This window comes from Leptinotarsa decemlineata, unplaced genomic scaffold, assembly GCF_025532065.1.
Source record: "Leptinotarsa decemlineata unplaced genomic scaffold, Ldec_3_MD MMD2_P_RNA_scaffold_11, whole genome shotgun sequence".
NCBI lineage: Eukaryota > Metazoa > Arthropoda > Insecta > Coleoptera > Chrysomelidae > Leptinotarsa > Leptinotarsa decemlineata.
This window is the reverse complement of record NW_027412525.1, coordinates 6,989,427-7,977,876: the sequence shown is the minus strand read 5'-3', so window position 1 is coordinate 7,977,876 and position 988,450 is coordinate 6,989,427. Positions and strand designations below refer to the sequence as shown.

Here is a 988,450-nt window from a genome sequence, read left to right as displayed (position 1 = left end):
TTAATGGATATTTCTGTTTTCTGATTTATGAATTATGGGAAGAATTGAAGAATTCCTGTGAATTATGTGAGGAATGTGTGTTATATTTATAGTTTCTACAATTAATGAAATGAATTCGAGATTAGTATCTGAGAATTGAAAAAGAATTTGGGAAATTTTGTTTTCCTTTGGGTTTGTGTTATTCGGTGAATGAGTTTTGTTAATCTTGTGAGAAATGCACAATTTCACTCTTGTTAAGCGTTTCTACATTATTTGTGAGGATTTGAGATGATTATCTCAAATCTGAAGGAAGTTAATGGATATTTCTGTTTTCTGATTTATGAATTATGGGGAAGATTTGAAGAATTCTGTGAATTATGAGAGGAATGTGTGTTATATTTATGAGTTTCTACAATTGTTAAGTGAATTCGAGACGAGTAACAGAGAATTGAAAAAAATTTGGGAAATTTTGTTTTATTGAGTTGTGTTATACAGTGAATGAATTTTGCTAATCTTGTGAAGAAATGCAAAATTTCACTCTTGTTAAACGTTTTACATTATTAGTGAGGATTTGAGATGATTATCTCAAAACTGAAGGAAAGTTTAGGTTATTTCTGTTTTCTGATTTATGAATTATGGGAAGAATTGAAGAATTCCTGTGAATTATGAGAGGAATGTGTGTTATATCTATGAGTTTCTACAATTAATGAGATGAATTCGAAACGAGTAACTGAGAATTGAAAAAGAATTTGGGAAATTTTGTTTTATTTATGTTAGTGATATTCGGTGAATGATTTGTTAATCTTGTGAGAAATGCACAATTTCACTCTTGTTAAACGTTTCTACATTATTTGTAAGGATTCGAGATGATTATTCAAAACTGAAGGAAGTTAATGGATATTTCTGTTTTCTGATTTATGAATCATGGGAAGAAATGAAGAATTCCAGTGAATTATGTGAGGAATGTGTGTTATATTTATGAGTTTCTACAATTAATGGAATGAATTCGAGACGAGTAACTGAAAATTGAAAAAGAATTTGGGAAATTTTGTTTTGTTTGGGTTTGTGTTATTCGATGGATGAGTTTTTTAATCTTGTGAGAAATGCCCAATTTCACTCTTGTTAAGCGTTTCTACATTATTTGTGAGGATTTGAGATGATTATCTCAAAACTGAAGGAAGTTAATGATTTTTCTGTTTTCTGATTTATGAATTATGGGAAGGATTGAAGAATTCCTGTGAATTATGTGAGGAATGTGTGTTATATTCATGAGTTCCACAATAAATGAATGAATTCGAGACGAGTAACTGAAAATTGAAAAAGAATTTGGGAAATTTTGTTTTATTCCGGTTAGTGATATTCGGTGAATGATTTTTTTTAATCTTGTGAGAAATGCCAATTTCACTCTTGTTAAACGTTTCTACATTATTTGTGAAGATTTGAGATGATTATCTCAAAAGTGAAGGAAGTTAATGGATTTTTCTGTTTTCTGATTTATGAATTATGGGAAGAATTGAAGAATTCTTGTGAATTATGTGAGGAATGTGTGTTATATTTATGAGTTTCTACAATTGTTGAAGTGAATTCGAGACGAGAAACAGAGAATTGATGAAAAATTTGGGAAATTTTGTTTTGTTTGGTTTGTGTTATTCGGTGAATGAGTTTGTTAATCTTGTGAGAAATGCACAATTTCACTCTTGTTAACATTCTACATTATTTGTAAGGATTCGAGATGATTATCTCGAACTGTAGGTAGTTAATGGGTATTTCTGTTTTCTGATTTATGAATTATGGAAGAATTGAAGAATTCCTGTGAATTATGTGAGGTATGTGTGTTATATTTCATGAGTTTCTACAATAAATGAATGAATTCGAGACGAGTAACTGAGAATTGAAAAGAATTTGGGAAATTTTGTTTCCTTTGGGTTTGTGTTATTCGGTGAATGAGTTTGTTAATCTTGTGAGAAATGCACAATTTCACTCTTGTTAAACGTTTCTACATTATTTGTAAGGATTCGAGTTGATTATCTCGAAACTGAAGGAAGTTAATGGGTATTTCTGTTTTCTGATTCATGAATTTATGGGAAGGATTGAAGAATTCCTGTGAATTATGTGAGGAATGTGTGTTATATTCATGAGTTTCTACAATAAATGAAATGAATTCACAACGAGTAACTGAGAATTGAAAAAGAATTTGGGAAAATTTTGTTTCCTTTGGGTTTGTGTTATTTGGTGAATGAGTTTGTTAATCTTGTGAGAAATGCACAATTTCACTCTTGTTAAGCGTTTCTACATTATTTGTGAGGATTTGAGATGATTATCTCAAAACTGAAGGAAGTTAGTTAATGGATATTTCTCTTTTCTGATTCATGAATTATAGGAAGAATTGAAGAATTCCTGTGAATTATATGGTGAATGTGTGTTATATTTATGAGTTTCTACAATTGTTGAAGTGAATTCGAGACGAGTAACAGAGAATTGAAAAAAATTTGGGAAATTTTGTTTCCTTTGGGTTTGTGTTATTCGGTGAATGAGTTTGTTAACCTTGTGTGAAATGCACAATTTCACTCTTGTTAAGCGTTTTCTACATTATTTGTGAGGATTTGAGATAATTATCTCAAAACTGAAGGAAGTTAGTGGATATTTCTGTTTTCTGATTTATGAATTATGGGAAGGATTGAAGAATTTCTGTGAATTATGTAAGGAATGTGTGTTTATATTCATGAGTTTCTACAATAAATGAAATGAATTCGAGACGAGTAACTGAGAATTGAAAAAGAATTTGGGAAATTTTGTTTTATTCGGGTTAGTGATATTCGGTGAATGAATATGTTAATCTTGTGAGAAATGCACAATTCCACTCTTGTTAAACGTTTCTACATTATTTGTGAGGATTTGAGATGATTATCTCAAAACTGAAGGAAGTTAATGGATATTTCTGTTTTCTGATTTATGAATTATTGGAAGGATTGAAGAATTCCTGTGAATTATGTGAGGAATGTGTGTTATATTTAATGAAATGAATTCGAGACTAGTAACTGAGAATTGAAAAAGAATTTGGGAAATTTTGTTTTATTTGGGTTAGTGATATTCGGTGAATGAATTTGTTAATCTTGTGAGAAATGCACAATTTCACTCTTGTTAAACGTTTCTACATTATTTGTAAGGATTCGAAATGATTATCTCAAAACTGAAGGAAGTTAATTGACACCAGCATTATATCCTGCAAATGGTAGTGTCCGAAGTTACGTCATATCCACATTTTTCCAATGTTTCAGATGTCACAAGTATGGATTTTCCGGTTAAAGTTAATAATAAGAGTATTGAAAGATTTGAAGATAGGAATGATATTTCAAATAATGTTTACGGTTTAGAAAGTAAACTTGATAAGGGTGAAGTGAAGTATGATGTGATTGGTCCATTGCGATACTTACAGAGAAGACTCCGGATACATGTCATTTGTTACTTATAACTGATGACTCCGGTAATTGTCACTATTGTTGGATCAAAGATTTTTCAAGATTAGTTTATATTCAACTATCAGCTCATGATCACAAAAAATATTTTTGTGATGGATGTTTGATATATTTTTCTAGCGAGAGATTGCTTTGACGTCATAAGATGAATGATTGTAATCTCGTTAATACAACAACACCAACCACCAATTTTAAGATCAATAAATATGGTCGGATGGTTGCTGAAAATAAATTATTGTTTCAAAATTTTGAGAGACAAAGGAGGGTACCATTTGCAGTATATGCTGATTTTGAATCAGTACTTGAACCGATTCACGTAAATGAGCCAAATCCAGAGAGTTCATACACGATTGAAACATTCAAACATGCTCCATATTCATTTGCTTATCTGATAAAATGTTCATATAATGATGATTTGTCAAAATTTGTTACATATAGGGGTGTAGATGCAGCTCAGAAATTTGTGAGTAGAATTGAAGATGATTTGAAAAAGATATATGAAAATCATCTCAGATACCCTATACCAATGGATGCAAAAACCCTCGAAGAAGAGGAACAATTTGCTGCAGCCGGAACTTGTGGTTTATGTAATAAACCATTTATTGATGGTGAAGTCAAAGTTAGAGATCATTGTCATGTTACAGGAAAGAAAAGATCACATGCCGCTCATTCCAAATGTTATTTGAATTTCAAAATCCCTAACTTTGTACCTATTATTTTCCACAATTTAAGCGGCTATGATTACCATTCATTCATAAAAGAAATGTGTAGGAATAAAGAGAAAGTTGATGTCATCCCACAAAGAAAAGAGAAATACATATATTTCACTAAGCATCTCTTCACACAAACCTATATCGATAAAGATGGTAAGGTTAAGAAGAAATATCTCAAACTGAGATTTATCGATAGTTATGAATTTATGACTAATTCGTTGGAGAAGTTGGGTGCTAACTTGATCGAAGACGTTTTTTATTCTGAAGGTGAATCACTTTGGCATGCTGCAACTAATATTGCTCCTCCTACAAATAAAAAGAAAATACAATGTGTATGGGACCGACCTCTTCTGAACATTATAACTGATAAACTTCTGAAATATACAAGTATATACGATAAGGCTCGTCTGAAAGTAGCAATGATCAAGGAATCGGGTGCTTGTGAATCCTTTACCTGTTGCCTTTTTTGGAACACTATTAGACGATGAATCTTTGAATAGCACTAGGGTTCATCTATTTGTGTTTCTCATACTTGTGTTTGCGGTAGTATAGTAGATGAGAAAGGTACACATGGTTTGAGTTGCAGGAGAAGTGCAGGGCGTACATCTGGACATCACCAAGTGAACGACATATTGAAACGAGCTATGTTGTAAGCAGATGTTCCTGCAATTCTGGAACCCTTAGGTACCAGTCGAGATGATGGTAAACGACCAGGTGATATGTCTCATACCATGGAAATACGGTAAACCTGTGGTATGGGACTTCACTTGCGTTGACACGGTCGCGGCTTCCCATCTAGCTGAAAGTTCCAAGTCTTCTGGAACTGCAGCATTGTCTGGCGAGAAATTGAAAAGAAAAAAATACCAAAATCTGGGAAACAACTATCTGTTTTATCCAGTAGCGGTTGAAACTTTTGGTGTTTATGGCCCGAAGTCTCTGTTATTCGTTCATGAACTCGGAAGGAGAATAGGCCAAGCAACGAAAGAACACCGTTCTACCTCTTTTTTGATAGAAAGAATTAGTATTGCTATTCAACGTGGCAATGCTGCTTCAATACTTGGAACTATTCCTCCTTCACATAATTTTGATGAGATCATGCATTGCCCCAACTTCAGTACGGAACTGAAACCTCTTCGAAACAAGCCGAGATATGTGGATATCTCCCCCCAAATATGAGTTGCAGTCCTCGTAGAACTGGTTCCCTTTCAGTGGAAGAACTTCATGAAGCAAGAGCCGAATCGATCCCTCTACGAAACCCTTCTTCACTTGGAAGGATCGATCGCAGCTTGAGAAATGGTTCTTATGGAGATTCTGTGAAACATGTTCTTCCTTACGAATCAGTTGATAGTTGTCCTGAAAATCTAGAGAATAAAATTGGATTGGATAATTTAGGAAACACTTGCTACATAATAGCATTTTACAAGTGTTGTTCATGACGAAGAATTTCAAGAACGAAGTTTTATGATGAACGAGAACGGGAATGTTTCTTACTTATTCATCAAACTCAAACATCTGTTCAGGCACCTGCAGTTTCGTAAGAAGGTATCATCTTTCTCTCCAACCGATTTCCTGGAATCTTTGGGTTATTTTGCCGAATAATCATTTCTATGGAATCCGTGTAAATTGTTACAGCTGCAACTCTCCAAAATTGAACGCAGTCTACGGTTTCAGGGAATATGGATTATGAAAAAGAGCAGCAACCAGATTCGGTCCCCCAGCGGGGCAATCACAAAGTATGTAACGCTGTTTCGTCATTTTTTCCAAAAGTAGAGACTGACACACCCTGATGTTTCTCTACTCCACACTGACATCATCACCTTCTTCCTCATATACACACACACATATTGCATCGTATAACTCTTACACATCACATCTACCTCAAGTTGGGTATTCCACAAGATTCCGCTACGAGGTCTGAAAATGACTAAACTCAAGCTCCATAAGAAAAAGCATTGGATTTTGTGCCGTAATTATGTTTTTTTATTAAAGGGCGTATTTTGAGACACCCTGTATATCACAATGGAAGTCATGTTTTTTCCTTTAACGCTGCCCATACCCTGTACACATTGAACAATCACACGTTGAAACGATGAAATCGTATGATAAACCGCCTTGTTACTTAAATGACGTATTTTGAGACACCCTGTACACACATTGGGGAATCGCACGCGAAACGGTCGACAATGCACGAAAAACGGTCAAAACGCACGAAAAACGGTCGAAAACGCACGCAAAATGGTCGTACGTAAAAACGATAGAGCCCTGTCGAATTGTCATTTTTTTGACGTATTTTCAGACACCCTATATACATTGAAGTCATGCTTTTTTTTCTTAAATGACAAGACACCCTGTATATCTCGATGGCAGCCATGTTTTTTCTTTAACGCTGGACGAGGAAGTCAAGAACATTCTTCACCTGTTTTAGTGCATTACAACCCAGAACTGTTATTTATTATGATGGTTTCTTTATAAATGAATTAGAACTCGTTCAACACTTTTACTTTATATATATACCGGTAAACGCCATGTGTGTTTCTGAATGCACATGGCGTTTACCGGTATTCCCATAATTTTAAAACAAATAACGATTTTTATTAAAAGTTTTAATTCGTTATTCTTCTTTGTATCCAGTGAGGTGTCTACCTCTTTTAACTTGATGACTATTTTATTGTATTGACATGTTTCAATTGTTTAGAAATAACATTCTTTTCGACACGGCCAACCTCAGTAACAGTAAGTTGTTAAAAAAAATTTTTTATATCATTATTAAAATAAAAAAAAAAAACTTTTTCATATTGTATTATCACCATAAAACATTTGTAGCTTTTCCCTGAAGATGATAATAAATTTTATCGAAATATTGGAATAACTTGTGTTATAAGAGTACACTTCCGTTCTGCTGTTCACCCAAAGAAATTCCCAAGTTTTGTTATATATATATATATATATATATATATATATATATATATATATATATATATATATATATATATATATATTCACTACAATACATATATCGGATAACACTACTATATCTGATAACAACATGGAGAAGAGAAGGATACATCCTTCTTTTCTTTTATTTGTATCTAACCTATAATACTTCTTCTTCCTTTTTATCTTCTTTATGGATACCACCTGTTAAACACAAAACATTCGACGTCTACCATATCATATGCATATAATAGAATACGAGAAAATCATTGCAATCAAGTAATTTATCTCAACAAGAACTACCGTTAAGGTTAGTTAGAGACGCTAGTGAATACGGGGTAGGTGCGTAGCTAACACATATAACTCCGGACGGTAAAGAAAAAGTGATATGTTATGCTTTACGAATTTTATCAGAACGAGAACGTAAATTCTGTACTCTTGAGAAAGAAGGGCTAGCAGTAATTTTTGGATTTATGAAGTTTCATACTTTTTTATTTGGTAGACATTTTACATTGGTGACGAACAACAAGCCTCTTTCGTATATTTTTCATCCTAATAAAAGTATTCCGCAATTTTATCAATATGATGTTGAAATAGTCAAATCGGAAAATAGTCCCGCTGACATGTTGTCACGTTTACCTCAAACATTAGAGAAAACATAGATCTAAATTATGTCCATTATTTTTCAAATAATGAACATTTTCCTATAGATTTTGAGGTGATCCGGAAAGCCACGGTCAAGGATGATTTATTGAAAAGCATTATTTCGAATGTTTTTAAGTTTGGTTGGCCTTCAGGATCGCACAAGAGGGGCAAGATGAAAATATTAGCAGTTTTTATAAAATAAGGAATGAGTTAACCATTGAGTCAGAATGTTTAATGTGGAATAATAGAATTGTAATCCCTCATGAATTGCGTGGAAAAAAACTGGAAAGTTTTTGAGAGAAAGAAAGAAATTGAAGTGATTTGCAAAACTTGCGAAAATTGTTCAGTAAATAAGAAATCGTCTGAAAAATCAATTTTGAACCGGTGGCCATGGCCAAATCAACCATGGAGCAGGTTACACTTAGATTTTCAGGACCTTTTATGAATAAGAATTTTTCGATAATTTTATGTGCTCATAGTAAGTGGATAGAAGGATTCCCAATGACTTCCATCACTTCGACGTTAACATTGAAGTTCTCAGAACATGTTTTGTATCGGATCAAGTAGTAACAGATAACGAAAGCTCTTTTCGTTCAGTAGAATTTGAGAACTTTTTATCAAAAAATAATATCAGACACATAACAACACCGCCATTTCATCCGGCATCTAACGGTGCGGCGGACAATTCAGTAGGCATAATTAAAAATGCATTTAAAAATGCACTGGGGAAGTACAATAATGTAACGATAAATATGGCATTAAACAATTTTTTATTTGACTATCGTTCAACTCCACACTGTACTAAAAAAATTAACACCAGCAACATTATTTCTGGGGAGAGAGTACGCGCATGTTTTAATTTGTTATTACGGCATGATCAATCAGATTTGAAAAGTTCTATCTCAGAAGCTCAAAGTAGGCAGAAATACAGTTATAAAGGTAACAGATTTGTTTATTTCAAAACGGGTGAATCAGTGACAGTGCGTGATTTTAGAAAACCAAATGCGATTGAGTGGATTGAGGCAGTTATTTTTAAACGCATAGGAAAAGCGGTATATATTGTAACTGTACCTGCTTTAGGAAATATTCAATGGAAACGTCACTTGAATCAAATATGAAAATTTCATATTGTGGAATCAAAATTGTTTGACCGATGTGAATTAGTTGATATATCACAAAATGGGGCAAATGATGTGTTATCTCCAGATTCGTTTCAACCATCTGATATTGTAACAAATGATGAAACATCGGAAATAATTGTTGAAGTAAAAAATACTAGACCTAAGCGGGAACGTTTAGGGATGAGTGAAGATTTTTTTAGGGAGGAGATGAAATATATGTTCTTTTATTTTATTACAGCGTACTTGTAAAAGGTAATTTTTTATATTTCAAACTGTTTTTGTGTTTAAGAGTTAGTTGAAAATAAGGGCTTGTGTTAGACACTTCCAGTATCATTTTTGTTGTTGTGATATCCTTCAAATTGAGGACAATATATCACACATACCATGTTATCGAAAACTCAGTAACTATTTTTTGGGAAAAAAAAAATTTTGGCTTTCTACTACTCCATCTGATACTTTTTTTCCCAAAAAATTAATCACTCCTAAAAATATAACCCCTTCAACTCAGTAACTACTATTGAACTCTTTAACAATATGGGACATATGAAAAATCCATCAATCTTGAATGAAATAGTTACTAAATTACCCCCATTCCTGAAACTCAAATGGGGCTGAGAAATCTTCTTTACAAAATGAAATTACCTTGGATGAGAAAAACCGCAATAGCTGCATTAAGTTGTGCTGACTTCAGTAGTTACCACTTCTCTGAAAGAAAAGTGAGCTAAAATGATAAATTCGACTACAGAAAAAACGCTAATATATTTTCGACCGAAAAATATGGAAAATGCCCCAAATGTCAAATAAATCATAATTAGACTGACTGCCAAATTTTCAAAAAACCAAATATCGACGAAAAATGGAAAATTGTGAATTTGTAGAAACCCTGTTTTCACCAAAGAGGAAAACGAAGCTTCAAGTTCTTGTTCAAACCCAAGTTGAAAAAAATACATTTTTTTAACAAGATAACTCCACAATCCTTCTTTGAATAATTCCGGTGAAACTTCGAGGACCTAAAAAGAAATTTCTACCCCATGAATTAGGACTGGATGGACCGGTTGAATCACTCTGTTACTAGTGGCTTAACAATATTACCAGAAATGAAGAAAACTCCAAAAGAGTGACAGTAGAGGAAGGTATCTTCAATGGAAGAGTACTCAAAAACATACATAATGAATGAAGTTTGAACTGTAAGTGGACTCTCACTTCCAAGACAAACCATTGATGTCGAATACCTGTGTAGAATCTATACATACATCAAAGAAGTACCTGTACTTTCCTTTCATGATGCACAACCAACAATTTTTATTGGTCAGATTCAATGTGCTTTGACTATTGCAAGGAAAATTTATCAAAGAGAATGGAATGCACCATTTGTATCAAAAACTTTTCTGGGATGGGCAATACATGGCAGATACCCCCAGGGAAAAGTTGCTGATAAATCATTTGTTGTAAGTCTCAAGAACAAATTGATGAAGATATTCACAATTTAGTGAAATACTCGTTCAACATTGACCATTTTGGGATAAGAAACCCAGAAGAAAATAAAATATCTAAAGAAGATGATAGGGAGTTGAAAATAATGAAAAATATAATTGAACGAGTTGGAAATCATTTTAAAATAGGTCTCCTGTAAAAGAATAATGATGTAACACTACCTGATGGTAAAAAAATATCTAAAATGTATGGAGAGGAAAATGGACAGAAATACAGGTTTTGCGAAAGATTATGGCGAGAAAATTAAGAATATTTGAAGAAAAGTTGAATTTAGAAGCTTGATATTACTAAAGCAGAGAAAGGTGGTCCTAGAACCTGGTATTTTTCCCACTTTGGGGTAACTAAACCCTCTAAACCGAACAAATTGACACTGGTCTTCGATGAAGCAGCAAAAATCGAATGGGGTCAGTTTAACGATCATGTTCTACACACGGAAAAAAATGGTCCAAGTAAAACGTTTTCCTGACTTTTTTATATCGTGCCAAGAAAATTATTACCTATATTCAATAAAAAGGCATTTTGTCTCCAGAAAAATTAGTATTCTGAACGCATGAAGTTGTAGCTATAATATTGTTTACCTACAGCTAGTAGTTTGAACACTAGATAATTCACTTTGTATAATGCCAGGTCAACATTTTACTAGCCCTTGAAAATGAATTTTCATATTTATTAACTTTGGGTATCTGAAAAGTATATCTTTACTACAGAAACTCATGTTACATGCATAATACAACAATTAATTTGTAACAGAACTTGGTTTCCCTACGGAAAAATAACGTGTTCACTTGCTTGCTGATTTTTGACCAATTCGGGATAAATCGGGAATAATCGCATTAAACTCAGCGTTTTTCCCAGACCAAAGCCAAACCGGCGTCATTCCAAAATTTGCGTTATAGGGTAGTATGGACTGCGGTTGTGATTTATTGTGCAGAAATTATAAAATATAGTTTAAGCGCCGGTGTTTTATTGATGTATTTTGCTACTGTTGTCGTAGTTGATATTAAACAGTGCCAAAGAGAGGTATGGCACATTTTCACGCTTTATTGACCAATTGGGGATTGTCGGATTATATTCAAGAGTTTGAAGGTATAATATTCAATTGGTGTGTTAAAGATGATGATAGCACTGGGCATAATTCTTTTCATATTTCATATCCATTACATTCAATGGTAATCTTACTTAACCTAACAGAGAAGCCTCAAGTAAAGGCGACCCTTTGATCTTTTGGAGTCAACTTTTCTTTACCTTCATTTGACATATGGCTCCATTATTGACTTTTATGTGTGGAAAATTCAAACTAGTTGAAATATATGTTTATTAATCTGCTTCTGTGTATGTTAGGCGTTCAAAAAATAATATAGTTTTCAAAAGTAGTTAGGTAAAACGCTTAATGGGTTTATAACTACATTGTTTTCTACTGGCACAGTCATCATGAAAAAAGAACGATAAGCCCAAATATTGATATATTTTTCCACTTTTCTTAAGCAAAAAAAAGGTTTCCTTGTTTGGTATAGTCTGTCTGTATATACGAAGTGTAGTGTTCTAGGTTAGCCTTATGTAGTTGAAAACTATAGTCATTTCTCATATTTTTGAATTTGAAACCTGTACAATCTTCTATGAAAAGCATTCATATAATTTTAGAAACTTTGATGACCTTTTATTTGTTTGTTAATTTTCCTTATAAATAATAAGTCAATCTTCAACTGGCATAGTGCTAAATTGCATGAATTTGAAGTGTTGTTATTTGATTTTGAATTCCTTGTGCATTTTGTTTCAGCGGAAGGGATCAATGATGGAAGTTTTTATCTTCTGGACGACCAAACGATTGAATTAATATTCAAAGAGAGTGGTCCTCACCTCATTTTCAGAAATAAAATCAAATTGCACCAAAATGAACACTGTAGCAGTCTGAGCAGCCAGGTAATCAATCAATCAATCACACATATAGTCTCTTTTATACCAAACTTTACACTACAGACAATGATACAATTTCTCTTGAATCATGCAATGAAAATTTTGAGAAATCTTCCATTTGAGACTCTTTAGTAGTATTGAAAATTCCAGAGGTGTCAACAATAGTTACTAAATGTTATTGGACACAGCATTTTGTCAGCCACCCTCCAAAAAAGTCAAGACATCAAATTTATTTACAGAAGTGAATAATGAACATTGCGTTTAGCCGTCATATATAATGTTTTCCATGATATTTTTGCACTATCTATAGTTTTTTTTTTCTTGATTACATATGGTATCTGTTGTCAAAACGGTAAGTCTTGTTAGGCTTATGGACGCCTAAATCACTTACCAATTTCTTCATTATATGTGTTGAATTCAACAACTGATTATGTTTGTCAGTAAATCCAAATGATGTCATGGAAAGGTATCCGAGAGTATCCTTGATTTTTGATAACAAATGCAATTTGGTGAGTGAAAATGATGGCACGACTATATAAATGTCACATTTGACTGCATCGGGCGGAAATTGATTTATTTGAATCAAGGGAAAAAATTCTAGGATCGTGCGAAACACATTAACCATCGCAATATCAGACAATAATTGGAGTAGTCGCTAAGCTCTCCCCCAAACAATTGTCTTTGAAATGTGCTTATTGTTTTTGATTTGATACTTGATATACTATTGGTACTGATATTTAAAAATATGATAAAAAATGCTAAAGGAATATTGTGATGATTATTTTATATAGTTTTTAATAATGTATTTATGTTTGGGAATAATTAAATATTGATATTATAGCATGATTAACATTCATTAGGAAGTAATCCAGTTATGATTTCAGATGTTGGAAAACATTTTGGGTAAGTCCCCTGATGAAAAAATCGTTTTGTTAGGCAGAAGAAGATTGAACAATGATATGCGTCTAAAACTATCAAAAATTGTCATCAATGAATTATTGAAACCAAATCCAGTGATACAGTCAATTGAACTGTTTTTTATCTAGTTTATGGAGAATTTAAGTTTTGTTTCAATAAAATCATTAAAAATTCAAACATTTTTACTTTCAATTCAATTCATTCAATTTTCAGAATGTTGTAAAAGTACTTGGTGTCAAACATAAGTTGAATTTGTCATTTCACTAGTTCGGACTTCCATTGTGTACTATATAAAATGATTTGAAATCCCTGAAACAACTTTATTTTTATTTATTCAATTGTTCTATTTTTACTTGTATTTTATTTCACTATTATTTCATTTCAGGTTTATTTTGGTTAATATAATTATTATTTTCAGCTATCTCATTTTCAATTCTTTTTTTTTAGTAGTTTCAGGGATTTCATTTTATATAGTAGACAATGGAAGTCCGAACTAGTGAAATTCATCATGAAACATTGTCAATCACCTTCAAACAAACGTTGAATTTGTTATGATCCACCTGCATGTTCATTCATTCATTCATTCATACTGATTACAAACCGATTTAATAATGTTTTGAAAGTCATAATTTTTTAACAGATTGTAGTAGGTAATCCAGTAAGGGTGGCCAGCGGCGATGATTTTTTTAAGAAACCATCAAAATGGTTTATATATAATTGTGGTGCTGCAGGTTTTTCCGGGTTTTCCTGCAGCTGAAAAAGCAAATGCGCCACTGGAATCAATGAAGTCGCCCCGGAGCGCCAATTAATTTTTATTGTTGTATTTATTTTATTTTTATCGTTGTTTTAACACAATATTATAGTGTTAATAAAATTCTTTACATATCAACAAATAGTTAAAGAAATAAGATTTTCACAAAAAAATGCAATCTCCTAGTTTTTTTTTCTCGAGTGGTGATGTATTTTAATATATAGCCGCTGACACTCTGTATAAAGATATAACTGAATCATTGATTCCTTGTTGAAACCATTCATCTCATTGTGAACTTGAGACTGAAATGAATGTATTGAAAATGAGGCATTATAAAATACAAATAATTCTTTTTTTAATAACTATAATGAATTGAACTGAGGGCAGGTAAATATTTGATTGAGGCAGGTGAATCCTGATACCAAGATGGAATGAAAGCTACATTAAAGGTAAGACAATATAAACTACACAGAAGTGAATCATTTGATAAGGCCAAGTAAACCTATAATGATGGGAAAATATTGCTATAGTAGAATACTGTATGATAACTATTTTGTTTTGTAGATTTGAGTATATGAGTTATTTGAGAGTAAATAATTTTTCATCAATAGTAAATTCACTTGTTACTAGTGTTATCAAACTGAGCATCTACTGCAAATATCGTTAATATCGTTAGGTTACCTTATGTTCCTCAAAGTACATCAATAACAGCAAGTGATCGAATTTAGGAATCTAATGTTTCTTGTGGCTAATGAAGTGTGAACTTGTCCCATATAGTATGCGAATATTTACTTGGTGGTATGTAAATTTTACTTGCTACTATTAATTTTTTTTTCGTGCCAGGTCCAGACTTATTACAAAACTCCCAAATTGGAGTTACAAGCCGCAAATAAATTGCAAATAAAAGGGAGACTGGAACATGCTGAAGGTTTGAACTTTTTTCAAAAACATTCAGCGATTCTTGATCCAAAACACCGTTTCACGAAACTTCTAATTGAAAGCTATCACATTTGGACACCAGGGACAGGAAATTATTATGATTGAGCTGCGTCAGAAATTTTGGATTTTGATAATGAGAAATGCTGGCCGAAAATGGAAAAGTTCTTGTTTCTTCTGCAAGAAAAGGAAAATAGAATCCCACATAACTGAAATGGGAGTGTCGTTTTTAAGGTTTTGTCAGGCCATTTACTATCTCCGAAGCCGGTTTCCGTAACACTTGGCAGGAAACATGAAAAACGCTATATAGTACTATTTGCTTGTATGAGCGTACGAACAATTAATCTAAAAATGGCATATCATACATTTCAAATGATCTTCTGGAGCCGAAAAGCACTACGCCGAATAATTTTTTAATGCACTGTTTAAATGGAGCTACACCACCATTGGGAAAATTTGAGGAAGTCGAAGTAAACCTGAGAACACAGTGAACACAAGCCTTTGCGGATATATTTTGAAGAAGATGACGAAGAGAATATTCACTTACACTGAATAAACAAATGAAGTATTATGAGAAGGGGGACGAAGACGACGATGTGGTACTCCTCGTTAACGACACATTACAAAGGAATTTATGGCCACTCGGGAAAATTGTAAATGTTTATAGGGGAAAAGATGATAAGATTAGAATTGTGGACGTCAAACAAATTCAGGAACCTATAAACGGCCAGTTACAAACAGTTGTAAATTGATCAGTTATACAAATTCTTAATGAAAATGGATTGGAGAAATACGTCAAATGCAGTGATTTCATCATGAGGGGAAGAATGTTGTTGCCTAGAATTAATTTTGTTCACTTATACTAAAATAATTGATCAATGGTTTGTTTATAAAAAAGACGATTCTGATGACACAATGATTTTGAAAAGTTATAAAAATAAATATATTGACTTGAAACCTTTGACTACTGGTGTATTTTGGCTTTGAATCAAAGGAATACACAGTAGGACTGACTAGTCCGAACAATATCTGTTCAATAAAGATAGGGAGTTTTAGAAATATTCAATAAAAATTCAATTTTGACAATGATACCGATATTTTGAACAATTGAAAAACTGTATTGTTGTCGCAAATACTCCTTTTCAGAAAATAATAATAATACATATGAATGAACGCCATTTTGGCGATAATGCTGATATTTGGAAAAACTGTATTGTTGTATATAGTACTTCATATCGTCAACATTTCACAATATATCAAAATCCGTCACAAATACTCGTTTTCAGAAAATAATAATAATCCCTATGGATGAACGCCATTTTGGCAATGATGCCAGAATTTTGAAGAACTGAAAACTGGAACTGCATTTCACAATATATCGTAATTCGTCACAAATACTCGTTTTCAGAAAATAATAATATTCCATATGGATGAACGCCATTTTGGTAATAATGCTGATATTTTGAAAAACTGGATTATTGTAGTACTTTATATCGTCAATATTTCATAATATACCAAAATCCCTCACATATACTCGGTCACAAATACTCGTCATGAAAATGTTAATATAATATTAACATATTATAATATTATTATATTGTCTCTAATGTTTGGGATTTGACCTTGTCTGCTCAAGACATTATTGCTTCCACAGCAGGATTCGTTGTTGAAAAATTGAAAAAAAAATTAAATGTATTGTAAAAAATTAAAGAATTTACTATCTTAAACAAATTTATTTCTAACAATATTTCACTATCACAAACTAATCAGGACCCTGATCATCTCTTCGCTTCTTCCATGAAGCACCAGCTTTTCTCCGCGGACACGTAAGACGCCGTCTTGAAAATTCAGCTCGATCCTTTTGGAATTCATTATGTCCATTCCAATGATCGCATCGTCCTCAATGTCCGCCACCAATGCATGATGGGTCAATTTAGTGCTGCCCAACACCAATTCAATTGGTACTTCTCCAAGTACAGTGGCTGGCTCCCTTGTTGCGGCGCATAGCTTCCAACTTGACGGTTCAATTTTTGCCGGTGTTTTGGCAAAGGCTGGCCCAAGAATGGTTCTCGTCGTACCTGTATCTAGGTACGACATTGTTGATGAGGCCGTCTACGAAAACACCTTTGTCTTGTCGTTGGAGAATGGCAACGTATGCGTTTTTTACGGGGGCTTGCTGGGTACAGGCCGATGATTGCCCCTTCTCATCGACCCCCTCTAGTTTTCCTGATGTGGTGTTGATTCTTTGAATGCTGCCCAATACCCAATTTTCCCACAGTTCCAGCATTTTATATGTTTTCTCTGAGGCAACACTTCTTTCATTACCTTTTTAATGGTGTCCCCAATATCAGCAGGCATCTGTCCATGTTCCTCGATATTTCGAACCTTGCCCTGGCTCTTGCAGGATTGTTTTGCAGCCTCAAACTCCAGAGCGCTTGCCAGTGAATCTACGAGATGTTTGGGATGAGCTAGTGTCAAGACCTGACTCGTTTCTTGGTCGCAAAGTCCGCCCAAGAATGCCTGAACTGCTAACCGCTACATTACATTTTCCGGTGGATATGCCAGACGAACCAATCAAGCAATGTCGGTTTCAAATTCATATAGGGATTCTCCTGATTTCTGGCAGTGGTTCTTCAGCTGTGAATGGTAAACGTGCTCTACGTCTATACCGTAGCTCAAGATGCTTTATAAGTTGAGCATAGTTTTCTTGTTTCTGGGCCGTGAGGGTTTGCAGAATATTCGTTTCTTCTCTATGGAACGCCAATGTTAATGCTACCGCCTTTTCTCCTGCATTCCATCTGTTATGTTTCTTTATTTGGTTTTCTATCTCTCCTCGGGAGATAGGTATCTCATCGAACCCCAGGATCAGACTCGCAAGACCTTTTGTTCTCTGTCACTTCCGGACGTCGACCTCTAAAGCTCTGGTTCCATGTGGAGCCGGACCGCGTACTACATCTCCCTTTTTATTTTGGAAAAGCTACTAATGAACACAATCAATGTTTGTACTCTTAAACAATTGTTAAAGAAACTGTTTTCTTCCTGCAGTTGAATATTGATTACGATTTAATCTCTGTGTGCAAATAAATACAATTATTCGTTACACTTACTAGTTAACGTTATTCATATGGTTTTAATTTTGTTTTGTAATTTACTTTCACCTTTCCCTAATGCCAAAGGGCTTTTTGAAGATCTTGATGGCCGTCTCGAAAAATATTAAGTACCTGTGTACCATTTACAGTTAAGGACATACATTTGTTACGAAACTACATAAATAACTTGTCTTTGCTCCTGTTGCACAATTTTTTATTTTTATTTGTGACTTATTATAGATTTTGTTTAATGAGCTACATTCTTACCTCCTTTTAATAAAATGGAAATTATTCTTATACAATATGTATTGCTAAATAATAATTTTTTGAGAAGGCCTGCTTAGGCTATCAATGTCTTGTGAACTGATGTAATCTGAAAATCTACTAGGTTTTTTAATGATTCTACCCGCGCGAGTAACTTGAGTAAAGGAAGATGAGTTGGGTGATGCTATTCCCTTGTCGTTTGCAGTCTTGTCAGGAAACTGTTCCTGGTTTTCTTGACAATTTTCAAAATTATTACAATTTTTAAGGTTACTATTACCTGAGTTAGGTTGGTCAAAATTAATACTACTACTTACATTATCAGATTTTGAAATACATTCAGAAACATTGTCATTCCTTACTCTATTTTTTGTTTCCGGCAAGATGTCTAAAAGTTCCTCCGTTTCTTTGTTATCCCAAACTTCAACAAAGTTTTTACACTGTTCGAAATCTATGTTTTGTGCGGAAACAGGTGGAACTTTTTGCTCTTGGATTGAATTTTCCCTGTCCACTAGAAAACTACAGTCTTTAATGAATTTTCTATTCCTTACTAGAACTGAACCACTATCAAGTTGGATTTTATATGCTCTTATCCCGACTTTTTTTATTACTCTTCCGTCTTTCCAGATGTCACCTGGTTTAAGTTGAACTTTAATGCGAGTATCGTTTTTTAGCTTTGATAGTGATTTCGTTTTTCTGTCGTAAGTCTGTTTTTGGTTTTGCTGATAATGGTCTATATATTTGTTATAAGACTTTCTATCAAAATTGTTTTCAATAAATTTTTTATTGACGTTAGGTAATAAGTCTCTGAGCTGTCTATTATATAAAATGACTGCTGGAGAATGTTTTCCATCCACTGGTGTATTTCTCAAATTTAAAAAAGCTAAATAGGGATCTTGATTATCGAAAATTGCTTTTTTTTGAGTGTTTTTTTGATTGTTTGGACAAACCTCTTTATTTGCCCATTGCTCTGTGGATATCGCATGCTATTTTTGCCCACGGCAATTTTTCAACTTCATGGGGGATCATGGGCTCAGGTTGAAGTGAGTTTGAAAATGTTAAACAGGTGTTACAGGCCAAAATCATATCTTGAATTTGCCTATTCATACCTGGCCAATAAAATGATAAATTTGCTCTCTCTATAGTTCTTTTTATGCCCTGGTGACTGTTACAATGTAATTTACTAAGAATTTCCTTCCTTAAACTCAATGGAACTATTAATCTAGCGTCTCTGTATAGCAAGCCTTTTGCTTCCGTATTTTCATGTTTAAATTTATAAAATACTTTTATACAATCGGGTACCTTATCTATTTTATTGGGCCACCCTTTCAAAATTTGGTTTTTTAAGGTTTGCAAAACATAATCTCTCTCTGTCTGCCTTGATATTTCTTTTCTTTTTTCTTTAGTGGCATTCAGATTCATTTCAACTAAACATACTTGAGCCTCCATTTCAAAATCGATGTTTTCATCGAAAATCTTGTTCTCATACGCTCTTGAGAGTGCATCTGCAAGAACTAGGTTTTTCCCTGGTTTGTAAATCAAGTCGAAATCATACTTACGCAGTTGAACCATGATTCTCTGTAATCTAGGAGGACAAGAATTCATAGGTTTTTTTATGATACTTAGTAAAGGTCTATGATCTGTTTCTACCGTAAAACGTTTTGAGAACAGAACATACTGAGAGAAATGTGTGACACCAAACCAAACCGCTAGCAACTCCTTTTCTATTTGCGAATAACGTTTTTGTGTTTCTGTGAGTGCTCTGGACGCATGTGCACATGGGGTGCCTTCCTGCAAGAGTACCGCGCCCATACCACTTTTAGAGCTGTCCACTGATATCGTTACTTCTTTCTTAATGTCAAAATGTCTTAGACATGGACTTTTGCCTAGGATATTTTTCAGTTCTATGAAAGCTTTTTCCTGTGTTTCCCCCCACTGGAATACAGTTCCTTTTTTGATTACTTCCCTAAGGGGCGCTGTCTTTTCACTAAGATTAGGTATAAAGCGGCCCAGGTACGTTAGTACCCCTAGGAATCTTTGGATTCCTGTTATGTCTTCTGATCGAGGCATATTTTTTAAGGCTTCCATCTTTGACTCATCTGGTTTAAGCCCTTCTTTAGAAATTTTCACTCCCATGTATTTTACTTCGTTTAACCCAAATTTACATTTGTCAAAGTTAAATCGCAAATTGCATTTTTCTGCTCTTTGGAAAATTTCTTTAAGTTTGTTGTCATGATCCTTTTTATTTGCAGCTTCCACTATCAAATCATCGATAAAGACTTTGACTCCCCTCATATCACCAAAAATCTCCTCCATTCGCTCCTGAAAAACCTCTGGAGCACTTGTGAGTCCATAGGGTAATCTTTTGAAACAATATCGTCCAAAGATTGTGCCAAACGTACAAATTTTGGAGCTCTCTACATCTAAGGGTACCTGCAAGAACCCTTGTGTGCAGTCGAGCGTACTAAAATATTGACAACCTGCGAACTCTTCCGTCAGAGTCTCCAGGGTAGGAAGCTTTAAATAATGTCTTTTTACTTGGACGTTAAGGTCCTTCGGATCTGTACATAATCTAAGTTGTCCTGTTTTTTTTTCTAACTATTACCAATGGGTGAACCCACTCAGCCCCCTCAATAGTTTTTTCAATAATTCCTTCCTGCTCTAGGTTATCTAGTGCTTTTTTAAGATCCTTTTGAATGGCAAAAGGTACTGCTCTAGTGGCATGCACTACTGGCTTTGCATTTTCCTTCAGTTCTATTTTATAAGGTTTATTAAGACAACCGATACCCTTGAAGATATGTTCATATTTGTTTATCAGACAAGAAGTGCTATTAGCTGATTCGATGTCATTTACTCTTTGGATTAAATTGAGTTGTACACAAGAGTCCAAACCTAAAATTGGACTACTATCCGTTTTGACTACAAAAAATAACAAATTAAAATTCTCATTTTTGTACCTTACATTTAAGTAACATTCACCTAGGACTTTGAGCTCATTATTAGTATACGAATTGAGTTTTACCTCAGTTTTTTGTATTTTCCTAAAGTTGAACTTTATCTTTTTGAGAACGTTCTCAGGGATGACATTGACCATAGCCCCTGTATCCAGCTTCATAGTGACTGGTTTATTCTCAATCAATAATTCTGCTGCCCATGACTCCCCACAGTTGTTGCCCTGGCCATCTACTGCATTGATCTTATCTAGAAAAATAAAATTTGAGGCAACTGACATGTCTGAGTTGTTATCTATAGTATAAACCGGTTTTTTGAAATTTTTGTTTTTCGAACTTCGACAACATGAACTAAAATGGTTATAACCTTGGCATCTTGTACATACTTTACCGTATGCTGGACATTTACCCTTAATATGCCTATAAGAACATTTTTGACATTGTAACTTGTGCTTATTATTAGATTTAAAATTGTTAAAGTTAGAATAACTGGTTTTGGTATGTCCATTAATCCCATTTTTATTAGGGGTTGACCTTTTCACTTGATCCACTCCCTGTTCTGCTGAAGAATATCCCTTGCTGCTACCATTTGATATTATTTTGTTCTTCTCCCTCACGCTCTCGCTTGTTATGCAGATTTTGATTGCATCGTCCAGCTTCTCACAATCGGACTGGAGTAATTTTTCCCTCAGGTAGTCTGACTTAATCCCACAGATTAGGATGTCTTTAACTAGACTTTCTCTCAATTGTTCTAACTCACAAGAGAGAGACAAATTCTTTAAACTTGTGATGTATTGTTCTATAGTCTGTCCTTCCAGCTGTTTGGCTGTTAGGAATATGTCTTTCGTACGTGAGGTTACGCTTTGGGTTGAAGTATTCGTTAAATTTGGTAAGTAAAATGGTTATTTTATCTTTCTCGCCTTCGGCAAAATCGAAAGTATTGAAAATTCTCATACTTTCATCGCCTATCAGTGTTAAAAGTTGTGCACATTGCGTCTTCTCCTCTTTCTTATTGATTTCCGTGGCGGCCAAATATGTTTCGAATCGTTGTCGCCAAAATTTCCAGTTTTCCGATAGGTTGCCGTTCATTGCGATCGGAGGGACTCCTCTAAAATCCATTATTGACAGTTTCGGGGGCCAAACTCGTCTCGGTACTTGTGGAGGCGGCGTGCTTCCTTTCAATATTGAGGTTAAGAATTTTTCTTAATGATTCTTACCCCAACTTTATGTCTAAATCCTCAGACTTTTGTTTTTAGTCGTGGATTATCGTAGATACTACTTTTAGGAACGTTGATTACTTCGACTGCGCCATGTTATGTTTCTTTATTTGGTTTTCTATCTGACCTCGGGAGACAGGTATCTCATCGAACCCCAGGATCAGACTCGCAAGACCTTTTGTTCTCTGTCACTTCCGGACGTCGACCTCTAAAGCTCTGGTTCCATGTGGAGCCGGACCGCGTACTACACCATCCATTCGCTCTGGCCGCAGCTTCGAATTGTCGGCGGTAATTTGCCCGTCGAACTGGGGTGGCCATATGGAGAGCTTTTCTGGTTCAGAACTGACTTTAACATATTTCATTGCCTTTTGAAGTTCTGCCCCGATTTGAACTTTGATCTTCCCTTTGATTTCCTCTACTTCCGTGTTCATTTCCTTCCTGATTTTGTCTATCTCTGTCTTGATGGTTCCTATCCTTTCTTCGAGTAGACTAGCCACGCAACAAAGTTCTTTCTTTACGTCTTCCGCATTTTCTAGAAGTTTGTCTTCCAAACTCTTCGAATTTTCCAGAAGCTTCGCCTCCAGGCATTTCGAATTTTGTTGAAGTTCATCTTATAAACTCACCGAATTTTCGCGAAGCTTGCCATTTAAACTCTTCGAATTTTCCAGAAGATTGTCTTTCAAACTCTTCGAATTGCTTTTCGAATTTTTCAGAAGCTTCTCTCCAAGGCTTACCGAATTTTGTTGAAGTCCATCGAGTTTGCTCATTATTGAACTGAAATCACCCCAGAAACTTCGAATAAATATGTTTCGGGATCTCCTCCTGATTCAGTCAAGTTATCCCACAGTCTCTTCTGGAGTACTGATTTCTTTCCAGAACAATCTAGCTCTCTCTCCTTCAATTCTTGCTTCAATTCGGCAACTTTCAAGTCCATTAGGCGCACTTTCCTCGAACACATTTTGTCTCTTCCCGTCTATTTTCCACAAAACTGTATATGCCCACTTATTTTAATCGAGTTAGAAAGAAAACACTTATTTACTTTCACAAGTCTATTTCTCGCGAGAAAGGTCTATCAGTTTACATTACCATAGTCCGGTACTGTCCACTTCGCGAAACACAACGAATCACCAGTCTATCTGCGCGAACAAATAAAGGCTTATAGTCAATTTCACCGCAATACAAAGATTGTCCACCACGCGCTCACAGATTTATTTTACAAATCCACTTCTGATACTAACAAATTGAAGAATTTACTGTCTTGAACAAATTTATTTCTAACAATATTTCACTATCACAAACTAATTTATTTACAACACTTAGCACACTTTCCACTATTTGAATTCCTTTTTTAACCGCTCTATTCACTTTCTGGATTCAACTGCCCTCTCTGGACGAGTACACGGCTTTATACAATATCGGTAACGATCACTCTAGAATTCTCTTGTTGTTTCGGTACTCAACTGGAGTTTAACCTGCGGTTGCGGACTGCGTTCCTTTTGCGGTGATGTTTGCTCACTGGACGGCATATCGGTCAGGGGCGGCTTCAGATTCGTTACAGTATAGATTGCCTCAATGTTTTTACCATCAATGAACATTTATGTCAATTACAAATTAGAAAAACATATGGTGTAATGGTGCATCCCAATTTGTGCTGAGTGTGTATAAAAAGGGAGAAAAATGTTCACGCTCAGTTAAACATAACTCAAATCTTTTTTCAAATGACAATCTGAATGGTTTTCTCATCATTAAAACTATGAAAAAACTACCTACTAATATATACGACTATTTTGAGGGAGACTTTTTTATGAAGAGCCATTGAACAATTATGGATATCAATTAATTAAATTGATATTGAATAAATATTTCTCAATCAGAATTCACCATGAGACATCTCTGATAGAAAACGAGAGGAGCACGAGTATTAACAAAATCAATTTTGTTTAAAAAGCAATATGATATGTTTGTTAACTTTGAGCTGTTCATTTCTTTGTTATGGACATTTTATTAGTTCATTTGTGCCTGTTACTTATATTCGTATAATGATTTGTAAATTATTGTTATTCATAATAATTTTTTTTAATATTACTAAATATGATACCATTTGTATTGTTTGTTTAGGACATTCGAATAAAGTCTTGTTTTGAAAAGTGTTTTATTAATATTTTTTCAATTCTGGAACCCCCAGTCACTAATGTTCAATATATCTGGACTATCTATAGGTATATCACAAAATTCGTACGCACTTACAAATTCTTGACATTAGTCAAGAAAATAGTTATTTCTGGCATACCTTGAGTAGCATTACAATAATGGTCCTACATCTTTTATTTTTCCAATTTAGAAAATTTTTAATTGACCCCAAAAACCTCTATATATAATTTTACAGACATTTGATCAAAAAATTCGTCCTCGATCTTGAATTATTTAATTTTTACAAACAATTCATAATTTCCGGACCCAAAAAAACACCTTGATTTGGTATTTGACTATAATTGGATCATAAATCACAAAACTCATCTTGAATTTCAACCTAAAATTCATAATCTCCAAACTTACAAGTTTTTTAGATTCTAATTTTGAATAGAATCTGACCATAAATTACAAAACTAGTCCGCCATTTCGAATAAATAATTAATTATCTCCAAACACAGAAACTCCTAAATACCAATTTTGCATAGACTCTCGTACCATAAATCACAATCTCGTCCGCCAACAATCCCTATACATATTAATTTCAAATCTGATATTGATTTACATAACTCGTCCATCGTCTTGTATTTTTTTTTAAATACAGTACTCATTCATTTTATTTAAAGGCGACATAATTCACTTCATTTTAAAAATTAGTTGATACAGTCTAGTTTCTTGTATTTTTTAATTAAAAACTTAATGCGTTATCATCCAAATGATGAATACCTGTCAAATTTAAGTCGATGACTGGAAGTGGTTCAAAACTGACCCAAACAATTTGAGGATTATGTATACTATTCCCTCATCTCTATATATTTTTTTCACTCTGAGGTCGAAATCCGTCACAAATACGTGTTTTTAGATAATAATTATAATCCATAAAGATGAACACCAATTTGGCAATGATATCTATATTTTGAAAAACTGAAAAATTGGATTGTTGTAGTACGTTCACTCTATTTCTGAATCCGTTACAAAGACCCGTTTCAGATAATAATCCATATATATGAACGCCATTTTGGCAATGATGCCGATATTTTAAAGAACTGAAAAACTGGGTTGTTGCAGTACGTCATATTCTCAACATTTCACACTATGTCGAAATCTGCCACAAAGACTCGTTTTCAGAAAATAATAATAATATATAATAACGTCATTTTGGCAGTGATGCCGATATTTTGAAGAACTGAAACATTTGGATTACCTATTACGGTACTTCATAACCTCAATATTTTACACTGTGTCAAAATCAGTCACAAAGACCCTTCTTCAGAAAATCATAAGAGTAATCTCTAGGGTTTGACGTTATTTTGATGTACTAAAAAATTGGACTTTCACACTATCTTCAATAAATTCATCCCTTCCTCTTTCATTTCATGAAATCACGATATGACTATCATTAATGTGACTTGGCTCTCTTTTGTACGCCAACATTAAGATGTCTGTTAGATTTATTTTTCTCTACACCACGCAGACGTCATCAAATTCTCACTCAAACACACACAATGCTGTCTTCTTTTAGCGCCATCATTCCTGCCACAGACATAACCTATAACTAGACTGCTAATGGTCATATCCCAAATACTCGAAAAATGTATCCAAATTGAATTTATGAAAACGTGTCTGCGCTATGCGCAGAAGGCTCAATGTCATTTCAGACGTTGACACAAGGCTTCGACCATTTTGTTCATAGTCGTCGTCGGCTTCGTGAAAAAATGAGGTGTTTTGTACTTTGGTGTAGGAATTCTTCGTTGAATCGCCCAGAAGGTGTTATGTTACATTCCATAAGTTAGATACATAGATAGTAGTCACACAACTGTTTTTTGTTTAGGTACGTCACAAACTACAAAAAATATTCAATAATGAAAAATATGTTAGTACCTATATGAAAAATTCGATATTTACATATATAAAATCAATCACATTTATACATATATGAACAGATATCACAAAATATGTAGTCCACACTTTCGAAATGCAAAAATATAAGTATTTAGACCCATGAATGAAGAAAAATTTCATTTATATCATATAGTGGATTCAGCAGCATTGATTGTTTCAGTTGGTATTTAAATTTTTTAGTTGTGTGATACTTCCATTCCATTGTATTCCATTCCATTGTATGTTTGACTTCTATAGTGTTTGATGTCTTATTATTTAGTGATATACATATTGCTGTCTGTCTTTTAGGTCAGTTAGTCAGTTATAATTCTAAAAATATTAATATCCAATACAATTATTTCACAATTTATAGTTTAAAGTCCCTTGAGTTATTCACAATAGTTACAACAATAGTTATCAATATGTAAGAAAAACATTTGGGTTAGCTTTGCCTGCTCCCAGTAGCCTAAGAAGTTGGTTAACCAATATTCATTGTGAGCCTGGTTTTGCTCAGACAGCATTCGACACATTGAAAAAAAAACTCATTGAGAATAAAAAGAAAAATTTGCAAACTTTATGTTGCCTGATGTTGGATGAGATCAGCCTTAAAAAACAAGTTGAATTCCATTCCGATAAAATATGGGGATATATGGATTTGGGCACAGGTATTGAGGATGATGAAAGGAAGTATGCAACCAAGGCCTTACCTTCAATGGTTGTGTCTGTAACAGAGAATTGGAAAATTCCAATAGCATATTCTTTAATAAATGGTCTTGGAGGAAGAGAAAAGACCAACACTGTCAAATATGCCCTTCGAATGCTTTCAGAAATCAATGTGACTCTTGTTTCTATTAATTGTGATGGTTCAACAGCTTATTTCAATATGGCACAAGCATTAGGGGCAAAGCTCAACATCGGAAGTAAAACGGGTATCCGGCCATATTTCCCACATCTGGCTACAAATCAGAGAGTTTATATCATACTTGACGCATGTCATATGTTGAAGTTACTGATAAACAATTGGAATTGGGCGAGACTCAATGTATTCATGGACAAAGATGGAAATGAGATTCGGTTTGATTTCGTATGAAAATTATATGAAACACAAGAATCAATCTCATTGAGAGTTGCAACTAAACTTAGAACATCCCATATTGAGTGGACCAAGCAAAAGATGAAATTACAAAATAATACACCAGTTTAATAATTGTACTTATTATATTTTAGCTGCCCAAATTCTAAGTAGTAGTGTTGCAGATGCATTGGAGTTTTGTGAGGTATGTAATCATCATTATTTTTCATGGTTCAGAGCATTATAACAAACAAATATTCTCATAATTTCCATTTGAATATGAGATAGGAGTGAATGAGCACTATAGGAAGAAATTCTAATTGTCTTATTATTGTATATAAACTACATATAATTTCCTTTGTGATAAGTATATTTCTCTCTTCAATTACATAAAAATTGCTGCTTATTGATTATTTTAAATCATTAAAGATGGCACTCCAGCATTACCAACTGAGTAACTTTTTTTTTCAGATCTCGAAATGGTTTTAATAACAACCCTACGCCATATCAGTTTAATAATACGATATTAACACTCCAAAGTATATATAAACCAAAACAGAGAGAGGTGTCTATTGATGAGCTGGGTTCCATAAAGAAGTATGGGTTTAATCATGACGAAGTAATAGATGATCACGATTATGACCAAGAATTTGCATCCTTTTTTGATATAATCACTGAAAATGTTTTGGTTTACGTAGCTGGTTTTGTAATGAAGAAAAAATTGTCATTGAATATGCAAAATGTTTTTTAGCAGTAGAAGTTATTGTGAATACGACAAAAGATGATTGTATAGATTTTACACAGTTATTGATAAGTAGAAAAACCAGGGGCGGATTGATCAAACCGTCCGATGATGTTGTTTCAGTTATACGTTTTGTAGAATTACAGATCAAAATATTTGTATCAACAACAAGTAATAAATTAGGTACTAAATCACAAAAAATGTTTCCAGAAATTCAATCTTCAATGTTACTTGACATTTATCGCAACGTGGACCACATTACTGAGAATACCCAGCCTTTCCTCACCCTGCCACTCAACATTGAGAAAGTGAAGACCGTCAGAGAAGCGCTTAAGGTACTTGTCTCCAAGAACATTTTAGAGGGAGTGACTTCGTCGAAAACAAACGAGAAGGTCGAAGCGTGGGAACAAATTACGCTCTGCAAACTTCCCGTTATCCTTATTTTGCATCTGAAGTTTTTCAAATACATTAACTACCGTTGCACGAAGATTATCAAGGCTTTTGATTTTGAATTCGACTTGAAGTTTGATTCGACTTTGATATCGTCGGAAACACAGTCTCCAACAGAGAGACAATACAAGCTATTCGCCGTCGTTTACCATGAAGGCAAAAATGCCAACATTGGACACTACGTGACCGATGCCTTCCACGTCGGCTACAATTGCTGGATTAGGTACGACGATTCTTCGGTCAAGACCGTGCAAAATGAAGACGTATTGAAACCCCAGGGAACGCGAGTTCCTTATTTGCTGTTCTACAGGAAAAGCGATATTTTCCTATCTAAATAAGGTTGCGTCTGGAATCTTACGGAATTTCTCGTTTAAATTTTTATTAAAATTGATATTTTTTTTTTGGTTTTAACGAATTATTTTATTCTTTCATTAGTGATAGGTATTGTTCAATGTTTAATCAAATATAGATTGTAATGAAATAAATTTCATTAAATATAATAAATGAATATAGTTTAATAAAAAAAAAATTAAAAAGGATGTGTTTTCAGATCTGGATGATCACTATCAAGATTCTGTCACTTTTTTAAAAAACCATAAATCAATTCTTTCCAAGCTCATAATACAAGTTTTCACCAAATTGAGATTTCATGAAGTTTCAAAGAAACAAACAGAAATTGAAAGGGGTGCTGTGATCAGAAAACAATTTTCCAAACTAATTTTGTTTCGAAATCAATGAAAATTGGAACATGATGTTGTTTTTACACTGTCTGTCTAAAAAAAAAAATTCTTTTTCCGTTAATCAGCTGTCGCCCCCATACGAACGACAACTCTCAAAAGTTGAGAAACTTGTGCAAGCCAAGGACTAACGAGGTCTTACCTTTTAACGGGTGATTCCTAACTATATTGTGAATAATGGTGCAATTTCCTGACAAATTGCATTGAGTATTTTTCACTAAAAATAAGTAATAATATTTAGTTACATTCACCATGTGAATTGCTAAGAACTGTGCCTGTATGACTCATTGGAATATTATTATTGATATTACATTAAACAAAATCAAATTCATATTCAATATTTATATTTATACTAATTATATTATTTTATACTATAATGTATCATTATCATTGGTTTGCAATGGGCTCATTCAGGCTAATTTAGTTTTTTATTGAAAATTATATATTATAAAAGTAAATCATCTCCCAAGTATCCCACAAAATTTTTCGGTTTTTATGTCAATTAACAACTGAGCAAGAGCAATTGAAATGTGAGATCGCCCGCAGTACATTTTGACGTCACACCAGGCAACGAGCTTCAAGCGGTGGCAACCGGGCCTGTAGTTGGAGATTATGAAGCGCTCCCATCGTCGGATTTTGTTTTATTTGCTGGTTTGAAAACACCACGTGTTAAGTATTTTTGAATTATTTTGTTTTTAGAACAATTCAAAAGTTATAAGGACTATTATCTGTTCATTAGAAGACAGCTTTAGTAGAGCTGTTTCGGGTATATACCCGAAGTCGATATTTTCATGGTGATGGAATATTTTAATAACAGAGTAGGGACTAAATAAGCGCTGTAGCTTTTGATATTCGAAAAACCTGTTTATTAACTTGAATCTCAACATTGAAGGTCTTTTCCTGTGTACCTGCTTCATTAGACATGCTTTGATTTTCCGCGATATCTTCGGTCTATAATCTGGCAATCAAATATATGCCGAATTACGCCTGGTTTAAATATCATTTCTTCCACTTTCATAGTTTTCGATATACATGTAATTTTCCAAGTCTTTTTCAACCTAAAATTCAATGTAGTGTTCAGAGTAAACTATAATTTTTTTATTAATCATTATATATATCATTCATACTTACATCAAAATATTGATCGTCGCAACAAAAATGCGTCCCCTCGGCAGATACAAATTCGGCCCTCCGCATAGCGTGCTTGTCACAACTTTCGTGATTTTAAGTTACTTGGCAGTGAAATAAAAATTTTGCCTGGTGCAGTTACCGAAGAATTCTTGCATTTAGCAACGATGCAATACTTGTAATGTCCTTCTTTATCATTATTCATATTCACGCAGTTGACACCCTGCAGTAAACAACACACAACTTGCTTTCTACGACTATAGCACACGTATTCGCTTATCCGCCAGCACTTCCTTGTCTCCGAGTCGACTGATGTGACGTTACGCCCCGTTTCGGTGAAAGCCACACTATTAATTTGAGGGGGAACATGAAAAGTGAAAATTTAGATTTTTGCAGGTGTACTATCTTTCAAATAATGAAATAAAAAAAAATTTGTTAAATGAACCCATTATTATTTTAGTATTATTTCTACTGATGTTACATCACAATCTAATTTTATTTATGTAAGTTGCTATTATGTACACCAATATTTGCTGATTGCGTGAATAAATATCAACATGTAAAAATTGTATGCTTTTTACTTCCTTAGATTGCAGTTTGCAAAAAACAATGTATCTTTCTGGAAAAGAAAGTTTTTGACTTTCTACAACTCCATCTTGATTTTTTTAAAAAGTGGGAATCTTCCAAAGAAAGGAAGGAAGCAATCAATTTTGAAAGAAGTAACTCTATACATAGATGTGTAGATCATGCAAAGAAGTAACTTTCAGACACAAACTGGAAGAAAAAGCCCTCCTAAACATTGAATTACACGAAAGAAAAAATGATTTCGAAACAAATACTTCTATATTAGAATACAAACTGAGTAAAGAAAGGTGTTTTTTGTATAATTCAGTGTTCATATAGAATTATTTGTTTTGAAAGAATTTTTTCTTTCGTGTAATTCAATGTTTATATGAAAGTAGCTGTTTCAGGAGGGCTTTTTCTTCCAGTTTGTGTCTGAAAGTTACTTCTTTGCCTGATCTACGCATCTATGTATAGAGTTACTTTTTTCAAAATTTATTGCTTCCTTCCTTTCTTTGGAAGATTCCCACATTGTTTTGTATCAAGATGGAGAGGAAGCCAAAACCTTTCTTTCCCAAAAATTAATCACTCCTAATACTTATGTTATGAGTACCAGGGTGACCGAGCTTTGCTCGGTATTAATATTATTACTACTCGCCAATAGATGGAAGGATGTTTATTTTTGTTTCGCAGATTTCTCTATGACCATAAGTATGAAAACCAAGTATTTCACTTGATATCCTTAAAAAATACCCCTTTCCTGCGATACGCCCATGTGATTTGGAAACGTCATGAAACTTCATTGCGCATGCCCTGAGGGCTTACTGAAATTTCGTAAATGGATGAAGTTTTGCTATATGGGATTAGCAGTCTAGGTTAAGATTATGTTGATGATTCCTGCCAACATCGCCTGCCACTTTTTCCACTAACCATACTACTGTAAGCGAAAAATGGTGGAAGGTGGGTCCAAGATAGCTGCAGGCAGCTGACTAGTGGCAGTTGACAAGTGACATCACAAGTCACTCTCAAGTAGGCTATTTCCTACTGCGTATCCCTACCATCTCCTTTCTGCAGTTTTTCAATATTTCAAGTTCCCTCCCGTTCATTCTCTACCACAACCCTATCGGCTTTTATTTTGTTCTTGTTTATTTTATAAAATGAATTAATTCACAATTGGCGCCCTGAAAAAATTATTTTAGTTGTTTGACCTTGTAAATCCGAGTTGACTATTTATCCAAGGTGAACAGAAAAGTTATTATTAGATACACAATTGCGAAGTTTGCTACACCATCCTGATATAGTTCACAAATAGCTATACTGACAAGAACATTGAATTTTTTTCATGTTGTTGCATTTGCTTTTTCTTTCTTTTCCAGATGCTCATTCCCATTACATTTTCTGTAACAAGTGATTTTCTTTTATTTTTGACACTTTGACATCAACTTCTGTTGTTCAAGTTTTAATAATTGCGCTCGTGCCCGGTAGAAAAAATATTACCACCACTTTGCGCATGCGCTACGCTCTCCTCTGAACTAAGCGCAAGCGCATAATTCAAAATATCACTTATATGATGACTATAGTATCAGCATGGACACTTGGCCATGCCGCCTTTGATGTGGAAAAGTATGTAGACGCCATTTTGGGAAATGACGCGAAATGGTTCGCACTCAACTTTTTTATATCTAAAATGCTCATATAATTTTGATATACTTTACGGAATGGACCCAAATTCAATTGATATAATAATTTTTGTGCAGACATTCTATCTGGTTACATGATTTTTTAAAAAAATGTCAAAACAGCCGAATTATTTCTAAAATCACTAGTAGGAATACAACGTTTCAATAAACTGGAATATGAAGGAGAAATTGTCCAGCAATCAACTTTTTGATATAAACTTATTGCATTTTAGAATGAAATCTTTTTCAACAAAAATGTATTTTTTTATATGTACATAGGTAAGTTCTATCCAAACATCAACTTACTTTTATTACTCCAATCTTTTTATTCTTTTTTAGTAATACGTTCACAGAACGTTCTTTACCCTCCTGAAATGTCAATATCATGTAGGTGACCCACACTTAGTCCTTATTCTAGGTTTTCAGGGTAGCTGCTGGTGATTATTATATAAGGAAAATACTAGAAATACAAATTGTTCATTTTAAAACATTCATTCATGTCTCCAAATTATTATTTTATTCTTTTTCCTTTTTTTGGCAATATTTTTCTGAGATATGAAATTCCTATTTACATATTTCAATGTATAAAATAATCTCACTGTACTATATATATAACCTCAAAAGTTGAGATATTGGAAAATTTTCACATGGATGGTTATAATTAAATCGTTCAAACAATGATAGAAATCCTGCAATGACATTTGTTCCTACAATAAGTTTCTCAAACTTGCTTTGGAAGTTTACTTCCAAGGAGGAAATAAAATAAACAAATTCATTTTGGGCATCCTCAAGTTACCGAATGTGTCAAGAGTTCTGTTTTGAAATGCTCTGAAATAAGAGTACAGAGATTCATCATTTAATTCACAATTTATCCTAACAAGAGCAAAGCCAAAAGTAGAATGAGAAAGTCTGTCACTTCCCAAAATGGCGGACTCATCAACGCGACGGATATGCGCGAACTTCTCCCGCCAAGCGAAGTGACATTGCTGATTGTTACTATGCTGTGCTGTGATATAGTTATAGTGCACGCCAACCTAGAAAAGTACAGTATTTTAGTCAGCTCTCAACTCTAGAAAATCTTAACACAGGTGAAAGTGGTGAATAGTGTGAAATTTTGTGTGTGGAAGTTAGGTTGAGTCCTGGAATAACATTAATAATTGAAAAACATCAATTGAAAATGACTACTGTCACATCTCTTCCTCATTCTCTTTCTGAAAGCACCAGGGAATTGATTCCAAAATCCAAAGTTTTGGTGGTAGGAGCTGGAGGAATCGGATGTGAAGTTCTGAAAAACCTAGCTCTGTCAGGATTCGAAGATATTGAAATTGTAAGACTTATCTTCAATGAATAATTTATCAAATGATTTAAAATATTAATGTATCTTTTGAGCTTAATTAACCTTTCAGTAGTCGCATCCAGTTATACTCCTTTGTACTTTAGTGTCTACAACTCTAAAGCCTCAATAAGTTTTTGAGATCAGGATGACTTAGTGTTCATATTTTTCAATCAACAGAGAATTTATATAAGAAATATTTCTGAATGTTTTTCGGTATCCCAAAAAGAAGAATCTGAGGCTTTCTTCAGAAAAGTTGACAAGGTATGATGAAGAAGCCCTATATTATGAACTCTTTGTTTAAAATTCTGATCAATACGATGTGGACATGGAAAATATGAATTCGAAAAAACTATTTCTGATAGGAAAGTGATTTGTCTGATAGGAAATGTACATATTGAGATTGGAAGAATACAAAAACATAAATATTCAAAATATTACTTTAGGGTATAAGTTATCCAATTATTCATATAATCGTAAACTGAGTATTTCAATAATGAATATTCCTTTGAATATTACAGAAACATGAAGAACTGCTAAATAGCTAATCTGAATACTTCCAATATTCTGACAGGGAGTGAGGTTGTTCTTGACAAAAACTCAAAATAGTTTTTACTAGAATATATAATAAAACTTAATTTGAGAAGGAAATATTTTTGACTTTCTATTTCTCCATTATTATACAGTGCCTTCATTTCAAAACTTCCCACCCCTAGCACCCCCACTTAATAATTTTAAATGGCACTTTCTATCTTGTAACGCATCATTTTAAAGATCATAAAAATCCTCACTCAACTCCGTTCAGAAAACTGAAATTGGTTGATCCGTTCTCGTAAAATAGGGCAAAAAGAAAATTAATTAAAATAAAAAATAAAATAATAGCTATTGCAATTAAATAAATGTACCTTACTTTATTAGGTGTTCAAAATGTTCACCGTTGGTAGCTAAGCAAAAGTACAATCTATTCTCGAATTCCTGTCGGACTTTTGTAAATGTTTCGTTATTAATTTGTCTGCATGTGTCAGTAATCTTGTGTCTTAGATCCTAAATGTCCTGTGGGGGAGTTTTGTATACCAATGTCTTCAAATAACCCCAGAGAAAGAAATCCAATGGCGTTAAATCCGGAGATCTCGCCGGCCAATCCAGAGCGCCTCTTCTGCCAATCCATTTGTCAGGATACCATTGATTGAGCCACTGTCGGACATGCAATGCGTAGTGTGGCAGTGCGCCGTCCTATTGAAAATGTAAATTTTGTTTATCCAAGAGCGGGTAGTCTTCTTGGATGACTTGGCGTTCTAAGGACTGTGATATAATAATAATAATGATAATAATATCATTTATTGCCCAACAGGTAACACCTAATTACAGGACATACTTAAATACATCAGTACTGATAATAGATAAAATAAATTAACAAATCATGTTCATTCTTGACATGCTGTATGAATATAACATAACAATGATATATAACATCGAATAGAAAACAAAAGAAAGAAAACTGAAACAAAAGAAAAAACTGATAGTATAACTATTCATTGCGCTACTTGGTAAGAATGATTATAATAACTGATTCTCTCACAACACAAAAAATAAAAAACAGTTTTGATGTCACTTTAAGATTTCCATTGCAACTTTTTTTATATGATTCGCCGAGCAAGTATTAATATCGCAAAAGCTGCATATCGAGTTGTAGTTTTCACACATATATTTAATTGGAGAATGCGGTATTATGTTTGTTCGTGCTGCAGAGCAGTAAAATGAGTGGATCGATTACATTTTCCAATACGTTTAAATACAATTGACCAGTTACATTTACTTCAATAAAAATAGTGCCAATTATTTCGTTTCCCAGAATTCCAGCCCAGACGTTTATTTTTTGTGGATATTGCGTATGATCCTCTCGAAACAAGTGTGGATTTTCATTATCCTAGTATCTACAGTTAGGCTTATTTACAAAGCCATTGAGAAAAAAAGTTGATTCATCACTGAAGAAAATATTTTTTATAAAATTCGGGTCATTTTGAATTCTCGCAGTCATTATTTTACAAAATTCAATTCTCCTATCACAGTCATCCTGACTGAGTTGCTGAAGAATATTCATTTTGTTATGAAAGAACTTGTTTAATTTTAAAACTTTGTGTATAGAACCAACTGAAATATTTACTAACTTAGCGACTTTCAAAATTGAAGTAGTAGGCTCAACGGCGAATTGGCTTAAAATCTCAATCTGTGCGGCTTCCGTAAGAACTCTCGGCTGCTTTACTGCTTTGTTGCACACAGAACCGGTCTCTTCAAATTTTTGAACAAGGTCTAGAACATATCGGTGACTCACATTTTGGCCTGCATGCCTTTTATTAAAAACCCGGGCTGTCCTACGAGCACACCTATCTTCAGCACCATAAATGAAAATAATTTCTGTTCTTTCTTGTAAAGTGTACACCATTATGATTTGTATTACTGTCAGTGCAACTGACACCACTTGAAAAACAGTTTAAAATAGGAATAACTAATTCTGATAAATGTTTTCACCATTTAATTGTAACTGACGTCAAGAAGCAAAAGTGTGCCCTTATCTCACTTTCAGGTAAAGCAAAAAACTCTGAATAAAAAAGAGACATAAACAAACCGTTATTGAGTCAGTGGTACAGTGGTAGCGGTTCCATAAATTTTTGCATTTTGTTATAATTCATTTTCTGTTTGCCCTATTTTACGAGAACGGATCAACCAATTTCTGTTTTCTAAAAGCGGTTGAGTGAGGATTTTCAAGAGGATGTGTTGCAAGATAGGGGGTGCCATTTAAAATTATTAAGTGGGCGTAGCTAGGGGTAAGGGGGTTAAACCTAAAATACCACTGGCACTGGTTTTGAACTTCCCCTTCGATATCTAAATTGACGTGTTTTTTGCCTACGGTAAATTCTCCCTGCTAAACGAAGTACTAGGGGTGGGAAGTTTTGAAATGAAGGCACTGTATGACATTCATTTATATATGACCCAGCATTGACAAAAAATGATAGTCAAATAGAGGTATTGAAATTGCAAAAATTCAGTGTTTGCTCCTCTTACTGCTACATTAAAGTGTAGCAATTTATAAAATTTATAAAAATTGAAAAATTATGTATAAAGAGGGTGTTTGAATGTTGAATACAAAATATAACAACTTTAGTATGCATATATAGACAAACCGTCTGTTATTTCAACTTATTTTCAAATTTACTAAATGGTCCCTTATCACTCATCTGTAGGAGTAATGAATATATATATTCATAGGTAGGAACTTCAATATTGATTTCACTGCCAGCTGTTTGAAGCAACAGTTCAACAAGCAGCAAGTAGTTCAACATCAATTAGCATCCTTTGATCTAAAAAGTACCATATCTGTCCCAACTACAGTAACTCCTATTTCTAAAACATGCTGAGATAATTTCTTTATAAATGTTGGAGCTGAATATAATGTAACAGTTGTAAGTCACATATCTGATCATTATGCACAGATTAATAATACTTATTCCATTCACTAAAACTCTTCTAAACTGCCCAGATGCACTTCACTGCTTCATCAGTAGTAATAAATAGTGGTGAGTGGTAAATCTCAAGTCCTTCCTACATAAAGTTTTGGGTATGTTTCGTGTGTTAGTTTGTAGACACATAATCGGTTGTCCTTCTTTATGTATGACTTGTTCTTTATACCGGGTGTCAACGAATCTATTAGACAAGTCATAACTTCTAGACTATTAGGTGTATCAAAACGAGATTTGGTACAGATAAATGGTATGTGGAGAGGAGAGTTTTCACATATTTTTCACTTTCCGGTCACTTCCGGTTTCAGCGGAAATGGCTCCGGTTCTGAATTTTTAAATGGAACACCCTGTATATTGTAACATTTTTGGATTTCTTAGACAATTCTGGATCAGAAACTGACATTTCCGGAAGTTTTTCAGCCTACTTGATTTTTTCAGAGTCACTTTTAATATTGCATCTAGGTGGCCATGATCGGACGTAAACTAATCTATGGAAAATTGCAATAGCGGAGTTTTAGTGACTAGTGTGTTGAATATGAATGAGACAAGTTTACAAAATAACATTTTCGTGTCTAACTATTATTTTTCAAATGGCGACCATTTTTTGACAAGCACTTTCCGAAAAAAGGATTTTTTGACAAATCTAACGATACTAATTTATTTGCGATTGGATTACAAATAAGAACATAAATTAAATATTACTGAGGAAAATACTCGATACAAATTCATTTACTTTTGTCAAGGGTGCCATGGATAGGAATGATGCATAATATTTTGCGGTTATTTCCATCAAGTCCACTTTGGAGAACAAAACGCTCACCTAGGTTATGACAGTGACATAAGCTTTATGAGCAGAAAGTAGAAGTTTCTCTTGATTTTCGTTAATTTTAGTTTAATTTTTCGTCGAAATAATGTATACTCAAAGTGAAAAAGTGGATATGTTGTTATTGTTTGGAGAATGCCACAGAAATTCAAGGAAAGCTGCTGAGTTGTATGCTCAGAGATATCCCAATCGGCAACACCCATCTCATCAGTATTTTCCCTATGTTGAGAGTCGTTTTAGGCAAGAGGGAAATCGAGACGCAGAACAGAGGTTTGTCATAAATGAGGAGACTGAGATTAACGTTCTAGCTATGGTAGAAGTTGACAAAACGGTTTCTTTAAGAGAAATTAGTAGAGAAATGCAGATAAGTCACGAATCAGCAAGAAAAATACTGAAAAAGCACGGATATCGAGCATTTAAATATCAGTTACATCAACATTTGTATGCTGACGACGGCAATAGAAGAGTAGTATTTTGTGATTGGTTGCTTCAAAATCATAGAGTTAACCCAAATTTTATCAACTTCATTCTATTTTCCGACGAATCACGGTTTACAAATAATGGCATGTTTAATAAGCAGAATTGTCGGTACTGGGCCCAACAAAATCAACATGCAATGAGAGAGGGCAATTTTCAAGAAAGGTTTGGCGTCAATGTCTGGGCTGGTATCGTTGGAAACAGAATAATTGGTCCAATATTGTTTCAAGGTCAGTTAACAGGGGTTAGATACTTGGGTTTTCTTCAAAATGAAATCGAGGATCATCTTAATGATATGCCTTTAGAAGTTTTACGGCAAATTTACTTCCAGCAAGATGGAGCACCACCCCATAATAGCAGAGACGTACTTGATTTTTTAATAGAGCATTTTAATAATAGAGTTATTGCAACCAACGGTCCAGTACGGTGGCCTGCCCGCTCACCGGATCTGACTGTGTTAGATTTCTTCATTTGGGGATATGTAATAGAAAGGGTCTACTATGCAACAGCCCCAGCCACTCTCGAAATCTTAGAAGAAAGGATTCAACAGGCATTTAGAAGTATATCGCCTCAAAGGTTACAAAACGTGTTGAGAGAAACAATTGAACGAGCTGAAATGTGTCTTGAACAAGGAGGGATGCACTTTGAAAATTTACTATAGTGGAATTTTCAAGAACTTAGGATATTGCAAAAAATCTAAGTGCATCGCTGAAATTATTAGTTAAATTTGTTAAATTTGTTGATACAATCGCAAATAAATTAGTAACGTTAGATTCTTCAAAAAATCCTTTTTTCGGAAATTGCTTGTCAAAAAATGGTCGCCATTTGAAAAATAATAGTTAGACACGAAAATGTTATTTTGTAAACTTGTCTCATTCATATTCAACACACTAGTCACTAAAACTCCGCTATTGCAATTTTCTGATATCACCTGAGGTCCATAGATTAGTTTACGTCCGATCATGGCCACCTAGATGCAATTTTAAAAGTGACTCTGAAAAAATCAAGTAGGCTGAAAAACTTCCGGAAATGTCAGTTTCTGATCCAGAATTGTCTCAGAAATCCAAAAATGTTACAATATACAGGGTGTTCCATTTAAAAATTCAGAACCGGAGCCATTTCCGCTGAAACCGGAAGTGACCGGAAAGTGAAAAATATGTGAAAACATTCCTCTCCACATACCATTCAACTATACCAAATCTCATTTCAATTCTTCTAATAGTCTAGAAATTATGACTTGTCTAATAGATTCGTTGACACCCGGTATGTCTACTCTTTGGGTAGACTGCCATGACTATCCTTGTCATAAAATCCGATGGAATTATTGGAAGGTTAAAAAATGGGCCAATTTCTTGATATAATTTATGTGATATTACATAAGAATTAGATTCGACTTCTTTTATTTTAGATCGATTTGGACACAATAGATGTTAGCAATTTGAATCGACAATTTCTGTTTAGGAAAGAACATGTTGGGAAACCGAAGGCAGCGGTTGCACGTGAAAGTATATTGAGTTACAATCCTAATATCAAAATAAAAGCTTACCATGACAGTATTACAAGGTCAGATTACTGATTATTTTTTATATATTGATTGTCAAATACTCTTTTTTCAGTCAAGACTATGGTGTAAATTTTTTCAAGCGGTTCATCCTGGTATTAAATGCATTAGATAACAGAGGTGCACGCAACCACGTAAATCGAATGTGCTTGGCTGCTGATGTTCCTTTGATTGAATCTGGTACTTCTGGGTACTCCGGACAAGTGGAACTTATAAAGAAAGGTGTTACTCAATGCTATGAGTGTCAACCAAAGGCTCCCCAAAAGACGTTTCCTGGTTGCACCATAAGGAATACGCCATCTGAGCCTGTACATTGTATTGTGTGGGCGAAACATTTATTCAAGTAGGTCTATTTTATGTTGATCATTAAAATTTTTGTTTTCCCTGATTCCTTCTCCATAATGGGGGGCCTGTACTAACACCCTGTTACAGTGCAAATGACTGCTCCAGAAAGATGCATATAGATAAATTTTCAATGCAAAGTCTCCTTTTTATTCTGGTGAATCATTATTTGTATCCCTCAAAATACATATTGTAATTGTAACTTTTATTATTGAAATGGTTTACATCATCAGGTGTATCAGTATTTGTTGCACCTGACACAACTGTGGTATACTTACTCAGAATAATAAAAAAAACAAAATCTGGGCTGTGCAGCTCTGGTCGAATTAAACCTGGAGTACCTACCAAACATTTTTTCTTTAAGTCTTTGAGATATAACTTCCATTAATTAATAGATCTCTTGTAAATAGTAACAACCAGACCATTTCAGTAAGAGTAATCTGAATAGCAACCCAAATGATAACAGGGTGACTCATAAGAAAGGATGAATAATGGGCCCCTCCCTCTGCAGTGTGCTCAACAACCCGCGAAGAAACTCATCCACTCTTTCAGGAAAACGTGGGCCATCTGTCTGAAGAAGAACTATGAGAAGCCACCCGTTTCCTAGAGGAAAAAAATGACTTGTTTGTGGGGTTCAAAATGATTGGTCGAACGGATTTTAGTTCAACATCGGATTGATACTGGCAATGCCAAGCCCATATGCCAACCACAGGAGGCTTAATGATGTCACCAGAAAGGACAGTTGCCCTCTCTCCAGAATAGATGACACCCTGAACATCTTGGCTGAATCCAGATGATTCTCGAAATTATATCTTATTCTAGATACTGGTAGGTGACCGTTCACCTCGAGGATAAAGAGAATAATACTGCCTTTTCCACCGGCAATGGATTATATTAGTTCAAGTTTATGCGTCACAGAAACGCAGGTAGCATCTCAAGACATCTGACATCTGGATGGAAATTTTGTCAACGCCAGGGAGACAAGGATATCCAGTTACCAGGTGAACTTTTCACCAAACGTGACAAGGTAGGCAGAGACTCCTTTATGGACAGATTTGATAAGCTCTCCAACATTCCGCTTCTTCGGGTTCCCGCAGACCCGAGGGTAGCAATCTGCAAAAGTCGCTTTTCCAGAGATTGGGATAGAAGGTGTGAGGAATCACCTGACCATGGTACAGCATGGTCGTTAACAGCTTCCGAGGGTGACAATTGCCAGCGAGAAGTGCAGGAGTTCTGTAAGCACTGTGACCTGTGCTCTTCGAGAAATGGCTCGAAGTTAAGGCGAATAGGAAGGTTGAAGCAGTATGTGCCCTTTCGAGAGAATCACAGTTGGCATTCTGGGACCACTTCCTATGACCACATCGGGTAACAAGTATCTTATGGTTGTGATGGATTATTTCTATAAATGGCCTGAAGTTGTAGCTTTGTCCAATCATTAGGCTCAAACGGTGGAAGTTCTATTGCAGAACGTAATTGTCAGGCACGGAGTACCCCAGGAGTTACACTCGGATCAGGGTTGCAACTCTGTTTCGGATTGATAGAATAAAATAATGAATTTGTTGTTAACTAGTCGAGAACTGAAGCTTCAGATAGACGTAATGTATGTGAATGACCTGAAGAAGAGACTGGGAAATTGTTCACAAATTTGCCAGATCCAAGTTTCCCAGATCCAAATTTTCAGCGACGAGATGCAGATGAGATTTGACAAAAACTCAATTCCGGTGAGTTTTGAGCAGGACAATGTAGTACGGCTTTACTAACCCCAACTTAGGAAAGGTTTGTGTCCCAAATTGAAGTCACCATGGCAAGGACCTTGCTTGGTAATCAAGAAGATAAACAAACTGATGAACATAATACATTTGTCACCCAAAAGAAACTCTAAAGTTGTTCACATAGAGTGACTAAGTTCTTACATGGGTCGTGAAGTTGGTCTGGGTGAACAACCTCTGAAAAAAATAACGCTGGCAGCCGTTGGTCTTCGTCAATCGACTGTGACGTGGCCAAGGTCGCGCTCAATTCTACTTGTGATTCTCGATCGTTCTAGGTGTCGCGTCGCTTTGAAAATATTCCTATCAGCTTCAAAGACTTCTATTGGGATATATAAGCACTACCAACAGGCAGATGAGGCAGATTTCATAATTTTGATGAATACCAGACTTCAATGTCATATCTTGCCCAGAAAATACCTGTATTGGCCTATTACAGAAAAAGAAATAAGTACACCTCTAGAAATTCATCTTTGTTGTTGTAAAGTTTATCTAGTTTTTTCATTTCATTGTTAAACTGATTCGGATTTTCAATGTATGGACGTTAATATAAAAATAGCTCAAGAGTAAAGAAAGTTGTTAACAGTTAAAAGTTATGCCTAAATACCAAAACATGACCTCCTAAGATACTTTTTAGAGTTTCAATTTTTTTGCGTCAATTTTTACCAGTTTGTAATTTTTTTATAACCACCTTAAACACTTTCATAAGTTATTCATAACAAAATCAGTTGAGCATAACTTTTTTCAAATTTAGCTGTATTTTTGCAAATAACTTAGATTTTATTTTTTTTTCAGGGAATCACAAACTTCATGTTTGATGCAACTATATCTTACACAACTTTAAAATTTCACAAACCATTAATAATGGTAATACATATATTCAAAAACTCTAGTTTGAAGTGAACATTTTGTATTTAAAATGTTTATGAAAAAGCTATACAAATTAATTGACAAACATGAAATCCTTTTAAAATAATTGTGCATAACAGAAACAAAACAAATGAGGGTTGAAAGTAAACATTATTATTATTATGTGTAAATACATGTACATGTAATAAATAAATATTAATAAATAAACGAAAAGGAACAATACAATGTTTGAAAGTGGTGCCGATTTTTATCGGCTTATTTTTATTGTAACTCGACCAATATCAAATGTGTGACGAAAGAATTATTGACATGTCTCTGTGTGTCCACCTTCTCGTTCAATGCATCCAATTGTCCGATCACAAAATTGACAAAGAGTGGATTGCAACACACTTGCTGAAATATTTCTGCAATGAAATCGTATAGAATTTTCAAGCTGCTTTTGAATTGTCGACCCTTGTAAACCTTCTGCTTTAAATATCCCCATAAAAAATCTAATGGCGTAAGATATGGGAACGAGGGTGCCACCATTTATCATTAAATTTCCCATTCAACCATTCTGAAATAATTATAGTAGAATGAGCAGGACATCAATCATATATAAACCATAATTTATGTCGTTCTTGAAAGCAATACCACCAGTTAGATTGTGGCGAAAAAAACTCGCCTTATTAATTTGTCATTAACAGTACCGCACCATACATTTGTTTTTTGATAATATTGGCTTTTATTGTCAACGAAAAAATTTGGATTTTCGTCCGACCTCCACCTACAATTTTTGGGAAGAGGCAACGCCATTTATTGTGAACGTGAGTTCGTGTCCAAAAAGAATGTGTATAAATCATGTTGATCGTCTATTTGTTCTTGAATCCACATGCAGAAGTAATATCATAAGTCATAGTCTCATTCTCAAAACGTGCTTGTAGGCATGGACTTATAGGCATGATATTAATTTTTTAAGAATCTTCTTTACAGAGCTTTGTTTTACACCCGTATAACTAAAAAGTTCTTGTGTGGATCTTCTAGGGTTTTCAACAATTGCCTGAAGTACTTCTAATTGATTTTCTCAGTATGTACATACAGTTTTGGTATGTTCATTTTTATATTTATAGTCTCTAAACACCCAGTTTGTTTGAAATTACTCAAATTTCTGCTTACAGTGGAATAGTGCACTTGTTTGTCTGGATGACGTTCATTGAATATATCTGCTGATCCACGCACTGGTTTATCGTTATCTTCACATATCAAAACTAATTCTGCCTTCTTGGCTAACGTTAACTTTCTTGGAGGAGGAATTTGAAATCAAATAAACTCAATAAACGAACAATAATTATTCCAGAATGAGAAGTTAGATCACCAAACTGTCATGTTTTCTTTCAACCCTCATTTGTTTTATGGAGTGGATACCTGCAATAGTTTTAATAGGATTTCACGTTTATCGAATAATTTGTATAGCTTTTTCATAAACATTTCAAATACAAAATGTTCACATTAAATGAAAGTTTTTGAGTATGCAAATTATTGTTACCTTTCCTTGTTACAAATATGGTTTGCGAAATTTCAAACTTAAGCTGAATATCGTTACTATAAACATGAAGTTTGTGATTCTCTAAAAAATTAAAAATCAGAGTTGATTTGTAAACAACGTTTCTCTATAACATTTACTTGTGATGCACTGTTTGGAACCTTTGGTGTAGTAATGAATATTACTGGACTTTTTTTTTCCAACACCAAACCGTTATTTTAACACCTCGACACGTGTTTCGATCACCATCGATCTTCTTCTTGATGATTACTTGGTGACCGAAACACGTGTCAAGGTGTTAAAATAACATTTTGGTGTTGTAAAAAAACTCCAGTAATATTCTATAATATTTTGCTGAATTTACTGAAATAAGGGTACTTTACTCCTGTAAAATCTTTATATTTTTTGACCTACCCCTGGTTGACTCGCAAACATTTTAAGTATACCTAATATAATAATTATCAAATATGCACCAACTTATGGTAATATTTGTATTTTGGTTGTGCAGTCAACTGAATATATATATAGGTCATCCTGTTGTCTGTCTCTTTATACGGTCAGAGCGTCTTAACTCAGGTATTTCAGGTACTTTAGGTAAATTTGCCTGTATTTGTTCTGCATCAGGTACTCTTCTTCGTGTTAGATCTTCTCTAGGAATGTGTATGGTTTTGTTTAATATATTGTTGTGTTTTGATTTGTACTTGTTCCTCGATAAGTGATTTATGACTGTTAAATTTATGGATGTTCAAGTTTTCCCAAATGTCCATGTGGTTTCCCTTGTTGATTTGTTTTATTAGTTTTATGTTCTCTGGTGGTGAGAAATTATGTTTGTTTTGTATGGCGTGTGTTGCAAGGTTTGATTTATACCGGGTGTCCCACATTTTATGTGACAGGCAATATCTGGTTTGTTGAAGGAGATACACAAAAATGTTTCATACAAAAGTTTTAGGAGTTCATGAAAGCTATATTTTGATATAATTTTTAAATATACAGGGTGTTTGGTGTAGGTGCTACAGACCATAATTCCATTTTTTAAAATAGAACGCCCTGTATATCATTACATATTCAGATGCTACGTTAAATTCTGATATCATTTCAGGTTTGGTTTTTGAAATTCGGTTACGGCGTTGTTGAGTTATTGCACTTTTCCTTAAATATAAAGTTTCAAAAAAACTTATTTACTCGTACACGAATCCAGTCTATATCTTTTATTAAAGTGAACTAGACTACTACTGAATACAAACCATTATTCTCACCTCTACGATACGATATCGATATCAGTTGAATATAATATTGAAATTCTTGAGAATGTGACTAACTTGAGGGTGAATTGCTTTATATTGCACAATTTCATCAAGTAGCTTATGCTTGTTGATGCCATAGTAACAAATGTTGTTGAATTGTATCTACTTGTCAGTTCGATTCAGTGATTCTTTGCAAAACAGTTACTGTGTTCTTTGTGCGAAAACTCCAGTATGCCTTTCGCGTTTAGTCCAAGTGATTGCATTGATATGTTATTAATTTTTGGGGAATGTCAGAAAAACTGCCGTCAAGCACAACGTCTATACCAAGAACGTTTTCCAGACAGACCCATTCCGTCACGAATGACTTTTTCGAGAGTTGTAGAAAAATTGCGAACTGGGTCATTTCCTTCTACTATAAAGCATCGTCATCATACGAGATCTGTTAGAACTGAAGATTTAGAGATCAATGTTTTGGCTTATATTATTATTCATCCACATGTTTCTATCCGTACTCTTGCAGAAGAAGTCGGTGTGAGTAAATCTAATGTACAGAGAATTCTGAAAGAAAATAAATACCACCCATTCAAAATTCAGTTGGTACAAGGTTTGAAACCCACGGACTTCGAACGACGACTTGAATTCATTGCTTGTATTCAGGTAATATTACATGAAAGTCCTAACATATTCAGTCAAATTTTGTGGAGCGATGAATCGCAATTCCACAATAATGGAGTTGTGAATCGACATAACAGTCACTATTGGTCTCAAGAAAATCCCCACTGGGTCCGCGAAAGTAATTTTCAAACTACTTGGGGTATTAATGTATGGTGTGGATTGTTCAATGGCCGCATCATAGGACCTTACTTTTTCAATGAAAATCTCGATGGATTGCGATATTTACATTTTCTAGAAAATGATTTGATCCAGTTGATGGAAGATATTCTCATAGCAGAACGACAAGGAATTTGGTGGCAACAAGATGGTGCTCCTCCTCACAATTCACAGGTTGTTACTGAATATCTGGATAGAACGTACCCAAATAGATGGATTGGTAATAAGGGTCCAATTCGGTGGCCGGCTCGTTCCCCAGATTTATCATCGCTTGATTTTTTCCTATGGGGTTATTTAAAAGATATTGTTTTCACTACTCCCCCTTTGAATGTGGATGATCTGAAAATGAAAATTCGACTAGCGTGCAGTGATATTACGCCTGATATTATAAGAGCGACTTGTACGAGAGAAGTGATTCGACGTTTCGAAGCCTGTATAATATCTAATGGGCATCACTTTGAACAATTTTTATGACTTATTTCTAGGTACCTACCATTCTTATGAAATGATTTATCAAGTTATATTATTTACATTGTTATTAATTAAAGATTTGTTTTCGAATACACCTCTTTCAATTTCGCAATTGTTTCATATTCAAAATGATTCCTGACTGAATTCCACAACTCAAAATTGAAACCATTACTTCGAACACCCAAAATTTTGACTAATTTTCATGAGATCTGATGCAGAGAGAATAATTGTATGAGATATTTTTAAAAATAATAGTCGTTCTCAAGACTTTACATTTTAAGCAATAACTCAACAACGCCGTAACCGAATTTCAAAAACCAAACATGAAATGATATCAGAATTTAACGTAGCATCTGAATATGTAATGATATACAGGGCGTTCTATTTTAAAAAATGGAATTTTGGTCTGTAGCACCTACACCAAACACCCTGTATATTTAAAAATTATATCAAAATATAGCTCTCATGAACTCCTAAAACTTTTGTATGAAATATTTTTGTGTATCTCCTTCAACAAACCAGATATTGCCTGTCACATAAAATGTGGGACACCCGGTATACTGTTGGATTTATGTATGCCTTTTTGTGCTCATTGTACCTTTGGATCAGTTTTTTCTTGGTTTGGCCGATATAGAATTTGTTGCAGTCCGAGCATTGTATACTGTATATCCCGTTTTGGTCTTTGTCTTCTTCTTTTCCATAGTTGTTTATTTTTTGTGTTATCTTCGTGTTCGGCTTGTATGTGATGTCCATCATTGTGTTGTTTTGTCTTTTGGGGTAGCTTGATCCTTGTTCTGTATTTTTCGTTTGATTCTGTTTTCTAGTTTATCTATTGTCTTTTGGGTGTATCCGTTTTCGTTCGCTATTTGGTATATGATTTTCCGTTCTTTGTTTCGGGCTTCATTGCTGAGTGGTATCCTTAACATTCTATATATGAATGCGTTATAGGCAGCCATTTTGTGTGATGGTGGATGGTTTGAACTTGCGGGTATGGTGGAGCTTGTTTGTGTAGGTTTCCTGTATATTGCCATTTGAAATTGTGTTTTGTTGTGGTTATATCCTATAGTTATGTCCAGGTAGTTAAGTTTTGAGTGTGTTCTTCCTCAATGCTGAAACATAGTTTTTGGTTTATTTCGTTAATTTCTTTTGTTATTTGTTCTATTCTTATTCCATTGTTTTGTGATATGTACAGTCCATCGTCAACGTATCTGAACCATTCTCCTTTTTCATCATGTGTTCTTATTATTGTTAAGATTTTCTCATCTATGGTTTGCAGGTATATTTCGGATATAATGCTAGATAGTGGGGATCCCATCGCTAGTCCATCTGTTTGTTTATAAATTTTCCCTTCAGATTCGAAATAATTTTGATTAAGTATTGTATTTAGACTGTGTTCCATTTGGTTAATGTAGGTTTTGTCTATGTTTTGTTGTTTTAGGTTCTCAGATATGATGTTTATACTTTCGTTGACTGGTATGTTGGAGTACATGTTTTTTATGTCGAACGAGTACAGTTTAGTGTTCGGACTGACATTTGTCGTAGAGATTCTGTCTGTGAGTTCCATTGAATTTTTGATGCTGTGGTCGTTGTTCCTGTTGATTTTGTTTTTCAGTTCGTCGGCTATGATTTTAGAAATTTTGTATGAAGGTGCTCTGGTGAAATTGATAACCGGTCTTATAGGTTTATTTTCCTTATGTATCTTTATCTGTGCGTTGAGTTTTGGTGCTTTTGGGTTGTTGACTGTGTATCTGTTCAATGCTTTGTTGTTAAAGATCTGTTTGTTGGATTTTATTGGGCTATTAATTTGTCATTCATATTTTGTGGTTGGATCGTGATTCATCGTGCTAAAATCGTTTTCCGTTTTATATTTGTTCACTTTCATACTTAATTCCTATTTTTCAAAAATAACTGGCGTCACTTTTGTCGGCTTTAACTGCTGTGAGGTTGTTGGAGATCAAGTTCTTTTTTATAGATTTGATGGCTTTTGTGATTGCTGGTTTCTCCGGAGTTTTTTTCTGGTTTTTTGATTATTTGTTTCAGCGTGTTGATTGCTTCTGATCTGATTTCGTCTACTTTTGATGCTTCTACTTGGTTCAAAGCCATCTCTGTGTCTACAATTAGGTTCTCAATGGTTTGTGGTGTGATTTTCAAACCACTGAACATCAACATCACATACAAGCCGAACACGAAGATAACACAAAAAATAAACAACTATGGAAAAGAAGAAGACAAAGACCAAAACGGGATATACAGTATACAATGCTCGGACTGCAACAAATTCTATATCGGCCAAACCAAGAAAAAACTGATCCAAAGGTACAATGAGCACAAAAAGGCATACATAAATCCAACAGTATATAAATCAAACCTTGTAACACACGCCATACAAAACAAACATAATTTCCCACCACAAGAGAACATAAAACTAATAAAACAAATCAATAAGGGAAACCGCATGGACATTTGGGAAAACTTGAACATCCATAAATTCAACAGTCATAAATCACTTATCAAGGATCAAGTACAAATCAAAACACAACAAGATCTCACATTCAATATATTAAACAAAACCATACACATTCCTAGAGAAGATCTAACACGAAGAAGAGTACCTGATGCAGAACAAATACAGGCAAATTTACCTAAAGTACCTGAAATACCTGAGTTAAGACGCTCTGACCATATAAAGAGACAGACAACAGTATGACCAGTTCATTTTTAGGAGTGCCAGATGATGACAGTACTACCAACTGTGGAAAGCGCTCGCAGATAAATAGAAGATATAAAGCTTCAAATCCTTTTTGTAGAATTTAATATTGAAATACTCAAAATAAAGGAAAATTAGTTGCATCAATCAAAAAAAATATATATATATATATATATATATATATATATATATATATATATATATATATACACATCGGAAAAGTCTAGGGATATTTTTATAACATACTGAATATCATAAAAATAAATGCATGAGATCGTTTAATTTCGATTAAATTGGTACACCCTGTAGATTTCTATGGGTTGAACAAAGCCTGCAAAAACGGTAACTAATCTTTTATCAAGTTTATTACAAACTGTAGGTTTTCGGCTAAAATGAATAATCTGAAAGTGTCGAGTTTGTACATTCTATGCAGTTCTTGCTCAGCAATTAAACTGGAAATATTGTGCTTTAACATGGAACGCCATCACTTACCATTGGCTGAGATGAATAGAGCTGTAGGGCTTCTTCAAGGTGGCATGCGACAAAATGATGTAGCTCTTCGTTTCGGGGTCTCCCAAAGTGTTATCAGTCGATTGTGGCGGCGTTTCCGTGAAACTGGTAGTCCAGCCGAACAACATCCAGGGCGAGGACGCGCTACAACTGCAGTTCAAGACCGATTTTTGGTCTTAACCGCAAGAAGACAACCGACAATCACAGCACCTGAGTTGGTTAACGTGTTGCAGCAGACGCACCAGGTAACCATTGGTCGTGATACTGTGAGAAATCGACTGCATGAAGCAGATCTCTACAACAGAAGGCCACTTAGATGTCCACCTTTGTCGAGAGGTAATCGCGGTAGAAGATTAGAGTGGTGTCAAGAACAATCAAGACTGGGATGCAAATGATTGAGCCACAGTTTTGTTTACAGACGAATCCAGATTTGGATTTCATCCAGATTCTCGTCGAGTAAGACTGTGGAGACGACCTTGTAATAATTAACGTTTGAGATACGTCCAGGAAGTCCACACATACAGAGGTGGTACAGTAATGCTATTGGGCGGAATCATGATCGGCGGCAGAACCGATCTCGTTTTTCCAAATCGTTCCCTCACAGCTCGATAGTACCTCGACACCATTCTTCTACCTACCGTCCGTCCGTTTGCTGGTGCTGTTGGTGAAAACTTCCACCTAATGCATGATAATGCTCGTCCACATGTCGCGCGTCTAGTGACTGACTGGCTCACCAACGAAGGAGTTGATGTATTGCTATGGCCAGTACAATCACCGGACCTGAATCCCATCGAGCATGTGTGGGACATGCTTCAACGAAGAATTACTCCGCATATGGGGAACATTCACACAACGTTTCAATTGAGAGAGCTTTTAATCGCTGAATGGGCAAATGTACCTCAACAAGACATTGACAATCTCATTTTGTCGATGCACGATAGATGTAGGGCCGTAATAAACCAGCGTGGAGGCCATACTTTGTACTGATTCCAACTTTTTTTGTATTATGATTTTTTTTCGGGGTGCCAAAGAAGAGCCATATTTTTTTTTTAGTTTTGCTTATATGCGCACACAGTATCACAGTATCACGACCAATGATTACCTGGTGCGTCTGCTGCAACACGTTAACCAACTCAAGTGCTGTGATTGTCGGTTGTCTTCTTGCGGTTAAGACCAAAAATCGGTCTTGAACTGCAGTTGTAGCGCGTCCTCGCCCTGGATGTTGTTCGGCTGGACTACCAGTTTCACGGAAACGCCGCCACAATCGACTGATAACACTTTGGGAGACCCCGAAACGAAGAGCTACATCATTTTGTCGCATGCCACCTTGAAGAAGCCCTACAGCTCTATTCATCTCAGCCAATGGTAAGTGATGGCGTTCCATGTTAAAGCACAATATTTCCAGTTTAATTGCTGAGCAAGAACTGCATAGAATGTACAAACTCGACACTTTCAGATTATTCATTTTAGCCGAAAACCTACAGTTTGTCATAAACTTGATAAAAGATTAGTTACCGTTTTTGCAGGCTTTGTTCAACCCATAGAAATCTACAGGGTGTACCAATTTAATCGAAATTAAACGATCTCATGCATTTATTTTTATGATATTCAGTATGTTATAAAAATATCCCTAGACTTTTCCGATGTGTATATATATATATATATATATATATATATATATATATATATATATATATATACATACATATATATATACAAATATGAAAGTTATTGAGTGTCTTGATATAGAAACAGAAGTTAATATCGGACATAGCACTCATGAAAGTGGCAAACCATAGACACGTGTTTCGGGCTTTTGGCCCATCATCAGTATGGTGCAGCCAAGTGTAAGGATGGGCAACACTTGGTTACCAAAAGATAGAAATACAAATGCACGGAGCCACCAACAGGAGCCAACCGCACATTTGTGGTTTCAGTTGATAGATCTCGTGTTCAATATATATATATATATATATATATATATATATATATATATATATATATATATATATATATATATATATATATATTGCATTTGCATCCGCAAATGTATATTATTTGTACATAACAACTATTTTGCATTCGCGATGTTGCCAAAGAATCAAATCGTATTATACCAATTTAAATTTAGATTTCACCACTCTCATTCATGTTGTCTTTCCCGACATATATTAGGACGAAAATGACCAAGTTTTATGAAAATGTTGTGAAAAAGTTATGAACAGAGATGAAGAATAATTTTTAAAAAGCAATCCAACTTCCAAATTCAGCACAAAATTTTATTTGATTGAGTGAGCGAAATTCTTAATAGTCATGTCAATAGTTAAGTCATTTGGATCAATAAAGGAAGTGGTCCAAAATATTCAGTTGAGATAGTTACAGAGAAATAGTTATCAAAAATGGGAAGAGAAATGAAATCAAATGAACAATTAGAAGGAAATTGAAAAAATATTAGAACACTTGAATACGTATGCTTAAAATATTTTTTTCCGTTGACAAGCTGTCGCACTCCTACCAACGAAAACTCTCAGACATCGAAACTTGTGCTAAGGACTGAAAAGGTCTTACCTTTTAACGTGTGATTCCTAACACTGGTTGGACGATAGCAAGTGAAAATCGATCGTTCAGCATGCGCTGCGGCTTGAACCATCGGTCGATTGAGAGAGTGAACAAAGTACCCATGTCGAACCGCCCGGCAACCGACCTTATTTCTAAAGAAAACAAATTATTGCGGTCTGAAATGATTCTCATAAACTTCTGCATCTTGACCTGATTTCCTCTCTTATTAAAAGATTTTTTGAATATTATTTCTCATTTAAAATATTCAAACGACAATATACAAACTAAGAAAAAAAGTAATTTAAATCGTGGAATATCAATTACAGAACAGCTTCCTCTGAATCTATTTAAAAAAATCTGAATAGACGAGAATACCGGCAAAGTCTTTAATTTTCAAGAACTTAACTATTACTAATTTAATATTTATTTTCTACATTTAAAATAATAGGGTATCTAATCCTAGTTTATTCATTGAATTATCTAACTTCATTGTAACAAATAAATTTCAATAAAATTTAAAATTTCATCTTATAAATTTATTTTCAAAAAAATTTTTATACCAATTAATTAGTACTAATTAAATCATATTATTTGTATAACCGCAACTGCTGGCATACATTATGTTGATATTATTTTTATTATATAAATAAAAATTTCTTCAATATTCAATATTATTTATTGCAAATTATTTTTATTTAAATAATTCATTCACTTAAACTTACATTTGAATTTTAAAAAAAAACTTCATTTATAGGCTTGAATCAAATCTATTATAGTCTATTTCAAAAGAGGGTAGAGTAATAAAATCTCATTAAGTATTCAAAAGCGCTACAGGGTGATCCGTCAATAAATTCTGTCACTTCCCTAGTCCGCATTGCAAAATTATGTCGTTTCATAAAGAGCAGGTAGGTATCACCCTGTTTTAAGGGATTTGTCCATTGTTATCGACGGATAAATACTGAGCCAGAGGCGCGCTAGTGGGATAATTGCCAAAAGAATATGCATTCATAAAAATTATATTAAAGGAAATAAAAATTTAATACAGCAGAACAGTGTTATTAAAAAAATATAAAATGTAACAATAAAATATATACGAACCGAAATCGGGAAATACTCACAAACACACACGAACGAACTTTACATATTGAAAAACTTGTGGGGACTTTAAATCAATTTATTCACAAAAACGACAAGAACTTTACTGGATACGTTATTACAATTTGACACTTGAACAATACTAAAACTGTGAACTTCCCTTAACGTTTAACAACACTCTATTTATACCCTAATTGAATGTTCTAGAGATTACTAGGTACAATTTTCGAGAACCTTCCGAGAAAATAATTATTCAGACTACCCTTAATTCTAAACCCTAACCTAAGCAAAAGTGTCACTGTCACTGATACACTGGTCTCTGTCCAGATTGCTTATCCCGCTACAGTATATTTACAATTCAATTAAATTATTCTACATCAGTATAGTCTTCATCCGAAGAACTGTCATTATCCCCTGGTGTTATAATTATAGGGTCAACCACCTGATCGACCAAGTTGTCCAGTTCCCACATTTTATCTTCCTCTTTTAAAACATGCTGGATTGCTTTTTGCCAGTTTTCTGATGTGATTTCCATAATGGCTTGATCAAACAATACCTTGACATCTTTCATTTTAAATGTGGTATTGTGCCTTGCAACATATCCTTTAACTTGTGCCCATATAAGTTCTATAGGATTTAATTCGCAATGATTTTAATTCCTTTTCAAAGTAAAATTCAAATTATCCATTTGAGTATTCATTAAGTAATTTCACTAATAATTTATATTCTTATCTGTATGATAGTTCATCAAGTAGTTTCGCTGACGCTTTCAATTACCCTTTTTAAATAGAAATTTCTCCAAAATTCTATCTGTACAATAATCCTACTAGCACCGCTAACATTTTCAATTATCCCTTTTTAAATAGAAATTTCCCCAAAATTATATCTATACAATAATCTTACTAGCACCGCTAACATTTTCAATTGTCCCTTTTTAAATAGAAATGTTCCCAAAATTCTATCTATTCAACAATCCAGTTAGCTCCGCTAACGGTTTCAATCACCCTTTTTAAACAGAAATTTTCTCAAAATACTATCTATTCAACAGTCTCAAGTAGCTCCGTTAACATTTTCAATTATCCTTATTTTAAAGAGAAATTTTCCCAAAATGCTGTCTATTCAACAATCTCAAGTAGCTTCGCTAACACTTCCAATTCTCCCTTTTTTAAATACAAATTTCCCCAAAATTTTATCTATTCAACAGTCTTAAATAGCTCTGCTAACATTTTCAATTATCCTTATTTTAAATAGAAATTTCCCCAAAATTATATCTATTCAACAGTCAAGTAGTTTTGCTAACATGTTAAATTATCCTTATTTCAAATAAAAATTTCTTCAAAATTCTATCTATACAATAGTCTCAAGTAGTTCCGCTAACAATTTCAGTAATCCTTATTTTAAATAGAAATTTCCCCAAAATTTTATCTATTCAACAATCTCTACTAGCTCTGCCAACACTTTCAATTATCCCTATTTCATATAGACATTTCCCCAAATTTCTATCTATTCAACAGTCTCAAGTAGTTCTGCTAACACTTTCAATTATCCTTATTTCAAATAGAAATTTCCCCAAAATTTCATCTATTCAACAGTCTCTAGTAGTTCCGCTAACATTTTCAATCATCCTTATTTTAAATAGATGTTTTTGCAAAATTCCATCTATTCAACAGTCTCAAATAGCTCCGCTAACATTTTCAATTATCCTTATTTTAAATAGAACTTTCCTTAAAATTCTATCTATTCAATAATCCTACTAGCTCCGCTAACACTTTCAATTATCCATTTTCAAATAGAAATTTTCCCAAAATTTCATCTATTCAACAGTCTCAAGTAGCTCCACTAACATTTTCAATCATCCTAATTTCAAATAGAAGTTTCCGCAAAATTCCATCTATCCAGCAGTCTCAAGTAGCTCCCCTAACATTTTCAATTCTCCTTATTTTAAATAGAAATTATCCCAAAATTCTATCTATTCAACAGTCTCAAGTAGCACCGCTAACACTTTCGATTATCAGTATTTTAAATAGAAATTTTCCCAAAAGTCTATCTATTCAACAGTCTAAAGTAGCTCCGCTAATATTTTCAATTATCCCTATTTTAAATACAAATTTCCCCAAAATTTTATCTATTCAACAGTCTTAAATAGCTCTGCTAACATTTTCAATTATCCTTATTTTAAATAGAAATTTACCCAAAATTCTATCTATTCAACAGTCAAGTAGTTTTGCTAACATGTTAAATTATCCTTATTTCAAATAGAAATTTCTCCAAAATTCTATCTATTTAACATCTCGAATAGCTCGGCTTACACTTTCAATTATCCCTATTTCAAATGGAAATTTCCCAAAATTCTATCTATTCAACAGTCTCAGGTAGCTCCGCTAACATTTTCAATTATCCTTATTTTAAACAGAAATTTCTTCAAAATTCTATCTATTCAGGACATATTTCGGTGTATCCTTTCCGAGGTTCTTGTCTATCATATATATTTCTCACAGTCGTAGAATCTTTATTTAGAGTCGTAGGGGGCTGTAGAAAATCATTCCTCAGAGACGTAGGGGGCTGTGTGGCATGGTTAAGTTGTTAGAAACGCAAGTTTATAAAGGCACAAAATGGAAATCTCATATAACTTCGCTAATGCTTTCAATTATCCCAATTTTAAATAGAAATTTCCCAAAAAATTCCATCTATTCAACAATCAAATAGTCACTAACACTTTCATCTATCTTTTTTAATAGAATTTCCTCCCGAAATCCTATTTTATAACCATATTTTCATCTCGAGAATATTTTAAATAAAAAAATTGTAATAGATTAAAAATTTCTGATAATGTTTTTTAATTTAACATATTTTGCAAAAAACAAAAAATTTGCACAAGTTTTGAAAAAAATTCAGCCCGTTACAAAAATTCTATAAAACCTAGTAAAATTTTTGCAATTTTTTAAAGGCACCTTCCTCAAAATCGATCAAAATTGAGTCTTTTTTTGCGTACTTTTTGCTTTCAATTTTTTATTTTTATAACTTATATAATTTATTTTTGATACTTTTTTCCTGTAATTTTTTTTATTAAAAAAAATATTTTTCAACGCATTTTTTTATCACTCGTTTTCTAACAAATTTAGCACCTAAAACTTTCAAAATTGAATTTTTAATAATTTTACCAATAAATTATCATTCGCAATAATTCAATTTATATGATTTTTATTCTCTAATTATATAAAGATTTTTTGGTATATTAAGGATAAAAGAACCTTTTTTTTTTTCGAATAATTTTATGGTATTATATAAAAATTATTGTCGCAACTCAGTTCTCGCTTGGCTATTAACGAGAGGATTTTTATTTGCTGTTTCACCCATTCATTCATTCATCCCAAATAATGAAAGAACTCATTTAAAACTTAATAAAATATTTATTGTGAAAGAAACGGAAAAATACTTTAAATAAACTCACACTCAATGTTAATAAAAAAAATACATTAAAATAATCAAAAAACTTACATTACACTGCCACCCAGCAGGATTGAAGAAAAGGAGATGTGCTGCATTTCTGATGACCCAATCGATACGTAAATGAATACTGTCTGTTGACTGTTAACTGTTAACTTTGATCTATTAACTATGGTTCATGATCTTGACCTCCCTCAATATTTATAAAGAATTATACGCTGACATTGCGACTTTGATCCGGTCACTGTACTGAGGTAAAATGCACAGCATGCAATCTGTGCCAAGTTTGCATATTTGGAGATTGTTTTATATTCCATATCCTGTGATCGGATCAATTTCGATGTCTATGAACTTGAAATATCAAAAGATGGAATTCTGAATACTGAGTGTTCTTGTGTTAAAATATTGAAGTGAGGTTGGAATATCTTTCAATTCATATATTTACTCAAATGAATCTGAATCATTTCATGATTATTTTCTATATTTGACATTATATTTATTAATAATTTATTATATTTCGTTAATTATACATAATTATACATATTATATTTATATACTAATGATTATATTATTTTTAATTTTCAGTACCAACTTTAATATTGAATATAATTCCGATAACTTTGTGTAATGTAATTTTTTGCATTTTTTTGTATTTTTTTTCCTTAGGACTTTTTCTGATAAAAAAATTTTACTGGAAAATTCCTATGAAAATAAACATAAACTACCAGAAAAAATTATGCAGCAAAAGTTCATAAAAAATTACATAAGCGTTTTTTAATAAAGGCCTTGGTATGAGTTATAAGAAAAAGTATCAGAAAACATAGAGGAAAATCCCCCTCATAGAGTTTCTCTAATATAATAAATTAGCCAAAAATGCCCGATACCTGACAAAAGGATAATTTTTATAGAATCAATCATGTGTGAAATTGCCCACCACCACACTCTCGTAAATTACATTTAATGGCATTACCCATTTCTACAAATATCAAAAATTTGTGTACATTGAATACTAAAATGTATAAAGATGAGCTAATTAAGCTTCTGGATCCATACCTCATTTATAAAGGTTTTACCCCTTTTCTTTATAATTATAAATATATTTAAATTATTATTTTTTCCTTTTTAATTTTTGTGCTCTGATTGCTATTTCTTCATATTCTTGATTTGGAATATGGATTGGTTTGGAAATTAATTTTCTTCCAATTATTTCCTTATTGAAATCCCCGCAAAGATTATACCCCCCTGAATTAGCAATAAAATATTTTATCACACAAAGATTGGCATCTGTAGTTGTTTTGTTTTCAATTTTGATATTAAATACTTTAAATGAATTTATTTTCGGAAATTTCAATTTTTTCATGAATTTAATATTGAAATCAGCCCTTCTATTGAAAATTGAAATAGTAAAAATAGCATTTACTCTATTAACTTAGCAAAAATTAAGTCCTATATCTATTTTAACGTATAATCTTATTACAATTCAGATTTTTGTTTTTATTTCTGCTATAGTAAGAGGAATTTTAGGATTAAATCAAATTAGATTACGAAAAATTTTAACTTATTTCTCTATTAATCATATAGCTCGAATATTAGCAAGAATTTTATTTATAAAAATAATTTGATTTTGGTATTTCTGTAGTTACTCTCTAATTTTAATAGACATTATTTTTATATATTTGAAATTTTACAAATTTTTTATTTAAAACAATTAATTTATGCAATAAATCAGTATAAATGAAGAAAATTATTTTTTATTCTAATTTTTTTTAATTTGGGATGTTTACCCCCTTTTCTAGGATTTTTACCTAAATGACTGATCACTGATAGTTTAATTGAAAATAATTTTGTTTTAGTAACTTTCATTCTAATTACTTTTGCATTAATTCCTACGTTCTTATATATTCGAATAACTTCCTCAATGTTATTTTTTTTCAGGAATGAATCAATTTTGATTAGCCCCTCAAAATTTAATTTTTGAATTATTTTATTAAATAGGTTTACTTTAGTTGGGTGATTTGAGGTAGTACAAACTTTCAACCTTCAAAGTTGACAATAGATTTTTATCTAAGCCTTAAAAATTGATTTCACCTTCAAATTTGCAATTTAAAATCATTTTTGACTATAAGACTGGCATACATTTTTATTTCGTAAATAAATTTACAATTTATTGCTTATTCTCAGCCATTCCACCGAACAAATGGTTATCTTGACTTATCATAAAAATATTGAAACTATTTTATTTTATTTTTGGAGTATGAGCAGGAATATCAGGTACTTCATTGAGAATTTTAATTCGAGCAGAATTGAGAAACCTTGGAACTTCAATCGGTAATGATCAAATTTTAATGTTATCGTAACTGCTTATGCTTTTGTTATAACTTTTTTATAGTTTATAAACTTCAACTTTTCAGACTTCAATACAAATATATGGAAATTCTGATCTGGGAGTCCCGAAGTCACGTTTAATGGGTATTACAGGGTTGCCACGACTTTTGGTCAAATAGGAGTCAATTTAATGCGTGTAGTGAAATGAAAATATACATTATATATATAACGCTCGCGCTCCCAATCGGATTTATGATGAACTAAAAATGTATATTTACTTTCATTTTTGGCACTAACTTACTTCCATTGAATTGTCTATTACTGACATCTGGTAAGGAGAGAAGGAAAATTATCTGAAGCAGAAACAAGCCATGAATATATCCGTTGGGGATCTGCAATATGGTTGGTTTCAGTCGTTTATCTAGAGAGATATTTACGATGACTATTTTGCGTCCGATATACGGACGTAAAATAGTCACGGAAGCAAAATGTAATGTACCGAGCCTATTGATGGACGCAAAATGATGCTAAGGATATCCAAATATATATATATATATATATATATATATATATATATATATATATACAGGGTGTCCCTGGACTTCCTCTTTTCCTCTCGGGAATGTATAGATGGGGTCAAAATATCACCAGTACTTCATATAACTTTTTTTCCTAAAATCCTTCGTTACCAAGTAACGGGCCCTCGAAGTTACAAAATGAAAAATGTTTTTCTTTGATAACTTTTCAAGTGAATATTCAAAATCATCCAAATTTTGGTAATTGACTAAACAAATGAATTCCTTCGATGAGCTTTCATGCAGGAGTCAGTTGTTTTGCTACAAAGTCAGGAACGGACTACCCCCGATGGTCCACACCCCAAAACTTTGAAATGACAGATATTTTTCAATATTTTTCAACAAATTAAGGTTACTTGGACAATTTTATGAATAAAAGTACTCGTGTGGAAAGTCGATCGGAGCAACGAGTCTTGATAAAAATGTAGTTTCACTCGACGACATCAAAACCGCTCGTCCACCATTATTTGAAATGAATAATTATCAAAGCAGAAATAATAATGATAACGTTAATTCAACAACATTTATCCTGAGATGTCTACCATTATTCGAAAATATTAGTTTTTAAGGAAAATGGAAATGATAGGTAAAATGTTCATACGAATTTTTATAATGCAAACACGTTTAACTAACGAAACTCAAGAGCCTCAAGAGCAAACAGAAATGAAAAATCCGCTACAGAAACTGCTCGATATGACCACCTTCTCTCTCTATACAATGTAATGTTATTCTATTCAACAATGCATCTCTTGTGTGAATAGGTGTAGCGTAAACAAGGCTTTTTAGATGCCCCACAGAAAGAAATCCAATGGATTTAAATCCGGAGACTGCGATGGCCATGAATATGGCCCACCTCTACCAATCCATCTATTGTGGAAAATATGGTTCAGATGGTCACGCACAATCAAACTAAAATGAGGAGGAGCGCCATCATGCATAAACCACATATCTCTTCGGGTTTGCAATGGAACATGTTCCAAAAGTCCATTCAAATCGTTCTGAATGAACTCCAAATAACGTTCTCCATTCAATGGGTCCTGTAGAACGAATGGTCCTATAAGATGGTTTCCTATGATACCAGCCCAAACATTCACGTTGAATTTCCGTTGGTGTTTGGTTTGCAATATCCCATGGGGATTTTCTTCGGCCCATATATGGAGATTATGAGAGTTGATAACTCCATCTCTACTGAAACCTGCTTCATCAGTGAATAAAACTCGATTAATAAAAGTCATATCTTCTCTTTGCTTATCCATGAACCAATTGGCATATTCCAGTCGTGCTGGAAAATCTTGAGGTGTCATGGCATGTACCTTCTGGATGTGAAATGGGTGGACCAGTTGTTCCCTAATTATTCTATGAATAGTGGACTTGGATGTATGGAACTGTTCTGATAGATTTCTGATGCTCATTGAAGGATCATCAGCGACGGCTTCCAAAATATTTTTCTCCAATACAACGGTACGTACAGTCCTAGGAGCGCCCTCACCACCTCGTTTTGGCAAAACTGTACCCACAATAATATCGAAATAAAACAACGTGCTCAAATTAATTATCAATTATTACATACCTGTGTCCCTCAAGCAATGAATATGCAGATATGCAATACATGCATATCTGCATATTCATTGAATGTAAACTGTTCGGCCATATCAAAAAAATTCAAAATATCCTATAGAATATTGACAATACAATGATATTCATATGACAACGCACCACTCAACAAAACAAAATCGCATTCCAGTTTCTCATTTTTTATCAAAACTTTCTAAAAGGTTTTTTGTCAACATCTGTGAAAGAAATGGAACATAATTATTCCCTGGATATTTTTCACCTGATCATGTGCAGCCGTTTTTGTAGTTCATTCGTTTGCTTTTTATTAGTATAGTAAATATTTTTTCCGATGTGCGTTTTTTCAGCTAAATTTAGATTCGTGTTGGAGAATTTCTCCCATAAAATTATAATTATCAGTGAAACTCCTCAACAGTTTAGCTGTGAAGAAGAATTTGAAACATTCGAATGTTGAGTTTCATGAGATTCAGATGACTGATCAACACGAAACGTGATTATTCCACACGTATTATGTACATACAAAATATGGAATGAATTCGATATTTCATAGTAGAGTAGCTTGTTAGTTTAAAAACACCACGAATCTACAGAACTTGATATTTCTTTTGAAAAAATATCTGCTATCACAATTGTGACTTAAAACTTCCATATAGGTACTGTACTTTTTGTTTACGACTTCATTTTAGCATACTTTGTATGAATTTGGAAGTTGGATTGCTTTTTAAAAATTATTCTTCATCTCTGTTCATAACTTTTTCACAACATTTTCATAAAACTTGGTCATTTTCGTCCTAATATATGTCGGGAAAGACAACATGAATGAGAGTGGTGAAATCTAAATTTAAATTTAAATTCAAATAATATACATTTGCGGATGCAAATGCAATATATATATATATATATATATATATATATATATATATATATATATATATATATATATATATATATATATATATATATATATATATATATATATATATTTATATATATATATATATATATAGTGGATAATCTTAGCGACTGGAGAAATGTACAGCAAAATGGATTAACGGGGTCTCTCAATCAAAAATCAACTCTCTGTTCTACTTTGCCAAGCTTTCGCTTCTAATGGGAATCTTCTTCAGGACAGTAAAAATGAGTTAAAAACAATAAATTGAACATATAAACTGACGGAGAAGGTTGAACATTTTTTTTCTATTTTTTTTATAGCTTTTAATATAATTTGCCTTTGAAATTTGTCATTTTCATCCGCTTAAAAAGTATTACAGATATGACAATAATGCTTCAAGTCTTTTTTATTTATCATCAATTTATTAACAATTTCAGTTAGTTCTAACTCTATTATTTATTTTTATTGTTGTTTATAAAAAAAATTCCAAATCTTTTCAATGCACAACTTTTAATTTTCCTGATCGTAATTTATGGAGAATATATAAAATTTTTCATATTCTCAAAAAAAAAATGGTTCACGTGAACTAGACTATGAATAGAAAGTGGACATGTCGATTCCTCTTGTGAAGTTGCTATACTGGGTGACAACGAAATCATTGTACACGGCGCCATTCAATTGTTTATGTAATAAGAAATTTGAAATTCGAAGTTTTTCGAAGCTGATATTTTTTATAATAAAACTGTGAAAATCTTCAGAGGGTCAACCGGAAATAAAACCAAGTCAAGAGTTTCCAGTAGGACTCTGTATATTTTTTTTCAACCATTTAATCAGAAATAGAATTCTCTTTTCAACGATATAACACATGTGGCCACTTCTATTCGAATATGGGGTACTATGACGTCAAACAACCCGAAATAAAGAGAAACTAACGACGAAATTTTCTCAGTTTTTAAATAAAAGTCAACAATTGAAATTTTTCACTTATCAACGAAATCTTTACTGACTTTTATTATATGCCAATTTTCACTTCATTGATCTCAAAAATCTAAATAGGAAGTGGTATTTTCTGAACTTCGTCATCGAAGTGTACCTCTTTTACTACAAAAAATGATACTGTGCTGTCCATTTATCTGTATCGGTGAAAAGTGTCATTTTTATTAAGTTATTATCCCATAATGAGAGCTTTGACACTTTCACTTTTTCACTGGCAGAGAAAAAATAAACAGATTTCTATCTGCGACACCTCTTTGTAGTATAAGAGAGTCATTTCGAAGTCGAAGTTCAAAAAATACAAGTTTCTATTTAGATTTTCGAGATAAATGATGTAAACAATGGCGTTCAAGCAAAATTGATAAAAAGTACGTGGGTGAATCAAAAACTTCAATTTTTAAACTTTTATTCAAAAACTAAGTAAACTTCGACCTTAGCATCCTACATCGAGTTTGACAATATTTCTGTATGTGACGTCATGCTATATTCGATAGAAGTGGTCCCATATGATTTCGTCGGTTACCGTTATAAAGACAGATAATTCGAACCATGCTCTCAACAGCTAATTATCACGAAGTCAAACTTCGTTATTAATTATTAAATGAATAATTGCTTTCAAATTCTCCCTCCATTTATTAATTATCTAATTGAAGGTGGAATAATTTTCCTACGTAACATGGCTGGCGGAACTACAAATAGCCATGATGCTCCCAGGTGTGGCTCAGAGAGAGTTAGTAACACGCCCTACTCAGAAGAAGCTAATTACTATAGTAGTAATGCCAAACACATAAAAATGACAGCAAAATTTTTGTTATAATTTTAGAGGCATAAGGCTTATTTTATCAATTGAGAAACAGTTTTGTGAATGAAATTAATCATTTTCAAAAATCAATGTAAAAGTCGAAGGAGATTTTAATTGAGCTGAATTTTCCATTTAGCTCTTCATCAAAAGCGATAAAACCATTAAAAATATCTTCGATCACTTATTCAAAACTCAACTATTCTTTGAATGCATTCAACATACTCAACTGATGTAAAATATTATCAAAAATTACAGCTAATACAAGTGGTGAAACGGCACAGCAATAATGTGCCAGCAGGTCTTGAATTCGAATCTGCATATTTTTCTCGAACGTCGCTGATGCCAAAACAAAAACAACAAATGGAATAGAATGAGTTGAATCAGTAATTTCACATTCGAATACAAGACCATTTTGTTGTCTCTTTAATTTCACAACCATTGGTATCAACTGTAATCATTCAGTCTGGGCTTTAAGTTTTGATTCGTATTGAATGGACATACTTTTAGTAAAATTAAGTGGTTAGGCTCATTCGATCCGGAATAGTGTCTAGATCATTGTGAAAAAAAAGTAAATTAGTTCGTAAAAAATTCTAAAAGTTATAAACTATTGAAGACCCTAAAAAGCAGTGTTCGGTTTTATATTTCGTAAACTATAAATATTTTTGAATTTTGAAAAAAAGATCCTTGAATAGGAGGAAATTCACTGACAAGAAGTTTAATCTCCCGAAACGGTATCTTCATCATTTATAATTTTAATTTAACGCTGAAAGTAGCTGTCCGCGAGTCATTTTTAGGTTGCGCGCACGGCCTCTAAGCGAGTACGTAACTTGAAAATAATTTTTTTGAGGTATTTTTAAAAATTTATGATGTATTCTAAATACCATAGAGAACTGATTTCTGTTGGAATTTTTTATTAAAGTTAATTTTTCAATAATTTAGACCAGTGGTTGTCAACTTCTTCAATGTGTTAAGCTACTTTGTTAATTTGGGAATAAACAACGAGCTACCCACACGGAAGCCACGTAACACAACGTAAATGAAATAATCCACAGTTAATTTATCATTATATGTATTTATTTTACTATTTAACTGGTAATACATAATACATAGGTACTAATAATAAACTAATAACAAAATAACTAATATTACTAGTACGTACTTGTTCATAGCTACATTCCTACCTATCAAACGAAGGTGTTTGAAAAATAAACACAAACTTTTATCCAGCCACAATGGCATGCCACGTATGATTTAAAAATAGTTAATAATAACAACAAAAAAGTAACGCACTATCATGAACATAAACATTGAAAAATAAAAAAACACGTTCAGTGAGAAGGCTGACACTCAGACTCATCGATAATTTTTTTAATGTTTGCAGTATAATATGATGCAGCCATTCGAATACAATTATCCAAATGTTCATCTGTAAGTCGATTGCGATATTTGTTCTTAATAAACTTCATATTGGAAAAAGAAGATTCACACAAATAGGTTGAATGCTTTCACTTTCAAGGCAACACGGCATAAAACTGAATATTTGTCTTTACTTACAATAGGCCAGATACATTCAGTACTTGAGACTAACGATTTTAAGGCTAAATCATTTTGAAACTCAATGACTTCCATTTCTGTTGCAGCGATGTCTTCGCCAAAGTTCTGCATAACACAAGTTGCAAACTGTTGGATATCAATTTCCATAAAGGGTGAAACAACAAACTGCGCTACTAAAGCCACTTCATTGAAATCCTTAAAACGATTTTTGAAGTTATTCTTCAGGGTAGAAATTATTTCTACATGATATTTGTTGTCATATGGTTCTAATGGATTTTGAGATATTTTTTCTGAAAGAATAGGAAAATGCTTGGCATCGCTGTTAATTAGGTTTTGTTCCCAAAACTCCAGCTTTTTGATAAATGCTTTTATATCAGAAATCATTTCCGCTAGTTCTTTGTCTCTCACCTGAAGCTGCAAATTAAGTTCGTTTAATTTCTCTGTAATGTCCACGAGAAAACCAAAATCTCTAAGCCAGATTGAATTTTCTAGTTCCGGAGTCGGTTCATCGCGTTGTTTGAAAAATTGAACTATGCCAGATAGGACATCATTAAAACGTTTCAGCACCCGTCCTCTACTTAACCATCGGACTTCAGTGTGAAGGAGTAGGTCCCCGTATTGACAGTCAACTTCATCGGCCAAGGTTCTGAATAATCTTCTTTGTAACGCTTGAGTTCTAATGTTGTTCACAATTTTTACCTCCAGTTTCATAACGTTGTTTAGTTTCAGGAAATTTCCACATAATGTTTGCTGATGGATAATGCAGTGGTAACAGAGACATTGCGGAAAAGTTTCATCTTTACGACATAACGCCAACAGACCCTTATCACAACCCACCATAGCTGGAGCGCCATCGGTTGTCAAGCCTACCATTTTCGATATTGGAATTTTCTCGGAAGAAATAATATTTTTTAAATGAGAAAACAACTCATGTCCAGTAGTGTGTCCTTTCAGTGGAATGAACTTCAAAAGATCTTCTTTAATCGTAAAATCACTAAAAACCATCCTGACGAACACGGCCATCTGGGCAGTGTCAACGACATCTGTTGATTCATCCAGTTGAAGTGAAAACTAAACACAGTTATCTAAGTCAGTTCTTAACTGTAAAAAATATCATCGCCCATTACTTCTACACGTCTCATCACTGTATTAGTAGAAAGTTGCATAGATTTTATAGCTGAAACTATCTCGTCTTTATTTCTAAAGTTGGCAAATAACGAATCAGCGGCAGATCGCTCACCGCAACGTTGCCGCTGTTTATGTTTAATATTACGACAATTAGCTTTTTTTGTGGAATTTTCGGAAGCTTCTCTGATTTTTGCAGTTTGTACACGTCAGTCTTACTTCATTTCCCTTCCATCCCCTACTCTAGTCCTTACACAAAATTCTATTATTTTCAATAGCAAGAAGTTATTTAATCACCTTACCATTAATTTAAGGCGAATATATAATGAAAAGAAATTAAGAAAGAAAGTAAAAGACTTCCTTATTGAGGCATGTAGCTTTGGGTAAACAAAAGTTATTGAAATCAACACGAAATGGCTATTCAATGTTCATTACGTTAGCATTATATATTTACATTCACTCAATATGCATATGTTCATGTACTTATATTTGTATCTGTTCAGCTGGGCTTAATATTGTTCTGTCCATATGCTCTGCTCTTGTCTCTAAACATTATTTATATTTGTTAATTTAATGTCCCATATAACTATATTGTGTAGCAATCCTGTGAATGATATCTATTTTAATTCCATAAGGAATGTTTAGAGTACAAACTGAATAGGAAAAAGTGTTTTTTGTATAATTGAATGTTCATATACAAGTAGTTGTTTCGGAAAGTATTGTTTCTATGAAAGTAGTGGTTTCGAGAAGGCTTTTTCTTCCAGTTTGTGTCTGAAAGTTACTTCTTTGCATGATCTACACATCTTTTGTGAATAGTTCGTTTTTGGAACTAATTTCTTTTTTCCTTTATTTGAATGATTTTCACATTATTTTGTATAAAGAGGGAGAAGTAGAAAGCCAAAACCTTTCTTTCCTAAAAAATAATCTCTTATAAATTGATTGAGGCATTCGCAGCCAAAATTTTCAGTGTTATGTTCTTCGGTCGGGTTTGTAGGCCGTCGTGGTTTGGAACTGTATCCTAACGTTTCGCCAGCATGAGTGGTTGGCTTTTTCAGAGAAGCAGTGCAACGCAATGTAACAGGTAATAACACTTCGTCCAATAACAATGCACCAATTAGAAAGGCGGACCTTTCAACATAAATACAGCTTACGAACTAGAAATTACGAGTCATCGGTGAACCATCAGGATGAATAGACCTCTGAAGAAGTTAGCCACTCGTGCTGGCGAAACGTTAGGATACAGTTCCAAACCACGATGGCCTTCAAACTCGAACGAAGATCATAACACTGAAATGATCTCTCCTAAAAATAAACCCTTTTCAATTTAGTCTATTTATAAATCTGAGGTTTTAATATTGAATAATATGCATCTCTTCATAGAGAAATCAAATAATTTTTGAAATAAATTTTAGACTATACATTTGGACTATATACATTTGGACAAATACATTTTGACTAAATCAAAAAATAATTGAACCGAACGGGTATAAATGCAAATCGGAATTGAGTGAATAATTTGCTCATTCTAATATTTAGCACATGTAAAAATAATAACGGAAATGGATACTCAACTCTATCTACATAGAAAGAGATCAGAGTAAAAGACAATACTGTAAAGTAGTTGATACCATGAAATGTAAAGCTGATCCTCTGATCAATAGAAAGTATTCTGTATTGAATAATTTATTGATACAACTGAGTATTACTAATTCTAATATTTACTATATAAATTTATCATTTATAGTGTAAAGATAAAAACAATCTACAATCCTTACTGACACATGTTTCTAATCTCACTTGTTGTTTCAGTTCATCAGAGTTAATTTACTAATCTACCGATTATTTTAACTAAAAATAAATTATATATAATATTTACTATTATTATTCTAGTCAGTTATTTGGCGAAGAGGATCCGGATCAAGATGTTTCTCCTGACACTGAAGATCCTGAAGCCAAAGTCAACGGAGAACACAGTGTTACTGAAACAGGAAATATTAAGCGAACTTCAACTCGCCAGTGGGCTCAAGAAATCAAATATGACCCAGCACAACTATTCGATAAATTTTTCAAAACTGATATTGAATATTTGCTAAAAATGGGTAAGGTGGTGACTTTTTATCAGTAATATAATTTAAGCAGTATGGAACTTAGTCTGTACCAAAGGCTTTGTCACTACAATTTTTATAAAAACTAATTTATAACTTTTATAGAAAGTATCAGTACATAATAAACAGGGTGCAGAGTATTTTCCTACTGCCAAGATATTAATAAAAGTATTGGTAACATTTTGCAGCGTTATTGCATCAATAATACAGTTGACTTTTGGGAATAGGGAGGGTGAGTGTAGGCCCGCAGTACTTAAGCCACATGTGACCCATTGTAAATCCTTATGAGGAGTTGTCTTCCTAGGTCATCGTCCATCCTGTACTTTCCAGGAAGGTGGACAGGTCACAAGGAGACATTCCTTTATATAGGAAGGTGTAGGCCAAGACTCGCCGAACACACACTCTCTTATTGACGATAACTCCGGACACTTGTATATAGCATTCCTAACAGTTTCATCTTCCTGTTCACACATCCTGCATAGAGGTGTGTCCAATAGCCCCATATTATGGAGGTGTTTCCTTAGTTGACAGTGGCCAGTCAGAAATCCTACTGTTAAGCATAGATTTTTCCTGGTCATTGCCAGATATTTCATCGGCGTTAGCTTCCCAGGGTCGCCCAGGGTGATCCTGGCAAGATTGCATTCTTTGATTCCATCCCATCTCTTTAGGGATTGAGCATGGGTGTTACGTTTCGCTAGTTCCGCAATTATTAAGTCATCAGGCCGTAGATGACACTGGTTCCTAAAATTCTTAGAACAGCCGCTTCCTTGGCTAAAGAGTCGGCAATGCGATTACCTTTACTCCTGTCGTGCCCTTTAACCCACCTCAGGATAATGTTATTATCTACTGAGGCTTTGGCTAAATATTGGTGGCACTCTAGTACTATCCCTGAGGTAACACGTCTATTCAAGGCTAATAGGGCTGGTCTACTATCAGTGCAGATTGTTATGTTTTTGCCAATAATTCCTTTCCTGGTTATTTCTCCTTCGGCAATTGAGATACCAGCCAGTTCTGTTTGAACCACGCTGGTATTTTTTCCCATTCTACACTTAATCCTTAAGCTTAGTGATCTGGAGTGAACTCCACATCCTGAGCCTTCTTTGGTTTTAGTATATATGCGTATTGCATTTGTAGCATCTGACTCTGTGTTCTGTTTTATTTGTATTTTGTACGGTTAATTAAACACAAACCTGGGTTCAATTACATCACTGGCAGAGGTTGCACTAAAAGAGCTTCTCGCCATAGGCTTAGCCCCAATTGACCCATTCCTACTTCGAGGTTTACACCAGTCGTGCGCAATCGTAACATGGCCATTAAACGCAACCTCCTTAACGTACAGGTCCAGAGGGGCCAGACCAATAATTAATTCCATTGCCCCGGTTGGTGGCTCCTTTGAGGTTTAAACAAGCCAATCTCTGTATTTGATATACTTTTTGGATAGCCGTTGCTTGTAGAATTTTCAGTCCCATGCAATGGCTCTGTACGTTAACATAGGTTTTATTATTGCAATGTAGATCCAGGTGACCACAGGGGGTGAAAGCCACATATGCTCTTTTTGCTCTACTCTGTAGATGAGAGTTCCATGTTAACTTCTTGTCAAGGGTAGTACCAAGGTATTTCATCTCTTCAGAGAAGTTTAGTTCGCTTTTGAAGATTTCGGGAGGTTTTAAGCCCGATAAACTTATTTTCCTGGTGAAAAGGACCATCTCAGTCTTCTTGAGATTGATCGACAGTGAGTGTTCCTTACACCATGTTTTCATTAATTTGAGCCCATCCTGCGCTCTATCGCACAGTGTGTTCACAAATTTGCCAGTCTGCAAGATAACTATGTCATCTGCATATGCAATTGTGTAGAATGCATTATTGTTGAGGTGATTAATCAGGGTATCCATAACTATGTTCCAAAGAAGGGGTGATGAAACCCCTCCCTGTGGACATTCCCTTATGACCAGTCCTCTGTTATGTCTTCTACATTGATACTTATTGCTCTACTAGAGATCATCTCAAGTATCGATTCTCCTACTACCAGGGGTACACTCCTGGAGTTTAGTTGCTGGGTAGGTAATTGTTGGAAAGATTGTTTTATCAAACGCTCCCTCGATATCTATGAGTTTACCCAGGCTCGATTCTTTGTTGTCCAATAATTTTTCGATTCTGCCAACCACATCATGAAGAGCTGAATCAGTAGACCTTCCTGGAGTATATGCATGCTGATTTGGATGAAGTGGGTTGTGAACTAGTACTTCATCTCATATGTACCGCTCACATAGCCTCTCCATAGTTTTTAAAAAGAACGATGCCTTTTCGGGACCCATGGTGGCCTTGGGGTCAATATCCATTTTAGGTGGCTGACTTCCAAGGACCTAGGGTCTCCAGAGGTGCCCTCTACTCCTTTCCTTGTTGCACTTTAGTCAATGAGGTAAACGAGTAGCTTATAATCATCGATTTCTTCTTGAGGACAGCCATATCATCGTCTCCGATCCCGAAGACGAAGAGGTGTCCTTGTGGGTTCACCTTCACCTCATGGTGGAAAGTGCACCATCTTGCTACTGTCAGGTCAGGGTTCTGCGCCCTCAGCTGATCCAGCACCCTCTCCTTTTCACCGGGTGTCTTCTTGTGGACTTCCTCCGGGATCCAGAGCGAGTCTTTGGCAAGCTTTGGGAGCTTAACCAAACTGACGATCGCAATTGATGCCCCCTCCCACGGCTTACGGTTTATTGTGGCTGTTTTCAGCCACTCTAGCGTCACGTCGTCATCGCAGACCACTCTGATGATTTCACCGGAGTATGTCCACGACTTGAACGTGGGCGGTTTGCTGTTGCTGCTGGAGGCGGAAAAGATGATCTTGTTCAGCTATTCCAATAGTTGACTTTTGATGAGACTCTCCCGTTCTGCGGTAACCTTACCGTACGGGTTAGTCTCATTTATGATGGCAATGAGGTGTTTCACGGCGGCCTCCGTGAAGGTTTTGGAAGGTGCGGCGATATCACTGTCGTTGCATGGTTTCTTCAACCTTGGGGTTCCCTCCGTGGACGGAACCAGGCGCCGCAAATGCGCTTACGCCTTGGTCTTTGTATTACATCACAAGGTGACCTGCTATGTTCAGCCTCCTTTCGAGTGGTAGATTGGAGGTGGACATTTCTGTTCATCCCCAGCCACCGCCATAGATTGAGGTGAGCACTTCTGTCCAGTCTTGGGATTGGTTTTTGTTATGTTTGTTTCATTCATGTGTTTTCCCACGAGTAACAAGGAAAGAGTTGGTCACCTCTGGCAGAGCCTCGCATTACCAGAGGAAGGCTGGTTACAATGAGGTTTCGCCCTATTTCCCAAGGGGATTGTTAGTAACCGCACATCACCCTGCGGCCATTCAGCTGTCGGCACGATTCCTTACACCTTAGCTTGGGTAGGCTGGCCCAGCAAAGGCTTTTGGGGAATTTTAGTTCCCCTCACCCTACTTACGGAGTCCGGCGACCCAGTCTGTAAGGCTACATTGGCTTTCCGGACAGGGACCCCAGTCCCCTGGCCGTTCCCATATCCCACACCTGGTGACGCGCCCGATAGGTAGCCCAATACACGGTAACCCAATTAGTTAACTAGTTTAGTGATCCAATATTTTCTTAAAAAAAACAATTGTTTTGTTACCAATGTTTCGAATATAAATAAATTCTTCTTCAGGGCTCGAAAAGTAGTTTCTTCATGTTAAAAAACATTGCAACGACCAAATTTTCGGGTGATGACTGAGTCATCACTCGAAGACGATTGTGATACTAACAATCGAAACTTCATGACATAACTTGACTTGGAATCTCTTGATTTTTTATTTTATTTTTATTTTTTCTATTTTTTTACTTGTATTTTATTTCACTGTAATTTCATTTCAGGGTTTTTTGTTTTTTTGCTTAATATATTTGTTATTTTGAGTTATTATTTATAATTTTTCATTTATATTGGTTCTTTCAGGGATTTCAAATCATTTTATATAATATTAGACAATGGAAGTCGGAACTAATGAAATTCAAAAGAATTGTAGATATAATAACTGACAGAAGGCCGCGTAGTAATGAATTCAGTTTCATAATTTATCATTTGTTAGAATTGTCACTGATAACCAATTAGATAGATAGATCTTTATTTCAAAATAGGTAACCCTAATATACATATATATCCCAATGAAATCAACGGTGTATATATACAACATTAGACAAACACAAAAAAAAAGAAATACAATGCAGCAATAATATACAAAAATCACAATTTTAAAAATAGAATTAATAGAATTAGTAGAATTACAAAAATTACAAGAATTGCTTTCAATACGTTATCTATTTCATCTTAATAAGTTCTTTCAATTGTTTTTTAAACAAATTCAACGATGATGATGTTTTAATGAAGTCTGGTAGTTTATTAAATTCTTGGAAACCTTTGAAAAATAAAGAGTTCATAGTACTGCGATAAGCAGTGCTGCTAATGTGAATGTCATTTTTACCCCGAGTGTTATAAGTGTGAATGTCTCTATTCAATATTATAAATGTATGAAAGTAAACAGGAGCCAGGTTATTCAATATTTTATATACAAAAATCATTGTGAAATAATACAATCTTTTTTCGACTGAGAACCAATTAAGCGTTGCTAACATAGATCTTATGGGGGTGAGACGATTAGTTCTCAGAATTATTCTCATGCCACGATTTTGAAGTTTTTATATAGATACTACAACCAAAAGTAAACCCTGAAAAAAAAATTTGAACTAAGAAAATATTTCAAAATCCATTCACACCTGAACATTTTCTAAACTGTTTTGTTTACAGAAAACATGTAACTTTTCATCAAACTTTCTGAAATCAACAAAATTATCTGTATTTTGAGTAACTTCTTATATTTTCCTGACATTTTCTATTTTTGCAAATATTTTTTGAATTATTGTTGCAGGTAAAAAAACTTTTAAAAACTAATATGTATTTGGCTTATAATTTGATTTTTTCAATGGTTTCTATACATTTAAAGGAATTTTTTTTTTATTTTCGGTTTCTCTCAAATTTTTGAAAAATAAAAAAACAAAGTTTTTTTTTAGAACTCGTTGAAAGTACTACTATAATCATGAAAATGTATGTATTTTTCTCTAACTTTTCAAGATGAATAAAATCAAATCAATCAATTCTTGATAACTCTAGTAGATTTGACAATAACAGGTGGAGTTTGATTCTCATAAATATGAATATTTCACGTGTTATAGAGTTATTGGAAATATGTCATGAACTTTACTTGTACATAAAATTTTACAATATCTTCACGTGAATAAAATTCACGTGACAACAAAAGTGTAAAAGATCTTGCAACTAATGATATGAAACTAAATATAAAAATGTTCAAGGGCTGTCAAAACATGCAGAGTAAAGTAACAGTTTCCATAAAATATGCAAATGTATTAGAATCAGTTGTGTTTAATAAGCAAACTGAAGCTTATACAAATATGTGAAAGTAGGGTTATATGTTGTGAAACCAGAATGTGAACAATAATGATACAGACATGTGAAAATTACAAAGTGAAAATGAATTTATAATATAACTTCTGTAAGTGAATGATGATCAAAACAATATACTATCAGATAGCATAAGTTTACCTAAACAAACTACTTCGAAATGGAATTGAATCCCCAATTGAAAAAAAGAAAAACAAACTGTTCTAAATCATCCCCTGAAAAAAAATAACGCCGGCCACCGCTAATCATTGTGACTTGGCCAAGATCGTGCTTAACTTGACTTGTGCCTCGAGATTGTTCTAGATGTCGCGTTGCTTCGAGAAACTTCCCTATCGGATTCGAGTGACTTCCATTACCATACATAAACACTACCAACAGGCAAATCGAGAAAGTCTAATTGAAAGTGCAGTTCGAAGTTGTCTAATAAGGCGATATACATTTGAAGTTTAAGTTAAAGTGTATTGTCAGAATAGCAGCGAAATAAAGATACAGCTGACTTGTCTAACTAATCTTGATGAACTGAAGTCTATGGAATGGTTTTGTTGCAAAATATGATGGGCACTGCTGATTTTTCAGGTCTTCCATATTTTAAGTGTGCTGTGTTCCTTATATCTTACTTTAATAGATCTTTTTGTCTGTCCATAATATTTTGCATTGCAGTCCTTACATTCAATTTCGTAAATTCCAGACTTTTCCGAATTCTCGACTTTGTCTTTTGGACTTCCCAAAAGGCACTGTAGTGTATTACTTGTTTTAAAAACCACCTTCATACCTAGTTCCTTGAAAATCTTTCCAAAGTTCTTCGTGTATTGGTGGTATGGAACTGAGATGTATTTATCTTGGTTTTTGTCTTTTCTGAAAGTCGAGATTTCGTTCATTCTTAACCTAAACTTCTTCTTCCTTATTATGTCATCTACAATACCCCTCGAGAAACCGGTAGTGGCTGCTATTTCCTGTATTGTACGTTTTTCTTTTGTGACCTGTCATGTGTTAGAGGGAAAGTCAAAATACGATGCACTAAAAAATTCAACCCAGCACGTTTGTGCTGTTCACAGTGATGTGAACTGTCAGGAATATACCTGTACGTGCTTGTTTGTTTTCTAAATATATCGTATTCTAACCCTCTATATTGGCTCTTCATTACCAAAACGTCAACAAATGGTAGTTGTCCCTTATTTTCTAACTCATACGTGAATTTTATTGATGGACATCTATTATTTAAAAAGGAAACAAGTCCACAATATTCGATTTTTGGTATCGAATATCGCGAAAATATCATCCACATACCTTAGCCAAATCCTAGGAAAATACTTTGATTTTTCTTTGCTTTCCATTTCGAATCTGCTCATGAACAGGTTTGCCAGGTAGGGGAACAAGGAATTTCCATGGCCGTTCCTTCATGTTGTTCATAAAAGTTCAAAAAGCAAGTATGAAACCATAGTCATTGCAAATGTAATTTAACTGAAATAAATTGTAAAAGGCGCTCATACTAGAAACAACATCAACTGCTTCAATTTCTGACCTGCTTGAGCCAATAGGTGGTGTGGTTGAAGAGCATAAATCATCGTGGGACCATATAGCTTTGGGAAGATTGAAATAACTCATTATCAAAAATGGTATACCCACAGATCTTCCTGCTAGTCTATCCAAATCTTCGGCAAACAATGAATATTTGTCTGTTGCTGAGAGAGGTGGAAAATAGACCCTGCTCAAAATAAAACTATGTCTAGGAATTCCAACTAATACAAACATTTGTTCTATTTCATTAACAGAAGGTAACAATCTTTTGGACGTTTCTGGAAACAGCAATAAAGGAGCCGCCTCCTCTGTTTCAGTTCTGATCAGACTTTATGATTAATAACTTAATCCTCTAAAACAAATTCGGCGTCTTCAAAGCCATTGTTTAGCCACGTTTCAGTGAATGCAAGAATGTCAAACGAATTTATGGCTTCATTTGTATACAGTTGATTGAGCTTTTGTTTGAAGGTGGTATCAACCACCTGTTCTCGTGTCTCGTGGCGCATTTTATTAGTTCGGACTTCCATTGTCTAATATGATATAAACTGATTTGAAATACCTGAAAGAATCTGTAAAAAGATTAGCTGAAAAATAACAATTATATTATGTAAATAAACTGAAATTAAAATAAAATACAAGCAACAAACAGAAAATCAAAAAATTGAACTATTTATTAACACGAGTTGAAAATTAAAAAAATTATTAAGAAGAAATGAAAATTAAAAATTGAAAAATTCCAAGCCAAGTTACTTCACGACGTTTCGATTATTAGTATCCACAATCGTCTTCGGATGATAACTTTTATCACCCGAAGACGATTGTGGATACTAACAATCGAATCGTCGCGTCGTGAAGTAACTTGTCTTGAAATCTTATGATTTTTAATTTTCATTTCTTGTTAATATATATATATATATATAGCATTCTTGGATTGGATTTCAGCAAATACGATTTGATGTTTTGTTTAAAATTATTCACACTCATCGTTTTGATTTGATGAGGCAGTGCATTGTTGAGACTGAAATCTAAAGAATTTTTTTGTGAAATAGAAAGCTTATATCTAGGAAGTCTGATCTTGTCAGAGTTTCTAGTGTTATGATGGTGAATGTCAGCATTAGTCTAGTTCACATGTATTTTTTTTGTAACATTTTTCAGCCCTGTCCAAAAATTACGACCAAGGTGTAAATCGATTCGTATTTTTGCCTAGAAAGTTTAAGGAAAGGTCCGAAAACGCGCTGATAAAAATTACAAAAGTTATAAACAATTAAGTTAAAAAATGGGGCTTTTGTTTTTTCTTAATATCTCGGAAAATTTTCAAAATTTTGGAAATTTGAAAAAAGATTTGAAAAGATCAATGAATTTGCGTAAAAAAAGTTCCGGCTTCCGAAACTGTATCTCGATTATTTATAATTTTTACAGAGCCCTGAAAATAGAGCCAAAAGCGGGTAGTCTGGCTTCCGCGCGCCTTTCGTCACTCTGACATAAAAACAAAAAAAATATTTAAACATATTAAATGTAAATATTAAGCAATGAAAAAAATCATTTAACGTTGGGATACATCAATGAACAACGACCCGTCAGTGTGAACAACTAGACCAGAATGTGAAGCTACTTGGTGTAACTTCAGACTCTAAACTGAATTGGAATGCTCATATTAATCAATTAAAACATAAACTGTCGAGCATATTATTTCTTCTGTGACACCTCAGGCATATTTCAAAATACGAAACTTTGAGAAGAGTTTATTTCTCACTGTTTCAGTCTCATATGGATTACGCCATTTTACTGTGGGGAAAATCCTCGGCTGCCAATGTTATTTTCATTCAATAAAAAAAGACAATAAGAATATTAGGTAATCTAGGGTATAGAAATACGTGTGTAGATCTTTATTCATCAAACTCAGAATCATAACTCTTTCGTCCCTATACATTTACAATTCACTCCTTGAAATACACAAAACATCGTCCAACCTCACTACACATGTAGTCTGGTTCACATGTACTCGATTTAGCTCTTTTTGGTGACATTTTTCAGCCCTGTCCAAAAATTACGACCAAGGTGTCATTCGATTCGTATTTTTGCCTAGAAAGTTTAAGGAAAGGTCCGAACGCGCCGATAAAAATTACAAAAGTTATAAACAATTAAGTGAAAAAAAATGGGGCTTTAGTTTTTTCTTAATATCTCGGAAAATTTTCAAAATTTTGGAAATTTGAAAAAAGATTTGAAAAGATCAATGAATTTGCGTAAAAAAGTCCCGACTCTCGAAACTGTATCTCGATTATTTATAATTTTTACAGAACCCTGAAAATAGAGCCAAAAGCGGATAGTCTGGCTTCCGCGCGCCTTTCGTCACTCTGACATATAAACAAAAAAATTATTTAAACATATTAAATGTAAATATTAAGAAATGAAAAAATTCATGTAATGTTGGGATACATCAATAAACAATAATCCGCAGTCAAAAAATTTGTATCCCAATTTTAACGTTAATTATAAATTTGTTAATTAATAACTTTTTCTGAATTGAAAGTTAATATAAAAATCCCTATAATTATTAAACTAAATCCCTGGCATTTTTTCCTTTGGTGAAGTTATCCTCAATAGGCAAAAAAATAGATTACCGTTGCCAAAATAAAAAAATTGTTATTTTCTATTTTTTCATCAACAATTGAAAATTATAATTTCATTAAAAATCCATTACAATTTTTTTTTCATTGTTTCAATGTCTCATGGCTAAAAACTAATTGATAATATTTTTTCAATTTTTTACAGCCATTGTTAATAAATTTGTTATAAACAAATACATTTTTTATAAGCAATTCGAAAAATTTTTTTGCATCATGTTAATTGAAAAAAATCATGATTTTTAGAAAAAAAATGGTTTCTTAAAAAAATTTCTTTGTTGCTGAAAAATGCGTTTGTTAATTAACAATCGTTTTTTGCAACTAAATATTAAAATTAAGGGACCGTTTTTTTAAATCATAAATTATAATGTTTTTTGGTTTTGAAAAAACTTGTTTCTTTTTTTTTAATTGTTTATTTAAAAAAAAATGTTGTTATAAACTAATTTTTTTTAATTTTTTTTTCAATACTTTGTATAATAAAAGTAACTATGTGTTTTTTTTTATTTATTTTATTTTTCATAAAAATTTTAATATTGTTAATATTACTAAATAAAAAACATTCTGAAAGTTATTTTTAAAATTCATTAAATCATGTTTAGTACAGTTAAAAGTCACAAGGTATGGCGAATGATAAAAAAATGAAAGAGAAATGAATATTCCAGATTCAATGAAAAATACTTGTGTGATATCATGCCCCACCCAAAATTATGTGATTTTTAATATACTTCAATCAGATTTACTCTAGCTCCATTGGTTCTGGGGGATGCAGTATACCCGTAATTTGTAAAGACGCAATATTGATAGAGAGATGTATATATATATATATATATATACATCCCGATATCAATATGGCATCCATACATTGAATGCGCTGATAGGGCGTCCATCATAATTTGAAGAATTTACCGAATATATTTCATGGTAAGTACTAGAAAACTGATTTCTGTAGGCTGGCATGACATTTTTACCACCATAAAAAAATTGAGTTCACTATTGATTCGATAGTAGAGCGTCCGTCCGTCAAACATTCATAAGAACTCCTCAGTATACACCATCATCAGACATCTGATTGATAATAGGGAGTCCAATAAGTATATTTTCATACATGAAATAGATTATTGGGAATCCTTACAACGTTGCCAATATTTACCGCATTAAATGTAGGCAGCAAGTGGGTTTTAATTTCTTCACATCTGTTTTTCAACAAGCGTTGTGCCAACGACAAATTGCGTATGGATTTCAGGTAGCCGGTATGTATTTCATTTTTACATAGGTACCAAGTGATATTGACTGATCATGAAAAGTTTATTCCATAACGAAATTTTCAATATCATTCGATAATTTTTGTCTTGGTTGGCATATTTCCATTTTAACACTGTATGATATTTAAGCGAGCCGAATATAATGATAGGAGAAGTGAAACCGACACATGCATGGTGTGATTATTGAAAGTTCAACTTTAATTACAAAAAGTTCATTGTATATTTCCATTAGAAAACAGCAAGAATTCAAAGTATTCAAACTAGTTGAAGACGCCAAAATGACAGACGATAGGATAAATAATATGAATTACCAAAGAATGTAAATATTCACGGCCGTAGATGACAGTGTAAAATCTGTTTTCAGCGTTTGCGTGGTTTGCAGGTTTTTATGCCTGACGTTTCGTCTACTACTGCGGTATACATTATCAGAGGCGATGTGGTAACGGTTGCAAAGCCCGAGTTCGTGGTCGAGTTGTTGTTCCCGTTAACTGAGTTATTGAGCATTGAAAAATTTGGTTGTTGAAAATTGGACGTGCCTGAGTGTTTTGTTGAGCACAGTCATATTTACTCAGTGTCATATTTATTCCATTTGGCTGATACACACTACACAGGATAGCCATCTAGAAGGCATCAAGACCTGTCAAGATTCATTTCCGTGTATGGTATACGATTTTTCGAGTCATGCATTTTTCAATATTTCTTTAAGGACTGACCTAAATATTTTTTAATTTTTTCTAGAGTTTTTCGTTTTTAATACGCTTTTATTAGGTCGACCTGTATGTATGTATGTAACTATGTAGTCAAATCTAAGAAAACTAATTTAACCATCTTTTAGAGATCGTAGCGTTATGAAAATTGGCAGTTTTATGTGATTTTGATGACAATATGGTAGGTACTCTGGAGCTGATCTGATGATGGAGCCGGAAGATAGGCACTAGGATTCCATGATGAAATATCGTATCATAGTCGTGTTTGGTCTTGTAATGAACGTGAATCTCTTTTTATCAATGTGCTCCACAAGATCACATTATAAAAGTTCAAAAACATTATATTTTGTTCATTATGATTTTTTTTAGTAACATAACATATTGTTTTAATTTTTCTATATATTTATCATTATATCCTGTTTCTGTATCAAATAAAGACATTCGGTAAGTTGAACAAACTGTTTTAGCGCAATTTGTTTATAAATTGTGTATGACCGTATGGGAATTCAAAAAATTTTTATCTTCATAATATGATATTCAGAAAAAAATACGATTTTTAATTGTTTATGAACGTTTTTTTATATATCTCGAATGTTCAAATGATTATTCGGAGAATGTTTTCTATTTTGAAAATCATAATTGACATTTCTCTACAAATTGACAGAAACATTTTTCATAATTAATTTTATCATTTATTACCAAAACAATTTATTATTAACGCATTCTTAACCGTCAGAGTTAGTATCTGAGTTTGATACGTAGAATGCCTGAATCAGTTTTCGATATACTGGATGGTTAGTATTTTGTTGATCAACAATCATGCCGTACTCGAAGTTGAAATTGTCATCATCCCAACAACATCGGATGCACTCATCACTGTTTTTCTACTGCTTTAAGTTTTACTGCAGTTAGATACCTACTATGCAACTACAATGAACTAGTTTCAGTAATTCTAAACCTGCCAATGATTATGGTGTTTTCATGGGCAAAAACAGAGTCTCTGTTTTTTCTCATCCCCAATCTGTAGCTGTTGAAAGATTGTTAAGCTATGTTTGAACTTGACTAATCTGATCAAGAAGTGCTTTTTTCCGAACTTTCTTCAGCAGTCTCCGAAAATTATGGTTGAGGTGTCATTCGATTCGGAATAGCGTCTAGAAAGTTTTTGGGAACGGACAACTTTCGGAAATGAAAATAGCAAAAGTTATAAACAATTTAGTGAAAAATAAAAAACGGGTTTAGTTATTTCAAAACTAATTGAGATTTTCAAATTCGAAAATAGGAAGAAATTTTCTATAATAAAGTCTTAACTCCCGGAACTGTATGACCAATATTTATAATTTTCCCGAAGCCCTGAAAATGAGATCGTAATCGGATGTTTGGCCGCCGTGAACCGTGCCTGTTTGGGCCGTTTTTACAAAAAAAAAATTTGGCATATAAAATTTATAAATCAAGGAATGAAAGAATTCAGGCAAATACTCAAATGCTAAATTAACAATAATCTGTCGGTGAAAATGTTTATTGCAATTATTCGATTTATTACGCTATTGTTAATATTTTTATTTTCACCACTAGTTGACAATTTTTTTTTAAATGTTTTTAAATGTTTTCAATTATTTGGAACAAAAAAAAATTAAAATTTTTAAAATTTTTCATTGTTTTATAAATAAACAATTTGTAATAAACAAATGAATTTTTTCATTTCATTTTTGTTCTTGTTGCAATTAATGAATGAAAAACAACCCTGTATTTTTTTTTAATTTTTTTAATTTTTTATCGAATTTTATAAATTTTGGCGCTCTATAATCAATCTATTTTTTCATCATTTAAATTATTATATTCATTAAACTAATGGAGATACAATGAAAAATCGCTAGACTCATTTTTTCTCCATTAATAAAAGAATATATTCAGCTGAAGTTTGATTTTTTTTATAAAATTATTCATTCGAATTATTCTAATTTTTTACAAATTTTTTTTTTGAAATATTGACAATTAGTGGTAAAAAAATTGTAAATTAACAAATGCGGTTTTTTGCATTGCACACAATTTTTCAAGAAACGCTATTTTTTTTTAATCATAATTTTTATTAAAGATTAGGATCCAAAATAAATTCAAATATGTTATAAACGCATTTGTTTATAACAAATTTTTAAACAATAGGTGATGAAAAAAATATTTTTATGTAGCTTCTGATTTGAAAAAAAAATATACTAATAATAATAATCAAAAAAAAATTGTTCTTCGATTATTTAATAAACTTTTTAATTCAAAAATGCAGTAAATGGTTAATAAATAACTGAAAAATAATAATTTTTCAATATTTTGGAAGTAAATCAATTCCTTACCGTTATAATCATAACTCTATGGAAGGAAAAAAATTCCACACTTTTAGTTTGAAAAATATCACACTTGCAATAATGATAATCGAGTGATAAAAAATTGTTAATTAACAATAGCATAATAAATCTAATAATTGCATTAAAAATTTTTTACCGACAGATTACTGTTAATTTATCTTTTGAGTATATGACTGAATTTTTTCATTCCTCAATTTATATATTTTATATGCTATAAATTTTTTTTTGTAAAATTAACCTAAACACGCACGGCCTACACGCGGCTAAACACCCGATTTAGAGCTCTATTTCAGAGCTCCGGGAAAATTATAAATATTGGTCCTACAGTTCCGGTAGTCAGGACTTTTCGATAGGAAATTTCTTCCTCTTTTCGAATTTTTTTTTTCGATTTTGAAAATTCCAATTAGTTTTTGAGATATTTCCAAAAAACTGGACCCATTTTTTATTTTTCACTAAATTGTTTATAACTTTCGCAATTTTCATTTCCGAAAGTCATTCCGAAACATTGGCAAATGTTTCTCTGAAAATAGCTCAGCATTCTTGGATTATTCTTTCCTTCAGTGGCTTCATTGAATCAGATTGCGTCGTCTTTAAAACAACCTATTTTAAGTAAGTGGCCCAGAGGAAAAAATCTAGAGGAGATAGGTCCAGGGATGTGAGAGGCCATTCAGTAGAATCTCTTCTTCCAATACATTGATCAGCATAATTATTATCTAACCATTGAATAACTGGAACTACAAAATAATAAGGTTCCCCATTCTGTTGAAAATGTAATACATTTTCTTTCAAAGATAAATTGCCGTGTATGTCTCTGTGATTCTCTAATTCATGAACTATCCGAGGTTCGATAGATCTTTCTAGCATGTGATCATACATTTCGCCATTTACATTTTCTTCTATATACAGTGTGTAACAACGAAAACCTAACAGAGCCGTTTTTGAATATAAAAAGTAAGATTTTCAAAAAAGCTCGGACACGTCGATTTCTAATTGAAGGGGGACACCTTTCAGACTAATCAGATTTTTTGTAGTACGCACCCCCTCAGAGAGGTGCGTCCGACGACCTTTATTTAGATGGGGAAAGTAGGTCGAGTGGCACCTTGTTTTAAAGGTCTTTCGAATACCTTCACAACTCTGTTAAAAGAAAATTTTTGTAACGATTAGTTTTCGAGATAATTTGAAGTTAAAAATGCCATGTTGATAATACATTAGACAGACCACTCGGTAACTTGTATGCCTAAATAAAAAAAATTTTAAGCAGTTCTTCTTATCAATTTTTTGTTAAATAACAACGTTCGATTGTTTTGTTGAAACGGGTCGTGTATTGTTATTTGTTTAAACATTTCTTTCACTACTGCCGAAAGGGTTTCAGTTATTGCTTCATTTTTTGGCAACGACCAAAATGCTAATAAAACATCAATTTTATTTAACGAGCAAAAACCTGGTAAACACCTAAGCAGAAATCACGTTCTGGATTTGGTCACAAAATTCAGGGAGACAGGTTCGGTTTTAAATGAAAAAAGTGATGTTCAGAGAAGGGTAGTGAATGACGATAATGCGATTGTAGTGTTTGGTCAAGTCATCGCCAATCCCAGGTTAAGTACCAGAGGTTTATCCGCAATGGCAGGAATAAGCCATATGATCGCATGGAGAATCCTTAAAAACCACAAATACCATCCTTACAAAATTAAACTTGTTCGTGAACTCAATGAGGATGATTTTGACCGAAGACAGGAGTTTTGTGAGGGCATGAGTGAAATATTAATGCAAAATCCCGAACTGCTTTATAACATCTGTTATTCGGACGAAAGCTCATTTTATTCAAATGGTTGCGTGAACCGTTACAATTGCCGTTATTGGTCGGATGAAAACCCAAGACAATACGCAGAAATACATACCCAACATCCCCAAAAGTTGAATATCTGGGCCGGAATATTAGGCAATCATATTATAGGTTCATTTTTCATTGATGGAAATTCAACCGGTGATTCTTATTAACAACTTCTTGAAGAGGCAATTCAACCTTCATAAGTAGGTGCCACTCAATTTACCTAAAATGTAATGGTGGTAACCAACCCCATCCCCCGGAGAAATCTCCTCGTAATAAACAAATAATTCGACATCAAATGGACACGTATTAGCAGGTTGTCATAAAAAGCAAAAATTTATTTTTTTTATGAGAGTTCTGAACGTAACTTGCACCTTAAAAACAATTTGATTTATTTTAAAAAGAGTTGAACTCAATGCAAATACCTTTAAAACTTCAAATTATCTCGAAAACTAATCGTCACAAAAATTTTCTGTTGACAGAGTAGTAAAGGTATTCGAAAGACCTCTAAAACAAGGTGCCACTCTCCTTCCCTATCTATCCCTATCTATTATCGAGACGAATAAAAAAAAATAGAAGAGGCGTAAAATATTCAAGTCTTAATATTAATGCTACGATGGTAAAAATCATGTTTTTGAAAATTTACTAAATTAATAATAGAAAATAAAATTTATTCTGAATGAATTCTTTTATTTGATGAACCAAAACTTACTGCATCGAATGTAGCTTTGAAGAGTACCATTGAAGAGCATATCTTAAGAGCTTTCAGATAATGTATCACAAGTAGGTGGTTGCCTTTCAAAAATATGAAGTTGTGGTGGCTGGGGGCAAGGGTGTGAGAGAAAAAACAAGTTAGTCATCACATCATTTGTTTCTCCCTTTGTATTATGAAAGTTGTTTTCAGCGATTTCTTATATTTTATTTGGTTGCTCAGAGATAGACCTTGTAAGTTTTCAAATTGTCACCCTGTGTATGAAACCGGCGCCGACCTACAAACATACCAAATCAACGATATTTCTAACAAATCATTGAGACTTCCCTCTCGCAAAAACTATTGCATTGTTGTCAGTTATATGGACGCCTCATAATCGCTCACATGTATGAAAAATATACGGCACAAGTATACGCGTACCTCCCGAGCGCCACCAAAATAAAAAAGACTCAACTAGAATATACGCCAATACATATAATTTTGACAATGAAATTGATAAATAGGCGCCCATCTGAAATTTTGTCAGATGGAAGATAGGGAACCTCTGAACTGCCTGGCATGGTGAAACAATTCGGCGTCCATATATGGACGCCTCATTGAAACCGGACGCCCGATTGATAGAAAATTGTAAATGTACGGAAGCTCTATTGATAGTTGGATATATATATATATATATATATATATATATATATATATATATATATATATATATATATATGTATGTATATATATATATATATATATATATGTATGTATATATATATATATATATATATATATATATATATATGTATGTATATATGTATGTATATATATATGTATGTATGTATGTATATATATATATATATATATATATATATATATATATATATATATATATATATATATATATATATATATATATATATATATATACAGATAGAGATTTTATCGAGTGTGTATGATACAAATCAAGAATGAAATAATTCGTGGACACAACACTCAAAAAATAGGGGCAAACCGCGGACACGTGTTTCTGGCTATTGGCCTCATCAGCGCGGTGCAGCCAAGTGTGAAGATGGGCAACACTTGTTTGCCGAAAGCAGGAAACAACACATATATATATATATATATATATATATATATATATATATATATATATATATATATATATATATATATGTATGTATGTATATATATATATATGTATATATATATATGTATATATATATATATATATATATATATATATATATATATATATACATATAGCATATACATATAGCATATACATATAGCATATGTTCCGGTTGCGTTAGGCTCCGTTTTTTCCAGTTCGCCTCCGATTTCGGAGGTGAAAGCGTTTGGTCAGTTTTTCGACTCTATTATATTATTAATGGTATTTTTCATCATTTGGGAACTTTTTGTCTGGAGGTGAAAATGACCAGAAACATGTACATTTATATTCTATAGTTGAATCAACTATTGGTAGAGGGCGCTAATTTTTATACAGATGTATAATTATACCATGCACATGTTTCAGACGGCTCCTTGCATTACACGTACTTATCGACCTCACCACATTGGCACCATCGCCGGAGGCAGTTTTCATTCTTATATATACATATAAACAGTTTGTCCCATATCGAGCCTCCGTTGAAAGTTTGAGGTGGAATTGTAAAAAAATTGTTCATATAAAAGTTGCACTCGCAATGCACTAGACTTTTTTAATTATTTTTCAATAAACAGGATACCCGATAGAAGCATGACATATCAAAGTTAATTTTTTTTAAATGAAATGCTTTTCATATTCGGATTCCACCAGGAAAGTACTTTTGAAAAATATTGAATCATATGGGTATACACTGAATTGAGAAGTTATGCCAAAAATAATGTTAAAAAGTTTTTTTATTCAACCGTCACTATTTTCAGTGAAAACTCATTCGAGGACTGTATTGTCGTGAAGATTTTTGAAAAATATAGTTTTTCCATTATGGAAAAGTAATTTGACCACACTCTTTTTCTAATACTGGATAAATCAAAATGTGGAAACTTTTTTTTCTCTTGATTTTCCAAATGAATAATAAAAAAAATTATTCAAAATGTGATTTCTCCTTCAATAGCGCTTTTTCAAAATATAGGGTTATATTCGTAAATACCTAGTGGTTCGAACGTTGTAACAAGAATAGTTCAAAGTTCTAGGCATAAACTTAGAAATCTAAGGAAATGAACTTTAAACGTTCAAGCCAGTCTCGAATATACCTACACAGTAGGTTGAATGGACTGACGCCTATCGGAAAACAACTACTCCCCTGGCTAATACAACAAAAGTAGTTGGATTATATCCGACAGGCGTCAGTGCAGGAATCTTCACAGAAAATTTCCTGCATATGCAATTGGCATATGCAGAGTCGACCTTCAATTTTGGAACGGACACACTTGCAGACCGGTTTCGGGCTCATTAGCCACTCATCAGTGCAAGATAGTGGCTATCATCGACCTAAAGTCAATGATATTCCATAATTGAAAATCGGAATTCTTTCAGAGTAATTATTTCATTCCTCTTCCTGAGTTGGAGCGAACAACAAAATGTCAGTCCATCTAGTGAATAAGGTACTAGCCAACTGCATATTAAGCATATTGCCAGTTGCATATGCAGGAAATTTTCTGTGAAGGCACTGACGCCTGTCGGATATAATCCAACGCCCTTCGTGGTATTAGCCAGGGAAGTAGTTGGTTTCTGATAGACGTCAGTCCATTCAACCTACTGTGTAGGTATATCCGAGACTGGCTTGAACGTTTAAAGTTCATTTCTTTAGATTTGTTTACTGCCAGTCTTCAAGCATAGCCCACTGACTAATAAGAAAATAAAGTTAGAAAACGAAATTTCAGAGTGAAATAAATTATAGACATATTAATAGAAAAAAATTATCATTCGAATTCTTTGAGAGGGATAACTGTGTTAATAAAATTGTGTTTGGGATTTGTTTTGTCTGTTTTTGAAGAATGACTACCTTGGACCGCTAAGTGTGGACCCGTGCAACTCCAAATTTTCAGAAAGCACTTTTCAAAGGGAAAAAATGAAATCAAATGTAAAATAATGACTTTTTATTGAGAATGATGACGGATGAATAGATACATTTTTTGATATTTAACTTATAATAATATTTAATAATTTCTGTTCCACTGGGAATATACCCATATAGTCTTCTATTTTTTGAAAATACCTTTCTGACAGAATCTGAATATGGGAAGCAATAAAGTATATGTCCTTCCGTTTATAGAAACCTAACTCACCGTTTTTACTGGATACCTTGTACATTAAAGAATATTTCAGAAAAGCCAAATGCAGTGAAATTCAGAACTTTTATATGAAACACTTTTTGAGAGCGTTACTCCTTCGTCTCAAACTTCTGATGGAAACTCGATGTGACACACACTGTATATTTTTCCATGGGTATCTTTGAATTGCTGAAAATCAAAATTGTTTTCACAAATATGAGTATATATTATTCATTTCGGGTTGATCTGAAGAATTTTGAAAAAACTATATAAATTTGATTCTCATGGAATTTCCATTAGAGATAACTCAAATTTGACTCAAGCGGAGCAGTTCTTGACTGAAAAAAATCACTATTAGTATTAGTGATATTTGTTCATAACAGAAAAATTTGCAATAATAATGGAAAATGATTTCTTCGCTGTGTATGGCTTTTATGTCTTTACTGAACAGAAGAAGGTAGAAATAAATTGAGTAATTTGTTACCAACAGTTTAATCATTATAAACATAAAACTAGATTCATAGAAAATACTTGTGGAAACTTAGGACGTATAATTCATGATTCATTTCATTTTTGACTGTAAGAATTATAAATGAATGTTTTTATCCGAACCCAGTCAAGATTATGTAATACTTTTTTGTTTGTATTTATTAATTTTTCGCATTCTTTTTTTCTTGGAGCTCTTTTATTCGTAATGTTATTTTTAAAATATAACAAAACAATATTTTTTTGTTCCTGAGTCCATTTCACCCTATAACTTTTTTTGTTTTTTTTTTTGAAGGGTTTGAATCAGAAGGATCCTCGTCACTAGATGACGAATGGTGTTCTTCTTCAATGTGCTGTTCGACAGTTTGAAGTTTGGCGTTTCTTCTCGTTTCAAATGGATTTGCCTCTTTTTCATCTTCACATATTGCTAAAGTTTCATTTGGATCAATATCGATATTTTGTAGCTGTTTATTTTTGTACTCTGCTCCTTTTCCCTGATCGAATAAGTTTAGTAAGGTTGCTACTTTAGCTGTTTGATATGCATTTTGAGTTATTTCATAAAATTCTTGATGGGTTTTCACAGTGTGGCCCATAAATTTAGCGAACTGAGAGTACTCATTTTTATCCAGGTTCATGATTTGCATAAGTGTGGCGATTTGCTTTCTCAGTCGATTTGAACTCATGGCTTTAGGGTTGTCAATTCCAGAGCTCTTAGCTAACTTTTGTAGAACAACGTCCCCTCTTATCCATTTATCTGCTACCCCTGGGTAGGCGAACAAATGAGGGTTCTGAATTGGAACAATATTCGTTTGATTTCTTATTTTCAACAATAAATTTATATATTGTTGAACAACTGGTGGAAATAAGATTATTATAATAATAATAATAATCTTTCTTTATTTCAGAAATAGGTTTCCCTAATATACAATAAAAAAAAATAGGAAAAGATAGAACAGAAAAAGTAACTAATATATGCTATTCAGTAATTTTAAAACTATTACAAGTAACAATAAATAGTTCTATCGCTCCGTGCTATTATTTTACAAATAATATTTATTATTTCTACTTAGTAATGCTAGTTATATAGGTAACATTAGAAGATTTATACCGAAACAATTCAAATATTTCACAATCAAAACTAACATATAAAACATAGATTTACAACTTTATCCAAATGTAAGTTATGTTTCTTTTATATATTTTAACAAATGTCTTTTGAAGACATTTATTGATAAACAGTCTTTTACGTCAGTTGGTAGGTCATTAAATTTAATGAAGCCTTTAAAAAATACTGAATTCATACTACTTTTAAAATTTGTTCTGACAATATGTAGATTGCAGTTATTGCGAGTATAGTGTTCATGGATTTCATAATTGTAGTTGACCATATTCATGAAATAAGAAGGAGACAAATTATTTATTATCTTATAAATAAATATCATTGCGAAGTACAGTAACCTTTGTAATACGGGCAGCCACTGAAGGGTGGATAACATTGAATTTATTGGTGTGTATCTATTACATCTCAGAATAATTCTCATGCCTCTATTTTGCAATTTCTGCAGTTGATTAATTTTATTTAAGTTCATAGAGTATATGATTGATGCACAATAGTCAAAATGAGGCAGAATAATTGCTTTATAAACTGTTATTTTAGTGGCTGTTGATAAATTACTAGCAATTCTTGAAAAAAAGTATAATTTTTTTGAAATTTTTTTATGAATATAGTCGAAATGGCTATCAAAAGAAAGTGTATTGTCGAGTTGGACTCCTAAGTATTTTATATTTGTGACGATCTCAATTTTCTTGTTATCAATATTTATGTCTAAATTATTTATCCCAATTTTGTTGTATTTAAATTTATTAGTAATTATCATGGCTTTGGTTTTAGTTACATTTAATTTCAATTTATTGATATCGAGATATCTTTTAACACTGACTAAGATGGAATTCATTTTGTGAATAGCTCTATCCAAGTCTGTATCACTACATGCTAATAATGTATCATCTGCGAACAGATTTATGAATTCACAGTCCACAAATAAGTTAATATCATTAAGATATATTATGAAAAGCAGTGGACCTAAAACACTACCTTGAGGAACACCCTTATCATTTGTGATTTCATTTGAAAATGTATTGTTAATTCTTACCCTCTGCTTTCTATTAGACAAATAATCATAAAACCAATTGAAGGTCTGACCGCCTACACCATATCTCTTGAGCTTAGCAAGAAGAATATTTCTATCAATTGTCTCAAAAGCCCTTTTCAAATCGAGAAACACAGAAACAACATATTTGTTGTGCTCTAGTTCATTATTAAATTTACTTAATGACAACTGGAGTGCTGACTCACAGGAATGGTTTTTTCGAAACCCTGACTGTCTTTCGAATAAGATTTGATTGTCATTGATAAATTCCAACAATTGGTTATAAACAGTAATTTCTAAAATTTTTTATAGGGCTGGTAGTGTATTAATAGGTCTGAATTCATCAGCTTTTATAGTATTACTGATTTTTTGGATTGGAATAATAGTACTGGTTTTAAGTCCCTGTGGAATTTTTCCCGTTCGTAAAGAAGTATTAATAAAATTAAGTATAGCATGACCAGCCGTTTCAAATATTTGTTTATGGCTCTGCTCCCTTTACCACCTGCTACAACACGTTTGTAACTAGAGGTTAGACTTTTTTCTGATTCACTCAACTGGTCTAAAAATTCAGTCAAATCATCAACTTCACAATTTTTCAAATATTCACTTATAGCCACATATTGTACGTCGCCAATTCTTCTACGATTGAATAAAATAGTGAATGATAATGAAGCTTCTACTAATGTTTTGTAGGCCTTAACATCAGTTTTGTCTGTTTCCAATGCAACTGCACTTTTCGTAGCGAAATCCAAAATATGGTTTCTAAACTTTGTAATGTCTCTCGTTAACGGTAAAATCATAGGTTTATTCCACTTCTTTTCAGCCAAGTCTTTCAGTGCCAAAGATGACATTTCATTTTTCCATTGAGTTTGTACCAAAAATCGAAATCTTTTTATTTCTTTTAATCTTTCTTCAAGATTACTACATTTGATTTCCGGAGTATTTTTGAGTAAAAGCTGAGTGGTCAGCTCACATGTTTGTTGTAAGGTAGTTCCCAAATGTAAAGCTAAACTTGGAGACGTGAAATTTTTCTTTTCTTCATTATAACCGCTGATTGCTTTCGCAGATAAAACAACGTCATCAAATAGAACAGGATTGAGAATCTCGAAAAAAGAAAAGTTAGGCTTTCCAATTCGCCGACGTATATCAATAAGTAATCTGGCACATTCCCGCATTTTATTAAAACAAGCTGTTGCAATTTGAGCACGTTTATGTTTTTTTAAATAATATTCACCAAAGTTGCGAATTATTATATCTTTTCTCGCTAGAAAGCCAATTTCGTCTGAAGCCATCTTAGTGAAAACTTCATTTCTAACTCTCAAAGTCGCATTCATATTTGCATGTTGAGATGCACAAGCAACTAAGGTCTGGGAGGCTGCTTGATGACGTACGTTCTGTCCAGTATTATTAATGGGTTTAACTATACATTTTTTGAAATGCCTTCTCAAATATTTTGCCGAAATTATTTTCTTACAGTGTGAACATGGTAATCGCTCTAAGTTGATATTCTCATCCTGAACGTATTTTTCGAAATGTATTTCATATCGAAGCAGAGCTAAAATATTTCTTCTCATTTGTTTACCTTCCTTCGTATTTTTTGGAAAATTCAAATAATCTTGAACTTCTTTTTCTTCTACATGGTGTCTAACCAGATGACGTTCAAAATTGGTTATATTCATTTTACAGAATTTGCAAACTGTTTTGTTTTTTTCGGTTTTTTTAAGTTTTTTATCGAAATATTGGGAAACCAATGACTTGTTGTGGGTAATAATTTCTTCTGTATTTGTCGCCGGTTGAACGATTTCTTGAGTACAGGAAGTAGTACATGGCACTATTGTATCGGTAGTATTTGAATTCAAAGTGCTCAAGATTTCGGTTGTAACTAAGATTGGTTTAATAAATGGTGTAATCATTGAATTATCGCTTGATGATGTAGCGGGAGAGGAAACAACTTCCTTCTCGATGTCAGTTTGAAGAGGAAGTAGTTCATGTAGCATATTTTCCTCCATAGCTGTTTCTGTTTCCACATAATTTACTTTGTTTGCGATTTGTTCAGAATCTTCGTGAAGCAACCAGTCCCATTTTTGGTGATTTTTTGTGTTTTCAGATGTGTAGATTGGGTCATTAGAGTCTGAAAAACTACTCCATATGATGGACGGATCCTTTTCACAAGTATCATCTGTAAACAACAAGCAATGAACTGAATAGTTATTGGGAATAGTATATCAAACGTATGTCAAAATGAAATATCAGAAATATCAAATGTATATCAGAATTATTCAAATTACTATTCAATAATATTTCACTGAATTTTTTTATCGAAATTCATGTAAAAGTAGAAATGATTCGCAAAACATGGTCGTTTCTATAAATAACTGAGAATTCTCAATAAAAAACATTAACAAATTGTGAGTCCCAAACAGAAATAAAATATTTGTCTTGTTATTTTACCTTCATTTTTAGGATTAGGCTTTGAATCTAAGGCCATCTGCAATATTTTAGATGCACTGGAAATAAAAAATCAGGATCAGAGAATTTCAGCAACTAAATCAGGAACGTGATATGAACTCAAATTCGAGAACAAAACAGCGCCGTTATTAGGAATTGTGTTATTTCAGAAAAATGCAAGGTCCGGTCGATTTTTTGCCACTTTCACTCACATGAGAGGTTGACAACTACATACAATTTTTCAAATGTTATTGGACTGGCGTAATATATTGATATTAAAGGCATGGAAATTTCATTTGAAGTAGTTTTTGAATTTGTAAATTAGGAAAAATAGTTTATCAAATAGTTACGTTTTGAGATTTGAATTTGCTCAGCTACTTACTTACTAGGCACTTATTCAAACTGATGATCGCCCGTGTCCGTGAAATAATGTGGATTTATGTTCGAAACGTTCTCGTGCATTTGTGTGGTGATTCGATGGCACTCAACAATTATTCGAAGTAAAAATTTTAAAGCCGTTTGTAGTATTCCCTAGGTATTCAATCTACCTGTTTTCCCAATCAGATTAGGATCTTTTCGAATAAAATCGTCGTTTCAGTTCAAACATTCAATCATCCAAGTGATACGCAAAAGTAGCTGAACAGATACAAATTTTTGAGTGTATTTTTCTACAAAATTGATAAGCGGAATTTCGAAATTAAAAAATTACTTCAAATAGAATTTCAATGGCCTTGAAACAATATCTTACTCACCATCAATGCTCTTTAAAAATTTTTGTATTGATTGTCACCCTCGCTCAGGTCCTAACGTTTTTCCTAAATCGCGACTTAGTTCCTGATCATAGGTCGGTTTCATTTCAGTTTTGCCACATAAAATTCATTTCAATCATATTCATTCACCAGATTGAAGTGATTTTCCATTGATTTTTTATCAAAACTAGTCAATATGAATTTCGACGTGAATTGTGAAAATCATGTATTCCATCAAGAGTTTATACATGGAAGTTTTTCTTATATTATTTTCTTGGTATTTATGAATGTTACTGACATTTCCGAGTTCATATTTCGTATGTTGTAACTTTAAAAAAATACAAAACTATAAGATATAGATATATTACTGTGTTAATTTTCTTTATTATAGATAAAATAACTTTCTTCTTTTTTGATTTCTCAAATCCAAAATAGGAGTATGTATTAGTGTTATTATTCATCTCAACATTCAGAAAACCTAAATCAGTCACCATCATTAAACATAATATATATATATATATATTTATATATATATATATATATATATATATATATATATATATATATATATATATATATATATATTACAATGTAGGTTTTCACGGATGGTAGAATATGATGTGTTGTTTTTTCGGGTGTTCATCCATTGTGTACTATTCAATAGTCGACGTTTCGCCATCATCTCAGATGGCATTATCAAGACTAGTTACTGCTTCGCTTCGAGAGGTGTAACTCTCTCTCTCTCTATATATATATTTATATATATTTTAATTTTCATCTCGTGTTAATAGTCCAATTTTTTGATTTTTTGGTTGTTGCTTGTTATTTATTTCATTGTAATTTCAGTTTTTTTGCTTAATATAATTCGTATTTTTCAGCTAATCTTTTAAATTTTTTTACAGATTCTTTCAGGGATTTCAAAACAATTTATAGACAACGGAAGTTCGAACTAATGAAATGATTGAGCTTTGTTCAAAGATCTCGAACATTTTGGTAATACATTTGAATTTGGCTATATAGTAATCAGAGTGGCATGGAAAGTCCATTTAGTTTTTTGTTTTTTTGTACTTACTATTTTAGGACAGCCATGTAAAAATTTCATGCTAGTGTATGTTTGTCCATTGTCCAACCTTGTTTTCCATTCTTCTTTCAAAAGCTTTTCTTGCTCTCGCTCTTTTACTGTTACATCAAAGTTTAGAAAAATAATAAGTAGTATAAGTTTGCTGCGATCCCTCATAATGTTCTGAGCATCAAAAGTAGACTTGAATATTACTCTCAGTGCCCTAGTAGCACATTTGGAATTATCTTTCCCTATCCTCTGCATGTTGATGATGGTAGGAGATATCACAATTTTATTCAACACCTCTTTGAGTTTCATTGTTTCATCATCACTTTTTGGCAAATTGAAGATCATCAGGTTGCAGGAGCTTTTTGGCGTTTCTGAAACCCAGAAATCATAGTTTCCTCAGAAAATACAGCAGGTGGATTAGAGGTTGTGTTGTTTCCCAAATATCTGAAGTTTATCCGATTCTTCTAGAGCCTTCATAAACTTTGAATGGAACTTGTGAAAGACCTTCTTGAAAGTCTGCAGTAGAAGCGAAGTTGCCGCAAACCCCTGATATCCATTACTCTAATCTCAATTACATTGAGACCAGAGCATTTTTCATGTAAAAATCGTTTACAACTATCACAGGTTATAAAGTCCATAGATTCCTTGTTAGAAGTATGGCTAATAAAACAGTTAACAATAGAAGGCATGATTGAATATTGAAAGTCTGCAAAAAATTCTATTATATTTACAATCTGACATCTGTAATGTTCTGTGACATCAAGAAATTTGATGTTTGAAATAAAGAGTTAGTTTTATACTGAATGCTCAAAGGGAACAAACATGTTTCATTTTATTTCACGTTTTTCTACAGATTATGGGCCCAGTACATCCGATTCATTAAGTGTGTTAGTAAGTTTGTTGAGCATATAAAATTCAGAAAATTGTCGAGTGGTAGTTTTATCGCGAGTCTACCGAAGTTAAAGGTCGCAAAAATTATGAACACTGGGCTTTTGTTATCGAGAATTTTCTGTTACTAGAAGGTCGGCAGAAGTGCATAACAGAAGCAGAAACTGATGCCGACAAGGTTAGTCAAGCGGGAGCAAAGCCAATTTTAATAATAGACACCACGCTGTACACTCACATCAAGGAAATAACAACAATGAATAACAACAGGATTCACAACGAAGATTAGTCTATTGAGATTGCTGATTTCCACGCGACTGGAAGGTAGTGACGATGCGGCTTCTAATGTAAACAAAATGGTGGAGACGTCGCAAAGATTGTGAATCACCGGATTCAAAATGGACGATGAATGAACAGGCTTTTTGCTTTTGGCAGGTCTACTAGAAAAATAGTCGTCGATGATCATGGCTATTAAACATAGTGGCATAAAAATTACAGCAGACACCATTAAAACCAAACTGCTTGACATGGATTTTGACAGTTATAAAATAGAAAGCGCTTTTTTTTCAGCGAAGTTTTACAAACCTAAAAACAAAAGGTATAATTATGGTGGCAATACTTCGAACAGTGGTAAATCTGGTAACAACGATAAATTTGGTAAGAGTAGAGAACGTCAAGCAAAAATCAGAAATGACATAACCTGTTACCATTATGAAAAGATATTTCAAAAGTTAGTGTAGCAAAAAAACCCAAAGAAAAAGGTTCAAATTTCTTAAGTATGATATTTCTAAGCAGACAGTTTAGTAACCAGGATTTTTATATTGATTCTGGGGCAAGTATTCGTATGACACCAACAAAAGATTGGTTAATTAATCAGAGATAGAAGTTGCGAACAAATCTTAGGGTTTTATACATTGTTCTGGTGATTTAAATGCAGTGGCGGATTAACACATTTGCCGCCAGTAGGCTATTCAAATTTTGCCGCCTCTTCTGACCTCTTCATTTCGATACCCTACACGGATAAAAGACTGTGGACGAACATATTTTAGAATTGAAAGACTGAAAAATGAATCTTTGTTTTTAAAAAAATTCATATCTTATCAAAAATTAAGAACTGATTACAGTCATTCTAAACCTGTTCAGTAAATTTTCTAAACCAATAACATTTATTCTAAACCAGTTTAGTAAATTTTCTGAGCTTCTAAATAATGTAATCCATTAAATCAATAAATACTAACATACAGCAGCATATGAATCTCTAGTAAGCAAGATACTGATATTTAACATCATTGGATTCCAAAAATAACTGCACAGATTCTAAACAATTGTATACTCATCACAATTATTAAACTATTATAAGAATATTTGTACTAATTTTTGATAAATGATTGACAATAAAAAGGTGAATAGTTTGCAAATTTACTAAGCCGCTAATTTCCCATAAAGCTGGATCTTTATTTAGATTCACTGTTGTTTGCACTTGGCCATTACTTGTACTTTTGACGTGTAATTCTGAGACGCATCTTCAACTGTGATACATATTCATGATTCCTCTACCGTGACTACCGTCTCTTTGTCAGAAACATACATATTGGTTTTTTCAAAAGCAGATTGTTCAATAGGCTCCAGTTGTTGTTGGGCCGCAGAGTTGAAATCTGTTTCATCTTTTTCAGATTGTAGTGTATCACCGCATGTGGTTGAAATTCCTGGTCTTACAATACTGTTTCCCTTACACTTTTAAGAAGACTGTCAATTTTCATCGTTTTACTTATAACTTGTTCTTGTTCTTCTTTTCTCATTTTGGCGTTTTTTCTATACACAGCTTCACTGAGTCACTTTCTTCCATCACTCATTCTCATTTCAGATTCAGACTTTGAATAGTTACCTAATATAAGCAACAGAAGTTTATTGAAATATACTACAACAATAGATATAATAATATACTTAACAAAAAAATCTAAATTTGCAAACCTTCTAAAACAGTAATATAAGTTAAATTAATTACTGATTCGTTATGGATGATTTATACATTAGGATTACTTACCTGCAATAAGTTTGTATTGTGTTGTCTTCACTTAATCGGTGTCCGGTGTTATGTTATAAAAGTTTGTATTGTGTTGTCTTCACTTAATCGGTGTCCGGTGTTATGTTATAAAAGTTATGTATACAATCCACTAAACACTTTAAATAAGAAATTGCAAGACGAAGTTATCCGAGGTGACTTCTGTTTTGACAAAAATTAAATACGGGACGGGATTTCCCAGTTTGTATCGCCGCTCTATATCTTTCTCTCTTGCTCCCGAACTGAATGCTACCACACGTATCGTGACGTTCGGCTCCCTCGGCGACCCGTCCGCCCCCCGCGCTTTCATTTCGGCCAGGCACTCTTAGCGAATGATATGATCGTCATTCGTTCCCGCACCGCACTCTTAAATAAGACTACCAATACAAGTACATAGTATAAAAAAAGTATTAGCAGATTGACAAACGTCAAATTACCCACTTTTGACAGGTTCAGTTGAGTGGTGAAATCTAATAACATTTGGGTACTTATTTATTTTTTATTTCTGTAAGACAAAAAAATGTTGGGACAAATTTGCCGCCTCCTAAAGTCCGCCGCCCTAAGCTCAAGCCTACTCAGCCTGCTGGTAAATCCGCCACTGTTTAAATGTTAAAACAGAAGTGAAAAACAATATGTTTGATGTGACAATAAAAATATGTTTTGTGTGTTCCACAATTGTCAACAAACCTACGATCTATAAGTCAATTAATAAAAAAGGAAACAGGGTTGTATTCAATGAAAATATTTCTTAATTTTGGAAAATGACTTCAGTAAAGTGGCCTTTGTTTATTATCCGCGAAATAAAGATGAAGGTTAAACAGATTAATAGAGTTTAAAAACATGGTTGAAAACCAAAAATACACAAAAAAATCAATGTTTTAAGATCAGATGGAGGAGGAGAAAATGATTTTTGTAGGTTATAGTGACACAACTAATGGCTACAGTTTATATAACCCAGAAGTAAAAGATGTGGTTATAATTAGAGATGTCAACGTCATGGAAAGACAAGGAAAGAAATTAAAATTAACATTGAAACACAATTTTCAGTGCGGGATGAAAGTTATAGTGAATTACTTTGATTGGCTATCTAATGACCAAAAACCAGAAAGTGATACCGGTGATGATGACTTTGTTGGTAGACGCGATCAACAAGAATGTCAAGAAATTAGGCGGTCAAATAGAATACCAAAACCAAAAAGACTTGATGATTTTGTGACATTCAAGTGTATAAATACATGTGGCATTGACGAACTAACAAGCTTTAAAGAAGCATTGTCAGGAGATGACTCAGCGCTGTGGTGACGTGCCATTGAGGACGAACTTTCATCTTTTGAAGAAAATGATGCCTGGCAGCTAGATAATCCACCGTAGGGAGCTACATGTGCGCGTTGTAAGTGGGTGTTTGAGAAAAATTGAATAATAGTGGTGCAATGAGATACCGAGCGCGACTAGTTGCACAAGGTTTCACGCAGAGCCCTGGCATAGACGTAGGCCAGGTGGTCCCGTGGTAAGACCTTTACGCTTGCTGTTGGCATCATCGGTAAATTTAGATGTAAAGACAGCATTACTAAAGAAATAATTTATATGAAGCGGCCTGATGGCTTCATATGTTCAGATGTAGATAAAAATAAAATTTATGGTTAAAAGCAGGCATTTAAAGCTTGGAATGAAGGACAAAATTCAATATTGTTAGATTTAGTAGAAGATCCGAACCTAAATCGACCTTCACCGAGCTGATAATAGAATGAAATATATTTTATAATGAATTTACTATATTAGAAAATGTGTTGAAAATGGGTTCGCTAAAAAAATCCTGGACAGACTTTTTTAATTATTTTTTGAAAAATGATTTTTAATTAAATTTTGCAACATCAAGATAATAAGAAAATTTTTGTCCTTACTTGAAGTATAAAACGAATAGAATGTGCAGCCGTTGGGTTGTCTATTATTTACCTGGTCGAACTACTGGTTTGTCAGGTATAAACAGGTATATCGATGCCAGTTACTTTCACTGATTAGATAATAAAAAGAAAATTATATCATCATAAGCGCTGTTTCATTGCGAACACGTTGATATAGGGTTGTCTCCAGAAAATTCGGTCCTATTAGGGGTTTGCGAACTTTAAAGATTTGAATTTCAATGCGCGTGGAAATGTGTGACAAAGAGATCCGAGGTTAGTATACTGTGTAATAATAAAGGGCCCAACATCGTAGTCGCCTCAAATGGGACCTTGAATATTAGAAAGTGCGCATGCTCGGTATGTAAACTATAGAGGTACCTCAACCACCCTCCAAATAGTAAACAGTGCGCGTTATTTTGGAGCAACTGACATTTGAGTTGCAAAAAAAATAATTAATTACATAATAATCAAATATATATATATATATATATATATATATATATATATATATATATATATATATATATAAATATATATATATATAAATATATATATATATATATATATATATATATATATATATATAATACTGAAATATAAAACAATATAGCATTAATGAGAATCTTCGAGTTAGCATATATATATATATAAATCAAAAATGAAACAATTAGTGGACATAACATTCCAAAAAAGGGGGGCAAACCGCGGACACGTGTTTCTGGCTATTGGCCTCATCAGCGCGGATGTCACGCAGGTAGCTATAGCTGTCTACGTGGTCATGTTAGATGTAGCCTGGTAATTCTAGGTCTTCTAACTGGAACCACAAATGTGCGGTTGGCTCCTGTTGTTGACTCCGTGCATATGTGTTGTTTCCTGCTTTCGGCAAATAAGTGTTGCCCACTTTTACACTTGGTTGCACCGCGCTGATGAGGCCAATAGGCAAAAACACGTGTCCGCGGTTTGCCCTCCTTTTTTGAACTCTTTCTGGAAAAAATTCAAGAGAAACAAGGTGTACAGCCGAAAATTCAAATTAAAAAATAGTAAAAAAGATAGACTGAACATCTTGTATTAAGTTTAAAAAATTTTATTACAGAACAGCATAAATACAAAAATTATATCAATGAAAAATAAATATTCTTTATTCTATATCTGATTCGTCAGAAGTATCATTGTCGCACTCGAATTCTTCTGATTCATTAGATTCTTCCTCCTTCTCTTTCATTTCGACGATGTCCTGGATTTTCAAAGGAGTTTGATCTCCGATGAAACCTGTTGGTTTTAAAAAATTGTCTAAATGCCATTCGAGGTGACTACGATGTTGGGTCCTTTATTATTACACAGTATACTTACCTTGGATCTCTCTGTCACACATTTCCACGCGCATTGAAATTCAAATCTTTAAAGTTCGCAAATCCCTAATAGGACCGAATTTTGGAGACAACCCTATATCAACGTGTTCGCAATGAAACAGCGCTTATGATAGATGATATAATTTTTTTTTTATTATCTAATCAGTGAAAGTAACTGGCATCGATATACCTGTTTATACCTGACAAACCAGTAGTTCGCCCAGGTAAATAATAGACAACCCAACGGCTGCACATTCTATACGTTTCATACTTCAAGTAAGGACAAAAATTTTCTTATTATCTTGATGTTGCAAAATTTAATTAAAAATCATTTTTCAAAAATTAATTAAAAATAGTCTGTCCAGGATTTTTTTAACGAACCCATTTTCAACATATTTTCTAATATACTAAATTCATTATAAAATATATTTCATTCTATGATCAGCTCGGTGAAGGTCGATTTAGGTTCGGATCTTAGACTAATTAAGGATGTAAAAGGTCGAATTCAGAACCATGTGTGCTTATAAAAAGTAAGGATAAATCTTTGACAATTATAGCACTATACGTAGATGATTTTATTTTTTCAAATAATAAGCTAGAAACTATTTTTTTTTTTAAAGAAGAGTTAGGAACTAAATTTAGAATTGAAAATTAAGGTACTGCTAAATAATGTGAGGGGATGCAGATTAATATAGATAAGTCTAAAAATGTAATTAGTTTGAGTCAATACAAGTACATTGAACAGTTGCTTACAAAATTTAACATGGTTGATTGTTAACCAACAAAAACAACATTATAGAGTAAGCTAGACGTGTCAGAAGAAGGACTCAAAGTAAATATTCCTTATCAAGAATTAATAGGTAGTTAGGTATTTAGATGTACTTACTGGACCAGATTAAGTTACTAGTACTAGTCAATTACTAGTTAAAGTCAGTTCAATAACTGTTTTACTAGTACCCACTGAAGGTATGGCAAGAGAATTTTAGGTACTTGAATGGTAAAAAAATGTTAACTTTACATTTTTTAAAAGAAAATATAGATCCTCATCTTCAAAGCTTTGTAGAATTGTAGATGCTGAATGGGCTAGCAATCCATTGACAGGTGATCTTATACATGATTCGTTTTTTAATCAAATGGCTCTGTTATTTCTTATAAAAGTACTAAGCAAAAATGGGTCGTTTTATCCAGTATGGCAGCGGGATATATGACTATGACTGAGGCTTGACAGGTTTTCACCTGTCAAGGCACATAAAAGCTTTGCAGATTTGCATTATATTATATTAAAATCGATTCATTTGGACAAGAAGGGTTTCTTAAATATCAGATTCAGTGTATCAAACCAATTGAAGATTAATTTTAGTCAGCATCATTTTTAGTAATAGAAGTAAGTCTCTTTATTCTGTTTCAGAAAATTTATGGAAAAACCGTAAAGCCCCTGTACCTCTATCATGGAAGGAATATGCCTCTTATGAAGGAGATAACAATGAAGAAGAAAATAGTGTAAGAACAACTGACATGCAAGTTTGGACAATGAGTAAATGTGCAAAAGTGTTCTCAGACACGGTTTCTATTTTGAAAGAGGAGCTCTCTGGTAAAAGTTTTTTGGTATGGGATAAAGATGATAAACCTGCAATGGATTTTATTACAGCCTGTGCTAATATAAGAGCACACATATTTTCGATCCCCACTAAGTCAAGATTTGCTATAAAATGTAAGTTTTTGACATATTTCCATCCTCTATTTGCAAATTTTAAGGTGATCATAACAATTATGAATGCATAAATAGTACAGCAAGCTCCAAACTTGATGGCTAGCCCGTCCCCATTCGGCCAAACTCATTTTCAAAGTAACCCCCACTTCAGCCCTTGCAAGACATACAAATGCTCTGTACAGAGGCACATCATAACTTGTCCTTCAATGCTGTTTGCGTTTTGCATTGTCTGAATAATTTGTGTTGTTTCTGAAAAAATGTCATTGCCTAACAAAAAACCAGTCATCAAGAGTCAGGCACGTGAAATACTTTTAAATGTGTGTTTGAAGGTGGCTGACAATGTTTCGTGGTGTATTTCATCAGTTCGGACTTCCATTGTCTAATAAATAATAAATAAAAAATAATAAATAAATAAATTGATTTGAAATCCCTGAAAGAATCTGTAAAAAAATAAAAAAGATTAACCGAAAAAAATAACAATTTTAATAAACAAAAAAGATTCAAAACCAAGTTACGTCATGACATTTCAATTGTTAGTATCCACAATCGTCTTCGGGTGATAACTGGTTATCATCTGATGATTTAATTTTCAGCTTGTATTAATATTTAATTTTTTTTTTGGTTGTTGCTTGTATGCTATTTCTTTGTAATTTCAGTTTTTTGTTCAATAAAATTGTTATTTTTTTGGTTAAATCTTTTTAATTTATTTACAGATTCAGGGATTTCAAATCAATTTATATTATATTAGACAATGGAAGTCCGAACTGATGAAATAATTTCTAATGTGTTCAGTTATTTTCAAAGTGTTAAATGTTAGTCAGATACATTATCAAATGTGAAAAATAAAACATCTTTCGCTACAGGTAACATTAAATAAATTTAAAAAATAACTATGTCGAAACAAATCTTTATTTTGTATTAGGTATTTCAATAAAAACCATTGAAAGAGTGGTTAACCCAGATATGCCTGAATTATTATTTTTTGTTTTTTTTTTCAACATTACTGCTTTAATGTTAACAATTTACCTTCCTTAAGTCAAGAAAAACACATTTCGTTTATTTTTTAGTATTTACAATCTGTCTTTTAGGGTGTCCTTAAAAAAGAACAATCGGAATATAGGTAGAGTGTTATATAAGAAACCTAAATACTAGTTCTAAAGTAACTGATCAGCAAACTAATTTTCAAACCTATGATAGCTCACAAAACACTCCATATGCAAAGCCACGTCACATTTTTCACATCTTTTCTGAACTTTTTTGTGACATACACGACATCGAGTCTGTTTGGGTTGGGATACAAGCAAGTGATCTTGGTTACCTAATCTTGATTCAACGTTCTCAAACGTGCAAGGTCTTCCCCTTTTTTTCGCACATCGAATTGGTTTCCAAGAGCGTCAAAGTAATTTGTCGTCTAGTCGATAGATTGTCAAGTGAACCTCCTTGTAGTCTATAGAGTTGCCATGCGTTCTGTTCGCAAATGTCTAGACCATACGCAATTAGACAAAAATACCATTTTTAACCTCTTACTGACGTTCTGTAGAGGCTTACATTCTGGTCGCAACGATCTACTCCTCCCATGAACTTATTATAAATATATAACGGGTGTGGCTGATCTACAGTGATCCCTTTCTTATCTTTTTGGGAAAACCGTGATACTTGGTGTAATGGCTCCACCGATAAAGTATTGGAAGCAACATTTACTGCATTGTTATCATGCCATTTGACAATAACTACTTTGTTCTGAGTAGATCTAAAATCATATTCTCCTCTCTTCTTTTTCTTTATTTCGTTTTTTGATAATATTGGACACTTTGACATCCTGTTTTCCCGGATAGTTCCTGTAGTTCTTACATTGTCCTTTTGCAGTTGATCCAAGAGTGGGACCGTTGTAAAAAATTATCAGAAAATATATGGTAGGGAAAACTTCCAAGCATCTTGAGTATGTCGGCATATTCTAGAATAAAGGATGGACCTGAACCAAACGATTTGTATCGTTCTTTTAGCTTTGTTTTGGCTCCTTGATAAGGCTCAATCCGCACACAGTAGCAGCTACTTGTGGCACATATCCAAACCTTGTAACCATAGCGAATTGGTTTATTCTTGATGAATTGCTTACATCCATGTTTCCCAAAATAAGGAACCATGGATTCATCCACACTGTGAGTCTCAGAATAAGGCGCGAATCTTTGGAAATTTTGATTCAGTCTATCAAAAAATGGCCTAACTTTGGCATACCTGTCATTTATATCCAAATTGTCATTATCGCAGCAATGAAGATTTGACATGATAAACTCAAACCTATCTCTAGCTAATGCATTTGCTACTACTTCGTTCCTTGTATCGCCACTTTTTTCCCAAAACATACGCCTCCTTGGAAGAGGCACATATCCACTTAGCAACAATACTCCAAAAAATGCTTTCATTTCAGAGTGTGTTATATTTCCAGGTTTATTTTTCTTTGCAGCATACATATTGCTATAGGTTACAAACATATTTATCATATCTTCATCAAACATTTGAAAAAATATTTGTTTGAAGGTGATTGACAATGTTTCGTGATGAATTTCACTAGTTCGGACTTCCATTGTCTACTATATAAAATGATTTGAAATCCCTGAAACAAGTAAAAAAGAATAATTAAAGAAGAATAGTTGAAAATAACAATTATATTAAGCAACAATAAACCTGAAATGAAATGATAGTGAAATAACCTACAAGTAAAAATATAATAATTGAATAAATAAAAATTAAAGGAATGAAAAAAGAAAATAACAAAAAATAAAAAAGTGTAGAGATTCCAAGTCACGTTAGTTAACTAACGTCACTATCATTTCATTTCAGGTTTATTGTTGCTTAATATAATTGTTATTTTCAACTATTCTTCTTTAATTATTCTTTTTTACTTGTTTCAGGGATTTCAAATCATTTTATATAGTAGACAATGGAAGTCCGAACTAGTGAAATTTGAAAAAATAGTTCCGTTGGAGAAAAATTTGCATTTGCCTTTTGCATTGGTTGCCACTCTTGCAGATCCTTTTTTTCCCATACATATTTTTTTACTAGAAGATGTTTGTAAAAGGCTAAGCGGGATGTTGTCTTCTTCATCCCATAAGTCTGCATCTTCTTCATTTTCCTCATTTTGAACCAATTCAGCTTCCGCTCTTAGTTGGGTACCAGGTAAGTTACTTACAGTCATAAATTCCTCATCCCCCGAGTCTTCATCTGTTAAATCATTGCAACAGTTGGTAGGTGGCATAAGGGCAATTTGTATGTCATTTCTATTGGATGTATCGTCTTCCTCCACGCTTTCTAGTAACTCGTGTAGCGTCAAGCCGCTGAAACCAAAAATTCGTTATTTGCATGGTGATATGCCGATTGTCCTTAAAAAAAAACAGTGCTAGAAAAAGCATACTAGCCTCCTTGTACAAACATAACCTCAAATAAAAAGTATAGTACATGATATATATATATATATATATATATATATATATATATATATATATAGATATATATATATATATATATATATATATATATATATATATATATATATATATATATATATATATATATATATCCATTTTTTGATGACGATACTTTTTAAAACTACAACGCACAGCACAACACACGCGCAATTCTAATAACTTATAAACCTTCAATCACACCTTCTGCGATGCAATACTAAGCGCCATCTCATTTAAACAACCGAAACTATGAAAATAAAATGATTGTAGGTGGCTGTAACAGGTGTCCGTATTTAAGGACAGTCGGTATATCTGGGTTAAAGAAGGGTGTCGATCAGTTGATTTCTGCAAATAACGGAGAGTTAAATTTTTCACCACAAGAAAGAAGTGGCCTAAGCACCAGTAACTGATATTCCCGAGTATGAGTATTTCAATATTAGACGGATTATTTACGACTTTCATAAGACGGAAGGGTGTCATATTACGGTAAAAAAGTTCCATTAAAAAATTAATTGCGTTTTGGGAATTGTGGCTTTCGAAACAAATCTTCGTAGAATTTTAAAGAAAACACTAGAACAGCAAAGCCGGTTCTATTACACCAGCCAATGAGAGCGTAGCAATTTGTCACATGACCGGTTTGTTCGGTTGGTCACGCGTACGGCATATAATCGAGCAGCGTTATCGCGGTTTGAAAGATAACGTAAAGTCGAGCTCGCTTGGAATGAGAACAATAGTAAATGGGTATACAGGGCGTTGATGGAAAAGACATGAAATACAGAGTGTGTGCAGCGTTAAAGAAAAAAACATTGCGTCCAGCGTTAAAGAAAAAAAACATGGCTACCATCGTGATATACAGGGTGTGCAGCGTTTAAGGAAAAAAACATGGCGTCTAGCATTAAATAAAAAAAAGCTATCATCGTGATATACAGGGTGTGCAGCGTTCAATGAAAAAACATGACGGTGGACATTGAGCGGAATATACAGCGTGCCAACATGCAAGGAAAAAACATCCAAGTTGGCATCATCAGGAGATGACGGAGAAAAAAACATAGATGGCGCGTGCAACATAAAAGGTTAGGAGGGTCTAATATTTTTTCGTGGGATCCAACATGCCAGAGTGACAGCATTATTTGTCATTGATGAATGTGTCAAACATAAGAATTAACAAAGTTTCGGATCTGTACGATTCATGGAAAAATAAACACTTCCGGTTTATATAAATTGAGATAGAGGCAAAGTAATGGTGAATTCGAAATGGCCATATCGTGTAGAGTTCAAATCTACAATAAAATGGTCACTTCTGTTTTTCACTTCCGGTCGTTCGATTTCGATAATTTCGACACCAATGGATTCGTCTCGATGTCAAGAAACATAATTAAGCATTTATGGAATTGTTGAAAGCATAGGAGGCTAACTTTGTTATTATTGAAGATGGCAGGGTGTTGCGGGTACTCTAACGTCACAATTTTTACTGGAGAATACGAAAATGAAAATTATAAGAATGTAGCATGGATTTTCCATCATTTAGGTAGTTAATTATAAAGTCTGTTGTATCGAATACCTGCATTTCGGATGTTGTAATTATATTTGACTAAATGGGGGGGGGGAGTGGGGGGACGAAAACACGCGGCATTGGAGATTATGAAGGGATTTCGTGCAACGTTTCTGTTTTCACTATCATCATCATCAGGTGATGAAGTTTTCTAAAAGAAAGTAACGAAACATTTTAAATATTTATTATACATTTTCATTCTGGTAATATATTATAAAGCCATTTGTATAGAATATTTGCATTTCGGAGACTGCAATTATATTTGGTTCGGTTGTGAATGTAGTGCATACAGGGTGAGACACCTTCGTTGTTGTTGCCGAATGTGGGAACCATCTACGATGTATTGTTGTGCTCCTTTAAATTCACAACTCTTGTAGTCATATCCAACTCGTGAAATTTCAAAATTAGATAGTCACGTTTTTTATCTCCTTGCATATAAACGATATCGATATCGTATAGTCCGAAAAATTGAATGTCTTTCTCCACACGTTCACAAAACTCTTCGACTCTCCGTTTGTATTCTTCAGATGACATTTTATCACTGATTATTTCAACTGTTCCAAACAATGATATTACCCACCTTCCACAATGCCGCGTGTTTTCGTCCCTCCACTCCCCCCATTTATCACCTAACATTTGGTAATGTTGCACAACCGAGTCAAATATAATTACAACATCCGAAACAACAACAGACCTAATAATTAACTACCTAAATGATGGAAAATCTATGCTACATACTTATAATTTTCATTTTCGTGTCCTCCAGTGAAAAATGTGACGTTAGAGTACCCGCAACCCCCTGCCATCTTCAATAATAACAAAGTTAGCCTCCTATGCTTTCAAAACTTCTGCAAATGCTCAATTATGTTTCTTGACATCGAGATGAAGCCATTGATGTCGAAATTATCGAAATCGGACGACCGGAAGTGACCATTTTATTATAGATTTGAACTCTATACGATATGGCCATTCCGAATTCAACATTACTTTGCTTCTATCTTAATTTTTATAAACCGGAAGTGTTTATTTTTCGATGAATCGTGCAGATCCGAAACTTTGTTAATTCATATATTTGACACATAATGCTGTCCTTCTGGCATGTTGGATCCCACAAAAAAATATTAAACCCTCCTGCGCGCGTCATCTATGTTTTTTCTCCGCCATCTCCTGATGATGCCAACTTGGATGTTTTTTCTTGCATGTTGGCAGACATGGCACGCCGTATATTCCGCTCAATGTCCGCTGCCATGTTTTTTCTTTGAACGCTGAATAACGCTGCATAAACCTGCAATAGATTTTATTACGGTCTGTGCTAATATAAGAGCACATATTTTCGATCCTCACTAAGTTATGATTTCATAAATAGTAGGTAGGTTAGATGGAATTTCAAATCTAATTGAAAATAGAAATTTTACTTTGACTCACATTATATGTACATATAATCAAATTAGCGACAAAGGATTATTCTTTCATAATATATTAGGATATATTTGCCCTTTAAAAGTTTCTGCAAAGACATGAACTCTATACCTTTAACTCCTAAACTCTATAACCACATAAATGTAGTTTTGTACTCAGGCCTTCACGAAGACATTTTTGAGTATTTTCAAACTTTTTGAACTCGACGTTAAAAACCAATTTATGATACTTTTTCATGACAAATGAACTTGTCAAATCAGCTTGCCTTTATGAAAAATAAAAGTACAAAAAAGCTCTGTATGAATTCAAAAAACATGTTATAACTGCCCGTGGTAGCACATCGATAATTTTTGGTCTATTCATTGATTTTTCTCTCTCCCTTCCTCTCACTCTTGACTACAAACTCAGTTGGAGCCTTCATATACATAACGAAATAACATATACATGTTAAAATAACGGTTTGGTGTTGGGAAAATACTCCAGTAATATTCATTGCTACACCAAAGGTTCCAAACAGTGCATCATAAGTACAGGGCAGACACGTTAGAACTTCTCGTGATTGACATTACCAGTCCTTTCAAATCTTGTTTTTAGAGCCTGACATGCACTTCCATCTGGCTGTCTTTTTTCGGGGAACTTCTCTTTGTAAATCCTAGATGCAAGGAGGCAGTTTCCGCAAAGCATAGACCATTTGCACCATTTCTTCCAATACATTATTCATAATGAAAATGATTCAATCAACACGCGAGTTACGTGGTACCAGATATCAAGAAACGTGCCTTATCTACAGGAGCCCGGGACTTTGCAAACTCATATTTCAAATCTCTCAATAATTGTCTTAATAAATATTCATTCTTTGTACTGCTCTCGAAGAGAATAAACGCTTTTTTGAGTCTTATGTGAAATCGATTTTCTTTTTAAAAACTAAGTTTTCGATTTCCAATACATAATTGGTGCAGTCGTTAGGATTCTCGCGGTCGTGAAAAGGAACATTTGCATTGTGCTAGAAATCGTTTTCATGACTTTGAAGTTTCAACTTCTTCAGCGAGGATCGAAGGAATTCAAGGAGCTCTCAGCAGGAGAAGATCGAGAAAGGAACCAGGAGACTACAATTACCAAACTGTAAGTGCTAAATTCCTTTACGACTTTCCTAAACCCTCTTTTTGAGGACTTTGGGAAAGATAGGGTAGTGACGTTAATTCCAACTGAATATTGGATATTGACATTAGGTTTACTTGCGAAAATAATTAATTATAATACTAAATATACTGAATTTGAAAGTTGAATTGTTGTCGATCGACAAAGGATCGACTGGAAACTTATCTAAACTGATAATCTTTATTGCAGGGTGTACTGGTATCCTGAAAAATAATATGCATATTAAAAAACCAGCTTCACTGGAAGATGCAATGGCGTATGCGAATGAATTTGAAAACTTTGAAGGAATGTACGGAAGTTCAAACAAAATAAAGAATACCACTCCCAGGACTAATTTGGGTCTTAACCCACACTTTGGTAATAATTCAACAAGGGCATAATTTCAATAACCAACATTATGTCAATCATCAACCACACTTTCAGCAATACCAAAACCAGTTTGGCCAAATCAGCTTATACCAATTCAACCTATACAACAACAAACTAGGTTCGCTAAAATTACCAAACCCATGACTATGTCTAAAAAAGGACAATAAAGTCGAACATACCAAGGAATTCAGATAATGTTTTGAAACATGTGAAAATATTCTAATTTCAGAACCTTTGTAAGCTTACCCAGACTTCGAAAAAGATTTCGAACTCTCTACCAATGCCTCTAAATATGCATTGGGTAGCAATTCGTCTCAAAATAGTCATCTCATTTGCTATGCATGTAGAACATTGAACTCTGCTGAAATAAAACTCTACTATAGAGAAAGGACTGCTCGCGATAGTTTGGAGCTATAAATATTTTTGGTAGGAAATTTGGGATTTATACAGACCACAAACTTCTACAATGGCTTTTTTCCTCAAAAGAGCCAAACTCCAGACTTGTGAGATGGCGCCTAAAATTGGAAGAGTTTGATTACGTCATTAAATATAAAAATGGTAAAAATAATCAAGCAACAGACGCCATCTCCAGATACCCACCTAATTTTGGCATGAATGCTTTAGAAACAATGTCAACCGATGTTAATTTGGACGACATTGACGAAGAAATATAAAAAGAACTGGAAAACTTGAACAATCTTCCGAATCTAGACAACGATAATATCACTGATTACTATTGGCTCCGCCGTCAAATGCTGAAAAACCAAGAGTTAATATTATTTCTAACATATTAGTAAAACCGGCAACCAAAGTCAATCCCGTACCAGAGGTGGACTTGGAAACGGCACATACTTCTGCTGAAATAGTCCAATAAAATGAGGATTTAAATTACCATGCAAAAGGCAAGCCTGCATTTTTCAATATAAGTTGATTTTAGCATACATTCAAAGAATTTATAGTTAAAAAATGTTGAATTTCATTTAGGGGATAGTAAATGAATAAAAACTACCCCAAAAATCCCTTTTTTGAATATATTTCGAAAGCATAAAAATATATGAAAAAAAGGTCTGAACAAAAAATGTAGGCAATAACATTTTCTATAAAATCGTTTCTAATCACTTTTGATGTATTTGCAATAGAAACCGATATATTTGCAATAATCAATTAATACTTATAGTTCAGATGGGCTGCAGTAGAGCGGCTATATCTCTCCAGCACTACGAAATAGATCAAGTGTTGTCGGTGTTTCCCAGGTGCACATATGAATGAATGCGAGTTATATTTATTTTCATTCACGAAAGTGTTTGCATCCATTTCATTAGAGTGTTTTATTTTATTGTGTGTTTTATTTATTTTATTTTATTGAAGAACCTGTGAAAAGTGATAATGGAACGTGAATTGTGCTCAATTTGTGAATTGCCTCTTGAAAGTGATTGTGACACAATTGCAACTGTGAAAAAAATCGTTTAAAGACATTAATAGACAAAAGTAAAGTTAAAAATGACCTGAAATATAAAGTGTGGGAAAGCAAGGAGTCAATGTCGATTTTATGATGATTTGTATATACTGTATATTATTTTATGTTTTACTTTACGATGACAGAAAACATTAAAATGTTTTGGAGTAGCCATTCCGTTGAAGATCATTTTTGATGATGTCTAGTTCTTTTTCGAGACCTTCCTTCGTATTACAGAGCCCGAAACCACGGTCTAATAGAGTCTTGATGATTCCTCTTTTAGTCGATTGATGGTGGTTGGATTCGTGGTTCAGATACTGCCCCGTGTGAGTGGGTTTTCGGTATACAAATGTTTCCCACTTAGTGTCGGTCCTCTTCACCGATGGAAGGTCTCACGCTGTTGATGTATTTCAGGAAGGCGTCTAGATCAGTATTCCCATGGTTCCATATTATGAAGGTGTCGTCAAAATATCTCAACCAGACTCGAGGTTTCTTGTGGGCTTCTTCAATGGCCAGAGTTTCAAACCACTCCATATATATGTTGGCTATGACTGGTGAAAGTGGCGATCCTATTGGCAGCCCCTCATCTTGTGTAAAGAATTCGTCCTTCAGTTGGAAATAACAGTTTCGTGCACAGCATCCTAGTAATTCCATAATTGCTTCTATAGGTAGATTCGTTCTCTTTTTCAGGTTTTCGTCTTCAGGTAGCTTTCTCTGTATGATTTGGAGTTTTCTTTGACCGGAACGTTGGTGTAAAGGCTTTCGACGTCGAAGCTAATTAGTTGATCTTTCTGTGTGACTTCAATTGACTCTAGTAGTTCAAAAAAATGCCTTGAATTCTTCACGAAAGAGGATGTTTTTCCTTGTAATGGTTTTATTATGGGAAGTAAAAATCTAGACAAGTTTTGAGTAGCCGAATCTCTTGAGCTGATGATCGGTATAGACCAGAGTCAATTGAAGTCACACAAGAAGATCAACTAATTAGTTTCAACGTGAAAAGCCTTTACACCAACGTTCCGGTCGAAGAAGCACCCCAGATTATACAGAGAAAGCTATTCGAAGACAGGAACCTGAAAGAAAGAACGAATCTACCTAGAGAAGTAATTATAGAATTACTAGGATGCTGTGCACGAAACTGTTATTTTCAACTGAAGGACGAATTCTTCACACAAGATGAGGGGCTGCCAATAGGATCGCCACTTTCACCAGTCATAGCCAACATATATATCGAGTGGTTGGAAACTCTGACCATTGAAGAAGCCCACAAAAAACCTCGAGTCTGGTTGAGATATGTTGACGATACCTTCATAACATGGAACCATGGGAATACTGACCTAGACGCCTTTCTGAAACACATCAACAGCGTGAGACCTTCCATCACTTTCACAATGGAGAAGAAAATCCACAACGAATACTATTCTTAGACGTTTTGGTGAAGAGGACCGACACTAAGTGGGAAACATCTGTATACTGAAAACCCACTCACACGGGACAGTATCTGAACCACAAATCCAACCACTATCAATCGACTAAAAGAGGAATCATCAAGACACTAGTAGACCGTGCTTTCGGGCTATGTAATACGAACGAAGGTCTCGAGAAGGAACTAGACATCATCAAAAATGATCTTCAACGAAATGGCTACTCCCTAGCAATGGTAAAAAAGACTTTGGCTAAAAGACAGCAGGAGCCTCGCAATAAAGAGAAGCCGTCACAACCAATGCTTGCACTTCCCTACATCAGAGAATTATCGGAGAGGATAAGAAGAATTGGTTCCAAGTACAACATCAGAACCTGCTTCAGATCCGGTAACACTATCCGTAGCAGCCTCACGAAAACCAGGTCACCAAACGCGGACTGCGATTCCAAGAATTGCATTTACCGGATATCCTGTGAGTGCGGAAAATCCTATATTGGTGAAACTAAGAGGCCATTGAATGTTCGCATTGCCGAGCACAAGAAACACACACAGCGAGGGGAAACCAGCAAATCAGGAATAGCAGACCATGTTTGAACCCATCAACACAACATCGAGTGATCCCAAGCTGAGATCATACACAGAGAGGAACATTGGTTTAGGAGAAAATTCAAGAAATCCGCATACATGTTGTCCAACAACGTATTCAGCCAAGCTAGCGTAGAGATATGCAACATATGGAAACCCATCATCAAGCAAAAAATGGCCAACTTCCGCCAAACGGTTATCTCCCGCTGAACTAGTGAAGCGGAAAAAATGGAAAACGGGGATAAATGAAAGTACTCGAACAACCCATAAATAGTCATCTCTCTGAGGAATCAGTCCAGGTATCACCCGAAGACGATTATATATATTAACAATCGAAACGTCGTGAACTAACTTGGATTGAAATCTCTTAACTTTTTATTTTCATTTTCATTTTTATTTCTTTATTTTTATTTTTTTATTTTTTGTTCAATTGTTCTGTTTTCACTTGTATTTTATTTCACTATTATTCCATTTCAGTTTTTTTGCTTAATATAATTGTTATTTTCAGCTATTCATTTTTAATTCTTCCTTTTTTTCAGTTGTTTCAGGGATTTCAAATCATTTTATATATTAGAACTAGTGAAATTCAAAAACCATGTGTCACAAAAAGTAACAAATTGTTGTTTTTGTTTTGTTTTGGTAGCATTTAAAAAATATAAATTGTAGAAATTAATTTGATCAAAACAAATTGTTTTTTAAATAAATTTGAATTAAAAACATAGTTTTTATTCAGAATATCAAAAAAATAGAAATTATGATTAAAAAAATCATTCCTCAATATTCATATTTAGTAGCAAACAAAATTGTGAATCAACAAATGCGTTTTTAAGCAATAATTTTTTTTTATTTTTTTTGATTTTGTTTTTAAAAATCATAATATTCATTACTGATAAAAATTTCCTCAAAAATTTCAAATATATCATAAACAATACATTTGTTTATAACAATTTTTCAAACAAATTGAGCTGAAAGTTGCGTAAAACCATTTTTATGTAACTCTCAATAATAGGAATATAAATAAAATTCGAATATAAAGAAAATTTTTTCATTGCTTCAATTGAATTTTGCACTTTTTACTGTCTTTAATTATTAATAACAAAGTGAAAAATCCAAATTTTTATATTTTTTTAACGGGAATCTTTTTTTAAAAGCTTCCAAGAGGAGTTTGAAGAAGTAAAAAAATTGAGGTTTTTGGTTTAAAAATTATCAAGATTTTTATGTAAATTCAAAACTTTTAAAATTTAGTTAATTAACTATATATCTAATAAATTAATCACGAGAAAATTTTTTTTCATTGATTTTCGTTCATTCAAGTGTCTAGAAGGTATGTGAATTTGTTTTTCTTAATGATGATATTTAATGGTTTGAAATAATTATTATTGTACAAAAAAGGTCCATATCGGTCATCGCGTACGGAACGCGCATTGCCTGCTTTCAGAACTATTTTCGCTTCTTAATTGAAATTAAAAATGTTGGTGATAGAGTTTGGGAAGGTTGTTTTTTTAGTAATTTTTTTCCACTCCAAAAGTCTTTTTTCTGATTTGGGATATCTAATATTTACAGAGATATTTGCAAAAAACCAAACCCCGCTTTTTTTACAAAATTTTTACTTTTGCAATTTTTTGAGCCTCTCTCGAAATTTTTCAAAAAGTTGCTAGGGGTCATTCTGAATCGAATGAGCATTGGATCATAATTTTCGGTGCCCTTGGACAGAAGTTCCAAAAAAAGATCCTGTAACCCAAACCCACCAAAAAGCTGGACTGCCCCGCGAAAATTGGGAAGTGTGAAGTGTGGTCACTCTCCCAAACACCCAACTACAATGATTTATTTCACAATCTATAACATCGACCTATTTCGTTACGCTTGCTCGGTGAATGTATAATACCTGTTGCCAGACAGAATTAGCTGCTCTACTGCAGCCCGTCTGAACTATAAGTATTAACTGATTATTGCAAATATCTCGGTTTCTATTGCAGATACGTCAAAAGTGATCAGAAACGATTTTATAGAAAATTTTATTGCCTACATTTTTTGTTTCGACCTTTTATTCATATATTTTTATGCTTTCGAGATATATTCAAAAAAGGGATTTTTGGGGTAGTTTTTATTCATTTTCTATCCCCTAAATGAAATTCAACATTTTTCAACTATAAATCCTTTGAATGTATGCTTAAATCAACTTATATTGAAAAATGCAGGCTTGCCTTTTGCATGGTAATTTAAATCCTCATTTTATTGGACTAAAAACCCTATATTGACAATACCAATAGTAGTATTATATGAAAATCAGCTAGTTATAGCAGTTGGAGACTTAGACAAAACCAAAGTTCGACGGGGAAAAGTATTCGAAAATTTCCGACTATACGTCACTTACCCAAAAGTCGAACTCGAAAATCAAATCAAAACTTTGGAAGGGAATATTTGAACCCCAAACAGCATTAAGCCCTGTATTTCAAAAACTCACAACATTCGGAAGTACTTCCCGTAAATATCCAAAATGCTTTAAAAATTCCTCATTCAAATTATTGCACTGTACAAAATTTTTGACTGACGTAGAAACTTTAAAAGCTAGAATATTATCCCATATATAAATCCGGTCACATTAGGTTCACGATATTATTGGCCGAATATGTCTATAGATATAGAGAATTATTATCAACGATTATGAAACATGTCTAAAAAAAATATGACAGGGTTCCTCTTGCCATTACGTTCAATTTAACCCCCACTGCATCCAAACCATTCGACGTTTTCAGAATATCTAACCATATTTACTTGACCATTTCCGATGCTTTCTCCCGATACGGTCAGGCATACCATTTAAATCAGCAACAGGAATATCAATAGTTGAAGGTCTTTTGAATCTTGTAACTCATTATGGGTTACCCCTAAAAATCACAAGTGACACCGATACAGAGTTTAAAAATCAAGATTTAGAAAATTTCTGTTCTCTTCGCCATATTCAACTTCATTTCACCATTGCGAAGAATAGCAACTCAAATTCCCCAGTAGAACGTTTTCATTCTACCCCAATTGAAACATTTTCGTTGTTTAAGAGAAGAAAATAAAAACCTCACCCAAGACCAATTGGTAAAATACGCTATTTTGAGCTATAATAACTCTATACATAGTGTAACCAAATTCACTCTGTTTGGAGTCATTAAAGGACATATTGACGACTCTAACCATTTGGATATGAACGATAACGTTATTTATCGAACTATTTTCAAAACTACAAAGAAGTTGGTAAAAATATGTACGAAAATATCCAAAGAGCAAATCAAACAACTAAATCATCTGAAAATGGAATTTTTAACAGGTGATGATCAACTGTATTGTCATACATGCGCCAAACTAACTGACTGTTATAAGGAAACAAGTATAGCTGAGGCACCAGTCAATCTAATAATAACACTGATGATATTCAAACAAGACTCAACCTCTAACGGAAGCAAGAAAACTCTTTGGAAGGTTCGAAATAGATGAACATTTCAACCTAGCAGACCACTGTTATAATATTCATGCAGTCATTGTTCACTGTGGTTCTGGCGTTGAATGTGGTCATTATTACGCCTTGGTCAAAGAAGAAACGGACTGGTTTAAGTTTGACGATAGTCGTGTCACGAAGTGTTCTGGCGATGCATTGAATTTATTGGAGCCTCTGGAGACACCCTACATTTTGTTTTATGAGAGAGAGGACATTGTTAGATCAAGATCTTCAGATGATGTGGTGCTGCAGGTTTTTCCGGGTTTTCCTGCAGCTGAAAAAGCAAATGCGCCACTGGAATCAATGAAGTCGCCCCGGAGCGCCAATTAATTTTTATTGTTGTATTTATTTTATTTTTAATGTCATAAATTATAAACTGTTCTACAACAACTAAAGAAAAAGTAATAACTAAATCAAATGAAACAAGGTCAAACGCTCCACAATATACGGGTCGAAATATAGTTTAATATACGGGTCGAAAAACAGTTTATATAAAAACTAAACCCTCCAAACAAAAATTCACCAAAATTCAAAAAGGTTACCCTCGATCAGGAAACTGATAAAAAATTAATTATAAAATCCGGAACATATAAAAGTTTCGCTAGAAAACCCAGAAATATTAAAGAACAAACCTTGTTACAGGAAAATCAAGACGATGAATTTCTTCTTCTTTGCCAGGTCGTTCAACTGACATATTGTAAGGATGACATAGACGTTACCAACCTAGTATCATCCTCCCAATACAACTAGGAAACGCTAGACTCATTCACTAAACATACCTTTCTACACTATTTGGCCCTTAAAATAATTATCAACCAGATACAAAATTTGAATAACAATTTTGAATCAATTGAAAAAAGTATTTTCAAGTTAATGTAAGTACCCCAATATCTTATCACGGATTATCTGAGAATATACTGCTCAGAACTAAATATCTTATTAGCACTTTACAGATAAAAAATCGACAATCTATTACCCTTATTTCATACTCGCAATGAAAGAGGGCTAATCAACGTAGTTGGTAAGGTAAACAAATGGCTTTTTGGCAACCTCCACTCTGATGACGAGGAACGTTATAATAACGCTATTAATGTCTTGGGAAATAATCAAGAAAAAATTATTCCCGAAACTAATCTTCAAATTTCCTTGTCTAAAACATTAATAAACCATTATAACAAATCCCTTAGAATTTTCAGCGCGAACCAAGAGAAGTTCTAGCGAGATTTGGAAAGATTTCAGGTAACAATTAGTGATACAATAAAAATATCGATAATTACCTTAGTTTTCAAGGAACATTATTACAATTGAACTTAGAACTGTCAGAATTTGATAAACTTCATAGATAATATTGAAACGGCCATTATGTTTTCTAAACTGAACACTTTGCATAATTCAATAGTATCTACTGCTGAACTTCAGGAGATGGCGACATATTTAATGAAAATATATAACTGAAATCAAGTTCCAAATTTTAAGAATACACTCACGTATTATCAATTTTTAGGAACGCAAGTCAGTTTTGTCAATACCAAATTGATCTTTGCAATACACGTCCCTATTGTAAGGTTCAAATTCTTTGAATTCTATCGTGTATATCCTGTTATTCAAAATCACACGATATCTTTCCCCAAATACCCATATTTGGCACAGAACCAGGAAGATATCCAGTTCGAAAAAGAAGATTGCCCGTTCGCGTCACCGGATAACTGAACACTTCACCTTTTTGAAGGAAAAGTGTCAGAAAAATGCCAAGTTCTGGAAATCAACATGCAAGATCCCTTTGTAGAACAAGTAATACAAGATCGAGTATCGATAATCCCTTTCAAAGAAGAACGTCTATATTCCAAATGTAAAACAGATCAATACCTATAAATCAATTCTCCAGTATTGATTAGAATCCCACAATCATGCGAAATCCAAATCCATGATAAAAAATACGTAAACGACATTTACATTCAACAAGGAAAACCCATGATTTTACCCAAATTGGAAATAGCGGACTTGAAAGCTCCAAAAGTCTACGACACCTCGAATTTTACCAAAATTCAAGAAAATAGGTGTCGTAGTCAACCAAGGTCCTACAACACCTATTTTTGGGACTATGATATTTGTAATCATCGTCATCAGGATACTGCTCAGCTTGCCAAAATTGAAGCAGTATTTCTAAAAACTATTCAAGAAGACCCAAAAAGCCAGCAGATCCTTAGAAACCACAACTTCAAAAAATAACTCCTTTATTCAAATTCATTATATTTCGAATCTCTTGATAATTGTCTTAATTGTGAAATTATAAAATAACAAAAATTAATTGGCGCTCCAGGGCGACTTCATTGATTCCGGTGGCGCATTTGCTTTTTCACCTGCAGAAAAACCCGGGAAAACCTGTAGCACCACATCATCTGAATATCTTTATCTGCCAATGTCTTCTCTCTCATAAAACAAAATGTAAGGTGTCTCCAGAAGCTCCAATAAATTCAATACTTCGCCAGAACACTTAGTGACACGACTATCGTCAAACTTAAACCAGTCATTTTCATCTTTGACCAAGGCGTGAAAATGACCAGATTCATTCTTTGTACTGCTCTCGAAGAGAATAAACGCTTTCTTGAGTCTTATGTGAAATCGATTTTCTTTTTAAAAACCAATTTCCAATACATAATTCGCGAAAGAAACTTCAACACATGGCGTCATTGACAAATTCCGATATTCATTGACAAATTCCGATATTCATTTTTTGATATCAGTCATGGATGGATAAATGGGTTTTTAAAGAAAAAGCAGTATAAATATTCTTTAGTTTTTTAAGCATTTCTTACCGTTGAAACCGCTGATAGCTATCACTAGATGGTATGAAATGGTATGCTAATGTACTAGCGATTAGTTTGAATATTTGAAAAACAAATTTGAGTAAGTAAACGTAAGAAGAATACATTTTTATGTGGTTACGACAATTACTAAAACTTGGTATAATTTGTAAAATATCAGTTTTCCGTATAGTATACCTCTGATAAAAAATGTTGTGAAATGTTGAAACATTCCATACAAATGAAAAAATACAAGGTGTTCCATTTGAAAAAGTTGAATTATATCTGTTTGAAATGAATTAAACTTGACCAGTTTTACCGAGCACCCTATATCTTGTTAACGAACAAGAGAACGAGGACATGGTGATGTTGACTAACTATTCCTAAAAAAATCAACTTAATTCCTGTAGATATGCGGGTGGTGAATTAAAAAAATATTGTCTGCAAAATATGTTTTTTTTGGAATAACTTGGCAATGCCACAATGGAAATTTGAAAACAAAAATTCCTTAGAGAGCTAAAAAAATATGTAATCAACTGACGTATTCATATACTAGGTGGTCACGCTCTGCTCAATATGCGAGAAAATAATTTTGAAAGATAGTATTCATCGACATGACTGCAAAAAAATTGAGCAGTTCGAAAAATTGTTTCCTCTGATAGCAATGGACCGAGGGAATCTTCTTGACTCACCCTGTAGATTGCATAAACTTGATAACTAAAGCTGCGTCTAAAAAGTTCAAGCGGAAATAAACCTGTTAATAAATCTTTATTTCCAACATTGAGATTATGAACATCCGTCCGATGAGTGATTTTTCTATCCAGATATGCTGGGGTTTTGGTCAGTATGATTTTTTGAAAAAGTACTGCAGAATGAAGAACTCTTCTATTACTCATATTCAACCAGCCAACAGTTTTAAGTTTGTGTGAAATTCTTGGATGTCTCCTTATGCCATAGATTAACTGCAAGCAACAATTTGAATTTTTTGAATTTTTGATTCATATTGATTGGTTGAACTAGGACCACAGAGCACATCTGCAAAATTGAAATTTGAAATGACTGTTGCCTCAATAATATTGTCCTCAACCTCGATGAAAAGGAATGCCTTTGACCGCATATAATCCTCAACATGAAATATGCACGTAAGAGTATATTGATGTGTTTTTCAAATTTGGGATTGTCATTTAGGAGAACTCCCAGACTTTTTGCTTCTTGAACAATTGCGAGAGAAGTTTCATTTATACTAACATCAAAAGCATTAAGTACAGTACAGCAATTGATTTTGGAGCCGAAAACAATAACATTAGATTAACTATTATTAAGGCTGTACCTGTGAAAGCTTGGAGATCTTCATTTATTCGAGAATTGTTATCAATCATTTGTGGAGGACAGCTATAATATATAGGTGTATTTTGCAGTACTGAAGACTCTTAACTAAAGTCAAAGTATATACAGCAAATAGCAGTGGACCCAAAATAAACCTTGAGGGACGCCACGGTTTAATGAAATGAATTGGGATTCAACTCTGTCTATATTGACCTTTTGTTGACGATTTTTCAAGAATGATCCAAAGAGCAAATTAGCATTATTGAAGAGGCCTCAATAATAGTTAATAGCTGATTATGTCAAAGGCCCGACTGTAATCCAATAAAATCAACCAAGTACAATTTCCCTGATCTGTTGCTCTAATTACATCGTCAACAATATGCAAGAGTGCCGTTGTACAGCTGTATCCCTTACAAAAACCTGATTGAATCGAAGTTATTATAGAGAAGTACTCCAGATATTCCTTTGTTTGTAGTTCCATTGCTTTTTTCAAAATTTTCAATATACTGATTGCTCTGAGATCTTTGAAATTACTTGGATTCGTTTTTTTTGTAGTACTTTTATAATTGCACTGTTTCACAATGTCGGATACAAATTAGTTGCTAAGCAGGAAATGATGATATGGGTTACAGAACATATTATATACGGGCAGCATAATCTAATATAATCAATATTTAATTCACCACAACCTACAGCTTCTATTTTGATAGAGTTTAATGTTTGGTAAAAAAAATAAATCATCAACTTTTCCATCTATCAGCTTATCATTTCCATAGACCGTTAGTATTTAGTATATATATGGTATTTTTGATACATATTCAGTAACTTCATGAAAATAGAGAAGAAAAGTTTGTGAAAGGTCGAGTCGGAGTATGGATTTACTATACTTGGATTGATGCTTGTCTTTTTACATCAATCAATCAATTTATTCATTGTAAATGAAACATCACAATATTGTTATTTTCATTGTGTTTAAAAAAATACATATAAACAGTAGCATTTGGATTAAAAATATCAAGATATTAATCAGATAATACAAAATAATAATGATAATAATTGTAGTTCATTGAACAAAATTACAATTTTGCCCAACTGGCTATCGACCGCGGTCCTTCTGTCCGTGTTACAAAATTGGTTTGAATTAAATAGACTGATTTTACAATATTTCACAAAAAAAATACATATATGATTTTGATAAAATGAAACATAAATTCGTTGTAAAGGGGTGTTAGTTTTTCAAGAAGTGTTTCTGTTGAGTTGTGATGTAGGATTCCTCCTATGGGGTTTCTCATCACAGCATACTTTCTAATGATTTTTACATCGAAGTATTTTTTAGCAAACATCTGAGTAAGTAGCGGTAGTCTTCCCTCTATAGGCATAATACCTGTGAGTTGGTACAGCAGAGGGTTTGGTGGGTTGTGTATGGAGTTATTGAAATGCCTTATCCTTGTTGATGTCCATATACGTTGTTTCAGATACTTTAATTATATTCAAGGCTCTTTTTTCATATTGAGAAACAGCGAGTGCAGGTATTCAATAAGTGGATGATATATTAGTTTTTATATTCTGCAGTACTGTTTTTATGCTTGCCTGTACTCTCTAGTTTATCAAACTTATGAAATGTGCGGATTTTGCTATAACGTTTTTGTTACTGAAATGGCTGTAGTAATTTGGTCTGGAGTCAAGAGTAGCACCTAGGTAATTAACTGTTGATTTTGAATGCAAGATGTTGCGGTAAACGTTGGCTGTAGGAGAGGTTGCGGAATTCCTATGGTTAAGTAGGATCTCAGAAAAGTTTTCATACTATTCGATCACATTTCCATAATGATTGCGATCAAAGGTCAAGTCACTTTGTAGATTTTTTGAAGTTTTAAGCAAATATGTTGGCTTTTTCGGAAGGTGACTCATATTCAATGTTGTTATCTTTAATATTTTCAATATTTCTTCTTTCCTCTTTGTATTTGGATAATATCATTATTTCGTTTCAATAAGTTTTGGACAATAAGATATTTTAAGAAATAAAATGAGTGTAGTAAAATATATACAAAAATATCATGTACATATAATATAAACTTACTAGAAATATAGGCCATGTAGATGTAGATGAAGTCATTTACTAAATCTTCTATCAAATGAAAACTTTTTATATCAGGACATTTATCAGCCAAATGAAGAATTTATTCAGGTTTCTCTTTTTCACGAAATCTGGTATTTTGTTATATAATTTTGCGTCCCAATAATCACATCATGTTGTGTTTTCTTCATTTGGTGATGAGGAAGTTGCAGTAAATCCTTAGATCTGGTACCATAAGAATGATTGATTGCATTTTTTGAGAACTTCTCTTTTTGCATCAACAAATTCATTGCTGGAAATTGTAAGTATTCTTTGTTGGCGAAAATCATCTTTGTAACCATCCAAGTCAGCATAGAGTTCTGATGTTTTTTTTTGCTGGGCAAATATTTTGTTTGTTTCACAAAAGAATTCCATATGTTGCTATACTCTGAAAGTTTGCATAAAAAGCTATTTTTGCTACTTGGTGTGTCGACATTATTCACACTATCATTATACAATATATTTTGCTGAATTAAGCTTTTTATTCAAATTAGTAATTTGTGCCTTTCAATTTAATTTCAAGTCCATATATATTCCCAGAAATTTTAGTTTCTTTTTCTCTGTATTGTTCTTGACAGCATTAGCCTTTGAGTTTTTTCTCTGTTCAGCAAGAGTATATCTGCAGTAAACCAAATATCTATTTCAGCTAGAGCTTTATCTGTCTGTTGTATTGAGTTCCTTTCATATTAACCTTTCACTGGAATTATTTGTTTAACCTAAGTTTCCGCTGATCAGGCCCTGTACTCCGAAGCCCCGATGCATTCAGAGGGCGCGCTAGCGTTATAAACCAACGACCACTTCCCACACCGTGGAGTAAGTGATCGTTGGGTCCGAGAATAACGTGCCCTGAGCAAGCGCAGTGAGCCAAGAATGACAGCCTTCTGCATATGTCCGGCTAATATTTCTGCCTTAGTGCAATTCGGTATGATTTTGTGATTCGAGAATAGAGAGGTTAATCATTCCATCAAGGACTCCAATAATCAGAACAACCATCTTGACAGAAAGATCTGGATAGAGTTTGCGGAGTTCGTGGAGAAAATATCGATATTTTATCCGTTTTTCCACTTCTTTTCAGACGATATTCGTCTCGCCAAGAGATGAAAACTCCACGACAAATATCTTTATCTGGTTGTCGAGTGCCGTAGGTGGCAATTTAGCACTCTTATGTCGATGGATATAGGCCGAGACTGCATATCGTCGGCCTAATTGTAAAACCATGTAACTCCACGAAAATCAGTTTCGAGTTTATTATACCAAATTGTTGTAGAAAATGCTCTACACCAATGATATAAACCTCGTACCTCCAAAAAATTCGTTAAATTTAATAAAAAGGAATTTCCAAACCACGTATCTTTTGTTAGGGTTTTTTGTTATTTCCAACCCACTAACTCCTAGTTGTCCATGTGTTAGTAATAGGCATGTCAACAGTGCTCTACCAAGTGGTTTTTTTATTACATATTCAGTTTTTTAACAATCGTGGTTGAATACACTGACGAAGTAAGTACCGTTTTTTTATATTTTTCAAATAGAAAAGTGATTTTCATATTGTGAATAGTTGAATAATATGAATTAATATGAATTGGAGTTATGCGGTTTGACTAAATCAGAGATTATAGGTTAGAAAACACTGTATTGGAGTAACGTGTTTTGATTTAAGCCTCTTTTTATTTCAACTATCGCAGTCATTTCACGTTTAATCGCCGATAATAATTAATGAAATACCTCAAATAATCATTTAAATAGAAATTATATCTTTTATCAATCATAATCCGAAGGTCCCCGAAGGCTTGCAAATAGGTGATAACTGGAGTTACGTGTTTTGTTAATGCAACATAAATGTTTTGCTTTCTGAAACTTTTCAGTTTTAGATCTATTTGTGGAGTTACGTATTGAGTCACATATTCGAATTTGAAATACAGAAGTTTTTTCCTACCTGAAATTTCCAACTTTGATTTCAGATGAGTTCAAGAGCACGAAAGATATTAAATTTGCTAAAAAATGAAAAACAGGAGAAAAAATCTCTCATGAATCAAGACCATTCCAGTTTTGTTGCTGAAACATCCTCTTTAAAAGAAAACTATGATGCATTGAATTGTGATATAATGGAGTCCCCGACAGATCGTACTGATTCTGTTATTGCTAGCCAAGTATTTATTGTGCAGGCTGATGGATCTCTTGTAGAGATATCTAACGCAGTGACTAGTATTGATACTACCACTGTTATTGCTATAGATTCACTTCCACCTTTGTATGATAGTATGATTCCAAGTGAAGGAATATCAGATAGCAATGTATTTCCTAATGTAACTGAAGAAACAAATGTTGGGGTTATAGAAGAGAACACGTCAATTATTGACAGCACTGTTTCACGACAAGTTTCTAATGTAATCGAGGAAACCATAAATGAGATTATAGAAGAAAACACGTCAATAATCATCGGCAGCACCGTTTCACTTCAAGTTCCTGATATAATCGAGGAAACAAATAATGGGTTCATAGAAGAGAACACGTCACTTATTGATAGCTCTGTTTCACAAGCAAATGAAAATGAGAATACAATAAATATAGCTGGCGATAACATTAAAGAAGAGCGTAGAAAAAGGCACAAGGTTAATGAAAGGAAATGGGAGAGCAAGACAGCAAAGATTTTGAGAGAAAAGGGCGAGGAATACCAACGAAGAAACCTGATAGATGGAAAGTCAAAATTTTCCATTATCAAGCCCCAAAGAAAAATGAAAGATGTGAAATGTAAGTGTAAAAGTCTCAAATTCCACTGTGCTTTTTTATCCATTGAGCAGAGGAAAAAAATATTTAAACAATTTTGGGAAATGTCGTGGGAAGCAAAAAGGATTTATGTTAGAGGGTTAATAGATGTGAATTTAACGGGGAGAGCACGTGACAGGAAAGAGCCAGGACAATCGAGAAGACAATTCACTTATCAATTTCATTTGACAGTGGACCACAGCAAATTGCGTGTTTGCAAAAGTACATTTTTAGCAACGCTTGGTATCGGTGATTGGATGGCATTAAATTGGATAAAAGACAGAAAAAGTGATGATATTAATGATAATGAAGTAATAAGTGAAGATGGAGATATTACGAAAACAAGAAATAAAAGAAGAAGACCACAGAAAAATGTTAAATCAAAGCGAAATGAATTGATTGAAAAAAATATTTCTATGAAAGAGTTTTTCTCGACACTCCCAAAAGTTGAGAGCCATTATTGTAGATCATCATCAAATAAACTGTATCTTGAACCATGTTGGTCATCAAAGGCAAAATTGTATGAATTTTACTGCAATGATTGGTGTGGGCAGAGAAACATGAATCCATTATCCAGTTGTACGTTCCATAAAATGTTTGAGGACCTGAACCTAGTCTCTACAGACCAAAAAAAGATCAGTGTGACAGGTGCATTTCATTCAAACATAATCACATTGATAAAAGCAGCTATGACGATCATATGAAAAAAAAAGAAGAAGCAAGAAAAGCAAAAGAATTTGACAAAGCTAATGAAGAACATGTCTACACAGTCGATTTACAGTCGTTACTTTCAAGCCCAAAATCCAATGCATCAGCATTATACTATCGAAGCAAATTATCTGTACATAATATGACATTCTTTGACTTGAGATTTAAGGATGACTATTGCTACTTATGGAATGAGAGTGAAGGTGAACTCACTGAAAATGAGTTTGCAAGCATTTTGACACACTTCATTGTTTCCCAACTACCTCTAAGAAACAATAGTGATAAAGTGATAATTTTCAGAGATGGTTGCAATTATCAAAATCGTTGTGCTATATTGGCAAATGCACTAATGCATTTAGCAAAACAGTATAATATTGTCATAGAACAAAAATATTTAGAAAAGGGGCACACCCGTTTCTATGGGAAATGTGATTCAATGTGACTCAATGGAATGTGATTCAATTCATTCAACAATTGAGAGATATCTGAAAAATAGAGATATACATGTTCCAGCTGATTACGCAGAAGTATGTTCCAAGGCCAGAAAGAACCCCAGGCCTTATAAAGTTCAATACTTAGACTACAATTTTTTCAAAGATTATACTAAAGCTATGCCATATAAATCAATCAGACCTGGAGTAGGTGTAGATCAACCAAAAGTAACAGATATTCGCTGTCTTTTGTACATAGAAGATGGTAAGATATACTACAAACTAAATTATGAAGATGACTACAAACCGCTACCAATTTGCGAACCCAAACAATCAAAAAACACACGATCTAGAAGGAAAGAAACAACTGCCACGGCGTGTATCGATTCACATTTAATTGGTCAATTTGATTTTCCTCAACTGTACACATCCAAACGAAAGATTCCTCGATCAAAATATAATAATCTACAAGAGTTAAAACAAACAATGCCTTCCGACTACCATTCATTTTACGATGTTTTGCAAACTGATTAATTAAGAAAAATTTAACGTTATTCCAACTTTGTTTGGTTTGTCTCTGAATTTTTGTGTAATAAACTAATCCAATTAAAATCTGTTTGATTATTGGGACCTTTGAACCATGTAAAATTGGAGAATCGAACACCCCTTTTCATTCATTGTTACTTCATGGAATCAAATATGAACTCTTGTACTATTACGAATTTAACGTAACTCCTAGTTTTGAGATGTAGGCGGATATTTAAGCTCTGTCCAAAACCTTCAACTCCGCATTCCATAACACCTAACTCCAGAAATCAGTATTTACAGAACATGTAACTCACTGAGAAACGATAAAAAAAATAATAATCAACAAAACCTGGTGTGTGACAGATTATTTTCTAGTTTCCATACAACAGTGTTTGATTTCGTAAGAAACCATAGAGGAAGTGTCAAATGAGAAAGTTTCATTGCTCTCCTGTAAAATAGGCCAAATGGCAGTTAGGCCGACGATATGCTGGACATGCTGACATCATATGCATTGGGGTCTCAGATGCCTTGCGGCAGGCCCTGCACCTTGTGTCAGAAACCTCTATACCCATCACGCGACTGCGGTAGACTAAGGTATTGAAGACAGCATCCTGACAGACCATGATAAACCCCTCGTTTCCGTCTTCGGCCCACTCGACCTGAGGAGAGCGAAAGTCAGGCGCTTTGATGAACCATGGTCTTAAATGTTATTGAAGAAGACCCCATGCATTGGCTTATCCTTGTGTTGCCGCAGAAGTGAGGTGATATCCGGGACTTTTATATGAGCCTTTTCCTGAACGGGTTCAGGAAACCTAGTTCAGTGTCGAAAACTAAAACGAGGTCATCAGCTGCTCGGTCAGCGCCCTAAAGAAAAATGCTCCAATTCCTAATCTCTTATGGTCGCGGACCATGCAGAGAAACGGATCCGAACTCATGACGACTTTACAGGCTCCATCCAGTACCATTCTGTCATTCTGGGGTATCATGTAGACACCCCAGACCCAAAAGTCCACGGCCTACCTGTTGTCGGTAAATGTACAACCGTGGAACGGTCAATTTGGGATGCAAACTCCTATGGAGATGTGGTATCGTTTGTGACGGCAACTACCATAAAAAATCTCAGAAATACTTATGAAATTTATTCAATTTCAAGCCGAAATTCAGCATAAATAATTCTTATTAATTAGTGAATAATATTGAAAACGTAATTCTTCCTGATAACGCAAAGTTAATATCATTTGATGTCCAAAATGTATTTCCCACTATTCCGCCAATTGAAACAATTGGACTGGTTGTTTCTTGTACTGGTACAAATACTTAGATGATATCTTAGTCTGTTTTACTGGCACAGATAGGCAATTAGACAAGTTCGTTGAATATGTCAATTCCATCCACCCGTCAATTAAATTGGCCACTGAAGGGGAGGTAAATAATTCAAAAAATTACCTTGACATAACCATTACGAAAAGTAACAATAAATATGAATTTGCAATTTTACACAAACCATCTGACACGGACATTATTATACATAATTCCTCCACACACCATTACCAGCATAATGTTGCTGCATTCAATAGTATGCTTCATACTATTGAATATTACACTGTCTGAGAGTAATTTCTATAGAGACATGAGTTTGATTAAACAAATCGCGGTCTTTAACCGTTATAAGGTAGATATTATAGACTCCATTCTTTACAAAAAAAAAACTACAAAAGCAAGCCATGGACTTGGTCTACCCAAATTCAAGATGCGATAACGTTCGTTATAGGACATTGTCATATTTGGGTGAACCCTCCCATAACACGACCTGTTTCTTGAAGAGAGAATGTGTAAACGTAGCTTACATAACGAATAATGGTCTAAGTAAATTTATTAAAAACAATAAAGACCAAACTTTGGTGTCGGATATAAGCTGACTTGTGGCTCTTGCCCAAAACTGTATATTGGCCAAACAGGGAGAACATTTTCCGAATGAATTGAAGAACATAGAAGTAGTTTGGTAAATAGAAAGACCAATTCCACATTTGCAAACCATCTTTTAGCAGAAAGGGCATGAGTTCAATCACGAATACGACATATTTTAATTAGAAGAGAAAAGTTTGAAAACCAATCTGCTAGAATGTTTAGAAATCAATAGATACAAGAATTCGGGACTTTACTGAATGATCAATTAGACTTGAATAACTCCCCGTTACTAAATATTTTTTCAAATGTGGAAACTGGGACATAAGCTCAGGTAATTTAATTCATTACAAGCTCAGGTAAAACTCATGTACTTGAAAAGTAGGTAATTCAAATTGTAGAATTAGGTATATTTAGCATTGAATATGTAGAATATGGTTAGTAATGACATGATCGAAGAAGCCATTGTATGGCGAAACACGTGTTGCATTTTTTTAAAACTGTTTAGTGACAGTCTCACAATAAAGTGTTTTTTGAATACGTTAATTATGGATATTCGTCAAGTATCGGCCAATTCAATCATATATAAAAGTATTTGTTTCGAAAGTTTTTTCTTTTGTGTAATTCAATGTTTATATGAAAATAACTGTTTCGAGAGAACTTCTCTTCCAATTTGTGTCTGAAAGTTACTTCTTTGCATGATCTACACATCTATGTATAGTGGAAGATTCCCATATTTTTTTGTATAAAGATGAAGAAGTGGAAAGCCAAAACCTTTCTTTCCCAAAAATTAATCTATCCTAAAAATATCCCCCTTTCAATTGTTCTCATTTTGTCTGTGATGGCTTTAGTTCCTTCTGTGTTTCTTTGTTTTTCATCTGTATCTTGTTGGTGTGTTATCAGTATATAAATACATGCGACAGATGACATATATTTATGTTGGATAAAATATACAAATTTAAAAAGATAAAATCATAGAATACATATGCAAGAAATAAATCATCATTAATACATGTTTTTTTCTTCTATCGAAAAAAAAAAAGGAATCTTTGAAAGCATTTGCAGAAATCTCGGATACAACTTTTTTGTTAGGTGATTCATTTCTGTGTTAGCAATATATTTCATAGGCATTTTTTTAAGGAAAAACACAAGCACTACAGGAAAATCCTTAAGGCGCTCTAGAAGCGGTGTGTGTGCGAAGGTAGCGATTCACATTGGATTTGAATCGCTGGAGATTAAATTCATTTGGAAAAACGTTCTCAGGAACTTTATTACACATAAACGCAGTTCTCCAGATGAAAGAGTTCTTAAACAGTGAAGTTCGAGGGTGTACTGAGTTGAACCTCAAAACGATGATCAGCGACAGACATCGCGTACTTCTGATATGTACCGCTCTTGGTGGAATCAAATGTGCCAAGTCACTTAAACACCTTCCATGAAAGTATTTATAAAAGAGAGACGAATCTCCAACCTTTCTTCGATGTTCCAGGCTATCAAGGTTGCATGTGATGTTCGCGTCTCCAATCAGGCGAATGGCTCTTTTCTGGATGGAATCCAGCAACTTCAGGGTATGTTTTGGAGCAGAGCTCCATACATGAAAACAATACTCCAAAGAAGGTCTGATCTGAGCTTTATAAAACAGCGGACTTACTCAGATTATGAATGAGCCAACCAGGATTCCTGAACTAACAAACCGCAAGGTCTCCATTGGGATCTTCTGACCACAAACTCATTTCAGTCTTGAGTGATTTACTGAAGAATGTTGGAACAATCTAAGCCGTGCAAAGTTTGGCATTACGGATCAGCTGAATGGGAGGATCTTCAAGACCATTTCCGAAATCTCCCCTTGCAAGATGTTTGTTTTAGCTCTAAAACTCCATCAACTCGGGCTTCTGCAGTAACGAAAGTTATTCTATCATCCATGTCGCCTCCAAAAATCTCGCTTATCGCCAGAGGTGCAAAAATCCCAGTGGCGAAAACCGAACTAGGTTTGTTAATGCTCGCAACACCTGCAAACTTAGGATACATGAAAGCAAAGAACTTCACAATCAGATAATTAGGGATAAACTGCTTTCCAATCCCAAAAGGTCTTGATCCTTCTGGTCGGTAGTAAAATTAGAAATTTTGTTTCGAAACAAATTCAATTTCTTCAATGTCGACGAATTGTATCATTTAATTGTGGAGAGTTTGAATTGTCAATCATAAGATGCATGGAATTAAATCTTTTTGTAATATGTGTAGTGTATACAGACAGACCCCCTACTTCTAATTTGTAAATTTTTTGAAGAGATTGGAGTTTCTTGTAGATCGGCTTTCGTTAAATGCATTCTTACTTCTCACAGGTGATCTTAATATAAACTTTTCTTTCACAAACTACACTTAAACGATTTGATCTCCACTAACTTTATTGAAAATAATCATAACATGTTTCGCTAAAACATTAGCTTTTTCAAATGATTAATACATCCAAGCATCCTTACATTCATATTTATATACTACAGGTAACCACAATCGAGACTACCTGTAAGAAATTACCTGAATCTCTACATCACATACCTGCTCGATTATGCTTACCTAAAGCAAATTGCCTACCATCTACATCAATAATAATTCTTTATGGGTTTTTAAGAAAACAAGTTCAATAATGGTGATCTATTCAAATCTAATTGGTCATTCATTAGAATATTTGAATTTTTAAGTTTATTAATTTCCATTGCTTCTAAATGATTCAGTTTGAAACCTTTATTTTCAATGTGCAAAATTTCGAATTCTTCATTAAAGATGTGATTTTCTTCTAGAAGATGATTTGAATACGTTGAATTTGTTTTCTTGTTTACATAGCTCTTATGATGTTCCTGGATTCGATTCCTAAATGTCCTGCCAGTTTGACCAATATATACCTTAGGGCACGTTCCACACTTTAATTTATATACCCCTGATTTCTCGAATTAGGGTATATAAATTAAAGTGTGGAACGTGCCCTAAGGTATATATTGGTCAAACTGGCAGGACATTTAGGAATCGAATCCAGGAACATCATAAGAGCTATGTAAATAGCTCTTATGATTTCTCGAATCAGGGGTATATAAATTAAAGTGTGGAACGTGCCCTAAGGTATATATTGGTCAAACTGGCAGGACATTTAGGAATCGAATCCAGGAACATCATAAGAGCTATGTAAACAAGAAAACAAATTCAACGTATTCAAATCATCTTCTAGAAGAAAATCACATCTTTAATGAAGAATTCGAAATTTTGCACATTGAAAATAAAGGTTTCAAACTGAATCATTTAGAAGCAATGGAAATTAATAAACTTAAAAATTCAAATATTCTAATGAATGACCAATTAGATTTGAATAGATCACCATTATTGAACTTGTTTTCTTAAAAACCCATAAAGAATTATTATTGATGTAGATGGTAGGCAATTTGCTTTAGGTAAGCATAATCGAGCAGGTATGTGATGTAGAGATTCAGGTAATTTCTTACAGGTAGTCTCGATTGTGGTTACCTGTAGTATATAAATATGAATGTAAGGATGCTTGGATGTATTAATCATTTGAAAAAGCTAATGTTTTAGCGAAACATGTTATGATTATTTTCAATAAAGTTAGTGGAGATCAAATCGTTTAAGTGTAGTTTGTGAAATTACTATGGATCTTCATCAAGTAACGGCCGAATCAATCAGAAAAATAAACTTTTCTGATATAACATCTGCTAATACTAAGCTATTGCTTAACCTGCTCACATCATTTAACCTGCATATGCGTGTAGACACTCCTACAAGAATCTCTAATTCCTCTTCCACGATCATTGATTATTTATGTACAACTATTATTGCAGTTGAGTGAATGGTTGTACATTCTAGTTTATAAGACCATGAAGCCATTTTGTGTAATTTATCCTTAGAGAGGAACGTCAACTAAAAGTGCTTACGACGACGTAGATTTTTCAGTAAACACAACTATAGTAAGTTTGCCCAACTTTGTGGAGAGTTTACTGGAACAACGTCCTACATTTAGAAGACTTCCTGAGTGAAATCCACAAATTATTTTCTGTAAATTCCAATTGTGCATTTCCCATTTGAAATTTAAAAAACAAAACTAAAAAACCTTGAATTACAAAAGGTTTCTGCAAAAAATATGCTAGCACTGCATCACATTCGAAAAAATGAAAATATCGATAAAACTCATTTCAAGAACTATTTTAATAAATAAATACTAATAAATAATAAATAAATAAATAATACAGGCAAAAAAATTATTTGGGATTTTATGGTTTTTCCTGTAGGTATATCTCCAGAATCAATGAAGCTACATTCATTTTTTTTACATCATTAAATAGGTTTCTAAAATACGCAACTTTGCCACAATTTGACCGACACTCCATCTCTTATCGTTTTACGAGATTCCCATGCACATTAACCAATTTGAATAGTCCCTGTATACAGTGTAACACATAAAGTCCGCATCAAATGGGATTTTTTTGTTCATCTCTTCAAGCAACTTTTGATATCTCCATTAGGTTGTGCTTTGAAAATGATGCCAAATGACATGCATATGACCGATCAAGTGATTTTTCTTTCCTGTCCAATTTGACATTTTTTCCAAAAAATGTTCAGAAAAGCAGTTATTGCTCTAAATTTCGAAAATCGGTAAAGAGGAAAGATGATTGTTTTTTCATTTTTTACCCACATACCAATTTTTAGCTCTCTAGTACAAATTTAGTTTTTTTACAGTTTTTCGAAAATTTGACATTTGCCGATTTCTCAAATTTAGCCAAACCTCTACAAAGTTAGTGCTTTATGCCTAACTTATCTTTCAAACGCATTTTTATTACTAATTGCAATTCTAAATACAACTTATTTCGCAAAAATTTAAAACACCAGAAAGAATTATGCCAATAATGATGCAAAGTTGATACAGTTTTTGAAAACAGATAAATATTTCACTTTATTTCTACTTTTTGCGAAATAGCTTGATACATAAGCATAATTAAAAAACAATATCAATGAAAAGTCAATAATTTTTTCTTTACTGCACTTTTCAAACAGTTAAACTTTGATTTACTAATTACGAAAAATTACAACGAAATTAAACTAAGGGTACTGTGGAAACAATTGAACTGAACTGAATAAGCAAAATATTTTATTGTCATATGACATTTGTTGAATAACTCAAAATAGTGTTTATCAGATTAAGATTTAAGATAGTTTATTCGTTGTCTAGTGTGTTGTTGAAAATGCTGAATCTTCAAGAGAAAATTGAAATCGTTTCAATATGCGGCGAGAATACCGGTCACCGACAAGTAGCTGATATTTTCAATGCCAGACATCCTGCAAGAAATATTCATCAGTCAACAGTTAGTAGGATAATAGCTAAGTTTAAATCTACTGGCTCGGTTGAGAGTAATTTTAGAAAAGCACATCAGCCTTCTATGTTGACATACTGAAGAAGTGGAATTTGAAATATGTTTGGATGTCGTAGAACATAAAAAACAAGTATTCAAGATATTGCAGATAGAACAGATGTTAACCGAGAGAGTGTACGACGTATTTTACACAAAAATAAATTTACGCCTTATAAACCGAAATTTATCAATACATTAAAAGAAAGGGACTTCGATATGCGCTTGTATTTTTCTTTTTGGTTTCAAGGGGAAAAAGAAGAAAATTATCAGTTTCCTTATCAAATTTTATGGACAGATGAAGCGACCTTCTCTTCAAATGGCGTTGTGAGCTCGCAAAACTGCAGGTGGTGGGCAAAAGAAAACCCACATTTCGTAATCGAATGTCGAGATCAATATTCGTTTAAGACGAATGTATGGTATGACATATTAAACGATCAAATTATAGGACCATACTTTTTCAGACATAATTTAAATTCTGCGGACTACCTACACTTTGTGAATACCGAACTATCTGAAGTTTTGTATAATATGCCCCTTCAAGTAAGAAATGTGTGGTATCAGTGTGATGGTGCACCTATTCATACTACAAGTGTGGTTAAAAGCGTCTTTTGGAAATATTTAGGGGCAAAGTAATCAGTCGCAATAGATCTCCTGATATAACCCCACTAGATTTTTTTCTTGTGGGGTTACTTAAAACAAAAGGTGTATAAGCAAAGACCTTTTCGAGATATAAACCATTTAGAGGCAGTTATTCGAGAATGTGTTGTAAGTATAAAGAATGCAGTTAAATATGTTTTAAAAAGGACAATTGATTGCATTGAACGTGGTGGAAGGCACACCGAAATGTGACTTTTTATTTTGTATTTCTATTGGTATTTACATGGTTTAGGCATATGTTTCGATTTGATTTAGTGTTCTTTATTTAAATTATAACTTTATTTTAACAGATATTTGTTAGAATTTTTTACGGTTTACTTTTCTAGGGAACAAAATCTCAATTGATTTCTGAAGTAATTTTGTTCATTCATACCTCATAAAAGATATTTAGTAAATGTGAAATTACTTTCGTATAATTCCTTCCCTTAGTTTAATTGCGTTGTATTTTTCGTAATTAGTAAATCAAAGTTTAACTGTTTGAAAAGTGCAGTAAAGGATAAATTATTGACTTTTCATTGATATTGTTTTTTAATTATGCTTATGTATCAAGCTATTTCGCAAAAAGTAGAAATAAAATGAAATATTCATCTGTTTTTAAAAACTGTATCAACTTTGCATCATTTTTGGCATAATTTTTGCGAAATAAGTTGTATTTAGAATTGCAATTGGTAATAAAAATGCGTTGGAAAGATAAGTTAGGCATAAAGCACTGACTTTGTTGAGGTTTGGCTAAATTTGAGAAATCGGCAAATGTCAAATTTTCGAAAAACTGTAAAAAAACTAAATTTGTACTAGAGACCTGAAAATTGGTATATGGGTAAAAAATGAAAAAAAAATCATCTTTTCTCTTTACCGATTTTCGAAATTTCGAGCAATAACTGCTTTTCTGAACATTTTTTGGAAAAAATGTCAAATTTGACAGGGAAGAAAAATCACTTGATCGATCATATGCATGTCATTTGGCATCATTTTTAAAGCACAACTTAATGGAGATATCAAAAGTTGCTTGAAGAGATGAACAAAAAAAAAATACATTTGATGCGGACTTATGTGTGACACTGTATAAAGTAGATAATCTTAGCGACTGGAGAAATGTACAGTAAAATGGATTAACGAAGTCTCTCAGTCAAAAAATCAAAACTCTGCTCTACTTTGCCAAGTTTTCGCTTCTGATGGGAAGCCTCTTCAGGGCAGTAAAAATGATTGAAAAACAATAAATTGAACATATAAATTGATAAAGAAAGTTAAACATGTATGGGATTATTTTGGGTTTGACAAATGTCAAATGACACGATCCTCTTCATAAAGGAGGCGATCTTGACAATCCAGCTTGTCCCGTCTTGTCTAGAGTTATAGAAAAACTGGAAAAAAACCGAATAATATCCTTCCTCGAGAAAAACAATATAATGAATTCATTCCAGTTTAGCTTTCAGTCTTCAAAAGGTACGTAAGACGCTATATTTTCTCTCCTGGAAAACCTGTACACCAATCTTAACGAAAGAGAATCAGCGACAGCCATGTTTTGTTATCTATCCATGGCCTTTGATTGTATAGACCACATGGTACTTCTCCGCAAGCTAGAAGTTTACGGATTTAGAGAATCTGCATTACTTTGGTTTGAGACGTACCTTTCTCATCGGTGGCAGAATGTTCTATTAGATGGAATTCAGAGGATCGTTTCATTGGCTGTGGGATCTCGCAAGGTTTCGTTTTGGGGCGGGTGTTGTTTCTCATGTATGTCAGTGACTTAGTCCATGTTGACATATGTGGTTGATTCACATGTTTCGCTGACGACACCACTATTCTCTGGCATAGCATTACCACCTCAAATTCACTTGATATCAACTCATCGTCGACATAAGAAGGATGAAAGAGTGGTGCGATTTCAATCTTTCATCATTCAATATCGACAAAACAAATGTGATCACGTTTATATGTAACATAGGGGAAGTACACTTGGAAAATGTAAAAATTGAATAATTCGAGAGAAACATTTTTAGGGCTCTACATTGATGAAAATCTAAAATTTGATTCCCATGTCGACTACTTATGTGAAAGATTAGCCGCAGGATGCCATGCAGTGAGAGTTGTTGCAAGAGAGTTAGTTACTGCTATTACAAGATCAGTTTATTTTGCACAAATCGAGTCCTGTTTATGTTATGGAATTTGTTTCTGGGGCAATTGTGCACAATTTCGATTCAATATGGTATTATCTCTACAAAAAATATCCATCAGATATTTATGCAAGGCTAGCTAAAGGGATTCATGCCGCCCCTTAAATGTGAAGCAAAAAATTCTGACCTTAGTATGTCTTTTTATTTTGGAAACAGTGTGTCTCATCCACAAAAAATATAAAAATCAATTCAATATCACATGAACTTATCTAGTGTCCGACCGAAACTGGTTTTTACGACCGAAACCGAATTTTGGCAACGGTCTCAGTTTCGGCCGAAACCGAAACTTTCTTACAAGGATTATGTTTTGAGGGAAAAATAAAGAAAACATTATAACAATCAGTAAGTCTTTATTTTTTTATCTTTAAATCACAACGTTATGCAATCTTCGACATTTTTACTTTTGATAATCAACATAACAAACTTTTATTTAAGAAAAAATATTAATTGCACCTTGAAAATACTTTAAATGGGTTTAAAAAAAAATATGTTTTTCCGTTAATCAGCTGTCACCCCTATACGAACGAATCTCAGAAGTTGAGATGGTATTTCAAAAATATTAAACATAAAATTATTTCAGTTGTTACCTAATATCACAATAGGTACTTAATATTTATGTAATAAACAAAGTAAATCACAAAGTAAGTTACGAGTCATGACATGATTAGGCAAAATATCTTCGTCTCTTTATGAAATTCAATGCAGTTACGTTTATGCCTCAGCAGTGGTGTGGTTCGTAAGGCATTCTCGTATTTTGAAACCAATTTTATATTGAATAACTCATTCACAACTTTTACGTTTCACACACTAAAAGATTCACTTTTCTCAATGCCTTAAGAGGCCGTGGGAGCACGTGACTAACTTATTATCTGTCAACGATATTGCATCTCTGTTCTTGCTTCACTCTGTCTAGCCAAATTAATCAATGACGCACGTCCCTGCTGGCGGGTAGAGGAAGTAAGCACTCGAAATAAGTACGGCAATAATATAGTAGAACATTTCTTATCACATGCCTATATTCTTGTGTAAATCACTTGGCAACGCTGCGCTGGTGAAGTCAATAGAACTAAATGAACTGATTATAATATTACTTTGAGGATTATTATGTTTGCAGAGATCCCAGTGGCGGCGCCCCTTAAAAATTGAAAATACGAAAATGATGTGCAAATTTTGAATCTTATTTCAGATTTCTCTTGTTTGCAGTTGAGTTTATGATTCCAAAAAAATGTAGCTTTGTGAAAACGGATGATTTCTATCAGACAAACCTATCAGAATAGGTTTGTGAAAATAGTATATTTGATGCATTTTATGCTTGGCCATACTTCTAGAATAGCTATTTATTTAAAGGGTTACGAAAAGTTTAATTTTGTGTAACGAGCGCGAGTAGCGCGTTACCAAAAATGAAATCCTATTGTATTACATATATTTTTTCTAATACATTCTTTTCATTATTTTTCAATGATGAAGTATCGAATCTACAAATATTTTCACTAATAAAGGATGCTATTTATTACATAGCTCATCACTTTGGCGTCTTCTATACATTCATTTTGCTCCATTTACTTTGAGTGATTTCATAGAGGCAAAAGAGATAGAGTAATGACTGATCAGATTTCTGAATGGAAATTTGTTCATGTATTGTGTGATTTCAGAGTTGAAAAGTATGATAAAATTACTGAACCGAGACAAGAATTAGCGAATGATATAAAAATATAAAAGGCACAATCGGTAATCGTTTACAAAAAATAAAACATTTATTTCGTGATTGTTTACGAGAAGTGAGGCATTTTGTTTTCGTTAATTTCATAAATACATTTTTCATTTCATTCGGTAATTCTAAGCAAGGTTCAATCATTGTTCCCTACTTTTCGACTTGGAAATCACTCAACGCAAGTACAAATTCTTATTCAAGACTAGATCCAGTAATTTTTTCTCTTTTTTCACATTTCAAAATCACTCGAAACGAGTTGAATAAATTTATAGAAGACGCCAAATCGACAAGGTATGTGATGAACATAATTGATTAGTGGAAATGAACTGTGACTAATACTCAAAGAGACTTTTTCATTGAAAACAATAAAATATAACGTTGAATGAGCGAAAAGTAAAATAAATCACATTTCTATGAAACGTATATTTTATTTTTATAAAATACAATAAACTCCTGAAGATACTGTTCAAATTAGCGAAACGCGCGTCGAGTGCAAATAATATCAGTTTGGTGATAGGGTAATTGATCTCTACAAAAAAGTTTTGAGCGAGTTGATGTTGAATATATAGTTATATCCTAATGCAACCAGGTATTATCTGCACTTGGACTGAGTAGTATTTTAAAATGAAGGTGTTGTCTATGGTGAAAAGTGGCTAAAGTACTGGCGATTATTCTCTTATTGGGCGACCCTTTGGATGTTGTGGATCAATGAGTTCTGGTAGGAGTTTGTTGAAATGAAAGAGTTTCAGCTTTGGCAACATCTCCTCGTTCCAAAATGGAATATCTCGTTCGATCTGAAAAATATAAATAACTGATTGATCATTTATAGAAGCAAGTATTTTAAACTTGGTAACAATAAGCAATAATTTCGTATGTGAAGAATTTAGTCCAATTTAGATGAACAGCTATGTTTGAGATCATATTTAGAAAGTGATTCCAGGCGAATTCAGATAATTTGAGATTGGTAAAAATAATACAAAGAAATCCAAATTTTTCCTGGATACTATTCTGTAACCTATTTAGAGATAATTACACGCCATAATTGTTTACCTTTTCCACGAGCATGCCATGAGGACTCCAGACAATAAAGTAACAGAATACTCGCTTGGTGATTGCTAATTGCCCCTGAATTTGATAAAAATAAGCATGATTTTTTTTCAAAGACATCCTATTGTTCTCATCCAATACTGCAAATTTCAGCTTTTTTTTCAATTATTCCTTGGTAGGGGCTTCTTTTTGAAATCACTGAAGGACATTTGACTTCTATAATAGAATCTTCTCCCACAAGGCCATCTGGGGAAGCTGCCAAATAAAATTCTATATCATCAATGAAAAGTCCGCAATTCTCTACTTCTACATTGTAAGTATCCATGAAAGCTCGTATGGCATGAGGCTCATTTGCAATACCATAACGAGTAGCCTGATTTCCAGTAAATTTACTATATAATAAGTTTTTGACGGTATTTCTGGAAGAAGTTGTTGGTCGCATTTTACAAATTTTGCCGAAATGGGAAGCGGTGAGCCTCATACACTTTTCTTAAATCCATCTTGGATTTCCACTCTGGCCAAGTGTAGCTCTCTGAATATCTTCTATTTCAGAAGGTTTTTTTTCCAACATTTTCAGGAATTCTTCTTTCACTTTAATATATTCAACGTCATCTACACCCAGTGGTTGAATATTCGATTCTGGACCATAATCTTTATCTGGTAAAGCAATTTTCATTCGCCTCTGTTGATTCCTTTGTTTCACTTGGACCCTTCTCTTTTTCATTTTTGAAGAATATTTTTTCATCAAATTGGTTGGACCCTGTCCAGTTATGGCATGATGTAATTTTCCATGGAAATCCCCTCCAGAGTTGAAAGATAATGCAGCCGCTTCACACCTGGCCTGGTAAGACCCTTTGAGTGAGAAGTTTATTCTTTCACCACCTACAAATTTGCAAACAATACTGTTGAAATGTTCTGCCATATTGTTGTCCATATTGAGAATGAGGCTGCTGCAATTTTGAACAAGCCTCTGCAAGCATGCCTCCACATCACTGTAAAGTCCATGAAGTTTCATAGATGGTACTAAATTAACTTCTTCATCTTTGGGGTTGCACTTGAAATATTGCAGTTCCTTGCATTTTGCATGTTCCCCAAAAACATGAGAGGGTGCATTTCTGATGTCAACTTCGAGTAATTTTATTTTCTCTGCTAAAGATATGTTTTCAGACATTCTGTGCAATGCTGCTTTTGTAATTGCAGTTCTCAGTCTCATTGATCTTGCTGAAACTTCTTTTCTCAAATAATAGGGCACAGGCATATTCTTAGAATTACTCCTTCTTCTAGCTAAAAGAATGTTATTATTATTATATGAAATCTTTAAATGGGTACATATAATTTACTAGTTATTTCCCTCAAATTGGAAATAAAATTTCGTAGGAGATAGTTTTTGCATTCAATTTTCTGTACCAACATATGACCATAAGGCCTTGACTCTAACAACTTATTATGCACAGATGAATCTCCATCGCCAATCATTTTCATGTATTTCGGTCCATGCATCTCCAAACTACATTTGAAACCTTCAACTATTATATCAGTTTCCATGGCAGTGGAGGTACCTGACCAATTCTTGAAACATTTGTGCTCAGGGGGTTCAACACCTTTATGTTGTGATCTTGCACAAACTGTACAATATTTGTTCCTGACTCCCAAGTACAAAATCTTTCCTGTACGGTAGCCTATTATACAAGCCTGAAAAATAAAATCAAATTAAATACTCGAGCCAAATTTGATATAATCAAATAACTCACCACACCAGATGAAGCATCATAATTTACATTGTATGATCTTTTACACCAAGCTCCATCAGTAACAACAGTTATAAATGGTATTCCTTCGCTATCGACTTCTCCAGAGTCTCTAGCTAATTTTGCCTCCTCTTGACCAGCCTCAACCATTGATGACCATGCTGATGTCAAAATGGTTTCTGACACTTTATCATGATATTTGTTGAATGTCTTGCTCGACATCATTGGCATATCAATAGTAGTTGCTAATTCCTCAATTTGGGAAAATCCAATACCTGTTGAAATCGCCGCCACTGCTACACTGGAATTGATGTTTATGTCTGTAGCCTCCTGCTGACACTTCTCTGTTGTGATAGTTTCTGTTATGCCACACATTTTACATTTAAACAAAAATTCACTATATAGGCCTTGTCTGTGTTCGCTTATTAAAACACAATCTGTAAAATCACAGCCACATAACTCATGTTTTTTGCCATTCAACAATTGTGCAAATAAATGTTGAATATCAAAAATACGCCTTCCAGAGATATGTGAGGGTGTCGACTCCTGCCTGCAAATAAGAGAAAAAATCAAAGCTATAGTCAATATGTTTCCAATTTAGATATTATTTGAATGTTTACTAAGATATGTTGTTGAAATAAAGTTGTATATGGTATAGAATGATTCTTGAAGAATATTTTTAATGTTGCTTTATAAATTTTGGAGTGTTCGATATATGATTCCATCTATTGTTCATGAGATTGTTTTTTACTTCAGTGAGAATGTATCAATTTGAAAACAAAATTAAAATTAAACCTAGGTTGTATCATGATGATTGAAATATTCTCATTGTATTATCCCATAAAAAAATTTAGGTTATAACTCCACCCCCATAATATGTAATCATGACATTTTCCCCTAAAAATATATTGTTTCTAAGACAAAGAGAAATAATTTTCAACTTAGATTTCGAGAAGGCAAGCAAGTGTGGTATATTGAAAATGACCCGCTTTCAACCTAACTGGAAGTTGATTCCATTCAAGTTCACATTCTAGAAATGTATAAACAGAATTGTAATAGTAACTTACTCTTGTGATACTTCGACTTCTATGTCACAGCAATCTAACTCCTCGGCTTCAGAGTCCTTCGTAGGAATATCACAAGTTTTCGAAGAATTGTCTTTGTCTGAGTCGTCAGATTCATCAGTATCATCATAATTGATTGAAGGATTAGCCTGAACTGTAGTGCTGTAAATGAAAGTGATACTTTTAAACCTATTCTGGGAGAACTTTTTCCGTGAAAAATGTATCTCCGAAGTTCCTTGCTAAATTATTCTCCTAGGTCATACACTGGGAAGAAGAAATTTAAAAAAATATTTTTGAAAACTTTTGCAACAGACTGCTTAGACGCTTCATATTGAGAAGTCATCATAGTGACCCGATCTAACCGTCACATAAAAATAATTCCTTGCTTACGACGCATTTGGGTGATACACTGCAAAAAAAATATTTTCAAAAAAAAATTTTTTGATAACTTCTGCAACAGACTGCTTAGACGCTTCATAGTAAGAAGTCATCATAGTGACCCAATCTAACCATTCCCTGAAAATAATTCCTTGCTTACGACGCATTTGGGTGATAGACTTCTTACTATGAAGCGTCTAAGCAGTCTGTTGCAAAAGTTATCAAAAATATTTTTTTTGAAATTTTTTTTTTTGCAGTCTATCACCCAAATGCGTCGTAAGCAAGGAATTATTTTTATGTGACGGGTAGATCGGGTCACTATGATGACTTCTTACTATGAAGCGTCTAAGCAGTCTGTTGCAAAAGTTTTCAAAAAAATTTTTTTTAATTTCTTTTTCGCAGTGTATGACCTAGGAGAATAATTTAGCAAGAAACTTCAGATATAAATATTTCACGGAAAAAGTTCTCCCAATTTCATGTATAATGAAGCAATTTCATATCTCAATTAGCGTATAACTTGATTTTCTGCAACAAATATCAACTATATCTATTTATATATTCCTATGCTACAATATTCATTCCGCTAATAGTGGGGATACACGCCACTGGTCGTTCGGAAAATTTAGCAGCTGGGTCTGGCAGCCAACTTCACGTTCGTATTGTATTTTAGATTTGTGAATCAATATTTTATATGGATAACAAGATTATTACACTCTGAACATTTCTCCAGTTTTGGAATGGGCTTGATTAGTATTCAGAATGTTTTTCATATTACTTACCTAATACCAGTCGCTTGTGACAAGTGGGATGGGTTTTCCTCATTTTCCTGTGACTTGGCATTGTGAGCCACTTTCTGTTTCAGCATCCTTGAAAAAAAATTGTCACTATGAATCAATTCGCACCATAATCAAGAATCCCAGTACATACATACTTTTTAACGAGAATGCTTCGATTCTTCTTTCTCCTGGAGGGCACGCGGCTTTTTTTGTAAACACTTTTACGTCCCATTATTAGTATAACAAATTACACAGTACACAAAACAAATGAAAATGCCGAACACTATAGTCAAAACCTTACTTGTCTAAGGTCAAAACTCTAAATTGGAAAAAATAACTCACAATCACACACTAAACTGAAGACTAGACGAGAAATGTAAATAAACATCCACTTTGACCACTCAGTTGTAGCCAAGCGATGTTGCCAAACCCTGTTCTGCTCTAATTTGGGTTAGTTTTCACCAGACGGCAGCACTTGACGGGTGAAAATTCATTGAATAAGGAAAACACGTTTTCTAAATTAGTCAAACATTATATCATAGGTATTTTATTTCATGAAGAAGTTGACTATATTCCATCGTACAATGTCGCTAACGTAAAACTTTTGAAATTCGTCAAAGAAATAAAAAGTTAAAAACATGTTTGGGTAAATAAATAAAAAAAAAGTTAGCGACATTTTTCGATACATTATCGACAACTTTTCCCTATACATATTTTTTATGTACCATCTAATTCATTCACAAAGTGTTTTCGCGATTTCCAATATGGCGCTGCCACTCCATAGGGCTCTTAATAAAGATTGTAAATGCAGGTTACAAGCGACATGTCTATGCGGTATGAAAGAGTATTCATGGTAAAAATGCAAGTTATCATAACAAATATTTCTCGGCAGAAAACAATTCAGCATAAAAAGTATCGGTAGAAAGCAAGTCAGCATAAATACATCCCGGAATAACTGTTGGCTGCAGGGTAGGACTCAGGAACGTATCTACGCGCCGAACATGACCGATCACAGCGCGGGAACTCCCGAATGCAGTTTCGATTTCGGTCGTAGTTTCGGCAGGTTTGCCGCCGAAACCAAAACTAAACCGAAACCCGTTTTTTTCTTCTAACACCTACTCTAGGCCTTACACAAAATTCCATTATTTTAAATAACAAGAAGTTATTTAATCGTCTTCCTAATAATTTAAGGTGAATACACAATGAAAAGAAATTCAGAAAAAATGTGAAAGAATTCCTCTTATAATGTGGACGAATTCTACAAAGGCTCTATCGAGTAATTGGTACGTAGCTTTGTGCTAACAACTTATTGAAATCGGCAAGAAATGGCTATCAATGCTAAGCTTTGCCAATGAGATGTTCAAATTTCGGGTAATAAAGCATATTTTGATTTGATTTCATTTAATTGATTCATCAACGCCAATAAATTCATCTTTATAATATATTTCTTAATTATTTGCAGAAGAACTAAAAATATTTAAAACAATTTCTGATCTTAAATATATTAAACTTCTCCAATCAACATTTGATCTGTTTTATTGTTGGTATCTCAAGATCGACCCTATGCTAACCATAAATATGATATACCTTATGATAACCATACATAATACAGAGATGGTTTTGTGTATGAGAGAGAAATATAGAAGATGCGAGGCTACATTTGACCCATTGACTAAATTCAGTGTATGGATTTTTTTTTGGAAAATTTTGTTTTTACAATTTCACAAATCTAGAGGTTTACAAAATCATTAACATATGGAAGTTAAAGAAAGTCATTATTTTGTCTGTTTTAAATCTGTTTTTCCATGAATCAGCTGTTGCCCCCATACGAACGACAACTCTCAGAAGTTGAGAAACTTGTTCGAGCTAAGGACTAACGAGGTCTTACCTTTTAACGTGTGATTCCTAGCACGGTCTGTTTCTATAATTTCATTTCTTTATTAAATCTGATTTTCATCGCTGACTTTTGACACATTTTTGAACACTTGTATCAGACTTAACCCAATAGAAATACAGATTTTCCGTCAGAATTCCAAGACCATTGTGAAATGTGGAACTGGGGTGCTATTCTCGAAACACTTGTTGTCATTTTATGCGCAGATATTCATTCATACGGAATTTGAGAGAGCGTTCTCACGAATGAACACAGGACTATGTGAACGCAGAACTGCGAGTGATTCGAGAATATGGCCTCACCACCCACAAAGTTGAATCATCAGGTTCAGGTCGGTCTATTAGGTTTTAACTTGATATCACTTATTTCATAAATTTATTCACTATTTTATATATATATATATATATATATATATATATATATATATATATATATATATATATATATATATATATATATATATATAGCGTGACTCACGGTCGATGGTAGGTTAGACGTTTCTGGAAAACGCAAAACATGATTTTTCTGAAAATTTCACCTCTCACATTTCCTTACCTGTTCTATCGATGTAAAATATTTTCAGCATTGCGGCGTTGCCACTTCCATCAAAAAGTTAAGTAAATTAAGTACATCAGTACTTAATTTACTTAATTTAACATGAAAAGTTGATATTTTGATATAATAAAAATATGCCAAAACGTTAACAGTATTGTCCTCATTTGAAGTAACAGGTTTTGGTAATGTTGAAGGCGCTTTTAACATGGAGCCATAGTGAAGGAAATTATTTTGTAATCTTACAAACTTCCTCTCGTTCATTGGTGTTAATTCAGGATACATTTGGTTGAATTTTCTACAAGTTCTGGCAATGATTTGATCACAATGTCCGTGTATAATAAATAATTTCATAAGAACTTCGTTTGAATAATCAATATTTGCATTCATTTTTAGCGATTTTTTGAAACACCGTCAATAACCATTTATCAATTACTTATAAAAGTCACCAAAATGTCATAAGCTTGATATTTCCACGGCTACCTAGAAATAAAATTTTTTAAAAATTATTTTTTGTAGGGGAGAGGAGGCATGAAAGGGACATTTTTAGGGTAAATATTTATATAAGCAATATCAATAAATTTTACATTTATTGAACCCGATGTTATAATTGGTACATTTGGAAAAGGATTTTGAGTATAAAAAACATAAAAAAATTTATTAAAAAAATATGAACCACTGTATTTGTCCCTTTCAACACATCTCACTGGATTGAAAGGGGCACATTTGGGACTGAAAGGGACACATTTGGGGCTGAAAGGGACACATACAAAAACATTTAAAGTAGGTATGATAAATCAATATTAAATGAAAAAAAATATTTCACTCTTGCAGTCCCGGCATTATCAAGAGGTGGAGGTAGTTTGAATACTATATCCCCTTTTTTGACATTAGCCACGTCATCAATCTTAGGAAAAACAAAGTGGTAGGAACTGTCATTAACTTTTTTTGAAAACTTAACACTGACTTCGCCATCTTCCATGACTTCATTTATTTATAAAATGTCTGATTATTTTCTCTTTCGCAAATTTAACGACGATAAAATCATCCACGTTGAAAGAATCATTTTCGGCGAATCTCGTTTCTTCCTCAACCTCCCAATCCAAAGAATTGTCACTTTCGGCATAGACAACATCCTCTTCGTTGCTACTTTCACTGCTACTACTTTGCAACACTTTCCTTTTTATTGATTTTTTTTATCATCCGTGTTGATTTTGTTTAGTTTAATTTTTTTTAATGCACAGGCTTTCTTTATTTCGTTTTTCTCTAGTGTGGCAGTGATTATGCGACTAGTTTCTCTTTTTCTTCCTCTTCGATTGAGTTGTCTCGGAGGTGCCTTTGGGAATGGTTTTACTATCGACCGTGAATCACGCTGTATATTAATATATATATATATATATATATATATATATATATATATATATATATATATATATATATATATATATATATATATATATATATGAAAGTTATTGAGTGTCTTGATATAGAAACAGAAGTTAATATCGGACATAGCACTCATGAAAGTGGCAAACCATAGACACGTGTTTCGGGCTTTGGCCCATCATCAGTATGGTGCAGCCAAGTGTAAGAATGGGCAACACTTGGTTACCAAAAGATAGAAATATAGAAATACAAATGCACGGAGCCACCAATAGGAGCCAACCGCACATTTGTGGTTTCAGTTGATAGATCTCGTGTTCACAAGAAAACTATCAAAATCACCACGGAGACAGCTATAGCTACCTGCGTGACATCCGGGTCCAGGAAATTATACAAATATGAAAGTTATTGAGTGTCTTGATATAGAAACAGAAGTTAATATCGGACATAGCACTCATGAAAGTGGCAAACCATAGACACGTGTTTCGGGCTTTTGGCCCATCATCAGTATGGTGCAGCCAAGTGTAAGAATGGGCAACACTTGGTTACCAAAAGATAGAAATATAGAAATACATACATATATATATATATATATATCTGTCTTCGGAATCACACGTTAAAAGGTAAGACCTCGTTAGTCTTTAGCTCGCACAAGTTTCTTAACTTCTGAGAGTTGTCTTTCGTATGGGGACGGCAGCTGATTAACGGAAAAACAGATTTTTTTTAAACAGATATATATATATATATATATATATATATATATATATATATATATATATATATATATATATATATATATATATATATATAGTCTAGTACGGAGTTGAGGTGCATGACTTTGAAGAAAAAAAATTGATATTTTTATGCGATGAATGTGAGCAGGGTTTTAGAATCCTGCCGGTGCTCTTAAATAAGATTGATAACTTGGAATCAAGAATTGGTGAGCTGAAAGAAATGAAAGAAAGCCAAATTGAAACTCAAACTAATAGTGAACAAATAAACTCTAGTGTTCAGTTTGAACAAGTTATAGCAGAAATAGAAGAAAGAAAATATTGTGCGAAAAATGTTATATTTAAGAATATTTGTGAATCGTCTGATCCTAACAGAGCCGAAAGGAATGCAGAAGAAATACAAACAATCCTTGGTCTAATTAATAATGTCAACATAACCGACACTCGTATCAAAGTGCAAAGAATAGGTAAATTTGGAAATGGACTCAACAGATTACTGAAAGTAACTTTTGCTAATCTTGAAGATGTTAAGGAAGTTTTGGAGATCAAAAGATAAATTGAAGCCAGTGATGAAATTCGGCGATCAAACAAGAAAGCAAAGAGCATATTACAAGCAAGTAAAAGAGAAGTTGAATAAACTTATTGCAAATGGAGATAATTCGAAAACAATCAGGTACTTACAGTCTGTTCCAGCAGCAGTATATACAAGGCGAATTCAAATAATAAAAATATTCCAAAAAACAATTAGTGAAGCCTAATAGTCAACCACTACAGTATAATGAGGATATAATTTATTTAAATATTCAGAGTTTTATCGCACACAAAACAGATATTATAACTAGCATTGCAGTATTGAATCCATCATTCATCATCTTGAGTGAATCAAGAACAACATCAGACATACAAAATTTTGAAATCAGCATAAATAACTATAACGTAGTTCGGTGCGATAACAAAAGTCGACGAACTGGTGGAGTATTAATATATGTTCGAGTAGGAATAGATTATAGAGTTATCAAATCTAAAATTTTTTGGGAACTTTTGGATACAGTTTATAAGTGTAAGGATAAAGTCATAAAAGTGGCACATCGGTGGTATCTACCATTCAACAAGCTCAAATCATGGAACATTTTCAGATACATTAGAGGACATTCTGGAGATATACTTTATAGGAAAAAAATGTCTGATGATTGGCGACTTCAATATGGACTATGAGGATGATGATTTCTTCTATACCAAAAAGGTCAAACATTTATTTAATATGTATGGAGTAGATCAAATTGTAAATACAAAAACACGGTGTACGCAGCATAGCTCTACTCTTATAGATTATGTTGTAACAAATATTGATTCTAATCGAGCAGTTGTTCATGACAATCCAAAACTAACTGACCACTCTATCATATCTCTCTAATGTAAATATCACGTTAGGGGAAACATTCAAGCAAATTAGAAAAATGAACGTAGATACCTATCATAACATAAACATTGAGCTATTGTCCAGTAACTGGAATATGAATTCAGTTAACGTTGATGTGATATTGGAGAATATAACAAAAAACTTTCTAGATATTGTTGATCAGGTAGCACCAGAACATACTGTGAAAATAAAATCAAATCAAGTCCTATACTATGATAGTGAATTGAAAATCAAAGCAAAACAAAGAGATTTAGCTTATAAGAAATTCAAACAAACTACAAACTTAAGTAAACATATACATTGGGGGAATTATAAGAGAGTGAGAAATGACTATGTGAATATGTTAAAAGTAAAGAAAGTGCGTTATTATGAACAGAAAATTGATGAAAATAAACATAATGCGAAAGAAATGTGGAAATATTTAAAATCATTCATAAATCCAATTGAAAGTTATAATTTTGAAAAGATAGTATTCAATGTCGGTGATCAAATAAAAGTTTGTAGCACAGAAATTGATATTGGAAATGCATTCAATGAGTATTTTGTCAATAGTACCTATAGGTGAACTTGTAAACAATATAAATTCTGAGTCAAACTGGAGTTCAAACAGTTTCGTTTTGTAAATTAAATTCTTTTAAACAGATAGACTTGCCGCAGTTGAAAAATATAATATTTTCAATAAATAAAATTAATAGATCTGAGATAATGAACAGTCTATTTCTAAAAGAGACATTCAACACCTTGGGGCATGTTATACTGAACTTTATTAATACGTGTCAAACAGGTCAATTTTCCCAACACTTCAAAATAAGCACAGTAATACCAATACCAAAAATAAATAATATTTATGAAGCATCCTATCAATACTCTTCCAACCCTTGAAAAAGTATTGGAATTAGCAGTATATGAGGAACTCAACAAATACTTTGATGAAAACAGGTTACTTTTAGGTTGTCAGTCAGGCTTCAGAAAAAAACATTCGTGTGAGGCTGCCTTACAGTTCTCAATAACAAATCGGAAAGAAAAAAATTGATAAAGATAATTACGTTGTTTGTACATTCTCGGATTTAAAGAGGGCATTCGAAACAGTAGACAGATATATATTAATCCAAAAGCTCAAATATTATGGTATTGGTGATGTAGCTTTGAAGTGGATGAAAAGTTACCTCAGTTCGTGGAGTCAAATAACAAAAATTAATAGGCGCTACTCACAAGAGTTAGTGAATGATTTTGGAGTTCCACAAGGTAGTGTATTAGGACCTTTACTATTTCTGATTTATGTAAACGATATCAATTACGTAGATGGTGATCATGTGATTAACTTATTTGCAGATAATACATTAATATATACCTACGATAAAACCTTGCAAGTCGCTATTGAAAAGATGAATAATTCATTGAAAAATATTGAGTTGTACCTTCGAATAAATAAACTGAAACTTAATATCACTAAAACTAAGGCGATGATCATTAAAACAAAGTATAAACAAAATAAAATTGGGAGAAACACAGTCAAAATTAACGAAACTGATGTAGAAATAGTGAGTAAAATTAAGTATCTAGGGATCATTGTAGGTAATACAATTCCATTGAATGATAATATATATAATGACTATATAATAAGCAAAATATCAAAGAAACTGTATTTTTTTTCTAGAGTGACATCTGTATTATCAGTGTATGCCAAAATAACGTGCTATAATTGCATAATAAAACCTCATTACGATTTTTGCAGGACTCTCTTATATCTCTTGAATCAGAACAAATTAAATCAATTACAAAAATTACAAAATCGTGGAATGCGAATAATATTACTCTGCAATAGAATGACACCTGTATATAATATCTCTGTAGTTTAAGGTGGCTTAATGTCTCTCAACGATTGTATTATCAAACTATGATATTTATATTTAAAATAATAAATGAATTGCAACCAACATACTTAGTAAACCTTTTAATCACAAATAGTGAAGTACATCATCATGATACTAGATCGAATACCAATTTTCACATCCCAAAGACAAATTCACGTAGCAGTATGAACTCGTTATTTTTCAAAGGTCTGGACAGTTTCAATAAATTACCAAATAACATAAAAAACTCTTCTTCTCTCCGTCTATTCCGTCTATTCACGAGGGACTTGATAACATTCATAACGAAAAACTGAATTAAAGCTAATTTATATTTAAAATATAATAACTAAGACTTTGTTTTGAATGAATATATAAGTAAATATGTAAAGGTGTATCCTATATATAATATGTGCGATATAGTTTTTTTTTTTTTTTGTGATTTTCTGTTATTTGGTTATAATAGACTAATTTATTTTGATTTTTATGTATTATATTTAGATAAAGTACATTAATTATGTTTATATTAGGCTTGCCTATCTGGAAATAAAGTTCTTCTTCTATATATAATATATATATATATATATATATATATATATATATATATATATATGAAATAAATAGATAAGTAGTTTTTTGATCATTCCCATATTGATTTCAATTGAGCCACCGGTAGACAGCTGTTTCAGCCTATTGTGCATCGTCAGTACCGGGCAGGCATTCCTCGATTGAAGACAAAATGAGAAAAAAACCAAGAAAGTATTTCATAAAAATAGCTGCGTAAACGCAAGCGAAACATAAGTGGAACTTATGGTGGCTCTTCAATTGAAATCAATATGGGAATGATCAAAAAGTACTTATCTATTTATTTTTTGATTTTCTTGGAATTATTTTCCAGCAGCTTGACTGCATTAACCTTTCTAGATTTATATATATATATATATATATATATATATATATATATATATATATATATATATATATATATATATATATATATAGATAAGTACTTCTTGATCATTCCCATATTGATGATCATTGATTTCAATTTGATTTTCATGCAAGTATTTTTCAGCAGCTTGACTGCATTAACCTTTCTAGATTTCATATCATTTCTAGAAACATGTGGATTCGTTTTCCGATGGTATTTCAGGTTAGTTTCCCAAATTTCTGCTACCGCAGTTGTCGGTTGCTTGGTCAAACCACCAACACTGACATAAAAACTTGGCAAGTTGACTTGGGTGTCACACCAATAGGTGCTTCCACTTATGTTTCGCTTGCGTTTATGCAGCCATTTTTATTAAGTACTTTCTTGTTTTTTTTCATTTTGTCTTCAATCGAGGACCGCCTGCCCGGTACTGATGATGCCCAATAGGCTGAAACAGCTGTCTACCGGTGGCTCTTGAATTGAAATCAATATGGGAATGATCAAGAAGTACTTATCTATTTATTTTTTGATTTTCATGGAAGTATTTTCCAGCAGCTTGACTGCACTAACCTTTCTAGATTTCATATATATATATATATATATATATATATATATATATATATATATATATATATATATATATATATTAGTACCATAGGCGTACTGCATTCAAATTATTTACTCTCAACGAGTTGAATAAATTATACGACGAAAATACAATATTTATTCTTGAAAAATATCATTCATAACAAACAAAATAACAAATATACTGTGACAAATGTTAAAATATGTTTAGTTCTCTGTCAACAGACACATCGCACCTATCAATAAGACCGACTTGGCTTTTTAGCGCGGTTATTCGTGATATTCTTCAGTTTACTTCGAGAGCGCGTTGAATAAACAGCTATGTAACGTGGAAGCTAGTTGTTTGGGAATCGTGAAGCGTCCGAAATTGTCACCATTGAATATAAATGAAAAAACAATTGTTATGAATATATATAATTCTTTAAGAAAACAATATCCGTCTGAAAGAAAAAGTAAGGAGGAAGTAGTGAAAAAATGCGCGAGTATGACCGGTGTCAATAGATCGACAATTTTTAGAATTCTCAAGGAACTCAAGGAAAACAACAACTTTTTCGAGCCGAAAATATCCACTGGTAGAAAGTGTTTGGTTATCGATGAAGAAGTCAAGAATTCTAGTGGAGAACAGTACATTCTTCTTACATAAAAAACGAAATACGTACATTAAATAAAGTTTTGTCAGTTATTCGTGAAAACAGTTTTTTTCCTGATATAAGAAGAACTCGATTATGGAATATATTACATGAGCTGATTTTCACTTTTGGAAAGCAAGATAGAAAGAGCATGTTAATAGAAAAATCAGAGATTGTAGAATGGAGAAGAAACTATTTAAGAGAAATAAAGAAACCCAGAACACTAGGTAAATCTATTTTTTATTTGGATGAAACATTGGTCAATGAGGGTCATATCGTCTCGAAGGTTTGGCAAGATCAGAACATCAAAAGTGGAAGACAAGCCTTTATAAAAGGTTGGTCCACTGGTTTGAAAATTCTAGTTGGAAAAGGTCGTCTTCTTATCATCACTCACATAGGCGGCAGTGAAGGATTCGTGAAAGATGGATTGATGGTGTTTGAATCGAAAAAAAAGGGGTATAACATCAAGGAATGGATGCCACAGTATTCGAAGAATGGTTTAAAAACATACTTGTAAAACTTCCGCATGGATCCGTAATAGTAATGGATAACGCAAGTTACCACAGTAGACGAGTCGCGAAGCTGCCGACGTCGTGTTGGAAGAAAGTCGATACTACTCAGTGGCTACAAATGAAAGCTATTCCTTTTGAATCGACCATGTTAAAAACGGAGCTCCTTAACTTAGCTAAACGTCATAAGTCAAAATTCGTCAGGTATGTCACCGATGAGATGGCGAAGACTAAAGGAATGTCGGTTCTTCGGTTGCCGCCTTATCACTGTGAATTGAATCTAATTGAGTTGGTTTGGGCTCAAGTTAAAGGAATCGCAAGGAATAATAAGATCTTCAAGCTGTGTAAGTAAAGTGCTCTGGAAACAGTCGACCAAAACGCTTTGGAAAAATGTATCCACAAAACAATCAGAATCGAAGCAAAGATGTGGGATCTGGATGATCGCATACACTCATTATCAGAAAAAATTATTCCAGTTGTCATCAATCCTAATGAAACTGATTCATCCAGTGAAGAATCACTTAACGAATCCCTGTAGACTTTTTTCAGATTAAAATTATCGCAATGTCTTATTCGAAGTGAATATTCCCATTAAATCTATAAAATTGTTTCTGAATCAACTATAAAATCCAATGAGGAATATGAATCTTCATTGCCAAACCAACAAGAATATATAAATTGTATCTCTCAGTGCAGCTACACTTTTCTACTTCCTGAAAATGTCAAAGTCGAAGCCGAAACGTCGAACAACGCAAAATTTTGAACGCGGTTCAACTCGTAATCAGATGTTCAAATTTCTAACCGCGGAAATCTATTCTATTTGTATACTTATCTGGTGATGTTTCGATTACTTTAGCCATCTTCATTATCATACCGACGATCAATTTGATATTATCAGTGTCATCAAAAAACGAATCATAACTACAAATTATAATGTTTTGATACAAATAGGTTGGATGAAGAAAATGGATAGAGTCTTAACGTCACCAGATGATACATATTTCTTTTAATATACAAAATTTTTTAAATTCAAGTTAATGACATTTGATTTTTTTTCCAAAAAGCTAATTTATCAAATGCAGTAACTTTTTGCCCTTTCTACATTTGTATTTATTTTTAAATTTAATATTCTGATTATTTTATAGATCTATAGAAGGTCTTTCCCAAAATAAAATATTTAAACAAAATTAGTTTTCACCATATTTTGATTATCTTCTCATCATACAGAATATATCAATGGAAAATTTATATTAATACCCCCCAGTCCGACGCCTATTAATATTATCTTAAACGTAATATTAGAAAAAAAATCGAGCGCTTCTTTTGGCGGTATTTTCGCATTCTTTGTCGGTGTTTTCGCGTTCTTTGTCGCATATCCCTATTTTAATGACTCGTTAGCGGCGTCCTCAAGGAATATAGAGGGTAGACATATCTTAATGATTTTGTGGGTGAATTGCAGTGCTATTTGCTTGAGACGACTATGTTGCTTTCTTTGATGTAGCGACATGTTTGCATTCTTGAAATTCTTTTACTCTCAGACAATATTGAACGAACTATAGTACCTTAAAGAATAATAAAATTTTTTTTTCAGCTATTGCAGGAAATATCATACCAGCCATAGCCACTGCCAATGCCATGATTGCGGGCTTGGTAGTTCTGCATGCCTTCAGAGTGATCATTCAGGAGTTCGAGAAATGTCCATCCATTTACCTCAGAAAAAAATCGATTCATTCCAAGTTTGTGCTGGCATCAGACAAACAAATTTCTAAGGCTAACCCCACTTGTTATGTATGTAGTCCTAAACCATTTGTGAATGTTTTTGTTAATGTGGAAGTCATGACTGTTAAGGAATTTGAAACAGAAGTTCTGAAGAAACATTTGAATATGGTAGCACCTGATGCAGTATTGGATGGAAAAGGGATGGTTGTCATTTCTTCTGAAGAGGGAGAGACTGAGGTTTGTATTTTCATGTTGTCTCATACAGATTATTATTTTTTCTTATTTTGAGATTTTCAGTGAAAGAATCCCTATTCCCTGGGATTTAAACAACAGTTTCAAATGTTCGAATTGTTCAGATATTAGTCATTACTATTAGGAGTAGAATTATTGTACAGCGCTGGAGAAATATGTTTATTCTAATTATTTCAAAATTAGGTCATTGTTGAAAGTCTTTCACAAAAAAACTGCCAAGATTACATTCATGAACTTACTCTTGCCAATAGAGTAGAGACTGGGTCATGATTACAAACATACCAAGTGCCAAAGAATCTTTTAGACAAGTCATAACTTCTAAAATATTTTTTGAGATATTGTAAAGGTGAAAGATATGTCAATAGAGTTTTCGCATTACTTTCGAATCACTTCCAGTTTCAGCGTGTAGGTATTCAATATTTGTTTGAGAATGAATGTTGAGTTGACAACACTTGTTAAATTGTGTATACAGGGTCCTGCAACAGTGGCGCGGTGTTCCATATCTCTATATAAGAAGCAGATAGGAATCTAATTTTCTATAATATTACCTTATTGCTCGAGCTCGACAAAATAAAAATATTGGCGGTCACACAGGGTGTTCGATTTTTTCTGGGCGGATCCCAACTGTGTCTTTTTAAATGGCAACCTATATTTTTTATCGCTTTTTCGGTTTCTTCATAGAAAATAAAATAAACTTTATGTATATCTGCACTTCGAAAATATTGACGGTTTTCGAGATATCTAGCATGACAGTTTTTTTTTTCCAATATTCGTCACTCAGAATATTTGAAATTATAAAGTGGTGCCAAGTCCAGTTGAAATTTTTTTTTGGTCGAATATTCTACATTGGTAACTCTCTCAAACGATATATCTGAAATCGACCTGTGATATACAGGGTATGAAAAATTGCTTACCAAATATTGTAAATGAAAATTTGCAAAATCTTCCTTAGATTAAATGGAACACCCTGTATATTATTGATCCATAAGAAGCGCCAACGAAACCTCTACAAATTTCATTAAGTATTCCCTATGGCTAAGTTCAATAGTTTTTCTTAAATGAGCATTTCTTTCGAAAAATGGTCATTTTTCAAAGCGAAATCCATTTGACGACTGATAAAAATATACGAAAGATATCTTGTTTCAATTTTGTACATTAGAAGGTGTCCAAACAAATATTTAACGAAATAAATGTATGTACCTATCACTTTTTGCTAAATGGAAAATTATTTTTTCATTGGATGCAGAATTTCACTCATAAATCGTGCAATATCAAACCAAACAAGTTAAAAGAAAGGAACATTATAAATAACTATTTTTTTCATGTTATTATATTCATTCAGAGCTTGAGTTCTAGATATTCAAATTTGTCAACTGGCAAATTACAAAACTACAAAAGGGAGAGTTTAATTAAGGTTGATAATGAAACTTTTATAAAATATGTTCAACATATCTTCCATTTTCTTGAATGCAGAGCTGAAGTCTATGTTTGAAAGACTGTTCTACCCTGCGCAAGACAGCTGGTGTAATGCTGCGAAAAGCATTCGTTATTCTAAGTCGCATATTTTCGGGAGAAGTTGGTGGCTCAACGTAAACCATATTTTTTATGTATCCCCATAAGAAAAAATCTAGTTTCGTCAAATCTGGTGATCTAGCGGGCCACCGTACAGGCCCATTCCGTCCTATCCATTTATTGGGAAATACTTCATTTAGATGATCTCTCACTTCTGCCGAATAGTGAGCAGGTGCACCATCATGTTGTAACCACATTCTATTGCGGAGGTCAAGAGGAATATCATCTAACAAACCTGGTAAATCATTTCGTAAGAAATTGAGATACATTGCACCATTCATATGTCCCTCAAAAAAGTATGGACCAATTACATATTCTCCAATGATGCCTCCCCAGACATTTATCGACCACCTATGTTGATAATCCACCTGTCTCAATAAGTGAGGATTTTCTGTCGCATAATAATGGTAATTATGTCGATTTACAAATCCATTTTTATGGAATGTCGATTCATCCGATCATAAAATATTATTGAAAAAATATTCGTTTCGACGAATTTTGTTCATGGCCCAATTGCAAAATCTCACTCTTTTCTCGAAATCAGCATACAGTAGTTCTTGATGTAACTGAACGTGGTATGGATGCAAGCGATGTTTCTTCAATACTCGTTGCACTGATCTCTCACTTATATCCACTATTTCCCCAATTTGTCGTTGACTCCTACAGGATCTTCTTCAACAGCAAGAAGAACTTGCAATTCATTATCTTCATTAGTAGCTGGCTTGATGCGCTCATGTTTGGAATAATTAATAGATCCAGTTTCAACGAATCGTCCCAAGACCTTTCGGAAAGATCTTTCATCTGGATGCCTTCTATCTGGATACCGTTGAGAATAAATTCTACTTGCCAATAAACAATTCCTGTCTGATTCACCTAATATGAAAATCATATCAATCAAATCACTTTTTGATAACAACATTCTGATGAAATTATACCGACAGTTCAACTTCACGATTGACTAAAAATTTCAATATTCATTTGCAGCCAAATATTTTGTTCTGTCATTTGCCAGACTACTTGATTTCCAATAAATATTTCATTCGCTGAAAGGTTGTTTTAGACCGAAAGAATATGGCACAAATTCCGAGATTTTTGAAATTATTGTAACTATTCAAGAACGTCCATTTTGTGGTGTAATTCGCAACTTGTTTATCTAGCAACAGGTAATTTTAGGAATGGGCGATATTTTAAGGAAAGGGTATTTTTTGTATATTCTTATCAGTCGTCAAATGGATTTCGCTTTGAAAAAATGACCATTTTTCGAAAGAAATGCTCATTTAAGAAAAACTATTGAACTTAGCCATAGGGAATACTTAATGAAATTTGTAGAGGTTTCGTTGGCGCTTCTTATGGATCAATAATATACAGGGTGTTCCATTTAATATAAGGAAGATTTTGCAAATTTTCATTTACAATATTTGGCAAGCGGTTTTTCATACCCTGTATATCACAGGTCGATTTCAGATATATCGTTTGAGAGAGTTACCAATGTAGAATATTCGACCAAAAAAAAATTTCAACTGGACTTGGCACCACTTTATAATTTCAAATATTCTGAGTGACGAATATTGGAAAAAAAAAACCTGTCATGCTAGATATCTCGAAAACCGTCAATATTTTCGAAGTGCAGATACATAAAGTTTATTTTATTTTCTATGAAGAAACCGAAAAAGCGATAAAAAATATAGGTTGCCATTCAAAAAGACACAGTTGGGATCCGCCCAGAAAAAATCGAACACCCTGTGTGACCGCCAATATTTTTATTTTGTCGAGCTCGAGCAATAAGGTAATATTATAGAAAATTAGATTCCTATCTGCTTCCTATATAGAGATATGGAACACCGCGCCACTGTTGCAGGACCCTGTATAATATGAGTTGTACAAGCACTCTCTTGTCCATGTTAGTGATGGAAAAAACTGTTATTTTTGAAAGCTGCTACTGTTATTTACAAATAACATTTATGAACTAACAGATTCAGTCTTATTATGACGTCACAGGATTTCCTTCACCCACTTACCACAATTATCTCTGTCTAGATGGCTCTGTCAATAATAGGACTAGTGAATAAATTGAATAACAGGTGATTTATTTTGGTTTGTGCATTATGTTTCTGAAGTGTAATATATGTCTATTCTCCATTCATTATAATTATTCGGAATATTTTTCCTATGTGTTCATTCACTGTTTGTTTTAAATATGAAGTAATAACAGCAATTCAAATGATTGAAAATTGTAACAGTTACGTGGATGCCGCAAAACTGCTTTTTGTATACATCTGTAACAATCTCTGGATGTGTTTCTGTAGAATGAAGACTCTGTAGTTTGAACACTTGGCTGATACTGATTCCTGTTAGAAACAACCTAATAGGTTGTCATAAGTGTTAATAAAACAATATGCAAAGGTTTTTCCAGTAGAAATAGTAGTGATAGAATTTTCTTATTTATGAATTTTTATTTAATATTTATTTTTATTATCTTTATTTTATCCTTTATATCCTCATCATTCTGTAATTAATTGATTGATGCTATTTTGATTTTTTCATTAGGAGACTTCATATTGATTGATAATTTCACCATCAATATGATTATTACTAAGAATGGACATCTCCTCAAATCACGAATGTCAATGATAGGCTCCCAAAGAAGTTCTGTTGCAAAGCAAAGCCGTAAGACACCAAACAAGATTTGTCTTCTGCCTTTCTCTGTATCTTTCATTGCAAGGCACCTAATTGAAATTAGAGTTATGATTCAACATTTTTGGATCAAGAATGCTTTATTTATGGGCTTTGGTATCAACTTGTCAATAGGATGTAAAATTTTTCAGATAGTGAAAAATATTTGATTGATCGATAAATTATTAACAATTATCAGTCCTGCCTCAAAGTTTAAACTCATACTTTTTGTCTGTTTCAGGCTAATGATAACAAAAAATTAAATGAAATTGGGATAGTTGACGGAAGCATTCTGAAATGTGATGATTTCTTGCAAAATTACGAACTAACAGTTGCAATAAATCATTACGAGGCAAAGAATAAAGAGGATCCCTCCTTCAAAGTAGTAGCTAATCCAGAAGATCTGAAAGCCAAAGAGCCATTAAACGGTGAGCTATTTCCTTCTTAATTTTTCCAATTTAGATATTGAGTGAAATGAATATTAAAAATAATTAATAAATAATGTATTAATTTTTATAACTATGTTTGCTGATGACTCAGCAATTACTGTACCTGGAAAAAAAATTGTTAACAGAGAAAATAAATGCAATACCTATAAGATAAAATCGGTGCTTGGTGTCAACGCAATAAACTTATTCTGAGTAAATCGAAATATTTTTCAATGAAATTATTTATCAGGAGAGATTTCAGCAGTGATTCATGCACAACCAATGAACGTTTTTGGACAAAAATCTAATCTGGAGCGGTCACTCAAAAAATTTACAACAAACTTAATTGTGTCACTATTTTTCGGGGTCGAAGGCCGTGAATTTTTGGAATATCTTCCTGGGGCTGGCGCGAGGTTTATACATCCTGGGTAAATATCCGATGACTGAATATTACCCTTTCGTAACGCGTATTGATGCTGTGTCAAGTAGTTTAAATTGCTAATACCTGTATCTGGATTAGGCAATTGGTCAGTAAGATTTATTGACCTTTTTCTATCTGGCGTCATGCTGTTTGCTATCCTTGAACTTCTTAGAATGGGATTCCATATTCGATTGAGGTTCACCGCTTCTTCTTTTCTGTTGAAATTATCCATGTGTTTCAACACGTTCTCGGGAAGTTTATTCCACTCGAGCGCAGTCCTCCAAATGAAAGAGTTCTTAAACAGTCAAGTTCGAGGTATACTGAGTTGAACCTTGAAATCATGAGCAGTCACAGTCCGTCGCGTATTGCTGATATGTACCACTCTGGGTGGAATCAAATGTGAAAGTATCTATTAAAGAGACACAAATCTCCAACCTTTCTTCGATGTTCCAGACTGTCAAGGTTGCAAGTGATGTTCGCGTCTCTAATCAGGCAGAAGGCTCTTTTCTGGATGGAATCCAGCAGCTTCAGGGTATGCTTAGGAGCGGAGCTCCATACATGAGAACAATACTCCAAAAAAAGGCTGATCAGAGCTTTAAAAAGCTTCAAAAGTTACTGAGGTGTATACAGTTTTCTGGTGTGGCAACTCCATACAACTCAACAGTAAGCTTTCCTTGTTTCACTCAAACCAATCTGTTATGAATCCTCGTTTCACTTCCAGGTCTCTTTTCTTTTACCTTTTTTTGGGTTCCTATTTCACACAACATTCTTCGTGGAAAATATTGGGATAGAGCATTGATCCGTTAAAAATTATTTATGTAATCAGAGTTATTGAGACCACCAAGTTGAAGTACCAATATCAATATCTAGGACGTGGTTTATGGATGGAATCCTCAATTTTTCAGCTATTAGGTTTGTAGATGATTTTGTCAAGGTGTGACATTTGTTTTTTATTCCTTTGAAAAGTTACATTCAAAGCTTAAAAGATCATATATAATTTATCTAATAATAACACTGATGATTTTCAAACAAGACTCAACCTCTAACGAAGCAAGAAACTCTTTGGAAGGTTAGAAATAGATGAACATTTCAACCTAGCAGACCACTATTATAATATTCATGCAGTCATTGTTCACTGTGGTTCTGGCGTTGAATTTCGTCATTATTACGCCTTGGTCAAAGACGAAATGGACTGGTTTAAGTTTGACGAAAGTCGTGTCACAAAGTGTTCTGACGATGCATTGAATTTATTGGAGCCTCTGGAGACACCCTACATTTTTTTTATAAGAGAGAGTACATTGTTAGATCAAGATCTTCAGATGATGTGGTGCTGCAGGTTTTTCCGGGTTTTCCTGCAGCTGAAAAAGCAAATGCGCCACTGGAATCAATGAAGTCGCCCCGGAGCGCCAATTAATTCTTATTGTTGTTTTTATTTTATTTTTATCGTTGTTTTAATAAAATATTTATCAATAAAATATATATATTTATGGTGTAAAGCCTGAACATACGTATGCGAATGCTATGGTAATTACTTATTATTGATTGCCTCCGAGGTGTATTTATATATATAAAAAAATTATTGCTATAATTGGGGATATTTTGCGAATCATTCTTGATACATCTTTTTTTTTAATTGTATATATGTAAAATGTTTATTTGAAGATAAGTCTCAACAATATTCTTTCTTTTCTTGATATTCCATCTATTTCTAATTATAATTGATTTATTAGTTGATTAATTATATCTATAATCTAAATTTTCACTTATGAGCTCAAACTAATTGGCGCCCTTTCCTTATCTAGAAATAATTTCAACTTCTAATTTTTTTTAGTTGTTAACTCTAACTCACGACCCATTTGCTCTCAAAAAAAATACTGAGAAAGCCCAAATAAAAGGGGAAACATTTTTGGTGCCCAACGTGGGGCCTGAACATATTTTATTGATTATTAATTATTTTCTAATTAAAATAAATGACTGAGTTTCATGCTTACGAATATTTTTGAGACTTAACAGTATCAAAGCATTTCTATCATTTTTATTAAAGATAAAGTGTTTTTTATTAGGAGCACAAAAAATATAGAAAAAAACGTTAACAGGTTTTAATGAATTCCTTCTTTGTTTTTCACTCTCTTTGCTTCGTTGAAAAAAAAACTTCTGTTCATTCATCGAATATTTATTTAGATAATTATTTAAGCTCGCAATTGTGAGTGTAAATGTACATATGATAGTGTACAGGCTGGACCCCAAGTTTTTCATAAACATCTATTTTTTCTTTGGTACCTATTTATTTTTTGATCATGAATATAACACACATGAAAACAATTTACCTTCTATCCGAAGAACTTAATTATGAGTTGCGCTTGAGAAATATAGTAACCAAAAAAGATATGACTATAAAAATAAAAATATTGAATACACGTTTGGCTAATAGTAGCATGGATGATAAGGAGATAATTGCTTTGATTGATCCTGAATATGTTTTTGAAACAGAAAAAATTATTATTACTGATACTTTAGATCAGCTCAGAACAATTATTAATGATTTCAGTGGTCCAGAAACAGATTCTGGTTTTCAAAAAATTAAATCGCGACTTATTTATATTAGTTTAGAGTTCAGAGAATTGTAATTCCCCAAAACGAAGACGCGGATTCCATTCAAGATTTCAAAAACGAAAGTTATGCTACCTGTATCGAATTGGAAGCTCTGTTATATGATAGTACAATCGTAAATGAAAACCCTTTACCAAATGTTGCAACCGTTGTAGATATGAATAGTACTTTACAGATTCCTAGAATGTCAGTTATCAACAACCCTATTCAGAAATCCATTTCCGTTTACGAATGGAATATAACAAAATTCAACGGAGAAAGTAATTCTTTGTTTTCATTTTTAAATAGAGTCGATGAACTAGCTAAGGCTCGAAACGTATCTAAAGACGAAGTAGTAAAAACAAGTATGGAAATGTTTAACGATACAAAAGAATGGTTCACTAGGAATAGGGTAATTTTGAATGAATCTAAAACTAATCTTATACATTTTAGAATTAATCAATTACAGATAGAACGACCTCAAAATTTGAATATTGAAAACATTACTATAAAATATTCAGAAGACACCAAATTTCTAGGACTTCATATTGTTAAATTCTTGAAATGGAACAAACAGATTATACAGCTAACAAATTGAGCAAAATTTCTTATGGACTAAGGGTGGTTCACAAATATCTCAACAAAGAATCGGTAAAAATTTCATATTTTTCCAATATTGAGTCTGTAGCTAGATATGAAATCATATTTTGGGGAAGCGATAGTAATGTAAATAAAATATTTGTATTTCAGAAAAGAGCAATCAGAATGATGAGTAATTTGAAGTATAATCAATCGTGTAAATATGTCTTCAAGAATAATGGGATAGTGATGATATATGCTCTTTATTATATTTATGAATGCTCAATGTTTGTATTAAAAAATAGACATCTGTTTTTTAACAATATTAATCAACATTCCTATGGAACAAGAAGAAATGATTTTGTGCTCCCTATACATAGGTTAACAATAACAGAAAAAACTCCTCATTACATATCAATGAAGCTGTACAATAAATTGCCTAATCGAATCAAAGATTTGAGGAGCATAAAGAAATCTAAGAAAGAAATAAAAAAATATTTAATAGATTTAGAACCATATAGTGTTAGTGACTATTCAGACCAAACCGAATTATAAAAATGTATATATTTATGAGAATACGTAGTCTTTTTCTTTTTTTGTTGCCATAATTTTATTCCATGTTGTCTGTGTACAAACTGTAATAGTCGGCATATTTTTGAAATAAAGATTATTATTATTATTATTATATTTAATTCCAGCGACCTAATTGTGCCAAGACATATTGTTGCCCATTTTAACCCCCCAACAAGCTTATCGAAGCAGAAAGCAGTATTGTCTGTCCTTACATTATTATATCTGGTTCGGAGACATTTATCTTTTTGGAGAAAACCGATACCTGGGTTTTTGTGGCATTGAATCGAACCTGGTTACTTTCTTCCCAATTCGAATTCACTTATAGATCCTCATTAAGATATGCAACCTCCTGCTACTGATGAACATGTGCGTTCGCTGCCAATGTCCTGGAATCTAATAAGTCGTTGATATACAACAAAAAAAAGGTTGGAGACAATCTGGATTCCTGGGAACACCAGCGTTAATGGTAAAAGTATTCGAGTGATATTCATCGACGGCAAGTTGCAGGAAACGTTCTTTCCGGAAGCTGGAGAGCCATACACAAAAATGATCCAACAAGCCACAGCATCGAAGTTTGGCTAGCAAACCCTTATGCCACACACGGTCAAAGGCCTTAGAAATATCAAGCGCAACAACTCTTGACTCTCCATGTTTCTTGATTGCGTTATTCAAAATATAGGTGACATACGATGGAAGGTTACCTGTTGATCTTTGTTTCCGAAAGCCATATTGATGATCGCTCAAGATGTTTTAGCCTTCCAAATACTCAAGCATATGGTGGTTTACGGCTTTCTTCATGTTTTTTTATATAACTAATAGCAAAGCGACTGGTCCATAGTTATTTGGAAGATTTTCCATGCCCATTTTGGGAATAGGCTGAACGCGAGCATTTTTTTCAACAAGAAGGAAAATTTGTAAGACAGGTTGACAGTAATACGCTCTTGAAGAGAATCAATTACTTAAAGAAAATATCAATCATTATGCAAGTAAAAAACCTCAGGAAACCAACAAAAAACGTCACAATGAAGTTCTTAAACAAAAAGAGGTATCTTGTCTTGACAATGCCTCGAATAGTTGGAATACAGCAGCGTTGCCAAACCACTCCAGAACTGCAGATGAATCGCAGAAAATAATCCGTTTGGAATAACTAAAACAAGCCCAAACATCTGAAATGAATGAGTACATATACAGTGTGGTCCACTAAGTCTGCAACAAATGGGAAACTTTTTTATTATCGGTTTCTGAGAAAATTTTATTATTGACAAAAGTTGGTGCATGTTCCAAAACTATACCAAGTGTACCTGAAATGTCTTTATGACAAACACCATTCAGGATAGGCCAAAAAATATAAAGTTCGTTCAAGAGTAAAGTACCCTTATTTCCAAAAAATATAGAAATATGTTGAAGAGAAAAGTTGCTTAGAATTGAATGTTATGTTCAGATACGAAGTCATGGCCTGCTATTCGATTTTTTTTCTTTTGGAAAATTTTCAATTACCCCCGTATGATACATATTTTTACTATTTTAATTTAATATGTATTTGAAGTAGCCACAATCAAATCAGTTTGGAGTATTTTTTATCAAATTGAAGTGTATTTGTAAAATACGAGCTTGACGTACCTCAAGCAGTAGTATAAAATCGTAGAAGGTCCACCCAAGAAATTAGTGATTATACCGGCATAAAAAAACCTCTGTGAAGCGTATTCTCAAGAAACATAAGTACCATGCTTACAAACCTACATTCATTTGTACATTTCAAGAAAGAGACTATGGATTTTTTCCATGTAGATTTAGAGTGAAATAGAAGAACAATGAGATTTTCATCGATGTATTCTGTTTGGAAATGAATCTACTTTTACAACAAATGGGGTTCTATCATCACAAAATTGCAGATGGTGGTCAGATGTCAACCCAAATTTTATTATTGACAACAAATCAATACTATCAGAAAAAAAACTTTTGGTGTGGTATATTAAATGATAAATTACTATGTCCGTTTTTTTTTCGCGAGAATTTGAATGGTGACAGGTACTTGAACTTTTTGGAAACTGAAATAGGATAGTTTTTGGATGATATGGTATAAGGAGAACGGCAAAAGTTATGGTTTCAACATGACGGATGTTCTGCCCATTCTACTAGAAATGTTTCTCAGTGGCTGAATAGGACATTTCGTAATAAATGGTTAGGACGAAATACCGATCCTCGATGGCCTCCTCGTTCTCCAGACCTTACACCTCTAGATTATTTCTTGTGGGGATACTTAAAACAAAAAGTCTACAGAGATCGCCCCTTCAATAGTTGATGAGCTTGAAACTTCAATACGAGTTCATTGCAGAAATATTCCCACTAATGTATTGCGATCTACATTAAACGAATTTTATGAGTGAACAATTAGATGCATCGCAAGAGAAGGTGGACATACAGAGACGTTCGATAATTTTTATTGTTAGCACCTGTTAAGTTGTTAAGTTACCTACTGTATTTTTCTGTACTATCGCTTATTGGTTCTTTTTTGTTCGTGGCTACCTGCGATAGATTTTGACAGTTTATTCATATGAACATTATACTTAGTAAAGTATTTGCCTCGTTAAAAAGTCTATTTGTTTTATTCTACAGTTCTGTTAAATATTGTTGCAACAAACATGAAGTTGACGGTCACCTAAAAAAATACAAATCCAAGTAAATTTTACAAATACACTTTAATTTGATAAAAAATACTCCAAACTGATTTGATTGTGGATACTTCAAATACATATTAAATCAAAATAGTAAAAATATGTATCATACGGGGTAATTCAAAATTTTCCAAAAGAAAAAAATCGAATTGCAGGCCATGACTTCGTATCTGAACATAACTTTTAATTCTAAGCAACTTTTCTCTTCAATATATTTCTATATTTTTTGAAATAAGGGTACTTTACTCTTGAACGAATTTTATATTTTTTGGCCTATCCTGTATGGTGTTTGTTATAAAGCCATTTCAGGTACACTTGGTATATATAGTTTTGGAACATGCACCACCTTTTGTCAAGAATAAAATTTTCTGAGAAATCGATAATAAAAAAGTTTCCCATTCGTTGCATTTTTAGTGGACTACACTGTATATGGACAAAAGTGGTGAACCTGAAGATACTGAAGGATTGTGGGAAGAAAAGAAAAGAAGAGATCCATCGAAAAAATTAGGAGGAGAAAGTGACAGCCAAAGAAGATTCAAAAGCGAAGAACTGAAGGTGTGGTTGTTCTTAGTATAAGGTTAAATCAGATGTATCGAAAGAAGTCATCTCATCATATTTGAGAGAGAAGACAGTTGATGTAAACGAATCCTTATGGTATTTATTAGTACAGAAATAATTTTTATGATCCTTAATTCTAAGACTACTTCGACCACGCCACTAAAGATGACAATACCCGGAAAGCCTACATTCCTAAATTAGGTGGAGGATAGACCTAATTCTTTTTTAGACAGGCGGTAGGACAGGAAAACCAAGTAAAAAATGTTTCATCAGAACTAACGTCAAATAACAGAGAAAACATTGTAAATACTCAGTTAACTAGTTTAGTGATCCAATAATTTTTCTGAAAAAAGATTGGTTGGGTAACAGGATACATTTTTTGTAAACAATTGTTCTCTTGCCGACGTTTCGAATTTAATTAAAATCTTCTTCGGGGCTCAAAAAGTAGTTTTTTCGTGTTGATAATATTACTATTTTAAAAACCATCAGACATATTACGTTTGTTTCATGTCGTTTTGTTGACATTATCTGTATGATTGAAAATGTATGAAATAACATGTCTTTGATTGAGAAGCTACCCCCTTATAAACTTATTTGGTTGGAAAGAATTTAATCTTGGCGATTATGTATTTTTTTTAAATCTTAGTCTTGTCTGGAAACCGGTGACATACAATAACAGCATTGAAAAACACTTTGTAGCAACCGTAGTTATGATTGGAGAATCCACTTGAAATAGGCAAATTATTTGTAGTGTCTGTGTATATAACATTTTCCAGCAATCTAGATATATTTAAAGAAAGAGCATGTATGGTCTGATGAGCCTTATCTATGAAAAAAAAATATGTTGTATGCGGTGATATCAACTTAAATTTTTTATCTGAAATTTTTTCAAGGAATTTGATATGATAAATCACATTAACAAAGCAACTCGAATTTCTACTACCGTTTCAACTGCCATAGATGTAATATTTTCTAATTTATGCATTATGTCAATGAATATTGATCACTCATACTTATCAGATTTACATGAAACGTAAATTTTTCAATACGTAGTACTATATTTTTAAGACCATCCACACCACAGGAGATCTATGAAACCATAAAAAAATCTCAGCGGGTGTAGATATCTGTGAAAAGCTGTAAAAAAGTTGTTGATTTAATATATTATCCACTATCACACATAATAAACACGTCGTTTGTATAAAGGTCGTTGACAATGTTTCGTGGTGCATTGCATTAGTTCGGACTTTCATTGTCTAATATGATATAAATTGATTTGAAAGAATCTGTAAAAAATTAAAAAGATTAGCTGAAAAATAACAATTATATTAAGCAAAAAACTGAAATTACAATGAAATAAAATACAAGCAACAACCAAAAAATCAAAAATTGAACTATTAACACAAGATTAAAATTAAAAAATTATTAACAAGAAATGAAAATTAAAAACTAAAAGATTCCAAACCAAGTTAGTTCACGACGTCTCGATTGTTAGTATCCACAATCGAAACGTTGTGAAGTAACTTGGTTTGGAATCTTTCAATTTTTAATTTTCATTTCTTGTTAATAATTTTTTAATTTCAATCTCGATTGTTAGTATCCACAATCAAAACGCCGTGAAGCAACTTGGTTTGGAATCTTTTAATTCTTAATTTTCATTTCTTGTTGATAATTTTTTAATTTTAATCTCGTGTTAATAGTTCAATTTTTTGGCTGTTGCTTGTATTTAATTTCATTGTAATATCAGTTTTTTTTCTGCATGATATAATTGTTATTTTTCAGCTATTCTTTTTAATTTTTTACAGATTCTTTCAGGGATTTCAAATCAATTTATATCATATTAGACAATGGAAGTCCGAACTAATGAAATGCAAACATGTCGTTTGTTGATGGACATTATCCAAAGGTTATAAAGATATCAAAATCAGCCCTAATTTATAAGGGTAAAAGATCTGAAGAAGATGTTGGCAATTATAGGAATGTATGCTTACAATACCAGTTTGCCAAGGTAATTGACAGAACTTTCAATTTACGATTCACTTGTGTTTTGCAACAGAACAATCTCATTTCAAATTGTCAACACGGGTTCAGACATGAAAAATCCATTGAAACTGCCACTAAAGTATTATGTACATAAATCTATCAATATCTGATAGATAAAAAAATCCCTTTGCTCTATTTTTCGATCTGAGTCGTGTTTTTGACACAGTTGATCATAACCTATTGTTAAATAAGCTCTACAATCTTTAGAAAATGCCTATTGTATTCGATTTTATATCTATATTTTCCAATCGTTGGAGTGATCTTTAGAAAATGCCTATTGTATTCGATTTTATATCTATATTTTCCAATCGTTGGAGTGATTTCTTCTCTGCCTATTGTTGCGTTTGCATCTCCTGAAACAATTTTTAGATTGTACTTGGGGATGCTTTCAAAAACTTGGCGTTGTTCATTGTAGAATTGTTCTTTGATCTATACAGTTTTTTCTTCCAAGGGTGCATGTATGTGTATGTGATCTTCTGGTCAATACTTAAAATGGGTATTTTTCAACTTCTTTTATTAAATGTTCCAGTTTACCAGCTTGATAACATCTCTTTAAGTTTCATGGTCCTATTTTCAATATATATTTCTTTTTTTGTTTTTTGTTGTTGTGATTTCCCGTATTTTTGTTCATTTATTAGTCGGAATTGACTTTGAACTGCTAGTTTATTGTGTTATTGTTTTTCACTTCCTCTAGCGACTTCATTTTCGATTTCTATTTTCACACTATCTATCTGTTTAAAATCTGTCTGTTTTTCCGTTAACCAGCTGTCGCACCCCTACGAACGACAACCCTCAGAAGTCGAAACTTGTGCGAGCTAAGGATTAACGAGGTCTTACCTTTTAACGTGTGATTCCTAACACGGGTTGGACGATAGCAAGTAAAAATCGATCGTTCAGACTAGGGCTTGAACCACCGACCAACACGGCAGTCAATTCGAATGAGTGAACGAGCACCCACGTTGAAACGCCTGGCTACCGACCGACTATGTTGTTTATAATTAGTTTCTGGTGTCTCACTTCTACGTTTTCTCCATTATCTTCCTTCTCTTTAGACAATTTTTCTTATTTGGGCTTGTATTTCTCTTTCTTGTTTTGTGAGATTATCATTTACGTATACTTTCTCTTTAAAATGTTTTTATTTTGCATTACTTTGAGCTTCTCTTGCATAGTTTATTATTCTACGAAACATACCTTATTGCCCTGTTTTCTTGCTTCATTTATATCTACTGTTAGTCCCATTCCTGTTTTTATACAGTTTTCCATTTCTTCTCTTAAGATTTTTGGATATCCTGTATCAATAGGAAGTCCTTGTTTAATAACATTTGTACTTTTATCATTTTCTTATCTCTGTTCGTTCATTGGTTGTTCTATGTCTAGAATTTGTGCGTCTCTTGCGAAATTTCTTTTCAACGCTAGCACGCATGGCCATCTTCTTCAGTGGTGCTTCCATCTCGGTTTGAAAAGCACTTTCAACATTCGAGTGTGATGTTGGGTTTTATATGATTGTGTATTATGCGGATTATTGGTTTTACCAATTTTATTGAGAGCTTCAAACTACCTTAAGCAAATCATATGAATATCTGATTATATCTTTTTTAACACTGTCGTGATGAATAGACTCATATTGTGAATAAGACCCTTTGATGGTTATATTACGCAATAACTTTTTGGGGGAGCTTTTCAGTTAGTCATTCATTACCTTTCAGCAGATTCTCTTTTGATATAGCTTTGTTTATTTTTCAAAATATTAAAGATTATGTACTCGAAAAAACTAAGAAATATTGTCTCATCCAAAAAAGTCTTTCACTGATTATCTTCTTGGTATTCTTGAAGTTTTAAACTGTTTTTTTGTGAACCAGCTGTCTTCCCCCCGTGTAGGGGGAAAAAAGCTAGTTAACGAAAAAACATTTTAAAGAGAGAGTATATATAAATGATAATTTTACGAAACACAAAAGAGAAATAATACAAGCCACTTTTCTGTTGTTGAATCTATATTTTGCTTATCTGTATAAAAGTATTGAAATCTATTTTCATTTTGTGAATATACCTGAACAGAAATAATGTCTCACGACGCGCATTTCGCTAACCCAGTTAGCATCATCAGGAGATGAGTCTCTTGAACTCCTGATCATGCTAACTTTGTTAGCGAAACGCTTGACTAGAGACTGTATTTTTTGTTTAGAAGTGGGAAAACTATTTTCAATAGATATATTTCAAGTCAGAGGTTACAGTTCCACCTATTAGAATGTGAATTTATAGATGGCTTTTGACAATGAGATAATATTTTGACAAATTTATAATAGAAAATTATCTTCAAAAAATAACAACCAATAATTTTTTTTGAGCTTTGTGGCTGTTATCTGATTTGGATTAAAACATATCCAATTTTTCCGTTAAATTGAAGCCACAAGTCATTTGAAAGCTTGTTCTGATAATATGTCCGATAATCTTATCGTATAAAAGGAGGGGTAGGTCTAAATGAAGTGAGTGGGTCTATTCGACCCTCTGCTATAATCTGGAAGGAGGGCACTCCGGTAGTTCTGATTTTGACTGAGTTGTTTATGATATTACGAAGATTTTCTCAAAATGAAACACCTAGATCTCCAAAAGGTTATCATTCTATAATTTCAGTGAGTTTAGTAACCAATTTTTTTTAGCAGTAGAATCTGAGACCAAAAATGGAGTAGAGGCGAAGGACGTAGACAGTGATGATGATTTGATGATAATGGATGACGATCAGGAAGATCCTCCAGAAGAAGACCCCCAGGAAGGGTCGTCTAAGAGAAGGAAACTCAACCCTCCAGAAGATGAAGTGGATGAAGACTTGTGTATCATAGAATCCTAAGGAATCTGGCTATTTTTTTATTTTGTAATAATATATTTTGTGGTAATTCATTAATGTGTTTTATTAGTGTTGGTGTTTCATGTGTTTTATTGAGTTTGACCTAATCGAAACCAAACTGGGTATATTTCATCAGTTCCATTATATATTTCCATTGTCTAATATAATATAAATTGATTTGAAATCCCTGAAAAAAATAAAAAGATTAACTGAAAATAACAATTTTATTAAACGAAAAACTGAAATTACAGAGAAATAACATACAAGCTACAATCAGAAAATAAAAAATTGAAATATTAATAAAAGCCGAAAATTAAAAAATATTAACAAAAAATGAAAATTGAAAGATTCCAAACCAAGTTACATCATGACGTTTCGATTTTTAGTATCCACAATCGCCTTCAGGTGATAACACTTATCACAGTTATTTTTCATTTTTTGTTAATAATATTTTTAAATTTTCGGCTTTTATTAATATTTCAATTTTTTATTTTCTGGTTGTAGCTTGTATGTTATTTCCTTGCAATTTCAGTTTTTTGTTTAATCTTTTAATTTTTTCAGGGATTTCATTTTTTGTTAATAATATTTTTAAATTTTCGGCTTTTATTATTATTTCAATTTTTTATTTTCTGGTTATAGCTTGTATGTTATTTCCTTGCAATTTCAGTTTTTTGTTTAATCTTTTAATTTTTTTCAGGGATTTCATTTTTTGTTAATAATATTTTTAAATTTTCGGCTTTCATTAATATTTCAATTTTTTATTTTCTGGTTGTAGCTTGTATGTTATTTCCTTGCAATTTCAGTTTTTTGTTCAATCTTTTTATTTTTTTCAGGGATTTCAAATCAATTTATATCATATTAGACAATGGAAGTCCGAACTGATGAAATACACCATGAAACATTGTCAACCACCTTCAAACAAACTGGGTATACCTCATGGTCGTGTCTATTACCCAGACTATTCAATATATTCATTACAGGCCTTCCCAGTAATTTTATAAAATAGGATATCCAATTATATATGTAGATGACACTATACTAATCAAATGGAAGTCCAAATCTATTGTGCTGAAAATAGTACAGTCCTTGATGTTGATAAATTCCTACTGTCCAATTCTTTATAAAAATGTTACAGTAAATCTTGTTATTTTGAATAGAAGGGAAATCATTGAAAACCTCTGCAGAAATATATTTTTTTAGTAATCTTTTCAGATAAAAAACTCACGTGGAATAATCACACACACACACACACACACACACAACTGTAAACACACACACACACACACACACACCAACTCTTTTAGCAACCAACTCTTTGCTAAGTTGATTGCAGTTTTTGATTTCGCAATCATACTTAAAAATCGAGAAACACGACACTGGCTGATGTTGAATTAGTATCGAATTGACCGTACAAGGCCAGCATAATTCGCTCTCCAGCTATTTCGATATCTCGACGAGAGGCATCGGAATTATAGAAGACTTCCACGTATTGCATCAGTAAAAGGCTTAAATTGTTAATAAATTCATAATGAATAAAAAAGACTTGAAGCATATTTATCATTACTGCAATAGTTTGAAAGTAATTATAATTATAAAAGCGAAGGAGCGAATGAAAATGACAAGTATCAAGGTATCACAATATTAAAAGTTTCATAAAAAATAGAATTAATTAAAGAAAACATATAGTTACTTTTATTATAGAACAAAGTATTGAAAAAAAAGTTGTTTATAACAATTTTTTTTAAATAGACAATTAAAAAAGAATGAAAGAAAAGTTTTTCCAAAACCTTAAAGAACAATAGAATATAAGATTAAAAAAACGGTTCCTTAATTTTAATATTTAGTTGCAAAAAACGATTGTTAATTAACAAACGCATCTTTTAGCAACAAAGAAATTTTTTTAAGAAACCATTTTTTTTCTAAAAATCATAATTTTTTTCAATTAACAATGCAAAAAAAAATTCGAATTGCTTATAAACAATGTATTTGTTTATAATAAATGTATCAACAATAGATGTAAAAAATTAAAAAAAAATAGTAATCATTTTCTAGCCATGAGACATTGAAACAATGAAAAATTGAAAAAAAAATTTGTAATAAATTTTTTTATAAAATTATAATTTTCAATTGTCAATAAAAAAAATAGAAAATAACATTTTTTTTATTTTGGCAACGGTAATCTATTTGTTTGCCTATTAAGGATAACTTCACCAAAGGAAAAAATGCCAGGGTTTTAGTTTAATAATTATAGCTAATAATTATAGCTAATAATTATAACTTTCAATTCAGAAAAAGTTATTTAAGAAATTTTAATTCATCACAAACTTAGGTAAAAATCAGGTACTTGAAATGAAGGAACGTCTAATTGTAAAACTAGATATATTAAGCATTGAATATGTAGAATATTGTTAGTAAAGATACGCCCGAAGAAGCGGCGAAACACGTGTTGCGTTTTCGTAAAATTTTTAAGTGAAAATCTCACAATAAAGTGTTATGGATTTTCATTAAGTATCGGCCAATTCCATCATATACATCTATAGTCAATTTCATATTGATAGTGAACAAAATAAGCTCTACTAATACTTTTGATATTGCAGAGGAAACCGGTTAAATTTATAGAATGTCATTCAAAAATTAAGAAAAGGTGGTTTTGTAGAAAACCCTTGGAAGAAGTAACGGTTGCTGATAAAAATGTGCATGCCGAAATGGAAATGTGCCGAGAAAATTGTATTTCTAACACAAATTTTAAACTGATGAAGATTACTAGTATCGACGAAAAAGAGAACTCATTGCCAAATGATCTAGAGAAGGCAGAGTCTTCCTTCAGATAAGAGAGAAAAATATTGTATTCTGAAAAGTGATAGAACTTTTGGAAATAATCAGGAATATTCGGGCGCATCCCACGATAAAGAGAGACAATTATATGATGTGGTAATTCTCTATGCCCAATCCATGAAAAAACTTCTCGTTTTTATCTGGATAACTTGCTTGTGAAGAGAAGAGGAAGTTTTACCAAGAACATTCCAGAACATACCGGTATATTCTGGAATGTTTGAGAATAGTGTGAAACGTTCGGAAATATTCCGCAACATACCAGATCATTGTGAAACATCTCAGAACAGTATTTATTACTATGGGATGTTTTGGAACATTGTGGACCATTCGAAGTCCTTTTAGTGTGGATGAGGCTTCCAATTGATAAAGATATATAGAGCAAGTTCCGTTGACCCCTTATGATTAAAAATGTATACTCTTATTTCAACTATATTATCTCATTTGAATTCTTTGAGCAAAGGCCTCAGCTAGTAGCTGAGAGACAGATTAGTAGTACTAATTTGTCTTTTGATAAAATTCGCTTGACTGAAGTATGCTTGAAAAAGGTGAAAATATATCTACTTATAGACAACAAAAAGTAAAGATACACCTCAACCTTCAAAATATGTGTGATAGTTTCAATTTTGCAACAACTTCTAAATAGTTCTCCAATTACTTACCAATTTATATGTTACCATTATTTCAAACATTGAAATGGATCTCATAAGCATCCATTGAAAGATAGGCATATGCCATCGCGAACTTTTTTTGTAAACTCGTAAAATAACAATATCTAGTGAATTGTTTTGTTATATGTTAAAGGGCAGCGTTTTCGATGCAAGTTCTCAGTCTGAAGTCATCACTCGAGAGTCACCCTGTACATAACAGAAAGTAATAATAAACAACAAGGTCGGATATGACATAATAAAATGAAAAAATATGCTGTCTGGTTTCAGTGACCAGAAACTTATTCACTAGAAACTGTCCACGTCGATATGGATTTTCTTCCCATGTCAGTTGAATTTATTTATTCATTCATTCAATTTCCGTGAAATTATACAAAATCTAATTCAAAAGTCAAACTCTAGAGGTTCAATTTATAGTAAGACAAGCACATTTGCAAATCGTAAACCAATCGGAAAAACCAAAAAATATTCTATAACTTTGAATGAAGTAAGAATCTCCACTTCTGCAATTATCTCAATAATCACACAATGGAGGCTTCTGGCAAAAATATAAGTTATCTTTGATAATAAATATGGCAACAAGGTAGATGCAGGATTGTTGAATAACTGAAACTGAATATTCATGTAGGACGCATGAATAACTTCAATGTATACAATTAATATACAATGGATTCAACAAACATAAACCAATAACCAATAAAAGGTATATATATATATATATATATATATATATATATATATATATATATATATATATATATATATATATATATATATATATATATATATATCCAACTATCAATAGAGCTTCCGTACATTTACAATTTTCTATCAATCGGGCGTCCGGTTTCAATGAGGCGTCCATATATGGACGCCGAATTGTTTCACCATGCCAGGCAGTTCAGAGGTTCCCTATCTTCCATCTGACAAAATTTCAGATGGGCGCCTATTTATCAATTTCATTGTCAAAATTATATGTATTGGCGTATATTCTAGTTGAGTCTTTTTTATTTTGGTGGCGCTCGGGAGGTACGCGTATACTTGTGCCGTATATTTTTCATACATGTGAGCGATTATGAGGCGTCCATATAACTGACAACAATGCAATAGTTTTTGCGAGAGGGAAGTCTCAATGATTTGTTAGAAATATCGTTGATTTGGTATGTTTGTAGGTCGGCGCCGGTTTCATACACAGGGTGACAATTTGAAAACTTACAAGGTCTATCTCTGAGCAACCAAATAAAATATAAGAAATCGCTGAAAACAACTTTCATAATACAAAGGGAGAAACAAATGATGTGATGACTAACTTGTTTTTTCTCTCACACCCTTGCCCCCAGCCACCACAACTTCATATTTTTGAAAGGCAACCACCTACTTGTGATACATTATCTGAAAGCTCTTAAGATATGCTCTTCAATGGTACTCTTCAAAGCTACATTCGATGCAGTAAGTTTTGGTTCATCAAATAAAAGAATTCATTCAGAATAAATTTTATTTTCTATTATTAATTTAGTAAATTTTCAAAAACATGATTTTTACCATCGTAGCATTAATATTAAGACTTGAATATTTTACGCCTCTTCTATTTTTTTTTATTCGTCTCGATAATAGATAGGGATAGATAGGGAAGGAGAGTGGCACCTTGTTTTAGAGGTCTTTCGAATACCTTTACTACTCTGTCAACAGAAAATTTTTGTGACGATTAGTTTTCGAGATAATTTGAAGTTTTAAAGGTATTTGCATTGAGTTCAACTCTTTTTAAAATAAATCAAATTGTTTTTAAGGTGCAAGTTACGTTCAGAACTCTCATAAAAAAAATAAATTTTTGCTTTTTATGACAACCTGCTAATACGTGTCCATTTGATGTCGAATTATTTGTTTATTACGAGGAGATTTCTCCGGGGGATGGGGTTGGTTACCACCATTACATTTTAGGTAAATTGAGTGGCACCTACTTATGAAGGTTGAATTGCCTCTTCAAGAAGTTGTTAATAAGAATCACCGGTTGAATTTCCATCAATGAAAAATGAACCTATAATATGATTGCCTAATATTCCGGCCCAGATATTCAACTTTTGGGGATGTTGGGTATGTATTTCTGCGTATTGTCTTGGGTTTTCATCCGACCAATAACGGCAATTGTAACGGTTCACGCAACCATTTGAATAAAATGAGCTTTCGTCCGAATAACAGATGTTATAAAGCAGTTCGGGATTTTGCAATAATATTTCACTCATGCCCTCACAAAACTCCTGTCTTCGGTCAAAATCATCCTCATTGAGTTCACGAACAAGTTTAATTTTGTAAGGATGGTATTTGTGGTTTTTAAGGATTCTCCATGCGATCATATGGCTTATTCCTGCCATTGCGGATAAACCTCTGGTACTTAACCTGGGATTGGCGATGACTTGACCAAACACTACAATCGCATTATCGTCATTCACTACCCTTCTCTGAACATCACTTTTTTCATTTAAAACCGAACCTGTCTCCCTGAATTTTGTGACCAAATCCAGAACGTGATTTCTGCTTAGGTGTTTACCAGGTTTTTGCTCGTTAAATAAAATTGATGTTTTATTAGCATTTTGGTCGTTGCCAAAAAATGAAGCAATAACTGAAACCCTTTCGGCAGTAGTGAAAGAAATGTTTAAACAAATAACAATACACGACCCGTTTCAACAAAACAATCGAACGTTGTTATTTAACAAAAAATTGATAAGAAGAACTGCTTAAAATTTTTTTTATTTAGGCATACAAGTTACCGAGTGGTCTGTCTAATGTATTATCAACATGGCAATTTTAACTTCAAATTATCTCGAAAACTAATCGTTACAAAAATTTTCTTTTAACAGAGTTGTGAAGGTATTCGAAAGACCTTTAAAACAAGGTGCCACTCGACCTACTTTCCCCATCTAAATAAAGGTCGTCGGACGCACCTCTCTGAGGGGGTGCGTACTACAAAAAATCTGATTAGTCTGAAAGGTGTCCCCCTTCAATTAGAAATCGACGTGTCCGAGCTTTTTTGAAAATCTTACTTTTTATATTCAAAAATGGCTCTGTTAGGTTTTCGTTGTTACACACTGTATATAGAAGAAAATGTAAATGGCGAAATGTATGATCACATGCTAGAAAGATCTATCGAACCTCGGATAGTTCATGAATTAGAGAATCACAGAGACATACACGGCAATTTATCTTTGAAAGAAAATGTATTACATTTTCAACAGAATGGGGAACCTTATTATTTTGTAGTTCCAGTTATTCAATGGTTAGATAATAATTATGCTGATCAATGTATTGGAAGAAGAGATTCTACTGAATGGCCTCTCACATCCCTGGACCTATCTCCTCTAGATTTTTTCCTCTGGGCCACTTACTTAAAATAGGTTGTTTTAAAGACGACGCAATCTGATTCAATAAAGCCACTGAAGGAAAGAATAATCCAAGAATGCTGAGCTATTTTCAGAGAAACATTTGCCAATGTTTCGGAATGACTTTCGAAAATGAAAATTGCGAAAGTTATAAACAATTTAGTGAAAAATAAAAAATGGGTCCAGTTTTTTGGAAATATCTCAAAAACTAATTGGAATTTTCAAAATCGAAAAAAAAAAATTCGAAAAGAGGAAGAAATTTCCTATCGAAAAGTCCTGACTACCGGAACTGTAGGACCAATATTTATAATTTTCCCGGAGCTCTGAAATAGAGCTCTAAATCGGGTGTTTAGCCGCGTGTAGGCCGTGCGTGTTTAGGTTAATTTTACAAAAAAAAATTTATAGCATATAAAATATATAAATTGAGGAATGAAAAAATTCAGTCATATACTCAAAAGATAAATTAACAGTAATCTGTCGGTAAAAAATTTTTAATGCAATTATTAGATTTATTTTTATTGTTAATTAACAATTTTTTATCACTCGATTATCATTATTGCAAGTGTGATATTTTTCAAACTAAAAGTGTGGAATTTTTTTCCTTCCATAGAGTTATGATTATAACGGTTAGGAATTGATTTACTTCCAAAATATTGAAAAATTATTATTTTTCAGTTATTTATTAACCATTTACTGCATTTTTGAATTAAAAAGTTTATTAAATAATCGAAGAACAATTTTTTTTTGATTATTATTATTAGTATATTTTTTTTTCAAATCAGAAGCTACATAAAAATATTTTTTTTATTTCATCACTTATTGTTTAAAACTTTGTTATAAATTCGATAAAAAATGGAGTGAATAAAAAAATGCATGGTTTTTTTCATTCATCAATTGCAACTGGAACAAAAATGAAATGAAAACATTCATTTGTTTATAACAAATTGTTTATTCAATACACAATGGAGAATTTTAAAAATTAAATTGTTTTTGTTCCGAATTAAAAACAAGATGAATAATTATTTTAAAAAATTGGTTTCTTAATATTATTAATTGGTGGTAAAAAAATTGTTACTCAACAAATGCGTTTTTTTGCATTGTAAAAATTTCTTCAAGAGACAATTGAAAAAAATCATGATTTTTATCAAAAATTAAGATCCAAAAAAAATTCAATCATGTTATAAACAATGCATTTGTTTATAATGAATTTTTAAACAATGAGTGATAAAAATTTTAAAGAAATATGTTCATCTAACTTCTGATTTGTTGATGATCGAGCGATAGAAAATTGTTAATTAACAATAGCGTAATAAATCGAATAACTGCAATAAACATTTTTTACCGACAGATTATTGTTCATTTATCATTTGAGTATATGCCTGAATTCTTTCATTCCTTAATTTATATATTTTAAATGCTGAAATTTTTTTTAGTAAAAATGGCCCAAACAGGCACGGCTCACGCGCGGCCAGACAGCCGATTTCGAGCTCATTTTCAGGGCTTCGGGAAAATTATATATATTGGTCCTACAGTTCCGGGAGTTGAAACTTTTTTATAGGAAATTTCTTCCTATTTTCGAATTTTCGATTTTGAAAATCTCAATTAGTTTTAGAAATATTTTCAAAAAATTAAATCCATTCTTTATTATTCTCTAAATTGTTTATAACTTTTGCTATTTTCATTTTCGGAAGTCGTCCGTTTTCAAAAACTTTCTAGACGCTATTCCGAATCGAATGACACCTCAACCATAATTTTCGGAGACTGCTGAAGAAAGTTCGGAAAAAAGCACTTCTTGATCAGATTAGTCAAGTTCAAACATAGCTTAACAATCTTTCAACAGCTACAGATTGGGGATGAGAAAAAACAGAGACTCTGTTTTTGCCCATGAAAACACCATAATCATTGGCAGGTTTAGAATTACTGAAACTAGTTCATTGTAGTTGCATAGTAGGTATCTAACTGCAGTAAAACTTAAAGCAGTAGAAAAACAGTGATGAGTGCATCCGATGTTGTTGGGATGATGACAATTTCAACTTCGAGTACGGCATGATTGTTGATCAACAAAATACTAACCATCCAGTATATCGAAAACTGATTCAGGCATTCTACGTATCAAACTCAGATACTAACTCTGACGGTTAAGAATGCGTTAATAATAAATTGTTTTGGTAATAAATGATAAAATTAATTATGAAAAATGTTTCTGTCAATTTGTAGAGAAATGTCAATTATGATTTTCAAAATAGAAAACATTCTCCGAATAATCATTTGAACATTCGAGATATATAAAAAAACGTTCATAAACAATTAAAAATCGTATTTTTTTCTGAATATCATATTATGAAGATAAAAATTTTTTGAATTCCCATACGGTCATACACAATTTATAAACAAATTGCGCTAAAACAGTTTGTTCAACTTACCGAATGTCTTTATTTGATACAGAAACAGGATATAATGATAAATATATAGAAAAATGAAAACAATATGTTATGTTACTAAAAAAAATAATAATGAACAAAATATAATGTTTTTGAACTTTTATAATGTGATCTTGTGGAGCACATTGATAAAAAGAGATTCACGTTCATTACAAGACCAAACACGACTATGATACGATATTTCATCATGGAATCCTAGTGCCTATCTTCCGGCTCCATCATCAGATCAGCTCCAGAGTACCTACCATATTGTCATCAAAATCACATAAAACTGCCAATTTTCATAACGCTACGATCTCTAAAAGATGGTTAAATTAGTTTTCTTAGATTTGACTACATAGTTACATACATACATACAGGTCGACCTAATAAAAGCGTATTAAAAACGAAAAACTCTAGAAAAAATTAAAAAATATTTAGGTCAGTCCTTAAAGAAATATTGAAAAATGCATGACTCGAAAAATCGTATACCATACACGGAAATGAATCTTGACAGGTCTTGATGCCTTCTAGATGGCTATCCTGTGTAGTGTGTATCAGCCAAATGGAATAAATATGACACTGAGTAAATATGACTGTGCTCAACAAAACACTCAGGCACGTCCAATTTTCAACAACCAAATTTTTCAATGCTCAATAACTCAGTTAACGGGAACAACAACTCGACCACGAACTCGGGCTTTGCAACCGTTACCACATCGCCTCTGATAATGTATACCGCAGTAGTAGACGAAACGTCAGGCATAAAAACCTGCAAACCACGCAAACGCTGAAAACAGATTTTACACTGTCATCTACGGCCGTGAATATTTACATTCTTTGGTAATTCATATTATTTATCCTATCGTCTGTCATTTTGGCGTCTTCAACTAGTTTGAATACTTTGAATTCTTGCTGTTTTCTAATGGAAATATACAATGAACTTTTTGTAATTAAAGTTGAACTTTCAATAATCACACCATGCATGTGTCGGTTTCACTTCTCCTATCATTATATTCGGCTCGCTTAAATATCATACAGTGTTAAAATGGAAATATGCCAACCAAGACAAAAATTATCGAATGATATTGAAAATTTCGTTATGGAATAAACTTTTCATGATCAGTCAATATCACTTGGTACCTATGTAAAAATGAAATACATACCGGCTACCTGAAATCCATACGCAATTTGTCGTTGGCACAACGCTTGTTGAAAAACAGATGTGAAGAAATTAAAACCCACTTGCTGCCTACATTTAATGCGGTAAATATTGGCAACGTTGTAAGGATTCCCAATAATCTATTTCATGTATGAAAATATACTTATTGGACTCCCTATTATCAATCAGATGTCTGATGATGGTGTATACTGAGGAGTTCTTATGAATGTTTGACGGACGGACGCTCTACTATCGAATCAATAGTGAACTCAATTTTTTTATGGTGGTAAAAATGTCATGCCAGCCTACAGAAATCAGTTTTCTAGTACTTACCATGAAATATATTCGGTAAATTCTTCAAATTATGATGGACGCCCTATCAGCGCATTCAATGTATGGATGCCATATTGATATCGGGATGTATATATATATATATATATACATCTCTCTATCAATATTGCGTCTTTACAAATTACGGGTATACTGCATCCCCCAGAACCAATGGAGCTAGAGTAAATCTGATTGAAGTATATTAAAAATCACATAATTTTGGGTGGGGCATGATATCACACAAGTATTTTTCATTGAATCTGGAATATTCATTTCTCTTTCATTTTTTTATCATTCGCCATACCTTGTGACTTTTAACTGTACTAAACATGATTTAATGAATTTTAAAAATAACTTTCAGAATGTTTTTTATTTAGTAATATTAACAATATTAAAATTTTTATGAAAAATAAAATAAATAAAAAAAAACACATAGTTACTTTTATTATACAAAGTATTGAAAAAAAAATTAAAAAAAATTAGTTTATAACAACATTTTTTTTTAAATAAACAATTAAAAAAAAAGAAACAAGTTTTTTCAAAACCAAAAAACATTATAATTTATGATTTAAAAAAACGGTCCCTTAATTTTAATATTTAGTTGCAAAAAACGATTGTTAATTAACAAACGCATTTTTCAGCAACAAAGAAATTTTTTTAAGAAACCATTTTTTTTCTAAAAATCATGATTTTTTTCAATTAACATGATGCAAAAAAATTTTTCGAATTGCTTATAAAAAATGTATTTGTTTATAACAAATTTATTAACAATGGCTGTAAAAAATTGAAAAAATATTATCAATTAGTTTTTAGCCATGAGACATTGAAACAATGAAAAAAAAATTGTAATGGATTTTTAATGAAATTATAATTTTCAATTGTTGATGAAAAAATAGAAAATAACAATTTTTTTATTTTGGCAACGGTAATCTATTTTTTTGCCTATTGAGGATAACTTCACCAAAGGAAAAAATGCCAGGGATTTAGTTTAATAATTATAGGGATTTTTATATTAACTTTCAATTCAGAAAAAGTTATTAATTAACAAATTTATAATTAACGTTAAAATTGGGATACAAATTTTTTGACTGCGGATTATTGTTTATTGATGTATCCCAACATTACATGAATTTTTTCATTTCTTAATATTTACATTTAATATGTTTAAATAATTTTTTTGTTTATATGTCAGAGTGACGAAAGGCGCGCGGAAGCCAGACTATCCGCTTTTGGCTCTATTTTCAGGGTTCTGTAAAAATTATAAATAATCGAGATACAGTTTCGAGAGTCGGGACTTTTTTACGCAAATTCATTGATCTTTTCAAATCTTTTTTCAAATTTCCAAAATTTTGAAAATTTTCCGAGATATTAAGAAAAAACTAAAGCCCCATTTTTTTTCACTTAATTGTTTATAACTTTTGTAATTTTTATCGGCGCGTTCGGACCTTTCCTTAAACTTTCTAGGCAAAAATACGAATCGAATGACACCTTGGTCGTAATTTTTGGACAGGGCTGAAAAATGTCACCAAAAAGAGCTAAATCGAGTACATGTGAACCAGACTACATGTGTAGTGAGGTTGGACGATGTTTTGTGTATTTCAAGGAGTGAATTGTAAATGTATAGGGACGAAAGAGTTATGATTCTGAGTTTGATGAATAAAGATCTACACACGTATTTCTATACCCTAGATTACCTAATATTCTTATTGTCTTTTTTTATTGAATGAAAATAACATTGGCAGCCGAGGATTTTCCCCACAGTAAAATGGCGTAATCCATATGAGACTGAAACAGTGAGAAATAAACTCTTCTCAAAGTTTCGTATTTTGAAATATGCCTGAGGTGTCACAGAAGAAATAATATGCTCGACAGTTTATGTTTTAATTGATTAATATGAGCATTCCAATTCAGTTTAGAGTCTGAAGTTACACCAAGTAGCTTCACATTCTGGTCTAGTTGTTCACACTGACGGGTCGTTGTTCATTGATGTATCCCAACGTTAAATGATTTTTTTCATTGCTTAATATTTACATTTAATATGTTTAAATATTTTTTTTGTTTTTATGTCAGAGTGACGAAAGGCGCGCGGAAGCCAGACTACCCGCTTTTGGCTCTATTTTCAGGGCTCTGTAAAAATTATAAATAATCGAGATACAGTTTCGGAAGCCGGAACTTTTTTTACGCAAATTCATTGATCTTTTCAAATCTTTTTTCAAATTTCCAAAATTTTGAAAATTTTCCGAGATATTAAGAAAAAACAAAAGCCCCATTTTTTAACTTAATTGTTTATAACTTTTGTAATTTTTATCAGCGCGTTTTCGGACCTTTCCTTAAACTTTCTAGGCAAAAATACGAATCGATTTACACCTTGGTCGTAATTTTTGGACAGGGCTGAAAAATGTTACAAAAAAAATACATGTGAACTAGACTAATGCTGACATTCACCATCATAACACTAGAAACTCTGACAAGATCAGACTTCCTAGATATAAGCTTTCTATTTCACAAAAAAATTCTTTAGATTTCAGTCTCAACAATGCACTGCCTCATCAAATCAAAACGATGAGTGTGAATAATTTTAAACAAAACATCAAATCGTATTTGCTGAAAAACAGTTTTTACTCGATCAATGAGTAGGTACTTGGAAAATATTCAAGGTGTCCTTTAGCCTCTGAGAACATACTTACCGTTTATGTACTGTTTGTTTAACTGTTTCTTATATTTTTGTATGTTTATGTGATGTGATATTTTGCGATTACTTTTGAAAGTGTAGTAGTGTATTACTAAATAGTTTACTCGATATCTTTTGAGGTCAAATGACTTGCTATGAATATGCATATGTATTTGATATAGTCAAATACATTCGCCATACAAGGTTTTTTCGAGCCTGTCTTTACTAACAATATTCTACATTTCAATGCTTAATATATCTAGTTTAACAATTAAAAGTAGGTACCTGACTTTTACCTAAGTTTGTAATGAATTGAATCATCTGAGCTTATCTCCCAATTTTCACATTTTAAAAATATTTAGTAACGGGGAGTTATTCAATTCCAATTGATCATTCAGTAAATTACCCGAATTCCTGATTCTATTGATTTCTGAATATTCTGGAAGATTGAGTTTCAAACTCTTCTCTTCTAAATGTAACACGTCGTAATCATGATTGAACTCATGTTCTTCTGCTGAAAGGTGGTTTGCAAATGTGGAATTGGTCTTTCTATTTTAAAGAGCATAGAAGTAAATTTGTAAATAGAAAACCAATTCCACATTTGCAAACCACCTTTTAGCAGAAGAACATGAGTTCAATCATGAAAGCCATGTCTTACAGTTAGAAGAGAAGAGTTTGAAACTCAATCTTCTAGAATGTTTAGAAATCAATAGAATTAGGAATTTGGGTAATTTACTGAATGAACAATTAGAATTGAATTACTCCCCTTCACTAAATATTTTTTCAAATGTGGAAACTGGGACATAAGCTCAGAAATTTTAATTCATCACAAACTTAGGTAAAAATCAGGTAATTGAAATGTAGGTACGTCTAATAATTGTAAAACTTGATATATTAAGCATTGAATATGTACAATATTGTTAGTAAAGATACGCCCGAAGAAGCCATTATATGGCGAAACACGTGTTGTGTTTTCGTAAAATTTTTAAGTGAAAATCTCACAATAAAGTGTTATGGATTTTCATCAAGTATCGGCCAATTCCATCATATACATCTATAGTCAATTTTATATCGATAGTGAACAAAATAAGCTCTACTAATACTTTTAATATTTCAGAGGAAACCGGTTAAATTTATAGAATGTCCTTCTGGTTTTGTAGAAAACCCTTGGAAGAAGTAACCGTTGCTGATAAAAAAAAACTTATTTACTAGAAACTGTTCACGTCGATATGGATTTTCTTCCCATGTCAGTTGAATTTATTCATTCATTCATTCAATTTCCGTGAAATTATACAAAATCTAATTCAAAAGTCAAACTCTAGAAGTTCAATTTATAGTAAAGACAAACACATTTGCAAATCGTAAACCAATCGGAAAAACCAAGAAATATTCTATAACTTTGAATGAAGTAAGAATCTCCACCTCTGCAATAATCTCAATAATCACACACTGGAGGCTTCTGGCAAAAATATAAGTTATCTTTGATAATAAATATGGCAACAAAGCAGATGCAGGATTGTTGAATAACTGAAACTGAATATTCATGTAGGACGCATGAATAACTTCAATGTATACAATTAATATACAATGGATTCAACAAACATAGACCAATAAAAGGTATCGCGAATGATAAAAAAATGAAAGAGAAATGAATATTTCAGATTCAATGAAAAATACTTTTGTGATATCATGCCCCACCCAAAATTATGTGATTTTTAATATACTTCAATCAGATTTACTCTAACTCTATTGGTTCTGGGGTACGCAGTATACCCGTAATTTGTAAAGACGCAGTATTGATAGAGAGATGTATATATATATACAGGCTGATTCACGGTGGATGGCACATTAGACGTTTCTGGTGAACCAGACAACGGATCACTTTGAAAATTTAATGGAGGGCATATTCGGACATTCTATAGCCAACTAAAATATTTTCGGCAATGCGGTGTTGCCGCTTCTAATAGAAAGCAGTAGCAACTTTGATTTTTCAAATGGAACACTCTGTATATAATATTATTTTTGGAATCTCCAACAATTGCCCGACAACTTTTCTTGATATTTCCCTATACCTATCTGTTACCGTTTTCGAAATAAAAATTAATTTCAATTTTTTTCTTCGAAAATCATGACTTCTAAAAATGACGATATCTTTCTTAACTAAGAAGTACTATGATATCGAAATTTGGTTTGGAGTTAGGTGATACTTGGACACTTCCCACACGTCAGCCTAATCTCCGTTACTTCAATACAGGGTGGTAAAAAAATACAGTTTTTTCGTTTGCTTGAAAAAGTTGCTGAAATTTGATTATTTTAAATGGAACACCCTGTATATTATTGAAAATTCGGAAAGCTGCTGAAATTTGCTTTCTTTCTATGTATATCAAAGCTATACCTAACTAGTCAAGTTTCGGACTTATGAACATTTATTTGTGAAAATGTCCCTTCAGAATGGTATTTCCATTCGGTATTTGGTAAGCAGGCCATGATTACTATTTGACAGTAGCGTTGTGACATTCTCCTAATAATATCGACATTTTCGTCACTTCAGAAGTTGCAAATACCTTCAAAACGATGGAACAAAACTATTCAAACGAAGTTCTTATGAATTTGTTTATTATTTTTGGACAGTGTGACAAAATTATCAGCAGAACATGTAGAAAGTTCAATGAAATGTATCCGAATCTACCGCCAATGAACCTCAAGAAATTTATACGAATTCAGAACAATTTCAATGCATTTGGATCAACTTTAAAAGCACCAAGAAACTTGCCTCGACCCGTAACTTTCGAAGACAACCAGATTAATGTCTTAGCATATTTTTACGCATTTCCTGAGTCATCGATAAGAAGTGCTGAAGAAGATTTGGGTATAAAATATTCATCGGTTCAAAGAATCTTGCGAAGACATAAAATGCATGATTATAAATTCACCAAAATTCAAGCAATGAAGCCTCAAGATCCTCAGCAGAGAGTAGAATTTTGTGAAATGTTGTTGACACGCATTCAAGAAGATCCACTTTTTTTAAATAAAATTATTTGGACTGATGAATCGAAATTTTCGAGAGAAGGGATTTTCAATAGAAAAAATCGTCATTATTGGTCCAGTGAAAATCCTCACGTCACAAAAGAAGCCGGATTTCAAGAAAAAATTAGTTTTAATGTCTTCTGCATGTTGATGGACAACAAATTGAGGTACGTGATATACGAGGAGTCATTAACATCCAGAAGCTACCTGAATATTTTGGAGAATACTGTAGACAGTTTCGTGGATAATCTGCCACTCGAAGATTATCGAAACTATTGGTACCAACTAGACGGAGCTCCTGCACATTGCACAAGAGAAGTGAGCGCAGAACTGGATAGACTATTTGACGATCGGTGGATGAGGCGCTTGGGACCATGGAATTGGCCAGCGAGATCACCCGATCTTAATCCATTAGATTTTTATTTGTGGGGAATGTTTAAAGAAAAAGTTTACAAAATACCCGTGCGTTCGAGAGATGAATTGTTAGAAAGGATTGCCCAAACATTTGAAGATTTGGATCCCAATGAAATCAGATCTGCCACCACGAAAGCAGTCAACACCCGCATTTTAAAGTGCTTGGAAGTGAACGGCCAGCGATTCGAACATATTTTGAAATATTCCACATGATTGTTTTACTTTTTTATATTTATTCATATCAATATTTCCAATTTCAAGTTTCTTGGTGCTTTTTTAAAGTTTATCCAAACATATTGAAATTGTTCTGAATTCGTATAAATTTCTTGAGGTTCATTGGCGGTAGATTCGGATACATTTCATTGAACTTTCTACATGTTCTGCTGATAATTTTGTCCAAAAATAATAAACAAATTCATAAGAACTTCGTTTGAATAGTTTTGTTCTATCGTTTTGAAGGTATTTGCAACTTCTGAAGTGACGAAAATGTCGATATTATTAGGAGAATGTCACAACGCTACTGTCAAATAGTAATCATGGCCTGCTTACCAAATACCGAATGGAAATACCATTCTGAAGGGACATTTTCACAAATTAATGTTCATAAGTCCGAAACTTGACTAGTTAGGTATAGGTATGATATACATAGAAAGAAAGCAAATTTCAGCAGCTTTCCGAATTTTCAATAATATACAGGGTGTTCCATTTAAAATAATCAAATTTCAGCAAACGAAAAAACTGTATTTTTTTACCACCCTGTATTGAAGTAACGGAGATTAGGCTGACGTGTGAGAAGTGTCCAAGTATCACCTAACTCCAAACCAAATTTCGATATCATAGTACTTCTTAACTAAAAGATATCGGCATTGTTAGAAGTCATGATTTTCGAAGAAAAAAATTGAAATTAATTTTTATTTCGAAAACGGTAACAGATAGGTATAGGGAAATATCAAGAAAAGTTGTCGGGCAATTGTTGGAGATTCCGAAAATAATATTATATACAGAGTGTTCCATTTGAAAAATCAAAGTTGCTACTGCTTTCTAATAGAAGCGGCAACACCGCATTGTCGAAAATATTTTAGTTGGCTATAGAATGTCCGAATATGCCCTCCATTAAATTTTCAAAGTGATCCGTTGTCTGGTTCACCAGGCTGTAATCTGTAATCAGTCTAATCTGTTACCTGTTACCTGGTTATACCAGGTGTAACTGATCAGTTACACCTCTCGAAGTTAATATCGGACATAGCACTCATGAAAGTGGCAAACCATAGACACGTGTTTCGGGCTTTTGGCCCATCATCAGAACACGTGATCTATCAACTGAAACCACAAATGTGCGGTTGGCTCCTGTTGGTGGCTCCGTGCATTTGTATTTCTATCTTTTGGTAACCAAGTGTTGCCCATCCTTACACTTGGCTGCACCATACTGATGATGGGCCAAAAGCCCGAAACACGTGTCTATGGTTTGCCACTTTCATGAGTGCTATGTCCGATATTAACTTCTGTTTCTATATCAAGACACTCAATAACTTTCATATTTATATATATATATATATATATATAATATATAAATATATATATATGTATATATATATACATATATATATATATATATATATATATATATATATATATATATATATATATATATATATATATATATATATATATATATATATATATATATATATATTATCCTCATCTAGGAAAGATATCGACTACTTTAAAACTCGATGTAAAGACAAAATTAATCAACTCTTCTCAAGATAGACAGACAGACATAATTTATTTAATCATGTTATGCATACAACGCATTTACGACAGGTCAAAAAGAGTGCTGATGCACGCTGTACTGAGTGCAAAATATACAATTATTATTGATCATTTGAAATAAAACTTAACTGGTAGGTAGAGTAAAATATTAGTGCTACAGAACATCATTAGGCGTAAGTACTGTGTTGAGTAAAAACAGTTTTTAAAAGGAATGTTTTGAACTCTGCTCTTAAATGATGGAATACTGAGCTGAGTGAGGTCAGCTAGTAAATGGTTGTACAACTTGAGGTCCAGTGAATTTCGTATAGACATTTCTAGTTTATTCAGCGGTTGTCTAAGTTTATCTGCATTTCTAGTGGGATAATTATGATAGTCTAATTGGGTGGAGAATATACTTTTCTTTTTGTTGTGGAATTGGCCGCGGTGGTAGTGCGCCCGACTCACGATCGGAAGACCGTGGGTTCGATTCCTGCCTCGACCAGATATTTTTCTCGAGAGAATTTATCTGGTTGAAGCTGGGATGATTCTGCAACCGTGTTAGGAATCACACGTTAAAAGGTAAGACCTCGTTAGTCCTTAGCTCAACTTCCGAGAGTTGTCGTTCGTATGGGGGCGACAGCTGATTAAGGGCAAAACAGATTTTAAAAAGATTTTTTTTATGGATCTCTGACAAAGTGTTTAAAATAAATATACAAAGCAAAGGCAGAATTTTGTAAAAGATGAAGAGAGGTTGACATGGTTCGTTGAATGAAGTTCCAGCTATTATTCGAAGTGCTTTTTTTTGCATACGGAAAAATGTTTTGAGCATAAGAGAATTTTCCTCATAAGAGAGTTCCATACATTAAATGGAAGTGAAATAGTGAGTAATACGCAGTTAGTAATGTACTTGTACTTATAAATCTTTTCAGCTGGCTAAGAAGGTAGAGCCGAGTTGACAATTTTTTGCATAGAAAGTCAATATGATTTTCCCGTTTAAGTGAGTCATCAATAATTATACAATGGGCTTGTTTTATGCTATGGAAAATGATACTGGTTTGCTTATAGACTGATCGAGTTGGGGGTATATTATACTTATCAAGCCTAATCGGTCCCAAAATCTCTTTATATTTGCAGAAAAAAGAATAATTCGAAAAGCAAGAATTTAAATTGGACGCGTCTGTTGACCAAAAAAATTGATGTGTCTAGAGCGGAGTTGCCAAGTGTATTGGTTTTTGATATCCAACCACAGATCTGATGACCCAATTTGACAGACGGCATTTTTGTTGTTATTCTTGTCAACTCAGTGTGAATACTGTTACAATTATCTAATTAAAGATCGTTTTTTTTGTAAAAGGTAGATCTCGGCGGGTGCCTATTTTGCTGCATATTCCGTGTCATTAGTTTACATTCCGAAAAATATTTTTTCAGATTATTTTTGGATTGATTTGTTCTGGAGTAATTCTACATTTCACTGTACATATTTTTGCTTCTCTTTTCAGTCACCATACTGCTCCTTGGCCGAGATAAAATAAAAATGAAATCAAAATTTCCATCCTTCCATAAAAGACAAAGTCTGAAATGAATGTCATATAAATTGAAGGGACAAATATACCACCTACCGTTTCAATTTTTCATTCTTCATTTCGGTACCAGAATATTGCAAATTTTTCAAGTAAAATTCATCGATCATTTCAAAATCGACTCTTGGTAAGTTGTCGGGAGTCAGCTTCAACAAAACTAGGCTCAAAATGCATTTTGAAATTATTTTAACAAAAGTACAAATTTTGTGGAAATCATTGACATTAGAAAGAGCACATTGTCGTATACACTACAGAGGGCTCTGGCTGATTGGATGACAATATGGGTAATATACCAGTAACGTTGAATTTCCTATTTCTGATTTATTTTATTAGGGTTCATGAGCATTCGAAAACCATTTGAAAATACAGCTTGTTTAATTCTATTTAGAATCATATTTAGATATAACTTGTACTATATCAGTACAGGCAAATATTATTGTCCATTTTTATGCTTGATTCGTGGATTCGAGCGATCTTATTATTGTATATGTATTTGTTTGCTGGCTTTATTACAAAAAAAATGAATGAATAATTACAAAAAAATTTATTTGATCGTTCATTTTCTCAGGAAAATGGAGTACCCATATCACAATGTATAAGTTTATTCGGCATTGAAAATGTATGTCATATCGGATCCATTCTGCTGGTTTTTGCAACATTGAGTTTTAAATTTTTCTTAGCTGACAGCTCGCATAGAAACAATTCTTTTTTTCAAGGAGTTTAGTTTGTGTATGTTTTAAAAGTGTTATGATATATTCGAATATTAATATGGTGCATTTTTATTTATTTATTTATTTATTTGCCACTGAGGTACAGTATGTACATATGGTATGTCAATAACTTAATATATATATATATATATATATATATATATATGAACATAATAACAGTGTGATACGAATAAAATAGGTAGGTATTTCATTTATCATATATGTGTATATACATATATGCATATATACACATATATACACACATAAACACACCCACATATATAAACATACACACATATATACACATATATAGACAAGACACGTATATAAATTCCTTAGTAAAAATATGGAACAGGCGTCGAAGATAACACTAAATAATAGTAAGAGGAAAAAAATAAGCAAAATCATTGCTCAACGGAAATCATCTTCCAGGAATTTATCACAACTATAGTAACATTTTTGGGGCAGCAATTGCTTTACTCTACCATGAAACACTTTATCAGAGGTAATTTGTTTGATCTGCTCTGGTAATTTATTATACAGATTTATGGCAAAGCAAAGGGGACTTTTTATATTTCGTTGACTTATGACTTGGAATACGCAAAACATCACCATGACGTGCGTGTTGTAACTGTGCACCGTTGCGTTTGTTTCTAGTTCATGGATGTTAGATCTGGCAAATCCTATACATTTAAGAATGTATATGCAGGGAGCCGGTAATAATTTTTCCCTAACGAATACTGGTTTACAGCTGTCTCGGTGTTCAATGCTGAAAATTAGTCTAACAATGCGCTCTTGTGCTACGAATACTCTGATGGATTCATTACTGCGACCCCATGCTATGATATTGAGGGATATATGTGAATATGCCATTGCAAAATAGATTTTTAGTAGACCTGTTGTGTCCATGCATGATTTCATTTGCCTTAAAGCAAAGAAAGTCTTGTTTAATTTGTTGCAGACATCTTTTATTTGCAGATCCCATGATAAGCTTTCATCCAAGTAAGTTCCTAAAAATTTTACTTCGCTACTAATCTTTATTTCGTCAATAGTTTGTAGGTCATCTGGAACATTATTTTTCCTATTATAGAAATTTACTATTATAGTTTTTGTGGAGTTTAATATTAATCTGTTTCGCTGACACCAGGAGTTAAAACTATCGATTATGCATTTTACCTTACTAAGCAGTACATCAATATTTCCCCCTGTAACTGTGATAGTGGTATCATCCGCAAACATGGTAAGGTGGCAATCCTTCAGATATTCTGACAAATCATTTGCATACAACAAAAAAAGCAATGGTCCAAGCACTGACCCCTGTGGCACCCCAAGCTTAACGTCGTTGCACCTTGATCTAACATTTTCACATTTTACAGTCATGGTACGCCCTTTGAGGTAAGATTCAATCCATTGTAACAAGTTATTCGGGAACCTGAGTTGGGTCAGTTTTGCAACTAGAAATTCAGGAGACACTGTGTCAAACGCTTTTTTTAGATCAAAAAATGAAGACATTACAAAATTATTCGAATCCACTTCTTTGTAGATATAGTTCAGTAAGTGATATGTTGCAGTTTCAATTGATTTACTCTTTCTGAATCCATGTTGATCTTTGCACAGTATATTATTTTCTGCCAAATAATGCGTAATCCTATTTGCGACTATTTTTTCAAATAATTTAGACAATGAGAAGAGCAAAGAGATTTGCCTATAATTTTGTACTACCGAGCGATCTCTTTTTTTTGAAAAGAGGTATTACTAAAGCCTTTTTGAATTCTTCGGGAAAGTATCCTTGCAAAAAAGACTGATTAAATAAATAAGTCAAAGGGGTAATCACTACATCGAGTATTTTTTTTATTGTTTCTATTGACAACTCATCCAATCCAGTAGACTTTTTATTTTTTAATATTTTTAGTGTGCTTAGTACCTCAGATTCGCTTATAGGATCATTTTGGAAAGGATGAATTATATGGTAATTCCTTGAAACTGTACAAGGCAGTGACATATTTTGACCAAAGTTTTTTTCAGTTGCAAATTTGGCAGCATTTGAGAAATTGTGAGCAAACAATTATGTTATTTCATTTAGGTCTGTAATTTCTCGATCATTTTTTAAAATACGGATAATTTTGTTCGATGATCTACTCTTCCTTCCTAGTACATTATTTATAATGTTCCATGTTGCTTTGGTCTTATTGTTTGCATTCAGAATTTTGTTGTTGAAATAATTGATTTTAGCCTCTTTCAAGTTTTTTTTATATTCTTTTAAACTGTTTTGATATAAAGTTAAACTTCTGGCATCTGCTTCCTTAGAAGCTTTGATATTTCAAAACATTTCTCTCAAATTTTTTCCCTTCTGGATAATATCATTTGTAACCCAGGATTTAGAATGATTTTTTACAGTGAGACATCTTTCTGGGCATGAGACATTAAAACACCAGGAAACAGATTCCAAGAAATATGAAAAGCTGACATCAATCTTCATATCATATAATTGAGGAAACCAGATTATACTATTTAGCCTTGTTTTGAATTCATTTATATTTGCAGGATTTAACTGACGCTTATAAACTATTTGTTTTTTATTTTCTTCCTTAACGTGATTTTTACTTATCTAAAATGTAAGAATATATGACAGATGGTCTGCTATATTTGGTTGTTTTAACTTGCATTCATAGTAATGATCTGAATAGGTAGATGTCATGTAGTCAATGCATGTTCGGCTTGTGTGTCCATTTATATTTGTAAAAATCCTAGTGGGACCTATAAAGTTTATATTAAGTTGATAAGACTTGAAAAGGTCACTGAGTAGTTTAGTGTTACTATCTTCTGGTGCTAGGTCATTTATGTTGAAATCTCCACACAATATAGTAAAGTTAGATCTGCACTCCGGTATTGCTAATGCCTCGATAGACAATTTAAAAAAACTCGAGGGTCCCCATTGGTGGTCTGTATGCGGTTATGATAGTGACTTTACGATAGAAAATTGCACAGATCTCTACATGACACTCTACAGATAACTTTTTTATAGACTCTAGTTCATTACAATTCGTGTTTTCTTTTACTAAAATCAGTACACCCCGTCGTTCATGATTCTCCCGACAATAAATTGCTTCTACTTTATAGCCTCTCAAATAAACTAACCCATGATCTTTTGTTATCCAGTGTTCAGAAAAACATAAAAAATCCAATTTATTTTCATCAGCAAAAACCTCGATAGAGCTGTAGTTGTTAACAAATCCCTGGACATTTACATGACACACACTATCTTTACTAACGTTTATATTATTTGTTGCAGATTGAGCTGTGATAGTCTGGGGTATAAAAAATTTTTTTGTTTGTTTGTTCCCTCAACACTTGAGTTCATCACTAAAATATCACTGGAAATAGTATTGTTTTCTAAATTCACTGAAATTTTTTTTGTTGTTTGTTTCTGCATCTGATTTAGAGTATGTTTGAACTACTTCATTTTCTTTTTCTACAGATACACAGCATGTCTTCATAAACTTGTTAACCCGAGTAAAGTGCTCATCTATATGACGAAGTAGAGATTGCATTAGATACCACTTTCTAATCCTATTTATAGTGAATCCATCTGTGTTATAATTTGTCTTCCTTAGTGCAGAATTACATTCAAAAACAAGCCCAAGTTCTTTTTTGGTACTATTAAACACAGCCTTGACGAATGCTAAGTTTTCCATATATATTCCATGGTTTTTATATATTTGGTCGTATCTGTATGGTCTAGTGATGATTATAGGGTTTGTATGCATTAGTTTCTCGATATATGTCTCGATAAGTTGATTATGGAGGATTTTAGTCCATATGAGCACAATGTCGTTTCTTGTGAAGCTAGAAGAATAGTATACAGCAGTTTTTATGAGTTCATCATCTGGGGCATTTGATTTTATTATTGCTTGTACGGCATACTTATTCGATTGCCTTAATAGAATATTTGCTAAATCCTTCCCATTTGAACCTGCAACTATCAACATCCTGCTCTTTATTACAGGAATGTCGTTTCGTATGCTTGGGGTACTTTGGTCTTTGTGTTTTGAAAAAATTTCATTTTCAAGTGATTGTGTTGCACTAGCTTTTCTTTCTGTTTGTGTTTGTTCTGTTTGACATGCTATTTGTTTCCTGTTTGGGAGGATTGTCTGACACCCAATGTTTATCATTTGCTTGCCATTTGCAGCACCAATAACTTCCTGTAATTTTGAATTTTCATTACGAACATCTTCTAATTTATTTTTAAGCTGTTTTATTGGTTCTTTTGCTTCAGAAATATGTTTTTTTTGTTTTTCTATCAGCTCACTCAGTTCCTTTTCATTATTTAAAGCTTCGTCCATATAAAATTTGGCATCCTTCTTCAACTTTTCTATATATGTGTTTTGTACTTCTTGTTCCTGTGTCAATTGTAATACTACTATACTTTTTTCCAACAATGACTTTTCTTCCAAGATCTCATCCTTATATGACAGGTTTTCAGTTCCACAGCATATTACTTTATGATTTTCAATGAAGCGTACTTTTCGACTATTTCCCAGGGCACATGCTTTGTGGAATATAGAAATGCAGTTAATATAAACATAATATGATGGTGTGGTCTTTTGTTTGCAGCATTTGAAATCGAAATTTGCCATGTTTATTAGTTTTTACCTCTACTCAAGGTTTATCAAATAAATTTATATTTTATTAAAAATATTATTAAAGCCGGTCCTGTCCACTTTGTTTATCACCAACAAAGAACAAATTATTATTTGTCTGAAAAAAGTTGACAAGATAAGAGTTTTTTTTTGCAGCACGAATTCTTGATCTTCTTTGGCTTCTGATAATGAAACTGTTATACGTTTACATAATCTATAAAAACTCCCTCCCATACCAAACATACACCATCGCAAAGAGGTCACTTCGACGAATCCACTGATACAAATTACACAATTAAACACTTTTATGACCCTTAAAAATGCTTACGAAGTAGGACCATTAATAGTCTACGGTCTACGGAAGAATTCTTGTGCTGATTTTAATTATGCGGAAAGGAACAAGAAAACAGAAAGTGCATTGGTTTATAAGTGAGTTATTTCATATAATGGGTTTAGGTTCCCAAAGGATGAAATGATGAGAAAAAAATGGGTGAACGTATTGAAAAGAAAGAACTAAAATCCTTCTACTCTTCCAAGACTTTATAGAAATCATTCAAAAAGTGAATATTACTGGAGTTTTTTCCCAACACTAAATCGTTATTTTCAACACCTCGACAGATGCTCTTCAAAGAGAAAGATTTAACTGAGTTTAATCTTCCTCTTTGAAGATGATCACTTGGTGATCGTGTTAATAATAATAACGATTTGGTGTTGGGAAAAAACTCCAGTAATATTCATTACTTTACCAAAGGTTCCAAACAGTGCTTCATGAGTGTATTTGAAAAGTTACTATAAATGAAAGGGGAACGAAAATATTGAATTTGATGACACATTTTTTTATTTCAACTTCAAGTATTCTCTACAGAAAGTATTATCTGGAGTTAATCCTGTTACTGAAAGTATGAAACAAAATCAATTGAATTTTATCATATGATTAATGATATTATTACTTCAGAAGCTTTTGTTGGATCAGTTCTAGTACAATCAATTTTGTCTATACCTTCCTCTCAGGTTTTGGAAGATTCAACAGATTACCCAGGCGAGCCTATAACGCTAGAATTTAGTAGCTATATTAGAAAGAGTTATGTATGTCGGAATCGTTTTTTTATATAATAAATGCAGTTGAACAGATTGAGGATTGAAGAATAAATTGAATATTTGAAATGATTCTTTAATCCAGTTTGCTATATTTTTTGGTTTTCATAACTTTTCATTAAATAATGCATAAAATCATAGTTTAGGTAAATGTTTTGTGATCTATCGACTTTGTGTACTGATTTTACATATAAAACTTATTTCCAAACATGATTTTTCGTGTACATTTTATTCCATGTGGAGAATTTTTCATTAATTGAAACGTTAACGGGTTCATATACACTTCCATAATTGAATTGATAATTAGTAGGCTCTGTAAATTTTACGATTTGGCAATGTTGATTATTTCTATTGTTCCTATTGGTCAATCGAACAAGAAGCGGAAATAGGGCCATGACGTCACCACCCTACCACATTCGATTTTTAATAATTAATTACAGGAAAACTACGGCACTTAGAGAGATGAAACAAAGTGCACTGTTTTTCAATTTAAAATTTCTATCCAGTGAACTATAAACCAAAAATCATGAAACAAACCCATTTTACGTGCTTCTGTGTGGTTACCCTATTATTTGAAGATATAACTATTTGTTGAGTTTTTCCCCTATTTAATTTCAAATTATCGGAAGTAAACCAGTTTACAGCTTTTTCTTCAATTTAATTGGTCTTGTCGAGTAGTTTACTCATGTCGGAGTTAGAGTGAATCATTGTTGTATCATCTGCAAAACAAATGACTGTGCTAGGTAGTAGGCTTTGAAAAATATCATTCACATATATAACAAAAAGTATAGGTCCAAGGATTGACCCCTGATAATCTACAGATAATCCCCCGTTTGTGTAGACGGCTTGTTTCCTTCTGGTTAAGTATGAATTAAGTTTAAGGCTGTATCTCTCATTCCATAAATTTCAAGTTTACTGATAAGGATATTGTGGTTGACACAGTCGAAGGCTTTACTCAAATCCCACAATGTTAGGAAGGTGAGTTCACCACTCTCCACATGTTCGATAACTTTTTGTATTACCTTTCCCGCTGCGTCTATTGTAGATCTATTCTTGATGAAGTCAAATTGATGGCTATGAAGAAGATTGTATTTGTTTAAATAATTGGAGAGGCGCTCTTTAATTACAATTTCTAGGATTTTTCCTAAAATGGGTATAATCGAGATAGGTCTATAGTTGTCTGGTATATTGGGATCACCTTTTTTAAAGATAGGCACTACTTTACTTATTTTGAAGAAATCGGGAAAGATACCTTCCGTGAAGGACCGATTCATTAATTGTGTCAAAGGTTCAACAAAGTCAACAAAGAAAGTCAATGGTTTTTTTGAGGATTTGACTATTCAAGTGAAATATGTCCAACTAGAGGTGTTCTTGAGTTTTCGAATCGCAAGTTTTACTTCTTCATGAACAACTGGTAGTAGAAAGAATGAATTAACTGGTTTTGGGAGGCTAGAAATACAATCGAGAGCGGAGATGTTACAGGTAGGTAGAGATTTAATGATATTCTCGGCAATATTCGAGAAAAATATTTTAAATTCATTGGCACTGTTGTTAGAAATTGTTTTGAGCTTACTAATGTAGTTTCGTTCGTAGTTCAATAAGTTCCAAAAGTATCTTTATGTTTGTTGATTAAATTTTGTATAAATTTATCATAGACATAGACAGTAGGTCAAGCAAATCCAAATTATATGAGGATCAAATTCTACAAGTTGTAAGTGTGTGGAATGTAAATAATTAAAACAGAATTTGAAGAAAATGGTAACTTAAAAAAGCTACTCAGTTCAAAAGTACCTGAATGAAAAATTCAAAGCTACTCGGTAGTATTCGAGTTCTTAGAATCGAATCAGGAACTCGCAGCACAGACAACTGTAACGGTACCAATTTGTTCTACAAGGTATAATCATTCGTAAACGCCAGAATAACAATTTTCAAGCACCTGTAGGTGTTTGAAAACTGGTGGGCCGCGAAATTACAGATTTAAACTATTGTTGTGTACTTCCATCAAATTTATAAACAGTACCTTTGTATATTGACTACATATAATGCAGTACCTTTCCAATTGTTATTGAAGTACTTTCAATATAGATGGAGTGCGATAGTGCGACGTACTACCGTGCTCCAAACTTCAAAGAATCCCTTTCAAACACTTTTTAAATATATTTCGGCATCCTATTGGTGAAATTTTGTACATTTTAAGTTTTTTTGTAGAACCGATCCTTATAAAAATATATTTTCATACTTGCAACACACCTAGTAGTCAAGGTCATAATTATAGAGAAAATACCGTATCCCTGAAAAAATGTTGGTGTTTCATTTCATATTATATTTTAAATATCTTAGCGGAATTCTCTCTGGGAGGAAATATTTCCCATAGTATTAATCCCTGATTTTTCCAATCATTCAGTAGATTGTTCCAATTTGGAAAATTCATTTCAGTAATTAGATATTTTGAAACCGCTTTATTCGATTGCCTATTGGTTCATCACACCTGTCCATGACGTATGGACATGTGCTGGAATTCATATTATTCCGTTTCAATTAGATAATCCTACGGATTCCATTTTTGAGATTGCTTTGTGAAGGTTCGAAGAAGACCCGCCTGGAAAATTTGTTTATAGAAACATCTCTTTGAGGATTAATTCCGAGGGTCTTCACTTAGTGAAAACAACGCCTAGTTTTGCTTGCTTGGGTATAGCATTTGATGTTGAATTGGCCTTTCACTCTCTTTGGTGTCACGTATGTGACACCAAATCTTTCCCGACTTTTCAGCATCGCCATTTTGGACCTTCAAGTTATGTACTTTTTCCTTCCTCTTGGACCTGTTGTCGTTTCATAACTTTCTTCATTTGGTATTCACCATACTATCGGTTGATAATTTAATGGAAAAATTGAAGACATTGCCCAAAAGATTGTGAAATAAAATTCCGATTGAGATTTTTGGAAAACCCTTCTGAAACTCGAAGGTAGGTTTCATTATGATTTTAGTAGATGAACAAGCGTGGTCCGAGCTCACTTCAAGGTCGTGCGTCGCTGGTAAGTATTTCAGAGAGAAACTTTAGTGAGTGGAAGAGAGAAACGTGTGACGTCATCGACGCAGGATGGAACGAGTATCGTAGCGATTCAAACATGGAACTCAGCCCCCTTGGTACTCCACATCTCCGCTCAGGCCCTCTTGCGATTCCGCCTCACCTCTCAGGACTCCTTGTCACGTGATTTTAATTAAAAAAAGTTTATAGTTATGAGATCCGAACCTGAATCTTCCGCGTGGTAGACAGTGTCCTTAGCCTCTACACCAACGTAAGATATTCAAAGTAACTGCGAATGATGGGTATTTACAGTGTAAGTTTTGTCGGGACCGAAATTGACTCATTTTATATAATTGGGAGCATTTTTTTTTAATTTTCGTAGAAGATAATCATCATCATCATGTTGAAGATAGGAAAATATACGTAGATTTGGGAAATAATTAATATTTCTTGTATAGATATGTATGTGTGTGTAAGAGCAACAACGGCGTGTGACGTAATTGATGCAAAGAGAGATGGAGATGGTATCGAGGTTTGACGTTCCTATCGCAAGCAGGTGTTGCCGGTTGTACAAATGGATCGTTGTGTATGGGGCAATATAACGTTGCCGGTTTTGAAATTAATGGTGAACGACGATGAAAATTGGAAGCGCGAAAGTGAAATATTGATAATAATGAATCAGATTTAAGAAAAAATATTACAGACTAATGAGGCTATATTGTTTCAAAGTGCGATCCCTCAATGTTACAAGGTATCTCAAAATACATCATTGAAAACAAATATGGCGTCGAAGTGTAGAGGGTGCGTCATTTAAGGAAGAAAACATGTTGGTTTGAAATATGATATTAATGTGTATACAGGGCGTTTCAAAATACATCATTTGAAAAAAAATATGCCAGTTTACCAGAAGTCTAGCGGTCCAACATGTCGGAAGTCTCGTATCTTTGTTAACCAAGTTAGCATCATCAGGAGAAGGAGTAGATGACACCAAATGTCGAGGAGTTATGTATTGTGGAGTTAACATCCGAAAATGGGGAAAGCGACCATTTTACAAACGCTTCGACCGTTTTGCGTGCGACCTCTTTTGCGTGCGTTTTCGATCGTTTGCGTTTCGATCGTTTGCGTGCGTTTTCGACCGTTTGCGTGCGTTTTCGACTGTTTTCTGTGCGTTTACGATCGATTGCGTGCGCTTATTCGTTATGGTTCCATCGTTATTGTCGTAACCGTTTTTAGTGTTTCAATATGACAATCATTCATCACTTAACGCGTTTCGCTAACCAAGTAAGCATCATCAGGAGATGACTAAAGTCCATGCTTTGTCGTATGAAGGTTCGTTTTGCGAATTTTCAGACTCCTCAGCCTAACTTCTGTTACAGAGTGGTGTTCGTCAGTCAATCAGAATGGAGAAATCAAATATCGCTCGATTGATTGTGCTAGATGAAATTGAACTGGAGACTGAGGGTCGAATAATAATAATAATAGTGATAAAACATTAAAACTTTGAAAGTGGCGTAGTCAGCGTGGGAGGTGGTGGCGTGTGTGATAATTTGTGGAAATTATTGAGTTAATACAATAAATAATAGAACAACTGTCAGAAGGGCACTGAGTTGTATATTCGCTAATAATGATTGAATCATCGCGTACAGCATGTCAAAAGAAAGGATAAGAAATGAGAATTCATCATCGACAAAGAAAAAACAAAGATGGCGCAACATGTCATGAAGGCACTAAGTCACAATTTAGTTCATGATAGTTGGATCTTAACGTGCAGCACATCAAATGAAAGAGAAACGAATACAGAGTGTACCGACAGAGAAAAAACAAATCTGGCGTAACGAATATAATATCCATTGCCTAATGTGAAATAACATAGGAAGAATTGCAAATTCAACAAAAATCATTGAACAAACATGCAATTGAAAAATGTTGGGTTATGAACAACTATATTGCAAAGAAAATCATTGAAAAAACTTCGGATCGTCACGTACAGCATGTCAAATGAAAGAAGAAGAATTGCAGAATTCATCGACAAAGAAAAAACAAATATGGTGCAACATGTCAGAAGGGCACCAAGCCTCATCTTCGTTAATGATTGTTGAGTCTCAACGTGCAGCAAATCGAATGAAAGGAAAAAAAATGCAAAATTCATCAAAAACAAAGATGGACACTGAGCCATATCTTCGTTAATGATAGTTGGATCTCAACGTGCAGCATATCAAATGAAAGGGAAACGAATGCAGAATTCATCGACAGAGAAAAAAAAACGAAGACGATGCCAAGAGGGCACTAAGTTGTATTTTCACTAACAATAGTAGCATCGTTACATGTAGCACTCCAAATGAAAGGGAAAAGAAAGCAGAATTGGTGTCATATATATATATATATATATATATATATATATATATATATATATATATATATATATATACATATATATATATATATATATATATACATATATATATATATATATATATATATATATATATATATATATATATATATATATATATATATATTTATATATACAAATATGAAAGTTATTGAGTGTCTTGATATAGAAACAGAAGTTAATATCGGACATAGCACTCATGAAAGTGGCAAACCATAGACACGTGTTTCGGGCTTTTGGCCCATCATCAGTATGGTGCAGCCAAGTGTAAGGATGGGCAACACTTGGTTACCAAAAGATAGAAATACAAATGCACGGAGCCACCAACAGGAGCCAACCGCACATTTGTGGTTTCAGATGATAGATCTCGTGTTCACAAAAAAAAACTATCAAAATCACCACGGAGGCAGTTACAGCTACCTGCGTGACATCCGGGTCCAGGAAATTATACAAATATGAAAGTTATTGAGTGTCTTGATATAGAAACAGAAGTTAATATCGGACATAGCACTCATGAAAGTGGCAAACCATAGACACGTGTTTCGGGCTTTTGGCCCATCATCAGTATGGTGCAGCCAAGTGTAAGGATGGGCAACACTTGGTTACCAAAAGATAGAAATACAAATGCACGGAGCCACCAACAGGAGCCAACCGCACATTTGTGGTTTCAGATGATAGATCTCGTGTTCACAAAAAAACTATCAAAATCACCACGGAGGCAGTTACAGCTACCTGCGTGACATCCGGGTCCAGGAAATTATACAAATATGAAAGTTATTGAGTGTCTTGATATAGAAACAGAAGTTAATATCGGACATAGCACTCATGAAAGTGGCAAACCATAGACACGTGTTTCGGGCTTTTGGCTGCACCATACTGATGATGGGCCAAAAGCCCGAAACACGTGTCTATGGTTTGCCACTTTCATGAGTGCTATGTCCGATATTAACTTCTGTTTCTATATCAAGACACTCAATAACTTTCATATTTGTATAATTTCCTGGACCCGGATGTCACGCAGGTAGCTGTAACTGCCTCCGTGGTGATTTTGATAGTTTTTTTGTGAACACGAGATCTATCATCTGAAACCACAAATGTGCGGTTGGCTCCTGTTGGTGGCTCCGTGCATTTGTATTTCTATCTTTTGGTAACCAAGTGTTGCCCATCCTTACACTTGGCTGCACCATACTGATGATGGGCCAAAAGCCCGAAACACGTGTCTATGGTTTGCCACTTTCATGAGTGCTATGTCCGATATTAACTTCTGTTTCTATATCAAGACACTCAATAACTTTCATATTTGTATAATTTCCTGGACCCGGATGTCACGCAGGTAGCTGTAACTGCCTCCGTGGTGATTTTGATAGTTTTTTTGTGAACACGAGATCTATCATCTGAAACCACAAATGTGCGGTTGGCTCCTGTTGGTGGCTTCGTGCATTTGTATTTCTATCTTTTGGTAACCAAGTGTTGCCCATCCTTACACTTGGCTGCACCATACTGATGATGGGCCAAAAGCCCGAAACACGTGTCTATGGTTTGCCACTTTCATGAGTGCTATGTCCGATATTAACTTCTGTTTATATATATATATATATATATATATATATATATATTTATATATATATTTATATATATATATATATATATATATATATATATATATATATATATATATATACATATATATATATATATATATATATATATATATATATATACATATATATATATATATATATATATATATATATATATATATATATATATATATGTATATATATGTTGGATGATTTCAGTTGAATGTTTTTCATGTCGTGGTTTGTTTGAGATCGTATTCGCATATATTGTGGATCAAAACATTTTTTTTTTATTTTTCTCAGATGGATTTACAAAAATTGAATGCGAGTTCGATCGTGAAGAGGAAGCCAAGTATCAAAGTAGCAGATTTGCTTGTGGAGATGCCGCAGAGGATATTCACAGCCAAACTCATGAAAAGTAAATTTGGTGAGGCGGTCTAGTTGGATTTGGGAGATAAAGTATCATTTCTGCCCCACCAAGTGAAGGAGGCGTATCGCCCCCACTGAAGAATTTTCATCAGGAAAATACGCTATTGTGTTCAAAGGGTTGATGGACATTTGGAAACCGAATCGTGTCGTTTCATTTGAGATTGTACGAAATTAATGTTAGTATTGTTTCCAATTTTTTCTCCGTTTTATAGGCAAAGAGTTTTTGGTTGTATACAATATTTTTTGGTCGCCTCAAAAATTCTCATTCACAGATATGATTCACATAAAGTAGTATTTCTATACAATATTTTTTTTCATTTAGTACGTGCAGAATATGTGTTTTAAATTCGTTATTTTGAATGACACTTGATTTTTTATTTTCATTATAAGTGTAGCAAATACTACATGAAAGGCATTACCCTTTCTGTTGACAAAAATATTTTCTTAGTGTATGTTTTTATTGAAAAATCGAATTTATTTCAGGATAATAAATCAACGTGTGCAGTATGAATCAGAGTCATCTCATTAACAACATTCAAAACCGTCGCAGCAACCTTTCCAGAACGAGTTTCAAATCTCAGCAGTTTCAATTTTTTTCAGTCTATAGTTGCACATTATGAGGCTAGAATTCGTCGATATTCAGGGATTTGTTAGACAGACTGCGCCTATTCAACATATACACAACCGTAGTGAATTTGGAAGACTTTGAAGATTCATGACGGTGTATTCCAAAATTCAAGAAAAACACAAACAAACCACGACATGAAAAACATTTAACTGAAATCATCCAACATGTATGTATATATATGTATATATATATATATATATATATATATATATATATATATATATATATATATGTTTTTCATTCGTGGTTTGACTGATTCATTATTATTAATATTTCACTTTCGCGCTTCCAATTTTCATCGAGTCGTTCACGATTAATTTCAAAACCGGCAACGTTACATTGCCCCATACACAACGATTTATTTGTACAACCGGCAACACCTGCTTGCGATAGCACCTGATTTGAAATCCCTGAAATAACTAAAAAAAAGGAAGAATTAAACATGAATAGCGGAAAATAACAATTATATTAAAAAACCTGAAATGAAATAATAGTGAAATAAAATACAAGTGGAAATAGAACAATTGAACAAAAAATAAAACTAAAGAAATAAAAATAGAAAGTTAGAGATTCCAAGCCAAATTCGTTGACGACGTTTCGATTGTTAGTATCTACATCGTCTTCAAGTGAAGACTTCGGGTCATTTGGCTGTTATGTCTAACTACTTCAGTCGTTTGGGATGTCCGATGTCCGAAGATGCCCAGTTAGTCACTATCATGAAAAATCTCCATCCATTCTATCAGGATCGTCTTAGGGACCCGTTACCTACCCTCTGAACTTCGTGATACCTGCAGGAAAATGAAGCCCAGGAGGGGCGTGATCAACAGTTATGTCGATCCATCGACTCGTAGGGGAAATATCATTGAAAAAGATCTGGCATTTGTGAACTTACCTGAAAATATGTGTGCAATGAATGTAGCCATTACTCAACCTGCAACAAATGGATAGGGGTCATTTCAAGTAATTTGTTTCAGATATGAACGGTCAGGACATCGAGCAGTAGGTTGTGCTTCATCAAGGAAACTGCAATGTTACGGATGTAATAGAGAAGGATTCACCAAAAGAAACTGTCCGAATTGTTCCAATAAGAGAAACAAACACGGGCATTCTTAGAAAGTCGATATAGGAATGCTCGTTCAAAGTACTCGACTACACCCCTTCAACCGGTATTGGATTTCATTATTGATCATGCAGAAAATGATGAACGTCCATACCTCAAAGTGAAAGTATTTGGAAAGCAAGTACTGGATCTTCTTGATTCTGTAACGTCTGCTACGATCATGGGAAGTCGAGGTTGGAATATCACAAAGGACTTTAATTTTGTACTGAACACATCGAAGCATACGACATGCACTGTAGCCAATGGAAATGTTTGTCATTGTAGTGGTGAATGCGAGATACCATTCTATTGTTGGTGCCGGAGTTGCATCATTCATTGATACTTAGAATAGATTTCTAGAAAACGATAGGAATTGTACCTGATCTAAGACATAATGACTGGCAGTTTTCCATGTAAAAAAATTAACTATTCAATTAAATTACCGGCCAAATGTTTCCTTGAACGGTAAATATAATGAGAATTTACAAAAAAAACTAATATATATATATGCAGATAACGAATGTGACAAAAAGCAATTAAAAAAACATTCGGACGACTGCAGAAATCGTGAAAATAATTTTTTACAATCAAACTTCGTAGCTACCATTCCTGATAAATAAAATTCACCTTTTGATAGAAAATAATTTCCTCGGAAATTTAAGAAAATTAGCAATGTTTTCCTAGCTTGAAAAAAATTCTAACATAAATATTCATTGAAATATCTAACTAACCGAATTTACTTTGAAATTACGAATAATCCGAATGAATTGTTTCTGATTCATTTAAAAAAATTATAACCCTTGTGATTATTCACACATGGAGAAATGAGAAAGTAAAACAGAAATTTGCCACAAGTTCATGAAAGTCAAACAAGCATACGTTTATTATGATATATACAGAAGGAAACATCATAATGAAACCTACCTTCGAATTTTGGAAGGGTTTTCCAAAAATCTCAATCGGAATTTCATTTCACAATATTTTGGGCAATGTATTCAATTTTTCCAGTAAATTATCAACCGATAGTATGGTGAATACCAAAGGAAGAAAGTTATGGAACAACAACAGGTCCTATAAGAGGAAGGAAAAAGTACATAAACTGAAGGACCAAAATGGCGATGCTGAAAAGTCGGGGAAGATTTGGTGTCACTTACGTGAAGTTCTATTATCCTACAAAGAGAGTGAAAGGCCAATTCTACATCAAATGCTATACCCAAACAAGCAAAACTAGGCGTTGTTTTCACTAAGTGAAGACCCTCGGAATTAATCCTCAAAGAGATGTTTCTATAAACAAATTTTCCAGGCGGGTCTTCTTTGAACTTTCACATAGCAAACTCAAAAATGGAAACTGTAGGATTATCATATTGAAACGGAATAATATGAATTTCAGCGCATGTCCATACGTCATGAACAGGTGTGATGAACCAATAGGCAATCAAATAGAGCTGTTTCAAAATATCTAATTACTGAAATGCATTTTCCAAATTGGAACAATCTACTGAATGATTGGAAAAATTAGGGATTAATACTATGGGAAATATTTCCTCCAGAGAGAATTCTGCCAAGATATTTAAAATATAATATGAAATGAAATACCAACAGGGATACGGTAGTTTCTCTATAATTATGACCTTGACTACTAGGTGTGTTGCAAGTATGAAAATATATTTTCATAGGGATCGATTCTACTAAAAAACTTAAAATGTACAAGATTTCACCAATAGGATGCCAAAATATATTTAAAAAGAGTTTGAAAGGGATTCTTTGAAGTTTGGAGCACTGTAGTACATCGCACTATCGCACTCCATCTACATTGAAGGTACTTCAATAACAATTGAAGTACCTTCAATTGTTATTCAATTGTTATTAATTAATTTAATGAAAGTAAATAACAATAGTTCAACTCTGTAATCTCGCGGCCCACCAGTTTACAAACAAAAAGGAGAGAGGGACTTACGGGTGCTTGAAAATTGTTATTCTAGTGTTTACGAATGATTATACCTTGTGGAACAAATTGGTACCGTTACACAACTTATTTAGATTTATGGAAATAGGTGCATGTATATAACTGGAAAAGATTGAGATGTATTTTTTTCAATTCAGCAGGGGATTTAATTGATACAATGAAATAATCAAAATATCAGTAACTTCAGTTATGTCATATGGAGATTCTATTACAACTTTACATTGAAGTGGTGAAATCATCAAAACATTTTTATAAAGAAGTTTCATATTTCAGTCAATTGAACTTTTCAAATTATTCACCAATGTTCTCCCAGTACAAGCATGGCGAATCAGAGTTAAGTAGATATTACCTGCAATGTCGTCATTGAAATATAAGTTAGTGATTTAAAAACAGTGCCGTCATTGGAATATATGTTAGTAATTTAAAAACATGAACACAAAGATAACTTACAAATGAAGTATAATGAAGAAAAGAGAAATGACACTTTCTATGTTTTTTCGTCCGTATGGGACAAAACTGCAGTAACGTTAGTTACAAATAAAAGTGGTAGAAAAGAAAGTTTCATTTCTCTTTTCTTCATTATGATTTCCTAACACGTAGTAACAACGGCTACATCCATCAATTTATTGAAATGAAGTATACCTACTAGGCTAGAATGAAAAATGAAAACATCAAAAATGCTCTTCAAATTTATCGGAGTAAACCTCTTCTAGCTATAGTATGGTTAGTTATAAACAGTTCATTCACAACTTTTTCAAATTGTTCATTATCGTTGATATGTTTGTTTGAAAGTGGTTGAAAATGTTTCATGGTGAATATAGTTCAAACTTCTATTATCTAATATGATTCGAAATATATGAAAAAACAAATGAAATTATAATGAATAGTTGAAATATCACTTATATATCAAATCAAAATCAAATCAAAATATACTTTATTCTTTGAAGATTTGCATCTTATTGACTAAGTCCAAGAAATAAAATATTAATATAGAAAAAGTACTAAAAAAGTATAAATGTATATATAAAAAAGTTCCAAAAATGTATAAATGTAAATATAAAAAAAGTTCTAAAAATGTATAGATGAAATACCACCATGTATAAAATGATAGTACAAAGAATAAATTGCTAATATATTGTTAAAAGGATTCGCTTAAAGTCTACCAAATTATAATAGGGTCTATCAACAAAAGTAGGTTCTTCACCGCCTTTTTGAAATTAATGTTGCTTAAATTTGCAGATCTCATTTCTAATGGTGAATGATTGAACAATTTACCACCACAATTTATCACAGATAATGCATCTAGAATGAGGGGTACGATTGACCTTCTCCTCATCACGAAAGAAAAGTATATTTCTTTCACGAAACATGTGAATGAGACTTCAGTGCAGTTTCGATTCATCGATTTTTTCCGCTTTATGAATTCATCTCTGGATATGTTAGCATCATACTTGAGAGAATTTCCTAATGTTAAGTTTCAGTTGAGTTTTAAGTTACCTGAAGACTTGGTTGAATTACTTACTAAAAAGGGGGTCATACCTTATGATCATATTGATTCCTTCGATAGATTTGATGAAGCTTGCTTGCCCCCTATTGATGCCATCTACAACAGATTAGAAAACGAACCCTGCCCCGCAGATTATATCAACGAGCCCAGGATGTGTGGAAGAGTTTCAATTGCCAGATATTCTCCTTCTCGTTGATATATTCGAACAATTTCGTACTAGCTGCCTCAGGACTCATAAACTGGATCCTGCCCACTACTTTACGCTACCAGGCGATGCTCAAATATACCAAAGTTGAATTGGAACTACTCACCGAACCTGACATGTTTCTATTTGTTGATCGAGGAATTCGAGATGCATTTAGGCAATTTTGTTCGAAAAGAAGAGCTCATGCGAACAAGAAATAATCGAATAATTATGACCCTTCCTTTCATGACCCATGTATTTCAACGTAAATAACCAGTATGGGTGGGCGATATCTCAGTATTTGCCATATGATGGTTTTAAGTGGTGCGATACAAATATTGACGTCTCATCAACTCGATGAGAGCGAAGTGGGATATATGCTTGAAGTTCATCTGGAGTATCCTAAACATTTACATGATTCGCAGGATTTGCAATAGGTACTGCCCTAAACATATAAATCCGAAAACGAAAAAACTCCCTAAATCGATAGAAGAGCTCACCAAATTGATGGCTTCCCTTCATCATAAAGCAAAGTATGTAATTCATTATCACATCCTCAAACAAGTCATTACTAATGGTCTTATCATCACGAAAATTCATCGAGTACTTCAATTCAACCAATCACCATGGTTGGAGTCCTATATTGATTTGAATACTGAGTTGCGGAAAAGGGCTACGAATGAGTTTAAGAAAAACCTCTTCAAGCTAATGAATAATGCAATTTTCGGAAAAACGATGGGAGACATAAGATAAAAAGTCAACATTAAACTCCTCACCAAATGGGCTGGTTGCTACAGAGCCGAGGCCAGAGTTTGAAAATTGCATGATTTTCAATGAGAATTTGGTGGCAGTGGAACAGAGGAAACTGCAAACCGATACAAGTAGGACAGACTATCTTAGACTTGGCAAAGTCTACTATATATAAATTTCATTATGGATATTTGCACCATCGATTCGGAGATAATTGTGTAATTCTCTACACCGATACAAATAGCCATACGTCAAGATTTTCACAAATTTTTCGATACTTTGGATTATCCTTCCTTTGTTGAATAAAAAGGTTCCTTTGTTGAATAAAAAAGTTTTCGGGATGATGAAAGATGAGAATAATGCAGTTCCGATGACTGATTACATAGGCCTCAGATCGAAATTGTATACAACTAAGGTATTGGTGATGGAGGATGGTATTAATAAGAAGCGGCAGCAACTGGTAATATGACGACTATGATGAGTATGAAATTAATGAAATCATCTCATGCTTACGGGTTACCAAGAAGACAAAGGGGGTCAAATCTTTTGTGCTGAAGAATAAAATTACGTTCGAAATATTAAGTGAATTGCTTAGATAATTGGAAGAATATGAGTGACACCCAAAATTTTATTCGATCCGATAAACATCAAGTACATTCCATCGCCCAATACAAGATTGCTCTCGGCCCTGAAGATGATAAACTTTATATAATTCCAGATTCAAACGATACGCTTCATTGGGGTCACTATTCTATCCCTCAAACATCAAATGCTATGGATATTGACAATTAACCCCTTTTGATGATTATGAGTGGATATGTATTTGGCTGAAGTTCAGCTGAGAAACGATTTTCATATCATTAATGAATGTACAACTAACTACTTCATATTATTAGTAGATTTGAGGTATAGGAATTAATAAATTTTGATACAGCAAAATGTCTCGATTTTTGAAAAATGTAATATTTTGGAATATTATTGGAATGATTAGATATCGATGAACATTTTCTAGCATATTGTTTTATGAATTTGTAAATAATTTCTCCCTACATTAGAAACTTCCAAACCCATTTCCTTTTTTGATTCTACTAACCCTCACTCATAACTAACATGAAACTAATTACAGTCTACAAGCAATTTTTATCTATTCGAAAGGGAAAATATTGCTCCTCCACGTGGTAGTTGTGAATCATTATGATTCAACCAAAGTAGACTGATTTCCTATTTTTATCGATATCCTTAGTGGAGAATCTCTGTCCTTTACAAATAAGGTTTTTTGATTAATTCAATTCCAATTGTTCAACTGAATAAAAATTTGCTACATCTGTGGATAGTTATTTCTTCAAACTGATACGTAATGAGATGAGGATGCGCCTATTTCAATACTATTTTTCGTGACACGTTACTTTGCAAATCATGAGTTTTTGGAAAAAATTAGGCTTGGAAAAATGCGTGTTTTTCGCTGCGATAAAAGTGACCAAAATTACCGTTTTGGCACAATATATTTTTGTGAATTTTTTATGCGATGTTCATGACAGAAATGACCGCTTTATCGTATAATACGCCACCTTTTTTTATCATCTTGACATCACCTACCATAATCGGTGTAATGGAGGTGTAGATTTCTTTCACTAGTTCGGACTTCCATTGTCTACTATATAAAATGATTTGAAATCATTTTATATAGTAGAGAATAATGAAACAATAAAAGAGAATAATTAAAAAAAGAATAGTTGAAAATAACAATTATATTAAGCAACAATAAACCTGAAATGAAATGATAGTGAAATAACCTACAAGTAAAAATACAATAATTGAATAAATAAAAATTAAAGGAATGAAAAAAGAAAATAATAAAAATAAAAAAGTGTAGAGATTCCAAGTCACGTTAGTTCACGACGTTTCGATTGTTGGTATCTACAATCGTCTTCGGGTGATGACTGGACTGATTCCTCCGAGAGATGACTATTTTATAGGTCGTTGAAATACTTTCACTTTCTCTACTTTCCATTTTCCGCTTCACTGATTCCGTGAGAGATGACCGTTTTGGCGGGAGTTGGTCATTTTTCGTTTGATGATGGGTTTCCATATGTTTCGTATATCTACGCTGGCCTGGCTGAATACGTTGTTGGACAACATGTATGCGGCTTCCTTGAATTTTCTTCTGAACCAATGTTCCTCTCTGTGCAAGATCTCAGCTTGGGACCACTCGATGTTGTGTTGATGGGTCCAAACATGGTCTGCTATTCCTGATTTGCTGGTTTCTCCTCGCTGTGTATGCTTCTTGTGCTCGGCAATGCGAACATTCAACGGCCTCTTAGTTTCACCAATATAGGATTTTCCGCACTCACAGGGTATCCGGTAAATGCAATTCTTGGAATCGCAGTCCGCGTTTGGGGGCCTGGTTTTCGTGAGGCTGCTACGGATAGTGTTACCGGATCTGAAACAGGTTCTAATGTTGTACTTGGAACCAATTCTTCTTATCCTCTCCGATAATCCTCTGATGTAGGGAAGTGCAAGCACTGGTTGTGACGGCTTCTCTTCCTTGCGAGGCTCCTGCTGTCTTTTAGCCAAAGTCTTTTCTACCATCGCTTTGGAGTATCCATTCCGCTGAAGATCATTTTTGATGATGTCTAGTTCCTTGTCCAGACCTTCCTTTGTATTACAGAGCCCAAAAGCACGGTCTAATAGAGTCTTGATAATTCCTCTTTTTGTCGATTGATGGTGGTTGGATTCGTGGTTCAGATACTGTCCCGTATGAGTGGGTTTTCGGTATACAGATGTTTCCCACTTAGTGTCGGTCCTCTTCACCAAAACGTCTAAGAATGGCAATTCATTGTGGATTTCCTTCTCCATTGTGAAAGTGATGGAAGGTCTCACGCTGTTGATGTGTTTCAGAAAGGCGTCTAGTTCAGTATTCCCATGGTTCCATATTATGAAGGTGTCGTCAACATATCTCAACCAGACTCGAGGTTTCTTGTGGGCTTCTTCAATGGCCAGAGTTTCAAACCACTCCATATATATGTTGGCTATGACTGGTGAAAGTGGCGATCCCATTGGCAGTCCCTCATCTTGTGTAAAGAATTCGTCCTTCAATTGGAAATAACAGTTTCGTACACAGCATCCTAGTAATTCCATAATTACTTCTATAGGTAGATTCGTTCTTTCTTTCAGGTTCCCGTCTTCGGATAGCTTTCTCTGTATGATTTGGAGTGCTTCTTCGACCGGAACGTTAGTGTAAAGGCTTTCCACGTCGAAACTAATTAGTTGATCTTCCTGTGTGACTTCAATTGACCCTAGTAGTTCGACAAAATGCCTTGAATTCTTCACAAAAGACGATGTTTTTCCTTGTAATGGTTGTATTAAGGGAAGTAAAAATCTAGACAAGTTTTGAGTAGCCGAATCTCTGGAGCTGATGATCGGTCTAAGCGGAACGTCCTTCTTGTGGTCCACAAGAAAACGACCTATAAAATAGTCATCTCTCGGAGGAATCAGTCCAGTCATCACCCGAAGACGATTGTAGATACCAACAATCGAAACGTCGTGAACTAACGTGACTTGGAATCTCTACACTTTTTTATTTTTATTATTTTCTTTTTTCATTCCTTTAATTTTTATTTATTCAATTATTGTATTTTTACTTGTAGGTTATTTCACTATCATTTCATTTCAGGTTTATTGTTGCTTAATATAATTGTTATTTTCAACTATTCTTTTTTTAATTATTCTCTTTTATTGTTTCAGGGATTTCAAATCATTTTATATAGTAGACAATGGAAGTCCGAACTAGTGAAACTCATCACGAAACATTGTCAATCACCTTCAAACAAGTGTAGATTTCTATTTATGGGGTTATCTGTAGCAAGGTAACTCAATAAATTATATACTTTTCCTTTGATCTTTACAAAAGATTCACTTACTATTTAGTTGCTAAACTAAATAGTAAGCTAAATATAGCGAATTTTTAAATGATTTTTTTAATTTTTTTTTTGATCTTGCTATCTTGAAACTGGTTTTTCCTGGAATTAAAGATGTTCTGAATTTGTTGCTTAAATACACCTTGAGTATCAGCAACAAAATAATTGAAACCGATCAAAAGATTCACTTACTATTTAGTTGCTAAACCTTAGATATAGCGAATTTTTAAATGATTTTTTTAATTTTTGTTCTGATCTTGCTATCTTGAAACTGGTTTTTCCTGGAATTAAAGATGTTCTAAATTTGTTGCTTAAATACACCTTGAGTATCAGCAACAAAATAATTGAAACCGATCGGCCGATTTTCTAATCTTTTTTTATTTTCCACGTTCTTGCTATCTTGAAACTGGTTTTTCCTAGAATAAAAAGTGTTTGAAATTTGTTGCTCACTAGGAGTATACTCAAATACATCTTGAGTATCAGCAACAAAACAGTTGAAACCGATCGGCCGATTTTAATATTATTTTTCATTTTTCACGTTTTTGAAACGTGAAACTGGTTTTCCTTAGAATAAAAAGTGTTTCAAATTTGTTGCTCACCAGGAGTACTCAAATATACCTTGAGTATCAGCAACAAAATAGTTGAAACCGATCGGCCGATTTTTATTTTTTTTTCATTTTCCTCGTTCTTGCCATCTTGAAACTGATTCTCCTGGGAAGAAAAAGTGTTTTAAATTTGTTGCTCATCAGGAGGGTACTCAAATACACTCCAAGAATCAGCAAGAAAATAGTTGGTCTTGATCGGCTGATTTTTAATATTTTTTTAAATTCTCCCTGTTTCTGGAATACAGTGTTTTTTGAATTTGTTGCTTACCAGGAGTATACTCAAATACACCTTGGGTATCAGCAACAAAATGGTTGAAACCGATCGGCCGATTTTCAATATTGTTGTCTCTGTGTTTCAATATTCAAATGCATCCAAATCTTATTCCAAGGACGCCACATTTTGAACAGATAACTAAAATTTTGAGTAATTATAACTGCACCAATATCGAATTATAAACCTCAAATCGCGATCAATTCCTGAACTGAACATTGACGATTGACGACACAACGGCGATACTAATCCCCACATTCTATTCGTTACCGTAACATGACTTCAAATTTAATCTTATGACCCATCAGCCAATCATAAAACTCGGTTAGTGAAAATTATCCAATACGAACCGCTAATTCTTCAGTCCACGTGGACTAGTTCGCAGCGGCATTATTTCTCTGTATTGGTTTTTTTGGCCTTTGAGATGCCGATAGCTTTAAGTATTCACAATAAAGGTTACTTCGACTATACCTATTGGGCTGTTCGGTGATAACTTCAATTAGTGTAAAAAAATGTAAAAATTGTTTAAATTATTCAAGACAGAATTTAAATGATTGTAATTTATGGAGAAGTTGCAAAGTGCACACAAAAAGGGCGACATATCTTTTTAACAAAAGACATTCAAATTGTAATGTAAATCACCGGTATGTGCTTGATTTGGTGAAGTTGTACGAAGTTGTACGAGATATTTTATACAGTTGAGAAAATTATGAAATATTTGATAAAAAATAAATTTATGATGCACTGTTTGGAACCTTTGGTGTAGTAATGAATATTACTGGAGTTTTTTCCAACACCAAATCATTATTTTTAACACCTCGACACGTGTTTTGATCACAAAGTGATCGTCTTCAAAGAAGAAGATTAAAACTAAGAACTAGTGCGACCTAATCCTATTTATGCTATAAAGGTAACCCATACAGGTAAACCACCCAGGCTTACCAACCATACCTGGTATACCAACTTAATTAATTTTACAATTTTGCCTTATCTATTATTTTACAATATATGTTTATACAAAACAATTTTCAGCTATATAAAAATTTATTTCACAATATTACCTAATTAAATTTACTTTTGCAATGTGTCCTTATGTAGTAATCAGTAAACCCAACAACATTATTTTATTTTATTTTAAGAAGCTATATAGTATGCTCTTTGGTATATGTCCGTCATCGTTATTCATAATATTATTATGTTCACTTATTTCTACACTCTCATAGGCATCTAGTTGCCTGTTGTTGTCAACTTGTCTAACTGATCTTAATGAACTGAAGTCCATGGAATGGTTTTGTTGTATTTTTATTTGCAATTTTGCGGGATTCGCCTGATAGGGCTAAAATTCAATTTAATCGAGAAGCAAAAAGAAAGTGAACTTTCACATCCAGAGATTATTGTGTGAAAGCTATTTTTAGGAAATCTTAAAGTTAACAGAGCTGTGATCAGAAACCCACAACCACCCAAACTCATCAAATTACATGAAACTAATTTTCCAATTAGCTTGTGGTGTCGGTTGTAACGGATTCATCCATAAAAATCTCACAAATGTATACAATCAATTTAAACTCACACTAATTCCAGACGCGATTTGTTACAAACAACACATATGAATACACGACTCTTTCTGATAAGTTAAATTTATAGTGTCCAAATTTTATTTTCCAGTATTCCGTCAAACAATTGACTTGGTTGAGCGTCTCTCAGACAGAAACAGACAATCCTGTAGTAAAACAGGAAATTCTCTAGAATTCTCTGGTATCTTAGTAAATCTATTCACTTACTATTTGCCTGTTTAAAAATTATTTTCAATGTATTAAAAAGTTTTTTTCATGCACTACCTTTACTGCATAATGCATGATAATGAGAAACCCATTGAGTCCTTCGCTATCTGAAATGTTTTATGAATAACCTTGGATATGAAATTCGTAATAATCAGTTGATTAACAATTTCTTATACTGGTACAGATACGTAGATGATATCTTAGTCTGTTTTACTGAAACAAAGTTGGCATTTGGGCACTTCCATTCACCCGTCAATTGAATTCACCACTTAACTGTAGGTGAATAATTCAATACATTTTCTAGGTTCTATACTAAAACATTAATGAAAAACATGATTTTACAATTTTCCACAAACCACAAACGGACGTTATCATCACGTCCGTCCACTACCACGGCCACCACGGAAATTTATTACATGTCCATTTTATGAGTTAGTTTGTACTTAAACACAGGTAAAATTATTAGTCGTTGAGTAGATAGGTCAGATGATTCTTATTGTTATATAAACAACTAATTATATAGAATTTGGTTAGTATGAAGCTATTGTAGGGCAAAACAAGTGTTGCTGTATTGTAAATTTTTCAGTGAAAATCTCACAATACAGTTTCATTTAAATATGATATGATTTTTTATCAAATATCAGGATTTGCTAGTTCCTCAGAATCACCACCATTCTTGAAAACATTATGAAAGTTTGTAAAATAAAGTAAACTGTTGTTGTTGATGTGTCATGTTGTTCTAGTTTTTTCGTAGATGAAAAAATTAACCAACGTTTTGTAATATAACCTAACTTTTAGGCTAGATAACAAATACCTTCATAAAAACATTAAAGTTGGACATTCTCACTTCATATATTTTTGATTTTCTTTGAAAAAATAACTGCAGTCGAACATGGAATTACCCACTATATGACGATTGGAAGACATCCACTAATTGTCCACTCCAGGTCAGTTTCATATGCAACAACAATGGATCTATCATGGATTTTCTCCGAAGTCATTTTGAAATCAATAAAAAAATATCCATAATTAAGGACTTTATGGACGGACATGTTTATGTTGCCAAATAATGGACCCTTTAAGGAAATCCATGAAATGACCTAATTTCCAAAATGGGACCTCTTATGGATGTCCAGTTGATATCCTGTGTTTACTGGGAAATATTTTATGAAAATCATGTTTCTACAAACCAATCACTTAAATTGAAAACCATAAAAATATATCGATTTCTAGCTGAACAGATCTTTTTGAATTATTAACCACTAAAAATAGGTGAATTGTCAATTCGAAATCAAATTTCGAAACATTCGCATCTTCCAACTTTCCTACTCAGTAGGATCAGGTAATTAACTTGCACTTGCACTGACAAGGGGAAACACCCTAAAACTCAGTCATATATCTTTATCATGAAAATAGTGACTGATATCAACTAGCTGATTTATTTACTATTTCTGCACATCATATTTCAGCTTTTGTTCAAAGGTGATTGGCAATGTTTCATGATGAATTTTATTATTTCGAACTTCCATTGTCTGATATTATATATAAAATGATTTGAAATCTTTGAAAGAACTAAAGAAGACTTAAAAATGAATTGCTGAAAAAACAATTAAATTAAGCAAAACAACCTGAAATGAAATGATAGTGAAATAAAATACAAGTAAAAATAGAACAATTGAACAAAAAATAAAATGTGAAGAGATTTCAAGCCAAGTTACTTTGCGACGTTTCGATTGTGGATACTAACGAAGACGACAATTCGAACTTTCATTGTCTGATATTATATAAAATGATTTGAAATCCTTGAAAGAACTAAAGAAGACTTAAAAATTAATAGCTGAAAAAAAAAACAATTGAATTAAACAAAAAAACCTGAAATGAAATGATAGTGAAATAAAATACAAGTAAAAGTAGAATAATTGAACAAAAAATAAAATGTGAAGAGATTTCAAGCCAAGTTACTTTACGACGTTTCGATTGTGGATACTAACGAAGAGGACTGTGGATACTAACAATCGAAAAGTAGTGAAGTAACTTGGCAAATCTCTTGACATTTTATTTTTATTTTTTGTTCAATTCTTCTATTTTTACTTGTATTTTATTTCACTATTATTTAATTTAAGGTTTTTTGCTTAATATATTTGTTTTTTTCAGCTATTCATTTTTAAGTCTTCTTGAGTTCTTTCAGGAATTTCAAATCAATTTATATTATATCAGACAATGGAAGTCCGAACTAATACAATATTTTAGCTTACTTAGTCAATAATTATTATGTTCAATAATATACTTGTACCGGTCTAACCAGTCTAATGAATTTTCAGGTTTTATATTGAAAAATGATAAGAGGCTTATTGTAACTTCTCATCGTCATTTTAAACAGGCTTTATCTAATCAAAATAAAAATTTCAGTGATTATGCTGAATTTACTTCCCTTTTCAATTAGTGAATTTGCATTTCATTCTACTTTCAACTAAGCAATTTGAAAATCCGTTGAACCTCTGATCATATAGGATCATAATGATCTTCTGTTGACGCTAACTTGGTTAGCAAAACAGGCGTTGAGAGACAGTAATTTTGTTCTGGCGTTGGAAAAGTGTTTTCAATACAATGAATAGTCCTACATAAAAACAGCTCTCACAAATTGCCATTGCCGCACTTGAATTTGAATAGACAATATCCCATTAAAAATGACACCGGACCATTATGAAGTCCTTATACATATTCATGAGCCTTATTGATCCCAATCGCGGATAGTTCTCCTGATCGATTACTTCTCGGGATATACTAATTCGCTATAATCAACTTAATCATCAATTACAAGCTTCTCTCGTGACACTAAGAACTGGTGGATGCTATCGAGGTATGCGCCCTTTTTCGAGGGCGGCGCTACGATAGGAACAGATACAGACTAACAAACTGCCAGTTGTACGACGATCGTCGAGTTGTGCGTACAGTCTCTCTTCTCGGAAGCACCGCGATCTCTGAATCGGCTTTCGACTCGCATACGTGGTATTTACATATCGTGAATGATGACCTCTCATTGAAGCGAGCCATGATCGTACTACCGAAAGTTATGTCGTTGTTGTTATTGTTCCTGTGCACAACGTCGGTGTTGTCGGTGAGTGAAAACTTTCTGAAGATGTTTGAAGGCCAGACTCCTGCTGACCCGTGCTACGACGAAGACCGGCCAAGACGATGCATTCCTGACTTCGTGAATGCGGCCTACTTAGTGCCGGTTAAGGCGTCCTCCACCTGCGGTCTGCACTCGCCTGTGCACTACTGTGAGGTACCCGAGCCTGCTGCCAACCCCCAATGCCATTTATGTGACGAAAGGCAGGTCAAGAACAGATATCCCTCCTCGTACCTCACTGACTTGAATAACCCCAATAATGTTACTTGTTGGCGGTCGGAACCCATTCCTCCCGTTACTTCTATAAATGCTCCTCCTGACAACGTAACACTGACTCTGAGCCTGGGAAAAAAGTATGAGTTAACTTACGTAAGCCTACAATTCTGCCCAATGACTCCAAAACCCGACTCCATAGCTATTTTCAAGAGCATGGACTATGGTAAAACTTGGCAGCCCTTTCAGTTCTATTCCAGTCAGTGCAGACGTGTGTATGGAAGGCCAAATAGAGCCACAATCACCAAAATTAACGAGCAAGAAGCGAGATGTACCGATGCTCATCGGTATACTGGAGGAGACATGTTGGGTTTCGGGCAAACCTCAAGAATAGCTTTCAGCACTCTGGAAGGGAGACCAAGCGCTTCGGATGTCGATAACAGTCCAGTTTTGCAAGACTGGGTAACTGCCACAGATATTAGGGTGGTCTTTAACCGGCTACATATGCCCGTGGAAGACCTTTCCGATAATTTGGACGTGCTCGTGGACGAGAGAATGTTGAATAAGCATCAAGAGCACCAAGACGATAACTTGCTCGAAAAAGAGCCGTCTGTACAGTTGGTGAACGAAATGCAGGTTGTGGAGAGTGATGAACAGAATATACCTAAGGCCGTGGTACCGCCTGTGTCCGCTAGCGGGATTGTGGGAGGGTACCACCAGATAACCCACCAGTATGCTGTGGCGGACTTCGCTGTTGGGGGACGTTGTAAGTGCAATGGGCATGCCAGTCGATGCGTTACTGGGCGGGATGGACAATTGGCTTGCGAATGTAGACACAACACTGCTGGAAGGGACTGTGAACGCTGCAAGCCGTTCCATTTTGATAGGCCATGGAGCCGAGCTACTGCTAGAGATGCGAACGAATGTAAAGGTAAGATAGGTAGTACTTTCTTGAACTCGATGTTTTGTATATCGTGATATGTTACATTACGTGAAGCATCGTTCCAAGAAAAGTAATTACTAGAATATAATGTGGCACGATTATCACTACGACATTATCAATAATCTCTTCGATTGTAGGTACCCCTACAATTGATTACATTTCTAAACGAAATTATGAAGGGGCGAATCAAAGTTATTTTTTATTTAAAAGATTACTTTTGACCCCATAAGTAGTGACACCATGGGTACAATTCCTATTGCCAACCTGTTTTTTTAGTTTATCGACAGTTACGAGAATATGTGCATTCATCTAATGTTTGCTACTGGTGTAACTACGCATTTTCAGTATCTTTTCGAAATAATATCAACATCAAGGTCAATATGCTTTCTTCTTTTCTGAAATTCTGATAAATTTGGTCGGCAATCAGAACTGTGATGGATTGAATGTTTATTCGTTCACATAAGGACATGTAAAAACATGGTTCAGTATTCAGTGGTGAGACTAACTAGTTTCATAGATAAATTTGCAGTCTGTCTAGAAATAGATTAATTTTTTATTGGGATTCGTTGTTTTTCTTTGAGAAAAATATATTTTTTTCATAAGAAAGACCGGTAATTTTTATTTACATTGTGAATATTAAAGAAAAAATTGATAGAAATACACCTGTGTGAAGAGAGGAGACTGAGTTAGCAGAGTATATCTCCGGAAACGCCCTGATCAGTGCTCAAAGAGTATAATGTTAATTCACAAATCTGTGAAATGTAGAATGCGAATTTTACATTTGTATTACAATAAACCTATTCGATATAATCAATGAAATCAGTATTTCCAAGACAAAGAAAATTTTCACATCACCAACATTTCAAGAAATGCAAAAAAATTCCAAGTTTTGATACGATTCGAAACGAAAAATTATGACTGTCAAGAGGACTAGGGGTGTTGATTTCAACTCTTTTAACTTTCATTTATTTTTCTATATGAAAACATTTTCTAGTATCACCAAATTTTCACAAAATATCACCAACTGCATCTAGTTTATTTTCCATTGTAAAATTTCAACTGACCGAGAGAACTTGGGGTGAAAGTTCCCATTCCTATAATTTAAATCAATGCTTTTAAATATAAATATTACTGGAGCTTTTTCCCAACACTAAATCGTTATTTTTAACACCTCGACACGTGTTTCGATCACCAAGTGATCATCTTCAAAGAGGAAGATTAAAACTAGAAACTAATGCGAGCTAACCCTATTTATGCTATAAAGGTAACCCATACAGGTAAACCATCCAGGCGTACCACCCATACAGGTATACCAACCTAAATTAATTTTACAATTTTGTCTTATCTATTATTTTACAATATATGTTTATATAGAAATTAATTTCACAATATTGTGAATAAATTTGGATAGGCAATACTATCCAAATTAATTTTTGCAATGTGTCCTTATGTAGTAATCAGTAAACCCAACAACATTATTTTATTTCAACAAGCTAAATAGTATGCTCTTTGGTATAGGTCCGTCATCGTTATTCATAATATTATTATGTTTAATTATTTCTACACTCTCATAGGCATCTAGTTACCTGTTGTTGTTAATGTGTCTAACTAATCTTAATGAACTGAAGTCTATGGAATGGTTTTGTTGCAAAATATGATGGGCTGATTTTTCAGTTCTTCCATATTTTAAGTGTGCTATGTGTTCCTTATATCTTACTTTAATAGATCTTTTTATCTGTCCATAATATTTTGCATCGCAGTCCTTACATTCAATTTCGTAAATTCCAGACTTTTCCGAATTCTCGACTTTGTCTTTTGAACTTCCCAAAAGGCTCTGTAGTGTATGACTTGTTTTAAAAACCACCTTCATACCTAGTTCCTTGAAAATCTTTCCAAAGTTCCTCGTATATTGGTGGTATGGAACTGAGATGTATTTATCTTGGTTTTTGTCCTTTCTGAAAGTCGAGATTCCTTCATTCTCAACCTAAACTTCTTCTTCTATATTATGTCATCTACAATACCTCTCGAGAAACCGTTAGTGGCTGCTATTTCCTGTATTGTACGTCTTTCTTTTATAAACCTATAATGTGTTAGAGGGAAAGTCAAAAGACGATGCACTAAAAAATTCAACCCAGCACGTTTGTGCTGTCCACAGTGATGTGAACTGTCAGGAATATACCTGTACGTGCTTGTTTCTTTTCTAAATATATCGTATTCTAACCCTCTATATTGGCTCCTCATTACCAAAACGTCAAGAAATGGTAGTTGTCCTTTACACGAATACGATATATTTAGAAAAGAAACAAGCACGTACAGGTATATTCCTAACAGTTCACATCACTGTGGACAGCCAAACATGCTGGGTTGAATTTTTTAATGCATCGTCTTTTGACTTTCTCTCTAACACATGATAGGTTCACAAAAGAAAGACGTACAATATAAGAAATAGCAGCCCTAACGGTTTCTCGAGGGGTATTGTAGATGACATAATAAGGAACAAGAAGTTTAGGTTAAGAATGAACGAAATCTCGACTTTCAGAAAGGACAAAAACCAAGATAAATACATCTCAGTTCCATACCATCAATATACGAGGAACTTTGGAAAGATTTTCAAGGAACTAGGTATGAAGGTGGTTTTTAAAACAAGTCAAACACTACAGAGCATTTTGGGAAGTCCAAAAGACAAAGTCGAGAATTCGGAAAAGTCTGGAATTTACGAAATTGAATGTAAGGACTACAATGCAAAATATTATGGACAGACAAAAAGATCTATTAAAGTAAGATATAAGGAGCACATAGCATACCTAAAATATGGAAGACCTGAAAAATCAGCAGTCGCCCATCATATTTTGCAACAAAACCATTCCATAGACTTCAGTTCATTAAGATTAGTTAGACAAGTTAACAACAACAGGCAACTAGATGCCTATGAGAGTATAGAAATAAGTAAACATAATAATATTATGAATAACGATGACGGACCTATACCAAAGAGTATACTATATAGCTTGTTAAAATAAAATAAAATAATGTTGTTGGGTTTACTGATTACTACATAAGGACACATTGCAAAAATAAATTTGGATAGGCAATATTGTGAAATAAATTTTTATATAGTTGAAAGTTGTTTTATATAAACATATATTGTAAAATAATACTTAGATAAGGCAAAATTGTAAAATTAAGTTAGGTTGGTATACCTGCATGGTTGGTACGCATGGATGGTTTACCTGTATGGGTTACCTTTATAGCATAAATAGGGTTAGCTCGCATCAGTTTCTAGTTTTAATCTTCCTCTTTGAAGATGATCACTTGGTGATCGAAACACGTGTCAAGGTGTTAAAAATAACGATTTGGTGTTGGGAAAAACTCCAGTAATATTCATTACTATAACAAAGGTTCCAAACAGTGCATCATAAGTACAATGCTTTTAATGCTCTAGCATCACTAAATTCTCATAAAATATTCTTTGATAACTCTTGTATGATTTAATATGAAAAATTATGACTTCCCAAGGAAACTAGGCGTTGTCGGTTTCAACCCGCTTATTAAACATGTATTTTTCTTCACGAAAAAAATGTTCTATCATCACTAACTTTTTACAGAATAACCATACTCAACCCAATATAGTTCATTTTTCATCGAGCAATTTCGACTGCTCGTGACAATTCTCATCCCCACTATTCAAAATTGATATCTCCAGTGAAACAATGTTTCCGGCATCACTAATTCCACAGAATATTCTTTGGTAATTCTTGAACATGTAATGGGATCGGCCGATACTTAATGGAAATCCATGAAGAAACACTTGTGGTATATTCACCACAGTTTAACAAAAACGCAACACATATTTCGCTATACAATAGCTTCTTCAGGTGTGTCTTTACTTTACTATCAGAGAGTAAAGAAACGCCTGAATAAACTAGATGTTTTGTTGTGGCTAATGCTACCCGAACATATTCCACTATATATGTTTAGGATTTGAAAAAAAAACGATGTTCTTCATATGCAATATCCAGGATATATTTGAAAATTTACAATGCCCCCACACATCTTTTGTTGAGTTAATTGATTAGAGAATCATTTCAGTCATCTCTTTCCACAACTTTCAGTAATGCAAAAGTTGCAGAAATTATAGAAGAGCAATGTTCAACAATCAAATTTCTTCAAATTGTGATATTTCCAATTTCTTTTGACAAAAGTCAAAAGAAATCAGAAATATCACAGTTTGAGACGAAATTTTCATAGAGGAGCATCCTAGCCAAAATCAACAACGAAGACACGTTTGCAGTGGTACTTGTTGAAATTTATTCAATTGAGAATAACCACCTGTCTACATGTATGTTCCAATGTTGTTGCATCTCATCAGAACCGGCTGGCTTGGACAAGCATTCTAATTCTTTTCCTTGAAACTCTCCGACACGCTTTCCGAACTTTGTTCGATTTATAAGTTTTATATCATTTATACAATATGCAAAAATATTGCATTTTCATTCAGTTCTGAGTTATGTTTGAAGTTGAAAGTCGCTTGAGCTCATATACTAATTTTCAATTCGGTTGCAAAATTTGAACCGAATAAACATGGAGCGAATAAAAACGTGGAACGATTTGAATGAAAAATTAAAAACGTTTCATAACATAACATCGGGCATCACAATAGAGGATACTATCGTATAGCAAAACACGTGTCGCGGTTTCTTGAACTCCCAAGTGGAAATATCCCATTAAAGTGTGTCACAATACTGTATTGTAACTCCCCCAAGTATGCTTTCGTAAAGCGAAACACGTGTCGCCTTTTTGTGGTTTCTTCGCCATTATATGGCGTTTATGTAAAACTCACAATAAAGTGTTTTTTAATAATAATAATAAATGGGCTTCATCCATTGACATACATTGTTTATTAAGAAGAAGTAGATACAAAAATCAATGAAAGGGCGAAGTTCAGCCGAGGCTGTTTTACAACTGAACCTAGGGGATAGCATATATTAAATAGAAATATAAAAATAATTACCTAGTATACATTGATAAGTGAGTAGATTGAATCATTGTGAAACTAAGAAAAAAACAAAGGCTATAAATTTCAAAGTAAATATTGAAAATCTATTTAGCTTAAATAAGGTAAAATATATAGCAAAACATACACAAAAGTGAGACAAAGGAAAAACCATATGAGCAAGGCATAACATAAATATATTATATATAAAGAAGACTTCAGATATGTTTTCAACTTGTTCTTGAATACGTTAGTTATGGATTTTCATCAAGTATCGGCCAATTCCATCATATGGCCCAGATTGAGTTCTAAAATAAGTAAAAGAACACTTTGAGAAATCTGAAAACAAGTGTGTTTCCAGTGGAAAAAATACAGCAGAAAATGTATTTTATTAAAACGCAATGATATTTATTGTCTCTTGGAGGAGACCATATTATGGAGTATCTGAAAATCCCGGAAATGAAAGAATATATTATTTGGATGAAACTTGGTTAAATGACGTACCTACACACGTCATGCTGACGAAATCAAAATATCCCATTAGCGGCAGGCAATCAGGAGGACAATGACGTCACCTTATAATTACGCATATGGAGAGTTCCGAATAATTTGTCGAAGTTAGCTTCGAAGACATTACTGCCGGTGTCTTTGAAGAGTGTTTCTCGTAAATGGAAGATTTGATTTCAAGAGACTCTGTCACTGTAAGCAAGCCACTATTCTTAGTTACTGGACAAACTGCCAAAAGTGGTTGACGCAAAAATGACATATCATATCATAATGGTTGCATTCAAAAAACATAAATATTCCAGATCATTTCGAGTACAATTCAGTATAACGGAAACTCTTAAATTTAGCCAGCTTACATAAGTTTGAAAAAATTGTGATCGATCACCTTACAGCATCGCGGGGTATAATAGAAGAGCAACTTATCCCTTATCAATGTGAATTAACTCCGATAGAGCTATAAATTTAGGGGATATCACAAAAAAAAACCTTAAAATTGTTCAAATTATTTGAAAATGTCACTAAAGATTACCGAGAAAAATATGTTCATCATGTGGTTAAGGAAGAACAATTCACATGTTAAGTACATACATTAAGTAAAAATATTTTATGTATATACCATATTTTATGTTTCAAAATGAATTTTCAATATACATTGATGTATATTGTATCTAGGTATATTGAGAAATATATATTTTCAACTGGTTTTAACCAGTTAAATGACAGAGAGCTTGCACGCTTGTGACAGAACAATTGCCGCAATTTTTTGACTGTAACAATAGGCAGTCAATATAGAATTAACCCACCTACATCGACACAAAAATACCCTTTCTCAATAGGATATGAGCAGGAATAAAGAGAATTTTCGCGAAGCATTCTATAAGGGTTTTCCATACATAATGAGCTTTTATTACTGCATCGGTTTTGAACAGGAACTCTAAACATGAAATTTATTTGTGAGAATGTATAAAATATGTCACAAAGTGATATAAACTGTTTTTGTCATAAAAGTATTCACTCAAACATTATATCAGTAGCTACTCTCTCTGGCGCGAACGCTAAGTAATGAACTTAGCATACATTTTTGATACCTTGGATAACATTATTGCGATTTAACATATTTATTTTTGAAATTACTCCCTGATAATGTAGCATTTTTACTGGTGAATGAGTTTTTGAAATCAAATGAGTGGTTTTTGGTTCATCTATTATTGAAGTTATAAGTATATGTTATATGTGGAAACATGGAAATTCAGACTTTCATCAGAGTTTATATTCTCTTTATATTTTATGTATTTTTTCTTTGATTTATCATTTCGAAACAGGTATCAAATTACTTTTCGATTATAACATGAGTCTAAATGACATTATTATTATATTCCATGTTCGTAATCACATTTAAGACTATTTATAAATATTACATTTTTGTAGTTTTCCTTTCGTAGTTTTTGATTAAAACTATATTAGTGACTTGGTATATCGTGTTTAACGTTGAATTCGTTGGATTTAGAAAACTACAAATAATCTGAAACGAACATACCCGTATCTATCATAATACATTTCTATTCTTAACACTTCCGGATTACCTACCACTATTCAATTTTGAAGCTGTTATGTCGGCTGCTATTTCGCTGAATGGCATGATGTATTCAGGAAAAGCGTACAACGAATAACATAAGTAATTTTTGTGAAAAATAACCAATACAAATCGATTTAGTAGAAAGATTTATATTCCTTTTTGACAAATTCACAATTTGTATAAGAATAGTTATGCTTATCCTAGATCGTAAAAAAAATACAAAAAATATAATACAAAAAAAAAAGAAAAAATTCACAATTACAAAGAAAAATATGTACAAATAACAACTCCACATACAAAACGTTGATACATTAACTACAGCTTATGTACAAAAGCAATAACTGTTGGAGTATTCATCATAAAACTCAGCTAGTGAGTAAAAGCACTTTTTTAATAGAACATTCTCCAGATGTTTTTTGAATTTAACTGTGTTGACTGATTTGTATTTTATATCACAGGGAAGTTTATTAAAAAGTTTCAGGCCTAGGTGTGAAGGAGCATTAGTTGTCACTTTGTATTTACAAATAGGCTCATAGTAATAATTTATTTGCCTAGTTTTTTTTCAGTGCATATCTCTGATTTTCAGGAAAGTATTCTTGGTATCGAATATGTACAAACATGATTCCAAAATAAGTAGACTAGGCAGAGTGATAACACCTAATTTTTTGACAATTGGTCTGCATGATACATTTCTTTTCTTTCCAGCAATTATTCTAATTAGCATCTTCTGTGCCTTGAATACATCATTGAACATTGTTGAGTTGCCTCACAAACATATACCATATCTCATAGTAGAAGCTGCCAATCTGTGATACAACATTAATATTTGAGTACTTTTTAGTACTGGTCTTAGAGTTCTGAACATATATCCAAGAGATGCTTTGACAGTGACTCCTCCAGTAGAGGTTCTCATCTATAATGATTCCAAGGAACTTCGTCTTTTCACTGTTTTTGACAAGTGCTTCATTAACTTTTATCTCAATTCGCGAGCAAATTTTTTGCCGATGATGGAAACGAATTAATTGTGGTTTTTCATGATCGAAGAACAGATCATTGGACCCACACCAACCTGATATGGCTTCCACAATATTGGCACATTTTGAGGCGAAAATATAATCATTCTTTTCAGAAATCAATAAGGATGTGTCATCAGCGTAAGTGACAAAAAATGCTTCATCAGTTACTTTATCGATTTCATTGATATATAATATAAATAAAACTGGACCCAACGTCAATCCCTGTGCTACGCCAGTGAGACAGTTCAATGGATCCGAATTGATATCATTTATTTTACCGTTCTCTTCAAATCGAATGCTCACATATTGTTGACTATTTTTTATGAATGCCAAAATCCAGTCATAAGCTTTGCCTCGAACTCCATAGTTGTAAATCTTTTGTAGTAGTTTTTCATGATCGACACAATCGAATGCCATGTGAGATCACAAAAACTTCCATCAGGGCACACCCCTGCCTCAATAATTTAGATTAATTTTTCATAATATGATAAGACAGCCGTATTTGTGGATCTTTTCGCACGAAATCCATGTTGACTATACGTTAAAATTTGTTTCTCTATTGAAAAGTCCATAAGGCGGTTTAAAAAACTGATTTCGAATATCTTCGAGAAACTGGAGTGGACTGTCACAGGTCTATAATTTTCCAATATTTTTTGTCGAGTTTTTATGAAGTGGTACAACCTTGCCTGTCTTGAGTAAGTTTGGAAACATTCCTGTCTCCATTCATGAGGTCTGTTATGGGTTCAATGATAAAATCGATAGCCTTCTTCAACAAAAATGCGGGAACTTCATCAAAGCCTGATGCTTTTTTATTTTTTAATTTTTGTTTCAATAACAAACGCAACTCTTATTTCAGATATGGTTTCAGAAAAATGGTCTCTACATGGTATTTTGGCAGATTGTGTATTTGTTTCTGTGTGACATCTTTTTTTTTCTCATTTCAGATGCAGCGTTCACAAAATATTGATTGAATAAAGTTGATACCTCTTTGGGATCTTCAATGGTGCTATCATTTCTTGATAAGATAATGTTTTTATGTTGTTTATGTTTATTAGATAGTTCATATACTGTCTCCCATGTAGTTTCACAGGTGTTATGGGAATTGAATATTTAATTTTGAAAATAGGATTTTTTCACGCTTTTTACTAGCAAAATATGTTTTTTCATCTGTTTTTTATACCAATTCTAGGTATGGGTAACTACGTTTTAAAGTGAACAAATCGAACAAATCTTTCAGTTCATTGCTTGATTTCTTTATTTCATCGGTAAACCATTTTTTTTCATTTTTTGTTTGTTTAAAGTATTATCTGAGAGGAAAATACACATTGAAATAATGCATACAAATCCCATGGAATCTGTAAAACGTATTAGTGATCTCATTCATTACAACTGATATAACGCATATCTCTATGTGTTTATCGACACATAAATTGTCTAAAGACAGCTTTTTATAGGATAAATCATCTTTTGAGAATATGGCAACACCTCCTGTTTGATATAAGTTTCTACAATAATAACTACATAGTTGAAAACCACATAAATGTCTGTTTTTCAACGTAGCAACATCATAATGTGTTTCCGTTAAACAGATGAAATTCAAGTTAAGATCTTTTATTTCAATTTCCAGTAGATTAATTGAATCTGTATTGAGACTTTGAATATTGACAACATATATGTCCGTATTGAAAAATTTCAAATGCTTGAAGCTCCTGATGTTGTCTTCTGAAAAAACTTACTGATACATGCTACCTCCGGCCATATTGCTGGATTCATCACTGTTCTGAAATTGTTGTCGTAAATTGTTACCTTAAAAGAGGAGTAAATGCTAGGATGTCGTGGGGTCATTTATTCGCACTTAACCTCAAGAAAATGATTTCTAAGTTCGATAGCTAGTGAATCTGCCGTTGTCAATCGATCAATTCTTGAAACATGTAGATTGATAAGTTTCTTGACTCCCTTGATGGATGAATCTTTGTTGTTTCCTATGATCATGCTTCTTTTTTTGTTATTTCTTTTATATTGAACTGTTTCCCAGTTGTCTGGTTTTTCAGGTATCTGTAACAATCTGTAGCAATGAGACAGGTAATCCTCCAACCTGTATCATTTTCTTCTGTCAAATTGATGATTTCTGAATATTTCAACTGTGTTTGGACACACAGATCTCCTTCGACAGCGTCTCTTTGTTTATTTGGGAATTTCCATTTGTTGTTTTTTGCTGTGCGCTTGTCCGCGATGAGGTTGAATTCATTTGCGATGTTTTCTGCAGCAGTTCAGTTTCTTGGTATAATATATTAATTTTCTCGCGTAGCTCAAGAATGAGTACGTCTTTCTGTTTTAGAATATAAATCATTTGTAAATCAACCTTGGTCCTGTATCACTTGATTCTTGAATGGCATCATAGAATTCGTTGCCTGGATCCTCGTTATTGGCAATGGTATCCATACAGCATATCATTTCAGATCTTTCCTCGTTGAATTTCACTTTTGCAAAACTGGCATAACTAATATGGAAACAGTTCGTACAGTTTTTACACTTGATTCCAATTATGATCCAATCCATGATCCATGATAACTAATGACAGTCCATTCAGAAAATGTTACCGATAGTTGACTATATAGTGTGATTATTCAAGGGCATCATCCTGCAGAAGTTATTCGAAAACCACTATTTCTGACAGTCAGCAGGGTCTTTCTAACATAATCCACAGGGAAATAGCATGAAAACTGCAGTTGCTAAGAGACCCACTAGCAAATTCAAAATCGATTTCTGCAACATCAGGGGACTCATCTCAAATATACTCAGTGCATCAAATAGTCCTCATATGCTTGCACTCACAGAAACCGGTAAGTTTTTCAACAAACCCCGTCAATTTTCTATATCCCCGGCTATGATTTCCACTCCCCATTCAGACGTAACTTTGGAATGAATATCTTTTTTATCAGAAGCGATGTCTCCTGTCAACGAGAGGAACTGCTGCAACCCCGAAATTTTGATGTTATGTGGCTCAAAATAATATCACATAATGAAAAATGAGAATTGAAACTTGATTAACATTAATGTATAATTTTGAAAATGTCCTTATAGGACGAAACTGTAGTAACGTTAGTTACAAATGAAAGTGGTAAAATACAGAAAGTTTCAATTCTCATTTTCTCATGATGATTCTCTACCACGTAGTAACTGCTCCATCCATCAATATCACAGAAGATCACCAAATTCATATGTTGCGTTTATCACCAGTGTGAAGGCAGCCATGGGTTTCAGCCACGAATTGGAGGAATTTACCTTTAACGGAAAGAAGTGCGCCAAGCCACCATTGGTCGTTACAATTCATTGCTAGCCATGAAAAGTTGTCTTTTATAACAATAATTTCATGGCCAACCATGGAAATTTTCAAATGAAACGATAGTTTTCAACGTTTTCAATAATACCTTTACAGTCCTCGATTTTGTCGCGGAAAAAAACATTTTCTGTAACTCCTTCCATCATTTTGATTGAAAAAATCATATCTTTTGAAAAATTTGTGCTGCTGGGGATATTTTCACACGAAACGAAAGTATTCGGCGTATTCTATGATATCTATATGGTCCTCGATTTTGTCGCGGAAAACTACACCCCCTCTAACCCCTACCATCATTTAGATTAAAAAATCATATCTTTTGAAAAATCTGTGCTGCTGGGGTCATTTTCACATAAAACGAAAGTATTCGGCGTATTCTATGATACCTATATCGTCCTCGATTTTGTCGCGGAAAAATAAACCCCCTGGAACCCGTTAAATTCTTTTAATAAAAAAAATCATATCTTTTGAAAAATTCTTGCTGCTGAGAATATTCTCACATAAAACGAAGGTATTCCGCGTATTCTATGATACCTTTGTGGTCCTCGATTTTTTCGCGGAAATATGTATACACCCCCTGCAACCCCTTCCATCATTTGCATTGAAAAAATCATATCTTTTGAAAAATTTGTGCTGTTGCGAATATTTTCACATAAAACGATGGTATTCGGCGTATTCTATGATACCTTCATAGTCCTCGATTTTGTTGCGGAAAATACACCCCCTGCAATCCTTCAATCATTTTGATAAAAAAATCATTATGGGATAAGAGGAACAAATTTGAACTGGTTTGGTTCATATTTGACAGGACGTCGACAGGTGGTGAAAACATCAAGTGGACAGTCTGATCTCAGTGACATAAAACATGGAGTACCTCAGGGGTTTGTTTAAGGACCAGTGTTGTTTTTGATATACTTAAATGACCTAATAACCATTAACATCGCAGGACAATTTACTGTATTTGCCGACGATACCACTATTATATGGAGTAATGAAGAAATTTATCAGCTATCAAATACGATAAAAATAGATATTCAACAAATTCAAGCCTGGTGTAACGCAAACTCCTTGTGCTTCAACCTAAACAAAAAAAACTAGTAACTTTCAAATGTATACCAGACGATTTAGATTTGTCTAACCACTACATATAAAACAAACAGCACACTAAATTCCTAGGCATTCACATAGACATACATATTAAAGAACATGTATCACATCTGAGTAAAAAAGTATCTAGTGGATGTTATGCTATTAGAGTGATATCAAATGAACTAGGGTACACTACAGCTAGAATGGCTTACTTTGCACTGATCGAATCTCATATTCGATATGGAATAGCTTTCTGGGGCCATTGTAGTTTACAATTACAGAATAAGATATTTAAGCTACAGAAGAGGTCTTCGAATTACCTTACAAAGTCTAAGCCGAGAGATCACTGCAAGCCTTTATTCATCAGCCACAAAATATTAACTGTCACCTGTTTATACATAATGGAAACAGTATGCTTAATTCATGTACATGTACGTGTACATGTACACTCCCGGAACAAATTGTCACAACACTAGACAGAACCATATGCTTAACTTACTTATTCCAAAATTCACCTTGATTCAGCATTCTCACCTTCCTACTATTCTAAATAATAGCACAGATATCAAAAAGTTCCGAAGTACAGTTAAAAAAATCTTTTAATCAAAAAAGCTTATTATTCGATCCATGAATTCTACCATGATAACCTATAATGTTCACTTAAACTCATCTGTCTTTTTAATGTTTTATTTGTGAAATTGCCATGTTTGTATTTTTTAAATTTTATGTCACGTATGTTTTATTTGTGAGATTGCTATGTTTGTAGTTTTTATATTTTATGTCATGTATTGTATTTTTTATATTTTATGACATTCATTTGATTTTTTTACAAGACTTTGTCAATAAGATACTCATCTTTCGACAATAAAGCATATTGATTGATTGATTGATCGATTGGGGATCGAAACACGTGTCGAGGTGTTAAAAAAAATAACGATTTGGTGTTGGGAAAAAACTCCAGTAATTTTCAGTACTACACCAAAGGTTCAAAACAGTGCATCATAAGTAAAAATCATATTTTTTGAAAAATTTGTGCTCCTGGGGTTATTTTCACATAAAACGAAAGTATTCGGCTTATTCTATGATACTTATATGGTTCTAGATTCTGTAGCTTGAAATTATAGTCCACAGTGAAATATTATTTACTGAACGTCAAAAAAAAATATTACCACTCACCATTTTTCAACCTTTTTTAAAAAGCCAAATTTACCTGCTGTCCAGAACTGATAATACAATTGTTTTTCGAATTCAGCCTGTCATCTCATTCACTATTAAATTAAGGGATGTTACTACTACTGTTGTATATAATAATTCTAGTCAATCTAAATCTGCACCTTCGTGCGGGCTTTGCATACACTTAAATCATTCTCAGTTCTTCAACAGCTCAGTTCTCAGGATGAAATTATACTCTGGGATGGGATGTCACACATAACTCAGAAATCATTTATATTCTTCATCCAATTCACAGTAAGCATAGTTCGACAAACGGTATCCTGTGACAAACAAATATTATTTTTTTATTTTTGAGAATTAATCAATTTCTCACAAATGAGAGTTGGCAAAAAGACCGTCATGCAAATAAGTGTAGGTATGGCAGTTTACTGGAAACTCCTTAAACATTATTGGCAATAAGTTTATCGCGACTTACAAATTTTGTATACAGACATTATTTTGTATATATTGTCGACTTTTCTTAAATTACCTCACTTTAGTTTTTATCTATACTGGAACACTAGTTTTTTATTTCAGTAACTCACAACTGTTGACTTATTTTACCGGCTTACCGTGCGTAATCATTAATTGAGTGTTGACTCTCAAAATGGCGTTTAGTTTATTTCCAATGTTTAATAATGAAATGTATCTATCATGGCGGAAGTGAAATTGTCCACAACCATAAAAATAAATATACTGAGAAAATGTATTTGAATCATAGGTTATTTTGACAATTAATTAATATATTCAATTTTTATTGCAATCACATTACCGCCTCGTCGGTAAGTGTGAAGTTGGGAAAACAGAATCTTTTTAAAAAAATTAGGAAGAAATTCTCTTATGTTGCTGCAACTAAGGAATTAGGAATGGGATAAACATTTTAAAATTTTAACGGGGATATCTATAGTCAAATTGAACATCTAAGTGCACGATCCGATGCAATGAAAAAAGCTGCCCTATATCTTTATAATCGAAATGATCTGAACCTGTTATAGAATTGTCAAAATGGTGAGAAGAAACAGGGACGGCCTTAAAGAAATGCTCCTCCATCCCAAAATTAATATCATTCAGAATGTCGTTATTTCAAAATCCAACAGGGATTCGTCAGAACATAATGTCAGTCAGTCCGATAGAAAATCAGACGAAAAAACTACATTCCATACTGCCTCTCCTCCTCTCGATTATTTCAGTTACAATAAACCTATTGAAAATTTTCAAACAGAGCAATCAGTGAGTGACCTTAATTTTAAAGACAACATTATCACGTCCACACCGCACTCAGTTGACGAACAACTTGATTTTATTTCAAATCTGAAGGTTTCATATGTTCGTAGTAACTCCGATAATTCTCTATCTGAATTCGTTTCTGTTCCAAATAAATCATCAGACATTTCTACTAGTGATGAACATATATCTCAACAATGTTCGAAACTACCAAAAAACACAAATAAATATACAACATTACTTCCTATAAATTCGGTAAATATAAAAACTAAAAACTGGAGCAAACCTTCTTATACAGATTGTTCATTTTTTGAAGGATTGTTTTCAATGAGTCATGATGAATTCTCAACAATTTTTTCAGAAAATTAATTATCTGTAGGATATACTTATTCGTTAGCGAGGAAATCATCCCAAAATATTAATATTTGCGTCATAAATTTCAAGGATATAGATACAGTAAAAGAAAAGACTATTTCACAATATACGCATATTGTGCTTACAACTGCAAAAAATTTATCATTTTTATTTTATCTGTTATCAAAAAGTGGTAGAGATTACTATCATATCGGCAAGTTAACTAGGTATACGAAAGGAGTACAACGAAATATTATAATGCAGGATATGAATCATATCAAACCATCTTCTTTCCGACAAAGCAATCCGTGATTCAATTACGAATTTAACAAATAATGGTAATCTACAGAATATCAAATCTGAATCAGTATTCAGAAAAATTCGCTCAGAAAAGTTTGGTAAAAATGATCGTCATGATTTGATTGATTTAATAATGATGCAAAGGAAAAACCCCTCCTATATAGCGTGACTCATGGTCGATGGTAGGTTAGACGTTTCTGAAAAACGCAAAGCATGATTTTTCTGAAAATGTCACCTCTCACATTTCCTTACCTGTTCTATCGATCTAAAATATTTTCAGCATTGCGGCGTTGCCACTTCCATCAAAAAGTCCTAGCAACTTCATTTTTTTAAATGGAGCACCCCGTATATTAATACATTTTTGGAATCGCTCTGGTATTTTAATACTTTTTTCTTGATAATGTCCTATACCTATCTCTATCTGTTTTTGAGATAAAAAATAAATTGTGCTAAATATGGTCCAAAACATAGCCTTTATTGAAATTAAGTACATCAGTACTTTCAATTCATGAAAAGTTGATATTTTGATGATAGTTTGGACAAACTCGAAATATTCAAATAACACCAAGAAATCGACTCCATATCATATAGGGCGTGCTAAAATTACTATTATTTCCATTGTGCATAAAAGTAGTCAAAAGTTCATTTTTTCAAATGAAACCACCTATATATTACTCGGTAAATTGAAAAATGCTTCAAGATGATATATCATGTCCCTGTATCTAAATCGTCAAGTTTTCTCAATAAAGTCGTTTCTTCTAGAAACATTTTTATTAGAATTTGGATTTAGGTAGCAGTGGAATTATCAAGCTTCGGTTACTTTTATAAGTAATTTACAAAAAGTTATCGACGGTGTTTCGAATCATCTTCCAAAATGAATGCAAATATCGATTGTTCAAACGAAGTTCTTATGAAATTATACATACACATGAACAAAGTGATCAAATCATTGTCAGAACGTGTACAAAATTCAACCAAATGTATCCTGAATTAACACCAATGAACTAGAGGAAGTTTGTAAGGTTACAAAATAATTTCCTTAACTATGGCTCAAAGTTTCCAGGGAACAACTGTACCAAAAATCAGTCATTTCTAGGTAAAAAGTAAGATTTTGTGGGCTAAAACATGTGAAAGTACAGACAATAATAGAATAGGATGATTCAAAATAACAAAATTGTAAACAAAATATCACATTTTCACAATAAATGCTGAAAATGTTGTCCATTACATTCTAAACACTTTAAAATGTTTTTTTGTGTGCGACTTGTGGTTGCTTTTTGAATTTCCTGGAGATCCAGATCTTCAATACTCCGCACTATTCGCCGTCGCAATTCTTCTTTGGTAGGCATTGGAGTACTGTATACCCTTTTTTTTTAAACACCCCATAAAAAAGTCAAGTGGCGTGAGATCGGGTGATCTCGGTGTCCAATCCCACGGCCCTAAACGCCTAAACCAACGATCGTCGAAGAGTTCGTCAAGTTTCCTGGAAACTTCCTGGGTGGAATGAGCTGGCGCTCCGTCCAGTTGAAACCACGAATTCCTATATTCCTCTAAAGGCTAATTTTCAAGAAAATCGGGTACAGTCGTCCTTAATATTTGGAGATATCTCTCTGCATTCAGTGTGTCTTCATGAATAAAAAAGCTAATTTTATTGTTCTTCAGAATACAGAAAACATTCAGGTCAAATTTTTCTTGAAAACCCATTTCTTTTGTAACATGAGGATTATGATCAGCTCAAAAATGTTTATTTCTTCTATTGAAAATACCATCCCTCGTAAATTTTGATTCGTCGCTCCAAATTATTTTTGACAAAAATTCCCGATCTTCCTGTGTATAATCAAAAGGGATTCACAAAAATGCATTCTACGTTCGAAGTCTTCTGCTTTCAGAGCTTGAACTTTGGTACATTTCTACGGATGCATTCCGCGATTTTTCAAAATTCGCTGTACTGAAGTATGTGATACACCGAAATCTTTTTCAGCACTGCGAATGGAAGCTTCTGGATATGCATAAAAATATGCCAAAAAGTTGACAGTATTGTCCTCATTTGAAGTAACAGGTTTTGGTAATATTGAAGGCGCTTTTAACATGGAGTCATAGTCAAGGAAATTATTTTGTAGTCTTACAAACTTCCTCTCGTTCACTGGTGTTAATTCAGGATACATTTGGTTGAATTTTTGGCGATTTTTTGAAACACCGTCAATAACCATTTATCAATTACTTATAAAAGTCACCAAACTGTCATAAGCTTGATATTTCCACGGCTACCTAGATATCAAATTCTTTAAAAATTATTTTTGTATAACTGTTATCGAAAATCTCTTTGATAGAAACACTTCAATCAGAACACCTACCAAAAAATCATTTAGAAAAGTTCACACATGCAGTTCGTGCTATTGATAATATTAAATCCCTGTGAAGTTACTGACGATGACGAAGTAGTATTCATCCAACTGTAGAAAGTCCTTCATGACTAACCAATAATCCTCCTTAAAATAACGTGAGTTGGCGTATGTACTTAGTTGTAACATATGCCTTGTAATCCAAAGATCGTGTATTCAAATCCCATGGACCCTATAATTTTTTTATTATCAGCAGTAACGTTATACAAAAAAATTTGTATGATACATTTGTTAAAAGTGATTTTATTTTGGTCGTGAGTTTGTTCCACTTGCTGACGCTCGTTTTGCAATAATCCCCACTCACAAAATAAAATGCCACTTTCAACACTTATAGGTAAAACGTGAATAATTATTTTTCCACAAAAACGGCTTTATTAAGAAAACTAGACTATTTAGGTATAGGGACATGTATAGCATCTTGAAGCATTTTTCATCATCTTTCAATTTATCGAGTAATATACAGGGGAAAAATTTCACTAGTTCGGACTTCCATTGTCTACTATATAAAATGATTTGAAATCCCTGAAACAAGTAAAAAAGGATAATTAAAAAAGAATAGTTGAAAATAACAATTATATTAAGCAACAATAAACCTGAAATGAAATGATAGTGAAATAACCTACAAGTAAAAATATAATAATTGAATAAATAAAAATTAAAGGAGTGGAAAAAGAAAATAATAAAAATAAAAAGTGTAGAGATTCCAAGTCACGTTAGTTCACGACGTTTCGATTGTTGGTATCTACAATCGTCTTCGGGTGATGACTGGACTGATTCCTCCGAGAGATGACTATACAGGGGGTTTCATTTGAAAAAATGAACTTTCGACTACTTTTATGCACAATGGAAATAATATTTCCATTGTGTATAAAAGTAGTTTTGTGTGAAAATATTTTAGATCGATAGAACAGGTAAGGAAATGTGAGAGGTGAAATTTTCAGAAAAATCATGCTTTGCGTTTTCCAGAAACGTCTAACCTACCATCGACCGTGAGTCACGCTGTATAAAGTGTGTTGGCCAGCCACTCCATGTTTTATTGTTTAGTGTCAAATAGCTTCAAATAGTAGAGAGATGTGAATCAATACCAATTTTGCATTTGAATGCAACTGGCAGTATCATTAGAAAACCGCCTTTTACCAAAAGAGGCGTCTGGGAGACCCGTCAAGTGGAGAATAATATTGTAACTATCTCGAACTTATTAGCTGCAATCACGATATGGTGTCAATCGGTATTTTTTTAGCTGAATTCAAATCATTTTGTCATCAAAATTAAAAAAATTGGCCAATATTTTCGGCAATGGTCACATATTTCAGTTTTCTTTTACTGAATGGTGTTCAAAATTTCTGTAATACAATAGATATGAAAAATTATTTGAATTGGAAATTTTCAGTTTGTGAAGGACAACGTCTGGAAGATTTAGACATCATACCAGTTCATATCTGTTGCGCACACTTTTTCAAAATTATATGTAATGATATAAAAAAAACAAAGGTAAATGAAGGTATACAAAAACAACTTGAAGAAATAATGGCAGCATCTTTCAATTTGAATAATTTAAAACACGTCGTACATTGGTTCGTGTAATAACTGTAATGTACTTCATTCACTATGTTTTAACAATAAGACACGATTTTCATACATCCCATTTAATTTGCCAAACTAAACTGAACTGCTATCTCCTAAGGTCACGGCCCAGCGCATACAAAAAATATACAGTTTTTATCTCAAACAATTCGGATACACTACACGTTTCCTCCCCTAATATCAAAGAAAACAAAAACTTAAATTGCTAACTACATTATAGAGAAAGAAAAAAAATAGAACACTAATAGGGAATGAATCTCTCTGGAGGATTTCGAATACGTTTTAGCCTTTGTGTTAAAAAAATTTGTTTTGGAATTATTTCGGTTTCCTGCCAATCTTGAATTATTTGAGTCAATATAGTATATGAGTCTATAGAATTTTCTATAGTTTCCGTTGTTAATTCGAAATCTTCCGTTGCGGTTTCCGGATTTTCGGAAAGTCCATTATTGATGGTAAGAAGTGAAGTTTCTTCACGACGATACAGGGGCAACACTTGATTCATGTGACGTTTCCATATAAGTGTAGTAGGTATTTGGAATTCTTACATAAAAAACTTTTCGTGCAATCGATTTCACAATAATTCCCGTAACCCAAGTAGGTTTAGATTTTCTATAATCTCGTACTAACACACATTCCCCATCTTGCACAAAAAGTCGTTTTTTTCCTTTATAATACTTTTTTTTTACTTTGCGCCTTTTTCAATGTTTCCCTCACTTCACCAATCGATGTATTTTCACGCACTCTAATATAATTGGGTAAGTCTAATCTAGTTTTTAAGGGTCTACCCAACATCATACGAACTGGTGACTCCCCAGTACTTCAGTGTTCTGTATTTCGATAAATTAAAAGAAAATTATCCAAAGATTGTTCAGTCAAGTTCTTCTCCTTAAACAAGTGACCTATAAAATCATATGAGCTTCTCAACTCCTTCATAATAAAATGTTTTATTGTTTTAACACTATTTTCTGCCGCCCCGTTTGATGCTGGATGATAGGTGGTGACGTCACATGAATAATACCATTATTTCTTAAAAATTCTTTAAATTTTGTAGACATGAATGTCTTTGCATTATCTGATACAATTTGGTCGGTTAAACTAAATTGTGCAAGAAGACTCCGCAGTCTCATTATAGTACAGTGCGATGTTATAGAATTTAGAATAAAAACTTCCACCCACTTTGATAAAGCATCTAGAACTACCAAAAACATTTTCCCAATAATTGGAGCTAAAAAATCTAAATGTAGACGTTGCCATACTCTGTCAGGAATTGGCCAAGGTTGCAATTCACTTCTAGGAGGGACTTGGTGAACACTGAGGCAAGCCTTACACGATTGACAGGTCTCCTCAATTTCTTCATTCAAGAAGGGGCAACACACATAAGATCTACCTAGTGTCTTCGTTTCAACCATTCTCAAATGATTTTTGTGTAGCTTAGATAGAATTTTCGTTCGCAGTGAGCTCGGTACTGTCACCCGGTATCCCCTAATCAACAATTATTTTCCACTGATAATTCATTTTTTCTTCTGAAAAATGGTTTATATTGAATATCTACTTTTTCCGGCCAGCCGTTCAATACATAATTTACTGCAACTTTCAAAATTTCATCCGATTTTGTTTCATTTTTCATAACATTCACATCAATTGGTACTTGTTCATTCTCAATGATATAATTTAACGTCACATAGTTATCTTCCTCGGTAAAAGAATCATTTGTCATGTTTTCAATTGGGAGTCGTGACAAAAAATTCTCACAGTTTTTATTACTGCTGACATACTGGATGTCAAAATCAAATGAACTAAGAAACAAAGCGTATCTCTGTAGTCTATTAGCGGTCATAGTAGGAATACCTTTTTTTTTACCAAAAATTGAAATGAGTGGTTTATGATCGCACCTAAGCACAAAATGTCTACCCCATAAATATGAATTCAATTTTTGCACCCCACTAACTATACTCAGTGCTTCCTTTGTTATTTCCAAAAAATCATTTAGAAAAGTTCATACATGCAGTTCGTGCTATTGGTAATATTAAATCCCTGTGAAGTTACTGACGATGACGAAGTAGTATTCATCCAACTGTAGAAAGTCCTTCATGACTAACCAATAATCCTCCTTAAAATAACGTGAGTTGGCGTATGTACTTAGTTGTAACATATGCCTTGTAATCCAAAGATCGTGTATTCAAATCCCATGGACCCTATATTTTTTTTATTATCAGCAGTAACGTTATACAAAAAAATTTGTATGATACATTTGTTAAAAGTGATTTTATTATGGTCGTGAGTTTGTTCCACTTGCTGACGCTCGTTTTGCAATAATCCCCACTCACAAAATAAAATGCCACTTTCAACACTTTATTTTTCCTCAAATGATTTTTGTGTAGCTTAGATAGAATTTTCGTTCGCAGTGAGCTCGGTACTATCACCCGGTATCCCCTAATCAAAAATTATATTCCACTGATAATTAATTTTTCCTTCTGAAAAATGGTTTATATTGAATATCTACTTTTTCCGGCCAGCCGTTCAATACATAATTTACTGCAACTTTCAAAACTTCATCCAATTTTGTTTCATTTTTCATAACATTCACATCAATTGGTACTTGTTCATTCTCAATGATATAATTTAACGTCACATAGTTATCTTCCTCGGTAAAAGAATCATTTGTCATGTTTTCAATTGGGAGTCGTGACAAAAAATTCTCACAGTTTTTATTACTGCTGACATACTGGATGTCAAAATCAAATGAACTAAGAAACAAAGCGTATCTCTGTAGTCTATTAGCGGTCATAGTAGGAATAACTTTTTTTTTTTAACAAAAATTGAAATGAGTGGTTTATGATCGCACCTAAGCACGAAATGTCTACCCCATAAATATGAATTCAATTTTTGCACCCCACTAACTATACTCAGTGCTTCCTTTGTTATTTGTGAATAATTTTTTTCAGTATCTGAGAGAGTTCGAGAAGCGAACGCGATTGTTCTCTCTAAACAATTTGGATACTTGTGAGAAAGGGTTGAACCTACCCCATAAGAGGAGGCATCGACCGTCAGTATCAACTCAACGTTAGTATTATAATGAGCTAATACTTGTGGAGAAATTATTTTTTCTTTTATTTTTTCAAATGCAAAATCACATTCTCTGGACCATACAAAAAGATACCCCTTTCTTAGAAGTTGTTAAAGAGGGTGTAGCACATCTGGTATATTAGGGATAAATTTTTGATAATATTGTATGGAACCAATAAATGATTTCACTTGAGACACATTAACTGGTTTAGGAATTCTCAATATAGCTTCAATTTTTTTTTCGCTTTTATGTAAATCGTTTTTATCAATTATATGGCCTAAATATTCTATCGAGTCTTGAAAAAAAATACATTTTTATTTATTAATGGTCAACCCACAATTTTGTACCCACATGTTCCTGCTTACTTGCCCCCGTAATTAAAATGTCGTCCAGAAAGCAGCACACTCCTGGTATTCCTGTTAATGTTTGCTCCATTACCTGTTGAAAATAACTAGGTGCTGAGGAAATCCCGAACGGAAGTCCGGTGTAAACAAAGCAACCTTTGTGTTGAGATGGCAGTAATTTTTTTGTTTCATCATCTAATGGCAATTGTTGATACGAAAAAGTTAAATTAAGTTTTGAAAATTGGATACCCTCAGATAACTTTCAAAATAAATCTTCAATCTTAGGAATAGGATGACGACACATCTCGATAAAAGAATTCACCGTGATTTTATAATCGCCGCAAATACGAACTGTTCTATGGTTTTTAAAATAGGAACAATTGGTGTGCCCCAATCTGAGTACTGAACTGGTCTAATATTCCCAACTTAAGAAGATTGTCAATCTCCATATCTACTTTCTCTTTCAATACGTGAGCTAAGGGTCTGTGTTTGAAAAACTTAGGAGTTGTCCCATGTTTTAATCTGATAGACATTTTTCCCCGATTAAAAGTACCCAAATCATTTTTAAATACTTCTAGATACTCACTTATTAATTTATCAATTATTTGATCATTTGATAGTTTCATGTAATTTAGTGGACTAAATCCCAAATTAGGAAGTCCTTCCTAAAACTAGATTTGCTCCTCGACTTATAACAAAATATTCTAACTTTTCATCTCATTATTAAATGTTACATGCATAACTATTTTACCCAGTGGTACTATTTCATCTTCGACATAGGTCAAAAATTTCAATTGAGTTTCGATTGGTTTTAAATTTTGAAAATATATTTTTTACAGAATTTCAGAAATAACTGATTTAGAAGCCCCTGAATCCAACTCTGCTTTGAAAGGTAAATTGTTCAACTTTACATTTAGTAATATGGGAGTTTCTTGTGACGATCTTAAACAAAATAATGGGCTTTCATTTTGTAAACAATCTTGGTTTTCCGATACATTATTCGGATCAGCTGTGGAACAGACGGGCTCATTGACCGTTTCAATAAAATTAGAATACCTAGTGGTTTTTATTTATTCTACGGAGATGTCCCTTTGCGCCGCAAAAAGTACAGGTATATTCGCGGTAAAAACATCGCTGCGTGTCGTGGTTCCCACCTCCGCACACTTTACATGAAGACATACGTGTTTGACGCCAGGAAGACCCCGCTGAGGTGTTGGTGTTTGAAGTGTCTGCCCTCCAGAAACGGGTTGTCTGCCCTCTGCTGCTTTGCTCGCGGTTCCTTGTCCTCTGATCTTCCACTTCCTGGTAATCAAGTTTGTGAATATTTTCTGCTTTCACTTGCACTGTGGCTGGTATTTGATAACTGTGATTTGCAACATCTGTTGCGGTAGCCGCTTGTATTACTTCTTGAAAAGTCAGATGTTCATCTTTGGTGATGAACATATCCAAAATTTTACCTTTTTCAAACCCACAGATGAATTTGTCACGTGGTGCATTATCTAATGATGTTCCGAATTTACAATGCGTTGCTAGACCGCAAAGACGAACCGCATACTCTTGGGTAGTTTCAGAATCCCACTTTTTGGTTGCCAAAAATGCAAAACGTTCTGCAAATACTGCACGGGTGGGTTTATAATATGTTTCGAATAATTTCACTATGTCATCAAACGAAATATTTTCCGGTTTTGCAGGTAAGGCGAGGTTTTCTAATAGCACGAATGCACTTTCGGATAATCCGTTCAATAATATTGCACGTTTTCTCTCTTCACTATCGATTGCATTTGCCACGAAAAAAGACTTCAGCTTCCTAATAAATATATCAAAATCGTGGACATCTGGATTGAATTCAGATTGAATTCCAAACTGCGCTGCCATTTTGTTTATTGGTACCTGAACTAAATGATATCAATTCTTCAATTATGAATACTCTTTACACTAACCATTATCCTCGTTGCCAACTGTAATGTACTTCATTATTTTCTAACAATAAGACACGGTTTTCATACATTCCATTTAATTTCCCAAACTCAACTGAACTGCTATCTCCTAAGGTCACGGCCCAGCGCATACAAAAAATATACAGTTTTTATCTCAAACAATTCGGATACACTACAGTTCGAAAACCTTATCATAATACTTTCTTCAAAATACAAATCTAGAGCTATGAAATCAGCCTTCAAAAATCTAATACATTTTTGCATTAATCATACCTGATAAATCCAGAAGATATTCAATGGAATTCATCAATTTCCAACCTTCTTCCAAAGTTCTATATTCTGCTAGTCCTTTTTATAAAATGTTCCTCAAAAACTATGAACTAATAATTGCTCGAATAGATTGTGAATTGGGAGAGAAAAATATTTATTATAATAATGTAGACTTTGTTCCAATTGTTCTAAAGAAATATATTCCTTTTCTCCCTCTTTGGACGGGAATTTTATACAAAGATAAAAACTTCAACATATTTAGTTATGCTAACGTAGAAAACTGGTTTTCTCAAGTAAAGAATGAGTTATTGAATGGAAGCTACCAAAATAAAAAGAGTAGTCGAGTAGTCAAGGAAATTATCCTTGATTTTCCAAGAACAAATGTACTTCTAAAATCACAAAAAAGAGGGTCCTAAAATAGCTGATAAAAGAGAAAACGATAAATATATACAAAATGAACAGTGGGAAAAGAAAAATAAACCGAAAAATTCAAATTTTTTGAAGACAAATTCAAAGCAAACTCTGAGTGAAATGGAAAAGAACGATTCATTGCACCAAGAAATTGTAGATGACATACTAATGAGCAATAAGGGATTATCCTCAAAAGAGCTTGAAATAATGACACTAAGGGAAAAGTGTGAAGAATTTTTGAAAAGCATCGGTAATTATGATCCATCTAACCTTCAAAATTTAAAACAAAAATCGGACTCATGGAATTATCACAGAAAAATTCGCCTCACATCATCTAATTTTGGAAAAATTGTCAAATCAACTTCTGAGAAGACTAGAATATCATTAGTGAAATCCCTTTTATATAAAGACATTCTCCCAATTGACGCAATAATTCACGGAATCAGGTATGAACAAGAAGCGCTGGTAGAATATGAATTAAAAACAAAGTTCACAGTCAAAAATGTTGGTCTGATTATACATAAAAATATTTCATGCCTGTTCACCTGATGGTTTGATTGATTCTGATGGTATCGTGGAGGTTAAATGTCCATTCACCATCAGATTTGAAGAGGTAAATCAGTTTTTCGAAGGATGCTCAAAACTACAAAAACAGATTTGAATCATTCATAACAATTTTGAATTACCACCTAAAATTCACTGAAGAGGAACTAAAGAATTTTACACACATCAAACAAAGAGATGGATACAATTGCGGTGTTTATGTACCTTACTTTTTTATGCAGCTTTTGAGAAGAAACTCTGTTGGAACCGGCAAACATGCCTCATTTCCGGAAATGAAACCGTTGAAGTTTCTTACAATAATTGCAGAATATGTAATAGAAAATTTCATGATGTTTGTTCCCCAATAGAGAACAGTGAATGTTTGCTTTGTAAACATTTCAGTACTATCTCTGGCCACTGATCACAAAGATCAGATGAAGATATTATTGATACATCAGTGAAATGTCATTATATTTTAATTTTTTTTCCAAAAGTACAAGTATTTAGTTCATTTCCGGAATTTTTATATTGAATACGCTTATGTACTTAATTAATTGTTTTGGAATGAAATACAATTAATCAATTTCTAATTTCGAGTATTTATTTCATTTATACGGAGTTATTTTTATTTTCTTATTCATAAATACTGTTATTTTTTTAAATATCTATCATTTATTTTTCTATCAATACGGTTACGTTTTATTAATTATAGAATATATTTATTCATTTATTTATTGTTATGGAAATATTTTTGTTATTCAACAAATATTTTGATTTGTTGACATTTATTCAAAGTGGAATCGGCCTTATGGGGAAACCACGTTAAAAAAAACGTGCCACTTTTACCGCAAGGTGGTGTGGAAAAAAAGTAAACTAACAAGATTTACAATAATTGTTTTGAATCCTATTTGTTAAACGGAAGAAGACATTATTGGTGTTACAGAATACGCTGACTACGACAGTTTCACGTAAAAATATTGCAGGCAGGACCAAAAAGGTATCATAGAATACGCCGAGTACTTTCGTTTTATGTGAAAATAACCCCAGCAGCACAAATTTTTCAAAAGATATGATTTTCTTTATCAAAATGATTGAAGGGTTGCAGGGGTGTATTTTTCCGCGACAAAATCGAGGACTATGAAGGTATCATAGAATACGCCGAATACCTTCGTTTTATGTGAAAATATTCCCAGCAGCACAAATTTTTCAAAAGATATGATTTCTTTTATAAAAATAATTGAAGAGGTTCCAGGGGGTGTATTTTTCCGTGACAAAATCGAGGACCATAAAGGTATTATAGAATACGCGGAATACCTTTGTTATATGTGAAAATATTCTCAGCAGCACGAATTTTTCAAAATATATGATTTTTTCAATCCAAATGATGGAAGGGGTTGCAGGGGGTGTATATTTCCGCGACAAAATCGAGGACCATAAAGGTATCATATAATACGCCGAATACCTTCATTCGTGAAAATATTCTCAGCAGCACGATGTTTTCAAAAGATATGATTTCTTTTATAAAAATAATTGAAGGGGTTCCAGGGGGTGTATTTTTCCGTGACAAAATCGAGGACCATAAAGGTATTATAGAATACGCGAAATACCTTTGTTATATGTGAAAATATTCTCAGCAGCACGAATTTTTCAAAATATATGATTTTTTCAATCCGAATAATGGAAGGGTTTGCAGGGGTGTATATTTCCGCGACAAAATCGAGGATTATAAAGGTATCATAGAATACGCCAAATACCTTCGTTTCATGTGAAAATATTCTCAGCAGCACAAAGTTTTCAGAAGATATGATTTTTTTTATCAAAATGATTGGTGGGGTTACAGGGGGTGTATTTTACCGCGACAAAATCGAGGACTATGTAGGTATCATAGAATACGCGGAATACCTTCGTTTTATGTGAAAATATTTCCAGCAGCACGAATTTCTCAAAAGATATGATTTTTTATTATCAAAATAATTGAAGGGGTTGCAGGTGGTGTATTTTTGTGAATTTCAACCAATTCGTGGCTGAAACCCATGGCTGCCTTCACACTGGTGCGTTTATTGACCACCTAGCCATACGCAATATAGGGAACTATTATCTTTATTTTCAAACATTGAATTTCTGCAAATCAATCATCCCAGTGCCAAAATTTCCATATTCGGTGACTCCAATGTCCACAATATGGAATGGTTCAAATTTTCAAATATCAACGACGGACAAGGACGCGAAGCTGAGGCTTTTGCAATAAACAGCGGACTTACTCAGATTATAAATGAGTCAGGATTCCTGACCGTGATGGAGAATATGCTAGTCTTCTGGATCTATACCTTACATCCAATCCAGAAATTTACACAGTCACCGTAAGGTCTATTGGGATCTTCTGACCACAAACTCATTTCAGTGTTGAGTGAATTACCGGTAAATGTTGGGGAACAATCTTAGCCGCGCAAAGTTTGGCATTACAGATCAGCTGAATGGGAGGATCTTCAAGACCATTTCCAAAATTTCTTTATTGTGAACAATAAAGAAATATAGTGGAAAATAGACAAAAGTGTGTTTTTGTAGTGTATCATCAGTGAACATGAATTTTCACAAAATAAACAAGTCGTCAATCGAAGAAGTCCGAAATTTCTCCTGGCTAGATATTTGTTTCAGCTCTGGAGATCCATCAACTTGTGCTTCTAAAGTCACGGAAGTTATTCTATTATACATGGATGCATATATTCCTTTTTTTAATGAAACGACCTTCTAACGATAAACCTTGGTTCAATAAAAATTGTGAGCAAGCTGTCGCCTCCAAAAATCTCACCTACCGGCAGTGGCGCAAAGATCCCACTGCCGAAAACCGAACTAGGTTTGTTTATGCTGGCAACAGCTACAAACTTGAGATAAATGACAGCAAAGAACTTCACAATCAGAGAATTAGGGATAAACTGCTTGCCAATCCCAACGGGTCTAGATCCTTCTGGTCGGTAGATGAAGCTGTTAATCACAACTTTACAAAATCCACAATTCCACCACAAACACAAGCGGATGGTTCACTTGCAAAACAGCAATGGAGAAGCAAATCTACTAGCTGAACAATTTGCTTTCTACTCCACAGTCGATTTTCTGGGAAAGGCACCACCCACTATTCCCACAATAGAATCCACAATGCTGGACTTAAAAAATACGCAAATGAACTTGCACCAGTGTTTTGCAGACTTTTCTACCTGTCTTACCAGGAAGGGGTTATTCCCAAGAAGGGCAAGAAAAATCTTTCAAATAACTATTGATCAGTTGCTTTGCTATCAGTGATATCAAAAATTATGGAGAAAGCCGTAAACCACCATTTCCTCAAATATTTGGAAGGCTTCAACATCTCGAGCGATCATCAATTTCGCTTTCGGAAACAAAGATCAACAGGCGACCTTCTATCTTATGTCACCCATATTTGGAATAACGCAATCGAGAAACATGGAGAGTCAAGAGCTGTTGGGCTTGATATTTCTAAGGCCTTTGACTGTGTGTGGCATGAGGGTTTGCTGGCCAAACTTTGATCCATGGCTTGTTGGATCATTTTTGCGTATGGCTCTTCAGCTTCCTGAAAGAAGGTTCCTTGCAAGTGGCTGTTGATGAATATCCTTCGAATACTTTCGTCATTAACGCTGGTGTTCCCCAGGGATCCATATTGTCTCCAACCCTCTGTTTATCGTATATCAACGACTTATTGGAAAAAATCAAGAAGTTTGTTGGATGTTAAAATGGACACCAGTATGTCTGGCACAATCATGTTACTGGAAATGCCAAGGCTGGTTCTCAAAAGCTTGGAACACTGTTCCGAACCAGAAAACTGTACACACACCAGCAATTTTTGATTTTGCCTCAGAAATATTTATATGTTTGAAATTTTGTAAATAAAAGCTTTCGGAAATCAAAGAAACCGCTGATCCAGTATCAACTTCTATATCTAATGATACATTTCAATTTTTATTTTTATTTTTATTGGACTGAATTTGTTATTAGCAAAAATGGTATACAATTTGATAGATGTATCCGAGTCAGAATCATTGCATTTGGATTCTTGTTCAATTTTATCTCTAATGAAATAATGATTTCGGTTTTTATTTTTTTGATATTTTTTGATATTGATATTTTTGAGATGATCTTTTCTTGTACATATTTCACAGCTGTACTTGTATGATGATTTTGCCTACAGCAAACCTCACATTCGCGGATTGTTTTCTGCTTTCGTATCCTTGTAGTTTGTGAAGATGATGATGGCTGTTGATTTCCTCTATGAAATTCTCCCGAACTGGTTCTTGGTCTAAAAAATCTTTTCTGTGGCCTTTGGTTTATTTTATGTATCACGGAGGGCCTTACCACGGAGGATACTTGTTTTACAGCAGCTTCCATGTTCCGATTTCATAAACTCGAGCATAATTCAGAAACTTTTCAGAAAATAAGCGTTGTTTAATGTTCTCATTGTATAACTCGGAAACGAACTGATCTCGTAAATTTTCTTCTAAGGAGTCTTTAAAATCACACGTTTTAGCCATATTTTTGAGAGCCGCCATATACTCTGCCACTGTTTCCCCCCCCCCGTCTTGTTCTTTGAACCGAAATTTGTGTCTTTCTGCGATGACGGAAGGATCCGGCTCCAGATGATTTTTCACAATTTTAACAAGGGTTTCGTAAGATTTGTCTTCTGGGGCATCGGGGCTACAAAAATCCACCATTAATTCGTAGGTAGTATTCCCCACGACCGTGATTATAGTAGATACCTTTAGTTCGTTGGGAATACCATTTGCTATGAAATATTGTTTTAAGCAAACCACGAATGTTTTTCAGCTCCATCCAATTTGGAATTCATTTATTTTGACGTGTGTCATTTTGATTTAGAAACCACTCTTCTTGAAAATGTTTCCTCGTCGCCAGTTGTAACGTTTTTGTATATAATATTTAATATGTTGAATACGACTCACACACTTCAGTTACATTTTATTGAAATTTATATCAAATTGTTATTGAAATACAATAAAAATACATGAATTTGGATAAACTCCATTTGGAAAAACTTCTCGAACAGATATGTTCCTGATGATGATTACCTGATACTTGATGAAAATTTCTAGCTTATTCAAGTCACTTTTTCGTGTGATTTTTTAGCAGTTTACGAATCCGCAATACGTGTTTCGCTATATGATAGCTTCCTAACAATAAAGTGTTACTCGAAAATATTCTCGAACAAAATTATGTGAAGGTTCACTTCAACTTGAACTCTGTCTTCTTGATGATATAAGTCTGAATAGAATTTTCATTTTGTTCCAACTGTTTTTGGAAAATCCATTCAAATTAATATCATCTATTTTAATAATACATGTCAAGTTTGGGATTTCAAAATATTACTAGCTTTCAAGTTTTGTTCCAAATGATAATAATTGAATAGAACTGGCAGATTCTTGATGAAAATCCATATTAAAAAACTAATTGATATAGTTATATGATTTTCACTATAAAGGGTTTTACAAAAACTGCGAGGAAGTTATTGTATAGCGAAACACGTGTCGCGGTTTTTGTAAAACCTTTATAGTGAAAATCATACAATAAATTGTATTAATTAACTTTTTTTCCAAATGAATAATGCCTTGCATTGAACGGTTACCTCGATGTGTAAGGGCACGTTAAAAGTGCTAGGAGTCAAGAAAATACATCTCATCCAAAATTTTTGATGATGATGATGAAAAGACCATTTTCAAGGTTCCAGATGACTTATATCATGCTAAACAATAATGTTTGATCGCATTGCTGTTAAAACAACTTACGTTTAATATAGTTGAAATACTGTTTCTGAATTATACAGATTTGCGCATTCGTTATGTTATTTTTGTGAGAGCCACTCTGTATGGGTCATAATTCTAACTATAAATTATGTGTAAGTCGTATTCGTCACGTATATCCTTTAATAGTTATTGTTGTTACGGTGTGTCTTATTTGTCATTTTTTCAACCATTCCACGATGGGCGCAGTTGTAAATACAAGGATTATTCATGAACCGATGGAGAAGGCAGACTCTTCCTGGAACATATTTGGGTTAATTCTTTTTTTACTTTCCGACGATATTTACGAACATATTTCTGTATTAGTTCTTCATACTTGTCAAAAGTCACACAAGTTATGGGATCAGACATTAAGTATGGTAGGTAAATAAGCTGTTGAAGTTGAAATCTTTGGCGGTAGGCATATAACAAATAAAAAAAAATTGATTTAATTACATAACTTAAACTTAAAAATCGGAGAAGCAGCATTCAATTCAAATTTCAATTCAGTGTATTGAAGTATAAATTTTGAATTTTGCAAAAGAGATAGCTACTGAAAAAATAAAAAAAATAATCGACTAAGCTTGTAACGAAACGACTTTTGGTCAGTTTCGTTGGAAGTACGGGGTTCGGATTACTGGTATTTTTGTTCAGTAAACTAGGTCGAATTTCAGTAGATTCAGTTCAATTGGTCAATGTTCAAGATAACTGTAATAAATAAATAAATTCGAATTGGTGTGTGTACAATTTAAAGGATGATGCACCATTACCTGTGCCAGACGAGAAACCCAGTCGAAATTGGTACATAATTTCGTAAGTTTCTAAAATCACGAGGTCACACTTATCATCGAACAACCAAATGAAATGGTCGAATACAGAACGATTTGAAGATAACACCCAGCGTTTTTACGGAAGGAAACAAAAACGCTCGCGCTGGAACCGATTGAACAGGTAAGGTATATATCGAAATAATTAGGCCTGGAAGTAACCATCATTTCATCGTACCGCTACATCTGCCCCCAAGAATCCAACCTAAGAGGATTTGGATGGAAACTCCATATTAGGGTTGGAATCTTCAATATACCGCTTCATATGGCTAGCATGGAGGTACCACGTTCCACTTCTGAGTCCGGGCAGGATAAGATGTAAATTGCATAGCTAACCCTTTTTTTTACCCTATAAGGGCCTTCAAAGAGTATTAGGAATTTCTTAGTTTCCTGTTTCAACACCGATGAGGTGGAGTTAGCCTTCAGGAGAACTAATTCGCCTGGCTCAAATGGTACATAGGGCCTACCAGGGTTGAGTAAGGAACGCCTGGCCGCTTTTCCATTCAAAGACTCCCTTGCAAGGTACACGTTTACATGATTACGTCCGACATCGAGAGAACCTGGAATGTCTATCAATTCACGGACTGACACAGGAGCCCTGCCAAAGTGTAACTCATAAGGGCTGAAACCGGTAGATTCATGTACCACGGAATTCATGAGCTCAGACATACGGCATATTTCCCAAGCCCACCTATTACGATTTTCCGAGCAAAATGTACGAAATAAACGGCCGAGCTCTCTCATCACCCTTTCTGAAGGGTTACTTTGAGGATGCCTCACGGAACTATGGATAATCTTTATACCTATCTTATGCAAGGCCCGGCTCCACGCGGCCGCGGTAAACTGGGTTGAAGTTTGGAAAATTTTTCCCGAAATTCTCACTATTTGAAAGGTTTGTATGTACATTATCTGGATTTGAGGTAAAATTCTTACTAGGAACATCTGTATTTTGGCTCTGAAAAGTAGGAGATACGCCAGAAACAGTAGTAGATGTGTGATTGTTAGATAGATCAGGTTGAGTCTGAAAGCTATTACTTTGAGTTTGATTATTCTGCAAATTCGAATTTGGATTTCTCGCCCTTACACTTTCAATTTGAAACCTAGGACTACAAATATTTTGATTGATTCGATTTGAATATTCATCAGGTCGAGGAGATTGGTTTTGATTTTCGGACAGGTAATTAGAATTAGGCCCATTTGATGAACTACCAAAGTTCAAAGACCTTCTTCTTTGTTGTGGTCTTCCAGCACTAGTAGACAAATATGAAACGTTCCTACCTTGATCATCTCCCTTTTTGGGGTGGCTACTCCACTAAAGGCTGGTGGTGGTTGCTGATCAGCAGACTGCTGAAACATACCAAACTTTGGGATAGCTCCCGTATTTGACTGTGGCTGTTGAGCCACTGCTCCTACTTGATCGTTGTTTTCTAGAGTTTGTCGGTATTGCCTTGTTACCGGCCGCTCTGACATATTCGATGGTGTGTATGATAATCCCATATTTTCTCTCGCCTAGTAAATACCAGCTCACGTTGACGGCGCCAAATGATGTAACGAAACGACTTTTGGTCAGTTTCGTTGGAAGTACGGGGTTCGGATTACTGGTATTTTTGTTTAATAAACTAGGCCGAACTTCAGTAGATTCAGTTTAATTGGTCAATGTTCAAGATAAGTTTAATAAATAAATACATTCGAATTGGTGTGTGTACAATTTAAAGGATGATGCACCATTACCTGTGCCAGACGAGAAACCCAGTCGAAATTGGTACAGAATTTCGTAAGTTTCTAAAATCACGAGGTCACACTTATCATCGAACAACCAAATGAAATGGTCGAATACAGAACGATTTGAAGATAACACCCAGCGTTTTTACGGAAGGAAACAAAAACGCTCGCGCTGGAACCGATTGAACAGGTAAGATATATATCGAAATAATTAGGCCTGGAAGTAGGCAACCATCATTTCATCGTACCGCTTCAAGCTGGTTCATATACATTTTTACCTGATTTAGAGAATGTGAACTTTCATGGCCGGAGATAACTGTGTCAAAGCTTCTTTTCGAGTTTTTCGGCCGGAGTCTGCAGGTTTATGTCTGACGTTTCGTCTACTACTGCGAAATACCTTCAAAGGGAATGGGTATAGCGAAGTTGAACTTGAGCAGGCCATACGACCCAAGAGAGAAAACGTCAAGGTAACCTCAGTCAGGCTTGTTAAAGAAAAAACTTTTCTTCCCCGAGTTGAAAATATTGCATACCTGATTAGGAGCATTTTAGAGAAACACGATGTGAAAGTATGAGGCAATGAATATTATTTAAATCTGGCTACTGGTGACAATTGTATACAAACAAGTTAATTTTACCCAAATAAGAGAAATGAAGCCGCGCCCATCTATGATAATATAGACTCGAACGTTACCTTATCGCCTTTAATACCGCAGGCATAAACGTCAGGCATAAAAACCGATCTGGAAACCCGGAAAAATAGCTTCGATACATTCACCTTGATTGATTTTATAGGTGACTACTTACTGATACAATATATTTGATTTTCCATCTTCAAGTTGATGGGATGGCACATCGCTTATTAATTTCATAAAAGTTAAGAGGAAATGATGACATTCAATGTTTTCTAAAATTCAGGTACCAGACAATCGATAAGTCACACTAATAAAAATATATTAAATGTCAATCGTAATGGGTAATTTTGATGATTCTGTTTTTTAATGATTTTATTGAATTGATTTTCATTTTATTTGGATGATAGGAACGGTAATTTATTAATATATAACTTGATGTTGGTTTTCTGTACCATTTAGTGATGATAATATTTTGTTATGATCTCAATAACTTCATATCGAGGAAAGGAATAGAGTTATTCATTTCCTATTCAATAGGGAACTGGATATTGAGATCATATAATTTGAATACATTTAAAATTTTTTCTTTTCCATCTGCAGATATGGTCAGAATCAAATCATCTACAAAACGTTTGATGAATGGAATACGGAAAGATTATTTTCGAATACATTAATCTATTGATGAATGATTTTGTTGATGATGATTTTGTTTTAGATGAGCTTATTAAATATTACTGGAGTTTTTTCCCAACACCAAATCGTTATTTTTACACCTCGACACGTGTTTCGATCAGCAAGTGATCATTTTCAAGAGGAAGATAAAACTAGAAACTTCTCAAAACTAAAGCTATTTATGCTTTTCAGGTACATCATACAGGTAGGTAATCAGTAATACCACCCATACAAGTGTACCACCCTAAATTAATTTTACAATTGGCCTTTCTATTATTTAACAATATGTCCTTATGTATGTTTAAATGTTACAGCTATATATAGAACAATTTTCAGCTATATAAAGTTAGTTTCATAATATTGCCTATCTAAATATATTTACAATGTGTCTTTTTGTAGTAATCAGTAAACCCAACAATATTATTTCAACAAGCTATATGCTATTTGGTATTGGTCCGTTATCGTTATTCATAATATTATTATGTTTACTTATTTCTACACTCTCATAGGCATCTAGTTGCCTGTTGTTGTTAACTTGTCTAACTAATCTTCAAGAACTGAAGTCTATGAAATGGTTTTGTTGCAAAATATGATGGGCGACTGCTGATTTTTCAGGTCTTCCATATTTTAAGTGTGCTATGTGTTCCTTATATCTCACTTTAGTAGATCTTTTTGTCTGTCCATAATATTTTGCATCGCAGTCCTTACATTCAATTTCGTAAATTCCAAACTTTTCCGAATTCTCGACTTTGTCTTTTGGACTTCGCAAAAGGCTCTACAGTGTATGACTTGTTTTAAAAGAGCCTACCTGTATGATGTACTTGAATAGCATAAATAGCTTTAGTTTTGAGAAGTTTCTAGTTTTATCTTCCTATTGAAGATGATCACTTGGTGACCGAAACACGTGTCGAGGTGTAAAAATAACGATTTGGTGTTGGGAAAAAACTCCAGTAATATTTATTACTACACCAAAGGTTCCAAACAGTACATCATGAACTTATTAGCTCATCTAAAACAAAACTCAATAAAATTGGTGAAATGGTGGAACCCATAGGTGTGCCGAATATTTGTTTATAAAATATATTTTCAAATATAAAATATGTTAAATCTAAAATTTTCATGAATGTAATTTTGTCTAATTCACAATGTTCTTCAATGTTACACAAATTTTTGTTCAAAGATTGTTTCACTATTTTCAACAGTATATAGGTTTGTGAAAAGTGAAACAACATCTAGACTTATCAAAACATAATTTTGAGGAAGCTGAAAATTATTTATAAATTCACTAAAAGAAAAACAACAATATAACAAATAAAAACAAACAATATATATATATATATATATATATATATATATATATATATATATATATATATATATATATATATATATATATATATATATATATATATATGCACGGAGCCACCAGCAGGAGCCAGCCGCACATTTGTGGTTTCACTTAATAGATCTTGTGTCTACAAGAAAACTGTCAAAATCACCACGGAGGCAGCTATAGCTACCTGCGTGACATCCGGGTCCAGGAAACATCTTGTAATAACATCTGTAAATAACCAAGAAAAGTACTTGATAAAAATAACTGCGTAAACGCAAGCGAGACATAAGTGGAACCACCTATTGGTGTGCCAGCCAAGTCAACTTGCCAAGTTCTTATGTCAGTGTTTTTGGTTCGACCAATCAATCGCCAACTGCGGTAGCAGACATTTCAGAAGCTATCCCGGAATGCCATCGGAAAACGAAACCACATATTTCTAAAACTGATATGAAATTGTGAAAGGTTAATGCAGTCAAGCCGCTGGAACATAATTCCCTGAAACTCAAAAGATAAATAGATAAGTACTATTCTGATCATTCCCATATTGATTTCAATTCAAGAGCCACCGATAGACAGCTGTTTCAGCCTGTTGGGCATCGTCAGTACCGGACAGGCGGTCTTCGATTGTAGACAAACTGTGAATAACCAAGAAAAGTACTTGATGAAAATAACTGCGTAAACGTAAGCGAAACATAAGTGAAACCACCTATTGGTTTGACACCCAAGTCAACTTGCCAAGTTTTTATGTCAGTGTTGGTGGTTTGACCAATCAACCGACAACTGCGGTAGCAGAAATTTGGAAAGCTAACCATACACATTCTCTAGGAATGTGTATGGTTTTGTTCAATATATTGAATGTGAGGTCTTGTTGTGTTTTGACTTGTACTTGTTCCTCGATAAGTGATTTATGACTGTTAAATTTATGGATGTTCAAGTTTTCCCAAATGTCCATGCAGTTTCCCTTGTTGACTTGTTTCATGAGTTTTATGTTCTCTGATGGGGGGAAATTATGTTTATTTTGTATGGCGTGTGTTGCGAGGTTTGATTTATATACTATTGGATTTATGTAGGCCTTTTTGTGTTCATTGTACCTTTGGATCAGTTTTTTCTTGGTTTGGCTGATATAAAATTTGTTGCAGTCCGAGCATTGTATACTGTATATCTCGTTTTGGTCTTTGCCTTCTTCTTTTTCATAGTTTTTTTTCTTTGTTATCTTCGTGTTTGGCTCGTATGTAATGTTGATGTTCAGTGGTTTGAAGACTTGAAGACGTTTGTTAGTTTTTTGGTTTGGTGTCCTACGTACGTAAATGCTGTCCATCGTTGTGTTGTTTTGTCTGTTGGGGTGGCTTGATCCTTCTTCTATGAACAAGGTTCTAAGAACATGGACATTTGGGAAAACTTGAACATCCATAAATTCAACAGTCATAAATCACTTATCGAGGAACAAGTACAAGTCAAAACACAACAAGACCTCACATTCAATATATTAAACAAAACTATACACATTCTTAGAGAAGATCTAACACAAAGAAGAGTACCTGATGTAGTACAAATTCAGGTAAATTTACCTAAAGTACCTGAAATACCTGAGTTGAGACGGTCTGACCATATAAAGAGGCAGACGACAGGATGACAAGTTCAGTTTGAGGAGTGCCTAGAAGATGACAGTATGACCAGCTGTCGAAAGCGTTCGCTGATAATTAATAGAAGATATAAAGCTTCAAATCATTTTTGTAAAATTTAATATTATAATATATATGGTGGTTTTTCCCCACCCTGAAGACTTTGCATTATGTTCTCTGCACAGAAAACTCTTACCGTTTAGCGTAAAAATGCAGTTCTTGCGTCTTGCCATCTAGTACAGATAAAAAGTGTATGCTCTACGTCGTCCTCTGCTTGACAGTACGGGAAATTTGGTGATTCAGCTCTCCTGCGAACATAGAGGTATTTGCGGAAACAACCATGTCCCGAAAGTGCCTGGGAAAGGAAACAATCCACTTCACCGAAAGGTCTTTAGATCCAGACCTTTAAATCAGGTATTAAGGAGTATGTTCATCTTCCATGAATTCCTTCTTCCCATTTTTGTTGCCAGCTGTGCATTAGGTTACCATTCGATTTCGGTACGCCTGAATATCGGTCTTTTCTCTCGCTACCTTGTAGTTCTATTGGCGGAATTGCTGCTATGACGCCAGCCGCCTCTGCGGATATTGTTCGGTATGCGCTGCATATCCTTATCGCCAGTTTTCATTCGGGTGAGTTTTAAAAGTACCTAGCTTTTTATTAGTGACGGCTGTGTACCAGCAAGGTGAACCGTACAGCATCTGGGAGTTCACCACGCTGGATATGATTAATCGTTTCGATGCCCTGGGGCCATCTACAGTGCTAGTCAAAAGTCCCCTCCCCCCCTCGTATCTTTTGAACGGGTATACTTCTAATAATGAAATTTGGAGGGTGGAAATAAACGGATGTAGGCTTCTTAACTGGTCATAACAGGTGACGCAATAGTCATAAATGACGTCACAAGGCCACTGTGACCAAAAATTTTAAATGGGACCCTATGGCAAGTGACAGCTCGTTTGAAAGGTATTGAAAATACCTATTCAGTCATACCAATTTTGTTTGGGTTTCGGCTGATTTTGATTGATAAATTGAAGAAATACGAAAATTATAGTTTTGCATTTAATTAATAAAGATTTAAGAACCAGTTCTTATAATAAGTGTTCAAAATGTGCTCCATCTACTTCCTGGCAGTAATGCATCCTATTGCTAAACTCTTGTCGTACTCGTCCCAGTGTGTCAGCGGAAATTGCCCTACATTCTTCAACAATTCGTTGTTTCAGAATGGCAATACTGTCAGGTGCTGTAGCGTAAACCTTAGATTTCAAGTACCTCCATAGAAAAAAATCTAATGGTGTAAGGTCCGGTGACCGAGCTGGCCATTCGATCGAACCTCGTCGTCCAATCCATCTACCAAGATATTCTTCATCTAGGTAACGTCTTACTGCACCGTAATAGTGTGCAGGAGCACCATCTTGTTGAAACGTTATTTCCAAGTTGTCGAATTCATCTGGATTATCTTCTAGAATCTCAAGAATTAACGCCTCAATATCAGTTTGTAACATCTCCAGATACAATTCACCGGTTAAGTTAGCATTGAGAAAAAGAGGCCCAACTATGTGGTTTCCCAAAATACCTGCCCAAACATTTACTTTTCCTGGAAATTGAGTATGTTTTTCACGAAAGATGTGAGGATTTGTGTCACTCCAATACCTCACATTTTAAGTGTTAACATTTCCATTGAGAAAGAAAGTACTTTCGTCACTAAAACAAATTGTCTGTATGTAGCCTGGTTGTTGGTTCATTTTATCGGACATAGTTTCACAGAATTCTAGTCTTCGGTCGGGGTCATCATCTGAAAGTTGGTGCACCATTTTTAATTTGTATGGATGAAATTTGTTTTTAGCCAACACCCTATGTACTGTCCTTTGACTGACTTCACAGATAGACGGAACTTGGGCTGTGGAAGAAGTAGGGTTCACTACCATTTCTCCAAGTATGTCAATTTTTTTGTCATCACTAATTGTTGGTCGACCAGATAGTTTGGCATCTTGAACACTACCTGATGCTTCAAACTTCCGAAGAAGCTCCCTCAAATAAACCCTCGAAATAGGGAGATCACCAATTATTAAGATAGCTGCTACTTTGTCGGCTACAGTACGTACCATTTTGCCTATGTAAACACTTAAACGTCTCGTTAAACAATAGCTTAGGTAAATTTTCAAGGTATAAACACTTTTGACAAGTAGATAATTCAAACACGTCAACCTTTTTGACAATGAACCAGAGGCGTACTTTAAAATCTTTATTAATTAAATGCGAAACAATAATTTTCGTATTTCTTCAATTTATCAATCAAAATCAGCCGAAACCCAAACAAAATTGGTATGACTGAATAGGTATTTTCAATACCTTTCAAACGAGCTGTCACTTGCCATAGGGTCCCATTTAAAATTTTTGGTTACAGTGGCCTTGTGACTTCATTTATGACTATTGCGTCACCTGTTATGACCAGTTAAGAAGCCTACATCCGTTTATTTCCACCCTCCAAATTTCATTATTATAAGTATACCCGTTCCAAAGATACGAGGGGGGAGGGGACTTTTGACTAGCACTGTATAGTCGGCATTAACTTTGCTAGTGCAGCCACGGTTCTGTCGGCTTTGACTACAATTTGGCTTATATATGTTCAGCGAAGGTGAGCTGTGTGTCTAGCCATATACTCAGATATTTCACAGCTTTGGTGAGTCCAATCGTTGTGCCTTGGATATCAAAACTTATTGGTTTCAGTTTCCTTCTCTTAGAGAAAGGGACAGCTTCTGTCTTATTCTTTCTACCTACCTAGGACTAATAAGATTACCTGAGTTTTCTATTTGGTCATACAGTAAATTTTCAGAGTTCTCAAGTCTGTTGATTTCCAAGCATTCCAAACCTTTCCTTAGGAATGTAATAATGGGATTTATGTCCACACTGATTAAGATTAGACAAGTTTCGGTAACTTGCTTTCAGTATTGACAGAATTAGAAATCGAGTTTATTATTATTTCTTGAGCTTTAGTTGGAATTCATTTCTGTCACTTTATAATAATAATAACTAGTTGATGGAGAAAATAAAACAAATCGGCTGAAGGCGAGTGAGTATCGTAAATTCTTTGAGCGAATAATGGCCAGTTTTCTCGTGTGGAATACTATACCTTTTCTCATTGTGAGATTTTCAGTGAAAAGTTAACAAAACCGCTTCACGTTTCGCTATACAATAGCTTGAGGTATGGTATGAAAACGCTTGGGGAAGCTATTGTGTAGTGAAACATGTATTGCGGTTTTATTAACATTTCAGCGAAAATATTTCAATGAAGTGATACTTGAAAAGTTATGGATTTTCATCAGTTCCATCACATAGATACTATACTTTTTCTATGACTCACAAAAGAAATATTGTAAAATAGGATTCCATTTTTGAAGGATATCATGATTCAAAGCAATACCATTAAATTTCATAACAAAAAGTAATCTTGAAATAAAAAATATTTTTTATTTTTGTTATTTTATTCAATTTCAAGTAAAGTCTGGAAATTGCGTGAAAAAAATTAAAAACTGTCGGAGATGTGAATTGAGTTTGATCAGGACCTCTGACACAGTAGCCCAGAATTTTTTCCACGAACTGACTGATCAATGTTAAGGCAAAAAGATAGTACTGATATCTTGTGGAATCTATTTGATCTCTTATTTTTAGAATTTTTATTTATATCTCATTCATATTTTTCTGATTATTTGGGAAAGTTTTCGGCTTTCTACTACTTCATCTTGATAAAAAAAAACGATGGAAATCTTCCAAAGAAAGGAAGAAAGCAATGAAGCAATCAATATCAAAAATTAACTCTATACAAAAATGTGTGCAAAGACGTAACTTTTAGACACAAATTGGATGAAAAAGCCATTTCGAAACAGCTATTTTCATATAAACATTGAAATACACGAAAGGCAAATACTTTCGAAACAAATACTTACATATGAACGCTGAATTGTACGAAAAAAAAAAATTTCTTTATTCCGTTTCTATTCCAAACATTCGCAATGGAATCGAGTCAGATATCATTCAAAGGATGCGTACACAATATAATATATGAAAGAAATAAAATTTCACTTACATGGAACACTGTCATCCCAAAAAAAAATACTCCTTAAAATATAATCCTTTCAATTTCTTATTTCATTTATTCAAATCAACATTCGTATATATTTGACATTCAACTTATTGTATATTTTTGAGTTTTTATATTTATTTCTTATACATTTTTTCAATTTTTTTTTTTACATTTTTTCGGTTTTAATTAACTCATCGGAATATTTCAGTCCATTATTTTTTTAGTATTTTCATTGTTTGCTCCTCCATTGATTTTAAACCCGTTAACACTTCTTCAGAAAATTAATGTCTGAATTTCTAACATTCACCAAGAAACATTACCAATCACTTAACCAAAATTATTTGCATATTTTTTTGTAGTTGGTTTTGATTGCATATAAGTTATAATTATAAAAACTATCGTACAAGTAGGCGTTTTACCAATCCATACTATAGCCGGAGAAAGTGGTATTGATATCGCATTTATTCTCTATAATAATGATAAATGTAGGACAGACCCTTCTGAAAAATGGTGAAAAGAAGGTGTCGACACTTCCAATGCTATCTCTTCGTTACGTCAGAGAACTGTCGGAGAGATCGAAAAGAATTGGCTCGAAGTATAGCATCATCCAGATACACCATACGTAGCTGCCTAACAAAAATAAAGTAATCAAACTCGGAAAGCAACTCCAAGAATTGGATTTTCGGAAACCATTTGAGCGCATATACAACATATGGAAATCTTTAATTAAGCGGAAATGCAGTATGCGTTGTACTGAACCACAAACTGCGAAGAGAGATGGTGGAGTGGGGTGAAGTGAAAAGTATCAGGATATAGGCCAGTTATCACCCTATGACCAGAGGGTTTTAACAATCAAAACGTCGTGAAGTAGCTTGGTTTGAAATCTTTTTCATTTCTTTTTTTCTTACTGGCATTTCAGGTATAAACACTTTTTTTTGCAAATTTAAATATGTGACATTTAGTCATCGCTAGAATCTACCACTGATTTAGATTTAGCGCTGTCTGGTGTTATATCATGAATGTTTGGGTTATAGTTTTCAACCTACATTTTCATACAGGTATCTGTATAAGTAATTCATAAACATTTCATGAAAAATTATTTTATCGTACAAGACATTTAGAAGACATTTACTGAATTGAATACACAAATAATAAATATCAGTTATTATTGATGAAGTTTGATCGGAAAACTTCAAGAAAGTTGTTTTTTCCTCACGAATTGTTGATTATATTTAAGAGAATAGGTACAACTTCGTCAAACGTCTGATATAAGTAAATTGAAAAAGTCACGGTTCGTGCAAACTTCACGTACATTGAAAATACAAAAATACAAATACAAATATTCAAAATATTCCTGTCATGAATGATTCACAAAGTTCATGTTGATGGTTCAACTCACAGTCTGCAACGTTTAACAACAATGTATATGATTTGACTGTTTTTCAAAAAAACTTTCCACCCATATATATCCTATATTAGTTTCAACTAACACGATTATTCTATAATTTTATTCATATTTATAAGAAAAATAAAGTGGAGTAATATTATTGAACAAGCAACCTGAAGAAAACATTCAAAATATTTCGAAAATAGTTTGAAAATGTCTATATAAGACGAAACTGTAGTAACGATAGTCTATATAGGACGAAACTGTAGTAACGATAGTTACAAATAAAAGTGGTAAAACACATAGAATGTTTCAATTGTCACATACTCGATTTTTTCCATAGTCACAGAAAAATGAATATTTCTTAATATCCACCATTTGTCTATTCTAAAAATTTTTGCGGATGAAAACCGCAAAGAACCTTCGTCTCCGTTCGGGCCATCCGATCTATAGCATTCAGAGGTATTATTGGCGTTCGTCAGTACTGAACAACCTAGTGAAATTGATTATTTATTAATTGAAAAGGTTCGAATATCTCAAAGAAAAAAATAGTGTTATCGAATCTCATTAAATTCACAGGTTTTTGAATTTGTCGATCTGATAATGATGCCTGTGGTCGACAAACACCATGATTTCTGGCAAATTAAACGACGCGACGATAGTGCAAATACAAACGCCTACTAGAATAACTCTGTCTCCGCCACAAGTAACAATGCTGCATTCTCGTTTGCCGCTGAATTTTCATGTTTCTTGGACAAATGGCTTATACCCGTCACATATGTCACTAGATAGTAGGCAACAGATAAGAGCACGCTGCTTTCGAATTCTGGCAACAGCCCAACAATCTGATTGCGCAATAAAAACGCGCACCATCAATGTTAAAAATGGTCCGAGTTGGTGGAAATGCACTTCATTATTGCTTATTTTCGTCTCATTTGCACATTATTTGCGGACTCACACATTTTCATCTAAGATAAGTGAGAAATATACCAAGACTTCAAAAAGACTCATGCTTTCGTTTGTATGATAGCGCGACACATTTTCAAACGTTCTACGTTCATGAAACGACAGTTTGGGAAAATATCATATGATTAGTAGATAGTATTTCAAGCTTGCAGAAAGTTGGCACTTTCATTGAAAGAAGACAGGGTAAACAAGGAAAACTGTATCATTGTGAACCGTGAACAAATTATTGGTTATTGTTCAAATTTTCATAAATGGAAACGATTTCAATATCCTGAAAAATTTTAACATAAAAAAAATAAGTTTGGCTCTGTTCTCTACCTTCCGCCACTTGAAAGTCTTACCTTTTAAAGTGCGATTCCTTACAAGAAAAACGAGATTAAATGAGAAATAAATTATTAAATTATTGTTGGAAAGTAATTTGAATAAATCATTTAATATACTCAGCACTCGATAAAGTTGCCTAGATGAGAGATTTGGGCTGCAACTGATGCCAGTCGTTTAGTGATGACTCAACTGCAAAAGTATAATAAAATATGTATGTACCTACCAAGTAAGTACCGACTGGTGCACTCGACATGCCGTATCGACAAAAATATAAGTTTTTGGCTTCTACTTCTCCATTTTGATACAAAAATGATTAAATGTAAGTTTAAAATACCAAATAGCCAAAAAACACGCAGGGGATTTCTTAAGATATAGGTACAATGAAATTGGCCGATACTTGATGAAAATCTATAGCTAACATATTCAAAAAACACCTAAGAGATTTTCACTAAAAAGTTTTACATAAACGCAACACGTGTTTCGCCATACAAAGGCTTCTTCGGGCGTGTCTTTATTCAGTAAAGAAGAAATCGTAACTGTTGAATGGAAGTGAAATCAATGAAGATATTGATATAGCATGAAAAACTGAAGATAATATAGCACTTTTCACGAAAAAATGATCTTCAATTGATGTGAAGTTACCCATAATTTTTCAGCCACACTTTCTGACGTAGAAACTATTGGATATGGGATAGAACAGAATTAGCATACATTGTTGCCAAATTTCCCAAATGTACTCGTGACGACAACATTTGGTTTTCACGTAATATAATTAATTGTTTATCGATCATATTTTGCGATTAGCAAACAGGAAAATACCGATTCAAGTTATGGACCGTTGAGTTTCATAATAAGTAAATAGAGGTGGTTGGAAAAAACAGCTTGAAAAGGTGTTGACAGCTGAGTTGAAATACACCCCAAATTTATTTTGTTCAACTGTGACAAAAAAATACATATGTGTGGCTCACCAGTAAACTAGAAAAGATGAACACGTCCCGCAATGTAAAAATACATTTGAATAGAGCACTGATAGCTGAATGAAAATACCTGACTACTTTGTTGGCTAGTCCCAGTGACAAAAAAAATGTGTATGGCCCACATAGAATTAGGAGAATGGGGCGGCGTGCCACAACGAGCAAAATACAGATAAATAGAGAACTGACAGTTGAGTGATAATTCTACTTCAAATCAGTTTGTTCGCTCATCAAAGTGACAGTGACGCTCATCAAAGTGACAGTGAAAAAATAATGATTAGTGTGGTCCAGCAATGAACTACTTGCATTTCCATTTGGTTGATATGCATCTGTTGTGAAATTTTATTCAAATGATTGAAGTTTAGTTTAGAGACAAGCTATATACTTCAACTTCGTGAGTGATATATCTCTTATAATTATAATGATTTTTTTATGATTTTGCAAGTAGTGAAATATTTTTAAAATATATCACTTTCCATTTAATATCTATGAATTTTAAGTTATATTGAACAAGTTTTATTCACGAATCTAATTTTATTATTAATAAAGAATTGGTAATGAGTGGCAATGAGTCTTGTTTTGGTAAAGAGAACTGCCCCTCTTTAACTTGAAAAATACTATAAGGAGACCTCTCCCAGTTCACATTATTCAAATTGACCGAAACACATGGTAATACATAAATAATTCCAACCTCTGGTTGGATGGCCGATTCAACAAAAAAACTTCGTCAGAGTTTTCCAGGCCGTGTAAGGGGGTGGAAAATCATTTCATCGAAAATTGAATGTGTACACTTACAAGATATTTTATTCCTGAAGACCGATCCAACAAAAAAACTATACATAACGTTTTCCAGGCCGTATAAGACAGAATTATCCAAAAATTGAATGTGGACACTTGAAAGATTGAGATATGTTATTTCTGATGGCCGATTTAATAAAAAAAACGCCACGTCATGGTGTTCCAGGCTGTCTGAGGGGGTGGAAATATGGTAGGTGTATACATTCAAAAATTTGTACCACCACCTACAGCTACTGAATCAAGTATGTCATTACAGCATATCTGCAAATGCGACATTATATTTGATATCACAATGAAACATTTCGACTATGCTGAATTAATTTTTTTCTGCTTTCCTCATTGTTCTATAAATGCATGTAATTGAATTGGTTCAGTTGATGGCTAGTTGGATATTGAGTTACACGCATTAAACCACCATTATTTTGATATCAGAGACATCTGCTGTTATTTAAGCAAATCAACACAAATCACACTTGTACCATAACAGTTCTCATTTGTTCCATAGTTTTAACATAGACAAACAAACACACTTTTTTTCAAACTAAATCACATGACAGCTGTCGGTGTCAATTGTTTGTTGTCTCTTTTTTTGTTCTTCAACGACATGGCTTTCACCGGGTATCCATAATTTTAAAACAAATAACGATTTTTAGTAAATTAATTCAGTCATCTTCTTCATATCAATGGGAAGTCAACTCTTTAAATGTAGTAACTTGTTATATTGTATTGACATGTTAACATTGTTTAAATGTAACATTCTTTTCAACGGGCAATCATCACTGAGCCTTTTGTAATAATTATATATTGTACTATCATCATACAAGTTTCGTAGGCCTTCTTTGAAGATGATTATACATTTTATCGAAATATTGGAATAACTTGTGTTATAAGAGTACACTTCCGTTCCGTTTTCCAAGTTTTGTTCCTAACCAGTCAGCAACAACATATATATATATATATATATATATATATATATATATATATATATATATATATATATATATATATATATACATATACATATATATATATATATATATATATATATACATATACAGGGTGTCCCTGGACTTCCTCTTTTCCTCTCGGGAATGTATAGATGGGGTCAAAATATCACCAGTACTTCATATAACTTTTTTTCCTAAAAGTCTTCGTAACCAAGTTACGGGCCCTCGAAGTTACAAAATGAAAAATGTTTTTCTTTGATAACTTTTCAAGTGAATATTCAAAATCATCCAAATTTTGGTAATTGACTAAACAAATGAATTCCGTCGATGAGCTTTCATGCAGGAGTCAGTTGTTTTGCTACAAAGTCAGGAACGGACTACCCCCGATGGTCCACACCCCAAAACTTTGAAATGACAGATATTTTTCAATATTTTTCAACAAATTAAGGTTACTTGGACAATTTTATGAATAAAAGTACTCGTGTGGAAAGTCGATCGGAGCAACGAGTCTTGATAAAAATGTAGTTTCACTCGACGACATCAAACCCGCTCGTCCACCATTATTTGAAATGAATAATTATCAAAGCAGAAATAATAATGATAACGTTAATTCAACAACATTTATCCTGAGATGTCTACCATTATTCGAAAATATTAGTTTTTAAGGAAAATGGAAATAATAGGTAAAATGTTCATAACGAATTTTTATAATGCAAACACGTTTAACTAACGAAACTCAAGAGCCTCAAGAGCAAACAGAAATGAAAAATCCGCTACAGAAACTGCTCGATATGACCACCTTCTCTCTCTATACATTTTCTTAGTCTGCGAAGACACCCTCTCTGTAGTTGAAATAGCATTCCAGGGTCGTTTCGTATGGCTTCACAATGTAATGTTATTCTATTCAACAATGCATCTCTTGTGTGAATAGGTATAGCGTAAACAAGGCTTTTTAGATGCTCCCACAGAAAGAAATCCAATGGATTTAAATCCGGAGACCGCGATGGCCATGAATATGGCCCACCTCTACCAATCCATCTATTGTGGAAAATATGGTTCAGATGGTCACGCACAATCAAACTAAAATGAGGAGGAGCGCCATCATGCATAAACCACATACCTCTTCGGGTTTGCAATGGAACATGTCCCAGAAGTCCATTCAAATCGTTCTGAATGAACTCCAAATAACGTTCTCCATTCAATCGGTCCTGTAGAACGAATGGTCCTATAAGATGGTTTCCTATGATACCAGCCTAAACATTCACGTTGAATTTCCGTTGGTGTTTGGTTTGCAATATCCCATGGGGATTTTCTTCGGCCCATATATGGAGATTATGAGAGTTGATAACTCCATCTCTACTGAAACCTGCTTCATCAGTGAATAAAACTCGATTAATAAAAGTCATATCCTCTCTTTGCCTATCCATGAACCAATTGGCATATTCCAGTCGTGCTGGAAAATCTTGAGGTGTTATGGCATGTACCTTCTGGATGTGAAATGGGTGGAGCAGTTGTTCCCTAATTATTCTATGAATAGTGGACTTGGATGTATGGAACTGTTCTGATAGATTTCTGATGCTCATTGAAGGATCATCAGCGACGGCTTCCAAAATATTTTTCTCCAATACAACGGTACGTACAGTCCTAGGAGCGCCCTCACCACCTCGTTTTGGCAAAACTGTACCTACAATAATATCGAAATAAAACAACGTGCTCAAATTAATTATCAATTATTACATACCTGTCTCCCTCAAGCTGCGATCGACACGCTCGAATGTTTCTCTTGACGGTACCGTTCGATTGGGAAAATGCTCGGAATACAGACGACGAGCTTCTGCAGCATTACAAAATGCTCGTACATAAAATACATGCATATCTGCATATTCATTGAATGTAAACTGTTCGGCCATATCAAAAAAATTCAAAATATCCTATAGAATATTGACAATACAATGATAGTCATATGACAACGCACCACTCAACAAAACAAAATCGCATTCCAGTTTCTCATTTTTTATCAAAACTTTCTAAAAGGTTTTTTTGTCAACATCTGGAGAAAGAAATGGAACATAATTATTCCCTGGATATTTTTCACCTGATCATGTGCAGCCGTTTTTGTAGTTCATTCGTTTGCTTTTTATTAGTATAGTAAATATTTTTTCCGATGTGCGTTTTTTCAGCTAAATTTAGATTCGTGTTAAAGAATTTCTCCCATAAAATTATAATTATCAGTGAAACTCCTCAACAGTTTAGCTGTGAAGAAGAATTTGAAACATTCGAATGTTGAGTTTCATGAGATTCAGATAACTGATCAACACGAAACGTGATTATTCCACACGTATTATGTACATACAAAATATGGAATGAATTCGCTATTTCATAGTAGAGTAGCTTGTTAGTTTAAAAACACCACGAATCTACAGAACTTGATATTTCTTTTGAAAAAATATCTGCTATCACAATTGTGACTTAAACTTCCATATAGGTACTGTACTTTTTGTTTACGACTTCATTTTAGCATACTTTGTATTATTCCTGTTATAAATGTTGTTGAATTAACGTTATCATTATTATTTCTGCTTTGATAATTATTCATTTCAAATAATGGTGGACGAGCGGGTTTGATGTCGTCGAGTAGAACTACATTTTTATCAAGACTCGTTGCTCCGATCGACTTTCCACACGAGTACTTTTATTCATAATTCATACCATCGGGGGTAGTCCGTTCCTGACTTTGTAGCAAAACAACTGACTCCTGCATGAAAGCTCATCGAAGGAATTCATTTGTTTAGTCAGTTACCAAAATTTGGATGATTTTGAATATTCACTTGAAAAGTTATCAAAGAAAAACATTTTTCATTTTGTAACTTCGAGGGCCCGTTACTTGGTAACAAAGGATTTTAGGAAAAAAAGTTATATGAAGTACTGGTGATATTTTGACCCCATCTATACATTCCCGAGAGGAAAAGAGAAAGTCCAGGGACACCCTATATATATATATATATATAATTCGAGAAAGGTTAATGCTGGAAAATAATTCCATAAAAATCAAACTATGAATAGATAAGCACCTACTTTCTGATCATTCCCATATTGATTTCAATTTAAGAGCCGCCGGTAGACAGCTGTTTCAGCCTATTGGGCATCGTCAGTACCGGACAGGCGGTCCTCGATTGAAGACAAAATGTGAAAAACCAGAAAAGTACTTGATAAAAATAGCTGCGTAAACGCAAGCGAAACATGTTTGTGGGCACAAGGCGAGTACCTGAATACAAGAAATTTTTTAAACTGCATAATGTTTAGTGATGAAGCTTCTTTCAGCACTAATGGGGTAGTTTCATCGCAAAATGCTCGGTATTGGGCTACGGAAAATCCGCACTGGATCATAAATTGTAAAAGTCAATATTCCGAAAAAGTTAACGTTTGGTGTGGTATAGTACAAAATAGAATAATAGGTCCATATTTTTTTGATGGAAACATAAACGGGCAAAATTTTTTGGAATTTCTAAATAACCAATTATCGGACGAAATAGATGAAATGCCTCTTGCGGAACAAGTAAATTTATATTTTCAGCTCGACGGCTGTTCCGTGCACAATTCGAGGATTGTTAAAGAGTGGCTAAATAACCAGTTTCCATATATATATATATATATATATATATATATATATATATATATATATATATATATATGTACAGAAAAATATATTTCCAAACGCCTTTTTCTTGAAATGGTTGAAATTCATAAGTCTTCTAATTGTATGGATAAGAGAACTTATATTGATAATCTCAGCAGTATATACAGTAACTTACTGGAACTACACCAAAAATCATATTGATAATAATGAAAATTGTATCAATCAACTTTACCTTTAGAGTCAAAGATTTTCAAATCATCATGCCCATTGAAAAATTACATTTATGTGAAGGTATGACATTTGCCAAACCAAAATACTCCATTAATGTTTAACTTTTTTCGTCGATTTATATGTTCAATTAATTGTTTTTCACTCATTTTTACTGTAAGTATGATTTGTAATTTTATTCATTGGCAGAAAAAACCCACAACTCAATAAATTATAGGCCCTGTGTGGTAGATTTGGCTGAGGTTGTTGATATCTGTTCTATTGTTTATAGTGTTTGGTGATTTTTTAATATATATCATTTTATTTATTGTTCTTTTCTCATGGTTGTGTTCATACGCTAAAACTTTCGTGCCATTAAAATTCAAGTTGTGGTTATCAGTAACAATATGCTTGTTTAGAGCAGTAATAACAATGAAACATTGAAACAATCCAACTTGATTTATAGTATTCCATGTTTTGACTGCGATAAAGTTTACATTGGGATGACGTCACAATTATTAAATAACCGACTAAAACATATGAAAAATCCTAGTACTGCTCTAAACAAGCATATTGTTACTGATAACCACAACCCAAATTTTAATGGCACCAAAGTTTTAGCGTATGAACACCACCATGATAAAAGAACTATAAAAGAAATGATATATATTAAAAAATCACCAAACACTATAAACAATAGAACAGATATCAACAACCTCAGCCGAATCTACCACACATTTCTTTAACTTCAAAAATATCCTAACAATTCTACCACACTTCATAATAAAACTACCCGTATTACCCCTACACATAGCAAATAAACATTCCAACAAAATGTAAAAAAAAGACCCAATCGCAAAACAAAATTTTATATTCGATATCTTGCAGAACTGAGACACGCACTGATATATACATATTTGACACACCGTTTTCCATCAACTATAACATTAATTTTTAAAATGATAATGTGGAAAAAAGCCAAATATGATAATGAATTATGCGGTACTTGCCGAGGTATGTAACCCTCCTTTCCTGAATACTTAACACTCAATTTAATATGGTTTTTTTGATTTATCTTCCAGCTGTTAATTACTGAAAAATGTTACTTTCGCTGATTAGAAAAGAATTTTACTGAAGATGCCTCTGGCCAGAGGCGAAAGGTTCAACTGAAGTCTTTCTTTTCGTATATTTTAATTTAACATGTGCCCAATAACCCAAGAAAATTAATAATATATATATATATATATATATATATATATATATATATATATATATATATATATATATATATATATATATATATATATATATATATATATATATTGAAAGGTCAAATTTAGTTGACTGACTGGTTATTATATAACTATAAATTATTTTTTAGTTGGGTATTTCGGTCAATATCTGCGGGCTATGGAAACACTATTTTTTGTTATTCAAGCTTTCGGAAATATATTTTTTTCCTTTATCAAGAATATCTACAAAATAAAGATCATATGAATATTATACAGTAATAGAGTGAGTTTTTTGTAACATATGTAACATATATATATATATAATATATATATATATATATATATATATATATATATATATATATATATATATATATATATATATATATATATATATATATAATATATAATTTATTATCATCTTCAGGGAAAAGCTACAAAATATGTATGATGGTAATACAATATAAAAATTCATTAATATGGAAGGTCACAACTTACTGTTAGTGAGGTTGGCCGTGTCGAAAAGAACATATTTAAACAAATGAAACATGTCAATACAATAAACAAGTCACAGGATACAAAGAAGAATATTATAATAAAATTTTCTAAAAATCGTTAATTGTTTCAAAATTATAGATTACCGGTTAAAGCCTTGCGGTTGTAGAACAAAGAGAGAGACAAAAAACAATAGACAATGCCGGCTGTCATGCCATTCTGTTTGAAAAGGTGTGTTAGTTTGTAGATGATAAATCATGGAACAAAAGAGACTATTTTGGTGCAAGTGTGATCGTAGACAAAACCCAAAAATCAAATATGTAAATTAATTGAACAACAATCTCATTAGTGTTGAGGAAAAAAAAACAAGTGAAATGGTGTTGTTAAGTGAAATTAAAACCCTGCCTCAGGGAGGTTGGAATTATTTGTTTTTAAGAGAAAATGTTTGAAATTTATGAAAGTATATTAATAAAAAACCAGAATTATTGTTGGTTTGGAATTCATGTAGATTTTTGTCTAATAAAAAGGCATAGATTCTACTGAGGTGATCAATGTGTGATCTTTTATTGAGGCAATTATTAGATTTTAAAATAAATGACATTTCCAAAAATAATCTTTTAGATGTATTTCGTTCAGTTGATAAAATTTTCGTTGAATTATAGTCCATTTTATGACCTTCTTTGGACACATGATTACTGAAGGCACATCTCTCAGGATGTAATCTACTATCACTTTCATGTGAGCTCATTCTGTCTTCGAGTAATCTTGACGTTTGACCAATATATTCCTTACCACAATTTGAGCATGGAATAGAATAGATTAATTGAGATTGAAAGTTAATTGGAGTTTTATTAAGTTAAGAAATTAATTTATTGATGGTAAAAATAGCTTTCAGAACCATATTCACCATCACACGTTAAAAGGTAAGACCTCATTAGTCCTTAACTCGTACAAGTTTCGACTTCGTAGGGGTGTGATAGCTGGTTAACGGAAAAATAGTTATTTGTAATAGAAGGGAAAATAGTATAAGATTTTAGTGTGATGCCTAAAACGTACATATTAGACAAACCTCTTTTTGATTTTTTGATTTTCTAAACCTATTCTCATTAGGTCATTCCTGAATGAATCTATATTATTTGGGTTCATCAAAGAATACTTTTTTAAAATTTGACTGAAAAAAGATAATACATACACTTCGCAGTTATATCCATCTCTTCGTCTGATATAAGCTATACTTTCAGTTTTCAACGTACACATTTCAAGTTGTAAACATTTGTTCGTGATCTTTACATAATTTTGAAAAAAAAATTGTAATTTTTCTCTATAAAGTTGGGCTTCATTAGAAATATTATTATATCTGGGATCAATATATGTATATAAACTGTTTAATTTTCGAATCGGCTAAAGCTAAGAACCAATGGTTGCGATTTAGAATAGTAGGTACCTACAAATTATCATTGGAAAAATAATTTTTGAGTTTTCTTCGATTACAGGTAGTTCTTCATAAAAAGTGTTTTCTAATGCATTGTCGCAATGCATGGTGTAAGTTTCATTCGTTGTAAATAATGAGATAGATACAAGAGGGTGTTGTTTATACAAAGCCGATAAGCACTAAGTCATTGCGAAATCGGTTAACCATTACCTTCCATATTCACTGCATTCATCATAATATTTTGAGTTTTTTACGAGGCCATTTTCTAAAAAAGGCTAGAACAGGATTCATTTTTTGGTTATTTTCAATAATTTTGTTAATTACGTTCTCTCCAAAGTTTATATAATTTCATCGCTCTATGTTATCATATCGGGGATCAAGTATCTCTGGTAAAATATAGGATAAATAAAAATCACATAAATGCTTGGACATCCTTTCCTCCAAAAATGGATTTTCTCGTTGTATTCTTATTGAAAATATACCTGCCAAGTCCAAATGAATAAATCACACCACTTTTTCTCTATAAAATGATTAGAAGACCTTGTATCTGATAGAAATCATTGTGATTTCTTCACAATTCTTGATTGTCATTAAAGTATTTCAATTTTCTGTTAGCAACTGATATCTGAGGATATTATGATTTGATACTATAGGGACACTTTACTTCAATGATTCCATCGTTTTCTACCAAATCATCAGGAGAACATGCTGAGTACGGAATTTTTTATAAACAATTAAATCAACGTATGTTACTTTTGTATTACTAAAATTTTCATAATCAACAATTGCTTCCCGCTGCGTAAACGCAAGCGAGACATAAGTGGAACCACCTATTGGTGTGCCAGCCAAGTCAACTTGCCAAGTTCTTATGTCAGTGTTTTTGGTTTGACCAATCAACCGACAACTGCGATAGCAGAAATTTGAGAAGCTAACCTGAAATGCCATCGGAAAACGAATCCACATGTTTCCAGAAATGATATTAAATCGAGAAAGGTTAATGCAGTCAAGCTGCTGGAAAATCATTCCATAAAAATCAAAATATGAATAGATAAGTACTATTCTGATCATTCCCATATTGATTTCAATTCAAGAGCCACCGATAGACAGCTGTTTCAGCCTGTTGGGCATCATCAGTACTGGGCAGGCGGTCCACGCTTGAAAACAAAATGTGAATAACCAAGAAAGGTACTTGATAAAAATAACTGCGTAAACGCAAGCAGGACATAAGTGGAACCACCTATTGGTGTGACACCCAAGTCAACTTGCCAAGTTTTTTTGTCAGTATTGGTGGTTTGACCGGTAGACAGCTGTTTCAGCCTGTTGGGCATCGTCAGTACCGGACAGGCGGTCCTCGATTGTAGACAAACTGTGAATAACCAAGAAAAGTACTTGATGAAAATAACTGCGTAAACGCAAGCGAAACATAAGTGAAACCACCTATTGGTGTGACACCCAAGTCAACTTGCCAAGTTTTTATGTCAGTGTTGGTGGTTTGACCAATCAATCGACAACTGCGGTAACAGAAATTTGGAAAGCTAACCTGAAATGCCATCGGAAAACGAATCCACATGTGTCTAGAAATGATATGAAATCTTGAAAGGTTAATGCAGTCAAGCTGCTGGAAAAAAATTCCATAATAATTTATTTTTTGATTTTCATGGAATTATTTTCCAGCAGCTTGACTGCATTAACCTTTTCCAATGGCATTTCAGGTTAGCTTCCCAAATTTCTGCTACCGCAGTTGTCGGTTGATTGGTCAAACCACCAATACTGACATAAAAACTTCGCATGCGTAACTTACAGAACGAATAACAGTCTAAGTAATCTCATTGAAAACAATAAAGACAAAACTTCTGTGTCAGTTCGGAAATGTTATAGACTAATCGACTTGCCAATAGTACTCATTGTTATTTCTTTTTTTTTAAGGACAAATTACAAGCACTGTGCGATTCACATTTGATTTGAATCGCTAGGGATTGAATCCTTTTGGAAAAACGTTCTCAGGAAGTTTATTCCGCATGAAGTTTTCCAAATGAAAGAGTTCTTGAACAGTAATGTTCGAGGTGTACTGAGTTGAACCTCAAAACAATGAGTAGCCACCGTTTGTCGCGTATTTCTGATATGTACCGCTCTTGATGGAATCAAGATATATCTAGAAAGGTTAATGCAGTCAAGCTGCTGGAAAATAATTCCATGAAAATCTGAAAATGAATAGATAAGTACTTTTTGATCATTCCCATATTGATTTCAATTTAAGAGCCACCGGTAGACAGCTGTTTCAGCCTATTGGGCATCATCAGTACCGGGCAGGCGGTCCTCGATTGAAGACAAAATGAGAAAAATCAAGAAAGTACTTGATAAAAATAGCTATATATATATATATATATATATATATATATATATATATATATATATATATAGGCCGTTTCTTTTATCATGTGGCAACATTGTGCTACATTCTAAGCTGTAACAGATACGAATACGATTAACTGGGAAAAAAGGTAACTGTCATCGGTAACAATACAATGGTCGAAGAAAATTTACGGGGACTCCTGCTCTCCTCTAGTTATACGGGGAAAACCAAAAATGCTGTTTTTCGTTTTTCTCGAATGTAATTGTTATTTCGGAGAATATCAAGAAATGGAAAAGTAACATGTTATTGTATTCGAAGTGTACTAAGACGATGTAATAATAAATATTCGTGTCAACATGGCCATCATCAACTTTTTTTTAAACAAGTATCTGTCTTTTTATTACAGATATATATAAAGCAATAAATTCCCAATCCAAAGGTATATCACATTTGATATTTTTATAGCGTTCCATTTGAAATAACTTCCATCATCAGGGACAACAATTTTAAATTACGGTCCTGTTGTTACTTCTTCTGTAAATTTTTCCGATTTCTTCAAAATATAATTCAGACAACCCAATAAATTCGACATACCTGTCGAATTTTCATTGGTACCTACCGGTACCAATGAAAATTCGTACTTTTTCGTTTTGGAAATATCAGTTTTTTGTCAAAATTCGATTGTTGTATAATTTGGTATGATCAAATAGCCTCTCAATTCATTTACCATTTTGAACGTCTTTGCTTAGTTTCTATGGCATGAAAAATGAATGCGTTGTTGAGAACTGTCAGACGTTCAAGATGTATTCAAATGATGAAAGGACTGATATGCTATTTAGTTATGCAAAATCACATAGGCAAGGAATAGTGAGCTATACCCGAATTATCGTATTCCGAACATAGAATGTTTAGACGATCAGAAAGAAATTTGAGGAACTATGGTGCATTTGACAGAAAGAAAACAAGAAAATGTGTGGTTACGTGTTAGGAATCAAATAAATGTTATGGGTAAGAAAATATTACCACAAAAAAATTTACGCAGTGAAAACATCTTTTTTTTTAATTTAGGATTGACCAGAAATTACAGAAATTATGCTAATCAGGATTGTTCTTTAAGAGAAATTGCCCACGATATGGGGATTTCTGTAAAATCCACCAGAACTATTTTGAAAAAGAACAAATATAAATGCTACACGATACGCAAAGTTCATCACCTCAATGAAAGCGATTACGGATGGAAAGTAGGCACGATTTGCGAGAAACCAATTTCAACGAAAGGTTCGGAATAAATGTTTGGTTGGGAATTGTGGGAACAAACATTCTTGGCCTTTTCTTTTACGATGATCATTTGAAAAGCGAAATGTATCTTAATTTTCTCTTCAATGAATTCGATGGCTACTTAGATAAATTGCCACTGAATATTCGCCATGAAATTCAACATTTTCAACTGGACGGCGATCTTCCCCATAATGCAATAGTTAGAAAAAATTTAGATGCAGTATTCCCAAGAAAATGGATTGGAAACAATGGACCAATTAACTGGCCAGCTCGATCCCCAGATCTTACTCCTTTAGATTTTTTGTCTGGGGTTACATAAAGGATAAAGTGTTTTCAACACCAAGTACAGATATCGACCATCTCAAACAAAAAATAAGAGATGCATGTATTAGTATTACACATATTATGCTAGAAAATTGCCAATTGTCTGGACCGACCTCAACAAAGAGGTCGCAAATTCGAGCATTTAATGTAGGTAGCCATGTAGCTTTGATTTTCCGTAATGGTTTAATTTTTCCCAAAACTTCATGATAAAATAAATTGCTTTTCTGTTTAACTGTTGTCACTGATAATGGTGGTTATTTCAAATGAAACGCTACAAAACTATCAAATGTGATATACCCTTGGATTGTGAATTTATCGCTTCGTCAATATCTGTAATAAAAAAGACAGGTCCTTATTTTGAAAAAAGTTGATGATGGCCATTTTGACACGAAACGTTTTATGGAATATTTATTTTTACATCGTCATAGTACACTTCGAATAAAATAACAATTTCATTTTCCATTTTTTGATATTCTCCGAAATAACAATAATTCCATTCGAGAAAAACGAAAAACAACATTTTTTGTTTTCCTCGTATAACTCGAAAAGGGCGAGAGTCCCCGTAAATTGTCTTCTTCCATTGTATTGTTCCCGATGACAGGGTGCGTGGGGGTTGTATTTCTGCCCGGCAAAATATTCTGAGATATAGGTCTCATTCAGCACCTCTCATAGTATGTAATTATGCAAAAAAATCCCCATCCACGAATATTTTCATGGAATTATTGAATTTTATTTTTAAAACATATAAAGGTGTTGGGGGTAGTTTTTCTGGACGGCCAAATATTCTGAGATATAGGTCCCATTCAGCACCTTTCATAGTAATATAATTATGTAAAAAATCCCCATCCACGATTATCCAGATAGAGTTTTTCTGCCCGTCAAAATATTTTGAGACAGGTCTCATTCAGCACCTTTCATTGTAATGTAATCATGCAAAAAAATCCCCATCCACGAATATTTTCGTGGAATTATTGAATTTTATTTTTAAAGCATATGGAAGTTTGGGAGTAGTTTTTCTGGCCGGCAAAATATTCAGACATTCAGCACCTTTTATAGTAATGTAATCATGCAAAAAAAAACATCCACGAATATTTAGATGGAGTTATTGAATTTTATTTTGAAAGCATATAAGAGTGTGTGGGGGTCGTTTTTCAGCCCGGCAAAATATTTTGAGACATAGGTATCATTCAGCACCTTTTATTGTAATGTTGTCATGCAAAAAAATCCCCATCCACGAATATTTTGATGGTGAATTTTATTTTTAAAGCATGTAAGGGTGTGTGGGGGTTGTTTTTCTGTCCGGCAAAATATTCTGAGATATAGGTCTCATTCAGCACCCCTCATAGTATGTAATTATGCAAAAGTGAAACCAATTTTGGGTGATCAAAAAAAAAAACTATCAATTATGCGAGTGTTCCATATTTTTGTTATTCACCGTATACATACAACAATTAAAAGTTTAATGAAATTTGTTTAATCAAATCATACAAGAACATTGAACGTTTGAAATAAATACTACTTACGTTTTTTAATTTTAATAGATTGTGTATTCCTATAGAACTGGTACTTGAAAATGATTATTTACTCCACTACTCAAAGAAATATACTAGAAAAAAATCTATTGTGTCACAATAATAGCTGTGTTAATTCTGAGCATAGAAATTGTATTTCTGAAACAGTAGTTTTTCAAAAAATGTTTTTGATATTTTCACTTTTTTCTTTCTTTCCTTGAATTTTTCCTATTTTTATTGTATCAATGAAGAAGTATATTTATAATTTGTTTGAAATGTTATATTACAAATTAGCAAAAAAATTTCCTTGTCTATTCAATTTATATGTTGCTTTTTTGCTATGAAGTTGAACTGCAATCCTCTGGCGTGGAATTAATCCAAAACAAGCACTGCTCGCAACAGAACTGTATCATTCTTCTCAAACCGCATTGTATCACCAAGATGGCGTCTTCTACAACTTTTGTTCAAAATTGTAGAATTACTCTAGCAAAGAGTGGAATGTTACAAAATTACAGGCAACTACATTTTATTCTAGTAATCGTTAAGTATTGTACATGGAATCCAGGTTGATAATAATATAATATCAATCAGTGAGTGATACCACTTTCTGGATGAAATAAGTTCCAATTCTACCTATTAAGTCAATGAAGTTTTCACGAAAATTCAATTAACGGAATATTTATATTTGATCTAAGAAAGTAACTGGCGTGTTCCTTCCATTCCACGAAAATACACACTACTCGGTTCCCACATGCTCATGTCAAAATGTCGTAGAGTGTTAAAAAGTCTGTAATAAACGTATTATCAGGTATTCGGCAGCTTCTCTGTTTCCTACAGTGACAGCGACTTGTAAAAAGAGTTGTAACGATTTACACAACGCGTTTGTAATAAAAGCTGGTAATTTATTTATTTTTCATTTTTCACGACTATCGCTGGAGTATTTCAGGAGAAAGTTGTCAATTATTATATTTCGGTTAATTTCTTATATTAACATTGTATAGAATGTTACGCATTTGTTCTGATCTTCATAATGTTGGAGAATGCTGGCATTTTTATACAAAATAATACTGGAGGAGTGGTTCTATACCATAAAAAACATTAATTTTGAAAATAGAGACCTGAATGTTCACCTTGTTATTCTAATTGCAAGTTTGTGGTTTCCATCAAAAGTCACAGGTTTTTTCCTGAAAATGATTATGGTTATTTTGGTTATGGTTATTTCACAGCTTCATATTTTTCTCTCATTCTTGAACTTATATATCAATTATCAATTATTTTCAAACTCCCGTTACCTCTTCGCATTTCAGAATATCTATTGCAATCACAGACGAAACGTCAGACACAGTTGAGCTGTTTTTTGGGTTTCGCTCTGTGTTCTATGTTTTTCATCCTCACAATGATTATTTTCACAACGTTTCGATCAAGTCTCATTTGCCATATTCTGGTGATGCCTGGAGTCTCATCTAGACTGTCTAGTCTCATCGTATCTTCCATTGATGCTCTGAATTCTGAACTCTGCAAATTTTTTAAAAATATTGATATATTTTTCAAAAATTTCTCATACCATGTCAGAGATCTATTTTCTTTTTGCGAATTTATTAACAATTTTCAAATACCTCAACATTATGTTATGATAATCCTATCTGTTATTTCACTTTTGAAAAATCTACCTTTGGAAATAGTGAAACAATGTAGGTATGAATAAATATTGAAACAACGTCGAAGAATAATGTTACGTAGACAAAATTACATTCATGAAAATTCTAGACTCCACTTTCGATTCAACCTATTTTGTATTCAATGATAAATATCAACGGTTTTATCCAATTATGTTTTAGATCTTCTTGATGAATTAATTCCAAAATTATATTTTCACATCAACAGTGATGACTTGATTTTAGCGATACCTTCAAATGGCTAAGAAGAAACTTCAAATGTTAATTCTCACAATACAAACATTCAGTTCACAATCGAAAAAGAAATATATAACTGTCTTCCTTTTCTAGATATGAAATTGATAAGATCGCGGAACAAATTATCATCATCACAGAATGGTATAGAAAACCTATGTCCAGTAATAAATTTGTTAATTACCATTCTCATCATTTCAATGAAATGAAGATCAATTCGATAAAATCATTGAGAAACAGAAATAATAAAATCACTCATCTTAGTTTACAAAACAAAAGTTTTTCTAATTTGAGGTAGATTATAATTCAAAATTTTTATCCTGAATCTTCAGTGATTGAACTATTTTTTTGTGAACGAAAGAGTGAATAGTATGAACTCAACGTGTAAAAGGTAACGTTACCATTTTGTTACCATTTATTTAAAGTAGAACTCATGTGAATGATATCTGATTTTTATTCCACAACGAATATTTGAAATACAAACTGAGTAGAGAAAAGTATCTTCTGTATAATTCAGTGTTCATATAGAAGTATTTGTTTCGAAAGAATTTTTTCTTTCGTATAATTCAATGTTTATATGAAAGTAGCTGTTTCAGGAGGACTTTCTTTCAGTTTGTGTCTGAAAGTTACTTCTTTGCATGATCTACACATCCATGTATAAAGTTACTTCCTTCCTTTCTTTGGAAGACTCCCTCATCCTTCTTTTTTTTCTGTATCAAGATGGAGTAGTAGAAAGCCAAAAACTTTCTTTCCCAAAAATTAATCATCAGGGATATTTTAGCAAAAGTCAATGTTAAAAGTGATTGTATTGAAATTTATCACTCATGGTCAAATGAGAATACCCAAATATACTAATTGATTCTCGTGTACAGACAAACAACCAATCTCTACTCGTTTCCATTGTCTTACCGTTTCATTGTAGTTTCTACTTCAAGTGTAGACAAAACGTTTGACATGAAACATGCAGGTCACAGCAAACAAATTCGAAAAATAGTTTAGACACAATGGTGTCAAACTTTTAATATATCTGAAAATTTTGTAAAATATTTCATATAGTTATCGGGGTGGTATTCGGTAATACAGCTAGCGCATTCTTCTCTGGTCTTCACGAAACTGTAGTCGAAATGTGGCTCCCTCGCCTGTCGGCAATATATCATGAGACGCCTGAGAATAACTGACTATATCTATAGTAGATTATAAGATCATTTCGGATATGTGAGGAAATGTGCGCGGTTTAGGTGATTCTAATTTGTAATTCACTATAATGGTTGATCGTTTAACTGGGTTGTTAAGTGTATTTTCAGAAGAATATCAAATGACTGGGATTCGTGTCCTCGCTTATTGTTGATATTTGCCAATGTGAGTCAGTTGGTAATGTGGAAAGTCACCAAATATAGAAAGTTCGAAACAGGAATAATTAAATGATCCCAAGACCCAAAATGTTCACTTCTATCATCCAATATGACAATGTTCTTATGATCTGTTATACCACGGCCATCACGGAACTTTCATCTAATCAGTTATTCTCATGCGTCTCATGATATATCGCCGACAGATGAGGGAGCCACATTTCGACTACAGTTATGTCACAGATTAAATATTCGTGAATACCAGACAATACTGCGCTAGCTCTATTACCTGATAACTATGAAATATTTCACAAAATTTTTACATTAATGTTACGAGATATATTAAAAGTTTGATACCATTGTGTCTAAACTATTTTTCGAATTTGTTTGCTGTGACCTGCATGTTTTATATCAAACGTTTTGTCTACACTTGAAGTAGAAACTACAATGAAACGGTAAGACAATGGAAACGAGTAGAGATTGGTTGTTTGTCTATACACGAGAATTAATTAGTATATTTGGGTATTTTCATTTGACCATGAGTGATAAATTTCAATACTATCACTTTTAAAATTGAATTTTGCCAAAATATCCTTGTTGCCTTTTACACGCTGAGTTCATACTGTTCACTCTTTCGTTCATAAAAAAATAGTTCAGTCACTGAAGACTCAGGATAAGAATTTTGAATTAGAATTTTACTCAAATAAGAAAAACTTTTGTAAACTAAGATGAGTGATTCTAATATTTCTGTTTTTCAATGAATTTATCGAATTGATCTTGATTTCATTGGAATGATAAGAATGGTAATTAATAAATCTATTACTAGACATAGGTATACCATTAGGTATACCATTGTGTGATAATGATATTGTGTTCCACGATCTTATCAATTTCATGTCTAGAAAACAAAGACAGTAATATTTTTCTTCGATTATGAACTAAATGTTTGTATCGTGAGAATTAAAGACATTTGAAATTTCTTCTTTTCCATTCGAAGGTATCGCTAAAATCATGTCATCTACAAAACGCTTGATGTAAGGAATGTGAAAATATAATTTTGGAATGCATTCATCAAGAAGCTCATTTAAAACATAATTGGATAAAACCGCTGATATTCTTGAACGATGAGTCTCATCTAGACTAGACAATCTAGTTGTGAAACTCCAGGCATCACCAGAAGATGGCAAATGAGACTTGGCCGAAACGTTGTGAAAATAATCATTGTGAGGATGAAAACACAGAACATGGAGCGAAACCCCAAAAAAAACAGCTCATCTGTGTCTGACTTTTCGTCTGCTACTACGATAGATATTCTGAAATGCGAAGAGGTAACGGGAGGTTCAAAATCATCGATATATAAATTCAAAAATGAGAGAAAAAAATGAAGCTGTGAAGTAACCATAACCAAAATAAGCATAACCATTTTTAGGAAAAAAACTGTGACTGTTGATGGAAACCACAAACTTGCAATTAGAATAACGTTATTGAAATTTTACATTCATTTCTACTCAAACTTCTTAGAGAACTGGTAACTCAAAATTATAAAAGTTACATATGAAAATCAAGTTAAACATCCAGGTCTTCATTAAAATTTATGATTCTAATGAGGAAAAGTTGTTCTGAATGAATGCATTCTTTCAGTTTATTCTGAATACTGTGAATTATCTAATTTTATCTCTTTTTTTGTGAATACCCCATTCTCAAGAAATGTAATATAGTTCTTGAATTGTATTGTTTGTAAGTTATTAAGTGATATGTCATTTCAGTCAATCACAAATTGAGTGGTGCTGAAGAATGCAGGTAACTAGATTTTGAATGCCTAAGTGGTAATAAATACGACAACAATTATATAGTAAACATATATTGGAATTTTGCGACTTACTTCTATGAAAACCTCAGAACAAAGTTTTACTCGATTCATTTACTATAGATTCTTATCAATTATCTGTCATGTCCATCAAAAATTGTGATGCTTAGAACAAGAGATGAAACGAACTGTCGAAAACAAGAATAAGAGCGGCTTCTTCAATAACTAGCTATTTTATTTGGTTTTTCAGTGTTGGAAAAATAATGAAGGGCAAAAATTTATTCATTTATAATAAATAATAAAAAAAAACTAATTGAAAAAATTATATTTTTTCCAGATTATAAAAAAGTAATGTATATGATTATTCAAAAAATGCCTCTTCTTCACTATTGATATTTTCTGATAAAAATAATCAACATTAATTAATATTAATAAATGCGATTCATACAAAAAAAAGGTAATAACTTTTTTCAAATCATTATTTGATTATTAGATTCCAAAAAAACAATGATTTCCTAAACAATGCAATCGTTTACAACAATTTTTTGAGAAAACGACTCAATTGAAATATTAAAAAAAAACAATGCTTTATTTGTTTTTATTTTTGTAACATTTTTGATCGTTCATGAATGAATAAAAAATTTAATTTTTTCAATATTTCCAGTAATATTCTGAGGTCAAAGGTCACAAAAATCCGTTTTTTGCAAATTTTTACAAAATATCTTGTTTTATCATCAAATTGTAGAGGATTAAATTACTTACAACTTTTTTTTCAAATATTTTTTTTATACGTTGAATACTTTTCGAACTAGAGACCGGAAAGCGCGCGGTTAGAGCAAGCGGTAGTCCCGGTCAAAAACACACTATATGAAATTTATTAATCGTTGATAAATACGTAATTAATAATAATTTTTATTTGTTATCAAATAATCAATTATATATAATAATTATTTTAGATATCTATTTTCAATTAAGTATCAATTAATTAAATAACACTTATCTGCTCGTGTGGTTATAGAACCGTTAAGGAATATACTTAAATTATATTTCCATACAAATTTAATTTTTATTAAAAATTTCTTGCATAAATATAAAAGAGGAAGAAAGAAATTCCTAATTGATATTTTATTAAAAAATATTCCATACATTTATGATTGTGGAAATTAAAAAAATTGAATAAAAATCACAATAACTACATCTTATTTATTTATTCATATACACGGGCAAGCCCATTGTAATTATAGAAAGTAAATTATAAGAATAATACAGTTTCAAAGTAAGATAAGTAGAATATTAAAAAAAAAATTAAATGTATAACTATATGAACTTAATATACAGATTTGAAAATCGAAGAGTTCTGGGAATGAAGCTGTTATATGAATAATTTATTCTGAAAAGAAACGTAAAACGTTTGAATCTGCCTAGTTGAACGACGGAAATATTTGCCCATTAACGCCATATAAACAGAGTCTATGAATTAATAGCTTATGATTAACTTTGTCAAAAGCTTTGAAGAAATCAGTGTACACAGAGTCAACTTGCAAACCCTTAGACAGTGCATCAGACAAAAAATCAACGTAGGTAATCAGACCCAGTTCAGCTGACTTTTTGGATGTAAATCCGAATTGTTGAGTCCCTATCATTAGGGAGCAGTCATAGCTAGGGATTGCACTAAGAATAAAAATTGGACGATAATTACACACGTCGGATTTTCGGCCTGATTTATATATTGGGGTGACATATGAGGTTTCCGAATAGCCCGGGAATTTGCCAGATGATAGAAAATTATTAAATATTAAAATTGAGTTGAGAAATTCGATAATAACGAACAGAATGACAACAGGCAGCAAGATTGTTAATGTTCCAGGTTCGAGTACAGGTACAAGTGCAGAGACAAGTACAGGTACAAAAACAACTGATTACCTGACAACGCATAAATACGCCCTACGAAGCCTAAAAGTCAGTCAAGCCACGATGGTTAAACCTTTGAAGAAGCTAGCCACTCGCGCCAGCGAAACGGCAGGAAGAAATTCCAAAAATCCACGGCTTTCAAACTCGAAAAATAATGACACTGAAAACCTCAGCCGCGAAAGTCTAAACCATTTTGTTAAGAAAGTGTATGTTAGTAATTTGTTTATGAGGTTTATATACTTATCGGAGCCATTTGACAGCGACTCTCGGAGGTGGTCGTTGGCTCTGCTTCGTGGACTTCATGTGTTTATCCCTTTCCCGAAATCGGGGGCGTCCCTGTTGAGCGCTTCATGTAGGTCACGCAGCGCTGGACTGGCGTGTGTTTGTATTCTTTCGAATATGTTTTCGGCGTGTTCTCCCATGTATGCGTCTACGTAGTGGATGTTAAGGTTCAGGTCCCGGTAGATGAATCTGTTAGGCATGTATCTTGGAGCGTTTACGGCAGCTCGTTAGCATGCGTTCATGAACGTCTAAATATTGCGTCTGTATGTCGCTGCGCACTGGCCCCAGACAGTGGAGGCATACAGAATGATGGGTAGTAGAACAGTCTTGATTAGAAGTGGTCCTGTAATTTGAAGCGCGTGGCTGGGACTTCCTAGTGCTTTTCTCCATGGATTGGATGATTGCCTGTTGCAGCTGTTTTGTGGCGGTCTCTAGCTAGGTTTTCGTATCGATGCGAGGAATGTCTTCTATCGCGTCGTGGATGGTACGCTGAAATGTGTTCCAGTCGATGATTGTTTTTGTTGGTTTATTTGGTGGTTCCCTTTCACCTATTCCTACTGTGAATAATAGGATAGGGTTGTGGTCTGACGTACCTCCGTCTAGTATTTCCATCTCCGCATATGGATACTGTAGGGTGGTGACCTGGTAACATTTCTGCTATATCCTATGTATGTTTCAGTGCGGGGACAGGTACACCGATGATATCGCCTTTCCTCAACTCTGCTCGACTGCCTCGCCGAGCTGGAGTTGCGCTAGATCTGTCTTCACTAGGAGAGTCGTGCTTCCGCGGCTACTTGACCCCTTGGCCTGTCGTTCCTGTAAATATTATCGCCTGGAATGCGAAAGTTCTGATTGTTTCTGAGCCTTGTCTCCTGGATTGCCACGACGTCTATCTCTAGCCGTGATATCAGCTTCATCAGCTAGTTCTTTCTTTTTCTGGCGCTGTTGATATTCCACGATCCGATTGTTAGATTTTCCGGAATCCGTTCTGCCATTAACGTGTTCCGGGTTCCTGCAGTAGTGCAGCTAATACCTTGCGCGATCTTCATCTCCCCAGTCGTGAGTTTTTCTAGTGTATTTTCTAGGTCGTTGTTGTTATTGTTATTCTTGATTTCGCCTGTCTGCGCCTTCGGTGGTGTCCTCTTTGCTTTTGGTTTGTTGTTGGACCTCTGGCTCGCTGGTTGCCTGTTTCATGCGAACTGTTTGGGAAACATTATGCATCCCCTATAGCTAGCTGGATGCGCTTCCAAATAGTTCCCGCATTTCGCTGGCTTATCCCCCGTCTTTTCGCAGTATCTGGGCTCATGATTGTTACCGCATTTCACGCAACGCGCCGTTGCGTGGCAGCATCGTTGCGCGTTACATGAACATTTATACGATATTACAATTTCCCACGTCAAAAAACCACCGGGTACCAAATTACGTGCAAATAACTTATTTTTTGCAAAAATTCGAGAATAACAATATTAGTGGTTCTCTCGGAGCACACTAGAGTGAGTCAAAGAGTGTATTTTTAGTTATACCAATGGTTCTATAGGGAGCATGAATATCTAACAGAGGTAGGTATAAAATTTTTATTATAAAATTCAATTTGCTGTAAGCTTCATTCAAGTTGTAAATAATACTCCACGGAATTGATTTCAGATTACCATCAGAATCTTTGAAATTTTTTAAATTGGTAAGTATTTTGTTTTCTAAGCCTTCAATCAATAAAAATCTCTTTCAGAATCTATATGGAAATCGGTGTTTATACTAACATGCACTCGATTAGTCATGCACCAAAACAAACCGTAAATTCTTTCCAATTTATTTTAAAACCAGTTCCCACTCCACTTTAGTCGATTCAATTTCCAATCTAGAATATATATTTAGACTTAGACAAACATATGGTGTTTATTATTCTTAATCGTTTGGAGGAGAACAAGGTGAGAATATTGATTTGTTTGATGGGGTTCACTTCAAATGAATTTTCCAACTGGAATTTATTTACAAAATAAATTATTTCTTCCCGTTTTCTCCGAAATTGTTCCACTTTCAGAATTCACACGATATTGTAATGTTGGGTATACTGGCGATGAGTAATTAGAAAAATTGTACTGTTTTCTCAGACGTTGAATGTGGATTGTATGTCAAAATTGATTTCAACAACCTGACAGCGACAGCATTGGTCAATTACTTATTAAAAAAATATATAAGTTAAATATTGAGAGAAAAATTATTCATACATATAAAATAAAAATTACCGAATATATTTCTTCTGAAGGGCAGGTTCTAAACATAACATAAATACGAAATGTTCGCTTCTGCGACGTGAATATTTTATATAAAACTAGAGAGTCGTTTAATAAGAAAAAAATTGCCTATGGTTAAGACTACTGATGAAATTTGCTCAACGGAAATACTTCGCCAGCTGGGTAACGTATCTACGAGTAAATCTGTCCGAAAATTAGTGTTATAATTTTTGAATATATTGATATCATGAAAGTCTTGATGGTGCGACATTAATGATCTCATAGTCGAGAACCGAAGTTATCATACGGTCGGTTAGGAATTGTGATGGAGTTATGGGTTCCAAATCATTAGGATCTGCAGATAGCACAAATAAAGTCCTTCAATTCAATTTAATGAAGTACTGAATTCCTCATAGGAGAGAACCGTTACAAACATTGTTTTCACAAATCGTGTTTTGTATTTATTGTTTCTGCTTCCTAGAAACCACCAAAGTTGTTAAAATGACAAGGTGAAAAGTGACAAGCCATACGCTTGATTGATAATAGGTAATATGCCCATACGAATATTCTGCCATCATCAGAACATATGTTGCTATTCTGAAACGTATCACAAAACTGCAATACGTGCTTCGCTATACAATAGCTACCTCAAACGTTTTTATACTATCTGAAAACGCTAGATAGTTTACAAAACCGCAACACGTGTTTTACAATAGGTATTGTACAGCGAAACATGTGTTGGGGTTTTGTAAACTATCCAGTGAAAATCTTACAATAAAGTGTTACTTGAAAACGTTACGGATTTTCATTAAGAATCGAATAATTATATCACATATCATTTGGAAATTTTGCAACCACACGTTCACGATCCTTAATTGAAAAAGGTCTTGCTCAGTGAATTCCTACAGTTTCGAACGTGAATAATGGAGTTTTTTACTTTTTTTTAGTTGACTCATGGGCATTAATACTGGCATGTTTGTATATTCTCTGCTTATTTTATTAGCTGAATTTCTTTCATAAGTGACCCAAAACTATTGTTTTATTGAAAACGGCAACAACTGTGGGCCTGGATGTAACAATAGGGTACGTTGATGACTGTGATGATTGTGAGATTATGTTTGGAAGATATCAATATTAAATGTTTTATATTTTCATAAAAATGACAATTAAAACTTTTCACTTTTAATTTCAAGTGGTTAGAAATGTAGCGAGTTCTAATTCTCATTGTCTATGATGATCTCCTACCACGTAGTGACGGCTTCATCCATCGAATCATTTTATATTTTCATCCATTGATGATTATCGTAAACGCTCTCCTACTCTCTATTGAGAGTAGGGGTGGTTTATTAACCACCCTTAATAAAAAACGGGTGAGACTAATCAATTCATCACCTTAATATGAATTATCCTGTTTTCTCAAAGTTAGTATTTCTGAACAACATTTTGATATGGTTCAATATGGATGTTGAAAATATTTCTAATTTCTGATACCCTTCAATCGACCTGAATATTCATTAAGTATTATTTATAAACCTGCAGTTATATGTCACAACTTTTTTGAGTTTGGATTGGCGTGAATATCTTGTGAAAATTTCAAATAATTCTTCGACACAATTAGGTATAAATAATTTTGATTTAATTTCTTCCTTCTGTAAATAAAATAGGGTTGAGGCCAAATTTCATCTGAAAGATATGAGAAACTAGGTTCATTATTAAACCAAATTGTATTTACAATTAATATACCTTCAGTAAGTGGTAAGATTTTGTTTCTTTGAAATTCTATGTAACAAAAAAATTTACAATACATCCAGAGGAGTATTCATCTATAGAGTAACTTTAGAATCTGACCAAAGATAAATTTCAATAGTAGTGCAGTTTTAATTCAATCTATTTGTTGAGCTCCAAGTAACGCAGCTGAAAGTAACAGTTTTGTGATTGTTCCAGATTTCAGCATTGGAACGCAATAATTGAACATATTCATCATTTCAGTGAAGACCATTTCAGTGGAAGAACATTTCAGTGGAGGTCTTGTCTCCAAATGAACTTCGTCATTTTCTCCTCTTTATTAGCTCAAGGTCACAAATATGAAGTATTCAATTTATGTAAGAAATAAAGGGAATTGTTATCATTATCATTTAAGCCTTTGCTGCCTAGGTAAATGCATGAAATATAAGCTTTTTTTATGCCCCACAAATATATTGACTAGTTTCAAGTTGTATTAAATGCATTTTTTTTGAATCTTCAATTATTGGTTCAATGACGTTAATTGACGGAATTTCATACAATGGTTAATGAAGTCATCGGAAACTATTTCATCCCAGGACAATTTTTTCGACCATAATTGTGTGATCATAGTTTTTGAGGAAATAATACTTGGAAACAACGAAGGACCGTATATTTGTGGGATCTCTGACGAAATGTCATTTTGTAACTCATTTGAGGGGGTCATGAGCTGATATGATGAAGGAAAATTTATATAATATTAGAATCATCCATTAGTTGATTAGGATGTAAACCTTATTGGAATTGAAAAAGTACCGTTTTGAATTTTAGGCCCTATATATACAATAGTAAATTATTGTTATACCACTCTGGATCAGTATCACATGACCCATTGAATACCGTTCTTATTTCAGTTGTTAAGTAATCCACGTTCAACACTCCATGATGAGATAAATAGTAACAAGTCTTAGAGAGCCTATACACGAGCCACATTTTGCGGTCGGATCGACCACACGTTCCAGTAAACTCAAGCCGCCCGTAAAAGAAATAGTGTACTACACGTACACGGGCGTTCACAAATGTCAAAACGGGCGTCTGCAGTCAACTTGCTGCTGATCTTCGCCGAGATGTCATCGAGGCATCCGCCGTACACTAGCCACAAACTTGCAGTCGTACCCAACTGCGTACACCGTCGTGTACTTTTTCTCATATTGGTCTCACACCATTCAATTTTTGATTTCAAAATTCTAATTAATTCATCAAAAGAACTAATGAACATTCTGAAGTAACTAAAAAATGTTTTTCCGTCAAACAAAATATAAAAATTTCCTTCCTGTTGTCGCGCAACCAGAAGTGGATGTACTCAAAACGATCGTACCTTCCTAGATCTTCTCCTTCTCAAAATAGGAAGTAGTAGTGGTTCTTCTTCGAAATCCATATTGAAACTGGCACTAAACTCTCACCACAAAATATAGATGTCAGTTGCCTCAACTGCAAGTGCGGTTGATATGACTGCAAATCGACCACAAAAATGTAGTTGGGTCAACCGCAACATCTATATTTTGAGATGTCAGATTTTAGTGCCAATTTCGAAGAAGAATCACTACTACTTCTTATTTTGAGGAGAAGGAGAAGACGTAGGAAGGTACGATCGTTTTGGGTACATCCACTTCTGGTTGCACGATAACAGGAAGGACATTTTTATATTTTGTTTGGATGTGGTTGACAATGTTTCGTGGTGCATTTCATCAGTTCTAACTTCCATTGTCTAATATGATATAAATTGATTTGAAATCCCTGAAAGAATCTGTGAAGAAATTGAAAAGATTAGCAGAAAAAACAATTTCATTGAGCAAAAAACTGAAATTACAATGAAAAAACATACAAGCAACAACCGGTAAACTTCGGCAAGACGAAAAAAAATGTTTAATTACTTCAGAATGTCCACTAGTTCTTTTGATGAATCAATAAGAATTTTGAAATAAAAAATTGAACGCTGTGAGACCAAAATGAGAAAAAGTACACAACGGTGTACCAATGAAAACCTTAGGGTGATTGGTTGTTAGGTAGTCTGGGCTATAAGTTTAGATTAGATCAGTTTACTTTTAGTAAAATTAAGTGGTTAGGCTCATTCGATCCGGAATATTGTCTAGATCATTGTGCAAAAAAAGTAAATTCATGGAAAATTCTAAAAGTTATAAACAATTAAAGACCCTAAAAAGCAGTGTTCGGTTTTGTTGTTTATAGTTCGTAAACTATAAATATCTTTGAATTTTGAAAAAAATATCCTTGAAGAGGAGGAAATTTACTAAAAAATAGTTTCGACTACCGAAACGATATCTCTATATTTATAATTTTAATTTTACGCTGAAAATAGCCGTCCGCGGGCCATTTTTAGGTTGCGCGCACGGCCTCTAAGCGAGTACGTAATTTGAAAATAATTTTTTAAGGTACTTAAAGTGAAGAAAAAAATGTAAAAAAATTATGATATTATCTAAACACCATAGAGAACAGATTTCCGTTGGAATTTTTCATTGAAGTTGATTTTTCAATAATCTAGACAATTTTTAATTAACAAAATTTTCTAAAACTTCCTTTATCGTTCAAAGTAAAATAAATCAACTTATAGCCCAGACTGAGGTATAGATTCAGAAGACTAGCATATCCATCACGGTCAGAAATCCTAGTTGGCTCATTTATAACCTCGGTAAACCCGATGCTTTTTTTAAGGAGAAAACACAATAACTACAGGAACATCCTTGAGGCGCTTTAAGAGCGGTGCCTGTGCGGAAGTAGTGTTTTACGTAGGATTTGAATCGCTGGAGATTAGATTCATTTAGAAAAACGTTCTCAGGAAGTTGATTCCACATTAACGCAGTTCTCCAAATGAGTTTTTAAACAGTGTACTGAGGTGTACTGAGTTGAACTTCAAAACGATGAGTAGTCACAGTCCGTCGCGTATTTCTTATATATACCGCTCTTGAAAGAATCAAATGTGTCAAGTCACTTGAACATCTCCCGTGAAGGTATCTATTAGTGACAAATCTCTTTGTTATTTCAATCATTTCATTCGAAAGTCTTTTTTTTAATATCGTGTGTTGTCCTATAACACTGACTGAATTAAAATCAATAGTATGAAGGAATTACTCACAATGTTCTGGTTACAATGTTTTGATTTTAATTCAGTAAATGTTATAGGAAAACAGATTATATCGAAAAAAGACTCTTGAATGAAATGATTGAAATAACAAAGCATGGAACGAAATGTGTTGAAAAAAGGTCTGATATTGAAAATTTACACACCTCATATTTCAATCTAATAGAAAAAATCAGACAATAATTCTGGATCATTAACAGACGACTTTTTCCAATTACAATTCACATTCATTTCATAAACTTTTTTCGCATTATAAAGAAACGATTCACCGACAGTTCGTTTTGTTAACCTGTGAACTTGTGTATTTATTCATATTTTATGTCGAATTTATTTACTTCACCCTTTTGAACTCGGGAAGCCGCCCTAAATGTAAGTACTCATCAACGTTGTTTTCAGTTAAGTTTTCGAAACGTTTTATTATTTTTTAACGATTGTTATTTTACATAATTTATTTAGTTTTTAACAAAACTACATTCTAGAATCCCATTTTGATATGTATGTCTTGTTGTTGTTGCTGATGAAATAATATAAAGTTTCGACAAGTCGACAATTCAGCAATTGTTTTTCCAGACAGCTTTATAGTTACTTTCTACAATTTCAAAGGTTTCAAAAACTCTTTTCACATATCCTTCTGAAGTTCACTTCAAATATTGAAATTGTTGCATGTTTCCCATATTTTACTTGTATGAATAATATAATTGAAACATTATCTGAACTTTAACCAATGTTCTAAATCGCATTTGAAAACTGAAAATTTGATGGTTAATTAGTTGATTGTAAATCAATAATTGAATATTGAAGGATGAATATTTCAAATAGTTATGCAGTGCTGCATACTATCTCTTTTTAAAATAAATGCTGTATTCACGATAAACCTCGTGTTCATCACAAACTGTATATATTTCTAAATTATTGTTATATCTAATTTCGACATCGCCTGCACTAGATGTATACTCTGGATTGGCATTTTTAACTGAATGAACATATTTTTTGAAAGTTGTTAATAATTTTTCAATTGAGCCTCGTTTTTTCTAATAATTCTTTATAACTCTTGTAATTCCTATTTTCAAAGGGGGTAATGCAGAAGATCCAAATAACTTCAGATCTATCTCCATGCTCTCAACACTCTCGAAAATCATAGAAAAAATGGTGAAAAAAAGGGTATTAGCTTTTCTTTGTAAAATACAATTTGGCTTTCAGAAGGCAAAAGGCACAAATGATGCAATTTTTTCCTTTCTTGAACATGTCTACACATATCTCAACAATGGTGAGGTCGTAGCTGCAATATTCTGTGATTTTTCCAAAGCTTTTGATTGTGTAAATCATGAACTTCTTTTGCAAAAGTTGAACTACTATGGCTTGAGAGGAGTGTGTAATGACTGGTTCAGGTCTTACTTAAGTGATAGAAAACAGTTAGTAAGATCAAACGAAAAACTATTACACACGAAGGATATCTCATGGGGCGTACCACAAGGATCAGTACTAGGCCCGATTCTTTTCCTTATTTATGTAAATGACCTGGTGACTCTCTTAATTCAAGGAAGTTTTATCATCTTTGCGAATGACACCACGCTCCTTTGGCATGGAAAAAATAATTCTAATATGAAAGAAACTATCTCTAGTGATTTAGAAGTTGTGAAAAAATGGTGTGACGCGAACTACTTGTGCTTTAATATTAAAGAAACAAACCTACTCACCTTCAGCTGTAATATTAACTATGTATACTTGAATGGACAAATTCTCGAGAATTAAAAGCAATCCAAATTCCTGGGAATCTTCATGGATAACAAATTAAAATTTGATCAACATATTTCAGCTTTGAATGAAAAATTGGTATATCATTCCCTGATTGAGTCCCACCTGAGATATGGTGTTGCCTTCTGGGGATTTTGCAGTCAACAACTTTTTCATTCAGTGTTTGTTTTGCAAAAGCGAGCGGTTAGATACTTATGCAAGGTGGGAGTACGTCAGTCATGCATACCATTATTTTTGAGGTAAAAAATTCTCACTGTTACTTGTATTTTCATACTTGAAACTGTTTGCCTGATTTACAAAAAACATAACATGGTTGGAACTCCGGAACCTACGAATTACATAACCCGGCAAGTAACTGAAAATAAAATACATCTTTCTGTTCCAAAAACAAGCCAGACAAAGTATTCTTTAATTTATGAAAGTAAAAAGCTGTATAATCACATACCTTACGAAATTAGGAAGGAAAAAAGCCATAAAAAGTTCAGATATCTTGTTAAAGATGCCCTTGCAACTGAAGCGTGCTACAATCTTGATGAATATTACAATGGAACTTTGCTGTGATTTAATATAGGTGTTTTTTTGTTGTTTATATTGACACCTATACATTAAATTATATTTTATACTCTGGGATATATATTATTTTATTGCCATGGCACGTGAACTTATGTTCAAATTGTATATATTTGTTATTTACATCTTTTGAAAGGGACTATACAAACTATTTTGTTTACAATTTGTAGAATTTTATTTTTTATTGATATATTTTATCTATTAGATATGTGAATTTAGTTTTGCTCATATTGTGTTTTTGTGTATTTGTGTTTTTGAATTGTTTCTTTTCTTTTATTCTTTGAAGTGCTATTCATACCAGATTTTTCAACAAGCTTTGTCAATAAGATTGTATTTTCTTGGACAATAAAGTATATGTCTATTCTAAAATAGATTTTTTTGACTCTGAAACCCATAAATTCATTAGACGTCATCAATATATCAAATGAATCGGTAAAATAGGTGAAGGATAGGGGTAAATCTTTTTAATTATTCATCTAAGCCGGCTATTTATACCATAAATGTTAAGGATAAAGGCGATGAATAATTAGAAACATTGCATTATTTTCTCTGACGTGTAAGTGTATGTCAGAATAGATTTCAACAACCTAAAGGTGACAGCCACCTACTTATTAAAAAAATGTATGATGGTTAGAATATGCGCCGATGCTAGTTTCAAACAGTGAAATAAAAATTATTCATACATATACAATAAAAAATGACTGTTACAGAAAGAAAGCAGTTTTTTGAATTGATACGGAATTATTACCATCGATTGTTTTTGTTTAAGAGAGAAATTGCTGCTAACAGTGACATGAATATTTTATAGAAATCTGAATATATCTGTTCTTATGGCATATCACGATTCGTTGTTTCATTTCAATTTCATTTGAATTCTATATTATTGGAATATTTTTTTCAGCGCGGCATCATGACACAATTTTTCGTCAACATATGGAAAATAATAAAAACTTCCACCCTGATTGGTCCACAAACCATCTCAAAACGAATAGGTACAGCAGTTGGTTCTTTTTTTGTGAACTGTACTTTTATATTTGTGTACATAGTGGTTTCCTCTATTACATGTTACAACATTAAGCACGTTGGGCCCCAGTTTGCATATACAAATTAATAGTTATCCTCTTTTAACATTATGCAGACATAACATTCAAATAACACAGACGTACCTACTAGAAATATCTAATGTGATTATTTCAACAATAAAGTATATGCACGTTTCATCTGTTTTCTCTTACCACTTTCATTCAATTAACTTGAACGAAAGTAATTGTAATTATATTTTCAGTCAACTGGCTGTTGTTTCGATAATCACAATGTGAAATTATAAAGATACTCAATCTGTAAACTGAACCAAAGTGAAGATAGTATTCGATAACAAGGCGTCAGCTGACTGGCCATTGGCCTACATAACAAAAATATGCTGTTTTTATTCTAACACGGATTTCATAAACGGATACGATTTTGCTTATCAAGCTTCACGACTAGCCACTGAAGTAGACACTATAGAAACTGATCCAAAGATATTCCTGAAAATTTAAAATGAATGACCTCGACAAGCAGATTGTAAATCGGCTGGAGTTAAATTGAAAAATTCAAAACCCTCCTTCAAGCGGTGGACATTACCTGGAAATTTGACTGGAAGAGAACCTCTATTGTCATTGGCACTTGTAGCGCTCTAAATTCCCGCTTCAAGATAAGTTCACAAATAAATAACAAAAAAAATGACAAAAACAAAAAAAATATCTTCCCCTATGTCAGTATATTATTATTATTCTGGACAAATGCCACTAGCACAGTGAAGACGGGGTGGTCCATAGAAGATGTTCAAGGGCGCCACATGATTTGATTGCCCAGAATAAAAGATGGTTATAAGTCCCGACAAATCATGAAAGGTAGAATCTTATATATATATTTATAAAAAAAGCTGATGACACTGCAGAATATATTGTATTTTTATAGTACAAAAAAAAATATTCACCTAGTGAACAACGGATATAAAAATAATAACAATAAGGCCTATTTAATCACCAGGTCCTAAACAAAATAATCATTAAAAAATATATTTTGGATATGTAGCGGAAATTGTCGATTGAATAACCATGGAATCAAACCCCACTCTAACCCAAAGCTTAAGCTTAAACTCAGGCGCAGGAAAAATAAAATAATGATAAATACGTAATTTCCGCTTTCCATGAAATAATTAGTGGTATAGTTGATAAATGGATCTTAATAAGTATATCACTAGATCACAAAAAAAAATTCTTAACCCTCTTATCTAGGTACTTGCGTGCTGGGGCATAAGACGCTGACTCCGTTTTTGGTAGGTATGGCTCAAGGTTATATCAAGTCGTGTAGATCAAATCCCAAGCCAACCAAAAAAAAAACCCTTCTCAGAAGGGTTTTTTTTGTTTCTTCCAAAGAGGAAAAAAAAGTAGACCAGCAAAATTCCTGGGCGTTGGTTTATTATTTTTTTTTTGTCCCAAATAACACCTCCAACTCACAATGGATCGTTTAAAAAGAATGGAGAAAATTCTTAACTTCCCTTCTAGTGATGTGAACACTTTGAGAAATCCGTCCCAATAGGTGTAACTGGAATTTTTCCACCTTTGTAGTTTTTTTTTTATAGTAGCAGCAATTGAAATTGAACGGCTCCGGTCAAATAAATCCCTTAAACGGTTCGTGATAGTCCTCAACAATAACTACATCAATGACCAAAATCAAAGAGGCACTTCAATCACTATTTTGATATCAGAAGTAGAATCCCCAACGTGGGTAACAATAAAAATTGTTGCACTCCCTCAACCGTTAGACCTGCCTGTCGTTCATTTTGAAACACCCTCCAAAAATAGATGATTTTCGCCTCCCTCTCACAGTTCCATCGAATTACAACACTCTCCTAAGAAAACTTCGCGAAATGAATATCATTCATTCACGATTCCTGCAGTACTATTTTCCTGCGAGTGCGATCACCCACACCTAGGTGTCACATATGATTAAAAGCAGGAAACCTAGAACGTACCTAATGAGGGTACGGTCGATTGCTATCAACGAGTTGGAAGGACAGTTACTCGTTTCCAGATGGCCCTACCGAATTGGAAAATATAAAGGCACGAAAATGAGTTAAGAAAATAAACTTTACAGGGAATAACAAACAAGTATTATTAGCATTCAAATTCAATAAAAAAAAATGTTACAAATTCCCCCTTACTTCAAGAAAATTTACTCAGGTAAATTTTCACTAGCGCTAGCTGGCTTCAAATCCTTAATGTTCCAAACCCCCTTGAAGATTCCGTTGGAGTCTTCCAACTCGTACGTCCAAGGGGAAACTTTCTTTCTAACTAAAAAAGGTCCCACAAATTTTGGAGCAAGTTTACTGGTATAATATTTGGACGCATCCGAGAGTACAAAATTCTTTCTCCAAACTAATTGGTTGGGTAAGAGCTGTTCTGGTCGCCGGCGTAAGTTATAATTTTTCATATTTTTATCTGCAGCCCTATCTAAGCGTTTCCTGACATCTGCAAATAGGTTTTTGAAATCGTCTTCCCTAGTCGTACCTTCTGGAATGCCATTATCTTCAAGATATAATTTTTCCTTCAGTTTCTTCTTATCGAATTCACTACCATGAAGTACCATGTTTCTCCCAAAGTTTATGAAATACGGCGTATTACCAGTTGTCTCATGAATTGCGGTTCGGGTGGCGCAGGCCACTTTTGATAGACTGTTGTCCCACTTGCGATGATTATCAGAGACGTAAACTGCTAACATCTTCTTTAGAGTCCGATTGTACCTTTCAGTAGGATTAGCTTGGGGGTGATAGTAGGCATTATACCGGATCTCCACTCCATATGCTTCCATCAAATTAGAGAATATCTTCGACTTGTATTGTGGACCATTGTCGCAGAGAATGAGACGAGGAACACCAAAAATCAAAAATACGTTTTCTTCTATCTCCTTTGCGACAGCAGAAGCTGTGGCTGTTCTCAATGGAAACACCAAGGCAAACTTGCTGAAAATATCCATCACCACTAAGATAAATTGATTACCACGACTAGATCTGGGAAAAGGTCCCATTAAATCTGTAGATATTACCTCCCAAGGGTGAATTGCTCTAGGCTGAGGTATTATCAGCCCTCTAGGTCCGCCAGTATCTCCATTATGTGCTGCACAAACTGAACACCGTCTTACATACCTTGTCACATCACTCTTTAGCTTAGGCCAATAAAACCGTTCTGAAACTCTACCATACGTCTTCAATACACCCATGTGTCCAGATGTTGGGGGATCATGAGCCTCTCTCAGAATCGTATCACGTTGTTCTTTGGGCACAACCTCCTTCCACTTTTCCACTTCAGGTACCAAACTAGACAGGGAACTTTGAATATACTTATAGAGTCGTCCGTCGCAACTCCTCCACTGTGGATACTTTAGCGGTTCTTTGTTGACTTTATCCAACATTCCCCTATACCAGGAATCCCTCGTAACCACAGTTATGTCGTCTATTACCGGTACGGATCTGGAGAGAGTATCCGGGACTACGTGATCTTTCCCTTTTCGATGTATTATCTTAAAGTTGTATTGCTGCAACCTGACCGCCCATCTAGCTAATCTCCCTGTCGGGTCTTTCAGATTTTGCAGCCATACTAACGAGTAGTGATCAGTAATCACGGTAAATGGTACACCCTCTAGGTAAGGTCTTAGCTTTTCGATCGACCATAGAACCGCTAAACACTCTCGTTCGGTCGTCGAATAATTTCTCTCTTGTCTGGTCAGAGATCGGCTTAAGTAACTGATGACGCGATCCATATCTGGGTGAGGTTGCACCAAAACTGCTCCAAGGCCATATGCTGAGGCATCACATTGAACGACAAAGGGAAGGTTATAATCAGGACAGTTTAGCACGGGTGCCGCCACAAGGCATTCCTTGAGCTTCTCAAAAGAACGTTGACACTCAGGAGTCCGATGAATTTTCGACCTTTCTTTAAGAGAGCCGTCATCGGAGAGATTAGGGTTGCAAAGTTGTTCACAAATCGCCTGTACCACGAAAAAGTACCTATAACTCTTCTCACCTCCTTTATTGTCTTAGGTTCAGCCAGTTGAAGCATACCTTGTACTTTTTCTGGATCAACATGCAAACCGTTTCGGTCGACAACTTACCCTAAGTAGCGCAGTTCTGGTCGACAAAATTGGCACTTGTCAAAACTAACAGTCAATCTGGCCTTACGTAATCTGAGAAACACTTCTTCCAAAATTTTTAAGTGGTCTTCAAACGTCTGGGTAACAATGACTATATCGTCGAGGTACACGAAAACGTGAGGTTCAAGTTCGGACCCCAGGACTTCGTCGATCAGTCTTTGCCAGGTGGCAGGAGCATTGTGAAGGCCGAATGGCATCCGCTTAAAATGATAAAGACCTCGTCCCGGTACTGTGAATGCTGTATAGGGTCTCGATTGCTCTGCCACTGGAACTTGCCAGTACGCAGACTTGATGTCGATGGTAGACAAATAATGTGCATCGCGCAGTTTGTCTAGTGTACTCGAGATATATGGTAAGGGGTAGCTATCCCTTTCGGTGACGGCATTTAACTTCCTGAAGTCCACACAAAATCTATATTTGCCATCCTTCTTCTTCACTAGTAAAATAGGTGAGGACCAAGCACTTCTCGATTTTTCAATAACTCCTAACCTGAGCATCTCTTCAAGTTCTCTGTCGATGTGACTCTGCATGACCGGATTAACTGGGTAGTATCTTTGCTTGATTGGAGAAGCAGAAGAAGAAGATGAGCGTGTGAGGAACTTCCAAAACAACTAACACATTCATTAGCCTCAGACGGTCCCTGACTTGAAATGGTATAGAACATCCTCCAATACTCTGGCAAGTTTGACCGTTGGCAACCCTACAGACAACTTTCCTATTGGTGTCCAGTGGCAGTCCTAGTCCACTAATAAGCTTCCACCCGCGGCTCCCAAGAATTGTTGTTGAAGCACCAGAGTCAAGCAATCCCAATAATGTCACCCCTAGAATACTAACTCTCAAGTAAGGCCTCTCATCATTCTCAGCATGGTCTAATATGAAGTCAAGGATCGGCTGTAGTCTATCATTGGTCGAGAAGATGTTGTCGACGCGTCTTTTTCGACCAGTTAAGACCGTCGCACCTCGTTTCCCGTTGTTGAACACTTTGGGCAGGTTTTTGTAGTGAATCCCTCCTTTTTGCATGTGAAGCAATATAATTTCTTTGGCATTGCACAGCCGATTGCCCTATGTCCTACCTGATTACAGCGGTAACAAATAATTTGACGGCTGGTAGAAGAATTTGAGGAGGTAGAAGCAATATCCAAGCGACTGATGTTCTCTGTTACATTCACAAATGCAAGATCTTTCTCCAAAACATTCATTCTTCGACTTGAAGGTTCTACGTAGTTATTTATAGTATCCCGTCTGGCCTCCATGCTCCTACATAATAACCTGAGTTCATCAATTGAGGTTGGTAGAGGGTCTCTCAATCTATCTTGGTAAAATGGATGTAAATTTGCCATAATTATTGAAAGCTTCACTTCTTCCGTTACTGGACAACGCAATCGACTAAAATAGCTGGACATTATGGCCAAGTATACTCCAATTGACTCAGACGGATGTTGTGTCCTCTTCTGCAATTCTTCGAATAATGCCTGATTGTGGTTTGATGACAAATACTCATGTCTGAACTCTTCAACTAATCCTTCCCATGATGTAACCCTTCGACGACATTCTTTATAAAATTGATAGGCTCTCTCCCCAAACAAATCCAACCCAGACTCAAATAACACTTCTTTAGGGACATTTCGGGCCAATCTCAATTCCTCAACCTTTTCGAAAAACGCGGAAATGGAAACTGACTTTGAACTTCCTGTGAACTTTTCCAGGCTCCACTTGTGTGGTGGTACCATCTTCGAAGTAGATTGGGTGTGGTATATAGGAGAAACAGATCGCGGAGAAGAGGTTTGTGCGTTTTGCATCCCAGCTTGAAATGCTTGTCTGTCCGTGGTACCGTGCAGTACACTCAGTCCTGGTGGAACTTGTTGAACCGAAGGTAACCTCAAATTTGTCTCAAGCGAATCTAGTTTGGCGAGAAATTCATCATACCTTGTGAGAGCGTCAGCCAGTAATTCAGCCCTCAGTGCATTATCGTCTTCAAGTTCCCCAGCCTCCATATGGTCTATCCGTCCAAAAACATGAGCAAATTTTGTCTCTATCTTGACTGCTTCGCTGCTTCCTCTCCCGGTTGTTAGTCCGACGATCCTTGCTTCTAAATCTTCAGTCAGTTTCTTCTTCACCGCTTCCGCATCATCTTCAAATGTATACGGGTATGTCGGATACTTCAAACTTGCTCCGGACTTCTCAAATCTCAGAGCCGTAGCAAGACGATTCCTCATTTCATCACAATTTCCAGTTGCAATACCGCGTATTTTCAGTTCGTACTCTAGCTCATCCTTGTCCAGTCGATTTATCAACATTTTCCGAGCCATTTTGACAAAATGACTTTAACACTAAAAAATTATCAAATGTTTTTTTTTATTTTTATTTTATTTATTTTTTTTTAGAAAAAAAAAATGTAGCCCCACGTTGGGCGCCAAATGTAGCGCTCTAAATTCCCGCTTCAAGATAAGTTCACAAATAAATAACAAAAAAAATGACAAAAACAAAAAAAATATCTTCCCCTATGTCAGTATATTATTATTATTCTGGACAAATGCCACTAGCACAGTGAAGACGGGGTGGTCCATAGAAGATGTTCAAGGGCGCCACATGATTTGATTGCCCAGAATAAAAGATGGTTATAAGTCCCGACAAATCATGAAAGGTAGAATCTTATATATATATTTATAAAAAAAGCTGATGACACTGCAGAATATATTGTATTTTTATAGTACAAAAAAAAATATTCACCTAGTGAACAACGGATATAAAAATAATAACAATAAGGCCTATTTAATCACCAGGTCCTAAACAAAATAATCATTAAAAAATATATTTTGGATATGTAGCGGAAATTGTCGATTGAATAACCATGGAATCAAACCCCACTCTAACCCAAAGCTTAAGCTTAAACTCAGGCGCAGGAAAAATAAAATAATGATAAATACGTAATTTCCGCTTTCCATGAAATAATTAGTGGTATAGTTGATAAATGGATCTTAATAAGTATATCACTAGATCACAAAAAAAAATTCTTAACCCTCTTATCTAGGTACTTGCGTGCTGGGGCATAAGACGCTGACTCCGTTTTTGGTAGGTATGGCTCAAGGTTATATCAAGTCGTGTAGATCAAATCCCAAGCCAACCAAAAAAAAAACCCTTCTCAGAAGGGTTTTTTTTGTTTCTTCCAAAGAGGAAAAAAAAGTAGACCAGCAAAATTCCTGGGCGTTGGTTTATTATTTTTTTTTTGTCCCAAATAACACCTCCAACTCACAATGGATCGTTTAAAAAGAATGGAGAAAATTCTTAACTTCCCTTCTAGTGATGTGAACACTTTGAGAAATCCGTCCCAATAGGTGTAACTGGAATTTTTCCACCTTTGTAGTTTTTTTTTATAGTAGCAGCAATTGAAATTGAACGGCTCCGGTCAAATAAATCCCTTAAACGGTTCGTGATAGTCCTCAACAATAACTACATCAATGACCAAAATCAAAGAGGCACTTCAATCACTATTTTGATATCAGAAGTAGAATCCCCAACGTGGGTAACAATAAAAATTGTTGCACTCCCTCAACCGTTAGACCTGCCTGTCGTTCATTTTGAAACACCCTCCAAAAATAGATGATTTTCGCCTCCCTCTCACAGTTCCATCGAATTACAACACTCTCCTAAGAAAACTTCGCGAAATGAATATCATTCATTCACGATTCCTGCAGTACTATTTTCCTGCGAGTGCGATCACCCACACCTAGGTGTCACATATGATTAAAAGCAGGAAACCTAGAACGTACCTAATGAGGGTACGGTCGATTGCTATCAACGAGTTGGAAGGACAGTTACTCGTTTCCAGATGGCCCTACCGAATTGGAAAATATAAAGGCACGAAAATGAGTTAAGAAAATAAACTTTACAGGGAATAACAAACAAGTATTATTAGCATTCAAATTCAATAAAAAAAAATGTTACACACTGGCCACTCAATTTTATTTCTAGTTATTTCCTAATAGATGATTTACCACTGTCCGGCGAAACATGTACGATTATATATGTTACATAATCTGGAATAGTGCCAAGATTTCAGTAAAGGAATTAACTACAGCATTCACATTGGATGTGAATCACAGGAGATCCCATCCATTCGGAAAAACGTTCTCAGGAAGTTTATTCCAAATACACGCAATTCTCCAATTGAAAGAGTTCTTAAACAGTGAAGTTCGAGGTGTACTGAGTTGAACCTGAAAACGATGAGCAGCCACTGTCCGTCTCGTATTTCTGATATGTACCACTCATGGTGGAATCAAATGTGCCAAGTTACTTGAACACTTCCCGTGAAAGTATCTATAGAAGAGAGACAAATCCCCAACCTTTCTTCGATGCTCCAGACTATCAAGGTTGCAAGTGATGTACACTTCTCCAATCAGCAGCTTCAAGGTATACTTAGGGGCCGATCTCCTAAAAGGTCTGATCTGATTTTGTCTTGATATCATTCAAAACATTCCCCAGTTGTACATATTCCTTATGATGTTTTGTTGAATTTCTTGATGGTAGTAAAATGATTTTTTTGTATTAATAAATGTCTCATAAATATGTATAATTTCAATTAGCTTTTCAGGTCATTTTCATCTTTAAAACAAACATAGACATCGTCCGCATCTGTTGAGAGTTTCATTGGCTGTTTGTTTACCATTATACTTTGTACGAAAAACTCTGCTAGACGTCGCAATGGTTCTAGAGATAGACAGATTAGTATCATGGATGAAGGGTAACCCTGTCTCACTTAGCTCTTGATCTGAATCCTATTTTTATTCGAGTTGATACAAGTTTCGTTAGAATTTTGTAGTATGAATTTAGCAACGTGATTGGTCTGAAAGCATTTAAGTACTGTGAATTTTTTATAATGACTCATACATACAACAGTATAAATCATTGTTGTTGTTGAGAACATATTGGAGGTGAGAAGTATTAAAAATTAGAATGTTTTGTAAAGTGCCCTCATGAAACAAATGTTTGGCGTTTTTTTCGAATAATGGCCTTTGAATTGTTTTTCGTCGCTTCAGGTATTGTATTGTTTTATATACAGTGAAGAAGCTTGTTCTTTGAGATATATTGACTTTTTCACGATAACTGGTAACACGGTTTTTTTCAGAATGACGAGTGATATGATTATGATCTTTGATAATAAAAGTCATACATTTAACAGTGTCTTAGGATCTTTGATTGAAATTCCAATGCAAGAGTAATTATAATTACATCAAAGCACTGTATAATCATTTCCATTCTACATTCTAATATTTGTAGCTAGGATTTGTTTTACAAAAAAACATCATGCTATTCATAATTTGTTTTAAATATCAATTAGTATATGTTCCCAAAAACACACCTCAATTCAGTTCTGAAATATTTTACCGATCAGTTATTTATCTTGACTGGAATGACAGAGTCTATTATTGTTTTACTCTACATGAAAAGCCAATATTGGAAAGGTACCGTTCACATATTGTTTAAAATCATGAGCTCGGAAACAATAACAGTAACTTCTTCAGAGTCTGTATAATACCTAAAACCACTTCCATCTTCTTTACCTTCAACCTTCAAGGCAGGTATCATCAGCGGCATCAATCTATTGAAATTCCACTTGTTATTTAACAAGCCGACTCTTCGAAATATATTTTCAGTTGGTTTCGGTTTATTATTTCAGATGGTTCTCATTCTAGTCAAAACCCTGTATTAGAAATGTTTATCCATTCCTGGTGTTTCACAAAGCAATTCCACGTTGAAGATGACTGAAAGCTACCGATTACCAAAACCATTATTATTCTGAGAAACCGGCAACTTGGGTGGGACATGACAGATTCAGATTTGTTTTTTTTTATATAGATAATAAAAATACATTTTCATCAGCAAAACAAAAATAGATACATAGTACTTCGCTCAATCATCATCCCAGAATGTTCATTTTAAAAATTTGTTAAGAAGAAAGAACGCATACTAATTTGATCATTTTATAACCTTAATGGTGAGTGAATTATTGAAATGTAATTCTCAAGTTTTCTCCACAATACAGAGATCAAACAAACACATTTTGTTTTATGGAGATTCCTTACATTTGAATAAACGTTTTCTGAATCACTGAAACCTTTCGACTCCAATTTTAATGAAACATTCATCAATGAAACATGGTATTTTTGCTCCCAAAATATATTTTTTTAAAAGAATCGATTTTTTTCTAATTTAAACTCGTGGCAATTCACAATCACTCATATAATGTATTGTCATATAACACAGTTCCTATCCTTCTTTGCATAAGAGTGAGTCTAGGCATATAGAACATTATGAACGATTTTACCGGAAAACGGAAAAGGTTTTCGAGTGATACACTCTAAAATCTTCAGGAAATCTCAGGTGAATTCACAAAACTAGATAATAATCGGGAATTTTGAATACACTGACTTTTTACTTGGTGAAAATCAGTAACAGTATTCATGATGATGTTTTGTATCGAAAGGTCGATCAGCTATTGCTCTTGATAAAATTCATCTAGTTGAAGTTAGGATGATTCTGCAACGTTGACACCTGAGAAAAAAAAACACAAATTTCCCTAATATAGACTTTGTTTCAATACGCGTTTAACTACAATAGTAGTTTCTTCAGTTGGACTAGTCGCAAGTCCAACTATTATGTTAAAATTTGAAATGATCATCATAAATAGCATTATAATAGTTAAGGAATTCAAAAGAAGTGTAGAAATGAACGGTATGTAATATCATCTGTTGGCAGAAGTTGGAGCCAGTAGTGTTTACACAAAACTGTTACATTCGCGACCATATGGATATATGATCCTAGAAAAAATTATAATCTGGGAACCATCTACTCTGAATTTTTTCTAATAAAATACGAAAGCCTTGTGATAAGTGGACTAAGTAGAGAAGTGTTGTAGGGAAAAAATACTTTTCTCATTTAGTAAAAAAATTCTCAATGAATTCATTATATTTCAATAATGCCTTGGACTCAATAGGATATCATTGTCGAAACTTGGTCGTTACGGACTTATGCCGTTGGGACAGTTATTCCTTGTTGATGAACGTGGTTTGAGTTTTATGACGAGCTCAAAAATAGCGTTTGGTAAAGGGAACCTTCTGTACCCAATTCTTGCACAGTATTGCTTTCGTTAAAGATAGCAGGGTTCCAATTCGGCTTCTTAGTGCCCCTGTTCAGAATGAAGGCAGAGCGAATTCAAAATTTTCGATGAAATAAAAATTTAAAGAAATCATTCAGAACAAATACCATAGTTATAATACCAGAAATCGAAATGATTCTCATGCACCATTTTCTAAAAATAATGCGCAATTTGAAATTATGAATGGAATGACGAAAATCAATAACAATATCCATGATGATAATTGAACAATTTTCACTAGTTTTTTTTTATTTGTAGACGCGTTACTCGGTAGAAAAAGCTACGGTGTTAGCAAAACACGCCTAGAAAAAAAGTGTGAAAAGGCAGTTTGAAACCCCCTCTCATATTGGATAAAAATGATTTTCAATAAACTCCAAGCTAACATAAAAATGTGCCTTTAAGAAATTATTGAAAATATGTTTAATGTCCCATTGCTTTCATTCAGTGGATGATTTCATAAAATCAAATATTTGACTCTTTTTTTCAACACGCTTTTATTAGCCTCACTTGTATGTTTATTTCTAATAGACTTTTTTGGATTCCATTCGGACACTTTGTACAATTATCAAGAATCGGTGACAATACAATAATTCCATAAGTTTATCTCATTATCGCCAGGAATAAATAATTTCCTTACACAGTCTCTATGTGACAGCAAGTTAGACAACCACAATATCTGCGCATGCGTATATATTTTATATTGAAACAAATGGGATTGAAACAGCACGCCAAACTGAAAAGTGAAAAATAAATAATAGTTAAAAAAACTGAAAAACACGCTTCAAAAGCAACACAAAGTAAAGAATAAAAAATAATGCGAAACTTATTTAAGATTGTGTACAACATCGAATATAAGTCCTATGGTTTGATGTAACTAATGACTTTTAATAAGTCTGAAATTAGAATAAATATATTTCCATAAAAATGATTTCCTTGTAAAAATTGTAGGGTGCTAAATATACATTGTTATAATTGATTTGCCAGATTGGAGCCATAATAAAAATATATTTCAAAGTATCCCACGCTTTTTTTGTAAATAGATTTATTCTGATTTGAGACTTGATTTGAGAAAAGTTATTAGTCACAATCTTAAATGGGTTTCGAATTATTTTTTAGTTTTTATTGCTATCAAAGCGTGTTTTTTTAGTTTTTCAAACTATCATTTATTATCTTGTGTTGTCTATTCAGTTTTGTAATTTAGGTTTTGGATCTGACTAATTCTGTACGAACTTTTGTTTTGCCGAAAAGAAAATAATGAAATAGAACTGGCCGATACTTGATGAAAATTATTATTTTACGCTTGAGAAAGCTATTGTATAGTGAAAGATGTGTCGCGGTTTTTGTAAAACACTGTATAGTGAAAATCAAAATAAACTGTAATTATGAGTTTTTTATTGAAAAGAAAATGAAATATTACTGTTATTATTAAAAAAACAATTTATGGGTTATTTCAATTTATCAGCGTTTATTCAACATGTTCATTTAAATGAAGGAACTGTCCTCCATATTCCCTCACACCCTATTTTAATGTTCTCTAAAAATAATCTGGTTCTTATTTGTTTATCTGGGAACTATCGAATTACTCTCTATTTCATGATTTATGAGAGGAGTGTTTGCTTGGATTTTTATCTAGCAGAACGTTAAATACTTTACGGCGACACACAGTCTAGTGATGGAATGTCCCGGAACACGGTTGCCAAATGTTGAAACTATTTCGAGCTGTGTCTTTCTTACATTGGTCCATAGTCCAGTCGATAAAAAAATTAACGATGAGTGTTGCGTATGATATACTTAGATGCTGGCTGAAAATTGTAAGATGAGAAAAACTTCATATGTATTATTGTTGATATATTGCATTTCATAAAATCGTAAAAATATTGTTTTATTATCAGAAAACCCCAACAGGGAAGCCAGCTGATTAATTCAAAACCAATTTCATTCATTTATACATAAACAATTCTCACTGATAGAATAAGAAAAAAAATCACCGTTTAACGTGATGAATTACCAGCACCATTAGTAACTGGATACTTCGATCATGATTCCTGTAATCTGTTATGTGATTAATCCATGCAAGGCGGTTGCTATGTTCAGAAGTTATTATATGAATATGGGTATTATCTTCTCACCTACAGAGTAGAGCAAAAAGAGCATATGTGGTTTATCAGCAACGTCTGAGGAGAGTGGGACGCGCATGGGGTCTTTTACCCCGTGTGGTCACCTGGATCTACACTGCAATAATAATACCTATGTTGACGTACGGAGCCATTGCATGGGGACCGAAAGTTCAACAAGCAACGGACATCCAAAAATTATATCAAATACAGCGAATGGCTTGTTTAAACATCACAGGAGCCATGAGAACAATACCAACCGCGGCAATGGAATTAATTACGGATCTGACCCCTCTGGACCTGTGTTGAGGTTGCGTTAAAGGCCATGTTACGATTGCGCACGGCTGGTGTAAACCTCAAAGTAGGAATGGGTCAATTGAGGCTGAGCCTATGGCGAAAAGCGCTTGCTGCACAACCTCTGCTGCAGGCAACCAGTGATGCAATTGAACCCAGGTTTGTGTTTAATAAACCCTACAAAATACAAATAAAACAGAATACACAGTCAGATGCTACAAATGCAATACACATATATACAGACGGCTCAAAAACCAAAGAAGGCTCAGGATGTGAAGAGTACTCCAGATCACTAGGCCTAAGGATTAAGTGGGGAATGGGAGAAAATACCAGCGTGGTCCAAACATAACTGGCTGGTATCTCAATCGCCACACAAGAAATAACCAGGAAAGGAATTTCTGGCAAAAACATAACAATCTGCACTGACAGCAGACAAGACCTACTAGCCTTGAACAGACAACGTGCTACCTCAGGGCTAGTACTAGAGTGCCACCAAGATTTTGCCAAAGCCTTGGTAGATAATAACATTATCTTGAGGTGGGTTAAAGTGCACGACAGGAGTAAATGTAATCGCATTGCCGACTCTTGAGCCAAGGAAGCGGCTGGACTGAGAATTTTAGAACCCAGTGGCACCTACGGCCTGATGACTTTGACGATTGCGAAACTAGCCAAATGTTACACCCATACTCAATCCCTAAAGAGATTGAATGGAATCAAAGGATGCAATCTTGCCAGCATCACCCTGGGCGACCCTGGGAAGCTGGCGTCGAAGAAATATCTGGCGATTTCCAGGAAAAATCTACGTTTAACAGTAGGATTTCTGACTGGCCACTGGCAATTAAGGAAACACGTCCATAAATTGGGCTAGTGGACAGACCTCTATGCGAGATGTGTGAACAGGAAGATGAAACTTTCAGGCATGTCCTATGCGAGTGCTCGGAGTTATCGTCAATAAGAGAGTGTGTGTTCGGCTAGTCTTGACCTACACCTGCCGATATAAAGGAGATGTATCCAAGTAACCTGTCCACTTTCCTGGAAAGGGAGGTGGACAGGTTACCTAGGAGGACAACTCCTCGGGAGGATGTACAATGGGTCACATGTGGCCTAAGTGCTGTGGGCTCACACTCACCCTCCCTACAGATACAGATGGGTGTTATCTTCGATATAAGCACGATACCCAATGTAATGCGTAAAAGAAAACGTAACCATTTGATCACAATACATTCAACATTTTGGTATCGATTTTACAGCTATTTTTGTTACTTTTTTTTCGAAAGAATTCAGAAATATTAAAGTTTGAGGCGAGATTTTCATAGTGAATACAGGTTTTGAAAACGAAAAAGAATTGTTTTCCGAAACGTTAACCACTTAAGGAAGCCAAGTTTCAATATTTATTTTTTTTCAATAGATTTTTTTTCAATTGGTAGGCAAAGTTTATGAATACAAGTTACTGACTAATTGGACTTTCCAGTAGTGTTTATTGCGCAGCAACTTTTCGGGGTGAACTTTTCAGTTTGCCTTTTACTGCACAAATTTATTAAGTATAAATAATTATATACCACAGATCTTCGAGTAAAATCACAGGCTGGCGAATAAGGCACATAATAAGCAATACAATTTCTGATTGGGCTTGAAATCATTAAAAAATCTACAGAAGGTTACGATTTGTATAAAGATTCAGTCGATCTATAGCTTTTCTTACAAAATATTCAAATAACCAACTCAATATAAAGTGGAGAAACTTTCTGGCTGTTCGCAATAATTGGTCGTTTCTAATTCATTCATCGAATACAGTATACCAGACATTATTTCCGAGAGAATAAAGCTTTTCATAAATACTCCCTTCAAAATGGAGTTGAGAAATTTGGCAACACCGCATCAAAGATAAACTGGTTGCGAAACGTAAAATTACCTTTTACAATTCTTGGATATGGATATCTTCGTCTGTGAAAGAACTAAAGTATTTCTAAGCAATGACTCTGTCTCGACTTTCATTCTTGTCTTATCTACAAGACTGTATACAATAATTCAAGTTTAAAGACAAAACAAGCTGTTAGGAGCAGTGCTGTAGATGGTTTATTTTATTCAGTACCAAATTAAATTTGTAGCTGAAAGCTAAATAAAATTATTCTTATAAACTAATCTTCGACTTTTTTTTGTAAATATTGATAAAACTGCTGTTATCAAAATTTGTTTCTGTGCAGAATCCTTTTTGGCTTTCTATTTTCCATAAGCTTTCCACTGAAGCAAATATCATTCATGAGGAAGATTACAATCTCAATATGCACTCCAGAGGTTTCGAGCGAAAACACTTAATTTCATTTCTTGAGATATTGAGACAAATTTGTTTTACTAATTTTGTTAATTTCCTGGGAATGCTGTATAGAATTTCTTATTAATGGATATCTGTTTCAGTTTCATTACGTACAAACTGAGAAGGAAAAGGGATATAAGTGTAAATCAATGTCAATCATAGATGATATAATCTTACGGATTAATGTTTTTCCCATTGATATCTGAAAGAAACTTTTCACACATAAATCATACACCTTTGCAAAAAGTTTTCATGGATTACTTTTGTCTTTTTTTCTCTGGAGACTGGTTATTCTGGCAATGCAATACCTTGTCTAGAAAGTGCTGAAGATGTCGTCCTTCTTTCTGATGATTTTGCTATATGCAACCTTTTTAGTGAGTATTTTTCAACTGCTAGCAGTAGCATATCCAAACCTGATACTAAAAATATTAATTATATGTCATCTTCACATCAAAGTATTTTTTTATATCCAGCAACTAAGATGGAAATTGAACAAGTTATCAAAAAAGTTTGTAAGAAAAAATCGTCCGGTATTGATGAAATTCCTGGTATTGTTATAAAAAACGTTGCCAATGTAATTCCTGAGCCTTTGACTCATATAGTTAACTCCACTTTCATAGAGGGGAGGTTTCCTGATATACTGAAAATGTCAAAGGTTTTGCCAATATATAAAAATAAGGGCTCGAGATCTGACTGTGCATCTTACAGGCCTATATCGCTACTTAGTCAGTTTTCTAAGATTATTGAATACTGTTTCTATCAAAGATTATATGATTACTTTGAATCATTTAGATTATTATGCTTATAGAAGAATGCTTATAGAAGAAATAAATCCACTGTTGGCGCAGTTGATCAACTCATTAAACATATGTTGGAAATCTTGGAAAACAAACGGCAAACTCTGGGGTTATTTTTTGATTTGAGCAAAGCTTTTGACCTCGTTGACCATGACATACTGCTACACAAATTGCAGTTTTATGGTATACGTGGTCCTGCATTGAATTGGGTTAGATCTTACCTGACTGGCCGTAGTCAGCTGGTCTGTGTGAATGGAATTAACTCTGTAAGTAAATGTATAGTAAGAGGAGTACCTCAAGGCTCTGTTTTAGGACCTCTTTTATTTTTGGTTTTTATTAACGATCTTCCGAAATTTTGTTCGAAAGCTTCCATTATTATAATTTTTGCGGATGACACTAATATCTTGGTATCTGCGGAAACTATGTCCGAAGTAATTGTCAAAGCTAATGAAGTAACTAATCAAATTGAGGAGTGGTGTTCTACAAATGGTCTGCTGCTAAATTCTGCCAAATCTCAAATGCTCAACTTTGTTACTAAAAATATAACTATTGATAAAAGCTATTTGGTAAGATTAAATAATGAAACTTTACATCAAGTTATTAGACTAAATTCTTGGGTGTTGATATTGATAATAAACTTACCTGGAGTGTCCATGTTGATAGTGTCAAACTGAAGCTCGGTAAACATATATATTTACTTCGTAGGTTGAAACAAACAGTCTCTTTTGATGTTCTCATGCTTTTATACCACAGTTTAATTCAGTCAGTGATTTCCTATGGTCTTGAACACTGGGGCTTATCAGCTAAAGCTGATGAAGTGTTTGTTATTCAGAAAAAGGTAATCAGAATTCTGGCTGGGACATCTTCAAGTGCAAACTGCAGGCCATTATTCATTCATTATAGTGTATTAACAATGCCTAGTTTGTATATCTACCAAACTCTGATATATATAGAAGAAAAAATATTTCAATTATTCCTAGAAATGAGCAAATCCATGAACATTTCACCAGAAATAACCTTCAACTTTATCAGCCTTATAGTAGATTGACAGTATCGAAGAATTACCCCATGTGCTGTGGGATTAAACTATATAATAAGCTTAGTAATGACATTAAGTCCTCAAACATCAATGTCTTTAAAAGGAAGCTTAAGGTTTTTCTATTGCAAAAAGCATACTACTCTGTGGATGAGTTTCTCCTTGAGTCATAATCATAATTTGATTGTAGCTTAGTGATTTTATTTTTATTTAAGTTATGCTTTGTATTTGTTTTTCTATAATAGTTTGACCTGTTGTATCAGCCAGTATTTTATGATGATATTTGCCTAATGTGATTGTAAATGAACACTGATTCAATAAATGTTTGATTGATTGATTGATTGATTGATTGATTTTCTGCTCTTTATATTGTTTAACTATAATAAATGTATTGAAAATGTGATACTTTCGTAGTACTCTTATTGAAAATGGGTTGTAGATTTATAAAACTCAAATTCGTTTGTATTATTGAGTAGAAAGATATATGATGGAATCGGCCGATACTTGATGAAAATCCATAACTAACGTATTCCAAAAACACTTTATTGTGAGATTTTCACTAAATTGTTTTACAAAAACGCAACACGTGTTTCGCCATACAATGGCTTCATCTGGCGTGTCTTTCAACTCCAGTTGAAAGACACGCCAGATGAAGCCATTGTATGGCGAAACACGTGTTGCGTTTTTGTAAAACAATTTAGTGAAAATCTCACAATAAAGTGTTTTTGGAATACGTGAGTAGAAAGATGGTATAAGTAAGCACGAATAACCTCCAGAACCAGTGCTGGGCTGAATCATGCATTGTTGGACTCACTTTTGGATTCACTTCCCTCCACCTGAGACTAAGTTGATGTCTCCCCTTGGAAAGACGCCAACTATGGGTTTGACAGAAAAATCAAATATCCTCATACAAGATAAACAAGGGTCCATTCGGCAGTCTGTTTTGAATCCAAGAAAACATTTATATTATTGTTATTTTCTACTTTTTGTAAACATATGGTCGCATTAGATATATTTATTCAATCATTATAAATCGAAATTATATTACAATTAAATTAGGTTAGGTCCAAAGTGAGTGGGTTTATTCGACCCTCCACCGAACCCGCAAGGGTTTATTGTGGCTCACACCTATTCACACTCGACCAAATAAATCTTAACGAAGCCGATTTGTTTGTATGGTGGGTGGTCTTTCAGGTCAGATGGTAAGAGTACGGCTCTGCCGAACTCTAAAAACCTGATTCGGTCCCCAGCGGGACAGGCACAAAGTATATGGTCTGCTGTTTCATCGTTACTGAGGTAGTCGGATAGTCAAGGTGCAAGATTCTCACGATTCCCTCGACAACCTTCCCATATGAGGGTTTTTACACGCCAGCTACACTGACGATGCCTTAGATTCAACTATGCAGTGCTTTTTCGCCTCTGGTTTTGGTGAATCATCACTTGAGCGCAAACGTTTGCTAACCTGCTCATGGGGGGTTTGTTCCTCCACCTGAGACAGATTCTGTGTACACCGCTCAAGAATTTGATGCAAGGCGGTTTTATAAGGTACCCCGCTCTTGAGGAGACGACTCAGTCATTTCCTGGCTGCACCACCAAACATTTTTTTTTAGGTTCAGTCATTGGATCAGGAGTTGGGGAGTTGAGGAGCTCTCGCTCCTGAACTAAATTTACAGGGAGGTCAGTTGGAGTCGTAAATTCAAATCCATCGCCTCTGTAGATTCGCTCCTGATCTAAATTTAGAGGAAGGTCAGTTGGAGTCGTAAGCTCGACATCCATCTCCTCTATAGACTCAGCGTCAGATTTTTTTTAAGTTTACTCTGTCCATAAAAGTCCCACAAGTAGCTAGGAAAAGAAGGTCAATCACGGCAGAGCCCCGCATTACCGTGACAAGGCGATGCTACGACAAGAGTGCGCCCGGTATCTCGAAGGTTCCGTAGAGACAGCTGATAGGCTCAGTGTCGGATACACACACCTTAGGGCTGGGCTGTGTGGAAGCAGGCATCAGATGGCCGGTTTGCTCAACCCCCTCGTCCCAAGCCAATGCACTCACCAAAAATAGCATGCACAGTGTTTCAGGCAGTGTAAGAAGAACAAGTGTGTGTGAGATGATCAGCCAACCCGCCAATCGATTGAATGCTTGTATATTACAGTACAAGCATTCAATCGATTGCAATTTTAATGTCTCGACGATGGTTGTTTTTCTGCATGAACATATTTGTTTTGGTTGCAATATTGTTCTATTATCAAGCAAGTTTTTTTCACTTGCTAACCGAATTTATCAACAAAGTATTAGTCAAATGCGTAGGTGATTTAAATATTAGAGAACTATTCAACGAGTAATAGTGCCACAATAGTAATTCTTGCAGAAAATCAATTTCTTTTGTAAAAATATGATAGAACTGATGATACTTGTTGAAAATCCATCATAACCTATTGAAAAAATACACTTTGAAATAGGATTCCCACTTGAAATTTTACAAAATCGTGATACATGTTTCGCTATAAAATAGCATCTTTGTATCTTCGTGCGACACGAAACTCAGCTTAGCTTAATTAATTGAATTAATGAATTAAAAATCATTTTGCGCTAGAATGGAGGCGCAATTTGATGTAATGCATATAAAAAATACTCTTTTATATTTCATCCCCTGGTATAAATCCGCCTGAATGGCCGGGAGACGTTAGAATACCTTTGTCGCTTGAAATGCTATTCGTGGAGCTAAGAGTCTTTCTAAATGACGACTCACTCTGAAGTGTGAGTCTATAGAGGAGGTTAATGTCGACTAAATGACCCCTCGTGTGAAAAATGATGGATAAAAAAGGTTTCGAGTTCTCCGGCTTATGAGTTTACAAATTAAATGAAGGTTGACCAAATTACTCCATTTGCCCTCCATCTAATATTGGATGAAGAGCAGGAGCTTATCAGTTCTTCTGTGGTTCTGGCGTTGAATCTGGTCATTTTTACGCCTTGATGTATTGAATTTATTGGAGCCTTTGGAGACACCCTACATTTTGTTTTATGAGAGAGAGGATATTGTCAGATCAAGATCTTCAGATGATGTGGTTGGTGTTGTAGGTTTTTCCAGGGTTTCCTGCAGCTGAAAAAGCGAATGCGCCACTGGAACCAACGAAGTCGCCCTGGAGCGCCAATTAATTTTTGTTGTTGTTTTATAATTTCATGATTTCTATCGTCACAGAAGACCTACTCCTCAATTCACATATTTGTGATACTTACTTACCTGAAGAAGATAATTGCAGATTGACCGCCAATTAGGTCTTCACAAGATGGAGGAAATAAGCCAAGGTTTCGAACCTTGGAGAGGATAATTCCTAGGATATCTCAGGCCCTGGTAAAAGATCGGATAAGGTTTTCGGCGTTTTGCAGTGTCTGACTCTTGCTGGCTGATCGGCCTCGTTAAAAAACTGGATGATTTCTCGAGGGTTGCAGTAGAGGATCGATTAGACATATTCACTATCACTATCAGTAAATATTATCCCAACTATCGACTAGGAAATATTTTTCTTGTAAAAATTTGGGCATAACTGAATTATAGAAATTATAGAAATTATAACATATGTATATGCTAACAGAACATAAGAGATAACAAAACTATAATAGATTCCTTAATATTACAGACTCTTCGAAGCTTCAGTGAATTGTTTAACTATCTCACTGGGACAGAATACTACAACAAGTTAAGAAGAATCGTTTATATGTATATATTTTGCTCTTCACTCGGATTACTTCTGCCCCTTCTCCGATCAGTTCAATGTACACTGGTGATCACTGTATTCCCCGCCAATGACTTTCTATAGAAACATGATGTACCCTACTAGACGAAATGTTTACTGGAGGAGGAGAACTAACTGTAGATGAAATTATTCAATTGATAAAAGGCGTTTTAATAAACGGCTTTTATCATATTAATGAGCGTATTGGAGTATAGCAACTTATTACACTGTTGGAGATTGATTATTCAAATTCAATTTGGTATAAGCTATAACTATTACAAACCCACGCAAAACGCGGTGAATTAATGACTTAGGTAGTTTCATATGTATTATTTACATTCTGATGAGAAAGATAACATATCTACTAGTGACACCAGAAAACATTAAAAGTCGCAGACTACTTCCTTCCTTTACAAAGTTTTGCAAAATGGAACATCCTACTAAATCTTGTGACTAATAGTGATCTGAGCTTAAAATAAAATTTCGAAACAAATTTCATAAACTCCCTCAATTTATCTTTTTGCTATAATGAACTTGTTATTAAAAGCAGGGCATATCTCCAATAGAGTAAAAGAATAATTGGTTCTTTACATGAAGTTTAATATTATTTGAAAAAGTTGAAAAGCAGTGTTGATAATATTATTTGAAATCCATTTTTTGTGGAGGACTCAGTGTTTTTTACTGTTCTCTGGATGTATAACCTTCCACGACCTGAAAAATAAGCAAAGGTAAATCAATAGAACTTGGTGACATTTTTTCAATTCAACCATTGTCAATACTGAAATAAATATTTCCATTGAACCATCGTCTATACTGAACTAAATATTTCAATTTAACCATCGTCAATACTGAACTAGATATTTCAATTCAACATAAGATTATCCCCAAAACCATAATTAACCACGGTACACCTAAGGCTTCATCAAGGTACTCGATTTATCGCTCGTCGACTGATCACCTTAATCAACAGTCACTTGATGAGCAAACAGGGTGTCTGCGAGCAGATGTGTGCGTAGGGGTTGCATGCGAAATCAACAGACAGCAATTGAGTTTGATGATAATTACAATACTAAACAAGGAAACCGAGCTGAATTACGATCTGTTCCAATTTCACAATACCCTGGAACTACAGACGTTTCAATACGCTTACTTGCGAACTTGATGTTTGTAATCAAGGTTGATGGCTGGTTTGGTTTCATCTTACATAACAAATAGCTGTTATTCATAGTTTTGGCCATTATTGTGACTGGAATCTTGGGACATATTGAGCTTAATTGAAATGAATATTCTATGAATATCTACAGCCTCAATTTTCATAAAACTGAATAATGATTGAGGGAAGTACGTAAGGAGAAGAAGATTTGAAATTAATATTTCTCTATGACAACATATCAATACACAGTTTTTGGTGATCTAACCGATATGAACACTTGGTATAGTATACAAAAATTACATGTACATTATATAATATTGTACTGAAAAATATTTATCTATAAAAAATAGTATAATTTTTCTCAATACTGAAATGTAATTTGAAAATTTTCTCATTTTAGACAACAATTTTTTTAAATAATGATAAATGTTGTCAAGATGTCGGTTGTCGTTTATTGTCAACAATTTAATTTTTGTGTTTATTTCAATTCCTAATGCGTTAGTTTGAAATGTGTCGGCGTTCATCATGAATTCTGATTCTAGCAGTGATTTAAGTTTTGACAATACATCACCAGAAATTGTGAACTTGGCTAAGGAATTCAAACAAAATTATGAGAAGATCTGTTCACGATTAGGGTACAAAGAAGAAAATACGATTACTTTCAGAAAATGACATATTTTGAATGGAAGTCCATTTCAAAATATGTGTTAATAATGAAGTTCTGATAGCCTTCCAGATAGAATGTTGATTTCTAGCCCAGAGATGAATTGATTTGAAATCTCCAAGAAAAAAAATATTAAATTGGAATATTGTCTTGTTAACTTTCTTTTTTTACTGTTTTTTTTCAAGTTCATGAAGCATGTAATTTTTTAAAATATAAATGAATAAGTTGAATGATTATTTTTACCAATTTTCAACTTTGAAACACTGATTATTTCATTATTTTCTGCTAAATCCAAAAAGTAAATGAGTTTTGTAGCGATATCTTGTGAAATAACTATATGAATGTCAAATCAAGTCATACGACAGTATTTTTCGACAAGAGTCAATTAACGCGAAACGTTTTACCTGGTAATAAGATATGACTCAATAAGAATGTCTGTTTAAAATCTGTTCAAAATATGTTTTTCCGTTAATCAGCTGTCACCCCCATACGAACGACAACTCTCAGAAGTTGAGAAACTTCTAAGGACTAACGAGGTCTTACCTTTTAACGTGTGATTCCTAACACGGTTACAGAATCATCCCAGCTTCAACCAGATACATTCTCTCAAGAAAAATATCTGGTCGAGGCGTGAATCGAACCCACGGCCTTCCGATCATGAGTCGGGCCACTACCACCGCGGCCAATGTCGAAGCGACATTGACCGCGGCCACAATATATATATATATATATATATATATATATATATATATATATATATCAGGAACCAATGTTAGTGTTACCCATTTTTAATGGAAACACCCCCCTAAAATTTGAAGTTGTGAATCGATTTTAATAATTTTTTTTAAATGTCAAGTACTAAAAGGTGTCTACCTTGAAAAATTTGAAAATTACGATATTTTTTCTTAGTCGAAAATCGGGATTTTTTATTAGCGATTTTTTTATTGAAAAAATCGCTACGCCACTGGATTCAGAGTGTCTCTAAATAGGTATGACCAAAATTTCATGAAAAAATATTCATTATTAACAAAGTTATGACAACTCAAAAATTCGAAAACTCACACAGCTAACAGTCACAATATATAATTTTTTTTATGATTTCAACAATAAAGTGCCGCCAGATGAAAAAAAAAAACAAATAGCGTAAATATTTTTAATGAAAATAACGGAATTACATTCACACAATTCAACTAACAATGAAGCAAAAAATTTTAATAAACGTAACTTTTAACTAATTATTGAAATGTCGATTCAGTGCAACAATTAATTCTAACTCATATTCTAGTAGCCTCTACTAATCCACCACGTATTTCGATACATGTGTCGTAACGCTTACGAATGTTTCTGATTACGTTCCTTAGTTCTTGAGGGCTAATATCTGCACATACCTTACCTGTCGAGTTCTTGCACAAAGTTCATTTCTATCTCTTGAGCGGTTTTTGTAAACCTTTTGTGTGAGAAGTCCCCAGAGAAAAAAGTACAAAACTATGAGGTCTGGAGATCTGGATGGCCACTCTATAAACGAACTACCACGGCCTATCCATCGGTTTGGAAAATGTTCGTTAAGCCATTGCCTCACAGCTCTGGCATAATGAACTGAACACCCATCTTACTGGACAATTAAATTTGATCGTTCATTGATTGGCAGTTCGTGGTAAGCATCCCAAAACTCTGTGTTTAAAAATTCTATAAACCTCTGCGCATTAATTTTTTCCTCAAAAAAGAAAGGGCCAATAATTCGTTCGTTCAATATCCCACACCAGACGTTGATTTTTTGGGAATACTGGCTTTTACAGTTTATTACTTAGTTAGGATTATCCGCTGCCCAATAGCGACAATTCTGTGATGACACTACTCCATTCGTAATGAAAGTGGCTTCGTCGGTATATAAAGTATTTTTTAGGCAATTTCTATTGTTTAAATATTCCCCTTGGGCCCATAAATAATATTTCAGGCGTCTTGCTTCGCCGCCTTCTTGAAGTATGTGTAAAAATTTTGGCTTGAAAGGTTTAATATTCTTCGCCTTGAGACATCTTCGAATAGTTTCTCGTGGAATATTCAAAGTGGCATTCCTTATACTGACATTAGGATTATTTCCAAAATAATCTAAAATGATTTGATCATTCCTGTCATTCCTGTTTCGTCTTTGTACAGGAATACTTTTTAACATCATTTTTGATACTGCACCAGTTTCCTTGAATATTTTTATTCACCGTACCGCAGCTAATACGAGAACGATCTGGATGTCTCTCATTAAATATTCTACAAACCCTCTCTAGCACTTCTAACGTCATCTCCCGAAAGGCGTACAATTTCAATTTTCTCTCTTACGCTCAATCTTGCAGCCTTGACACAAAATAATTCGAAGAACTGTAAGGTGAATCTTCTTCGATTGACGAATTGTTTATTTTGTGGAAATTCATGTTCACTGAGGATACACTACAAAAACACACTTTTGTCTATTTTCCACTATATTTTTTTATTGTTGACCGGTTTCGGCTATTACACCATCCTCAGTGTAAGGTGAATATTGTTGACAATAGTACACTTAAATCTTTCACAAGTGTCAAACTGTAATATCATTTCCATGGCAACTAAGATTTAAATTGAAATATTAGGTCTTAGTTTCAGTTGATTTGCGTGAAAACTTGAATGTAATTCGGTTATTTTCATTAAAAATATTTAAGCTATTTCTTTTTCTTTTTCATCTGGCTGCACTTTATTGTTGAAATCATAAAAAATATTCTCATGTCTATATCTGTTGATATAGGGTGTTTTTTGTGACTGTTAGCTGTGTGAGTTTTCGAATGTTTGAGTTGTCATAACTTTGTTGATAATGAATATTTTTTCATGAAATTTTGGTCACACCTAATTAGAGGCACTCTGAATCCAGTGGCGTAGTGATTTGTCCAATAAAAAAATCGCTAATGAAAAATCCCGATTTTGGACTAAGAAAAAATATCGTAGTTATGCCCTGAAACTTTAATAAACATTTCAAATTTTGTCCCAAGGTAGACCTTTTAGTACTTGACATTTCAACAAAAAATTATTCAAATCGGTTTACAACGTCAAATTTTAGGGGGGTGTTTCCATTAAATATGGGTCACACTGTATATATATATATATATATATATATATATATATATATATATATAGGGTGTAATTAAATAAGTGTAAAACATTTAAGGAGGTGATTCCGCATCGAAAAAAGATAGGATCTTTCATATAAAGAAATTTCATTGGAGCATCCCTTGTTAGGATACAGCCCCTTAAAGGGAGTACATAAAATTTGTGTAACAATTTTTTTCACAAGCACTAAAAAAGTTACAATATTGAAATTAACCTGACGTTTTGTACTACCAAAAAGACACTTAGCCAGAAATTTATTTGGTTCACCCCATGGTTGTAAGGGGTGGAAAGCGTAACCCCTAAAATTAATTTCCAATGTAATTTTTTTTGTTTTTTTTTGAAAATTTATTTCCGATAGTCTGTTTCATTCTAAACAAAAAATGTCTCCTGGGTTTTTTGCCCAAAATAAACCAGTTCGCAGCAATAAATTATTTTACGAACAACTACAGAGATACATTGTCATAAATGCGAAAATACGAAACTAATCTATCTAGTAGGTCGCTATTAGTGATAGTGACAATTAAATTGGTATGACGCTGTCAGTTTGTGAATTTTGTGAATTAATACTAATTGTGTGTTGTTGTTCTGTTCTTAATTTGTTACTTTAATAATTCACTTGTTATTAAAATGGCATACACAAATGAGGAAATGGCTGATATGCATTACGTTTACGGTCTCTCGCAGGGGAATGGGTTAGAAGCTTCTAGAAGATATGCTGAAATGTATCCTCAACGGCAGCATCCTTCACATAGAATATTTGCTCGACTTCATCAACGATTACGAGAATATGGTTCATTCGACAAAAAAACGCAGGATTGTGGTCGTCATCGAGAAGTACGAACACCACAGCTTGAGGAAGCAGTACTTGATTTGATTGAAGAACAACCTACCACCAGTACTAGAAAAATTGCTTTCCAGCTAAATGTTGATCATATGACGATATTTCGAATTTTAAAGGAACAACTCTTATACCCTTACCATCTGCAACGAGTACAGGTACTGTCACCGCGAGACTTTCCGAACCGTCATGAATTTTGCAATTGAATGCTGGAAATGATTAGAAGAAATTGTAACTTTCTGAAGACGATAGAATTCACAGACGAATGTAGTTTTTCTCGGGACAAGATTATTAATTTTCATAATTACCACATATGGGCTGATGTAAACCCTCACGCTATTGTTGAAACTAAACATCAAGAACAGTTTTCTCTTAACCTGTGGCTCGGAGTTATTGGGGATGATTTAATTGGGCCTCATTTTCTACCTCCTCGATTAAATGGTGAGGCATACGTTCAATTTTTGAAAGAAGTGCATCCAGTTCCTTTGGGCGTCAGAAGGGATATGTTTTTTATGCATGATGGGGCTTCCGCCCATTTCAGTCAAGAAGCACGTCAGCTTTTAACTGAAACATATGCAAATCAGTGGATAGGTCGAGGAGGACCACAGAACTGGCCGGCTCGATCCCCGGATCTCAATCCCCTCGATTTCTCTATTTGGGGCCATTTACAGCATTTGGTTTATCGTACTCCTGTTCGCTATGTAGAGGACTTAAGAAACCGCATAATCGATGCGTGCAGGGTAGTCAGAGAGACTCTAGGAATATTTGAGCGAATACGTGGCTCAATGCGCCGACGTCTATACGCATGCGTAATGTCTGTAGGTGTCTACCTACATACATATTGAACATTTACAATGATTTCTACATGTTGTGTGTCTTGTAATTATTAAATTAGTTTTGTTTATTACCCTTTAATCGTTTAATGCAGGCACTAACTAAAAAATAACAATTAAGCCATTTCGCATTTATGACGATGTATTTCTGTAGTTGTTCGTAAAATAATTTTTTGCTGCGAAATGGTTTATTTTGGGCAAAAAACTAAAGAGACATTTTTTGTTTAGAATGAAACAGGCTATCGGAAATAAATTTTTAAATGGTAAAAAAATAATAAGAGAAAAAGTTACATTGGGAATAAATTTTAGGGGTTACGTTTTCCACCCCGTACAACCATGGGGTAAACCAAATAAATTACTGGCTAAGTGTTTTTTTGGTAGTACCAAACGTCAGGTTGATTTCAATACTGTAACTTTTTTAGTGCTTGTGAAAAAATTGTTATACAAATTTTATGTACCCCCTTTAAGGGGCTGTATCTTGACAAGGGATGCTCTAATGAAGTTTTTTTATATGAAAGATCCTATCTTCTTTTCGATGAGGAATCACCTCCTTGAATGTTTTACACTTATTCAGTTACACCCTGTATACATATTGCTATGAATTATGATGATGGAATTGTGATTTAAAAAAAAATTCTTTTTTTTTTATTTTTAAATTTGATTTATTTTGGTTCTGATTCTGATTCAATGTCTCTAAAGTTTTGTGAAAGAAAAGAATTCTATGCTCCGGCAGATATTTATCTTACTTCAACGTCCTACCTCTATCCTCGAAGTTTGCTCAGCTCAGTCTGGTAGATCATGCAGCTCTCTCTCTCAAGGTAGAATTCTTGGAAAGGGTTTTTCAAGAATTTTGTGTCTTACTTACTTACGTACCCTAAACTGCGCCAGATAGCTTATCCTATATAAATATTCAAATAAATATCCAAGGTGTAGTAAATATTCTTAGAATATGTTCTGTGATGTTATAATACCTTCATACGTAGCAATAGGCACAAAAAAATCTGTGTTTCGTGATGTGATGGAGTCTAACAATATTTACCCACAACTATGAATAATAATTCCAATTATTCAATGTTCAAAGCAGTATATTTATCAAATTATTAATTTAGTGAGTGCAAGAAAGTTCAATGATATACGTTTTGGGTACTTGAAAGTCTGATGTGAATGGAAACATGAATTTCTGACTTCGAGATTGGAATTCTTCAAATATCATTCGAATTGGATTCCGCTTAAGGCTTTGTAATTTAAATTGAGGATGATTAATACCTTATACAAGCTCAGCTTTCAGGAATGGCTCCTTTTGAAGTGGAAATGGAATTTTTCCAAAAATTCAGAAATTCCAGTAAGTATCCTTTCTTTTTTTAATGTAGGTACGTTTTTTTTCCTTTTTTTTTATCAAGGATTTATGTTGATTGGTTGCAAAATAGGAGTGGTATTTCAATTTATTGGGCTCTTCAAAAAATTTTCGTGTAGCTCCTTCCCAAACACACTTTTTTTTTCTTTTTATTGATTCTCCCATGGTTACACAACAACTCTCCTTTTTCCATGGCAATATTTTTTGAAATTTTTGAATTTCCGTACTTTTCACTATTTTCACTGCTTATATTTATGAACTATGTTACCCAATATACAATAATAATAATGATTAACTTTTATCACCTTTATGTACATTCTGTTTTCAATTTGTATAATTTTGAATTCAAAATTCTTCATGTTCAAATTGTTGACACCTCCTTTCCAATTCATTCATCTAATTGGCTACTCTTTAGTTGCACCTAAATCATGTACTGAGTGTTCTAATTATTTTTCAAATATCAAATTCTTGTATCAGTGTTTACCAACATTTTTTCATACAAATTTGTAATTTAAATCTGTTCCATTATATTCTATTATGTTTTATTAATTTATTTACTGTTTTCAGTGTACTTTTCCTGTTGATTGATGGTTTCCGGTTAGTTACGCTGTTTGGAAATAATTTGAAATACACTAATACTGAAATGTAATAACTTGGATTATGAAAATAAGAACTTGAATCAAGGTAAAGTATCTGGCCTTTTAATAATAATGAACATCGAAGAATGAAACTTTGACTTCCCCAAAACTTCCAACATTGAACTAAGAAAAATCAAAACTTTTAACAAAAACCTATCATAACAATATATATATATATACATACATATAAGTGTATTCTTATTACACAAGTTATTCCAGTATTTTGATAAGGTTTATTATCATCTTCAAGGAAAAGCTACAAAATTTTTATGATGGTGATGCAATATAAAAATTATTGTGTTAGTGACGTTGGCCGTGTCGAAAAGAATGTTACATTGGAAACATGTCAATACAATAAACAAGTTACTACATTAAAAGAGGTTGACCCCTCACTGGATACAAAGAAGAATATTGAATTAAAATTTACTAAAAAATCGTCATTAGTTTTATAATTATGGAATACCGGTAGAAGCCATGTGGTTGAGGAACAAAGAGAGAGACAACAAACAATTGATAATGACAGCTGTCATATATTCCGTTTGAAAAAGTGTGCTAGTTTGTCGATGATAAAACTATAGAACAAAAGAGAACTATTATGGTGTAAGTATGATCAGGACATCTGCTGTTCTATAAGTAACTCAATGAGAAAATCCAAAAATCAAATATGTTAATTGATTGACAACACCCTCATTAGTTTCGAGGGAGATCGACAATTTGTCCAAGAAGGAAAAAAATTAAAATGTTATGAATTATATTAATGAAAACCAGAAATATTATTGGTTTTGAAATCATGTAGATTTTTGTCAATGGTTAATAAATAGGCATACATTTCACAGAGATTATCAATGTCTGATCTTTTATTAAGGCAATTATTTGATTGTAATATAAATGACATTTCCAAAAACAATCTTCTAGATGTATTTTTTTCAGTTGATAAAATTTTTGTTGAATTGTAGTCCATTTTATGACCTTCTTTGGAGACATGATAACTGAGAGCGCATCTCTCAGGATGTAATCTACTATAACTTTTGTGTGAACTGATTCTGTCTTTGAGTAATCTTGACGTTTGACCAATATATTCCTTATCACAATTCAAACATGGAATGGAATAGGTCAATTGAGATTGAAAGTTGATAGGAGTTTTATCTTCAAGTTTCGAAAAAGATTTATTAATGGTGAATTTGGTTCTGAAAGCTATTTTTACTTTTAAATCTCTGAATATTCTGCTCACGATTGACTCACAATTGGTTAACTCTCATGCTTAACTAGATTAGAAATTGGATGATTCTAGTGTAGAAATCAACTGAGGAAAAATTGTATTTTGATTTCATATACCCCCAACTCATGAAATGAATATACACTGCTCGCTTCACTGGCGTTGTAATTTGACAGCTATTAACAATTTCTGTATTTTCATTCGCAAAAAAAACAAAGCTGTGTAATAATTTTAGCTATTACAAAATTAGTCAAATCTAACAACAATCGACATAGGAATATTTTCACTTTTTTATATAATGAATATTCGTTTATCCAATTAGATCATTTCTGAACTGTGAGCAGGTGCATTAGCCGTGAATTGGTTTTCTATAAATCTGTACGTTTTTTTTGGATTACTTTACACAAACGCGATGAACTTGTAGGTAGTACTCCTTATTAACTATTTGATCTCGTGGTAAAACTTCATGTGACACGTAATAATTTCATAACATTTTGACATTTTCTCTTCACAAACTTCCAACCTCCCTATGGCAGGGTTTTACTTTCATTAAATAATTTCTTCACTTGTTTTCCTCAAGACTAATGAGGATTTAGTCATTTAATTAACATATATGATTTTTTGGGTTTTCTCATTGAGTTACTTACAGAACAGCAGTTGTCTCTGATCACACTTGCACCAGAATAGTTCTCTTTGTGTTCCATAGTTTTATCATCTACAAACAAACACACCATTTAAACAGAATTACATGACAGCTGACATTGTCTATATATATATATATATATATATATATATATATATATATATATATATATATATATATATATATATATATATATATGTATATATATAACGATTTTAGCACGATGAATCATGATCCAACCACAAAATATGAAAGACAAATTAATAGCCTAATAAAATCCAACAAACAGATCTTTAACAATAAAGCATTGAACAGATACACAGTCAACAACCAAAAAGCACCAAAACTCAACGCACAGATAAAGATACATAAGGAAAATAAACCTATTAGACCGGTTATCAATTTCACCAGAGCACCTTCATACAAAATTTCAAAAATCATAGCCGACAAACTGAAAAACAAAATCAACAGGAACAACGACCACAGCATCAAAAATTCTATGGAACTCACAGACAGAATCTCTACGACAAATGTCAGTCCGAACACTAAATTGTTCTCGTTCGACATAAAAAAACATGTACTCCAACATACCAGTCAACGAAACTATAAACATCATATCTGAGAAACTAAAACACCAAAACATAGACAAAACCTACATTAACCAAATGGAACACAGTCTAAATACAATACTTAATCAAAATTATTTCGAATCTGAAGGGAAAATTTATAAACAAACAGATGGACTAGCGATGGGATCCCCTCTATCTAGCATTATATCCGAAATATACCTGCAAACCATAGATGAGAAAATCTTAACAATAATAAAAACACATGATGAAAAAGGAGAATGGTTCAGATACGTTGACGATGGACTGTACATATCACAAAACAATGGATAAAGAATAGAACAAATAAAAAAAGAAATTAACGAAATAAATCAAAAACTATGTTTCAGCATTGAGGAAGAACACAACTCAAAACTTAACTACCTAGATATAACCATAGGATATAACCACAACAAAACACAATTTCAAATGGCAATATACATGAAACCTACACAAACAAGCTCCACCATACCCGCAAGTTCAAACCATCCACCATCACACAAAATAGCTGCCTAACGCATTCATATATAGAATGTTAAGGATACCACTCAGCAATGAAGCCCGAATCAAAGAACGGAATATCATATACCAAATAGCGAACGAAAACGGATACACCCAAAAGACAATAGATAAACTAGAAAACAGAATCAAACAAAAAATACAGAACAAGGATCAAGCCACCCCAACAGACAAAACAATACAACGATGGACAGCATTTACGTACGTAGGACACCAAACCAAAAAACTAACAAACATCTTCAAACCACTGAACATCAATATCACATACAAGCCGAACACGAAGATAACACAAAAAAAACAACTATGAAAAAGAAGAAGACAAAGACCAAAACGGGATATACAGTATACAATGCTCGGAATGCAACAAATTCTTTATCGGCCAAACCAAGAAAAAACTGATCCAAAGGTACAATGAGCACAAAAAGGCATACATAAATCCACTAGTATATAAATCAAACCTTGCAACACACGCCATACAAAAAAAAACATAATTTGCCCCCACCAGAGAACATGAAACTCATAAAACAAGTCAACAAGGGAAACCGCATGGACATTTGGGAAAACTTGAACATCCATAAATTTAACAGTCATAAATCACTCATCGAGGAACAAGTACAAATCAAAACACAACAAGACCTCACATTCAATATATTAAACAAAACCATACACATTCCCAGAGAAGATCTAACACAAAGGAGAGTACCTGATGCAGAACAAATACAGGCAAATTTACCTAAAGGACCTGAAATACCTGAGTTAAGACGCTCTGTCCGTATAAAGAGGCAGACAACAGGATGACCAGTTCAGTTTGAAGGGTGCCTAGAAGATGACAGTACTACCAACTGTCGAAAGCGCTCGCAGATAATTTATAGAAGATATAAAGCTTCAAATCCTTTTTGTAGAATTTAATATTGAAATATATATATATATATATATATATATATATATATATATATATATATATATATATATATATATGTGTATTTATTATGTATTTTTTTTATATTACAGACCTCGATAAAGCTAATAAACATTAGCGAAAGCTCGGTCAGCTAAAAAGAGAATAGTTTATTTGAAAGTAGACCGATATATAGCGAAAATGGGAGACACCTGACTATTCAATTACGAAATTCAACAAATATGTAATATAAGCCTGCAAATATGTGAATTGAATATTTGATAATTGGCCTTTACGAATCTCCATAACTTATTTCAAGAAACACTTCATTGTGAGAATTTCACTGGAAAGTTTAGAAAACTGCAACAGGTGTTTCGCTATACAATAGTTTACTCAAGAATTTTCATACTTGAAAATGCTTGAAACACGTGTCGCGGTTTTGTTAACTCCACAGTGGAAATCTCACAATAAAGTGTTATTTGAATATGTGAATGAAATGCCCTAAATTTGATTTTTCCAGAATTATACTATATACTCAATCATATGCCTCTTATTTACATCAATAAAAAAACGGAAAAATATGATTCACCAGCAACAGAAGACACACCCCGTTCTGTAACAAACGCAAAATAAAAAGTGGAAATAAAACTGTAATCGATACTTGCAGACGAAAAATAAACAAAAAGGTCATAAAAATATATCTCACTGTCTGAAAGTAAGGTGTTATTTAAGTTAATTTTAATGGCATTAATTGCATACCAAGCTAATCAAATTAACATTCCTATACATACCAAATACCAGGCTACTCTTTTTTTATTGAATTTTAAATAAGGCGGCGAACATTCCAACTATCTGATGATGTTGTAGGGTTGAATTACAAAACAAAAACCAGAATTCAAATGTTCAAGGTTAACGATGATCTGAGGATGCAATATCGAATATTTTCATTACTTTGCTCTCATGATATGGAATAAATGAACTATTTCTCCACTCTCTCTATTTCTATTATGAAGTGGTAAGTAAGTCTTATGAGATTTGTTGAGTCAGGCAAAAGTTGATTCTTCAGGAGGATGATAAAGTTTTTTTATAGATCGCGAATATCAATGCCGTTTTTGAATGACATGCAAAAAATTAAATTTGCTGCATATATCAGCATATTCTGTTCGATTTCTATTCAGAAAATGTCATCGATGTCTGGAATTCTCCTTCAGAGAATATGGCCTATGTATTTCTTCGAGTTATTTTGTAAAATATAATCCTCAATTTACTGGGTCCTAGAAAAAACAGGTCAATTAATTATTGATTATTACTTGATATGTATGTAGAGTACTGGAAATTACATGGTATGAACAAATTGAACAGAGACGAGTCATTCAAATTAATTTAAATGTTAACGAGACATTTCTGAATTATAATAATTTTCATATTTTCCAGAAGGTTGATTTTCAAACTTTTTTTTCTGTAAATGAAAGGTTTTGAATTCATGGATGAACTCATGTATTTCGGGTAAGGAGGTGATTAGCATATTTCGAATTTTTTTTTCCATTCTGGAAACTGTTTCTTATGTTATTTTATGTGTGCTTCAAATATCATTTTGATATATATCTTCCACCATACTCTTGTCTTTGTATTTTCGATGTGCATCCTCAGGTCATTATTGGTTTTATGAGTCATTTTCATGCATTAATTTTGTAATTCATTATGAACATTCATACTACGTTGGCCCAAATAAGTTAACGTTCTGTAATATTCATCCTCGTCTCCTAGAATCGGGTAAACTTCCATTATGGCTTGACAGTATAATTTTTTGGCCAATGAATGGACCCATATTGTTGAATGCTACTACTATGAAAAAAATTGAAAAATCGTCTTCATTGCCTGTAAATGTATTGGGACTCAGTGACATTACAAGATAACCAAATATGTCGTTGAATTGAAAGTAAATCTGGGACAAACACTGTTTCACTATATACAGGTATTGATTAATTCCTTGTCCAATAGATCATCTTCAATACTGACAAATACATTTTGACATAGAATGAAAGTGTGAGATAGTTGAAATTTTATTCCTCAAACTCTATTCAGAATAGAAATCACTTAATGTTACTTTATTAATGATTAGAAGTTGAGGGTTAATGCTATCGATATAGGCCATTCTGTTCAATATCATAAATAATGTTTCTGACAATATTGTGTGTGCAAGCAACTGACATTTTTGTCTGTACCTATTCTTCTTTACTCATGACATTTTGCCTTCATGAGATCGCGTTAAAAGTATGTTATGGGCTACCAATTTATCTTTGTTAAATTTGATTAGTTTCAACTTCGAGATGCAGCTTCCTTCACTCATCCTTTATTACTTCAAATGTTTTCCAGCAAAATTTATATTAGCATAACGCATACATCAATTTCCAAAATGTCTCAGTGTTTTGAATGTAGATCGGATTCAATAATGAATTTCGAATTTTGTTTCAATAAATGAGTTTCATGTTCAGAAAAGTTTGTGTTAGTAAGGTCAAGTTCATCAAAAAACCCTTGCTGTGGAAATATTTCCTAAGCTGGGGCACGATATCCTTCCTTCGAGGGTGTATTCCGAATTAGGGTTCGTAATTTCTGCCACTGTGCTGAATAAAAACTCAATATGTATTGTAGGGACTTTTCCTACAACTGCTTAGTACAAAAACATGTACATTCTTTATTGTCAAGCAGTCATCCAAATCGAACACTGTAAGCGAACACTCGAAAATCGAGTAGGCGAATTCTCGAAATGTGTGTTGGCAAACCTGAACTTCCGCTTCGCCACCTGAGGAGAAATCGAGAGACAGGAGGTCTTTCTTGTGCGAATTGTGGAGTGAGTAACATCGAGTCTATTCACTGAGGGTCAGGTCTGCAAACAACCTGATCCCCGTTCTGCAAACCACGTGTCCCCTCAAATTCTTCTTGCTATTTTGTAGTAGTGTTTAGTAGTTGTGTTGTGTTAATAAATATTATCGTTGAACACGTGTAAACAATAATTTACCTATTACTGTCCCGACATTGGTGACCACGACGTGATTTTTTTTTGCGAGTGACGGTGATATATAAGTGAATTTTACGCGTCGTTTCCAAACATTGACTATAACAGCTATGAAAATAAGTACCCTGTGAATTTCACGCGTCGTTGTGTACATAAACAATACAGTTTTCAAACCATCTGAACAAGTCCTAGTAATTAGTCGCTACAATGCCAAACGGTAGCCCCAAATCCGCGAGTGTGGCGTATGCGCGTCTCAGGTTACCTGCGTTTACTGTCAATGACCCGGAGCTATAGTTCCAACGGGTCGAGTGGATTCTAGAAGACACCGGCGTCAAAACCAGCTCCGAAAAGTTCCGCGAGCTCGCAAAGTCGTGCGACGACTGAGAGGCCGGCGAGGTTCGCGACCTAATTCTGAACCCGCCAGCCGATAGGCCCTACGAACAGCTTAAAGACACACTGCTTCGACGCCTGGTGACTGGGGAAGTCACAAGCACAGAAGACGCGTCAACTACTGGAACGCGAGGACATCGGCGATCACAATTTCTGCGGCACCTACAGGCACTTGCAGGCCCTTCAGCAGCCGACGACATCATCCGGACCATGTGGATGGACCGTATTAATCCACTCGTTCGCGCCAGCCTCGCAGTGCAAGCAGCACAACCAGGAGTCAGCTTCGACGACCTGGCGAGCACCGCCGATTCTGTCACGGATGCAATGTGAGCTATCGCGCCCCAACAAAGAGTCTCAGCAGTGTCGAGTACTACCGAATCATGGTTGTGTGAGGAATTTTCGCGGTTATCAGCACAACTTGCCGAACAGCACCGCGAGATCAATGCGCTTTGGGCCAAAACGAGGCAGAGGCGCGGCCATCAACAATCGCGTGACCGCTCACGCTCGCGAAATCGCACGCGTTCGCAATCGGCCAGCCGGGCTGATGGTTTATGCTGGTATCACCACCGATTCGGCAGGGACGCATATAAGTGCCAGCAACCATGTGCATTCGCCACGAGCGCTATGGACACGGAAAACGCACCGGGCAGTCGCTAATGTCGGCAAGTGACAGCTGCCCCACCGCGCGCCGCTTATTTTTAAAAGACAGGGACAGTGCCGTAGATTTCTTAATAGACACAGGTGCCGATTTGTGCGTGTTTCCGCGTAAACTTGTTCGTGGCCGTCGAGTGAAAACCGGGTTCGAGCTATCAGCGGCTAACGGTACAACTATCGCCACGTACGGCCTGATCCCGATGACTCTCAACCTGGGTCTCCATCAAGATTTCACGTGGAACTTTGTGATCGCGGATGTGTCTAAGGCGATTTTCGGTGTGGACTTCCTATCCCATTTTGACCTCCTCGTCGATTTGCGCAACGGACGCTTGCTTGATCGCACGACGAGTCTGAGTGTAGTGGAACAGGAATCGAAGTGCGCGACAGTCGCAGGAATCAAGACAATCACTGGCAGCTCGCGATACAATAAGCTGCTTCAGCAGTTCCTGGCAATCACTCGTCCCGATGGTGCGTGCAAAATTACGGACAACGTGAAGCACAAAACGGTGCACCATATCCACACGACGACAGGTCAGCCCGTCGCCGCCAAACCGCGACGCCTTCCCCTGGATCGACTCAACGCCGCCAATAAGGAGTTCGAGTCCATGCTGCGACTAGGCATCTGCCGCCCTTCTGAGAGTAGCTGGGCTTCTCCTCTCCACATGGTGCCTAAGAAAGGGGACGAATGGCGTCCCTGTGGCGACTATCGTGCTCTCAACGCCCACACGATACCGGATCGCTACCCAGTGCGACACATCGAGGACTTCGCGCAGACGCTGCGCGAAAAAAGTTTTTCCACTATCGACCTGGTCCGCGCCTATCACCAGATCCCTGTAGCTCCAGAGGATATCCCGAAAACGGCCATCACTACGCCATTCGGGATGTTCGAGTTCCCAGCAATGAGCTTCGGTCTCCGCAACGCAGCACAGACCTTCCAGCGATTCATCGATGAGAAACTACGTAGACTGGACTTCGTTTACGCATACATTGACGACCTCCTTGTTGCATCCGAGAACGACGAAGAACACGAGAAACATCTCCGGCTGCTGTTCGAACGTCTACAGGAGTCCGGCATCGTAATCAACACATCCAAATGCTGTTTCGGAGAGCCAGAAGTCGAGTTTCTTGGATACCTTGTGTCTGGCAAAGGCACGCAACCCCTTCCTGAGAAGGTCTCCGCAATCCAGGAGTATCCACGGCCCGAAACAGAAAAGGACCTCAAGCAGTTCCTAGGCATGATTAACTTTTACAGACGTTTCATGCGTAGGACTGCTAGGACCCAGGCCCCACTCAATGACCTACTTAAGAACAACATCAAGGGGAAGAAGCCAATTACGTGGAACGACACCGCCGAAGCTGCCTTCACTGCCTGCAAGGACACCCTAGCCAACGCAACACTTCTTGCCCATCCAAAGCTCGGCGCCAAACTCTCCTTGGTCTGTGACGCGTCGGATCACACCGTTGGAGCCGTCCTACATCAGATGGACAATGGCGAATGGGAACCTCTGGGTTTCTTCTCGAAGAAACTGAGCAACGCTGAGGCCAAATACTCTGCCTACGACCGGGAACTTCTAGCAATCTACAAGGCCGTCAAGTACTTTCGACACATGGTCGAAGGACGCCACTTCACAGTCCTGATCGATCACAAGCCACTGACTTTCGCCTTCCGCCAGAAGTCTGACAAGTGTTCCCTGCGTCAGTTCCGCCACCTGGATTTCATCGGACAGTTTACCACCGATATCCAGCACATCTCTGGTGAGGATAATGTTGTCGCGGATGCTCTCTCCCAAGTTGATGCCATCACTACGCCACTCGACTTTGAAGGCCTCGCAGCGTCTCAGCAACAGGATCAGCAGCTCCAGGAACTCCGACAGAGAAATGACTCTGGCCTAATCCTGCGACAAGTGACCATCCCTGGATCCAACACTGCCATCTTCTGCGACGTCTCCACGACGACGGCGCGGCCATTCGTGACAACCGCCTTTCGCATACCAGCCTTCGATGCCATCCACGGGCTGTTGCATCCTGGTGCCAGAGCGACCACCGAGCTCGTCAGACAGCGCTATGTCTGGCCCTCCATCAACGGAGATTGTCGCGGGCAGAGGGGTACTGTAGGGACTTTTCCTACAACTGCTTAGTATAAAAACATGTACATTCTTTATTATCAAGCAGTCATCCAAATCGAAGACTCTAAGCGAACACTCGAAAATCGAGTAGACAAATTCTCGAAATGTGTGTTGGCAAACCTGAACTTCCGCTTCGCCACCTGAGGAGAAATCGAGAGACAGGAGGTCTTTCTTGTGCGAATTGTGGAGTGAGTAACATCGAGTCTATTCACTGAGGGTCAGGTCTGCAAACAACCTGGTCCCCGTTCTGCAAACCACGTGTCCCCTCAAATTCTTCTTGCTATTTTGTAGTGGTAAAAGGATTTGGAAAAGCTGAATACACTTATTTGAATTAATGAATCGAAGAGGTTTTGTATTAAAGTGACGACTTTCGTCATCATCAGTGCTCACCTGAAAGTAAGTGATCTAGTTGAAAAGGGAATTTAGTGAAATTGAAGTTGTAAAATTTTTTAAGGTTAAGAAATTTGGAAAAATTGTTTGAGATTACTTACTTGTCAGGCAACAGGAAGTATCAAGATAAGTGAATTGTACATTGTAATATTTAAATTATATAAAACAAAATAGGCTTATAGCCAAGAAAATACATTTTTGGATTCAGGCCATGTGGTTCAGTCAAAGTATCTTATGAAGAAGGACAACTTGAGATAGAATGTGTCAAGTGTCATGTTAAAATAATGGTACCAACTTGAGGAGTGATCCATTATGGGTTTGATTGAATATATAGAGGAAAAATATTGAATAAATTATATTAATAAACTGTGATTAATTAATAATTCATAATCCTCTTATGAAGGGGAAGGAAATCTCTGTTTAAGTTTACTTGAGTATTCAAACAATGATCATTGTTGGAAAGTTCTTTAGAAATCTCCAACTCTTCAAACAAGTCAAGTCTAAGGAAATTTTTATTATCTATTTTATGTAATATTTTGGAATTTCTATTGGGACTAAAGTTGTGATTGTGAAATTTTATGTGGTGGCCAAAAGCAGATTTATCAGGTTTTTTAATATGTTCATCAATACGAGTGAAAAGAGGTCTACAGGTTCTACCAATGTAAGATGCCGAACAATCAGAACAGTTAAGCTTGTAGACTCCACTACAGTTTAATTTGTTGATTTTGTTGTCTTTAGAATTTACTAAAAAGTTACTTGAGTTGTTTTGAGATTTAAAGGAAATTTTTGTACCAGGTATGGTATTTTCTATAAATTTGGAAATAACAGTAGGTACACATATTTTGATCAAAATAAGGTAAGGAAAAATATCTCACAGAAGGTGAATTAACTAAGGTGGTGGAGTTAAAGGCCAATCTTCTATCTGATCTGAGTTTAAATTTACTAATTAATTTGTGAATAATGGATGGTTGATAACCATTGTTGACAGCAATCTGTTTTAAAGTATTTAATTCTAAATTGAAATTGGAGAGAGATAAGGGAATGTTCAACTTTCTGTTAACATAACAATTGAAGGAAGCCATTTTATGTTGCATGGGATGAAATGAATTGAAAGGAATGACATGATCAGTCTGGGTTTGTTTTCTGTAAATGGAAAAATCTAGTTTGTTGTTAGTTTTTGTTATAGTCAGATCTAAAAAGTTTAATTTATTGTCTTGTTATATTTCAAGTGTAAATTTGATTTCGGGATGTAAGTTATTTAAGGAGTCAAGGATATCAAGTGCTACATTAGAGTTGCCATCTATGAAAACCAAGCAGTCATCAACATATCTGTGCCAACTGAGAATCTTATCAATTTTATTAATTATGAATGAATTTTCTAAATTTTTCATGAAAATGTCAGCCAGGAAAGGTGAAAGAGGGTAACCCATTGCTGGGCCATCAGGTTGACTGTAAAATTTATTGTTAAAGACAAAAAAATCTTGGGAAATGCAGAATTTAAGTACAGTTAATATATCTGTTTTGGTGGAGTCAGAAGTTAAGTGTTGAGAAAGCAAGTTAGAAACTAAAGGTAGGGTTTCAGATTTTGGAACAGAAGTGAACAAGTTGCTAACATCAAAGGATATCATGAGGGTGTTGGAATTAGGTTGAAAGTTTTTGATTTTATTAATTAAATCTAAAGTGTTACTTACTGAATTGGCAGGTTTGTAGTTGGTTACATGTTTTATCACTTGTAAGACAAATGTTGACAAGATAGAGACAGGAGTATTGTAAAAGCTTACCACTGGTCTGATTGGAGTACCATCTTTGTGTATCTTCGGGAGACCGTATAATCTTGGAATTTGTGGATTGCTAGGGATTAAATTGTGAGTTTTATTGAATTTAAAGAAAAGGTTTTCACAAGTTTTTATATAACTTCGAGTTTTTGAAATAAATTTGTTGAGAGGATTTAAATTTAAAGAAATGAAATTGTTGGAGCTTAAAAAGTCTTCAACTTTGTTAACATAGTCAATTTTATCAAGAATTACAAAGCAATTGCCTTTGTCTGCTTTTGTTAAAATGAGATTATAATTGGAATTTTTTTTAAGTAATTTATGTAAGGAAATATTCAAATTCCTATGACTAGACTTATTCAAGTATGAAGGAGTTTCTTTGAGAGAAAGTTGATATTTTGTGCTAACCTGAAAATTTCTAATTTTCTGTTTAATCTTATTATTTTTGGAAAGATTTTCAATCAAGACATCTAATTCGATGGAAAAGGAAGTGAGATCTTTCTCAGACCGGTCTGAATTCAAAGAGAATTTAAGACCTAAAGATAGAAGAGCTATCTCGTCATCATTGAAAGAAGCACTAGAAAGATTTTTAATACGTTCGTGAAATTTAAATTCGGAAAACTTTTCAACTGAAGGTTGAGAGTTAAGTTGGTTCCTAGTGAGAATAAGGGAGTTGAGTTTCTTGCTTACTTTTTTAAATTTTAAATTACTTTGATAAGCCACTTGGTCTGCAATATCATTGAATGAATTTTGTAACAAAGGAAAATTATTAGAGATAAGATTGTCATAACAAATTTTCAATTCCACATTAGTACGGTCTAGTTTGGCATAGTGTTTGCAAACAGCACTTCTGATGATTTTTCTCTCAGTGGAGTGTTTCAAGTGAGGTGGTATATTGGTTGGCATTGTGGTTCTGGCAAACTTCGGAATGACATCTTCTCTCAAACAATTGTTTAAAAACCATATGTCAATTTGTAATAGACTTCTTCGAATTGATAACTTCCTATAGAAATCAGCTGGAACTACCATACTGTAGATCACCTTCTGTGAGATATTTTTCCTTACCTTATTTTGATCAAAATATGTGTACTGTTATTTCCAAATTTATAGAAAATACCACACCTGGTACAAAAATTTCCTTTAAATCTCAAAACAACTTAAGTAACTTTTTAGTAAATTCTAAAGACAAAATCAACAAATTAAACTGTAGTGGAGTCTACAAGCTTAACTGTTCTGATTGTTCGGCATCTTACATTGGTAGAACCTGTAGACCTCTTTTCACTCGTATTAATGAACATATTAAAAAACCTGATAAATCTGCTTTTGGCCACCACATAAAATTTCACAATCACAACTTTAGTCCCAATAGAAATTCCAAAATATTACATAAAATAGATAATAAAAATTTCCTTAGACTTGACTTGTTTGAAGAGTTGGAGATTTCTGAAGAACTTTCCAACAATGATCATTGTTTGAATACTCAAGTAAACTTAAACAGAGATTTCCTTCCCCTTCATAAGAGGATTATGAATTATTAATTAATCACAGTTTATTAATATAATTTATTCAATATTTTTCCTCTACATATTCAATCAAACCCATAATGGATCACTCCTCAAGTTGGTACCATTATTTTAACATGACACTTGACACATTCTGTCTCAAGTTGTCCTTCTTCATAAGATACTTTGACTGAACCACATGGCCTGAATCCAAAAATGTATTTTCTTGGCTATAAGCCTATTTTGTTTTATATAATTTAAATATTACAATGTACAATTCACTTATCTTGATACTTCTTGTTGCCTGACACGTAAGTAATCTCAAACAATTTTTCCAAATTTCTTAACCTTAAAAAATTTTACAACTTCAATTTCACTAAATTCCCTTTTCAACTAGATCACTTACTTTCAGGTGAGCACTGATGATGACGAAAGTCGAAAGCGCTTTGCAAGAATCTTAAAATATACACTTAAATACAAAACCTCTTCGATTCATTAATTTTGTAGTAGTGTTTAGTAGTTGTGTTGTGTTAATAAATATTATCGTTGAACACGTGTAAACAATAATTTACCTATTACCGTCCCGACAGTATGATACCATTCACTTTATCATGAATATAGGTGAGTTGTATATGTTATACCTTTTTTCTGTAACGCACTTTTTTTCATCTCTTTCCATTTCCTTTTTTAATATTTGCTTACCTCCCTTGCTGCATTACTTCTGTGTTGTCTTCAGTTGGAAAGCAGAAAATTTCAAATGAATGATGATAGAAAGAAAAATACAGTACAGAAAAACGGACATTTTGAAAGAAACCTGACAGAATGAAAATGACAAAACGTTAACTTATTTGGCCAACCTAGTAATTTCCTAATAGATGAAGGTATAAATGTATCATAAAACTGAAAATAACTCAAGCATGCATGAAGTGTTCAAGTGATTTGGCACATTTGGTTTCACCAAGAGCGGTAAATATCAGAAATACGCTGCCCATCTTTTTGAGGTTCAACCAGTATACTTCGAACTTTACTGTTCAAGAACTCTACTAAACTCCCTGAAAACGTTTTTTCCAAGTGGATTTATTGTCCAGCGATTCAAATCCAATGCGAATCGCTATTTTCGCACAGGCACAGCTCTTAGGGCGCCTTTATTATTTTTCTGTAGTTCTTGTATTTTTTCCTCAGAAAAAATGTAGTAATTATTTTATTGTCTTGTTGTTTTGTCAATTATTTTTATCTGAATCAATTTTGAAGTACCAACAGGCAATATTATTTACAAAATACCTCCTTTCAATTTCAAACAACATTCCTACAAAAGTTATCTGCGAAACTACCATTAAGTTTTTTGTCTTCGAATGTAATAAGCAGTCGATGATAAACTCAAATCGCATATGCACAGCTTTATTACCGTGAGGAATACTTACTTTTTCGACGAACGAACGTTGGGCTGATGAAGCGCATGCATGATTTAACTTGGCAAATGATATAGACCTCGCAGCTTTTATTGGAGTATTACACGCCCAACTTCTAAAGTGATAATGAGAGACTTAGTGTTTTAAATGATATGCTCGAATAGGAAACATTTCCAGATATATGATTTGATGCATATTCTTGAGCTCGTTAATTGGAAGAACGTGTTCACAGTCCGATAATCAAGTGTTTTCGAGTAGTCGATTGATCTAAACGTTGTTGAACACGGAAAAAGTATTGAACAGTTGAGTTCGAGTAAAATATCTTCACATTCCAGGGGTTACTTTTATTTTTTGGTATGCAATAAGGTAAACTAATCAGTTGAGTTCAGCGAATGTCGACTTCGGCGCCATCTTCTCAGACGGCATTGTCGTTTTACAGCAAAAAAACGTGTGCGTCTCGGGACGCCCGACAGAAGTGATAACTTAAACTAATCTAAGTTGAGCTATTTAATAATAAAATTGTTCAACTTGAGACAAACTTAGATTATTAGGTTAGGTTAGGTTAGGTCCAAAGTGAGTGGGTATATTCAACCCTTCACCGCAACCCGCAAGGGTTTATTGTGGCTCACACCTATTTTCACTCGGCCAAACAAACCCAGCTTCCTAACGAAGCCGATTAGTTTGTATGGTGAGTGGTCTTTCAGGTCAGATAGTAAGAATACGGCTTGCCGAACTCTAAAGACCTAATTCGGTCCCCAGTGGGGCAGACACAAAGTATATGCTATGTTAATGAGGTGTTCGGATAGTCAAGTTGCAAGATTCCCACCTTGATACCCTCGTCAACCTTCCCATCTGAGGGTTTTTGCACGTCAGCTACACCTGACAATGCCTTAGATTCAGCTATGCAGGGCTTTTTCGCCTCTGGTTTTGCTGAAACCTCACTTGAGCGCAAGCGTTTGCTAACCTGCTCATGGGGAGGTTAGTTCCCCCAAACTGAGACAGATTCTGCGTACGCTGCAGCTCTCGCTTCTGAAGTAAATTTATAGGAAGGTCAGTTGGAGCCGTAAACTCGACATCCATCTCCTCTGTAGACTCGCTCTTGAACTAAATTTACAGTGAGGTCCGTTGGAGTCGTAAACTCGACATCCATTTCCTCTGTAGACTCGCTCCTGAACTAAATTTACAGGGAGGTTAGTTGGAGTCGTTAACTCGACATCCATCTCCTCTGAAGACTCGCTCCTGAATCAAATTTACAGGGAGGTCAGTTGGAGTCGTAAACTCGACATCCATCTCCTCAGTAGACTCAGCGTCAGAAAGAATTTTTAAGTTTACTCTGTCCATAAAGGTCCCACGAGTAGCTAGGGAAAGAAGGTCAATCACGGCAGAGCCCCGCATTCCTGTGACAAGGCGATGCTACGACGTGGTAAATTATTGAATTAACTGTCTCAAACAAATTCATTTCCAACAATATTTCAATAATCACAAACTAATTTATTCATTACAACATTTAGCAACTAACGCTTAATTTATTTCCACAATTTGAATTTCTTGTTTTGCCGCTCGATTCACTTTCTGAACTGCCCTCTTGGGTCGGGAAGACGGGCTTATATCGGTGAAGGTTCTTTCAAGAATTCTGTAGTCGGTTCGGTACTCGACTAGAATTTTACCGACGGTTCCAGGCTACATTCTTTCGCGATGAGGTCATGTGTTTTTTTGATGAGTCGGTTGGCCCCCGTTTAGGGGCGGCTTCAGATTCGTTACAGTATATTGATATGATAATGTAAGGAAAGCTTATTTATTAATAGAATCTTTTATTGATTATTTTGTGTATGTACATATATTATAGCCAATTGTTACTTTTGTAACATTATATAATGACACTAATATTGTACATACACAAAATTAGTATCATCATTTTTAAGCCACGTTTAACGTAATAAAAAAATATTATATGCTTGCTGGTTAGATTTTTATAATACTGTCAACATATCTAACGGCACACTGAACACTGAGCGTTTTCCGACGAGAGAGGAGGAGCCTGCCTTTCGCTGACGTATGCGTGAGAGAAAGGAAAGCCAGACAAACTGGCGCTGTAACGCGTTAGGTAACGAAGTGGTTTACCCTCCCATAGAAAGTTATCACTTCAAAAATTTCGTTCTCTTGTGCCTTGGTAGATTTTTTCTGATGGTCTGATCGATATACTGTTGACACAGTCACCGCAGCAATACTATAGACCATCTGATTTTCGAAAGAGATTTCATCTTTTAGTCTAGGTAACAGTTGCGAATAACATTCCGTCTATCCAGGTATTTGAGGTAACAAATCAGAAAACACCCCACTGTAATTTACGCAAGCTACATCATATGAAAACTATTTAAGAAACATTGAACCCCAGTTAATCCTCACGATTTATAAGCAATAGTACATCTAGCTGAGATAATGGTAAAACATCGACCTTCGTAGAACTCGTAACGGATGACAACCCAGCATATTCCTGATACAACTGTTTCGATCCTTCGATTTTTGCAGTCAGATCCAAATATATGTTATTTTATTCAACGTATCCTTCATTTTTCTTTTCATTTCAATTTTTGAGTCATAATATTCTTATGGATCTCACATATCCTACGCGATCATTTTTGTAAAAATCTCAATTATCCGTATCATGTTGGCTTGTGCTGATATAATAGGTTGACATATACCTACATATATTTCTGTTTCAGAAACAATATGGTTTCAAAAAAAGTACTTCATTTGATGATATCTTACAAATACGTAGGTAGAATGCTATTCGACGATGATAAAGATGATTAACTTTAAGCAGATACCTTCGGAGAAACACAGCTTGTAGGAATTAAAAGACGATTCCGATACAGAGGCAACTGAAGAAATTGAAGAGCGACAGGAAAATTTGAATACAGATCAAAATGATACCGAAACCGATACTAGTGGATGTCTCCAGCGTGGAGAGAAAAAACGGTAAAATTATTGAAGCCGCTCTCAGGAAAGATAGAAACCGCAATTTGCTACGGAGACTTCCAGCTGTGAAAAGTATAGCAAGAGACTCAAAAACAACCATTGGAGCTTGAAAGTGTTTATTTGGTGATAACGTGCTGAAGTTGATTGTAACATTCACAAGTCAATACACATAAGATATTATTCGTGAATTACAAAAAAAGGAAAATGTTCGATTCAGCCTGTCTCCAACACGAACATCGCTTGCAACCTTGATAGTCTGGAACATCGAAGAAAAATTGGAGATTTCTCTCTCTGTTATAGATACTCTCATAGGAGGTGTTCAAGCGACTCGGCACATTTGATTCCACTAAGAGCGGTAAATATCAGAAAAACGCTGCTCATCTTTTGAGGTTCAACTCAGTATACCTCGAACTTCACTGTTCAAGAGTTCTTTCATTTGGAGAACTGCGTTTATGTGGAATAAACTTACTGAGATGGTTTTCCAAATGAATTTAATCTCCATCAGCGATCCAAAACTAACGTGAATCGCTACTTTCGCACAGACACCGCCCTCAGAACGCCCTTAGGATTTTCCTGAAGTGCTTGGGTTTTGTCTTTAAAAAAAGGGGAAAAAGGATGCAGTCCACCATTTTGGTCAAAATAAGTAATACTTTCTTATTAGTTTGAAGTTCCATTTACTTTAGATTTTTTTAAAATAAGCAATATTCAAGTATATATTAGGTACTTATGAGGTTAGTAGTAGTACTTATTAGTTAGCAATTTACATTCGCTTTATGTCGAATATGCTTTTATGTACAGATTTTTCAAAACTGAATAGCTCTTTGTGAAAACAAGACCCAAGATTAATCGTAAAGAATAGAAATTGTTCACTTAGAAAATGAACTCAATCAATATGTTTCACCACATGAGTTATTTTGTTAAATTTGATGAAATTTATAGTTTCTACTTCGGTTTCTTCTGATTAATTACTACGAAACTGTCCAAAGCAAAATCATTATATCTAACGAAAATCAAATTTTCAGTTTATCTTTCTTCCTTAACAAAACTAATTGGTACTATACCGATATAAATAAACAAAATAATTCTCTCGTTCTTCAATGTTATTCAATACGAAAATATTCCAGGTGCAAAAAAATACTAAATATATACGTATACAAGGTGTAACATAAGTACGTTAAAATATTCAAGTGTCCGAAAATGCATCGTTTCGGAAATACGGGGTGTTGAAATTGAATTTTTTTGATCGCTTTTTGAAACTAACTCTTGCAAAAAATAAGTAATTTGCACGAAATTCGGTACCCGAAGTTTTTTTGATGTGTGGAATCATAATTTCATATTAATTTTCATGTAACATCTAGAGGGCGCTGCGTACGCTGTCATTATTTATTTCAAATTGCCCTAACTTTTTTGACAGTCAACTTTTGGTACTTTTCATGAAAAAACCTATTTCCCACACCTTTTCCAAGTAAAAAAGGTATACCTCCTCAACAACACTGGAGGTGATTGTTTTCGAGATATTTACAATTTTCTATATCGATGCATATTACTTAGCTCCTAGGATGCTAAGTGAAGTTGCTGAGAACATTACAAAAACTAAGTATGTGGTGGATCTCGTCAAAATAAACAACTTCTTCCTTAAAAAAGTTTAACGAAGAATGATTCGTTATCGAAATACAGATTGTGGATTTTTTTAAAACATGGTAGGTTTTTGTCATAAGCTTTTGCAGTATACCGTACACAGTATACCCGTACAGACTTCTTCTAAACTGAGCATTATCGAACTGCTTATTCAATCCAAATAGAAAAAAATTGTCAGGTTTAATTATTCAATTAGAAAGTGCTACATTTCGGAGTCTGTAAAAAACAATTCGGAGAAGTACTATGTTATTTATTAGGAAAATAAACATATAAAAATTGATCGAAACAACTATTACAACAACTGTTCAAAGTGACGACCCCCAACAGTAATACAAGCTTCTGCTCCCCTCATCAAAGAATTCCGCACCCGTTGAAAAATGGCCGGAGTGTTTCTTATTGTTTCGCAGCAAGCTATGATACGATTCCTCAACATTTTCTCGTTTTCAATGGGGATAGCATAAACTAGTGATTTTATGTGTCCCCAAAATAAAAATCAACAGGATTTGACCTCGGGGGCCAATGCTCACTGCATCCTCTTCCTATCCATCGTTGGGGTTATGCTACGTCTAAAAAATTTCTTGCTATCATACTAAAATGAGCAGGAGCTCCATCGTGCATAAACCAAGAGTGATTTCGGAGACCTATGGAAACATCTTCCATAAGTTGGAGAAGCTTGTGTTCCAAAAAAAAATGTAGGTAAGCATGTCCATTCAAACGAAAGGGGAGAAAATAGGGCCTAATTAAATAATCCCCAATTATTATGCCTACCCATACATTAAAAGAGAATCTGTCTTGGAAATGAGTTTGCGTTATCGCATGTGGGTTATCTTCCGCCCAGATGTGGTTGTTATGGAAGTTCATGATACCATTTCTTGAAAAATTAGCCTTATCTGTGAAGAGGATTTTCGATAAAATTTTCGGATGTTGTTCGACTTTTCTTCGAAGCCATTGAGCAAATTCGATACGTGGTTGGAAATCACGTGGCGTAAGTGTCTGGACACGCTGAATATGATAAGGATATAATTGCTGTTCCTTTAAAATTCTGTAAACTGTCATGTGACTCACATTTGAAGTTTGACTAATTTTTCTTGTACTTGTCCCTGGAAGTTCACTAATTTCTTCGAGAACCGCCTCCACCAATTCTACAGTTCTTGTAGTCCGTGGCCGCCCTACTGCAGAATTTGTTTCAAAGCTTCCATATTCGGAAAGTCGCCGAAAAAGATTTGCAAATGTTGCCGCACAAGGAGTCACGCATTGGGGATACCTTTTTTGAATTTCCGTCAGCCAAGCCATATGCAAAAAACCATATAGGCCATTTCAGCATTTGTAAAGTCGGGCATGGTACCAAAAAATCACTTTATATACTCCGAACTGTGAATTTGTCAATTGATAGTTAAAAATGTGACAGCGAACTTCTATTTTTATAAACAAACTTTCATAGCCTACTCGATTTAATTAACTCAATTTGCAAGCGGAAAGTGACAAAAATTATTGGAATCAAATTTGGCTATAAAGTAATATGCATCAATATAAATAATTGTAAATATCTCGAAAACAATCACCTCCAGCGTTGTTGAAGAAGTGAACTTTTTTTACTTGGAAAAGATGTGGGAATTAGGTTTTTTCATGAAAAGTACTAAAAGTTTATTGTCAAAAAAGTTAGGGCAATATGAAATAAATAATGACAGCGTACGCAGCGCCCTCTAGATGTTACATGAAAATTAATACGAAATTATGACTCCCCCCGTCACAAAAACCCCGGATACCGAATTTCATGCAAATAACTTATTTTTTGCAAGAGTTATTTTTAAAAAACGACCAAAAAAATTCAATTTCAACACCCCGTATCTCCGAAACGAAGCATTTTCGGACACAAGTTTATATAGACTTTTTTTCTTGAAATTGTCTCAGGAATACTTCACTCGAATATTTTAACGTACTTGTGTTACACCCTGTATAAAAAAACTTGTTGAAATATGGGATAGACTTCAAACAATATATATGACCAGTTTCTTAAAACATTATTATCAGTTGGCAATATTTCCTAAACAGTCTATTTGAATATTATATTATCATTTTCTCTTAGTACCGCTACTGGCTTGAGAAGAAAGACCTTGGCTACATTGAGAGAGGATGAGCACTGATGGTCAGTAGGTGGGCTATCCGTAGTCTTCATTAACAACCCTATCTCACCTCTGCCTGTACTCGAAAATCGTTTACTTTACACGTAACTTGCCTACTTCTTAGCCAGAGTGTATATTCGCCAACAAGTGTTGTTGATCGTTGCCTTTCAAATTACTCGTACTTGTGTTGACTTCGTTTTTATATCAGTATCCAAAGAGCTTTGCACTCTTCATTTTATTCAATTTTTATTTTCTATAAAGAAAAAAAGATTTATGAAGGATTCAGCTGTTGATTTGTAGTCAGTGGCGTGTAAAAAAATCCTCAAAAATCCTGATAGGTTTTTTGAGTGATATTTGAACGTCATTTCTCTTAAAATTAACTCAAATGAAATTCGAACCATTAGGTCTCTTCACTCAGCTAATCTATAGGATTTGGAAAATACCAGTCAGAAAACGGATATTTTCTTATTTAATTTTATGATGAATCGAATTCGATAGATATTATGCAAGGTTCCTCTGTAAGAGTACCAGGCATCGGACTCAATAATGTTCTTGTTTTATCTGTGTTACAAAAAAAGGTTTCCTTCTTGCTGAAAGACCACTCAAGTTTAGATAATAGTGAAAAAGGCACAAAAATATTCCATCCGGAAGCGAAGATCAACAGACAACTTTCTTTCATATGTCACATAGGAATAAAGCACACAAGAAACATGGAGAGTCTAGAATTTTTGCGCCTTCGACAGTGTTTGGCACGAGGGTTTACGAATCAAACGTCGACTTCATAGATCGTTTTCGTTTGTCGCTCTACAGCTTTCTCAAATATCATATCTTACACTTTTCACTTTCACTTATTTCTATTTAGATAAGCTACCAATCCACATCGCCGCCGATGCCGACAATGAAAATAATTAATCAAATTTTATATACAATTTGGGTATTGTTTTTCCAAATTGCGTTACTGTGGAAACTTTGAATAGAGTATTCCTTAAAATTATCTCTAAATTATCATTTGTAACTTTCCGCCCATCAACAGTTACAAAAGTTATACTAGGTGAGATGTCTAGATTCTTTTCATTGACCAAAAAGTTTAGTGTTTTTCACATTGCTCAAGGGGTATCTTTCAACCTGTCGATGTTAAAATAGTTCTCTACTTTCAGACAGTTTTTGTTAGACAATTTTCAAACCAACGGAATCAAAATTGAAATTTTGCATTGGAACAACAGTTTTAATATTAATTCGGATTTCTGCTCTGACTTTTCTGAAGTTTTTCACGCTGTTGTTTAGTTTGATAATACTAATTGAATTTACTGATACATATTTATAAAATGATCTGCGGATTTTGGAAAAGTATGAACTTCAGTCGTACTCTCATTTGAATTACTTAATACATCCATTGAATACACTTCCTTCTCACCTTATCGAAATTTCTTTCTCTCCACGTGCATTTCGCTAACTAAGTTAGCATCACCAGGAGTTGACTGAGACTTTTATCCCCTGCTTAGCAAAACACTCGTCTAAAGAATGTTTGTTCTGGTGAGGGAAACAGTTATCAATAGAAATATTTTATTCAATGAAAGTCATTATTTTTGTGGAGAAAAATTAGTTTGTTATCGACCTTTTTTTGGTATTTGTTACCTTTCACAAGCTGAAAAATATAAAAATTATAATGGAGAACTTTATATACAAGTGTACAAGGGCAAACTTTTTAGTTTACCCCGATAAGTTACTGCGTAAAATTCAAAGTATTTTTCACGAAGAAAAATCTTCTATTTATCAGTAACTTGTCGTATTTAACAATTATGCCTATCAAAAAAATTGTTAAGAAATAATATAATAAGTAGGAGATTTGATCCGGTTCTAAGCCTCCCCCCACCACTATGACGTATTAGTGTCTGGTGCATGGATCGTTCATAATTTTTTTTCCGGTTCTGAGTCTCCCCTCACCACTATGACGTATTATTTGCTTTTTTGTTGTTGTTTAGTGAAGTCAAGGCGATGTGACCTTGAAGTGTCTGGTTCATGGATCGTTCAGTTTTTTTTTCATATGAGATTTTGTGTGTGTGTGTGTGTGTGTGTGCGTGTGTGTGTGTGTGTGAATGCACGGTACAGGGTTTCATGATGTGCTTGTCTATGTACAAACATACGTCTACATACTTCAAAGATCCTCTAAGTAATGAATGCTCCATCGGTGTGAGCTCACCAAGTTAGTAGTGGTGTGACGTCACAGCAGCAGCAACCGTTCAACGGTGAGAGAGCAAGATGTTCACCTCACGACGTCTGGCTGAGTAATGCGTATTCATCAGTGTGCCCTCACCTCTCTCGAAGTGGAGAAGGTTGTGACGTAACGCATCGCTCTAGCCTCGTTATCGATGGTGACACGCAGGTGGCCGAGGACTGTGCTAACGTCTGCCCTCTCCGAGAGCACAACGACCACTGCCTGTTCGTATCGGCATCTGTTATCGCATCCAGTTGGGAGGTGGGTTTGGCTGTGACGTCAGGCATCTCTAGTGGGTAGCAACTAGCAATGTGAACCTTTCACGGTTTCATGGTAGGGGTGACTCGCACTGTTCAACATGAAAGAAATGCCTGGCACACTATGAAATCAGTAGACGAATATATCTGCAGCAGTAAGCAATTGGTAGAGTGTTATTCAGTTCGTAATAGAAGGAAGACGGTGAGTGTATTTTGCTGTTGGAAATTGTTTATATTTTCATACATATTTTCATCATGTCTGTTTCAAAATTAGACTTAAATAAAATCAATAATTTGATTGTACAGGAGGTTGAAATATTAGAGAAAAAGGCTTTATCATCATTACCAATTGATGAAGTATATATAATTAAGAATATGTCAACTCATTCTACAAGGTTTGGAAAATCAATTTTATTAACTTTGGAAGATGTGAGCAATGATAAATTATTTAAAACATGGCTACCAAAACGTATTTCGTTGCAATTCAGTGATGACGATATAACTTGTATCAACTCATCGGGTGGTAAATATACGATGTTTTATTTAGGTCAGAGCCCGCAACGTTTTGCAGGTATGAAAACGCGATCTCCAGTCAAATTCAGTATGATTGAATAATAATAGTAATTATGTATAGTGAATTTCTTTTTGTTTTAATAATATTCATATATTAGATAATTTAGATGATAATTTTATGTAAATATAAACATTACTAACTTAGTTGAATGCACTCACTTTATAAGTACAAGTAAAATGGGAATGTGAGTATTATGTCATGGAAACAAGTTGGAGGTTGCTAATTGTTTTTTTTTTATTTGATTTCAGTTCCACCATTCAAAGATGTGGATGCAGTATGCAAGTCAAGATTGGGTCGATGTTGTAGATCTCAAATCATCGGTTCAACATTTGTCGTCTAAATTGAAGGTGTTGGGTGATGAAGCTGAACATGCGAGCAATTATGATATGATATGATATGATATGATATGAGTGTATGCTATGATGAAAAACAAATCGAATTATGTCTTCGTGAGCTGAGAACTATCGGAGTGGCGCTGAAGTTTGTAAAAAATTTTTGGATAATGAATTGGAATTGTGGCAACTTTGTGAGGTTATGATTGAACTGAACCTGAGAAGATTCCTGTATAGCCTCCAACCATACTTGCCAGAATGGATTATTCATCACTTTGAATTGAATGATGAAAATCGAGAGGAAATTGAAGATGGTCGCGAAAATGATGACTATGAGAAAGAAGTTATTTTAGATAGTCTGTATGTTCCTGTAAATCATAAATAATATCAAATAAAAAACTTTGTATTATTTTCATGTTTTATTTATTTAAATCCCATTATATATAATAGAAAATGATTACAAAACAATAAATATGACATATATGAATTAGGAAAAATTACAATACATGATATAAATCAATTACAAATGAAAGAAAATAAAAATCGTAAAACAGTACATGATAGAGTGGAAAAATGAAATAGTATCAATAATTTAAAGAGTGTCAATATCTGCTGTGAACTGAACCATCCAATGCATTGTATTATTTGCTTTTTTGTTGTTGTTTAGTGAAGTCAAGGCGATGTGACCTTGAAGTGTCTGGTTCATGGATCGTTCAGTTTTTTTTCATATGAGATTTTGTGTGTGTGTGTGTGTGTGTGTGTGTGTGTGTGCGTTTGTGTGTGTGTGTGTGTGTGTGTGTGTGTGTGTGTGTGTGTGTGTGTGTGTGTGTGTGCGCGTGTGTGTGTGTGTGTGTGTGTGTGTGTGTGAATGCACGGTACAGGGTTTCATGATGTGCTTGTCTATGTACAAACATACGTCTACATACTTCAAAGATCCTCTAAGTAATGAATGCTCCATCGGTGTGAGCTCACCAAGTTAGTAGTGGTGTGACGTCACAGCAGCAGCAACCGTTCAACGGTGAGAGAGCAAGATGTTCACCTCACGACGTCTGGCTGAGTAATGCGTATTCATCAGTGTGCCCTCACCTCTCTCGAAGTGGAGAAGGTTGTGACGTAACGCATCGCTCTAGCCTCGTTATCGATGGTGACACGCTTTTCTTTTTGATAGTGCAGCTCGTTTTGTTTTGGGATTGTTCAATACGATTTTGTCTATTGTAAATGAAACCCATAACAATAGTTATTCGATTTTCTTCAATTCCAAAATAATGAAAATCTCTTCTTCACTTCCAAAATCGATAAGGTAATTTTTTCCATCCAAAATACGCACTGTAATGTTGTGAATCAACTGACGACCTTCTGGACTGACAGGCATATATATAATACTGTGTGGTTCTTTAGTAAGATTGTATCCAGGTTCGACATCAATATCGAATGAGAAAAGAATGTGGGATTCTTCACCATTTATATATGAACCAGATATTATATTGCAATCTAAGCGGATAAGTCTCACAATTGTAATGTTTATTGGTAATGAGGATTCATTTATCTGATTTGGTGGAAATATGTCATGAGCGAACCCCATCATTTCTGCTATAGAATTTGGATGTCTCAGATCAATTTCATATTTGGATCGCATTTTACATTTGAATATATTATTATTGGCGTGTAGATAGAAAATATCATCTGCAACGATATCAATTGGTTTTTTATCATGAAACAATCTGAACATGATATGTTTCTGTATGACGGCATTGATCCCTTCTATTTCGTAAGCACCATATGGAATTCCAATTGTAAACTTTTGGAGTATCGATGACTTGTCATTACTGATTCTGAAACTCACTAAATTATCAGCTTCAGTTATATTATTGATTGTGTTAAGGCTCTATCCTTACGGTATCCATTTATTTATTTTTGGTAGTTTGTGGGCAGGCCACGGAATAGCAAACCCGCCTATGAGCCCTTCGTGACAGCGCGGAGTGGGGTGTGCTAGTGAAGAGCGAGCGCCAGTACGAGACAATTCCAAAGCAAAATAACATCTATGCATACCAAAAAATAATTTTGTTTTTATGGCAATTTAAGCATTGTATTTTGTGCGATTCATTTTGGTCATTTTTAGTAGAATAAACTCGTTACAAGTAATTGTGTTTGAAATCCAGGGAAACATCCCAAACACGGTAGCAGAGCGTGGTTAAATTGGTCATATTAATTGGAAGAAAAGGAATTTCATACATACATGAGCAAATACATCGCAAAATCGTAAGTACCTCGATTTTCTAACAATTACATACATTTCCTTACCTGACTTTCTGTGTTTTTGCTGTGTTGAGCTTGTTATAAGCGCAATTGAGAGAAATTACGATTATTTAACAATATTATTAGGGCATTTTAAATAAAAATAATTAAATACAACAGCTATTTATAATTTTTTGAGGTAAAACCATACAGGGTTACACATTCCAGGTTTCAATACGAATACATAAATATTTGATTATAAATAATTATTCATATCTAATTAACCAATGTCGTTATCAGAGGTAAAGGGTGATGGGGAACAATTGCAAAATGAATTGAATAGATTGCAGAAAAGAAGGGCTACGGTCAAAGGGCAATTATCTAGGTTTGAAACATTTACAAACAATTGCACTAAAGAACAGAGTGCGCAATTACCGGACAGAATAGATAAGTGTCTGGAATTGTGGAGGGAATTTAATGACATTCAATGTGAAATAGAAATCATTTTAGATGACTCCGAGAATGCTGAAAATGAACGTTCAGATTTCGAGGAAAAATATTTCAGGTTAATAGCATGGGCGGAGGTTAAATTACGAGAATTAAATATTGATAAAAATGTCTTAGCCGGTGAGACGTCACAAAATGTAACCTTTCCTCAATCCCCGCGCATAAATAGAAACGTCAAGTTGCCTACAATAGATATTCCGAGTTTTCAAGGGTCTTATATAGGGTGGCTCGAATTTCACGATACATTCAATGTTTTGATACATAATAACGAAAACCTAACAAATGTTCAGCGTTTCCATTATTTGAAGAATTCATTAAAAGGCGAAGCCGCAGGTGTTATACGTTCACTGGAAGTTTCAGACAGAAACTACGAGGAAGCATGGGGCCTATTAAAATCCAGTTATGAAAACAAAAGATTAATTGCGATAAGTCACATCGATTCACTATATAATTTTCCAAATTTATGTGAAGAAGGTGGGGGTCAATTAAGGAACTTTTTGGATACAATAGGAAAGGATCTTTGAGCATTAAAATCATTGGAAGAGGATGTTGAAAAATGGGATATTCTGTTAATATATATTTTAGAGCAAAAACTGGACCCAATTACAAGGAAAGAGTGGCACAAGGAAGGAAAGCAAGACAAATTCTCCACAATTGCGGATTTCCAAAGTTTTTTGGAAAGAAAATGTCAAATTCTCGAGGTGTTGGAGGCAAACAAGCAAGGTTCTAAGGGTACATTCACTGATCACAAGGTAAAAGTAGGTAATAGCAGATCATTTGTAACCGTGGAGGAAAAATGTCAATTTTGCGAAGGAAGACATAAGGCATATACTTGTAGAAAATTTATTAATTTGCAATTAGGCGCAAAACGGATCCGGCAACACTATTCGTAGCAGCCTCACGAAAACCAGGCCCCCAAACGCGGACTGCGATTCCAAGAATTGCATTTACCGGATACCCTGTGAGTGCGGAAAATCCTATATTGGTGAAACTAAGAGGCCATTGAATGTTCGCATTGCCGAGCACAAGAAGCACACACAGCGAGGAGAAACCAGCAAATCAGGAATAGCAGACCATGTTTGGACCCATCAACACAACATCGAGTGGTCCCAAGCTAAGATCTTGCACAGAGAGGAACATTGGTTCAGGAGAAAATTTAAGGAAGCCGCATACATGTTGTCCAACAACGTATTCAGTCAGGCCAGCGTAGATATACGAAACATATGGAAACCCATCATCAAACGAAAAATGACCAACTCCCGCCAAAACGGTCATCTCTCACGGAATCAGTGAAGCGGAAAATGGAAAGTAGAGAAAGTGAAAGTATTTCAACGACCTATAAAATAGTCATCTCTCGGAGGAATCAGTCCAGTCATCACCCGAAGACGATTGTAGATACCAACAATCGAAACGTCGTGAACTAACGTGACTAGGAATCTCTACACTTTTTATTTTTTTATTATTTTTTTATTTTTTTATTTTTTTTTTATTATTTTCTTTTTTCATTAGTTTAATTTTTATTTATTCAATTATTAAATTTTTACTTGTAGGTTATTTCACTATCATTTCATTTCAGGTTCATTGTTGCTTAATATAATTGTTATTTTCAACTATCCTTTTTAATTATTCTTTTTTTTTACTTGTTTCAGGGATTTCAAATCATTTTATACAGTAGACAATGGAAGTCCGAACTAGTGAAATTTATCATTTTTATTGATACCGATATTCACATCCTCTATATTACAAATACAACACATAGATTTTCGAGGTATAGGACCATCTTTAACATCTGAATCTAAATTTTCATCGGGGTGGTGTTCATAACAATATCTATGTTTCATTATATCGATGTCATCTTGTAGATGTTTGGGTAAATTTTCCCAAACATATGCAATCTCATGTTCAACACATGCTAGTATCACTTCCTTGGGCATATTTGCAAGCATCACTTTATCCATTTTTTTCAAGGTACCATATTTTGAAAACATTCTAAGTGAAAACTCCATTCCCTTGATAGCCTCCCGATCCAGTTTTGGTGTTGTATCCATTTTTTATTTGGAAAATTATTCAGAGAGAAACTGTAAGCACGAGTGACCACAGAGAACTGTATTAATTTCTGTTGACGATCATAGTTATATTTGATTTTTACATTCGAACATTTTCGAAAGAATCGAGTCAATTCCAATATCGGGGATAGATCTCCAAAACTATCGAAATATGCGACTTCTTTCCCGCATTTTTTATATGCCACCCAATGTGTTCCTGGTCCACTTATTCCATCTAAATTAACAATAGCTGTCTCGTTTTGTCTTGGACCTGAAGAGGGTAATTTGTCACGCATAAAAACACCACGAAAATGTGGAATTTTCATTTTTTGTGCATAATACCTGAGATCGAGATCAGTAAGAGGCCTCTGAGGTAGGTGTTCAATTAGTTTTTTGTTTTGTTTGTGGCTTTGTATGGTTTTAAATATAGTCCTAAACCTTTATGGTATGGTTTGAGGTATATTCCACTTCCTGTTTTGCCCAATGCTACAGCCTCCATGGTTTTATTGTGGCAATTGGCTTCCATTAAAGCCGCTCTGCTGGGTTTTGCCAAATTCACGGTATTGGTAATACCAGCAGCGGCTCCCGCCAAACTCCCTAGTGCGGATAGTCCAGCAAAAATTGGTTTCAATGGCAAAAGTCCACCGAACTTGGGAACAGAAATTATGCGTGTTGTGCGGATTTCAGTCTTTCCACCGGCAGCTTTGAGGTATTTACGTGCCGCCTGCAATGACACAGTGATAGCTTTTTTGCTATTATTCGTCACAAATTGATTCCCACCAGCTTTCTTCAATACATTTCGCACTTTATGGACTATCCCAGCACCAAATGTAACTTTTCTAATTTTAATTTTCTTCGTTTGTTTCCTCTTACATTTTTTCTTATTGGTACTACAACCCATGCCCATATGTCTTTTTGTTTTTATAATGTTGGTGACAAGTAATGCAGCTGCTCTTTCCCCAATACTCGCGTCCGTCGATTTAACCCTATCCCAAGCGCTGTATTCAAGTTCTTTGGCGGCTAAATGTCTTGCTGCAAGATCGGATGGATGCTTAGCATATTGAATATCGTATTTTTTGCAATCAATATCTAATTTATTGATTCCAGGATCGTTGCGAGCTAAACGTTGTTTCAATTTTGTACCTGGTCCACAGTATTGAAACCTCCGGGTAGATGTAATTCGAAAGGAAGTTTGTTTATTGAATCATTAACAAAACCACAACCTCTTTTAATTTTACGTTCACTTTCAATACGTCCGTATCGTTTGAGGGTACACATTGAAATGAATAAGCTAATAACATTTACATAGTCTCCAACCAAGGCACGATGCGCATTGTAAAACAGAAAGAAAAGTTTGCTGTAGATTTGGGTGTGGATTGAATGGACAAAGGGTATTCAGACATGGTCCACTACTTCCATCATCAGTTCGAGAACTCATTATAGGACCTTCAAATTGTGGAAAGACGAATGCAATGATATCACTAATAACACCTTTACAAGGACTGAGATTTAGAAATGTGTATCTCTATTCGAAATCACTCAATCAACCTAAATATCAGTACTTGCGAAATGTTTTGGAACCTATAAAAGGATTAGGTTTTTATACATTCAGCAATAATGCAGAAATAGTGGAACCCTCCGACGCTAAGCCTAATTCTGTTTTCATTTTCGATGATGTGATATGTGAAAAGCAGGATATTATTAGATCATATTTCTGTATGGGACGTCATAAAGATGTTGATTGTTTTTATCTAGCACAGACATATTCACGGGTACCCAAACAATTAGTGCATGACAATACGAATTTCATTATAATGTTCAAACAAGATGAGACGAATTTACACCACATTTATTCAGATCATGTTTCACCCGATGTTACATTCAAACAATTCCAATTGATGTGTGTTAAATGCTGGGAGGACCAATATGGATTTCTAGTCATTGATAAGGACAGAAAAATAGATGAAGGTAGATATCGCAAAGGATTCGATAGTTTTATATATCCATGATCTTATTATTCAAGCTTATTCGATCGCTGAATATTGTAGAGGTCACTTCATCAGTGAATTGAGCTATAATTTAAAAAGAGCATTATAAATACGAAAAATGATTCTGAAAATAAAAACAGTGGAATGAATTTGAAACGTCAACTAGTAGAGACAACAGAAGCTGTAGGCAGAAATTCAACTCTATCAAGAATGATAATATTGAAAATCGTACAGCACTTGAGAAATTGTATGAGCCCATAACGAAACCATTGAATGTTTTATCATCAAACGCTACTTCGAAATCATCAATGTTATCGTCAAACCATGGAAATGTTCAATCTACTTCAAATTATCCCATGAGTACTCCGATAGAAAGAAAACAATCTTTTGGTAGTGTATCATCTGTGAATAGTGACACGAGCACACTTCATGACAATATGAGAACAACTCTATTCAAAACACCATCATCGTCCGACATCGATTCCTCGGATCATGACTTCTCACCTAATATGAATGAAAGTCGTGATGATGTTTTGGCGAAACATTTGAATAATGTAGAATCTAAAAATTCAGCATATGATGGAACATTTGGTGTACGTATGGATCCTATTACACAAAAGCTGAAAATGGGAAGTCTAGTGGTACATTTCAAAGATGGAAACATTTCATTTTGGGATGCTAATAAAGTGAAAAAATATGAGTGCGGAGGTACTCCAGACTTGTATGATATGATCTTTTTGAAGAATCCGCAAGATGTTGATAATGAAGAAACTCGTCAAGTATATTCCAAAATATTGAAAATAACGAATGCTCCATATAAACAATATCATCTGAAGAATGGTTTCAAAAACACAAATTCTAAAAAATTTCGTGAAGTTATCAAATCTCTATCAGACTCACGACAATATCCAATAAGAAGTAGAATAGGTGGAGCACTTAAACGAAAGAAAATGGAGAAACCTGTGAATTATGTGTACTGGAATTCACCGAAAGAGTTAGTTGCTCGTCTACGACTATTGGTAGCTTCAAAGTCAGCTGGGCATACTGGACATGACAATGAAATAATTTCAATAATTGAAGAATTACGTGAAGAAGGTATAATATATTGATATATCCACAAGTAATTATCACTATCATATCATCATTCAATGCAGTAACATTATCAATCAACTTTTCCCTTTAATCATTTTGAAATAGAATGACTAATGAAATAAGTGATGTCAAACGACAAGTTGTTAATGAATTACATAGACCTGCAAGACGTAATTTTCATAGGAGAATAAAGTAAAGGTACTAGGCCGGTTCTGGCTCATTCCTCATGGAGATTAACATGGGAAAACAGCTGAGGTCCATTCTGGCGTTTTTGGTTCCTTTCAAGGTCACGCGTACGGCAGAGAATCGAGCAGCCTCATCGCGGTCTTCGGCTCACCAGGAGTGGGGGAAACGTTATCGACGCAAGATGGAACGAGTATCGTAGCGATTTAAGCGTGGAACTCCGCCCCTCGGCCTCCTTGGTACTCCACCTAACCTATCGGCCTCCTTGGGACTTCGCATCACCGCTCAGGCCCTCTTGCGACTCTGCTTCACCCCTCGGCCCCCTTGTCACGTTCCAGTCACGTGATTTTAATTGAAAAAAGTTTATAGTTATGCGATTCGAACCCACGATGTCCGCGCGGTAGACATTGTCTTTAGCCTCTACACCATATTGAAGTTAACTGCGAATGTTGGGTATTTACAGCGTTAGTTTTGTCGGAAACGAAATTGACTCATTCATTATACTTGACAGCATTTTTTTTTATTTCCGTAGAATGTAATCGTCATTATCATATTGAAGATAGGAAAATATACTTAGATTTGGGAAATAATTAATATTTCATGTAAAGATGTGTATGTGTGTGTAAGAGCAAGAGACGCGTGTGACGTAATCGATGCAAAGAGAGATGGAGATCGAGGTTTTACCGGTTGCTAGTGCAAGCAGGTGTTGCCAATTATACAATGAATCAATGTTTATGGAGTAATGTAGCGTTGCCGGATTGAAAATTAAGTTATAGAACACACAGAGTCATCTATGAGTCACTAGCTGAACTATCTATTGGTTGAAGAAGGACACTGTAAACACTAGACTCATAAGACTGCATCTGTCAAATGTCAATACATGCCAGCATGGCAGGTTCGGCGCTGCCAGTTGTACAATAAATCATTGTTCATGGGGCAATGTAGCGTTGCCGGTACAATGTGTACACGGTATCTCAAAATACATCATTGAAAAACAAATATGACGTCGAAGTGTACAGGGTGCGTCAAAATATATCATTTAAGGAAAAAAACATGTCGATTCAAAATATGATATCAGTATGTATATAGAGTGTTTCAAAATACATCATTTAAGAAAAAAAACATGTCGATTCAACAGAAGTCTAGCGTTCCAACATGTCGGAAGTTTCGTATCTTTGTTAACCAAGTTTGCATCATCAGGAGAAGAAGGAGATGACACCAAAGGTGTCGAGGAGTTACGTATTGAGGAGTTAACATTCGAAAATGGGGAAAGCGACCGTTTTACAAACGTTTCGACTGTTTTGCGTGCCACCGTTTTGCGTGCCACCGTTTTGCGTGCGACCGTTTTTCGTGCGTTTTCGTGCGTTTTCGACCGTTTTCCGTGCGTTTATTCGTTATCGTTTCATCGTTATTGTCGTAACGGTTTTTTGTGTTTCAATATGACAGTCATTTATCATTTAACGCATTCCGCTAACCAAGTAAGCATATTCAGGAAATGACTAAAGTCCATGTTTTGTCATATGAAGATTCATTTTGCGAATTTTCAGACTCTTGAACGGAACCTTTTTGGAACACTCAACCTAACTTCTGTTACAGAGTAGTGTCGGCCAGCTAATCAGAATGGAGAAATCAAATATCGCTCGATTGATTGTGCTAGATGAAATTGAACTGGAGAATGTGGGTCGAATAATAATAATAATAGTGATAAAACATTGAAACCTTGAAAGTGACGTAGTCAGCGTAGGAGGTGATGGCGTGTGTGATAATTTGTGAAAATTAATGAGTTATTACAAAAAATAATAGCACAACTGTCAGAAGGGCTCTAAGTTGTATATTCGCTAATAATGATCGAATCGTCGCGTACAGCACGTCAAATGAAAGGATAAGAAATGCAGAAGTCAACGACGAAGAAAAATCGAAGATGGCGCAACATGTCATAAGGGCACTAAGCCAAATCTTTGTTAATGATAGTTGAATCTCAACGTGCAGTACATCAAATGGAAGGGAAACGAATACAGAGTGTACCGACAGAGAAAAAACAAAGATGGTGTAACGAATATAATATTCAACGCCTAATGTGAAATAGCATATGAAGAATTGCAAATTCAACAAAAATCACTGAAAAAACTTGGAATTGAGAAATGTTGGGTTATGAACAACTATAAGTTTATTCCAATTGCAGAAGCTTGATGCAAAACGCAGAATTTATTGACAAAGAAAATGAAAAAATCATTGGATACTGAAACATATGATATATTTGGATTCCTTAGAGTGAGAAGGCTTCGAATCCATCAAAAAACGACCACTTCCGGTTTTCACTTCCGGTCCTCCGATTTCGATGATTTCGACATCAATGGATTCGTTTACAAGTCATGAAAAATAATTAATCATTTAACGAAGTCAAAAGGACCGTATAACCTAATTTCATTATACTAGCAGCAACAGACCGATGTGGGTACTCATTTCAAATGATTTCATTGGTAGATTATGAAAAGTATAATATACAGCGTCTAATGTGAAATAGCATAGAAAGAATTGCACATTCGAAGAAAATCATTGAACATATTTGAAATTAAAAGTTGTTGGGTTATGAACAACTACGAATGTAATGTAATTACAGAAGTTTTATTCAAAACACATGATTTGTTGACAAAAAAATAATCATCGTATACTGAAACATATGGTATTTATGGATTCCTTATAATGAGAAGGTTTCGAATCCGTCAAAAACAGGTCACTTCCGGTTTTCACTTCCGGTCATCCGATTCCGATGATTTTAACATCTATGAATTCGTTTAGAAGTCAAAAAACATAGTTAATCATTTTACGAAGCCAAAAGGACCTCATAACCTATTTTCGCTATACTAGTCGCAACAGGTCGATGTGGGTACTCATTTCAAATGATTTAATGTGTAGACTAAGAAAAATATAATATCGAGCGCTTAATGTGAAACAGCATAGGAAGAATTGCAAAGAGAATCATTGAAAAAACTTCGGATCGTCACGTACATCATGTAAAATGAAAGAAGAAGAATTACAACATGTCAGAAGGGCACTAACCCACATCTTCATTAATGATAGCTGAATCTCAAAGTACGCAAATCAAATGAAAGGGAAACGAATGCAAAATTCATCGGCAGGAAAAAACAAAGATGGCGCAGTATGTCAGAGTGACACCAAGCAACATCTTTGTTAATGATAGTTGGATCTCAACGTGCAGTACATCAAATGAAAGGGAAACGTATGCAGAATTCATTGACAGAGAAAAAAAAACGGAAATGATGCCAAGAGGGCACAAAGTTGTATCTTCACTAATAATAGTCGCATCATCACATCTAGTACTTCAAATGAAATGGGAAAAAAAGCAGAATTTTGTGTTTGTTGCGCTATTCAAATCCAAGGTGACATGGATCAATGTCAACGCTGAATAGGCATCTAACAAAGACTCCTTGATTTTCTTTTGTTTCATTTCAAAATATGTCATCACTAATTTTTATATTCATACCCAAGTTGACATTGATCACTGCCAATATCGAATCTGCATCCGGAGATACGCAGTTCTCAAAGCGACGAAACAAAGGCTCTTTGTTTCATTTTAAAATATGTCATCACTTATTTTACTATAAATACGTCATGCATAGCGAAATAAGTTAGTTGCATCAGTGAAAGTGATACCAGTGATACGACATGCATAATTATATGCACATCATGTGTCGACATGCATTAGCATGTCGACACTCGGGTGAAGTTTGTTAGGGGCCTCTCGCAAACATCACACCAATTCTGCCCCATTTCCATAATAAAGACGGTGTTATGGGTGTTGACATGATGATACCACCCTCCATTGTTATTTCTGTGTGAATAAAAATGAAAGCAGCACCAACATAGTTTCTTGTTACCACCATCAATTGTACTGATCAACACGTATGCATCCATTGCACAATATAAGTCCAATGGATCTTCTAATGTCTCATTGACATTGAGCATTCGCATACCCATCCTCAAAGCACCATCACCTTCAGTAGAATCAACTGCAATCCCTTCATCGTCTTCTTCTCCATCCACAACCCCCTCAAACTCCACCACGTCATCATCTTCATTGGCCTCATTTTCAACTTCATCCATCACATCTTCATCGACTCCAATATCCTCTTCTTCAACTATCACTTCCTCTAGTGGAATATTGACATCCTCATCATCTGACTCGTCTATCCAATTATTTTCATCAATAGCAGATATGTTATTTAATGCAGCAGATATTTTTCCAGAATTCATCTTGTTGTTTGCTCACACTTGTTTGCTCACAGTTGTAGAGTGAATGAATGAACTTCAGGATGGTAAGTCGACTTATACGATCGAATAAAAAGTGGAATTGGTACGATTCCCTCCTACCACTTGACTCGTTTTGAGTGGGAGAGAAGGATAAGTTTCCCCACTATACTTTCAAATGATGTTAATTTGTATAAATAGAGAATGTCGTTGTAAAAGAGAGCAGTCAGAGTTTCTATAAGTCATCTCTTATTATTTCTAAACGAATTATTGAAAATGCCGTTTCCAAAAGAGTGGGATGAAAAACCAAAAGTGTGTGTCTACCCAATGATGATAGTGGGGGATATTGTGTGCTACTTTTGCCAAATAAGTAGACCTAAGGAAACAATTAATCCTTGCACTGGTATGTGCAATGATTGTATGTCGCGGATTCAGCTGTCGCCTCCATCTCATCCACCGAAGCGGCCAAAAATAGAATATCGTCAGCAACAGTTACAGTGCCTGAAGTGTTCCGAACCTATAATATCCAATAATATGGGTATTTGTAGAAATATTTGTGCTACCTGTGCTGCTATTCCAGCTCCGCTGCTACGTTGTTTGCGTTGTGATACATACACAACGAATTGTTGGAATCATGTATGCACTTCATGTAGAAGTACTTGGGATCTGTGTGAGAAGGTTGGTCAACTCTACCCCAATAGGAGAATTCATTTCCTTCAATGTTGCTGTCTGACACATGATCAACAAATATTGAGTCTATTATTAATAAATATATTATTTTGAATCTATTTGTGTTATTTTCTCACATTTTGAAATGCATGCAACAAAGTGTTCCTCTTGAATGACAAAGATCGTTACATGCGTGAACAGAAATGATACTTTATCTCCCAAATCTAACAAGACCGCCTCACCAAATTTTCCTTTCACGATTTTGGCAGTGAATATCCTCTGCGGCATCTCCACAGGCAAATCTGCTACTTTGATACTTGGCTTTCTCTGCATGACCGAACTTGCATTCAACTTGAATTCAACTTGCATCTGTGAAAATTAAAAAATGAAAGCTTTATGTTTTGATTCACAATATATGCGAATACTATCTCAAACAAACCACGACATGTGAAACATTTGACTGAAAAAATCCAACATATATATCGAGAAAAATTTTGGAAATCAAATGATTCAACAATTCTCACTAATTTTCAATTAAATTACATTTGAATAAATTCATCTGAGGAAAAAGTCAAACCTAAAACACTTACTTTCAAATAGAATCGGTGCACTTGTTACAACAATGTCAAACCTGTGGCACAATAACCGTGGAGCTACTGGTCAAAAAAAACAACAGCCTTTCCAGGGCTACATAATTTACACAAACAGTAGTAGTAGAATTCACAGATTATGTGACAAATGACTACTTTGACTAAAAAAGTCGAAGTTAGGATTTTGTTAATCATTGAATATCTGTGCATATGATGAGTACTTCTTTGACTGAAAAGTCGAAGTTGGGAATTTGATAGTCATTGAATATCCATGCATATGATGAGTACTACTTTAAATGAAAGTTGAAGTTGGCATTTTGTCAATCATTGAATGCATGTGCTGCTGAGTACTACAGAGTGGGATGATGGTACTCTCACATGCATTTTGTTTGTTTGAGACTATAATGTTAACATAATGTTAACAATGGTATGAACCTGTTTCTATTTGAAAGTATAAAGATAGCTCTGAAAAGAGCTATCATCAGGAAGATCATAGATTCGCTGCAGAAATTGAGCGAAGGTTGTACTGAAATGATCGGACGTTGAATCTATTTCATGTACCTGGACGGGTCTTGTACTAGACATTGTGGAAGAATGATGTAGAACTGGGATTGATACTATATTTATATTGGAAAAAATAAAACGGAGGGGGTGAAGTGTAAATGTAGAACAATTCAGTGTTTGATATTCGGAAACATCAAGAATGACGATCTTCATGAAACTCTGAGCGATTATTATGATAAATTCTGAGTGATTTTCATGAAAAAAAAACTAATAGGGGCGAGGGAGGAAGACACTGCCTCAGCCTCGCAGTGCCTCGTGTACACCAACCAAAAAGTGTGTACTCCGTGGAAGGAAAGGAAAGGATGGAAATGATTAGAAATCATCATTTGAATTGAGGACTTCATCATCAATCAGGATGGGGGATGGTGGAGGACTATCTTCGATGATGATTGGGGATGGTGGAGGACGTCTATCCTCAGACTCATCGTCAGCGTCATCGCCAGCATCATCGTCGTCGTCATCATTATCGCTGTCCCTAGGCACTATGTCATCCCAATCGGGATCCCGCCAATCGTTTGGGTCCGGATATTCATTGTCCGAACGGCGCGCCTCATCACTGCCGGTAACAAATTGCACCTGAAGTCTATAATCGTGTATTATGTTGTTATACGCAATCCTGTGAGGTGCCGTCGTCGAGTGGACTAAGGGTTGATGAATCGGCATCCAAAATGGTGTCTGAGGCTCCTGAACGCTATATGGTTCACTAGTTGAGTCAGGTTCCATATTGGAGGTGAGTGATCAACTGAATATTCCAACAGATAATTCCTACTTTTATACTTTTGAAAGGGAGTCGGGGAGGAGTGGAAATTAAGTGGGAATGAATTGCAAAATGACATAGGCTATATTCAATGAAAGAGATAATTGAATGGATAAAATACAATATGAATTATATGAAATTATACTTGTTGATTTCATTATGAAACATATTGATGTGAGGTATTTGTCTAGAAGAGCTTGGAATTGAAATGAAAAAAAGGAAATAATAATAAGACGAAGTGAAGAAAAATGCTCCAACCATCGCATTGTTCAATGTGTACCAAACCAAAACAATGTACACCCTTTATTTCACTTCTTTTTTTATTTTATTTTTTTATGTTGGTTCCTAAAATTACAAATATAAACTTAAAACTATCATAATTAAATATTCCTAACTAACCTAAAACTAATCTTATATTTACACTTAATCTACGAAAAAAGTGTCCATAATTGTCGCTAATTTTTTGTACAGCTCTATCGAAGACTTCTCTGCTTCATACCTTTCCTGCAGAGATGCATAATTGCGATCTATTTCGGCCATTTCCTTTTGAAGTTCCCTCCGTAGGCCATTTGCCGGTTCATGGTAACCAACGCTGCTTTCCTACACCTCTGTAGGAAAGTTTTCAACCTTTCACTATCCTCTTCGATAGGCTGTCGCACTTGTGGCACCAACACTTCAGGATTCGCCGGTGTTGCTGGCAGCGGTGTTAGCGGCATCACCAACGGGGTCAATATGACACACTCCGGAGAAGGCGCCCTCGGTGTTTCCACTGCTGCGGCCGGTGTTTCAACTGTTGCTGCTGTTGCCGGTGGTGTGGAGGGCCTCAAGCTCTTACGAGCGGTCGGCAACTCCCCTGGGAGTGGGGGGAGGGGGGAAGGCCACCGCGCAGCGCGCCGGCGCGAGCGTAGCGAATCAGGGCGGAGGCCGCGCGGAGCGCGGCCCGCTTTTTTTCCACCATTGCTCGCCCCGCCCCCAGGGAGAATGTTTGACGCCTTTGGCCTTCTTCAGTTCACCATCAACAGATTTCACATAATACGCTTTAGCACCTGTACCGTAAAAGCTGATTATTGGATCATTTGGGAATTCATCCTTGAAATTGCCCAGAACTAACTTTGTCACTGAAATATTGAATTGGTTTCCCATTTTATAATTAAATGTATCGAACTCATTTATATTATTTCTGATAAATTCATAGAAATTGTCTGTATTTATTTTGAGAATGAGGGAGTCGGTATCAGTGTAGTGTATGGACGCATCTTCTCCAAACTGTTGTTTGATACATCCATAGAAAAAATCATACATAACTGTTTTGGATAATTCCAGAATGGAAAATCACAAATAAAGTGGTTGATCATAATGAACTTTTACTCTAGCCAATTGAATAGCAATAAAATTTTCAGTAAAAATGGAGCATTTTTCAAAATTTGGTCGCGATATGAGACAACTAGCACCTATAGTTTTTTTTATATTTTCCCAATGTGTAATGAGTCTAACATCAATTCTATTGTCTACGTTTTCCATTGTTTTCCCATAGACTGCATTATTCATTAGTTCGTAGAAATCTTTTTCAGATTTGTTATTAGACCGATTACGTATTTCAGTATTCAAATCTATATACGGCTTCATTCAACATGATTGCTTGAACCTCAATACTCTATGTGTGTTCATCACTATCAAGCCATGATTGACAGCTTGCTGTAAGTTTCTATAGTGAACAATATATTTTCTTTTATCGTTTAAATTTGGAATTAATTTGGGAACTTTCGATTTTGCATATGGAGGTATCAAACGTTCAACTGAGAATGGAGAATCTGAATGTTTATCGTGAAGTTCTTGGGGATAGTGTATATCCACTTCCAATAAGGACTATCAACATCCACATTCATTATATCAAGATTAAGAATTTCATGAGGTGTTAACCATGAAAATTCACCTGTTGGTAATGATTGTGACATGCTGTGACCATATAGATTTGATGCATCCAAATGTGAAATGAATGAAGATGGTTCATTTGGATTATAATTCGGTAAAAATGTATTGTTTGCTTTATGTTTCCTTTCACTACATTGACTGATTCCACCACGAATACCTTTTTGAAAGAAGTGAACCATATCAATGTCAGTTAGTAATTCCAATTCAATATAAGTATATTTCAACATGGCATCCCACGATAATCCGGGAGCAGTGAAGTATTGTGCCGGATCCAATTTATATTTATCAACAGATATATTTCTAAAGTTTTCAAAAATGTCACATAATAGTAACACATCTGACTTTAAATATAAATCGGAGTATTCACCCAAATACTGACATTCGAACAAATTCCAAACAAGTTGAGCTCTCCCATAATCATTATCTGATATATGTTCACAATTGAGTTTATCATATAATTGATTTTTGGTTGGAAGTCTTGGATGATTCAGTTTGTCTATGTCATCAACAAAACTATAGGGAAATACACCTTTCTTTCTCATCACATTGAAATTTTCAATTTGTGGGAAATGTTTGCGCATCTCGACACACTGATCAGATGTTAAATTGGCTTCTAAATTCTCCAAAGAACTAGGCATGAATCTGAAACTCATTTTCAAGTAATTCTTCTTCACCCTACCATCTTTATCCGTATAGGAGTGTGTAAAGAGATGTTTTGTGAAAGATATATATTTCTCATTAGTTTGTGGGATGACATCCACTTTATCTTTGTTTTTATACAATTCCTTTATGAATAAGTGACAATCATATCCACTCAGATTGTGAAAAATTATAGGAATGAAATTTGGTGATTTAAAATTCAAATTACATAATGAATGAGCAGCAGGGGACCTTTTTTTCCTGTGAGATGACAATGATCCCTCACTTTAACTTCACCATCATTGAATTGTTCAGAACAAATGCCACAATTTGTGGCAGAAGCAAACTGTTCCTCTTCCTCAGGAGTATGTGCATCCATAGGAAAAGGAAACCTGAGATGATTTTCATAAATATTTTTCAAATCATCTTCTTCGATTTTGCTAACGATTTTCTGGGCTGCATCCACATCCCTATACGAAACAAATTTTGATTAATCATCATTGTATGAACATTTAATCAAATAAACAAATGAATAAGGCTCATGTTCGAATGTCTTGATTGAGTACGAGTATTCAGGATTTGGTTTAGTGGTTTGAATCGGCTTGAGTACTGATTCAAAATCGGCATACACTACAAATGGTACCTCCATTTTTTTCTCAAAGTTTTCAAAAGTTAGTATATTTTCAGGCACCATTTTCCCATATATTGGTTGATGGTGTTGTAGTACTCAAGTGATTACAATCATTTATCTTATGACGTAATAGTTATTGTTCATTAGAAAAATATAATTAACAGCCATCACAAAAATATTTCTTATGTTCATGAGCCGATAATTGGCTTGAAACTAATCTTGAAAGATCTTTGATCCAACAATAATGACTATTACCAAAATCATCACTGATAAGTAACAAATTGACATGTCTCCTAAGTCTTCTCTGAGAGTAACGTAATGGTCCAATTATATCATACATTATTTTACCCTTCTCCAATTCACTTTCTAAACCGTACACATTAACTGAAATATCATTCTTGTCTTCAAATTTCACAATATCCTTCAAATTTACCGGAAAATTCATACCTGTTACATCTATGTCTGTAATGATATGTGGATATGATTAAACTTCTGACGTTCTATCGATTGCAGGATGTAGTGCTGAAGTGATAGCCCATGCAAAACAATGCTGATCTTCATTACGGACATTAACCACGGCCTTCCTACGCTCGATACATTCAGGCAGCTTCACATATGAACATCCACTGAGCGGGCTGTATTTATTGATGTTCACCTCCAGAAACAAGACCTACCTTAAATATAAATCAAAATAACTGATCCATCCAATTAAAACTTGGTAGAAATGCTTACCAGAATCACGTTCCTGGAATTCTGTAGTTTAAGCGATAATCCCATTTCGAAATCCATCAAATAAGGAAATCAAATCAGTAGATTGGTCAACTGTTCTATTCTGAGAGTTAAATGATTTGGTTTCCTTCAGGTCTTGTGTTTGCAGATTATAACTCCCAAATACTTCCATATTCACTTTGATGCTTTTGTGATCCCTGATGGCTGATTCCAATAATTCTATAACTTTCTGCCTGATTTCATCAAAGAATAACATGTAATCGGTGGAAACAATGGAACTCTGCACCCTGTATGTAGCAAGCCGACGCTTGAAGGCACTCTTTATAATTTGAATAACATCACTCAATTGTACACATGCATTATTCTTATGTTGCAGACTTCTATTGTGAGAATTCACTTGAGTCAATGGAATCATCACATTACAATAATTACATGTATACATAGGTGTTGCAGCGTCATCTAATCTCACTAGTTTCACTGATGGACCTCCTTGACAACTCTGGAGCTGAAGACGACGAAGGTTGTCACTACGAGTAAAATATTCACCACATTCACAAGAATACATTTACTATGATATGTTCTCACTAACTCACTCGATGGAAACTGACATAACCAACACTCGCCCGCTTCTTAAATACCATAATCCACGTCGCCTGCGCGTCACCGTCGAGAGTGAGAGTAGAGCCATGCGTTACGTCATAGCCATCGCCACATCGAGGGAGGTAAGGGCACAAACGCCGTGGAGTGCACATCCAGCTCTCCTACCGTTGAACGGTTGCTGCTGGGGATAGAGATATGCTTTACGTCACAGCCTTCACTTCATGCATCGAGAGAGAGGTGAGGGCAGACCGATGAATACGCATTACTCAGCCAGACGTCGTGGAGTGAACATCTTGCTCTCTTACCGTTGAACGGTTGCTGCTGCTGAGACGTCACACCACTACTAACTTGGTGGGCTCACACCAATGGAGCATTCATTACTTGGAGGATCTTCGAAGTATGCAGACGTATGTTTGTACATAGACAAGCACATCATGAAACCCTGTACCGTGTATTCTCTCACACACACACACACACACACACAAAATCTCATATGAAAAAAAAATCTGAACGATCCATGAACCAGACACTTCAAGGTCACATCGCCTTGACTTCACTAAACAACATCAAAAAGCAATCAATACATCATAGTGGCGAGGGGAAACTCAGAACCGAAAAAAAAATTCTGAACGATCCATGCACCAGACACTTCAAGGTCACATCGCCTTGACTTCACTGAACAACAACAACAAAAAAGCAATCAATACGTCATAGTGGTGGGGGGCTTAGAACCGGCTCAAATCTCCTACTATAATACTTATCTTAACGTTTCGGAGGCAAAAATCTGCCGCCGTTTTCAGAAATCTGTGAATTCTGTAAAATCTGTTTAAAATCTGTTTTTCCGTTAATCAGCTGTCGCCCCCATACGAACGACAACTCTCAGAAGTTGAGAAACTTGTGCGAGCTAAGGACTAACGAGGTCTTACATTTTAACGTGTGATTCCTAACACGGTTGCAGAATCATCCCAGCTTCAACCAGATAAATTCTCTCGGGAAAAATATCTGGTCGAGGCAGAAATCGAACCCACGGTCTTCCGATCGTGAGTCGGGTGCACTACCACCGCGGCTAATTCCACAAGAAATGAACAAGAAATGGACAAAAAATTGTAATATATTGGCAGTTACTCCATTTTGATTATTTATTTCTTCACTTCTTCGACAGATGTCAAAGGAGTTTTGAAATATGAAATTATGTCAATGTTGTTGATTGACAACTGAAACATTCGATGTAATACAAGGTGCTCTCCGATAGCAGTCTGTTGCCATTTCGCCACTATATCAAAATTTTTCTTCAAGATGGGTAGCCAAGTACGGTCTATTTCTGAGGAGCCATTCGATAAACAATTCTCTCCAGATATGAAAATATACGCTGATTCTTTTAGCTTACGTATCTTAGAGTGAGGCTTATTGGTAATCATGCTTGTCCTATTCCATTCCAGTCGATGTTCACCTTCTGATTTTAAAATGTGTTCTGACAATTTTGATCCTATCAATTGTCTATTTTTTATGTAATCACGATGTTCACTCTCACGCACTTTCAATGGTCTCGAGGTTTCACCACTGTAACTTCTTTCACAAGAACAAGGTATTTCATATATACAATTTTTTCTTTTTCCTTCAGTGTTATTAGGTTTTGTATGTGTGAGTATAGATCTCAGTGTATTTTTTGTTTTGAAAGTAGTTCTAACATCATACGTATTTCCAATTCGTCTTATTTTTTCAGATAGTCTTGGAATGTAAGGTATAACGTTAGTTGTGAAAGGTGTTGGTGGATGTTGAGTCGGTAACTGTTGAGTTGGATGTTGTTCAATTTGTGAAGCTGTTTGTATGTTCGTTTGGTTTTTAATGGACTCTTTATTTTTTATTGCATTTATTGTTGAATTCATGAACGAACCTGGATAAGCGTTATCTTTCAAAACAGATTTAATTAATGATATTTCATTATTGAAATTTTCAGTTGAATTGCATATTGTTTTAGCTCTTTTGTAAAGGCAATTTATTATACCTTTTTTAACACTCGCATGATGATTCGATGTCTAGTGCAGATATCTATTTGTATGTGTTTACTTCCGATAAACATTTGTATCAAATTGATCTGATGACTTCTCCAACATTACAAACTAAAAAGTTTGCCCTTCTCGGTTGTATAAAGTTCTCCACTATAATTTTTATATTTTTCAGATTGTGGAAGGTAACAAATACCCAAAAAAGGTCGATAAGAAATATTTTAAACTTTAATAACCAGAAAATAACCCCAGTCCAGGGGCAGCAGAAACAAACTATGAATTTTGAGACACATTCAAACTATTAATTTCAATAAGGAATAAAACATGTTATTGATTCGTTGTCTACAAAAAATTGCTAACTGTGAAAAAATCTAGACATTTTCAAGTCGATATTTCTGATAAACCTGAAGGTACCTGGTGTAAAGCCATACTTTCAACACATAACTCATCAAAAGACAGATGAATACAATTTTGGAAAATGACGACTTGGGCAATGACTTATAAATAATAAAGGCAAAAAGCCTTTTGTTATCGGTCCTGCACACTTCATTGTATTTTTTATAATAAATCAGCAGGAATCGTCCGATTCCTCAAATCATAGAAAAGGCACCTGCGAAAGTTTCACGTTGAGATAGTGTTTGCTTTGTGCAAACATTTTATACTAACTTTTCACATAGGTGAAGAAACAAGTAACCGCGAGGCTTTGCCCATTTGTCAAGCCATTATGTACCAGAGTGGGTGGGGTGTAAATTATCGAGTCCGATGACGTGCAGCTATGCCCAGAGCGTTCAATATAATGGAACTTCTTTCATTCATACTTTATTAACTGAATCTCACGTGAAGGCCTAGCCACATGCTTTCCAATTTGATGGTTTTACTGTTTTTCTTTTAGTTTTAGCCCTGTATTGGTGCAGAATACTGTTAAATTATTATGAAATGGAAAAAAGGAGACGATTCTTAATAATAAGATGGTGAATAGTATAGGAAGAATAAGGATAAATGAAATGTGTTATTCAACAATACAAATATATACATCAATTTTGTGTGTGAACACTCCGTATTTCGTTGCACTTCTGAATAGGCTGCTTTAAAAAGCAGCCCCCCTTAATATTTCCTTCATATTTTCCAGTGTGGTTGGAGGAGTGTCATAAACCTCATTCTTCAAGTATTTCAATAGGAAAAAATCTCAAATTTGGTGAAATATGGGATAGACTTCAAACAATGTATGTGCTCAGTTTCTTAAAACATTATTATCAGAAGTAACCACTTACAACATAATAGATGAGGTAGTTGAACAAGCAAAAATGAATATTTGGTATTCTGGTAACTTTTAGATTTTCGCTTATCATTGCAAACAACATCCAATTGTATTCATACATTTAGACTGATTGAGTCAAAAATGGAACTGCCATTTCTTCTGGTTTTCTGCATTATTTTAAACCTTTACAGCATTTTCAATTAATACTACTCTTCATATTTAATACACAGAGGAAATTACTTTTTTCGTAGAACTTCTTTTTTTAATCAATTTAAACTTTTTCGACATATTTCGAATGCATTTCAAAATTGTTTCTTCAGGTTTCGTGAATACATCTTTTTTCTAATTCCCATGCCTGTATATTACCGTTTGATCCATGCACGTTTCATTCAGGTTTGGGTATATGTAGTGAATGCATGTTGTCGAACAACTTTGAGATTATTTTTGTCTCAAATTCGAGACGTCTCTTTAAAATTAGGTTGGATTTTTGTATGATGGAACACAGTAATGGTCATTATCATTTGGTCTACAAACTTGATTATTCATCACCTTTTTGGTTCTTCTTGCAAAAAATATAATTTTCAGTAATGAGAAGAAGTTCATTTCATATACATGTTATTGAGTCTTGTGGCGGCTAGGAACACAATTTAGCCAACATCATCGACCAAAAAATGTGCGCCACTGACGTTTCCTGTAACATTCAATCTTGTGTTGGGTAAAATATCTAAAAAAAATGTTTTATTTGTTTTCACAGCTCGCTGCATTTTTTTGGAAAATATAACTAAATCGAAAAGCGGATAAAACAAGAAGTTTTCTGTGCTTTGAAAGAAACAGCAGCTAATTGTTTGCGATATTTGCCACCTGTCAAGTTACATTAATTTTTGTGACAACGGACATTCACAATGTAAAAATGAAAAAGAAACCTCTCAGAGTTTGACACCTATGTTTATATGAACATTTTTTTGAATCAACTGCTGAACACGCCTCTATAAAGATTTTTTTTCACCGCACTCTGTATAAACTGAAATATTTCGGGAACTTTTGTTTGAAGGTGGTTGACAATGTTTCATGATGTATTTCATCAGTTCGGACTTCCATTGTCTAATATAATATAAATTGATTTGAAATCGCTGAAAGAATCTGTAAAAAATTAAAAAGGTTAACCGAAAAATAACAATTTTATTAAACAAAAAACTGAAATCACAAGAAATAACATACAAGCATCAACCAAAAAAAAAAAAAATTGAAATATTAATATAAGTTGAACATTAAAAAATCAAAAAATATTATTAACAAAAAATGAAAAATTAAAAAATTCCAAACCAAGTTACGTCACGGCGTTTCGATTGTTAGTATCCACAATAGTTTTTAATTTTTTAATGTTCAGCTTATATTAATATATCAATTTTCATTTTCTTGGTTGTTGCTTGTATGTTATTTCTTTGTGATTTCAGTTTTTTTGTTCAAAAAAATTGTTATTTTTTGGTTAACTTTATTAATTTTCTACAGATTCTTTCAGGGATTTCAAATCAATTTATATTATATTGGACAATGGATGTCCGAACTAATGAAATACATTTCGGGAACTATTGGTGAAATGAGAATGCTCACATTTCTCACCATGAACGTCTCTAAAAAATGCTTCAATATTTGATTTTTAATTATTTGGCATAATATATTCACAAAATAGATATACTTACACCGAACAACAAAATTACCGCACCATCATAACATTTCAATAAATGTATATTATAATGAGAAAAATAATTCATATTTTTGTGTCTTCAGTCAAAAAATCTGTATAAACCTGTTTTCCGTTGAACCTCTGCCGCCCCTTACGAACGACAACCCTTGAAGATGGAAACTTGTGCAAACTAAGAATTAACGAGGTATTACTTTACTTTACTTAGCAAGATTCCCCATTTTACTGATTGAGCCTCTTTAAAATACAATCGATGATGACAAGAAAAAATATTTGTAAACATTCGATCAAAAACTGAGATAAATAAAAATTATACAAAATTGTAAAATAATAAGTAACGGGATTCTATAAATCTCATTTGAATAACATTCTACAACATTTTTGAATAAGCAATGAACTATTTTATAGTAATATTGATAATTCCAGAGATATTGAAAAATAGTTATTTCTCCATCGAGCAGAAAATTATTCACTTGTAGAAATAAAGTTTGTAGATGCTAGCCGATAACAAGCGAGTAGAATACTCTATTTCTCATATCAGAAATATTGTATAACGGCCTATAAAAACTCAAAAATATTCAGTATGTTTGTCATTTTTGTTTGCAAAAACTGTTGTTGATGTGATTGATGTGACAAAACATTTCGAATTTATAGCTACTCTCATTTTATCATCAAGTGACGAAGTTTTGAAAAATATTAATTTCTTCGTCACAGTATGGCGATTTCACGTTTCATGTCCAGGTTTTCATTAGTCAGAAACTATAGTTTTAAAAAAGAACTGTCAATTCATTGATTGAGTACCTATGACGTTTCAAAATAACTTTGGGGTAGGTAAGTTCTCTAGGTTCATTTGCGACTGCTAATAATTCAAACACAACAGTGAAATAATGAATTTGCTCTCCTGTGTTGGCTTCGAAGGTCTTAAGTAATATGTCCGGTGAATTGTGATAAAATGATGATCTTTATTTTCAGTTATTATTAAAATTATAATAAAATAAAATTTAATTCGCATATCGGCATCGTTTGTATATAAAAGTCCTTTCGGCCCATTATCATCATTATGACTTTGTTATTAGTCAGTGGGTTATGCTGCAAGACAGGCAGTAAGTAAACAAATCTAAAGAAATGAACTTTAAATGTTCAAGCCCGTCTCGGATATACCTAAACAGTAGGTTGAATGGACTGACGCCTATCAAAAAACAACTACTCCACTGGCTAATACCACGAACGGCGTTGGATTATATTCGACAGGCATCAGTGCAGAAATCTTCATTGAAAATTTCTTGCATATGCAATTGACAATACAACTGAAAGAGTCGACCTTCAATTTTGGAACAGACACACTTGCAAACCGGTTTCGGGCTCTTTAGCCACTCGTCAGTGCAAGATAGTGATATACTCTGATAGAATTTCGATTTTCCTTTATGGAATATCATTGACTTTAGGTCGATGATGGTCACTATCTTGCACTAACGAGTAGCTAAGGAGCCTGAAACCGGTCTGCAAGTGTGCCCATTCCAAAGTTGGAGGTCGACTCTTTCAGTTGTATTGCCAATTGCATATGCAGGAAATTTTCTGTTAAGATTCCTGCACTGACGCCTGTCGGATATACTCCAACGCCGTTCGTGGTACTAGCCAGCGTGGTAGTTGTTTTCTGATAGGCGTCAGTCCATTCAACCTACTGTGTAGGTATATCCGAGACGGATTTGCACATTTAAAGTTAATTTCTTTACATTTGTTTACTGCTGTCTTCAAGCATAGCCTACTGACTAATAAGAAAGTTTTTCTTCATTAGGTATTCAGAGGAATCGGGTAAATTTCGGATATGCAGTTGGTTAGTACCTCGTCCACTAGATGGAGTGACATTTTGAATGTTCGCTCCAACTTGAGACGAGGAATGAAATATGCTGAAAGAATTTCAATTTTCAGTTATGGAATATCATTGACTTTAGGTATATGATGGTCACTATCTTGCACTGACGAGTGGCTAAGGAGCTCAAAACCGGTCTGCACAAGTGTGCCCGTTCCAAAATTGAAGGTCGACTCTTTCAATTGTATTGCCAATTGCATATGTAGGAAATTTTCTGTGAAGATTCCTGCACTGACGCCTGTTGGATACAATCCAACGCGTTCGTGGTGGAGTAGTTGTTTTCTGTCCATTCAACCTACTGTGTATATATATCCGAGACGGGCTTGAATATTTAAAGTCCATTTTTTTAGAATTATGACTTTGATTGTTCAAATCAGCAACTTGATTTCTATTTCACCAGTGACAAGTAATTAATGTCCTTATGGTTCATTCAAGCTGAATAATAATCAAAATCTTAAAAAAAAATTGAAAGGGATATATTTTCAGAAGAGATTAATTAAAAAAAATTGTAATTTTCTACTTATCCATCTTCATACAAACAAATGTGGGAATCTTCCAAAGAAAGAAAGAAAGCAATTGATTTCGAAATAAACTCTTTACTGAGTAGATCATGCCAAGAATAATAATAAATAGCCCTAACACCAACGAAATATTAAACCATTCATTTCTGTGAATGTAACTTTAAGAGGCCTATGGAGTGGCATCGCCATATTAAAAATCGCGAAAACACTTTGTGAAGAAATGAGATATTATATAAAAAATATGTATAGGGGAAAGTTATTGATAATGTAACAAAGAATGTCGCTAACTCATTTTTTTCCATTTATTTTTCCAAACATGTTTTTAACTTTTTATTCCTTTGACGAATTTCAAAATTTTTGAGATAGCGAAATTGTACGATTAAATATAGTCAACTTCTTTACAAAATAAAATATGAAATAATGTTTGACTAATCTAAAAAACGTGTTTTCCTTATTCAAGGAATTTTCACCCGTCAAGTGCTGCCATCTAATAAAAACTGAACCCATATTAGTGCAGAGAAGGGTTTGGCAACATCGCTGTTAGCGAAACGCCCGTCGAGTGCAAATAATATCAGTTTGATGTTAGAGTAATTGATCTGTACCAGTGACGGCTCGTGCATTGTGTGTGTTTATATAGTCATAAAGACTATATAGTCTTTATGACTATATACAAACAGAAAAGCCCGCTGTAGGCGCGAACATTTTTTGGGGTACTGCACCTATTTAAAGCAAAATACGTAATATTTGCATAAATGCAAACAAAAATTGTGTATTGCCGAAAAGTATACGTATAAAACTGGCCGGTTAAAAAACAAGGAAAAAGGATTTTTGGATTTGTTTTCTTCGGGAATGGGATAATGAGTGTTGAAATATGATATAATAATAATGGCGAAGTCGCGAACGGCTGGACCATTTTTATGATTTTTGTCTTTTTGGATTTGTCTTCGTCGGGAATAAAATAATAAGTATTGAAAATTGATATTTTATCAATAAAATAATAATAATAATAAAGTAACTCAAGAACAGTAGAATCAATTTTTATGAATTTTATTTTATTTGGTTTGTCTTCAATGGGAATAGAATATTATAGAGTAATAAGTACTAAAATATGATATTTCATCAATAAAAGTAATAATGATAATAATAATAAATGAACTCTAGAATAGCTTGACCAACTTTTTTTATTTTTGTGTTTTTGGATTTGTTTTCTTTGGGAATGGGATAATGAGTGTTGAAATATGATATAATAATAATAATAACAGAACTTGAGAACGTCTGGACCAATTTTTATGATTTTCGCGTTTTTGACTTTATCTTCTTCGGGAATAGGATTGTAAATATTGAAAAATAATATTTCATCAATAAAGGTTAATAATAATAATGATAATGATGATAAAAAAAATTGGTAACTCAATGCTTATTAATTTTGTATCAATTTTAAAATCATAAATTTGCTCATTCTTTGACTCTTAGGCGGAACGACGTTCACCGGGTCCGCTAGTTTAATATAAATGAACTCTTCTCAGTCAATAAATAATACTTTTCTCTTCTAATATAACAGTTTTGTTAAAAATTGCTACAAATATTTTATAAGCACAAGTACTTAATTATGTTATAAAAACAGGTCTAAAAGTAAATTTTATTATCCAGCAAGAACCAATGGGTAGATGAGAGTCGTGTCTTGCCAGGAAAGGAAAGGAAGAATGGGGTAGGAAGGAAGGTTTAAATCTGGTTTGGTTCAAGTGAATTCACCAGGCACCCGCAAACTACTTTTAATCGACGGTCATTCAAGTTCAATATAGTCTGCGAGGGTCCCGCATTTTGAAAGGTGAATTAAAAGGTATATTTTGTAATTTTCGATAGGAAGGAAAAAAAAAACTAAAAGCAAACATAACATTCTTTCTTGAAAAATACGAACAAAAACTCAAAAAAACAAATCACAAAATAAAAACAAAAACCTAAAAATAAAATGCTTTGCTTGTGTTACAAACTGTAATAAATAAGATAAAACTCTAATATTTTGTAATATCTGTGGTTAAGTGCTTAACTTAAATAAATAAAATATGCATTTTTATATACATTATATAGTATATATATATAGAGTCTGTATATAATATATACAGAATTTTTGATATACCTACTCTGCTTTAAATATAAGTGGAATCCTTCTATTTTTAAAATTGGCAAAGTAGTCAATTACTTCGTCATAAAATCGGGGGTTGCCTGTAACTTCTTTTATATACTCTTTTTCAATTGAAAGAAGAGATATATCACTTAATCTATTTTGAGTCATGGAATTTCTAGTGAAGGATTTAATTATTTTCGATACTGAAAAGTTTCTCTCAACTGACGCTGATGTTATGGCAATTGTCACAATTATAGATATAAGTTCATATAACTCAAGCATGCAATCTCTCAAATCATTTTTAAACATAAAATTTAATGAATCTGAAGGAGCCTTGCAATTTTGAAGCATTTGAGGGTCGCTGTTCATTACGATTAATTCATTTTTCAGTTGAATGACATCGAAAAATGGATACTGAACTATTGAGTCGTTATAAAGCTTTTGGGGAAAATCTTTGGTATAGGACGAAAATTTTTCAAACAACAACAAATCAAAGTAGTTTAATTTAAGTAAATCTTCAAATCTAATTTTGATTTGCATTAAAAAGCTGTCCAATATTTCATTATAAATCTGTTTATAATTTTGTCTCAAATCGGATCTAAATTGGTTTTCATTGGTTTTCAGCTATTCATTTTCATTCTTTAATTTTTCAATTCCTCTTTTTTAGTTTTTTCAGGGATTTCAAATCATTTTATATACTATCACGCAATGGAAGTCCGAACTAATGAAATTCAATAAATATATGTTTCATAGAAATGTGATTTATTTTACTTTTCTCTCATTCTACGTTATATTTTATTGTTTTCAATGAAACTCTTTGAGTATTAGTCACAGTTCATTTTCACTAATCAGTTATGTTTATCACATAAAACTTGTCGATTTGACATCTTCTATAAATTCATTCAACTCGTTTCGAGTGATTTTGAAATGTGAAAAAATACAGAAAATTACTGTATCTAGTGTTGAATCAGAATTAGTACTTATGTTGAGTGATTTCCAAGTTGAAAAGTAAGGAAAAATGATTGAACCTTGCTTAGAATCACCGAATGATATAAAAAATATATTTATGAAATTATCGAATACGAAACGCCTCTCTTCTCGTAAACAATCATGACATGTTTTATTTTTTGCAAATGATTATCGAATGTGCCTTTTATAACTATATTTTTATATCATTCGCTAATTCTTGTCTGGGTTCAGTGATTTTATCATACTTTTCAATTCGGAAATCACACAACAAAAGAACAAATTTCCATTCAGAACTCAGTCATTACTCTATATCTTCTCTATATATCTGAATGTATAGAAGACGCCAAAGTGACAAGCTATGTGATGAGTATCATCCTTGATTAGTGAAAATATTTGTAGATTCGATACTTTATCGTCAAAAAATAATGAAAACAATATTTTAACGAAATTTAAAAAATCTTTTATGTAACACGATAGGATTTCATTTTTTGTAACTTGCTCTCGTTACACAAAATTAAACTTTTCGTAACTCTTTACCTAAATAGCTATTCTAGAAGTATGGCTAGCATAAAATGCATCAAATATACTAATGTCACAAACCTATTCTGATAAAAAATAGAAATTTGATCTTTTTTCACAAAGCTACATTCTTTGGAGTCACAAACTCAACTGTAAACAAGAGAAACCTAAAATAATTTTGAAAATTTTCACATCATTTTCGTATTTTCAATTTTTAACGCGGCTGCCACTGCGATCTCTGGCCCCGCCACTGTGAAAGAAATTAAACCATAATATCGGTTGTATTTCAACCCTTGTCTTTGAATTCACCAGCGCAGCGTTGCCAAATGATGAACAGGCGAATGTAGGCATTCACTAAGAAATGTTGTACTTCATTGTCGTCGCACGTATTTCGACTGCATACTTCCGCTACCCGCCAGCAGGGACGTGCGTCTTTGATTAATTTGGCTAGAGAGAGTAAAGCAAGATGGGAGATGAAAATATCTTTGACAGATAATAATTTAGTCACGTGCTCCCACGGCCTCCTAATTTGTGTTAATACTCTCTGCAACAATGGCAGCAGAAAACGACCATTTGTGTTCAAGTGATATTTGAATAATACTTTATACGTCGGTAAAAAAAATCAAACTAGAGAGTAGACCTCGCAGTAATTATCTTAATTTAATTTGGACCGAGTGCTAAATACACGAAATTACTGAAATTAAATTTCACTCACTGCAAATGAATAAAATTATTTATAGCTTTAAGGTCAGAATCATATATATATATATATATATATATATATATATATATATATATATATATATATATATATATATATATATATATATATATATATATATATATATATATATAAATAATTATTCACTAATTTCATCAAAATATAACTGTGCCGGTATAAAAATACACCAAAAAATAATTTATAAAAGATAATAAGTAAAGTTTTCAGCTGTAGTTATCGGAAACTAAACAACTACTTTCCAACAGTTTGAATTGAAAAATGGACATACCTGCAATATAGTTGTGATGCGCTTATAAATATACTGTGAAAATGTGTATTTTCTATCGGTGATGTCGCTAGTGTATTTAACACAGCGGTCCTCAATTCTGAATGTGAAACATAACGTTATATTTATATATTGTACGTTTGATTTGGTTCACATATTTCCAAAAGACGTCGTATCTGAAAGAATAACTTTCCTATACACAAGCAACTAGCATTATAGGCATCAATGACCAGAAATTCGTACTTCTCTTGATTAAGAGTGGGTACCCTAGAAGAACATTTCATAAGCAGTATTGCCTTCTATTATTGAATTTAAAAAAATACTTCTCTCCCGCACCAGAATTTTAACTCTCTTTTTGACGAATTGGCATTATCAGCCACTGGTCCAGCTTATTTCTGAGCTTTAACTCAATATATTCATAAATAAAAAGGTGTTCATAAATAAAAAGTTAACTTACACTTTGAGTTATATTTGATTTTTCAGCAGGTTATTTTCCGTAATCTGAAGCGGATAAAAGAGTAAAATGCGACCTCGGTTGATATTTATAGTTTTCCTGTCACACTCTGTCAATTCCAGATTTCTCAAATCATCTAGAATCATATTACGGTTTCAAAAAGTTCAAACAATTTCTCTTTATTGGAAAAACACAAAACGCTCTCATGAAAATATACCTCTTGGGATAATTTAACATTTACACTCCTGAGTTCCAAATCGCACATTTAAAGGTATGACCATGTTATCTTTCAGATAGTACAAGGTTGTCTTTCTTGTGACATGACAACTGGTTACTCACAGAACATATTTAAATATATTCCTGAAAACCCTGATCATCGAAAATAAGATGGACTTCGTCCTAGATAAAACTTATATCTTTTAAAAAATGGTAAAAGAACGGTCAACTTTTAAATATAAACATTTCGCAGGAAAGACTGTGATAACAATGAAATGAAACTGTGTTATTTTATTCTGAAGAAATGGTACACCAAAACATCAGAAGATACAATAACATTTTTACATATCGATTAATATGTACTGAGTCTTATTATTTAGTATGTTGAATAGAACTGGCCGATACTTGATGAAAATCCATATTAAAATTCATTAATAGAGATTATTGTATGATTTTCACTATATATTCAATAAACTGTATTAATGAGTTTTAGACTTCAGTACGTTTTAACAATTCATCTACGCCTTGTAATCATTACTGCGCCACACTTCTACTAACAATGTCTCTTGCTTTTCATTTTGACTGTATCCAACTTCCAACCACTCAACCTAACGCTTCAAGCTAACTCAGAGTAGATCGAAAAGCCGGTTCTCTTTCAGAGCAAAGCCATTATAGATGGCATCTTTGATCTATTATTGACGAAACATTTTCTGCAGGAGAGGAATGTACAGGACGAACATATACACTGAATTCTATAGTAAGATGAAAAAAGGGATATTCTAATACTAAATACCTCATGGTGATAATGATTATAATACTGCTGTTCAGTACCTTGATCATGCTAAGAACCGTACGTTAAAAGGCGATACCTCGTTAATTCAAGTTTCGACTTTTGAAAGTTGTTTTTATTAAAACAATATATAAAAATTTTTTGTATCGTCTAACTGAAGGGTTAAGGCCTTCAGATTGCCCCAAAAATAACCTCTTTGAATTCCAAAATTCAATATTATTCAAGTAAAACTTCCACTAGACAATTTCAAAATCGCATCAATTGTTTCGCTATACAAAACCATCATCAATCATTTCCAGTGAATGACTTATAACTTTCCATAAAGTATGGGCCAATTCAATCACAAATCCAAAATTAAAATTGAATTATTTGTTTCTATTTTTAAATATGTGCCAAAAATTCCACATTAGAAGGTAAGAGTTCGTAATTTCTATCTCGTATGCGTTTTGACTTTCGAGGGTTTTTCCTTCATATTGGGTTCTCAGTATTATGAACGAGTGTTACATGAACTGTCACAAGATAATCACTACAATAAATATCAATTTTTAAGAGACTAAGAGGTCGTTAAACATGAAGCTAGTTTTTTTGTGACGTTAGACTAACATCGTCAGTCGAGCATATTCAAAGGCAGAGCACAGATTGATTACTTCCACAGGTGTCATAGGAGACAATTCCTCTGAAAACTGTTAGAAAAATTAGTGTTAAGAGTAATGAAATATAATAGAATGAACTTGATTATGATCCAAAACTTCTTAAAGAATTCACCTTGAATAACGCAAAAGTATCAGATGCTATATATACCACTTTCATGAAGAGGTAACACCCAAGGTTAAGGAGGCTATTCGAGTCACATTATTTTTTTATAGTCACGCACTCATTCATATTCATAGAAGTTACAGGAAGAATTGACGCCACTACTCTACTTGCAGAAACGAAGAAATATTTTTTCCTAATTTCATTAGTTCTGACTCCATGATGAAAAGAGAAATGAAAATTTCTATGTTTTTTACCACGTTTATTTGTAACTAACGTTACCTACTGCAGTTTCGTCCTATATGGACATTCTCAAACTTTCCCTTTTCATTATGATCTCCTACCACGTAGTAACGGCCACATCCATCAATTTATTGAAAGAAGCAAGTACAGCTAGGCAAGCCACATACTACTTTAAACTAAAAATGAAGTACGAAACTGCAGTAACGTTAGTTACAAATAAAAGTGGTAAAAAACATAGAAATTTTCATTTCTCTTTTCATTATGATCTCCTACCACGTAGTAACGGCTTCCATTGTGCAATATGATATAATATAATTTGAAGTTAAAAATTGAAATGAATAGCTGGAATCAGGATGATTTTTTATAGTCACACTACAAAGGATTTACAGAAAGAAATATATCCTTCACTGATCCTGAACACCTAATTACTTGCAGAAACGAAAAGAAAAGAACCGTATTTTGACGTATAAGTTTCTTGGATTAATCTCTATACAAGTTCATGGTGTTAATGATAGATTGTGGTTCACATAATGTAAGAGTATACGTTTAAAAATCAACAAAATAACAAAAGCGTTTGTCAACGACTTATGTTTTCTTTGGCAATTTGCATCCTATTTGCAAATTATTGAAACTGATTAGGATTTTTTATTGGTGTCTATGAATTTCAAACTAGCATAAATTTCCTGAAAACAATTATGTTGATTTTATTATTCGAAGTGGATTTTACCCTGTCTTTTGAAAATAGAGAAGTCCAGCAAAGCATTTGTATGTTTGAAGGTGATTGATAATGGTTCATGATGAATTTCATTAGTTCAGACTTCCATTGTCTGATATTATATAAAATGATTTAAAATCCCTGAAATAACTAATAAAGAAGAATTAAAAAATTAAAAAAAAATACAAATGAATAACTGAAAAAAAAAACAATTATATTGAGTAAAAAACATGAAATGAAATAATAGTGAAATAAAATATAAGTAAAATTGAACAAATTCAACAAAAATAAATAAAATAAAACTAGAAAATTCAAGAGATTCCAAGCCAAGTTGATTCACGACGTTCCGATTGTTAGTGTCCACAATCATCTTCGGGTGATGGAGTCATAAATATGATTTTGCCTAAATTTAGGCAAAATCATATTCAATGCAAAACCTAGACGTGATAGAATGAAGATTTCTGGCATATATAGAATAGAATGTAGTGAATGCTTTGCAGTATATATAGGCCAGACCGGTAGAAATTTCGAAGTAAGACTCCGTGAACACGTCGGTTTAGACAAAAAATCTTCCATGTACGAACATCTACAAGAAACAAACCACAAAATAAGTAAGGAAAATCTCAAAATCTTACATACATGTAGTAAGGGAAGGAAAATGAATTCGTTGGAGCCATGGAAATCAATTAATCAATTAAAAACTCAAAATATAGAACCCATAACGAACAGCCAGATTTGTGTAGGTCTCCACTTTTGAATTTATAAAGATGAAAACGCAATTAATCACAGTTTGAAGTTCATGTAGTTGGTATTGATGAATGTAGATATATATCTTATTACCTACCCTCGGATATATATATATATATATATATATATATATATATATATATATATATATATATATATATATATATATATATATATATATATATATATATATATATATTGATTTCAATTTAAGAGCCACCGGTATACAGCTGTTTCAGCCTATTGGGCATCGTCAGTATACAGCTGTATACCGGTGGCTCTTAAATTGAAATCAATATGGGAATGATCAAAGAGTACTTATCTATTTATTTTTTGATTTTCATGGAATTATTTTCCAGCAGCTTGACTGCATTAACCTTTCTAGATTTTATATATATATATATATATATATATATATATATATATATATATATATATATATATATATATATAACTCCGATATTTCTCTTAGGTCAGTAGTATTAGAATACTTGAGAATGGTGTAAAAACCGAAACCTTGGTCGTATTAATATCAATACATTAAGTGAGTGGAAGTTAGACAAAGTATTTTATTTCTATATCTATATCATTTAATTCGATTGGATGACAATTGTATGAAAATCGACTACGATGATTGCTATTATCTAAATCTGGTTGGTTTTACCCGAAAGGGGTTCCAATGTCATTTTAGTTTCAAAATTGATAATAATTCCGTTTATCTACATCAGAAAACCAAAGTTTCAGGCCCCTTGATGATGTGACTCGAGCTATGAATGCTGTTGAAAATAGATCAATGGGAATAAGAAAATTTGCTAGAACATATCAAATACTCTACAAGAGAAAGTTGACCGACAATTCGAAGAACAGACTGGGAAGAAATGCAAGTCTATATCCTGCATCGAATCAAGAGCTATCTCAGTATATTATTAAGATTGCTATATTCTTCAAAGGAATCTCCAAATTTCAAGTCGTGAAGATTGCCTATCTGTATGCGGAGTCAGATGTTATTCGAAATAATTTCAACAAAGTTAAAAAAGTTTGCCGCAATGATTGGTACTATGAATTCACGAAAGGATAGCCTGGCATCTCAATGAGAAAGCCAAAGAACCATATTACTGAATCGGGTGAGAGAATTCAATAAAAAAGCGTTTGAACATGTCAATTTCAATCACTGTTAAAGAAGCTACTGTGTTAGCGAAACATGTGATATGTTTTTCAAATAAAGTTTGTGGAGATCAAATCGTAAGGTGTAATTTATGAAATATGTCAATTATCTGGCACTCCATTCAACTCCGATGAAACCGGCATAAGTCCTGAGCTCGCCCATAGAAAAATGTCAGCAGTTGAGGAACTACGACAGGTTGGTGTCATCACAAGTTGGTGTCATCACAAGTGGTGAACTTGGGAGACCGGTGCCCGTCCTTTATGCAATGAGTGCGTCTGGATATTACGTTTCTCCTACGTGAGAATACAAGAAACGGTCCCGAAATGCTGTTTACTAAACATCAAAGAGAATTTTGTCTTCAAGTTCACCAAGCATAGTAAATCTCCAGTCGATGATGGGGGTAAGTTATAGATAACTACCTTAAGCATTCTTTGATAATTTCACTCCTTCTTTTCATACCTTTAATGGAAGCTCAATGTGACACACACTGTAAATTTTTTATCAAATTCAACAGAAATAAGCTACTCTTATTATATTTTGATTCCTAACGGTAATATTTTAGTGATACCCTGTTTGCTACATTACGACTCCGACCCTGCTCGTTACAGATAGTTCAATAGAAAACATTTATCACTGTCTACATCGGTCTGACGATGATCTCATTTGTGGCAGTTCTCGGCCAGATGTTTTCTCTTTCGCTTTTCAGTCATTCAATCTACCCAATACCGATTCCATTGGTAGTATTTGATCATATTAGTCAGTGATGATATCCACTTGCAGAACAACAAATTGTGAATTACCGTAAATTAATATCGGTTGAGTACCTTACATCTTAGTCACAATCTAAGTTTTTTTCTGAAATATACCTATTAAAGTCTCAATGACGGTTTTAATTAACGATTATTAGTATATTATGCAACGATTATGTAATGATGGTTATTAAGACACGAGCATTAACCGGGATACAAAACGAGCCGAAGGCGAGTTTTGTATGGTATATGCGAGTGTATTAATAACCATTACATGAGAGTTGCATACGCTATTTTTTCTAAACCCGATAAATAATGAAAAACTATAAATATTATATTTGTATTGAACACATTTACAGTAATTAATTCATATTTAGAAAAAAACACAAACTTAATGGTATTATCATGGATATATGAAAACTATAAAGATTCTAATTATATTTATATTGAATATAACAACTGTAGTTATTCTCACTGAATTTCACTAGTTCGGACTTCCATTGTCTACTATATAAAATGATTTGAAATCCCTGAAACAAGTAAAAAAGAATAATTAAAAAAGAATAGTTGAAAATAACAATTATATCAAGCAACAATAAACCTGAAATAAAATGATAGTGAAATAACCTACAAGTAAAAATATAATAATTGAATAAATAAAAATTAAAGGAATGCAAAAAAGAAAATAATAAAAATAAAAAAGTGTAGAGATTCCAAGTCACGTTAGTTCACGACGTTTCGATTGTTGGTATCTACAATCGTCTTCGGGTGATGACTGGACTGATTCCTCCGAGAGTTGACTATTTTATAGGTCGTTGAAATACTTTCACTTTCTCTACTTTCCATTTTCCGCTTCACTGATTCCGTGAGAGATGACCGATTTGGCGGGAGTTGGTCATTTTCCGTTTGATGATGGGTTTCCATATGTTTCGTATATCTACGCTGGCCTGGCTGAATACGTTGTTGGACAACATGTATGCGGCTTCCTTAAATTTTCTCCTGAACCAATGTTCCTCTCTGTGCAAGATCTCAGCCTTGGACCACTCGATGTTGTGTTGATGGGTCCAAACATGGTCTGCTATTCCTGATTTGCTGGTTTCTCCTCGCTGTGTGTGCTTCTTGTGCTCGGCAATGCGAACATTCAATGGCCTCTAAGTTTCACCAATATAGGATTTTCCGCACTCACAGGGTATCCGGTAAATGCAATTCTTGGAATCGCAGTCCGCGTTTGGGGGCCTGGTTTTCGTGAGGCTGCTACGGATAGTGTTACCGGATCTGAAACAGGTTCTAATGTTGTACTTGGAACCAATTCTTCTTATCCTGTTTCAGATCCGGTAACACTATCCGTAGCAGCCTCACGAAAACCAGGCCCCCAAACGCGGACTGCGATTCCAAGAATTGCATTTACCGGATACCCTGTGAGTGCGGAAAATCCTATATTGGTGAAACTAAGAGGCCATTGAATGTTCGCATTGCCGAGCACAAGAAGCACACACAGCGAGGAGAAACCAGCAAATCAGGAATAGCAGACCATGTTTGGACCCATCAACACAACATCGAGTGGTCCCAAGCTGAGATCTTGCACAGAGAGGAACATTGGTTCAGGAGAAAATTTAAGGAAGCCGCATACATGTTGTCCAACAACGTATTCAGCCAGGCCAGCGTAGATATACGAAACATATGGAAACCCATCATCAAACGGAAAATGACCAACTCCCGCCAAATCGGTCATCTCTCACGGAATCAGTGAAGCGGAAAATGGAAAGTAGAGAAAGTGAAAGTATTTCAACGACCTATAAAATAGTCATCTCTCGGAGGAATCAGTCCAGTCATCACCCGAAGACGATTGTAGATACCAACAATCGAAACGTCGTGAACTAACGTGACTTGGAATCTCTACACTTTTTTATTTTTATTATTTTCTTTTTTGCATTCCTTTAATTTTTATTTATTCAATTATTATATTTTTACTTGTAGGTTATTTCACTATCATTTCATTTCAGGTTTATTGTTGCTCAATATAATTGTTATTTTCAACTATTCTTTTTTAATTATTTTTTTTTACTTGTTTCAGGGATTTCAAATCATTTTATATAGTAGACAATGGAAGTCCGAACTAGTGAAATTCATCACGAAACATTGTCAATCACCTTCAAACAAATGTAATTAATCTGATCTTTTAAAAATATTGGAGTCGATGGTATTCCTTCTATATCTCTGTTTTCAGACATTTTGATAATATAGGTAGGTAATATGAAAACTGATTTTGACAAATGAAGCAATTAGTTACTTAGGTTAGAATCTAGGACAAACAAAGGAACAGGATTCTTGATTGAAAAATTATGGGTTTCTATTGGTTGATAATCTGTATCGTTATGAATAATCTGTATCATAATGGATAATCATTATGAAACGGATTATGGTCATATAAGTGTATTGTTAGAGTACGGTTGTAGAAAAAAATTATTATGATTCTTCGAATTGAATATTTTACCGAAGTCATTATTTTATTTGTTATATAAAATAAATAATAAACACTATCGTTGAAAAAGTTTTTAGAGTGACGCGAAGCGTTAGCTTCGTTGTATTTTCTAGTTCAATCTTCCTCTTGAAGATGATCACTTGGTGATCGAAACACGTGTCGAGGTGTTAAAAATAACGATTTGGTGTTGGGAAAAAACTCCAGTAATGTTCGGGTTTCAGCAGTTTGTTCGACAAATTATTATTTGTTTGTTTATTATAATTTGGAACTATATTTACTTCCAAATTATCAACAGGAAAATGTCCCCTATTCTTAAAAAAATATATATTTTTTCTCGGCCTAACCATACTTGTTAACATTAATAAGTTTCAATAAGAACATGCATCACCATTATACCAGGCACAATAGTCACATTCAAATGAATAGAACAAATACAATAAGTATTATGAGCAGTTTATTCTTCAAAGATTTTTTTCGATTCAATGATTTACCTGATTCAAATAAGTCTACTCCATCATTGAGTATTTTCAACAAAGTCAAGCATTTTCAGATGGCTGGTCTATCAGATAGTCATCTTCTGGAAGAGAAATGCGACTGATTAGCGTTGGAAGCGTTGAGGGCAGTTTGATGATGTTTGAATCAAAGCATTCTGGAGACATGAACAGCTACGTATCTGAAGAATATTTTGAGCAATTGATAGACCGCATTCTACTTAACTGTGATATTGTGATAGATAATACAGGATACCATTCCGGAAAAGTTGAAAGAATGCCAAATAATGCATGGAGAGAGGCGGCTATCATTGCATGGCTTCGACAAAAAAAAAACATAATATCTGATGAAAATATGGTTGAAAGAGAATTATTGTTGAATAATAATGTTTCGTGTCTGTTTACACAAACAAGAAATATTATTATTCTGTGTCTGTTTACACAAACAAGAAATAAATATTATTATTCTACGTCAACCCTCTTATCATTGCGAACTCAATCTCATTGAACTTGTTCGGGTCTTGAGTAAAGGATTTCGTTGTAAGAAGATATATTCAAGATAAAATATGTAAAATACTCTTTGAAGAGTATTAATTCCGAAAAATGGCGAAAATGTATTGAACATGTTATAAAAGGAGAGGACAGCATGTGGAAATTAGGCCAATTAGTTGAGAAAATTGTAGAACCTTGTAGAGCTGTGGATTCATGGGATTTTGTATTCATAATGAGCATTTATAGTTCATCATCAATCAATTATAAATGCTTTATAACAGGAAATACACTTCATTTCAGGAGAAACTACCTCTCGTACGTACTTTCTTACAATTTTTCTAGTACTTCTAGGCATTGAACGCAATCAGAAACGTCTTCCCTTTATAAATCTTAATCATTTCATTTATATTATCTCATGCAAGAGATCTAATAGAGATGAACTGAAAACAAAAACATTCGAGTGGAATGGATTTGCTTGGAGAAGTGTTTGAAAATTGTTCAGCATACTTTTTTCATGAAATATTGAAAAAATTAATTTAATACAGAGTTAATAGAAATGAAATGAATATCTTCCTATATTTCAAAACATGACACTCACATCTCTATTAATCTTTTCCAAGCGTAGAAAAATACATTTCGAAGAGATATTGTGAATTATTTATGATTCAATTACTATATCATATCATACTACATTGTTTTTTCGAGATCAATTGCCCTAACATCAAACTTATATTTTTGCACTCGACGCGCGTTTCGCCAACAAAGTTAGCATCCGCAGAAGAAGAAAATTGATACCTAGTCTAGTCTGGTTAGTCCTTATATACTAAAATTTGTTACCTAAGGTTGTATACCTGAAGTCCAATATGGAATTTCTCGGTAACTAACTACCTGCAAGTTCTTAGTAATTATTCGCTTCCTAACAGAAGATTAAAAAGCGGGCTAAACGGGATGGGTCCCTTATCGCCATTCATGCTGTTTTTACATTTTGCTATTTCTAGACTCTCACATGCATCGAGTAGCCTGGTGTCATGCACATGCTTAATCAGTTTCAGATTGTTTTCACCAATTCTGTGGTCCTTGTCTAGAGCATGTTGGGCGACACTGGAAGGAGAGAGTTTTTTCATTTAAGTAAGGAATATATATATATATATATATCTTGTCCTTTTCGGGGATTTCAGTCATCCATAATCTGAAAAATAAAGGAAGCAAATCACTAGAAAATCTGCTGAAGTATAATAAACGGCAAACTATAAAGCAATTTCATAACAATTACTGTCTAATGTGAACCACTGAGGAGTCCAATTAGTCAGTCATGAATTTTGCCTACAAATTTAATAATCTATAGGAAAAAATAAAATTTCGCAGAACACAAAAAAGTTATAGAGTGAGAGCCCGCGACGCCCAGGCCTTCGTTATATTATAAAAGCTGAAAATTCTTCTATATATGACCCCTATACAGGTATAAGCAAACCCAGCCTATACAACCTGGGTTGCGATGGCTTTGGCAGGTAACAGGTACTAAAGGTGAGTAAAATTGTGTTTCAAATTTGTGATAGTATAAAACTTATTTTTCATATATTTTAACTTACAATCATATTAGAAACCGCCTCGTCTATTGGCGGACACTTAGGACGGTAACAACCCCTTTACAGACACCCTCACAGTTTAATTATTTATAAATCTACTTTCGTCATAGTATAAAATCTGACTTTTATATATGTTATTCAGAAAACTATACGAATAATGTTTCCCCAGTCACTTTCGATGGTTTCCCTATCTTCCCAGACACATTGAAGTCTACTCCAGGCGCGAGCGCGATGAATTTACATGTACGTTGGTGCGAGTGAAATAGCGCGATCTATACTCTAAATTTATCAAGAAAATTAATTATGTAGATTTATAACGGATTAAAAAAGTAAATTTAACAAAAATAATGTAAAAAAAATGTTATATCAACAAATTATGAAATCAACAATATAAAATAATGCGATTCATTACGCTATTAACTTTTGCAAATTATCATTAAATTTTGTATTCAACTAAAATTTGAATTTTTTCAAGTGAATTTTATGGAATCAAGTTGTGATTTAAGAAAGTTGTAAAAAAATATCCATCGATATTTTTTTTTCCAGTACCCAGCCATTATTTTCAGGTTTACGTGAAGTAGATTTACTTAAGTGAGCATTGTTCCAAATCGCACAAATATAATTAGCTCGTAAAAAATGCTGCAGTAGCTCATTTTTACAAGCCTCATTAATATCAGATACTTTATACGAGTCTATAAACATCTGAACTCTAGCAGCATCAACATCAATTACATTCCGAGCATTATATACACTGCATATATATTTCTGAATACTATTGAAACCGTTCTTCCGTTCATCGCTGTCCTCCATTAATTCGCTTTCGCCAAACTTAATAAAAGCTTTTTAGGACTCGTCGAATTTTTTTAATAGTTCATAAGGTCTCAATTTTCCTTTTCTAAATAATGCCGGTTTGTAATCGCACCCTGTAATGGCGTGGAAACCAGACAAGCTTCGACACATGGATTCTCCTAACTGTGCGTGTATCTTCGTTAGATCCACGTACCTTACATTGTTTTCAGTGCCCGTCAGCTGTTGGAGATTAACAACAAAAATGAATTTGAGCCACATTATATTTATATATTTTTGATTCGATGTTTCTATGGTTGTATGTTGATATATATTGTCAAGTTCAGTTGTTATATTTTACTATAGTCTATTTCAAAAGAGTGTAGAGTAATAAATCATGAAGTGTCATAAAATTTGCCTGAATTTCGTTGTCGTCCATGGGCGTAGGCAAATCTTAGGATTATTAAACTTAATAATTAAAGTAAATTAAAAATTACAGACATAGATAATAATAAAAGGCCATTTTTGGGAAGTAATTTGGTCTAAAACTAAGTACCTACATGTATTTAGGTAAGTAAAATTTCTTAAAAAAAGATTAAGATTAATTTTAGTGGTTCTTGTAAACTTATTTAATATGCAATTTGGGTTCATATACTTGAGCATGATTTCTCAAAAAAGGGTTAACACTTAGTTCCGAGGTGCCATGTCATTATAATAATCCCTTTTTGACCCTGCCCACCAATCATGCAATACCTATTAAACCCAGGTAATTAAGAAAAAGGGTTTGAATATATTGTAATGGTGTCTTAAACATTCGAGTTATAATAGTAATTGTTACTACACCAATTAAACGTACAGTGATATTGTGATATAGAAATAGTGAAAAAGTTATAAAATGGGGACATTTACTCCAAAGAAAAGAAGTGTAAAAAATTCTCCGCTATCTGTTTGCGAAAAAGTTATAATTTTAAATGTATATGATTGCATAAAACACGATCACCCTAGTTTGTCTGTGCAAGAAAGTGTTGAGCGATGTGCCCGAATGACTGGAATTGGACAGTCCACGATTTTTAAATTATTGCGAGAAAGAAAGATATCAGGCCAGGTAAGTCCATGCAAGAGAAAATCAGGAAGACCAATAAAAATCTTAGATGAAGACACCAAATGTGACATTCGAAGAAAAGTTCATTCGTTTTATTTTAAAAAGGAAATACCCACTCTTGAAAAAATATTTATCGAGATGAGCCAAGATAACGATATTCCTTTGATATCCAGAAAACTTTTATGGAAAACTTTAAAAAGTATGAATTTTGCCTGGGAAAAGCACAATCGAAAGGCACTATTACTGGAAAGTGATGAAATTGTTTGCTGGAGACGAAAATATTTGACAACTATAAAGCAGTACCGCAGAGAGCAAAAGAAAATTTTTTATCTTGATGAGACGTGGATAAACGAAGGTTATATAGTCAAAAAAATGTGGCAAGATAAAAATATAACAAGTTCTCGCCAAGCTTTCATAGAAGGCCTTTCGACGGGTATTAAAGTGCCTTCGGGAAAAGGGAAGAGGCTTATAATTTGTTTGAAGGTGATTGACAATGTTTCGTGATGAATTTCACTAGTTCGGACTTCCACTGTCTATTATATAAAATGATTTGAAATCCCTGAAACAAGTAAAAAAGAATAATTAAAAAAGAATAGTTGAAAATAACAATTATATTAAGCAACAATAAACCTGAAATGAAATGATAGTAAAATAACCTACGAGTAAAAATATAATAATTGAATAAATAAAAATTAAAGGAATGCAAAAAGAAAATAATAAAAATAAAAAAGTGTAGAGATTCCAAGTCACGTTAGTTCACGACGTTTCGATTGTTGGTATCTACAATCGTCTTCGGGTGATGACTGGACTGATTCCTCCGAGAGATGACTATTTTATAGGTCGTTGAAATACTTTCACTTTCTCTACTTTCCATTTTCCGCTTCACTGATTCCGTGAGAGATGACCGATTTGGCGGGAGTTGGTCATTTCTCGTTTGATGATGGGTTTCCATATGTTTCGTATATCTACGCTGGCCTGGCTGAATACGTTGTTGGACAACATGTATGCGGCTTCCTTAAATTTTCTCCTGAACCAATGTTCCTCTCTGTGCAAGATCTCAGCTTGGGACCACTCGATGTTGTGTTGATGGGTCCAAACATGGTCTGCTATTCCTGATTTGCTGGTTTCTCCTCGCTGTGTGTGCTTCTTGTGCTCGGCAATGCGAATATTCAATGGCCTCTTAGTTTCACCAATATAGGATTTTCCGCACTCACAGGGTATCCGGTAAATGCAATTCTTGGAATCGCAGTCTGCGTTTGGGGGCCTGGTTTTTGTGAGGCTGCTACGGATAGTGTTACCGGATCTAAAACAGGTTCTAATGTTGTACTTGGAACCAATTCTTCTTATCCTCTCCGAAGAATTGGTTCCAAGTACAACATTAGAACCTGTTTTAGATCCGGTAACACTATCCGTAGCAGCCTCACAAAAACCAGGCCCCCAAACGCAGACTGCGATTCCAAGAATTGCATTTACCGGATACCCTGTGAGTGCGGAAAATCCTATATTGGTGAAACTAAGAGGCCATTGAATATTCGCATTGCCGAGCACAAGAAGCACACACAGCGAGGAGAAACCAGCAAATCAGGAATAGCAGACCATGTTTGGACCCATCAACACAACATCGAGTGGTCCCAAGCTGAGATCTTGCACAGAGAGGAACATTGGTTCAGGAGAAAATTTAAGGAAGCCGCATACATGTTGTCCAACAACGTATTCAGCCAGGCCAGCGTAGATATACGAAACATATGGAAACCCATCATCAAACGAGAAATGACCAACTCCCGCCAAATCGGTCATCTCTCACGGAATCAGTGAAGCGGAAAATGGAAAGTAGAGAAAGTGAAAGTATTTCAACGACCTATAAAAATAGTCATCTCTCGGAGGAATCAGTCCAGTCATCACCCGAAGACGATTGTAGATACCAACAATCGAAACGTCGTGAACTAACGTGACTTGGAATCTCTACACTTTTTTATTTTTATTATTTTCTTTTTGCATTCCTTTAATTTTTATTTATTCAATTATCATATTTTTACTCGTAGGTTATTTTACTATCATTTCATTTCAGGTTTATTGTTGCTTAATATAATTGTTATTTTCAACTATTCTTTTTTAATTATTCTTTTTTACTTGTTTCAGGGATTTCAAATCATTTTATATAATAGACAATGGAAGTCCGAACTAGTGAAATTCATCACGAAACATTGTCAATCACCTTCAAACAAACGTTGAATACCCGGTACGGACCCGGAACCAGCGACTTATTCCGAGGATATGAGAAGACTATGGTCAAGCTTACAAAGGAAGAAACTCACCTCAGTTTTCTGTGCAGAGCCAGAGACAATAACATCATCCCCAAAGGTTTTCTACTGAAATCGCCAATCCCAGGAGAGAGAGCTAAACGCATATTGGAACGCGCCAGCCGAGCACTGATAAGGTCTCAAATCAATTATCACCGTTGGAAGAGGTCAACTTTGCTGCAGGATGCCACAGAACGATTCGAAGAAATAAGAAGAGAGACATTGGAAGATGATCATGGACCAATCTTTGCCAAGATTGAAAGGACGTGCTTGAAGATCCGCCAAGACATGGAGAATACCCACAACAGAAAGTGGGGGAAGTTAGTGAGGAAACAATGCCCAAATACAGACCGAAAACAGGACAACTATGAAGCCACCAACGTCATCAACATGAGTTCCCGCCCGCTCACGGGAATAGAGGAATCCTTGTTGAGGAAAGGCCTGAATTTTGCCATTACGCCAACATCTGTGCCCACTTTGGAGATAATTACTGCAGTGGAATCTACCAGTTCCCTCATTGACCAGACCGAGGCAGAAGAGTTCAGATGGAAAATTAGAGAACAGTTGGATCGAGAACCAGTTCCAACATCTAACATCAGCAAGGAAGAACGTAGAGCTCTGAACGGCCTACGTAGAGACAACACCATTAAGATCCTACCTGCAGATAAAGGAAACGCTACTGTGGTAATGGATACCGTTCTCTACGAACAGAAGATCGAAGAGGTTCTGCAGAAGGGACGATACACAAAGATCGTACGGGACCCAACTGCATCAATCGAAAGGAAGTTGTACCAGATTTTGAAAAAACACCAAGTCTATTTTTCGGACAAGGAAAGATCATGCCTAACACCGCACCACAGTAAGCCCCCTCACTTGTATGGTCTACCCAAAATCCACAAGAAGGACGTTCCGCTTAGACCGATCATCAGCTCCAGAGATTCGGCTACTCAAAACTTGTCTAGATTTTTACTTCCCTTAATACAACCATTACAAGGGAAAACATCGTCTTTTGTGAAGAATTCAAAACATTTTGTCGAACTACTAGGGTCAATTGAAGTCACACAGGAAGATCAACTAATTAGTTTCGACGTGGAAAGCCTTTACACCAACGTTCCGGTCGAAGAAGCACTCCAAATCATACAGAGAAAGCTATCCGAAGACGGGAACCTGAAAGAGAGAACGAATCTACCTATAGAAGTGATTATGGAATTACTAGGATGCTGTGTACGAAACTGTTATTTCCAACTGAAGGACGAATTCTTTACACAAGATGAGGGACTGCCAATGGGATCGCCACTTTCACCAGTCATAGCCAACATATATATGGAGTGGTTTGAAACTCTGGCCATTGAAGAAGCCCACAAGAAACCTCGAGTCTGGTTGAGATATGTTGACGACACCTTCATAATATGGAACCATGGGAATACTGAACTAGACGCCTTTCTGAAACACATCAACAGCGTGAGACCTTCCATCACTTTCACAATGGAGAAGGAAATCCACAATGAATTGCCATTCTTAGACGTTTTGGTGAAGAGGACCGACACTAAGTGGGAAACATCTGTATACCGAAAACCCACTCATACGGGACAGTATCTGAACCACGAATCCAACCACCATCAATCAACAAAAAGAGGAATCATCAAGACTCTATTAGACCGTGCTTTTGGGCTTTGTAATACAAAGGAAGGTCTCGAGAAGGAACTAGACATCATCAAAAGTGATCTTCAGCGGAATGGATACTCCAAAGCGATGGTAGAAAAGACTTTGGCCAAAAGACAGCAGGAGCCTCGCAAGGAAGAGAAGCCGTCACAACCAGTGCTTGCACTTCCCTACATCAGAGGATTATCGGAGAGGATAAGAAGAATTGGTTCCAAGTACAACATTAGAACCTGTTTTAGATCCGGTAACACTATCCGTAGCAGCCTCACAAAAACCAGGCCCCCAAACGCAGACTGCGATTCCAAGAATTGCATTTACCGGATACCCTGTGAGTGCGGAAAATCCTATATTGGTGAAACTAAGAGGCCATTGAATATTCGCATTGCCGAGCACAAGAAGCACACACAGCGAGGAGAAACCAGCAAATCAGGAATAGCAGACCATGTTTGGACCCATCAACACAACATCGAGTGGTCCCAAGCTGAGATCTTGCACAGAGAGGAACATTGGTTCAGGAGAAAATTTAAGGAAGCCGCATACATGTTGTCCAACAACGTATTCAGCCAGGCCAGCGTAGATATACGAAACATATGGAAACCCATCATCAAACGAGAAATGACCAACTCCCGCCAAAGTATTTCAACGACCTATAAAATAGTCATCTCTCGGAGGAATCAGTCCAGTCATCACCCGAAGACGATTGTAGATACCAACAATCGAAACGTCGTGAACTAACGTGACTTGGAATCTCTACACTTTTTTATTTTTATTATTTTCTTTTTGCATTCCTTTAATTTTTATTTATTCAATTATTATATTTTTACTCGTAGGTTATTTTACTATCATTTCATTTCAGGTTTATTGTTGCTTAATATAATTGTTATTTTCAACTATTCTTTTTTAATTATTCTTTTTTACTTGTTTCAGGGATTTCAAATCATTTTATATAATAGACAATGGAAGTCCGAACTAGTGAAATTCAGGCTTATAATTGCTCACATTGGAAGCGAAGACGGATTTTTAAAAGAAGGTTTGTTAAGCTTTGAGTCGTGCCGGACAGGAGATTATCATGAGGACATGAATTCGGATGTCTTCGAAGACTACTTCGGGGAAATGTTAAAATTTCTTTCAGCTGATTCGGTCGTGGTTATGGATAATGCAAGCTACCATTCAAGGCGCTTAGAGAAGGTACCAACTTCAGCTTGGAGAAAGCAAGAAATTATTAACTGGCTGTCAAATAAAGGTATTCAGTTTGAGACGAATTCAGTAAAGAAGGAACTACTAGCCATAGTAAAACAACATAAATCTCGCTTCATGAAATATGCCGTAGAAGATGTAGCAGAAAAGTATAAAGTAACTGTGCTGCGCCTACCGCCATATCATTGCGAATTAAATCCTATAGAACTTATATGGGCACAAGTTAAAGGATATGTTGCAAGGCACAATACCACATTTAAAATGAAAGATGTCAAGGTATTGTTTGATCAAGCCATTATGGAAATCACATCAGAAAACTGGCAAAAAGCAATCCAGCATGTTTTAAAAGAGGAAGATAAAATGTGGGAACTGGACAACTTGGTCGATCAGGTGGTTGACCCTATAATTATAACACCAGGGGATGATGACAGTTCTTCGGATGAAGACTATACTGATGTAGAATAATTTAATTGAATTGTAAATATACTGTAGCGGGATAAGCAATCTGGACAGAGACCAGTGTATCAGTGACAGTGACACTTTTGCTTAGGTTAGGGTTTAGAATTAAGGGTAGTCTGAATAATTATTTTCTCGGAAGCTTCTCGAAAATTGTACTTAGTAATCTCTAGAACATTCAATTAGGGTATAAATAGAGTGTTGTTAAACGTTAAGGGAAGTTCACAGTTTTAGTATTGTTCAAGTGTCAAATTGTAATAACGTATCCAGTAAAGTTCTTGTCGTTTTTGTGAATAAATTGATTTAAAGTCCCCACAAGTGTTTCAATACGTAAAGTTCGTTCGTGTGTGTTTGTGAGTATTTCCCGATTTCGGTTCGTATATATTTTATTGTTACATTTTATATTTTTTTAATAACACTGTTCTGCTGTATTAAATTTTTATTTCCTTTAATATAATTTTTATGAATGCATATTCTTTTGGCAATTATCCCACTAGCACGCCTCTGGCTCAGTATTTATCCGTCGATAACAATGGACAAATCCCTTAAAACAGGGTGATACCTACCTGCTCTTTATGAAACGACATAATTTTGCAATGCGGACTAGGGAAGTGACAGAATTTATTGACGGATCACCCTGTAGTGCTTTTGAATACTTAATGAGATTTTATTACTCTACACTCTTTTGAAATAGACTATAGAAATAAAATTATAAAAAGTCTCCATAAAGTTCTCATCATAAATATAAAGTATCTTCAAACAGGTTTTGGGCCCAGGCACGTTTCAATAAAACTGGCATATATAAGTAAAACTGTTGTTGATATGGATGTGACAAAATTCAACATAGTCAGGCTGAATAGCAATAATTACCAAATATGGAAATACAAGGTTGAAATGCTTCTACTGAAAGAAGAACTATAGAGAATAGTCAATCAAAACCCACCTGAACAAAAGAACAGTGATTGGGATGCAAAAGATGGTAAAGCGAGAGCAACAATTGGTTTACTAATCGAAGATTCACAAGTGATACATGTTAAGAATTGTAAAACAGCCAAAGAAGCTTGGGAGAATTTAAGGAAACAATATGAAAAACCAACTCTCACCAATAAAGTTTTTTTGCTGAAGCGGCTATGTAAAACAACATTACCTGAAAATGGTGACATGGAAAAGCACATAGCTAATATGATGAGCATTATCGATCAGTTAGTCACATTGGGAGAAAATCTAGCAGAGAATCTACAAGTAGCACTACTTTTATGCAGTCTCCCAGAAAGCTATGAAAATCTGGTAACAGCATTAGAAGGAAGGGCAGAGTGTGATCTGACTCTAGAAATGGTAAAAGGCAAATTAGTACAGGAGTATCATAGGCGGAAGGAGAATTCCACATCAACTAGTGAAATGGCTCTAAAAGTTTACAAGAAAGGGTCTGTTAAAAAGGCATTCGAGCACTGCAACTCGAAAAATTTGATATGTCATTTCTGTAAGAAAATGGGACATATGAAGAAAGATTGTTTTTATTATAAGAAATCGAAAAGACAATCAAATACAGCCAATGTAGTTTCTACAGATAATGAAGAAACTGAAGAAAACACTCATGTTTGTTTTAACGTTAGTGATAAAGCTCAAGCTCATGAATGGTATATAGACTCCGGAGCAAGTAGTCATATGACAAACAATAAGGATTTTTTCAAGCAATTCAAGGATTCGCTGAGTGAAGTTGAATTAGCCGACTGTAGAAAAGTTCGTTCTTATGGTGTAGGAACTGGACAGTTAACTTGTATTCTGGATGACAATAAGAAAACAGAAATCACAGTGAAGGACACCCTTTATGTACCCGAGCTCGGTAAAAGTTTACTTTCGGTCAAGAAATTAACACTTCTTGGATTCAAAGTCGAATTTGATAAGCAGCATTGTTTCATCAAATCAAATAATACAGTTGTTGCTCAAGGAACGCTGGTTGGTAATTTATATAAACTAAATCAGTACAATTCAGCAATGACTGTATGGGAAGGCTGTAATGATGGCTGCATTCATTTATGGCACAAAAGGTTTGGCCACCGTGATTCTACCATTATACGAGAAATTACAAATAAAAACATGGTGAATGGAATGAAAATCAAAAATTGTGGACGTTTATTGACATGTGAAACTTGCATTAAAGGTAAACTGTCAAGAAAATCATTCCCAAAGAAATCTTTGACAAAATCTACTAAAGTATTGGATTTGGTTCATACTGATATGTGTGGTCCCATGCGTACTATAACTCCTGGAGGAAAGAAGTATATACTCACCTTCATAGACGATTATAGTAGATATTCCATTATTTATCTTCTCAGTCAGAAATCCGAAGTATCAGAGAAACTTCAAGATTACGTCAGAATGGTCGAAAATAAATTCGACAGAAAACCAAAAATCATCAGATCTGACAGAGGAGGCGAGTATATGAACACAGAAGTTAGGAATTTTCTGAAAAATGAAGGCATAGAAATGCAACTCACGGCGCCATATTCAAGTCAGCAGAATGGTGTAGCTGAACGGAAAAATAGATATTTAACAGAGATGGTCAGGTGCATGTTAATTGATGCTGATCTACCAAATACTTATTGGGGCGAAGCAACCATGACAGCAAATTTACTTGAAAATTTGGTTCTGACAAGGTCAACCAATAGGATCCTCTTTGAAGTATGGCACGGGAAGAAACCAAATGTAAATCACATCAAAACCTTTGGCAGTATTGTTTATGCACATATTCCTAAAGAAAAACGCCATAAATTAAGTGAAAAGGCAAAGAAATTCGTATTAGTTGGTTACGAAGCTGGTTCCAAAGCATATAGACTTCTTGACAGAACCACTGGAAAAATCACCATTAGCAGAGATGTACATATTTTGGAAGAAGCTCATAGCGGATTTCATCAAATGAACGAGTTTCAAAACACTAAAAATAGAAGTGATTGTGAATGTCAAAATGACAACAGTTAAGTTGAAATATCATTTTGTCAAAAATCTACAACTTCTAATGGAAATATTCATGTAAACGCCGAATTTCCAACAGAAAATATTGAAGAATACTCTGTAGAAATGACTGATGAAGAGACTGGTATCCAGAAAGTTGAGGAAAGTGTAACCTCGAAAGAAAGTAATGCGGAAATCCAAGATCAAGTTCACGGTTTGAGAAGATCAAAAAGAATAAATAAAGGTGTTCCAGCCAAGAAATATTCTGAAGAATTTTCAGTGGAAAATATTCAAACCGAGCCAAAGTGTAGAAATGAAGCTCTACAGAGAAGAGATGCGAACAAATGGATCGAGGCTATGGACGAAGAAATACGTTCCATGAAAGATAATAATACTTGGACATTGACTGAATTACCACCAGATAAAACGGCAATTGGAAGCAAATGGATTTTTAAATTAAAAACCGATAATCAAGGCAATATATCCAGATATAAAGCAAGGATTGTTGCTCAGGGTTTTTCTCAAAAATATGGTCTTGATTATGACGAAGTTTTTGCTCCAGCTCTATTAACCATTGCTGGGAGGAAGAAAATGCACGTTCATCATTATGACTTCAAAACGGCTTTCCTAAATGCGGATTTGAATGAAGTAATATACCATGAAACAACCCCAAGGCTATATTGAAGAAGAACAAGAACATTTGGTCTGCAAATTGAATAAAACTATATATGGATTAAAACAATCAGCTCGAATATGGAATTCAACAATAAACAAAGTTCTCATTGATATCGGTTTTAGAAGGGGTGATTATGATCAATGTCTCTATACTAAAAAAGAGGAAGATAATTTCATTTACATACTGATATATGTGGATGATATTCTAATAGCTTGTGAAAACATCACCATTATCGAGAAAACAGCCAAATTGATACAAAAAACTTTCAAAATGACAAGTTTGGGAAACATTGAAAATTATCTTGGAATACAAGTAAGACGAAATAGTGATGGAATTTATTATATTCATCAACAGAAATACATTTCAAAACTATTAAAAAATTTCAATATGGAATCTGCCAAACCAGCTAGCATTCCTTTGGATACAGGATACTACAAAAATAGATTTTCCACTGATGAAAAATTTCATGATGAAGATGTTTATAGAAGCGCAATAGGAGCACTATTGTATCTTTCTGTGAATACGAGGCCAGATATATGTATCGCTACGTCAATTCTTGGAAGAAATGTTAGTAATCCTCATAAATACGACTGGACAGAAGTAAAACGGATCATGAAATATCTTAAAGGAACTCTGAATATAGAAATTAAGTTGAGAAATCTTTCAGAAGGAAATAATATTTTATACGGTTTTTGCGACGCTGACTGGGCTGAAGATAAAACTGACAGAAAGTCAAATAGTGGATATTTATTCAAATACATGGGAGCGATGTTCGATTGGCGATGTAAAAAGCAAACTTGTGTGGCACTTTCATCTACCGAGGCAGAATTCATCTCCCTGTCAGAAGCTTGTCAACAGACCATTTATTTGACAGGACTTTTTCAAGATTTTCAAATCGAAATCTCAGAGACGATTATTTTCGAAGACAATCAATCATGTCTTAAAATGATTGACAGTGGCAAAATGAGTGACAGGACAAAACATATAGAAACGAAATACAATTTTATCAAAGATCTGAAGCAGAAAAACAAAATTATTTTTCAGTATTGTCCGACCAGTTCGATGTTGGCTGATTTTCTGACAAAACCACTTGGGCCTGAAAAGTTGTCAACATTAAGAAGTTTGATTGGATTGAAGACAGAAAATTCATTATTGTTGAGAAGGGGTGTTGGAGATTAACAACAAAAATGAATTTGAGCCACATTATATTTATATATTTTTGATTCGATGTTTCTATGGTTGTATGTTGATATATATTGTCAAGTTCAGTTGTTATATTTTACTAGAAATAAAATTATAAAAAGTCTCCATAAAGTTCTCATCATAAATATTAAGTATCTTCAAACATCAGCATCCAAACGATTGAATCATTTTTCAGGCGATGTAAATGAGCAAGCATTATAGCGGCAATATCAGTGTCAACAGTTCGAATGACTCTATTTGCTTTAAAGTTGTAATTACAGACATGAAATATTATTATCAGTGTGAAAGCAGCCACGAGTTCTAGCCATGGATTTGTCGAAGCGTCGTGCGAAACCTCATTATCAGCGGCTCCCAAAATGAGTATCCATTTCGTGGCCAGCAATGACTTTACTCAATGACCGCAAATCCATAATTCCTTCACATCATACGTGACTGGGGATTTTTTTCTTCGAATATATTCATTGAAGCATCCAGAACAAAACCCCTATGTTGAAATATTTTGTCGCGGATAAAATCAACCCCCACTCCATATATAATAATTTTTAAAGAGAAATCCATAATTTCTTCAAATATTTTATAGATGAGGATTCTTTTCTTGAAATGTATTTAATTTGGCATACAGAATGAGTCCCGTATGTTGAAATATTTTGTCGGGCAGAAACGAAACCCCCACACACCCTTCAATTTTTTCAACGTTAAATTCAATAACTCCATGAAAATATTCGTGAATGAGGTTTTTTTTTGCATAATTACATACTATGAGAGGTACTGAATGAGACCTATGTCTCAAAATATTTTGTCGGGCAGAAAAACTACCCCCACACACCCTTTTATGTTTTCAAAATTAAATTCAATAACTCCATCAAAATATTCGTGGATGGGGATTTTTTTTCATAATTACATACTATGAGAGGTAGTGAATGAGACCTATTTTTTTAAATATTTTGCCGGGCTGAAAAACTACCCCCACAAACCCTTATATGTTTTCTATATTAAATTCAATAACTCCATAAAAATATTCGTGAATGGGGATTTTTTGACATGATTACATTACTATGAAAGGTGGTGAATGTGACCTATATCTCAAAATATTTTTCCGGACAGAAAAACGACCCCCACGCACCCTTACTTGTTTTCAAAATTAAATTCAATAACTCCATAAAAATATTCGTGAATGGGGATTTTTTGACATGATTACATTACTATGAAAGGTGCTGAATGAGACCTATATCTCAAAATATTTTGCCGGGCAGAAAAACTACCCCCACACACCCTTATATGTTTTCAAAATTAAATTCAATAACTCCATTGAAATAATCGTGAATGGGGATTTTTTTCATAATTACATACTATGAGAGGTACTGAATGAGACCTATATCTCAAAATATTTTGCCGGGCAGAAACGCAACCTCCACGCACCCTTATTTGTTTTCAAAACTAAATTCAATAACTACATTAAAATATTCGTGAATGGGGATTTTTTGGCATGATTACATCACTATGAAAGGTGCTGAATGAGACGTATATCTCAAAATATTTTGCCGGGCAGAAAAACTACCCCCACACACCCTTATATGTTTTCTAAATTAAATTCAATAACTCCATTAAAATATTCGTGGATGGGGATTTTTTTTGCATAATTACATACTATGAGAGGTGCTGAATGAGACCTATGTCTCAAAATATTTTGTAGGGCAGAAAAACTACCCCCACACACCCTTCAATGTTTTCAAAATTAAATTCAATAACTCCATCAAAATATTCCTGGATGGGGATTATTTGAGAAAATAAACACGGTCTAAATCGCTTGACTACTAAGCGACCGGGCTGCGAGATCGTCGAGCTTTGTCCATCGGTCGCGCGGCTAGGTTGTCTGATTCGGTCATTTCATTGCTGATTATTTTAAGACACAGAATTATTCATTTAAAAACAAATTTTGTAATGCAGATTCATCAGGGCCGTAGCCGAGTTTGAAAAATCTGCGCCCCAGATTATTGTTTCACCTACAATTTTCTCGGTGTGCGCTCGCCCCTCAAATTCAAATACCGATGGTTTATTCGGGCACAGGGTACATACGTTCACGTGCTCGCAAATCACTCATTGTACGTACGCTTCATCGAAGTTCGCATCCAGGCACATTGCATGGTTTTGTTGTTGTCGACGTCAACTCGAATGGAAAATGGAATGGGACTGAGGACAGGGTAAACGTTTATCACTGTGTGTCTCGGGTCATGGTATAGCTCATCAGTAGACACTGTAGACAGTGAAGCAAGTTAGATTCTTAAAACACTGTAGACAGCAAGTCACATTTTCACGTACATAGCCGCCTTCAGGGCGCGCTTACTTCTCTGACTGGAATAATTTTTGCGAAATGGCTATTAAATATTGAAATCATTATCTGAAAATGCATATACTGAAACGATCGATATAGTAACACCCTCATTACACTCTTATTTTTTGAGAAACTTGGCGAAATGGGTATGAAATATTGATATTATTTTATAAAAATGCAATTCTGAGTTTATATTGAAAATTGTACCCCACAGTACTCCTGTAATTTTCTGAGAAACTTTGTGAAATGAGTATCAAATATTCTCCGAAAATTCTCTCATAGATCGTCTAAGTTTCCAATATTAACTCAAAATATGCATTTTCAGAAAAAAAAGAGTATTTAATAACCATTCTGCAATATTTCTTGTAAAAAAATAAAGAGTGAGGTGGGGGTGTGAAGGAGTGAATCGAATTTTTTCTACAGTATTGTGACGTCCGAAGATGCTATTGTATAACAAAACACGTGACAGATGAAAAATTACGATCATAAACATAATTTCTGCACGTTTCTTGAGTAATTGTATTCGCTAACAATTTGTTAATTTCTGCGGGGTTATTTTGCTATTCCGCATACTACATGGGATATGTAGGTTTAATAAAAAAAAGATTCAATTCTATGCTATAATATTGCTCTAACCGACTATGAGTACGGCCACTTTTGTAGTTTTTTTAACAAAATAACCCCACTGATAGCTTATAAGTCTCGTTCACATGTACTTTTTTTGTAACATTTTTCAGCCCTGTCCAAAAATTACGACCAAGGTGTTATTCGATTCGTATTTTTGCCTAGAAAGTTTAAGGAGAGGTTCGAAAACGCGCCGATAAAAATTACAAAAGTTATAAACAATTAGGTGAAAAAAATTGGGCTTTAGTTTTTTCTTAATATCTCGAAAAATTTTCAAAATTTTGGAAATTTGAACAAAGATTTGAAAAGATCAATGAATTTGCGTAAAAAAAGTCCCGACTCCCGAAACTGTACCTCGATTATTTATAATTTTTACAGAGCCCTGAAAATAGAGCCAAAAGCGGGTAGTCTGGCGGAAGCCCGCTTTTCGTCACTCTGACATAAAAACAAAAAAAATCATTTAAACATATTAAATGTAAATATTAAGGAATGAAAAAATTCATGTAATTTTGGGATACATCAATAAACAATAATCCGCAGTCAAAAAATGTTTATTCCAATTTTAACGTTAATTATAAATTTGTTAATTGATAACTTTTTCTGAATTGAAAGTTAATATAAGAATCCCTATAATTATCAAACTAAAACCCTGGCATTTTTTCCTTTGGTGAAGTTATTCTTAATAGGCAAAAAATAGATTATCGTTGCCAAAATGAAAAAATTGTTATTTTCTATTTTTTTATTAACAATTTAAAATTATAATTTTATAAAAAATATATTACTAATTTTTTTTTCCTAATTTTTTATAGTTTCAATGTATCACGGCTAAAAACTAATTAATAAATTTTTTTGTCTAATTTTTTACAGCTATTGTTAATAAATTTATTATAAAAAAATACATTGTTTATAAGCAATTCGAATTTTTTTTTGCATTATGTTAATGGAAAAAATCATGATTTTTAGAAAAAAAAGATTTCTTCAAAAATTTATTTGTTGCTAAAAAATGCCTTTGTCAATAAACAATAGTTTTCAAAAAAACTTTTTCCTACTCTTTTTTTAATTGTTTATTTAAAAAAAAATTGTTATAGACAAATTATTTTTTTGATTTAATTTTTTTCAATACTTTGTTCTAGGTATAATAAAAGTAACTATGTGTTTTTTTTTAATTCATTCTATTTTTTATGAAACTTTTTATATTGTGATACCTTGATACTTGTCTTTTTCATTCGTTCCTTCGCTTTTATAATTATAATAACTTTCAAACTGTTGCAGTTATGATAAATATGCTTCAAATCTTTTTTGTTTATTATGAATTTATAAACAATTTAAGCCTTTATTTAATTATTTATCGTTATTCATTAAGAAAAAAAAATGTTTAAGTTTTTTCAACAGAAACTTCATGTCATGTAACAATAAATCATAAGGACTTTATTACTTGCGCTTTTAGTAGTTGTAGGATCATAAACATTCACTTATTGTCATATTTGTATGGAGTTTAAGAAAATTAAATGAAGCAGTCACGTGGAAAGCACGAGCATCTACCAAACAGTTGGATGTCATTTATGAAACCAGAAATAATAAGCATTTGAAAAATTCATTCTGTTTGCGCATGCCTTTACAGGATGCGATACAACAAGCGCTATTTTCGGCAAATGGAAAAGGCTTAAATTGTTAATAAATTAATAATGAACAAAAAGGACTTGAAGCATATTTGTCATAACTGCAATAGTTTAAAAGTTATTATAATTATAAAAGCGAAGGAATGAATGAAAAAGACAATTATCAAGGTATCAAGGTAATAGAATAAATAAAAATAACACATAGTTACTTTCATTATAGAACAAAGTATTGAAAAAAAAAAATAAAAAAAATTGTTTATAACATTTTTTTTCAATAAACAATTGAAAAAAAGAATTAAAAAATAGTTTTTCAAAACCTTAAAGAACAATAGAATTTATGATTTAAAAAAACGGTTCCTTAATTTTAATATTTAGTTGCAAAAAACGATTGTTAATTAACAAACGCATTTTTTAGCAACAAAATTTTTTTCCATTTTTTTTCAAAACTCATGATTTTTTCCATTAACATAATGCAAAAAAAATTTCGAATTGCTTATAAACATTTAAAGCAATTTATTAACAATAGCTGTAAAACATAAAAAAAATTATTAATTAGTTTTTAGCCATGGGACATTGAAACAATAAAAAATAAAAAATAAATTGTAATGTTTCAGCTGTTTCAGCCTGTTGGGCATCATCAGTACTGGGCAGGCGGTCCTCGCTTGAAGACAAAATGTGAATAACCAAGAAAGGTACTTGATAAAAATAACTGCGTAAACGCAAGCAGGACATAACTGAAACCACCTATTGGTGTGACACCCAAGTCAACTTGCCAAGTTTTTTGTAATGTGAATAACCAAGAAAGGTACTTGATAAAAATAACTGCGTAAACGCAAGCAGGACATAACTGGAACCACCTATTGGTGTGACACCCAAGTCAACTTGCCAAGTTTTTTGTAATGTGAATAACCAAGAAAGGTACTTGATAAAAATAACTGCGTAAACGCAAGCAGGACATAACTGGAACCACCTATTGGTGTGACACCCAAGTCAACTTGCCAAGTTTTTTTGTCAGTATTGGTGGTTTGACTGGTAGACAGCTGTTTCAGCCTGTTGGGCATCGTCAGTACCGGTTAGGCGGTCCTCGATTGTAGACAAACTGTGAATAACCAAGAAAATTACTTGATGAAAATAACTGCGTAAACGCAAGAGAGACATAAGTGGAACCACCTATTGGTGTGACACTCAAGTCAACGTGCCAAGTTTTTAAGTCAGTGTTGGTGGTTTGACCAATCAGCCGACAATTGGGATAGCAGACATTAGGGAAGCTATCATGGAATGCCATCGGAAAGCGAATCCACAAGTTTTTAAAGATGATATGGAATCGAGAAAGGTTAATGCAGTCAAGCTGCTGGAACATAATTCCATGATACTCAAAAGATAAATAGATAAGTCTTATTCTGATCGTTCCCATATTAATTTCAATTTGAGAACTACCGATAGTGAGACATAAGTGGAACCAACTATTGGGATGACACCCTAGTTAAATTGCCAAGTTTTATGCCTGTGTTGGTGGTTTGACCAATCAACCGACAACTGCGGTAGCAGACATTTGGAAAGCTATTCTGGAATGCCACCGGAAAACGAATACACATGTTTCTAAACATGATATGAATCGAATAAAGAAAGGGTAATGCTGTCAAGCGGCTGGAAAATAATTCCATGAAAATTAAAAAAAAAATGCAGATAATTTCTATTTTATTCTGGAGATACATTGAATCTATTGGAGCCTCTGGAGACACCCTACATTTTGTTTTATAAGAGAGAGGACATTGGTAGATCAAGATCTTCAAATGATGTGGTGCTGCAGGTTTTTCCGGGTTTTCCTGCAACTGAATAAGCACTGGAATCAACTAAGTCTCCCCTCGGAGGGCCAATTAATTTTTATTGTTGTTTTTATTTTTATCGTTGTGTAAATAAATTATATATATATATAAATATATATATATATATATATATATATATATATATATATATATATATATATATATATATATATATATGCTGAACTGGTTTTTCCGGGTATTTGATCCGTGTATGTGATATTATCTCTATTATCTCTAGGTGAAATTAGAGATAATATCACATACACGGATCAAATACCCGGAAAAACCAGTTCAGCATATTCCTATCCGTGAAAACTTCAGATTACATATATATATATATATATATATATATATATATATATATATATATATATATATATCTATATATATATATATATATATATATATATATATATATATATATATATATATATATATATATATATAGATATATATTCACGGTGGATGGCACATTAGACGTTTCTGGTGAACCAGACAACGGATCACTTTGAAAATTCAATGGAGGGCATATTCGGACATTCTCTAGCCAACTAAAATATTTTCGACAATGCGGTGTTGCCGCTTCTATTAGAAAGCAGTAGCAACTTTGATTTTTCAAATGGAACACTCTAGTATATAATATTATTTTTGGAATCTCCAACAATTTCCGACAACTTTTCTTGATATTTCCCTATACCTATCTGTTACCGTTTTCGAAATAAAAATTAATTTCAATTTTTTTCTTCGAAAATCATGACTTCTAAAAATGCCGATATCTTTTAGTTAAGGAGTACTATGATATCGAAATTTGCTTTGGAGTTAGGTGATACTTGGACACTTCCCACACGTCAGCCTAATGTCCGTTACTTCAATACAGGGTGGTAAAAAAATACAGTTTTTTCGTTTGCTTGAAAAAGTTGCTGAAATTTGATTATTTTAAATGGAACACCCTCTATATTATTGAAAATTCGGAAAGCTGCTGAAATTTGCTTTCTTTCTATGTATATCATACCTATACCTAACTAGTCGAATTTCGGGCTTATGAACATTTATTTGTGAAAATGTCCCTTCAGAATGGTATTTCCATTCGGTATTTGGTAAGCAGGCCATGATTACTATTTGACAGTAGCGTTGTGACATTCTCCTAATAATATCGACATTTTCGTCACTTCAGAAGTGACGTTTATTATATTTGGACAGTGTGACAAAATTATCAGCAGAACATGTAGAAAGTTCAATGAAATGTATCCGAATCTACCGCCAATGAACCTCAAGATATTTATACTGTATATACTATATATATGTATATATATATATATATATATATATATATATATATACAGGGTGTCCCTGGACTTTCTCTTTTCCTCTCGGGAATGTATAGATGGGGTCAAAATATCACCAGTACTTCATATAACTTTTTTTCCTAAAAGTCTTCGTAACCAAGTTACGGGCCCTCGAAGTTACAAAATGGAAAATGTTTTTCTTTGATAACTTTTCAAGTGAATATTCAAAATCATCCAAATGTTGGTAATTGACTAAACAAATGAATTCCGTCGATGAGCTTTCATGCAGGAGTCAGTTGTTTTGCTACAAAGTCAGGAACGGACTACCCCCGATGGTCCACACCCCAAAACTTTGAAATGACAGATATTTTTCAATATTTTTCAACAAAATAAGGTTACTTGGACAATTTTATGAATAAAAGTACTCGTGTGGAAAGTCGATCGGAGCAACGAGTCTTGATAAAAATGTAGTTCTACTCGACGACATCAAACCCGCTCGTTCACCATTATTTGAAATGAATAATTTTCAAAGCAGAAATAATAATGATAACGTAAATTCAACAACATTTATAACAGGAATAATACAAAGTATACTAAAATGAAGTCGTAAACAGAAAGTACAGTACCTATATTGAAGTTTAAGTCACAATTGTGATAGCAGATATTTTTTCAAAAGGAATATCAAGTTCTGTAGATTCGTGATGTTTTTAAACTAACAAGCTACTCTACTATGAAATATCGAATTCATTCCATATTTTGTATGTACATAATACGTGTGGAATAATCACGTTTCGTGTTGATCAGTTATCTGAATCTCATGAAACTCAACATTCGAATGTTTCAAATTCTTCTTCACAGCTAAATTGTTGAGGAGTTTCACTGATAATTATAATTTTATGGGAGAAATTCTTTAACACAAATCTAAATTTAGCTGAAAAAACGCACATCGGAAAAAATATTTACTATACTAATAAAAGCAAACGAATGAACTACAAAAACGGCTGCACATGATCAGGTGAAAAATATCCAGGGAATAATTATGTTCCATTTCTTCCACAGATGTTGATAAAGAACCTTTTAGAAAGTTTTGATAAAAAATGAGAAACTGGAACGCGATTTTGTTTTGTTGAGTGGTGCGTTGTCATATGACTATCATTGTATTGTCAATGTTCTGTAAGATATTTTGAATTTTTTTGATATTGCCGAACAGTTTACATTCAATGAATATGCAGATATGCATGTATTTTATGGACGAGCATTTTGTAATGCTGCAGAAGCTCGTCGTCTGTATTCCGAGCATTTTCCCAATCGAACGGTACCGTCAAGAGAAACATTCGAGCGTGTCGATCGCAGCTTGAGGGAGACAGGTATGTAATAATTGATAAATAATTTGAGCACGTTGTTTTATTTCGATATTATTGTAGGTACAGTTTTGCCAAAACGAGGTGGTGAGGGCGCTCCTAGGACTGTACGTACCGTTGTATTGGAGGAAAATATTTTGGAAGCCGTCGCTGATGATCCTTCAATGAGCATCAGAAATCTATCAGAACAGTTCCATACATCCAAGTCCACTATTCATAGAATAATTAGGGAACAACTGCTCCACCCATTTCACATCCAGAAGGTACATGCCATGACACCTCAAGATTTTCCAGCACGACTGGAATATGCCAATTGGTTCATGGATAGGCAAAGAGAGGATATGACTTTTATTAATCGAGTTTTATTCACTGATGAAGCAGGTTTCAGTAGAGATGGAGTTATCAACTCTCATAATCTCCATATATGGGCCGAAGAAAATCCCCATGGGATATTGCAAACCAAACACCAACGGAAATTCAACGTGAATGTTTGGGCTGGTATCATAGGAAACCATCTTAAAGGACCATTCGTTCTACAGGACCGATTGAATGGAGAACGTTATTTGGAGTTCATTCAGAACGATTTGAATGGACTTTTGGAACATGTTCCATTGCAAACCCGAAGAGATATGTGATTTATGCATGATGGCGCTCCTCCTCATTTTGGTTTGATTGTGCGTGACCATCTGAACCATATTTTCCACAATAGATGGATTGGTAGAGATGGGCCATATTCATGGCCATCGCGGTCTCGGATTTGAATCCATTGGATTTCTTTCTGTGGGGGCATCTAAAAAGCCTTGTTTACGCTACACCTATTCACACAAGAGATGCATTGTTGAATAGAATAACATTACATTGTGAAGCCATACCAAACGACCCTGGAATGCTATTTCAAGTACAGAGAGGGTGTCTTCGCAGACTAAGAAAATGTATAGAGAGAGAAGGTGGTCATATCGAGCAGTTTCTGTAGCGGATTTTTCATTTCTGTTTGCTCTTGAGGCTCTTGAGTTTCGTTAGTTAAACGTGTTTGCATTATAAAAATTCGTTATGAACATTTTACCTCAAAAACTAATATTTTCGAATAATGGTAGACATCTCAGGATAAATGTTGTTGAATTAACGTTATCATTATTATTTCTGCTTTGATAATTATTCATTTCAAATAATGGTGGACGAGCGCGTTTGATGTCGTCGAGTGAAACTACATTTTTATCAAGACTCGTTGTTCCGATCGACTTTCCACACGAGTACTTTTATTCATAAAATTGTCCAAGTAACCTTAATTTGTTGAAAAATATTGAAAAATATCTGTCATTTCAAAGTTTTGGGGTGTGGACCATCGGGGGTAGTCCGTTCCTGACTTTGTAGCAAAACAACTGACTCCTGCATGAAAGCTCATCGAAGGAATTCATTTGTTTAGTCAATTACCAAAATTTGGATGATTTTGAATATTCACTTGAAAAGTTATCAAAGAAAAACAGTTTTCATTTTGTAACTTCGAGGGCCCGTTACTTGGTAACGAAGGATTTTAGGAAAAAAGTTATATGAAGTACTGGTGATATTTTGACCCCATCTATACATTCCCGAGAGGAAAAGAGGAAGTCCAGGGACACCTTGTCCCTGGATATATATATATATATATATATATATATATATATATATATATATATATATATATATATATATATATATATATATATATATATATATATATATATATATATATATATATATATATATATATATATATATATATATAGGAAGTCCAGGGACACCCTGTATACATATATATATATATATATATATATATATATATATATATATATATATATATATATATATATATATATATATATATATATATATAAATAACATAAAATTTAAATAAATTTACTGAAAAATGGAAACAAGAAGAACAAAGAAGAGCCAACAGCCAGAACAGATTACCACCATCATGGAAGAACCAGAAGACAAACACCAATGGACCTGAATGAATTGTTCGAAAGATTGGAAAGACTAAGTCAAGAAAATATGGAAAAATTGGAAAGAATGATGAAATAAGAAATGGAAACCAGAAAAGAAGATATGGAAATATTAGAAAGGAAAAGGAATGAAGATATGAAGAAGTTATTTGGAAAAATAGATGAGTTGACAAATAATGTTAAGAAGTTAGAAAAAGAAATTAAAATGAACCATAATAATTTGAAACAAGAGTTAGCAGAATATAAAAGGACTATTGAAGAAAAGGTAGAAAAAATTTCACAGGAAGTGGAAGAAAATAGAAAAGAAAACGAAGACCAGATTGACCAGATACATGGAAGAATAACGACTGTAGAAGAAGGATTGGTGCAGGAAGTAAATACAAGGAGAGAAGAGAATGAGAACTTAAATAAAAAAAAAAGATAGGGAAAATAAATTTACTAGAGAAAAGTTCAAAGAACATGAAAATAATATAAATGAAAAAGTAATTGATATTAAAAGTGAAATAAAACAAACGGAGAGAAACCTAAGTAATAGAGAAGAATCAATGAGACCAATTAAAGCTATAGGTAATGAAAATGAATTAATATTTAATGGAAACATTAAAAGACAACATCCAGTACCTTTCATAGAATTCATAAAAAGTAAATATGAAAATTTGTCATTTAAAGAAATGAAAGAAGTTATTAGAAGTCAATTGCAGGAAGAAGCATTATTGTGGTTCACTAATAAAGAGAAAGAATTGACCAATTTTGATGAATTTTCAAATAAATTTTTGAGCTATTTCTGGGGACCTTCCCAACAAAAATTAATGAAAGATGAATTGTTAGGGGGATAATTCAATTCCAATAGAGGAACATTTTACCACAAAAGTGCCATGAAAATATATAGTGCATCACAGTATTTAAATTGCAATTTCACAGAAGAATTTATAGTCAACTTAATAATCCAACATTTTGATAATAATTTAGAGGAGATTATGATGCTGTACAATTTTAAAGATATGGATAATATATGTCAATTTTTGAACACAGGAAAGAAGGAGAATGAATTACAATAATTTTCAAAATAGGGTTAATCAAAATAATGATAGATAGCAATATGCTAATAGAGAAAGTAATAATAATCGGAATCAATGCAACCAATCATATAGGAGACAGAATAATAACAGAAATGATAATATATATAAATGACAGATATTACAATAATAGAACACAAAATAATAGATAGATAGATAGATAATATGAATTTTTATAATAACAATAATAATAATGCAAATAGAAATAATTATAACAGAGAAAATAATAATAACATATATGGACAAAATAGATACAATAATAATAATAACAGATACCGTAAGGCATTTGATACAATTTCGCATGAGCTCATCTTGCATTTGCTCAGATGCCTTGCGGTACCCGACAACATAGTGAGATGCATTGAACAACTGACACCACTTTGGCGAACTCGCTTCACCATAACATCTGGTCAAGCAAGAGTTCAAACAGGGTGGGTCACTTTCAGAAGGGGTGTATTTCAGGGTGATTCCCTCAGCCCCCTTCTATTCTGCATCTCACTATTGCCATCATCCGTTGCGCTCAGAAAGACTCGAGGATATAACTGTGGCACCCCCGGAAACCGGAGGCACAAGGTCACCCATCTGTTTTATATGGATGATCTTAAACTTTATGCCTCTGGAGAGAAGGATCTCTATCAGCCCTTGAGGGTGGTGGAAGAGTACACGCATGCTATCGGTATGAAATTCGGGATAGACAAATGTGCAATGGTTCATCTCAAAAGAGGACGATGCGGGGACTACGGAGAGGATGTGCAGCTCGTAGATGGAAGCATCCTACACCATCTGGATGCCGGAGAGACGTATACTTACCTCGGGGTGGAACAACGCCACTCACAAGAGGTAACTGCAGTGAAAAACTCTCTCCGCGGCAAGTATCAGCACAAACTTCGACAGATCTGGTCATCGGAACTGTCGGGGAAGAACAAAGTAGCTGCAACAAATATGCTTGCCGTTCCAATCTTACTCTACTCCTTTGGAGTAGTGAAGTGGACTCGGGAGGAGCTGTATCAACTCGACGTAAGGAACCGAAAAATGATGCATCTCTATAGGAGTTTGCATCCCAAATCGTCCGTTCCACGGTTTTACTTCCCCCGACAACAGGGAGGTCGTGGACTTTTGAGTTTGGAGTGTCTACATGACAGAATGGTATTGGATACAGTCTGTAAAGTCGTCAGGAGTTCGGATCCCCTTCTCTGCATGGTCCGTGACCATGAGAGAGCAGGAATTGGAGCATTTCTCCTTAGGGCAGCTGCTCGAGCAGCTGATGAACTCGGTATAGTTTTCGACTCTGAACGAGGTGACTACAACTCTGTCACCGAGTTGGAACCCGTTCAGCAAAAAGCTCAGATAAAAGCCGCAGAGATCACCTTACTTCTGCGGAGACACAGGGATAAGCCGATGCATGGGGTCTTCTTCAATAACATTGAAGACCTTGGCTTATCAAAGCGCCTGACGTTCGCTTTTCTCAGGTCGAGTGGGCTGAAGTCGGAAACTGAGGGGTTCATCATGGCTTGCCAGGATGGTGTCTTCAACACCTCAGTCTACCGCAGTCGCGTGATGGGTATAGAGGTTCCTGACACAAGGTGCAGGGCCTGCCGCGAGGCGCCCGAGACCCTAATGCACTTGCTATCAGCATGTCCAGCATATGCGGTCTCGGCCTATATCCATCGACATAACGCGGCCCTAAGAGTGCTATATTACCATCTACGGCACTCTTACGGTATTGACGAGACACCGGTGTTGCCCTACGCTCCGGGGGATATTGAATCCGTTGTGGGGAACGAGAAGTGCCGAATTTATTGGAACTATTCGTTCCGCACCCTCAGGCTCATACAAGCTAATAAGCCTGATGTAGTCCTTCTCGACCACCAGACCAAAACGATATTTGTCGTGGAGTTTTCAGCTCCTGGCGAGACGAATATCGTCAGAAAAGAGGAGGAAAAACGGATAAAATATCGAGATTTTCTCTTCGAACTCCGCAGACTCTATCCAGATCACTCTATCAAGATGGTCGTTTTGATTATTGGAGTCCTTGGTGGAATGATGTCTTCTCTACTCTCGAATCTCAAAATCATACCGGCTTGCCGCACTAAGGCAGAAATCTTAGCCGCACAGATGCAGAAGGCTGTCATTCTTGGCTCACTGCGTTTGCTCAGGGCACATGATTCTCGGACCCAATGATCACTTACCCCACTGTGTGGGGAGTGGTCATTGGTTGATTATGCTGGCGCGCCCTCCCGAATGTATCGAGGCTTCGGGGGATAGGGCCTGACCAGCGCACACTACGGTGAAAAAAAAAAAAAAAATAACAGATACTATAACAAGAATAATACATTTAGACGACGAAGTAGAAGTACTGACAGAAATAATGACAGAGACTATAGGCCTCAAAATACAAATAGACAAGACAGTAGTCGAAGTACAGAGGAAATTCGACATATAAATAGTATACGACAAATAGATAACAGAATAGAGACACCACAAAGACAGAATGAGGTAGAAAACTCAAACGACATTCCACAAAATTTTCAGTAAGCAACCTACCAACAGCAAATTTCAACAAAATACACTATGCAGGAATTTATCAACATCCTAGGGAATTTATAGAAATTGAAAAAACTTTTATATTAGAAAATGGTAGAGGACTTATAAAAATAATAGGAAATGTTCATAATAAAGATATTGAATTATTAATAGATACAGGATCTGAAATTTCATTACTAAATTCAAAAATTATTATGGAATTAAATTTGGAACATTTATGTTACAGTATGCCAAAAACTGTATTGGTAGGTGCAAATGATAAAAAGTTACATGAATTGACTAAAAGAATAAATAGTGTAATAAAATTCAATAACAAAGAATTTGCTACACAATTTTTGATAATAGACAATTTACTTTACGACGCAATACTTGAAACAGAGGAACTAGACGGAAACAATGTAATAATTGACTACGACAAAGGAGTATTACAGATAGGAGAAGTATATAATAATAATATAATATAATAATATAATTCATCAATAGTAATGAAAATAAATCAGAAATAAATAGAAATGTTTTAAATCAAGTAAATAAAAGAGTAATAGAAGAACAACCTATGTTAGATATTGAATGTGCGGAATCAAATAAAGATAAAGTATTGACATTATTGAATGAACATCCAAATTTAATTAACAGTGAAAATAGGGCAACAGATAAATATATTCATAGAATAAAATAGAGGTTGAAGGACCAAAATTTTAAATCTAAAACATACCCTATTCTTTATAAATACAGAAATCAGGTACAACATGAGATAACAAAAATGTTAGAACAAGGACTAATTGAACGATGCAATTCAAAATACATTAATCTTATTGTAGTAGTAAAAAAGAATAATGGGGAACTAAGATTATGTTTGGATGCTAGAAATATTAATAAATTCACCACACCTCAATACGAGGCACCTTTAAATATTGATGCAATTTTTGGAAGTATTACTAATGCAAAACTATTTTCTAAAATATATTTCGAACATAGTTTTTGGTTAATTCCACTTCACAAAGATAGCAGGGACTATTTCAATTGATGGAGTCTTGTATAGATTCAGGGTAGTTCCATATGGTTTGCAGAGTTCTTGTTCAGCATTGGTTAGGACAATTCATACCATTCTAGACAAATACAACGATTTTATTCTTCACTATATTGATGACATCTTGATATATTCCACAGACTGGGAAAATCACCTGAAACACATAAAATTGTTAATAAATGAATTAGATAAAGCAGGACTTAAAATTAATATTGAAAAATCAAAATTTCATCAAACAGAAGTGACTTTCCCAGGATACAAATTAGACACAAAAGGAATAAGCATGGATGAAGTGGAATTTGCAAACAATCTAAAAATTTACCATCCTAATTACAATCTACCATTTATATCAAGAACTGATGCATCTATATTTAAACTTGCTGGAGTTTTATTACAAGAACAAGAAGGAAAAGAGGTACCTATAAGTTTTGTGTCGAGAGTGACCAAAACATATGAACAGCATTACAGCATAACAGAACTAGAATTTGCAAGCATAATCTTTTGTATAACCAAATTGAGATTTTATTTACTAGGATCTAAATTTATTATTGAGACAGATCATATGTCTTTATTGAATGTAATGAATAACAAATTATTGAATAATAGAATACATCGAGGTACATAACTTTGGCAAGAATATGATTTTGAGATCAGACATATTAAAGGAAAAAACAATATTGTTGCGGATGCATTAACAAGATCAGATGGCAAAGTAAGAAGAGAAAGAACTTCACAAATTGGGGTAAATATATTAATTGACCAACAGGGAATATTTTCAATGAATGAAATTATAGAAGATCAAAATAAATTAAAAGCAAAAGATATAATTAAATGTAAAAAAGTCAATGGTAATTGGATAAAGATTATAAAGGATCAGAAACTATATGTAATTCGTAATGAATTAGCTTATAATATATTGAAGTATTTACATGAACATAATGGTTATCCTGGAGTGAGAAAAGTATGGATAATGTTTAGGAAAAATTATTTTTGCAGAAAAGATATCCAAATAACCAAAGATTTAACAAATAATTGTAACATTTGCCAAATTTATAAGAGCAAACATTTTGTGAATACAAATATCCCAAGAAATATAATTACCACCAACAAATTAGAAGGAATTGCCATGGATTTTATAAGTGATTTAATAACAACAAATGATAGAAACAAACATATTCTTGTAATAGTAGATATTTGTACAAAATTTATAAAATTATATCCTTGTAAAAGAACAAATGTGCATATTATAACAAATTGGCTTCAACAGTATTTTAAAGAAGTAGGAGAACCACAAAAATGAATTTTGGATAATGCAACTTATTTTCAAAATGATAGATTTAAAAATGTTTGTCATAAAAATAAAAATAAATTGATATTTACCAGTATTAGACATCCGGAGTCAAATCCACCGGAAATATATGTTCAAGAAGTGATCAAATTTCTCAGAATATTGTCCAGAGAAAATCATCAAAATTGAGACAATAAATTATCAGAGGTAGAAAAATATCTCAATCAGTTGCCACACACAGTAACAGAAATCAGTCCATATTTTTTAATGATGGGACAACATCCTCCTAGAAAATGGCTGAAAGAGGAAAACAAAACATTAGAGGAAATTTTAACACAAGAAAAAGACAGACAGTAAATATTTAAAAAGAATGAATACAAAGAAAACACATAAAAATATAATTTTTGAAAAAGGTCAATTGGTTTTAATAAGGGCAAATATAGTAACTGATTTAAAAAAGAACATATGTGCAAAACTACTTCCAATATTTGAAGTTCCTTATGAAATTGTCAGTGGAAATAATATAAATAGCTATAAATTGAAATATTTAAATGAAGAAAAAATAAGAGAAATTTTCAACATAAATGATATTTATTTATATAAACAAACGTAAAAATAGAAACATGTCATAATCATAATGATAATTGAAAGTATGAGCTATATTTTTTGTTTATGAAGAAAAAAATATATATAATACTTGAGGTATTTGTTATGAAAATAATCGAAATACAACAGTGTATGGGAATTTTAAAAACATCACGAAGAATTCAGATACAGAAATACAGCAAGGACATATATTGAAACCCACAGCTTTGACCGGAAACAAGCAAATAAGAGTGGGAAATTCAAATATTAAGATTCTTACATCAAAACGCATCGAAATACGAAAAACTGCTAACCGAGATAGGTTAGATAGGTTAGAAAGAAATGTCAAATAAAATATTAAATTAACATCTGTGATGAAAAAACGAAAAAGGCATGATGAACTAATTGTTATTATTTAGGAATGATGTAAAATTCAAAATTTATTATTGTGAATCACTTCCTTAGAAACTGAGATCAAGTGAATCTTTTGGTAAATATTTATATTTACATGAAAGTGAGGTTAACTGTTTTTGTACGGAACTATAAAATGAAAATGTATCTAAATTTAAGAGCCAATGTTAAATTAGTAGAATAGATAATTTTCCTGATAAAGAATTTGAAAGTTTGTATATGTGAAAATTGATAGATGGTAACTAGGTGAACGAGATATATTTTCAAATTTTTTATCAACAACGGGATTCTTCTTGAGGCAACGAAAGAGACGCCACGCAAAATTTTTCTCTCCTTAAAATTTGAAATATATAGTAGGTAAATCAAGAAGTAAACATAATAGTAGTCAATACTGATATCTAATAATAAATTCAGTGAAAAAACCTACCTGTCCAGCCAATTCTAGTAAGATTGGAGGAAAGTAAGGTATTTACCTATCCCATTTCTAAACTCAAAACGACCATATAAATAGAAGTTTGAACCAAATTTTTAAGTCTGCCGAATTACAGTGATCTGCAATTATAAACTGAGAATTACCAAATTTGTTCGGTGTATTCACTTTGAATAGTTCGTTGTAGATTTGGGACATTCTTAGATTTAAGGAATTTTCTCTTTTGGCAATTGATAAATTTATATATTTTTGAATTACACATATTTTTACTCTTATAATTAAAACTGTTATATATTTTCTAAGATCAATTGTGTCTTTTTCCAATTTTTTTCACAGGTGAAATCTACTAGAAATATCAAAGTTTGGTAAGTAATTGTTGTGTTTGTGCCTAGCCGATTAAAATTTTCATCAAAAATAATAATAATAATAATGAAAATTAAAAATTTTTAGATTTTTCAAAAACCCAAATCAAATTTAAAATCATTTAATAACATCATCATCATTATAATAGTATATATATATATATATATATATATATATATATATATATATATATATATATATATATATATATATAGTGTGTCTCACTTCCCATGGAACCGTATATTCCGTAATATTCGAGGTAGAACGATGAAACACTCAGGACTGATCGAAATGCTCAAAATGCACCTACCACCTGAATGGGGTTGGCCAAAGTGATATATACTGTCCGCCACTCGCGATGGAGCACCCCATTTTTAGGTAAAACATATTACGGCGCAAAATAGTTCGCTTCCAATACCTGAACCCTTTCATTCTATCTGGAGAGTACTCTCAGGTATGAAAGATACAGATGCTGTGAGATCCATTTTGAGCCTATCTTAGAAAAATGTGACAGCACCACATTCTCAGATTATCGAGATAGTGTGAAGTAGTGTATGAAAAATTATCGATGGCGGCATCTATTATGACTGAAGATGATTATTCGTAAAACTAATTCTGGTTGCTGAGCATCCAAATTCTATCCCAACCAGACGTGAGAGCTCTCGATTGATGAGCAAAAAATGGAAAAAATCTATATTCAAAGGTTCACATCTCGAAAACTGTACAATTCTGTGCTTTGGCTTTGGACACTTTCAATCAGCACATCAAGAACTACAACATATCAAAATTTCGGCAAAATTCAAGGCAAGCCATTTCTCATAAGAAATGTGCGTGGTCCTTTGTTAAAATATTGAGGAAACATTTTACCATCCGAAACAAAATTATTCTCATTATCATTGCAACACCGAAACAACTGTTAATTTTTAAAGAAAAAATCGCACTCGGTGAACAGGTAGAATTTATATTATTTTACCTACTTGCTGAATTGTTGTCTGAAATCATTTGAAGGGATTGAATTACATCAGTTTCATTGAATCATGCGGTGCCCTGAAATCACCATGGAAAACAGTTGCTCATTGATATTTACTGACAATATTGTTGAAAGATCTTGTTTTATCAACCCCCAGACCAGTTTTCATTGCATTTGTTGTTTCTAGTATTGTTGTTCTTTGAATCACCGTTGCTCCTGTTGTTTCTGCCGTGTTTTTTCCCATTGTGTTTATTGTTCCTATATTTGTGTTGGATATTGTTCCTGTGTTCCAGTTGTTTTTTGTTCGTGAGTTCCTGTTCATATTTTAATATTTCTGAAGTTCCCATTTTAACTGATATCAGCTCATTTTGATTGACAAAGTTCAACATGGCACGTCTGTCACTTCAAGCAAAAATTGAAATTGTTTTAATTGTTGGTGAAGGGGTGAGGTCTTATCGTGAAGCGTCCGCTGAAATTAATAGAAGACACCCGCTAGAGGTAGCTGTACACCCTGGAACTGTACATAAAATATATAATCTATTCGTGAGCACCGGCCAAGTAACAAAGGACAGAAAAATTGTAAAACATCATATTGATGATGATACGATAGTGGCGGCTCATCAAGCTGATCCTAGAGTTAGTTTGAGAAACTTATCGCTTCAACTCAATATGAGCCGCAGTAAAATATGGAGGTGTTTACAATTTTTACATACTGCCGAAAGAGATGAAATCCGCTGTATGGAGTATTGTTTATGGATGCAGGGAAATTATCTCAATGACAGGAATTTTTTAAAGTTTATCTTATACAGTGATGAGACTACCTTTACCACGAATGGTGTTGTATCTTCCCAGAACATGAGGTTTTGGGCTGAACAAAATCCACATTGGGTGGTGAATTGTAGAGACCAAATATCTCAGAAAATTAATGTGTGGTGTGGTATCCTAAACGAAAATATTATTGGGCCATTTTTTTCAATCAAAATTTAAACGGACGACCATTTGTTGATTTTCTCGAAAATGCATTTTCCGATGTGTTGGAAGAACTACCTTTGGATGTTGGACACAGCATGATTTTTCAGTTAGATGGTTCACCAGTTCACAATAGTGGCATAACCAGGGTTTGGTTGAATAGGAATCTACCTATGAAATGGATAGGACCCAATAGCTCTCTCGTAGTATGGCCACCACGATCCCCAGATTCAACTCCACTGGATTTTTATTTATGGGGGAACTTGAAAAATAAAGTGATTTCAAAACAGACAGTTCTTATGAAATTATTTATTATACACGGACAGTGTGATCAAATCATTGCCAGAACTTGTAGAAAATTCAACCAAATATATCCTGAATTAACACCAATGAACGAGAGGAAGTTTGTAAGATTACAAAATGATTTCCTTAACTATGGCTCCATGTTAAAAGCGCCTTCAACATTACCAAAACTTGTTACTTCAAATGAGGGCAATACTGTTAACGTTTTGGCATATTTTTATGCATATCCAGAAGCTTCCATTCGCAGTGCAGTGCACTGCGAATGGAAGCTTCTGGATATAGGTGTATCACATGCTTTAGTACAACGAATTTTGAAAAATCACGGAATGCATCCATATAAATTTACCAAATTTCAAGCTCTAAAAGCAGAAGACTTCGAACGTAGAATGCATTTTTGTGAATCCCTTTTGATTCATACACAGAAAGATCGGGAATTTTTGTCAAAAATAATTTGGAACGACGAATCAAAATTTACAAGGAATGGTATTTTCAATAGAAGGAATAAACATTTTTGGGCTGATCATAATCCTCATGTTACAAAAGAAATGGGTTTTCAAGAAAAATTTGACCTGAATGTTTTCTGTATTCTGAAGAACAATAAAATTAGCTTTTTCATTTATGAAGACACACTGAATGCAGAGAGATATCTCCAAATATTAAGGACGACTGTAACCGATTTTCTTGAAAATTTGCCTTTAGAGGAATATAGGAATTCGTGGTTTCAACTGGACGGAGCGCCAGCTCATTCCACCCAGGAAGTTTCCAGGAAACTTGACGAACTCTTCGACGATCGTTGGTTTAGGCGTTTAGGGCCGTGGGATTGGCCACCAAGATCACCCGATCTCACGCCACTTGACTTTTTTCATGGGGTGTTTTAAAAGAAAGGGTATACAGTACTACAGTGCCTACCAAAGAAGAATTGAATCATCCTATTCTGTTATTGTCTGTACTTTCACATGTTTAAGCCCACAAAATCTTACTTTTTACCTAGAAATGACTGATTTAGGTACAGTTGTTCTCTGGAAACTTTGAGCCATAGTTAAGGAAATTATTTTGTAACCTTACAAACTTCTTCTCGTTCATTGGTGTTAATTCAGGATACATTTGGTTGAATTTTTTACACGTTCTGACAAGTATTTGATCACTTTGTTCATGTGTATAATAAATAATTTCATAAAAACTTCGTTTGAATAATCGATATTTGCATTCATTTTGGAAGATGATTCGAAACACCGTCGATAACTCTTTGTAAATTACTTATAAAAGTAACCGAACTGCTATAAGCTTGATAATTCCACTGCTATTTAAATCCAAATTCTGAAAAAAATAATGTTTCTAGAAGAAACGACTTTATTGAGAAAACTTGACGAATTAAGTATAGGGATATGATGTATCATCTTGAAGCATTTTTCATCATCTTTCAATTTACCGAGTAATATACAGGGGGTTTCATTTGAAAAAATGAACTTTTGACTACTTTTATGCACAATGGAAATAATAGTAATGTAGTAGTGTTATTCGAATATTTCGAGTTTGTCCAAACTATCATCAAAATATCAACATTTCATGAATTGAGAGTACTGATGTACTTAATTTTAATTAAGGCTATGTTTTGGACCATATTTAGCACAATTTATTTTTTATCTCGAAAACAGATAGAGATAGGTATAGGACATTATTAACAAAAAAGTATTAAAATACCAGAGCGAATCCAAAAATGTATTAATATACGGTACGTTCCTTTAAAAAAAATAAAGTTGCTAGGATTTTTTGATGGAAGTGATAAAGCCGCAATGCTGAAAATATTTAAGATCGATAGAACAGGTAAAGAAATGTGAAAGGTGAAATTTCCAGAAAAATCATTGTTTGCATTTTTTAGAAACGTCTAACCTACCACCGACCGTGAGTCACGCTGTATATATATATATATATATATATATATATATATATATATATATATATATATATGATGTAGATATATATATGTATATTGTATAAAAATATATATATATATATATATATATATATATATATATTATACAATATACATATATATATATATCTACATCATATATATATATATATATATATATATATATATATATATATATATATATACATATATATATATATATATATATATATATATATATATATATATATATATATACATATATATATATATATGCATTTTTGCATTTTTCAGAAACGTCTAACCTACCATCGACCGTGAGTCACGCTATATATATATATATATATATATATATATATATATATATATATATATATATATATTTATATATATATATCTTCTATTAATTATCTGCGAGCGCTCTCGACAGTTGGTAGTACTGTCATCTTCTGGCACCAAATCAAACCAAGGGATCAAATATATATATATATATATATATATATTTGATCCCTGTATGTGATATTATCTCTAGTTTCTCTAATTAGAGATGATATCATATATATATATATATATATATATATATATATATATATATCATGATATCATATATATATATATATATATATATATATATATATATATATATATATATGATATCATATATCACCATATATATCATATATCATATATATCACCTCCGGCATGATTATTATAAAAAACCTGTTTTTTCAGCAGACCAAAGAAAAATCATTTCATCAATTAACGAAGTACTAAATATCCACATTGTGTTATAAATAATTCATAATCCTACTTACCAATTCAATAAAGCACAAAAACAGCGAAGTCTCGTTAGTATTAATTCAATCGGCGCAGCCTGTTATTTATTATACGCTACTTTCAGTAGAAATTAATTTTTTTCCTTCTGTTGCAGGTGAGTTTACTGAAGAGGAACTGTATCACATATTGATGTATGTAAGTAGATGTGTAGCTATATTTGGAATGGATAGTTGTGGATGAGTATACTCGGTTCAAATGCTGATGCCACATCAATTACGATTTGCTAACTAAATTGTAGAATCAGAATTTGATTTTATAAAACCTAATATTTCACATTACTGAAGTACATGAATTACATATTGAAGTAAGGTCGCCCAAAAACCTTATTTCAATGAGATTGATTCACTACAAATTAATGAATAGTGCATGCATTTTTAAAATGAATTGGGTAACCTGGAGGTTTTTGAATGTTTTTAAAATTCTATCAGGTTTTCGAAAACTTTTTAGCAATAGAATAATTTTCTTAAAGAGGAGTAAAGTCATATAACTTTCAAATCAATCGTATCAAACGATTTAATTTATAGATCTCACAAAAATCATGATATTGGGCGCCAAAATAGCATGTTATGAGAAAAACTACCGATCTAAAGAAAATTGTTGAAAACATTTCAACTTTGAATATAATGGGTTGCGAATAACTGTACAAAACTGTATAATATAAAAAATTGATTTGAAGGCTTATATTCTTAGCAGATATTGATTTTTGGGAAAGAGAGATTTTGGCTTTCTACTTCTCTATCTGCATACCAAAAAAAAACTTGATACAAAAATGTGTAGATCACGCGAAGAAGAAACTGGAAGATTTCCAAAAGCCAAAACCTTCCTTTCCGATAAATCACTGACATGAGTAGATTAAACTCATTCGTGATATAAAGTCGTGATTTTATGACTGAATTGAGTGCATCATATCGTATCATCCAGATTTGGTGCGGAAAAGGCAATAAGGCAAGTGCCTCATGCCAAAACATTGGATGTTCAACAGTGAGGATGGTTGTTCCATGTGAGTGAAATTTTACCTCTCATTTACGATATTGTGTTCATATTGATTATAATAAAAAAGTTATATTTCAAACTCAAAACACTCATGAATGGGGCTGAACCGCGGCAGTCAAGTGTGCGAATGGGCAACAATTGTTTTCCGTCAACTTTACATATGCACGGAGTTACCTGGCTGATTACAAAGACGCTCTCTTAAGAGGAACTGAAACTCTATGTATATACAGAGTGATATGCACCTTGCTTTTCTCCTTTTTTTCTAACTTAACGCAAAAATGCCCGGACAGGTCAATTTTGCTTTTGAGGGGGACACATTTAAGATGTATTTTTCTACCTGTGCCTTCAACCCTCTAGCGAGGGTGAGTAACAACCCTAAAATTTCAAATGGAAAGTGGGGTCGAGTGATATATCATTTGAAAGGGCACAAAATTATCTTTCTAATGATACCTAATTTGTTGTATTTCACTCAAACATGTAGGTATTATGAAGAAAAACAACTACAACCCAGTACTTTGAAATGTGTAATTGACTTAGTAGAATCCTACTTCAGCAACTGCTGAAAATGTGACCCATTTGCTTCCATACAATAATACAGATTTTGTTCAAATCTATTCCTAACATTCTGTAGCATATCAGGTGTTATACTTCTGCACTCTGCTGTAATTCGTTGGCGAAGATCTTCTATGGACTCGGGCTGCGTAGCAAAACATTTATTTTTCAAGTGTCCCCAAAAGAAAAAGCCTAAAGGCGATAAATCAGGTGACCTGGCAGGCCATTCGATGGGGCCTCACCTTCCAATCCACCGTCCAGGAAACCGGTCATCTAAAAACTCTCTTACCGGAGCAACATGTGAGGAGGTGCTCCATCTTACTGGAAATGAAGCCGATCATCATTATAATTTTGGTTATTTTCAATTATTTCTGTTATGAGAGGATCAATTGTATCTTCAAGCACGTTCAGGTAGACCTCACCAGTTAAATTCACAGGAATAAAAAGTGGCCCTACGATATGACTACCTAATATGCCACACCAGCCACTGATTTTTTGAGGGTACTGGGTATGGACCTCTCGGAATAAGAGTGGGTTACTGTCATCCCAGTAACGGCAATTATGCCTATTCACAGCTCCATTCAAAAAAAATGTACTCTCATCGGAAAAGCACGTGTTGAAAGATAGGTGCGGATCATCAATTAGTAGCTGGCTCAGTTGTTCACAAAATTGCAGCCTTCTATCAGGATCATCTTCATTGAGTTCCTGTACATTGTACGGATGAAATTTATAGGCTTTTAATATCCGTATTATTGACGAACGGAAGACACCGGAGGCTGCAGCAAGCTGACGGGTACTTTGAGTATGATCCAATTCAACATGTCCCAAAACAGCGACTTCCACTGCTTCATTTCTGATCGGTTTCCGTGGCTGGTGTTTCACATTACAGACAGATCCGGTATCGACAAACTTTTGGAATGAAATTCCGCAGAACCCAAAAAAATCACTTGTAAAAAACATCTTCAGAAGAAAACACGTACATTCCCTTTGGAAAATGTCGAAAGCATAAAATGCTTATATGTCAAAAATTCGATAGTGTATATGATTACACATACATAATATTTGTTGAAAATTTTGTCCATAATTTCTTTTTCAACCTGATAATGGCAACCAGGTACGATCCATTTTCAAAGAGCTACTTGTAACCTTATCATCCTGAAATCTCATTTGGTTTGTCTATTCTCCAAACATGACACCTCTAGATCTTTCGAGAAGATACGTGACATCTAAAGTTTAGGATACACAACTATTCCAGAGGTCTCGAATAGAAAAAAATATAGAAAAAAAAAGGAAAAATAAATCTGCAAACAGATTTCATCATTGCCAGTAAATAAATGGGGAATATTTTAAACATTCATTAGGAATTTTCGAAAATAAAATATTGTGGGATAGATAATATAATTGAAAGACATATCAAACGGGATATAACAAAATCACCTCTCATTGCCCACTCGGCAAGGAGAGGTGCCTTGTTTCGAATTCAGCTACCAAGCAGAGCACATTGAATACGCCATACACACACAGATACACTCACACTCGCACACAAGGAATTTGAGAATCGGCATTGAAAACTGTTTTTCTTTTCATTTCTGTAATAACTTCAGTAATTTAGACAGTCTCTCCATAAAATGTTTTTACTGTGTACTGTTATTATCCAAGTGAATAAACTTTACGAGTGTTCTTATATCCTTCAGATTGCAATCTCACACTGCAATCGCATTTCTTATATGACAAAATTGGTATCTAGTTACTTTTCCATTTTCAAAGAATTACCAAAAAATTCGCACATATTTGAAAGGCAAATCATCTTCATCATTATCCTAGATTTTGAATAATTATTCGAAAGTTAGTAGCATTTTTGTGGTCTTTAACATAATGATATGAGTCCAAAATCCGCTGACATTTGTATTCATCAGCTGATCAGACATTTCCATAACGTCACTCAATACATCAAATATTCTTCTTGATGACTGACGCTAGCAAAGCCTAAAAAAGTGGTCATTTTCAATCAACAGAATGACTCTGCACAAATATATACGATACTAAAATGGAGTCGAAAGTGTACTCCTATGTGGCTTTCAACCTACCATTACTCAACGCAGTTTATCGGCATTAGCGGACCTAGTTATCCTAAAAAGAGGGTGTTTGAAAGCCATCTACCCACTTATGTATCACTTTATTACACTGCTTATCGCTAACGAAGCAGGGTCAGTAACACATCTGATGAAGTTATCTGAGATGAAGGCGAAACCGCGGCGTTTGAAGAACGCACTGTGAGGATTTGTATATCGTAAGTAAAATGCAAGCACATGCGGCAAATATGGCCTAGTCTCCTGAAACCATTGACCATATATCTAGACGTTTCTGGTTGAAGGTTTGTTATGTATACGTGGCCTGATGCTCATTCTGATTTCAATAAATCAGCAGTGCACACGTTAACGTTAACACCCTCTTCCAAACTGAAAACTCGACACTACACTACAGAACGAAAAATAAACAGAGTTGTAGTTCTTACTGACGGAAACAACTAGAATGAATTATTTCATGTAGTTGAAATTGCTTAAAACGATAAAACGATATCCCGGTGTTATCAATTAGTTGGAAATTTCTCGTACTAAGGAAAATTCTGATATTAGTGAGAAATTTGTCGGGAAATACCTAGATCATTGTGAGATATTTTCGAGATTTCATCAATCAATATTTCATATGAATGAAGTAGTCATTAGTCATTTCTTGAAACTCACGATAACCTGTAGTTTCTTCAATGGAAATCTCCTTTGAAGCACTTTTTTGTTCTCATAAGGAAAATCCCAGCTTCAGTATTCTATTTAATTCTAACACAGATCGAGAACGCTACTGTGTTAGCAAAACTTGTCTATACATTAAAATATTTGTGAACATTGTGTAATTATTATCATGGATAGTATATAGGTATTTTCACTCAAAATTGACCGTGTTGATAGTTCGTTATATATTTGTAGATACTGATATATTCATTTGAATTTCTCATAGAGAGAATTGTATTCAATCGAGGACCGCCTGCCCGGTACTGACGATGCCCAATAGACTGAAACAGCTGTCTACCGGTGACTCTTGAATTGAAATCAATATGGGAATGATCAAAAAGTACTTATCTATTTATTTTTTGATTTTCATGGAATTATTTTCCAGCAGCTTGACTGCATTAACCTTTCTAGATTTCATATCATTTCTAGAAACATGTCGATTCGTTTTCCCATTTCATTTCAGGTTAGTTTCCCAAATTTCTGCTACTGCAGTTGTCGGTTGATTGGTCAAACCACCAAACTGACATAAAAACTTGGCAAGTTGACTTGGGTGTCACACCAATAGGTGCTTCCACTTATGTAGATTTATGGATGTTTCACTTAAACATCCATATCGAGGAACAAGTACAAATCAAAACACAACAAGACCTAACATTCAATATATTAAACAAATCAATTCACACTCCTAGAAATAATAAACCTAGAGAAGATCCAACACAAAGAATAGTACCTGATGTAATCCAAATACAGGCAAGTTTACCTAAAGTACCTGATGAACATGTATTGAGGCGTTCGGACCGTATAAAAGGACACACAACAGGATGACTCGTTCAGATAGAGTAGGGCCTAGAAGATAACAGCACGACCAGCTATCGAAAGCGCTCGCAGATAATTAAATAGAAGTTATAGAGCTTCAAATCCTTTTTGTAACTTACATTATTACATTATATATATATATATATATATATATATATATATATCTGTTTTTAAACAGATATATATATATATATATATATATATATATATATATATATATATATATATATATATATATATATTAATATTATTGTAAGTCACAAAAAGGTTTTGAAGCTTTATAACTTCTATTTAATTATTTGCAAGCGCTTTCGACAGCTGGTCATGCTATCATTATCTAGGCTCTAGGCAGTTTGTTTCGAAAGTATCTTTCTTTCGTGTAATTCTATGTTTATTCAAAAGTAGGTAGCTGTTTCGAGAGGGCCTTTCTTCCAGTTTGTATCTGAAAGTTGCTTCTTCTCATGATCTACACATCTTTGTATAGAGTTTATTTTTTTAATTGATTTTTTTTTACTTTCTTCGTAAGATTCCCCCTTTTTTAAAAAGATGGAGAAATAGAAAGACGAAACGTGTCTTTCCCGATATTGTTATGTTTGTTTTTTATACATAATGTTGAAGCATTTTATTTTATACATTGGAGAAAATTCATTTGTTACGTATTTTTGTAGTAGTAGAAATTTCATCATGTTGTTCTTTGGGTCGCATAGAGTTATCATTTATTTCATGTAACATGTATTTGCCAATAAAAATTTTATGAATAGTAATCAAATGAATTGAAGGGGTTATATTTTTAGGAGTGATTAATTTTTGGGAATCTACTACTCCATCTTGATACAAAAAAAAGGATGAGGGAATCTTCTAAAGAAAGGAAGGAAGTAATCAATTTGAAAATAAGTAACTCTATACATGGATGTGTAGATCATGCAAAGAAGTAACTTTCAGACACAAACTGAAAGAAAGTCTTCCTGAAACAGCTACTTTCATATAAACATTGAATTAAACGAAAGAAAAAGAAATTCTTTCGAAACAAATACTTCTATATGAACACTGAATTATACAGAAGATACTTTTCTCTACTCAGTTTGTATTTCAAACATTCGTTGTGGAATAAAAATCAGATATCATTCACATGAGTTCTACTTTAAATGAATGGTAACAAATTGCACTTACATGGAACACTGTCATCCTCACTGGTATACATCGATATTTCGCCTCAAGGCTCTTCAGTACCAAATTGGATAACATTATAGAAAATACACACAATTAATTCATGAATTACATTTTTTAATGTCACGGAATAAGCTTGATCTGCCTATATCATCGATGACATCGTAATGATATTCATTTACCTATTTGAGATACTTTCTAATTGACCATCAAGAGATCATACGTTGGCAATTTGAAATGTCTTGTTTCAGATACAATGTCATCTATAGGTCCGGAATCGAAAATGCAGATAAACATGCAGATATTTCATACGCTTCTTTTTTAACTGATGTATATTTGTGTTCAGTACTGAAGAGAGTTTTTGAAAATATAGCAACTAATGAAAGCCCTTCAGTGATAATTAGTTGCTATCGCTCATTCAGAAGCATCAGTTTCTACTGTGAATATAGCAATATCGTCAATAGATGTAAGAGTTTTATTGGCGAACGTTTAAAGATAAGTCTTCAAACGTTCAAATGTCGCAAAAGCATGTTCAGACATAGGAAATGTTTTACAGTGTATCAATGGTTGTATTTGCTCGGAAAACTTGGGTATCCATTTCGAATAATGAGTGAACATTCCCAATACACGACGTAGAGATGAAATATTCGTAGGTACAGGTAGCTCAAGAAATGGCTTGAGTATGTTTGGATCTGGTTTGATTAACTTGTTTTGTATGCTAAAGCTAAAGCATTTTTATGTTTTCAGCAAAAAACACATATTTCTTTCAATTCGAAAGTCGAGTTATATTTTTCAGCGGTGCGACTCCATCAGTAACCCCGAAAAGAGACCAACACACGCTACAAACGCGTAGTTCTTTTCTGATTGTATCTGATAGTGAGCAATCCGGATATCAATCGAACTGAATACTTCATATTTTGACACCCTCTCAACAATATTTTCTATCCGAGGTGAAGGATACGCTTCAAAAAATGTCAGGAAATAAATAATAACTATTCTTTTTTCACGAGTTTCGCAAGTTTACATTGAAAATTGCGTACTCTAGGGCCAGATTTTTGGTTCAATGATTTTTTCCAATAATTATCTGTTGAATTTTTTTTCAATATACTTAAGATCATACGAATGATGTCGACGAGATCTAACAGCAATCGGTTTTAAAGATAGGGAAAGGGGTTCCAGATTACCAAGAGCCAATCTACACCAAAAGTAACTTCAACATCTGAGGGTTCCATATTTGCATAAAGTTCATCTATTGTCAATAGTTTGGAATGTTCATTAGTGTTTTCCAACATTTCAATAGGTATGATATAGTAACCAGTTACTTGTGGAGAGAAATATAATAATTTTCTTGTTTTCACAAATTAGTTGGATATATGACTATTCGAATTCCCTGTATCATCTAAGGCATCTGTCCGAATTACGTCTATATAAACTCAAAGAACAGTTTTTGTTAAATAAGCTGGTGACGCGGTTGAAATTGTTGCAAGAAGAGTCGATGGGCCTTCTTTCTACATGAATTACAACTATCGTTTTCAGCCGAACAAATATGTTTATTGAATACAAATACTCTTGGGTTTGAATATGCCGCATTTCCCCGCTTGAATTTTTTGTAGCAATGGCAATATTAAACACTCCCAGGGATAATGTATATGCCTCTGAGGGGCATTGGGTAATTTCTAGAGCTCCAACATTATCAAAGGCACTCTGCAAGGTGAGCGTGTTGTTTTCAAGAAGTCTTTGTCCAATATCAGGAGGACACAGTTCGCTGATGAATGAATCTCTAATAAATTCATCTCTGTTCTCGTCAGCAGTGACATATTAAAAATTACACTGTTCACTCATTTGCTCGAGAACTTGTAAACTGATCAACTGACTCACCGGCTTGTTATCTTTTTGTAGCGAGGAAGTGTCTGGCAAAAAATATTCACTTCTAGTTTTGACATATATATTTTCTTAAATTTTTATTGCATCTCTATATGTGTCACATTCACTGATATATCCATAAATGGAAGTACAAACATGATTTATCAAAAGGTTCAATTGATTATTATCATTTGTTTCATTAGCGGCTTCAATGAACGTTTTGAAAAAATGGTTTTGGGTCCACTATTGAGATGCATTGCTAGAACTGAGTTCAATTTCTAATCTCTCTGTTTTTAGTTATTCATCCATTATACTAAGTATGTAAAATAAGTCCATTAAACCGTCGAATGAATTTTAGCAGGAAGAAGGCTTTAATGGACTCCAAATGATACTAACGATGAACATTATTTAGGTAACATAGATACAGACAATACAGAGTGAATTCTGAATAGACAATCTGTTTGAAAAAATCTGCCGCAAGTTTTTGTAAGATAGTTTATGACTATAATTCATCCAGTTTGATTATAGAACACTGCATTAACCTGAAAAATTTCGACTTGAAACTTGGAATAATGAAGGTCAGGTTAGTTGATGAGGTTGAGTTGGGTTATAACAAAGAAAATGTTCAAATTCTGAGTTCAAAGTCGGAGAATCCTATTACAAAATTTGAAATTCATTTCTTTCAAACCAAGTCAGCCAAGCTTCTACTATTCGTGTTGACGTTCGTGTTACTCCAAGTATTGGATGACAATGGGCTTTCTCGATTAATGTTTGGTATAGTCAACAGCTGACTGGAAACTGAAACTGACGAAAATTTGTGAAGCTGTTTTCGAAGCAAATAATTGATTATTTGCTTGACATCTAATGATCCCAAGCGCCGATAGAGAAAGCCACATCTATAAAGTCTATAGTGTCCAAATAACGGCTTCTAGTAGCAGCGATAGTAGGTTTAGAGATTGGTATATTTTTATGCGCTGCAGATATATTAAATCACGTCATTGATTTCGTCTACCAGAACATCTTTGAATTTTGGAAATTGTTCTATGGTTCATTTTTCTAGGAGCCATTTCGAACCATTTTTATGACATAAAAATTTCCAGTCTCGCTATTTCGGTCAAAGGAAATTGTTGATTTGAAAGGTCGTCTTTGGAATTCAGAAATTATTATGTATCAACTTATACAGTACGATGCAAATGTATGGAATAAATTCGATATTTACAAAATGAGCGTCTTTCGGAAGAAATCCAAAAACAGGTCAACTTTAATTTTTGATATGATATTCATATGAAAGACGTTTCGTCACCGGTGTTGGCGTGATGACGTAATCGACAATTTTTTTAAATGCAAACAGGGGTCATGTGGCACCTCATTCAAAAGGTCTACTAATCATCTATTCAACGGTATAACCATGCCAATATTCATTTATACAACATGAACCAAAACATGTTATTTATTGAAGTACAATAAAATTATAATAAATGTTCAAATTGATGACCTTCGGCTATGATGCAATGTGAAAGCCGGGCACTGAATTCATTTCTAACGTTTCCGAGTACTTCGGGGGTTATTTGTGCAATCTCCGCTCTGATGCGTTCCTTCAACTCTTCTAAATCATTTGGTAGATTTTGGTAAACTTTACTCTTCAAGTATCCCCATAAAAAAAGTCTAACGGGGTCAAATCCGGAGACCTTGGTGGCCATTCGATCGGCCCACTTCTTCCTATCCACTTTCCTCGGAAAACAGTATCCAGGTAGGTTCGTACATCAACGGCGTAGTGTGTGGGCGCCCCATCCTGCTGGAACCACAAATCATTTCTATTTGGAAATAGCTGATTCAGTTGTGGCATCAGATAATCTTGAAGAAAGTGTAGATACCGAGCACCAGTTACACTTTCCTCAAAAAAGTATGGTCCTATTATCTGGTTGTTCAAAATTCCGGCCCAAACATTCACTTTTTGTGGATATTGTGTGCTATGCTCCTCCATCCAATGTGGATTTTCTCTTGCCCAGTATCGATAAGTCTGACGGTTTACGTGACCGTTGAGCATAAAAGTAGCTTCATCTGAAAATATTATATTTTGTATGAAACTCCGATCTCTGTGCGAGCGCTCCATCATGATTTCGCAAAATTCGACTCTTCTGTCAAAGTCATCTTCTAACAGTTCTTGGACCAGCTGAACTTTATACGGATGCCACTTTTCTTTTTTCAACACTCTAACAACAGTCGATTGGTGTAAATTATTATCCAGTGCGACTTGCCTCGCCTCGTCAAGTGTTTGGACTTTTGTAATTGATTTTCTACCACTTTTAGGGAGATCTTTAACATGGCCCGTTTCTCGAAACTTTTTCTCAATTTTACTTATTGTTGATTGAGAAACGGGTTCTCGGTTGGGGTATTTCGCATTGAATAAATCACGAACTTCTGCCTGAGTCCTTACTTTATCTCCACAGCCAATCATAATTAAAATTTCGATTCTTTGGGTTTCTGTTACTTTTATTGCCAGATTATAAGTGATTTGAATATTTTTCTAGAAATAATGTCAACCGCTTCAATGATACTTCACTTCAATGACATTGACTAATCTCAAGTAGAGTGTAGGACTTTTATCACCATTTCTTTTTTCTAATCAACAAAAACAATAGAAGACAGTACGATACTTTATTCTCAGTGGCGGTGCATAGCATTATTTGGTTCAACGAATTACTATTATTTGTAACTCCATTCTTCTGAATACATAATTTCGGTTGACCCTGTATTAATACATATTGAAACCATTATACCGTTGAATAAACGACTAGTAGACCTCTTGAATGGGGTGCCACATGACCCCTGTTTGCATTAAAAAAAATTGTCGATTACGTCATCACGCCAACACTGGTGACGAAACGTCTTTCATATGAATATCATGAGATGGGCCGTCAAAAATTAAAGTTGACCTGTTTTTGGATTTCTTCCGAAAGACGCTCCTTTTGTGAATATCGAATTTATTCCATACATTTGCATCGTACTGTATATAACTTTTTGGACCTGTAAAAGCTATACGAATTGATTTTTCCAGAAGACAACTGAAACAATTCATAATCACACAAAATCGACAGTCGCTATTCTGTCTGATGAAAATTATTGATTTGAACGATTCCAATATTTTCAATGATTATTTACTTCCGTTCGCAAAAAGCAGCTTCGGTGGTTTTCCTACTTGATTTCAGACATGGATCTTCCTCTGGTTCAGGTTGTTCCAAGTGTGATCGTCCAAAATATTGCTTCTAGAGACAGTCAGCATGTTAACGTTCACTCCACCAAAGTTACATTCCATATCAGTATCGTCATCTTCTTCATCAACGTTGAATTTAAAATTTCCAGAAGAATTATTTTCTATTTTCTATTGTGACAGTTTGCCGCGACAAGTTGTTTCACTGTACAACAGCTTTTTCAGGTGTGTTTAGAATTAACTAAGTTAGATCTTGCTATCTAGTCCTGTTCAGAAGTTATGAGATATATTTTCACATCCGCACTGTATATATCATGCATTACTATAAGTATAAAAACACGAATAACATTTTTCCTTCACCAAATAGCGTTACAAGTAAAAATCTTTAAAATTTCGTCACCACATCCTTGAAAAATTAACAAATTTTTCGAATGATAATCATTTTCAGACAATTCATCATATCGAATTACCTCAAGAGAATTCAACTCAGCTCATAAACCACTGCCAGGTTTTCATCTATTTTTCTCATTTATACGATAGGAAAGTTTCATGAAATATTTTTGAAGGAGATGTATACCTCAATGAATTGAAAAAGATCACAATTTTTACTGAGAAACTATAGAATTATCATTGAATTCGTCATGTATTATTTCTCGAATACGGTAGAGCTCCCTACAAAAACCAAAGATGAATAAATTTCTGTTCTCCACACGAACTCACATTAGATCCGCCTCTGAGTAACTTACCATTCATTGCCATACCATATCTAAGCCCCTTTCGTTCCGCCCATGATGGCATCTCTACATAACTCGCCATCATCTATCAATATTGACTTTTGAACGCACTCTTCGGGCATTTGATTGGCAGTCAAGGAACGTACCTCATTTCTAAACGGCGGTCTACAGCGTAGATTGCCTATTGCTGGCCGAGCGATAGATACAGTTAAGATTAGGATCCGAATCATTTATATCACCAAGATCGGCTAGTTTGTGTCGCTCTAAATAAAGACGTTCATTTAAGTTGTCATGAGACGATAATTATTCAACGATGACCTCTTCCTTTCTTTTTCTTCATAGAGGTTGAATGTGGTCTGTTTTGAGGATCGTTTGGAGAACAATTCTATCGATATATTAGTATAGATCACAAACAAACACAATATCTCAAAAAAAGTAAACTAACAGTAACAACACAATTGAAAGTTGATAATGACAGCACACAACAATGTGGCCTCGTCTGAACCCTAAATATATGCAAGTAACATACCGTATATCTTATTCTATTAGGTTTATGAAAAACTCATCCAATAAATAGTATGCTTTCCTAAATAATAAAGATTTTATTGATTTCCTGAAATGAGTTATATCAACACAGCTTTTCATACCAGTAGGAAGTGAGTTAAATATTTTAGGCCACAGAATATATGGCACTTGATAGTCAGCGTAGTATTCGTTTTTGCGAAATAAAGATTTTTGGAAAGAGAATCAAGTAACCCTAAAAACAAATACCATATCTTAGTCGAGATTCAATTTCGGAATGATAGTACATAATAAGTTGTCCTTTATTTGAAATCTTCTCAATATTATAGATCAAGTAAGCGATTGATGATAATTTTGAGATCTAATTTTCAGTGTCTCTTCCAGTCCAGACTCTCATCCAAATGTGTACCAAAAAACTTCACATTGTCTCTGTTTGTTATTGGCATATTGTTAATTTTAATTGCAAAAGTTTCACAATTACTTTTCCTTGTGTGAAATCGTATCATGCTAGTATTATTTGCATTGAAACACAGATTATTTGAACAGCACTTTATGAATGGATTATTTGCTATTTCAGTACAATCGCTTTCTAGTAGGGAATCATTCTTGTTAGATAGAATAAGTGATGTGTCATCAGCATACATGGTGAAAGAGGCACTGTTAGAAATAGCATCAATTCCATTGAGATACAACAAAAACAACACAAGATTCAGAATTGAGCCCTATGGTACACCATCATTCACAGATCAATAGTTCGATCTGGTCTCATATCCATCAATTGCATTATTTTTCAAGTACACATACTGGCGTCTCAATAAATGTCTGTATCCATGTCAACAGAGCTCCCCTGATACCATAATCGTATAATCTACTTAATATCATCTGATGGTTGATCCATTCAAAAGCTCGACTGAGATTACAGAATATCCCAACCAGGCTCATACCTACTTCAAACTGACATACCTGCCCTAAATCCATGCTGGTTTACTTTCACAATTTGATATTTGTCAAATCTATTCAGAAAGCCATATTCCAATATTTTCGAGAAACTAGTCGGAATTGTTACAGGTCGATAATGGGCTTGTTTCATGCTATGGAAAATGATACTGGTTTGCTTATAGACTGATCGAGTTAGGGGTATATTATACTTATCAAGCCTTTATATTTACATAATAATAATTCGAAAAGCAACAATTTAAATTGGCCGCGTGTCTGTTCACCAATAAAATTGATCGTGTCTACAGCGGAGTTACAAAGTGTATTGGTTTTTAATATCCAATTACAGATCTGATGATCCAATTTGACAGACGCCATTTTTGTTGTTATTGTTGTCAACTCGGTTGAATACAACTATTACAATTATCTGGTTTTTTTGTAAACGGTAGGTCTCGGCTGGTGCCTATTTTGCTGCATATTCCGTGTCATTAGTTTACATTCCGAAAAATATTTTTTCAGGTCATTTTTGGATTGATATGTTCTGGAGTAATTCTACATTTCACTGTACATATTTTTGCTCCTCTTTTCAGTCACCATACTGCTCCTTGGCCGAGATAAAATAAAAATTAATTGAAAACTTTCCATCCTTCGATAAAAGACAAAGTCTGAAATGAATGTCATATGAATAAAAGGGACCCACTAAATATACCACCTACCGTTTCAATTTTTCATTCGTCATTTCGGTACCAAATGCAAATTTTTTATTTTATTTCAAAATCGACTCTTGGTATGTTGTCGGGGGTCAGCTTTAACAAAACTAGGCTCAACATTCATTTTGAAATTATTTTAACAAAAATACGAAGTTTGTGGAAACCGTTGACATTAGAAAGAGCACATTGTCGCATTCACTGCAAAAGGCGCTGGCTGACTGGATGACAATATGACTAATATACCTGTTACATTGAATTTTTTATTTTTGGTGGGTAGCATAAGTGACTATAAATGAAGGGGAGACTTCAAGTATTCTCCACAGAAAGTATTATCTGGAGTTAATACTGTCGCTGAAAGTATGATACACTTTACTTCATTAAATTTCATTATATGATTAATGCTATTACCTCAGAAACTTTTGTTGGATCAGTTCGAGTAGGTACAATCAATTCTGTCTATAATTGACCTCATTCAACCTTCCTCTCAAGTTTTGGAAGATTCAGCAGATTACCCAAGCGAGCCTATAACGCTTGAATTTAGTAGCTTTATTAGAAAGAAGTATGTATGTAGGAATCGTCTTTTTTTGTAATAAATTGCAGTTATACAGATTGAGGATTGTAGAATAAATTGAATATTTGAAATGATTGTTCAATCATGTTTGCTATATTACTTGATTTTCATAACTGTACCTATATTATTAAATGATGAATAAAATCACAATTTAGGTAAATATTGTGTGATCTATCGACTTCGTATATTGATTTAAATATAGAACTTATTTCCAAACACGATTTATCGTGTAAATTTTATTCCATGTCGAGAATTTTTCATTATTTGAAACGTTAACGGGTTCATATACACTTCTATAAATAAATTGTTAATTATAGGCTCCGTAAATTTTACGATTTGGCAATGTTGATTATTTCTATTGTCTCTATTGGTCAATCGAACAAGAAGCGGTAATAGGGTCGTGACGTCACCACCCTACCACATTCGATTTTCAATAATTAATTACAGGAAAACTACGGTATTTGGAGAGATGATACAAAGTGCACTGTTTTTCAATTTAAAATTTCTATCAAGTGAACTATAAACCAAAAATCATGAAACAAAGCCCATTACTTAGATACTGTGGATAATTTTTTTTAATTCATTCCCAATTATAAGAACTTCAGGAAATATTTCCTTTTCAAATGACAAATTCATGATATAGAAGACGTTATAGAGTACAAAACGAGATTCGATGCTGATCGGTCGATCTGTCCGCAGTGTTGTTTTAAAAAGTGTTGACCACTTTTTCTAAACCTTATCGTATCTGTGTATTTTAATTTATGTATATTCACTGAATATAATGAATGATGGAAGAAGAAATATTGAGCGAAATGACGCAAGAACCCCAAACCACAAGTAACCATACCACTCAAGCAAGTCAAAACCCTACCAGTCGATCATATTCTTCAGCATTGAGTCAATCTTCACCCATCAAGTTTCCTACAAAAGATCAAGCAATTGTTTTCAGCGCTATCGAGAATGCAAAATTACAAGATTATCTTATACAACTTGGTCCATTAGTTCTACCTAGAAACATACTTTTCTCGTCCAGAATTTCTAATAACAGAATCTGTATATACCTGTCCAGCAAGCAATTTGTAGATAAATTTCTCAACGATTATGGCTCTATAAAAATAAATGGTGAAATTATTAAAGTTCGGAGACTAATATCTGCAGCAGAAAGATTAGTAATATCCAATATTAGCGCTACCATACCACACGACGTTCTCATCACCAAACTGAAAGAAATTGGACTTACAATTATATCACAAGTAACCTTTCTAAGAACTGGAGGTACAAATCCTGAATATAGCCAAATACTCAGTTTTAGAAAGCAACTTTATATAACACCACCAGAAAATATGAATATTTCAGAATCAATTGAGATATTTCACGACGATGTCACATATCGTGTGTTTCTATCCAGAGATAGAAACACACAAAACACACAAATGCACAACCCAGACTACCTCACCTTCCCAAAACAACTTTCCATTGGACACTAGAGAAGCTTCAGAAGAAATACCAAATCAAGCATCTACAAGTCAACAAACGAACGAAAATGTAGACAATTCTACACAGCAGAATAGTAGGAAAACCGGAAAGAGGAACCTGTCAGGAATCTTGACTCCAACGTCAGGAGATCAAGAATTCCTAACATCCAAGAATACAGGCAATACTAAAAAATCAAAACATGAAACCAATATTAGTCAAGTACTTATTCAACCTATCAAGAATTACATTGACAAGCAACAAAGAGAGTTTGTAATCAATTCATAACAACTGAAGGACCTGTTCGAGAACACACATGGATCGAAAGATGTATCGATTATAGCAAATGACTATACAGATGACATCCAAGGACTGATAGATATGTTACTTGAGATCCATCCTAGTATTGAAGACAGAATCTTGAAAAGAAGGTGCACGAAATTGAGAAAAAAATTACAGAGGCGAGTCGAATTCGAAAAGTACGAGTCGCAAAGTGACTCCTCAGATCAATATTTCAAAATGTTTTCTTCCAATAATATTCAATACCATATTACAATGGAACTGGAATGGATATCATGTCCATTCGAGTATGCTTCAAATATTGCTGGCAGAACATTTCCCAGATATTATTTGCCTACAGGAAACCCATTTTCATGAAAATAATATTCACCACTCAAAACAGTACAAAGGATTCTTTCAAAATCGCACTTTTAATAGAAAAGCTAGTGGAGGAACACTATAGCAATATATGTCAAATCTAATATGATGTTAAAATAAATAATGTTAGCCAAACAAACCTAATAACAAATTTGGAGGCTATTGCTGTTGAAATCTTCACGCCAAGAAAAATCCATATATGCAATATGGTAGGGGACACAAATTGGAAAATGTTTTCAATAATTTAAACCTTGCCATTTTGAATGATGGATCGAATACCAGAATCCAACGGAAATTCTTCGTTACTAGACCTAACAACATGCGACCCAAATCTTTTGTGCCAATTGAACTGGAAAGTTATGGAAGATCCCTATGGGAGTGATCATTATCCCATATTAATCACTGACATGACGAAACGAAACATTAGACCAGATAATTTCAAATCACCTCCAAAATGGAATTTGAAAAATGCAAACTGATCTCGATACTCCAACTTCATTGAGGACAATATTTCCAGAATCGAAATTTCCAATGACATCGATTTGACAATAGAGAACTTCAATAATTTGATGAAGGAGGCTGCAAATGAAGCAATTACAAAAACATAAACCAGTACCATGGTGGAATAATAAATGTTGTGCATCAATAAATGCCAGTAAACATGCTCTAAAGCAATGGGGTCATTCAGACTAATTTAGTTTTTTTTTGAAAATATATATTATAAAAGTAAATCATCTCCCAAGTATCCCACAAAATTTTCCGGTTCATATGTCAATTAACAACTGAGCAAGAGCGATTGAAAATGTGAGATCGCCCGCGGTTCATCTTGACGTCACACCAGGCAAACGAACTTCGAGCGGTGGCAACCTGTAGTTAGAGATTATGAATCGCTGCTATCGTCAATTCAATTTAATTTTCTTCAAAGTAATGTACATATCAATTCTGGGTAACTGGCATTTTTGAGAGTTCTATAATAAATAAAGAGTACCTTGGGATTCCAAGACATAATGTCGGATTTTTCTCTATGACGTAAAAAGATCTTCGCTCAATATTGTTTTTTGAATTCCAGTTTTCAAATAATATTCCAGACAAAGTATCCAGAATCAACAGAAGTCATGTCTGATGTACTCAAACTCTCACTGTCCTCGGGGGAACTTAGTAGTAATTTTTTCCAATACTTTCTGTATTTTCTATTTCTTTAGAACGATTCCTTTTTCGGTGGTATATAATATTCACGGTCTGTTTAGCTTTTGATCTTCGAAAAACCTGTTTATTAACTTGAATTCCAATATCAAAGGTCTTTTTCTATGTACCTGCTTCATCTGAAATGATTTGATTTTCAGCCATATCTTCGTTACAAGTATTCAACACAATTTGTTTTTCCTTTTTTTGAACAAACGGTGGAGCTTTAGATGTATGAGCCGTTGGTCTATCAATCTGGCAATCAAATGCGGAATTACGACTGGTTTCAATATAATTTTTCCCACTTTCATAGTTTTGATATACATGTAATTTTGTAAGTCTGTTTCAACTTAAAATTCAAAGTAGTGCTCAGAGTAAACTATAATTTTTTTATTAATCATTATTTTTTCTTCCTCTTGAAGATGATCACTTGGTGATCGAAACACGTGTCGAGGTGTAAAAATAACGATTTGGTGTTGGGAAAAAACTCCAGTAATATTCATTATTATTCATACTTACATTAAAATGATCTTCGCAACAAAATTTGTTAAATGAGCCCATTCAACAGGTTTAAAACGGAGGAACTCATGATCGAATATAAAAAACACAGATCAAAAAAGCGCGAAATAATAAAAGAGGCTAAAACTATTTCATGAAATAAATATGTAGAAAGTATTAAGGGTTATACCCCAATATCAAAACTATGGAAAATGGTTCGAAACATATCAGGAATCAATGCATATCAAGGAATACGGGCATTAGAGAAGAATAGTCTCATGATCACCCAGGGAGATAAAATAGCTGAAGAATTGGCGGAAAAATACAAGCAATACTCTTCCAATGACAATTGGATCGCTGGAGTCACTTGAAGCTAGCTCACCAGGCCCAGATGATATTCCGGCACCATTCTTGAAAAATTTGCCAAGAATCGCGAAAAATATTCAATTTGATATGGACTAAACAGAAATTTCCTCGTATATGGAGAGAAGCAATAGTCATTCCCATCTTAAAGTCCAACAAATCTGCAATACGAACGGAGTCATATAGACCTATTTCTCTGACATGTACTAAAGAAAATCGTGAATAAACGATTGATGTGGACACTCGAAAGTAAAAACCAAATCATTCCCGAACAATCCGGATTCAGACCACACAGAAGTACTCTGGATAATATCGTTGACCTAGAAAATCAAATACACGAAGCCTTTGCCAATCAACAGAAATGTATGGCTATTTATTTTGATATTAATAGAGCCTTGGACACAGCATGGCGTCACTATATCCTAACCAAACTTCAAGAATGGGGCTATCAAGGTAACATATTATCCTTCATTCAAAACTTCTTAAGTGACAGAAAATTTCGAGTTCGAGTTGATGGATTATTATCTCAACAGAAAGATCAATATAATGGCATTCCACAAGGCTCCATTATTAGCCCAATTTTGTTCTTGATAGCAATCAATAATTTGTTACAATCACTAAAAAACCGGCTCAGGCGAGGCTATAAACCTATGATTTGATACTGTTTGCAAAAGGAAAGAACATCAATAACCTAGGAACTCTTTTACAACAGCAAATAAAACTCTTCGAAAATTGGTCCAAACACACGGGTCTCAGATTTTCGCCAGAAAAAATCAAATGCCTATTATTTTCAAAAAAAACTTGGGAAACAATACCAGTTATTAAACTGAACAATGTAACTTTGACTTCTGTGACCACCATAAGATTTTTGGAAATGATATTCGACACTGAATCGGAAGCATCATATTAAGCAACTAATTTTATGATGCCAAAAGGGTTTAAACTCACTCCAACATTTAGCTGGTAGACAATGGGGGCGGAAGGCTCAACTTTACTTCTACTTTATAGATCAATGATAGGTTCAAAAATAGATTACGGAAGTATTGCTCATGTCTCATGCAAGAAAACTACGTTGAAGCCCCTGGACACAATACATAATTCTGCCATACGTATCATTTTAGGAGCATACAGAACGATTCCAGTTGAAGGTTTATATTGCGAAATTGGGGAACCATCATTGAGTCATCGCAGAATGCAGTTGAGTTTATCGTATGCATCAATAGTTGCATCACAGGAAAACCATCCAACTTGCAAGAACACGATAACAAATCGGTTTCTTACCTCATACGACCGACCGACCCCCTATTACGAAAGGATCAGACTCAATCCAAATCCAGAAATTTCCTTCTGTATATCCCACAAATATTAGTACTCCACCACCATGGCTGATAAACCCAACCATATTCAACTACCAACTATCCCATTTCAATAAATATGCCACAAATACTAACATCATTGTCCAGAACTCATCAAGCATAAGGACTACAAAGAAATGTACACAGATTCCTCAAAAACTGATGTAGGAGTAGGCCCCGCAGTGGTAATTGATCAAATGAATTCAACTTTCGAACTTCCGAAAACGGTAACAATCTTCACAGGGGAACTTTTTGCCATTCTCCAAGCACTTCTCTGTGCAAAATCAGATGAAGCTGAAAAATTTATAATAATCTCAGACTCGCTCAATAATCTACAAACACTCGAAAAAATGTATGTGAGATAGCCAATCGGTAAAATTATCAAAAGATAACTTTATAATTTGCAAATTTTGAATAAGCAAGTTGTCCTACTTTGGGTCCCTTCCTATATAGAAATAAGAGGCAACGAAACAGCCGACCGAAGCGCACGTGAGGCGATAATAAACCCGAACCACTAAGCTCATTCCCTACACAGATTTGAAATCATATATTAAAAAAATGATGAGGGACATTTCGAACTGGAAATGGCAAAATAAACAATCCAAACTAAAAAAAAATCAAAACAGCGGTAGGACCGTGGGATCATGGAAATCTAACGAGAAGAAAACAAGTGATTATGACTCGACTCAGACTAGGACATACAAGGCTTACCCATGAATACCTGATATCTCGAGGAGAGGAACCACAGTGTCAAATTTGTGAAATGCCACTCACAGTAAAACACATCATAATGGAATGTCCTATGTTCCAAATAGAAAGAGACAATTACAATATACCTCAAGATTTGAAAGAAGCTCTAGGACGGCTTCAAGTGAAAAATATTATTTGCTTTTCAACTGCTTTCAACCTTATTATAAAATTGTGAATACTTCCTACTGATTTGTAATAAAAACACTCCGCCGCTAATAACCATCAGGTTGATGCGGATAATTTTAAATTAAAAAAAAGAAGACGGTATAATGTGTTCCATTAAGTTTTTTACCAGAAAAACTGACAAATCATCAGATCCACAGAAATTGTTGTTTCTTAGTTTGGTTTCAATAAGTTCATAGAGTTCATCTCTTGAATAAGGTCTCATAAACAACAAATTTTATTGCCTTTTTTTGTTTGATTTATGCTCATTTCGGTTGGTTTCTGAAATAAAATTTAAAATATTCAGTGATTCTTATTGAAAAAATTAGCTATTCGATCAGGTCCTTCAACAAGTTGATTATTTTCTTTATTAATAACATTTTCCATTTTTTTTTAACTAAAATTTCTGAAATAATGACGTGGCCTTTGTCGCATTACACGATTCACTAATTTTCCTCTGATAGAACTTTTTTTCAATTTTTTAAATGAAGTTTTTGTATTCTTTCTTAGATGATTTATACACTTCAGACAACTCCTTCTACTATTGGCTGGATATCCTTATTTCGTTATCATCCCACAATTTCACATGAGATTTATTGTAATATTTTTCAAATGAGAAGAAGGTGTTGAAATGATGAAGGAAAATGTCATTAAAATGAGAAAATGCCTCATCGACATCCATAACTTCATATAGATTTTTCCATTGCTCATTTCCATAACATTTTTGAAATTACATTATTGAGATGTATTTTCCATACTGATTTTTTCCGTTAGTATCTCGATGTTTGGAACGAGCTTACAAAAATCGAACGATGATCGGATATTGAACTATCGAATACGCCTGGGTTAGAGGGTAGATTTCGGACAGGTCTTATTCCGCCCTAAAAACCGGGAACCCTCCAAGCAGAAAACTACTTAACCAAGTCACTCCAGTGTACTCGTTAGAGAAAATAAAGAGAGACCGAGTGGAAATACACCTATGGGAAGGAGTTCAACCAAACCTCCACCCAAACATAGGGGTAAACCAGCGGCTCACACCCATCCCGAGGCTGGTTCTCAGGAGACGAAGACGTCTAACGTCTCGTCGAGAAAACCAGGAATAAAGGCTGGACTTGGATCTTCGAAAGCGAAGACAAAAATCATCTTATCAAAGGGATCCAAAAAACCATCAGGCAACTCAGAGACGGCAGGTGTCCTCACCTCATCATCTGAGCCTACTCATCCCTCGATCCTGGGAGAGGAGGGTTTAGGTATCCTTGAGAACCCTCCATCTCCTCCTTCCTAGGGTCGAGGAGATATAAGTTTGCGGCAACACTTTGTGAACTCGTGTTGTGTTTGCAGACAAACTAACAACATGCCAAGGCCGCTTCATACGTCCTTGGTAAAAACTTCAAGGACGAGTTAATCGACCTTGCAGGAACCATGGACAGGAAATACAGGCCGAGTAACCGGACTGATCAATATTCTTGGTGAAGTAATAGCGTGCTCTGGGGTGAAACCCAGAGATGTCTGGTCATCAGGAAAGGTATCAATTATTTTTTGCTTACAGGCTTCCGCACCCAGCCATTCAAAATACCCTATCGAGTAAGAAGGGTGAGACGAATATTATCGGCTACTCCACCGACTTTCCGGGAGATTCGGATACCATACCTCCTCTAGCTATTAGACGACTTATCGACTACAGCAAAAGGAACAAACTTCAAATCGTAATGGGATGTGTGAAGCCAATTCACACCGTACAGCGTAGGGCAGCACGAATATAAACCATAGAGGCGAGTTACTCTTTGAATATATACTAGAAGAAGGACTGTCTGTAATTAATGAGGGCTCGGATCGACGTTTGTCACTAGTAATAGGCAAGAGGTATTAGACGTAACCAGATGCTCACATTCTCTGAGCAACAAGATAAACCATTGGTCTGTATCTACTGAACCTTGTTGTTCAGACCATAGATATATTCTTTTCAATATTGAAGGAAGTCTTGGAGGAAGTTATGTGAGAATATATCTGATGTACCCCGCAGCACAAGAATTGACAAGATTCTCTCTAGAGAGCCGACTGCTGAAATTGGATCACTTAAACGACCCGATGGAACCTTCACGACCTCTATTGAAGAAACGTTAGAGCTTTCGATTGAAAACCACTTTCTTTCTTGGAAATCTGACTCTTGATAACAACAGACCTCCCATCTTCGAGGGCGTTAAATGCCCAAAAAGAATGATTGGAAGGTCGTCGAGAAGGTTATCACAGCACCGGCAGTTGAATGGGGAGTCACGCGTTAGGGATACCTCTCCTGATAGATGCGTCTGGCCTCGCTTGAATTTCCGTCAGCCAATCCGTATGCAAAAACCATATCAGCCATTTCAGCATTCGTAAAGTCGGACATGGTACCAAAAAATCACTTTATAAACTCCGAACTGTGAATTTGTCAATTAATAGTCAAAAATGTGACAGCGAACTTTCATAGCCTACTTGATTTAATTAACTTAATTTGTAAGCGGAGAGTGACAAAAATTATTGTATTCAAATAATATGCATCGATATAGAAAATTGTAAATATCTTGAATACGATCACCTCCAGCGTTGTTGAGGAAGTTTACCTTTTCAACTTGGAAAAGGTGTGGTTGAGGTTGCAGTCAAGGTCAAGGATGAAAACTCTTTGCTAGTTTGTCAAGCTTTCGGAAATGTTCATTTCCTTCTTCAGGACAACTGAAAAGATAATTGTAAAAATATATGTATAAAACGTTACAGATATACCTTACTCAACATGAGATTAATATAAAAAATTTGCAGCAAATCGAACGAAAAATAATTTGAAAGTTAATTTTGATTAATGTTCTAAAGAAAACAAATCTCAGAATTGCTCAATAGAATGTTAAAACAACAAATCAATTATTTTCAAAACTAAAAACACCTGTTAATACTGATCAAAATTATAATATCGTTTATAAAATACCTTGCAAAGATTGTGATAAAGTGTATATTGGACAGACCTCAAGACTTCTAAAAGGTCGAATTACCTCTCATAAAAGTGACTGCAAAAGAAATGTTTTATCATGTGCATTATCAGAACATGTACCTACATGTATACCACCAAATGAACTATACTAATGCTAGTATTTTAGAAATTGAACAAAATTCCTACAAACGTTGTTTTCTAGAAATGATACATATGAATAATGAATTAAAATTCATGATTAAAAAAACTGACTTAAATAATCTCGGTCAAGTTTATACTTATTTATTTAAATTAGATAATGATAGTCGAAGAAGTAATAGTAATGCTGATTCATCCTGTATGTAACTGACTGATTGTGAAACAAATAATTATTTTTACATTATCAACAAATATTTGTAATTTTTTGATTCATGTCAAAATTAACATTCAAATTATTTTTCGTTAGATTTGCTGCTAATTTTTTATATTAATCTCATGTTGAGTGAGTTATATCTGTAACGTTTTATACATATATTTTTACAATCATCTTTTCAGTTGTCCTGAAGAAGGTAATGAACATGTCCGAAAGCTTGACAACTAGCAAAGAGTTTGGTGGTGACACCGTGCATATGTGATGTTTTTCATTTGTGGTAACCAGTTGTTCTCCATCTTTGCAATTGGCTGCACCGCCCTGATGAGGCCAATATCCAGAAACACGTGTCCGCGGTTTGCCTCCATTTTTTGAGTGTTTTGTCCACGAATTTCCCCCTTTTGATTTATATCATACACACTCGATGAAATCTATATCTTTGTATATATATATATATATATATATATATATATATATATAGTTGTGTTCTTTAAAGCTTATTTACATGCCGTTTAGAAACTTGAAGAATTTTCATGGCCTGCTGAGATATTTGGGAAAAACGAGAATTTGACAATATCAATTTTATTTTTTTCTGACTTTATTTGAAAAGATATCAAAAAACGAATAACACTTTTTCATTGGCACTTTCAAGGTACTACCCGATGGTAATTTTAGTTTGTATATCCGACGTTTCGTTTTCAAAAAACCATCCGAAAAAAAAGTACACCCTGTATCTGATTCCATTTTTTATTACGAATTCAACGATGTAACACATGCCATTGTTTTCTTTTTAGTTTAAGGGAAAATTGCATTTTTTCTATTTTTAAAATGTATTTTTAAGTAGGTTAATAATAATTTTTTCAAAGTAATGAAAACAACAAAGAAATTAACGCATTTTTTATTTAATTCAAAGGAGGTGTTCAAACAGGTTTCCGTTATTTTCCAAACATAAGTATGATCTTCTAACTGTAGAACTTAAAACATCACGTAACATCTCTGGTGTAATACCGTTAAATGCGACAGTTACACATTCTCGTAACTGCTGTTCAGTTTCAAAATAATGTTGGTAAACCCGGTTTTTAACAAAACCCCATATGAAGAAGTCCAGAGGAGTTAAGTCAGGGGATCGCGCTGCCCAAGACACTTCACTAAAGGTTCCAATCCACCTTCCAGGAAGTCGCTGCGGAAGATACTCTCGAACTTGTCTAGAATTATGTGCAGGAGCACCGTCTTGTTGAAACCAACAGTTATTGACCTGTGCCAGAGGTAAATTATCTAAACAGTCTTCTACATAGTTTTGCAATAAATGATGGTATCGTTCGGCGGTCAAAGAATTATAGTAAAAAAACGGACCTAGTATTTTAGTTCCTAAAATTGCACACCACATATTAAACCCAAAACGTTCTTGATGTCTTGATATTTTTGCGGATTTTGCTGAGCCCAGTAATGCGTATTGCGGCGGTTGAAGATACCATTATTAGTGACCATACTTTCGTCGGACCATATTATTTTTGAAGGGAAATTATAATCTTCTTCACACGCGCGTGTATACCATTCGCAAAAATTTCGGCGCCGTTTGAAATCCCCTGGTTTAAGTCCTTGGCAAATCCTAAATTTATAGGGGTGATATCTATTTTTACGCAAAATAAATTGAGCTGTGGATTTGGCTACTCCTACATTATTTTCGATTTGCCTAGTTGATATTTCAGGGTTCTCAACAACTGCTTGTGAAACATTATTTTGGGCTTCTTCTGAAGATTCCTTTTTTCGAGATAAAATAGGCTTTTTAAATGAACCATATTCTTTTAAATTTCGAGCCAGCTCTAAGAAAATTGACTCACATGGCTGCTTTCTTTCTGGATATGTATTAAGATACATTGCTGCTGTATTTACCGTATTTTTGTGGCACAAAATGTAGCACGTTAGCATGTCAAACTTTTCTTCATGGCTATAATGCTCACCCGGCATATTCGACGATAATAACACAATATTGTCTATTCAACAATAAACAATAATAACGACAACAGTAACAATAACTCTAAAAACAACAACTCGACGAACAGGCTAACAACAACGACAATTACTATTTTATCGTGTAATCAAATAATATTTGACAGGCTCGGTGATAGGTATTTACGTCAAAGCATTTGTTTGCAACGCCTACTTAAAGATTTTTTTTAAATATATGGCATGTGGCATGTGATACATCGTTGAATTCGTAATAAAAAATGGAATCAGATACAGGGTGTACTTTTGTTTCGGGTCATATAAAAAAATAAAGTTGATGATGGTTTCTTGAAAACGAAACGTCGGATATAAAATCTAAAAATACCATCGTGTAGTACCTTGAAAGTGCCAATGAAAAAGTGTTATTCGTTTTTTGATATCTTTTCAAATAAAGTCAGAAAAAAATAAAATTGATATTGTCAAATTCTCGTTTTTCCAAAATATCTCAGCAGGCCATGAAAATTCTTCAAGTTTCTAAACGGCATGTAAATGAGCTTTAAAGAACACAACTTTTTCCTAATTTAACCTAAGCTGTATCTCCAACAGGTACTGAGATTCCCATGCTTAGGATCCTTATCTTGGACACACTGTATATATATATATAAATATATATATATATATATATATATATATATATATATATATATATATATATAAGTGGTATAAGTGGATTTAGCGACTGGAGAAATGTACGGAAAAATAGATTAATTAACAGGGTCTCTCAGTTAAAAAATCAAAAATCAAACTCTACTTTACTTTGCCAAGCTTTCGCTTCTAATGTGAAGCTTCTTCAGGGCCTATAATTTAATGGTTGTGAATATTTTCGCCATTGAATAACATTACAAATCATACTTACAGTAAAAATGAGCGAAAAACAATAAATTGAACATTAAATTGACGAGAAAGTTGTACATGTAGGATTTTTTGTGGGTTTGACAAATGTCATACCTTCACATATAAATGTCATTTTTCAATGGGTATGATAATTTCATTATTTTTGACTCTGAAGAAAGAGTTATTGATTGATACAATTTTCATTATTATTATGTTTATGGATACTACAAAAAAGCCAAATGTGATTTATAACAATCCTTGTAACAATTGTAACTTGAATTATATTGGAACAACATCTAGAATTCTTAATGATAGAGTAACTTCACATAAAAGTGATATAAAGCTTAATAAGAAATCATGTGCATTAGCACAACACTCTATAGAAACAGGACATAAACCAAATTACTCCAATATCAAAGTTTTGCATACAGAAAAAAATATTTCCAAACGCCTTTTTCTTGAAATGGTTGAAATTAATAAGTCTTCTGATTGTATGCATAAGAGAACTGACATTGATAATCTCAGCAGTATATACAGTAACTTACTGGAACTACATCAAAAACATAATAATAATGAAAATTGTACAAATCAATAACTCTTTCTTTAGAGTCAAAAATTATGAAATTATCATACCCATTGAAAAATGACATTTATATGTGAAGGTATGACATTTGTCAAACCCACAAAAATTCCTACATGTATAACTTTCTCGTCAATTTAATGTTCAATTTATTGTTTTTCGCTCATTTTTACTGTAAGTATGATTTGTAATGTTATCCAATGGCGAAAATATTCACAACCATTAAATTATAGGCCCTGAAGAAGCTTCACAGTAGAAGCGAAAGCTTGGCAAAGTAAAGCAGAGTTTCATTTTTGATTTTTTAACTGAGAGACCCTGTTAATCTATTTTACCGTATATATATATATATATATATATATATATATATATATATATATATATATATATATATATATATATATATATATATATATGGAGTGCCAGAAGATGACAGTACTACCAACTGTCGAAAGCGCTCGCAGATAATTAATAGAAGATATAAAGCTTCAAATCCTTTTTGTAGAATTTAATATTGAAACCTAACCTCACCTAGAGAATAAATCAAAATTTGTGAAAATGTGATCAGTAGTCTTACTTGTGTTATTTGTTACTCGCGTAGGCCATGTAATTTGACTTCTGAGATCAAAACATTTCAAAACGGTAGACAAATTCTGAATGTCATGGTATTCTGTCGAATGAACATAGGAATCGATATTGAAGTCTTCCCAATTGCCATTTGTCTCCAATATATAATCAAGAGCATCGTAAAGTTTTTCTAAAAATATGGTAACTTTTCGTGAAGGTGATCGATAACAGTTCACAATTGTGAACTGAATGACATTCACTTAACATTCGACTGGACACACTTTGAATTCCTTTTCGATGCAGTATGATGATAAATTAATACACAGTGGAATATAAAAATTCCCTTGGGCACTTTTTATTGATTCCTCGTTTGCTGATATCTTTGTGTAGATATTGTTTACTTTCTGTTCCGTTTTTTGTATCTGCCCCTTATCATAATTGGCACTGTTTTGCCTGGATTTTCTTCAACATGTCGTTTGGAATGTTTAGTAATTTAATCTTATCTCGTAGTTCGTGAATCATGATGTCTTTTTGCTTGATAATGTAGCTGAATAAAACTATCTCTATTTGTTTTTCTAAGTAAGACATATCTTATATAGCATCATAAAAAGCATAATCTATCACTATCACTAGAAATCTCCATATCACTTTCGTGCAGACAATCTGGATTCTTGCTTTGACTTGCTTGTTTTCAGCATCCAGGAAGAAAATTTTGATTACAATCAACACAACTGATTTCCTTCTTGATAATTGACCTTTCACACTGTTTACACAATACATTTTTTCCCATTTTCCATGGAGCTACAATTCAGTGTATGTCCACTGGTAGCCATTTCGAATCCATTTTCGTATTATGCAGACGTGAGTTTACTGTTCTCAAGGCCAAATTACATGTTCAAGGTCAAACTCCGCTTTCAATGTCATGTTTCATGCACATAGTTGAAGGAAGTTATTTAATGTCAACGTCGAACGTCACTCAAGGTCAAAACTAGAAATCACGTACCTGAGGCATACTTGAATCTCAAGGTCAACCCCAATTTCCAAGGCCATACGACCTTGCACACAACTCAAGGTCGTGTGACGTCTGTCAATGTCATTGCTATCAGTGATTCATAGTGGTGGGGGAGGCCCAGAACCGGCTGTAATCTCCTACTTCAGTCCTATCCATTGATTGATTTCATTGGCTTTTAGGATCACCAATTCTTCATTTTACACCTAAGGTTCCAGATTTCATTTATCAAAATGAAAGTATTCAGCTTAGAAATAACATTATGTTACTTACAGTCTAAGGATATTGCAATTGACCTTCAACTCCTAAAATATATTAAATTTAGCATACATGATTTTTTTGAAAAGTATATTATTTCTAATATATTAATTTCATCGACATAAAAATGGAAATCTTCATTCAAAATTCAAGCTCAGTTCAACAGTAAAATTCGCTCAATATTGTGTTAAGGATTCCTTCACTGACAGGTATGATGAATCAAAAAATATTATTTAATAGCAATATAGCCAAATTCCCGAATATTATAATCAATAATCATCAGAAATAAAAACATGTGTGTCTAGGGACACCTGACAGAAGTGATAACTTCTATCAGGTGTCCCTTCTGTACATATTTTATAGCTATCACAAGTCAAATTTTACTTTTGTAGGATCAAATAATGTACTATCATTTTCAAGCCACGTTTCACATAATGAAAGAATATTACGTGCTTGCTGGTTAAATTTTTGTAATACTGTCAACAGTGTACAGGTTGTAACATAAGTATGTTATCGTCTGTTTGAAGGTGGTTGACAATGTTTCGTGGTGTATTTCGTCAGTTCAGACTTCCATTGTCTGATTTAATATAAATTGATTTGAAATCCCTGAAAAAAAATTTAAAAAGATTAACCGAAAATAAAAATTTCATTAAAACAAAAGACTGAAATTACAAAGAAATAACATACAAGCAACAACCAAAAAAATTAAAAATTAAAATATTAATAAAAGCTTAAAAAAAATTAAAAAAATATTATGACCAAAAAATGGAAAATAAAAAGATTCCAAACCAAGTTACGTCACGACGTTTCGATTGTTAGTATCCACAATCGTTATCACCCGATTGTGGATACTAATAATCAAAACGTCGTGACGTAACTTGGTTTGGAATATTTTAATTTAAATTTTTCATTTTTTGTTCGTTATCGTTATCACCCAAAGACGATTGTGGATACTAACAATCGAAATGTCGTGACGTAACTTGGTTTGGAATCTTTTAATTTTTATTTTTCATTTTTTGTTAATGATATTTTTTAATTTTTAAATTTTCAGCTTTTATTAATATTTCAATTCATTATTTTTTTGGTTGTTGCTTGAATGTTATTTCTTTGTAATTTCAGTCTTTTGTTTAAATGAAATTTTATTTTCGGTTAATCTTATTTTCGGTTGATCTTTTTAATTTTTTTTTCAGGGATTTCAAATCAATTTATATCATATTAGACAATGGAAGTCCAAACTGATGAAATACACCACGGAACATTGTCAACCACCTTCAAACAAACGTTGAATACCCGGTACGGAACCGGAACCAACTACTTATTCCGAGGATATGAGACAGTTATCACCCGAAGATGATTGTGGATACTAACGATCGAAACGTCGTGATGTAACTCGGTTTCGATTCTTTCAAAATTTTTTATTTTTTTAATTTTCAGCTTTTATTATTATTTCAATTTTTTATTTTTTTGGATGTTGCTTGTATGTTATTTCTTTGTGATTTTAACTTTTGTTTTAATGAAATTGTTATTTTCGGTTAATCTTTTTTTTTTTTTTAAACAGATTTCAAATCAATTTATATCATATTAGATAATGGAAGTCCGAACTGATGAAATATAAGTACGTTAAAATATTCAAGTGACGTATTCCTGAGACAATTTTAAGAAAAAAAGGCTTCAGTGTCCGGAAATGCTTCGTTTCGGAGATAGAGAGTGTTGAGATTGATTTTTTGTTCGTTTTTTGTAAACAACTTTTGCAAAAAATATGTTATTTGCACGAAATTTGGTAGCCGTAGTTTTTTTGATGTGGAAAATCATAAATTCGTATTAATGTTCATGTAACATCTAGAGGGTGCTGCGTACGCTGTCATTATTTATTTCAAATTGCCCTAACTTTTTTGATAGTAAACTTTTGGTATTTTTCATGAAAAAACCTAAATCCCACACATTTTCGAAGTGAAAAAGATACACTTCCTTAACAACGCTGGAGGTGATCGTTACATAACTTAGCTCCTAGAACGCTAAGTGAAGTTGATGAGAACATTACGAAAACTAAGTATAAAAAAAGATACACTTCCTCAACATCGCTGAAGGTGATCGTTACATAACTTTGCTCCTAGGCCGCTAAGTGAAGTTGCTGAGAACATTAAGAAAACTAAATATAAAAAAAGATACACTTCCTCAACATCGCTGGAGGTGATCGTTACATAACTTAGCTCCTAGGCCGCTAAGTAAAGTTGCTGAGAACATTCGAAAACTAATTATGAAATGTTTATAAAAAAATCATTCGTTTTCGAGATACAAATAACTAGAACTGCAAAAAACTTATGACAAAAACCAACCATGTTTTGAAAAATTTCAACACTTTGTATCTCGAAAACAAATGATTTTTCGATAAACATTTTATAGATAAATGTTATTCATTTTGACGAGATCCACCACATAAATCATTTTTGTGATGTTCTCGGCAACTTTACTCAGCGCCCTAGGAGCTATGCATCGATATAGAAAAATGTAAATATTTCGAAAACGATTACCTCCTGCGTTATTGAGGAGTGTATCTTTTTTACTTGAAAAAGGTGTGGGAATTAGGTTCTTTTCTATTAAAAGTACCAAAAGTTTACTGTCAAAAAAATTAAGGCAATTTGTAATAAAGAATTACAGCATACACATGACAGCATCAATTTTCATTGATACGAAATTATGATTGATTACCCACGTAAAAAAAATCCGGGTACCAAATTTCGTGCAACCGATTTTTTTTTCAGAAGTTACTTTTGAAAAAGGAACAAAAACATTCAATTCCAACAACCTCTATATTCGAAATGAAGCATTTCCGGTCACAGAAGCTTTTTTTTCTTAAAATTGTCTCAGGAATATGTCACTTGAATATTTTAACGTACTTATGTGATACCCTGTATGTCTATCTCACACCAAATACTGAGCGTCTGTCGACGAGAGACGCGGAGCCTACCTTTCGCTGACGTATGCTTGGGAGAAAGGGGGGCCAGACAAACTGGCGTAAGAAGTTATCACTTCAGAATGCAATTCCCATAGAGTCAAAAATGCATTATCCAATTGTTTTTCATTCATTCCATCTCAATAGTGCTACTAGTTTGCCAGTTTAAACAACGTCGTATCTCCAATAATCATGAAGTTATCAATGGTGCGCACTGTAACGATATAATTACTGCAGATTTACCAGGCTAGTGCAGTGGAGATTGGAGTGGTGTTCTTTGGACTGACTTGCCAGTTTCAGATTTGTATTAGGTGTCAAGCAAGGTTCTTGAAATTGAGATTTGGCTGGACACCAGAATTTTTTGTTTTTAGAAAAAGGATATAAATTCAAACTTCTTTCAAATGTATATAACGGTAATGTCCTAAAATATATATGACGGTAATTTCCTTCTATTTTGAACAAAACAATAAAACACCAATCAAATGTATATAGAATATAACAAAACAAATATGCAATTCTGTGACAATTGATTGTATATAAACACAATTTAATTTATACAGAGGTACCTGTGAGGGTAGTTCTTACAATAGTTGACTGCACCCTAGTTCGATGTAGGTTGTCTTGGGTATCTGTCAGGGTTCAATGAGTAAGGCTTCTATATTTACCCTTGTATCCTTGGTAACGGGGCGTGGATTTGAAGACCAGTCGATTGGGGATCACAGTAGGGCTACTATATTCATCCTTGTATGCCTTGGAAACTGAGCGTGGATTGTGGTTTGGGATCACAGTAGGGCTTCTATATTTACCCTTGTATTTCCTGGAGACTATACTTCGAAGGTCAACAGCTCAGGTATGGCTCACCATGGTAGTAGTATCATGCAAACGATATGAACTAGTGACACATTGAAGCAGATAGATGTACACTACACTTGAACCTTGGATATCTATCGTAACTAAAGTCTTTCAGCGAATGTACAATTGATGTATATATTGAATACAGAGGAGAAAAATTATACACATGAATTCTAATATCAAAAATCTTGAACAACAGTTCTACAAAAATATTTTAACAAGTATTGTGACTAAAGTTCATCACTGAATGTATATATACAAATATATATGATCGAAACTGTTTATATATACAAAATAATACCAATAAAAGTAAATTGAGCAAAAGAATATCAAAACAAAGAAAATTTTGTTCATTGAATCAAAATATTTTTCAACGTGATAGAGGGTTCCAAGAAAGAGATATCAAATATATCTTTGCAAATTCTAAGTAATCCAAATTTCAAGTGAGTGAATCTTGAGCTCAAGAAATTTCATTCAAATCAATTGAATATTTTTGAAGGTGAAGATGATACAGGGGGACGTGAGATAAAGATCAGATAAAAGTTAAGACACAATTTTCATAAGTTGTATTGAAAATATGAAATTCCAACTTTCAAGAAAATTGCCACTGAAACTGGCGGCTTAAAAAGTGAGTCTGGGTGAGATCAAACACACAATTATTGATTTTTAAAATAAAAGAGTGTGTATCAATACTCACCCAGAATCATCTCAAGCCTTGATACACGGGAATTCATGTTGCTTGCTGCGCTTCTAATTATATTTTCCCAGTAGGAACAGCCTTCAGCTTATATTTCAAACAAATTTTTCAAGACCCTTTTGGGGTTTCATTCGTCATGCAACCAAATGCTGTCTGTGAAAATAAAAACGCAGTCAAATTCTTAAAAATCACGAAGTTGTGAAAACTTACTATAAAACTATAAAAATAACCTGCGAAACTGCGTTACAACAGCAGTTTCAATCTTCCCCTTTGAAGATGATCACTTGGTGATCGAAACACGTGTCGAGGGGTTAAAAATAACGATTTGATGTTGGGAAAAGACTCCTGTAATATTCATTACTACACCAAAGGTTCCAAACAGTGCATCATAAGTGTATATATGGTATTCAATAATTTAAGTTATATGCGTAAAATGATAAAATACATTCTCAATAAAAATTTTTAAGGAATCTATTTGATGGAATTGGTCGATACTGGAAAATTTATAATGTTCATTGTGTTACGATTGAGAAATCTATAAAAGATTTAGTCACCAACCATTCTTTAAGAATTTTTAGTTTATGTTTCTGTTGAATTAATTTCCGCACATCTTTCTAATACCGAAAGTTTATTAAATTCTTCACTGTCTGCCACTGCAGTTAACCGTAAACTTCGAAAACTGTTTTGTTCTAGCAGCCTTAGGTGAGGTAGTGGATTCGAGATTTAAAACGAATTACGTCTGATTTATCAGAGTATTGATGTTCTAAAAGAGCTTAGATAAAATTGTCGAATCCGTCTCCAGCTTGCATTTTATCTAGTTCGGCTCTCACGTTTGATTTCGCCATTTTCCAGACACCAGTCCCAACAAATTGTTTTATCTTCTTTACTTCGTGCTTTTATGTTACAGTTGTGAAGAAATAGATGACTCTTATCAAAACTGAATTTTCCTTCATACTCCGGATGATCTTTATATATCCCAGACTGTTTCCTTGAATTATTCTTTTCAGAGCATCCAGAGTTATTGAACAAATAAACGATAACAGAGTGTTTCTGAAAATATTATCGTAATTATCGAGGGTGATAGTTTGAGGTCTATTTTAAGTGAAGTACTTCCTATAAACATATAGGATGTCTATAAATCTATTAAACTGTCATAACTTTTGACATATTAGGTATATCAAAATGGAGTTCCGATAAAAGGTGTGTATGAAAACGCTGCTGTATAAGTATAACGTGTTACGATTTTGTTAACTGTTCAGTGAAAGTCTCATAATTGAGTGTTACATATATTATTGAGTTTTCCAGAACTTTGATTAGATTGGTAGTTTGCTCTTATAAATCGCTAATCAGTTCCGGAGAGAAACATTGTATTTTCTTTTTATTAAAAAAATATATACTTTTTTTCGCTAACGAAAATTAGCGATACAACTTTTTTGTTGTCGACTTTTCCAGAACTTTGACTATAACATTATTTTTATCTAATTATTTAATAATTAGTTACAGTGAAAAATATCTATTTTTTTTGTTAAAAAAACACATGGGGTGTCGATAACATCAAGTTAGCGATGCAACTTTTACATTATTGAGTTTTCTGGAACTTTGACAAGAGCTTTATTTTTCTCTAATTATTTCCTAACAAGTTGCGGAAACATTTTTTCTTGTTTGTTAAGAAAAATACATAGAGTTTCGCTAACTACATCAAATTAGTCATACAACTCTTTCATTATTGAGTTTTCCAGACCTTTGACAAGAAAGTTAGTTTGCTGTATTTATTCGCTGATTTGCTGCGGGGAAAAATATTTTGTTTTATTTTTGTTCAAAACAATACATGATGACGTCATGTTAGCGATATAACTTTTGAAGTAAAACTTCTTTACGCGCGCTTGACTTGGGAAGTAAGCTGGTGAATGCGTGACGAGAGCCTTACGAAAAGTGTGATCGGGCGAGGCGAACGGAAGTTGAGAGAGAGGTATAAGTTAGTGAAGATAGAAAGAGAGAAAGTTATGTTTGGTATATTACTGTAGGGGCAAGAGGAAGAGGTACGAGCACACATTCATGGTTAAGTAGGCTCTGAAGAATTAGGAAAAAAACTTTCATCAGTTCGGACTTCCATTGTCTAATATAAAATGAATTGATTTGAAATCCCCGAAAAAAAAACAACGCATTTAGTCAAGCGAGCGTAGAGATACGTAACATATGGAAACCTCTAATCAAGCGAAAAACGACCAACTCCCGCCAAACAGTCATCTCTCGCTAAAATCAATGAAGCGGAGAGAGGGAAGAGGGAATAGGTGAAAGCACTCGATTGACCTATAAATAGTCAGATCTCGGAGGAATAAGTCCAGTTATCATCCGAAGACGATTGTGGATAATAACAATCGAAACGTCGTGACGTTACTTGGTTTGGAATCTTTTAATTTTCATTTTTCAATTTTTGTTAATAATATTTTTTAATTTTCAGCTTTTATTAATATTTCACTTTTTCATTTTTTTGGTTGGAGCTTGTATGTTATTTCTTTGTAATTTCAGTTTTTTGTTTAATAAAATTGTTATTTTCGGTTAATCTTTTTTATTTATTTTTTTCAGGGATTTCAAATCAGTTTATATTATATTAGACAATGGAAGTCCGAACTGATGAAATACACCACGAAACATTGTCAACCACCTTCAAACATAGGAGAAAACTATTATACTTTGTCACTACTAATGAATAATAACCGAAATAAGCCTACCACAAAGCATGGAACATTCGAATATTCGAAAACATATATATCTAATTTCTCATACCGTAAGCCTTGTATTTGTCTCGGTTTCACAATCAACCACAGTGATTACTGATGTCAATATTGAATTTCCCATATTTTTATTTAGGCTTATGTTTCCTCTATACTCACTCGCTAAGTAGTGAACTCTTTTTTTATTTGCTAAAAAATAAATATTTCGAAATGAAATCTCGAAGAATTCATCTCTCTCAACTACCTACACTGTGGTATATGCCTGACGGAAAACAACTACTTCCCTGGCTAATACCACGCTGGATTTTGAACATTTATGCAAGATACCTCAGAGATGTTTCTCGTTCATTCAGCAGCAGCATTATGCTGTTATTATTCGAGTGGATCACTTACAGACCGGTTTCGAAGTATTATCTCTCATCATGCTGGAAAGATCCGACCCAAACAACAAAGTGTCTGGGACTCGATTAATTTCAACGCTGGTCAACTATATGTATGGAATCTTCTTCTAAGAGAGTGATTTTTAACTAGTAACAGTTCCATCTCGTAAACAACGCCCCAAGCGGAAAAGAAACATCCCATGTACAATTACTCTAACAAAGATCAAACCGTGTCTGAAGCAGTCTTCTTCGATACAGTTATCGAAAAGAGATATGTACTAGAAAATTCATACTTCGGAATGAAATATTCATCCCTCCTAACTATCAATTCTTCCAACTACTCTCCCCACTTGGGGCTTTATTCACGAGATTGAGCTGTTCCTAATTAACAATTTTTCCCTTAGACGAAGATTTCATACATGCAGTTGAGAAGCGTTAAAATCAATCGAGTCCCAGACACTTTGCTGTTTGAAGTAAGAAGTAATCATACTCCATATTATAAATATTTTTGGTATCCCCTAAATTTTCTGTGTTCTATGAGGAATGGAAATCGGATAAAATCAATTTCATTACATTGTGTGCCTACGTTTCGGTGAGGAATTAGGTTTGGTGTCTCCGGCTGGTAATTCGCACGTCGCAGTGGGGCATTAGTGAAGCTAGTCACATAAAGCGGGAGTTGCATTGATTTTTTATATGGAGAGCACGCGAAGGATGCTTCTTGGGAAAATTGCGGAAATGTTGTATGTGTAATAACTCTCAATTCAGTTCGTGCGGAGTTTTATTGGGGGTTGAATGTATGGCTGCGTTGAGGAATCGGTAAATTCATAGTGAGGTTTGCGCCGAATTTTGGAACATATTATTGAAGAGACAAAAATTTTACAAGGGGAATGCTCGGTGATGAATGAAAAAAAATTGTTTTAAGACAACTTTTCATAAAATACAAGATGGCTTTTTTTGATGTATTAACATCAACGTGATTTTTCATGCTGTACACTCTCCCCCTAAACGGAGTAATTATATAAATTGGTATTCCAACAAATCAGATTTGTCATGTCATTCATACTTGAGAGAATAACAATACTCTAAAAAGTAATACAGATTTATGTGTATATATTGAATCAAAATTATTATTGGAAAAAGTAATTTCTTTGAATTCTTTATTATTATAGTAATAGTTCTGAGGATAATACTTTTCCAACATCTGAACAAAAATACTGTCTCTCGACGTTATCGTCATATACCGGTCTTAAAAATTTTGAGTATTTCTCACTTATTCTGTAACGATTTTCTATGGTTCTATGGTATGGTACTAGACTTCTCTCGTCTATTTAACAGAATATGTGAAAAATGTACCTTGTAGCCAGATATTATAATCCGCTAAGTCTGGCCAACATACTTTTTATCGCAATTCTCAGCTTATTTCGCGAATCCCAGACTTTTCTTTCTCCGTGTTCTTGTCTTTTGGATTCTTAATACTTATTGAATTATTAGTGCGCATATCACCTCTTTTTGCCCAAGTGAAACGAGACTTGCTTAAGGGAAAAAAAATGTAGTCCCACCATTTTTTGTTGTGGACATTGTTGGGAGCTGTCAGATATATATCTGAAAGTGAAGGTATTCTTCCTATACGAGTATACGTATATGATAACCAAACCCTTATCGATGTTTCTTATTACTGGATCATCCAGGAATGGTTACTCTTCGTTATTTCAATTTCATATGTGAACTTCATATGCTCTACTTTGCTTCTATTCGTATCGAAAATGGCAAATACATCTTCCACGTACCAGATTCAAGTTCCTGGAAAGTAAATATCTCTTCTCTTTTTCTATTTCAAATATGCTTGCACATGCCACCTCGGATACGAATTTGCAGGGGGGCAGATGGAGAAGGGGATAGAACCTGAAGATGCCACTGACACTAACACCTGACTCTTTGGGGTGCTTTGTAATATCAGCTTTTGATGTACAATAGTAATTCCTTTGTTTTTTTTGTTACTGACGTTGATACTATTAATTTTCCTGAATTTTAATATATTTTATTGGTATCAAACTGACTTTTGTTGCGTTCGAGAAATATCTGATATAATCACAGCTCTAATTGTAGATTAAACGTACAGAATTCCAGGAACGTGATTCAGGTAAGCATTTCTACCAAGTTTCAATTGGATGTATCAGTAATTTCGGTTTGTATTTAAGGTTAGACTTGTGAAAAAATCATGTTACTGGAGGTGAACATTAACAAATACAACCCGCTCAGTGGATGTTCATATGTGAAGCTCCCTGAATGTATCAAGCGTAGGAAGGCCGTGGTTAATGTTCGTAATGAAAATCAGCATTGTTTTGCATGGGCTATCACTTCAGCACTACATATGCAATCGATAGAACGTCAGAAGTTTCATCATACCCACATTTCAATTCTGTCATAGATGTAACAGGTATGAATTTTCCAGTAAATTTGAAGGATATTGTGAAATTTGAGGACAAGAATGATATTTCAGTTAATGTGTACAGTTTAGAAAGTAAATTCGGGAAAGGTAAAATAATGGATGAAATAATTGGACCATTACGTTACTCGCAGAGAAGACTAAGGAGTCATTATTGTTGGATCAAATATCTTTCAAGATTAGTTTCAAACCAATTATCGGCTCATGAACATAAGAAATAAATTTGTGATTGATGTTTATTATATTTTTCCAATGAGCAATCACATAATAATAAATGATTGTAATTACTTGAGTACTACAACACCATCAACCAATTTCCAAGTCAATAAATATTGGAAAATGGTGCCTGAAAATATACTATTGTTTGAAAACTTTGAGAAACAAATGAAGGTAACATTTGTAGTGTATGCTGATTTTGAATCAGTACTTGAGCCGATTCAAACCACTAAGCCAAATCCTGAATACTCGTACTCGATCAAGACATTCAAACGTTAGCCTTATTTATTTGCTTGTTTGATTAAATGTTCATACAATGATGATTTGTCAAAATTTGTATCGTATAGGGGTGTGGATGTAGCCCAAAAATTTGTCAGCAAAATTGAAGATGATTTGAAAAATATTTATAAATCATCTCAGGTTTCCTATTCCTATGGATGCAAAAACTCCTGAGGAAGAGGAACAGTTTGCTTCTGCCACAAATTGTGGCATTTGTTCTAAACAATTCAATGATTGCGAAGTTAAAGTGAGGGATCATTGTCCTCTCACAGGAAAAAAAAAGGTCCCCTGCTGCTCATTCATCATGTTATTTGAATTTTAAATTACCCAATTTCGTTTCTATTATTTTTCACAATCTGAGTGGATATGATTGTCACTTATTCATAAAGGAATTGTATAAAAACAAAGATAAAGTGGATGTCATCCCACAAACTAATGAGAAATATATATATCTTTCACAAAACATCACAATACATCTCTATACGGATAAAGATGATAGGGTGAAGAAGAATTATTTGGAAATGAGATTCATTGATAGTTTCAGATTCATGCCTAGTTCTTTGGAGAATTTAGGAGCAAATTCAACATCTGATCAGTGTATCGAGATGCACAAACATTTCCACACAAATTGAAAATTTCAATTTAATGAGAAAGAAAGGTGTATTTCCCTATAGTTTTCTTGATGATATTGACAAACTGAATCATCCAAGACTTCCAACCAAAAATCAATTCTACGATAAACTCAATTGTGAACATATATCAGATAATGATTATGGGAGAGCTCAACATGTAAGGAATTTGTTCGAATGTCAGAATTTGGGTGAATACTCTGATTTATATTAAAATCAGATGTGTTACTATTATGTGACATTTTTGAAAACTTTAGAAATATATCTGTTGATAAATATAAATTGGATCCGGCACAATACTTCACCGCACCCGGATTATCGAGGGAAGCCATGTTGAAATATACTAATATTGAATTGGAATTACTAACTCACATTGATATGGTTCACTTCTTCCAGAAAGATATACGGGGTGGAATCAGTCAATGAAGTGAAAGGAAACATAAAGCAAACAATAAATTTTTACCGAATTATAATCCAAATGAACCATCTTCATTCATTTCATATTTGTATGCAACAAATCTATATGGTCACAGCATGTCACAACTATTACCAACAGGTGAATTTTCATGGTTAACATCTCATGAAATTCTCAATTTTGATATAATGAATGTGGATGTTGATAGTCCTTATCACGATATTCACGATAAACATTCCGATTTTCCATTCTTATTTGAACGTTTGATACCTGCATATGTAAAATCGAATGTTCCCAAATCAATTCCAAATTTAAACGATAAAAGAAAATATATTGTTCACTATAGAAACTCACAGCAAGCTGTCAATCATGGTTTGATAGTGATGAACACACATAGAGTATTGAGGTTCAAGCAATCATGTTGGATGAAGCCCTATATACATTTGGATACTGAAATGCGTAATCGGTCTAATAACAAATCTGAAAAAGATTTCTACAAACTAATGAATAATGCAGTCTATGGAAAAACAATGGAAAACGTAGACAATAGAGTTGATGTTAGACTCATTACATATCGGGAAAATATAAAAAGAACTATAGGTGCTAGTTGTCCCATATCGCCACCAAATTTTAAAGAATGCTCCATTTTTACAGAAAATTTTGTTGCCATTCAATTGGGTAGAGTAAAAGTTCATTATGATTTTCCATTCTGGAATTATCCAAAACAGTTATGTATGACTTTTTCTATAGAGTTATCAAACAACAGTTTGGAGAAGATGCGTCCTTACTCTACATTGATACCGACTCCCTTATTCTCAAAGTAAATACAGACAATATCTATGAATTTATCAAAAATAATATAAATAAGTTCGATACATCTAATTATAAAATAGGAAACCATTTCAATATTTCAGCGACAAAGTCAGTTCTGGGTAATTTCAAGGATGAATTTCCAAATGATCCAATAATCAGCTTTTACGGTACAGGTGCTAAAGCGTATTTTGTGAAATCTGTTGATGGTGAACTGAAGAAGGCCAAAGGCATCAAACGATCTGTTATAAAAAATGAATTGAAATGTGAAGACTATGAAAAAAATATCGAAGAGGGAGGTATGATATTCTGGAAGATGAACTCATTCAGAAGCGTATTGCATGATATTTGCACTGAATTGAAAAATAAAGTCGCATTATCATATCACGACGACAAAATATTGATCCTTTCGAATACCACTCGAACTCTTACATGGGGTCATAGCGATATAGAGTTTTATCGAAATGATCCTAATGACAACATTCGTTGGGTGTCTGAAATCGTTCATTCTTTTTCTCAAGAGAGCGCCTTAGACCAACTAATTCATTTGTTGACTGTTGAGATGAATAACTGAATTATCATTCGAAGTGTTGTTGCTTTTTTCTTCAAACCGGAACATTCATTATTTGTGATTATTGCATTGTGATTTTTTACATTGAAGTATGTATATTATATCTATTATAATATATATATATATATATATAATGATTTATAATATATGTATATAGTGTCATCATTAAAGTGCGCACCATATGGGAAACTTTTTTTTCGAAAAGTTTCAATGAAGTTTAACTTCTGCACTTGTTTGTGCTTTAAATTTAACTTAAAATGATGCGGCCAACTGCGATCCAATGACACTCCATGATGAGTTTGTTATGTATACATGAATTGATGACAATTAACCGAACTTGTTTTTTAAAATAAAGGGGATATCTGTCAAAAATAAGCAAAACGTTAATTTCATCCCAGTTGCATAAAATTTGGCAAGTGGATATAAAATTGCCGTAGACACAACTTTTTCAAGTAACTTTTTGTTAAATTTGATCTAGAAATGCACTTTTTCAATTTTTTTCAAAAAAAAAAGTTGAATTTGACAAACACTGAACGTCAGTGGGTCGCAGTTGTCTGCATCATTTTGAGTTAAATTAAAAACACAAACAAGTGCCGAAGATAAGCTTAATTGAAACTTTTCGAAAAAAAAGTTTCCCAAATGGTGCGTACTTCAATGGTGGCACTGTATATTCAATGATTGACAAATTGACAACTTCAACTTTCATTTGAAGTAGTACTCATCATTTGCACATATATTCAATGAGTATCAAATTCCCAACTTCGACTTTTCAGTCAAAGTAGTAATTTGTCATATAATGCACAGATATTCAATGACTAACAAATTCCCAACTTCGACTTTTTTTTAGTCGAAGTAGTCATTTGTCACATAATCTGTGAATACCACTACTATTATTTGTGTGAATAATGTAGCCCTGAAAAGGGCTGTTGTTTTTTTTGACCAATAGGTCCACGGTTATTCTGTCACAGGTTTGACATTGTTACATATTACACATGTCGACACTCGGGTGAAGTTTGTTAGAGGTCTCTCGCAAGCATCGCACCAATTCTGACCCAGTTCCATCGTAGAAACGGTGTTGTAGGTGTTAATATGATGATACCACCCTCCATTGTTGTTTCTGATGGAGTAAAAACGAAAACAACACCAACATAGCTTTTTGATGTCATCGATGGTTCTAATCCGCACGTGTGCGTCCATCACGCAATATAAATCCATGGGATCTTCTAACGTATCTGTGACGTTGAGCAATCGGAGACCGATTCTCAAAGCACCATCACCTTCAGATGAATCTGCTACAACCCTTTCATCATCGCCTTCACCATCCACGACCAGCTTATCGACCATGTCATCATCTTCATCGCTCTCATTAGCCTCGTTTTCATCTTCGTCGTTTTCGTCAGCCCCATTTTCATCTTTGTCGACTCCAAGATCAATCTCCTCTTCACCGACTCCAACATCTTCTTCAACAATCACTCTAGCGGAATGTTAGCATCCTCATCATCTGACTCGCCTATCCAATTATTTGCATCAACAGCAGATATTCTGTTCGATGCAGCATCAATTTTTTCAGTATTCATCTTGACATTTTCTCACAGTTGCAGAGTGAATGAATGAACTTCAGGATCGCAAGTCGACTTATATAATTGTATAGGTAGTGGTGGTGGTAGTGGTACGACTCCCACTCATCACTTGACTCGTTTTTTGAGTGGGAGAGTGAGAGAGTGGGGAGAATATAGCATCTCAAAACATAAGATGGTATGATGAAGTCATGTTTGTGAGAAGAAGTTCTTCCACTATACTTTCACATGATGTTGATTTGTATAAATAGAGAATGTCGGTATGGGAGAGAGCAGACAGAGTTTCTATAAGTCATCTCTTAATATTTATAATCGAATTAGTAAAATGCCGTTTCCAAAAGAGTGGAATGAAAAACCAAAAGTGTGCGTCCACCCAATGATGACTGCGGGGGCTATTGCCAAATAGCCACCCAATTGCCAAATTTGCCAAATAAGTAGACCTAAGGAAAAAATTATACCATGTCCTGGTATGTGCAGTGATTGTGTGTCGCGGATTCAACTTTCGCCTCCATCTCATCCACCGAAGCGAACAAAATCAGAATATTGTCAACAACAGTCAAAGTGCCTGAAGTGTTCCGAGTCTATACTATTCAATAATATGGGTATTTGTAGAAATATTTGTGGTACCTGCGCTGCCGTTTCAGCTCCGATGCAACGTTGTTTGCGTTGTGATACATACTCAATGGATTGATGAAATCATGTATGCACTACATGTAGAAGTACTTGGGATTTATGTGAGAAGGTTGGTCAACTCTACCCCAATAGAAGAATTCATTTCTTTTAATGTTGGTGTCTGACACATGAACAACAAATATTGAGGAGGAATATCAAAGAACGTTCCACATCAACAGAGACACATTAACACTTTTGATTTTTTTTGTCATTATTGTCCTCTGTTGTTAATGAATATATTATTTTGAATCTATTTGTATTATTTTCTCACATTAAAAAAAATGCATGCAACACAACGTGTTCCTCTCAAATGACAAAGATCGCCACATGCGTGAACCGTTTAGTAGAAGAGCGCATGTGTCAGTTGATGAAAAAGCGCATGCGCTAGTTCATTTTCTTCTATAAAAGGTGAAGTATCAGTAACATCTTCACCTTTCCTATTCATATTCTATTGCTATCACATATCATTCTTCAGACGTAAATAATCATTATCATGATGTCGCTATTGATTGCTGAAGATGGTTCACCACTTGTTGATATCGATCACACTGATTTCGAAAATATTCCAGTATTACATTTATCGAGTCAAGATTCGATAAATGATTTTGATATTAACGACTTCGTTAACTTTGCAGATGTGCCGGAACCAAATGAGCAAATTGTTGTTGAAAATCCAATCGTTTCGCAATTATCACCACTCAAATATCCTTCATCTACGCTTTCTCTTGGTGTTGATGAGAAATCTAGAACAATCAAGAGGAAGGTTACTAATGCATCTTCATCGATTGTCACTGAATTCAAAGAAAAGAGGCAATCAAAAAGTGTTGTGCGAGAGAAATTACTCACAACGAAAAGTGACAGATTGAAGAGGAAGCCAAAAGGTGTACCTAAAGAAATGAAGTGTGATTTGAAAGCTGAATCGCTATCTTCTTTCAGTCCACTACATCGGTTTGGAGAAATGAAAAAGAAAGCAAAATGCCGCCTTGTGAAGGCACATATGGTTATTGCTGAACTTGAAAAGAGTGAGCGAGCTATTAATGATAATAAGGAAACTCTCCAAGCATTAGATGCCAAGATTGCATTAGCGAAGGTTGAATTGGCTAAAATGTGTAAAAATGCAGATGAACTCCGTTCAAAAATTGTGAGAGATAATCAATTCAATCAACGTTCGAGAATGCAAGCTCAGGCAGAGCTTGAGGAGACGACTCAACTTTATGAGACGACATTATCAGTGAGAGATAATTGGCGAAAAGAGTTGGATAGTGCATTTCAAAAGGACGGCGATTAGTTTTGGGAATGGTAATGTGTTTTCAATATTGTGAGTTGAAAAATATAAGCGGGAATGGAGTATACAATTATTTTGGTCTGGTATACACAGAACGTTGCGAATGGCTGGGGCAACGTTTACCGCTGCAATATTTTTCAATTCACATACATATAATTGAAATGAAAACAATAATGAACTATAACATTATTTCATTCGTAAATATATCATTAGATACATTTAAACCATATTTGCTTCATCAATCCAAGAATTTTGTTCGCTAGGAAGGCCTAACCACTTTACATCTACTATATTTTTTCTTCTTCTCAACACCTTCTCAATCAGATATACGTCAGGATTTTCGGTTCGTAATAACTCTTCTTCGTAAAAACATCCTCTAATAGGTTGTTCATTCATATCTTCAAGATTATAGGTCGTTGGGGTGGTTTTATTAATTTTAACAATCTTGAAGAGCTCCGTGGTGAAGTTCGCAGTGTAAGACTTTTCAAAAATAATTTTGTACTTGCTTATACGTACAATATCATTCAATTGGAATTTGGGTTTACTTCGATTTCCTCCAATTCCTTTGATACCTTTGAATTTCAATTTTGTTGTTGAATCAACATTGATGGGTGCCATACCTATTGTACGATGAACTTTATTGTCATATCTACTAATTACAGTTGGAAGAATATCAAGTCATTTGTGGTGACCTCTCATCGAAAATTCCTTGTAGAGCCATGCCTTTATTGTACGAATCACTCTTTCTGTAATAGCCGCCTTCTTTGTGCTAAATGTTGAATAATGATTGATATTATTTTCTCGCATGAGAGATGAGAAGCTTCTATTGAGAAATTTTTTTCCTTGATCGCTTTGTATATGTTTGGGGGAAAATTTGGCTTCCCCTAGTACATATTTCATTGCATTAGTTATTGTACTACCTGTTTCATCTTTAACTGTTACAGTCCACAGATATTTTGAGTAACAATCAATCACTACAAATATATATCGGTATCCTTTATTGTAGTTCGGCTAGATCGATTTGCCATAGATCTGCAAAACCTTTGATGGTGGTTATTCTTCTGCGAAAATTACCGTCTTGCAGGTCTATGTAATTCATTAACAATTTGTCGTTTGACATAATGATAATGTTACTGCATTGAATGATGATGTGACAGTGATCATTACTTGTGGATATATCAAAATATTATACCTTCTTCACGTGATTCTTCAATTATTGAAATTATTTCATTGTTATGTCCAGTATGCCCAACTGACTTTGAAGCTACCAATAGTCGTAGGCGAGCAACTAACTCTTTCGGTGAATTCCAGTACACATAATTCACAGGTTTAGAATTATATGTTTTCTCCATTTTCGCTCGTTTGAGTGCTCCACCAATTCTACTCCTTATTGGATATTGTGGTGAGTCTAATAGAGGTTTGATAACTTCACGAAATTTTTTAGAATTGGTGTTTTTAAAACCATTCTTCAGATGATGTTGTTTATATGGAGCATTCTTTATTTTCAATATTTTGAAATATACTTGACGAGTTTCTTCATTATCAACATCTTGCGGATTCTTCACAAAGATCATATCATACAAGTCTGGACTACCTGCGCATTCATATTTTTTCACTTTATCAGCATCCTAAAATTAAATGTTTCCATCTTTGAAATGTACCACTAGACTTCCCATTTTCAGCTTTTGTGTAATGGGATCCATACGAACACCAACTATTCCATCATATGCTGGATTTCTAGATTTTACATTATTCAAATGTTTCGCCAAAACATCTTCACGACTTTCATTCATATTAGGTGAGGAGTCAGGATCCGAGGAATCGATGTGGGACGATGATTGTGTTTCGAATAGAGTTGTTCTCATATAGTTTTGAATTGTGCTCGTGTCACTATTAACAGATGATACACTACCAAAAGATTGTTTTTTTCCTATTGGAGTACTCATGAGATAATTTGAAGTAGATTGAACATCTCCATTGTTTGACGATAACACTGATAATTTCGAAGTAGCGTTTGATGATAAAACATTCAATGGTTTCGTTATGGGCTCATACAATTTTTCGAGTATCGTACGATTTTCAATATTATCATTCTTGATAGAGTTGAATTTCTGCCTGACAGCTTCTGTTGTCTCTACTAGTTGGCGTTTCAAATTCATTTCATTGTTTTTATTTTCAGAATAATTTTTTGTATTCATATTGCCCTTTTCAAATTATAGCTCAATTCGCTGATGAAGTGACCTCTACAATATTCAGTGATCGAATAAGTTTGAATAACAAGATCATGGATATATAAAACTATCGAATCCTTAACGATATCTACCTTCATCTATTTTTCTGTCCTTATCAATGACTTGAAATCCATATTGGTCCTCTCAGTATTTGACACACATCAATTGGAATTGTTTGAATGTTACATCGGGTGATATATGATCTGAATAAAAGTGGTGGGAATTCGTCTCATCTTGTTTGAACATTATGATGAAATTGGTATTGTCACGCACTAATTGTTTGGGTACCCGTGAATATGTCTGTGCGAGATAAAAACAATCAATATCTTTATGACGTCCCATACAGAAATATTACTAATAATATCCTGCTTTTCACATATCACATCATCGAAAATCAAAACAGAATTAGGCTTAGCGTCGGAGGGTTCCACTATTTCTGCATTATTGCTGAATGTATAAAAACCTAATCCTTTTATAGGTTCCAAAACGTTTCGCAAGTACTGATATTTAGGTTGATTGAGTGATTTCGAATATAGATACACATTTCTAAATCTCAGTCCTTGTGGATGTGTTAATAGCGATATCATTGCATTCGTCTTTCCACAATTTGAAGGTCCTATAATGAGTCCTCGAACTGATGATGGAAGCAGTAGACCATGTCTGAATACCCATTCCATTCAATCCACACCCAAATTTCTCATCTAGATTATCTACAGCAAACTTTTCTTTCTGTTTTACAATGCGCATCGTGCCGTGGTTGGAGACTATATAAATGTTATTAGCTAATTCATTTCAATGTGTACCATCAAACGATACGGACGTATTGAAAGTGATCGTAAAATTAAAAGAGGTTGTTGTTTTGTTAATGATTTAATAAACAAACTTCCTTTCGAATTACATATACCCGGAGGTTATCAATACTGTGGACCGGGTACAAAACTGAAACAATGTTTAGCTCGCAACGATCCAGGAATCAATAAATTAGATATTGAATGCAAAAACACGATATTCAATATTCTAAGCATCCATCCGATCTTGCAGTAAGACATTTAGCCGACAAAAAACTTGAATACAGCGCTTGGAATATGGTTGAACCGAAGGACGCGAGTATTGGGGAAAGAGCAGCTGCATTATTTGTCACCAACATTATAAAAACAAAAAGATATATGGGCATGGGTTGTAGTACCAATAAGAAAAAAATGTAAGAGGAAACAAACGAAGAAAAATAAAATAAGAAAAGTTGCATTTGGTGCTGGGATAGTCCATAAAGTGCGAAATGTATTGAAGAAAGCTGGTGGGAATCAATTCGTGACGAATAATAGCAAAAAAGCTATCACTGTGTCATTGCAGGCGGCACGTAAATACCTCAAAGCTGCCGGTGGAAAGAAGAAAATCCGCACACCACGCATAATTCCTGTTCCCAAGATCGGTGGACTTTTGCCATTGATACCAATTTTTGCTGGACTATCCGCACTAGGGAGTTTAGCGGGAGCCGCTGCTGGTATTACCAAGGCCGTGAATTCGGCAAAAGCCAGCAGAGCGGCTTTAATGGAAACCAATCGCTACAATAAAACCATGGAGGCTGTAGCTTTGGGCAAACGCGGAAGTGGAATATACCTCAAACCATACCGTAAAGGTTTAGGACTATATTTATAAACATACAAAGCCACAAACAAAACAAAAAACTAATTGAACCCTTACCTCAGAGGCCTCTTACTGATCTCGATCTCAGTTATTATGCACAAAAAATGAAAATTCCACATTTTCGTGATGTTTTTATGCGTGACAGATTATCCTCTTCAGGTCCAAGACAAAACGAGACAGCTATTGTTAATTTAGATGGAATAAGTGGACCAGGAACACATTGGGTGGCATATAAAAAATGCAGGAAAGAAGTCGCATATTTTGATAGTTTTGGAGATCTACCCCCACCATTGGAATTGAGTCGATTCTTTCGAAAATGTTCGAATGTAAAAATCAAATATAACTATGATCGTCAACAGAAATTCAATACAGTTCTCGGTGGTCACTTCTCTCTGAATAATTTTCCAAATGAAAATGGATACAACACCAAAACTGGATCGGGAGGCTATTAAGAGAATGGGGTTTTCACTTAGAATGTTTTCCATAATATGGTACCTTGAAAAAAATGGATGAAGTGATGCTTGCAAATATGCCCAAGGAAGTGATACTTGCATGTGTTGTACATGTGTTACACCTTCCAAAAAGTGTAAATTGTCCAAAATGTGCTTTTGCTGTGCACAACAATAAATTGAAATTTGTTTCAAAATATTAATCAGTCATGTCACGAAAGTTCGAGCTACAAGTTGTCGGGACAAGTGTCTTGAGTGCGGATTTTTTTCCACATGTTGAATTGGATAAGAACAGCCGTTATGGATTACGACTTCTGGGATTCTATGGATGGAATACAATCAATAATATAACTGAAGCTACTAATTTAGTGAGTGTCAGAATCAGTAATGACAACTCATCGATACTCGAAAAGTACACAATTGAAATTCCATGTGGTGCTCACGAAATAGAAGAGATCAATGCCGTTATACAGAAACATATTATGTACAGGTTGTTTCATGATAAAAAACCAATTGATATCGTTGCAGATGACATTTTCTATCTACACGCTAAAAATAATACATGCAAATGTGAAATGCGATCCAAATATGAAATTGATCTGACACATCCAAATTCTTTAGCAGAAATGGTGGGGTTCGCTCATGGCATATTTTCACAAAATCAGATACATGAATCCTCATTACCAATAAACATTACAACTGTGAGACTTTTCCACTTAGATTGCAATATAATATCTGGTTCATATATAAATGTTAAAGAATCCCACATTCTTTTCTCATTCTATATTGATATTGAACCTGGATACAATCTTACTGAAGAACCACTCAGTATTATATATATGCCTGTCAGTCCAGAAGTTCGTCAATTGATTCACAACATTACAGTGCGTATTTTAGATGAAAAAAATAACCTTATCGATTTTGGAAGTGAAGAAGAGATTTTCATTATTTTGGAATTGAAGAAAATCGAATAATTATTGTTATGGGTTTCATTTCTAATAGACAAAATCGTATTAAACAATCTCAAACCAAAACGAGCTGCACCATTAGAAAGAAAGGTGTGCATAAAAAGAAAAGTGTGCATAAAAAGAAGCTCATTCCACAAATGTATGCTGAACAGTTAGCACATAACGCTCTGTCTGTGAGTGATCTTAAATTTTTGAAATTGATTGGATTGAAAGTGAGGAAATAACAATGGTGCTCGAAACAAACAGTGAAAAGTTGAATATATTCGATGAACCAGTGCTCGATCATTCTCTCATAAGTTTACATGAGCATACATGCAAGCCCTATAGATCACCGCAATTCAGGAATTCGGATGAAATTAGAATTTCAATCAATAATCAAGATGTTATACTAGATATTGCCGAGCGCTTCATTTATATAGAACGTAAATTCACCCCCAAAGACGTAGCGAAAACATGCTATATCTCGAATAATGCAATTGCATTTCTCTTTGATGAAATTCTTTAGAAAATGGGTGGTGAACAAGTGGCTGTTGTTAGAAAAATAGGGATAACATCTACAATGAAAACCAGGATAACATTTGGACAATCACATGCTAACACATTATTGACATCTGGCTGGGGACTTCCACAATTAAAACAAAATATTTTGGATACAAACAGTCATGTATTCAGTGGAAAACTACTTCTGAAATATTTGATGGGTTTTGCTGAAGATTACAACAAAAGTATCTTGAATGCTAAACAGGAATTGATTTTGATTATCGCTCGATCATTCAAAAACTCATATATAGGTGAGGTTGATGCTGATTTGGAAATAAATAGAACCGAATGGAAAATAAGAAATATTGTACTAGATGATAAACACAAGCTCAAACTTTTGATTAGAATAAACAAAAGTGGTCTGAATGCCAAAATCAAGTTGGTTTATCGTATGTGGGACCTCAATGAACTACCATCAGACATATGGGTCATCAAAACAACTAACGCTCTGGAAACTCCTTGTTTTGTCATTATCGCATTCCAAAGTACTAACACGTCTGAAGATAGTACACAGGATATTACAAAATTCACAACTGCCAATATCAATAGTATTCGAGTATACTTGATATGAGTGAACCTCTGATGGACATTGGACAATTTAGAGAGAATCCACTATTCATCATCGATTGTTTCCATCAACCGAATGCAACAAAATCATTAACTATTGATATGAAGATTGAGTTTGAGATGAGGAAGACCAAGTTTCCAGACAACACAAAAGTATATGCATTAATTTTGCATGATACAGTTTCAACATACAATGCATTGGATGGTTCAGTTCACAGCAGATATTGACACTCTTCAAATTATTGATACTGTTTCATTTTTTCACTCAATCATGTACTGTTTTATGATCTTTTTTTTTATTTGTAACTGACTTATATCATGTATTGTAATTTTTCCTAATTCATATATATCATATTCATTGTTTTGTAATCATTTTCAATTGTATATAATGGGATTTAAATAAATAAAACATGAAAATAATACAAAGTTTTTATTTGAAATTATTCATGATTTACAGGAACATACAGACTATCTAAAATAACTTCTTCCTCATAGTCAACATTTTCGCGATCTTCAATTTCCTCTCGAGTTTCATCATTCACTTCAAAGTGATGAATAATCCGTTCTGGTAAGTATGATTGGAGACTATACAGGAATCTTCTAAGGTTCAGTTCAATCATAACCTCACAAAGTTGACACAATTCCAATTCATTATCCAAAAATTTGTTACAAACTTCTGCACCACTCCGATAGTTCCCAGCATCACGAAGACATAATTCGATTTGTTTTTCATACACTCATATCATAAATGCTTGCATGTTCGGCTCCATCACCCAACACCCAATTCAGACGACAAATGTTGAACCGATGCGATGATTTGAGATCTACAACATCGATCCAATCTTGACTTGCATCCTGCATCCACATCTTTGAATGGTGGAACTGAAATCGAATAAAAAAAAACAATAAGCAACCTCCAACTTGTTTCCTTCATATAATACTCACATTCCCATTTTATTTGTACTCATGAAGTGAGTGTATTCAACTAAGTTAGTAATGTTCATATTTCCATGTAATCATCATCTAATAATCTAAACAAAAAGAAATTCACTATAATTACTATTATTATTCAATCATATCGAATTTCACTAGAGATCGCGTTTTCATGCCAGCAAAACTTTGTGGGCTTTGACCTAAATACACCATCGTATATTTACCACCCTATGAGTTGATACAACTTATATCGTCATCACTGAATTGCAACGAAATACGTTTTGGTAGCCATGTTTTGAATAATTCATCATTGCTTACATATTCCAAAGTTAATAAAATTGATTTACCAAACCTTGTAGAATAATTTGACATATTCTTAATTATATACATTTCATCAATTGGCAATGATGATGAGGCCTTTTGCTCTAGTATTTCAACCTCCTGTACAATCAAATTATTGATTTTATGTAAGTCTACTTTTGAAACGGACATGATGAAAATATGTATGAAAATATAAACAATTTCCATCAGAAAAATACACTCACCGTCATCCTTCTATTACGAATTCTGAATCAATTGCTAACTGCTGCAGATATATTCGTCTACTGATTTCATAGTGTGCCAGGCATTTCTTTCAAGTTGAACAGCGCGAGTAACCCCCACCATGAAACCGTGAAAGGTTCACATTGCTAGTTGCTACCCACTAGAGATGCCTGACGTCACAGCCAAGCCCACTTCCCAGCTGGATGCGATAACAGATGTCGATACGAACAGACAGTGATCGTTGCGCTCTCGTAGAGGGCAGACGTTAACACAGTCCTCGCCGCCTGCGCGTCACCATCGACAGCGAGGCTATAGCGATGCGTTACGTCACAGCTTCACCGCATCGAGAGAGGTGAGGGCACACCGATGAATACGCATTACTCAGCCACACACCGTGGAGTGAACATCTCGCTCTCCTACCGTTGAACGGTTGCTGCTGTGACGTCACACCACTAGTAACTTGGTGGGCTCTCACCGATGGAACATTCATTACTTGGAGGATCTTTGAAGTATGCAGACGTATGTTTGTACATAGACAAGTACATGATGAAACCCTGTATCGTGCATTCTCACACACACACCAACCAAATGTAATTATGTCATTATGTCACACACACAAAATCTCATAAGAAAAAAAATTCTGAACGATCCATGCACGATCCATGTCACATCGCCTTGACTTTACTAAACAACAACAAAAAAAGAATCAAATAATACGTCATAGTGGTGGGGGGAGGCTTAGAACCGGCTCAAATTCATATTTGTTTAAGCTGGATGTACTCTTCGCCTGCTTCGCCAAAAAAAAGATTTGGAAGCTATCCTGGGGACCTGAGAGATAGAACAAACTTACCGAAACAGGTAATCATGGATTTACTAGGATGCTGGGTACGAAACTGCTACTTTCAACTGAAGGACTAATTCTTTACGCAAGATGAGGGACTAACAATGGGTACGCCACTTTCACCGGTTATAGCCAATATATATACGGAGTGGTTTGAAACACTGGCCAGTGAAGAAGCCCACAAAAAGTCTCGAGTCTGGTTGAGATACGTGGACGATAGCTTCATTATATGGAACCATGGGAATGCCGAACTGGACATCTTCCTGAAGCACATCAGTAACGAAAGTCCTTTCATCAATTTCACAACGAATCCACAACGAATTGCCATTCTTAGACGTATTGGACAAGGGGACTGACTCTATAAATGTATATCGAAAACCCACTCATACAGGACAGTATCTGAACCAGGAATCCAACCACCATCAATCGACTAAGAGAGGAATCATCAAGACTCTTCTAGACCGTTCTTTTGGACTCTGTAATACAAAGAAAGGTCTCGAAAAGGAACTAGGCATCATCAAAAATGACCTTCAACGGAATGGTTACTCCAAAGTGATGATGTAACCGGCTTTAGCTAGAAGACAGCAAGAGCTACACAAGGAAGAGAAGCCGTCAAAACCAGTACTTGTACTTTCCTACATCAGAGGATTGTCGGAAAGGATAAGAAGGATAACATCAGAACCTGTTTCAGATCTGGAAACACTATTCGTAGCAGCCTCACAAAAACCAGGGCACCAAACGCGGACTGCGATTCCAAGAAACACGAGCACAAGAAACACACATAGCGAGGAGAAACCAGCGAATCAGGAATGGCAGAGTATGTTTGGACCAATCAACATAAAATCAAGAGGGCTCAAGCTGAAATCATCCACAAGGAGGAACATTGGTTTAGGTGAAAATTCAAAGAAGCCGCATATATGTTGTCCAATAACACATTTAGCCAAGATAGCGTAGAGATAAGCAACATATGGAAACCTTTCATCAAGCGGAACACGACTAACTCCCGACAAATAGTCAGCTTTCGCTAAAACCGATGAAGCGGAGAGAGGGAAGAGGATCCCCTCGTTTATTTAATTGTAATTCCAGTTCTTTTGTTTAATATAATTGTTATTTTTCAGATATTTTTTTTTAATTTTTCACAGGTTCTTTCAGGGATTTCAAATAAATTTATATCAAATCAGACAATGGAAGTCCGAACTAACTGGGTTGCGAAATCGATAGGGTTTGGAACTGTTTTATCAGCCATGTGAAGATCTTTTACAAAGGGGAACCTAAAGCTGATACAGTTGGCTTCATCGTAGACTGTAGGTGTTTTGATATTTTATTGTAAGGATTTGTCCAGGGTCACAATCATATCACCTTTGGTTACTTTCAAATAGAAAACATATTTCTGATCCAATCTGTGAATGATGTTCCTTTCTTGTCTTTGGGAATTGTAATTGGTGTATTTTTCCATGTTGACCCTACCTATTTATCAAGATAGTAATGATTCCCCATTTACTATCAATCAATATTTATAAAGTTGTGATTTCGACCTTTACTAGCGCTAGCTAGCGCTTAGAAATACGTCATTCAGTTAACCATGTATTGCCATCATATTCAATCGTGTATGGAAAATTTCAGATCCATTGGTTGATGATAACTGTTTCAAATTCCATTGCAGATTTAACCCGAACAAATATGCATACATACATACAAACATTGCAAATTTAATGAAAACTTGTAATGTAATAATATTAATCATTACCTCTGTTCAGACAATACTGAAAACTGATTGGACTGCGTTTATATATTATTAGAATCAAGAATGGCAGAACTATAATATAACCCACAATATGAAGTGATGAGTTTGTAGAAGAATTCATAGATTCAATAACACGATTCGTTATAATGTTAATATGATAATTGATACTCACTGGAACACCATGGTGGTCTCCGAATACAATAATTTTTCATAAGAACCAAAACCAAAAAGCAGCAAAAACTTGCTCGAATAAAGTTCTGTAATTTATTCGTTTTTATGCTATATGTTGATTATTACAATGATGTGCAGTGGAGAAAATAGTATCCGTCGTTTATGCATTAAGATGCAGTATCAGTATGTCGAAATTGTAATTACTAGTTCGAACACACCCTTTGGTCCATTTTTTTGAGCAAGTGAATTTTCAACGAGATTTTCCAAGTAACGAATATTGGAATCACTGTATCAAATATTTGATGTGATCATCATCATATTTCTTTCAAATTGTCACAGCACTTTATCTTTACGGTATTGGGTCATTCAAAATAGAATAAACCAGCAAAACGGTAGTGTACTCTTATAACACAAGGCATTCCGATATTTCAATGAGTTTCATTATCATCATCAGGGAATAACAACATTTATTATATATGATAAAAAAAGAATTTCAATTAATAAATAGGCGTAACTTACTGTTAGGGAGGTTAGCTGCGTTCTAGTAGATGTTCACTAAACAGCACATGCCAAAAAATATATAATAATTTTATATAACAAAATTCAAATAGTCAAAGTTCAACATGATATGTTGGCTTTTTTTGAAACACACAATTAAAACATTTGAATGATCAACAAGTGAAACAAAGCTCGTGAATGGCCACCATATTATTTTGATGAAAAGTGAAGTTGACAGGCTGTCTATTATTGGGTTACAAAAACTCGCTTTCGAAGAATTAAATACTGTTCTGTGTCGAATAAAAGCAATTTTGAACTCATGAATACTTTCTTTCGTCAGTATCGATCCAAATGACCATTCTACTCCAACTCCGTTCCAGATGTTGATTTAACAATAGTTGGCAACTTCTTCACGATCGATTTAACGATTTGAATATACAGTCCACTATTACCTCAACAAGTGGTTATAATGAAGTGGTTTGCAAATACACAACAGTTAGTTTGAAGAAAATGTGATATTTCAGCAAGAAGCAAAATATTTGTAGTAGTCATCAACGGGCTTGTTTCATGCTATATAGACTGATTGAGTTAGGGATATATTATACTTATCAAGCCTAATCGGTCCCAAGATCTCTTTATATTTGCAGAAGAAAGAACAATTGGAAAAGCAAGAATTTAAATTGGCCGCGTGTCTGTTTACCAATAAAATTGATCGTGTCTAGAGCGGAGTTGCCAAGTGTATTGGTTTTTAATATCCAATCACAGATCTTATGATCCAATTTGTCAGATGCCATTTTTGTTATTGTTGTCAACTCTGTGTGAAAACAACTGTTACAATAATCTAATTAAAGAATTTTTTTTGGAAAAGGTAGGTCTCGGCGGGTGCCTATTCTGCTGCATATTCCGTGTCGTTAGTTCACATTCCGAAAATAATTTTTTCAGATTATTTTTGGATTGAATTTTATCATTGCTACCACCAAAATCGTTAAATATGTTTTATACCTAGTTGTAAATACAAATCATCCATACCAGACAAAAATTTTTTCAGTGTTCCAAAAAACGAAACTTTAAGAGATCTATGGTTTTCTTTAGTTGGCCGAGCTTAAATAAAAATTGAATGAAAACTTTCCATCCTTCGATAAAAGACAAAGTCTGAAATGACCTACTAAATATACCACCTACCGTTTCAATTTTTCATTCTTCATTTCGGTACCAAAGTATTGCAAATTTTTCAAGTAAAATTCATCGATCATTTCAAAATCGACTCTTGGTAAGTTGTCGGAGTCAGCTTTAACAAAACTAGGCTCAACATTCATTTTGAAATTATTTTACCAAAAATACGAAGTAATGTGTGGAAACCATTGACAGTAGAAAGAGCACATTGTCGCATACGCTACACAGAGCGCTGGCTGACTGGATGACAATATAGGTAATATACCAGGAACGTTGAATTTCTTATTTTTGGTGGGTGGTATGAATGCATAATTGATTTATTTTATTAGGGTTCATGAACATCCGAAAACCATTTGAAAATACAGCTCGTTAAATTCTATTTAAAATCATATTTAGATATAACTTGTACTATAGCAGTTGTCAAGGCAAATATTATTGTCCATTTTTATGCTTAATTCGTGGATTCGAGCGATCTCATTATTGTATATTTATTTGTTTGCTGGCTTTTTTCTTAAAAAAAAGAATAAATAATTACAGAAAATTTTAATTGATCGTCATTTTCTCAGGAAAATGGAGTACCCATATCACAATTTATTGGTTTATTCGGCATCGAAAATGTATGTCATATCGGATCCATTCTGCTTGTTATCGCAACATTGAGTTTCAAATTTTTCTTATCTGACAGCTCGCGTAGGAATAATTCGTTTTTTCATCGAGTTTAGTTTGTGTGTGTTTTGAAAGTGTTTTAGAGGTATATTTGACTATTAATATGGTGCATTTTTGTGCTGATTTCAATTATGCGCAAAGTTGAGTTATTTCATATAATGAGTTTAGGTTCCCAAAGGATAAAATAATGAGAAAAACATGGGTGAAAGTATTGACAAGAATTAACTACAATCCTTCCAATCTTCCAAGACTTTATAGAAATCATTTAAAAAGTGACTATGAATGACAGGGGAAAGAAAATATGGAATTTGATGACACAGTTTTTTATCTCAACTTCAAGTATTCTTCACAGAAAGTATTATCTGAAGTTAATATTGTTGCTGAAAGTATGAGAGAAAATGAATTATTGTTACCTTCCACAATCTGAAAAATATAAAAATTATAATGGAGAACTTTATACAAGTGTAGAAGGGCCTGATAAGTTACTGTGTAAAATTCAAAGTCGATATTTTTCACAAAGAAAAATCTTCTATTTATCAGTAACTTGTCGTATTTAACAATTTTGCCCTTAAAAAAATTGTTGAGATATAATACAATACTTACCTTAACGTTTCGGAGGCCAAAATCTGCCTCCGTCTTCAGAAATGGACAAAAAATTATAATATATTCACAGTTATTCCTTTTTGATTATTTATTTCTTTACTTTTTCGACAGATATCAAAGCAGTTTTGAAATATGAAATTATGTCAATGTTGTTGATTGACAACTGAAACATTCGATGTAATACAAGGTGCTCTCCTATATCAGTCTGTTGCCATTTCGCCACTATATCCAAACTTTTCTTCAAGATGGGTAGCCAAGTACGGTCCATTTCCAAGGAGCTTTTCGAAATACAATTCTCACCAGATATGAGAATATACGCTGATTCTTTTAGCTTACGTCTCTTAGAGTGAGGCTCATTTTTTAGGAAACTATTACTGTTTCCTGATTTCTGACGGAGATGCAATTGAACTTACAATTGGTCTTAAAGGAATATTAGGTTTATGTATTTTTGGTGAACCATAAAAATGAGGAGGTTTACTAAAATGGGAAAGTAGTTGAGTGCGTTTTGTTTTTATATTTTTCAGATTGTGGAAGATAACAAATACCCAGAAAACTGATTTTCCTCCACAAAAAAATGACTTTCGTTGAATATGAATTATAATTTTTGAAAAAAATCAAATGCTTCTCATTTTACTTCATTAAATTTTATCATAAGATTAATAATGGTATTACCTCAGAAGCTTCTGTTCGATCAGTTCAAATACAATGAACTCATTCAACCTTTCTCTCAAGTTTTGAAAGATTCAACAGATTACCCAAGCGAGCCTATGTAGGAAACTTTTTTTGTATAATAAATTGCAGCTGTACAGATTGAGGATTGTAGAATAAATTGAATATTTGAAATGATTCTTCAATCCAGTTTGCTATATTTTTTGATTTTCATAACTTTATATTATTAAATAATGCATAAAATCATAGTTAGGTAAATATTTTGTGATCTTTCGAATTTGTGTACTGATTCTAGATATAGAACATAGTTTCAAACATGATTTTTCGTAAACATTTTCCTCATGTGTAGACTTTTTCATTAATTCGAACGTTAACGGGTTCATATACACTTCCATAAATAAATTGATAATTATAGACTCCGTAAATTTCATGATTTGGCAATGTTGATTATTTCTATTGTTCCTATTGGTCAATCGAACAAGAAGCGGGAATAGGGTCGTGTCGTCACCACCCCACCAAATTCGATTTTTAATAATTAATTACGGGAAAACTACGGTACCTAGAATTAATAATGAAAGAATAATATATTCTATTCCATAACATCGGATGTCCGCCATTTGTTTCATGTAAGTTAAATTTTACCTCTTTCATATACTATATTGTGTAACAATCCTGTGAATGGTATCTCATTCAATTTCATAACGAACGTTTCGAGTACAAACTATACAGGGTAAAGTGTCATATTCTTTAATACTTATTTAATGTGGAAACATAGGTTTTCAATTAATTAAATCCTTCTAATCAGTCTGAACACAACTTCATGAAAATATCGAATCTGACATCCGCCATAACTTCTTTGACATCTTCCTCGGTATAACTATACAGAGGTTCTGAAACTATTCATATGACGTGAGTGAAAATTCAATCAACAGTATCATAACTTGAAAATTCAAATCTTTGTGGTTGCCTGATAACCTTGTTGCTATTCCTGGGAAAACGGAGAGTATTGTTTGATCAAGCTTGATTATCGAATTGCTTCATGTTCTCATGACCAACACTCGACTCTATTGGAAAATAGTCAAAATCTGAGACCTTACTTCATGGTGACCACAAAATGTTCTTATATGACTGCTGTTTCTTTTCAAGCATTTTCCATTTTATTTCTGTACTATATAAGACTTTGGAATATGCAGTTTATTTCAAGTTTTTCCCCATCCAATAAATTCGAAACTTCATGCAGAAGAAATCTCACATATTTTTTTTCAAAAAATACGGACCGATAACTCTTTTTCGGAGAATTTCACCCCAAACATTCAGTGACCAACGTTGTTGATGGTTCAGGCAACGAACAAAATAGGGGTTTTCCGTTGCATAATAATGCATGTTATGCCGATTCACAGTTCCATTTTTATGAAAATGCGCTTCATCGGAAAATAACACGAAATCGAAAAAATCATTTTCCTGATTGATCTTTTTTAAGCACCATCGGCAAAATTGAAGACATTTTTCAAAATCTCCTCCTATTAATTCTTGCATCAATTGCATGTTGTAAGAATGAAATTTACTTGCTCGTATTATTCGAGACATGCTGATTTGAGAACCTCAACCTCACTTATTCTATACTGAATTTCATTACTATTGAACTCAACAAGTTGTTGTCTAGCACATCATTCTGGGCCCTAAAACGTGATTCTTGACAGTCCCAAAAATTATTAAATCGTCAAAATATACCAGGTAATCTGAATTATTTCCAAAATTTTCATCATTCAATTATTGGAAACATTCTTGTGTACAATTAAGGCTAAACGAAATTCTGATAAATTTATAAACTCCAAAAGTTGTACCAAATGCCTCTCTTCAAATCCAACTTGCAAAAATATCAAAAAACGTTTACCTTTGAATCTTCAAACGAATTTCATCTACTGTTGAAATTATAAAAAAATTACGCTCCAAAGCCTCATTTAAATCCTTTGGATATAAACATAACCTTGAGCTGGTTAACGGAAAAACAGATTTCAATAATAATAGATTTTTCATCGTTTTTGTCAACGTTCACCAAGTTACTTAGCCACTAAGTAGGTTCATCATATATAGCTGAGCTTTCAACCCATATTTTATTGCCCAAGGAACTCTACGAGGAGGCCTCGCAACAGGTTGAGCATTACTTTTCAACTTTAGATCTTTTTTTTTTGAAGAGGCAATCTATTTTTACATACCCTAAGGGCACAATTTTGAAACTTCGAAGCTAATATTACTTTTTGCAGTTGATTTTTTTTAAGCTAGCTCTTCTTGAATACCGAAATGCACCAGTAGCTTGTTAGAACAAATCAAAATCGCAATTTTCTACAGATTGCTGAGAACAAAATCGCTTTCTTTTCTGTTAAGGACAAAACACAAGCACTACAGGAAAATCCTAAAGGCGCTTTCAAAGCAGTGTGATTCACATTGAATTTGAATCGCTGGGGATTAAATCCATTTGGAAAAACATTCTCAAGAAGTTTATTCCACATTATTGCCGTTCTCCAAATGAAAGAGTTCTTGAACAGTAAAGTTCGAGGTGTACTGAGTTGAACCTCATAACGATAAGCAGCCATAGTTCGTCGCGTATTTCTGATATCTACCGCTCTTAGTGGAATCAAATGTGCCAAGTCACCTGAACACTTCCCGTGAAAGTATCTATTGAAGAGAGATAAATCTTCAAACTTTCTTCAATGTTACAGACTATCAAGGTTCTAGACAATCAAGTGATGTTCTCGTCGTCAATCAGGCTTTTTTCTGGATGGAATCCAGCAGCTATAGGGTATGTTTGGGGCGGAGCTCCATACATGAGAACAATACTCCAAAGAAGGTCTGCTCTGAGCTTTATAAAGCATCAAAAGTTGCTGAAGTGTGTACAGTTTTCTGGTTCGGAATAATGTTCCAAGCTTTTGAGAAGCAGCCTTTCCAATTCCAGCGTCATGACTGTGTCCATTTTAACCCCCAGAAAGCAGAACTGTCTGACCTGGCATTATTAAATCTGGTTCGGAGACATTTATCTTCTTGGAGAAAACCGTTGCCTGGGTTTTTGTGGCATTCAACTGAACCTGGTTACTTTCACCCCATTTCGAAATTACTTCTAGAGCCTCATTAAGATATTCAGTTGAACATATATAAATCCCAATGTTCGTATGAGAGTAGTTGTTTCGCGAGGGTTTTTTTTCAGTTTGTGTCTGAAAGTTACTTCTTTGCATGATCTACACCATTTTTATGAAGAGTCTATTTCGAAATTAACTTGTTTTTTTGGTTTTCTGAAAGATTTACATATTTTTTGAATGAAGATAGATAAGTGGAAAGTCAAAACCTTTCTTTCCCAAAAATTATTTTCTCCTGAATATGTACAATATGCACCCCTTTCGATTCAAACAAGGGCTGGGATTAAATCATTTATACAGCGAATGAATGTCATTACATACTGTCATCGATGACATGAGTAGGTCTAACACATTTGTGATATCAAGTCGTAATATTATTGATGACTTGAGTGTTTCAACTTGTAATGTTATCCAGATTGGTGCTGAAGAGGAACTGATTTAAGGATCTTATTCCGAAACATCGGAAGTCCGTCATTGATGATGATAATGATCCATGTAATGGAAATTTCGCCTTTTTCATATAACATATCGTGCAACAATCCTGTGAATAATATCTGATTCAATTCCATAACGAATATTATGTTATGGGATGTAATGGTGTAGGATAGGATAGAAAAAAGTATTTTTATAGTGCTGCGTTCATATAGAAGTAATTTTTTCGAAAGTATTCTTTATTTCGTATAATTCAATGTTTATATGAAAGTAGTTGTTTTAAGAGGGCTTTTTTCCAGTTTGTGTCTGAAAGTTACTTCTTTGAATGACCTACATTTTTTTGTAAAAAGTTCATTTTCGATTCGATTACTTTCTTTCTTTGAATGATTACTACATGTGGCTTCAATATACTAGTGAACTCAAGACTCTGAGCTAGTTACTGCAATGTATTACTAAAGATCTTAAATTATAAATCGCAATGATAAATATTTCAGTATCAGAAAATTATTTGATCAGTCAATTTTTTTGATGTTCCTGGTAATAACAAATAAGAAAAACATTCGGGCCAAGAGAGTAGATTTTACATAAATTTGGTTTACCTTGAGGCAAACCAAATATAGGTGGGCGTCATGCACACATAAATGCACACTTACCTACTGATGACTTGATAGTATGTCGTTGTGGTTTTCCTTTATTTTCTTTCCAGGAGGCGGCCCCCTTTCACTTTCTGAATTATCACTGTCAGACATATTTTATTTTTATTCATTTAAAAGAATTATTCATTTAGTAAAACACAGGTTATGTATAGTGTAGTAAACACAACATTATACTATCAGTATCTGAGCTGAGTGTGGCGAGAGAGATATATAAGGTGACGCCGAACCAGTGGGAAGAGAATCGCACAGTCCCTTGTGAAATTTCGAAAAAGTCGACATATTATCATTGAATGAATAAAGCTCCTTTCATTTTTACTCAGTCTATTGTACTCGAGATCATACCCGAAATATTGGTAATCAATACTGAAGTCATAATATCGTAATATTATTTTCCTGCGTGAAGAAACAACTCAAAAAAAATTATGCGGTGATTATTGCAGCTTTGAAAGAGGCATCAGTATTTGCTATAAAAAAATGTGTGTAGGTATTTCAAAAAATAGTGAGCACTAAGCCTTAACTACACGAAACGTCGTATGAAAAATCAAACGATTTAATTTTTTTTTCAAATATTTCGAGAACACTCCAAGATTTTCAAGATAATTTCATTGCCTCCTAAAAATTATATTTTTTGTATGATTCGTATCTTTGTACCAACGTCGTACCTTCTACCGTTGTCGAGATAGCTATAGTGTGCAATTATATTTTCGTCACCTGGTATACATTACTGTTGTTACTAGGAAATTTCTAAAATTAGGCATTTGTTTTATAGTGAATGATAGTTCTATTCAATTATTATATATAATTACTTGTTCTCTCTCATTCAGTTATATTTCACTCGTCTGTGAGATCAACAAAACCAACTTTTGGATTCTCGTGTTCGTGTACGTTGTGCAATGAATAATTGCATATCCGATGTTTACTGAATCAAACACGACAAAATAAGAGAACACCAAGATTCAACAAAGGAAATACACGTAAGTGAGCTTGAAGGATCATTTTGACAGTTGGTGAACCGTTGATTGAATGAGCAATTTCGCCCTACGATGCACATTTGGGAGGGTCTGCCACGGCGCAGTTATTAAACGCTCCATTCTGACTCGAATTACAAATATACGATGACAAATCACTCGTGTGTTACTAATGTGGCCTTTTATTAACAAATCACTTACAAACATTCGTTATTTGTTTGGTCGGGGAAAACGTAACATGTGGTACGACAAATTTTAAAGGTGATGTTTCAGCATGCCCAACCCTGTTTGACGCAACTTTTCTCAGTGCAAATAAGAGAACGTGCCTATTTTACTGATTTTATAAAATTGAATATTTAAACCTGAAATCCTAAAATATACACCTATGTATAATGTTTCTAATGTTCATGGGAAATGAGAATTATTATTTTTCAAAATTCTTATATTGAGTAGAAAATTAGAAAAAGATCTGTCCCTATGAAAAATATTTTCGATTTTTCCTCTGCAACCACCTTTCTAATCTCGTCATCTCAGATAATTTTGGCAGATTGGGTGGTAAATATGGATTTTTTCTGAAATTGCATCCTGCATATAATTTCTTTTTTTCTTGTCATTTTACAGAAGTTTCAGAACACGAAAAACATTTCAAAAAATGATCCACGTCCTTAAACACCCACTATACTGAAATGAAAGGTAGCAGTGGAACCTCTGGCATAGATTAAATTAAAAACAAGTTCAGAAGATGAAGTAGACACGTGTCGAGGAGAGTGGTGTAGTTCTGGCTCCACTCAAGCTTTTCATTTTTGCAGAATCTGAAAAAATATGATTTTTCTCTCAAAATCGATATCCATATAAAAATATTAAAAAAAATTATTTTCATGAAAAAATTATACATTTCAGTGTTTGAATGGAACCTGGATATTTAAAATGTGCATTTCGAGAGAATTACTCTATAATTTCAATGCGTACATTCGGAAAAAGATATGTGTAAAATAGGGATTTCGAGTGATGAAACAATTTTTTGCACGGAGGGTTTTTAAATTTTTATTTTCTACTGGCAATATGCATTTAATAAAAATATCTCCAATCTTTACTACATGAAAAAATTTAGACTTTCCCGGTTATATTTTGAAAGTGTGGCATCTGGCATCTTCAGAAGTCTGTGTTATCGCTCCCAAGGTTGGAAGTATGTTCAAGTAAACGATATAGTACAACCGTTAAAATAACGGTTTGGTGTTGGGAAAAACTCCAGTAATATTCATTACAACACCCTACACCAAAGGTTCCAAACAGTACATCAAAAAACCAGTCTGTTATTCTTGATTCGTTACCATTCTCCTCGACTGTGGTGCTTAAGGTAAATGACTCGTTTGAGTGAACTCTTTGTGAAAAAATCATGAAAAAATTTTTATGTGGTTATCACTAACCACAGAGATCACTCCCTGGCACATAATATAAAAATGAATTGATTATTTCAAACAATAAAATCCTTTTTCAATCGGTACGTTCAGTTGTGAGTCTTTTGTGAAAATGTTGACCTGTTACTTTCAAGCATGCCAATACTTTCTATGTACCAATTACAACCACATTCGACAAATCAATTTCAATGGTTAATTTCGTTTACGTAATTCATTTATACGTACAAGTGATCATTTCAACGTGCAAAATTTATGTTTGAGCAATACTTCCATCACAATATTCAGGAGTGAAGCAAGCATTAAATTGAATTCGAATGGAACAGGTGCAGACGTGAACAGAGACTTTTGCTGGCTGAACCAATAAATCGGCAGCGATATTGTTATTTATTTATGTTCCGCATAATGTTCATCAGAGGCTAATTGCACACACACCGATTGTGGACGGCCGATTTTATACCGGTCGTCCACATTCCAATAGTGAACCACATGTAGGAACGGGACCTGGCACACATGCCTACCGGTGATCGACGCCGATCACCGGTGGGCGTGTGTGCCAGGTCCCGTACCCAAATGTGGTTCACTATTGGAATTTGGACGACCGGTATAAAATCGGTGTGTGTGCATTTAGCGAAACATTACTAATGGAAGTTGTTTCGTCGGTGAACTGAACCGAATGATTATATTTTTTATACCCGAATGTAATTCTGCTTCTGATACATTTGATCCATGTGAATGAGCAATTGGATTATATAACTAGGTTCTGGCAAAACACATCCCATGATTCTCATTGAAACATAATAGTGATAAAGGTGAATTGTTAACAGATTAATAATAATAATAACCTTTATTCATCTTTTCTATCATTTACATGATATAAGACATGTCATTAATAAAAAATATGAAAATTATATAAAACAATAATAACGGTCCACAGTGTAACATAGATCGGACACTTAAGACAGATACTTAACTGTATACATATATATAAAATAAAACAAACACAGATACACTTATACACTGTTTGGAACCTTTGATGTAATAATGAATATTACTGGAGTTTTTTTCCCAACACCAAATCGTTATTTTTAACACCTCGGCACGTGTTTCGATCACCGAGTGATCATCTTTAAGAGGAAGATTAAACTGAAAACTTTGCCTTTTTATGCTATACAGATATAGCATACAGTTATAACATACAGTTATACGACACATACAGGTATACCATACCTAAATCAATTTTACAATTTGCCTTATCTATTATTTTACAATATGTCCTTATGTAATGTTTTAATGTTATAGCTACATATTAAAAACACTTTTCAGCTATATAAAAAATTAATTTCACACTATTGTCTATCTAAATTTATTTTTACAATGTGTCTTTATGTAATAGTCAGTAAATATAATGATATTATTTTAACAAGCTATCTAGTATGCTATTTTTGGTATTGGTCCATGACGTTATTCATAATATTATTATGTTTACTTATTTCTACACTCTAATAGGCAACTAGTTGCCTGTTGTTGTTAACTTGTCTAACTATGATGGGCGACTGCTGATTTTTCAGGTCTTCCATATTTTAAGTGTGCTATGTGTTTCTCATATCTTACTTTGATAGATCTTTTTGTCTGTCCATAATATTTTGCATCGCAGTCCTTACATTCAATTTCGTAAATTCCAGACTTTTCCGAATTCTTGAATTTGTCTTTTGGACTTCTCAAAAGGCTCTAGTGTATGACTTATTTCAAAAAACCACCTTCATACCTAGTTCCTTGAAAATCTTTCCAAAGTTCTTCGTATATTGGTGGTACAGAACTGAGATGTATTTATCTTGGTTTCTGTCCTTTCTGAAAGTCGAGATTTCATTCATTCTTAACCTAAACTTCTTCCTTATTATGTCATCTACAATACCCCGCGAGAAACCAATAGTGGCTGATATTTCCTGTATGTACGTTTTTCTTTTGTGAACCTATCATGTGTTAGAGGGAAAATCAAAAGACGATGCAATAAAAAATTCAACCCAGCACATTTGTGCCATTTCAAGAAAAAGGCGTTTGGAAATATTTTTTTCTGTATGTAAAACTGTGATATATATATATATATATATATATATATATATATATATATATATATATATATATAATATGAAATATATAATATGTATTATTGTTATTTCTTGAGATGTAAAATTTGGTTGGCTAGACTCTTATGTTGAGTTACCTCAGTGTATAGAGATTTTTCTCAACACTTCAGGTGGATTCAGGCACAAACACAATAGTTACTTACCCAAATTGATCTTACTTGGAGATGTTCCTGTTTGATGTCAAAAATATATTTAAATTAGCAAAAAAAAATTACTTAATTCTAAAAATTCCTAAACCTACACCAAACTATTTAATGTGAATAACCGAACGCACTCAGTCAAATGTCAGTTTATTATTCAGGGTCACTATAATTCGTTATTAGATTTCATTTTGATTGTCCTATTATCTTCTTGAAAAATTTTATTGATATATGCATATATTGTGGTGTAAAATTGAATTGGTAAATACCTTGTTTTCCTCCAACGTTGATGTGTGTGTGATTTTTCTAACTTCGGAGCTGGTATTTGTGGATATATCACTAGAACGGGCTTGACAGGCAGATAAATACTAGATTTACTTTTAATTCACAGTATATAATATAATTATTGTTGAATTGTTAAGTTTTCATATAATATTTTTCAAATATCTAGAGAGAAAATTTTGTGTGGCGTTCACCTTCGTCGCCTTGAGAAGAATCCTCCTTGTTTACAAAAAAAAAATTAAAATCTATTTCTTCCCCTAGTTACCACCTCTCAATTTTCATAACTACACATTTTCAACTCCAATATCATAAAATTCATCTATTCTACGATTTTTACATTGGTTCTTAAATTTAGATACATTTTCATTCAACAATTTTGTACAAAAATAATTAACTTCACTTATCTCTAAATAAAAATATTTTTCAAAAGCATCACTTGATGTCCGTTTTTAAGGACATATTTAATTTACATTACATACATTTGATCAGAACAGTGACAATGATTGAAATTGTGAGAATAATGCAAGGCCGGCTAGGCCTTGAGAGTCACGTATGATAACACCTAGATGTTAATTTCATGTCTGTTAGTTTTATTGCTTTTGCTGTTATTGCTGTTATTATATATTGCTATCATTGTTTTAATGGTCGGTCGATAGCCAGGCGGTTCAACGTGGTGTTGAGACTGAAGACCGGCCATTCCTTCTTTATCGATAAAATGTTGAGGTCTTGTGGTATTACTTTCGATAAAACGCTTCTTCCCAACAGCGATAAAACTGACATGAAATTAACATCTAGGTGTCATTATACTTGAATCATACGTGACTCTCAAGGCCTAGCCATTATCCTTATAATTTCAATCATAGTCACTGTTTTGATAAAATTAATATGTGAATTAACCAATACACAACACACCAATACAATGAACAGATACAAGAGATCGAAATAGAAAACGAATTGCCACACTCCATTGATTCACATAACCTCACGAATATCGTACAACAACCTTTCAATTCAAACTGGTAAATTAAAAATGTTGTATTTATGAATACTACAAGTTACTGACTGACAAATTTGACTCTTCAGTGGTTAACATGACGTAGACATTTTTTGTGGTGAACTTTCCGGTTTTCCTTTTATTACACTTCAGCAGATTCGCTATTGATTTAGTTTTATTTATTTTCCAGAATGCGAAAGGTTATATATCTAATAAACCGTAAGTTATCCGTATTTGCTACTGAAGAGCCGACAGGGTAGCTGTCTTACGGCAAAACATTGGATGTCTAGCAGTGAGGATGACAGTGTTCCATGTAAATGAAATTTTACTTCTTTCATTGATCATATCGTGTAGCAATCCCATGAATGATCTGCAGTATTTTTCGTGTAATTCAATGTTTATATGAAAATAACCGGTTTGAAAGGTTATTTTCTTCCAGTTTATGTCTGAAAGTTACTTCTTTTAATGATCTACATATCTTTATATAGAGGTAATTTTTTGAAATTGACTGCTCCCTTCATTTCTCTGAAATATTCTCATATTTTTTGTAACGAACAACAACAACAAATTTATATTTCCTAAAAATATACCCTTTCAATTTAAACAAGATTTCTATGGCTGGGATTCAATCAAATAAGGGAACGAATTTTTGATGACATGGGTAGATTTAAGCCATTCTGTGGAAAAAGTCGTTATCATGAACGAATTGAGGTTTTTTCTTATATTGTTATCCGTATTTGCTACTGAAGAGTCGATATGGCAAGTGTCTTATGGACACGGAATCATCGGACGTCTAGCAGTGAGGATGACAGTGTTGTAAGTGAAATATTATAATTCAATTATTTTAATGTGTAGGAATTCTGTGAATGATATCTGAATCGATTTCATTACGAATGTTTGGAATAGAAAAAAGTGTTTTTCGTATAATTCAGCCTTCATATAAATGTCTTTGTTTCGAAATAATTTTTTTCGTGTAATTCAATGTTTGTATGAAAATAACTATTTCGAGAGGGTTTTTGTCTCTTTTAGTTCGTGTGTAACCGTTTGCATGATATTCACATCTTTGTATAGAAATACCTGTTTGAAATTTATTGCTTCTTTTCTTTCTCTGGAAGATTTCCACTTTTTTTGTATCGAAATGAAGAAGTAGAAGGCTAAAAACTCTCTTACTCAAAAATTAATCTCTCCTAAAAATATACCCTTTTAATTTAAAGTGGTACTTTTATATTTAAATAATACCCGAGTTTCAGTTCTGTTGGTGATTTTTCCGTTATACGAAATGAATGAAATTATTAGAATATTTCTTGTATAGTTATGTATTTCTTATGCGAAATTAATCTGTTTATAATTCACCTGTATCATTATTATATTTCAATGAGGATCATGGGATGTGTTCTGCCAGAACCTAATTAAATAATCCAATTGCTCATTGACATGGATTAAATGTGTCAGAAATAGAATTACGTTCGGGTAAAAAATATAATCATTCGGGCCAGTTCACCGACGAAACAACTTCCTTCAGTAATGTTTGATGTACGTTATGAGGAATATAAATAAATAACAATATTGCTGCCGATTTATTGGTGCAGTGAACAAAAATCTGTGTTCACTTCTGGACCCCACTCCAACCCCACTCCTGAATATTGTGATGGAAGTATTGCTCAAACATAAATTTTGCATTGAAGTGATCACTTTTACGTAAATGAAATACATAAACGGAATCAACCATTGAAATTGATTTATCGAATGTTGTAGTTGGTACAGACAAAGTATTGACATAATTGAAAGTAACAGGTCAACATTTTTACAAAAGAATCAAAACAGAACGTACCGAGTGAAAAATAATTTTGTTGTTTGAAATAATAAATTCATTTTTATATTATAAGCCAAGGATCACTAACCACATAAAAATTCAAAAAATATTCAATAAACATTTGAAAAATTGTTAGCCACCATGAAAAAAATATCACTTTGACAACCGTCGACACATGCTTCATTATTTTATTTAAATTCTCTCAATTAGGTTACACATAATTGAATTTGACCTATTATTTTTTTTTCATATTTTTTTTTTCACAAAAAGGTTACTCCAACAAGCCCTTTACCCTAAGCACCACAGCCGAGGGAAATGGTAACGAATCAAGAATAATAGACTGGGTTTGTGCAACCAAGTATTCTGTCTGTAGATATAAGGTAGAAAGTAGGGAATATATAAGACAAGCCGGTGTTATCTTATGGTTTAGAGTTGCTCTGAATAGAATGCGGAGTACAAACAGTAAATTAAGATATTCTCAATCACATCCATTTTTCATCTCTTTCCGAAAGATATTCGTCGATAGAATCAATATTCAATTTTTCTGCAGCCATCAGAAGCTAATGCTTATTGATATTTCTTGACTTGAAGTATGATGAGAACGTTTTAGTTTAGAGATTATTCACAACATAGCGAACGCCAAAGACCGTTTAACCTTCAATTCCGTCACTCAATTGATATGGGAAGTATATTGTATATGCGACTTGATCTTGTCTTCCAACCTTGTATATACCTCATTGAAGATTCAGAAACAATGAATATTTGATCTGACGTCAGTAGACTGAAGAGGAGCTACATAGCGTCTTCGACGAAGATGAGATGCTTGAGCGCTTAATGCAATATATAGCAACCACAGAGCATGCATAATCTTTATAAATTCCTAACGTGTTCTTTCATTACTTTCAAGGCAACATTGAAAGTTTTGTTTTCAACGATTTATGTTCCTAACTTTTTCCATTATCTGGATCATTATACAAACATATATAGGTATATATTTTAAAATTTCAGCTGTCAATATACATTTTTATGAAAAATACATATTCCCTATACATTCCGCAAAAATTGTGCAATCAATAAAATAGGTACGTTCTCTTGTTGGCACTGAGAAAAGTTGCGTTCAGCAGGGTCGGGCATGCTGAAATATCACCTTTAAAATTTGTCGTACCACATGTTACGTTTCCCTCGACCAAACAAATAACGATTGTTTGTGAATTATTCGTTAATAAAAGACCACATTAGTAACACACGAGTGATTTGTCTTCGTATATTTTCAAAAAAAATAAACGTGCCCATCATTATATATCAAAAAGCACCTATGATATCCCCTGAAACTCCTGGAAATATACCTGAAATCCTTCCTCTGGTTATTATTACTACGGTTGTTCCAACCGGACTAATACTCCGATTGTTTCAACCGGACTAATAACAACCAGATTGATTTTTATCGAATGCAATTATTTTGCCTGCTAAATTTTGAAAAAGTCGATTAACAGAAATGTTTTCACTCATACAATCAACAATTTTCCCAGGTTTCGCAGGTATCAACAATTCTATTTCAAATCCATCTTCCACGGATATTTGTTGTCTAACAGTTTAATCTGCCTATCGACACGTTTTATAATCACCAAGTGATCATCTTCAAGAGGAACATTAAACTGTTTAATCTTCCTCTTGAAGAAGATCACTTATTGATTGAAAAACGTGTCGAGTTATTGAAAATAACGGTTTGGTGTTGAAACTAAACTCCAGTTATATTCATATAATCAGTGATTTGGAAATTCTTGAGCTTTTGCCAAAAATATAAAATATGAGGAGTATTGGATATTTCTTTGTTATTTGGGAGGTATTCGTCGTTGAAGTATTCTTCGTTATTTGAGGAGTATTTGCCATTGATGTTTTTTTTGTTGAAGTAGAAAACTGAGTTGTTTTTACTGGGGTGGTAGGTCGGCCATATAAAAATTCAATGGCAATTCCATCATCTCTTCCTAATTGAATTTTTTCTTGTTGGGACCAAGGAAACATAATGGAAGTTTTTTCGCTGCTATGTCCCAACTCGAATAAATGTCCAGTTTCGTGAGTTAGGGTCATGAGAAAACTCGTACCTATGTTTCCATTGAAATTCCACGATTCATCTTTGTCTTAATGAATTTCTCTACATTCATCTTTCGAAGGTGGGTAAGCATGAGCTGAAATTGTCCCGGGGTCATCACATTCAGATTGACACACTCCATTATTCATGCAGTTTCGGCGGAATGAATGTCTTCTTCATCCCAACGATATGGTAATATTAGATTTCTTGATAAACGTGAAACGAACACACTCGAATTTGAAATTGGAAATATTCTTCCATAACTGACGGCTTCTTCAGCATTAAGCAACATTTTGGCAGATGCTAGAGAAGCAGACCTCTTGATTTATGTTTTTTCCAATTACCCTGAATCGTGAAAGCGTTTTCAGCAATAACACGTCTCGGTCTTTGAATCAAACTAGGAGTATTTGAATTCAGTGTACCATCCACGGAGAGATTATATTTCTCTTGAAAAACTACACGTCTCATCGCGCTAAATTTTTTATGTATTTTTGGAGCAATTATCGTGATAATTTGGCACGTTACAAGGCAAATCTTATGGATTTTTGAAGTGTTCAAAATGACCATTTCAACGCGTTATATTTTTGCGAAAATTTGGTGTGCATTGTTGTTGGGAATATAAATTAAATTTAAAATGAGTTGCCATAAACACTGTTACGCCACTGTGTAATTGTCTAATTGTCAAGGAATATCTACCTACCTTAGGGAACCAATAGCGTGTGTCCTGTTTTCTTTACCTCTCGCTTAAGAGTAATCTCGTTTTGTACAGTATGGTTTTAGCATAACAGAAGAAAGGTCTATTATATGTATTTGTAGTTAAGTACAAAGTGTTAGTTTATTGTGGAGAATATCAAAGGTTCTCATTTGTATAAGCTTAGTGTTTCTCATATCAAATTAAACAGATCAAACCAATTATTGTCGTATTCGACATTCTGTGAAATCTGTAAACTAGGTGTGACAGAATAAAGTGTGTTACCTAATTACCTATGTCGCATTATTCAACAGTATACAGTCCACTAGAAGGGGGGATGGGTTTTTCAATTATCCATCCAAAATTTTTCCATTTTTGAGGATCGGATCAGGCAATTCTGAAAAATTACAATTTCAGGCTCTGGAGTACTGGATAACAAGATTTTGAAATCGTTCGCAATGTTAAGGGCATATGCATAAACTACGTTATCTCACAGTTGATAAATTTTGACTCAATAAAAGAAACTATTCAGTACCCTAGACTACTCATTGAAATTCCAAGCAAACAAATAAAACATTCCAAACAACACAAAATCATTACCCTTGATTTCACCAATGTCTGATAAAATTTTATTTTTCCCTACGTTTGAGGAAACTTCGATTCTGGGTTTCTATGTTTTACATGGGAATAATATGACAAGCCCCTCACAATCAACCGACTGTCTGAAACGGATTACTGTCTTTTTGCCACGCGTGTAAAAGGGAATAATGAAAATGTTTTTTTTTCGATGGGATTCAAGTGCCCAAAATGACTGTTTCAACGCATTATATTCTTGTGAAATTTTTGATGCGAGTTTCAAACACGCGTCAAGAGATCACAAATGACAAATGACAAACTGTCATTGTTTTTTCTCAACTTAAATCGATGATCAAAGCCTACTTGGTTACCGAAACACCATAAATGGTACATACATTTTTCGACAATTCTATCCACATGTGCTTTTCCAGGTCATCTGCTCCTGATGATACTAGCTTGGTTTACAAAGATACGGCTAAGTGGCCTTCTGACATGTTGAATCGCACATTAAAAACTATTTAATATAAATTGACAAACAAACACATTTTTCTCATTTCGAGAATATTCCATGTCTGTTGTTTTTTACCAACCTTGTATTTTTCAACATGATGTTCATTCATTACTATGAACCCTCGTACACAGTGCATTTCTTTGATCTGTTAAAAAAAATCTATTTAAAATCTGTTTTTCCGTTAACCAGCTGTCGCACCCCTACGAACGACAACCCTCAGAAGTCGAAACTCGTGCGAGCTAAGGATTAACGAGGTATTACCTTTTAACGTGTGATTCCTTTTATTTTTTGAACGGGTCAACTCAAATTTGGGATAATGAAATAAATGCATGAATTCTTCAGTCCGAAGAGAAATTGACAGATGAAACTTTCAAGATGGCGACTAATGAGCGCCATCTGAGAAAAAAAATTAAATGTAAAGGGGGGTCTTGTGACACAACTTTTTGAAGCTCCTGATAAATGCTTCACAACCCTAAAATAAAATGTCAATATCTTTAACTACTACATATTGGGGGAACTTTTAATGATTGCCTGAATATGAAAACGATAACAAAAAAGAAGATGAAAACGAACAAACGCAGACAAAACGGTCGAAACGGTCGAATCAAAAATAAGACTAAAATCAAAAGATAAGTTTCATTTCACACATTACATCCATTATGATTGGATTTTTGATAAGCCTAAAATAGCGCCTTTGGTCAGCTAGCATCATCAGGAGATGCCTAAGATTAAAAAATCTCGAATGTGTGTAAACATAACAGAAAAAATTGACAGTGTGTCTTGATATAAATAAGTAGTTCAGGAAAAATGCATGACAGTTAAACGATGGAGTGATCTAACGTTTCAACCTGCGATTTCAATCAGGAGTGTATACCGGGTGTGTGCGATCCCAATTAGGAACGTATACACGATGCCTCAAAATCCATCGTTCAAGAAAAACATTAGTGATATCTTTGAACTGAGGAAATCAACTTTATTCTTCAGTACTGTCACCTCACAATTTTACTGGAGAGCATGAAAATAAAAAAAATTATATTCAACGAATTTCGAGAAGTCAACATTATTTCAGTAATGAATGATTCAATATGAAGTGTATATCATTAGATAATATAGATAATATAATTCATTACAAACTTAGGTGGAAATCAGGTAAAACCGTCTAGTGAAAATCTCACAATAAAGTATTTTTTGAATACGTTGAAGATGATCTCTCCATGATTGCAATTGAATTTTTATATGGCCGACGTATCACCCAAGTAAAAATAACTCAGCGTTCTACTTCAACAAAAAAAACATCAACAACAAATACTTCTCAAATAACGAAGAATACTTCAACGACAAATACTCCCCAAATAACAAAGAAAACATTCAATACTGCACAGACTGAAATAAAAACCTTTGCAATGTGATAATCCCAGATTGTACGTTTTTGGCAAAAGCTTCAGAATTTACAAATTACAGATTATAAATGTCCAAGGATGTGTTAACAACTATAGCCCTATCGAGGTCTTTGCTGATGAAAATGAATTGGATTTTTCATGTTTTTCTGAACACTAGATAACAAAAGATAACAATCATGGGTTAAGAGGCTATAAAGTAGCAGCAATATATTGTCGGGAGAATCATAATCGTGGGGGTGTACTGATTTTAGCAAAAGAAAAAACTAAATTTAATGAACTAGAGTCTATAAAAAACTTATCTGTGGAATGTCATGTAGAGATCTGTACAATTTTCTATCATAAAGATACAACTAAAGTCACTATCATATCCGCATACAGACCACTAAGTGGGGACCCTCGAGTTTTCTTAAATTGTCTGTCGCAGGCATTAACAATAGCGGAGGGCAGATCTAACTTCACTATATTGTGTGGAGATTTCAACATAAATTACCTAGCACCAGAAGATAATAACACTAAACTACTCAGTGATCTTTTCAAGGCTTTCCAACTTAATATAAACTTCACAGGCCCCACTAGGATTTTTACAAATATAAATGGACATATACCTATTCAGAGCACTACTATGAATGCAAGTTAAAGCAACCAAATATAGCAGACCATCTGTCACATATTTCTACATTTCAAATAAGTAATAATCACTTTGAGAAAGTGATACAGAACAAATACTTTTAGGTCAAACTTTATTACAAATAATTATCTGACATTACAACTTCATTCTTATTTGACAGTAAACCGACAGTTCTCCAAACCCGTATTCTAATGTTTTCTAAATACTGAAGGTTTGGTACTTTTCAGCTCACCTTACATGATTATAATATATAACATTATCTTCCCCCTCAAATAAAATTAAAACATGTATCTGTCAGGTTTTTTGATAGTTCTCACTGATGTACGTAATGTTGTGGTTGGGTTTTCAGATAAGCTATTTTCTGCATTATTGTCATAGTCATTACTCTTTTTCACCAAAACTCTCCCATTCTGAAGTGGGCATTGTATGTCAATCTCACAAGATTTATCTCCATTCAGCTCATTTTCATTCTCTGAATTGGAAGTTTTGCTTCTCCCCTCTGAAAGTAATATGTCTTCTGTATCAACATCATATGAAGAGTTGTTTTCAATAGATGCAAAATCATCAGATAATGTTGAAACCTTACGAAGATGATCTATATGAACATATATTGGTTTATCTCCCACAAGCACAATATACGTCACCGAACTCACTCTCACTTTCACTATCCCCTTAGACCAATTATCCATTTCTCCACGTACATTTTGAAAATAAACTTCATCTTTCTCTTGGAATTCTTTAAATCTATTGGAATGAATATTTTTATTTCTTTTTTCTATGATATATGTCTGTTTATCTTCAATGTATCCATTCAAATTCGGTTTTAGTAAAGATAATTTTGTTTTAGGTTTTTGTGAGGTGATAACAGGTGATAACTGAGTAACACTGTGTGGAATATTCCTATAGAAGAAAAGAAAATTGTCAAGTTTTTCTTGATTTGTCAGACATTTTGTTTTATCATCAAAGAGTTGTTTCAAAGAATTATTCTTGAAAGTCTAAATACATCTTTCAGTTATACCATTTGAAGATGGATGCAAAGGAGATTTTAACACTTTGCCTCCATTAGATGTACAGAATAAAATAAAATATTCCGAGCTGAATGGAGGTCCATTGTCTATATGAACTTCGTCGAGTTGACCGAAAACAGCAAAAGATTGCCTTAAACATGATATTATATTTGATGCATTAGTAGATCTGAGTATCCAAGTATCTATCCATTCACTGTGTGTATCTATGGGAATAAGAAAGTTAATGTAATTTTTTTTGCCAAATCCAAATGTAATCTTTGCCATTTACGTGTACACCATGACCAAGAAGTAAGAGGAGCTTCAGGAACGTTTGTTGCATTCAATTGATAACATTCACACTGTTTTACTAAATCTTCAACATCTTTGTTCAAGTTGTTCCAATAAAAATATTGTCGAGCTACCATTTTCATTTTAACAACCCCAGGGTGTTGATCATGGAGTAAATACAAAACTCTTTGTTGTAAATGTTTCGGTATTAAAACTCTATTATTGTAGGTGATACATCCTTGATCTAAATTAAGGTATTCTCGTATTCTGAAATAAGGTAATAAATCTGGATTTTTATTTGATATTGGCCAACCATATAAAATGAAAAATTTAACTGATCTGAGTGTATTGTTTTTCAGAGTTTCTTCAGCAATATCTCTGAATGATATTGGCAACTCTTTTACTATTGAAAAATATTTTATAGTCTCTCCACTACTCTCAGATTTGAGTGGGAGCCTAGAAAGTGCATCTACATGCGGCAATTGTTTATCTTCTGTATGTTTGATTTCATAATCATACCCCGAAAGTATAACTGCCCAGCGTTGTACTCTGGCAGCAGCCAAAGGGGGTAATGGTTTGGAAGGTGAGAGTAAATACTGTAAAGGTTTATGAGCATTGATTAATGTGAATTTTCTGCCATATAAATAATTATGAAACTTTTTAACACCATGCTAAGTGCTTCTTTTTCTGACTATAATTTTTCTCTGCTGATAAAAGTGTAGCAGAAACATACATTACCGGTCTTTCACTCCCATCAGGTAGTACATGAGCTAATATAGTGCCTATTCCATATGGGGACGCATCACAAGTCAATGTAATTGGATATATAGGATTGAAAGCCATTAAAATGTTCGAGCCCAATAATATTTTTTTACTAGTCTCGAAACATGTATTAGTTTTCCGATTCCAATACCACGTATAAAATTTGAATAATAATGCAACAACCCTAAATGTGATTGTAACTGTTGAACATTTTCTGGTTTAGGAGCTTCCAAAATAGCTTTAATTTCCTGATCAGTAGGTTCAATACCCGTTTTTGAAATTACGTGACCTAAAAATGTAACCTTTCTCAGAAAGAAATTACTTTTATCTAAATTGAAACGAACATTATATTTTTTGAACCTATCGAACACAAGTTTTAATATATTATCCATTTCCTGATGATTTTCAGCGTTTATAAGATAATCATCTAAATAACAATGCACCCCAGATATATTCTTCAGAATTTTTTCTATTACCGATTGAAATATATGCGGTGCAGATTTAACACCAAATGCAAGTCGTGTAAATGAGAATAAACCAGGAGTATTTATTGTTAACAACCATTTGCTATCATCGCTAACCTCAATTTGGAAATAGGCATTTTTCAAATCCACAACTGAGAACAATTTTCCCCCCGAAATTTCCACAAATCCTGATTTTGCCATTAGGTTTAGGAACCACCACTATCGGACTAGCCCATTCAGACATTTCAACTGGTTGTAAAATTCCTTCTTTGACTAAATTTTCAATTTCCTCTCGTACTCTATCTTTCAGGGCATACGGTATTCTGTATGGTTTACAGAATTTTGGCGTCACATTCTAATGTTTTCTAAATACTGAAGGTTTGGTACTTTTCAGCTTACCTTACATGATTATAATATATAACAGAAAGAAAATAAAAAACAAATAGTTTCTAAGCGTCAGTTGAATACTGAAAATATAAATGAATTCAGAACAAAGCTAAATACTATAAACTGGTTTCCACAATTATATGATATGAAGATTGATGTCAGCTTTTCGTATTTCTTGGAATTTGTTTCCTGATGTTTTGATGTCTCATACCCAGAAAGATGGTTTACTGTTAAAAATCATTCTAAATCCTGGGTTACAAATGATATTATCCAGAAGGGAAAAAATTTGAGAGAAATATTTAGAAGTATCAAAACTTCTCACGGAGCAGATGCCAGAAGTCTAACCTTATACCAAAACAGTAAAGAACAGTAAAAGAACATAAAACAACTCAAAATAAGCTGAAATTAATTATTTCAACAACAAAAACCTGAATGCAGACAATAAGACAAAGCAACATGGAACATTATAAATAATGAACTAGGAAGGAAAAGTAGATCATAAAACAAAATTATCAGTGTATTAAAAAATAATTATTTACAGACCCAAATGAAATAACAAGATTATTTGCTTACAATTCTTCAAATGCTGCCAAATTCGCAACTGGAAAAAACTTTGGCCAAAATATTTCACTGCCTTGTACAGTCTCAAGGAATCACGATATAATTCATTATTTCCAAAATGATCCTATAAATGAATCGGAGTGCTGGGCACACTAATAATATTAAAAAATAAAAAATCTACTGGATTGGATGAGTTGTCAATAGAAACAATTAAAAAATAATCGATGTAATGACTACCTCTTTGACTTATTTATTCAATCAGTCTTTCCCGAAGGATTCAAAGAGACATTAGTAATACCTCTTTTCAAAAACGGTGACTGCTCGGTAGTATAAGATTATAGGCATATCTAATTTAGCATGGCTAAATTATTTGAAAAAATAGACGCAAACAGGATTACTAATTATTTGGAAGAAAATGATGTACTGTGCAAAGATCAACATGAATTCAGAAAGAGTAAATCAATTGAAACTGCAACATATCACTTACTGAATTAAATCTACAAAGAATTACAGTTGTGGAATTGGCCGCGGTGGTAGTGCGCCCGACTCACAATCGGAAGACCGTGGGTTCGATTCCTGCCTCGACCAGATATTTTTCTCGAAATAATTTATCTGGTTGAAGCTGGGATGATTCTGCAACCGTGTTAGGAATCACACGTTAAAAGGTAAGACCTCATTAGTCCTTAACTCGCACAAGTTTCTCAACTTCTGAGAGTTGTCGTTCGTATGGGGGCGACAGCTGATTAACGGAAAGACAGATTTTAAACAGATTTTTTAAACAGATATGTGACTCAAATAGTCGAGACAGCACAGCGGTCAAATGCACGGGTTTTACAATAACAGACGAATGGGTTGGCTCATTATTATTAGCAGGTTTGTCCGATCGTTATATGCATATGATCATGGCAATCGAACACTCAGGTATTTCGATAACTGCAGATGTCATAAAGTCGAAATTACTTGACATGGAAGTGACCAGTGACAATGATGGTGCAGAAACCGGAGCTGCGTTTGCAGGGCGAAATAAATTTTACTTTAACAACACTAAGCCAAAGAAGTATGGCGGTCCCCTACGTCAAACAAAAAGACAGTGACAGCAATGACTTATTCATCTACGAAAACAATAACATGCTATAAGTGTAAAGAAGATGGTCATTATCAAAATCAGTGCCCGTTATTCAAGAAAAATAATAGCAAATATGTATTTAATGTCGTTTTCCTGAATGGAAAATTTAACAAAACAGAGTGGTACGTAGATTCCGGCCCAAGCGCACATATGACGGTGAACGAAACTTGGATTATTAGAAACATGAACTCCATACCGTGTTTACCTGAAATTGTGGTAGCAAACGAATCAAAAGTGCCAGTTGTTTGTTCCGGAGACGTCGATATTGTTTCTGACTTAGATTTTGACATTACTGTGAAAGATGTGCTATGCGTGCCTAGTTTGACAACAAACTTATTATCTTTAAGTGAACTTATTAAAAACGAAAATAATGTCAGTTTTGATGACACTGCTACATACGAAAAACAAAAACAACGTTTTGCCACAGCTGATTTGACAGATGGTGTATATTAGCTGAGATTACATGATGTTGGCTGGAGCAGTGGTAAGTGGCAAACTATGGCTCAGAAGGCTGGCACACATAAATAGTCAGGATATGAATATAAACTAGTTCATTGAGTGGTGCACGGTATTTCATACTGTTTGTCGATGATTTTAGTACAATGACCTTTATATATTTTCTTAAAAAAAAATGAAGCATTCACTCATTTCACAATCTTCAAAACAATGGTGGAAAATAAATTTAATAAATAGATAAAAATACTAAGATCAGACAATGGATTAGAATACACCAACAAAGCGTTTGAGAATTATTCAAAGCAAGAGGGTATAATCCATCAAAGATCAAATAATTATACACCTGAACAGAATGTCCTATGTGAGCGAGCCAATCGTACTGTGTTGGAGAAGGCTAATGTTTTTAATGTTTGATGCAAAGCTGGATAAAAAATTTTGGGGTAAAAAAACACCGCTGTCTATTTGAAGAATAGATCCATTGCATCGGGACTTCAGAAAACTTCACATGAATTATGGTATAGGAGAAAACCAGACCTAAGCCACATACGTTTGTTTGGATGTGAAGTCATAGTAAATATCCCTAAAGAACGTCGTTTGAAGAGGGATAAGAAGTCTGCAGAGCACATATTAGTTGGCTATACTGAAGATGTTAAGGGCTACAGGCTATACAATCCTGTGTAGAAGACTCTTGTTATCAGCAGAGATGTTTTCTTCATGTAAGAAGAATTAGGTACCGAAAAAGAAAGTCAAAAGTCGGCTATCTGGATTCCTAATGAAGAGACACCTGCAGTTGGCATACAGGAGGAGGTGAATGCAGATTCAGTGGGGGAAGCATCGCCAAATGTTTTAGATTCCCCAGAATGCCACTCAGATTCTTCTATGAATGAGGATGGGAATGAAACATTGACTGAAATTCCAACTACAGATGATTTAGTACAAGAAGCCCAGATGACCTCAATCCCAGAGCAGGAACCAGAATTATCTAGCAAGCGTCCCAGAAGACAACCTGATAGATATGGGTTTATGTGTCACTCCAGTACTGCATTAGAGGAGATCATATTCTCAGAGGCTCTTGCGGGACCTGAGAGTGAGCGGTGGAAGGGCGCCATGGCCGACGAGGTGCAATCTTTTGAGGACAACGATGCTTGGGAGCTCGTTGACAACCCAGTTGATGTGACAATAGTGAAGAGTAGGTGTGTATTTAATAAACAGTTGGACGTGGACAACAATATGCGATTCCGAGCTAGACTGGTAGCCAAAGGTTTTTCACAGAAACTTGGCATAGATTATACAGACACTTTCTCTCCAGTTGTAAGACATTCCACACTTAGTGTTAAGTTGAAAATGAGTATTGATCACTTAGATGTAAATACAGCCTTTTTAAATGGTTTTTTGAAAGAAACTATTTACATATCATTACCTGAGGGTTTTGTGAACAAAAGTAGGGGAAAAGTTTTGAAATTAAAAAGAGCAATCTATGGATTAAAACAATCTTCTCTTGCGTGGTGTGACAGAGTTAAAGAATTACTTAGTAATTTGGATTTCAAAAATAGTCAATATGAGCCTTGTTTGTTCACAAAAACAAAGGGTGAAATAAAAATTATTGTGGCAGTATATGTTGATAATTTTTTAATTTTTTTTCTAACAATTCTGTTGAAACTGATAATTTGAAACGCATTTTGGGTGCCGAATTTAAATTAAAAGATTTGGGACCTGTAAGACAATATCTAGGTATGAGAATACATGTAGACAAAAATAAAAATGAAATAACTGTAGATCAACAATAGTATATTGAGCAGTTAGCTTCTAGATTCAATATGTCAGATTGTAAAACATATAAAACCCCAGTAGAATGTAAATTAAATGTTAAAAAAGCTGATAAATGTGTATCTGATTTTCCGTATTGAATGTTAATTGGATCATTGATGTATTTGGCAGTACTAACTAGGCCAGACATTTCCTATTCTGCTAGATATCTGAGCCAATTCAATAGTTGTTACAACCTTACACAGTGGCATTATGCTAAATGCATTTTGAAATATTTGTTATATACAAAAACATATTTTTTGGGAAAGAAAGTTTTTGGCTTTCTACTACTCCATCTGATACAAAAAAAGGGATGAGATAATCTTCCAAAGAAAGGAAAGAAGTAATCAATTTGAAACTCTATACATGAATGTGTAGATCATGCAAAGAAGTAATTTTCAGACACAAACTGAAAAAAAGTCCTCCTGAAACAGCTACTTTCATATAAACATTGAATTACACGAAATAAAATAATTCTTTCGAAACAAATACTTCTATATGAACACTGAATTATACAGAAGATACTTTTCTCTACTCAGTTTGTATTTCAAACATTTGTTGTGGAATAAGAATCAGATATCATTCACATGAGTTCTACTTTGAATGAATGGTAATAAATTGTACTCACATGGAACACTGTCACCCTCACTGGTATACACCGATGTTTCGCCTTAAGACACTTGCCCTAAGGCTCTTCAGTACCAAATTGGATAACATTATAGAAAATACACACACTTCATTCATGAATTACGATTTTTTATGTCACGGAATGAGCTTGATTTGCTTATGTCATCGATGACATCGTAATGACATTCATTCACCTATTTGATTTAATCCCAGCCAAGAGGAATTTTATTTGAATTGAAGGGGTTATATTTTTAGGAGTGACTAATTTTTTGGGAAAGAAAGTTTCTGGCTTTCTACTACTCCATCTGATACAAAAAAAGGGATGAGAGAATCTTCCAAAGAAAGGAAGGAAGTAATCAATTTGAAACTCTATACATGAATGTGTAGATCATGCAAAGAAGTAACTTTCAGACACAAGCTTATTCCGTGACATTCAAAATCGTAATTCATGAATGAAGTGTGTGTATTTTCTATAATTTTATCCAATTTGGTACTGAAGAGCCTAAGGGCAAGTGTCTTAAGGCGAAACATCGGTGTATACCAGTGAGGGTGACAGTGTTCCATGTGAGTACAATTTATTACCATTCATTCAAAGTAGAACTCATGTGAATGATATCTGATTCTTATTCCACAACAAATGTTTGAAATACAAACTGAGTAGAGAAAAGTATCTTCTGTATAATTCAGTGTTCATATAGAAGTATTTGTTTCGAAAGAATTATTTTATTTCGTGTAATTCAATGTTTATATGAAAGTAGCTGTTTCAGGAGGACTTTCTTTTAGTTTGTGTCTGAAAGTTACTTCTTTGCATGATCTACACATTCATGTATAGAGTTTCAAATTGATTACTTCCTTCCTTTCTTTGGAAGATTCTCTCATCCCTTTTTTTGTATCAGATGGAGTAGTAGAAAGCCAAAAACTTTCTTTCCCAAAAAATTAATCACTCCTAAAAATATAACCCCTTCAATTCAAATAAGATTCCTCTTGGCTGGGATTAAATCAAATAGGTGAATGAATGTCATTACGATGTCATCGATGACATAAGCAGATCAAGCTTATTCCGTGACATTCAAAATCGTAATTCATGAATGAAGTGTGTGTATTTTCTATAATGTTATCCAATTTGGTACTGAAGAGCCTTAGGGCAAGTGTCTTAAGGCGAAACATCGGTGTATACCAGTGAGGGTGACAGTGTTCCATGTGAGTACAATTTATTACCATACATTCAAAGTAAAACTCATGTGAATGATATCTGATTCTTATACCACAACAAATGTTTGAAATACAAACTGAGTAGAGAAAAGTATCTTCTGTATAATTCAGTGTTCATATAGAAGTATTTGTTTCGAAAGAATTATTTTCTTTAGTGTAATTCAATGTTTATGTGAAAGTAGCTGTTTCAGGAGGACTTTCTTTCAGTTTGTGTCTGAAAGTTACTTCTTTGCATGATCTACACATTCATGTATAGAGTTTCAAATTGATTACTTCCTTCCTTTCTTTGGAAGATTCTCTCATCGTGTGTGTTTCGAAACTTCATTTCGAAATAACAATCTCTCCCAACTACCTACACAGTTCGCTCTATTGAACGTCTGTTGGAAAACTACTACTTCCCCGGCTAATACCACGCTAAATATTGAATTATATCCGACATCCATTTGTGCAAGATACCTCACAGAGGTTAATCTCGCAGATTATTTTCATTTATCCAGCAGTAGGTCTATGTTGAAATTATACAAGTAGATCACCTGCAAACCGCGATTTGGGAAAAATACCTCTCGTCAGTACAGCAAAGATTCTACCCAGACATCAAAGTGCCTGGGACTCGATTAATTTCAACACGATTCCGCTACATTTATGAAACCTTCATCTAAGAGAAAGATAGTTGACTAATAACGACTCTGTGAGATATCTTGCATGAATTTCCGTCGGATAAATTCAATATCTAGCGTGGTATTAGCCGGAAAGTAGTTGTTTTTCAACAGATGTTTACCAAGCCTACTGTGTAGGTGGTTGGGAGAGATTGAAATTTCGAAACTCGTTTCGAAATATTTATTTGATTAGAAAAGTTTTTATTTTAGGGCAGTAAAAACCCCCAATCTTATTTGTTATTGAATAGTATACCGATTATTCGGTGGTTGTTCAGTATACAACATACTGTTTAGCGGTAATAAAACTCGTTACTATCGTCAATCTTTTACTCCACCCGCAGTTGCTAGGTTTGTTCAATTCTTGGTGAGGTGAGTTCCTGACTATTTTGTGAAAAAATTGCGAGGCGGTGTTAATCTTTGAATGGATTACCAATATTTTGGTCGTACAAGTTTATAGGATTACTTGAAGGTGATTAACGTTTTGAATGAAAGAACAGTAACTATCACAAAAAAATGTGATTATTCAAAACAATTAAAATTGAATAGGTGAAACATAATTAAGTTTAATTAGTTATTGAATTCTTCATGATTTTCAGATAAGCGATATTCCTCATTTTTGCAACATTTATAGGTTCTTTTTGGCCACGTATCGAAACTGTTTCTAGATTACATTCATTTTGTCAGCATACACGGCCTCTTATTGTCATATAATATATTGATTCGCAGTTCACAGTTATATTATAATCAAGATAAGTTCATCAAACATTTAAACGTGTATTGCCCGGCAAGGAGATATTGCGCATTGTTTTCGAAGCTACTTACTGTGAATTTAATATTTCATAAAAATACCAGCGTGATTCAAGATACTAATCGTGATGCTATAGAATACACGGATTCCATATTTCCTTTCCCGCGCGACTGTCTGATATCATTTTGTTTATTTATTTGTTTCGCTTTCAGATAAGCATCGCATCTTTGCTGTAACACGAAATTCAATTGAATGACCAATCATGACAGTTCGACTTTCGAAAAATTTTTTTTTTACGAAGATTAAATACTCATTTGACAATAATGAAAGGTAACAAACGAGATGAAAATGGTAAGAATGATAATTATATAGGCCCTTTCATTAGGCGCTTGCTATATATCTTAATGAAACAAATTGTTTGTGAAATATTATCGAAATTTTTCATTCGGTTGAAAGACCTATTGATACCATCATGTGTAGAACATAACATCAATCAAATGTCCGCCACGACTTCTTTGGGCGGAGCGCATCCAAAACTAACTGTCCATGACTCTGGCTGAATTTGACCGATGGCATGGGTTTATGTTGGCTTTGAAGACCGCTATGGTTTGTTGCTTATTCGTTGCGACTGAAGAAAACCCCACAAGAAAAAGTCTAACGGGGTCAAATCCACGATCTTGGTGACTAGATCATATCGCCTCCACGTGAGAGGACCATGCCCCATGGTCTACTGTGCCGAAGGGAAGCAAAGACCATAAAAAAGATAAGAAGAAGAAGATCATGCTCCAAACAGCACGTGCAGGCTGTTCACTGTGGTATGAACTGTGTGACACATGGTACCATTCTATTGAAACCACATGTCTTTGTTGTCCAGATCATCCAATTGAGGCCAAAAGAAGTTGGTAATCATTGACCTATAGTGCTCGTCGTTGACAGTGATGGCCTGGCCAACGTCGACCGATGACGCCGCTAGCCCAAAATGTACACCGGAGAGTGACTTTTTTGGGATGCAGTTTACGCTGTCTGATCTAATGTGGATTGATACCGTCCCAAATTCGATAATTTTGTTTGTTCAGGTACCCGTTCACCCAGAAATGGGCCTCTCCGCTGAAGACAATGTTTCTACATTAGAGTCAGTTGTCAACTGATCTCGTCGTTGTCTATAGTCGTTTACCTTCAGCTCCTGAGTCAGTTGAATTCTGTACGAGTGCAGGCCAAAGTCACGATGTAAAATTAGCCAAGTTGTAGTCTGCGAAAGGTCGAGTTCTTAAGTAATAGAGCGGTACCAAAAATTGATACGAAACAATACCCATGTCACTCTTGACAATTCTGAGAATTGTCGTCGTGAGAGGTGACAACTGGTTAACGGTTAAGGTTCACGGTTGTATTCTAGTTAATCGTGCTTCTGAAGAGGTGAATGTTAAAAAAGTATTGAAATCTACCTAAACACATTCACCAGGAATACCCTTTGTGAATTTGATGCTTAGACTTGCTACTTACAGAAAACAACAGATCTTTCTATTCAAAGTAATAGAGGTAGGTATAACCTAAACGCTCATGTTCATGTACATTGTTTCTGTACTATATCAATAACTATCTCATTTATATCAAATCAAATCATATCAAATATAAAAATTAATTCCAATAATAATATACAATTTGTTGTATAACTAGTTATTATATTCCAATCATCTCGAACGGTAACTCTCAACTAGGCATTGGGATGCCTGTTTTTGTACTATATCAATAACTATTTCATTTATAAATTTCACAAGTTCGGACTTCCATTGTCTAATATGATATTGAATGATTTGAAATCCCTAAAAGAATCAATAAGTGGAAAGCCTTTACACCAATGTTTCTGTCGAAGCACTTCAAATCATACAGAGAAAGCTGATTGAAAACAGGGACTTGAAAGATAAAAGGAACTTACCTATAGAAGTTATCATGGATTTTTGAAGATGCTGTGTACGAAACGATAAGGGACTGCCAATGGGATCACCACTTTCATCAGTTACAGCCAACATATATATGGAGGGACTTGAAACTCTGGCCATTTAAGAAGCCCACAAGAAGCCCCGAGTCTAGTTGAGATACGTTGACGACACCTTCATAATATGGAACCATGGGAATTCAGAACTAGACACCTTCTTGAAGCACAATAACAGTGTGAGATCTTCCATCACTTTCACAATGGAAAAGGAAATCCAACAACGAAATTTCTTAGCGTATCGGTGAAGAGGACAGACACTAAGTGGGAAACATCTGTATACCGAAAACCCACTCACACGGAACAGTATCGGAACCATGAATCCAACCACCATGAATCGACAAAAAGAGTAATCATCAAGACTAGTAGACCGTGCTTTCGGGTTCTGCAATACAAAGGTAGGTTTCGAGAAAAAACTAGTCATCTGTTCAAAAAAATTTGTTTAAAATCGGTTTTTCCGTTAACCAGCTGTCGCACCCCTACGAACGACAACTTTCAAAAGTCTAAACTTGTGCGAGCTGAGGACTAACGAGGTCTTACATTTCAACGTGTGATTCCTAACACGGGTTGGATGATAGCAAGTGAAAATCGATTGTTCAGCCTAGGGCTTGAATCAGCGACTAATACGGCGGCCGATTTGAGTGAGTGATCAAAGCACCCACGTCGAACCGACCGGCTACCATCCGTCAAACGTGATCTTTAACGAAATGGTTACTCCAAAGTGATGGTGGAACAGACTTTGCGAAACAGACAGCCCTCACAACCAGTATTTGCCCTTCCCTACATCAGAGGATTGTCGGAAAAGATAAACCAGGCCACCTAACGCGGATTGCGATTCCAAGGATTCCCTTCACCCGATTCCCTGCGAGTGCGAAAAATACTATATCGGTGAAACTAAGACGCCATTGAGAGTCCGCATTATCATTCAACCAGCTAAAAATTTTTTTCAGAATAATTTCAGTTTTATAGACTTTATCCCAACTTTCACCAGTGAAGATCTTGATGGTATCATCAGCATAACATACTATACGACCGTCAAATTCAATAATCTGCTTTATTGACTTTATGTTAACAAGAAAAAGAATCGGGCCAAGTATTATTCCCTGAGGTATAATTACATTGGTTGGTAATGTTGCATTGAGCTTGCTACCAATTTTATCAGTTTGTGTTCGTTCTTTTGAATAATCCTGCATCAGTTCCAAAGCATGACCACTAATACTATAATTACACAATTTTTTGAGTCGGGTTTTATGCGACATAGTCCATAAATACCGCAAGACACTTCAAAGACTTGTCCAAGGTTCTACGAAGTCCGAATTGTTGTTGTGTTATTATATAGTAACATGACATGGTAAAATTTATTTAAGACATTTAAGACGCAAGTACCTAGCAGAGATATCTATGGTTTTTGGGAAAGGAAGTTTTTGGCTTTCTACTATTCCAACTTGATACAAAAAAAGAAGGATGAGGGAGCCTTCCAAAGAAAGGAAGGAAGTAACTCTATCTATGGTATAAATAAGGACAACATTTTATGTATATTTAGTTTAATCTTCTTCAGATGACCACTTGGTGATTGAAACACGTGTCGAGATGTTAAAATTTTTAGTTTCGAGACAAAACTCAGTAATATTCCTGTTTTACCTAAAAATTAAAACCATTTGAAAAACAGTTCAAAAAAGATCCTAGAATTCGAGACATTCAATGCACCTCGAAAATAATTGTGTGTTGCTGCTCTTATGCAGGCCTCATTTCGCGCAGTGATTTTCGAACAGTCTTGTTAAAAAATCAATTATTCTATTATGGTGAGAGGCACCATCATGCTGCTTTATAACATCCCAACGTTCCGCAACTGATAAATTGTCCAGAACTGTAACTTCGACGTCTTAAGAAATCTTCACATAGCGTAAGTGTACAGCAGCCGAAATGAACAGACGAGACGTCTCTCACGCGCTCCGAGTTATAACAAAGGAAGTGTAGGAATAAATTGTGTTTTCAAGCAGTATTAGTGTATAACAGTAACATAATACATACATACGTACAGAATACCAAACTATTCAATTTAAACAGTGAAAACATACAAATAACCAGTGCCTGTAAACGCATCCCAAACAAACAAAGGAACAACGTGGCGTCCATGCCCGTCCAGTACCTCGTGGAAGGCTAGAGCTCGAAATTTAAATCGAACTTAATTTTTTTAAATATGGAAACTTGTGTAAAGTGCAATAAAAAGTTTGAAAATGGTCAGTTATTTGCATGTGATAGTTGTAAACTATTACTGTGCAGTGAATGTGGAAACTTAACAGAGATTGTGAGAAACTCAAGAGAGATTGTGGAGTACATGATTTGAATAAGAGTCGGGGTATAGATGGAGAATTCCACAAAAAGTACGAGAAATACAGATTATATCCAGAAAAATGTTTTGAGTATACCAGAATGAGTATTGAAACCTTCGATTATATTCATATGAATATTCTACCAGAATTGGAGAAAAAAGTTAATGCGAATAGAATTACTATCACATTAACTATCTTCGCCTAAAATATTATCAGCTAATTGAATGTTACCCTGTATACCTACTAATATTTCATGAAATAAAAACACTTTCAGATATTTATGTTATTTATTGCAAAAATCTAAATTTAATGGCAGTAATTTTTCGTACAACTGAAACAAAAAACAAGTTCTAACTTGTAATTGACGGTAGAATGAATAATGAATTTCTAACTTTTCAATCAGTCTTTTATTCAGCAATAAAAGTCTCGGTGTTCATTTTTCGCGGCGAAAACAACTCAACTCATTTGATCACTGCACTATTCGCCGCGACTGCCGCTCGACTCTGTGGCTCGCGCCGTACAGATTCATGCCTTTGTTTTGATCGCCCGCCGCGCCGCTAGTCGCCCACGCGGTTCGCTCGGTACATTTCGCCACGTGGCCAGGCTGTTTTTTTTTTAAAAATCTGTTTTAAAAACTTGTGCGAGCTAAGGGCTATCGAGGTCTTACCTTTCAACGTTTGATTCCTAACACGGTTGCAGAATCATTCCAGCTTCAACCAGATAAATTATCTCGAGAAAAATATCTGGTCGAGGCGGGAATCGAACCCACGGTCTTCCGATCCTGAGTCGGGCGCACTACCACCGCGGCCAATTCCATAACTCTCCAAAAATAATTCTTGTTAGTGAGGCTAGAATAACAAGTGAAATGGAAGATTCAGAAATGAAACTTGATGGTTATAGTCTCATATGATGTGATTCTACAACTCGGCAAACGGGGGGTGTTGTGATTTATGTGAAGGATGATGTACAGTGTTCAACAAAGAAGACTTACATTTCGAAAGACGATTACTGGTGTAAGGTCATAAGGGTAAATTTTGGTGTGTGTCAATGGTTAGTGGGTTGTCTTTATCATTCTCCATCTAGCTCTGATTCTATATTAATAGAAAATTTGGAAATAGTTTTTGATGATATCTTCGTCAATGATAGGCGTTGCATTCTTGTAGAAGATTCCAATTTAGATTTCTTGAATAACAGTTATAAATATATATATATATATATATATATATATATATATATATATATATATATATATATATATATATATATATATATATATATATATATGAAAAAAATCGAATCTATGTTTTTGTACTATGAAATTGATCAACTAGTACTGGATCCTACCAGAATTACTAATAATAGTGGGACTCTAATTGATTATGTATTAGCTAATAATAATTGTGTAAACTGTTTTGTCCATCCTACTCCTAAAATAAGTGATCATTCATTGATATCTATTTGTCTCAAAAATAGCACACAAGGAAGAGAAGCCGCCACAACCAGTACTTGTATTTCTCTACATTAGAGGATTATCGGAAAGAATAAGACATCAGGACTTGCTTCAGATCTGGGAACACTATCCGTAGCAGCCTCACGAGAACCAGGCCACCAAACGCAGACTGCGATTCCAAGAATTGCATTTACCGGATACCCTGCGAGTGCAGAGAATCATACATCGATGAAACTAAGAGGCCATTGAAAGTTCGCATTGCTGAGCAGAAGAAACACACACAGCGAGGAGAAACCAGCAAATCCGGAATAGCAGAGCATGTTTGGGCTTATCAACACAACATCAAGTGGGCTCAAGCTGAAATCATCCACAAAGAGGAACACTGGTTCAGGAGAAAATTCAAAGAAGCTGCGTATATGTTGTCCAACAACGCATTTAGTTAAGCTAGCGTAGAGATACGTAACGTATGGAAACTTCTAATCAAGCGAAAAACGACCAACTCCCGCCAAACGGTCATCTTCCGCCAAAACCAATGAAGCGGAAAGAGGGAAGAGGGGTTAGGTGAAAGCACTCGAATGACCTATAAATAGTCAGATTTCGGAGGAATAAGTTCAGTTATCACCCGAAGACGATTGTGGATACAAACAATCAAAACTTTGTGACATAACATAGTTTTAAATCTTTTAATTTTGATTTTTTCATTTTTTGTTAATAATATTTTTAATTTTTCAATATTTTCAGCTTTCATTATTATTTCAATTTTTATTTGTTTGGTTGTTGTTGTATGTTATTTCTTTGTAATTTCAGTTTTTTGTTCAATAAAATTGTTATTTTCGGTTAATCTTTTTGATTTTTTTCAGAGATTTCAAATCAATTTATATTATATTAGACAATGGAAGTCCGAACTGATGAAATACACCACGAAACATAGTCAACCACCTTCAAAAATATATAATTTCATTCCACTAAATTTCAAAACGGGAAGTATCCAAACTTTCAAAACCCAACACAAAAACCTTTTGTTCAGGACTTATCAGTAGGTTTTCATTCATTATTTCCACATACCAAGGTTGAAAACTGCCGCTTTCACCAAAAGCTGTATAGACTTTTTTTAATATTTTTTTATACATCTTCATTTCTCATCATATCAATAGGTACGCATAGGTATTTTTCAGGGTTAAGTGGAAGAACAACAGAGTAGCACCCTCCGCTGCCGTGTTGAACTTTGACCTTTATTTTGTCAAATATATTTTAAAGGATTATTTTTATTCAAATGTTCTGAAAGAGGAAATAATAAAGACATTATTATTATTATTACTAGATCATGATTTTAAATTAGGAATTTGCGAGTATAGTGGTGACAATAATACGCTTTTCCTACAAAATGTTTAGTATTAGTATTATTCACTCAGCGCTCTGATAAACTATTTAATATATTATCAGTGATTCAGTGCATCTTAAGTTAGAGCAAATTATTGAATTAGAGGTAGGTCACCAAGGGAAGGATATTCGATAAGCGTTTTCTTAACAAAGTTAAACATCCAAAGATTTGAAGCAAGAAGACTTTTCCGTTGGTGATCAGAAAAAACTCTCATATATACCGAAATTATTTCAGGTATGAAAAACTCTTTCATTTGGAGAAGATCGTTTATGTGGAATGAATTTCCTGAAATCGTTTTTACAAATGAGTTTAATCTCCAGCATTTCAAATCCAACATGAATCGCTACTTTCGCATAGGCACCGCTCTTAGAGTGCCTTAAGGATGATCCTGTAGTGCTTGTGTTTTGTCCTTGAAAAAATGTTTTTTCAGAAGTGACAGCCACATTTCTCGCTTGGTGAATAATATAGTAATTAGGTAGAATTCAAACAGTATGAACACGCCTAAAGAAACTATTTTATACCGAAAAACGTGTCAAGGTTTTGTGAACTATTCAGTGTAAATCTCACAATGATGTGTTAGGAATCACACGTTAAAAGGTAAGACCTCGTTAATCCTTAGCTCGCACAAGTTTCTACTTCTGATGGTTGTTGTTCGTAGGGGTGCGACAGCTGGTTAACGGAAAAACAGTTTTTTTTTTTGAATATGCTATGTATTTTCATTAAGTATCGGCCGATTCCATTACATATAATTATTTTGTAATTTTTTTAATTTCATTCGATTCTGAAACATAATAAACAATTATCAGTTTCAATTTATTTCCATACATATTCAGTTTCAATCAATTATGAAATGAAACATCTCAGTTTAATAGGAATTGATAGATGCGATCAAGCAAATACTAAATTGATCATTTTATGTAAATGACTGTAACATTTCAGTTGATTCGTAATATTTGCGGAAAATTTGACCTTTTCCATGTGGCAAACTTGAAATATTCCGTTGAATATTTAGTTGAATACGTGTTTCACATCAACAAATTGATGTTTGCATAAGTGATAAAGAACAAACAGAAAGGATTGATTCTTTACTGCATTATTTCAAATACAGGATTGAGTGAATTGAAGGGGTTATATTTTTAGGGGTGATTAATTGGCTGGGGTTAAATCAAATACGTGAATGAATTTCATTACGATGTCATCGATCACATAAGCAGATCAAGCTTACTCCGTGACATTAAAAATCGTAATTCATGAATGAATTGTGTGTATTTTCTATAATGTTATCCAATTTGGTACTGAAGAGCCTTGGGGCAAGTGTCTTGAGGCGAAACATCGATGTATACCAGTGAGGATGACAATGTTCTATGTAAGTTCAGTTTGTTACCATTCATTTAAAGTAGAATTCATGTGAATCATATCTGATTTTTATTCCACAACGAATGTTTGAAATACAAACTGAATAGAGAAAAGTATCTTTTGCATAATTCAGTGTTTATATAGAATTATTTGTTTCGAAAGAATTTTTTTCTTTCGTGTAATTCAATGTTTGTGTCTGAAAGTTACTTCTTTGCATGATCTACACATCCATGTATAAAGTTACTTATTTTCAAATTGATTACTTCCTTCCTTTCTTTGAAAGATTCCCTCATCCTTTTTTTGTATCAAGATGGAGTAGTAGAAAGCCAAAAACTTTCTTTTCCAAGGATTAAGTATATTGCATTCGAGGGGTACAAATTTTAAGAACAAATGCACATGTCGACATACGAACAACTTTTGAATCTCTAAATTTTTTCGATATCTGATCTGATTTTGTCATTTTTTTTTTTTCATATTAGTTATAGATAACTATTTTTCAATCTCTCCGAATACATCTTCCAAATGATTTTGCGATGAGTAACAAATATTTTTTTAAATTGAAAAGTATTTTCAGGAAAGAAAGGTTTTGACTTTGTACTACTCCATCTTCATTCAAAAAATTGTGGGAATCTTCAAAAGAAAGAAAGGAAGCATTCAATGTGTAGATCATGCAAAAAAGTAACTTTCAGACACAAACTGGAAGAAAAGGCTTTCTCGAAACAGTTGTTTTCATATAAACATTGGATTACATTAAAGAAAATACTTTCGAAACAAATACTTTTTTATGAACGCTGATTTACAAAAATCCAAACGAATGTTTGGAAAGCAAAGCATCCCAAAAAGGAAATCTTTCACTTGATTATAAATTTTAAATTTCAATAATTCTGAATTGTCACCTTTGTAGATATGTATATATTCATCATTTGGAACTTCCAAAATGAATTGTTGATCTCGTGATTCCTGTAGTACGCAGTTAAAAATATTTGGATATATTCATAGTATTGTTATTATGTAATGTAGTCTTCAGGCATAGAATATGTGAACCATGAAGTAGAAGATTTCAATATCTTGGATAATTCTGCAAAGTATGCCAATTAAACGTTTTCTGAAAATGATTCGATTCGTTTGGATTGATTATCGCAATAATAATAAAATTATTGCGATAATCCATAATTTTTTTATAATATTTTCTCTGGATTTACTCTCAAGATAAACGAATGACAAATGACAGTTTTTCCTTAAACGAATCAGAAAATTTACGAAGCAACTCATACTTTCCTTAGCAACGGAACTGGTAATGTGCTTAAAGCAGGGCAATGGAATTGAACAATCACGTTAACGGCATACATACCTGTAACTTTCACTGTACATTCAATTATTATTCATATTCGTTATTAAAATATTATCTCTCAGTAAATACGGTCTAAACAATAAAAATAATTATTAGAAAATACGGTTTAACAATTTAAAATCAAAAACATTAACATACTATTGGAATACATAATGAAAATGATGAGTTATACCCGTTATATAAAAAATTCAAATTCAATCTCGAATTTTCAAACACATTATGCAAACAGTCGAAGAAAAATCAATGTGTTCCACACCACAGAGAAACAGTTGGACCGATTTGATTTGATGTTGAAGATGAGTGGGCAGTTCTCTTTAAGTTCTGCAAGATGGTGTAAAAGTCTTGAAAAGAATATAATCATTTAATATTCCTAAGAGAAGTTATACCGTCACGGTCAGTTGAATAAGTGAACTTGATTGATTTATTGTTCAAATATATAAAAGTTTCTTCACTAAACTGATTAACTAACTGATTAATTTTTAAAAATATCGTATTTTTTTCAAGTGCAGAAAAACTTTTTTTTCAGTGTATATAGTTTCAGCCTACATTTGGAACTACTGTTGAAAAAAAAAATAATCAGGGAGTGAAAATCAATACTATTGAGTTCTTCGTTTTGTATGTCATTTTACCTATTTGACCAGTCAATAATAGGTTCACAAAATATGAAAAAAACTCAATGAGTATGTCATTAATTTCAAAATTTGTATTTCACGAATACACAGAATATTGTTTGAAGGTGGTTGACAATGTTTCGTGGGGCATTTCATCAGTTTGGTCTTCCATTGTCTAATATGATTTAAATTGATTTAAATCCCTGAAAGAATCCGTAAAAAATTAAAAAGATTAGCTGTAAAAACAATTTTATCAAGCAGAAAAACTGAAATTACAATGAAATAACATACAAGCAACAACAAAAGGAAACAAAAAAAATTGAACTGTTAACACGAACAGAAAAACTAAAAAATTATTACCAAGAAATGAAAATTAAAAATATAAAATCAAAAGATTCCAAACCAAGTTACCGAGTTATTACCCGAAGACGATTGTGAATACTAACAATCGAAACGTCGTGAAGTAACTTGGTTTGGAATCTTTTAATTTTATATTTTTAATTTTCATTTCTTATAAATAACGAATTAGTTTTTCAGCTCGTGATAATAGTTCAATATTTTTGGTTTTTTTGATTGTTGCTTCTGTTATTTCATTGTAATTTCAGTTTTTTGCTTAATAAAATAGTTTTTTCAGCTAATCTTTTGAATTTTTTGCAAATTCTTTCAAGGATTTCAAATCAATTTATATCATATTAGACAATGGAAGTTCGAACTGATGAAATCCACACAGAATATTGTTACTGATAATTCAGATGGACGACAAACTGACAAACACCTCCATAATATGGGGAGTGGACACACCTCTATGCAGGTTGTGTGAACAGGAAGATGAGACTGTCAGGCATGTCCTGTGCCCGGAGTTATCGTCAATAAGAGAGTGTGTGTTCGACGAGTCTTGGCCTACACCTGCTGATATAAAGGAAATGTCTCCCAGTGACCTGTCCACCTTCCTGGAAAGGACAGGATGGACGATGACCCAGGAGTTCAACTCCTCGGGAGGATGTACAATGGGTCACATGTGGCCTAAGTGCTGTGGGCTTACACTCACCCTCCCTACTCTACAGATACATTTCTGAACGTGTATAATAATTGAAAGCTCATATCAGATTCAGAAAGCTTTTTGATGAATAAAAATGTGAAAATTTACTAGCATTCATCATCAACTAATATTCAGACACCACACACAAAAGGTAATTTCTATCAATAATCTACTTAATGAATAATTGATATACAGGGCTTTTCATGATGAGCGTTGATTAGTCGTTTCTGGCAAACTATTCAACGGATCAACCTGAAAATTTCACAGTATGCATAAGTCAATATGATCTACACGCCTAAAATATTTAAGACGAAGCGGCGTTGTCGCTTCTACTATAAAGTAGCGGCTTCTTTGATTTTTCGAATGGAACACCCCGTATATAATATCATATTATGATTCTATATCACTTTGTCAACAAATTCATATAATTTCCTATTTATTACCGTTCAGAAGATATAAATTAATTTCGATATTTTTTTTACCAAACATGAACTTTTATAAATGCTAATAATCTTGAACTCTCTTGCACTAAAACGATCAAATTTGAAATGGAGTGGAGTGATACTATGAGGAACTTCACTTCGAGTAATATTTCCATTTGCCTCATACAGGGTCTTCAAAAAATGCAGATACTTTGATCTCATGAAAAAATGAGTGGAACTCAATTTTTTCAAATGGAACACCCTGTATATTTCAACATTTTTGAGCTCTACATCCAATTTTAGATTAACTTTGTTCAGATAATACAATTTCTATTTTGAATCGTTTTCGAGATAAACTGTTTCAAACGGAAATTGACATGGTTTCCTTGTTCATCACTCATTTTTGTAAAACAGATTTCGTTTGATGTTTCTTAATTAGTCACATATAATACAATGAAAAGATAATCATTAAAATACTCCTCAACCATCGGATGAAACTTCTCTTCAAACAATAGTTTTATTAACGCTGAAACACGAACTGAAAATAATAAACCCATATATTAATGAGTTAATTTAATCGTCAGTGTATTTCAGAATATGTTCAAACACATCTCCACCTCTACTTAAACAAACATGTAATATCTTCAAAAGATTGTCATGTGTAGCGCTTCTGATCAAGTCTGAAGTCAAACTATTGAAAGCAGTTGTAACTCTCGATTTCATATCTTCCATTGTTGTTATTGGAGTATAGTAAACCATATTTTTAATGAAACCCCACACGAAATAATCTAATGGATTGCCATCTGGTGTTCTAGGAGGCCAACGAAAAGGTCCATTATTACCAATCCATCTGTCTTCGAAGATTTCAGTTAAAGCTTCGCTAACTGAATGAGAATTATGGGGTGGAGCACCATCCATTTGGTACTATACACGTTCTCTTCCTGGTCTATTATTTAAAATCATTTGAATTCCATTCCTCAGTTAATCTTCATATTTTGATGCATTCAAATTATCATCATAAAACTCGATATAAAAAATTGACTCATTCTTTATGGTACAAAATACATTGAATTGCCATCTTTCTTGAAAACCCCTTTGGCGGACAACATGGGGATTTTCAGGCGCCCAATAAAATGACTGTTGTGTCTATTGAAAACTCCATTTTTTGTGAACTTGGCCTCATCTGTCCATATGATATTGTCAAGGAAATGTTCATCCTCTTGAGACTTGACAAGTAACCATTCACTCTACGAGGTAAATCAGTCTCTTTCAAATGTTGGACACAGTAGAACTTATAGGGATGCCATTTATGCGTATTGAGAATTCGACAAATTGTCACGTAGAGCAGCGGTCCGCAACCTTTTTGATGTTGCGACCCCAAAATTTAAAAAAGCGTTATGAGCGACCCCAGAACAAAAATCACTAAATTAACAAGTGCAAAGGTTGATTCAGGTAACGAAATTGAGGTAAACTTCAAATATCCTCCATGTTGTACTTAGCGTTTTTCGTAAATTATGTTGGAAAGTAATATTAGGGCAAACTAGAAAATATGCATTTAATATTTATTATGGCATTGAATGAGACAAGCAACTAATGTAAACCTTCTGGTTGCACACTTGCAGTCAGTATATTAATTCTTAGTGAATATTATCAGAAAGAGACACCCTGAAATCAGGTTCTACGTTAAGTCTGGAGCGATATTTTGTTTTTATAGCAGTCAATGTGGAGAAAGCTGTCTCCCACAGATATGTAGATGCGAATACTGTTTTAGAGACCAATACCTCAATGTATACAAATTGTAACTTTTTCTAAGGTAGGTACATACCAATTTTGAATTGACTGATCTGAGACAGTTAAAAAACTGAATCAGAAAGAAATATTACTAAGTATAAAAAAAATGTTGAATATCCAAAATAAGTGATGAATTCAAAAAAACGAGCAAGAAAACCACGTCAGTTTCCGTTTGAAACAGTTTATCTCGACAACGGTTCAAAATAGAAATAGTATTATCTGAACAAAGTTAATCTAAAATTGGATGTAGAGCTCAAAAATGTTGAAATATACAGGGTGTTCCATTTGAAAAAATTGAGTTCCACTCATTTTTTCATGAGATCAAAGTATTGGCGTGTAGGTCGTATTGATTTATGCATACTGTGAAATTTTGAAATAACGTACTTGTTTGTGTGTTTTCATTAGGTAGTTGTACAATTTTCGTATTCTCAAGACTAGCATTTTACGAAATTGGTGCCGATACTTGATGATAATCCATAACGTATTCAAGTAACACTTCATTGTGAAATTTTCATAGTTCACTAAACCCCAACATGTGCGCACCACCAAGAGCGGTACATATCAGAAATACGAGACGGACTGTGGCTGCTCATCGTTTTGAGGTTCAAATCAGTACACCTCGAACTTCAATGTTCAAGAACTCTTTCATCTGGAGTTCATGTAGAATGAACTTCCTGAGAACGTTTTTCGAAGATGGATTTGATCTCCAGTGATTCAAATCCAATGAGAATCGCTACTTTCGCATAGGCACCGCTTCGACAAAACACAAGAGCGCTTGTGTTTTGTCCTCAAAAAATAGCTTCATCAGGCGTGTTCATACTTGGAAAGCTATTCTATTCTTGCGGTTTCGTAAACTGTTAACAGTGAAAATCTCACAATGAAGTCTTACTTCAATCCTACAGTTTCTAAGGAACCCACGGAACATCGTGCAATTCCTATCACGATGTTTACTTTTGGAATCACTTGCTTGATGCAGACATTTCATCGGATATTTGTGAATAAAATGGAAATAGTCTTCATCAATTCCCGTCAAAAGTCCTTGTTCGGAAGAGTTCCATTTTAAATCGGAAATAACGTCGAGAAATGCGTCTTCTTACCAATAAATCAATCCTCCTTCTCTTTCCAATATTTATTCGCCTGATAATAATTCTAACAAAATAGGTAGAGTTCCAGTTGAGACTTTTCCATTGTAATTTCTCTCCTTTTTGAATTCTTTCATTTTATTTAATCAGTTATCGCTCATATTTTCAGGAATACGAATTTCAAATTGTGGACTTGCATTTGCACAAAAATTGGAAAATCACCATAGCCACATCTTTTATTTTTTGTATTTTTCAGATTTCAGTTCTGAAAGAGACATAATGGCAACAAATCCATCTGGAAAACACCGTCTAGGACATCAAATTCCACAAGACTTGACAATACACAGGTGAATTTCATAATAGGATTTTTGCATCGCAATGTGAAAAATTCAATGAATTAGTTTCAGTATTTATCCTTGCTAGACTTGTGAAAAGTTTTACGTTAAAAGTGAAGTTTTGTATGCGGTGAAGATATGTGGGAGAAATGAACTTTCGTAATACCCGATCATATACAGGGTGTTTCAAATTCGATCCTCACCATTAGGATCTCGGAAACTATGAGAGATACGAAGATGGTTGAATTGGGGCAAAGTTGCGCATTCACCTGACTAACAATATGCCGTTGAGAAAGTTCTGAGATTCCGAATATATCTGGATATATTTGGAAAAAACAGAAATTTCGAAAAATGGTTTTAATTTTTTTCTGGATTCATTTTTCGAAGGATTCGAAAATAAATTGCACCGCTTTTTTTTTATATGTCTCCAAACACATGTATCACAAATATTCATTTCAGAGTTGAGAGTGTCCCAAGTTGGACGGTAGTGTACATAATTTCTGTGATCATATTCAAATCAATTAATTTTTGATACAAACGCTCGGAAATTATGTTTTATCAACAGTAACATACCAACATTGATAGTGAAAATCTTGACATCACAATAAAATATTCAACAACAGTTCATTTCATTACTCCTCCTTTAACTTGTAACAGGTAAAAATATAATCATTTCCATTCAGGATCACTTTCACGGCGTGAATATTCAAACTGGGACTGTGACAGAGTTTTCGCAAAAATATCGGCAATCTGAGTTTCTGATGCAACTCATTCGAGTATGAATCGTTGGGAAAGATGCTTCTTACCTTTCCACTTCTACATCACCGTACAAAAAATTTGAAGAAGAATTGAAGAAAACAATGAAGTTCAAAATAAACTTTTAATAAATATGTATAGATCATGCATATACGTTTCTCTCAGATACAATTTCGAACAAAAAGATGTCATTTCGAAACAACTACTTTCATATGAACATTGGATTACACGTAGAACCCATTTTCCATTCAGTCTGTTCTCCAAATATCTGGAACGGAAGTGAAAAAGATATTACTCAAAGGAAAACTACCCAACGTGATAAATGGAAGAGCATTGAAATAAAATCTCACCTACATAGGAATTTAGCATCCTCAAGGTGTACTTCCCGAAGTTTCAGATTGAAAACACTTGTTTCAACACCTATTAGAACTTTTGGAAGACGAAAATACACATATTTTTTGCACATAACGTCTTTATGTCACTTGATGGGACATGTCAGGGCGACAGTAGTAAAACATACGGTTATTCCATTCCAATCCCAGCCATAGGAACTCCATTTTGATTGAATGAAGAGATATTTTCCATAACTGGACTAGTGCCAAGATAATATTTCTGTTTGATTTGCAGAGAAAATGATTGGTTGATCATCTTATTACATATCAATTGAAAATAAAAATATGACAATGAGTATAGAATCTTCCATGAACCGTATATGTGCCTACTAGACTTAGTTTTTTTTTCTCATTTTCTTGCATAAATGGTTTACATTATGTTATTTGAAATGGGTAAATGAGTCAATAATTTCAAAAATTGAAAAATCAGAATTTCAGAATATTAAACAGTGATGCTGATCTCAAAGCGAAATTAAAAATTCATACAGAGATCAGGTTCAATATTAGGAAAATTTGAGTCCGAAATGTCGATATATGTAATTGTAATTGAGATGTTCATAAATTATAAAGTTTATATATAATTAGTGACCTCAAATATTTTCTATTCTCCCAGAATTAATGTGAAAACTTTTTTCTGTATTCCTGAAGTTTTTCAATACAAAGAGAATAGAATTTGTAAAAAAACGGGAGTCCTTCGAACAGTTTCTATATATGAGAAAAAACACGAGTCAAGTTTCTATTCCATCATCTTCATTCCTTCGATGTTTTGATTCCACGAAACAATTACACGAAAGGTGTACCTTTATACATGCATGCATGTTTACTCTGCATATGTTGGTAAATAAATAAGTTTATTTTATATTTGCTCGTGAGAACATTTTATCCAAAGTCAAATAAAGACTGTTTGAAGAAACAATTTACGACACTTATTCCAGTTTCTTCGAGAAAACATTCTGGTACCAGTAAATAGACAGACTCAATATTTTCAGAGCACGGTCTTAAGTTCTTTAACATCGTGACAATTTTTATTGGTTGTGATAAGTTTGACGCTAAAAGGCCATGCAGAGCCGATAAAATTAATTTTACCTGCAGCAGAAAGAGTCCAATCAAATACTGGTCATTAAAATTTGTTGTGTGAAGAGTCAACACTCTAGCAGTTGAGTTAAATATAGAATTAATATAAACAACATGGTCATTTTCTACTCCTACTCAGAACATGAATAATAAAAATATATACACATACCGTAATTTATAGGTATTTCTCGTTCCTTTACACGTACACGAATGTGATATCAAACCATATCGAATTCCATCGTGAATCGATATCTGATATACAAGTCTTAATATTTTTACTGTTTATTTCGATTTAAATAACATTTCAATGATGAAGTTATCCATCATATATCATCACGCAGAAAATTGAAATATATTATTTGGGTATATATGTATCATACCCAAATAAAAAACTCCTGGACAGTTTAAGTGAATGGGGATGCCAAGATTTGAATTATTTTCATGCCTACTAGTACACATGACTGTACTTACAGTTAAATATTTGAAATGGAAAGAATCACTTACTTGAAAAATCAAAAATATAGTACACTGATAATCCCTATACAAACAATAATTAAATTACAAGAATTATACTTTTCATTCAAAATTGAAAAAGAATACCTCTTCAGCTACACAATCTAAATCTGATTACTATTTAATATTTTGTATATTTGTAATGGATAAATTCATAAACTACTTAATCAATTTTTAAAATCATCAGACTGATTTTTTGAACGAAAATAATTTTTTGTTCAGTTTTTTATCGACCTCTTTTTGAGAATTTTCACCTTCCACAATCTGAAAAATATGAAAATTATAATGGAGATTTATACAAGTGTAGAAAGGGGAAACTTTTTTTTAGTTTACTTCGATAAGTTACTGCGTAAAATCAAATTATTTTTCACAAAGAAAAATGTTTTATTTATCAGTAACTTGTTGTATTCAACAATTTTGCCTATCAAAAATGTTGTTAAGAAATAATACAATACTTATCTTAACGTTTCGGAGGCAAAAATCTGACTCCATCTTCTGAATTGGACAAAAAAAAAATCAAAGATATTGGCAATTCTTTCTCTGCCTCAACTTCTTCGACAGATGTCGATGTTGATGTATTTACAGAATTATGCATTACTAACTTCTTCCGGTGACTTCATCTACGTTGACTCTAGAATTGAGAAATTAAATAGATATAGCATACAATATAAATTTTGTGTTTTTACTATTGCTACTCATTCTAATATGAACCAATATACGAATGAATGACAATTTATCCAATATCTATGTAATATTTGTAAATTCATATAGCAATGATAAAAACTCAAAATTTATATTGTTTGCTAAAGCTTTTCGTTTCTCTTCCACGTAGACGAAATCGCTGAAAGAAGATAATGCTGTAAATTTGACTTGGCGACAGATTGTAGAGGTTCAAACTCCTTTTGTTCTTTCAAATTCAGATTTCAAAACGTATGATGACAAAATTTTGAGTATTGAGTAGGAAAGAATGATCAATTGTGAATGACATTTGTGAGTTTCTGTGATGTTATGTTTATTTATTCATTCTTGCCGTAAAGTTTAATCAATGTCTGTAAATTCATGTGAACAAGTTTGATCAACTTCATTTTCAAAAGTATCTGCCTAAAAAAGAGTTGCTGATTAGGTTCTATATCCGAAACTCCAACACATTGGGAGGGTACCATCGTAATAAACTAGTGACCATTTCTCACTCTTCACACCGTGAGATAGGTGATGATTGGCTTTTGTCACACAAGTTATTCTACACTAGAGACATATTATGTGAACCTTTTATGCTTCTGGCTTACCACCGGAATATTACTGGTTACCTTTTTTCGAATAGATCTTTATATATGGGAAAAGAACACAAAGCTGAAGAAAGGTTGGTTGGGTAACAGGATCATTTCTTTAAACTATTGTTTTCTTGCCGACATTTCGAATTTACTTAAATTCTTCTTCAGGGCTCTGTAACAATTAATTTTCATAAACAATCCTCCCACAAAACGTATACGATTATCATCCTTTCAATTTTACTAAAAATAATGAGTTTTATTTGAATCACTTGTGATATTTGGATTTCAACCCTATATTTTCGAAAGAGGAATTTTTTTAATTATTTTTCTAATAAGAGCTTTAAGAAAATTATTTATTACTAGGCAATTCTCAATTAATCGGAGATTTTTGTTATGGAATTTAGAATAGGAAATGGCAATTGCTCATGATATAAAATTCCTTATGATGTTGATTTTACCGTGCAAGTTATGTTTTGGAAAATTATTTGAAAGTATCTCAGAAAAGGTTGGTTTCTGATATCAGTCTACCTTCACATATTTGTATACCTCCCACAAAACTTAAACTACTTATTGGTAGTTTAAGTTTTGTGGAAGGTATGTTCCTGAAAATTCATTGTCGGCATTTCATTTCATCATTATTGCATCAACTGAACAAAAATTTGAGGTATGAAAATATGAAAGGTATCATTCCATCAAAAAAGTGGTGGAAAGAGAATTTTTCTGCAAGGCCCTTTACTTATATATAGCTCTGACCCATTTGGAGAGTGCATTAGCGACCCTACACCATGACAAAGTAATCATTGGGACAGACATCATATGATTCATCATTGTCATTAATATTATCGTTATTGTTATCACAATAGGAATTTTACATGATTGGGAACCCTGTGTGTCCGAGAATTCTCAATAACTTCCTCACACTTTTAATAAAAGTTGATGAATGGGTGTTGGTCTCGAAAAAGAATTAGATTTTCCACTCCTTGACTACTCAAGTTTTTTAAACAGAGACCTAGCAACAATGTTGAGTGTTCTACTTTCTAAATAGTGGTTTCACGGTCGGTAGCCAGGCGATTCGATGTGGGTGCTTTGTTCACTCACTCAAATTGACTGCCGTGTTGGTCGGTGGTTCAAGCCCTAGCCTGAACAATCGATTTTCACTTGCTATCGTCCAACCCGTGTTAGGAATCACACGTTAAAATGTACGACCTCGTTAATCCTGAGCTGGCACAAGTTTCGGCTTTTGAGGGTTATCGTTCGTAGGGGTGCGACAGCTGGTTAATGGGAAAACATATTTTAAACAGAAAAATTAAATATTTATATCATTATATATCGTGCCATTCAAAATTTCTTAAATTCTTCTTATGAATTCAGTTTATTAACACAACTCTTCAACACATTCTTTATGACGAGAAAGAAGTTATGAAACAAAATGGGAATTTCCCAACTCCAGTCTTCACTCTTTAATTTCTGAAGTAATGAACGAGCCTCAGTTTGCAACTGATTCATGCAATTTTTAATCGGTGAGTTGAAAATGTCTATGTAGAAACAACAGAAAATCATATAATGATGCAAATAGTATCACTTCCGTTAGAACTTTTTATTCAATTCGCAAAATTAAAATCAGCATTAGGGGAACAAAAGGAAAAATCCAGTTAAGGAAAAATCAATGTGACATAAAAAATAAAATCTTTATTCTTCTTACTTTGTTATTATATAATTGAGAATTTATTATTCAAACTCATTATTAAGGATCACTTGAATCAAATCACAAATATAGATGATATTAGGTGATTTCCAAAACCCTCGGTTTGGTCCATTCTGCCTACACGTGAAGGTAAAATGAACCAGTCATAAAGGCAAAATGGACCTATGGCAACATAAGAACGAAAAAAATCTCTCCTATTCATTCAACTCTACACCTTTCGCAAACAAATCTTCATCATTATCTTCGACACCGGCACAACTACGGTGTGCCCATAAAGAATATGCTGGGCATATTCTTTATGGGCACATAAATCTGTTGATTCAGAAAATAAATGAGAGCAATAGAAACATCGTACGTCTTCTTCATCTTCGCTAGATGAGTCTTTGCTTTTCTTTTTCTTCTTTGTAGATTTTCCCTTTGTTTTTTATTTTTGAGTGTTTGCTTGTTTTGTTTCCCTATTCCCTTTTTTCCAGTAAAAATATTCTGTTTTACCTTCTTTGCGTTTTCTTTCGTTTCCTGTACTCTTTCAGTAGCTTCTAATTCTTCGCGATAGGGTGATGATGTTATTTCGACTGTCTTTCCTCGCTTAATATAAGGTCTAGTCCGTTAAGAAGTTCTAGGGATGGCCATGATATCTTTTGGAGCAATAGAAAAGGATGTACTCGTAGATGGCTGTTGCTCATTATTGCTGGTTAGATCTTTATTTTGGGACATGCTCTGATCACTTGATGCTGATGGCGGTGGTACAGCGGTGTTCAAATCTTTATCAGTCATTTATAATAGTTCAGTGACACCTTCACTGCAAGATGTGCCAGGTTCCGCTGTAAATGTCTCATCATTGACTAGAGGTGGTGTCATATTAATTTGAATAGCTGCATGATCGGCAGTTACTGATAATTCAGGTTCGTCGATGATGAGCGCTTCTTTGGGTTGAATCATCGATAGTTCTGATTCGTTGCTTCTGGCATATCAATATCAGTGATCGCTGCTGCCAAAAAGTCTGGTTCTGTGAACACGTCAGGGTTTAACGGCCAGATGCCAGTGGCTCGAAAAGCATTACAAGCAGTTGACAAAGTTGCAGCTTTTTGGAAGGCTTTGTCGACTAGCTCTGCAACTTGAAATTGGGTTATTACTTTTCCCAAATTAAATCTCAGCCAGTTATTTGCAGCTTCGGTATAATAAGTGGAAAAAGGTTTCATAAATCCTACATCTAATGGTTGTAGTCTATGTGTGCAGTGAGGCGGTGTTACGTTATAAATTCTTATAATTATAATCTTGGTGTAAACGATTATATTTCACCTTTATCTTCGATGAGTAACAAATTCATTTATATGGTCACTTCTAACAAAAAAAATATATGTTACTGTGGTGATTGGTTAAGAATAACCACTCGGCTAGCCTAGCGGTTTTGTAGGGGGTGGGTAATGTAAATGAATCCACCACTAGGGTGATGTTTTGAAATCAACCTGATTTATCAATTTATAAATCAATAGACAACAATGAGTATGGAAAGGCCTTCTGAATCTAATTAAAAACAAATAAGAGCTTGTGTGATCACACCTCATCTACAATGGCAGCTACCCCAGTTGTATATGCAATATTGTTATAAATATGAAACATATGAACAATATGAAACCGACAATTACTAATTCGGTGAGATGGCTGTCTGCAAAGCGGATGTCACTATTATGTGCACTATAGTCTATGCATAGCATGCATGAAGCGGTCGGTGTGATCAAGCTAACTGGAAATTCTTCGATGATGACTATTACTGGTTGTTATTCAGCTGTTGACTGTCGCGTAAGCAACAAGGAAGGTTGCAGCATGCAGGAATTGGAAAATATGATAACTCACCCCAGGCGTTACCTAGCACTTATCTTGTTATAACTTATTCCTGCAATATGGAGTGCTGCTAAACTGCTTTATGCCATACAGTGTAGAAAGCAGGGGTGACTTTGGAATGAAGTTGGCCTGAAACCTTGGATCCGACAATCTGTCGATGATGTCGCAAGAAAACACTAAATCTTGCGCCTTGAATTGTCTGCTCTGTTTGAAACTCGAAATGCTTTTCGTAATTGGTAAAAACCACAAATTTCACTATAAAATACAGAGAAGACGTGTTGCTCCCATGCACAACCATTACTGACTGCCCCTCCTCTTCTTTTTTCCTTCCTGTCCCCTGTTTATGCTTCTCACAATACACTGGAGTTACCTACATCTATTCCTCTGTTCTACATGTTCTAAAATTCGTGGAAAATTCAATAACAACAATTGCGACCATTAACGGTTGCGTAACGTCATTTGTGATACGTTTAAATAACTAAATTCAAATATTGCCGCCCGGAACTTGAATTGACCAGCTCAGTCATCTACAATCAGTGACATTCAATACCTACTGAGTAGCTGACAAGAATTTGACAAACGATACGTATAAAGTTTACAATTTACTAATTAATTCTATATCTATGATTCTGTACAATAAATATTCGTTAGGTAAGTAACAAGTTATACTACTACATAATATTAAATCATTATATTTCTCTGACTTATTTTTTGAATGTTATTTCCAGGTACTATTGGACCAGTGACTAATCGACCACAAAGAATGTACACAAATTACAGAAATCGGATCAATTTTAAAAAATTACTGCTACGAGCATTCAAATGGATGCATATTTACTGGAACTACCAATATAATATAGGCATCCTACCATCGGCAAACGAAACGTAGCCAGATAGTGTTCGAGTGATAATTCCTGATACTGAACAAAATTGTTTTCAATAAGAGACGACTCGATGATTCAAATACTGTACATTCTGTTACGGTTCTGTGTGCATCTAGATATACTCTTTCTCTTGTGCTTTAAATGATAATCTCTTCTTTTTATATAAACTATGCTATTTTAGTTTCCTTTTATTTCTGCTATGTTTGATATGCAACCCATTATACATCTCCCCGATGAACTGGTTGTCTATTTAAAAAGTGAAGAGTACCCATGAATTATTCCTTCAAATGTTTGTTACGTGGCAATACTTTGGCACGTAACAACGGAAATGAAAGCACATGCACACCGTTATCCCGTGTTTTTTGTGTGACTGGCATGCCCATCGAGCAAAAGCAAGACTGGATTATCGACGATCGCTCTTGAAAATTCAATAAACTTCTTGAACCACTCTGTAAAAATATCTTTTTGTATCCAACCGCTTTCATGACAAAACGCCGAAGATCCTCGTGGAGCATTCAGCATCAATTCGGGTTTCATTCTTTTACGAGGGAACACGAATAAGGGAGGCATGTAATACCCGTCCGCACCGAAGCAGCAAACGACAACGACAGTAACAAGCTGGTCTCGCACAGCAGAAGTTGCTTTCCTTTTGTACCAACAATACGAGGCATACTTTTTGGTACCGTTGTCATGCCCATTTCATCGACATTAAAGATTCGATCGGGTGTCAATTTATACTTTGTTGTTATATCTGTTGATAAATCGAAAAATCGTTTAACCTGAACTTCGATGAATCCAGATGTTCGAGCTGCTGAAGTGGGTTCTGGTTTTCGTAGACTTGAGTCAGGATTATGCTTCAAGAAATTTTCGAGCCCTATTCTTCCATCCATTTTTGTCTCGTGGCAGAAATTGTGTTGTAGTTTATTTTGTTCGGTTAGCTCGTATGCGAGACGCCAATTTTCCATATTTGTAACATAGGATGCTAGTTCTCTCTCTTGCTCGATATTGAAAATCTAATCTTTGGTGCTTTCATATTTGGTAAGTCTTCGTATTAATGTAGTCTTTGGAACATTAAATGTGGCGGCCGCTTTGTTAAGCCCCATTTTGCGCGAAGCTACATTTTCGATGGCATTTTTCATGTCCTCCTCACGCCAAGATTGTCGGTCCAACTTTCTTTTATACTTGTTAACCATCTGAAATGAAAATACCTATTTTTAATATCAAATTATGTATGTATGATCACAAACCAATTGCATTGAAGGTTAAACGGACCACGTGGTCCATTTTGCCCGTTCCGTTTTGCCTTTTCGGTAGGCATGTAAACAATAAATTATTTTAAGGTTGAGATTGAGGAAAATCTTGTCTATTTAATGTTAAAACTAAGTAAAACAAACAATATATCATATAATAATACAAAATCCCTGATATCTTTAACGTAATAAAACTAAAGGCAGATCAAAATTTGCTGTTTTTACATCAAAATACGTAAAAATTAACTTGCCTTGATGAAAACATGTACCGCTGAACGGCCGCTTCAAGGATAATGGCGAACTCTAAGTGAAAGGCGACTGTCAAGTTGACGCAAGTCGATAATAGATGGCATTAACAGTTTGAAAGTTATTAGTCTCATCCGTTCTACCTGCAGGGTCCGTTTTACCTTCCGTTCCCCTAATTGAAATATGAATTATTAATAACCAGAGTACGAGGAAAACTGTTTCACTCTGAAGGACAGATAGAAAAAGGGTTAAAGGACAGATAGGACAGATAGAAAAAGGGTTGAAGGAATATGGCGTAAGGAATGCGGAAATAAAGTCAAGTAGAGGTCGGATATATTTTGAGCATCGTCATTAAAATAAGATTGTCACTCTGAAAAATGACTAGAGTTTTATCTTGGATTATAATTAGGAGATGAGTTTTCTACTTCCCTTCATCCCATTCGATTTATGGAATACATTGGAATTTGCTAGTGGGAGGAGGGACAGAAAGTATTTCATCGGTCATTTGACATCAAGCGTTTTCTCAATGAAACTTGGGAAATGTTTTTTGTATTTCGATAATGAACTTGCTTTCAAACAAACGTTATTGTAGGTACATATTGATGAGTGTTATTGTAATTTATTCTGATATTTTTGCGAGTATATATTACATTTACATACATATTACATGCGGTACAGAAAATCATAGATGAGAACTAATGAAGTAGGACATCTGAAACGATACGATGGCAGTATTCAACTGTGAAAAAGTTCTGTCGCAGACAGAACTGTCCCGCTGAAGGTGCTAAAAATAAGGTAATGTTCCAAGGCCGTGCAATCGGGAGACTTTTTCAATAACTGGAATATGTTGGATTTATGAAAGCGTTTAGTCGATAGCTGAGCCGGTTGGTTGGAGTTCTACTCAGGTTATCACCGCAATTGTAAATGCAGGTTCGGTCTCTGTTTTAGGATTTAAAGTGTCATTTGTATAGCACGTTCTAAGCGAGTAGGTGAATCATATGGATTGCTCGTAGCGTTAAATGCGTTTCATCTGACCCATGCTAAGAATTGCACGTTAAATGATGAAATCGTAGATCCTATGCTCGCACAAGTTCCCTGGGGTTTCTGTTCGTGGAGAGGCAACAGTTCAATAGAAAACCAATTAAACCAACACATTCAATTTGAGTATTGCTTCGAACGAATGACTGATTAGAATGGTCAAAATTATTTGAACTGACAACCGATAAACTATGAGCAACTTCTAAAGTATTCGACAGACTTGTGCTAGCTGATGAAAGGCGGGGTTTACATTATGATATGCAATCCTAAGAAAGGTTATCCCCAAGTATAAGAGTCTGTACAAACAATGAATAAAAGCATCCTAATAGCGCTCCATTGGAAAGCCAAGCTTTGGCATCGACTACCGAATAAGAAATCGCTTCCTGTTCATCTGGACATTGCAAAACTACTACCTAAAATTTTCGTTCTAGCAATCATTTTATAGTTTTTCAGAATAATAAACTTCTTCTGGTCAGTTCGGCGCAATTAGAGTTACATTTCAATTAATCAATTATTCCAAGTTTCAATCACATTTACCCGAACTCTCAATCTGAAATACAGAGGAAGTGATTAATTCTGGAGTAATAACATTTCATCAACTACTGCCGTCTCAACTAAAAGTTATAGCTCTCTTGCTGTCGACCACCATTTATATAAATAGGTGAACGAAGAGATCCTGTGAAGAGTTCCGTTCTCCTTTCTGTTGAACTTCACTTGATTGAAGTTGTTAATGGAGCACTTAGAGACTTCCTTCATCTGATTCGGTGGTGTGCGGATAGAAAATGTGTGAAATAGTATATAGCCACTATTCTCATATCTATTAGATTCCAATATTCATTGTTATAGTTTTGAGCGTACATTCAAGATTCAATATTTCAGGTAGATAAACAATTATTGCATTAAAGGTTGTTGAAAATAGACTTTTGAAGAATTCCGAAGGCGAGTGATATAATGGATGTTTCAAAACTGTTAAATTCGGTTTGTTCTACAAATCATTGAAAATGAGAGTATGAATAATTATCTCTACATTGAAATGAAATAACATATTTCCTAATCTTTCAACTTGAGATTATACCGACTCCTGAAACTGAAGAAATTACGTCTAAACAAATGCAGAAAGTCCTCATTCATCACGATTCTGAGTTATGTGATCAGTCTGTATTAATCAATAATAGCGGCAATGCATCTGATCTTTTGGAGTGAAACTGGCTGGTAGAATGGAAAAAAATAGTCTACAGTATCAGCTGAATATCGAAAGGAGGTCTATGAATCTTGAAAGTATAAAGAATCAAAAGAACACATTACTTTGTCAGTCACAAATTGATCAGAAATAACCTAATCAAGTGAGATTTTTAACAAACAGTTAACATAACCGCAACACGTGCTTCACTATACAATAACTTCTTTACCCGTGTTCATACTAACTGAGTAATATACAATATAATCGAGCCCACAAAGTGTGGCTAGCTAATGATGCGTTTGTATTCTTTTCTGCAACCAAGTGTTGCTAATCCTTGCACTTGGCTGCACCATACTGGTGCAGTGGTGCACCAGTGGTGCACCAACACCAAATCGTTATTTTTAACACCTCGATACGTGTTTCGATCACCAAATGATCATCTTTAAGAGGAAGATTATACTGGAAAAACTTGTGAGGCTAATCCTATTTACACTATACAGGTATACCATACAGGTGTACCACACATACAGGTATACCACACCTTTAGTATCTTAAATTGATTTTACAATTTGCCTTTTCTATTAATTTTACAATACGTCTAATCTAATCTAATCTAATATAATATTTATATAAAACCATTTTCAAGCTATATAAAAATTTATTTCACAATATTGCCTATCTACTTGTCCTAAATTTATTTTCACAAGGTGTCCTTATGTAATAGTCAGTAAATCTAATAATATTATTCTACAAGCTATATAGTATATGATTGTTTGAAGGTGATTGATAATGTTTCATGATGAATTTCACTAGTTCGGACTTCCATTGTCTACTATATAGTATGCTATTTGGTATTGATCCGTCATCGTTATAGCTTGAAAATGGTTTTATATATAGCTATAACATTCGAATATTCTATTAGATTAGATTAGACGTATTGTAAAATAAATAGATAAGGCAAATTGTAAAATCAATTTAAGACAGCAAAGGTTTGGTATACTTGTATGTGTGGTAGATCTGTATGGTATAAATGTATAGTATAAACAGGATTAGCCTCACAAGTTTTACCAGTATAATCTTTCTCTTGAAGATGATCACTTGGTGATCGAAACACGTGTCGATGTGTTCAAAATGACGATGTGGTGTTGGGAAAAAACTCCACAGTAATATTCATTACTACACCAAAGGTTCCAAACAGTGACAAAAAAATGCTTTGGATAATCACGTTCCTAAAACATCAAAGGCAGTTTTTGGAGTTCGATGAAACATTATTTCGAAATAGAAAGTTACATTTTTAATAATATATAACTCTCAAATTGTATCTTCATTGCACTATTCCCACATATATGGAGCTTCGTCCCTAAGTATAACCTAAGGCTGATTCTCTCCAGCAGCTTCAGCCTCCTGATTCGAGACCCAATTATTACAAGCTACCTTGATAGTCTGGAACATCTTCCTAAGGACATTTTCACAAAAAGTGGTCGACGGACCATTTGATTTCACCGAGATTGTTATAAAACAGAAGTAGGCGGAAAACTACAGCTGCAAAGTACGACTCATTTCATTTCGGACTAGTCTTTTGAAAATTATTCAGTTTGGTTGTCTCGAAATAGACTTTTCTGGAAGCTTTTTTCAATTCAATATAATCGACAGCGATTTAAATCTGATGAAGATCGCCAGTTACGAACATACATATCTCTCACAGCTTTTATGAAATATTTGAATATAGGTAACCAAGGACAAGTTCTGTGTGGATGAGAGAAGGAGAACTCGATATAGAAAAAACTGAGCGAATTCGAATACTCTTACTTGGAGTATTGCTGTTCAAACAATTGCATCAGCATTGGTATTTTTTCAATATAATCGAGGAAAATTGTTCCCTAGTGCAGGTCTATGTGAATATTGTAAACCTGCAAAAAAGCAGTTGTTGAGTAGTTTTATCTTCTGGTCGGTATTAACTAGTTTTACCCCTTATAAAATGTATACCATATATAGAAAGTATTACAGTAAAATTGAGATATAGTGGAGACTAGTATTTGATATGGAAGCATTCAGCTTCCAGTTATATTGTAACCTCATATATCAATACTATTTGAATGAAATATGTATGAACTTGGTCAAATACATATAAAGAGTATGGGGAACTTCCAAAATAAAAAATTGAAAGTTGAAAATATCCAATAATGAACAGAAATTCAGTACGACTGCTCCGTCATAATGACAGGATTAATGCATTCTCATTCATCTGGGGTTTTCAACTTTTGTATCAATAGAATACAAGGAAAGGCTGCAAATTGAGACAAGCCGAACACTAGCATTTTAAACTTCTCAATCAGAGAAATAGAACATATTATTTCCCATCAGAACCCGCACAGATTGATAAGTTGGGGCAACTGAAATATTCCAACACTTCTATTTTCAAAAAATTGATGGAAGTAGCCGTTACTACGTGGTAGGAGATCATAATGAAAAGAGAAATGAAAATTTCTATTTTTTTTACCACTTTTAATTGTAACTAACGTTACTGCAGCTTCGTCTTATATGGACATTCTCAAACTAATACAATATTGTCCAACAATAAACTGTTTATTGTTCAAGTTTGAAAATGTCCATATAGGACGAAACTGCAGTAACGTTAGTTACAAATAAAAGTGGTAAAAAACATAGAAATTTTCATTTCTCTTTTCATCCTAATTGGATTGCGTTTTCATTTATTTTACATTTTTTCTGCATTACCCCAATTTCTCTTGTAGTAATTCATACAAATCTCATATGAAAAACTAAAAATATTAGACACAAGATCACTTCACTTTTTCAAATTTAATTATTTTATATTCATTTATTCTAGAAAGCTCTGATTACTTCGATATCATTTTATCATTTTTATTTTCTCATTATTATTCAAAACGTTAACCTTTGCACGAATTTTAAGATATTTCCCAACAAAATATATCGTTTCACCTGACAGTTTTTCTTCGTTGATATTATTATATAACCAACAAAGAATATTAGAAGATGAATATTCCATCATCTTAACTGAAAATTAATTATCAATCATGAAATGAAATAAAAGTCTTGATTAGTTATAACTCTTCAGAATACACACCATCGCTTCCGACAACTTGAGCAATTGTGCCTCCTGGAGTGAATATAATTACTCCCTGTTGATTCAAATTGAACTCACAGTCTTCGGCCACGATTTGTTGAAACGCCTACAACAAATTGAGAATTGGAGTACATCGATGCCTTGGATGCTGTTTAAATTTCTTGAAGTTAGCGAATGCATTGCAGAAAACTCTCAAAGTAATAAAACAATTTGTGGAGTTCCAAAAGCTTCCTTTAATAGAAAATTATTTGTAATGGAGGCATATTTGGTCATAACAAATCTAATTCCTCCTCCCACTATAGAAATTAAATCTGTAGCAGAGAGGTAAACAGTGGTAACTCCACTTTTAAACAAAATTGAGTTAATTCCTGTTCCACTCTTTTAACTTGTTATTGTGGTAAAAAATCGTAAGTCACATTAGTTGCATAAATTTTTAGTTTTGAAATTGTAGTATCCCCATAATTGAATAGGGTAAACAAACTTATCTCCTTCGATACTTGCGCATCTCCTCCTATCTACATTATTGCAAAGTGGTAGACAGTCGTAATCTAGGATTCAAACAGTTGATACTTGTGATACGTGTGACAATTTTACTTGAAGGCTGAAAGATTCCCAAAGTAGTGAAAAAGAAGTTATCCAGCAAGAATATGAAAATCATTTTAAAGAAGCAGATAGGCGATATAAAATTAAGAGAAATTATAAAAAGCAAAGCAAAAATTTAAAGGGCAGAACTAAGGTTATAATGTTAGATTTGTAAAAGTGTCTTTCGACTCCATACCTCTCAAATAATCAAAGCTTTCATTTTTTGAAGTTGAAGTTTTTATAAAGGCTCATCAATTTAATTGATATACCATAAGAACACCATGACACATTGTAAAGAAAGTATTCAAAAGATAAAGTGAATTATCATTTGCAGTTGATTTCTCTTAATTCAATATTTTCATTCATGAACATACAATCTTTTACCTCTCTGCTACAGAAATACTTTCAAATGTAACTATAGAAAGAAAATGAAGCTTAAAGTGGGTTTAATATTTCTACCCGCAATGCCCCTTGGGGACGCCGCTAACAAGCCATTAAAATAGTGAGTTACGACAAACTACATCAAAAGAGGCGGCCGACCGTTTTTTCTGATATTGCGTTGAAGTTAGTAAATAATAGGCGTCGAAATGAGGGTAATTTTATAAATTTTCCAATGATTTATTCTGAATGATGCGAAGGTAACTGAAATATCGTGAAAAGTGATTTTATATATTTTTTCATTTACGAATGTTACCTTCTACATATCTATAAAATAATCAGAATATAACATTTAAAAATAAATACAAATGTAGAAAGGGCAAAAAATTACTGCATTTGATGAATCAGCTTTCTGAAAAAAAAATTTGACCTGTCAGTAACTGGAATTTATAAAAATTTTTATATAAAAATGAATATGTATCATCGGTGACGTTTTAAAGACTATACATTTTCTTCATCCAACCTATTCAAATCAAAACATTATAAGTTGTAATTATAATTCGTCTTTTGATGTAAATCAATTTGATATTATCATTATTGACACTGTTAATATCAAATTGATCGTAAGTTGATGGATAAAGTCTTCGAAACGTCCCCAGATAAGTATACAAATAGAATAGTTTTCCGCGGTTAGAAATTTGAACATCTGAATTTCGGTTTGAACCCAGCTCAAATTTTTGTATTGTTTGACGTTTCGGCTTCGACTTTGAAGCCATTTTAAAGAAGTAGAAAAGTGTCGCTGTACTGAGAGACATACTTTAGGGTTTTGATGTTCTGGTCTTGCCAAATCTTCGAGACGGTGTGACCCTCATTGACCCATATCTCATCCAAATAAAAATAGGTTAACCCAGTGTTCTGACTTTCATTACTTCTCTTAATTAGTTTCTTCTCCATTCTATGATCTCTGATTTTTCTATTAACATCCTCTTCCTATCTTGTTTTCCAAAAGTGAAGTTCAGCTCTTGTAATATCTTCCATAATCTAGTTCTTTTCATATCAGGAAATAAACTGTCTCCACTAATAACTGAGAAAACTTTATTTAATGTAGGTATTTCGTTTTTTATGTTAAAAGAGTGTACTGTTCTCCTAATAGAATTCTTGACTTCTCAGTCGATAACCAAACACTTTCTGCCAGTGGATAGTTCCGGCCCCAGAAAGCTGATGTTTTTCTTGAGTTCCTTAAGAATTCCAAAAATGTTGTTATTAGTCAGTGGGCTTTGCTTGAAGACTGGCAGTAAACAAATGTAAAGAAATGAACTTTAAACGTTCAGCCAGTCTCGAATATACCTACACAGTAGGTTGAGTGGACTGACGCCTATCAGAAAACAACTACTTTCCTGGCTATTACTACGAAGGGCGTTGGATTATATCCAACAGGCGTCAGTGCAGGAATCTTTACAGAACATTTCCTGCATATGGAATTGGCAATACAACTGAAAGAGTCGACCTTCAATTTTGGTGTGCTCGTGTGGACAGAACATTCAAAAAACAGGAGCAAACCGCGAACACGTGTTTCTGGCTTTTGGCCTCATCATATGTGATGTTTTTCATTTTTAGTAACCAGTTGTTGTCCATCTTTGCAATTGGCTGCACCGCGCTGATGAGGCCAAAAGCCAGAAACACGTGTCCGCGGTTTGCCTATCCTATCATAACAATATATATATATATATATATATATATATATATATATATATATATATATATATATATATATATATATATATATATATATATATTCCCTTTTCCCTTTTCCCTTTTCTTTTGCACATATCAATTTTCTTTTACCTTCTCCAGTATTAGTTTGCAGTACCATTTTCTTGGCTTTATTTCGTTGTTGGTGTTCTTGTTCAATTTAGTTTTTTTCGGGAGTATCCGTCAGAATGGCAGTCTTACGTTTTTTACGACCTTTATTTGTTTCAGTCCTCGGACCTGCTTATGGTAAAGGTCTAAGATCTTTAGGTGATAAATTAAACGGCTGGATAGAATTTGTAAATTGCAGCTCGCTATTAGGTCCTGCCACTGGTGATTTGGATTTTTTATCAAAAATTGAGTTAGCTAACACAGGATCAGTGTCAGCAGAGATCGAGTCCGGTATATTTTGATCAGCCGGTGGTTGGTCATTATTGTTTGACAAATCATTGCTATCAATATGGTGAACAGATAGGTCAATTGATGTTGGAAGATCACCAGCTAGAGAACTTGGATCAACTTGAATGGATGATATTGCGTCAGAACTAGTCAACACATCATTTGGCAGAATTTGTCTGTTAACTTGTAACGGCCGGTCAGTCACAGATGATAGCGCGTAGTCAACAGCAGTAAAAATATTTCTATTAAATGGACTTATGCCAGTACAGGTGAATCCAGCAATTGCATTTCTATCAGTGACAGAAAGAGGAAATGCTTCTCTAACAATTCCAGGAATGTAATGAATAGTCATCGTTCGACCAGGATGATTTCACATCCAGTTATCTGTAACGGTGTTTATCATTTTCTCAAATGGCCCAAATACTGCTCTATCCAAAGGTTGAAGTTTGTGTGTGCAATGGGGTGGGAACGATAGCAGTACTATTCCATTTCCTTTACAAAAATCTAGAGCATTAATCGATATATGCGATGCATGGTTGTCGAGCAGTAACAAGCATTTCTGATCAACTGTGGGCTTGACTTGTCTTTTGAAATGTTGTAGAAACAGTAAAAATTCTGCATCTCCTGCATCCATCCACTAGCATTGCCAGCTCCAGCACAACCAACAGGACCCTCGCGTATCATGTGGTCTTGGAATCGTTTCAGTGGGAATACGAAAAAAGGCGGGATATGTCCTCCTTGAGCATTGATGGCAACAGCAACAGTTACTGATCTTCCACGCTCTACTGAGGTTACTGCATCCACTTGTTCAATTCCTTTTTGAGCTACAGTTTTGCTAGGTTTTTGAACAGTGCTCACCCCTGTCTCGTCCATATTCCAGATATCTTTTGGCTCGAATTGGTACCTATCCATTACCTCAGCAAGATTATCAAAAAATTCACTCACTTATGCTTGTTGAAACTTAAAGCCCGCGACAGACTTGTTGCTTGAGGACATCTCAAAGACAGGCTCGGGTGTCGTTTTAAAAATCCCGTCAACCATTCCTTTACCCGCCATTCGACTATCGTGCCACTTTTCAGGAAATATTTTTCCATTTTTAATCGCTAACTCGTAGGCCAGTTTACGAACTTCAGATGGAGATAGCCCAAAATACACTGCAGAGCACTCAATTAAATAGTCGCGTAGATTACTTTCCTCATTATTAGTAAAAACTCCGTTGACGCAACGGTAGCCCACAACTGCGCTAGTATTTCCTGCTTTTAGTTTTTTTATAAATCTATATAATGTTACATGGCAAACATTATATTTTTTGCCAGGCCTCTAATTTTTGTACCATCTTTAAAATGCTCTTCAGCCGCTTTTCGATACACTTCCGTGTCGGTAGTTCCTCGTTCAGTAGTTCTTATGCGCTGTCGTGGCATTCTGTTGAAGTAAAGACACACATAAAAATATGATAGCTAATTAAATCATTACGGGGACAAAAGTAACATGTTACTTTTGTACCCTTAGGGCTATGTTACTTTTGTACCGGTCCACATTTTTGTCAAAACGTCCAACATAACCTTTAAACGGAACGTGCTATACAAAAATGAATTCAAGCAATATATAATCACTCTAATCAAGAATAGATATGCAAATATTCAGATTACTATCATCCTTTTCAGATTTCGTAAACATTCAATAAGAATACGTCTTAAAACTTACTTTTGATTTGTGAAAACACGTAATGTCCTGTCACACAGCCTAACGACGCATGACGCACGCGGCGACTGAATTCAATTGAGGGGGGCGCTTCTGGCTATCATCTGACGGCGGTAAAGCGGTGTTCGTCTATTGGATCAATCTAGGGAGCATTTGTTACTTTCGACCCGCTGTTACTTTTGTACCCGGTCTCCCCTATATATATAGATATATATATATATATATATATATATATATATATATATATATATATATATATATATATATATTATTATATATATTAATATCTTTGGGTGATCAGCATAACGGAAGTGTACTCGTATAACACAAGTTATTTCAATATTTCGATAAAATTCATTATCATCTTCAGGGAAAAGCTACAAAATTTGTATGATAGTGATACAATATAAAAATTATTAATATAAGAGGTCACAACTCACTGTTAGTGAGGTTGGCCGTGTCTCAAGGAATATTACATTCCAACAATTGAAACATGTCAATACAATAAACAAGTCATTAAATCGAAAGAGGTTGACACCTCACTGGATACAAAGAAGAATATTGAATTAAAATTTACTAAAAATCGTTACTTGTTTTAAAATTATGGATTACTGGTAAAGCCATGTGGTTTAAGAACAAAGAGAGAGACACAAAACAATTGACAATGTCAACTGCCATAGGGAGGTTGGAGGTTTGTTGAAAGAGAAAATATTGAAATGTTGTGACATTGTATTATTGCAAAATCAGAATCATTGTTGGTTTTGGCATTATATAGATTTTTGTCAATGTTAATCAATTGACAACATCCTCATTAGTCTTGAGGAAAACAAGTGAAGAGGCGTTGTTAAATGAAAGTAAAACCCTGCCATAGGGGGTTGGAAGTTTGTTAAAAGAGATTATATTCATAATGTTATGAAATTATATTAATGAAAAACCAGACTCATTGTTGTTTTGGAATTCATGTAGATTTTTGTCAATGTATAATAAAAAGGCATAGATTTCACTGAGGTGATCAATGTCTGATCTTTTATTAAGGCAATTATTGGATTGTAATATAAATGACATTTCCAAAAACAATATTTTAGATGTATTCCTTTCAGTTCATGAAATTTTTGTTGAATTGTAGTCCATTTTATGACCTTCTTTGGGAACATGATTACTGAGAGCACATCTCTCAGGATGTAATCTACTATTACTTTTATGTGACCTGATTCTGTCTTTGAGTAATCTTGACGTTTGACCAATATATTCACCACCACAATTGGTCAAACGTCAAGATTACTCAAAGACAGAATCAGCTCACCACCTCTTTTAATTTAACGACTTGTTTATTGTATTGACATGTTTCAATTGTTCAAATGTAACATTCTCTTCGACACGGCCAACCTAACTAAGAGTAAGTTCAGTGTCATTGATTCTCGAGTTTGGAAGCCGTGGATTATTGGAATTTCTTCCTGACGTTTCGCTGGCGCGAGTGGCTAGCTTCTTCAGAGGTTTAACCATCATGACTTGCTGTCCGATGACTACCTTTTAGGCTTCGTAAAGCGTATTTATGCCTTGTCAGGTAATCAGTTGTATTTGTACCTGTATTTGTACCTATATTTGTACCAGCATTTGTACCTGTATTCGTACCTGCACTTGATCCTGAAACATTAACAATTTTCCTGCCTGTTCGTTATTCTCGAATTCCTTGAAATGGGGTTCCATATTTGATTGAGGTTCACCGCTTCTTCTTTTCTGTTAAAATTATCCATGTGTTTGTGGATCTCTATTGCCTCCCGTACCAGTCGGCTATGGTATCCCTGGTTGGGGGCAATCAGTTCTGTGTTTTAAAACAACATTCTGTGGTCTCCTTCACTCAGTGCGTGTTCTGCTACAGCTGACTTGTCTGTTTGGCCTAGTCTGAGGTTCCTTTTATGCTCTTTTAGTCTTGTTCCCATGGGTCGTTTGGTGGTTCCGATATATACTTTTCCACAAGTGCACGGAATGCGATAGACCCCTGCTGCTGATAATGGGTCTCTTTTGTCTTTAGCCGACCCTCGTGGGTTTGAAGACTGTTTCGATGTCGTGTTTGCCCAATAGTTTTCCAATTCTATTCGTGACCCTTGGGACAAACGGTAGATATGCGATCTATCATATATATATATATATATATATATATATATAGATATACTCATATATATATACTCATACTCAAACAAAATGCAGGCTTAATCAGTACGGTTCAGTCAAGAACGAAGATGAATAACAATTAGTTGCAGAAAACAACACAAACGCACTGGATTATTGAAGGTTGTTCGTCTGGGGTCACAGGCATCACTAAAGTCTTCATGAAGGTACCTCAAGCTTTTCGAGTGACATCTGGGTCCATGTGGGATCTGGAGTTATAACAGGCAAAGATACGGGATACATGTAAACTCGTCCCAACATATTGCGACGGCTAAAAACATATGATTCGACGGCTGATAACACAAATGTGTTTCGGTCCGTTAGGATACGCGTTTCGAAGTAGTGTAGATAAAAATGCAACTCCACTAGTCGTAACGTGTTCGTGACCCGAACGTAAATTCCAGCTATTTGTTACAAATTGTTACGCATTTTGACGGTACAAGGATGCATAAAATGCATCGATACCTACTCCGTTTCCACGAGCCTTTCTGTAACGTGTTCGGAACATTACGGGTCAATTATTATAATGGATATGGGCCTTTATATAAACGGTGTTGTGAGTGGAGTATTTTCTGATTTTTTAACTCCGATGCTGGGTGGTTGGGGTGTTAATCACTTCCGGACTTCAAATTAAATCTGATAAATCATTACTGAAGTTTTGTTATTGTAAATTATTATTTCCTATTATTGTTTTACAAATCTTTTCAATATTCAATGAATTATCTCTTTTGGTAATCAACCATTGTTTTTAGATTTAAATTTCTTTTCTGATTTGCCGGATTCACGGATATTTTATTTGTGCTGTTTGGTCGATTCGAAACTACTCATGTTTTTGCTAAAGACCACTTGCTTTTCGAAATAGATTTTGTTTTTGTTCTCAGTTCTAATCGCGATAAAGCTGATGATGGATTGCATTAAAATTGGATTCTATGCATTCGGATGTCTTAAGTGATATGAAATAGAGATTAAGTTGAATTGTAGCCAAGTTGCCAGTTTCAGAATACAATAAAGATGACCACCGTCATCTTTGAAATCCCAAATGCGAACTTTTATTTTTCGGAGTGATTTTTCGATAGAATATTCCAGACAATGTTGGTAATTTTATGATCATAGGTGAGTTTGTGTTTTTCAGTAGATACGGTCCTGATGTAGCTTCGAATAGAAGCAATACTTACTTCTTTTTGAGTAGCTTAACTGATTATCTCTTTGATATTTCATTTTCATTTGAATAAATATAGATGCAAATATCTAAAATATGTTGATTTCCTTGCCTTCTTTCTCCAGTGACGTTTCCTCAACGCGCAAAACTTCAAAAAGTTTGTGAAAAATTCAACCTATTTCGGCTGAAGTTTTCAATAAATAAAATGAAAATTTGGGTTTTTTTAATCAAAATGAGCTGATATTGACCTCAATCTGAGATTAAATTCATTTTTTTTAAATTAACTCCAAGAATGAAGTTCGATTAGTTACATATTGAAAAAACGAATAGTGAAATCTTCAAAATAATCTTAAGATACTGAAGGAATAAAATCAGGTGTACCTAGGTGTACCATTAGATCTTTTTTCAGTGAATAATCTGTTCCAAACAGTAATTAATATTGAAGAGAACAAAATCCGGGTTCGTAGACCGTGGTAGAATAGAATCCCAAGTATCAACATTTTGTCTGCTACTGCGGCAGAATCAGTGGTATGTGCGTTGACTGTGAGGACGAAAGTTAGATATAACTTCCGTCCTTGCAGTCAACGCACATACCCCTGATTATGTCTGCCGCAGTAGTAGACTGGCGATCTAGGCTTGAGCTTGCCAGCTCCTGCCTGCTCCAACACTTCGTTTCCGCGTTTAACGCCCGCCGGCGATTCCTGCCATCTCCAGCCCTCAGCTGCTTTTCGACAATTTTTACACGTTTGAAGCCCGCCGGCGGTCGTTGGAGCACGTCCCTCAGGACGTAGTCGCTCCATGACAGACTGTGTATTCACTGCCTTCCCTTCGTCTTCGAACCGCCCTCGGGAGCCCTCTTGCAGCCCCCGCTGGCGTTTCCCGACGGCTTCTGCTGCCAGCCGCCATTCTCGCACGTTTTAGTCGCCTCGACCATACGCGCTACAGTGCTACCGTCTGGCTTTGCCATCGACTGGTAGTTCTTCCAATTTGTGTTGGTGTCTGCCCCTCCTCGCTGATTTGGGCAGTCCTTCCTCCAGTGGGATCCGTTGCAGTTATAGCACCTACTCGGAGGTGCTGCCCTGCTCCCTACTGGTTCTTCATTTTTCCTGGATACGGCTCCTCGGACGGTATCCTGTCTCTGTTGGAGCCTAGCTTCCCGGACTTGCTCCTGGCTAGCCCCTATCGGCTCCTGCCGTGAACGTCGTACTTGAGGCGGGTCCTCTCTTTGACCCCCTCTGTATCAGCGTCCATTTCATCCATCGCTGCCACGACGAGGCCCTCTGTCTTCGTTGTGGTTATTCTTAGGTGGATCCACTCTTTGACCCCCTTTGTCCTGGCCTCCCGCGTTGCTACTACGAGGCTCTCTGTCCTCGTTGTAGTTTCGACGATTTGTGCCATTGCTTAGCGCTGCCTCTTAGCAGTGACTCAACAGCCACTGCATTCTGAGTTGATTCTTCAATGCTCGTAAACATGTGGAGTTGAAGATGAACCTTCACCTCCGAGCACATTCGATTTAATATAAGCTGAACAATCCGTTCGCTCATATCTGGGTATAGCCTTGTGGCTAACCCGAGCTTGCTCAATATGAACGAAGTCACAGCTTCTCCTCGTTTTTGATCCACCCCATATAAATTACTTTCCAATGAGCTCACTAAGAGTTCATTGTTGAATCGCTCCTGTAGGCGATTAGTAAAAAATGCCCAATCCAGGGTCATGTTCTTGTAGGGTGTGAACCATTGTGCAGTAGCTCCCTTCAGCCATTGTCCGGCTGTCGTAGCGCATACCGAACGGTGTAAGCCGCTCAGCTGTTCCTTAGCTTTCTTGCAAAACTCCTTTGGGTCCTCGTTGTCCAGTATTTCAACTTCCGGTTGTTTGGTTGGTTTTGTCAATGGCACTTGTGCGCTAGCTCCTGAAGGTTGCATCCCCTGTGCACCCCCTTCAGCTGTCTCGCACCCTCTCTGAATTGACAATCCTTCCCTCTGCATGTTTTCGAGGTTTCTTACCTCCCATGCATCTTCAGTACCCGCCCAGTACTGGTTTACTGAATTGTTGCTATTAGGCGCCAGAGTGTTTTTGAAAACCTCGTGATTACACACAAATCGTTGCTGTTTCGCCATTGTCTTCTCCTCGCGAGTTTGGGTAGGCACTCTGGCCTTCCTGAGCACGTCCTCGCGCTCCAGCCTCTTACCTTGGGCGCCTTGTCCTCTGGAGGGGTAATAGGGTTCCGTTGAGGGGGCGTGTCCTACGACTCCGCCCCCAGCGATCGCAAAAGCCGTGCGATCCTGTCTGACCTAGATTCAATATTTACACAACGAAAAAAACTCATTTCGTATGGATTTGCCAGCGTTTACGACCTGTTTTTCTGCAGGCGCTGGTCTTTGAAGTAGGAATACCGGTTGCTACTTTCCATTGACGTCTATATGCCGCTGTTTCTGTCTCATTCCTTGCATGTATCGTTTCGCTTCCTCAATTTGCGTTCTTCGATAAATGAAATCAAACAGTCTTCGGCCTTACTCGGAAATCTTCGGAAAATCGCGAAAATTCAAAATTTTCGTTTTCCTCGATTCAATATAAAACTCAGCATCCTAAGACAAAAAGTCTCATGCCGCGTCTCGATATTCCCATTTCTTCTTGCACAAAAAATGCTTTTCGAGTCAAAAAAAGTAAATGCAATTTTACGATTTGCTCGAAGATTTTGGCGGAATTCCTTTGAAGATTATAATTTCGCACCGGACGAAAATCTGAATGAAATCCGAACCATTCGCACCACAAAAATAGTTCTGGTATCAAACGAAAGCTAGTTGAACGTTCTATCGATGCTTCTTTGAAGAAAGCACGATTTTTCTATCTAAATAACTGAAAAAGTAATTTTCAGAAAAATCAACTTTTTCCCTATTTAAAAATTTGGCGAAGGCTACTAATCTTGCAAAAAATTTTCGATTGCTTAGGAAACGACATTTCACATCTTAATTTTCAAAACTAAGCTGAAATATCTTGGGAAAACCAATGTTTTTCCACATTTTCTCAATGTTCATTCTAAGTGGGCGGTCCTTGTTGGAGCTCGTGAAATTCCAAACTAGCTTTGTTCCACAACACTAAGGTTTAACGAACCAAATATAATAATGTCAGGACAAACAAAAACCCATTTCTGCATCGAGAAAATTGTTGCGGGTCAAAATGGGCACGAATATGTCTTGGCACAATCATGCCGCTGGAATTGCCAAGGCTGCTTCTCAAAAGTTCGAAACAGTGTTCCAAACTAGAAAACTGTAAACACCTCAGCAACTTTTTACACTTTATAAAGCTCAGATCAGACCTTCTTTGGTGTATTATTCTCATTTATGGAGTTCCGTCCCTAAGCATGTCCTGAAGCTCCTAGATTCCACCCAAAAAAGAGCCATCCGCCTGATTGGAGACACGAATATCACTTACAACCTTGATAGTCTGAAACTTCGAAGGAGGGTTAGAGATTTGTCTCTCTTTTATAGATACTTTCACGGGAGGTGTTCACATATCAGAGATATGCGACGGACTGTGGCTGCTCTTTGTTTTGAGATTCAACTCAATACACTTCGAATTTCACTGTTTAGGAACTCTTCAATTTGGATAACTGCATTTATGTGGAATAAACTTCCTGAGAACGTTTCAAAAAATTAATTTAATCTCCAGCGATTCAAATCCAACGTGAATCGCTACTTTCGCACAGGCACCGCTCTAAAAGCACCTTGAGAATTTCAGTGCATGTGTTTTGCCTTGAAAAAAAATATCGTGCCATTCCTTGCACGCAGTGAAAATCAATCGTCCAGACGTTGCTTGAACTCGTTTCACATAATACTAGAATATAATAATAATAATAATATTCTTTATTCAGTAGAACACAGGATTACAAAAAAGATAAGATGTAACAAATACGCTACAACATTTCGTATGCAATCTGAAAAGGCGGAGTTCATCTTGAGCACTTGGAGTGCACAAAAATAGTCCACTCAACCTTTGGACAAGCAGAACAAAAGATCTATAGACACAACTAATCAGAAATTGAGATGAACTATAGATATATGTGTTGATTCAAATAACCCATTTATAAATATCAGAGAATTTCATGAATTCAAACAGGTGTTCGCGTTCGATTGAATGAGTATAACGATTCACTCATGCTAACTCTCCATACATTCTCAATTGAACAGAATGAACCACATAAACGTATTCGGCCACATAAAAAACTTTTTTTCATATACAGTACGGATCCTAGCTCCTCCCCCACTTTTCTATGAAATACCTTTTAATGGGTTGAAATTTTCCGTAGGTCACTCAGGTATATAAATTATTCTAAAACAACAATAAATAGGTACCTACAAACATTATTTAAAGAAGATTCTACAACCTTCTCAAAATATTGTAGATGTCTCAATAAATATTAACTTCATCAACTTGAAGTCGGATATAATCCAACGCCCTTCGTGGTATTAGCCAGGGGAGTAGTTGTTTTCTGATAGGCGTCAGTACATTAAACCTACTGTGTAGGTATATAGAGACTGGCTTGAACGTTTGAAGTTCCATTTACTTTAGATTTGTTTACGGCCAGTCTTCAAGCATAGCCCACTGACTAATAAGAAAGTTCATCAACTTATTTGTTTGTTAATTATAGTACTATGTTTCGATTTGCAATATTTTTTGTTTATCAATGTAACATGAAATCTCACGTTTCTGAGTAATTGAATTGTGAATTTCAATAAATAGCTCAAAATTGTACATAATGATTAAAAACATTTTTCGAATTCGAGTTTTTTTTCGATTTTTTGCATTTTCTGAGAACATTTCTGATAGGAATGTATATTTTTCAACACCATCAGAAAGTAGGGATTTCAACGAACAAAAAGCTCTCCGACTTTTTGAAAAAAGCTGATATTTTGACGCGAGAATTTTCGATGGAAAATTAGGGTGCTTTTAATAATATTAAATCAAAATCAGATGAAAAAATGAATATTTCAAATCAAATAAATTACAGTGTATTTGAGACATAGAAAGATGTTTTCACCAAATTTCGTAGGAAAAATTTTGTTTTCGAAAAAGATAAAAATAAAAAACCAAAAACTTGGTTACTTGAATTTTTCACATACATTTTGAGGTTATGTGAAAAAATTATGAATACAGAAGTTGTGAATTTTTTCATTACCTACAATTTAGCCATTACAATTTTTTATATAGGTCTTGTAGTTTTGCCGGAAATCGGGATGAACCATAAAACTGACAATCATCCCACTTCTCGAACTCAGATCACCCGTGATTTATTTTTCCTTTTACTTTTTTCATATTCCTCTGATTTTCTAATGGGCTTCATTCTACTTTTATTTCTTTTTCACTTTCTACCACTTTTGAAGGCTTCAGCCCTGGTCTATATCGTTAACATCGTTATCGAGACACGAGATTCGAGTGGAGCGCCAAGTGTTTGAACCTTCTTGACTATATTTATGACTAAGACGATTGCCAGTGGTGCATATTTTATAGAGTGACTTCAAACACATTTTTTAGTGGATGCATTCATGTGGATGCATTCATGGGATTACGGCCGAGAACTAATTTTGATTCTGAGTCTTCTGGTCACGAGGCTACACTGTTATTTTCTGTTTATCGTTCTGTTTGTCACGACACATAAATGTACGAAATATTGTTATGTTTCAATTTAGCACTAGATCAATACTGCTCCTATGTGACCTTTCAAAACACTACCTTACCTTTTAAGATCTTCATTCAGAGGATATTAACAATGTAATTCAGTTACAAGTTGATTTAATTCATTTACATCATAGTAATGGGAATCTTCCGTTCCATAGAAAACCATACCTGAAATGTACAAGAATATATGTATGCTCCCTGACTAACTGCTTTGACCAGTACTTACACATTCTCCTCTTGCCAATCGACGTTGGAGATCCGAAAATTCCTCGCTAGGTTGAAATAGTTGTTATTGTTTGTTTCTCAGTTTACTTCGCCTATCATTTTTCAGCCGTTGCCTGCCTTATTCTCTGTACCTTTCCGAGAATATTTCTTGCATAGATTGTTATTCATTACTTCCAGAAGGTTTACTGACATATTAGAGCCATATCGCCTGAAAAACAATATTAGTTAGCTCTGGTTTCTGAATACTGTTTGATATTTTCGGTAAATATTCTGCATAAGATAAATGTTCAAATATTCGTATTGAAAGGGAAGGATGTGGCGACTTACCTTATATGTTTCTATTCCATCGCATGAATAAGGATTGGTAAATAGTTGAAAATAGGTTGGAACAATATTTTTGTAAACATTCAATTTCAAGGTTAAGGGACAGCTGTTGGTTGACATCCGCCGAACTTTCGTAGTGTCGTTCCGACGAACTACACCGAACTAGTTCTATAGTTGTTCACGGGTGGAGGATTGATCGGTTACTCAAATTGTCAAGGGTTGTTTAGGGTTGCATTGCTTTGAGAAGGAGTTTTGATGAGTCATGGACTTGTTGATATTGTCTCAAGTGGCTGTGGAGGAATTGATAGATATATGATGTTGTGCACAGCGCCCCCTTGGTGCTTGTAGTGTAGATTGGACGCACTGTGGCAACAACTGGTTAGCTGTCAGATGTGGCAGTCTTCGGAAGTTGGCCTTCGATGAGCTTGGTTCGGAGTTCAAAGGTACCATCAGACTGATTGTAGGATATATATATAGTTGTATTTGTGCCATCCTTCACGGGGATTATTTCTACAAGTCAGGATTGTATAGTGGAAGACTGATTGGTCATTTTGGTGTGGATATTTGCAGTCTGAAACTTAAGCTCTTTTGAGGATTTGTGGTGGTTACCGAACTCGTGCAAGGTGGAAGGATTTCCGAAATTAGGTATGTCTGAATCACTGTCGCATCTCTCATGTGGTCTTAGCTATGATATCACCTCTTCAATTCTACAACCTTCGTTTCTCGTCTCTAGATTCATAAGAAACAGAAGGCCCTTAGTCACTCATCAAGTCCCAGTAGGACTTCCGTGCAGAGCACCGCACACGAAGAAACGTATAGAAAACCCCTTGGCCAGGGTAAGAATTTTACCATTAAATGTGTTTTTGATGATTTTGGTAATTTCTGATTCCATCGTTATATCTCAAATGAATAGTAGTTTTGAGGAGAGGTTTCAACACTCATTCAATTGTCCTGATTTTTACGGGTCATATGGTTATACAGGGCACCCAAAAATATACTCTTGTTATCTTGCTACTTTGCTTAATGAAAATATACCAGGGGTATTGATTAGTCAAATAGTCCCTATTGAATGGGGGTTGAATCTCACCTTGTTTTTATCTGATTCTGATTGAGAATTTTCTTCCGTAGGGTTTGTTTCCTGTTTTCCGGTTTTCTTTTTTTCCTGTTTTCCTGTTTTTCCTGTTTTCCTGTTTTCCGGTTTTCTTGTTTTCTTGTTTTCCTGTTTTCCGGTTTTCTTGTTTTCCTGTTTTCCTGTTTTCCTTTTTTTTTCTTCTTTCCTTTTTTTATTTATCTTTCTGGATCTTATTTGGTGATCCATTACTGGTCCAGCTTGTTGTGCCCTAAAGGGTGATCTATCTTGGTGGTGCTACAGGGTGATCTATCTAGGTGGTGCTACAGGGTGATCCATCTCCGCCGTACTACAGGGTGATCCACTTCCGTCGGACCACTGGGTAGCCTAACACCATATACCGGGTGGCCCAAAAGGAGCACGCAAGTTATAATTGATTTATTTGAATATTGGTGACATACTGAGTGATTTAAATAATTGTTTGCCCTTATGTTTTTTGATACCTGTTTAATATAGTGTTTGTTTACTTATACCTGATTGATATAGTGATGCATTTGTGAAACGGAAATTGAGGTATTTTCTTCCTTTCACGATTGCCTGTTGACACCGATGCGCTTACGCCTGAGCTCACGCGACGCAAACGAGTTTGTCTTACCTTCCGATACTAGTATTTACGATTTCACCTACTCAATTTTCGTGGTAGTTTTACTCGACGTATTGTAGTTTTTTTTGAGCGTCGTTACTACCGTAATTTATGGCTGATTGAATTCGTGGTTATATACACCGCGCTCTTGTATTGACATTTGAACATCGCGTAGTAGTTTGAGTATCGCATTGTTGTCTTAGAAGCGTTGTTGGTTGATCCATGTAAGTTAGGATTACTGAATAAATCATATTGGGGATCTTTATCTTTTATTTCCAATATTAGTTGGTAAGTTATTGATATTGTGAGTTACTTGGGGTATCTGGAGGATTAAATTTACCTGGCGCCCATTAAGATCTATTTAAAATTTGCTAAGTTGTTTAACCCACTCCCGTCTCCACTGTTTAGCTTAGCCGCGGATACCCATCTGTCTTATTTGTTACCGACAGATGATTTAGTCTCCTCTTGTGGTTTGTGAGGTGACAATATAACACGGGTCAGTTATAGAGATTACCTCTACCTGTGGGATGATCCCTTTTATGTACGCAATCTAGATGTGCGCAATTAAGAAGACACAACTATGATGTAATAAAATAATTTTATTTACACAAGAAAAATAGTTATTCATTGCATATATATATATATATATATTGTACCAATAAATAACACTCCACACATCTTTGTTGAAACGTAGAACAAATTAAGCTCAGCAATAAATATCGTTCGTGAATTAACGAAACGATTGTATTTTGATTTATATTCGACAACGTTTCGCATGCTATTGTACAATTTTTCGAAGCCGGCAAGTAAGAATAGAACACAATCCAAATAACACCATCGTCAATCTTGATGTTTCAGTAAACTGTTATGACTTTTATAAAGACTTTCATCGCATAGCAAGATCAAATTTCCAGACGATATTCCTTATTATTATTGAAAGAACATAATTTACATTTAGTATGACATGAAAGGTCATATCAACGTGATTTGTAGGACAGTGAGTGCTTGTTTGGAAATATTCATTCTAACTTTATTGTCAATCTAATATTATTGAACAACATGAAATCATTGTTGCGTCATTTGGAACTCAATATCGTCTAATATTTTATGATGCACTGTTTGGAACCTTTGGTGTAGTAATGAATATTACTGAAGTTTTTTCCGAACACCAAACCGTTATTTTAATACCTCGACACGTGTTTCGATCACCAAGTAATTATTTTCAAGAGGAAGATCTTCAAGAAGGAAGATTATTCCACTAAACAAGATAAGTAAGCGGTTGATAGTGCTTTTTCGTTTTTTGTTTTGTTTTGTAACACTTGTATCGATTCAATTATTTTATCTTATTTTCTCACTTATGAATTAGATTGATTTCATTGCATTATTATTATTTTGTTCACTGCTGAATCAAAGTTCAATGTCTACGTCTTTCAGTTTTGCTCACTTGAATGTGAGATCTCTGTTCACTGGGTTCGATCAACTGAATGATTATATTTTTAGAGAAAATATGGATATTTTTGGAGTTACTGAGACGTGGCTAAATCCATCTTCAAGCTTGGACGCAATTGAAATCAACTCCTATCAGTTAGTACGTGAATGATAGGTTTTTGTTTAAACTTTTGATTTTTCTTAGTTCAATGTTGGAAGTTTTGGGGAAGTCAAAGTTTCATTCTTCGATGTTCATCATTCATAATTCAAGTTATTACATTTCAGTATTAGTGTATTTCAAATTATTTCCAAACAGCGTAAATAACCGGAAACCATCAATCAACAGGAAAAGTACACTGAAAACAGTAAATAAATTAATAAAACATAATAGAATATAATGGAACATATTTAAATTACAAATTTGTAAGAAAAAAGTTAGTTAACACTGATACAAGAATTTGTTATTTGAAAAATAATTAGAACACTCAGTACATGATTTAGGTGCAACTAAAGAGTAGCCAATCAGATGAATGAATTGGAAAGGAGGTGTCAACAATTTGAACATGAAGAATTTTGAATTCAAAATTATACAAATTGAAAACAGAATGTACAGAAAGGTGATAAAAGTTAATCATTATTATTATTATTGTATATTGGGTAACATAGTTCATAAATATAAGCAGTGAAAATAGTGAAAAGTACGGAAATTCAAAAATTTCAAAAAATATCGCCATGGAAAAAGGAGATTTGTTGTGTAACCATAGGAGAATCAATAAAGAGAAAAAAAAGTGTGCTTGGGAAGGAGCTACACGCAAATTTTTTGAAGAGCCCAATAAATTGAAATACCAGTCCTATTTTGCAACCAATCAACATAAATCTTTGATAAAAAAAAGGAAACAAAACGTACCTACATTAAAAAAAGGAAGGATACTAACTGGAATTTCTGAATTTTTGGAAAAATTTTATTTCCACTTCAATAGGAGCCATCCCTGGAAGCTGAGCTTGTATAAGGTATTAATCATCCTCAATTTAAATTACAAAGCCTTAAGCGGAATCCAATTTGAATGATATTTGAAGAATTCCAATCTCGAAGTCAGAAATTCATGTTTCCATTCACATCAGACTTTCAAGTGCACAACACGTATATCATTGAACTTTCTTGCACTAACAAAATTGATAATTTGATAAATATAAGAACTCTAACTGCTTTGAACATTGAATAATTGGAATTATTATTCATAGTTGTGGGTAAATATTGTTAGACTCCATCACTTCACGAAACACAGAGGTTTTTTTTAGTGCCTATTGCTACGTATGAAGGTATTACAGAACATATTCTAAGAATATTTACTACACCTTTGATATTTATTTGAATATTTATATAGGATAAGTTATCTGGCGCAGTTTAGGGTAAGTTTAAGTTGTCTTGCAAACCATTTACTGAATTTGTTATATTTATTATAAATTTGAAACTTGGAAGCAAAATTTTCATTTTTCATAAAAGTTAAGAGACACAAAATTCTTGAAAAACCATTTCCAAGAATTCTACCTTGAGAGAGAGAGCTGCATGAGCTACCAGACTGAGCTGAGCAAACTTCGAGGATAGAGGTAGGACGTTGAAGTAAGATAAATATCTGCCGGAGCATAGAATTCTTTTCTTTCACAAAACTTTAAAGACATTGAATTGGAATCAGAACCAAAATAAATCAAATTTGAAAATTTAAAGAAACATTTTTTTAAATCACAATTCCATCATCATAATTCATAGCAATTGGCGCCAACAACGTGAGGCATATTTGGAAAGGGCAAAAACAGAGTCAAATTAAAAGAAAAGTTTAGAAAAATTTGTAAAATGGATTTAAGAGATGGAAAAAAAACTGAAGGAGAACAAGGAGAAGGTAGTGGAGTACAAAAAGACTTGAGTGGGGAAAACCAAATGAAAATGCTTATGCAATTCATGGTGAAGATGAATGAGAATATTGAGAGTGTGAAAGGAGATATGAAAGAGAACATAGAAAGTATAAATGGGGATGTGAGAAAGAATATTGAAGGGATAAAACAAAATATAGAAAGTGTTAAAGAAGATATGAGAGAAAAGATTGAGAGTGTAAAGGGGGATATGAGAGAAAATATTGAGTGTGTGAAAGAAGAAATGAAAGAAAGCATGAGGCAAAGCATAGTAGGAGTGAAAGCTAATATGGACAGATTGGAAGAAAGGGTGCAAATAAAATTAGACAAAAATAAACAAGAATGGCTCATTTATACAAAGATGTTGAAATTAAAATACAACAACAGAATGAAGACTTTTGTAAAAACACTAAACAAGACATAGTAGACATTAACAACTCCATATTTGAAAGTAGTGAAAATATAAAGGAAGTGAGAAATGAATTAAAAAACAATAACCAAGAAATGTTAGGGAAAATTAAATATGTCAATGATAAAATAGAAATTATTAAAAACAATACAAATGAAATCAATAATGAAAAAAATGAGGAGAATAAAAATAAAATTAAAACCTTAGAAAGCAAAATTAGGGAAATGGAAGAAAATGGAATAAAAACCAGTGTAGAAACCAGATATATAGGACAATGCCAGAATATTCAAAATAACAATAAATTTGAAGGCAATATAAAAAATTGCATCCTATTGTTTTCATCAAAATATTAAGAAATAAAATCGATAACAAAATCAATGGTGAAGAGATGAAAAATGTTATCAGACAACATTTAATCAATCAACCGTGTATTTGATTTAATAGCCAAGAAAATAACATAGAAACATTTGAAGATTTTGAAAATTTTGAAAATTTATTCATTAGACAATATTGGGGGGAAAATGCACAACTCAAAGTAAGTGATAAATGACAGTTTGGCAAATTTGATGAACATAGAAGTCAAAATTATAACAATTATGATATACAACTGTATGCTATTGCACAATATCTCCAACCCAGAATGAGAGAGGAGGAAATGGTAGGTTACATCAGCAGACATTTTAGGCAGGAGAAATTTGAAGTAATCAGCATGCATGAAATTAAAAATATGGATAGGCTATGTGATTATTTATTAAGACTGGAAAGAAGCAGGGAAAATGAACCAAATAGAATACCATTTTCTAATAATAATGCATCTAACCAATATTATAATAATAGATACAATAATAGACAGAGGGAACATACTAATAATAATAGATTAAACGAAAATCAAAGATATCAACAAAACATGAATAGACCAACATTTAATAATAATACCCATATTAATAATAATAACAGACAATTTAATAATTATCAAGGAAACTATAACCATCATAATAATAATAATAATAATAATAATAATAGAACTTGTAATAATAATAATTATAATTAAGAAAACAGAGGGTACAGCAATAATAATAGAGAAATAATAATAGTGTAACTAATAATAGGGCTAGAGAAGGTCAATTTTATGAAAGGGGACATGTTAGGAGGAGCAAACAATGTAGATAGGGTAGATGATCGAAGACAAGAGGTACAGCCTTCGACATCAAGTCAACAACAAAATTTTGCATAAGACCAGGGAATAATGAGCAGGCTAAACACAATTATGAACACTCGATAGAATTTATACAACTTGACAATTTTGATGAGAAACAATCATTTGGTTTATTAACTTTAAAAGGGAAAATTGGAGAAAATTTAATTGAAATACTAATTGATACAGGATCAAAGGCATCACTTATTAAAAAAAGTATAGTAGAAAATTTAGAATTAAAGAATAATATTTTAAAAATGCCAAAAACTACATTGATGGGAGTAAATCGAAAAAAATTAGCAGAAACTAATCAATATATTGATATCAAAGTGGAAATTGAGAAGGAGAAAATTAATTTACAACTATTAATTGTCCAACAAATGGAATTTGATATAATTACAGGTACTGATCAACTAGAAAAATTGAAAGCCAAGATTAATTATGAAAAATTAGGAATAGAATTAGATGGTAAATGGATTGGATTTAAAAATAAGATTCCAGAAGAGAATTTAACTAAAAAACTATATATGGGAAGAATGAATGTGAGTGATGAATGTGAAATAGAAAATAATAATGAATATGTATGTAATGATGAATATAAAGATTATATAGAAGAATTTTTAAGTAAATATAAAATGTTAATTACGAATGAATCGAGAGTAGCAAAAGAATATATACATAGTATAGAAGTTAAAGAAGTAGAAAAATTCAAATCCAAGAACTATCCTATTCCATATCTGTTTAAAAAAAACAAATACTAAATGTTTCTCCAAAATTGATTTAAAACATAGTTTTAGGTTGATTCCTCTTCATGAAAAATCAAGAAATTACACAGGTTTTTGCTTGCCCAGCTTCAGAAAGAGCTTTACATAAAATATTAGACAAATATGAAGACTTTGCATTACATTATATAGATGATATACTAATATACTCATAAGACGAAACCTCGCATAAAGAACATTTAAACAAAATTTTGCAATTACTAGACAATGCTGGACTTGAAATTAATTCAAATAAATGTCAATTTTTCCAAAACGAAATAACATATTTAGGATACAAACTAACTGACAAAGAACTAGAAATGGACCCTGACAGAATACAGACAATACAACAATATGCAAGACCATACAATTGAAAAACATTAAGAGGATTTTTAGGCATACCTAATTATTTTAAAAGACTGATTCCTGACTTAAGTAATAAAGAAATACCACTAATTGAACTGTTAAAAAAGAATGTAAAATGGAAATGGGGTGATGTACAAAAACAAGCTTTTAATGAACTTAAACAAATATTCCTAAATAACTTAAAAATATATCATCCTGACTATAGGTCACCGTTCATACTAAGAACTAGTAGGTTAAGAGTTGCTGGAGTACTAATACAAAATCAAGGGGGAACAGAAGTTCCTATATCATTTGTATCTAGAATTACTAAAAAGTATGAACGTAATTATAGTGTTATAGAATTAGAGTTAGCTAGTATAATTTTTTGTATAATCAAACTACGTTTCTATTTACTAGGAGCTGAATTTTGTATGGAAACAGATCACGAGGCACTCATGTCCATTGTAAACTGTAGACTAGCCAATACTAGAATCCATAGGTGGGCTTTATTACTGCAGGAATACCATTTTGACATAAGACACATGCCTGGAAAGCAAAATATAGTTACTGACAATATTACACGAATGGACAAAGACAATTTTAAAATAAACAGACAAATTAAAATTGGGGTAAACATTTTTAGGAACATGTCAGGACTTTACTCACTACAAACTATTATTACAGATCAATTCGAATTGACGGACAAAGAAAAACGGGGTACGATATTTAGACATGGGATATACATAAAAATAGTTAACGGGGAAGAACTCTATGTGATAACTAAACAACTTACAAAAAGACTTATACAAGACATACATGACAAATATGTACATATAGGAACCCGAAAAACTTGGTTAATTTTTAGGGAAAACTACATTGCACATAGAGATTTAGAAATAACAAAAGACTTAATTAATAAATGCACGACATGCCAAATGACAAAGACAAAAAAGAGGACCAACAAAAACGAACCAAGAAGTATACTATCGAACAGACCATTACAAATAATTTCAATAGACTTTCTAACTAATTTAATTCCAACACTAGACAAAAACAAACACATATTTATAATTACAGATCACTTTTCGAAATTCATTAAACTCTAGAAGAAGAAGACTGACTTTAAAACTGTGTGACCGACAAAATCGGGAGAATACTAAGACGTAAAAACATCCGGACAACCTACAAACCGCACAAAACGATATCCAGTTGGCCAGACCGAAAGAGAGAATTTCCCTAGAAAACCAAGGAGTATATAGCATCACATGCCAGGACTGTGGTCAACAATATATCGGTCAGACCAACAGATGTATATCTGGCAGAACCCAGGAGCACAAAAACTCGATAAGAACAAAACAAACTTCCTCTGCCCTCTTTCAACACCATCTACAAACAGGTCACAAGATTAATTTTGAGACCACAAAACAGATAGCACAGGTGCAAAACCCAAGAATTCGACAAATATAAATATGGCTCTTCTTTGGCACCCCGAAAAAAAATCATAATACAAAAAAAATTGGAATCAGTACAAAGTATGGCCTCCACGCTGGTCTTGTTGAGGTACATTTGCCCGTTCAGCGATTAAAAGCTCTCTCAATTGAAACGTTGTGTGAATGTTCCCCATATGCGGAGTAATTCTTCGTTGAAGCATGTCCCACACATGCTCGATGAGATTCAGGTCCGGTGATTGTGCTGGCCATGGCAATACATCAACTCCTTCGTTCGTGAGCCAGTCAGTCACTAGACGCGCGACATGTGGACGAGCATTATCGTGCATTAGGTGGAAGTTTTCACCAACAACACCAGCAAACGGACGGACGATAGGTAGAAGAATGGTGTCGAGGTACTGTCTAGCTGTGAGGGAGCGATTTGGAAAAATGAGATCGGTTCTGCCGCCGATCATGATTCCACCCCATAGCATTACTGTACCATCTCTGTATGTGTGGACTTCCTGGACGTGTCTCAAACGTTCATTATTTCCAGGTCGTCTCTACAGTCTTACTCGACGAGAATCTGGATGAAATCCAAATCTGGATTCGTCTGTAAACAAAACTGTGGCTCAATCATTTGCATCCCAGTTTTGATATTCTTGACACCACTCTAATCTTCTAGCGCGATTGTCTCTCGACAAAGGTGGACATCTAAGTGGCCTTCTGTTGTGGAGATCTGCTTCATGCAGTCGATTTCTGACAGTATCACGACCAATGGTTACCTGGTGCGTCTGCTGCAACACGTTAACCAACTCAGGTGCTATGATTGTCGGATGTCTTCTTGCGGTTAAGACCAAAAATCGGTCTTGAACTGCAGTTGTAGCGCGTCCTCGCCCTGGATGTTGTTCGGCTGAACTGCCAGTTTCACGGAAACGCCGCCACATTCGACTGATAACACTTTGAGAGACCCCTAAACGAAGAGCTACATCATTTTGTCGCATGCCACCTTGAAGAAGCCCTACAGCTCTATTCATCTCAGCCAATGGTAAGTGATGGCGTTCCATGTTAAAGCACAATATTTCCAGTTTAATTGCTGAGCAAGAACTGCATAGAATGTACAAACTCGACACTTTCAGATTATTCATTTTAGCCGAAAACCTACAGTTTGTAAAAAACTTGATAAAAGATTAGTTACCGTTTTTGCAGGCTTTGTTCAACCCATAGAAATCTACAGGGTGGTCGAGTGTACCAATTTAATCGAAATTAAACGACCTCATGCATTTATTTTTATGATATTTAGTATGTTATAAAAATATCCCTAGACTTTTCCGATGTATATATATATATATATATATATATATATATATATATATATATATATATATATATATATATGGAATAATTCATGGACACAACACTCAAAAAAAATTAGTTACCGTTTTTGCAGGCTTTGTTCAACCCATAGAAATCTACAGGGTGGTCGAGTGTACCAATTTAATCGAAATTAAACGACCTCATGCATTTATTTTTATGATATTTAGTATGTTATAAAAATATCCCTAGACTTTTCAACACTCAAAAAAAAAGAGTGTTGTGTCCATGAATTATTCCATTATTATGGTCTATATGTAATGTAATGTTAGTTTTTTCTCAATTTTCGGATCTAATGTAACTGTTATTGTATTATAGAGAATGAACAAAGAGAAGGAAGTCAACTAGTACCGATATAGAGGACCAGGCTTTCGTCTGTTGACATTTTTTCCTTAGGTTTCGCCAGTGCGAGTGGCTGGCTTCGTACAGCTACAGGTACACCTAAAGGTATACTGAACCTACAGTAAACTGTACGTTATATAATTCTGCTGGCTGTATAGGTTATCTAAAAACAGTGATTTCTTGAAAATTCTCTATAATCTTATTGCCAATTAGATCCATACTTTTTCTCTTATTTGCCAACTCTACAAATCCTTCGTTTATATCAAATAACATAGTGAAGTAAAATGTTTTCAACCTGTTAACAAAGTTCTCATGACATCTCCCAGTGTAATTTATCACAACCTACTTACACTGAGATCAGTTAACTAATATATAATATGTATAGGAAGGAGTACGACTGAATATTGAAATCATATATCTCCCTTTTTACCAACAAATCCTTCTGAATAAACATTTGATACATAACAAAGTTGTGAAATTTCTTAGAGAAGCATCTGTTTCTTTTCACAGATGTTCACTACCTATCTTTTTCTGATATCAGACTCAACAAAATTATTTTTATCTTCTGGTTGAAAAATCTGGTTAAAATCTATTTTTCCATCAACCAGCTGTCGCACCCCTACGAACGACAACCTTCAGAAGTCGAAACTTGTGCGAGCTGAGGATTAACGAGGTGTTACATTTTCAGGTGTGATTCCTAACACGGGTTGGACGATAGCAAGCGAAAACTGATCGTTCAGCGTGGCGCTTGAACCACCGACCAACACGGCGGTCGATTTGAGTGAGTGAACGAAGCACCCACGTCGAACCGACGTGGGTGTTCTCTTTCTATTTCCAAATATTCACAACCATCAATTATATCTGAATGTTCTTTCTCATTTTCACTGTCACTCTCTATATCATTGAAACTAGAATTATATGTATCTTAATCGACAAGTGTTCCTTCTGATTATATGAGCTCGCTCCTTTCCAACCCAGTAAGATTTTGGTGTTTCGGAAATTTAATAATTTTAGCAGATTTCCATATGTGATTTTCTTGAATCCCCTCATCTTGATCTGTTTTGAAATTCAATTTATTTTCTTCTGGTGCCCCAATCAAAATATAATTTGTCATTTTTACGTTTTCTTATTGAAGTCTCTCGCTCAATTTGATAATTCCATGCTACAAGTTTTAAAAGAGTATTGTATATTGGTAGAGGTGTTCTCAAACATCTGTTGAATAATAACTGTGCAGGTGATTCATTCAAACCATAGATTGGGCTATAACGATATTCATGTTAACCCTAAAACCACATCTTCACATCCGCGCAATATTTGTTCAACAGTTTCAACTGCTCCTCCATCTAGTCCATTTGAACGGGGATACCGAAGGCTGGAAGTTACGAATAGGAATTTCCATTGTTTAGCAAACTGCTGGCATTTGATGTTTTATTCGCCAGTTCAACTAATTCAACCCATTTCGCCAGGAAATCCAGCAAAACCAAATATGAATACCTACCATATTCTTAAACATCTGTTAAAATTTTATGATCGGCATTTCAGGGATGTTACGTTAAATCAGATCTTTCTTGTCTTTGAATGGAATTTCTGAATTTCTTAACCATTCTCAATGAATTGTTGAATATGAATATTCATTTTTGGCCAAAACGAAATATCCCGTGCTGTTTGTTGAGTTTTGCAATGCCAAAATGATTGGTATGAAATTGACTTCGCATCTTAAATTTCGAAGAGGACGGAACAATAATTTCAGCATTATGGAATAAGATACCATTAGCATAATGAATATCGTGACGATTACCGCAGAAGGGTTTCATAAACTTTTTTCAACATTGTATGGCCAACCTTATTGGCAAAATAAAATTATTTGTTGATGAACCGGATCTTTTGGTCTTTCTGTTAGATCCTCATCGTATTCGCCTACATATGGGAGAACATCCCGTGATAAATAATCTGCAATGTGTAAACATTTTCCAGGTGGATAAATAAGTTCAATATTATATTTCAATAATTTGATGTTGTTTCTTTGAAGTATTGCCAATAAACTTGAGAAATGCCTTTTTGCATATCTGGAAACAGTTTATGATCCAAGATGCATTGCGAAATATCCTTTTTTTTATTCGAGCATGGTTATTTTTATTGGTGTGACACCCAAGTCAACTTGCTAAGTTTTTATGTCAGTGTTGGTGGTTTGACCAATCAACCGACAACTGCGGTTGCAGAAATTTGGGAAGCTAACCTGAAATGCCATCGGAAAACGGATCCACATGTTTCTGGAAATGATATGAAATCTAGAAAGGTTAATGCAGTCAAGCTGCTGGAAACTAATTCCATGAAAATCAGCTGAAACAGCTGTCTACCGGTGGCTCTTAAATTGAAATCAATATGGGAATGATCAAAAAGTATATATATATATATATATATATATATATATATATATATATATATATATATATATATATATATATATACCAACCACTTGTTGGTTTCGTTTTTACGATTGGATTCCATATTAACGTCAACAGTTTGATTTTTTCTCCACAAGTTGAAAACGACGCATGCGTTAAAATGACTATGGCAAGATTTATGTTTTTCAGTTGTTTTCGAAATATCTTGCCAGTCTCGAGTACCATGAAGCCATCAACAGAATCTTTTTTCGGTTAATAAAAAAGCCATTCTCGTGATATTTTCAACCCCGTCTTTGTGGTTTTCAAACAATATTTCTCTGAAAAAGATCTGTTATTTTGTTTTGAATCTTCAGGGAAAGGACCGCTAGGTTTACAAGGGCCGTTTCTAATGATCATTCTTTTTGTTTCATCATCTAAAACCAAAGGAAAGTTTGCACAATCTGTAGAATATTCATCAACTACGTTTATTGATAATTCATGAGTAATTTTCTCGGCCTCATCATTACTGATATTTTGAACGATAGGATGAGTAACATCAGTTTATTGATTACTCACAATATCTGTAGCTGTGTTTTTGTCCTCAACCCTTCGTACTGAATCCTCTCTGATCGAACTTTCACCACAATTATCACTAGGCGTATCGTCTTTTTCTCTACTGTCAATTTTGTCACTTTCTTGTTCATTTGGATATTGTTGATCTGTAGAAGTCGAATGTACACTGCTACTACTAGGTGTAAAAAAAATGTTTATTTTTTTAAGCTTTGCCTCCGATTGTTTCTGTTGGGCCTTTAGCTTCCTCTTTTGAGCATTACTCAAATGTTCGTATTTTGGTTTAGAAGGCGTCATGATTTATGTTTTTGTGATAAAAAAACAAGCGAGAAATAATAAAAATGTTCACTTCTTTTCACAACACATAACGAAACAGAACAGAAAGTACTGTAATATCTACTGGCCAACCGGCCGATGATGTAAACAACGCAGACGCCTGTCATCCTTAGTCCACACACACACAAATTGTCGGAATAGAATGTTTCACGTTTCTGTTGCGCTCGCCAAGTTATCCGCCACCGTCGCCATTCAACAATTGGCTCCAAACCCTTTCCTTCCCTTTTGTCTATGAAGTGAAAGAAGGTTCTACACACTCGTTCCGCAGGCCAAATTCTCGTCGGTTTCCTCTCACCGGTTTCCTGCTCACCGGTTCGCGGGTCCCCCAGCTCTCGGCCCCCCCGCATTGCGGGCCCCACTGTTACGCCACTGTTCATTCATATGAAATCGAAACATTGGCAGTTGTCAAGAGACGAATCAATTTAGAGTTCATTCATTAGGTTTCAAATTCAAATTCCTTATGCAGGAAGAATAGCAGGAACACCTCTATTATTCATATGAATTAGAAATATTGACAGTTGTCAATAGTCTGAAGCAATTAGGAGGTCATTTGCTAAGTCGTGAATCCAAAGTTATGATAGACTGTAATACACTTAGAATCATAATCACTGAGAGATATATATTTCCGAGAAACGGAAGATGGTGGCTACTACGTGGGGGTTTGATTCCGACATCGACACCGACACCGTCCTTGGAGCTGAATGATCATGTTGATACTTTGAGTAGAGATATTGCAGAGAAAATTTGTAGGGTTGTTGAATGAGATGCCTTGCAAATCAACTCAAGAATCGATTGGGTTCTATCAGTTCACCTACAAGATTCTTGTAGTTGATGTAGTTCATGTCAATAAGTCAGACAATTTCAGGAACTAAGGTGGTGTATACTACGACTATCACCTCACATGCTATTGGACAAGTGGAAAGGCAAAACCGTGCAATACTGAATTACTTTCAGTACGACGAGAATACACAAGATAATCTCATTTTCTCCATTCAGTAAGGTTTGAATTCAACCATCGGTTATTCAACTGGAAAACATTGCATATGAACTTTGTTTCGATTACAACTTCAGAAGTATATCAGACGCCATCCAATCAGGATAAAAATACATCAGATGAAGATAAAAAATATTACGATTCAAAAGATGTACACCATTTAGTTACGAGCTAGGTCAGCGGGTTTTATTGATGAAACAAGCCAGAAGCAATGCGGGTAAGAGTAAGAAACTTTTGTTATCACTTAGATTCCGGCTATTGAAAGATATGAAGTCAGCGATATCAATGGTTTGAATAGATCTCGAAGAAAGTATATAGGAGTATATGACATAGATCAGATGAAACCTTCCACGATCGATGCTGAAAGTGGTGACAGTGAGCGCTAACTCCGATGAAGAATGAAATATTTGGAAAGCAAGTTCGCAACCGGAGTCAAATGATTAGAATGATTGTGCAATAGGCTCATTCAGGCTAATTTAGTTTTTTATTGAAAATTATATATTATAAAAGTTATTCATCTCCCAAGTATCACACAAAATTTTCCGGTTTATATGTCAATTAACAACTGAGCAAGAACAATTGAAAATGTGAGATCGCCCGCGGTACATCCTGACGTCACAGCAGGCAACGAGCTTCGAGCGGTGGCAACCGGGCCTGTAGTTGGAGATTATGAATCGCTGCCATCGTCGAATTTTGTTTCATTTGCTGGTTTGGTAACACCACGTGTTACTTATTTTTGAATTCTTTTGTTTTTAAAACAATTTAAAAGTTAAGGACCATTATTCATTAGAAGACAGCTTTAGTAGAGCTGATTCGGCTGATTTACCTGAAGTCGATATTTTCATGGTGATCGAATATTTTAATAACAGTAGGGACTACATAAGCGCTGTAGCTTTTGATCTTCCAAAAACTTGAATTCCAACATCAAAAGGCTTTTCCTGTGTACCTTCTTCATCAGACATGCTTTGATTTTTAGCGATATCTTCACAAGTACTTAATAAAATTTGTTTTTCCTTTTTCTGAACAAACGGTGGAGCTTTAGATGTATGGGCCGTCGGTCTATCAATCTGGCAATCAAATATATGCGGAATTACGCCTGGTTTCAATACACTTTTTCCCACTTTCATAGTTTTGATATACATGTAATTTTTCAACCTGAAATGATCTTCGCAACAAAAATGCGTCCCCTTGACAGATACAAAGTCGGCCCTCCGCATAGTGCGCTGCCATAACTTTCGTGATTTTAAGTTACTTGGCAGTTAAATAAAAATTTTGTCTGGTGCAGTTACCGAAGAATTCTTGCATTTAGGAACGATGCAGTACTTGTAACGTCCTTTTTCATCATTATTCATATTCACGCAGTTGACACACTGCAGTAAACAACACACTACTTGTACTTGCTTTCTACGGTTTTGGCACACGTATTTCGCTTATCCGCCACTGTTGCCACAGCTACCCCGTACGGGGTAGTTCTACCCCTCTTGAACTCAATTTCACCCTCTCGCTCACCTCAAGTAATTCTACCCCGCTCAGATATAAAGCAAAATAATGTGAAATAATGCAATTCAAAATAATCAAAAACAAACCTTATGAAACATGTCTATACAAACATGTCTATACAATAAAACAAGTCACTACATTAAAAGAGGTCGACTTCTCACTAGATATAAAGAAGATTATTGAATTGAAATTTACTAAAAATCGTTATTTGTTTTGAAATTATAGATCACCGGTAAAGCCATGTGGTTGAAGAACAAAGAGAGGGAAAACAAACAATTGACAACGACAGCTGTCATGTGCTTCAGTTTGAGAAGATGTGTTTGTTTGTCTGTGATAAAACTATGGAACAAAGGATAATTGTTAAGGTGCAAGTGTGGTCAGTATATGTCCAATTTAATATTAATTAATTGACAACACTCTTATTAGTTTTGAGAGAAACAAGTGAAGAGGTGTTGAATGAAAGTGAAACCCTGCCGTAGGAAGGTTAGATTGTTCATACAAGAAAATATTTAAAATTTTATGAATTATAATAATGAAAAACCAGAATTATTACTGATTTGAAAATCGTGTAAATTTTCATTAATGTCTAATAGAAAGGCATAGATTTCACTTTGAATTCATAAAATATATTCTTGATTGTAAACCAACTGTACAGCACTTGCGTAATCAATTATATTGGAGTTTCGACATGATGATACTGATACATATTGAGTTTTTGTAAAAGTTTCGTGATGTATATTTTCGGACTTAAGAATGCATCTTCTCATGATTCATCAATTTCAATCCTTCAGATATCTAGTCATCTGAAACTAAGTTTTCCCAATACTAATAAGTCGCCAACATCTTCATCAACTGTTTTTTTGAATACGGATCTGTCTTTTTTATTACAGATATTGATGAAGCAATAAATTCACAATACAAGAGTATATCACATTTGATATTTTTATAGCGTTTCATTTGAAATAAACACCATCATCAGTGACAACAATTTTAAATTACGGTCCTGTCGTTAATTCTTTCGTAAATTGTTTTGATTTCTTAATTTCTTCATAATATAATTCAGATAACCCAATAAATTCGACAGGTAGTTACCCTAACACAATGAAAATTCGTACTTTTTCGTTTTTTAAATTTTTATATTGCCGTAATCCTTTTTTCAAGGGTTATTTCTCCTTGATCAATTATAATTCGTAATATTTTCATAATTCTCAATCCTCGAAGTGACAAATATATCAGTTTTTGATCAAAATTCGATTGTTGTATAGTTTGGTATGAACAAATACCATCTCAATTCATTTACCATCTTGAACGCGTAGGCTTTGCTTGATTTCTACGTCAGGAAAAATGAATGCGTTGTTGATATCTGTTGAGAACTGTCAGACATTCATGAACATATCAAAAGATGTAGATATTCAGATGTTGAAAGGACTGATATCCTATTTACTTATGCAAAATCAAATACAAATCCTCTTTTGAAAAGGAATATGTATGTTGAGCTATACCCGAATCGTCGTATTTCGAACATCCAAATGTTAAGACGATTAAAAAGAAATTTGAAGGACTATGGTTCATTCGACAGAAAGAAAACATTTCTTGTTTTCATGTGTGGTTACTAGAAGTGCGAGGAATCAAATAAATGTTACGATTAAGCAAATATTACCACAAAAATTTACACGGATTGGGATTGGGATTGGGATTGGCCAGTTACAAAAATTGTGCTAATCAAAATTGTTCTTTACGAGAAATTTCCCACGGAATGGGCATTTCTGTAAAATCCTCCAGAACTATTTTGAAAAATAACAAATATAAATGCTACAGGATACGCAAAGTTCATCACCTCAATCAAAGGGATTACGGAAGGAGAGTATGATTTGCGAAGTGGTTTAGACATAGAAAAAGGGAAGTTGGAAATATTTGTGAAAAAGTAATATGGACAGACGAATCAAAATTCACCAACAATGGTTGGTTTGACAGAAATATCCATTATAGGTGGAATAAGACAAATGAACATTATGTTAGAAATCCCATGATAAGCGACCACTCAATAGATGTCTGTTATATATCACTGTTTATATTCGTTGTCATATATATTATAGTTTTTATGTGGTATAGGAATCAGTTAGTTGAGTCATAGGCATGACAAGGGGAGAGAAAGTTATTCATTCTATCGATACCATTTGTAACGTACGGAAGTAAAATATATATTTTTGGGAAGTGAATTGTGCTTCAATTATTAGTTTTCCAACAACTCAGAAGTGGGATAAAGAATCGCGTACACGTTTTTGCATTATCGAGTAAAATTGTTAAGTGTGTGATCATGCCGAAAAACAAACGGAAACGAAGTAATATTTCTTCAAGTTCTTCTGACTTTACTAGTTCAAGTTCGAGTTCTTCAGCAGGTTCGAAAACTAGAGAAAATCGCCAAAGAAGCCGTTTCGGAAAAACTACAAAGAAATCATCTCGAGGCTCCAGAAAGTCGAGACATTCGAGGGGATCCAAAAGAGTAAGACTATCTGAAAAACAATTAGTTGAATTCGGGGTGAGTACTGCACTTCATTCTTTACGTGAAAGGAATACCAGTAATGTTCTAGCAAAAGTAATACCAGATTTTGACCCTAGCAAGGAAAATATTTCCGAGTGGTTAACTATTATTGACGAGCATGCTGAGTGCTATGGGTGGGATGAAAATAGTATTAAATTTCAAGCACTTAATAAACTGAAAGGTACTGCTGAAAGTTGGTACCATGATTTCATCAGAGATGAAATTGGATGGGCAAAATTTTCATGGTCAAAATGGAAGAAACTACTTAATGGGGTATTTCAAGCTGATCGAAATACGTACGCTCTTTTTATGGACATAGCTCACCATAAACCTCACTACGGAGAATCTCTCTATTCTTTCTATTTTGATCACCTTGCAAAAATAAGTAAACTTAAGGCAGCCTTTTCAAAAACAGACAAAATTTCTATTATTTTGGGTGCAATTGGCAATGAAACAATATCCTCCTCAGTGAAAGCTAGCGGTATCAATAAATTAAATTCATTGGCTAATTATTTGAAAGATCGAACGCACGATGGTGCAAGTACTAGGAAGTCTATATTAAATTATGAAACGAATTCTCGTAGTTCCACCGTAACTAAATTCCAAAGTAAATCGCAAAATAAATCTCAAACGAAAACAAAATATGAGTGTCATATTTGTGATAAAATTGGGCACATGAAAAGAGATTGCAATTTCAAAAATATTGTGAAAGAGCAAACGTGTAGATATTGTAACAGGAATGGGCATTTCGAAGCTGCTTGCTTCAAAAAGAAAAATGATAAACGGGACAAAGACATAAAAAAATTAGAGGTCGACTTAATTTCAACAGGAACAAAAAACAAATTCTTCCGGAATATTTCTATCAACAATCAACTGGTTTCAGCTTTTATCGATTTCGGAAGTGACTGTTCGGTGTTACAAAGACAAACTGCTGAACGCTTGTACCTGAAACCATCCAGTTTAACTCGACCTATCACACTTGCTGGATTTTTGGGAGATGGAATAAGCGTTCAACAGTCTGTTAAAGCTTCGGTGGATATTGGTGAAGTATGCCTTAACTGCGAATTCTATATAATTGATGATTATTTAGAGTCCTGCGAATGCATTATTGGTAGAAATTTCACAGAAAATAAAGTTATAAATTATTGCAGAATGGGCGATGAATTGTGTTTCTTTTACGCAAGGCAAAACATATGTCAAATAAGCGAAATAATCAATTCTAATATGGAAACATGTCTTCAACAATTGCTATATGAATACCGTAATATCCTTTCAGTTTCTTTTGATGATTTGAAGCAGATGAACTGTGAACCTATGAAAATAATGCTTACAACTGACAACCCTATTTCTAGAAATCCGTATAGGGTGGCCGAAACTGAAAAATCGGTATTAAATGATATCATTTCTAAATTGATAAAAACAAATATTATTCAAGAAAGTCGTTCACCGTATGCTAGCCCAGTTCTTCAGGTGAAAAACGTTTATGCGTTGATTATAGGGCATTAAATGCAATAACAGTTAAAGATAAGTTTCCATTGCCTAGAATAGAAGAGCTAATTGATCGATTGCGTAACTGCAAATATTTTACTAGTTTAGATTTTAAATCGGGTTACCATCAAATACCAATGCATCCAGACTCTGTTCAAAAAAACAGCATTCATAACTCCGAATGGTCATTTCGAATATTTGAGAGTCCCTTTTGGCCTAGCCAATGCGCCTTCATTTTTTCAAAGGGCAATGTATAATCTATTCGGGAACATGGCATTCGAAAATGTCATCATTTACTTAGATGATGTTCTCATTGTATCCAAAACAAAAGAATATAATGTGTATACCCTCGAAAAGGTATTTCAGTTGTTATCTAAAAACAACGTCACCCTCAATTTGCCTAAATGCTCCTTTCTCAAGGAAAGCATTACATTTTTAGGCTATCAGATCACAGGTGAAGGTGTTTGTCCAGACACGCATAAAATTGATGCTGTAAACAAATTTCCGCAGCCTAAGAATGTTCATCAACTACGCCAGTTCTTAGGCCTTATAAGTTATTTCAGAAAATTCATATATAAATTTGCTGATGAGTCAAGCATATTAACAAAACTATTGCGAAAAGACGAAAAATGGAGATGGGCAGATGAACATGTTCAGGCTGTGGAAAAATTCAAGAAAATACTAACATCAAAACCATTGCTCATAATTTTTGATCCGAACTTAAAAACTATACTGTACACTGACGCCAGTCGAGACGGATTGAGTGGAATACTCACGCAAGTCACAGATGCTGGCGAAAAACCAGTGGCATACTATAGCAGGCAAACTTCCGCACAGGAAAAGAAATTTCATTCATTTGAACTTGAGCTTCTTGCAATAGTTGCTAGTGCTGAAAAATTCCGTCACTATCTACTGGGTATTGAATTTGTGATCCGTACGGATTGTAATGCTGTTAAGAATACTCTCAAAAACAAAAATATTAATGCAAGAATAAGTCGGTGGGTCTTGAGCCTTCAAGAATTTACTTATACGATAGAACATAAACCGGGACAGCAAATGCGCCATGTAGATGCTTTGAGTCGAAATCCAATACCTAGTAGAAGTGAGAAATACTGTGTCGAATCCGTGATGCTTATTTCTGAGGGAGATTTGTTGGCTGAAGTACAAAATGAAGACCCAGAAATTAGAAGAATAAAAGAAATTTTAGAGTCGGGACTTATTGAGGATGAGAAAGACATTTTCAATAACTATGATTTGAGAGCTGGTAAAGTTTTTAAAATAACGGCGAATGGTCGACGGTGGGTGGTTCCGAAAAATTGCCGTTGGCAGGTAATACAAGCAAATCATGATGAAATGGGTCATTTCTCCGTTGAAAAGACACTACAGAGGGTTATGGATAGATATTGGTTTCCCAAGATGCGTAGGTTTATGACTAAATATGTTAAATCTTGCCTTCATTGTCAATATTATAAAGCTCAAATAGGCAAAAAACCAGGGTTCTTATTTTCTATTGTAAAATATGCACGCCCATTCCATACTCTACACATAGACCACGTCGGACCATTTATTGAAACTAAAGACGGAAATAAATATTTACTGGTAATCGTAGATTCATTTACAAAGTTTACTTTCGTCACGGCAGTACCTAATACTAAAAGTAAACCGGTGATTGAGCATTTGACCAATATTATCAGCATTTTTGGATCCCCAACTCGATTGATATCCGACGCTGGAAAAGCCTTCGTTTCCTCCAAATTACGAAAATTTTGCACTGAAAAGGGAATACGTCACTATCATACGGCTATAGCTATGCCTAGGGCTAATGGTCAGGTGGAGCGTTTTAATAAAACCATACTTGATGCGGTGGCGGCAAGTGGAGCAAATATCGAGTCCGATGAGTGGGACAGAAATATCGATAAAATCCAACTTGGTATTAATAGTACAGTGAACAAAACTATCAGAAGCACACCAGCCGAAGTCTTTTTCGGTATCAAATTGAATGCAACAGGTGACCGTTATGTGAATCATGTATGAGAGCACCTGACTATCAAGTAGGTGATAAAGTACTTGTAAAAGTAATGAATTTCGAAAGTGATGGATGTAGTAAGAAACTAAGAGAAAAATTCAAAGGGCCATTCACAGTGCAAGAAGTTATAGGAAATGATAGGTACAGAGTCAAGGATGATCTTGGATCAGAGAGATGTAAAACAGGCAAACGTTACGAAGGCGTCATAGCAGCAGAACATATGAAGCCGTTTATAACCAGAACCGACGACATATAGTGAGTAAATTTGGAAACACTGCACATGCAGTCCTGCCAAAATGAAAATCTTTACTTTTATATAGAGTTTCTAAAACACTGTTGCCTAACAGCACAGTCCTGTAGAAACGGTTATCCATCATAATTTCTAAAACACTCGCTCTTACAAGAGGAGTTCCGTAGAAATTTGTGATGGTGAATGATGACAAAATTTCTAAAACGCTCGCTCTTACAAGAGGAGTTCCGTAGAAATTTGTGATGGTGAATGATGACAAAATTTCTAAAACACTCGCTCTTACAAGAGGAGTTCCGTAGAAATTTGTGATGGTGAATGATGACAAAATTTCTAAAACACTCGCTCTTACAAGAGGAGTTCCGTAGAAATTTGTGATGGTGAATGATGACAAAATTTCTAAAACACTCGCTCTTACAAGGTGAGTTCCGTAGAAACGGTCATCAAGAAATAGGGAACACATTTCTAAAACACTGTGCGTGTGCTTAGTGTACATGAACAGTCCGGTAGAAATGTTCATCATAATTTTCTAAAACACTCGCTCTCACAAGAGGAGTTCCGTAGAAAGTTGTGATGGTGAGTAATGACAAGTTTCTAAAACACTGTTGTTTATGATAGCAGTCCTGTGGAAATTGTTATTACTTATGCGTGGTATTCAGATTTCTGAGACATTGGAAAGCTATTCCAATCCTGCAGAAATCGAGGAGAATAAATTTATCTAGCTGCAATTATAAACCGTTGATTTTGTTACAGATTGAACACCTTGAGGACAAGGAAGATGCAGGATGGCCGAATGTTAGAAATCCCATGATAAGCGACCACTCAATAGATGTCTGTTATATATCACTGTTTATATTCGTTGTCATATATATTATAGTTTTTATGTGGTATAGGAATCAGTTAGTTGAGTCATAGGCATGACAAGGGGAGAGAAAGTTATTCATTCTATCGATACCATTTGTAACGTACGGAAGTAAAATATATATTTTTGGGAAGTGAATTGTGCTTCAATTATTAGTTTTCCAACAACTAACATAGGGAATAAACCAATTTCCAAGAAAGGTTCGGAATAAATGTTTGGTTGGGAATTGTGGGAACAAACATCCTTGGCCCTTTCTATTACGATGATTATTTGAATAGTGAAACGTATCTCCATTTTCTTTTAATGAATTCGATGGCTACTTAGATGAATTGCCACTGAATATAGGCCATGAAATACAATTTTTTCAACAGGACGGCCCCATAATGCCGCAATAGTGAAGGAACATTCAGATTCAATATTCCCATGAAAATTTATTGGGAACAATGGATCAATTAACTGGCCAGCTCAATCCCCAGATCTTACTCCTTTTTTGTCTGGGGATACATGAAGAATGTAGTTTTTTCAACACCAAGTACAGATGTCGACCATCTCAAACAAAAAATAAGAGATATGTATTAGTATTGATTAGATTTTCCGTATTGGTTTCATTTTTCCCAAAAGTTCATGATAAAATGAATTGTTTTTCTGTTTGATTCGAAATTACTATGAATCTTCATCAAGTAACGGCCGAATAAATCAGAATTTTTTTTTGTTTTATAAAAGTACTAATAAATAACATCAGAAAAGTCAGGCATGAATTCAATAGTTGGACTCGCTTCAGATGCAGCTATAGAATCTGCTGTAACTCTAGGTAAACAGCGTCTTCAAAAGATAACGACTACCTCAAATCTTGTAAATGTGGTGAGTCCTAAATCTGTTAAACTAAGAGGCCACTGAACACTCGGATGTGACAGCAAAAAAACATTCTACTAAGAGAAACAAGCAAATCTGGAGTAGCGGATCATACAATGCTATTGGACAAGTCACATAAAAGTACAATTGAATACATCAACAGGATAATTATCAACAGGAGTTGATAATTATCGAATCTTCACCACCAAGCCTGAAAATGTTTTTTTGTTTCAAATATCGTTATGGAATGAAAGGAATATGTTACCGAATAACCACATTCAATGCAGAGTAAATACTTCGTATTTTCTGTACATATTCATGCATTTCATTCCAATATTGTATTTCTTTATTTGAATTCGAATATGCGGAATATCCTTCGAAATGATGGAGGGTTACGAGTTGCGAGTGGGTATAGATATAATGCGATGTCAGAGACAGGTTGTTTTCCTATTGCCCTCGGGGCAACATTCCCTGTTGCAGATCCGTAATGAGAAAATCGCTCAGCCTCGAGCCATATCAACCCCATATGTGGATCAGTGGCGTAGGTATAAGCGATTCATAAGCGATGACTCAATTATCTTGAGTCTTCAAGTTATTCTAGGCATAACCGTACAATGAACATTTTAGCTATTCAGAATTTTCATTTGGACGTGGTACTAATTGTCCTATCTCTGTTATCATCATTATTCCCTGTTTCATTACAGGATTACATGGTTTCTGTCAAAAACACGCTTAACCAGAACAATTGTTTCAATTAGCGTTATCAGAAGGATTTGTTTTCAATGTTATTCACTAATTGATATGTATTATTTATATTAAATATTGGTTCGGAATTAGTGCGACGAATTTTAATTAATTGTATGAGCATTTCTAGAAGTTTACACATGGAGCTGTAACAATCGACATCACAGATCTAATTGGATCAAGAATCTATAGATAATAAAGTTTCCTACCTAGTGAACTCGTTCAATGATTTGTTTGATTGTAACTTCAAGAGTTACAAAACCTATAGCACTCTGGCTAACGTTTCCCATAAAAATGATGATAACTGAGAGAGACAAAGCACTAAATAAATATAAGAGAATAAAATCAGATGTTCATCTTCGGTCATATAGGGATTTACGTAATTGCACATTTCAATCAATTAAAAAAGAAAAAAGAGCATATTTCACGCAGCAATTTGTTGACACTGTCACTCCAAATTATATGTGGAAGACTTTACGATATAATGAATGCCTACCTCAAAAATTTTGGCATACCTGATATGATAAGTGATCCAAATTATATTAATATATATGAAATAAAAAATCTAGGCGTAGTAATAGATTCTGGCTTGAGGTTCGAAAAGATTATCAAAATGTTGATACAGCGTGCTTATTCCAACATCAAGTTGATTAATGGAAACCGACATCTTTTTCCAATAAACATAAGAAGGATACTCTGTGAATCACTAGGTTTGTCATTATTCAATTACGCGGATGCTCTGTATGGACCTAACTCAACTGTAAAACATAAAAACAAAATTCAGAAATTTCAGAATTCATGTTTACGTCTGATTTTTGGAGTACGAAGACGGCAAAGAATTTTCCATAAATTAGTGGAAATGAAATGGCTGAATATGGAGAACAGAAGGAAACTACATTTTGCTAATCTATGTCATAGCGTTATTGTCAATAAAAAACTAGGGTATTTCAATCGTAAAATTATTTATCGCACTGATATAAACAACACAAATATTAGAAATAGAGGATTATCGAGTGTTCCTTCTTTTGCGATAGAAATTTTCAGACGCTCGTGTAGTTACCAGGTATAGTCTTCGCAACTCAATTTCTTTAGAACTTGAAAACCATAGTGTTGAAAAATTTGAAGATAACTTTAAGACTCATCTTCTGCATTGTCAGAAATAAATAATTCATTTCTGAAATTTCACATAAAATAACTTATGAAGTATTTAGACTTTGATGAAAGATATATTCTATTAATCTGGTTGAATTTTCAAGTTTCATCTACTTTCTGCACTGTCGATAACCGTGTTTTGAGGGTACATAGGTACGTAACCATATCTACAGGAGTCATCGTAATTCATTTGTGATGGGATAGCAATAGTTAATGGTGACGAACACTAAAGGACACAATTCCAAGTTGAAATAATAGTCACTTTTCTGTTTTCCTTCTCATTTTACAATTCAATTCTGGAATAGATAATTCTCATTGATGAATGCATTCGCAATGAGTAACAAATGTTATATCAAATTAGAACACATCTAATTTTGTTTTTGGGTTGAGTGGAAGAATATTTCTGATAGTGTCTAACACCTAACAAAAATAAACTTCGACCTTCATTTTCAAAAATACCTAGGATATGGAATAGAACTGGCCGATACTTGATGAAAATCCATATTAAAAAACTAATTAATACACGTTTATTGTATGATTTCCACTATAAAGGGTTTTACAAAAACTGTGACACGTGTTTCGCTATACAATAGCTTCCTCAAACATAAACTGAGAGTTATTTCTAAATTGATAGGTTAGAATATAAAATGGTTGTAATTCACTAATAACTCTCAGTTTATGCTTGAGGAAGCTATTGTATAGCGAAACACGTGTCGCGGTTTTTGTAAACCCCTTTTTATTGGAAATCATACAGTAAACTGTATTAATTGGTTTATCAATTCGTTTTTTTATACATAGGATAGTTATCAGTATTTTTTTGTTAATATTTATTTGAAAATAATAAAGACGATTATTATTATAGTGATATTAGCACGCCCTGTATGACACTCCTCAGACACGCCTCTGTAGGGGCAGACTTACAACTTTTGGCCTAGGGTGTGAATACGAGTAGATTGCAATTCGGGCTTGGTTACCTCACTGATGAGACTAAGCAAGCACTGATTCCTCCCCTGATTGCATCCTCTTTTTTTTGATGATCCGTCAAAAAAAATCAAAGAAAACAAAATAAATCAATGGATTTTTTCCCGACCTGAAGGAAAATTGGTGAGGAAAAACGGACTGATCATTTCTAATGATTGACACATGTACTTGATAACGGGATCTCCCAGAATTGGAAAAAGTATGATTGTGCCATATAAAACTTAAGATGATCTTTCTAAGAGAATTTTAAAAAATTTTTTCATTGTTGCTAAGAATTTTTAGGTTACTTTGAGCAAGTCCAACTATTTTTCGGCATTATTTATACTGAAGAACGGTTGGTTGGGTAACAGGATCAATTTTTCTTTAAAAAACAATTGTTTCTTCAGGACTGAAGGCGGGCCATGGGCCATTTAGTTTTCTTTGAATGCGCACGATTTTGGAACGTATAGAGACACGTGGAGTTTCGTGCGCCCCAGTCGCTTTTTAACAAGCCTGATTCAAACATACGTCAATCGACGACTGATTTGAGATGTGAATATGAGAGTGGGGGCTGTATGCGGAAGCTATTGAATATATCTGACGCTGGGGTGCCAATTTCGAAAAGTTTTATGGAATTTTCTACAGCTGGGGTATGTCACACCCCACGTGTCGGACGCAGGGTTAATCATACCTCCCACATAACTTATACGATTATTATCGTTTCAAATCTACAAGTAGTTTCTTCATGTTGATAATATTGCTATGTTGAAAACTATCAAATATATTAGATAAATATTAAAAAATTAAAAATATTGCAACAACCAAACTTCCGAGACAACACCAACACAAAACGACATGAAACAAACGCATGGCTCTATCTGTGATTTGATCAATGATAGAAAAAAATGGAATGAAAAAAGAGTGAATTATTTAGGTATTTCACCTTATCAAATTGAAGTATGCTGTACTGAGGACATGGACATCTCTTCTATCGCCTTTGAGAATATATATAATAATAATAATAATAATAATAATAATAATAATAATAATAATAATAATAATAATAATAATAAGCAGGGATGGCCACTAACACCCTTGGCCTTTGGTGAGTTGCGACACCACTTACCCGAGCAACTGGTGCAAAACCGGACCGGCAGCCCAGGCGCACCCGGGAAGGAGAATTTTATTCTCCCTCCGGTGCCGGCCGTGGGTCCACAGGGCTAACCACCCGGTGGACCCAACACTTGGTTCCCAGTGATCAAGGAAGGGGCCCCCACAATCGACCCGCTCGGAGGGGTCAGAGGCTAGGCTAGGTGGTGGGGCCCGTAACGATGATTTGCCTACTGATGACAACCCTGGCAACGACAACGGACGCTTTGAGTGGACGCATGAGCTGAGAGATAGCCTTATGCATTGCTACGAGAGTAGTGAGCCCGCGCGAAGAGGGTACATGGCGAGATTGCATGCTCTGTGGTATGAAACACATCCGGAGCATGCCGCCTTTTCCGCCCAAAATCTTAGGGATTACGTATCCTATCTTCGGCGGCAGGGCTATATAGCTCCTCCCCAGTCTGCTAACGAAGTGGTAGAAGTGGCAGTTCTACCACCCGTTGGCACGGCTGGAGAGGAGACTCGCACCATACCACCAATGGAGACGACAATCAGAACACGCAGGGCGCTCCACAGAATTAGGCCCCTGAAGCCACAAGAACTGGCTTGTTTGGATGCGGAGGTTCATAGTGTTCTAACAGAAGAGGCTGACATCTGGCAAATCAACACCGCCGTGTATAACGTCGTCCAATCGCTTTCCGAGGGCGGCCAATAGGCCTTTCACGCCCGCAGTGCGGCGAATAGCCGCCAATTTACGACGTATCCATCACACTATAAGCCAAGGCATGCTGTTGACCACCAAACAGCATTGCCTTGAAAGGATACGAATGCTAGTGGCTGCTAAGAAGTCACTAGTGAGGCGAGCGAGAAGTATCGCGGAAAATCTTAGGTTCCGCGAGAAACCTTCTCGCTTATTCCAAGAGCCTCCACGTGTTGTGGATAATCCGCCGACTGCTGATCAGGTGGAATCCTTCTGGAAGGATATCTATGAACACCCGCAGCCACTCAACTTAGACACTCCAGCCCTAGCGCAGTTCGAAGCTTTCAACAGAGAGCTTCGACAGCCTGAGCTCAATGAACTGCGCAACCCGATAACCCCGGATGACGTTCGAAGAGCCCTTGTTGGTTCCAAGAACTTTGCTGCTCCAGGCCCAGATGGGCTGAACACTTATTGGTGGAAAAAACTACCAAGTCGCCATCTGGCCAGAGTTTTCAACTTATGGCTGGACGGAGAGCAGCCGATTCCGGATTGGTTTGTCGAGGGGCGGACCGTTCTCATCCCCAAAAGCGGAGATTTGTCGATTCCTAAGAATTACAGACCGATAACATGCTTGAATTCGTGTTATAAGTTGTTTACAAGCATCTTATACACACGAATACTCACCGCAGTTGACCGAGTGTTCGAACGGATATATGAGCAGAGAGGGTCGAAGAGAGGAGTCGCTGGATGTAAAGAGAACCTGCTCATCGATAGATGTGTAACGCAGGACTCGATACAATATAAGCGTAACCTCTCTATGGCCTGGATCGATTACCGTAAGGCATTTGATACAATTTCGCATGAGCTCATCTTGCATTTGCTCAGATGCCTTGCGGTACCCGACAACATAGTGAGATGCATTGAACAACTGATACCACTTTGGCGAACTCGCTTCACCATAACATCTGGTCAAGCAAGAGTCCAAACAGGGTGGGTCACTTTCAGAAGGGGTGTATTTCAGGGTGATTCCCTCAGTCCCCTTCTATTCTGCATCTCACTATTGCCATTATCCGTTGCGCTCAGAAACACTCGAGGGTATAACTGTGGCACCCCCGGAAACCGGAGGCACAAGTTCACCCATCTGTTTTATATGGATGATCTTAAACTTTATGCCTCTGGAGAGTACGCGCATGCTATCGGTATGAAATTCGGGATAGACAAATGTGCAATGGTTCATCTCAAAAGAGGACGATGCGGGGACTAGGGAGAGGATGTGCAGCTCGTAGATGGAAGCATCCTACACCATCTGGATGCCGGAGAGACGTATACTTACCTCGGGGTGGAACAACGCCACTCACAAGAGGTAACCGCAGTGAAAAACTCTCTCCGCGGCAAGTATCAGCACAAACTTCGACAGATCTGGTCATCGGAGCTATCGGGGAAGAACAAAGTTGCTGCAACAAATATACTTGCCGTTCCAATCTTACTCTACTCGTTTGGAGTAGTGAAGTGGACTCGGGAGGAGCTGTATCAACTCGACGTAAGGACCCGAAAAATGATGCATCTCTATAGGAGTTTGCATCCCAAATCGTCCGTTCCAAGGTTGTACTTCCCCCGACAACAGGGAGGTCGTGGACTTTTGAGTTTGGAGTGTCTTCATGACAGAATGGTAATGGATACAGCCTGTAAAGTCGTCAGGAGTTCGGATCCCCTTCTCTGCATGGTCCGTGACCATGAGAGAGCAGGAATTGGAGCATTTCTCCTTAGGGCAGCTGCTCGAGCAGCTGATGAACTCGGTATAGTTTTCGACTCTGAACGAGGTGACTACAACTCTGTCACCGAGTTGGAACCCGTTCAGCAAAAAGCTCAGATAAAAGCCGCAGAGATCACCTTACTTCTGCGGAGACACAGGGATAAGCCAATGCATGGGGTCTTCTTCAATAATATTGAAGACCTTGGCTTATCAAAGCGCCTGACGTTCGCTTTTCTCAGGTCAAGTGGGCTGAAGTCGGAAACTGAGGGGTTCATCATGGCTTGCCAGGATGGTGTCTTCAACACCTTAGTCTACCGCAGTCGCGTGATGGGTATAGAGGTTCCTGACACAAGGTGCAGGGCCTGCCGCGAGGCGCCCGAGACCCTAATGCACTTGCTATCAGCATGTCCAGCATATGCGGTCTCGGCCTATATCCATCGACATAACGCGGCCCTAAGAGTGCTATATTACCATCTACGGCACTCTTACGGTATTGACGACACACCGGTGTTGCCCTACGCTCCGGGGGATATTGAATCCGTTGTGGGGAACGAGAAGTGCCGAATTTATTGGAACTATTCGTTCCCCACCCTCAGGCTCATACAAGCTAATAAGCCTGATGTAGTCCTTCTCGACCACCAGACCAAAACGATATTTGTCGTGGAGTTTTCAGCTCCTGGCGAGACGAATATCGTCAGAAAAGAGGAGGAAAAACGGATGAAATATCGAGATTTTCTCTTCGAGCTCCGCAGACTCTATCCAGATCACTCTGTCAAAATGGTCGTTCTGATTATTGGAGTCCTTGGTGGAATGATGTCTTCTCCACTCTCGAATCTCAAAATCATACCGGTTTGCCGCACTAAGGCAGAAATCTTAGCCGCACAGATGTAGAAGGCTGTCATTCTTGGCTCACTGCGTTTGCTCAGGGCACACGATTCTCGGACCCAATGATCACTTACCCCACGGCGTGGGGAGTGGTCATTGGTTGATTATGCTGGCGCGCCCTCCCGAATGTATCGGGGCTTCGGGGGATAGGGCCTGACCAGCGCACACTACGGTGAAAAAAACAAAATAATAATAATATGCCTTTATTCATCAGAATAAGACGTACAAATTAAATAAAATTCAAAGAAATGATGAATAGGCGGAGTTCAGCTATGAGAGCTGCTTTTAAACCCAACTTCGATTGGTATGTATTTCCATTATTTTTTATAATATTCGGATATGTGAGAAATTGCCAAATTTTTTTTGCATATGTCGTGTTAGAAACATGTCTTTCAACCTTTTCTTAAAGTTTCTCAATAAACTTTCTTTAACCCTTTGTGGGCAGGTGGGTCCAGTATGGAACCACAAATCAAAGAATTATTTTCTCGCGGACCAGTGAGCGCTGACTGGAACCACTGTCTGGATCGCGTGGAAGGAGAGTTGCCTGATAGCTCCCTGTAACAGCGTACGAATAGTTCAAGTTGTACATGTGCAGTAAGTGTCAGTTGAGGGTTGATTGATTTATATCTGTTATCATCATATTAATCCTTTTGTCTTATGCATTCAAACGATAATGGTAAGTTGGTGGTATATTTTTTCTATAAAATAATGATATATTTCAGGATTACACGATGAATGAGTGCCTAAGTGTAAATGAGTATAATTGTTCTTCCATCTTTAGAATTGTGGTTCCAGTTGGGGCCACAAGTACTATACAGTATTTATTCTTTCCAGGAACTTCAACTCTTTTGGAAAATTTATCAGCATGCGATGTCTTCGATCTAATCGAAGAAATTCCTTCCGAGAATGAATCCGTTGTGTCGAATGATTAAGAAATTAATGAAAATTCCATGGAACATGAATTACATGGAAATCTTTTGACTTTTATTGATAGTGAAGAAGTTACCACCACTAGAAAAATCTTGACAGATATCGATAATGATATCATGGAGTGGGATACAGAAGATGATATACCTCTAGCCAACTTCTTATCGCCAGTTGATGGAGTTCTCAATACCGATGTAATCCATTGGACTAAATCGTTAGATCACGTAGTTGTACCAGTTCAGCTCGAAAAACTTTCTGGACCTAATATTCCTGACCACCTGGAAAGTCCTGTCAACATTTTCACTCATTTGTTCATCGACGAACTTCTGCATCATATCGTTTTTGAAACTAAGTTGTATTCTACATAGGAAAAAAATGTTTTGAATTCTACTACATATGAAGAAATAAAATGTTTCATTGGGATGAATTTGCTCATGGGGATAAAGAAGTTGCCAAGCTACAAGGATTATTGGTCTTCTAGGCTGAAAATGCGTGATGAATTCATTTCATCACACATGTCAAGAAATCGATTCAGTTGGCTCCTTGGTAATATGCACTTGAACGACAATGCAATCGAGCCAAAGAAAGGGCAAGCTAATTACGACAAACGCTATAAACTCAAGCCCATGCTTGAAACATTGTCAAAAACATATTCGGAATCCTACAAACCTTCAAAATGCCAAAGTATAGATGAATCTATGATAAGGTTCAAAGGTAGATGCTCATTTCGCCAGTATATGACGAAAAAAACAATAAAAAGAGGATACAAAATGTGGGTACGAGCAAATGAATCCGGTTATGTTTCACAGTTCCAGATATATACAGGTTGTATTGTTTTTTGGCTTATGTGAACTGCTTACTAATGAATTTTTTATAGGGAAAACGAATGAAAAGAGTGAACAAGGCTTAGGAACTCGAGTGGTGATAGACTTGACCAGAGAGCTGATAGGTGGATATCATGAAGTCTACGTTGATAATTTCTTCAATTCAGTTACTCTGCAATAACTTTCACAACCCTCAGGATATTGAAGAGGTATCAAAAAAGCAAAAAGACGGCTCTCGTCTAGAGATTCAATGCCTGAAAATGGTGAAAGATTATAATAAGAATATGGGCTTCGTAGACCTAAGCGATATGTACAAGTCATGTTATGAGATCGATAGAAAATCTAAAAAATGGTGGCACCGGATTTTTTGGCATTTTGTCGATCTGACTCTTGTAAACGCATTTCTCCTTTTCAAAGAAAGAGTCAGTGCAGAAGGAAAAAACCTAAGTTTGAAAGAGTTCAGACTGTCAGTAGCTATGGGTCTTATCGGTGCCGATCCTGAAAAACCTCAAAAAGGTCGAAGAAGTGCTGAGGGTGCAGTGAATAAATTTGAAATTTGAACCTCACAGAACAAGATGGCACTGTTCTTCATGTAATGTTGGACTTTGCCTTCAAGATATGAGAAACTGTTTTGCTGCCTTTCATAAGAAATGAAGTTATTGTAATTATTTCATGAACAATGTTGAGCTTTATTTTTTGAGAATAAATTATTTTTAGTCAGCAATTTTTTGTAGCTCCGGTGGTTCCGTGGTGGAACCACTTGTTTACAAAAAAATTGAAGGTGAAAAAATTTTTTATCGTGAATTTTTCAGTTCAAACATTGATTATTATCACAATCATTCACAAAAAAATGACATAATCTTAAAAAAAATCATTTGGGCCACAAAGGGTTAAAGCCTGTAGGGATGGTGTTATGCAACTGTGCCGCATTGTAGGAGAAACTTCGAGTAAATATTGCTGTGGAATGCCTGGGAATGAGCAAAATGTGTCTATCACGAGAAGTGCCACTGCGCGATAGTGCAACCAGTCTTTCACGTAAGTAAGGCGGATATCCCGAAACAAGAATTCTATGCGTGAAACTAAGCAAATGGATTGCTCTCAGATATTTGAGTGAAAGCCAGCCAGAATTTTGAAAGGACGGACTTATGTGATCATAATTTCGGATACCATAGGAAAATCTGACACAACTATTTTGTATACGCTGGAGTCTCATTACATCTAATTGTTGTAAGGCGGGTCCGTAGATACAATCACAGTAAGCTAATCTTGAAAAAATAAGTGTTTCATAGAGACTCAACTTCAGACTTTTTGATAAAAGGTGTATACTTGGATAAAGTTGTCTTATTACATTGAATGACGTTTTACACAGATGACTTACATGCTTCGTGAATCTTATGTCTGTATCTAACCACAAGCCCATATTTTAACATTCATTCACAGAAGGTATTATGTTATTGTTGACACGGATCGACAATGACTCACACACAATATTTCTTTTACTTTTGGGACCAAATAACATGACCTGGGATTTCTTCGGATTGATAGTAAGATTATGTGCACAGGATACATAATATAGAGTTTTGAGGTTTCTGTTAATATTTTTATTAGCAGGTGTAATATCTTTAAAGCTGGAAGAACTATACAATTGGGTATCATTGGCGTAGTGATGTATTTTACCAGAACTAACAAATTCATGAAAGTCACTAATATAAATTGCAAAAAGGAGCGGTCCCAGGACGGAACCTTGCGGTACACCAATTATTTTCGATATTATTGTTGATTGGTTACCGTCAAGGTAAGTTGATTGGGTCCTTCCGGAGAGATAGCTATTCATAAGTGACACTGCATTATGGGTGAAACCAAAGCACTTGAGTTTCATGGACAATAAAGAAGGATCCAAGGTATCGAATGCGAATGCTTTACTGTAATCAAGCATTAAGAGACATGTGAAATTTCCTTTATCAAGAGATTTGCATATGTCGTCAGTGACGAGACTCAGAGCCGTAGTAGTGCTATAAAGAGGGCGAAATCCAGACTGAACGGAGGTAATAAGATTTTTTCGTTTAACGTAATCTGAGAGTTGTTCTTTAATTATAATTTCAAAGACTTTTGAGATGGCAGGAAGAATACTTATAGGTCTAATATCAGAGAACTCTGAGGGATCGTTACATTTTGCCAATGGCTTAACCCTCAATGTTTCCATTGAGAGGGAAATTTGCTAGTCTCAATGGCAAAGTTGAAGATATATGTTATGTATTCCAATAAATGGGGCAAAACTAAATCCCACATACGAACTGTGATTTCATCAGAGCCCATAGCATTACTACTGATTTTATTGAAGTGCTTATTCACTTCATACGAGTTTACATTATGAAAAATAAACTCTGGTTCATATTTAGGATTGTAATATGTTTCGCATACAGCTATTTGACTGGCAGTTTTTTTTTAAATATTGGTATATTAACGAAATGTTCATTCATATCACTCAAATTTTTCAAAAACGGCGGAATAGCCGGAGTTTTATTATCTCGAAGTACTTCAAGAGATCTGAGAGTATTCCATGTTGCCTTAGAATTCTTCTGTCTAAGTACATAATTCAGATAAACAGTTTCTTGTACGGCGGATAGCACTTCATACATAATTACGCAATTCTTTATAGTATTTCCATGATCCCGGTGTTCTCATTCTCTTGCATCGTTGGAATGCTTTGTGTTTCAGTTCAAGCATTAGTTTTATGTTGTACGTTATCCAGGGTTTGGGCGGCTTAGTAGCTCTAATTGTGCGATTAGGAATATGAGTATTGAAAATTTGTATTGAGTTATCATTTAAGAAGGAAAGCATGTCATCAACATCATCTAAAAGATAAATACTACCCCAATTTACTTGAAATAAATCTTCTTTAAAGGAGTTTACTTCAAGATTTCTGAAATCACGGTAACTAACAAACTTTTCATATTTTGTTTTGGGTATATCAACCTCAAGAATGATAACAAAATGATCGAAAACACGATTAATATCAATAACATCTGGGGACAAAATGTGCTGTAAGTTATTCACAACAAAAACATCTATGAGAGTTTGGCTGACTTCTGTTACCCTGGTTGGAGATTGTACCAATTGTACCAAACTGTATGAGTCTAATAAATTATTGAATAATTGACATTTTCTATCGGAAACTAATAAATCTATATTGAGATCTCCTAGAACATCACGGTTGAACATCTAGAATAGTTGGATGATCAAAATGAAAAATGTGTCCTTATAGAGATTCTCTCATGTGTTCTGAAACTCGTGTTTGTAGATACCATTGGGTTTGACCAAGATATCATTTGTGACAGCTTCCACAGTTCAATTCGTACAGTATATTGGATTTTATTCCTTGTGGTGTTTTTGTTTTTTATTTCGAGAAGAAATGATTTCCAACTGTATTTTCATTTGAAAAATCCACTTCAATTTCTTCAGTACTGAGTAGAATTCCAAGTTTATCAGATGAATTTTCTACAAATGGAAATTTATGGTATTTGAGTTTCACCCCTGTAGTTTGGGAAGAGAAACTTTTTTCTTCAATTATGATTCTAATAACGGCTCTAGGAAAATTAGTTTTCAAGGTAATTCTCAATTGATTGGAGATTTTCGTTATGGAATTTAGAATTGGAAATGGCAATTGCTCTTGATTTCAAATTCCTTAAAATGTTGATTTTACTCTGAAAATTATGTTTTGAAAAATAATTTAAATATCTCTCAGAAAAAGGTGGTTTATGTTACAAGTCTACCTTCAAAATTCGGTTTGCATCTTTGTTTATTTCAGTATCTAGAAATGCTTACGATTTTTTTTCTTCAATTTCAAGAGTGAATTTGAGTTTTGGACGAAAACTATGAAAAGGAGCTAACATTTCAGTTTTTTTTAATAGAAGTAATAATATTGTGAACATATCTTTTGAAAAACGGCAATGATGATGACTTTCATGCATATATTTTGTAGTTCTGCCGTGACCAAGTCTGCACAAATGAGTAACAAAAATGATTGGAGTCTATACAGGATTCAAAAACTTCTATGAAAAGATCTATGGGTAAAGTGATAAAGTTTGAAATGATTTCCCATTTTTTTTAATCATACTAATCAAGATATCTACAGGAATGTTAGTAGAGAGAGAAAATGATATCGACATTTATAAGATTTTAACACAGGATCCAATAAAAAAATGCAAAACAAATTCAACAAACAGATTGAAAAACTGCATATATAGACAGAAAATGTGCCGAATACATCACATATTCTTCCTAAAATGTATTTTTTACCAAAAATATATAAGAATGGAATACATTTGAGACCTATCGTTACTTTGGTTTGTTCTCCCGTCTATAGGCTTTCGACATGGGTTGGCGGAATATTGACGCACGGTTTCGAAAAAGATGAATTCTATGTGAAAGATTTTTTCGAATTTTCTAATTTCATCAGAAATAAAATTATACTTCAGAATTATATTTTAATTTCTCTTGACATGGTATCTCGTTTCATTAACAAAACAAATCTCTAGTAGCTTAGTACGATAGTTTAATAACCATAATTTACTGTTCAATTACTTTATGACGTGTAATTTTCATTAAAAATTTTCAAATGTTTGTAATTGACTATAGTTGAAAGATAATGTTCCACACTTCCTAGACTTGCCTCCGTATAGGGGCAGACTTTACTGAACATTTCTAATTTTTGGCACATGCACTTAATAACGGGTTGTCACAAAATTGGAAAAAGTTTGATCGTGCCATATAAAACTTCTTTGACGATAAATTCTGTATCCATTCTTTTATTCGATGTGCTAAACATGACGATGCGACTATTATTACCCTTTCGGCATCATCTTTGTTTATTTTATTTGTCGATGAATTCTGCATTCGTTCCCATTTCATTTGATGTGCAGCACGTTAAGAACAAACTATCATTAACAAAAATACGGCTTAGTGCCCTTCTGGTATGTTATCATCTTTGAATTTTCTCCGTCGAAAACAAGGTTTTCATCGAATTGAAATGAGCCCGGAAAGTATTGAAAAAACCGCATTTTCAGTAAATAACGGCCACTATGAATATACCCGTATGCCATTTGGTTTGAAAAATGCTCCATCAACATTTCAAAGAGTTATGGATAATATCCTTAGAGAATATCAACATAAAACATGCTTTGTTTACATGGATGATGATGTAATATTTTCAAAATCGCTTCACGATCATAAAATTCATTTAAAACAAATATTTGAATTCAATTTGAAAATTCAATTGGATAAGTCAGAATTTTTCAGAAAAGAAGTTGCTTTCTTAGGACACATCATTACACCTGAAGGAATTAAACCTAATCCTACAAAAATCAAAGCTGTACAAGAATACCCGTTACCCACTACAACAAAGGAAATAAAAAGCCTTTCTGGGATTAATAGGTTACTTTCGTAGATTCATTAACAATTTTGCTAAAATAGTTTCACCATTTACTAGATGTTTGAAAAAGGGAACAAAAATTAACCCGAACGATTCTGAATACAAAGAAACATTCCATAAATGTGAAGAATCATTAACTAACGCCCCTGTGTTAGCTTATCCAGATTTTTCCAAACCTTTTCAACTCAATACTAACGCTATTAACGTTGCATTAGGAAGAGTTTTATCACAAAATAATCACCCAATTGCTTACTACTCTAGAACTCTTAGCTCAACCGAAAAAAATTATTCAACTATTGAAAAAGAATTATTATTGATAGTAGAGAATACTAAACATTTCAGACCTTATCTTTATAAAAAACGATTTTTAATTGAAATTGACCACAAACCTCTTGTTTGGCTATTTCCATTGGAAGAACCAAATTCTAGATTAGTTAAATGGAGATTGAGATTAGAAGAATTTGATTATGAAGCGAAATACCGCAAAGGTAAAAAAAAACTTTGTGGCTGATGCACTCTCACGTATCGAAATCAATGTTAATGAAAAATTATATTCTGATATAACAAACGAAAATAACGATGATTCGTTATCAATAATTCCAAACGTGGATACAGATGAAGATCCTAAGTCAATATTAGATAATGCCGACGAAATACTCGCAAATAGTCCTGAGATACTAGAAGGTGCATCTACCCAGTATACAGCGATAGAAACTCCAATTTTCATGACACCAATCTCAGAAAAACCACTAAACTATTTCACTAATAGAATAGAATTGAAAACAGAAGACCGGAACGAAATTTCATTGTCGAAACCATTTAATAAAATACATTATAAAATAATTGTACGAATTGGTCAAGAACGGAAATTCGACGGAAGGTCGACGGAAATTGGAAGCGTGAAAGTGATATATTTTATAATAATGAATCAGATTTCAGAAAAAACATTACAGATCAATGAGGCTGTATCGTTTCAAAGTGTAATCCCTCAATGTTACAAGGTATCTCAAAATACATCATTGAAAACAAACATGGCGTCGAAGTGTACAGGGTGCGTCAAAATACATCATTTAAGAAAAAACATAACAGTTCCACGAGGCTGTAAGTTTTCAACGTGCGATCCCTCAATGTGTACAAGGTATCTCAAAATACATCATTGAAAAACAAATATGACGTCGAAGTGTACAGGGTGCGTCAATATATATCATTTAAGGAAAAAAACATGTCGATTTGAAATATGATATTAATGTGTATACAGGGCGTTTCAAAATAATCATTTAAGAAAAAAACATGTCGATTCAACAGAAGTCTAGCGTTCCAACATGTCGGAAGTCTCGTATCTTTGTTAACCAAGTTAGCATCATCAGGAGAAAGAGGAGATCCAAAAGTGTCGAGAGGTTAAGCTTTGTGGACTCAACGTGAGGGCAATGGGAGAGCGAAGTATTCGACAATGACATTTCTAAATACGTGGTTTTCCGTGCGTTTTCGATCGGTTTTCGTGCGTTTACGATCGTTTTTCGTGCGTTTACGATCGTTTTTCGTGCGTTTTCGATCGTTTTTCGTGCGTTTTCGACCGTTTTCCGTGTGTTCATTCGTTATCGTTTCATCGTTATTATCGTAACGGTTTTTCGTGTTTCAATATGACAGTCATTTATCATTTAACGCGTTTCGCTAACCAAGTTAGCATCATTAGGAAATGACTAAAGTCCATGCTTTGTCATATGAAGATTCATTTTGCGAATTTTCAGACTCTTGAACGCAACCTTGTGGAACACCCAACCTAACTTCTGTTACAGAGTGGTGTCGGTCAGCCAACCAGAATGGTGAAATCAAATATCGCTCGATTGATTGTGCTAGATGAAATTGAACTGGAGAATGAGGGTCGAATAATAATGATAATAATAGTGATAAAACATTAAAAGCTTGAAAGTGACGTAGTCAGCGTGATAGGTGGTGGCGTGTGTGATAATGAATGGGTTATTACAAAGAATAATAGCGCAACTGTCAGAAGGGCACTGAGTTGTATATTTACTAATAATTATCAGATCGTCGCATACGGCATGTCAAATGAAAGGATAAGAAATGGAGAATTCGTCGACAGAGAAAAAACAAATATGGCGTAATGAATATAATATCCAAGGCCGAATGTGAAATAACATAGGAAGAATTGCAAATTCAACAAACTTGTGATTAAAAAATGTTGGGTTATGAACAACTATAAGTTTATTCCAATTGCAGAAGCTTGATTCAAAACGCAGAATTTATTGACAAAGAAAATGAAAAAAATCATTGGATACTGAAACATATGATATATTTGGATTCCTTAGGGTGAGAAGGATTCGAATCCATCAAAAAACGACCACTTCCGGTTTCCACTTCCGGTCCTCCGATTTCGATGATTTCAACATCAATGGATTCGTTTAGATGTCATGAAACATAATTAATCATTTGTCGAAGCCAAAAGGACCTTATAACCTATTTTCATTATACTAGCAGCAACAGACCGATGTGGGTACTCATTTCAAATGATGTCATTTGTAGATTATGAAAAGTATAATATCGAGCATCTAATGTGGAATAGCATAGAAAGAATGGCACATTTGAAGAAAATCATTGAACATATTTGAAATTAAAAGTTGTTGGGTTATGAACAACTACGAGTGTAATGTAATTGCAAAAGTTTGATTCAAAACACATAATTTGTTGACAAAAAAATGAAATAATCATCGTATACTGAAACATATGGTATTTTTGGATTCCTTAGGGTGAGAAGGTTTCGAATCCGTCAAAAACAGGTCACTTCCGGTTTTTACTTCCGGTCGTCCGATTCCGATAATTTTGACATCAATGGATTCGTTTAGATGTCAAAAAACATAGTTAATCATTTTACGAAGCCAAAAGGACCTCATAACCTATTTCTGCTATACTAGTCGCAACAGGTCGGTGTGGCTACTCATTTCAAATGATTTAATGTGTAGACAATGAAAAATATAATATCGAGCGCCTAACGCGAAACAGCATAGGAAGAATTGCAAAGAGAATCATTGAAAAAACTTCGGATCGTTACGTACATCATGTCAAATGAAAGAAGAAAAATTGCAGAATTCAGAGACAACGAAAAAACAAATATGGTGCAACATGTCAGAAGGGCACTAACCCACATCTTTATTAATGATAACTGAATCTCAACGTGCAGCACATCAAATGAAAGGGAAACGAATGCAGAATTCATCCTCAGAGAAAAAGCAAATCTGACGCAACATGTCAGAAGGGCACAAAGCCACATTTTCGTTAATAATTGTCGAATCGTCACGTACAGCACGTCAAATGAAAGGAAAAGAAATGCAAAATTCATCGACAGAGAAAAAACAAAGATGGCGCAGTATGTCAGAGTGACACTAAGCAACATCTTTGTTGATGATAGTTGGATCTCAACGTGCAGCACATCAAATGAAAGGGAAACGAATGCAGAATTCATCAACAGAGAAAAAAAACGGAGACGATGCCAAGAGGGCCCAAAGTTGTATCTTCACTAATAATAGTCGCATCATCACATGTAGCATTTCAAATAAAATGGGGGAAAAAAAGCAGAATTCATGTGTTTGTTGCGCTATTCAAATCCAAGGTGACATGGATCGATGTCAACGCTGAATATGCATCTAACAAAGACTCTTTGATTTTCTTTTGTTTCATTTCAGAATATGTCATCACTAATTTTTATATTCAAACCCAAAGTGACATTGATCACTGTCAATGTCGAATCTACATCCGGAAATACGCAGTTCTCAAAGCGACGAAACAAAGGCTCTTTGTTTCATTTTGAAATATGTCATCACTTATTTTACTATAAATACGTCATGCATGGCGAAATGAGTTAGTTGCATCCGTTGAAAGTGATACCAGTGACAAGTGCACCGATTCTATTTGAAAGTAAGTGTTTTAGGTTTGACTTTTTCCTCAGATGAATTTATTCAAATGTAATTTATTTGAAAATTGGTGAGAATTGTTGAATCATTTGATTTCCAAAATTTTTCTCGATATATATATGTTGGATGATTTCAGTCAAATGTTTTACATGTCGTGGTTTGTTTGAGATAGTATTCGCATATATTGTCAATCAAAACATGAAGCTTCCATTTTTTATTTTTCACAGATGGATTTACAAAAGTTGAATGCAAGTTCGATCGTGAAGAGAAAGCCAAGTATCAAAGTAGTAGATTTGCCTGTGGAGATGCCGCAGAGGATATTCACTGCCAAAATCGTGAAAGGAAAATTTGGTGAGGCGGTCTTGTTAGATTTGGGAGATAAAGTATCATTTCTGCCCCACCGAGTGACGGAGGCGTATCGTCCTCACTTAGAAGAATTTTCATCAGGAAAATACGCTATTGTGTTCAAAGGGTTGATGGACATTGGGAAACCGAATCTTGTCGTTTCATTTGAGATTGTACAAAATTAAGGTTATTACTGTTTCCAATTTTTTCTTTGTTTTATAGGCAAAGAGTTTTTGGGTGTTTACAATATTTTTCATTCGAGTCACAGATATGATCCGCATAAAGTAGTGTTTCCATACAATATATTTTCTTCACTTAGTACGTGCAGAATATGTGTTTTAAATTCATTATTTTGAATGACACTTGATTTTTTTATTTTCATTATATGTGTAGCAATTACTTCATGGAAGACATTACCCTCTCTGTTGTCAAAAAATTTTGTTTAGTGTATGTTTTTATTAAAAAATCGAATTTATTTCAGTGTATGTTTTTATTGAAAAATCGAATTTATTTCAGAATAATACATCAACGTGTGCAGTATCAGTCAGAGTCATCTCAACAACAACATTCAAAACCGTCATAGCAACCTTTCCAGAACGAGTTTCAAATCTAAGCAGTTTCCATTTTTTTCAATCTATAGAGGCTTGAATTTGTCGATATTCAGTGATTTGTTGGACAAACTGCGTCTATTCAATATATACACAACCGTAATGAATTTGGAAGACTTTGAAGATTCATCGTGGTGTGTTCCAAAATTCAAGAAAAACATGCCGTTCTGTATGGGTCATTTCAAAGGAAATTTGTTCAGCTGCAGTCTCAATAACGTTGATATTTTATATAAATGGCTTTATAATATACTACCAAAATAAATACAATACATATCACACACATCTTTTTTTGAAAATGAAAACTTATCTTATACAGGGAAAGTTGTCAAAAATGTGCAATAACAAAAAATTATATACCAGATTTTATAGAGATGAAGAAACATCATATTGAAAGATACTAAGTTGACAAAAACAGGACATTTTAGAAATAAAGGAAATAAGTTTGTCTGTCATTTTAAATTCTGATTCGTTGGGTCGATATAACAAAAAGTGGCATTTTATATCTTGAATTTTATTCAGGACACTATTATAGATTATTGACATTTGTCATTAAATTTCAAGTGTGATATTTGGAAATTCATTTCGTATTGTAGTTTTTTCGAAATTCCCTTTCAAAATAGCATCCTTTGATATAGATACCGGACGAGTTCAATATGTGTAGATAACCTGAGTTTCATTTTTATGACAATGTCGTTTGGTGTGATCACGAGTCCATTATAACAGGGAGTGAAATGAATTCTCAGACATATGAATATAACAAAGTAACGATACAGACAAATATGAAAAATCGTTATGAAATAATTCAAAGCCATGAATCGAAATACATGAATTGCTTCGATATTCTGAAACAAAAACACTCAGTATTCACAATTCCATTCATTATTCCAACTATCTTCAAAATGCACATCAAGCATTTTGTCGTAGTACGGTGACCGGAGCAAAGTTACAACTTCAGCATATGAATGTTTATAAATAGTGAGGTAGGTCAAGATCTTCAACAGGTATTACGAAATTCATTCGGTGTTCATTGATCACGAAACGGTTCGTAAGCTTTCGGAATACAATGCAAATAATTTTCTTTATGACTATTCGTTCGATATTAAATATTATTACCTCAAAATATATCGAAATCATAACACGTTTGCGATTCATTTTTTCAGTTACACTTGAAAAGTGAGTTTCAGTTTGCAGAAATAATAGCCCACACATGTTGGAAATTTTGCCATAGTGTGGTGAAAATCGTATTGAAAATTCTACGAAATATAAGCGCATACATACAGAGTGAATCAATATTTGAAATACGTCGTTTGGAACCCCCCATAACCCTTCTCTATCGAATTTTGGCAGAAATAATGCTGAGTCGTATTGTAGAGTTAACGTTCGAAATTGGGGAAAGTGAAGTATTCAACAGTTTTGCGTGCGACGGTTATGCGTGCGTTTTCGAACAGTTTACGTGCCTTTATTCGTTATCGTTTCGTCGTTATTGTCGTTTTTTTTTCTTATTTCAATATGACAGTCATTCAACACTTAACGCGTTTCGCTTACCAAGTAAGCATCATCAGGAGATGACTAAAGTCCACGCTTTGTCGTATGAAGGTTCGTTTTGCGAATTTTCAGACTCCTGAACCGAACCTTGAGGAACAATCAGCCTAACTTCTGGTACAGAGTGGTGTCGTAAGCCAATCAGACTGGAGAAATCAAATATCAGTAGAATGATGGTTTTAGGTGAAATTGAACTGAGGAATGTGGGTCGAATAATAATAATAATAGTGATAAAACATTAAAACTCAACTTGTGTTACAGAGTGGTGTCGGTCAGCCAATCAGAATGGAGGAATCAAATATCGGTCTAATAATTGTGTTAGATGATATTGAACTGGGGAATGTGGGTCGAAAAATAATAATAATAATGATAAAATGTTAAAACTTTGAAAGTGACGTAGTCAGCGTAGGAGGTGGTGGCGTGGTAGAAAATGTGTGAGGATTTGTGGAAATGAATGAGTTATTAGGAAAAAAAAAAGCAACTGTCAGAAGGGCACTAAGTTGTATATTCGCTGATAATAATCGAATCTTCGCTTACAGCACGTCAAATGAAAGGACAAAAAATCCAGAATTCATTGACGAGAGAATACAAAGATGGCGCAACATGTCAGAAAGACATTAAGTCACAATTTCACTCATGATATTTGGATCTTAACGTGCAGCACATCAAATGAAAGAGAAACGAATGCAAAATGTTATCGACAAAGAAAAAACGAAGACAACGTAACATGTCAGAAGGGCAATGAGCCGTATTTTCGTTAATAATGATTTGTTCTCAACGTACAGCACATCAAATGAAATGGAAACGAATGCAGAATTCATCGACAGAGAAAAAACAAAGATGGCGCAACATGTCAGAAGTGCACTAACCTGCTTCTTCGTTAATAAAAGTCGCCTCGTCACGTGCAGCATATCAAAGAAAAAACAGAAGAGGCAACCAAAAGGGCACTGAACCATATTTTCGTCAATCATAGTCGGATCGTCGCAATTGACATGATTCATTCACTCAAAACTGAAATATTTAGAAGATACCAAAGGAGATCTCACGGTGACTATAAGTTCTGGTATGCTTTGTTAGGTATCGAATGATGCGTGCAATTTCGTTAATTCCAGCGACATGATTATTCCAAGACATATTGGTGTCCATTTGAATCTCACTTATCGAAGCAGAAGGTGGAACCCCAAAAAATAGGAGATATAGTACACCAAGTCAGTGAAAAGCGGCATTTTTCTGCCGAAAAATTTTTGAATTTCTTCAAATTTTCCAAATATCTGTAACAGAAAGACAAAACTCAGCTGCGGAACGCTTCTATCTACTAAAGTTTAGTATGTGCCGGTAGTGTGTAACGAAGGTTTCCATTAAATTCACTGGTTGCGCCCTCTGGAGGATGTTTGTTGCGATACACCATAGATGATAATATTTATTGTTTATCATTTCGAATCCGTTGAATACAAGGGGTTTGGAAATAGAAAAAAACAACGTTTTAACGCTTTGTAGACGTGTTTGATGCTCTATGAGCAACACCCGTTATCCATATTTTCATTATTATCCCGATTGTATGACCACCAAACATTCAATATTATCGGGATTGAAGGGAGCTGATAGGTTAGGTGGAGTACCAAGGTGACCGATAGGTTAGGTGGAGTACCAAGGGGGCCGAGGGGCGGAGTTCCACGCTTAAATCGCTACGATACTCGTTCCATCCAGCGTGCCCCCTTGGTACTCTACCTAACCTATCGGTCACCTTGGTACTCCACCTAACCTATCAGCTCCCTTCAATCCCGATAATATTGAATGTTTGGTGGTCATACAATCGGAATAATAATGGAAATATGGATAACGGGTGTTATCCATATGGATTTGAATTATTTTATGACGATTTTTCATATTTGTCTGTATCGCAACAAACATCCTCCAGAGGGCGCAACAAGTGAATTTAATGGAAACCTTCGTTACACACTACCGACACATACTTAACTTTAGTAGATAGATGCGTTCCGTAGCTGAGTTTTGTCTTTCTGTTACAGATATTTGGAAAATTTGAAGAAGTTCAAACATTTTTCTGCAGAAAAAAGCCGCTCTTCACTGACTTGTTGTACTATATCTGATATTTTTTTGGGGTTCCAACTTCTGCTTCAATAAGTTTATTGAGATTCAAATGGACACCAATATATCTTGGAATAATCACGTCGCTGGAATTAAAGAAATTGCACGCATCATTCGATACCTAACAAAGCATACCAGAACATATAGTCACCGTAAGATCTCCTTTGGTATCTTCCAAACATTTCAGTTTTGAGTGAATGAATCATGTCAAATGCGACGATCCGACTATTATTAACGAAAATATGGTTCAGTACCCTTTTGGTTGCCTCTTTTGTTTTTTTCTTTGATATGCTGCACGTGACGATGCGACTTTTATTAACAAAGAAGCAGGTTAGTGCACTTCTGACATGTTGCGCCATCTATGTTTTTTCTCTGTCGATGAATTCTGCATTCGTTTCCATTTCATTTGATGTGCTGTACGTTGAGAACAAATCATTATTAACGAAAATACGGCTCATTGCCCTTCAGATATGTTACGTTGTCTTTGTTTTTTTTCTCTGTCGATGTAATCTGCATTTTTTTTTCTTTTTCAGTCAATGTACTGCACGTTGAGATCCAATTGTCATTAACGGAGATGTGGCTTCGTTCCTTCCTGACATGTTGCGTCATCTTTGTTTTTTCTTTGTCGATAACATTTGGCACTCGTTTCTCCTTCATTTGATGTGCTGCACGTTAAGATCCAAATATCATGAGTGAAATTGTGACTTAATGTCTTTCTGACATGTTGCGCCATCTTTGTATTCTCTCGTCAATGATTTCTGGATTTTTTGTCCTTTCATTTGACGTGCTAAAAGCGAAGATTTGATTATTATCAGCGAATATACAACTTAGTGCCCTTCTGACAGTTGCTCCATTTTTTTTTCTAATAACTCATTCATTTCCACAAATCCTCACACATTTTCTACCACGCCACCACCTCCTACGCTGACTACGTCACTTTCAAAGTTTTAATATTTTATCATTATTATTATTTTTCGACCCACATTTCCCAGTTCAATATCATCTAACACAATTATTAGACCGATATTTGATCCCTCCATTCTGATTGGCTGACCGACACCACTCTGTAACACAAGTTGAGTTTTGATGTTGTATCACTATTATTATTATTATTCGACCCACATTCCTCAGTTCAATTTCACCTAAAACCATCATTCTACTGATATTTGATTTTTCCAGTCTGATTGGCTTACGACACCACTCTGTACCAGAAGTTAGGCTGATTGTTCCTCATGGTTCGGTTCAGGAGTCTGAAAATTCGCAAAACGAACCTTCATACGACAAAGCGTGGACTTTAGTCATCTCCTGATGATGCTTACTTGGTAAGCGAAACGCGTTAAGTGTTGAATGACTGCCATATTGAAATAAGAAAAAAAAACGACAATAACGACGAAACGATAACGAATAAAGGCACGTAAACTGTTCGAAAACGCACGCATAACCGTCGCACGCAAAACTGTTGAATACTTCACTTTCCCCAATTTCGAACGTTAACTCTACAATACGACTCAGCATTATTTCTGCCAAAATTCGATAGAGAAGGGTTATGGGGGGTTCCAAACGACGTATTTCAAATATTGATTCACTCTGTATGTATGCGCTTATATTTCGTAGAATTTTCAATACGATTTTCACCACACTATGGCAAAATTTCCAACATGTGTGGGCTATTATTTCTGCAAACTGAAACTCACTTTTCAAGTGTAACTGAAAAAATGAATCGCAAACGTGTTATGATTTCGATATATTTTGAGGTAATAATATTTAATATCGAACGAATAGTCATAAAGAAAATTATTTGCATTGTATTCCGAAAGCTTACGAACCGTTTCGTGATCAATGAACACCGAATGAATTTCGTAATACCTGTTGAAGATCTTGACCTACCTCACTATTTATAAACATTCATATGCTGAAGTTGTAACTTTGCTCCGGTCACCGTACTACGACAAAATGCTTGATGTGCATTTTGAAGATAGTTGGAATAATGAATGGAATTGTGAATACTGAGTGTTTTTGTTTCAGAATATCGAAGCAATTCATGTATTTCGATTCATGGCTTTGAATTATTTCATAACGATTTTTCATATTTGTCTGTATCGTTACTTTGTTATATTCATATGTCTGAGAATTCATTTCACTCCCTGTTATAATGAACTCGTGATCACACCAAACGACATTGTCATAAAAATGAAACTCAGGTTATCTACACATAATGAACTCGTCCGGTATCTATATCAAAGGATGCTATTTTGAAAGGGAATTTCGAAAAAACTACAATACGAAATGAATTTCCAAATATCACACTTGAAATTTAATGACAAATGTCAATAATCTATAATAGTGTCCTGAATAAAATTCAAGATATAAAATGCCACTTTTTGTTATATCGACCCAACGAATCAGAATTTAAAATGACAGACAAACTTATTTCCTTTATTTCTAAAATGTCCTGTTTTTGTCAACTTAGTATCTTTCAATATGATGTTTCTTCATCTCTATAAAATCTGGTATATAATTTTTTGTTATTGCACATTTTTGACAACTTTCCCTGTATAAGATAAGTTTTCATTTTCAAAAAAAGATGTGTGTGATATGTATTGTATTTATTTTGGTAGTATATTATAAAGCCATTTATATAAAATATCAACGTTATTGAGACTGCAGCTGAACAAATTTCCTTTGAAATGACCCATACAGAACGGCGTGTTTTTCTTGAATTTTGGAACACACCACGATGAATCTTCAAAGTCTTCCAAATTCATTACGGTTGTGTATATATTGAATAGACGCAGTTTGTCCAACAAATCACTGAATATCGACAAATTCAAGCCTCTATAGATTGAAAAAAATGGAAACTGCTTAGATTTGAAACTCGTTCTGGAAAGGTTGCTATGACGGTTTTGAATGTTGTTGTTGAGATGACTCTGACTGATACTGCACACGTTGATGTATTATTCTGAAATAAATTCGATTTTTCAATAAAAACATACACTGAAATAAATTCGATTTTTTAATAAAAACATACACTAAACAAAATTTTTTGACAACAGAGAGGGTAATGTCTTCCATGAAGTAATTGCTACACATATAATGAAAATAAAAAAATCAAGTGTCATTCAAAATAATGAATTTAAAACACATATTCTGCACGTACTAAGTGAAGAAAATATATTGTATGGAAACACTACTTTATGCGGATCATATCTGTGACTCGAATGAAAAATATTGTAAACACCCAAAAACTCTTTGCCTATAAAACAAAGAAAAAATTGGAAACAGTAATAACCTTAATTTTGTACAATCTCAAATGAAACGACAAGATTCGGTTTCCCAATGTCCATCAACCCTTTGAACACAATAGCGTATTTTCCTGATGAAAATTCTTCTAAGTGAGGACGATACGCCTCCGTCACTCGGTGGGGCAGAAATGATACTTTATCTCCCAAATCTAACAAGACCGCCTCACCAAATTTTCCTTTCACGATTTTGGCAGTGAATATCCTCTGCGGCATCTCCACAGGCAAATCTACTACTTTGATACTTGGCTTTCTCTTCACGATCGAACTTGCATTCAACTTTTGTAAATCCATCTGTGAAAAATAAAAAATGGAAGCTTCATGTTTTGATTGACAATATATGCGAATACTATCTCAAACAAACCACGACATGTAAAACATTTGACTGAAATCATCCAACATATATATATCGAGAAAAATTTTGGAAATCAAATGATTCAACAATTCTCACCAATTTTCAAATAAATTACATTTGAATAAATTCATCTGAGGAAAAAGTCAAACCTAAAACACTTACTTTCAAATAGAATCGGTGCACTTGTCACTGGTATCACTTTCAACGGATGCAACTAACTCATTTCGCCATGCATGACGTATTTATAGTAAAATAAGTGATGACATATTTCAAAATGAAACAAAGAGCCTTTGTTTCGTCGCTTTGAGAACTGCGTATTTCCGGATGTAGATTCGACATTGACAGTGATCAATGTCACTTTGGGTTTGAATATAAAAATTAGTGATGACATATTCTGAAATGAAACAAAAGAAAATCAAAGAGTCTTTGTTAGATGCATATTCAGCGTTGACATCGATCCATGTCACCTTGGATTTGAATAGCGCAACAAACACATGAATTCTGCTTTTTTTCCCCCATTTTATTTGAAATGCTACATGTGATGATGCGACTATTATTAGTGAAGATACAACTTTGGGCCCTCTTGGCATCGTCTCCGTTTTTTTTCTCTGTTGATGAATTCTGCATTCGTTTCCCTTTCATTTGATGTGCTGCACGTTGAGATCCAACTATCATCAACAAAGATGTTGCTTAGTGTCACTCTGACATACTGCGCCATCTTTGTTTTTTCTCTGTCGATGAATTTTGCATTTCTTTTCCTTTCATTTGACGTGCTGTACGTGACGATTCGACAATTATTAACGAAAATGTGGCTTTGTGCCCTTCTGACATGTTGCGTCAGATTTGCTTTTTCTCTGAGGATGAATTCTGCATTCGTTTCCCTTTCATTTGATGTGCTGCACGTTGAGATTCAGTTATCATTAATAAAGATGTGGGTTAGTGCCCTTCTGACATGTTGCACCATATTTGTTTTTTCGTTGTCGATGAATTCTGCAATTTTTCTTCTTTCATTTGACATGATGTACGTAACGATCCGAAGTTTTTTCAATGATTCTCTTTGCAATTCTTCCTATGCTGTTTCGCGTTAGGCGCTCGATATTATATTTTTCATTGTCTACACATTAAATCATTTGAAATGAGTAGCCACACCGACCTGTTGCGACTAGTATAGCAGAAATAGGTTATGAGGTCCTTTTGGCTTCGTAAAATGATTAACTATGTTTTTTGACATCTAAACGAATCCATTGATGTCAAAATTATCGGAATCGGACGACCGGAAGTAAAAACCGGAAGTGACCTGTTTTTGACGGATTCGAAACCTTCTCACCCTAAGGAATCCAAAAATACCATATGTTTCAGTATGCGATGATTATTTCATTTTTTTGTCAACAAATTATGTGTTTTGAATCAAACTTTTGCAATTACATTACACTCGTAGTTGTTCATAACCCAACAACTTTTAATTTCAAATATGTTCAATGATTTTCTTCAAATGTGCCATTCTTTCTATGCTATTTCACATTAGATGCTCGATATTATACTTTTCATAATCTACAAATGACATCATTTGAAATGAGTACCCACATCGGTCTGTTGCTGCTAGTATAATGAAAATAGGTTATAAGGTCCTTTTGGCTTCGACAAATGATTAATTATGTTTCATGACATCTAAACGAATCCATTGATGTTGAAATCATCGAAATCGGAGGACCGGAAGTGGAAACCGGAAGTGGTCGTTTTTTGATGGATTCGAATCCTTCTCACCCTAAGGAATCCAAATATATCATATGTTTCAGTATCCAATGATTTTTTTCATTTTCTTTATCAATAAATTCTGCGTTTTGAATCAAGCTTCTGCAATTGGAATAAACTTATAGTTGTTCATAACCCAACATTTTTTAATTACAAGTTTGTTGAATTTGCAATTCTTCCTATGTTATTTCACATTCGGCCTTGGATATTATATTCATTACGCCATATTTGTTTTTTCTCTGTCGACGAATTCTCCATTTCTTATCCTTTCATTTGACATGCCGTATGCGACGATCTGATCATTATTAGTAAATATACAACTCAGTGCCCTTCTGACAGTTGCGCTATTATTCTTTGTAATAACCCATTCATTATCACACACGCCACCACCTATCACGCTGACTACGTCACTTTCAAGCTTTTAATGTTTTATCACTATTATTATTATTATTCGACCCTCATTCTCCAGTTCAATTTCATCTAGCACAATCAATCGAGCGATATTTGATTTCACCATTCTGGTTGGCTGACCGACACCACTCTGTAACAGAAGTTAGGTTGGGTGTTCCACAAGGTTGCGTTCAAGAGTCTGAAAATTCGCAAAATGAATCTTCATATGACAAAGCATGGACTTTAGTCATTTCCTAATGATGCTAACTTGGTTAGCGAAACGCGTTAAATGATAAATGACTGTCATATTGAAACACGAAAAACCGTTACGATAATAACGATGAAACGATAACGAATGAACACACGGAAAACGGTCGAAAACGCACGAAAAACGATCGAAAACGCACGAAAAACGATCGTAAACGCACGAAAAACGATCGTAAACGCACGAAAACCGATCGAAAACGCACGGAAAACCACGTATTTAGAAATGTCATTGTCGAATACTTCGCTCTCCCATTGCCCTCACGTTGAGTCCACAAAGCTTAACCTCTCGACACTTTTGGATCTCCTCTTTCTCCTGATGATGCTAACTTGGTTAACAAAGATACGAGACTTCCGACATGTTGGAACGCTAGACTTCTGTTGAATCGACATGTTTTTTTCTTAAATGATGTATTTTGAAACGCCCTGTATACACATTAATATCATATTTCAAATCGACATGTTTTTTTCCTTAAATGATATATATTGACGCACCCTGTACACTTCGACGTCATATTTGTTTTTCAATGATGTATTTTGAGATACCTTGTACACATTGAGGGATCGCACGTTGAAAACTTACAGCCTCGTGGAACTGTTATGTTTTTTCTTAAATGATGTATTTTGACGCACCCTGTACACTTCGACGCCATGTTTGTTTTCAATGATGTATTTTGAGATACCTTGTAACATTGAGGGATTACACTTTGAAACGATACAGCCTCATTGATCTGCAATGTTTTTTCTGAAATCTGATTCATTATTATAAAATATATCACTTTCACGCTTCCAATTTCCGTCGAGTAGTTCACGATTAATTCCAAAACCGGCAATGCTACATTACTCCATAAACAATGGTTTATTGTACAACTGGCAACGCCGAACCTGCCATGCTGGCATGTATTGACATTTGACAGATGCAGTCTTATGAGTCTAGTGTTTACAGTGTCCTTCTTCAACCAATAGATAGTTCAGCTAGTGACTCATAGATGACTCTGTGTATTCTATAATATAATATATCACTTTCGCGCTTCCAATTTTCGTCGAGTAGTTCACGATTAATTCCAAAACCGGCAACGCTACATTACTCCATAAACAATGATTTATTGTACAACTGGCAACGCCGAACCTGCCATGCTGGCATGTATTGACATTTGACAGATGCAGTCTCATGAGTCTAGTGTTTACAGTGTCCTTCTTCAACCAATAGATAGTTCAGCTAGTGACTCATAGATGACTCTGTGTATTCTATAACTTAATATATCACTTTCGCGCTTCCAATTTTCGTCGAGTAGTTCACGATTAATTCCAAAACCGGCAACGCTACATTACTCCATAAACAATGATTTATTGTACAACTGGCAACGCCGAACCTGCCATGCTGGCATGTATTGACATTTGACAGATGCAGTCTTATGAGTCTAGTGTTTACAGTGTCCTTCTTCAACCAATAGATAGTTCAGCTAGTGACTCATAGATGCCTCTGTGTATTCTATAACTTAATTTTCAAACCGGCAACGCTACATTACTCCATAAACATTGATTTATTGTACAACTGGCAACACCTGCTTGCACTAGCAACCGGTAAAACCTCAATCTCCATCTCTCTTTGCATCGATTACGTCATACGCGCCTCTCGCTCTTACACACACACACACACACATCTTTACATGAAATATTAATTATTTCCCAAATCTAAGTATATTTTCCTATCTTCAATATGATAATGACGATTACATTCTACGGAAATCAAAAATAAAAATGCTGTCAAGTATAATGAATGAGTCAATTTCGGTCCCGACAAAACTAACGCTATAAATACCCAACATTCGCAGTTAACTTCAATATCTTACGATGGTGTAGAGGCTAAGGACAATGTCTACGGCGCGGACGACCCAGGTTCGAATCCCATAACTATAAACTTTTTTATTTAAAATCACGTGACTGAAGGGGGCCGAGGGAGCTGATAGGTTAGGTGGAGTACCAAGGGGGCCGATAGGTTAGGTGAAGTACCAAGGGGGCCGAGGGGCGGAGTTCCACGCTCAAATCGCTACGATACTCGTTCCATCCTGCGTCGATTTCGATGACGCTGATAGGTTACCCCACTCCCAAGTGGTCCAGAATCCGCCTTGTTCATCTACTGGTTTGAATTTCCCGCTCTATGCGTGATAGCTGATTGGTTGACTGAATGACGGTAAAAGTGGAAAAGTGGAGATGATCTGAAGTGGGCTTTGAAGGCTCAGTTTACACATAATGGACGTCTGGTAGAGACGAGGCGCTGACTTTTATTCCTTTCGTGTGAGGTGGGCCTGAGGTCCAAAAAGGTCCAGAATGAACCTTAGCCATTTTCCATGTTGATCTCCATAAGGAATGAGCCAGAACTCCTATAGCCTATTTACTTTACGAAAATTACAATAATAAAAAAAAACAAGAACTTCTACCATTCTATGAACAGCTATATCATAAACAATTAGAAAAAGGCACAGCTATTTTGAATAAACGTAATGAAAATATAGAAAGTCCACCCTTGAATGAACCTCACTATTACTCCAGAAAACCTAGAACTAGGAAAACACATTCCGTTTTTGAAAAAGTTAATGTAACTAGTATTGAAGGAAACAAAGTAACTGGAATAAGAGAAAAACCACAAACAACAGCAAATATAAATGTAAGAAAAGTCAAAAGAATTAAGAAAAATATTTCTTTACCGGACGATCCCCCTGGGAATCTCCCTGACCCTTCAAGTAGAAGAGATTGAATCAAATGAATTTTTTCCAAAAGAATTAGGCCTAGCAGAAATTATCAATCACTACCATAAGTTTTATTTCTATTTTTTATTAATTTTAAAAATAAAATAAATACAACAATAAAAATTAATTGGCGCTCCGGGGCGACTTCATTGATTCCAGTGATCTAACAATGTCCTCTCTCTCATAAAACAAAATGTAGGGTGTCTCCAGAGGCTTCAATAAATTCAATGCATCGCCAGAACACTTCGTGATATGACTATCGTCAAACTTAAACCAGTCCGTTTCTTCTTTGATCAAGGCGTAATAATGACCAAATTCAACGCCAGAACCACAGTGAACAATGACTGCATGAATATTATAACAGTGGTCTGCTAGGTTGAAATGTTCATCTATTTCGAACCTTCCAAAGAGTTTCTTGCTTCCGTTAGAGGTTGAGTCTTGTTTGAAAATCATCAGTGTTATTATTAGATTGACTGGTGCCTCAGCTATACTTGTTTCCTTATAACAGTCAGTTAGTTTGGCGCATGTTTGACAATATTTTAATATTAAACAAATATCTTTAAATTATAACACGCTAGTCACCAATACGTATTTATTAGACATCCGAGTTAAAAACTCTCGATTGCAGAATACATTATCACCTATACTTCATAAACTTTGAATAGAAAACAAAATATCGAAATTGAAACCAAGAAGTAAAAGAGCTTTAGTAAATGCTCTAGGTTCAGTAATTAGATACATTGTCGGTAATTTGGATCAAACGGATTTACAAGAACTAAACCAAAACATTCGAAGTCTTTATAATAATCAAGAGAAAACAAGTCAACAAGTTTTCGTCATTTGCAAATCACTTAACTGACAGATATGCAAAAGATCTCAATATAATCCAAGAAAACCTCAATAAGTCTCTGGATACTATTTCCAAAACAAACGAAACATTAGGTTTTGAACTGATGATGCAACAAAACATATTTAATGCCCAGAATCTTTTAGAAATCATAAAATCAGTTCAGAGAACACTCTCTAGCCTTCAATGAAATAACTAATTTAGAAATATTCGAGAGTAATGAATTGAGAAAAATTACTAACCATTTAGAAGAAACCTATCAGCCAAATCAATTAATCGATATTGACAAAAATCACCTATTTAAAGTGGTCGAATTCTCGGAAATCAAATCAGTAATAATCAATAACACTATCACTTGTATATTATTCATTCATATCCTGAATTCTACACCTATCAACGTATTTATCCTCTACCTAATATTCATTTCCAAATCTTACATCCACCCTATGGTTATGAATTACTGGAGGGTGGAAATTCAAAAACATTATGAACAAATGAAAAGTGCAAGAACATCAACGAACCCTATATTTGTATGAAGAAACCTTACGCAAACGATTGTCAATTATCTGATTCAAAAACCTGTAAATTCATTGAAGTTATTAATGATTTTCAAATTGTGAAGCAATTAACAAATAATCAGACTCTTGATTCAACCCGAAATGAACTTAAGATTTTGGAAGAATGCAATGACCATGTAGAAACAAAAATTGTTCAAAATAATAGCATAGTATCGTCACCAAACAAATGTACTGTAATCATTGGAGACCAGAAATTTGAAAATCATTATTCAAATATTACTTTCAAAGTACCATGTATCTCCAAGATAAATATCCCATTAGTTCAGTCATATCATTGGAACAAATTCATTTGGAAGATTTAGATAAACTGAGAAATGAAGCTCAGCTACTAAATGACAATATAAGTTTAAATCCTATTGTACACATTATGTATACATCTGTATTAACAATAATCTTATTCATTTTTGTAATTGTATTGTTAGTTCACTGCACATGTAAGAATAGGTTTAGTAATCAATTACTCAAACGAGAAGCACGAAAGAAATAAGCACCATTGATTCAGATGACCACCATACCTCAAGAAAACCGTGGATTATACCCGATTCTACCGAAAAACGAGGACGTTTAATCTTAAGGAGGGAGGAATTATGTCAACGCAGTTGACGACCTTCATATCGCACAAATATGCCATTATGGTTGATTATCTCCTAAATAGACTTTCGAAGTTTCCAAAATATTTACTAACCATCAAGAATCGATTTAGATTAACACTATAAATACTTGACACTGCAACGCCTCAATGTTCATTATTCATCTTGGTTTTTAAACTAGTGAATGTACCAAACTGTATTGTCACGAAATAAATTGTTCTCAAAAAGTTTATTTCCGAAGGAAACAACTCCACAAGCATACTTCGGGGTGGTAGTCGAAATAATGATTATTATTTCGGAGAGGTGCATTATGGCATGCTCAAGGCTGCCCCTTTCCTCTCATGCAGACCTACGATTTTGTAGGTACTTGTGGCAGATACACAACGGCAAAAACATGTTTTTTTCTCAAATGATGTATTTTGAGACACCCTGTACACATTGTAGTAACGCACGTTAAACATTACAGCCACATGACAATGTGTTTTTCTTCAATAATGTATTTTGAAGCACCCTGTATACTTCACTCAATGTCCGTTAAATTGCCGAAGTGTTTTTTTTCTTCAATGATGTATTTTACCACACTGTTCATATTAACGTCATGGTTCTTCTTGATGTATTTTGAGACACTGAAGGATCGCACGTTGAAGCGTTAGGGTCCTGTTAAACTGCTATGATTTTTTCTCAAATGATGTATTTTGCCACACTTTGTACAAATTGACGTCATGAAATGTTACAGCCTCGTTAAACTGTCATGTTTTCCTGAATGATGTATTTTGACGCACCTGTACACTTCGACGCTGTTTTTTTCTTTAATGCAGTATTTTGAGACATATCGTACCCGAAAACGTGAAGCTCGTTAAACTGTCATGTTTTTTCTTAAGTGACATCCTACATCCTGTAGACCCCACTGAATGTCCGGTACATTGCCGCCATGCTTTTCTTTCTATAATCTGATTCTTCATTCATAATTATTATTATGTCACTTTCGCGCTTCCAATATTTTCATCTTCATTTTTATAATTCAACTACGTTCTTTGAGTCTCTCCGATACTCAGTCCACCTTTCTCTGTTTTTTTTTCATCACTCTGAATCGTCGATGACTGCCGATAAAACAACCGCCATAAATATCAACAATTCGCAATCATTCCCAAGAACTCACGTTGGTGTCGAGACTATGGACAACGTCTACCACGTCTAAACTTAACATTTCAACCTTTTTCTTCAAAAAATTATTTAAATACTCAAAGGAGAGGAATGAAATAATGTTTTGAATATGTTTTCACATTATGTTTTCACATTATGTTTTCCAAAAATTCTAATTGATCACTTGTTCGTTATTCACAAAAAATACTTGTTTTTCACAATCTTTTTGTACGCTATACTCGGCTACTAAACTAAACTAAGATCCTACGAGAGATTATTGCTCAGAATGAATCATATATTTCCCAAGTTTTCTAGTGTAGTAAGAAATCTGCGTTTTAGTAATGATGAATCCTTGGTAAGGTCCTCGTTGATGAGATTCACATGAAATCATCTTCAGGTTTTGTTAAAAATTATCGAAGAGTTTTTGGAACGGGATTTTCCAGAATTGGTATCAAATAAATCATAGGATACCACTACACATAATTATTTCAAACAACTATGTAGATTTATATGGTAATCGAAAGTTATCTATATGAAGGTCTCATTTGAATCACATTTCGTGTTCATTTTGTCTGAAAACTAAATTAGTTTGCCTACTATTGAAATCAAATAAGGACTTAAAAGTTAAAACTGTAATTTGAATTTCAGCTTGCGAATGCAACCAACACGCCCGGCGATGCAGATTTAACATGGAACTGTATAAATTGTCTGGCCGAGTATCCGGAGGCGTATGTCTCAAATGCCGTCACTTCACTGCTGGAAGACACTGCCACTATTGCCGCGAAGGCTACTACAGGGATCCCACCAAACAGATTACCCATCGCAAGGCTTGCAAACGTAAGTAATTTTGTCAAAAATATAACACATTGGCGTACACTTTTCGTCAACTCTAACGAGTTGACGAAAAGTGCTCATTTGTTGCAACAACGTCATTACTGAAAAATTGATTTCAGAAATGACACTCTACCAGTTGAAAGTCGTCGTTATCATTAATTATGTGGTGTGGAAAACCTCAATTTTTGAGTTATGACGTTGTTGCAGGATATGAGCGAATATGAAATTTTTGTGAACAGTATCATGAGTTTTTTAGTGATGATGGTGCTTACAATAATCATTGCAGTATCATGTCTGTTTTTTACAAGTACATGTACCTGAGCTGCTTCGGAAAAAATATCTTTGAATTGATAACTTCTTATGGGAGGTAGTATGTCTGACTTTCCTTTCTACTCACTCTAACACACATCGCTAGCCATATTTCGGACAAACGACTCAGTGTTCATTGTGCGTTCAACATATACTGTTGACAATGATTATATAACATCAAACTATCACCGCTTTTGGAAGTGATTATAAAAAATTTTATGAAACAAGCAGAAGATGATCCTCGGAACATAACAGATTCTCCTAACGAAAGGTTAGTTTAATAATTTAATATAATACGATTCATCAACAACAAGCATTCAGCAAGTTTACCGCCGCAGTGTAATTTCTATATATCTTTAGCGTCACTGCTTTAATATATATATATATATATATATATATATATATATATATATATATATATATATATATATATATATATAAACACATACCTATAGATACATATTGATTTACGATTACTTAATATTTTATATTTATTGTAATGATTGTAAAAAATTCATATTCGTTACAGCATTGAATCTTTGAAGTTACTTTCAAAACGAAAACATATATACAGGGTATTTCAAATTGAGTCGGCACCAATTCTGTTATTATTAATGCCACGAATTTGGTTAAATGGGCAAACTAATAGCATTTTTTATGGTCTCCTCGATGCCAAAAACAAAAAAATTGACAGTCGCGTTTTCAAAATATTCCATAAAATGATGTTTTTTTAAATAGAACACCCTATATTTCATCATGCATTTCGATTCGTAAAAACATTCTCAACAACAATATCCAATATCCAATAAATATTAATTTATTTTGTTAGCATAAAAAATTAATTGTTTTGTCAAAAAACACCTCAAGATTGTCCAAACATTCTTATACGAATGACAACATTTTGTTACTAACAGCAAAAAAAAAAAATTGCGATGGGATTTGAACCGTGATACCCGTTATCATCATGTCGTACCACTCACTTGACACCACTGAGCTATTTGGTATTAATTCACAAAACGATAATTTCCATCTAGAAGTCATTCCACATTCCAAAATATGTTTGCTATATCGATAACATTGAAGCCGTTTTTGTACAGAACCGAAAATACTGGAGCGTCATATTAATGCGGTTGGAAAAATTAGGTTTGATTCGATTAAACGGAATTATTGTGAGTAATCAAGTTGCCTTGAAACCTTGTTGAAGTAACTAATGCCAAATATCCTCAAGTATGGCAATGTCATAAATTATGCGCTATCAACTACGGCGTTTGAAAAAATCTGTTTTTCCATTAACCAGCTGTCGGTATCGTTTGATCTTCTCTAGAGAAGATCCAACACAAAGAATAGTACCTGATGTAATCCAAATAAAGGCAAATTTACCTAAAGTACCTGGAGTACCTGCATTGAGGCGTTTAGACCGTATAAAAGGACATACAACAGGATGACACGTTCAGTTTGAGAAGAGCCTAGATGATGACAGTACGACCAGCTGTCGAAAGCGCTCGCAGAACCCAGTATTTTCAATTGGTTTTTAAATTCTGCATTGAATTCTGAATTCATCCATATAGCACACTTGTAGTTTTCCTAGAAAACTGATGAAAAAGGGCAATTTCATTGCGTATTATAAAGAAGGCCATGAATAAGTCAATAAATGCAATAATGTATTTATCGATCTGTCAGGAGACCTGTCAGTTTGGACGAAAGTGTATTCAGTTTTGTGTTGGTTTTTCGTAAAATTGAAAAATGGTTCAATTTTCAAATGCAGAAAAGTTGGATATGATATGTATTTATGGCGAAGCAAGAAGAAATTCAAGAGAAGCAGTGAGAATATACGCTAATCGGTATCCAGACAGAAAATTACCGTCAAACAAAACATTCGCTGGCTTAGCCAAATCTTTGGCACGAAATGGATGTTGTAATGAACGGAAGCGAAAAAAAACAAAAACGGCAACTGATGAGAATCACAGTGCAGTGCTAGGTCAAATGTTATTGGAACCACATAGTTCCACCAGACAAGTAGCAATGAATTGTGACATTTCGAAATCGTCAATACAACGTATTTTGTCAAAAAACAAATTCCATCCATACAAAATAAATTTGGTTCAAGGACTACATCCAGGTGATAATCTTCATGTTTCATTTTTATTAACTAAAATATATTCCCATATTCAGGAGATGCTGATAGAAGATTGAACTTCGTTGCATGGTTGTCCACCCGTATTCATGATGATGATCAGTTTCTGAAAAAATATTGTGGAGTGATGAAAACCGTTTCCATAACAACGGTAAAATGAACAAACTTGATTGTCACTATTGGTCTGACGTGAACCCTCATTGGGTGCAAGAAACGAGATTTCAGTCTGTGTGGGGGGTTAATGTTTGGTGCGGAATCATTGATGGTTATTTGATAGCACCTCATTTTTTTGAAGGAATTCTCAATGGGGAGAGGTACTTGGTTTTTCTACAACATGTGTTGCCGAATCTCTTGGAGAATTTACCAATACAAATTCGACTGATTATGTGGTTTCGAAAAGATGGGGCACCTCCACATAATAATGGAATGGTTACTGAATATTTGGATGACACGTTTACTGAGAAATGGATTGCAAATAAGGGTCCAATACCATGACCAACTCAAAGTCCAGATATTACTCCACTAGATTTTTTTTCTGGGAATATATCAAAGACTTAGTTTATATGCGACGTCCACAAAATGTAGAGGATTTGAAAAATAGTATCACAAATGTTTGTGCTTCCATAACGCGAGAGACGCTTTCAGCTGTCACGAATCGGGAAGTACAATATGTGTACTCTACGTGAAGGGAGGCAGTTCGAACACTTACTAAAATGATTCTCGTTGTCACGTTAGTCGAGTTATGGTCAAAGTAACATATTTTTTGGTAATTTGAAACATTCATTTTAATTTATTCAGTAATACGCAACTAGATAAAATTGAACAGACAATGAACTCATAACTGATGGATTCATTTTATTAAACTCATATTATTGCATTCATTTTGACTTATTCATGGCCCTCTTTATAATACGCAATAAAATTGCCTTTTTTCATCAGTATTCAAGAAAGACTACAAGTGTGCTATATGGCTGAATTCAGATTTCAATGCAGAATTCAAAAACCAATTGAAAATACTGGGTTACCATTAAAAAAATTGGCGTCGGTGTCGCGACGCCCTAACGGATGACGCCTAGTGCTGGATTTCTACGTAAATAATAGGACTCTTTGACACCAAAATTATCTGCTTTCACGAAATATGGATATTCTTTTCATCATCGTCATCGTCAACGTGGACTGTACATATTACAAAACAATGGAGTAAGAATAGATCAAATAACAAAAGAAATTAACGAAATCAAAAACTATTTTTCAGCATTGAAGAAGAACACAACTCAAAACTTAACTACCTGGACATAACCATAGAATATAACCACAACAAAGCACAATTTCAAATGTTAATATACAGGAAACCTACACAAACAAGCTCCACCATACCCGCAAGTTCAAACCATCCACCATCACACAAAATGGCGGCCTATAACGCATTCATTTATATAATGCTAAGGATACCACTCAGCAATGAAGCCCGAAACAAAGATAAATTTGAAAACAGAATAAAAAAAAACAGAACAAGAATCAAGCCACCCCAATATACAAAACAACAGAACGATGGACAGCATGTACGTACGTAGAACACCAAACCAACAAACTAACAAACGTCTTCGAACCACTGAACATCAACATCACATACAAGCCAAACACGAAAATAATACAAAAAATAAACAACTATGAATAAGAAGAAGACAAAAACCAAAACGGGATATACAGTATACAATGTTCGGACTGCAACAAATTCTATATCGGCCAAACAAAGAAAAAACGAGGAGCACAAAAAGGCATACATAAATCCAATAGTATTAAAATCAAACATCGCAACACCCGCCATACAAAACAAACATAATTTCACCCCACCAGAGAATATAAAACTCATGAAACAAGTCAATAAGGGAAACCGCATGGACATTTGGGAAAACTTAAATATCCATAAATTTAACAGTCAAATATCACTTATCAAGGAACAAGTACAAATCAAAACACAACAAGACCTAGCATTCAATATAATAAACAAATCAATATACACTCTTAGAAACAGTATACCTAGAGAAGATCCAACACAAAGAATAGTACCTGATGTAACCCAAATACAGGCAAATTCATCTAAAATACCTGGAGTACCTGAATTGAGGCTTTCGGACCGTATAAAAAGACATACAACAATGACACGATCAGTAGTGCCTAGATGATGACAGTACGACCAGCTGTCGAAAGCGCTCGCAGATAATTAAATAGAAGTTATAAAGCTTCAAATCCTTTTTGTGAGTCAGGTTCAATATTAAAATACTGAAAGTAAAGGAAAATCAGTTGCATCATTCAAATATATATATATATATATATATATATATATATATATATATATATATATATATATATATATATATATACAGGCTGATTCACGGTGGATGGCACATTAGACGTTTCTGGTGAACCAGACAACGGATCACTTTGAAAATTTAATGGAGGGCATATTCGGACATTCTCTAGCCAACTAAAATATTTTCGACAATGCGGTGTTGCCGCTTCTATTAGAAAGCAGTAGCAACTTTGATTTTTCAAATGGAACACTCTGTATATAATATTATTTTTGGAATCTCCAACAATTGCCCGACAACTTTTCTTGATACTTCCCTATACCTATCTGTTACCGTTTTCGAAATAAAAATTAATTTCAATTACATATATATATATATATATATATATATGTAATTATTATATATATATATATATCTATATATCTATATATCTATATATATATATATATATATATATATATATATATATATATAGATATATATATATAGATATATATATATATATATATATATATATATATATATATATATATATAATCTAGAAAGGTTAATGCAGTCAAGCTGCTGGAAAATAATTCCATGAAAATCAAAAAATAAATAGATAAGTACTCTTTGATCATTCCCATATTGATTTCAATTTAAGAGCCACCGGTATACAGCTGTTTCAGCCTATTGGGCATCGTCAGTACCGGGCAGGCGGTCCTCGATTGAAGACAAAATGAGAAAAAAACCAAGAAAGTACTTGATAAGAATAGCTGCGTAAACGCAAGCGAAACATAAGTGGAACCACCTATTGGTGTGACACCCAAGTCAACTTGCCAAGTTTTTATGTCAGTGTTGGTGGTTTGACCAATCAACCGACAACTGCGGTAGCAGAAATTTGGGAAGCTAACCTGAAATGCCATCGGAAAACGAATCCACATGTTTCTAGAAATGATATGAAATCTAGAAAGGTTAATGCAGTCAAGCTGCTGGAAAATAATTCCATGAAAATCAAAAAATAAATAGATAAGTACTCTTTGATCATTCCCATATTGATTTCAATTTAAGAGCCACCGGTATACAGCTGTTTCAGCCTATTGGGCATCGTCAGTACCGGGCAGGCGGTCCTCGATTGAAGACAAAATGAGAAAAAAACCAAGAAAGTACTTGATAAGAATAGCTGCGTAAACGCAAGCGAAACATAAGTGGAACCACCTATTGGTGTGACACCCAAGTCAACTTGCCAAGTTTTTATGTCAGTGTTGGTGGTTTGACCAATCAACCGACAACTGCGGTAGCAGAAATTTGGGAAGCTAACCTGAAATGCCATCGGAAAACGAATCCACATGTTTCTAGAAATGATATGAAATCTAGAAAGGTTAATGCAGTCAAGCTGCTGGAAAATAATTCCATGAAAATCAAAAAATAAATAGATAAGTACTCTTTGATCATTCCCATATTGATTTCAATTTAAGAGCCACCGGTATACAGCTGTTTCAGCCTATTGGGCATCGTCAGTACCGGGCAGGCGGTCCTCGATTGAAGACAAAATGAGAAAAAAACCAAGAAAGTACTTGATAAGAATAGCTGCGTAAACGCAAGCGAAACATAAGTGGAACCACCTATTGGTGTGACACCCAAGTCAACTTGCAGCTTGACTGCATTAACCTTTCTAGATTTCATATCATTTCTAGAAACATGTGGATTCGTTTTCCGATGGCATTTCAGGTTAGCTTCCCAAATTTCTGCTACCGCAGTTGTCGGTTGATTGGTCAAACCACCAACACTGACATAAAAACTTGGCAAGTTGACTTGGGTGTCACACCAATAGGTGGTTCCACTTATGTTTCGCTTGCGTTTACGCAGCTATTCTTATCAAGTACTTTCTTGGTTTTTTTCTCATTTTGTCTTCAATCGAGGACCGCCTGCCCGGTACTGACGATGCCCAATAGGCTGAAACAGCTGTATACCGGTGGCTCTTAAATTGAAATCAATATGGAATGATCAAAGAGTACTTATCTATTTATTTTTTGATTTTCATGGAATTATTTTCCAGCAGCTTGACTGCATTAACCTTTCTAGATTTCATATCATTTCTAGAAACATGTGGATTCGTTTTCCGATGGCATTTCAGGTTAGCTTCCCAAATTTCTGCTACCGCAGTTGTCGGTTGATTGGTCAAACCACCAACACTGACATAAAAACTTGGCAAGTTGACTTGGGTGTCACACCAATAGGTGGTTCCACTTATGTTTCGCTTGCGTTTACGCAGCTATTCTTATCAAGTACTTTCTTGGTTTTTTTCTCATTTTGTCTTCAATCGAGGACCGCCTGCCCGGTACTGACGATGCCCAATAGGCTGAAACAGCTGTATACCGGTGGCTCTTAAATTGAAATCAATATGGGAATGATCAAAGAGTACTTATCTATTTATTTTTTGATTTTCATGGAATTATTTTCCAGCAGCTTGACTGCATTAACCTTTCTAGATTTCATATCATTTCTAGAAACATGTGGATTCGTTTTCCGATGGCATTTCAGGTTAGCTTCCCAAATTTCTGCTACCGCAGTTGTCGGTTGATTGGTCAAACCACCAACACTGACATAAAAAACTTGGCAAGTTGACTTGGGTGTCACACCAATAGGTGGTTCCACTTATGTTTCGCTTGCGTTTACGCAGCTATTCTTATCAAGTACTTTCTTGGTTTTTTTCTCATTTTGTCTTCAATCGAGGACCGCCTGCCCGGTACTGACGATGCCCAATAGGCTGAAACAGCTGTATACCGGTGGCTCTTAAATTGAAATCAATATGGGAATGATCAAAGAGTACTTATCTATTTATTTTTTAATTTTCATGGAATTATTTTCCAGCAGCTTGACTGCATTAACCTTTCTAGATTTCATATCATTTCTAGAAACATGTGGATTCGTTTTCCGATGGCATTTCAGGTTAGCTTCCCAAATTTCTGCTACCGCAGTTGTCGGTTGATTGGTCAAACCACCAACACTGACATAAAAACTTGGCAAGTTGACTTGGGTGTCACACCAATAGGTGGTTCCACTTATGTTTCGCTTGCGTTTACGCAGCTATTCTTATCAAGTACTTTCTTGGTTTTTTTCTCATTTTGTCTTCAATCGAGGACCGCCTGCCCGGTACTGACGATGCCCAATAGGCTGAAACAGCTGTATACCGGTGGCTCTTAAATTGAAATCAATATGGGAATGATCAAAGAGTACTTATCTATTTATTTTTTATATATATATATATATATATATATATATATATATATAGATATAGATATATATATATATATATCTATATATCTATATATCTATATATCTATATATCTATATATATATCTATATATATATATATATATATATATATATATATATATATATCTGCCTGAATTAGTGGGTTTAGTAAAATAATCTAAAATAACAGAGTTATCATCTTTCCTGATCAAAAGAGTATCTAAAAAGGTACTGTTTTGTTTTTTCTTTTTCTATGGTAAATTGAATAGATGGATTGTAATTGTTAAAAATGGTTTTTATATCATCAATTTTGTCAAAAATGATGCATGATTTATTATACATTCGTATAATAAATCATGCATCACATACTGGGCTAAAATAGGTGATAAAGTGGATCCCATTGGAGTACCAAGTATTTGTTTATAATATTCGTTGTCATAAACGAAAACAGTAGTATCAAAAATGAAATCTATTAATTCTAAGAAGGCTGTTTTTGTTAATTTGGTATGATTAGTAATAATATTCCAATGTCTTTCATTGCTGTGTTTTACCAGATTTATTGGTATGTTACTAAAAAGTGATATAACATCCAAACTTATAATTTCGAAATTTTTAGGTAGTTTCATTCCTTGCATGAAAATAGAAAATTCAAAAGAATTTTTAATATTATATTGATTTTTTGTATTATATGCATTGGTTAAAATGATATGATGGGTCTCAAACTCAATATTGGTTTATGAATTTTTGGTAAACCATAGAATTTTGGAACAATGGTAAAATTTTCTTTAGATGTCTTACTGATGAAATGTTTTACATGTAACTTTTTGATGAGTGCATTAGATTTTTGTTGTATAGTGGAAGTTGGATTATGATTGAGTTTTTTATAATAATCACCATCATTCAAGAGTTCATGAGATAATTGTTCATATTGAGATTTCAACATGATAACTGTAGTATTGCCCTTATCAGAATTGGTTATTATCAATTCTGGATGGTCTTTGATAAATTTTTTACATTTATTAAAAATATAAAAAAAAATAACAACTTGTTTTTGGTTTTTGAAAATGATTTGTGATGATATTTGCTATTTGTGCTCTGAATACATATTGTTTATTTTGATTCACATTCGATATTGAATTTTCTATGTCAGCTAATAATTTTGTGACTTTTATATCATTTGTATCAGGTGGAACACTGAATTTGTGACCTAAAGAAAGAAAAGCTAGAATATCTTCAGGAATATCACAATTTTTCAAATTTTTGAGCCAATTATCATTCATAGATATTTTTTCTTTCATTTCATTTTTGATTGAGATGAATTTATTTATGTTACGTTATCTTATGAGAAAAAATTGACGATTATATTTAATTTGTTGTCTATGTTTGGAATCTGCCGAAATATTATCAGTTAGTTTTTGAGTAATTTTGTTAGATATGTTAGTCAATAATTTTTCTAATTGAATGAGATTCTCATGTGTTACCTTGATTTCGAGTGAAAGAATTCGGTGTTTCAATTTATTATTGAAATTGTTCACTAGTTTTCCTGTTCTTCCGTTATTAGTTTCTAACATATTTTCTATATTTTTAACATTGTTGATGATATGTTTAGGAAAAAACGCCATGTTTTCTACATCTGAGTAAGAATATTTTTCTGTTTTTCATCGATGCTATATCATGTTTGTATTTGACCAACATTTGAGTCTTGCTGTGGTTTCATGTCCAAATTCTCTGATGACTTTGGAATATTATTACTAAACATACCAAATTAACAAAAACAGCCTTCTTAGAATTAATAGATTTCATTTTTGATACTACTGTTTTCGTTTATGACAACAAATATTATAAAGAAATACTTGGTACTCCAATGGGATCAACTTTATCGCCTATTTTAGCCCAGTATGTAATGGATGATTCATTATATGAATGTATTCCAAAATTATCATTTCAGGTTCCTTTTTTAAAAAAGTTTGTGGATGATATGATATGTGCTGTACCTTTTGACAAAATTGATGATATAAAAACCATTTTTAACAATTACAATCCATCTATTCAATTTACCATAGAAAAAGAAAGAACAAAACAGTACCTTTTTTAGATACTCTTTTAATCAGGAAAGATGATAACTCTGTTATTTTAGATTATTTTACTAAATCCACTAATTCAGGCAGATATATGAACTATTTATTTCTCAACCTACATTGGTAGAAAAAAATTTAAAACAATCATTCAATATTTTATTAACTAATTCTTATCCTCCAAAATTTTTAAATAAATAGTTATATAATACTTCATCTAATATAATCAACATCAGAGAGAACAATAAAGCTGAAAATCTAAAAATCCAAATTTCGAATACTTTTCCATTCCTTATATTCCTGAATTGTCCAGTAAAATCATAAACGTATTTAAACAAGAACAGAATATAAAAATTTCACAAAGGAAAGTTAACCCTTAACTAAACTACATTCAAAATTGAAAGATGAAGATCCGTTATTTGAAAAGTCACATGTAGTTTACGAAATTCCCTGCAACAATTGTGATAAGATATATATAGATTAAACAAAAAACAATTTAAAAACCCGCATAGCTCTTCATAAAAGTAATTGTAAAAATTTAAAACGAAATTCTTGTGCTCTCACACAACACCTTCTAGATAATGACCATTCAGTCAATTATACTAACACCAAAATTCTCCATTTCGAACCAGATTCAAACAAAAAGCAATTTCTGGAAATGGCTGAAATCAAAATTGAAAAAAACAATATCAACAAAAAGACAGACATCGACAACCTCAGCTAAATTTATTCATTTTTATCAACAAAAAATATAAATCTGAATACATCCTGTAATATTAACACAGTATAAATCACCATAATGAACGACAATGAAAAATTAGAAAAAGTATTTTACATTTTTCAATGTCAAAAAGCTGTCATTTTGATGTTGAAGACTTCTTTCGAAATTGAAATTTCCAAATTAAATATCCTCACATAGCACAGATATGCTGTTTTATCCGTTATTATGTTTTATATATATATATATATATATATATATATATATATATATATATATATATATATATATATATATATATTTATATATTTATTATGTCATTTTTATATTACAGCCTTCGATAAAGCTAATAAATATTAGCGAAAGCTCGGGCAGCTAAAAAGAGTAATATTTATTCTAATCAGACCGAATCCCCGAAAAACTAATGTGTGCATGATACACACTCGATGAGTGTCCACGTTCGTGGACACTCATCGAGTGTCGATCCGACCAACCGATAGAGCGGTTTTGGGGTGTTTGCCTCATCATCAGTACTGGGCATGGTCTCTTCAGAACGGTGTGAATCATCTGAGTATCACGACCAAACAAATATAATTCCATCTAATCATGGAATCTCTCTGCAGTTGATTCACACCATAATTCCAACAATCAACTCAAAATAGTGTGGAATCACATTCCAAATGCCAGTTGGATCCCTCGCCAGAATTCAGTCCCCGAATATCACTCGTCAAGATCAAATTACAAAAAAATAAGTATTCATATATCTAACACACCCCTTCTGCATTAATATTTGAGATTTAAATTCCATTCAAGTTATACTATAGAAAATTTGAACTGAAATATTAGAAGACATTATCATAAACTTGTGCAGAAACATGTGAACTGAGGTATACTCATATATACTAGGAAATGGTGCAGAGAATCACTTAAATCAGAAATATATAAGAATGCATTCTGAAAATTAATAAAAAAACATTTATTTATTGGACTGAATCGATATGTCGATAGATTGCAATTTTTTATATACTGCAAATATATGTGACAAGCATTTCAGAATGCTACTTTGAATGCCTGTCATTTATAGAAATGATATTAAAACCAAAGTTTTTCAGTAGTTATTACTAAAGTTATAGAAATTGTTCATATATCGCTAGTTTAAAATTCAATAAATTCGGCACTTGCAAAATTGAAAAAATCTAGAAATGATAACGATTGGAATCATTACAAACAACTTCGTAATATGGTCACATCGGCAGTGAGGAACGAAAAAAGGGGATACTTGAGCTTCATTCAAAGACAGTATGATAAAAAACAATTATGGGATACCTTACGTTTACTTGATATAGTTGTGACAAAACGGAAATCAGTAATACCGGATACCTTGAGTAACCCGAAGATTTAAATAATCATTTTATCTCATCAGTGAATCAGATAGCAAATTACCCTCCGAATGAAGTCATCGATTTTCATAATTCTAATAAATTCAATAATACTGCGAATTTAAGTCTTGATAACGTCAATGATCAACAAGTGGAAAATATTCTACGAAATATGAAATCAAATGCGGTATGAAGCGACAGCATATCCCTTAAAACTCCCTATGTCACACCCATTATAACCTTCATTTTTAAGAAATGTATAGAAAATGGAATTTATCCCAATATTTGAAAAAAATCGCTAGTACTTCCTATCAATAAAATATCCAAACCGGAAACATTCAATGACTTGAGACCTATTAATATTTTACCGTCACTCTCAAAAGTAATCGAAAAAGCAGTTTATGAACAAACTTATACCTTTGTCAATAATAACCGTATTCTCCCCATCACGCAGTCTGGCTTTAGGCAAAATTATGGTATCACAAGTGCTCTTTCTAATATTACCGATGGGATTATACATTCATATGATGAAAATGAAGTAACTCTGTTAGTTTCACTTGATTATAAGAAAGCATTTGATACAATGAACCATGCTTTACTATGTGCAAAACTTTGTTATTACGGATTCGATGAGAAAAGTCAAACTTTTTTCATATCTTTCCTCAGTAATAGAACACAGCGTGTTCTCATGAATAATAACTCAACATAATACATGGGGCACCTTAGGGCTCTATACTTGCACCTCTTCTATTTATCATTTACACTTTTGATTTTTCCAAAATACTGAAGAATTTTCAAATACATACCTATGCTGATGACACCAATCTGATTTTTTCCCAGAAAATTGATGAATTTTTATCCGTTGAACACTTTTTGAATAATGATATAGATGACCTTTTGAAAATATCAAGAAATCACTGTTTGAACATCAACCCAAATAAATCATCTGACATAATTTTTTGGTAATAAGAGGGACAGGAGTAGGGCCATAGATAATTCCTCAATTTTCATCAATAATCACAAATTGGAATATAGCGATAAAATAAAATGCTTGGGATTTACATTAGATTGCAATTTGAGATTCATTAGCCATATTAACTCTCTGATTCCGAGAGCATATGGTTTACTAAAACATATATACCCACACATACACTATTGACTAAACATTTGAAAGTTCAACTATGTGATACACTCATTTTATCAATTTTCAACTACGGTGATATTGTCTATGGCCCGTGCCTTGATCAAGAAACTTCTTCCAGGATCCAAAAAGTTCAGAATGCTTGTGTCCGATTAATATTTTCGCTGAAACGAAGAGATCATGTAACAACATTTTTAAACAATCTTGGGTGGCTGAAAATGTTAAATAGAAGGAAACATCACCTTGTATGCCTCGTTCATAAGTTATTGAGAAACCAATGTCCAGATTACCTCTACTCCAAAATTACTCCACGTCACCATTACCACTCTAGAAACCGTAACATCAATATACTTACCCTCCCGCGTCATTCTCTATCTTTTTTTGAACGTTCTTTCTCTTATAGCGCTGTAACCGAGTACAATTCATATCCTGACGAACTGAAATCACAATTTTTTTCTGCGTTTAAAAATGAAACGAGAGCTATCCTTTTCGGTAAACAATGAATCTGCATGAATTGAATCAAATTAAATTAAATTAAACCTAAATTAAGTATCTAATACATTTTACATCATGTTTTTTTTTCCGAATTAATGAACCTTTAGATACTTTTGTCATATGATGTTAAAACCTATATTAGGTCCTAGTTTCAAGTTATGATGCTGTATCACTATTAATACACCCATGTATAAAAATATTCTTGGTTGAGTGGTAGAATAGCTTAAGCTAAACTGCGCCAAGATAAAAATAAAGATCATTTATTATTATTAAATGACAATAATTCCTGTTCATACACAATATCATTGAATTCATCTTCAAATCGATTGCATCATTAAACTATATGATACCAATTGATAATGTAGATATTATTATTTCTATTATGCACAATTTTTCAACATAATTGACCCATTTATATATCATTTATCGATGTTCAGATTTACAGACTACGATATTATTCATTATGGACGATTTTTGCTGTTCTTGAGAGCCGTTTCACTTGTCCATTTCTTCCAACCCTCCGGAAAACACTGCAGCCTCATCTTTACGTGATATCCGTTTCAACAATTTTATTTCATGTACCAGTCTGTACAGGTCTCTTGCTGGACTTGATTCCTGTCCATAATTCAGTTGTCCACAAATTGTTTGCCTCATGTGATTCATAGCCTCACATTTGCATGAAATGAGACGAACCATCTCTTTCTTTTTGTTGCACTGTTAGCAAAGAACTGGTTCTCTTCTTGTATGGTCCCTTCATAAAACTTTTTCCGTGTGTGTTTCTGGGTACGTTTTCCAGTGACCTTTATGTTTCTCATAGATCAATTTTCCACTCTGGTTATATAACTGAGTGTCTTGGTGCCATATAATCAATCGATTCCTGTCCGTCAGTTTTTCAGTTTCTGACAGCACTACCACACTAATCTCGATGTCACTTTCGGGTTCATCAGTGCTTCTAGTGCCTCCCAATTAGTTTGTTGCAAGCGATCGTTTGTTTCATCTTTGACCACCAGAACATAGATGCATATATATTATTATGGATTTAATCACCATCTTGTAGAGCCTATATATCTTGATTTGTTTCAGCTCCCATGTCTTTTTGTAGGCGCATCTGGCCTGATATCAGTGATACCTCTGCCTTTTTTCACTCCTTCTAGATGCTGGTTCCAGTCAGCTCGGGATGTAATATCACTTCCAGGTATTTGACCTTTCCTGAGAGAAATATCTCTTCACCTTGAAGACCTTTTTTTGGCCCTCTTGGTGAATGTTATTGAGGACTATTTCGTTGGACCCTTCTTCCTCGGCCCATCTTCTTTTTCTACCCTTGGTTCATTTTCTTATATTATTTGGGGTCTGCTGCATGCATCTCCTCATTAAATCATTGTATTTGCTTTGAACTAGGATGACTTAGTTACATGCACGGTTGCAGTACTTTTTATTCATTATGGTCGTCCAAAAGAAGTAATATCTCGTCCATCACAAGGTTTCACAACAGTTGAGAAAAATTTTTTTTCTGAGAACAGCCTGTTGCAACCTTCGTGCCATTTCTGTTTTTTTTTTCATAATGATCATGTGTACCAATTTTTCTCAAAGCTTACAGTTTATCCACCTGCAGCTTGTGTCGCCGATCCATCTTCTCCACGATATCTAGAGGACTGATTTTGAAAATATATTAACAAATGCGCCCTAAATATCCAAAAAAACATCTGAAATTTCTTCGTTGTTTTTGTAAGCATACTTCGCTTTTTTCTTGGCGCAATATAAAGTCGTTTCTGTTGACGTACCAGATCTGTACGTATGACTCGATGCGGTACTGTCGCTGATTGGTCTCAATGCCTTAGCCAAGTATTGACCAATTTTCCCAGGTTTTGGTATGAAGGTGGCCCTAATCAGTCTCCCATAGCCAGACATACTCTGCGGATAACAGTTATTTTTTGAAGTAGAAGTTCTCGTCCTTCTTGCAGGCACGGCTGGATAAATGTAGTCTGTTCACGGCAACCTATACGGGGTTGAAATGAGTTTATCTCCATTTGATCTTCAAATCTACCACTTTCTTTTCCATTAGCCAAATCTCCCTGAACTTACTTTTGAGGGCCTTCAATTCTGAATTCGTTCAAGACTCTCGTCTTGAATTTCAGAACAAGGAAAGTGCGCCCAAAAAAGCTCTTTCATCCACTACTATTGTAAAATGTATCCTTACCTACGTCTCTTTGCTCGACCATAATAATACCCATCAATCACGGCAGTGATTAATGAGCTATAATATTTTATTGTTTTATTACAAACAATCTGGTTTCAATATTTTATCGTGTAAAAAAACAAATATTTTCAATTCAGTTCTGTACCTACATGTGAAAAAAAATAAAAAAGTGAATTTTTCTAGACCAGATTCGAATCCGACAACCGTGGTTGGAAGGCAAGGAGAATCTGCACTGAGCTATCAGCGATTTTGAATTTGTGTGTCATATCTATTTCTTAACATACCGTATTTTTCGAAATATTTTATACATTGAAAAAGCTTCTGAAACGAAGCAAATTTGACTCAAACCTGTCAACATTATCGTATGTGTGTGTAGATTTCTCATTGTTTTGATATTTTGTGTTAAATTGTGTTGAAAAACGAACTAAAAATGAATATAGAAAATGAAAATGACTTTTCTTCAACACCAGCAGAAATAAGAGGAGCTGCTAAAGTTGTCTCACTATATGTATTACTGGAAAAGTCAAAGAAGGTATATAATATGACCACTTCATTTTCTGAAAAATATAAATCAGTCAGTTTATTGAAGACGGCATGACAAAAATCAATAGGGTTTATAACCCGATTGAAGGCCGAAAACAAGTCAGCCACAAAGACAATTTTTGTTTGAAAAAGTTCCCGAATTTTTCAGACTGGGGCGAAAGAATTCAGATGGAGAATAATTGAGTCTACTTACCCTTCGACTTCAACTTTTTGGCGTTAAATGAATGTCCTGGTGATTTATTTTTTAGGTATTTTTCCGTCCTCTGTGCTGTAGAATGTGGAAAACATTCACCTACGTACAGCCAAAGGTGCACCAGTAAAGTCAGCTGCTGCTGCAGTACTATGCAGTACTATTCGTTCCCTGTATCACTATGTTAACACTTTTTTGTTCTTCTGTTTCTTTACTGACAACTTTCTCCGAAGATGGATTTGAATCGCTGTTATCAAGGATCGTATCGTTTGCCACATGATATTTCTCCTTTTGATTACTTTCATAGTTGTAGAGGAGTTCAATCATATATCGGATTCTTTGAGAATTTTCATTTCCTCTTTCAACTCAGAGACTTGTTGTTTTTAGTATATTTCTTCAATAATTTTTCAAATAATGGTTTCTTATTCCCGCCAGCATTCGTCTCAACTTCCTCAGCATCATTATTTTTTGGTTGCTCCTTGTTGGAGTGTGAAATAATGTAAAATAAAGGAGACACACGTCCACTCGCTCCACTCGTAGATTCGCAGACTGGCCCGACTAACATCTAACCTAACTTTGAGCCCTACAAAAGATCAAATAATAATTGTAGATGGTAAAAAGTATCATTATTTTGTAAATATCCCAAACCTAGATATAAGACGTGTGGTACAATATTCATAAGTTTTTGTATTCATTTCTATCTGTATCGGTCATTAAATACAGTGTATTCCATTTAAAGCGCGCCACCCTGAAAAACTTTTGGTACCATGATCAGCAGGAAAAATAAAAAAATACGTCAACCATAGTATACATGGGGACACATTTTGACATATTTACATTTGACGTTACTTTTTCTATAGAACCCCCAGAGCATGTCACCATTTTTTTTAAATGGATCACCCTATATTGTTTCACATTATCAGATACTCCATGATGAGCAGATTTCAACAAAGTATAAAACAAATGGTCTGAAGCTTATGTTTCTGTAGCTACAAATTATTTGAGTTGAATACGAGTCACCCTGAATAACTTTTGGAACAATGATTTTCAAGAAAAATAAAAAACACCTCAACAATAGTATACAAGGGGGACACATTTTGACATAATCACATTTGATCTAACTTCTCCTATCGCACCCCAGAGCATGTTACCATTTTTTCAATGGATCAATTGTTTTGGATTATCAGATGTTCTATCATGAACAGATTTCAACAAAGTAGAATACATTATGGTCTGAAGCTCATAGTTCGGAAGCTAAAAATTATTTGAGTTGAAAACGAGCCACCCTGAATGAATTTCTGTACCTAGGTTTCATAGGTGTTTTTGTAAAGTTTACTTCAAAAAAGTCTTATTTTGCCTATTTGAGTTTGAGCTACAATAACGATTACCTACCAGGTGAAGTTACATTTGGTGTTTCTGTTTTGTGAATTCTTGAGCAGCAATGGTTTACACGCTTCGAGAACGGATTGAGTTGAAATAGTTAGTTTGTACTACCCTAATAGAAATAGTTCTAGAACTGCTGCCCGTATGTTCAATGATAATCATCCAGGAAGAAATGTCGGCTGTTGGCTAAGCAGATTCGGAAACTAACTGACCGAAAGACCATACCTTCATCGATAATTTCATTTATTCAACCTCAAATCACCGTGCTTGTGACCTTCATCCAGTGCAGTGGAATATTGCCTTGATAGAACAACTGGGGATATCGTGTTATTAACAATTTGAATTACAGCACCTGCAATCTATATTTATTGTGAATAAAAAATATTTTGATGGAGTTGATGATATTCTCCATATTATATGATAAATAATTCAAGTGGCTATTTATCCCGTTACAACAAATACGTTTCGATATTATTGAACATATTTATGGAAGCTGGATCTGTTAACAATAAAAGGCATAACCGTTCAGGAGTTGTCAACTGCATTACAAACTACTGTAGTTTTAGGGCACGTTGGATTAATGGAAAATTCGCAATTTCTTACTAAGTTATCTCGAGAATCAGAAATCAGTCATACATATGTTTTCAAGATCTTTCATAAGATTAGACTAGTTCATGAATTGAACGAAGATGATTTCGATAGACATATCGTTTTGTGAAAAACAAAATCTGTTTAAAATCTGTTTTTCCATTAATCAGCTGTCGCCCCCATACGAACGACAACTCTCAGAAGTTGAGAAACTTGTGCGAGCTAAGGACTAAGAGGTCTTACCTTTTAACGTGTGATTCCTAACACGCTCTCACTGAACGGAACAGCTTGAATCAGAATTTTTTGTAAACAATTTCTTTTTCGGATGAATGTACGTTTAGTTTGAATGGAGAGGTGAATCGGCAAAATTGTCGATTTGGAGTGATACAAATCCACATTTATAGCGTCAAGTTCATACCCAACGACCTCAAAAACTGAATGTTTGGCAGGAATTTTAGGTGACCATATCATAGGACTTTTTTATCGATGATAATTTGACTGATGATAAATATTTGAATATTTTGAAGAATCGAATGATACCGTGCATCAATAGGGCAATTGAGGAGGATATGAATTTATTTGAAAACAAAATAGCTTCAGTGCGTCAATTTTTGGATGATAATTTTCCTGGTCGCTGGATTGGTAAACGAGGTCCTACAGAATGGCCATCAAGGTCTCCGGATCTCACTCCGGTAGATTTCTTTCCATGGGGTCATTCAAAGTCTGAAGTGTAGGAGATAGAATCAACAGCATAAGAAGATTTGAGAAGGAACATCATGAGACATTGCAGAGAAATAACCCCCGAGATTCTCAAACATGTGAGGGCGGCAGTGAAAGCTCGTTTGTACCATTGTATGGAAGTTGGTGAGAAGGTTTCTGATCATTTACTATAGAAAATTTTTTTCGTCTCATTGTCCAGTCATCAGATTTTGATTCAAGAATTAATTTATTGCTTCCATATTTGTCTCTAGAACGAATATTTCAAAATGTGGCCTCCTGTATAATTGTTGACCTGTTTTCTTATTTTTCCTGCAAATCATTGTTCCAAAAGTTATTCAGGGTGGCTCGTTTTCAACTCAAATAATTTGTAGCTCCCGAACCATGAGCTTCAGACCTTATGTTTCATACTTTGTTGAAGTCTGCTCATCATGAAGCATCTTATAATGTCAAAATGTGTCCCCCTGTATACTATTGTTGAGGTGTTATTCAGGGTGGCTTATTTTAAATGGAATGCACTGTATATTCAGAATAACAAATATTCTGCACTCATACCCTTGAATATTCTGAAGTTTTTTCTGCAAAAATTAATATTTGGGTTTATTGAGTCGACGGTTTTGATATATCGATAGTTTGTCTAAAGTTTTATTCAATTTCAATGACAATTGAATACAACTCAGACAAACTATCGATATATCAAGACCGTTGACTCAATTTAAATACAAATAACATCTACTCCACAGGGCCATAGCGAAAAGAAAAACCAGGGGTGGGAGGGAATCCAAATTTTCCCAACCCCACCAGCAAAATTTTCCAACTTTTGAAAAAATGAAAGTCGAGGAATTAGTTACTAATATAATATATTAATTTTTTCACTTAGCTATCCAAAGATTGACTGAATGCTCATGCCCTTTAGGGTATGCAAAAACAAAAATAAACTTTGGTATTCATAAAGATAATAATGGGAATTATTCTACGTTGGTCCAAGGTCCTTGGTTTCCCACCATATCCAGTATGTATAGGAATATTCAATACAAATGAAAGGAAACAACACTTAAATAATATTGTGCTTATTGTTTTCTACTATTATTTTTTCTATCTTCACGGCTCGAAATTTCCCAACTTTTCAAAGTCGAATAAACAGCGAAAAGTTGGGAATTTTGTAAAATTGTCACTTAAAAATTTGTGGACTGTTCAACTGTTCTCTTACTTGGGAGAAATTAAACTTTTTTGAATCTTCAAACAACTCAGAATTTCAAAGTATGTGATCTCCAATTTATGCATGTTGGGAAATCCCAACCTTGTCCTGGTTTTTTCCCTCTCCCTGTCTTTTCTCTCATTTATATTTTTTCAATTTTTGAATAATTTTTTTACTATTATTTTTTTCCATCATCACTTCCCAACTTGTTCCCAAGTCGAAAAAGAAGGGGGGATTCCCCCATCCCCCCATGGCGACGGCCCTGCTACTCCATAATACATTTCACCAACAAACTGCGAAGTACAAAATCAGACAATGATAAAGCGGAACTGCAGTTAATGCAATAGCTTATAACGGAAACAAATTTGTTACGGTGTAATCTCTTGAGGGTGACTTTATTAAATTTAAAGTTGTGCTTATTTTAAAGTTAATCCTTCACGCTGGCGGCTAGAACCCGAATTGACTCAATGAAAATTAATGAACGAATATATTCTTGGATAAGTAATCGCTCCCTGATTAAAAAAAAGAAACCACCCTTATTTACTTTTGATTATTCACAAAAAACTGAATGTGCTAATTGTTAGTTGCTCACCTCATATATGTCCATTTTTGAGGTTGCTTTGTGAAGGTTCGAAGAAGACCCACCTGGAAAACTTGTTTATAGAAACAGCACCTAGTTTTGCTTGCTTGGGTATAGCATTTGATATCAAATTGGCCTTTCACTCTCTTTGGATGATAGAACTTCACAACTTGTTGTGTTTTCATAATCTTTTTCACTTGGTAATCCCCATACTAACCGGTGTGAATGATCAATCTGTAGAGATCATAACATGAGACCGCCCATCGAAGTGGGTCAAATGGGGTTATGAATACAAAAATAAATCGAAACTCATAGAAGGAAAAATCCTGTCACAACAAATTTATGCTGGAAATATCGAATTCAATCATAATAACAATCTGTGGAAATCACAAATGGGGTTATGAATACAAAAATAAATCGAAACTCATAGAAGGAAACATCCTGTCACAACAATTTCATGCTGGAAAAATCGAATTCAATCATAATAACATTCTGTGGAAATCACAACATGAGACCGCCCGTCGAAGGTGGTCAAATGGGGTTATGAATACAAAAATAAATCGAAACTCATAGAAGGAAAAATCCTGTCACAACAATTTCATGCTGGAAAAATTAATTCCAATCATTATAACAATATGTGAAAATCACAACATGAGACCGCACGTCGAAGAGGGTCAAATGGGGTTTGAATACAAAAATAAATAGAAACTCATAGAAGTCACAATAATTCTGTGAAAATCACAAGATGAGATCGGTCGTTCAAATTGGTCAAGTGGAGATATAAATTCAATAATAAATTGAAAATCCTGGAAAGAAAAATCTTGTAACCATAACTTTATATGCATTACAAAAATAGAATTCAATAATGGTATTATACTGTGAGAAGCAGAACATTATTCCGGGCTTCGAAGTGGGTTACATAGTGACTTGAGCAAAATAAAGATTCTATCAATAAAATTTAGAGTTAGAAAAACCAACTAAAAATAAAAACATGTTATTGAATGCAAAAGATGTAGGGTTGTCAAATACTGAAATGAAATGAATGTTGATCAGATATTATTTGAAAATTTTTTTGACAGAAGTCTTGTCTCTTTGATTTGTGAAATAATAGACCTAATAAGTTCAAAAAAAATTCAGCTCCAAGAAGTTTGATTCAATATAATCTACACAGTTCACAAATTCCATTTATTGTTTTCTCTGTGATTTTCAATCCATAATTTATATCAAAAATTGTTAAAAAGCATTTTTATGTATATATCTCAGACAATTTCTACACTTGGATGAAAACTGTATGTCGCTAACGATTTGTCCACAGAAAAGACAGATATTGTGCATGTGTTTACTGTTTTTCAGTAGAAGCAGTTTCAGGTCATTGCGGAATACTGAAGCATCAAAATATTCTAATAAACTTTTTTGCTTCGCAATTTTCATGAAAAAATATATGACATATACACCACAATTGAAGCTGTCCTTTTGTATCACATGTACCAATATATATTAAGTCCAATTTTGACTTTCTCGTGGTTTTAATCTAAGAAAATATTTAAATCGTTCTAACAATTCCTCTCCAAGTAATATTTCCTTTCTCAACGGATCTATGACAGTTGTTAATTCTGCAGAAAAAGAAACTTTCAATAAAATAAAGTGTTGGTGATTCGCAACTGGAAATATAACTGTGTTTTTATGAAAATTTGCAGAGTCTACAAATTTTTTTGTCAGTACTTCTTCACCAAAATTTATTGACGATTTGGCTACTGAAATTATCTGGTATCTCTGTTCCGAATTAAAAATATGCAAACAATGATCCACTATGAAACTACTTGGCCATTTTCTTCCGTTAAGAGTTAAATAGTCTTCTACTAATATCTCTTTTATTGAAAAATCAATTTCCGAAATAGATGTTACTATGTAGCCACGATTGTCGCTAAGTTTTTTATAATAATTCATATCGGATACAAGTCCGTTTTCCAAGAAACTAACTGGTTTTGTGGTAGTCCATTTCTTCTCGGTGGGTGATAAAATTCCTATCCGGCAATACCAGTTGAGGTATCATATGAAAATAATAAAAATCCTTCAACTTTAGAAACATCATTTCCAAGAAGTGTGTTGATCTATAAACTCTCACGATTTTTATTTCAATGAAAGTGAAGATTACCAAATCACACCATGATCTATTTGTTATTTCCAGAAGACCTTGAATTTGATAGTGGTAGTTATGCTCAGACTTTATAGATGAATTATTTTACAAAAAATCAAATTTATGAAAATAAGGGTCAACATTTCGCGAATTATAGGGACACTTCACTTCTAGAAAACCATCTGTATCAATGAGCCCGTCTGGAGAACCAGCTATGAACGGATATTGTTTATGGATAATGAGTCCAGATGGTAGATATGTCGCGTTGGTTTCTTTTATATAAAGAGCAATTGCCTTTTGCTCATATTCAACGCCGTGTTTTGTTGCCGCTGTATTTATTTGTTTTCCAGATTTTATGTCTGATATCATATTTGGGTATGATAATATATTTCTTAGTTTGCAAATGCGACCGAAATTGGAAGCGGTTAACCATATTTTTCGTTCTTCAAACCATTGTGGGCATACCTAATCTCTGAGTTCGTGTCATTTTTCCAGTTCTTTCATCTGAACTTCCGACAAAAATAGGTTTCTCAAAAATTTTTCACACTTTGCATAAAAATTTTCAGAAATATTTTCTTCTTTATTTAATGAAATATTGACCTCACATATTTTACATATAAAATTTATTGAAGAATATGACCGGTCTCCTTCTGAGTTACCACATAATTGATGAATCCAACGCTTACATTGATCGCATTTCACCCAAGAAGTTTTTTCCTCAAGCATTCCGTGGCCGCAGTATGCCCACTGAGCTGATTCTTGATCATCTTCCGGAAATAATACACTCTGTTCATTACTTTCACTAATAGTCTAATTTCTTAAAAATCTAGCATCAAAGTGAGTAGTACTCCTTTTTTTAGATTTGCGCATCCAACTCTCTCGAGATCCTTTCTCTTGAGCCCAATCCTTGTATTTCGTTAATCGAGACTTTTCAATTCCTAAATCGCATTCAATTTTCAATGATAAAATGTCCTCTCTTAACTTCCTAATGAATTGCGACCACTTTAAATTTTTTCGAGATTCGAGTTTGTTATACTTCAGTGCCCCAAAATAATTTTCCACAATTGAATTACTGACTGATTTTCTATCAAACAATAATAATCCACTCCATAAAGGACAAAATGGCAAATATTTGGTGATAATTATATTGAAAAATTATTCATTATAATATATGTTTTTCTCTTTAAATAGTGTTTCTTCGACATGAATTGTTTCGATTTTTTCAAAAATCTGATTTAAAAAGGACTGGAACTGTTAATACTTTCATTTTTATTTTCTTTTTCGGCATATTCAGTATTCACTCTAAAGCCGTCTTCTTTTAATCTCTCTTGAAATGTGTCTACTGCGTATTCAACCTTTTCTCTAGCCAGTTGTGTCAGTTTCCTAAAAGCACATTCCGTTTTTTCCTTGCGGTATTCATAATTCAAAAGTATGAAAATATTTTCGTCGAATGTGTCAAATTTATCAATTTCTTTGATTCAAATGGCAGATGCGATAATATCTTTTAAAATAATTCTATGGTCTATATTTATGCATAGGTCATTCACATCCTTGGAAACCATTTTCATGAAATAAGCACAGCATAGGTAGATTCCCACCAAGCAATGATTTTCCAGACTGGTAAAACCTTTTTCTATTAACACAGCATTTATGTAATACTCTTTCAAAGTACATCTGTTGAATGCTTTACAAATTGCATATATATTAGCGAATGAAAATTCTGTTACAACACCTGAAAATCTAGCCAGTACCTGTTGTTGTCTTCGCAAAAATATCTAAAGTCATTAAACAATTTGAAAATAGAATTTGAATCGTGTGTCGAAGAAATCATTGAAAATATGGGATATATTCTTTTAGGTTTCTCAATCTTGATTACCGCTTTATAGAAATAAACCGTTTTGTAATTTGATGTTGGTTTCCTTACGACTCCCCTGTTGCATCAAAATAAATGATTCCTAACGATTTTTTATTCTGTGCTTTCAAAACACTCAACTGATCAACGCTATAAATTTTTACGCTGAACGGGAGACATATCTTTTTTATATACTCTGGGTGGTCATTCTGCATTAATATTAAATCAAAGAGATCGTCTTTGTCACGATCCAAATGTGCCATTGCTTGGGACCTTATCTTCCTCAAGTTTGAATCAGATTTGATTTGTTGCAGATTTTCACCTTTATTTAAAATATTCTCGTTAGCTTTCAGAAAGGATTTTTTCGTAAGAGAATGACTTTTCATTCAATAATCTCTTCTTTATCAATCGTCTTTCCACCCCTTTCACATGATTGGTTAAATGAAATGGGTGGTTGTAATTTGAAGATGTACTAAACAGTTCTATCAATAATATTCAATCTGAATTTTTTACATCCATAATTATTATGTTTACAAATACCATATACGTTGATGATATTATTTTTATTGAGATATTTATTATTTTACATCTAATCTTCCATCGGTAAATATCTTTCTCCAGATTTTTTTCTCAACTACGAATACTCCTTCTAGAAAATTTCAGCTTTTATAAGCCGTTTTAAACGATTTCCCGATGATATTAATTGAACTCATGGGTAAAATTTCAGAGCAGTTCCTGGGACTGGATAAATTCAATAGTTCTTCTGGAATTTCAAAATTTTCCGGTGAAATGTTTTTATGATTTCCATCTATAGCTTTTGCTCCCGGCATTACCTCGGTACAATTTTCTGAACTTCCCGAGTTTTCCATTTCTGAACGCTGACTCTGTTCAACAATGTCGCATTTTGTAATCGGTACCTTAATTTCCCCTTTGACGGTAAAATCTACTGAATATTTCAGTTCTTTCTTTGGAGTAGAACAGTATTCAATCAAAATATCATTAAATTGATTATCGTCCATTGTACTACAATTAGCGCAATTTTCATCTAAAATTTTTTTTTAAATATTTTCCACATGTAATTAATTCGTTTTCTATTTTTGATCGAATTTTTCATACCAATTTTTTTACATAGTATGGCGTAAACAGAAACATCACTTCGATATGAACTACACAATTCTACTGGATCAATGTTCATTGAAAATAGCATTTTCTTCAAATTATCTTCATTCAAGGTACTACAAACTTTCGTGGTGGGAACATGAGAATTCATAAAATTCCTCATAAAAAAATTTCTGAAATTGTTATTATTATTCACAATTCTCTGAATTCGACTACAAACGCCAAATGATGTTCCTTACAGAGAATCAGCAATTTCTCGACAAATATCTTTTTCAACTATATTTAGGTTATATGAAGGAATTTTGTCTTTTAAGGCTATTGATATAGCTTCGGAAGCCTTTTCAACGGGAAGGTAACGTTTCTTCATAATGAAAGAGCAAAGAACCAAAAATTAAAATTTGAAACACAGAAAATAAAATCTATGAAAACAGCGTGAACAAGAATAAATTCAAATATAATCCAACAAAGCTCTCTCAGGCAAATGCACCGCAAGTATCTTCTATAAGTTGTTCGCTGTTAGAAAGCCAATAAAATTTGCGTTCAGTTAACGCGATATAAGGTAGGACGCGTATCTCATGGGACAAGAAATAGTGCCCATATCTCACTTAATTCACATGTGAGACAAATAATTCTGGGAATGAAACTTGTATAAAATTTTCTTCTCTACAATTTTTATTTGAAACATTTTTTCCTAAATACCTCTTTTCTTATAATAGTACAATACAATATCATTCATATCCCCTTCGACGGCCTGTCTCATCTTGTGATTCTCACAGACGATTATTATGATCGAATTACATTTTTTCAACGTGAAATTATTTTGACAGGATATTTCCTTCTATGAGTTTCGATTTATATTTCATTCATAACCCCATTTGACCCCCTTCGACGGGCGGTCTCATGTTATGATTCTCACAGATTGTTACTATGATCGATTTTTCCAGTATGGAATTGTTGTGACAGGATTTTTCCTTCATGAGTTTCGATTTATTTTTCATTCATAACCCCATTTGACCCTCTTCGACGGGCGGTCTCATGTTACGATTCTCACCGATTATCATTATGATCGAATTCGATTTTTCCAGCATGAAATTGTTGTGACAGGATTTTTTCTTTTATGAGTTTCGATTTATTTTTGTATTCATAACCCCATTTGACCCCCTACGACGGGCGGTCTCATGAGTAGCAGATTACAGCCGATTCTGGGCCTCCCCCCACCACTATGACGTAATAATTGCTTTTTTTGTTGTTGTTTAGTAACATCAAGGCGATGTGACCTTGAAAGGTCTGGTGCAGGGATCGTTCAGAATTTTTTTTTCCATATGAGATTTTTGGGTGTGTGTGTGTGACCTAGTGACGTAATTACATTTGATTGGTGTGTGTGTGTGTGAGAATGCATGGTACAGGGTTTCATCATGTGCTTGTCTATGTACAAACATACGTCTGCATACTTCGAAGATCCTTCAAGTAATGAATGTTCCATCGGTGTGAGCCCACCAAGTTAGTAGTGGTCACAGAAGCATCCGTCCAACGGTAAGAGAGCAAGATGTTCACTCCACGACGTGTGGCTGAGTAATGCGTATTCATCGGTCTGCCCTCACCTCTCTCAATGCGATGAAGGCTGTGATGTAACGCATCGCTCTAGCCCCGCTATCGATGGCCGAGGACTGTCTGCCTAACGTCTACCCTCTACGAGAGCGCAACGACCACTGCCTGTTCGTATCGACATCTGTTATCGCATCCAGTTGGGAGGTGGGCTTGGCTGTGACGTCAGGTGGGTAGCAACTAGCAATGTGAACCTTTCACGATTTCATGGTGGGGGTGACTCGCACTGTTTAATATAAAAGAAATGCCTGGCATACTATGAAATCAGTAGACGAATATATCTGCAGCAGTTAGCAATTGGTAGAGTGTTATTCAGTTCGTAATAGAAGGAAGACGGTGAGTGTATTTGTCTGTGGGAAATTGTTTATATTTTCATACATATTTTCATCATGTCCGTTTCAAAAGTAGATTTGAATGACCCTGTATGGCAGTCATGTTTTTTTCTTCAATCCGATTTTTCGTTCATTATTAATATTATACCGTTATTCTCCACGCTGACGTATTTGAGACACCCTGTACACATTGACGTCATGTTTTTTCTTCAATCCGATTTTTCATTCATTATTATAATTATACCATTATTTTTTATGTCAACGTATTTTGGGACACCCTGTACATGTTTTTTTTTTCCAAACGATGAAACACCCTGTATGGCAGCCATTTTTTCTTCAATCCGATTTTTCGTTCATTGATAATATTATACCGTTGTTTTCCACGCTGACGTATTTGAGACACCTCGTACATGTTTTTTTCTCAAACGATGAGACATCCTGTACACATTGAAGAATCACACGCCAAAACGATAGAGCCTCGTTGAACTGCCATGTTTTTAATGACGCATTTTGAGACACCCTGTACACATTGACGTCATGTTATTTTCTTCAATCCGATTTTTCATTCATTATTATTATTATATCATTATTTTCCACGGTGACTTATTTGAGTCACCTCGTACATGTTTTTTTCTCAAACGATGAGACACCCTGTACACATTGAAGAATCACACGGCAAAACGATAGAGCCTCGTTAAACTGATATGTTCTCAATGACGCATTTTGAGACACCCTGTACACATTGACGTCATGTTTTTTTCTTCAATCCGATTTTTCATTCATTATTATTATTATTATACCATTATTTTTCGCGCCGACGTACACCCTGTACATGTTTTTTCCTAAACGATGAGACATCCTGTATGGCAGCCATGTTTTTTTCTTTAACGCCCGTGGCCATGTTTTTTCTTCAATCCGATTTACATTCATTATTATCATTATACTACTATTTTCCACGCTGACATATTTGAGACACCCTGTACATGTTTTTTCTCAAACGATGAGACACCCTGTATGACAGACATGTTTTTTTCTTTAACGTCTGTGGCCATGTTTTTTCTTCAATCCGATTTTTCATTCATTATTATTATTATATCATTATTTTCCACGCTGACTTATTTGAGTCACCCCGTACATGTTTTTTCTTAAACGATGAGACACCCTGTATGACACACATGTTATTTTTGTAATTCCACCGCGCTCTTATCTATCAAATGAATCTACCCGATGCTCATTCCATCCTTCTATGCGTCGATCACGTCGCACACGTCTCTTTCCCACTCACTACCGTAAGTACGTCTCCTAGGGAATACGCCATAGAACTCTTGTATCTCATCTACTCCCGTCTCCACTCAGTTAGCCGGAGCCGAATTCTTGGGCTGTCACAGTGACAACCCAACACCGTGGCGTGATCGAGCGTTACAGCGTGCGGCGTTAAAGAAAAAAACATGGGTGCTAACGTATAAAAAACATGGTGGCTGCTTATCGGAAAATCATAAGGTATACTGGTATACAGGGTGTCGTTTCAAAACACACCAATCAAATGCTATACCAGATGTGCTGCGTTAAAGAAACAACATGGCTGCTAACGTAAAAGAAAAAACATGGCGGCTGCTTGTCGGAAAATCATAAGGTATACAGAGTGTTGTTTCAAATCACATCAATTGAATGCTTTACAGGGCATGCAGCGTTAGAAAAAAAAGAACTAGGTTGCCAACGTTGAAGAAAAAAACATGCCGTCAATGTGTACAGGATGTCTAAAAATACATCATTCAGGAAAAAACATGACGTCAATGTGTACAGACAAAAACACATCATTTAAGAAAAAAAAACATGACGTCAATGTGTAAAAAAGTTGTGGCAAAATACATAACTCAGCCATCAAGGTATACAGAGTGTGCAGCTTTGAAAAAAAATACGTACGATCTCTTAATGTGTTCAAGATGTCTCAGAATAAATCATTTGAGAAGAAAACATGGCGTCAATGTGTACAGGGTGTCTCAAAATACATCATTTGAAAAAAACATGTCAGTTTTACGTTCAAACGTGCGATTCCTCAATGTGTAAAGACTGTCTGAAAATAAATCATTCAAGAAAAAAATATTTTTGCGCGTGTATTATGTCTTATACATACAGAGTGTATAAATTTATTCATTGTTATGAGGAAAAGCGTACATTTTTTTGGTTGCCATTTAGTGATTTGTGTTACCATTATTGACTAGGCGATACATCAGCATTATTTATCGTCGATGATGGGTGACCAATATATGAATTAACGAAGTTTCGGATCTTCACGATTCATCAAAAAATAAACACTTTCGGTTCATAAACATTGAGATAAAATAAAACTCATGATGAATTCGGATGACCCATATCGTGGAGAGTCCAAATCTACAATGAAATGGTCATTTTTGGTTTTCACTTCTGGTCATCCGATTTCGATGATTTCGACACCAATGTATTCGATATGATGTCAAGAAACATATTTAAGCATTTTCAGAAATGTAAAAGACATTGGAGGCTAACTTTGCTATTATTAATAGAAATGAAAATTATAGGTATGTAGCATGCATTTTCTTCATTCACTGAGAAATTCATGTCAAATTCTATTGCGTCGATTTTCATGTGTGAAGTAGACACATCACAACGGTAGGTATGTTTCAGAGAACTTCGTGTCATGAAGTTGTGTTCAATGACACAGCGTGTCTCAGATTGAGAAAATGTTTGTTGATAGTATATACAGAGGGGCTAATTCGTTTATTCGCTCGACCGTTCGTTAGTTTGTGAGTAACGTATACAAGGCGTATCAAAATACCATGGTAACTAAAATATATATTATATAATTACAAATAGTATAGAATATAATTGAGCACAACGAAATAACGGAAAATTACAAAATGAAAACACATTTTATACAGTGGAAAAATTTGTCGAAAACATGCAATAACGAAAAATTATATACCAGTGTTAATGGCGTTGAATAAACATCAAGATACAAGGTTGGTAAAAAACAACCTACACATAAAATATTTTCGAAATGAAGGTAATGTGTTTGTATGTCAATTTATATTGAATAGGAGGCTCTAACGCGAGATCCAACAAGCAGAAAGGTCACTTTTCAACAAGTTAGTATCATCAGGAGAAGGAGATGACCAAATGTATGTAGGGTGTCGTTTGAGAAAGAAAAGAACGAATTCATTAGTTCGGACTTCCATTGTCTGATATTATATAAAATGATTTGAAACCCCATAAAACAAAAAAAAAGAATAAAAAATTGAAGAAGAACAATAAAAATCAATAGCTGCAAAAAACAATTATATTAAGCAAAAAACCTGAAATGAAATAATAGTGAAATAAAATACAAGTAAAATTGAACAAATCATCTAAAAGAACAATTCGTTCAGGCCAGTCTCTGAAATTATTTCTGCATATGCTGTTGGCGATACAACTACCGCAATGGATTTTGAATTATTGGAATACACTTGCAGACCGGTTTCGGGCTGTTTGGCCACTCGTCAGTGCAAGGTAGTATATATCATTAACATAAAGTCGATGATTTCCGATAATTGAAAATCGAATTCCTTCAGAATATCATTCCTCGAACTAAGCTGAAGCATACAACAAACAACAGGTTTGTCGTCGCCCCATCTGCCTGTGAACGAGGTTACCAACTGCATATCCGAGATTTGCCCACTTCCTCGTATGAGGAAAGAAAACTTTTCACATATAGTCAGTGGGCATACTTGAAGACTGGCTATAAATCAAATCATCTGAAAGAACAATTCGTTCAGGCCAGTCTCAACTCCCTACACTGTAGGTTAATGGACTGACACCTATGAGAAAACAACTACTCCCTGGCTAATATCACGAAGGGCGTTGGATTATATCCGACAGGTGTCAGTGCAGGATTCTTCACTGAAGTTATTCCTGCATATGATGTTAGCGATACAACTGCCGTAATAGATTTTCAATTATTGGAACACACTTGCAGACCGGTTTCGGGCTGTTTGGCCACTCGTCAGTGCAAGGTAGTGTATATCATCAACATAAAGTCGGCAGTTGTATCGCAGTTGTATCGCCAACAGCATATGCGGGAATAACTTCAGTGAACAATCCTGCACTGACACCTGTCAGATAAAATCCAATGCCCTTCATGGTATTAGCCAGGAAAGTAGTTCAAGGCAGTCTCGAATATACCTACACAGTAAGTTGAATGGGCTGACGCCTATCAGAAAACAACTAGTCTCCTGGCTAATAACACGAAGGGCGTTGGATTATATCCGACAGGCGTCAGTGCAGGAATCTTCACAGTTGGTTAATACCTCGTCCACTAGATTAAGTGACATTTTGTTGTTCGCTCCAACTTGGGAAGAGGAGTGAAATACTCTGAAAGAATTCCGATTTTCAATTATGGAATATCATTGACTTTAGGTCGATGATGGCCACTATTTTGCACCGATGAGTGGCTAATGAGACCGAAACCGGTCTGCAAGTGTGCCCGTTCCAATATTGAAGGTTGACTCTTTCAGTTGTATTGCCAATTGCATATGCAGAAAATTTTCTGTGAAAATTCCTGCACTGACGCCTGTCGAATATAATCCAACGCCCTTCATGGTATTATCCAGGGAAGTAGTTGTTTTCTGATAGGTGTCAGTCCATTAACCTACAGTGTAGAGAGTTGAGACTAGCCTGAACTAATTGTTTTTTTAGATGATTTGATTTATAGCCAGTCTTCAAGTATGCCCACTGACTATATGTGTAAAATTGAACAAAAACTAAATAAAATGAAATTAAAAAGATAAGAGATTCCAAGCCAAGGTAATTCACGACCTTTCGATTATTAGTATCCACAATCGTCTTCGGGTGATGACTGGACATATTCCTCCTTGAGCTGACTATTTATAGGTCATTTGAGTACTTTCAGTTATCTCTGCTTTCCTTTTTCCGCTTCACTGCTTTAGAGGGAGATGACCGTTTGGCAGGAGTTGTCAATTTTTCGCTTGATTATGGGTTTCCATATGTTGTAAGTATATCTCTACGCTAGCTTGGCTGAATACATTGTTGGATAACATGTATGCGGCTCCTTTGAATTTCCCCCCAAACCAATGTTCCTCTTCGGGTATGATCTCAGTTTGGGACCATTCGATGTTATGTAGATGGATCCTACATGCTCTGCTATTCCTGATTTGCTGGTTTCCCCTCTTGTGCGAAGGGAAATCAGACTGGTTGGTTCAATAATAAAAAAATTAAAATAATGCAGAAGAAGATGTTGACTACATCATTATAAGTGGATGATTTGAAACAAATGTTTTAACTTATGTTGGTTGAACAAAGGCACATTGGCTTATGTTAAAACAGCATCCGTTCACAAATTAGGTAACGAATGTTCTAGTAAGATTTTGAAAAAAACATAATTTCATAGTTTTCAGATAACAAATTCACAATCACTTGAGTTCGAAAAGCGATTGAATTATTGCAATTGGTTTTGTTATAATTATTATATTGTTCTATTGTTCTAGTGTGCATTTCATTGAAATCATTGAAAATATCGGCTTCGATGAACTATGTCTTTATATATATATATATATATATATATATATATATATATATATATATATATATATATATATAGAAATAGAAGTTATTAATCGGACATAGCACTCAAGAAAGTGGCAAACCATAGACACGTGTTTCGGGCTTTTGGCCCATCATCAGTATGGTGCAGCCAAGTGTAAGGATGGGCAACACTTGGTTACCAAAAGATATAAATACAAATGCACGGAGCCACCAGCAGGAGCCAACCGCAAATTTGTTTTCTACCTGAGGGTTGTTGATGGCTTTTGGTAGTTCTCCTACCTGTTTTTCTACCTGAGGGTTGTTAATGGCTTCTGGCGGTTCTCCTACCTGCGATGGTTCATTATCAATTTGTGGTTGTCTTTGGTGGTTGTTTTTAATTATTGTTTTCCAAATCCTTGGGATGTTTAGTGAGTCATCCCTTTTGTTGATGAGGCCTTGCTTTTCGATTTCGATAGCTTCCCTGATTTGTCGAATTCTTGGGTTTTGCACCTGTGCTATCTGTTTTGTGGACTCAAAATTAATCTTGTGACCTGTTTGTAGATGGTGTTGAAAGAGGGCAGAGGAGGTTTGTTTTGTTCTTATCGAGTTTTTGTGCTCCTGGGTTCTGGCAGATATACGTCTGTTGGTCTGACCGATATATTGTTGTCCACAGTCCTCGCATGTGATGCTATATACTCCTTGGTTTTCTAGGGAAATTCTCTCTTTCGGTCTGGGCAGCCAACTGGATATCGTTTTGTGCGGTTTGTAGGTAGTCCGAATGTTTTCATGTCTTAGTATTCTCCCGATTTTGTCGGTCACACCTTCGATATAAGGTAGTGTCACAGATTGTCTGTCGTGTGGAGAGTCTTCTGTCGATCTAGTGGATGTTTTTTTTTTACTACATAGCACTCAAGGAAGTGGCAAACCAAAAGCCCGAAACACGTGTCTATGGTTTGCCACTTCCTTGAGTGCTATGTCCGATTAAAAAACTCCTTTATCTATATCCGGACACTCGATAACCTTCGTATTTATATTATTTCCTGGACCCGGATGTCACGCAGGTGGCTATAGCTGCCTCCGTGGTGATTTTGATAGTTTTCTTGTAAATACAAGATCTATTGAGTGAAACCACAAATGTGCGGCTGGCTCCTGCTGGTGGCTCCGTGCACTTGTATTTATTTCTTCTGGTAACCAAGTGTTGCCCATCCTTACACTTGACTGCACCATACTGATGATGAGCCAAAAGCCCGAAACACGTGTCTATGGTTTGCCACTTCCTTGAGTGCTATGTCCGATTAAAAAACTCCTTTATATATATATATATATATATATATATATATATATATATATATATATAATGTATATATATATATATATATATAATGTATATATATATATATATATATATATATATATATATATATATATATATATATAATGAAACAATTCGTGGACACAACACTCCAAAAAAGGGGGGCAAACCGCGGACACGTGTTTCTGGCTATTGGCCTTTTTTGGAGTGTTGTGTCCACGAATTGTTTCATTTTTGATTTGTATCATGCACACTCGATAAAATCTCTATTTGTATATATATGTATATATATATATATATATATATATATATATATATATATATATATATATATATATATATATGTATATATATATATATATATATATATATATATATATATATATATATATATATATATCTTGAGACTTTTCCAGAGGCTTCATAACTGAAACATATTTTGACATTCGTACTAATTGAATTTCACTAAAACCATAAAAAATTAGCCATACGGGAAAAAATGTCATGGTCATGATTTTCACACGTTCACGATTACAGTAACATCAAATATTTTCAATGATTCGTGAAATTTTACAAAAACTACAGTTTTTGCATTCAATGAGAGTGACTCAATTTCAATACACTGAATTTCCAATATCAGTTTTTTTATAATATTCAAATCTTTATTGATGTTGATCATTTCAAGAACATATTTCTCAGATTGTTATCATTATGTAATAACTAGTTAGTTGTCGGCCAGCAACTCAACACTCTATCATATAAATGAATTTTCCAAATCTCTGGTTGGAGTTGTTTCCAATCAATTGATATTCTTTCAAAATTATGTCTTCTGATCCTAATTTCGAGAATAAGCAAAACACAATGCACAATGGAAACTCTGTTCTATTCTTTAGTTCGAAACAAAAACATCAAGAAGTATACATTCCTGTGGTCTTCCTCAAGCTCATTAGACTCGTTCCAAATAAAAAAACCCTTGAATCCACTCGCTATCTTTTATACACTTTAAGAAATAAAATTATTCTAATCCAATGATGAAGCTTTCTCCTGACACATTCAATTTCATTTTATTCTTTCAGCTTATTAGCCTCAGTAAATTCAAATAAGGCTGAAATTCGAAAACGATTGGCTTATCTGAACAAGATTACCGGAAATACGAGTTGAAAAATGCATTTCAAAAACTGTCTCACTCCCGAAAGCTCTACGGTTATTCAAAGGATCGGACGGATTGGGAGCTTTCGGAGATTTAGGAAGTGTAACGATATAAAATAATAGCTTCGTGTGGATTTAGTACGGTATATTTGAATACTGGTGAAAAACTCTAAAAAAATGTTACAGCATGTCACTTCAGTTTCTTTTTTGTCCAAAAATAGAATTTTTGTAGAAAGTAGATGTCACAAATGATCTTCCAAAATAATTTGGAAACTCTGCAACCATATTCCATCCATAACAAAAAAGTTTCTTTGACTTTTCTCGAACATTTCGAATTATTTATATATCTTAAAATATCCATCATGTGAAGGCTTTCGTACACTTTGGTCCGTAATTTGATGAAATAGTATTTTAATAAAATTTGAATAATTCATATTTTGCGTACTAATCGTACGCAAAATGAACGATCTTTTCAAATATTTGAATAAAATGAGAAAAAAAATATCCGACTGATTTTATTTGTCGATATAAAAAATCAATAACAATCTACAGTTTTTTTTTCTATTCATAATGCACTCATCCAACCATTTTCAAATTGAACGTGCTTTAAACTTTTTTTCGTATTTTCAAGAACGCATCCAATATTTTTAAAACTCCATAGCTTATCGATGTTCCCCCTACGCAAGTTAAATCTCACTTCGAGGTTATGTTACGTCTTTATAATACAAAAGATATTACATCGCTCTAAAATCATGTGTTGACATGTTGGGCAAATTAAATTCAAGTATGTACAAAAGAATGAATTCTTCGATTCTTGCGTGCATTGAATCTGATAACGACTAATATTTAATTTATATCCATAGGTACATGGCACTGTGTAATAATAACCTATGCCAAATGTATACAAATTAGTGATTTAATTATGATAGTATATTTTATCTATCTAAAACTTTGTATAATTTCGTTCTATTCAAAAATACAATTACATCTCTTATTTGAATAATTTGCTGTTGTTTTATTGAATTTTTTAATACGTACTATTTTTTTTCTAAAATTCTTGGTAAATACGATTTTTCCTAGTGTGTTGTACGATCCTCTAGAAAATGAAAATGGCAACACTGGCTCGTACTCGCAAACTGTTTACTTAAGCGATGAAGTGGCGCGGGCCTAATAATACAAACAAGTTTGAACTTGCATCTTTTTGTTTTGATTTCTTTGTTTTGTGTCAGTTAGCAGTTATTGTGAGTACTGAGTGAATTTATTTAATTGTTTAGTAATACCGGAAGTGAAGAGATTAGATTGTAAATAACTCTATTATAGAATGGCGCCGAAAAAAAGTTCACGTGTATGGAAGTGTTTTGAGAAAGTGGACGGCGGTAAAATGAAGTGCAAAAACTGTGACTCCGTAATTTGTTAAAGAACCTGAAAAAAAATCTCATTCTATATTTACTCCACTCAGATTGACAACTCTTCAACTACCCCTCCCGCTCAAAGTTATTCCGATTCAGTAAGTGTAGCTTCTGGTTCTGGAGATGGAACGCCAGTCAACGAGGACAAGAACTCCAATCTATCCCAGTCAATTGAGTCAATGACAGACAGCGAAACACCTCCAGTACCACCACCACGTAAACGGCAACTTCAGATGACCTTTCCGTCTAAGCAAGCTCTGACGATGGAGGTAAACTCTAAAAATGTGGATAATGCGTTACTGAGAATGGTGTGTGTTGATTTTCAACCGCTTCAGGTCGTTGAAAATACAGGTTTTCAATATACTCGTGCGCTTAACCCTAATTATGAGCTACCTTTGCGAAAGATTCTTTTGGAAAAATTAATCCTTGAGCAATATTCTTTGGCAAGAAAGGCTACGCAAGAGATGCTCAAAATAACAGATTACATTGCTTTGACAACGGACTTGTGCAGCAAAAGTTACATGACCCTGACGATTCATTTCATTTATCATGGCTAATTTAAAACTTTAAAGTTATCGACACGAGAAGTTAAGGATGCCCATACGTCAGAAAATTCAGCTCGGAAAATGAAAGAAAATTGAAAACCGAATGGAATATTTTGGACAAAATCATTTGCGTTACAACTGACAATGCGGCTAATATAAAAAAGCTGTTGTTGATATTCTGCAACTTTGAACTTGGTGGTTCAAGATACCATCACAGACAATGAACTATTAATTAGATTGATTGAAAAGTGCCGAGCAATAGTAGCCTATTCCAAAAGAAGCAATAATGCTGCAGATAAATTAAAACAGGTTCAAGAACAAATGCAGCTGAAACCCTTAAAACTAAAACAAGATGTCCAGACGAGATGAAATTCAGTGTATCATATGATCGAACGTATCGATAAGGCCAAGAGCAATATCCTATGTTATCCTGCATCGTACCTCTTATTCGAGGCGTACAAACGGCACTAAGAAGTTGCAGTTGTAATTCCGAAGTCGCTAGAAGGTTAAAAATAAAATTACTGGACATATTCCATTGATTGGATATCTAGATGAGTGACCCATCTTCTGGTGTAACAAAACATGATCTTCCATGGACAGACTGGCTATATAACTGTCATCTAACAATTCAAAATTTATGAAATACAGATTTCTAGTCAATTCACCAATCGGAACCGAATTTCCTTCTCTTGTCATGAAGACTTTTCATTCTTTAAATATTATCTGATACCTATTCTCTTCGAGTTTCCTCACTGATAATAAATTGCAAAATATATTTTCACAAATACAAACATTTCTCAGTTTTACTAGTTTTTCATGTTGGCTTTTCAGTTCAATATCGCCTTCCTTTTTGCAAGTTAATGATTGTCCCTGTTTGGCAATGTTTATTTGTCTTTTTCATTTGTCAAATACTTTTCCAGATTTTTACAAATCAAGTGATTCGTTGCTCCACTGTCGACAACAAATTTGACACTTATTTTGTTCTCTGAAGCAAGAACAATTTTTTTTGTATCTCTTCTGATGTTAAAAATGAAATTGAAAATAATTTCCACCACTAGAACCACCTCTGATATTGTTCCTTGGACATTCTGATCTTTTATGCCCAACACTATTACAAAGATAGCATTCAAATACATACATAACAGAATGACAAACTGACATGCAACTAGAACTGAAGGTAAGTCCATAGATACACCATGACAGTGTGTGATTTGAAAAACATATAATATGCATGATTGGACTATACAACAGGAAATATACAGGAAACCTACACAAACATGCACAACCATACCCGGACCATACCAGAACCACCCACCATCACACAAATTATCTGTATATATCGCATTCATATACAGAATGCTAAGGATACCACTTAGCGATGAAGCTCGTAACTAGGAAAGGAAAATTATATAGCAAATAGCAAACGATACTGGATACACCCAAAAGACAATAGATAGATAAATTAGAAAATAAAATCGAACAAAAAATACAGAATAAGGAACAAACTACTCCAACAGATGAAACAACACAACGATGGACTGCATTCACATGCATAGGTCACCAAACCAAATAAATAACAAACACCTTCAAATCCTTGAACATCAATTCCATTTACTGGCCGAACACGGAAATAACATAAAAATAAACAGTTATGAAAAAGAAGAATACAAAAGACTGCAACTGCAACACATTCTATATCGGCAAAACCAAGAAAAAATTGATCCAAAAGTACGACGAGCACAAAAAAGCATACATAAACCCAAAAACATATAATCAAACTCGTCCTACGGACTCGTAGTTTCATCATATCTGTTTACTGTCATAGTGTTGCTGAATAATAAAGTTTTCGATAAAATTTTGAGGTCTTGTGGTATTATTGGTTGTTTCTAAGGTTTTGTCTGCTTCAATGTGTTTTTCAGCTTCATATCTCAATAAATATTTGTTCTCCTGTGTCGTGGTATGTACTGGTCGATAGAGAATTGTGTACTTTGTACATTGATGCTGATGCATTTGTTGGCTTGTTTCAGTTCATTATGATGTCGTCAAGCAATTTTCGGCCAATTTTCCTCTACGAATTCAAAAAAGCGCTACCAGAACAGTCCGAAAAATTACCCAGGTATTTGGAATGATAGTGTTAATAACGCACTGTTTGAAGTAATCCAGGACGAGGATTGGAGGACCCTTGTGCAGACACACCCATGACAAACGGTGCTTGGGATGGCGATGGCGTTAACTGGGCGTCAGCTCCCATGCGCTTTTTGATGGTTTAAAATGTATTGAAAAGGTCAACAAGCTCGAAAAGGGTGCCACACGATTTCAATGATCTACAGAAATTTGAATTTGAATTTGCGCAACCAAAACTATCCTTTTTTGGATCGGATCGTCACGTGTGATGAAAAGTGGATCCTGTACCACAACAGAGATGTTCAGGACAGTGGTTGGTCACCGATCAGCCACCCAGACCCTTTCCAAATGCGAAAACCACCATAAAAAGACCATGGTTACTGTATGGTGGCTGGTGTGATTCACTGTAACTTTTTGCAACCGGGCCAAACCATCACAGCAGAATCCTATTGTGAGGAAATTGATGAAATGTATCGAAAATTGCGCCAGCAGCAGATGAGGTCCGATCCTGCTCAACGACAATGCCCGTCCGCACGTTTCACAAATCACCGCCCAAAAATGAAATACATTGAGCGTCAAACTTCTGCCTTGCCCACCATACTCCCCAGACCTCTTGCCAATCGACTACCATCTTTTCAAGCACTGTGATAACTTTAGTACCTGTTGAATCTTCGCCAATCAGAACCACGCAAAAACGGCCTTCGTTGACTTCATATAATCTCGAGCAACCAACATTTATGCTGACAGAATGGATCGACTTGTGTTACGTTGGCAAAAGTGCACCGATTCAAATACACAAACTCAAATTGAATAAGCATATTAGAGTTTAAAGTAGACTCATTGAAATAGGTAAAACTATTGAAACAACCTAATACTGTTGATAATTCCATTTTGAAATTTTGTTGTCAATTCTTATGATAGTCACATGTTTCAAGGGTGGTAATAATAATGTTGTGTACTTATGTGTATCATGTCTGGTCAAATTTTGCCACTGAATTTCGAAGCCCTTACCCTCAACTAATTGAGTCGAAGTGTTGTACGTTCAGTTTGAATGACAACATTTTTCATCTAATATGATAGACCATCCAAGACCAGTTATTTATGCACCTTTATTATATGAATATCCACTGAAAGGATTTGAAGTCACGCTGAATCTAATTTAGCGGTCTAGTTTTCCAACACTACCTTAATATGAGTATCAAACGAAAGAGATTGTTGAGAAGAATACGATAAATAAAATGCCGCCATTGTAATTCCAAAGTAACGGATGACCAAAGATGACGGACTAGTTTTTTACGCATATGGCGGACGATCCAAGATGACAGACTATTCTTGACTACCTAGATTAATTTGTTGCCATAATATGGCTATCAAATGAAAGGCTCACGCGAAAAAAATCAAAATAAAATGGCTGCCATATCAATTTCAAAGAGTTATAGTTCGGCGAAGGTTAAGGATAGTTTACTGGTGCTCCAAAAAATATTATAGGGATCAAACATGATGCATTTATAAACACACTCAAGTAAAACTAAGCTAACATCATCAGGTTAGCGAAAAGCGCGTCGAGAGTCAGCATTTTTATTCTAGTGAGGGAAAACCGTTTACAATAGATTCATTTCACGTCAGAGTTTCCAAATTCTACTTGTAAGTCTTTGTATGAAGATGAATCAAGTTCAGACTTCAATTGAAATAAAGTACACCATTACAAAATGAAATTGGAAAGCAGAAGGAGCTTATAAAACATGAGCGGAAGTAGTAGAACCGTGTAGAACCGTGTTAGGAATCACAAGTTAAAAGGTAAGACCTCATTAGTCCCTAGCTTGCACAAGTTTCCCAACTTCTGAGAGTTGTTGTTCGTATGGGGGCGACAGCTGATTAACGGAAAAACAGATTTTGAACAGATTTTTTCAAACAGTATAATGAAAGAATGTAGGAAAACCAAATTTCTCATTTCACGAATAAAATTGTACATATGAAAACTATATTCCGAAATTTTCATTCAATAATAAAGAGTTAACACAATACGATATGTTCGATTTCATTCTGATGATTCGTGATTTTAGAAAAAAAATATTACTTCAAAATGGAACCAATGAATTTTTCAACTGATAAATTTAATTTCTTGTCTAAACTAACTATTCATCTCCGTCATTTCACTTAATTGACTCGAAATGATGTAAGAAAGTCTCAAATGTCTGCGAATCCAACTTCCTGTTATTACTTTCATTATATTTGCCCCAACTTCAGTCCGTAATCAATTCTTTCCAGATTAAACAGCGAGCCAATTTCGGAGGAGTTATTGAGTTCAGGGAAGTTTCAACAAGAGGAAAATTTGCCACCGGTTAGACGAGTCAGTTTGATAATTGCTCGCGAATTTCCTATTTGCCAACATGTTAGGCTGTGATAATTGATGCGAATAAATAGTGAAGCAATATCAGTACCGCCGTTGAACATGGTTCAAGTTGAATTTAGGTTACAAAACAGTGCCGCAACAATAAACAATTAAATGTTGAAAAGAAAATTATTTGAATATTTCATAATTCAATTCTCGAACAACTTCTGAGGATGAATTCCACAGAGTATACTGAATAAAATATTTTAGTATTACGATAATATTATTTATATATTTTTTCTATAATTTATTCAAGTAAAACAAAACTGCAACACGTCTATAGCTATGAAAACCTGCCTTGCAATGAAGTGTTACATTATTAAGTCATGAATTTACATCAAGTATCTGTCAATTCCATCACATATTTTTTTTATAAAATTTTCCCTGAATACAAAAATTTCATGCTAGAAATGTTCCTCAATATTCACTCATTAAATGACATCATATATGACATGAAAAAATATCTATCCTTCGACCGCTTTTGATGGAATCAAACGTGCCAAGTCATTTAAACACCTCCCGTGAAAGTATCTATGAAAGAGAGCCAAATCTCTAACCCTCCTTCGATGTTCCAGACTTTCGAAGTTACAAGTGATGTTTGCGTCGAAAATCAAGCGGATGGTTCTTTTCTGGATGGAATCCAGCAGCTGCAGGATATGCTCAGGGGCGAAGCTCCATACATAAGTACAATACTCCAAAGGTTTATTAAGCATCAAAAGTTGCTGAGTTATGTACAGTTTTCTGGTTCGGAACAGTGTTCCAAGCTTTTGAGAGGCAGCGTTTGCAATTCCAGCGACATGATTGTGCCAAGATATATTGATGCCCATTTTAACCCCCAACAAACTTATCAAAGCAGAAAGCGGTATTGTCTGCCCTGACATTATTATATCCGGTTCGGAGAAATTGATCTTTTTGGAGCAAACCGATGACTTTGTTTTTATGTTTTTCCTGTACAGCTTGTGTTTTGTGAAAAGAAAAAGAAAGTGAATCCGTTTCTATCTTGATAGTATTAGCTGCGATCCTCAATTTTGTCATCTGAAAAGAGTCGTTCAAAAATTGGAACTGTAAAGGTTCTCAAAAATTTCGAATAGATGATGATAGATGATTTGATTATCAATAACTCTCACGAATTTTTTCTGATTCAATATAGACATCTTTGTTGAATGCCCATTAAAAAATGTGTATTCTTCTGATAACACGACCTTCTTCAGAAAAAGGTGACTCAGAATGTATTTCTACATATGATCCTCGTTCTACTTTTTTTCTGTAACACTTGATACTGAACTTTCACTGACGTCGTCTCCGACCACAATTTTTTTGTTAGTTTTTGTGTAATCAAGATATCTAATTTCAATTTATCATACAGGGAAGTCATACTTGGTGTTCATGAAATGTCTATTCAATTCTGCTTATCCTGCTTGGTGTGGATTGAGACAGTTGAAAGAGATATTTCAAGATTTAAATTTGTTTCGTTTATTTCAAATGTGAAAAAACAGGACATGTACAAAAATAATCAAACGTAATGAATCAAGAACCAATTATCTAACTGAATAATTTAACATTTGGTTATAGTTGGATTCAAAAAAAGTCTGAAAGCCAAATTAAGTAATAAGAATACGTGTTGATAAAAAAATATAAAAGATTGAAGTAGATGTAATCAATGTTGTTGATTGTTATTCTATATGAATTTTTGCAAAAACTCCCACCATATTTCCTATTCAGTCTTATTTATAATCTATTATTTTGAAGTAAAATTGCAGATACTTTCGTATCAGTATTTTATTTTACAAAATTTTTAAGTAGTAGGTTACATATTGTTACGTTTTTTCCCATGGGTTAACCAATAATTGACTACACTAAACAATAATCAAACGTAACTTTATTTCACTTCAAATACAACAAAACACTTTGACTTAAAACTTCAAATATTATTCAAATGTCTATCACCTTATTAGATCGCTCCGCCTACCGCACTGTCACTTCCACTTGACTGTCTCGATAGGCGAGTAGATCGTGTTTATATTTGGCAATCATAGGAGGAAAAAAATTCATATGGAATTCCATCGACGTTGGTGGGATATTCGCTGGGATTCGATCGAAGCCGGTGCGAAGAGTAGAATAATCGAGGCTGTGCGCGCTTTGACCACGTCACAGTTCGTTTAGGGCTACCAGTGGTGACCGGCATTATTTTCTTTAGGGCCTAAGGTTGTTCGCCCCGAATAACATTTCGAGAGGGAACATCACGACCAATGAACGGACTCAGTATTTCTATGTAGACAACTTCAGACTTGCTTCTTGGGTGACAATTGTATTCTGTACACAAGATCGTTAATCTTTTTTGGTTAACAAGTAAAGTCCTTGCCATGGTCTTTGCATCTCGGGACACAACACTTTCCGACGTTGGGGTTAGTAGAGCCATACTATAGCCCTCCTTGAAGCTCATCGGCAGCGACTTTTTGTCAAATCTCATATTCATCCTGTCGCTGGAAAGCTTCAATTTGGAGCTAGCAAATTTGTGTACAATTTCCAGTCTGTCCTACAGGTCATTCACATACTCTGAAATAGGTACCTCTTGAGAATTATCAGATAGGCTACCACACGATACATCTATCGGAAGTTTCAGTTCTCGACCAGTTGACAACATAGATTGTGTCTAACCTGTCGCGTCATGTTGGGAACCAATGTATCCCAGTCTCTTTGGTTATCTGTTTCCATCAGTACTTGCATCCAGTTTTCTCGATGCGATTTTCACCAGTAAAGTGTACATCAGTAGATGCTCTGAGAAAAACTATGAGAAGTTATATTTTCTCAAGAAAATCTATTACACTAGGAATTATAGTTTGGATCATCTCCTTTTTATACCAATTTCGTTGACGACATGAGGGTGATAGTTCTAGCGTAAGAGGAAAGCGCTTCCTTTGGATTCGATTAACACCAAAGATTGTGATTCTATACCTCTCTGTTGAAATTATTCAGTGTCTGAACAATAGTTGAAACATTCATTTAGTTTTTTAATTTTGAAAATGACTCAACCTCAGATGCACCAAACTCTTACGAAGGTTCGAAATAGATGAACACTTCAACACTGGCGTAGAATCAGGTCATTATTACGCATTGGTCAGAGATGAAACGAACTGGTTAAGTTTGACGATAGTTGTGTCACGAAGTGTTCTGGCGATGTTTTGAATTTATTGGAGACTCTGGAGACACCTTACGTTTTGTTTTATGACAGAAAGGACATTGGCAGATCAAAATCTTCAGATAATGTGGTGCTGCAGGTTTTTCCGGGTTTTCCTGCAGCTGAAAAAGTAAATGCGCCAGTGGAATCAATGAAGTCGCCCTGGAGCGCCAATAAATTTTATTTGTTTTATAATTTCATGATTGTATTACTTTCTCCGAATAACTATGTAAATATAAACAATTGAAAAGATGAATGCGGCTTCTTTGAATTTTCATTCAAACCAGTGAAAACCAATTTTTCATCAACCATATTTTTTTAATTTCAAGTGTATATGAGTAAATCCAAAAAAGTCACTGTCTCGAGATACTAGAACTATAACACTCTCTTTTCGATGCGCGTTTTACCAACCATGTCAAAATTTGCTCTGTTCGATATGAATAGAGGTAGGAATTAGTCTTAATCATCTGGTGAAAGGCACGTCCAGAAGAGTGTTGCGGTATAGGTGTTTTGGAACAGTGCTTATTTGGAATTTATTGCATATAATTTATCGAACAAACAGCAACTGTGCTTTATACCACTGAATTAGAGCATCGGGTGGGAACTTTTGTCTATATACACCATACTAACATTGTTTTTTATTATATTCAGGTAACTTTTTTGTTCTGCGTACTTATTTGTATCATGCACTTACTCAAAATGAGAACCAAATCCATCATAAATATATCTGAAAAGTTTTGCATTTTAATTTTAGAATTCTGTAGTCGAAAAAAACAAATGTACCAATAATACTCAAAAAGATTTCCAAAAGGCTTATACATGAAAATATAATGATAAAATTATATTTTTATTAATCATGACATTCTCTTCAAAACTAGGTTTGTGTTGTGTTCATGTCGACTTTTTGATGAAATTTAGTATTCGATTCATGATATAAATATATATTTGAAAGTAAAGCTGGAACCTTTGTCAAATATGGAAAAAATATTTTTTTTTTTTATTTAAAGAAAGTTGCATCAACCGCTAGGGTTTTTAGCAACGGCATAATACAAATGATTCAATTAGTATATGATATTCAAAATTAATTTATATATGTCGTAAAATGTGTATATTTTTGAGGAAAGCTATCAATTGTTCAGTGTCACAATTTTCACCAAGTATGTCTTTCATTGTTTGTGGAATGCGATGAGTAAGTCTGTCGATGTGATATAGCACGCATTCTGTCAGAATGTGTTTTAACTCAGGTCTGTTCCCCACACTTCACATCTTGGTTTGTCACCACCTGTTATGAGGTACTCCTGTGTTAAGCGGGTATGTCCCAGTCGCAAACTAGTCAGGATAACTTGGTGTCTTCTGTTTTTGGGAATATTTTTCCATGGGAGTACTGATGTTTTTACTTCTGCTAGCTTAGAGCTGGAATTGTACCACTGATGTTGCCAATTGTTGATGATTTTTTGTTTGTAGAAAGATTTCAGGTCAATGTCATTTATCATTCCTTTACGTAAAATATCCAATCTTACTGATTTTAAATCTCTCCGTCCAATAAGCATACTCTGCTCATTATCTGAAGTGTTCGAGAAAATGATATTTTCTCAGATTCAGTGTCACTGAATTATTTCCAAGTAACAGTTAGGATTTAGATCCCAACTGCCCTTCTGAATATTACCAATGACATCTTAAGGATGATTGACAAAAAAAGTTGACGCCTTCAGTAATGCTTGAATGAAAGAAAGCCTTTAACCGCTTCAAATACACTTTCTACATGCTATCCTACAATATATTGGCTTTCAAGAAGATTCAATTTCTATTTCCCCACTCTCTGTCTTCTGTCTGTCCGACTGTTTCTCCATCAACCCTTCTAATACCATTGCAATGTTGATTGGTAGAAAAAAGAACGCAGTCTAACCGCAACTCCTTTGTTCTGTCCATCAACTCGAACAATCTGGGTTTCATATTTGATTCTTCTCTCAATTTCAATAATCACATCGATCTCATCATATGAAGTGTTTTCGCCAAATTGGGCCTTATTCATTCAAATACAAAAATATTTGATAAAAAAGGTAAAATCCTCTTCTGTGAGTCATCATTCACACCTTAACTATGCCTGCAATTTCCAAAAGAGGCTGCCATCGGTTACAAATGGTTCAGAACCCGTGTGTTCGTTTGATTCAAGGTCCTAAAAGACGTGATCACATATTCGGGCCAGTGATGAACATGGATTAGCTCAATATTTACAACAGACAAATTATATTATTTATTCCTGCACCTCATGATACTAAGCGGTAGTAGATCATCATGAAAAATTTGAAATAAAATTTCCTATGCTTTTTACCACTTGTATTTATAACTAATATTACTGCAGTTTCGACCTATAAGGACATTTTCAAACGTACAGAATAAACATTTGTACGTTTCATTTTTCACTTGACTTGCTCCACTACAAAAGAGTCACTTTCGATCGTTTTTCTCGTTTAATATAACTAGGCTCTATAACAACATCCCATTCATTTCTTCAAATTCAAACTAAAAGTATGTCTTCTCTTGAGTGAGTTATTACTGTGTATTTTTGTTAGTTGTAATCCGTAATTAGTTGTTATCCTATGCAAAAATTCTAGGGGTAATTGAAGTTTACGTCTTCAATATAATGAAGAATTTTCATACATGAAATAAAGAAAGGGAGATGAATTTGTTGGAAGCTTTGAAAATAAATAAATTGTACAAAAACCACAATTTCAAAACGCTCAATGATCAACTAGAACTATGTAGCTCGCCTCTTTTCAATTTGTGAATTTTGACATATAGTTTACGATCCAACCGTTGGTAATCGTGATATATTGAAGAAGATAATTAGTTATTGTAGTATTGGTATTGATTATTCAGGTAACATTTGTTATTTCAGGTACCTATCAGCTATAATATCCCAAGGACATTGATAACTAACGAAATAATTTTATCACAGTTTTCGAAAGCACGTTATTTGGTAACATCCCGACGCCGAAGGCGGAGGGATGTTACCTAAAATAACGTGCTTGAGAAAGTTGTGATAAAATTATGAGTTATTTATCAATGTTCGAGGGATATTCGGTGAGAAAATTTTTTGCAATTCGAACAAAATTATTTATTGAACACACAGTTATTAAAAGAACAATTCGTATAATAATATTCCGAACTCCATAAATATTTTCCAAGTGTATTTTTTACTATTGACAGTATTTTTTGGTGTATATTCTTCAATGATTTTGTCAATTGCCGCATCATTTTGAACACCAAAGCGAGGAAGTGACATTTTCGAAATAAATTGAATTACTGAAATGTCAAACAACTTTATTGTGTTGGTTGCTTAGCAATGTCATGACATAAGTGATAACTACCCGTGAAAACTATCCATGGGTAGTTATCAGTGTAATGATGGTTTCATTGGTTATTTCGACACACTTGACTAGAAATAGACAAATTTGATAGGATAATTTTTTTGGCAAAAAATTTTCAAAGGTATCTGATCTTATCAGTGTATATTCAAGTTCTTGTCTTGACTTGATGTATTAGTCACTTGAAAATGGCCTGATAAACCGAAACAGATCGTAATAAATAATAAACTCAGTAGAAATTAGACAGAAGTTATTTTCTTTATTCTATATTCAGGTCTGGTTTACCTTAAAAAACTTTGATTCTCCAGAAAGCCGGTTCAGACATTTTTTTCTTGTCTTTGAGCGTGTTACTCTCACATTCAATGAAGATTTGCTCGCGACCGGTATCGACAACTCTGACGATTCACGTGTTCATAAAAGGTAAAGGTAGATTCATCATTGAACAATGAATAGGTTTACATTTAGGTAACTCTGTATTCTAAGAGTTTGCTAAACAGCTCACAGAACCGCAACACGAGTTTCACACAATAGCCAACTTGGTTGGTGAAACGCGCGTCGAGAATAGTGTTGCCGTTTTGGTATCTGGGAACAGTGCTCGTGTTGGATTTATTCTGTGCCAGAGGTTCCATTTCCTTATGTGAGTATTTTCAATATATAGATACTTCTGATACACTTATAAATGACCAACGAACTGTTAATATGATATGAAAAATGAAGATATGAAAATAATATAATTTTACTACGATGCTTCCAATTTTTTTTCTATGATTTCAACAATTCACTATTTGCTTTTTGTTATATTTACACTGTTTCTACTTTACCGCCTATATAACTAGTTTAATTCAACTTTGAATATCTTCCATCAACCTTTTCTAATTGAAAGCAAATGAATTACTATAAAACATCGAAACTTCGAGTGAATCAAGAATGAAGTGCGATCTTCAGTTCCGTGTAGCGAAATTTCTCTCATGAAGTGGTATTGCAGTTCGTAGGAGGCAAGACACCATCCACTAAGGCGTAACCAAACATCGGGGTGAGTTAACGAGACCCCTGGGGTTCTAGGATGCTGAGTGGTCACTGATAGGGCTGCATCTCTACAACTCCCAGTTGTCCAGGTTCGTATAATAATGAAGTTCGGTGTCGAAATCAGACGAAGAGGGATATTGTACGGAAAACTTCAAATATATGTGGTGTGGGAAAGTGATGTTGTATACAGTGTAGCTCATCGAAATTACTTTTGTTTTCAGATTCACTTCAATTTCCTTTCTTCAACTTCAAACTCATTACGGGTACAGTGTGACTCATCGTCTATAAGGGCATTGAATTTCTTTGAAATTTTTATTAGAGCAAAAATCATTAAGCTACAATCATCAGCAACAATTTGATTTTTAATAAATTGATGGATGTAGTCAGCATTATGTGGTAGATGATTATCATGAAAAGTGAACAATTAAACGTTCTATGTTTTTTAATACTTGTATTTGCAACTGACGTTACTGCAGTTTCGTCCTATAAGGACATCTTCAAACGAATACACTAAACTGAAAATAATTGATAATATTAGCCCTCATATATCTGTATAACTATATCTGTTATTACCTACAGTGGTGTTTAGATATATAAAAGTTTATATAATCAATTATTTTCAGTTTATTGTATTCTTTCGAAAATGTCCTTATAGGACGAAGCTGCAGTTACGTTAACTTTATTAGTTCTTCAATAAAAATTAGAAAATTGATATTTTTTGCTAAGCCACTTACTTCTTCTAATCTAATTCTCAATAATTCATATTGAAAAACGTAATAGTAAGATATATTTTCAGAACTATGACATACTAAGCAGTTCATTTTTTGTGATCAAAGCTGATCTATCTCAATGTAAGTTAAAAACTTCCTGATTTTTTATTTCAATAATGAAAAAGATCCTCATCGTTATTCGAAATAGTTTTATTTCCATAAATATTTCACGACACTATCGCAACGACAATGTGTAAACCCTCTGTTAGACAGGCAAAGGTAATTGAAATTTAATAATTGTTTGCAATTATTCAAATTCCATAGTAATTATATGAGACACATATCAGTCGAGTGTTATATCCCGAATGCACCAAGTTTCATTGGTTAAAATGTTCGCAAATATATAATTTTTGAAAGCAGATATGTTTTGGATATGACTAGTTATTGACATTATGAAAAAAAGTTCAACAATGCCAATAATAATTAGTCATATTGAAAATTTACCTGTTATCTCCTTTACCGTTACCTAATCACATGAGGTAACTAATACTATATAATATAATAATACTGTATATAAGGAATTATAGTCAAGTGTGTACTATTACTACCGAGGAAACTATAGACGCGAAACATGTCTAGAATATAAAAAAAAAATTTTTGATTTTCTTTTTATTATTTTCATGTATGGTGTTATCAATTTTCATCAAGTTACAGGTCACTCCATTCATAATTTGTTTTAATATTTACCGACAATCATATTTTAATATTTGATTCCATCGATTTGATTTGATAAGGACATTGACAATTATTGAACTTGTCAGAATGATGCATAAAGTAGGCTCTGAGGAGACACGTATGTTTCAAGAATAATGACACTTAGTGTTAATATCGTGGTTGTCAGTTTTATTGCCGTCAGTAGGTATTTATTTAGTTTTCTTGATCTGTTAATGTTAATCATCTATACATATTTATGAATGAATCTCAATCATAATATATAAAAATGCTAGTCTCTATCAGTTATTGAAAGATAATATATTACAAGAAGTGAACATTGATTTCTACGAAAAAAAAAGATGTACTTAAACAGTGAATTAATTTTGTTCGAGTTTTGGAGTTCTTTCCAATGTTTACCTCCCTCTCCATTTTTTCAGATTTGATTGCACTCCAGAGCAGCAAACCAGACATAATAAAGCTTTCACTCGCCCTTTCATAACTAGAAAACACGCCCACCCTTATTTGTTTGCGATTCTCTGCATCAAACAAGTTTTCATTTGAAACAGCGTATCCGATGAAACGTGAAGCCCTCGTGTAATTGTAGTCAATAAAACTGCTTTCTCTACCGACTATTTCCGAAAAAAACCTATTGTTTTCTGTGGAAACGATATCAATCCCCTGAGGAGAATAAATTTCAGCGATCCTGCCCATGTTCGAATTTCCCTAGCGGCAACCGGCACTGAATCTAACAATGTTGCTAATATTGCTCCTACGTTTATCTGCGATAATTAGCACAGCTTTCACGTGTTGTGATGGAGTTTACTAGCCCGACGTTGGACCATTCTGGCCTAAATTAATTATGACTGGATCACAATGTGATGTTTATCTACTTATGTCAAGTGTTACATCATGATAATCGTGTGTTCGTGACAGTAATTATCCTTGGAACTACTACGATTTTACGGTAACGATTTCTGTCTTTTACGGAATAAGTATCACGGTATCTTTTTCTCATCTAATAGCCACTTGATAATGCAAAGATTGGTGACAATCTTACATTTTACCGAAAATTATTAGAGTAAATATGATTCATTCATTAGTTCATATTTTGATATTTTGTTGAAAAATAATTATCCAACATGAATTGTTGCTAACGTATGTATTTGCTATGGAATTGGCTTATGCTTGGCTTATGCTATTGCTATTGTGTGGAACACATGGATAAGACTTATAATTCATGTGAGACTTTGTAAATGTTTTGGAATATATCAACTTGACATGGTTAAGTCAGAAAGTTTTTCGAATTTCAGTTCTTACAGTTTTGTAACAAATATAGAATCTTCGGAAAATGTCCGTTGGAATATTATATTCAGCAATATATTTGTTGCTCTAGGAAAATATCGACTTTGTCTTCAGTCAGCTTACACATTTGATCGAAATAATTGGGGATTCACGAGAGACAATATTTACCGTCAATAATAAACTGTGTTTTTCAACTACTATCTTGAAAACAATAGCTTCTTCGAGATGCTTCAAAACAAAATAAGGAATAACTGAATAGGTGAAACTAGATCCAGTATGGAAGAAAGCATTTGAAACTACTCGTTACATTGTTCACAAATCAGAAGCATGCAAGTGTCGTTTTCGAAATACTCAAAAATCAAAAGTTGTTTCTTCACAAATTATACAATCATCGTTGTGAATAAGTAACGTCGCCCATTATATCCCAACAAATATTCGCATATTGATTTCCTGAACAAATTCAGTTCTACATTCAGAAATTATTTTGTAGTTCGACTATCTGTCTGTAACAGAAATATATCAATATTTGATTATTATTGTAATTGTATGGGCTCTTCTTTCCGACCAATAAATAAATATTACTTGTTCTACCCATATTTCACTTAAACGTTGGGTATTCGATCAAAAGTAGATTTTTTCTATAGTTGTAGATAGTTTCGTAGAATACAGTTCCACAAAAATATTTTGAGTTATATATACGAACATATATTACCCTCTAGAATATATTACCGTAAAGTTTCATATTTCCAATGGCCGTCGTATCCAGCTCTACTAATTCTTATGTAACCGGACTATACCATCAAAGTAGAGTCCCGGTTCAGATTAATGGACGAGCGTGGAAAGGCATCGGACCACCAGATTAGCAACCCAGGTGTTAACACGGCCATAGAAAGGCACCAAAGCTAATAAATAGCTAACCGACAATGTGCCGTATAAACATCATCTTGATGAAACAACTTCAAGCGGCCTGCTACCTTGTTTATTGTTCGACTTGATCCGTCCTGATCAAAATAAGATATTGTTGCTCTAGTTACCAGATTCATCAGGAGAGTAAAGGCATTCTTTATTTCAGAATGTTGGAATAACAGAAAAGTGTAAAATCAATTAAATAATCTATTGATCTAAATTTTGATTTCTTATACCTGCCACAAATTGTATCACTGGGGTCGTTTTTGTGACATAAAAGTGACTACAGACTGAACAAACGTTCTTGTGGACTAGCTGAGCATGTTATCTCTTCAGATCATGTTATGGATTATGATAATAAAAAAAATTTAACAGCTGAAAATGATAAAGTCAAAAGGCTTTTTCTAGAAATGGTTCACATGAGTGAAAATAATAATAACTTAAACAAAAAATCAGAAATACAAAATATAAGTCAAATTTACAATTATATTTCACTTTTGACCAATAAAATTGAACAAATAATTTTAAGATAAAAAGAATTATACATCACTAATAATTTCTCACTTACACTTTCATTTAAATCTCACTGTATATGCAAATATCATAATAATAACATTTTCTCTGATGCTGTAACAAAATTTTCAACGTCAAATTTGCATTTGACTTTTCGTTTCTTATGTTTGGATTTATATGCCTTTTTTTATATTTTAAACTAACTTTGGTGGGTCTTTTATAACATTTCTATTACTATATAATGATTGCATGATATTTACTTTGTAGATATTCTTGATAAAAGAAAAAATGAATTTTCGTAAGCTTGAATAGCAAAAAATAGTGTATTCGTAGCTGGTGAAATACATACATGCACGCAATACATGCACACTCGATAAAATCGCTATTTGTATTTATATCCTACATATGTCACGCATGTAGCTATAGCTGCCTACGTGGTCATATTATATGTAGCCTGGGAATTCTAGGTCTTCTAACTGAAACAACAAATGTGCGGTTAGATCCTGTTGTTGACTCCGTGCGTAAGTGTTGTTTCCTGCTTTCGACAAACAATGCATTGCCCAACTTGACACTTGGCTGCACCGCGCTGACGAGGCCTACAGCCAGAAACACACACACACACACACACACATATATATATATATATATATATATATATATATATATATATATATATATAAATATATATACATACATATATATATATATATATATATATATATATATATATATATATATATATAAATATATATACATACATACATTGTCAGTACCGGACAGGCAGCACTACTCTGATCATTCCCATATTGATTTCAATTTAAGAGCCACCGGTAGACAGTTGTTTTAGCCTATTAGGCATCGTCAGTACCGGTCAGACGGTCCTCGGTTGAGAACAAAATGTGAATAACCAAGAAGAGTACTTGATGAAAATAACTGCGTAAACGCAAGCGAGACATAAGTAAGTAATAATTTCATGACACACCTACTGGTGTATCATGGAATTATTTCACAGCAGCTCAACTGCATTAACCTTTCTCGATTTCATATAATTTCTCGAAACATGTGGATTAGTTTTACAATGACATTTCAGGTTAGCTTTCCAAAGGACCACGCACACTCCTTATGCAAAATGGCTTTCTGTCGAATCGCTTGAAATTGTAGTATTTTGTTGAGCTCGTTCTACAGATCAGAAGTTACTATAGGCACAAATAACTTCTATGCATAGTTTTCGAAATACAAGGTGTCAAATCTGGAAAACGCCACTTTCAGACTAATATTAACTAGTTAATATCACACATAATTATCGGTAGAATTGAAAAAAAAATGCAGTCTATAGTTCTTATCTCAGACCAAACTTCCATTTATATGCTATGAACTTCAAAGAATAATATACTGTTTCTAGTTGAGGCCCCAATAGATGGAAAATATTAGATTTATCATTTTATATAGAGCAATTCACAATTTTCGTTGCGATATATATTATTGTTTCACAATGATTCGTTTTTTACATTTAAACAAAATTTTCACTTGAAATGTACAGGAACCCAAATCTGAAATGACAGAGGTAGATCGCCATGTATACTGAAATTTTGACTGTCAAATTCTTTTATATTTCAGCATTCCATAGTGAATGTGATTTGTGAATTTGAGTAAGAATTACAGAAAATTCGTATGTACCGTTTTCTATTTATAACTTGGCATAGTCAAGTAGGCATATTTTTCAAGGATATTGAAAATGTGATTTCGATCTGGATAGATGAGTTTTGAAAAGACGATGACCCAATTTGCCTTATCCCGCAATAATAAATCATATCGCACGAAATTGTTCAAAATAAAAGCATAATTTATTTTGTATACAAGGTGAGTTGAGAAAAAATCGTTAGACTTTACCTTCTTTCGGATCATAATTTTTCGACTTGACGACAGTTTTTTGATACTACAATATAATTTCCCGAAGCTAGATCTCTCACATAGTTCAGATAATTGGCTCAAAATACAATTCAAGCAAAATGTCGGTCTTCAGGTCAAAGAAGATAAAAAGGTTCAATTCCACTCCATTTCCACTCTCTCACTAGAAATGATGGAATATATATCCCGATGCTAATTTTGAATCCAAACCTTAGGTAGATCGCCATGTAAGCGAGAGTGAGGTTTTTTCCGATATTCCATCGTTCTTCTGATTTGTCCGAATGCCACGATTTATTTGATATTATGTAATAAATTCACCATGAATTTCATAGCAGTTCATTGGTTCAAAAATGTATATGAAAAATCTGTTTGATATTCTAATTCTTTGTCACAATCTGTACTCTCTAGGTATATCCTAATAAGAGATGTCAATATGATTCAAAATATTGAATAACTTTGATATCTCTCATTTTTGAGTTTTCATTCAATATAGCATATGTTCAAATGAAAATCTCACGTTAAAAATATCAATACAACATTGAAATATCTTTTTTTTAAGTTTTTAACTCAAATCGAAAATTCATAAGTCATGTATAATCGTCCGAAAAAAATTAGTAAACATAATTTTTATAAATTTTATTCCACCAAACTGAACCAAAGAATATAAAAGACGCATTTGGTATGATGCATTGACAATTTTTTATTCGATAAGAGAAATGAAGTTCTTTCAGAAATTTGTAAAATCAGTTTTGTTAAAGTGGCACATTTCCTTTTTGGTGTTAACTAACGATCCATTAGTAAAATATATTATACAGTTCTATGTACGATTTTCACTATGAAAGGGTTTACTGGCGTTTTGTGAACCCTTCCAATGAAAATGGTTCAGAGAACAGTATATTATATTTTTCAAATATTGATTTTCATCAAGGAAAATCCACTTGAATGGACGAATAAACATTGTTTTTGATCATTTGGAGTCCAGAAAGTTGATATATATATAAAGTAGACTCGGAAAAAGATACAGAACTCAAAATTTCATTTTTTTATTTCCCCAATTGATTTCAATATTATGGTATTCTGAAATCTACTAATGTGATCCAAACAATGTTCAGAGAATTATTTTTCTGTCGGAGTACGAAAAAGTTTTCATTAAAGAATATTATCGACGTAAAAAAATATCTAGCTCTATCTATTTTGGTCATTGCATAAATGCTTCTGGTGGCTGGATCTGCAAAGTAGCAGACCGTGATAAAAATTCCACATTCAAAGGTGAAACCTCGTTAATCCTCGTCTTATGCTAGTTTCAACTTCTAAGGGTTGCCGTTTTTAAGAGGACGACAACTGGTTAATGGAAAAACCCATTTTGAAAACAAGATTTATACAACAGATGGAATAAACAATAAAAACCATCGAAAAAATATCGTAACATTTTTAACTTTGTCTTTCTACATTTTTCAATTAGTAAATCGTTCTTCACTATAATGTGTGAGTATTGCTGTTCACATGTCAATAATTTCTAGACCATACAGATGCATATCTTCAATTGGAGATCTGTTCGCCGCATCACAATTAAAGTTCAAAATCTCACTTGATGGATATATGACATGTTGTTGATGACGCGCGTAACCCAAAAACCACAAAACACTGGAAATATGTGCACAGGTGCCGATAGTTCTCGCACCAGACTTACGAGTACAATAATATCCCATAATTGGTGGATCATATTGTCATTCATTTCCATATAATCATTGAAAGCCATCCAGAGCATATATTTGCTGGAGTTCCTGAATCTAGAGTAAATTCGGAACCTCAAAAAGTTGTAATCATCTCGTAACTCATCAAACTTCATGATTTCATTATGTTTCCTCTGGAATTTGTCTTATATATATGCTGGGACTGAATCTACTTGATGAGTACCTACAGTCAGATCTCTGAGATAATCCATGGATAAACACGTAATTATGGTTCAGCTATCTCCAGTTTTCATTCCTCCTATGTAATTGTTCTATTCCTACTCTTGCTTCGACAATATTGACTTCATCCACTTTTTCCAGTAAAGTTGTAGTTGATTCTGCTGATACATATCTGTTGATCAATCCACCAGCAATGTTTAAAAAATCATTCAGATGAACGGCGTGATGTAACGAAATTGTTCCTTTAAAAATTTGGTCATTGATTTCAAGTGACAATTTCGTGCTTCTACTATCCATGTGGACTTTGTAATGATTCTTGAATTATTACCTTCTGCAGTTGAAAACTGTTCCTGATCGCGTCTTAAAACTGATGGAATATAACTATATACTGATTCCCATTCCCTCCCACATGCCTACCGAATCGCGGTACCCTCTATCCATTATTGAAATATCGTCTCTTTGAAACCAATTTGTCATTCTTTCCAGATCTCTCTCTAGTGCATATGTCAAGATGGAAGCATCATTATTTTTCGAATCAGAAAAATATGGACCATTTATAGCTAGTAGTATATACCCGTCTGGAGCAACCAAAATCTCTGGTTTAATCAAATGTTCACCTTCATCTTTGCCTGGTTTGGTGATCCAGAAAATTTTCAAATGCGGTTTTTCTATTGGTTGGGAAAGATAAAGAAATTAGTTTTATGCCAACGTTTCGAACTTCATTAAATCCATCGTCATATTGCAAAATTTATTAAGTTTATACAATCTCATATTATGTAAAAGAGAAACAAACAGGTGCACTTACCAAACATCAGTTATCCATGTCAAAAAACGTTTAAAATATATGTGACAAACAACATCGGTACAAACGGAAATGAGGACTAACAAAATGAAAACACATACACCACAGACACATCAAAAATGAAAACGATATCAAGGGAGACAAACTGATTAGAAATGGACGTTTTTGTTTGCCTTTAAAAAATCATAAACAATAGAAGGATATCAGATTACACAGGATGGTGGAAACTTATGTGTATTAAAATATCAAGAAATATGATTTGGTAATTTAAAATAAGCACTATTCATTTCACTAGTTCGGACTTCCATTGTCTATTATATTAAATGATTTGAAATCCCTGAAACAAGTAAAAAAGAATAATTAAAAAGAATAGTTGAAAATAACTATTATATTAAGCAACAATAAACCTGAAATGAAATGATAGTGAAATAACCTACAAGTAAAAATATAATAATTGAATAAATAAAAATTAAAGGAATGCAAAAAGAAAATAATAAAAAAATAAAAAAGTGTAGAGATTCCAAGTCACGTTAGTTCACGACGTTTCGATTGTTGGTATCTACAATCGTCTTCTGGTGATGACTGGACTGATTCCTCCGAGAGATGACTATTTTATAGGTCGTTGAAATACTTTCACTTTCTCTACTTTCCATTTTCCGCTACACTGATTCCGTGAGAGATGACCGATTTGGCGGGAGTTGGTCATTTTTCGTTTGATGATGGGTTTCCATATGTTTCGTATATCTACGCTGGCCTGGCTGAATACGTTGTTGGACAACATGTATGCGGCTTCCTTAAATTTTCTCCTGAACCAATGTTCCTCTCTGTGCAAGATCTCAGCTTGGGACCACTCGATGTTGTGTTGATGGGTCCAAACATGGTCTGCTACACTTTTTTATTTTTTTATTATTTTCTTTTTGCATTCCTTTAATTTTTATTTATTCAATTATTATATTTTTACTTGTAGGTTATTTCACTATCATTTCATTTCAGGTTTATTGTTGCTTTATATAATAGTTATTTTCAACTATTCTTTTTAATTATTCTTTTTTACTTGTTTCAGGGATTTCAAATCATTTTATATAATAGACAATGGAAGTCCGAACTAGTGAAATTCATCACGAAACATTGTCAATCACCTTCAAACAAGCATTATTCAGTCCTTCTATGTCCCTTCTAGTGCGAACACTTTTATGTTTGAAAATGTGGATCATCTCACTAAGCAGTCATTCACCAAATAAAGGTTGAATATCTAAAATCTTGGGGTTTGTAAAGTCAAAGCTGTGGCTGTTTTCTCTTGTGTGTCCAACGAGGGCTGTTGGATTGGCAACATTCAACTTCCTTGTATCTCTTTCATGTTCAGACAACCTGTTTTTTTAGGTAACGTCCCGTTTGCCCTACATAACATTTTATACAATCCTTGCAGTTAATTTTATAAACGACGTTTGATTGCATATTCATCGGAGTTTTTGTTTTTTGTTTCGAAAAAAATCTTTTACCTACAATGTTAGCATTTGCAAACGCAGTTTTGATGTGTTCATTATTTAGAACTGATCCAAGTTTTTCAGAAAGGTTATGTACATGAGGAATTTAGAAAAATTTTGAATTGTTAATTTCCAGTGTAGGTTGTCTATTTTTATTTATAATTTTTTTCACCAATGAAGGAGGGTAATTATTTTTAATAAGAAAATCTTCTATGATTCTGATGTTTTTGTTATGGAACTCAGTATGAGAAATTGTGAGTGCTCTTGATTTTAAGTTCCTAATAATATTAATTTTATTGTTAAAACTGTTTTGTGAAAAATAATTAATAAATCTTTCTGAAAAAGTAGTTTCGTGGTACCAGTCGACTTTTAAAATCTGGTTAGATGTTCTCGATATCTTAGTCTCTAAGAAGGCTAGAGAATTGTCTTTTTCCAATTCTGCTGTGAATCAAAGTTGGGTGGAAGCTTTGAAAAACATCAATACTTTCCATTTTTCATTCTTGGGTATTGAAGTGAAAATGTCATCAACGTATCTTTTGAAAAACGGAACTGAAAAAGACAATTGTTCTAGACTACGTTGGTGAACTTCAGACATCACTAGATCTGCACATATAGGTGACATACAGTTTCCTATTCCTAGTCCGGATATTTGTTTATAAAAAACTCCATCGTAGTTAAAATAGTTCGACTTAAAGCAAAATTCAAATACTTTTATAAATTCATCTAGAGGTGAACTAGTGAATTCTGAGATTTTGGGCCATCTTTCTATAATAATTTCAATTGTGAGATTCACAGGGATGTTGGTGAAAAGGAAATCTTCGTCTAGAGATATTACAAAATCATCAGTTAATTTTTGTCCTCGAATAAAAGCAGACAAATCAAAAGAGTCCTCCACATGATGATCAGCTTTTTCAAAACCAGTTTTTAAAATTTCACTAACCCACTTTGATATTTTATATATAGGGGAATTTATAAAACTGACATTGAAGGCATCCCTTCTTTGTGGATTTTAGGTAGAAAATATACTTTCTGTAGTGACGTAGTCAGCATTTTTCAATAATATATTTATGATCTAGTAATCCTTTAATTATTTTATTGGACTTATTTTGTATTTTTATGGTAAGGTCATTAGATACAATTTCATATACTTTTCTGTCACTCAACATTTCAGTAGATCTCGCAACAAAAATATTTCTATCTAGTACTATTGTTACATTGCCCTTGTCAGCTTTAGTGATGATGATATCAGGGTGTTCCTTCTAAAATATTCGTGTGTCTCTTATATCATTAAAACGTTTTTTATGAGTGTTATTATTATTATTAAAATGTTTGTTAAAATTTGTATAGTTGGTTAAAATATTAACTATTTTATTGCGTTTTTCTATTTTTTTCTTCGTTTGATTGCAAGGCATTGATGACACTTTCAACATCTATTAATATTTCTCTAAGGGGAAAATTATTTTTTGATACGACAAGTTGAATTTTTCACCCATGCTAAGTAAGTGTTGAACATTATCTGGTAATTCATAACTAGATTAGTTGATTAACCATTTCTTGTTAATTTCGATTGGTATCTCATTGATTACATATTAGTTTTTTAATTTTGTTCAGATGTGCGATTTCAGTTCTTTTGAAAATTGTATTGTATAATTCATTTTGGTTAGAGTCATAAGCTTGAAATGTGATAGGAATAATTTTTGATGTTTGTTCTTCTACCATAGTTAACTCCTATTCAATCTTCTCAACCTTCCAATGTGAATATGTGAATATGTTTGGCTAATTTGATGATCAAATCACTCCAAAATTTGAGATTAAAATATGTTTCATCACCGTAAGTCCTCCTTATTACACTGAGAAAGCCCATTGTACCTTGTCTGGTGTCATATCAACCCAAACATTATATTAACTTTGCCTGGTTTGGTGATCCAAAATATTTTCAAATGCGGTTTTTTCTATTGTTTGGGTAAGGGATCAAAAATGTTCTTAGATGAACCAATTTAGTTTTATACCAACGTTTCGGACTTTATTAAATTCATCATCAGGGTAGTTATGGATTAGAATTGTACAATTCAGTGGTAAATTCTGTTACGTGATTTGCTATATAATCTTGCCTCCTTATAGATGAAAATCCAATATTTTTAGAAACAAATCGTTGCATAAGGGACATTTTCACATTGTAAATGATCAAACTGGTATTTTGCCTAGAAGAGTAATTGAAAATAATTTTTAGGAACTCATCGGTCAAGTCTTGTCGCAATTTACAAAAAAAAGTTAATGAATAAATGTTTTTCTGTAACTGTCCTGTTCTGCGCTTGTGCAACTGGATCACAAAAAGTCTGCAAGTTTTGGAATTGCTTTTTTGTTAATGAAGTTAGGGTTTTAAAGTCTACATCACTGATTTCACCAATGTTCTCAAAATTTCCATAGTTTTGGGAATTTCTTGGAATCGTATTGCGAAGATTTTCCAAAAACACCTGCATTTCTGGACGTCTCACAGTCATCAACAAGTTCAAAAACATGAAAAATAGAGATAAAGGTCCTAAAAATATGAGCGATAGCTCATTCGATTCGGAATCACCTCTAGAAAAATATTTTTGAAGGATTTTGGTGCAGGTACAAAATTGCAATTGTTATTAACAAAATAAGATAAAAAAAAAAGATATTTAGTTTTTCGTTAATAACTCAAAAAATATTAATATTTAAGCAATTTTAGAAAAAGCTCGTTAAAAGGGAAGAAATTTCCGATAAAAAATTCTCGACTCCCGAAACTCTATCTCCATTATTTATAATTTTAATTTGACGTTGAAAATAGGGTTCCGCGCGGCTGTTACAGCATGCGCGCGCTGCCGCTAAAGAGAGTTTATTAAAAGAAATAATTTTTTTATAACATAAAATGTCACTTTGAAAATTTGAAAAAAATCTATTATCTTTTTAACACTCGAATGAATCGAGTCCCGTATAAAACAAAGTTTTATCACCATTTTTCAAAAACTTATTCAATTGTTAACTAACAAATGTTTTCCTAATCTTCGTTGGCATGAATAATGGGATAAAAGGTATAAATAATTGGCATATGAATTTTAAACTTCGTGGGGCCCTTTTGATATATATACTTCATACGATCCTGCAATAAAAGTTCATAAAAATTTATTAATTGGTTAATTATGATTGCAAAATGAAATATCCGAAAATTGTTGATAATTTTTTTTTCAATTGATATTTAGCTATGTCTGTCATAGGATATGAATTTTTTACGTAATTTCTTTATTGAATTGTTTCAAACAAATAGAGAAATTCAATATTGTTGTCTACATTATGAATAAAAAAAATGTTTTTGCTTTTAAAAACCATAATTCACACTTTCAAATAGTTTGGTGTGAAAAATTAATTTTATTTATTATTTGATTGTTCATTAGTTTAACAATTTGTTATAAACAAATATTGATCAACGTTATATTTTTTTCTGAAGCAAAACAAAATTATAAAAACAGTCATAACATATGAAGTATTATAATATATAAGTATTTATGGCACTTTTTCATATATAGCTGTTTTTATAATTTTTTTCTGCTTCAGAAAAAAAATATAACGTTGGTCGATATTTGTGTGTAACAAATTGTTAAACAAATAAACAATTCAATAATAAATAAAACAATTTTTTTTGCCAAACTATTTATAAGTGTAAATCATGATTTTTAAAAGCAAACTTATTTCTTTACTTATCATTAAAACGATCCAAATATAGAAAAATCGATTTTGAACAATTAAAAATGAAAATTAAGAAAAACAAAATTTTTATTCATAATTATCTCTAGACAACGGAATAGCAAAAACAATATTTTCGAAAATATTGAATTTATCTATTTGTTTATAACAATTTCATAAACAAATTACGTAAAAAAATCATATCCTAGGTTAATAACTGCCTTTGTTCATTGTGAAAACAGACAGCTGAATATCAATTGAAAAAAATTTTCATCAACAATTTTTAGATATTTCATTTTGCAATAGTTATAAAAAATCATAATTAACAAATTGATAAATTTTTATGAACTTTGATCGCAGGATCGTATGAAGTATATATATCAAGAAAGTTCCACGAAGTTTAAAATTTATAGGCCAATTATTTATACCTTTTATCCCATTATTTATGCCAACGGATATTGGGAAAACTCTTTTTAGCGGCAGAGCGCGCATGCCGTAACAGCCGCGCGGACCCTATTTTCAACGTCAAATCAAAATTATAAATAATGGAGATACAGTTTCGGGAGTCTGGACTTTTTTATCGGAACTTTCTTCTTCTTCAACGAGTTTTTTTCAAAATTGCCTAAATATTAATATTTTTTGAGTTATTAACGAAAAACTAAATATCATTCACAATTTTCGCTGTGATATATATTATTTTTTCGCAATGATTCGTTTTTTACATTTCATCAAAATTTTCACTTGAATCAGGTGGAAATGTACAAAAACCAAAATCAGAAATAATGAGTTTTGAAAAGACGACCACCCAATTTGCCTTATCCCACAATAATAAATCATATCGCACGAGGTTGTTCAAAATGAAAGCATAATTAATTATTCATACAAGTTGAGTTGACAAAAAATCGTTATGCTTTTATTTCGGATTAAATATTTTTTCGGTCTCCTTCATTTGACAGGGATGTATGTGAATCAGTATGAGAAATCACAATTATATCGAAGGATTTACTAAATATCCGTCTATATAGTAATTTTATTTTACTCATTGAATACCTTTGATAACCCTTGTTTGAAAAGTTTCATTTTACAATAATATGTGAAAGTACAATCTTTCCATACGAGAAATATCGACTTCCATGTGAATACATCGATAATATATCTCGGATATCACTGAGTAGCCTATGAAAACAAAAACTATACGATGCTAAATTCAGTTGACAGTTGTCAAATAATACATATTCACACTTCTGAATCCGTAGATGTTTCGAAAAGTTTGCTAATTTGAATACGATGCCTTTCATAAATACCATTAACTGTTACATTTCTGATAAAAAAGAAGTTGCCAGACATACTTCTTTTATTCGTGTAGAGGAAAATGCAGCAATACGTGAAATTGCTTTCACGAGGCGAGATGCAGCAGGTAGACCTCATATCGATATTGATAATGCTACTAGGATCTGTTTGAACCGATCGATATCAGTTAATGATGAAGTAAGACAGCAAGAAGAGAATCCACGTTGTCTTCGTCTCAATGTTTGCACTCAAACTTCAAGCCACACATGCTGTATTTGTAATGCTGATCAGAATATTCAGAGTGTGTCGCTACAGTGTAGAGTTCATGTTTTTTTTTGAGGAAAAATATATTCAATCCGAATTATGCAAGAATATGTCAACATCATTAGATGAAAATCATAACATATTTTTATTGTTGCACGATGGTCTGCAATACGTGAATAGACCGTATTAGTCTAATCAACAAGTTCAAAAACATGAAAAATAGAGGAAAAGGTCCTAAAAATATGAGCGATAGCTCATTCGATTCGGAATCACCTCTAGAAAAATGTTTTTGAAGGATTTTTGTGCAGGTAAAACATTGCAATTGTTATTAACAAAATAAGATGAAAAAAAATATTTAGTTAATAACTCAAAAAATATCAATATTTAAGCAATTTAAAGAGGAAGAAATTTCCGATGAAAAAGTTCGGACTCCCGAAACTGTATCTCCATTATTTATATTTTTAATTTGACGTTGAAAATAGGGTTCCGAGCGGCTGTTACGGCATGCGCGCGCTGCCTCTAAAGAGAGTTTTCTCAATCTCCGTTGGCATAAAAAATGGGATAAAAGATATGAATAAAAGTTTTTTGTCATTTCTTGGTATCATTGAGAATGGAGGCGGTAGAGCAAAAAAATAAAATCTGTCATTTTCAGTTTTTTGCAAATATCTCAGAAACCGTTGATGATTCCATAGATCAGAAAATACCAGTGTGTTGCATCCCTGTGTAGGCAACTTTTGTTTCATTTAACCGTCCATGTAGGATCTACCGTTTCCGACACTTGGCTACACCGCGCTGACGAGCCCAATAGCCAGAAACACGTGTCCGCGGTTTGCCCCCTTTTTTTGGAGAGTTGTGTCCACGAATTGTTTCATTTTCGATTTGTATCATGCACACTCGATAAACTCTCTATTTGTATTTATATCCTGGACCCGGATGTCACGCAGGTAGCTATAGCTGCCTACGTGGTTATGTTAGATGCAGCCTGGGAATTCTAGGTCTTCTAACTGGAACCACAAATGGTTGGCTCCTGTTGTTGACTCCGTGCGTTTCCTACTTTCAGGTGCACCGCGCTGACGAGGCCAATAGCCAGAAACACGTGTCCGCTTTCGCTTCTATTGGGAAGCTTCTTCAGGGCAGTAAAAATGAGTGAAAATCAATTATTGAACTAATAAATTGACCAAAAAGTTTAACACATATAGGATTTTTTGTATGTTGAACTTTTTCGTCAATTTATATGTTCCATAATTGTTTTTGACTCATTTTTACTGCCCTGAAGAAGCTTCCCAATAGAAGCGAAAGCGGACACGTGTTTCTGGCTATTGACGAAAAAGTTCAACATACAAAAAATCCTATATGTGTTCAACTTTTTCGTCTATTTATTAGTTCAATAATTGTTTTTCACTCATTTTTACTGCCCTGAAGAAGCTTCCCAATAGAAACGAAAGCTTGGCAGAGTAGAACAGAGTTTGATTTTTGATTTTTTGACTGAGAGACCCTGTTAATCCATTTAATTTCTCAAATTACTGCATGAAAAATATGTTGATCATTAATCACAGCAAAACTGTAGTAACAGAATAGACAACAACAAAGAATAGACCTCCAATAAACTACGTATATGAATTTAAAGATATTGCTTTGAAAACCTCCTAGGTATATACATTGACTGCAACCTCTCATGGGAAGAACAAATAAATTTCGTTTGTAAGAAATTGAATAAAAGCTTTTATATACTTATTAATCTAAAGAATATGCTAAACATTAACTCACTTCTTCAAATATATTACGCATTGGTATATTCAGCTATATCTTATAATATTATAGTGTGGGGACAGACATCTGAGATCACTAGAGTGTTTGTTGCTCAAAAGCGTATACTCAGACTAATATTCGGCATAAATAGTCGCAACTCTTGTTGGGATATTTTCAAAAAATACCAAATCCTAACTGTCGTATCTATTTACCTATTTAAAATTCTGTGTTACATATTCAAGAATAAGCATCTGTATCCTGTAAACAGTGACTCTCACTCCCATAATACTAGATGTAAAAACGACATCAAAATTAACCAAACACAAACATTCGTTTTATGAAAAGTCACCGAATAATGCTGGCTGCCGTTTCTTCAATGGCCTACCAGACAATATGAAAAAAAAACGAGTTCCCCAACAATTTTAAATCTCACCTGAAAGAACTCTTAGTCACACAATATTTTTATTCACTCGATGAATTCGAGACGTATTTATATCGACTGTAAGTAAGGTGACGACGTAATTGTAATTGATATTGTATGCCTATTTTATATACTCAATGTATTTTACTTGGGTTGGTACTTTTACATCACTCTCATCAATTCATTAATTTTAACGACATGTCCCATCTTGTTTATATACTTGTCCGCGGTTTGCCTCCATATTTCTTGAGTGTCATGTCCACGAATTTCCTCCTTTCAATTTATATCATACACACTCAATAATATCTATATATCTGTATATAATATCGAGAAAGGTTAATGCAGTCAAGCTGCTGGAAAATAATTCCATGAAAATCAAAAGATGAATAGATTAGTATTTTTTGATCATTCCCATATTGATTTCAATTTAAGAGCCACCGGTATACAGCTGTTTCAGCCTATTGGGCATCGTCAGTACCGGGCAGGCGGTCCTCGATTGAAGACAAAATGAGAAAAAACCAAGAAAGTACTTGATAAAAATAGCTGCGTAAACGCAAGCGAAACATAAAAACTTGGCAAGTTGACTTGGGTGTCACACCAATAGGTGTGACACCTATTGGTGTCACACCTATTGGTGTCACACCTATATATATATATATATATATATATATATATATATATATATATATATATATATATATATATATATATATATATATATATATATACCGGGTGTCCCACATTTTATGTGACAGGCAATATCTGGTTTGTTGAAGGAGATACACAAAAATGTTTCATACAAAACTTTTAGGAGTTCATGAGAGCTATATTTTGATATAATTTTTAAACATACAGGGTGTTTGGTGTAGGTGCTACAGAGCAAAATTCCATTTTTTAAAATAGAACGCCCTGTATATCATTACATATTCATATGCTACGTTAAATTCTGATATCATTTCATGTTTGGTTTTTGAAATTCGATTACGGCGTTGTTGAGTTATTGCTTGAAATGTAAAGTCTTGAGAACGACTATTATTTTTTAAAATATCTCATACAATTATTCTCTCTGCATCAGATCACATGAAAATTAGTCAAAATTTTGGGTCTTCGAAGTAATGGTTTCAATTTTGAGTTGTGGAATTCAGTCAGGAATCATTTTGAATATGAAACAATTGCGAAATTGAAAGAGGTGTATTCGAAAACAAATCTTTAATTAATAACAATGTAAATGATATAACTTGATAAATCATTTCATAAGAATGGTAGGTACCTAGAAATAAGTCATAAAAATTGTTCGAAGTGATGCCCATTAGATATTATACAAGCTTCGAAATGTCGAATCACTTCTCTCGTACAAGTCGCTCTTATAATATCAGGCGTAATATCACTGCACGCTAGTCGAATTTTCATTTTCAGATCATCCACATTCAAAGGGGGAGTAGTGAAAACAATATTTTTTAAATAACCCCATAGGAAAAATCAAGCGGTGATAAATCTGGGGAACGAGCCGGCCACCGAATTGGACCCTTATTACCAATCCATCTATTTGGATACGTTCTATTCAGATATTTAGTAAAAACCTGTGAATTGTGAGGAGGAGCACCATCTTGTTGCCACCAAATTCCTTGTCGTTCTGCTATGGGAATATCTTCCATCAACTGGATCAAATCATTTTCTAGAAAATGTAAATATCGCAATCCATTGAGATTTTCATTGAAAAAGTAAGGTCCTATGATGCGGCCATTGAACAATCCACACCATACATTAATACCCCAAGTAGTTTGAAAATTACTTTCGCGGACCCAGTGGCGATTTTCTTGTGACCAATAGTGACTGTTATGTCGATTCACAACTCCATTATTGTGGAATCGCGATTCATCGCTCCACAAAATTTGACTGAATATGTTAGGACTTTCATGTAATATTACCTGAATACAAGCAATGAATTCAAGTCGTCGTTCAAAGTCCGTGGGTTTCAAACCTTGTACCAACTGAATTTTGAATGGGTGGTATTTATTTTCTTTCAGAATTCTCTGTTCATTAGATTTACTCACACCGACTTCTTCTGCAAGAGTACGGATAGAAACATGTGGATGAATAATAATATAAGCCAACACATTGATCTCTAAATCTTCAGTTCTAACAGATCTCGTATGATGACGATGCTTTATAGTAGAAGGAAATGACCCAGTTCGCAATTTTTCTACAACTCTCGAAAAAGTCATTCGTGATGGAATGGGTCTGTCTGGAAAACGTTCTTGGTATAGACGTTGTGCTTGACGGCAGTTTTTCTGACATTCCCCAAAAATTAATAACATATCAATGCAATCACACTAAACGCGAAAGGCATACTGGAGTTTTCGCACAAAGAACACAGTTACTGTTTTGCAAAGAATCACTGAATCGAACTGACAAGTAGATACAATTCAATAACATTTGTTACTATGGCATCAACAAGCATAAGCTACTTGATGAAATTGTGCAATATAAAGCAATTCACCCTCAAGTTAGTCACATTCTCAAGAATTTCAATATTATATTCAACTGATATCGATATCGTATCGTAGAGGTGAGAATAATGGTTTGTATTCAGTAGTAGTCTAGTTCAATTTATTAAAAGATATAGACTGGATTCGTGTACGAGTAAATACGTTTCTTTGAAACTTTATATTTAAGGAAAAGTGCAATAAGTCAACAACGCCGTAACCGAATTTCAAAAACCAAACATGAAATGATATCAGAATTTAACGAAGCATCTGAATATGTAATGATATACAGGGCGTTCTATTTTAAAAAATGGAATTTTGGTCTGTAGCACCTACACCAAACACCCTGTATATTTAAAAATTATATCAAAATATAGCTCTCATGAACTCCTAAAACTTTTGTATGAAACATTTTTGTGTATCTCCTTCAACAAACCAGATATTGCCTGTCACATAAAATGTGGGACATCCGGTATATATATATATATATATATATATATATATATATATATATATATATATATATATATATATATATATATATATATATATATAAATCGTTAGGTGTAGATGACATTCCACCTTATATCTTGGAAGGTTCTTGTGACTGGTTGAAACCACCACTATTACACATGTACAATTTGATAATTAGATCTATTGTTTTTCCTACCTATCAACAAATCGGTAAATGAAATGACCTATTTCAATTATTTATGCTCCTGAATTATTCGAACAAATTGTTTATATAAAACTTCATTACCATCTGTAGAAATTTATATCGCCTGAAAAGTACTGTTTCGAAGCAAATAAATCGATAAATAGTAATTTGTTTATTTTCTGTATAAAAAAGCCTATGACATATTAGAAAATAAGACACAACTTGATATGTTTGTTTGAAGGTGATTGACAATGTTTCGTGATGAATTTCACTAGTTTGGACTTCCATTGTCTATTAGATAAAATGATTTGAAATCCCTGAAACAAGTAAAAAAGAATAATTAAAAAAAAAGAATAGTTGAAAATAACAATTATATTAAGCAACAATAAACCTGAAATGAAATGATAGTAAAATAACCTACAAGTAAAAATATAATAATTGAATAAATAAAAAAAAATTAAAGGAATGCAAAAAGAAAATAATAAAAATAAAAAAAAAAAAGTGCAGAGATTCCAAGTCACGTTAGTTCACGACGTTTCGATTGTTGGTATCTACAATCGTCTTCGTCATCACCCGAAGACGATTGTAGATACCAACAATCGAAACGTCGTGAACTAACGTGACTTGGAATCTCTGCACTTTTTTTTTTTTTTTTTTTATTTTTATTATTTTCTTTTTGCATTCCTTTAATTTTTTTTATTTATTCAATTATTATATTTTTACTTGTAGGTTATTTTACTATCATTTCATTTCAGGTTTATTGTTGCTTAATATAATTGTTATTTTCAACTATTCTCTTTTTTTTAATTATTCTTTTTTACTTGTTTCAGGGATTTCAAATCATTTTATCTAATAGACAATGGAAGTCCGAACTAGTGAAATACAACTTGATATGATTTTTACCGATTTCAGCAAAGGGTTTGACAGTGTGGATTATGACATTATATTACAATATAATGTAGAATACGAGACATTCATTGGAATTGATTAGGAGTTATATAGAAAATAGATTTCTCATAGTGAGACATGATGGTAACATATCTAGTGAATTTCTTGCTAGTTCAGGAGTGCCACAAGGCTCTAATCTAGGAACTCTTTTATTTATTATATTCATTTATGATCTGCCATCTATTTTGCGGGTGATCTCAAGATATTCAAACAGGTACAAACAGTTAGAGATTGTGTGTTATCGCAGAAAGATCCTAACAAAATTTATGAATGTAGCTGGACGAATAAAGTCCACTTCAGTTTAGAGAAGTGCTGCATAATATCAGTAACTCGTCAGAAAAAACCTATTATTTTTCAATACGAAATGGATGGGAAAGTCCTAGAGCGGTGACTGGAAGTTAAATATTTGGAACTAACATATTGTTTGAGATATTTTTCATGATCAATCTGTATATTCACATTTGACATGTTGTCATTTTGAGTACATTAGGAAGTTAGAAGTTGTCAGTTGATCTTGTACAATTTTTGATCATTCTGATCGTAATCCGTAACTGTTTTGCAGCAATAAAAGTATATAGACGATTTTCGAAACCGTGTTTCAGTTGCAGTCGAAATATTTGAGATTAGTGGGTGAGCGTGTAGCTTTTTCTAACGAATCAGTGACACATATAATTGTCAATTTTTTTCCAAATCATATCCATAATATAGTCAAATCGGGAAATCGTATGTTAGGATTCATAATGTGGAAAAACATATATACTATCAAAATGCTATTCTATTCCTTAGTTAGACCAAAATTAGAGTTTGTATGTAGGTATAATTTCTAGAAGAGAATATCAATCTACACTAAAAGAGGTCGAAAAACTACAGAATAAATTTCTGTATCTGTATCTGTATTTAAATTATCATGTATGACACGACTATAGAACAGTAAGATATATTCATCTTTGAGAAAAATTCAAAATTTTGTCTCTGGAAAATAGACGAAACTTGACTATGATGTTATTCCTTTATAATACTCATTAACGTAGATTGGACATTACCACAAAGTACCATTCTGGATCATCTACTGAACAATTGTAGAAACCATATACTTTGATCACTACCATTGATATCTAATATTTATAATTGAGATGCACGGTATATTTTTTTGTTTGATCCCTACAATGATGTAGATATAAGCTGAAATTATATTTAATGCATGTTATGATGATGATATTAATATTAATTTGCATTAAATATGATATAAATGTTATCCATGTGATTAGACAAAATCGTGTATTTGGATACCAAATATTAAATGAAAAAATTAATGAATAAAATTAATTGGTAGGCAGTACGCAACTTGGTGATAATAAATAAAAATACAAAATTCCTAATTTCCATTGAAATCTTCCCATCAGAAGATATTTATGTTTTTATTATGGGAACTGAGAAAGGAAATTGTTTCTGAGTTGACTTTGATAATGAAACTGATATAAATTCATGAATCTCTATTGATGAACATTATATAAAGATCTACATTTTGGAAGATATAATGTTTGACTTTTTCAATAGTCTTGGTTTTCCATTTCACCACAACACGTATTACACTTTACAATAACTCTCACAACAAAGTTATACTCAAATACGTTATTACTGATGGTCATCAACTATCGCCTACTTACGTCACATACTCTTTTTATTTCTTCATGCAGAACATTTGGTTTTGGTACTATCTAGTTGTGCTTGTAATGAAAGCTGCAGAGTGCGATCATCATACAACGATCGATGTTGAAACTTCGTTTTCCAATGGAGCGCCATTTGTCTTTGATATTCCTGATTGATGTTTTTGGTTGAATCTTCAATGACAAGTTTGCAGAGGAAGTTGTCATTGCTACTACTTACTGGTTCACTAGTTTTTATGGTACTATTAAAATATTTTCGTTAACGAACAAATCGAATATGAGAAGCTTTGCTATATAATCGACTATCCTCTTGATTAAACAAATTTTTATCGATGTTGAAATTTTAGGTCATCAATACATTTCCTATAATCCATCTGCTCACAACTAGACTGAAATAGAAATATACATACATTTAGAAAAGTAGACTTTCGCGACTATCTTCTGAAAATATTTGTGGAAGTAGTAAAACAGATTGCTGAAGATGCTAGGCACTTGTGCTCGCGAAACGACAGGAAGAAATTCCAACAGACGACGGCCTGTTCAATATATGTGTGTTTTAACAAAGTTGTGTTTTTTAAAGGAACACTTCATATACATTTTCTCGAATTATTTTCTTTAGAAGAATTTTTCTCGAAAATATAGAATTCTTTGGGTTTATACCGGGTGTTTCGAAATTTAGTGATACAAATGGGCCCATTCAACACCATATGTCTCTAACTTGATCAAGTGGAATAAGAAAATGTTGTTGCGAAATTTATTTGAGAATAGTGTATTTTCTTTTCTTATTCATAATTCTGAAAAATCTGAACCTTTCGTGATATTTTCCCTAATCTTCATTATCTTTCTTCCAGGTTTCGAAAAAGCTTTTCTTTTTTCTAGCTTCTGGATTATGAACATGACTAAATATCATTTTCAATTGTATGAAATAATCATTTTTATATACTTAGAATTTTGTGTTTGTGTTGATATAATTATGTACTATAGTCCGTTCATAATTTGTTGATAGCTCACTGCAAGTTTGACCCTCATTAGAGAACTGAAATACAGAGAGGACAGCTAATATGATATAATAACAAAAACCAAACTAAAACTGGCAGTTCAAGATGTTTTCGACTAACCCACCTTGTATCTGAAGAAATACAATACAGCTATAAAACTTTTAATCCGATTATGTAGGTATTTTGAGTGGAAATGAGTGACCAGTGTCGTAGAGTATATGATTAAAACATTAGTTACTTTAAATAAATAAATATATTGATATTCTTATACTGTAGGTACTGTAAACTGTATTTTTATTTTTAAAAAATGTCTTTATTTTATTCAAAAATAATAAGTTACTTGCAATTTGTAAAAGATACATTTATTTAATTAATACCTATTTTTAAATGATATAAACTACGATTACTTACAAAACTATTCAAATTCAAAATAAATAGGATCATCTTCGGAATCCGAGTCGTCTTGCAGGTTAATAATTAGCGGTTGTGTCTCTACAGTCGCATCAATTATATTGTCAAGATCTCACATTTTTTGTTCTTCTTCTATTGCATGTCTTACTGCATCTCGCCAATTTTGTTCTGTAATATGTTGTAAAGACTCATATAACAATTCACGTAGAGCTTGTATTTTATATGACGTATTTTTTCTAGCCACATAGCTTTTCATTTGTGCCCAAATGAGTTCAATTGGATTTAATTCGCAGTGGTAGGGTGGAAGTCTAAGGACTGTGATGTTTCGTCTTTCCGCCATTTTGTCAACTACGTATTTCTTGAATTTAGATTTGTGTTGCCGAGCAATTTTTAAAAGTTCTGCTTTAACCATTCCATCTTCGTAAGGCAGGGACTTATTCCGCAGCCAGTCAATGATATCCTGTTTTTTCCACGCAGTCGTTGGAAGTCTTTCAACTAGTCGTGAATGATAAGGTGCATTATCTAATACTATAATTGAGTTTGGTGGTATATGTTCAATCATCTGCTCAAAATACTCTTCGAAAACATCAGCTGTCATCTCCTCGTGATAGTCTTTTGTGCTTTTGGATTCAAATTCCAACAAACCATGCTTAGCAAATCCTTTTTCACTGCCAATGTGAAAAACTATCAATCTACTGCCTTTACCAGAGGGTGGGGAAATACCAGTAGGCCAACCTTCCATAAAGGCTTGCCTGGAGCTTGATATATTTTTATCTGTCCAAATTTTTGTGAGAGTATGACCTGCGTTTACCCACGTTTCGTCCTGATAGTAAATTGGCCTTCCTTCAGCCCGAAATTTTCGTATAGATCTTAGATACTTTCTTCTCCAACATATTATCTCTTCCCGGTCAATCAAAAGTGATTTTCGGTCTGATTTCTCCCACCGGAAATTTAATTCTTTTAAAACTTGCCACAATTTGGTTCGTCCGACATGAGGCAAATCCGGGTCGTCTCTAACTTCTTGTAAAATTTTGTTTAAGTTGGGTATTTCTTTTTTGTAAAAAAATTCGTGAATTTTCCTTCGAATACCATTTTTGGCAAATTCATCAATTTCAATAGGTTTTCTCCCCCTCTTTAAGTATTCGTTTGTATTTGGGTTAGCTATACCTTTTTTTTTCTTTCTGATAGGAACCTATATATTGTTGACTCCCCTACGCCCGTCATGTTGGCACAACTCTTGATTATGTTCTGAACAGTGTTTGTGGGATTCTGAGAAACCAGAGCATCGTGAACGTTTAAAACAATAGTCTTCTCTCTTGGTGAATAGACAGACTTACTGACTGTACGCAACAGTACCGGTGTAAAACTTGATGATGTTGATGATGATGACGAAGCCATCGCAAGCAATCAAACAAAACAAGCAGAAACGAAAGGTACGTATATGTTTGTAGGAATATGAAAAAAAGTTACTCACGCACTGCACAAAATTCGCAAAATAAATATTAGAGACGTTAATTACTGCCGTAGACGCCGAAACACCAACGAGCCGTAAATTAAATGCGATTAAAAAATGTACTAAACCAAAAATTATTTTCGTTCGTAACAACTTCACCCTTTCAAGGCAAGTTTCGAATATAAACTGAAGCTTTATATTTAATGAATAAACACCTCAGGAACCTCCGCCTATGATTTTACGAGTTTTACGACCGTTTTATGACTTGGGCCCTCATTTTGTGCTATCGACAAATTATGAACGGACTATAGCAAATAATAATATAAATATTCAAGTCATATATTCCATGGAAAGTTTCTCAATTTGATTTCTCTCAAAAGGATATCGGATAACAAAATCATCAAAAATGATTTTTATATTTTTCATTTGGTCATAATTTTTTCTAAAATGACGTTTCCATCATTTACTTCCGTTTTGCAGATTCTGCGATCAAAGACATTTCAAGACGTTTATTCACCTTTCTTATACCTATGTTTTGAACTCTGGTATCAAAACCCAATTGAGCGGCAATTCTAAAGTAGATCAAAATCAGTCTCTGCAATGATGCAAACTAGTAGACGGGTCTGACTTATGCGACCGCATTCCGAATTAGAGTAAAGCGACTCGATTCTCACCTTTACCTCTGAAAAACCTACATAATTAAAATCAGGCATCAGCCATATTTCTATTAAATTCATTACGAATCCAGCTCCTAGTCATTACAAATCGTAAAAAGATTGAAGTGCTCTAGGGTCGATGTTATAATGACGTTTTTTATTATTACGGAAAGAGATGAGAGCTGTCAGCCACTTTTCGTTCTCTCCTTAGGTGAATGCAAGAATTGCACTTCCAACGTTCGTTGAGCATTGAAGATTTTTTCATACTACAAATGTCTTTAGGAAATATATTGTAGAAAGCAAAATTGGAAAGGAAACTGCATCTCAAATCAAGAAAACTAACCTATTACAATTTCATTACGTGTTATATTATAATTGTTTCGATAGGGTCATTCTGTTTTTCACAAATTTTCTAGTTTTCTCCTCCAAATGTCCCCAATACATCACCTGAAGTAACCTGTAAGCCAATTGATCAGTATGAATATTCATGTAGGGTAGATAGGGGATAATCGTAATATTTTCATATCATCGATATATTGTGACTTTCAATAGTTACGTACAAGTTTTTATGACAAATCAAATTATTCGAAAATTTTCCTGTGTTTCTAAAAATATTCAATTTTAGATTCCAGGGTGCAAATGTCTACAACCGTCCCAGTCACCGAAACGATTGTAACGATCCTTGGGGACAATTACTGTTTCATATCCAAAGTTAATAAGAATTAGAAAACCAATTATTCGAAATCAAAACACATCTCTAATCGTAATATAGATATAAAAGTGCAATACATAACATAAACTTTTTTGACTTTCTATTGGGCATTCAGCTACTCAGATTCCAGTTGTGGCAAATACAGAAAGCATCTTGTTTGGTGTGTGACAAATCACATCTATTTCATTTATTTCCATTTTAACTAGTATCGTTTCGCCATCTGGTGAATTTTCTCGGTAACTTATCCGCCGCAGTGAAGGCTGATTCCAGTTGTTTACAGTTTTCTACAGTCCTTAATCATAAGTAGAGATGGCCCTCATGCCCTGCGGTATAGGCAACCAATATTTCATTTTAACGGGTTTTTTGCATTGGCAAAGTATTTCCAGGGTCAGGATCTTTATGAACGACAGTCGAGATTCTTTTTCGTCTCTAGAGACCTGAGTGAGAACGGTTTTTGATGCGCCATATTTGCTCGATTGTTCGAAGATTCTTCTTGTTTGCTCTTTAAAGTGGACTTCGTTCTAAATTACCTTACTGTGGTTCTTAAGGACAAGATTCACCGTCGAGTCCCGTGCCTGTAATTATTTTAAGTGGGTAATGGTTTTTATTACTATAAACGATGTAACACGTGTGTGAAGTTTTTATTAACTACTTTTAATTATTTTATTGAAACATTTGTAATTATTTTAGAACAAAGTCAACAACCAAATAAGTACTCTGTCTCCCCCTCGAAATGAAAATAGATTGTTTCGCACCTTATCCTGTGTCTCATTGGATCAGCAGCAACCCCTTTCAAAAACCCTGAGATTGAACCCTTACAGGTGCAAACTAGATAAGACCGATACTTGCACTTACCGTATTGAATCCACTTCTTTCCCCAACGAACGGCTCCAAACAAACTAGACAAAAATAATTTTCTTCTTCTTCGTCGCTTGATAATTTTTGATTTTTCCTCTTGTGTCCATCTGGACTAACTTTCTCAGATTCTTGTTTGAATTCCTGTACTGACGCCTGTCAGTGGTATTAGCCAGGGGAGTAGTTGTTTTCTGATAGGCGTCAGTCCATTAAACCTACTGTGTAGGTATATAGAGACTGGCTTGAACGTTTAAAGTTCATTTGCTTCAGATTTGTTTACTGCCAGTCTTCAAGCATAGCCCACTGACTAATAAGAAAGTGTTTCTTTCTTATTAAGAGGAATCGGGCAAATTACAGATATGCAGTTGGTTAGTACCTCGCCCACTAGATGTAGCGACATTTTGTGATGTTCGCTCCAACTTCGGGAGAGGAATGAAATACTCTGAAAGAATTCCGATTTTCAATTGTGGAATATCATCGACTTTAGGTCGATGATGGTCACTATCTTGCACTGATGAGTGGCTAATAAGCCCGAAACCGGTCTGCCAGTGTGCCCGTTCCAGAATTGAAGGTCGACTCTTTCAGTTGTATTGCCAAATGCATATGCAGGAAATTTTCTGTGAAGATTCCTGCACTGACGCCTGTCGGATATAATCCAACGCCCTTCGTGGTATTAGCCAGGAGAGTAGTTGTTTTCTGATAGACGTCAGTCCATTAAAGCTACTGTGTAGGTATATAGAGACTGGCGCTTGAACGTTTAAATTTCATTTGCTTTAGATTTAGATAGAAGACTGGCAGTAAACACTGCCAGTCTTCTAGCATAGCCCACTGACTAATAAGAAACTCTCTCTAATTGCTTTTATTGTGAGTAGCAAACAGTAGATTATTTCGAAAATATTCAGTTATGAGAAAATAATATCACTTTGAAAATAGTTTAATTTGACAAAATGAGTTATATAAAATAGAATCAACCCTTACAATCGGTGTAACGTTCTGAATATACCGTAATATTCACTATATATTTATGAGAACAGCTTCACATCATTTGTGCGAGCTGGTAATTATTCATTTATTCACAAACAACAATCTGAAATTTTATTCAGGTACTGTTCTGTGCCTATTAACGATCAGTTTTGTTTTGACTATGAAAAATTAAATATATGAAATTTTCTCTGAATGCTTGTAACCAACCGATAAGTTCTTTCCTCACTTCACCTAAGACTATCTGCAACGATGAAAAATGTAACTGTCCAACTATAAAGAAGGCAACGTCTGTCAAGTATTTATATAATTTTGGTGATTTCACTGTTTGAGATGGAATAAGCAGGTTTTAAATATTATAATTAGGATGAGGCTACTCATGTTGAAGTCATTTTTAATCAGATACATAGTTTAACATAAACCTCTGGTAGTGGGGTAGTGCCCTAAAAACTCATTTATATCCTATAGAGGTCCTCCAAAGACGGTTTTTAAAAATCATCTTAAAGAAAGAACCCACTTTTCCATCTGATGCTCTCTATGCGGAATCTCATGTATTTGATGTCTACCAACTCTTTTTCCTGAAAATAAATAAGTATTACCACCAAAAACAAAAATTTGAATTACCCACACATGAATATGATAAACGTCAACGAACTCAACATATCACACCACAAATGCAAAAACTAATATCCCAACGCTCATATAAATACCTTGCTGCAAAATTATACAACACTCTTCCACATGAAATCAAATTAATTATGAATCCACATCGCTTCAAAAAAGAACTGATATCTTTCAAACATAAAGAACCCTGGAAAAAATTTCGTGAAGTCATTCTTGGTCGACTCGAATTAATATTTTTATACTCTTTTATCTCTCCTCTCATTCACTACTCGCTAGTATATAACCTAATGTATTACAACATTAAATTATAAGTATTCATATTTCTCCATTGTAATTTTATCGATATTGTCTTTTATTATATATATTTTCTTTTTTATTATTTTAGCACTAACAAGCACGTTTAGAGCTTGTGTGATTTCTTGTTTATTCATATATATATATATATATATATATATATATATATATATATATATATATATATATATATATATATATATATACATCTTATATAATTCATGTAAATTAGCAGGATGAATAAATTTCATTATTATTATTATACACAAATTTTTGGCGGAATAAATATCAGAGACATTTTAGTCATAAAACTATGTTCATTCTATACAACTTTTTGGCGAATTCAATATTGCTATACTGTGTATTATATATTGTAATAGTAACGAAGAAAGTAATACAAATCATGAAATTATGAAACAACACCAAAAATTAATTGGCGCTCCGGGGCGACTTCATTGATTCCAGTGGCGCATTTGCTTTTTCAGCTGTAGGAAAACCCAGAAAAACATGCAGCATCTGAAGATCTTGATCTGTATTGTCATTTATCAGGGTACGTTAATGAAAATATAATGTCGAAGAAGAATCGACAATTCGCAACTTTTGAGTAATACAGTGAAATACTCACTTCGCTATCAGTGTTTAGTATATATATATTCTCCAAACGTACCTCCACAGATACGTCGGCTCATAATTATAATAACAAAATTTCACTACACAGAAAGTGTTACAGACAAAGAATGAAATTTCACAACCATCATCATAGTTTCAGCTTTTTTCATTTGACATCCATTGTCAGTGGTCAACATATGTCTTATCGAATCTAGCGTCACGTGCACCAACTAAACCACCCGTTTCTATCCGTATTTTCATAGCTCAACTAAAAGTATATACATTGAAACTGTATGAAGGTGGTTGACAATGTTTCATGGTGAATTTCATTAGGTCGGACTTCCATATGATATAAAATGAAATCGTCTTCGAGTGACTGACAGTCATTACCTGAAGACCAATTTACAATCGAAACGTCGTGAAGTAAGACTTGAAATCTATTACTTTTTATTTATTTTGAATTTTTCGTTTAAAATTGTTACTTGTATTTTATTTTCTATTGTAATTCCAGTTCAGGATTTTTTGGCTCAATATAATTGTTAATTTCAGCTATTCTTTTTAATTTTATTGATTTCTTCAGGGATTTCAAATCATTTCGTATCATTTTAGACGATGGAAGTCTGAAATAATGAAATTCACCATTGAAACTTCCTTTTTTTTGAGGATCTGCTTTCAACTTTTGAATATCTCTAATGGTTTTTGAGATATTTTCAGAAAATGATAATTGTTCAACTTCAACTATTGAGTTATTTATTCTCGGAACATGACCAAAATAGTACATTTCTCTGGGTGAAATTACAAATACAGTAACACCCCAATTATAATTTTCTGTCAAGGCAAACATACACGTTTGCAAAATGACACCAATGAACCCTCTATTTATCAGGTTATGGAGTAGCTTTATGAAAGTTGGTTATATAGGCTTATGCCATTTCATCACGATATCCTTTTTTTCAGAAGTTATATATTATTATATTATGTTTATATCGTCTGTATGTCACTTGATTCACAAATCTCAGTCAAAAATTTCATAACCAGCTAGTAAAGGTTGTTGAAAAGTATTCACTGGAATCATCGGCGGTTGAAAACATTAAATATCATGTGTGACTAGAATTTATCACAGTTCCTGTTTCTGAATACGATTCGTCTTAAGCTAATCGTAATCTTTAGCTGAACATACATAAAAAATATTTTCAACAAGTTTCGGAAAATCCCATTATAAACATTTTCACTTCAATACATTTACTTCGGAATAATGAAAGTATCGCTATACGTAGCATAAAACTCACAATATCAAAGTATTGATTTTTTTTCTAGCATGTGACTGTCACCCAATAGGAGCATCAGGAAAGACCTGCAACCAAGCAACTGGACAATGCCCTTGCAAAGATGGGGTTGTTGGTATTACCTGCAACCGGTGTGCCAAAGGATACCAGCAAAGCCGTTCCCATATTGCACCTTGCATTAGTAAGTTTTCGATAACTATAAGGTAACCAGCATTATAGAACGTCAAGTATTTGCCTTTCTCGAATTATTCGTTTTCTCGGAAAAGGAATTTTTGGATATCTAATTCCTTATTAATATAAAAAGAGAGAAACCTCCAGAGAACAGAAGAATGAGAGTAAAAATTTAATGAAAGTTATTCCATACAAAATTTACCGCAACTTGAACACTTCCTTTTCAAACAAGTCGTTTCTCATTTATCGGTTCGCCATGTCAGCAGCGAAACATTCTTTTTCACGAAACGAGCTCATTGCTCTCAATTTTTTTCAGTCCTTTCCTTTTTCTTTTATTTCGCTGAAATAACTTAGAACTAGTCTTGAAGAATCAAAATCGTTTCAAATATATCGAGAAGAAAAATCTGAAATTTTTTTATTTATGTGTTTTTTGTTTGAATTATATGTTAGACAATATTACATCACATGAAGTAATTCGATATCCACATTTTTCAATATCTAATGAGCCATAAACGTTAAAATATACTCACTCATTTATTATTTTCTTGATTTTTTTTAGAAATACCAGTTGTGCAGATGATGGCTACAGAAGAAGATGACAATGGATATAGGGAAGATCCCGATTCTAATAGAGGCGGAGGTAAGTTGTTGAAATCATTTGTAGCTCATTTTGAACTTTGATATTATGTTTTTAGAACCCATTAAATATGAGTTTGGAAAGAGCGTCTTTATCTCTTATGTTTATACGATATGAAACTGATGTGGAGAAAACCCATGCTCTTGGTAGTTTTAGTTTGGAAAGGTTTATGCGGTCAGCAATCTGAAATCAGGGTTGAACTACATCTATAGTTTTCATCAGATCTACGTTTTTGCTATGAAGTAATTTTCAACAATTGGAAAGTATGCCTCCTCCTCAGGTAGTGAGACACTTTGAAGGTTTCATAACTTGACGCAGGGTGTCAATCTAACTACTCACCAGTTCTGGCGCAGTCCTTTATGGATGGTATCAGATGCTGAAGTGTCATCCTGGGTATACATTCGTTCGTTATCGATAATATCACGATGTTTCGGCAAGATCCCACTTGTCATATTCATGTACTCTGCTTGGTTGGTAAACTTGAAACTGAAGAAATACTTTTTATGTATGTTTCAATAGGATGTAGTTGTGGCGTGAAAATTCCTGATCGGTCGACGGTGTGTCTATTTGGCAGAAGCGTTCCGGTTAACTGATGGGGTGATTGGGTGAGTCACGCTCGACTGGAGGCACATTCATTATCGTTCTGGACAGACTATGCCAGAATATATTACACATCTATGAAGAGGAGACATGAAAGAACACCAGAACATGCGAAAAACTGAAAACCAAGAAGTGAAAGTCACTATGCAGTCTTAAATTTTTGAAAAGAAGCCGCCATATGGATCTACAACCAACTTGCACAATAATACTGTACCACACAAAGACACACAGTACCGACAGAATTCTCTAGAAAGCCAGCCGAGGCCTCCTACTGGAACAAATGAGAGAAATGGGAAGATAACTCAACCACCTGAAAGAAGAATTACATATACACCCAACTTTTCGGAACTTGAGAGAACGATTAGCCAACTGAAGAGCAGAAGCATTTGCCCAAAAAACAACTAGAAACACTTGAAAAAGTTCATTCACCTCTTCAAAAAATACAAACAATAAGAGCAAGCCAAACTAGATGTCAAGAAAGTAGTTCACAATATCCCAACACTCTGGCGCAGAAGCAGCTGTTGATCATCTGCCAAAAGAAGAAGTCGACGTACTGCGACGTGACATAGCCGGAGTACCTGAAACCAGTCAACTACCACAACCCAATATGACCTGAGAGAAATTCATGGCAATCAGAGAATACTGACATCACTATACCACAGACAGACAAAGGTAACGTTACCGTTGTTATGGATACAGAGAAATACACTGGGAAAATGAAAAACATACCCAAAAATCAGGCATATAAAAAAGTCACTTGAGATTCTACAACCTATTTGGAGAAAATCGTGAAAAAAATTAAAAAATCACCAATACATGTTAAAACCCGGTAACAAATCATACCTAGAAAGTCCTGCTCACACAGAATTTACAACCATATGTCATAAAATATCACATTGGACACGAACGATATGTATTCCAGTCTGAACATAATATCTTCGTACCCCAACCTACCAATAAATGAAGCACCATACCAGATAGCCATGAGCGAGGACCTACCAGCTCACGTTATCGAATTCTCAGACCCCTACTTGAAAAACACATATTTCAGCTTCAAAAGACTTTATAGACAGATAGAAGGTGCTCCAATGGGCTCTAGAAAAAACCGAATCAGTACTGCTCACAAAAAAGAAGAAAGCTCAAACAAATAACTTTTGAACTACAAGCCACGAATATCGCACTGAGCAAAGGTGTTAAGTATCTTGGGGTATAGCTTAACACTAAGCTCACATTTGCCTTAAGGCAGAGAGAACAGTTTCTGCGTTAGCCAGTCTAATGCCCAATATTGAAGGTCCTAGGTCTTCTGAAAGGAAGATTTTGTCTGGAGTGGTCCACTCTTAGATTTTGTAAGGTTTTAACATCATGGCACACAGAAACTCAAAACAAAAAACTAATCCAACAATTCATCGGTATACAAAAGAAATCAATAATTGGAACATGTAGGGCGTATAAAACTATATTCGCAGAAGCAGCATGTGTTATTGCTGCAATTCCACAAATGGAGTTCAATATCATCGAGAGGAAAAAGCAATATGCAGGCATTTCCAAGGAAATCGCCAGGAAAAACTTGATAAATAGCTGGCAAACCTAGTGAGTTTGGAGAGTTTTTAAATAATTGGACCCTAGAAAAGGGTATATTCAGCTGATTTTTTATTCTTGTGTCATGTTTATGAATGCTAGATCTGGTTGAAAAACTGTTATAGTTACTAAATATATACACACAAACTTCAAAGATAAAGAGTGATAGTAGCGTCATGATTTTACATGTTTTGAATACATCAACACAGCTTTGTCGAGAGGATAGATTAAACATTACTCGGAGTATTCTCTTTTGTGCAACAAATACATCATTAGCTCTCGAAGACCTTCCCCAGAGGGAGATGGCATATCGAAGTCTGGAGTCTACTTGGGCATAGTAGAACATCAGCAACTGATCATTAGGCAGAACTGATCTCAAATTACGTAATTGATAGGACACATAATTTAATTTATTAATTAAGATTTTACAGTGTTCTCCCCAGGAAATATGTTCGTTTATATATAATCCAAGAAATCGGACGGTCTTATCAACTGACTGTAAGTCTCCGAAATCAACTACACTATCTTCTTTTTGTCTATTGTGAAAGCGTATACATGTTGTTTCATTTGTATTTAGATGAAGTGAGTTGGCTCTAAACCACTGAGACATATCAAAGGAGATGTTTTTACATTTCTGACGTATATAATATTCATCCCTATCTGATACAATAACTGATGTATCATCAGCGTCAGTTATTGTATCAGATAGGGATGAATATTGTATACGTCAGAAATGTAGAAAAATTTCCTTTGATTTCATCTCATGATGATTCTACAGAATGATAATATGGTTATTAGTCTGCTGACTGCATTTGAAAATCTATAACAAAATTTTCATAAATTGATGGATGTCACCGTTACTAAGTGGTAGAAGATCATCATGAAAAATGAGAAATAAAACTTCCTATGATACAGCTCAAAAAATTGCTGATTTGTGTCCCTACACTTCACCTAAAAAATGTCTATAACCAACAGCATATTATACAAAATAATTTGGTCGTTCCTTATTGCGAGCAGTTGCGTTCCTGTGCAAGCAGCCTTTCCTGGGAGATCACGTGTGCTATACATGATAATGTTTTGGAATTGGCCGCGGTGGTAGTGCGCCCGACTCACTATCGGAAGGCCGTGGGTTCGATTCCCGCTTCGACCAGATATTTTTCTCGAGATAATTTATCTGGTTGAAGCTGGGATGAATCTGCTGGATGTTATGAATCACACATTTAAAGGTAAGACCTCGTTAGTCCTTAGCTCGCACAAGTTTCTCAACTTCTGAGAGTTGTCGTTCGTATGGGGGCGACAGCTGATGGAAATGGAAATGGAAAAACAGATTTTGAACAGATTTTTAAACCCCATTACTTAGATGAAGAGAGTCGATTTGGTTATTCAGCGGGTTAAATCCGCAGTGCTTATGCTTATGAATGTCAAGGATTCCAAATGTTTGAGTTTTCCTTGCTTGCATAGTACAAAATTTTCTTATCGTTTAGAATCGGTATATTGTGGTTGTATCCCAAAGAATGATTTGAAAACGTCAAATCATTTTTACCTAGTTTGAAGGATCTTTCATGTGTTGCGTACCGTTTATACAAATTCCGGCCACATTGTCCCACATAAACACTATTACACTCCGGACCCTTCATCTTGTCCACTTTATCTTCCACATTATTTTTCCTCAAAAATCTTGCAAGTTTCTCGTAAAAGAACAGATACAAATAATACAAGTGGTAAAAAATATAGGAAGTTTTATTTTTCATTTTTCACGAAATTTTTATAATTTATTTACGGACTATATTCATTGAAATGAAATGAAAGTTAAATAAAAAAACAATAATTATACTTTGAAGTTTCGCACCAAAAAAATCAAATAGATAATTTGAAACACTATTTCGTCGGTATCAGCGAAATAATTAGGTTGAGTAAATAGGTAATATAAAAATGCAGGTATGTGAATATACACGCTTTGCGGTTTTTTAACCTTTTATACCAAAAATCGAAATTAATATTATTAGTAGTTTTGATGTGGATTTTTATCAAGTAGCGGACAGTTGCATTAAATTAATGTGTCATCACTTGTAACGCCTTCAACAAGTGAACCCTTCTTCGAAATAATATTTTTTATATACCACTATTTGGATCTATTGAAGATGCTGAATGTATTGAAAGAATAGTTTGACATTTTGGGATGATCTATTGATGCGAAAGTTCATTATTGTTTCATTCGTTGGTTCGGCTGTTAAATTTTTTCAAGTATCATTATAAAATTGAAAGGGTATAGAGAAATCGGGAACGAAAAGTAAAACGTTTGGAATGTTATGAAGAATAGTAGTGTCCAATCTAACGCAACATCCCTGTATCTTCTAACCAATGAGCCCTGTAAGCCTAACGATGAACTGAGAGAAGACATTAAATGAACACATTTTTGCGAATGTTCACTCACCGAATGGTCTCACAAACTAACAAGGACAAAACGGTTCGCCCCCTATATTGAAATTGTTCAAAGTTCAATCCGGGAATCTTCACCGAGTAATTTAAGTTTTCCAATTTAAGCTCCCATATATTCTGCCGCTACAATAGATGTTTTGATTATTTTTCCGGTCTGCTGAGGGGATTTTTCAGTCAATTAAACTTTGCTGGATATATATGCACGACCCTCGCGACAGAGGGCTGCCTGTACCGTTCTCTGAGAAACACATTTATCTCATTGAGATATCCAGGGTTATTTGTAATTGAATGAAATCCTTTTAGAATAGATGCGTCGCTGATTTCCTCTGTTATTAGAATTATTAGATTTTCAGAGTTTTGAATTTTACGTTATGATTCATGTTAAAATATTAACTACAAATTTGGTAAAATTATTAATGACCATGTGTGTTTCTTGTTCGCATTGTCGAGCACAAGAAACACAAACAGCGAGGGGAAACCAGCAAATCAGGAATAGCAGAGCATGTTTGGACCCATCAACATAACATCGAATGGTCCCAAGCTGAGATCATACACAAAGAGGAACATTGGTTTAGGAGGAAATTCAAAGAAGCCGCATACATGTCATCCAACAATGTATTCAACCAAGCTAGCGTAGCATATGGAAACCCATAATCGAGCAAAAAAGCAGAGATAAGTGAAAGTACTCAAATTACCTATAGTCAGCTCACGGAAGAATCGGTCCAGTCATCACCCGAAAACGATTGTGGATACTAACAATTGAAACGTTGTGAATTAACTAGGCCTGGAATCTCTAAACTTTTTCATTTTTTTGTTCAATTTGTTCCATTTTTACTTTTATTTCACTATTATTTCATTTCAGGTTTTTTGCTCAGTATAATTGTTCTTCAGCTATTCATTTTCATTCTTATTCTTCAATTTCCAATTCTTTTTTTTTTAGGTATTTCAGGGACTTCAAATCATTTTATATAATATCAGACATTGGAAGTCCGAACTAATGAAATTTATATTGAACAAATTCTTACCTTCTTTTTTTTTGTTTTTGATATTTCCTCAAATACACATGTGGCTTAAGTCACATGTTGAAAATTCCATATCAGAATCATTTTATTTCTCATCAATTCCTAATAAAATTTCTCAAAGAATAGTCAGTCGTGATACAACCAATGTTATCAGCCTAAATATTATATATTGATTTCGAATTTTATCGATGATATTTCTGTCGTGAATTAGTAAGACAGTATCAGCATAGTATCAACTTAATTACCTTTGAAATCCGTATTTTTGATATTGGGAAAATTAGATATCAGAAATGCATATAAATTATTCCATTTCAAAAATTCATTGAATATTCTGGATATATATGACTATACAAAGCTTATGAAATAAAATAAATTTGTGACCACTGAATGGTCACAAAAACATTAAAAATAATATATCAATTCGTCTTTGATTCTTTTTTGATAGTGGTATAAGCATTGCGATACCAATTCACCGTATAAATTGGTATTTTTTAAGCCATATTGATAAAGAAGTTCAAACAATAATAACAAATTTCAGAAGCGAATACTCTTCTAGTAATATTGACATTTTCATGACAGTTATTAAATATTTTCAGACATTCATTACAATCATTTTTCATTATTAGAAATATATATTTATTACTTTGTGAAAATGTCAAAGGTCATACCCATTCGGGTATGACCTTTGGTGTTCGAATCAACAAAACATGGTATACAATGAGTATACTCAATAAAGCTAAAAATGGACTAGAATACAACTACAACGGACATCTTGCCAGCAGCATACCTACAAACAACGTGGTCCAATCGAATAACCTAGCACAAATACAGACAGAGCAAGGGGAGGCATTCTCCATTACCCCGTTCTAGTATAAACACAAATGACACAGAGCTCCCCAGTCAGTTGTTGCTGAGATTTCGTGATATACTCACAGTCAAGGCATATATCTCTCAAGATGTATGTCACAGTAGCAGAAGAATCGTTTGGTACAAGTTCCTTTGGACAACGGCCTACCAGTCCGGATTTTCTTTCCTCTGGCGTGAAAACCTGTTCTTATATTGTTCTTATGCTGTGTAGAAAATCTCAGTTTTTATCGACATTTCTTGGTTTTTCTCACCTCCCTATGACATTATATTTAAAGTATATACAATTATTGAGTAAATAATTCAATAATTGAATAGAACGGTCCGATACTTGATGAAAATCAATATTGAAAAAATAATTAATACAGTTTATTGTATGATTATCACTATGAAGTATTTTACAAAAACAGCGACACGTGTTTCTCTATATAATGCTTGAGAAAGATATTGTATAGCGAAACACGTGTTATAGTTTTTGTAAAACCGTTTATAGTGGAAATCATACAATAAACTGTATTAATTAGTTTTGTAAATAATTCATTGAAAACTCACACTACCTACATTAAACTAATAAAAGATCATTATTCTTTTCCTGACAATAATGAAGTCTACTTTCATTACCACCCACCGGTAATTATATGCATGAGCTCTGAATGGACTGCGGTTGTGTATAATATACTTCAGTTTCGAGAATCCTCCGAAAAAACCATATCAGGTGAACGAGAGTGCCATTCTAAGGAATCATGTCTGCCTATCCATTGAGTTAGATAATTATCATCTTACTAACCACTCTCAAACCAGCCTATCATAATATAAAAGCAAACGCAACATCAACTGAAACTTATTTGGATTTGTTAATTATTCGAACTGGTAAATAGACAGACGTGGAACGTTAAAATAGTCCGCCAGATCACTTGATATGAGGCCTTCAGAGTTTTTTAATGGGTTACGAGCAAGTGTACATTACATAATCGCAATCCACTACTGAACTTGTGGATATAATAAAAAATAATTGCAACTGCAACTAGAAACATTTCATAATATAAGAAATTAATTTGCGAACAAAATTCATTATTGTCAGAAAGTGCTACATTGTGAACATGTATTGGGATGAACCGGTGTAGGTATTGAATATTTGCTTTTACTGAAATCATAATATTATTTTATGCAGAATATAAAAGACTACCACATCATTTGAAAAAAAATAGTTGTTAGTGCCCTCTCAGCAACAAGTAATGCTGCACTATTATTTTTCTTGTTGAAAAGTATGAAAAATTATGCCTATTTATTGTAAACGTTTTATGTTTGTACTGCATATACGAGAAGTGTTCGACTGATTCAGCCTAATTGGATTACTACGAGTGCAATGTATGCCAGGAGTACAAGAAGGCCTACCCAAATAGTTCAAAGATGTACCAAGGACTACAATTTTGATTTTTTCTTAATTTGCAGATCAAACTCCTCGAGACCATGTTTATCATCGAATGTTATATATAGCGACCCAAATTCAACATTAATTACTATTTTCGCACCCCTTATGATTTTTTGTACTGCTTTCTTGTTCTTCCTAAAAATCTGTGGAGCAGTGGAGCATATTTGATAGAAAATTATAATAATAATAATAATAATAATAATAATAATGGCCACTAACACCCTTGGCCTTTGGTGAGTTGCGACACCACTTACCCGAGCAACTGGTGCAAAACCGGACCGGCAGCCCAGGCGCACCCGGGAAGGAGAACTCTATTCTCCCTCCGGTGCCGGCCGTGGGTCCACAGGGCTAACCACCCGGTGGACTCAACATTTGGTTCCCAATAATCAAGGAAGAGGCCTCCACAATCGACCCGCTCGGAGGGGTCAGAGGCAAGGTGGTGGGGCCCATAACGATGATTTGCCTACCGACGACAACCCTGGCAACGACAACGGACGCTTTGAGTGGACGCATGAGCTGAAAGATAGCCTTATGCATTGCTACAAGAGTAGTGAGCCCGAGCGAAGAGGGTACATGGCGAGATTGCATGCTCTGTGGTGTGAAACACATCCGGAGCATGCCGCCTTTTCCGCCCAAAATCTTAAGGATTACGTATCCTATCTTCGGCGGCAGGGCTATATAGTTCCTCCCCAGTCTGCTAACGAAGTGGTAGAAGTGGCAGTTCTACCACTTCTACCACCCGTTGGCACGGCTGGAGAGGAGACTCGCACCATACCACCAATGGAGACGACAATCAGAACACGCAGGACGCTCCACAGAATTAGGCCCCTGAAGCCACAAGAACTGGCTTGTTTGGATGCGGAGGTTCATAGTGTTCTAACAGAAGAGGCTGACATCTGGCAAATCAACACCGCCGTGTATAACGTCGTCCAATCGCTTTCCGAATCGTAAGGACAAAATCCCGGCCTTGCGGTTCGGAAGATTGAACGGCGTGTACACAAGATAGAGGCTAAGATCACGTCGGCGAGACAACACGCGTCTCGTATCCAATGTGTAATGGACTACAGGGCGGCCAATAGGCCTTTCACGCCCGCAGTGCGGCGAATAGCCGCCAATTTACGACGTATCCATCACACTCTAAGCCAAGGCGTGCTGTTGACCACCAAACAGCATTGCCTTGATAGGATACGAATGCTAGTGGCTGCTAAGAAGTCACTAGTGAGGCGAGCGAGAAGTATCGCGGAAAATCTTAGGTTCCGCGAGAAACCTTCTCGCTTATTCCAAGAGCCTCCACGTGTTGTGGATAATCCGCCGACTGCTGATCAGGTGGAATCCTTCTGGAAAGATATCTATGAACACCCGCAGCCACTCAACTTAGACACTCCAGCCCTAGCGCAGTTCGAAGCTTTCAACAGAGAGCTTCGACAGGCTGAGCTCAATGATCTGCGCAACCCGATAACCCCGGATGACGTTCGAAGAGCCCTTGTTGGTTCCAAGAACTTTGCTGCTCCAGGCTCAGATGGGCTGAACACTTATTGGTGGAAAAAATACCAAGTACCCACCGCCATCTGGCCAGAGTCGAGGGGCGGACCGTTTTCATCCCAAAAGCGGAGATTTGTCGATTCCTAAGAATTACATGCTTGAATTCGTGTTATGAGTTGTTTACAAGCATCTTATACACACGAATACTCACCGCAGTTGACCGAGTGTTCGAACGGATATATGAGCAGAGAGGGTCGTAGAGAGGAGTCACTGGATGTGAAGAGAACCTGCTCATCGATAGATGTGTAACGCAGGACTCGATACAATATAAGCGTAACCTCTCTATAGCCTGGATCGATTACCGTAAGGCATTTGATACAATTTCGCATAAGCTCATCTTGCATTTGCTCAGATGCCTTGCGGTACCCGACAACATAGTGAGATGCATTGAACAACTGATACCACTTTGGCGAATTCGCTTCACCATAACATCTGGTCAAGCAAGAGTCCAAACAGGGTGGGTCACTTTCAGAAGAGGTGTATTTCAGGGTGATTCCCTCAGTCCCCTTCTATTCTGCATCTCACTATTGCCATTATCCGTTGCGCTCAGAAACACTCGAGGGTATAACTGTGGCACCCCCGGAAACCGGAGGCACAAGGACACCCATCTGTTTTTTATGGATGATCTTAAACTTTATGCCTCTGGAGAGAAGGATCTCTATCAGTCCTTGAGGGTGGTGGAAGAGTACACGCATGCTATCGGTATGAAATTCGGGATAGACAAATGTGCAATGGTTCATCTCAAAGGAGGACGATGCGGGGACTCCGGAGAGGAGGTGCAGCTCGTAGATGGAAGAATCCTACACCATCTAGATGCCGGAGAGACGTATACTTACCACGGGGTGGAACAACGCCACTCACAAGAGGTGACAGCAGTGAAAAACTCTCTCCGCGGCAAGTATCAGCACAAACTTCGACAGATCTGGTCATCGGAGTTGTCGGGGAAGAACAAAGTTGCTGCAACAAATATGCTTGCCGTTCCAATCTTACTCTAGTCGTTTGGAGTAGTGAAGTGGACTCGGGAGGAGCTGTATCAACTCGACGTAAGGACCCGAAAAATGATGCATCTCTATAGGAGTTTGCATCCCAAATCGTCCGTTCCACGGTTGTACTTTCCCCGACAACAGGGAAGTCGTGGACTTTTGAGTTTGGAGTGTCTACATGACAGAATGGTACTGGATAAAGCCTGTAAAGTCGTCAGGAGTTCGGATCCCCTTCTCTGCATGGTCCGTGACCATGAGAGAGCAGGAATTGGAGCATTTCTCCTTAGGGTAGCTGCTCGAGCAGCTGATGAACTCGGTATAGTTTTCGACTCTGAACGAGGTGACTACAACTCTGTCACCGAGTTGGAACCCGTTCAGCAAAAAGCTCAGATAAAAGCCGCAGAGATCACCTTACTTCTGCGGAGACACAGGGATAAGCCAATGCGTGGGGTCTTCTTCAATAATATTGAAGACCTTGGCTTATCTAAGCGCCTGACGTTCGCTTTTCTCAGGTCTAGTGGGCTGAAGTCGGAAACTGACGGGTTCATCATGGCTTGCCAGGATGGTGTCTTCAACACCTTAGTCTACCGCAGTCGCGTGATGGGTATAGAGGTTCCTGACACAAGGTGCAGGGCCTGCCGCGAGGCGCCCGAGACCCTAATGCACTTGCTATCAGCATGTCCAGCATATGCGATCTCGGCCTATATCCATCGACATAACGCGGCTCTAAGAGTGCTATATTACCATCTACGGCACTCTTACGGTATTGACGAGACACCGGTGTTGCCCTACGCTCCGGGGGATATTGAATCCGTTGTGGGGAACGAGAAGTGCCGAATTTATTGGAACTATTCGTTCCCCACCCTCAGGCTCATACAAGCTAATAAGCCTGATGTAGTCCTTCTCGACCACCAGACCAAAACGATATTTGTCGTGGAGTTTTCAGCTCCTGGCGAGACGAATATCGTCAGAGAAGAGGAGGAAAAACGGATAAAATATCGAGATTTTCTCTTCGAACTCCGCAGACTCTATCCAGATCACTCTGTCAAGATGGTCGTTCTGATTATTGGAGTCCTTGGTGGAATGATGTCTTCTCTACTCTCGAATCTCAAAATCATACCGGCTTGCCGCACTAAGGCAGAAATCTTAGCCGCACAGATGCAGAAGGCTGTCATTCTTGGCTCACTGCGTTTGCTCAGGGCACATGATTCTCGGAGCCAATGATCACTTACCCCACGGTGTGGGGAGTGGTCATTGGTTGATTATGCTGGCGCGCCCTCTCGAATCTATCGGGGCTTCGGGGGATAGGGCCTGACCAGCGCACACTACTGTGAAAAAAAAAATAATAATCGACTTTATTATTTTCAAAAAATATGTAAAAAAACAAGATTGAGGAAATACACCAACAGAAAATTTTTGAAAATAAAGGGCGAAGTTCAGTTCAGTTCCTGAATAAATTCAACCACTGAACTGTTCTTCCACTTAACTCTAAAAAATACCTCTCTATTGAATTTTCTTTAAATAATACAAAAACAAAGGAAAAATATACGAATTTGTCCACACTACGGCAAGTAGGTTTACAGAATTAGGAGCAAAACGATGTGAAGTTCTGAAATCATATCACTGACGTGTATTGAATAAATGGCTAAATAGATTATAATTGAATTTTTGGATCCCAGCTGTACGTAATTCGAGGGGAAAGTCATTCATCACATGACATATTTGATAACTGAAACACATGCGGAAAAATTAAGTTTTAAAAGAAGGTGGAGTAAGTGTTTTTCCCTGAACCTGATATCGACGTTATGAACATCCGTTCAAAAAGAAATTTTTCTAGGAAGATAAGCAGGCTTTCTGGTAAGAATAATTTCATGGAATAGGTTGGCGGCATGCAAGATTCTTCTGTTATTCATATTTAACCGATAGGCATCTTTGAGCTTATGAGAAATTCTCTGAGAACGTCTTATTCCATAAATAAGTCTCGAACACGAGTTTTGTACTCTTTGAATTTTACGTTTATACTGCTCACTCAAATGTGGTCCATAGACAGTATTAGCATAGTTTAAATGTGATAAAACAAGTGCTTCACATAATACTAATTTTAATTTTAGATACTGCCTAACTCTATATATCAATTTCAAAGAAGAATATGTACATATTATATACATATTTCATACATATGTCATATTAAGTTATTCAAGTTCTTTACGAATCTGAGTGTGGTCAAGGATGACTCCAAGATTTTTCGCTTCTTCCACCAACTCGATATTCACACCATTGTTTCGGTACTCTAAAATATCAGATCGTTTGGACTTTGGTCCAAATAATAGAACATTTGATTTTTGAGAGTTTAGGAGTAAACAGTGTTCGGTTGCAGCCCTATAAAAATTATCCAAGTCTTCATTAAGTATCATGCAAGAATCATTTACATCTAGAGGGGGGAAACTATAATAAATTTGGGTGTCATCCGCATAAAAGTGCACCTTGCAGTGATTCAAATTTTTGATAAGATTGGAGGAGTAAAGAGCAAACAGGATCGGCCCAAGTATAGAGCCTTGTGGCACTCCGCGTTGGAGAGATAGGGGAGATGAAAAAGTTCCATCAAACGTAACTCTTTGACTTCTCCCATTGAGATAATTGGCAAGCACGGTGATAGCTGAAGTTGACAGACCAACGTAATGTAAAATTGATATCAATAAATCGTGGTTTATAGTGTCAAAGGGCCTGCTGAAGTCAAGAAGTACTAGAGCTGTACAATTTTCTCTATCTGAAGCTCTGACAATGTCATCTATAACATGCAGGAATGCTGTAATGCAACTGAATCCCTTCTAATCCCAGACTGAATCGATGGCACAGATTAAATACAGATGCAAAAGCTTTGATGCCGCCTTTGATGTTCGATGGCTCAAAATTCGTAACTTTGAATATGATGTGTATACCACCTCAATATACACGGAGAAAAAGGTTTGGTTGATTGTAACTATTTCCTCTTAATGTACACTGAAAAAACATGCTTTCCCTATTCACAGAAAAAGTGATGGTATTTTTGTGGTACATTATATTGAAATAAAGGAACTCGCATATTGACAAATTTGATTACAGAGGATATCATTAATTAAGTTCAATAGTGACATTTGATGAAAATTAGGAATATTTTTAATCATTTTGTATACTTTCTTATTAGTCAGTGGGCTATGTTTGTAGACTGGCGGTAACCAAATCTAAAGAAATGAACTTTAAACGTTCAAGCCAGTCTCGAATATACCTACACAGTAAGTTGAATGGGCTGACACCTATCAGAAAACAACTACTCTCTTGGCTAATACCATGAAGGGCGTTGGATTATATCCGACAGGCGTCAGTGCAGAAATCATCACAGTTGGCTAGTACCTCGTCCACTAGATTGAGTGACATTTTGTTGTTAGCTCCAACTTAGAAAGAGGAATGAAATATTCTGAAAGAATTCCGATTTTCAATTATGGAATATCATTGACATCAGGTGATGAGTGGCTAATGAACCCGAAACCGGTCTGCAAGTGTGCCCGTTCCAAAATTGAAGGTCGACTCTTTCAGTTGTATTGCCAATTGCATATGCAGGAAATTTTCTGTTTAAATTCCGGCACTGACGCCTGTCGGATATAATCCAACGCCCTTCGTGGTATTAGCCAGGGGAGTAGTTGTTTTCTGATAGGCGTCAGTCCATTCAACCTACTGTGCAGGTATATTCAAGTTCTTTAGATTTAAATTTCTTCAGATTTTGTATATTACAAAAATTACACTTCTTATTGGTTGAGATAAAGTTCATAGATAAACGAATAATACGAATAGCAAGCAGGCTACTTTATCACCCAATAACTGGTAAACATAAACTTAGGTTTACCCAAATTATCATTATCTATTCTTCTTAAACAATATACTTCTTATATGAAGACTTATTTGAAAAATGACATAATCCCACTTGTTCATTCATTACATTAAATTGATTCAAATAACAAAGCATAGGTACTTAATTATCAATAACAACATAAAATCAATTTCAACAGATACATTTCGATGAAATATGTGATAGATAAATGTTTATTTCACTACATGACATATATTTTCAGAAAGTAAAGAATAACACGGATGAAAAATAAAGTTTAAAAATAAATTTAATCAAAATAAAAAAAATCAATCAATCACAATTACCAGACATATCATGAAAATACACAGAGAGGATAAATTTTGATGAAGGTTTGTAAAGTATATCAGTACCACAAAACATCTTTCATTAAAGAACTGGCGACATTTACATCATGAGTAGGTTCTTTTGTGCAATATAATAGATACAGTAATATTCGAAAATATGACGTGTTTATTAGTTGGCATTGGTATTAGTGACCTCAACAATAGCTATATTATGAATAAGCATTAATTTTTGTGCATGATGCATTTGATAATACAGAATATTCCAGAGGTCACTAATAAATACCATTCGACGAAGAGCAACGAGGAGGCTAAACACTTGTTCGTCAGGTTTGGAAGTAAAATAATTACAAACTGAGCAGATATCCATCTGAGAACACAATATGTGTCCCATCAGACCCAGCAAAAATATTTTTGTATTCATTTGGGTGATTATTGTCAGAAGAATTCAATAAATCAAATCGTTTATAAAATTTTCCAATTACGTCTATTGTTACCATGTCATCTGCAGGAAGAGCCACCAAACTCACATAAGTATTCATTGCACTAGCTACTGTGTTACTAAGAACTTGGGTAGCAAGTTTGACTTTAATTTCTTCAAAATTTGTAGGACTAATATGTGAAGATGTGAGTTTAGCTGCACATCTATAGGTTTGTTTTTTAACTTACTGAAAAAACATGTCTATGAAGGACCATGATGTTTTCTTTCCATCAAAACAAACAATGTTTTGCATCAAATTATTTCTCGTGGCTTTGATCAAATGACATTTATCAAATAAATATATAATATTTCTCTCACCAACTAGAAACTTACAATTACTAGGTGTGACACCAAGAATATTAGATAACTGAATAAAATCAGCTGTAAACAATTTTGATATACACTCATCAATCACACAATTTAGTTCTACAGCAGAAAACTGTGTATTCACAAAAAAAATATGCTATTTGCTGCTTCCAATTATTATAGAGTCCTCTCACCATAATAACACACGCAATTTGAGCAAGTAACATTTCTTTTCTGTCCATTCCGATATCATGTACCCCAACAATCTCATCACGACCAGTATGACCTGTCCTGATTCAACATGGTTCGTGATTTGATCTCCAGAGATTTGAAAACTGCTTCATTTTGAAAACCTGGTTTAAATGTGAGCTTTTGAGTTAATTGTTCCAAACAACATTTTGTTGAAAGACAGAACAATTTACTCATGAAATGATATGCTCAAGGCCCCAAAAAATGAAGTGTTAATGCAAATTGTTTGTATTCGGTGGAATACCTCCTTGCTGACGGATTTACTTTCTTCAATTTGGCTTGTGTTTTGACAATTCCTGATGCAGGTTCACTCAGAAACTTGTCATACATCTCATTGAAGTTCTCTAGAGTCGGATCTCTCTCATGACTGGATGTTTCCATGCATTTTTTCCTTGTCATAGCTCTTAGTTTCACACGCAACTTCGTCTTTCGTGGAGTTCCGCAGCTCAAAAATGCTTGTGTTTGAGTACCAGATGATGTGGTGCTGCAGGTTTTTCCGGGTTTTCCTGCAGCTGAAAAAGCAAATGCGCCACTGGAATCAATGAAGTCGCCCCGGGGCGCCAATTAATTTTTATTGTTTTATTTATTTTATTTTTATCGTTGTTTTAACACATTGTAATAATTTTTTATAACTATTGCAAAATGACCTACAAATTAAAGTACCAGTTGTTGGAGAGACGTTACAACTTGAAGAAGGTGAAGAACTCTGACCTGGGACTGGAAAAAAACTGTAATGTAATTCATTCATATAGTGATATATAATTTGATAAAACTCATGATTCACCCTAATTTCTTTTTGAACTGGTACATACACCATGTGTGTAAAGAAATACATGAGTTTTGAGAAAATCAAAATAACCCTACATAGAATAATGATTGATATTGTTTTCTTTCCTCACATTTCAATAAAACATACCAGACATATCTATAGCAGCTGGAGGAGAAGTTATGATTTCTGCGTGCATGACGATGTTACTACGATGTTACTAGTAATGTCCAAAAATAATAAATTATCATTTAGAAATGCAGAAGATATTACAATCAATATGTAAACTTGGGACACAACGTAGGTATCCGTATCCGTCAAGAACATGCAAAATGGTACTCACCATCCAAGACAGCAATTTTCTTAGGAGGTCCTTCGCAATCCACCACAATCCAAATGTGTACTCTACGCAGATGACACGACTGTGATCCATTCTGACAGAAATCCAAACAGACTTAAGCAAACAGTTGATGACTCTAATTCTATTATACATGAGTGGTTTCTAGCAAACAAACTTAAGGTAAACGACAGCAAAACTGAAAATATCATACTCTCTTTACGAAACACCGAAAATTTCTCTTGCTCAGAGTCGGTGAAATTCCTAGGAGTCTATAAAGACACAAAATTGTCATGGCAGCATCACACAGAAAACATCTGCAAATAACTATCTTCTCACATCCATCTAATACGCACCCTATCTCAAACAGTGAACAACGCCACACTTCTCTCCGCTTATCATGTATTTATCCATTCCTCTTTATCATACGCAATCATTTCTTGGGGACACTCTCCACACGATGCAGAAGTCTTCGGCATGCAGAGAAAAGCTATAAGGGTACTGTCAGGCTTGAACTACAGAGATGACTGCAAGGACTCCTTCAAAGTTCTACAAATACTTACAGTTCCCAGCTCTTACATTTTCCAATGCCTTATATATATATATATATATATATATATATATATATATATATATATATATATATATATATATATATATATATATATCAAAACCAACTTACATAAATACACAAGTCACATACATAATCACCACACCATAAGTTCCAAAAACCTGGATTATCAGAGAGTTTCAAAAAGTCGCAATGGAATCAACTACTATGCTCCAAAATTTTTTATTGCTCTACCCGAATCGATTAAGAATGCACATTTGAACACATTTGAGGTCCAAATTAAGCAACTGTTACTCAGGGGTGCCTTTTACGATTTCAACGAATTTTTAAATGCTGATTTTACAAAGATTTGTAAACTGTAGTATTTACAATAAGTTTTTCTTTTTTGTACTTTGTATTCCTATATATATATATATATATATATATATATATATATATATATTATGTTTCGCTTGCGTTTACGCAGCTATTTTTATTAAGTACTTTCTTGGTTTTTCTCATTTTGTCTTCAATCGAGGACCGCCTGCCCGGTACTGACGATGCCCAATAGGCTGAAACAGCTGTCTACCGGTGGCTCTTAAATTGAAATCAATATGGGGATGATCAAAAAGTACTTATCTATTCATTTAGATATATATATATATATATATATATATATATATATATATATATATATATATATGTATATTACCATTTTTATGTCTTTATCCTTTCCTGACTTGTGTAAACATTTTTAATGTCATCACACCAATAAAGAATTATTATTATATTATTATTATTATTATTAATTATCATCATTGATAACTTCCAAGAAGTGCTTAGTGGCACTGTGAGGAAATATGAATGGAACTGCATTTTGGAATAGATGTTTACGAGTTCCAGATTGAGAAATGACTTCTTTGGCAAAATGTTTCTCACATACCCTATAGTTTTTATGCAAGGCATGTATACCTAATAAATCATCTGTTACATAACCGTAGCCAACAAGTAGCCCTAAAAAAACATTAACAAAATACCAATTTATTTGCATGGGATATTTCCAAATGTTTATAATACAATGTTCAAAAAACTGCGTTGAGATAATGCTGAGAAATGAAAATTATCAACATTTACCTACCTTGTAGAATTCACTTAAATTCTGAACAACCTTGTATTTTCCCCAGTTTTTGTAAAACAACCAGGAACAACACAAACTGTTCCTTCCTTTGCGAAACATTCTCCTGTGTAAAAGATATTTCACCTATTCACAAATTTTATTACATTCCAATAGTTACTGAAATAAAAGTTGTAAACAATAATAAAAGAACGTTGAGTGGAAAGTGAAAAGTGAAACCACCTGTAACTGCACATGCGTATAAAAACTAGGTTCTGGCGGGAGGCCTAGCTTTCGAATCTGTATTTAATCTGTGCCAATGGTAAAATGTTGAATTCTGAAATGTGCTCCAGGAGTTGTACTTCTATGGCTTTCTCTAGTATTTTAGATACAGCCGGATGTACACTAATGGGTCGTAGGTCTTTAAACTCAGTGGGAGAAATTTTTTTGCCCCACATCTTAGGAAAAATATTTTCAATTTGGCAAAAGTTTATTATGTGAGTAATGTACCCAACAATATGCGGACAACATAGTTTTATAAGCATTATATTCATATTATCACAACCAGTTGCATTTGTTTTAATATCACTTATTGTTTGAAAAGCAAAAAGATCATTCACTTCTTTGAAATAGAATTTTTAGGTAGTTGAACAGTTAGTTTTGTAATATTCAAGTAAGTTTGGTGGAGGTTCCATTATCGGTATAGAATTAACAAAAAAATCATTGACCTCATCAACACTTTTCAGATGATCTGGAATACTTTTTTTCCTTATCTAAAATTAGTTTATTTTGTGTCAGGATACGCCACATTTTTTTCGAGTCATTTTGTTGAAACTGAAAAGTAAAAAATGCCTTCTTTTCCATTTCTATTGCTTTATTTACATAATTTCGCATATCTTTGTGAAATCTAAATCTAGCCTCTGATTTTGTCTTTCTATATTTCAGCAAAGCCTTATCTCCTGTTTTCATCATATCTCTTATTGTGTCCGTCAACCATGGTGCCCTTGGTTTGGTTACTTTTGCACTCACTATGAAAGTATGTTTATCAAATAAATTATTCAAACCGTTGACAAGAAATGACACCTTCTCATAAACACTACTTTGGTCAAAAATAAGAAATAAGGGAATTTGAAACAAATCCCGCTGAAAATCATTTTCGTTAAAATATTTAAAGCTAAGATATTTAACAAATTTTGAGATTTTCTCTTTTCCTGGTACCTACTCCTAACATACAAGCTACCATCGAATAGTCGGATATTCCTACACTATCAATATTTTTAGTTATAACCAGTTCGCTCCGAACAATCATCAAATCCAATAAGGTAGCACATGTCCCTGTTATTCTTGTGGGAGTGTCCATAATTTGATATAAACCAAAAGAGTCAACAATAGCGGAAAATTTTATAACATTAGCAGACTGGCATTCCAACATGTTAATATTAAAATCACCAGTATAAATCAGTTCATTCACTGTCGGATAAATTAGGCTTATACAATCTTCAAAATCATTTAAAAAAGTGTTAACATTTTGATCTGGTGGATTATAAATAACACCCAAACCAAAATGTTTTCAATTGATTTTAATTTTGACCCAAAGGTGTTCGAAACCATGCTCCGAACTCTCAATAATTTCGCTATGAAACGTAAATCAGAACTACGATCAGCCCTATATAATCTAAAACCATCTAGTTTCACAGTTTTATCAGTAATATTGTTATTGAGCCAAGTTTCACAAATAAAAAATACATCATAATTATTTTCGATGAGTAACTTCACATCTGTTAAGGAAGGAATCAAAGATCTTACATTCAAGCTTCCTAATCTTAAATTGGTATACATGAAAACAAACTCAAAAAAAAATCTCTCTAAAGTTAACAATTAGTGTTTTCAAATGAAAAAATGAACAGAGAAAAAAAAGGGGGAAAAAATTGACAAGAAGACAAGAACGTTTATTCTCGATAGATAGGACGGCACAAGATGAACTGCACCAAATGCTGCAAATTCAATCCGAATTCTATTTAGATGATTCTGGAGATCAGCATTGAAAATAATAAATTTTGAAGATCGTTGATGTCGTCAAGGATCACAACTTTGATAATGACTTCACTGAATTTCACAAAAATATTACCATGATTTGTCCAGACTTTTCCATTGGTTCCAACTTTCATCAGAGCTTCCTTCACTAATTTTTGTTGTGATGAGGTTAAATCTTCACGAATGAGAATACCACTGCGCCTCAATAACTTCTTGTTTCCAAAAAATTTGTTTTTACAGGACATACTGATTAATTTAACTATAATTGGTCTGGCTTTATTCCTTGTGAGTTTGCCAATTCTGTAACATGCCTCAATATCAGTATCATGAATATCTAAATTCATTCTGCTTTTGAAATTTTTTCTGACTGTCCCAGTACAATTTTCCTCTGGATTTTCATCTATTCCAAAAATTAAAATATTTCTCATCCTAAATTGTTGGTGATATCTCTCTTGTTTTTTGACCATGGAGGCAATTACGCCTTCTTTTTCCCGTATTTTTGTTTTCATTCCATCATTGTCTCTCGTCAACGCTTCTAATCGATTCAAGTATTTTTTCTCAACAATGAGAGCAATAGAATTGGAGAGTTCAGTTAGAAAATCTTCGGATGTACATAGAGAAGTAACAAAATTTTTAATTATTGAATGCAGTTCGTCCTCACCCTTTTTATCGTTACCTCTTTTATTTCGAGGACTCATTGTAGGGATAATTAAAATGAACTCACAGAGCTACAAAATGAATCAAAGACTTTCAAGTTTCAAAGGCACTGTTCAGCACCAGGGCACAGATACGCGTGTCTACTCCAACGACATGAGAGGTATGAACTAAGTAGATGAGGTATGAACTAAGTAGATGAACAATGTCTTCATGAGCTCACTTCAAGGTCGCGCATCGTTGGCGAGTATTTCAGAGTGTGAGTGGGAGAGAGACACGTGTGACGTAATCGATGCAGATAGAGATGGTATCGAGGTGATCCGTCGCCAGTGCAAGCATCACAGGTTCGGTGTTGTCGGTTGTAAAATAAATCGTTTTTCATAGGGCGATGAAGCGTTTCCGGTTTTAAAATGAGCATGAAAGGTTAGAAATACGACTCGATAAAAATTTTATGGCAATGAGACGACGACAATGACTAGAAGGACCTAACTTTTCAACGTGCAATTTCTCAATGTGTAGAGGTTGTCTCAAAATACATCATTTAAGAAAAAAACATGGCGTCAATGTGTATAAGGTATAGCAAAATACATCATTCAAGGAAAAAACATGACAGTTTATTGAGGCTGTAACGTCTCAACGTGTGATCCCTCAATATGTAGAGAGTGTCGCAAGTGACAGGATGTTACATGTTGTGGAGTTGACGTTCGAAAATGTGGCAATAGAGGGAGCGAAGTACTCAGCAATGACATTTCAAAATACATTGTTACATTGTTTTGCGTGCGTTTCTACCGTTTTGCGTGCGTTCATTCGGTTTTTCATCTTCGTTTTCGCTTCGTCGTCATTGTCATTGTCGTTTTCGTCCCATTTCCGTTTCTGTTCAGTGTATATTATCATTAGGCGGTGAGGTTAGGGATTTATTATACATTCTTAGTTTGCTTTACTGTAACGAATGAAAACACTTTCGTCTAATTTCTACTAGGTATTTCATTTTAACGACCGGTTGGCACCCTTGTTAATTTAACTACCTTCCCTTTCAGCTTAGCTACAAACTCCATATAAAACCTCGTTTTCAGATTTCAAATGTATCAGTTAGTTTTATACTTGATAATGGGATAAAACCCGAAACCCGTCGTAAGAATAAAATACCTAGTGACTTTTTTATTGGTTTAGTATATTCATTCGCTAATTAGTTGCGTAGAAAAATATTTTTTCGCCCCATTTATTTAAAAAATACATTGTGTCTCGCTAACTTGATATCAAGTTAGCGATACGACTTTTTTATTATTGAGTTTTTCAAAATTTTGACTAGACCATTGGTTTAGTATATTTATTCGCTAGTTAGTTGCGGAGAAAAATATTTTTTCGTGCCTTTTATTTAAAAAATACATGGTGTCTCGCTAACTTGATATCAAGTTAGCGATAGCACTTCTTTATTATAAAGTTTTCCAGAACTTTGACTAGAATATGGGTTTGGTATATTCATTCACTAATTAGTTGCTGAAGGAAATATTTGACTTACTCTTTGTTTGAAAAACTACATGGTGTCTGGCTGACTTAACATCGATACGATTTTTTTTATTAATCATTGTGAAAACAGCCACGAGTTCCAGTCATGGATTTGTCGAACCAACGCGATGCGAGAGATCTCCCATGAATTAACTCAATTACCTAAAATTTACTCCGGTGACATTGACATTTTTCGACAGATGTCGGACTTTATATGTCAGATCTTTTGTAGGGCAGAAAATCAACCTTCACCCATGTTTTTATTAATCCATTACTCTCTCAAAACATTTGTGGATGTAAATTGTTCCTCATCAACATATATTATATTACATATTATAAACAAGTTACACATGTCAAATTTATTTTGTTAGGCATTAAATCATCCCTGTTTTCATCCATTATCAAAAATTGATAACTCCTTTCAAACGTGGATAGAATAAAAAAATAAATTCACAAATATTTTTTTGGGAATGAATGAACACAGGGATGGTGGTTGATTTTTTGCCCGACAAAGTAATTTGACTTACGGAATTTGTTTGGTAAGTAATATGTTAATGAGAAAAAAGTCACATCCACGAAAGTTTTGAGAGAGTTACGGAATAATAAGAACAAGGGTGTGGGTTCATTTTCTGCCCTACAAAAAGTCTGACATATGAGCTTTGAATAACTACATAGTTTACATAGAATTCTCCAAATAAAATTTTCATCCACGAAAATTTTATTGAAATTGAATCGGCTGTTTTCTCACTGATTTTTTATTATTGAGTTTTCCATATATTTGACTACATCATTAGCATGTTCTAGTTATTAGCGAATTACTTGCGAAGGAAAATATTATAATTTCCTGTCGTTTAAACAAACACATGGTGTCTTGCTAATTTGTCACCCCTGTTAAGCTAGCAGAACCACTTTGGAATTTTACATTTATTTTCAGGCCATAATTCACGGTTAATTTTAGGCTAATTTTGTATTTTATTGCCGAATTTTTTTCTCTTCGTTTAACGTAGATATCATGGTCCCTGCTAGCTCAACATTAAGCTAGCAAAACCCACCCTTATAAAAAACATTATGTCAAATCGGATTCCATTATAATTTCAAGCTCATTTTAGAAACATCTTTTTTCTTATCGCCGACTATCCAGGTGTTCTATTTTTTGAAACCTTTAAGCTAGCAGAACCAAATCTAAATCCTTTATTTTTTAGAAATTTTGAATATGCAATAATTTTAGGCTCATTTAAGGCTCCTTCATTAACACATTGAAACATTGCTGGAAATCTGAAAATAAAATGTTCATCCAGATATACTAAGACTTGACATTATATGCCTACTAACAAAAAAACATTGGGATGTTCACAAACCCCTCCTGAATTCGGCTTCAAATTGATTCATTAAGTAGTTGATTTTTTTTTGAAGGTTCTGCTACGAAATATTTAATCAGCCTGATTTGACATACACAAAAATCAATTATTTTTCTACCATGATGCCAAACATTAACCGATCAATTTTAATAGATCAAGCAATATATTAGAGAGCTGTTTCGACACTTCGGGATCGTCCATTCATCAAGTGATATTTTTAATAACTTTTTAACCCCCCTCCTCTCCCTCCGGTGATGCTTGGTGATGTTGTGAACTACCCTCCCTTTAGTCAAAATCACATGTATTTTTTTGATAAAAATATTTAAAATATCTCCAAGTGCATAAAACAAAGAATATATTCAATATTGTAGAATAGTGTAGAGTATTTTATTTGACCATTTTACATACAATAGTACATTTAGGGGAAGTGACAAGTACATTGTCCTCAGGCCACGAAGTATCGAGACTTTCTTCAAAACTAATAAGTGGCTAAGGCAGTGTAGGGTATAGGTCATAAGGCAATTTTTCAATAACTTTTATTTGTAAATACACGTGATCAACTCGAAAATTTCCCCCTCACCCGTGGTGATATTTCGAGAGTTTTTTCGATTTCGTGTCCTGCTTTAAGGTAGATTATGTATAGAGCTGAGGTTGTTGGTTTGTTCCGGAATGAGAGATCCTGGTATCCTAATCTGACCAACAATTAGACTAATGTCAAAATTGCAGAAAACTCAAATGTGTGTTCAAAATAAGGAAAAGGAAATATTTTGGTTGAAGTTCTCAAAAATTCAATAATAAAAAGTTGATGTCAAGTTAGCGAGACTATGAATGTTTTTAAAACAAAAGGCAAATCAAATATTTTCCTCCGTAACTAATCAGCGAATAAATATATCAAACCATTGTTATAATCAAAGTTCTGGAAAACTCAACAATAAAAAAGTCGTATCGCCTACTTGACGTCAACTTAGCGAGACACAATGAATTCGAAAAAATATATTTCTCCGCAGCTAATTAGCTATTTAATTAAGAAGCCAATGATCTAGTCAAAGTTCTGGAAAAATTTATAATAAAAAAGTGGTATCGCTAAGTTGCTATCAAGTTAGCGAGACAACATGTATTTTTTTAAAGAAGGGGCGAAAAAATATTTTCCTCCGTAACTAATTAGCGAATAAATATATTAAACCAATGGTCAAGTCAAATTTCTGGAAAACTTTATAATAAAAAAGTGGTATCGCCAACATATTATCAAGTTAGCGAGACAACATGTATCTTTTAAAAAAAGGGGCGAAAAAATAGTTTCCTCCGCAAACTAATTAGCGAATAAATTTATTGAACCAATGGTCAAGTCAAAGTTCTGGAAAACTTTATAATAAAAAAGTGGTATCGGTAACTTGATATCAAGTTAGCGAGACAACATATATTTTTTGAAAAAAAGGGGCGAAACATTATTTTTCTCCGCAACTAATTAGCGAATAAATATACTAAACCAATGGTCTAGTCAAAGATCTGGAAAACATTATAATAAAAGAATGGTTTCGCTAAATCAAGTTAGCGAGACAACATGTATTTTTTTTAAAAAGGGACAAAAAAATATTTTTCTCCGCAACTAATTAGCAAATAAATACCGGCAAATTGTGAAATCATTCGTTTTGCAAATTTCGAAAAGTGTCTCGTCAACTTGATACACATATGGACTTGAGCCTATTTGCAACTGCTTGATACTGAAAACGTTATGAGCGTATGATCGATTTTTTCTTTAAATTTCTGAGGCAATCATCTAATCTTCGAAATTGTTTTATTTTTGACTATATCATATCGATTTCCCTTTGATTTTTTGATAAATTTTCCAACCTGCACTTTGTAAGTGTACATTTTGCGACGTAACACTGCAAAGTGCGTGATTATTTTACTATTTGTTACATCTTGCATCAACCCAGGATTTTTTTTACTTACAAGTGGAATTTGAAACTTATTATCGGGCGAATAATCGGAAGTAAGGAATTTTGATAAGTTCTTTTCAATGAGTTCTGAATAGACATCTTCACACGTTATTTTGTAGATGTATACATTAACTTGCAATTTTCTATACCTAGACTGGGCACCATAAAATCGTAATGGAAATCGAACACTCATGTTTTGAAATATTCAATATTGCCAATCCGATGTGAAGAGGTTCATTGAATACAAGTTCAGTCGTCCTTAATTCAATAGCCACCAAGCCTGTATTGGTAAGGATTCGACTCTGAAATCGGGGGCTCGCTATTAAACTTTTGGTGCCATGACGGCAATTCCACAAATTCACAAGTATGAACTGTGTAACTGAGTGTTTTACATCGTTTTCCCAACAGTAGCGTTTACCATTAGTTCATATAAAATTCTCCCGAAAGACCTGGTGGCTGCCACACGAGTATTCAGCTCGATATTGAGACGCAGCCATGCAGATTGTTTGAATTTCACAACTCGATGGATTTTGGGCAAAATCAAATCGTTTTTCAATACTTGTTTCAAGTTACGATAGTGCAAAATATATTTGTCTTTATTATACAGGGTACCAATTATTTTTTTATTTTTTTTATTCATTTATTGCTACTTCCAACAAAAGAATTTTACTCAAAGCCTACCCTCAATGTTGTTCTTCAAATTCGCCTAATTTATCCAATGTAACATCCACTGCGTTTCCATTCCACGAAGCAGCCAAGTCTGTACCTGAATCGATAACTTCATTTGGCCTACTGAAATATTTTCGATCATTCAATTTTTCAATAAAATCTCCTGAAAATTTTAAATCATATTTGAGGCGTGACATTTGTTCTAAAATTGTGGAAATCTCACGTTTGAATAATAGAAAAGCATCACCTAGAAATTTATAGAATCTTTATGAGTTGAATTAATAATTACCCCGTTGTTACTCTACGATTGAAAACATTGTTAACATTTTGCTACTTCACACTGGAGCTTCGTTACTTCAAACCCAAGCCTATAGCATATTATTCATCATTTTTATAATCACTCTAAAGCATTTCAATACCCAAATTATTGTAATTATTTTCTTTTTTCTCCAACCGAAAATTCAGAGCTAAAACACATTGCCTTGTATGTTTATTGGTAAATTGTATAGCTAGTTTGGCAATATCATCTGAATAATTATCTCTGATGAGTAAAAAGTATTTATCAGTTACCGAAATTGTTTTTTGAAAATCATTCATTTGGAATTTATTTATTGACATGATTCATCGATATTTGGTTCGCAAATGAAATTCTTGGTGCGCTGACTCGAGAGTCGGTTTAGTTGTTGAGATGATTGTGGAAACTGTTGAGAATTGAAGCTCGTTCTGTCAAGACTGTTGAGATGGTTCTGAAGGCTTCTGAGAATTGAAACTAGTTCTGTGAAAACTGGTGAGATGGTTCTGGAAGCTGCTGAGATTTCAAGTTTGTTCTGCAAAGGTTGCTTAGATGGTTTTGGATGTTGTGGAACTGATACTGCACATGTTGATGTATTGTTGTGAAATAAATTTGTTTCAATACAAACATACACGTTAATAGTTCGTACTGGAACCTCTGGCGTAAAATGAATCTATTGGAAACACTTTCCCATGACCAGAACAAAAATTACTGTTTCTCGACGTGTGTTTTGCTAGCCAAGTTAACGTCCTCAGGAGATCATTATGAGTCATATGGAGATAAAATTTATTTTGAGCATTGGTGACGATATATTTCACACTCTCGGACTGATATCTCGTTTGGGATAATTTTTGATTGAACACTTTGTCTTGAAAATCTAAATCAGTCAACTGCTTCAAAACATTTTTTCCTCATAAAACTGAACATCATCACTTAATTGTTGGACAAGTCTCTCAAATTCCTCTACTTTACGTCTGTATTCTCTGAATGCCATTATATTACAAATTTTTGTTTAACAACTACGTAGGTAACATCGTTTTCCTCCCAATTTTATATTGAATGTAACTGACTAGTTGAATACTTTGAACGGAGAATTGTGTTTTTTAAAAAGTACAATGAAAGACGACTTTCTCTAGCAAGAGTTACGATCAGAATGGATAAAATATGAGTGCATCGCTCCTCAAGTCCACGTAAGGATCTCTTGGAAAAGCGATGTCAGCAGATGATGTTTTTATGAGAGCAGACAAAATGACGGTCATTTTTGTCTGGATGGAACCATTTCAATTTCCAGGATATTTTCTTCTTTCTTTGTTTTCTTAGGGCGAAAACATTTCAGTATGGTACCCTTTTCGTTCTTTCTTATGATAAGGCTTTTCAGAATCAATATAAATATGATCGATCCGAAGATTATTCCAAAGATCAACATGTTATTGGTGTTATCAGCTACATTGATCTTTTTGACTGTTGACAACTTTCCTGTCCAGTTGTGTGATCCATACATTTCATCTAAGCTGAGCTTGGAGAAATTTTGTGTTTCGTAACATTTGGAGTTTCCACATCGTTGCTTTGGATTTTTGTCAGAATCAGAGGTTTTCCTTTTTGATTCTTCATGTCGTTCAAAACCGTCTTGTGGGTTATTCGAATTTCACATGCTTTGGGAATTTTGACGAGTGCGGGGTGTTTATTTCGATATATCGATCAGCTCTGCACATGGAGAAAATTCTTTCCTCCCGAACGGGGATGATCAGCACTTCCTCTTGTGTGATTTGTTCAACTATGGATTCGCCTACGTTGATTGGAATGGGTTGGCAATTTGTTGTGAAATTGCCTCAAATCAGCTGGGACTGGTCCTGTGGGTAGTAGTTTTTGATACACAAATATTTTTCCTCCAATAATAGACACATGTTCGATTCGAATTCATTTTTTAAAGCTTCTCGTGCCAAATAGATATATTTGAGCATAAAAATATGTTGGTTTTAGGTGATAGGATACAGGTGATAGAACATAAAAACTTCGCTTCTGATAACACAAACATGAATTGAGAAAATCAATTTTGTGTTCAAAACTGTAACTTGTGTGCCAAGAAATTGACAGTACGACAAAATATGTTCGTATTTTGGAATTTCGAGTTCATCGTAAATTTGACTCAAGTATTTTATCATTTCTTCCAGATCTGAACTGGATATAATTGAATTATGCAAGGCGTTTAATTTTGCGAATGTAATTGCGTCTTCTAGGTTGTCAATGAATATTATGATATTTTGGCAGTCTAAAACTATTTGAGAAAGTACACTTCGAAAACTGATATAATTTTTGAGATCGACTATAGTTTTTTGATTGGCATCTGGAATGTTTTCAGGCTGTTTTCGAGCGCTTCTTGATTTTTTTCGAAACTGCAATGGTTCCATCGTAACGCTTTCCGGCATCGGCGTCAAGTGTTCCGAAAAACTATTTATTTATTCTGCCGATTCCATTGACCATACCTCATTTAACACGAATATGGGGTTGAAGATTGTCCAGTTTTGTCTGAGTTGTTTAGATAAGATATTCAGTTCTCTGAAGCATATTTTTGGATAGATCATGGTAGGAAATTGGGGTCGTAATAATTTTTTATTGAAATTATTTTTGATTATATTGAAATATATTTCCAAGTTATTCAATAGATAGATAGATAGATAGATTTTATTGAAGTTTTCAAATTGAACATGAAAACTTCAGTCAGTAAGGTATAAATATATAACTAAAATACAACAAAAGATAACAAAATATTATCACAGGTTTATACATTCGTGGTTGTACATTTTGGTATAATTCAATATTGAAAAAAAAAGGGAAAAAAAATAAGATAAGTGTCACAGATATAAACGCATTAGTCTAAAATATATAGATATCAAAATATAATGAAGATTCCCTCACCCCCTTTTTTTTTCTATCAAGATGAAGTAGTAGAAAGCCAAAAACTGTCTTTCCCAAAAATTAATCACTCCTAAAAATATAACCCCTTCAATTCAAATAATGAAAATGAAAATATACTCTCGCATATATCATTTCTATATTTGTTAGGATTATAAAAATGTTGATGGCTACTACTAATATCTATCCTTCTTCTGTTTTCTGCAATCGTCATGAAATTGCCATAAAAAATTCTTGCATCGAATAGGGTTCCATGTTACACAACAAATCGAAAACTAGAAAAGTATGTCGTCTGCCTTCTTCTCTGATTGTCAGTGGTAAATGATTATATAGTTCGATGGCCATATAGCGTGGACCTCTTTCTGTATTTCTTAGTCTATGTTTAGGAAGAACGAGGTTCGAATTGTTCCTATTATAGTATTCGTGAATGTTTTTATGAATAATGAATTTTTCTTTGTTGTCATAAACGAAAATAACACAAACATAAATATAGATCACATGTAAAGTAAATAATTTATTACTTTTAAAAATTCCGCAACAGTTAAGTTCATGCTAAGCATATTCTTCATTATACGTTTTTGCATAATGAAAATGCGTTCCAAGTTAGTGCTTCCGCCCCAGAACATAACTCCATATTTGAGAAAAAGGATATACGGTTCATAGTATGCTGTTTTCAGTGCAGCAGTATTCAAGTGACTTCTCAAAATTCTAATTGCATAACATTTGCTAGCCAGTTTTTTTGCAAGATGCTCAATATGTACGTCAAAGTTTAATTTGTCATCTAGATAGCCTAACATTTTTGTACATGATGAAAAATTCAACTTTTCAGGGCCCATGTTCACATACTTTGGAATAATGATGGAAGTATCAATTATTCTGAAAATTTTACAATTAGTTTTGGCTGTATTCAAAAGAAGTTCATTTCGAATGAAATATATTGAGGATGTAGAAACAACATTCGATACATCACTTTCCAAATTCATATGGCAGTCAAGAGGTATAACAAGATTGGAATCATCAGCATAACTGATAAATTTGGTACTAGTATTTTCTTGAATTTCCGATAAATCGTTTATATAAATGATAAACAACAAAGGACCTAGCGCACTTCCTTGAGGGACACCTTTATGAATGTCAGCTATGTCAGAGTAAAAAACTTCTGTTTGATGTTTAATGCAAACTTTTTGTTTTCTGTTGCTAAGATACTTATATCATGAGATCCAAAGCTTTACCACCAATATCATGATGACACAACTTTTGTAATAAAACAGAATGGTCCACACAGTCAAAAGCTTTACTCAAGTTCAGAAAAACACCACAAGCCATAGAGTCTTGTTCTAGCAAAGAATGAATTTCATCTATGAAATCAAACAATGATGTTTCTGTATTTTTTCCTTCGAGAAAACCGTGTTGGAAATTATTGAACAAATTATAGGCATTGAAGAAATTAATAATCCTAGTAGATAAGATCACTTCGAATAATTTAGAGAAAGCTGTCAACAAACTGATTGGCCTATAATTACCCATATCGTTCTGTACTCCCTTTTTATAAAGTGGCAACACTATTATCGTCTTCATTTGATCTGGAAATATTCCTGTCTCCAAACAAGTATTAAAAATATGACAGAGTACGGTGGAGAGTGAATGAGCGCACTTTTTCAATAATTTAGGTGGAAAACTATCAGAACCGCTACTTAGTTTGTTTTTAAGTTTTCTGCTTGCCTGAATAATTTCTTCTTCACTGATTGGATATAAAAATATTGAATGTTGCCACCTAGTTGTTGTGATATTTACCTCATCACATGATTTTTTTGCTAGTCAAATGCAAAAAATTTAGGAAGTGGGCATTAAAGCCGTTCCCTAGATCAACATAATTCATGGTACAACAAGGCAAAAACAATTTCATTTTTTGAATGTTTCCTGTTTAGAGAATTCATTACAGTCCAGGTGGTTTTTGATTTATTATCACTATTTTGTATTAAATTAATGACGTGTTCACTTTTTGTTCTGTTCAGAAGTCGTATATATGCTTTCCTTTATTCGTTATATAAATTTTTTTTTCTACACCCGTACTCTAACAATACACTTATATGACCATAATCCGTTTCATAATGATATCCATTATGATACAGATTTTTCATAACGATACAGATTATCAATCAATAGAAACCCATAATTTTTCAATCAAGAATCCTGTTCCTTTGTTTGTCCTAGATTCTAACCTAAGTAACTAATTGCTTTATTTGTCAAAATCAGTTTTCATATTACCTACCTATATTATCAAAATGTCTGAAAACAGCGATATAGAAGGAATACCATCGACTCCAATATTTTCAAAAGATCAGATTAATTACAGTTGTTATATCCAATATAAATATAATTAGAATCTTTATAGTTTTCATATATCCATGATAATACCATTATTGTGTTTTTTTTTTAAATATGAGTTAATTACTGTAAATGTGTTCAATACAAATATAATGTTTATAGTGTTTCATTATTCATCGGGTTTAGAAAAAATAGCGTATGCAACTCTCATGTAATGGTTATTAATACACTCGCATATACCATACAAAACTCGCCTTCGGCTCGTTTCGTATCCCGGTTAACCAACATTACATGATCGTTGCATAATATACTAGAATAGACAGTTACCAAGTGTCATCAACTGTAGAGTACTTACTATATTTTTCATAATTTGAACTTCTTTGGTTGTCCAGTTATTTTGTTTGACTGTTCTATTATTGATTTTTCTGATAGGGAAATTGGAATTGAAAAGTTCTTGTATTTCCTTTATGAACGTATTCCATTTCTCATTCACATTAGACTCTAGAAATATTTCATTCCAACTATGTTGCTCTAATTGTAAAATAAAATTGTCAATATTTTTTCCGAAAATAACCTTTTGTATATGAAATTATTTATATTATTCAACATTGGATTGTGGAGGTTGATTAATTGTGCACGATGATCAGAAAGACAGGAGTCGATAACAGTCGAAGTATACTATACTTCGGATTTGATAATGATATTATCAATACCAGTTTTCTATCTGTTGGTTACGGGGTATATTCATCAATTGTCAAGATGGCATCAAAAAAATTTTGCAAATCTAAGAACTCAGAGTTTTCTTTAGAGTCCACTTTGAAATTCGCATTAAAATCTCCTGCAATAATAAACAATAACTTATTACTCATGAGAACAGAGAGCAGAGAGGACATTTTTGTAAAGAATTCTTGGAAACTTCCATTTGGAGGACGATATATACATGAGATTAAATACACGATATTACCCAGTTGAAATTCGGCACCTGCACATTCAAAGTGATTGATTACCGATAACCCACAAATGTCATTTCTTGCTTTCCCTCTTATACCGTCTTTGCCATAAATGACAGCTCCTCCATGAGTGCCTTTTTCCCTACAGAAGCTAGATATTAGCGAACACCACACACACACTGTGTGTAACCGAACACCAATGTTCGGTTACACACAGAAAATTTATGTCAACAATAGTTAAAAAAACCTCTAGTTCATTTCAACTGGTATTGCGACATTGTATATTTTGATGAAGAAGACTTGCACTATTTGCCACATTAATGATTCTGGTATTTACAGCTGGATCGGGATTTGGGTGAGTCTGGAATATAAAAAAATTTCCTGTTTGTTTACAGGTTGGTGAATCTCTAGTCGGGAAATGTGCGGATCTAAGGGTCTTGCGCCTGGTGATGAATTATCAGAAGAAATTGCAGTCTGGTTGTAGCTCTCTGACAGACAATAGATTGATAATTGGACTCAAATCGATGTAGTAAAGAAATGTGTGTTTACTATAAATAAGAAACTCTTTGGAAAGTTCGAAATAGATGAACATTTCAATCTAGCAGATCACTATTATAATATTCATGCAATCATTGTTCACTGTGGTTCTGGCGTTGAATTGGTCATTATTACGCCTTGGTCAAAGACGAAACAGACTGGTTTAAGTTTGACGATAGTCGTGTCACGAAGTGTTCTGGAAATGTATTGAAGCTATTGGAGCCTCTGGAGACACCCTACATTTTGATTTATGAGATGAGGACATTGGCAGATCAAGATCTTCAGATGATGTGGTGCTGTAGGTTTTTCCGGGTTTTCCTGCAGCTGAAAAAGCAAATGTGCCACTGGAATCAATGAAGTCGCCCCGGAGCGCAAATTAACTTTTATTGTTGTTTTTATTTTTATCGTTATTAATTCAATAATTGAAGGATGAATAATTTTGGCGTTACCAATTTGTTTGGGGTAATGAATGGTATTGATTTAAATGTCTTAGTCGCATAATACTTGGAGTACGTGAAGTACAAGGTACAAGATTGGTGACCTCATTTCCGTCAAATCCTTGTAACAAAGGTTTTTTGTTAGTCTTGGGCTTTCGGTCAATATTTTTGTGATGGGTTCCTTTGTTGGGTTTTAGTTTATTACTTTTGTTAGTCTTGGGCTTTCAGTCAATATTTTTGTGATGGGTTCCTTTGTTCAGTTTGAGCGTTATACTTGTTTCCTTAAGTATTTCACTTTTCCGGAATTTGGTTTGGTCTTTTTGTCGTGCTTTGTTTCTTATGTATGCTACTTGTTGATTGGAAAAATCGTGGGGTTCTTGTCGGTTTTCATTTCTCTTGTCTAAACATTCTTCTTCGATTCGTCTGTTGTAACGATTGGTACAATTTTTGAGCAGTGTCTTTATGGGTTCAAACGAAGTCTGAAATGATGAAATAATCACTTATATCGAATGCATTCGTATGATTTACTACTTCAAACATCGATAATGATCAATCAAAGTCGAGTGAAACCTTTCAATAGTGGAATTGGAATTGATATTTTTTGGTGTCGCATAATGAAGTTTCATTCGATATCATTTAAAAAAAAATTCTAGTTCTATATTTTTCAACTCGTTATCAGAGTCAGTAGTGATTTTCAGTGGTAACCCATGATGAGAAATGAAATTTAAAAGATTTTCAAGAACTAGATCACCGCTAAGGGCTTTAAAGAGGTATGCTTGACCATATCGAGAAAAGGAGTTGATAATTGTCGTAAAACTTTCGTTCAATATCGTAAATATATCGATATGAACGATTCCGATCATACTTATTCATTTGGGATATTTCGCAGTTATTGACAAAATTTTGAATATTTTCAATTATTTAAGGCCAATAAAAACGTGAACTCAGGAATGTTTTCATCTCATTGATACCTCTGTGGCATGTTTTTTTCGTGTGATAAAGTTGAAATTTTCCTTCTTGGTCATTTAATGTTTCTACGTCAGTGAGGAATGTTCGACATTCAACAATTTTGAAAGAGGAACGTATTATTGAAAATTTTTTGCAATGAGGGGTCCTAAAATGAAGTGCATACGTTTGGATCGAAGTAATCTTTGATTTGATGATTTATTTTTTGTTTTTATTTGGTAATGTGATATATGACCGAACATTTTCAAAAACCTTTTCTGTTCTACTCTTGAGTTTTTCTATATCCCCAAGTGTAATAATTGCCTGGTTTTTATATTATTTGAAGCGCGTTCTGACATAGGAATGTTGCATATAGGATCCTCAAGTAAAGTGTGAACAGTTTCTGAGTCATAACTTTCTTCTTTTTCTTCTGGGGGAACGATCTGAACGTTAGAAATTATATTGATTGTCTGTGAATTTTTTGGGAGTTCAATAATTTGAAGAACGATTCCGTCCAATTCGGAGATCTCTTCGGGGTTTGTCCATATGTCTATGATTATTTCGTCGACGTCACATGGATTATTTTGACTGGATAAAATTTCAAGGGCATTTAAGTCGACGTTGGAAGAGTTTCTGTTTCATTTAGTTTGCTTTTTTGTACTTTATGACGCATCCAAACTCTTCGAGTTTGAAACGTCAAATCCACCAGCACAGCAAATCCCAGCACCAGCAAATCCCAACACTATATTGGTACGCCAGCGTACCAATATAGTGTTGGGAGTCTCATCCATTACCACTCGGAAGCTTGATGGTGCGTTTTTGAGACTAAGGTTTTCATAATGACCATAGTCCACATATAACGCGGTTTTTTCGATAGAATTTTGGGCCATTTTGATTTGGTGGAACGATAATCAATTACTATTCTCCATTTTTTTCAACACATAAATCGAGTTCCTTCACGGGGATTATTTGTATAAGTCAGAATTGTATAGTGGAAGACTGATTGGTCATTTTGGAGTGGATATTTGCAGTCTGAAACTTAAACTCTTTTGAGGATTTGTGGTGGTTACCGAACTCATTGTGCCAGGTGGAAGGATTTCCGAAACCAGGTATGTCTGAATCATTATCGCATCCCTCACGTGGTCTTAGCTATGGTATCATCTCTTCAATTCTACAACCTTCGTTTCTCGTCCCTAGATTCATAAGAAACAGAAGGCCCTTAGTCACTCATCAAGTCCCAGTAGGACTTCCGTGCAGAGCACCGCACACGAAGAAAAGTATAGAAAACCCCTTGCCCAGGGTAAGAATTATACCATTAAATGTGTTTTTGATTATTTTAGTAATTTTCGATTCCATCGTTGTAATTCAACTGAACATTAGTTTTGAAGAGAGGTTTCAACAATCATTCAATTTTCTTGATTTTTTTTACGGGTTATATGGCTATACACGGCACCCAAAAATATACTCTTGTTATCTTGCTACTTTTCTTAATGAAAATATACCAGGGTTATCGATTAGTCAACTAGTTCCTATTGGTTTTATCTGATTCTGATTGAGAATTTCCTTTCGTAGGGTTTTTTTTTCTGAGGTGTAGAACACCTTGTTGACAAACTCCCCGGACTTGGAGGTGTTCAGCTACCTTTGGGGTCCTATTTGGTGATACATTACTGGTCCATCTTGTTGTGCCCTACAGGGTGATCTATCTTGGTGGTGCTACAGGGTGATCTATGTTTGCGGTGCTACAGCTTGATCCATCTCCGCCGTACTACAGGGTGATCCACCTCCGTCGAACTACGGGGTAGCCTAACACCATATACTGGGTGGCCCAAAAGGAGCACTCGAGTTATAATTGGTTTATTTGAATATTTGTGTAATACTGATGATATATGAATAATTGTTGCCCTTTTGTTTATTGTTAACTGTTTGATATAGTGATTGCCTTTCTGGCTGAATTCACCGCTAGTTGGCAACGTGTTTGGTTTCATTTGTAAAACGCAAATTGAAGTGTTTTCTTCCTTTTACAATTGCTTGTTGACACCGATGCGCCTACACCCGAGCTCACGCGACGCAAACGAGATTGTCTTACCTTCCAATACTAGTATTTACGATTTTGCCCACACCTACTCAATTTTCGTGGTAGTTTTACTTGACGTATTGTAGTTTTCTTTTAAGCGTCGTTACTACCATAATTTATGGCTGATTGAATTTTTGGTTATAGGTATACACCGCGCTGAATGACCACTTGTATTGACATTTGAACATCGCGTAGTAGTTGAATATCGCATTGTTGTCTTAGAAGCGTTGTTGAAATTTGAAATTTGCTAATTTGGTTAACCCACTCCCGTCACCACTGTTTAGCTTAGCCGCGGATACCCATCTCAGTGTTTTTATATCCTGGAGGCCCAACTTACTCGTACTACCTGTCAGCATTACCTAACTGTTCCGGTCAGTATCATATAACTACTACCTGTTATCGATCCTATGTTAAACTACCTAATTTTAATACCTCTAATTTGTTATGTATTTCCTCTATGTTGGTGATTATCTCCAATATTTATCTTTTTTTTTTATTTAGAATTATTACGTATAAGATCAAACAAAGGACTGTTGTCGCTATTCCGCATTTTTCGATTTCCAAGCTTTCGAAGGCATCCAGAAACCTGTTGTCATGAATAGGTCTCAACAATTTTGAACATTTCTCACTTATTCTATGGTCGTTTTCTATGGCATGTTGAGCGACACTAGATTTCTCCTATTTATGAAACCGAACATGCGAAACATATTCCTTGTAGCAAGCTCACATAGTCCGTTTGATCTGACCAACATATTCCTTATCACAATTCTCGCAGCTCATTTCGTGAATTCCAGACTTCTCTTTTTTCCAACGTCTTGTCTTTCGGACTGCCTAACACTTGTGAAGTGTACGTGCGGTTTTGAAAATCACTCTTATATTAAATTTTTTGAATGCACAGACCTACTCATCGGTGTATTTGGGTTTATATGGAAGCACTATGCATTTTGAATCTTTCTCTTTTCGAAAAGTCGAGGCAATATGAGTAATGAGTAAGGTAGAGGATTTTGTATTATGCTTCAACAACAGATTTGCAAGTATCAAATTCACGTATGAAATTGAAAATAACAAAGAACTACCATTTTTGGATGTACAGTTATTAAAAATGTCGATGAAAGTCTAGAGTTTGATGTGTATAGAAAGGATATGAGCACTTTCAGGTATATCTCTGATAGCACTCATCATTTCCCACAACAAAATTGGCGGGACTACAATTTCTTGTCCATAGACTGCTCACATTTCCCTTAAGCAAAGAAAGGTATGAGATTGAGAAAAAAGTTGTTAGAGATACCTAAAAATCGAAAGTCTGGGATTTACGAAATGAGCTGCGAGAATTGTGATAAGAAATTTGTTGATCAAACCAAACTTAGCACGCTACAAGGAACATGTTTCGCTTTTTCGGTTTCATAGACCAGATAAATCTAGTGTCGCTCAACATGCCAAAGAGAACGACCATAGAATAAATGAGAAATGTTTAGAATTGTTGAGACCAGTACGTGATAAAAGGTTTCTTGATGTCTTCGAAAGCTTGGAAATCGAAAAGTGCGGAATGAGTTCTATGAATAGCGACAAAGGTCTTTTGTTTGGTCTTATACGTAATGATTCTGAGTAAAATACCAATAAATATCAGAGATGATCACTAACATAGAGGAAATACATAAATAGATAACAAATTAGAGGTATTAAAAACAGGTAGTTTAGAATGGGATCAATAACAGGTAGTAGTTATACAATTTTAACTGGTGTAGTTAGGTAATAATAACAGATAGTAGTTAGGCCACTAGGATAAAAAAACACTAACATATTAGTAAAATTCAGTCATAATGATCTTCTGAGGGCGTTAAATTGGTTAACGAAACGCGCTTCGAGAGACCGTAATTTTTATGCTGGTGTCAGGACGGTGTCTTCAATAGATTCATTTAACGCCAGAGGTTTCAGTACGAACCATCAAGTATTTTGAAATGTCATTGTTGAATTCTTCGCTTCTTCCAATGCCCCATTTTTGAACGTTAACTCTAGAACATGTAACTCCCTGACACTTTTGAATGTACATATTCTTGAGGTTGCATTCCTAACCCTTCATGCTTAATTTTAAAACTGGAAAAGCTCTATCGCTTCATAAACAACGATTTATTTTACAACCGACAACACCGAACCTGTGATGCTTGCGCTGGCGACGAATCACCTCGATACCATCTTCATCTCTCTTTCTCTCTGTATCGTGTCTTTCTCCCACTCACACTCTGAAACACTTACCAACGACGCGCGATCTTGGAGTGGGGTCATAAAGACATTGTTCACTTACTGAACTATATTGAAAGTTACCCTTTTATTATTGTATACAAAATAATATCTTTGTTGATGATTACCGTTTTTTGAATTTCAGATCAATGTGGAAAATGCAAAGCAGCTACGAGAAGATTGAATATGAATAAATATTGCAAGAGAGACTATGGTAAGTAAAGGCAGTTTTTTATTACTGAGATATTCAAAATGACTTCTTGGGGTTGAAAAATATATTCAATTTATCAATTCATTCAAAAAGCCTATCAATTTTTCAATCCACTTTTTCGTAAAAGATCGTTGTAAAAGAAAATTTTTTGAATGATCGAATTTCTGTCATTTTTGTCATTTTGTGTTGTATATATATATATATATATATATATATATATATATATATATATATATATATATATATATATATATATATGTAACAGAATAATTAGTGACTGGATTAACTATAAATCGATTTAATTCGTGAGGTTGCAGTCAATAGCTGGGCTGTTACAAAGAAAACTCTTTGTTATATGTCAAGCTTTCGGTATATTTCACACCTTCGTCAGGACAACTACAATAATAAGATTATATATCTTGTAAAAAATATATAAATATGGAGAACTTACTAACATGAGAATAAAATATAAAATGGTTCAAAAACAGATAGAAAAACATTAATAAATGACAGTTAATAAAAATTTTGGCTGACAATGTCGAGTGGGAAAATTCTGAATGATACTCGAATTACTAGATTTTTTATTTTCTTTATCATATTTCAGTAGGTACGTGTAAATTTTGCTGAGACTATCAATATCAGTTCGTTTATTCATTGAATGTTCTTCGTTATTAATATGTATCATTTCCAAAAATATTCTTTTCGTTGTATTGGTTTCTCTATCTAAAATATTTGGATTTTCAAAATTCATTTTATGATCCTCCGAATTAACATGTTCTGTTAATGCACAAGAATTAACATTTCGTCTACAGTCGCTCTTATGGGACATATAACAAAGAGTTTTCTTTGTAACAGCCCAGCTATTGACTGCAACCTCACGAATTAAATCGATTTATATATATGTATATATGATATATTGAAATATTTTTTCTTTCAGCAATTATGGCAAGAGTACTCTCTCGAATTGAAAACAGTGATGAAGAAAACACCAAAGGTTGGATAAGATTCATGGTTAATGTTGAATTCATTTACAAAAAAGCTGGAGATTCTCTGATCCGCAAAGGTGTTATGCCAATGCTAATTCCAGCTGCTGACCTAGCTTGCAAATGTCCTAAAATAAAATCAAACAGGTAAGAAAAATTGCTTCAATAGAGTTCATACCGTCTTCCAACTAGTTCCTTAAGAGGGATGTAGAATTAGAAATGAAATAATTTCCCATAACGCTAACAACTAGTCTTGCCCTGTACCAACAATTAAAATGATAATTGTCTATGAAGAATGCCAAGTTATTTCATGCCACGAAATGTCGGTGTTCTAATCGTGTCACGGAGCATCGGAAATATTACTATTTTCTGGCCAAGATGTACTGCAAATGTCATATGGAGACAACGGGGACTATTAAGGGAAATTTTGCAAGAAAATCAAATCAAGTCAAATCAAACTTCATTCATTGTATCTATAATTGTCATTGTTACAATTTATATTGTTTTAACAGATTATATAATCCTGTACAGAATCACCCATGCATAAATGCTTGTATTTCTCCACGAGGAAAAATTTTTTTTAATTTGATGTTTCAATGTTTTGATGTTTGAAGAGTTGAGAACTGATCGTATCTAGGGATTTAAAAATAACTAATTTTTTGTATAAAAACATTGGCGAGCGAATAAATGATAAAGGTATTTTGACTAAAATTGAGTTGAAATGAATAAAATTGAGGAGTGCTTTTTATTTCATTATTAATTTTTATTTATTCGTGCATTTTTATTTATTTGGTTTTCATTTATTCATTTATTTTTGTATATTTATTTGTTCATTTCAGTTTTATTTATAAGTATATTCTATTTTCATTGATAATTTTTTTATTTGGTATATTAAGGAACCCAGTTTACATATAGTGTTTTATTTGAAGTGGTGGTTTGTTGTATACTTTCAGACCTATCTGAAAATATATCAATCAATTGGTTCGTGATAAGTATAATTGGAATAGTTTTGTTGGGATATATTGTTGGTTTTCTTTTTTTATGCATATATAATAAGCATTGGTGCATATGTAGTTTGTTAATGTTAAAGATGTCTAGGTCTTTGTAAAGCCTATCAGTGGATAATCCTTTATTTTTTGAAACTATTTTCAGGTCTGAGTAGTTTTCAAATTTTGTAATTCATTATTATATGATTCTTCCCATATTACTATACAATATCTAAATAATGGTTCAATTAAAGATGTATATATAAGTTTTAGGTTTCGATTATCTAAAGTATACTTTTGTATGTAGAATATCGAATAAATTGCTCAACTAGCTTTGTTTACATATTTCGCATGTTCGTTCCATTTTGGGTGTTGATCGACAATCAAGCCAAGATATTTCATTTTTTGATTTTTTTGAATTGATGGACAGTTGCAATTTGGTTGAGTGCTTATTTTGTTATGAAGCATAATATTATTTTTGTTCAGTTGTGTGTCAACATTTGTAGAAAATATTATAAATTTACTTCTAGACGCATTTAGAGACAACTTGCCATAATATAGCCATTGTGAAATTTTTGTAAAACATTTTTTATATTTATCGAATGAACTATCCCAGTTTTCATCAGTAAACAAAATTGCTATATCGTCAACGTATGAAACAATATTTCCTTGAAAATCCTCAATTTTTGCTATCGAGTTGATATACACAAAAAAGAATTTTACCTAGAACTGTTCCCTGCAGTACACCTGTTGTTATTTCAAGTGGTGTGCTACAAATTTGATCAATTTTTACTCTCTGATATCTGTGTTTTGATTAGTTACCTAAAATGTTCAATGCTAGATCGCGAGCCTATCTTTTTTAGTATTTCTATTGATATTTCGTGGGATACTGTATCAAAGGTTTTCGCTTAGTCAAAAAATATACATAAATATTCATCTGACTTGACTAAGCAGTCAATAATCTCTTTTGTGAGATCAATTGTGGCGTGTTCTGTGCTTAGCTTATTTCTAAAACGTTACTGCCTGTTACTAGGATCTTTTTTATATTTTCAAATTTAAAGACAGGTGTTATATTACTTTTCTTCCACTGTTTTGGGTTCACCCCTTCTAAAAAAAACGATGTATGTTAGTGGTGAAATGTTGTGCATATGTATTGATTTAATTGAATCTTAATTTTTTATTAAGTTGAATATTTGTTCAATTATCTCATTTTCCGAGACAGATCTCAGATAAATTGTAGACGAAACATTTTGTTTTCCTATCAATTCATTGGGTTTTATTCATTCTCCCTGCCATTTTTTTGCCTATGTTAGTGAAGAAATCATTCAGTATGTTTACTTCATCTAGAATCTAGATTATTAAGAGTTCCGATGCTTTCCCTATGATAACTGGGAATATTTTTTAGTTAAGTTTATTTTATTTAGTGCGGGGGTGTTTATTTCGATATATCGATCAGCTCTGCACTTGGAGAAAATTCTTTCTTCTCGTACGGAGATGCTCAGCACTTTCTCTTGGGTGATTTGTTAAGCTATTGATTAGCTTACGTTCATTGGAATGAGTTGACAATTTGTTGTGAAATTGTCTTAAATCAGCTGGGTTGTACACTGGTCCTGTGGGTAGTAGTGTTCTATACAGAATATACATTAATAAATAGGGATATTTGAGGATGAAAATATGGTGGTTTAGGATGATGCGGTACAGGTGATAGAATATAAAAACTTCGCTTCAGATAATAGGAACATGAATTGAAAAAATCAATTTTGTTTTCGAAAATGTAACTCGTGAACCGAAGAAGTGATAGTATGATGAAATATTTTCGAATTTTGGAATTTTGCTCTCATTGTGAATTTGACTCAAGTATTTTATCATTTTTTCCAGATCTGAACTGGATATAATTGAATTATGCAAGGCGTTCAATTTTGCGAAGGTAATTGCGACAGGTTGTCAATGAATGCTATGATATTTTGGCAGACCAAAATTATTTGAGAACGTACACCTTGAAAACTGATATAATTTTTGAGATCGACTATAGTTTTTTGATTGACCAACTGGAGTGTTTTCAAGCTGTTGTCGAGCGCTTTTTGATTTGAACTGAGTGTTCGAATAGTTCAATTATAATGATTAATCAGTTGTTTTAATTGTGAGGTCTGAAGATTCAGTTCTTAAATGATATTTTCATGATTTTTTCTAAAACTGCAATGGTTTCATCGTTTCGCTTTTCTTCATCGGCGTCAAGTGTTCCGAAAAGCCATTCATTCATTTATTAGGTCGGTCAATTTTAACCTAAAAACAGTATTGAAATAACGAAAATTGCGACAGAGCTGAATTTTGCTGAAGACCTTTATTTCACCATAAAAAATAAAAATTTGAAAGTCCCAATCTGTCCCTTAAGCACTTCAAAAGTTATTCGGGTCAAAGGTAAAAATTTTAGGCTTTTTGAGTTTTTTTCGATAACCGTAGGTTTTATCAAAAAATACTTCATACCAAAGTTGTAGATCTCAAAATTCTCTACTGAAATGGTTTCCATGATTTTTTCTGTAAGTATCACCGTTCCCGAGATATCGTAATCATAAAAGTCACGTTCTATGTAATATGCACACGTTTCCATACCACCTGTGAGGTAGTGGCCTTTTTCACGAATCGTTATTACCTAATTTTCAGTCACAATACGTATTTAACTGCATGAAGATTATTCGCGTTGATAATGTTTATGGAGTGATATTGTCAGTTTGGATTTCTTTTGATACTTTGCTCTGATTCATTCTCATAGCTAACTTCAACAATCACGTCTTCTGCGATTTCTTCTTCGCCTCCTTCCTCTTCCTCTTCTTGCCGGATGTTCATAAATTGTTCAAATAATGATGTATCAGTTGTCTCTTCACCAGCATCACATGAATCATCCTCTGTTGTACTCGACTCAGCATTTGAACAAGAGTGACCTTGGCAATTGGTACACGCATGTGAACAGTACAACCCTACTTTTCTACAGCCGCATTTGGCACTACAACCTATCTTGCATTTGCAAAAAAATTTTTCAAGGAGTTTTCCAGGAACAGGGGGGAACAAAGTTTTAATTGGTTCCAGAGTATTATTTATTCATTTTCAACCCCGGTCTTCAGGGTTAAGTTGATTTCCTTGCCATGTCTGAACTTGATGATATACCTAATACAAGTGTTGAAAGCAGATGCCAATGTTGGAGATAGTTGTAGAGACAAGATAGTTGTACTTGCTACTCGTTTCGGGTATTTTTGACAAAGGTTAAATATCTGTAGGTACTTATCAATGCAATCTACTTTTTTAAGAGCTCCATAAATAGCAAGAAGAATTCGAATTCCTTTCGTAATAATTATCTGAGGTGGAGAATCAATGTATGTGAAGACTTTCGCACAGTCAATTAAATCTTTTTTTTTTTCAAATAATTCAAAAACTGAATTTTTGCCCCTTCTGTACATGCCGATGTAGTATCACAACCGGTTATCGCACGTTAAAATAAAATATAGTTTTGGCATTTTAGATATGCTAATAAACTTTTTGAAGAATATATTTCTGTTAGCTGTTGAGCCTTTCCAGGTTTCAGAAAGTAAATGGTTTCATCAATTGGGGTCCTTGCGGTAAGTAGAACCAACAAATCAACATCTTCACCCTCTACAATTGTTGTGTTTGTTGCATTGAATTTTTCTAGTCGTGGCATCGGCTCTTCTTGTAATACTGAATTTTTGGGAGTAACAATTTGTATAATACCCATTATATGAGCGTATTATTACCGTCCAAAGTATTAACATTGATATCAGCATCATCTGCAACACATTGAACAAATGTACCTGTTTCTGGTAATAAAATGTGAGGTGGACGACTGGAAACTGCTGCTGCTTCATACTACATTGTTTCACTGAAAGATTCGCATAAACCAAAAGACGAGAAAATTTGTATGAGCCTGTTTAATAAATGGCGTGAATCATACACACTAACTTTATTAGGCAAAACGTATTAATTTACAAAGGTTCAACATAAACGTATTCACTTAAAAAACAAAAAATATAAATTCAGTTTTAGCCATTTTACTCTCTGTCTTATTACTGTCAAGCACACACTCACTTAATACAGGAGTGACAGATGAGATGAAAAACTATTATTTAACACACCCCTTTTTTTGATCATATCATGAATATAAAAATTTTTAATACACAACTGGTATAAATAAGTTTCTATCATATTATATTAATAAACACTTAACAACTTTCTTATTTTTTCAAATCTAACAAAACTTAAGGCTTTTGTTAATATATCAGCCAATTGTTCTTCAGATGAAATCTTTGACACTTTAATGATCTCTTTTTTAACATAATCATGAACATAATGGTATCCAACATCTATATGTTTACTATTTTTAGAAAAATTTCTATTATTAGCCAAATGTTTTGCTGAAGAATTATCTTCAAAAATTTCGACTGGTTCGCTTACATTTAAAGACAGATCTTTTGCAATACCTATTAGGAACATCACTTCATCTGTGGCTTCTGCCAAAGCAATATATTCAGCGTGACATGAGGATCTAGTGACGACTTTCTGTTTTCTAGAGATCCACAAAACTAGATTTTCTAATACTCTAACTATAATACCACTTCTTGATTTACTGTCAACAGTATATATCGCTTGCCCAATCAGCATCTACATAACAATCAACATGTACATCACATAACGAGTTAAATACGTTAAAATGAGTGTTTGAATAGTTATTTTGAAAACCGCTCAAATAGTTTACCGCATATCTGGAAGGGTTCCCTGACTAATATACAATAATGCGTCTATCAAGTTTCTATATAGAATTTCAACTGGACAAGTTTCTGCTGCCTCTAATTTTGAATTTAATTCAATTGGTGTACGATAATTTTTGCTTTCTATGACATTATATGTTCTTGCAATACACTCGATATATTTCGTTTGACTTAATCTCATGTATTCCTTGTCTCTATCATAATCAATGTCAATGACTAAATAGTTTTTTATTTTGCCAAAATCTTTCATTTCAAATCTCTTATTCAGCTCTTCTTTTATACATTTCAACTCTGCGCGATCAGGACTACACAACAATAAGTCATCAATATACGAAATGTCATATACAGATTTTTCTATATCTGTATATCTTTAATATACAGGCTGATGTCCTCCGGTAACCCTTACATCGGGGTCGATTTGCATCGAGGGGGCGTGTCCTACGACTCCGCCCCCTCCGACCGCGCGTACCGTTCGCCGTAACGGCCGACTGGCCTCCCAGACCTGAGCCCCAGGGATTTTGGGACTCAGTTCCTGTCTGAGTACGACGGGAGGTTGGTTTGCTTCAGTTAGCTCTCTTGGAAGGTATAACTCCTTTTGGAGGTACTGACCCCGCCATGAAGCCACCCCCAAGCCTCTCTCGACTTCAGGGTGACCCCCTGGCATTCCACCACCCCCTAGCGCTTCCGCTAGGTCGTCAGTATCCAGCTGGTTCAAGATGCGAGGCGCTCCTGTGCGCAACGCACCCCTCTCCTCCCAGGGATCGCTAAATGCTCCGACCTGGGGGCATCGCGACGCCTGGCGTCGGACGACCTGTGCTTCGACGCTTTGTTCCATTTCCATGTGGCCAGCATCTCCAAAGCCTTCGTTGCTTTGAAAACGCTGTCCGTAGCATGAATCTCTTGTCGGGTTCGACAATGGCTCTACTTCCTGTGCACATGCTATTTCCACAGGATGGCTGTACACCCTGTGTATCTTCGGACTCCTGGTTACCACATAAGTGGGTAACTCTTCCGTCATGTGTCTTATTATCTCGCGTTCAGGCAGTATTGTCGGATTCGGAGGGAACGCTCCTTCCGGTTTTCGCCGTCGGCAAAAATCTCCGATTTCTGCCTTTTGTTCCGGTTGGGAACAAAATTGCGAATTTCGTAGTTTCGGAGCCGATCTCAGCATAGGGGATCGTGCTCGCATCGCTAGCATCGCGCGAAGCCCTAATTGGGGTTCGCTTTGCGGTCTAGCTGGTGCATCTCCTCGGAGATGGTGTCCAGTTTTCTGTAGCAACGTCTCCTGACGTTCTACTTCCGCATGTAAGAGATCAATCCTTCTCATCGCCGAGGTTTTATTTTCCCTAATGCGGTTTAATTCCAACATGCTATTTCGCGTTGTTTTATCGCGATTTGAGGACAGCTTTGTCCTTTGAGACTTGTCGAATTCTCGAATTATTCGGCTTGCCGAAAAACCACCAATGCCCACGGTTTGTCGCTCTGCGACCAAGGGAGAGGCACTAATGTCCTCGTTTATTGAAAAAGAACGGTGAGTAGAACCTAGCCTCAGACTGGCTGATCCTACCGGAGTTCTGGGAATACTGTTTCCTGTGAAACCAGATTCCAAAGGGGTTCCTTGTCGGCTCGTAGGAGTCGCACTCAGGCGGCTAAAAATGTCTGACAGGAAGTTAGTTTGACCGAAACTTGTGGTCTCGCGATTTGGCACTGGCGCATTCTCGGCAAGTTGCGCTCGCGCGTGTTTTGCCCTAGTCTGCATTTCGATTTCAAAAGTCCCTAATATGACTCTGACGAGGAAACAGTCAGAGGGTAGGATTCACGGAAATCTATGTTTTTAAGTTCACCCTTGGTTCGCGAAAGCTACTTTCCTAACCAAGGCCTACAGGGTGAACTGAGCTAGTGATGTAGGAACAAGGAGCCTATCGGTTGAACAGCACCCTAGGATGAGGGCCGCTCGCAGGATTAGGTGGAAAGGTATCGAAGTCCTGGAAAGGTCCCAACGGTTAAGTTGAGTCGTTCGCCCGAAGGACGTAACTAATGATGTCTTGACCCTCTCGAGTTTAATCTCTAAACACCTCGATCTTTAACACCGCAAGGTGATCGGGTGGGTGAGACCGAGCAACTTTAGTAGGGACCTGCTCTTCCTTTGCAGGATTTGGGCTGCTTTCCTTCGGCGGGGTGCCAAAAGGAACCTGGACAAGCGTAAAATATGGTTATGTGCAATAATAATATATTCGACCAGTAGTCTGCTCCAGTATCCGTTTTAACAGCTCCCAAAATATCCACGGTCCTGGAATTCCTCTAATAAATATCCAGCCACTAATATATCCTGATTTGGTTTCAAGGGATCCTGAGGATTCCAAATTCCAGTAAAAATTCCTCCAAATTGGCTATATAGTGTTAACCGCAGCTTCCTGAAGACTCCAATGATGTGTTTTGTCTCTATTTAGTTCTGAAAAGAACCAGAGACTCGAATTCATTCAAAAAAATCCTGACCGCAACTTGAAACTTTTAAAATATCTTCGAATATTTTAAATCGTTGTTACTTGTTCACTACTTTGACTTCGACTAACTATCGTGACTCGGAACTCCGCATATTTATCCTAAATAAACGGGCTCTCTTCCGCGCCACTTTCAGCCAACCAGAGATCGCCAAAAGCCGTGCGATCCTGACTGACCTACTTTCAATAGTTCCACTACGAAAAAAACTCATTTCGTATGGATTTGCCAGCGTTTACGACCTGTTTTTATGCAGGCGCTGGGCTTTGAAGTAGGAATACCGCTCTGCTAATTTCCATTGACGTCTATATGCCGCTGTTTCTGTCTCATTCTTTTCATGTTTCGTTTCGCTTCCTCAATTTGCGTTGTACGATAAATGAAATCTAACAGTCTTCGGCCTCACTCGGAAATCTTCGGAAAATCACGAAAAACCTAAATTTTCGTTTTCCTTGATTTCATATAGATCTCAGCATCCTAAGACAAAAAGTCTTATGCCGCGTCTCGATATTCCTATTCCTTCTTGCAAAAATATGCGTTTGAAAAATCTCGCATTTTTCAAACTCAAATGCTAATAAAAATTGACCCACGAGCACTGGAAACGTGATCGAGGTGTCAAACGATAGCTGCTAAGAATCTCTATCGATGCTTCTTTGAAGAAAGCACGATTTCCCTGTCTAGCTAACTGAAAAAGCCATTTTCCGTAAAATCAGCTTTTTCCCTATTTAAAAATTAGCGAAGGCTAGTAATCTTGCAAAAGATTTTTCTATCGCTTAGGAAACGACATTTCATATCTTGATTTTCGAAACTAAGCTGAAATATCTTGGGAAAACCAATGTTTTTCCGCGTTTTCGTGTTGTTCATTCTGAGTGGGCGGTCCTTATACTGGAGCTCGTGAAATTTCAAACTAGTTTTGTTTCACGACACCCCCCTCCTTTAAAAAAGGTTCCTGTCTTGGCACGCCGCCATGGCCCCAATAGGACAGTACTTGTTCCGCTCACAGGGTTCTAGTGTACCAGGGCTCTGGTCACTGTCACCCTAGGTCCGGCGCATTCATCGTCACTATCGCTGTCACCGTCCCCCGTTGCTGCAGGGTACACCTTCTGCAGATCTTCCCTCGTCGCGGCTTGGCTCTGATCGCGTTGCCTGCTGTCGGGTTCGAGCGATATGACTCGGGATCTTCGTCGGTCTCCGAGACGACGCTCACCCGTGAGTCGTCGCTGGCCTTCGGACTTCTCCGCAGGCCCCTCCTGCAGATCCGCCCTGTCTGTTTCTTGGGGTTTTCTCCCCTCGCCTTTCTCCACTACTTGTTCTCCAGGTGGTTCACGGTCTTCTGCCGAAGACGTGTCCGCGCCCTTGACAAACCGATGGCAGGTTCGCCCCTTCGCGGCTATCACCAACTCCTTGGTGTGCTGCAGGCTAGCCTTCACGGTCCTGTCAAGGCGCTTCACCTTTTCTTTGACCTTCGGGTCCCGCGTATCAATCGCGATATCCGGTTGCTTCCAGGGAGGTACCAGTGGGTCTCGGGGCGTCACTTTCCGCATCCCTCGAAGTCTTTCTAATTTTTCGTCCCTCTTGGGCTCTGTTGGCGGTTCTTCCGCCTGTGCCGCGTCTTGGTCGACCACCTCTTCCGGTGGCGGATCTTCATCGTCCTCTTCCTCGACGCGCACATCGTGCTGTCTTGGCAAGACCTTCTTGACATGGCTCCTAATGTCGTCCAGATGAACCAGTCGGTCTACGCCGCATCGCTTGATCTCGTAGGTATCCGGTCCTGCAATCCGGATAACCTTATACGGCCCTATAAGGGTCGGTGTGAAGTTGCCTCCCGCGAAGTTTCTGACGAGTACCTCGTCTCCGACTTGGTACCGTCTGGGAGGTTCCTTTTCCTTATCTGGGAATAGCTTCCTCTGGTAGACTTCCTGCCTACGCTTCGCCCTTTCGAGTCTCTCGGCTCTGGCCGCGAGTTGCTCTGGTAGGGGTCCTCGTCGACTAGGTATACTCCAGTCTCCTGGTCTAGGAGGAGTATAGCCTAGAAGTATATTCGCCGGTGTTTTCTCCGATAATCTTCTGTAGAGAATTCCATCTTCTACATTGCATGGTTCCCTCAATTGCTTCTTCAGCATTTGTCATGGGTTCTCGTGTGTTTGGTTCGGTCCTTTTCCATACCGATCCCATTCCATTTCCTGTTTTTCCAGGTGGTTCTCCTGGAGTCCAGGCTACCTCTTCGGGTGGTAAGCCTTTTCTCCTCTTTGTGTTCTTCGGCACGACTACACGTTGTGCCGGGTCTTCAATACCTTCTAGATGGGGCCTCTTATGCCTGCTTGGCAGTCGATCCACCCATCCGCTTCTTGGTATCTCTTCTGCCAATTTCTCTGGCAATTGTTCTAGGGTTACCTCAGGAAGTAGGTACTCCTCTGATAGTAGGCGTCCTACATCTTCGGTGATGACATGTCCTAGATATTCAGGTCTCCATGTCGTTTGGTTATGCTGTCCCACTGCTTCGGGTATCCGTTCACTGGCACCCCAGTGGACAGTCCGCTTCGGCTTCCGGCTGGTATCTCTTGCTTCCAAAGCAGTACCGCCTTCGGCCTCGTGCGTTGCCGGCCAAGAGCACCCTGGCAGACAGTCCTCGTTCCAGACGAGACTCCCACCGTGAGCGTCCGGCCCCGCAGTTCGACGCAGAAGCCTTGGCGAACCCCCACTGTGCGCCAGTGCCTTGGGCTGCTTCAACTCCCTCGCTGCGTCGTTCCGCTGCAACCAAATATCTCCAATATGGTTCACCGCGCCTTCACTATACAGGATCGGCTTCATTAGAAGGTTCGAGCCGGCTTCAGTGCGCGTTCGTCTAAAGGATTCACTTTTCAGTGAACCAGCCAAAAGGGTCTCCTGTAGGTCATTCCTTGGTCTCTGATTGGCTTCCGGGTTCACGGCGGGGCAGGGACCTCTCTGGGTATACTCGGCCTCCCCTTTCGCCTCTGAACAGGGGTCGCTTTCACGTTGCACGTTCCTGGGCGCACCCGCTGTCCCACTGGTTGCTTCCGCAGATCCGGCGAGGCAGTGACCCCCCTGGGTATGCCTGGCCTCTGCTTCCGCCTGTCTAGGGGCTTCCGTAGCCTGGGCGAGGCAGGGACCTCTCTGGGTATGCCTGGCCGCTACTTCCGCCTGGTGGCCTAGAGTACTACCGAGCAGTCTAGTACCACCTCGCTGCTGTGCCTCTTCACTGTCAGCCGGGCAGGGACCTCTCAGGGTTTGCGCGACTGCTGGTTCGGCTTCTGTACCACTCTGGGTACTCCTTCGAGTCTGCTGAGGGCTGCCTTCTTGCAGGGTCCCTCTAACAGCTCCTACCTCCTTGTCGACCTGACCTGGGTCCTCTTGACTACTACCAGTCACACACCCAGCATATGTACCCCTCATGGATACGCCGAGCGTGCCTGTAACGCACGTCAACTCTCGCTTCTTCAGCTCCTGTAGCTTCGGTTTGGTAAACCTCATTGTCGCTGCATCTATCTTCGGCAATTTTCGATGCAGGTCTCCGATTACGTTGCTACCGCCTTTCAGGATCGGCTTCATTAGGTAACGGTTTCCAGCTTCCGTGCGCGTTCGCCGCAAAGGTCCACTTCCTTGTGAACCAGCCAAGAGTCCCTCCCCTTGGCTACAACTACCAGTCACACCCCCGGCTTTCGTACCCCTCCTGGATACACCGGTTGTGCCTGTAACGCACTTCGGCTGCCGCTCCTTCGGCTCCTTCGGGTTTGGCTCAGCAATCGCTGCATCTGTCCTTGCCTGGTGTCGGCGCTGCTTCGCAGTCGTGTCGCTACTACCTTCCGAGATCGGTTTCATCGAGAACTTCAGGGTAGCTTCCGCATGCTTTCGCCGATATCCACTGCCCAGTGGATCTGTCAAAATGAACTCCTCTAGGTCTGTCATTGGTCTGCTGTTGGCTTCTAGGGTCTTGGCGGAGCAGGGACCTCTCAGGGTTTGCTCGGCTTCACCTTCCGCCTCTCTGTCGGCTTCCACAGTCTGGGCGAGGCAGGGACCTCCCTGGGTTTGCCTGGCCACTGCTTTCACCTCTCCGTTGGCTTTCACAGCTCGGGCGAGGCAGGGACCTTCCTTGGTTTGCCTGGCCGCTGCTTCCGCCTGGTTGTCGGCTGCGGCTTCTCCGGGAAAGCAGGGACCACCTTTGGTTTGCTTAACCTCTGCCTGTGCCTGGTTGCGGGCGTCCGTAGTTTCGGCGAGGCAGGGACCTCCCTGGGTTTGCCTGGCCACTACTTCTGCCTGCTGCTGCTGTGCGTCCCCCTCGCTGGCCGGGCAGGGACCCCTCAGGGTTTGCGCGCACCTGGGTTCGGCTTTGCATCTCGTTGGCCGAGGGTTTCCGTCACACAGGATTCCCCCGACGTCTGCTGCTCGCTGAATGACCAGACCTGAGTCCACTCGACTTCGGCTACCAGTCACGCTTCCAGTTCCAGTACCCATCCTAGGTACACTGAAAACGCCTGTGGCACACATCAGCTCCCGTTCTCTCAACTCTCTTTGGTTTCGCTCCACAATCGCTCTGTCATGTTTGCGGGTTGGGAGCACAGCTGTAAAGCTGTTCTTCCTTTCTGGAAGGGCTCCTTTCCTGCTTTGAGGTATGCCTCCTTCACAGGGCTTCAGCCTGTCCAAGACAACAAGTTGCCTTTTCGAGAACATACCTCGTAACATCTTACTCGCCTCTCCGACACGACGAATAATTTTTTCCAGCCTCTGTCTTCGTGCTGCTTTCGCGTCTTCTTTCAATGCTGCTTCAGGCACCACTGTGCCGCTTTCTTGTGGTCCGGGTACCTCCCTTTCCGCTCGTTGATCCGTCCTCATGCCGATGGGTTCCTGCGTGGCAGGCACAGGTTTCTCCAGCCTGTCCTGTTCTTCCACAACCTCAACTCGACTTACTGGTCCACCAGACTTGAGTCCACTTGGCTCAGTCTGGCTTTCCCTGACGGTATGGCCTACTAACCTTTCGGACCTAAGTCCTGTTGGGTTTTCAAAATTTTGGCCACCTGATCCACCAGAACTAAGTCCCTTGGCTTTGTTCTGGGTTTCCCTATTTTCACGTTTAACGCCCGTCGGCGATCCAGGCTTGAGCTTGCCAGCTCCTACCTGGTCCAATACTACGTTCCTGCGTTTAACGCCCGCCGGCGGTTCCAGCTTGAGCTCTCCAGCCCCCAGCTGCTTTCCGACTATCTTTCCACGTTTAACGCCCGCCGGCGGTCCAGGTACAAATCTCCCCGATTTGTCCTGCCTTCCCTCGTTGGGTGGTCCTTCCACCATCGTTGGAGCACATCCCTCAGGACGTGCTCGCTCCTTGACAGACAGTGTATTCACTGCCTGCCCTTCGCCTTGGAGCCGCCCTCGGGAGCCCCCTTGCAGCCCCCGCTGGCGTTTCCCGACGGCTTCTGCTGTTCCTTATTGCTGTCGCGCGGTCGAGTCGCCTCGACCACCCGCGCGACCGCGTTCCCATCAGGCTTTGTCTTCGCCTGGTATCGCTTTCCATCACTATTGGCAGTCGTCTGCCGTTGCTTCGGGCAGTCTCGGGCCCAGTGAGGTCCTTTGCAGACCAGACACCCTGATGAGGGTGCTGGCCTGCCCTCGCCTGGTCTGTTGCCACCTACGTTCCTGTTTTCCGGGCTCTTACTAGCCCCGATCGGCTCCTGCCGCTGACGAGGTTGTTGAGACGAGTCCTCTCTTCGGCCTCCTTTGTCCCATCCTCTATTTCTTCCATCGATGCCACGACGAGGCCCTCTGTCCTCGTTGTGGTTTAGTTTAGGCGGGTCCATTCTTTGACCCCCTTTGTCGTGGCTTCCCGCGTTGCTACGACGAGGCTCTCTGTCCTCGTAGTAGTTTCGACGATTTGTGCCACTGCTATTTTCCTTGACACTGCCTCTTAGCAGTGACTCCACAGCCACTGCCTTCTGGGTCAGTTCTTCAATGGTGGTGAATGTGTGCAGTTGAAGGTGAACCTTCACCTCTGCACACATCCTGTTCATGATTAGTTGAACGATCCTTCGTTCTTCCATCTCCGGGTATAGCCTCCTGGCTAGACCCAGTTTATTCAATATGAAAGACGTTATGGATTCGCCCTTTTTCTGGTCCACTCCGTACAAGCTGCTTTCTAATGAACTCACCAAGAGTTCATTATCAAAACGCTCTTGTAGACGGTTTGTGAAAAATGCCCAATCCAGGGTCATATTCCTGTAGGGCGTGAACCATTGCGCTGCTGCGCCTTTCAGCCACTGTCCGGCTGTCGCTACCCACACTGAAGGGTGTAATTCCAAAAGCTGCTCTTCAGCTTTCTTACAAAAGTCAAAGGGGTCCTCATTCTCCAGTCCACTAAAGGTAGGAGAAGGCACCTTGACCTTTTTCGAAATTTGAGAATCGCTTTCCGAACCTCTCTGTGGCTCTATGCGACTCTCCAGAACCGTCACCAATCGGGTGAACAATTCTTCCATTTTATCGACCGGTTTATCAACTTCCTGTTGTCCGGTTGTTTGCAGCAATGGCACTCGTGCGTCAGCTCGTGGGGGTTGCATTCCCCATGCACCCTCTTCAGCTATCCCGCACCCTCTCCTTTGCCTAAATTCCGCCTGAACGGGATTTCGTACCTCATGTACATCATCAGTACCCGCCCAGTACTGGTCATTGAAAACGTTGATGTTAGGCGCCAGAGTGTTTTTGAACAATTCGGGATCGCACACAACCCGCTCTGCCATTGTCTCCCCCTCGTGAATTCGGGTTGGCCTTCTGGCCTTCCTGGGCACGTCCTCGTGCTCCAGCCCCACACTTTGGACGACATGTCCTCCGGTAACCCTTACATCGGGGTCGATTTGCATCGAGGGGGCGTGTCCTACGACTCCGCCCCCTCCGACCGCGCGTACCGTTCGCCGTAACGGCCGACTGGCCTCCCAGACCTGAGCCCCAGGGATTTTGGGACTCAGTTCCTGTCTGAGTACGACGGGAGGTTGGTTTGCTTCAGTTAGCTCTCTTGGAAGGTATAACTCCTTTTGGAGGTACTGACCCCGCCATGAAGCCACCCCCAAGCCTCTCTCGACTTCAGGGTGACCCCCTGGCATTCCACCACCCCCTAGCGCTTCCGCTAGGTCGTCAGTATCCAGCTGGTTCAAGATGCGAGGCGCTCCTGTGCGCAACGCACCCCTCTCCTCCCAGGGATCGCTAAATGCTCCGACCTGGGGGCATCGCGACGCCTGGCGTCGGACGACCTGTGCTTCGACGCTTTGTTCCATTTCCATGTGGCCAGCATCTCCAAAGCCTTCGTTGCTTTGAAAACGCTGTCCGTAGCATGAATCTCTTGTCGGGTTCGACAATGGCTCTACTTCCTGTGCACATGCTATTTCCACAGGATGGCTGTACACCCTGTGTATCTTCGGACTCCTGGTTACCACATAAGTGGGTAACTCTTCCGTCATGTGTCTTATTATCTCGCGTTCAGGCAGTATTGTCGGATTCGGAGGGAACGCTCCTTCCGGTTTTCGCCGTCGGCAAAAATCTCCGATTTCTGCCTTTTGTTCCGGTTGGGAACAAAATTGCGAATTTCGTAGTTTCGGAGCCGATCTCAGCATAGGGGATCGTGCTCGCATCGCTAGCATCGCGCGAAGCCCTAATTGGGGTTCGCTTTGCGGTCTAGCTGGTGCATCTCCTCGGAGATGGTGTCCAGTTTTCTGTAGCAACGTCTCCTGACGTTCTACTTCCGCATGTAAGAGATCAATCCTTCTCATCGCCGAGGTTTTATTTTCCCTAATGCGGTTTAATTCCAACATGCTATTTCGCGTTGTTTTATCGCGATTTGAGGACAGCTTTGTCCTTTGAGACTTGTCGAATTCTCGAATTATTCGGCTTGCCGAAAAACCACCAATGCCCACGGTTTGTCGCTCTGCGACCAAGGGAGAGGCACTAATGTCCTCGTTTATTGAAAAAGAACGGTGAGTAGAACCTAGCCTCAGACTGGCTGATCCTACCGGAGTTCTGGGAATACTGTTTCCTGTGAAACCAGATTCCAAAGGGGTTCCTTGTCGGCTCGTAGGAGTCGCACTCAGGCGGCTAAAAATGTCTGACAGGAAGTTAGTTTGACCGAAACTTGTGGTCTCGCGATTTGGCACTGGCGCATTCTCGGCAAGTTGCGCTCGCGCGTGTTTTGCCCTAGTCTGCATTTCGATTTCAAAAGTCCCTAATATGACTCTGACGAGGAAACAGTCAGAGGGTAGGATTCACGGAAATCTATGTTTTTAAGTTCACCCTTGGTTCGCGAAAGCTACTTTCCTAACCAAGGCCTACAGGGTGAACTGAGCTAGTGATGTAGGAACAAGGAGCCTATCGGTTGAACAGCACCCTAGGATGAGGGCCGCTCGCAGGATTAGGTGGAAAGGTATCGAAGTCCTGGAAAGGTCCCAACGGTTAAGTTGAGTCGTTCGCCCGAAGGACGTAACTAATGATGTCTTGACCCTCTCGAGTTTAATCTCTAAACACCTCGATCTTTAACACCGCAAGGTGATCGGGTGGGTGAGACCGAGCAACTTTAGTAGGGACCTGCTCTTCCTTTGCAGGATTTGGGCTGCTTTCCTTCGGCGGGGTGCCAAAAGGAACCTGGACAAGCGTAAAATATGGTTATGTGCAATAATAATATATTCGACCAGTAGTCTGCTCCAGTATCCGTTTTAACAGCTCCCAAAATATCCACGGTCCTGGAATTCCTCTAATAAATATCCAGCCACTAATATATCCTGATTTGGTTTCAAGGGATCCTGAGGATTCCAAATTCCAGTAAAAATTCCTCCAAATTGGCTATATAGTGTTAACCGCAGCTTCCTGAAGACTCCAATGATGTGTTTTGTCTCTATTTAGTTCTGAAAAGAACCAGAGACTCGAATTCATTCAAAAAAATCCTGACCGCAACTTGAAACTTTTAAAATATCTTCGAATATTTTAAATCGTTGTTACTTGTTCACTACTTTGACTTCGACTAACTATCGTGACTCGGAACTCCGCATATTTATCCTAAATAAACGGGCTCTCTTCCGCGCCACTTTCAGCCAACCAGAGATCGCCAAAAGCCGTGCGATCCTGACTGACCTACTTTCAATAGTTCCACTACGAAAAAAACTCATTTCGTATGGATTTGCCAGCGTTTACGACCTGTTTTTATGCAGGCGCTGGGCTTTGAAGTAGGAATACCGCTCTGCTAATTTCCATTGACGTCTATATGCCGCTGTTTCTGTCTCATTCTTTTCATGTTTCGTTTCGCTTCCTCAATTTGCGTTGTACGATAAATGAAATCTAACAGTCTTCGGCCTCACTCGGAAATCTTCGGAAAATCACGAAAAACCTAAATTTTCGTTTTCCTTGATTTCATATAGATCTCAGCATCCTAAGACAAAAAGTCTTATGCCGCGTCTCGATATTCCTATTCCTTCTTGCAAAAATATGCGTTTGAAAAATCTCGCATTTTTCAAACTCAAATGCTAATAAAAATTGACCCACGAGCACTGGAAACGTGATCGAGGTGTCAAACGATAGCTGCTAAGAATCTCTATCGATGCTTCTTTGAAGAAAGCACGATTTCCCTGTCTAGCTAACTGAAAAAGCCATTTTCCGTAAAATCAGCTTTTTCCCTATTTAAAAATTAGCGAAGGCTAGTAATCTTGCAAAAGATTTTTCTATCGCTTAGGAAACGACATTTCATATCTTGATTTTCGAAACTAAGCTGAAATATCTTGGGAAAACCAATGTTTTTCCGCGTTTTCGTGTTGTTCATTCTGAGTGGGCGGTCCTTATACTGGAGCTCGTGAAATTTCAAACTAGTTTTGTTTCACGACACTGATTCAACGATGGATGGCACATTAGACGTTTCTGGTGAACCAGACAACGGATCATTTTGAAAATTTAATGGAGGGCATATTCAGACATTCTCTAGCCAACTAAAATATTTTCGACAATGCGTTGTTGCCGCTTCTATTAGAAAGCAGTAGCAACTTTGATTTTTCAAATGGAACACTCTGTATATAATATTATTTTTGGAATCTCCAACAATTGCCCGACAACTTTTCTTGATATTTCCCTATACCTATCTGTTACCATTTTCGAAATAAAAATTAATTTCAATTTTTTTCTTCGAAAATCATGACTTCTAAAAATGCCGATATCTTTTAGTTAAGAAGTACTATGATATCGAAATTTGGTTTGAAGTTAGGTGATACTTGGACACTTCCCACACGTTAGCCTAATCTCCGTTACTTCAATACAGGGTGGTAAAAAATACAATTTTTTCGTTTGCTTGAAAAAGTTGCTGAAATTTGATTATTTTAAATGGAACTCCCTGTATATTATTGAAAATTCGGAAAGCTGCTGAAATTTGCTTTCTTTCTATGTATATCATACCTATACCTAACTAGTCAAGTTTCGGACTTATGAACATGAAACTTGCCTCGACCCGTAACTTTCGAAGACAACCAGATTAATGTCTTAGCATATTTTCACGCATTTCCCGAGTCATCGATAAGAAGTGCTGAAGAAGATTTGGGTATAAAATATTCATCGGTTCAAAGAATCTTGCGAAGACATAAAATGCATGATTATAAATTCACCAAAATTCAAGCAATGAAGCCTCAAGATCCTCAACAGAGAGTAGAATTCTGTGAAATGTTGACACGCATTCAAGAAGATCCACTTTTTTTAAATAAAATTATTTGGACTGATGAATCGAAATTTTCGAGAGAAGGGATTTTCAATAGAAACAATCGTCATTATTGGTCCAGTGAAAATCCTCACGTCACAAAAGAAGCCGGATTTCAAGAAAAATTTAGTTTTAATGTCTTCTGCATGTTGATGGACAACAAATTGAGGTACGTGATATACGAGGAGTCATTAACATCCAGAAGCTACCTGAATATTTTGGAGAATACTGTAGACAGTTTCGTGGATAATCTGCCACTCGAAGATTATCGAAACTGTTGGTACCAACTAGACGGAGCTCCTGCACATTGCACAAGAGAAGTGAGCGCAGAACTGGATGATCGGTGGATGAGGCGCTTGGGACCATGGAATTGGCCAGCGAGATCATCCGATCTTAATCCTATAGATTTTTATTTGTGAAGAATGTTTAAAGAAAAAGTTTACAAAATACCCGTGCGTTCGAGAGATGAATTGTTAGAAAGGATTGCCCAAACATTTGAAGATTTGGATCCCAATGAAATCAGATCTGCCACCACGAAAGCAGTCAACACCCGCATTTTAAAGTTCTTGGAAGTGAACGGCCAGCGATTCGAACATATTTTGAAATATTCCACATGATTGTTTTACTTTTTTATAATTATTCATATCAATATTTCCAATTTCAAGTTTCTTGGTGCTTTTTTAAAGTTTATCCAAACATATTGAAATTGTTCTGAATTCGTATAAATTTCTTGAGGTTCATTGGCGGAAGATTCGGATACATTTCATTGAACTTTCTACATGTTCTGCTGATAATTTTGTCACACTGTCCAAAAATAATAAACAAATTCATAAGAACTTCGTTTGAATAGTTTTGTTCCATCATTTTGAAGGTATTTGCAACTTCTGAAGTGACGAAAATGTCGATATTATTAGGAGAATGTCACAACGCTACTGTCAAATAGTAATCATGGCCTGCTTACCAAATACCGAATGGAAATACCATTCTGAAGGGACATTTTCACAAATAAATGTTCATAAGTCCGAAACTTGACTAGTTAGGTATAGGTATGATATACATAGAAAGAAAGCAAATTTCAGCAGCTTTCCGAATTTTCAATAATATACAGGGTGTTCCATTTAAAATAATCAAATTTCAGCAACTTTTTCAAGCAAACGAAAAAACTGTATTTTTTTATCACCCTGTATTGAAGTAACGGAGATTAGGCTGACGTATGGGGAGTGTCCAAGTATCATCTAACTCCAAACCAAATTTTGATATCATAGTACTTCTTAACTAAAAGATATCGGCATTTTTAGAAGTCATGATTTTCGAAGAAAAAAATTGAAATTAATTTTTATTTCGAAAACGGTAACAGATAGGTATAGGGAAATATCAAGAAAAGTTGTCGGGCAATTGTTGGAGATTCCAAAAATAATATTATATACAGAGTGTTCCATTTGAAAAATCAAAGTTGCTACTGCTTTCTAATAGAAGCAGTAGCAACTGTTTTTGTTAGAATAACATAGTTATTCTAACAAAAACAGTACTACCATATAATTTCAGATTAGATACATCAGGTTTCCTGCACATAAATATTTCAAAAGGGGTTTTGTCAAAATTATTTTGTTTTATTACCCTATTGCTTGAATAGGCGCGTGTTCTAACACATTCTGGCCAATATTTTTTATCTAGTTTTGCATCAGTTAATAAACACCTATTCATGAGGGTGCGGTTATATCTCTCAGCTACCCCGTTTAATTCATGAGTGTAACTAGGACTTGGTCTCAACCATATACCGTTTTTTTTAGCAAATTCACAAAACTTTTTATTTAGATATTCGGTGCCCCGATCACACCTAATTTCTTCATTTCGTTTTCCCGTTTGATTTTGAACTAATAATGAATATCTTTCAAAGCAATCAAAAACTTCTTTTGACCTTATACAGTATACTATAACTGATCTACTTAAATCATCAATGAAGGTTACAAAGTATTTTTCACCTCTATAACCTTCTTGATTTATGGGTCCGTTTACATCAGTATGCATAATTTCACAAAAATCTAGCTCTTCTTCTGTCACTATGAAATTTTAAATTTGCCATTTTTGAGGTTATACAAATTTCACATTTGATGTTTTCTTTCTCTGAGGAATTTGGTAACCCATCACATACTCGTGTCTTACACATGTTTGACAAGGAATCAAAATTGACATGACCTAATTTATTATGCCACTTTTCTTTTTCATTCAGAATAACAGAATTGTTAGAAATTAAATTAAATTCTACATTATCGCTCTAGCGATAACCATGTTCTGATTATTAATGATTTCTAAGTAATTTTCTTGGGCCCAAATTTCGTGATTATTATCTGTAATTTTCGACATGCTCAACAAATTTTTATTCATGTCAGGAGCAAAATAACAATTATTCATTACAGTTTTGATTTCACTGTTACCTACTTTAAAATTTACAAGAATGGTTCCTACGGCAAGAACTTTAATAATATATCAATCACCTACCTTAATATTTATATCTCTATCTAGCCCTTTAACTTCTGAAAAATACTTATCGGTATTTACAAAAAATATAAATTCAGTTTTAGCCATTTTACTCTCTGTCTTATTACTGTCAAGCACACACTCACTTAATACAGGAGTGACAGATGAGATGAAAAACTATTATTTAACACACCCCTTTTTTTTGATCATATCATGAATATAAAAATTTTTAATACACAACTGGTATAAATAAGTTTCTATAAATAAGTTTCTTAACAACTTTCTTAGTTTTTCAAATCTAACAATCTATTTAACAGAGCTGTTTCGCACCAAAGCGCCGATGGAAAGAATAATGAAAGACCCAGTTGTAGTTTCAATTTGAAGATTCTTGGTCGAACAGCAGTCATTATGCTATGGCAAATATTCGTACAGACTAACTTTAAATGATCCAAATTATGATGTATTTTTTCAAGAATGACTTGTACGATGTACCTAAATCAGAAATTGACCATATCAATGTCACCATAAAACGATGAAGACGCAAGAGTATATGCAAAAATTTCATATTAAAAGGCAATAGGTAGTATCTTGTAATTCGCTCAAGGTACACGACCAGATATTACTTATAATGTGGATAATCTCAACAAATTCAACAACCCTGGCAGAGCTCACTGTACTGCACTGAAAATACTGATGCGATACTCTAAGGGATTAATTAACGTGAGGTTGGAATTTTCGCGAAGTAGTTTCAGTAATCTATATAGATTGTGCCATTTCATGTTCGTCGAAGAGGCAAAAAACTCCGCCAACTTCGCCAACGGAGGCGAAGTACATAGTACTCTCCATAGCTACCCGAGAAGCTATTTGATTATGCCAAAAGAGTTTTGGTCGAACTACAAAGTAGCCATTCTTGAGACAATCAGCTGCAAATTTAGGACGAACTGAAAGGTATTATGAAGAAACAAAACATATAGGTGTTCTAATGGGGATATTAGAAAGAAGAACATCAATATGTTTCAGATTTACTTCTCTGTATGTTAGTTTTTATTCAGGTTGTAAGTAACTATTTGATGTTTTTTTCATCGAATCTCTGTAACCGCTGCACAAAGTGTTCAACTTTAATTGAGTCAGTTTTATCAGAAAGCAATTATCCTGCTCAATAGCAATTGTGAAAGTAGAGCTCAAAAAGCTATTTTTCATATGACTTCAGAGTTCAAACTATTCAAAATAAAAACATTGAATAATTTTGCTGTGCTGAGAATATTCCGTTGCTTTATTCGCAGTTCAACAAATTATAAAAGAGTAGTGGTACCTACATGTGGAACTTATCGTGAAGTTGATCTCTAATTTCATTTTTTCTGTCAGTATTCAGGTATCTGGAATCATTTTCGGTTGTATTTTTTTCTATTAGTCGTTAGTTGCCCTTCGGTGTTTAGTATTTTTCCTCAGGTTATTTATTTTCTACAAGTAATGGTTACCTACACGAAACTTCATAATAGATAATTTGAAAATTTTTGCAGGTCCTATCTCTTCCTCGGAAGGGAAAAAGACGACTCGCCTGGAGGTATTGTGACCGGGAGTCTTGCGGTTACCCAGAGGTCGATCGTCATTGAATGGAAGGACGAATGGGACCAACGAATGCGTAGATTTCGTAGAAGAGCCCGGAAATGCAAGTAGGCTCTTCTAAATGTGAATATGCAACATGAGTCTTGATTTCGTTTTGAACTTCGAAATAACGTTGATAGTTTGTGCAGTATTAGTTCGATATTCATTATCAATTCGAGATTTTTTTAGAATGCAGGACTTCTCTGTATAGATGGCAGGATAACTGTGATTTACTAGTTTCGTTTCAGTATTTTGAATGTTGTTTGGTTGGTGTATATCGTTATGTAAATACTATTTATGCTCTATTTACTATATAATGAAAATTAGAGATTTTTTCAAAGGTCGACAGTGTCTATTGTTCTGGAATTAGGTAAATGCGATAAGATATTTATACAGAAATAATTGCAAATTGTAGATCAAATTTCGGTATGACTGAAAGCTGCTTCTATCGAAACTTATCATTCCTCAACATTTCTCTAGAGATTACATTTCTGCATAGACTGGTGTATAGTTTAATCCATTGTTATTCACAGTTTTGCAACAAACCCGTTATTTACTCAAAATGATATGTTTTATTCATGAATAATCTAAATTTGCTACTTTTTATCATTACAATATGTAAATTGTTTGATATAACGAGTGCGATTTCTACACTTTTATTAATAAACCGCAACTGTCATCCAAAGTCAAATTAATTACTCAAATAGAAAAAATTGTTTTTTTTCTGCAAAAATATACCTATAAGTATATAAAATCGAGAACGGTTAATGCAGTCAAGCTGCTGAAAAATAATTCCATGAAAATCAAATAATTAATAGATAACTACTATTCTGATTATTCCCATATTGATTTCAATTTAAGAGCCACCGGTAGACAGCTGTTTCAGCTTATTGGGTATCGTCAGTACCGGGCAGGCGGTCCTCGATTGAAGACAAAATGTGAAAAACCAAGAAAAGTACTTAATAAAAATAACTGCGTAAACGCAAGCGAGACATAAGTGGAACCACCTTGCGTTTACGTAGTTATTTTTATTGAGTACTTTTCTTGGTCTCTCATATTTTGTCTTCAATCGAGGACCGCCTGCCCGGTACTGACGATGCCCAATAGGCTGAAACAGCTGTATACCGGTGGCTCTTAAGTTGAAATCAATATGGGAATGATATATATATATATATATATATATATATCATTCCCATATTGATATATATATATATATATATATATATATATATATATATATATATATGGAAAGGGTAGTCGTGGCTGACTAGTAAGGAATGGAACTAGTAAATATTGGGACTTTGCAACAAATTAAAGAGTACTCTTTAAAGTTTGTCCTAGCTTTCGGAAATTTAATGAATTGTTTCCATCATCAGGGATGCTACAAAATGGTGCGTGTAAGTAAGTTGAGGATGTTTCATACGATGGTTATGTAAAATATTGGGCACATAGTGTCGGATGAGCATTGATACAATACATTTACAGCAAGTTATGAGTGCTCGTCCAATAACTTCTTTTCATCGATAAAACCATGTCAGTCAATACCCATCATTCATGTTGATTTATCCTGACCCGGATGTCATTCAGGTTGCTATAGCTACAGCCGTGACGAAGTTGGGAGTTGGTCCTTGTAAACACAAGATCTTCCGACGATGACACGAAACCGCAGTTGGCCCCTGATGGCGAATCCGCTTGTTTGATTTCGACTTTTTTTCACAACCAAGTGTTGCCTATCCTATACACTTGGCTGTACCGTACTGACGAAGGCTAAATAGCCAGAAACACGTGTCTGCCAATTTTGATAGAACATTGATTCACTGAGGATACACTACAAAAACATACGTTTGTCTATTTTTCACGATATTTCCTTATTGTTGACTAGTTTCGACTAATACACCATTTTCAAAACTAGTTAGTTTTGAAAATGGTGTAATAGTGTAATAATATATAATGGTAAACTAGTTAGTTTTGAAAATGGTGTAATAGCCGAAACTAGTCAACAATTAAGAAATTTCGTGGAAAATACACAAAAGTGTGTTTTTGTAGTGTATTCTCAGTGAACATGAATCTCCACAAAAAAAAAACAAGTCGTCAATCAAAAAAGGAAAATTGATTCAATTTACACAGAATTACATAAACTTCGATTCAAAGTTTTTCGAAATTGAATAACAGTTTTCGTAACCATATTACACTGGATGTTGAATTTCGCTTGGCAAAATATTTTTCCAGTTCAGATTCCTTCCTCAGGAGAGTAGTCATGTTTGATCGAAATTGATTGAGCATGATTGTTAAGTAGCTATTAACATTTTGGTTTGAGACAAAGATCAATTTTTATTCCTATTTTCAAGTTCACTCCGGGAAAATACTGATATTCCTTGTCTTTACCTAATTATAATTTTTTTCCTTATTTCGGTTTTTTTATTATAAATAATTTTGTAACACAACGATGAGTAATATATCAGGTTTTTATAATAACATTATGAAGAAATAGAAACAATAGTTTGTGACAGCCTGAAATTAGCTGCGTGCTTATGGTGAGCAATCATATTAATATTTCTCATATGGATATTGAAAGAATTTCAAAAATGTAGACGAATTTTTTGCATATATAAATTCAATCAATAATAATGATATGGGCATCAAAATTTTATCAGAAACTTGGTTAATTGAAGAAATCCAAATGTACTCCATTTCAACATAATGTACAATGAATCCAGTTGTAATCGAAATAACGGTTTGATTTAAATATTGTAGAAGATATTCAGTTACTTGAGTAAAATAAAACAGTTGAGTGGAATTATTATACTCAAATTAAGTTTTGTACTAAATAAAAACTTTTTTGATAACTGCCTCCTATCGCCCGCCTACATCCAATATGAAAATGTACATATCAGAAATTGAAACCTATCTCTCAACTTTTACAGGGCCCGAATTGATAGTACGAGTATTTACGGGAGATATGAATAGCATTTAAGGAAACAGTACTGATGCATTAGTTAACAAATATTTATATATATATATATATATATATATATATATATATATATATATATATATATATCCACTCGATAACATCTCTCTTTGTGTATATATATATATATATATACCATGAAAATCAAAAGATAAATAGATAAGCAGTTTCTGATCATTCCCATATTGATTTCAATTTGAGAGCTACCGGTAGATAGCTGTTTCAGCCTATTGTGCATCGTCAGTACCAGACAGGAGGGTTACGCAATAATATATATATATATATATATATATATATATATATATATATATATATATATATCTGAATCTGAAAATCTGAATCTGAAAATACGTATGAACTTCTGAATAATAACAAAAATTACTCAACTAATCTCCTATACGTATCAAAAAATTGGTATTATCTACATAAAATTGTAGAAGTAAAATATAACATGAAAAAATCTGGAACAATATAAATGAATTAACTTACACCAAACCAGGAATGAAATTGAAACATTTCGATATCATAGGTGACAATGAACTTCTACCACATACAGAGAAAGTCAACTATTTTAATGAGCTTTCGTTAAAATTGGGAAAAACATGGCCCGAAAATTTGAGAAACCCAAAAATCCCATTGTTGGAAACCATAAAACTTGTGTAACTCATTATTTCTTCAACCAATATCAAACAATGATCAATGTTATAACTGGTCTCAAAAATGGACCTGATGAAATTTCTGTTCATCCTACTACTTCTTTATTATACCGCTCAGTTATATCTTAAATCTAATTCTCGTAGTTGGAAAAGCGCCAGCCTCCTTCAAAGAATCAAATATATTTTGGTCGTTCCTCTAGGCCTTTTCAATCCAGAAATGTTGAGTAGGTTCATCTCAGTTTGTAAATCCATTGGTTTTGTGACTGTAATACAAGCTTTCTTAGATATCCACAATCTTTCATAGATTCAATTTATAGTTCTGTAAGATAAGCTGTGTGATATTTCTTCATCTGAATCTGAAATCTGAATTCAAAAATATCTGGAGTTGCAAAATGTCATGAACATTTTGATGAGTATTAATGTACCTGTGATGCACTGCTACAGCTTTGGTGTAGTAATGAATATTACTAGAGTTCTATCCCAACACCAAACCGTTATTATTAACACCTCAACACGTGTTTCAATCATCAAGTGATCATCTTCAAGAGGAAGATTGAACTGAATTGGTCGTGATTCAGTATTCGTAGAGTTCACTTTTTTGAAAAGGCATTTAACGTTCAGTTTTATGAATCAAAATGATTCAGTGTTGTATTTTAGTGTGTTTTAAAACTATTGCAAATGAAAATTGAGCTTTTTTTCGCTGTGACATTTCATTGGTAAGTTAATTAAATATTCCTATGTTTACGTTCGAAGGCATGAAAAGTTACAGAATGGTATGGACTATATAATTTGTCTGAAGTTGGCAAGCAACTTATAATTTATATAGTGGGATTTGTAGTAAAAGTGCTCTTGAAATTTTCACATTGTCATCACTGCAGTGATAGCTTGTTTTCTAATAAAACCTACTCTATTTATACTTCATTATGGGTTAAGGACAGGGTTAATTCAATTTATCCCGCTGTGTTGTTAAAACTTGCGAATTATGTAAAAACATAATCAAACAGTCCTCAAATTTATGTGATGGAAAAATATCGAAAGATCTAAATAAATAAAAAAATGTTGTATCAGACTCTTGAAAATTTTATAATTGTTGATATTTTTAATGATTTTCGGGTTCATCAATTAGATAACTTTCCGCAGACCAACCAAATATCAGCATCAATAAGAGTTATTTCTGCTTCTCAGAAATATAGGGTTCTAAAGTTATACCAAATATCTCCTACTCGAGCAATGGAATGAGGAAATTTTTCAACCAAATGTCCTTGAGGATAGTGTATTTTCATTTTGTCCCCGTAAGTTTAACGAACGGCGTTTTTTCTATAGAAGGGTAAACAAAATCCTGTACATAGACCATTCCAGAATAGTCCACAGTATGTGCTTTCAGAAAATCTAGGGATTGACTACTTTATTTCCATTGAAAATGTATCTGATTCTCGAGGGAAGTATGAAAAAATAATCAACTGAATCTATCTAGAATTTCTTCTAGAACTACGATTATAGTTCATTTTGTGATAGAGCAAAAAAATTATTTGAATCGATCTATTTTCCTTCTAATTTTGTTGGTTTCTTGCAGTAAGCGAATTTATTAACAAAATAGTACCCAACGTTTTATTTACTTTTGTGCTTTACACACCTTTACACTCCCTCTGTTTTCTGAAACATCTCCTTCGAAAAATGAAAATGAAATGAAAAACCGCCATTCTCAATGGCCCCATTTTTTGACATTAATTTTCAGTATAACTGCTTAACCACCTGGTATGAGTATTCTATTAAAAAAAATATATGTTTGGTCTATCACAATTTATTGGACAACGTGTATATTGGTAATAATTATTGAAACATAGTTCATCAATCTCTACAATCTCTAAAACGGAAGCAGCTTTCGTCCACCCACCTATCGTTGATACACCCTGTATAGATATTAGATTCCATTTTATAGTAAAGAAAACTAATTTTGAAGAAACAAAGGGACATTTTCATAATGAATCAATTTTTTTTCAATGGACAATACATTTTTACATTTGTTTAAATAAATATTTAATATATTGAATATAAAACCTATTCATACCATTTACTCTAGATATGTATAGATAAATATTAAATAAAGATGTTATTGTCTCAATATAATATTTCGTTACATTCAATCCATAACTATTCAAACGATTCTATATGTGTATCTAAACTCACTTATGCGCATTCCTTTGGTTTCTACTTCCATGATAATGCCATATTCTCATTTTCGTTCAATGTTTGCTACTATTTCTTTCAGTTTCGTTACGTTCTGTCATCAAAAGTTTACCATTGACTCAATTCATGATATGTGCATCATCTCTTGTCAAACTATGATGTGTTGATTTGAATTTTTTTATATCTCGGTTTTTTTATATTATCCTGGTAGGTGTTGGAAATTTTTGATTTTGAAAGGTTTTGAGATATTACCAAAATATGTTTGATCGTGTAACACTGGATCAGTGTGAACATAATTTTTTTTCATTTGTGTACCTCGTTTGTTGGCTTTGTTTGAGTTAATGACGATCTTACATAATTTTGGTTTTTGAAAACTGGTCAAATGTTGAATTCAAAATCGATTCGTCTTATCTTCTTATCAGGAAAATAAGGTATCACATTTGATAAAACAGAAATCCTGGTAGTAGCTATATAATTGTTGTTTGGTTCAATTTTCGATAAATAAAATTTCGTTTTGAAAATTTTGTATTACGGATGAAATCAGTTTTGATCTATCATAAAGTGTTTTATTGATACATATTTGTTAGTTTGAATGCAAATTTATATATCTATCAGTTACTTCCTTGTTTCCTTTCTAAAAATACTTGTTTTCCTTTATTTCTTTCGTTAATTTCATCGTACGTCCTCTTTTATTCATGGGATGAAAAAAAATAAATTCATCTATGCCATATTGCCAAATTATAAATACATTCATTATCATATCTTCACAATTCTCCATAAAAATATCACTTACAAAAGGATAGAAAAGAGAATTAATTGTCATATTGAAGTGCTGTCGGTAAAAATCGTTTCCCAAATGAAAATATGATGTTTTCAAAGATACTTCTAGTATCTCAATTACGTTACTTGTTATATTGAACCTAGTCATCAATGAAATATCATTTGCCATCATTTTATAATATTCGGTGATGATCAAACTAACAATAACAAATATTCCCAATATATCTTCAAATTGGTTCGACGTAGTTTGATTTATTTAAAAATGTCACAACATACTGGAGTCCTTCCAAAGTCATTAATATTTTCTTCAGATAAAATACCTTTCTAGTGAACTATTTATATTTTGTGGATAGTTCTATGAAAATATAGCAGTTATGAAAACGATTTTATACTTTTTTCTGTCAATTGAAGAGTCAGATACATTTTTTATAAAAATTAACTCAGCAGCTCTTTCACTTCTGGCGCATTAAATTTTCATCAATTCCTTTTTCAGTTATTTGAAAAATGGATAGTTCTATAAAAATATAACACTTATGAAAATTTCATACTTTTTTTTTCAATTCAAGAGTCAGATACATTTTTTATGAAAATAAACTCAGCAGCTCTTTCTCTTCTGGCGCATTCAATTTTCATCAATTCCTTTTTCAGTTTTTTGAAAAATTGTTTATGAATTTTCTGCAGTCAAGAAACTTTCAATTTGAGTAATTTCAGTAGATGTCTGCTATATTATGGGTTGAAATTGCAGTTGTTATATTAAATGTTATCGTATGGAAATAATAGTGATAAATAATATTGAATAACGATATGACATCGGTAAAAGTACATGATTTAGGTGAGAAAATTTATAAAAAATTGTCATTAACACTGCTCAATAACTTATACAGTAGACAAATCAATCAATACAGAGCTACATACCTACTGTAGAATATGAGCCAACTAAATTCTAGACTTGGTTTTATCAGCAACAAAACAATATTTAATTCTTTATAACTATAGCAATACTTATGAGAAGTAGGTGAATATTTTAATTTCAAATAAGGCTATAATCAAAATATCGATCAAATCACTGCAGTATTCATAAGTTGGTTCAAAAACATCAAACTGATTGAAAACATATCATGTTCAAAACTATTTAAGAAGTTGAAGTGGAAATGAGATATGAACATATTTTTGTTGGATACTCAAAAAATAATACTTGAAGAACATGAATACACCAGAAACTTGTAATAATTTTCATAAACATTACCCAACAAAAAATCAGTTGAATATTATAATTATCATTTTATCGGTCATAGGTTTAACAAATTGTCACATGAAAAAAATACTGGAATAGATGTCATTGATTATATTAAGCTTTTATTCTAATAAATACTTCTTTCAACTAAATGAAACCGCATAATTTCTCAAACAGCAAATTTTCATTCAAATATTATTCAAGAATCATATTTTATGTATTCAGAATATCTTCAATATATATTCAAAGTGTCTTCTGAATATATCGAAATTTCTTTGAAAGTATCTATAAAATTCATTCAAAGTATCACTTTTATCTGATGTTTTTCTATCATTGAGAATTCTAGAAGCTGTTCTAATATAATGCAAGTTACAATTGTTACAGGAAATGTTATAAATTACATTAGACATTTTTGTAGTATCCGTTTCGTTTTCCAATTTAGTATTAGAAGTCTTTATAGTTTTAATTTTTTTTGGGATATTTCGGTATTTCGTTTATTATGAAAAACATTTATAATGAACAAAATATGCCAAAAAAATATTAAAACTATAAAGAATTTGAATACCTTATTAAAAGATGAAATGCATACTACAAAATACTCAAATTTAATAATTTATAACATTCCTTATAACAATTGTTACTTGGATTATATTGGAACAACGTCTAGAATTCTCACTAATAGAATAACATCACATACTAGTAAAAGTGATATAAAACTCCATTAGAAATCATCTGCATTAGCATAATACTATAAAAACAGAACATAAACCTCAGGAAAAATATTTCCTAACATCTTTTTTTGTCAAAATCATTATGTCTTCTGATTGTATCAATAAAAAAATGACATTGAGGATTTTAACAAACTATATACCTAGTACCTAACTTACTGAAACTACACCAAAAACATAATAATCATGAAAATCGTATCAATCAATGAATCTCTTTTTAGAATTAATGAATATCCTATCATATCACCATGCTTCATTGAAAATGACATTTATGTGAAAGTATGACATTTGTCAAACAAAAAAAGTCCTAAACATGTAACTCCTTTTCATCAATTTATATATTCAATTCATTGTTTTATACTCATTTTTACTGTAAGTATGATTTTGTAATGTTATTCAAAGAAAAAATCCATAACATAATGAATTATAGGCCCTAAAGAAGCTTCCATAAGAACTGAAAGCTTGGCAAAGCTCACTTGAAACCGCGGTTTCATTAAACATTATAAATGAATCCTTCTAATATCATATTATATAAATGTAATGGTACTCATTTCATCATAATAACTGAATTTTACTACAAAAAACCAGTTATTGAAGTTGTAGAGAATTACTTAGATATCTATTATGATGAATGTTCTAGGTATGCTATGTTTTTAAAGTTATGAAATATGAAAGCATATTTATCCAAGCTACATCGATGCGATTTCATTTCAAAACTTACTAAAACCCATAAATGTACCTAAGTGTTCGAATATATCTTTAATATCCTAGTAAAATGTATTCAAAACTTTCACATTAGTAGAGCTATGGCTAGATCAACTGAGAAATAATTGAAAATTCCTGTTATATCAATTTAAGTCAACGAGATTTTTAATTGATACACATCATAATTTCAATCATTTTCCGAAATAAAAATATCTGCAGAGCGGAGCAGGATGTCTTATTAATCGTCTCGGTATATATCCTTCAAATAAACGATTTTTTTTTAGTTTAAAATTTCTTAAATCTTCTTAGCAATTTCGTAATTCTTAAAATCGTAGACCTCTCTTGTATTTTCATCTCATTCACCAGGGATTTTCAGTATATTCTATTTTAAAGGCTGTCGAAACTTACCAATTATATAATAGTTTAATAGTTTTCAATTTGTATAATAAATGCACTGTACCAAATGCATTTTGTATTGTATATTGTATGTCAATTAATGTTTAAGGCGATTTGTAATTATTTTTCTTTTGTAAATATTTTTTAACCGATTCACTTGTATGTAATAATTATTGTAATAATTTATTTATTTTTTTAATTAATAGTCAATAAATGTGAACCGATGTGATTGTGAATATTCCAATAAAATTTATTGATACAATTCTATTTATTGTGATTACTCGAGACCAAACATAAGATACTTACTTTTTCTATAAATATACGCGTCAATGTTTCAAGAAGTATTATACCACAGTCTCAAGTATGTAAGTACTTGTTAAGATAAAACAACACCTTCATTGGTTGAATAGTATTATTAGAGTTATCATTATAAACGTTCACGGGAAAAAAGTTAAACGAGAAAAAGAAACCCAGGTAAACATTAACACTATACCAATATAGTAAGCAGTAGTTCCAGCAAGGTCAAGCTAATTCACCAAGAATCTCAGGTGAAACATCAATATCCAAACTTATACAGGGGTGTGCAAAAGTCCGGAATAAAATTAATATCTTTTCAACCAGTATTTTAGAAAACAAAACGTTGAAACACGACAGTTGATTTCGCATTATACGCATTTTTTGGCAATAAAATGAAATTTTTTTTCAACCCCTTAGCTGCAACCGTCCCCAACTTTTTTTTCAAATGCAAACCTGTGTCGTGGGCTCATTGAAAAGCTCGTAAAAAATGGAATCTGACCACACCCTTTATTTTTTTTACTCATGCGGTTACCACGAAATGAGAAAAAACTCTTTCAAAACCAAAAAAGTTAAAAATACCTACTTAGTGCTATCTACGGGTGAATTAACGTTGCTAAAAACAAATAAGTGGTGATGATGTACATTGCTCAACAATTGCTAAGGATCACCAGTACCTACTTTCCAAAAGTTTATACTAATTTTAAGAACAGACCAACCGGGCCAGGCACCACAACAAATTTTTTTGATTTATGTGTAAAACTGATAACATAATGTAGCATCAACATTCTGTGGATTTTATTTTTTTCACCAAAAACTCACATATAAAATTAGTTCCATCCCAAGCAATTGTTGACCAGTATACCTCAAAAAGAGAAAAAGGTTGTTGCATTTTTTGTACCAAAATGAATGCCCTGATGAGAAGTATTGTCTTAACTCAGTTTTAAAATTGTGGAATTTCTGAGTGAAATTGAAAATATGTATGTTTAGTTTATCGATTCGGTACCTTCAAAGTGTTCTTTTTCAATTTGCTAAACAAAAATGGTATTGTCAAACAGGCAGCGTATCGAAGTCTTGATATTGTTGGGATGTGGGGATAGAATGCGGAGTCAAAGTGAGGTGTGTACTTTATTCAATGCAAAATATCCAGAAAATCACATTTCCCAGGCTACTGTGAGTGAGATCTTACACGAATTTGAAGAACATGGTACAGTGAAGGACTTGCCCAGAAGTGGCCGGCCACATATTTTATACGAAGATCAAAAATTGGACATTGCCTCATCTCTGCAGGAAGATCCACATTTGTCAACGGTTTCATTAGCCCAAAACAATCCTGCGTCTAGACGTACGATTGGGGGGTTTTTGAAAACAGAAAAATACCACCCATATAAGGTATGTCTTGTCCAAGAGCTCTTGGAAGATGACTATGACAGGCGTTTGCAATTTCGTGAGGAAATAATGAGGCGATGTGACGATAATAATGGGTTTCCACTCAACATACTCTTTTCGGACGAAGCTACTTTTTATTTACATGGAGTAGTTAACAGGTACAACCATCGATTCTGGAGTCAGGAAAACCCACACTGGATATGCGAATCTCGTACGCAGCGTCCTTAGAAAGTAAATGTATGGGCAGGCATCATCAACAATAGAATATTAGGGCCATATTTTGTTGAGGGAAACCTTACAGCTGCACGCTACTTAGACTTTTTACGCTTTAAATTAGTCCCTGCTTTAGCTGTTATGTTTCCCAATGAAACATATCCAAATATCCCCACTGAAACACTTCGGTTCCAACAGGACGGCGCTCCCCCACATTTTGGTATTAATGCCAGAGAATATCTCGATGACATATTTGCAGGACGCTGGATTGGACGACGTGGTACAATTGAATGGCCTCGAAGATCTCCAGACTTAACGCCATTAGATTATTTTTATTGGGGATATATGAAATACAAGGTTTATCAAAATAGGCCGGCTAATATTGAAGATCTAAAAAGCAGAATTAGAGTGGAATCACATAACATACCGGCTGGGGCCATTCGGAATTCCGTAGACGGGTTTTACCATCGCCTAGGAGCCTGCCAAGTTGGGGGTGGAGGCCAATTTCAGCATCTGTTACGTTAATTCACCCGTAGATAGCACTAAGTTAGGTATTTGTAACTTTTCAAAAGAGTTTTTTCTCATTTCGTTGTACCCACAAAAAAAAAGGTATGGTCAGAATCCATTTTTTACGAGCTTTTCAATGAGCCCATACACAATATAGGTTTGCGATTGAAAAAAAAGTTGGGGAGGGTTGCAGCTAAGGAGTTGAAAAAAAATTCATTATATATATATATATATATATATATATATATATATATATATATATATATATATATATATATAAAATGAATTATATAATCTTATTGTTGTAGTTGTCCTGACGAAGGTGTGAAATATACCGATAGCTTGACATATAACAAAGAGTTTTCTTTGTAACAGCCCAGTTATTAACTGCAATATATACAGGGTGTCCCTGGACTTCCTCTTTTCCTCTCGGGAATGTATAGATGGGGTCAAAATATCACCAGTACTTCATATAACTTTTTTTCCTAAAAGTCTTCGTAACCAAGTTGCGGGCCCTCGAAGTTACGAAATGAAAAATGTTTTTCTTTGATAACTTTTCAAGTGAATATTCAAAATCATCCAAATTTTGGTAATTGACTAAACAAATGAATTCCGTCGATGAGCTTTCATGCAGGAGTCAGTTGTTTTGCTACAAAGTCAGGAACGGACTACCCCCGATGGTCCACACCCCAAAACTTTGAAATGACAGATATTTTTCAACAAAATAAGGTTACTTGGACAATTTTATGAATAAAAGTACTCGTGTGGAAAGTCGATCGGAGCAACGAGTCTTGATAAAAATGTAGTTCTACTCGACGACATCAAACCCGCTCGTCCACCATTATTTGAAATGAATAATTATCAAAGCAGAAATAATAATGATAACGTTAATTCAACAACATTTATAACAGGAATAATACAAAGTATGCTAAAATGAAGTCGTAACAAAAAGTACAGTACCTATATGGAAGTTTAAGTCACAATTGTGATAGCAGATATTTTTTCAAAAGAAATATCAAGTTCTGTAGATTCGTGGTGTTTTTAAACTAACAAGTTACTCTACTATGAAATATCGAATTCATTCCATATTTTGTATGTACATAATACGTGTGGAATAATCACGTTTCGTGTTGATCAGTTATCTGAATCTCATGAAACTCAACATTCGAATGTTTCAAATTCTTCTTCACAGCTAAACTGTTGAGGAGTTTCACTGATAATTATAATTTTCTGGGAGAAATTCTTTAACACGAATCTAAATTTAGCTGAAAAAACGCACATCGGAAAAAATATTTACTATACTAATAAAAAGCAAACGAATGAACTACAAAAACGGCTGCACATGATCAGGTGAAAAATATCCAGGGAATAATTATGTTCCATTTCTTTCACAGATGTTGACAAAAAACCTTTTAGAAAGTTTTGATAAATATGAGAAACTGGAATGCGATTTTGTTTTGTTGAGTGGTGCGTTGTCATATGACTATCATTGTATTGTCAATATTCTATAGGATATTTTGAATTTTTTTGATATGGCCGAACAGTTTACATTCAATGAATATGCAGATATGCATGTATTTTATGGACGAGCATTTTGTAATGCTGCAGAAGCTCGTCGTCTGTATTCCGAGCATTTTCCCAATCGAACGGTACCGTCAAGAGAAACATTCGAGCGTGTCGATCGCAGCTTGAGGGAGACAGGTATGTAATAATTGATAATTAATTTAGGCACGTTGTTTTATTTCGATATTATTGTAGATACAGTTTTGCCAAAACGAGGTGGTGGGGGCGCTCCTAGGACTGTACGTACCGTTGTATTGGAGGAAAATATTTTGGAAGCCGTCGCTGATGATCCTTCAATGAGCATCAGAAATCTATCAGAACAGTCCACTATTCATAGAATAATTAGGGAACAACTGCTCCACCCATTTCACATCCAGAAGGTACATGCCATGACACCTCAAGATTTTCCAGCACGACTGGAATATGCCAATTGGTTCATGAAAAGGCAAAGAGAAAATATGACTTTTATTAATCAAGTTTTATTCACTGATGAAGCAGGTTTCAGTAGAGATGGAGTTATCAACTCTCATAATCTCCATATATGGGCCGAAGAAAATCCCCATGGGATATTGCAAACCAAACACCAACGGAAATTCAACGTGAATGTTTGGGCTGGTATCATAGGAAACCATCTTATAGGACCATTCGTTCTACAGGACCGATTGAATGGAGAACGTTATTTGGAGTTCATTCAGAACGATTTGAATGAACTTTTGGAACATGTTCCATTGCAAACCCGAAGAGATATATGGTTTATGCATGATGGCGCTCCTCCTCATTTTAGTTTGATTGTGCGTGACCATCTGAACCATATTTTCCACAATAGATGGATTGGTAGAGGCGGGCCATATTCATGGCCATCGCGGTCTCCGGATTTAAATCCATTGGATTTCTTTCTGTGGGGGCATCTAAAAAGCCTTGTTTACGCCTATTCACACAAGAGATGCATTGTTGAATAGAATAACATTACATTGTGAAGCCATACGAAACGACCCTGGAATGCTATTTCAAGTACAGAGAGGGTGTCTTCGCAGACTAAGAAAATGTATAGAGAGAGAAGGTGGTCATATCGAGCAGTTTCTGTAGCGGATTTTTCATTTCTGTTTGTTCTTGAGGCTCTTGAGTTTCGTTAGTTAAACGTGTTTGCATTATAAAAATTCGTTATGAACATTTTACCTATCATTTCCATTTTCCTTAAAAACTAATATTTTCGAATAATGGTAGACATCTCAGGATAAATGTTGTTGAATTAACGTTTTCATTATTATTTCTGCTTTGATAATTATTCATTTCAAATAATGGTGGACGAGCGGGTTTGATGTCGTCGAGTGAAACTACATTTTTATCAAGACTCGTTGCTCCGATCGACTTTCCACACGAGTAATTGTATTCATAAAATTGTCCAAGTAACCTTAATTTGTTGAAAAATATTGAAAAATTTCTGTCATTTCAAAGTTTTGGGGTGTGGACCATCGGGGGTAGTCCGTTCCTGACTTTGTAGCAAAACAACTGACTCCTGCATGAAAGCTCATCGACGGAATTCATTTGTTTAGTCAATTACCAAAATTTGGATGATTTTGAATATTCACTTGAAAAGTTATCAAAGAAAAACATTTTTCATTTCGTAACTTCGAGGGCCCGTTACTTAATAACGAAGGATTTTAGGAAAAAAGTTATATATATATATATATATATATATATATATATATATATATATATATATATATATATATATATATATTCTCCTTGATCAAGAATATCTACAAAATAAAGATCATGTGAACATTATTCAGCAATAGATATGTTACAAAAACTCACCAAAGCTAGTATAAAATATATAAAAAGGCATATAAATCCAAACATAAAACGAAAAGTCAAATGCAAAATTTGACGTTGAAAATTTTGTTACAGCACCAGAGAAAATGAAACAGGTAATCCTTCTTCTAATGAGAATAATCAAATTATATATATTTATTCTATAAGATATATTCCAAATTCGACCCCTAAATTACTTAATATATTTCATGATATAAAAAGTATCAGAATTTCTACCAAGATTTATAAAACAATTTCAACCCTATATTCTAAAATCAAAACCCCTCGCAGCAACAAAGAAAAATCTAATGTTACATAGTATTACATAGTAGTATTCCATGTTCTTCTTGTAATTCAATTTACATTGGTGAGACCAGTCGTAATCTATCTGGAAGAATCACTTCACATAAAAATGACTGCAGACTAAACAAACGTTCCTGTGGACTAGCTGAACATGTTATCTCTTCAGATCATGTTATGGATTATCAAAATAATGAAATTTTAACAGTTGAAAATAATAAATTCAAAAGGCTTTTTCTAGAAATGGTTCACATAAGTAAACATAATGATAATTTAAACAAAAAATCAGAAATACAAAATTTAAGTCAAATTCACAATTATATTTTAACTTTTGATAAATAAAATTGAACAAATAATTTCAATATCATATTACTAATAATTTTTCACTCACTGTTTGTGTTGATATTATGATAATCACATTTTCTCTGGTGCTGTAACAAAATTTTCAACGTCAAATTTTGCATTTGACTTTTCGAGTTAATTTGCAACACTTAAAAATGTCATTCCAATGTTTGGAATGCAAATTAACTCTTTCTCAATTCATTCAAGCAACAGAGTTCTTATATGACTCTACTGTATTTTCCTTTTCCAATAACATTTATAAACAAATCCAAGGCATGCCTATGGGCAGCCCAGTTTCACCCATTTTAGCACAATATGTAATGGATGATCTGGTAGAAGCGTGTATTAATAAATTATCCTTTCAAATTCCTTTTTTAAAAAAATATGTTGATGACATTATTCTCAGTATTCCACATAATGGAATCAATGAAATTCTACAGGTTTTTAACAATTATGATGAACGGGTACAGTTCACTATTGAGGAAGAGAATTCCAACAGAAGTGTTCCCTTCTTAGATTCCCGACTAATACGGAGAGAGAACAATTCCTTAATAACTTCGTGGTATAGAAAACCAGGTTCATCTGGCAGATTTTTACATTATAACTCTTTCCATCAGGAAAAACAAAAAATAAATTCAATATTGGGGATGAAAAATCAAATGGTGTGCACTACTCATAGCAGCCTTCGTCCACAAAATTTAAAAAAACTTGCAGAATTGTTTCTTCAAAATGGCTATCCAAAATCTCTCATTTATAAACTACTCTTCAACAGATCTTCCATTAACACAATTCTAGATAATAACAATTTGTATGAAAATAATAATTTGAATAATAATATTGATATTACTAACTATAACAATTCCCCACAAATGACATTCTATTTCTCGTTAACTCATCTAGGTAGCCTTTCATACAATCTTTAAAAAATGTTTAGTCAATTTGAACATGTGAAATTAGCTTTCAAAAATCAGAAGACTATTAAGACACTTTTTTACAACTTGAAAGACAAAGAAGATATAATCAATTTGTCCAATGTGGTTTATTCCATCCCATGTTCCAGTTGTGAAAAGATTTACATTGGACAAACGAGTAGAAAATTAAAAGACAGAATCACTTCGCACAAGAGTGACATAAGATGTAATAAACCGTCATGTACCCTTTCTAAACACACCATAAATTTGGATCATGCTTTTTCCTTTGAGAATGTTGAAATTTTAGACTCAGAAAATAATACTCAAAAAAGAACTTTCTTAGAAATGTGTCATATATTTAAAAATTCAAATACTATTAATTCCAGGACAGACATTGAAAGTCACAGCCTGATTTATACCTATCTCCATTGCTTAAATAAAGAAAATAAATTTGATAATACTTAACAATTTCATAACAGAAACTCCTCACCTTCACTCTCTGTGATTCATCATTTTACAGTTCTGTGAAATCTCATTGGCAGCAATGCATTGGTCAGAATAAGAAATTCTGTCAAACTTAATGTTTTGTGTCAATCATGTCTGACTACCTGTTGAGTTCAATTTTTAAATTCATTGTTTCATATTATTCGTGCAATCATCTCACATTATTGCAAAATTCTGACTGAATATTATATGTTTTTAACCAATTTTAATCTTGACATACAAATATGAGGATCCTCTTTGTTACTTATGTGTTGACTTCATTTTAACCTCACTTTCGTAAGTATGAACACGTTGTCCATACCCGTTTGTTTATTCAATAATTATTGTAGAGTTCCCGATGACGAGACAATAAACGCCTCGAAAGCTTGAACAGAAAAAAGAGTTCTACAATCTTTCTGCCTCTGACTGCTATACCCGATTCATTCCCTACGTTATTCCTTAACTTAGCCAGTCGAGCTAACCTTTCCTTCTATCTATATATATATATATATATATATATATATATATATATATATATATATATATATATATATATATATATATATATATATATATATTTGGAGGACAGTCTTTGCTGACTAGTTAAGAACAAAACTTGGAAAATATCTTTGGGTAATTAGCAGAACGGAAGTTTACTCTTCTAACACAAGTTATTCCAATATTTCGATAAAATTTATTATCATCTCCAGGAAAAAGCTACAAAATTTATATAATGGTGAAACAATATAAAAATTATTATGAAAGGTCTCAAACTTACTATTTGTGAGGTTGGCCGTGTCGAAAAGAATGTTACATTGAAACAATTGAAACTTGTCAATACAGTAAACAAGTCACCACATTAAAAGAGGTTGACTCCTCACTGGATACAAAGAAGAATATTGAATTAAAATGTACTAAAAACCGTTATTTGTTTAAAATTATGGATTACCGGTAAAAGCCATGTGATTGAAGAACAAAGAGAGAGACACAAAACAATTGACAATTACAGCTGTCATGTAATTCAGTTAGAAAGGGTGTGTTTATTTGTAGATGATGAAACTATGGAACAAAAGGGAACTATTATGGTACAACCGTGTAACTCAATGAGAAAAAAATTATATTAATGAAAAACCTGAATGGATTTTGGTTTGGAAACCATATAGATTTTAATCAATGTCTAATAAAAAGGCAGAGATTTCACTGAAGTGATCAATGTTTATTCTTTTATCAAGGGAATTCTTGGATTGTAATATAAATGGCATTTCCAAAAACAATCTTTTAGATGTATTTCTTTCAGTTGATACAATTTTTGTTGAATTGTAGTCCATTTTATGAACTTCTTTGAAACATGATTACTGAGAGCACATCTCTCAGGATGTAATCTACTATCTGTCTGTACGCTGATTCTGTCTTTGAGTAATCTTCGCGTTCGACCAATATATTCCTCACCACAATTTAAACATGGAATGGAATAGACCCATTGAGATTGAAAGTTAATAGGAGTTTCATCTTCGAGTTTCGAAAATAATTTATTAATGGTGAATATGGTTCTGTCATATCACTTATGTATGGTAAAAAAGAGAAAAGCGGATTAGCCCTAATTGTGACATTGTCAAACTGTACAGGATTTATATCCAACTGGTTGTTATTGTTGATTCGAACGTCAATAGTTGACGTACTAAATAAGATCTTCTTAGGAAAAGATTTCATTGGTATTATATTTTCAAATAACGATAAAAATAAAATAAAAACAACAATAAAAATTAATTGGCGCTCCGGGGCGACTTCATTGATTCCAGTGGCGCATTTGCTTTTTCAGCTGCAGGAAAACCCGGAAAAACCTGCAGCACCACATCATCTAAAGAACTTGATCAACAATGTCCTCTCTTATGAAACAAAATGTAGGGTGTCTCCAGAGGCTCCAATAAATTCAATGCATCGCCAGAACACTTCGTGACACGACTATCGTCAAACTTAAACCAGTCCGTTTCTTCTTTGACCAAGGCGTAATAATGACCAAATTCAACGCCAGAACCACAATGAACAATGACTGCATGAATATTATAACAGTGGTCTGCTAGGTTGAATAGTTCATCTATTTCGAACCTTCTAAAGAGTTTCTTGCTTCCGTTGAGTCTTGTTTGAAAATCATCAGTGTTATTATTAGATTGACTGGTGCCTCAGCTATACTTGTTTCCTTATAATTGTCAGTTTGTTTGGCGCATGTTTGACAATACAGTCGATCATCACCTGTTAAAAATTCCATTTTCAGATGATTTAACAATAAGCTTTGCACGGACTGGTAATTAGTCGTATTAGGAAAAGCTAGATGAAGTTCCTGAAATTCACATAAGTTTTCAGTACTTCTTGAACATTTATCACAAAGTAAACAAGTGAGGATTTTTCCATCAAAAGATTTACAAACACAAGACGAGATGTATTGTACGGAATCATTCAGTCCAGAGCGGCTGGAAGTATTGATTTTGCTATTGTTTTGCTCACGAAGAGTATTCAACAAGAACCCCAAGAATTCGGAACAATCCTCTTGTCCTAACGAGTATCATAAGATATTTAATTTTTATATTATAACATTTTAAATATTTTCTTTTTTAACAAACTTCCACCCTCCCTCTGCCAGGGTTAACTTTCATTGAACAATACCTTTTCACTTGTTTTCCTCAGGACTACTGAGGGTGTTGTCAATTAATTAATATATTTGATTTTTGGGTTTTTTCATTGAGTTACTTACAGAAACAGCCGATGTCTCTGATCACACTTGCACCATAATAGTTCTCTTTTGTTCCATAGTTTTATCACCCACAAACAAACACACCTTTTCTAACTGAATTACATGACAGCTGTAATTGTCAATTGTTTTATGTCTCTCTCTTTGTTCTTCAACCACATGGCTTTTACCGGTAATCCATAATTTTAAACAAATAACAATTTTTAGTAAATTTTAATTCATTATTCTTCTTTGTATCCAGTGAGGAGTCAACCTCTTTTAATGTAATGACTGGTTTATTGTATTGACATGTTTCAATTGTTTAGATGTAACATTCTTTTCGACACGGCCAACCTCACTAACAGTAAGTTGAGACCTTTCATAATAATAATTTTTTTTAATTGAAGGGGTTATATTTCTGGGAGTAACTTTCGGAAAAAAAAGTTTTTGTCTTTCTACTACTCCATCTTGATACAAAAAAAAGATGAGGGAATCTTCCAAAGAAAGGAAGGAAGTAATCAATTTGAAAATAAATAACTCTATACATGGATGTGTAGATCATGCAATTCTTTCGAAACAAATACTTCTATATTGTATCAAGATGGAGTAGTGGAAAGCCAAAAAATTTCTTTCCCAAAAATTAATCACTCCTAAAAATATAACCCCTTCAATTCAAATAAGATTCCTCTTGGCTGGGATTGAATCAAATAGGTGAATGAATGTCATTACGATGTCATCGATGAAATAAGCAGATCAAGATTATTCCGTGACATTAAAAATCGTAATTCATGAATGAATTGTATGTATTTTCTATAATGTTATCATCCAATTTGGTACTGAAGAGCCTTGGGGCAAGTGTCTTAAGGCGAAACATCGATGTATACCAGTTAGCATGACAGTGTTCTATGTAAGTGCAATTTATTACCATTCATTTAAAGTAGAACGCATGTGAATGATATCTGATTTTCATTCCACAACGAATGTTTGAAATACAAACTGAGTAGAGAAAAGTATCTCCTGTATAATTCAGTGTTCATATAGAAGTATTTGTTTCGAAAGAATTTTTTTTCTTTCGTGTAATTCAATGTTTAAATGAAAGAAGCTGTTTCAGGAGGACTTTCTTTCAGTTTGTGTCTGAAAGTTACTTCTTTGCATGAACTACACATCCATGTATGGACTTACTTATTTTCAAATTGATTACTTCCTTCCTTTCTTTGGAAGATTTCCTCATCCTATTTTTGTATCAAGATGGAGTAGTAGAAAGCCAAAAACTTCCTTTCCCAAAAGATAATTTTTTATATTGTATTACCATTATACAAATTTTGTAGCTTTTCCCTGAAAATGACAATGAATTTTATCGAAATATTGGAATAACTTGTGTTATAAGAGTACACTTCCGTTGGCTGGGTTGGCTGTCCTTGTTCATCTTTCACTGCCTGAACCACTGTACATGCTGTTTTCGGCGAGTGCATTGGCTTGGGATGTGGGGGTTGAGCAAACCAGCCATCGGATGCCTGCTTCCACGTAGCCCCGCTGGATAGGGGAATGACAGAATCACGTGTGGTTCTGTTATTCCCTAACTGAATGGCATCCCAACGATGGCTTGATCCTAAGGTGTATGTATCCGTGCCAAGAGGATGAATGACACTGAGCCTATCAACTGTCTCTACGGAACCTTCGAGATACCGGGCGCCCTCTCGTTGTAGCATCGCCTTGTCACGGTAATGGGGGGCTCTGCCGTGATTGACCTTCTTTCCCTAGCTACTCGTGGGACCTTTATGGACAGAGTAAACTTATAAAATTCTTTCTGATGCTAAGTCTATAGAGGAGATGAATGTCGAGCTTACGACTCCAACTTACCTCCCTGTAGATTCAGTTCAGGAGCGAGTCTACAGAGGAGATAGATGTCGAGCTTACGAATCCAACTGACCTCCCTTTAAATTTAATTCAGGAACGAGTTTCCAGAGAAGATGGATGTCGAGTTTACGACTCCAACGGACCTCCCTGTAAATTTAGTTCAGGAGATAGTCTACAGAGGAAATGGATGTCGAGTTTACGACTCCAACTGATCTTCCTGTAAAATTCATTCCAGGAGCGAGTCTACAGAGGAGATGGATGTCGAGTTTACGACTCCAACTGACCTCGCTGTAAAATTCAGTTGAGGAAAGATGAGGAGGTGGATGTCGAGTTTACGACTCCAACGGACCTCCTTGTAAATTTAGTTCAGAAGCGAGTCTACAGAGGAGATGGATGTCGAGTTTACGACTCCAACTGACCTCCCTATAGATTTAGTTCAGGAGCGAGTCTACAGAGGAGATAGATGTCGAGCTTACGAGTCCAACTGGCCTCCCTGTAAATTTAATTCAGGAACAAGTTTCCAGAGAAGATGGATGTCGAGTTCACGACTCCAACGGACCTCCCTGTGAATTTAGTTCAGGAGCTAGTCTACAGAGGAAATGGATGTCGAGTTTACGACTCCAACTGATCTTCCTGTAAAATTCATTCCAGTAGCGAGTCTACAGAGGAGATGGATGTCGAGTTTACGACTCCAACTGACCTCCCTGTGAAATTCAGTTCAGGAACTAGTCTCCAGAGAGATGGATGTCAAGTTCACGACTCCAACGGACCTCCCTGTAAATTTAGTTCAAGAGCGAGTCTACAGAGGAGATGGATGTCGAGCTTACGAATCCAACTGACCTCCCTTTGAATTTAATTCAGGAACGAGTCTCCAGAGGAGATGGATGTCGAGTTTACGACTCCAACGAACCTCCCTGTATATTTAGTTCAGGAACTAGTCCACAGAGGAAATGGATGTCGAGTTTACGACTCCAACGGACCTCTCTGTAAGTTTAGTTCAGAAGCGAGTCTACAGAGGAGATGGGTGTCGAGTTAACGACTCCAACTGACCTCCCTGTAAATTTAGTTCAGGAGCGAGTCTACAGAGGAGATGGATGTCGAATTTATGACTCCAACGGACCTCACTGTGAATTTAGTTCAGGAACGAGTCTACAGAGGAGATGGATGTCGAGTTTACGACTCCAATTCAATTGACCTCCCTCAGTTCAGGAGCGAGAGCTGCGGCGTACGCAGAATCTGTTTCAGGTGGGAGAACTAACCCCCCATGAGCAGGTAAGCAAAAGTTTGCGCTCAAGTGAGGTTTCATCAAAACCAGAGGTAAAAAAGCCCTGCACGGCTGAATCTAAGGCATCGTTAGGTGTAGCTAACGTGCAAAAACCCTCATGTGGGAAGTTTGTCATGGGTGTCAAGGTGGGAATCTTGCTACTTGACTATCCGACTACCTCAACAGAGCATATGCTTAGTGCCTGCCCCGCTGGGGACTTTAGAGTTCGGCAGAACCGTACTCTTACCATCTGATCTGATATACCACTCACAATATAAACTAATCGACTTCATTAAGAAGCTGGGTTTATTTGGCCGAGTGAGAATAGTTGTGAGCCACAATAAACCCTTGCGGGTTGCGGTGGGGGTCGAATAGACCCACTCACTTTGGACCTAACCTAACGTAACCTAACACTTCCGTTCTGCTGATCACCCAAAGATATTTTCCAAGTTTTGTTATATTTTTATAATATGTTATAAAATGACTCAAAAACAACAATGTGTAGAGATTTTCACAACATCACAGAAAAATTCAGATACAGAAAGTACATCGTACAAAGTATTGAAATTCACGGACTTAGCAGATAACAAATACAAAAGAGTGGGAAATTTGAATCTCAAGATTTTTGGACCAAAATTGATTGAATTTAGAAAACAGGTAACCGATATAGGTTATAAATGAATGTCAGCTGAAATCAAATTGATATCTGTTATGAAAAATTGAAAAATACATAAGAAACTAATTGTAATTATTTAGGAATGATGAAAAATTCGGAAATTATTATTGTGAACCATTTCCTTAGAAACGAATTATGCTTTTGAAGAATATTTATGTTTAGACATAAGTGAGGTTAACTATTTCTGTACAAAATTGTTGAGTGAAAATGTATCTGAATTCGAGAACAAATGTGAAAATCATAGAATGGACAGTTTTTCATATATATTTTTATAATTCATAATATCAATTCATAATATCATAATATAATATATTTCATAATCATAGCCACGTGAAATTTTCTGTCTCCAGAAATTTGTAAGATATTGTGAGAGAAAAGTTAAGAATTGAAAATAATATATTGTATACTGTTAATTGAAAGTAAATTCAGTGAAAGCCTACCTGTCAGTCCCAGTTTTAGTCAGGTTTCCACGAGTCAGCTCCAAAGTTTAGAAAACTCACATCACACACCAACATTGGTGGAAAACCAGGTATTTATCGATTCCACTTCACATCAAAATATATGCATATATAAATGAAATTGTCCAAGAATGCAAAATGAAGACGTATTGAAACCCCAGGGAACGCGAGTTCCTCATTTGCTGTTCTATAGGAAAAGCGATATTTCCCTATCTTAATAAGGTTGCGTAGAGTTACGTAGAGTTCAGCGTCTGCAATCTTACGGAATTTCTCGTTTAAATTTTTATTGAATTTGATATTTTTTTTATTTTAATGAATTATTTTATTCTTTCATTAGTGATAGGTATTGTTCAATTTTTAATGTTATATGTATTTCATAGAATGAAATAACAGGTCAATCAAAATGAATTTTGAATCCAGAAGTTACGTTTGCAAACAAATTACAGTAACCCTGAATAATAAACTGACATTTCACAGACAAAGAGTGCGTTCCGATATTCACACTAAAATAGATGTATGTAGGTTTAGGACATTTCGAGAATTGAGAAATTTTTTCTTTTGGTAATTTATATATATTTGAATTCAACATTTTTTTACATTCATTATTAAAATTATTCTACATTTTCTGAAATCAGTTGGTTTTTTCAAATTTCTTTACAGGTACATCTGCAAGTGAGGTCAAATTTGGGTAAGTAATCGTTGTGTTTGTGCCTGTATCCACCTGAGGTGTTGAGAAAAATCTTTATACACTGAGTTATAGGAGAAAATACTTGTTTCTGTGAAGCTGGAACTCATGGATTTCTTACTCGACTTGGCTAGACAGGTAGGTTTTTTCACTGAATTTATTATTACTAATCAGTATTCACTACTATTCTGTTTAATTTTTAATTCATATACTGTAGAATTCAAATTTTACGGAGAGAAAAATTTAGCGTGGCGTCTCTTTCGTTGCCCCAAGAAGAATCCCGTTGTTGATAAAAAAATTGAAAATCTATCTCGTTCCCCTAGTTACCATCTATCAATTTTCACATATACGAATTTTCAAATTCTTTTTCAGGAAAATTTTCTATTCTACTAATTCAACATTGGCTCTTGGATTCAGATACATTTTCGTTCAACAATAGTCAACCTCCCTTTTATGCAAATATAAATATTTTTCAAAAGCATCACTTCATGTCAGTTTCTAAGGAAGTGATTCACATTAATAAATTTTGAATTTTACATCATTCCTAAATAATAACAATCAGTTCATCATGCCTTTTTCGTTTTTTCATCACAGATGTTAATTTAATTTCATCTGACATTTCTTTCTAACCTATATCGGTTATCAGTTTTTCGTATTTCGATGCGTTTCAATGTAAGAATGTTAATATTTGAATTTTCCACTCTTATTTGCTTGTTTCCGTATGTACAGGGTGTCCTTGCTGTATTTTGTATCTGAATTCCTTCGTGATGTTTTTTTGAAATTCACATACACTGTTGTATTTCGAGTCTTTTCATAACAATGTATATATATTTATATATATATATATATATATATATATATATATATATATATATATATATAAATGTGTTGTGAAGTTTTTGTGTTTGTTAGTGTATCTCCATCCATTATCTTATGAATATCAGAAAGTTTTTTGGTAAGTTATGTACTGCTTTAATATTGGACTAAGGGCTAGTATTTCTATTTCATTTCTCTTAGCCAATAGCTTCGGTAAAGTCTATACCAGCTAGAGACGTATAACAATCGTTAAGATTAAGATATACCAGCTAGAGACGTATAATAATCAATTTCACTAGTTCGGACTTCCATTGTTTACTATATAAAATGATTTGAAATCCCTGAAACAACTAAAAAAGAAGAATTGAAAATGAATATCTGAAAATAACAATTATATTAACCAAAATAAACCTGAAATAAAATAATAGTGAAATAAAATACAAGTAAAAATAGAACAATTGAATAAATAAAAATAAAGAAATGAAAAAAGAAGATAACAATGAAAAGTGGAGAGATTTCAAGTCACGTTAGTTCACGATGTTTCGATTGTTAGTATCTACAATCGTCTTCGGGTGATGACTGGACTATTTATAGGTCGTTCGAGTACTTTCACTTATCCCCGCTTTCCATTTTCCGCTTCACTGGTTCCGTGGGAGATGACCGTTTTGGCGGGAGTTGGCCATTTTTTGTTTGATGATGGGTTTTCATATGTTGTGTATTTCTACGCTGGCTTGGCTGAATACGTTGTTGGACGACATGTATGCGGTTTCCTTGAATTTTCTCCTAAACCAATGTTTCTCTCTGTGCAAGATCTCAGCTTGGGACCACTCGATGTTGTGTTGATGAGTCCGAACATGATCTGCTATTCCTGACTTGCTGGTTTTCCCTCGCTGTGTGTGTTTCTTGTGCTCGGTAATGCGAACATTCAATGGCCTCTTAGTTTCACCAATATAGGATTTTCCGCACTCACAGAATATCCGGTAAATGCAATTCTTTGAATCGCAGTCCGCGTTTGGTGGCCTGGTTTTCGTGAGGCTGCTACGTATAATAATCATTAAGAATATCATTTTCAATTTCATCTTGCATATTTTTGATGTGGAAAGGAAGTATCGTTCATGTGGAAGGGAAATGTTGCGAAAAACTATTATTTTATGAAAAACGAGTTTATTGATTCAATCTTAATGAATTTAACGTTAACTCAACACTGCCAGTGGTTTCGTTTTCAGTAATTAATTATGAAAACAAAACATAAATTATATTTGTGTTTTTTTATACATATAGATACATATATACATATATAAATATATAAATAAATATACAGTTGTATTCAAAACATTAGAATTATTAAACAACAACAAAAATTAATTGGCGCTCCGGGGCGACTTCATCTATTCCAGTGGCGCATTTGCTTTTTCAGCTGCAGGAAACCCCGGAAAAACCTGCAGCCTCACTTCATCTGAAGATCTTAATCTGCCAATGCCCTTTCTCTTATGAAACAAAATGTAGAGTGTCTCCAAAGGCTCCAATAAATTCAATACTTCGCCAGAACGCTTAGTGACACGATTATCGTCAAACTTGAACCAGTTCGTTTCGTCTTTGACCAAGGCGTAATAATGATCAGATTTAACGCCAGAACCACAGTAAACAATGACTGCATGAAGGTTATAATAGTGTTCTGCTAGATTGAAGTGTTCATCTACTTCGAACCTTCGTAACAGTTTGGTGCTTCCGTTCGAGATTGAGTCATGTTTGAAGATCATCAGTGTTATTATTAGATTAACTGGTGCCTCAGCTATACTTGTTATCTTAACAGTCAGTCAGTTCGGCGCATGTTTGACAATGCAGTCGATCATCACCTGTTAATAGTTCCATTTTCAGATGATTCAACAATAAGCTTTGCCCGGACTGGTTATTAGTCATATCAGGAAACGCTAGTTGAAGTTCCAGAAATTCACATATTTACTACACATTTACTACAAAGTAAATAAGTGAGAATTTTACCAGCAAAAGATTTACAAACACAAGACGTGATAGACTGTACGGAATCATTCAATCCAGAGCGGTCAGGAGTATTGATTCTGCTATTTTCCTGCTCACGAAGAGTTTTCAATAAGGACCCCAAAAATTCGGAACAATCCTTTTGTTGTCCTAATGAATATCTAGTGTACTTCAAAGACTACAGAAAATCGGTTGGAGGGAAAGATGATATATTCTTGATGAATAAGTAGTAATTCTCATTCATCATTAAAACCTCGTTCTTGAAATTCTTTGTCATGAACAACACTTGTAAAATGCTATTCATGTAGCAAATGTTTACTAAATTATCTAACCCAATTTTCTTCTCAAGATTTTCAGGACAACTGTCTACTGATTCGTAAGGAAGAACATGTTTCACAAAATCTGTATCAGAACCATTTCTCAAGCTGCAATCGATCATTCCAAGTGATGAAAGGTTTAGTAGAGGAATCGAATCGGCTCTTGCTTCATGAAGCTCTTCCACTGAAAGGGAACCAGAACCACGAGGACTGCAACTCATATTTGGGGGCAAGAGTAACCTAAGCCCATTGACCGCACTAAAAAAAAAAGTGGATCAATCACTTGCGAATTAACCTTGATAGGAGACTGATGAATATCCACATATCTCGGCTTGTTTCGAAGAGATTTTAGTTTTGTACTGAAATAATGGTAATAATGCATGATCTCAGCAAAATTATGTGAAGGAGGAATAGTTCCAAGGACCGAAGCAGCATTACCACGTTGAATAGCAATACTAATTCTTTCTATTAAAAAAGAGGTATATAACGGTGATCTTTCGTTGCTTTGCCTATTTTCCTTCCTAGATCATGAACGAATAACAGAGACTCCGGGCCATAAACACCAAAAGTTCCAATCACTACTAAATGGAACAGATAATAGTTACCAAGATTTTGGTATTTTTTTCGTTTCAATTTTTCGCTAGACAATGCTGCGGTTCCAGCAGACATCGAACTTTCGGTTAGATGGGACGCTGCGACCGTGTAAATGCAAGTCAAGTCCCATACCACAAGTTTACCGTATTTCATCTGGTCGTTTTCCATCATCTCGACTGGTACCTGAAGGTTCCAAAATTGCAGGAACGTCGAGATATACGCCCTGCAACTCAAACCATGTGTACCTTTCTCTTCAACTATACTATCACAAACACAAGCATGAGACACACAAATATACCCATAACAAATATATACAAATATATACAAATATACAAATAAACCCATCCTAAGTCCTACTGCTATTCTGAAATATTCATCTTCTAATAGTGTTCCAAGAAATGCAACAGGTAAAGCATTCAGCCAATCACCCGATTCCTTGATCATTGCTGCTTTTAAACGAGCCTTATCGTATACACTCGTAGATTTCAGAAGTTTATCAGTTATAATGTTCAGAAGAGGTCGGTCTGTAGGAGGAGCAATATTAGTTGTGGCATGCCAAACTGATTCACCTTCAGCATTAAAAACGTCTTTGATATTCATGAATATGGAAGGAAGGATCCTTGATATAAATGAGGGTAAAAAAGCCTTCTGAGATAATGTAAGTAATTGAACAAAACTGCTCTCCCGTAAAAATTCAATTAAGTACGTAAAGTTTTACCAAAGCGTTTCGTTTTGCAGAAAGTTTGGAACGAAAAAAAAAACTGATGAATCAAGTAGCAACAGCGATGAACAGGACAAAGTAACGACAATATCGCATGTGTCTTCATCGGTCACCACAACCACAACAGGTTATTTTCAGCTGCAGGAACTACCTAGTCCAAGTTCCTCTAGATATCTGGCTCTGGCGCCAAATCCTGATTCATTGATGGATGAGGATGACTGCAATGAAAATGATATCGAGCGATATGTTGGACGGGCACACATGTTATCAACCGTTATCAACATGTTATCACATGTTATCTTTAAAAACTGTTGTTCCCCTGTATCTATATCTGTAGAGTAGGGAGGGTGAGTGTGAGCCCACAGTACTTAAGCCACATGTGACCCATTGTACAGGAGTTGTCCCCCTAAGTCATCGTCCATCCTGTCCTTTCCAGGAAGGTGGACAGGTCACTGGGAGACATATCCTTTATATCGGCAGGTGAAGGTCAAGACTCGCCGAACACACACACTCTCTTATTGACATATACCGGGCACTCGCACAGGACATTCCTGAGTCTCATCTTCCTGTTCACACATCCTGCATAGAGGTGTGTCCACCAGCCCCATATTATGGAGGTGTTTCCTTAGTTGACAGTGACCAGTCCCCCAGATCCCCTTCCGCGACCTATAACTTCGCTGAGGATGCAAAACATTTGAAGAGGAAATTTAATTGTTCTTGAGTGGAAACATACTCCCCATAGTTGGTATATTCCAGGCGCCAAAAAGGAGCATTTTGTGAATATTGTACGTTGTTCCCACCAAATCCAAATTCATTCAGAGGCATATTGGGATCATTTACTATAAGTCCCTTGTGTAAGTTCAAAGATATTTAAGAGCAGTGCAAAAAGCACATTGAAACCCACTTCCATAAGGAGGAATTGAAAGCTGCTAAATTTTTTCTCGAAGTTGTGCCTGTCGATTTGCAACTGAACAAATATTTCCAAGGAATCATTGAAGAAAATCGCAAAATTATAAAATCTATTATTTCCTGCATAACGTTTTGCGACTTAGTACTGAGAGGTAAACATTATGGTGAAGTGAAGGTATTCTCGAGGATTTATACTGGCTGCAAATTGACGTGGGAGATTTGATTCTGAAGAAACACATTGAGCAAAGGATATTCAAAATGAAACTATTTGTATTTGTGGAAGCGTTATTAAGGCTTATATTATGAAAAAAATTGAAAAAAGCAGCAGCATATAGTGTGCTAGTAGACGAAACAGCTGATATTTCTGGCACTGAACAACTATCGATTGTGATGCGATATTTTGATGAAGAAACACAGGAAGTTCAAGAAATGTTTGTCGGATTCATTGAGCTAAAAGATTTGGATGCGAAATCGATTGAACATAGCATAGATGAGTTTTCGACAAAAAAAGATCTGAAAATAAATAAATGCGTTGGTTTTGGTTTTGATGGTTGTTCAACGATACCAGGAAAAGAAGGATGGGTACAAGCGATCTCACGCAAAAAGTAGACCAATCTAGTCATCAATGCTCTAAATTCAGTTCCTGAAATTAGAAATGCCATGTTTATCGGGAATCATTTTTGAGGAGGAAGTTTGATACCTAATATTTCCAGACTTTGCGAGACAAGATGGAGGGAGAGATACAAAACCATCAGAGTTTTTAAAGAAAATCTTCCAATAATTTTGGAAGCCTTACAAAAATTATCTCAGGAAGGAAATATTGCAACTCGTAATAGTGCCTTTCAACTGCATGCGGTTACTTCCAGAATATTTTTCATTCTCGGGATTATGTTGGTAGCCATCAAATACTCGACTTTGATGGAACCCGTTGTCAACGTACTCCAATCTGTAGCTTTGGACGTGGTCAAAGGCCCGGAACACGGTAAAAAGATTCTACTTTTAATTAAAAACCACCGTGAAAATCCAGAAAAAGTGACAGACGAAATTATAAAGGAACAATAGTTCAATACAATGGCTGATAGTGAGACGTTCGAGGCTGTGGTCTCCGATATAATCGCTACAAACTGTTTCCAATGTTGTAAAAACAAATCAAATCCAACGTATTATGTGTGTGTGCGATGTAGCGGAGTATTTCATGAAAACTGTTATGAGAAAACAAAGCTTGGACACAAGATAGAAGGTTACAAGGTGTTCTGTTCGAAATGTGAAAAAAATGAGAATGATCGAGAGATGGGTGAGCAGAAAGATTATCTGGCTATAATTCAAGCTCTGCAAGAAGATAATCAGCATAAGTCTGCATATATTCAGAAGATGAAAAATGAAAATAGATATTTTTATGACGAATCTATAAAATTGGAGCAAGACCTACTGGCCACAAATTCCTAACAACGATATCTGAATTGAAGGAATTGGTGAAAAAATTAACTGATAAAGAACTCATCTCGGTAGGTTCCCAAACCAGTATTAAAATAGTAAACACACTGACGGAAAAAAAAACAAATGACTATTTTTCTACACGAACTGTTGAAGATAACGTGACAGTGTTGAAAAACGTTTGTTTGAAAGTGGTTGACAAGGTGGATACTAATAATCGAAACATTGTGACATAACTTGGTTTGAAATCTTTCAATTTTTATTATTTTTTCATTTTTTGTTAATAATATTTTTAATTTTTCAGTTTTTTGTTCGATAAAATTGTTATTTTCGGTTAATCTTTTTGATTTTTTCAGGGAAATCAAATCAATTTATATTATATTAGACAATGGTCCGAAGAAATCACATGACGGATGAAGAAGGTTAGGGAATCTCATCTCAAATCGGGATGTTTAAGAAAAAAAAGTAAAATGATTGTCTAGAAAAGGAAGAACGAAATAACCTTAGTTTACAAGAGGAGATGGCAATTATAGAACCAGACGAGCATATACAGGAAAATGGTGAATGTCTCGAAACACAGTCTGAAAAAGGAACCAGAAATAATATTCTCATTGTAGGCGATGAATATGCTATGGATTTTGCAAAAGTCTTGAAGACCATGGTAAAGGACAACGAGTATGAAATAGACGAATACATAGAAACAATTATATTAAACTCAATAGGAACTGTAATATTAGATTTCTAGTTGACCCTAAAGTGAAAAATAGCAAAATGTGTGTCTGTATTAATATTAAACGGTTTATCTTAGACGCCAAGAATGTACATCATACCCTTAAAACAGTAAAATACTATTTAACAAACCATAGTGTAATTGATCCAATGTTTTTTCGTACAATCATACAGAAATGATGACATTCGTGATACCAATGTAGAAAATGCACAGTATATTACCATATGCCACCAAAATTTACAATCTCTCTCTAACAAAATATTACTCTTAGATAATTATTTCGAAACAAAAAAATGTGCTCTTCTGTTACAAATGTGATCTTCTGTTACTGTCTGAACATTTGCAAATCAATGAAGCGATTGATCAGTTCAAGTTAAAAAAATTCTCTCTTTGCTCATTCTTTTGTATAACTACAATGAGAAACGGTGGTGTTTTTGTTTATAAAAATGATAATTTCATGGGTAAACGTTATTGAGTATGATGTAAAATATTTTTCCAAAGAAGGGGTTCTAGAATACTGCGGAGTGAGTTTAGAAAGTTGTAACTTTATATGTATTGTAATCTATCAACCTCAAACAGAAAGATTTAGAGGCAAGTTAAATGTTGCCACCGAATTTCCTCTAGATGGATTAGATATGAACAATTATGCAGCAGAAAATGTGACTCCTTGTCGTTATAATCTATACCTACAGCGGACGTTATACAGCATTCTGCAGACATCCTCATACTGGCACGTGGCACGGATACAATGATTCACACGTATCACCAATTTCACCAAAATCGCTTGTGAGTGGAGATGCATACATCCTCTTTTATGAAAAGAAGGAAACAAGTTCTCACCTTCGAGCGTTTTGAAATGTTATTTTTGTACTGTTGTTTTTAATGTTATAATGAATTAGTTATGTAAGATTTATGTTTGTTTGAAGGTGATTGACAATGTTTCGTGATGAATTTCACTAGTTCGGACTTCCATTGTCTACTATATAAAATGATTTGAAATCCCTGACATGACGTGACATGACTGTCATGACAGTCATCACCCGAAGACGATTGTAGATACCAACAATCGAAACGTCGTGAACTAACCTGACTTGGAATCTCCACACTTTATTTTTATTATTTTCTTTTTTGCATTCCTTTAATTTTTTATTTATTCAACTATTATATTTTTACTTGTAGGTTATTTCACTATCATTTCATTTCAGGTTTATTGTTGCTTAATATAATTGTTATTTTCAACTATTCTTGTTCAATTATTCTTTTTTACTTGTTTCAGGGATTTCAAATCATTTTATATAGTAGACAATGGAAGTCCGAACTAGTGAAATTCATATAAGATTTATGTTATATTTTCAGAAATTTTCATATATAATGAATATAAGAAACAACTACATTTGGCATCCAAACAATTTTACGATAGTTTTCTAATGAAGGCAGAAAAAAAGAACAAAAACGACATGGGAAATTATCAACACATTACAGAAAAAGAAAACCAATCAAAATGATTTGCCATTGGCAGAGCGATTGTCAGTCGATGAAATTGTATAGCCAACGAATTCAATTTCAACTTTACCGAAGCACCTGTGGCTAACTTAGTGAATGACGTGTACTTCATTAAAAATGTACCTCTGTGCTCTAACACATTTTATATGTCCCCAATAACAGAAAATGACCTCTCAGAATTAATTCTCAGCTTGAAAAATTCAACATTCCTTGACATGGATGGATTCAGTGACAGTTTTCTGAAACAAATTGGTCCCAGTATGTGCAAACAGTAGAAGATTTGAGCCAGTTCTAAGCCTCACCCCACCACTATGACGTCACGTGGGGCGAATGACCTGAACCGACACGACCTTGAGAAATATGTCTGGTGCATGCGACCTTGAAAAATTTGTCTGGTGTATATTACCTTGAAAAATATGTCTGGTGCATAGGTGGGATGTGTACCGCACCCAAAAATTCCCCCCCACACACCCATCCCCCACACTTCTCCCCATCCCCCATCCTCACGTTCCCCCACACTTTTCCTCGGCCCCTACACTTCTCCCCATCCTCCACACTTCTCCCACACCCCACCACGATTCCCCCTCACTTCCCGCCATCCCCCATACTACCCCCACACTTACCCCCATCTTTGGCACCTCCCCCACACTTCCCCCATCCACCATACTTCCCCCATCCCCCCAAACATCCCCCATTCACCCACACTTAACCCCGACCCCATACCCCCACAAAAGTATGACGTATATGCAAACTAGTTTGCAAAGAGTACATACACCACCCAACCCATGAACAACACACCTTCACTCCGCAAAGTTCGAGACACGAATGCCCGCACGGCTTTCACCTTAACGCATCGGTAGTGGGATCGTCTGTGACGCTACCTTTCGGGAGAGAGTACATGCGCCTTAGCGACCCACCCAACGCGAGCACACACACCATCACTGCACAAAGTTCGAGGCACGAATGCCCGTTCTGCTTTCTTCACCTTAACGCATCTGGGGTCGCCTGTGACGCTATTTCTCGTATCGTCTGTGTCGATGCATTGGTAGTGGGGTTGTCCATGCCGAGTGTCCAGCGGCGCGCATTTTTTGCCCTGTGGTGGGACGTGAGTCGCTTTCCTAATTATAAGGAATGAATATTTTCATTAGAAGAAGCTGAAGAAGAAGAAGAAGAAGCATTAGTTAGAAATTGTTCGTGAGTGATTTATTCAGTGACATATCTACAGCTGTTAGCAGTTGTGTGAGTGTGTTTTTCCGTTGAAAACTGTTTATATCTTTCATTCAATTATTCATCATGTCTATTTCAAAAGTAGACTTGCAAAAAATCAATAGTGTGATTATACAGGAGGTGGAAGTGTTGGAGCAAAGGATCATTGACAATAAATGAAGCATATGTATGCTTCATTTATTGTCAATGTATGTATATGTATGACCCTTTTTTCCACTCGGTTTGATAAATCCATTTCATTAACCTTGGAAGATGTGAGGAACAATAATAAATTATTCAAATCATGGCTACCCAAACGAATCTCAATGCAATTTGGTGATGACGATATAATTTGCATCAATTCATCTAGTGGTAAATATAGACTGGTATATTTAGGTTACAGTCCACAACATTTTGCTGGCATAAAAACAAGATCTCTTGTCAAATTCAATTGCATTGGATAGCATTAGTAGTAATCATTTCTATTAGTGTTTTATTTGTACATAAGATTATTTGGGTGTCAATTGTAAGGAAACATATCAACATTTTCATACAACATTGTTGAACACACCCACTTCATCGAAAAATGATAAAATCTTAAGTGAGTATTATTAATTATGACTTCATGGATGATCTAATGTTTTTTTTTCTCATTTGTTTTCAGTTCAATCCATCAAAGATGTGCATGCAGTATGTAAGTGAACATTGGATCAAAGCTGAGGATCTTGCTTCATCCATCCAAAGACTGTCTTCCGAATTGAAGGCATTGAGTGATAATGCTGAGCATGCAACCAATTATGACCTGAGTGTGTGCTATGATGAAGAAAAGATCGAATTGTGTCTTCGTGATGCTCAGAACTTTTGGCGAAATTTTGTGGACTGTAACCTAAATATACTAGTCTATATTTACCACTAGATGAATTGATGCAAGTTATATCGTCATCAATTGCATTGAGATTCGTTTGGGTAGCCATGTTTTGAATATTTTATTATTGTTTCTCACATCTTCCAAGGTTAATAAAATGGATTTACCAAACCGAGTGAAAAACAGGGTCATACATATGCTTCATTTATTGTCAATGATGATGAGACCCTTTTGTTTTCCAACACTTACACCTCCTGTATAATCACAATATTAATTTTTTGCAAGTCTACTTTTGAAACAGGCATGATGGATAACTGAATGGAAGATATAAACAGTTTTCAACAGAAAAACACACTCACACAATTGCTAACAGCTGTAGATATGCCACTGAATAACTCACTCACGAACAATTTCTAACTGATGCAGCTTCTTCTGATGATTCCATATGAAAATATTCATTCCTTATATAATGGATAGCGACCCACCACAGTGCAACAAATGCGCGCCGCTGGACACTCGGTATGGGTAACCCCACTACCAATGCATCGACAGAGACGATACGAGAGGTAGCGTCACAAGCGATCCCTGATGCGTTGAGGTGAAGAAAGCAGAACGGGCATTCGTGTTTTGAACTTTGTGTAGTGATGGTGTCTGTGCTCGCGTTGGGTGGGTCGCTAATGCGCATATACTCTCTCCCCCGAGAGGTAGCTTCACAGGCGACCCCACTACCAATGCGTTAAGGTGAAAGCCGTACGGGCATTCGTGTCTCGAACTTTGTGCAGTGATGGTGTGTGTGCTCGCGTTGGGTGGGTCGCTAAGGCGCATGTACTCTCTCCCGAGAGGTAGCGTCACAGGCGACCCCACTACGGATGCGTCAAGATGAAAGCAGTGCGGGCATTCGTGTCTCGAACTTTGCGGAGTGAAGGTGTGTTGTTCTCGGGTTGGGTGGTGTATGTACTCTATGCAAACTAGTTTGCATAGACGTTATACTGTTGTGGGGATATGGGGTTGGGGGGAAGTGTGGTGAATGGGGGAAGTGTGGGGGAAAGTGTGAGGGAAATGTGGGGGGATGAGAGGGGTTGAGGGGGGATGTGGAGGGAAGCGTGGAGGGATTAGAGGGGATGTGGGGGAAGTATAGAGGGATGGGGGAAGTGTGGGGGATGAAGGGAAGTGTGTGGGAAGTGTATGGGGATGGGGAGAAGTGTGGAGGGAAGTGTGTGTGGGGGGGGATTTTTGGGTGCGGTACACATTCCACCTATGCACCAGACATATTTTTCAAGGTCATATGCACCAGACATATTCTTCAAGGTCGCATGCACCAGACATATTTTTCAAGGTCGCATGCACCAGGCATATTTCTCAAGGTCACATGCACCAGACATATGTTTCAAAGCCGAGTCGGTTCAGGTCATTCACACTACGTGACGTCATAGTGGAGACGTCACGTGGTGTGGAGACCAAAGTGATCTGAAAAACTATAGATCAATTAGCGTTATTTCTAGTATTTCAAAACTATTTGAGCTGAATATGAAAAACCAGGTGTGTGCTTTCATCGGCAAATATAATCTGCTTTCGTCATGGCAGTATGGTTTCATTAAAAAGGAAAGCAAAGAATCTGCTCTCTGTGAATTCCAGAGCCATGTAATAAAACATCTGATTAAGAAAAAATTTGCGATGGCCCTATTTCTAAACTTCTCACGCGCTTTAGACTGCGTAGATCATAAACTACTGATTTTTAAGTTATCGAGATATGGTGTCAGGGGAGTATCCCTGCACCTTCCAGAGCAAGTTGTGAAACTTAATCAGTCCTACTGAGATACCTTACACATACCTCAAGGAGTTCCGCAAGGCTCGATCCTATGTAGTTTATGCAAATGACCTCATAAAATATCTCAACATGACTAACAACTTTAATATACATATGGTGTGTTATGCCGATGATACTAATGTACTAGTAGCCCAGAACGGTCTGAATGCATTGAAAATTGTGGCCAAAAATACTCTGGAACATGTGCTGAAGTGGTCGAAAAACAATAATCTGAATTTAAATACATCAAAGACTAATGCTATGTTAATTACTTTGCGTGAGCACAATCTAAACTGCAAACTTTTTGATGGTACCCCCAGTGAAATAGAAATATCAACATCGGTTAAAATGCTAGGTATAACTACATTCGGGAAAGTGCGCCAGCATCATCAACCAATAACCACTCCGCACACCGTGAGGTAAGTGATCACTGAGCCCGAGAATCATGTGCCATAAGCAAGCGCAGTGAGCCAAGAATGACAGCCTTCTGCACCTGTGCGGCTAATATTTCTGCCCTAGTGTGGCAAGCCTGTATGATTTTAAGACTCGAGAGTAGAGAGGGCATCATTCACCTAAGACTCTAACAATCAGAACAACCATCTTGGCACAGTGAGTTGGATAGAGTCTGCGGAGTTCGAAGAGAAAATCATGAAATTTCATCCGTTTTCCATCCTCTTTTCTGACGATATTTGTCTCGCCAGGAGCTGAAAACTCCACGACAAATATAGTTTTGCTCTGGTGGTCGAGAAGAGAGTACCGTAGATGGTAATATAGCACTTTTAGGACCGCATGTCGATGGATATAGACCGAGACCGCATATGCTGAACATGCTGATAGCAAGTGCAAGTTATGTGAAGACATTTTGCAGACTATCCAAGGAAATGCATTGCTTGCAGATTCCCACCCGGGATCCAGAAACGATTATCTTCATAACTTTTTATTCTTTCTATTTGCAGATCTCGATGTGAGAAGTTCTCTAGAAATGTTATATCGCAATTTTGAGTAGAATAAATTGTTTTTAAAAACGGTTTTCGACTTCAAAGTTACTTAACTGGCGCAGTCGCTGTAGGATTATTTCGCAGTTCGTTTTCGCGAAGTTCACGACATCGGGTCCGATCGCGAAAATTGAACGTGAGTTTCAACTCTTTGGCGTTTACTACCTACCTCTGGAGTTCACACGAAGAAGCAGAAGAATCACTTTCGAATAAGCAGCTCTGAAGTACAAGTAAGTACCGAGTTCCTTTTTACCCATTTCCCTGAATAGGAAAACATTAGATTTACGCAAACATATGAGTATTTTCTCTTGATTCTCAAATTCGATTCTGAATAGGATATTACATTGAATAATAACGTGAAATTTTGATGAATCTTGATTCAGAAATTGAAAATTTAATAAAAGACTTCAATACTATCGTGGTTTTAGAAAAAACAATGCCTAACAGAAACCCAGAACAAATTAACGTTAGTATGCTCAGATTTTATGTAGATATGATTACGCCATACGATGGCAATCAAAACGGATTAAGTCAGTTCATTTCAAATTGTGATTTTCTAAATTCAACTTATTCAAATTCAGCATATCCAATTTTCAAACAGTATTTACTGAAGATTATTCAATCAAAATTAATTGGTAGGGTCAATCTCTTAGTAAGAAGTAGAATAGATTTAAATAACTGGGCCTTAATTAAAGAGGCGCTCATTCAATGTTTTGGAGACAAGAGAAGTTTGGAGTGTCTAGAACAAGACCTTCTTGTAGCCAGACCTTTCAAAAACGAACAATCTTTAGATTTTGCAAAAAGACCACAAGTACTTCGTAGTCATTTGATTCAAAGTATAAATTCTTATAGCATTCAAGAAATGAATGAAGCAACAAAAATTATTTCTAGGCGGCAATATCAAGTTATGTCATTGAGAACTCCATTTCCAATACACAGCAATATTCTCGAACATTCTAATCAAATCAATCAAACCCCTCAATACAGCGGTACACGCAAGCAGTCCCTAACCACTAAATTCCACCTAGTTTTCACAATTTTCAAAATAACACAAACAGATTTTCTAGTAAACCCATACCGATCCAACCTACACCCACTGTCACAAAGTATCCGACAAATAGACAAGTATTCGGTCCCACCAGAAATGTATTTAAGCCCACCGGACACGTTCTGAATTCTAATCCAGAACCAATGTCAACAACTTCAAGGAATACATATAAAACTTCCAATATTCCCAAATTTAATCAATTTAGACCCACCGGTCCTCAAAATTTCCAATCTGAGGAACTTTACCAAATTGACAGTAAAGAAACCTCACCCAAAAATGATGACTATTTTGTCGAAACTAATCAAATTGACACCGGTAGTATGAACTCCATCTTGAATCCAGACATTGCAGAAAAATATTTCTCAGAATTTATATACCAAAATTCAACTAGAATCAAAACAGCTATCGGTGAGAAAGAATCCTTATTAAGAGTCGGATACTTGGCCTTAACGATATTCGAAATTTAAAATTTTCTATTGATTTTAAAAGAAACTTACTTATTAATGAAAATCTGTGCATTCAAATTTTTTATAAGTTGAATAGACAACATTCTACAATATCGATGGATTCACATGAAATCGCGGCTATTGAAATTCCTGTTAATTTCTATGAGGTCATTATACCCGAGACGAAACTTGACACTCTTTATTTACCGGAAACTTCATCTACTGCGAAACACGGATTTGTAAAGGCAGAAATTATAAACAACACTGATACACGAGTTACCGTAGTAATAAAAACACCTATTCAAGTAATTCCTTTAACAGTGTGTCTCAAAGAAAAATTTGAATTTTTTCACGTTGGAAAAACAAAATATATAACATCTAATTAGGGTCCATAACTTGAATTCAGAAAAAAACAACCAATTATTAGGCTATGTAAAGAATAAACTGATATTTTCCATAAAAGCAATGAGAAAATTTCATTCACAAATCAAGTTAAACATGAAATTAAAACAACGGATGAAGTCCCGGTCCACCCGAAATCATGTCGGTACCCCTATATTCACAAAGAAGAGGTGCAGAAGCAAATTTCAAGAATGCTGGAAGACGGAATAATACGATCCAGTCAAAGCCCATGGAGTGGTCCAATTGGGGTAGTCCCAAAGAAGACCGACTCAAGTGGTAAACAAAAGTGGGGAATTGTGGTAGAGTATAGGAAAGAGAATGAAAAAACCATTGAAGACCGGTATCCCTTACCAAATATTAACGACATTCTGGACAAACTTGGACGTTGCCAATAATTTTCCACACTAGATTTGGCATCTGGCTTTCACCAGATTGAAATGAACCCCAACTTAGTTTCAAAAACTGCTTTCAGCGTTGAGCAAGGTCATTACGAGTATCTGCGCATGCCTTTTGGTTTGAGGAACGCCCCATCTACATTTCAACGTGTAATGGATGACGTCCCAAGAAATCTTTAAGGAAAAGTCTGCTTAGTTCACATGAACGACATTATTATTTTCAGTTTCAGTCTCGAAGAACATATCGCAAACGTCAAACTAGTATTCTAACGTCTCAGAGAAACCAAACTGAAGATTCAGCTCGATAAATTTGAATTTCTCCGCAAGGATGTGGAATTCCTTGGACATGTAATCGCTCCAAATGGAATAAAACTGAATCCGAAGAAAATAGAAGCCATAAAAAAATCCCCTTGCCAAAAACTGCAAAAGAAATTAAATCCTTTCTCAAACTTTCAGGCTACTACAGGAGATTTATCAAAAACTTTGCCAAAATCACTGAACCATTCACAAAATGTTTGAAAAAAGGTGAAAAAATCCAACACAATCCTGAATTTTTGGAAACCTTCGAACTTTGCAAAAATATCTTGATTAATGACCCAATACTCCAGTACCTAGATTTTTCCAAACCATTCAATCTTACGACCGACGCATCAAACTTCGCAATTGGAGCAATCTTAAGCCAAGGAGAAATCGGAAACGACCTACCAATAGCTTACGCCTCAAGAATACTCAACCCGTCTGAGATAAATTACAGCACAATTGAAAAGGAACTTATAGCTATTGTTTGGGCTGCCAAATACTTCCGCCCATACTTATTTGGAAGGAAATTCAACATTATAAGTGACCATAAACCACTCAAATGGTTGTTAAGTCTTAAAGATCCCAATTCAAAACTTATTCGCTGGAGGCTCAAGTTGGAAGAGTACGATTATGACATCCATCAAAAGAGTGACAAACAAAACACAAATGCTGATGCTCTTTCAGGTGTTGAAATAAATGCAATTGAGAACGAATCCATTATCTGCAATCCAGGTGATATCGATGAAGAAATTGAAAATTATATACGGAATGCTTTATTACGAATAGACCCGAATGAAATTCCAGCACCAATCGAGAACAATACTAATAATCAACCCTTAGACGAGAGACCCAACAACGAAGAAATACAAGAGATCCCCGAAAACCCCGTTGAGCAGGAGGCTACCACTGACGAAACGGTCCATTAAAATGCAGAGACTGTTCTTGAAATACCCTATACTGAAAGTGTCACAAATTCATATAATAATCAAATAATAATGAGAAAGATCGCTAAAGCTTTCTATATAATAAAAAGCAAACCTTTCATTTCAAAATCTCGATTGACATTGAACTTTACCAAAAACCTCGAGAAAGAAATTATTGACACCAGTAGATGAACAAAGAGACCACGAGCCCAAAATCCCATGTATTTTCTTATGGAGCTAAACTTTCTGCAATGTTTGGTTCAAACAGGAGTGAGGAAAACGTGTGACGTCATCGACGCAGGATGAAACGAGTATCGTAGCGATTCAAGCATGGAACTCGGCCCCTTAGTACTCCACATCACCGCTCAGGCCCTCTTGCGACTCTTCCTCACCCCTCGGCCCCCTTGGGATTCCGCATCAGCGCTCAGACCTCCTTGTCACGTGATTTTGATTAAAAAAGTTTATAGTTATGAGATTCGAACCTGGATCGTCCGCGCCGTAGACATTGTCCTTAGCCTCTACACCATCGTAAGATATTGAAGTTAACTGCGAATGTTGGGTATTTATAGCGTTAGTTTTGTCGGGACCGAAATTGACTCATTGCATTTTTATTTTTGATTTCCGTAGAATGTAATCGTCATTATCATATTGAAGATAGGAAAATATACTTAGATTTGGGAAATAATTAATATTTCATGTAAAGATGTATGTGTGTGTAAGAGCGAGAGACGCGTGTGACGTAATCGATGCAAAGAGAGATGGAGATCGAGGTTTTACCGGTTGCTAGTGCAAGCAGGTGATGCCAGTTATACAATAAATCAATTGTATGGAGTAATGTAGCGTTGCCGGTTTGAAAATTAAGTTATAGAACACACAGAGTCATCTATGAGTCACTAGCTGAACTATATATTGGTTGAAGAAGGACACTGTAAACACTAGACTAATAAGATTGCATCTGTCAAATGTCAATACATGCCAGCATGGCAGGTTCGGCGTTGCCAGTTGTAAATAAATCAATGTTTATGGAGTAATGTAGCGTTGCCGGTTTGAAAATCAAGCGTGAACTACTCGACGAAAATTGGAATCGAGAAAATGATATATTTCATAATAATGAATCAGATTTAAGAAAAAATATGACAACTTAACCTGCGATCCGTCATTGTATACGGGGTGTCTCAAAATACATCATTGAAAACAAACATGACGTGCGTCAAAATATACCATTTAAGAAAAAACATGTCGGCTCAACAGAAGTTTAGCATTCCAACATGCCAAAAGGGCACTACGTCTCGTATCTTTGTTAACCAAGTTAGCATCATCAGGAGAAAGAGGAGATCCAAAAGTGTCGAGAGGTTAAGCGTTGTGGACTCAACGTGAGGGCAATGGGAGAGCGAAGTATTCGACAATGACATTTCAACATACGTTGTTTTGCATAGTTTCGAAGGAAAACGATGTTCCGTATGTCGTTGGTAAACAAAAATTAGTATTATAATGGCATTCAGAGAATACAGACGTAAAGTAGAGGAATTTGAGAGACGTGTCCAACAAATAAATAATGAAATTCAATTATATAAGGAAAAGAAAATGGTTCTCAAACAGTTGAATAATTTACAGATTCAAGACAAAGTGTTCCAGCCTCAGAGTGTAGAATATGTCGTCAACGATGCTGAAAAACAAATTTTGTACTTCCGACTACAATAATTTCTTTTCAATATGTGAACGTACCGAATGTGGGTGAAATTCCAAAGGAATATGCGTGAAGGCTAGTGTAAATAATGGAAATCGATTCGTTCGACATCAGTCAATGAGGGTATTTGCGCAGGCGCAATTCCAAAGAATACACCATTCAGATGTGAATTGGAAAAGATATTTCAAGATCTTCGTCATTTAAATAAAAAAAAACTGTTGAATTTTTTCCAGAACACGCAACGAGGCAAGAGAAAAAGAAGTCACAAATGTAATTTGACGTTTATAGAGTTATCATAGAATCTACGATGTCAGCATGTATTCTAATTAGACTTGTACAACAATTATGAATTTTAATAAAAAAATTAATATTTTGATTGAAACAGTAGATTTTTTGTTTTATTTCAAGTTGGTAAAAATATATAATATAGGTATGCAGAATTATCGTTATCACTTATCGATAAAGCCAGACACGTGGCTCAAAGTGACGAAACAAAGGCTCTTTGTGTGATTGCATAATATGTCATCACCTATTTTCCTATTCTTATCCAAGGTGACATTGATCACTGTCAATGCTGAATCAGCACCCAGAGATATGCAGTTCTCAAAGCGACGGAACAAAGGCTCTTTGTTTGGTTTTGAAATATGTCATCACTTATTTTTCTATAAATACCTCCTGCGAGGCAAAATGATGAGTTAGTTGTATCAGTGATACTAGTGACAAGTGCAACGATTTTATCTGAAAGTAAGTGTTTTTCATGTTCACTTTATGAATTTTTATTGCAAGATTTTTTATACGTTTTTGACTTTTTCACAAAAAAATTTATTCAAATGTAATTTAATTCAAAGGTCGTGAGAGTTGTTGTTGAATTATCATTAATTTTCCAAAATTTTTCTCAGAATAATATACTTGAGTGTTTTTCTATATATAGTTTTTGAGGATTAACGTTTTTTTCAATTATTTTGTAATACAAAACGGTTCAGAGGTATTTATGTATTCCTCAAGCCAACCCTGGACTACTATTTTTACCCTACATACATCAGAAGATAAGAAATAACAATTACTGATATTTCTCAATCTTTAATAATGAATAAAAGATAAGAACCGGTAATTGCTGACATCCATTTTTCTCGAATATTATCTCTTACAGTAATTATTGTACCGCACAATTTGTTTTGATGTTAGATGGCAGCCTCAGAACCCGAAAACGTGATTATGAATTTTACTCGAGAATCATCCAAGCTGAATAAGAGTTTTCTCCACCCATTAATGACGATGACGAGACTGAAATTAAATTCCTTTATTGTTGGATCAAAGACATGTTTTCAAAACAAATGAGGTGAAAAGTTTTTTTGTGATAGATGCCTAAATTATTTTTCAAGTCAGCAAAAATTAAATGATCATACTGTTTTGTGCCAAAAAGTGAATGATTGTAAAATTTCCTTTCCTACATACGATTATGTGGAATTTCGAAATTATGTTTATAAACAAAAATGTTCGTTTATAATTTTTGCTGATTTCGAGTCACTGTTGGAAAAATGTAACGAAAGCATATCTAACAAAACTACAAAATATCAAAAGCATATACCTTTCAGTGCAGGCTACTACTTCAAGTGTTCCTATGACGACAGTCTCTCTCATTTCAAAAGCTATCGAGGTGAAGACTGTATGAAATGGTTTGCCGATAAGATGTCTGATATTGCAAAATTTGTTGAATCTAAAATTAAGAATATTGAACCGATGACAGTGCCTTTAAATAATATCGGTGCTGCAACGACTTGTCATATTTGCGAAAAACTGTTCGCCTCCAAAGATGTTATCGTGTACGATCACGATCACTACGCGGGGGCGTTCTGCGGTTTTGCCCACCAAGCCCCCTGTAATGTCAACTTTCGAAAATTATTCGTGGTACCCATTACTTTTCATAATCTTTCAGGATACGACAGTCACTTCATTATCAGAGATATCGCAAAAAAAAGGCTGTGTGAGCATACTTCCCTCAAATAAAGAAAAATACATTTCCTTTACACAGAAGGATGCTGAAACTAAAATTAAATTTCGATTTATAGATTCTTTTCGATTCATGGGAACATCGTTGGATGAATTAGTGTCCACATTGGATCAAAATGATTTGGAAATTAAAAAAAAAAGAATTTAGTCATTTAGATGAGGAGAAATTCGCTCTTCTCACCAGGAAGGGAGTATTTCCGTATGATTATATAGATAGCATAGAAAAATTGAACATCACCGAGTTACCATCACGAGAAGAATTCTATAATGAATTGAATGATGAATACATAACAGAAGAGGAATATGCTCACGCACAAAATGTTTGGGAATCATTCGAAATTACAAATTTAGGATCGTATGTGGACCTATATTTGAAAAGAGATATTTTATTACTGGCAGACGTTTTCGAAAATTTTCGTCAAAAAAGCATGGCAACTTATGGGTTGGACCCCGCATTGTATTTTACTATGCCTGGGTACACGTCGGATGCCATGTTGAAGTATACGAAGTGTAAATTACAAATTTTAAAAGACATTGACATGATTATGTTTGTAGAAAAGGGGATAAGGGGCGGAATATCGGTTTGTTCAAATAGATATTTTGAAGCAAATAATAAATATATGGAAGCATACAATCCCGAAAAACCTTCAAAATATCTTTTATATTTAAACATCAATAATTTATATGGGTGGGCAATGTCAGAATTTTTACCTTACGACGGTTTTCAGTGGGTGGAAAATTTTGACGAAGATGTAACTGAAATTCCTGACAATGCTTCAGTAGGCTACATATTGGAAGTTGATTTGGAATACCCTGAGAGATTACATGATTCACATAAAGATTTTCCGTTTTGTCCAGAGCATCAAGCATCACCAAATTCCAAAAAAAAAAATTAATGGGTACCCTGTATAATAAAAACAAATATATTTTGCATTATCGCAACTTGAAACAAGCATTGAAAAACGGTTTGATTCTAACCAAAATTCATCGGGTTGTGAAATTCAAACAATCTGCATGGATGCGTCCCTACATCGAGTTGAATACTCGTCTAAGGGCTGCAGCCACCAGTTCTTTTGGCAAAAATCTATATAAACTAATGGTAAAAGCTATTTTTGGGAAAACGATGGAAAACATTCGATTACACAAGGTGGTCAAACTTGTGAATTCTTGGAACGGTCGTTATGGCGCCAAAAATTTAATTGCGAGCCCTCGATTTCAGAGTCGAACCGTTTTCGATACAGACTTTGTGGCTATTGAATTGAAAAAAACTGAACTTGTTTTCAATGAACCTCTTTACATCGGAATGGCAATTTTAGAAATTTCAAAAACATGCATGTTTGATTTCCATTACGATTTCATGGTGCCCACTCTAGGTATAGAAAATTACAAGTTAATGTATACAGATACAGATAGCTTCATCTACGAAATAACGTGTGAAGATGTCTATTCAGAACTCATCAAAAATAACCTATCAGAATTTGATACTTCCGATTATTCTCCCGATAATAAGTTTCAAATTCCACTTGTGAATAAAAAAATTTCTGGGTTAATGAAAAATTAAGCAAATGGTAAAATCATCACGCACTTTGCAGGGTTACGTTCCAAAATGTACACCTACAAAGTGCAGGGTGGAAAAGTTATCAAAAAATCAAAGGGAATTCGATATAATGTAGTCAGAAATAAAATTGATTTCAAAGATTATATCGATTGTCTCAGAAATTTTAAAGAAAAAATATGTGAGCAGTTCACTATTCGATCATACGCTCACAATGTTTTCAGTATCAAGCAGGTGAAAATAGGATGAGTCCACACGACGATAAACGAAAATTAATCCCCAAATCATCCGACACTTTACCTTGGGGGCACTATAGCTTGAAATGAGGTTATCATTCGGATTTTATTTCTATTGATGTGATTAATTGATATATTTTATCCTCGTTTGAATATGACTGATAGGTGTATGTTACTCTGAGAATTTTCAACAGCGGTAGGAGACCACCAACTTTTCAAGAATTGACTGCAAACAGAAATATGTTTGAGTATTTCAGTTTTTGTATACTATTTATTATTGTACATGTACACGTTGATATAATTTGAATGAAATATATTGAAATTTTGTATACTCATTTATTGTTGTACACACACGTTGATAAAATTTTAATAAAATATATATTGAAATTTTGGTGTTTTATTCCATCAAATAACTTTTTAAAGCTGATTTTTTTTCACCTTATACATTAAATGAAACAAATGTTACGACGTTTTCTCATTTATTACATAAATCATACATTATTTTTTGTTTATAATAAAATAAATATTCACGTAAAGCATTAGCATACAGACTATCTAGAGCTGAGGCTTGACAAAAATCTTCTATGATTTCTTCCAAAGTTAAATTAGTTTTATTCTCACGTAACCATGATTTTATTATATTGAAAACACCTCGATAATAATCACAAAAGTTCAAAGCATCCAGCATATCGATACGGTCAGATAGCACACCAAGGTGAGTATTCAGGATCTCGTTTACATCTCGTTGAAACAGCTCCATGTTCGTGATGTCCTTGGAAATGGAAACTTGTTTGGTATTACTTTCGATGTACTGTGTGACATAAATGTAATCCCCGCAACGTGTTGTAATTGGATCATATTCGTTTACATATCCATCGATTTGTGATTCAAAGAAATTTTCCTTTATTTGTTGCAGGATATCAATGAGGGTCGCCCATTCATAACTTGTTAAGTTGATGGAACGAATGGAGAACTGCTGCTTCAAAATTATGCATGGGCTGAAGTCTCTGCATGGACTTAGGCCACATCGAATTTCATAAGATGACATGGTGAATGCCATCAACAGCAATTGATGTTCGTTTCGAGCAGTCATTTCGTATTGCTCCAACGCTCTGTCTATTGCATTTAGAGTTCTATAGGAGGTCTATAAATACATGCAAAAACCGTTTTGTTTTCAGATAACGCAATGCCACAACATTCAAAGACGCCTTCAATGCAAAATGGCTGGGTTTGGATAATAAACACAACAGTTGGATCGAAAATGTCGATTTTATATAGAATCTTATGGAAAAAAGCACACTGACAATGTATTGGGAGGGCCTTTTGTGAAGAAATATTTGTGTGTTTAACAAACGCACATCTGAAACGGACCACGTGATCTGAAGCTATAAGAGCGCATGCAAACACAGATGGATATTCAGTTTGAAAATGTCTCTCGATAGTGATTACGGTAGTGAAGTTGAAGTAATGTTCGACAGTGATGGTGAAGATTACAATGGAACTCTAAATGCAATAGACAGAGCGTTGGAGCAATACGAAATGACTGCTCGAAACGAGCAGTCATTTCATGTTTTCTAAATTGTTTATACGTGTTACTGACATTATTAGGTGACAAATATGAAAACATAATACTAGGCGGGGATTGTAACATAAATTTTGGAGTTGAAAGCAGAGAACTCAATCTCTTCAGTGATCAGCTGGCATGTTTCAACGTGATATATACTATCAAAGAACCAACCAGAGTAACGGCTAAATCAAGTACGTGTTTAGATAATTTCATTATCAGAGATGATTCTGATTACCAAATAAAAGTTGAAGACTTCAGGCTGTCTGATCATTATGCTCAAATCATTGAAATTCAAGTAGAAGATATAAAAAAAGCAAATAATAATGTTCAAAACGTCCGGCGATTTTTTTCAGAAGAAAACATTTGAAACTTCAAGGCTGTCCTACAGAAGGAGTCGTGGGATGACGTCTATAAAGAAATATGCCCAAACAAAGCTTATGAAAGTTTCAACAATATTCTTCAATATTATATTGAATTGATTTTCCCGGTGAAACGCTTCCGAAAGCAGACAAAAAAGCATAATTTTTACATTTTCACTCCGGAACTTCACGAACTGAAACACCAAGTAAACCTCTATTCAGAATGTGCTAAAATTGATAATAATTATACGGAGATATATGAGAGAGTGACCCAAACGTATAGGGAAAAACTAAAAGCCAGTTATAAGCAGTGCGTAAATGACAAAATGTCTATTTCCAGCAACAAAGTCAAATCAATGTGGCATATGGTACATACTATTCAAAAAAAAGAATACGTGGTAAATGAAATAAAAATTCAACAAGATGGTATTGAAGTATCAAACATAGACATGGCCAACAACTTCAATAATGAGTTCTCAAATTTCATACAGCCGCGAAATGTAGACTTCGATTACATGAATAGCAATATCTCAATATGCGAAAAATCAATGTTTTGCGTCCATCAACGGAACCCGAAATTAAAGAATTGATAAAGAGCTTAAAGCATTCAAACGCAAGTGGTTACGATGAGATATAAAACAATTTATTGAAAAAATGTTCTTATGAATTTTGCAGCCCAATGACGTATATCATAAACTTGTCTACTGAAAATGGAATTTTTCCGGATAGTCTAAAACTAGCAAAAGTAACACCAATTTATAAAAAAGGGGATAGAAACCTCTATGAAAACTACAGGGGAATTAGCTTACTCTTAAGTATTTCCAAGATTTTTGAACTAAATTTAAAAAATCAATTAATGTCTTTCTTCACAACAAATAACCTTTTTTCAGAAAAACAACACGGTTTCACAAAGAACAAAAGTACAGAAACATCACTTTATGAGTTCAATGAGCATGTGGTTAATGCACTTGATGGTAAATTCCATATTTGCGGATTGTTCATAGACTTCTCCAGAGCTTTCGATTGCGTTAATCATGACCTGCTATTAGGGAAATTGGAAAGATATGGTGTAAGAGGAGTTGCCCTAGATTTAATGAAATCCTACCTGGAAAATAGAGGGCAACGTGTCAGTGTTGGAAACACTCTCAGTCAGTTGGCAACCATTAGGCAGGGTGTCCCACAGGGATCAATCCTTGGACCTATACTATTTTTAATATATGCAAATGACTTGATGAAATATTTTCAAGGATTGTCAACTATTCACACAGTAGCGTATGCAGATGACACAAATTTCGTAGTGAAGGAAATTGATGTAACGACCCTACAGGAAAGAACCCAGGATGTACATAAACAAGTAAACATATGGGCAGAAAAAAATCACTTAACACTCAATACATCTAAAACTGTGATGATGAAGTTCACAATTAGTAAGTGGCCCGAACATTTTGTTATCCATGAAAATGGGGATCTGCCAATTGAATCTTGTACTTCTACAAAAATGTTAGGCGTCACCTTGGACTACAAACTCACACGGACTCTTCATATTGAGACCCTCTGTATTAAATTGACAAAAAACTGCTATGCTCTGAGATTCATGGCTAATTTTTGTAGTAAAGAGATTTTACTGAGCTTATACTATGCGACCATAAACTGCCACTTGAGATATGGAATTTTGAATTGGGGCACCGGATCTGCTGCTGAAAGAATATTTATTTTGCAAAAATATGCAGTAAGAATCATTGCCGGTATTGGTTGGAGAGAATCATGTAGAAATGCTTTTAAAAATTTCAAGATACTAACTGTTGCTGGTCTCTATATTTATGAATTGTGTATATACGTTTATAGAAACAAGCATAATACACCTTTCCAGCAACATAATTATCCAACTCGTTCTAGAGGCAAACTGATGCCCAATATTCATAGAACAACTCTTTGTCAGAAAAGTTTTCTTTATCTTGGACCAAAAATGTTTAATAAATTAAAAGAATCAATTAGAGTATCACCAAATCTTAACATTTTCAAATCTAGACTGAAAAAGGCACTTATTGAAAAAAATTGCTACACACTTGACGAATTTTAAACTGTTTTTTTATATTTTAATGACAAAATATCACAACTATGTGATAAAATTGACTTTCATTTATTTATAGTTATTTTCTTACATAATCTAAGCCAAACAAATAATTATATGTACATACCTATATGTATCATATTTTTAGATTATTGATTACTACTATACTCTGTAACGTGTCCTACCCTCAGACGTTTTCCTTGTCACTGTACGTATAACAATGTACTTTTTAACAAGGAAATAATAAAACATTATTATTAATTATTATTATTATCTTTCTTCCACAAGACTTTTTCAACGAGATATATATCAGGATTTGCAGTTTTTTGTAATTCTTCTCCATAAAAAGCACCCCTACTAGGTGCACCCTGCATATCTTCTAGCATGAAGGTGGCGGGGTTGGTATTATTGACTTTGATAATTTTGAATAATTCCGTAGTCCAATTGGGCGTATAGCCTTTTTCAAAAACGTGTTTCGCCTTACTGATTCGTACAATATCATCGACTTTGAATTTTCTCGGTCCAGCTATTTTCACATTGGTGTATGTTGATTTGAGAATTTGTTTTTCGTTAGTTTTGGTAATTTTCGAAGGTTGTATGCCCGTCTTCGAGTGTCGCGTATCATTGTATGATTTTGTGATTTCAGGCAAGACATTCAACCATTTGTAGGTGCCATTTAGATTGAAATATTTGAAAAGTCTTTCTTTTAACGTTCTAATGATACGTTCAGCCATAGAAGCCTTAGTGATACTGTACGTATTGTAGTGATTTATTCCATGTTTTTTCATCAAAGTTTGAAACTTATTGTTGTAAAATTCTTTACCTTGATCGGTTTGTAAATTTTTTGGACAACGTTTCGTATGTGTCAAGATATCTGCAAACGTTTTCGTAATTTCCTCTCCCGTTTTTGATTTCAGTGGTCAAGTCCACACAAATTTCGAAAAACAATCTATGACGACTAGAATCAGTTTGAAATTTCGATTTTGGTGAGCGAACGATCTCATCTCAGCCAAGTCCATCTGCCATAAGTCATCTATTCCTTTGATAACTGTACGGCGTCGAGGATAATTTTTTCTAATTGGTTTATGTAGTTCGTTGACAAGTTGAATCTTGTCTTTGGAAGTCATGACGACTGATGGTGAAGATGTGTGAACCCCGCTCTTTTATTATGGTTTTGCTTGAACTTTATTTTGTATCTTTTTGATTTCCTTGATAGTAGATTGTACCTTCGAATTTATTTCGGTAATTTGTTTGGAGATGTCACCTTGAAATTTGGTTAGTTTTTCATTTACTTGGATCATTTGTTTTTCGTGTTTCTTAGCTAGTTGATATATAAATGAAGCAAGTTCATTATCGGTTCCATCCACATACTTTTTATTAGCAACATCGTAATCAGTGGTGGGGCTCTTCACATGACACAATTTTACATCACCACAATGAATATTACCATCTGAGGTATAATGCAACAAACATCCACCAGAGGGCGTTGGCAATTTTCGCTTTCTGTTGCTGTCGCTACGTCCAAACTTAACGATAACCATTTTGAAAATGATAATGTATTGGGGAACGTAGTGTATCTTAAAGAATTATTTTTGCCTCTTTGAGTTCATTCAAAAAGGCAATGATTTCATTGTTGTGTGAAGTATTTCCTGCAGCTCGAGAGGCTACCAATAATTTGAGACGTTAGCATAGCTCGTTGGGATCGTCCCAATAAATATATTCAATGGGTTTCGAATTGAATGTCATTGAAATAGGTGACGTTTTGGGTAGACATGATGTCATCGCAGTAGTAGTAGTAAGAGGTGTTTCAGGTTGAAAAAACCCAGTACCAGTTTTTCGACGATTTCCTGCTGTAGGAAACAATGGTTTGATTATGTTGGTGTACTTGTATCTCTGTGTGCCTTTTAGATGCCCAGCCGAATTCTTGTGAGCGCTCGATAAATTCAAAATCTTTTTGTATATATTCAAATCCTTAGTGTTATAATTTTCAGGCATGTCGAGAAATAACAGTTCATATATACCGGGTGTTCCTTTCCAGTGATACCCAGCCAATTTTATGTATCCGCTACGCTTGTCAGAATCGATTTCCTTCTGGCCTAGGAACCATTTTGAAGATACCCCATCATATATGGGACCGTATACTTTGTCGATTTCCTTGTCATTTCCCCATGTGTTTTAATGTACGGTTGAGACATTATCGGATATTGATCGATATATTCTTCTTAAACTTGTTCATTTATGCCTGACGCAACGTTGTCGTCTTGTTCGTCTTCTGCATACCCACTAAAGACGTTTTCATCATCATCGTCATCCTCATCTGTACCTGCAACATGTACGAGGGATTGGAATGGAGTCGTTTCAGGCTCTTCCACTGTCTCTTGTTTGACTTCGGTTTTTGCCTCAGTTTTCAATGGGGTACTAGCTGACTTTGTTGCTGTTTTATTAGCTATTTTCTTCAATGGAATAGACAGAGGTTTGAAAAATCTTTGCAATGACTAATCTTCTTCGGATTTGTCCAGTTTCCGAGCCAAATATTTTTTTCGAATGATGCGTGCAATTTCGTTGATTTTATTCTTTCGAATAACATCAACTTCTTTGCTCAACGGTTTCATGATGGTGAATGATACTACATCACGCACTGTGTATACTTGTATATTTGTGGAATCCTTGACAATAACGTCCACCATTCTTATCGAAATCTTTCATTATTACAACGGTTCCATATCGATGTTGCCAATATTCGGCACACATTCTATTGAATTCATCGAAAGACATGTCGGGAGAGACGTGTTCATCGAATACCTGTTTCAAATTCATTTCATCCTGTTTGAAAAGTACAATCATATTGCAATTGTCCCGTATCAATTGTCTGGGGGTTTTTGAATATGTCTGACAAAGATAGGCGGCGTCAATGTTCTTATGCCTACATACAGAATAATATTCGCGAATTTTCTGTTGGCCATCACATGAATATGGAATTTGATTTGGCTTCGTGAGGGCTTATGATATCCTCATTTTCCCTGAACGGATAATATCCCAACCCCTTGACTTTACTGAAAATTTCTTGAACCACTTGATATTTTAGTTGATACAATGATTTTGAATATACGTAGATATTTTCAAATTTGGCGCCATTCGGGTGGGATAGCAATGTTAAGATAGCGTTTGTCTTTCCACAACCACTCGGCCCAACTACACTATTATTGTTGGCTTCGTTCAAAAAGTCTGAATTTTCAATAGGTAATGTCTTGTCTTGTTGAACGACTTTCATGATGTGATGTTGGACAATGAGTGCGCTACGGTTATGAATAAAAACATCACAGTCATCACCCAATCATTCCCAATGTTGACTTACTCTGGTGCAGGTGTCGTCAATTCGATTATCAATAAGCTCCCGTTCGAATTACATCTACCTGGTTATCAGCTTTGTGGACCAGGCACCAAATTGAAAAAGAGATTGGAACGCGGTGACACCGGTGTAAATTCTTTGGATGAATAATGTAAGGATCACGATATCGCATACTCTCCAAGCGACTCCTTAGAAGACCGTCATAAAGCAGATCAAGTATTGGAAAATAGAGCTTGGGAACGCGTTAAATCGAAAGACGCTAGATTTGGTGAAAAAGCTGCAGCTTGGCTCGTAACTACAACAATGGAAGCGAAACGTTAGCTCGGCATGGCGTTGTCCTTTCGACGTAATATGCTTCAAAAAATTACTAAAAATTGGAAGCCACATCCTACCAATATTAAGAAATAGAGTGCTTCGGCTTTGCGAGCTGCTAAAATGGCATTGAGTCAAGCTGGAAGACGTAAAAACATACGGATACCTAGAATAATACCATTCGAAGCAAAATCTGGAGGAATTCTTCCCCTCATATTCGCTGCCCTTTCAGCTTTGGGTTCGTTGGCAGGTGGAGCAGGCGCTATCGCAAAAACCGTAATAGATGCTAAAAATGCCAAAAAGAAACTTGAAGAAGATCAACGCCACAATAAAGCTATGGAACATTTATGTTCCGGTTTATACCTACGCAAAACACCTCGAGGATTTGGACTGTTCCTAAGAAAACAAAAGCAACGCAAAGGGCGAGGTCTTTACTTGAAAAAGCAAAAAAACTCCTACTGAAGCTACCCCATAGAGCATTATACTATTCGGAGATTCAAAAACGTGCCCGTCAACTGAGAATTCCACATTTTCGTGAAGTCTATATGCGCGATACGTTGCCAACTCGTGGTCCTCGACTGCGAGAATGTGCTGTATTGAACTTGGATTCTTAATTGAATGCAGGCACTCATTGGGTAGCTTACATTAAAAACGGCAATGCTGTACAATATTTTGATAGTTTCGGTAATCTCAAACCTCCAATGGAATTGGTCAGATATTTTGGAGGGGGTATAACGATTACATATAACAATGATCAGTATCAAAATTTTGACCAGAGTAATTGCGGACATCTGTGCCTACAGTTTCTGCTCCATAATGTCTGCAAAAATGGATGGAGATAAATCTTTGCGAGATTTAACCGATGCTGAATTGAAAACTTTATCGATCGACTATTTGATTGAGAATGCTAAACCTTGGGAATTGGATGTTTGGCATAGATTACCAAAGGATTACCAACATCGATTTGCTTTGCAGATTCGTTTACCATGTTTCATCCATTACCGACATGAGGTAATGATTTTTATGTAAAATGTTATTGTTGTTTAAATCATTATTTAAGGAGATGTCATACTGACATTATATCAGTCATGTCTATGATATTAACGCTAACGAGTCGTTCTTCGACGCTCTCCATCGATTTCAATCCACCCATTCGATTAGATTCTGATTCTGAATATACTTTGGCTTTGCTCAGTTTCCATTCGTACAACAGTATACCCAACATTGAAGAAGGTACGAAATTCTACTACTATGAAACCGCTGACAAAACTAAACAGAGAAGCATCGATATACCTGTTGGATCTTACGAAATTGGTGACATTGAAGAATTGATAAACAAATACATCACGCCTAAAACGTTCAAGGAAAACCCTGAAGATTTTTTCTATCTGAAACCGAATAATAATACGCTGAAAAGTGAAATATTCTGTCTGAAGCACTCGATTGATTTCCGACCTGCAAATAGCTTGGCTCACTTACTGGGGTTTTCATCTACTCTTCTCAAACCAAAAATACATCACGAATCCGATCTACCTGTGGATATCATTAAAGTACGCACCATACACATAGATAGCAACATTGCGTTTGGAGCCTTCTACAACGACACACCGACTCATACGATATACGAATTTGCTGTTGGTGTTGATCCCGGGTATGCAATTGACAAAACACCTAATCACCCCATTTACTTACCTATTGCACATAAAGACGAAATAAACAATATTACGCTGCGAGTTTTCGACCAACATTCTAGACTCATTGATTTCAGAAACGAAGAAATAATAATTCTTTTGGAATTGAAGCGGAAGTATGGTGCTGACTATCTATAAAAATAATACACCTCCATACCCCAAGTCAGTCTTCACCCAGACCTTCACTAGTCAACAACTATTGACAATGTAAAATAAATTGTTTCTGGAATCTCTTGGTTATCATGTTGTCCAATCAAGTGTTCAACATTTTCCGAAAACCGCAAATCGATGAGTCCATACAAAAGATAGAATGGCGGACCTACTATCCATATGTCAAATCTTTTCGCAACAACGATGTTATTGAAATCAACATCAATCAATCTGATGCCTACAATGCTTTGCACGATAGTCTGCTGTTCAATAGTGAAAAAGTTGAGAAGACTAAAGGGGACGGTAAGGTGTCATTCGTAAACAATGCTGGTGCTTTCATGTTTCAATCTGCTAGTTATGAGCAGAGTGGTAAGGAATTGGAAGCAGTTCGTGAACTTGGAATTGTTAGTACTTTAGAGGCTTTCTCATCTACACCGACGAAGATATCAAACACTTGGCCACCTCCGATTGGACTTTTCCCAACAATACAGGCGTCATCAACACAACTCATCTTACATTCAACATGCTCATACTCATCAAGCATTTTTTGAATATCTTCAACGATTATCAGTGTGTTTCCTTCGGTAAACATACCATTCGATTAGTACGAGCTGGAGATGATAGCAACTGTTTCAAAATAGAAGAGACTCCTGCTGCACTAACACCGAAAACGGAAGTTAAATTGGAAATTTAACTTCCGTTGAGAATACCCCAAGGGAAATATGCATTTGAATTTTGCAAAGGGGAATTTTTCGCAAGCTTATTTCAACTACTCACAATTTGGTCTCAGCTACAAAATGACCAATCAACATAATCCTCTTCTCACTTCCACTGTCTTCACGGACAAAGCTCTCTTTGTCATCGATTGTTCCAGAAGGGATGAGAGCATCAAAAGTTCCAGTGTTGATGTAAAATTTGAAATCGAAGCATCCGAATGATTTCCTCAAAATACTAGAGCCTATTGCATAATTGTGCACGACACTGTCATAGAACACCTCCCACTCAGCGAAATTATTAAAAAATGGAACTGAACATGTGATTTTGCTTCAGTATCAATCGAAGAGTCAACATGAGAATAGCTGTTGTAGATATTCAAGGCTTTACCGTCGAGCAAAAATTCCATCGTAAAGAAATAGCCATTAGCTGTGGAATTCAGTGTAGTAACTTTTTATTGCTGCCAAACACACCATTTTCCTGTTTGAGTAAAGAAGATCGTCGTACCGCCTGTTACTTGGAGCGAAACATTCACGGATTGAGGTATTCCTCTGGCTTTGTGGAATATAATCAATTGAATGCCATCCTCATGGAAAATCTACAAGGTGTCGATGTCATTTATGTGCGAGGACATCAAAAACATGACTTTCTAACTGAAAAATTTCACGTGTTGAATATACCGACACGCGTTGCGAATTTGGAGGGCTATGACAATACAACATGGATGGTTCCCACATTCGACAACAACGAAGGTGTCTCACCCTGTATGCATCACATTCGCAAGCGAACCAACTACAGTTGCAGTCTCCGAAACATAGATATTTTATACAAATGGCTTTGTGATATATTACCAAAATAAAAATGTATAATAAATTTCTAAATCATTTCTTCTTTTTTATCTAACCTCACCGTCTTATGATACCCTCAACAAAAAGTAGGAAACGTATGCAAAACGGCCGAAAGCGCACGAAAAACGACCGTAAACACACGTAAAACGTTCAAAAACGCACGAAAAACGATCATAAACGCATGAAAAACGATCGAAAACGCACGGAAAACAACTTATTTTGAAATGTCATTGTCGAATACTCCGCTCCCCCATTGCCCGCACGTTGAGTGGTTAACAAAGATACGAGACGTAGTGCCCTTTTGGCATGTTGGAATGCTAGACTTCTGTTGAACCGACATGTTTTTTCTTAAATGGTATATTTTGACGCACGTCATGTTTGTTTTCAATTATGTATTTTGAGACACCTCGTATACAATGACGGATCGCAGGTTAAGTTGTCATATTTTTTCTTGATTCTGATTCATTATTATGAAATATATCATTTTCGCGATTCCAATTTCCGTCGTGTAGTTCACGCTTAATTTTCAAACCGGCAACGCTACATTACTCCATAAACATTGATTTATTGTACAACTGGCAACGCCGAACCTGCCATGCATTGATATTCGACAGTAGCAGTCTTATGAGTCTAGTGTTTACAGTGTCCTTCTTCAACCAATAGATAGTTCAGCTAGTGACTCATAGATGACTCTGTGTGTTCTATAACTTAATTTTCAAACCGGCAACGCTACATTACTCCATAAACATTGATTCATTGTACAACTGGCAACACCTGCTTCCACTAGCAACCGGTAAAACCTCGATCTCCATCTCTCTTTGCATCGATTACGTCACGCGCGTCTCTTGCTCTTACACACACATACACATCTTTACATGAAATATTAATTATATCCCAAATCTAAGTATATTTTCCTATCTTCAATATGATAATGACGATTACATTCTACGGAAATCAAAAATAAAAATGCTGTCAAGTATAATGAATGAGTCAATTTCGGTCCTGACAAAACTAACGCTAAAGATACCCAACATTCGCAGTTAACTTCAATATCTTACGATGGTGTAGAGGCTAAAGACAATGTCTACGGCGCGAACGATCCAGGTTCAAATCTCATAACTATAAACTTTTTTCAATTAAAATCACGTGACAAGGAGGTCTGAGCGCTGATGCGGAATCCCAAGGGGGCCGAGGGGTGAGGAAGAGTCGCAAGAGGGCCTGAGCGGTGATGTGGAGTACTAAGGGGGCCGAGTTCCATGCTTGAATCGCTACGATACTCGTTCCATCCTGCGTCGATGACGTCACACGTTTCCCCCACTCCTGTTTGAACCAAAAATTGCAGAAAGTTTAGCTCCATAAGAAAATACATAGGATTTTGGTCTCGTGGCTCTTTGTTCATCTACTGACACCTTCAAAAATTATATTTACCCGAAAAAATTATTCTGTATTTATGTCAAAGAATCAATCGAACATTTTATTCCAACGCTTGTAAGAACACTTCAAAATACATTTTAAAATCATTCCTATCATTTGGTCATTTCAAAGACCTAACAAACTCAGATGAGATGAAAAGAAATTTGAAATACCATCATGAGAGTAAATTTTGTCACCGCGGCATAAACGAAACATTCCAAGCATTAAGAAATAAATATTATTGGCTGAATATGAAAACGGATATCATCCGGTATATAAATGTTTGTGATATCTGCCAACAAGCAAAATATGATAGACACCCTCCGAAAATAAAATATTCCATCACTCTCACACCTACTAAACCCTTCATAATGATATACAGGGTGTCCCTGGACTTCCTCATTTCCTCTCGGGAATGTATAGATGGGGTCAAAATATCACCAGTACTTCATATAACTTTTTTTCCTAAAAGTCTTCGTAACCAAGTTACGGGCCCTCGAAGTTACAAAATGAAAAATGTTTTTCTTTGATAACTTTTCAAGTGAATATTCAAAATCATCCAAATTTTGGTAATTGACTAAACGAATGAATTCCGTCGATGAGCTTTCATGCAGGAGTCAGTTGTTTTGCTACAAAGTCAGGAACGGACTACCCCCGATGGTCCACACCCCAAAACTTTGAAATGACAGATATTTTTCAATATTTTTCAACAAAATAAGGTTACTTGGACAATTTTATGAATAAAAGTACTCGTGTGGAAAGTCGATCGGAGCAACGAGTCTTGATAAAAATGTAGTTCTACTCGACGACATCAAACCCGCTCGTCCACCATTATTTGAAATGAATAATTATCAAAGCAGAAATAATAATGATAACGTTAATTCAACAACATTTATAACAGGAATAATACAAAGTATGCTAAAATGAAGTCGTAAACAAAAAGTACAGTACCTATATGGAAGTCTAAGTCACAATTGTGATAGCAGATATTTTTTCAAAAGAAATATCAAGTTCTGTAGATTCGTGGTGTTTTCAAACTAACAAGCTACTCTACTATGAAATATCGAATTCACTCCATATTTTGTATGTACATAATACGTGTGGAATAATCACGTTTCGCGTTGATCAGTTATCTGAATCTCATGAAACTCAACATTCGAATGTTTCAAATTCTTCTTCACAGCTAAACGTTGAGGAGTTTCACTGATAATTATAATTTTATGGGAGAAATTCTTTAACACGAATCTAAATTTAGCTGAAAAAACGCACATCGGAAAAAATATTTACTATACTAATAAAAAGCAAACGAATGAACTACAAAAACGGCTGCACATGATCAGGTGAAAAATATTCAGGGAATAATATTTCTTTCACAGATGTTGACAAAAAAACCTATTAGAAAGTTTTGATAAAAAATGAGAAACTGGAATGCGATTTTGTTTTGTTGAGTGGTGCGTTGTCATATGACTATCATTGTATTGTCAATAATCTATAGGATATTTTGAATTTTTTTGATATGGCCGAACAGTTTACATTCAATGAATATGCAGATATGCATGTATTTTATGGACGAGCATTTTGTAATGCTGCAGAAGCTCGTCGTCTGTATTCCGAGCATTTTCCCAATCGAACGGTACCGTCAAGAGAAACATTCGAGCATGTCGATCGCAGCTTGAGGGAGACAGGTATGTAATAATTGATAATTAATTTGAGCACGTTGTTTTATTTCGATATTATTGTAGGTACAGTTTTGCCAAAACGAGGTAGTGAGGGCGCTCCTAGGACTGTACGTACCGTTGTATTGGAGGAAAATATTTTGGAAGCCGTCGCTGATGATCCTTCAATGAGCATCAGAAATCTATCAGAACAGTTCCATACATCCAAGTCCACTATTCATAGAATAATTAGGGAACAACTGCTCCACCCATTTCACATCCAGAAGATACATGCCATGACACCTCAAGATTTTCCAGCACGACTGGAATATGCCAATTGGTTCATGGATAGGCAAAGAGAGAATATGACTTTTATTAATCGAGTTTTATTCACTGATGAAGCAGGTTTCAGTAGAGATGGAGTTATCAACTCTCATAATCTCCATATATGGGCCGAAGAAAATCCCCATGGGATATTGCAAACCAAACACCAACGGAAATTCAACCTGAATGTTTGGGCTGGTATCATAGGAAACCATATTATAGGACCATTCGTTCTACAGGACCGATTGAATGGAGAACGTTATTTGGAGTTCATTCAGAACGATTTGAATGGACTTTTGGAACATGTTCCATTGCAAACCCGAAGAGATATGTGGTTTATGCATGATAGCGCTCCTCCTCATTTTAGTTTGATTGTGCGTGACCATCTGAACCATATTTTCCACAATAGATGGATTGGTAGAGGTGGGCCATATTCATGGCCATCGCGGTCTCCGGATTTAAATCCATTGGATTTCTTTCTGTGGGGGCATCTAAAAAGCCTTGTTCACGCTACACCTATTCACACAAGAGATGCAATGTTGAATAGAATAACATTACATTGTGAAGCCATACGAAACGACCCTGGAATGCTATTTCAAGTACAGAGAGGGTGTCTTCGCAGACTAAGAAAATGTATAGAGAGAGAAGGTGGTCATATCGAGCAGTTTCTGTAGCGGATTTTCCATTTCTGTTTGCTCTTGAGGCTCTTGAGTTTCGTTAGTTAAACGTGTTTGCATTATAAAAATTCGTTATGAACATTTTACCTATCATTTCCATTTTCCTTAAAAACTAATATTTTCGAATAATGGTAGACATCTCAGGATAAATGTTGTTGAATTAACGTTATCATTATTATTTCTGCTTTGATAATTATTCATTTCAAATAATGGTGGACGAGCGGGTTTGATGTCGTCGAGTGAAACTACATTTTTATCAAGACTCGTTGCTCCGATCGACTTTCCACACGAGTACTTTTATTCATAAAATTGTCCAAGTAACCTTAATTTGTTGAAAAATATTGAAAAATATCTGTCATTTCAAAGTTTTGGGGTGTGGACCATCGGGGGTAGTCCGTTCCTGACTTTGTAGCAAAACAACTGACTCCTGCATGAAAGCTCATCGAAGGAATTCATTTGTTTAGTCAATTACCAAAATTTGGATAATTTTGAATATTCACTTGAAAAGTTATCAAAGAAAAACATTTTTCATTTTGTAACTTCGAGGGCCCGTTACTTGGTAACGAAGGATTTTAGGAAAAAAAGTTATATGAAGTACTGGTGATATTTTGACCCCATCTATACATTCCCGAGAGGAAAAGAGGAAGTCCAGGGACACCCTGTATATTGATGTATTTCAGATTCAACAGACGAAATTTCTAACAATCTTCGATTCCTTCTCTAAGTACGGACAAGCATACATCTCAAATAGCGTCAACACCGTGAACGTAATAGAAGAATTATACTTTTTCATCACTCATTTTGGCGTACCATGTTCCATTACTTGTGATAGTGGAACCGAATTCAAATCAGAACTCTTCATGGAATTTTGCAAACTTCACAAAATTCAACTTCATGTTACTACCCCACGCAATTCGAACAGTAATAGCCCCGTTGAAAGATTTCACCTATCTCTTCTTGAAAATACCCGCGTCCTGAAACTACAACATCCCAACACACCCATAAAACAACTAGTCCAACTAGCGATCATAGGGTACAATTCGTCAATCCATTCCGTGACAAAATACTCCCCTTACGATGTGGTCTTGAGTAGTATAAAATCACTAGACCCTTTTGATTTAACGGATGAACACATAATCGATAACTTCAGAAATGACAGGAAAAGTAGATTGGTTACCCTCTACGAGAACATCCAAAAACGTTGACGAAATAATAAAGAACGTGTCATTGATAAAAGAAACGAGACTCGCGGAGACCCTGTAGAGTTCACAGAAAATCAAGAAATATTTGTGCAAAATCGCGAAGCTGCTCGTAACAAAGCTAAACCTAGACACATTGAAAAATGAGTTTCGAAAGACTTAGGACCCAAAATTAAAACAACAACAGGAGCAATAATTCATAAATCGAAAATAAGAAAACCACCTATTTACTCTCGACGTTCGACGGATGACAGAACGGACCACACCGATCCTAATAGTATCCCTTCGACTTCTCGTGATGACCCAGGTAATAACCAGTCAAAAAATTGAAATCCAACAATTCGACACTCCACTCTTACCATTAGAACTCGGAAAATCAAGAATCATTCAAACAAAACATACATTTTTACATTATATCAAAACCCCTCTCTTAGAAATGCAACTCAGAGATATTGAATTTTTCTACGAGATACTAATAATATCGATCAATAATAAAACTAAATTGGAAAAGGACCAGATCATCCTGAATGATTCATTTAGTCAAGCCAAATATTTCCTAACCACTACGAAAACTGAATTGAGTAATATAATTTCAAGTAATCACAAAAAACGCGGACTAATTAATGGTCTAGGCATAGCAAGTAAATGGCTTTTTGGAACGTTAGACCATGATGACGAAATTAAATACGATTCACAAATTGAAAATCAAAATTCTTTCAATCATAAAATTAAACTACAGACTTCTCCTAATCAAAAATTTCAATAAAACCATAACCGAACTTCACGATGATCAAATTCTATTGAGAGATGAACTTAACCAACTAAGAGAAGAACTCAATAACCGAACTAATAATTTATATTCTTATTTTGAATCCTTGGATGCTTTTAGCCAAATAATAGAAAATTGCCAAAGTTTGATAACATTTCTTGACAATTTAGAAAATGTAATCATGTTTGCAACTTAGGTTATCTCCACCCTTCAGTAATTCCACTAAATGATTTAGTAAGTGCTATCGAACACATGGCCAATATCTATGGTTATGAAAAGATCCTCAAAACTCAAAATGCATACCTTTATTACCATCTGGCAGGAACTCCAGTAGAAATTGAGAAATACAAAATTATTTTTGCAATACATTTACCAATTTACCTAGAAGACGACTTCCGAACCTATAATCTTATTAGTTTACCATACCAAAATACAATCATCACCCCCTATAAACCTTTCCTCATACTCGGTACCGAATTTCACCAGTTTGAAGATAAACCATGACCTCAAATAGATAGTGTGTTCCTGTGCCAACATCACGACGAAACTATAATGAACACCTGTAGTATTGCTCTGATGAAGGACAAAAAACCCAATTGCCTGACGAATTCTGAATCACCACATAATAGAAGAAATCAATGACCGATTTCTCCTAATCCTGCGATCCAGTGAATCCGTTATATTGCGAGAAAAGAAGTGTACACAGAATCGTAACAAATACTCTTCTGAAAATTCCAGAAGGCTGCAGTGTTGTTGTGAAAAACTTCACCTATAAAAACGAAGAAGAAACTATTATGGAAAACCCACTTATTCTTCCCTTACTGAGATGGAATATGGCTTCCAAAACTAATGGTGACCAACACGAAAATAAGCCATTGATACTGAAGTCAATCAATTTCCAATCCATACGAGAACTTCAAACAGAAGCCAAGCTACTCCAAACTCCATACCTCAACCAATTAATACACCCAGCAATTTGGAATATACTTTACCGGATTCGCCATACTTTGGTTTTGGATGAAAAAGAAAAATGGCCATCGCAACACCAACCGACACAAGGACCCTGAAAAAAACAACCCTTTATACGTATTGTTTTCTCCTGAGGAGGGAGGAGTTATGTGATAAGATTTTGCATACTATCCAAGGAAATGCAGTGCTTGCAGGACCCCCGGGTCCAGAAACGATTATCTTCATAACTTTTTATTCATTCTATTTGCAGATCTCGATGTGAGAAGTTCTCTATAAATTTTGTATTGTAATTTTGAGTAGAATAAATTGTTTTCAAAAACGGTTTTCGACTTCAAAGTTACTTGACTTGCATTAGGGTCTCAGTCACCTCGCGGCAGGCCCTGCACCTTGTGTCTATACCCATCACGCGTCTGCGGTAGACTAAGTTGTTGAAGACACCATCCTGGCAAGTCATGATGAACCACTCAGTTTCCGACTTTAGCCCACTCGACCTGAGAAAAGCAAACGTCACGCGTTTTGATATGCCAAGATCTTCAATGTTACTGAAGGAGACCCCATGCATTGGCTTATCCTTGTGTTTCCGCAGAAGTGAGGTAATCTCTGCGGCTTCTATCTGAACTTTTTGCTGAACGGGTTCCAACTCGGTGACAGAGTTGTGGTCACCTCGTTCAGAGTCGAAAATTATACCGAGTTCATCAGTTGCTTAGGCAGCTAACCTAAAGAGGAATGCTCCAATTCCTGCTCTCTCATGATTAAAGACCTTGCGGAGAAGGGGATCCGAACTCCTGAAAACTTTAAAGGCTGTATCCAGTACCATTCTGTCATGTAGACACTCCAAACTCAAAAGTCCAATGCCTCCCTGTTTTCGGGGGAAGTACAACCGTGAAACGAACGATTTGGGATGCAAACTCCTATAGAGATGCATCATTTTTCGGGTCTTTACGTCGAGTTGATACAGCTCCTCCCGAGTCTACTTCACTACTCCAAACGAGTAGAGTAAGATTGGAACGGCAAGCATATTTGTTGCAGCAACTTTATTCTTACCCGACAGTTCCTTTGACCAGATCTGTCGAAGTTTGTGCTGATACTTGGCGCGGAGAGAGTGTTTCAATGCTGTTACCTCTTGTGAGTGGCGTTGTTCCACCCCGAGGTAAGTATACGTCTCTCTGGCATCCAGATGGTGTAGAATGCTTCCATCTACGAGCTGCACATCCTCTCCGTAGTCCCCGCATCGTCCTCTTTTGAGATGGTGGACCATTGCACATTTGTCTATCCCGAATTTCATACCGATAGCATGCATGTACTCTTCCACCACCCTCAAGGACTGATGTAGATCCTTCTCTCCAGAGGCATAAAGTTCAAGATCAACCATATAAAACAAATGGGTGACCTTGTGCCTCCGGTTTCCGGGGGTGCCACAGTTATACCCTCGAGTATTTCTGAGCGCAACGGATAATGGCACTTGTGAGATGCATAAGAGAAGGGGACTGAGTGAATCACCCTGAAATTCACCCTTTCTGAAAGTGACTCACCCTGTTTGGACTCTTGCGTGACCAGATGTTATGGTGAAGCGAGTTCGCCATAGTGGTATCAGTTGTTCAATGCATCTCACTATGTTATCGGGTACCGCAAGGCATCTGAGCAAGTGCAAGATGAACTCATGCGAAATTGTATTAAATGCCTTACGGTAATCGATCCAGGCCATAGAGAGGTTACGCTTATATTGTATCGAGTTCTGCGTTACACATCTATCGATGAGCAGGTTCTCTTTACATCCAGCGACTCCTCTCTTCGACCCTCTCTGGTCATATATCCGTTCGAACACTCGGTCAACTGCGGTGAGTATTCTTGTGTGTAAGATGCTCGTAAACAACTTATAACACAAATTCAAGCATGTTATCGGCCTGTAATTCTTAGGAATCGACAAATCTCCGCTTTTAGGAATAAGAATGGTCCGCCCCTCGACATTATTATTATTATTATTATTATTATCATTATAAGCTACTGCTGTTGCGGAGAAAGTCGGACTGGAGGAGGACATTACATCAATGCTGCGTGTTACGGGGAAACAACGTCATAGAAGCAATCATCCAGCAGAAAGCCCTTCAGAATACTGGAAGAGGTCTTTAGTAATACCATACTTGGTAGTAATACCCTTGAAGTACGTACGCCATCATTCGCATTATCTAAGTTACACCAGGCGCAGATGCAAAAGATGACAACTGAAAATCTGAAACAAACTTGTGAATCTATTGCCCAGTTTTATGATTTACCGAACATAAAGTATGAAATCGAACTTTGACAGCAATAGGCTTAATCTAACAAATCTTACAGTTGTTGAACAAATTCCTTCTTTCCCGAAACGGAAAAAGCATTGAAAATTTTGATCGCTTTACCATGCACGACCCGTACAGTAGAACGATCCTTTAGAAGCCTCAGAAGACTGAAAACATGGCTAAGAAACATCATGGCAGAAGATCGCCTTAATGGTCTGGCCATGATGGCCATGATAAAAACATAAATAAAAACATAAATAATTTTAATGATGAAGTGGTTTAAAGTTTTGCAAAAAATCCCCGCAGGTTATGTTTTGATTAAATATTATTTTTATTGAAATAAATAATTATTACTGCGTTTAAAAGTTTGATTTAGTTATTGTGCCGAGGGTTTGTGAAGTTTTATACATTAATATCAGAACCGTTCTTATTACAATCGTCATCGAGGTAAATACTTCCAAAATGTAACGCTTCATGCTTTCGACTATAGGGGGTGTTCATTTTTTTTATCCTCCATGATATTGCCCCATTGCCCCCTTAGTCATGAGCTGACGACGCCCTTGGTAGGTTGTATTGATTTATATTTGATAGTAATCAACATTTTATTTCATATTGGTTTTCTGACTATTTAAGTAATTTCGTAAGAAATTTTGGAGCATCAAAAGAACGTGGCTTTCCTCTCGAAGCTCGGAAAACAATTCGTTGTTGACAGAAACAACTGCAAATCTTTCTCTAAGCATTATCTAACATTTGTAACTAAGACAAATTTTGGCAACTCTCTTTCTCAAACGTGTCAACTTGACACGTCAAGTAGAGTAGTTCGACCACGCCACTGAAGATGACTGCCGCAGTTGCAGTTGAAACGTTTCGGGATTTTAACTAAAGAAGACTACGAAAAAACCCGGGAGCCAATCACAACAACAACAACGATACAACTTTTAGAAACGTCTTCGATTATTTGGATATCTTCTCTACAAAAATAATTTGCTCTAAACATTATCCATACGTTTCTCACTCCAGGGTGACCATTTTGTTCATGTGAATATTTTAATGTATCCTAAGCTCAATTATTGCTAATTATATATAGTCCCTGATCCTTAATTGTTTTTATCCAAATACTATTGACTTTTCTAAATTCAATATATAATTTAGAGGCAAAAGATATATTTCACCTCTAAATTTTTCTGTTCTTCTTTAATTTGTTCAATTGAAAATATTCCTTGTTGATCAATTGATATATTTGCCTCATTTTCAATTTTGCCATCTGTTCTTGTTAATACATCGGCTACTACATTTTTTCTGCCTTCAATATGTGTGATTTCAAAATGGTATTCTTGCAAAAGTAATATTATTCAATAATTTATTATTCATAATATTCAGTAACGACATGTGAACTATAATAAACTACTACTAAACTACTAAACACTCTATAAATTTTGACCATAAGAGATAAAACCTTAATTTGGTTAGACAAAAGATTATGCTAGCAAAATCTTATTCGATGATGCTTTAATGTTGTTCATACGCTTTGGCACTCTGGACACGAAACATATTGCTGAAATTGTAGCAATAATCCAGCAAGTTTAAACTTTGATGCATCTGTTCTCGAAATGAATGGTAAATTATAGCCTGGATAATAAATTTTTAAATTATTAGCAAATTCTTGTTTTATTAGATTGAAAGCATTTTCTTGTTTTTGGTTCCGTTTCCTTTTTTTTTTCGTTTTTTTCAATAGTTCTACTAAATTCAATACTTTGTCATTTATGTCAGGCATTATTTTTTGAAATAATTTATAATTCCTAAAAATTCCCTCAATGTTTTTTAATTTGTTGGCCTTTTATATTCCATAATTGCTTTGATTCTTTCTTCATCCATACTTATTTCTTCAGTGTCTAATTTATATCCCAGAAAAGTCACTTCTGTTTGAAAAAAATATTGATTTGTTCAAATTCATTTTCAATCCTGCATTATTAATGTCGTTCAACAATGAATTTATATGTTTCAGGTGACTTTTCCAGTATGTGTATATATTGGGATGTTGTCAAGTTAGTGAAGGATAAAATCATTATATTTATCTAATGTATTGTATGCATTGTTTTAAGGCTGAGCAAGAACTTTGCAACCCATACGGAACTACTTTAAATATATATAAATAGAACTCCAATCTATCGAAAATCTATTATGTATAATCTCTACTATCTTTGTGAAGTGAAATTAACCAAAAAATATGTTTAAAATCTATTTTAGAAAATATTTTTGCATTTGTAATACTTCCAAATACTGCGTCAATATTCAAAGGTGGTGAGGTGTTGTATATTTATTGATATTTCCAGCGTCTAAACATAATCTTGATTCACCATTGTTTTTTCTAACAACTACAATAGGATTTATGTATTTTGATTTGCATCTTTCAATAATATTTTGTTCTTGCATTTTTGTTATTTCTTCAATAATTACTTGATTCCTATATTCATAATGAATAGGATATGTTTGAGATTTTTAATTTTGAATTCCTTTCACTTCTATTTAATGGGCATATTGATCCGTTACTCTTTTTTCTTCATTGAAATGTTCATTTAACATTTGTAGGACTTTGTCTTTCATATCTCGTACAGTTTGTCAACAATAGGAAAAAGGGTGAAATTTTGCGGCCTTACGCGTAACGAAGAGCTAGAAAGCATTCGGAAGAACAAAGATGCACATATTTGCAATTAAAGTTGTCTCTGCTTAGTGTAGATGTACAGTCCTGAATAAACTGTGAAACCAACGTACAAAGTCCCCACTATTAGTCCATTTCATTATTGAATTCAAAATTATTTTGGTCAAGACAGGAAATGAGGGCTATAAAGATAACTTGTTCAATTATGGGATTAGTATTCTTTTGAGTTAGAAAATTATGAATAATGGTTATGGCATTAATCGAAGAAATGTTTGGAATAAATAAATAAAACTTTCTTTGAATTAGAAGGTTGCTTTTATTTTACCTTTAAATATGTACATTTTTTATACTTGAATTAAACGCAAAATACAGCAAAAACTTTCTAAGAATAAAAGGCATAAAACGCAAAAATTTAAACAAAAATATATTTCATCTTATTCTTCGGAGGATGAATCTTCGCTAAGGTCTGAACTGATGTAATCTGGTTCAGTGTCACTATCTTCTTGCAAGTTGATTATCATGTCGTCTACCATGAAATGTAATGTTGGTTTCTTTTCCATAAAAAACTGTTCAAACTTTGAGCATGCTATCATCGTTTTTTCCACTCAGTTTCAGAAAACGTACTAAAAAATTCATCACATAATCTTTTCACAGTCTTTGAGCTAAAATCTACATTTCTTAATGCAACATATTGCTTTGAAGACGCCCGCATTAACCCCATAGAATTAAAGTCAGGGTGGTATGGAGGAAGCCTTAGAACGGTATGCCCGTGGGCGCTCATAATTTCATCAATTTTATACATTTTATATCTTGGTTTATAAATTTTAAATAGACTATACAAATCAATTTTTAACATATCTGAACTGAACTGAACTCAACTCAACTTAACTGATTGAAGGTGATTGACAATGTTTCGTGATGAATTTCACTAGTTCGGACTTCCATTGTCTACTATATAAAATGATTTGAAATCCCTGAAACAAGTAAAAAAGAATAATTAAAAAAAAGAATAGTTGAAAATAACAATTATATTAAGCAACAATAAACCTGAAATGAAATGATAGTGAAATAACCTACAAGTAAAAATATAATAATTGAATAAATTAAAATTAAAGGAATGCAAAAAAAAAATAATAAAAATAAAGTGTAGAGATTCCAAGTTACGTTAGTTCACAACGTTTCGATTGTTGGTATCTACAATCGTCTTCGGGTGATGACTGGACTGATTCCTCCGAGAGATGACTATTTTATAGGTCGTTGAAATACTTTCACTTTCTCTACTTTCCATTTTCCGCTTCACTGATTCCGTGAGGGATGACCGTTTTGGCGGGAGTTGGTCATTTTTCGTTTGATGATGGGTTTCCATATGTTTCGTATATCTACGCTGGCCTGGCTGAATACGTTGTTGGACAACATGTATGCGGCTTCCTTAAATTTTCTCTTGAACCAATGTTCCTCTCTGTGCAAGATCTCAGCTTGGAACCGAAACGTCGTGAACTAACGTGACTTGGAATCTCTACACTTTATTTTTATTATTTTCTTTTTTGCATTCCTTTAATTTTTATTCATTCAATTATTATATTTTTACTTGTAAGTTATTTCACTATCATTTCATTTCAGGTTTATTGTTGCTTAATATAATTGTTATTTTCAACTATTCTCTTTTTTAATTATTCTTTTTTACTTGTTTCAGGGATTTCAAATCATTTTATATAGTAGACAATGGAAGTCCGAACTAGTGAAATTCATCAACTTAACTGAACTATATCTGGCTTTTCCATTAATAATTTTCGATTATTTTTCGTTTTCCTCCAACGAAATCCCATATCATGCATACCTTTTCTCAAGCTTTCATAGAAACCAGCATAGTTATTTTCGGATTTAAATTTATGATGTATGCGCCGAAAAGTTGGAACCTTTTTATCGACAGTATAATAATTAATACTGAATCTTCGAAGCAATCCTTTATCAAAACTATCTGAGTTAGTTTTATCTGCGACTTTCTTTCTTTTCATATTTGGTGTCAAAAAAGCAGCGGCAACTCCACTTACGCCAGTTGCCATAGCAGCCCTTTTGTGAACTTTTTTAAAGTTCTTTATAGGTTTATTTTCTGCCGCTTCTCGTTAAATAAAAAAAAATACATTGGCTATAACTTCCTTCGTTTGACTTGTCAGCATCATGATTTAGGTTTGATTTGAACTCCATTCTGGTGGGGAACGAATAGTTCCAATAAATTCGGCACTTCTCGTTCCCCACAACGGATTCAATATCCCCCGGAGCGTAGGGCAACACCGGTGTCTCGTCAATACCACAAGAGTGCCGTAGATGGTGATATAGCACTCTTAGGGCCGCGTTATGTCGATGAATATAAGCCGAGACCGCATAAGCTGGACATGCTGATAGCAAGTGCATTAGGGTCTCGGGCGCCTCGCGGCAGGCCCTGCACCTTGTGTCAGAAACCTCTATACCCATCACGCGACTGCGGTAGACTGAGGTGTTGAAGACACCATCCTGGCAAGCCATGATGAACCCCTCAGTTTCCGACTTCATCCCACTCGACCTGAGAAAAGCGAACGTCAGGCAAGGTCTCCAATGTTATTGGAGAAGACCCCATGCATTGGCTTATCCTGATGTCTCCGCAGAAGTGAGGTGATCTCTGCGGCTTTTATCTGAGCTTTTTGCTGAACGGGTTCCAACTCGGTTACAGAGTTGTGGTCACCTCGTTCAGAGTCGACAACTATACCGGGTTCATCAGCTGCTCGAGCAGCTGCCCTAAGGAGAAATGCTCCAATTCCTGCTCTCTCATGGTTACCGACCATGCAAAGAAGGGGATCCGAAGTCCTGACGACTTTACAGGCTGTATCCAGTACCATTCTGTCATGTAGACACTCCAAACTCAAAAGTCCACGGCCTCCCTGTTGTCGGGAGAAGTATAACCGTGGAACAGACGATTTGAGATGCAAACTTCTATATAGATGCATCATTTTTCGGGTCTTCACGTCGAGTTGATACAGCTCCTCTCGAATCCACTTCACTACTCCAAACGAGTAGAGTAAGATTGGAACGGCAAGCATATTTGTTACAGCAACTTTGTTCTTCCCCGACAGTTCCGATGACCAGATCTGTCGAAGTTTGTGCTGATACTTGCCGCGGAGAGAGTTTTTCACTGCTGTTACCTCTTGTGAGTGGCGTTGTTCCACCCCGAGGTAAGTATACGTCTCTCCGGCATCCAGATGGTGTAGGATGCTTCCATCTACGAGCTGCACATCCTCTCCGTAATCCCCGTATCGTCCTCTTTTGAGATGGACCATTGCACATTTGTCTATCCCGAATTTCATACCGATAGCATGCGCGTACTCTTCCACCACCCTCAAGGACTGATGGAGATCCTTCTCTCCAGAGGCATAAAGTTTGAGATCATCCATATAAAACAAATGTGTGACCTTGTGCCTCCGGTTTCCGGGGGTGTCATAGTTATACCCTCGAGTATTTCTGAGCGCAAGGGATAATGGCAATAGTGAGATGCAGAAGAGAAGGGGACTGAGGGAATCACCCTGAAAAAAACTCCTTCTGAAAGTGACCCACCCTGTTTGAACTCTTCCTTGACCAGATGTTATGGTGAAGCGAGTTTGCCAAAGTGGTATCAGTTGTTCAGTGCATCTCACATGTTGTCGGGTACCGCAAGGCATCTGAGCAAATGCAAGGATGAGCTCATGCGAAATTGTATCAAATGCCTTACGGTAATCGATCCAGGCCATAGAGAGGTATTGTATGGAGTCCTACATTACACATTATTATTATTATTATTATACTCAGCTACAATACTAAAAATAATTCTAATTGAATCATACCTTATGGTAGGGGAAATATTTGCTGGTAATTGATACCAGACTCTTGATTGAACCCTCGTGCACATAATCGTGCCTTGTAGCGGTTCATTTTTCCATCGTCACTCCTCTTAATGGAAAATACCCAGTTGGCTGTTAGTGTTCTCTATCCAGCTCGCTTCAATGGGGTCCAAGTCTGATTTTCATCATGAGCATTTAGTTTTTCTTCAACAGCTTGCAACCATTCATTCTTCTGCGGACTCTTCATTGCCTCATCAAATGATGATGGTAATACAAATTCCATCGAATTGGCTTCTAAATTCAAATTTCTTCTTGGTCTCAAATTTATTGGTTCATATTGAGAATTATCGAGGATCCTTGATGGTTCATAATCAGGATCATCACTGTTGGAACTGATCATACTTTCCTGATTCCCATTCAGTGAGTTTTCATTCAAACAATTATCACTCAATGCAGGATAGTTTTCTAGCATAACTTCAGAATTATCCTGTTGAACACTTTCTTCACTTTCTTCTATGAATATTTTTGCTATATTCTGTCTTTGTTCAGAAAATTTATTTCCATCAAATACAACATTTCTTTTGTTTGTTCATTTGTTTTGTTTGCATATTGAACATTCTGTAATTGGTATTATCATATCCAACCAATATCATCTTTTCACTCTTTTTATCTAATTTGGTCCGCAACTGATCAGGAATATGTACATATCCTTCACTACCAAATACTCTTACATGCTCCAATGTTGGTTTGACTCCATTCCATAACTCTGATGGCGTTTTGTCTGCTGTTTGGCTTGATGGGGTTCTATCAAGCAAATAAACTGCACAATTTATGGCCTCTGCCCATGAATCCAAAGAGACATCACGTGCATAGAGCATGGATCGAGCGCTTTCTACGATTGTTCTGATTTCTCTTGCTCTGGGGTATATGGGGCGGTACATTCATGAACAATTCCGTCTTTACCTAAGTAGTCTTTAAAGGCATTATTAACGTATTCACATCCGTTATCTGAAAAACAAATACATGCACAGTGTAAAAACACTGCACAGTGTAGAAACACTGTGCATGTATTTGTGTAAAAACACTGTGCATGTATTTGTTTTTCACAATAGCATTATACTTCTTGAAATATTCAAGAGTATCGCTCTTATTCCTCATGAAGTACACATGTCTGTAGGTGGTTGTTGCATCCTTGAATAATAAAAAATATCTTGAACGATGTATGACTCATTGGACCACAGACGTCACTATAGGTATACTAGGTCACCTGGTTGTAGTTCTGCCCGACTTGATTTCTGGAATGGTTACCGAGATTGTTTCCTATAAGCACATGCTTCACACACAAAGTCAGTTTCATTACTTTTTTCAATATTTAAACCTTCAACTATATTGTTGGCGCTCATTTTTTATTTCTTCCAAGTTTAAATGTCCTAATCTTTCATGCCACTTTTTAAGATCATTTTTATTTTCCTGCATGTATCAGGAACAACTTTTTTATGGTCCAGTTCATATAAATTGTTCGACTTCATTTTTGCATACATCACAACTTCATTACCATTGTAAATTAGAGCATTACTGTCCTTTTTCACTATGGAATAACCTTTTCTTGTTATCATGCCTTCATAAAATAAATTTCTTCCCAAGTTAGGCACATGCAGTACTCCATGTAACATGCTAAGCTCCCACTGTCCATTGACACATTTTTTATTAAAACTTTTCCAATTCCACATACTTCTATAGACTCTTTGTTTCCCAATGTCAATGATTTCTGAGTACAAGCTGAATATTCTTCAAAAAATTCTTTTCTATATGTCATATGGGCAGAACCGCCACTATCCAAGGTCGAGGTGTCTTCTTCTGTACCGCTGCATTTATTTGACTCATCAGCTACATTAAAAGCTAGCATGGTATTCTTATTTTGAGCTGATTTCTTATATACTTTCTTTGATGCACGACATTATCTGGCAAAGTGCCCTCTTTTTCCGCAGTTGTAACATTCAAAACGATACTTCGAAGGTTTCTCTTTGCTCATACCAGTTGTACTAGGTTAATTTTTGGTTGATTCTTTCTTCAGTTTAGTATTAGCAACAAAAAAAGCCATGTCTTATTCTTCTTCACAAGTAATATTAGCTTCCTCATCGAGTATTCTTGTTGTTGAGTTATTCGAGTTTTGTTTTTCAGGATCCAGTGACATCCATGCTTGCCTAAGTGATCTATATTTAGAAGGCAGAGTTCCCAATATTTTCGTGATTATAGCAGTGCCACTGATGCTTTCACCACTTTCCTTGAGCTGTTTGGCGGTATTCTCAACCTTTGCAATGTGTTGTGCCACCTGTCACTTGGTGACATTTTGTACTGGTAAAACCGTTCATGAATTAACATTTTGTTCAATTCACTCTTTTGTTCATATATGGATTCTAATTTCGACATAATTTTCAAAGTGGTTTCACAGTTTTCTATTAGAGTTATTTGGTTCAAATCCATGGATGAGGTGATAATATACCTAGCCATGCCGTCATTTTTTAGCCATGCATTCGCATTTTATTCTGTTCTTTGTATCGAAATATCGATTCCTTTCGCTTTCAGGGCACATTTTATTTGGAATTATCATTGTCTGAAGTTTTTCCGTCGAATTTATCCAAGCTCCAAGTTCGTCCATTTTGAGGTTATATGGCGTGATTTATTCGAGAATGCAAACAAATGACTTCTTCTTTACTGTTTTCTGATTTCTTCAGTTTTTAGAGCTTCCTGGGCCCATAACCAATTAAGGTTATGATTACTTTTGAATAAAACTGAGAAAAACTGCTTGATTTGTTTACTTATAATGTAACAAAAATGACTCCACAGTGAGAACTCAAAAATTAACATTTGTATCTGGTGCTGCCATCTAGATACCAATAGGAAAAACAATGGGCAACGACCCCATGGCTATTCAGCCGATTTTGAAATTTTCTGTTAAATTAACATATAATATAAATATATACATATAATAAATATTTCGTTTATATAGATGAGTGGGAAAGTATGGATTCAAATAACAGAGTGATAATTGAAAATACTTCTGGATACTACTTACTCACATATATACACATAATTCACAAATTTCTTCATCTGATTTTCTGAAGCAAAGTTAATCAATTTTGAAATCATCATTTATCATTGTTATGAGTTAGTTTATTTGAAATAATTTAATTTTAACCCAGTAAACCACGCGCTTTATTATAAAGCCATACATAGTAGGTGGTAGAAAAACTGGCTTCATTTCCATAATCATTAATAATAAATCAGATTATTTTCTGTAGGGACTATTTGAACAGAATACATGTTTACCTGAAATGATTTATTTTATAAATATATAATATTCCTCCGATTATTTACCAACTAAACCAACCGCCACTATTTTATTGTCCAACTTACTTCAAATGTAAACACATTCTTCATAACCTCTCATTACCCGTTACCCCCCTCGCCCATAAGTTGTACAGAAAATGCTAGTTCGATACCCGCTTCAAAATACATGTATTGTATTGGTATAGGCACCGTATAGGCATGGCAACTCCATGTCTTATTATTACTTTGAGATTTAAGTTTATATTTAATTCCTAATCCCACATACGAGTGTGAAGGCAGCCATGGGTTTGTAGCGAGAGCCAGCGGCACCCAAAATCTGTTGCAAATTGGAGAACAGCTGCGACTTTATTTGGTAATTAATGAAAATTCATTGCAGAATGTTCTTCGAGAAATTAATATTGTTTCATTATATTGATGAGAGGATCTGCCCTGTATCTCATGATATTTTGCAAGGCACCCACCCTTATATGCTTCCAAAATTAAATTCAATAACTCCATCAAAATATTCGTGGATGGGTTTTTTTTTGCATAATTACATACTATAAGAGGTGCTGAATGAGACCTGTATCTCAAAATATTTTGCCGGACAGAAACGCAACCCCCACACACCCTTATATGCTCTTAAAATAAAATTCAATAGCTGCATGAAAATATTAGTGGATGGGGATTTTTTTGCATAATTAAATTCTATAAGAGGTGCTAAATGAGACCTATATCTCAGAATATTTTGCCGTGCAGAAAAACTACCTTCACACACCCTTATATGTTTTCAAAATGAAATTCAACAACTCCATCAAAATATTCGTGGATGGGGATTATTTTTGCATAACTATATACTATGAGAGGTGCTGAATGAGACCTGTATCTCAGAATAATTTGTCGGTCAGAAATACAACCCCCACGCACCTTCATACATAACTCCATAACGATTTGGTATCGACGTGTGTGTACTATGAGAGGTGCTGAATGAGACCTGTATCTCAAAATATTTTGCCGGACAGAAAAACCACCCCACACACCCTTATATATAACTCCATAACGATTTGGGTATAGCTCAACATAAATATTCATACAACAACAATCGAATTTTGACCAAAAACTGATATTTCCAAAACGAAAAAGTACGAATTTTCATTGTGTTAGGGTACCTACCTGTCAAATTTATGGGTTATCTGAATTATATTTTGAAGATATCAAAACAATTTACTAAAGAAGTAAGTAACGACAGGACCGTAATTTAAAATTGTTGTCACTGATGATGTTAGTTATATCAAATGAAACGCTATAAAAATATCAAATGTGATATACCTTTGGATTGCGAACTCATTGCTTTATCAATATCTGTAATAAAAAAGACAGGTCCGTATTTAAAAAAAAGTTGATGGTGGCCATGTTGACACGAAACGTTTCATCGAATACTTATCTCTGGTAGAAGTCCATTATATCTCAAAATGGAGTGCAGTAGATTTGTGAGGAATACGACGATTTTGAGTTTTATTCCTTACATTTCGAATATTTATTATTACATCGTCATAGTACACTTCGAATATGTTTAAAAATATGTTTAAAATCTGTTTTTCCGTTAATACAATATAATCTTATCTTTTCATTTTTTGATATTCTCCGAAATAACAATTACATTCGAAAAAAAACAAAAAATATCATTTTTGGTTTTCCCCATATAACTAGAGAAGGGCGCGAGTCCCCGTATATTTTCTTTGACCCTTGTATTTTTCCCGACGACAGTTACCTTTTTTCCTTTTAATCGTCTTTTTATAGTCGAAGTAACCTTTATTGTGAATATTTAAATCTATCGGCATCTCAAAGGCCAAACATACCAATACAGAGAAATAATGCCGCTACGAACTAGTCCACGTGGACTGGAGAATTGGCGTTTTGTATTGGATAATTTTTACTAACCGAGTTTTATGATTGGCTGAAGAGTCATAAAATTACATTTGAAGTCATGTTACGGTGACGAATAGAATGTGGAGATAAGTATCGGCGTTGTGTCGTCAATGTTAAGGTCAGGAACTGATGGCAATTTGAGTGTTGAAATTTGATATTGGTGCAGTTATAATTACTTGAAATTTTTGTTATCTGTTTAAAATTTTGCGTTCTTGGACAAGTACTAATAGTAATACGAGTGTGATAACAACGCAGACTTTTTCCTGTGTAGTGGTTCCAATAGGGATGGTGAACAATGTGAAAAAGAGATACCAGTAAATAAGTTTCGGACGCATGTGAATATTGAAACACATAGAGTATGTTTCAATGTACATAAGAATGGTAGCAGATTACAGCCGGTTCTGGGCCTCCTTCCACCACTATGACGTATTAATTGCTTTTTTCTTTGTTGTTTAGTGAAGTCAAGGCGATGTGACCTTGAAGTGTCTAGTGCATGGATCGTTCAGAATTTTTTTCATATGAGATTGTGTGTGTGTGTGTGTGTGACATAGTGACGTAGTTACATTTGATATTATTTGATGGTTATTATTGCCATTTATTCATAAAAGAATTGTATAGGAATAAAGAGAAAGTTGATGTCATCCCACAAACAAAAGAGAAATATATATCTTTCACAGTAGATGAACAAACTTGTTCCTGGCACACTTCAAGGTCGTGCGTTGCTGGTAAGTATTTCAGAGGTAAACTTTAGTGAGTGGAAGAGAGAAACGTGTGACGTCATTGGCGCAGGATGGAACGAGTATCGTAGCGATTCAAGCATGGAACTCGGCCCCCTTGGTACTCCACATCACCGCTCAGGCCCTCTTAAGACTCTGCCTCACCCCTCGACCCCCTTGTCTCGTTCCAGTTACGTGATTTTAATTAAAAAAAGTTCATCGTTATGAGATTCGAACCTGGATCATCCGCGCGGTAGACATTGTCCTTAGCCTCTACACCAACGTGAGATATTGAAAGTAACTGCGAATGATGGGTATTTAGAGCATTAGTTTTGTCGGAACCGAAATTGACTCATTCATTATACTTGACAGCATTTTTTTTTATTTCCGTAGACTGTAATCATCTTTATCATGTTGAAGATAGGAAAATATACTTAGATTTGGGAAAGAATTATTATTTCATGTGAATATGTGTTATGTGTGTGTAAGAGCGAGAAACGCGTGTGACGTATCGAGACAAAGAGAGATGGAGATGGTATCAAGGTTTTACCGGTTGCTAGCGCAAGCAGGTGTTGCCGGTTGTACAAATAAATCGTTGTGTATGAGGCAATGTAGCGTTGCCGGATACTTAGATTTGGGGAAGAATTAACATTTCATGTAAAGATGTGTATGAGCGAGAGACGCGTGTGACGTAATCGAGGCAAAGAGAGATGGAGATGATATCGAGGTTTTACCGGTTGCTAGCGCAAGCAGGTGTTGCCAGTTGTACAATAAATCATTGTTTATGGAGTAATGTAGCGTTGCCGGTTTGAAAATGAAGGGTTAGGAATACGAATGTGTACGGGATGTCTCACAAATACATCATTTGAAGAAATGATGCGTCAAAATATACCATTCAAGAAAAAACATGCCAAAAGGGCACTAATTCTCGTATCTTTGTTAACCGAGTTAGCATCATCAGGAAAAAGAGGACACCCAAGAGTGTCAAGGGGTTACGCGTTGTGAACTCAACGTGCGGGCAATGGGGGGGTGAAGTATTCGACAATGACATTTCAAAATGCGTAGTTTTCCATAAGTTTCGACCATTTTCCGTGCGTTTTTATCGTTTTTCTTGCGTTTTTGATCGTTTTTCGTGCGCTTCCGATCGTTTTTCGTGCGTTTACGACCGTTTTTCGTACGCCCGTTTTGCGTGCGTTTTCGACCATTTTCCGTACGTTTTCGATCGTTTTTCGTGCGTTTTCGATCGTTTTTCGTGCACTGTCGATCGTTTTATCGTTTTTCGTGCGTTTTCGACCGTTTTGCATACGTTTTCTATTTTTGTTGAGGGTATCATAAGGCGGTGAGGTTAGATAAAAGAGAAGAAATGATTTAGAAATCTATTAGACATTTTTATTTTAGTAATATATCACAATGTCATTTGTATAAAATATCTACGTTTCGGAGACTGCAATTGTAGTTGGTTCGGTTGCGAATGTGATGCATACAGGGTGAGATACCTTCGTTGTTGTCGAATGTGGGAATCATCCATGTTGTATTGTCATAGCTCTCCAAATTCACAACGCGTGTAGGTATATTTAACTCGTGAAATTTTTCAGTTAGAAAGTCATGTTTTTGATGTCCTCGCACATAAATGACATCGACACCTTGAAGATTTTCCGTAAGGATGGCATCCAATTGATTATATTTCACAAAGCCAGAGGAATACCTCAATCCGTGAATGTTTCGCTCCAAGTAACAGGCGGTACGGCGATCTTCTTTACTCAAACAGAAAAATGGTGTGTTTGGCAGCAGTAAGCAGTAAAAAGTTACTACAATGAAGTCCAATCCTAATGGCTATTTCCTTAGGATGGAATTTTTGCTCGACGGTGAAGTCTTGAATATCTACAACAGCTATTCTCATGTTGACACTTCGATTGATACTGAAGCAAAATCACATGTTCAGTTCCATTTTTTAATAATTTCGTGGAAGATATTCAAAAAATGCTTGATGGGTATGAGCATGTTGAATGTTGATGAGTTGTGTTGATGACGCCTGTATTGTTGGAAAAAGTCCAACCGAAGGTGGCCAAGTGTTTGATAACTTCGTCGGTGTAGATGAGAAAGCCTCTAACAGTACTAACGATTCCAAGTTCACAAACTGCTTCCAATTTCTTACCACTCTGCTCATAACTAGCAGATTGAAACATGAAAGCGTCAGCATTGTTTACGAATGACACCTTACCGTCCCCTTTGGTCTTCTCAACTTTTCCACTAATGAACACACTATCATACAAAGCATCGTAGGCATCAGATTGATTGATTTTGATTTCAATAACATCGTTGTTGCGAAAAGATTTGACATATGGATAGTAGGTCCGCCATTCTACCTTTTGTATGGACTCATCGATTTGCGGTTTTCAGAAAATGTTGAACACTTGATTGGACAACATGACAACCAAGAGATTCCAGAAACAATTTATTTTCCGTTGTCAATAGTTGTCGACTAGAGAAGGTCTTGGTGAAGACTGACTTGGGGTATGGAGGTGAATTATTTTTATAGATAGTCAGCACCATACTTCCGCTTCAATTCCAAAAGAATTATTATTTCTTCGTTTCTGAAATCAATGAGTCTAGAATGTTGGTCGAGAACTCGCAGCATAATATTGTTTATTTCGTCTCTATGTGCAATAGGTAGGTAAATGGGGTGATTAGGTGTTTCGTCAATTGCATACCCGGGATCAACACCAACAGCAAATTCGTATATCGTATGAGTCGGTGTGTCGTTGTAGAAGGTTCCAAACGCAATGTTGCTATCTATGTGAATGGTGCGTACTTTAATGATATCCACAGGTAGATCGGATTCGTAATGGTCGTTTGGTTTGAGAAGAGTAGATGAAAACCCCAGTATATGAGCCAAGCTATTTGCAGGTCGGAAATCAATCGAGTGTTTCAGACAGAATATTTCACTTTTCAGCGTATCATCATTCGGTTTAGATAAAAAAAAATCCTCAGGGTTTTCCTTGAATGTTTTAGGCGTGATGTATTTGTTTATTAATTCTTCAATGTCGTCAATTTCGTAAGACTCAACAGGGATATCGATGCTTTTTGTTTAGTTTTGTCAGCGTTTTCATAGTAGCGAAATTTCGTACCTTCTTCAATGTTGGGTATACTGTTGTACGAATGGAAACTGAGAAAAGCCAAAGTATATTCAGAATTAGAATCTAATCGAATGGGTGGATTGAAATCGATGGAGAGCGTCAAAGAACGACTCATTAGCGTTTATATCATAGACATGACTGATATAATGTCAGTTTAACATTTCCTTAAATAATGATTGAAACAACAACAACATTTTGAATAAAAATCATCTATTTCTACAATAATAACATTCTATTTGTGAACTCACAGGACCATAATACATTGTTTTTTGTAGCAATGACGCAGATGATGTAGGTGGTGGTACCTTATGTCGGTAATGGATGAAACATGGTAAACGAATCTGCAAAGTAAATCGATGTTGGTCGTCCTTTGGTAATCTATGCCAATCATCCAATAATTCCCCAAGATTTAGCATTCTCAATCAAATAGTCGATCGATAAAGTTTTCAATCCAGCATCGGTTAAATCTCGCAAAGATTTATCTCCAACCATTTTTGCAGACATTATGGAGCAGAAACTGTAGGCACAGATGTCCGCAATTACTCTGGTCGAAATTTTGATACTGATCATTGTTATATGTAATCGTTATACCCTCTCCAAAACATCCTACCAATTCCATTGGAGGTTTGAGATTACCGAAACTATCAAAATATTGTACAGCATTGCCGTTTTTAATGTAAGCTACCCAATGAGTGCCTTTATTCAATTGAGAAACCAAGTTCAAAACAGCACATTCTCGCAGCCGAGGACCACAAGTTGGCAACGTGTCACGCATAAAGACTCCACGAAAATCTGGAATTCTCAGTTGACGGCACATTTTTGAATTTCCCAATCGTATAATGCTCTATGAGGTAGCTTCAGTAGGAGTTTTTTTGCTTTTTCAAGTAAAAACCTCGCCCTTTGCGTTGCTGTTGTTTCTTTAGGAACAGACCAAATCCTTGAGGTGTTTTGCGTAGGTACAAACCGGAACCTAAATGTACCATAGCTTTATTGTGACGTTGATCTTCTTCAAGTTTCTTTTTGGCATTTTCAGCATCTATTACGGTTTTTGCGATAGCACCTGCTCCACCTGACAACGAACCCAAAGCTAAAAGGGCAGCGAATATAGGTATGAGGGGGAGGATTTCTCCAGATTTTGCTTCGAATGGTATTATCCTAGGTATCAGTATGTTTTTACGTCCTCCAGCTTGACTCAATGCCATTTTAGCAGCTCGCAAAGCTGAAGCACTAGATTTTTTATTATTGCTAGGATGTGGCTTCCAATCCTTAGTAATTTTTTGAAGCATATTACGCGAAAGGACAACCCCATGCCGAGCTTACGTTTCGCTATCATTGTTGTAGTTACGAGCCAAGCTGCAGCTTTTTCACCAAATCTAGCGTCTTTCGATTTAATGCGTTCCCTAGCTTTATTTTCCAACACTTGATCTGTTTTATGACGGTCTTCTAATGAGTCGCTTTGAGAGTATACGATATCGTGATCTTTACAATATTCGTCCAAAGGATTTATACCGGTGTCACCGCGTTCCAATATCTTTTTCAATTTGGTGCCTGGTCTGCAAAACTAATAACCAGGAAGATGTAATTCGAATGGGAGCTTATTGATAATCGAATTGACGACACCTGCACCAGAGTAAGTCAACATTGGGAATGATTGGGTGATGACTGTTATGTTTTTATTCATAACCGTAGCGCACTCATTGTCCAACATCACATCATGAAAGTCGTTCAACAAGACAAGACATTACCTATTGACAATTTAGACTTTTTGAATGAAGCCAACAATAGTAATGTAGTTGGGAAGCATGGTATATTATTACCCAATTCGTTTCGTGCAATAATTTGTGGGCCGAGTGGTTGTGGCAAGACAAACGCTATCTTAACAATGCTATTCCACCCGAATGGCGCCAAATTTGAAAATATCTACGTATATTCAAAATCATTGTATCAACCTAAATATCAAGTGGTTCAAGAAATTTTCAGTAAAGTCAAGGGGTTGGTATATTATCCGTTCGGGGAAAATGAGGATATCATAAGACCTCACGAAGCCAAATCAAATTCCATATTCATTTTCGATGATGTCGCATGCGATGACCAACAGGAAATTCGCGAATATTATTCTGTATGTAGGCATAAGAACATGGACGCCGCCTATCTTTGTCAGACATATTCAAAAATCCCCAAACAATAGATACGAGACAATTGCAATATGATTGTAGTTTTTGAACAGGATGAAATGAATTCGATGAACACGTCTCTCCCGACATGTCTTTCGATGAATTCAAGAGAATGTGTGCCGAATGTTGGCAACATCGATATGGAACCGTTGTAATAATGAAAGATTTCGATAAGAATGGTGGATGTTATCGTCAAGGATTCGACAAATATATAAGTATACACAGTGTGTGATGTAGTATCATTCACCATCATGAAACCGTTGAGCAAAGAAGTTGATGTTATTCGAATGAATAAAATCAACGAAATTGCACGCATCATTCGAAAAAAATATTTGGCTCTGAAATTGGGCAAATCCGAAGAAGATGAATCATTGCAAAGATTTTTCAATCCTCTATCTATCCCATTGAGGAAAATAGCGAATAAAACAGCAACACAGTAGCTGATACTATCAGCAGTAGCTGATACTACCCCATTGAAAACTGAGGCAAAAACCGAAGTCAAACAAGAGACAGCGGAAGAGCCTGAAACGACTCCATTCCAATCCTTCGTACATGTTGCAGGTACAGATGAGGATGACGATGATGATGGAAAAGTCTTTAGTGGGTATGCAGAAGACGAACAAGACGACAACGTTGCGTCAGACATAAATGAACAAGTTTTAGAAGAATATATCGATCAATATCCGATAATGTCTCAACCGTACATTAAAAAACATTGGGGAAATGACAAGGAAATCGACAAAGTATACGGTCCCATATATAATGGGGTATCTTCAAAATGGTTCCTAGGCCAAAAGGAAATCGATTATGACAAGCGTAGCGGATACATAAAATTGGCTGGGTATCACTGGAAAGGAACACCCGGTATATATGAACTGTTATTTCTCGATATGCCTGAAAATTATAACACTGAGGATTTGAATGTATACAAAAAGATGTTGGATTTATCGAGCGCTCACAAGAATTCGGCTGGGCATCTAAAAGGCACACAGAGGTACAAGTACACCAACATAATCGAACCGTTGTTTCCTACAGTGGGAAATCGTCGTAAAACTGGTACTGGGTTTTTTCAACCTAAAACACCTCTTACTACTACTACTGCGATGACATCATGTCTACACAAAACGTCACCCCTTGCAATTACAATGCCAACGCCCTCTGGAGGATGTTTGTTGCATTATACCTCAGATGCTAATGAAAAGTATGTAGATGGAACCGATAATGAACTTGCTTCATTTATATATCAACCAGCTAAAAAACACGAAAAAGAAATTATCCAAGTGAATGAAAAAATAACCAAATTTCAAGGTGACATCTCCAAATAAATTACCGAAATAAATTCGAAGGTACAATCTACTATCAAGGAAATCAAAAAGATTCAAAATGAAGTTCAAGCATAACCATAATAAAAGGGTGGGATTCACACATCTTCACCATCAGTCGTCATGACTTCCAAAGACAAGATTCAACTTGTCAACGAACTACATAAACCAATTAGAAAAAATTATCCTCGACGCCGTACAGTTATCAAAGGAATATATGACTTATGGCAGATGGACATGGCTGAGATGAGATCGTTCGCTCACCAAAATCGAAATTTCAAACTGATTCTAGTCGTCATAGATTGTTTTTCGAAATTTGTGTGGACTCGACCATTGAAATTACAAAAGGGGGGAGGAAATTACGAAAACGTTTGTTACATGATGAATTTGTCTCACCGAATGAATACTGCGAATGCATTAAAAATCATTCAATTCTGTACTAACTTTCGAAGCTTCCGAATGCAACTATAATATCGTACATTCTCAGCCACTAACATTGAGTTCTTTTCCAGAAAATAACAACTGATTTACTCTATTTTCTGATTCTAATAAGACTGTTTATGTACAAAGATTTATTCCGCATACAGTGTTCTTGATTTTCTTGTGGTAGTAATAGAGAAATAAGTGACCACTGGGACTCTTAATCATACCTAGAAGAAATAGACACCGTTATTATAGGAGTAACATTACACAGCTGATAGTTCTACCCACTTGTTGAAATTCGGTCGTATATTCGATGTTATGATTTGAAGTGATTAACCCTAGTCTTCAGGTGTCAGGCTCGATATTCTTCTTCTCATGATTGGAGTGCTATTTGCCTTGAAAGGTGGGCAGTAACCGAAGGTCATTTTGCCAACCCTGACATCTAAAACTGGTATCGATAATGCGTGGTTTCGTCGATTATTCATTGGATTTCGAGATAGATAGAAGTTGTCGTGGTAGGTATCAGGCAACTTGCGAAATTCTGACATGTCCGTTAAATCGAGTAAGTTTATTGGTTGTGGTCTAACGAGATGTTCGGAGTTACTCGAGAGTTGTCGTGAACGCGTAGTGTCATTGATGTGTTGTGGTCTGGCAACGTCTATGAAACTCAGCGAAGTTTCCGGACAACGCCGGCGCACGACACCTTTCTGTTAGTGGGACATTTTCCGCCTACCTGACAAGGAGAGAATTGGTACAGAGTCTTGACGACACGTGAGTTCCAATCGGCCATATTCTTCAAATGAGATTATAGTTGTTTTCTCTATCCACTGGGAAAGGTGGGATCAATAGGAGAATCATTGCCGTTGGTGTTATTTTGAATTCGTTCAATACTCTTTGAGGGGATTATCACTTGCTTCGTTGGACTTATCTGCTACTTTTTTTTCTAGCCCAACCACCATCCAGGTTGGCAATTCCTCGTGCTAGATGATGTTCTCCCACGATGATTTGGAGAGGTTAAAATTATTCATTTCCTTTGTGGGGCTGCTTAGGACGGGTCTCAAGATATTATTCTTGCTTAGAACGAGTCTCAAGACATTATTCTTACTTAAGACGGGTCCCAAGACATTATTCTTTCAGAACAAGTCTCAAGACATCTCCTCTAGACCAGAGAACCAGGCCACTGCCTGTCCCAAATTTCCCTTCTCTCTCAGACACCAAAGAATAACCTATGGATTCTTGTTCCAAAGTATTGAGAGACGCCAATTATAGTATATAGATTGTGGAGTGAGCGCTTATCGCTGTTCTGGTATTTTCTACATTACATAGGATGTTTTCTATAGTTCAGCCCTTCAGGCAATTATATTCAATTTTTCGACGAAAGTGCATTTTCTGTGGATTCCTGTTCCAAAGTATTGATATACGCCAAGTATAGTATACAGGGTGTCCCTGGACTTCCTCTTTTCCTCTCGGGAATGTATAGATGGGGTCAAAATATCACCAGTACTTCATATAACTTTTTTTCCTAAAAGTCTTCGTAACCAAGTTACGGGCCCTCGAAGTTACGAAATGAAAAATGTTTTTCTTTGATAACTTTTCAAGTGAATATTCAAAATCATCCAAATTTTGATAATTGACTAAACAAATGAATTCCGTCGATGAACTTTCATGCAGGAGTCAGTTGTTTTACTACAAAGTCAGGAACGGACTACCCCCGATGGTCCACACCCCAAAACTTTGAAATGACAGATATTTTTCAATATTTTTCAACAAAATAAGGTTACTTGGACAATTTTATGAATAAAAGTACTCGTGTGGAAAGTCGATCGGAGCAACGAGTCTTGATAAAAATGTAGTTCTACTCGACGACATCAAACCCGCTCGTCCACCATTATTTGAAATGAATAATTATCAAAGCAGAAATAATAATGATAACGTTAATTCAACAACATTTATAACAGGAATAATACAAAGTATGCTAAAATGAAGTCGTAAACAAAAAGTACAGTACCTATATGGAAGTTTAAGTCACAATTGTGATAGCAGATATTTTTTCAAAAGAAATATCAAGTTCTGTAGAGTCGTGGTGTTTTTAAACTAACAAGCTACTGTACTATGAAATATCGAATTCATTCCATATTTTGTATGTACATAATACGTGTGGAATAATCACGTTTCGTGTTGATCAGTTATCTGAATCTCATGAAACTCAACATTCGAATGTTTCAAATTCTTCTTCACAGCTAAACTGTTGAGGAGTTTCACTGATAATTATAATTTTATGGGAGAAATTCTTTAACACGAATCTAAATTTAGCTGAAAAAACGCACATCGGAAAAAATATTTACTATACTAATAAAAAGCAAACGAATGAACTACAAAAACGACTGCACATGATCAGGTGAAAAATATCCAGGGAATAATATTTCTTTCACAGATGTTGCGTTGTCATATGACTATCATTGTATTGTCAATATTCTATAGGATATTTTGAATTTTTTTGATATGGCCGAACAGTTTACATTCAATGAATATGCAGATATGCATGTATTTTATGGACGAGCATTTTGTAATGCTGCAGAAGCTCGTCGTCTGTATTCCGAGCATTTTCCTAATCGAACGGTACCGTCAAGAGAAACATTCGAGCGTGTCGATCGCAGCTTGAGGGAGACAGGTATGTAATAATTGATAATTAATTTGAGCACGTTGTTTTATTTCGATATTATTGTAGGTACAGTTTTGCCAAAACGAGGTGGTGAGGGCGCTCCTAGGACTGTACGTACCGTTGTATTGGAGGAAAATATTTTGGAAGCCGTCGCTGATGATCCTTCAATGAGCATCAGAAATCTATCAGAACAGTTCCATACATCCAAGTCCACTATTCATAGAATAATTAGGGAACAACTGCTCCACCCATTTCACATCCAGAAGGTACATGCCATGACACCTCAAGATTTTCCAGCACGACTGGAATATGCCAATTGGTTCATGGATAGGCAAAGAGAGGATATGACTTTTATTAATCGAGTTTTATTCACTGATGAAGCAGGTTTCAGTAGAGATGGAGTTATCAACTCTCATAATCTCCATATATGGGCCGAAGAAAATCCCCATGGGATATTGCAAACCAAACACCAACGGAAATTCAACGTGAATGTTTGGGCTGGTATCATAGGAAACCATATTATAGGACCATTCGTTCTACAGGACCGATTGAATGGAGAACGTTATTTGGAGTTCATTCAGAACGATTTGAATGGACTTTTGGAACATGTTCCATTGCAAACCCGAAGAGATATGTGGTTTATGCATGATGGCGCTCCTCCTCATTTTAGTTTGATTGTGCGTGACCATCTGAACCATATTATCCACAATAGATGGATTGGTAGAGGTGGGCCATATTCATGGCCATCGCGGTCTCCGGATTTAAATCCATTGGATTTCTTTCTGTGGGGGCATCTAAAAAGCCTTGTTTACGCTACACCTATTCACACAAGAGATGCATTGTTGAATAGAATAACATTACATTGTGAAGCCATACGAAACGACCCTGGAATGCTATTTCAAGTACAGAGAGGGTGTCTTCGCAGACTAAGAAAATGTATAGAGAGAGAAGGTGGTCATATCGAGCAGTTTCTGTAGCGGATTTTTCATTTCTGTTTGCTCTTGAGGCTCTTGAGTTTCGTTAGTTAAACGTGTTTGCATTATAAAAATTCGTTATGAACATTTTACCTATCATTTCCATTTTCCTTAAAAACTAATATTTTCGAATAATGGTAGACATCTCAGGATAAATGTTGTTGAATTAACGTTATCATTATTATTTCTGCTTTGATAATTATTCATTTCAAATAATGGTGGACGAGCGGGTTTGATGTCGTCGAGTGAAACTACATTTTTATCAAGACTCGTTGCTCCGATCGACTTTCCACACGAGTACTTTTATTCATAAAATTGTCCAAGTAACCTTAATTTTGTTGAAAAATATTGAAAAATATCTGTCATTTCAAAGTTTTGGGGTGTGGACCATCGGGGGTATTCCGTTCCTGACTTTGTAGCAAAACAACTGACTCCTGCATGAAAGCTCATCGAAGGAATTCATTTGTTTAGTCAATTACCAAAATTTGGATGATTTTGAATATTCACTTGAAAAGTTATCAAAGAAAAACATTTTTCATTTTGTAACTTCGAGGGCCCGTTACTTGGTAACGAAGGATTTTAGGAAAAAAAGTTATATGAAGTACTGGTGATATTTTGACCCCATCTATACATTCCCGAGAGGAAAAGAGGAAGTCCATGGACACCCTGTATAGATTGTAGTGAGAGCGCTTATCGTTGTTCTGGTATTTTCTACATAAGTTGAATATTTTCAAGCCCCTTTAAGTTTTTATATTTGATTTATATACATAGTGCAATTTTTTCTACCCGTTTGGACATAAATACGCCTCTTGTGAACTGCGGTGATCACCTCGGTAGGGTAAAGCGCATTGGTATAACAAGGTATTATTTGAAATATTTGTACGCAGATACAGTATTGTACTTTTCTTTATGAATCTGACATTGTGATCTCCGAATAGGAAGGAGTACACTTTCCTTTTTTTTATTATTAGGGTTCATTAAAACATATGTCAAGGAAGTAACCAACACTCTTCCATTTCGTAACCAACCTTACTCATGCCACCGCCCACTGATGCTAACTGAGTGCCTTGTTTAAAAAAAAAAAGTGAGGCACTATAAATATTTTTTTTGCTACCTCCACCTTGGATCAATTTTTCCAACTTTCCTCTTCAAGGGATCAAATCACAACGTAGCACGTTTGCAGATATCTTGACATATACGAAACATTAGTTACTACTAGTAACGTTACTAGTAACTAACGTTAGTAGTAACGTTAGTAGTAACCCCACCACTATGACGTATTAATTGCTTTTTTTTGTTGTTCTTTGGTAACATCAAGGCGATGTGACCTTGAAGTGTCTGGTGCATAGATCGTTCAGATTATATATATTAGGTAAGTTGGGGTAAGTGCGACTTTGGGGCTAGAGCGTCCTTGGCTTGCAAAAACTTCAAATACAATAATTTTCGGATTTTTACGGAATTAATACGGTGGTACAACTCTTGGCAACAGTACGCGAAAGAATATATGGCGCATGATTGCCTCTGTTGCGTACGTTAGTCGTTTTCAGACAAGCAGTGTCATTTCGCTAGTAAGACGAGTACGTAAGTATATTTTCATTTAATCCGTTCGTTGTGTATTTTTGCGTTCTTTCGAAGTTTGCATGTTTGATGTTCCTCTTTTATATAATCAAACCATCACCAAATTTTGGTATTTTGAGATTTATCTTAAATTTTTTGTTAGCGTGGGGGTCGCTCTTGCCCCACAAAATTAGCATCTAGGGGCAAGTGCGTTCCCTAAGACTGGGGCAAGTGCGTTCGGAAGGCGCACTTGCCCCCTTATATCGTAAGCAATTTGGTAATACAATATAAATACTTACAAATGTTATTTATTGTAGGAACATTTCGAAACATGGTTCGAAATTATAAGAGAAAGAGTGATCGCGCGAAAAAATACAAACAAGAGACTCTACATCGAGCTGTAAATGATATAAAAGCAGGAGTATTAACAGTCAAGAGAGCCAGTGAACTTCATGATATCCCAGTGACTACACTGAAGGACCATGTCAAAGGAAGAAGGGGGGACAAAAGTTCAAGTTTTGGTAGAAAACCCGACATTCCAATAGAACTGGAAAGGCAATTAGCTGATGGCCTCTGCTGTATGGAGAAGTGGGGTTTTGGCCTGTCTCGTACAGAAGTACTGGACCTAGTTGAGAGATTTGTGTTGGAAAATAAAATAAACACCCAATTCAAAAATGGTAGGCCAGGTTCAGACTGGTTTATCAATTTCAGAAAGAGACATAGGCTTTCCATAAAGAAGCCTCAAAGTGTAGAAGTGGCTCGGAAGAAATCCGTAGACCCTTTCATTATACAAGAATACTTCAAGCTACTGAAAAAAAACTTTGATGACTTGGGATTGAATGATAAACCGAGCCAGATTTGGAATTTAGACGAATCCAGTTTTTCTTCAGATCCCTCGAAGACTAAAGTAGTTGGGAAAATCGGTGCTACATCCACAAGAACAACAAGCGGGCCGGGCCGTGAAAACACTACTGTGTTGATTTCGCCATTCGATGATAAAGTCATACCAGAAGAACTCTACGATTCGGAAGCTCTCAGAAGGTGGAAAACATCACAAAATATTGTTACTGTACGTCAAAATGTCTCCGGTCAAAACAATGTCGATCCTCCTATTCAGATGCATACAGATTCGCCAAACAAACATATGGAAATTGATCGTTCAAACTGTCCATCAACAAATAGTGATAGAGACATCCAAGCAAGAACTTCTAGAGACATATCAGCAGGTTCTTCTTCGGAAGTTGAAAAAACAGCAGAACCTTCTGGAAGTAAGCCAAACGATGCAAATGATATTTCATTTGAGGCACTCCTTCTCAGAACTGTAAAAAATTCCACAAATTCAGCTCAGCAAATCAAGAAGCCCAAAAGAAAAGTTTGTAATGGCGCAGAGGTGGTAACAAGCAATGATGTGATACAGCGATTGAAAGAAAAAGATGAATCATTAAACAAATCGAAAACTAAAATGAGAAATCCTAATGTTCATGGGGTCGGTAAAGATCTTGGTCTCATAGAAAATGACGATTCATCCCGAAAACGAGTGAATAGAAAGAGAAAAACAACTGATGAATGGTCATCATCATCAGAAGAAGTCAATACAATATTGACTGAAAGCGAAGAAGAATTCAGCAATGATATCGCCGAAGATATTCAAAGTGAGGATGACTGGCAACACTTGGTAAAAAATGTTGGTGACATGAATATTGATGATTGAGTGTTGGTGAAATTTCCAGGAAAAAAAAGCATCAAGCATTACGTGGGCCAAATCGCCAATATCACTAATGATGGTATTATTGTGAAATTTACAAGGAAAAATACTTTTCTCAAGGAAAATTCCATTTTCACATTCCCTTCAGTTGAAGATTCATCGGTAGTTTTGGAAAGTGATATAGTTCCACTTCTACCCCCACCAAAGATTGGTCGCAGAGGTGAAATACGCTTCGAGATTTTTTTCCATATGTTCAATATTCAATAAACCAATCAATTGTTCATTCTAGAACCTATTCGTTAATGTTTCTATGAAATAAAGTTTTTCTGATAATATGACCAATTCATTTCTTCTGAGAGAAAATTTCATTAATTCTGAACGGGTGGTGATATTACAGTTCTGCGAAATCGAGGGGCAAAAATAAATTTGCAATAAGACGCTCTTCCCGGAATATTTCAATATACGATCATACACCTCTATCACATCTGAGAACGCACTTGCCCCAAATGATGGGGCAAGTGCGTTTTTAAACCCAATAAAATTGAAAAAATCACAAACATTTCAGATTTCAATAAACTACTTGGATATTCGCATTATTGAAGCTAAACATTTCAATGACTGCTCAGAAAATTTGTTGACTGGTTTTCCTATCAAATTCAACAAGCACGATTTTTCGAAGTGTCACCTACCTTATACTTACCTTATACATATATATATATATATATATATATATATATATATATATATATATATATATATATATATATGTATATATATATATATATATATATATATATATATATATATATATATATACAGAGATATAGATATTATTGAGTGTGTATGATATAAATCAAAAGGAGGAAATTCGTGGACATGACACTCAAAAAATATGGAGGCAAACCGCGGACACGTGTTTCTGGCTATTTGCCTCATCAGCGCGGTGCAGCCAATTGCAAAGGTGGACAACAACTGGTTACCAAAAATGAAAAAAAAAAAAAAACATCACATATGCACGGTGTCATCAACAGGAGCCAACCACACATATGTGGTTTCAATTAGAAGACCCACGAATTTCCTCCTTTTGATTTATATCATACACACTCAATAATATCTATATCTCTGTATCTATATCCTGGACCCGGAAGTCACGCAGGTAGCTATAGCTGCCTACGTGGTGATGTTAGATGATGCCTGGGAATGCTGGGTCTTCTAATTGAAACCACATATGTGTGGTTGGCTCCTGTTGATGACACCGTGCATATGTGATGTTTTTTTTTTCATTTTTGGTAACCAGTTGTTGTCCACCTTTGCAATTGGCTGCACCGCGCTGATGAGGCCAATAGCCAGAAACACGTGTCCGCGGTTTGCCTCCATATTTTTTGAGTGTCATGTCCACGAATTTCCTCCTTTTGATTTGTATATATATATATATATATATATATATATATATATATATATATATATATATCTATATATGTATATATATATATATATATATATATATATATATATACATATATATATATATATATATATATATGTATATATATATATATATATATATATATATATATATATATATATATATATATATATATATACATATATATATATATATATATATATATATGTATATATATATATATATATATATATATATATATATACATATATAGATATATATATATATATATATATATATATATATATATATATATATATATATATATATATATGAGATTTTGTGTGTGTGACATAGTAACGTGATTGCATTTGATTGGTGTGTGTGTAAGAATGCACGGTACATGGTTTTCATCATGTGCTTGTCTATGCAAAAACATACGTCTGCATACTTCGAGGATCCTTCAAGTAATGAATGTTCCATCGATGTGAGTCCACCAAGTTAGTAGTGGTGTGACGTCACAGCAACAACCGTTCAACGGTAAGAGAGCAAGATGTTCACTCCATGACGTGTGACTGAGTAATGCGTATTCATCGGTGTGTCCTCACCTCCCTCTCGATGCGATGAAGGCTGAGACGTAACGCATCGCTCTAGCCTAGCTATCGATGGTGACACGCAGGCGGCCGAGGACTGTCTGCCTAACGTCTACCCTCTACGAGAGCGCAACGACCACTGCCTGTTCATATCGACATCTGCTATCGCATCCAGTTGGGAGGTGGGCTTGGCGCATGTGGCTGAGAGGTGGGGTTGGCTATGACGTCTTGACGAGCCCGATCAGGCTGTATTTAAGAATCAGACGAGTGTTGGTTGTGTCAGTTTACATCAAGTGAGTTGATGAGAACGTATCATATAAAATGTATTCCTGTGACTGGTAAATCCTTCACTCGTAGTGATAATCTTCGTCGGCATCAACTCCAGAGTTGCCAAGGAGGGCCTTCAGTGAAACGGATGAGAGTGGACAATGCAACACCTATGTATACTTGCAATTGTTGTAATGGGACAATTTCTACGACGCAAGTGAACTCTCACCGAAGAACCATGAGTCATAAAAATAATGCATGTGTTCAATTGTCTGAAGGTGTTCAACTTATAACGAATGCATTCAACTGCCGCATTGCTACATACAGGGTGGAGAGTTCGATTGTATCCAGTGAGTACATGTCATTTTTCAATGAGATTAGGCAGAAGGTCATCGAATAACTGGAATCGGCTATCAGGATCCATAAAAGCATCAAGGTGAACATGGAAGTATTTGGGAATTATATTCTTCAGACTCAAGATTCGAGGGACACGAAGTCATTTAATTCCCAAAATGAAATAGTGGAGCAATCTTCAGACTTGAATGCTATTTTTGATGGATTCCGCGATGTAATTGTGGCTCAAACGACTGAATTCCAGGAACGTGACTCAGGTATTTATTTTTTGTAAATATTGAGATTGAGATTGAGTAGTAATATTTATTTTTTTGTAATTTAGGTTGGACTTGTGGAAAAATACTATTTCTCGAAGTCAACATCAATAAATACAATCCACTGGGAGGACGTTCATATGTGAAGCTGCTCGAATGCATTGAATGGAGGAAAGCTGTTGTGAATGTTCGTAACGAAGATCAACACTGTTTTGCTTGGGCTATAACATCAGCATCATATCCTGCACATGGTAGAGTGTCCGAATTACATCATATCCACATTTTTAGATGTCAGAGGTATGGATTTTCCGGTTGAAGTTAATAATGAGAGTATTGAAAGATTTGAAGATAGGAAGGATATTTCAATTAATGTTTACGGTTCAGAGAGTAAATTTGATAAGGGTACAATAAAGTATGATGTGATTGGTCCATCGCGATACGCACGGAGAAGACTTCGTAGACATATCAATTCGTTACTCATAACTGATGACTCCGGTAACAGTCACTATTGCTGGATCAAAGATCTTTCAAGATAAGTTTCTAGTCAACTATCGGCTCATGATATAAATGATACTTTCGTGATGAATGTTTGATATATTTTCCCAGCGAGAGATTGCTTTTACGTCATAAGATGAATGATTGGTATCTCGTTAGTACTACAACACCAACCACCAATTTTAAGATCAATAAATATGGTCGGATGGTCGCGGAAAATAAAATGAATTGAATTGAAAATTTTGAGAGGGTGAGGGTGTCATTTGTGGTATATGCTGATTTTGAATCAATACTTGAACCGATTCACGTGAATGAGCCAAATCCCGAAAGTTCATACACATTTAAAACATTCAAACATGCTCCATATTCATTTGCTTATCTGATAAAATGTTCATATAATGATGATTTGTCAAAATTTGTTACATATAGGGGTGTAGATGCAGCTCAGAAATTTGTGAGTAGCATTGAAGATGAAAGTGGGTATGATTGCCATTTATTCATGAAAGAATTGTATAGGAATAAAGAGAAAGTTGATGTCATGCTACAAACAAAAGAGAAATATATATCTTTCACTAACCATCTCTTCACACACCTATACCGATAAAGATGGTAAGGTTAACAATAAATATCTCAAAATGAGATTTATCGATAGTTATAAATTTATGACTAATTCGTTGGAGAAGTTGGGTGCTAACATGACCTATGATCAATGTTTGGAGATGCATAAACATTTCCCACGAATAGAGAAATTCAATTTGATGAGACAGAAAGGTGTATTTCCATAGTTTCGTTGATGACATTGACAAATTGCATTATCCATCACTACCAACAAAAAATCAGTTTTATGACAAACTCAATTGTGAACATATATCAGAAAATGATTATGATAGGGCTAGAAATGCATGGAATTTATTCGAGTGTCAGAATCTTGACGAATACTCTGATTTGTATTTAAAGTCGGATGTATTGCTATTATGTGATATTTTTGAAAACTTTCGCACCACAAGTTTAGAGATTTATAACTTAGATCCAGCACATTATTACACTGCACCTGGATTATCTTGGGATGCTATGTTGAAGTATACGAATATTTAATTGGAATTACTAACTGACATTGATATGATTCACTTTTTTCAAAAAGGTATACGAGGTGGAATTAGTCAGTATAGTGAGGGGAAACATATAGCAAATAAATAATTTTTACCAAATTATAATCCCAATGAACCTTCCACATTCATTACATATTTAGATGCAACGAATCTATACGGTCATAGCATGTCACAACCTCCACCAACAAGTGAATTTACATGGTTGACACCTAATGAAATTCTTATCCTTGATGTGATGAATGTGAGTGCTGATAGTCCCAATGAGTATGTGTTTGGAGTGGACATTCATTATCCACAAGAGTTGCATGATGCACATTCTGATCTTCCATTTTAAGTTGAAAAATTAATACTACCTCGTACACAATCGAAAATTCCCAAATTGATTTCAAATTTGGACGATAAAAGAAAATATATTGTTCATTATAGAAATCTAGAGCAAGCCATCAAAAATGGTTTGATTGTAATGAATACACATAGAGTATTGAAATTCAAACAATCACGTTGGATGAAACCCTATATAGATCTTGATACTGAAATGCGTAATAGGTCTAACAACAAATCTGTTGAAGATTTCTATAAACTAACGAATAATGCGGTATATGGAAAGACAATGGAGAATGTAGATAACAGAATTGATGTTAGACTCGTTACACATTGGGAAAATATAAAGATAAATATAGGTGCCAGCACTATCATATCCAGACCAAATTTCAAAAATTGTTCAATTTTCACAGAAAATTTCGTTGCCATTCAATTGGGTAAAGTTAAAGTCCATTACGATAATAATAATTATATTTGGGATTTTCTATATTAGAATTATCAAAAACAGTCATGTACGAATTTTTCTATGGATGCATCAAACAATACTTTGGTGAAAATGTCTCTTTACTGTACACTCATTTTGAAAGTAAATACAGAAAATTTTTATGAATTCATGAAAACTAACATAAGTAGGTTTGATACATCCAATTACAGTATAGTTAACCAATTCAATATTCCAGTAACAAGTTCAATCTTGGGTAACTTCAAAGACGAATTTCCGAATGATCCAATCATGAGCCTTTATGGTACAGGTGCAAAAGTGTATTATGTGGAATCTGTTGATGCTGAATTTAAGGAAGCTAAAGGGGAGAAACGATTGGTTATAAAGAATGAATTGACATGTGAAGATTACCAAAAAATCGTAGAACATGGTGGTATGATATTCAGAAAGATGAATTCATTCAGAAGCATGTTGCATGATATGTATACTGAATTGAAGAATAAACTTGCATTATCATATCATGACGATAAACGATTTATCATTCCGAATACTACCCCTTGGGGTCATTATGATATTGAATTTTATCAAAACGATCCGAATGATAACATTCGGTGGATAACTGATATTATTCAAGAATCACAAACTCAGGAGAGTCCACCGGATCATCTAATCAATTTATTGTCTGCCGAGATCAATAATTGAAATTCGGTTCAAATCCGGAAAATCCAATATTGATATTCTTGTAGGTATTCATAAAAAAAACTGTAATGTATTGTGTATGTATATGTATTACTTTGATTATTATAAAATGATTAAAAAAAATATTCGTTTTATTCCTATGTTCCTAACCAATTACTGCAAAGAATATAGCATAATGTAAATGAAAGAAATATTAGTTTGAAAAGAATCATCATAGGGTGTACAATGTCTAAAACGATAGATAACTTTGGTAGGAAAAGAAAGTGAGGTGGTAATGTCTTTCGAGGTCCTCCCGGGAATGGATTTAAATTAACAAAAGATGGTCATTATGACTTGCAAAGAAAAATATTGAAAAATACAAGCGAACCAATTGACAAGAATGATTGAGTAACTATATCATATCTTGAGAGCAAAATTATTGGAACGAAAGAGGTCATACTTCTAGCCCTACAAGCTGCAATACAATCCACAATTGGTAATGTTGCTCGCGATTCACGTCAAGCATTCGATGATAAAATTGCAGAGGCTCGGATAACTTTGGCTCGTAATTATGATGATCTTAAAAGTGACGTAGAAATGAAAATGGCTGACATAACAGCGTCTACAATGAAACAATATGACGCTTTGGAACAGAGAGTTGTAGTTTTGGAGAAAAAACATAAGCTCAAGTCATCAGATGAACTGGGATATCCAGGACTGGAAATGTCCAGTCCAGTCCCAAATGTTAGAATAATAGAACCAAAACCAACAGATGACGTATCAATTGAACGAACATGATGCCGCGCGCCCAAAGCGCGCGGAGAAGCGCGCAGCACGACAGTCGGACCCCCACCCCGGGGAGGAAGGGGCGGAGGAACCAACCCGTCATCCGAGTCCCACCCCCTCCCACAGGGCCCCGCCTGTCGCCCTACCATCAACTCCCAACACTCGCGCATGCACGCCTCCACCCCTATTGCGCGTGCGTGCCTTCGCCACATTCCCACCACTCGCGCATACATGCCTATATCCCAAGGAGAGCCACCATCAACTTTTTTTTAATACGGACCTGTCGTTTTCATTACAGATATTGATAAAGCAATGAGTTCACAATCCAAAGGTATATCACATTTGATATTTTTATAGCGTTTCATTTGAAATAACTACCATCATCAGTGACAACAATTTTAAATTACGGTCCTGTCGTTACTTACTTCTTTAGTAACTAGTTTTGATTTCTTCAAAATATAATTCAGACAACCCAGACAACCCCTACCAGACAGGTATTTACCCTAACACAATGAAAATTCGTACTTTTTCGTTTTGGAAATATCAGGTTTTGGTCAAAATTCGATTATTGTTGTATGAATATTTATGTTGAGCTATACCCAAATCGTTATGGAGTCATATATTAGGGTGCGTGGGGGTTGTATTTCTGCCCGGCAAATTATTCTGAGATACAGGTCTCATTCACCACCTCTCATAGTATATAAGTATGCAAAAATAAGCCCGATTCACGAATATTTAGATGGAGTTATTGAATTTTATTTTAAAAGCATATAAGGGTGTGTGGAGGTAGTTTTTCTGCACGGCAAAATATTCTGAGATATAGGTCTCATTCAGCACCTCTTATAGTATGTAATTATGCGAAAAACATCCCCATCCACTAATATTTTCATGGAGCTATTGAATTTTATTTCAAAAGCATATAACGTTGTGTAGGGGTTGCGTTTCTGCCCGGCAAAATATTTTGAGATACAGGTCTCATTCAGCACCTCTTATAGTATGTTATTATGCAAAAAAATCCCCATCTACGAATATTTCGATAGAGTTATTGAATTCAATTTTGAAAGCATATAAGGGTGGGTGGAGGTAGGTTTTCTGCCTTGCAAAATATTATGAGATAAAGGGCAGTTCCTCTCATCAATAAAATGAATCAATATTATTTCTTGAAGAACATTCTGCAATGAATTTTCATTAATTACTAAATGAAGTCGCAGCTGTTCTCCAAGTTACAACACATTTTGGGTGCCGCTGACGACCGGGAGCCGTTGGCTCTCGCTACAAACCCATGACTTTAAATCCGTGGCTGCCTTCACACTCGTATGTGGGATTAGCAATTAAATATAAACTCAAATCTCAGAGTAATAATAAGACAGAGTTTTCATGCCTATACAGTGCCTATACCGATACAATACATGTATTTTGAAGCGGGTATCGGACTAGCCTTTTCTGTACAACTTATGGGCGAGGGGGGTAGCGGGTAATGAGAGGTTATGAAGAATGTGTTTACATTTGAAGTAAGTTGGACAATAAAATAGTGGCGGTTGGTTTAGTTGGTAAATAATCGGAGGAATATTATATATTTATAAAATAAATCATTTCAAGTGAACATGTATTCTGTTCAAACAGTTTCTACAGGAAATAATCTGATTTATTATTAATGATTATGGAAATGAGGCCAGTTTTTCTACCACCTACTATGTATGGCTTTATAATGAAGCGCGTGGTTTACTGAGTTAAAATTAAATTATTTCAAATGAACTAATTCATAACAATTGTAAATGTTGATTTCAAAATTGATTAACTTTGCTTCATTAAATCAGATGAAGAAATTTGTGAATTATCCCTAGATTTGATGAACAAGCGGTACGGTTTGATATTATTATGTGATTTCATTCAAAATTGGTATCCAGGGGTCTTTGTGGACATTCATTATGTTTTTATTTCAATAATTAATGCTGACGAATTCTATAATTACGAAAAATCATTAATGTAAATGAAAAAAACTGTATTCAAACATCAAAAATATGTTTTTCATATGTGTGCTGTAGGTTATATTCATTCTGTGATTAACAGACTAAAAAGCGTTCTGCTCAATGTTCAGTTTGTATACTAAAAGTTATTCTTGTGCAACCGGTGTTGAATCTATTATTGCTCATTTGACAACTAACTTGTGTCACACAAAGAATATGATTTCCGTTTTGGTTTTTCTTTCTTTGCACGAGGCTCTCGAGTTGTATATAGACAGTAGCAGATTACAGCCGATTCTGGGCCTCCCCCACCACTATGACGTATTGATTGTATTTTTTTGTTTAGGCGATGTGACCTTGAAGTGTCTGCTGCATGGATCATTCAGAATTTTTTTCGTATGAGATTTTGGGTGTTTGACATAATAACGTAATTTCATTTGGTTGGTGTGTGTGTGTGCGTGCGTGCGTGCGTGCGTGCGTGCGTGCTTGCGTGCGTGCGTGCGTGCGTGCGTGCGTGTGTGTGCCCACCAAGTTAGTGGTGTAACGTCACAACAGCAACCGTTCAACGGTAGGAGAGCGAGATGTGCACTCCACGGCGTGTGGCTGAGTAATGCGTATTAATCGGTGTGTCCTTACATCTCTCAATGCGGCATCGCTCTACCCTCGCTGTCGATGGTCCTCTAACGATGGCGCAACGACCGCTGTATGTTCGTATCGACTTCTGTTAACGCGTTCAGCCGAGAGGTGGGCTTGGCTGTGACGTCATGCATCTCTAGTGGGTAACAACTAGCAATGTGTACCTTTTGAAATGTAGCACGGATTCATGGTGGGGGTGGCACGCGCTGTTTAACATTAAATAAATGCCTGGCACACTAAGAAGTCAGTAGACGAATATATCTGCAGCAGACGATGAGTGTATTTTTCTGTTGGAAATTGTTTATATTTTCATACAAAATGATATTTTTATCATGTCCGTTTCAAAAGTAGACTTACATAAAATCACTAATTTGATTGTACAGAAGGGTGAAATACTAGAGCAAAAGGTCTTATCATCATTGTCAATTGATGAAGTGTACATAATTGAGAATATGGCAACTTATTCTACAAGATTTGTTAAATCAATTTCATTAAACCTTGGAAGATATGAACAATGATAAATTATTCAAAACATAGCTACGGACACGTATTTCGTTGCAATTCAGTGATGATGATATAACTTGTACCAAGTCATCGGGTGGTGAATATACGATGGTGTATTTAGGTCAGAGCCCACAAAGTTTTGCTGGCATGAAAATGCGATCACAAATTCAATATGATTGAATGATAATAGTAATTATTTACATTGAATTTCTTTTTGTTTTATTAATATTCATATATTAGATGATTTAGATGATAATTATATGGAAATATAAACATTACTGACTCAGTTGAATACACTCACTTCATAACTACAAATAAAATAGGAATGTGAGTATTATATCATGGAAACGAGTTGGAGAATGCTTATTGTTTTTTATTCGATTTCAGTTCCATCATTCAGAGATGTGGATGCGGTATTCAAGTCAAGATTGGATCGATGCATTGTATGTTGAAACTGCATAATTAATGCATATACTTCAGTGTTATCTGGAAATTTGGTGTTCCTGGACTCGAACTCAATCTTTATATCAAAAGATGATGATTTTGTTGCATTCGGTTGATGGAAACAATCGATGATGAATAGTGGATTCTCTCTGAATGTCCAATGTCCATCAGAGGTTCACTCATATCTTCATCATAATAACTTCGTTGAAAACTCTCAGAAGCATAATAAGCAGAAGCATCAAGTTTTTTTATCGAAATTCAAATTCCAACGCTCATATGGATAAACTTCAGAATTCAAGTATACTCGAATACTATTGATATCGGCAGTTGTGAATTTTGTAATATCATGTGTTCTATCTTCAGATGTGGTAGTACTTTGGAATACGATGATGACAAATCAAGGAGTTAGAGAGAGCGTTAGTTGGTTTGATGGTCCATATGTCTGAAGAAGTCCCACGTAATTATGGTAGTTCATAGAGGTCCCACATACGATAAACCAACTTGATTTTGGCATTCAGACCGCTTTTGTTTATTCTACTCAAAAATTCGAGCTTGTGTTTATCATCTGGTACAATATGTCTTATTTTCCATTCGATTTTATTCATTTCCAAATCAGAATCAACCTCACCTATATATGAGTTTTTGAATGATCGAGCGATAATCAAAATCAACTCCTGTTCAGCATTCAAGATACTTTTGTTGTAATCTTCAGCAAAACCCATCAAATATTTCAGTGGTATTTTCCATTGAAAATATGACTGTTTGTATCCTAGATATCTTGTTTCAATTGTGAAAGTCCCCAGCCAGATGTCAATAATGTGTTAGCATGTGATTGTCCAAATGATATCATGGTTTTCATTGTAAATGTTATCCCAGGTTTTCTAACAACAGCCACTTGTTCACCACCCATATCGCAACGAATTTCATCAAAGAGAAATGTAATTGCATTATTCGAGAGATAGCATGTTTTCGCTACGTCTTTGGGGGTGAATTTACCTTCTATGTAAATGAAGCTCTCGGCAATATCTAGTATAACATCTTGATTATTGATTGCAATTCTGATTCCATCTGAATTCCTAAAGAGCGGTGATCCATATATGTGTGCTCATGTAAACTTATGAGAGAATGATCGAGCACTGGTTCATCGAATATAGTCAACCTTTCACCGTTTGTTTCGAGCACCATTGTTATTTTCTCACTTTCAATCCAATTGATTTCGAAAATTTTAGAACACCAACAGACAGAGCCTTATGTGCTAACTGTTTAGCATACACTTGTGGAATGAGCTTCTTTTTATGCACACTTTTCTTTTTAATGTTACAGTTGATTTTGGTTTGGGATTGTTCAATACGATTTTGTCTATTATAAAGGAAACCCATAACAATAGTTATTCGATTTTCTTCAATTCCAAAATAATGAAAATCTCTTCTTCACTTCCAAAATCGATAGGGTTACTGTTTTGATCCAAAATACGTACTGTAATGTTGTGAATCAATTGACAACCTTCTGGACTGACAGGCATACATAAAATTTTGTGTGGTTCTTTAGTAAGATTGTATCCAGGTTCAACATCAATATCGAATGAGAAAAGAATGTGGGATTCTTCACTATTAATATATGAACCAGACATTATATTGCAATCTAAGCAGATATGTCTCACAGTTGTAATATTTATTGGTGATGAGGTTCATGTATCTGATTTGGTGGAAGTATGCCATGAGCAACCCCATCATGTTGCTATATAATTTGGATGTGTCACATCAATTTCATATTTGAATCGCATTTCACATTTGAATATATTATTATTGTCGTGTAGATAGAAAATTTCATCTGCAACGATATCAATTGTTTTTTCATCATGAAACAACCTGAACATAATATGTTTCTGTATGATCGGCATTGATATCTTCTATTTCTTAAGCACCACATGGAATTTCAATTGTATATTTTTGGATTATCACTGGGTTGTCATTACTGATTCTGAAACTCAATAAATTATTAGTTACAGTTATATTATTGACTGTATTGCATCCATAAAATCCCAAAAGTCATAATCCATGTAATGATTCTACGATTCCATTTTAAATACTCTTTATTTTGAGGAAGTAAACATACCATTCAACAAAAACATATAAGTAAAAAGTGGTAGGTACAATGTGAATATACATGGTGGCACACACATACAAATAGGATCTATTTTAATTTATTACATTTCCCTTACTTAATTAATTTTTTTTTTTTAGGAATAGTTCGGTCTACATGGAGCTTTAATTTCCCTACCAGATTTAGTACAATTAGGAACAATTATTACATAATCTGAATCGCTAATTTCGGTTTTCCTTGTTTGATCTGAAATATTTCTATTTCTGTCAGAACTATAGATATTTTGTTATGGACTTACTATTTCTTCATTTTCATTTGAGTCATTGTTGAAAATTTTCATAAACTTCTTATTTCTATTCAGAATATTACCATCCGCCATTTCTACATCGTATGATCTAGGTTTCTCAACATTTTTTGATATAATTTTGGCGTTATTACAAACCTTATCAGATAATTGTTTTTTTACTAAAGTTGTGACTATCTGTTTTTGAGTTTTTGTTATAGTATTATTTTTGAATTGTTTGTCCTTTTTTCAAAGCATTTTTAATTTTTTTATAATCAGTTGTACTTGGTGTGAACTCGGAAATTTCCCTTGGTAGGGTATCTCTAAGATGTCTTGACATCAAGAGTTTAGCGGGGGAATCGATATGAGATGATAAGGGTGTATTTCTATATTGCAATAATACCATGTACAAGTCTTTATTATCATAAAGAGCTCAGCATTCGTTTCAGAGTTTCAATTTGTCTCTCTACTAAACCATTTGATTGAGGATAAAAAGGACTAGAACTAATGTGTTTAAATTGCCACTCATTTGAAAATTCTTTGAAATGCAAACTTGTGAATTGCGGACCTCCATCAGTAATCAAAATTTTTGGAATTCCATGCCTAGCGAAAATTGATTTCAAACTTGTAATTATTTGTAATGATGATGAGCTATCAACGCATTTTGCCAATTCAATATACTTTGAGAAATAATCAACAACTAATAAATATGTCTCATTGTTAAAAAAGAATAAATCACAACCCACTTTCTCCCATGGTAAATCTGGCAATTCGTGGGAGAGCATGATGTCGATTGGCTTATTTGTTCCAAATTTTGCGCAGGTTTGACAGTTTTTTATGCGATTTTCAATATCTTTCGACATGCCTGGCCAGAAAAATATTGCTCTTGCTTTATTTTTAGTTTTATTCATACCCATCCTACCGACTGCGCCAAGAGCAATATTTTTTTTAGTAACATACGTAAAGCTGATGTCATTTCTGCGAGGTTGTCAACAAATTTTCCTACATACGTTATCATGCCTAGGAAACGCTGCCACTCGACTTTATTTTTCGGTGCAGGCATCTCTGTAATGGCACTGATCTTAGAATCATCTGGACTAAATCCATTTGAAGTTATTTTATGACCTAAATAGTTGATTTCCGTTACTGCAAATTTACATTTTTCCTTGTTAAATCGGATATTATTCAACTTTGCCATTTTCAATACTCTCTCAAGATTTTCATCATGTTCCTTTTTGTTTCTTCCCCACACAAGTAGATCATCTATGTAAATTTCCACTCCAGTAAAATTAAAAATTTCCTTGAATTTGTTATGGAAAACCTCTGGTGCACAATTAACCCCATATGGAAGCCTTAAAAACTTGTATCTTCCGAAAGGAGTGGCAAAAGTGCACAGATCTGAACTCTGAGAATCTAAAGATATTTGCCACAACCCGGACATTGCATCCAAAGTACTGAAATATTTCGCACCATTTAACATGGACACAATTTCTTCAAAAGTAGGCAAAGGAAAGTATTCCCGTAATATATTCTTATTTAAATCTCTAGGATCTAGACAAATTAGAAGAGATTCGTTAGGTTTTTTCACTAAAACTGTGGAATTCACCCATTCTGTAGGATAATCTACTTTACAGATAATATTTTCTTTCTCCATGTTTGACAAACAGTTCTTAAATTCGGTTAATAGTGGAAACGGAACTTTTCTGACAGAATGAATTACCGGATTTGTTTTATTATTAAGTATTATATGATATGGATTTTTCAGACAACCTATGCCTTCGAAAAGGTGTGAATATTTTTCTAATAAAGAGTTACAATTACTGTTCAAAAAATCGATTTTTTTAATTACATTCATTTGTATACACGAATTCAAACCTAAGATGGCGAAAGAATCAATATCTACTATGATAAATTTTAATACTTAATCTTTATTTTTTAAAGAACAATTCAATTCACACTCTCCTACAACAGAAATACTAGCATTGGAATAGTTAGTCAATTTTACATTAGTTTTCTTTATTTTTTCAATCGGCAAATTGATTTTTATCAAATCTTTTTTACATAGAACATTCACCATCGCTCCAGTATCTACCTTAAAACTAATAGTGGCTACTTTATTTACAAAAATTTCTACTTTCCATTGTTGACACCGAATCTCAGATGTGTCATTTACCATTCCAATAAATATTCTATTTTGAGATAAGTTTTCACCTATGTCATCAGCCTCCCCCATATTACAGTTATCAGAATGAACCAAATGAATATTCCGCTGGCGACACATTTTGTGGAAATGATTAAACTCACCACAGAAACTGCATTGTTTACCAGTAGCCGGACAGTTTTTACCTCTCATGTGTTGTGAGCCACACCTATAACAGAGACCTTTCATCTGGCTTGGTACTTCAGATCTCTGCTGCCTGAATGACTGACCTGACGAGCCCGCTACCTGGTGTTGATTTGGACATTCACTTGATTGCTGCCTTGTCTGGTGCTGATACGTATTAAATTTTCGCGTTCCTTGAAAAATTCTTGAATGTTTTTGTATACTACACACTGTTCTTTCTCCTGCCATCTCTTTCTCTGGTTTTTTGGACTCCTCAACCGACAAACATATTTGAACTGCCTTTTTCAGTTCCAATTCATCATCTTCTAATAATCGTTTCAACTCAACCGAAATTAGTCCACTTATTAACACTGAACACGTTAAACTTTCTTCTATGTCTCCTAACTCACAGTTTTTTGCCCTATTCTTAAGTTCCGTTACATATTGTTGTACTGTTTCTCCCTCAGATTGCTTCCTATTGATGAATTTGTATCTTTCAAACGTAAAATTCTTTTTAGGCTGAAAATGCTCTTGAAACTTTTTTATCAAAGGTTCAATTTTATCTGTTTCACCAATGTATTGCAGTAATTGAGCACATTGCAGATCTTCCTTTTTTCTATCTAACTTTGCTGCCTTTAGATAATTTTTGAACTTTTTTATCCAAAAATTCCACTTCTCCGAAACATTTCCACTCATGTCAAGTGGCGCAATACCTCGATAATCAGCCATAACTTATTTTTCACAACGTTTAGAATTCACACAATTTATTATATTTTTTTATCCTGTTCGCAGCGCCATGTAATGATTCTACGATTCCATTTTAACAACTCTTTATTTTGAGGAAGTAAACATACCATTCAACAAAAACATATATATATATAAAAAGTGGTAGGTACAATGTGAATATATATGGTGGCACACACATACAAATAGGATCTATTTTAATGTATTACAATCCATAACGGCTGTTTCTATCCAATTCAATGGGTGAAAATAATCCGCACTTGAGACATTTGTCCCGACAGCTTGTAGCTCGAACTTTCGTGGCATAACTGATGCATCTTTTGAAATCATTTCAATTTATTGTTGTGCACAGCAACAGCACATTTGAGACAATTTATACTTTTTCGAAGGTGTTGTATTGTAATAAATATCATTTTTATTGATATCGATATACATATCCTTTATATTGCAAATGCAACATACAGATTTTCGAGGTATAGGACCATCATTCACATCCGAATCTGAAATTTCATCGGGGTGGTGTTTGTAACAATATTTATATTTCTCTATTAGAGCGTGCTTTTGGGCTCTGTAATACAAAGGAAGGTCTCGAGAAGGAACTAGACATCATCAAAAATGATCTTCAGCGGAATGGATACTCCAAAGCGATGGTAGAAAAGACTTTGGCTAAAAGACAGCAGGAGCCTCGCAAGGAAGAGAAGCCGTCACAACCAGTGCTTGCACTTCCCTACATCAGAGGATTATCGGAGAGGATAAGAAGAATTGGTTCCAAGTACAACATTAGAACCTGTTTTAGATCCGGTAACACTATCCGTAGCAGCCTCACGAAAACCAGGCCCCCAAACGCGGACTGCGATTCCAAAAATTGCATTTACCGGATACCCTGTGAGTGCAGAAAAACCTATATTGGTGAAACTAAGAGGCCATTGAATGTTCGCATTGCCGAGCACAAGAAGCACACACAGCGAGGAGAAACCAGCAAATCAGGAATAGCAGACCATGTTTGGACCCATCAACACAACATCGAGTGGTCCCAAGCTGAGATCTTGCACAGAGAGGAACATTGGAGAAAATTTAAGGAAGCCGCATACATGTTGTCCGTATTCAGCCAGGCCAGCGTAGATATACGAAACATATGGAAACCCATCATCAAACGAAAAATGACCAACTCCCGCCAAATCAGTCATCTCTCACGGAATCAGTGAAGCGGAAAATGGAAAGTAGAGAAAGAGAAAGTATTTCAACGACCTATAAAATAGTCATCTCTCGGAGGAATCAGTCCAGTCATCACCCGAAGACGATTGTAGATACCAACAATCGAAACGTCGTGAACTAACGTGACTTGGAATCTCTACACTTTTTTATTTTTTATTATTTTCTTTTTGCATTCCTTTAATTTTCATTTATTCAATTATTATATTTTTACTTGTAGGTTATTTCACTATCATTTCATTTCAGGTTTATTGTTGCTTAATATAATTGTTATTTTCAACTATTCTTTTTAATTATTCTTTTTTACTTGTTTCAGGGATTTCAAATCATTTTATATAATAGACAATGGAAGTCCGAACTAGTGAAATTCACCATGCCCATATGTCATTTTGCTTTCATAATATTGGTGACAAGTAATGCAGCTGCTCTTTCCCCAATACTCGCGTCTTCGATTCAACCCTATTCCAAGCGCTGTATTCAAGTTCTTTGTCGGCTAAATGTTTTGCTGCGAGATCGGATGGATGCCTAGAACAGTGGTCGCCAACCTCTTCAATGTGTTGAGCTACTTTGTTAATTTTGGAATAAACAGCAAGCTACCCACACGGAAGCCACGTAAAGCAACGTAAATGAAATAATCCACAGTTAATTTATCATTATATGTATTCATTTTACTATTCAACTGATAATACATAATACATAGGTACTAATAATAAACTAATAACAAAATAACTAATATTACTAGTACGTACTTGTTTATAGCTACATTCCTACCTATCAAACGAAGGTGTTAGAAAAATAAACACAAACTTTTATCCAGCCACAACGGCATGTCAAGTATGATTTAAAAATAGTTGATAATAACAACAAAAAAGTAACGCACTATCATGAACATAAACATTGAAAAATAAAAAAGCACGTTCAATGAGAAGGCTGACACTCGGACTCATCGATAATTTTTTCAATGTTTGCAGTATAATTTGATGCAGCTATTCGAATACAATTATCCAAATGTTCATCTGTAAGTAGATTGCGATATTTTTTCTTAATAAACTTCATATTGGAAAGAGAAGATTCACACAAATAGGTTGAACTGAATAATGCTTTTACTTTCAAGGCAACACGGCATAGAACTGAATATTTGTCTTTACTTACAATAGGCCAGATACATTCAGTACTTGAGACTAACGATTTTAAGGCTAAATCATTTTGAAACTCAATAGTAGAGGGGAAAAGACGGGTCTGGACCTCCCCCCAAGGGTATGCCCCCCCAGGTCCACAACACTGACTGTGACCTTGATTCGTTTTTTTTATTCTCCGCCTATGAGTTGACCTTGAGTTGTGTGTAACATTATGAGGTGAAACCCCTTTTTTACTCTCCGCCCATGACTGGCATTGAGATGTGTGTGATGTCATGACCGTGAACCCCTTTCTACTGTACAGCTATGATTTGGCCTTGCATGGTTTTACATCCACATGACCTTGGAAATTTCCTAAGCGATTTCGAGCTACGAACACGTCATATGACCTTGGGAAAAATGTTGAACGATGTTACTGATGTATTACCTTGAATTTGAGAGATATTTAATAAAATGCCATAGATTTAATCATACGCACAGCAGAGAAAGACGGGTCTGGACCTACCCCCAAGGGTATGCCCCCCAGATCCACAACACTGACTGTGCCCTTGATTCGTTTTTCTATTCTCCGCCTATGAGTTGACCTTGAGTTGCGTGTAACATAATGAGGTGGAACCCCATTTTTACTCTCCGCCCATGACTGGCATTGAGATGTGTGTGATGTCGTGACCGTGAACCCCTCGTCACCTAACCTTGAACGTCGTACACATAGTATGAGCTTGAATGGGGTGTTTGACCTTGAGTGTGGGGTTTGACCTTGACGTTCGACACTTCGACTACCTTGAGCTTGCTCCATGGCATTGAATGTTGACCTTGAATGAAATCGTGACGTGTACAGAATATAACCTTGAACAGTGGGCATGATGAAGAAAATTTCAGATTTATTGTAGCAGTTCCAACCATGAGTATACAGAAGGATCAGATAAATTCCCTAATGCAGGTATAAATTGGAACATAAGTTTATGATGGGAAATTGACACAAAATACACACACAAACAGTAATATCAAGATGAGAGTGCTTGAAAGTTAGATACAAGTGATTGAACCATATACTTGTAGTCAAGTATATAGGGTCATCATTAAAAAACAGACATCAGCTCTCAATTCTGCAACATTTAGGTAATAGAATTGGAGATTCATTCTTTTTGAGATGTCCTCCTATCAGTTAGGCGCGTATCGCGTTACAACCTTCGGGTGATGACAGTCATCACCCGAAGACGATTGTAGATACCAACAATCGAAACGTCGTGAACTAACGTGACTTGGAATCTCTACACCTTTTTATTTTTTATTATTTTCTTTTTGCATTCCTTTAATTTTCATTTATTCAATTATTATATTTTTACTTGTAGGTTATTTCACTATCATTTCATTTCAGGTTTATTGTTGCTTAATATAATTGTTATTTTCAACTATTCTTTTTAATTATTCTTTTTTACTTGTTTCAGGGATTACAAATCATTTTATATAATAGACAATGGAAGTCCGAACTAGTGAAATTCATCACGAAACATTGTCAATCACCTTCAAACAAATCCATTTTTATATATTACCTAGATGATGGAAATAGTGAAAGTAGTTTGGGCTTTATTCTTGAAAGTTAGTCAAATGTGATGAGAAATTGTGATCTATACTTAGTTGTGAAAACAATGCATATATCAAGATCTATGAATTTTATTTATTAGAGGATTTTCGAAAATATATTGGAAAGCAAGTGGATTGCACTGTCAAATAAGAATATTGAAAAAAAAACGCATGAAATTTGAATGTCAGAATTCAAAACGGATCATTCGAAACCATTTTGAATGCAGTTGAGAAATTGTCTGCTGAAATATGATTGATAGAAAAGAGATTTGAAAGAAATAAATAGGGAGATGTATCATTATTTGGTAGACGTAGTCGATCAGATCAGATCAGATGTGTTGGGCTCTGGAGCAATAGGCATCTGACCCTAATTTTCATCACAAAATCATCTTTAGCAATGAGGCCCATCCAGATCGTGCGATTTTACTCCGTAAGAATTTTTCTTGTGGGGTTTTCTTAAGTCCCAGGTGTATGCGAATAAGCCACAAACCACAGCGGTCCTTTTCAAGGGCAAAAAACACAAGCACTACAGAAAAATCCTTAAGGCGCTCTAAGAGTGGTGCCTGTGCGAAAGCAGCGATTCACATTGGATTTGAATCGCTAGAGATTATATAAATTTGAAGAAACGTTTTCAGGAAGTCAATTTCACATATAAACGCAGTTTTCCAGATAGAATGTTCTCAAACAGTGAATTTCGAGGTGTACTGAGTTGAACCTCAAAACGATGAGCAGCCGCAGTCCCTTGCGTATTTCTGATATGTATCGCTATTGGTGGAATCAAATGTGCCAAATCACTTGAACACTTCCTGTGAAAGTATATATAGAAGGGAGACAAATCTCCAACCTTTCTTCGATGTTCCAGGCTATCATGGTTGTACGTGATGTTCGCGTCTCCGATCAGGCAGATGGCTCTTTTCTGGATGGAATCCAGCAACAGTATGTTTGGGGGCAGAGCTCCATACATGAGAACAATACTCAAAGAAGGTCTGATCTCAGGTTCATAAAGCATCAAAAGTTGCTGAGGTATGTATAGTTTTCTGGTTCAGAACAATGTTTCAAGCTTTTGAGAAGAAGCCTCTGCAATCCCAGCGAGATGTTTGTACGAAGACATATTAGTGTCCATTTTAACCCCCAACAATCTTATCGAAGCAGAAAGCGGAATAGCTGCCAGTTTCATGTCAACCATTGAACAAAGGCAAATGAAGAACGTAGAATATGATAGCAAAAATACACTGATATGACGTAATATTACGACTTCCACGGTATTAGCCACAGCCATATATATTTCGAAGTATGTACTCTGAATACATGTAATGTCCACATAAATCATATCTGATGTACAGTGCTTACCGTTGCCTTGTGTTTGATTTAACAAACATTACAAACAACAAAAAACTGGTTTATACGAAAAAACTCCTTCATATGCTGGATCAAAGTTTTTCAATTGTCTATCTTTTTGTATCAAAACACAAACAAACTTTAACTAATTCAAAAATCATTTTTGGTTCAAAACATATTTTATTTAGTCTCAGATTATTCAGAAAAGCAGTGGTAGGTATTATATTTCCGAATTTATTTACTTATTGTGTATGAGTATATATGTACCTGTGATATGAATATAAGTATACATATATGTCGATTTGTATATGTTTGAGGTGTTAGGTTAGATTAGGTCCAAAGTGAGTGGGTCTATTCTACCCTCTACCGCAAACCGCAAGGATTTACTGTGGCTTACACCTATTCACACTAGGCCAAATAAATCCAGCTTCCTACCGAAACCGATTAGTTTGTATGGTGAGTGGTCTTTCAGATCAGATGGTAAGAGTACGGCTCTGCCGAATTCTAAAGGCCTGATTCGGTCCCCTGCGGGGCAAGCACAAAGTATATGCTTTGTTAATGAGGTAGTCGGATAGTCATGTTGAAAGATTCCCACCTTGATACCCACGACAACCTTCCCGTATGAGGGTTTTTGCACGTCAGCTACACCTGACGATGCCTTAGATTCAGCCGTGTAGGGCTTTTTCGCCACTGGTTTTGGTAAATCATCACTTGAGCGCAAACGTTTGGCAACCTGTTCGAAGTGTACTTGAATATTGTATAATATGTACTGTATTTGTTTCCATAGTATATATGTATATTTTCATAACTTCCAATTGACGATTCTCATATCACTTTGGTGATATATGATTAATAAATAATTTGAATTCGAAATGAAATTCGAATATGAAATGTTACGGGAAATTCATAATTTTATCACATAGTTTATATTATTTAATATTCGTACCATCAATTAACGTGTTAGGAATCACACCTTGAAAGGTAAGACCTCTATAACCTGCAAACGCCTCTAAATGATCATTTGATACCCCTATGTATATATACATCAGAGTTTACATATACAGTGTGTCAATTTGAAAACTTCCCACCCTCAATATCTCCCTTCCAGTACATAATATGAAAAAATGGTCAGACAGGTCAACTTTATTTGCAAGGGGGACACTCTGAATGAATATTTTCAACCCTCGGGGTTCAACCCCCTAGGAGGGGTGGATGTTACCCTCAGAATTTCAAATGGAAAGGGGGGTCAAGTGGCACATCATTTTGAAGGGCATTCAATTCTCTTGCCAATGATACCTTTTTCATTAGTTTTTGATGAGCAGTTTTTGAACAATAACGTTCCAAACGAACGGTGATTAGAAGTGAATAAGAATAAATGATTAAAACTCGCCCGCACTAGATGTTTGGTATTCAGGTTGGTATTCAAAACAAATGATTGTAATGGACTATTGGAAAAGGTGAGCATCGTACTAGGTAGCATCGTTCCAACCCTTGAGTAATATTCGAATTCGTGGATGTGAGAGGAATGTAGAACTACTTAGTTAACGAAATACGCATCGAGTGCAAACAAAAAATACTAAATTGCAAAAAACAAATTTCAACCATCTTGTTACGCTTTATCTGATAATATGTTCAAAATGTTGTCCATTCTGCTCTAAACAGTAATACAGTCTGTTTTCGAACTCCTCTCGAACATTTTGGAAAACTTCACCACTAATTGACCGGCATGCTGCTGTAATTCGTCCTTTGAGGTCATCCATATCAGTGGGCTGTGTTTTATAAACGACAGATTTGAGATATCCCCAAAGAAAAAAATCTAATGGAGTCAAATCCGGTGATCTCGGTGGCCACTCAATTGATCCCCTTCTGCCAATCCATCTCTCCCGGAATCGCTCGTTCAACCATTGTCGGACGGGGCGAAAATAATGAGGTGGCGCACCGTCCTGTTGGAAATGTAACAAATCTTCCTGCAACAGTAAATTACCGTGTGCATCAATTTGAGTTTCGAGCTCGTGAGTTATAAGTGGATCGATAGGTGCTTGAAGCATATCTAGGTACAGATCACCATTCAAGTTTTCTTCAAAAAATAAAGGTCCGATAATGGCATAACCAAGAATACCAGCCCTAACATTAACTTTTTGTGGGTGTTGTGTATGTCCTTCTCGAAAATTGTGAGGGTTTTCGTCACTCCAATAGCGACAATTTTGCCTATTAACATTGCCATTCAGGAAAAATGAACATTCATCACTGAAACAGATATTGAACAGAAGATTAGGTAAAGCATTGATTCGAAGAGTCATGATTTCACAGAATTCTATTCTTCTGTCATAATCATCCTTATGGAGCTCGTGGAGAATCTGCATTTTATATGGATGAAATTTGTGCATTTTCAGTGCTTTCCTTACAGTCTCGTGTGACATTCCCGTCTGTTCTGCTACTGATCGTAAGGAGCTAGTCGGCTCTGCAGCAAATGTTCCCAACACCTCAATTTGAGCATCCTCATTCAGTACTCTGGGGTTATTCCTTTTTTTATTCTTCACCGAACCAGTTTCGGAAAACTTTGTCACCAAATCAAGCACATACCGGTGACTTATATTAAGATTTGGATTTCTTTCATTAAAAAGAGATGCCGCCCTTCGTGCGCACTTGCCCACCTCTCCATAAATAAAAATTATTTCAATTCGGTCTTGGATAGTGTAAACCATTCTTACAATTTATACACTTTCTAAGGTATCGCTGATCAGCTCAACAAATGAAACTGAAATGATAGTACTACCAAATGGCTTGAATGCGATGAACACCTTTTTTGCTCAAAAAACGATACTTTTTATAGCAGAAGTAACAAAAAAGGGATAAGAGTTTTAAATCCGATAATAAACCCAAATGAAAGTCACCGAAATCAGATAACTAATTAATGTAAATTTTTTGAGGCTTGTCTAATTTTACCCCTGATGGAAAGTTGAAAAGCTGACCCGTCATCACAAGTTTTACTTATAAGAGAGTCAATAAATTGTATTTCTTTGCATACTAACTTGATAACCAGGCATTTTAGTATAGGCCAATTCTAATTACTTCTATTAGTTTAGAACTACATTTTCGGATACTGCTGATCGGAAAATAATAAATGAGGGCACCGTCGGCAAGCGAATTGAATGCCCTTCAAAATGATGTGCCACTTGACCCCCCTTTCCATTTGAAATTCTGAGGGTAACATCCACCCCTCCTAGGGGGTTGAACCCCGAGGGTTGAAAATATTCATTCAGAGTGTCCCCCTTGCAAATAAAGTTGACCTGTCTGACCATTTTTTCATATTATGTACTGGAAGGGAGATATTGAGGGTGGGAAGTTTTCAAATTGACACACTGTATATAAACTAGTAAGTGGTAAGTAAATATAATTTCAGAGTTGTGATATTTAGTTAGTTGTATTCTTTTTTCCAGAATCACTGGTAGATAAGGCTTCACAGCCAAAAAGCAGCATTCAAATGTAACCAATAAACAGGATAATTGACAAGCAACAAGAGGTGTAATAGAAATAATGGAAAGAGCTCGCCTGATCAAGGTGTTGCCAGCGTATATCTTTCTCCAATGGATATTCTCTTCGTTCGAAACTTTGTAGAGATATGGTGTATTCATAAATGATCTTGAGATTCTGTGGTAAGTATTATAGTTGTAATCAATGATTTTCTGGTTGTCAGAGACTTCTTGTAGTACCGTAACAAAGGTAACAATAAGCTAATCGTCAACATGTAACCAACGTACAACGAAGAGATAAAGCGAAAGGGGCCAAAAATGAAAAGGCCTGTATATAGTGGACAGCCTGAAGTGAGGTCTAACGATTACGGCTTGATTAGGAAGATAGAATAATTCAAATCCCAAAACACTGAAGTGGATATTTCTTTCTTTTCTCAAGAATAAGAAACTCTTATATTCACCTCCTAATACGTATAAGGCAAATCCATCCAAGATGTGTGTACAATTCTCAAATTTAGCTCCTGCCATGTGCCGTGATGATCAAAAAAAGGACAGGATATCCCCCTTCAAAGGTATGTCAACTTGTCATCTAGTCAGTTTTATTTCGCAATCCCATGAAATGGGTTAATTATTGCGGTTATCTGGTCTTCATGGTTATTGATGGTCTGTTCGGGGTAAAATCATCTTCAATGACGTCACAGGTGAACCCTTTTAATCAAACCTTTCAATGATATGAACTTAACAGAAGTGACACAGATTGCCAATATAACTCAACAGTGATGTGAATGTATATTTTGAAGAACTAAATATGAGAATGTTAGGTTATTTATTTCTCGTATTTGTATTCCACAGGAATCTCAGAGAACACTCGAAGCACCAATTACTACAAGGCAATTATAAACAAGAACTGATTGATGGTAAGTGATTGAATGATAACTAGATGCAATCGAATATACAGAGCGTATTATTTTCAGGGTACAGAAACTTAGAATTTAACGGATCTCATGGAAGCACTATTTCAAAAATGTCATAACAATAAATAAATAAACATCGAAGTTGTATAATTTTTTTTTTCTAGTTAATTTAACGAAAATCATAAAAAAGTAAATTAACACGTAACAATCCCCCTCTTTCCCGATAGAGGTTTTTTTCTCAAAAAAAAACTGATATTCTATAAATCATTAAACTATACACTAAATAAAATACTATTAAGCTATATCATCTGGAGGGTGAGCTTTAAGGTCCTTGGCATGCCAAACACCTCGGTTTTCACCTTCCTTATCTATCAATTCATAAGACCAAGGGGATAATACTTTTGACACTGTATAAGGTCCATCAAATTTACAATTTAGTTTGGATGTTATCCCTTTTGCAGCATCAGAGAGTTGATTGTTGCGCCTCCATACTTTTTGGAGCAATTTAAAACGTTCATCACGACGTCTCAAATTATAAGTTATTCTCATAAGCTTTTTTAAGTCGCGAGGATATGTCTTTGAATACTTTTTTAAGAGCTTCATGTCGAATTTCTGTTTGATAGTCGGAGGAATCTAACTGATCTGCCATCGGATGGTCAGAATCTCCAGATAACTTGATTTCGCGTCCAAATACTATGAAATTGGGTGTTAGTTGAGTTGTTTCATGACGTGAAGATCTCATAGCGCATGTAACTTGAGATAAAAATTTGTCCCAGGATCTGTGATTGTCAATGACGTAAGCTGTTAGCATAGTTTTCAAAACTCTATGAGTTCGTTCTACGGGGTTGGCTTGAGCGTGATAGTTTGCAGTGTGTCGTGGGGTCATCTCATATTTCGACAACAACTCTTTGAAAATCTTACTAGTGAATTGGGCCCCATTATCCATCAGGACAGTTCTTGGAGTCATAAAGACTAGAATGATATTATCTTCGAAAATTCAAGCTATAGCCGACCCTGTAGCAGATCTCAATGGGTATAACATTACAAATTTACTAAATATATCTAATACTGAAAATATATATGAATATCCAGATGCTGATCGCGGAAGCGGACCGACTATGTCAATACTGACTATCTGCCATGGTCAAGTTGTCGTAGGAGCACTGCTCAACATCAAACCAACAGGTGATTTTTGCTCTGGTTTCGTTTTCAGACATGTTACACATCGTTTTATATAATGAGCGACATCTTGTCTGAGTTTAGGCCAATAATACTTAGCACAAATGCGGGATACAGTTTTGAAAACTCCAGAATGACCACAAGGTGGAGGATCATGATTATCCCTGATGATGTCTCGTCGTTTTTCTTTGGGAACAACAATCAGCCAGCTTTCTGATTCTTCAGATAGATCTGGGTAACGAAGCACTTTATGCTTATGCTTCTAAACGAAAGGAAGGGTATTTCTCAGGACATTTCTTGATTTTCTGACACATACCTTTGTACCATGTATCCTTGCATTGATTTTCATCCGTGTTAACGACAATGGCGGCATCTATGACTTCCAACATAGGTACCGTTCGGGACAGAGTATCTGGGACGACGTGGTCCTTGCCCTTCCGGTGCACTATTTCGAAGTCATATTGCTGCAATCTCACAGCCCATCTGGCAATACGGCCAACTGGATCCTTGATATTGTTGATCCATTGAAGACTCCAGTGATCTGTCACAACGGTAAATCGTGTACCCTCTATATACGGTCGGAGTTTTTCTACAGCGAACAAAACCGCTAAACACTTCTTTTCAGTGGTACTGAAACGTCTTTCTGCAGCAGTAAGAGACCGACTGAGGTAACAGATAACCTTTTCTCCTTCACTCGTATTCTGAGACAATATGGCTCCGACTCCATAGTCCGAAGCATCTGTCTGAACGATAAAAGGTAGGTCAAAGTTAGGACAAGCCAATATTGGTGCCGATATCAAACTATCTTAGAGTGAACGAAATGATTTCTCACAATCTTCAGACCAATCAAATTTCTTGTTCTTCCTGAGTAGTGCGCATAACGGAGCGGTCAAGGTGGAGAAGTTCGGTACAAATCGCCTATACCAAGAAGCTAATCCAATTATCCTTCGCACTTCAGTGGGATTCTTAGGTGGTGGAATTTGGACGATTGCTTCAACCTTTGCGGGATCTACCATAAGTCCAGCAGCGCCAACTACATACCCTAAATATTTCAGTTCAGGTTTACACACGTGACATTTCTCTCGATTGAGAGTTGATCCTGCATTGCTAAGACGCTTGAATACTTCAGCAAGCACTTCGAGATGTTTGTCAAAAGTATCAGTGCAAATTATAACATCATCTAAATAAACGAAACAATATTTCTCCAAGTCTACTCCTAGAACCCTATCAATGAATCTCTGCCAGGTTGCAGGAGCATTATGCAGACCCATCGACATACGACAAAACTGAAAGAGACCCCTGTTTGGAATCACAAAGGCGGTATAAGGTTTGGATGTCTCGGCTAAGGGAATCTGCCAATACGTAGATTTTATATCCAGAGTTGTGGATATAATTTCTTAATTTATCTAGGGTAGAGCTAACAAAGGGGAGGGGATATGCGTCGCGTACTGTCACCTTGTTTAACTGTCTATAATCCACTACAAAACGGTACTTGCCATCTTTTTTCTTAACCAAAAGGATTGGAGATGCCCAAGGAGAGTTCGACGGTTCTACAACTCCATCGCTGATCATTTGATCCAACTCCTCATTTACTTGCCGCTGTAGAGCCGGACTAATTGGGTAGTGTCGAAGTTTGATTGGAGTAGTGGTAGTTACGTTGATAGTATGTTCTACCATTTTTGTTACTCCCAATTTATTTCCCATCTGCTGAAATGTATCATCTAACAATTTATTCGATTTGTTTCTTTGATCACTAGAGAGCGAATCTAGATCAGAAATTGCTGAAATCTCGCACGACGCTTCTACCTCACTTCTAAATGTCCATGTTCCAGAGAACAAATCGGGCACTACTCCTAAAGTAGCCCAAAAATCTATCCCTAAAATCAGGTGATGACGAATCGACGGTAAGACCAATACTTCCAGTACCTTAGTCCTTCCTTCTACCGTTAGAGGTACGAACATCGAGCCTAGTACTTCACATTTCTGTCCATTCGCAACGGTGCATGACTCAACTGAACCTGGACTGCTAGTTTTTAAGGATTGTCCGCTTTCTTTCAAAAGCTTCCAGCCTGAACCACCTAATATAGTTCGGGTAGATCCTGAATCTAAAAGGGCCAAAATTTCCAAACCATAAATTTCGACACGAAGGTAAGGTCGTTTGTCTTCCTTGACATGTGCTAACACGTAATCTAGAAGCACTTGCGAATCATGAATAGCCGATTTCGAAATAGGGTTACGGTCTATCAGACGACTTACTGACGACCCCTGTCGTTTTTTTGACATTTAGGACAATTACTGTAAACTACCTTGTCTCTCCCACACTTGAAACAAAATTTACGCTTCGTTTCCCGACATGCTCGGAATTTATGATCAGTGACTCCACAATTCCAGCACGAGGTCGGTTTACTTGAAACTTGCAGACTGTTTTCGACAACAGCTGGGTTATTTTGTAGTACTTTACTAGACGATTCCGCTGTTACTGCGAAAGTTTGAAAATTTCCATGACTTGGTTTACGGTAAGCTAATTCAGGTTCGAGCATTCCTCGATAATTTGTTGAGGGTGGCTGAAATTTCAACACCCTTGCTTGAGTTTCTTCTACAGCGCGGCTTAGCTGGAGTAACTCAGAAACGGTTTGAATCGGTTGGAGAGCCAACTGTGTTTGAATATATGGTAGCATATTTCGACGGATAATTTTCACTCTAGTGTCTTCTGGTGTAGGTTTGTCCAGTTTTCGAAAGAGGTTTTCCATGGCTGTTACATAGAAGATAACTTTTTCTTGATCACCTTGGGTACGTTGACGAATTTCATCCCACAAGTTGAATTCGTAATCGTACGGTTGGAAAGCTTCTTTCAATTGAGAACATAATTCATCCCATGAGTTGAATACCTGTGTTCTGTACCAATACAGCGCTTCATGTGTGAGTATTTCTGAAGCAGACCGAAGTAATGCCTCCTTGGAAACTCCTCTAGAGACTCTCAACTCCTCTATCCTATCCAAAAATTCATTAATACTACCTTTCCCGTTGAATTTCACATTCCAACGACCGACTTCTACTCGACGATTGTCACAGCTTGGTAGGTTATACGTAGATACGGGACCCTGAATAGGAGAGAATCCACAATTACTCATACGGTTCGCTAGCTGAACATCATTCAAATCCTGTGAAGAGGTGTTTCTTTCCGTCAGACTGTTCAATTGAGCCATCCTTGAGGCTGAATCAAGATTAATTTGTCACCTCACAAACCACAAGAGGGGACTAAATCATCTGTCGGTAACAAATAAGACAGATGGGTATCCGCGGCTAAGCTAAACAGTGGAGACGGGAGTGGGTTAAACAACTTAGCAAATTTCAAATAGATCTTAATGGGCGCCAGGTAAATTTAATCCTCCAGATACCCTAAGTAACTCACAATATCAATAACTTACCAATTAATATTGGAAATAAAAGATAAAAATCCCCAATATGATTTATTCAGTAATCCTAACTTACATGGATTAACCAACAACGCTTCTAAGACAACAATGCAATATTCACACTACTACGCGATGTTCAAATGTCCATACAAGAGCGCGGTGTATCTAACCACGAATTCAATCAGCCATAAATTACGGTAGTAACGACGCTCAAAAAACTACAATACGTCGAGTAAAACTACCACGAAAATTGAGTAGGTGAAATCGTAAATACTAGTATCGGATGGTGAGACAAACTCGTTTGCGTCGCGTGAGCTCAGGCGTAGGCGCATCGGTGTCAATCAGCAATCGTGAAAGGAAGAATATACCTCAATTTCCGTTTCACAAATATCTATGTCAATCAGGTATCAATAACAAACTCTTAATCAATAAACGATAAACAAACACTATATCAACAGGTATCAATAAACATAAGGGCAACAATTATTCAAATATCTCAGTATATCACAAATATTCAATTAAATCAATTATAACTTGCGTGCTCCTTTTGGGCCACCCGGTATATGGTGTTAGGCTACCCTGTAGTATGGCGGAGATGGATCACCCTGTAGTACGGCGGAGATGGATCACCCTGTAGCACCACCAAGATAGATCACCCTGTAGGGCACGACAAGCTGGACCAGTAATGGATCACCAAATAAGATCCAGAAAGAAAATAAAGGAAAACAGGAACCCTTGACGAAGACAAAAAAAAAGCAGGAAGAAAAGCAGGAAGAAAAACAGGAAGAAAAACAGGAAGAAAAACAGGAAGAAAAAGCAGGAAGGAAAACAGGAAGAAAAGCAGGAAGGAAAACAGGAAGAAAAACAGGAAGAAAAACAGGAAGAAAAACAGGAAGAAAAAACCCTGGCCAAGGGGTTTTCTATACGATTCTTCGTGTGCGGTGTTCTGCACGGAAGTCCTGCTGGGACTTGATGAGTGACTGAGGGCCTTCTGTTTCTTATGAATCTAGTTTCGGAAATCCTTCCACCTGGCACGAGTTCGGTATCCACCACAAATCCTCAAAAGAGCTTAAGTTTCCGACTGCAAATATCCACACCAAAATGACCAATCAGTCTTCCACTATACAATCCTGACTTGTAGAAATAATCCCCGTGAAGGATGGCACAAATACAACCAAATATATCCTACAATCAGTCTGATGATACCCTTTGAACTCCGAACCAAGCTCACCGAAGGTTAACTTCCAAATACCAAGAGAATGCCACATCTGACAGCTAACCAGTTGTTGCCACAGTGCATCCAATCTACACTACAAGCACCAAGGGGGCGCTGTGCACAACATCATAAATCTAACAATTCCTCCACAGCCACTTGATACATCATCAACAAGTCCATGACCCATCAAAACTCCTTCTCAAAGCAATGCAACCCTAAAACAACCCTTGACAACTTGAGTAACCGATAAATCCTCCACCCGTGAACAACTGTAGAACTAGTTCGGTGTAAGTCGACGGAACGATACTACGAAAGTTCGGCAGATGTCAACCAACAGCTGTCTCTTAACCTTGTTTACGAATATTTACAAAATATATTGTTCCAACCTATTTTCAACTATTTACCAATCCTTATTCATGCGATGGAATAGAAACATACAAGGTAAGTCGCCACATCCTTCCCTTTCAGTACAAATATTAGAGCATTCGTATTATTCAGATTATTTACCGAAAATATCAAACAGTATTCAGAAACCCAGAGGTAACTAATATTGTTTTTCAGGCGATATGGCTCTAATATGTCAGTAAACCTTCTGGAAGTGATGAATAACAATCTATGCAAGAAATATTCTCGGAAAGGTATAGGGAATAAGGCAGACAACGGCTGAAAAAAATGATAGGTGAAGAAAACTGAGAAACAAACAATAACAACTATTTCAACCTAGCGAGGAATTTCGGATCTCCAACGTCGATTGGCAATAGGAGAATGCGTAAGTACTGGTCAAAGCAGTTAGTCAGGGAGCATACATTTATTCTTGTACATTTCAGGTATGGTTTTCTATGGAACGGAAGATTCCCATTACTATGATGTTAAATGAATAAAATGAACTTGTAACTGAATTACATTGTTAATATCCTCTGAATAAAGATCTTAAAAGGTAAGGTAGTGTTTTTGAAAGGTCACATAAGAGCAGTCTGTGACGAAAAGTTCGTCATCAATAAATGACAATTCTGTCGATTCCATAGTAAATAAACGAACAATATCTACAATATTTACAAGTAAATTTAGACCGTTACAATTCCCCCTTGCCTCAAGAAAATTTACTAGCGTAAATTTTCATCAGCGCTAGCTGACTTTAGGTCTTTCGCATTCCATATCCCCTTATAATTACCGTCTTCATCTCTTAATTCATATGTCCACGGGGATACCCTTTTTTTTTTCAATATCAATGTTCCGTAGTGGTATCAATAGAATGCACAAAGATTACATACATTATCAAAAACGTCAATATTTCAGTTACACTTAACAAGGACATGTCAACAATCACAAATTCACGTTTTCATGTATATATAAAAACATCAATACTATAGTTCAATAAAATAATGATAAAAACTTTAAAAACAAGCTTTTACTTAAGTGCCCTTCTCATCTAATTTGATTGCCATCGTCAGAGAATGCCGCATCTCTTGAACAGTTCCTGTAGCAATTTCTCTAACTCTAACCTCATACACGAGCTCATCTTGACTCAAACGGTTCACTAGCATTTTGCGTGACATGATAACAATTCCAATGAGACACAAAAAAATATTAAAAAAAATGATCAAAACATTTTTTTTTCAAATTTATCAGAAAAATTTTTCCAAATTTATAAAAAAAACTATGAAACGTTGTTTTAACGCGGCCCCACGTTGGGCGCCAAAATGTCACCTCACAAACCACAAGAGGGGACTAAATCATCTGTCGGTAACAAATAAGACAGATGGGTATCCGCGGCTAAGCTAAACAGTGGAGACGGGAGTGGGTTAAACAACTTAGCAAATTTCAAATAGATCTTAATGGGCGCCAGGTAAATTTAATCCTCCAGATACCCTAAGTAACTCACAATATCAATAACTTACCAATTAATATTGGAAATAAAAGATAAAAATCCCCAATATGATTTATTCAGTAATCCTAACTTACATGGATTAACCAACAACGCTTCTAAGACAACAATGCAATATTCACACTACTACGCGATGTTCAAATGTCCATACAAGAGCGCGGTGTATCTAACCACGAATTCAATCAGCCATAAATTACGGTAGTAACGACGCTCAAAAAACTACAATACGTCGAGTAAAACTACCACGAAAATTGAGTAGGTGAAATCGTAAATACTAGTATCGGATGGTGAGACAAACTCGTTTGCGTCGCGTGAGCTCAGGCGTAGGCGCATCGGTGTCAATCAGCAATCGTGAAAGGAAGAATATACCTCAATTTCCGTTTCACAAATATCTATGTCAATCAGGTATCAATAACAAACTCTTAATCAATAAACGATAAACAAACACTATATCAACAGGTATCAATAAACATAAGGGCAACAATTATTCAAATATCTCAGTATATCACAAATATTCAATTAAATCAATTATAACTTGCGTGCTCCTTTTGGGCCACCCGGTATATGGTGTTAGGCTACCCTGTAGTATGGCGGAGATGGATCACCCTGTAGTACGGCGGAGATGGATCACCCTGTAGCACCACCAAGATAGATCACCCTGTAGGGCACGACAAGCTGGACCAGTAATGGATCACCAAATAAGATCCAGAAAGAAAATAAAGGAAAACAGGAACCCTTGACGAAGACAAAAAAAAAGCAGGAAGAAAAGCAGGAAGAAAAACAGGAAGAAAAACAGGAAGAAAAACAGGAAGAAAAAGCAGGAAGGAAAACAGGAAGAAAAGCAGGAAGGAAAACAGGAAGAAAAACAGGAAGAAAAACAGGAAGAAAAACAGGAAGAAAAAACCCTGGCCAAGGGGTTTTCTATACGATTCTTCGTGTGCGGTGTTCTGCACGGAAGTCCTGCTGGGACTTGATGAGTGACTGAGGGCCTTCTGTTTCTTATGAATCTAGTTTCGGAAATCCTTCCACCTGGCACGAGTTCGGTATCCACCACAAATCCTCAAAAGAGCTTAAGTTTCCGACTGCAAATATCCACACCAAAATGACCAATCAGTCTTCCACTATACAATCCTGACTTGTAGAAATAATCCCCGTGAAAGATGGCACAAATACAACCAAATATATCCTACAATCAGTCTGATGATACCCTTTGAACTCCGAACCAAGCTCACCGAAGGTTAACTTCCAAATACCAAGAGAATGCCACATCTGACAGCTAACCAGTTGTTGCCACAGTGCATCCAATCTACACTACAAGCACCAAGGGGGCGCTGTGCACAACATCATAAATCTAACAATTCCTCCACAGCCACTTGATACATCATCAACAAGTCCATGACCCATCAAAACTCCTTCTCAAAGCAATGCAACCCTAAAACAACCCTTGACAACTTGAGTAACCGATAAATCCTCCACCCGTGAACAACTGTAGAACTAGTTCGGTGTAAGTCGACGGAACGATACTACGAAAGTTCGGCAGATGTCAACCAACAGCTGTCTCTTAACCTTGTTTACGAATATTTACAAAATATATTGTTCCAACCTATTTTCAACTATTTACCAATCCTTATTCATGCGATGGAATAGAAACATACAAGGTAAGTCGCCACATCCTTCCCTTTCAGTACAAATATTAGAGCATTCGTATTATTCAGATTATTTACCGAAAATATCAAACAGTATTCAGAAACCCAGAGGTAACTAATATTGTTTTTCAGGCGATATGGCTCTAATATGTCAGTAAACCTTCTGGAAGTGATGAATAACAATCTATGCAAGAAATATTCTCGGAAAGGTATAGGGAATAAGGCAGACAACGGCTGAAAAAAATGATAGGTGAAGAAAACTGAGAAACAAACAATAACAACTATTTCAACCTAGCGAGGAATTTCGGATCTCCAACGTCGATTGGCAATAGGAGAATGCGTAAGTACTGGTCAAAGCAGTTAGTCAGGGAGCATACATTTATTCTTGTACATTTCAGGTATGGTTTTCTATGGAACGGAAGATTCCCATTACTATGATGTTAAATGAATAAAATGAACTTGTAACTGAATTACATTGTTAATATCCTCTGAATAAAGATCTTAAAAGGTAAGGTAGTGTTTTTGAAAGGTCACATAAGAGCAGTCTGTGACGAAAAGTTCGTCATCAATAAATGACAATTCTGTCGATTCCATAGTAAATAAACGAACAATATCTACAATATTTACAAGTAAATTTAGACCGTTACAAATTGTTGAACTATTAGGTTCCTGAGGGAAGGTTACATGTCGAGGTTGTAACGTTGATGTTAAATTTTTTGGAATATGTCGATGTGTTGACAAATTTTCCAAAGTGGGATTTGTTGTTTCGCTAATTGATGGGAAATGATGCAGACTTTGTGGATTCACTTCAACATCTACCAAGTCATACGATACCCGAGTTCCATGATTGGACTCTGTGAGTATGGGATTAGGTTCATCTAACAATGATCCGCCATTTCTATTCGATGTCTGCCTGATCTTGTTAGAACACTGGCTAGTTGAAAACCCATCCTTAGCTAGATTAACTTCCCCAATCAATTTGGAACAATGCTCAATTAAATTCAGTTTTGTAGCTTCTTGTAATTCACTAAAAGGTATACGTCCTAATCTAAGTGAAATATGAACAAGTCTAGAATATATTCTTTTATATTCATTTTCCCTATTATTTGTATCAAAATTCAACACTGCTTCAGAAAGTTCTGAAATTTTTACCCTACATATATTTAGTTCGGTATTTGTATCTAAATGGTAGATAAATGGAACCAAGGTCACTCCATCTTTCTCTAAACGAGCATCTCTCAAAAGTATTCGTTTTTCTTGTACGGTATTACCTATAGGAAATCCTCTTATTTCTAATTCATATGTGAGTTCATCACCAAGTAGTCTATTCACTTCCATGTTAGAAAAATTAAACTCACCAACAAAAGTGTAATAAGAAAATTAAACTAACATCTAAATTAGCCAAGGGAGACCCGCCCCTTCCAAAAAACAAGAAAAGAGAAAAAAAACCAATCACAACACACGATGACTTTAACTCACCCTGTATGAGTTGAAAAGAAAAACACAAAACTAAAATTTTATAGGCTCCCCCTGTATGGGCCAAATCGAGCAACTAAAAAAAACTTTCCAATAACTGAAGTCATGCAGTCTGAATCGAAATTACTCTAATCCTGATCTACCCTGTATATGTAGAACCAAAATTAAAAACCAACTAATACACTTTGATCTCCAGTGGGAAAAAAAGAATCCTCTATAATAATGACATCAAAACAAAATTTAACACCTTCTGTTTTATAATAAACCAAAAAAAAAAAATGAAAACCTTTGAAAACTAAAATCTTACATATTCAAATAATTAAAGGCGGTTGCTTTTGTCTTAAGATTAAACCTCAAAACATCACTATCAATCTGAAATATAAACTTTATTTCTTTTAACACTAGTAAAGAAAACCTTCAATCAGTTACCAGCATCGTTCATCAAAAATGGATTACTCAGTAATTTTTTTGATTCAAATCAAATGTATTTGTGTTCACTCTATCGAGAAAACCATGTCAACAGTTGGAAGCATATATACGAACACCATACTATGCGAAGTAAGTATACGAACCGCAACAGCTGATCAATAGTAAAATCAATACCTGCAAAACGAATTTCTCCACATAAACAAACAAGCTGGATGCCAATCACATAACGTTGGGCGCCAATTTTATAACCTGCAAACGCCTCTAAATGATAGGAGCAACGTTTGGGGGCTATAATGGGGTTTTTACTAATTAAAATACTGTGGTTAGCTACTTTCGGAGAGTGGGTCGTGGAAGAAATACTCTCGTGTGATAGGAAGTGGATTTATTCGTTGTGCAAGTTGCAAGTAGACTTAACTACATATAGATTTAACATTGAAACATTCAATCAGCATGGGAAGAAGGACATGATCATTTGATACCCCTATGTATATATACATCAGAGTTTACATATATATAAACTAGTAAGTGGTAAGTAAATATAATTTCAGAGTTGTGATATTTAGTAAGTTGTATTCTTTTTTCCAGAATCACTGGTAGATAAGGCTTCACAGCCAAAAAGCAGCATTCAAATGTAACCAATAAACAGGATAATTGACAAGCAACAAGAGGTGTAATATTAATATAAGTAAAGCAATAGAAATAATGGAAAGAGCTCGCCTGATCAAGTTGTTGCCAGCGTATATCTTTCTCCAATGGATATTCTCTTCGTTCGAAACTTTGTAGAGATCTGGTGTATTCATAAATGATCTTGAGATTCTGTGGTAAGTATTATAGTTGTAATCAATGATTTTCTGGTTGTCAGAGACTTCTTGTAGTACCGTAACAAAGGTAACAATAAGCTAATCGTCAACATGTAACCAACGTACAACGAAGAGATAAAGCAAAAGGGGCCAAAAATGAAAAGGCCTGTATATAGTGGACAGCCTGAAGTGAGGTCTAACGATTACGGCTTGATTAGGAAGATAGAATAATTCAAATCCCAAAACACTGAAGTGGATATTTCTTTCTTTTCTCAAGAATAAGAAACTCTTATATTCACCTCCTAATACGTATAAGGCAAATCCATCCAAGATGTGAGCACAATTCTCAAATTTAGCTCCTGCCATGTGCCGTGATGATCAAAAAAAGGACAGGATATTCCCCTTTCAGAGGTATGTCAACTTGTCATCTAGTCAGTTTTATTTCGCAATCCCATGAAATGGGTTAATTATTGCGGTTATCTGGTCGTCATGGTTATTGATGGTCTGTTCGGAGTAAAATCATCTTCAATGACGTCACAGGTGAACCCTTTTAATCAAACCTTTCAATGATATGAACTTAACAGAAGTGACACAGATTGCCAATATAACTCAACAGTGATGTGAATGTATATTTTGAAGAACTAAATATGAGAATGTTAGGTTATTTATTTCTCGTATTTGTATTCCACAGGAATCTCAGAGAACACTCGAAGCACCAATTACTACAAGGCAATTATAAACAAGAACTGATTGATGGTAAGTGATTGAATGATAACTAGATGCAATTGAATATACAGAGCGTATTATTTTCAGGGTACAGAAACTTAGAATTTAACGGATCTCATGGAAGCACTATTTCAAAAATGTCATAACAATAAATAAATAAACATCGAAGTTGTATAATTTTTTTTTTCTAGTTAATTTAACGAAAATCATAAAAAAGTAAATTAACACGTAACACCTCGTTGATCCTTATCTCGCACAAGTTTCTACTTCTGAGGGTTGTCGTTTCTAGGGGTGCGATAGCTGGTTAACGGAAAAAAAAAGTTTTGTTATAGTATTTTCATTCGGATTTATAGATTTACCCTGCAGTGCGAGGACGTACTTGCACATAAAGGTGTGTAACGTACTCGATACAGTGTCAGGATATTTCACACTATGAATTGTAGTTATTCAGCACTTGTATATACAAATGTTCTGTGCTCAAGTTCGATAGAACATGAATACCTCCGTACCCAAGGTCAAGCAGCTGAGGCTATATTTTCTAATAGCTTATTCCGCGTATGCAATCCTTTTCAAGGTCATCTTCAGACACGAATTTCAGTCATAACAATTACACTTGTTTCTGGAAGCTTTTCAATTTCTATTTTAAATGATGATATATCAATACACCAAGCGGCTCCTGAAGGCCCTTCCATTTAAATTCAACATATATTTAGGTTTCATACGAAAACGAAGATTTCCGTTGTGAAAAAAATCATCGTAGACTGACACCAATGTTATATTCCGCCTATAACTCGCTTCTAGCCTTACCATGAATAATATTGAGAGTCTGTTGAAGGTGCATTTGAAGGATATAAGAATTCTACAAATAAAAATTCAGTAATATAAAGCCAAAATCAATATTATCAACAATTTCAACAATACGACCTTGAAAATGACACAGTGGGACCGTGTTTTCATGGAACCGCTAAATATCATCGAAACTAGTGTGTCATTACGAAAAATTAATTTGTCGTAATCTACAATACATTTATCTAACAATATTCTGTTTTTTCTCTATACAAGTTACTAAACAGCCATATCTACCCTTCCAACTATCTCCACAAATCTCTTTAAGATCATCAAAAGTGAAGTCTGGGATTTCATGATCGAAATAGGTATGATGGAGGTATGATATCAACCAAAATATGAGATGCTGAAAAGGGTGAATTTCACTAGTTCGGACTTCCATTGTCTATTATATAAAATGATTTGAAATCCCTGAAACAAGTAAAAAAGAATAATTAAAAAAAACAGTTGAAAATAACAATTATATTAAGCAACAATAAACCTGAAATGAAATGATAGTATAATAACCTACAAGTAAAAATATAATAATGGAATAAATAAAAATTAAAGGAATGCAAAAAAGAAAATAATAAAAATAAAAAAGTGTAGAGATTCCAAGTCACGTTAGTTCACGACGTTTCGATTGTTGGTATCTATAATCGTCTTCGGGTGATGACTGGACTGATTCCTCCGAGAGATGACTATTTTATAGGTCGTTGAAATACTTTCACTTTCTCTACTTTCCATTTTTACTTGTAGGTTATTATACTATCATTTCATTTCAGGTTTATTGTTGCTTAATATAATTGTTATTTTCAACTGTTTTTTTTTAATTATTCTTTTTTACTTGTTTCAGGGATTTCAAATCATTTTATATAATAGACAATGGAAGTCCGAACTAGTGAAATTCATCACGAAACATTGTCAATCACCTTCAAACAAATGCTGAAAAGGGTATTAGAACGAGTTCCATACAATAGTAGTGATGAGAATAATCGATCTATCCGACGCAAAAAAATAACTCTTTGTATATATTCTATAACGTCACTATTCGCTCTCAGTACAAAATTAGACAAAATCTTTCAATGTGTAGGCATGAATATACAAATGTCATACATTTAGGTACAGTCGAATATCGAAAAAATTGTTCCGAGACAATTGTGATATGATTTTTTCCATTCACACAAAACGAATTCAATCTCCATCATACCTATCTGTATCTGTAGAGTAGGGAGGGTGAGTGTAAGCCCACGCACTTAGGCCACATGTGACCCATTGTACATCCTCCCAAGGAGTTGTCCTCCTAGGTCGTCGTCCATCCTGTCCTTTCCAGGAAGGTGGACAGGTCGCTGGGAGACATCTCCTTTATATCGGCAGGTGTAGGCCAAGACTCGCCGAACACCCACTCTCTTATTGACGATAACTCCGGGCACTTGCACAGGACATGCCTGACAGTCTCATCTTCCTGTTCACACATCCTGCATAGAAGTGTGTCCACTAGCCCCATATTATGTAGGTGTTTCCTTAGCTGACAGTGGCCAGTCAGAAATCCTACTGTAAGGCGTAGATTTTTTCTGGTCATCGCCAGATATTTCTTCGGCGCCAGCTTCCCAGGGTCGCCCAAGGTGATCCTGGCAAGATTACATCCTTTGATTTCATCCCATCTCTTTAAAGATTGAGCATGGGTGTAACATTTGACTGGTTCCGCAATTGTCGAAGTCATCAGGCCTCCATCATACCTATTTCGATCATGAAATCCCAGACTTCACTTTTGATGAACTTAAAGAGATTTGTGGAGATAGTTGGAAGGGTAGATATGGCTGTTTAGTAACTTGTATAGAGAAAAAACAGAATATTGTTAGATAAATGTATTGTAGATTACGACAAATTAATTTTTCGTAATGACACACTAGTTTCGATGATATTTAGCGGTTCCATGAAAACACGGTCCCACTGTGTCATTTTCAAGGTCGTATTGTTGAAATTGTTGATAATATTGATTTTGGCTTTATATTACTGAATTTTTAATTGTAGAATTCTTATATCCTTCAAATGCACCTTCAACAGACTCTATAGTTTCGATGATATTTAGCGGTTCCATGAAAACACGGTCCCACTGTGTCATTTTCAAGGTCGTATTGTTGAAATTGTTGATAATATTGATTTTGGCTTTATATTACTGAATTTTTAATTGTAGAATTCTTATATCCTTCAAATGCACCTTCAACAGACTCTCAATATTATTCATGGTAAGGCTAGAAGCGAGTTATAGGCGGAATATAACATTGGTGTCAGTCTACGATGATTTTTTTCACAACGGAAATCTTCGTTTTCGTATGAAACCTAAATATATGTTGAATTTAAATGGAAGGGCCTTCAGGAGCCGCTTGGTGTATTGATATATCATCATTTAAAATAGAAATTGAAAAGCTTCCAGAAACAAGTGTAATTGTTATGACTTTGAAATTCGTGTCTGAAGATGACCTTGAAAAGGATTGCATATGCGGAATAAGCTATTAGAAAATATAGCCTTAGCTGCTTGACCTTGGGTACGGAGGTATTCATGTTCTATCGAACTTGAGCACAGAACATTCGTATATACAAGTGCTGAATAACTACAATTCATAGTGTGAAATATCCTGACACTGTATCGAGTACGTTACACACCTTTATGTGCAAGTACGTCCTCGCACTGCAGGGTCCTAGTTTAGTCTGAACACATTGATGCGACCACGACCGGTGATCGAATCTTTGCGGCTTTCTAGGTCAAATCATAGGCGGAGGATTAAAAGAAGGTTTTCATGGTTATGCCTTAACTCATGATCATGTGTCCTCACAGGCAATTCAAGGCCAAGTCATAGGCGGAATATATCATTGGCTTCAGTGTTAGGAATCACACGTTAAAAGGTAAGACCTCGTTAATCCTTAGCTCACACAAGTTTCGACTTTTGAGGGTTGTCGTTCGTAGGGGTGCGACAGCTGGTTAACGGAAAAACAAATTTTAAACAGACAGACAGAAAACAGTATACGATCATTTTTTCCACACCGAAGGTCTTCGCTCTCGTATGAGACGTAAAGATATGCTGAAAATGTAATTTTCTTCCACAATCCTGTCTCGTAATGGAGCTTTTTGCTATACCCTCATTACATTTTTATGGTTTCCAGCCAAATTTGAAAGTTTCTTTCGTTAACTCGCATCACCCTCTTACTCTAAATACGCTATTACAATTCCATTGTATTCAACGGCAGCCCATTATGGGTCTCTACCCTACCACTATGACGTCATAATTATATTGAAAGGATATTCAGGAGACCATCTGGTGCATTATAATAATCATTTTAAAATAAACCTTGAAAAACTTTCCGAAATGAGTGTAATTGTTATGACCTTGAAATTTGTGTCTGAAGGTGAGCTTGAGAAAGGATTGCATACACGGAATAACCTATCAGAAAATAAAGCCTTAGCTGCTACAGACTACAGAGGTATTCATGTACTATCTAACTAAAGCACAGATCATTCGTATACACAAGTGCTTAATAACCGCAATCGACTGCTCAAGTACTCAGATTGAAGGTAACTAGGTGGAAAATAGACAATTAGTCTTCAATTATCAACGGGATTTTCTGGTACGCGGTTTCAGTAATAGGAGTTGTGAGAGAGTAAATCTATAAATCCGAATGAAAATACTATAACAAAAATTTTTTTTCCGTTAACCAGCTATCGCACCCCTAGAAACGACAACCCTCAGAAGTAGAAACTTGTGCGAGATAAGGATCAACGAGGTGTTACGTGTTAATTTACTTTTTTATGATTTTCGTTAAATTAACTAGAAAAAAAAAATTATACAACTTCGATGTTTATTTATTTATTGTTATGACATTTTTGAAATAGTGCTTTCATGAGATCCGTTAAATTCTAAGTTTCTGTACCCTGATAATAATACGCTCTGTATATTCAATTGCATCTAGTTATCATTCAATCACTTACCATCAGTCAGTTCTTGTTTATAATTGCCTTGTAGTAATTGGTGCTTCGAGTGTTCTCTGAGATTCCTGTGGAATACAAATACGAGAAATAAATAACCTTACATTCTCATATTTAGTTCTTCAAAATATACATTCACATCACTGTTGAGTTATATTGGCAATCTGTGTCACTTCTGTTAAGTTCATATCATTGAAAGGTTTGATTAAAAGGGTTCACCTGTGACGTCATTGAAGATGATTTTACCCCGAACAGACCATCAATAACCATGACGACCAGATAACCGCAATAATTAACCCATTTCATGGGATTGCGAAATAAAACTGACTAGATGACAAGTTGACATACCTTTGACATACCTGTCCTTTTTTTGATCATCACGGCACATGGCAGGAACTAAATTTGAGAATTGTGCTCACATCTTGGATGGATTTGCCTTATACGTATTAGGAGGTGAATATAAGAGTTTCTTATTCTTGAGAAAAGAAAGAAATATCCACTTCAGTGTTTTGGGATTTGAATTATTCTATCTTCCTAATCAAGCCGTAATCGTTAGACCTCACTTCAGGCTGTCCACTATATACAGGCCTTTGAATTTTTGGCCCCTTTCGCTTTATCTCTTCGTTGTACGTTGGTTACATGTTGACGATTAGCTTATTGTTACCTTTGTTACGGTACTACAAGAAGTCTCTGACAACCAGAAAATCATTGATTACAACTATAATACTTACCACAGAATCTCAAGATCATTTATGAATACACCATATCTCTACAAAGTTTCGAACGAAGAGAAAATCCATTGGAGAAAGATATACGCTGGCAACACCTTGATCAGGCGAGCTCTTTCCATTATTTCTATTGCTTTACTTATATTAATATTACACCTCTTGTTGCTTGTCAATTATCCTGTTTATTGGTTACATTTGAATGCTGCTTTTTGGCTGTGAAGCCTTATCTACCAGTGATTCTGGAAAAAAGAATACAACTAACTAAATATCACAACTCTGAAATTATATTTACTTACCACTTACTAGTTTATATATATGTGAACTCTGATGTATACATACATAGGGGTATCAAATGATCATGTCCTTCTCCCCATGCTGATTGAATGTTTCAATGTTAAATCTATATGTAGTTAAGTCTACTTGCAACTTGCACAACGAATAAATCCACTTCCTATCACACGAGAGTATTTCTTCCACGACCCACTCTCCGAAAGTAGCTAACCACAGTATTTTAATTAGTAAAAACCCCATTATAGCCCCCAAACGTTGCTCCTATCATTTAGAGGCGTTTGCAGGTTATAGAGGTCTTACCTTTCAAGGTGTGATTCCTAACACGTTAATTGATGGTACGAATATTGAATAATATAAACTATGTGATAAAATTATGAATTTCCCGTAACATTTCATATTCGAATTTCAATTCGAATTCAAATTATTTATTAATCATATATCACCAAAGTGATATGAGAATCGTCAATTGGAAGTTATGAAAATATACATATATACTATGGAAACAAATACAGTACATATTATACAATATTCAAGTACACTTCGAACAGGTTGCCAAACGTTTGCGCTCAAGTGATGATTTACCAAAACCAGTGGCGAAAAAGCCCTACACGGCTGAATCTAAGGCATCGTCAGGTGTAGCTGACGTGCAAAAACCCTCAAACGGGAAGGTTGTCGTGGGTTTCAAGGTGGGAATCTTTCAACTTGACTATCCGACTACCTCATTAACAGAGCATATACTTTGTGCCTGCCCCGCAGGGGACCGAATCAGGCCTTTAGAGTTCGGCAGAGCCGTACTCTTACCATCTGATCTGAAAGACCACTCACCATACAAACTAATCGGTTTCGGTAGGAAACTGGATTTATTTGGCCTAGTGTGAATAGGTGTAAGCCACAGTAAATCCTTGCGGTTTGCGGTAGAGGGTAGAATAGACCCACTCACTTTGGACCTAATCTAACCTAACACCTCAAACATATACAAATCGACATATATGTATACTTATATTCATATCACAGGTACATTTATACTCATACACAATAAGTAAATAAATTCGGAAATATAATACCTACCACTGCTTTTCTGAATAATCTGAGACTAAATAAAATATGTTTTGAACCAAAAATGATTTTTGAATTAGTTAAAGTTTGTTTGTGTTTTGATACAAAAAGATAGACAATTGAAAAACTTTGATCCAGCATATGAAGGAGTTTTTTCGTATAAACCAGTTTTTTGTTGTTTGTAATGTTTGTTAAATCAAACACAAGGCGGTAAGCACTGTACATCAGATATGATTTATGTGGACATTACATGTATTCAGAGTACATACTTCGAAATATATATGGCTGTGGCTAATACCGTGGAAGTCGTAATATTACGTCATATCAGTGTATTTTTGCTATCATATTCTACGTTCTTCATTTGCCTTTGTTCAATGGTTGACATGAAACTGGCAGCTATTCCGCTTTCTGCTTCGATAAGATTGTTGGGGGTTAAAATGGACACTAATATGTCTTCGTACAAACATCTCGCTGGGATTGCAGAGGCTTCTTCTCAAAAGCTTGAAACATTGTTCCGAACCAGAAAACTATACATACCTCAGCAACTTTTGATGCTTTATGAACCTGAGATCAGACCTTCTTTGAGTATTGTTCTCATGTATGGAGCTCTGACCCCAAACATACTGTTGCTGGATTCCATCCAGAAAAGAGCCATCTGCCTGATCGGAGACGCGAACATCACGTACAACCATGATAGCCTGGAACATCGAAGAAAGGTTGGAGATTTGTCTCCCTTCTATATATACTTTCACAGGAAGTGTTCAAGTGATTTGGCACATTTGATTCCACCAATAGCGATACATATCAGAAATACGCAAGGGACTGCGGCTGCTCATCGTTTTGAGGTTCAACTCAGTACACCTCGAAATTCACTGTTTGAGAACATTCTATCTGGAAAACTGCGTTTATATGTGAAATTGACTTCCTGAAAACGTTTCTTCAAATTTATATAATCTCTAGCGATTCAAATCCAATGTGAATCGCTGCTTTCGCACAGGCACCACTCTTAGAGCGCTTTAAGGATTTTTCTGTAGTGCTTGTGTTTTTTGCCCTTGAAAAGGACCGCTGTGGTTTGTGGCTTATTCGCATACACCTGGGACTTAAGAAAACCCCACAATAAAAATTCTTACGGAGTAAAATCGCACGATCTGGATGGGCCTCATTGCTGAAGATGATTTTGTGATGAAAATTAGGGTCAGATGCCTATTGCTCCAGAGCCCAACACATCTGATCTGATCTGATCGACTACGTCTACCAAATAATGATACATCTCCCTATTTATTTCTTTCAAATCTCTTTTCTATCAATCATATTTCAGCAGACAATTTCTCAACTGCATTCAAAATGGTTTCGAATGATCCGTTTTGAATTCTGACATTCAAATTTCATGCGTTTTTTTTCAATATTCTTATTTGACAGTGCAATCCACTTGCTTTCCAATATATTTTCGAAAATCCTCTAATAAATAAAATTCATAGATCTTGATATATGCATTGTTTTCACAACTAAGTATAGATCACAATTTCTCATCACATTTGACTAACTTTCAAGAATAAAGCCCAAACTACTTTCACTATTTCCATCATCTAGGTAATATTGTTACGTTATCCGTAAAATTTTAGAAAACTCCCAAAAGGTAGGCAACCAGGAATACATTTCAATTATCTTTCATATCGCATACGAGAGCTGCTGCCATCATCGATGAAACGAGGAAACCTTTTGTTTGTAGCGATAGGAACTATCGGGTACAAAAAAGGGATTGGAGAATTTTTTTTATTCAGAAAATGGCTCGAATGTCTTGAACGCTAAATTTTGTTGATTGAATATTTTACGCTTTAGGCGGTTTCAATTGATCAGTGTTCTTTTCGACAGTGATATTTGGTCGAATAATTCGTTGGATTATATTATCAACTGTCGATTTGTCTCTACGGAGGATTTTAGATATCAGCCTTTTTTTTTGTGGTAAAAGAAGTCAACGTCTCGCGATTATTAGGGAATCGGTAATCGGAGGTGAATTCTTATAATTTCACACAGTTGAATAAGTTTTCTATGTTCCATACCTCATTTTCCTATAATAAGATCACTACAATCATAAATATGATTTTCTAGGCGTTTAACCCCATATATCGAAATCATCTCGAGGAAAATAAAAATTACTCTGAAGAGAATATATGTCATTCGATGGTCGCAATACTGTAATATTCATGGTCGCCTTCTAAGGATATAATTAAAGGAATGAACACCCGTTCTAGGAAGTGCAGTACTCCGTACAATCCAGTAATCTGGCTAAGTACCGCATAGCGAAATTTGTTTTTTTTGGTCATTTATTTTGCATTCCGTAACTTCCACGGGCCAATATCTACGTTTAGCAATCATCAACTGGGAACTACACTCAGCGGATATTGTTTAACTGTTTTCTGTATATTAGTTATGTAAGTTTTGCGTAATGTCTTTAGGGGACTGGACGAAGACCTACCATACAGATCTCATCCACTCCTCTTCTTCCCTCTCATGAGAGTTTTCTAAGTGCACGAAACCCCTCCAACCATTTCAAACCTTGTTTTATTGATTATATATTTATAGATAAGCCAGTATATAATATATTTCTATTGAATTGATACCGTAGTCTTCCAATTATTGTTACCTGCCAAAGTTCATTATCAATTGGTTACCTTTTTTTTAGAGTAGATCTTATAGATTCAATTTCTCTAATTTCATTATTTCGAGTCAGGGTTAAATATTTGAATCTATTGGCGCCCGTTAAAGTGACACCTAGTATTTCAGGAACTCACCCCTCTCTCCCTGTTCAGGCTAGCTGTGAGCATAACCCTTTGCTTCACCTTGTTTACGTAACCATTTGATATAGTTGTTTTTTGTACAGTTCAAAGCTGTTAAATTTATTACGTAACAAGTAGTGAAATTGGCGCCCAACGTGGGGCCCTGATACATCTTTTTGGCAGTATTTTCAGGAAATGTATAGTTATTCGAAAGTTTTCAAAATCATTAATTCGAAACGGTAGATAATTATAGGAACAAAAAAAAGAGGTTGTTTGTTTTTATTATAAGTATCTAGCTTGGTTTTATAGCAAGGCTTGTTTATTTGTTTGATTTTATATCGAGTTAGAAAAATAAGCATTCTATGTGAAAGATACTGGCTCGTTGGAGTATTATTTGATTAATTTTGTTTCTAAAAGTTATTTCAATAGTACGGGAGCTTCAATAAAATTGAATTTTGGTATTTTCCTATTTTACCGTGTATATGAATTTCATGTTTAGAAATGGATTGTTCAAGACTAGTTCGCGATGAATTGACTTATGAACTTAACGTTAGGGGTTATTTAAATACAGCGGGAGAAACGGTCAGGTCGATGCGTGATAAATTGAAAGAATTATCGGAGAAAGATGAATTCGGAACAGTAGAGTATCATGCCTCCTTTAGTCCGAATCCCACGGATGAAATAGATGTTTGTAATAGAAAAATAATTGCTTTGAATGACTTTTTGAACTCTCGTCCCAATGTTGAACAGAAAAGTAGTGATGCCAGATATTTAGAGACGAAGCTCAAACATCTCTTTGCGCGATTGGAGAGAGTGAAAGTTCCACAAAATGATAAAGAATTAGCTAATGCAAAAACCAATGTTTTTCGTCAATTATCTAGTTTAGAGGAACACTTCGATGCGACGTTAATTACTGCTGTTACTGATAATGTAGCACCTAATCGTAATAATTTATCTTCTGTACAGTTAAATAATAGTTATAAACCATCCTATACTCCTGTTCATAAATGGAATATTTCATTTCCGGGTAAACCTAATACCCTTAGCGTTAATGCATTTTTAGAAAGAGTTCAAGAGTACAAAAAGTCACGTCATGTATCCGAACAAGATTTGTCCGCTTCTCTGGAAGATTTATTAACTGATAAAGCATTAATATGGTATAGGTCCGTAAGACCAAAAATTAGTACATGGGATATTTTTACGCGAGAATTGAGAGCCGAATATTTGGGTCACGACTATCAATTTGAATTGTGGGATGAAATTCGTAAACGAAAGCAAAAGCCTATGGAAAAGGTGGGTGAATATTTCGCGTGTATGATTAATATGTTTAACAGATTACCGGAGCCGCCAAGTGAACAAGACAAATTGAATACTTTGCCTCGTAATATCGACCCTTATTTTATTGATAGATTATCCTTGGTTACCACTAAAAACATAGATGAACTTCGCGAAAAATGTAAAACAATTGAGATTTCTCGGGACTTAGTCTTTAAGTCAAAAATGCTGAAATCAGTTTGCCTTCTCGAACCAGATTTAGCTTACGAAACTCCCTCTGGTGTACCCTCAGTTCCGGTTAATGAAGTCCATCCTACTAGAACAGTTTCAGCTAGGCCAAAATGTTGGAATTGTAATTCCACAGGACATGGTTTTTCTCAATGTACCTTACCTAGATCGAAACAGTTTTGTTTTCTATGTGGCAGGCCGAATGTTACCAAATACTCGTGTTCTTGTAATTCAAAAAAACGGGTTTGGAGATCGCCGTCCCCACAGCAATCGACGGAGATCTCAAAATTAACATTATCACATAAACCTATAGATGATTCATGGGATTCTTGGAAAATTTTTGTACAGGGTGAATACAAGAAAGATAGGATATCGGCACTTTTTACATTTCTGGAAAAGGATCCAAGACCGTATTTGAATGTATCTATCTATTTATGATATTCCTTTTCGAGGTCTACTAGACTCTGGAGCCTCAGAAACTTGTATTGGTCGCACGGGGTGGCAAAAATTATCAAAATTGAATTTGTCATTAGAAGATAGTATCCAAACAGTCACGATGGCTAATGGGGATAAGTGTACAGTTTTAGGTATAGTTAATGTTCCGATCGTGCTGGAACAAAAAATTAGGTTGATAAAATGTTTGGTAGTTTTAGATTTAAGTGAAGAAATTATTTTTGGAATTGACTTTTGGAGGGACATGGATATTGTTTCTTCTTTTCGTGATAACACTTTCACTTTAGGAAAACCAGATGAATCTATATGTAAGATTGAAAATAGTTCTCAGTATTCATTATTGGATCAAAAGGCACAGGTACGCGAATTAGTTCAATTCTTTTTCGATCAAATGGGGAATAGATTAGGATGCGCTAAGGGCGTGAAACATGTTATTGATACTGGCGATAGTCCTCCAATAAAACAGAGATATTATCCGTGCTCGCCTTTTATTCAAGGGATTATCAATAAGGAGATTGACGAAATGTTATCTCTAGGGATTATTGAACCATCGAAATCTGCGTGGTCGAGTCCCGTGGTGATGGTCAAGAAATCTAATGGAGACTATAGGTTTTGTATCGATTTTCGCAAAGTAAATGCAGTCACCCGAAGAGATGCTTACCCGCTTCCGTATGTCAACCATATTTTTGCTCGTTTGAATAATGCCAGATATTTTTTTTCCATCGATATTAGAAGTGCATATCATCAGATTTTGCTGGAAGATTCAAGTAAAGAGAAAACTGCGTTTACTGTTCCGTCTCGAGGGCTGTACCAGTTTACCTGGATGCCGTTTGGGTTACATAACAGTTCAGCCACTTGGCAAAGGCTCATTGACACAATATTAGGTCCAGAGCTGGAAGAATTTGTTTTTGCATACTTAGACGACATTATCATAGCTACTCCTGATTTCGACTAACACTTGAAAACTTTGAGAAATGTGTTCCAGAAGCTATGGGATGCTGGACTGACGGTGAATCAGAAGAAATGCGATTTTCTGAAACCTGAGCTGAGATATTTAGGTTATCTCGTTACAAAAGACGGAATCCATACAGACCCAGCCAAAATTGAGTCAATGGTTTGTTATCCTACTCCAAAAGGAGTCAAAGAGGTTCGACGTTTTGTGGGAATGATATCGTGGTATCGTCGGTTTGTTCCGAATTTTTCATCTTGCGTTGCTCCACTAACTAAGCTGACACGTAAGAATTGTAAATTCGTCTGGTCATCAGAATGTGAGACCGCCTTTCAGAAGATAAAACAGTTGTTGATTTCAGCTCCCATTCTGACATCCCCAGATTATTCTCGTAAGTTTTTCCTCCAGTGTGATGCTTCACAGATAGGATTGGGCTGTGTTCTGTCTCAAAATTTCGAGGACGGAGAACGAGTCATATCGTATGCTAGCAGGACCTTAACGCCTGCCGAAACTCGCTATTCCACAACGGAATTAGAATGTTTGGCTGTTCTTTTTGGAATAGAGAAATTCAGACCCTATATCGAAGGAACTAAATTCACGGTAGTAACAGATCATTCATCTCTTCGTTACCTTCACAAATTGCAAAATCCTTCCGGAAGATTAGCTCGATGGGCGTTATGATTACAGGGTTACGATTTTGATGTTATCCATCGTAGTGGGAAATTTCATTCTGTTCCTGACGCTTTATCAAGGTCTGTTTCAGAACCTCCAGAAGTCGCATTCGTTGATGTTGACCCAAATGATGTTGATACATGGTATAGTCGTTTGAGGTCTAATATTATATCCCAACCAGAAAAATATCCTAAGTGGAAAGTGTCAGAAAACAAGGTATATAAATTTGTCAATTCAGATGCACCAGTGTTTGACGACAATACGGACTGGAAGCAAGTGGTCCCCAAAAACCTACGCTTGGCTGTGTTTCATGAAAACCATGACGAACCTTGCGCTGGTCATCTTGGTTATTATAAAACTAGGAAAAGAATTTCTAACCTTTATTATTGGCCAGGCATGAATAGTGATATTTTGGGTTATGTTAGGAAATGTGAAATTTGTAAGTCTCAGAAACCAGATCAAAAGCCTTCATATGGTGTTATGTCGGGTCGTATCGTCTCCAAGCCATGGGCAGTTGTCGCTACTGATCTGATTGGTCCTATGCCTCTATCTCATAGACGACATCGATTTGTCTTGGTTGTTACTGACCTCTTTACGAAATTCACTATGCTTTGTCCCTTAAAAACGGCTACTAGCGAGGCTTGCACTAAATTCATTGAAGAAAACGTGTTCATGATCTTTGGTGTCCCAGAACGCCTACTCTGTGATAATGGTAAGCAGTACGTTTCGAAAAATTTCAAGAAAATGTGTGAATCGTATGATTGTCGAATCTGTTTCAATGCGCAGTATAGTCCTCATGCAAACCCAACAGAAAGAGTTAATAGGACTCTCAAAACTATGATTCGTAGTTACATAAATGAATCTCAACGTGATTGGGATAAAAAACTCCATCAGATAGGTTTTGCTTTACGAACAGCTGTTCATGAAATTACCGGATATAGTCCGTCTTATTTGAATTTCGGCAGAGAAATTCATATGTCGGGTAAAATATTCAGACAAGGCAATGGTTCACAGGATCAGCCGTTGGATTTTGCCCCAAGACATAATTGGGCAAACCATGTTCAGGAAATCCAAGATTTATGTGCTAAAGTTGAGACAAAACTGAAACAGTCGTACTCGGCCAGTGCACAAAGATACAACCTTCGTCACCGTCCTCTCTCCTTAACGGTTGGGCAAGTGGTTTGGAAAAGAAATAAAAAGTTGTCTGATGCTGCTGATTATTTCCAGGGGAAGCTGGCTTGCAAATTCACTAAATGTAGGGTAATAAAAAAACTATCTACCAATGTATACGAACTAGCTGATTTCGAAACAGGTCGTTCGTTAGGTTCGTGGCATATCAAAGATCTGAAGTTGGATTAAAAAAAAAAAAAAGGCAGTTTGTTGAAATAGATATTGGTCCATTTTTTTTTTGAGGAAGTGAGAGGAGTGTTACGTTATCCGTAAAATTTTAGAAAACTCCCAAAAGGTAGGCAACCAGGAATACATTTCAATTATCTTTCATATCGCATACGAGAGCTGCTGCCATCATCGATGAAACGAGGAAACCTTTTGTTTGTAGCGATAGGAACTATCGGGTACAAAAAAGGATTGGAGAATTTTTTTTATTCAGAAAATGGCTCGAATGTCTTGAACGCTAAATTTTGTTGATTGAATATTTTACGCTTTAGGCGGTTTTAATTGATCAGTGTTCTTTTCGACAGTGATATTTGGTCGAATAATTCGTTGGATTATATTATCAACTGTCGATTTGTCTCTACGGAGGATTTTAGATATCAGCCTTTTTTTTGTGGTAAAAGAAGTCAACGTCTCGCGATTATTAGGGAATCGGTAATCGGAGGTGAGTTTTTATAATTTCACACAGTTGAATAAGTTTTCTATGTTCCATACCTCATTTTCCTATAATAAGATCACTACAATCATAAATATGAACTTCTAGGCGTTTAACCCCATATATCGAAATCATCTCGAGGAAAATAAAAATTACTTTGAAGAGAATATATGTCATTCGATGGTCGCAATACTGTAATATTCATGGTCGCCTTCTAAGGATATAATTAAAGGAATGAACACCCGTTCCAGGAAGTGCAGTACTCCGTACAATCCAGTAATCTGGCTAAGTACCGCATAGCGGAATTTGTTTTTTTTGGTCATTTATTTTGCATTCCGTAACTTCCACGGGCCAATATCTACGTTTAGCAATCATCAACTGGGAATTACACTCAGCGGATATTGTTTAACTGTTTTCTGTATATTAGTTATGTAAGTTTTGCGTAATGTCTTTAGGGGACTGGACGAAGACCTACCATACAGATCTCATCCACTCCTCTTCTTCCCCCTCATGAGAGTTTTCTAAGTGCACGAAACCCCTCCAACCATTTCAAACCTTGTTTTATTGATTATATATTTATAGATAAGCCAGTATATAATATATTTCTATTGAATTGATACCGTAGTCTTCCAATTATTGTTACCTGCCAAAGTTCATTATCAATTGGTTACCCTTTTTTTAGAGTAGATCTTATAGATTCAATTTCTCTAATTTCATTATTTCGAGTCAGGGTTAAATATTTGAATCTATTGGCGCCAGTTAAAGTGACACCTAGTATTTCAGGAACTCACCCCTCTCTCCCTGTTCAGGCTAGCTGTGAGCATAACCCTTTGCTTCACCTTGTTTACGTAACCATTTGATATAGTTGTTTTTTTGTACAGTTCAAAGCTGTTAAATTTATTACGTAACAATATATAAAAATGGATGTTTGTTGGTTGGTTGGTTGGTTTGTTGGTAAGTGATAAACTTCTACATCGCTCAACCGATCGTGATGAAACTTGACATGTATAAGTAATTTTTCATAGAGAAGGTTTTCAGGCTATCAATTTTCTGTAACTCGCCACTAGATGGCGCTGTAGAACACATTTTTTGAAAGCACTGTTCTATAACGCTGCGCACGCCTAAGTTCGTTAATTCTGATTCTGTCAAAATATTGGAACAGCAGCGATAGAACAGCATAGTACTAATTAGTACTACAACTACCAAATTCTACGCGGGCGAAGCAGCGGGCAACAACTAGTACTATATATGACATTTTGCAAATAAGATGCCGAAGGTTGTAACGCGATACGCGCCTAACTGATAGGACATCTCAAAAAGAATGAATCTCCAATTCTATTACCTAAATGTTGCAGAATTGAGAGCTGATGTCTGTTTTTTAATGATGACCCTATATACTTGACTACAAGTATATGGTTCAATCACTTGTATCTAACTTTCAAGCACTCTCATCTTGATATTACTGTTTGTGTGTGTGTGTGTGTGTGTGTATTTTGTGTCAATTTCCCCATCATGAACTTATGTTCCAATTTATACCTGCATTAGGGAATTTATCTGATCCTTCTGTATACTCATGGTTGGAACTGCTACAATAAATCTGAAATTTTCTTCATCATATAGTTGTTCACAACACAACACCCCAAAATTTGAAATTGTTCTATCATTTTCTTTACATTGGCGTTAATTCTCATACTACGCCATTGTGATCTCCCATATCATAGTTTCTGTGATCTATACATGAAATTGTTTGAAAGGTCTAGGGGAAAAGAAAGATCCAGAATCGGTTCTAATTCTCAAGGTCATGTGACGTGCGACCCGAAATGGTGTTATCATTGCGGCTTCCAAGGTCAAGTCATATGCTGAGAGTTGAAAGGGGTTTTTTCCGCTGATGACGTAACTCAAGGTCTTTCGGCGTGCACCGCAACTTGAAGCCAAGTTACAGGCAGAATATAGCATTGGTGTCATGTTTTCACAACGGAAATCTTCGTTTTCGTATGAAACCTAAAGATATGTTAAATTATAATGAAAGGGCCTTCAGGAGCCGCCTGATGCATTGATAAATCATCATTTAACTTGAAAAGCTTCCAGAAACAAGTGTTATTGTTATGACTTTGAAATTCGTGTCTGAATATGACTTTAAAAAGGATTGCATACGCGGAATAAGCTACCTATTAGAAAATATAGCCTTAGCTGCTTGACCTAACGTTGCGGCTTTCGAGGTCAAATCATAGGCGGAGGATTATTAGAAAATAAACTCTTAGCTGCTTGACCTTGGCTACAGACTACAGAGGTATTCATGTACTATCTAACTAAAGCATAGATCATTCGTATACACAAATGCTTAATAACCGCAATCGACAACCTATTACATCGAAGGAAGAATGTGAAATATGCCGACACTGTATCGATCAAGTCGCACACATCGCTGTCAGAGTGTCAAGAAAACCACTGTATTATCTGCAAGTACCTCTTCGCACCGCAGGGTCCTCGTTTAGACTGAACCCTTTGATGCGACCGTCGGCTCACCGAGCCATCCGAGTGTAATGACCTTCAGTGGACCGCCCTAGCAGAAGGGCGAGTACCTACTGAGACTTGCAGTACGTCCTCTCACCACTGGGTCTCCTTGCGGACTGAACGCAGAACGCGTCAATGAGATTCGAGTTACCATTACGCTCGAACTGAAACTACACAAACACATCCGAGGCCATATGCCATGCGAAGTAACTAGTGGCAGGGGGAGGACCAGAACTGACTGATTTCCAAGGACATGTGGCGTGCGCCGATGGTGATCGAATCGTTACGGCTCTCAAAGTTACTTCATAGAGGGCGAGTTAAAAGGGGGTTTCATAGTGTGACGTTATTCAAGTTACCCAACATGTGTGAGCTGAAAATGCACACATTCACATTCAAGGCCATATGTCTTGCGATGTTACTAGTGGTAGGGGGAGGTCCAGAATCGGGTGTAATTTTCGAGGTCATGTGATGTGCGACCCAAGGTTATAGAATTGTTGCGGCTTTCGAAGCCAAATCATAGGCGGCGAGTTAAAATAGGGTTTCATGGCAATGATGTAACTCAAGGTCTTGTGACATCACATGCAGAGATGAAACAGAGCTTCATGGTATGACGTCATTTAAGTTACGCAACATGCGCAAGCTGAAACTGCACACATTCACATTCGAGGTCATATATCATGCGACTAGTGATAGAGGGAGGAACAGAATCGGGTGTAATTTCCGAAGTCATGTGATGTGCGACCCAAGGTTATAGAATCGTTGCGGCTTTCGAAGTCAATTCATAGGTGGAGAGTTGAAAAAGGGTTTCATGTTAATTATGTAACTCAAGTCATGTGACGTCAAATGAATCTCATGGCCAACTCGTAGACGGAGAGTAAAAAAAAGGTTTTATGGTCAAGTCAGTGTGGTGGCACTGAAGGGAGACAGCTGGGAGAAGGTCCAAAAGCGGTCTCAGACAACAAGTTGTTTCAAATCATCAGTTTATTGGAATGTGTTTTATCAATCTTCAATTACATCACACGACCTTGAGCTATGTGTTCGTCATATGACCTTGATGACCCTGAACGACCTTGAGCTAACGTACTCATAAGTACGTCATATGGCCTCAAGCATAAAGTTTGACCTTGATGATTGACTTTGTCTTTGATACATGGCCTTCAATGAAACCACATAGATTAACTTTGGATTGAAGTGATACAAAAGATCTGGAACCCCACTGTTCAAGGTTATATTCTGTGCACGTCACGATTTCATTCAAGGTCAACATTCAATGCCATGGAGCAAGGTCAAGGTAGTCGAAGTGTCGAACGTCAAGGTCAAACCCCACACTCAAGGTCAAACACCGCATTCAAGCTCATACTATGTGTACGACGTTCAAGGTTAGGTGACGTCATACGATATTCTGAACTTATATAGGAATTACCAACAAGGGAGGGGACAACGCCGAACGCCCACTGTTCAAGGTTATATTCTGTACACGTCACGATTTCATTCAAGGTCAACATTCAATGCCATGGAGCAAGCTCAAGGTAGTCGAAGTGTCGAACGTCAAGGTCAAACCCCACACTCAAGGTCAAACACCCCATTCAAGCTCATACTATGTGTACGACGTTCAAGGTTAGGTGACGAGGGGTTCACGGTCACGACATCACACACATCTCAATGCCAGTCATGGGCGGAGAGTAAAAAAGGGGTTCCACCTCATTATGTTACACGCAACTCAAGGTCAACTCATAGGCGGAGAATAGAAAAACGAATCAAGGGCACAGTCAGTGTTGTGGATCTGGGGGGGCATACCATTGGGGTAGGTCCAGACCCGTCTTTCTCTGCTGTGCGTATGATTGAATCTATGACATTTTATTAAATATCACTCAAATTCGAAGTAATACATCAGTAACATCGTTCAACATTTTTCCCAAGGTCATATGACGTGTTCGTAGCTCGAAATCGCTTAGGAAATTTCCAAGGTCATGTGGATGTAAAACCATGCAAGGCCAAATCATAGCTGTACAGTAGAAAGGGGTTCACGGTCATGACATCACACACATCTCAATGCCAGTCATGGGCGGAGAGTAAAAAAGGGGTTTCACCTCATAATGTTACACACAACTCAAGGTCAACTCATAGGCGGAGAATAAAAAAACGAATCAAGGTCACAGTCAGTGTTGTGGATCTGGGGGGGCATACCCTTGGGGGGAGGTCCAGACCCGTCTTTTCCCCTCTACTCTCAATGACTTACATTTCTGTTGCAGCGATGTTTTCGTCAAAGTTCTGCATAGCACAAGTTGCAAACTGTTGGATATCAATTTCCATAAAGAGTGAAACAACAAACTGCGCTACTAAAGTCATTTCATTGAAATCCTTAAAACGATTTTTGAAGTTATTCTTCAGGGTAGAAATTATTTCTACATGATATTTGTTGTCATAGGGTTCTAATGGATTTTGAGATATTTTTTCTGAAAGAATAGGAAAATGCTTGGCATCGCTGTTAATAAGGTTTTGTTCCCAAAACTCCAGCTTTTTGATGAATGCTTTTATATCAGAAATCATTTCCGCTAGTTCTTTGTCTCTCCCCTGAAGCTGCAAATTAAGTTCGTTTAATTTCTGTGTAATGTCCACGAGAAAACCAAAATCTCTAAGCCAGATTGAATTTTCCAGTTCCGGAGTCGGTTCATCGCGTTGTTTGAAAAATTGAACTATGCCAGACATCATTGAAACGTTTCAGCACCCGTCCTCTACTTAAACTTAACCATTGTCGTGAAATAAAACTAGTTTGAAATTTCACGAGCTCCAGTTCAACAGGTCGTAAACGCTGGCAAATACATACAAAATGAGTTTTTTTCGTTGTGTAAATATTGAAAGTAGGTCAGGCAGGATCGCACGGCGTTTGCGATCGCCGATTGGCTGAAAGTGGCGCGCAAGAGAGCCCGTTTATTTAGCATAAATATACGGATTTCCAAGCCACGATAGTTAGTCGAAGTTTGAACATCGAGCGAGTAGCAGTGATCCTAAAAATCCGAAGATTTTTGGAAAGTTTGAAGCTGCGGTTGGGATTAATTGAATGAATTCGAGTCTCTGGTTCTTTTCAGAACTTAATAGGGACAAAGCACAACACAGGACTCTTCAGGGATCTGCGGTTATCATCAAATAGTGGAATTGGAAGAATTTTTACTGGAATCAGGAATCTCTAGGACCAATAGAGAATAAATCAAAGCAGATTAGTCGCTGAATACTTATTCGAGGAATTCTAGGATTGTGGAAACTCCGGGATTCAACAGAGATCATACTGGAGCAGAATACTGTTTGGACAATTTATTATAGTGTATAATCATACCTTACGTTTGTCCAGGTTCCTTTTGGCACTCCGCCAGAGGAAAGCAGCCCAAATCCTGCAAAGGAAGAGCAGGTCCCTACTAAAGTTGTTCGGTGTTAACGATCGAGGTGTTTCGAGAATAAACTCGGGAGGATCAAGACATCATTAGTTACGTCCTTCGGGCGAACGATTCAACCTAACCGTTGGGACCTTCCAGGATTACGATACCTTTCTACCTTATCCTGCGCGCGGCTCTCATCCTAGGGTGCTGTTCAACCGTTAGGCTCCTTGTTCCTGAATCACTAGCTCAGTTCACCTTATAGGCCTTGGATAGAAAAAATCAGTTTGGCGATCCAAGGGTGAACTTAAAAATATTAGATTTCCGTGAATCCTTCCCTCTGACTATTTCCTCGTCAGAGTCATTTTAGGGAAACTTGAAATTGAAATGCAGACTAGAGTAAGACAAGCGCGAGCGCAGCTTGTAGAAAATACACCAGTGCCAAACCGCGAGACCACAAGCTTCGGTCAATCCAGTTCCTTGTCAGACACGCTTAGCCGCCTGAGTGCGACTTTTACAAGCAGACCCGAAACTCCCCAGGACTCTGTTTTCATAGGAAACAGTATTCCGAGAACTCCGGTAGAGATGGCCAGTCTGAGGGCATCTTCTACTCAACGTAGACCTTTTGGTCATAGACCTTTTGGACACCAGTACCTCTCCCGTGGTCGTAGACCGACAAACCTTGGGCATTGGTGATTTTTCAGCAAGTCGAGTAGCTAGAGAACTCGACATGACACAAAGGACAGAGTCCTCAACTCACGAAAAAACTCCGCGAAATAGTAAAATTGTATTAAATCGCTTTAGGGCATTAAATACACCGAACACGCTACAAATGGATCAAGAAACATTTGCAAGAGAACGTCAGGAGACGTTACTCCGAGAAAGTGGACATCGTCTCCGAGGAGAGGTGTTGTCCAGGACCAGGAGCACGCACCAGGCCAGTCTTCGTCAATTGCTCGACATGCGAGCTGAATTGACAACGCCAAGAACGGTCTCCACTAGAAAACATCCACAGAGCGAACCCCAATTGAGGCTTCGCGAGATGTCAAACACGAAAACGATATCTCCTATGCTGAGATCGGCCCCGAAAACAAGCCAACAGCGTTTTTTATCAGAACCGGAACAACCGGAACGATTTGAAAATTTTTAACCGGCGGCGACAACCGAAGGGTTGTCTGCCTCTAGACTTGAGAGTTTTCCCCGAACGAAAGGGTTTGAGTGAAAACATTGAGGCGGTGATACCTACTTATGTAGTAGAGTCACCAAGGGTAATGTTTCACAGGGTGTACAGCCATCCTGTGACAACAGCAATCAGCGAAATGTCGAAGCCATTGTCAAACCCGACAAGAGAATCATGCTATCATGGACAGGACTTCCGAAACAACGAATGTTTCGAAGAAAGAACCACCGGACAGGACTTTCGAAACAAGGAAAGTTTCGAGAAGCGCGGTGAAGGACAGCGTTCCAAAGCAAAGAAGGCTTTGGAGACGCTGGCAACATGGAATTTACCGTCGAAGTACAGGTCGTCCGACGCCAGGCGTCGCGATGCCCCCAGGGGGGAGCACTTAGCGATCCCTGGGAGGAGAAGGGTGCGTTGCGCACAGGAGCGCCTCGTACCCTGTTCGAGCCGGATACTGACGACCTAGCGGAAGCGCTAGGAGGTGGAGGAATGCCAGGGAGTCACCCTGAAGCCGAAAGAGGCTTGGGGGTAGCCTCTTAGCGGGGTCAGTACCTCCACAATGAGTCCCAATTTTTCGAAGAGCAAACCGAAGCGTACCAACCTCCCGTTGCACCCAGGCGAGAGCTGAGTCCTGAAATCCCAAGGGCTCAGGTTTGGGAGGCCAGCCGGTCGTTGCGACGAAGGGTAAATGTGGTCGACGGGGGCGAAGTCGTAGGGCACGCCCACCCAAAGGAACCCGACTATTACCCCGCCAGAGAACATGTCGCCCAACGTAAAAGGCTGGAGCACGAGGACGTGCTCAGGAAGGCCAGAGTGCCTACCCGAACTCGCGAGGGGGGGACAATGGCGGAACAGAAACGGGTTGTGTGTAATCCCGAGGTTTTCAAAACACTCTGGCGCCCAACAGCAACAATTTAGTAAACCAGTACTGGGCGGGTACTGAAGATGCATGGGAGGTACGAAACCTCGAAAACATGCAGAGGGGAGGATTGTCAATTCAGAGAGGGTGCGAGACAGCTGTAGGAGGTGCAACCCTCAGGAGCTAGCGCACGAGTGCCATTGACAAAACTAACCAAACAACCGGAAGTTGAAATACTGGAAGTAGTTAAACCAGTAGACAAGATGGAAGAACTGTTCACCCGATTGGTGACGGTTCTAGAAAATCGCCAAGAGCTGCAGAGAGATGCGGAAAGCGCTTCTCATTTAGAGAAGAAAGTGAAAACCACTTTACCGTCGTTCAGTGGACTGGACAACGAGGACCCAAGGGAGTTTTGTAAGAAAGCTGAGGAACAGCTGAGCGGCTTACACCCTTCGGTATGGGCAACGACAGCCGGACAATGGCTGAAGGGAGCTGCTGCACAATGGTTCACACCCTACATGAACATGACCCTGGATTGGGCATTTTTTACTAATCGCATACAGGAGCGATTCAACAATGAACTCTTAGCTCATTGGAAAGTAATTTATATGGGGTGGATCAAAAACGAGGAGAAGCTGTGACTTCGTTCATATTGAGTAAGCTCGGGTTAGCCAGGAGGCTATACCCAGACATGAGTGAACAACGGATTGTTCAGCTTATATTAAATCGAATGTGTCCGCAGGTGAAGGTTCATCTTCAACTCCACACGTTTACGAGCATTGAAGAATTAACCCAGAAGGCAGTGGCTGTTGAGTCACTGCTAAGAGGCAGCGCTAAGGATAACAGCAATGGCACAAATCGTCGAAACTACAACGAGGACAGAGAGCCTCGTAGTAGCAACGCGGGAAGCCACAACAAAGGGGGTTAAAGAGAGGGCCCGCCTAAAGTAAACTACCACGAGGACAGAGAGCCTCGTCGTAGCAACGATGGACGCTGGAACAGAGGGTGTTAAAGAGAAGACCCGCCTCAAGTACGTCGTCAACGGTAGGAGCCGATAGGGGCCAGCAAGAACCCAGAAAACAGGGACATAGGGTATAATAGACCAGGTGAGGGCAGGACGGTACCCCCATCAGGGTGTTTGGTCTGCAAAGGACCTCACTGGGTTCGAGATTGCCCAAAGCAACGGCAGACGACTGCCAATAGTGATGGAAGACGCTACCAGGCGAAGGCAAAGTCTGATGAGAATATAGTCGCGCGGGTGGTTGAAGCGACTAGGCCGCGCCACAGCAGCGAAGAGCAGCAGAAGCCGTCGGGAAACGCCAGCGGGGGCTGCAAGAGGGCTCCCGAGGGCTGTTCGAAGACGAAGGGCAGGCAGTGAAAACACTGTTTGTCAAAGAGCGAGTACGTCCTGAGGGACGTGCTTCAACGATGGTGGAAGGACCACCCAACGAGGGAAAGCAGGGCAAATCGGGGAGATTTGTACCTGGACAGCCGGCGGGCGTTAAACGTGGAAATGTTGTCGGAATGCAGCTGGAGGCTGAGGAGCTCGAGCTGGAACCGCCGGCGGGCGTTAAACGTGCAAATGTAGTTGAGAAGCAGCTGAGGGCTGGAGAGCTCAAGCTGGGATCGCCGGCGGGCGTTAAACGCGGAAACAGGGAAACCCAGAACCAGGCCAAGGGACTTAGTTCTGGTGGATTAGGTGGCCAAACCCAGGAGAGGTCAATGGGACCCAGATCTGGTAGGTCAGGTGGCCAAAAATTGAAAAACTCAATAGGACTCAGGTCCGAAAGGTTAGTAGGCGACACCGTCAAGGAAAGCCATACTGAGCCAAGTGGACTCAAGTCTGGTGTACCAGTAGGTCGAGTTGAGGTTGCAGAAGGACAGGACAGGTCGAAGAAATCTGTGCTTGCCACGCAAGGACCCACCGACGTGAGAACGGATCAACAAGTGGAGAGGGAGGTACCCGGACCACAGGACAGCGGCACAGTGGTGCCTGAAGTAAGATCGATAGAAGATGAGAAAGCAGCACGAAGACAGTAGTTGGAAAAAATTATTCGTCGTGTCGTAGAGACGAGTAAGATGTTACGAGGTATGTTCTCAAAAAGGCAACTTGTTGTCTTGGAAAGGCTGAAGCCCTGTGAAGGAGGCATACCTCAAAGCAGGAAAGGAGCCCTTCCAGAAAGGTAGAACAGCTTTACAGCTATGCTCCCAACCCGCAAACATCCCAGAGCGATTGTGAAGCGAAACCAAAGAAAGTTGAGGGAACGGGAGTTGATGTGTGACACAGGGTACTGGATCTGGAAGCGTGACTGGTAGTCGAAGTCAAGTGGACTCAGATCTGGTCATTCAGCGAGCAGCAGATTCGGGGGAATCCTGTGTGATGGAAACCCTCGGCCAACGATTCAGCCAGTGGCTGATGCTGAGGTAATCTTATGTGATGGAAACCCTCAGCCAATGACATGGAAAGCCGAACCCAGGTGCGCGCAATCCCTCAGGGGTCCCTGCCCGGCCAGCAAGGTGGAAGCACAGCAGCAGAAGGCAGAAGTAGTGGCCAGGCAAACCGAGGGATATCCCTGCCTCGTCAAAACTACGGACGCATATAACCAGGCACAGGCAGTGGTTAAGCAAACCAAAGGAGGTCCCTGCTTTCCCGGAGCAGAGACCGATTGCCAAACCGGACCCGAAGGAGCCGAAGGAGCGGCAGCCAAAGTGCGTTACAGGCACAACCGACACGGGTTCAGTACCACTCCTAGGTACACACCTAGGAGTGGTACTGAAGCCGGGGGTGTGACTGGTAGTTGTAGTCAAGGGGAGGGACTCTTGGCTGGTTCACAAGGAAGTGGACCTTTGCAGCGAACGCGCACGGAAGCCGGTAACCGTTACCTAATGAAGCCGATCCTGAAAGGTAGCAGTAAGGTAATCGGAGATCTGCATGGAAAACTGCCCAGAATAGACACTGGAAAGGAAGCTTTTTGGTTGCAGCGGAACGACGCAGCGAGGGAGTTGACGCAGCGAGGGAGTTGACGCAGCGAGGGAGTTGACGCAGCCCAAGGCACTGGCGCACAGTGGGGGTTTGCCGAGGCTTCTACGTCGAACTGCGGGGCCGGACGCCCACGTTGGGAGTCTCGTTTGGAACGAGGACCGTCCGCCAGGGTGCTCTTGGCCGGCAACGCACGAGGCCGAAGGTGGTACCGCTTTGGAAGCAAGAGAGACCAGCCTGAAGCCGAAGCGGACTGTCCACTAGGGTACCAGTGAATGGATAGCCGAAGCAGGGGGACAGCATTCCCAAACGACATAGAGACCTAAATGAAGAATGCTTACCAGAGAAGCCGGAGGAGCCAATTTGGGAGCATGAAGAGAAATTGAAAAGCGGATGGGTGGACCGACTGCCAAGCAGGCACAAGAGGCCTCATCTGGAAGCTAATGAATATTCGGCACAACGCTTAGCTGTGCCGAAGGAGATAAAGAGGAGAAAAGGCTTACCACCGGAAGAGGTAGCCTGGAATCCAGGAGAACCACCTGGTAAACAGGGATTGAAATGGGATCGGTATGAAAAAGGACCGAACCGAATACACGAGAACCCATGACGAATGTTGGGAAGCAGCGAGGGGAACCTATGCTGGTATGAACCCCAAATGGACCAAGGAGTCTACAGGAGTAGGACCTTGGGGAAGGGCGAATCTGCAGGAGGGGCCTGCGGAGATGTTCGAAGGTGAACGCGATTCGCATCATGGTGATGACGGATGCGCTGGAACCAGGGTGATTGGGACCAGAGCCCGGTACACTAGAACCCTGTGAGCGGAACAAGTACTCCTATTGGAGCCATGGCGGCGTGCCAAGACAGGAACCTTTTTTGAAGGAGCGGGGGTGTCGTGAAACAAAACTAGTTTGAAATTTCACCAGCTCCAGTACAAGGACCGCCCACTCAGAATGAACATTGAGAAAATGCGGAAAAACACTGGTTTTCCCAAGATGTTTCAGCTTAGTTTTGAAAATTACGATATGAAATGTCGTTTCCTAAGCGATAGAAAAATCTTTTGCAAGATTAGTAGCCTTCGCCAAATTCTTAAATAGGGGAAAAGTCGATTTTATGGAAAATGGCTTTTTCAGCTATCTAGATAGGGAAATCGTGCTTTCTTCGAAGAAGCATCGATAGAGATTCTTAGTAGCTTCTGTTTGACACCACGATCACGTTTCCAGTGCTCGTGGTTCAATTTTTATTAGCATTAGAAACTAGCAGAGCGGTATTCTTACTTCAAAGCCCAGCGCCTGAAGAAAAACAGGTCGTAAACGCTGGCAAATACATACGGAATGAGCTTTTTTCGTTGTGTAAATATTGAATCTAGGTTACGCAGGATCGCACGGCCTTTGCGATCGCCGATTGGCTGAAAGTGGCGCGGAAGAGAGACGTTTATTTAGCATAAATATACGGATTCTCAAGCCACAAGTTAGTCGAAGTTTGAACATCGAGCGAGTAGCAGTCATCTTAAAAACTGAAGATTTTTCGAAAGTTTGAAGCTGCGGATGGGATTTATTGAATGAATCTAGTCTCTGGTTTTTTTAGAACTTTATAGAGAAAAAGCACAACACAGGAGTCTTCAGGGATCTGCGGTTACCATCAATTAGTGGAATTGGAGGAAATTTTACTGGAATCTGGAATCTCTAGGACCAATTGAGATTTAATCAAAGCAGATTAGTGGCTGGATATTTATTCGAGGAATTCTAGGATTGTGGAAACTCCGGGATTCAACAGAGCTTATACTGGAGCAGATTATTGGTTGGATAACTTATTACAGTGCATGATCATACCTTACGTTTGTCCAGGTTCCTTTTGGCACTTCGCCAGAGGAAAGCAGCCCAAATCCTGCAAAGGAAGAGCAGGATTAGGGCATCATACAAGGTTCTGAATAATCTTCTTTGTAACGTTTGAGCTCTAATCTTGTTCACGATTTTTACCACCAGTTTCATAACGTTGTTTAGTTTCAGGTAATTTCCACATAATGCTTGCTGATGGATAATGCAGTGGTAACAGAGAAATTGCGGAAAAGTTTCATCCTTACGACATAACGCCACCAGACCCTTATCACAACCCATCATAGCTGGAGCGCCATCGGTTGTCAAGCCTACCATTTTCGATATTGGAATAATCTCGGAAGAAATAATATTTTTTAAATGAGAAAACAACTCATGTCCAGTAGTGTATCCTTTCAGTGGAATGAACTTCAAAAGATCTTCTTCAATCGTAAAATCACTAAAAACCATCCTGACGAACACGGCCATCTGGGCAGTGTCAACGTCATCTGTTGATTCATCCAGTTGAAGTGAAAAATAAACACAGTTATCTAAGTCAGTTCTTAACTGTAAAAAAATATCATTGCTCATTACTTCTACACGTCTCACACTGTATTAGCAGAAAGTTGCATATATTTTATAGATGCAACTATCTCGTCTTCATTTCTGAAGTTGGCAAATAACGAATCAGCAGCTTCTGAAAACGCCTCTTTTATCATTTCCCCGTCTTCATAAGGTTTCTTTTTTTTGTGCAATTATCTGGGACACACGGTACGATGCTTCAGTTGCAGCCTTATTTTTGTCGACTGTTCTTAAAAATATTGATTGTTGTCCAATTAACTGCTTTTTTAACTGTTTCAGTTTCTCCTTTCTGGCGGCAGAATGTAGTGAGAATGATTTTTCAAAATTAGAATGTACAGTTTTATGATGTCTCTCAATATTTCCTTTTTAGCAACGGAGACCGAAGTATTACACAACAAACACACATTTTTATTTTTAACTCCTGTAAAAAAGTATTGTTCTTCCCATTCCGAATGAAAGTGGTATGTCTTTACCTTCTTACAACTGCTTGCCATAATATTATTTTTGTTGTTCTGTACTAACCCAACCGCTGGACGTTGGTTACGCGTTCAGTTTTGAACTAAGCGCAATGTCGCCGCGCCGTGCGTATTCATCAGTTCAAAGCAATCCAGATCGTTCTCGAACACTAACGCTCTGGTCCGGCTGGTCAGTTCTAGCCGATTATAGCTTGATGGCGTCAGCGGCAGATCGCTCACCGCAACGTTGCCGCTGTTTATGTTTGATATTATGACAATTAGATTTTTTTGTGGAATTTTCGGAAGCTTCTCTGATTTTTGCAGTTTGTATTTTTTAAATTAAAATCGTTGTGAGAACTACCAGAATTGCCTCCGCGAGCTACTGGTCGCGATCGACAGGTTGGCGACCACTGATCTAGTATATTGATTATTGATTGCAATTCTGATTTCATCTGAATTCCTAAAGAACGGTGATCCATAGGGCTTATATGTGTGCTCATGTAAACTTATGAGAGAATGATCGAGCACTGGTTCATCGAATATATTAAACTTTTCACGTTTGTTTCGAGCACCATTGTTATTTTCTCACTTTCAATCCAATTGATTTCGAAAATTCAAGAACACCCACAGACAGAGCCTTATGTGCTAACTGTTTAGCATACACTTGTGGAATGAGCTTCTTTTTATGCACACTTTTCTTTTTAATGGTGCAGTTAGTTTTGGTTTGGGATTGTTAAATACGATTTTGTCTATTATAAAGGAAACCCATAACAATAGTTATTCGATTTTCTTCAATTCCAAAATAATGAAAATCTCTTCTTCACTTCCAAAATCGATAGGGCTACTGTTTTGATCCAAAATACGCACTGTAATGTTGTGAATCAATTGACAACCTTCTGGACTGACAGGCATACATAAAATTTTGTGTGGTTCTTTAGTAAGATTGTATCCAGGTTCAACATCAATATCGAATGAGAAAAGAATGTGGGATTCTTCACTATTTATATATGAACCAGACATTATTGCAATCTAAGCAGATATGTCTCACAGTTGTAATGTTTATTGGTGATGAGGATTCATGTATCTGATTTGGTGGAAGTATGCCATGAGCGAACCCCATCATGTTTGCTATATAATTTCAATTTCAATTTCATATTTGAATCGCATTTCACATTTGAATATATTATTATTGGCGTGTAGATAGAAAATGTCATCTGCAACGATATCGATTGTTTTTTCATCATGAAACAACCTGAACATAATATGTTTCTGTATGATCGGCATTGATCTCTTCTATTTCTTGAGCACTACAAGGAATTTCAATTGTATATTTTTGGATTATCAGTGAGTTGTCATTACTGATTCTGAAACTCATTAAATTATCAGCTACAGTTTATTATTGACTGTATTGCATCCATAAAATCCCAAAAGCCATAATCCATAACGGCTGTTCCTATTCAATTCAATGGGTGAAAATAATCCGCACTTGAGACATTTGTCCCGACAGCTTGTAGCTCGAACTTTCGTGGCATAACTGATGCATCTTTTGAAATCATTTCAATTTATTGTTGTGCACAGCAACAGCACATTTGAGACAATTTATACTTTTTCGAAGGTGTTGTATTGTAATAAATATCATTTTTATTGATATCGATATACATATCCTTTATATTGCAAATGCAACATACAGATTTTCGAGGTATAGGACCATCATTCACATCCGAATCTGAAATTTCATCGGGGTGGTGTTTGTAACAATATCTATATTTCAATATGTCGTTGTCATCTTGTAGATGTTAACATCTTGTAGATGTAAGTTACCATCTTGTAGATGGTAACTTTTCCCAAACATATGCATTCTCATGTGCAACACATGCAAGTATCACTTCCTTCGGCATATTTGCAAGCATCACTTTATCCATTTTTTCAAAGTACCATGTTTTGAAAACATCCTAAGTAAAAACCCGATTCCCTTGACAGCTTCTCGATCCAGTTTTGGTGTTGTATCCATATTATTTTGGAAAATTATTCAGATAAAAACTGTAAGCACAATTGACTACAGAGAACTGTATTGAATTTCTGCTGACGATCATAGTTATTTTTGATTTTTAGATTGGAACATTTTCGAAAGAATCGAGTCAATTCCAATGGTGGGGGTAGATCTCCAAAACTATCGAAATATGCGACTTCTTTCCCACATTTCTTATATGCCACCCAATGTGTTCCTGGTCCACTTATTCCATCTGAGTTGACAATAGCTGTCTCGTTTTGTCTTGAACGTGAAGAGGGTAATCTGTCAAGCATAAAAACAACACGAAAATGTGGAATTTTCTTTTTTTGTGCATAATAATTGAGATAGTTGATCCCCTACCTCTGAGGTAGAGGATCAACTAGTTTTCGGTTTTGTTTGTGGGTTTAAGGTATATTCCACTACCGCGTTTGCCCAATGCTGCAGCCTCCAAGGTTTTATTGTGGCGATTGGCTTCAAGCAGCGGCTCTCGCCAAACTTCCTAGTACGGATAGTCCAGCAAACATTGGTATCATTGGCAAAAATCCACCGATCTTGGGAATAGGAATTATGCATGATGTGCAGATTTTCTTCTTTCCACCGGCAGCTTTGAGGTATTTACGTGCCGCCTGCAATGCCACAGTGATAGCTTTTTTGCTATTATTCGTCACAAATTGATCCCCGCCAGCTTTTTTCAATACATTTCGCACTTCATGAACTATCCCAGCACCAAATGCAACTTTTATAATTTTATTTTTCTCCGTTTGTTTCTTCTTACATTTTTTCTTATTGGTGCTATAACCCATGCCCATATGTCATTTTGCTTTAATAATATTGGTGACAAGTAATGCAGCTGCTCTTTTCCCAATACTCGCGTCCTTCGATTTAACCCTATTCCAAGCGCTGTATTCAAGTTCTTTGTCGGCTAAATGTTTTGCTGCGAGATCGGATGGATGCCTAGAACAGTGGTCGCCAACCTTTTCAGTGTGTTGAGCTACTTTGTTAATTTTGGAATAAACAGCGAGCTACCCACACGAAAGCCACGTAACGCAATGTAAATGAAATAATCCATAGTTAATTTATCATTATATGTATTTATTTTACCATTTTACTGGTAATACATAATACATAGGTACTAATAATAAACTAATAACAAAATAACTAATATTACTAGTACGTACTTGTTCATAGTTACATTCCTACCTATCAAACGAAGATGTTTGAGAAATAAACACAAACTTTTATCCAGCCACAACGGCATGTCACGTATGATTTAGAAATAGTTAATAATAACAACAAAAAAGTAACGTATCATGAACATAAACATTGAAAAATAAAAAAGCACGTTCAATGAGAAGGCTGACACTCAGACTCATTGATAATTTTTTTAATGTTTGCAGTATAATTTGAAGCAGCCATTCGAATACAATTATCCAAATGTTCATCTGTAAGTCGATTGCGATATTTGTTCTTAATAAACTTCATATTGGAAAGAGAAGATTCACACAAATAGGTTGAACTGAATAATGCTTTCACTTTCAAGGCAACACGGCATAGAACTGAATATTTGTCTTTACTTACAATAGGTCAGATACATTCAGTACTTGAGACTAACGATCTTAAGGCTGAATCATTTTGAAACTCAATGACTTCCATTTCTGTTGCAGCGATGTTCTCGCCAAAGTTCTGCATAACACAAGTTGCAAACTGTTGGATATCAATTTCCATAAAGGGTGAAACAACAAACTGCGCTACTAAAGTCATTTCATTGAAATCCTTAAAACAAATTCTGAAGTTATTCTTCAGGGTAGAAATTATTTCTACATGATATTTGTTGTCATAGGGTTCTAATGGATTTTGAGATATTTTTTCTGAAAGAATAGGAAAATGCTTGGCATCGCTGTTAATTAGGTTTTGTTCCCAAAACTCCAGCTTTTTGATAAATGCTTTTATATCAGAAATCATTTCCGCTAGTTCTTTGTCTCTCCCCTGAAGCTGCATATTAAGTTCGTTTAATTTCTTTGTAATATCCACGAGAAAACCAAAATCTCTAGGCCAGATTGAATTTTCTAGTTCCGGAGTCGGTTCATCGCGTTGTTTGAAAAATTGAACTATGCCAGATAGGACATCATTAAAACGTTTCAGCACCCGTCCTGTACTCAACCATTGTCGTGAAACAAAACTAGTTTGGAATTTCACGAGCTCCAGTACAAGGACCGCCCACTCAGAATAAACATTGGGAACATGTGGAAAAACATCGGTTTTCCCAAGATATTTCAGCTTAGTTTTGAAAATTAAGATGTGAAATGTCGTTTCCTAAGCGATAGAGAAATCTTTTGCAAGATTAGTAGCCTTTGCCAAATTTTTAAATAGGGAAAAAGTAGATTTTTCAGAAAATGGCTTTTTCAGTTGTTTAGATAGAGAAATCGTGCTTTCTTCAAAGAAGTATCGATAGAGATTCTTAGTAGCTATTGTTTGACACCTCGATCACGTTTCTAGTGCTCGTGGTTCAATTTTTATCAGCATTTATCAGAGTTCTATATGAAATCGAGGAAAACGAAAATTTAGAATTTTCGCGATTTTCCGAAGATTTCCGAGTGAGGCCGAAGACTGTTAGATTTCATTTATTGAAGAACGCAAATTTAGGAAGCGAAACGATACACGATAAGAATGAGACAGAAACAGCGGCATATAGACGGCAATGGAAACTAGCAGAGCGGTATTCCTACTTCAAAGCCCAGCGCCCGAAGAAAAACAGGTCGTAAACGCTGGCAAATACATACGAAATGAGTTTTTTTCGTTGTGTAAATATTGAATCTAGGTCAGGCAGGATCGCACGGCGTTTGCGATCGCCGATTGGCTGAAAGTGGCGCGGAAGAGAGCCCGTTTATTTAGCATAAATATACGGATTCCCAAGCCACAATAGTTAGTCGAACAGAGTCTGGCACGAAGGCTTATTACACAAAATGCTTGATTTCGACCTGCCTCGGGGCCTGATCCGGTGGATTAGGTCCTTTTTGAAGGGCAGATCATTTCAGGTCCGAGTCGAAGGAACCCTGTCTCCCGTCAGGGAAATCCAAGCTGTAGTGCCTCAAGGAGCTGTGCTGTCTCCACTATTGTACAGCGTTTACGTGAGCGACCTTCCGAGGTTCGATCACGTGAAGGTTTCCCTATACGCCGATAATACGGCTCTCCTCGCTTTTTCCATGGGACGGGGGTTGGCGGTCGTCTACATGCAACGCGCATTGGACGACCTCGAACGCTGGTACCTGGTATGGAAGATTCGGGTGAACCCAGGAAAAACTCAGGCAATAGATTTGGGGAGGCGCAATGTTTCTCCAGATACAAGAGTCACGATTTCAGGCAGGGAGATCGAATGGCAAACGCGAGTCAAATACCTAGGTCTTTGGGTAGACCGCCGACTCACCTGGGTAAATCACGTTGATTACATCAAGGATAGAGTACAAATGAGGATAGCCAAACTCTATCCTCTGATCAACCTAAAGTCAAAGCTCAATCTTAGGAATAAGATTTTACTATATAACACGATGTTCAAGCCTGTCATTATGTATGCTTCAGGCGCTTGGGACAAACCGCTCCGACAAACCTCTCCATTCTGGAGCGATTGCAGAACAAACTTCTCAGGATGCTGGTGAATGCTCCATGGTTCGTGCGGAATGAAGCCATCCGCAGAGATTTGAAGCTGTTAACTATACAGCAGTCCATTCAGTTGAGGAATCAGAGAGTTTTCGAGTCAGCGGAAACTCATTATAACCCATTAGTTAGGGAAGCTGTAGATTATACTATAGACGACCCCACTCGATTCAGAAGGCCTAGTCGCTCGGTTGAGTGAAGGCCCCACGACGTCTGTTAAAATGAACAGTTTGTTCATCAATACCCCAGTCAGGAAGGGATACACAAGGCCAGAGCGGCATAGATGTCACTGACCTTTACGCCGCCACCAAAACACTATAAGTTATGAACCACTCGTCCTCCTGATGAGAGACAGTTGAAAGGGTAAGGGAAAAGTTTCCAACCTGATTAAGATGAAGATGACTATCGGCGATAGTTAGTCGAAGTTTGAACATCGAGCGAGTAGCAGTCATCTTAAAAATCTGAAGATTTTTCGAAAGTTTGAAGCTGCGGTTGGGATTTATTGAATGAATTCGAGTTTCTGTTTTTTTTAGAACTTAATAGAGACAAAGCACAACACAGGAGTCTTCAGATATCTGCGGTTACCATCAATTAGTGGAATTGGAGGAAATTTTACTGGAATCTGGAATCTCTAGGACCAATTGAGATTAAATCAAAGCAGATTAGTGGGTGGATATTTATTCAAGGAATTCTAGGATTGTGGAAACTCCGGGATTCAACAGAGCTTATACTGGAGCAGATTATTGGTTGGATAACTTATTACAGTGCATAATCATACCTTAGGTTTGTCCAGGTTCCTTTTGGCACTCCGCCAGAGGAAAACAGCCCAAATCCTGCAAAGGAAGAGCAGGTCCCTACTAAAATTGCCTGGTCTCACTCCACCCGATCACCTTGCGGTGTTAAACGATCGAGGTGTTTCGAGATTGAACTCGGGAGGGTCAAGACATCATTAGTTACGTCCTTCGGGCGAACGACTTAACCTAACCGTTGGGACCTGTAGGCCTTGGATAGGAAAGTAGCTTTCGCGATCCAAGGGTGAACTTAAAAATATTAGATTTCCGTAAATCCTTCCCTCTGACTATTTCCTCGTCAGAGCCATTTTAGGGAAATTTCGAAATCGAAATGCAGACTAGAGCAAGACAAGCGCGAGCGCAGCTTGCAGAAAATACACCAGTGCCAAACCGCGAGACCACAAGCTTCGGTCAATCCAGTTCCCTGTCAGACACGTTTAGCCGCCTGAGTGCGACTTCTACAAGCAGACGCGGAACCCCCAGGACTCTGTTTTCACAGGAAACAGTATTCCGAGAACTCCGGTAGAGATGGCCAGTCTGAGGGTATCCTCTACTCAACGTAGACCTTTTGCGCACGAGGACACCAGTGCCTCTCTCGTGGTCGCAGTGCGACAAATCCCGGGCATTGGTGGTTTTTCAGCAAGTCGAGTAGTTAGAGAACTCGACATGACACAAAGGACAAAGTCCTCAAATCGCGGTAACAACTCGGCTTATCAATCTCGATTTAATAATCGCATCAGGGAATTTAATACTCCTCAGAGTCGACGAAATAGTATTTTCCAAGAGGAAAATACACCGTTTTTCCAGGAGGAAAATGCAATGGTTTTCCAGAAGGAAAATAATGCTCAGGATCGTCAGGCGACGACTTTACAAGAAACTGGACATCATCCCCGAGGAGATACACCAGCCAGACCGCAAAGCGAACGCCAATTAGGGCTTCGCGCGATGTTATCATGTTATCAATGCGAGTACGATCTCCTATGCTGAGATTGGCTCCGAAATCAAGAAAATCGCAATTTTGTTCCCAACCGGAACAAAATGCAGAAATCAAGGATTTTTGCCGACGGCGACAACCGGAAGGAGTTTTCCCTCCGAAACCGATAGTTTTGCCTGAATGCGAGCCATTGAGGCACACTATGGAGGAGTTTGTCCACTTATGTGGTAACCCCGAGTCCAAGAATACACATGGTGTACAGTCATCCTGTGGAAACGGAAATTGTACAAGAAACATTGCCATTGTCAAACCCGACCTGCCTGCCCTTCGTCCAACGACTCACTGTCCGCCAGAGAGCCGCTACGTCCAGGGGGACGTATGTCGCAGATGATAGTGGAAGGACCACTGAGAGAGGAGAAGCAGAGCAAATCAGAGAGATTTGTGTCTGGACCGCCGGCGGGCGTAAAACGCGGAAATGTAGTCGAGAAGCAGCTGAGGGCTGGAGAGCTCAAGCTGGAGCCGCCGGCGGGCGTTAAACGCGGAAACGATGTCGTGAAGCAGCTGAGGGCTGGAGAGCTCAAGCTGGAACCGCCGGCGGGCGTGAAACGCGGAAATGTAGTCGAGAAACAGCTGAGGGCTGGAGAGCTCAAGCTGGAACCGCCGGCGGGCGTTGAAGGCAGAAACGTAGTGTTGAAGCAGCTGAGGGCTGGAAAGCTCAAGCTGGAATCGCCGGCGGGCATTAAACGCGTAGAAAACAGGGAAACCCAGAACCAGGCCAAGCGACTTAGTCTTGGTGGATTAGATGGCCAAACCCAGGACAGGTCAATGGGACCCAGATCTGGTAGGTCAGGTGGCCAAAATTTTGAAAACTCAATAGGACTTAGGTCCGAAAGGTTAGTAGCTACACCGTCGAGGAAAGCCAGACTAAGCCAAGTGGACTCAAGTCTGGTGGACCAACAGGTCGAGTTGAAGTTGCAGAAAGGCAGGACAGGTCAGAGAAATCTGTGCTTGCCACGCAAGGACCCATCGACGCAAGGACGGACCAACAAGTAGAAAGGGAGGTACCCGGACCACAGGAAAGCGGCACAGTGGTGTCTGAAGCAAGATTGATAGAAGATGAGAAAGCAGCACCAAGACAGAGGCTGGAAAAAATTATTCGTCGTGTCGGAGAGACGAGTAAGATATTACGAGGTATGTTCTCGAAAAGGCAACTTGTTGTCTTGGACAGGCTGAAGCCCTGCGAAGGAGGCATACCTCAAAGCAGGAAAGGAGCCCTTCCAGAAAGGAAGAACAGATTTACAGCTGTGCTCCCAACCCGCAAACACCCCAGAGCGATTGTGGAGCGAAACCAAAGAGAGTTGAGGGAACGGGAGTTGATGTGTGCCACAGGAGTTTTCAGTGTACCTAGGATGAGTACTGGAACTGGATGCGTGACTGGTAGTCGAAGTCAAGTGGACTCAACTCTGGTCATGTAGCGAGCAGCAGATGTCGGGGGAATCCTGTGTGATGGAAACCCTCGGCCAACGACAGGGAAAGCCGAACCAAGGTGCGCACAAACCCTCAGGGCTCCCTGCACGGCCAGAAAGGGGGAAGCACAGCAGCAAAAGGCAGAAGTAGTGGCCAGGCAAACCGAGGGAGATCCCTGCCTGGTCGAAACTACGAATGCACACAACCAGGCACAGGCAGTGGTCAAGCAAACCAAAGGAGGTTTCTGTTTTTCCGGAGGTCCCTGCCTCGCCCGAACTGTGAAAGCCAACAGAGAGGTGGAAGGTGAGGCCAAGCAAACCCTGAGAGGTCACTGCTTCGCCAAGACCCTAGGATCCAGAAGCAGACCAAAGACAGACCTAGAGGAGTTCATTTTGACAGATCCACTGGGTAGTGGATATCGGCGAAAGCATGCGGAAACTACCCTGAAGTTCCCGATGAAACCGATCTCGGAAGGCAGTAGCGATAAGATTACGGAGAAGCGCCGATACCAGGCAAGGATTGATGCAGCGATTGCCAAACCATATCCGAAAGAGCCGGAGGAGCGGCAGCCGAAGTGCGTTACAGGCACAGCCGGTGTACCTAAGAATGGTACTGAAGCCGGGGGTGTGATTGGTAGTTGTAGTCAAGGGAAGGGACTCTTGGCTGGTTCACAAGGAAGTGGACCTCATAATTCATGTATCACAAAACTGAAAAATATCCATCAAACTTCCTTCAGTTTTGCGATAATCATCTCAAATTCTTACAAATAATGTAGAAACGTTTTACAAGAGTGAAATTGTGCATTGACCACAAGATTTACAGAATCATTCACCGAATAACACAAACCCAAATGAAACAAAATTTCCCAATTTTTTTTCAATTCTCAGTTACTCGTCTCGAATTCATTTCATGAATTGTAGAAACTCATAAATATAACACGCATATTCCACATGTTTCACACGACTTCCTCAATTCTTCCAATTTCCCTCTTCGAACCAAAAATTAAGGAATTTCCACCAACTTCCTTCAGTTTTGAGATACTCATCACAAATTGTTACAAATGATGTAGAAACGTTCAACAAGAGTGAAATTGTGCATTTCTTACAAAATTAACAAAATCATTCACCGAATAACACCAAACTCAATAAAACAAAATTTCCCAATTTTTTTTCAATTCTCAGTTACTCGTCTCGAATTCATTTCAACAATTGTGAAAACTCATGAATATATCACATATTTCTCAAATAATCCACGGGAATTTTTCGACTATCCTCATAATTCATGTATCACACAACTGAAAAATATCCATCAAACTTCCTTCAGTTTTGAGATAATCATCTCAAATTGTTACAAATAATGTAGAAACGTTTTACAAGAGTGAAATTGTGCAATGATCACTAGATTTACAGAATCATTCACCGCATAACACAAACCCAAATGAAACAAAATTTCCCAAATTTTTTTCAATTCTCAGTTATTCGTCTCGAATTCATTTCAATAATTGTAGAAACTCATAAATATTACACGCATACCTCACATGTTTCACACGACTTCCTCAATTCTTTCAATAATTCACGCTTCGAACCAAAAATTAAGAAATTTCCACCAACTTCCTTCAGTTTTGAGATACTCATCACAAATTGTTACAAATGATGTAGAAACATTCAACAAGAGTGAAATTGTGCATTTCTCACAAGATTAGCAAAATCATTCACCGTATAACACAAACTCAATAAAACAAAATTTCCCAAATTTTTCTCAATTCTCTGTTACTCGTCTCGAATTCATTTCAACAATTGTAGAAACTCATGAATATAACACACATTTCTCACATAATTCACAGGAATTCTTCAATTCTTCCCATAATTCATGAATCAGAAAACAGAAATATCCATCAACTTCTTTCAATTTTGAGATAATCATCTCAAATTGTTACAAATTATGTAGAACCGTTTAACAAGAGTGAAATTGTGCATTTCTCACAAGAATAACTAATTCATTAACCGAATAACACAAACTCAAATGAAACAAAATTTCCCAAATTTTTTTCAATTATCTGTTACTAGTCTCGAATTCATTTCAACAATTGTAGAAACTCATAAATATAACACACATTTTTCACATAATTCACAGGAATTCTTCAATTCTTTTAATAATTCATGAATCAGAAAAGAGAAATATATATATCAACTTCCTTCGGTCATGAGATAATCATCTCAAATTGTTACAAATAATGTAGAAATATTTAGCAAGAGTGAAATTGTGCATTCCTCACAAGATAAACAAAATCATTCACCGAATAACACAAACTCTAATGAAACAAAATTTCCCAAATTTTTTTCAATTCCAAGTTACTCGTCTCGAATTCATTTCATTGATTGTAGAAACTCATAAATATAACACGCATACCTCACATGTTTCACACGACTTCCTCAATTCTTCTAATAATTCACGCTTCGAACCAAAAATTAAGGAATATCCATCAACTTCCTTCAGTTTTGAGATAATCATCTCTAATTGTTACAAATAATGTAGAAACGTTCAACAAGAGTGAAATTGTGCATTTCTCACAAGATTAGCAAAATCATTCACCGAATAACACAAACCCAAATAAAATAAAATTTCCCAAATTTTTTTCAATTCTCAGTTATTCGTCTCGAATTCATTTCAATAATTGTAGAAACTCATAAATATTACACGCATACCTCACATGTTTCACACGACTTCCTCAATTCTTTCAATAATTCACGCTTCGAACCAAAAATTAAGAAATTTCCACCAACTTCCTTCAGTTTTGAGATACTAATCACAAATTGTTACAAATGATGTAGAAACATTCAACAAGAGTGAAATTGTGCATTTCTCACAAGATTAGCAAAATCATTCACCGTATAACACAAACTCAATAAAACAAAATTTCCCAAATTTTTCTCAATTCTCTGTTACTCGTCTCGAATTCATTTCAACAATTGTAGAAACTCATGAATATAACACACATTTCTCACATAATTCACAGGAATTCTTCAATTCTTCCCATAATTCATGAATCAGAAAACAGAAATATCCATCAACTTCTTTCAATTTTGAGATAATCATCTCAAATTGTTACAAATTATGTAGAACCGTTTAACAAGAGTGAAATTGTGCATTTCTCACAAGAATAACTAATTCATTAACCGAATAACACAAACTCAAATGAAACAAAATTTCCCAAATTTTTTTCAATTATCTGTTACTAGTCTCGAATTCATTTCAACAATTGTAGAAACTCATAAATATAACACACATTTTTCACATAATTCACAGGAATTCTTCAATTCTTTTAATAATTCATGAATCAGAAAAGAGAAATATATATCAACTTCCTTCGGTCATGAGATAATCATCTCAAATTGTTACAAATAATGTAGAAATATTTAGCAAGAGTGAAATTGTGCATTCCTCACAAGATAAACAAAATCATTCACCGAATAACACAAACTCTAATGAAACAAAATTTCCCAAATTTTTTTCAATTCCAAGTTACTCGTCTCGAATTCATTTCATTGATTGTAGAAACTCATAAATATAACACGCATACCTCACATGTTTAACACGACTTCCTCAATTCTTCTAATAATTCACGCTTCGAACCAAAAATTAAGGAATATCCATCAACTTCCTTCAGTTTTGAGATAATCATCTCTAATTGTTACAAATAATGTAGGAACGTTCAACAAGAGTGAAATTGTGCATTTCTCACAAGATTAGCAAAATCATTCACCGAATAACACAAACCCAAATAAAATAAAATTTCCCAAATTTTTTTCAATTCTCAGTTACTCGTCTCAAATTAGTAGCAGATTACAGCCGGTTCTGGGCCTTCCCCCACCACTATGACGTAATAATTGCTTTTTTTTTGTTGTTGTTTAGTAACATCAAGGCGATGTGACCTTGAAGGGTCTGGTGCAGGGATTGTTCAGAATTTTTTTTCATAAGAGATTTTTTGGTATGTGTGTGTGTGTGTGTGTGTTGTGTGTGTGTGTGTGTGTGTACGTTTACATATATTAGTGGAACACTGTGTATATAAAAAACAGTATTTGTGGCAGACTTCACAATTGTGGTATACTTGCACGCTCATACCACAATTTTTTCGTTGATTTTCGCATAGTTCAGCTGATGACGAGTCTGTCTATACCTACTTCGTAGTTTCAATGTGTAAGATGCCACTAAGACCCTTCATGCATGTTGCTATACACACCAATATTTGTGGAATACCGAAAGACACTGCTTTGAGCGCCCTCTATATGGGTTATTTCCAGTAAATTTTTAGAATTTCTGGCTGTAGCTGTGTGAATAATATTCTACCTATTCGTGTATATTAGTGGAATACCAACTGGATTATTAAGTTTTGTTACTTATACATTCGGAGAGAAAAACAATCGATACTTTCTCATTATTATAACAACCATTGTACAAAAAAACGATTCATGAATACTTTATTTGGATTTATTGGTACAGGAAACAGCATGCAAAATAATTGAGGTAAAACAAAAGAATTCAAAAACTATTTTTCAAAAAGTATGAAAAATCGTGAAAATGATCTTATGTATCAGTAAGAGTTGGGATAGAGATTTAAATACATCAAATCCACTCTTAATGAAAACTGAATGCATATATATATATATATATATATATATATATATATATATATTTTGTAAACTTATATATATATATATATATATATATATATATATATATATATATATATATATATATATATATATATATATATACCGGGTGTCAACGAATCTATTAGACAAGTCATAACTTCTAGACTATTAGGTGTATCAAAACGAGATTTGGTACAGATAAATGGTATGTGGAGAGGAGAGTTTTCACATATTTTTAACTTTCCGGTCACTTCCGGTTTCAGCGGAAATGGAACACCCTGTATATTGTAACATTTTTGGATTTCTGAGACAATTCTGGATCAGAAACTGACATTTCCGGAAGTTTTTCAGCCTATTTGATTTTTTCAGAGTCACTTTTAAAATTGCATCTAGGTGGCCATGATCGGACGTAAACTAATCTATGGACCTTAGGTGATATCAGAAAATTGCAATAGCGGAGTTTTAGTGACTAGTGTGTTGAATATGAATGAGATAAGTTTACAAAATAACATTTTCGTGTCTAACTATTATTTTTCAAATGGCGACCATTTTTTGACAAGCAATTTCCGAAAAAAGGATTTTTTGACAAATCTAACGATACTAATTTATTTGCGATTGGATTACAAATAAAAACATAAATTAAATATTACTGAGGAAAATACTCGATACAAATTCATTTACTTTTGTCAAGGGTGCCATGGATAGGAATGATGCATAATATTTTGCGGTTATTTCCATCAAGTCCACTTTGGAGAACAAAACGCTCACCTAGGTTATGACAGTGACATAAGCTTTATGAGCAGAAAGTAGAAGTTTCTCTTGATTTTCGTTAATTTTAGTTTAATTTTTCGTCGAAATAATGTATACTCAAAGTGAAAAAGTGGATATGTTGTTATTGTTTGGAGAATGCCACAGAAATTCAAGAAAAGCTGCTGAGTTGTATGCTCAGAGATATACCAATCGGCAACACCCATCTCATCAGTATTTTCCCTATGTTGAGAGTCGTTTTCGGCAAGAGGGAAATCGAGACGCAGAACAGAGGTTTGTCATAAATGGGGAGACTGAGATTAACGTTCTTGCACGAATCAGCAAGAAAAATACTGAAAAAAGCACGGATATCGAGCATTTAAATATCAGTTACATCAACATTTGTATGCTGACGACGGCAATAGAAGAGTAGTATTTTGTGATTGGTTGCTTCAAAATCATAGAGTTAACCCAAATTTTATCAACTTCATTCTATTTTCCGACGAATCACGGTTTACAAATAATGGCATGTTTAATAAGCAGAATTGTCGGTACTGGGCCCAACAAAATCAACATGCAATGAGAGAGGGCAATTTTCAAGAAAGGTTTTGCGTCAATGTCTGGGCTGGTATCATTGGAAACAGAATAATTGGTCCAATATTGTTTCAAGGTCAGTTAGCAGGGGTTAGATACTTGGGTTTTCTTCAAAATGAAATCGAGGATCATCTTATTGATATGCCTTTAGAAGTTTTACGGCAAATTTACTTCCAGCAAGATGGAGCACCACCCCATAATAGCAGAGACGTACTTGATTTTTTAATAGAGCATTTTAATAATAGAGTTATTGCAACCAACGGTCCAGTACGGTGGCCTGCCCGCTCACCGGATCTGACTGTGTTAGATTTCTTCATTTGGGGATATGTAAAAGAAAGGGTCTACTATGCAACAGCCCCAGCCACTCTCGAAATCTTAGAAGAAAGGATTCAACAGGCATTTAGAAGTATATCGCCTCAAATGTTACAAAACGTGTTGAGAGAAACAATTGAACGAGCTGAAATGTGTCTTGAACACGGAGGGATGCACTTTGAAAATTTACTATAGTGGAATTTTCAAGAACTTAGGATATTGCAAAAAATCTAAGTGCATCGCTGAAATTATTAGTTAAATTTGTTGATCCAATCGCAAATAAATTAGTAACGTTAGATTCGTCAAAAAATCCTTTTTTCAGAAATTGCTTGTCAAAAAATGGTCGCCATTTGAAAAATAATAGTTAGACACGAAAATGTTATTTTGTAAACTTGTCTCATTCATATTCAACACACTAGTCACTAAAACTCCGCTATTGCAATTTTCTGATATCACCTGTGGTCCATAGATTAGTTTACGTCCGATCATGGCCACCTAGATGCAATTTTAAAAGTGACTCTGAAAAAATCAAATAGGCTGAAAAACTTCCGGAAATGTCAGTTTCTGATCCAGAATTGTCTCAGAAATCCAAAAATGTTACAATATACAGGGTGTTCCATTTAAAAATTCAGAACCGGAGCCATTTCCGCTGAAACCGGAAGTGACCGGAAAGTGAAAAATATGTGAAAACATTCCTCTCCACATACCATTCAACTATACCAAATCTCATTTCAATTCTCCTAATAGTCTAGAAATTATGACTTGTCTAATAGATTCGTTGACACCCGGTATATATACATTGTTACACGACGCATGGTCTGTCATCAGGAGATATATTTTTTTATTTATTCCCAGACTGAGTAATTGATATGAGCAGGTAATTTTGTAGATAATCAATAGCTTATAGATCCTGATGATTTCAACTTGGCGAGTAGAACGCATGTAGAGTAACAGTGACATAGTTTTCGTGTTTTTATAAAAAAAATATAATTTTGTATGGGATTTGTGGACTTGGAATTATCTACACTGTGACTTCCCCAGATCTATTGAGAATATTATGATCTTATGTTACAGTTCTTAATCCAATATCATCCATTATTACCAAGGAAACTTCAAAGGAAAGTTTGATTCGATACAAATTTTGCTAAAAATATAATTCCAAATCCAAGATTTCAGGCATTTTCAATCGAAAGAACCAATATATGTCCAAGAGAACTCCGTCAAATTCAGAAAAAGAGATATCAAACTAGTTATCTATTCACGGACGACAATTTGCCGAGCCAAAATATGTGGGAATCTTGCAGAATACAGATGAACTTGAATTTCACTAGTTCGGACTTCCATTGTCTATTATATAAAATTATTTGAAATCCCTGAAACAAGTAAAAAAGAATAAATTAAAAAAAGAATAGCTGAAAATAACAATTATATTAAGCAACAATAAACCTGAAATGAAATGATAGTGAAATAACCTACAAGTAAAAATATAATAATTGAATAAATAAAAATTAAAGGAATGAAAAAAGAAAATAATAAAAATAAAAAAAGTGTAGAGATTCCAAGTCACGTTAGTTCACGTTTCGATTGTTGGTATCTACAATCGTCTTCGGGTGATGACTGTACTGATTCCTCCGAGAGATGACTATTTTATAGGTCGTTGAAATACTTTCACTTTCTCTGCTTTCTATTTTCCGCTTCACTGATTCCGTGAGAGATGACCGTTTTGACGGAAGTTGGCCATTTTTCGTTTGATGATGGGTTTCCATATGTTTCGTATTTCTACGCTGGCCTGGCTGAATACGTTTTTGGACAACATGTATGCGGCTTCCTTAAATTTTCTCCTAAACCAATGTTCCTCTCTGCGCAAGATCTCAGCTTGGGACCACTCGATGTTGTGTTGATGGGTCCAAACATGGTCTGCTATTCCTGATTTGCTGGTTTCTCCTCGCTGTGTGTGCTTCTTGTGCTCGGCAATGCGAACATTCAATGGTCTCTTAGTTGCACCAATATAGGATATTCCGCACTCACAGGGTATCCGGTAAATGCAATTCTTGGAATCGCAGTCTGCGTTTGGGGGCCTGGTTTTCGTGAGGCTGCTACGGATAGTGTTACCGGATCTGAAACAGGTTCTGATGTTGTACTTGGAACCAATTCTTCCTATCCTCTCCGATAATCCTCTGATGTAGGGAAGTGCAAGCACTGGTTGTGACGGCTTCTCTTCCTTCGAGGCTCCTGCTGTCTTTTAGCCAAAGTCTTTTCTACCATCGCTTTGGAGTATCCATTCCGCTGAAGATCATTTTTGATGATGTCTAGTTCCTTCTCGAGACCTTCCTTTGTATTACAGAGCCCAAAAGCACGGTCTAATAGAGTCTTGATGATTCCCCTTTTTGTCGATTGATGGTGGTTGGATTCGTGGTTCAGATACTGTCCCGTATGAGTGGGTTTTCGGTATACAGATGTTTCCCACTTAGTGTCGGTCCTCTTCACCAAAACGTCTAAGAATGGCAATTCGTTGTGGATTTCCTCCTCCATTGTGAAAGTGATGGAAGGTCTCACGCTGTTGATGTGTTTCAGGAAGGTGTCTAGTTCAGTCTTTCCATGGTTCCATATTATGAAGGTGTCGTCAACATATCTCAACCAGACTCTAGGTTTCTTGTGGGCTTCTTCAATGGCCAGAGTTTCAAACCACTCCATATATATGTTGGCTATGACTGGTGAAAGTGGCGATCCCATTGGCAGTCCCTCATCTTGTGTAAAGAATTCGTCCTCCAGTTGGAAATAACAGTTTCGTACACAGCATCCTAGTAATTCCATAATTACTTCTATAGGTAGATTCGTTCTCTCTTTCAGGTTCCCGTCTTCGGATAGCTTTCTCTGTATGATTTGGAGTGCTTCTTCGACCGGAACGTTGGCGTAAAGGCTTTCCACGTCGAAACTAATTAGTTGATTTTTCTGTGTAACCTCAATTGACCCTAGTAGTTCGACAAAATGCATTGAATTCTTCACAAAGGACGATGTTTTCCTTGTAATGGTTGTATTGAGGGAAGTAAAAACCTAGACAAGTTTTGAGTAGCCGAATCTCTGGAGCTGATGATCGGTCTAAGCGGAACGTCCTTCTTGTGGATTTTGGGTAGACCATACAAGTGAGGGGGCTTACTGTGGTGCGGTGTTAGCCATGATCTTTCCTTGTCCGAAAAATAGACTTGGTGTTTTTTCAAAATCTGGTACAACTTCCTTTCGATTGATGCAGTAGGGCCCCGTACGATCTTTGTGTATCGTCCCTTCTGCAGAACCTCTTCGATCTTCTGTTCGTAGAGAACGATATCCATTACCACAGTAGCGTTTTCTTTATCTGCAGGTTGGATCTTGATGTTCTTGTCTCTACGTAGGCCGTAGCCGTAGGCTGTTTTCGGTCTGTATTTGGACATTGTTTCCTTACTAACTTCCCCCACTTTCTGTTGTGGGTATTCTCCATGTCTTGGCGGATCTTCAAGCACGTGCTTTCAATCTTGGCAAAGATTGGTCCATGATCCTCTTCCAATGTCTCTCTTCTTATTTCTTCGAATCGTTCTGTGGCATCCTGCAGCAAAGTTGACCTCTTCCAACGGTGATAATTGACAGGACAATTAACAGGACAACTATGAAGCCACCAACGTCATCAACATGAGTTCCCGCCCGCTCACGGGAATAGAGGAAACCCTGTTGGGGAAAGGCCTGAATTTTGCCATTACACCAACATCTGTGCCCACTTTGGAGATAATTACTGTAGTGGAATCCACTAGTTCCCTTATTGACCAGACCGAGGCAGAAGAGTTCAGATGGAAAATTAGAGAGCAGTTGGATCGAGAACCAGTTCCAACATCTAACATCAGCAAGGAAGAACGTAGAGCTCTGAATGGCCTACGTAGAGACAACAACAGCAAGATCCTACCTGCAGATAAAGGAAACGCTACTGTGGTAATGGATATCGTTCCCTATGAACAGAAGATCGAAGAGGTTCTGCAGAAGGGACGATACACAAAGATCGTACGGGACCCTACTGCATCAATCGAAAGAAAGTTGTACCAGATTTTGAAAAAACACCAAGTCTATTTTTCGGACAAGGAAAGATCATGGCTAACACCGCACCACAGTAAGCCCCCTCACTTGTATGGTCTACCCAAAATCCACAAGAAGGACGTTCCGCTTAGACCGATCATCAGCTCCAGAGATTCGGCTACTCAAAACTTGTCTAGGTTTTTACTTCCCTCAATACAACCATTACAAGGAAAAACATCGTCCTTTGTGAAGAATTCAATGCATTTTGTCGAACTACTAGGGTCAATTGAGGTTACACAGAAAAATCAACTAATTAGTTTCGACGTGGAAAGCCTTTACACCAACGTTCCGGTCGAAGAAGCACTCCAAATCATACATAGAAAGCTATCCGAAGACGGGAACCTGAAAGAGAGAACGAATCTACCTATAGAAGTAATTATGGAATTACTAGGATGCTGTGTACGAAACTGTTATTTCCAACTAAAGTACGAATTCTTTACACAAGATGAGGGACTGCCAATGGGATCGCCACTTTCACCAGTCATAGCCAACATATATATGGAGTGGTTTGAAACTCTGGCCATTGAAGACGCCCACAAGACACCTAGAGTCTGGTTGAGATATGTTGACGACACCTTCATAATATGGAACCATGGAAAGACTGAACTAGACACCTTCCTGAAACACATCAACAGCGTGAGACCTTCCATCACTTTCACAATGGAGGAGGAAATCCACAACAAATTGCCATTCTTAGACGTTTTGGTGAAGAGGACCGACACTAAGTGGGAAACATCTGTATACCGAAAACCCACTCATACGGGACAGTATCTGAACCACGAATCCAACCACCATCAATCGACAAAAAGGGGAATCATCAAGACTCTATTAGACCGTGCTTTTGGGCTCTGTAATACAAAGGAAGGTCTCGAGAAGGAACTAGACATCATCAAAAATGATCTTCAGCAGAATGGATACTCCAAAGCGATGGTAGAAAAGATTTTGGCTAAAAGACAGCAGGAGCCTCGCAAGGAAGAGAAGCCGTCACAACCAGTGCTTGCACTTCCCTACATCAGAGGATTATCGGAGAGGATAAGAAGAGTTGGTTCCAAGTACAACATCAGAACCTGTTTCAGATCCGGTAACACTATCCGTAGCAGCCTCACGAAAACCAGGCCTCCAAACGCAGACTGCGATTCCAAGAATTGCATTTACCGGATACCCTGTGAGTGCGGAAAATCCTATATTGGTGAAACTAGGAGACCATTGAATGTTCGCATTGCCGAGCACAAGAAGCACACACAGCGAGGAGAAACCAGCAAATCAGGAATAGCAGACCATGTTTGGACCCATCAACACAACATCGAGTGGTCCCAAGCTGAGATCTTGCGCAGAGAGGAACATTGGTTTAGGAGAAAATTTAAGGAAGCCGCATACATGTTGTCCAACAACGTATTCAGCCAGGCCAGCGTAGAAATAGGAAACATATGGAAACCCATCATCAAACGAAAAATGGCCAACTCCCGCCAAAACGGTCATCTCTCACGGAATCAGTGAAGCGGAAAATAGAAAGCATAGAAAGTGGAAGTATTTCAACGACCTATAAAATAGTCATCTCTCGGAGGAATCAGTCCAGTCATCACCCGAAGACGATTGTAGATACCAACAATCGAAACGTCGTGAACTAACGTGACTTGGAATCTCTACACTTTTTTTTTTTATTATTTTCTTTTTTCATTCCTTTAATTTTTATTTATTCAATTATTATATTTTTACTTGTAGGTTATTTCACTATCATTTCATTTCAGGTTTATTGTTGCTTAATATAATTGTTATTTTCAGCTATTCTTTTTTTAATTTATTCTTTTTTACTTGTTTCAGGGATTTCAAATAATTTTATATAATAGACAATGGAAGTCCGAACTAGTGAAATTCATCACGAAACATTGTCAATCACCTTCAAACAAACAGATGAACTTCCTATTAGTTATCAATGGGATAGTCCTTGGTTGCAATAAGATGAATGTGGTTTACTCAACTTCAGAATATATTGTGGTTGATTATTTCAGTAAAACATTTTCAAATTAATAAAGTCCAGTGGCTTATCCACCTATCCAAAATGAAACTGTGAATGGAATTGAAATTTATAGTCTTCTACCTGAAATATGGTACAACTCTGGCTTTTGCATTAGATATTTCCGGGACGTTTGATGGCGTATGGCACCAGGGTTTCGTCGCCAAGCTTCCATCTTACGACTTGCCCCACAGTTGTATTCCTTGTTATCTAGCTTCCTTTCTGACAAATCACTTCACGTAGAAGTTGATGGAGTTTCATCCGACATTCTATCTATAAATGCAGGCGTCCCGCAGGGATCAATTCCAGTACCAACACTGTTTAATCTTCACAACGACTTGTTGAAAACTACATCTTGTCCAGTGCACAGCTTTATGAACCATAGTATCCTTCACACTCCTTTTTCACCAAAGAAGAACATGGAAGGAACGTGAACAATTTAATTGTGGACTTGGCAGAAGTTCTAGTATAGATATCCAACAAGTTGGTGAACAAAATAAAAACAAATGTTCATAATAAAACTTTATAATCGATTTTCACAGATTGATAGTTTACAAAACCGCGACATATGTTTCACCATACAATGGCTTCTTCAAGGCAAAAATATACTAAATTATATCATGAACACAATTCTTGAATTTTAATTTTCTATCCATAAATTACTAGCTTACGATAAATCTAATTACAAATTAGGTGTCCCTGAAATCAACAAATAATATTTTTAGTTTTCCAATTATTATTTTAACTATCATCTATTCACCAGATAAATAAATTTGTGTGTTCAATAAATTTTTTCCCATACTTATTGGTGAATTATCTGATACTCTCAACCCATAGAATGATATTTGTGGAATATTCCTCACACAAAATACATGTTGTGCTATGATAGTGGAGTATCTAATACACTCATCTCGAAGAATAATATTTATGGTATATTCCTTGCACAAAATATATGTTGTGCTATATTAGTGGAATATCTGTTACACACTCACCTCGATGATTAATATTTGTGGAATATTTCGTACACACCCTGGTCTGATGATATTAGTGGATCCAGGGTGCCACAAATAGTTTTTCAACATATATGTCTTATCCCGGGGAGTTAAGCGAAACAAATTAGTTTTCCATGGTTCTTTTTTTTTTTAGCATCACTTCAGCTATATTTCAGAGCTGGCTCCACAAATACCTTTCATGCACGGGATCCACTAATATTATCAAACCTGTATGTGTGTGTATGTGTGTGTGTCATAGTGACGTAATTACATTTGATTGGTGTGTGCGAGAATGCACGGTACAGGGTTTCATCATGTGCTTGTCTATGTTCAAACATACGTCTGCATACTTCGAAGATCCTTCAAGTAATGAATGTTCCATCGGTGTGAGCCCACCAAGTTAGTAATGGTGTGACGTCACAGCAGCATCCATCTAACGGTGAGAGCAAGATGTTCACTCCTCGACGTGTGGCTGAGTAATGCGTATTCATCGGTCTGCCCTCATCTCTCCCGATGCGATGAAGGTTGTGACGTAACGCATCGCTCTAGCCCCGCTATCGATGGTGACACCACGGCAGTCGAGGACCGTCTGCCTAACGTCTACCCTCTACGAGAGCGCAACGACCACTGCACCTTAGTATCGACATCTGTTATCGCATCCAGTTGGGAGGTGGGCTTGGCTGTGACGTCAGGCATCTCTAGTGGATAGCAGCTAGGAATGTGAACCTTTCACGATTTCATGGTGGGGGTGACTCGCACTGTTCAATATGAAAGAAATTCCTGGCACACTATGAAATCAGTAGACGAATATATCTGCAGCAGTTAGCAATTGGTAGAGTGTTATTCAGTTCTTAATAGAAGGAAGACGGTGAGTGTATTTGTCTGTTGGAAATTGTTTATATTCTCATACATATTTTCATCATGTCCATTTCAAAAGTAGATTTGAATAAAATTAATAATTTGATTGAACAGGAGGTTGAAATACTAGAGCAAAAGGCCTGATTTTCATTGCTGATTAATAAAGTGTACATAATTTAAAATATGTCAACTCATTCTACTCGATTTGGTAAATCAATTTTATTAACTTTGGAAGATGTGAGCAATGATAAATTATTTAAAACATGGCTACAAAAACGTATTTCGTTGCAATTCATTGATGATGATATAACTTGTATCAATTCATCGGGTGGTAAATATATGATGACGTATTTAGGACAGAGCCCACAAAGTTTTGCTGGCATGAAAACGCGATCTCTAGTCAAATTCAATATGATTGAATAATAATTGTAATTATTTATAGTGAATTTCTTTAGGTCATAGCCCACAAAGTTTTGCTGGTATGAAAACGTGAACTCTAGTCAAATTCAATATGATTGAATAATAATAGTAATTATAGTGAATTTATTTTTGTTTTAATAATATTCATATATTAGATGATAATTATATGGAAATATAAACATTACTAACTTAGTTGAATACACTCATTTTGTAACTACAAGTGAAATGGGAATGTGAGTATTATATCATGAAAACAAGTTGGAGGTTGCTTATTGTTTTTTTATTCGATTTCAGTTCCACCATTCAAAGATGTGGATGCAGTATGCAAGTCAAGATTGGATCGATGTTGTAGATCTTAAATCCTCGGTTCAACATTTGTCGTCTGAATTGAAGGTGTTGGGTGATGGAGCCGAACATGCAAGCGTTTATGATATGAGTGTATGCAATGATAAAAAACAAATTGAATTATGTCTTCCTGATGCTGAACAATCGGAGTGGTGGAGAAGTTTGCAACAAATTTTTGGATAATGAATTGGAACTGTGGCAACTTTGTGAGGTTATGATTGAACTGAACCTGAGAAGATTCCTGTGTAGCCTCCAACCATACTTGCCAGAATGGATTATTCATCACTTTGGATTGAATGATGCAAATCGAGTGGAAATTGAAGATGGTCGCGAAAATGATGACTATGAGGAAGAAGTTATTTTAGATAGTCTGTATGTTCCTGTAAATCATAAATAATGTCAAATAAAAAACTTGGTATTATTTTCATGTTTTATTTATTTAAATCCTATTATATACAATAGAAAATTATTACAAAACAATATGATATATATGAATTAGGAAAAAATACAATACATGATATAAGTCAGTTACAAATGAAAAAAAATCATATAACAGTACATGTTAGAGTGGAAAAATGAAATAGTATCAATAACTTTAAGAGTGTCAATATCTGCTGTGAACTGAACAATCCAATGCATTGTATGTTAAAACTGTATCATGCAAAATTAATGCATATACTTTAATGTTGTCTGGAAACTTGGTCTTCCCCGTCTCAAACTCAATCTTTATATCAATAGTTGATGATTTTGTTGCATTCAGTTGATGGGAACAATCGATGACGAATAGTGGATTCTCTCTAAATTGTCCAATGTCCATGAGAGGTTCACTCATATCTTTATCATAATAACTTCGCTGGAAACTCTCAAAAGCATAATAAGCAGAAGCATCTAGTTTTTTAACGAAATTCAAATTCCAACGCTCATATGGATAAACTTCAGAATTCAAGTATACTCGAATACTATTGATTTCAGCAGTTGTGAATTTTGTAATATCCTGTGTTCTATCTTCAGATGTGGTAGTACTTTGGAATGCGATAATGACGAAACGAGAAGTTTCCAGAGCGTTAGTTGTTTTGATGGCCCATATGTCTGAAGAAGTCTCACGTAATGATGGAAGTTCATAGAGGTCCCACATGGGATAAGCCAACTTGATTTTGGCATTCAGACCGCTTTTCTTTATTCTACTCAAAAGTTTGAGCTTGTGTTTATCATCTGGTACAATATGTCTTATTTTCCATTCGATTTTATTTATTTCCAAATCAGCATTAACCTCACCTATATATGAGTTTTTGAATGATAGAGCGATTATCAAAATCAATTCCTGTTTGGCATTTAAGATACTTTTGTTGTAATCTTCAGCAAAACCCATCAAATATTTCAGTTGTAGTTTTCCACTAAAAACATGACTGTTTGTATCCAAGATATCTTGTTTCAATTGTGAAAGTCCCCAGCCAGATGTCAATAATGTGTTAGCATGCGATTGTCCAAATGATATCATGGTTTTCATTGTAGATGTTATTCCAGGTTTTCTAACAACAGCTACTTGTTCACCACCCATTTCGTAACGAATTTCATCAAAGAGAAATGCAATTGCATTATTCGAGAGATAGCATGTTTTTGCTACATCTTTCGGGTGAATTTACCTTCTATGTAAATGAAGCTCTCGGCAATATCTAGTATAACAACTTGATTATTGATTGCAATTCTAATTTCATCCGAATTCCTGAATAGCGGTAATCCGTAGGGCTTATATGTGTCCGAATGTAAACTTATGAGAGAATGATCGAGCACTGGTTCATCGAATATATTCAACTTTTCACTGTTTGTTTCGAGCACCATTGTTATTTTCTCACTTTCAATCCAATCGATTTCAAAAATTTAAGATCACTCACAGACAGAGCGTTATGTGCTAACTGTTTAGCATACACTTGTGGAATGAGCTTCTTTTTATGCACACTTTTCTTTTTGATAGTGCAGTTCGTTTTGGTTTGGGATTGTTCAATACGATTTCGTCTATTGTAAATGAAACCCATGACAATAGTTATTCGATTTTCTTCAATTCCAAAATAATGAAAATCTCTTCTTCACTTCCAAAATCGATGAGGTTTTTTTTTTTCATCCAAAATACGCACTGTAATGTTGTAAATCAATTGACGACCTTCTGGACTGATAGGCATATATATATAATACTGTGTGGTTCTTTAGTAAAATTGTATCCAGGTTCAACATCAATATCGAATGAGAAAAGAATGTGGGATTCTTCACCATTTATATATGAACCAGATATTATATTGCAATCTAAGCGGATAAGTCTCACAGTTGTAATGTTTATTGTAATGAGGATTCATTTATCTGATTTGGTGGAAATATGCCATGAGCGAAACCCATCATTTCTGCTATAGAATTTGGATGTGTCAGATCAATTTCATATTTGGATCGCATTTCACATTTGAATGTATTATTATTGGCGTATAGATAGAAAATATCATCTGCAACGATATCATTTGGTTTTTTATCATGAAACAATCTGAACATGATATGTTTCTGTATGACGGCATTGATCTCTTCTATTTCGTGAGCACCACATGGAATTTCAATTGTAAAATTTTGGGGTTTGGATGAGTTGTCATTACTGACTCTAAAACTAACTCAATTATTAGCTTCGGTTATATTATTGATTGTATTGCATCCATAGAATCCCAAAAGTCCTAATCCATAACGACTGTTCCTATCCATATCAATTGGTTGAAAAAAATCCGCACTCAAGTCACTTGTCCCGACAGCTTGTAGCTCGAACTTTCGTGACATGACTGATGAATATTTTGAAACACAATTCAATTTATTGTTGTACACAGCAACAGCACATTTGAGACAATTTACACTTTTTGGAAGGTGTTGTATTGTAATAAGTATCATTTTTATTGATACCAATATTCACATCCTCTATATTACAAATACAACACATAGATTTTCGAGGTATAGGACCATCATTAACATCCGAATCTGAATTTTGATCAGGGTGGTGTTCATAACAATATATATGTTTCATTATATCAATGTCATCTTGTAGATGTTTAGGTAACTTTTCCCAAACATATGCAATTTCATGTGCATATGCGACTTCTTTCCCGCATTTTTTATATGCCACCCAATGTGTTCCTGGTCCACTTATTCCATCTAAAATAACAATAGCTGTCTCGTTTTATCTTGGACCGAAAGAGGGTAATCTGTCACGCATAAAAACACCACGAAAATGTGGAATTTTCATTTTTTATGCAGGATAACTGAGATCCAGATCAGTAAGAGCCCTCTGAGGTAGGGGTTCAATTAGTATTTTGTTTTGTTTGCGGCTTTGTATGGTTTTAAATAAATTCTTAAACATTTACGGTACGGTTTGAGGTATATTCCACTCCCGCGTTTGTCCAATGCTACAGCCTCCATGGTTTTACTGTGGCGATTGGCTTCCATTAAAGCCGCGCTGCTGGCTTTTGCTGAATTCACGGCCTTGGTAATACCAGCAACGGCTCCCGCTAAACTTCCTAGTGCGGATAGTCCAGCAAAAATTGGTATCAATGGCAAAAGTCCACCGATCTTGGGAACAGGAACTATGCGAGGTGTGCGGATTTTCTTCTTTCCACCGGCAGCTTTGAGGTATTTACGTGCCGCCTGCAATGCCACAGTGATAGCTTTTTTGCTATTATTCGTCTCAAATTGATCCCCACCAGCTTTCTTCAATACATTTCGCACTTTATGGACTATCCCAGCACCAAATGCAACTTTTCTATTCTTATTTTTCTTCGTTTGTTTCCTCTTACTTTTGTTCTTATTGTTGCTACAAACCCATGCCCATATGTCTTATTGTTTTCATAATGTTGGTGACAAGTAATGCAGCTGCTCTTTTCCCAATACTCGCGTCCTTCGATTTAACTCTATCCCAAGCGCTGTATTCAAGTTCTTTGTCGGCTAAATGTCTTGCTGCAAGATCGGATGGATGCTTTGAATATTGAATATCGTGTTTTCTGCACTCAATATCTAATTTATTGATTCCAGGATCGTTGCGAGCTAAACGTTGTTTCAGTTTTGTACCCGGTCCACAGTATTGATAACCTCCGGGTAGATGTAATTCGAAAGGAAGTTTGTTTATTAAATCATTAACAAAACTACAACCTCTTTTAATTTTATGACCACTTTCGTCCGTATTGTTTGATGGTACACATTGAAATGAATAAGCTAATAACATTTATATAGTCTCCAACCACGGCACGATGCGCATTGTAAAACAGAAAGAAAAGATTGTTGTAGATAATCTAGATGAGAAATTCGGGTGTGGATTGAATGTACAAAGGGTATTCAGACATGGTCCACTACTTCCATCATCAGTTCGAGGACTCATTATAGGACCTTCAAATTGTGGAAAGACGAATGCAATGATATCGCTATTAACACATCCACAAGGACTGAGATTCAGAAATGTGTATCTATATTCGAAATCACTCAATCAACCTGAATATCAGTACTTGCGAAATGTTTTGGAACCTATAAAAGGATTAGGTTTTTATACATTCAGCAATAATGCAGAAATAGTGGAACCCTCCGATGCTAAGCCTAATTCTGTTTTCATTTTCGATGATGTGATATGTGAAAAGCAGGATATTATTAGATCATATTTCTGTATGGGACGTCATAAGGATGTTGATTGTTTTTATCTCGCACAGACATATTAACGGGTACCCAAACAATTAGTGCGTGACGATACCAATTTCATCATAATAATGTTCAAACAAGATGGGACAAATTTACATCATATTTATTCAGATCATGTATCACCCGATGAAACATTCAAACAATTCCAATTGATGTGTGTTAAATGCTGGGAGGACCAATATGGATTTCTAGTCATTGATAAGGACAGACAAATAGATGAAGGTAGATATCGCAAAGGATTCGATAGTTTCATATATCCATGATATTGTTATTCAAACTTATTCGATCATCGAATATTGTAGAGGTCACTTCATCAGCGAATTGAGCTATAATTTAAAAAAAACATTATGAATACGAAAAATGATTCTGGAAATGAAAATAGTGGAGTGAATTTGAAACGTCAACTAGTAGAGACAACAGAAGCTGTCAGGCAGAAATTCAACTTTATCAAGAATGATAATATTGAAAATCGTACGACACTTGAAAAATTGTATGAGCCCATAACGAAACCATTGAATGTTTTATCATCAAACGCTACTTCGAAATCATCAATGTTATCGTCAAACCATGGAAATGTTCCATTACATTACATTACAAATTATCCCATGAGTACTCCAATAGGAAGAAAAAAATCTTTTGGTAGTGTATCATCTGTTAATAGTGACACGAGCACACTTCGAAACGATATGAGAACAACTCTACTCGAAACACCATCATCGTCCCACATCGATTCTTCGGATCAAGACTCGTCACCTAATATGAATGAAAGACGTGATGATGTTTTGACGAAACATTTGAATAATAATATATGATGGAACATTTGGTGTACGTATGGATCCTATTACACAAAAGCTGAAAATGGGAAGTCTAGTGGTACATTTCAAAGATGCGCAGGTAGTCCAGACTTGTATGATATGATCTTTGTGAAGAATCCGCAAGATGTTGATAATGAAGAAACTCGTCAAGTATATTTCAAAATATTGAAAATAACGAATGCTCCATATCAACAATATCATCTGAAGAATGGTTTCAAAAACACAAATTCTAAAAAATTTCGTGAAGTTATCAAACCTCAATTAGACTCACGACAATATCCAATAAGAAGTAGAAGAAAAATTGGTGGAGCACTCAAACGAATGAAAATGGAGAAAACATATAGTTCTAAACCTGTGAATTTTGTGTACTGGAATTCACCGAAAGAGTTAGTTGCTCGTCTACGACTATTGGTAGCTTCAAAGTCAGCTGGACATACTGGACATGACAATGAAATAATTTCAATATTTGAAGAATTACGTGAAAAAGGTATAATATATTGATATATCCACAAGTAATGATCACTATCATATCATCATTCAATGCAGTAACATTATCAACTTTTCCCTTTAATCATTTCGAAATAGAATGACTAATGAAATAAGTGATGTCAAACGACAAGTTGTTAATGGATTACATAGACCTGCAAGACGTAATTTTCGTAGGAGAATAACCACCATCAAAGGTTTTGCAGATCTATGGCAAATAGATCTAGCTGAACTACAACCTTATGCAAAAAGTAATAAAGGATACCGATATATACTTGTAGTGATTGATTGTTACTCAAAATATTTGTGGACTGTAGCAGTTAAAGATAAAACAGGTAGTACAATAACTAATGCAATGAAACATGTACTGAAGGAAGCCAAATTTTCCCCCAAACATATACAAAGGGATCAAGGGAAAGAATTTTTTAATAGAAGCTTTTCATCTCTCATGCGAGAATATAATATCAATCATTATTCAACATTTAGCACAAAGAAGCCGGCTATGGCAGAAAGAGTGATTTGTACAATAAAGGCATGGCTCTACAAGGAATTTTCGATGAGAGGTCACCAAAAATGGCTTGATATTCTTCCAACTATAACTAGTAGATATAACAATAAACTTCATCGTACAATAGGTATGGCACCCATCAATGTTGATTCAACAACAACATTGAAATTCAAAGGTATCAAAGGAATTGGAGGAAAACAAATTAAACCCAAATTCCAATTGAATGATATTGTCTGTATAAGCAAGTACAAAAATATTTTTAAAAAGTCTCGCACAGTGCGAACTTTACCACGGAGCTCTTCAAGATTGTTAAAATTAATAAAACTACCCCCACGACCTATAATCTTGAAAATATGAATGAACAACCTATTTGAGGATGTTTTTACGAAGAAGAGTTATTACGGACCAAAAATCCTGACGTATATCTGATTGAGAAGGTGTTGAAGAAAAGAAAAAATAAAGTATATGTAAAGTGGTTAGGCCTTCCTAGCGAACAAAATTCTTGGATTGACTAGCACATGCGCTCTTTCACTAAACTGTTCACGCATGTGACGATCTTTGTCATTCAAGAGGAACATTTTGTTGCATGCATTTCAAAATGTGAGAAAATAACACAAATAGATTCAAAATAATATATTTATTAATAACAGAAGACAATGACATCAATAAAACAAAAAAATTGAAAGTGTTGATGTGTCTCTGTCGTTGTAGAATGTTCTTTGATTTTTCTCCTCAATATTTGTTTATCATGTGTCAGACAGCAACATTGAAGGAAATTAATTCTCCTATTGGGGTAAAGTTGACCAACCTTCTCACACAGATCCCAAGTACTTCTACATGTAGTGCATACATGATTCCAACAATTCGTTGTGTATGTATCACAACGCAAACAACGTAGCAGCGGAGCTGGAATAGCAGCATAGGTAGCACAAATATTTCTACGAATACCCATATGATTGGATATTATAGGTTCGGAACACTTCAGGCACTGTAACTGTTGCTGACGATATTCTACTTTTGGCCGCTTCGGTGAATGAGATGGAGGCGACAGCTGAATACGCGACACACAATCATTGCACATACTAGTGCAAGGATTAATTGTTTCCTTAGGTCTACTTATTTGGCAAAAGTAGCACACAATAGCTCCCACTATCATCATTGGGTAGACACACACTTTTGGTTTTTCATCCCACTCTTTTGGAAACGGCATTTTACTAATTCGTTTAGTAATACTAAGAGATGACTTATAGAAACTCTGACTGCTCTCTCTTACAACGACATTCTCTATTTATTCAAATCAACATCATGTGAAAGAATAGTTAGAAAACTTATCCTTCTCTCCCACTCAAAACGAGTCAAGTGGTAGGTGGGAGTCATACTACTTCCACTTCCTATTCAATCATATAAGTCGACTTGCCATCCTGAAGTTCATTCATTCACTCTACAACTGTGAGCAAATAACAAGATGAATTCTGAAAAAATAGCTGCTGCATTGAATAACATATCTGCTATTGATGAAAAAATAATTGGATAGACGAGTCAGATGATGAGGATGTCAACATTCCTCTAGAGGAAGTGATAGTTGAAGAAGAGGATATTGGAATCGATGAAGACGTGATAGATGAAGTTGAAAATGAGGCCAATGAAGATGATGACGTGGTGGAGTTTGAGGGGGTTGTAGATGGAGAAGAAGACGATGAAGGGATTGTAGCTGATTCATCTGAAAGTGATGGTGCTTTGAGGATCGGTATGCGAATGCTCAATGTCAGTGAGACATTAGAAGATCCATTGGACTTATATTGTGCAATGGATGCATACCTGTTGATCAGCACAATTGATGGTGGTAACAAGAAACTATGTCAGTGCTGCTTTCGTTTTAATTCACACAGAAATAATAATGGAGGGTGGTATCATCATGTCAACACCCACAACACCGTGTCTATTATGGAAATGGGGCAGAATTGGTGTGATGCTTGCGAGAGGCCCTTAACAAACTTCACCCGAGTGTCGACATGCATTATATGTAAACCTGTAGCACAATAACCGTGGACCTACTGGTCAAAAAAAAACAACAGCCCTTTTCAGGGCTACATAATTCTCACAATCAGTAGTAGTAGAATTCACAGATTATGTGACAAATGACTACTATGACTAAAAAAGTCGAAGTTAGGATTTTGTTAATCACTGAATATCTGTGAATATGATGAGTACTTCTTTGACTGAAAAGTCGAAGTTGGGAATTTGATAGTCATTGAATATCTATGAATATGATGAGTACTACTTTAAATGAAAGTTGAAGTTGACATTTTGTCAATCATTGAATGCATATAATGATGAGTACTACAGAGTGGGATGATGGTACTTTTACATGCATTTTGTTTGTTTGGGACTATAATGTTAACATAATGTTAACAATGGTATGAACCTGTTTCTATTTGAAAGTTTAATGATAGCTCTGAATAGAGCTGTTAGCTGTTTTTTTTCCAGTCTTCAATTGTAGCTCTGAAAAGGGCTATTTTTTTCATTAATCCATGCAATGATATGGACTAACGCTCCTCATCATCAGAAACAATAATGATGGTTTCGTCATCTAAATCATCTGAATCAGATGATATACTCATGATGTCATCGTCATAATCATCTGAATCTGATGATATACTAATCACATCGTCCGCATAATCATCTTGATTGTTGTCGTCAACAGCCATCTCAAACTCTACATCTACTTCCTCCTGCATACCTTGTTCTACTCGTTCTGGGAAATCATCAGGAAGATCATAGATTCGCTGCAGAAATTGAGTGAAGGTTGTACTGAAATGATCGGACGATGAATCTATTTCATGTACCTGGACGGGTCCTGTACTAGACATTGTGGAAGAATGATGTAGAACTGGGATTGATACTATATTTATATTGGAAAAAATAAAACGGAGGGGGTGAAGTGTAAATGTAGAACAATTCGGTGTTTGATATTCGGAAACATCAAGAATGACGATCTTCATGAAACTCTGAGCGATTATTATGAGAAATTCTGAGTGATTATTATGAAAAAAAACTAATAAGGGCGAGGGAGGAAGACACTGCCCCAGCCTCGCAGTGCCTCGTGTACACCAACCAAAAAGTGTGTACTCCGTGAAAGGAAAGGAAAGGAAAGAATGGAAATGATTAGAAATCATCATCTGAATTGAGGACTTCATCATCAATCAGGATGGGGGATGGTGGAGGACTATCTTCGATGATGATTGGAGATGGTGGAGGACGTCTATCCTCAGACTCATCGTCAGCGTCATCGCCAGCATCATCGCCAGCATCGTCGTCGTCGTCATCATTATCGCTGTCCCTAGGAACTATGTCATCCCAATCGGGATCCCGCCAATCGTTTGGGTCCGGATATTCATTGTCCGAACGGTGCGCTTCATCACTGCCGGTAACAAATTGCACCTGAAGTCTATAATCGTGTATGATGTTATCATACGCAATCCTGTGAGGTACCGTCGTCGAGTGGACTAAGGGTTGATGAATCGGCATCCAAAATGGTGTCTGAGGCTCCTGAACGCTATATGGTTCACTAGTTAAGTCAGGTTCCATATTGGAGGTGAATGATCAACTGAATATTCCCACAGATAATTCCTACTTTTATACTCTTGAAAGGGAGTGGGGGAGGAGTGGGGATTAAGTGGGAATGAATTGCAAAATGACATAGGTTATATTCAATGAAAGAGATAATTGAATGGATAAAATACAATATGAATTATATGAAAGTATACTTGTTGATTTCATTATGAAACATATCTTTTTTTCATTTTCTTCTCAAGACATTATTCACAAGTGATTTGAGAACACAAAAATTGATGTCAGGTATTTGTCTAGAAGAGCTTGGAATTGAAATAAAAAAAGGAAATAATAATAAGACGAAGTGAAGAAAAATGCTCCAACCATCGCATTGTTCAATGTGTACCAAACCAAAACAATGTACACCCTTCTTTTCACTTCTTTTTTATTTTTATTTTTTTGTTGGTTCCTAAAATTACAAATATAAACTTAAAACTATCATAATTAAATATTCCTAACTAACCTAAAACTAATCTTATATTTACACTTAATCTACGAAAAAAGTGTCCATAATTGTCGCTAATTTTTTGTACAGCTCTATCGAAAAGGTCTCTACTTCACACCTTTCCTGCAGAGATGCATAATTCCGATCTATTTCGGTCATTTCCTTTTGGAGTTCCCTCCGTCGGTTATCCATTTCAGCCATTTGCCGGTTCATGGTAACCAACGCGGACTCGCTAGATCAGGAAGCTCGTTCTGCTTTCCTACACCTCTGTAGGAAAGTTTTCAACCTTTCACTATCCTCTTCGATAAGCAGTCGCACTTGTGGCACCAACACTTCAGGATTCGCCAGTGTTGCTGGCAGCGGTGTTAGCGGCATCACCAACGGGGTCAATATGACACACTTCGGAGAAGGCGCCTTCGGTGTTTCCACTGCTGCGGCCGGTGTTTCAACTGTTGCTGCTGCTGCCGGTGGTGTGGAGTACCTCAAGCTCTTACGAGCGGTCGGCCACTACTCTGAGAGTGGGGGGAGGGGGGAAGGCCACCGCGAAGCGCGCCGGCGCGTGCGTAGCGAATCAGGGCGGAGGCCGCGCGGAGCGCGGCCCGCTTTCTTTCCACCATTGCTCGCCCCGCCCCCAAGGAGAATGCTTGACGCCTTTGGCCTTCTTCAGTTCACCATCAACAGATTTCACATAATACGCTTTAGCACCTGTACCGTGAAAGCTGATTATTGGATCATTTGGGAATTCATCCTTGAAATTGCCCGGAACTGACTTTGTCACTGGGATATTGAATTGGTTTTCCATTCTATAATTAGATGTATCGAACTTATTTATATTATTTTTGATGAATTCATAGAAATTGTCTGTATTTACTTTGAGAATAAGGGAGTCGGTATCAGTGTAGAGTGAGGACGCATCTTCTCCAAACTGTTGTTTGATACATCCATAGAAAAAATCATACATAACTGTTTTGGATGATTCCAGAATGGAAAATCCCAAATACAGTGGTTTATCATAATGAACTTTTACTCTAGCCAATTGAATAGCAACAAAATTTTCAGTAAAAATGGAGCATTTTTTTAAATTTGGTCGCGATATGAGACAACTATCACGTATAGTTCTTTTTATATTTTCCCAATGTGTAATGAATCTAACATCAATTCTATTGTCTACGTTTTCCATTGTTTTCCCATAGACTGCATTATTCATTAGTTTGTAGAAATCTTTTTCAAATTTGTTATTAGACCGATTACGCATTTCAGTATTCAAATCTATATAGGGCTTCATCCAACATGATTGCTTGAACCTCAATACTCTATGTGTGTTCATCACTATCAAGCCATGATTGACAGCTTGCTGTAAGTTTCTATAGTGAACAATATATTTTCTTTTATCGTTTAAATTTGGAATTAATTTGGGAACTTTCGATTTTGCATATGGAGGTATCAAACGTTCAACTAAGAATGGAAAATCTGAATGTTTATCGTGAAGTTCTTGGGGATATTGTATATTCACTTCCAATACATATCTATGAGGACTATCAACATTCACATTCATTATATCAAGATTGAGAATTTCATGAGTTGTTAACCATGAAAATTCACCTGTTGGTAATGATTGTGACATGCTGTGACCATATAGATTTGTTGCATCCAAATATGAAATTAATGAAGATGGTTCATTTGGATTATAATTCGGTAAAAATTTATTGTTTGCTTTATGTGTCCTTTCACTACATTGACTGATTCCACCACGAATACCTTTTTGAAAGAAGTGAACCATATCAATGTCAGTTAGTAATTCCAATTCAATATCAGTATATTTCTACATGGCATCCCACGATAATCCGGGTGCAGTGAAGTATTGTGCCGGATCCAATTTATATTTATCAACAGATATATTTCTAAAGTTTTCAAAAATGTCACATAATAGTAACACATCTGACTTTAAATATAAATAGGAGTATTCACCCAAATCCTGACATTCGAACAAATTCCAAACAAGTTGAGCTCTCCCATAATCATTATCTGATATATGTTCACAATTGAGTTTATCATAAAATTGATTTTTGGTTGGAAGTCTTGGATGATTCAGTTTGTCGATGTCATCAACAAAACTATAGGGGAATACACCTTTCTTTCTCATCAAATTGAAATTTTCAATTTGTGGGAAATGTTTGCGGATCTCGACACACTGATCAGATGTTAAATTGGCTCCTAAATTCTCCAAAGAACTAGGCATGAATCTGAAACTGTCAATGAATCTCATTTTCAAATAATTCTTCTTCACCCTACCATCTTTATCTGTATAGGAGTGTGTAAAGAGATGTTTTGTGAAAGATATATATTTCTCATTAGTTTGTGGGATGACATCCACTTTATCTTTGTTTTTATACAATTCCTTCATGAATAAGTGACAATCATATTCACTCAGATTGTGAAAAATTATAGGAATGAAATTTGGCAATTTAAAATTCAAATTACATGATGAATGAGCAGCAGGGGACCTTTTTTTTCCTGTGAGATGACAATGATCCCTCACTATAACTTCACCATCATTGAATTGTGCAGAACAAATGCCACAATTTGTGGCAGAAGCAAACTGTTCCTCTTCCTCAGGAGTTTGTGCATCCATAGGAAAAAGAAACCTGAGATGATTTTCATAAATATTTTTCAAATCATCTTCGATTTTGCTAACGAATTTCTGGGCTTCATCCACATCCCTATACGAAACAAATTTTGATAAATCATCATTGTATGAACATTTAATCGAATAAGCAAATGAATAAGGCTCATATTTGGATGTCTTGATCGAGTACGAGTATTCAGGATTTGGTTTAGTGGTTTGAATCGACTTGAGTACTGATTCAAAATCGGCATACACTACAAATGGTACCTTCATTTGTTTCTCAAAGTTTTCAAAAGTTAGTATATTTTCAGGCACCATTTTCCCATATTTATTGACTTTGAAATTGGTTGATGGTGTTGTAGTACTCAAGTCATCACAATCATTTATCTTATGACGTAATAGTAATTGTTCATTAGAAAAATATAATAAACAGCCATCACAAAAATATTTCTCATGTTCATGAGCCGATAATTGGCTTGAAACTAATCTTGAAAGATCTTTGATCCAACAATAATGACAATTAACGAAATCATCAGTGACAAGTAACAAATTGACATGCCTCCTAAGTCTTCTCTGAGAGTAACGTAATGGTCCAATTATTTCATACATTATTTTACCCTTCTCGAATTTACTTTCTAAACCGTACACATAACCTGAAATATCATTCTTGTCTTCAAATTTCACAATATCCTTCAAATTTACCGGAAAATTCATACCTGTTACATCTATGACTGTATTGAAATGTGGATATGCAGGATTGCAGGATGTAGTGTTGAAGTGATAGCCCATGCAAAACAATGCTGATCTTCATTACGAACATTAACCACGGCCTTCCTACGCTCGATACATTCAGGCAGCTTCACATATGAACACCCACTGAGAAGGCTGTATTTATTGATGTTCACCTCCAGAAACATGATTTTTTCAACAAGTCCAACCTTAAATATAAATCAAAATTAGTGATCCATCCAATTAAAACTTGGTAGAAATGCTTACCTGAATTACGTTCCTGGAATTCTGTAGTTTGAGCGATGATCCCATTTCGAAATCCATCAAATAAGGAATTCAAATCAGTAGATTGGTCAACTGTTCTATTCTGAGAGTTAAATGATTTGGTTTCCTTCAGGTCTTGTGTCTGCAGAATATAACTCCCAAATACTTCCATATTCACTTTGATGATTTTGTGAACCCTGATGGCTGATTCCAATAATTCTATAACTTCCTGCCTGATTTCATTAAAGAATAACATGTAATCGGTGGAAACAATGGAACTCTGCACCCCGTATGTAGCAATCCGACGCTTGAAGGCACTCTTCATAATTTGAACACCATCACTCAATTGTACACATGCATTATTCTTATGTTGCAGACTTCTATTGTGAGAATTCACTTGAGTCAACAATTACATGTGTACATAGGTGTTGCAGCGTCATCTAATCTCACTCGTTTCACTGATGGACCTCCTTGACAATCCTGGAGCTGATGACAACGAAGGTTGTCACTACGAGTAAAAGATTTACCACATTCACAAGAATACATTTTCTATGATATGTTCTCACTAACTCACTCGATGGAAACTGACATAACCAACACTCGCCCGCTTCTTAAATACCATAATCCACGTCGCCTGCGCGTCACCGTCGAGAGTGAGGGTAGAGCCATGCGTTACGTCATAGCCATCGCCACATCGGGGGAGGTAAGGGCACATCGATGAATACGCATTACTCAGCCAAACGCCGTGGAGTGCACATCTAGCTCTCCTACCGTTGAATGGTTGCTGCTGGGAATAGAGCGATGCATTACGTCACAGCCTTCACTGCATCGAGAGAGAGGTGAGCATTCATTACTTGTAGGACCTTCGAAGTATGCAGACGTATGTTTGTACATAGACAAGCACATGATGAAACCCTGTACCGTGCATTCTCTCACACACACACACACACACAAAATCTCATATGAAAAAAAAATCTGAACGATCCATGAACCAGACACTTCAAGGTCACATCGCCTTGACTTCACTAAACAACAACAAAAAATTAATACGTCATAGTGGTGAGGGGAGACTTAGAACCGGAAAAAAAATTCTGAACGATCCATGCACCAGACACTTCAAGGTCACATCACCTTGACTTCACTAAACAACAAAAAAAAAACAATTAATACGTCATAGTGGTGGGGGGAGGCTTAGAACCGGCAAAAATCTCCTACTACAGTTGTCAGAAAATTTGTTCAAATGCAAATATTTTCCTTATTTCGATTGAAACTGGTCGAACTGCAAATTCTGTGGGTCTCTCTAATGTTATGAATTGTGAATTATTTTGGCAGTGAAAAAAAAACAATTTTTTCACGGTGAAAAACACTTTTTTTCACGATGAATGTTTTTTTTGACATAAATGACGTATATGCCAAACTATTTTCTTCATTGATTTTTCTGTCCTTATCAGTGACTAGAAATCCATATTGATCCTCCCAGCATTTAACACACATCAATTGGAATTGTTTGAATTTTACATCGGGTGATATATGATCTGAATAAATATGGTGTAAATTCGTCTCATGTTGTTTGAACATTATGATGAAATTGGTATTGTCACGCACTAATTAATTGTTTGGGTACCCGTGAATATGTCTGTGCGAGAAAAAAACAATCAACATCCTTATGACGTCCCATACAGAAATATGATCTAATAATATCCTGCTTTTCACATATCACATCATCGAAAATTAAAACAGAATTAGGCTTAGCGTCGGAGGGTTCCACTATTTCTGCATTATTGCTGAATGTATAAAAACCCAATACTTTTATTGGTTTCAAAACATTTCGCAAGTACTGATATTTAGGTTGATTGAGTGATTTCGAATATAGATACATATTTTTGAATCTCAGTTCTTGTGGATGTGTTGATAGCGATATCATTGCATTCGTCTTTCCACAATTTGAAGGTCCTATAATGAGTCCTCGAACTGATGATGGAAGTAGTGGACCATGTCTGAATACCCTTTGTCCATTCAATCCATACCAAAATTTCTCATCTAGATTATCTACAGCAAACTTTTCTTTCTGTTTTACAATGCGTATCGAGCCGTGGTTGGAGACTATATAAATGTTATTAGCGTATTCATTTCAATGTGTACCATCAAACGATACGGACGTATTGAAAGTGATCGTGAAATTAAAAGAGGTTGTGGTTTTGTTAATGATTCAATAAAAACACTTCCTTTCGAATTACATATACACGGAGGTTGTCAATACTGTGGCCGGGTACAAAACTGAAACAACGTTTCACTCGCAACAATCCAGGAATCAATAAATTAGATATTGAATGCAAAAAACACGATATTCGATATGCTTAGCATCCATCCGACCTTGCAGCAAGACATTTAGCCGACAAAGAACTTGAATACAGCGCTTGGGATAGGGTTAAATCGAAGGACGAGAGTATTGGGGAAAGAGCAGCTGCATCACTTGTCACCAACATTATGAAAACAAAAAGAAATATGGGCATGGGTTGTAGCAGCAATAAAAAAAATAAGAGGAAACAAACGAAGAAAAATAAAAATAGAAAAGTTGCATTTGGTGCTGGGATAGTCCATAAAGTGCGAAATGTATTAAAGAAAGCTGGTGGAGATCAATTTGAGACGAATAATAGCAAAAAAGCTATCACTGTTTCATTGCAGGCGGCACGTAAATACTCCAAAGCTGCCGGTGGAAAGAAAAATATCCGCACACCACGCATAATTCCCGTTCCCAAGATAGGTGGACTTTTGCCATTGATACCAATTTTTGCTGGGCTATCCGCACTAGGGAGTTTAGCGGGAGCCGCTGTTGGTATTACCAAGGCCGTGAATTCAACAAAAGCCAGCAAAGCGGCTTTAATGGAAGCCAATCGCCACAATAAAACCTTGGAGGCTGTAGCATTGGGCAAACACGTAAGTGGAAAATACCCCAAACCGTACCGTAAAGGTTTTGGACCATACAAAGCCACAACAAAACAAAAAACCCCTGCCTCAGAGGCCTCTCACCTATCTCGATCTCAGTTATTATGCACATAAAATGAAAATTCCACATTTTCGTGGCGTTTTTATGCGTTACCCTCTTCAGGTCCAAACAAAACGAGACAGCTATTGTTAATTTAGATGGAATAAGTGGACCAGTAACACATTGATTGGCATATAAGAAATGTGGTAAAGGAGTCGCATATTTCGATAGTTTTGAAGATCTACCCCCACCATTGGAATTGACTCGATTCTTTCGAAAATGTTCGAATGTAAAAATCAAATATAACTATGATCGTCAACAGAAATTTAATACAGTTCTCTGTGGTCACTTGTGCTTACAGTTTCTCTCTGAATAATTTTTCAAATAAAAATGGATACAACACCAAAACTGGATCGGGAGGTTATCCAGGGAATGGGGTTTTCACTTAAAATGTTTTCAAAATATGGCACCTTGAAAATAATGGATAAAGTGATGCTTGCAAATATGCCCAAGGAAGTGATACTTGCATGTGTTGCACATGAAATTGCATATGAGTAGGAGATTTGAGCCGGTTCTAAGCCTCCCCCCACCACTATGACGTATTAATTGGTTTTTTATTGGTTGTTGTTTGGTGAAGTTAATGTGATGTGACCTTGAAGGGTGTGGTGTATGGATCGTTCAGAAATTTTTTCCCGGTTCTAATCCTCCCCCCACCAATATGACGTATTATTTGCTTTTTTTTTGTTGTGCAGTGAAGTCAAGGCGTTGTGACCTTGAAGTGTCTGGTGCATGGATCGTTCAGATTTTTTTTTCATATGAGATTTTGTGTGTGTATGTGTGTGTGTGTGTTAGAGAATGCACGGTACAGGGTTTCATCATGTGCTTGTTTGTCTATGTACAAACATACGTCTGCATACTTCGAAGATCCTCCAAGTAATGAATGCTCCATCGGTGTGAGGGCACCAAGTTAGTAGTGGAGTGACGTCACAGCAATAACCGTTCAACGGCTAGAGAGCGACATGTTCACTCCACGACGTGTGGCAGAGTAATGCGTATTCATCGGTCTGCTCTCACCTCCCTCGATGTAGTGAAGGATGTGACGTAACGCCCCAGACTCGCCATCAATGGTGACACGCAGGCGGGCGAGGACTGTGCTAACGTCTGTCTTCTCCGAGAGCGCAACGACAATTGCTTGTTCGGCTATCGCTCTCGAAGCAGTGAATGATGTGACGTAACGCATCACCCTACCCTCGCTATTGATGGTGACACGCAGGCGGGCGAGGACTGTGCAAACGTCTGCCCTCTCCGAGAGCGCAACGATCACTGCTTGCTCGTGCCGGCAACTGTTATCGCATCAAATTGGGAGATGGGCTTGGCTGTGACGTCAGGCATCTCTAGTGGATAGCAACTAGCAATGTGAACCTTTCACGGTTTCATGGTGGGGGTGACTCGCACTGTTTAATATAAAAGAAATGCCTGGCACACTATGAAATCAGTAGACGAATATATCTGCAGCAGTTAGCAATTGGTAGAGTGTTATTCAGTTCGTAATAGAAGGAAGACGGTGAGTGTATTTGTCTGTTGGAAATTGTTTATATTTTCATATATATTATCATCATGTCCGTTTCAAAAGTAGACTTGAATAAAATTAATAATTTGATTGTACAGGAGGTTGAAATACTAGAGCAAAAGGCCTTATCATCATTGCCAATTGATGAAGTGTACATAATTAAAAATATGTCAACTTATTCTACACGATTTGGTAAATCAATTTTATTAACTTTGCAAGATGTGAGCAATGATAAATTATTTAAAACATGGCTACCAAAACGTATTTCGTTGCAATTCAGTGATGACGATATATCTTGTATCAACTCATCAGGTGGTAAATATACGATGGTGTATTTAGGACAGAGCCAACAAAGTTTTGCTGGCATGAAAACGCGATCTCTAGTTAAATTCAATATGATTGAATAATAATTGTAATAATTTATAGCGAATTTCTTTAGGTCATAGCTTACAAAGTTTTTTGGTGTGAAAACGCTAACTCTAGTCAAATTCAATATGATTGAATAATAATAGTAATTATAATGAATTTCTTATTGTTTTATTAATATTCATATATTAGATGATAATTATATGGAAATATAAACATTACTAACTTAGTTGAATACACCCACTTTGTAACTACAAGTAAAATGGGAATGTGAGTATTATATCACTGAAAAATTGGAGGTTGCTTATTGTTTTTTTTTATTCGATTTCAGTTCCACCATTTAAAGATGTGGATGTAGTACGCAAGTCAAGATTGGGTCGATGTTGTAGATCTCAAATCATCGGTTCAACATTTGTCGTCTAAATTGAAGGTGTTGGGTGATGGAGCCGAACATGCAAGCAATTATGATATGAGTGTATGCTATGATGAAAAACAAATCGAATTATGCCTTCGTGATGCTGAGAAGTATTGGAGTGGTGCAGAAGTTTGTAACAAATTTTTGGATAATGAATTGGAATTGTGGCAACTTTGTGAGGTTATGATTGAACTGAACCTAAGAAGATTCCTGTATAGCCTCCAACCATACTTGCCAGAATGGATTATTCATCACTTTGAATTGAATGATGAAAATCGAGAGGAAATTGAAGATGGTCGCGAAAATGATGATTATGAGGAAGAAGTTATTTTAGATAGTCTGTATGTTCCTGTTAATCATAAATAATGTCAAATAAAAAACTTTGAATTATTTTCATGTTTTATTTATTTAAATCTCATGAAAAACAATAGAAAATGATTACAAAACAATAAATATGATATAAAATACAATACATGATATAAGTCAGTTACAAATAAAAAAAAGATCATAAAACAGTATATGATAGAGTGAAAAAAAGTGTCAATATCTGCTATGAACTGAACCATCCAATTGTATGTTAAAACTGTATCATGCAAAATTAATGCATATACTTTAGTGTTGTCTGGAAACTTGGTCTTCCTCGTCTCAAACTCAATCTTTATATCAATAGTTGATGATTTTGTTGCATTCGGTTGATGGGAACAATCGATGACGAATAGTGGATTCTCTCTAAATTGCCCAATGTCCATCAGAGGTTCACTCATATCTTTATCATAATAACTTCGCTGGAAACTCTCAAAAGCATAATAAGCAGGAGCATCAAGTTTTTTATCGAAATTCAAATTCCAACGCTCATATGGATAAACTTCAGAATTCAAGTATACTCGAATACTATTGATATCAGCAGTTGTGAATTTGTAATATCCTGTGTTCTATCTTCAGATGTGGTAGTACTTTGGAATGCGATGATGACAAAACGAGGAGTTTCCAATGCATTAGTTGTTTTGATGGCCCATATGTCTGAAGAAGTCCCACGTAATGATGGTAGTTCATAGAGGTCCCACATACGATACGCCAACTTGATTTTGGCATTCAGACCGCTTTTGTTTATTCTACTCAAAAGTTTTAGCTTGTGTTTATCATCTGGTACAATATGTCTTATTTTCCATTCGATTTTATTTATTTCCGAATCAGCATCAACCTCACCTATATACGAGTTTTTGAATGATCGAGCGATAATCAAAATTAATTCCTGTTTGGCATTCAAGATACTTTTGTTGTAATCTTCAGCAAAACCCATCAAATATTTCAGTGGTAGTTTTCCACTAAAAACATGACTGTTTGTATCCAAGATATCTTGCTTCAATTGTGAAAGTCCCCAACCAGATGTCAATAATGTGTTAGCATGAGATTGTCCAAATGATATCATGGTTTTCATTGTAGATGTTATCCCAGGTTTTCTAACAACAGCCACTTGTTCACCACCCATTTCATAACGAATTTCGTCAAAGAGAAATGCAATTGCATTATTCGAGAGATAGCATGTTTTCGCTACATCTTTGGGGGTGAATTTACCTTCTATGTAAATGAAGCTGTCGGCAATATCTAGTATAACATCTTGATTATTGATTGCAATTCTGATTTCATCCGAATTCCTGAATAGCGGTGATCCATAGGGCTTATATGTGTGCTCATGTAAACTTATGAGAGAATGATCGAGCACTGGTTCATTGAATATATTCAACTTTTCACTGTTTGTTTCGAGCACCATTGTTATTTTCTCACTTTCAATCCAATCGATTTCAAAAATTTAAGATCACTCACAGACAGAGCGTTATATGCTAACTGTTTAGCATACACTTGTGGAATGAGCTTCTTTTTATGCACACTTTTCTTTTTATGCACACCTTTCTTTTTGATAGTGCAACTCGTTTGGGATTTTGTCTATTGTAAATGAAACCCATAACAACAGTTATTCGATTTTCTTCAATTCCAAAATAATGAAAATCTCTTCTTCACTTCCAAAATCGATAAGGTTATTTTTTTCATCCAAAATACGCACTGTAATGTTGTGAATCAATTGACGACCTTCTGGACTGACAGGCATATATATAATACTGTGTGGTTCTTTAGTAAGATTGTAGCCAGGTTCAACATCAATATCGAATGAGAAAAGAATGTGAGATTCTTCACCATTTATATATGAACCTGATATTATATTGCAATCTAAGCGGATAAGTCTCATAGTTGTAATGTTTATTGGTAATGATGATTCATGTATCTGATTTGGTGGAAATATTCCATGAGCGAACCCCATCATTTCTACTATAGAATTTGGATGTGTCAGATCAATTTCATATTTGGATCGCATTTCACATTTGAATGTATTATTATTGGCGTGTAGATAGAAAATATCATCTGCAACGACATCATTTGGTTTTTATCATGAAACAATCTGAACATGATATGTTTCTGTATGACGGCATTGATCTCTTCTATTTCGTAAGCACCACATGGAATTTCAATTGTCAACTTTTGGGGTATCGATGAGTTGTCATTACTGATTCTAAAACTAACTAAGTTATTAGCTTCAGTTATATTATTGATTGTATTGCATCCATAGAATCCCAAAAGACCTAATCCATAACGACTGTTCCTATTCAATTCAATTGGTGGAAAAAAATCCGCACTCAAGACACTTGTCCCGACAGCTTGTAGCTCGAACTTTCGTGACAT

At 34.8% G+C, this 988,450-nt stretch overlaps 3 protein-coding genes, 6 long non-coding RNA genes and 1 pseudogene across 12 annotated transcripts; 6 read left to right on the top strand and 4 right to left on the bottom strand.

Annotated features, from left to right (window-relative positions):
* The first annotated feature begins 33,815 nt into the window (after nucleotides 1-33,815).
* Uba2 (Ubiquitin-like activating enzyme 2) lies at nucleotides 33,816-176,330 on the top strand. 2 transcript variants are annotated; one of them, XM_074170792.1, is made up of 8 exons: nucleotides 33,816-34,166; nucleotides 40,399-40,553; nucleotides 40,607-40,894; nucleotides 69,644-69,852; nucleotides 104,116-104,418; nucleotides 158,945-159,309; nucleotides 163,811-163,997; nucleotides 176,096-176,330. In XM_074170792.1, the coding sequence occupies exons 1-8, from the start codon at nucleotides 34,017-34,019 to the stop codon at nucleotides 176,278-176,280; spliced, it is 1,842 nt and encodes a 613-aa protein (XP_074026893.1). In that variant the 5' UTR covers nucleotides 33,816-34,016; the 3' UTR covers nucleotides 176,281-176,330. The 2 variants fall into 2 exon arrangements, with proteins under 2 accessions (XP_074026893.1, XP_074026888.1); XM_074170787.1 differs by having other exon boundaries at nucleotides 33,819-34,166; nucleotides 176,093-176,330.
* Nucleotides 42,444-59,856, top strand: LOC141487554 (NADH-ubiquinone oxidoreductase chain 2-like; annotated as a pseudogene).
* Nucleotides 142,273-149,088, bottom strand: LOC111511025 (uncharacterized). 3 transcript variants are annotated; one of them, XM_074170774.1, is made up of 8 exons: nucleotides 147,157-149,088; nucleotides 147,028-147,125; nucleotides 146,876-146,980; nucleotides 145,722-145,880; nucleotides 144,658-145,204; nucleotides 144,247-144,598; nucleotides 142,910-144,190; nucleotides 142,273-142,653 (listed from the first exon to the last, which is right to left on the bottom strand). In XM_074170774.1, the coding sequence occupies exons 2-7, from the start codon at nucleotides 147,102-147,104 to the stop codon at nucleotides 143,397-143,399; spliced, it is 2,034 nt and encodes a 677-aa protein (XP_074026875.1). In that variant the 5' UTR covers nucleotides 147,105-147,125; nucleotides 147,157-149,088; the 3' UTR covers nucleotides 142,273-142,653; nucleotides 142,910-143,396. The 3 variants fall into 3 exon arrangements, with proteins under 3 accessions (XP_074026875.1, XP_074026881.1, XP_074026886.1); XM_074170780.1 differs by having other exon boundaries at nucleotides 146,876-146,962; XM_074170785.1 differs by having other exon boundaries at nucleotides 146,876-146,962; nucleotides 147,024-149,088.
* A 49,677-nt stretch (nucleotides 176,331-226,007) lies between the features above and the next one.
* NetA (Netrin-A) lies at nucleotides 226,008-780,876 on the top strand. Its single transcript, XM_074170725.1, has 7 exons — nucleotides 226,008-227,361; nucleotides 633,347-633,535; nucleotides 716,183-716,332; nucleotides 716,882-716,962; nucleotides 756,428-756,496; nucleotides 757,431-757,623; nucleotides 780,449-780,876. The coding sequence occupies exons 1-7, from the start codon at nucleotides 226,140-226,142 to the stop codon at nucleotides 780,603-780,605; spliced, it is 2,061 nt and encodes a 686-aa protein (XP_074026826.1). The 5' UTR covers nucleotides 226,008-226,139; the 3' UTR covers nucleotides 780,606-780,876.
* Nucleotides 296,488-306,446, top strand: LOC141480583 (uncharacterized). The gene is made up of 3 exons (XR_012464439.1): nucleotides 296,488-296,910; nucleotides 296,996-297,029; nucleotides 305,688-306,446. It is a non-coding gene; the product is annotated as an uncharacterized lncRNA (long non-coding RNA).
* LOC111508120 (uncharacterized) lies at nucleotides 328,006-335,858 on the bottom strand. The gene is made up of 2 exons (XR_012464426.1): nucleotides 335,306-335,858; nucleotides 328,006-328,133 (listed from the first exon to the last, which is right to left on the bottom strand). It is a non-coding gene; the product is annotated as an uncharacterized lncRNA (long non-coding RNA).
* On the top strand, nucleotides 551,326-552,071 carry LOC111511418 (uncharacterized). The gene is made up of 2 exons (XR_002722922.2): nucleotides 551,326-551,600; nucleotides 551,678-552,071. It is a non-coding gene; the product is annotated as an uncharacterized lncRNA (long non-coding RNA).
* On the top strand, nucleotides 615,326-617,718 carry LOC141480577 (uncharacterized). The gene is made up of 3 exons (XR_012464438.1): nucleotides 615,326-616,133; nucleotides 616,357-616,660; nucleotides 616,991-617,718. It is a non-coding gene; the product is annotated as an uncharacterized lncRNA (long non-coding RNA).
* LOC141480568 (uncharacterized) lies at nucleotides 622,115-626,637 on the bottom strand. The gene is made up of 3 exons (XR_012464431.1): nucleotides 624,547-626,637; nucleotides 624,020-624,323; nucleotides 622,115-623,689 (listed from the first exon to the last, which is right to left on the bottom strand). It is a non-coding gene; the product is annotated as an uncharacterized lncRNA (long non-coding RNA).
* On the bottom strand, nucleotides 691,247-692,724 carry LOC141480566 (uncharacterized). Its single transcript, XR_012464427.1, has 2 exons — nucleotides 692,604-692,724; nucleotides 691,247-692,466 (listed from the first exon to the last, which is right to left on the bottom strand). It is a non-coding gene; the product is annotated as an uncharacterized lncRNA (long non-coding RNA).
* Nucleotides 780,877-988,450: the final 207,574 nt, after the last annotated feature.

Coding starts and splice junctions, on each gene's coding strand:
- LOC111511025 (XM_074170774.1), bottom strand. CDS start 147,104: ATGGGACGTAAAAGTGTTTACAAAAAAAGCCGCGTGCCCTCCAGGAGA. Junction 146,981..147,027: donor CGAAGCATTCTCGTTAAAAA/GTATGTATGTAC, acceptor ATTGATTCATAG/TGACAATTTTTTTTCAAGGA. Junction 144,191..144,246: donor CAATTTGAGGGAAATAACTA/GTAAATTATATG, acceptor ACATTCTTTTAG/CTAGAAGAAGGAGTAATTCT.
- NetA (XM_074170725.1), top strand. CDS start 226,140: ATGATCGTACTACCGAAAGTTATGTCGTTGTTGTTATTGTTCCTGTGC. Junction 633,536..716,182: donor CCATCGCAAGGCTTGCAAAC/GTAAGTAATTTT, acceptor TTTTTTTTCTAG/CATGTGACTGTCACCCAATA. Junction 716,333..716,881: donor CCATATTGCACCTTGCATTA/GTAAGTTTTCGA, acceptor GATTTTTTTTAG/AAATACCAGTTGTGCAGATG.
- Uba2 (XM_074170787.1), top strand. CDS start 34,017: ATGACTACTGTCACATCTCTTCCTCATTCTCTTTCTGAAAGCACCAGG. Junction 40,895..69,643: donor TGGGCGAAACATTTATTCAA/GTAGGTCTATTT, acceptor TTATTATTCTAG/TCAGTTATTTGGCGAAGAGG. Junction 104,419..158,944: donor GTCAAGATTTGCTATAAAAT/GTAAGTTTTTGA, acceptor TTTTTTTTTCAG/CTATTGCAGGAAATATCATA.